Source organism: Panthera onca, chromosome B3 (assembly GCF_046562875.1).
Source record: "Panthera onca isolate mPanOnc1 chromosome B3, mPanOnc1 haplotype 2, whole genome shotgun sequence".
In the NCBI taxonomy this organism is placed as follows: domain Eukaryota; kingdom Metazoa; phylum Chordata; class Mammalia; order Carnivora; family Felidae; genus Panthera; species Panthera onca.
In genome coordinates this window covers 33,613,530-34,568,032 of record NC_138344.1, presented here as the reverse complement: position 1 = coordinate 34,568,032, position 954,503 = coordinate 33,613,530, and the positions used below count along the sequence as shown (strand labels likewise).

Below are 954,503 nucleotides of genomic sequence, written 5' to 3'. Positions count from 1 at the left end.
AAGGTAACATTCTCTTTTTGGTTGTCATAATGTAAACAAGTGTCCTTTTCATGGCATAGTTAGTGTCACCTTTGTTGCATTATTATTTTTTTTGTTGGTAACTTTGTTATTTAAAATGGCCCCATGGATCATGCTGAACTGCTTTCTCGTGTTTCTAAGCACAAAAAGGTTGTGATGTACCTTACAGGGGAAATACATGTGTCAGATAAGCTTTGTTCAGGCGTAAGTTATAATGCTGTTGGCCATGAGTTCAATGTTAATAAATCAACAATATACATTTTAAAAGATGTCTTCAAACAAGCAAAAAACCCCTAAATAAAATAAGGTTACATATTGATTGATTGACAAAAATTTGCTAAGAGGCTCGCAGGAATCTAACCCTCTATTTTCCTTAGGAGAAAATAACTAATTTGCTATTCCCAGCAACTTTGTAGAACATAACTACAGTGAACAATGAGAATATATTATATTGACCTCATATGTATGCTTTATTAATTCTGACAGTTTCTTTTGTGGATTCCTTAGGATTTTCCACATGAAAAAGCACTTAGTCTACAAATATGATGTTACAACTGCCTTTCCAGTCTTTATACCTTTTTTTCTTTTTCTTGCTTTATTGCACAGGCTAGTACTGTCAGTTCAGTGTTTAACAGAAATGGTAAGAGTGTTTATCATTGTTCCTAATCTTACAGTAAAAGTATTCAATATTTCACCATTATAAGGTTAGCTGTGGGTTTATATAGATTGCATTTGTTATACTGAGGAAATTTCCTTTTATTACTAGTTTCCTGAGAGTTTTTATCATTAATAAATATTGACTTCTGTATAATATTATTCTGCATCAACTGGTTCTTTTCCTTATCATATGGCTCTTTTCCTTCATTCTATTCGTGTTATTGATTACATTGATCAATTTCCTAATGTTAAACCTACCTTGCATTACTGGAATAATAGAATTATATCCTTTAACATACTAATAGATTTTATTTGCTAGTATTTGTTTAAAGGTATTTGTGTCTAGGTTTATTAAGGATATTGGTCTGTACTATTTTTTCTGTTGTATCTTTTTTCAGGTTTTGATATCGGGGCTAAGTTGGCCTAATAAAACAAGTGGGAAAGTATTCCCCTCTACTCTGTTTTCTGCAGGGGGGAGGGGGGGCACAGAGAAGAACCATATTCTTTGAAATATATTCTAAAATTCCTTGTGATTTATTCTTTGACCCCAGAGGTTATTTAGAAGTGTGTTGTTTGGTTTCCAAGTATGTGGCCCCATTATGTGAGTAATAAACCTTTTCATGTTTTGTTAGTATGTGTGATATCATCAGTATCAACATCTGAACCAGAGTTTGACTGATAGTTCCATCTTATTTCTGAAAGGTGACTAACTATGCCATCTATATATATCAGCTTAGGTCAAAATTGTTAAGCATATTGTTCAAATCATCTATCTTCTTTTTTTTTTTTTTCCCCTGAGCTTGGTCTATCAATTATTGAAAGGCTCAAAATCTCCCACTAAGATTGTAGATTTGTCCATTTATCTTTGTGTTCTATTATTTTTGCTATATATACTTAAGGGCATGTTATTAGATGCATACAAATTAAAAACTGACACATCTTACTTGAGGTGATGTTTTTGACATTATGAGGTAACTCTCATCTTTAGAAATATTTTTTGCCTTAAAGTCCATTTTGTTCAATGTTAATGTAACTACACTAGCTCTCTTTTTATTAAAATTTGAATGAGATTTTAAAAGGTTTGTTTGTTTGTCTTGCGGGGCGGCGAGGAGCAGAAAGAAAGAGAGACAGAATCCCAAGCAGGCTTCGTGCTGTCACCACAGAGCCCAATGCAGGGCTCAATCGCATGACCACGAGATCATGACCTAAGCTGAAATCAAGAGTCAGACGCTTAATTGACTGGGCCACCAGGGGGCCCTGAATGAGATCTTTTATGCTTTAAATTTCAACCTTCCTATATCCATAAGTGTTAGGCGGTGTGTTTCTTTTAAATAGCCGATAATTTATATTTCTTTCCAATCCAACAATCTAGCCTTTTATTTTTGTTTGTTTGTTTGTTTTTCTTTTTTTTCCAATATATGAAATTTATTGTCAAATTGGTGTCCATACAACACCCAGTGCTCAATCTAGCCTTTTAAAAGGTAAGTTTTGTTCATCTACATTTGCTGTAATTATAAAACTAGCTGAGTTTAAATTAACCACCTCAATTTGTGCTTTTACTTGTTTCACCTATTCCATATTTTGTAATTTTTTTTTCTCCTTTTTACTTGCTTCCTTTTGAATTACTGGGTGTTTTTTAGCCATACATTTTCCTTGTATGGATTTAGAAGTTATACGTTCTGTTTCTATTTTTTTTAGTGATTTCCGAAGAACGTTCAACATATATAATATAAATATATTTGTATTTCTATAATAGACAACGAACTGAGAGCTAGGAGTAAAAGCATCACCAGTTCACTAATTTTATTTAGACTAATGTACACACCTCACAGTCACACTTTTATTTTTTATCTATTCACGCCAAATTATTTTACATGATTCTATTTGCCCAGCATATTCATTTTCTTAGCCTGTATTTACACTGAAATCAGCTCCCTATTTAAGTTTATGTTATTTGCATTAATGTAACATGTTCATCATTATTCTTGACCTTCAGTAAGCCATTTTTGCAATTTGAGGCTGAACACACAGTAATAGAAATGATAAGTATGCAAATTAAGGAAACTCATTCATTCAACAAGTATTTACTTAGTACTTATGAGTAAATGCCAGGCACTGTGCTGTGTCCAGGGAAGTAAAAGTAAGCAATATTAGATGCGGCCTCATCAAATTTGTGGTCAAGTGGACAAAACAATGTGAATGATGAGAAGCTACATTAGCCCAAAAGAATTATACTTTCATTCTCACCAGAAAACAACTGATTGGAACGTGGATAATCTTTAGGAACATAAAAATGGCAACATGTCTATACTTCTGTGAAAATAATTAATTTTATGTTCCAAATTTGTGGAATATAATATAAAAACAATGTTTAAAGTAGTTTGACCTCTCTGAAACTACCAAACTATCCATAGGCCACTCCTTCATACTGCTGGGGTCCACCAGCGGTCTAGAGACAATGGTTGGATATATAAACATATAGTTGTTGTTCTTGTTGTTGTTGTTGTTAATATTCCCCTCTAGCAGTGTAGCAGAATTTTGGCTGGTAGGATTGATTTCACTTCTTTGCCCTGGGGATGGGCCTTGACTGACAAACTGGTTAACATACTTGCATGCTTCTTGCTACGATCGTTGAGTGCTGAATAGGCCCTAAGCCAATCAATGTAAGGAATTTCTCTAGCACCAGTAACGGGCTTAAGTAGGACCAATCAGAGAGAAGTGCAGTTTTGTTTTGTTTTGTTTTGTTTGTTTTGTTTTGAATCGTTGGGCATAAGAGAGCTCTCTCTCTTTAAAAAAAATTTTTTTAATGCTTATTTATTTTTGAGAGAGACAGAGCTTGAGCAGGGGAGGGGCAGAGAGAGAGGGAGACTCAGATTCTGAAGAGGCTCCAGGCTCCGAGCTGTCAGCACAGAGCCCGACGCGGGGCTCCAACTCACAAACCACAAGATCATGACCCAAGCCGAAGTTGAATGCTTAACCAACTGAGCCACCCAGGTGCCCCAAGAGCTCTCTCTCTTGCTCTGAATACAAGATATAAAATGTGAAGCCTGGTGCTTCTGCAGCAATTTAATACCATGAAATAATCCAGCCACACCCAGAAGAGGAAAGCTGAGAAATTAAAGAGAAGTAGAAAAGGAGTCCTGTTCAAACCATCCTTGAAGTCTTCTCTATTAATGAAGGTTTTCTCTGTTGAATGGCATCTGGGGCCTGAGCGAGAAGGATGCAAAGGCTGGAGTCTGGAATAATCTGAAGGCTTATTCATTCGTGTGTTTGGTGGTTGATGCCAGCTACTGACCAGGACATCTTCTGGGTGTTACCCAGACGCCCACGTATGTCCTCTGCAAGTGGCTGGCTGGGCTTCCTCATAGCATGGGGGCTGGGTTCCAAGGGCAAGCATCTCAAGCTCTCTCATCTTTTCTGACCTTGCCTTAGCAGCTGCATGGCATTACTTTCAGATCTGAGATCATATAGATTCAGCTCTGGACCAGTGGAATATCAAAGCCACATTGTCAGAGAAGCACGTAGAATGGGAAATAATGTTGCAGCCATTTTGAAAACTATCATTTGCCACACATATCATGCTATTTCTTGTCTCTAAGGCCTTGGGTGTTTTACAACATGTCTCTCTACCTTTTTCACTTGGCTAAACCATACTCAACCTCTGAGTGAGGTGTCCCTACAAACATGCGCACAGCACCCTGTATTTCTGCAATAGAGTTTACTTCTCACTAACCTGCCTATGGCGTCCATCAGTCTGTGAGTTTCCTGACCGTGTCTTCCTTCGTGTCATCCTGGCTGTATCTCCGGTATATTTAACAAAATAGTGAGATGAGTAATAAAGCTTTATCTTGGGCTTTGTGTAGTAAACCAGTTTCATTTAAACTGGATCCTCACTTTAGTGACAGCCCTCCACCTCTGACTTTTAATATCCTTACGCCTACAGTTTTGAGCCCTTGGCTCTGACACCTCTATGCACCTTCCAGATGTAAAGTTTAGACTTTTATAAGCCGAACGGCAAAGAACATTCTGAGCTACCTCATGGTGGCTGTGCTCGGCAGCCAACTGTTCAGTCTTATAAGCATCACCATGTGTGCACAGCAGAGCGAGTGAAAACAGAAAAAAATATGTTAATTCTAATACTAGTGATAAGAAATGAAACCCCACAGCTACTACAACAGAGTCAAAGATGGAAACCATTAAGCATGATGCAAGCGCCATAAAGAACAAGAAAAGGACAACATGTAAAGAACATATACAACATGCTGGGAAAGTATGTCATCAAAGATGGAATCTGAAAGGCAGGGTGTTACTATGGATTTTATAATTTTTTTAAGCACTCTGGCAATGAAGCCCCTCACGCTATATAAATGCCCCTGTTGAATGTTTGCTTTTCTAGCAGACTTATAGGGACATATTCTGTACTAAACGAGTGGAATGCCTATCTTAAGTAAGACGTGAAGCTCGTAATTAGATTATAGCAACTCTGCAGGTTAAGTGTAACAGGTTACCCAGGCTGAGATCTGATGTTGAATATGGCGACAGCAGGACATGTGGCCTGGGGGAAGACTTGAAGAGTTGATGCATCTGTGCCTAACAAGCAGGCAAGATACCTTCTAAAACATAAGCAAAGACCTACTGACATTACTCTGGGAAAAATTTCTCAGAGAATGGCATGGAGATGCCCATATCAGAATCCCATGTGGGAATCTTACAATTCAGATGCCTGCCCCCATCCCCTTTATTTGGACCAAATCCCTGCAGATGGATCCCAGCGTTATTAATAGGCTCCCAGATGACTCTTCCGCATACCAGAATTTTGGACTAATGCTTTGGTAGATGCTGACATTGGAGCCACGAGTCCCTTGGCCTATGCCTGCAGTCCGGAAAGGAATCCACTTTAGCCCCTCACCCTGACAAAGTCACGCTGATCAGACCCCAGGTGATATGAGCCCATATTAACAAGGAGAAATGGCTTACAACAAGAAAATAAGAAGAATCCAAGGGAAGTTTTTGTAATAGACTTTGCAAATGCTAACTTTATGCATTTTCAAGTGTCTGAGGTCTCTGCCTTTCTCCCTAAGCTGACATCGGAATAGCAGGACCGGGTAGCCATTCTTCCAACAACATTTTTACTTGCAGCCATGGTCACGTAGTCTGGCTGAATAGAAAACTGGACGAATGGAAGAGACAGGTGGCCAGGGGCAGAGCCTTTTGTAAGATTGTAATGCAGAGACTGAAGGCTTTGAGTATTCTTGAGAATAGTTAACACTTTGGCTTCTGCCCTGTCGAATGGACTGCTGGCCACAATGGAAATGGTGACAGGATGGGACTGACAGCCAGGGTGTGGGGCAAGTGAGACTGCTGACTTCCAGCTAATCCTAGCACTTAATGTATGATTGCAGAGATTTTCGACACCACGGATTGTGGGAAGTTAGATCCAGTAGCTGAACTTACAAAGCTTACCTACTACTCTAAGATGGGGGCGCCTGGGTGGCTCAGTTGGATAAGAACCTGACTTCAGCTCAGGTCATGAGTTCATGGTTCATGAGTTCGAGCCCTGCATCAGGCTCTGTGCTGAGAGCTCAGAGCCTGGAGCCTGCTACAGATTCTGTGTCTTCCTCTTTCTTTGCCCCTCCCCACTCACGCTCTCTCTCTCTCTCTCTCTGTCTTTCTCAAAAATAAACATTAAAAATAAGAAATAAAATTAAAAGATGGTCAAAAGGTAGACGTGAAGATGCTGTAGTAAACGTGATGACTGGAGGACCAGTGCCGAAAAGAATCCAGCAAAACTGAGAATGGAAATGCAAAATGGCACTCATCCCATGGAGCTTAGTTCTTAATTTTGGTTCAACTAAAACCATTCCAATTCTGCTGGGGCTTTTTTCTGTCAATGAATCTATGGCTTATATCTATGGTCTAAGTAAGCTTTTCTTTCTACCTTTCTGTCTCCTCCTGTCCATTTTCCCCCCTAACCGTCTCTATATCTCTCCCCACTTCTCACATCTTGCTGTAAATCCTTGCTCAAAATCGATTATTTTCTTCAGATCTGTCTTCTTTCCCTCCATTTTATTCCTGTTACTTTTTGTTCCAAATATTTCTGTGAACTCTCTGTTTTTCCCTGCCTCACCTCCTCAGTGTTCTCTCTCTTCCCACACTTCTCCTCACTAAAACACACCTCTTCTTCCCTCTCATTCCATTAATGTCTTTGTGTCTCTGTTTTGTTTGTTTCTGAATATCTCCAGCCACCTTCTTTCTATCTCAGCCTTTCTAGACCTCTGCGGCTATTTTTAAAAATCTCCGGGGGCACCTGGGTGGCTCAGTTGGTTGAGTGTCTGACTCTTGGTTTTGGCTCAGGTCATGATCTCATGGTTTGTAGGATCAAGCCCTGCATCAGACTCTATGCTGCTTGGGATTCTCTCTCCCCCCATCCCCCTGCCTCTGTTCCTCCCCAGCTTGTGGTCTCTCTCTCTCTCTTTGGCAAAATAAATAAATATAAACTTTAAAAATTAAAAAAACAAAATCTCTGTATTGATCTCAATCTCTGTGAAGTTACTCTCAGGAGTAATACGTGCCAAGGGAAAGGAAATATTCTGACAAGTAATGTCTAAAGCCCTATGGCAAAGAGAGCAGAGACAAGTTACATCCAGCTTATCACCTACTAGACTGTGAATTCCTCAAAGTAGGGACAGTGTTTGGACTGGATTAGGACTACATATATTTAATGAACTGGTTGTTGTTATTGAGGAGAAAGTCTTCGTATCAGGAGATACCATTTACTATCTTTAAATTTGAAAATCACTGGAAACCATGGTTTATTTTTTAAAGTCACATTTTCCAGGGCCAATGGCTCAACAGCAGTGGTGGAGCTTTTGTTCGCCTTCCATATGCATCCTCCCATGGCCACTATCCTAATCCTATTTTCAAGGAAAAGAAAACAGGGCTTCCCAGAGGACAAATAGCATCTTGTGTTGGGAAGGAGGAAAAAAATCAGAATGTGCTTGGAATATCCTGTTGTCATCAGAAAGCAAGAATCTTATATTAAAATATGTTTAGGGGCAACATCAAAAGGCCAAAGGACTCAAATTTAAGGGTTTCCATTGACCAAGTCGTAACAATTTAAGCACAAAATAATATTGTTATTATGGCCATTTGGAGCAAGCTGAGTCTATGAAAGACCATGAACTTCATCATTATTCGCAAAAGAGAAAAGTTAACATAATGAGTACAAAAATATTGTAACACAAAAAATGGATAACCAATTATGGATTTGTTTCTTGTTAATGGATTTTAACAGTCATTGTTTATATATGGATATTTTGTTTCTCCCACTAAATTACTGTTTTTTATAAAAATAAATATTTATTGGGAATGCAAGCTAGTGCAGCCACTCTGGAAAACAGTATGGAGGTTCCTCAAAAAACTAAAAATAGAACTACCCTATGACCCAGCAATTGCACTACTAGGCATTTATCCACGGGATACAGGTGTGCTGTTTTGAAGGGACGCATGCACCCCCATGTTTATAGCAGCACTATCAACAATAGCCAAAGTATGGAAAGAGCCCAAATGTCCCTCGATGGATGAATGGATAAAGAAGATGTGGTATATATATGCAATGGAGTATTACTCAGCAATCAAAAAGAATGAAATCTTGCCATTTGCAACTACGTGGATGGAACTGGAGGGTATTATGCTAAGTGAAATTAGTCAGAGAAAGACAAAAATCATATGACTTCATTCATATGAGGACTTTAAGAGACAAAGCAGATGAACATAAGGGAAGGGAAACAAAAATAATGTAAAAACAGGGAGGGGTACAAAACAGAAGAGACTCATAAATATGGAGAACAAACTGAGGGTTATTGGAGGGGTTGTGGGAAGGGGGATGGGCTAAATGAGTAAGGGGCATTAAGGAATCTACTTCTGAAATCATTGTTTCACTATATGCTAACTAATTTGGATGTGAATTTTAAAAAATAAAAAATTAAATTTAAATAAATAAATAAATATTTATGCACATAAGTACAAAAATAAGGAAAAAATAGAATTATGGAACTAAATAAACCAATAATCTAGGAAAAAACAGAAACTCTATCAAGAAGAGGGAGAACTGTTTGGTTGGCACGAGGATTAACTTATACTAATTTAGGTGGAAAGAAGTTCTACCACTTAATCAGGATCAGTGATCACACGAAATTGCCAAGTAGGAGAAAGTTTCAACAGGGTCTTCCAACAAGATGAATTAGTCAAATGTCCCCAAATGGAGGAATACACTACCCAGACCCAATGCCCAATGCCTTATCTCACAGGAAATGAAACCACTAGATGGCCCTACTCATTTTGACAAAACATAAGTAAGGAATACATGATTTTTTGTTTGTTTGTTTACAAACCAAGTCAATATATCATACCAGTAAGGCATTGGGTTTTGTAAATCTGGCAAAGTGAGATTTAAAAGTACATCATTTCCTGAAAGACCCCATATTGTAAAATAAATAAATAAATAAATGAATGAATGAATGAATGAATAAATAAATAAATGAATAAATAAATAAATAAATAAATAAATAAATAAATAAATAAAACCCAAGTGGAGGTGTGACTTTAAAAGTCATGTGGTGGTAACCCTGGAAGCTAATGCAGGCTGATGATGAATCCTGTACCCAGACCAAAACTGGACCAGCCAGTAACTCAGACCCTGTAGCCTTGGCTGGGCTGAGCAAGTGTACTTTTTCTTTCAGGTCTAGTAATATTACTCCACCCCTGGGAAGAAATAAAAATATATTACTGAAACCCTAGAAAGATATTAAAATAAGTATACTAATATCCCCTAGGAAGGTATAAAACAAGCACATAAATTATCAAAGAAATGAATAAGTCCATTGTTCTGAGGATTTAGAATACATTCAAGTGTAAGTATAATAATAAGCTTTGTAGTCACTGCATTTGTGAAAGTTTTATGATATTCGAAGTGTTCAAAAAGTCAGCTGTAGTAAATACGTAATTGCATTTTAAATGATTTAAGAGAATTTAATCAAATTTCCAGGATAATTTGTTTTTTTAATAGTTGTTTATTAGGTAGATGAGTTCAATAATTTGGACATTAAACAAAATACAAGTTCCAGCTCCTGACAGGAAAATTAAAAAACCTGGGCTGCGAGGTCCCTTCCCCCAAAATCATCCCGGAGGAAATTAGAGACAGTGATTAAAAACATTCGTTACACATTAGAATTACCCAGGGAGCTTTAAAAACTATTGACAATCAGGGGTCCTCCTTGGACCGATTGATTTCAGAAACAGAATCTGGACACTGGTGTTTTTAAAAGACTCTTTAGATCCAATTAATGTGCCCCTAGGGTTGAGAAATTGATAGAGGAGAAGTCAGAGTCTATGGCATTAGCATAAAGACATTGAGAAGGTCGTTAAAAAATAATAATAACTTGGAGAAGGTCTTGAGGAGACCAGAGACAGTTGTGAGCTGGCCGCAGAAGCTCGTGGCAGTATGGGATGCGGACATAGTAGGGCAGTAGTAGGGAAAATTCTGCAGGCTCTTTTGTGGCTCTATCCCCTCTGTAGAATGGGAATTAGCGAGAGCAGTCCAGATGTCAGGTGTGCATGTGGGGGAAGGGGAAGTGTTGAAGACGTCGGGGGGGGGGGGGGGGCGGGCGGGGGAGAATATCGGGGCAGCTTCCCGACCCTGCCAGGTTAAGAATCTGGTGAGAACACATGTATAATGACTAGCTGCATTAAGGCATTTGCTTCCTCATTCCCTTTCTCCCCATCCCCTCAATGACAGTGGATTGCAACCTAAGTTAATCTGCTTTTCCCCAAGAATTTAAGGGAGATTCTCTGAATGGAGGCAATGCCTGATGAAGGAACTGGGAATGGTGTTAGGTCTGCACGGTCTGTGATGTGTGGTGCTCTCATTCCTGGAGACCTTTCCAGGCCTCCTCTATGCTCAGGCTATGTTCTCTGATCACGGCACAATTATGTTAGAAACAAATTACAAAAGAATAATTGTTGGATGATGATTCTCCGTGGGTCTCTTATGTTTCTGTATGTCTTCTGAGTAGAGACATTGTCAGCTTTTGTTCTGGACTGTATTTTCAAGGATGTGCATATAAGCAAATAGCCTTGGAAAGTAAAGACTAGTATCTCCCTCTTTGGTACAGGGCAGGTTTGTCTGCTGTCTAGTAAAATGAAGATAATGTCTCATCCAGGGGCACAGATTGGGTGGGTTGGCTTACACCCCCTTATAAAAGATGAGAGTTTCCTAATCTCAAGGCCCCTCACTTGTGCAGGTGCAGCATCCTCCTGGACCCACAGATACATCACTCTCGTGGGGCTTAGGAGGGAAGGTGAGCCAATAAGACAATGAAGTAATTTAGTCCTTTGTTTCTGATCTAGGAGGCTCATGTCTGCCAGCATTTTTGAAACTGTGACTAGCTTACAAGTAGGGTAAAACCCAGAAGTCTTCATAGCTCTTGCTAATAACTTTTACAAATCCCTGAAGTCTGCATATGAAATAGTGTACCACTAAACAAGCTTTAGATTAAAAAGGAACTCATGAGGGGCACCTGGGTGCCTCAGTCAGTTAAGCGTCTGACTTGGCCCAGGTCATGATCTCGAGGTCTGTGGGTTCAAGTGCTGCATCGGGCTCTGTGCTGACAGCTCAGAGCCTGGAGCCTGCTTTGGATTGTGTCTCCCCCTCTCTCTGCCCCTCCCCTGCTTGCTCGCTTGATCTCTCTCTGACTCTCTCTCTCTCTCTCTCTCTCTCTCTCTCAAACAAGGGAGATCAGCAAAATTAAAAGCTGATTTTAAAAAAGAAAGAAAGAAAGAAAGAAAGAAAGAAAGAAAGAAAGAAGATCAGAATAGTCTTCTGCAAAGACTGGTAAAAAAAAAAAAAGAGAGGGGTGCCTGGGTGGCTCAGTCAGTTAAGCATCCGACTGCATCTCAGGTCATGATCTCACAGTTCATGGGTTCGAGCCCCACGTCGGGCTCTGTGCTGACAGCTCAGAGCCTGGAGCCTGCTTCGGATTCTGTGTCTCCCTCTCTGCTCCTCCCCTGCTCACACTCTGTCTCTTTCTCTCTCAAAAATAAATAAACATTAAAAAAAATTAAAAAGAGAGATCATATAAAGAAACAAAATGCAAAATGATAGAAAGGAAATAACTGCAAATGCATAAGAAATTTTATTTTTTAAAGTTGATTTATTTTGAGAGAGATATAGAGAGTAAGCAGGGAGAGGCAAAGAGAGAGGGAGACAGAATACCAAGTAGGCTCCATGCTGTCAGCGCTCTCTCTCTCAAAAATAAACAGTAAACATTAAAAAAAAACATTGCAATAGGGAAAAGTTCACAAATAACAGATGGAACAAAATAGAAACCAAACAGGGAAACGGAAGCATGTCACTAATGGCATAAGGTGAGAATGATGGAAATACCACATTTAAAGGCAGAAACTGTCAAATTGAATAATAAAACAACATCCCACTATTTGCTGCCTATAAGCAACCCACCTTAAATATAAAGACACAATAGATTAAAAACAAAAGATACAAAATGATCCACCGAAGTAACTGATCGAAATAAAGCAAGAGTAGCTATACTAACACCAGACCAAGTAGGTTTCAGAACAAATCTTAGCAAGGGGCAAGTGGATTATTTCATAATTATGAAAGAGTCATTTCACCCGAGGACATAACAATTCTCAATGTTTTTGCACCAAGTAACAGGGGATCAAAACACATCAACTAAAAAAACTGATAGGCCTGAAAGGAGAAATTGGCAGTTAGAATTACAGTCAGAGTTTTCCACGTCCTCTCTTAACAATCGATAGAACAAGTAGAACATCCATAAAGACACAGACTTGAAAAACGCAATAAACACTACAAACCAAAGCATTTGTATATTTATAGAACACTCCCCGCAATAACATAATTCTTGACAAGTGCACAGGGAATATTCACTAAGACAATATTCTGAGATGTAAAACAAGCCTCAATAAATTGAAAGCAATTCAGCTCATTCAAAGTATGTTCTCTGCCTACAATGGAATTAAATCAGAAAACAATAAGAGAAAAATATCTGAAAAAAATCCAAATATTTGGAAACTAACATACTTTTAAATAACCCATGGGTCAAGGAAGACATTAAATGTGAAATTAAAAAGTGTTTTGAATTAGGGGCCCCTGGGTGGCCCAGTTGGTTAAGTGTCCAACCTCAGCTCAGGTCATGATCTCATGGTTCGTGCATTCGGGCCCTGCGTTGAGTTCTATGCTGACAGCTCAGAGCCTGAAGCCTGCTTTGGATTCTGTATCTCCCTCTCTCTCTGCCTCTCCCTGCTCATGCTCTGTCTCTGTCTCTCTCAAAAATAAATAAACATTAAAAACAATTTTAAAAAAAGTATTTTGAACTAAATGAAAACACAACATATCAATACTGTAGGATTCTGGGAACGTAGTACTGAGAGGGAATTTATTAGAAAGCTTTCACATTAATGACCTCAGTTTCCACCTTTAAAAAGTAGAACAAATTAAACCTCAAATCAAAGAGAAAACCAATGGAAACAAACATTTGGTTTTTAGAAAGTTAATAAAATTGATGAATCTCGAGTCAGATTAAGAAAAAAAGAGAAGATACAATTCATTATTATCAAGAAGAAGGAAGTGACATAATCAGTTTCCACAAATATTAAAAGTACAATAAGGAAATACTACAGACAACTCTACACACATATCTGACAACATAAATGAAATGGACCAATTCCTTGAAAGGCACAAACTGCAAAAGCTCATTCAAGAAAAAAATTGATAAGCCATATAGCTCTATATCCATTAAAGAAACTGAATTTTTACTTAAAACCCTTTCCACCAAGAAAACCCTAGGCTCAGATGCCATCACTAGTGAATTCTATTAAATACTTAAGAAAAAAACCCACTAATTTTAAATAAATCCTTCCAGAAAATTGGAATGGGGAAAACACTTCCCAATTTATTCTTTAACATTACTCTGATACCAAAACCAAAGACATTACAAGAAAGAAAATTACAATCCCAAATCCCTCATGAACATAGATTTTAAAAATTCTTAACAATATTTTAACAAATCAAATCCAATACTACATAAAGAGATAATATATCATGACCAAGAAGATTTCGTCCCAGGAGAGTAAGGTTGCTTCAACACTTGAAAAATTAATCAATGTAACTCACCATATTATGGACTAGAAGGGAAAAATCAGATGATTATCTGAGTAGATGCAAGAAAGTTACTTCATGCCATCATCGCCTCCCCTGTGGTCCCCAGACAGGGGCAGGGGAACATCAGGGGAGAGGAACCCTAACAGGCTCCAGAGTGACCACAAGAGTCATCCCTCCTCACAGATATCCAGATTGCTCCTGGGGTCTTGCTTCTGGGCTGGCTCCAGGGAGTGAACAGAGAGGGCTTCTCTCTGCCTCATTATCAGCCCTTTCCAGACCTGCTCTGTGTGGTGACCCCACCTGCTTCCTAGTCCATCAGAGTTTTAGTCCCTAGTTTTGGCTAGTGGCTTCATCAACTGACATGACCAAATAAGGTTTCTGGTAGGGTAGGGTTTCTGGTAGCCAGGGTTTCTGGTAGCCAGGTGCTTCTCCCCCAGTCAGTGGAACGGACACCCCCCCTCCCCCCTCACCACCGACGTACTCCCCTACCCATTTGCTTGATAATGGCTAAGTGGTCATTCTAGGGCTTTGCTAAGACAGATGAATACTGTTTACCATTCAACCCACCCCACTCTTTGGTCATCCTGGATGGATTACAAAAGTGGGTTTGTGGTTTAGTTTCTATGTGCTCCAGGGCCAATACCTGCTTCCTTGCTTTTATGCTCAAACCCCCCGTAATTTTCACATGGGAATCTCCATACTTTACTATTTCCATGGCACGCACTCTCTAACCCAAGTTCATTGACAAGACTGTGGGAAGAGGGCCGCTGCTTTACGTTATAAACCTTGGAAGCACTATTTGACTTTTAAAGCTGTATACATGTAACTCTTTTGTAAAATAAAATTAAATCTAAAACGAAAACGAAAAGACACAGTATGCTTGCTCCTCCCCTCACCCCCCCCCCCATCCTGTGCCTAATGCAGGCATCACGAATCCATAATGGCGCTCCTTTCCGCTGACCCCCAGCCTCCCAACCCCTCAAGATACGGTACTCCAGGCCGGCACTACCAATCAACTAGAGTTGATCTGAAACCAGGTTTTCCATTCCTGATCTTTTCCACTGGCTGTGCAAACAGATTTCACTTTTACTTTCCTAGCTCTGATCTCTGTGCCTTTTCCAGAATGACTTCAAGCTCCAGCCCCCTGATGTCATCTGCCACAGCCTAAGGTGTATGCTGTTCCTAAACCAAGCCATGCCTCACTTCCATGGAACGTTCTCTGGCCACATTCTGTGGCCTCCCTGCTCAATAGGGAGGGAGATCGGACAGCTATAGAGTACAGGAGCAGGTTCATTTCGAGAAGTCCAGGTAGCCATTACCCCTGAGAGAATTCCCCCTTTGGAAATAGTGAGTGCCGCCCACTGACAGGACACCTTATTGCTTCAAAGTTCTTCAGTCCTTTCTCATAGGTCACAGGGAGTTACCTCTAACCTTTCAATACTTTCCTCCTGTGGGCATTCCAATGGTGGTTGGCTTACACCAGGTGGAGAGACCTTGCATTATATCCGGTGGATGTGGCCCAGGGAAGGTTACAGCTGGGAAAGCTGTTACCTTATTCTCCCTCACATCAGGAAGAGCTCTGACATCCCCCCCCCACCCCCATTTCCCCTTGCAAATCTTCAGTCTCAGAAGCAGAGCAATCAATCATGTTGTCAACACAAATAGGCCTCATAAAATTCAAAGTTAAAGTCAGCACTGACAGTTTCTTCACCCATAAAATGAGGGGGCTAGACCAGATAATCTCTAAGGATCTTTCCAGTTCGCACGTCTAGTGACTTTATGGCTTCAGTCAACAATATAAAACAAAGCAAAAAGACTTCCTCTCAAACTTCGCACAGGTTCTGGAGAAAAAGAGAGTTGATCTGAAAGGTAAGAAGGCCAAATGAATTCTGAAATGGAGTGGGACAATGATAAGGTGCTTGTAAAGTGTGTCACCGCCCATGTGCCTTCCAACTGGCTTTGGGTAATTTCCAGACAGTGGTATCTGACTGATAAGCATCTTTCTGCGCTAATGTAACCACAGTTTGTTGTGTTTGCCAAAGGCTGGAAGAAAATTGAGCCAACAGCTGGAGGCCAGAAGTTCCCCCACACCTGCCCTACACATCTAGACTCTGGACTTTTACATTTTCTACTACATTTCAAGGCAAGTAACTCTAATTTTCGCTTCTCTGTCCTCGGTGACTATGAAACGCCACATCTCCATGGCAACTTGGGATGCATTTACCTTTACCAAACCTGCTAAAAATCCTTCTGGAACACGCTGTAGCAGCAGTGGCCTTTCAACTGGGGAGGATCAGAATGCATCTTGGGCCAGGGTGCTTGTTCCTGGAATGCAAACACTCCTTGAGTCCAGAGATGCAAGAGATCTCTCGTGGAGGAAGGGGACGACGGCTGTAACAACTTAAATGAAAAAGCTATAGGCAGGAAAAACTTGCCTCAAGTCTGGCACAGAATTTAGGACCATCGCTTTGGGACCCAGTGGCACCGGGAAGAGAACGGCAGCCTCCGGGATGGGTGAGGCAGCTCAGCGAGAACAAGTGCGTGCACGGAGAAGGGGAGAGGACCTGGGGCAGGAGGCTGGCGGGGTGGTGCCATCCTGGGTCTGTTCCTAAGAAGCGTGTGACTCCAGCCTCTTCATGCCTCACACACCTCCAGTTGGGCCGGTAGTGTGTTGCATTTCTTCGGTTATTGTTGAGTCGGCTACCGTTTCACTTACTCACTTGCTGATTCATTCAGTAAGCGTTTATTCAGCACTTACCGCATGCCATGTGCTGTCTTAAGTACTGAGTTCACACAGATGAATAGGACACGGTTCCTGGCCAGCAGGACTCACAGCCCTGGTTGCGGAGGCAGATGACTCCACAGGCAGATGCCTGTCCACGTGGTCCATGCCATGATGAACAGATGATGTGGTGGGAGCGTAGGAGAAGGGCAGCGAAGCCGCCTTGACAGGGGGCATAACGGGCTTTTCAAAGGAGGGCTGCCTTAAGGGTCCTGAAGGTGTCTTGTTATAGGTGATGGGTGAGGAGGAGGAGGAAAAGAGGCATAAGGCATTCTAGACTGGGGAGAAGGCAGCTTTCGCAATGGCTCAGAGACCAGGAAGAGCCAGTGGGGCCTAGAGGTCAGTAAGTGGTCCAGAGGGCTCGGCTGATGAACTGACGCCACATTTCGTGGTGGGCTGGACCCCCATCCTCGCTCAAGTGTTTACTGAGAAGACTTTCGGAAGAAACTGGCTTGCTTAGGCTGGCCTCGTGGAATGATTTCACTTGGTTTGGTAGTATTTGAACTCTGTTCAGTTGGGTTTAATGAAATGGTGCCTCTTCAGAAGGAAAGTGTGGATTTTTGAACCAGAGCATAACCTGAGAAAAATAGTGTAGTCATAAACAAAGTGATTGCTCAGTGAAGAGACTGGAGGGAGGGACCCTCAAGAGAGTCCAGCAGCCCTTCGGGGCATTCAGAAGACACAAACACAGGAGAGAAGGGACACGGTGTTAACTGAGCACCTGTTTTGTATCAGGCGCCAGGAGAAGTGCTATTGGCCAATCACCTCACTGCCCTCCCAGCAACTTAACGGAAGTTGGTGTTTTTACACCCATTTCACAAAGAAGGAAGTAAAGGGTTGGAGTTTGTGAAAGCCATTTGTCTTGTATCACTCTGAGAGGTTTGTCATGGCTTTCTGACTTGAGCAGAGACTGAGTTAAGTCATCATAAATACGACCCCTGTTGGGCAAAGAGCACAACTGAGCGTCGGTTTAGAGGTGAGCAGGTCGGGACCATGGGACAAGTAGTGGTGTCAGTACTTTAAAGCAGGGAACTCAGGAGTGGTTGTGGATGTTTAGCATGGAACTTTAACTCATTCATTCATTCAATGTATCCAGTAAAAGATTCTGCTAGAGGTGCAGCAGCAAAAGCAAACAAAAAGAGAAGATCTGTGCTCGCATGGAAATTACTCGTAGTGGGGAGGTGCAGATAATAAATAAGATAAAGACTCCACTCTATGGAAAGGTAAAGGGTGATAAGCCCTGTGGAGGGAAGGGAAGAAGCATAGAGACATCAAGGTGGCTGCAGTTTTACGTGGAGTGACCAAGAAAGTGGCGTTCGAGTGGAGTCCTGAAGAAATGGAAGGAGAAAACCTGGGGACCTCTGGGGAAAAGCAATTCTGGCAGAAGGGAGAGCAAGGGCAAGGGCTGGAGACAGGAGTGCACCTGGTGAGTCAGAGAGCCAGCATGGAGCTCCTGCAGGTAGCTGGGAGGGAAAAGGCAACAGAGAAAGGGCTAGACCTCACAGGGCTTTGAAGGCCATCCCGAGTACAGCTTTCCCTCCATGTGAGATCGGAAGTCCTTGGAAGGTCCTGAGCGGAGAGTGACCTCATCTGACTTCCGTTTCAACAATGTCTGCCTGGTTTCTGTGTTGGGGTCCATGGTCCAAAGGGGCAAGGGCAAAGCGGGGTGAGGAATCGGGCAGCCGGGGCAGCTGACACCCGATGGTGGCCCGGAGCAGCGTGCAGCCGCGGAGGGGGTGAAAGCGGCCAGACCTCAGCATATTCGCAAAGTTGGGCCAACAGGATTTGCTGGCAGACTGGACATGGGGTGTGAGAGGAAGAGAAGGCGGATCCCGGGATTTGGGCCGGAGCCAGAAGTGACTCTCCCTGAGGGCTGAAAGCAAGGGCCTGGGGTAAGCTTGGGGCAGAGATGAGGAAGACATGAAGGTAGGACGGCTCCACAGAGGCCGGGGAGAGAAGGACAACGTCGGATCCCACAGAAAGGGCCTGGGAGTGAACTTGGAGAGGAGGTCATAGGATTTGCAAACGAATGGCCCTGAGATCACGGAAAAGGCGCACAGCGTGCGGTGTGCACTTCCGCCCAGTCCCACACGCCCCCTGCTTACGTGTGGGGTTCTTCGGGCCAGTTTCTTGTTTCTTTTTTTCCATTTTCCTTACCAGGTCTTTCCAGACCGGTGCTGGCTGGCCTGCGCCCGTCCACTTCTCCAATACTGGCTTTGAAGCCTATTTAATTTAATGCTCACTCCAGGGATCTCTTGGTAACGGGTGGGAGGGTACCCTGTCCCCCGTATGGTATTTTTATGTTCATTTTTATGGGGCACTTATTTTTCCTGCTAAAAATATCCTGTGCCTTTCTGGAGGTGGGGGGGAGGTGGGCAGTGGAGTGGAAAAATTATTTCAGCATCTCACTTACCAATCTGCTCAGTGGACCAGAGTCCTTACCTACCGTGGGTTTGAGCACTGGCTTTCCATGCCGGTTTCTGGATGTCCTCGCTAACATGTTCCAGCCCAGGCCCTTCCTGTCTTAATGAAAGGAAAGCAATGTAGCTCCACCCACTCATCTTAGAAACTCCCTCTGGATGGCCTGGTGAGTTTCCATTCCAGTAGATGGCATGAAACTAAGTTCATGGAGCACAGAGAGCCCGAACATCTGTTCCTGTGGGCCTACATGATGTCATTTGTCCTGAGCAACCCCTTCCCGCCAGCCTCACACATAGACAGCCCAGATTCTAAATTTGGAAGGAAACAAAAACCAGAAGGGGAATTCCTGCTGGGGTAATGTTCTGTGTAGAGAGAGGCACCCAAATCTGGCTTCCATAGTGGACTGATTGAGCCAGTAGACTTTAGAGGGTTAATCTCTTCTCACTGCTTCCCTAAATTCTGTCCTTTGACAAAGAAAAGAAAAATGAACTGGGCAAATGGGTCTAGGGATTAGGATTTCCTTGATCTAAGCGCAATTGAGTCATTACCACTGCATACATTCAAGGTTGACTTCAGGGTAGTTGAGTTCATAGATCACAGGATATTTGAGAAACTGTCTAAAGAAAATTGCTCTGTGACCCAGCCTGAGCCAAGGTCGTAGCTTGCTTCAGAAAGGTGAAAATAAGTAAATAATATCACTGTAGAAGGATGTGGGAGTACAGACCGTTGCATAGGGAAAGGAGAAGGATGCGTGAAGGTGCTTTAATGTGACTCAGAAGAAAGGGCTCCTCTCTGAGCTTCACTGTATGCTGTCCCCAGGTGAGTCCCTGAAACAGTTCTCCAGGATGAAGATTGTGACCCCCTGCACTTCTGGGAACCAGGACTTGGGACCACCGTGCTGGGAAATTTTGGTTTGGAGAAGGGTGAGAAATGGATGATTTGTGACAATATTTAGCACTCTAAATCAAACGGGCTGCTTTGAAGCTTAACTCAGTAAGGGTTCCCAGCACATGGTAGTGGTAGAAGGAAGGGGTACCTGTCGATGGGGTATGGGGTGTGTTCTGTTTTGCCAGCCTAGAGCACTAGAATCTTGATGGCACGTGGGGTCCTCCCGGTAGAAAAATAAGTCCACATCAATATCTGGAGGGGTGCTTTATCTTAGGACTTTATGAAGACAGCAAAGGATTCGTTGATGACGTTTGAACCCATACTCTTGAATGTGGACTTTATGTTGTTACTCTACGGAAGAGTTGAGTAACGTTGGACCTTGGCTGGTGTGTGGGAACGTGGCCACTAAACAGGTATCTGAACTGATATAAAGCCTTCCCTAAATGTACCTACCTATTTATACAGTGGTGGTTTATGCTGAACACCTGGTTTCCTTCTGGGAGTCTGGAATTTTGGTACAGTCAAGTACCTATATGACCAGTCTCTAATAAAAACCTTAGACACTGAATTTCTAACGAGCTTTCCTGATAGACAGTGCTTCTTATGCGATGCTAACTCATTGCTGAAGGAATTAAGCTCGTCCTATGTGACTCCACTGAGAGGACTTTTGAAAGCTTATACCTGGTTTCCTCCAGATTTCTCCCCATAACCTTTTCCCGTTGCTGATTTTGCTCTGTTAGCCCTTTACTGTAATAAATCCCACGAGTGTGCTGTGAATGAGACCATATGCTGAGTCCTGTGAGTCCTTCCAGCAAATCACTGACCCTGGAGGTAGTCTTGAGGACTCTGACCCAACACTAAACCATACATGCTCCAGCGTCGGGTTCTAAAATTAATGACAAAGATTCCTCTGCACTAAGTAATTTAAAAAGTCCTCTAACCAGGTGGAGTTAAAGAGGGGTGTTGGTTCCAGTCTGGATAGTTTTATTGAGCCTAGTTTGGGTGACCCCAACTGTTCCTGTCCCATGTCCCATCTCATAGAGTAATTGCTTCCCTGTACTAGGACCTTCCCTCCTGTGTGCACATCATTCTCAATCTTTTGTTTGTTTGTTTGTTTAATTTTACTTATTTTGAGAGAGAGAGAGCAGGAGAGGGGCAGGGAGAGAGGGAAAGAGAGAGAGAGAGAGAGAGAGAGAGAGAGAGAATCCCAAGCAGCTGACAACGTGGAGCCCGATGCGGGGCTCAAACCCACAAACCATGAGATCTCAGTCTTGATTTTCTTATTCCGGAGCAGAGGCAGATCAGAGATGAGGAAGGAGTATTTGGGTCTGTCAGTGGTTAATTCTGGGAGCTCCATAGCTGTTTTCAGGTCAGCCCCTTCATCAGTGGGAGGGTGACTGTGAGGAAATGGCCACAGGTGATGTTCAAGATGGACTCCCTCCTGGGAGCAAGGCCTGGATGTGCACTTCGAAGTGTACCTTTCTCACTGAGGTTTTTTCCAGATTGCAAGCTGACCTACTTCCACTTGATTTCACACATTCTTTCTTTAGATATGCTAATGTAATAGGTAACTTATTCAGAGTCTTGCTCTGGCCTGTGGGCTTCACCTTGTGAAAGATGTCAGTGTCTGTCACTCACCTGATGTGTTGAATTGACTCTTGAAGAGCAACTTGATCCAAGTTTGAGGGCACTTTTCACTCGTGTCCATCCCCCTGGCTCAGTATGTATGCAGAATTGCTTTGATGCCTGGCGCCCTTTTGGGACCATCCCATAGAGAAAAACAAGTTTGTATGTGCTGTTCAGGGTCATAGAAAGCAACTTGCCATGTCCCCAGTTCTGGGCGAATAGAGTCCCTCAGATGTGGAGGTTTTCCTGGGGCTACAGGACTTTTTTTCCAGCCTCACCCCCTTCTGCACTCATAACATATACCCATGGAGATATGAGAAGAGGGCTTGGGCAGTACATAGGAGGTCATTCTTGGAAGTCTGGGAGATTTGATTATCTTGTGGACCTTTAATTCTGAGGGCTGGTTTTCTAAATTTCCTCTCTCTCATTAGCTCGTCCTTGGGAGAAAATAGTCCATGGGTCTGATAGCCCTCATAGAAGGCCAAAAAGAAACGGAACTCCTGGGTGTGGAGGTAATGGGAATGAGGGAACAGAGTTTATAAGTGGCAACAGGACCCAAGGGAGTGGTGGGAAAAGGAAGGAGAGAGTGTCTATGGATGAGACAGTTCTCAAGGGACCAGGAAATCCCAGGGCCTTTCCCCCGCCACCCCCCCCCCCCAATTAAAGTCTTATCATCCCAATGGATCAAGGAACCATGCATGATTGTTGACCCAGTGTGGACCTTCATAGGTTGCTATCAGTGAGTTGTTGTTAAGTGGCTTCAGATACAAAGTGAATGATCTGCTTCAGCGTGATGGATAGGCTGAGAGTAAAACTTTGGATTAAAGCATTACTCATCCTCCCAACATAATGAGTTTAGTAGGGAAGTCTCACAATTGCCACTGTGGGAAGTATTACATGGCCAGGGAAATATACCAGAACTCCAGACTTTCCCATATGGAAGCTGTTTCTCATTGTTAACTTCAAAAGTCTATCAGAGTCATTTGGGGTCTAGGCTTGGGGTTTCAGTGATAAGCTTTCAAGGGAATGTGATATGAAGAGGGTCTCCTTTTGTATCCGGGGGATCTGCTCTAAATCTCTAATGACTGTGAGCAGCAGGCCCCATCATGTCCACTAACACACATTGGCTAAGCACCTGGGTAGTTAGGGAAGCCAAAGAGTATTGACTAAGACCTGGCCTCTTTCTTTTCAGGGAGCTTGCAATCTAACACGTTAGGATTGGTAAGTGGGACTAAAAAGATGCCATATTTTTTAATACAAATATCTTTATTATCATCAAATGTTCCAACCTGTGGTGATTTGATTACCAAAATGTTTTGCTCTGATATTTTAAAGTTTTTTATTTTAATTCCAATGTAGGTAACATGCAGTGTTTTTTAGTTTCAGGTGTATAATATAGTGATTCAACAATTCTACACATTACTCAGTGCTGATCATGATAAGTATACTTTTTAATCTCCAACGCTTATTTCACCCATCCCCCATCCACCTCCCCTCTGGTAACCATCAGTTTGTTCTCTACAGTGAAGAGTCTGTTTCTTGGTTTGTCCCTCTCTTCCCCCCCCCCACTTTGTTTGTTTATTTTGTTTCTTAAATTCCACATATAAATGAAGTCATATGGTACTTGTCTTTCTCTGATTTATTTCACTTAGCAGTATAGTCTCTAGACCTATCCATGTTGCTTCAAATGGCAAGATTTTATTCTTTTTTAGGGGTGTATAATATTCCATTGTATCTATATACCACATCTTCTTTACCCATTCATCTATGGTTGGACACTTAAGCTGCTTCCATATCTTGGCTATTGTACATACCACTGTCATAAACAGAGGGGTGCATGTATCCTTTCAAATTAATGTTTTTGTATTGTTTGGGTAAATATCCAGTAATGCAGTTGGATGGTATGGACTCTACCCTACTGGATGGTAGGGTAGTTCTATCTTTAACATTTAGAGGAGCTTCCATACTGTTTTCCACAGTGGCTGTACCAGTTTGCATTCCCACCAATACTGCACAAGGGTTTCTATTTCCCCACATCCTCACCAACACTTGATGTTTCTTGTGTTTTTGATTTTGGTCATTCTGACATGTATCAGGTGATCCCTCATTGTAGTTTTGATTTGATGGTGAGTGATATTGAGCATCTTTTCATGTGACTGGTGGTCATCTGTATGTCTTCTTTGGAGAAATGTCTGTTCATGTCTTCTGCCCATTTTTTAATTGGCTTGTCTGTTTTTTGGGTGTTGAGTTGTATAAGTTCTTTATATATTTTGGATACTAGCCAAAAAGATGCCATATATATATATATATATATATATATATATATATATATATATATATTTTTTTTTTTTTTTTTTTTTTTTTTTTTTTTTTTTTAACAGAGGCCAAGTCAGTGAACCAATCCCAGTTCTTCATGGTAGAGGGTTCTGTCCTTCCGCATTTTCCATCTGTGGACAGATTTGCTCAGAAGATTGTGGAAGCTATATTAATTCCTCAGAATAATGGCTTTCTGCACCATTTGTAAGTATCTTTTAAGTAGGTCTTCAACAAATGAATTTCAATTTCTCATAATTCAAGTCAATCCAGTATTTATTGAAGGCCTACAAGGATGGGAAAAAATGTGTTCTCTGACCTCATGTTCCCTGCTTTCACTGTCTTGGGATTGGCTGTGAACCCCAAATCGTTGCTTGGCAGGCAGCACAAAACCTCCAGCCCCTGCTGAGCCATTTAATAAGCTCTTAAGTTGAATTGGGGGGGATTTTCTAGAAAAAAGAAGCAGTTGCCCTAAGCATCCAGGAATATTTCATGCAGCTGTATTTCTAGCCTCTGCATTTCTTCCTGTTGCAAAGGATGACCTGTCCCTGCCTCTGTTCAGGACAACCTGCCACTTGTGCACAGGGTCTCCAAACATTTATCCAGCCTAGTCCTCCCCCCTAAGCCAACTACCTTTCTACCATGTCCGCTTGGACACCTACTGGACTGGTCAAAGTTTGCGTGTTCAAAATAGAATTCTGGATTTCCCACAAGAACCCTTCCCCCCTCCCCTTGTACCTGTCTTCTCTAGTTTGACCTTCTTTCAGTCAAGGGTACCATCATTTTCCAGATGCTCAGGCTCCAAGCCTCTATGTTTTAACCGAGTTTTCTCTTTGCACTCCACTCCACATCTCAACCATCAATAAGTGTGGTTGGTTCCATCTGCAAAATACATGCCAGACTCAACCACAGCTCAACATTTTGACATATTCAGATCTTTACTATTGTCACCCATCTGAACCACCCCCATCTTTCTCTGGACCTGCTCCAATAGCCTCATAGCTCATACCTCTGTGTCCTCTCCTGCTATCCCTCTCCCAGTCTCTTTTCTCCATGGCCAGCCAGGAGATATTTTATTTTTACTATTATTATTTTTTAATGTTTTTATTTATTTTTGAGAGACAGAGTGTGAGCAGGGGAGGGGCAGAGAGGGAGACACAGAATCCAAAACAGGCTCCAGGCTCTGAGCTGTCAGTACAGAGCCCGACGCAGGCTCGAACCCACGAACCGTGAGATCATGACCTGAGCCGACATCAGGAGCTTAGCCGACTGAGTCACCCAGGTGCCCCACCAGGAGATACTTTTTAAAAGTGCAAATCAAGTCATGTCAAACCCTGCTCAAAACTTAGAATGAAATCCAAATTCCTTATCACAGCTGCCTCTCCCTCTCACCTTCTCTAAGGCAGTAGAATACACATTTCATGGCAAGAGTTGAGTCTGTTTTGTTCACTGATACATCAGTGAAATAGGATCTGACACAGGGGAGAAACTTAATAAATACTTGTTGAATGAGTGAGAAATTATAATAGCTAGAATTTATTGAGTTTTTACTATGTGCCAGATACTGTGATAAGGGCTTTCCATGCTTTGTCTCATTTAACTCTCAAGCAACCCTATGAGAGGTTTACTATTATTTTACTCAGTTTCATAGGTGAGTAAACATCAGCGTAAAAAGATGAAGAAATTTGCCTAAGAAATTACACGAGCAGGGGATGAGAGCAGACCTTGCACCCAGCTCCATCTCACTGCAGGAGATTCTACTGCCCCTGATGAGGGCTGCTCTCCTATCAGTTAAAGTCCCAGTGAAACCATTTTGAGGTCCCCTGCTTATGAATTCTGCATGTGGCCACCATAATGCTCCTGCCAGTCTAACGGGACTGGAAAGAGCCATCGTTGCTTAGGGAAGAGTCGTGAGGATATTCTCAGCCTCCAGTTCTCCTGCCCAGCCCCTGGAAGTGGATTCATATTTCAGTTGTGGGCGGGGGAGGGGAAGAGGAGGAGCACAAGTGGAACGGGACAGAAGCAGTTCACCCTGGAAGCTGAAATGTCTGATCTTCCAAGTGTAGGCTTTGATGTGGGGCAAACACTGCCAGGTTTCCTACAGTCTTCATCCTCCCGCTTTACTTTTCTCTTGCTGCCCTCCCTTCGTCCTCTTCTGGATGGTGGTGGTGCAGAGGTTCTCTTTAGGAGACGATCTTGGTCCTCCAATCACATCCCCTTGGTCTGCCTTAGAGGTCCTTCCCCACCTAAGAATGTTCCTGGATCTCTCCACCTAAGGGCAGTTTCCAGCCCAGGAGTGCACTTCCTCCTGGTGGGCAACAGGCCAGAGGTTCCAGTGAGTTAGCGCTACAAGAATGACCCACTACCCCAGAGGGACGGGAGTTGGTGGATGGAAACCTCTCCCCCACTGCTCTTGGCAGGAGGACTCTGCAGAGTGCTCCAGTTTCCCACAGGGGCCCCAGCAGGGCTGAACGCCAGTGTCCACAGTGGTAATCTACTCATCAACACACCCTCCATCGGCTGTCCTTTTTTTCCTGTCCCTCCCCCCGACACCCTGTCCAGTGCTTCCCAAGATTATCTCTCAAGTTACATGTCCTGGAATCCTCATCTTGGGGTCTGCCTTTGGGGAAACCCCACCCAAGACAGTGTTTGACCCACCTAAGTTTGCTTTTCTCTTCTTCTATTATTCCAGTAAGTGGTCTTAAAATCATTTTGTCAATGGAGTTGGTCCATACTTCGTAAAAAAAAAAAAAAAAAAAAAATAGATGTACTTCAAACATTTCCTTCTCCTAGGTGAATAGATGCACATAGTTCAGAGGTTCTTCACAGTTCTCCCCTTTCTCCCCACAGATGAGGTTTACGGATGGACCAGCCCGAGCCTTGACTCTGGACAAGCCACCCATCTCCGGGGCTGGAGTGTCAGCCTCTGTTGACCACGGATTCTAACCTGTCTCCAAGGTTCTTCTGAAGCTCCCAAAGAGGGAAGGCACCCGGTTCTCTCAAGGGTAAGGCTGGAACAAAAGAGCCAGGAGTGGGATCCCGGGGCCAAGCAGAAATCTGGGCGGGCTCCTGATCCCAGAGTGGAGCACCTCTCCCCATCCAGCAGGTCTTTGCTGTGGGTCTGCAGCCGGGGAAGTCGATCTGTTTCATGCTCACTCTGAAACACATGTCAGCTACCTGATTGTGGCTTCCTCGGGGTGGAGGGTATGCTCTGTCCGTTCATGTTGAGTTTTCCCCATGACTCCTTTTGGTATTCCACAATAAGGCCGATCTGCCATAGCAACGCCTACAGAAAGTGGCACCATGCAGGGTGTTCCTTCTCAGCTGCACAATGTTTCCTTAAAGAAACACACACCTGGAAATGGAATTTCTGGAACGATTCCTGGATGCTTTCCAGAGGAACCCTGGCAACATGCGCAAATACCCTTTTATTTTCCAACATGGGAACACATATTTCCTATCTTTCTTTGGTGTGGAGGCTGCTCTCAGTAACCACTCAGGTGACACATTTCTGGGTGGCAGGGGTGGATGACGGCAGCGAGGCTAACGCAATACCTGTCAGTCTGTCTCATTTCCACCAGTACTAAGTGGGTTACTATTTTAATATCCCAGTGGAGATTATGAACTGGAACTCAAGAAAAAAAAGACGGGGATGAAAATTCTGGAGTTATCTTCAAAGAGACAGAATTTTAAATTACGAGAATGCATGCAATCTCTGTGGAAGAGAAGAGAGAGAAGGCGAGAGGAGACAGACAGGAGGAGACTGGGCCTTAGGCAGCTTGATCATATAATTGTTGCCCCAAATGGAACAAGTTTGAGAGAGAAAGGGGCCACTATTAATAATGACATGGGGGGGGGGGGAGGGGCGCCTGTGTGGCTCAGTCGGTTGGGCAGCCGACTTCAGCTCAGGTCATGATCTCGCGGTCCGTGAGTTCGAGCCCCGCGTCGGGCTCTGGGCTGATGGCTCAGAGCCTGGAGCCTGCTTCCGATTCTGTGTCTCCCTCTCTCTCTGCCCCTCCCCCGTTCAGGCTCTGTCTCTCTCTGTCTCAAAAATAAATAAACGTTAAAAAAAAAAATTAAAAAAAAAAAAATCCAAAGCAAGCTCTTTACTGATTCAGTACAGTATTTATAATGTTCATTGATCTATAGCTTACCCCCAGCCTTAAAATGATTTCTTACAGGGGCCCCTGGGTGGTTCATTCAGTTAAGCATCTGATTTCGGCTCAGGTCATGATCTCACGGTATCGTGGGTTTGAGCCCCATGTCCGGCTCTGTGCTGACAGCTCAGAGCCTGGAGCCTGCTTCGCATTCTGTGTCTCCCTCTCTCTCTGCCCCTCCCCTGCTCATACTCTGTTACTCTCTCTCAAAAGTAAATAAACATTTTTAAAAAGTGATTTCTTACACTGTTGAGTGTACCAGGTTTTAATCACGTTGGGGCAGTTTCTTTGCAAAAACAAAGCAGTTTTTTTTTTTTTTTCTGATAATATATAGATGAGAGTCCATCAGTGGGAGTGAACCTATTGCCCCCACCCTGGTTTCACTTTTCATTACTCCTGGTCACGTGTGATCCAGAAGCACATGACTTTCCTCTAATGTAGGTCATAAGGTCAGTAGTAGCCTAAGGCTATGTCACAACCCCTACGTCATTCACGTCACTTCATCTCATCGTGGAGGCATTTTATTATCTCACATCATGAGAAGAAGAAGAGTGAGTACAGTACGATAAGGTATTTAGAGAGAGAGAGAGACCACATTCACATAACTTTTATTATACTATATTTTATTACAGTGGTTCTATCTTATTATTAATTGTCATTAATCTCTTACTGTGCCTCATTTATGTTAAATTATATCATATGCATGTATAGGAAAAAACAATATATTAGGGGTCAGCACTGTCTACCATTTCAAGGCATCCCCCGGGGGGCTTGAAACGTATCCCCTATGGGTAGGGGGAGGCTACTGTACATGACCATGACTGACCTTCTCACAATGTTGTTCTGGGGAAACCTCTTTTTTTCATTGGGAGAACACTAAGATTTGAATTACTTTATCAAAAGCCAGAACCATAATAAGACACACTTTCAAAGAGAAAAGATGTCCCCAGTTCTTTGAGGGCTCTGTCCCAGGTGGTACTGCTTCTATGGAAAATATGTTGACTATATGAACTGCTGACCATCCTTCCAAATTCTGAATATAACTCTCTAATTAAACACCTTTACATATTTTTTCCTCAAAGAATTTCTGAATTGAGTCTTATTTGATATAGGGATATTAGACACTTTTGCTTAGCTCATTTCCTGACTGATGGACAGTGTGAACATGAATGAATTCAAAACTATGTTGACTGCCTAGAAGTCACCTGAATTGATACATAAATCATACTTCTTTATCCAAATGGCAAACCAGTACAGAAGCAGAAAGAAAAGATGTGGAGAATGAATGAGAATACAAGTTGGACTGCAATGAACAGTAAAACTGAAGTGGAAAGGTAATTTACGTGAACCACATTTATTTTATTTTTTTAATATAATTTATTGTCAAATTGGCTTACATACAACACCCAGTGCTCATCCCAACAAATGCCCTCCTCAATGCCCATCACCCACTTTCCCCTCTCCCCCACCGCCGCCCCCATCCACCCCCAGTTTGTTCTCTGTATTTAAGAGTCTCTTGTGGTTTGCCTCCCTCCCTCTCTGTTTGTAACTATTTTTTTCCCCTTCCCTTCCCCCATGGTCTTCTGTTAAGTTTCTCAAGATCCACACATGAGTGAAAACATATGATACCTGTCTTATTCGGACTGACTTCTTTCACTCAGCATAATACCTTCCAGTTCCATCCACGTTGTTGCAAACGGCACGATTTCATTCTTTCTCACTGCCAAGTAGTATTCCATGTATATATAAACCACAATTTCTTTATCCATTCATCAGTTGATGGACATTTAGGCTCTTTCCATAATTTGGCTATTGTTGAGAGTGCTGCTATAAACATTGGGGTCCAAGTGCCCCTATGCATCAGTACTCCTGTATCCCTTGGGTAAATTCCTAGCAGTGCTACTGCTGGGTCATAGGGTAGATCTATTTTTAATTTTTTGAGGAAACTCCACACTTTTTCCAGAGTGGCTATACCAGTTTGCCTTCCCACCAACAGTGCAAGAGGGTTCCCATTTCTCCACATCCTCGCCAGCATCTATAGTCTCCTGATTTATTCATTTTAGCCACTCTGACTGGTGTGAGGTGGTATCTCAGTGTGGCTTTTATTTGTATTTGCCTGATGATGGGCCAACGTTCTTATGTCTGTTGGCCATCGAGATGTGTTCTTTGGAAAAGTGTCTATTCATGTCTATGTGAACCACATTTAAAACACATACATTTCCAGGGTGCCTTGGTGGCTCAGTCGGTTGAGCGTCCAACTTCGGCTCGGGTTGTGATCTTGCAGTTCATGAGTCTGAGCCCCATATCAGGCTTGCTGCTGTCACCATGGAGCCCGCTTCAGATCCTCTGTCCCCCTCTGTCTCTGCACCTCCCCCACTTGCGTGCACTCTTTCTCTCTTTCTCAAAAAGAAATTAACATGTAAAAAAAACACCACATACATTTCCCAGACAAAATGTTGGAATTTGTGTTTCAAAACTGGACACCTACAGGCCTGCAAACTAGGTCTGGTCAGATCAAACTTGTTTAAGCAATTCTGTGCAAGTGAAATTTGTTCTCAGTTGTTTAAACTGCTAGATTAAACTGGATTAAAATCAGAATTGCCTTTTCACTTCAGAGTCTGCACTGACCATGGCCCCACGATGTCCCCTAGGTAGCCGGCTGGTAAAGTAAGAGAACGCCTCTCCTTCTGCGCCCTACCACCCACCCCACCTCTTCTCTATTTCTCTGGCTTCCTTTGGGAAGAATTGTTTGTGCATCAGGAGCTCCAACGTGTTCCGTGTGTACTTGGAAAGAATGTGTGTCCTGCTGTCGGGTGTTCTATAAATAGCAGTTGGTGCGTTGTTCAGTTCTACATTTTTGCTGATTTTCTCTCTATTTACACTATCAGTTACTGAGAGAGGAGTTTCGAAGTCTTCATTTCTAACTGTGGATTTGTCATTTCTCCGTTTCTATCAGTTATTGGCTTTGTATTCTGAAATCCTGTTGCTGGGTACATACACATTGAGGATTGCTGCCTCCTTGGTGAATTGACTCTTTTATCGTTATGCAACGTCTCCTCTTTGTCCCTGGTAATTTTTCACATTCCAATGCCTATTTTAATATAAAAATAGCCATTATAGGTTTCTTTTGATTAGTGCTTGCATGGTTTATCTTTTTTCCTTATTTTTATGTTGAACACACCTATATCAACATATCTAATGTGGGTTTCTTTTAGGCAATATATAGTTGTGTCTTGTTTTTATTATTATTATTTTAATCCATTCTTTAAATCCTGGTCTTTTCACTGAGAGGCCTGATGGACATACTCTAAAATGGCCCCAGTGATCCCTGTATCTTGAATTTATGTCCTTGCTTAATCCCCTCTGGTTAAGTGTGGAAAGGTCCTGTGAGTTGCTCCTAACCAATACGATGTGGCAAAGGCAATGGGATGTCACTTTTTTTATTACATCACCTGAGGTTATAACTTCCATCTTGATAGACTCGTTCCCTTGCTGCCTTTGATGAAGGAAGCTGCCATTTTGGGGAGACTCACATGGCAAAAGACATGACAGTTAACGTCCAGCTGAAAACTGAGGCCCTCAGTCCAGCAGCCCAAAAGAAACTGAATCATCCTAATGACCATGTAAGTGAGCTTGGAAGTAGATCCCTTCCCAGTCAAACCTTCATATGAGAGCACATTCCTGGCCAACATCTTGGTTGAAGCTTCACGAGAGCCACTAAGGCAGAGGACCCAGCTAAGCCATGCGTGCCTTGACCCCTGACCCACAGAAACTGTGAGATAATAAATATTTATTGCAGCTAAGTTTGTGGCAATTTGTTTCACAGCAACAAATAACTGGTATATGTGTTTGTACCATTTATATTTAATATAATATAGGTTGGTAATTAGATCACCATTTTATTTGTTTGTCTCTTCTGTTTTTCATTTTCCCTTTCCTACCTTTTCTTGTATTACTTGAATATTTTTGTACTCTGTTTTAATTTTCTATTGAGAATTTTACTATAGCTCTTTGAAAGGAAACCTTTTTCGTAGTTGCTCTAGGAATACATACTTAACTTTTCACACCCTATCTGGAATTCTATTCTACAATTTCAAGTGAGCTATAGAAACTTTATCACCGTGTAAGTGCCTTTGGCATCCCCTTTCGTATTGTACACATCATAGTATTACATCTACATACATTGACGACTCCATCAGACAGAGCTATAAGTTTTGCTTTAAACTGTCATATATATTTTAAAAACTTCAATCCTATTATATTTCCCAGATATCTTCCATTTTGGTTGTTCTGCCTTCATTACTGTTCTTACAAATTTTCCTCTGCTGTAATTTCCTTTTATGAAGAATTTCATTAGCACTTATTAGAGAATAGTTCTGGTGGCAATGAATTCTCTTCCTTTTCCTTTGTATGAGAATGTCTTCATCCATCTTTATTCCTAAAGGACATTTTCACTGGATACAGAATTCTGGGCTGACAGTTCTTTTCATTTACCACTCAAAAATTTTATTCTACTTCCTTCCTGTTTCCATGGTTTCTGATGAGAAACAAGCAGTCATGTGAACATTTGTTCCCCTGTATGAAATACATCATTTGTCTTTGATTGCTTTCAGGAATTTTTCTTTGTCTTTGTCTTTCATCAGTTTGATTATGACATCTGGATTTCTTTGAATTTATCCTCTCTGGAGTTCAGTGAGTTTCTTCAAGCTGTATGGTTATGTCTCTTGTGAAATGTGGAAGTTTTTCTACCATAATTTCTTCAGATATTTGTTCCCATTCAACACTCTTTTTTCTTTCCTTCTGGGAGTCTAATAGCACAAATATTAAATGTCTTGATATTGTTCCAGGGATCCCTCAGGCGCTGTTAGTTATTGGGTTTTTTCCCCCAATTTTTTCCTCTGTTATTTGGATTGGATACTTTTTATTGATTTATCTTAAGTTTATTTCCATTCACAGACTTTATATCAGTTACTGTACTATTCAGTTCTGGAATTTCCATTTGGTTTATCTTTTTATCTTCTCTTTTGCAGAGACTTTCTATTTTTCCATTTGTTTCAAGAGTGCTTGCTCTTACTTCTTGGAGCATGGTTATAATCACTGCCTTAAAAAATCTTCTCACAGTTGACATCTGTTGCTTGTTGCTTTCCTTGTCAGTTGTGAATTTCATGGGTCTTTATATGCTGAGTGATTTGGGTTTATATCCTGGACCTTTCAAACATTATGCTGTGAGACTCTGAGTCTGGTGTAAGTCATAAAAGGAACATTGACTTTTTTTTTTTTTAATCAGGCTATGGACCAGGTTATATTCTGACTGTAAGTTCGGACCTGCCTCCATGGGCTATGGTTTCAATGTCAGTTCTATTTTCAAAGTGCATTGCCATTCCGATGAGTCCAGTGTGTGTGCAACCCAGTGGTCAGTCTTGGGCCTGGATCAGGGTCTATCCTATAGTTCAGTCCTCAAAATCTGTATGGTATGCTGTTCAGTGTCAGATCCACACATGTGCAGCTTGGAGGGAAGCCCAGGAGTTCATACATCAATTCACGAGATTTCCTTCTTAATCCCTCCATTCTCCACATTCTCCCCCATGCTGTCTGGCTCCATGGAGCCTCCACTCCAAGCCCTCCAGCCAGCAAGCTTGGGCTTTGGTTTCCTTGCTCTGCCACATGCTTCCTGTAACTTTCTGTATCGAAAGCCAAGTGGTGGGAAGAAAGATTGGAAGCACAAAAAGAATACGGCACACTATGATCACCTTTCCTCTGGTCAAATAGAACTATTCCACCCATTAGGTGCTTGCCCGTTACCACTGCTGCCACAATATTGTCTGTGGGCACGGCTGGGAAAAAAAGAAATCAGACCCAGAGGATTTCCACCCCCCCTCCCCCCAACTCTTAGGAGTCTCCTTTCTTGTTTCTTGAAGCAGAAAGAGAGGACTTCTCTTGGAGCTCTTTCTCTCGGCCTCTGGTGCACACCTCTGAGTTTCTGACTGCCTTTGAGTCCAGGCGGGGCAACACTGGAGGGAAAGAAAAATGGCAAGCTCACTGCTGGTTTAGTTCAACTTTGCATTCTGGTCTCTTTCCCTCACCTGCCTGCTACAGTCTATGTGGCAGAGCCCTCAGATACCTACTCCATCTGTTCTGTCCAGGATTTATAGTTGTATTCAGTGTGCCTTCCCTTATTCTATGTTTTTCTGGAATTAGCATCTCCTTTTGCTTCTGAGATCACTGATCTTTTGCTGTGTGGAAAATGCTATCTTTATACGTGGCATTTATTGCAAAAAAAGAGTTGCATTTTAAAATTTTCGGTAATAGCTCTTTGTTATGGCCTAAAAGAGTTAGGCTGTCCACATTCTATTTTCTGAATCCACAATTAGAGGCATTTTTCCCGAAGACAAATTCTCAAAGGAACACATTCACATGAAGATTGAACCACAACCTCATTAGGCCTGCATAATACTTTCAGTGCTTTTCCTTGTTTGCATCCTCCCTTTTCACATTAATGGGGGAAAAAAATGCTCTGAGAAGGCCATAAAAACTCTGAGATTTTGAGCTTGAGTGGCCGGGAGAAGGTGCCCTTCACCCAGACATGGAGTGTAGAGTGGGAAACAGGTTCGGGGGGGTGGGAGGGACGGGGATATGTTCTGTGTTCTGTTCATCACACATTGACAGGAAGAGCCTGCCAAAATATCTAGGCAACGGGAGCCTGGAGTTGAGGGGCAGAGGTCAGATTTAGGTGGTAGCAAGAATCACTCCCCAAGAAGTTATCATGGAAGATACGAGGAAGAAAATGATGATGGGAGGGGAGACGATGCAACGTGGCAAGAGAGGAGAGGCAGGGGCCGTGTACAGAGATGTGCTTAAGCCTCCCACGGCCCAGGACTTGCCCCCATGGTGCTGGCCTCATTTCTGTATCACTGCCCTGCAAAGCTCTCCCACCGCTGTGCCTTCCTACCCTTCCTGGGTTTCACTCCACCCCCCAGATCTTGGCGAATTCCCCCTCAGCGTCCCCCCTTTCAGGGCAGAGACTGGCCCTCTTTCTGGAGCTTATTCAAAGGCAGAGGTGGTATTTTGGTCACCATGGCAGATCCACTGAGGGAGATTTTCAGGATCTCCCTGATTCTGGCTGCTAGTGGAGACAGTCTGGGGTGAACTTGCACCTTTCTGTGGCTTGCCTGACCCATACAAGAATTTCCCTGGGCCTCCTAATCGGCACAATTCCCTCTGTATGGTGAAGTAACAAGACTTTTCAAACACTTTACCCTTGCCAAATTGTGTTTGGACACACTGCCATATTTTATTGGAACAACCACTGTATGAATCCCAGTATGCCAGGTTTTGCCACAGTAATAAACCCAAATCTCAGTGGCTTAACACACCAAAAGATGCTACACGTGCTTACACAACAAGGGATGGTGGGTGCTGTGCTCTTCAGAGACCTCTGAGACCCAGGCTAACCAAGGCCACATCTTCGCCATTGTTTTCACAGTCACAGCGCCAGTGGGAAGGGGACATGATTTGTACACTGAGACTTAGAGCATCTGCTAGCTTTTCTCTTCTCTTTTCTTTTCTTTCTCTTCTCTTTCCTCTTCTCTTTTCTTTTCTCTTCTCTTCTCTTTTCTTCTCTTTTCTTTCTTCTTCTCTTTCTTCTCTCTCTCCCTTCCTCCCTCCCGTCCTCTTTCTTTCTTTCTTTCTTTCTTTCTTTCTTTCTTTCTCTTTCTTTCTTTTCTTAGAGAAGTCACATTCCATTGGCCACAGCAAGCCACATGGCCACATTTAACTTAAGGACAAGGAGACAGGGAAGTTAAATCCTCTCTTGCCCCTAAGGGCGAAATGGAGAATCTCGGTAATGACTACCCAAACCATACCCTCAAGAGTTGTTATCTCGACTTACAAATCGAAAAACTCGGACTCCATTAAGTCACCTTTCCAAAGTCACACAGGTAATAAGTCAGCAGAGCAAGGATCCAGGTGCATACTTGTTTAACTGTAAAACCCACGCACCTTCCACAAGTCAGATGTCTCCTCTTCAGGAAACGATTACACAGAAGATGGTTCTTATTAGCTTCAAGGGAATTTCAGATGCTGACAAGTAAAAAGTTTGACCCCCGATTAAAGTTAATCTTGTGAAAATGTGTTTCTTTTCTCTCTCTTCTTCAAACAACCTGTTTTTTAAAAAAAAGGAAAAAGAAAAAGGAAGAAGGGGGAAAAAAGAAGAAAAGAAAAAATAGGGGCGCCTGGGTGGCACAGTCAGTTAAGCGTCCGACTTCGGCTCAGGTCACGATCTCGCGGTCCGTGAGTTCGAGCCCCGCGTCGGGCTCTGGGCTGACGGCTCGGAGCCTGGAGCCTGCTTCCGATTCTGTGTCTCCCTCTCTCTCTGCCCCTCCCCCGTTCATGCTCTGTCTCTCTCTGTCTCAAAAATAAATAAACGTTAAAAAAAAAATTAAAAAAAAAAAGAAAAGAAAAAATAAAGACAAAAGAGGAATAAAAAAAAAAAAAATGAGCCCTTTGGGTGGACCTCTGACCCGTACCACAAAACCTAATTGCGTGTCAGGGCGATTTGTTTTTTTTCTCACTGTGTGGTATTTTCCACTCACAGAACTGGGTCAGAAGAAGTCTGTATCTTAATCTACACACTGGTTCTTGCTTCTGTTTGTTCTCTGCTTGATCCTGTCCCCTTCACTCCTCCTGTGGAATGTTCCCATGACAATGGAAGAATGGCCATACAGCTAGCCAGACAGAAGGGACAGACCAAGCACTCAGCCCAACTTCTCTCAGACTTACAATTCTAAGTGGGAAGGTACAGGGCATGAGGGTACTCGCAACCCATTTGCCCACTTGGGAGAAGTCAGCAGTGAGTGCGTAGTCCCACTCTGCAGATGAGGAAACTGAGGCGCAGAGAGGTTGAGTGATTAAACCAGATTAAAGCGACAAGCTGTGATTCTTTTCTTCTGAATCGTAGCTTAATTTCCTGTCCATTCCACACTGCAGCCTTGTATTTGCCCTTCAACTCCTGGGAAACGTGCCGTTAAGTATACCAGCTGACTAGGGGGAGCTCTGCCTTGTCGAAAGACTTCTGCCTTCACATGACTTGCTCTCTGGTGGTTACGAGAATAGGTGTGGCCCTTCGCCAGAGACATAAGAGGTGAGGCAGTGACCCCACTGCTCAGGCAGCTGGGCCCTGGAGGTAGGAGGTCCCCCAGTGCTCTAGAAGAAATGCTTCTCAGGTCTCAGAACACTTCCTGAACAAACCCGGAATCTACACAAGAGTTCTAGGAAGAGGCATAGGTAGTCGTAGAAACTTGGGCCTGTTCTGCTGGGCTGAGCCTCTGCACCAGCCCATCAAGGACACTTAGCCGTGTTCTTGTTTTAACTCCAGAGAAGGAAAAAAAACACCACTTGATTCAACGTGCTTTGAGTAGGGCCTGAAATCCTGAGCCTCGGTGTGTATGAGATTTGGAACTCAAGATGATGTTCGTGGTTTTGATGGCTGTTTCCGAAAGCACGAGACCCCCCAGTGTCCTCCATCCATGGACTTATGAGGGGTGGAAATGAAAGAAACCATTTCAAATGCAGCTTGAAATTAAAAAAAAAAAAAAAGTCACATACTTTTCTGTGTATGTCATCTTTTCCCAGATGGATCCGAAATGAGCCACATCATTTCCCTGGTGCAGAGCTTCTGAGAGAATCAGAGATCTGAGAGCTGGGAGGGGCTTCAAATCTCGGGGTGAGTCAGTTAGTCTCCGTTTCTTCCAACAGGTATAAATATGTTCTTCCCATTTTATAGACGAGGCCACTGCCATTCTGAGATTGGTGATTCCTATCATGACATGGCCAGTGGGTGATGCTGGTGTAGAGGTTGGGGGGGTTGGCTGATTGCTTTTACTGCATGGAACTGCTCCTTGTAGGCAGAAGATTCCTTTATCACACAGAGAGCAGTGAGACAGGAAACGTTAAAGGAAAAAAAAAAGGAAAAAAGAACGTAGGAGCCACGAACATCTTGGCAGCAAAGTCTGGCAAGATGTCACAACTGGCACCTAGCTGGGTCTCTGTATACTGAAGAGAGGCAAGATGAAAATAGGCAAGGTAAAGCAATGAACTTGGAGGCTGACCTTGTGGCCCGCGGTGCCCTGGGTTTATATACAAACCGTATCTGGCCAGCGTTCAGTGGCTATGCAGTATCTCCGAGACGTTATAAAAATGAATTAATTCAACAAGAAAGCCAGTTTGCTAAAGAGGGAAAACTGCCAGTGAGGTCAAGGTGATGGCAATTTCAGGCACCGTGTGAGGTGATTAGCCTCAAACAGAGAAGCCGTTTCCTTCACTGAGACCCCTAACCCCCAGGCCATCTTGGAGGCCTGCAGCACCTGGTCACAAGGTCAGCATGGGCAATGGGCAAAGGACAAGACCGTATTAGGAGAGTCTCCCAGGAACAGGGGAAGGGAAACACAGGGCATTCCTTTAGAATGATGGATTTGTTTTATTTTGCATTTATTTTTTCATTACAAAAGAATTGTGGAATGATGTTTTTGCATTACCTTTTTTTTTTTAATAACAAAGGGGATTTTTTTTTCCCTCTCTCTTTGGATAAACACAGATCTGATGGTGTCAGCTGCTGCTTAAACCCCCTCAGAGGCTCATTTGAAAATAAGCCAACTTACAAAAATGGTCATAAGCATCACCGACCTTTAACAGATTTGGACAGGACAGCTCTCCCAATCATTTACAAAATGATTTACTTCTATATTGGTATAGAAGTCACCTCCCTTCTTCTGATCTGGAATCCCTAGACCCTCCAATCCAGTATCTAGGACAGGAGGGGGCTCCAGGACCCCACTCCTTGTATGTGCTCTGATGGGACACCCCTGTTTTTGTGGTTGTCAAAGGATTGTTAACTATGCCTGCAGGGCTCGGCGCAGTCAGACCTCAGCCCATCCCCTCCACCTCCCTCTCTCTGTCTTAGGTTCTGAGTCCTGGCCACATCCCCCTTCCTTCTGCTCCATGTGTGTGTCGCTTCCCTCGGGGGCTTTGCAAAGTGTGTTTCCTTCTGTCTAGAACAGCCTCTCCCACCTTGTCCTCTTTTTACTCTGGCTAACTTTTCTCATCCTCCCTGTAATCCTTCACTGTGAGCTTCAATCAATATAGGTTGGCTGGATGAAGATGATCAACCAATCGTGTTTGAGAGGAAGCACTTGCAAGTGGACTTTTCCCATAGATGACGATTGTCTTCATCTAGGTAATCGGTGCCGGAAGGAGAAAGGGGTGTGAACCTGGAGGTCAAGATGCCCACTTTTCTTCTTGCTCGGCATTGCCACTCCCGGAGAGAAGCGGCTTCGATCTGGGTGATGCCTTTGAGCTGTGAGTATTATCACTTGCAAAGAGGGAAAAGAGAAATAATCTGAATATTTGGGATTCCAAAAGTTGTCTTGTACCAGGTAACACGAAGTTTCCTATCTCCTCTGACCAGACGTAGGATAAGAAGAAGAAAGAGCGAAGGGAGAGAGGGAACAAGAATTGGGCACTCTGAAACGGAGCCGGTCACCTCTGATGTTTGATAGGAGACTTTGATATGCCATTAGAAGCCATTTTGCCTCTGTCCTCCAAGCTTGTGGCCTCAGCCCTTCTCTTGCATAATTATAGATTATACATAGGTCAAGTAGGGGGCCAGCCCCAGGCGGGGGCATGGGAACTCGGGACTCAGTTTTCAGGCTGACATCCCAGATCCCCTGGAGGAGGAAGAGAATGAAGTGAGTTAATGAGGCAAGCAGGGGAGGAAAGGCTCCTTAACACTCACCCAAGGCACTCAGAAACAGCTTAAAACATTGGACAAAGTTTCCAGCTCACAACAGGTTGTGTTGTGTTGTGTTGTGTTTTCATTTTATTGCGCTTCCCTTACTTATTATTCGTTGGGCACAAGCTTGCCTTGACTTTACAGTCTACAAAGGTTTACAACCAAGAAAATAAAAGGAACGATTTTATAAGCATTGTAATGGATCCTGGTACCTCGCTGGAGCCTGAAATTAGGGGTTTGAAAATGTGTCTGTTTCCCTTCACCTCCAAATGTTAACAAAGTAGGGATAATACAGGGGTTTCCTTCCCTGCTGGGACACAACCCCCTGAAATGCCATTAGGGTGAAAACACTAGTGTTTGTCAAGAGCGTAAAGCAGTATTTTTTCAAAGCATAATTTTTGGAATTCTAGCCCCAAGAAATGTTCTGCTGGTAAAAGGATTCGTGGTCGGTGCTTATTAGCGAAGTACGGAAGCCGTGGTACTCATAAGTCTCCCCGACAAAGGTCTGGTTGTCCTGAGTTGCCTTCCTGCAATCTGTTCACACTCTGCTCTTACTCAAGTTCCACATGCTCTGGAATCCCAGGACGTTGCTCTCAGCAATTTGCCATTCTTCCTCAAGCATTTGGGGGTCTTTACCATGGACCAGGCTCCAGCCTGGGGCCCCTTGGGAGGAATGGCCCATGCGAGATGTGGTTCTAGCAGGGGACAGATTTAGTGAGGTGGGGCAGTGGCGGTCTTCTGTAGGGTGGCCGGATCATTTACCGTCACAACCGGGACTCACAGAGTGAAAGGGCACTGTTAATTGATAATTATGCCAGGATAACAGGTATAAATGAGGACTGTCCTACAATAGGATGTATGGGGAGTAGTTACAGGGGAAAGGTTTCAGTTCAAAATGAAAAGGGGCTTTCTAACAGGGAGCCTCCACTAACAGTCTGAGCTATTTTATGAAGTAGTAAGCACTTTGTCACTGAAGATACGCAAGAGCATAACTAACAACTCAGGCTCCAAGATGTTGTATATGGGAGACACTGACGCACCAGGAAGACACTCTGGATAGGATGACCCCAGCTAATCTGGGGCCCCTACTCTCCTTTGCCTTCTTTATTGGTGAGATTCAGTAGCTTATCTCATACACGAGGACCGAACCCTGCCAATCCGATTTACACATACATCCACACTTGGATAAAAGTGAAATTACAGCAGGACTGAAAGCTGAAAAACTTGTTTTAATGTAATTAATATTCACTGGTGCCTATGCATAATGTAAATACCTTTTTGTTTAAAATAAGATTGGAGAGGCGCCTAGGTGGCTCCGTCCGTTGAGCGTCCGACTTCGGCTCAGGTCATGATCTCACTGTTCGTGGGTTTAAGCCCCAAGTCGAGCTCTGTGCTGACAGCTCAGAGCCTGGAGCCTGTTTCAGATTCTGTGTCTCCCTTTCTGTCTCTGTCCCTCCCCTGCTCGTGCTCTGTCTCTGTTTCTCTTTCAAAAATAAATAAACATTAAAATAAAATGAAATGAAATAAATGAAATGAAATGAAATGAAATAAAATAAAATAAAATAAAATAAAATAAAATAAAACGAGACTGGATTTCACAGTATGGCATTGACATTCTTTCTTTCTTTCTTTTTTTAAGTTTATTTATTTATTCTGAGAGAGCACAAACGGGGGAGGAACAGAGAGAGATGGGGAGAGAGAGGATCCCAAGCAAGCTCTGACCTGAGCCGAAATCAAGAGTGGGACGCTTAACTGACTGAACCACCCTGGCCTTGACTTTAAATAATGAGAACATTCTGTGACAGGCCAGCAAAACACAGCCACCACGATCTGACCAAGTTTGAAGGGGATCGGAATCAGTTCTGAAGAACCAGCCTAGGTCAGCTGGGTCAAGCCTTCAGGCCTGTTCATACCTGCCTGAGAAACTCCCCTCAGCCTTGAAGACTCAGCTCAGGCAGAACGGACTACACTTGTGCTCCCCTCCCAGGAGTCTTTAGCTACTTCTGCATATCCCCCAGGTACACCACCTACTAGAATAATTTCCCGGCTGTGTGATGCCTCTCTCACCTCACTCTGAGCTTCTTTGGGACTGGAACTTTCTTCATTTCACTTCCTGCAGTCCGTACATGTCTTTTAAATGGATCCACCCAATGGGAACAACTTTTATTCGTTTTGCTTTCTTTTCAAAAGTTGTGGCAAAGGGGCTCTTGGGTGGCTCAGTCGGTTAAGCGTCTGACTCTTGGTTTCGGCTCAGGTATGATCTCTTGGCTTCGTGGGTTTGAGCCCCACAATGGGCTCTGAGCTGGCAGCTCAAAGCCTGCTTAGGATTCTCTCTCTCTCTTTCTCTCTCTCTTTCTCTCTCTGTCTCCCCTCTGCCCCTCCCCAACTTATACTGTCTCTCTCAAAATAAATAAATAAACTTTAAAAAATGTGGCAAAATATGCATTACATAAAAATAACCATTCTAACCATTTTTTGGCATACAATTCAATGGCATTAAGTACATTTCAACATGGTCTAACTTTTCTATCATTTTAAATGATTTAAACTGGTCAGAATTTACTAGAGCTGTTAGAGCTGCTTACCCTGGACCCATGGGACCTGTGACACCCAGAACTAATTTAATCCCACTCCCACCAGGTGCCTCCCATCAAAATCTGCATGATCAAGTGTGGAACTGTTTCCTCCCATTTGAACCCGTGCGGATCACTCAGGACTGGCTCTGCCCAGGCTCCTGGCACTCAGAGTTGGTTTCCTTTCTTTGGCCTGATCTCTTGGGTTGCCACTTTCTTTTGGTGATTTTTTTTCCCCTGGGGCTCCCTGCCCTGTTGCTCTCCTTTCTCCTCCCACACACCGCACCCATCCCAGGGTGCTTGGGGCAGGGAGCTCGCTTCTGCCGTCACCGTCACTGTCCCACTGTGCACCTGCACTTTCAAAACCGCTCTTGCAAACAGGCTTTGGAGGCGGGATAAACAGGCCGACTGGTATTGAGGGAGACTACCTATAGCTGGGCAGCCTCTTCAGATGTTTGAGGTCATGCCACCCCCACCGGGGAAGGGGAGAGGAGGCGACATTTTCTCAGTCGTTACCTCATTGGCCATAAACATCTCAGTTTGATGTAAAGAATGTCGCACGGCGTTAGGAACCAAGAAACCGGGCTCTGGTACTTTTCCTGCCGTTCAGTAGCTGTCCTCAGGCCCTTCTTGGGACAATATTGCCCAATTACTAAAAAGAAGGGCTTGGATACACAGACCAAAGCTTGATGACGATGACGATGATGATGGTTTTGCCGCCAGCTTTTTCCTTCCCACACTAGTACCTTGAATGAGACAAGTAACAAGGCTGAATCACCCTGGCTGTCCGGACTGTGTTTCATCTCTCCCCTCAATGAGCGCTGGAACTTTGGTTAGAGCCTGAAGGCTCTTGTCCTGTTCCTTTGCCTTCAGGAGCCCAGCGAGTCTTACCTGGCGAGTGAGCAGTGAGTGAGTGTGACTGTGTGCCCTTTGGAGGAGGGCTCCTCCTTCCCTATCCTTAGAGTCATGTCTTCTGCTCTGGTTTACAGAGAAATTTTCAGTGCTGGCTCCCTGCTCCAGCCTCAGCCCCCGGCTGCTGCAGCTGGAATGGTTGTTCCAAACACAAGGATGCCCCGTCCCTCCTGAACCCCAGTCCTTCAATGGTCCCACAAACCCCAGGAGAAGATGAAAGAGGGATTCCACCATTTGGCCCTGCTTTACCTCCTGGTTTCAGCCCTTTTCCTCTCCCTCAGCGGGTCCTGGCCGGCCCGGACCACACTCCACTCCACTCTCGCCACCCTCCCTGGACGACGTCTGTTCTCCCCGTGCCCAGGGACCCAGGGCTCAGTCCCGCTCCTGTTTGTAAGGGCCCCCTCCGGGGTCACGGCGGGAGGTTGGGGGGGAGGGCGTTCCTTCCCGAGGCGGCCGCCAGGGGGCGGCAGGAGCGGCTCCAGATGACAGCGGGAGGCCGCCGGTGGGGGAGGGAGGAGGGACCGAGGGAGCGCGGATCCCGGTTCTCCCGGTCGCAAACTTCGAGCCACAGCTTTCCGCGCGCGCCCGAGCCTCTGGCCGCCCGCGCAGCCCGACGCCGAACCGGGGCGCAGCGGGAGCCCGTGCAGGGCGGGCGCGGGGCGGAGGCGGCGGCCGTCCATGCGGCGGGCTCGGGGCTGCCCGGCGCCGGGAAGCACGCGGGGGCGAGGCGAGGCGGCCGCCGGCCGCTCCGGGACGCGGACCGCCAGGTGAGCAGAGCCGCCCGCGCCCCCTGCGCCCCGCCCGCGCGGCCCCGACCCGGCCCGGCCGCTGTCCTCCTCCCGGGCCCGCTCTGGACCTCGGGGCGACGGCGCGGGCGGCGGGCGCAGTGGGTGTGTCCGGGGAGCGGGGGGCTGCGCCCGCACCGGGCTTGGGGAGCCAGCGCGCCCTTGGTCCCAGCCGACGGCTGCGCCGCCTCTCCGTCCCTTCCCTTCTCTTCCCTTCCCGGGGGATCTGCTGTGTCCCGGCGCCAGCACGCACTCCTCCACTCTCCAACTCTGAAACTCTAGAGACAGCCAACCTGGGCCGTCCTGTAGTCGGGGCCCCGCGCTCCCCGGGTCGGGGCGGAGGGGGGCCGGCGAGGGCACACCCGGCCCGTGCGCCCCGACCCCTGCCTCGCCTTCCTTCTGCCCCGGGCCGGAGAGCTGATCCGGTCTCGGTCGGCGCGCATCGAGCCCCAGCCCGGGGCCTCGGCCACGCCGTTTTCTAGAAAGCCTCAAATCCTGGTGTGGGTCTGAGCTAAGCCGCTGCAGCCCCGCGCCAGCGAGAGCCGGAGTGGATGGGTTGTTTCCGCCAACTCCGGACACTTCCTCAAATGCAGCCCAAGTACCTGCAGCCCCTTGGCGCGTTTATAGGATTGGCTTTTGCAGAAGTAGCTCGTGGAGCTTTAGAGATCTGGAAGTTAGTATTTTTTTTTTTTCTTTCTTCTAAATAACATCAGCCCTAACTTGGGAAGGGGATTTCAGGGCGTTCTCAGGCCCACTTAGCATCTGGAAATTGCGGGTCTGGTGTTTGCTAAGCAGCCCACACCCAGCGCCCCCCCCCCCCCCCGCCCCCTCCCACCGGCCTTCCCTACTGCCTGTTAAATGTGCATGCTTGTGTCTCTTCTGCCTCCTTTGTGATCGACCCCCACCCCATTCCGCTCAGTAAGTGAATCTGAAGCCTCGGACCTGGGTAGCTGAAGCGATTGTGGGATGCCTGTTGGAATTTGGAATAAGAGACATGCAAGTCTAAGGAATCATCTTGTCCAACTGTCCTGCACAGCTGAAGGCACCCAGGCACAGAATTATAATGTACCGATTTTTCAAAGATCACACAGCTCTTAAAACCTGCACAACCTGCATATGTCTTTACTTCATTGATAAAGGGGTGATGAAGGACTTTATGGGATCTTACTGGGTCTCGATATACAAAGATGCAAACATTTTCAGAACGTGATTGAAATACAGTACTACTCAATTCCTATAGATTTTTGTTGGCACCATAGTTGAATTCCTTTAGAAAACAAAATCCTAGCCCTGGAATTAATTCGAGGAAGCAGATGGGAGTCCTGGGACTTTCCTATAAAGCTCTGCAGGGTTGGAGCAGGGATTTCTCAGAGGTCCCGGCCTGGGAAATGAGTTTGGGTGATCAGAATACTGGAGCCTCTACTGAACAAGCCACCTGGCTTGCCGTCTTGTGAAGAGGGCTGGTCAGATGAGCTCCCGTGATCACCTCCACGCCCAGACCGGAGCAGGCAGCAGGTCTTTCTTTCAGTAAGAAATCTAACTGGCTGCTAGGAAAAAATGAATAAAATAACATACAGTCCAGGGTTTGTGAGTAAGATCAGGGTTGGATATTTTGGCTTGGAGGCTTTTTGGGGTTTTTGTTTGTTTGTTTTGTTGTGTTGCCTGGAAATCTGATTGTGATTGCATCCAATTATCCTAAAGAGTGGCTGGGCACTGCCCCATCCTTCTCGGTCCCCCACATTTCCCTCCGTGGCACCACTTCCTCCCAGTTGGCAGGCAGCCTCAGGGTTTGAGAGCCCCATCCTGTCCCCCACGTTTAGAGCACATTCATTACCAAGTTCTGTCCACATTCTTTTGTGATATCACAGGGGTTCATTTTCCTGTCTCCGTTCCCTCTGCCCCCTCCATAAACCCTGTCCACATTACAGTAATCATCTCGCCTCTTGACTCCCAGCCACGAGTTACTTTTTTCATTTTAATCCATCTCCTTTCATGCTGACAGATTAATATTCCTAAAATTCTGATTTCGCCACATCATTCCTCTCAAGAAATCACAACGCGCCCCCCCCCCCCCCTTCCCTGCATTCACTTCTGTTTAATTCTTCTCCAGCTGATGTTTTTGGGCATCTGCTGTGTTCGAGGGACTATTACTATGTGCTGAGACTTAAACCGAGCACAGGACAATATCCTTGCCCTGGATTCGTTGACAGGCTAACAGATGATAAGTGGCCACCCGGGGAGACAAAAAGATGTTTAAAAAAAAAAAAAAAGTCACCGCGAAACTAATGCAAAACGTCGGTGATGTGCAACATGTCAAGGAGACACAGATGAGGAAGAAGTTTTTTTCTGCATGCGAGGAGCTATGAAAATTACAGCTGGGCTTTGAAGCCTGAGGAGGAGTTCAAGGAGATGGGAAAGCCGGGAGGAGAGGGGGCATGCCGGGCAGAGGGAAGAGCTCCAGCCAAGACCTAGCGATATGAACGTGCTGGAATGGACGTGATAGGCCAGGACAAGGCCAGGCTTCGTCTGGACAGTTAGGATTTGTCTTAATTCAAGTCCGCTGATCCAAGAGCAGCACACCTCCTACCTGCCTGATGTACCCAGTGTCTTCGTGGTGGTCTTGTATGCTCTCTAACTGCCGCTCGGAAATTCATACCTCCCGTCTGCTCCTCTAAATTCTGCTGGGTAAGTGTGCCTCAGCCCCTCCTGCACACACCCGTCTCTCTCCTCCCTGAACCCATCTGAAGTGCTCCCCTGCCTCCTTTTTTTTTTTTTTTTTTTAATATTTATTTATTTTTGGGAGAGTGCAAGCGGGGGAAGGGGCGGAGAGAGGGGGGGCAGAGGATCCGAAGCAGGCTCTGTGCTGCCAGGCTGACAGCAGCTAGCCGGATACGGGGCTTGAACTCAGGAGCCGAAGTTGGACGCTCAACCGGCTGAGCCACCCAGGTGCCCCGCTCCCCCGCCGCCTTTGCACAGACCGTGTGTTCAGCCTGGACACCATCTAGCGGGCCAGCCGCCTGTCCCAGGCGCCCTGAGGCTTCTCTTCCCTCCACCTTTCCGGGCTGCGTAGCACAGTGCCAGCCCGAGACCAGCACCGGGTGACTTGGAAATGCAACTGGGTTGGACCTTCCAGTCCCACTTTGCCTTCTTTGTCCTCTTGTCTCTACTTCTCCCACCTTTTATCTTTTTCTGTGCGTGCAGAACTGTGGTATTTATGTACGTAGGTGTGGATGCAAAGGTTTCTCGCGTCCGTATGGACTCTTGTCTGTGAAAATAACGGATTGGCAGCGTTAGGCCAGGAGCTACCGCCTACCACAGGCTGGCGCTGGGGAGGCGGAACGTCAGTGGGAAGCTCTGGGCGGCCTCTTGCCCTCTTTCGGTACCCCTCTCCCCTCCTCCTGCAGGACCCGTGGACTGACGCTGGGGGCGTCATTTCTGGGCCTCTTTGCCCTCTCTTCTCTCTCCGGGGCCCTTCAGAACTGACTTCTCCGGTTTCCGGAGCCTCGCTGGCCTGATGCTCTCATGCTCAGGTCGCGGTTCGTGAGCACTGGGGTGTGCTACGCCTGGTGCCTTAATCCTCCCACCAACCTGCGAGGGAGAGAGCATAATCCACATTTTACAAGGTAGAAAACTCCAGCTTACCTGCCTTAGGTCAACAACTCGGGTTTTGAACCTAAACCTTAGAACCCAGCACTCTAAGCCAGGTGCTCTTCCCACTATATCCCTGTTTCCTGAAAGGGCTGTGTTTGGAACATCTGAGTCAGGATTAGGATCTGCTGGGAGGACGCTCAGATTCCAGAGTGGAGGCAGGGCCTGGAAGTTGGCATTTGTCAGACTGCCTCAGTGATTGTTCTACAGACTGGCTTTGAGGACCCCTGCCCTCGGCTGCCTTAACAATGAGGATCCAGGGACAGGTGGTGAGTTAATAATATTAGCCGCTTTATCCCAGGTCGCATGGTCCTTTTTAACAGGAGCTCTGACCTTGACTCTAAGGAGGGAGTGCTGGTTTGTCATGGCCCAGGCCAGGCAGAGAGCCCTCTTTTGGTCAAAGGGGTCTTGAGTTCACTCCTGGAAGCGTGCTCCCCACCTCTCCCCGAAAAGGTGTGCAAGCCCAGCCCCCATGAGGCTCACTGTGAATTTATTTCTGGGCCTGAGCCAGTGCTGAGGGAGAAGGGTCAGGTGGGTTGGTTCCAGAGCCCCAAGTTTCCTAGGGTAGGAAGTGGGTTGGGACTCCCCAGATAGGGCTGACCGTGTCGTGCCAGCCACTGTCTCCCTCTCTTGAGTGGGGTCTGCTCACCGACAGATCCCTTTTCTTCTACAAGCCCTTATTTTGTACCCTTCTTCGGTCTCTGCCACGTGTGACAAAGGGATGGCCAAAGCCTGGGGGTGCTGGTGGGGGGACCGGCGCTGGGTGCTCAGTGCCAGGCCACATCCTATTTGTCTAGGTAAGACAAATGTACCCGGTCAGGGCTTGGCAGGCACTGTGTGCTAGAAAAAAAAATGTATATAAATAATATATATTATTTTATAATATATATAAATTATATATATATTCTGTATACATATATATAAATATACACGTAGTATATATGTGTATATATAAAACTTCAGGCCCCCTCAAGTCCAGGGGTTTGTGTCTGAAGGGCCAAATATTGCAACCTTTTATTCCAATCCAGCGAATGAACCCCTTCCGCTGTGCAGTAATAATAATAATAATAATAATAATAATAATAATAGTGAGTTATCCACTCAACATCCTCTCCCCTCTCCGCTCCCTCCTTGGGTTCCCATTAGAATCCTCAAGGAAGAACCTAAGATCCAGACAGGGAGCAAGTGTCCTCCTCGTGGTTAGTTGTCCCGGCAGAGCGGCCTCTGCCTGCTCAACTCTTTTCACCTCATCTTTCCACTGAACGTGCTGCGCACGTCCCTCCAACGAGCCTGGCAGAAGCCGCTCACTCATGCGGTGCCCCACAGTGCTGTCCCTGGGCCCCTCTCCTCCTGGGCGCGGTCCCGAGGACAGAGAGCCGGGCTGACGCTGTGGTGTCTTGTCTAGTGACACCGGGCAGCCTGCGACCTGGGCTGGGCAGCAGGCGGGCCCGCCCCACCCGCCCAGCCAGCTGGCTGGCTGCCTGAGGGCTGGCCAGCAGTGAGGACCCAAGTAATGAGTGATTAATGGGCGCCCCATCTAATCTCCTGCCAGGGGAAATGAAGGGCCAGCCGTGGGCTGGGGCTCGTCGTGACCTGCTCCAGGTGGGCTTGGAATGCACCCAGCTCAGGATGGGGATTAAGGCTTGAAAGACAGAGGAAATGAGATGTTAACCCTTTAGGCCATGGCCCTCTGAGCCCCAGCAGGGAAATCGCTAGGGAATTATCTGCAGGCACCTGATGAAAGGGGAGCACGGCCTTTGATTTATGGCAGGGATGCAGCCACAAGACACCCAGGGGGGTGGGGGGCGGGGTGACAAGCCACGCCTTTGACTTAACCATTTTTCTTGGAGGCTCAGTCAAGAGAGATTAATTTCTTGCGAACATGGATGCGTGGACAGCTGGGAGGCCGCTCTACCTGATTCCTTCTTGGAAACCTTCCGATTGTATCAGTGAGTTACAAATTGGTAGTTGCCAGACAGACCTTTCTTCCTGAAACGCAGTGCCTCGGGTCACATGTCATTTCAGGGCAGAGAGGAGGGGGTGTGGCCCCGCTGGACCACAGCTCTAGTGGTAGGATCCACCTTTTCCTGGGCACCGTGGTGCTGAGGGTGGGCGCCCCCTGGAGCCGGCTCCCTGGGTTCAGGCCTTGGCCCCACTAAGCTGTGGGTTCCTGGACAGCTAGCTTCCTTTTGTGCTGTGGTTCTCCCGTCTGCGAAATGAGGGTGAGAATAATACAGACCCTGGGTGAGAGTCACGAGAGTGTGAAGTGCTTACAGCAGCCTTAGACCTGTAGAAGTGCCATGGTTTTTTTCTCGCTTCTCTGGCTAAACCCTGGAGACCAGACCTTCTCCGGGAAGAGCACAAGCAGCTACTCTGCAGGGTCTCTGAGAATGGGTGAATTGCTTTGGCTGAATTGATGACGTACCCTCTGATTGATCTCGCTTGTTTGACCCTTGACCCTCACATGCCTTGAATTCTGATCCTCCTTTCCCCTCCCTTTGCTGTTGGCCCTCTGGCCTCCAGCTGCCCTTTGGATTACACTGCCCTGCCCCTTGCCCCCTGCCTCCATGCTCGGTGGCCGGATGTGGTGCATCAGGGCAGTGACGCCTGCCTGGTCCGGTCATGGCACGGCCACTTCTGCACCAGTTCTGCCCACGGCCAGCCTTGCCGTGACCTGACGGCTGAGGATGAAGAGGGCAGCTGCCTTGCGAGCAAAATTAGGAACAGCGGAGACAATCTGATCTGGATGCCAGTCACAGCGCTGTCCCCTTTTCTGGTTGGTCTCAGCTCCCATTGCCTCATCCTTGATTGAGGCTAATAATAGTAACACTTATCTAATGGTTGAGAGAAGGTCAAACCCGACCGTGGACATGAGGCGCTTTGGACTGTGATGGGGAGTTTACTGCTGGTTACAAGGCAGGCCTTAAGCCTGATAACGGGGTGTGCCCTGACATCTAGCCCCTCGAGCCCGTTTGTATCTCTGTGAGAACAGACAAGTGCCCAGGGCCTGCTTGACTTTACTGACGTTTTAGCGAAGGCCCAGGTTTCATTCTGCTTGAAGTTCCAGGAATCTTCCGGCCAGCTAAAGAGAAGGAGCTGCCATTTACAGAGCTCTGTATCAGGTCCTGGGATTTGCCTGCATTGATTTATTTCAGTCTCTCAACGATTCGTGTGAGCTAGACATGATTATTCCTATTCTACAGCCTGGAAAACCAAGGCACAGAGAGGTTAAGGAATTTGCACCTGCTCGCACAGCAAGTAGGTGTCAGAGTGATGTTTGAATTTCCAGTCATCTGACTCCAAAGCGTCATGGGAACTCATGGGCTGGTTAGTGCCTCAGTCTAATCGTAACCCACTGGAAAGTCTGATGGTAACCACTTAAAAGTCTAACTGTAACCCACTTAAAACCTTTTAAAAATTGAGATGTCATTCACATACCATAAAATTCACCATTTTAAAGTATACAATTCAGTGGTTTTAGTGTATTCACGGAGTTGTGCAATCATCACCCATTATATAATTCCAGAATATTTTCATCACCTGCAAAAACTCCATATCCTTTCGAAGTCACTCCCCGTCCTTTCTCCCCAGCAACCCCTGGAAACCTCTCATCTACTTTCTGTCTCCATGGATCCTGGACATTTCAGATAAATGGAATCCTACAACATGTGGTCTCCCGTGATTCGCTTCTTTCACTAAGATTAATGTTTTCATCCGTCTTGAAGCACAGATCGGTGCTTCGTTCCTTTTTATCACCACGTAACCCACTTTGAAAATAAAATAGAAGGCTCTTCTGCTTAGAAAAGGGGGGGAGCTGCCGTCCCAAAACAGATGCAGCGCAAAGAAAGGGGCCTTCAGTCTTTGTGGGCAGACGTGAGAGGATTCTAAAAGTAGGGGCAGGTGGAGCGAGCGCTCCTGCCGGGCGTAGAGGTGGAGGCAGAAGCAGGTGCGGGCCTGGCTGGGTTCCTGCGTCCGGGAGTAGCAGGGGTGCCCAGCTGCGCTCCTCCAGACCCCTTGGTGTTCGTGCCTGCGGCGAGGTCTGTCGGGATCCGTCCTGCAGAGGTGGTGTGGGTGCAGTGGGCCGACCCCCCGAGAGACGGGCAGGGGGGTTTGGGAGCGCTCTTTGCCATAGTCTGTCCAGTGTGGGTGCCGCATGGACATTTTAGTGGCTGCACAGTCTGCTGCGTCCCTTCTAACTTCAGGGGGACTGTGGTGGCAGGTGCATGCTGGTGACAGCACCGCGGATTTGCTTGTTTCTGGATACAAGGCTTTTTTTTTTTTTTTTTCTGATTACAAAGGGAAGATACGTTTATTGTAGAAAAGTTAGGAAATGTGGAAAAACACAGAAAAAAATAAAAATTATCCATAATTCCCCAGCCAGTGATGACCATTATTTTTAATGTGTGTCTTTGTAGTCTCTCTTTCTGCACACACACACACACAGTTTTATAGAATTGGTATCTTGCTGAACATCTTGTTTTGTTAGCGACTTTTATCACTTAACAATAAACCATAAACATTTCCCCTAGGTAGTGAATATTCAATATTCTTCCAAAACATGGTTATCTTAATGGTGGCAGAATATTTTTAAAAACATTAATGTTTGGGGGCGCTTGGGTGGTTCAGCTGGTTAAACGTCTGACTCTTGATTTCGGCTCGAGTCATGATTTCAAGGTTTGTGAGATCGAGCTCCGTGTCGTGCTCCGGGCTAACAGCAAGGAGCCTGCTTGGGATTCTCTCTCTCCCTCTCTCTCTCTGCTTCTCTCCCCGACGTGTACACTCATGCTGTCTCTTTTTCTCAAAATAAGTAAATAAATATTAAAAAATAATAGAAAAAATCCTTATTAAAAACATTAATGTTTGCTTATTTGGGGACATGTTGGTTTCAGTTTTTCAATATTATTTATAAATAAAACTGCTCTTGTGCATTTTTTTTTGTACTTTTGTTAATGCATAGTGCTGTTTTGGGGACAAAAGATATAAATACTCCAGAGGTATTTGATACATACGGTCTGATTGGCCTCCCAGAAAGACTGTATAATTTATAATTCCACAAATGTGTTATCTTTTAACTTGACTTTTACTGTACATGTAACTTTACCAAAACATCCCTTCCCCCCTCCCCTTCCTCCCTCTCCTCTTCCCCTCCCCACCTCACATCTGCATGGGATACTGTTTACAGCATTCTTTTTTCTGCTTGATATTTGCACATCTGTCTTTTTAACAGAGTATGATTTTGTGTAAACATTCCTCTTGACCTTGTCAGGCTTCCCATTTTTAGGCATAAATGACAGTTTCCATCATTTTAGTTAATGGTCTGGGTTTGTTCCTTGTTTTTCCCTAATCAAAAAATTAGGAGCGCCTGGGTGGCTCAGTCGGATTAAGCAGCAGAGTTTTGATTTTGGCTCAGGTCATGATCTCACAGTCCTGAGATCTAGCCCCATGTCGGGGCCCCATGGAGCCTGCTTGGGATTCTCTCTATCCCTCTGCCCCTCTACCCTACTCACATTCTCTCTCTCTCTCTCTCTCTCTCTCTCTCTCTCTCAAAACAAACAAACATTTAAAAAAGATCTAGTACTACCAACATCAATCACTGTTCAGTTTGCTGTTATTTCCGCCCCCGCCCCCCCCCCCCCCCCCCCCCGCCTCGCTTGTGAAATGGACCAGGAATCACTGTAGATGCCACCGGAGTCAGGGGAGATGGTGTTTGTTCAGCCCTACAATGAAAGAAGGGCCTCCCACGTGCCTTACTGAGTGCAGGAACATCTGTCCATCTTAAAGAAGATGGTGTTCCTGCCTTGGGGGGTACTTACAGCCTGCGGAGAGGGGTCTGGTGGAGAGAATGATGGGTGTGGTAAGCATTGTGCAGTAGGAAGGCTGGGGGCCCGGCCGAGGGGCATCAGACTCCGATTGGTGGGAATTCAGAGACTTGACGGTGCTCACACCTCAACGGGGAAACCGTGTAGACGGAAGGGAAGGAAATAGGAGGCTGTTGGGGTTAATGGCAAGGCTGCATTGTTGAAGACCTCACAGGATTCCCATCTCTCATAACGGACCATCTTTGCTCCCACAGAACAGAAGGTAAAGAGAGTGCCGGTGTGCTTGAGAAATTCTCAGAAAGTGTAGTTTTGCTTTAACGTCGCTTTTCGCGTGGTGGGTCGCGGTTATCTCTAACGTCGTGCTCAGTGGGTTTGCTCGTAAATTGCTCACTGAGTATCTCATGACGGTTTTTTGGCTCCCTCCATAGCCTTGCTGGTGGTGGTGGTGGTTAATCATCATCATCCTCGTGTGTTTTTAATCTGGCACCAACATTTGACACAGTGCCTAGATCAGGGGTCGGCAAACTCTTTTCCCTAAAGGGCCAGAGAGTTCATATTTCAGCCTTGCAGGCTAGATGGTGATTGGTCGCCGCAAATCACCTCTGCCTTTCGAGCATGAGGGCTGCAACAGACAATATATAAACAAGCGGGCAAGTCTGTGTTCTAGTAAAACCTTTTTTTATGGACACTGCAGTTTGAATTTCATATCATTTTTATGTCATAAAATAGAATCCTGCTAACTTTTTTCTTTTTTTCCTTTTTTTAAACGTTTTATTTATTTTTGAGACAGGGAGAGACAGAGCATGAACAGGGGAGGGGCAGAGAGAGAGGGAGACACAGAATCTGAAACAGGCTCCAGGCTCTGAGCTGTCAGCACAGAGCCCGACGCGGGGCTCGAACTCACAGACCGCGAGATCATGACCTGAGCCGAAGTCGGACGCTAAACCGACGGAGCCACCCAGGCGCCCCTAATTTTTTTCTTTTTTAAAAATTTATTTAAAAATATGACAAAGCAGGCAGTGAGCAGGTTTGGCCTACTGGTCAGTTTGTTGACCCCTGGCCTAGGTGACTATAGTATTTGAAAATTGTTTTAAATTATAAAAAGTGAATGTTAAAATATCCCAATAGTTAACAAAATCACTCCTAGAAGTTTGAGTGTTCATAAGAGTGTAGAGCTTAATTCACAAATTCTATCAAAAGACTGTGGGTGTTTACCATCTAGGGTGATACCAACGTAGCAATTACTTCAACACAATTTGTAATTCTTTTTTTTTTTTCTAATTTTTTAATGTTTATTTATTTTTGAGAGAGAGACAGAACGCGAGCAGGGGAGGAGCAGAGAAAGGGAGACACAGAATCCAAAGCAGCCTCCAGGCGCTGAGCTGTCAGCACAGAGCCCCATGTGGGGCTCGAACTCATGGACTGAGAGATCATGACCCGAGCCAAAGTCAGATGATTAACTGACTGAGCCACCCAGGTGCCCCTATAATTCTTGAAGTAGTTATTCTGAATTAAAAAATTTTAATCATACTCTTTCAAAATTTAGGCATCAAATGACTTTATTAATATTGTTATATCATTCTGTTTTATGATTCCAGTTGTGGACCATGAAATTGTTTATTATTGTATGGTGTTGTGGAGTCTAGCAATTTTGCCTGACTCTCAACAGCCTGATGACCTATGGTAGGGGCTTTGGAACTTGATTTTGGCTGCAATTTTTACTGTAGAAGCCAGGGGAAGGCATGGAAGGAGCACCAAGGCGTATGTCTGGCACATGGTGAATGTGGATTAAACTTTTGTTCCCTCGCTTCCTTTTCTTTTCCTCCCCACCCAAACTTTCTGTGTGTTTGGTCAGCTCCAAAACATGCTGAGCCTCTTTGAAATTGTTACTTTGGTTCTTTCCACATGCAGTAAAGTCACTAACTTTTTTCAATGGAAACAAAAACAAAGGCTGTTAGAAAGCAGTTTCCCCTCCCGGGTCACCGGCTTTCCCTTGCAGAAGAATAAGCAGTGCTCTGCTGAGATCCCCGGCCGGGGCCAGACCAGAGGCCCCAGGTCCAAGGAAGGTGCCTCCAGCTGGGTGCAGACCCAGCTCTCCAGCCAGGAGGGGGGGCGCCTGGCCTGCTGGCCGCTCCGAGCCGTGCAGCTCCTGGGTGTATCTTGCTTTCAAGGATTCCAACGGTAGGAAAGCCAGGGTCCTCTCCAGATGGAAGACCACCAGCCCCGAAGGTGACCGTGATGCTGTAGCTCTTGGCTCGCGAGTGTGCTCTTGCTGTGTGTGTTGGACGGAAGGCCTGTCTTGAGTAGACGTGTGTTTGTGTTGTTTAGAGGATAATGGCGCATAACCACGTGTGCTTTCTGGCCTGGGGTCTGGCAGGATGTAAGAGGAGGCAGCCGCTATCCCTTGGCCAGGAAGACTTTTCATTATTACATTGGCTGGGGGCTGGTGTTCCTCCTGTGCTTTAGGAGCTCTTTGGTTTATGCACAAGTGATCTTGGAGCCAAGGGCACGGGTGTTGAGTCCTGACTTTGCATGAACTTGCCATAGAACCTCCAGCAACACATTCTCCCACACTCTCTGGGGTTACGAATTCTTCATTCCTAAGTGAATGGTGACAACCTAGACCATTTCTGGGGGCTCTTTTCTCAGTTGAGATATGTGGGGAGCCTGGACTTTCACTCCCACCCAGCATCAATAAGGCATCCTTCCCCCTCCCCACTGGGGTGGTCAGAGGAGGCCTAGTGGAGAGTCCAGACTCTTACCACCGCCTGGCAGTAATGAGGCCATTCATCCCCTTTCCCTTCCTGCCAGTGGTGCAAATGGAGGCCAGATGAGGCACGGTAGTGAGGCATCCCTAACCTCCCCAGCCAGAGAAGTATCTATGGGACCTGCTGGAGAGCTCAGCAGTTATGATGCTCCCCCTTCCCTTCCAAAGTCAGTGGAGGCCAAGTGGCAAATTTGGGTTTCCCTCTCACCCCTGGCCATCATGAGGTGGGGTCCTCCTTCCCTTGCTGAAGCCATATCAAAGGCAGCCAGCAAAAATGGAAGGTTTAAGTAAGATCCAGAGCCTCATAACACGATGCCTAAAATATCCAGGATGTGATTGGACATTACTCATTGTATCAAGAACCAGGAAGATCCCCAGCTGAATGAAAAAGACAGTCAGCTGATGCCAACGCCGAGGTGACGGAGATGTGAGATTTATCTGACAAAGCTTTTAAAACAGCCATCATAAAATGCTTCAGCGAGCAGTGCTGAACGTGCTTGAGACAAATGAGAAGAAAATAGAAAGTTTCAGAAAAGAAATAGAAGACCTAAAGAAGAACCAAATGAAAGTTTTCTTAAAAAAAAAAAAAGTTTGTTTGTTTATTGAGAAGGGGGAAGGGGGCAGAGAGAAGGAGAGAGAGAATCTCAAGCAGGCTCCACACTGTCAGCGCAGAGCCTGACGTGGGGCTCGAACTCACACACCATGAGATCATGACCTGAGCCCAAACCAAGAGTTGGATGCTTAACTGACAGCCGTCCGGGGTCCTCCAAATGAAAAGTCTTCAAATTTAAAAATATAACAATTGAAATAAAATCTCACGAGGATGGGCTGAACCACAGAACAGAGATGACAGAGGACAGAATCCGTGAACTTGAAGATGTAGCAATAAAAACTACCTGATCTGAACAACAGAGAGAAAACAGACTGGGGGAGGGAAAAAAACAAGGTGAGATCATCAGGGATCTATAGGACTATAATAATGTCTTTGAAATCTTAAGACGGAAGAAAGAGGGTAGGACTGAAAAATGCTCAAGGAACTAGAACTTCCTGAGGTTAGGCTAAGGTACGAACCCACAGAATCAGGAAGCACTAGTGAATTCCCAACAGGATAAACCCAAAGAAGTCTGTACCACGGTACGTCATAGTCAAACCTCCGAAAATAATCGGCGAAAAGGAAAAATGAAGTAGGAGGAATTGGTCTGCCGGGTTTCGAGACCTCTATAGCTGTAGGAATCCAGTCCGTGTAGTGGGATAGGCACACAGGTCAGTGGCCCAGAATAGAGAACCCAGAAACACGCCCATCCGATTTTTGACAAAGGTACACAGGGACATGGGAGAAACGCCAACTGGAATGATTTCATTGATGAGCGAGGGGAGGCTGGTAGACGATGGAATGGAAAGGAAGTTTATCTGAGGGATAATACAAACGAAAATTTGAAGGTTGGCAAGAGGCCAGGCCTAGGCCATGCGGGAGGGGAAGTCACGGAAGCCCAGGTAAGCTTTGAGCTTTTATTCATGGGAAGGATGGTGGTATCACCACCCAAGTATGAGAAGGCTCGGTGGGAGGGGGACCTGGTGTGGAGCTGGCGGCTGGCTCCTTTTATTATTCATCTTGGGTGGGTCATCGGCAGGCAGAAACTGGAAATAGTCTGAATGAGAGGGGTAGGCCTTGATATGTGGAGCCTTGGAGACCCGAGCATGAGATAATAATGAGAGAGGTCAGAGGGTAAGAGTCCTTACCCTGCGTATGCAGCTCATTAGTGGGGCCTGGGTTACTGGTGATATTTTTCTAGTCCTGGTTTGGGTCACAGGGAGCGTCGACAAGGCGGACAGAAGTGACAGGGAGAGAACAGATTTGCCTGGCCATTGACGCTAGAGAAAAAGGGTATGGTTAACAGTTTTATTCTGCTAAACCCAACTGCCTTGATTGCCCCCTTGACCTCTGGGTGACCTTTGACTCCAACGACTTGCTTCTCTTGGTTGCCTTGAATACATTTCCTAGTTCATGAGATGGCTGTCTGTTTCACATTATCATAATCTTTCAATCACAGCACCTGATTTCAGCTTTACCTAATACCGGCCCATCACAGAATTGTGTAAAGGAAGTCAGGCTAATTGCTAGGCTTCTGCCGCTTTCTGTAAGGATATATGGAGCCTTTTGGCACACGCTGCCCGGCAGCGATTGCTACAGATCATTGACTAGATTTCTATCACGTAAAAAAATAATGACATAATTCAAATGTCAATGCAGAAGCCGTAAGAGCCAAGCAAAAAAGAGGCAAATCCTTTCCCCTGGTGTTCAGAAGCACCGAGGGCAGAGCGTGTGGCTGGCTGATTTATGGTGACCGAGGCATGCTGGGCCGGGACGTGTTCTGGACAGGCAAACGCATGCGGGGACTGAGGAAATAACCTGGACTCAAGGCCAAAGCCGCTGTGGAGTGAACGGGCAGAGCACAACCTCACGCACAGCAGCTTCCCCGGCTGGGGCCCATGCCGCAGCCTGCATGCTGTGCACCAGGTAAATGTGACTGCGAGCCTGTCTCCTGGAAATGTACGTTTGAGGTAGCGTGCCGGGGGACCTGAGAGATGGTTCAATGTAGTGCAAAGACAAGCCATGACTCCAGTGGTCAAGTGGCTCGGGTTCAGATCATGCTGCTTACTTACTAGCTCTGGGACTGCAGACATATTGTTTCAGTGCTTACAGCCTCAGTTTCCTTTTCTGTAAAATGGGGATATCAATAACACCTACCTCCTAGGATTGTCTTAAGAACATATATAAACATGTATAATTTTTTTCTTAATTTGAGAGAGAGAGAGGAGGGGTGCAAGCTGGGGACAGGGCAGGGGGAGGCAGAGAATCCCAAGCAGGCTACGTGCTCAGTGCGGAGTCTGATGCGGAGCTTGATCCCACGACCCTGAGATCATGACCTGAGCCGAAATCAAGAGTTGTACCCTTAACCAATTGAGCCACCCAGGCGCCCCACGTGTCTAGTTTTATAGATAACTTTTTTCCTGAAAGAATACCACATTAGCTGTGTTCTTCCCAGTCCTGAAGTCTTACCTAGACCCGTTTTGTAGATGAATGTGGTACTTACCCTCTGTGGATCTGTTCTTTTAGTGTTAGTGCATCTGGGACACTCTCCTTTGCCGATACACGTGTGTGTGTGTGCACGTGTGCACACAGATGTACGCAGGTGCTTGCTGGAGTGGCAAGAGGCCATCCGCAGGTGGCAGGACCTGAGTTTGTATCAGAAGGAAAGGAGGTGGACCAGGAGGTTGGCTCAGCCTGAGCCAAAGCTGCCATTAGTCCCAGGGCCACCTGTTTTGACCAAGGGGGCTGGAGAATGTATTGGTCTTTGAAATGGGCTGGATCATCATCTTGGAGAGGGCCTGGGCAGCAGATCTGTGGTTCCCACAGATTTGAGCTCCCTGCAGAGCCCCGCTGTGGGAGTTTGATCTTGTTTCCTTTGATTAATGGCAACCCAGGGATTACAAACTACTCTTGGCAGGGGGTGCTGGGGAGAGATGGAGTGCTCAGGGTGGGGAGGAAGGCTATATTGGTGTGGTGTCTCGGTGTTTTTGATCCCTTGGTAGGGTGGCCTGCTGCCCATCACAGCTGCTTATTCGCATGTTGGAGGCTTTGGGGTGGGGGTGGGGGCAGAGAATGTCATCAAGAGTGTTAATTTCAGAAAGTGTTAACATTTACTGCGGAAGCAAAGTGACTGTTTAAATGCTGGGCTGGGCAACAGTACCTTGGAAACATGGTATGATCATGCTTGGAGAGAGGCCCTCTGAGTGAGATTGAATGTAAATCCTTTCTGTCATCACAGAGCACCTACTGTGCCCCAGGCCCTGTTCTAGGCTTCAGGAACATAAAAAAAAAAAAAGCAAGTCTTTGAGAAGAGTCTTTACTCTTCTGTAGTCCCACCTAAGGGGGCTGAAAGACAAATGCAAATTACATTGATACACTGTGACAATTGCTAGATGGGAGCTCTGCTGGAGACTTAACACAGAAGTAAAGACATTTAACCAGGTTTATCAAGTGCTGTAAATCAAATGACTAAGTAACATTTGGGGAAAGAAAGGGTCTTACTCCAGATGCATTTCTGCCTTTGATCTGTAGTATGAGGCCATTTGAAGTTGAAAAACCGACTTCATACAGAAGCAGGAATAAATGGCCCATTTATTTCAAATATCTTGCCTTCCTGATATTTCTGACCTTGAACGTTTTCCTTAGTTACCTGGGAAACATTCTTTAGGATCGAAAACAAATATAAACCACATCAATGGTAATGACCATGAAAAATGATGCAATTTGTATCGAGAGCCTTAACTAATCTGTGCCGAGTACCAATTTCTCCAGGTAAGAAAGGAGAGGTAGGTGTTTTCCTAACTGAGTAACCAAACCTGCTGTAATGTGTTTGCTTGGAAGTATCCAGGGAGTTTCAATGGCTCTTCAAACATTTTTTTTTTTTCCTAGATCAGATTCTGTGGGTTTTCAGGTCACTCTGGGTAAGCCAGCCAGTTTACAGAATGGAGGTTCAATGGGAAGAAATGAATAACGTGGCCGAGTTTGACGATGACAGAGGAAAAAGGACACGTTCTGCAAGGGGCTAGGAGACAGGATGGAGCACAGAGGGCTGGGAGGGAGATGTTCCTCTGGCTGGCTTCACCCCATTGGAAGAGGCTGGAAATGTGACCTGGCCTGGGGCTCCTCAGGGCCCGGCCCTGAATACCCTGCTGCCTGGGGCAGGCAAGTGATGACGGCCCCCGGAGGGTTTAGGAGGGTGGGCCTCTCTGTGGAGGCAGCACAGGCCTGCGGTGGGTCAGCGCCTCCATTCTGGTTCAAGGCCAGCCTGTAGCCACTTACTGAACATCAGCAATAGCAGAGAGCAGACATGGGCTCTGTTTTCTGAGAAGTGGAACTCACGTGCCTCTCTTCTGAAGACAGTGTCAAATGACGATTCAGTGCATAAAATCTGGGCTCGGGCTGCCTGGTTTTGAGTCCTGACTCCCCCACCTACTCACCGGGTGGCTTGGAAAAGTGACTTAACCTCTCCGTACCTCCATTTCCCCATGGCAAGTTGTCGTAAGGCTAAAAATGAGTTCATGTGTGTTAAGCATATCAAATGCCATCTGGCACATGGTAGCCACTGAGTAGATGTTTGCTGGCATCCTTGGCCTCATGACTATTATGATCAGAAATGATAGAGTATGAAAACGGCTCATCCTGGCTGACTTTGCTCTAGGTGATGTTCATGGCACAATGAACAATCACGTCCTGACCTGTTTCACCTCCTAGCACATCCACGAGGCACCTTCAGTCCTTTAGGAAAGCATCCATCCATCCATCCATTCATCCATCCGTCCATTCACGTGTTTATTACTAAATGGCTAGCTAAGCATGATTCTCTGCTGGGTGAGAGGCAGTGAGTCTAACAGTGAAAAGAGGGCCAACTCTGGTGTTGGCGATCTGTGTTTGTCCCTGGCCTACCCTCTACCTGCCGTGTGGCCTCAGTTTTGCTGTGATGATTAAATATCATGTCCCGTATCAGGTGCTTAGTGAAAGTCGGTTCCTGACTCTCCTTCTGCTTTACTGTTAATGGAAGACAGATGGGGGTTGGACACCGATGTTGGGAGCCTACAGCCCGGTACTTTTGTCTACAGACAATTTGCATGTCAGGTAGGGGGCGCCGCAAAGGGTCGGCCACTGTTCTGGGAGAAGAAAGTTGGCGGAAATGGCGGTGGAACAGAAGTGTTGGTGATGTTGGGGAAGACGGGATTGGGCGGAGCATAGGCCCAGCATGGAGGCCCTTGTTCTGTCAGGACGTTCTGGGGGCGGCTTTCGCAAAGGAAGGGCAGCTTCTGTGACTTGCCCCCACCACACGTTCCTGGGTGCTGATTTGGGGTCTGGAACTGCCTCCTGAAATGTCTGGTCCTCATTCTTGTGGTGAGTCCCTTCCACCGCCCAGGGAGTAGGGCTTTTGTTTGTCTGGGTGATCGCTTTACATCATGGGGGTTCCAGAGGGGGAGAAGCCTAAGTGTGGGGGGAAGATGGGGAGGTGGAACTGGCTCCTGTCGTGGCGATGTGGCCTCAAGGTGGGCCTTTCTGAACCCACGCTTGGGAGGCTGAGCAGATCCTTTTCTTCCGGGGACCATGGAACTCAGGTGGGTTTTTCCAGGAGTTCTGGTCAGGCCATGAGGAGAAGGGGCAGGAAACATGCTCAGAGGTGGGCCTGTTGGTAAAGGGCAGCAAAATAGTGCCCCTGTCATCTTTGGGGTTGGGAGCCACCTTCCACCCTGAGTTAAATCTGTCATGGCTCCTCTTTCTGTCTCCGCCATACTGAGCTTGGAACTGTCTTTCTGTCTCCGCCATACTGGCACGGAACCCTGTGCCACTTCCTCCTGGTGCATGGGGACTGTGACTCTAGCCTGACCCAAATCAGGTGACCGTTCAGCCTTCCTGCAGGATCTTTGTGGAAAGGAGAGAGAGTCAGGCCCTGGGCTTCCCCCAGGGAGCCTATGTTCTAACAGCAACTACATCGTTGGAATTTTTGGTCACTGTCAAGAAAAGTTATAAATCCACAGACGCAAACCTCAAAAAGCGGAATCAGCCCCACAGATAGCATGCTTACTCAGCTCCCCAGGCTCGGCACAGTGCCGCCAAATGAATTTTTGGGAAACCTCACTTTCATCAGGTCTCTGCCTGCGCCCTACGATGGCTCTTTCCCAGCCATCTCATCGAAATTCGGTGCGGCTTCTCAGGGGCTTGGGCAATGTGGCTCTGCCTCGTCGTCATGATTTTACTCCCCCTGACCAGTTAGAACTCTGCCGTGCCTTCTGGTCTCCCAGTGCATTTCAAAAGGGCATTTAAACTGTTCTGTGAGCCACGGCGAGACATGGCTGCCCACACTGTGTGCAACAGACGCCAGAGTGTTTCCTTTCTCCTTCGTTCTTTTCTGTTTCACTTAAAAAAGTGCAGGTTTTGACCCACAGAATTGTTTCCTGACAGACAGGGGTTGCGGCCCGCGGTTTGAAAAGCAGAACTGACATAACACAGTAGTGATCATGGAAACACAGGTGAACACCAGGAAATGGCAGAGTCCCTCTGGAACAAGCTCCTCAACCGTATGATCAGATAAAAGTGATGAGTCAAATCTGATTAAGAAGTTGGTCAAAAAACATTCTGGACCAGTGGCCTCCGAAACTTTTTTTTGGATGGCACACACTCCATTGGTAAAAAATGTCTACACGTACAGCTCCCACATAGTGTTTGGTTATCATTTTTTAACTAATGTTAAAGATGTTAAAAACTTATGTGACCACATAAGATGTACACCCAAAATATAAATTCTAAGAAGATGAGGCAAAGAGGAAAAAAGCCCTATTTTAAAATGACAGGTAGGGTGCCTAGTGGCTCAGTCGGTTAAGCGACCGACTTCGGCTCAGGTCATGATCTCATGGTTCGTGAGTTCGAGCCCCGCGTCCTGCTCTCCACTCCCAGCGCAGAACCTGCTTCGGATCCTCTGTCTCCCTCTTTCTGCTTCTCCCCGGCTTGTGCTCTCCTTCTCTCTCTGTGTCAAAAAAAATTAAATAAACGTTAAAAAAAAAAAAAAAAGAGAGGCTAATCATGACGGCTTCATTCTATTATCAGCAAATACCTGAAGGCAAGATATGCCCAGAGGATGGGGTCCATGGTTCTCAGCAGGGGCTGTCAATCTGTTTTCAAATTGTTTGGATATTTAAGATGTTTTTCTGGTTGGCTTCTTGTCAGTTGTGGAAACCACTGCTTTGCAGCAGACCTTCTTTCCTCAACACCGACCTTCCTTTCCTGAAAAAACCAGAAAAGCTCCCTGGTACCTGGTTTTGCTCCTTCCATCCACCAGAAATCCGACGGGAGTCATGGGTGACTCTTCTCTTTCCCTCGTGCCACAGCCATTCATTTGCCGTATTCAGGGGATTTTTACCTCCCCACAGGGGGTCGGGTCTCCCCATGTTCTCCTCCCATTGCTGCATTGCTCCCACACTGCTTCCTTCTTCCTTCCGGTTCCTCCCACGCCTGTATACACGTGATTCCCATTTCCTGCGACGTCCACGCCTGGCTGTCGCCTGCTTCAAGCCCCAGCATAAAGGTCAGTTCCTCAGAGGGACCTTCTCCGACCACTGCCCGCTGTACTTCCTGAGGCACCTCAGACTTTCTTTCATGGTGCTTGTAAGAATTGTATTTTATTTTCATCAATTTTTTTAACGTTTGTTTATTTTTGAGAGTGGGGGGGGGGGGACCGAGCATGAGCAGGGGAGGGGCAGAGAGAGAGGGAGACACAGAATCCGAAACCGGCTCCAGGCTCTGAGCTGTCAGCATGGAGCCCCACGTGGGGCTTGAACTCGTGAACCACGAGATCATGACCCTCAACCGACTGAGCCACCCAGGCACCCCCTATAACAATTTTATTTTTATACTTATGTTTCAGTTTGTTTAAAGTGTATAGTCCTCTACACCTAGACTCTAAGTTCCTTGAGGAGCGTGCCTACCGTGCCGTGTGCGTGCACGAATGTGTGTGTCTATCACCCAGTTCACGCCATCTTGATAAATATTTAATACTCCCAGCAACCCTACAGGTAGTTCCAAGCGGTATCCCCCCCCACCCCCACCCCGGACAGCCGAGGAAATTGAAAGACAGAAGTGTTAATGCCGAAAGTCACCTGCTTAATAAATGAGGCCCCTGGTCTCAGACCTAGGTCATTGAGGCTACAGCGTGTGCACTTTTTACCGGCTACTCTAGATTGCTCATTTGTAACCTGCGTAGACTACGGGCAGACCGTAAGTCCCATCTTCCTTGCTGATGTCTGATCAGCCCTCTACAGCGATTTTTCTCTTGATCTAGCTTGGTTTGTGCCCAGCGTCTCTGTATAACACTATTCACCTGTTGTTCTAGACAACGCTGTCCTTTCCTCTGACAGTTCCAAGTCCCTGAATCTTATCCACCTAAGCTAGATTGTAAAGGGAGACCACTGACTCATCCTTTTCTTGAGTCTCATGATAAGTAAATAATTATTGATTAGTTGATCATTATTAGGAGCTTGGCAGAGATTTCGTCCTACTCTCTGTCTTCACACAGACCCACTGCCCGGCCAAGAAGACAATGCCTTGGATTCAGAGGAGTTTTAACTGTTCCAATTTACGCTTGTTGGCCTTCTTCCTGGTGGATCTCAGTGTAACTTCTGGCCGAGACCCAAGAATTTCAGGGTCTTCAATGCCATGAGTAATTTCATGAGTTGCTGATGGCTAATTAGGGGTGATTACAGTTAAGAGGCTTTACTTTCTTAATAGCCCCCAGAAAGGGCTGGTGGTAACTTTTAAAATCTTGATTATTTTCCCCTGCAAGTGGAAGGCTCTGATTCGCATCACTGCCTTTTCTTAAGTCCTTATAATTTATCTCGCCATCCCCACTTCCACCCCTTTTCCGGTTAAGAAAGAAATCGGAAGGAGAAACCGATGATTTTGGAAAACTGGCTTTATTAGAGCGGACCCCTGGGCATGGCTTGAAACCTCGCTTCATCTGTTGCCTTTCCCTGAGAAGGAGGTACAGGAAGAGGGGAGACTGGGCCGTGGTTTTTCTTCCCAAGTTCCATTATATCCCAACCAAACCTCCCATCCCAGGCTTTCTGATGCTGTTTATAGTTTACCTTTGAAACCGTTGGTTCATCTGACAGTGTTAAGACATTCTGTGTAGTAAGGGCTTCCGAGGAGAGGTGCTTTTGTAGGTGGGGGGTTCTACCCTCCTCTTTTTCCTGGGACGACACATTGCAGGTGTCGCTTGACCTCTTCCTGCACCAATGCCAGCAGAGCTACTTGGTGATGAGTGTCGCTCGGGTGCCAGGCACGGGCCAAGCCCGGTGCACATGTCCGCCACTTAATCCCCACCACCTGTGTCAATCCCTTAGGCAGTATTTTTTTAAACAGTTTCATTGAGATGTAATTCACATAGCATACACCTCACCGATTTAACATCTCCAATTAAATGGTTTTTAATACATTCACGGGTTGGGCAGGCAGCCATCAGCACAGTGTAATTTGAGACCACTTTTGTCACCCCAGGAGGAAATCTTGCACCTCCCCTTATCCCCTCCCAACCTTTCTGACCCTGGCAGCCGCTCATGTATTTTTTGTCTCTATAGATTTGCTTACCCCCAACATTTCCTGTAAATGGAATCGTGCAATATGCAGCCTCCTGTGGCTGGCTTCTTTAACTCAGGATAATGTTTTCAAGGTTCATGACGATGTAGCATGTATCAGTACATCATTTCTTTTTATTATTAAGCAGTATGTTTTTTCTTTTTTTTTTTAAAGTGCATTTATTTATTTTGAGAGAGAGAGAGAGAATGAGTAGGGGAGGGGCAGAGAAAGAGGGAAAGAGAGAATCCCCCATGCTGTCAGCACAGAGCCCGATGCGGGGCTCGATTCCACGAACTGTGAGATCACGACCTGAGCCGAAACTAAGAGTTGGACGCTTAAATGACTGAGCCACCCAGGCGCCCCAAGATTTTTTTTTAATGTTTTAATGTTTATTTATCTTTGAGTGAGAGAGACAGAGTGCGAGTGGGAGAGGGGCAGAGAGAGAGAGAGAGGGAGACACAGACTCCAAAGCAGGCTCCAGGCTCTGAGCTGTCAGCACAGAGCCTGACACGGGGCTGGAACTCACAGACCTCGCGATCATGACCTGAGCTCAAGTCGGACGCTTAACCGACTGAACCACCCAGGCGTCCCGTTAGGCGGTATTTTTACCCCTAAATGTACAGTTGGCGGAACCAAAACACACAGAGGCGAAGTGACTTTCCTGTGGTCATGTAGCCTTTAATAGATGGAGCTAGATTTCCAACGTAGGGTTGCCTAATGCCGACTCTGATATTAGCCAGTCTGAGATAATCATACTAATAGTAATTTATTGAACATCTTTTATGGATCAATGCCTGTGCTGAATGTCCCATAAATCTGTTACCTCATGTTCGTGTATACTCGAATTTCAATTGGGAAATGTAACCATAACTGGACAGTGGCGTTTTTATTTTAATGGCTTCCATTTGCTCGCTTCCGGTTTCATCGGCCCCCTTAGACTCCAGGATCTTCTTAAGCAAATGATGCTAAAGTTAGTATTGTCGTTCCTCCCGTAGGAGTTGAACATCACTCCCATCTGCGGAAAACTGGTAACATCTCAGAGGAGCCCTTGCTTCTTCCGGGACGCCCAGCATCATGGTTTCTTATTTCATGCGGTCTCTCAGGTAAGTGGAGAACCTTTTCAAAAGACAACAGGAAAACAGGAAATTCGATATTTGCATTTACTCTACAGTCTCTATAGTAACTAGCCTTGAGGGTCTGCACATCAGTGATATTGTTGATATACTACGTGCATGTGTATAATAAGTCCGCTATTCACAAGAGCCCTGGAGGCCTAGCGAGTAGTGTGCTGTGGGAGGAGGTGCTCGGACTGAGATCCAAGTGACTTGGGTTCAACCCCGTGTTCTGCTAGTTCCTGGGAGACCTCTGGGGTTCAGATTCTTATTTTTAAATAAAGACATTCCTGGAGGCGTGGATATTTAGCCTGGCTGCCCAATGGAATTACCTGAAGAACTTACGCCAATTTTATCCTCTGGCTTGGACTTAATTGATCCAGTGTACTTAAAAAGGGACATCTCTGGTTCCTTCCGCTCAAAACATCTGTGACCTTCACCTGCGTGTTTTATTTGATCCCGATAGACCCTTTGAAAACTTCTTCGGTCCAAATGCTCTGTAACAACACAATATGCAAAATGGTTAACGGTAGTGTTTGATTAAACTAAATTTGTTTCCTCGGTTTGGATTTGTAATATTTACATATTATGAGATCAGTGAGTCTGTGTTGATAAACACCAAAATTTGGAATCGGGATTTATGGATGATGGCTTGTACATCAGCCTTAGCATCTAGCTTATTTTGCACTTGCTTTAGCTGTGTAGCATTAAGAAAATCTTGGAGCGCCTTGGGGCACCTGGGTGGCTCAGTCGGTTAAGTGTCCGACTTTAGCTCAGGTCATGATCGCGAGGTCTGTGAGTTCCAGCCCCGTGTCAGGCTCTGTGCTGACAGCTCAGAGCCTGGAGCCTGCTTTGGAGTCTGTGTCTCCCTCTCTCTCTCTCTCTGCCCCTCTCCCACTCGCACTCTGTCTCTCTCACTCAAAGATAAATAAACATTAAAACATTAAAAAAAAATCTTGGGGCACCTGGGTGGCTCAGTCAGTTAAGCGTCCAACTTTGGCTCAGGTCATGATCTCGAGGTCCGTGAGTCTGAGCCCTGTGTCAGGCTCTGTGCTGACAGCTCAGACCTGGAACCTGCTTCAGATTCTGTGTCTCCCTCTCTCTCTGCCCCTCCCCTGCTCACGCTCTGTCTCTCTTTCTCTCTCTGAAAACTAAATAAACATTAAAAAAAAATTAAGAAAATCTTGATCCACAAGGTAAGTAATTGCAGTTCCTGAAGGAAGTTCATCTTGCAATCTCAAGATGCTCTTTAAATAAGTAGACTCAGAATCTAGAAAGCGGGGAAGGAAGAATTTTTTATTTAAAAGTTGAATCACTAAGGATATCTTGTACTTTTTTTTCTTTTGTAACTATACATTAGCCCTGAATGCTCAGAACTTACAATAAAAAGCAAAATGGCTTATAATATGTTATTATGGTGGTGCCACATGTGATTGCCCAACCAGGGCTAGAGCATTTGCTAGGCAGATGCTCTTAGGCCAATGCCTGGCATTTAATTGAGTGGAGTGGAGTGTGTGTGTGTGTGTGTGTGTGTGTGCGCGCGCGCGTGTGTGTGCGCGTGCGCACGCCCTAGTCTGTAGTTGCTTGTATAATTTTACATGAACAGACATGTGCAGGCCTGAAGTCCAAAGACCCGTGCAGAGCTACAGCCTTCTTCATTAGTGTCATTCACAAGCGTGTCACAGTCAGACCGAAGTCAGGAAAAGCTCCATTCTGAGGTCTCTGCAAAATCCAACTGTTAACAGGGCAGCCCACATCTGCTCAGGGATAGTATTTGATAACTAACCTAAATTAGCAGGTTTGCATTTTTAAACCATAGTTTAAAAAATAGATTTAAAAGATATTTCAAGACATGAGCTATGCATCGTGTTTGTGAAAACTCCAAAATAATGCTGTACAACCACAGGGGAGTGAGAAGTGCACTTGGGCCACTGGGTCACTTCAGAACCACAGCATATTTGAGCACCAGGACCCCAATGGGGGACAGAGAAGTGGAAGCCACAGTTGCGTATTGAACTGGATTGAAAAGGGCAGCAAAGGATGACCAAAGGTGGGTTCGCCATGTGGTACCCAAGTGGGAGCCTGGCCAGCAGCAGAAAGGCCTCTACAGGTCCTGAGGACCCTTAAAAATGTGGCCACCCAGGCTGCCCGAGGAAGGCCATTGCTTGGGAGAACTCCCCAAGTTTTTTCCTTGATGGGATTTTGGAATTTTCATTGATGCCTCTGTGAAAACAGTTGACCTCTCCTAATCTGATTGGTGGTTGGAAGCCATCTCCCTTCGAGGGGAGGCTCACCTCCAGGCTGGGCGTTATTTCAGAGAAATTGCCCATGGTTGGAAATGAGCAGGGTGGGAGTAGTTGAAAACTAGATGTGGCCTTGCTACCCTTGGGATTGAACTCTGGAAGTCTTGACAGGTCTCCAGGATTAGGGTCCTTCTGAAAGGGTTGTTTATTTTATTTTAATTTAATTTAGTTTAATTTTATTTATTTATAAGGTTTTTTTTAATGTTTATTTTATTCTCGAGAGAGAGAGAGAGAGAGAGAGAGAGAGAGACAGAGTGTGAGCAGGGTAGGGGCAGAAAGTGTGGGAGACAGAGTCTGAGGCAGGCTCCAGGCTCTGAGCTGTTAGTACAGAGCCCAATGTGGGGCTCCAACTCACGAACCGTGAGATCATGACCTGAGCTGAAGTCGAAAGCTTAACCCACTGAGGCAACCAGGCCCCTGAAGCGGCTGTTTAAACAAGCCTACTGAGCAGGACGTTTCTTCAAGAGTTCTGCTGAATGGAGTTGGGGAGAGAAAATGTGGGCTCTGAGGATGGGTGATTCTTTGCAAGAGCTCAGCTGCAGATTCCATGAAGTCTCCTTCTTCATGAGCCAGGTTTTGCATTAAAACTCATAAACCGTTTTGCATTCTGTTTCAAGGGCCTTATAAATCTATTTTAATCTGAAAAAAAACTAGAATGACTTTTGTTTTAATGCTTTAGAAAATGTTCTGGGGAAAGGGCTATGTTTACTTTAAGAGCCAGAAGTCTTTGATAACATTAGTAGATCACACACACACACACACACACACACACACAAATTTTAAGGTTTTTTTTAAAAAAATATTAATAAAGGCAACCAAATGCATAAAGATCAATTGGAAAAGCTGGAAGATTTCTCTACCTATAGGGCAACAGGTCCAGATTAGAAGTCAGCTGCCAAGAAAATCCCTGAGAGGAAAAAACATTGAAGGGATTCACAATTCTGATACGCAGAGATTTAGTTTAAAAATCCCTCCCCAGTTTTTGCCAAGCCACAGAGAAGCAGAAAGCCAGCTTCCCCCTCATTGAAAAAGACCCAAAAGCCTGGAGTATTAGCATAGCAAGAGTATCTCTGCCTTGCTCAATATCTGCAGTAATAAAAAGAATCGCTGTTAAACCCCACAGCAGAAAAAACACGAAAGTTTTAACTCTTGATGGAGCTGGTTAGCGAGTTGTCTTTGAACGTTGGGCAAGCCTGGAGGCCACCCAACGTTCAGGGCAAGGGAAAAATCCATTTGGACCAAAGGATTAGTCAAGGCTACATTAGGAAGTCTTTGTCCTGTTACAGGTTAACAGAGGAAAAGACACTAAGTGATACCAAAGTGTATATATTTCTTAAAGTCTTGCTCCAAATGGTACACTTTTTTTTTTTTTTAAATGACAGTTACAGCCTATGTGTTTGTTCAGTGATTGAGCGGAAGCAAACCCAGTTTCCTGCTAGAATTAGTATAACAGGTGGTGATGGCTACGTATCATGGCCAGCCAACAAAATCTATTTAGAGCCGGTCTGCATGGTCGGGGGCTCATTTTGTACCTCGTTGTATGCCTCAGTATAGTTGACAGTGTTTATGTTTGAAAGGAAAACACAGTGGTTGAAAATGCCAGACAAGTGGTTAAATTGGCAGAAAATAAAGCTGACTAGGTGATCCTTATTTTTGAAGAGTAGGGTTTGAAGAAATACAGACGTAATTAGATTACAGAGGTAGATGGTGATTTTTATAGGTCTTGTAAAGTGGAGTCTGGATCATTTTAAGGGGTTTACAGGTTGGTGGCCCTAGGTCAAGTGTCTGGTTTTAGTCTTCTGAAACGTAAGGCTTTTCTTTGCCTTCATACACACTTCAGTACAGTAATATTACTGTAATGCCTGTCAGCTGCTTCGCTCAGAAATACAGCCAGAAGGGACTGAGGAAATGAGAAAGAGAGAGGTGGCTGTTCTTGGGGCAACTGAAAAAGATCCCGAATACAGAAAGGAAAAAAGAAGCGTGTTGAGAAGATGTGTCTGTGTGTGTAAGAAAGAGGATGACCAAAATAGTGATATTTGCGATATGATCCATCAGTGAAAACGGAGACTCCCCTCAGGGGTGGAGGACTATGTGGTCATTGGGAAGGATCATGGGCTCAATCAGTGTCCCTGTGCCAGTGACTAAGAAATGCGGTGGAGGAGGAGAAAATAAGGGAAGGAGAAAGGGGGAAAGGAGGGGGAGGGGGTGGAGGAGGGTAGAGGAAGGAGGGAGGAAAGAGAGGAGGAGGGGTCAGGTTTGGATTATTAGTATTAAACTTAATTGTGTTTGGGGCACCTGGGTGGCTCAGTTGGTTAAGTGTCCGACTTCGGCTCGGGTCATGATCTCACAGCTCGTGAGTTCGAGCCCAGTGTTGGGCTCTGTGCTGCCAGCTCGGAGCCTGGAGCCTGCTTCCGATTCTGTGTCTCCCTCTCTCTCTGCCCCCTACCCAACTCATGCTTGCTCTCTCTCTCTCAAAAATAAATAAACATTAAAAAAATTTTAAAAAAACATCATGTTAATAGAGCAGGACAGACTTTGTGTAGCCCACATCTAAACCACTACCCAGTTAATACTTAATGAACATTTGTTGAATATTGAATGAATGAGTTGATAATGATCTTTTGCGTAAAAGAAAGAAAGTAGAAAGTTTTTCTTTCCTGATGAGGATTGTTAGTTAATTACAAAAGCAGGTTAAAGCAGCAAATCATACAAATGATACACACACACCTTTAACAGTTTATTTTTAACTTAAAACACATGTACATTCACTCACTATTTTTTGATACGGGGCCAAGGACTTTTCTTTGAGCATGAACCCCTGATTGTCCTTCTTGCACAAACCACACCCATAAACATTATCTAAGGTTTCCATTTGGGTTACTTTAACGTGGAGTGAGAATTTAAAGACATTTGCAAAGCAATCTGAGTTCAGATGATTCTAGATTTTATTATTTTTGCCCCTAATCATTTACAGTTGTCTCATCCACACCTAATTTGCCAACAGTTTTTTTTTTTTTTCTTGGCTACTTGCCTTTACTGAGTCTTTCCAAAGCATTCAGCTTCATTTTCGTAGAAACAACTAACAACGACTCCTTCTTTTTGCGCTCTATGTCATGGGTTTGTGTACTATTCGGATATTTTCATGTGATTCCAAAGCAACGGGCACACACAGGTTTGGGAACACAGTTGACCCTGTACGAAGACAACTCCTCTGGTGGGAGCAGAACAGTACGAGTATGCCGGGGAAGAGCCTGCTGGAATCTTTTAGGGGAAGCCTGGTAGGAGAGCCATCTGAATGGTAGGCAGCGAGGCTAAGAGGAAATAAAATCGTTTTTTGGAGGACTGCCCTGGCAAACCCCTACCTATAAAATGGTGGCAGGCATTCAGACAGTATTGATTTTTCTTTATGCCTGGCACGGCCCTGCACCTGGAGCATGTCCTCATCACTCAGTACTTGACTGTGGGATTTACTAGAACATTCTGTACCCAAAAGCATCCAGTGGAGTCAAGGTGTGATCACTGGGCTGCCAGCTACCCATTCCTTATGGACCCAAGTGGATTTATAGGCTTCAGGTTAACATTGACCCCCACCCCTGCCGGGGACCGGAACCCGTAACTGCCAACTTGTGGAAATCTTCCTAATTTAGGATTGTCTTCCTTTTTCCTGTTCTTTTATATTCCCAACAGAGATTCTGAGATGCACTTAGAAAACACTTCATTGCTGGAGTGTTATGACAGGAGCTCTTTGCACCTCTTTTGTGAGCCATCATTCTTCCCTCCCTCTGGTTCTTCTTTCTCTCTCACTTCATTCCATCCTCCCAATTCTTTCATTCACTCGCTATTCATTGGTCCTGAGATGGGACCAGAGCTCTGCTGATTGTCAACTAGCTGCAAAGATGGATCAGAAACCATTTCCTTGAGAAATCTGCCATTGAGGAGGGGAAGTTACCAACGGATGATGGGTCTTAAAGAGCTGTGCCGTGACAGACACCTCACTTTGCCAGAGGCCCTGGTCCAGAGAACACAAATGGCCGCAAGAGTTGAGAACCTGGAAATCAGCAATAAAAACCAATATACATACAATAGGTGTCTGTAAATCCATGCTCTAAATTGGAAACATTCACCCCACGAAAGGTAGGCAGGCCCTTGCGCCGAGCCTGTCGGTCTTACTTTGGGTTCAGCTTGGTTCTGAGGCCGAGACCTACCTAAAGGAAGCCGAGTTGAGAGGGCACAGGCTTGTCCGCGGCACAGCAAGCGATGCCTGATGGCCGGCAGGAGACAGCGAAGGGCAGGCCGGGGGTTCAGAGAATCCCAAGCGTCTGGGCCTTTCAACCTCCTCAGCTCCAAGGCCACCACCTTGTGCTCCACAGATGGCTTGATAATCATGCTGGCGATTCTGAGCCATCTAAAAAAGGTTACTTACGCTCAGTATACTCCGTATAAGAAATCAGGAAGATAAATAGAGTGCATTTTTGTAAGTTTGGGATTGAAATGGTCGGCTTCCATTATTTTAAACCTTAGAATGTTCTCTTGTGAGGCTGGATAAACCAGGTTTTATCACATGTACTTACTTTCTGATTATTTTTGCAAGCATGACAGAAAGTGAAACAGATGTGTGAAGCCACAGCCTCGTAAGAACGGGGAAGAAAATTGATGTGATGAAATGCAAATGCTTGGTTTAAAGGTGTGTTGTGTTAATGAGGCCCCAGAGCACGGTGGTTAAGGGTCCAGGCCAAGGGTCTGACTGCTGGCTTTGAAATCAGCCTTTGCCACTTAGGTGTGTGTGCCCTTCGATAAATGACTTCGCCTCTCTGTGCCTCAATTTCCTCACCTGGAGAGTGAATATAACGAAAGCGTCTGGCGGGATGGTTGTGGAGATTCAATGAAATAATACTCGTAAGCGTTGAGATCATGGATAGCCATCAAGTCTTCATGGTCGAATGTCATTTGTCACCTGTCTCCCTCTCTTGCTGCCTTTACTCTTAACTGCTGTCAGAGAAAGGCAGAGGGTTAAGCTGGTGAAATGCATGCTTAGCAAAACTTTTTCAGCTCCAGAGAGCAGTAGGTAGAGATTTCACTTCAGTGCTAAGATTTTGGCTCTCTTTTGCTAAGGTCAGTATAATTTTATTAGTTTCCCAACTGCTCCCCAAATATCTCTTGGGTTGTATTAACTGAAGAAGAAAAGAAGTAAGGTGGGTTTCCCCCCACCCCTGTTTTCCTTGTTTTGTTACTTGATATGCTCAAGTGGTGTTGAGTTCATTGAGGTAATCCTAGGAACACAGTGGTTGTGACATGATCCATCCTCCCTGGAGTTGAGGATGGTTGATGTGGAGGTTGGGGAGCGGTTGGCCAAGGAAAATCCAGAAGCCCAGAGCAGAGCCCTGGTTCCATGATGTAAATCTTGTACTGAATTTCAATGAGTATTATTTTCTACAGGAGGAAATGAAATGATGGAGTGTTTAAAATCTACAACGACACTGGGTAGATGGCATTTTTTTTCCCCCTGTGTGCTTTGGTGTGCAAGGTTGGGTTGTTTCTACTGCAAGGTGAATCAGAAAGTCTTGGTAGGAATGTGGCTTCCCCCGCCGCTTGGAGGGGAGTGTATGATTTGTTTGCCAAAGGCCCTGGTAGCCTTCAATCTGTCAAAACGTTGCAAGCGTGGAGCAGTCTGCCAAAGCAAACTATCAAAGTGAAATAACACACGAGTTGCACACACACAGACATACACATGCTGTCCCATTCCCCAGACGTTAATTTTGAATTGGGTCAGGAGGAACAAGGATTTGGGCTAGATCGTTGGTGTTTTGAAGCGGTGTGGGCACAGCTATGGACTACCAATTAGATAGGTATGTGTGAGCAGGGTGGGGTATCCTAAAACAGAGCCTACTGAGCATGGGTGGGAAACTTCCAGCCCTTGGCAGAGTTTCATCTGGCCTCTGGGGTAATATATTGCTCTGGCTGCTGTTATTACAGCCCAAAGAATAATTTCCCCTCTGGGGGAATTTATTCTATTCCATTCAGAGCAGAGCCCATTTAATAACTAAGATTTTATTCCAGAATGAATTTTATTGGGTACCCCTATGTATTTAACTTCACGAGGACCCAGCTCAATGAAGAAAAGAAGTATTTGAACATCTAAATATAATTTGAGTTGCATTTTTACACCAAGAGGCACTGGCAAACATTTTGCTGCCATACCTCGTGTCGATCCTAGGAGAGTAAATTTGGGGGGCATCACGTGGAAATTCAAAAGCACGGCTGATTTTTATAAAGCCTTCATAGGATACCTTCTAAAACCTTCCGAAGTGACTTTGGGCATTTTTGAATATGTTAATTCACACTATTTCCATCTATCTTGAGATTTCATAGGTTGTCAAGATGATGTGACATCATTCGTCAACTCGCTAAATTAAGCTTTTTCTGTATAGAAGACACTCTGCTAGATGCCGGGGAGTAAAGGAGTGACAAAATCAACTGCCTGATCTCACGGAGCCTCTGTTCTAGTGGGTGGAGAGGGAGATTTCAAGGAATGAAGATGCAGTCTGTGCGATAGTCAGTGCTGTGGAGAAAAATAAGGTTCTTCCGTACAGGCTGGGAGGGCGTTATGGAGAAGGGACAGCTTTGGGCAGACACCTGAAAGAGGGGAGGGAACGAGCTGTAGAAGTATCTGGGAGTAGAGTTGACCAGGCGTCTTGGAATGACCCAGAATCTTCCCTCCTCTAAGTCAGGGAAGGGCAGCCTGGGATGAGTCGTTATGCAGAAGGGCTCCCGACTGCATCGCAAATATGTGGCTTGGGCTGAGGTGTAACACATTTATGGAGCTGTTGTTTGTTTTTGTTTTTGTTTTTAACAAAACCACGCCCATCCGGTTTTCTTTTTTAAACGAGTAAACAGTGCCAGAACATGTTACTACGATTCAGGGTTGCAGGTGCGAGTTCATGACAGGCAGTGGCTCATTTGAGGTGGACGGGGCAGGTCATATTATTCCCATTTTCCCAATGAGAAAACAGGTATGGGGATGATTTGGCCAAGGTTGTGTAACTAAGGAGCGGGGACTCCCTCGTCGTGACTCGTGTGTTCCTTGGTTTGGAGGACAAACTGGATCCACTAAGGATGTAGCTAGAAAATACCTGTTCTCTTCCTTCCAGCGTGTTCACACCCATTTTTTAGATGCCCCTGCCTTGTGGCGGGAGGACCTCTTGGGCAGTTTTCTGGTTGGGTGCAGGTTAACGAGCAGTGTCGTTTTCAAGTATCAAAAAGCCCAGAGAAGTTGTGCGTATGTGTGGGAGGGGATGGCTTCATTGGTCGAACGGCCGTTCTTTTAGAAGCTTTAGCTCTGGTTTTCCTTCAGTAGTTTTTGGTATGAATCTACGACGTGAGTAACTTCACCACCTAGACCTGCACCACCAGCTCCCCGTGTGCCTGCGGAACAGCACAGATCCCTGTACCTGTGCGTTGGCTAGTGCAGAAAGAGAACACTTCCATCATTGTAGAAAATTCCGTTGGACAGCCCTGGCCTAGATCCTCAAGCATGTCGTAAACCAACTCTTTGATTCTCTTTGCGACTGATTTCATACCCTATTTTTCTGGATAGACACCCTGCTTGAAAAGATTTTGTGTATAGATATGCTACGTTATAAAGGAAGTCTAGTCAGCTTGAAGAATTTCAGTCTCTCATTGATTGGTAATATCTTTCCTCCCGCAGAGTCTCTCCTCTCCGTGGACTGGGAGGGGCCTCAGACACCTGTCGCAGGAAGAGGGGGCGTGGCTGGTTTCTTCACACCACATGCCCAGCTCTCTTCCCAGCCCCTCCCTCTGCCATTGTTAGAGGCTCCTGGGTGGAGCCAGGGAGACGTAGGGGGCCAAGGTTTTCCATGGGCGCGGTGCCCTTGGTGATCTGGTGTTGCTGCCCTCAGGTCGGCAGATGTCTCCTCTCTCAGGGCTGGTCCTTTGGAGGACTTCGTCCTCACTTGGGGGTCGCCTGCTGCACATCCCCTTATGACCCTCCTCCTAGCTCCTGTACTCCACAGGTACCCGCCACACATCATTGCCTAACCCGGCAAGCAGCCTTCGATGAGCTCCTTTCTAGGCAACCTGTATACACATTGTACACCTGTATACAGTTGATGGGAAAAAGCCCGCATCTTCTGGCCCTGCTTGCTGTAGAAATACGGGCTGTTCCCCTTCCAGCCCACTCTGTCCACTCTGCCCTCCTAGACACCCCAGCTAGGTTTTGGGGGAGAATCTGGCACCAGTCCTTATAACCTGAACTTGGGGTCTCAGATAAAGCTCTCTAAATGGTAGTCCTCCTTGTTTGGCTTGGGAGAGAGCCCCAGGTTTTCCTCTCCTACAGGAGGAGAGTAGGGGGCTGTGCTCAGCACTTCTGTGTAAATATTCAAAGAAATCCACGCAGGGCAAACTTGTCTCAGTCTTCAGTTGTTCCCTGTACAGGTGGAGGTGGTGAGGGGCTACAACGTGGAACAGGGGCGGGGCAGAGGGGACACTTCCTTTTCTGGTCCTGAATAGACGATGCAGCCCCTCTTTTTTGAAATGTGTGCGTACATATGTAATAAATGCTCTTGGCCCTCAGCTCTGGGGCCTTGGCTGCAACTCTGAGACAACAATGACAAGGATGTATCTGACACCTCGTTCCGTATCCCTTCGCCCGGCTTCCCGTCCCGTTGCTGTCTCTGGCCGGTCTGTCCACAGGCATTCTGGGTGGTCTGCTAGGGTCTGGCTGATTTCATACAAAGAGGGGCTTAGGGTAGAACTGAAGATACTTAGAGACGGTGGGGAGCTTTCTCTTCTCTAACTCCACCAGCCCTAACCTCCACGTCCCGAGAGGTTCTTGATGTCCGCATCAGTGACTCCACACGGTGAGTTTCACTCGGACTGGGGGCAGTGTTTCACATCTCACAGTTGTGTTGGAAGCCTCAAAAAGGTTGAGAACCACTGGGTCACTTAACTGTCCTCGGGGTTAAAGCTTAAAAAAGGATTCAGAAGACAGCTAAGTAGGACAAGGGGCCTTTTTACAGGGATGCTCAAAGCAAGGCCATGGCTGATTTCAAGTCAAGGGACTTTGGGGATTTAAATGAACTGACAGTGCTTGTGTCTCCTGTGATTAACTCGCTGTGTGGGTGCTTTCACCTCTGTCGTCTTCCATGATCCGTACAGAAGGTGAGAACGTGGGGAGTCAGAGACATCGGCTTGCCCGGAATCCCCCAGATGGGGATGGTGGGGCTGGGATTCCAGCCTCAATGCGTTTGAATCCAAAGCGTCATCTCTCCTAGCACACCATGCTGTCTCAGGGCCAGCTGGCTCCTGTTCGTACCTTCCCTTTATTTGATGACAAGTCCTAATCAGGGCTGGTGACAGTCAGGCTTAACGCAGCTAATCCTGCCCATGGAGAACATATGTGACACGAAAGGGCCAAGGACGAGCAGAGGAAAGGCTCCCAGGGAAGCAGGGCGTGTTGGAGAGAGGCTTCCCTGGCCAGGCTCAGAGCCCCAGCCTGACCTTACCAGCTCCAGTGGGACCATGCACGCACTAACACTTTCTCTGTGTCCGTCGCCCCATCTTCCATGGGAGGAGACTGAGGCTCAGGAGGTTACATATCCTGACCCAGAAACCCTGCTGGTAAGTGGTAGAGGGTTTGATCCCAGATCTGCCCCGTGCCTTGGCCGAGCCCACAGCCCCGTGCTGCCTCCCCTCCCACGAGGCTGCTGGCCCTGTGCACCTTCACTGGGTCACGTCCCCGGGGCCCGGCTTGGACTGTTCTCTCCCTTCCAGCGATGGGGCAGAGCTGCTGCCTTCAGCTGGATGCCGCTTCCTGGAACATACTCACAGCCCTGCCTGTTGCTGTTTTTCCTTCTCAGTGTCCTGAGTTCCCTCCTGCTGCTTGGATTCCAGCTCGTCTGCCCACAGCCCTCCACTGAACACAGAAAGGTAAGCCATGGCGGCTCAGAGGCTTTGCCTCTCTGCACAAGGGGCTGGGGTCACTCCAGTAACTGCCCTGAGTTTGGTTCTGTTTGGAGGTGAGTCACCACTAAGCTCGAGAGGAAGCACCATTTATAGAATGTTCACCAGTTCTCCTGTCCCTCCTAAGCCTTGGAGCTTACAAATGAAGCTGGTGCCCAGAGTCGGCGTCTGATCTGAGAGCATCGCTGCTGTTGCTGGCTGTGTCCTTGAGAATGGGGCCGCGAGGGAGAGGGCAGGGAGGAGACTACCATCTAGGCGTGGTGGAACACCAGCATGGACCTTTTACCCCTTCGAGGGGCACCTGCAGGGGCGGTGTGCAGAGATGATTAGAGAGAGCTCCAGCTAAAGCTGTCGCTGTAGGTATGCGAGGGGACCCTAATTGGGAGCCACGATCTTTGGGAGGGGGACACAGCCCCTGCCAGCCAGCAGCCAGGCAGGGAGGGAGCAGAGAAATAAGGATCTGGCCCTCTCTTTTCCTCCCCTTCTCCATTTCCAGCTGGGGACTCCCTTTAACTGAACCGCACAAAAAAGAAAAAAGCCCCTTGGTGCAGTCCTCAGAGGCCAGCCTCCTAGGCAACAGGGCTGGACGGAGAAGGGTGGACAGAGCATCTGGAGGGGGCAGAGAGTATCAAGCATGCTTCCCTTCAGGCTCTGTGTGTTTCACAGCAAATGGATTATTCACTGCTGCCTAAACAGGCCAAATGCTGCTCCTACAACAGAACAGGTGCATGATAAATGTTTCCTTGGAAACAGATGCAAGACCCTGCGAAGGTGCTTAAAATCCCTTCCTGCTGCCTAGGAACTCCTCATGTCTACACGTCATGAAATGCAGACACTTCTGAGAGGAATGGTGGGTCAGGCATCTGTATCGAAGTGTGACTGACTTGGTTCGAACCTTTCCTGAGAGAGGGGTTTCATAGGGGAAGTCCAGGAGGGTGGGGAGCGGACAAGAGGTATGTGCAAGGGTTTGCCTGGATGTGACCCTTCAGGCAGGATTCTTGATGTTCTCGTCTGAATAGCTTAACTTCCTTTAGGTCTGTGCATTATGTTCTGGCTTTGTTTTTCTGGGCCAGATATGATCCTGCATTGTACTGTATCCCCCACTAGGCTGTCGGCTCCGTGAGACTGCCATCTTCCCGGCTCCTGGAATATAGCCTGGTGTGTTGTAGGTGCTCAATAAAATACTTGTCGGATGACTGACTGGTTGAATGAATGGTTGAAGGAACGAATAGAAAATCTGGCTGAGCTCTAAGCATCATTTTTTTAGAGTCACTTGGAGATTTAAACCCCCCTCACTCCACTGCATCATCCCCATTCGTAATTGCAAGAAATCAGAAAGGACAACTACTATAGTTTAAATGTTCGCGTCCCCTTCAGATTCACATGTTGAAACCTAATATCCAACATGATGGTATTTGCAGGTGGGGCCTTTGGCAGGTGCTTAGGGTATGGGGAGGGAGAGCCCTGACGAATGGGGTTAGTGCCTTCATTAGAGTCAGGAGGGAGCTTGCTGCCTGCCACGTGAGGGTACAATAAGAAGTCTGCCACCCGGAACAAAACACCATGATCTTGGATTTCTAGCCTCCAGAAGTGTGACAAATACATTTCCGTTGTTTATCAGCCACCCAGTCTATGGTACCTTCTTGTAGCAGCCTCAAACCTACTAAGACAAAAATGGGCACCGAGTAGTGGGGGTGCTTCTATGACAAATGGCTAAATGGTGAGGTGGCTTCGGAACTGGGTTGTGGGCAGAGACTGGAAGATGGGGGTGCATTCTAGAAGAGGCCATGAGTGGACTTTTAAGGGTGTTTCTGGTACGAGCTCAGAAAGGGAAGAGGAGGGCTGTAGAGAAAGCCTCACTCTGCTCAGAGAACAGAGATCCTGAACAGAAAGATGGTGGAATGTGGTTAGTGAAGGATGGGGCCTCAGACCGAAGTGAGGAACATGTTACTGGAAACTGCAGGACAGGCCGTGCCGGTTACAAAGTGGCCAAACACTTGAAAGAAGTTGTGTTCGGGTTCTAGTGTTTTGTGGAAGGTAGAACTTGCAAGGGATGAAATTAGAGATTTAGCTGAAGCGCTTTTGAAGCCAAGGGTTGAAGGAGTGGCCTGGTTTGTCTCGACTGCTTCTAGTAAAATGTGAAAAAAGAGAAACGGCTCAAAGTTGGAATTGTTAATCGGAAAGAAGCAGAGCACAGAACTTAAAGATTTGGAAAATTCTGAGCGTATCCGTATGCGTATTGAAGAGAATGAGAAAGTCCTCGGGAGAGAACACGTAGGGTGTGGCCAAGAGACGACTCATAGGGGGATTAGTCAGCCATCTCAAAGAAGCCAGGAACCATTTTCCAAGACAATGGAAGAATGCAAAGAAGGCTTTGCTTGTGCCTGACTCTCCCTGGACCACCTCACTTGCCAGCACTCTTTCCTTGGCTGCCCCAGGTGCTGTTCCAGCGCCCGGTAAGGCGTGGGCTGTGCCTGGCAGAGCTTGGGGGCATGGCTGCCTCCATCTTGATTTCAAAGGACAAGGCCTCCCAGCAAAGCCATGGTCCCAGGTGTTAACCCTGGAGAGCCACTGTGGGGACAGGGCTGCCCAAAGCTGTAGGGGCCTCAACCTAGCCCAGCAAAGCTTGGGCAGGAGCACTGCCCCACTGAGTCTGGAGAGCAGAGTATCAAGGCAAAGAGGATTATTCTTGAGGCTTAAGGTCTAATGGAATTTGCCTCCTTGGGTTTTGGACTTGCTTAGGCTTTGTCCGTCTTTTCTCCTTTCTTCTTTCTCCCGTCTGGAATGAGAATGCCTGTCCTGTGCCTGTCTCACTGTTGTATTTCAGAAGCACATAACATGCCTGACTTCGCAGGTTCACAGTTGGAGAGCAGACTGCCTCAGGACAAATCATACCTGAGCCTCGCTCATATCTGATTTAGGTTGATATTTAGATAGGACTGGACCTAGACTTCAAAGTTGATGCTGGAACCGGTTACGAATTTGGGGGCTATTTGGACGATGCATACAAGATGTCTTGCATACAAGAAAGACATGAATTTTGGAGGACCAGGATGGAATACAATAGACTGAATGTGTCCCCCCCCTCCCCCCCGCCAAATTCATACGTTGAAACTGAATCCCCAGTGTGATGGTATTTGGAGGTGGGGCCTTTGGGAGGTGATTCAGTCCTAAGACGACTAGTCCCTTATAAAAGAGATCCCAGAGAGATCTCTTGCCCCTTCTGCTAGGTAAAGACACAGTGAGAAACTTGCTGTGACGAACCAGGAAATGAGCCCTCCTACCTGCTGTCATGAACCAGGAAATGAGCTCTCCTAGACACCAAATCCGCCGGCCCCTTAATCTCAGACATCCTAGCCTCCAGGACTGTGACAACTAAATGTGCATTGTTCATAAGCCACTGAGTCTATGGTATTTTTGTTATAGCAGCTGGAATGGACTAAGACAACTGTCTTTTCATTATTAAGTTATATTATTTATTACTGTTTGCAACTGTCAGGGCTATTAATTCTAATAGTTGAATCAATTTTCCGGTGTTTTGTTGTTGTTGTTGCTAAAACAGACCATCACAACTGAAAATATTTTATGAATGGTCAATTTACTTTGCTATTTCTCTCAATTTTTCAAGTTAGCCTGATGAGAGAGAGAGCAAGAGAGGGAGCGCATGTGCACATTTGCCTGTGCGTACCTGAACAAAAGGTTCACAAATCAGTATTGCCTTCATTTTTCTTAAAGTACTTGCTCTGGGAAATGAAAAAAAAAAAAAAAAGGTTTATGAGTTGCTTTGGAATGTTGCATTTTATTTATTTTTTTATTAAAAATTTTTTTTTAACGTTTTTATTTATTTTTGAGACAGAGAGAGACAGAGCATGAACAGGGGAGGGGCAGAGAGAGAGGGAGACACAGAATCGGAAGCAGGCTCCAGGCTCTGAGCCATCAGCCCAGAGCCCGATGCGGGGCTCGAACTCACGGACCGTGAGATCGTGACCTGAGCTGCAGTTGGACGCTTAACCGACTGAGCCACCCAGGCGCCCCTGGAATGTTGCGTTTTAAAATTGAGTGAAAAGTATCCCATCTTGGCATATGGTACCGCCTCAAAATATTCTTAAGAACTTTGTAGTAGAAAGATTAAAAAAAAAAACTTTTTTAGAATCATTTATAGATTACTTGGAGAACATACATTTTAGGACAGTTCTCAAATATAATTATATGCATTTTGGCTGCCAAGGTCATTGTCATCCACCCTAAAGAAAAGATTCAATGCTTTCTTGGGTGTTGAATTTCTTCTTGGTGTCTTATCAGAGCTTTGTGGGGCTGTGACTGTCATCCTGCCTATGTCCTAAAAATCCTGGCAGCAGTGCTGGCAATGGTAGCATCTGTTTATTTCTGCAGTGTGAGAAATAAGAAGGTACTTATTAAAACAGGGGTCAGAATTTTTTTTTTTTCCTATAAAGGACCAGTTGTGAATATGTTGGGCTTTCTGGAGTACAAAGTTACCGTCATAACTGCTCAACTCTGCTTTTGCAGCACAAAGGCGGCCATAGACCATAGGTAACTGAATGTGCATAACTCTGTTCCAATAAAGCTTTATTTATAAAAACAGGTGGTTAGCTGGATTTGGGCCATGGTTCCCACTTTGCAGACCACCACTCTAAAGTCTGATAGAGAGGAGATAACTACAAGTATACGTGTTTTGGAATTTGAAGTTGGAGGTTGTCTCCTCCTGGAACTCTTAAGGAACACGAAAGATTTGAGAAACAAGTGTATTTTTTCATTAAAACGTAGGAATTATGATTGCTATCAAATTGCTTTCGTTGCTGAGATAAATCATAATTGATGTCCTGCTGGCCCATTGTTTTGTGGCAAAATCCACTCCCAGTCTGTGGCAGAGAACGGCAGAAAGAATTAGAAAACCATTTATGGTAAACTCTTAAGGGACAGCATTACTAATTTGTGCATGATGCAGTTTAGCATGTATGTGAAAACTACCCGCTTAAAGACATCTCTCTTCTTCATTACAATAGCATGTCCAACTTTAGCATATGGAAGCATTTCTGCAGTGTAAGTTATTCTGAGGAAAAGACATGATTTGTAAATGCTGTCAAGTAAACTATGCTTTTCTAAATGCGGCTCGGGTGACTGGATACATCTCTGTAAAAATTGTCCCACAATAGTGCGGGAAAAGCAGACACTGGGGCAGAGTGTAAGTAACCCTTTTCAGGTACTTTTTTTTTTTTTTTTTTTAATATTTTAATGTTTATTTATTTTTGAAAGAGAGAAAGAGAGACAGAGCACGAGCAGGGGAGGGGCAGAGAGAAGAGGGAGATACAGAATCCGAAACAGGCTCCAGGCTCTGAGCTGTCAGCACAGAGCCCAATGCAGGGCTCGAACTCATGAACCATGAGATCGTGATCTGAGCCGAAGTCAGACGCTTAACTGACTGAGCCACCCAGGTGCCCCCAGGTATTTCTATCCAGCTGTCTTCCTCTTCCTCCTGCAACAAGGACACTATCACAAAGGATTGCTCAACCTCTACTCTTGGTAATTGTTAATGACCCTTGGCAAATGATTATATTTTTAAAACTTTCTGTGGCTTCATTTGCAGATAAGGTAAGACCAAGAGCAGGGAAAAAAAAAACTTGACCGAGATTTTAATCAAAATCATATGTTATTAATAAGGGAAACTGTGTAGATTGTAGAAAGCTTTTAAGCTAATGAAACTGTTTTACTGTCTTCCCAACAGACACTGACTGAGCAAGTTGCTTTTCTAAGTCGTAATATGTATAGTCAACGTCATCTGTTTAGGAAAGAGCTGCGAAACATGTTTTTTCCTACAAGTGAAAAAACATACGTATACCTAACTCACAACTGCTCAATGAGGTTTTTTTTTAAGTTTACTTTTTAAATTAAAAGTATGCACGTGTATTGTAAAGAATTTAGAAAACAATGAAAAACTAGAAGGAAATAAAAGCTCACCCCTGGGGCCCCCAGCTCTTCAACCTGTTATTTATAGAACCTTTCAAACAAAAAGAACAGAGACACTGTAGAATGAAGTAAGGGTGAAGTAAAATATTTGTTTTGCTAACTGATTAGCAAGTCACAAGGTGAACAGCAGGGGACCTTGTAATGGGTTTAGGACCTACTCTTAATGTAGTAAGATGTGCAGCCAATGCCTTCAAATTGCCTCTAGACAGTATCATACGATTGGATGTTGAACAGAAAGGCGATAGAAGGGCAAAAAGAAGTTGAGCTGTGTAACGTTTCTCATACCGTTGCAGCTGTATTCAAGGAGAAGAAAGGAAAAAATCATAATGTTTTTAGAAGGAAACATGAAAATATCTACATTAGGGGCACCTGGGTGGCTCAGTTGGTTGAGTGTCTGACTTCGGCTCAGGTCATGATCTCGCCGTTCGTGGATTCAAGCCCCGCGTCGGGCTCTGTGCTGATGGTGTGGAGTCTGCTTGGGATTCTGTCTCTCCTTATCTCTGACCCAACCCTGCTTGTGTTCTCTCTCTCTCTCTCTCAAAATAAATAAACTTAAAAAAATATATATCTGTATGAGTTGCACTGGCAGTTTCTCAAACAAGACACCAAAAGAATTGAGCTACCCTGGAATCGATGACTTTTGTTTATGAAAATACACCATAAAAAAAAAAAAAAAAGAGCGAAAAGATATGCCCTAAACAGGTGAGCATATTGACCGTAATATATTTGACAAAAGGGTCATGTTAAAAAAATCCTGTAGTGATCATTAAGAAAGTTAAGCAATCGGACTTTAAAATGGACCGAAGACTTGAATACATACTTCACGTAAGAGGATATTCGGCTGGTCAATAAGCGTACGAAAAGGCGATCAATCAAAATCATTAGTCCTTAGGGAAATACAAATTAAAATGGGATATCACCGGAATAGCTTACTATGAGAAACACTGAGAGTACCAAGTGCTGATGAGGAATGGGAGCTGCTGCAACTTCCATGTGATGCCGGTGGGAGTTTAAAACCATGGCCCCCTTTGGAAACTGTTTTGCACAATCTCTGAAAGCTAGCCATATACCCGTTCAAAAACCTGGCTGTTCTACTCCTAAGTATTTACCTAAGGGAAATGAGTGTCTGTATCTACCAAAACGTATGCATAAAACTGTTACAAGCAGTTAGTTTCATTTACAATAGCCCCAAATTTGAAATCATGCAAAAAACCTTATGCATCCACAGAATGGATAGCTACTTATAGTATCTCCATACAAGGTAACACTAAATAACAATTAAAAAATAAACTTCTGATTCCAGCCAAGATGGAACCATAGGTGTTGGATTTACCCTCCCATCGAGAACGAGAGCAAAATGGCCGAGATAGAGCAATAGGGAAAGGAAAGTTTTCCCCTTTACCTTCTCCCTGAAATAACCAAAACAAAACAGAACCAGACAACATATATGAAGCAGTGGTTTCAGAACTGTGGATATTGGTCAGCATAAGACAATGATTTCTTGGAGATGGGAAACAAATGAGTTGAACCCTAAAATTTCCCCAGCTAACTGCCTTGATAGCATTTCCTACCCTTGGAGTGGAGGAAGGAACGGGGACCCGGGCGGAACCTGTTGGACTCCTTGATTTGCGTACCTGGACTTGAGAGCCCAGTGGGGCCATGTGGCAAGAGTCTGCAGGACAGAGTACCAGAGAGTGAAGTGACGGTGAGGGAAGACACAGAGTCCCCAAGGGTTCTCCTCAGGGGTGCAACACAGGACCAATGAGCACACGCATGCGAGTCAATAGCCTGAGTCTGGAAAAGAACCGTCTGAAAGGATTGAAGGGAACAGTGTCCAGCCCTCATACAGCACCAGAAACAGTGACTCTTTCCAGCACCCAGATTTTAAAAACTCCCAGTCCAGGGGATGTTAGAGAGAACACTCAGGAAGCTCTTGCCTCGGTACTGGGGAAATAATTGACCCTAGACTCTGTGTTGCTCTGGACCTACCTGACAAATCGTAAAAGCACTCCTGGAAAGGATCAAACTGTTGCTGAGTAACTTAACTATTCTAGCACAAAGCTCACGAATATAAGAATATAAAAATATCTAGCACCCAAAAAGGTACAATTCAAGATGTCTGACATTTGGTCAAAGATTACCAGGCACACACAGGAACAGAAGAACAGCACCGTTCTTCACAAAGAGAACAGTTGAAGCCAACTCAGAACCGATGCAGAGTTTCGTATTTGTAAAGAAGGATATTAAAAGTTATTAAGGCAGTATTTCATAGATTCAAAAAGTTAAGTAGAATCATGGAAGACATAAAAGCCCTTGTCAAACTTCTCGGGTTGAAAATGACGAAGTCTGAAGTGAAAAATATGCTGGATGCAATTCACGGCAGATTTGGCAGTGCAGGAGAAAAGATAAATGAACTTGATGATGTAACACTAGAAACTTTCTGAAATAAAACATAGAATGAGAAAAGAATCTTAAAAATGAACAGAGCATCTGTGAGCTCTGGGACAGCTTCAGGTGGGCTTATCTATGTGCAATTAGAGTACCAAAAGGAGAAGAGGTGGGAGGGGAGTGACAGAAAAGATATGAAAACTATGAACTCAGGAATATCAGTGAGCTCCAAGAACTAGAAGACGGAGAAAATTGAACCAAGTCACACCGTAATCAAGTCGCTCAAAACTAGTAATGAAGAGAAAAAAAATCAGAAGCTCCTAAAACAAAAAGAGAGACAGTTTACACACACAGAAACAAAGATCGGGATACAGCAGATTCCTTGTCTCCTGTCACTCATGTAAGGGAAAGAACATCTTTATTTATCTTTTTAAATTAAAAACGTTTTTTTAAACATTACTTATTTTTCAGAGAGAGAGAGAGACAGTGCAAGCAGGGGAGGGGCAGAGAGAGAGGGAGACACAGAATCCGAAGCAGGCTCCAGGCTCTGAGCTGTCAGCACAGAACCTGACATGGGACTCGAACCCACAAGCCATGAGATCATGACCTGAGTGGAAGTCGGTCGCTTAACCGACTGAGCCACCCAGGCACCCAGGGAAACAACATCTTTAAAGCACTGAAAGAATAAAACTCAATTTAGAATTCTCCACCCAGGAAAAAAAAATCTTTCAAAAATAAAGGTTAAATAAAGACGTTTTGTCAGACATACCAATGCTGTACTAACAAATTCCACCACTAGAATTGTTACAGGAAGTTCTTTAGGCAGAACGAAAATGGTATCAGGTGGAAATATGGACCTCTACAAAGGAATGCAGTGCCCCAGAAGTGATCACTACGTGGGTAAATGTATAAGGCTTTAAGAAATTATGTAAATCTCCCTTAAATATAGACTCTTTAAATAAAAAATAACATCTTGGGGGATATGTATGAGCAAAATGTACAACAACACTAGTATAAATGCCAGAGGAGGCTAAATGGAAATATTATAAGGTTCTTATAACATATGTAAAATGGTATCATGTTACTTAAAGGTAGACTGATGTGTGAAGGCTGTATACTGTAAACCCTAAAACAACCATTAACGTGACACCAGTCAAAAAAAGGGAAATAATGTAATTTATTATTATTTTCAAATAATTCAAAAGAGTACAGAAAAAGAGGAAAAAGAATCAAATAACAGATGAGACAACTAGAAAAAACAAATAGCAAGATGGTAGGCTTAAATATGATTGTATTAATCACAAAAACACCTCAACTAAAAGGCAGAGATTGAAAGATTGGATTAAAAAACCAAGGCACACACCTGTGTGCTGTCTACAAGAAATGCACTTAAACATAAAGGCACAAATAGATTAAAAGGTGAAGAAGGGAGAGAGATCCTCTTAAAACCAGTCAAAAGAAAGCTGGAGGGACCCTGTCACCATCAGGTAGAGTAGATTTTGGAGCAAAGAATATTACTAGGGATAAAGAGGGTCATTTCATAACAAGAGGAGTCAATTTATCAAGAGGACATAATAGTCTTAAACATTTATGTACCTAAGACTAGTGCTTCAAATTAGTGAAGCAAAATCTGATGTAACTGCAAGGAGAAACAGACAAATCCACAAGTATAGTCAGAGATTTCAGTGCTTCCTTCCTAATATTTGATAGCACATATGGACAGAAAAATCCGAAAGGGTATAGGAGACTTGACCATGACTATCAACCAACTTGACCTAGTGGACATTTGTAGAACATTCCCTCAAACAAAATCATATATGCATTCTTTCCAGGGGCACGAAGAACACTTAGCAATTGTTCTTGGTCATTTTTTGGGCCATCAAACAAGTTTCAGTATAACAAGATTCAAGATGCAGACAGTTTGTTCTCTCATCACAATGGGATTTGATTAGAGATCAATAACAGGAAGGTATCTGGAAAGTCCCCCCCAAATTTGGAAATAAAATAACACACTTCAAAGTGATCTTTGGGTCAGAGAATAAATGAAAGGAAAATTAGACAGTACTTTGACCTGAATGAAACTGAAAACACAAAATAACAAATTATGGAATGCTGCTCACACAGCACTTAGAAGGAAACTTATGTAACTCAATACCTATAAAGATAAATAGACCTCAAATCAATGACCTCTGTTTCCACCATGACAACTAGGAAAAGAGCAATTAAACTCAAACCAAGAAGAAAGGAACTAATAAAGATCAAAGCAGTGAACTATAAAATAGAAACAGAGAAACTATAGAGAAAACCATTTAAACCAGAAGCTGGTTCATTGAGATGATCAATAAAATGGATAAATCTTGAACCAGGGTGATCAGGGGGGAAAAAAAAGAATGAAGACACAAATTACTGTTACCAGGAGACAGAGTGGTGTTATCACTATAGATTCTGTAGATACAGCAACAGGATGATAAGGAAATCTTATGAATACGTTTATTGCTATGAATTCAACAACTTAGATGAAAAAGACAAATTATTAGAAAGATGCAAACTACCATAGCTCACTCGAGACAAAATTTGTTAACAGGATAGTTCTATATTAATTGAATAAATGGAATTTGTAGTTAAAAGCCTTACTGCAAAAAACAAAAGCAAAAAGAAAACAAAAACTCCAGGTCCTGATGTCTTCATTGGTAAATTCTTACAAACGTTTAAGGAAGAAATAATACTAATCGTATACAAACTCTTCCAGAAAATTGAAGAGGAAGAAAACTTCCTAAGTCATTGTGAGAGCAGCATTACATACCAAAGCCAAATAAAGCTACTCCAAGAAAACTATAGGTGATTATCCATCGTGAACATCAATACAAAAATTCTAAATATAATTTTAGCAAATTGAAATCAGCATTATAGGAAATGGTACTACATCATGGATAAGGAACTGGGCTTTATTCCAGGAAAATAAGGTTGGTTTAACATTTAAAATGCATCAATGTATGATCAAAACTACTAACTTCTACTGTTCTAGGACACTCTTAAGAGAATGAAACGACAAACCACAGACTGAGAGAAAATATTTACAAATCATATAATTGATAAATGGCTTTTCTGCAGAATATATAAGGTACTCCCAAAACTCACTAGTAAGGAAAAAACAACGTTCACCAAGGAAGATGGTTGGCAAGTAAGGTCATGAAAAGATGCTAATCATCTTTAGTCATCGTTAGGGAAATATACAGAAACCGTAGTGAGATATGACCACACACCCAGTAGAGTGGCTAAAATTAAGAAGACTGACCATACCAAGTCCCGATGGGGATGTAGAGGACCGGGTTCCCTCCTACACTGCTAGTGGGATATAAAAATGGCCAACAACTTTGGAAAGCCATTTGGCAGTGTCTTAAATAGTTACATGCGTACCTATCGTATGGTCCAATATTTACCCAAGAGGAAAGGAAATTTGCATCCAGACAAAGACTTGTTCATGAATGTTCATAGCAGCTTTATTTGCCATTAATTGGAAACCATGCAAATGTCTATCAACAGGTGAGTGAATAAACAAATCTTAGTTCATCCATACTAAGAAATACTACTGCACAGTAGAAAGATACGCACTCTGGATACGTGCCGGAACATGCGTATATCTCAGTATAAGTATGCTGAGTGAAAGAACCTACCCAAAAAAGTGGACATACTGTGTTATTCCATTTATGTAAACTTCGAGAAAATGTCAGCTTATCTGTAATGACAGAAAGTATATCAGTGTTTGTGGGGGATAAAGGGAAGGGGAGGGATGGAAAATAACCCAGGGGTACAAAGAAACTTTTGGGGTGATGGATATGCGCATTATCTTGGCGATGGTGATGGTTTCTTGGGTGAATGTGTACGAGTAGTCTCATCAAGCTGTACCCTTCAAATATGTGCAATTAATCGTGTGTCAGTTATACCTCAATAAAGCTGTTAAAAACAAACTGATACAATCAACCGCTGAATGAACTTCACATGGGTTCATTCACTGAACTCACTGAGTAAATTTTTCTTGTTGATCTGAAGATGCCAGACACAAAAGTACCTACCGTATGATTGCATTTATATTTATTCAAGAACAAAGTGAATTTGTGGTGAAAATTAAATCGGAAGAATGGATACGAACAGAGGTAGGGTGAGACTGACCAGTGAGGGGCACGAGGAATCCTTCTGGGATGTTGGAAATATTCTACATCTTGACCTAGGTGGTGGTTATTTAGGACTTCAAAGTAAAAAAAAAAAAAGTCATATATTTACAATAAGCATACTTTATGCACTTTATGTATGTTATACCTCAATACAAAAATAAAAGGAGGGAGAAAGGGAAGGAGACAAGTCAGTGTAGCAAACTGCACTGGTGATGGAAGTCTTTGGAGCAGCGTGGGATTATCCTTTGAGAGCAACCAGGAAACAAAGATGCTCTTCAAAGAACAGCATAGGGCACGCTCTCATTAGCGAGTGTCTTGCACAGAACCCTTCCAGAATTGCAAGCTGACTAAAGCAGGCACTGTGTTGTTTCCAGCTGGTATTCGTCAGGCCTTCTGTTTCCAATGGTCTAAGTGTAACTGAGTGCTTCTGCAAAATTAAGAGTATTTCTACTTATGAGAAATGAAGAAATTAAAGTAAAAAGACCTTATTAAGGACTGGGAAGAATGTCAATGTTCACTAATTCATGCTGTGCCAAATCTTGTGGATTCAAGTCCAAGGGCAGAAAAATCAAATTTGCTTCTGTTACACATGGAGCTGCGAGCCTAAGACTTCGTGTTTGGAAAGCCCTTTGCAATGTAGCAGAAAGAGAAACAGCTTCAGGTTTTAGTGGGGGCACAGTGGGGGCCGTCCTGGCCTTTTAGCCTCTTCCTTGTGTAGGGCCAGGATTCCCCTTCAGATCTCTGGGGTTTTTTTTGTTTTTTTGTTTTTGAGTACGTTTATTACCTGCTGGTAGGTGGCATGGTGGAACATACAATAAACAATTCTGCCTGGAATCTGGCTTTCGTATTGGCTAATGCTTGCTGACTTCCTTGACCATGACAGAGCGGCCTGCCTGGCGTTTGGGAACCTCTTTGCCCTTCTCCGTCCTTGGCTGACTTAACGTGAATTGGTTTTTCATCCTTCCAATCTTGGTGCTGGCCATCGTGGTATCACCCATCCATGCCTGGTGCCAGGAAGACTGGAAGGAAGTCCTAGCCATCCTCCTCCCCAGCATGGTAGCTCTGCCTTCGACTATTTTTGTGAAACTTTGCGTGCTTCAGATGCCTCCATCTCTAGATTTGAAAGGAATTGTTAGCTTGAGGGAAAATTCCAAATCAAGAAATGAAACACAAAAGACCTAGAAGAACTTGGGTTGCATATTCTGTTTGTAGAAGTTTGTGAAGATGTTGAGGGACCATCAGAGGAAGCAGATGCTGGGGATAGATAATATAAGCTGGGGAAACTGAGGCAACCACCCCACATTTTTTTTTCCACCCAACATTTAATTTTAATTTTTATTTATTTTTCTTTTATTAAGAAAAAAAAATTTTTTAACGTTTATTTATTTTTGAGACAGAGAGAGACAGAGCATGAACGGGGGAGGGTCAGAGAGAGGGAGACACAGAATCTGAAACAGGCTCCAGGCTCTGAGCTGTCAGCACAGAGCCCGACGCGGGGCTCAAACTCACGGACCGCGAGATCATGACCTGAGCTGAAGTCGGCCGCTCAACCGACTGAGCCACCCAGGCGCCCCTCCACCCAACATTTTAAATGGCAAAAATGATATCCGCTGAGTTTTGAGTGTTCCTTCCCTATGACACCACCTTTTCTGATTTCTTTAAATAACCCTTTTGGTATTTAGTTACCCCTAAGTTCAGGGGCAAAAAACCCCTTGTTTTCTATATTGTGGATATTTCTTGTGTTCTAAGTATTTTTTTCTGCTTCATAGAAACACACACAGTCCAAGTTTATAAATTCTTTCCTTTGGAAATTTCTAGTTCCATTTGTACTAGTACTTAAAAACAAATACCTTATAAATTTGTGATTATTGTCTGAAAAACTAATACCCATATCTCAAATGTGATCTTACTCTAAACAGTTATACAGAATAGATGTGTGTGTGTGTGTGTGTGTGTGTGTGTGTGTGTGTGTGTGTGTGTGTCTGTTTTGACCCTAACAGTGACTTTGGGACTATAAATGGTTCTAAGAAAAATGACTATTTTATGTACTTTGATTTTTTTTTCCTGAAATTTCCATTCCCTCCTACACTTACACATACAAAATCCAAACCATAAAAAGGTGTTTTTAAAATAACTTCTAAATTCCCCACTATGTTATGTTTCCAGGCCAGATTACAGTTAAAACAAAGTTTTGACAGACAGAATAACTTATCACTTAGGCCACAAATCTTGGTCTTTGGAAAAGAAAACAAATCATAGTACAGATCTTCCTTGACTTACAATGGGGTTACGTTTTAATAAACCCATCCTAAGTCGAAAATGCATTTAATACACTTAACCTACCAAAAGTCGTAGCTTAGCCTAGCCCACCTTAAAGTGCTCAGAACACCGACTTTAGCCTACATTTGGGAGAAACCATCCAACACAAAGCCTGTTTTATAAGAGAGTGTTGAATATCTCATGTAATTTATTGAATACTGTTCTGAAAGTGAAAAACAGAATGGTTGTCTGGGTGCACAACGGTGGTAAAGCGTCTCAGCTGTTTATCCTCGTGATCTCGAGCAGACCAGGAGCTACCACTGCCCCTGTGCACCATCATGAGAGACAATTTGTGCCACGTATCCCTAGCCCAGGAAGAGATCCAAAATCAAAATTCAAAATACAGTTTCTACCGAGTGGGTGTCTCTTTCACACCATCATAAAGTTGCTGAATGCAGATCTCTTTCACACCATCATAAAGTTGAAAAACTGTAGGTCAGGGATTATCTGTAAAGTCTTTAGGCCACTGTCCTCGTGTGTATGTTTAGCCCACCTTCTTCTTGGAACGATGATGATAACTACCTGATTCTTAATGATGGAGGAATTTGGCAAGTGGAGCCTTCACATGCCCCCTGGCTTCCTTCCCCACCACAGGATGCTCACCCCTTGGTTCGTTTGGAGTAATTGAGAAGTCAGTATCCTTTTGTTCATAATTCTGTTCTCTTTGTATTGTTTATATATTCGGTCCATGTTTTTACTCATGGCCAAGTTCATTTTTCCTCCTATTAACTCATCAAACACTTACCAAGTGCCTGCTATGTGAACTTGGACTCTTGAAACCAGCCTGCCTAGTCGATATCCCTGCCTAGTTGATATCTGTTGCTTACTTAATCCTGGACCTTGGGCAGATCCAGTGCCTCGGTTTTGTCATCTGTAAAATGGGGATAATAGTACCTATCACATAGTTTGTTTCAGAGGATTTTATGACTCGTACATGAAGAGTTTAGGATGTCGTCTGCGCCATAATAAATACTACATGAGTGGTATTATCATTGTTTGCTGTTTTTATGACCAAGGGCTGCCTTGTGCTTCAGGCTGGGTACCTAAACATGCTTCTTCTCAAAGCATTTTCCTTCTAATGTCATGGCCACTATCTCTACCCAAGCCTGATTTATCTAGCGTAGAGTTTCTTAGCCTTGGCACTGTTGGTATTTGGGGTCCGACAATTCTTTGCTGTGGGACTGCCCTATGCACCGTTAGAAGCTGAGCGGCATCCCTGGTGTCTATTCACTAGACTCTGGAAAGATGCTCCTTCAGTTATGACGACCCACGATGTCTCCAGACATTGCCCAGTGTCACCTGGAGGACAAAATTGCCCACTGTTTAGACTGGAAAATTCTCCTGCAGAGGCAGCAATGTGGCTCTGCCCACTTTCTCAGGAGACCCCTGGTTAGCCTTCTCCCTAAGCTTGTTTTTGAAGATCCCTGCTCCCTCTTCCTTGTGCCTCTTAACCACATGTTGGGAACCTTCGGGACAATGTTACTGAGGCCTCCTCAGCAGGAGGGGCTCCTCTTTAAAATATCCTCCTTCGGGGCGCCTGGGTGGCTCAGTCGGTTAGGTGTCTGACTTCAGCTCAGGTCACGATCTTGCGGTCCGTGAGTTCGAGCCCCGCGTCGGGCTCTGGGCTGATGGCTCGGAGCCTGGAGCCTGCTTCCGATTCTGTGTTTCCCTCTCTCTCTGCCCCTCCCCCGTTCATGCTGTGTCTCTCTCTGTCTCAAAAATAAATAAAAACGTTAAAAAAAATTTTTTTAAATATCCTCCTTCTTTTCAGTCTCTTGGGCTTCTTTAGATAGAGAAGGGGCGACACAGTCTTCTCAGCACTTCTGTTCAGGGCTGCCCTTGAAAACAAGCTCCCTGGCTCTTTGCAGCCAAAGGAATGTACTGCTTATCACTGTGCAGAACAAGCCGGGGTCGCTAGATCATACCGTATGAGATGGGACGGCCGGGCCCTCGGACCGTGTTTTCCTATGTCCTTTGCAGAGTGAACACGGATGGTGCTGTGATAGGGTAATTACTGCACACAGGCTTTGCACTAAGCGCTTGGTAGTGATTGGCCTGTAATTGTTCACACTGGCTTTCGAAGGCAGATATTTTTATTCCCATTTCCTAGGTGAGGAAATGTCAACTTTGAGGCCACGTGCCAAGTAGCGGGGGCACAGATTCCACCCCCGGGCGGTGGATTCCAGAGTTCTCCAGCCCAGCAGCAATGCTTGTCCTCATATCAGCTCAGGCTGCACCTTCCCCTGGTCTCTGGAAAGCAGCAGCTCACTCCCAGAATGTCCCCTGTCTGAGCCCTAATTCCTGGATGCCATCCTGGTGACACACAGCTGTCCGTCAGTAGCCTCATGCTGACCTGAGCTGTGACTGGCGTAGTGGGGGTTGGTTTTCACGGTGACGATGTCATACCCGAGACCTGCCCCGCCCCCAGCCCTATTTCTTTGCTTTCCCTGCGCTGCAAACCACACTCTTTTCTTCCCTGTGTGTAGGCTGACTGTGGGTTTCTGCTGGGAGGTCTCTCTGGGCTGTAAACCAACCTTGTAAATTGGATTTGCACTTTTTAAAAAAAATGTTTATTTATATATTTTGAGAGAGAGAGAGAGAGCGAGTGAGCAGGGTTCGCACTTTTGAGTTGAGCCCTTAGGCCACAGAATTTACCTTGCTGGCACCAGGTGTCCCAACATCTAAATTTCCTTAATGCCAGTCTCTTGAAAGTCATTAATTCTATAGGCAAAAAGTGATCACTTTTAATATATTTTCAGTTCTGTCTCAGACACAGGACTCCATATAAGCCGAAAATAAAGAACTTAACCATTTAAATGGCCGTCACTAGAATCTTACTTTATTGAATATTGTTCACACTGTGTTGGCCATTGGGAGGTATGGTGTCTTCCCCCCCCCCCCCCCCCCCCCCGCCCATTACATTGATAGTTTATGCTAATAGGTTATGATTTGGGCCAGAAATCCATATATCACCTGATTTCTTTTTGGCCTTCCTTGCTTTCCACACCCCCCCCCCCCCCCCCACCGAGGCCACATGGATCTGCTTTAATTTTCCACTTTGTATTCAAACCCTTGGCTTTAAGACCATTGTCCTAACAGTTTTCGTAAAAAACATCAGCCTCTGTAGAAAGCACTCAGAGAAAGTGAAGCACTCAGAGAAGTGAAGACTTATGAAGTCATAAAATGTCAAAGTACAAATGAGTAATGTAGAATCTTTGCCGGAGAGTATTTCCGAGTAACATAGAGAACATCCCGTTCTCTTTCTTTATTCCCCTCCGGCACCCTTCTCAGGAAAGACACGGTACATAGATGCGCAGATCGACAGGAAGGGGTTACAGTTCACTCTGGAATCGTTCACGATTCAGGCAGGTGCAGCAGGCTTACTGAGCGCTTGCGGTGTGCCAGGCACTGTACGAGGCCCTGGGGACGAGGTGGCCACACCCAGGCCCCTCCCTTGAGGAGCTCAGAGCCTAACGGAGGCAACAAGAATAACCGGTTGCAGCCGGGGAGATGCCGTGATCAAATCTGCCGTTGAACTTGGGAGCACAGAGCAGCGTGACGTGCTGGTGGTGACAACGAACAGTTACTGAACACATTCTACATGCTCGGCACCATGCTTTCCACACCTTTATTTTTTAATCCTTGCAACTGTGGGAGATAGAGGTATTGACTAGTACCCCTGTTTTACAGATGAGGAAATTGAGGCTCTGAGAGAAGTTCCCTAAGCTTGAGTTTTACAAGCCAAGTAAGGGGCGCCTGGGTGGCTCAGTCGGTTAAGCGTCTGACTTCAGCTCAGGTCATGATCTCGCGGTTCGTGAGTTCGAGCCCCGCGTCGGGCTCTGTGCTGACAGCTCAGAGCCTGGAGCCTGTTTCAGATTCTGTGTCTCCCTCTCTCTGATCCTCCCCCATTCATGCTCTGTCTCTCTCTGTCTCAAAAATAAATAAACGTTAAAAAAAATAAAAAAAATACAAGCCATGTAAGAATTATGAGGAGGAAGAAGAAGAAGGCAGAGATTCTGGAATGGGGGAATAGGAAAGACAAAGACAGACAGATACGAGTGGTGAGATGATCTCTGTGTATCAAGGAGGCATTGGGAGCTGGGGTCACATCATCCGGTCCTGCCCGTGGCTACATGATTTTTAACTGTGTGACCGGTTTTCACTGAAAAGCAACCTGTGCCTCCCGACACCCCCGCTCTGGCTTTCTTCCACCCTCGAGTGAGGGGCCACTTCATATTGTAATGAACCTGTGTGGCTGGGATGAACCACTCAACCTTGAAGTGGCTGTTCATGTGACTTTGAGCTTGGGGAAAAGGACAGCTGGGCCTCTCTGGGAAAGTCACAGGGCTGGCATGATCCCCAAGGGTACTGAGTTCTCAGTCTTCCAGGCTGGATTCCAAGTGGCCTTGGGCAGCTCACTTAACCTCTGTGACATTTGCTCCATCCCTGGGATACTCAAGTCTGTATCCCTAGAACCTACTGCAGAGACTGGTGCGTTATAATCCTTAAAATGGGGATACCAGTTATTGTAAGGCATTTCAGGTGATTGATTATAGTTCAAATGGAAGCCTTTAAGCTGCTCAGTGAAAGGTAAGGAATAAATCATCTCACTTCTCAAGATTCCTTAATTAACTAGTCATCACTGATCTAAGTCCTTATATGTAGAGTTGGCAGAGGTTCGAGCTGTGCTAAGAAAGGCATCTTGGCCTCTGCGTCCTGCAATTTTAGCTCACAGCGGGTGGGTACAAATGAGAGCAAAGCAGAGGTGGAACTTTTTTCCATACCTGGGGCATGCCTAGTGGAAAAGCAGCCTTTTCAGCAGGGGAAGGCAGGTTGAGTGTGCAGCCGGACAGAAAAGCCCAGAGTCCCTGATTGTGCCTTGTCTGATGGCTTCTTTGCAGGAGCTGATCCCTGACACTGAGTTGGGGGGAGGGTGATGACCGCATTGAAGTATCTGCTAATAGGCAAGACCCTGCCTTCCTCCACACCCTCTCTCCTCCTCTAAAGACTTTCTGGAAAATAGAGCAAAAACAATGAGGCGACCCCAAGGGTTGATGAGAATTGCATTCCCCATGCAGCCCCGATTACCCCGTGCCTTTGTGCCTGTCGACTCCGTGAAGGGTATGGCTGTCAGGTGTCTCTCCTCCCTGTGCAGGGTAATCTGCACTGATTGACTTGTCCATTGTCCTTCCCCTGGAGCTAAAAACAAAACAGGAAAGGCTGCTTGGTGGGGATAGAGGGGAACTTGGTGGCCAAATGCTGTTGCTTTCCAGGCATTGGACACAGGCTCATTCTCTCTGAGAAACTTACATCCAAAGGCAGTGACTTTGAAAGGACCGTGGCTGGGAATTAGAGACAGATGCTTAGCTGGCCATGAGTAGATATTAAATTGTATTAAACTATGCAAACCGCATTTCTCATGCAAGGCCTGTTTCAACCTTACATCAGCCCTTGGGCTGCATTTGCATTTCTATAGAGAACGAAATAAAAGCAGCATGTCACTTACTCATTTCTATTCATAACTGTGAGCTGTTATTATTCTAGCTCTCGTCTCCCCTGCACAGCGCGGCCAGATTAATCTTCCTAAACCTCCATCAAGAGCTAGTTAGGTTCCCAGCATTTCACTGTATCAACTCATGTTTATAAGGCCCAGGCGCTGAGGAGAATATAAGGAGACATAAGATGGGGCTAATTTGAAGGTCACCAGACATCCTGCCTCGTCTGGGACAGTCCTTGTTTATGCCTCTTATCCTGATAAAATTATTACTAGTACCCCATTTCACTCGCAAATGTGATCCAGTTGTAACGATGAATTACACTCATGCCTGTCAAGTGCTCATAAGGTAAAAGGGATGGAAAGTATGAAGGGAAGTAATTCCAGAACAAGCTGGAGTCTGGAGGCAGAGGAGTGGAGCTGGTGAAGGAAGTAGGTTGCCACCCCAGGGCTGGGACTGACAGCAGAGGCGTATGCGGGCCTGGGCTCTCGAGGACGAGAATGCCCCAGACAAAGACCGAAGGAGGCCTGGATGAAGGCGCAGGGGTGGGGGTTGGGGGGTGGGGGGGGAGCCGCACGAGGAGAGGTGTGTGCAACGGGTTCTCAGGGGGCCACAGAGACACGGAAACGGAGGTTTCTTCCAAGGAGGGTGGGAGGGACAGATCTGGGGGGCTTGAAGGGCGGGCAGGGAATGCGAGCTTTGCCCTGGAGGCTGGAGGGAGACACGGGTACCGGCCTGAAGAGCCCCAGGTGAATAGGAGGATTAAGCTGTCCTGCCCCAGGACTGGTCACCCCACTACAAGTTGCAGGTGCGGGACTTGGGCCGCGGAGGCTGCGCCTCGACCACACTCTCCACCATCATGTCATTCTGCCTGCCTGTCTCCCATGTCCCGCACGATTAACTAGGGAAATTAACATTTCTGCACATGACAGGGTGAGGCAAATGGATGTTCTGGTGTCTTTGTTCCCTCTAAGCGGAAGCCTCCAGCCAAGAGCTGACATGAGCTTGCTGTTTTAACATTAGTTAAATTAGTGTAGCGTGATTTTTGACAGGCAAAAACCCCAAAGCATACATTTACAGGAGCAGGCTGTGCAGTTAGGACGGGTACGATCCTTCAGGGGCCATCAGAGAATGACTCACCGTGGGGCGTTTATCTGTGTTCCATGTGGGTAATCATTGTGCTAATAATTTTGCTTGACTCTGGTCCGAGCTAGGGCTCCATGTGTGCCACAAAGCTATTCATTTGGTCCCCCGTCTGCTTCTCTTTCCTTTCTTCATTCCTTTTTTCTTTCTTTCAACTAAAACCATTTACTGAGTGCCCCAAACATGGCCGGACTCTAAGCTTGCTGTTCTCATTTCTCTGTCACAACAACAACCCAATCCTAGGAGATCAGAGCGTGTCCGTTCTACAGATGAAGAAAAGAAGCTTTGGAGGGGGTAAAGAGAGCTGCTCAAGGTGACCAGCCGTGTGTGTTGTTGAACCCACTCCCGGGATGATTATCGCCAAGCAGGTGTCGGTGAATAGTCTGATTCTTTCCAGGGGTGCTGTCGAGGAAATTCAACATCAGACAGAAAGCAGTGCCCAGTTAGTGGTGCCCAAGCCCAAATGTGATTCAGCGCCATTCAAGGAGCTTAAAAAAATCCAGGTTCCTGGGCTCTACCCCCCAAAGCTTCTATTTTGGATCGCTGGTGAGCTTAGGGATCTCTCTCTATGTGAGTGTGTGTGTGTGTGTGTGTGTATGTGTGTGTGTGCGTGTGTGTGTATGTGAGTGTGTGTGTGTGTGTGTGTGTGTGTGTGTGTCTTTAAAGCTCCCTAGAGTACTGGCTCTCAGACTATAGGCATTTCAGCATCTCCTGGAGAACTTGTTATAACACAGATGCTGGGCCCCACCCTCAGAGTTTCTGATTCAGGAGATCTGCAGGGGTAGGGGGTTGGGGGGGGGGAGGGTGCTGAAAATTTGCATTTCAGACGGTGCTGGCCCCCTGGTCTGGTCTAGGGGTCGCCCATGCTCATCCAGGCCAGGGGCTGCTGGATTGGGGGGCTCATGGTCTCTGACTGATGCCCAAATTGTCTGAGTCTATTTTGTGGAGGTGGTCCTAGGATTAGAGATACTGGACCCAGGATGGCTGTGTAACCAGCCATTCCCTTTCCCCCAACCTGAGAAGGTCACTGTGCTCCGAGGGTTCATTATCCCTCTTGTCTCGGCGGCCTGCCAGTCCCAGCCAAACGGAGTTGCCTCACAAGCTGACCTGTTTTTTGTTTGCTAAAGCTAGACATCCCAAGTGGCATTCCCCAAATCAGTGCCTTAAAAAGTCTGTCTGTTTCTGGAACTTGTGCCCCGTGTATTCATTAGAAGCAACTTCTCGGGGAGAAGAAGCTAACTTCTTCTTAGCTTTGGTTGCACTCTAGAATCACCTAGGAAGTTAAAAAAAATAAACAAAACTATTGATGCTGGGCCCCCTCGCGGCCCAGTTGGGTCAGTGTGTCTGGAGGCTGGGCCTTGTGAGCATTGCAGGTGATTCTCAGGTGCGGTCAGGAGGCCTCAGCGCTGTGCAGGCACCTCGTTAACCAGATGTCACGTGAACCCCCCACGTCTGCCTGCAGATTCCCCTTGCAGAGCGCCCCATCTCTCCCTACCCCTTCCCGCACACCTCTTCATTTTCCTGCCAAACAAAACGGAAGGGAAAGCGGCCAAAGGCCCCCTGGCACCACTGTTGTTTTGGAGGCTCCCTGATAAGAGGCCAAAATGGGTGGCGGCCGCTGTCCCAGAGCAGTCAGGGGTGTGTGTTTCTGGAGCAGCATCACAGGAACTGAACCCCAACCCGAGAGCCATTGCTTCTCCTCTGTTACCTTATCTTTTGTGAATTTGGGGATGCGTGGGGTCCCCCAGAGAGGAAGCATTTCCACGTAAAGAGTCCCCAGCTCTTAGCCCTCTAGTTTTCTCTCTCCAGTAGTGCCAGGCTCCTATTGCCACATTCACCAAGACACCCTCCCCCTCAGGGCTGCCCTCATCCTGCCCTCTTCTGAAGTCACCAGTGCCCTCCCAAAGCTCATTCTGTTTGTTCTCCCTGAATCACCCGATTCTGTTGGCCACTCTCTCCTCTCCCGGCTTCCTAACTTTTCTTCCTCCTCTGTGTCCCTTCTCTGTTTCCTTTACTAACTTCTTTGCCTTCTCTTGCCCCTTAAATGGGAGTGTGTCCCCAGGGCCGCCATCTTGGTCCCTTAGCACCTCCCTGCCCGCCTTGGGATTCCTTCCCCAGGTTCAGGGCACTGGCCTGACATATGCTGAGGCCCATTCTCCCAACAGCATCTGTAAACAGAAATGTGTTCACCAAGCCAGCCCTGTCTCCCCTATTTTTATCCCAGGCAGCACCGTCTCTTCTGACTTCCCGGGCGCGGGATCTCAGCTGTGTTGAGCTCCGTTTTCCACTCCGTAACTGCATCTGGTCCACACTGCCTTCCCGGTGCCTCTCGCCATGGCCGTCCTTGCCTTTGCCTCTGCTCCCTTGTGCTGGCTTATCGTGATAGCTTCCAGCCCCTACTTTCCAGCCTCACTCTCCTCCCGTCTGCACACGGCTCTCAGAGGCCTACGTCCAGTACACTCTTACTCCTCTCTCCGGCTGCAAACATCCAGGGAGGGTTTGCTGTGTGCCAGGCCTAGTGCTGAGCACCGTACGTCTAGTATCCATTTCAACCTGACTGCAACCTTATGAATCAGTAAACGCCTACTATCTCTCTTTTACCTGGGAGGAGACAGATTCAGAGATGCTTAGGAACCAGGCCAAGGTTCCTAACCACTGATGAGCGTCAAACAGAATGCAGACTCACTCTGGGCCCCTGATCCCTCGCTCTTAACCTCTATACCCCGCTGCCTCTCCTTTTGCCGCCAGCCCTCAGCGGCTACCCAGTGAGTGTAGAATAAAGACCAAGCTCTTTGGATCGGCCCTTGCCCACCTTTGTAGTCTTACCTTCTTTTTACTCCTGGGTCCCCAGGTCACTCACTCTTTCTCTTCTCTATGGTTTTGTCCGGCTCCTCCGTGACATCCAGTCCCCAGGGCAGCGCCACTCCCCGAGCTTAGCCTCCTTGACCTCTCCAGACCCTCTGAATTTCAGAAGCCTTTTTTGTGTGTGTGTACTTTCGTGTTTTATTTAATGCGAAACTGTTGTGGACCCCTTCTCGGGAATGTCAGTGTTGTTCTCCCGATGGGTTCTAAACCCTCGAGGGCAGGAGCTATGTCTCAGACCCGGTTCAGTCTCTGGCGGCTCCCAGCACGCTTCCTTGTGCGCAGCGCTGGTTCACATCCGCGTTGGGTCCTTTTGACATCTCTTGTCCCTTACCGCGGCCTGTGCCGGGCCACGTGAGCAAAGCCGTGAGATGCCGCCCACCCTCCGGGAGCTGCTCCGCTAAGGTGCCCTGATCCCCTCACCAGCGCTCTGCACAGCCATAATCGCTTGTTAGATTAGTTTTCCATCCTTCGTGGGAATCATTTTTCTTCATACGTTTCTGTTTTTAAAGTTTGAAGAAAATGGAGACTTGGCTGTGCACCAAGGAGGTTTAGGAGAGAAATGAGCAGTGGGGCCTCCCCAGCCAAACCTGGCTGCAAACCGCAGGAATACAAATGGCTTGTAGCGGAACGGGTGGGACTCCTGGGGGACAGGCCGCCATTGCTGCTCTGGATCAGGGCCTGGGCTTGCATGGGGAGTCTGAGCATTAGCGCACCCCCTCCGATGGGCTCCCTGCCCCGTATCTGAGGGTGAACTGAGCGTCCACAGTCAGGAAGGGCCACCTTTGCTTCAGACGGCCTCTCGCCGACTGGCACAAGCTGGGGACCCGGTTGGCAGCTTGGGACGTGCCTCGAACAGAGCTCTGTGAATTATGGTAACAAGCACTTAAACGGAATGAGATTAACCGTATTAACGCGCAGAGCGTAGAGAGCTGACATCGTGAAGTAAACAAGTTGGCACAATTGGTACAATTCTAACCATCCCTAACTGCTAGTGTCTCTAGATCCTGCACCGCCGGGACTGTGGTTCTAGGCCGGTGCCACGGAGTCTCCGGGTACCCGAAGGAACAACTGCTGGGGTTGGTAAGAATGCTTAGGGACCGTGAAGGACATTTAAAGGACAGGGGCGCCTGAGTGGCGCAGTCGGTTAAGCGTCCGACTTCAGCCAGGTCACGATCTCGCGGTCCGTGAGTTCGAGCCCCGCGTCAGGCTCTGGGCTGATGGCTCGGAGCCTGGAGCCTGTTTCCGATTCTGTGTCTCCCTCTCTCTCTGCCCCTCCCCCGTTCATGCTCTGTCTCTCTGTCCCAAAAATAAATAAAAAACGTTGAAAAAAAAAAAATTTAAAGGACATACGCAGTCTGTGTCCTGTTTCTTTCTTCCCTTTAGTAGATGATGAAAAGTGATGCCCACATCCCTTTCTCACAAGCTCAGGTTGCTTCTCATGCCACTGGCTACAAGCTGCCTCCTTTGGCTCAGGCCCAGCCAGCTACTGGCAGTGGCAGCTGAGGGGCACAGCCCGCCCATGGCCTCTGCACTGAGAGCCATGTGGAAGGGAAGGGTCTGGAAATAGTCTGCAGTTTCCACGCTCTCGGCCTAGGGGACGAATCTTCCGCTGTTTCCACGCTCTGGGCTCTGGACACCGGCGGGAGTATGAGGGGACAGTTTCCCTGTGATCCCATCCTGCTTGGCCTGTTGCCCTGCTGGGCCTGGTTTCTGTTTCACTTACTTTCTCACCGAAATCAAGGCCCGACCCTGAATGTAGGCCCCGATTGGAGAGACCCCCACAAACCCATTGAGAACCTATCAGCCCAAGGTCGCACCTACTTTTTCGTATCCTTTAAGTGCCTCAAAAGACACGCATATCTCTGCCTTCTGGACACCAGCAGTTCCTGGTCTCCCGTGACCTCCATTTCAGGGGGTTCACACTTAACACCGTTGGGTTATAAGACCCGCTGCGGCCGCTTCCCTGCAGAGGCATGGAAACCACAGATAGCTGTCCCCTTGTGGTCTGGAACCCCAATGGGAGGAGCTGCTCTGGGGAGAGGTGTAGGCCGCCAGAGGGACAGGAACAGGAACAAAACACAGCCTGGCATGCAGGAGCCCAGGATGGGGCTGGGGCTGGGGCTGGGGCTGTCCCCCCGCCATACCCAAATTGTGGATGTACTTTCCCCGCGCTGACAGGCGCTATTTTCTCCAATTAGTAAATATTTATTGACTACTTGTACGTGCAAAGTGGTTGCATTCATCCGCTGTAGAAAGGCAATAAGAATGTTTGTGAACGTACCTAACGGTACTCTCAGTCCACCCGCGACGCTAAGAAATGTTAAACTCTGTAGGTATGTATATGAAGACGTAATTCTCTACTCCAGAAGATAAAAAGACACCTGAGTGTTTCTGAGTTCAGTGAAGGACAGCCTCCCTGCTGGGGTCCGGAGTGGTTTGTAGGGCAGAATCGGGAAGGTTCAGTAGATGGAGGCAGGTAGGGAGGACATTGATCTTGTTAACTGTGGTGTATGTGGGGTGAATGGGGATGGGGAGAGACTGGGGCAAGGAAGCCGGTGGTGGGTGCGGTGGTGGTGGTGATGATGATGATTTTTTACCAATTATTGAGCAGCCCTTAGGTGCTAGATATGGTACATATATGATTTCTGTCTTACTTGATCACCCTACCGAGTGAGTAACTTTAACCAGCGAAGAAGCTCAGGCTTATCTGTGTGGAATGGCCCATCCAGAGTCATAGGGCTTATAAATGGCAGAACCAACATTTGAACTCAGCATAGCCTTCTTTCAAAGCCCAGGTTTGGGCTTTCTGTAGAAACCCAGGGGGGTTTCTGTTATGAATTTGGGAATTGAATTAGAGGAGTTATAATCAAAGGCAGGGTCAGATGGGAGAGATGATTGGAAGAATCAATAAAGCTTGAGAACTGACCGGGTTTGCAGGGCAAAGGACACACAGAGGGAAAAGTAATGACTCCATTTTGAACTTGTGGAGGTTGGCAGAAAGGCATTACAAGCCGCCAGCCACCAGAAGGAGGTGATCTTGAGGGGCTGAGGTAGAAGGTATTGAGATGAGTTTCGGAAAGGTGGCAATCAGAGAGTGACCGACATGCCAGGTAGCCATTGTCAGTCATATCCTCTGACTCACATTCTAGGCGAGCCGTCGGTATGGATGAGCAAAAACAGGAAAAAGAAAGCATCTTCTGTTGAGGGAGATTCTGGAGGAGGTAGAATGCAGGATGGCTGTAGAGGTAGCTGTCAGAGAAGCAGGAAAAGGAAAAAAAATGGTGTCATGGTGCGCACGGCAGAAACCAGCAGGGGAGTTGGTTCCGGGTGAGTTGTTGCGACTTCTACGTGTCAGAGAAGTCAAAATGAATGCCCTTGCGTGAACTTGGGAGGGCTCACTTCAACCCGCTACACATTCACTGGGAACCTTTCATATGCCCGGCCTTACATTTGGTGCAGGGGATAGAGAAAGGCAAGTCCCTGCTCTTGAAAGTCTCAGAAGACCTTCTCGACATGGACTTGAGTTGAAATGTGTCTGTCTTTCCCACCTGGCCCAAGATTGTTATTCTCTGAGCTTCTGTCTCCTTATATGTAGAATGGGCATACTAATCCCTGTCCCCAGGCAGGTATTGTTGCTGGGGGTTGTTCCGGGAATCAGAACTGATGCATGCACAACACTTACACGGTACTTGGAGCCTAATGGTGCTTGCTCGGTTACGCTAAGAACCCATAATGACAAGAGAATGAAGGGCAGTTTCTGCGGGTCTTCCTGCCAGACTCGGGGAAGCCTGCCTTCCCTGGGAGTGGCATCCTTTCCTGTGTGGTCTGGGCTGTTTAGTCAATCATGCCTGATTTCTGCAGCCTCATGTGGCTTTTCAGTACTAAAAAGAATCTCCTATTTCTAGAACTTCCCGTCCTTTAATGTGTTTTTTGGCCCGGATGTTCTGACACAGCTCTCTTTCATTTTTCTTCTCCCAGTTCAGACAGAGACCAGAGCCCCCTTCTGTTGGTTGTCACTTGGCACACCATGGGGAAGACATGGCAGATGACAGGGTCCCTAGACGGTTCCGAATGTTAAGATAGCACAGATGAGCTGGAGGCACCGTGGGCTGTGAGGACCGGCTCCTTATCCTCTGGGGGACTGGGGGCCACAGGGCTCTGGGTGTATCTGCCTGAAGGCCTTGCTGCATACCTGCTGCCTGTCTGTCCCCTCGCTAGGGACTGGGGGTGGAGAGGTGGGTAGGGAATATGGCCCTTTGGGTGTCAGGCACTCTTGGAGAGTTGATGCCACATGTAGGGCTCCCAGAGAAATCCACGCGTGACTTAGAAGCTGGAGGAAATGGGGGTGGGGGGGAAGACATCAAAGCAGAGACAGGAAAAACCACCAAAGTGTGTCCCGTGAGGCTGTCACAGGCCGTGCTCCCCAGATGCTGCCTCCTTCTCTGGCCCCTCTTGGCGGGCAGCTCTGCCCCACGCACTGGAAACCAGTCTCCCCTGGGTCTCTGTCCAGGACGCTGAGATTCTTACGTCAGGCCAGGAGGGCTTTCTGGGGTCACCTGCCCCCCCTCTCCCTCTCCCTTCCTCCCGGTTGGACAGTTGCCTCAGTTTGCCCAGATGGTTGGAGGAATGTAAACCATAGCGTTGTCGTGTCACAGAGTAGCTTTGGGCGAGGAGGGCAGTATGGATCAGAGGGCGGTCCCATCCAGGGCAAGGGGCTTGCCAGCTGACCACGGTCCACCTCTTCTACCTGGCCGGGTATCCCTAGCCCCCGAGAAGGCCAACTGGGATGTGTAGGCTCTCGGCAGAGTTAACCCTTCGGCCATGCACGCGGGGGCACCTGGCCGTCCCCTGATATGGATGACCCAGTCATGGTAAGAGCCCTGCCTCAACCACCTAATGAGAGAGCGGCATTCCTTTGCATCCCAACTGACCAGCTCCAGTCTGGGTATCTCCCCAGTTTAACCTCAGGAGGGTTGAGTTTAGTCAACTGGCACAAGAAGTTCCCCTGTTAATAGATTCACTGGAAATCCTCTGATGTGTCATTGTATTCATGGCCTTGTTTGAAATTAGCCCGTATCAACATCCGCCAGTCTCGCACGAAGAACCACCTGGCCTACACAGGCTCCTTGCCCGGGTGTCATGACCCATTAGAGGCAGGGCCAGCGGTGCGACTTGGGGTCCCCACAAGTGCACCTCCATGGTCCCGTTTGCTTTGGACTGTTTCTTTTTGGACCTTTGCTCCCTCTTGCTATGTGCCTCATCCCCTTCCTCCTCTCAGTTATAATGCGGATGGCTCTGGGGACTGGATCCTTTGGTGCTGCACATGCCGGAAATGGGCCTCTGCAGAGAAAAAGGTTGGGATGGGAGGTGTCAAGGTGTCCCTGACTTCCTCCAAGTCAGGGTTTCTCAGCCTCAGGACCACTGGCGTTTTGGGACAGATGACTGACTGGGGGGGGGGGGGGGCAGGGCGGGGAAGGGAGGGGGTGACCATGTTGTACCCTGTGGCTTGTTAGCAACACCCCTGGCATGTACCCCCCCAGATACCATCCCCCACCCCTCAGTTGTGACACCCAGAAATGTCTCCAGGCATCTCACGTCCCCCGATGGGCAGAATTGCCTCCATTGAGAACTATTGTTCTAGAAGCAGCAGCAGCGGCAGCGCATACAGGAGACACAGAGGCCTCTGGAACCTTCCCCAGGTTTCTCCTTCAGTTGGGAGTTTCAGGCACAATGCCTGTTAGGGGTGATGGAGGGTACTTCCTAGAATTCTCACCGCATCCCTGGGCCCAGCCTGCTTCTCTTTCGTTTCCGTGACTGTCCTTTCAGCCAGAAACCCCATCACTTTTCACATCGTTCTGATGCTTGCTGAGTCCCTGTTGTCCCAGACAGGCTGGTCTGCAGCTCCCTGACCTTCCATGTCAGGCTGACTCAGGGGAGGGGAGGTGGAGAGAGCAGGAGAAATCCTGGGCTGGTGTCCTGGCTCTCACTGGCGGTGGGACCTAGAGCACCTGATGTATCATGTCAGGACTCTGTCGTGCTGAGCTTGTCACATCGCCCAATGATGTTGTAGCCAGAGACCCTGAAACGCCTGGATCCTGCCTGTGGCATTCCCAAGGGAGAGAGACCCCCGAGAACATAGCAGATGGGAGACAAAATACAATGTGTCTTGTTGTAATCTATCAGTTATGACCCAGCAAGTTCTTGTGCTAAACCTCAGTGATCAAAGCCATTGTTCCAAAGGAAGAAAAGGATTAAGTTTCGAGAGTTTTATGCTTACAATAACAAAGTAATTTCTCTCTGTAAGAATGTAATTAATACAGTGTTTTTAATGGCCACAAGGTCTATTTTGGTAATATTTTCAGGCCATTGTCATCATAATCCATCGCTGTAATCAAGAAAGTCCAAAACTGAAATAAGATGGCAGGGGTGGGGGAGCACAAAATCAACCCTCAGCGCAGCTCCATTCATAACCATCACCAACAGAAGAAGAGCGAGGCGCCATGTTGGTGGCAAAGCCCCGAGCAGAGTGGTGCCATATGATGGGAGCTGCGGTTTCTCCGATGCCCCAGGCTGCCTTCCCACAGGAATCTCACCTGGCCAATATCTGTGTGATGGTGGTTGTGCTCCCTTTGAATCGTTCCTGTTACACCCAGTTCACGGTATAAAGATTTACGTTGTGAGTAAATTGCCAGAAAACCCTTTATCTGGATCAATGCCTAATGACTCCCAACGCAGAGTTCTGATGAAGCTCAAGTGTATGATACAGCTTGGCCGTGAGGCCCACCTGGTGCCTCTGACCTCTTTGAGCCCAGAGCAGTGACTGACACTCTCAAGTGGGTGCGCAGAAGATGGGGGACCCCGTGGGGTGGAGGGAACAGCCAGAAGCGTGGAGGGTTGCAAAGCGGCACCTCTGCTCACCGATAAATGTGGTCCAGTCGGCAGCTGGGATTCTAACCAGTTAGATTAGCGGACTCTCCTATGGCTATAAAATGAGGACGATGCTGATACCACAGGCTCGGGGTGTGGATGAAACGGCCTCACGCGTGGACCAGGGTAGTGTTCTCACCGTTGCACACACTGGGTCTCAAGCCTCAAGCAGCCCTGAAATCCACACCCGTCTCTAGTTTCCCCAAACCAGTACTGCCCGCACGTGGCAGAATCTGCTTGCCCTCGCGGGGTTTCCAGCAGCGCCTTTGGTCTCCCATGTAATTGACTGTGAGCATTGGAAATAGTTGTGGTTTTTAATACAGTGATATTTCCTCTTCAGAGACTCCAGCCCCTAGTCCAGTTTCAACAACTGCTAGCTTGGTCCCAAGACGTGGTTCTTGTTTCTTCCTTGTCTAATGGAGAGAGTGTTTGCATTTGCACAGGGTTTTAATGGGCTGTAAGCTGTTGGCTCGGAGAGGGATTGTTGGTTCAGAGCCAGGGAGACTTCAAATGTTTGGGGAAGCCTATGAGTGCTGCAGAGAGGGGCTCCTTCTCTGCCGAACACATGACCGGCATCAGCCTGGGCAGGTGGTGTTCCCATTCACCTGACAGGCAGGAGGAGCTCATTTAGAGGGACGGGCGCTGCTGGAGTGCTGTGTTCCCTGCCTGGGCAAAGGGGTCCAGACCAGGAAACCTTGTCTGTGAGTATCTGGGGCAGCAGTTTCACATCAAGCCAGCTACTGTAAAGAGAAGCCCTTTTTTAAAAATCATTCCAGAAACAGTGGGGGGAGCTCTCCATTCGGCTGCCAACTGGTGGTCTAGACCGTAGAGTTCTCGAGATGGAAATCGTTTCCAGAGATTTGCTCTTTCAGGCAAGACCACACCCACGCCATCCCAGAAAGATGAATCTGTTCTATTTTGAACAGCTCTGGGGAGGAGACTTTACAACCGTCCTTGGAAACAGAGTCTATTTTTAATGATGTCTGTGCTTTGCCTTCTAGCTCAAACCTCTTTAGTGGAGATCTGTTGATCTTTCTCGTTGCAAAGATCATTGTTGAGGGTGTCTCTCCTTCGACGACTTTCCTCTCTGCTTAAATCGTTTCAGCCCCAGCGCTTTTGGGGAGCAGCCAGTATAGTTCAGGCTTTCCACATGTCTCCCCCACAAGTATTTCACCAGCAGAAGAGTGTGAACATGTGCATGCATGCACACACACATACACGCCCATGTGCACATGCAGCCTTTGGGGTAGCCCAAAGCGGCCTACCACAGTCTCACAATTTCCTTGAGGTCTGCTATTCCCGTAAACATTCATGGAAATACGGCATTCTGTCCCAAAATATAAGTGATTGTTTGATTTTTTATTTATTTATTTTTTTAACGTTTATTTTTGAGAGAGAGAGAGAGAGAGAGAGAGAGAGAGAGAGAATGAATGGGGGAGGGACAAAGAGAGAGGGAGACACAGAATCTGAAGCAGGCTCCAGGCTCTGAGCTGTCAGCACAGAGCCCAATGCGAGGCTCGAACCCACGAACCGTGAGATCATGACCTGAGCCGAAGTCGGATGCTTAAGTGACTGAGCCACCCAGGTGCTCCCTGATTGTTTTATTTTTAAAACAATGCTTTAAATTACTTAACATCAGGACAAAATCCACATATACATACCTCCCTTATAAAAAATATCCTTGAGGAAATTAATAGCTCGGGAAGATGCCACATATTTTTTCTGGGGTGTCCCAGTGTCCTTGGTGCACTGCTAATAACCCCAGTTAGAGAAGCCTGGGTAGTGGCCGTCTGGACTCCTGGAGCAGGTAGATCTGACTTTGAAATCTGTTTATATTACTTCCTAGCAGCTTAACTTTAGGCAGATTCTATCAGCTTCTCAGCTAACACAGCAGGAAAGTATTTCCTCCCTGGCAGAGGTGCATTTATTCAACGACCACTGAGCACGCAGCTGGGGGTAGATGTGAAAAAAAGATCCACGAGACCCTCCCAGAAAGTGAGGCATTTCTATTCCAGGTGAGAGGAACAGACAAGAAACAAGGAAGCAAATAAGAACAATTCAGACTGTACTAACGGCTACGAGGAAAATGCAATAAGGCAATGTGTTGGTGAGGTGTATGTAGGTGGGAGCCCATATGAGCCCAACGCTAGATGCAGTGGCCAGGGAGGCCTTGTTAGGGAGGTGACGTTTGGATTAAGATTCGGTTGATAGGAGGGAGCCAGCTTTGCAGATTAGACGAAGTCAGTTAGTAAAGTGCCTGGCACATGGTAGGGACTTCGTAGACAGTCATTGCCTCCCTTTCAGGAAGTCAAAGAAATACCGTTTAAACATGGGAGGTAGAGCTTATAAGTTGTTAGAAATGACTAACGCGCAGCCAGGGAATTTAAGTGGATTCTGGACAGGATACAGTCCAGGTTTGTTCGCACCCCATCCAGAGACACCTGCTCAGTGGCGCTCCTGCAGAAGCAGAGGGCTTTTCTTGTCGCCTTCATCCCTGGGGCCCTGATTATCAGCATCTTTTTCTTTGGTGGAGAAGCCTAAGTTTTCTTTTTCTTTTCCTTTTTTTTTTTTTTCTTAAATGGTCATTTATTTATTTCGAGTGAGAGAGATTGAGGGAGCACGCACGTGCCTGGGAATGGGAGAGGGGCAGAGAGAATCCCAAGCAGGCTGCTCACTGACAGAGGGCTTGAACTCACAAACCGTGAGATCGTGACCCGAGCCGAAATCCAGAGTCTGATGCTTAACCGGCTGAGCCATCCAGGTGCCCCAAGAAGCCTAAGTGCTCTGCTCGCCTGTTGCCGTCACCTGCTCCCATGGAGCATGTAAATAAGATCTTCACCATCTTAATAAAATAGTAGCAGGTTTGAGTTGTAACCTATTGAACATAGGTGAAGAACTGGTATAATGATTGTCTCCTTAAAGAGCCGTTATATTGGGCAAGACAGCTGTCTCCTAAAATGTACCAGCTTCTTTTCTGAAGTATTTTTCTTGTACATATATAAATTGTAACAACCAAACCCTAAACCAACAACTGTGTAGGAGTTTACGGTTTACAAAGCCCTTTGGTACCCAGGATTTGGGTCTTCAAATAGCATTCTTGAGAATTAAGCACCATGGGGCAGAGAGAAGAGTCTGAGGTTTGGAATCAGCCCAACGCTTACTGGGGTCAAATCCTGGCTCTGAGCCTCATCAGTTCATTTTTCTTTAAAATGAAAATGTTTTATAAGCTGAGGCCCCATGGCCTCCTGGAGTCTGGGATATGTTAGATTGTTATTATTATTATTATTATTATTATTTGTTTAGGATATTGATTTTGATGATAACCTAAAAATATTAACTTGTCTATTATAGATAATCTGAATGGCAATTCCTTAACCAAGTACCTCCATTTCGGTGAGAATCCATAAAAAAAAATGGGGAAAATGATGGGGGGCCTGGGTGGCTCAGGCGGTTAAATGTCCGACTTCGGCTCAGGTCATGATCTCACGGTTTGTGGGTTCGAGCCCCGCGTCGGGCTCTGTGCTGACAGCTCGGAGCCTGGAGCCCGCTTCGGATCCTGTGTCTCTTTCTCTCTCTCTCTGCTCCTCCCCTGCCCGTACTCCGTTTCTCTCCCTCTCAAAAATAAATAAACATTAAAAAAAATTTTTTTATAAATGGGGAAATTGAGATACCATATGGGGTCCCAGTCGTCAAAGACCCCTTCTCCCGTAGAGGTCAGAAACATGTCCACCTTCTGTTATCTTGCGTGGGTTCTGTCTCTTGTTACCCAACTCGTAGTAGCTTATTGGCAGCAAATGTGTTGGTACACCGTAGTGACCCGTTTTCGTTAAGCAGCGTTTAAAATTGTTTAGGCTTCTAGCTTGGCACATCAACATTGTGGATTGGTGGCTTAAAACAAGCTCACTTTTCAAAAGGAAAAATAACTCAAATTACGGTCCATTGTGCTCAAATTCTCATTAACCATCAATCACATTAAATTAATATTCTTTTTTTTTAATGTTTATTTAGTTTTGAGACACAGAGAGAGAGGGAGACAGCGTGAAGCGGGGAGGGGCAGAAAGAGAGGGGGACACAGAATCTGAAGCGGTCTCCAGGCTCTGAGCTGTCAGCACAGAGCCCTATGCAGGGCTCAAACTCACGGACCATGAGATCATGACCTGAGCCGAAGTCGGATGCGTAACTGACCAAGCCAACCAGGCGCCCCTTAGATTAATATTCTTGATTTGAATTTTTTTTTTGGTTGTAAGTTTTGTAGTTACTCCATTTGTAAATCAGCGTACAAAATTTATACCTGGTTTTGTTTCACAACTTGGGGTGTAGGGCACATAAAAACAGAAATTATAAGCGTGCCTCAAATGCCGTGGGTACTTACAGGACAGAGGCATTGTCCTTGCCTGGGGAGTTCAGGCAGTCTGCAGAGAGGGCGTAATCTTCAGTAGGCCTTGAAGAACGAGCAGGAATTTCTCAGGTAAAGTAGGGTTAGGGTGAGGGAGGGCTTTTGAGGCCAGTGACATGGGTTGTAGGAGGCACAGAGTGGTGTAAAGGCTTGGTGTGGTTGAGTGAGAAGTTAAGAATAGGAGTGCTGGCAGGGGAGGTTGTGGGGACCAAAAAGTAAAGGGCAGTGTCAGCCGGGCAGGCTGGCTGGATTGAGTCCTGGAAGCAGAAGGGAGTTCAGGGAGGTCAGTGAACATGGGACTTGGATGATGTGATTTTTTAAGAATGTAATTCTGGAAATAGTGTGAGAGGGGGTGTTGCATGGATAGAGACCAGCTAAGAGCAAATGGGAGTGAGGCTTTGGCCCAACTATGGGCTGTGAGGATAGACAAAAAGGGACAGAATCCGGAGATGGTTCTGTGGTAAAAGTGCCCGAATCGTGTGCCCGGTTGGAGGAAGGGAGTACTGGATGGGACCACATCTGGATGAACCGGAAGACGGAGTGGGTATTCAGGTCCCCGTTACATGACATATTGAGTACGGAAAGCCCATGCATCATCCTGGTAGATATGTCCGGTCGGTTACTGGGAATGTAAATCCGGAGCTTGGGAGTATCTTAATAAGGGGGATGTCAACGTGAAGATTATTGCCGATGCTGCAGTTTATTTCTCTGTAAGAAGCTTTGGATAAGATTGGAAGGCCTATGATGGAACCTTAACACCCGAGGAGCAGAGAGAAGAGGGGAAGCCAGCAGACAGAAGAAGAGCTATCCGGACAGAAGAGGATGAGACCGCTAAAAGTTTAGGAGGAAACCAGGACAGTATGGTGTCCTGGAGTCAAGGAGAGAGAAAGTACCAACAAGCAGGAGATAGGGGATCAAATACTGAGTGCATGACTTTGAAGAGATGGGAGAACTGTCCTGTGGATTGCCAGCCTCTTGTCATGAAGGCACATGGAACATTTAGGCATCAGAGACCAGCCAAGTGGCTGAACAGCCAGGACGTGGGCTGCGAGACAGAGGAAGTGTTTGACATTTAACAAAGCAAATGGGCAGGAAACCAAGCAGTTGGTACATTTGTCACTCATTCATCCACCCATCTGATCCACCCGTCAGATATTTCCTGAGGGCCTGCCAGGTGACAGACTCTGTATGAGGCACTGTTAGCGTAGATGGAACACAAAGAAGACATAATCCCTGCCTTGGGGAGCTCCAAGTGTTGTTGGGGAGATGGTTGTATACACAGATAATTCTAGTGCCAGGTGGTAAGTGCTACGGAGAGATGTGGTGATGGCCCTGGAGCATGAGACAGAGAGACCATTGGACCTGGATGCTGGTCTTCAAAACTTGGACCTGGTTGGAGTTGAGTAGGAATTCACAGGAAGAGGAGAAGGGGAGAAGGGAGAGAACATTTGAGTCACAGCACAGCAGGATGCAGGCTGGAGGGGAGAAAGGGCACATCCTACGTTATGCATGGTGTGAGTGTTGGGGGTCAGAGGGGGAGCAGTGGTAGAATTCAAGCCAGAAAGGACGGGTGAGCATAGGTGATGAAAGGCTTGGAGTGCCATGGTAAAGAATAAGTTTGCACCTCATCTTTGGGAGAGTGAGAATTCAAGAGACATTGGTAAGCAACAGAGTGACACAGTAGGGCTAGATTTCAAGAAAATAGCCTTGATGGCCAAGGGAAAAACTGAGGCGGGCAATCTGGGTAGCGCCCCATCTCAGTCCATCTGCAGCATCGTTCACCGGCAAAATATTCATAGAACACCTACTGTGTGCTCCGCTCTGTGCTGGGTGCTGACATATCCCAGGAAAATGCTTTTGAATCGCCTGCCTTTGAAGAGCCTGCTGGCTGTCGACCCAGATGCAGATGGCCAAATCACCAGGCGGAATCCTCCGCTGGAAAGTTGCTGATCCCCAAGTCAACCTCGGGGCCCAGAAGCCGCCACTCTTTATCGTGTGCATTACTCATTATTTTGACTGCCCTGGTTGGCTGGGGTTGTAGATAGGCAATCGCTGTTGAGAGCATGAGGCCAAACGGACCAGCCACCAAACAAAACACACACACACAGGCACTGTGCACAGACATCTGCTTCTGTTTCCCGGGTAACTGCGCAGCAACACGGGGCAGACTTCGGTACCCGGCACATGCTCTGTGTTATTTTCTAGTTACAACTGAGGACAATTTCCATGTGGCTGGTGATGAAAGAGTCAGGTCAATTTCATAAGGGGGGATTGTTTCCGATTATGCAGATCACATCCAAATATTTACCTCATTCCATCATTTTGGCTGGGCCCTGCCTTTGAATATCATGGAAATGCATCCAGGCCTCTTGTGCACTGCACTTAGGGAAGATATTCTGCGCTTACAGGCTGCCCTTGGCTGGCCGTGGGGAGCCCTGGGCACGACCTGTGAGATTGCCTCCCTGTGTCGGTGTCCTTGAAGCGAATCAGTACGTGGCAAGGAATGGAAGAGCTCCTCCAGGAAAAATCAGAGCCTGTTAGCACTGGAAGGGACCCCGGCCCTCATCAAGCCCAACGGGCTCATTTTACTGATATGGAAACTGAGGCCTAGAACCGCAGGTGGACTTGCCCCAAGTCACAGAGTGAATAACAGCAGACTTGGGACGAGAACACAGGGGCCAGTCCTGGGTTTCCCACGAGTCTTCCCTTCCTCTCCTTTCATCTTTCCGTACTTGCCGTTGCCGTCATACTTCTGATGTTAAAAGCACGTTTCAAATGGAGTCTGCTTTGTAACACGTGAATCCTGTATTAGGCGGTTATCGTCTGTGAATATTTTCCTGTCTCATATGATAAAACTCCAGGCTGGCCTCAACCTGAATGGCTGGAGTGAAAGACGTAGGCCAAAGAGCAGGCAGTTTAAGGGTAATAAAGTAATGTGGCCAGAACATTTTGGGATTAAGGAAGTAGCAGTGAATGGTGGAGGTCCAATTCCTCGAGGGTGAGCTCAGGTGAGTGCTTCCTTGTTTGAGTCTCACCTAGGGGTGTTCAGTGGCCAGTGATTCTCCAACCAGAGGACGCATTCAAATCACTGGGGAAGTTTGTTTAAAACTCATATTCCTGGGCCCCACCCTAGAGGTTCTTCTTCACTAGGTTTGGCATAAGAGCCAGGAATCTGCAAGTGTCACTAGATGCGAGTGAGGTTGGTTGTGTCGTAGATACCTTGTGGGTCACACATGGAGAAACTACACAGGCCAGGAGTCGGAGGGCAAGGGTATGTCCATGTTCTGCAGTGTTTGGGCCAGAATATGTACTCAACGTCACATATGTGGGCGAATATGGAAGAGTTTTGATGTGTCTGAGATTATTTACTTAAGGATTCACCAACTAGAAGGACACAGGATTGAGAGAGAGCCTTAGGGCCAGCAGACAGAGCTGGAATGGGCAGAGCAACCCAGCTCACGCCTGCTTAGCTTTTGGGTGACTGCATGTCAACGGGTCATGCTTTAGCATGGGCTTAGCATTTCTCTTTCCACATATCTCTGTCTCTCCCTTGGCCTCCGCTGACTTCTCCTTTGTTATGGCTTTGTGCAGGTGTAGCCTTTTAACTGTTCTGAAATGCATTTGTAGAACTCATTTAGATATAAATTACCCAGTGGGGGATTCTGATGCAATGGTCAAGGTGAGCCTGTTTTGCTCCGGTCTCCTCTATCTGTAAGGTTCTCACTTTGGTCTCATAGCTGCTGGCATGGACGTTATGCTCAGAGGTAAGATGAGAGGACCTTTACAGTGTATTGTGTCAGAGTCAAGATAGGTGTTTGAGATGGAAGGTTGAATTTATGTCTTGGAGAAAACCATGGTGGTGGTCCTTCATTTAGATCTGGTATGGGTTTGGAGTTTTGTGTGTGTGTGTGTGTGTGTGTGTGTGTGTGTGTGTGTGTGTGTTTTATCAAAGTGCACCTCCCTCCCCATGCTCCCACACAGGGTCTCAGGTAACAAATGTCCCAGCTGAGCTGCCAGCTGTATGTTCCTGCTCTCGTTTGCTCTCAGCTCTCCAAAACTTTGCTCTCTGGGCTCAATATCCAAGGTGTATTTTCGTAATGTTTGCTTTAGGGTGTCGACTTGGTTATGTGGCTAAAAGCAAACCTACTTTTTCCAGTCTCTTCTAGAACGAGACTTTAGAATTTCAGACTTTGCATGTGACTCGTTTTCTATGAAGAACAGATGCTGGGTTTAATTTTGTAGAAAGAAAATTAGAAACCAGTGAAATCTTACATGATTTTACATTCGTACCGAAACCAAATACATTGAAAACATTTAGAGCTGTGTTCCTAGTTACAGATCTGCTGATGGCGATGAGAAATTCTCGGGCTTTCTCTGACAAGGACTACCACCGACTCTTGGGTTACTCCTCTGTGTCTCCCACCCTGCACAATCTGCTCGGAATCTTTCTTCATTGAGTCAATTTTCATTTATTTGTTTGTTTATTTATTTATTTATTTAACATTTATTTATTATTGAGAGACAGAGAGAGACAGAGCATGAGCAGGGGAGGGGCCGAGAGACGGGAAGACACAACCTGAAGCAGGCTCCACGCTCTGAGCTGTCAGCATGGAGCCCAACGTGGGGCTTGACCTCACAAACCGCGAGATCTTGACCTGAGCTGAAGTCGGACGCTTAACCGCCAGAGCCACCCAGGCACCCCAATTTATTTGTATTTATTGAGCAAGCAATATTGTAACCATCACTGAACTTTTTTTAAATTACAAGAAAACTTACCCTGGGTCCAACTTCAGTAACACGTCGTATGTTTTCATTTTTCCACGTCCCCTTCCAGGCTTTGTTTATTATATGCCTACAGAATCTTTACATCATTATAATCATGGTATAGTTGCAAGTTTCTATTTGGTACTTTTCACTTAATATTATATTCCAAGGCTGTTTCCATATCGCTCTGTATTGTTCATGATTATGGTGTTTCACTGAGTCTATCAAGCCCTAGTTTGTTTGGCCATCCTAAGGGGCATGTGTTCATCCCCCTTAAAAAAACTATGATGAAATACGACAGCCATTGCTGCTTGGATTATCGCTTACCCTATTCTTCTCTGAGCTCCCACGCCGTCCCTGTGAACCTCCTATTCCAACAGTCCATCCTGTTTTAGGGAGACCTTGGTTCTCTGGTTATGCAGACTGTGGTCAGCTGTTGTCTCCATGAATCCTGTAGTCCTGGACTCCCCTAACCCCGAGGCTTCTAGTCATCCCAGTCGCTGCTTTCTGGCCTCCAAATCCCGTGCCAAAGGCAGACCCAGTTAACTTCACATTATTTTGGTTACCACACTTTATATGATAATGTTTGTAACCATTTAGATATTATTTAGAGTTCTTCACTGCAAGCAACGGAAGCAGGTGGGCATTGAGGCATGCCAGAGAGCAAAAGAAATGGTCTCAGAGAATAAACAGTGGGGTCAGGAAGAAGGACTCGAAGCCATTTGTGGTCTCTTGGCCCCTTTACTGGCTATTCAGATTTCAGGGAGGGAGCGTCCAATTGGCCCACATTGCTTACCTTGGCTTCAGCTGGCAGGGCCCCTGAATACATTCCCACCACACTTCATTCAGTGTGGAGGGGTGATTTCCTAAAGGACCCAGGGAAAGGGGAATGACTGCCAGGCTGCCCTACACACACGTCTTACTGTTGATACACATTTACACAAAAATCCCTGCCTAACATTAACTTCCGTACGACGGATCCCAAAATGTTGTTAGTTACAGCATCCAGCTCCAACCCCAGAGTCTTTGGGGGATTTCAATTCTCCCTCTGGTTCGGCAACCACCTCGTCTTTTGCATGGCTCAAGTTGAGTTCAATAGGAATGTAGCTTCCCTGACTCTCTCACTTCTCGGAATGGCTTCGCCTTTCTCTGCTCCCTGGCTCATGCCCCAGTCTGACTATTTAGAGAGGCACCATAATATCAAATAGTTGCTTCTAAGTGAGAAGGGGGATATTAAAAGGTTTGGGGGATTTTATCCAAAATACACATTTCTCCCTTGACCCCTGCCTCACTCCAGGCAGGACACATCATTGTCTCTGGGGGAAGGGGCATAGCATGGCATGTGTACTTCAAAAAGCTTCTCTTTTAATTCTGTTATCTTACCCCTACACCCACCCTGGAACCTCCAGTGGAATAGACCAAGCACCAGTTTGGTTTGGGGATTAGGTATGCTTCCAACACAGTATAAAACTTTGACTGCTAGGCCGCCTGGGTGGCTCAGTCGGTTGAGCGGCCAACTCTTGATTTCAGCTCACGTCATGATCTCATGGTGTGTGGGATCGAGCCCCGTGTTGGGCTCTATGCTGGCGGCACGGGGCCTGCTTGGGATTCTTTCCTCCTCTCTCGCTGCCTCTCCCTGGCTCTGTCTCTCAAAATAATTAAATAAACATTAAAAATTTTCAAAAATAAAATACAACTGTGATAGGTATTGCAAAGTTCCCTCCCAAAGAAGTTGCCCCTGTTTAGCGTCCCACCAGCAGTGAACGTTCTTACCCTATCATATCAATCTTGCCATCCTTTGTATTCTTTGCCAATCTAACAGGTACAAATTGGAATTCTCTTGTTTTATTCTGTTGCTGCATTTGTTTGATTGTATGTGATGTTAAACAGTTTTCAAATATTGTATTGACTTCCCTGTTGTATTGGTCAGCCTGAGTTGCTGTAACAAAATACCATTGAGTAGGGGGCTTAAACACTAGGCATTTATGTCTCACAGTTCTGGAGGCTGGGAAATCCAAGATCAAGATTTGGTTGCCCGTGAAGGCTCTCTGTCAGGCTTACAGACACTGGCTTGTCACTATGTCCTCACATGCTAGAGAGAGACAGAGAGAGAGAGAGAGATTCCTGGTCTTTCTTGCTCTTCTCATAAGAACATGAGCCCTATCATGGGGTCTCACCAACATGACATCATCTAAACCTCATTAACTCCCAAGGCCTCACCTCCAAATACCACCACGTTGAGGGTTAAGGCTTCAACATTTGAATTTTGAGGGGGACACATTCAGTCCCTGATGACTGTAAACCACATGCTTATGCCCTTTGTCCTTATTTCCGTTGGCTTGTTCATGTTTTCCTTACTGATTGGTTAGCCATCTTTGTAAGTGAGGAAAAGACAGCAGTTTAGGGTGTATTTTAGAAGCGCCTCAGGTTTTCTGCTTCAGTCTTAACATGTCATGTGTATCCTGGGGAAGGAGCAATGTGCCGGCAGATTACAAGCCTTTAAGTTTCGATTCCTTCTTTGTTCTGGCCTCTCATCATGATTTAGTCTTTGGTTTTGATGCTTGTCCCTGACTAACAGAGGTCCTGTTAGTTAGTCGTGATTTTAGGAATACTGTGTCTCAGGGTACTTGAAAGTTTTCCCGTCTTGTGTCACAGAAAACTCCTTGACTATGGGGAAACAAGGAGGGAGCAGGTCACCGGGAGGGTTGGGAAGAGTACGGGGAGGATAGGAGTTTGGTGCTCTCAGGGGTGCTGTCACCTCCAAAGCCCCCTTCCCTTTATTTTTTCTTTGTTCTTTCTTCCTTTCTTTCTCTTTCTTTGTTTCCCCCCTCCCTTCCTTCCTTTTGTTTTTCTGTCTCTTTTTTCTTTGTTTCTGGCTGCATAGTATAAAAATCCAATTTTGGAGTATGTGGTCGGATTCCCACCATGGGGACTGAGATGGAATTTAAAGTCACTCACCATAATTCAACTATAAATTAGAGAATTCTTGTGAATAGAATTGGCTGGAATGTGGTTTCGTGTTTTCTTCCCCCAGGGACCCTGCCCAGTTTGGCAATGGGAAGCTAAATTCAGGGTGGGATTAGTTCTAGGAAGTGGCTTTTTAGTATAGTTGCATGTCTAATCCCAATGTTAGTGACAGTGCCTTCCTTATCAACGTTAATAAGAACCCAGGAGGCCGTGGATAACTGAAGTCCCGCAATGTGTCAGACACATCCTTCTGCCTTTGCTTGTTTATCCCAATTATCCTGCTAGAACTATCAAAGTGGATTTATTTCTACGCATTTTCCCCTTCTATTTTCCACCAAAAGCAGGCAGAAAGGCAACATGCTGCAGGGGTGTGGGGGGGGGAAGAACCCTGGAACAGGAGTGAGCAGGCCTCAGTTTCAGTCCTGTCTGTGCCCCTTACCAGCCTGAGACTGGGCAAGCCATGTAGCCTCTAGAGGCCTCACTTGTTCCATGTAGAGGGGACAAAATAATACCAACCTGTCAGGGTGGCTGAGGGGCCCTGTAAAGTGTAATGTGAAGCTAAGTGGTGCCTAGGCCGTAGAGCCTATCCCTACCCAGGGGGTTTGCACAATGCCAGACCCAGAAAAGGTGCTCAGAAAATGCCTGTCCGCTCTTCTTCCTTGTCCTGAAAGTACTAAACACTGTATTCGTTTCCTTGGGCAGTTGTAACAAATCACCATAAACTTGATGGCTTGAAACAACAGAAATTTCTTCCTCACAATTCTGGAGGCCAGAAGCTCAAATTCAAGGTGTTTCCAGGGCCCCCACTTCTTCCAGTTACGGGGGGATAAATCCTTCCTGCTTCTTTCAGCTTGTGATGGCTCCCTGCATTCCTGCTCATGGCTCTATCTCTCCGGTCTGCCTCGGTGGTCACGTGGCCTCCTTCCCTCTGCGTTTTCTCCTCTGTGTCGGGTGAGAACATTTGTCATTGAATTTAGGGCCTGCCTAGAAAATCCAGGATGTTCTCATCTCAATCAGTATTATAGAATGAGCCTCTTGCCAAATAAGGTCATATTCACAAGTTTTGCCGGGTTAGGGCACGGACGTGCCACCATTCAACCCACTACAAGCACTTCAGGGATTATGTTAAGTATCAAGACTGTGGCCTGATTAAGCACATTTTTTCCCAGCCACCTGAGTGAATCCACGATCAGTTTGATATTAAGAAATCAGGGCAGGGGCGCCTGGGTGGCTCAGTCGGTTAGGCGTCTGACTTCGGCTCAGGTCATGATCTCGAGGTTCATGAGTTCAAGCCCCGCGTCAGGCTCTGTGCTGATGGCTCAGAGCCTGAAGCCTGTTTCAGATTCTGTGTCTCCCTCTCTCTCTCTCTCCCCCGTTCATGCTCTGTCTCTGTCTCAAAAATAAATAAACGTTAAAAAAAAATTAAAAAAAAAAAAAAAGAAATCAGGGCACGTAAGAGAGGAGAAAGAACAAAAGCTTGTGTTTTTTCCTTTTAGTTTGTATTTATAAACAGGCAAAAAGCCTTCTCTCCTGGGTCCCCAATTTAGTAACGATGAGTTGAGTGTATTCACTATTCATGTACCCATTCACCCGCTGCTGCTCACGCACTGGCCGTGTGGAACTGTAGCCCTCCTGTCACAGAACCTTCTGTCTTGCCCTTGCTCTGACTCCGTCTCCCACTGGCTCCACCCCATGTTACCTCCAACCTCCTGCCTTGGCTCTCTGAACATGGCTCCCAAAGGCTGGCTGGGTGACATCCACCTCTGGGCTTCACCCTCTGATTAGATGCTTATTTGCTCCCTGGGTTCCCTCCGCTCTGTGTCATCCTGCCATCGTTGCTCCCTGAACCTTCAGGAACCCAACTTGAGCTGCAGATGTCATCCACAGACCACTCTGCCCTGGAATGTAGTTGAAGGAAAACGGCCTCAATTAAACGAGCCCCAAGGCTTCCGGGTGACTGATTACCTGGGGACAAGGACTCTAACCAAGGGCTAAGCCCTCACTTTTAGTGACTACAGTGCCAGCCACAGCAGTGATTAAGGTTTCCTCCTCAAGTCCTCACAGGCCCCCTCTGAGGTCATCTTAGCTCCACCTGTCATTTCCATGTGGTGTGAAGGAGCTCAGTCTTCTTGGATTTGTGCCACACAAAGGGGAGGATGGTCCCTGGACCTTCTCACTGCTCAGGGGTACTGTGGGGACAGAGGAAGAACACAACCATGAAAAGTGTTTGAGCTTTGGGCCAAAAAATGCTTCCAAAACCAAGATCTAAAACAACAACAACAACAACAACAACAACAACAACAACAAGCTGAGTTAATCATGGCTTTTTGCACTTAGGATGGAAGCATGAGGTTCACTGAAAAACTCATGTTCTAAAGAAAGTCATGGTGTTGGTCAGTGTCCCACATTAGGACTGGGACTTGGAAATTGAATAGACTGAACTCCAAACCCTGCTGTGGCAACGTGACCCGGGCAGGTCACATCTCTGAGCCTTAGTTGGGAAACCACACCTCTGAGAGGGCCGGAGATTACATGTGTTAACCTGGTATTGAGTGGGCACCTGAGTATTACAGCTATTACTGTGATTCCTTCTCTGAGGCCGCCTTTTTATTTGTTTGTTTGATTTTATTTTTTTATGTTTATTTATTTTTGAGAGAGAGAGATTGAACATGAGCTGGGAGGGGCGGGGGGGGGGGGTTAGAGAGAGAGAGAGAGAGAGAGAGGGAGGCACAGAATCTGAAGCAGGCTCCAGGCTCTGAGCTGTCAGCACAGAGTCTGACGGGGCTGAAACCCACAAACCACAAGATCATGACCTGAGCCGAAGGTGGACACTTAGCTCACTGAGCCACCCAGGCACCGCTTCTTAATTTTTTTTTTAATTAATTTTTTTTTTTTTTTTTTTTTTTTTTGAGATAGAGAGGGCGCAAGCTGGGAAGAGGGGCAGCGGGAGACAAGAGACTCCTAAGCAGGCTGCACGACACGGGGCTGGATCCCGTGACCCTGGGATCATGACCTGAGCCGAACTCAAGAGTCAGATGCTCAGCCCAACTGAGCCAATCAGGCACCCCCTCTGAGGCCTTCTGAATCCCTCTCCCCTCCCCACCCCAACCAGCCAGAGAAGCCAGTCCCCCCAGGAGCCTCCCCCAGTCTTGTGCTAGCTGCACAGTGCTCTTCTGCTGGGTCTAGGCCATTTGCGTGGAGCTGGGGTGCTTTCCTCCTGGTTCTCGGGGCCTAGCTCAGCATGGGCATTTAGCTGGTGCTCAGAGCATGTCTGCACCATGAAGGAACACTGCGTACCCGCCCCGCCTGCCGCGCCCGGCATCGCTGTTCTCTGTGAAATGATGGGTTAAATGAACAGGAGTGTAGAATCACCCTCTAGGTTAGAACTTTGAAACTTTCCGACATTTCTGACTTCCGATTTACTATGGAAGCAGGAAAATCACCACTTTAGGCTTACCAACAAATATGTATTTAGTGCCAGGCTCCCTGCTACGCACATGGAAGACCTGACTTAAATCTCCTTACATGCCTGTGAGGTAGAACACAGGCCCCCTTCCTAGTCACACTGCTAGAAGTGGTGGCAGGGATGTGACCCTAGGCGCCTGGCTCTAGGGCAGGGCCTCTAACTTGCGGTGTCCCCAGTGCCGGGACTGCACGGAGACTGGGCCACGCGGCCTCTCCAGCAGCTTAAGGGAAGTCCGGTCCCTCTGGCCTGAATCCCGAGGACCTAAGTTGGAGGTTAAGGGGCACTCTTGAGGGATAAGCCTCAGTAAGAGAGAGGGTGCCACACTGAGCTCTCCAAGGTCATGGCACCGGAAGCGAGGACCGAGTTATGTATGTGAGCCTTAGGCAGGTCTACCTTTGTGTGTCCCTTCCAACATAAAAAAAAAAAAAAAAAAAAAAAAAAAAAGTTGGAGTTATATTTTATGAGTGCATTGGTATAAGGCGAATATAACCTAGGCTGGATTACAGTCCCCTCGTTCTTCTGATTTGAAAACCAGCCCTGTGCCTACTAGTGCCTAACGGATAACGCTTTCTGGTTACCCAGAGCCTCTGGGGGGGGGGGGGGGGGGTGAAGCAGGAGCTAGTGTTCGGGCCCCCTAACCGGCCTCTTGTCTCCGCAGGTCCCGCAGCGGATGGCGGCGGCCCAGGGCGCCCCCGAAGACGGCGGCGGCGGCGGCCAGGGCGTGTGGGGCGCCTGGGGGCCCTGGTCCGCCTGCTCGCGCAGCTGCAGCGGCGGCGTGATGGAGCAGACGCGGCCCTGCCTGCCCGGCTCGTCCCGCGCGCGCGGGGCCCTGCGGCCCGGGGCGCCCCCGCGCGCCTTCGCGGGCCACGTGGTGTCGGCCGTGCGCACGTCGGTGCCGCTGCACCGCAGCCGCGACCGCGGGGAGCCGCGCGCCCCCGCCGGCCCCGACGCCAGCCGCCAGGGCCCGGGGCCGAGGGGCAGCCGGCACCCGCAGGCGCGGGGCCGCGACCCCACGGCGGAAAGAAGGTACGCGCGCGCCCGCCCCTGCCCCCCGTTCCCGCCCCTCCCGCAGCCCCCACCCCTGCCCCTACCCCGACGTGCCGCGCGCTGCCCCGCGCCACCCATAGCATCGCGCGGTCAATGCGTCGCTTCTGCCGGCCGGGGAGGAATTCTTGGCTCCGCGTATTTCCTTTCATCTTTTGATTTATTTTGCAGCCTTCTAGAGCGTTGAGGCCACTCCCGCCCCACTCTGTGCTTCAGAATCCTCTTCAAAGGGAAGCTAATTCTGAGCAGGCCCTTAGGCATCAACCTTAGGGAGGCCCTGTGGAGGGGTGAGGCAAGGCGGGCAAGGGTGGGGGGAGACCTCCGGTCCGGTGCAGGGGGGGAAAGGGAGATCCCTGGCCGCAGGCTGTGAGGATGTGAGCAGAGGACGCAAGACGAGGGGACTTCCAACCGGGGAGTCGATGAGGAAATTTCAAGCCCTTGCACAAAGTGAATGTCGGGTGTCATACGTGCTCCCAAACTGTTGACTTCAGGATTGTGTGCACTTTTTCTGGAAAGTTTCTGCACAGAATTTTGGGTGAGCACCCTGCTTTGAGGATATCTCTGATGGAGGACCGAGACATTTTTTTTAGAGTCTTAATAAAATATGAATTCTAGAAGTTGCAGGGCAGCATCGAAATAGTTGTATAGCCCCAAAACGCCTCTCATGGTTCTTCATGCCCAGCATGAATATGCCAAATTAGGCGGTGCCCTTGGGCAAGGTAGGAACACAGCAGCTGAGAAGAGCTTGTCAGTGAATTAATCCACTGATACTTACAGATTACCCCGTGGTCATTCGAAAGTATTTGTTCAGTGCTTCTAGGTCCATGATAGATTCTTGGGAGTTTTTAAATACACAACAACAAACAAGCAAACATTTACAGGAGGAACAGGAAGTCATCAAGCCAAATTAGTGTCCATCTGGGGAAAGGCATGCGCTACCAGGGGGGGCTGCCCAGCCCCTCTTGTCACTGGGGGTTCAGACATCAGCACTGATGACCACCCTTGCCCACTGCGGCTAGATGCTTCCTGAGCATCCTTCTCAGCCACATGTAGTAGTCTGTCACTGTCACTGCCGTGCAACCTGGAGGTGTGGAGGAGACGCAGCCCATCCGCCCTTCCCAGCCGCATGCTCTTGACACGGTCGGTAGGAGTTCAGAGAGGACCATTTCACAGGGAAGGTGCTTCAGCCGAATTCTGAAGGATAAACCACATTTGGCTAGATGGAAGGAAGAAGGGACGATCTGTGAGTTCTGAGGGCTGGCACGGCCTGTCAGTGGGAGAGGAAAGAGAGGTCAGCTGGGAGGATGCTTCCTCCCTTTTATCGATCACAACCCCGTCATAAGCGTAGCTCTCTATTCCCTTAACCTGAAATGCTGGTGGCCAACGCCCTTTAGAATTCAGAACTTCTCAGATTTTCAAAAGGTAATTCAGGGCATATTTCGAAGATTAATGGCGTTCCTTCTGCGATAGGGGGAGGCATCCCATAATCAACTGCATTATTATTTCTGCACGAAACATTTCAAAGTTCATGTTAAGGAGGATAAAAAAGATCGTAATAGTCCTACGTCCATTAAGGTCAGGTGTGCCGCCCGGTGAACTTTGACACCAACCCAGTTCTAAAACGTAAAGAGAAAAGGAAAGACCAAAACTCCTGGTTTGAGAAGTGCAGACGTATAATAGCTAAAGTTCATTGAATGCCTGTTCTATACCAGGCACTGTTCTTGCCACTTTACACGGACAACTCTGTGAAATAGTGCCAATCCCATCCTCATGTCCGAGGTGAGGAAAAGGAGGCCCAGAGAAGCAGAGTAACTTGTCCAAAGCAACACAGCCAGTCTATAAAGACTTGGGATTCAAACCCAGGCAGTCGTGGCTCTAAGGACCTGATTAAAGAGCCTTTATACATGAAGAATCTGAGGCTCTAAGAGGTGAAAGGACTACCCAGGGCCCCAGAGCCGTGGAAAAGCTAAGATGTGAAGGTGCTGCTGGGTCCCGGATTCCTGGAGTACTCAGGGACTCCTCTTACAGCCTCTGTGGTTGGGAGCCCAGAAGAGCTGCCCAGGGAACAGGCTCTAGTTGGCCGCAGGCCCGCACTGCAGGCATTCTGGCCCATGCGTTTTGGCAGCAGGAAATTTTTTTTCTCCCGACTTATTGACAAGGGGCCAGTTACTGTTTACTATGAAGTTCCTACGAGTTTTTATCATGCTTTTGTAATTTGACAGTTTCAGATGAAACAATCCAAATATTAGCCTGGGAGGCCTGCGCCACCGACAAACCTCACGCTCTTCCCGGCTGACGGAAATCACATTTGCTTATGTTTATCAGTCATTAGGAGCTTGCATGGTACATGTGACCCCAGAAGAAATGTCCGCGTGTTCTCTGGATGGCTGTCTTGCCAGACTCTCTGTTTCAGGTTTGAGGTTTGAGGCAAAGGCTCTTAGGGCTTAGATGTTTCCGAAACTGTTAGGTTGTTATGCTAGGCACCTGAAAACTTAATTGGAGCCAGATAACACACGAAACAGAACTATTCAACCTTCCAACAAATATTTAAGTATTTACCATGTTGTGAGGCCCTGGGACAGACACAAAGGTGATTAAAAGCCAGGTTGGGGCTGAAGGCTCATACTGACAGGCTAGAGCAGCTGTTTGCAAACTTACTTTTTTTTTTTTTTTTTTTTTCTTTCAGCATAAGAATCCTGTCTACAAAATCAGTGTTAGGCTGAGGCTCAGTTTGTCACACAGGGCATCCCAATGGGCCAGTGACTTTCAACCTTGGCTGACCATGAGAATCTTGCAACCACCTTTCTGAAATCTCAACACCCTGATCACATCCCAAACCAACGTCTGAATCTCTAGGGGTTGTGAGCACACATCGATATAATTGCTGTCCGGCCGAGGGTGGGAACCATTGGTTTGGAAGTACCTCTGTGGGACCTTAGAGTTCTATGGAAGAGAATTTGGGAATTGAATATCGTCTAGCAGAATTTTGCAGGCGGGTGAGCACATATCAGAACCAAATGCAGTGGGTGGGGAAGCTTGTTCAAAGGGGGGCTGCCCAGTCCTCACGATCTCCCCTCCCTAATGGCAATTCTGTTTTGTAGGTTTGGGGTATGACCCTAAGTAGCTTCAGATTAGGAGATTCTGATGTACCCCAGACTTTGAGAACCACTAATCTAGAAGCTTAGAAAAGACATGGATGTAAATGTCTTCCATACAAGGTACTGTGATAAAATAATGATAGTAAAGCCATTTTGGGCCATGGCTTATGTGCAGGCACCATATCGAATGCATTATGACATTTAGAGTTTATACAACCCTATGAGGCAGATGGATATATTCACATTTTACAGATGAGGAAACTGAGGCTCGGAGGAGTGGAGTGATTTGCTCAAAATCACCTGCTTCAGAAGCAACAGAACCCGAATTCTAAGTGGGTCTGTTGGAGTCTGGCACTCAAGTTCTTTTCACAGAAATAGGTATTTGTGAAATAGGTGGGTTTTTTTCTCCATTCATATATGTTTTTATATCTTATTATTTTGTTAATGTTTCAAGGTTTCGTTTCAATTCTAGTTTGTTAGCATGTAGTGTAATATTGGTTTTGGGAGTAGAATGTAGTGATTCATCAATTACATGTAACACCCAGTTTATTCTCTATGGTTAAGAGTCTCTTATGGTTTGCCTCCCTCTTTTTTTTCTTTCTCCTATGTTCATCTGTTTTGTTTCTCTCTCTCTTTTTTTTTTTTTTGAGAGAGAGAGCACGAGAGTGTGTGAGTGATGACATGAGCTGGGGAGGGGCGGAGGGAGAGAGAGAGAAAACCTCTGCACCTTGTGCAGAGCCTGTCTTGGGGCTTGATATCACAACCATGAGATCATGACCTGAGCTGAAATCAAGAGTCAAATGCTTAACTGACTGAGCCACCCAGGCGCCTCATCTCTTTTGTTTGTTAAATTCCACATATGAATGAAATCATATGATATATGTCTTTCTCTGACTGACTTATTTTACTTCGCATAATATACTTTATTTCCATCCACATCATTGCAAATGGTCAGATTTCATTCTTTTTGATGGCTGAGTAGTATTCCACTGTGTATATATGCCACATGTTCTTTATCCATTCATCAGTCAGTGGACATTTGGACTCTTTCCGTAGTTTGGTTCTTGTTGATAGTGCTGCTATAAACATTGGGGTGCATGTGCCCCTTTGAATCAGTATTTTTGTACCATTTGGGTAAACACCGAGTGGTGTGATTCCTGGGTCTTAGGATAGTTCTATTTTTAACTTTTTGGGGAACCTCTATACTGTTGTCTAGAGTGGCTGCACCAGTTTAAATTCTCGCCCACAGTGTAAGAGGGTTCCCTTCCTCCACTTCCTTAACCAACATCTGTTGTTTCCTGTGTTGTTCATTTTAGCCCTGTGACAGGTGTGAGTTGATATCTCATTGTAGGTTTGATTTATATTTCCCTGATGATGAGTGATGTTGAGCATCTTTTTATGTGCCTGTTGGCCAGCTGGATGTCTTCTTTGGAAAAGTGTCCATGCATGTCTTCTGTTCATTTCTTAACTGGATTATTTATTTTTTGGGTGTCGAGTTTAATGAGTTCTTTATAGATGCTGGATACTAACCCTTTATCAGACGTGTCATTTGCAGGTATCTTTTCCCATTCCATAGGCTGACTTTTAGTTTTGTTGGTTGTTTCCTTTGCTGTGCAAAAGCTTTTAATCTTGATGAGGTCCCAATAGTTCATTTTTTGCTTTTGTTTCCATTGCCTCCAGAGATGTGCCTAGTAAGAAGTTGCAACAGCTGAGGTCAAAAAGGTTGCTGTCTATGTTTTCCTCTAGGATTTTGATGGTTTCAGGTCTCACTTGGAGGCCTTTCCTCCATTTTGAATTTATTTTTGCGTATGGTGTAAGAGAGTGGTCCATTCCCATTCTTCTGCATGTTGCTTATCCAGTTTTCCCAACACCATTTGTTGAAGAGACTGTCTTTTTTCCACTGGATATTCTTTCCTGCTTTGTCAGAGATTAGTTGACCATATAGTTATAGTTCAATTTCTGGGTTTTCTATTCTGTTTTATTGATTTTTGTCTGCTTTTGTGCCAGTACCATACTGTCTTGATGACTACAGCTTTGTAATATAACTTGAAGTGTGGAATTGTGATGCCTCCAGCTTTGCTTTTCTTTTTCAAGATTGCTTTGGCTATTCAGGGTCTTTTGTGGTTCCATACAAATTTTAGGACTGTTTGTTCTAGCTCTGTTAAAAATGCTGGTGGTATTCTGATAGGGATTGGATAGAATGTGTAGATTGTTTTGGGTAATGTAGACATTTTAACAATATTTGTTCTCCCTACCCAGGAGCGTGGAATCTTTTTCCATTTTTTGGTGTCTTCTTCAATTTCTGTCATAAGCTTTCTATAGTTTTCAGTGTATAGATTTTTCACCTCTTCGGGTAGGTTTATTCCTAGATATCTTACAGTTTTTGGTGCCTTTGTATATGAGACCAATTACTTGATTTCTCTTTCTGCTGCTTCATTATTGGTGTATAGAAATGTAACAGATTTCTGTACGTTGATTTTGTATCCTGTGACTTTGCTGAATTCATGTATCAGCTCTAGCAATTTTTTGCTGGAGTCTTTTGGGTTTTCTACATTGAGTACCATTTCATCTGCAAATACTGAAAGTTTGACTTCTTCCTCACCAATTCGGATGCCTTTTATTTCTTTTTGTTGTTTTATTCCTGAGGCTAGGGCTTCCAGTACTTTGTTAAATAACAGTGGTGAGAGTGGACGACATCCCTGTCTTGTATTTCACCACGGAGGAAAAGCTCTCCGTTTTTCCCCATTGAGGATGCTATTAGCTGTGGATTTTTCATATATGGCCTTTATTATGTTGGGATATGTTCTCTCTGACCCTACTTTGTTGAGGAGGGCTTTTGTCATGAATAGATGCTGTGCTTTGTTAAATGCTTTTTCTGCATCTATTGAGAGGATCATATGGTTCTTATCCTTTCTTTTATTAATGCGGCATACCATATTGATTGATCTGCGATTATGGAACCACCCTTGCAGCCCAGGAATAAATGTTACTTGACCTTGGTGAATAATTCTTTCAATGCACTGTTGGATTCAATTTGCTTGTATCTTGGTGAGAATTTTTGGATCCACGTTCCTCGGGGATATTGGCCTGTAATTCTCCGTTTTAGTGGAATATTTGTCTGGTTTTGGAATCGAGGTAGTGCTGGCCTTATAGAATGAATCTGGAGGTTTTCCTTCCATGAAATGGGTATTTTGAAATCGAAGCTGCTCCCTCTCACGGCAGGTGTGGTCAGAGAAGCTGCCTACAGGTTGGATGGTTTGAGTCATGTCTTGAAAAGTGGATGGGATATGGGAGTCACGGCTTAAAATGAAGTGTGTCTCAACCTTGCAGGGTTCAACTCTCCTCTTGCAATCAGGGGAATCTTCTCTGCGGCTAGTCCTAGGCGCCAAGGGGAGTTCAAAACATTAGAAACCACAGCCCTGTCCTTGGGTGCCCGACACCGTGTGGTGGTGGATGGGTGGCAAACCCACAAGACACTACACGTGCTGGAAGGCCGTAGAGATAGGACTAGAGTTCAGAAGATGGGACGCCCTTCCGGGATGGAGCAGTCAGGGCGGACCACACAGAACAGGTAGGGTTTGAACCCAAGCTTGAAAAACAAATAAAAGGTACTTAGCTGAAATACATTTGGGAACCTCTTGAGCCTACTTGCTTGCATATCGCACCTTTGTCTCATTACAGCATACACATACATACTGCAAATCACACTCTAAAAAGCCTTGGAAACCACGGCAGTATTTATTGGAGGCTTCCCGAGGATCTGAGCTTAGGACAGTTACTTAACTTTTCGGAAGCCCCAGGGCTTCATCTTTCAAACGAGAGGATAATAATCCATAGCACAGGGGATTGTTGAGTGGTTAAATGAAATAATAGGGTCATATTTCCTGGCCTATAGTAGGTGCTCAAGAAAACGTAGTGCTACCTCCCTTTAGGGCTTTAAAGGCTGAGTGTTCATGTGTGAGAGTTCCAGGTAGACGTTTGGTTCTGCAGGAAGGCTCTGATGGTGAACTGGGGTCACACAGGAAAACAGGGAGCCAGGCACTGAGGTCTAGTCCAGGAGGGCGGGCCTCCGGGCAGTGCAGCCTGGTTGCAGCCGGGATCCCGGGACCTGGGCACACCTCCTTCTGCCCTGTCTTGGTGCGACCTGTGGGAAAGCCCTCCACAAAGGGTGGCCTTCTCCTGGGATTCAGTCCGAGCACCGGCACCTTGTGGAGGAGGGGAATTGAGGCTGCAGGTCTTGGCCAACAGGTTCCATGATGGTACTCACCAAGTCTCCCCTCTCTCCATGCCCAAGTCTGTGTCCTGGTGATAGCTAAAGGGGGAGGGGTGGGGAGAGGAGGGTGCTAAGTGAGCCCGGCCATCAGTGCCACAGTGCCGCCGCTCGCCTGCGAAATTGAAGGCGCTCCTCAGTAGAAGCCGCCCCCCTTGATTTCTGGAAAGGGGCACCCACAGGCTGGAGGGAACTGGAAGGAGCCCTGTTACTGTAGGATTTTCCCTTTTATAACACATAAACCAACTGGCTTTCTTCTCATTCCCGACATGTCTGGTGATGATGAAACCCAGAGAGAGTCCCGCTGCCAGAGTTCAAGTGCATAACCTAGTAGAAACCTGTGGTGAATGTCTATTGGCCCATTTAACTCAGCTTCCACAAAGACAGGATATGAGAATAGACCCCACTCCTCTTTGACGTCGAGTAACTTTCACTGCTCTGGTGGCCAAAGAGCCTGCTAACAAGGAGGCCTTCCTTCCCGGTGGTCTTCCACATGCTTGCCTACATTAGCCAGTTTTCCTGATCATTGCGTGTGTGGACCAGCTGGAATCTGGGGAATGGGATGTTTGATGGCTTTAATCCAGAGATTTTTCAAGATAGGGAGTGCTCCTCCCCTCCCCCAGTACGTGTTGCCAAGTTGAGAACTTCCAGCTCCTGGAGACAGTTGTGAGAGCCTGGGACGTTGGAAGTCACAACCTTGAAAATCATGGCCGCTGTTTCCATTGGGCATGTGGCACTAGGTGTGTCATAGCCCTCAGGTGTCAGAAAGGTTGGGGAGGGTGGGCTTCCCAGAAGTTCTTCGGGGAAGTGGAGCTAGTTTCCCGTCAGCAGGTAGCCTGGCTGGACCGAGAGGCCTTTGCCCGGACTGCGCAGACCCACATCTCAGGAGCAGCTTGTGGCCAGTACTCAGTTGCTGCTTTTTGTTTTTGTCGCGTTGTTTCAGACGTTGGTCTTCAGTCTCAGTAGATATCTGACTGCAGTCTCCTCACCAGTCCTTCAGGTGCCAGGTGGGGGGTGGGGGGTGGGAGCTAGCACATCCGGAGAGGCTGCAGACTGCCTGATAGTGAAGAGGTCAGCTCTGGAGTTGTCAGGTCTGGTCTCTGTGCCCAACCCTGCCCCTTCCTAGATGTGTGTCCTGCCACATTGCTTAGCTTTGCCCCCAAGGGGATGATCCCACCCCTGCTCCACTGGGCTGCCGCGAATTGGACGATTCATACAAAGTGCTTGGCATAGTGTGGGGTCACCTGCCAGCAGGCAGGTGACGTGGCAGAGTCACTTCCACATGCCAGGCACGCTGGCAGACATTTTCCATCACACCTTCGTCACAGGCTCGTGTGGTAGACCGCTATCGTTCCCGGTTAGCGATGACAGACTCGAGGGTCAGAGAGAACATGCGTAGATCAAGGTCACACAGAAGGAAAAGCGAGAGAGTCAGGGTTTAAACCCATCTGTGCTGCGTCCTGCTCCTGTCACACTCGGACTGTTAGAAAGCCTGCTTCAAAATTAAAGGGAACACTCATTGTTTAAGCTAACTTTTACAAACGAATGTCTCTCTGAGATGAGGGACATTTGTCTCCGATATTCGCTTCAAAGATTTTAGCATAGTACGGGCGCCTGGGTGGCTCAGTCGGTTGAGCATCCGACGTCGGCTCAGGTTGTGATCTCACAGTTTGTGAGTTCGAGCCCCGCGTCAGGCTCTGTGCTGACAGCTCGGAGCCTGGAGCCTGCTTCAGATTCTGTGTCTCCCGCTCTCTCTGCCCCTCCCCTGCTCATGCTCTGTCTCTGTCTCTTTCAAAAATAAATAAACATTAAAAAAACAGTCTACAAAGTTTTTAGCGTAATAAATATATATATACACACACACATACACATGTATATACATACACACGCACACACACACACACACATACATGTATGCACACACACACTGTAAGTGTCTCCACCGTGAGCTCCAAAGTCTATGTGGGCAGCCCAGGGGAAACACCAACTGGGGACAGTCAGCAGCTGGCTAGGCAAAACCTTAACATAAAGTTATCTGCTTTTGTTTATTTATTTATTTATTTATTTATTATTTATGTAACGTTTTGTTTATTTTTGAGAGCACGAGCGGGAGCAGGGGAGGGACAGAGAGAGAGAGAGGGGGACAGAAGATCTGAAGCCGGCTCTGTGCTGATAGCAGCGAGCCTGACGCAGGGCTCGAACTCACGAATTGTGAGATCGTGACCTGAGCCGAAGTCAGACACTGAGGCACCCAGGGGGCCCCAAGGTATTTGCTTTTAAAGGCTGCCTCTGGAAATCGCAGGGCTTCATTAGTAGAGATGACCTAGCAATTACCTTTTCGTGTTTTGCTTTCATTTTAATTGCATCAACGTTCTTTGTGTATCGGCTGTGAAGCAGGCAGTGTGCTAGACACAAAAAGGACTGACAGGTGAAGGAGGCGTGGTCTTTGAGGACTCCGTGTTTCCTGAGGAAGTAGCCCCCGGCTGACCACCATGATGGAGCTGCACCTGTCGGGGAGCAGAGGGTATGGGAGCACAGGGGGGCAGCTCATTCTTGGGGAATCAAGGGAACTTCGTGGGGAAAGGTACTTCCTTAAAGGAGGGGTTTGCATTTCTCGGGTGGGAAAGAGCTAGAGAGTACTTTATGGATGGGCTGTGGCAGGGGTTTGGTGACACAAGAGGAATGAGAAAGTCTCCTTGTTCTCCAGGGGCTCATGCTGGTGGGGGAGGGGAGAAAGACAAGCAAACAGCCATTTACAAGCCCAGGGCTCTCTTAAGGGGGATGCCCAGGGCATGGAGAGAAAGGAAAGGGAAAGAGAGAGAAGGGAGGGAGGGAGGGAGCCAGGGAAGGCTTCACAGAGGAAGTGATGACTGAGCTGAAGTAGGAAGAAGGATTTTAGCAGAGCTCAAGAGCGAGAAGGGCGTTCCTCCAAAAAGCAAACTGTAGGGGCGGAGACCTGGAGGCTTGCGTGAGCTTGTCAGGTTCTGGAAGTCGTCAACAGTCTGATGGGGCTGGAGCACAGGCTGTGGATGAGGGAATGTCCACAGGCTCCTTTCCAGGGAGGGACTATCAATCAAGTAGTCCTAAAGGGATTGCACTAGAATTTCTTTGAGAAAGACAGTTCCTGTTCATACAGATGACCAACCCTTTTCCATTTAAAAGCGTGACGATACTTCCCGTGTATAGTCACTCTGAATCTCTCCTTAATGCCTTTGTCATTTTCAAATGGCTATGCCACCCCCTATCTCATGTACATAAATCCCTAGAAGCCAGGGTTACTGGTCAGGAGCTAAGGCTTGCTTCTCTAGTTTTGCGATAGTTGCATTCTCTTCCTATTGATGCGGTAACACTTAACCGTAAAATCAGTGGTTTAAAACAGCACAGATTTATTCTCCAACAGAATAAATCTTCGGAAGCCAAAAGTCTAACATCAAGGTATCAACAGGGCTGGGTTCCTTCTGAGGGCTTCAAGGGAGGATTTGTTTCCTTCCCTTTCTGGCTTCTAGAGTCTTCCTGCCTTCCTCGGCTGGTGGGCCTTTCTGGCCATCAGTGCACCCCTCGCCAGCTTCTGTAACTGGCATCCTCCTCTCCTGCTTGGAAAGACCCTTGTGATTACACCGCACACACTCAGGTAATCCAGGATTATCTCCTCATTGTGACATCCTTAATCACATCTGCAAAGTACCTTTGCCACACGAGGTAACATTCACAGGTTCTGGCAGCTAGGACGTGGGCATCTTGGGGGGTGGTGGGAGCATTATCCAGCCTACCGTAATGTACTTGCCTTTTGGGCATCTCAAAAATACCCTAGCGATGGGACGGTTTCCGTGCTAGCAGGACTGCTGGCCACTGCACCACATTGTGTCTGGTAATTTCCATGGGAGATTCAGCTATGCTGTTTCCCAGAAGAAAAAGAAGAGGAGAAACGAGGCTTTCCCCAACCCTCCCTTAAGTGTTCTTCTTTGGACATTCAGTATTAATCGAGGACAGTGACAGCAATAAAGTTGAAGGTAATAGTTGCCCGAGGCAGCTGGTGTTGAATAAAGAGCTCTGTTTTCCAAATCCAGAGTCTAGGGTCCAGTTCCCAGTTCTTATGAATGCTTTCATCTTCAGGCCAGTCACCTCCTCAGCCTTACTTTGCGTGTCTGTGCCGTAAAGGGGCCCTATTCCATCCGTTAAGGTCTCTCGTTCAATATTGGCACATTACGGAGGTTCATCTAGGGTGATGGAAAGAGAAGAAGGCGGCTGGAAGACACAGTCCTCAACCATGTTCCCAAACACGCTCAGGAATGTGATGGTTTTTCTTCTCTCTAGATACACCAACATCGTTACCCTCATAGCAGGGGTTTTTCGTAAAAGTGCCATCCACATGTCTGACCTCCTCTTGGTGGTCTCCCCCTGGGGGTCGGCCCTTTTCTATTGGAAGCATTCACATTTCTTACCTCGGAGGGAGAAAGCCCCAGGCTGGGAGTCATTATATCCCACTTCCTGTCTGCTCCATCATCTGCTAACTGGATGACCTTCCGGAATCACTTAATCTAATCTATTAAATGTGGATAATTGTATGTCCCTTGTCTACCACCTAGGCCCATTGAGAGGGCCAAAGAGGTAACAGCTGTACAAGTACTTTGAAAAACGTAAGCTATGTTCTAAAACAACATGGCTTGTTTTATTGTCATTGTCATTTTATTGTCGGGCATCTATTACTTAAAGTTTTATTATCGTCACTGTCCTTGATTAATACCGAATGTCCAAAGAAGAACACTTAAGGGAGGGGTGGGGAAAGCGTGGTTTTTCCTCTTGTGTTTTTCTGGGAAACAGTATAATCTTTGGGTTTTAGAGCCTTCTGTCTCTTTCTGTAATTTCTTGTATGTGTGTGCACATGTATGCATGTGTGTTTGTATGTATGTGTTTGCATGTGTGTGTGTGTGTGTGTGTGTGTGTGTGTGTGTGTGTGTGTTTGCTTGGAAGGTCCATTCATTTAGAAACAGGACAGACAGGATCAGGCCTAGATCACAGGCTTTACCTACCCTTTTCTGCCTTCCTGGGGAACTATCCCTGACTGTGGGTAGGAATCGTTTGTTTTTTCAGCTCCTCCTTTTGTACTCACTTTCTTGGAGGTGATTTGCATCTCATCATTAATAACTCTGGAGCAATATGTTATTTCTGTCCTGAGGGCCCCTGGAGCCGAGTGGACCCCTTCGTGATGCTGGATGGGCAAACTTGCTATTATTAATTAAACTTCAGGAAGCCACATGCCATTCTCCTGACCCTCCATCGCTACCTAGGGAGTCTTGTTACATACAGGGAGGCAGAAACCACAAGGCAGGGAGAAGGGAAATCTTTGGCCTTGTCTGCATTTCTCCTTGGAAAACCTCCCCCGTGATCTTGGGCAGTTAGCAGAGCAAAGCAGGTACATCTGTTTGAAATGCACACTCTGCATTTTTGGCATTTTTTTTTTTTCCTCCTGCAGGGAAATTTTGTTTCTTTACCTTCCGAAGCAGGATTTCCACTTAGTTCTTGAATTGTTTGACAAGAGGTTACCCGTTGATGCTAACCAGATAAATGGTGTTTTAATACGCTTTGGTTTCTAAATCAGAAACCTTGGCCCTTTTCAGTGAGAGAGCTTTGTAGCAGAGCTGGGCCCACTGGTATGTATGTTTCTGCCTGTAGGTTAGGAAAGATTGGAGCCAGATTTTAAGCTTGAGTTACTCTGATCTCAGACAAGGCTCCAAAGAGCCCTTGTTCATTTCTTGTGGCATTTCATTAAGTGTCAGAAGTATTTCATTAGTTATCAGAACAGAGATCACATTTGCCATAAGAATGCTGCATTGAACTTCCTCCAAGTCATTCATAACTCCAGGTTCCAGAAGAAAGATATGATGGGCTACGGAAAAAATCTGACTACAATATGTGTGTCCCAGAAAGGGGATCTCAACTTTGCATATGGGACCCCTAGGGCTTCTCCTTGGATGCATGCCTGGTGGCAACTTGAGATGCCTTCGTGTGAGGACCGGATGGGGGACACATTCTGGATGCATGGGTTACTGTCGTCTCCTTCTCGGATCCTCCTTGCACATTGCTGATTCAGCTGTTGTGACGATAACCGTCTTATGGCACCTACTATGTGCCACGTCATTTACATGTGTGATTCGAGCCTCAGCCAGCCCCATTTTACACTTAAGGGTCCCAGGCTGAGGTAGAGAAGTCTGTGGCATCATGCTCCTGAAAGGGGCAGAGTGGGATCTGAATGCAGGCTTGCCTGACCTCTGTGTCCCCAGTCTTTTCACTGCCACTCCAAGCCCATAATGTGTACCCGGGTGATTCACGTGTACGTGAGAGGGTCTAGGGCACAAGTACTGTCTGTGGCCTCTCTGTTGGTCCTCGTGGCGAAGCGCTAACAGCTCCTTGCGGGCTTTTGGTTCCCCTCTGTTAGCAGTAACAAGAACAGTCACAAGCAATGTTTACTGAAGGTTCCCAGTGTGTCATAGGCTGAATAATGGCCCTCCCAAAGATACCAGGTCCTAATTCCTGGAGCCTGCAAATGCCAACTTCTTTGGAAAAAGGGACTTTGCGGGTGTGATTAAGTTAAGGATCTTGCGATGAGGAGCTCAGGCTGGATTGTACAGGAGGGCCCCAAATGCGACCCAGAGTGTCCCTCTCAGACATTGGCAGGGGAAGATTTGATGCCAGGAGAAGGTGATGTGAAGACAGAGAGAGGTTTGAGGATTCTGTTCTGGAAGATTGGAGTGTTGGGGCCACTAGCCAAGGAATGCCCAGCCGCCAGAAGCTGGAAGAGGCGAAGAAACAGATTCCTTCTCCCCTAAAGCCTCCTGAGGGAGCACACAGCCCTGCCGACTTCCCATTGATGCTGATTTCGGACTTGTGGCCTTCAGAAGTAGGAGAGACTGAATTTCTGTTGTTTTAAGCCACCAGGTTTGTGGTAGTTTGTTATGGGAGCCCTGGGAAAACATGGTATATAAGGAAGGGCCTGATGCATAAAGTGGCCGTATGTTCCATTTTTTAAAAAGTTTTATTTATTTTTGAGAGAAAGAGAGACAGAGCACGAGCAGGAGAGAGGCAGACAGAGAGGGAGACACAGAATCTGAAACAGGCTCCAGGCTCCGAGCTGTCAGTACAGAGCCTGACATGGGGCTCGACCTCGTGAACTGCAAGATCATGACCTGAGCCGAAGTCGGAAGCTTAACTGACTGAGCCACCCAAGTGCCCCGACATAGTCCCTTTTTCATATGAGTAGAACTCTGTGCCTAGAGAGACGAAGGACGAGCCGTGGGTCCCAGAGCTAGTAGGCTGCAGAATAGTAGGGACTCCAAGGAGAGTCTGGCTCCTAGCCTGTTCTTCACCATTTTGTTATTCTCCCTTCCTGCCCTCACTCCTTTCTCACTCCAATGCCCCCTAGGTCAGGCCTGGGTCAAGATTAGGACCTTCCTTTTCCTCTTCACGGTTTGACTTTGGGACTTCGGGTGCACGATATTGTCTGTATTCCCTTGTCAATCTTTTCCATACAGAAACATTTAGTCCCCCGTGGGCCACGTGCACCCAGCAGCAGTGAGCTAAGATTTCCCTTTCCCTCAGTGATTGGAACGCAGGTCATTGGGGACTGGTGCTGAAAATGATTCCTTTCTGGATTTGGAGGGAAACAGTAATTTCTTCCCCCTGTTTTCCAGTAAATTCTCATTCCAAACAATCCATCCCTGTAATCCTTTGTGAATGGCGTTCGGTATTTATAAGCTGTGCTATATTGCAGCTGTTTGAGCTCCGTAAGAGCTTACCATTCATTCATTCAGTAACATTTGTTAATATTACAATAATATCCGTTCACGCAGACTCACAGCTCGGACAGGTTGTTTCATGTCTTGTAGACTCAGTTTCCTTGTGTGTACAATAACAGTAATGACCCACCGTGCCGTCTGCAGTGGTGGGTAAGTGGGATAACATACGTGAACCATTCGGCAGGTGTTCCGTAAATCATCGAGATCTGAATACTGAATTTATTTAAATACATGATGCTGAATGTCTTGGGGGTTGGAGTAAGACTCCAGAGAAAATCCCTCTTTCTTCCAGTTAACGGAGAGTGACAGGCCTACAGCCAAACACTCGCCCTCGTGCAAAGAAGAAAGTGATGCATCTTCACACGTGGTTATTGCGCTTGAAATAGCTCATATTTCTTTATCGTAAGAAAGGAAAAAAATGAAGTGGTGTAAGGTATGAGGGTACATAGAAAGTGGTTGTTAACAGCACTGGAAAGGCATCTAGACTAGGAGAGAAATGCCATTGCTTCCTTCATGGGCCTTTCACGTTAAAGAGGGTCAAGAAACGCAAGTGGCATTATGGTCACGATTGCTGTTACATTAATGAATTCAGCAGGACATAGAGCAAATCATTCTTCAGCCTGCTTCAACCTTCCAGGGGTCAGCCCCCGGGGCAGGGGGCACTGTTTGAGAGTCCCCAGGGGAGAGGGGTTAGGAGCTCACATTTGCTTAGCACCTGCCCGGGGCCAGGCACCGTGCCCCGCAGGTAATCTCATTTGGTTTCCCCTAAGCCCCTGTAGTCCTGGAGGACTGCTCCGGTTCGGATTACATCCCACGCCAGCAACTGGTTGGACTCCCAAGAGGACTCCTCTCAGTTAACGCTGGAAAAATGAATGCATTTACTGTTCTTTCACGCAAAGCCGGCTCCGTACCACTCAGCCCACACTTGGCTCTCCGCCTTTGCGGTGGCCCTCACATGGCAAGGTCGGAGGCTCTGTGTCCCTCACCTTCGGGAAGTGCGGCCACCGTGGTAACCACCGTTTTCGGGGTGCCGCTGTGGGCCGAGCCCTTTGCTAGTCACTTCAGCTTTCTTATTTCATTGAATCCACATGGCAGTCACGTAAGGTAGGCCCTCTTGTCCCCATTTTAGCGCTGGGGATGTGATGTGGAAGGACTTGCCCATGATTACACAGGGGGGCTGATCTGGCTTGTTGACGGAATACCTGGGCTTTCTACCATCCCATCTGAGCACTTTTGTCGTAGTCGGTTTCTTGCCCTCCTCACTCTTCACGGATGCCCTGCCTTACTGGGCAGGGCCGTCATCTTGGCTCCCAGCTCTCTAGTGTTAACTTAGCCTTAGCTGGACACGCCTTTCTGTTGGACCTCCGCTAGTGCATTTTTCGCTTTTATGTGAGTCCAAAAAGATTCCCGATCCTCTAGGCAGATTCTTCTCTCCACTGGGAGAACACACTGGATATCAAGCCCCAGATGTCCTTGTGCGGTGAATACTCTGCTCACCTGTAAGGGGTGTCCTGGGGCCACTGCACACCGTTGCTTTCCGTTGGTCTGATACTGGTTTGCTTGAACACCCACTCACTTGTCTTTATTCCACCCTCTCTGAGCCCACGCTGACTAAAAAGCACCTGCCGATTGGTCCTGGAAACCCAAGATCACTCAGATGCACAGCAGCACCAGTGAGCGCAATGATGACTTATTCTTAGGGACACTTGGCTGATTTTCAAACACGATACTCGAAACAAGACGGAGCAGCCTGGGGATGACATCTGAAGCAGAATCTAAGTCCTCTCCCGGGTTTGCTCCAGAAGGACTGGGTCTGTTCTGAAGGCTTCTCCTCGGTTTTATTTTTAGGGGTGTGTGTGGGGCAGCCCTATGGGCCTCACCTCCTAGGAGGCCAGCAGATGGGTCATTGGGGACGGGGTCTTCTTGAGACTTGGCTTCCTGGTACAAAAAAGACCTTTCAAACTCACAGCTGCTCTAAAACCACCTCTCTGCTTCCTTTACTGGGTTGCTTGCTTCTGGGGTCCTCGTAGTGTTCCTGAATCCATTTGTGAAAAGACCTCTTTCCTTTCTCTTGTTAGTACAAGTGTACCTCCTCCTTCTTCTTCCCTCTGCCATCCCTCCCCCATTTATAAGCCTTCCAGATCCTTCTTCCCGGAAGACTCAGAGCAAACCTGTCCGCAGATTCTCATGCTGGTCTTTAAAGGCAGGCCTTAAGGACTTCCCGAAGAACAGCAACAGATCCGGCCATACTGGCTAACGTACATGACGGTGTGTGCCACACAGTAGGCAACCAAGAAAGCTTTGGTTTTCATCATCTTAATTTTTATTTCGTTAAGCGGTCAGAGTTTCGCCTCTTACCTCCTGCAGATCCCAGATAATGCATTGCCTGGAACAGCTCTGGCAGGAGTTTCAGTCTTCTGAACTTCCAAAAAGACATTTGCACTCAACCTAAACCACTTGCTCCCAGCCTCTTTGAACTTAGCACATGCTATCCTTTCTCCCTTTGGCAGGCTGCATTGCTCACAATGAAGCAGGGTGAGTTTCAGGACCCCGGGGCTCTCTTTCCAGTTTTAGGCAGCAGACTCCTTTCTGTCCAGCTTGCCTTGGATCACGTGGCTCCTTGGTGAACACGCGGGTCTGCTCTCCAGCTGCTGTTCCCTTACATTTTCCCTCCCCTGGAATTTGGGCTCGCGGGGCTTTCTAGGTGGTGGCCAGTGGTAACTGACTTTCAATTTCACCAGCCTCCTTTGCTCCCCACCAGATGTGTGGGGCTGTCTTGCTTGCTTGCTTAGAGGAACTCAGAACCTTTTCATCTCTACTAATTGACCCACAGAGCTAGGCTTTATTGGCCCATTGGTTACAACGTGGAGCAGTTAAGCTGTGGTCTCTCACGTGTGTTATCTCGACAGATGTTCCCAGAGTGCCTGGGGTCGGGGCTGCTGCTGATCTCGGGGATTATGCACACAGGGTCAGAAGGTGACACGCCTTGCCCTGGAGACCCAGAAGACTCGTGAGGGAGCCAGGCCCCTTACCTAAGGATGTTACTAAGATTCAGTGTTCCTGCTACCCCGATGGGTGTGTGGGCTGCCCCCCCCCCCCCCCCGCCCCTGCAGAGGTCTAACTGTGTGGGGTAGCTCAGGGGAAGCACATGAGGCACTGATATTCATGTTGAGCTTGGAAAGCTATACCGGCGCAGAAGTAGGAAGTGTAGAATTCCAGGTGGGGCCTTGGAGACACAAGAGCTCTCGGTGTGTTTGGGAGGCATTAAGTGATCTGTTGTGCCTGGAAAATGGAGGGTTGGGGGCAGGAGGCGGACATGAAGATTGGAGTTGAATCTGGTACGACTGAGACCAGATGATGAAGAACACGACATAGGACCTACTGATTTTCCTTAAAACCTTCCAGATTTGAACTTTATTTTCTAGGCTGAGCTGAGCCACGAGGGTTGTTGTTGTTTTTTTTAAAGTTTACTACTTTATTTTGAGGGTGGGGGGAAAGAATGCGAGCAGGGGGAGGGGCAGAGAGAGACTCCCAAGCAGGCCCCGAGCTGTCGGCGCAGGCCCCAGTGCGGGGCTCGATGAGGGGCTCAATCCTGAAATCAAGACTTGGATGTCCGACTGACTGAGCCCCCAGGCACTCTGAGGATTTTTTTTTGTTTTTTTGTTTTTTTGTTTTTTTGAAATAGAGGGTAATGGCCAGGGCTGTGTTAAGAAACATAAATCCAGTGGAGAGAGAAGTCAAAGTGCGTGAGCTTGCTGATCCTGACTTGGGTACCTGATGGGTGGAAGTGGTGTTAGGCAGCCTGGGAATATGCACGGGGGTGTTTGTCATCACCGAAAGTACCACACTGGGCATCACTGTCATTGCTACTCCTTACATAGACTGTGTTGCCCAAGCACGTCCAGACTCTAAAGAAGCTCCCTGCATGGACATCAGGCTGGCGATGGCCTTCGAGGATCTCAGATCTTCCTGGGAGTGTATGACCTGTCAGTTATTGACAGTGACATTTCAGAAGAACATTTGGTTCCCTGATGATTTCTGCCCCCTCAGTCTTTGAGGCTTAAGGCCTATTTATAAGTGTGTATTTTATATCCCGTCAAAATGTCTACATGTTTAAGTTCCTCACTTCCTTTCTCTTTGTAATGTTGTGTATTTAGCAGACATAGCCTCAGGGAGGGTTGTGAGGGGAGGTTTCTGTATTTCCTCCTTACGATCCTCCCACATCCATACACAGCCACGCTTTTAAAAATGCAGCGGAAAAACAGTTTAGCGTCTTTCTTTTTTATATTGCTTTCATATATTGAAAGCCTGTGCAGAAGGCAGAAAAAAACATTTTTTTACCTTTTTATTTTAATGCCAATGTGGGTAGCACATAGTGTTAGTCTCAGGCGTACAACAGAGTGATTCAACACTTTCGCACATCACCCACTGCTCATCACAACAAGCGCACGCCTGAATCCCCATCACCCATTTCACCCATTCCCCCACCCACTCACCTCTGGTAACCATCAGTGCTATACAAAGTAAGAGTGTTTCTTGATTTGTACCTGTCTCTCTCTCTCCTTTTTTCCCTTTTCTTGTTTGTTTCTTAAATTCCCTATATGAATGAAGTCATATAGTATTTGTCTTTCTCTGACTCATTTTGCTTAGCATCGTACTCTGGCTTAATCCATGTCGTTGCAAATGGTAAGATTTTCGTTCTTTTTATGGCTGAGTCGTATTCTATTGTGTGTATATATCACGTCTTCTTTACCCATTCATCAGTTGATGGACACTTGGGCTGCTTCCGTATCTTGGCTATTGTCAATAATGCTACAATAAACAAAGGGGTGCATGCATCCCTTTGAATTAGTGTTTATTTATTCTGTGGGTAAATACCCAGCAGTGTGATTGCTGGATTGTAGGGTAGTTCTACTATGAACTTTTGGAGGAACCCCCATACAGTTTTCTGCAAGTGGCTGCACCAGTTTTCAGTCCCACCAACAGTACACATGGGTTCCCTTTTCTCCACACCCTTGTCAACACCTGTTATTTTCCTGTGTTGTTGGTTTTAGCCATTCTGACAGGTGTGAGGTGGTATCTCATTGTAGCTTTGATTTGCATTTTCCTGATGGTGAAGGATGATGAACATCTTTTCATGTGTCTGTTGGCCATCTGGATGTCTTCTTTGGAGAAGTGTCTGTTCATGCCTTCTGCCCATTTTGTGATTGGATTATTTGTTGTTTCGGGGTGTTGAGTTTTATAAGCTCTCTCTATATTTTGGATACTACAGAAAAAACATTGTTTATGGTAGTACAAAGGATAAGAAATGACAAATGAGTCCGCCTCAGCTCCTCCCCTTTGGGTCTGCCTCTCAGTGGAAATCATTCCCTAGGTTTCATTTGTACCCTTCAGGAATGTATCTTGCATATACGCATTTTCATATACTTGATACATTTTTTTCTCTCTTCTTTTTCTTCTTATCACACAGACAGGAGCATGGATACCCTCGGTTTAGTGTCTTCTGTGTCTTGTTGTTTTCCACCTAACTGTGTTTTGGAGACCATTCTGTATCAGTATATATGCATCTGCCTCCTTCTTTTAAACAGCCTCATAGTCCTCCAGTGTCTACGCACACCGTCATTTAGCTCCTCGTTCCCCCGCTTAAGGACGCCTGGGTTGAACTTCAAGCATGTAATTTATAAGTTACAACACAGATATGCAAAATGCCATTTATTTTTCTATAACCAGACGTGGTTCGTGAGCCCCTGTGTCTGCTGCTATAGGACAGCTGCCAGTTTTCGGAGATTCGGATGCTCAGACACCGCATGTTTAACGTGATCGGTTCAGGGCTTAGGCTTAGTTCAGTCAGGATTCTCCCCATTCTTTGCATTCTACCCTTCTCCCGGGGCGTGGGGGGGAGGATGTGGCTCCCAGATGAGGGGCTCCTGTGCAGTCTTGCTGAGGGGAGCAGGGCGTCTGCTGTGTCTCAGCGGCTGCCTTCCACCCTTTGCAGTAAGTGCTGCTAACGTCCCACAAAGGCTCCTCCGGGATGACCCCTGGGGTGAGCCCCTCTGCCATGACACCTCCCTCCCACGTCCTGCTCAGGTGCTCCACGAAGCTGGCAGGTCCCTTCCGTCTCAGGTTCCTACATGCATCTGGAGTTTCTATTGTACCCAACCCCAAAGCCGGAGCACTGTGGCCTAGTCTCTCGTTACTGCCTCTCATTTCCTTCCTCCTCTGCCTGCTAATCGAACTCTTAATTTCCTTTGGTTTGAGAAGATAACTCCAAGGTCATAGCACCTTCTTCACATTCTACAGTATAAACTGTAAGCCTGCTCTCCATGCCCCAGTCTTCGGCTCTTGACCAAGCTCAGCTTTTCAGATTCTCCCCTTATGGTGATCTTTGGGTTTTCTCTGGTGCTGTACTCAGCAAGGTCATTCCAGAAGCACTGTGTGGAAAAGAAGGGATTACTAAGAGGGTCTAATGCACTGGCTGGTTCCTGGAAGCATTGTCCTACCAGGGTTGTTTCTGGTGTCCTGCCGGCTCACCAGGGCTGACCGTGGACCCTTGAGCCCCTGGCTCTGTGTACTTCTATAAGCACATGAGGACATAATTCCTGGGCACCTGGGTGACTCAGTTGGTTGAGTGTCCGACTTTGGCTCAGGTCATGATCTCATGGTTTGTGAGTTCAAGCCCCACATCGGGCTCACTGCTCTCAGCACTGAGCCACTTCGGATCCTTTGTCCTGCTGTCTCTCTGCCTCTCCCCTATGCACACTCTCCAAAAATAAACAAAACATTAAAAAAAAAAAAGAAAAGATAATTCCTAGGTATGATTCCTACTGCCTAGCATCTTTTAAAATGTTTATAAAAACCTCTGAAAAGATGAATTTGGTCATACCGATGGATTTTGGAAAAACATTTCACTTGATAGTAATTGCAAATGACATTGCCCTCCCCTCTCCCCCAGCTTAAGGCACCAAGTGGAAATGCTTTGTTTCCTCAATGAAGGGAGAAAGGGAGGAAGAATGTGCGTATTTGGGGGTTTGGTTTGGAGGCAAACATCAGATGCAGCACCCGACCCACCCCCCCCACCCCCCCCCCCCAGTTTGTAACCAGGAGTCTGTGATACTTAGCTTTGTATTTCTTCAGGCCTGTCTTAGGTGTGGAGACAGGCCAGCTAAATGTGCCCCCAAAACATTGGCTTGGTAAGAGTTTGGTTTTGATATATGATAGCAGCATAAAGTGCAAAGGTGGCATAAAGGACTCCTTGAAATCATGTGGAGACTACTCATTAGATATAGCAGGAATCGGTAGGATCTCAGGCTTTCTCAGAAGCATCTGGTGCAGGGACTTCCAACCACCCCTGCTTCTGTCCACCATCTCCAGTAGTAAATAACCTCCCATCTCACCAGCCTCCCTCCCATCTTCCCTATGGAGAAATTGATTTCTGCTTACCTGGCCATTCAACTCAGGTACCTAGATGCAAAGGAATGCCACTTCTCTCAATGCTGTGAAACCCATAGCCTCCAGGATCAAGCAGGGCAAGGAGACCTTCCTCTGGAGCAGGGGTAGTTGGCCTCATTGCGTGCTCCCTTCACGGAGGTCCAGCTTCCCCAGAGCGCACAGGCTCAGACTCCTGGGGTTCCTCACAGGCCAGTGCCAGGGGCTGCTGGTCTGCTGGATACAGCGGCCCCTGTGTGGTTCATGTTAGCACAGCTGAGAGAGGCTGAGCCCCTCACAGGGACTTGTCTGAGCTCTAAGGCAAAACAAAAGGGGAATAAACATGGAGAGTATAAGAAATACAAACAGCCTGGCTTCTGGAGGGCAGACTCCTCTCTCTCTGCCCATCCTACTCTGTACTGAGCAAAAAAGTGGGAAGCCATCCTGTAGCCACAAGCAGCTGACCCACAGCCTTGCCTGGGTGGCTCTCCAGCTCTGACAGTCATGCATGGCACACCCTTGACCCCATAATTCTTCCCTCCTTCGGTGCATGAAGGCCGAGTCCCAGCCCCTGCTGAGTCCCCCTTGACATTCTGAGAACCTGTTCCTTCTCCAGGTATTTGATACCAGGAGTGACCTCTCCCGGTGGATGAGACTTTTATTCTTACGTAGAGGGAAGTGGTCGTAGCCTCAGTGCCACCATAGTTTAACAGTCTTTTAATAAAATGTAATATTTCATATAGAAAAAGTTAAACATGCGTTAATGGGAAGGGGGATTTTCCTTCCTTTGGCAATAGTGGTTTGAGTCACTCGTGCATTTGTTATTTCGGTGTTTCAACAGTTACTCAACACCTACCGTGTCATTGTGCCGGGTTCTAGAGATACAAGACACATAAGAGGTATCCCTGCCCTGTGGGAGCCTACAGCCTGGAAAATTAAGGCAGACTAGACAAGTCAGCCTTGTAAAAGATGATTGTGCTGTGACACTTCCATGGGGTCCAGTGGAAGGACAAAAGAGAAGGACCTCGATTTTATGCAGCGAAGGGATGGGGTGGAGTTTGAACCGGGGAAGGCATGACTCAGGAAGTGGTGCTTCAGCTGAGTCCTGAAGGGGGAAGAGGTAGTTAGTCCAGAACATGGTGGTGGGGACGGCAGCCTAGAGAGGAAGTGGCAGGAGCGGAGCATGGGGAATCAACTGGGCTGGTCCACTGGGAACCTCCCCGGAGCGTGGTGGGGGTGGTCCATGGGGTGCCAGGGCCATGACCTGGGAGATGTAGCAGAGGCCGTGTTGTGCAGGCTGGGTGGCAAAGCCAAGGAGTGTGGACTTCAAACAGAGATGTGGGGAGACTGGAAGCGCCAGCCGGCTTCGGGGGATGGTGTGGTACTTGGGCGTGAGACAGAGCAGTGGTTTTCACTTTGTGGTCCTCAGACCACTAGCATCGTTGTTGCCTGGGGACGTGCTAGAAACGCAGATTCTCAGATCCGGCCCCAGATCTCCCCTGCCAGACTCTGCAGATAGGTCTGCCTGTTTCAGCAAGACTTCCTGGTGATTCCGATGCTGCCCAGGTTTGAGAATTGCCGAGCTGGAGACTATAGGAAGAACTAAGAGAACAGTGTTATAGGGCGAAAGATGATGAATTTGGGCTCGAATGTGTTGAGTTTGCAATGTCTTGTGGGAATGCGTAGGTGGAGCGTGATCCCAAGACCCACAGCATCGGCATCACCTGGGAGCTTGTTATAAGTGCAGAATCAGAGGCCCACCTAGACCTCCTGAATCAGAAGCGGTATTTTGACAAGATCCCCAGGCGATTTGTGTGCATGTCCCAGGTGAGAAGCAGACTCTAGTCTGGAGGTCAGTGGGGTGTATGTGGCTGATACTCAGGAGAGGGGTCTGGCCAGGCAGTAGAAATATGGGGTGGTGTCTGTGCTCAAATCATCACACTGGCCAGGACTAACGTCACAAAGCTGTACAACATCACACATAATGAGGCCCTGGATGACAGCCAGCCTGTTGTAAGGAAAACATTATTTGCAGCCGTTATCTCAAGAAACAACAGTTTCCCCAGACACCCACAGTAGGGCATTGGAAGAACCAGGACTGGAACCTGGTGTCAGAGCCCTTACGGTCAAGTTCTTGTCATTAAGCCGCCCTGTGTGGGAGGGAGGCTCCGCATTCACTTATGCTGTCAGGGCTCGAAAAGCCAACTAGCAGAGAAAACATTACCCACGATGCTCAGTAGGTGCTCATAGAATCCAATCCACACAGGTTTGTCCACAGTTGTTGAAAGAGATGATAGAAAACAAAATGATAAAAACTGCTTTCAGGGGTGCCTGGGTGGCTCAGTTGGTTAAGTGTCTGACTTCAGCTCAGGTCATGATCTCGTCCATGAGTTCGAGCCCTGCATTGGGCTCTGTGCTGACAGCTCAGAGCCTGGAGCCTGCTTCGGATTCTGAGGCTCCCTCTCTCTCTGCCCCTCCCCTGCTCATGCTCTGTCTCTGTCTCTCTCTCTCTCAAAAAATGAATAAACGTTAAAAATAATTTTAAAAATCTTGCTTTCAGATTCAAAAAGTGCATTCCTATTGGTAACCTCAATTTGCTCTTTACGACATCACTGTAAGTAGATAAGACAGGAGTTATTCATGGTCTAAGTTTTTATAATTAACATACCATAAAATTCATCATTTAAAGTGCGTAATTCAGTGGTTTTTATTATATTCACAGGGTTGTGCAACCATCACCACTGTCTAATTACGGAACATTTCCGTCACCCCGCAAGGAAACCCCATACCCTTTAGCTGTCACTCTCTATTGTTCCCTCCCCCAAGCCTCTGGCAACTGCTAATCTACTTTTTCTGTGGACTTGTCTCTTCCGGGCATTGCATATCAATGGAATCATAGAATACGTGGTCTCTTATGTGTGGCCTCTTTCACTTACAGTGTTTTCGAGGCTCATCTATGTTGTAGTATATCTCAGTACTTCATCCCTTTTATGGCTGAATAATAGCCCATTCCTTGGATATACTATGTTTTGCTCATCCATTCATCACTTGATGGACATTTGGGTTGTTTCTGTCTCCTCACTGTTATGAATAAAGCTGTTATGTACATTCATGTGCAAGTTTTTGTGTGGACATATGTTTTCATTTCTCCTGGGCATATACCCAAGATTAGAATTGCTGGGTGATATGGTAACAATGCATTTAACTTTTTGGGAACTTCTAGATAGCTTTCCAAAGTGCACCATTTTACAGTCCCTTCGAGAATGTGTGAGGGTTTCAGTTTCTGTACATCCTCTCCGACATTTGTTGTTACTTGTCCTTTTTCTTATAGCCCTCCTAGTAGGTGTATTTTATAGGTAAGAAAGCGGAGGGTACATTGTTTGCCAAGGTTCTTAGAGCTAGTAAATGGTCAAGCTAGAACTTCTCTTAAAAAAGCAAATACATGCTGTATGTTCTGTGTAGGGAAGGTATTGTTATCATCTTTGTTTACAAATGCATACAGGGTGGGACTGGGCCTAAAGTGGGGCCCTTGGGCCCAACATTTAAGGAGATATCACTGTCATATTCCACCAGCACCTGGACGACCCTTAAAGGTTTCATCCTGTGCCTCCCTGGCCTCATTCTAGTTCCGGCCCTGTTTGAAGAGACTGAAGCATCAAAAGATTGAGTAGCTTCCCCAAAGTTGCATTAGTTATTAAATGGCAGAGCTGGGGTTCCAATTCAGGAAACCTGGCTTCAGAGTTCAAGTCATTAACCACCTAGGCCTTCGATGTCCAAGCTGGGCCTTTTCCATTTCTTTCTCAAACCGGAGTTTCCAAAATTAGCCAGAACTTTGACGAGTGAGGAATCCAAAGTAAAATCCCACAGATGGGTTATGGGAAGAGCAAACAGAACTAACTGACCTCAGCCTCCCAGGTACCTACCACATATTCTCCCAGAAGAGCTAACTGACCACACGGTTTCCCTTGGCCACATCTGTGCTTATTATCCCAACTCTGCATAAATCTGCCTAGTTTTTGCAGGCCACCCTGCCAGTGGCCAGATGGACTCTGTCCTGGTGGGGAAGAGGCCATCCCAAACCATCAGGATGATTAGCTCTGGCCGCTGGAAGGAAAACACATGCTCTCTTAGCCCAGTGGGGGTGAGTGTGCCCCTGATTCCAGGGTCCCGAGTCAAGTATTCAGAAATCACATCTCTCATAATCACACCCTGACTGGCTGTTCATTCTCTTTAGCCCGTGTATCAGAGTTTGCTGGTCATTTTTTTTTGAAACATCATCTTTCCAGTGGTGCTGCTGTTTGTGTGGGTTTGGGATGGCTCTGTGGTATAGGCCGAGGCTCCCGTAAGGTGATGTGAGTACAAAAATGTCCACCGGCACTTGTATGCCTAACCTCCTCGGGGTGATAGGCGGCCTTTGGAAAGACGCTCACTCAAGTCATCATGTTCTCCCTCTGCAGCCTCTGTTCCCCAAGGTCAGGATCAAGTCGGTCCCTAGCGGGGAACCTGGCCCAGGCCAGCAGACTTTGGCTATATCCCCAAAGCAGAGGTTTTTTAAGAAAATTTATAGCTGTCATCCTCCATCAAAAATGATCACTTTCGTGGTCACGTTCTCACCCTTCTGTTTGGAATTTCAATTCCTCAAAGCTATGGGTCTCTGGACCAGCAGCCCCTGGGAGCTCATTGGAAATGCAGAATCTCAGGCCTGGCCCCAGACCCGCTGAATCAGAATCTGCCTCCGACAAGATCCCTCGCTGATTCCAGTGCACCTCCGCGTTTGAGAAGCACTGCTCCACGTGTCCTCATTTCTCTATTACCCTCAGCTGGGGTCTCCACCCAACGCTGGCTTTGAGGCTGGAATTTTTGGTAGGCTTTCTGATCTTAAAAAGAAAAGATGCACACACGTACAGAAATTCTTTCCCTCACCTTTACATGATGTCATTCATTTTACCTGGCCTGCCGCAAAAAAGAAAATGGCAAATTGCATCCAAGCTATATATTTTTAAGACTAACTTCTTAATTGCATCTCTCAAAGCAGCACACTGGAATCCAGCCCCCCCCCCCCAATCATTAACAGAGTCCCAAGTGTTGCCAAGACTAATCGAGAAATGCCGAAAGGCAAAATAAACACTGTAGTACAGTTTAATTCAAAACCATATCAGCCAAGAATGAAGGTGCAATTAGTGATAAAGATGTTAATAATTAGTTGTGGTCTGTTAAATTTTATATTCAGTGGTTACATAGAGTGAAGAAAGAATTTCCTCATGAGGACAGAAATTAATGTTTCACTTTGATTGCTATTTTAATGTGCTTATTTTAATGGGGCCATCCTGTAGAAACCCTTGGGCACATTTCCAATTTTACAGAAATGTAGAATTAATTATTATGGAAGCATATAATTTGCGAGCTGGAATGACCTTCGTGGTTATTAGATCCAGCTCAGACATTTTAGAAGTAAGTAAGAGTTGGATGATTTCTTCAAGTCCTTCAGTAGCGTATTGGAACCTTGCTCCCGAGCTCAGACCAGTGACAGCGAACCCTTCTCACATCCCTGCAGACGGGAGCACTTCTCCTGGCCTCAGAATCCCCAAATCATCCTGTGTTGGTGCTCCTGGGGCCTTACCTCACCTTGCATTATGTCCTGGTTGTTTGCCGTTGGGAGGTTGGGGGCTTGGGAAGCATATCTGATTCACTTCTGTATTCTTGACTGTTCCTGGCTCTGTATTTTGTAAACCATAGGTGCACAATAAATGTACATGCAGTGTGATATGCAGGCGCTACTTTATCCCGTTCACTAGAGCTGACTGGGTCTTCGTAGTGGCAGCTTGAAATCGGCCACGGTGGAAGTACTTACACCCTGGATGTAGACAGATGGCACAAATAAGGGCTTTTCCTCCCCCGGGAAGCCAGTTATTAAACACTTAGCAGCACACAACTGTTTCCATGATTTTTCTCAGGTCTCACAAGGCAACAGGTCTTGACGATCTAAAGATTATACCAACGTGGAGATGACCGTTTACCCACCGTTCAGCGTGGGTTGCCTCCAGAGTGATGGGGTGGCCAGTTATTCAACCTCTTCTAATTTCTTCAGGGATTAAGTTTGACCCAGTGCAAGTCAGGCCTCAGGACTGCACTAGAGTGTGGTTGCTTAGCTAAGCTCCACTTACCTGGAAAAGCTATTTGGGCATGAATGGTAATGGAAACCGGCCTGAAACATCAGGCACAGTTGAGTGAGAAAAAAATCCACAGATTATTTTCAGAGAAAACAAACGAACAGGAAGTTGCTGTGGCCGAAATTATAATTATACCCTTATACTTCTCAAAAATCCCTCAGTGGCTCCCTACAGCCTACCAACACACCCAAAGTCCCCGCTGTAAGTCACACACTGACCACAGCTTACCCTTCCGACCTCATTTTCAGCCACTCACATTGCCCACCTTTGTTGTACTTTCCAGCCTCTGTAAGAGCCTGTCTGCAGAGAGAGCCAGCTTCTGTGACGCTCCCTTCTTCCCAAATGCCCTCCCTCTCCCACCATAGGCTCCATCCCTACCTGGTCCCCTCTATCATGGACCACAGCATCTGGGTTAACATGAAACTCCCTGTGACTCTGTTCCTCTCCTCTTGTGTGTCGTTCTTTAGGAGCAGGACCCGCGGTCCCATCGGCCCTGGCAAGTACGGATATGGCAAGGCCCCGTACATCTTACCACTGCAGACGGACTCTGAACACTCGCCGCAGAGGCTTCGGAGGCAGAGGCCCTCGGCCCGGCATTCTAGGTCCCAGGGGGCATCTGGTCCTAGCCACGGCTATAGCCCGTCAGCCCACCGGGCTCCCCAGCACGGGCCTCTGTACCAGAGTGACAGTGGCCCTCGCTCTGGACTGCAGACCTCCGACGCCTCCCTCTACCAGATGCCTTTGACCCACGACGGAGGCTTTCCAGCAGCTTCGAGTCTCTTCCATGGCCCGGAAATAAGCAGCAGCCACGGCATGGGGGCCCACGGGGCAGCTCAGAGCTTCTCACAGCCTGCCCGGTCCACAGCCATTTCCTGCATCGGGGCCTATCGGCAGTACAAGCTATGCAACACTAACGTGAGTACGCACTGCCTCACACCGGGCCAGGAGACAGCTGCTGGTCCCCCTTCTGCTTGGCCAGCGAAAACACGGAAGACAGCACAGGCAGGGTCTTTTAGGCCATGTTAATGACCCTCTTTATCTTCTCTCCCTTTTTCTCTCCGTGTATTCTCCGTGGATACTTCTTGTTTTCACCAGGTTGTCACTGTAGTAACTTAGGAGTAACTTCTTAAATTGCTCACTGACAATCACTGTTGCTACAGTGTCAAACATGTCAAACAACCTCCAGATTCTCAGTGACTTTATAAATGGGTGGCTAATTCAGGGCCAACGGTGGTGGTGCTGAAGAGTCGGGGGGAGCTTTGGCTCACATCAGTACCAATCCAGGAAGTCTCCTGCCGTCCCAGGTGTGAGCACTCTGGATATTGTATGCGGAGAAAGTCTGATCGTGAATAACTCGCTGAAGATTGCATAGCGGGGCGCCTGGGTGGCTCAGTCGGTTGAGCGCCGACTTCGGCTCAGGTCACGATCTCGCGGTCCGTGAGTTCGAGCCCCGCATCGGGCCCCTGGGCTGACAGCTCAGAGCCCGGAGCCTGTTTCAGATTCTGTGTCTCCCTCTCTCTGACCCTCCCCCATTCATGCTCTGTCTCTCTCTGTCTCAAAAATAAATAAACGTTAAAAAAAAAAAAAAAAAAGATTGCATAGCTGATCTGTGGCAAAGCGACTTCTAAATGGAAACTCCCCGACAAGACTAAATGTGGTTTTTAAAAAAATACCAGTTTAAAGGCTGTATACAAAAGAGAAAGGGATAAGAGAACGTTTAAAGGTTAGATTTCCAAGCTGCTATATTTTTCATTAATAATTTAATCTACCTTAATATTCTGTTACTGGGTAACAGGACAGCTGTTATATATTAGCTTCAATTCTCTCATTAAAAATATATTTCCTGCTATAGAGTCCATAGAAATGACTTAATTTGTGATTTTAATAATTCCTCTGAATGCCTGGATTGCTTTCTAGCTTTTCTTCCACTGACAGACTTCAGGAATTATTAATTTTTGTAAAGCAGTCGTTTTTCTAAAGCCATTACTAATCAGTCAACCATTAAGTCTTAATTAAGCATCGTTGCTTGTCTTATAACAGCCCGGGTGCCGTGGAAGATGAAAGGAAGGTCATATTATCTATCTCACAGAGTTAGGAGGATCAAATGAGGTGATATTGAGAAAGGGCTTTATAAATTGAACAGAAATATTTGTGTCCGTGATCGGACGTGGCCCCTGTTCTTGAATATCTCTGCTTTCCTTTTAAAGTGAAATGAATTCATTTCTAAAGTAGAACACGTTGTCCCATTGACTTGTATATTTCTTAAATTTGAAGACCACATAAACCAGAAAGAGACGGAAGCAGAGAGAGGGCATTTGGCATGTATTTCTGTCACTTCGCCTACACTTTTCAAGCACGCATGGTCTTGCTAGACCTTTCCTGCCGACGGCAGGGCTGCCTCTCTCCATGTAGATGTTGTGTCCTCTCTGGGTGCTGGGATGACCCCACTACTAAGGACATTGAACTGCGAGGAATCTTAGACAATTCTGGTGAATTTATGACGTGGGCCATCATTTTGGCAGTTGGCAAAGTAACATCTCAAACCCAGGACGGAGAGGTGAATGTCGACAGAGGATCATACAGCTTTAGTTCCCTTCTCTTGGCTGCAGCATGTCCCACAGTGTCCTCCCCAGTGAACCCCATTATCCTGAGACCCATCCCACTTACCCTTATTGAGTGATGTCACTCCCTAGAGGTCCCATTACTGCCTGTCTTCTTTTTTTTTAATTTTTAAATCTTTATTTTTGAGAGAGGGAGAGAGAGAGACAGAATGCGAGCAGGGGAGGGGCAGAGAGAGAGGGAGACACAGAATCCGAAGCGGGCTCCAGGCTCTGAGCTGTCAGCACAGAGCCCGACGAGGGGCTTGAACTCACAAACTGCGAGATCATGACCTAAACCAAAGTTGGATACTTAACCGACTGAGCCACTCAGGTGCCCTGTTTTTTTTTTTTTTTTTTCTTAATTTTTAAAAAATATTTATTTTTGAGAGAGAGAGAGCCTGTCTTCTTTTTATAAGCCCATGGCTTCTTGGTACTTGGATCATCCCCCAAACATCATGAACACCTTAAAACTCTCTGTGTTAGGAGCCCCTAAGACCTTTACTGGGTTTGATGATTTGCTGGGAGGACTCACGGTTATGATTTTTTACAACAAAAGGATACGGAGCAAAATCGGCAAAGAGAAAGGCACACGGGGCAAAGTTTAGAGGAAACCAGGCACAGGCTTCCATTAGTCCACTCCCAGTGGAGTCACACAGGATGTGCTTAATTCCCCCAGGAGTGAGTTGCGACAACACACGTGAACTATCGTCTACCAGGGAAGCTCATTAGAGACTCTGTGCCCAAGGTTTTTATTGGGGGCTGGTCACATAGGCACCCTTTGCCTGCCACATATCAAAATTCCAGACTCCCAGCAGGAAAGCTGGCGTTCAGCATAAACTGTAGCGCTTGTCCAAATAGCTTAGGCATAGTGAGTCTCTCTTATCACGTAGGGGGTGATGGAATCCCTTCTGAAATCCAAGCTCCCGCATGCCAGCCACGGACCAGTCTTGTAAGCAGGCCTGTCTGGAGAGAACTGTCTCAGTCCTGCTGTGTTGAGTCTTAACCTGCACACTTCCCATGTGGGACCCCAGTGCTCTGGCACCTTCGCATGGATAACCTCACATGGATATTTACATATCTGCCCCAATGGGCAACATGAAGAGATAGCATGAATCTACAAATTGTGCACATCTTCCTCCTCAAAGAGGAAAGAGGTAAAGGGCAGTATTGTGAAAAATCATACGAGTCTAATAGGGAATACAGGTTATTTTATGTCCTTCAAAGATGTAAAAAGGAATACGTGCGTTTAGAGATCTCTCCCAGTTCCTACCTGGGAGAAGAAAGAGAAGGGAAAGTAGGCCAGGGTGGGTTGGAAACATCCCCTGATTTCAGAACATCATCCCATAAACTAAGTGCCCAGTATACCCCACCCAGGTTCTCAATGGAATGTCCTACTTTCTAAGACTACCCTCACAGTGGAGGTCTCAGTTGTGAGGTATGTAGTAATGCATCTACGGGGAGGTGTGAATTAGGGGAAATGGTTTTGCAGGCTTCCAGATCCCAGAACGGTGTCTCATCACTGATCACCATCCCCTCCGCCCTCAATAGCCTTGTGGTCCAGTGGTGAAGAAGCCCAGTGCAGCAGTGTATAAATCATTGCACTTGGTGCTGGAGCACCTCATGAGGGGGAAGAACTTTGGGAGCACAAAGGAGGAGGCCACTGGGTTGGGGAAGACTCCACTGAGGAGGAAAAAACTGAGCTAGGCTTCTAAGGATGGCCAAAAAAAGAGAAAAGGGCAGTCTGGGGCAAAAGAAACAGCTTAAACAGAGATGGGGAAGCAGGATTATGCCAGAATCTCAGGTGCCATGATGCTTTGCCAGGTTGTAGAGACCCTCCTTCCTTTCCCTCTCACATCCTCCTATCCGCTTCAAATAATCAATCTTTTTTTTTTAATCTTTATTTGTTTTTGAGAGAGAGGGAGAGAAAGAGCACACATGCATGTGAGCTGGGGAGGGGCAGAGAGTGAGGGAGACACAGAATGTGAAGCAGGCTCCAGGCTCCACACTGTCAGCACAGAGCCTGACGCGGGGCTGGAACCCATGAGCAGTGAGATCATGACCTGAGCCAAAGTCGGACGCTCAACTGACTGAGCCACCCAGGCGCCCCTGAATAATCAATAAATAATGGGGAATTTGTTCTTTGACATCTCGAAATACAGAGATTTCACATGGGTGTTGCTTGACTTTCATACACGAGATAGATGCTTGAAAAACTTTTAAAACACAGTGCAGAGGGAGAAAGCAATTCTAATCCACTGGTTCAATTGGATGTTAGGCTGCAGGGCGGTCTAGGATAGCGGGCTCAGGAGCCAGCCGTGCTAGATGTAAGCCCCAGTTTCCTTGGGCAAGGGCGCTTAACTCCCTGGGACCATCTATGAAGTAGGGGTGATAATAACACCAACTCCATAGTGTTGATCATGTACATAGGGAGCTGACACGTTGTTAGGAAATAAAGTGTTCTGACCTGGATGAGTGAACGCACTTGTGTGCCTCTCTGGAGCTGGGAGTGGAGCACAGTCTCCCCATGTGAGTTTCCAAGTGCTTAGTCATGAAACTGGATGAAATGGTCAGACTTGCTCAGACTCCCCTTTTGTCCTCTGGATTAGCTGGGGTTCAGAGTTCTTTCCCTTCCCCAACAATAAAACACAATTGCTGAGGGCCCCAACAGGGCAACTGTGATGTAGATTCGGTATAATCACCCTAGGGTCAGGTGTAAAGGGATGAGAACGTAGAGCTATAGATTAAGTTCCTGCCAGTGAATGCTTTATACCCTCGAATGTGTGTGTTTAATGTGAAGCCTTACCTTGGGATGTCATCGGGGAATATTAAGCATTCTAGTGTGTCTTTAGGATTGTTTGACTCTTAGTAAGATTTCCTCTATGAAATAATGTAAAATCAATAGTAAATGCAGTACTAAGGATCTTGGAATGTAGGCTTTAAAGAAAAGGGAGAGTTTTTTTTTTTTCTTGTTTACATTGTATAGGAGGAAGTTGCAAACCCCAGTGTAGATATAGAATCTTATGGTCTTTTATTTTTAATTTTTTAATTGTATTATTTTTTAGAGAGAGAGAACACACGACAGGGAGAGAGAGAGAGAGAGAGAGAGAGAATATTTTTTTTTAATTTTTTTTTTAACGTTTATTTATTTTTGAGACAGAGAGAGACAGAGCATGAACGGGGGAGGGTCAGAGAGAGGGAGACACAGAATCTGAAACAGGCTCCGGGCTCTGAGCTGTCAGCACAGAGCCCGATGCGGGGCTTGAACTCACAGACCGCGAGATCATGACCTGAGCCGAAGTCGGCCGCTTAACCGACTGAGCCACCCAGTCGCCCCGAGAGAGAGAATCTTAAGCAGGCTCCATGCTCAGCTCAGAGCCCAACACGGGGCTCGATCCCACAACCCTGAGATCATGAGCTGAAATGAACAGTTGGATGCTCAACTGACTAAGCCACCCAGGCGCCCGGAGAATCTTAAGGTCTTTTAGAGCAGGCTAGAGATGTCAATTTTAGACATCTACTGGTACGACACGCCAGATCACTCACTATCGTAGGTTCTTGTTGGCATCCAGAAACACAGCATTGATATCGACAGTGGGATCAGGTGTTCGGCTGTGGGTCAGGGACACTGGGATTAAAGTAAGCTCTGGCTCTAGGTGGCTAAGAGTCCAGTGGGAGAAAGAGACTCCTAAATAGGTAATGACAAGTATAGAGCATAAACACCACTGCACATGCTGGGTCGACACTCTGAAATCCCTGGACAGTGGAAATGAGCCTGGCCTGGCCTTCTGGAGAAATGTAGGCCATCCAGGTGAGGGGAGGATTTTCTGGGAGGAGGGAGTGACAGGGGTTCCCATAGGGGCTCAGGAGCCAGAAGGGGGTCTCGGGAGACCTCTTGGTGGAGCCAGAAGCTTTTCCTGCGAGCGGTGGCTTCCCCTGAGAGTTTCTCCTGAGGAGTGAAGGGGCAACATGGGGAGGTCTGGTTTATCCACAGCCCTGCGCTTTCTCGGCTATGGCTAAAAATAATGAGTGCTCAAGGAATCGAGTAAATAGGTTTCTTCTTCGTGGAAGTTCTTTGAAGGCCAGGGCTTGGAAGCAAATGACCTGGAGTCTTGGTAAGAGTAAAACAGGGGAAGGAGGGAACCAAGGGGCAGTCCCTCTGGTGCCTGAGGGATGCAGTTAAAATCCTTCCTACTAGCTGTTTTGGGGGTTCATATTATTATTTGCTGATACATTAACAACCAAGGCACCTATGCCCTTTGTCTGGGAGGCTTGATGTCTCTCTCCCCACCTTCTCTTCAGGGCTCTGAATTCAGCGCTTTCTCTCCAGGGAACAATGACACTCCTGCTCCTTCTGGTGAAGGGAGGCTGTAGTGAGTCAGCTGGTGCAGGGGCAGTTTTGGGGTTATGATTTCAAAGTGCTTCGCTGCCAAAGGAGACGTGATCCTGACTTTAGACAGAGTGCACTTAACGTTATGGGGAAAAACCCCTGGGGCTAAAAGCAGCTTTTAGCAAACACGGATGTGATGAGTTCTGGTATCAGTGACTCCCCAGTAAATTTCCCTAGAGTGGGACTGACTTCAGACAATGGATTTCTCCATGTGGAGTTGTTTCTGTCTCGAAGTGAGTGAAAACAAAGGGAAGATGTTGGACAAATCTCAAATATAGCTAAGCTTTTAGAATGTCTTTAGGCCAATTCTAATTCTGCCTATTTCTAGTCTCCTATTGAAGGAAAGAGGAGCGGAAAAACAACCTCCTGACTGCACTTTTAAGGAGGAACTTAGCAAATGGGCCAGGTCAAGGATTTAGAACAATTCTGTGAGGTGTAAAACTTGCCAGGAACTGTGGGACCAGTTCCATCTAACTGGGGGCTCAACGTAAGTTTCTCTTATGAGTTTGTCACCAGCCTCCTTATCTGGGGGATATATGCTGGTGTCAGTGCTTTCTGCATCATTCTCCTTTCCACCTTCTCCGACCACTTGGAATTTCCCATAGAAAGACCTCTTACTGAGGCGCCTGGGTGTCTCAGTCGGTTGAGCGTCCAACTTCGGCTCAGGTCATGATCTTACCGTTCATGAGTTCGAGCCCCGCATCGGGCTCTGTGCTGACAGCTCAGAGCCTGGAGCCTGCTTCAGATTCTGTGTCTCCCTCTCTCTCTGCCCCTCCCCTGCTTGCACTCTCTCTCAAAAATAAATAAACATTAAAAAAAAAAAAAGTCCTCTTACTGACCTTTTCTTGATCCGTCAGTGGCCTTTCATACATATATATGAAATATGTGAATATTAAATATATTTGTTAAATATGTAAATATTTAATATAAATATTTAAGTATATGTTTCATGTAAATATATTTGAAAGATATGAGTCACACATATATATTGAGTTGTTCACAATTGTCACCTTAATAATAATAGAAAGTAGTGCAGATACTAAGAAATAGCACAGTGGCAGAGAGAGCTATAACCTAGTCCCTCTCCCTAGATGTAATTGTAATCAATTATATTCCTCCCGCACCCCCCCCCAGACCCTCCTCCCCCGCACTGCCCCCCACCACATACCATGCAGAGCCCAACACAAGGCTTGAACTCACAACCCTAAGATCAAGACCTGAGCTGAGATCAAGAGTCGGGTGCTTAACTGACCAAGCCACCCAGGCACCCCTCTGGTTTTTCTTTAAAACATGAAATGAGGTGTTTTGTTTTGTTCTGTTTTGCTTTTTTTTTTTTTTTTTTTTTAGGTATTTTATCTTTTTATTTTTAAGTAAAGTCTTTGCCCAATGTGGGCCTTGAACTCACAACCCTGAGATCAAGACCTGAGCTAAGATGGAATTAGATGCTTAGCCACCTGAGCCACCCAGGTACCCCGCAGTCAGTCATTTTGAATTTTTAGTTACTAGGGTCATTCTCTTCATAAGTCTAATAGTATACTGATACCTCTGCTTGTTGATACATCAACTTCAAATTTCCTTCATCAACTCCTCACTCCAAAAGAAGGAGAAATGACCCTCTTTCCCTCCCACTGTGCTGATACCTGCTATCCAGGTTTTAATTTTCAATTATATATATATATATATATATATATTTTAATTTTTTTCAAATTTATTTATTTTGAGAGACAGAGAGCAGAGGGACAGAGAGAGGCAGAGAAAGAATCTCAAGCAGGCTCCATGCTATCAGCACAGAGCCCAATGCAGGGCTCAAACTCACGAACTGCGAGATCATGACCTGAGCCGAAACCAAGAGTCAGATGCTTAACCAACCGACTGAGCCACCCAGGTGCCCCTCAGTTATATTTAAAAAAAAAAAAATTTTTTTAACATTTATTTATTTTTGAGAGAAAGAGACAGAACATGAACAGGAGAGGAGCAGAGAGAGAGGGAGACACAGAATCCAAAGCAGGCTCCAGGCTCCAAGCTGTCAGCACAGAGCCCGACGCGGGCTGGAACCCATGAGCAGTGAGATCATGACCTGAGCCGACGTCGGACGCTTAACCGACTGAGCCACCCAAGTGCCCCGTGTATTTTTAATTACATGTAGTATATTCACAGTTTTTGTTCTCTTGATTTATCAACATGAGGGAGGATCAGTTAACTCCTTGTTTTGCAAGATTAGAAATTTAATGTCCAGTTTGCTGAACTACATGTGTTAACTGATGTAGTTTTCTCTTCTTGGCCTGTGAAATCCCTAATTATGAGGGGTTCTTCTCTTTATCCTGCGAGGTTACAGCAGTAATGACACATAGTACTAGGGCCACATTGAATATTTGCCTTTGAAGGAATTTCACCTGCTCTTCTAGCAGATAGCAGAGGGGAAGAAAGCCACTCTTATAAATGTGTTCCTGAAAGTAACAACTAGGGGAAGTAGAAGTTTTAAATGTTTAAAAAAAAAGTTTACATTTTGCCATATACTTTCTGATTAGTTAGAAAAAAAAAGATGTTCTTGTTTTGATCTTTTTTAAAAGTTTATTAAAAAATAAAAATGAAATAAAAGCGTACTGAATTATTTTGAGAGAGAGAGAGAGCCAGTGCGTGAGCGAGCGAGCAGGGGAGGGTTAGAGAGAGAGGGGGAGAGAGAGAGAATCCCAAGCGAGCTCTGAGCCATCAGTACAGAGCCTGATTCGAGGCTCAGACTCATGAACCATAAGATCATGGCCTGAGCCGAAACCAAAAGTCGGATGCTTAACTGACTGAGCCACCCATGCACCCCTCCTTTAGATCTTCTTACACGCATAGAGATATATACATCTAAGGAGGGAGAAATAATAAGTACTACCGGGATAAGTCTAGATTTGTATGAACGTTTATCCAGAGTACTTAAAAATATGTGGTTTTCCTGGGTGAATAAATGGGCTTAGTCATATTAACATCCGTTGGCTCTTTGAAGGAGAGGGAAACACCTTTTTGTAGGAGAACATTATGAACTTGGATGGGGGAGAAAAGGTGTTTGCATACTAAGAAAACCTCAGGATTTTGGGGGTTTTTTTTGTTGTTGTTTTTGGTTTTAAATCCAAACCCTGACCCAACCCTTTTGGACAAACCAATTTACTGACTGTCTAGAGAGTGCTAGAAGTGGTAGCAGGTGGCAAAAGTTTTTGCGAGGTTGAATTTGTTCCAAGTGACTTGAGAAAGCAGATATGAAACATATTTGAAAAATGTGCTGGGTAATTTGTAAGAAATTTTGATCCATGGTTATATTATTCTATTATTCTACAGCTGGAAAACAAAGCCCCTTTTTACAGCTGTGGAAAAGAAAGGGGAGTGTTTGCTCAGAACACCTACCTGTCAGGCGCTTGAAGCTTCTGGAACTGTTGGAGTCTTTTTTTTTTTTTTTTTTTTTTTAGTGTTTGTTTATTTTTGAGAGAGAGACAGAGACGGCGACAGAGACAGAGACTGAGTGGGGGAGGGGCAGAGAGAGAGGGAGACAGAATCCAAAGCAGGCTTCAGGCTCCGAGCTGTCAGCACAGAGCCCGACATGAGGCTTGAATCCACAAAACGTGAGATCATGACCTGAACTGACTTCAGACACTTAATGGACTGAGCCACCCAGGCGCCTCATTGCTGGAGTCATCTTTGATGTCTACTTAGATTCCAGTTCAGCTAACATTTAGTGGGCATTATTATGAGCTAGAAATTTTCATGTATTACTAAATTAATCTTTGCAAAAATCCCTGCGGGGTGGGAGTGGTTCAGGGCTTGTTATTGAAATGCAGTAATTTAGGTTTAGAGAAGCAAAGTGCTTTGCCCAAGTCACATGCCCAAGGTCCCTTTCTCATGGCAGTATAGGGACACTTTCCAGATATCTTTCTTTCGATTTCTTCACTGGGGTGATGTTAAATCCATTGCATGTTGTATGTTTGTACTGGTCTTTTGATTGAATCCAGAGCAATGCAAAGGATAAAAAAAAAAATGCATGTCTCACCCAGGAAGACTTCAAGGTCATGTCCCTTGGTGCCACCTTCATTGGGGATGATGCCCTTCAGTCCTTCAGTTGACTGAGGAGCTGAAAGTAATTATCAGAAGGTGAGTATGTGGTCACCAAGAGGCCCCTTGAACGGTGAAGTTAGGTGCAGGCCGTAGTGACCTCAGATTAACCAGGGTCACTAACAACACAGCCCGAGTTTCCATAATCCTCTTTGTAACGCATAGCAACCCTAGGCAGTTGTCGAGATGGAACTTTGGACAGGGTCTGAAGTGCTTTATAAGGATTTATTATATTAAAGCACATCGTTTTCCTTTTCCCATAAGAGACCAGTGGAAACATCTCTCCCCCTTGGGGATGGAGGGAAGTCATTTGAAGGGAGGTTATCTCCCAGAGGCATTCCATGGCAATAGAGCTCTGGTCTTTGCTAGCCCCATCCTGTGATCCTGATCTCTATCTACCCGGCTTTTCCCTTGTCCCACTTTTCCGGCCTGAAGATGACAAGAATCTCTGCCCACGGAAAGGATTAGTGGCTGCGGGAAATCTGCCCAAAGCGAACTTGCTGTGTAAAATAGAGACAATTACTGATAAGGTGAGGGTGACTCAGTCTGTGGCATCAGGAAGCAACCCACTTAAAATGCAACAAATGTAAAACGATCTGTAACCGGGAAGTTTTAACTTCAGGGAGTCTGTTGAAATGAGAGGAGATCATATACCGATAAAAGTATGACAAGTACCAACAGATGTAACCCACAAGAGATGTGAAACAGAATTTCCCTGACCCTGCTTGGTTTTCATCCTCAATCTGCAACTGCCCGATCCTTACAGCTGAGGCCCCTTCCCCAGGCCTTAGAGGCTGGATCCGACCTTGGGATCCAGGACTTCTCGGTCAAGGAGTTAAGGCCCTCTTGTCTGAGGACCCATCACAAATTAACTTTGCTGCCCACCCAGTCTTGAGGGCCACCATAGCGTGGTGGTTAATGGCACGGGTTCTAGATCCAAAGTGTTATTCAGATACTGAATTCACCACTTATCAGCCCTATGGCTTTGGACAGCTCACTTAACTTTTTGCTGCCTTGACTTTCTCATCTATAAAATGGGTATAATAGTTGTGGGGACTAAATGAGCTAATATACATAAAACATGCGGTAGAGTGCTTGACATTTAATAAGTGCTCAGTAAAAGTTAGCTATTCTTTTTTTTTTTTAATGTTTTATTTATTTGTTTATTTATTTATTTATTCATTTTGAGAGAGAGGGAGAGAGAGTCCCAAGCAGGCTCCACACTGTCAGCACAGGGCCCGATGTGGGGCTCGAACCTATGACTGCGAGATCATGACCAGAGCTGAAATCGAAAGGGCCAGACATTCAACCGACTGAGCCACCCAGGTGCCCCAAAGTTAGCTATTCTTAACATCACTGTGACCCCAGACTTCTGTTTTGATCGTCTTTACTATAATTTCATCTCAGTAACCCACATCCACAGCTGGACCCTGTGAGCCTTGCATTTCTCTGACTTGGTCCCTCTCCTACCCTCTAATTGGCAGGTCCCCTAGCATCATGTGAGTCCCTGCTAGGGACACCCAGGGCCATGGCAGGGCACCTGGTCATCTCCTGCTGTATCTTCCCATGCTAGCCACATGCTGGATACCATAGGCAGTTTGCTGGGCTCAGCTGCCTTTGGGCAACTGGAAGTGGATTTGCTGCTGCAGCACCTGACCCCCCCTCCCCCGCCCCCCCCCCCCCCACTGTGGGTCGGATGCCACATGAAGCCCCTTTGCCTCAGGAAGTAACTGGGCCATGCTCAGATATAAGGAACTTGTTGGTGACCTGGGACAGGGCGTCCTGAATGATCTGTCACTGGTGACTATTGGCTTGGTAGATGCAAATGGACATAGTAAGAGCTTTAGTGGGACATTAAAATCTACCATAAGATTATTAACTATAAGCACGTGCAAAGCTGGCAAAGGGCCAAGTGTTTGGAAGGATTCAGTAATTATACATTTTTATTACATAAACGTTACATATATATTGCAGAAAAATTAGTGCAATAAGCCAAAAGTTTTCTTTGTGAAAAGAAAAAAATCTAAAACCCACCTTCCAGAGATAATGCTTTTAATCTTTCTCTGCACACACTGACACACACACACACACAATCACTTAGCACTTTTTTCACTTAATGGGTTGTGGACTGCTTTGCATGCTATGAAATACACATTTAGACCATCAAGTATTGAGCGGTTCAGAATGATTCCACAGATGCACTGGTTCCTGGTGTAGCCTATTAGCATATTTTGCTGATGGAAGAGAAAGAGGTTAAGCAGACTGGCTAAGAGTTTGTGGTCTGTAGCTTCCAATTCTGGCAACTGCCACCAGGTTGAGTGAGGGAGGCTTCTGGCTGAAGCCTCACTGCAGAAAAGCCTGGCTTTACATAGGTGTGGTTATTTGAGGAATGGGACATTGAGGCCACTTGTTCTGGTCTGTTTCCATAATGAAAAGATGCAACCCAGTAGCTAATCTCTAGTTTCTTTCTTTCTTTTTTAATGTTTATTTATTTTTGAGAGAGAGAGAGAGAGAGAGAGAGAGAGACAGAGAGCACAAGCGGGGAAGGGGCAGGGAGACACAGGATCTGAAGCAGGCTCCAGGCTCCGAGCTGTCAGCACAGAGCCTGACGTGGGGCTCGAACTCACGGACTGTGAGATCATGACCTGAGCCAAAGTCGGACACTTAACCGACTGAGCCACCCAGGCACCCTGAGAATCTCTAGTTTCTGATTATGGCCAGAGTGGGCGGTCAGCGCTCTGGGCTCTGTCCCTATGTCACTACGACCCCTGGGGAGCTACGCCACTTCTCCTGGCCTCAGTGTCCTCATCAGAATTAAAGGGTTGGATTTGATTGTCCCTGCTCTAATACTGTGATTGGGCATTAACTAACATGGAGTAAGATTGAGGCTTGGGTGTGGCTTTTCATTGCCACTGAGTTCCGGTGCCAGGGTGGCTGAGCCAGATCTCCAAGCATATATTCCTGGCCCTGTCCCTACCCTCCCAGTGGGGCGAGGCCTGAGAACCTGTATTTTTAACAACCTGCCTAGCGATTCTTTCTTGTTGCAAGGATGTCAGCTTCTCCCAAGTCACCCAACTGATCACATCCCCGTCGAGCTCTAGTTCTGGCCAAAGGGTTGTCAGAAGCATCTTAACCCCAAATCCTTCAGGGAGACAGCTGGTGTTGCTGGACACCTACCTGCTTCCTGGCTCGGGGGCCACCAGAGGCTTGCCTTCCAGAACCCATGGAGACAGCCTTCCCCAGCCTGTCGGCTTCTCACTGATTGTCAGAGCTCAGCCCACCCTGTCTGTCCACCGGGCCCTTTTTTTCTCCACCGGTTTCTATCACGTTCTGCTTCACATGGCTTCTCACTCCATGTGGTTTGGCTCAGGCTGCAGCAGGGTTATGACCACCCCGGGTGTTTGTACCAGCAGCCTCTCCCAACTGTCCTTTTTCAAGCAAGAGATGCTTTCCCTTCTGCCTGGTTTTATTCCTCCCTCTGTTCACTCCTCCTCCAAAAGATCTGGCATTTCTGATACATACAGTGGATTTCTTTAGAAATCCTTCAGGAGTTTGAGCTGCCTTATTGGCAGTTTATTCCAGAAACTTCTTATACACAGGGCTTTTAATATGTAAGGGTCCAGATTCCTTTCCCTCTGATTATTAAAACACACACACTGACCCCACACACATTTAAATTAAAAAAAATTTTTTTAATGTTTATTTATTTTTGAGACAATGTGAGAGACAGAGTGCCAGTGGCAGAGGGGCAGACAGAGGGAGACACAGAATCTGAAGCAGGCTCCAGGCTCTGAGCTGTCAGAGGGGCTCGACGCGGGGCTCGAACTCATGAACCGTGAGATCATGACCTGAGCCGAAGTTGGACGCTTAACTGACTGAGCCACCCAGGCGCCCCCCCCACCCCACCCCCACATTTAAATAAGAATGTACTTAGGTTTTAAAAAAAGCTAGACCACACTTTATCCATGATTTGAATTAGAGACTCTGATCTTATTATTATATTTCACATTTGTTTATTTCATGTCACACTTTGTTCATATTTATCATTTGTAAATAAGAAAGAAACTAGAGGGAACTGGATATTTTCTTTGATTAGTATATCAGGATCACCTGATAATTTGATAAAATATAGATCACTGGATAATTTGATAAAATATCTCACACCAGACTTACTTACTAGCCATCCTTGGGGGAGGGACCTAGGACTTTGTATTTCCCATAGACCTCTGGGTGATTCTTTTGTGTGCGAAAGGCTGGGAGCTCTGGCATTAAATCGTGGAGAGCATTTAGACCAGAATGTAGACAAGATGGGAAGGACACTGAGATGCATCCGGATGGGCACCAGACCATGTAGCCTGAAATCCAGCCTCTGCCCTCACTGGCTGAGTGGTTCCTCTGTGCCTCAGTTTGCTCATCTGTGAAAAATCTGCAGAACTCTCCTATTGGCCTCATTGGTCACTATGAGGATTAAATGAATTAGTATGTGTAATATGTTCAAAACAGTACCTGCGCACGATAAGGATTCTGTACATGCTTGTGTGAATATTATCCCACGAGCGGGAATGGCATGAACAAAGTCAAGCAGATGGAAATGAATGGCCTTTTTGGAGTAGGTGAGCAGACCAATTTGTCAGGAGCAGAAGGTTTCAGTTAGTGGTTTTCAAATTATGGTGCAAAAGCTTAACCTGGGGAGCTTGTTAAAATTTTAGTGTCCTTCCAAAGATTCTGATTTAGTAAACTTGGAATGAAGCCTTGAGATCTGCATTTAAAATTTTAATGCAGGTGATCAGCACATTTTCAGAAACCCTGGTTTTGGTAGAGGAGGGCTGGCATTTACAGTTGCAGAGGCCTCCGGGGGTGTGACTGGGGCCGTGAAGAGATACGGACACTAACCGCATGTTCAATATCTGCTTTATTAGGTGTGTCCAGAAAGCAGTAGAAGTATCCGGGAGGTTCAGTGTGCATCCTACAACAACAAGCCATTCATGGGCCGGTTTTATGAGTGGGAACCGTTTGCAGAAGGTAAGAATAGGCACAGCCCCGGCCATAGGAATTATGCCTGTCTGTTCTCCAACGCTGCTCCCTTCTGCTCAACGCTGGAAGAATTGGCGAGAGCCTCATCAGAGTGGCAGTAGGGGGCGAAGTGTGACCCTAGGACACGGGGGAGCCCACAGGTGGTTTAGCTCAGGTGACTCTTGGACCATTATCACATGGATGAGAGATTGATAGAAACGAGCAGCATCTGAGTGGGACCGAACAGGGTTTGAAGAACTGGAGGGAGCAAGAGGTTCAAACCAACGTCGGAGGATTGAGCGGGGACAGTTTCCCTTTCCCCCGGCCCTGCTCCAGGGTTCATGTGGTGGCTTCAGATGACGTGTAGGGTTGTATTAACCAGTCGTTTGGCTTTTATGTGCAAGGAGGGCCTCACGTGCGGTTTCCAAGGATGAAACGCCATAGGCAGGCGTTGGCCTTGGTTCCGAGGTTCTTGCCGTTTCAAAATGGCAGAAGATCTGATTCTGATAGAACTTGCCAATACTGCTCTAGATCCCAGGGTCACTTTTCTTAGTTGAAACCGAGGTGATGTGACATGCCCTTAGGACTGAGAAGTATTACATTCTGGGATATTTCTTCTATCGCAGAGAAAGTGGACTCCTAGGAGGTGATGGGTTAAGCAAAACTTGTGAGGTTTGATACTGGCGGTCAAGTTGGCCAGAAGGGAGAGTCCAGCTGTCTTCAGTGTCTATTGCCAGCCCAAGACAGTGGCCGGGGCCCCTGGCGTTGGTCAAAACCCAGAGTACAGAGCACTGCTGCTGTGTCCAGGAGCTATGGAGAAATTGTCTTGAGAGAGGGCTTGATAGCTGTGCTGATTTCGTTACAGAATCAGTGCCCGGGGAAGCCAGACTATGGAAAGTCATGCTACGGTGGGGACCCTTGGGGAAGTGGGAGGGGTTATTGGGTATCGATATCTGCTCTGAAATTGGACACAAAATTGTTTCTGTCTTTGTAGTTCTTCAGAGGGGAGTCTGTAGCTTCTCTTGGATTCTCAAGGAGGTTCCATGACCTCAAAACCGTCACGAACTAGCTTGACTAAAATATTGGGGTGGTCAGATCCAAACAGGAAGGAGGCACAGATGAAACGTACAGCCAGCTGGATGCAAATGTGAGGGTGGCCAAGAGACTGGAGGGTAAACTAGGGAAGGAAGCCTGAAGTGAGGTTTTGCTGCTGTGAATCAGAGCTTGGCTGTGACCCTTTGCATTCTGAAAAGCATTTTGTTAAATGCAATTTGGTATCCGGATTTGGATCCTGGGACAGAAAAAGGGCAAGGGCCTTGGCGGAATACCTGGTGAAATATGCATAAAGTGTATAGTTAAGGTAATAGTATCATGCTGGTGGTAATAGTGAAAAAATTTTTTTTAATGTTTACTTTATTAATTTTGAGAGGGAGAGCACGAGCAGGAGAGGGACAGAGATAGAGCGGGGGAGAGAGAGAGAATCCCAAGCAGGCTCTGCACTGTGGCTCCAACTCACAAACTGTGAGATCATGACCCGAGCTGAAACGAAGAGTTGGACACTTAACCAACTGAGCCACCCAGGAGCCACAGTTTCTTAGTTTTTATAAATGTACCATGGTTTTACAGGATGTTAACATTAGGGGAAGCTGGGTGCAGAGCATACAGGAACTCCCTATATGATCTTTGCAACTATTCTGTAAATCTAAAATGATTTCAAAATAAAAACTTATTTTAAAAGGCATTGTGGTCCCAGTTAGCTAGGTCTTACATGGATTCTGATGAAGATCAAGACTAAGACTTGCTTTATATGGGGGAGGAAGAGTGTGCTGGATTGAAAAGTATCAGAACGTGAGCTTATTTGGAGATAGGGTTACTGCAGAGGTAAAGGGTTGAGGTCCTACTGGAGTAGGGTGGGCTCTTAATCGAGTATGACTGATGATCTTGTAAGAGAAGAAGAAAGGACACAGACATACAGGGAGAGTGCTAAGTGACAACGAAGGCAGAGATTGGAGTCACATGCCCACAAACCCAAGTAACCCCACGGGTTGCCAGCGACCACCAGAAGTTAGACAGGACAATGAAGGATCCTGGGGTAGAGCCTTCAGAGACAGCATGGCCTGCCACCGCCTTGCTTTTGGACTTCAGCCTCCAGAACTGAATTTATGAGAGTTTATTTCTGTTGTTTTAAGCCATCATGTTTGTGGTATTTTGTCATGCAGCCCTAGGAAACTACTAGAAAGGAAAGAAGTAGGTTCTGGACTGGTTGAGATCTACCCACATGAGTAGATCAGAAAGTAAGGGTGGTCTGACCAGCAGCGGGACCACCCGCAGCGGGAGATGCCCAGAGAAGCAAGGCACAGATCTACGGTGAGTGAGCACCTTACAAAGCTAGGTCTACCTGAGACAGTGGTTCTCAGCCTTTGCTGCTCATTAGAATCACTGAGGAGCCTTCCAGAAAGACCAAGGCCTGGGCCCCACTCCCAGAGATTGTGATTTAATTGGTCTAGAGTGCAGCCCAGGCATGGGGATTTTCTAAAGATCCCCAGTTATTCTAGTGGGTGGCTGGGTTCGAGAACCTCTAAACCAACAGGCAGGCATGATCTCAGAAGTGGTGGTGGCTCTTGCCTAAATTGAGGCAGAATCATGACTGTTTTTATACACCGTGAGATATATTCTTGCGTCAGGACATCTGTAGTTGTCCGTGAACATTTAGAGAAGGAGTAACCTGGTCTTTTGTCTGAGCCACACCCTTGCTTTATTGCTGGCTGTGGATACTAGCTGCTTTATTGTGATTAGCTGGGAGGAAAGAGAATTCCTCCAGCAGGGCTCTCTGCACTCCATTGTTTTGCCTGGAGCTGAAGCACGGTGCTGGCCCTTCTCTGCATAGTTTGGGGTGGTCATCTGCCAGCACGGTTATCTAAGATCCCCTGACCCTCTCAGGCCGTCGATAGATTCAGGTCTAGTATCAATAGCCCTGTGTGCTGCAAAGAACTTGAGTGCTAAGGTTTTCACGTATTACAGGTGGTCCCTGTGCGTGTCTGCTATCGTCTGGTTTATGTTTGATTCTATCTTTTCTGTTCTTTGGTTTGTCCCGATTTGTGCTAGACTCAAAGTGTGAGGCCTGTGAGTTTTTTGTTGTTTTTTTTTTTAAACACTTGCTTTAACATCTGTAGTCACAGAGAGAATAGTTTGATGGCATAATAATGAGCTTCTTAAACTCATCACTTAATTTCAACAGTTATCAGCTCATGGCCAATCTTTCTTATGTGCACCCTACCCTCTCTTCCCCATCCAGAATATGGGGAACTCTTTGAATTCACATTACATAGCATTATTCCTCAGTAGATATATTGATTAGGGCTCTTAGTCGTAAGGGACAGAAACCCAGTGTTTAAACCAGAAAGATATTTTGTTGCTTGTGTTACTGGGAAGTCCGAGAGGTGGACTAGATTTCAGATAGAAATGCATTCCAACAATTCAGTAATACTAGGACCCTACCTTTTTCTGTCTTTCTCCATTTCTTGGTTCGTTTACTTCTCCCGTATATGAGCAGGCTTACAAGGCTTGGAGCTTGCAATCGCAGTGGTAGAGACTCTCTCTCATCTAGTGTTATGGGGTGAATTGTGTCCCCATCCCCACCCCCGCAAGATATGCTGAAGCCCTATTCCTGGTACCTGTTTTCCTTATTTGGAAATTGGGACTTTGTAGATATAATGAAGCTGCAAGGGAGAGGTCATGCCGGAGTAGGGTGAGTCCTTATTCCAATATGATTGGTGCCCTTATAAAAAGAAGAAACCATGTGAAGCCACAGGCACAGACACAGAGAGAAGACAGCCATGTGATGACTGAGGCAGAGATTAAAACAAGCCAAGGAACCAAGAAACATCAAGGATTGCCAGCAACTACCAGAAACCGGGGAGAGGCATGGAAAGATTCTTCCCCAGAGACTCTGGGGGGAGCACGGCCCTGTCCCCACCTTGATTCCTGGACTCCAGAACCGTGAGGGAATGATTACCTGATGTTTTAAGCCACCCAGTTCGCCGTGATATGTTAGGGAGGCCTAGGAAACAGACACACCTAGTGACTGTTTCAGTCTCATGAGTTTGGGGGCTGGGGGTCCTCGGGCTAGCTCAGGTCATGTGATCAGCTCTCGGTGAGAGGCCCACATCACAGGAGGCAGAGGCAGGGGAGTGGGGATCGGGACGCAGAAAAACAGACTCACTAAAAATCATTACGTACTTCTTGACTATAAGCTGTGAGATTTTAAATGAACCACTTCGAATCGTGGTGTTTCACAAAGTCAAGGAAAATGCCGAATGGCAGCAGATTAAAAAAAAATCAGCTGTCTTCTACAACGTGTTACCCTATCTAGAGGATTCAACGTTCTTTGAAAATATTTACTGACGTTACTATGTCTCCGGTGCCCAGAGGAGGAGGAGCCCATGGTCCCCGAAATTGCATTTACTTTGGCTTTGCTTAAATATTTCTTTTTGCTGCTAAGATTGTTTTCTTGGTTTTGTCCTTCTTCCTCTTAAATGACTCCCAGGCTGACCTGTGGGAGGAAGATGCCGTTAATGCTTCTGCAGGGCGTTCAGACTTTGTGGCTGGATTTTGCATTGGGCTCTTGGTTTTGTTTGGATGTCTACTGCTGTTCGCCTGTACCTGCTTAGGGAAACAGCTGTACTCACTCAGTCCAATGCCACATAGCATAGTAAAAGCAGAGTGCTCTCTGATAAACACATTAATTTCACCACATGGCTCCTCTTAGCCCTTTAATCACATTTCCTGGATATGGCGATCTGTCCTTAGATAATGCCTCTAGGAACTTTTCGCGTAGCCCTGGACCTAACATCGTAAAGACAATGGAGGCAGAGTTAGGGTGCCCATGTGTCCTTGTGTGCCCATGACAGGAAAGATTTGTACCCGTCGCCCTGTCCCCTTTCACCCTCAGAACCATTTTGGGCAATAAATGATGCTGTCAGCGCAGCTAGCGGGGGACACGTCAATAGGAAGACTCTTGCGTAGATGCTGACTTTGGGGAATATGGCACCTGTTTTCATGCCTACGGCGCTGGGACTGGGCAGCACGAGGCTCTAGAGTTTTGCTGGGTCACCGTGGGCTACCCAACAGTAGGTATCAGTCTTACTCCACGAATCAGGGGACAGCTTTGTGTTTGGGTAGCTTAAGTGCACTCTGGGGCCCCGAGGGGTGAACTAAAACAGAGTGGAAATCTAAAGGCTGGAGGCGAGGCTGAGTTAGAAGTTGGAGGTTGCCAGCTGGCCGCATGAACGGGGCCGCTATATCTGTCAGTAGCGACTGGGTTATGTTTCAGTAACAAAGAACTGCCTGGTACTAATGACTTCGCCAACCAAAGTTTGTCTCTTGCTCATGCTCCATGTGTAATGTAGTGTGCGCTCTGTTCATCTGGGGAGCCAGGCTGGTAGAAGCTGCCCGTCTTCTCAGGTTCCCACTGAGGCGGAGAAAGGGAACAAGTGAATCACACACGGATTCTCAAAGCTTCTGCCAGAAGTGATCAGTGTTGTTTCTGCTCACATCTCGTTGGCCAAGGCACGTTGCATGTCACACTTAACTTCAAGGGCAGCAGGGAGATGCCATGCCACTGTGTGCTCAAAAGAGGAGAAATGGAATATCTGTGACCCACCCTGAGGACCAGCACAGGCAGAAAGCTCCGACAAAATTCCCCAGATGCCTTCCTTAGACATTCAGGTGACTTTGATTAGGCTGCTTGCAAGAACAGTAGATTTTGCTCCAGGGAATATTAAAGGTGCCGCACAGCGTCTAATAGCCACAGGCCCCCCAGCCATTTAGATCAAGTTCTTTCCCTTGATTAAAGCTCTGAGGCGCAGAGCTGGAACACTGATGCCCAGGTGCCCAGGTGTGCGGCTGGTTCCTCCACCGGTCCAGCAGTCTGCCCTGGCATGGACACCATGTTCGGGCATGGGGCAAGGGCTGCCAGATTAAAGCACCCATGGTGTTATCAAGACCCGTGGGACGTGAGGTTGGAAGGCTTGGGACCAGGTGCTTGGGATTGGGACGGATGTTCATGTTTGAACCAACCAGCTTCACTCCTACGTTTCTGGAACGCTCGCCCCTGCCGCCCACCCCTCCTGCACAGACTGTCTGTAGTCATGATCCTTTCTGAGCAGACAGGACGGGCCATGGGGAAACGAGGGGAGCGTTCCAGTAATACCCACACAAGATCCGTTCTCGGGCTGTCTTATACCTCAGAATACCTGGCAAGACTAGGCCCTGTATACTTGGAGTGTGAGCATATCATTGAGGACAGAGAAATCCCGAGGGTAACCTCTTTGTGAAAACAAAACAATGATTTGGGTTTGATACACGTTGACTTTGAGTAAATGGTAGCAAGATGCTGAGCAATTGACATTTAAGGGAGATACTGTAGGGTTGCCAACCTATAGTTGAAGTCATTGGCCTTGATGTGAGAGTTAAAGCCACCACAATGGATAAGACTCTTCAGGAGAGTGTAGAATCATAAGGACAGAGACATCGAGAAGGCAGCTTTGCACTGCGTTCACATTAAAGAAACAGGGGAAAGAGGCTCAACTGGAAAGAGGCTCAACCATTGTGAAAAGAAGGCGTGGTGTCATCTCTTGTACTAATGAAGTCTCTTGTGTTTTATAAAGCTCTCTTATTACATACACCACAGTGAGGATCAAATGAGATAGCAGAAATTGGTTGTCTTTATTGAACGCCTACTGCATACCAGGCACAGTTATAAGTGCTAGCTCATTTAACACTCACAACAACCCTGAGGGGTGGCTTCTGTTATCAGCCTCATTCTACAGAAGAAACAGAGGCATCGAGTGGTTAAGTGACCTTCCTGGGGCCACCCAGCTAGTAGGTGATAGAGCCAGGTTCAAACCTCAGGGTGTGACTACGGAATCACTACTGTCAATGTGTATGGAAGCCGAGAGAAGGATTTGTACAGTCGTGCGCATTTAAGACCAGTCCTTGGGTACTTGTTCGCACTGTGAAAATTAACGCAGTAGTTGAAGTTTAGCTTTTCTTAAAAATCACGGGAGAGCGAGAGAGAGAGAGGGAGCGAGCAAGTGCCGGCCAACTAAGCTGAACACTGCAAGAGGTCAAAGAGAGAATGAGAACGGAGAAAATAACGCCCCACAATGGGCTGGTGGCAACAATACTGGGAATTTTTTTTAAAGTGCCGTGAAGAAGGCCTATTGAGAGCGTTTGCTAGATGAAGGGGAGAGAGAAAGGTTGTTTAGAACAGAGAAATGAGGATGTCTGCAGATGGAAAGGAGGAAGTGTATGGAGAGGGAGTCAGGGGTTAAGAGAATGGCATCCATGAGACTACTCTGTCCTAAAAGAAAAATAGATTTTTTCTTTTCATCCTGAAGAAAGTATATTATTGCTTCTCTGCAAGGTATTATAATAAGAAAGCTCCTTCACCATTTAATAGAAATTCATTTACTCAAGGGAAATGAAAGTAGTCACGTGTCCATAAAAAAGATTAAAGAATGTTCACAGCAGCTGTTTTCATAATAGCCCCAGGGCTGGAAACAGCCCAAATATCCATCAACAAGACACTGAATAAACAAACTATAGTACGTTCGTACAGTGGAGTATTACTCAGCGGTAAAAAAAGAACACCCTACTGATCTGTATGAAAACCTGGGTGAATCTCAGAAACATTATGTTGACCAAAATAAGCCAGATGCAAGAGTACATTCTGTCTGATTCCATTTACGTGATGTTCTAGAACAGGAAAAATTAGGCTCTGGTGATAGAAATCAGACCAGTGTTTGGCTGTGGGAGTGGGGAAAGGTCAGCTGGAAAGGGACATAATGGAACTTTCTAGAGTGATGGCAATGTTCTGTATGACATTTTACATGGTTGTTACACAGGTGTGTACAGTTGTCAAACCCCAGTGAACTGTACACTCATGGTTTGTGCATTTTATTATATAAAAATAATACTTAACAAAAGCCCATTATTCTCTTTCCCCTTTTCTGTTTCTGTCTGTCCAATTCCTGAAGGTGACACTTAGAGGCAGTATAAATTTCACCATTGTAGAATTATTCTAAGACTTGCTAGTTCCTCTCTTTCTCATTTTATTTTACTTACTCTTTCTTACTGACCGTGAAGGAACAAGAGAATTTTAGGGAGAATGAACTCCTATGCATAGTGTCACTTTTAGAATCATCTAGAGGGGCGCCTGGGTGGCGCAGTCGGTTAAGCGTCCGACTTCAGCCAGGTCACGATCTCGCGGTCCGTGAGTTCGAGCCCCGCGTCAGGCTCTGGGCTGATGGCTCGGAGCCTGGAGCCTGTTTCCGATTCTGTGTCTCCCTCTCTCTCTGCCCCTCCCCCGTTCATGCTCTGTCTCTCTCTGTCCCAAAAATAAATTAAAAAAAAAAAAAAAAAAAAAAAAGAATCATCTAGAATCATAGGGCTTTGTTGGGCCCAGAAATCCTCAGGTCCAGAAGCTGGACATCTGTATTAGTTGACATTCATTTTGCGCAAGCAATAGATACTGATTTTGGCTAAGTCACAACAAAAGGGTTTTATTGGAACGTATCCAGTAGGTCAGAGAGTCGACGGGAAGCGTGCAGAAACAGACTTGGTGAAGGACAGAAATTGAGGAAGCTCTGGAGGTCCAGGTGGACAGACCTGACGATCTTCCTTGCATTCTACTGCCGTAATGGGTAAGATCCAACAGGCTTCTCTACACAAGATTCAAAGCCCTGGAAACAAGTAAGAGCTCCATTAGCTCGGTGTAGGCCATAAGCCTACCCCTTGGCCTGAGGGGTGAGGGGTGGGTCCCCCAATTGACATTCCCACCAAGACTTTACACAGCACACAAGAATTAATTCCTAAAAAGGAAATTCAGATGCTGAACCAAAAGAATGGAGAGTGGACCTTGAATGGCCCCAACCAGTGTCCACAACAGAAACTCAAGACAAATCAGGCTGCCCACTTGGCTTGTCATTTCTCTCTCATTCTCATCTCTCATTTCATCCAGAGGCACACAGCATGTCTTAATACCTTTGAGGGGTTATTGGGATTAGAATATAACATATGGGTATCCCTCTTTCATTCTTGTTGTTTACATTTCTGAAGATTGCTACTGATAGGCTTCCTTATATGTGTATGACCTGTAACTGTGTGGATCCTCTTTGCTCCTAGACATTCTGGTAGCATAATTCAAGTTGACCAGGGAGCATTTACACAGGGGCATGGGAGAGAGGCTGGGGTTCTGTGGTGCTCTTTACCACCCCCACTGCATCCTGTGTCAGGGATGATCTCAGGGAGAAGTGAAGGGGAGTAATCGCTGTGGTTCCCCTACCCCCAATTTGCATAGTCCAGGTCACTGGGCTAGCTCTCCCGCTCCCCTCTGGGATTATGTATGCGATGTGCCTCTGGAACGTGGCTAGTTCTTGAATCCACGCTGTGTTTCTCTCTGTCTGAAGAGTAAGGAGAATGTAGGAATGGAGCAAATAATAATCACACATCTCTGTTCGTCTTTTCACTGGGAAATTTAAGATTTCGAAAAGGAAAGATTGTTTGAGGGAGAAAATTGTTCCTGCCTGTAGGATATTCCAGAAAGTGGAAAGGATTCCTGTAAAAGCAGTTTCTTTCCTGGCACTTGAACCAATGTCATTTTAAGTAATTAGTAAAGAAAAGCCTCAGGATAGATTGCAACATCTAGTAAGCAGATTCAAATTCACCTAAATATGAATAACTTTAAGGATTTGAAACGTAGTATACAGCTTAAACCCATTGCAAACTGTTAAATTATGAGACCCAATCCTGTTATTTCTGTCTTCCAAGAAGCTCAGCTTTCTGCAAAGACTGCCTCCCTCCTCAAGTATGGCTGGTCTGGGTGGGCAAGGTCTAGGGTCACCGTGGTGTTCCTATTCTACAGATGCAGGAACTGAGACTAAGGGATGGATGGTCTGCCCCAGGGCTCAGAATAAAATAGAAGTATCAGATTAAGCCAGGACTTACATAACCACAGCCTGCTGGGCTGAGAGCAGTCATTTGCCTCAGGGGCTACAGAAGAATTTCTCGCTCCACTCTATGTAACCAAGCTGGGACAGATTCGTTTCCTCTAAAAACAAACAAATGTGTTTTTGCATCAAGACTACCAAGACTTCTCCAGGAAACCCTGGGACTCTGTCTTCATCCCTTGTGCCCTCTGAGCAGAGAGGTCTCTTCTTGTAAATCAGCAGGGACGTGTCCTGAAGGAGCAGCTAGGGCATTTTGTTGCACCTTGCGCGGACGTCAAGAAATTAGTCCTGGGCAGACATCAAGAGGTTTTTGGAGTTAGAGGGTTTAGAGCTAGAAGGTAATCCGTGAATATGCAAGTTTATATTTAAATTGCGAATTCAGCCCGTCCTTTACATATTTATGGAAGAAATTCTCTGCCATCTGCATAGCCCATCCCCCACAGCCTCCAAACAGCAACCATACGTGTCAGTCTCTATTTCTTACAAATCTCATGGATCAGTGGGACTTGTTTACAAAGGATTAAAGGAAGAACTTGTATATTATCTGTGGTTGCGTGGGAAGAAGGTAGAGGGCCTACATCAGAACTTCCTCTTTTCTCTGCCTCCTCACACTTCTCACACTGCCCCAACCTGTTCTTCAAATGTCACTGTTGTTTACCCAGGAATGATATTTATGGCCTGGCTACCCTTTGGATCTCCATTGAATGAAACGTCCAGTCTCCTCCTTCAAGATATTTGAAAGCAGCCGTCTTGTGACTTGGGACCTTGTTTTACCAGCCTGCTGAATACCTCTGTTTCCTTCCACCGATCCCCTGTGTGTTGGGGCATGCTGTTTGCTTCTCAGGGTGGCTGTCCTCTTTAGAACATAGTCTGTGGGTCATACTAAGTGGTCTCCTAGCCTGCGCCAGCTCTGGCTGGGTGTAGCTGGAATGTGCTACTCAGGACCGAGGGGTGTCATCGGGATTGATGAGTAATGTCTCACATAGGTACGGGGAGGGAGAAAACAGCCCAGCCCCTGTGCTGCCTTTTTGCTGGCTGCATAGTGTTCAGTGTTTCAATCTTTCAAACTGTGGCTGCATAGGTGCCAATTCACCCTTTTAGTTGCTTGAAAGTTTGGGATGAGTCCCTATTCTTTTTTTTTTTTTTTTAATTTTTTTTTTAACGTTTTTATTTATTTTTGAGACAGAGACAGAGAGACACAGAGCATGAACGGGGGAGGGGCAGAGAGAGAGAAGGAGACACAGAATCGGAAGCAGGCTCCAGGCTCTGAGCCATCAGCCCAGAGCCCGACGCGGGGCTCAAACTCCCAGACCGTGAGATCGTGACCTGAGCTGAAGTCGGACTGAGCCACCCAGGCGCCCCGAGTCCCTATTCTTTACTGAACAGAGAGGAGATCCTTAAACGATTCAAAAAGTTTACCGAGCATTGCATAGGTGTTGCTGCAAATGCCTGGGTAAAGCTTCTGTAATCAAGGAAATTATGCAAATAAGTATGATGGACACACATCATTGTATGTTCTCCCCAAAATGTGTTTGCGTTTAACAAGTAAAAACCAAACAATAGGTAAGTGATTACGATTTTCCAAGGGAAGACTTGGGGATAGCTGAAATAGTGGGGGGCAAGACTGGTTTCCAGACTGATCCTTTAAATTAGGGATTCTTTCCGGGGTGCACTATATCGAGGTGGAGGAATTAAATCAAGAATAATTTCTGGGAACACCTGGGTGGCTCAGTCAGTTAAGCATCCGACTTCGGCTCAGGTCATGATCTCATGGTTTATAGGTTCGAGCCCCGTGTGGGGCTCTGTGCTGACAGCTCGGAGCCTGGAGCCTGCCTCGGATTCTGTGTCTCCGTCTCTCTCTGCTCCTCTCCCGCTGTGCTCTGTCTCTCACTCGCTCAAAAATAAAAATAAACATTAAAAAAAAAGAATAATTTCTAAAAATGGAATTGTCTGATATCGATATATTAAATAGGTTTCATTCTGCTTTTGGAACTGTATTTCCTGCCTGCATCTGAGGCTGTGTCTCCACCAGCAAAACAAAATTGAAACAGAGGCAATTATTTGTATCTGAACTATCCTGCTTCCAAACCCAGCTATCTCCAGCCTGAACCGTGGAAAGTACTTGTCATCACATCCTGAGTTCACGGGTGTCATTATCACACTTTTGTACTGCAAACCCAAGCTGTACTAACACCTAACTATTCGAGGTCCTTTCAACCCAAATGCTTAGCAACCGAGTGTATGTCAGGATGTATTTTTCTTTACGATTGCTAATGGTGATACGCATTACCCTGAATTATAAGGCTTTTGTTCATTCACAACCATTTCTGTTTACGTGGGAGAAATCCTGGATTTTTGCTTTTCCCTGCCTTTTCTGTTCTGTGATTGTCAGCTTCTCCACTCTTGCCCCTGGTAGTGTCCCGTGGTCTTTGGGTGGCCCACTGAAGAAGACGTGCCTTTCTGGCCATTTTGTGCTGGGACTAAGACGGTGTGGGTTCTGTAGCTCCTCCAGGGCAAAGCAGACGTGGTCATTACTACCTTATTTTATCAGATTCCGCCTGTTCAGCTCGCCCTGCCACGAGCAGTGCTTAGTTTTTCATCTGGATTTTTTCATTCTCATTTTGGGTTGTCAGATGGACCTTCCACCACCCACCAACAACCCCTGTGAAGAAGCTGTATATAACTTTGTTGATAAACTTGTATTTGGATATGTTCACTCTTTAAAAAAATTTTTTTTTAATGTTTACTTGTTTTTGAGAGAGACAGAGAGAGAGAGAGCGTGAGCAGGGGAGGACAGAGAGAGAAGGAGACACAGAATCCAAAGCAGGCTCCAGGCTCTGAGCTGTCAGCACAGAGCCCGACACGGGGCCCGAACCCATGAACTGTAAGATCATGATCTGAGCCAAAGTCAGACACTTAACTGACTGAGCCCAGCCAGTGTTTGGGTATGTTTAAATGGTTCAGAAGTAAAACAAGGAAAGGCTCCCCATGAATTCTAGTTTTGAACTAAAGATGGCTAAAAGCAAGTGGCAGTTTCGTAAATGTAAGTGAGTAATAACTGATTAGCATCTTTGGAGCTGGTCAATGGAATTTCTAACTCAAGATTGCCACTTAGTAATTAATAACAGGAAAAATTTAGGAAAACAAAGTTCTGCATTATACTGGGCTGATGTGTTTTTCTCTTAAACCTTGCTGCAGAGATATGTCACTTGGAGGCAAGGACAGCAGTGAGCAGTCCCTGGTTGGGGAGGAAAGGACAGAGCAGGGCAGGAGAGCTGGCTCTGGCAGGGGTCAGAGACGCCAGCCCTGCCTTGAGTTGAGCAAAGCCAGAAGTCAACAACAGATAAGACAAGAGGCTGGCAGAGCAATCATAGATTTCACATGGTTCCCGAATAAACTTTTGCTTTAAAATTTTATGGAGGGAGGCATGATTTATTTATTGGACCGAATCAAGTTTTGTCCAAGGGAGTGATTTGAAGTTTGGGTTAATCCCTGAAACAGGTTTCATCTAAAGTCATGCTCTAACCAAGGATGTTTTGTTTTGTTTTGTTTTAACTGAGCTGCCCATTAAAAATAGGTCAGATTTCAACAGGACATGGGGGCTTTTGGTTTGGGGTTAACTTGCAGTAACGGGGATGAGAGATGTCTGCTGTGATCATTAGGCCTGCCTGTCCTAGGAGAGGGGAGAAAACGGAGGGGAGGGCTCTAGCATTCCAGTCCATATATGTTACCTCTTGATGCCGAAAATTAGAAAGGGGAAGCATCTCAGATGCATACAGCCCAAATTCCATTTGTACTTAAGGTTACACAAGTACTCATCGTGTAATAGCTTTGGCCCTTGTCCGGTGAGCGAGTAGCTATGGGCGGCTTTGCATGCTTCATAGAGCCCCATCCATCAGTGATGATGCCTTGTCCCGCACACGGTTGCTGTGTTTGTTTAAGCCGGCTCTAGAGGTTGTATAAGGAGCTTTAGCAGCCCACTGTGAAACCCTTGGTGATAAATGTCACCTTTAAAAAGCCCTTCAGCATGTTTTAGGTTGCAGAGGAGTGAGACTCAATCCACTGACATCTATGATGGTTATCACTCTCCTTCCATGGCTGTCCTCCGCGGGGCGGGGGGAGTATGGAGGGGCGTCTGGCGTTTCAGCTCCCACCCTGGCGCCCTGCACCTCTGGGGCCTCTGCCTTTGGAATCAGCTAGTGTAGCGTCCTGCCTCATGGAGCCTGGTGAGGGCTGTGTAGGGGTGACCAAATGAAACTGTGCCTCAGGACTGGACAAGTGCATTCGAGTTCACGCAAAATGGTAAGGTGCACTTTTCCCCCTCAGAAAGAATTGCTGCAACATGTTGGCATTGGTTTGTGCTGCGTTACACTCAGTTTTTGTTCTGTGCGAAATTACTTCCTCCAATGGTGAGGATCCGGTGACATGATGTACACATAAAGCAGGTGTTTAAAGGTTGCAAGATCGGCTACTGATAATGGAGTGCCTGTTTCGCGCCTGGCATCCTCCAGGTGTAGTGTGGGAAGGTGAGTAGTATGAGGCATATGGAGATGTCTGGAAAGGCATTCCAGGCAGAGGGAATAGCATGAGCAAAGGTGCAAAGGCAGAGAATACAGACAGTGTCTGGGGAACATCAGGGAATATATTTTGGCTGGAGCCAAGAGTGTATAATGGGGAAAGAAGTGCAGAATAAGGTTGGGCTAGAAGTTTGGGGCCAGATTATGGAGGCCCTCAAATAGGAGGCTAAGGAAATTGGACTTCATTTTATAGGCAGTGAGGAGCTATTGGGTTTTTTAAGCAGGGGAGTAACTTGATCAGAGTTGAGCTTCAGGAAAATTAATCTGGCAGCAAAATGCTGGAACAAGAAAGGGTATAAATAAATAAATAATTTGAAAATTTGGCAGTAGTGTTTTCAAATATGTTCTGAAATATATAAGCTATATAGTTTGAAATGATAATGTCTTTTTTTTTTTTTTTGCACAGCAGCCAATTTTTTTTTCATTCTCTCGTTTTTGTTTCATTTTTGCATTTGTTCCTTCTTTCCCCCTCTCTCTGTCTCTCTCATTCACTCAGGCTTTCCCTTTCTCCCATCTATGTTTCATGGTTAGGGGTGTTTTGCCGGAGGTGGGGGTAGGGGCGGGGGGCGGGGGGCGGGGTTCAAAACCAGCCAGAGATTGAGAGTCCCAGGACGGTGCTTCAAGAAGGTCCAGCTGCTAAGGCTCTCCAGTGTGCCAGCTGTGACTGGGCCCCATTCTGAAGGCAGAGAAGTCATCCAGCATTGATTTTCGCCAACCCCAACCACACAAAGTATAGGTATTTTGAATGAGTAGGCAAATTCCTATAATTTATGTGGCCAAGGTTTCTATAATCACATTTTCTGGACTCATCACCAAAAGGCTCAGCAGAGTTCTGTTAACTCTTGGGTTAGCAAGAACAGTGGAATTCCTATGGATTCTGTAGACACGGCCCCTGCCCCTGCCCATGCAAGCTTCATAAATGTGTGTAGATTCCAGGTGTTCATGGATTTAACTTGCAGGTTTGTGGCTCTTTGTGAGTTCCCCTGAGGTTCCATGGCACAAAGTTTGACCGAGATGCAAATCCGAAAAGTCTTATCTTGCCAGAGACATGCAGAGAGAAGGGTCATTTTGCTTTGCTGTGCTCTACTTATGTGTGCATTTGTAAGAGTGTTCATTAATCAGTTAGACATTTTTTTTGTTTGTTTCTGTGAAAAATGGCAACAGTGAGAGATGCACCTCAAGTGAAACGTGAAAGTGTGATTAATTCGTAGTGTGTAGCATAAGGCCAGGAACAGGAAATTCATACGACTCTCCATGGAAATGTGATTCGCAAGAAAGCTAGGAACCTCTATAAACATTTTTGTATTTGTGAATCTGGCAATTCGAGAAGGTTCCGGATGTATGCCTCAGGAATGTCAAGAGTCTGCTGTAAATCCAAATTCACAAAACAGATAAATTATTGAATGACTATTCAGATTGCCAAACAATTTTTCATTTTATTAAATACTTATTGTGCATTTACCGTAGAAAAGCCCTTTGGTGAATGTAGTTAGTATTTGATTTACAGAAATTCTGTGCATACAACTGTTTCTGGATACACGTATTATGTTAAGTGGAATCCCGTTTTCCTAGTGTTAGGAAACTTGAAGATAATCGTTTCTCCGCTTGAAAGATTAATTGGTACATACGAAAGGTATTTGTTCAGTAATTACCAATTTGTTTTTTACCACAAGGAATCTGTATTGATGGTTCTAATTTTCAAAGCTGTTTAATGACAAAGGTTCTTCCTTGTTATGCTCAGTCATCACCATATTCACTGTCTTTCGGCTCAGGCCCCTGTAGAATAGCCTTTAAACCCTGACTTTGATGATGTTACCTGCTCTGGGACCAAAGGTCTGATTCTTCGTCAAGAAAATGGGGGTGAGAGGGGCACCTGGGTGGCTCAGTCGGCTGGGCGTCTGACTTCGGCCCAGGTCATGATCTCACGGTTCGTGGGTTTGAGCCCCACATCGGGCTCTGTGCTGACAGCTCAGAGCCTGGAGCCTGCTTTGAATTCTGTGTTTTCCTCTCTCTCTGCCCCTTCCCTACTCACACTCTGTCTCTCTCTCTCAAAAATAAATAAACATTGAAAAAAAAATGGGGATAAGAGTAGTATTCCCACAAAGCTCTTTGGAGAAGATTAAGTGAAATAATTCATGCAGATTGCACATAGTAGGTACCCACATGAATGTTAGCTGTCATATTATCACTATTATTTTCCCGGTCCCAAAGATGAGATCCGTTAACTCAGGCGGAGCAGTTTTTTATTTCCAAACGAGTGTTTTTTATTCAATTTCTGTTCCATAGCTAAACTGTTGTACATTTCCCCAAACGAGGACATTTTTGGCATCTCAAACGACTGATGTCGAGCAGTATCAGGAGACCCTGCCTTATCTGGTACTTGGATGTAAGTGTTTTAAAGGTTCACTGATTTATGATGTCCCTATGCAACTGTACCAAAGCCTAAGAAGGACGTAAAAGGGGGAAAAAGGAAAAGGAGAAGAAGAAGCGAGGAAGATGTGTTACCTTCATGTAAATGTTAGGTTGATCCTAGTGTTTGTCACTGTCGTATCTCCAGCAACAGCCCCTTGCGTGTGCACTGGTGTCTTGGCTCTGACATAGCAAATCTAGCTCTGCTCCCTGACTTTGAGGGTCCAGATCGTCTAACACCCACAACTAACCCACCCTTGCTTTCCTGCCATTCCTGCTCTAACCAGGCGATCACCACGAATTTGCTCATGTGTTGACTGTGTTTAGGCTCTCCTTCACTTCACTTCCACTGACCCAAATTCCATCCAGTCTTCAGGACCCACCCACATCCGTGTAGGCTTCCCTGACTGCCTTAGTCCTTACTCAGTTTTTCCAGAGTCAGCTTGTGTTTCTTTTTCAGCCTGGGCCCCATAACAGAGTACTCCATTATAATTACTGGAAATCACAGCAATAATTTCAAAACACCCACATCAAATTCGCTAGCCCGCATTTTTGCTCGCATTTTTTCTTTGGTCTTCCTAATCATGCTATGACCTAATGGCGCCATGAGATAGGCAGGTCAGGTGTTTTCAGCCCTACTGTACACGATCACTTGGCCAAGGCTTATACAGCCAGTGAGACATTTGAACTCACCATGTCTACCGGCCCTGTTTCCCAAGCATGGTTTTATGGCACTTTGTTGTTCCTTGTATGTTAATATCATCTCCTTAACTAGTCTGTAAAACTCTTGATGTCAGGGGAAATGTCTTTTACTGCTGAACCTCTCAGTAGCATTTGACCCTGTATCCAGCTTGCTAATGACCTGTTGCTTAACAACGGTAATGTTTGGCGAATGCTTACTGTGTGTCAGGCATCGTGTGAGCAGCATCTCACTTAGCTCTCAGAATGTCTCCATAATATAAGTGCCATTTTTAGGTTTAGGTTAATTTTGGTTCAGAGAGGTTTAGTATCTTGCTAAGATCACACAGGGCCAGTAAATCGCTTTAATTCATCACAAAGATTACTGTTACCCTGGGAGCGTTCTTTAGGTATGTTTTATTTTTTCAAATTCAGACTTCTCTATACCTTAAAATTCAGTATCAGCATTGACAACGGGCTAAATTGCTGTGTTGTTGGGGAAGGGGGCAGTGTTGTTGGGGAAGAGGGCAGATCTGCTCTGTTGAACATACAGTATCCAGGAATGGTAAATGGAGACTTTGGGTAAAAGAGACCTTGGTTCCTGTCCTGTTCTGGTGGCTCAGTTGGTTGAGCGTCTGACTCTTGATTTTGGCTTAGGTCATGATCCCAGGGTCATGGGATCGAGCCCTGCTTTAGGCTCTGTGCTCAGCATGGAGCTTGCTTAAAATGCTCTCTCTCTCTCTCTCTCTCCCCGCCCCCCCCATCTCCCTCTCTCCCTCTCTCTCCCCTGCTCACAGCATACTCTTCCTCTCTCTCGCTCTCAAAAAAAAAAAAAAAAAAAAAAAGGCATTTTATTGATACTCAGCAGAATTTCGCATTTTAGTGGGGTTGAATTATGTCAGTGCCATCGTGTTCTACTTAAACTAGAGGTACAGTGCTTTTGATGCCTTTTCTCTCAAGAGTAGTTAATTCCAGAATGGATGAATGAGAGCCCTGGGTGTGTGGCCCCAAATAACACAAAGAAAGGCCAGACATGTATATCCGTTCTTCTAAATGCACGTGGGTTTTTCCATTATACACAATATTACATGCATGCTTGTCTTCATAGAAAATACTTTTCTATTGCTTACCATTGCGGTAAAAGTAAGATACTCTTGATTGGATATTTTAAAATTTATGTTGATAAAAGAGTGCTAATGATGTTTAATAATAAGTTCTGGGTTCCGACAGCTTCTCTCTCTTTCTTAGTGTTCTAATATTTTGAGAACACAAACTCATACCAATAAGAGTTGGAATACAGTCTGTGGGGTGGAGGAGTTGCCCAGAATGTTGCCAAAGAAGTGGTTTCATGTGACATTTCCAGGCTGCAAGTGGTAGAAATTTCAGTACGCGTTTCTTCTTGCTGAGAGACCAGATTGCTTCTATAACATGGTGGACCGAAAGCAGTTTTTAGTTCAGTAATGGAAAAAACTGGTGTTCTTTGTTTTGACCATTAATGTAAATAAACTGTCCCAAAGACACATCGTCTCTGGGATCCGTGCTCTTCATATAAATCAAACTTTTTTTTTATTGGAGCACTCAGCTCTGCCTTGCAGTGGTGATTTGAGAGACTTCAGCCGTAAAAAAAGAATTTTCCTGAATAAGTCAGCTTGTGAATATCAAAATAATGCAGGGCATCCAGGTCTTTAGCCTTTACTTTGAGACCAGTTATTCCTCCATTAAAAAAGCAGTGATTCAGTATTAAGTTTAAGAACACGAGCCCATGATCTGTTCTCCCTTCCCCCAATAGCTGGGATTCAGCTGGGTAGCAGAGCAAGTTTTCGGGTGCACTTTTTATAGCAGTGTGTCTAGAACAGTCATCTAGTCAGCCACTGTCTGCATTCCATCCTTTCCTTGTAAGAGTGAGTTGTTCTTTGTGGAAACCACAGCAGTCTGGGGCACGTCCACCAGCCCCCATCCAGGTTGCCGTTCTCAACAGCTATCCTCTCAACATTTTCCGAGATGTGAGCACCATCCTTACTGTGAGTGGGATGGTACAGAATGGAATGGGATGAAATCATCTTATCTTATTAAAAACTACTTCATCAGAGGCGCCTGGGTGGCTCAGTCGGTCGAGCGTCTGACTCCTGATTTCAGCTGGGGTTGTGATCCCAGGGTCGTGATCCCAGGGTCGTGGGATCAAGCCCTGCATCAGGCTCTGTGCTGAATGTGGAGCCTGCTTAGGATTCTCTCCTCCCCCCACCCCCTGCCCTGCCTTTCTCCCCTGCTCGCACACTCTCTCTCTCTCTCTCAAATTAAAAAAATAAAAGTAATAAATTTAAAAAACCCTACTTCATCAGATATTTCACCGCTAAGCATTTTGCACATTAACAAGCCTTTACAACGTTATTAACAGAACAAGCGAAGAGGCACAAATCGTTAAATGCACAAATCGTTCATGCCAAACCTCTCAACTGGCTGGAGAGTCCCTTCACTGCTCCTTCACTTGTGTCTGTTGAACAGTTTGAAATGTGTTGTTTGGTAATATGATTGCTTTTTAATTTGGCTATCTCTTTTTGATCCAAACAAGAGAAGTTTATGTGTACATATCAGGGTTTCACCTATGGTCTCTTCACGGAGCTTCATTTCTCTTCTAAGCCGTTTCGAAACTGACCCTGAAGAAAGTGTCAAGCAACTTAGTGCTTCACCTGTTGTGTCTTCCAGTGGATTGTTCCAAATCCCAGCATCTCCATCAAATTGAAAAAAAATCCTAGTGATTTTTCTTCAAAAACTTGCACGGTTTTTTAAATAAATCATGGCAAGAAATTTTTTTCACGCAGCTGACACTCTAATTTTTTCCTTCCACAATAAAAAAAAAAAGTCAGGTTTAGGCCCATTTGTATCTCTGCCATGGTAATAAACTTGCATTTGACATAGACATTGGATGCGTTTTTAAAATGTGACATATACGTGCATCCTTTGCATTGTAGATGGATTGTTACCCGTTTGCCGGAAGTTGGGCTTGGGGTCATCGAAATTGTTAGTGTTGTTGTTGTTTTGCTATTGTTATTTCTTTTTGATTATATAGTGAGAAAATTTCAAAACTTGTATTGATTTCAGATCATTTTGATCCGAAAACTCCCAGTTTTTAACAAATGATTGCCGTTTCTAGGGCTCTGCGGACTCTCATTTGAGAAGCATGGCATTTGAGTTAAAGTCACAGTCACAAATAAATTAATACTAAAAATTGTGACTGCCTGGAAACTATACCGGAGAAAAGGAAATACTTAGGAAGCAACCATCCTTTTGGATGGTTGAATACAGCCGTGTCAGATATCGTATTCACAAAAGGAAATGGAAGAAAACTCCAAATCTCACAGCATACTGTGTTAATATTTAATATTTAGAAAATAATAATAGCATCCAAGAAAAACGGAAAATAATGTGCTTATTATACCATAGTGTTTTTATATAAGCCTGTAGGTCTAGAATTTTACTCATTGCACTATCTGTAATAAGCATTATGGGATAATATTAATGTTCTTACATTCTTCTTTGATATGCATGAAGATATTTTTAAATTTAGATGTTTTATATCCAAAGCGGTTCCAGACAGTACCCGAAAAAACAATCAAACTTCATGTGGTGAAGAGAAGTAGGAATATGTCCCTGGGAAACAGATAGCTATAGACTATAAAAACAGCTTTGAGAGAGGCAAACGTAACGTGTGGAAAATCGTCTTGCACGCTTTTGAAACGAGGACAAGCCTCCAGCCACATAGGAGGCCAGAACCACTGTGGGGTCAAATGCCAAGAGGATGAACTTGCATATTTCAGATGCTTCCTCTTTTGCCTTTGATGTTCTGAGATGCTGGAGTTGGGTGCAGCTCTTAGATTGATAAACTGTGTTAGGAGGTGTTGAGTTCAAGAAGGAATTTTTAACCCTTCTGTGTTTCAAGATGAATGACTTCCATGGCCAAGGGCTGATGCACGCCCTCCAATCAACTTGGGAAAACGTTCTGGGAAGAAATCGACTTGCTTTCACATTTGGGCAATTTCGTACAATATATGCAGCATGCCCTGTAAATACAGAGAGGTCGCCTACACAGTGCACGAGGTGATATTTCCTACCGCAGATGCCCTAGCTTTATGCCCAATGAGACACATAAAATGTTTAGGAAAAAAAGAATCCTCCATCTTGCATAACTGCTTGCTTGGTATTTACTAAATGCAGTGCTAGATTTCGATGATCCACAGGAATCAGTCCACGGTAAACACCTCATGTGAAAGGAGATAAAGACAAATCGGAAACTTTTTTTTTTATCTTGTTTTGATCCATTTTTGAAGAGGCATCCTGATAGCAAGGAGAGAATATCAGTTTGGAATCCATCCCTGTTTGATTTGGCAGATGTGAATAACTATTCTTTCTGAGGATCTACGAAGTAAAAACGGGAACTGAAAAGCACCTCAGAGATGATCTTATTAACCCCTCCATTGTACAGATGGGGAGACTCAAGTCCAGAGGTGTCTAATGACTAGCCAAGGTCAAAGGACAGGTGAGAGTGAAGAAGGCGCAAGTCAAAAGAAATAGTTTCACTTCTCTTACCGTCCCATCTCCTGTTGGTCAAGTCCAGCTAGAAGGGTTGTCTCCTGAGACACAAAGCAGGGCAAAGAAAGGCAGAGAATGGGTCTGGGAAGGCAAACAGAATGACCAGCCTACCTATTACATCCTTAATGGAAAGAGCGCTTATGAATGGTGAGTCAGCTCATTCAGTAAATTTCAGTATCTAATTAATCACAACAATGCCCGCATACTTTTGAAATAGTGCCTTTGCGCACGTGTGAAATGTGTTTTGGACGCCGTCTGCTGACAGTTCCTGAATTCAGGCTCCCCTTACAGTAATACCAGGATCTTCTAGGGGGCTGCAGACGTCTGCATGGGGGATTCCTGCATAAAGGAACGAACATTTCAGTGGGCAGATCCCCAGCTGGCGTAGGCCTCTATTTGTTAGAGCTGCTTTTTGAAAACAAAATCCACTGTCTTTTAGGGAAATAGCTAAATACTACCAGAGTTTTTGAATTAGAATTTTGAGGGTGAGCCAGACACCGTGTGAGGCATCACTTGCGTGTACCTTGGATCCTCTTGGCTACATCTAACTCTGAAGGTCTTCTGGGCTCAGTCACTGCCATAGCCGGCCTTCTGTGGACACAACCCAGCAGCTCCTAACCTCTCATCTGCCACCCTGCGGTTTCCCTGTCGACTCGGAGGAGGAGGAGACTCCAAGGAGCCCTTAGGCACTCATGCATGTGCCACGGGGGGGATGTGGGAAGGTAGTATACCTACCGTGAACCTCTCCTGATGGGAGATGGGAATCTTCTTGAGATAGCAGTTCATGCTGCCTCTGGGAATACGGTCCTGCGTGATCCCAGGGTGAGTTGCACTGGACAGCAAGCAGAGGTCAGCTTGGGAACACACCCCATCTCATTCTCTCACTCTCCTTCCCTGCCTCGCTCCCCGTACCCCTTCATTCTGAGTGAAGTAGTCGTTCTGTTTCAGGAAACCTAGGCTAGAATAGACACCAAGGCCATACCTCTGTGGGTTCCCTTTTGAGGTCCAGTCTTCAAAGGAACTAATCAGACAACTGTTACATGAGTGGGGAGGACACGAAGTGGACCCTTTAGTGACCTAATTACGGCAAGTAACTAGATGCCTACTTGACTCAGAAAACAGGGAAACAATGATCTATGTTAAGAACGAAGAACAGTGGAGTGCAGAGTTCTAAACCGCCTGACATTGCCTTAGCCCAACGGCTTCTCAGCCCTCGTTAGGGGCTCATCTTGATCACAAGACACGTCTCTTGCTTCCTCCTGATGGGACAGATGACTGGGATTCACTGTTTTTCTGGCTGGAGGATCCCTCCTTGCCAGATAATCCAGAATGAGAGAATGGTGCCAGAGCGCTGGGGGAGCATCCACACGCTGAGCACGTCCTCGCCCACCTTCACCCAGAGCAGCCTCAGATCCCCCAAAATATTTAATAGTTCTTTCTTTCCAGCCAGGGAGGGAGTAGGGACCAGGGCATTGGAAGAGCACTCTGGGTCAAACTGCCTCAGCCCCTTGTACCTGTCCCATTGGTGGTACTGGTGGTGCCCACTGCGCATGACGGTGTCCGGGCACGTGGTCTTCTGGCTTCCCGGGAGCAGGTGCTTGTACAGCATGTCCTCTGTTCCCATCTGAGCGGCTTCCCAGCCGGTTCTTCTGGAGGTTCTGTCAACCGCCCAGTACCCTTTAAATACATTTTCCGCTTAAACCAGCTAGGGCGGGCTCTGTGTTGGCAACAGCGCAATAGAATACTGTTAAAATCCAGGAAGGACGCTGCCACTGGAGGTTTTATTCTAAGACCCAGGCTTCCATTTGTATGTCCTTTAGATTTGCCCCCATTTGCCCCATAATGTCCCTTTGAGCCTGCCGTGCCTATCAATTTACTGGGCCGCTTTTAAAAATGATCCTGTTTATAGTGACACCCAACACTTGCAAAAGCTCTTTGCTTCCAAGAGCTGAATTCCAAGAAAGCCGAATGCGTGGTAATTAGATTTATTTCGGGCTCTGATTACGAAGACTAGCAGAGATACATCATTCATTAGTGCCTCCTTTCAGGAACATTTATATTCTATAAATATCTATTTTAGTCATAACATACAGATCACTTACCTTTGTATTTTGTTTGTAACCCATAAAACACTTGACTGCATAAAAAAAGCTGTTGGCTGTAAGTAAGTAACCTTGTCATCACGTGTTAGAGGTGGCAGGAAGGTTTTTCTCTACTGCCAACTCCAATCAAGTTATTTTTCACATGTATAATCACATCTTAATTGATCTGTCTTGAAAACATGGTTTCCTCCCCCCCCCCTTCTTTAACTTTTATTTATGAACACATGCATATAATTTAAAACTCAAATAGTCCTAAAAGGCTTCTAATGAAAACCAGCATCCCCCCCCAAATCCTAGCCACTCCTCAGAGGGCGTGCTCTTCAATTTCTTGACCTGTTTCTTTTGGCATTTAACTCCATATTTCTAGGCAATGTGAGTTATCCAGTTTGGATATTCCTTCTTGACTTGTTATAAGGTAACTGGATTGAACAATCTTGTACCAGCCACCCCCTAGCTTCCTTTCCTTTTCCTAACCTGCTCCATGTCATTATAAGTGAACTTTTAAGTAGTCATTATTTACATTACTATGACTATGGAAATACTGCTCACTATAGTTCTTTCATCTGTTACCATATTACTTCCTAAATATTATATCTGTACTGGTCAGGATTCTCCTGAGAAATAGAACCAGTAGGATGTGCGTGTGTGTGTGTGTGTGTGTGTGTGTGTGTGTGCGCGCGCGCGCGCGCACGCACATGTGTGTGTGTTTATTATGAGGAATTGGCTCACACAGATATGGAGGCTGGCAACTCCCAAGATCTGTGGTTGGCAAACTGAAGACCTAGGAAAGCTGATGGCTCAAGACCCAAGAAGAACTGATATTTCTGTTTGGCTCCAAAGGTAGAAAAAAATTGGTGCCTCATCTCAGGGCAGTCAGACTGGAGCGGTTCCATTTTACCACAGAAGTTAAAAAAAAAGGGGGGGGTGTCAGTCCTTTTGTTCTATTTAGGCCTTCAACTGATTAGATGTGGCCCACCCACAGTAGGGAAGGGAAGGCAGTCTGTTCTATTCAGTGTACCGATTCAAATGTTAATCTCATCCAGAAATACCTTCACAGATGCACCCAGGAATAATGTTTGACCAAATATTTGGGCACCCCGTGGCCCAAATGAGTTGACACGTAAAATTAACTATAGCAGTGTTTTTCTGACATCTATTTTTCCAAGTACTCATTTACATTTTGGTTCCTCTCAGAACTCTTACCCCACCTTGGTCCTCCACCCTCCTGCTCCAGTATGGACGGGTTATGTTCTAGGCTGGGGGCGTTGCTAACATCATCTGTTGTGATAGCCCCTGTCTACCATGTCCCCAAGTCTTCTGCTTTCTTGGTCTATTTTCTTGCCTGGCTGAAACACATCTTTAGCACCTTTCTAAGAAGGGTGGCAAGGGCGATGTTTTTGGGTTTTGCCTATCTAAAAAAATGTGTTCATTCCACCCCACAGTTGGCTTATGATTAAATTAGTCTTAGAAATCAGTGTTGGAAATCATTTGTCTTGAGAATTCTCAAGGTATTTCATCACGTCTTCCAGCGTTCTGCCTGAGGGAAGACCGGTGGCGTGGTGATTCTCCTTGTTTTGTGTATGATGTGAGGTTTGCCTCCGGAAGCTTTTAGGTGTCTTCTCTTAATCTCTGGTGTTTCCATGCTTCACAACAGAATGCCCTGGAGAGGGCTTTTGTATGACCGTTTTGTCTTACACACGCCTTGTGATGGATCTTTCAACCTAGAAACTCATTCCTGGGTAGTTTCTTTTAAAATGTCTTTGACGCGTTTCTTTTCTTTCCTCTGTTCTTTATTTCTGGAGCTCCTTTTGGATAGTGTGTCAAATTTTCTCTCCTCTCCTGTTTTCCATTGTTGTGATTTTTAGGTCTACTTTCTGACCATCTTTTAGATTCTCGGTTACACTTTTTAATTTGCATGATCATGTGATTTCTAAGAGCTCTTTCTTGTTTTCTGAGTATTTTTTTTTTTTTTAATTTATTTTTGGGACAGAGAGAGACAGAGCATGAACGGGGGAGGGGCAGAGAGAGAGGGAGTCACAGAATCGGAAACAGGCTCCAGGCTCCGAGCCATCAGCCCAGAGCCTGATGCGGGGCTCGAACTCACGGACCGCGAGATGGTGACCTGGCTGAAGTCGGACGCTTAACCGACTGCGCCACCCAGGCGCCCCTCTGAGTATTTCTTTAACATAGTATACTGTTCTTGTTTCATGGATGCAATAACTTAATGCATTCACTTTCTAAGAAAATAATAGGATTTTTTTTGTTGTTTATTTTTGAGAGAGAGAGAGAGAGAGAGGCAGAGAGAGAGGGAGACACAGAATCTGAAACAGGCTCCAGGCTCTGAGCTGTCAGCACAGAGCCTGAGCCTGACGTGGGGCTTGACTTCACGAACCACGAGAGTATGACCTGAGCCGAAGTCAGATGCTTAACCAACTGAGCCACCTAGGTACCCCAATAATAGGATTTTTAAAAGTTCTTTTTACCTCCCTTGCATTTCCTTCACCTCCAGGTTATTTTTCTGTTTATTTTGACTGTTCCTTTCATGTCTCTGGCTTTCCTTGAATGTCTGTCCATTGGTAGTGAGTATTTGTATTTGACAGTGAGGTGCTAAAATCCAGGTTGAAATTATGTGCATGGGTAGGGTGGTTGGCTGATGAGCCTTCCTTGGGGAGAACAGATTTTGAGCTGGCCTTTGTTTTTGAAACCTCACACACAGATGTCAGCGTATAGATATCTTTCCTCTGAGGCTGTTCATTTTCTCCAGAGAAGAATCCTTCAGTCTTCTGCCTGGAGAGAGGGACGTGTGACTGTGTTATGGGAGCCCTTTGACCCTCACCGCTGTTCTCCACCATACCTACTTGCTGTGTCTGTAGCCTCGCCTCAGTTTCTCCAGAGAAGAAGCATCTTGCCTATTTGGAGAGGAGGGTGGGGGCTGCAAAGTGGTCTGGCCACATACAGTATGCTCGATAAGTGTTCTCCTTCACGTGCCTGGGCCCCGTCTTTCGTGATACTGTGCCTCCAAGGAGTGAGCTGTTGGGTCATCAGTCAGTTGGTGCTGGCCCCAGCAGTATCCTCCATAGCAGATACTGAGTTTGCAACTTATCCTCTGTCACCCCTCTGTCACCCACCCCTCTCCAAGTTTGCTGAAACCTTTTCTTGCTGATGTCTCCTTCTGTGGCCTTTATCCTTGTGGTCTAAATTATTTGTAATTGCTTTACTAACATTCGAGTAGAGTTTGGGAAGGGAGAGGAAGTAAAGGCAGATGGGCACTCCTCTATGTTTATTTGGAAGTAAAAATCTAGGCTTTCAGGCCCCAGAAGTTCATGGGGAACACACTTCTCGTGTCTGCCGGTGGGGGCAGGGCTCCTCGGGGCATTCCGAGGCCACCACGAATCCTGGGCAGGGTCACTTGCAGCTCATTTGCTAAATATTTGCCATTCCTGTTTTTGATGTTTGTCCTCCTATCCTTTGCTTTCCTTCATATTTTTCCTGCCTTCTTTCCCCCTGTTCTCATTTATCCTCTGCTGCTGCTTAAAATCACATTTTCAGCAAGTCTCTAACACCTCTCTGAGCTAAATGCTCTCAAGTGAAGCTTGCTTTCTGCCAGCCTAAGCCTGCTCTGCCGTCACGGGCGTGCGCGTCTGTGTCCCTTTGTCTTCTGGCCTGTCCCAGATGACCTTTTGCAAAGAATGCCTGTGAGTCACTGTCTAGTTCAGACACCAGGCACTAACTCCTCAATGACACAAACAGGTTCCTCCCAGAAGTCAGTTTTCCCTCAGAACTAATACAGCAAACATAGTGTGGCCTAAGCAAGCAGAGTTGGATGGATCCCTTCATCCCCTCACCTTCTGCCACGTTGACATTCTCATCTGATCGTGCAGGCTGGGAGCTCAGGATCCACTTAGACAGGTCAGGAGATACCAGCATTTACATTTTTCCTTCCAACAAAGCATCCTGGCCTAAGTGTTCCCCGACCCTGACACAGGCCGCACGTCTCTCTGTGAGCGTCAAAGCTGATGGGCCCATCTTGGTAACTCGCTATTCTTGCTCTGTAAAGCCTGTATCCACATCAGGGCCCTATGATTAGCCTATAATGTAAACGCCTGGCCCAAAACTTATGGCCTGAGTTTATCCGAGGCCCAAACAATTACCAAACATTCCTCCTAGATAGAATACAGATTTCTTTCCCTTGGCCAACATTTTCTGCTGAGCTATATTACAGGATGTTTTACATTCTCTTGGTCTTGTAATAACACCACGCCCAATCTAGTATCTGATGCAACGGTGGCCACTCGGAAAGTTGTTATTTTTTAGACATATATTGTTCTCAGTCTGGGGCTGTCGTATCTGTAAAGAAATACAATCCTGTCTCCCCTCTCCAGAGTTTTATGGCACCTGGGATCTTGGATCAAGCCGAGGCTGGGACCAAGATCAGAGAGCGGTGCCTGCGTCAGGGAACCTTGAAAGGGCCTGCGAGTGCCCCAAAGGCTGAAAGGGATGTTCTCATTGTGGCGTTTAGATAAGCAGATTAGGCTGGACATCTGTGGTTTCAGTTAGGCAAGAAGGAAATCATCTGGAATCATCTCTTGCCTGGATTACTCAATATCTTCCTTACCAGTGTCACGGTGATCCTGGGAATGTGGTATTAGCAACTGTTTACAAATGGATGAACAAGATGAGACCCAGGGAGAGGGAATGCCTGCCTAGGGTCGCCATTAAGTTTGGGGGCCAGGATTGGAACTCAGGCCTCCTGACTCCCAAGCCGCTGGTCCTTCCACGGCCTTCCAGCTGCTTCCTGAGCCCCTTTCCTGGATCGTTCAAACAAAACAAGCCGGCTTCCTGCTATTCGGGGAGAAAAGGGTTTAGTGGGGACTGACTCACTGAGGTTGGCTGTCCACTTTGGTTCATTTTAGCAGGTCACCCCCCAGCCCTCCCATTTCCTTTCATAGAGACAGTGCTCAGAGGTCTTCTGGCTCTCTGTAAACTCATTTCGTGACCGTGGGTGAATCATTTCCCCTTCTGTGTTTTAGTTTCCTCATTGTAAGATAAGTGGATTGGAATTCAGTGGTTCCCAAATCTGCTGGTAATGAAACAGCGCTCTTGAGGCGTATTTTACATATAAAATGTACACGTTAAGATCATACAGGTCAATGAATTTTTTCATAAATTTACAACTCAAGCAGCTATCACCACGGATCAGTTTTAGAACATTTTTATCTCTCCAGTAACATCCCTCATGCCCACATTAATCCCATTCTTACCCCCCGTCCCAGCAACTAGTAATCTGTGTGCTTTCTGTCTTTAGAGACTTACCCGTTCTGGACATTTCATGTAAATAGAACCATAAATACACGGTCTCTTGCATCTGGCTTCTTTTACTTCATGTAAAGTCTTTGAGGCTCATTGGTGTTGCGGTAGATATCAACAGTTTGTCCCTTTTAATTGTTCATTTGTATTCCACTGTACGTTACATTTAACGTACCAGTTCCGTGAACTCGCGGATCCTTGACCCAGTTGAAGAACCTAGCCGACAGCAAACAGCGCTGCTGAGAACGTTCACGTACAAGTGTTTGTGGGAATGCATGTTTTCATCTCTCTTGAGTTTATACCTAGAAGTGGATTTGCTGGGTCATGTGGTAATACTGTGTTTAACTTTTTAGGAAACTGCCAACCTGTTTTCCAAAGGGACTGTTCCATTTTATGTTTCCACCACCAATGTAGAAGAGTTCCCTGGGGAGCTTTTAAAAGATTCTCATGTCTGGGCCTTACTCCCCAGAGGTTTGGAGTGGGGCCCAGGAATTTGTGTTTTATAAGCTTCCTAAGTGATTCAGGTGCATCTGGTCAGTGGATGGTGTTCAGACCCACTAAGACCAGGTAACCTCCGAAACCTCCCTGAGGCCAGTTGTCTCTTAGTTTGTGCCTCTAGGGCAAGATGCATATTCCCGCCAAGTCTCTCTCGGTGTTTGTCTTTGGAGCAGAGAAGCAGTTATGCAGAGCAGGGTTGAGGGAGTTGGCCAAACAACACGCATAAATCTGTACAGCACCTGTCCTGCATTATCCTCGACACGGGCCAAGGCTTTGTGTCCATGGCTTTATAGACGTAAAATTTTATCACAGGTTTTTATGTGTTATCGCACTGTAAAAGTGCCATAAAGTCAAGAGTCCAATTTTCAGTGTGTCTGAAAGCGTCCTATTCCGTTAAGTCATTGGTGCTGCCATTTTGGTAACTTATCGTAAAGCCTTGACCCAACCTTGCCATTTATTTGCTGTGACTACTTTCTTAACGGCTCGGAGCCTCTGTTTCCTTATCTGCAAAATGGGATTAATGATGTTGACATCGTGGGGTCTTTTGTGAGGTCACTGTGGGGTCTCCCTCTTTCTTCCCCTGTGCCCTTTTCCATCATTAGACATATTTTCATGTGCTTGTGGGCCATTTGTATATCTTCCATTATTTTTAAAATTTTTATTTTTTTTTGTAACAAAAGCACATAACATGAGATCGACCCTCTTAAATTTTTCAGTGTGTGATATAGTATTAATTACAGCGACAGTGTGCTTATTCATCTTGCATAATTGAAACTTGATGTTCATCGATTAGCAACCCAGCATTTCTCCTTCTTCCAGGCCCTTGGAAACTTCCGTTCTACTGTCTGATTCTGAGTTGGCTACCTCAGGTATCTCATATCAGCGCAAGCATGCAGTATTTGTCCTTCTGCGACTGGCTTCTTTCACTTAGCATAATGTCCTCAAGGTTGGCTCATCCATGTTACCACACATTACAGAATTGCCTTCTTTTTGTAAGACTGAGTAATATTCCATTGTATTTATATACCATGTTTTCTTTATCCACTCATCCATCAGTGGACATTTAGATTGTTTCTACATTTTGGCTATTGGTGAAGGGCACCGCGAGAACATGGAGGTGCTAGTATCTCTTCGAGATCCTGATTTCAGTTCTTTGGGATCCATACCCGGAAGCAGTATTGCTGGATCACATGGTAGTTCTATTTTTAATTTTTTAGCAGTCTCCATGTTGTTTTCTCTAGAAGCTATGCCAGTTTGCGCTTCCATCAGTAGGGTGCAAGGCGATTTCTCCACACCTTTGCCTATACTTGTTGTCTTTTTTTTTTTTTTTTTTGGAAAAACAGGTGTGAAGTGATATCTCATTGTGCTTTTGATTTGCATTTCCCTGATGGTTAGTGATGTGGGGCATCTTCTCATGTACATGCTATTTGTGTGTCTTCTTTGGAAAAAATGTTTATTTGAATCTTCAGCTCCAATTTTTAATTGGGTTATTAGTTTTTTTTGCTATTGAGTTGTGGGAGTTCCTTATATATTTTGGAAATTAACCCTATATCTGATATATGATTCACCAATATTTTCATCCATTCTGTATGTTGTCTTGTCACTCTGTTGTTTTCTTTGCTATGTAGAAGCTTTATTTCTGCTTTTGTGTTGCCTGTGCTTTTGGGGTCATATGCATGAAGTCATTGCCAAGACCAATGTCATGTAGCTTTTCCCCCTATGTTTTCTTCTAGGGGTTTTATAGTTCCACTTCTCACACTTAAGTCTTTAATTCATTTTGAGTTGATTTTTGTGTATGGTGTAAGATAAGGGTCCAATTTCATTCTTTTGCATATAAATATCCAGTTTTCCTAATACTGCGTATTGAAGAGGCTGTTCTTTCCCCATTCTGTATTCTTGGCACTCTTGTGGAGGACCAGATAACTTTATATATGTGGTTTAATTTTGGGGCTTTCTATTTTGTTCTATTAGTATATGTTATTGTCTTTATTCCAGTACATTACTGTTTTAATTATGGTAGTTTTGTATTATGTTTTGAAATTGGAAAAGGTGATGCCTCTAGCTTTGTTCTTTCTCAAAATTATTTTGGCTGTTTGGGGTCTCTTGTGGTTCCTTGTGTATTTTAATACTTTTTTTTTCTATTTCTATAAAAATGTAAAAATTTTGGATTTTGATAGTGATTTCATTGAATATGGAGATTTCTTAGAGTAGTGTGAACATCTAAACAATATTAAGTGCTCCGACCCAGAACACAGAATGTCTCTCCATTTGTTTGTGTCTTCCTTAATTTGTCTCATCAGTATTTTGTAGTTTTCAATGTATGCATCTTTCACCTTTTTAGTTAAGTTTATTTCTAAGTTTTGGGGATGTTTTTTGGAACTCTTGCAAATGGGATTGTTTTCCACTTTCCTTTTCAGATAGTTCATTGTTAGTTCATAGTTCATGGAAATGCAACTGATTTTTATATATTAATTTTTTATCCTACAGCTTTACTGAATTTATTTGGTAGTTATAATGGTATTTTGTGGAGTCTTTGTAAGATTGTGTTATTTGCAAACAGGGGCAGTTTTACTTCCTCCTTTCCAATTTGGATGCCTTTAATTTCTTTTTCTTGCCCACTTGCTCTGGCTAGGACTTCCAGTACTATTTTGAATAAAAGTAGCAAGTGAGCAGCCTTGCCTTATTCCTGATCTTAGAGAAATAGCTTTCAGTTTTTCAACATTGCATGTGATATTAGCTATTATGGGTTTTCCACATATAGCCTTTATTATGTTGGGGTAATTTCCTTCTATTCCTAGTTTGTTGAGATTTTTTTCCATGAAAGGGTGTTGAATTTTGTCAAACACCTTTTCTGCATTTATCAAGACATCGTATGATTTTTTACCCTTCATTCTGCTAATGTGGTGAATCGCATTAACTGACTGTTTTATACTGAACCAGCTTTGTGTTACAAGGATAAATCCCAGTTGGTCATGGTGTATTGTCCTTTAAATATTGCTAGCATTTTGTTAAGGATTTTTACATTTGTACTCATCAGAGATATTGGCCTGTAATTTTCTATTCTTGTAGTATCTTTGTTTGGCTTTGGATATCAGGGTAATGCTGGCCTCATAAAATGAGTTTGGAAGTGTTCTCTGCTCTTTAGTTTTTTGGCAAGGATTTGAGAAGAGTTGGCATTAATTTTTTCTTAAATGTTTGGTAGCATTCACTGGTGACACCAGCTATCTGGTCCTGGACTTTTCTTAGTTGGGAGGTTTTTTTTATTCTCCTTTAATCTCCTCCTAGTTATAGGTCTGTTCAGACATTTTCTTTCTTCATGATTCAATCTTGATTTTGGTGTTTCTAGGAATTTCTCCATTTCTTCTAGGTTATCCACTTTGTTAGCATATAATTGTTCACAAGAATCTCGTGATTCTTTTTATTTCTGTGGTATCAGTTGTCGTGTCTCCTCTTTTCATTTGATTTTATTTGAGTCTTCTCTTTTTTCCATTACTTTTAAAAATGAGGTGAAATTCACATAACTTGAAGTAAAGCAGTTTCCTCCACATTCTCACCACACTTGTTTCCCCTTTTGAAACAAATTATAGCCATCTTAGTGTGTGTGAAATGGTATATCATTGTGGTTTTGATTCACGTTTTCTGAATGACTAACGATATTGAGATTCTTTTCATGTGCTTTTTGGCCTTTTGTGTATCTTGTCTTGGAGAAATGTTTCCTCAAGTCCTTTGCCCATTAAAAAAAAAAAGTGTTTTTTTTTATTTTAGAGAGAGAGAGAGAGAGAGAGATAGAGCAGGGGAGAGGGGCAGAGGAAGAGAGAGAATTTCAAGCAGGCTCCACACTCAGTGCAGAGCCAGGGGCTTGATCCGATGACCCTGGGACCATGACCTGAGCCAAAACCAAGACTTGGATGCTCGCTCAACCAACTGAGCCACCCAGGTGCCCCCCTCCCCGCTTTGCCCATTTTTTAATTGGATTTTTTGTCTTTTTGTTGCTGAGTTGTAAGAGTTCTTTATATATTCTGAATATTAGACCTTTATTGAGTGAATCATTTGCAAATACCTTCTCTTCCCATTTTGAAGGTTGTCTTTCCACTATCCGGACAGTATCCTTTTGGTGCAGAGAAATTTATAATTTTGATGAAGTCCGGTTTATGTATTTTTTTTCTTTGTTGCTCATGATTTGGGGGTCATGTTGAAGAATCCATTGCTAAATCCAAGGACATAAAGATCGACCCTGTGTTTTCTTTTAAGAATTTCAGTTTTAGCTCTTAAATTTTAGGTTTTTGATCCATTTTGAATAAATTTTTGTATATAGTGTGAGTTAGGGGTTCAGCTTTATTCTTTTGCATGTGGCTCTGCAGTTGTCCCAGCACCATTTGTTGAGACTATTCTCTTGGAATGGTCTCAGGACCCTGTCCACAGTCAATTGACTGTGTATATACCAGTTCGTTTCTGGACTCTTAATTCTGTTCCGTTGATCTATATGTGCAGCCTTGTGATAATACCACATTGTCTTCCTTACTGTAGTTTCATAGCAAGTTTTAAAATTGGGAAGTTTGAGTCTTCCAGTTTTGTTCTTTTTCAAGATCCTCTTCCATTACGAACTGGCTATTCCAGTCTTCTGCAGTACCTCCTTAAAAACACACCCATTATTTTGCTGCCCAGCCAGGCTATCAGTTACGTGTACTGTCACAGCAGCTACCCATGTCTGATCTCACTATTTTCTTTGCACCTGACGAGGCTTCATTTCTTTTCCTCTAGGATCCCCTAGATATTCCCTCCTTCAAAATGACAGACTCCACCTCTCTCCTCAATCTGGAGTTTTACACCTAATTTCTCTTTAAGCCTCTGGTCCAGTGCTGACTTTTTCATTTTGATCCCCTCCATGGTTGGGGAAGCAGAATCTTTGTCGTCGGGTCTCGAGGATGACGTTGGCTTCAGGCCTCACTTGTCCCCTTGTGACCATCCAGCCTGGTTAGGGACCCTTATCTCAGGATCCCTCTCAGGGTGTCTGAGACCCTGTTCAGCATCTTCTACCTTCCTCACGTGCCCTGGTATTGGGGCTCCTCCCACAGTCTGGGTACCTCTGCGTCAGACCTCAGTGAGCCTCTTGGGTTTTATTATAATCAGAATTGTCATTTTTTTTTTCAACGTTTTTTATTTATTTTTGGGACAGAGAGAGACAGAGCATGAACGGGGGAGGGGCAGAGAGAGAGGGAGACACAGAATCGGAAACAGGCTCCAGGCTCCGAGCCATCAGCCCAGAGCCTGACACGGGGCTCGAACTCACGGACCGCGAGATCGTGACCTGGCTGAAGTCGGATGCTTAACCGACTGCGCCACCCAGGCGCCCCCAGAATTGTCATTTTTACTGTCATTGCTCTTGTACCTTCCCAGTTCACCCACGTACATACTGTCTCCCCAGAGAGATCAGGTGACCTTCCCAGTTAGGAAGAGTTGAAACCCAAGACAGAACACTCATGTCCTGATGTCAAGTCCAGTGACTCCGTCTTCTTTCTAGATGGCCGTGTTTTCTGTCTGTCTGTTGAGAAAAGCATGGACACTGAATTCAAACAAATGTAGGTTTGATGCTAGCTAAGGCTCTTGCTAACTGCACAAACTTGGGGATATTTCTTAAGCCCTGTGAGCCTCAGATTCTTCATCTATGAAGTGGGGAGAGCAGGGCTGACTTTGTGGGATTAACACTCAAATCAGATGAAATAAGGAATGAAAACTACCTAGCAGAATCCTCGACACAGCTGCTGGATATCTTTAAAAGCCTCCAACCACCTCTCCAGTGATGCCTCCCATCGTGTGGACTTTCCGAATTCCCCGAGTACTGCATTCCTTCCCAGATGGCCTTCACCCTGGACACCGCCCACTTTGGTGCCAGAAGTCTTCATTGTCCCTTCCTTCTGCACCAGCCTGGCACTCTCAGACTCTGCTCTGGCCTTCTGGGAGTCTCTGATCTGAGCTGTCCTTCATCCTGCTGAGCTGGACAATGGGGGATGAGAAACAAAGCAGAATGATAATGAAAAGAGTGGGAGTGGAGTTGGGTGACTTTTAATGGAACGGTTTTAAATGTTTTACCATAGTTTGAATTTATAAAACTTAGGTCATATTACAGTTTTTAATTTCAAATGTTCGGTTTCTTGATAGGGGCAGGCTAAGGACTGTAGATGTTTTCATATTCTTCAAATATTTGTTCCATGCTATTTAGAGGAAAAGCTGTCCTGGGTGATGGGGGAGATAAGGAATGTCACTGGGGACAGCAGCTCCTTCGGTGTTCTGTCCATTTCACTTCTGGCCCCAAACTTGCAGGCCACACTGAGCAAAAGAAAAACAATATGCTTAACAGGAACCACCTACCCAAGGAAGCATTTTGGTGACCAGCTCCTGTCACTTAAGTGTACCTCTTACTGTTGTCATGACTACCACACGCGCCCCTCATCTGAAAAGTTTCAACCATTTATAGATCCTCTTTGAAAGAAGTTCTGGCAAATACTATTCTCTTTCTCTCCCTCTCTCCAGTTAGGTTTTCCTTATATTTTGGCATCTTTTCAACTTCCTGGCTAGCCTGCCCCTTAATCTGGCACGGGAAGAGATTCTGACCTTTTTAAAAAGCAAGTTTTAAAGCGCGTTGTAGCTGAGGGCCCAGGGTGGGGGTATGGATTCTATAAGAGAAAATTGCTGAGTGTACGTGCTCTCTCTACCCAGAAAGCCCTAAGCTAATGGATGTTAACTCTCACGCTCTCAGGGCATAAGAAATGGAATCTTCATGTAGGGACCTTTTAAATGAAATTTTTCAATGTTTTTATTTATTTTTGAGAGACACAGAGTATGAGTGGGGGAGGGGCAGAGAGAGAGAGGGAGACACAGAATCCTAAACAGGTTCCAGGCTCTGAGCTGTCAGCAAAGAGCCCGACGTGGGGCTCGAACTCGTGAACTGCCAGATCATGACCTGAGCCAAAGTCGAACGCTTAACTGACTGAGCCACCCAGGTGCCCCTGTGTACCTTGTGATAGTTTTTTAAAAATCTCTTTGAAATATATTCTTACATTGGAGCAGTCTGGAACATACTGATAAATTCTCACCCCTAGTATAAATGAGGGCCAAGTTTTCCTATAAGGAAAATTTTTCTCTCTGTAGATGTGTTTCCCTTTAAATACCTAGCAAAATAGACCCTTTCTTAAATGTTATTTTTATCTACTCTGTCCTCAAGGATATACCACTCATATGTATTTTTTTTTTTTTACCTTCAAAAACTACCCAGGTTAACAGAAGAACAGAAACAGCAACTTAAAAAATATATTTGTTTGTTTTATTTATTTTGATAGTGAGAGAGAGAGAGAGAGAGAGAGAGAGAGCAGCGGGGGGCAGAGAGGGAGAGAGAGAATCCCAAGCAAGCTCCACGCCATCAGTACGGAGCCAGACGTGGGGCTCAATCCTGCAAACTGTTATGACCTGAGCTGAAATCAAGAATTGGATGCTTAAACAACTGAGCCACCCAGGCGCCCAGAAATAGCACCTTTAATAGGAATCCGAGGAGTATCTCTCCAGGACGAGGACCTTTTGTCTCAAAGAGGCTTTCAGAGCTGCCCAGGGATGGCAGGGAGCTTGGGAGGGTTTACTAATGCTGATTGTTAGAAATTGGCTGAGTTGTTACTTCTAGGCCAGATGCTATGTTCATACAAGTTTCTCATCACTTCTCCCAGTAAATCATTTAGTGCCTGCTCTCGGCAGCATTTGGCTTTTCATAGCCCTAACACTTGTCAGTCCTCCCAAATTTTCCAGGAAGATACTAGTATAAGACTAAGAAGTAACAGTAAAAATCTAGAGAGGATGATGTGTTCTTTTTTATTGTGTTTTCTGCTTTCAGTTTGTGTAATGTCTGGCAGTAGTGAGAATATATGAGAACTCCATTAAGTTCCAAATTAAGAAATCATAAGCCAGATAATAACATAAATGGATTGTGCTGGCAAGTTCTGAGAAAGCAACAAAGTGCCTTGATAAACATCTTCCCAGAGAACCATCTCCCACCTTCTGAATCACAGCCAGGGGAATCTCTTTCTCTGAAAGTTGACCATGGTCCAAAACAGTATCTGTCTAATTGGATAACCCCTTTTAGGACGTGAGTATTTCTAAAGGGAAAGGGAAAATCTGGACAGAGTTTGTTTTATTTAAAGTAAGCTGTGCCTTTGCTTCTCTGCTCCCGAGGTTGTTTTTCCCTAAGTACCTAAAACTTTTTTTTCGTTAAAGTTTGGGGAGTTTTGTTGGTGGTGTTAAGTTTTAAAACAGAAATAAGGACTGAAGGTGAAAGAGAAAATATCAGCTCTGATTCCATCACCCAGAAATAACTGCCATTATTATTTGATTGTATGGATTATTTAATTTTTTTAACAAAAACTGAGATCATATAATTTATAATGTTGCTTAGCCTGTATTGCTAGGCTAACAGAGAGAGACTAAGATCATGATTTTTAGTTGCTTCAAATACTCCATTTAATGATGGATCGTCATGTTTTATTAATCACCTACTGATGGCCATCTAGGTTATTTGTGGAATATTGCTATTTTTAAAACAATGCTTCAACAAACATCTTTGAGCATATACTTATATGCATTGAGGATAATAATTTTTTTTTATCTTCGCTGTTCTAAAAAAAATGATATGTCTTCGATTCATTTTGTGCACCTTGCCAGGTTTTCTGGCCATTTATATTCTACTTTTATGAATTGTTTGTTAATGTTTTTTGATAATTACAACTCTTCTTTAGATTTCTATAAAATTTTTATTTACCCTCATTTATTGGGGTGGGAGGTGAAGCCAGGCTCTTTTTTTGGACCCCTTTACCTGGCTCTGAACTCTGGAACAGAAGTTTCTAAACATGCCAGAACACTGAAAATCAATTTCCTGGGGACCTTTACAAATTGCTGTAGCCTGGCCCCCCCTCCCAGGCATTGATTGGTTGGTGGAAGACGGGCCACCACTTAGTAGTATCACTCATCATACGTGCTTCCATGGATACATGTTTTTTCCAGTTTGTTCCACTTATATTTTTTCTTGAGTTTACTCAGTGTCTGTCTGTCTTTTGTTCTGCCTTTCTAAAAATTTCATATCACATCCTAAGCCATTTTCCAAATTGCTTCATTATGTAATAACCATCGTTTGAGGCCTACACAATACCATTTGAGTTTATTGGCAATAACTTATTTAAAAAATATATATAAAGATACGTATTTATAAAATATTTTTTCACAGTTATATTTTATGAGATATCTTTTTAAGTTAGTGTATCCTACTAATATGACTCCATTATAATTCCTGTGTAATATGTGTTAATGTCTAGAACAACTGATTACCCTTTATTACTCTGCCTTTTTCCAAGATTCTCTTTACTTTCTGGGCTATCCTTTTTCCAGATTAACCTTAGAGTGAGTCTTGTTCTTTCCTTTGAGAAGTAATTTAATATCTGTTTTTTTTTAAGTTTATTTATTTATTTTGAGAGAGAGAGGGGGGGGGAGAGAATCCCAAGCAGGCTCCCCACCATCAACATAGAGCCCTATGCAGGGCTTGATCTCATGAACTGTGAGATCATGACCCGAGCTGAAATCAAAGAGTTGGATGCTTAACTAACTGAACCACCCAGGTGCCCCTAATATCCCCTTTATTAACACTTTTCTCGGGGCTACCTGGAGATCTCCTCCCGTAATTTGAGATTCAGTTTGCAACTCAGGGTTTCCAATTTGAATGTGTGCATCAGTGCTTTTGAACCGCGTTCTGCGTGGACACCTGCAAGCTAACTGTCCACTCCTGTAGCCAGTACACCTTGTCAAGAGGAGAGGAAACACCACTCAGTGTTTACGGTACATGACATTAGAAATATGGGGTGTCCGGGGCACCTGGGTGGCTCAGTCGGTTGAGCGTCCGCCTTTGACTCAGGTCATGATCTCGCGGTCTGTGAGTTCAAGCCCCCTGTTGGGCTCTGTGCTGACAGCTCCGAGCCTGGAGTCTGCTTCGGATTCTGTGTCTCCCTCTCTCTCTGGCCCTCCCCCGCTCATGCTCTGTCTCTTTCTCCCTGTCAAAAATAAATAAACATTAAAAAAATATTTAAAGAAATATGGGGTGCCTTTTGATCCCTCCTTCAGCGGGGGCTTGTTGGATGTGACCTCTGCTGCCTGATATCCATACTGATCTGCCACAGCAACTCCAGAATGCTTTGATTTTACGGTCAGGCAAGAACTAGAGGGTCTGTCTATTGGAGCAGCATTAGAACTAATTTATTTGGGGACATACTTCCGAAGACTGAGGTTCAAAGTGGTAGGTTCAAACCCAGAAAATCTTTTCTGCGTACAAGACATGAGCTTTCAAGTATCATTGTCCGAGTCTCCCTTCCCTAGTAAGGTTTTCAGTCCTTGTTTGAGGGAATCCCACGGGCCTGAGGATACACAGACACAGAGGATACATAGATACATTCTACACCCGGTTGGAGAGAACACCAGAAGTGGTGGAAGGTGGAGGTAGGCAAGAACAGAGCTGAGACCCAAAGAGAGAAGTCAAACTCCGATGACCCCAAGAGGGATGGGCAATGAGTCACAAGAACCAAAAGGTCCAGAAACAGGCACTGAAGCCAGAATGCAGCTGGAAAGGCCATAGTCAAGGAGGTGAGAAGAGCAGGGCCAGCAGTCCTATCCAAAGGGGAGGCTCTGGGCTGCTGCTTGGTGCACACCACCTGCCAAGGGCCTGCTAACATCCAAGATCCAATGGGAGGGCTTGGGGCTGCCCAGGGGAATGTGGTAAGGCAACAGGTAAGGAAGATTCAGGGCTGCTGTCTCCAGACACACTCCTACCTGTGCTGAGCCCAGTGGGCACATCCCTTCTTTGAGCCAGCCAATGTCTCCTTGGCTGAAGGAAAGTGACACTGAATGATGTCAGTCACTTACCTTCATCTGATCAAGATGGTACCCATTTCCCCCTTATTGGAACACCATGGCCCCCGATCTGCTATGCCTTCTGGCTCCTCATTCAGCCCCCCTTCCTCTACCACTCTGCATTGCACAGGGGGCTCAGGAGCCCACCCTTCCCTGTGAGGCCTCAGTTTGGCCCTAGAGATGGCAGTCTGCATTTGAAGAATATCACGTGCAGCTCTAGGTCTGCTGACCCCTGACGTAAGGTCTGCATTTATGAGTTGTGTACCTCTTACAACTCTTGCTGTTCTGGTTCCTGAACCCCCTCATCCAGGAGGAGACTCTGATCTGCCAGTTCTGGGAGAAACACCAGGATCTGTGTTTGGAAAGCCTCCCCAAGTGATTCTGGCAGTCAGCACATATGGGCGTCACTGGTTCCAGGCACCTGTACGTCCCCTGTCAGCCGGGACAGTGGCTGAGCTCCTGGCAAGGCCCATGTAGACTCAGATTAGAGAGCTTTAGGGCAGGAGGCAGGCAGTCAGCATGGGCTGTTTTTACAAATCTCTGGCAGACACTCTTGTCTGCTTTGGCTAAAGAGGGAATGGGGAGGCAGATGATAAATCGCCTCTAAAGTTGTCATGAATAATATGATATGTGCTAGCTCACAAATGTGGTACTCATACAAGCCAGTTCTGTGGGTAAAGCAGTACAGTTTAGATGAGTTTCTACTTTCTTGTTTCTGTTTTTGTAGGAAGAACCAAGGCTGTGGGCCTGATAGGAATTCGTATTGGGTCTTGACTGTGTCACCTCTTCCAGAACCCTCCCTTTCAGGTTTTTCCATGTCACTATTGATACTCCTTCCCTGGAGTCTTGCATTTAGTGCCATACACCTGGGTGACACTGCCTCATCACTGGGTGCTGTGCTGGTACCTGGGAACCTCAGGGAGGATATTTTACTGGTGTTCTAGGTTGGTCCTAGCCTAACATTGTGACTCTGGTGTGCTGACTGCAGCGACATTTACCTAGAGAACACCACCAGGCAGATGTGGAAGGTCCTCTGTCACTCACTGGCTGTTAATACCTCTAGATCCCTCTTAGTTGCTTCTCATACTAGAAACTTTGGGCCGCTCCGTTTTGGTTCACAAAGACCCCTTTGCTTGGATCCAGAGCAGCCTCCTTTGGATCCCTTTGCCTGGTTGGCTCTAGATGGGCTTTCAGGATCCGACAGTAAAGAGTGGAGAAGGGGATGTCTCTGGGGAAGAGTACTCCAGGGCTGCAGAGCAGAGCTGGCTCCAGCTGCCTGTTCCATATTTTCCATCCGTGGGTAGGATGCCTCCCACGGTGGCAGCTCATTCCAGAAACCACCCAGGAGAGGAACTTGCTCTAGAAGGCAGTCCAAAAGGACTGTCATGCAAAGGCCAGGACCTCTCATGCTCTGTGAAACATGAAAAATCCCACCCCATCTGGCTGTGACTGTCTAGGCCACCCCTCCCACGTGAGGCATGAAGGGAGAGAGCCTTGCGCTTCTACGGAGGTTGGGTGGTGCCTTGGCAATTGTTACTCCAGACCCTGCATCCTCCTGGAGTTCAAGGCGAACATCACTATTCTGAAGTTGGCCATAGTGAGAACGGTGTTTCTTTCCCAGTGTTCTATCTCCAGTGTGGTTATAATGTCTGCATATTTAAAAATGCGTTTGGCAGTAAATTTTTCAGCCTTATCACTGAAATTTCAGCTCAAATTCTCTTTCTTCCTTTTTTTGTGTCTTGCTCAATTTGAGGATTATATCCGTATTTCCCCTTGGGAACATGGAAGAACATTACCTAAGAACCTTGAACTTATTTTCCACGAACTCAGGTGCTATAATTTGGAAGTAACCAAAATGCATACTTGCCCCATCTCAGGTAATTAATCTCCCTAACAGACTTGTGGATTTATGCAAAAAGAGCGGTAGAATATAAAAGATCATTAATCATCCTGGCATCATGATCTCATGTTGTTATGAAATAAATATGCCTACTAAATGGATCCAGATGCTATCAGATACATGTGTCCAATGAAGACTATTTTCTCTCCTTGGCTCGGGCAATAAACACACCAGGCTTTTTTGTAACACCTTTCTTCCATCCATCACCAGTGGTCCCACACATATTTTTTGAATCCCCGACCACTCTGTTGCTGGTGAAAGGTGGGTAAGTGTTTTCTGATAAGGATTCTGGGGAAAACCCCAAGGAGGTAGGAGACAGGTCCCCATGACCCAGAGCTGATGGATGATAGGGGAATGAAAATTACACGGCAAATCATCTACCAGCCTGGAACCAAGAAGTTTTTCCTTATTAATCTTCTTTCCCCAAACATCAAAGAACAAATTCCAACCCAAGACATTACCAGTCCTCAGAGGACACACTTGTGTATTTGCGGACCCCCTGCAATCTGCCATGTAAGGACCGAATGATAGAAAGATGAAGACACATGCAATTACCATCCAACACTGCATTCTTTTTTTTTTTATTTTTTTTTTTATTTTTTTTATTTTTGGGACAGAGAGAGACAGAGCATGAACGGGGGAGGGGCAGAGAGAGAGGGAGATACAGAATTGGAAACAGGCTCCAGGCTCTGAGCCATCAGCCCAGAGCCTGACGCGGGGCTCGAACTCGCGGACCGCGAGATCGTGACCTGGCTGAAGTCGGACGCTTAACCGACTGCGCCACCCAGGCGCCCCCCAACACTGCATTCTTGATGTGGGTGAGCTGCCTTCCCAAGACCACCCCCAGGAGTTGGCTGCAGGACTGGATATCAGAGGGGCTCACTGTGAGAGAAGATGGAGCTCATTGTGAGCCAAGAGCAGTGGTTAACTGGGGTTACACCTATAGGTTCCAATCTTGTGACTTTCAAAGGTTTTCTATCTTTCTGACTCTGTTTTCTTTACTCGTGAACTTTGAGTTGCTGGGAGAATTAATGAGGTTGTTACTATAAACTGCCCAGCACCTAGGATGTAGCTACAATGTGGGAGCTTTAAAAGAGTCCCACCAATGCAGAATGAGGTTTTCCAGGAGAAGTATTGGAGGAAAAGCTGTTTAATGGCAGAGGGATGCTTACACGTGCCACTAGCCACAGGGCCTGCTCTGCTGAGAAAGGCCTCCCCTCATGGCCGGTTCCAAATCTATCTTGGAGTCCCTGGTCCTCTGGGTCCTGGAGTTGGACAGTTGGCCACCACTGCCACACTGGCAACGTGCACACCTTCCGGTTAACACTGGAGGACCTACGACATGGCCTACTTTGCCCCTCGAACAGAACTATGAGAGCTTGAGGGCTTAAAGATAAGGAGGGAGGTGGAGGGAATTATATACTTATTGTTGCCTTCTCTTATGGCCAGCCCCTTGCTAGATAATTCAAATACTTTGTCTCATTTTTATCCTCATAACAACCCTGAGGTGTGTGATGATCAGCACATCTGGGGAAACCGAGGTCGCACTCGAGTTTATCTTCCTTAAAAGCCTGTACCCATTCCAATATACCTTCCTGCTCCTCAGGTACTTTTACTAAGACAATAAGGGAAGCAAAGCATCACACATGCAGAAACGTTCACAGGACAAAGAGGTGTTTTTTTGTTTTTTTTTTTTGAAACAAACATGCTTGTGTTTTGCTGAGTATGGGTTTCCATTTCCCTGAATGAACAGTATTTCTCAATGGAGTGCTTGAAAGAGTGGATCTCTGAAATCCTGCCTGAAAGGGAACTCTGTGGTCAAATACAGTTGGGAGTGCTGTGTGTGATTTTCCTATCTTAACAATTCAGAGTGCAGATTAGCACATTAAAGCCTCTGAGAATGTCCCGCAGTTCAAAACAACAAAAAAGAGTTGTAATTGTTTAATCCAATGTCTTCCAACCATATTGTAGATCTCTGTATGGTCTGTGAAACACGTATTAATATCCTGTGGTGTCTCCTAATTGGAGATAAGAGTCTTCAAGTCAAGCATAAATTTCTTAGATTTCTAAGTTGGTGCTGTTTTCAAGTCTGGAAAGATATTTAGGCTCCCTGCCATAAATATGGCATGCCCCACGCTCTCTCCGGGCCTTGCTCTGTGGCCATCCCTCAGATCCTACTCTTGAGGAAACCATGTTTCTTCCAGGCTTTGGGATAACTTTGCCTCCTTTGTTTCTTGAGGATTCTCTGGAGTTGTGGTCTGGGAAAGTTGCTTTTCTTGACTGAAACCCCTTTTCCACTAGCCGGTCGTTAAGGCTGGCTGAGTAAATGCACTCAGGACCTCCAGCCATCCTAGTGGGGGTGAAGTGGTGTCTCATTGTGGTTTCATTTTGCTTTTCCTTACTCACTAATGAGGTTGAATACCTTTCATTTGTATGTCTTTTTTGGAGAAATATCTATTCAAATACTTGGCCCGTTTAAAAATTGTATTGTCTTTTTATTGTTAAGTTGTAAGAATTCTTTACATAGTCTAGATATCAGTTATATGCTTTGCAAACATTTCCTCCTATTTTGTGAGTCGTCTTTTAGCTTTCTTTATGGTGTCCTTTGAAGCACAGAAGTTTTTTTTTTTTTTTCATGAAGTCCAATTTATACATTTTTTTTTTCTTTTGCTACATGTGCATCTTGTGCCGTATTTTAAAGTCCACTGCCTCAGGGTGCCTGGGTGACTCAGTCGGTTAAGCATCCAACTTCAGCTTGGGTTATGATCTCACAGCTCATGAGTTCAAGCCCTGCATCAGGCTCTATGCTGACAGCTCAGAGCCTGGAGCCTGCTTTGGATTCTGTCTCCCTTTCTCTACCCCTCCCCCACTTGCATTCTCTCTCTCTCTCTCTCTCTCAAAAATAAACATTAAAAATAAAATAAAATAAAATAAAATAAAATAAAATAAAATAAAATAAAATCCACTGCCTAATCCATGGTCATGAAAATTTATACCTATATTTGCCTCTAAGATTTTCTACTTTTAATTTTTATATTTATTATATCTATGATACATTTTGAGTTAATATTTGTAAATGGTGTGAGGAAGGGGTCAAACATGATTCTTTTGCATGTGGATATCCAGTTGTCCCAGAACCATCTGTTGAAAAGACTATTATTCTCCCGTTGAATGATTTTGGCCCCTTTGTTGATAATCCGTTGATCAATGATATGTGGGTTTACTTCACCTTTTTATTTTTTCTCCTTTCTTCTTAACAAAAAGATATGCTTGATGGATTAATGGATGGTATGCAGGCCCTGCTACACTAACAACGCAGGCTACCCAGAACAGCCCCAATGCTGATCTCCTACTTTGCTCTCTGCCGCATGTACAGTCAAACAGACCTCCCAGCTATCGATGGCTCCCCACCTATGTAGCTTGTCTTCACCCTGAAAATATTAACTATTCATATAACTCCTAAAATACAACTGTTATCAGCTTTGAGGGAGAACTGTAGCTGATAGACCATAGAACGATTATCAGCCCAGTCACTAACTCTAGAATCACTGTCATTTAGGGCAGTGGTTTCCAAATAGTGGTCCTTGGAGCTCTGCGTCTTTTAATCCAAATAGTTCTGCTCTTAAATATTTACCTATCTATCTACCTAGCTTGATTTTATTTTAAGAACCGAACACAGACTTTATGACTATCTCATGCCGTGGGATTGGGAGAGATTCTTTAGAAACCAGGTATCACTAAGCTGAAAGGATGCTGGAACATTGTATGGCTGTCCTCCACCACAGCATGCCAACAACTGTCCCTCTCATGTTATGTCAGTTCAAGTTTAGTTCAGCGTTAAGAAGCAGAGACCCAAAACAAAGGGGTTTAAACAAGATAGAAGTGGATTTCTTTCTTACTTAAAAATCCAGAGGAAGATAATCTGATGCTGGCGTGACGGCTCTGCTTCATAAAGTCTCCCAAGATCCAGAACCTTCCACCTCATCACTCTTCCATCCCTAGAATTGGGTCCTAATTTTTAGATTCCAAGACGCAATTGGAGTTCCAGGCATCACATTTTAAGTTCAGGCAGTAGGATATTGACAAAGAAAGGAGAGTAATGAGCAAAGGGCATAGACCTGCCTTTTTTAACGTTGATCTCCAGGAAGTTGTCATATAACACTTCCACTTATACTCCATCCACCAGAAAGGCATCTTGTGGCCACACCTAGCTGCAAGGAAGGCCCAGAAACGTAGTCCTGCGAGGGGACAGCCATAAGCTCTTCTAAAAATTCTGTTATTATGGAAGATCATGGATTTTGGAAGACATCCAACATTCTCTGACACGCCCATAATTTGAATAACTCCTAGAATCCAGCCTCTTCCAAGAAATTGCTTGAACTGATGAGAAAAGTGCTGTGCTCTTACCCTTCTTAGTCGAATCCAAGGATTTCCTGATTTGCTTTCTAACTGGCCACTTGGCCTTGCCTTCCATCTCCACACATCCGCTTTCAAGACTTATAATGATGAACCTAGCATCATGTATTGAAGTCATGTTTCTCTTTTGTGCGTGTGTGTACTGTAATAAAATCTGTTTCCATCTCAGTAAATGGCATCACTGTCTACCCAGTTGCTCAAGCCAAACACTTAGAAGTCAACAGTTAGGAGTCAAGGCCAGCCTTCCTCTCATTGTTCATGTTCAGTCCGTCCACAAGTCCTATCTTCTCCACCTCCCACATACATCCTGCGTCTGGCCTCTCCCACCTCTGTGCTTCCACCCTGGTGCACACCATCACCAGGACTTGTCGGGGCTGCTGCAGACACCCTCCCAAGGGGCCTTCTTGCTTTCACCTTCACCAGCTCCTCCCCACAGTCTGTTCTCCACACAGCGTGGCTGGCAGTTATTGTTTGTGATGCCGCCCTGCCTCAGACCCTCCGTGGCCTTCTTGTGAGCTTAGGAGAAAACCCAGAATTTTCTTTGTTTCTATGACCTCTGTCCTGGGCAGAATTATACACCCCGCCCAGATCCATATATTGAAGCCCTCACCCCCAGTAGCTCAGAATGTGACTATATTTGGAGACAGGTAGGTAATTAAGAAGAGGCCTTTAGGGATGGGCCCTAATCCAGTCTGAGTGGTGTCCTGATAAGAGATTAGGACACACACAGAGAGACACAGGGATGAGTGTGCACAGAGAGGTAGCCATGTAAAGTGGCATCTACAGGGTGGCCATCTGCAAGCCAAGGAGAGAGGCCTCAGACGAAGTCAACCCTGCCGGTACCTTCAGCTTGGACTTCCGGGCTCCAGAACCGTGAAAAATAAATTCGTGTTGCTTAAGGCCCCCAGTCTGTGGCATTCGCTATGGCAGTCCCAGCACGCTAATACAACCTCCTGTGCCACACATGATCGATGCCTCTGGCCTCATACCACCTTCTCCCTCTTTCACTCCACTGCAGCCACACGGGTGTCTTTCTGCATTCTCCTGGCAGGACCTTTGCACTTGCTGGTCATGCTCGTTGGAATGATCCGACCTCCAGATCTTCTTATGGTTCCCTCCTTGTCATTCAGGCCTCACTTCAGAGTCACCTCCTTTAAGAGGCCTTAGCTATCATACCCCACCACTCTGTCGCGTCACCCTGTTTATTTTCTTCAGAGCACTTGCAACTGTCTGAAATTTATTGAGTAGGCTTACTTATTTGCAGGAACGAAAGCCCCATGAGAACAGGGTCTTCCTCTACCTTGCTCACTGCCATATCCCCACCAGCTAGAACACCACCTGACACATGAGGGGGCTCCATAAATATTCATTGGGATGAATGAGTAGGTGTATGATCAAATTAGTTTTAATATACAGATAATTTCAGAAGTTTTTAAGTATTGCTTTGAGGGGAGGAATAACTCCATCTTTTGCAATAGTTTCTTAGGAGAATCATGTCATTTTTGACTTTTCAACTTGTCATACTTGCCCTTGCCCCCAAGCAGCTCCTGGCTGTGGTATACACACTTCCCTCCATCTCAGCAGATTAGTATGATCCCAGCTCTCTGAGGCTTTGCTGCCATTACTAGTTTCATTTTTCTATATGACTCTCTTTTTAGCTGAATTCTCTCTACTAGAACAAAGACTCAGGTAGCGAGAAAAAATATAGCACAGGTTTCTAACAGAAGCAAATGAAAGCTATCATTTGAATTGGGGCCAATGGGCACACCTGGGTGGCTCAGTCAGTTAAGCGTCCATCTTTGGCTCAGGTCATGATCTCATGGCTCGTGAGTTCAAATCCTGCATAGGGCCCTGTGCTGACAGCTCAAAGCCTGGAGTCGGCTTCAGAGTCTTTGTCTCTGTCTGCCTCCCCCCCCCTGCACCCCGCCATTCATTCTCTTTCTGTCTTTCTGTCTCTCTCTCAAAAAATAAACATTTAGGGGCGCCTGGGTGGCTCAGTCGGTTAATCGGCCGACTTCGGCTCAGGTCACGATCTCGCAGTCCGTGAGTTCGAGCCCCGCGTCGGGCTCTGTGCTGACAGCTCAGAGCCTGGAGCCTGTTTCAGATTCTGTGTCTCCCTCTCTCTGCCCCGCCCCCGTTCATGCTCTGTCTCTGTCTGTCTCAAAAATAAACGTTAAAAAAAAAATTTTAAAAAAAGATTTTTAAAAAATAAACATTTAACATTTTTTTTTAATTTTTTAAAATGTTTATTCATTTTTTGATAGCTGGAAACAGAGCATGAGTGGGGGAGGGACAGAGAGAGAGAGGCAGACACAGAATCCAAAGCAGGCTCCAGGCTCTAGGCTGTCAGCATAGACCCCAACACAGGGCTTAAACCCACGAACTGTGATGTGAGATCGTGACCTGAGCTGAAGTCGGACCCTTAACTGACTAAGATACCCAGGTGCTCTAACATTAAAAAATTTTTAGTTAGCTCTAATGGAAATGTTGAATTACTATATTATACACCTGAAGTTAGTGTAACGCTGTATGTTAACAGGAATTAAAATTAAACATTAAAAAAAAATAAATTCACTCTAAGTGTCCTAATACAGATGACTAGGCATATAGAGGCTTTTACTAAGGGGTTCTTCTGTCTGCAGGGGTTTTGAATAAAAACTTGCTGAAAGTCCTATGCTTTTCCCATCTTCTTCAGAGAATATTGACCCTAAGAATGTTTTTGGATGAGTTAGAAAGGCTCGTCTTAGTCATATGATCATAGCTCTTTTTAAAGGTTTGGTAACAGTCACGGTTTATTGGGAAAGAGATTGAATGTCTCGCTTTAGGTTGGGAGCAGGGAGGCCTTGTTTATTGTTTGTTAGCGTGTGTGTTTGTTTTGAACAGGTGGATTTCGTTGTAGAGGTACTTGACTGGAAGTATAGTTGGGACATTAAAGAAGAACGATTGAGCAGAAATTGGAGATGTGAGAACCAAAAGTGGGATAGAGGCCAGGAATGGCAACAGGGATAAATTACTGTTAGCAGAATCAGGGGGTGTGTGGCTTCAGTCCTAGCCAAGAGCTTGTCTTGGAACCGGATTCCCATACAGGCTGAATGTCAGACCTGAGAATTTTAGAAATGTACTGGAAGTATTTACCAATAAATGCCTACCTTTGTTAGTTTTGCTTTGTACCACCAAGGATGATTTCTGCCTCGTATGGAAAACTGTTGGTTTGTCCCCAGAGAGTTTTATCCCCATTTCCAGACCAGTCTCTGCTTAAAAATGGCCTATGAGTCTACATAAAAGGAATAACATGAAATCAACACGAAGGTTATATTTTCCTTGTTTGAATTCTGTTAACACTGCTTTAATCACAAGATCTTGGAAGAGTCCTTCAGTTTTAAAACGTATTTGATGACATTTGTGAACATGGCTCTAGCTAAAGGAATCCAACCTCTGTACAAATGAGAGATACTGAAATATTGTGGGATTTGTTCAAAAGGACTTTCGTTTTGAAATTTCACATCTAAGTTTCATTTCAAAGTTGGATATCTGTGTACTTTACCAGCACCACATTTCTGTTCTTTGGGAAATTCAGGCCACTGCATCCTTGTGAAAAACGTTTAGAGCAGGAATCATGTGCTTTCCATCCATTATATTGTACACTTTCAAGATGGCGCCATATTCTAGGTGATCACCATATTGTAGCCCTTGTAATCCCTGAGTAAGTTTTCCAAGAAAGGATTGTATTGAATACAGTGATTAAATATTTACACGATTGGCTGATGTTTAGTTACATTAAAACTTACAGGGCATCTTGCAACAAATCTTCAGTTTGTTGTTTCAATGATAACTGTTTGAAGATTCTTTTCGGTAATAACCCCAGAATTTGTATTATGGCTTCTTAACAGGTTTTTAAGAGTAAAGGACCAGATGCATAGGAAGGAGAGATATTTCGAGACCCTGCTGAAAATTTCTGGGCCGAATTGTCTTTTTTTTTTTTTTTTTATGATAGCAGGGCAAAGAATAAATAGAATTAAGACCATGAGAAAGCCTTTGTTTAACACACTGGCCAACAGAAATTACCTTTTGACTTTAGCAATAATGGGATCCTATGCAGCTGCTGAAGGAGAAACAAGATGTACCCATTGACGCTTGTGCCAAGTAACTGGCGGCAGCGTCTCTTTGGTTTGCCTGGTCAGGCTTCTGCCAGGTGTGCAAACGTAACCTACAAGTGTCATATGCTTTGCTGGGCTAAGTGACGGGGCTGTGTGATGGCCACGCATACTCCCTCGTGAAACCAGCTTTCTCTGTGCGGACCATGTTCTTTTCTCCAGTTGCCTTAATTTCGTAGTAAGTGTGCTGAAATTGGACAAGACAGCAAGGTCAGAAAAAAGGAGCGCTGTCAGAACAGGAGGGAGGGAGGCTGGGTAGCCACGCTGGCGGCGCCCCTAGAAAGAGGTTGCTTGTCCCAACCCAGCACCGCAGAGTCTGGTTCTCCTCTACAGAGGCGGACGTCAGATGTTAGTGGCTTGGGTTACATGAACTCTAAATGACTGAGAGTAGTACGTGCAACTACTCGGTGACCCAAAGACTCATGGTAGCTCGTCCCCACATTCTTCTACCTAGAGGAATAACGTGTAGGGAAAGCCAGTTATTATTCTGCTTGAAGAGCAAGTTGTCCTTGCATATGATGTAATCAACATGTGCTGTTTTGCTGGACAAGGATAACTGAAGTGTGAGTTGGCAACCAAGCCCTACCACTTACAGTGTGCAACTTTGCGTAATCTTATTAAATTTGCAGAGTCTCGGTTCTTAAACAAAACAAACAAGCAAAAAAAAAAAAAAAACCCAAAACCAAAAACCAAAAAACAGGAGAGCTAGAAACCAAAAAACAAACTCTTAACTATAGACTACACACAGATGGTTACCAGAGGGGAGACACGTGGGGATGGGTGAAACAGATGAAGGGGATTAAACACACACTTATCTTGATGAGCAATGAGTTATGTGTAGAATTGTTCAATCACTATACTGTACCCCTGCAACAAATATAACACCGTGTGTCAACTGGAGTTAAAATAAAAACTTAGTAGAATAGAATAGAGTAGAATAGCATAGCATAGCATAGCATAGCATAGAATGCAATAGAATGCAATAGAATAGAATACAATAGAATAACTTATCCACAGATCTGGACCTTTCTACTCTTACATTCTTATTACTTAAAGTAGAACATTTTAAATGTAGAGCAAAGTACAGAAAATAATACAACATGATATACTCACCACTGATATGTAACGCATGCTGCCATTTTTTTTTTATTTAATACAAATGTTTAAAGATACAGAAGTAGCCAAAAGCTGCTTCATCATTTCTTCTTCTTCCTCAACCACCTCAACAGAAACTACTGCACCGAAGGCAAGGAATATTTTTCTCTGCATGTTTTTGTGGCTTATGACTTGTGTACACCCCCTAAACAATGTATGTGGTATTTGTTCGATGTATTTTAAAAATATCATGTTGTACGCAACTCGAAGTTGAAATTTGCCTTTGTCAATGCATTCAAACCTAATTCACTCCTACTATATCATATCTGAGTGTGTAAGCACGTCACGGTTTGTTTATCTGTTCCCATGCTGATGGGACATATGTGCTATTTTCATTTCTTAGCCTCAGCACACAATGCGTCCTTCTATGTGTGAGTGAATTGAGCACACGCTAACTTTTGGTCAATTATGTGTGTTGCATATAATTTCTTCTAAACCCCTTTTGCATAGGGCCAGATAGTAAATACTTTAGGCATGGCAGCCCACAGAGTCTCTGGTGCAACTCTCTAACTCTGTCGTTGTAGCATGAGAGCAGCCACAGGCAACACATAAGCAGATAAGCATGGCTGTATTCCCGTAAAACTTCATTCACACAAAACAGGCAGAGGGCCAGATTTGGGCCCATGGGCTATAGCTGGCTGTCCCTTGTTCTAGATTATTGTTTGTCTTTTTGTTTGTGAAGGCTTTTGCCATGCTGAACTTTTATTTGAATGTAATCAGTTTTCTTCCAATCTTTTCCTATTTGGTTGTGCTTTTGTGTCCAGTTCAAGATGTTTTTCCCTAGTGCTTGTATTAAATACTTTGTCCTGTTTATACCTCGAAAAGCTTTAAGGTTTTGCTTTTTACATTTCAGTTTTCAGTTGGCCTGGAATTATTTTTGTGTGATGTGAACCATGAATCCAGGTTGTTTTTTTTTTTTATGTTTATTCATTTTTGAGAGGCAGAGTGCGAGCAGGGGAGGGGCAGAGAGAGGGAGACACAGAATCCAGAATCTGAAGCAGGCTCCAGGCTCTGAGCTGTCAGCACAGAGCCCGACGCAGGGCTTGAACTCACAAACCATGAGATCATGACACGAGCAGAAGTCAGACGCTCAACTGACTGAGCGACCCAGGCGCCCCACTATGAATCCAGTTTTAATTTTCTTCTTGTTGGTCAGTTGTCCTAGCCACTTATTGAGTGGTCCATCTTCGTTCACTGATTGGTCACACTGATTCTGCCCATACCCGTTTGGTTAGCTGTAACCCTTGTTAAATCCTGCAGAAATGACCCTAAGCTGCTACCTATTGGCTGCTGTTTACGTGAAGAATGAAGCTAAGTTTGAGACCCCTCGGTTGGTCAAAAATGTAAATGCTCCTGCGAGAAATACTTCTTTAGGATCCTCGCCAGAGAAGCAAGGTATAATTAGTAACTTAATCTCATGACTGAATATTGGTCAGGGAAGGCTCACTGCTATAACAAACAACTCCCAGATCTCAGTGGCTTGCTCCAATCAGGATGTACTTCTCACTCACGTTACAGACCAGTGTGAGTAGGTGGTGGGTAGGTGGAATTGCTGAGTTCCACAAAGTCACTTCCACAAAGTGATCCAAGGACTTTAGCTCCTTCTGCCTTATGGATCCGCTATCACTTAACGCCTCACTTAACGCCCGTTTTGTGGGCCCTCTGCCACAGGGCTGTATACGATGGAAGAAAGAACGCGCGTGGGGTTTGGTGGGAGGTTCCATCTGTCATGTCTGGAGGTAGTGTACATGGCTTCTGCCTTGGCCATTCCATTGGCCAGCACTCAGTCAAGTCATACGTCTGTACCTGACTACAAGAGATCCTGGGAAATGTAGTCCAGCTGTGTGGTTGAGAAGAAATGGATTAGGTGAACAACAAGTAAATATAGGGTCCCCTTCATTCAGAGCCAGATATGATTCATCATAAGAGCAGGACCATATTTATTGTACTCCCCCATCTCCCTAGCAACTAAAACAGTGCCTGGCATATGGTAAGGGTTTAATGAAAATTAGGAAGGAAGGAAGGAAGGGAGGGAGGAAGGGAGGAAGGGAGGGAGGTAAGAAGGAAGGAAGAGAGGGAGGGAGGCTTGAAGGGGGAGGGAGGTGGGAAAGGAGGGAGGGAGGAAGGAAAGGAAGATTGACAAGAGTGAATGCATGAATAGGGAAGCCCGGTGGGTTACTGAGGTGATTGTTCCAGACTTTTGTGGAGTCTCTAGGTCAAACACAGGTCTACCTTTATGAGGGTGGGTGATACAGAAATGTGACTCCAGGGACCGGCATGTCATTTGGCTCTTTAAATGCTGTACACCCCAGTCTAAGCCCATTGCAGGTAGGAATGGGGACCCATCCTGCTTCTAGGCTTGGCTCCCAGTGGCCGGAGGACCGAATAGAACAGAACCTTCAGTTCCAGCCATCAGACAGAGTGGGGCTCCCTGGGCCTAGGCCATACTGGGCCCCCAGTGAGCAACAGGAGCTGGCTAGAAGCCTTATGTTCCCCGCCTCCCAGTGGAGTTCTAAGAAGACAGTGTAATGGATGATAAGGCCAAAATCTGAGGACTCTCAGATAAAACCTTTTTTCTGCCTGTTCTGGGAGAGCCCATGTTGGAAAAATACCCAAAGTGTTGTACGTTGTAGTTATCAGTGGGACCTAATAAACCATTGCCGATCCTGACATTTATATTTTCTTGCAACACAAAATGAGCCATGGGAACTGCCTTCCAAGGCCCGACCAAAAGTGTTGGCAGAACCCAAAGTTTTTAAAAGATTGGGTGGGATGTAAATGTTTGGACAGATTAGATTGCCTAAGTGTTTGCTTTGTATAAGAATAGTCCGAATAAACTGCCGAGGGGTAGTTTTCAGAGTTGGGTCTGGGTGTCCAAACTAGCTGCTCTGGGAAGTGACTAGCTCTCCATTCTCTCCCCCTCTGAAGTAGATTCGTAACCCAGAGAATTAGGAGGAAGGAAACAGGGTATTTGTTTTCTGCGAACTCATTTCTGCGTACATAGGATGGAATTTGGGGAGAAGATGGTAAAATGTGCCCATTGGGAAATTTACTTTTCCTTAAAAATTCCTTAAAGTTTCCTTAATTTTAAAAAAAAAAAATTGGAAATTTACTTTTCCAGAGGAGAGGTTGCCTGTGGAATAGTTGAAGACTGGGGATGGCCTGGCTTCAAGTCCTGGATCCACCGCTTAGCACTGACATTTGACAAATTGCTCATCTTGGAGCTTGATTTTCCTCATCTCTACACATGGGGGAAACCATAGTGCCTATCCTCATGGGGTTATTATGGTATTAAATGAGAGGCCGCCCAAAGTGCTTGATTACCAAAATGCCTGATATGTCCCAAGAATTTCCAGGGAATACTTCTACATTAATTCCAGAGTAAAACCACCCTTCCTTAAAGCATCTGAGGAAATAGAACATTGTTTCTTACTCAGTATTTTCCTTTGTCCTGGCCAGAGTGCTGGGTTGGTCTTGATGCTCCATTAGAAATCACTTAGGATGGGGGCACCTGGGTGGTTCAGTCAGTTAAGGGTCCGACTTCAGCTCAGGTCATGATCTTGTGGGTCATGGGTTCGAGTCCCTCTTCGGGCTCTGTGCTTAGAACTCGGAGCCTGGAGCCTGCTTCAGGTTCCATGTCTTCCCCTGTGTTTGCCCCTCCCCCACTCGTGCTCTGTCTCCTGTCTCTCTCTCTCTCTCTCTCAAAAATAAATAAACATTAAAAAAATTAAAAAATAGAAAAAAGAAATCAGTTAGGATGGCCCCGAATACGAGTTTTGCTAGGCTATTCACGAAAACTTGTTTGCCAACAAATTACAGACTTGACTGAACAAAGGTGAGTGCATTTTTTATTACAGGACTTCTCAGAGCTCTTACTGTACCAATGTGAACTGCAGATTTTTAAGAGAATGGTATAGTAAGTAGACTTTACCAAAAGGGTCACGGAGCCTTTTTTAAATTTAAATTTTTAAACGTTTTCACGGAGTTCTCTTGGCCCTGACATTCTTGAGAAAGTGCTTTGGGAAATGCTGACTCAGGGATTCATGTTTGCTGAGCTCAGATTTTACTGGGTCACCCCTAGATGAACTCCCAGTTTCCTGAAGTTGGCCTTTGAATGAATCGCCTTCCCGCACCAGGGTGAACTGTGTGAGGGTCATCCTGCTGTCACTCATAATTACCACATCACAGTCTAAGGGGATAATTCCATAATGCCTCACGTTTGGTGTAAGATTTGAGTTCATAAGACACTTTTGTATGTTTGGAATGTACTAGAGACCATCAGGTAACCCAGACGAAAACAACCTCTAAATTACTTGCCGAATGTCTCTGTATTGCAGCCATTCGCCTTCTCCCGAGCTCTTTCCTGGCCTCTTTCCGGGGGGGAACCACCTTCCAGCAGAGGGGACTCTCCTCTGCATCCTCGATTACCCCCCATCCCAAAGGTCCACCTGACATTACTAAGATTTAAAATAGGTCAGCTCACATTTCTGGCCTTTTAACAGAATGCATTCCACCTTGGATGGGTAAAGAGACAACACATAAAAGAGAAGAAGACCTGAAGAGCCAGGAAACCTGTTCCTGGAATATTAGTAAACGTTTTGTTCCACCACATACCTTACACCAGCTTTTCAGAAAGTATGAGACTCACTGCTGGTGGTAACTCATCCTTGACTTCAGGTCAGACCAGGAACCTTATTACCTGACCCTGAGTCACAGAGTCAGAAAGTTATGCTCTCCAGTTCTCTTTCAACCCCACACTACATCTTTGTTTTAACATCAAGAAAACTGCCTCGGTTGAGTACTTAAACAATTCTCAAACTGGGCCAGCCTTCAGAGTACCTAGCTAGAATTTAGTAACCCTGCTGGTTTTCTCTCGTATTTATTTTTACCATGACCTCTTATTGATGGAAAGGGACATAGGCTTTCCACTTACCATGGTAAGATAAGATTTCTCTAGAAAATAAATTTAAAAAATTTTGAACCTCTAGAAGCCCATGCGATGGGAAGAATGGTGAAGATTGCAGCTGCTGTCCGTAACGGTTGCCATGTCACCTTCCGAACTTGGCCCCAAATACAGGATGCCTCATTTCACAGATGAGTAAACAGATTGGAGCCGCGAAGTGACTTTGACTGAGTTAGTTGGCCAGGGTGGCCAGAGCTGGGACCAAGGTATTCTGAACCTCCATGAATCCTCATTAAAACTTCTGTATTGGCCCTTTGTACTGAAACATAAGGTTGAAGTAGTCTCTTCCTATGGTGTTTCCTCTCCCCACAGCATTTTGTAATCATATTCCAAGAACAGATTAGAACTCAATAAGGTATTAAAATATTAAAAGCAGATATGAATGCAAAAGCACTGAAGTAAATGTAATTGCATTCTTAAAATGCTTTAACATCCAGATGATAATTTCTAAGTGAAAATATTTAACCAAAAAACAGCTGAAACAACTTACGATCTGTTAAAACAACAAATGGGCTAATGTGAGCAAAGTTGAAAAGAATCTTAAAATATTATAGTCAATTTAATATGGGCAAAAAAATTACTTCCATAAAACCCTGAAAAGCAGCTAAAACAAATAAAAGCCAGAGTCAACAATTGCAAATGTTAATAACAATCAAAGCCATCAAAGCCCATTAGAACAAAAGAGCAAATTTAGAACTGAGTAAAATGATAACATAGATTTCATTTTTGGGTTTTAATATGGGTCAGATTAAGTTGAAATCAAGCGTGGACTTGATTAAAATGCACCTTCTAATGGTTTTTAAAAATGGACGCCAGGTCAAACAGTGCTGTGGAATTCTGCCTGGACGGCATGTGTGACTTCTTAGAAACTTTGAGGGTTTGTGCCCCTAGTCTGCCCGATTGGTACCCACTGACTCATTTGTTGACAGAGATGGTTTCCAGGAGGTCAAGAGACCAGGAGGCTGAGATTGTAAATGGGCTGACTGGACAAACTCAGTGCCTGCTGGAGAATACTTGGTCATCGGAACCATCCAGAAGAAAAGGGTCAGGAAAAAGTGAGGAATTTAGTCCAAGGAACAGACCAGAATAACTTACTAGTATTGATGAATCCTTGTGATTTCCTCTTAAATTTGCAACCCTGTCTGTTTCAGGTGGTATTGAGCAGTAGAGTTCTATAATCACAAAGGTATTAGCTGTCTATCGATGCATAACAAATTATCCCAAAATTTAGTGGCTTAAAAACAACCATAACTATTTATTATCTTACAAAATTTCTTTTTTTATTTAAATTTTAGTTAGTTAACATACAGTACAATATTGGTCTTATGAGTAGAATTGAGTGTGATTCGTCACTTATGATACCCAGTGCTCATCACAAGTGCCCTCCTTAGTACCCATCACCCATCTAGCCCATCCCCCACCCACCTCCCTCCATCAACCCTTAGTTTGTTCTCTATCATTAAGAGTCTTTTATGGTTTGTTTCCCTGTCTGTCTCTTCCCTATCCCTTCCATATGTTCATCTGTTTTGTTTCTTACATTCCACATATGAGTGAAATCCTATGGTTTTTGTCTTTCTCTGATTGACTTATTTTGCTTAGCATAATATGTTCTAGGTCCATACATGTCATTGCAAATGGCAAGATTTCATTCTTTTTGATGGCTGAGTAGTATTCCATTGCGTATGTTTATACACACACATATATATGTGTATATATATATATATATATATATATATATACACACACACACACACACACACACATACACACACACACACACACACACACACACACACACACCACATCTTCTTTATCCATTCATCAATTGACGGACATTTGGGCTCTTTCCACAGTTTGGCTATTGTTGATAATGCTTCTATAAATACTGGGGTGCATGTACTCTTCTGAGTCTGTGTTTTTGTATCCTTTGGGCAAATACCTAACAGTGCAATTGCTGGATCATAGGATAGTTCTGTTTTTAGTTTAGTTTTCTGTGTGTGTGTGTGTGTGTGTGTGTGTGTGTGTGTGTGTGTGTTTTAAGTTTATTTTAAGAGAGAGAATGAGCAGGTAAGGGGCAGAGAGAGGGAGAGAGAGAATCCCAAGCGGGCTTAGCACTGTCAGCACAGAGCCCAATGCAGGGCTTGGTCTCACAATCCATGAGATCATGACCTGAGCCAAAATCAAGAGGCAGATGCTTAATGTACAGAGCCACCCAGGCGCCCTTATTTTCAGTTTTTTGAGGAACTTCCATACTGTTCTCCAGAGCGGCTGCACCAATTACATTCCCACCAACAGTGCAAGAGGGTTCCCCTTTCTCTGCATCCTCACCAACACCTGTTGTGTCCTGTGTTGTAAATTTTAGCCATTCTGACAGGTGTGAGGTGGTATCTCATCATGGTTTTGATTTGTATATTTACAGAATTTCTTTGGGTCAGGAATTTGTCAGTGGCTAGACTGGCTGGTTCTGGTCAGTGTCACTCACACGACGGCAGTCAAAGTTGGCTGGAGCTGCGGTCATCTGAGGCTTGACTGGGGCTGGGGGGTAAATGTCTGAAGTAGCTCACTCACAGAGCTGGCAGTTAGGCGCTGGCTGTTGGCAGGAGGCCTCAGTTTGCCTTCATGGGGCTGCGGAGTATTTCCCTTATATGGGTGCTGGCTGTCCTTAAAGCAGGCGATCAAAGAGGCAACGTGGAAGGTGCAACCTCCGTAGGGACCTAGTTTGGGAAGTCGTAAACTGTTACCTTTGTCATTCTCTATTGGTCATGCAGATGAGTCCTGATTTGGTGTGTGAAGAGACCGTGCAAGGGTGGAAACAGGAGAAAGCCCTGGTTATTGGGAGCCATTTGGGAGGCTGACCACCACAACAAAGAATTAAAGGTCATGAAGAGAGCAGAGAAAGCCTGTGTCTGCTCTCTCTAGCCCTGCAGTGGAGAGGAGGCCTACAAGATAGACAAATGGTAGCAGCTTAGGAAAGGAGAAAGAATCCGCTAAATCCCAGGGAGGCCAGTTGGAAAGAAGGTGGATCATTCAGACAGCCAACAAGGAACTCAGGGCCGGGGGGGGTTTAGCATAGCAGGAGAGGGGTGGCAAGTGGGGCAGTTGGAAAACGCCCCTTCTGTTCTCTCAGATCCCCCTGAAAACTGGCTGCAGAGCCTCAGGCTTGTTGGGGTCCCAGGAAGGTCATTTCGTGCTGCAAGCTTTGGCCTTTGGAATGCCATAGGTGGTCCTTACAGTTAAGTTGAATGCGTGTCCCCAGGTGGCAAGAGAAAAGCTTGTTGGTAGGAAGAAAGATTAAGAATGAAGCAGCAAATATCAAGGGCCCATATGGCTCTGCCGTTCCCTCCGGTTTTGCACAAGATGAACAATAATCTGATTTCTGGAAAGCACACGGTGCCCCTTTTAGCCTAAGGAATATATTTTCGATGGGAACTTTAGAAAATACACGTAAGTAAGAAGGTCACAGTAATCTGTAAGCCCAGTACTCAGAGAATGCCACCGAAAATTATAATTTCTGTTTTTCCCAGTGATAGTATGTACCTCCCCATCTGTGTGTGTGTGGATGTTGGCTTTGTGTGTATGTGTTTTACCAAAGTAGTGTCTTCCCACTTAAAACCTACTTTTCTCATGTAGCACTCATATTCAGCGTGATCCCTTGTCACGGCATGATTCTGCTATAGAAGTGTTTCTCAACCTTCTTTTTGTTACCGCTCCCCTAAGGAGTCCTTTTAACACCAGCATGAAATTTTAATACCATAGACACACTGTATATTTGTTTATATATTGTGGCCCTTTGGAAGGAATAAATAATTAATTGTAACATCTGAGGTGTTTTGTTTTTTTTTACCTCCAAATAACAAATGTTTGCCTCCTTTGACACTGCATGTATTCTAGCAACATTGTATATAGCTTTATGGTGTTTCATTATCTGAGTGTATAATAATTTCTAGAATTCCCCCCCCCCCTACTGAAAATGTTTTACTTGTTATATACAAGATTGCACCAAACTCCTCACACATGTTTAGGTGTGGTTTGCTCTCATGCAGAGGAATCAGATTTTTATCAATAACCTCAGCGTGGTCGCCTCCTTTCCTTTTGATTTCAACATTGAGTTTTCTCTTCACGCTTCAGTTCAGCGGTACCTGAGTACCTACCTGGTGCTGGCCAGCCCTGAGTCTGGCACTGGTAATAGATGACGGAGAAGTCAATTTTATCTGTCCAGAGCCCATGCCCACCGGAAGGAAGGAGGTAAATGTGAGGGTGAAAAGGAGGCAGGGAACTTGGATACCCAGAGAGGTCCTCAGAAGGGTCTAAGGGGCTCAAACGTGGGATATATCATAGCGCCAGTCCTCCTTGGAACTCAGGTCAGAGCACAAGATCACATGATTCATGAGTGCTGCAAACCTCAATTTCCACATCTGTAAAATGGGCTAGGAATAGTGACTGCACAGGGATTTTTTTTTAACCCTTCTGCAGTTGGGGCTCAGCTGCTGAAACGCCAAGCCCAAATCAGAGGAAAGTCAGAGAAAATGCTAAATTAGAGCCCATTTGACTTCTGACGGTGACATTAATTAAGCAAAAAACTCTCCAGAAACTCTGGATGGTTTGTCCAGGGGGACACTGTGGATTTATGATGACATCAAAGCCAGAAATAAATAAAGATTTTCACTGGGAATTCTTTTCCCTCTCACCCCTGAGTAATTCTAATGATATGCATGTAAAATACATTATGGCAAATCCTCTAACAATTTCCGCCTCGGTAATAAATGTTGCATTCTGGGAGAGCAAGAACATCTGCTTAATAATTTCATGTAACTGCTCCGCAGAGCTGCCAGGGGTGGAATTTAGTCAGTTGGGTATAGCATGAAGCGGATGGCGTGGGAGGAGGAAGGACACAGTTTGAACCCATCTCCAGCCACCAGTGTGACCTCGGGCAAGGGAGTTAACGTTTCCAAGCCTCAGTTTCCTAATCCACAAAGTGGCGATAATGAGTGATATGCGTATACCATGCAAGGTTGTTGCGAGAATTCAGTGAGTGAATGCATGTCAAGGGTCTAATGGTAACACCTGCTCCAGAGCCAGTATCTTGTCCAGAGCAAACACGCAAAGAATCGTGGGTGACGATGATAGTGGTTAGCGATGCCGGTGGTGGTGGTGGTATTGATGGGGATGATGGAAAAGTAAAAGACGATATTGCTAATATGAATCAGGAGTGCCTCTTGCTATAGCTGAGACGCAGGGTCAGGGAAAGACGACAGCAGTTTCTTTTTGGACAGCACGAAACCCATTCAGCAACGGGAAAGCACAGAGACAGGAGAGGGGTGGGAGGCTGACGGACCGAGAGCAGCTTTCTGCCTCTGCCCTTCACCGGCTCTGTGATGTTCGGTCTCCGCGATCCTCAGTTGTCCCCCATGAAGTGGGAACTGGGCCTTCCCCTCAGATTTCAGTGATGGTCAAAGGAGATAGTATGTGTGAAAGCAGCTGGTGGTGGGCAGGCCCCGTAAACGTTAGTTGTGTTCATGAAAGGGATACGCAGTTAACAACTTGAACACTCCTCTAGGCCACTCTTTTTATTCCATGTCCTCCCTCTAATTGTTTATGGTGGCCTTTCAGTCCCCCTGCGAAATGCATGAGTTCCCATGCTTGAGGAGGGGCTCACGGTGTCCTGCCACCCACCATTGTTTCCAGCAGCTCCTGCCAGTCCAGATCTTGGCCTTCTTCCACCAGATTCTGGTCACCTCTCTCAGGAAGCCCTCCCTGACTGACCCTGACCCACTTAGAGCTCACTTTCTTAGAACTTTCTGAATCACATAATTTATAAATCAGTTCACTAATGCCTTACTATGCTAAATATGTATATTTATTTTATACATGAATGTGTTTGTTTTATCTCCCTAATAAGTTAGAACTCTGTGAAGTCAAGAATTCTGTTATATTTATTTTTTGAATCTCCTCTGCTTTCTCTTACCCCAAATCCCAGCATCCCCCTGCCCCCCACTATCCTTTATAGCGTAGTGCTGAACATATAATGGGTGTCAAATAAATAAGCCATATTTGGATTTCTTTTTTATAAAGCCTCCTTTTTGTCTTGCTGCTTTTTCTTCACCTCCCTCCCCGTATCATGTGCCTTAAAATATACACAAATACAACCTTTCATGTTTATATATTTAGTGACCTGCTTGTGAAAATAAATGTGTTACAGTGTGGGGCCTGGGACACCTGATACCATTTCAGCCTCAGAATATATTCATTAATTCAGTCATGTCTGTGAGAGAATGGCAGTGTCTCAATTTAAACGCATGTACTAAAGCCAATACAGTCTATAGTTACTCAAATGAAGAAAGGGACAACAGAGTAAAGCTGCTCTCTTAACTGCCTCGCTGACTGGCCACGCATCCTCCTTCCCCAACCCTGGTATGACCTGTCTCTAAAAACACGAAGAACTCCGGCTACGGGGAAAGGCTCTCCTCCAGGGTTGCATTCGGCTGTGGAATCCACCGCAACCCCAGTGTTACTGGCAGACTGTGCAGTGTATTCTTGTACTCTCCTTGGTTAATTTATCTCTGTCCTATTTCTTTTTTTTTTTTTTTTAATGTTTATTTTATCTATTGTGAGACAGAGAGAGAGCAGAGGAAGGGCAGAGGGAGGGAGAGAGAGGATCCCAAGCAGGCTCTGGGCTGTCCGCGCGGACCCCGACGTGGGGCTCGAACTCACGAACCGTGAGGTCGTGACCTGAGCTGAAATCAAGAGTCAGTCACTTAACCGACTGAGCCACCCAAGCGCCCCTCTTCTTTCCTTGCAGCGCAATCCTCAGTCGTACAGGCTAGCCATCTGTGTGAACGATTTGGGCATTTCAGGCTGCCTTTTATTTCAGCCCGTGCAAACCCCCTTGATCTGATTCTCCTACGAGACCTCACTGGCCGCATACCTTGGTGGGAAGAAGGGAAAAGGTTAATCTCGCTTTATTTTGCCTGTGGCTTTGTTCTCCCCGACCTGTCAATCATCAGTTCCGGCCTAAAGTTTATCTTTCTCATATTTACTCATTTGTTCGTTTATTCATTTAGCCTGCCATTTAATAAATATTTATCACTTGTCGACTGTATGCCAGGTGCTATTCTGGGCTCTGGAGCTGGAACAGTGAATAAAAGTGATAATGCCCTTCTCCCCAGGAGCCAAATTCTAGCAGGGGAGAGAGAACAACATACCATGCTGGCTTTTTTCAGTTGGAACTTTTTTTAAACTCTGAACCTTGGAAAAAGTCCACTTTCCATGGGCTTATTAAATATGCTGAACCAGACAGTTACCACTGCTTACTGGAGACCAGGGTTCAACAAACCCTGAGCTTTTGATGTTCCGATTTATAAAATAAAAAATCATGGCCCTCTGCAGACGTCGCATCTGATTTGTTCACTGTGTTCCCTAGAGGCAATGTGGCGTCGTGGTAAAAAAGCAAGCTTTGGGGTTCCAGTTGCTTCTGCTGTCTGGGCCTCAGCTTCTTCATCTGTAAAATGAGGGGGTTGGATAATATCTACGGCTCCCTCCAGCTCTGCGGTCTGATGACTGTAGCCCTGCAAGGTCAGGGTCCTTTTCCTCAAGAGCGGTGTGTCTTATTTTAGCTTAAGGCACAGCCAGGGCATCTGACAAATACCAAGGCTCCGTTATGATGTGTCACCATGAAAACGCTGGCTGCCCTTTGGACGTAATTGCTGCTGCTGCGGCCCAAAGTTAAATTTAGATAAAAATCAGTTAGGAGCTAAAAATAGTCCTAGTTTTCCTGACAGGTTGTATTCATCGTCATGGGAGGAAAAAGAAGGCTGCCTGGCGACAGGGAGTGGGCCAGACTGAGTGTGAGTTCAGGCCTCGGCTCGGCTGGAATCTCACTGACTTGAAAGGCCAGAGCCGCATCCCGGGAAATCTGAGGCTGACTGTGGGAGGCTTTGGCCTGAGAAAAGTTCAAGTTAGAGAGAAAGGTGGCCAGGCCTCTGGGTGACCCACACGGCCGTATCTTCTAGAAGGTTCTTTTAGGGACTCCTGTTCAGAATGAAACCCAGAAACTTCCTATGCTGTCTCCTTAACAACTTGCCTGAAAGGGATTCTTAAGCCAACAGGCATACTTTAATTAGAGGGGAAAGGTGAAAGAGCTGATGTCATCGCCTGTGACACGCCACGTTGGCAGGCAATATGGCGGACCTGAGGTAGAACTCCAGCCCTGCTCAGATTACAGGTGGCCTTGCCTTTCTGAGCCTCAGATCGTGACATTGAGGTAACTAACGCCACTCCGCTGACGAGGGCTGTGGCAGTGACTTCATGAGATGATCTGTACAAAGTGCTGAGTTTCGTACTGAGGACATTTTAAATGCCCAGTCGGTATTCAGCATAATTGCCAATAGTATTATGCCCTCTTGGGCCACATGGGGAGTGACTGCAGCCTCAGGTAGGGGCACCCGCGAGAAGGACTTTCGGTGTGTGGAGTCACTTCATCATGGTTTCAAGTGTGCCCCCCACTTACTAACTGTATGACCTTTACTAAAACCCCTTTTTTCTGAGTCTTAGTTCTCTCGTCTCAGAAATGGGTATGACAGCAGTTTTTGTAAGGTCATTGGGAGAAGTAAAGGAGCTCATGTAATTAAAACATGGAGCGCGCACAGTGGGCGTTCAGTAAACAGAGGGAACGGTTCGTTATTATGGTCAATAGAGTAAACGCTAAAGTTAGACTGACTTGTTAAAGCCTGGGCCTGACCAGTTGTTAGTTGGGAGGCCTTGAGAGGACTGTTTACCGTCGTGAACTTCAACCTGTTCTTCTGTAAAGTGGAAGTCATCATAGCATCGGCCATCTGGAGTCACTGTGAGGGTGAGAGGACATAATGCCTATAAATCGGTTAGCATGGGACCTGGTGCACAGCAAAGCCCTCTCACTGTTAGCTCTTCCCTTCCTTCCTCCTCTGTTCTTCTGGGACCCAGTTGAAGAGAGCGCTGCTTGCCCTGCGTTCCTTCAGATCTAAAATACCGTTTTATAAACCCACTCTCTTTCTCTCACTTTCTCTCTCTGCCTCTGCTGCAGCTGACACTGGGCCATGCTCTGTTGGCTGCCAAGAGTGAGAGAGAGGCTAGTTCAGTGAGTAACCTAAAATAAAACAGACATCAGTTGACGCATCAGAGGTTGGAATGGCCCAGTCCCTAACTAGCCTGCTTAGCAGGGGTCTGGCCCTGGCGAGTGGGGGAGGAAGGCCGTGCTAATTTGCTCTCCCGCCTGTGTGTGTCCTGGGGTGTCGTCGGAGACCTGAGCTTGACTCCCTGCACGCCTCTCAGTGGCCCTTGGCTGGCAAAGCTGTTTGTCTCCGTTGCCATCTCTCTGCTACAATCATTTAGACCGTGTTGATTGGTTTTCCTGAGGTGTTTGGGCGTCTCCCCCAGCCACCTAGGTGTTTGGCCTGTGACGGTGTTGGAGGGGCTGCTGCCCTTTGTCAGGCTGCTCCTGGCATTGGGGGAGCAGCCCTGAAATCTCCAGCCGGGGCAGGCCAAAAAAATTTGGATGCGGACACACGCACACTTGGTTTCATCTGAAGACAGTCAGGTCTCAGGCGGCCAGATCACTGGGAAGAAATGTGGCTTTGCATCTGAACTCTGCATTGGGGGAAACTTGGAGTTATCAGTCTCGGCTGGCTCCGACTCAGAGTGGATTAGCTTTTATGAAATGATTGTCTCCAAACACACTTACTAAATGCAAAAACCTGCTGTGGCTCTGCAGGCACCATGGGGCGGGCTGAACCGCAGAGGCTCGCGCTAGCTGGGATGGCTCCGATGCGGTCTGGCTCTGGAGCACGGCGGGGCAGGAGGAGGAATCCCAGACTTGCATGCTGAAAACTTAGGCTTTGGGCTTGGCCCGCTGCTCTCAGCTGTGGGACCTGGGGAGGGGTGTATAGCTTCACAGATAACACCTTGGAGCCCATCCCGGGGCTCTCTGTGAAGAGGCAGCTGGCATCTGTCACTCAAAGTCACGAAGAGCTGATCCTGAATCATTGCTCTTTTCCCAGCCCCTGTGTGACACTGGGCTAAAACTTGCCCCTTGAACTTCAGCCTCCCCATCTGTAATACAGGGATAATAAGATTTTGTTTGTCAGTCTTGCAAGAAGCAGACACCAAGACAAGATTAAATGTGTAAGGAATTTATTAGGGGAAACGGGAAGGCGAGGAGAATGGTCAGACAGCAGTGCAGGTCTGTTCTTGATTGAAAGAGGAAAGGAGGGAAGGCAGGGGGGCAGGGTCCTGGATTTCCAAGGAGTGTTCAGCAAGGCTGTATTGGGTGGGGAGCCCTGGAGTCAGAGTTGGCTGTCAGAGGCATCTGTGCCTCCCGGGAACAGACTTGTCTCAGTACCCCCGCTGAGCTCAGCCATTGCCCCTGGGAAGCTCAGCAAAGTGCCAGTGCTTGCTTCAGTGATGGATTTCAGAGCCCAGCAGCTGGGGCCTTTAGTCTGTTATGCCTCCTGGAGTTGGAGGTCTGCACAGGACATTTATTCTCACGGGCACCAAGAATGCCTACTCTGCAGGTGGCCGTGAGGGTCCGAGATCAAAGATGTAGAGGACGTTAGGTCTTGTTTTCAGGATGATGTATGCGTGTGCGTGGATATGGAATGGATGGGAACTCTTGGCTGTAGGATGTAGCAGGAGGAACCCCAGGCTTGGAATCTGGAGGCCCGGACCCTGCTTAGGGTCCTTCAAATTACTCCTTAATTTAATCCTCCCTACCAACCCAGGGAAGTTGGGCACCCAAGGTCACACAGTTAGCACGCACCATGCCTGGGATTTGGAACCCAGTTCAAGTCCCGTGACATTAACATTTTACGAGACCCAGTGGCCATCACAAGGTTAAGGTAGGGATCACTATCCCTGATGGCAGCTGGGCTTTTTGTCTGATTTTTGTCTGCCATCTCATCAATACCTAGAACTTGCCTGGTACACAGGAGACTCCCACTAAATGCGGCAGTGATGAATCCATTGACTAAAGCTGTTAGCCTGGGGTGTAGTCTAGCTCTCCCAGATTCCATTTGATTAACTCCTCCCCCCTCCCCATTAGACCTCCCTAACAGTGGTGGTCCTATGGGGGAGCCTGGGATGCTAGGGTGAGAAGGACATCGTCCCTCTTGGCTGGCTGCAAGGTCATGGTGGAGGGAGCCACTGCGGATCATGCATCCTGCCTGAAGAAGCAGGATGGGATGCAAGCTTTAGCACATCTGCTCAAGAGCTTGAGCCTCCTTCCTCGGGGATCTCCAGGCTTAAAGGGCATCAGGAAGAGTGCACCTAGGCTGAGCTTTCAGGTATGCTTTCTGTGGGATGGGTCCCAGCCAACCTAAAGTCCCCTTGGTACTGTCCTTGCAACCTTTAGTGTGTCGTGGGAGTGGGAGATGGCCCACCAAGAATCCAAACAGCTGCCTGTTTCTGCTTCCCATTACTGAAGTGCAGGCCTCTCAGGCTTGAGTTTCTCACCCTCCACTTGCTCTTATTAGGCTGAGCCTTTGCTTTGTCCTTGGCCACGAGCCTTGTCATTCTGGCATCTATAGTTCTGGACGGGAAAAGTGTGAGTTTGAGTGGCTGGCAACTGGTACCATGCAGAAGGGCAGTGGTATTAGGGGACATTCCCATGGCATCAGTGTGGGCATTTTTACTTTCCCAAGATTCAGCCAGACCCAGGGTACTAGGTATTGTGGCTATCCTAGAGGACACTTATGACGTCTTTGGTTCAGACATTTCTCAGTGCTGTTTCCCTCTCCATAGAGGTAACGTTTGCATCAAACACCCGATTTTTAAGGCTGTGCCAAACAGACACCACCCGTTCTCTCTCGCAAGGTTTAATCGATGCTTGTTGCAAAAGCGTGGACTTTAGTTGACAAGATACCGCTACAGAACGTTGTGGCTTCTGCCTTCCTTCCCCTCCCACCCTCTGATCCTTTATCCTCAACTAACATTCCTCTGTTCTTTTATGCCAAACGCATGGAACTCAGAGATGACTAAGACACAACCTCTGCCCTCAAGAAGCTCATAACCTCCCAGCCGCTGTTTTCCTTGTGAATTCAGTTGGCGAAGGCACTTACACAAAGACAGTTTTTTAAGATTTAGAATTCACATTATGGAAGACAGTAACATAAGCCATATCCAACAAACAGGAAGCCAGAGGACAATGTCCACAACCGGAATGGTCGTAAAGTAGGAACTCAACTCGCTCTTTTCTGCAAAATAGTCCAGAGCGTGTTCATGTGCTCTGATCATTTTTCTTCCTTCATGACATACATATATATACATATATATATATGTATATATATATATATATATATATATAACATGTGACAAACAAGGGGAAAATTCGCTCCTTGCAAATGGGGAAACACAGCTAAAGGATGTCGCCAGAACCCTGGTTTTAAAACCAACACATGGTCCCCCTAGAACCCTTTCTCCAAGAGATAATCAACAGCAGCCTTTCTGAATTAACAGTTCAGAGAAGAGTTTGGGAATTAAGCATGAGAGTGTATGTGAAGCATTTTGGCACATTTCCTGGGCACTTACTAAGCACCCAGTAAAATTGGTAACTCTCATTTTTATTATTTTCATCATTCTTGTTATTTTCTCACTCCCCAGCTCTGGGGGCAGCTGGTGCAAGGCTGTTACCCAGGATCCATGGAGAATCCCCGAGGGCTGGGACTGGCATTGGCCAAGTCTATGGCCAAATGCTGGCCCATCGGGGCAAATGATTCAGCAGGCCAGGGTCTGACCCAGGCCTGGGAGAAGAAACACAATAGCTTCCTTCTCTCTCCGGTTCTCTGAAATTAAGCCCCTGGCATCATCTGGATCTGTGGCTAGATAGATTTGTGGTCCTCGGAGCTCTCAGAAACGTCGGCAGATATGGTAGATGGAGGAGGGAAAATGTATACTCTTCTTGGAAGCTGCGCTGTCCATCTGGGGCAAAGACAGACTATGTGACAGAGTCTGCTGCCTTTTGAAGCTGCACATTCAGAAAGAGAATGTGGCTGAGTGACAGACTGGAGCAGATGGGCCAGGGCTTCACTGGATTTCAGAAAGACCCTCCTTCTCGAGCAGAATTAATGGAGCTCAGGTCCTGGGAGGGTGAGAGCACTCTTGGCATGCAGCTGTCCTGTGACTGTTGCTACATTCATTTGTGAAACATGTTGGATCTGAGAAATGAGCCTTGGATCCTGGGTCATGTTAACATCAGAGTCATCTTTTATTAATTAAATGAGACAATACATGCGAGGTGCTTAGAGCGGTGCCTGGCACAGAGCTGACGTCCGGTGAATGCAGTCATCGGCACCAGTATCTTCTTTTAATTGACGGTTTCTTGCTTAAATCAAGGTTGTTGGGTTCAGGTATGGTACTCCAATGAAACAGCATTTCCTACTCTGTTTAGGACTTGGATGAAGTGTCCCCTTCCTGGGACCCCAGGAGGGTTTTTGTATAATCCTCATCCTTCAGCACCTAGACTCCCGGGATGGCGAGTAGATTTAATCTGGTGCCGTGGAGCCTGGCTGGACTCCTTTTTGCTAAGAATGCTGGGACTTTGGGCTCCGAGGAAAAGGATAGGCTACAGTAACTGATTAGTGATGTCTGTCACGGATGTGGGAAAGGAGTGGAAGGTGTGTATGCCGTACTTTTACTATCTCTCACTACACAAAGGAACATGAAGGCCCAGCCTTGGTGAAAACGAACATGAGGCTCATTTCTGAAGATGTTGCCATTCTGGCGAGCAGCTGAGACCTGCACAGCTGTTTATCTTCCCGGTCATGTTTCTGGTTTCTGGCTGTTTGTCTTTTAACAAGAGGTCAGTGATCGAGGGCTTCTCCACATCTGCAGGGAGTTTCCTGCAGAATTAGGATGTGTAAAATAAACCCACGAAATCAAAGCCCTAAGCAGATGCTGGAGATTGTTTCCCACTTGAGGTCATCCTTCTTCCAGAAGGGCATGGGGGGTTGGGTTGTAGAGGAATGGTGTGCAAAGCCGAACAAAGTAGCTGGACCGTAACAAAGCGCAATCAATGAGAAGAAAAAAAATTCTCAAACCGGGGTGACATCACCTCAGTGGATGGCCTTTCAACTGTAAACCTTTAGGGCAGAGAAATAAAGCTGTGGCTGCCATATTTCTAACATGTGTGACACATGCATACTCTCCCCCACGAATGCATAAGCTTCTAGAACTTATGTAATCAGTTCAGTGATTTAGGGCAGTTGCCTTTCAACTTTGGATATAAAAATAAAATGTACAACCTTAGTAGTGAGAGCCTAATGATACCTGGACAGAAGTGGTATCTGATAAATGTATCAGTACTTTTGTTAAATCTGAAGTTCCGTTTCTATTTGAACATAAAAGACAATCCAAACTAAAGTCACTGAAAAGTTAAAATTTCCGATGAGCAACATTTATAGCAATGAATTTTATACTTTGTCCTTTTAACATTTAAGGGGAAAAGTAAAGCGGTCATTTGGGTGTGATTGTTTTTCTTCAAGTTGAAGACCAGGCTTAGGAACAATTGGTGTTACCAATGGCCATTAATTATATTCCACATTTAACCATGTCTCCACTTGTTTTGAGGTACTGCATAGACAAAGAAGCAATAGCTCTCATGGAATTAGACATTTTTAAAAGGCATATTACATTTCTGTAAGACATGCTTTCGAAACCGCAGCCTACAATTCATCTTTTCTGTTCCTGAAAACATCTTTCCAATTCATAACTTATTTCCTCTTGTTTGGTAATTCAGATACAGTTTCTGAAGCAACAAACACATCTGACCCCGATCTAATTTTTCTCTAGGAAGTTAGTGAAATTCCAGGAATGACACACAAGCCTGTCAAAATGGGCGAGACTTTCATAATTTCATCAGGGGAAAAAGCTGTCTATTGAAGTCAGCCGAAGGTGGCTTCAGTCAAGTCTAAGCATATGCGCTGGGGACACAGAGGGGACCCTGTTTGCTAGGGCGTTATTTGCATGGGCTTCATTTGCCTGGGGGGCCCAGCCCTTCCAGACCTAAGGACAGAGTGTGGGGGCCGCACATGTGTCTGTGAGGGCAGGGTGGCAGCCAAGGAGAAGACGAAGGGCTATAATCACCACCCTGGGCCTGGGCCAGTCAGAGGACGTCTGTGAATATGGATGTGGCTTGACTGCACACTACAATGCTTCTCCAGCTGCATCCCTAAGAACTGCTAAAAAAAAAAAAAAAAAAAAAAAAAAAAAAGGAAATGGCTGTCCCCAGCCCAAGAGAGAACTGTTGGAGGCCTTGGTGGCTGCAGCAGCTAGGCTAGAGGTAGAATTACCACTGGCCCCAGCAGGGAGGCCCGGAGAACCAGCAGCTACACCAGAGTCCAGTGAGACCTGAGGAGAACCAGGCCGCGTGGCCCTTGGTGGACTGGCAGGGAGGAGCGGGCAGAGCCAGGTGCCTGGGAGGAAGCCTGCCCTATTTGTTCAGTGTGTGTTGCCCCAGGAGAAACACCACAAATACTTACCTTGTGAGCTAAACCCTACAAGAATCAACTGGTTGACATGTAAAAAGTTGTCCTAACCGGGAGCTGGAGAAACTGGTCTGGCCTGATTAATAACTAAAAGGCTTCCCAGCCTGGGTTGGGGTGAGAGAGCCCTCTGACATTCTGCCCTGGCAGGGGCTCCACCCCCAAGTCTTTATTCAGCCCAGGGAGGGCCACGGAAGCCTGGGCCCTCTGTGGTCTAGGCGCCAGCCAGGCTGGGAGATAAGGTCCTGCTTGACACGTGGAGGCCTTTGGGTGCCACAGATGAGCCCGTGAGAGGGGCTGAGACACCCCAGAGGCATCCCTGGAAGACACGAGGGTTAGTAAAGGGATTCCTGAATGCGAGGTCATGTAGGCAGAATGACCCATTTGAGTCTGGGTCATGACTGAGTTCTGATCTGGCCTCTCGTTGCACCGGTTAACTGTGGTCAAGGCTCTGAGCCTTTCCCAACCTCCTTCCTCCCTGTGTAAATAAATTGGTGGTACTGATAACCTTCTTGAAGGACTCTGAAGATTAATACAACTATGTGTGTAAAACACCCCGTGGTACTGGCCAAGGCTGGTGCTCATATTGTCCTTGTGCTATCGTTAAACTCCCCCAACCCCCTCAAATCCTGGTATCTTATTTCGCTAAGAATGGGGCTCAAGGTATGGTTTTTAACCTTGAAGAATCAGAAGTGCGAGCTTTGACTTCTCGAGTTTCCCTCATGAGCTGAGAGTGACCCGGAGCCAATCCTACAATCCTGGCAGGCCCTGCCACAGGTGACTCCTTAGGTGATGGCTCAGCCTCCCTGCTCTGAGCCTCCCGGGCTCTCGACGGTAGCACAGGAGAATCTGAAAGCAGAGAGTCTCCTTACGTGTTGCCGTTTTGTTTGGAGCTGAGTCTGAACTGGCCTCAGAGATCAGGCTGCACGCTGTCCCAGTTTATACTCACGTGCCGAATCTAGAATCGGGCTGTGAGGTAATGCGGAGAGTATGTGAACTATTATAAATTAATATGCTGATGTGCTCCACAGCGAGGTTCCTTCGGCTCTGATTTCTCCTTTTATGGTGTCTTTGGAGAAAGGCAGGGAGGTCAGGAGGCAGCTCATGGAGGAGTTACAAAGGCATACGTGTTCAGCAGGGCAGATCCGGGGTTTAGTCTTTTGTTTGGGGGCAAGTTCTATTGTTTGAGTTTGGTTAATCTGTCACTGAAAACTGGGGTTATTAGAAGGCAAGGCTCCCATAAGCAGCCTCTCGAGGTACCAAACACTTGGTGGGAGGTAAGAGAAAGGGGGAAATGAGACAAAACAGAAAAAACCCTCCAGCTCAAGCCACCAGAGCGGGCCTGGCAAAGACCAAGGTCTCCAGTGCGATGAGGCCAGAGCTACAGCCAGAGTCTGGAATCCCAGGTTATCACACTTTACTGGGCTCTCAGTAAAAGGCCATCTGTCCTAGGGGCCCCTTTCCTTTGTTCCTCTAGGGAGAAGCCACAGGAGTGTGCATGGCCAGTGCATGCAGCGTGGGAGCTGAGCTCCTTGCAGGGCAGCCACACTAGGCCTTGCTCCAGCTGCTGTCCCTCTCTGTGTCTCACCTCTTCTCGGGCCATCCTGTCCAGCCCTCGTCCCACGTCTTCTGGTCAGCCTTGTTTCCGGCCCTCAGGTGTCGCGCACGGCCCCTGTGTACCGTGTGGTCCTCCACACAGCACGTTCACATTCTTAGTATTTGGTCTCCGTTAAACTTTTTCAATGTTCTATGCTGTCTCTTTTTCTTTCTTTCTTTCTTCTTTCTTTCTTTCTTTCTTTCTTTCTTTCTTTCTTTCTTTCTCTTTCTTCTTTCTTTCTTCTTTCTTTCTTTCTTTCTTTCTTTCTTTCTTTCTTTCTCTTTCTTCTTTCTTCTTTCTTTCTTTCTTTCTTTCTTTCTTTCTTTCTTTCTTTCTTTCTCTTCTTTCCTCTGCCTACCCAAACTATCGCTTCTGTCTTGGCCTCCCGTTGTTGTATTTTTTTTGTAACTTTTTTTTAACTTTAGCCCCCAGTTACCTCTGTACTTTGCACACATGTCTTCTTACACTGATGACAGTGCATTCTTTTATATATGTTTACATGCTTAGTCCCTATCTAGAAATGTAACCTCACCGAAAATGAAAGCCACTTATTATTTGTTAGAGTAAGCATAGGGCATAGTGTTTAGGGGATGGATTGACTCTATTAAAATGCTACCATTTGCCAGCTTTGTGATGCAGGGGAAGTTCTTAACCTCCTGTGCCTCAATTTCCTAATTTGTAAAAGGGGAATAATAAAAGTACCCACCTCTTGGGGCAGTTGTGAGGATTAAATGATAAAAAGGTGTAAAACACATCATTGCTCAATAGGTCTTAGTTTTTTTTCTTTTTTCAAAAAAAAAAATTTAATGTTTTTATTTATTTTTGAGAGAGACAGAGCACAAGTGGTGAAGGGGCAGAGAGAGAGGGAGACACAGAATCCGAAGCAGACTCTAGGCTCCCAGCTGTCAACACAGAGCCTATTGCGGGGCTCTAGCTCACGGATAGTGAGATCATGACCTGAGCCGAAGTCGGATGCTTAACCAACTGAGCCACCCAGACGCCCCGATAGGTCTTAATTATTATGATGCCGATCTGAATTTTCAGGCTCCATTACAGCTTTGGAGCGTAGCATGGGATCAGTAGATCTGTGCTGATTTGCTTTGCATTGTGGGTCTCTTCCTGGGCTACGTGCTTGCTGAGGAAGGGCTTGGGGCCTGCCTGTGGCCTGTACACTTGGGCTCAACACCTTACAGGAGTGGGTCTTGTGTCCCCATTTCCTAGATGAGGAACTTGAGGCTCAGAGAGGTATGGTGACTTGTTGAAGATCACTTTGAAGTCCAAGATGTGGTGGTCGTCCTGGAACTGAGTGGGGGCTTGAACTAGAGAGTCTACAATGTCATCCACTCTGTAGTCAAAAGGTCTGGCCTCTCAAACCAAATCCTCAAGAGAATGAGCTAGAGGAACCATGACATGGGCCCATTCCACAGCACTGGGAGCTTGCCAGGGTACCATCCTTTGGATGGCCCTTGGCCATGGCTGCCAGGCTTTCTTTTGTAGGGGAGGTGGTTGGTGTTTGGGCCTTAATGAGCCTCCATAGTCTCTTCCATAAGCTTTCTGTGGGGGCTCACTTGTGAGAATGGGATGGGAGGCCCTACCCAGGGCCCCAGAGTTCCTAAAGTGGGTGTGCAGATAATGCCTTCACCCAGCTTTCCATCTCCACTGCTTCCCTCCCTTCCAGTCCCCTCCCCTTCCACTTTCCCTCATCTCCTTTCTCTTCTCCTTCTCCTTTCTTTCTATTTGCACTTACAGCCTTTTTTATATTTCTTTTAGAATAATGACTGTAATGCCTTAATTTTTTTCCTGAAAGTAACACATGTCCAAAGTAAAGAATTCAAATAATCCAGATGAGAGCCAAGAAGAGAGTAAAAAATTACTCCAAATCCCACCACTGAGCTAATTCTTGTTAACAGCAGGTGAACATAATTCCAGACATTTCTAATGCATGTGTTTCACACGCACACGCGCACGCACACACACACACACACACACACACACACACACAGAAGGATGGATGAGTGGGTTGATGGTTTGATGTCCAGAGGTAGAAACTGATATGTCAAGTGATTGATTGACTGAAGTGATTTGTTTGTTTGTTTGTTTGTTTGTTTGTTTTATAAAAATGGGTCAGTAGATGTTCTTTAATAACATCTACTGAATTCCATTTTCTTTCTGGAGTTTCAACATAACATAGCTGATGAGATTTTAAAGTATGCTCTGGGAAGCTAGAAGGGAGAGGCTGTTGGTGTGGTAGAGGCCATCGTGGAGGTGCAAAATATCCATGGTGTACACAGAAAAGCAAATAAAAAAGCAGGGCACTGTCTCGTGTGCAAGGGTAAGGCCCTCACCCTATAGACCCTGCAGAGAGCCCCAAGTCTGAGGACACCAGGGAACAAGAAAGAGGAGACCATGGAAGTGTAGATTCCGCACACGGGTCTGTCCTTCCTTTGCCCTCCCATTGACCTGGTATCCGCATCTCTAGATTTCTCACCGACCTGCCCACGTCTGTCTCCCTGTGCCTGTGTGCTGGGTGTTCCCACAGGGATAGACCCTGCAGGGCTGCAAAATGGCCCCTGGGCACAGTATGGTCAAAGGGGCTTTGGCTGATTTCTATGTACCTGATTTTTGTTCTCAAAACAGGAGTGCTGTGCCAGGCAGCTGTGTGGTGGGCAGAAGAGCCAAGCCTTGGCCATAAGCAGAGCCCGAAGCAGCCCTGGCCACCCACCCAAGACACCAACAGATGTGCCTCTCCCCATGCTGAATTCCTTTCTGGTGCCTTTGGTGTCAGACCCTCACAGAATGTGTTTGAGGTCCCAGTTTGTTTGAGGGCTCTCTACCTCTTCTCTTATTTTCCAGTTGTGCCTATAAAAAGGTCTGAAGAGAAGTAGCCGGAGACTTTGTGCCTACTGGTCTGATGTTATGATAACTGGTAGGGAAAACGATTTCCTCTCCGGACAAAGTCCACCCCTAAATTACCTGCCTTACCCGCCATATTAGTTTCCTAGGGTTGCTTAACAGATGGCCACAAATTTCGTGGCTTAAACGTTAAAAGAACTACAGTGTATTCTCTTACCATTTCAGAGAGCAGAAGTCTGAAATCAAGATGTCAGCAGGGTTGGTTCTGGAGGCTCAGGGAAGAATCATCCCGTGCCTCCCTCCCAGTTTCTGGTGGCTTTCTTTGGCTTGGGGACACATAACTATAATCTCTGTCTCTGTCTTCATATGGTGTTCTCCTCTGTGTATCTCTGTGACTCCGATCTCCATCTGCCTCTCTCTTAAAAGGACACGTGTCATTCGATTTAGTGTCACTCCTTTTTCCAGAAAAGATCACATTCGTAGGTTCCAGGGTTAAGACTTGGACATATTTTTGGAGAAGGGGGCAGCATTCAACCCTCTATGCCCACCTTATGGGAAGGGTTGGCAGCCTCCCGGAAACGTGTGAGCTGCCTCACAGGGCACACAGGCAGGATGCTAGCTGGGTGTCTCCTGACATCCTTTATCCACTGTGTCCTTCGTGACACCTAGCTTTTCTTTGGTCGTTTCTTGGCAGACATGATAGTAAATTGAGCGAAAGGAAAAAATAGTAAATTGAGCGAAAGGTTCTCCGAGCTTAGGGTAGAGGCATTATTTCATAGTCAGAAAAAAGCTGTGGAAATGCCAGCTTGTGGCACGAGCGTTCAAGAGGATTTCCCATGCTTGCATCCATAGGGTCTGTTCCTACACGTGAGATCTCCCCAACAAATTGACCTCGGCTTACCAGAATCTTCAGTGCTGTGGGAAGGGTTTCGAAGTTAGTGTGGTATCAGCATTGATCTCTCAGGTCCAGCCTTCAAGAGTGGCTGAGGTGAGAGATGCCCTTTCGGCGTTAAGGCGGGAAGTGAGCGAGGATTCGGAGTACGTACACAGTTGTGAGGTAGAAATGTGGGAAGAGGGTGCAGGTTACACACTAGGCGAAATATTCCGAGGAGAGAGCACGAGACTTAAAGTCCAAAAGAAAACTGCTTTCTTCACCTTTATCCTTGACTTTTTTGTAGTCTACACAGGGTCTGTGACTGGCTATCATTATGTTGGTGATTTCTTGTTCCGGTAAGATACACTTTTGTTCTGTGTGTGTGTGTGTGTGTGTGTGTGTGTGTGTGTGTGTTTAGGGTGAAGGGAGGGACTGACGTCGAATAAGGAGGAGTTGTACCCTAAGAACCTGCCAGTCGGAAGGGCATTTTAAGTGTCAGTCAGCAACTCTAGTCTTGAGCCACTGGAGGTGGGGGATGGCAAGCTGAAATAAAGGAAGGAGCCATTGGCTGGGGGGACGGCAGCCTATAGTAGGAGAAAGCACTAAATTATTTGACCCCTTTTTAAAAAAATTTTTTTAATGTTTACTTATTATTGAGAGAGAGAGAGAGACAGAGACAGAGCGTGAGCAGGGGAGGGGCAGAGAGAGAGGGAGGCACAGAATCCAAAGCAGGCTCCAGGCTCTGAGCTATCAGCACAGAGCCCGACACGGGGCTCGAACTCACAAACCGCGAGATCACGACCTGAGCCGAAGTTGGTTGCTCCAACCAACCAAGTGAGCCACTCAGGCGCCCCTATTTGATCCCTTTCTGCAAACTGGAGAGCCGGTGCTGCCTAATGGCAGCATTTTCTTTTTAACTTCCAACAGTTTGGATTTGGTAGTAAATCACCCATAACAAGAAATCTGGAGGTAGACGGTTTGTGGGCTTGTTAATTTAGTAGCTCAACAATATCAGCCTGGCTTCTCTGAGTTTTTAGTGGCATTTCCCTGTGTGCAAGAGGGTTGCCACAGCTGTGGGCATCAGCCTTAGCATACACAGGTCCGTGTCAGGTGGAAGGGAAGAGATTCCCGCGTATGGTTCTCTTTTTGCCAGAGAAGAACGTCTTTCTGAGATGTCTCTCAAGATTTCCCCTTATGGTGCAATGGCCCAAAATCGGTACATCAGACATTCAGGTTCTACCAATTGTCCTAAGAATTTTTTTTTATAGTAGAAGTATCTAATTCAGAATCACTTGGTATGTTTAGTAGTGAATGTTTTTGGTCTTCTTTAATCCGGAACACTTTCCCAGACTTTTCTTGACTTTCATGACCTTGACATAATTTGAAGTGTGCAGGCCCTTTATTGTGTAGAATGGCCCTCAGTTTGGGTCCATCTGATGTTTCCTCATGATAGATTCAGGTTATGCTTTTTGGGTAGGAAAATCACAGAAGGATTGGTGTGTTCTTATTGTATCCTAACAGGTGGTGCCTGATGTCCATTTGTTCCCTCATTCAGTCATTTACTTATATCAGTATGGACACATGGATCTCCCTTCTATTCAAGTGGGTTATGTTACTATCATTCCTTATTTTGGGGCTCAAATTGTCCCAGTTTGCATAGTGGTAGCCTTGTAAGCCTGGCTCCTCTTCTTTTTTGACATGTCTCCATCATTCTAGAAGTACTTCCTCGACTTTCTGGCACAAAAGATACTGTACATTTTGCACAAGCTTATATGGTACTTTTTTTGAGTCTCAACCCTGAAATCAGTCATTTCCCCAAGGAAACCTGGTTCATTTTAGTGGAGAATGGTATTTAGAAGCCAAGGTCTGGAAAATGGGTGTGCTTGTTGCTATTGGGATGTTGCTGCTTCCAGGCCCTCACAGTAGACAGAACTAGGTAATATACACACATATTTCCATCTATATTCACTTTTGTATACATCTATCAATAGTGAAAATTGTGCGTTCACACTCAAACTCAAGTTGCAGTCCAACAAAACAAGGTTCATTTTAAGTTCTTTCCATGTTTGTAACTCTCTTCTTTGATGATAAGAAATCCAGCTCCAGTTATCCTTATATATTTACTTATAGGCTCAGTCACCCTGAATGTAATCAGTTTCCCATTGCCACCATTACCCTGCTCTGTGTAAATGTCCATTCAGGGCCAGATCACCCTCCCATGTGAATGCCACCTTCCTTCCACTAGGGCTCTGGCGCCTTACTCCAGGCCCCCACCAGATGGACATCTTGCTTGGCCCCCTGAACACACACTCTTAAAGGCAAAGAGCTTGACTTTATCATGACGTCCATTTTTTGTATGTCTAAATCTACTCATTCAAACCTTTCTTATAATGTGACCTGTTCCTTTAGGGTCCTATCAATGACCCTTTCCTAAGTGGGGATCCTGCTGGTTCTCCTTGGGCCTGAGGCAGGCACAAGGGCTGGTTTCTCATCCATGGTGTTTATATATACCTGTGCTATTCAGTATGGTAGCCAATAGTCACATGTAGCTCTTTCAGCTTGAATTAATGAAAATTAAATAAAATCTAAAATTCGGTTTCTCAGTTGTGCTAGCTACATTTTAAGGGTTCAACAGCCACATGCGACTGGTGGCTACCATATCAGGCTGTGTAGGTATGCAACATTTCCATTATCACAGTTCTGTTAGCCTGGTATATACCGTGTAAACCCACTCTTTCTCTCTCCTAACGTTGATCCTTCCCTGATTGCCCCTCATCCTGACTTCAGCCGAAGTCACTCATTCAGATGATCAGCTAGACCATCCAAACACTTGACAGTCCTTTATGCTAACTAGGCTGTCTTCATACCCACATGGCAGTAACTTCACTTCACTAATCTCGCCTGTTAGTACTGATTTACAACACCCATCGGTGCATCCTCACTGCCCCCGACCATCTAGGATACCTGGTCTGCAAATGCAACAGAATATCAACACTGAGAATGTCATCGACATTCTTGGACTCATCACTGTAGTAGTTATAAAATGAGAGTCCTCAAACTCCTGCTTGTCTGAGCTTTTGAAAAGCTTGTTTTTTCAGGCATTCCTGGGCATCTCGATTCCAGGTTGTCTTTCCAGTTCCTCAGTACCTAACCCTTGGCACAGGGCTTTCTTCTCCAAGCTTTGTCAAACCTTAACATCCAGCAGAACTACAGACGTTCTGACTCAGTGGGTCTGGGGTGGGCCTGAGAGTCTGCATTTGGTTGAGCTCCAGTAGGTGCTGCTGTGACTGGTCTGAGGACCACATCAACAGGTCCTGGATGTCTGAGCTGCTGAATCTGAGAATGTCGACGCTCTCCTCTCTTTTTCCTTTGCCTTCCCACAGGACACCTGCGCACCAAATCTTGATGCTTCTTTCAACAGAGATACTTTGAGAGTGTATGCTCCAATGACAGCCCTACTCCAGAAAGCAGCTCAGAGCTTAGCTCTTGCTTGTGTTCAGAGCTAGGCGGAACTATAGAAGATACAGTCTCTCTGTTGTGTAGTTACACCTAATCACAATGGCCTTTAAGTAAAATTTACACTTCCCACTATAACCTTTCGCTCCAGATTTGGTTCCAAAGGATGAACACCTGTTACCACCAAGCCATTTAAAGGAATGTGCCATGTGTTCCAAAACTCCATTTTAACAAAGAGTCATATAAACGTTTTGAGTGGCAACAGCATCTTTGCAATGAGTGAGTGACCAGTCTCCAGAGGTAAGGCCCTCCACAGGGGAGCAGAGCTCTAGTATGGATAGACAGGTCTTCGTGTTTTAGCTATGAAAGTTACTTTCCTTTCCAGTCATATCTTGTATTGCAGTTTCTGTATCTACCCGTTCTGGATTTCAGACATAAATACTGTTTTTCTAGATCATCCTTTTTACCCGTGAGCTCACATCTATCCCGTCCCCCAGAGCTTTCTAGAATGGAGCGGTAGGGAAACCGGGACATGAGAGTCAGGCTGACCTGGGTTCAAATCCCAGGCCAGTGCTTCTCAGCAATAAGATCATAGACAAAATATTCAACTTCTCTGAACTTAGGCGTTCTAATTTAAAATGAGTCTACTCTGACATATGGGGATTAAATGCTCAGGCCAGTAAAGCACCCGAAGATGTTTCCCTTTCTTAACTGGCTCTCTCTTTAGTATTAACTCCTCCCTTGCTCAGTTCTTTCCTTCTTCATTCAAATGTGCACATGTCCGCTATCTGGAAAACACTGGAGACTTGAACTTGCTCATTTCTCCAGATGCTGTTCCGTCTCCCTGCCTCCCTCTGTTGACAGACTCCTTGAAGACATGGCCACTAACTGCTCTCAACACTTCCCTGCCTGCCAAGCACCTGCAGCGACCCCAAACCCACACCGTGCCCCCCCCACACACCCCAGCCCAGGTCCTTGGCCTTGTCAGTCCTGTATTTTCTCTGAGCTGCTCATCCCCGGGAGGAGGCATCTTTTCTTCACACAACGGCACTCTCGCAGGTGAAAGTGGGCTACAGCCAGCCCTGGTCAAAAACTGCTGCAAAAGAGAAGGATTGCTGAGAGATGAAGCACAGGATCAGCCTTTCATTTTGTTGTGCTTTCACGTGCTTTCGGAGAAACGGGACGAGGCTGTGTCTGTTTGGAATAGGACAGGGGTCCTTACTCTTAGAGGCGGCAGGGGCTTTGTACTTGAGGGGAGATTCGGTGCCCACCAATCCAGGGAACCTGCTAGGAAGGCAGCTGGTCTCAGGCAGGCATTTAGGTGGGAGAGGAAGACAGGGAGGGTATGGTCCATTTTACCAGGAGCAGAGCTTACAGTCCATTAATTTTAACATAATGCAAATCAGTTTATGGAAGTGCTGACATGCTGTTATTTAAAAAGCATGAGCAGCATGATAATTAAATCTCTGTCAATATTTTATTCTAGCACATTTATGGTATACCTTGCCCAGCTGGTGTGATAGATTTCCAGTCTTATAATTATATAAACTGCAAAGTCCCAAAAAGGACGGGGGGGGGGGGGGGGGGGGAGTGAACCGCGATGCCAAAAACAAGGTGGGGCATATTAACTTAAGCTTCATTATTTTAAGCTGAACTTCATTTTGTCCCTGAGTTTGACCACATGCACTCACTAAAAATACCCTGGAGTTACGCTTTCCAGTATATAACAGAGGGGAGTTTGGTGCCTGTTTAATCTTTCCTTTTGGCACCTTTGCTTTGAAGCGTGCATTCTTGGTGGGGAGCTGAGCGTCCTAGAATTCAGACAGTCATTCGTGGCTGAGCAGAGCAGTGGAACAGAAATGCACCCTTTGTTGGGAATCTGGAGCCCTGAGTTTTGCTTTGGGGCTGGCTGACTTGTCAAGTGACCTTCCCTCTGGGTTTCTGTGACATAAGGAGCCAAGGTGCTATAACTTCTAGTATGAACGCTTTGTGACTTGAGTTTTTCTTTTCTTATCCCTTAAAATAAAAATTCCCCTACATAACCCTTTACACAACTCTAAAGTTGAATTTCTTCCGTTCCAAAAAAATTCCACCACTGAGAATGGCCAACAAGCTTGAGGTGTCCGTGGAAGAGGAGGCGGAGGGCAAGGAGGAGAGAAGGGCTGGTCCTGAGGCCTTGAGGGAAAGGCAAGTGTACAAAAGAACAGAGATGGGGACAAGGGTGGGCCACCCCCAGATTTGGGGGGTCTCCCCTTTATTCATTTATTTTTTTACATTTTTTTGTTTACTTATTTTTGAGAGAAAGAGCACAAGTGGAGGAGAGGCAGAGAAAGAGGGAGACACAGAATCTGAAGCCAGCTTTAGGTTCTGAGCTGTTAGCACAGAGCTCAACGCGGGGCTCAAACTCAGGAACGGTGAGATCATGACCTGAGCCGAAGTTGGACGCTTACCCGACTGAGTTGCCCAGGCGCCCCGAGTCTCTCCTTTATAAGTGCATAGTTGCAGGCAGAGCATGTGGCTACATTTCCATCCTTTCCTTTGTATTAAGCCTGTTGGTAATTCATCTAAGAAATAACCACTGGGAGGATTGGTGGTTTTATTACCTTTAAGCTGATCTGATACGTGAGCCACTCACGTCCCTGCGTTCAAGGAGCATAATCAGACAAGCCTGTCAACAGGCTGCAGTTGGAACAGCTTTGCGTTGAGTACCGGCTGGGGTACCAATTACCTCTGTTTGGGAAGTGCTTCCCAAGGCCATCTGTGGTCCTGGGGTATCAGGTGAGTGGTTGGGGAACTGCTGGGGAGCAGTAGAAGTCTGTGTATACTCCACAGGAAAAGGGCCCCGCGTCACAGTGAAATGTTGCGTGGTAAATCAATTGCAGGATGTGAGCCCTGCAAGAGGCTTTAGAGATCATCTAGCCCGAGTCTGTTTTTGTGGAGGAAAGGCCCAAACTCAGCCAGTGAGGGACAGAGCCAATCCGCTGCTTGGTGCTGAACTGAACTGTCTGCGTTTCCCACTGTAACACACTATATATATGTCACTGTTACCAAAAAAATATATAATAATAATTAAAATAACATAAAATAAAATAAAATAAAATAAAATAAAATAAAATAAAATCCCTTCTTTAGCGAAAGTAGACCTAAGTAAGGCAGACATGTACAATCGGCCCTTAAACTACATTGCTTCTCTTGATTGGTTTTACCCTCTAAATACTGTTTATTCCCTTAGTTTATGGATTTCGTGAGACTTCCAACCTTACTGCTTCTCTCAGCCATCTGCTCTGTAGTTCTACCTTGTGTAAAAACTAAACAACGCTTTTATAATCTCAAAATAATACTTAAATGTTTCTCACACACGCTCTTGCTCTCATGATCTGTGCTGAGGCCGCAAGTTCTCGGCCACAGCTATTTGCAGGGTCTTAGCGGGATTCTCACCAGGGAGCGGAGAGGGCGTTTTCCTCGTTCCTCTCCCCGGGCCGGTGATGGTTTTCTCCATGGCCAGACTATACTCAGCACAACATGGAAGCCAGTTTCCTTTCTAGTGTGTGTCCCCGATCCATCCAAGCCTTTGCTTCTGTCTCTCTACTCCCTTCCAGCGGCCCTACTGAGCCAGGAGTCCGCTGCTAAGTCATGGCAACTTGCCGACTCTGGTCTGCATTTGGGAAGCCTGCTACTTTCTGTCATTTGACTTTTCCACCCACGGTTTGCCGTCACTGATTCTTTTTGGAACTTCTTGATACATTTGTGCAGCTAACCAATAAAAGCCCCTTTTAAGAATCATGACAGCCCTGTACTTCTCATACCTTCCCTCTTTAGCTTCCTGAGGGGGCCTATTAATTAAACAAACAAAGAAAGATTACCATGTCCGTTTATTTTTGGTAGGTTGGTGATTTGAACAGAGTTGATACTTTACTGTCCTCTCTTTTTGTAGCATCCTTTCCCAACCAAGAACATGTTGAATGTTCATGTGGAAAGACTGACACTTCCAGGACCATCAGGCCTGGTGTTACTGTTTCTCTTACGTGCAGTTCTTAGCGGGGTTAAGCTTTGATGATGGGTCCACAAGGTAAACTTCTGGCAGAAGACACATGGTCTGAGTTTATCTGAAGCCCTCATGCTTGCCAGCCATTCTTCCTGAGGAGCAGAACTGTCTCTCCCTTGGCAATGACTTTGTATGGATATAAATTACAGGAGGGTCCCATAACCGAGTAACAGACATTACTCAGCTTTATGGTGCAGGAGCCGTGCAGTTGAGAACCAGTCGGGGCTGGATTCAAATCCTGCCTCTGCCATTTGCTTCTCATGCGACCTCGGCCTGTGCGAAATATGGGAGCAGACAATGAGATCCACACACGTGTAATAGAGAAAGCAGGCAAGATTGCCAAATGATTGAGGAGGGAAGATGCTAAGGTTGGAACCCTGGGGGAGTATCTGCATCCAAGGGGCCATTGAGGAGAGGGGACTGACAAAGGGGACTGAGGAAAGGCCAGGGACCCGGGAGGGAAACCAGAAGGGAGTCCAGGCAGGAGCTCAGAGTGGTTTACACTAACCCAGTTGGATAAGAGATAAGGACTCAGAAAGCACCTTTGACTTTTCATTTCGATCTCAGATCCGACTCCTCCAAATTGTGCTCAGGAAGTAGTTGATGAGCTAAAGCATTCAACATAATGGTGAATTCAACATAAACCTACTGAATGCCCTCTGTGAATTCAACATAAACCTACTGAATGCCACTTGTGTACCTGGCAAAGCCATCAGTGCTACAGAGCTTGGTCCATGAGATCTCACCTTTAGAAACTTGAGGCTCCAGTGTGATTTCCACCCCCGCATTTGCTAATGAGCATCGGGTGAACCTACCAGACGATGTGTAGGTCCACCGCGTGGCCTTGAGTGGGCCACATGATCTCTCCAGGCCTGAGGCTTGGGAACTAGATTATCTGTAAAGTTTTCCCCATCTAAAATGAATCCTACAGCACTGCCCAGTCAAGATGGCGGAGGGGGTACTGGTCAATAAATGCCTTTCACATATAAACCTCTGGTTGTGTTTCCAGCCCATCATCTTGTAGGATGTCCTTCTATAAACTTCACACTCCTCCAGTTCTTCCTTATGTTTTCTGTGCCTGTTGGGTGCCTGTCCCCGTGCTTGGTGGATGGATAAACGCATGGCATCTAAGAGTTGTTTTCCTCCCAGGGAATCCTGTTGTTTCAACACAAAAGTATTACAGATATTCTGTAAAGCAAAAATAACATTTGCTAAATGCCGGCCACGAGCTGGGCCCTGTGCTAGATTCTCTCATTATACATGACCTCGTTTGGGGTAAGAGTCCTCTTTATGGAGATTTCCATGCACTGCAGGCCAAATCATGTTTCAAATAAAGGTATTCCTGGAGCAAAACCACAAGCCATAAAAGACTGATATAACTTGCTTAATGCATAAGGTTGAATGTTAATCCTGGCTACCTCACACCCAACTCACCAAGGAGCTCTTCTTTATTTGAAACTGGCCTCCAAACCTGATGACTTTCCAGGCAAGACATGCTTTCCTCCAGCTAGTTTGAAATTTGCCTCTTTCCTGTGTGTGTGTGTGTGTGTGTGTGTGTGTGTGTGTGTGTGCATACTCAAAATAGAAGCTCTAAATGAATGTCTGTCGGTTTATCGCCCTCTCAGCCCAGAGATATGTTTCTTGTTTTTGTGGCGAGTGTGGACCTATAGCCCCAAGGATCACGGGATTATGTCATGTTCAGTGGTGCCTTGGAAGAGGGAAGGATCACGAGGTGCTGGCTCAGCCCCTGCTCAGCTGGGAATGTGCTCTTGGGCGGCCAGGCCTGGGCCTCGGATGCCAGGGCCCAAGAAGGATGCTCTTGCTTGACTGAGTTTCCATCAGCAGGACCCAGGGTCAAGGCATGAAGAAGTATTTTCTTCATGTGCCAAAAATGAAGTCTCAGCATAAGGCTTTCTGGGGAAAGTCTTCTAATTTAGTTTCTTCTGTCTAGTTCTACTTAGTGTCGTCTTCCAGTGAGGCTGATGACTCCCCCGCAGATAGTTGCTTCTGGGGCCCAAACACGTTCCAGGAGCACCCAGACCAAAGTGGCCGTGCAGTCACTCCCTGTTTGGTCCCCTGTTCCAGCTCTTTCCGCCACACCTACTACAGTCCAACGTGTGTGTGTGTGTGTGTGTGTGTGTGTGTGTGTGTGTGTGTGTGGAGGGACACCATAGGACATCACTTGATGAGCGTGGAGACTCATCAACCTCATTCCCTACTGTGTTCCCAGAACCTGGGAAAAATACTTGGTACATAGTAGGTGCTTAATGACCATGTGTTGAGGGGCCCCTGGGTGGCTCATTCAGTTAAGCATCTGACTCTTGATTTCAGCTCCGGTTATGATCTCACGGTTCAGGAGATTGAGCCTCGCTTCGGGCTCTGCGCTGACAGGTGGAGTCTGCTTAGGATTCCCTCTCTCCCCTCTCTTTCTACTCCACCCCAGTGTGCTCGCTCTCTCTCTCTCTCTCTCTCTCCCTCAGAATAAATAGATAAACATTAAAAAAAAGAAAATGTGTTGAATGGATGAACAGGAAAGTGGAGGGAAGGAAAGAAAGGGAAGGAGAGAGGGAAGGAGGGAGGGAGGAGGTTTCAGCAGGGACAGTAACTCTTCTTGTATTAAGCAATCTGAGGTAGAGGAGACCCTAGTGGTCCAAGCTCTGGGGTGCCCTGCTTGGGGCCTCTGGGGTGTCCTGGGGTGTCCCAGGACATTAACAGTGCTATACAGTCAAAGACACCAAGGAACCGCATGCAGGAGGGCAATCGGGCCAGCCTAGGGGAGCTCCGGAGGGGTGGGGCTGCCCAGCTCAGCCTGCGCTGTCTCCACCTCACAAGTATTATCCTCGTGCCTTTGGGGTGAGAAGAGCGTTGCCATGTCAGGACTCCCAGTGCTAAGTCGGGTGCACAGGACGCGGTAGTTGCTACGTTTGTGTCCTGCCGCCTCTGGGCCGAGGACCATTACTTCCCGGCATCCCCCTGCTCATCGTTGCGTAGCAGGTGGAGAGAAACAAAGGAACGTCCCCTCCTCCTGCCTGCCTGCCTCCCACCCCAGCTGGCTCACTGTTCACAGCCCCTCAGTTTTGGGGGCTGCTGCCTGTGGGACAGGCGGTGTGCCGCGGGACATCTGTGCCTCGGTGATGAAGGTGTTGCTGACCCTGCTACGGCTCAGCCCGGGAGGCGTGCGTTTCCTTGGCTACAGCTCCCGGCCGCGGGCGGGAACTGACACACGCCTCGGTGTGTGTTTCAGCAAGTCTGTCCGGGGGGGACGCCCTACAGCCCCACTTCTCCGAGAGGGCGTGGGCTGCACAGCCAAGAGCGGCGGGGGCCGCTGCCAGGTCTTGAGAAAGTATTTGAGGCATCGAGGCCACGCAGGGCCCCACGCCCTTGCTCCCTCTCTCCTCCTGGCTCTTGGGCCCGCAGTTTAATACGGGCGGGGGCCGGATTGACTGCCTTGCAGAATCTAGCAACCGGAGTCCTTTCTGGCAGAGGACGGGGAGTGCACATCAGGATCACATTCCAGATGCAGGGACAGAGATTTGGGAAGGATAAAGCAAAGAGAGTGAGAAAATTAAATGTGGCGAGAAATGGATTTTCCCTTTCTGCCGTCTGAAAACAATTGAGTTCTGTTATTCTGTAAAATAATCTGTCGTGAGGTTTTTCCTGTTCCCCATCACACTACCAATTGCCTTACTGATTTGAAGAGGTGGGGGGAGAAAGGCATTCATTTTGGCCCCGTGCTGTGATTCCTACCAAATACCTCAAACTTGGGCCAGGCTCTAAAGGTGGCTCTGCTGTCTGTCAAGACTGGGAAGGAGAACCTTGAGGCCTCCCCGGAGGAGGGGGTGGCTAACTCCTCCCACTCTTCCAGACAAGTGCCTCACAGCATGGCCTCCCCCCGGGCCTCCCTTCTCTGGGTTTTGAAGGGCTTAGTCACATTTGGCCACAGACCTCAGAGGTGTCGGTCTCGCCTCGCGATGTCTTGTCCATTTCCCTCCCTCTCCCACTCAGCTGTTTCTTGAATTCTGCTCCTGGCCTCTCTTGCTGGTGGTTTAATGGGGAGTTCCCATGACAGGGTTGCCCTTACAGTGAGATCCCTCGATTATCACTCCAGGGAATATCTAGTAACTGTTAAGAACTGTACTTTAATGGTGGAGTGCGGTAAGATGGGGCTTCGGGCAACTGTCCAACAGAAATCCCATCGGATAGGTGTCCGTGTGGAGGCAGCTTCATGGGGCGACAGACACGAACAAGCATAGGGCTTTCAGGAGCTTCAGCTCTGGAACCAGATGGCATAGATTTATACCCCGGCTTAGCCACCGATCAGGGGGGTGGCCTTGGCAAAGACGCCACTTCCTGTGCCTCACTTTCCCCATCCGCGAAACGGATGGGGAAACAGTATTTACCTCTCTGGCTGCTGTGCGGATTAAATGAAATGATAAACATAGCGTGCTTCGAACGCTGCCAGCTGCTGCTCCCCCTGGTATTACGTAACATCGTCGGCATGGCCATCGTCGTCTTTACTCACTCTCTGGGGGCTTTGTACTCCTTTGAGTCTCTGAACCTTACGTGTAAAATGAGTGTGATGCTAATAGGATTGTCGAGAGGATTCAGAGAGAATGGATGTGAGGACGCTTAGCCCAGGGCTTGACACCCAGTGGAAACCTGGTGAAAATGGGTTCCCTTGTCCTGTCCGACCCAGCCTGCCTCGGTACAGGCCGTCAGCTAGCGGGATGGAGGGACCCATTTTGCCCTGCGGTAGCAAGCACAGTCCTTGTTCTGTATTTTAATACGGTGCGAGTTAACATGATCTTCAGTCTGAACGGCCATCTCCTTTTCCCGCCTTTAGGTCTGCCCTTTGCTTCTTCTCTTCTGCCGCGAATCAGTCAGGCGGTTAGTCTTGAGGACCTCGTGTGTGTCCGAGATACCGCCAGGTGGCCCAGAGCTCATGGGAGATGTGTGAGACTTCCTCCTTGCATGTCAGGCTCAACATGCCTAAAACTCTTTCCTGACCACCTACCCCCCACCTCCGCATCATTCATGCCACCGTTCTCCCAGTCACCCTGAATGAAGGCCGTGGTCACCATGCTGGGTGACTTCACTTTGTCATCTCAGTGGTTTGCACCATAACCCCGGGAGATAGGAACTGTAAGCATCTCGTTTTACAGATGAACAAACTGAGGCTTCAGGAGGTTAGGAACCTTGTTGAGGGCCACTCAGTAGTAAGCTAAGCTGGGATTGAAAGCCACGTACGTGAGAGTCTGTCTTCTGCACTTCCGCTCTGCTGTTTTGTGTCTGCTGGTTTCTTTAGGTTCTGGCTGTTTGTGTATAACAAACCACTCCAAAATTGAGTGACTTAAAATGACGGTGTATTTATGATTATTATGCTACTACCACTGCTACTACTCACAGTTCCGTGGGTGTCTCCACTCAACTGAGCGATTCTTGCCTGGTCTCTTCTGTACTCACACTCAGATGGTGGCAGACATCGGAGTCATCCAAAGGTTTCTACACTCGCATATTTGGCATCTGATCTAGGAAGAAATGGTGGATCAGGTGTCTTTCTCCCTGCATGACCCCTGCATGTGGCGAGCTTGGGCTTCCTCAGATTTCTGAGAGGGCAGCTGACGTTCCCCGGAGCAAGCTCTAAAAGATCCATTGAAAGCTACAAGGCTTCTTACGGTCCAGCTTTAGGTATCCCAGACCCTTACTGCCAGCACATTTCGTTGGTCGAGCAAGTTACTAAGGTCATTCCAGATTCAGTGGAACCAGTTATTAGTCTTGATCTCTCAAGATGGGAAGCAGCATGTGAACACAGTGGAGGAAGTAATCGACGATTGCCATCTTTATTCAGTCGTCGGGACCTATCTATGCTTTGCTTAAAAAGAAAAAAAATCCCTCTTAGCCATTCTGTTCTACCGCCACCACCTTAGTAGGATCCAAGTTTCTCGTGCTTCATCTTTTTGGTTCAGTACAAGCATCTCCCAACTGAGTTCTGACTTTCTTCCCAGCTCCTAATCCCTTGTGTATTTTGCTAGCATACAAAACCTCATCAGATGCCTCTTCCATCCATTGGTTCACAGATTCATAGATCCAAGAGGGACTTTATAAGTCATCCAATCTTACCCTCTCCTTTTTCAGAGGAGGAAACCAAGACCCCAAGAGGGCATGTTCAAAATTATATGGTTAATTTTTTTATGGAGTTTCAAGTCAGTCAGTGTTTATAAACTGTCTCCCTTCAGCCAGAAGAACAAGGGGAGAGAAGACTCAATTCCTGTCCTTGAAGAGATTACTAGGAGTGATGGATACCTTAGAGATAATTTTAATACAAGTTCGCACATGGTCCCATAGGAGTACAGAAGAGAGGCATATAATATGATTTGCGGTTATCAATTCTTAGAGATTTGAAATCTTCCTTGATTTCTTAGAGAATGTGACCCTTGAACTGAATCTTCAATTCTACTGAAGTTATCTGGGCAAAGAAGTGGAGGGATGTTGGGACGGAGGGAATGGCCTGAGAAGCAAAGGTAAAGAGGCAGGAGCTGGGTAGGGGTGTAGGGTAGCACATGCTATTTGATGTTTCTAGAACATGAAGGACCCTGGATGTCATACTAAGGGCCATGACTTGATTCTTTAGGTAATAGGGAACCACTGAAGGGTAAGCCTAGTTTATTTATCTGGGAAGGAGTTTAAAAGCTTATTGACTAACTTCCTTCTCTGTCTTCAGACTGTATCATGGCCGTGCCACTTTGGATGGATTTTAAAGGGCCACCCTGCCCCCCCTCCATAAAAAAGACCAGTAACCCCAAAATAAATGGACCAAAAGTACTTGAATGTATAGTTCTTAGAGATGCACATGCAAATGACTTAGCTATATGAGAAGATGCTCAGTTTCATTTATACCAAGGAAAAAGCAATTTTTTTTAAAGATTTTTTAATGTTTTATTTATTTTTGAGAGAGAGGGAGAGAGAGACAGAGCATGAACGGGGTGGGTCAGAGAGAGAGGGAGACACAGAATCCGAAGCAGGCTCCAGGCTCTGAGCTGTCAGCCCAGAGCCCGACGTGGGGCTCGAGCTCGTGAACCACGAGATCGTGACCTGAGCTGAAGTCGGTCGCTCAACTGACTGAGCCACCCAGGCGCCCCGAAAAAGCAATTAAAAAAAAATCTTTTTAATGTTTATTTTTGAGAGAGAGAAAACACATGTGGGGGAGGGGCAGAGAGAGAGGGAGACAGAGGATCTGAAGCAGGCTCCACACTGACAGCACAGAGCCTGACGTGGGACTCGAACTCACTAACTGTGAGATCGTGACCTGAGCTGAAGTCGGACGCTTAACCGACTGAATCACCCAGGTGCCCTGGAAAAAGCGATATATTAAGATAACTATTTGTCACATCTTAGAGCAGCAAAGATCAGAAAGGCTAATATCACCTGAGATGGTGAAGGTATGAGCTTTCTGATACATTGCTAGTAGAAGTGTAATTTTGGTACCTTCTCCATGGAAAACAATGTGGCAGTACCCATCAAAATTATAAATGCACATCAAATTATAAATGACCTAGCAATTCTACTTCTCAGCCTACAGATGTTCTTATATCTAGAGGAAGCAACAAATGCACATGATCGTTTATTGTAGTCTTGTTTATAATCGCAAAGGATTGGAAGTAATCTAAATGCTCTGGAAAGAAAACTAGTCAAATAAATTATATTTCATCCGTACAAAGGAATGCTATGAAATCTTGGTAAAAGGGAATGAGACTTTCCATATACTGATCTGGATGGATTACCAAATAAAGTATTGGATGAGTAGGAAAAAAATGGAAAAAGAAACTGGAAAAATAAATATACATACATATTTGTTTAACTATATATAAAATGTCCCTGGAAGGAAGCATAAGAAATTTATAATATGGTTCATAATGAGTAGCTGGGGTACAGAAGTAGGAGGAAACTATTTCATTGCTTAATCCTTTGTAACTTTAGAATTTTGAACCATATGAATCTTATTTAAAAAAAAATAAAAATGAGGTGAAACAAAGGCAAGAAATTCAAACAAATAAACCATTATGCCACCAAGAGTTTCTTCAGATCGGGGGGTAGAATAAATATTCCATGGATCCCCTTCATTTTACAGTCAATTAATGAGAGACGAAACCCAGCCAAATCTTCCTAAATTACAAAAAGACAGGGAGAATAAAAGCTGAAATAAATGTGACAAAATATTAAACTGAGTTAAGCCCAGTACCTAAGTATTCCGTACTATCTTCTAACATGCTTATTTCATATTTTATAATAAAAAAGAAAAATTGTAGTAAGTAAATAATAATTTACATGGCATGACTTCGGTGTTTATATTAGAATTATTGAAGGCAGTTAATTCCATTTTCATCCATACTCAACACCTCATTCTGTTTTATCACCCCCACCCTCCACCCCTGGGAACCCACTTAACTTATTGCCATTTTTGTATTGTCACCTGTGTATACTCATCACTTCCTTTCATAAGATTGATTATAAAGTCTGTCAAGGAGAAAGATTGTATCTAACTCAGAAGTCAACAAACTTTTTCTGTAAAGGGTCAGACAGTAAATATTGTAGGTGTTGTGGGCCAATCTGTCTCTTGTGGTGACTACTCAGTTCTGCCACAGTAGCACAAAAGCCCTACGTAACGTGCATCAATGAATGCATGTGGCTGTGTTTCAATAAAACTTTATTTACAAAAAGGAGTGTAGAGCCAGATTTGGCCCAAAGACCATAGCTTGCTATCACCTAATTCATAGCTTTTTCTATCATTGAATTCATTGTTATATTCTCTCTTGCTCTCTTCCCTTTCCCTGTCTTCCTCTGGGAAAAGGCTGATGTTCCTGGTGTGTGTGCATTCATTTGTGTATGGGTATGTGTACCTGGGAAAGGGGGTCCCTGGGAAAGGGGGAACTGAAGAAAGAAGAGAGACACATTGTGTTGCTACATTAGTGAGGGATCCAGGCCTGACTAGAGAGTGAGTGGCTCAGGCAGAGGAAAAGGTTAGGGAAGAACTTTTTAAGAAAAGGTTAAGTCATGACTCTCTTTCAAATATGAAATGAACATGTGTCAAAGACTTTATGTGACTCATTAATTAGCGAAGGAGTCGGTATGTTGTTACAACTGTTTCAAAAGGAGCAAGCAGGCACACATGAAGGCCGTCAGGGGTGCTGAAAGGAATTTGCTATCCATGTAAAACTGGCCTCTTGGGGAGCAAGGAGGGCTTATTATTTGCATTTCCACTGACAAAACCTATTTCCATTACTATCAGTTTTCTGCAGTTTATTGAGTTGTAAAACGGCTCAGCTAAAAACAGTGAAAGGTGCAGACCTATCAAATTAGATGATCTGGAGAAGGTTATGAAACAATGGCTAATTATTTGCCGGAAAAGATACTGAGAAATCTTTTTTTTCCCCAGAGTTGTTCACAATGTTGTATGAAAGAACTAGAATTCAGAAAACTCCAGATTATAGAAGATCTTAAAATCTAGGCAGGAGGTTTTCAAACTCGCTTTGATGGGTGGTAGGCAGCCATGGCAGATTCTTGAGCCCGCTGTGGAGGAGGAAGGAGAAAGCGTGGGAGCAGAGAAGTTCCCCAGCACTACTTGAGGAGAGGACTGACCTCTGGCCAGCAGAGGTGGGCTTGCAGTGGACAGTTCTGGAGCCGCTTCAAAGGGGCAGTGTGGTGACGTGGAATCATACAGGACTGGAGTTCGAGACCTGCCTCTGAGTCCCAGCCACGCGACTCACCATTCCTGCGTCGTTGGACAAGACTGGAACAGTTTGCTCACCTGTGGTTAGGGGCTCTTATGAACTGCCTTAGAGGCCGCTGTGTTAAATGAGAAAGCACACATCTTAATACTTAGCATTTTGGCTCTCATAGCAGTTGTAATACATGTTAAGTTTCCCCCCTTCCGCGTGGGGCACTCACTGGACGCTGACAGTGTGCCCTTGGGCAAGTTACTTCAGCAAACGGAGCTTTGGTTTCTTTATCTGTTCAAATGCAGGGAGTGGCATCTACCTCATAGAGTTGCTAACAGAATTGGCAGGTGGCCGTTTCCAGGAAATACTAGTTTCCCTTTGGGGGTTCAGGAAGGCCTCACGGAGGAGATGACCACGAAGTCAAGTCTTGATGGATGAGTAAATGTTGAATACATCAGCATTTCCAGATTTCCCAGCACGATCATCAGCATTGATAGAATTCAGTTTCATTTAATTTATTTTGATCACATCATTTGGGACCATTTGTGTTTTCTTCTTAGCCACATATCGCATTGAGTTTTAAAGCATGTCCTGGTAAGGGGCATAGTAAGTGGGAAACTGTATGAAATTGTTTGAAGCTTATTTGGCAGTGGGTTTTATAAGTGGAACATACATTGCACAGATGAATTCATGGTTATTTCAAGCTCTTAAATTGTGGTTTGGGGCAGCCCTAGTCACAAATATTTTGACCCATTGCTTCCACCTAAACAATAAGGCATCCTAGGAATTCTATTATTTTGGCACTTAAATGACATCTCTCAGATTTTGTCTTTCCCCCAAAACAGTACAAAAATCATTTATCAGACCATTGGAAACGATGCTCACTTTACAAGTTCATGAAATTGTTTCTGTGTGTGTGTATGTGTGTGCACACACGAGAGAGAGAGAGAGAGAGAGAGAGAGAGAGAGAGTGAGAGAGAGAAGAGACAGCTCACCAACCATGGCCCACTTTGTGTAACAACTTCAGTAATTTGCATGAGGATTTCTAGGTGAATCAGAGAAAGCTCTAGCTCCTGGCTTTCTTAGCTTGCCTGCTGGTGGTCAGTCTTCTGTACCTCAAGTCACTGTCGCTGAAGTAACAGTAGTAAGGCTGCCAAAATGGTGGTCCAGGCAGGACTTCAAAGTAGGAGCCTTAACTCCAGGGCGCCCTCTCCACTCCGTCAAGCTCTCTTTCTGCCTGGGATCCCTACCCTGTTGTCCTTGAGTCATAGTTGCCCTACGTCTCCCCTTCTAGTAAAAAGCCATTTTCCGTTCTTGTAATGTCTTCCAGATCCTTCTTCTACCGTGTGTTTCCCTCTCTGCCAGCAATAGCCTTTAACAGCACAAGCTGCTAATACTCCATAGAAATACAGGGGAGTTGGGAGGGGGACAAGGAAGGGACTTTATAAAATGGAAGGTGGTCTCTTTTGTTTTTTGGATTCCTTTGGAACCCTTGATGTCCTAGCATCCCTAAGTGGATTCTAGTTGGAATAGAGATCTAGCTTGGAAGTGCATCCAGCAAGTTGGCCAGGAGACTCACAGGATATAATTACCAGCAACTTTTTTTCTGTCTCACTGTCCTTTTTCAAAGCAACTCAGTAGAAATTCTTTCACTGCCCTTGGTTGAAAACACAGGAGGCCCCAGGACTCTTCTGATCACTCTCAGTTAATAGAAATTCCTGGGGCCACTAGAAGTTGACTACATAGTCTCAATTCAGTTATTTAAAGTGTCCGGTCTACATAATCAAAATTTCCAGTTACAAAAGCTTGGCCTTACCACTATTATCACATTGGTTGAACAGTTATCCTATGCTAGACCCTCTTTGTTGTTATCTCGATCCTTGCAACAACCTCCTTTCAGAAAGAAGGAAATTGAGATATTATAGGACTTTTCTAAAAGTGTTCAGATAGAGTTAGGACAGGGACTGGAAACTAATTCTTCTAAATAGTTCATAATTTCAGTTTTGATGGCCTCTTTAATCAAAGAGTTATTTAAAGGAACACAACTTTCAAGTGGATAGATTACGAAATAAGTCTACAGTATTAATTTTCTAGTGTTATTCTTTGCCTTTTTGGTCAGAAACATAGCCCTGAAGGTGTTCCAACCTTTAGAACATAGTGAGGTTTGTATGGTGGCCTCATACATGGACAGTTTTAGTAACTGGTCCATGGATATTTGAAGAGAAATGTGTTCGCTTTTTTCGTTGTTGGGTAAAGAGTTCTGTGGCTTTCTCTTCACTTGGACTTTCCTGTCTCTTATGTCAGGGTCTTTTACACACAGAAGATCCCAGTGGCTAAAACAAAAACTTTCAGGAGATGCTTATGACCAAACAAGCAAACAATGGAAAACATTTGCATACCTGCCACTCAACTCATTTTTGTTATTTCTTTCCCAGCCAACCAGGGAGTCTTTTCTACATCCATAAGATCTGGTGGTGAGTGTGTGTGGGTTTTTTTTTTTTTTCCCCCACCTCTAATACAACTTTGGATGTGAGGCAGGACATGTGAGTTCTTGGCCCATCTCTGCCACTAACTTGCCTCTGGGCAGATTGCCTCCCCATGGAGTGCAAGGGTCAGGGCCGAGGTTCTCATGGTCATGGTCAGTTCTGCTTCTCAAAGTCTGAGACTTTGCACAGTGGGCCTCTGACTTTCCATCCTGTGAGTCATGGGCAGTTTATGAACGAGGATGTTCCCATTGAGAGTGTTTCTTGAAAAAAGCATTATATACCAGCAAATGCTACACACTGGTCCCTGAGAATTACAAACTCATTCTTTTTATTTTTATGTTTTTCAATGTTTATTTATTTATTTTTGAGAGAGAGAGATCAAACTTCTCGGAGAAGGGGCAGAGAGAGGGGAGAGAGAATCCCAAGCAGGCTCCATGCTGTCAGGCCCTGTAGAGCAGGGCTCAAACTCATGAACCACAAGATCACGACCTAAGCTGAAATCAAGAGTCAGACACTTAACTGAGTGAGCCACCCAAGCACCCCCACCTCCAAAATCATTGTTTTTAAAATGCTGGAGCTGGTGGTCTGCAATCAGTTATTAAAAACAAAAAACAAAAACAAAAAACAAAACAAACAAAAAACAAACGTAGCCCTTTCCTTGGTAAGTTCTGTGAACACTAGACTGAGTTCAAATACAGACTAGGTCAGAGGTTAGACCTGGAAGAACAGGCCCGTGTTTCCTTTGCCTGGAGCGGCCGCGCACACGGGCTGGGTGACCTGTGTGTACTCCCGGCAGGTGATGCAAACAATGTTTCCACACTCACTGCTGCACTTTCTCCCCTGATGCCCTTGACTGTGGGGTGAAGGAGGTTCTCAAATAGAGGAAGCAGAGGGAGCATAAGTAACCTCCTGTACAATACCCTGCGTTCATTTTCTTCCATTCGAATGTACCATTGACTCAGTGCCTTAATTATTGCATCATTTCCCATCCGTTGAGCATTCAGTGCGCGTCAGGTTGTGTTGTCTTCTGGGGAGACCAGGGCGGATGTGAGACAAGAAGGGCCGATGGATATTTGTCACTTCTTATCCCACCTAAAGTGAGACATGAGCTAACCACATTCTAAATATAAATAAAGGGGGTGCAGTAAGAAAGGAGACGTGGTTAGAAAATGGCCATCTAAATTTCCAAATCAAAAAATGGTGGTTCTCGGTGGAGAAGGAGTCGTGGTCTACCAATTTGGCGGTCAGAAGATGCTGCCTTGACCTCATCAGAGTGCTGGGCCTGCCTCCAGCTTCCTCAGAGGCTGCACTGGAGAATGCGTCTTAAGGCTGAGCAGTGGCCCTGACCCTCAAGCTTTGAATTCTAGGAAAGATGTTGCTTACAGGAACGAGCTCAGCCTAATCACTTGAAATGAAGGCAGCGGAGGAAAACGCCCAATCTCTGTTTATGAACGTACAAAACAATTTGCCAAACACGGCTATTACTCAAGCAGGAGACTGTTCACAGATGGTGGCGTGGGCTGGTGGGGGTTGCAGAGGGCCGTGGGCCATTAATCACCGGCCTCAGATATGTTGCTGGGTGCAAGCAAACATACTGGGCCGCAGGCAGGGTTTATGGTAGGGGCTGGATGTCGAATCCCCTCTCTCGCTGGTATGAGAGAAGTCCTCACAGCCACAGAGATCACCAAAAGCCCATGGCAGGGGGCAGACAGGTAGTTTCAGCCAAACCCACTGGTCCTCACATCCCTCTCTTCTCCTTTCCTAAATACAGAACACTTCCAGCCTGTTGCAAATATATGCATTCAATCAGTGAATAAAAATGTCCTTGAGGGCTAGAGCCCAAGCACCTGAGGAATGCCTGTGTAGATTAAAGATTATCTCTTTGTCTGGGGAGGTCACTGTCTAGACGGGGAGATACGGCAGTGTGTCTGTGCATGTGTGTGTTTGTGTGTGTGTGTGTGTGTGTGTGTGTGTGTGTGTGTGTGTGTATAAAAGGTCAACAACCTAAGGCAGCAAGTGAGTTTCCTCTCCCTCTTCCCAACCTTCTCCTTACCCTTCAGGCCCCAGCTCAGCCCGTGCCTTCCCTCCGAGCAGCCTCTTCTGACCTTCCAGGCCTGGGTGGGTGAGGTCCCCAGGCTATGTGCACCCACAGCTGCTTGTGCTTCCCCAATGCAGCACCCCCCACACTGAACTGTACTTACCTGTTAAATTGTCTATGGCCTTCCTTCCCACGCCGTGACTTTTCTGTGCTTGTGGACTTTTCCTGTCTATGTCACTCCCAGCGAAATACGTGGTGATCGACAGTTTATATAAACTGTGTCGATGATATTCTCTGAGATTGGAGTCAGAAGAGGGCATTTTAAGCCAAGGAGAAAAGATTCCAGCCGGCCCCAAGGGATGAGCCCACACCTACTAAGTCAGACACTCTGGAGGTGAGACCCGGCAGTGTGGGTTTCAGTAAACCCTCCAGGTGATCACGGTGCTCGTCCAACTCCAAGAACTACTCACCTAATACCTTGCTGCTGTGATAACGTATTATTTGCATCTGGGCCATGAGCTCTCACGTACAGATGGAATTTATTTATGTGCTAACTTTCAATGATGGGCAGTGGCTATTTGGAGATGTTTTGTGAGGCATTCTGAGGCTATGACTGTGCCTGGAGTGAAGACCTACCATGATTGATTAGTGATGTCTGCTCTGGGTACAGGGGTAGGGAGGGCTCACGTCCCTTATATCTGCCACCTCTGATCTGGAGCCATTCCTGAATTTATGTGGGAGATGATGACAGTGCTGCTTAGGGCTGACCGTTTGGTGACAGGTTCTGTTCTGACCTTCATGCTCTGGTTTTCCAGGACCCAGCCTCAGGGCCCAGTTTGGGCATCCTGACCCTTGACACTAGTGTCTCCATGATTGGGCCTTCAGTACTAGCCACTGGACGCCCGCCCCCCCCCCCCCCCCGCGATATTGACCAGCACCCCTCTTGGTCTTGATTGGCGGCCTGCCCTGTCACTGTTTGACCAGACCCGTACCCCTCATTCTGAGCTGGGATCCTTTTCTAGCTGTCCTCAAGTCTTCCTGTGGCTGGGTCAGACCAGTTCGGTTTTGCCCTTGGACATACGTAATTCTGATGTGCTCTGAAAAAAAAAAAAAAAAAAAAAACAAACCCAAATCGTTCCCCCTTGCCCTCATTTGCAAACTCTTCTCTCAGTCTAGGCCAGCTGATATTTACGAACTCTGAGTCCTAGCTGTCTCTGCATGCTGATCCACATATCCAAGGAAGGGATTCCAGGGCAAACAAAGGCACAGATGTCAGAATGTAAAAGCAGGATCATGCTCTGGGAGGCGACCAGCCTGGCTGGGTTAGAACCCATGCTGAGGCACACTGGATTGAAACACTGGCAGACAAGTGGTAAGACCACATCGTGGAAGGTCTTAACCGCCCAGCTCTGGAGCTTGGCTCTGGATTGGGGAGTCCCTTGAGGGGAATGGCCGACTTCGTGCAGGGCGGAAGGGAGAGAGGAGTCAAAGGTGACCCTGCTTTGAAGCTATGTGACTGGAATCACAGCGGCCCACACTTATGGGGGCAGTCCCCTGGGGAAGAGCAGAGGTGGGAGGAAGTTGAGAGTCTGAGTCTGAGGTGAAAACACAACACCCCGGTGGGGATGCTGAGGGTCAGGTGCTGAGCCACGACCGCGGGTAGGGTGCCAGGTGGGGGTTAATAGGAATGTGGGTCTTCCCCATCCCAGGAGCCTGGTGAAAAGGAGGGAATGGAAAAGGAGCTTCGGACTCTGAGGCACAACCCTCCGAGAATGTCTGCCTCCGGCCGGAGGAAGGAGAACTGGGGAAGGCACAGCGCAATAGCAGAGCAACCAGGGGACCGCAGTGGCAGGGACAGCAGTGGACAGGGGAGCCCTGAGGGAGAAGTGGTAGGCTGCGGAGAGCACAGGGAATGAGCAGACCTGATGAGCATGCCTGGGGGGGCAGGGGTGATGGACAGCACCCAGAGTGCAGGGGGGCCATTATATGTCAGCACAGCTATTTAGTACCTAAACTAACAGTTTATCTCCAGGGAAGTCCTTTCGCAGACAGGTTTGCAGGTCAGACTTGCTGGGCCTGAGAACTTTGTGAGGGAGAGAAGTCATCCTTTATAATCCTTGTGATCTAACTCGTGACCACCCCTTTGCCCCCTTTCCAACCCTCTAACCACACATACAAACACACTCCTACCTCTTTGTATAATGAACTCTTCTGAAAGCCAGTATGAAAGCAGCAGAACGTAAATTGTTCTACCACTTGCAACCAACTCGTAGGCTCGTTTTTTCAAGGCTAGATACACAGATGCCTGAAAGAAATGCTGCCTTCACAGTTGTTCAGGTTGTGCACTGCACAGGTTACTCTAAGGGAGCGGCATTTTACATTGTAAGTATCTTTATTATTTTTTTTTTCCGTATTTTTATTATGCCGTGTTGACTCGAAAGATGAGTGATTTGCATATTTACTATTGCAGGTTTCTGGCAGATGGCAGTAAAGGGACTTTACAATATCAATACATTATGACAGTTTTATCTCAAGGGGAAGTAAAGTGTGTTGAGGAAGGGACCCTTTTTCTACCACCGTGAGGGAGGCTGAGAGAGCTCCCACCAGATGAATGAGGGGCCCGCACTTTGACAAGTAGTCGGCCAGCCATCTTCTCTCCCCTCACGGACCTGTAGCGTGGGCCCTGGCCAGTCCATTTCAATTTGACGCGCACTTATCAAATACCTGTTGTGTGAGAGGACCTCTGTCGGGGCTACAACGATGCAAAACACAGGGTTCCATGACCCCCAGGGAACCGTGCATCTTAGTGGCACACAAGTAGGAGTTCAGGGCCACGCAGAAATCGTGTGCCCGTAGTGCTGGCGGCCTGGGCTCAGTCCTTCGAAACCTGCTGTTTTTAATGGAACAGGCTTACGTATTGGCCATAATCGATCCATTATTTTAATGGGTCTTTTATTAGTGGGAGCCCCTGCTTAATCAACCTCCCAGGCAGAAGAAGACAATTAGTTTTATACCACTTTGGGGGATCAAAAGCTTTGTAGGGCTTCTCTGAATTGGCAGCTATGGAGAGAGACACAGACAGAGAGCGACAGGGAGACAGAGGAAGGGGGCCGGTCTGAGGCTTTTCTCACTGTCCCATTCTCAGGGGACATTTTAGCGGAAGGCCTGCCTGTTCATCGCGGCATGTGTAAGTTCTCTTCGGGGAAGAGGGAGGGAGGTTAGGCTCAGGCTTCTCTGACCACTGCTTCTTAGAGTCAGGCGTTCTCGTACCCAGCTGGTCCTTCAGCAGCCTTCCATTCTGAAGAGGAGGACAGGACTAGCCTCGCTTTTATTTCCTTGCCAACCTCTGACTCTGTCAAGTCCGTAGCTTTCGAGAGACTACTAAAGCACATGGCTTCTTCCCTTGTCTGCACCTCTCTTTCCTCTGCCGTCATGAATAACATCGGCCTACAAGAGCCTCCCAGTGCCCTCACTGTACAGAGAAGGAGATGGGAGCCCATAGTCCTGCTCAGGCTCATACTGTGCCTTTAACACCAGCAAGCAGTAATCCACGAACAGACTCGTACCTCGGTTTACCTTAAAGAGAGCAATGGCCAAGTGGCGATGAAGCTCCCAAGGAAGAAGAGGAAGGTGCTGCTGAAGGAGCTAATGAAGAACAAGAAATGACAGACAAGAAGTCGCGTGTGTGTGTGTGTGTGTGTGTCCAATGTGCACAAGCCTTTCCTGGGGCTGTTCACTGAGTGGGTGCCTGGCCAAGGTGGGATGAAACTCCAGTGTCCTGAAAAGCAAGAACCTTGCAGATGCCAGAAACAAGAGAGTGGCAAACACAGCCCCGTCCTCAGGGCCGAAATGTTTGTGGGTTTATTTATTTTTAAAATCAAAGACAAAACAGGCGGTTCTTTAATAGTTTGCCCAGCCAAATAAAAGAGCTCATGCTGTGAACAGCTAAGATCCTAGTTCAAAGGAATGCCAGCCCAGCCCAAAGGTGACAGGGACCCCTGACCTCCAGGTCAGTGGTATCCACATTCGGAGAAGGGTTTCAGGGTTAACCGAAGGACGGATGTACGGCTGAAGAAAGATTCACGGACCTGCTCAGACCCTGGGGAGAGGACCAAGTAGGGGCAGGGGAGATACTGCAAATGCCATAGGGATCAAGTCTCCGGGGGTGTCGGAAGTAAAGAAAACAGGCAGATGTTTTAAATAAAATAAAGTAGCACTACAGACAAACAGGAAATGGAAATGGAAATCTGACCTAGATTTACAGGTAAATAAAACACTCATTATCTGCCTTTAATGCAGGCATCTAACTTTCCAGCAGATGGAGATGTTACCATGTGAAAGAGAAGTTGAGACAGGGGGACCCAGCCCCAGACTCCCTGGTTTCCTTTCTTAACAGTGAGACACAAGACAGAACCCCTAAAATACATAGACCCTGATCGATCTTTATGTACATAACACTTTTGAAGTGAAAATTTCAGCATTACCTAGGTTCCTAATTTGGGGGTGGGGGTGGGGAGTAAGCTTTTTAAGTAATGAAAGCCTTGGCCAGTTGTTTCCCTCTGGATCTGGGAGGATTTGGCAAAAATCATCTGTTTTCTAGGCTTTGTGTTTGGAAACCAGAGGCAGAAAAGGGTTCTGTTTGCCTTTTAATCAACATTCATTTGCATTACAATACTTGCTACTTTAGAAGTCAAGGTTTCAGGGTTTTGTGTTTTTGTTTATGTTGTCTTTTTTTTTTTTTTTTTTTCCCCTGGTCCCTAGAGATTCCCTGGCGGCCTTGGGCATAGGGTCAAGTTGTTTTCACAGCTTGCTTGCATTTTGTTTGAGGCTTCTGAGGACTTGGGCAGGATGCTTTTATCTGCATTTGAAGCATTGAATAGCTGTGCATTGCAAGCTAGCTGCTAGGCATAACTCATTAACATTTAAAAAAAAAAAAAACCTGTCTGAGTGGCTATAGAATGGGATCTTTTTGACAGACAATGTTGTCTGGGTGATCTCAGGTATTAGAGAAACATTTTCAGATCTGCGGAGGATGCTGTGGTTGGTGATTGTCTCCAAACCTAGAAAGTGGTACCCATGAATTAGGGCTTATGTAGGGGGTAGCCATAGATAGACTACATGGCTTTAGGGGTAAAGGACATAATGTTTTATTTCCCCAAAGTCTTTTTCCTAATGAGTTGTTGTTGTTGTTGTTGCTGCTTTATTTATTTTTTTATTTTTATTTTTTAATTTTTGTTGTTGTTTTAAAGAACTCAGAATTCATTCAAAGACATCTTCAGGAAAACCGTAATATGTTCTACTCTTCGTTTAGATGTTAGAATAATTTGTGGAGGACGATGAATGGGTCGGTGGGCATGCATTGTGTTGCCTGGTATCCAAATTCTTTTACTAAAAGCATCGGACCAGTCATACGAAGATGCCACTTTGACCCGAGTTTGCTTTATGTGTTATCCTTGAAAAAAAAAAAAAAAAAAAAGAAAAAGAAAAAAAGAAACATTTTTGTTGTTGTTGTTAATTAGAAGTGTACACAGCAAAGGCTTAGAAGTAAATATTGTGGTCTGGTCAGGGAGTTTCAGGCATGTGGCTCAGAATCCTGGTCAGCACTATTTAGAAGTGTTGTAGAGATTTTCTTCCCCGCCCGGAACCCGTTTCCCGCATTCCACTAAGTTCAAGCAAAGGTTACCCTCCCTTGGCCAGGGGGAACCTATTGCTGCCTGCTGGCCAGGGATGTCTGGATCTTTTTTTTTTGATCTTCCTTTTTTTTTTTTTTTTTTTTTTTTTCCCCCTCAACCCAGAGCTATTTAATCTCTCCTGGGAGAAGCAGAGGCATTTGTGATTTTGCCCATCAACAGTTAACTGCTTTTGTGGTTTACACGCATACACAGAAGACAAATCAAAACTGGACTCAGGATATCACACATTCTCAGGAAAACCTGAGACTTAAACAAGAACTTACTTTACCTTGTTTCACATAAATCATCTCTTGAATTTGTCCAGAAAGAGGCAATCAATTTGTGTTTTTAACACTCTTGAGGGCTTCTTACGTTTCTGCTGTATAGCTGCTCGCTTCACTCCCCTTAGCCTTTCCGTGATTCATTAATTTGCTCACCAAACCCATATGGAGTACCTGCTCTGTGCCAGGCCCTTTATAGTAGGGGGGATATGGGTGGAGTGATGAAAATTTATCCCCAGTAATGGGGAACACAGCAACCTTCAGGCACGCTTTAAAATGGTTTGGGGTCAGTAATGTCCTCTCTGTTTGCAAAGAACCACCGATTTTTTCCATGTACCAGGATGCACACCCTTCCAAAAGGTTCTCTGTTATTCAGCTATTGCTATATGCCCAGCCTCACACAAAGAGGGGAAGAATAGAAACCAGCAAGCGAATCTATGTAGGGCAGAGTGGTCTGCTAAGAGATCATCCCAGTTACTGGAATTTGGTCACAACTTTATAGTTTCATTAGAGCGTTAACTTTGATGTAGAAATGTTGGGGTTCGGAGCTGACGGCCAAGAACGAATTCTTGAGACGTCTTGGGTGCAAAGAGCTGGTTTTATGAAAGCACAGGGACAGGACCCCATGGGCAGAAAGTACTGGGATTGTGCAGAGCAATTGATTATATATTTGGGAGCTGGGGGAGGTAAAGACAAGGGGAAGTTTCCAAAAGGACTTTCATATGTTAAAGATTCACTGGATCCTGGTGGCCTAGCTGTTGTCAGGCTAAGGTCATTTTTTTCCCTCCAGAAAAGCATTAACATTAAAAGAGTTTGGAGTTCCTAAAGGAATGTTACACTCTGCGAGGCCCCCAAGTATGTGTCATGGGGCTTCAGGTTATAAGGAAATTCAGTTTTATCTATAATTCGTTTGCCTTTGTTCTCCACATCCATTTGATTTTTTGGAATACCCCATATGCGAAGGGGCAGACTTTGGAAGGTTCGAGTGAATTCTGGCATGTTGCCTCCATGTTTTTAAAACGGTGGTTGGGGAGCCTGGGTGGCTCTGTTGGTTAAGCGTCTGACTTCGGCTCAGGTCATGATCTCAGGGTTCGTGAATTCGAGCCCCACATCGGGCTCTGTGCTGACAGCTCAGAGCGTGGAGCCTGCTTCGGATTCTGTGTCTCCCTCTCTCTCTGCCCCCCTCTCTCTCACAAATAAATAAACATTAAAAAAACATTTGAATGGTGGCAAAATACACATAACAAAAATTTACCGTCTTAACCACTTTTACGTGTACAGCTCAGTAGTGTTAAGTACATTCGCGCTGTTGTGCAACCCCTCTCCTGACACTGTGTCTTGCAGAACTATTCAACGTTGAACAATAGCTCCCCATTTCCCCACTCCCCAACCCCTGGAAATACTATTCTATGTTGGGTTGCTGATACTTTTTTGCTTCTTTTGAGTAATGGCCGCTATGAACATAAGTTTACAAAGATCAGTTCAAGACCCTGCTTTCACTTTTTTTTGATATATACTCAGAAGTGGAGTTGCTGAATTATGGGGTAATTTTATTTTTAGTTTTTTGAGGAACCGCCTTACTGTTTACCATAGTGACTACACTGTTTTACATTCCCATCAGCGGTGCACAGGGTTCCAGTTTCTTCTGTTCTCACCAACACTTGCCCTTTTCTTTCTTTCCTTTTTTCTTTTCTTTTCTTATCTTTTCCTTTCTTTTCTCTTCCCTTTCTTTCTTTTCTTTTCTTTTTTCTTTCTCCCTTCCTTCCTTCCTCCCTCCCCCTCCTCCTTCCTTCCTCTTTCTTTTCTTTCTTTCTTTCTTTCTTTCTTTCTTTCTTTCTTTCTTTCCCTTCCTTCCTTCCTAACTTCCTAACTTCCTTCCCTCCCTCCCTCCCTCTTTCCTTCCTTCCTCCCTCCCTCCTCCTCCCCCTTCCTCTTTCTTTCTTTCTTTCTTTCTTTCTTTCTTTCTAATAGCCATCCCAATGGGTGTGAGATGTTGGGTCTATTTTTAATAATAAAACAGAGTGAACAATGTATTCTTAGCAATCCCTGCATTTTCAGATAAAATGATACAAATCAGGAAATGCTAACATTGCTGCTATACAGCCAGTATCAAAAACCACACAGGATGGGCACAGTGGAATCTAAGCCAAAGGTTTAGGAGAGCTTATGTCACATTTCCTCTCTGTTTATGTTATCTGTTTTGATTTTCATGAAACTATCTGTTTTTGGTGAACTCTTTGTATGGCTTTATCTAGACAAGGAAGGCAGGGTGGGGGGGAATAGGGGGGATGTAGAAATATGGGTAGAACCACTGGAAAATTTCCAGATTGCATAGACAAACTGTGGAAGATTTGACTTTCCTTTACTGTGTAACCTTTACCATGTTGTGTTTTCCTGTGTCTACTCCGTCATATAACCTCCCCCTGGCCTGCAACACTCTGATTGTCCTTGGTCTACACTTGTGCTTGCCCATTTGCCAGTGTTTTGCCCTGAGGAGTAGTTTACTCTTGGATTATCCAGGAATTTTTCTTGGAGCCTGATCAGAGTAAAGTGAGACAGAGATAGATAATAACTTGGATCACTCAGTCGAAAAGATCACATCCTTTCATTTAAAATATACTGGGCATTTAAGGAGAATTCTCTCTTCTTCTGGTCTCTCCCCCGATTTTGTAGGTAATTATGGATGGCTCAGTCTATCCAAAGGAAACCAGAGCGTCAGGATATAGCTACATGGTCAGAGTAAAGTAGGGCAGTGAGGAGAAGAGCCAATATCACAGAGGTTTACTGGCTATGGCTATAGTTGGGGCACATTCTTTCCAGGTTTCCAGGTCTGTCCCCACAAATTTTTCATTAAGGCAGAATGTGCTTGTTGGTGAGAACTTTTACTGAGGACAGAGTTCACCCACCAAGACCTGCGTGTGTCAGTGGCTGATGGTTGAACTGCAGGAGAGTACGGCCCTTCAGAGCCCAGCAGACGCTCCGAAGAAGGAAGATTAAAACCATTCTTCTGCGCACATCCAGGAACGAAATGCAACTTGCCGGTGGCTACTTGCAAGAACCATAAGGAAGAAAATGGGGTAACGAGATCCCGAATGGCAAACCCCAAGGGTTGGCCGCCCAGCAGCTCGAGTCTTGCACCGCCCCCAGAAAGCGCAGGACCTTCCTCCCGGCTCTTCCTCCAGGCATTTTGTAGCTTTGGGCCATCCTTCTACGACAGTTATCGAAGAACACTGACGGAAGAGGCAGCTCAGAAGGGCTTTGGTTTGGGGCCCGCCAAACATCAATGAATGACCTACAAGCAAAGGCATACTTTCAATAAAGTCTTGGGACTGCTGGGGACTACCGCCGAGCCCATGCTTCCCCTGCCAGGGGTCGCCACGTGAGATAAAGGTAGCTAGTTCTGTGTCTGCGATTCGGGTAAAGCTTCCAGAAGCAGACATTCCACCACTTCCCTGGGCATCTAGTTTCAGGGGAGAGGAAAAGACGTGAATATTCACCGAGTGCCTGCGCTTTTACAAGCGTTCTCTTACGTGATTATCACGCAAGTCGGCGAGGTAAGCATTGGCATACCTGCTTTAAAAGACAAGGAACGCAAGGTTCAGGGACATAATGTGTCCAATGCCCAAGCTTAGTGTGTGACAGGACTCAGATTCAGACCCAGTGAAGGATATGTAAAATCCCGGCTCTTTTCCTTTATCCCGAAGCCTGTCGGTAGATTCACGAATGCTAGGCGGTTTGTCCACAGGTCTAACCGGCATCTCTTCTGCTGCATTTCTCTGAACACAGCTGCATTTTGAAGGTCCTAATGGGCCCGAAAGGCCTTGGCTGTGGAGCCATGATGCTGGCAGCAGCGAGTTCTGCAAAACGGCTTTGGGTCTCAGTGAGTTTGAGAGGAAGAAGGCTACACCTCATTTAACTCAGTGGCCACCGTCCAAATTGTCCCACAGTCAAGAAGTGGGCTGCTTTGCATGCTGCCTCTGTACACATACTTTGTTCTCCCTCTTTGTCTTTGCCCATCCTTTCCCCCCAAATATCACAAAACACTGTTCCAGCCTGAGGTTTCAATTAGGTTCTGGCATGATGAGCTCATGCCACACTTTGTGTGGCCACAGCAAGAACATCCTTCCCGGTGCTTCCTTTGAGAGGGAGCCGGGGCTGCTGAATTCCCTTTTCATGCTTCCACAAGGGAACCTCCGCTTCTCATTTGTCCAAATCCTTGTTTGTCTTCGGAAAGTGAAATGCTTGCATTTGATTGTGATTGGGATGGATTGACGTCTTTTAAAGTCCCCGGAATGAAAGCCAAGCTTACTCAGGGGGATTATCCCCAGCATTCAGTGGAGTTGAATGTGGAGGGCTGCATTCGTTTGGTAAATAGTGGTGGAGGGACCCGCCCTGCCTTTTTCTCCAGGCGGTTGTGCATATTTGGACAGGACGTGTTCTGCCTGCAGAGAGAGCCTGAAAAAAAAAAAAAGTCTCTTAGCAAATAACAGGGGCCTGAAAGGGACAAATGAGGCTGGCTGGTGAGTCCCTTCAGGGTCACCGTTTTCATCTTAAAAATGATCACTTTTCACACTTGCCATGGAAATCCAATGGGCCACCACGCAGGAGAGAATTCACCAAGCCACCGCGGAAGAGAGACTTGGTTCTGGGCTCTTGTAGAATCTCCAGGAAAAGGCAGCAATGTAGCTGGTTGAAGCAGCCACTTGCTGGGGTCCTTTGTGTCTGTCCCCGTGTTTGTGCATGTGCAAATGGCCCCTTCTCTGTCTGGCTTGCTGTTTATTTTGTTTGGAAAGCTCCTGGCTGTCTGGGGTTGTGCCTATTCAGCCCCTTCTGTACAGAGGCATGTAAATGAGCTTGTTAATTCAACTGGGCAATTGATGAAGCTGTTTTTGTAATGTGCTCAGGGCTGTCCTAGGCACGGCAGGTAGGCATGAAGGAAGCCTTAGTGGGGTCTCTATCTATGACCTCGAGCAGCTCCGGGTACCTTCTAAGCCTCCTATTCTTGACTGGAGAGTTAGGAGGTCAGGTTGGCTGGTTTCCAGAAGGACCTTTCCTGCTCTAAGGTTCTCTGATTGAAGTCATCAGAGACAGAAAGACATTGAGCCCGCTAAAAAATAAAACCCATTGTGATGAAGAACACAAATGAGTTATATAGAAAATATGTCCTTTGGTTGTATCCAGAGTAAGGCTGCTAGCAAATAAAAATGAAGAAGGCTCAGTTAAATTTGAATTTCAGACTCATTAAAAAAATTATTTAGTACAAGTATATCCCATGCAATATATGTTATATATCTGAAAATTTTTCCTGGGCATTCTGCATTTTATCTAGCAGCCCAATCCAAAGAGGTTTTGAGGACTGTGGACTTAAAGGAGAGCCACCTTTGCTGGCTGTCTTACTCTCTGCTGTCCAACAACACTGACCTTCTTTCCATTCCACCTCCTGCCCCCGGGCCTTTGCATAGGTTGGTACCACTGCTTCAGGATGACTTGCTTCCCATCCCCTCCCTAATAAACTAACTCTTCCTTTAGATTCCAGTTCAGAACTCACTTCCCTATCCACATTCCCTCGTGGGCTCTGCCTCCACAGCACTTGCCACAATTTTTATGTGTGTGCATTTCACAAACATATGCTAAAGGTGAGGCTTCTGTAGGCGTATTGGAATGTCAAGGACATTCTGGATAGGTAAACAAAAGAAAGAGAGCCACAAAGGTGAGAGTGCCTGTGGTGTGTTTCCAGAACAGTGAAAATAACCATCAAGTAGTTAGCCATCCAATTGTAGAGAACAATGTCCTTGAAACCCATGTTAGGTGAATGTTCCGAGGACAGTGAAGAACTCAGGAAGGCTGTCATAAGAATGGCAACACGATGAAAGTCACTCTTTGGTTGGTGTTATTAAACCCTAACAGGGAGAGCTGAGCCCAAGAGCCCTCCAGAGAGCAGGGAAGGAGCATGCTATGAGAGAGCATCACTTCAAGAAATACCTGCGGAGCTCCCGCTGCCTCCCAGGCGCAAGGCATCTGCTAATGAGCAAGGGCAGTTCACAGGGGCAGTGCCCAGCTCACTGGCTTCTGTCAAACGTTGAGAGATAAGCTGGGGTCCCTTGCGGTCCCCCCCACCACCGAATTCTGAGAATTTGTCACACTAATTAATTCTTTCCCTGAAGCCATCAAAACTTTCTTTCTGCTGAAACCTCTTTCCAATGTTTTACCATGTCTGCTCTGAAGCGTTAAGAAGACAGAGCTTTTGTTAGAACCACTGCTTGGTTTTCAGGCATGGGGATTTTTCTGCATCTGCCCACACATTCATGCAGGAAGTTTTTCCACCTTATGGACCAGCCCATGTTGTGTCCTCATCACTCTTTTTTTTTTTTTAATGTTTACTTAACCATGAGAGAGAGAGAGAGAAGGAGGGGCAGAGAGAAAGGAGAAGAGCAGATCTGAAGCAGGCTCCCCACTGACAGCAGAGAGCCCAATGCAGGGCTCAAACTCATGGGGCTCGAACTCACGAACCATGAGATTATGACCTGAGCCAAAGACGGATGCTCAATCGGCTTAGCCACCGAGGCACCCCGTTTTTATCACTCTTGATTGCTTCGGCCTGGTGCCATGAGACTAGAAGATACATGTGCACACACACACACACACACACACACACACACACACACATTCACGAACTGGTACACACATACACAAACATACGCATAATACATATATCATGCACCCACATATGTACATTATATACACACATCGACGTAACACGTGGTACACATGCATATACACACATGTACACATATGCACACGTGCATATACGCCCATGCATATTTTGCTAAGATGATAATAGCAGGAGATGGGAAGTCAAGCCACCTTCCTTGGGGTATCACTTGCACAGGTGGAGTCGTTTCCTCTGCTTCTGGATTTCTCCTCTTCTGAGACTTCTACTCTCCATGGCATTTGTACCAGAGTTCCCTGCCCTGAGTTCCTTCTCAGAACTCTCAACGTCCTCGGTTCTTGACAAGGAAAAACCCCAGCCACATCATTTTTCTGGAGGGATATGTGTATATTCCGTATATTAATATGTCCGTATCCGCTCCGATAGATGTGTGTTTTCCCAAGCGGTAAGAAACCGGTTATGACCTCCTGCTTCTAGGCAGCTGTCAGGCTGCTTTCCTGACACTTGGCCGGACCAGCCTTCTACTGACAGAATGCCCTTGAAACGTTTATTTTTTATTAAATGTAACATGTTAAGATGTAACACTACGTGTCCCACAGCTTGAAGAGTTTTGAACAGCGTGGCGTTTTTTCCATAGTGGGATTTGTTTTCAGTCACTTTTTCCAGCTGTAGATTTACTGTGACAAGAGAGAAAAAAGGAAACCTTTCAGAAAGAAGTTGGGCAACTCGGACAACGCCGGCCTCTCCGATTCCCAGGAGACTACGTGTCTAGCAACTTTCTCCAAACAGGAAGCTACTGCTGTTCTGTGTTCAGCTCTCTGGAAGCGTGCAAGGAACACCAGCCGCGGTGCTTCGTAGACCTCTACACACGTGTGTTCCTTCTTTCTGTGAGAACGATGGTCTCGCGTGGCCTGGCTCTGCCTCCACAGACCCATCTCGTCACATCTGCCCTCGCTTTCTGCGTCAGCCGTGGAGACGTCTCTCACCCCTTGAGTGGGCCATGCTCCTGCCTCTCGGCTGTGGCCAGAGGGGTGTACCTCTGCCTGGAAGGTCCTTCTCTCCTCCCCGCCCCTTCACACACTAAACCGTCCTTCCGGTTACAGTCTCACGGTTGTGTGAATGGCTAGCGAGCGGCTGCCTTCCCTGTGAGACCAGGGAAGGACTTGGTCGTGCGCTTGTGCTAGATCAAGGACTCGGTGTCTTTTTCTTATCGTTTCCTTGGCACTTTCGATAGTACCAGAATAAGGTAGACTCTCAGTAAATGTTGGCTGAGCGAACGAACTCATAAAATGAATGTATGCGGACTGCCCATGAGGACACAGACTCTGCCTCGTTATCTTGCTCATACCTAGATCCTGGCACAGAGCCTGGTACACAGTAGGTGCCTACTAAGTATTTTTTGGGTGAATGCATGAGCATTGCACCATACCTGGTGCCTTGAGCTGTCCCTTACCTCAGAGAAGTGAGCTTCCATTTAGGGAGATAATTTTGTACTCAGATGAAAGAAGTGAGGGTTCGGTAGGCAATGAGTCAGAACTCAGCTTCTGGGTCAAACCTGGGTTGGAACCCTGCTGACTTCACCAGTTTCTAGTGGCGCAGGTTTTAGCAAGGTACTTAACCTCTCTGGGCCTTGGTGCCACACCTGTCAAATAACAATAATAATATAATAATAACATAATATAATAATATATTATAATATAATAATATATATATATATTATATATAATATAATAATATATTATTATAATATAATAATATATTATATAATATATATAATAATATAATAATAACAATAATATATCTCTTTTGCGGAGTTGTGAGGATACAGGGGAATAATGCCTGGGCGGTGTCTCACACAGCACTTGGTACGCTGCGGGTACTACCTAACTAGCCCTGTGAGGCATCGTTATTATGAATTGGGAAGTTCCTCTGCATTTTAAGTGTGCTGAAGTCATTGACGAACAGCATGACTCTGGGCAAATGTGTTCCCTTTCCTGAGCTTCCGTTCTCTGCTGTGTAAATTGAGAGAATTAAGTGATAGGTTCTTTCTAGGTGTGAAACTCTGTTTAGAGATTGCTAGATCAGTGGGGCGGGTATAGTCTGGGGAAGCTTCCGGGAGCAGGTGGACTGAGCCACATCTGGAAGGTCAGGTAGAATTTGTTTAAGCAGAGAATAGAATGTGAGAGACACCAAGATGAAGTGCAGAGCCATGGTGGGGGCAGGGGCATGGGGCATTCAGAGAAAGGGCGTTGGAGTGGGGAGGGTGGTCATTTAGGATTCGTGGGAGAAGAGTGTAGGGCTAGGACAGGTTCTTGAGAGGGTCATGCCTCTTTCCTGAAGAAGGAAGTTTTGGGGGGGTAATATAGCTTAAGATGGATAAATGGGGAGAAGGGAGGGAGGGAGATCGAATCTGGGAAACCAGTTAGGAGACTGTGAAGCCCTTCTGGCACAGGCTGATGAGGACCTGGGCTGGGGCTTGGCAGGAGAAGTGAAGGGGAAGAGAAGAATCCAGAATGAATGAATGACAGCCTGGTGGCAGAGCAGATAAAGGGAGTGAAAGAGGTTTCTCGAGTGCTTGCTGCCCTGGCAGAAATGTGTCCTGTCCCTAAGAAAGTGACTGCGTGCCCTAGAAAGGTGTATCAGTGGTTGGCAACCCAGCCGATGGCCTGGCTTCCACCAGCAGAAGGCTTAGACCCTCACTGGAAGCTGGAAGCCATGGGAAGAAGGCAGGTACAACACAAGATCTGCTTCTGCTCACAACACTTCTGAAACCAAATGTGTGAGTTTTCCACACCAAGCAATTCTCTAATTCTCTGTGGACACCAACCAGATGTCCAACAATTGAATTCAGTTCTGCCACTACTACCCAGAGTCAGTGTAGACCCCACAGGTTAGGGGCTGTCCCGCAAGCCTGCCCCCCACTTCAGACACCATTTACAAGTAGTGGGTCACCACGTTATACCCACTTCTGTCCAACTTGGATACAAGTAGGAGATTCCCATGACCCCCCCTTGTCAGGTTCGATAATTTGCTAGCATGGCTCACAGAACTCAGGAGAACAGCTTACTTACTGTCACCAGTTTATTAAAGGAGATAGAACCCAGGAACAGCCCGATGGAAGAAATGCACGGGGGGGGGGGGGTGGGTGTGAGGGAAGGAGCGCGAAGAGCTTCTGGGCCCTCGGTGGGCACGCCACCCTCCCGGCACCAGGGCGTGTTCCGCCAACCCAGAAACTTTTGAACCCTGTCGTTTTTACAGAGGATCCCTTATGTAGGCACAAGTGATTAAATCATTGGCTACTGACCATATGGTTTCACTCTTATGTGGATCCTGAGAAACTTAACAGAAACCCATGGGGGAGGGGAAGGAAAAAAAAAAAAAAGAGGTTAGAGTGGGAGAGAGCCAAAGCATAAGAGACTCTTAAAAACTGAGAACAAACTGAGGGTTGATGGGGGGTGGGAGGGAGGGGAGGGTGGGTGATGGGTATTGAGGAGGGCACCTTTTGGGAAGAGCACTGGGTTTGACAAATTTGACAATAAATTTCATATATTAAAAAAATAATAAAAAATAAATAAATCATTGGCTACTGGTGATTAACCCAGTTTCCGGCCCCTTCCCCTCCCCAGAGGTCAGGGTGGAGCTGAAGTTCCAACCCTCTAATCATATCATGCTTTGGTCTTGCTGGTGAGCTGCTCCCACCCTGAAGTTAGAGAGGGCCCACCGAGAGTCACTCATGGTGCTCAGCCTTAGAAACCCGCAACAGAAGCCGAGGCCACTTTGTGGAGGCACTGGAGTGAGGCAGGAAACCGGCTTCCTTTAGCTGGCCATCCTGAGAGAGACACAGGGTCCTCAGGTAGCCAAGAAATGCTAGCAGCCACCAGTAGGTGACTCTGGGGCGAGTGGTTCACAGCTGTAACCCATTGGCAGGGCAGCAGTTTGGAACAGGTTTGGGCTGCAGCACAGAGTGGGCGGGTAGTGGTGCAGTGTTAACACCGGCACCTTGGAGTCCCACAGACCTGGGCCTGACTCGGAGCTCTGCCGCCCACCACCTTTGCTTCGGGAGCAAGTCACTGAGCTTGCCTGACCCTCATCCCCCGTAGGTGAGGATTAGCTGAGTTAGGATCAGCGAAGGGTGTGGCACTCAGTAGGTGCTCAATAAACAGTAGGTATACAAAAATTATAGAAGATGGGAATAGGGTCGGCAGCCAGAGCCAAATGCAGATGCTAAGGAAAGAGAAGCTCCATTTCTCTCTCTGCCTTCTGCACAGCATGGTCTGTACAGCTCAGAAGGGAACTTCCTTCTTGCAAGGCCTCCTGAAGGTTGCAGTCTTGACGGGCCGGCTTGCCTGGGTAGAACTGTAACCTTTTATTTAGCCAGTCGCACATCATTTTTTTATGGCACCTTTGGCGGTGCATCCCCAGGGTGTCAAGCAGTGGTGTGGTTGCTGGCTGGGTTCTCCTTCCTGGTTCAATAGCCTCACTTAGAGCAGTGGTTGTCAAAGTGTGGTTCCAGCAGTGGTATCGCCTGGGAACTTGTTAGAAATGCAGATTCTGGGGCTCCACCCCAGACTTAATCAATCAGAAACTGTAGGCATGGAGTCAGTCCGTCAGTCTGTGCTTTGGCGAGACCTCCAGGTGATTCCGAATACGCTGGCATTTCCGAATATGCTGGCACTTGGCATTCGAGTGTCGCACACTCGAACTGTGTTTAAGTGTGAGCAACGATGCTAAGAGGAATTTACCATCTGTGGAACATTGAGCCAATACTTTTTCAGGATTTACAAAAAGACATTTCTGTTCACTGTGAGTCATTTAGATCTCCAAGGCTGTCAGTTAAGTAAGATGGAACGGGGCGCTGCATGTGAACTTCTGAAGTTTAAATGATATAGTTACAAGTGCGGGATAGAAGGTTAGGGGTATTAGCAATTGATAAGCTGCATGTTTTTGCATTTAAGTTTTAGTGACAGAGTGTGCCCCAAACAGTTTCCCTTTCAGAACAGGAAAGGCTAAGAATTAGACAGTCTCGTCGCTCTTCTCTTCCGAGTTTTTCAGACCAGTTTTCTAATTCCATAGAAGCGTCTGGGCTCTTAGAGACATGTTCCTCATCTTATTTTCCATAACTTTGTCCTGGAAAATGCAGTCTGGGGGAAAGCAGCTTCAATAGTAATCACCCGCGTCTAGTCCAGAATGCGGAGTTCAAGGGCAGGCAGATCCTTTGTCATAAACAAGAGGAATGCTGCATAGATAATGCAGTTGGCAGAGGTCAAGTCTGGCTTGGCTGTGGCCTGGATTATTCACCGCCAGCCAGTGCTGCAAAGCCTGCCCCCAGCTTTGAGCAAACCCCTTTTATTCTGTGTCAACCCTGCACGTACACGTAAGACATTGCATCCACGTGTTTCTAATTCGTTTACACTTCACTCATCAGCATGTGTTGGGTAAGTACCCTGACACATCCGAGTTTTATGAGCTGCGTTTACGAGGCTGCTTTTCTTGAACAGGGATATCCTATATTCCACCAAAAAACACGGAACTTGAGCCTGGGAACTGAAGGTTTCGGTGCTACACTTGGAGTGAACTTGTGAAGTTTGAATGGACCCGAAACTGAGCACAGATGTTACCCGTTCTCTAAGAATAGCCTCGTGTGTTTAGTCACAGAATCTCTCCTCTTTCCTCACCCGAAAATTTCTCCCTGCATGAGGACGGGAGAATGTGCAGTTCTGGCAAAGGTTTGAACCTTGTTTGCTGCCACTCTTGTTTACTGGCTAATGCAAACCTCCGAAGTTGCAAAGCTAGCTTAAATCCAGGATCTGCTAGCTAAAATCGAGGATCTCCACACTGCAGCAACGTTTTGCTTTCCTAGAGAGCAACATTTTGTTTTGCTGTTGCACTTAGGCAACGTTCCGGAAAAGACGGCGGGAAGTCTGACAGTTTTGTGTTAATTTTGAACAGAGATGGGAGGAAGCCTACCATCCACGGAAACTGTGCACAAGGACTCCGTTTCTGCGAACTTGAATTGTTGAACCTGAATTTTTTACGCGTTTTTAAAATTAGCTTTTATCATTTATTATTATTTGTAATGTTTATTTTATTTTTGAGACAGAGGGAGACAGAGCATGAGCGGGGGAGGGGCAGAGAGAGAGGGAGACACAGAATCTGAAACAGGCTCCGGACTCTGAGCTGTCAGCACAGAACCCGATGCGGGGCTCGAACCCACGAACCGTGAGATCATGACCTGAGCCGAAGTCAGACGCTTAACCGACTGATCCACCCAGGCGCCCCCTAGCTTTTATCATTTAATCCATGTGTATATTCACAGAAACAAATAGTTCTACAAACGTTGCCCCTCCCCCAGTATTTCTTCCTCCCCAGCTGTTTTAGCTGTTCTTTTGATTTACCTTCGTATCTATGAATACTGCTTACATTGTTACTTGTGAACTTCTCGGGTTTCAAATATGTTCTGTTGAAGACGAGGATGGAATCCGCTTTCATCATCCTCTCCTACCTCCCCACGTGTGCACACTCCCCATCCCACACCCCCTCGAGGTAATTATGTAATTAGGCTAGAATAGTTACCTTTGAATAGTTACCTTGGAATCGTTACGGTGTGACTATGTGCACGCTCCTCACAGCTGAGCCATATGGTGTACTAGCTTAGGTCAGATCTCCAGGATCCAGAGCCTGAGACGGAGATTCGTGCCCAGTGTTTACTGGGGAGTGATCCTGGAACAGCAGCACCTGTGGGGGTGCAAGATGCAGATTGGCGCATCTCTGTGCTGGGCTAGCTTGCGTAGTTACCCAAAATTGAGATAGGGTCAGCCTTTGTGCCAGCACACGGACCAGTCTTTGGCTATCCCTGGGGAAGAGGCTTAACCTTTCGTGAGGCAGGTCCCTTAGACTGAGGGCAAGTTCCAGAAAGACACAGCTGTGAGCTACCAGCAGGGGGCACTCCCAGCTGCTGGGGGAATTCTGACTTGGATTGGGTGGTGCTGGTGGGTAATCTGGGCATCACATTGTAGCATCCATTCCCTACGCTGTGATTACTGTTCTCCTCCTGAAATCCTTAGTTTCTTTGTTGTTAATAAACACCTTTTTCTCCTTGTCTTCTTTTCTAGGGACTTCACGCTAATTTAACCTCAGGCACTTTGAAATTATGTGAATCTTCTTTCAGTAATTTGATTTATCAATATCTTTAAGTTTTTATTAATTTTGAGAGCGAGCACACGTGCACACATACATGCACAAGTGGGAAAGGGGCGGAGAGAGAGAATCCCAAACATGCGTCTGTTGTCAGTGCAGAGGCCTACTGTGGGGCTCAGTCCCATGACCCTGGGGATCATGACCTGAGCTGAAATCAAGAGTCAGGCACTCAACCGACTGAGCTACCCAGATGCCCCTAAAATATCAGTATCTTAAAAATTGAGTATTGTCTCCATTTCACCTTCTCCGTGACCCTTCTGATCTGCTCTAGTCCTAGCCTCGTACACACTTGTCTTGTTAAGGTCCCCTTTCACCCTAGTCCTGAGCATTCCCTCTGGATTAGTTCTTCTATTTCCTGGATCCCACACCTTCTACTTTCTTGGTTTGTTCTTTCATTGTGGTAGAACACGTTCTCCAGGAAGTGTCCATGAGAGGAAAATTGTGCAAGAATTGAATTTCTGCAGATGCCTTTATTTTTTCTCAAAGGTGGATAATTTGACTGGATATGGAATTCTGGTGATTGATGTAAAATTCTAGAAATGACTTTCACAAATTACAAGCCACCGCCCAGTTATCTTGTAGCTTTCAAAGTGGTTGTTGAGAAATCCAATACAATACCATTTTAGTTGTTTCTTCTTCTTTGGTAGCCTGTGTTATCTTTTCTTTGTCCCAAGTGTCTTAAAATTCCACAACCATGTGCCTTGGTGTTGTTCATTATCATCCATTCATTGGGAGACACTGCTTAGGTTCCTATAGGTCTTGTGGAGTATGCCAAGAATGCCAGGCCTTGCCCACCCTAAAACCAGGTCATTTCTCAAGATTGTGTTTTCAGTGAGCAACCTTGAAGAATGAACATCATCTCCATCCAGGACAAAAGAGCAGGGCTCCTTATTGCTTCCTGTAGATGCATCGGGTCCTCAAGCACAGTGTTCCTTGCCTACGTGTGTAATGTCCCTGTGAGGCGTGGGGGCAAGGGGAACTGACACAAACATGCCAATGCTTGTGATGTTCACTCTTCCAAGAGCAATAAAGTCCTTTATCTCTGACTCAGGAGTCTTTTTTTTAATGTTTATTTATTTATTTTTGAGAGAGAGAGAGCACGTGAACAGGGGAGGGACAGAGAAAGAGCGAGACAGAGGATCCCAAGCAGGCTCTGTGCTGTCAGCATAGAGCCCGCCTCGGGGCTCAATCTCCAGCAAGCTCATGTGAGCGGAATTGTTAAGTCATGACCTGAGCAGAAATCAAGAGTTGGATTCCTAACCGACTAAGTCACCCAGGTGCCCCTCTGACTCAGGAGTCTTGTATCCTCTGTCTATACCCATGAAACATAACAGGCTAACTTATTTATTACAAGTAGGGTAAAATCAAGTCCTACACCTAACACCATTGTCCTGGGCACTTGATGGACTCCTTCATTCTGGAAACAGAAAATTTTTTGAGTTATTTATTTGTTGATTTCCTGGAGATCTACGAAACTGCTGCTGCTGCTGCTGCTGCTGCTGCCTTTTTTTTTTTAATAACAGCTTTATTGAGATAAAATTCATATACCGTAAAAGCCACCAATTTAAACACTACAATTTAGTGTTTTTAGTATAGTTAGAAAATTGTGCAGCCATTACCACTACATAATTTCAGTATGGACCCCAAGATGAAAGTCCATACCCATTAGCATTTGGTCTGCATTCTGTCCTCTGGCAACTACTAATCTACTTTCTGCCTCTGTAGATTTGCCTATTTCGAATATTTCATATAAATGTAATTAAGGGCACCTGGGTGGCTCAGTCAACTGAGTGTCTGACTCTCGATTTCAGTTTAGGTCACAGTCCCAGGGTTGTGGGATCAAGCCCCGTGTCAGTGCGAAGCGTGCTTAGGATTCTGTCTCTCTCTGTCTCTCCCTCTGCCCTTTCCCCCGCTTGTGCTCTCTCTCTCTCAAAAATTAAATGAATGAATGAATGAATGAATAAATAAATAAATAAATAAATAAATAAATAAATGTAATTAGACAATAGGTGACTTTTTGTGACTGACTTCTTTCATTTAGTACACTGTTTTCAAAGTTCATCCATGTTGTAGCATGTATCAGGACATATTTCCTTTCTGTTGTCCGATAATATTCCACATATGGATAAAACACATTTTATTTATTTATTCATCAGTTGAGGGACATTTATATTGCTTCCACTTTCTAGCTATTGTGAATAATGCTGTTATGCATATTCACGTACACATTTTTTGGACGTGTGTTTTCATTTCTCATAGCTGTATACCTAGAAGTGGAATTGCTGGGTCATAAGGTAACACCGTGTCAAACATTCTGAGAAACTGCCAAATTTATTCCAAAAAAGCCCTCCCATTTTACAGTCCTTCTAGCATTGTACAAAGGTTCTGATTTCTCTACATCCTTTTCGACTCTTCCTATTGTCTTTTTAATTGTAGCCATCCTAGTGTGTGTGAAATGTGATCTCATCATGGTTTTGATTTATATTTCTTTAATGATGAATGATATTAAGCATCTTTTCCTGTGCTTGTTAGCCATTTATGTATCTTTGTGGGAGAGGTGTCTATTCAAATTCTTTGTCCATTTTTTTTAATTGAATTGTCTTTTCATTGTTGAGTTATAAAAGTTGTTTACAGATTCTAGATACAAGTCCCTGATACATGATCTGCAAAAATTTTTTCCCATTACTTGTGTTGTCATTTCATTTTCCCAATGGAGTTCTATGATGAAGCCCGACTTAGCTATTTTTTTGTTAGTTGTGCTTTTGATATCATATTATCTAAGAAACCATTGATGAATTGACTATCGTGAAGACTTATGCCTAGGTTTCTTGTAAAAATTTTGTAGTTTTAGCTCTTACATTTAGGCTGATGTTCCATTTTAAGTTAATTTTTATATATGATGTGAAGTAGGGGTCCAGCTTCATTCTTTTGCATGTAGATATGCAAAGCTATCCCAACACTATTTATTGCAAAGACTATTTTTCTCTCATTGAATTGTCTTGGCACTTTTGTCAAAAGTCAATTGACCATATATATGAAGGTTTATTTTTGGTCTCTCCATTCTGTTCCATCAATTTATATATCAGACCGTCTCCATTGCTGTACTTTTGTAGTATTCAAAATCAAGAAGTATGAGTCTTCCACTTTTTCTTTCTCCAAGGTTATTTTAGCTATTGGTCCCTTGCATTTCCCTATCCATTTCAGGATCAGCCAGTCAATTTCTGCAAAAAAAAAGACAGCTGGTATGTTGACTGAAATTGTGTTGAACCTATAGATCACTTTGGGGAGTATTGCCATCTTAACAATCTTAAGTCTTTTGATTCATGAACATGGAATGTCTTTCCATTTATTTAGATCTTTATTAGTTTCTTTCAAAAATATTTTGTAGTTTTCAGTGTATAAGTCTTAAACTTCCTGTGTTAAATTTATTCCCAAACGTTTCATTCTTTTTGATGCTGTTGTAAATGAAACTGTTTTCTTAATTTCATGTTCAGATTGTTTATTGATAGTGTATAGAAATACAATTGAGTTTTGCATATTGATCTTATATCCTGTAACTTGGATGAACTTTTTATTCAAATACTTTTTTGGTGCATTTAAATTGTCTGTTTTATATACAGGATCAGGTCATCTGTGAATACAGATAGTTTTACTTATTCCTTTTCAATCTGGATGCTTTTTTTTTTTTTTTTTTTTTTTGTCTAACTGCCCTGGTTAGAAGTCCTTTTTGTTTCTATAAAATCAATAGTAATGTTCCCCCTTTGTTCCTGATTTTAGTGTTTTGAGTCTTTTCTCTTTTATTCTTAGTCGATCTAAAAGTTTGTCAATTTTGTTTATCTTTACAAAGACCAACTCTGGGTTTCATTAATTTTCTCTGTTGCCTCTCCCTGCTCTATATAATTTATTTCCATTCTAGATTTCTTTCTTCTGTTGACTTTAGGTTTAGTTTGTTCTTCTTTCTCTAGTACTTAATGTGGGAGATTAGGTTATTGATTTGAGATTTTTTTTTTAACATGGGTGTTTACAGCTATAAATTTTCCTCCAAGCACTGCTATATCTGCATCCCATAAGTTTTGGTGTGTTGTATTTTTATTTACCTCAAAGTGTTTTCTTATTTCCCTTGTGTGTGTTTTTTTCTTGATCAGTTATTTAGAAATATGTTGTTTAGTTTCCACATATTTTTGAAATCCCCAAACTCCTCTCTGGTTTTGATTCCTAATTTCATTCCATTGCGGCAAGTGAACATATTTTGTGTGACTTCAATCCTTTTCAATTTATTAAGTCTTGTTTTATTATTTAACATTTGTTCCCTCCTGGAGACTATTTCATGTACACTTGAGAAGAATGAGTGTTTTGCTGTTGTTGAGTAGAATGTTCTATAGATAGCTATTAGGTCTAGTTGGTTCAGAGTGCTGTTCAAGTCTTCTGTTTCCTTGCTGATTTTCTGTCTAGTCATTCTATTCATTATTGAAAGTGTGGTATCAACATTTCAAACTATTCTTATTGAATTGCCTAGTTCTCCTTTCAGTTCTGTCAGTTTTTGCTTCATGTGCTTTGGAGCTCTGTTGTTGTCTTCCTAATGCATTGACTCTTTTGTCATTATAAAATGCTACTATTTGTCTCTAGTAACAGTTTTTGTCTTAAAGTCTGTTTTGTCTTATAGTAGTATAGCCTGCTCCAGCTGTCTTTTGACAGTGTTCTCATTGCTTTTATGAAGGAGTTAATTTTCAGAGGCTTTTAGCTAACCATTCTGGAAAATGGAATCGCTAACTACTTCTTAATCACCCTTACAGATATTCCCCCCGTTTTTAGGCCTTCTTTCTGCCCTATTTCCAAAGTTACCTCTTGGAGGTGCAACAATACTAGGTAGCTTCGATGCTTCAATTCCTGCTTAGGATCAGTTTTCTTGGGTCTGCTACGTCATTTCCGTGAGTCCTTTGCTTCCCACCTTCCAAAATTTTGTAACTATTAATTCCTTTTCTATTTCCTTTGCCCTTTATCACTTGAAAAATGTCTTTACTCTTATATCAGGGGGCTTTCCAAGGGGACACAGTTCAGGGAGTGATTTAAATATTGAACCGTATTTGAGAGTAAATCCTTTAGCTGTTAGCTGTTTTATTCTAAGTAACCTGAATTTTCTTGTGTGATCTCCAGAGTTTAATAAGAAGAGAGATTTTTTTAGCTATCGTGGATCCAGATACCTGGCAATTCTAAGTTTAATTACAGATAGTGCTTATATTATCTTTGAAACTTGGGTGTGGAATTTGAACATCTTTGATTCAAAATAAGAATGGTCAGCTGCTTCCAGCTCTTCTCTCACTACTTGACTTTTCTTAGAGCAGTGGCTGTGAAATTTGTGCACCAGAATCACTCTGAGGGCTTATTTAAAATATAGCTTGCCTGAGTCTCTGATGCAGCACTAGGAGGCGTGGCCTCAGAATCTACATTTTCAACAAGTTCCCAGGTGAGGCTGTGCTTCTGGTCCTGGGACACAGAATCACCCTCTCAGTGTGTGGAATATAAAGGTGTTCCCTTTGGGGGTGGGGAGGACAGAAAAGGAGAGCAATAAGAGAATCAGGGGGAGAAGGAGATGCCCGCTTTGCTCTCAGCCCACTGCCCCCCGCTGGTGGCCACTCTTCTGTTTTCCTCCTCTCTCTCTGCTGGTAAAACCAAGCCAAGATCTGCTTAGAGAAGACGCTCTTGGCTCTTGGCTTCTCTTCTATAGAGAAGTATAATTATATTCACAGAAGAAAAAAAGGAATGAAGTGATTATCCATGAGAAAACTTAATCTGAGGCCCTGCAAATATAGTTTTAATGTAGTTTAAAAAGAATTTTTTTTAATGTTTATTTATTTTTGAGAGAAAGAGAAAGAGAGACAGAGCATGAGCAGGGGAGGGGCAGAGAGAGAGGGAGACAGAAACCGAAGCAGGCTCCAGGCTTCGAGCTGTCAGCACAGAGCCAGATGTGGGGCTCGAACCCTCAAACGGCGCGATCGTGACCTGAACCAAAGTCAGACACTTAACTGACTGAGCCAGCCAGGCGCCCCTATTTTTATGTGGAATTTTAAGGTGGCTGGGGAGTATACACAGGGCCTAAAGAAGTGAGTCCTTGTGTGCTTTTATGAGACACACTAGGTTGAGCATTGCCAAGGCAACAGGCGGTCTGATAGTTCTGATAGGCGGTCAGTTGTCTGCAGGGGTCTATTATCTGCTAGGAGCCCTCTCTTTCCTTCTTGCAAGTCTGAGGCAGCAGGGACACTGAACCACATAGGTAGAGGGTCAGACCTAGTGGCAGGAGAGGTGCAGACTTCAGGCCAGTCCTCCAGGTTACTTTCATGTAGCTTTATGGAGATTCTGCCATAATTGCCCCACATTCAGCCAGAATGTTCTCCTGTAGTATGTAGAATGTTCTCAGAATGTTGTTCTGTAGTATGGTTACGAATAGGGAGAAATAAAATTGTGGCTGCAAAAGCTAGGATCCCAAAGGCTAGAGGTAGTTGGGAGAGAGCCAGGAGAAGTGAGAACTCAAAACTCTGGCCCCTCCTGAGGCTGCCTCTCAGACACTGTTATTACTTGAAATGCAACGCACCTGGATAGTTCCTGCTGTCACTTCAGAAAATGAAGAGCTGGGAAGGAAGAAGCAGGGTCCAGGTAGATAGATGACCTGAGGAAGCAAGCTTTGGGGACTTTACCTCTAACTTGTCACCTCCTTTCTTAGGCCTTTGTGGTGGTATGTTTTTAATCTATGAAATGATGACTTGGTTTTAGATAATTCCCGAAGGCACTTCCATCTTTGGTATTCTTTGATTTTTCCAAGATCACCTCTTCTATCTTTTGGGCAGCCAGGGTACGAAACCCTGCCTCTTGACTTCTAAGATAGAGCTTAACATACATAGAAGATTCAGTGTTCCCTGAACCATGTGGTCCCAGAGGCTCCATGTTATTTCCTGTTCGTGGTTTTCAATGGCTTTGGAGTGAAGTTCATTGCCATGACAGTCAGGCAGCTACACTGGGGAAAATATGATGTATTGTGTTGTGTAGGAAAGAGTCAGTGGTATCCAATCCAGTAATCAGATTTTCAGACAAAGGCATGACCCTGGAACATGCTGTCTATGACTGAGCAAAGCGTTAGTCTTGTCTCCAAAAACAGTTAAAAAAAAAAAAAAAAAAAAGTCAGTATGTACTTGGCTCGTCTGTTTTGGATATGGAAATACATCTTGCCTGAAAATTTTTCTCATTCTTATTTTGGAGGCAACTAAATTGTTCTGAAGATATTAGTAGCAGCAGTAATTAATTAGCATGTATTGAGCACTGACTGTGTGCCAGGCTCGGTGTGAAATAACAGAAATATAGAGAAAGACTCTGTAAGGGAATATATCTCATTGGGGGAGACGAGAGAAAGGCAAAATATACAATTTTAAAAAGGCCAGTATTTACTTATTCATCCTTCCTCTTATTCCTCAGGGATTGGTAGAGCATTTGCTCTGTGCCCGCCTCTGTACTGGATGCTGGCGGTACAAAAGTGAATACGCCAGGCATGTCCCTGTGGCCCCTCAAGACTCTGCTTCAGTGAAGTTTGGTTAACCTTATTGTAGAGGGGGCCAGATCAGATGGCTGGATGTACAGGCAAGGTCGGGATCCATGGAGGGCTTCCTAGAGGAAGTGACCTGGGAACGAAAGCAAAGTAGAAACCGGTACTAGCCAAGTAAGGCAAAGGCAGAAGAACAGTTAGGCAATAGCTGGAGAGAGGACCTGCTTAGTTGGGTACACAGCAAGGATGTAAGGAGAAACAGTAGGAAATGAGACTATAAAGGTAGGCAAGGTTCAGTTCTTGACAGATGGTTTATCTCTTGCTGAGGACTTTGGATTTCAACCCAAGGTGATACGGAAACCACTTAAATGTCTCATAATGGAGGAATTATTACAGGAAACTCTAGCCATTTAAAAGAACATAAAGATGATATAATTGCATAGATATTCAGTAACAATTTTTTCAAAGCAGAACATAAAAATTGTGTGCTCACTGTGATTGCTGATAAGTAAGATATAATTGTGACTATGTTAAAACGTGGGAGGACTTCTAAAAGTGGAGTCTATTATTTGCATCGTGGGATTCTTGAAGAATCCCTTTATGATATCTGCTCAGCATCGAATGCCTACTATATGCCCATAGATCAAGACACAATCCCTTCCCTCGACCAGCAACTGTGGGGAGATCTAGTAACTTGGATGAAGTTTTTATTTATTTATTTTTTATTTTTGTAAGTTTATTTATTTATTTTGAGAGAGACAGAGATAGCGTGCGTGGGGGAGGGGCAGAGAGAGAGGGGGAGAGAGAGAATCCCAGGCAGGTTCTGTGCTGCCAGCATAGAGCCCGATGTGGGGCTTGAACTCATGAAACTGTGAGATCATGACCTGAGCCGAAACCAAGAGTCAGATGCTCAACCAACTGAGCTACCCAGGTGCCCCTGATGCAGTTTTTTTAAAGTGTGTGATTATGAGACGTCTGGAATAGGCAAATCCATAGATAGCAAGTAGATGGGTGGTTGCCAAGGTCTGGAGGGAATGACAGCGAACAGGTCCAGGGCTGTTTTCTGGGGGTGACAGAAATGTTCTGGAATTAGTGGTGATGGTTGTACAACATTGGGAATAGATTAAACACCACTGAATTGTACACTTTGGCTAAAATGTTTATTTTTATGTTATTATGTCATGTGAATTTTATCTCAATGCAGAATACCAGAAGAAAAAAAAAGATGCTTTTTTTTTCTTTTTTTTTTCTTTTTTTTTCTTTTTGGTAGTAAAGGGCAATCGGAAGTGTGAGTTGAACTGCCAGGCGATGGGCTACCGCTTCTATGTCCGGCAAGCCGAGAAGGTCATTGACGGTACCCCCTGTGACCAGAACGGCACGGCCATCTGCGTGTCTGGGCAGTGCAAGGTAAGTGCCCCGGGCTGGGTGTCTGTAGCACGTTCTCAGGGTGTTTGATCTGAGACTGCCAACTCCATTATGGGTGGCCAAGCTGTGACCCGCTGCTGCCCCACAACCCACAGGGGCACGGAACCACGAGCTCTGGGAGAAGCAGGGCAGATTGGTCCTCTCTGTGTTTTTGATCCTTGGGAGTCGCCACGGCTCGGTCTGGTATTTCAAGTATTGAGTGATTTATATGTACACCCTGTGCATACAGAGGGACTCAGTGATCCTTCCTCGCCTCTGAAGTGGAGGTGATGAAAGGTGCTGCCAGATCAGTCAAGAAACGGTGGGCATCATGAGGGTGGCATTTTAAGGGCATGGTGTGTATTCTGTCTCTTGCCTCCCACCAGATGGGCAGGCTTCCAAGTGAAAGGTGTTCCCTGCCTTTTGTAGCAGAGCAGTACCTCAAACGGGAATTTTCAGCCCCTTCGGACCCGTGAAGTGTGTTCCAGGAACTCCTTGCCCTGTGTTCTGCAAATACGCGGGGCTTGAGAGAATCCTCGTGGGGTGCTAACCAGTGACGGAAAGCACCATTTGGTCAGAAATAGGCACCTTAGATGAACTGGTCCAGATTCCATAGCCGCTTTAATTTGGGCCTGGAACTGCCACCCTTCTTGCGTCTATCAATGTATCGGCGGATCTAAGCCTCTAGCAGGTACATGACTCTTTGGGGCCCAGACTAAAACTTCATCTTAATGAACACTCAGTAGCTGGCAGGCTTGACTTTCATCAAAGGAGAGCTCTTTGGTTATCACCTCTGAAAGTTCCTGTTACGCTCTGTATGTAATTGCTCAGTATCAAAGTTACTAAAGGATGGTCGATAAGCACAGCCTTCCCTTTCCAGACTTGTTTTTGAGAGAGGGGGTGGGGGTCGGTGGGGGGGGGAGGGCTGAGCTGTCAGCAGAGAGCCTGATGCAGGGCTTGAACTCGTGAACCGTGAGATCGTGACCTGAGCCGAAGTCGGACGTTTAACCAACTGAGCCACCCAGGTGCCCCAAGACTTGTTTTTTAATGAGGAGGCTTTAAATAGGTTGCAAAATGACTTATTAAAGCAGTGCAGAGACACTCAGATGTTGAATGAAAGTTCAGAAGGGAACAGCTGTCACTTTTGTATCTGGTGGGTGTGAAGGGGCTTTGGAAGAGCAAAACCCCAAAAGAAGAAGGACGTGGCACAGAAGGGGTAAGTGAGCGTGGCGGGAAGAACCGTCGGGGCTGAGACCTGTCCGGCCTCCATTTTCCACCGCTTTGGGAGAACCACACATCCTCTCTGCACCTCACTGACTTCAGATAATACCCAAGAGGGTTCTGTTAGAGGTTTTGATCTCCAGCTCAGCTGGTCTCTGCTTCTAAACGTGACTGAGCCTGAAATGGTGGCCCTTACAGCAACATAGCTTTTTCTTTCAGGCCCCGAATCTGCTGTTCATTTCCTGAATACAGGTGCACACTGCCGGGGGGTGGTGTAGGGTAATGGTTAAACACATGCCCTCGGGAAGTCAGACTGCCTGAATTCAAATCCTGCCTCTTCCACTGTGTGATTTACTGTGTTGATCTCGTGCAGGTCATATAAGCTCTCTGTGCCTGTGCAACGTGAGGAGGGCGGTACCTACCTCCTGTGTTTCGGTGCACAGTTGTGAACCTATACATGCAGGGCCCTTGTAACAGGTCTGGCATTTCGTAAGCAGCTGACACTGATTAGTATTAATAAATTGTTTATGTCCACAGAGGTCCTACTGGATTTGAGTTTCCTATGCAAAAGCATTTGCTTTGTTTATTTTTTCGTTGGTAGATTATGGATTTATGAGACTCACATTCTGTCAGGGGAACGCTGGTGTGTGTTCCCACACTCTAGAGTGAGCTGCTAGGGGACAGCAGATTCTGATTCGGCAGGGCTGGGGAGGGGCCTGAATGTCTGTTCTTCCAACAGGATGCTAAGGCTTCTGGGCCACAAGTGGCAACCATTTTAAAGGATACTTTGATGAGAATACAGTTAACAGAGAATCAGAAACATAAATACAGAGTGGCGTCGCGACTTGGAAGGAAGCTTTCCACCAGAGGGGCAGGGGCGTAGTGTTTTCTCAGTGCTGCCTTAAGGGTCTCTGACCTGATGATACGAAAGAAAAACAAACACTCATAAGGACGCGGGTGTGGATCCTCGCTGATTGTTGAACACCATCCGGGCTGCAGGGCAGCACAGTTTGTAGACGATAATTGCTAAAAGATCGAGACAGACATTCCTTAGCATGCGGGCAGATTAATAGGAATTTGATGTTACAAGGACCGCTTTGATATCGCTACGTATTTGTTCTCTGTGCACTTGCCTGAAACTTCCCTCACTGAAGTTGCTGGAATCACGGACTGTCCCGTCCTCTTTAGAACTTAAATTTAAATAATCAGAAGTACATTTGCTTCCTAAGCTGAAGATCTGTTTACTTTGCAGCTTTCAAAGGGTACAGTGTCCTTTTCTGAATATTTGATTGGAAGCCCAGAATCCACATTGGTATCTCTGCCTCACTGACTTGTGGCTGAGAGAGCTGTCCCTCACGGACAGGAGCGTCCGCATCTGAAATAGCTCCAGAAGGCCTCTGCTGGCCACAGAAAGTTGAAATGCAAAGCCAGGCCTGCTACGGAAGTTAGTGAAAGGCAATGAGCATTCAATAAGAGTACGAGCTAAACCCACAGAAGAGTAGCTGAGGGGGAATGGTGTCGTTCCCCTGGACACCAAGCCAGAGAAAGGCCCCAGGCCCACCCCGTGCAAGCTGGAATGCTGTGTTCCTATGCCGGCAGAGCGCTCCCTGGCCAGCCTGTGTTTACACTGTTGCTGGACCTCCTCTGTGTTTTAGATCCAAGAGTTGGAAGAGGGGCAGGAAGAATGCAGACATCCCAGAACTGGCAGGTGAGGGGTGGGAGGGCTGCAGAAAATGGGGGTCCCTTACCAGTCCCTCGGTGCTGGGTGATGCTTTCTTTTCTTGACAGGGACTGAAGGATCCCAAAAGTTGTCTTCAGGTTAAGGACTGCATATGGATAGGCTTTGAGGGGAAAGAACGGTCTTTTCCTCAAGCAAGAGAACGTATCTGAAGCCCACAGAGACCCTATACCTTGCTCAACTTGACCCCTTCCCTGTAGACGTCAAATAGGAATATCCGGCCAATCTTCAAAGAAGTCTCTAAGGCACTTCTGGTCCTGCCCAGTCATTACTGTCATTTATGGGAACGAAATAGCATTTACGTATAATTAACAGAGCACAGTAATCATTTCTGTTAAGCATCACGTTAACTGTACTGTGATTTTTTTTTTTTTTTTTTGGCTTGGTCACAGCTTTGAACTGTCTAAATAATTCTGAATTTTAATAGTTTGCTGATACATGCATTCTTTTTGCTCACAACTTAATAAAACTAGATGGAAGTTTCTCTTCAGTGGTACAGCAGGCATTTGAAAGAACTAGAAGAGAAAAACACTCTGAGCTCCCTAGAGAGCAGTCTTACAGAAACCTCTGACTTCTGGACTTGAGTGGTTCTGAAAGTGAGAACCACCCCAAGACCCACTCTCCTCCCCCCAACAAAAAGTCTTTGGTGGGGAAGGAACAGGCCTTGAAGGATGCCTTGCAATAAATAGGCCGATGCAAAACCTTGGAGGAGGAAGATGTGGGAGAGGATATGGCTAGCTAGGAGCCTTTTCTGAGTGTGTATTGTGTTCTAGACGCTGCGCTGTGTGCTTTACATTCAAGATGATATCTGGGGCGCCGGGGTGGCTCAGTTAAGTGTCTGACTTGCGCTCAGGTCACGATCTCATGGTGCGTGAGTTCAAGCCCCGTGTCGGGCTCTGGGCTGACAGCTCAGAGCCTGGAGCCTGCTTCCAATTCTGTGTCTCCCTCTCTCTCTGCCCCTCTTCCGGTAGCCCTTTCTCTCTCCCTCTCCCCCCCCTCAAAAATGAATAAACATTAAAAAAAAGTTTTTTAAAGAATCTGTTTCCAAAAAATGATATCATTAATCCACCCGTGTTCACAATAACTCAGTCAGTGGGAATTATCAGTCCCTATTTTACAGAAGACTGTTACAACGCTGAGCTGAGTCAGCCAATAAGGGCTACCTGGCAGTTTGACTACCAATAATTCGTTTTTTAGGCTGAACTGTTCATCAGAATAAGAAGAGTCGTTTGTATGTGATGGGAAGAAACCCATGTGGTTTATTTAGCTATGTCTCCTCTTCTGAGTTTATTTTCCTCACTGCCTCTTTCCAAAACAGGCTCCTTTTTCGAAATGTGTATCAGGACATGTCTGTCTTTTGCTTAAATTCCATGCGTGGCTCCCCCTCGCCTACAGGAATCAAGTCTAGGTCCTGCATCATCTGTCTCCTGCCTGGCCTCCTGGGGCCTCCAGTGCTGGCTGGGCTGGGACATGTTACCCCCCAGACCGAGCAGGCCAACAGGGCTTCGTGTCCAAGAGAACGTACATGTTGTCCCCTCGGCCTCGTGTCCACTCTTGGTCCACTTGGTGGATTCTGCCTAGAAGCAGAGTCTGGGCAGAGTACTGGCTGACCCCCTTGAGCCCTGTTTCTATTCTTCTGTCCCCACTGCTTGTAACTGTTTGTTCCCATTGCCCCCACCTACCACCCAGCAAGCTGGGAGCCATTCTAGCCATTTTGCTTTAGCAAAATGCCTACCATTGAAAAGGTGCTTAAAATAAATGTGTAAATGAATTGAGGTCTTGGTGACTCAGTCTGTTGGATTGCAACAAATGAAATTAGTCTTGTAACCAGCACAGAGTTTTCTCTTTTTTTGGCTGGGATGGGCAATCGAGTGCAGCTAAAACAAGGACACGAAGCCCCCCTTGGCCAGATCCCCAGAACCCAAGGCCTCAAAGGTCGGGGAAAATTCTTGGCATCTGCCAAGCTCTCCATCCCTCGTCCTGTTTTATTTTGCTCATTCTGAATTTCTTGAGTCCCTTCAGAGCAAAGGCAGGAAGGAACGAAGCAAGTGTGAGTACACACATTCCGAAGGTGCCTTCTGTGGAGGGAAAAGAACCCCTTCTGCCCTCAGACTTCCACCTCTCGTCCCCGGTGGGTCATCACCTCCCGTGCAGGGCGCTGGTTGAGGCCCACCATCCGCCCGCACTCAGCGGGGGCCTTCACACCTCCTCTCCCAGCCGGGACACTGCTCGCCTTCAATCTGGACACATCCGCAGACGGTGTCAGATTTATTCAGTAAATTAAAGCAAGGTAACTGTTTCCAAATGTTCAGAGATAAGCTCTGGACCCGCGTGCTGCCCTGACCGGGAAGGATGACAGAATGGGGTTTGTGCACGCTCGTGTGTGTTCAGGCCATCATTCACAATATTGTGCTTTCCTGAGCCAAATGGGTAGGTACCCCCTGCTCACTTCTCTGCCCCTTTGCCCTAAGTTGCTTCTTTTTTTTTTTTTTTTTCTTTTGTGGACTTTGCTTATAGTTCTTTTGCTACCTGAGTAGAACCAAGAGAATAATTGTGTTGGGTAAAATGTTCTCCCCTTTGCCAGACGTCTGCATGATCAGCCTTGAAATAAGGTGGAGACCTTTTACTTTGCTTGAATTCTGAGCTTATGGGACACTTTGTGGGCTCCCTCCCACCTGCATTCCCACCCCCAGCAAACAGTGTTCTATTTGTGACTATTAAAGTGCGTATCATATTATGTTACAGTTATTTTGACACATGTCTGAATCCTATAGTAGAGGGAACAAGTGTCTTGTGTATTTGTATCTTCAGTGCTTAATTAACATGTTAAGATTATTCAGTAAATATTCTTAAATCATATGAAAGAACAAGTTAGAAACTGGCTGTGTAAACCTCTTTTCCTACAAATAATCAAGAATAAGATTAAAGAAGCATTGAAATGTTAGCTCCCAGGCCCTGTTCTCAGGACCTCTTGACATCTGAAACTGACACCTCAAGTAAAACTGACGAAGTGTACTTCTTTCCCATTATCAATGATTTTTCTCACTTTCAGTCATTGGGACCACCACTAGCATAAAAACTCTGGTTACATTTCTCAGTTGATGCATGCTTATTAATTAAGCATTAACAGCCCAAGCACTATGGTATGATTATTAATTAACTCAACAATTAATCTTTTTTTTTAATTTTTTTTTTTAACGTTTATTTCTTTTTGAGACAGAGAGAAACAGAGCATGAACGGGGGAGGGTCAGAGAGAGGGAGACACAGAATCCGAAACAGGCTCCGGGCTCTGAGCTGTCAGCACAGAGCCCGACGCGGGGCTCGAACTCACAGACCGCGAGATCATGACCTGAGCTGAAGTCGGCCGCTCAACCGACTGAGCCACCCAGGCGCCCCGAAAATAATCTTAACTGCTCCCTGATGTACACTGGGCTGGGCCTGGGGGATAAAACAGTAGAAAAGATTAACACGGTTCCTCCCCACATTGAGTTTAAAACCTAATGGAAAAAGTAATAGGAAAGGTTGGTTAACAGGCAAAAGAATTACAAATTTTGACGAGCATTATGAAATTAATGGGGGAACTGTGATGGAGAACTGGTGAGGAGGCCCACCTTAGATGGACTGTAGGGGAGGGCAAGGGTCGAGGTAACAAATGGAGGTGGTGCTAGTAGGTCCCCAGGGATGGGAGAAGTTGTACACCAAGTCTGCAGCTCAGGACCCAGGACCCACGTAGTACTCCAGAGTTGATAGATATGGAGATGAACCCTTTGTGCCTTCTTCCTGCTCTCTGCCCTTAGGTTAATCTGGCATCCCCTTTATGGTGCCAAACTTCGGTCTTCCAAAGAGCCCACATGTCTTCCCGAACACATTCTGGCTTTAGCAATAGAAAGGCTTCCATTAAGTCATTCCGTGCCGCCGGAAAGACTCTCCTGGAAACTGGATGATACTAAGAGCAGGTTTTGGGGTCAGCCAGGATCTCCAAGACGAAAGCAAGTAAAAGAGGGGCTGCCCAGGTAAAATTGGGTCAGGATATCCAGAGCATCAACCTGCCCTTCCTGGTGGTCTGTCTGTACCAGAGAGAGGAATTTAGGGCACTTCCCCCTAGCTTTCTGAAGGAATGGGCAGCATTCCCCCTAAGGGATCTTAAAGAAGTGTCCTATCTAAATAGGCTGGAATGGTGACTGGCATTTGTAACTGAGACTTCAGAGGAGGCTTCAGCAGAGTCCCCTGGGCCAAATAGCTCTCTCTGCCCCCATGCAACCCATCGCCACCCCTAAACCAGTCACAGACTAGAAGCACCACGTGCATATGATCTGTTACATATAGACACTCCTGAGCTATGCCACACCCATTCCAAAAAGCTCAACTCCACAGGTACTTTTCTACAAGGCCCTGGATAACATATAAAGTATGCAGAAAGCTGTGCTGCGTACGGAAACACCAGGCAGTCTCTGTTCAGACTCACAAGCCTGAGGGGAACAGCCGCCTACTTTCCCTTTGGTCCCTCTGCACGTCCTCACTGAGTCAGCTCATATTCTTAACTGGTGATATTGATGTGGGATCAGACTTCTTCTTTCATGTAGACTGCTTAGCCTGAGGATGACTCTAATGGAGCCTAGAAGTCTGAGTGAAGATATGTAGGGGAAGCCCACCATCCCAACCTCAAGTTTGGGCATCTCGTTTACATTTCTGCTAAAAGTCAGGTCAGACTGAGTAGTGAGGAGCTCTGCTAGCGTGTTAGAAAAGCCTTAGAGAAATATCCACAATTGTGTCATGCATCTAGGTAGAAATAGGTATTGGAGGACAAAAGTGCCAGATGAAAATACTTACATTTTGTATTTCATATTTTTAATAGATAATACATTTATATGACTCAGGCATCAAACATATGATCCCCTGTCCCTTATCTACCCAGCTCCCCATGCCCCAACAGAAATAACCATTGTTCGATAGGTTTTTTTGTTGTTATTAAAAAATTTTTTCTTTAATGTTTATTTATTTTTGAGAGAGAGAGAGAGAGCGCAAGCAAGGGAGGGGCAGAGAGAGAGGGAGACACAGAATCGGAAGCAGGCTCCAGGCTCCAAGCTGTCAGCACAGAGCCCAAGGTGGGGCTTGACTTCACGAACCACGAGATCATGACCCGAGCCGAAGTCAGATACTTAACTGACTGAGCCACCCAGGCTCCCCGGTAGTTTCGTTTTTAAGGCAGATATATTTATGCATCTGCAAGCCCACGATATATTATTTTCTCCTTCTTTTCGATGCGTATAGTAGCTTACCACACACATGGTCCTGGACCTTGCTTTTCTTACTTAGCATAACTTGGCAAGCTTTCCATTCCTCTATCTGAAGGACCTCCTCCTTCCATTTACTATGGAATGCATAGCAATGCATTGGATGAATTAACCATGGTTTATTTAACCAGGATGCACACTTAGGATAGATCCAGTCTTAACCATTACCAGGAAATCTGAAACAAATACACTGGTGTGGGGGTCGTTTTACATGTTTGCAAGTATCTGCAGGACAGACTCTTAGAAGTGAGTCGAGAGTCCGTGTGTCTTTGTGATTTTAATGCTCAGTGGGTGGCAAATTGCTCTCTAGAGCAGTTGGAACAACTAACATTCCCACCAGCGATATCTGTGGGTGGTGCATTGTCCTACGTTGGATTTTCGCCAATCTGATAAATGAGAAGTGGTATTTTGGGTAGTTTCCATTTGCATTTATCTTATTTTGAGTGAGGTTGAGCATCTTTTCATGGGTTGAGGAACTATATAGGGGCCTGCAGTAGGATGGGTGAGGGTGCCTTGGGTACAGAATTTAAAGAGGCATTTAATGAAATTAAATTCTCAGGGCCTCCTTCAATTTTGAGCCTTAGGCACCTCACCTGCCCTGCTCTATTCTCTGCCCCTGATAGTACTGCCCTCCTGACCCAGGAACAATTTATATTCGTTCTGAGTGATCTGTTTTCTTTTATTGGGTTGTTGGTCTTTTCCTTAATTTGTAGGAGCTTTTCATACATGAAAGAGTTGGTTTGGTTTTTTTTTTTGTTTTTTTTGTTTTTTTTATGATAGAGATTCCAAGGGTTTTTTTTTTTTTTTTTTTTTTTTCAAGTAGCCTTTTGACTTATGCCTTTGATCGTGAGGTTTTGGTCATTTTTTTGCCATGGAGACGTTTTAAATTTTTTAAATGGTGAATTTAGCAATTCTCTCTTTTATGACTCTAGATTTTGTGTCATGGAAAGACGTATTACACTCTGAAACTTTAAAACATTCTTCTGTGTCTTCCTTCACTAATTTATGGCTCTATGCTTTTATATTTTTATATTTATATAAACATTTTATTTTTAAATTTTTATTTAAATAAAATTTAAATTTTAATTTAAATATTTAAATTTAAAATTTAATATAAATTTTATTTTATATATTTATATTTTATTTTATATTTTATATTAATCCACTTAGAATTTGCCCTTGCGTATTGTGTGAGGTATGGGTTTAATTATACTTTTTTTTCAGATGGCTACCCAGTTATGCTTTACCATAATTGAATAAATCTTTCCCTCATTATTTTGAGGCTCCCTCTTTATTACTGTGTATATGTATGCATGTAAGCATATATTTGGGGCTTTATATTCTATTCCATTAGTCTATATGTCTATTCATACATGAATACCAGAACATACATTTTCAGAGAGAAAATATACCAGCATTTAAACTTATGTTGGGGAGGAAAATTTTTCTTCTATCCTTCAAGGTTCTTCTGCCTGATACAAGAATTAAATTGTCACAAATAACATTAACAGGAGAAAATCAAATTTAATTATGTACATATGGGAAATCCACATAAACACGAGAGATTCCAAAGACAGCCAAAATGAGATATATATGTCATTCTGGACCAGGGAGAAGTGGGTAAGGGTCTAAGGCTTCAAAGAGAAGGAAGGCAATTGACAGGAAGAATGGCAAGAGTAAGTATTTGCTGGGCCATCCAGAAACAGTGGGACAGAGAGGGCTTTGCTCAAACAAGCCTTGCAAATATACCTAGTGTATATTAAACTATAGTGATTTGTGGTGATGGAACAGGTCCTCCATCTAAATCCTTTTAGGCAGTTAGTGGGAAGGCAAAACAAACAAACAAACAAACAAACAAACAAACCCAAAAACCTTCGAGTCTTCCCTTTTTTTAAAAAAATAAAAGCTTATTTACTTATTTATTTTGAGAGAGAGGGAGAAAAGAGAGAACATGCACAAGCAGGGAAGGGCAGAGAAAGAGGGAGAGAGAGAATCCCAAACAAGCTCCGCACGGTCAGTGCAGAGCCCGATGTGGAGCTTGAACTCACGAACCGTGAGGTGATGACCTGAGCCAAAATCAAGAGTTGGACGCTTAACCGACTGTGCCACCCAGGCACCCCCTGAATCTTTTGTTTCTTAAAAATAGTCAGCCTAAAATAATTCACATGTCAAAGAGACACATTTTGCAGGGGCAGATTTTGTTGCCCTACATTTATGGATGGTAAGCTTGCATTTTTATTTATTTATTTGGAGAAAGAGAGAGTGTGAGTGGGGAAGGGGCAGAGAGAGTGGGGGAGGGAGAGAGAATTCCAGGCAGGTTCCCTACTGTCAGCACGGAGCCCAATGTGGGGTTTGAACCTATGAACTGTGAAATCATGACCTGAACAGAAATCAAAAGTCAGATGCTCAACAGACTGAACCATCCAGGCACCCCACAGACTTTGAATGAAAACCTTTCTCTATCACTTGGAAAAAACCATCTGTGTTTAGAGGCCTTAGCAAGACTTCATATTCACAGCACATTTTTACTTAATGGAAAAGTGAATGTTCCATGACTTTTAGGACTGGAATAGCCAAAGTTACAATCATAAAAAGTACTCCCAATGACAAAATCATGGCAGCCCAGGTCAAGATCTCATGGATGGTTGGGGGAAAGAAAAAGAGAATTAGAAGATTTATTGAAAAACACGGAATAAAATCTTTAGCAGCTGTTTACTTTTATAATTAACTGGATTTGACAGGAAAAAAAAAAATGACTGCTTCTAAGAGCAACCCAGCTCTTGAGGTACTATCTTCTGTCAGGCAGTAAATTGGCAATATCTTCTACAAGTTTTAATTTTTACAGATCCTATCAATTTCTTAAAGCTTATCAACCCATCTCCTGATGGTTTGAAATTTAGTTTATCCTAATTATTTTTCCTGTGTCTTATTTTCACAGTTATCAGCAACATGCTAATAATTGTAGCATTCAAGGATATTCTGGATCTGGTTTCCTAACCAAACCTTGAGAAGGTGCCGGCAGGAAAGATTCTTTTTTGCCCTTCCTCTAAACTGGCCCAAATGGACTCAGGAAGGAAGATCAGTAATGGCCAAGGTTGCCAAGGGACTGAATATAATCATGTGCGTAAAAAGATCTTGGACTCAGTCAGACATTTGGTGTTCAAATACTTGCCTTGTTTTCTCAAAACCATACTTGACAAAGCTGTAAAGTATGTTCTCGTGAGAAGGCTGATTAGCTTTTCCTGGGTGAAAGATCTTTGTATCCTTTGGGTTTTAAATTAGTTTCTAAAAGCCTCACCTAAATACTTCACATATGCAGTGCAAATACTTCACAATGCAGTATTTCAAATATATGGTATAAGTAAAGTACAACGCCTAGTGTTCCTGTGGTGCTTGATGTGTTCTCGATATTATTTTTCACTTGGGGAAAAACGAGCGTTTAAAAAATCTATGTATTGGAGTCCCACAGAGTGAGGCTAGAGATCATGAAATATTTTGTACATGGAAATCCGTGTCTTACTGCCGTGTTCCAGTTTTTATAGATTATGTAGCACAATATCAAGTAAATAAGACTCGAATACTTCTCGGTGAGGACTTTTTCCAATACCTTAAGAAGGATGGTTTTGCAGAACTGGTTGACAGTGACACCTAGTGTTCAGTGTTGAAATTACGTGTCCTTCTTAAAAGCTTCTCCTAAAATAAACTAGCATAAATTACGGTTTAATTCAGAGCTGACAATAGGCTAAACAAGCCAAAATTACAATAAGTGGAAGTGGAGAAATGGGGGGCAATAACTGGGACAAATGTAAATTAGAAGGGTGATTTCTTCTTGAAGACAACACCAAGAAGTCTATGTAATACCAGGGCCATTGTGTATGGACACACAAAGTAAACTGTTTATTTTCAGTCTTAGCTCTGAATCACTTGGTTTAGTCCAATCTCTTTGACTCTTGCAAAACCAGGCATGGGTGTGAATTCACTAAGCAAATTGCCTTGATCAAGTCATGTAATTTCTCTGAGAGTCAGTTCTCTTAAATATAAATTAGAGATGCCGAGATGACCTCATAAAATTCTGGGAGAATTAAATATTGTTTCATGCGTAAAGACCGATGGCAATGGTGATGGTGTGGTGATGTGTCTGGGGGCTTATTTGCACAGATCTTCACGTCTGGGGTGACAAAGACAGACGGGGACCAGGTACAGAAATTGTCTAGGAAATTGGAGCTGGATCTTGGGCGTAACGAGCAACGGGAGCCATGTCCTGACATGAACAGAAAATGTGGATTGAATGAGGCTCAGATGAAGGGAACAACGAGGACCGAAAAGTCACTGGGTTTGAGAGAGCTGCTGCCCAGCTGACCTGGGATATGGGGTGTAGGAGAGAAGGATGGAAGGAAATGCCAGGCGCCAGCAGAGCTTTAGGAAGATATACAGAAACAATTACCCACTCAGCCACTCACCAACTGGGTCTCCTGGGCTAAATTTCTTGGCTTTTCCAAGCCCCATTGGATACCTGGCAGGGCTGCAAGGATTTAATGAGAAGATGCTTGTAAGATCCCCAGCACAAGCCCTGGCATAGCTTATTATTAGCAAGCTCACAATAACTGTGAACTCTTGCTGCTATCTAAAGGCAGGACACAGAAGCAGAAGAATAGAAATGGGGCAAGCAAAATCTGGCTCAGCCCTTGGTCACAGGACTCTTTGATTCCTCCTTACCTTTCTACCCTGTTCCCTAGAGATCCTTTTCTACCTCTATGCCCCACATAGGTCACCTCTGGGAAGCATTCCCTGACCCTGGGAGGCACCGTTGATGAGGTTTTGGAGTGATGGTGGGGTTCAGAGCCGACGGCCAAGAAAGAATTCCTGAAGACATCTTTGGTGCAAAAAGGTGATTTTATTAAAGCACAGGGAGAGGACCCGTGGGCAGAAAGAGCTGCACTGAGGGTTGTAAAGAATGACTGGTTATATACTGTGGAGTTGGGGGGAGGTAAGTCAAGGAGTTTCTTACAGGAATTTCCATATGCTAAAGAAGACTCACAGGTTACTGGAGACCTAGCTATTGTCAGGGTAAGGTTGTTTTTCCCTCTAGCAAAGCATTAACCTTAAGACAGTAGGGAGTTCCTGGACTTTAGGCTATTGATAAGATTGCCCTTTTCTTGTAATATTACTAAGATATTTGTAAACTGATAGAGACTCTATCAGTTTAACCATTTGTTTTCTTTTTTTTTTTTTTTAATGTAACGTTTATTTATTTTTGAGAGAGACACAGAGCACGAGTGGTGGTGGGGGGGGGGGGGTGTGGAGAGAAAGGGTGACACAGAATCTGAAGCAGGCTCCAGGCTCTGAGCTGTTAGCATACAGCCCGACGCGGGGCTCGAACTCACAAACCGCAAGATCATGACCTGAGCCGAAGTCGGACACTTAACCGACTAAACCACCCAGGCACCCCCTAACCATTTGTTCTCTGTCCTTTCCTTTGTTCCTGGGCAGCCAGGAGTGCCTGAGGAATGTCACACATCTCCCTCCTGTTGGGGGGAAAGGTTGCTTGTGCTCTGCCCTCAGCTTGCCTTATGCTCCCTCATCACCATCATGGCTTGTATTGTGTCCCCAATCTTCATAGTGCCTTGTCCTGAACCCCTCTCTCTTCTCATTAGATGTAGTGTCATTATTTGCCTACATATGTGAGTAAACACTGGTAAACAGTGAGCCCCCAGAACAGACTGACTGAGCTTAAGTGCTTGAGAAATGTGGATAAAATCGATGAATACCAGGGGGAAGAAGACGAGAGGAGCAAGAGTAAAACAAATATGGCAAAATGTGCACCGAATCTTGGGGATGGGTGTGCAGATGTTTCTTGAACTATTTGTGCAACTATTCCTTTAGGTGTGTCATTCTTCAAAATATAAGCTTGGAGGGCAAAAAAGTGCAAGATTTCGCCTGCTTTCCTTTTTGCATTCAAAGCAGTTCTTTTGGAGAAGAGCGGACTGGTTCTGACATCTGCCATATGTTTCCGCCTTCCTTGCCTGGCCTCCCTGGGTTGCTTGGGCTGCTCATAACTACTATTTGTGTCCAGAGGGTGAAGCTATCTTCTCTGCCCGCATGCCTCTACCTGATTTGGCTCTGATCAACTGGCATTCCGTCTGGAATTCAGAGTAAAACTTCTGTAGTTGCTCGGAAGCCGCGATGTATTTTGGAATTCGGGGTGGGGGGGCAGGATGTTAAATTTTGCAAAAAGGAAGCATTGAAACAGCCTTTTGAAAGTGCATGTTTAGTTCTGAAGGAAAAAACAAAAACAAAAAAGCTAGATGTTGTCACTTGCAGGTCCCCCTGCTGGACACTTGGAGAACTGCAGCATCCCGGCTCACTTGTAAAAAATTCCTTACCCTGTGCTTTTGAAAAGCATGGAAGGTTGGGGCGCCTGGGTGGCTCAGTCGGTTAAGTGGCCGACTTCAGCTCAGGTCATGATCTCGCGGTCCGTGAGTTCGAGCCCCGCGTTGGGCTCTGTGCTGACAGCTCAGAGCCTGGGTGGAGCCTGTTTCAGATTCTGTGTCTCCCTCTCTCTGACCCTCTCCCGTTCATGCTCTGTCTCTCTCTGTCTCAAAAATAAATAAACGTTAAGGAAAAAAAAAAAAAGAAAAGAAAAGCATGGAAGGTGCATATGTGTTCAAATCTGTCCTATCCCATTCCCTTCTGCAGCAAGCATTGGTTAAACTGTTAAGCTCTGTACTGAATTAAAGCACAATGGGCAGATGTAATTTCAAAATGAAAACTGTATAACAAATGCTCTGCAAAATGCTCTCTTTTCTTTTTACTTTTGTTGACCTTTAAAATTTTTTTTTAACGTTTATTTATTTTTGAGACAGAGAGAGACAGAGCATGAATGGGGGGAGGGTCAGAGAGAGAGGGAGACACAGAATCGGAAGCCGGCTCCAGGCTCTGAGCTGTCAGCACAGAGCCCGACGCGGGGCTTGAACTCGTGAACCACGAGATCATGACCTGAGCCGAAGTCGGACACTCAACCGACTGACCCACCCAGGCGCCCCATACCCTTTTAAAGAAGAAAGTGCCTGAGGCAAATCCTCGAAGTAAAGACTGCCCCATGAAGTAGACTCCCCTTCTGTTACACGGATTGCTTAAAGAACAGATGCTTCTTCTCAGTTGAAAACCTGTTTCTCCTATGATTATCCAAGGCTGAGGTGGCATTTTCTGTTTTCTAATAGGACTTTTGTCAACATTTAAAAAAAAAAGCTCTTAAGAATCAGAACTTTCTGACGCTGGGATGGCCCATTTTGCGTGGTCATGCCTTTCCCTATTAAAAGCAGCGTGGATGCCTAGTGAATGTGTGGTGACCAGGGCATAGTGGGCATATAGGCACAGAGAGAGATATACAGGCAAAGTGTGGACAACCTGATAAGCTGCTTCTGGATGCTTCCGTTGGGTGCAGGTTGGGACAAGACCACTTCTGTATCCCTTTCTGTGTAAGATACTGCAAATGAAACGTTCCGGGGAAGTCAATGGACAGCCTGACGCGCCAAACCAACCTGAGGGGTCCTAGACTGACACCGTCTCTTCTGTGGCCACAGGTCCTAACTCCTCTGGTTGTTAATCGGTGTAATTCTTCATCAGAAGACAGAAATTTGCCAAGAGAGTCGATGTGTCTTCTGTAGCCAGACCTCTCTCCTAAGTTCCAGACTCGTACTAACTCACGACTATGCATCTCTCTCTGGAGATGCTCAACACGATCAGAGCTAAACTCATTATTATTTCCCCCGACTCACTTATCCTCTTGTGTGTTTCTGATTTTGGCAAGTGGCACCTCCATTCTACTCATCTCCCAAGCCAGACCGGCTGGATGCCTTCCTCGTTCTTGCCTCCCCACATCCAGTGGTGGTCAAGTTCTGTCTTCTGCATCCTTGAAGTCTCCTGTTTCCATTTCTTCCTTGCCTTCTTGAAGCCATTGCTTTATTTCAGATCTTCCCTGCCTACTTCTCTTAAAGCATAAACTCCAACCATACCAAACGAGGTACAACTCTCTGAATAGGCCGGGCCTCTGTTTTATGCCTCTGGGCTCTGCCCTCCTTCTTCTGCCTGGAACATCTTTTCTTCCCTATACAAATGGCAAACAGCTGTTCACCAGGCAAGACTCAGAGTTAGGTGTCATTTCCTCTTCACTTTTGATCCCAGGAGAGAGGGGATGCCTCTCCCTGTTGTACCTCCAAGAGACTTCTATCGAGACACCTGTAATTCTTTTATTGCCCTTTTTGATTTACTTGCGCGTCTCCCCATAGGCCCAGAAATACCTTGAACTAGTGACCAGCCTTGTCTTACTCAGCTTTGACTCTCCATTGACTAGCACAGTGAGTAGGCATATAGTACTTACTCAAAAGATATTTGTTCAAATGAACAAATCAATCTATTATTTAGCGAGCCGGGAGATTGTTCAACACTGTTTATCTGGAGCTACTGGCCTCCTATGATCTATTCCTTCTTTACCACGTCTTACCTGGATATCCCCTGAATGCACAACTACACAGTACAGGTAAGTCACAGCAGCACCTCCAGGGTCCGTGTTCTGAGCTGCGTTGACTTGATCAGCAGGAGGTTCACTGTTTTCTCAGATGATCCTCCAGTCATTTGCAATGGTGATGTCAAGTAGACAGCTAGATGTCCGAGTCTGAGGTTCAAGGACTGGTCAGAATCATTACTTTGGCTAACTGGGAAGAAGCAATGATTTAGCCTTATGGCTAAAGCCTCAGAAAGTTCTCTTCAAAAACTATAGGATTCAGATGTTACCCATGACAATGCACAAGCTCCTTATGATAATGTGTTTTCCTTGTGTATCAAAACATCAAGCAGGGGGAAATTTGGCCAAGCTCGTTCATGGAAACCAGCCCATATTTTACCCCCTTTAGCAACTGCATGCGGAGTAGCTCCACCTAGACGTCCAACAGGGGCCTCAAACTTCAGGATCATTAAAATGGAATCTTTTCTTATCATTCCCCCCAGCTCCTCCAAAAGAAAATAGCTTTACCATCACAGATACTTTCTCATGTATCTCCATGAACAGCACCCAACTGGTTACCCAGGTCAGAAATATGGATGCCATCTTCAATTCCTCTTTCCTTGCCTGCACCACAGCCGGTGGCGGGGAGGTCCCGAGGAAACCACCTCCTTGGTAGGTTTCTGTATTTTGCTCTTCATCCTCCTTCTTACCACCACTTGCTTTTGTCGAGTCTTTATCATTGCTGGTGTGGTAAGTAGAGAAACCACATGAATAAGGTCTTCCTGTCTTGGGCATTGCCCCTCCTTATACCAGATTGCCAGTGTCCTCTTCTAAAATATGAATCTGAAAGTGTCACTCCCCTGCTGGAAACCTCCCACTAGTTCCCCTCTCGGGGAGGAAGACCCCTTAGGTCTCTGCTTAATTTTGCAGGGTCGTCTCATCACACGACTCTTTCACCGTAGATGTAGACCTTTCATGCCTCCTGTTCTTAGAAGAGACCGTCTTCTGTTGCAGCTCTTATTCCCTAGGTATATGCTGCTGCTTCTGCCTAGGACGCCTTTGTAGCAGGCTGCTTTTGGCTGAGGCTAACAGAAAATCCAGTCCAAAAGACTAAAACCCTAAGAGGACTTACCAACTCACAGAACATAACCCCGAGCCCCTGGTGGTTCTGGGGTTGACTAACGCAGCAATTCAGTGCTGCCACTGAGGGCAGGGTTCCCTTCATCTTCCCATTCTGCTGAACTCTGCGTGGGCTCGCTTCCCTCCCTTCGTGGGTGTCTGCCATCAGCAGATCTCGGGCAAACGTGAGGTTCGGCAGAAGAAAGAAGAGACTGCTTGTTCTTCTGCGTCTTCTTTTTAAGAGGAAACAAAACTTTTCTAGATGTCCTTATAGTGGAATTTTTCCCCTGCCTTATTAGTCAGGACCATGTCTCACGCCCTCCTAAGTCAATCATCGGCAGAGGGATTTAGTGAAGTCACACGAGGGAAGAAGAGAAGGACACTTTCTGGAATGAGAACCAAGGCATTTTCAGCATGGAGGAAGGGAGAAGGATGGGGAAGCCCATCAGGTTGGTGAACAAGTGTCTGCCATAGCCCCCTTCCTACTTTTTTTTTTAAACCAGGTTCGTTCCTAGTAATTTGCCAGGCTGATTCTTGAATAGTCAACTAAGGAGTCACTGGGGGGGAGACTTCTCTGACCACCTTCCTTGCCTCTGATGCCTTCTGGTGAGTTAGACTGCAGTAGAACTTATCCCACCAGAGCACAAGTGCCTGAAGGCCAAACCATTTAGTATCTGGCACAGCGACTGGCACATAGTTGTGGGCCGTTTTTGTTGAGCAACAAAATGATGACAAAAACCTGAGCTGTTGTACCAGGCATGGCTTTCTGCATTTAAGAGAAACCCAACAGTAGTGGTCTCACCGGATGAAGGTGTGTTCTTCCTGTGGAACACCAACTCCAGAGGAAGAGGCCCTCAGCTAATGAAGATGCTCTTGCAGCTTGCCAAGGACCCACGCTCCTTCTGGTGTCTTCTTCTGTTCTCCTTAGCATGTGACTACATGTTCTCATGGGCACAGGTTGACTACTCTGTTCCTCTGAGCCCATGTTCCAAGCAGGAAGAATGGCCATGCATACTTGTCAGCCACGCCTGTGACTTTTCCTCCAGCAATAGCTCTCTCAACAGCTCCACTGAATTGACTTCTGGTTACATCTCATTAGTGAGACCTGGGTCTGGTCTTATGGGGACATTGCCAACACAAACGTTGTCAGGGTTCTGTTAGTTAGGAACATGGGGAAGTGGGAGAATGTGCATGCGCTTAGGCAGTGCCTGCCCAGTCACCTCCAGAGCATCTCTAGACAATTTATTCTTTATTGGTTGTTCCATCTGCCAGCTTGAAACAAAATAACAGCCATTAAAAGCTGTCAAGTGGAAGCATTGTTAGATCCTAGAGCTGGGCCTTGTAAGAGTGACGTATATCACACTGTCCAGCATCCTCATGGAGAATATTGAGAGGGCAGTGTTGAGAGAACCAAGGCCCCAGGAGATGTTGTTTGCCCAAATTTCAAAAATCTGGTGGCAGACATTGCTTAGGGAATAACCTATCCTTATCTCAGTTTTAACTCTCTGAACATACTGGGCATTTAGTGATTTCAGTGCCTACGATCTTGAGGTAACAGAAATTAGCTTTATTAACTTCTTCTTCCAGTTGTACATAACAAAGTCCGCGAAAGCAGAAACCACATTTGCATGACTTGCTAGATATAATGCCCAGTTTAGAGTCATGTAATGAGCATCTTAATGCGGTCCTTCCTACTTTCTCTGCAAGGGCTTCTAAAAAGATGTAGGAAAGAACAGCGCAGTTGACATGTTCCCGCTGTGGCCTGAAGTTGCCTCCATCCACACCTAGATGGCGCTCATACATTGATCAGAAAATGGTTGACTGGTAATACGAACCGCCTGGTAGAAACTGACAAATTCTTGAATCAAGGTGGTGAAAAGTTAAATATAGGTGGCTTTCAGGCGTGGCTGGAGGAATGGATTGGTTAAAGGAGAGGTGGTGAAAACCAGGGTCTGGCTGTAAACACATATGATGATTACGTAGAAAGCTGCTTGCCTTCTGTTCATTCTTCCAGTCCCGGTTCCCTGCTGGGCCTACCACAGCAGACGAACCCAGAGGCAGACTGGCCAGTCTTATCTGGGTGTGTCTGACCAGCGGGCAGCCTCGGAACAAACCCCAGAGGACCCCAGGGAGCCTCTTCCCGTTGGTCACAGATTCCGAGATGGCCATCACAGAAAAGACTCGGTTGCCAAGCCATGTCGTCACTTCACATGGAGAAGGCTTATGTGTGGGGTTGAATTAGTAAATAGGGCGATTGCTTTTAAACTACTCTTAAGGACATAAGCACATATGCTGTTATCTTCAACATCACTGGCATCAGACTCTTGTTCTATTGACCAAATTGTCTGGAAGTATATTGGACACTATTTCTATGTGTTATATGGCAGTTCAGTAGAGAGGTGAAGAACAAAGGCTTTGGAGTTAGAGGGACCTGGGTTCTAGTCTAAGTTCTATCACTACTCCGTGGCCTTGGGTAGATCAATGAATATCTCTGTGCCTCAGAGAAATGGTCCTACTTCCCAGAGTCAGTGTGAGGACTGAGTAAGATAATTCTCTCTCAGCCACATAGCACAGGACCTGCCTACACCATCAAGGCTCAAAAAACCAAAATAGCTATTACTATTGCCATTAATCCAAACTCATGAAAGTCACAAAGGGCTGTGAGGTTTATCGGTTGTTCCCAATTGATACAGACATTTCATGATCAGTTGAACCTGAGTTGGGAAAAGTATGGAGAGCAAAAGCAGTAAACTTTGATAGTGAAACCTATTACTAGGTCCAAGTTAAAATGGCATTTTAGAAATAAGTAGATCTAACGAGGGGGGAATTGACTTGCATCAAAAATTGTGACGCCCAACTACTAGAAAATGAAAAGTAGGTCCTTTTATCATCAACCGGCATCTGTGAGATTCGCTGGCCAAAGTCAGTGCCTCGTTCTCTGGGTAGCTCTCACCGTAGAGGCATACTAGAATTTGTAGACACTTAGGAAAACCCCATTTTGGTTCAAAAGTAGGACAAAAACTGCTCCCCGTACTAAAGCCACATGACAAGGCAAAGAGGTGGACATGATGGCCCTAAGGGAGGTGTGAGGTACAAATTTGGATGGAATCGAAAGAAGAGCCAAAGAGAGGAGCATTTTGGTGTTAGATCTATCAGCCCAGCAGTGTGTGTTTGCGAACTCGATGGGGCGGCAGGTCTGCTGCTTCTCTCTGAAACGGGGTCAGGTCATGTCACTGTAGTTAACGACTTTGGGAGTTGTGTGTCCACATGGCCTCTCATGTTCCACTAATGGTGGCGGGGGGGGGGGAGGGGGGGCTGGGGGAGGCGTTGCTGCCTGTAGGAAACTCAGGCCTGGGGGAAAAAGCATACACTCATCCAGTGATTGCGGGCCAGGGCGAAAGTGATGCAGGCAGCTGAGGACCTCTTTTCTTGCCCTGAATTTCCCTCAGGAGAGCTGGGCCCTCTCACAGGGTTGGAAGAGAGTGGAACAGGCCACAAACCCGGTGCACATTGAACTTGTGCTCCGAAGACCCAAGTTCACACCCAGCCTCCGTCTCTTCCAGGTTGTGTGCCCATAGTTGTTGCTTCCATTCTCTGGGCTTCTGTTTTCTCATCTGCAAGACGGAAATCGTAAATCCCGTAACACCCAACACAGTGTAATAGGTACAAATGAGACAGCCACAAATGGGAGTCTGTGGAGACTTGCCTTTGTTCGTAACGGAGCTCAAATTGTTCACAAGACCTCCCTTTCACTTAAGGGCAGAGACACCAGGGGCCGGGGGAAGGGGTGGCATTTAATCTTGTCAAAGTTAGTCGTTTCTGGTTTAGAAGTCTCTTCTGGACTCATCCAGTCTCTTTGGGAAAAATCCTCTCTCTCCAGGCTCCTCCTACCTTCTCAAGGACCCCCTTGTCTTCCCCCTTCTCTGTCTGTTCTGCTGGAGAGAGTAGAGGTAAAGGAGGGTTTGGCCCCTGTTGTCCTTCCCTGCTAGTGCCTGCTGACTGACTGTCACACTGCCTGCTGTCTGGGCGTCCCCTCCGTCCTCGCTGTATCTGCTCTGACGGCAACGGATGTAACTGCTGGGCTATTTTCACAGCCCAGGGCTGGTGGACTCCATTCCTCCCTTCTGCCCCTCCTCCCTAACTCAGCTTCATTTTGGCTGCACGTGCACCCAGGCCCCCGCATGCCCATGAGGCCCCCAGCTCTGGGCTGTCCACCTGAAGCTTCAGCATTTCATGCAGCCCTGTGCTGGCCTCAGGACCACTGTCTTTTCTTTGCTTGGACCTGCCACCCCACTGTCCATCCTCTCCTGCAGCCGTTCTGTGTTGCTGAGGACGCTCAGTGACGGGGTCTCCCAGCTCCCACTTTTCCACGTGGAGAGGACAGCACACATCTCCTCTGCCTTGGGTTCCCAGCTCTTTCCGGAGGTTTCTATGCCCTCCTCCAGTGTTCCCGCCCTGGGCTGGGTGGGGGCTGCATGTGGTGAAGGAATGGGTGCCACATTTGCAGCCTGAACCCCTCCCCTCCCGGTCTCCTCTTGTTCCTCTCCCGGCTCTCAAAGACACTAACGCCTGTTCTAGGCTGCATTTTGCCCCTTTCTCCCAAAATTAACATGAGGAAGACCTCACCCTAATGTGATGGTGTTTGGAGGTGGGGCCTTTGTGATGTATTTCGGTTTAGATGAGGTCACGAGGTTAGGAACCTCATGATGGGATTCGTGCCCTTATAAGAAAAGATACCAGAAAGCTGGCTTGTGCGCTGTCTCCACACAAACACATGGAGGAAAGGCCCTCTGAGGTCACGGCAAGAAGACGCTGTAAGCCAGGAAGAGAGTCCTCACCAGAAACTGACCCTGTGAGACGTTGGTCTTGGATTTCTAACCTCCAGAAACTGTGAGAAAGTGTCTGTTGTTTAAGTCACGCAATCTGTGGTATTTTGTCCCACAGCCCAGGCTGAGACACGCCCCGCCCCCTTGTGGCAAGACCCCCCCCCCCCCCCCGCCCCCATGCGAGAGCTTGCCTCTCGCTTCCAGATGAACCCTGTGCTCAGACCCCAACTTTGCTTGATCTTATGGGCCCAGCCCTTTTGGAATTCACAACTGAACTCCAATTCTGAAGCGCCTGGTTGCCGCACATCGGCATGTTCTGCGGTCAGACTCTTGTGTCTGAGATGAACTTCAGGAACTGGTCTGCTGTCACCTTTGTACTTCAGTGACTCAGTGGTTGGAGGGCCGTGGAGCAACATGGTGGCCCCTACCACGGAGGAACAATACATTGGATACTAATTTAGATTTTTCTTAATGTTTATTTTTGAGAGAGAGAGAGTGAGCGGGAGGGGCAGAGAGAGAGGGAGACACAGAATCCGAAGCAGGCTCCGAGCTGTCAGCACAGAGCCCGACGCAGGGCTAGAACTCACCAACTATTAGATTGTGATCTGAGCCAAAGTCGGACGCCCAACCGACTAAGCCAGCCAGGCGCCCCGATTGGATACTAATTTTAAATTGTACTCGGCGGCATGAGGAGATGTGAAATTGTTTAGTATTGCGCCTGGCAAACAGTTGGGACTCTGAATGTTTTCTGAATCTTGACAATTGAGTAACAGCTGTAAACTTGAACGTTCTAAAAACCAAAACTGGACTACACTAAAACAACGGTTGTCTGCTGGTTGGTGGCCCTGTCCCTGGGAGGCATGATATTTGGACCTGGAGGGGTGTGGTGGGTGCAGTTGTGAAGATTCTCTGATGGGAATCTAACGGACAGTACGGTAAAAAAAAAAAAAAAAAAAAAAAAAAAAAAAGCCGGTGTGGTGGCCATTGCCTTCTTACATAGTGACCATCATGGCCACAACCGGGTGGGGAGTGTGGGAGATTTGATTATTTGATGTAAATGAGCCTTGGCCTGCCCACAGTGGGTGAATACCCTTTACAATGAAAGAACCATATGGAATATGACTCAAGATAAATGTACATTTAAAACCACTCTTCCCTCTCCTCTGGAAAGAAATGAAAAAGAAAGAATGGAAGAAAGAAAAAAAGAAAGGAAGGAAGGAAAGAAAAAGAAAAAAAAGAAGGAAAGAGGAAGAAAGAAAGAAAGAGAAAAAGAAAGAAAGAAAGAAAGAAAGAAAGAAAGAAAGAAAGAAAGAAAAATAAAACCTGATGTTTAAGTCAAACAAGGCCGTGTCTGTAGATCACTGTAACCGGATAGCTTTGAAAAGGAGGGCGGGATCATCCCTGGCCTGGGTCTTGGAGCCCGACTGCCAAAGAAAGAGGCGGCCTGGCCCCTCTCCCAGCTGTGGGGCTCCAGGGCTGAGGAGCCCGAGGCCCCGTGTGTGACACCTCGCTCTTGAGATACTCTAATTTATAGTTAACGCCTTTTAAGCAAACAAGAGGGAGAAAAAAAAAATCTGGTTCATATTATGGCAACTTGCAGTGAAGGGAAGTCTGGGAGTTCAAAGAAAAAATGTCCCAGGAAAAGCACAGCCCGTTAAAATTCATTCTAAATGGTCAGGAAGGTAATTGAAAAGAAGGCTTTCTCAGTGCACCCTTGGCAGCCCAGTCCCCTCCCTCTGCCCCTCTCCCTCCAGTCATCTCTCTCTGATACGCAGGTCATTCCAAAGAGGAACCAAATTAACAAGAATGGATTACTGAGACATGTTATACTGACCGAATAAATAAAAACTCCAGAGCCCAGTTGAAGGGATCAAGGCGGGAAGAATAAGTACACTCTCTTTCCAAAGCCAGAACCTTCTCTGGTTTGATCCGAGGGTCAAGGAGGCTCCCTCTGCCTTCCCACACTCACCTTTGCCATCCCAAACTAGCTTCCTGCCCTGCCCATCATGCGGGGCTTGGTTTTCTACCATCAGTAAGTTCCTAACTGGTTTCTCTGGGTCAAGGCATCCTTCGTGGCTCTGTGTGCTCGTTGGAGGTCCGCAGAACATGGAGGGTAAGAACCAGAAGAAAGCAGAACTTGGCTCCCCCCTCCCCCCGCCGCCCCGCCTGCCCTGCACTGAAGCCTTGAGCCTGTCCAAGCTCGAAGCTTGCGTCCACGCTGCAGGACTGGCAACACAGTGAGTAATTCAGGTTGATGTGGCAGCCTGATTGGAAGGCGGCGTTACTGGGCTCATCTTCCAGCTCTATGTCCTGGGAAGCCTATGGGTTTTGCTTAGACTATCAGCTGAACTGGAGGTGTGGTGGGTGGGCAGGATTTGAAGTGATGGAGGTAACCTCGGTCATCCCCACCAGCTCTCCTGTTGGGCCTGCGAGTCTGTGGATGGGGGAGACCCATCTCCCGGTAAGCAGCCATCACTCAACCCTCGGGGGCAGCTGGGCCCTTCAGGCGGGCCCATATGCCAGCGGCATGCCCAGCATTAGGCATTCATTCCTTTGACCCAAAGAACTGGCCTGTAATAAAATGCTGTTCTCCCCCCGGCGGCATGACACCCGGGCCTCTTGTGAAAGTGAATTGGTGGACGTAATCCGTTCCAGATGAACCCCAATTTGGTTGGGAGGTAGTGGGGGAGGAATTAGGAGGACCGAGGAAGGGGGCAGAAATCTGTCACAGTAGACGCTGAAAGGGAGGTGGGAGGTGTCAGAGACAAAATTGCCCTCTTGAACCTCAGGGTGGCCCTGGATTGAAGCAAGAAGGAGCATGACTCTTGGTGCTTTTCCCGACAATTCGCGGAGGTCCTATTGTTTCCCTTGAGCAACAGAGGCTGTTGATGCCTGCCCCACTTTGTGGAGGTCAGTTCTCTCTCTTTCTGAGCCTGCCAGAGAGTCAAGGGTCAAGCTCAGCCCAGTTTGACCCTCTGACTTTTTAGACTGGGCCCCTTTTGTAAACAAGGTCAGGCTTTTCCCCTCCCTTAATTTGAATCCCTTCGTATGAATGGCAGTGTTATTTTGTGGTGTTTGGCTTGGGTATGAGGAAAGAACTTTTCTCTTCCTCTCTTTTCCTCTCGTGGTTTACTTTTGGATTACTTAAATAAATAGATGAAAATGTCCCCAGTTAAGCATCCAGGGAGTGCCAAGGCAGCATGCCATGTTTATTCATATATTTTCCAGCCTGTGTATTCCCTTTCAGCTCAGATTTTAAGGCAATCTTATGCATTTCTTTTTCCTACATAATTTCTTCCATTTCCAGAGAGAATTTTTGCCAGTAGCAAAAAGGAGCTCCCTTCCAGTGTCAGTGAGATAGGGAAAATGCTGGAATGATCGTACTCGCTAAAACAGAAAGGAAGAGCATTGTTTCGTGCACAGTGGAGATGAGTGAGGTGCTCTACTAAAGCGCATTCCTAGGCAGGCTCTGTCATGATCCCGAGTTTATGCACAGGGGACCTGATGCTCACAGCGGTTTGCCCGAGGGAGGACTGGTACCTGGTTGGTGGCTGAGTCAGGGATCGGACCTCATCTGGGGGTCTTCTGGGTCCAAGAGCCCCGTCCAGAGTCTGCACTGTTTCCCAGTATTTGCTTCTTTCCCAGCAAGCCTTTATTAGAAATCAGAAGGGAGTTGGGGTGTGACGTGGAAGATTCTACAGTAGTAGATGAGGAGAGAGCCTTGGACATCCTTTGGACGAGGATGAAGGCAGGAGGTATGTGGAACCCTCTCCCGGCCTCTACAGGAGCTGATGATGTGCTGGTGTTTCCCACCTGTCCATTCAATCTGGGGTTAGGAAGTGGCGATTCATCGCCTCCAAGAAAATGCAAACTTCCTACTGTGGACCCCAGGGTAATCTACAGTCTGCCGCCTTCCCCCTGCTTTACCCCCCTTTCCACCGCTCTCAGTCAACATCAGCCACCACCACGTTCTCGTTCTTGGGTCTTGCCAAGCTGTGCCCACCTCAGGGGCTGGACGTTTGCTGTGACACCTGCCCGGAGTACATGGCCCTACAATGTCTGCAGGGCTTAGTCCTTCACCTGTTCCACACCTGCTCTCAAAGTGTTCTCTAACCGGCCTACCTCCAGTCTACCTCCCCTGCCATACTGTGCTCCCTCTAACTGCCTTCTTTTCTCCATAGCACTTTTACCCAAGGTGATGTATGTATTTGATTCGATGTTTATGGCCTAGCACCCCTGCCAGAATGTCAGCCCCATGCACGGAGAGTCTTTGTCTTGCTCTCCATTGGATTCTCTGCACCATTACAGTGCCCAGCACATACGCATTGAATGACCGATGAGTTCAGGGAGTTTGTGGCATCTGCAATTAGCAGAATCCTTCACCCCAGAGGATTTCTAGTTCTGGGATGAATTATCAAAAGTGACACGATCCTGTGAAAATCTAATCTTGTTATAATAAATCTCTCTTGTATGTGCATTAGGTTAACTTTTTAGTGACCGTAGGTAAATGACTATCATTTTTATCATATTTCTTTTTCACAGATGATAAAACCGAAGCTCAGAGAAATGCAATGAGTTGCCAAAACTCATGTGAGAAGAAATACAAGTTTTCTGATTTTTTAAGCATGCCATTGGCCCCGGAAAGCCCCAGGAGTAGATTAAATGATATACTAAAAGGCATAGAAGTATCATGCCTTTTCTCCCCAAATTAATGGATCAGACGACATTTCCCATTGGGTTTAATTGTTCAAATCTAATTTGTGTATCTATTGTATATAGCGGAAAGAGCCTAGGGTTTTGAGTCAAAAGGTTAATTTTTTACATTTGGTCTTAGCTTATATTTTATTATATTTATAACAATAATATCACAGGCAACACACCTGCCTTTCTAAACTTTAGTGTTCTTGTGTGTAAAATGAGGATAGTAAAAAACAAGACTTCATCAGGACTACCTGTGATGGAATATTAAAGGATTTAGTGAAGTATTTCCCTGTTAGGCACTCAATAAATACTACCTGACTTATACACACCTATTTCTTCACCTGTGAAGGGTTGCTATTAAGCTCAAAGTAAGGTGCCAAAATACTTCACGAACCATAAAACATAATGCAGATGTTAACTGATTGTGTAACTGTCACGTTTCAAAAACCTAGATGTCCCTGAACTTTCTAAAATAAAAGTCATGGTGATGAAAATATTCCATTCATTGTTACTCGCTGTTGGAAAACCTGTTAAAGGCATTCACGTTACCGAGAGAGAGATTCTTCTCCTGGGAGGTTTCTGCAACTTCATGTTTTACCTATCCCCAGAATTTTTTTTTTTTTTTAAGATGCTTCAAAAAACTTGACTCTACTGTTTCTTTACAGTGGTACTAAGTGTAGATAAGACCAGTCCCAAGGTCTGTCATTTGCTGGATGCTCACATGAGACTCCCTCTGGTTGAATTCTTAACTATACTGCCATGAGTGTCTTGTATTTTGTTTGAATATTATATTTGAGGGGTCGACAGGGGACTTCTCATGGATTCCTGACTGTACCTGTGTCGGCTATCTCTGGGTCTCTGTCTCTGGTGGACAGCCTTTTTCGTTTTCTCTTGTTCTCTCTGCCTGGTCACCAGACCTCTGAGCTGGGCACTCAGAAAAGTGTCCCAGGACTGTTGCAGGTTGGGTTTTGGTTTGCTCACCTTGCTTGGCTCAAAGAGGACTGAAACATTTCTTCTTTAATTTTTCTTCAGAAAGGTGTATCTCTTGTATATAGTAGACTATTTGAGGTGAGACTTGTTTATTTAGGTTTCTTTCTAATTGAAAGAATTCAGAGAGGCATGCATGTACCCTAAAAGTAGAAATCACCCATAATATAAATGTATATAAGAAGTGAATATATATAACCTAGGGACTCATGTAATAAACTAATGCTATGTCAGAATAACATTTAAGTTTCGTGAAAGGATAGCTCACTGTGAATAATCGTGAACTAGAGAGTGACAAATGGATTGAAGAATTTGGGAGAGGTATTTAGGCCAGTAAGCTTTACATGTTTTTATTTTTGGGGTTATATTCTTAAAGACCATGTAGTCTGTCTCACACAGCCTGGATCTGTACCTTGTCCTCTGCAATACTTAGCCATACCTTTTGTGGCCCCAGAGTGACCAGCACTGACTACCTCTGGGCTATCTCCAGATTTCTACCTCTGGCCACACTGATGTCTCTCCTATAAGAAGTGCCCCTTTTTTGTGCTTCTCTGGAGCTGTCCTCTCTGTACCCCTTGATCTCTGTGGCCCACAATACTGATGGGAATTTTCTTTCTTGAGCACATTCCCAAAGGATTCCCTAAGGGAATGGCTAAGAGGTTGAAACTCCAGGCCAGTTGTTCTCAGCCGATTCATGCTAATAGAAGAAATAAATCACCCACCAGCATTAAAAAAATATCTATAGGTAGATAAGCAAGGAGGAGAAGAAATATAAGTTTCCTATTTTTTTAAGCATGCCGTTGGCCTCAGATAACCCCAAGAGTAGATTAAATGATATATTAAAAGGCACTTAAGTATCGTGCCTTTTCTCCCCAAATTAATGGATCAGAGTGCATTCCCCATTGGATTTATTACTCCTGCCAACAGGGCTGGATGGCATGTGGACGTATTTGCACATTGTAGAAACAGCTTGGTTTAGGTACCTCGGGTCCTGAGCTCACATCAGAATCTGATAGCAATGCCTGTGACTCTCTGGGAGCTGATTTATCCTGGACCATTTAAAGTCTGCAGACACTTTACCCTCTCTGGGTTCCGGCCTTTCTCTCACCGGACTGGTGGCTGTTTGTTTAGTGAAAATAGAAAAGGCCACCTTATGACAATGATGAATGTTCCCTGTTTGAGCACAGTGCAGCCACCTTTAGTGCTTAAGGCCACAGTCCCCTTTTCCTTGCTGGTGTGTAGTCATTGCCACCCAGCTAGATGGGTCTGGAAATGACCAGAGTACAGTTTGCTAGAGATGCTTAGCGAATCATTCGCTGTGTGGTGTAGTCAGTCCTGCAACGACCCAATGAAATCAGTGTCTTCTGTGTGGCTTCCTGTGTCCTCATTTTATCCATATTGGTCCCCTTAATGACATCCCTATTATTTAAGTGCTACAAAGAATAACTTGGGTTTTATTAATTGCAGTTCTGTGCTAACTTCCCTGTGTTAGTTATCTCTCGCTGTGTAAGAAATTACTTCAAAACTCAGTAACTGAAAAACAATAATAAAATTTATTATCCCACAAAGTTTCTGTGGTCCAGGAATTCAGGAGCAGCTTAAGCAGGTGCTTCGGACTCAGGGCCTCTCATTAGGTGGCAGTCAGGATGTTAGCTGGCTCTGCTGTCCTCTGAGGGCTTGACTGGGACTAGAAGATCTGCTTCCAAGATGGCTCACTCACATGACTAGTTAAGTTAGCAATGGCCGTTGGCAGGAGGCCTCAGTTCCTCACTGAATGGGCCTCTGTAGGCCCTCTATAGGTCTTTACAGCATGGCAGCTGGCTTTCCCGAATGATCCAAGAAAGCACAAAGTAGAAGCCCTAATGCATTTTACAACCCAGCCTCGGAAGCCACACCTCAACGTTTCCACCGTCTTATTGGTTACACAGGTTAGCCTTATTCCGTGTGTGAGGGAACTGTAGAAAGGCATGAATACCCGTAGGCCTGGATTATTGCGGGGGCATCTTAGAGGTGGGCTACCACATTCTCTACAGCCTTTCAGAACTTCCAATCCCCTTGAGAGGAAAATTTCTATAGTGCCATTTCAAATAAAGAACGAAAAGGCGCTCTTGGGATCTGTAGGTTCCATCAGTATTAAATACATCGAAGAGTATCAGTATCATATGTAGTCCTGTTAAAAGAGGTATTCACTTCCAAACATCTCATTTGATGTTTGTTAAGAAACAAAAATACGGTCCAGAAAAGTCAAGGTTAGAGTCCACTTTTGATCACAATTTCCAAGCAAGATTTTCTTCCACCATGATGAAGCCATATGGGCACGGTCAATTTCCTTTTCTTCTCTAGTGTTTGCGTTGAGGAAAGTTAAACAAACAAATCAAAACTGAACCTCCTTTCATAAAGTTACCATTTCATGGATTGCCATCTTCCAGTGCAGGCCAGGTTCTTTTGTCAGCTGCTGCTTTGAAATCCACAGCCAAGATTGCCTGGCACCAAGCTATGGGTGTTGGCAAGCCAACTCCAATGAGTTGGAAACTCATTTGGAGCTAACGAAACAAGACCAGCAGCATTGGAGGATCAGATCTCCTACATCCCTGTAGTCGGAAGAGATCTGAGAGACCTTCCAGGCCTAGCTTTCATCGTGTACAGGTATACATGCTGAAATACTAAGGATGTGATAGATGATTCAGCCTACTTCTGCTTTAATATCAGCAATGAGAGAAAGCTTACTAACACTACATTTGATTGTCCAAGAGGTCTCATTTTCTACTCGAGCCAAGTTTTATCTCTGTGTATCTTCTAACCATTGACCTTCCATTTTTCCCCCCTCTGGAGCAAAACCAAATGTGAAATTCTTTCAGATAGTTGAAAGCCGCTCTCATGTGGGTCTCCTTGGTCTCTTCCAGGTTAAACATTTCCCTGTTTGTTCAGCGTTCTCTTCTGAGAACAGTCTCCAGATCCCTTACCATCTTAGTTTCAAGGTCCATTTGAAAATGTGGTATCCATTCATTTGTGTGACAAGTATTTGTTGAATGCTGTCTAGGGGCAAGGCACTGTGCCAGTCCAGATGTCTGAATGGGACAGAGTTGAGTGGGACTGTTTCTTCCAATTAATTTGGATGTTCTGTTTCTATTGATGTAACCAAAGATTATATTAGCTGTTTTTATAGCCATGTCAAACTATTGGATTATTTTTGGCTGTGATCAACTAAGATTATCAGTTTTCATTGAGGGGAACTATTCTCAGTTCAGGCCTTCCCAACCCTGTCTTCATGTAATTGATTTTTTGAACTCAAATGAAAGACTTCACATTTATCTCTATCCAATTCCATCTCGTTGGTCCAGCTCATTGTTCCAGTCCATTGGAGTCATTTTGATATTTGCTAGCTCTTAAATCTTGATTTCATTGTATTAGTTCTTTTTCAAAGCTTTGTGTCATCTGCAGCGTTCCCTCTATCTTTGTATCCAAGTCACTCATAGTAATGAGGAGTAGGATAGGACCAGTGACAGAGCTCTTTGGCAGGTCACTAGCACCTCCCTGCCCCCTTCCATCAGCACTCTTTGAGAATAGGTTTTCAGCCAACTATGAGTCGCCCAAATTATACTGTCATCTGGTCTGCATTTCTCCATCTTGTCCACAAGAATTTCCTGAGAGACTTTGCCAAATGCCTTGATTAATCAATACATTCTGGGTCTCCGACATTCACAGTTGTCAGTTACAGTGACCTGCTTCTTGCTCCACAGGAAGAAATGGAATCGGGCAAGATGGGAACCGTTCTGTCCTCAGCTTGCTCTCCCCAATCACCGAACAACTGCATCCGTCTACAGGATTGCCAGGTTCCTGAAGATATATCTACTGACTGACCTCTCGTCCTGACCCTTTAAGACCTGGAGACCAAGTATTACAAACCTGTTCAGAATCCAGTCCTCTTAACTTCAACCGACTTCTCTTCTAGCTATCCTGGGTTCATCACACCCTCCCCTTTTAACCTCATTTGTCTGTTCTCGCTTCGATCCTTAGGTTCATGGATTTTCAAAATTCAGATCGCCAAATATTTGAGTACCTAGTGTAAGTTCCTGTACACAAATTTGCCACATCGGTACTTTTTAATGCACCTGCGCAACTACCCAAACTACCCAGACGTGGATCCATAACAAGCCATGCTGGTCAGTTGTGCTCTCTCTGCCTTAGGAATTCTTGCAAACTCATGCCAGTTCCCCCATCCGAGTCTTCCAGCCTTATGTACCAGGACCTGTGATCTCTTCATTCATTTTGGTTTCATGCCCTGACTTGCACATTTTCTTTTTCTAATTTGTGGTTATGAGTCCCAACCATCATTCTTGGTGATCCCTGTGAAAAGGTACTCACTATCAAAGGTCACAGTGCAAGGTAACTACATTACCCCAGTGTCTCTTGATTTGCCAGCCCTTTCAGTTATAAACAGCATACTCAATCAACTTGCCCTCATTTCTTTATGGAAAATACAGAGCTTTGGTAGTTTTTCCTGGGACACATTCATTGTCTTCTAGGACAGTCTCATAATCTCATCTGAATGTTTTCCGCTCTAAAGCTGAAGCTTAAAACTCTCTAGATCAGAAATTCCTCTGCCATATTTTCCCCACTTGGGGAGACATACACTATTTCTTTTTCTTTTTCTTTTTTTTCTTTTTTGAGTTTTGTTTTGTTTTTCCCAGCTCTATGGAGGTAGACATTGCATTAGTTTAAGGTACGTAACATAATGATTTGATATATGTGTATATTATTAAATGATTATCACCGTAAATTTAGCTAATATCCGTCATCTCATGTAGCTAAAACTTTATTCCTTGTGATAAGATCTGTTCTCTTAGCAACTTTGAGGTATGACATCCCCAGAACTTATTAATCTCGTAACTGGAAGTTTGTAGCTTTGACCACCTTTACCCATTTCTCCCATCCTCCACCCCCTGCCTCTGTTAACTACCAATCTGTTCTCTGTTTCTGTGACTTCAGTGTTTTTGTTTTTTGTCTGTTTGTTTGTTTGTTTGTTTGTTTGTTTTTAGGTTCCACATATAAGTGAGAGCATGTAGTATTTGTTTTTCTTTGTCTGGCTTATTTCACTTAGCATAATGCCCTCAAATACCACCCATGTTGTCACAGATGGCAAGATTTCCTTCTTTTTTATGACTGAGTAATATTCCTGGGTGTGTGTGTACACATACAAAGTTTTCTTTAGCCACTTATCCATCCATGCACACTTAGGTTGTTTCCTAAGCACACTTAGCTATTGTAAATCATGCTGCCCTGGACATGAAATTATAAATACCTCTTTGAGATACTGATTTTGTTTCCTTTGGATACACGCCTAGCAGTGGAATTGCTGGATCTTATGGTAGTTCTATTTTTAATTTTTTGAGGAACTTCCATGCTGTTTTCCATAGTGGCTTTGCCAATTTACTAATTCCCACCAACAGTGCATGAGGGTTCCCTTTTCTCCACGTTCTCACCAGCACTTGTTATCTCTTGTCTTTTTGATGACAGCCATTCTGACAGGTGTGCTGTGATACCTTATTGTGGTTTTGATTTGCATTTCACCTGATCATGAGCGATGTTGAGTATCGTTTCACATTCTTATTGGCCATTTGTATGTCTTCTTTGGAAAAGTGTCTCTGCTCATTTTTTTTTAATGTTTATCTATTTTTGAGAGGGGGTGGGCAGAGAGAGAGGGGGAGACACAGAATCCAAAGCAGGCTCCAGGCTCCAAGCTGTCAGCCCAGAGCCCGATGCAGGACTAGAACTTAGGAACTAAGAGATCATGACCTGAGCTGAAGTCGGACACTCAACCAACTGAGCCACCCAGGTGCCCTAATCTCTGTTCATTTTTTAATCTGATTGTTTATTTGCTATCGAGTTGTATGAGTTCTTTATATATTTTGGCTATTAACCACTTATCAGATGGATGCTTTGCACATGATTTTCTCCCATTCCGTAGGTTGCCTTTTCATTGTGTTGATGGTTCCTTTGCTGTGCAGAAGGTTTTTAGTTTGGTGTGGTCCCAGCTGTTTCATTTTTCTTTTCTTTTCTTTTCTTTTTTCTTTCCTTTTACTTCCTTCTTTTCTTTCTTTCTTTCTTTCTTTCTTTCTTTCTTTCTTTCTCTTTCCCTTTACTCTTGGTGTCAAATCCAAAAAATCATTACCAAGGCTGATGTCAAGGAGCTTACTCTCTGCGTTCTAGGAGTAAGATATATACTGTTTCTACCCAAGAATTCACAGAATCCTCGTTCATAAGCCCCACGTAGGTAGCCACCTACCAGTTTCCAATCAGTTCCTTGGCCTTCCAAACCTATAACCTTAAACTGAAGTAAGATATGAAAACTTGACCTCTTTCCTTAAATCCTTGATTCCCTGTTTAGGCAAGTGAACGTATGCATTTTTGATGTCAGTTCAAGTCCCCTAGTGAAAATGAACATTTAAAACTTTCTGGATCGAGTAAAATTTGTACTTGTGTGTGGCCTTACCCGAGTTAGGTTTTCCTGGTGGGTGAGTGACTCATCATAGAACTCAAGCCCCCGGCTCTGCCCACTAAACCCTCGGCAATCTGAGCTTTTAGCCACCGCTATCTGTTACTAAATGAGCCTGTTCAGACACAGTTTCAAACGTACTAATCTTTTCTTGCATTCATTTCACTTTGAAGAAAACAAGGCTTTTATTAATTGAAGTGGGATCTCTCACAGGATGTTCGGTGTGACTGCTCATCATTACCTAACAGTTATAAACAAATGAGCCCTCTTTGAACTCCGCGGTTCAGGCTCCTACTGCATTTTGGCTGTGGTTCCATAGTTTGACACTTGTGCTGCAGTTAATTAGGGTGGCTGTGAGGGGTAGACAGGGGCAGAAAAAAGGCAGGATTTAAAAGCAGTTCCTGCTACCTTTTGGGGAGTTTCAAGTCCTTTCTACATTATAAAGCTAAATGATAGATTTATGTTTTATTTTCTCCCTGGCCTCCCTCCTTGGCTTCGGACTTAATGAGCCCAAAGGAAAGGGGGCTCATTATTTCAAATCTGGGTGATGTGCATTTAAGTTGAAGATTTGTATTTGCACAGGCTTTTTATCCCGGCGACCCAAGTTACCTACCTATAAACCAGACTTCATCAGTTACATTGTCAGGCTGCGCCTCCCCTGTTGGGGGAAGCTGAACCTAATGGGTAGTTTCCCAAAATTTGTTTTGTTGCTCGCTTATTTGTGAAGCGTATGGTATCAGCCGGAATGGGAAGGGAGCTGGAAAGAATGCTGGTCACTTTACATGAGTTTTACAATAGTGGCAAATAAGAGAATGCCTGTTCACAGTGTCTGTTAGCAGTTCCTTTCAGGGGGTTGTGGGGGGGGAGGTGCTGAAGCTTCCTGCGACAATAGAGCGAATGGTCCGTCCAGAAAGCAGGGCCCAGGCTGAAATTGATGGCAGGGGAAAAGGATCTGGCCTACCCTGGCTTGAGAAGTCTAAGGATATTTCTTCTTCCTCTTCCTCTTCTTCTTCCCCTCTCCTACTTAGATGTGGGGAATAGAGGCCTGGAAAGGAGAAGCTGGACCAGGGGAAACCGGGTCAGACCCACATGTGCCGTAGACCCTCTCTGCCCACCAGCCCCCCCCCCCCCCCCGAGCCCTCCAGCTCGAGGCCCTCAGAGGTCAAAAAGGTCATGTCCCTTCCCTGTCAGACCTCCCTTCTCTGACCCCGAGGCAGAAACCTCCAGGTCCACTCTCCTTTGAGTTTCCTTGGGCTTCCTCACTCCGTGTTTGTCCCGCTCTCTGGGGCTCTCTCAAATGCTGCTCTTCTTGTCCCCTGGGAGAAGCCAGCACTACCTCTGGCTTAGATTGTCGCAGCGGCTTGGAAACGGACTCCCCTGCTTCATGCTGCCTCGTCCCTGAGCTGCTTTCTGTGCTGCAGCCTGGGCTGTCTTTCCAGAAGGCAGCGCCGATCTCAGACTCCTCAGGCTAAACCTGCGGGGACTCCATCCTCCTTGCCATTAAGATGAAGTATCCTCCTCTTAAGTCTCTGAGACCTGTTGTGACCTGGCCTCTGCTGATCCCTCAGCCCTGCCCCCCCTGCCCTGCCCAGCTCCCTGTCAGCTACGCCAGACCAGACAAAGAGCTCTAGCCTCTGGCCCTAGAGTCTCGAGGTCCTATGGGCTCAACTAAAACAGCTTTCCTCCTCCAGACCTTTAATCGGGTGTTCCCTCCCAGGTATTGCCCTCACATTCATAATCCAGAGCCCCAAATTACCCACCCCCAACCCAGAAATCTTTTGAAATTCAAATGGAAAGGCCTGGAAACACCAAAGCATTTCCCATGATCTCCAGAGACTTCCAGGGCCTTGTTTTTCATGCTTTGGCCTCTTCACTTCCACATCCTCATGTGCTGCCTTGGTTTCTGGGCTCTTTAGTCGAGCCCGCAAATCCAGTTTCCACAGAAATCCACATGGCTTGTGTTTAGGTTTCAGGAATTGACTAACTTTACTGGAGACGAGGATGATCGGGGGAGGTGATTGTAATGGGATTGACCATAGGTCCAGTAGCTGGGCTCAACCTTTATTCCACTCCCTTTTTCCTATTCCCCATTACATTAAATTCAACTCTCCTAGAAAAAAAAAAATAATTGTAGTCATCTGAAGGAGTCTGTTTCTGGGGTGCCTGGGTGGCTCGGTTGGTTAAGCATCCGTAGGTTCGAGCCCCACGTCGGGCTCTGTGCTGACAGCTCAGAGCCTGGAGCCTGCTTCGGATTCTGTGTCTCCCTCTCTCTGCGCCCCCCGCCCCCATTCACATTTTGTGTCTCTCTTAAAATTAAAAAAGATAATTTTTTTTTTAAATAAATACAAATAAAAATAAAGGAGTCTGTTTCTGGCTCACATTAAAGAAATCTGAGAGTGAAAGAGCAGTTTTATTGTCCTCGATATGAGACTTTGTTTCATCCTGTTCCTTCCTGCTTGGCTTCTATTCCCAAGGTCATCTTAATAGATCTCCGGAAGGCTGCCCTGTTTGGGGAGGAAGGTAGTAAATTCATAACCTGGTTATCTCCATCCTGGTGTCCCTCACTGCCCTGGTCTTGCTCACTGCTGTGTCCTTCCTCAGAGTTTCACGTGGTGCCTGACATACAGCAGGCTTTCCATGCATTCTTGTTAAGGAACAGATGGATGAACACCCTATGCTAAGTGATGGAGACACAAAGATAATTGGAACCCGGCCTTTGTCCTCACAGCTCAAAATCTCATGAGGGAAGCTAACCATAGGCCATTACATCATGGAGAAAAGTATATAGTGTAAATCTACACACACAGTGTGGGAGCAGCACGGAGGAGATGCCTGGGCTGCCTTTTGATGTATGATTAGGAGTTTATGAGGCCTGGGGAGGTAGAGATGGACGCCTTACGGGCAGAGAAACCAATTGGCACAAATGTGTAAAGGCACGAAACATCCTCCCATGTTCAGGCAATAAACGTAAGAGGTCCCCAGACTTAAAGACATTGTTGTCTGTAAAGTCGTTTTGGGGGCAAAACTAAACTTTTTTTCTTCTACAAGTGTGTCGTAATTACTGCTAATTTATCAAAACCCAGAGCTTTGATTTAGGATGATTTGCATTTAAAATTCGTGGAATGGGATCTGGTCTTTTCGTTAGCGTTCTATCCGCTCCCCAGCCAGAATCAGCAGTACAACTGGACATGTTGATTTCTTTCCTAGAAGTTGACTGCTTAGAGCCTTGTGAATGCTGCACTCCAGTAATCTCGATGTAAATATATTTTAAAACTTAGTCAATGATCACAGCTAGAAGGCAACAACAATTGCCAATATCCATGTGGCAGAGGGCCAGGTACTAGTCTAAGTGTGTTATATGTGCTGACTCACTTAATTTTCATAATAATCTTATTAGGGAGGGACTAGTATTATGCCCATTTCATAGATGAGGAAACCAAGTCACAGAGATTTAGTCACTTGGTCAAGGTCGCAAAGCTACTAAGTCAGGACTTTTAAACTGTTTATACAGTTCAGAAGTTTGATCGTGTTCTTAAAGTCATCAGGCTGTTTGTTTTGTTATTTATTTTGGAGCTTTTTTGGCTAACTGAAGAACACATTATGGGCAAAACCAGAAAGAACTTGCCAGTTTGGGAATAAGCCCTGGGACCTCAACATCCAGAGTAGTCCCTTGCCTTCCTGTGCTATGCGCCCCAGTCTTTGTTGCTCTCCTCCCCTCTCCACCTCTGCGTCCTTCTCTGGCCACTTCCCTATGGCTCATCCCAGCTCCCGCTCCCCGTGCCAGCTGCCCCTGAGCATGAGCTTACTGGGTCTCTGAGCGGGGAGGTTCAGAACTAAACACTAGGACAAGCAGGTGAAAGTATCCAAAAATCAGATCCATGGAGGAAGTGGTGGGGGACAGAGTCCCCAGGATGTCCTGACCCCTCTGAGATGGTAAACGTGCTTAATCCTTTCTGTTTCACCTCCTGAGAGCAGGGCATACGTCCCACTCTTACCTCACAAGTGGCCGCTCCTGCTCACCCGGCCAGCCCCGAAGTAACCTACCGGTCTCAAGTGACACATTGTGCTCCTCTGAGGCCTTCTAGCCCATCACTTTCCACTCCCCATTTCGACCTTGCCGTTGCCCTTGGTCCTTGCCCCACCTTTGTCCGACCTCAGTCAGATATTTGTCTTTTGCAACACGAAGGGAGAAGTTTGGTCTAAAGGTCGGGAGACGTGCCTTGGTTTAAACACTGGCTTAGCCACACACCTAAGGATGTCACCTTGGGCAAGTCCCCCAAACCACTTATCTCTCATTGACCTCGTCTACAAAATGAGGGCAATAAAACCTTCCTTGTAGTGTTGTCATGAAGATTCGAGTCAGATCATCCATAGTGCTCAATAGCTTTGGCTACAAGAAGCCAGCCATGTGGTAGTTTGGAGCCTGGGCTCTGGCATCAAACACAGTGGGTTTGAACCCCAGTTTAGCCACTGTCCAACCGTGTAACCGGTGACCATGTGGCTTCTCTGTAACATGGAGACAACGGTAGTATCCGTGTTACAGGACTGTTGTAAAGATCTCATGCTTTGGACTCAACACAGTAAAGTGTTCAGCATGCACTTCATTCAAAACTCCTCTCTTGTTTGCCACTGATTATCACCATCACCGCTGGTGGGAGGTGATCCATTCAAGAGTAATTATCGGGAGGGTCTGTGAACGATTCGTCTGACCCAGATCCTTTCCAGCACGGCTCGGACTGTTCTTGTAAGCCTTAACTTCTGCTCTCGCTCACAGTTCCCAGTTAGAACTTCCCCCACTTGAAGGTTTCTTCGCTTTTCTTAGCAGACAGAGGCTTGGCTACCCTAACAGGCAGAGTTCCACCGCCGACAAACTAGGATGGTCTCCCTGAGGAATTTTCCTTCATTCCAGGATGAATGTTCCAGAAGCAACCCTCTCTCACTGCATCGTTGGAAGTCCTTGGATGCAGGAATCTTGACTTTAAGAAAGGCTGATTTTGCAGGAGGTTGACTGTATGTTATTCTCATAAAACACATGTCACCCTAACTAAAGCTCTGTGAGTGGTCAACTTCACATTCTAAATTTAGAAAAACAGCACTGGGAGGAAGTGTAACCTCTGAAACAGTGGAGGAGGCAGTGGGAGTTGTTTTATGTAGCTCTGGTGGGGAGAATACCTGGGTTGTGCAGGCCAACTGGTTACAGACGCTGTTCCTGGTGAGGGATGTTTTAAACAGTCCATTTTTAGGGAGGTTTCGGTTTTCTAAAGTTTTTCACAATTTTTATTGAGCGTATTCAGCTTTGTGAATCTTAAATCTGTGAATCTCCGTTTTCACTCCATTCAGTATTGTTTTAAGAGTCACAACCTTTTCTCCAGGCCACACCCCAGCCGCGACTCTGGATTACTCAGAGGTGTTCATTGTTTCCGGGTCTTCAGATCCACAAGGTGATTTGCTGGTAAATTACTATTCTCTCTAAATATAATAACTATTCTCTCTAATTACAGTAACAACCTCAGTACTCGTGCCTCATCCCACCGTAGCGAAGGTGATCTCCCCACTGTGCCCCCAACCCTTACACAGAGAAGAGAGGTAGGCAGCATCCTCTTCCCATTGCCCCTACTCCTGGGGGGGCAGGAGATGGGGTGACAAGGACCCTGTCCTCTGTTTTGGGGGACTACTGAAAGTAAAGGATGGTGAATCCTGGAGTGGCTCGAATGGGGCCAGCAAAGCCTCTGTGGATGCCACCACAACACAGAGAGTCATGCTGGCTGCCACCAAGGGAAGGCTGTCAGCAGAAAGTGACCACTCAGCACAGGGCACAGTCACCTGGGACATTCCTACTTACCAGCCCAGCCCTACCGCAGGCCACGTCAATTGGAACGTCTACCGCAGGGCCTGTGCGGCGGTTTTCAAAGCCTCCCTGGTAGTTCGAATGTATATCCAGGCTGAGACCCACCCCAATGAGGTCCCTCAGTACGGTTCACATGAGGGTGTGCAGTGGTGGCCTGGGGTCCCCTCCCGGGTCCCATTGGTGCCGGACCTTGCTGGACAGCCTCTGGATGCTGACAGCTCCTCCCCACGTGGTTCTCTGGTCAGGCCCACCAACTGGCCCCTCTGACCTCCTCCGTTGCGTTGCCCACTCCCAGAATCCCAGGGCCCCAGAGGCCAAGGCACCCACTGTTCGTAGCCTCTTGTGCCCTGGCAGGGATATTCTGCATCATTCAGACATAAATGGCAGCATCAGAGTGTTCATCGTTCAGCCTTTGCTGCTTTGTTCTTGCTCATGACTGCAGAGCTCTGCGTGACTTCATGCAACCAGTCTGCTCTCATGCCAGATATTTTCCTGTTGCCCCTCCAGACCCCTCAGCCACCCTTTCCGTCCTCTGTCTGCATACAGGAGGCCCTATATGGAATGCATAATGCATCATCAGGCCTCCTTTCCTTCTGGTATCTTGTTGGGTTCAGCCTTGGGAAGCCCAACATGAGACAGAAAGGAGGGAGGAGAGTGAGGTTGGATATTTATCCCCTTGCCTTGCTCCATACAGGTCATCTCGGGTGCTTTCTCTACATGACCATCTCTTCCTGGGTTCCAGCAGTTTGTCTCTCGCCATGTCCCATTGGGTCTGGAGGCTTCTCCTTCATTCTTACTAGTCCTAGGTTACTTCCCTGTGAAAGTGATTCCTAGACTATGGCTGCTGGACCTGGAAACTTAGAAATGCAGGTTTCTAGGCCCCTCAGACCTACTGATTCAGATACTCTGTGGATGGGGTCCAGCATCTGGACAAGCCCTCCAGGTGCTTCTGATGCACGCTTAAGTTTGAGAACCATTGCACTATGCTTTCCTCTTCTGCTTTACACACAGCTTTGCTAATAATCCCTTTATTAAGCCCTTCTCAGATTGTCATAATCTGAGTATGCCATTTTTTTCCCTCTTGGGAGCCTCCCTGATGCACCTGTTGATACACATTTAGGTCTGCTGTTCTACACAATTGTGATCTTTGTTTATCTCTGCACGTATGTGTCAGTTTACAAGTAGAATCAATTCCTTGAAGTAGCATTTCTAGGTTAAAGGGAACGTACATTTTAAATTTCAGTAGATACTGCCTGGGGCTCCTGGGGGGGCTCAGTCGGTTAAGCATCACAGCTCAGGTCACGATCTCGCGGTTTGTGAGTTCGAGCCCCGCATCGGGCTCTGTGCTGACAGCTCAGGGCCTGGAGCCTGCTTCGGATTCTGTGTCTCCCTCTCTCTGCCCCTCCCCTGCTCACATTTTTTCTCTCTCTCAAAAATAAATAATCATTAAATATAAATAAATTTTCAATAGATACTGCCAAATTATTCCCCCAAAGACATTGTCCCAATTTGCTGTTTTCTAAACTGGTCTCTGATTATTCCACATTGTGCTACCATTCCCATGACACTGAACTAACCAGACATTGCAGCGCCTGCAGTGTTAGGGGTCACCCTTCTCAGACTTGGGCACACACAGATCACCTGAAACGTATATTCTGATTTGAGAGGTCTGGCGTGCATTTTTCACAAGCTCCCTGCTGACACTGCTCTGTGCTGGTCCTGAATAACAAGGGGTTAGAGAATAAGCATAAAGAAAGGGCTAAGCAGGGAGTTTGGGATTCAGATCCCCACTCAACCATTTAGTAATTGAGACCTTGGGCAAGTTTCTTCATCATCTGGATCCTCAGTTTCTTCATCTGTAAGATGGAGATTGGAGCATGGTATTTTACGATGACCAAATCAGGTAATACACGCATGTGCAATGCCTAGCACAGGGCTGGACACACCATGGCCATTCCACAGATGGTAGCTCACGCTGCTGTTTGCCCCACCTTCTGTCTGTTCCTCATACTCATCTGCCCTTGGCTCCTCTCAAACGGCTTCCAGTGTCCCTGCCGGGCAGTTGTTCCAGAAGGCCCTGCTTGTCTTCAGGGCAGCCCCCAGTTCAAGACGGTACCTAGGACCCAGCACTCCTCTCCTCTGGCACCTCTAGAAGGGAGCTTATAGTATGATATTGCCAAACCCGCGGAGCAGTCGTTCTTGAAAGCACCAACTGCCAGATCCGTCCCCCCAGGCATCGAATTCTTCTTTCCTTTAGGATGGTCTTAGTCCTAATGAAAACCATCAGCAAGTTCTCTGATCCTTCTTTTCTTCAGGATGAGCTTGAGTGAACTCCCAGTGGCATCCTCCCATTTGGGGCAGGGGTAGAGCCCTCACTTCCAGCAGTATCTAAACTAGGGTTTCTGGGGAACGTGGCCATGCCCACTCTTGTCTGCATAAACCACCCTCAGCCCGAGAATATGTATGCAAATTCATCCCTCCGCCCCCCCCCCCCCCCCCCCGCCCAAGGTGAACACACAACTCATGCGCAGTACAGATCCTGGTTGACAAAGGAACATGGCAAAACCCAGAACCATGACATCACGGCATGGAGAAGCAGCTTCGGACCCGCCGGGAGCCAGCCGGAGTCGGCTGCCTAAGAGGGGGACCCGCCTGGCCCCCGTCAAACGTGACCCATTCTTGTATGTCACGTGGAGTTGAAGAACGTGAGCAGGCAGATGGTAAGGCTGTGAGCATATGTGTGGAAAATGGCGTTTAGAAGTGGCCCAGAGGAGCCCAGAGGTGGAGGAAGCGGACGTGCTGCCCTGCAGGCCCCGGGTCTTGAATTCATTTTCCCCACACTGAAGGCAGCGCTTGTACCCAGAGGATAAAAGGACGGGCGGATAGCAAGAGACACTTGAAAGGTGCGGGGGCGCGACTAGGGGTGTGGAGGCCACATTGGGAGCCTCGCTCTGCGTGTTATGGAAAAAGGAAGAAAATCTGCTGCTTCCTTTTCTTCTTGAGCAGCTGTCTCATCTGCGGGTCCTCAGCCCCTTCTGTTGTCACTCCCTCAGCCGGGTTGGCTCTTCTCCCATTGTTTCAACCTGCCCTGCCTGCTGGTGGTTCTGGTCTTCATGACCAGCCCAGATCTCCGTCCCAGTCTCCTACCCTGCGTCTCCCGCTGCACATCCCCCTGGCAGCATCCTTAAAGCTGCCCTCATCGTCCGCTGTACCACACCTACTCTTCCTGTGTTTCCCACTCCCAGCTAAGTCTTCATTGGAAGACGGCCTTCTGCAGCCTTTAAAAAAGTTACAAACAGTCATTCTGCTTGCTCCCGGATCCATCCGTCCCTGGATCGGGTGCCGAGATGCAGCAGAACTGTGTGCCCCGATCAAATTGTTCTGGCCCCTAAGGAGCAGGGCTGATGCTCTCAGCCTGCTCTGAGGGCTGTTGTTAAGACTCAGCCCCAGGATACTTCCGGCTGCTTTTGTGCAACGTTTTCCTTGAAGATGTGCTCGTTGCATTCCACAGCAGCCCCTTAATGAAGACCCAGGGAGAAGTTTCCCTCGGGTTTAGCTGAGTAGAATTAGCCGTCTTTGTCCTAAGCAAGCGGCTTCCTCCGGTCCTCTGCTCCCCTGGTCCTGTGAACCCCGAGTCACATCACTGCTCACAGCAGAAAGCTCGGTACCTGTAGCAAGTACATGAGAAGGTGCCACAATAGGTGTCGTATGTTCACTCCACTCCTGGCTTTGTTGTGTCTTCATCTATGTATTTTAACTTCTATCGTTTTGTATTACTATGTATATTCATTTAAGCCTCCTTTAAGATGGGATACAAAATAGGGGTGCCTGGGTGACTTAGTCGGTTAGGCGTCCAACTCTTGGTTTCAGCTCAGGTCATGATCTCATGGTTCACGAGTTTGGGGCCCACATCGGGCTCTGCCCTGTGTGTGGAGCCCACGTGGGATTCGGTCTCCCTCTCTCGCTGCCCCTCCCCCCCCCAAACATAAACATTTTTTAAAAAGATGGGATATAAAGTATTAAAAGTTTTACCCACCATTCTCATATTTTTATAAATGAACCCACATACATAGTATCTGTAGAGATATATTTGTTAAGTAGAAAGATGCAACTTTTAGGAGAGAACATGATTTGATAGATTTTTCACAAAGGATAATATATAACAGTAACAACATCAAAGTAACAGCACTTTCAGAAACCTGTTATAAAATAATGAAGCACTGTGAAGAGAGATTTGGATCGTGAATTTCAGCTAGAGACCATTTGAGTTGTAGGTAGCAACCAAAACTTAAGTCACTTTTATGTGGCTTCAAACACACACACACACTCACCATAATTATGTAACATGTAACAGAAAGCTGTCGGGGACCGTTTTCTGATAATGGGAGGTCCCTGGCAACCACATCAGTGATCACCAGGTATAAGAACCATATGGGCCTTCTTCCAGGCACCAGGCTGTGTGGCACAGTGTTCTGAGGACCTGTTCCTCCCTGTGCTCTCCTAATAGGCCATTAGAGAAAGGGACTACTTGCTGGTTAACAGAGATGAAAGTTTCTGTCATTTTTCTGCAAGCAAACAGGTCTTTAATATTTCCTGAAACCACAGGTCTGCTTCGTGTCTTGTGACTAAAACAACCATAATCCTCAACACCAGAGAGCAGTGGGCCCCCGATAGTGCAATGGCAGTCTAGGGGAACAGAAACACCTGCAGGAAAATTAGGCAGAGCGTTTTTTGCAAGCCACGTCTGGGATCTGTAAATGCTAGCTGATCACTGGCAGAGTTGGGTGGGTTTTTTTTTTTTTTTTTTTTTTTTTTGGTCAAATGTTTTCAGTGACTCCCCCCTATACCTGAATGAGGTATTAGGCAGACATATTTCGCAGAGATTCCCAGTAGACTTAAAGACCATCCTCTGTGTCCCATTTGTCCATGTTATCGATCATGTTCATAGCTTCTGTTTCTAATACCAAACTTTAGTCCTTTTAATTGGATAAGCTTTCTCTTTCCCTGACACTAATGAAATTATTTTCATTAGAGTCTGCACTTTCTTAATCGTTGTGCCTGGATTGGGGATTTTATGAGAAAATCAAGGATATATCATCAAGCGTTAAAGGTGGGAGAGAAGGTTAACTTTACCTTTGGGAAACTGTATGAGGGCTAATTTACAAATATGCTACTCAAAGTCTGAAACAAAGACTTTTCATTAGTAGATGCAAGAAACAGACAAGTTTGGGGAACAAGCTAGTCTGTCTTTGGTATGTTGATGGGAATTTGCTTTAAGTTTTGAAGTATACTTCAGCCTTCAGTTGCCAGATTTTTAAAATATATATCCTTAACTCTTTAGGAGAAGAAAACTCTTTTCCTATCGAAGGCCAATGATACCTGGCAAACTATAACCAGAATTCTGTGTAAGTTTTCATTGCTTTTCTAAATGAAATCAGTTTATTGTTTTCATTTTGACTTAAAATTGCTGTAAGCTTTTTTTTTTTTTTTTTTAGTACAAAAAGAAACAGGGGCGCCTGTGTGGCTCAGTTGGTTAACATCCAACTTGGGCTCAGGTCATGATCTCGTGGTTCCTGAGTTCAATCCCCACATTGGGCTCTGTGCTGACAGCTCAGAACCTGGAGCCTGCTCCAGATTCTGTGTCTCCCTGTCTCTCTGCCCCTCCCCCGCTCACATTCTGTCTCTCTCTCTCTCTCTCTGTCTCTCTCTCTCAAAAATAAACAATAAAAAACTTTAATATAAAAAATACGGATGTTTATAAAGAAGAAAGTGAAAACATGTATATTCTTGCCACCTAGAGAGAAACACTGAGAAACTTGTATTTCTCTCCAGGCTCTTTCCTGTACATGTAAACACACATATGTATATATATATATTATAAGAAAGGACTCATACTATACATACATATTTATAACTTGCTTTTTTCTTAATCTATTTTAGATATTTTCCACGTTGATATGTGTATAGATCATTATCATTAATAATAGTGACTTTGATCAATTGCAATAGTGTTGCAATTGATCAAATTCCCTATTTTTCGACATTTATCTCGTGTATAGTCAACTACAGTCATAATAATGCTGTGTAACACACAAGCTCAAAATCTCAGTGCTGCACAGAAATAAGCACTTGCATCTTGCCGGTGAATTTGTAGAATGGAGGGTGTGGCACTGATACATGAAGAGGGGGTTGGGGAGACTCTGCTCCACCAGTCTCTCATCCCCTCCTGGCATGGTGATGACGGAAGTATAGGAGTGCAAGCCCAGCTCCACAAAAGCACCATCCAGGAACACAGAGGGACCCAAAAGGGGAAATACACAGATCGAGTTTGGCCGTCTGTGGTCTCGAGTCCCATAGACCAGCTCCATGGTCTCAGATAGCTCACTTTATGAGTACCTCCTTCTTCAGTTTCCCCCATACTTTATGTATGTGAATATATATAAACTTATGGTCTGCGTCTTATTTGATATGTTGGTATCATGATGGATAAAATGTTACTGATTACTAATATTAGGCATATTTGGCTTCTGCCTGGACATTTGATTTAGGCGAGAGTAATATTCTCAAACTTGGTCAGGTGGAGGGAGAGGCAGTGTTGTGTCATCAGAAGAGCCTTCCATCGGTTGGCAATTTACTTAGGAAAGTAGCTTCACTTGAACTTGCACAGCCTCAGTGTCTTCTTCTGGGGAAATGGAGTCAACATTCACTCTGCCTCCCTGCTAGGGTTGTGAGCAACAGATGAGAAAGTGCGCCATAAACAATAACGGCTCTTCCAATGTGTGTTAGCGGAGTGTTTGTTTCATATTGGGCCCATCAAACAGCTTTTCTCTGAACCTGGGATTGCCCAGCATTTGAAACTGAGATGGAAGCAAGACCATATTTCCAGAAGGAAGCTGCAAAATTCCTAAGCTCTGACCACTGGGGGAAATTCTGTCTAGTGATTTTACTGACGCCACTGGCATAGTTTAATCATGAAGAACATCCATGGACAGTGGTTCTACTTTTCTAAATTAGCTTTCAGAAAGCCCCACACATGCTATTGTTTCCATGAGTAACATCAGAAGAATACACTGGCCTTGGGTCTCTTCCCAAATTGTTTTTCCAGTGAGATAGGTACTATCATTATTCCAAATTTAAATTTGAAGGAACCAAGACTCCGAAAGATGATGTGGTTTGCCCTAGATTGTGCAGAACCCAGCTTTTAAACCAGATCCGCCTTGTCCAAAGGCTGAGCTCTTCGCCCCAGCTCCAATCAGGAGTCAAAGGGAACATCATCAACACCAAAGTCCTCCTCTTGCTCCTTCTACTCATCCCTTAAGCATACCCTTTATCAAATATGTAACCCTCTTCTCAACCCTGAGGTTCACTGAACTGTGAGTTTATTAGCCCCAATTTGCAACTGAGGCATAGAGAAGGGAGGTGTCATTTCCTTGGCTCTACAGGGAATTCACGACTGAGGAAGTAAGACGTTTCTCCCTCCATAACATTGAGGAAAATTTTAATTTAAAAGAGGTCATGGGTTACAGACAGAGGGTTGAGCTTCTACTGGTAAAAATAGGCATTCTTGTTGAAATCATTTAAGGCTTCCCCTCTTCACAGACACAGACCTTTGACCAGAGTCCTCTGCTCTCCTCCTGACTATTGCTGACTAGTCCAGAGAGCCCTCAACAAACATTTCAGCCAGTCTGTGTCTTCAGTATGCCATTTTTTCCTCTCTCTTTCTCTTCAGCTGCTCTAGAAGCTAGTGCTTCCAGATTTGGAAGAGAGGGCAGGGCTGAGGAAGGGTGTCTGATGAGTAACCACTACCGCCGCTCCTGCTATCCTCATTAACATTAATGGATTTTTCTAGGCCTCATTAGCTCAACAGCTGTATATGTACTTCTGCCATGATTCGGCTGACCTGACTCTCATCAGCATGGTATGGAGCCCTGGATGAGGACCTGGAAGATACAGATTCCAGGCCAGGGTCCGCCCTCAGTGGCAATCCTGCTCTCCATCTCTGGACCTCAGATCCTTATCCGTAAGCTTAGGAGGTTGAACGAGAAACCCTCTAAGGAATTTTTCAGTGATTCATTTTCCTCCCTGGGTAGAGTTACAGTTCACCATCATTGACCACTTTTGGCTCGAAATTATTGTGGTTCAGTAGTCGAAGAGGAACTTATTGCAAATTCATCTTTAAAATGTTTTGAGACCATTAAGAGAAAACTGAGCTCACCGTTGCCTCCAGAGCATTTGATGTTACCAGCCTTGCTGGGCAGAAGGAGGCCTGAGTAAAGTGGAATTTGGAGTCAGAAGGGCCTGGAGATCCTGGACTCCTCCCGCCTTCTGCGGAAGGGAGACTGCAGCCCAGACAACTTGCCCAAGGTCACCCCTCTTTAGGAACAAAATCGAGCATAAAACTGTTTCCAGCGTTATTTTACAATACCCCTCACAGAGTGGCAAACCTTCATTAATGTATATTTTACTGTTACTCCCATAAACTTAGTGACCGTGTGTTATCAGCAACACACACCATTTTTCTCTGTGGTCAAACCCAGTTACTACTATAGTTCAGTGACAAGCTCGTTTTTTTGGCCCGTGGAAATAATTACATCGTCAAATACCACTTCATGATTAAAAACTTTCTAACCAGGAATAGCTCCCACTTCACAGTAATTACTTGTGGCAAATACCCTTTTTTTAGAAAATGCATGTTGAACAAATTGAAGTCAGATCAGTTTTTCCCTCCCCTGCTGGAATAATTGCGTGCATAGGAGAAGATTCCAGTTCGGAGACGTTCTTAGTGTTACACATCGCATGATAACTTAGCCTTCAGTGCCCTTGAACGTCCTCGCTCATCTCGAAATACTTCTCCTTCTCACAGACAGAGTGAAAGGAGTATCCTCCTTCCTTTACAATCAATGTTCTTGAATCCTCTCCTGCCTCCCCGGTGATACTGAGCCCTCAATTTTACATTTTTTTTTCCCCTTCAACAGCTGTAGTGCCTCCGTTTAAAGAGGTAGGAGAACCCCTGAGTTGGGGTTCCAGTTCCTATTGAGTTGTGTGAGCTTGGGTAAGTTAAACACTCTGAGGCCCCGTTCAAAATATATATATATATAGGGATAATTATTTTGCCCCCTAGGGTAGTTGTCATGGCAGTTCTGTAAGAAAGTTACATTCTAGGATGGTGCCCGGTACATGAACAGCTCGTAAGATGTGTTCATTCTCCCACTTCCTTATTGTTTTTCCATTTTGGTTTACGGCATGCAGGTATCACTCACATCTTACCGAAACCTTCATTGGAACCAGTTGTCTGCCTCCCCGATGCCAAGTTTCCTTTCTGGTTTTTGTTTTTTACCACTCTTGCCTCTAACTCTATAAACATTTTAGAAATAGTTGTTGGAAGCCTCTCTCAGATCGGCCTCTCATCTGCAGTTCCTGGGTGTGAGCTCCTGTGTGTGCCGTGCGTGTTGACGCCCGTTCACGGTGGGGTGTTTCTCCCATGCTTTGCAATTTTGAGTGTGAGCTGGTCGAATGGGAGTCCTTTTCCTGGAGAGGCCCACTAGCCCTGGGTTCAAGATTTTGAAGTTACCTTTCGGGGGAGGCTATAGATTCTCCAGCATTTGGTGATGTTTTAATGTTTTGGGTTTTTTTTTTTCAAATTTTTTAATGTTTGTTTATTTTTGAGAGAGAGAGAGAGAGAGAGAGAGGGCATGAGTGGGGGAGGGGCAGAGAGAGAGAGACACAGATTCGAAGCAGGCTCCAGGCTCTGAGCTGTCAGCACAGAGCCCGATGCGGGGCTCGAACTCTTAGACCATGAAATCATGACCCGAGCCGAAGTTGGACGCTTAACCAACTGAGCCATCCAAGCACCCCGGTGAGGTTTTAATGTTAACATCTCAGTTTCAGAAGACACCACCAATTGAGTAGCTCCCCAAGGTTCGTAAAGCTTCCAACTTTATGCTGAGAAAACCCCTCAAGTCCAGCTCCCTTTCAGCTGGAGAGGGTGTTCACTCTAGTCTCTATAGTGGACTCTATTAAAATTGAGTTCAAATCTCATCCCTGCAGGGTTAATTGGGGTCTGGTAACACTGTAAGAATTCAGCGTTAGGCCAGCACAACATTCTGACTTTATATTTCCTCCTTACTTCTGATGCCTTCTGAATTTGGTTATGTGGGATTGTGTGTGTGTGTGTGTGTGTGTGTGTGTGTGTGTGTGTTGCTGTATTTTATTTTACTTTATTTAAATATGTGTTTGGAGCAGGAAGATGAAACCCCTGTAACCAGGTGAAAAGTTCCATTGCTTTCCTTTGGCATTGAAATAAGTGGCTTTTGCTAAGGGCTACAAGGCTAGTTTTCAGCCCCACTATTACTTTCCTGAAGGTCTGCAGTAACCTCTTTGTTACTAAGTCCAGTTGCCTTTTCTGAATCTCAGCATATATAGATTTGTTTTTAATATTTTGATAGTTGTAATTACAAGAAATTATCAATGTCCAGCATGATGCAAGAATATGAGGTCCCATGCAACATGTTATGGAACAATTCTTATTTGACGTACGTTTGCAGTCTTCCTGAAGCTCGGCATAGTATCTTGTATGTGGATCTTTGCCTAGTTCCAAGGGGGAAAAACTGCTGATACTTATAATAAGATCATGTTAAATACATACAGTCCCAGTCCAAGAACATGGTGTGACTCCCCATTTGCTCAGATAGTATTTTGGGTCTTTCAGTGATATTTTTAAGATTTTTATAATCATGTTTCTTAAATTAATTTCTGTGTATTTTGTTTTATTTTATTTTTTTTAGAGAGAGTGTGCCCAAGTGGGGGAAGGGCAGGAGAGAGAGACAGAGAGAGACAGAGAGACAGAGAATCTTAAGCAGGCTCCATGCCCAAAACAGAGCCCAACGCAGGGCTCAATCCCACAACCCTGGGATTATGATGTGAGCTGAAATCAAGAGTCGGACGTTCATCCGATTAAGCCACCCAGGCACCCCATTTTATCTTTTTTATTGCTGTTGTGAGGGATCTTTTTCCCCACTGTATCTTCTATCTGGTTATTGTTTGTAAATATGAAAATTATTGAATTCTTTATAATTTTTCTACTTTATTATCTTCCTAAATTCTTTTATTATTTCAGTAGCTTTCAATTATTTTTGTCTTTGGGTGTTCAAGGTATACAACCTTATTATCTGCAAATAGTGATAATTTTACCTCCTCCTAATCAATATTTTTAGCCCTAGTTTCTTTTTCTTGTCTAATTATATAGGCTAGTTCTTCCTGTACAGAGTTAAACGACAGTTAAGTCTTTGTATCTCTGTTTTGTTCCTGACTTAATTGAAGGTGCTGTTGGGATTTCTCTCTTCAGCATGGTGCAAGCTGTTAGGCAGGAATAGATTTATTATCGTGTGAAGGGGGCATTTTTATGCCATTGGACATTTTTATCAAGAATAGATGTTGCATTGTGCTTTTTCCACTTAAACTTGTTCATATGATGAATTATATTAATGTGTCTCCTAAAATTAAACTGTCTGTTTTCCTGGCAAAACTCCACCTGGTTAGGATGCTTTTGTTCTTTTAATGTCCCGGATTCTGTTTGTGTTATGACTTCATTAAATTAACATTTGTTAAGCGGAGCACAGGGTGTTGGATGGTGAGCCACAGTTCAATAACAGACCACAAGAGAAATCAAAACAGAGACGTTTATTACTCACAGGTCCTGGAGGAAGTGCATAGCTTGCCTTGAGGGGCCACCGGAGGAGGTCAAGGCAGAGTACAGACAGTGAGGGGCATGACTGGGGTGCATGCCTTCTTTAGGGTCCATAGATGGAGTGCTTAGGGGTTCCCAAGCTACGGCGGGTTTGGTAAGCCCCACAATGGTCTTATCTAAGAGGCGCGTAAGGCGTACGGGCCCTGGGAGGCAGGAGAGACTGTTGATGACAAGGGCTATTGGGGAAGTCTTAATGGGAACTTACATTCGTTTATGTAACTATGACTCTGAGGCTGCTATCTAGGTCACCTGCTTTCATGAGGGGCTAGTGTCCGTTTAAAATCCCTGCAGGCCGCTTGGCCCAACAAATGGATACCAAGGCAACAATACCATGAGGCAGTTCAGCTAAACTCTTGACGATCTGGTGTTCTATTGAGGGGTTTTGCCCGAGTAATCATAAGAGATGGTCTGTGACTTTATTTTTGAAATCTTTGTTACATTTTGTTGTTGCACACCTCAGAAAATATGGTGTTCTTCCATTTTTTATGTTCCAGAATAGTTTAAATTACATTGGGATTTCCTGTTCTTTGAAATATATGGTGGAAATTCTATAGGCAACCAGCTGGATCTGGTACTTTTTAGGAGATGAGGCTCTTTGTCAACTTTCCTCATTTTTTTTTTCCCATGAAAATTGGTCTGTTTACATTTTCTCTTTTTCTGGTATCAGTTTAGGTAAATTACATTTTCTTCAAAAATTGCCTATCCATCTAGGTTTACAAATGTATTTGTTTCGAATTTAGCAAAGTAGTCTTTTAGGGTCCCTTTAGTTTGCTTAGATTTTGTAGTTATTTTCCTATAATATTTCTTACTTTGTATATTTACTGTTTCTTCTGTTTTGTTTTTCTGATTGAGTTAGCTAGCAGATTAACTGTCTCTCCCACCTTCCAAAAAAAGCTTTTAGTTCTACTATGTTTTATTTTCCAACTAACTAATACTTCTTTTATTTTTATTAATTCCTTTCTTCTGCTTTTCTTTAGTTTCTTTTTCCTTTTCTAACTTACAATACTCAAATTTGTTACAGTTTTAGATGTTAGATAAGCTGTTCAGAGTGCCCCTGGGGTCATTTTGATGTGGTTTCCCCAGTCATCTTTTAGTTGGCTGTTGTTCCTCTTCTAGAGATTTCTTCAGAAAGCTCACAGGAACAAAATTATTGTCCTGTGATGAGGTGATCAAGGACTATGCAGCCACAAAATACAGGGAAAGAATTTTGAGATGGAGTGTCACAGAGGGGGTTATTATAGAGGCGGGTCAAGCAGATAGTTGTAGTTAATCATTAGAAACATTATTTTTCTGGATTTTGGGTGGTGTGTGTGTAGAATTTATCAGCTTAAATTTTACATTTAATACCCTTTCTTTGTGCATTCTAAATAAATACATTTGTACCTAATGAAAGGGACCCACAGATTGTATGCACTTCAGGCCCATGGCACTGGATCTACTCCTAGCTGCTGCCCAGCTCACCCCCATCAGTGAACGCTTCTTGCAGAAGATGGGGTTTGCCTTTGCCCCTCGGGAGTGCCCATCCCCCTTTAGAAGGGCATTGTTTGGGGTCTCTGAAATCTGCTGCCCTAGGCTCTCCCTCCCATTCTCTATACTTCCTCCTCTGTAGCTCCAGAGAAAATCTGTTTGCTTTTTGTGCCTCTTACAAATGTGTTGTGTTTGTCTGGTATTGCTAGAAATGGAAGATGGTAAGTTTTTTCCTTTCATTCTCTTTTTGGGATTATTTTCACGAGCAAGAGGGGGAGAATGCTGGCTTATGCAACTATATTCACACCAGAAACCCAGTTCTGTCATTTAAAATATTTTTTTTCTATTTTAAAAGTAAAGCACACATACATTATAGAAAATTCAGATCCTGAGAAGTACAAAAAAAAAAAAAAATTCAAACCATTACTGTTAAAATCCTTATGTATTTCTTCCTAATCCTTTTTCCATGCTTACATATTCTTTCCTTTAAAAAATTGGGATCACTCTAAACCTACAGTTTTGTATCCTGATATTTTTGCAATAAGCATTTTTGTAAGTCACTGAAGAGAAAAAAGTTGTAATAGCTGCATAAAATAAATTAGTTTATCATGTCTATATGTTAGATGAGTCTGGTTTTTTAAAATTATCATTATTATTATAAATGCTATTGTATGGGTTGGCAGACTATAGTCCATAGGCCAAATTCAGCCTCTAGCTACTTATTTTTGTAAATAAAGTCTTACTGGAACACAGCCATGCCCTGTTGATTATAGTCTATGGCTTGTTTTTCCCTACAGTGTCTGAGTTGAGTAGTTGCAACAGAGACTGATTGGCTTGCCAGGCCTATAATATTTATAGAAATAGTTTCCCACCCTGTTGTACTACAGTGAACATCTTTCCATGTTCATTTTTGTATGCATGTATGTTCATTTTCTCAACATTAACCCCTAGAAAGGGAACTACTTTGACCAAAGGAATATGAACATCTTTATGGCACTTACTAAGTCATCCACCAGAAAGGTTGATTCACTATTCCACTACTAACATATTGAAGTGTGCCTTTCCCCCACACCCTTGACATCACTGGGCATAATCATATTTCTTTAATCTACAAATTTTTGTAAGTTGAAGAATGGTATCTTATTTTTGTTTGCCTGTTTTTGATTTTTAGTGAGGTGGAACATTTCTTCATAATTGTGACTTCCATCTCATTTTTGAATTGCCTGTTCATGTCCTTTGCACGTTTTCTTGCTGGAGTGTTTGCTTTTTATTCATGATCTGTGAGACATATTTAAAGACTACAGATATCATACACTTAATGCTTTGGATACTGACAACTGTTTTTTTCTTTAAACAGTGTGCTTTCAGCAGCCGCAGCTACGATGGGTGATACACCACTATTCTAAGGGAGTGTGGCAATTCTTACAGTCTTAGGTTGTGTTCTAAAGGGAAGCATATTTGTATGGGAAAGCAAAGTTGCTAAAGACCTGGCTTCACCTCCCTGAGAGTGAGAGAAAGAAAGTTTCCGGAAAAGAAACAGCCATTTAGGAAGCAAACCCCTCTTTCTTTTATTTTCCCAGGCCCTGAGTTAACCCAGGGTCTTCTTCAAAGTGGAAAAATTCCCCATTGTTCCTAAATAAGCCCCTAAATCAATTCCATACTCATGGAGCCTGGTAGCAGGAATTGATTTGCGTGTGGCAAGCATTCTTCCTGAAGCATGCCATGTTTAAACCCTTTGCCCTCCATGAAATGTCTTTTTTATGTTTTTCAGAAACCGTTAATGAACTGTTGAAAAAGGGTTAATCACTATAATGCGTAAAGTAGCCCCTCTAAAAAACCACACCAGCCATCAGACTTTCCAAATAAAAGTTTGTGAATTCAGGTGGGCGTCCCAGCTGGGAAGAAGATATTTCTGAACCATATGGTTGTTCCGCAGTCTTAAGGTAAACAAACCCGCTTGGGTTACTCAGGGTAAAAATGGTCTGGGAAGACTCTGTAGGTTGGCATAAAAACACCGACACTAAGCCAGCTCTCACTTCCTTGTACTCTGTGTGCTCTGAGGTAATGAGATGATAGCAGGTTTCTTGAGATAGCTAGAGAGGTTGACGTTTAGCTAGGAGACCACCTCTGGTCTCTTCTGAAACTTGGCTGACAGATCAGTGCTCCCTCTACCTCTCATTCTTATATTCTTTTGATTTTTAAAAATAATTTTTAGATAATTTCCTCAGTAGTCCTAACTCAAACTTAATATTAAGTCAAGCTTAATATTAGCCCAAATTCGTATAGCACCCCCCAGGTACCATGCGCTTCCTTCATGTGGTCTTTATCATCTGCAAGGAAAATGGAGCTGACCCTTGTCCCCAGTTTATAGCTGAGTAAACTGAGGCTCCAAGAAGCTTAATGTATCGCACATGAGTCCTGTGGCTAGTCTGCCTTGAAATTAGTATATAAACCTGGGCTTTAGTTTTACTCCCAAGAACTCCATACACTTCCGTGTGAACAGAGAACACACTTGAATTGCCCTGAAACTGCTGGCATGAACTCTCCTTGTCTTAAGGACAGCTTCTTTCATCCAGAGGACAAATATTTGTTGAGCTCACACCATATACTGTTTGCTCTGCTAGCTGTGTTACATACGGTGTATCAAGTCAGCCACAACTGCCTTGGGAAGAAAGGGCTATTGCCACCATTATAGCTGGGGGGAGGGAGGCCCAGAGTGGTTGCCTTGCCCAGGAGTACAGCATGGCCCATCAGAAGTGGCACTGGGTGTGAACTCAGCCCTGTGTGGCCCCAGTGCTGGTGTTGTGCTGACAGCGTAAGGCTAATGCTGTAAGTGCTAGGAGCAAGGGCATGGCTGTACCTAGCACCCTTGACCCACACCTTTCTAGTTTACAGCATTGCTTTCAGGTGGCATCTCAGTGATGAAACACCCAGATGTAATCCAACTTTTAATTTGATTAAAGACTGAGGGTCAATTTTTTTAAGTTGATTTTTTATTATTTTGAGAGAGAGAGAGAGAACAGGAGAAGGGCAGAGAGAAAGGGAGAGAGAAAATCCTGAGCAGGCTCCATGCTATATCAGTGCAGAGTCCACCATGGGGCTCTATCCCACGAACTGTGAGAACGTGACCTGAGCGGAGGTCAAGAGTCTGACGCTGAACCATCTGAGCCACCCAGGAGCCCCTGTGAGGGCGTTTTTAAGGAAATTATGCCTAGCAGTATGGAGAGGCTTTTAAGATTACAACTGAACCTTTATAAATGAAAAAAATTGGGGAGAACGATTTTTCAATTTGCACCTACTGTTTTTATTTGCAAACTGAGCTTGTTAGGAGGACATTATTTTTTTTAATTATAATAAAATAGACGAAGGCCAACATAAGAAAAAGAAAGGACTGGACTCATCTCTGTCCCACATTTTCCTTTCTAACCTCACCTTCCAAGCTGGGAAACCTTGTGACCTAAATGCGTCAGAGGTCCCAAGTTTAAGGTCAGCCCCAGAGTCTCACTGCAAAGGCTCACACAAAGCACAAACAGCTCTCCAATCCAACAGGACACCAATTGTTAATTAACTATTTTAAAAACCTTTCAAGCAACCTCAGTATGTTTTACATAGTTTCCTCTTTATTCTTCCATATTCTGACCCCCTGCACCTCCCCTACCACACCATGGACCCCAAAAGAAATACCGTCTGGATTCTTGCCCATAGCGAATTCAATATTTTTCTTTTAAGTTCTGTTTCAGCTCAGGAAGAAGAGTGGCTTTATAAACCATTACCAAATCAAAGCCCCATCAGAGGAGGACAGAAGCCCCCATACATTGGGATGAATTATTTTCAGTTCTTGATTTTATGCCAGTGCTAGTGAAATTTCACAGCTGGTTATTAAAAAATCCTGGGGTCAGGGTTATGTGCTATTTATGTCAGAAGAAGCAGGAGAAATAAAATACCCTAAAGATATGAAAACATTTTGTAAATCGACATCTTTTTGGCATATGTTTCCCTTTCAGGGCCTAGGAAGCGATTTATGTGCTCTGATGAAGTGCTGGTAGAAAGACCTCCACTCAATCCCCACTTAATGGTCCACGCACCTTCCAAAGTATTGATACAGCTGACCTGGCTGAGGCCCATGACGGGTGAGAGGAGGGAGGCCTGGGACATGTAGACAATTTATTGCTTTTCAGAAAGAGGGAGAAGAAATGGTATGAGTGACCTAAGTCATAGTTCCCTCGAAAGGTAGAAACTGCTAACCATTCAAGTTGACAACTGCCAATGGTAACCCAACTTCGCTTTACTCGCCATATACTTGAATCATTGGGTTATTTTTGAGAATGTTAAAATGGAGCACCCCTCCTCCTACTGCTTGGAGCAGTTCCAGCCCTCCCCTCAAGTATGAAGATCCAATGACAAGGATGGCCCATTAGCCAGCCTCTCCCAGCGCAGATGTCTGCCCCAATAGAGGAATGGGTTCCGAACGTCCCATTGTGGTTAGCTGATGGTCCCCAATATCCAGTCCCTTCCAAGTTACAGCCTAAATCTAACTAAAATACTCAAAAGTACAGTGTCTCTTTGTTAGAAATATGATATAGAAGAAAATGAAGCATTTTTCTTTGCCCGGGGGATCTGATACCCAACAAATCAAGTAGGACATGCCCAAGCCGCTGGTGTGGGAAACCTGGAGACTGCAGAGGTTGCAAAGGATTAAAACGAGGGTTAACATGATTGTCATTGCAACTGAAGGGGACTTGGGTTTAGAAACCTCTCACGTGGGCTATAGAGGAGAAAGCCTGACGCCTTATTTTACAAATACATCTCACTGCCCCCAGCGACTCTCCCAAGGACCCAATCCATCTCATTTCTCAGTTTTTTCATGAGGCTTCACTTCAGAAAAAGAATGTGCATCTTGTTTAAGACTGTGGTAGAGTCACTAGAGGGGCTGATTAGAGCTTCGGGCTCTGGAAGGAGGCAGAACAGAGCCTCGTCCTTGTATCCTCAAGAGGGGTGACTGGGATTCACGCTCATCTCTTCCCTGTACTGTAAGCTAGGGGCCTGCCTGACTTGGAGCAGAGGCTTCTCCCTTGGAGGAGGGATGGCTTTGTAGCTAACTACCATTTTTTGGTTTCTTCAGTTACAGATCAGTATAGAACATCACTTGTCCTGGGTGAATCTGAGATTTTTGTTGGTTTCGCTGAACTGAGATGATTTAGAGATGTGTAAGGATTCCTGAACACAAGTTTTGCCTCTGGTATAAAAAAAAAAAAATCAGTCTTTCGTATTAAAAATCGACTTGGTGTATGATAGAAAGGTGTTGGGATGAAGTATTGTATTAATTAGGATTAGAATCAGCTGTCAGCTGCCTGAACAGAAGACCCAGGAGAACCATGGTGCAGTCTCAAAGATGGTTTTCTTTTTCCTTCACTGCAAGGCAGTCTGGATGTAGGCAGCGAGGAGCCTAAGTTGCTCTGTCTTTTTGTTCTATGACCTTCTGCATGTAGCTTTCTATCTGGGCTGCCTCAGGGTCCAAGGTGGCTGCTGGAGCTCCTGTTGACAGAAATACATGCCAGGCAGCAGGATGAAGGAAGGGGAGAAAGAAAAGAGTATACTAGTGCTTCTCTTAAGGAATACTCCCAGAAACTCACCCTACAAATTCCACTGACATCTCGTTGGACACCCCTAGCAACACCCCTACAGAGGGTAGAAACTGTAGTCATTTAGTCGATGCATAAAAGAAAACTGGGGTTCTGTCCTAAGGCAAAATGAGAGGATAAATATAGGTTCGTGATTCAGAGTGGCTGTCACAAGCAATACTGGAGAAAGGAAAAGACTGTGCTATGGCCCTCAGCCCTTTCCCCCTGGGATATGGCAGCTACAAATGAGAGAAACCACTCCTGGAGCATTTGCTGGAAGCTGTGTGCCCTGCTCAGGGTGATGAATTACTTACCAAACAGAGAGAAGGAAATACGTGAACACTGGGCCTACTTCAGCCTTTGCATTACCATTGCCCTCTAACCCCCAAAGAGTATTTTGCAAAAGGAAGCATGTTTGACAGGTTCTGAAGGTGTTGCATCTGAAATGGTATCTTTCTGAAAGGATGCAGTTATACAAGTTTAAGTGTTTTTCAGCATCCTCTTTGTTAATAAGAAGAGAAAGGGAGTATGGCCCTGTGTATGAAGGCTTATATGTGCATGAAATTATGTATATAAATATAGATAACATATTAAAATACGTATTTCAATTCATTTTACGAGGCATACTACATTGCTCCTTTGTTCAAGGAGTCCTGTCTCCAGAGATCAAGTTTAATCTCTTTGGACTGAGATTGCCCAGGGAAGAACATTACGGGTCTCACTGGGTTATAAGGTGTTCAGGCTACTGCAGTCTGTTGCAAGTATTTTCTTTCTGTTTATCAGCATATGTTTTTCAGTCTTTGAATATCACTGTGGGGCTGTAAAGATTTCTCATTTGTTAAATAGGCATAATGGATTTTTAATGCCATTATCCAAAAAAAAAAAAAAAAAAAAAAGTTTTGACGCGCTAAAGAAGTAGGCTATTGCTTCAGGATCGTCAACTCATTATACTTGGTGGATAGAATGTCTGTATCCATCAGTGGAAATTTCAGAGTGAGGAGTTAAACATATTTGGGTTTAAATTATATTTAAAAGAAACGGAGTTCTTTACAAGGGTAGAGTGGGTTTTAGGTTGATTTTATAATGACGTGGGTGCTTATCTTAACTGGGGATGGCATGAAACCAACGTGAGTTGGTGATAGAAATCTAATACTCCCTCAAATTTCATAATTAAGTAGCTTTTAATAGATAGAAATTCTGCTGGTGGATTATATTACTGAAAACAATATTAAGTTTTGTAACACTCTCTAAGCAGAAAGAATCCATGGGAATAATCCACATAGTACTGTAATTTATCATGCTTTAAGAGGAGAACCACACACTCTTCTTGAGAAAGCTGATTATTTCTCACCTAATTAAAAAGCCAGCATTTTAGGGCCCACTGCAAGTTGAGACGCACAGAATTCCTGATGTGAACAGTGCCTTAAATATATTTTAGACTATTTTAATTTTTTTTTCACCCCAGTTGTACTTGTAGGTTGATAATATCTTACTGATAGTAGTTGGGGGATCAGTATTTTCTGCTTGGGAACCAGGGAGTCTCTCTCTCTCTCTCTCTCTCTGTCTCTCTCAATCCCATGGCTGCCTCTCCGAATGCTCTTGTTCCTTAGGATCTCTCTAGAATCCTTTCTTCCTCTCACTCCCATGACCACAGACATCCCCCTCCGCCTTCCATGTGTCATCACTGCTTCCTAGACACGGCAGTGGCCACCATGAATGCTCCCTCTCCCCTGGCTCCTACTTTCTCCATTGATCTGTACACAGCAGCCAGGTTAATCTCATGACATGACTTTGGCCCTCTCATTACCAAGCTCAAAAACATTCATGAGTATTGAACCGATGGCAAAGTGCTGTAGGTTGGCGTTGATCAAACAGGTCCTACCTTTTCCACCTTGCTTCTCATTATTTGCAAACACAAACCCTTCACCCGGGTCTAATCAATACAGTTCCTGATGCCCAGAGTTGCTGTCTGCTCTTTGCAGTTTTGCCTCACACCATCCTCTGTGCTTGGAAGCCCGCCTGGGTCTCTACTAGGTTCAGTTCTTCCCTCAAGTCCCAGGAGGAAGCCTTCTTCCTTTGCTCTTTCCATGGAGCAGTGGTCTCTCTGACACTGAGTTTTTGAAGCACATACTGTCCCTGATGTTTTGTTTTGTTTTGTATTGTTGCTATGTCACATAGGATACCATGTATGATAGTTCCCATTTATTTATTTTCTAAGGAATTTGAGGACTAGGTTTATATGTCTTAGGTGACTAGCACAATTCTTCATATATAATAATAAGATTGTTGGCAGTGATGAAAGGGTATGAAAAAAATCACCAAGGCTGTGGGTTATTCCTTCTTTTCTTTTTCTTAACTTTCTTCCCCTTCCTTCCTTCCTTCCTTCCTTCCTTCCTTCCTTCCTTCCTTCCTCTCTCTCTCTCTCTTTCTCCGAGGAGATAGGAGAGAGAAAGCAAGCAAGGAACACATATATTTGGCACTTTCAGTGTACCAAAAACTTTCTATTTTGATTATTGCATACAACTAATTTTGGTTTCCTTATTTGGCAAAGAAAGAAACCGGGACTCACACTGATTAACTTCCGTTCCTAAAGGCCATGCTGCTAGTACCTGACGGAGTCTGGGTTTGCCCAAAGCGGACTTGCCTGGCTTCCAAGCCTGTGTTCTAGTATCATCATCCTTCCCCCTCTCTCCTCTTCTCTCTTCCACGCTGGTGTTTTCCAGCTCTGCCAACGTAAGCTGTTGGCTGCCTTCATACCAGGGCCAAGGGAATGCCAAGGTCATTGTTAGCCATCCAAAGATGAGGGTATTTCAACATGGCAGGGGTATTTCATGGCTGAGCTGATGCAACAATCCAGTATCCAGTGGCTTAATTCACTAAATCTTGTGAGTCTGCTTTGAATAGCTGATTGTTGAAGGCAGATTTGAATTTAAGAGGCAAATGACCCTTCCCATTGTGACACTTTGTGACCCTCCTGGAGCGTTTTTGTTTCGGTGTCATTGAGTCCTCTTTGTGGCTTGCCTTCCCATCTCTGCCGCAGCCTCTGTTTAGTTCTTGTTACATAATTTCTGCCACCAAAGAAGGAACAAATCATGCAGAGAACACACCCATTTAACTGTGTTTGAGATCTGCCCAGGAATGTGGAACATGTTTAAATATAAAACTGAGAATGAGGCCTTTGACATTGATTGATTTTAGGAATAAAGTAGAACTAATCCACGATACTGATCTCATAGAGAAATATTTTCATAAAATTCCAGAACGTTTGTGGGAACTGGACCTTAATTAGAGCCCCATTGTACAGGGTTAAATAGCGCGATCGTTAGAGTTGATGTAATTACTGAAAGGAACAGTACACAGGGCAAGTCTGTGCATTTAGTACTGTAGATGTTCAGAGGTGCTTGCATATAACACAGGTCAAGTCCAGAAGGCATTTAAAAATACATGTCAACACTTTCTACATGCTATCGAAATTAACTAGGAGTACGGAAGTTCATGAAAATTAGGGTGGGGAAATGAACGAAAATAATAGGATGTGCTTCTTTGTGAATTTCTATGGCGGAAAACAATTTGAGGTCATCACGGATCACGGATGGACAAGAACACACTATCTCATCCAAAAGCAAGTACGGAGGATGACTGAACAAAGTCTTTTGAAAAATCTTCTTGTTTGAAATTAGCTGTGTACAATAATAATGTATCAAGTTTTATGCTTCACAAGTTTTCTCTCTTCATAGAGAAATGAAGGGAACTTTGAGAGAGGGTAGGAGAGGACAAATATGATTAAAGCATTGGTGAGTAAAACATAAGAGCCGAAACAGTTGACTTGAAAAATAGTAGATTGGCTCAGAATATATGTTATATACATTTTAATTGTTTTTAATGTTTGTTTATTATGATTATTTTTTTTTTTTTTGAGAGAGAGAGAGACAGAACGTGAACAGGGGAGGGGCAGAGAGAGGGAGACACAGAATCCAAAGCAGACTTTAGGCTCCGAGCTGTCAGCACAGAGCCCGACACGGGGCTCGAGCTCACAGACCGCGAGATCATGACCTGAGCTGAAGCTGGATGCTCACCAGTCTGAGCCACCAGGCACCCCTGTTACATACATTTTATATTGAATAGTGGCAAGATGTTTTACAGAAGATAATTTCCAGTTACTGTCCATCTGTAGATAGAAAGAGGGTAGGGGGCACCTGGGTGGCTCAGTTGGTTAAGGTCATGATCTCATGGCTCGTGAGTTTGAGCCTCGAACTCAGAAAAGCACAGGGTACCAAAAACTACAAGAGATGTGAACAAAACCCCAGCATGCTGGGGGAGAGTCTTTCAATAAGGGTGCTATTCAAGTGCTGCTAAAAATCAAGCAAAACAAAGCCAAGAATCAGGTTTCTGGTAGGTTCTACTGTTTGGGCATCAGTGAGAGCATATCAGGTTTGTGGAGGGCCCTGGCTTCTGTCTTCACATGGAGCCCTTTCCTTGGGAAGATATCATAAAGTTGTGGCACAGGCTGAAGTTCTTTTTTTTTTTTTAAGTTTTTGTTTTTAAATTTATTTATTTTGAGAGAGAAAGAGAGAGCACAAGCAGGGAAGGGGCAGAGAAAAGAGACAGAATCCCAAGCAGGCCCCACATGGTCAGCGCAGAGCCCAAAGTGGGTCTCAGACTCACCAACCATGAGACCTTGACCTGAGCTGAGACCATGAGTTGGACGCTTAACAGACATCGCCACCCAGACGCCCCAGACTGAAGAAGGTTCTAACATTTCTCACCTGCGGTGGCATCTATGGGCATCAGGTGACATCGTTTCCCCGCTCCAAACAGGTGATTTCAGGTAGCTTGTGTGGTTACAGCTGAGCCAACCACAGCTAAGGACTGGCTTTCACTACAAAGGAAATAGGGTGCGTTCCTTGTGCCTTTCTTTTTTACCACTATGCAAGTTACTGTGAGCTTTGTCCTCATACTGGTGTCATGTGATCGCAAGGCAGCTGTCCCTCTATAGCCCTGCATCTGCGTCCCCACTGGGAAGAAGAGAAAGGGCAAAATGTAGCTGCCAGAAGTGTGTTCTTACGTAAAGATCTTTCCCAGAAGTCCCACTTAGCAATGTTCACTTATATGTCATTGGCTCAAGCTATAAATGGACGCTGCTAGCTGCAAGGGAGGCTGGGAAATGTAGATTTTTGGCTAGACATACTGATCTGCACCAGCAAGACCAGTGTAGTGCACTGTTGGGAAGGAAGAAGACAAGAGAGGTTATTGTGTAGGCAGATAGCAGCGTCTGCTCTAGACCCATGGCTTGACTTGACCACCATCACCATTTATGTAAAGGTCTGACTCACGTTTATCTTCCTGGTCCCATGTGCTAAATGTAGCATGCTGCCCTCTCTGCTTCCTCAGCCCTAGCTTATGGTGCAGTAATTAAATTCCACCTCAGGGCCATATATAGGCGCTCTCTGTGTCTCAGCATCTGAGCCCGGACTCCTGAGCCCGGCTACTTCCGGCATCTCCCCCTGGGGCTCCAAAGGCAACAGTCCGGGGAGTGACTAGCTCTGGTCCTAAGGAGTCGTGTGGCTTTATCAGCTGGAGACTTCTTCGGGCCCAGACTTGCCCTAAGTAAAACCTGCAGGCACGGGGGAAGGCCAGCCTTTAAAAGCCTTGTGGAAAACTCACACGCACTGGGGATATCTTCCTCTGCTCTGAGGTTTGCTGCTTTGGGGACCCCGCCCACGTTACATAGATGAAGGTGTAGGAGGTCTCTGATTAGGGAGATGTCACTGAGTTCCCTGGTTCATCTCAAACCCAAGTTCAAATGGAGTAAGACAGTACCAGCATTTTCTGTAAGAATTCAGCCTCTGATCCAAGTTAAACTTCATGCAGGCAGCCCACAAGTTATGCCCCGGTACCATCTTCTATGAGAATCCTGTCTCAGCCCTCAGAGTGATCCCTGCAGACACCAGGCAGATGGGGTCTGGAAATTGGTAAAGTAGGAAGCCCTGAGCTCATGCAGGCAGGAGAGGTCTACCCCCACCTGATTTCTTCTGCCTGGCTCTTTTAAGCACGCAGCTCAACCTCTGTAGCCACCAGGATGCCCGCCCCCAGAGAGCAAAGGAGAATCTGCAGAGCTAGCCCAGGTCTCATTGACTTTTAGGGATGCTGACCCCAGACCTCCCTTGTGTGCATGAAACCTACATACCCAGCGGTCCACTGACCAGCTTCGCCTGTATGTCCCACAGCCATTTCAAACTCACGCATTTGTTATGCTTCAGCAATACCTGTTTTCTATTCCTCAAACATGCTGGGATATTTCCTGCTGCCTTTGCATGTGCTGTTCCCACTGCCTGGAACAGTCTCCCCTAACTCTGTTCCTCCTGTGGGGTTCCCTGCGTGAATGGTACAGTCGTCCCCCTGAGACACCAGCCCGGAAGCCCCGTCTGGTCCTACCATTGTATCCTGTAATTCCATCCATGGGATTCATCCAGTGACTCCCAAAGCCCTGTGGCCTCTGACTTCTTAAGGCCTCCTTCTGCACTCTCTCTTTTCTACTTCACTGCCCTCTGCAGTTGAACGCTGCTTCTCTTCACTTTGGAGGCGTCCCAGTGGCCTCCTGACTGGTTTTCTTATCTCTCACTCACTCCAGTCTGCCATCCCCATCCTTGCTAGGGAGATCTCAGAACAACCTGCTCTCATGCTCTCCCTCTGCATGACACCCTTCAGTGGCTCATCATGCAGGGCCACATGCAGATTCGGAAGGTCAGCCCACCGGGAGTTTTATGATCTGGCTCCCCCACTCTCCCGCGGGCTGCACAGCCAGTGCCTCAGAATCTGCAAAGCGCCTCGAGGCGTCAGGCTCACGATGTCTCCACATCCCGCTGTCTGCACCCACCTCTCACCTGGTTCACTCTCTGTCCTGACTCAAGCTCAGGTCACATGTCCCTTTCACTGGGAAGCTTTCCCTGAGCTCCCACTCTGTTCTGTAGTCACCCAGACAATACTTATCAAGTGTCTGCTCCATATGTAGATGAACAAGACAGGCAAGATACCTGCTTTTGCTCACCTCCTAGTAGAGAAAAGCAGGTAGAAATCCAGTGAGCAAGTTAGATGGTTGTTCAGATAGAGAAAAATGCCATGAGGCAGAGAAAACAGGGCCATGCTTCCCAAACTGTGTGCTAAGGCACCCTGGGGTACTGCAGTAATCCCAAAGGGTACCATAGGAAACCTTACATCCTTTAGCAAAACACAGTATCTGTTCAGAGTCTGTGAAAACTGTTGTATTACGTTGTTTGGACCTAACTACTCCATAAACGAAACTATCAGATATTTCTTTGGGTCTAGGTCCGCCATGAAAAACTTACTGGCCTGTTAAGAATGCCAAAAAGCCAGGACAGTTTGGGAACCACTGAAATAGGTTCATGTGATAGTACCGGAGGGTAATTGTGACTGGTAGGGGAGAAGCCCTCTCCGAGGAGGACATGTGTGAGGTGAGCTTTAACACGAGACCTTGTGAAGGTCTGTTAGGTAGACTGTTCCAGGCAGTGGGAACAGCACATGCAAAGGCAGCAGGAAATATCCCAGCATGTTTGAGGAATCGAAAACAGGTGTTGCTGAAGCATAACAAATGCTGGGAGTGTGGTTGGAGATGAGGCCGGGGTGGGGAGTGTAGACGAGAGTCGGCTCAGGGCTCTCTAAACCACAGCAAGGACCTAAGGGGAGCATTTCCACCCTGACAACGGTATACACCACTCTTTCCTATTCTCCCCAGGACCCCTTGGCTAAGGCCTCACGACCTGGCCTCTCCGTGGAGCTGTCCTGCCATGGGATTGCGAGCCCACCCGTTAGGAGTTCGGTCCCTACATGTAAATGAGGCAGACCTCCCATTTAGGCTGGGAAGGCCTTGAGCCAGCAGAACTCCATCGGCCTGCCTGGGCCCCAGCTCAGAGCCACGCTGTCTTCCACACACATGAGGCACTGCTGAATCTCCCTGACTGTGGTGCCTTTTCAGGGGGAGGGGGGGGACTCTCTCTACTGCCCTCTAGCCTTCCCTCCCCCAGGATGCCACCCTCCAGGGTCATGGCCTATTAATTTGCTCTTAGGCCGTGCACTGAGAGTTTTGAGGGACAGATGGCACCATAAAGCTGAGAGAAGCACAGAGTCTGGAGCCAGCCCTCCTATCTTTTTCAATAGAGGAAAATCATGCACAAAACAGGAAAATGGAATCATTGTGCCGTGATTTCCTAACGCAAGTGACCGCGAAAAACCAGTTCATACTGGCACTCGTCATGCAGACAGCCTATGGGATCCAGTGACTCAGTAAGTTATGATTTTAGGGGGCATAAAGCATGGTCTTGGCTTAGGGAGGGAAGAGAGAGGCGGGAAAGAATGGTGGGAAATGGAGTGGAAAGCGAAGGCTTTCCGAACAGCGAACAGCGGAGCAAATCCTGCATTTCAGATTCAGCCAGGCCCTCGGGACATGCCCTTGTTTTACGATGACCAGGTCATGAAGAACTTCACCTTTTTTTATCTTGATGACTTGAGGGCTGGACTCGAAGTCACCAGCATATCCCGAGGGTCACTCGGGGCCCTACCTAACGTAAGGCTCTCAGTGTGTGTGAGCTAAATGAATGCACGAGGGACTGAATGAATGTAGGCATGCAGGGTTACGGAAGCTGAGACTGAAGGTGGGGGCTGTCACTGCCAGTGACTTATGCAGAGGATTTGATGAAAGATAAAAAGACTTCTTAATTAAGTCAGGTGACCTCAGAAGAACCTACCTTGGCAGCATAAACAGTAACGTCACAACCATCTCACAAAGCACGCAATTAATCATAGAAGATGGAGAAAAGAAAAAAAATGGAGCCAGTGGTTCAAACCCAAGTGCGAGGAGCTTGAGAAGAGCCTATTGTTTGGATTGCGTTTTCAAATAAAGTTCTTCTTTGGACAAATTGTAGACTTTACAGAAAAATTGTAGTAACAGTACAGAGAGCGCCTGTGTATGGCTGAGGCATTTTGACTTTTGCCTGATGTTAACACCTTGCATGACCCATTGCCAAGGTACATTTGTCAACACTAAGAAGCCAGCGTTGGTACGTCACTGTTACCTAAACTCTACACTTTATTTGGATCACCAGTTTTTCCATTACTGCCCTTTTTCTGTTCCAGGATCCACTCCAGCATCCCACATCGCACCAGACTCCCAGGCCCCTTAGCCTCCTCTGTCCCATGACATTTTCCCTGCCTTTTCTGGTTTTCATGCCCTTGACAGTTTTGAGGAATATGATTCAGTATGTTGAAGAATGTCCCTCAAAATGGGTTTGTCTGAGATTTTTTTCATGGTTAAAGTGGGCTTCCAGGTTTTGGGGAAGACTGCCACAAAGGTTAAGTGCCCCTCTCGTCACATTCTATTGGGGGAACACATGACACACAAATAATCTTTGTTTTTAATTTTTTAATATTTATTCATTTTTGAGAGAGAGATGGAGTGCGAGTAGGGTAGGGGCAAAGAGAGAGGGAGACACAGAATCTGAAGCAGGCGCCAGGCTCTGAGCTGTCAGCACAGAGCCTGATGCAGGGCTCAAACTCACAAACCGTATGATCACAACCTGAGCCAAAATCAAGAGTCAGATGCTTAACCCACTGAGCCACCCAGGTGCCCTGGAGATACTAATCTTGATTCGTCTTTTGTTTTTTGTTACTGTTTTTGGTTTTTTACCACAGTTCTTGCCTTTACCCCAACACATTCCCATCCTTATGGACAACCTCCCATCCTTCCAGGCTCACGTTAAGTGGTATGGAAGCTCCTTCCAGACATCCTCAAAACCCTCTTCTGCCATTGAACTGAGATGCCATTTTCGTGATTATTCTCTTTTGCTTTGCTAGCAACAATCTGTCCTTTTCTGGCGGTTTGTTGAGTATCTGTTTAAACATTGTGACAGGGAGCGAATGAAACAGACATACACTTAGAAAAGATATTCTTAGGGTTTGGGGAAGGAAACCGAAGAGCAGAAATGCAAGAGTAGATATAGAAAAAGAGAAAGATGAGAGAAAAATGTCAGCCAGGAGTCGACAGCCAAATCAAACAGGGGCAACGTTTGTGATTAAAATAGCAAATGCAAAAATGGAAAAGTAGTGCTCAAAAGCAAAAGCTTAAAAATCAAAACTTTCCAACTTTAAAATAAAATTTTGCAAAAGCAGAGGAAATTTAAGTGGTTCGAGTTTGTATGGGAACAGAAACATAGATGGAAAAAATATGTTTCAAATAGGTAAGGCAAATTTTAATGAACAGCCAAATAACACAGTTATCTGATCTTACAGAAGGAAAGTACTGCAATTTGGAAAGGGCAGGAAGCCTCTGGCAGCCCCAAAGTGATTAATAACGATCAGCTTGGGCTTAATGACGAGGTCCGAGGAGGACCGTCCAGAGGGCTCAAATTTGGGCCTGTTATTTTCTTTGTATAAACAGAACCGTTTTGTTCTGAGAGACAAACAACAAAGAAATCTGAAATTCATCTTCACAAAAAGTTAAGTTGGTCGAACGGTTTTTGTGTGTTTGTTTTTGAGGGGGGAAAAAGAAAGCATGACTCTGTCTTCTAAATGTGGCTCCTGCCCGCAACGTCCTATTGAATATTTTCTTTCACTCAAAAGAATGTATTGTGTATCTTCTCTGCTCAGTGTCAGGAATTGGTCCCTGCTCCAGGTTTATGGTCTAGTTAGTAGCCATCCATTTTATTCCTTACCTCCCATTTGCACTTTTGCTGGTTTAGATCTTGGGAGTCAAATCTCTTTTTCAAGCAGGATTTGGGCTTGTGTTTTGTTTTGTTTTGTTTTGTTTTGTTTTGTTTTGTTTTTCCTGCTGTAGGCCAGATCATTCACCGTGTCAGCTTAGGACGGAGTGTTACCCATCGGGATGAGCAACCTGTTCAGCACCTGCCCCCACCCCCTGCCCAGGTTAAGTACTGGTTGTCCCGATTCCCTCTCTCTCATTTCCCCATGTGTTTCCATGAACAAGTGTGTCTTGATGGGATGCCTGTATTCAGTAACTCCCATGCCAGACAAGCCTAGCTATGTCCAGACGGCGGTCCCATCCGGCACAAGGGCCACACGCTGGACCTTCTATCCCATGCGAGAGTGTCAAGATGAGGTCACAAAAAATCTGTGTGATCCACACAAAACAGTGGAATACAGTAAACCCTCAGCTTGCATGTAGGACATAAGTGTCCCACGGTATCATCCCCATCATTCTTAGTTTTCCCATTTCCATTACTTACGGTTGCTTGAAGAGCAGGTTGTCTTTCCTGACCGGAAATGGCCCAAGACCTCTGCCGTGGCCAGACCTCTCTGCCAGTTCCCTGGGGGGTTGTGCTCTACACTCAGCAGTCATGTTGTTGTGACCTTGGTCAGTTCACACACGACTCGTAACAGGAGGAATGATGTCAATACACCATGGAAGTTAAATCGATCCATCGATGACTTTTCCAAGGCGGGAGGATGTGGGATAATGGAAGCAGATTTATAAACTTCCACAGGACCAAAATATATTTAAAACAAAAAACAAAAACCAAAAAACTCAAATCCTTCCGTAGAGTGCTGCATTGGCAGGAGGTTTTTGAGGCCTATTTTTAGCAAATTAAAAATGGGTTTAGGACCCCTCCCCAAGAAGTGCACCTTCTGTGCCCTCGAATGGCCGCACTGTGGCTCAGAACTCTGCTTCCCCTTCTTGCCTCAACACCCACAAGCCAGCACTGCCCCTCTCCGGTCTTTGTAGGTTTTTAATATCCCCTGAGGCAGACTCCAGAACTCTGAGCTTCCCACTTGGGGGGTTAAATTACATCCCGGGAACGCTTATTGGTTTTGCTGACTTTTGGTCACAAAGTTTCATAGGTTTTAGTGGTTGGTCCTTAGTTTTTCCATAAGCTACAAGTTTTAGGGGACTCTATGGCAGAAAACAAGGTTCTTCAGGAGTGCATATCAGAAACCTATACTCAGCTGTGTGCTTTCCTCCAGCCACACTCAGATCTCCCTCTGAGGTCTTCTCAGCTGGGGACACTCACTGCTCCCTCCTTTGTCCTGAAGTTTGAAAGGTAGGGGATGAGGAGAAGTGGGGAAGAGTCATGCAGTTCCCAGCACTTACCTCAATGAATTGTCATTGCGGACTTCATCTACTTCCCTCTAGACCGCAAAGCCCATGAAGGCAGACATCACATCTTTGGTCTCCGTATCCCTCGTGCCTAGAGAAAAGCCCGGACTCAGTGTTGGAATGTTAACTCGAGTTGTCTGTAACAGGTGTCAGAAAGCACTCCCCAAATACACTCCCCATGGAAACAGGACCAGAATTACACTGTAAGACTTGAAGAGATAACCCCATTTTGCTCCAGCCAGCCCCCTCTAACTCAGCTGAGCTAGCTGACCAATAGCCCAGTTAGATCTTTTAACAACCTATGTTGGGCTGTTCTCCTAAATAGGAAATGGCAAACTCATTGCTACCACAAAATAAAATAGAAAGTACAAGGGTACAAAAATGTCATTTGAAAATAATAGTGGGGGGGAGAAAGAGATAAGTACGTGACTGAGAAAGATGTGTTATGTGAGCCGTGAACGTTGCTCAGGGAGAAGGAGGGCCACTTAAATTACCCAGGGAAATGGGAACTGTCTAGACAAGTAATTCAGATAGCTCAGGCTGAAGCCAACCCTTCAGGGGTTTGTGCCAGAGCTCAACCTCAGTCCTGCCTACTGGAGTCTCAGGGCTTTGTTTTGTCCTGGGTTAAGCCACATCTCACTTGGCTGCCAACTTTTTTTTTTTTTTAACTTTATTTTTGAGAGAGAGACAGAGTGTGAGCTGGGGAGGAACAGAGAAGAGAGGAAGACAGAATCCGAAGCAGGCTCCAGGCTCTGAGCTGTCAGCACAGAGCCCGACGCAGGGTTCGAACCCACGAACCACGAGTTCATGACCTGAGGCGAAGTTGGAGGCTCAACCAATTGAGCCACCCAGGCGCCCCACTGCCAACTATTAACAACGAGTGGCTTACCATCAGAAGCTCGCGCCTAAAGGGATTCCTCTTCTCCCTCATGTCCACCGTAGTAATGGGTGGATGAACTTGAGTCCAGCTGCCATCAGTCGTTCACTATGCCACAAACTGCTTTGCCCAGGTTTAGAGGGTCATGGTTACCCTGACCAGACCCTGCATACCCAGCCCCAGTGCCCCTTGCAAATCTTCTGAAGCACTGGAAATCAGAGGGTGTGCGCCCAGTATCAGCTCTGCAAGGGACCTGCCAAGGGTCTGGGGGAGGCCATTTAACCTGTCTGCTTCTCATTTCCTCATCTGTGAGCTGGAGGGGCTGAACTAAAACATTTTGCATTTTTTTTAAAGTAGGCTCCACACCCGGCGTGGAGCCCAACGTGGGGCTTGAGCTCACAACCCTGAGATCAAGACCTGAGCTGAGATCATGAGTGGGACGCTTAACCGACTGAGCCACCCAGGTGCCCCTGCATCTTTTTTTGTGAATAGAGGTGATATAACACCTTTTCATTGTAGAATTTGTAAAATACAGAAAAAATATCATGCATATGTAAAGTATTTTCGGATATTAAAAAATTTGGGATCCTGCTTTTTCTTCTAACATTATATGAAACACTTCTGTATTCATTAAAAAAAAATTGTGTGTGTGTGTGTGTGTGTGTGTGTGTGTGTGTGTGTAATTTGTAATAGCTTCCTAAAATTTCACAACCATTTGGTTTCCAAAATGCCTTCCAGCTCAAACATTTTGGAATTCTTTGAGTGGTGACAGATTTAAAAAAAAAAAAAAAAGAGGATGCCTTTCTGAGAGAAAGGGAGGAAAGAAAGAGGTAGCATGTTTGGGTACCATGTTGTAGGCACTGTGGTGCATAGTTTGATCATGTTAATATTAAGAGACAGTCCATGGTTCTCTTCTGCTCTTACACATCTGTGCCAAGAATATATGAGGCCATGACTGCTTTTTACCCGAGCCATTCTTCAGGGTTGTGTTTTTAGTGAGCAGCCCTGAGAAATGAAGTGAGAGCTGCCTCCAGAACAAAGGGCAGGCTTGCTTACTGCTTGCTTTAAAAGCAGTGTATTCCCGGGGTGCCTGGGTGGCTCAGTCAGTTAAGCATCCAGCTCTTGATTTCGCCTCAGGTTATGATCTCATGGTTTCATGAGTTGGGGGCTCTGTGCTGACAGTGCAGAGCCTGCTTGGGATTCTCTGTCTCCCTCTTTCTGTCCCTCCCTGACTTGCATCTCTGTGTCTCTCAAAATGAATTAAAAAACAAAACCAACAACACAGTGTGTTCCCCAAGTGCACTGTCCCTCAGTAGCAGTGGAAACCCACTGCAGGTGCACTATCTGTCTGCACCCCTCCACCTTGTCCCCGTGGACTTGGCCATGAGGCTAACTGATGGAAGTGCTCATGTCCAGGCTGCTTGCTGGTCTGCGAGTCATAAAGTCTTTGGCCTCTGACTTGGGAATCTATATCTTCCGCCAGCAGTAGTTTAACTTGTTAGCTTGTAAGTGGGATGAAGTCAACCCCAGACCAAACAATTATTACACGTTAGTTAAATGATGACAGTTGAGCAGCAAGGACACTTAGGCTCTAAGAAGTTAAGCATCTTGCTTAACTTTACAGGGTTGAGCTAGAAATCAAACCTGGATCTGTTGGATTCCAAACCCCATATATTTTATTGGCTGCTTTCACCATATCAGACACACACCATACCATTTCCTCTAGCCCATAGAAACCACTTGATATGAAATTAACTGAGAACTTTCAAATGGAAGAAAAGTAGTTGGTCCCACTTAGATGTTAGGTCTGAAGTTACTTTCCCCGGAAAGCTTACCATCTGTTACCTATTTGGGGGATTCATCTACCAAGCTGCACAACTGGTTTATTTAGATTAAATGAAAGCGTTTAAATCTGGTTGTTGGGGTGTTTTATTGGCTTTAAAAAGAATTTTTTCTCCAGCAGGCTACAGTGCACAAATATTATGGATATTCTTAAAAATGAAATGAACACAGTAGGAATCATTCTCATGCCTACATTGGCAGAAATTATCAGCTTTCCAGGCTGGTGAGAAGAGAAGGTAAGGTAATAACCCCAAGGACATGTGTCGTTGCCATACTGGGTCAAGAGACTCTTTTTAAAACTTTATTTTTTAAAGCAGATTTAGGTTCACAGCAATATTGAGAGGATGGTACAGAGATTTCTCATATATCCCACCCCATGACCCATGCGTGTCCTCCCCCACCATCCACACCCCCCACCCAAGTGGTGGTACATTTGTTACAACTAATAAACCTGCACTGACACATCATTATCACACAAAGGACACAGTTTACATCACAGCTCCTTGCAGGAGACTTTCTACTGATTAAAAATGGAATATTCCCGTTGACAGAAAATCATCGTGTTGATGGAATACCCATTGAGCTTGCGAAAAGTACTCTCCGCACTCAGTAACTGGTAGAAATTATGATTAGGTCCTTGGTAAATGCTTTCCCAATGAATGACACTTAATTGTTCATCCCACACATTTATTCCCTAAGTATCGATTGCATGGCTGCTGGAAGGACAGATACTGCTAGGCACCGGGGATAGGGCGGAGACCAAGGCAGGAGTTCCTGCCCTCATGTGGCTTATGTTCTAGAGGCAGACAGAGTAGCAATGATGATAACTGCTCTGAAGAAGAGTTGAACAGGAAGAAGCGGCTAGAGGGCGGGGGTGGGGGGTGGTCTGTGAAATTACATGGTCAGAGGAAGCCTTTGCGCAGCGATGGTATCTCGGGAAGGTGTGGGTAATCCTGCTTGGATTACAAACAGACATGAGAGCGGTGTGAAAAAGAACCAGGATTCCTTGCAGTCCAGCCTCATGTTCTGTTTTGGACAATGGTCTCTCTCTGGACCCAACTCACCTCTAGCCCCGGGGAGGATCCTCACGCATGGAGACAGAAGGCAGAGCCTTTGCGTTGTGGATGGACCGTTCGAGTCCTCGTCATTTACCACAGGTGGCCATCAAAGAGGCAGAAAGTTTTCTTTCCATTTGAACTGAATAAGCATCTGTCTTCCCCCATGCCAGGCTCTGACACCAGAGGAGGAGTGTGATTATGCTTGGTGGTGTGTGATTTGAGTCACGTTTTGTTGTAAGAAGTGGGGGGGGGGGGGGGGGGGAGGAGACATAAAACACGGCCTCTGTTCCCAGGGGAGGGAGTCAGATGAAGAGAGGGCCAAATCCTGGGAAGCAGGGGGCGGGGGACAAGGAGGAAGGGAAAGAAAGTTATGCCGGCTATATATTGTTTATGGAACCGGCCACCAGGCTGGCCACGGTGCGCATCGCCAGGGACGCCTGGTGTTGGGCTGAGGCGGGAGTTGGAAACACCAGCCTGTGTCTCTCAGCTGTTGGCTTAGAGGACTGACGGAAGAGGAGTAGATGTCTCCCCTTCTTAGCAGAAGATGGGAGGATTAGGAGACGTTTAAAAGGCCCGGGTCTTCTCACTGGGTTGAACAACACCAATTTTATTGTCATTTTCCCTTCCTCCCGGGGAGGGGGGTGTGCAGGGGAAGATTTACTTTCACTGCAAATATTCAAGCATCCATTGGGTTCACTTTCACAAAAGAATTAAAACGTGGGAAAACCAAATCCCCTCGCGCCCCCCCCCCCCCGCCCCCACTGCTTTCATTTTGGCTTTTGCTTAATTTTGTAACATTAATTCTTTGATCCTTCCAACCATAAATCATTTAAGTGACTTTGATTAAATAACCGCTAAACTTCCCAAATTCTTTGTATGATTGTATTTCTTGTCATATTCCATACAAATTATAATGAGGTTTTACAAAGCACGTTCAGATGCCAGCACACCTGGGCTCCTCCCGGCGCGCCGTGATTTAAGGCAAGTTATTTCACCTCTCAGGGCTTAGCCTGACCGTTGATAAGAAAAGCTTGGTATTTAATATACACCCCCCATGGAGATGGTGTCGGGAATTTCATTCACTTAGTGTTTATAAAGGATCTTTATTGGAGACTCCAGGGAGGGCGATACCCGTGAATATTTTATTATGCAATACGAAGTCTGCTGCTTGGACCATCCAGCCAATGTTATATAATGACCTGAGTTTGGGCTCCACATTCCCTACTGAGACCTTCTTCTGGCTTCTCTGGAGACTGAATTTTGCTCTTTCCCCAGCGGCTGAGAGACCAGGGGTGTGGCTGGGCAAGCTGAACAAATGGTAGCTTCTACGCCCAGCACGTTCTTCCTCTGCTGTGGAGATCTGGATTATGTCCGTGTAGGACTCACAACAATTGCTAATGCCTCTAGTTTTGAGGGTTAATGCAAATCTATGAAATGCAAGACCCCAGCTTCAGCTCACAGGTTTTGTCAAAAACTCTAGTCAATTGCTTTTCATTTTACCCACCCTACGGCTTTATGAGTAATGTCAGTTGACTCCCACTGACATTTATGTGTTGCTGTGGTACAAAGGTTGAACCGTTTCAATCAGGCAATGTTTTCCAGCAACCCCTACGTTGACAGTAACTATCCAAGATGACGGTAAAGCGTATGTCATGTCATTGTTCAAATATTCCCCACTGCTTCTGAAATGATTATTTCTCTACAAGAGCAAGAGACCGGTGAAATGTGGGCTTAAGGAGAGGCAGCAACAAAAAAAACGTGGGTTTTTTCGGTTTAAGCTAATATTTAATGTAGGATAAGGACTACTGGTAAATATTGATTTATCTTCTCTCCTGTTCCCCGAGGGGCTTAATCTCACAGCTCAGAACATTAAATAGTTGTTTATTATTCCACTGGTACTGTAAAAACAATATTGGAATTCTTTTCCTTCTTTCTTTGCTTGGTTCTGTGCTGTTTTTTTAAGAAATAAAAAGCATCCAGTACCCCAGCAGGACAGAGCAACGGCGTATGTGTTCACTGACACGCCCTTATGGGAGTAGGCCTGGCTGTGGCTCTGTTCTTTGCAGGGACCTGCTTTTTTGCCTGGCCTGGGCACAGATTCTTACCGGCAACAATACCTGAAAGAGTTCTTTTAACTCTAGGCTTTAGAGAGAGCCAAAAGGGGGCACCTGGGTGGCTCAGGTCATGATCTCACGGATCGTGGGTTCGAGCCCCGCGTCGGGCTCTGGGCCGACAGCTCAGCGCCTGGAGCCTGCTTCGGATTCCGTGTCTCCCTCTCTCTCTGCCCGCCCCCCCCCCCCCCCCCCACTCAGGCTCTGTCTCTGTCTCTCAAAAATAAATAATTAAAAAAAATTACAGAGAGCAAAAAGAATTGGTGGGAAATAATCCACACCCCCCGCCAAGCAGCCACATGAGCCATCGAGAGCAGTGTTGTCTGATAAGAATTAAATGATAGGAATGTTCCATATCTGCACAGTGTACCTACCAAGAACATGTCGCTGTCAAATGCTTGGAATGTGGCAAGCATTTAGCATATATATTGGTAGCATATATATTGTTATATATATATTGTTATATATATATCGTTATATATATGTTGTTATATATATATATATAACAATTTCATTGAGATATAAGTCACATCACATACAATTCACATACTGAAAGTGTACAATTCAATAGTTTGTACTATATTCACAAGGTTGTGCAACCATCACCGTTATCAATTTGCCACCATTTTCATTACGCCAAAGAGCCTGTACCCGGGGCGCCAGGGTGGTTCACTCAGTTAAGCATCCAATTTGGGCTCAGGTCATGATCTCACAGTGTGTGAGTTCGAGCCCCGCGTCGGGCTCTGTGCTGACAGCTCAGAGCCCGGAGCCCGTTTCGGATTCTGTGTCTCCCTCTCTCTCTCTGCCCCTCCCTTGCTTATGCTCTGTCTCTCTCTCAAAAATAAGCATTAAAACAAAAAGAAAGCCTGCACCCATTAGCAGTCACCCCCCACTTCTCCCCAAACCCTCACCCCCAACTCCTGGCAACCACTGATCGATTTTCTGTCTCTATAGATTTGCCCACTCTAGACATTTCATATAAGTGGGATTTTGAAAGATGTGGTCTTTTGTGACTGGCTCCTTTCACTGAAAATAATGTTTTCAGAGTTTATCCACGTCGTTGCGTGTGTCAGCACAGCCTTCATTCTTATTGCTAAATCCCGTGCCGTTATATGGATGTGCTGCTTTCTTTATCCGTCCACCAGTTGATGGTCATTGGGTTGGGTTCGCTTTTGGGCTATTATGAATACTGCTATGAACACTCATGTGTGAGTTTTCGTGTGAATGTGTGTTTTCGTTTCCCTGAGAGACGCACCTAGGAGGGGAATCGCTGAGTCACGTGCTCACTCTACCTTTAAGCTTTCACGGGACTCCAGACTGTTTTCCAGAGCAGGGGCACCGTGTAACATTCCCAACAGCAACTCGTGAGGGTTCTAATCTCTCAGAAGCCTCTGCATCCTTGCCAGCACTTGTTATTATCTGCCTGTTTGATCATAGCCATCCTAGCAGGTGTGAGGCAGTATCTTATGGGGCTTTGAGCTGCATTTCTTTCTTTCTTTCTCTTTCTTTCTCTTTTTCTTTCCCTTTCTTTCTTTCTTTCTTTCTTTTCTTTCTTTCTTTCCCTTTCTTTCTTTCTTTCTTCCTTCCTTCCTTTTTCTTCCTAACTTCCTTCCTTCCTTCCTTCCTTCCTTTCTTTCAAGTTTATTTTTTGAGAGAGAGAGAGAGAGACAGACAGAGCATGCGTGCACAAGCAGGGAGGGGCAGAGAGAGACAGAGACAGAATTCCAAGCAGGCTCCACACTGTCAGTGCAGAGCCCGATGGGGGGCTTGAACTCATGAGCCATGAGATCATGACCTGAGCCCAAACCAAAAGTAGATGGAGGCTTAACTGACGGAGCCACCCAGGCACCCTTGATCAGCATTTCCTAGAGTCAGTCGCTCTTTGCCCCTGTCCATGCGCATTCTGTGTGGGCTCCTTCCACAGGTAAGATGTGCCCTGGGGATGCAATTTGGCAAGAAAAGTCCAAGTAGCATTTTAGGTGTTTCTTCTAAAATAACAGAAGATGGGGCACCTGGGTGGCTCACTCGGTTAAGCGGCTGACTTCGGCTCAGGTCGTGATCTCGCGGTTCGTGAGTTCAAGCCCCGAGTCGGGCTCTGTGCTGACAGCTCAGAGCCCAGAGCCTGCTTCGGATTCTGTGTCTCCCTCTCTCTGACCCTCCCCCATTCATGCTCTGTCTCTCTCTGCCTCAAAAATAAATAAAAAAACATTAAAAAAATTAAAATAACAGAAGTTACTTCAGTGGCACAGCTACGAACTGACTCCAGAGGCGACAGCGTTTAACCATTTGGCGTCCGGTTAGATCTTAGATACATTTATCCTTTTTCTGGGTCCCAGTTCCTAGGCAGAGCGCCTTCCCCTACAAACAGTGTCTGTAAGTAACAAGGGTTTGAGCAGCTCCGCTGGTAAGGAAACACTTTTCAAAAATCTCCTGTTACAAAAGAATTTCCCCAAGGGTCCTTTCTCAAGCAGGCCCAGAATATCCTAAGATCACCTTCAAACTGAAACGCTTTAAGCGATGCGCGGAAGAGTCAAAATGTTAACACAGGCCGAAAACAAAGACGAGAGTCTGGGTGTAGGCGACCCGGCCACGCAGGGTGCGTGATTTGCCTGCTGGAGCAGCGCCACCCTCAGGCTGCCTGGTGTTCAGGCTTCCTGCCTCCATCCCGTTAGTAAATACTGAGCGCGGGGAGGAGGGGGACGCAGCCCTGGGGATATAGCAGTGAGCAAAATGGAGATGTTAGATCGGCCAGCGTTAAGAAGGAACAGTACCGGGCACGCTGCAGTTGAGACGATGTGTTCCTTGCTAGTGTTGTCTTTCCCCGTCTCACCTCAGATAGTACTGCAGGGGGAGATAGACCACCCCAGCATGACTGACCTAGGTATAATCTCTTTTTTTATCGCTAAATAGGCATTACTTATTTTCTTTATTCCTTCCTCTTTTTCTATTTTTTTAATAAAAAAAATAAATTTTTTACTTATTTTTGAGAGAGAGAGAGAGAGCAAGCAGGGGTGGGGCAGAGAGGGGGAGAGAATCCCAAGCAGGCTCTGTGCTGTCATCACAGAGCCCCATGTGGGGCTCGAACCTATGAACCGTGAGATCGTGACCTGAGCCAAAACCCAAAGTCGGAGGCTTAAATGGACTGAGCCACCCAGGTGCCCCTCTCTCTATTTTTAAACATTCTTCTTTGGCCAGCTATCATTTTTGTAACCAGGTTGTTTCTAGCATGGTGGAGATTAAGGGTCTGGTGAAATACATTTCTGTTGACGCTGTTCCCTATCTTCCTTGTCTGTCTGCGAAATTTCTAATTATCCTTTAATGCACTGCTCAAATATACTTTCTCTGTGAAACATCACCACCGTGGTCAATCCCCACGGCCTCTGGAATAAATATTCCATTTCTCCCCTCAACTCCTATAGCACATTGTACTTGCATTAGAACACTTCCCATTTTGTAGAAGGAAGATTCTTTCCCTGTTGGCTTTCCTCACCAGTCAGTGAACATCTCAGAGTAAGGCTTTGTGTCCGACTCTTACTTATATTTTCAGCTCCAATCACAGAAACTCACATCTAGCAAGTGATCAGTAAATACTTAGTGAATGAATGAATGGAGGAGTTAAAAAAAAAATCCCATGAGCCCAGATTCTTCTAGCTAGGAGTAACTTGTCATCAAAATAGCAATGAATTGTCAACTCTTGTGATCCTTGCTTATTATTTTATATTGGTCTTTTTAATTTAATGGGGAAAATAGAAATACATTTTCCTGTTGGAAAATTTATTTTAAAAACAATGAAAGCCAGACAGGGAAAGATGATAGGAACTCAGTTATTAAAGACTTTTATTGCCAACGCCAATGTTAATATTTTATCTTGGGAAACAGAATCTACCTCTTACCCCATAGACATTCGGGCAATATTATTTCTAGGGTAAGAAATGAGGAACCAAGTCCGGTAGATCATGGGCAAGCCCAGATACGCAGAGAACAAAGAGTGGGCTGGACCCAGGACAGAACAAGGGCCTGAAGCCACATAAACAGGCCACAAGAACCTTTTGACTTTTGGTATAAAAGCAAGACCGGGTGGACAGGAAGGAAGGTGAGCAAAGGACAGAATTCAGGATAAGCAATAAGTCACACAAGAAAATGACATAAACCGTGGTTGCAGGAAGCTCACAACCCAGTATTTCAGGAACACGGAAAGCAGTCAGAGATCCGAGCAAAAAAAAATGGATCCAAAATCTAAACACAGACAAGGGAATGATAATCATGACATGAGTTGATAGAGAAGCAGTGTTTGGGAGGCCACAGACTCAAGAGAACCGGCTGGTAGACCAGAGTGCCGGAGGTTTTCCAAGGTGGTGAGACAAAGCCAGGGGCTTCTTGTCATCTCTGTACGTGGAGGATGTGCCATCTTGCAATGTTTTTAGCCCTCCTTTTACTGTTCCTTACAAATAGAATTGTGATTTCTGTGTTAAGGAAGGCTATCCTTGGGCGTTCATAGGCCATCACAGCATTGTCTACTTTGCTACTGACGTTGAATGTTTGAGACACGTAGGAAAGTATCTTTAAAACCATTTTACATAACAATGGACTTATACCCAGAATATATAAAGAACTCATAATATTAATAATGATAAGACTAACAACCTGTTAAAATAAGCAACAGGTTTAAAATTTTTTTAAGTTGGGGCGCCTGGGTGGCTCAGTTGGTTGAGTGTCCGACTTCAGCTCAGGTCATGATCTCGCGGTCTGTGAGTTTGAGCCCCACATCGGGCTCTGTGCTGACAGCTCAGAGCCTGGAGCTTGGTTCGGATTCTGAGTCTCCCTCTCTCTCTGCCCCTCCCCTACTCATGTTCTGTCTCTCTCTGTCTCAGAAATAAACATTTAAAAAAAATTTTTTTAATTTTTTAAAGTTTATTTATTTGAGAGAGAGAGCAGGGGTGGGGCAGAGAGAGTGAAAAAGAGAGAGAGAGAGAGAGAGAGATAATCCCAAGCAGGCTCCGTGCTATCAGCACAGAGCCTGATGCACAGCCCGAACCCATGAACCGTGAGATCATGACCTGAGCTGAAACCAAGAGTCGGGCGCTTAACCAACTGAGCCACCCAGACGCCCCGAAGATGGGCAAAAGGTTTCAGTTGAAACTTAGCAAAAGAAGATACATAAATGGCTAATAATTACATGAAGATGCTCAACATCGTTAATCATCAGGAACGCACAAATTAAAACCTCCACTTGATGATACAGAGTGTTGGTGAGGAGCAGAGACAGAAACCTTCCTACATTGCCAGTTGGTGTGTAAAATGGCACAACCACTTTGGAGAATTGATCCAGCAATTCCATTCCTGGGTGTTCACTGAAGAGAAACCAAAACACGGACACACACCCACAAACACAAACAAGAATATTAACAGCTCTATCCTAATGGCCCAAAACACAAAACAAAGCAAATAGCCACCAATAGGTGAGTGGAAACACATCGGGGTGTATTCACACAGCAGATACGTTCAACAAAAAGGTACATACTACTCGTACAACAACGTGGCTGAAGCTCAGAAACATTATGTTGATCCAAAGAAGCCAGACACAAAAGAGTTCATCTACAGAATTCGGTTTATATGAAGTTCTAAAACAGGGGGAACTAAGCTGGGGTAACAGAAATCAGAAAGTGGAGGTCTCAGTTTACAGAAATTGACTTGAAAGGGGCAGGAGGGAGCTTTCTCAGGTAATGGAAATGTTCTATACTTTGATTTATGGGGTGGACGCATGAGTGTAAATATCGTTAATATTTGTAAATATTTGTCAAAACTCAGGGAACAGTACGCTTAAAGGTTGTGCATTTTGGTATGTGTAAATTGTATCTTTACAAGGAAGAAACTCAGGTTGGGAGAAATAAAGATGCTTGCTTAAAGTCAGGCAGCAAATAAATGACAAAGCCAGTACCTGAACTCTAGGCCAACGAGAGCTAGGGCCCAATTGTCAGAGCCTGGCCCCTTTGGCCACATCACCTTCTCTGAGCGAACATGGAAGGTGAAAAATAGCTGAGCACGTCTGCAGGGCAGCAGATAAAAGACTTCTTTGTACCTAGGGAAGGAAGGGCAGCAATCACGGAGGTCACATTTCTATCCTGGGCACGAGGCGGCTAGTAATGACCTGTGATGGAAAGAGCCAGTTCCATCTGGCCACCTGCAGGAGTTATTAGGAGGGCTTGACAGATGTTGGAGCGGAGATAAGCATCACCATCCGCCTTGTGGATCTTGCCCGTACAGAAGGTATTAAGGTTATTCTTTTGTGGGTATCCACCTTGGGTAGTAAATAATACACTCATTTCATTTAAAAAAATTTTTTTTTACATTTATTTATTCTTGAGAGACAGAGACAGAGCACAAGTGGAGAGGGACAGAGCGAGAAGGAGACACAGAATTGGAAGCAGGCTCCAGGCTCCAAGCTGTCAGCACAGAGCCCGACGCGGGGCTCGAACTCACAGACCGTGAGATCATGACCTGAGTCGAAGTTGGACACTCAACCAACTGAGCCACTCAGGCGCCCCTACACTCATTTCATTTTTAAGACCTTGCAAAAACAAAAAAACAAAAACAAAAAAAAAAACCCCAAAAACCTATGAATTAATCAATACATTTCCGTGACAAGAAAACAGAAACTACAAACAAAAGGAGAAGAATTCAAAGCTTCCTAGGTCCCCTTTATCCTGCGGTAATCTCAGATATGGTTTATTGTCTGCTAACAAATGAAAAGTTTAACAAAAGTGGGATCGTACTATAGGTGCCACATTTTGTGATGTGCTTTTTATCTTTATTTATTTTTTTAAACATTTTTTTTAACGTTTTATTTATTTTTGAGACAGGGAGAGACAGAGCATGAACGGGGGAGGGTCAGAGAGAGGGAGACACAGAATCTGAAACAGGCTCCAGGCTCTGAGCTGTCAGCACAGAGCCCGATGCGGGGCTCGAACTCACGGACCTTGAGATCATGACCTGAGCCGAAGTCGGCCGCTTAACCGACTGAGCCACCCAGGCGTCCCTGTAATGTGCTTTTTAAAGAACACATCATGCACATCTCTCTGTTAGAAGATATAAATAGATAACCTTTCGTTTGGGTGTATAACATGCCATGGATGGGTGTGTCCAAATGTATCTAACCAAGCCTTGCTATTACTTACATTGTTTCCAGGTGTTTACTGTCCTTCAGGAGAACCTGTCCTACATGTGTGTTCACTTACTTTTTTAGTTACTCCCTCAGGGAAAGTTCCTAACACTAGGAATTCTGGGTCAAAACTGAGGTTTGGATATCTTTGGGGCATTTAATGCATATTGCCATTTTTTGTTTTCGGAATGGTTTTACCAATTTCCATTCTCACCAGCAGTGATTTCATGTGTTATCCTGGGTCACCCTAATGCACACTGTAACTTTAGTCCCTGTGTTAGGGACTACCTCTTTTCATGGAACCATGGTCTGTCAGGGTTAAAAATTAACCTGTGATGCTGTCTGGCTCCCATCTCCTAAGCAATGCCTGAATCCCCTTTTGGATTCTGCTAGTTTGAAAATGAAAACTATTTGTCTTAAAATGTTAATTTGAGGACACGATCAATGTTCAAATGGAGTCGAAAACTTGGATGAGCTGGAGAGAGGAGAGATCATGGGCTCCAAATACCTCAGTTTCAGGGCTGGCTGTATCATCGCCTGTCGCGGTGTGTGATCCTAGGCAGGTGGCTTGCTTGCCCTGCCCAGGCTTCCGTGGCCCCATGTCTAAGATGAGGGACCCAAGAGCGCCCAGTCTCTGTGTTGTCTTCAGTTATGACATTCTCTACATCTTTGGCTATTTAAAGCATTCCTCAGGAAGGCTGGGCTTGTAAATTGTAAGTGTCAGGCCTTTGAAATGCAGCTTGTGTGGGAAAGGAAAAAACCCAGCAGCTAGTTTGCCGCTGGATCAGAAATCCTATGTTCTTTGTGAAGTAATAAATTGTGTCTTGGCTCCCGGATTATTCCAGGTTGCCTCGGGTTTTGCGGAAGTGGCTTTTTCAGGAATTGTTCCCGTTGCCGGAAAGTGGGTGTTAATTTGTGCCTTGGCTATTTTTCAGGGCACACTCTGGCAAAGCCCTGGCAGGGTTTTTTTTGTTTTTGTTTTTGTTTTTTTTCAGAGGGTCAGCAGATGCAGGGAGCTGGCTGTTGCTCCCCTTGCAAGATGACACATACCCTCAGTTAATAACCCAAATTGGACCCGTAGTCAGGGACCTGCATTTTAGAATGGACCACTGACCCTGGGCCTCTGCAGGGGTTTGGGACAAGTGGAAACACTCTGGTCAACGTATAGGATACAGGGGAGCCAAAAGCATAGAAACTGATTAGTATGCCTTAATAAATTATCTGGGACCCATTGAGATGGGGTCCAGGTAGGGTCCCGGAAGAGGAGAGGCAGCTAAGAAAAGTGAGCCGGGAATGAAATGGAGTAACATTGGTACGGGGTTCTCGATAGCCTGTGTTTATCTACCTTCTTTACTCTATGCGATATCTCTGGGGTATCATCACCGGCATTTTGTCCCCAGTCCACCCAGCAAGCGGGTGCAAGAGCAGGAGTGGCCCAATCACATTGACCTGAATTGAATCTCTGCTTTCTTGGCAGATTTTTGCAGTCTCTCACCTCCTTCCTCTTCTGTCTCATTCATCTATGGCAACAGTTGAAAAACATCTCTTCTTTCTTCTGCTCTGAGTCTGTGGTAACAAATTAGTCATTTGTCAATCTGCAGTATAATGTGCTTGGGAAACATGGCCCAGTCTAGCATTTCCCAGACTTCAGTCATTCAGCCTTCAGGATTTATGCCAAGTTCATGTACCGCATGTCCTATTATTTATTTCATGTTTGTCTTCCAATAAATGGACTAAATCATTTTTTTATTCTAAGCACTGCAGTATCTGTGAAATCACCCATTTGATGGGCCAGATAGTCTTCTAATATATCTTAAAATAATTAGCTATCATTTTTAAATGTTCATCTAATTTCATAACCATTAAATTTCTCAAATGTTGATTTGTATGCTAGTACTGTGTCTTGTTTATACCCCCTTTGATAACACTTGCCATACTCTGAGAAATTAATTAACATTAAATAAAAGTTAACACTCAGTTCCTTGGTTGAAGTAGCCACATTGTAAGTGCTCAGTAGCCACGGTGGCTGGCCGTTGCCATGTTGGGACAGTGCAGACCGAGAAAATTGTACTGGATGCCTCTGGCTATGATTTGCCTGGGGCATGTTGACTGCTTTCATTGGCTCAAGCTAAGCTAATATGCGGCAAGGTTACCCAAAGGACTGTGAGTAGTGATTAATTTAGGAATTGCTAGCAAAAATGTCAAATAATAGCTTATTCCACTGGCCATTATCCAAGTAGGCAGCAAGGCAGGTAGATGCATTTGAACTCCAGTAACAGATCCGCTTCCATATGCTGTTAACCACCTCTCTCCCGCAGCCCCCTCTGTCCCTAGCCCTGTCACCCTCATGTCCCCCACCCCGCCCTCCCAGTCTGCCTCCCTCCTTTCTGGGCACAGCTCTGTGTATTTTCTGCTTTCCTGCTCCTTCTGCCTCTCTCTCTCCATCTCCCTGTGTCCTAGTCTCGCGTTCACTCTTGGCTTCTGTCCTTTCTCTCCCTTTCACCTTCCCAGCCAGAAACCTCCCTCATTCAGAATCCGAGTGGATTTGGATTTCGTTTTGTAAATTATTCTTCAACTACAATAATTTCAGACCAAAGGGCATTCTCAGTTGTAACGTGAATAAGGGATACCTCCTAGCGGTATCCGTGGAGATGTGACCAGCCACACACTGGACGCCTCTGCTTGGAAGCCCACCGGCACGTCATTGTCAGGATGCCTAAAACTAAACCGTTTCCCACGCAAACTCCTGACTGCCCCTCACTGAGGTAACGACACCTGACTACTTGCTTTGGCCCTACTCCTCATCCAAAGCCACCTTTTTTTTTTTCTTTGTAAACTTTTGTGTAAATTCTAGTTGGTTCACACACAGTGCAATGCTGGTTTCAGGAGTAGAATTCAGTGATTCTCACTTACAGACAACACACAGTGCTCATCACAAGGTGCCCTCCTTAATGCCCATCACCCATCTAGACCATCCCCCACTCACCTCCCTCCAGCAACCCTCAGATTGTTCTCTGTCATTAAGAGTCTCTTATGGTTTGTTTCCTTCTCTCTCTCTTTTTTCCCTTCCCCTATGTTCATCTGTTTTGTTTCTTAAATTCCACTTATGAGTGAAATCATATGGTATCTTTCTCTGACTGACTTACTTTGCTTAGCTCCATCCATATTGTTGCAAATGGCAAGATTTCATTCTTTTTGATGGCTGGGTGATACTCTGTTCTGTGTGTGTGTGTGTGTGTGTGTGTGTGTGTGTGTGTGTGTGTGTATAGTTATAGTTATAGTTATATAGATAATATCTATCCATAGTTTGGCTATTGTTGATAATGCTGATATAAACATTGGGGTGCATGTGCCTCTTCAGATCTGTACCTTTGTATCCTTTGGGTAAATACCTAGTAGTGCAATTGTTGGATCATAGGGGGGGTGCTATTTTTTTTTTTTTTTGAAGTTTTTGAGGAAACTCCATACTGTTTTCCAGAGTACCAAAGCCACCTTTAAAAGAACAAGAGAACTTTTAAAACGTAAATAAAATAAAATAATAAAATTAATTTAAATTAGAAAAATTTTAAAAAGCAAGGGGCACCTGGGTGGCTCAGTGGGTTAAGCATCCACCTTTGGCTCAGGTCATGATCTCGCGGTCTGTGAGTTAGAGCCCCGTGACAGCTGAGAGCCTGGATGGAGCCTGCTTCAGATTCTGTGTCTCCTTCTCCCTCTGCTCCACCCTGCTCACATTCTGTCTCTCTCTCTCTCTCTCTCTCTCTCAGAAATAAATAAATGTTAAAAAAAAAACTTAAGAACAAGAGAATTTTTGGTCATGCTTCTCTTCAGCCCATCGAAGAGCAGCCCAAAGCCCCCTCTGTGGCATTGATTACCTCTGTTGAGCAGGCTACAAGCTGGGAATCACTTAAAAAGCTTGATGCAACTTCTTTTAAAATAAAAAATGACCCTGTTAGAGCTTGGAAAGCTTCAAAAGGATCCCCAAGAGAGGGAAGTGCTGCATAGACATGTGTATGCTTTGTCTGTTGGCCATGAATGTTGAGGAGAACAGACCAGACACTTTTATCCTTATTGTAATGATCCAGAGACCTCAGACAGGAGAGGAAAGGAGAAGTTGGACCCGAGAGCTCTCAGAAGTGCAGAATGCACTGGAGAACATATATGCATTGCTTGATTGCACAAAACAGACCCTTCCTTAGGTGGACAAAGTTGCGACTTTCTCTTATTCCTTGCGAGGAAATGTGTTTTCCTTTTTTTTTTTTTTTTTTTCCTGGTTCCTCATTCTAAATGCATTCAATTAGGCTGTGGAAAATTTAGTTCCTCTTGCTAATTTATACAAGAAGTTATGATACCTTGGGATCCTTCATCTGTCAGCTTTAAACCTTAAATATGGGATTGATTATTCCCAGGAAGGTGATGTGATGCTCTGTTCTCTTTCTCAGACAAAGGGAGGCATCTGTCCAAAATGCAGAGTCCCTGCCTGGGTGGGAGTCATGGAAGCCTCCTTCTGGCTAGGTTCCGTACTGCTCCACTCTCTGAAAAAGAGAAACGAATCCAAGTTTAACTAACCTTAATCTTATTAAAGTTTAAAGTCTGTGTTGTCTTCTGGCATATAATAACCCTAACAACTATTCGTTGAATGCGTGGAATTCAGCGATGTGTTAGCTGCTGTAGACCCCTCATCTCATTAATTCTTGTCACAGCCCTGATAGTGTGGACCCACTTCCCCCATATTTTAGTTTGACGAATTTTGAATCTAATAGAGGTAAACAACTTGCCAAAGATCACACAGCCAAAAAGTGCCAGAGCTCTGTGGTTTTGGACCCCGTTCTTTTGTATTTTGTCATCACACCGTGTTTTTTGAAGGTTTTACTGTGGGCTCGGCACTATTCTAGGCTCAGGGGCCTCTACAGTGAACAATAAAGAAGAGATTCCTGATCTTATGGAACTTCTATCCTAGAGAAGAAATGCAGAAAGAGTAAGTTAAAAAAGAATCTAGATCATTTCAGAACAATAGACGCAGTAAAGGGATAATGAATGTGGGGCTGTTTATGCCGGGAGCTCTTGGAAGGATTTTTCTGACAAGATGACCTTTGAACTCAGACCTGAATGACATGAAGGATCCAGAATGCAAGTGTCGAGGACAGCGGAAACAGCAAGTGCAAAGGCCCTGGGGTGAGACTGAGTGTCTGTGTTTCAAGACCCACGAAGGCCAATGTTGCCATGTAGCCAGTGGGAGTGAGGGATAGAATATAAGGTCAGACATGTAGACAGGCTTTGGGTTTTGTTCCAAGTATAGTAACACACCACAGAAGGATTCTAAGCGGCAGAAGAAAAGGATCTGAGTTAAGTTTTTAAAAGATTATTCTAGTTTCTGTGTGGGGAATAGTGGGTACAGGAGCAAGACAGGAAGTGGAGGAGATATTTAGAAGAATGTGAACTCCAGAGGGACTGGAGGTTTTCAAAGGAAAAGGACAGTGCCTTGCAAACAGCAGAGTGGTGGTTATAAGACAGTTTTTAACTCTGCCTCCATCCCAGCCCTCAGGTACCCATGCTGTGAAGAGGGAGGCACAGGGGCCAGCCAGGTCCAATCAGTGGGCTGAAGGGCAGGGAACGTTCAGAAAAGATGAAGCTGTAAAGATCTTTCTTCACACAGTGGTGGCAAATCATAGTAATCAGAGCCAGTTTTATTGAGCACGTACTATGTGTCTAGCAGTATTTTAAACGCTTTCCTTGGAATAGCTTCTTTAGTCCCTACAGTAATCCTAAAGTGTAGGTACTGTTATTAGCCCCACTTTACACAGGAAGCTGAGACACAGAGGAGTTAAGACACTTGTAGTTACTAGGGCTGCATAGGGCTGGCATGACAGATTCTGGATTTCGGAAGGGAGAGTGGCAAGGTTCAGGGATTGTCAGAGAAGGTTGGAGAGTGAGCTCTCTAAGAGAGGGGTGGACTGGTCTGGAGCCGGCACCCAAATGACAAAGGTGATCTGGGAGGTAGGGACGAGGGTAAGCAAGTTTGTTCCCTGATGCCATCTGCCCTGACTAACACTGGAAGAAGCTTCCTGATCCGTACAGACTGGAAGCTTGCAGCCCCTGAGCAACGCTCTCTCCTGTGGATGGAGTGGAGCCACAGGGCGAGCCAGGGCCTCCTCCTCCTCCCTGGGATTGCTTTCTTAGGCAGCTTTTAGGAAGAACAGTATCATCTAAACAAGACGGTGTCTTGACCTCTCTAATCCTACTGCTCTTGGGTGGGGACAATGCTCATACTTCCATATTTCTGGGATGTTTTACTGTGAGTCTTCTTTGGAGATAATAATTCCTGCACTATGATTAATTAAGCACTTCCTACCTATAAGGTTATATGATGAGCACGAGATATGTATTATTCCTTCAGTAAACACAACAGTCTTTTTTGTTTTAATCTGTATTCATTTTTGAGAGAGAGAGAGAGAGAGAGAGAGAGAGAGAGAGAGAGAGTCAGGGAGGGGCAGAAAGAGAAGAAGACACAGAAATCTGAAGCAGGCTCCGGGCTCTGAGCTCTCAGCACAGAGCCCAACACGGGGCTCGAACTCATGGAGTGCAAGATCATGATCTGAGCTGGAGCTGGACGCCCAACCGACTGAGCCACCCTGGAGCCCCAGACACAGCAGTCTTGATAGAGCTGCTATTCTTGCTCCCCCCCTTTTCAGATGGACTATCTGAGCTCTCTTGCCCATAACTTGCCCAAAGTTAACAGTGAATGGTGGGCCCAAGATCTGAACCCTTTCAATCTGGTACCAGAAGTCAATTCTTTTTTGTTGTTGTTGTTAAAGATTTTATTTTTAAGCAATCGCTACACCCAATGTGGGGTCTGAACCCACAACCCCAAGCTCAAGAGTCACATGCCCCCCGGACTGAGCCAGCCAGGCGCCCCAGAGGTCAATCCTTAATCATTCTGCCTCAGGTGAGGAACATACGTGTGCTGGATTGGGGCCAGTGTTTCCCAGGAAATCTTCGTAAACCCCCCAAAGAATGAGTGAGTGTAGCAACACCATGGTGGAGGAGAGATCTTAAGGGTGAACAGCTCAGGTCTCCCATGACCACACTGATTTTGAAATGTCCACAGACCAGCTGTCAGGATCAGAGAGCACCTGAAAGTGATAAACTTGGGGGAAACAGGGCTGGGAAGCGGGAGTTGATGTGACTAGAGAGAAAGAAATCATTACTCTACTTACCTGTCTTCTACTAAGTCTGAAAGTGTCAGAACTCAAAGAACACTTTTCCCCCTTTTTAATTCTACTCAATTAACACCTCAAAAGCTACATACCTCCCCACTCTCCCCGCCCAAATAAGGAGAGTGGTGGGATTATGGATAATTCTTGGTAAGTTATTTCAGTTTTCCATGATTTTAAAAAGAAAACAAATATGCAGGGTGTTTTTAGAAGGAAATTGTTTAAATAAATGAAATAAGATTCTTTAGGCATCATATTTAATGAATCCATTTTGTAATTTTTCAAAATATGTTTTCTTCGACATTCATCTATTCCTATCCAAAAAACGGGTGGATAATCTGATCTCAGTTTTCTTAGGCTCGGTGATCTTGGCACAGACACTTTTAAATCATATGTGTGCTTCTCCAACCTGAAAATACCTAGATTTGCTGGACCAGCGAGCTACTGTGGAAGAGCCATGAATGTCTCTCCATGAATGTCTCTGCCAAGTGGCCGTGAGGAAGGAGAAGGCTTCATGGGTCGCTCTGGGTCTTTCATTTGTACTCTAAAAGAATTCATTAGGGGCGCTGGGTGGTTCAGTTGGTTAAGCATCCAACTTCAGCTCAGGTCATGATCTCATGGTTGGTGGGTTCAAGTTGCGTATTGGGCTCTGCACTGGCAGTGTGGAGCCTGCTTGGGATTCTCTCTCTCTCCCTCTGCCTCTCCCGAAAGTGCGCTTTCTCTCTCTCTCTCAAAATAAATAAATAAACAAAAAAATTCATTAATCTGTAAATCAATTTGTTTTCTTTTGATTCCCCTGGTGGATCAGATTTTGCTCTCACCAGACATTCCTTTGAGCTCCTTGGAGAGAAAGATCATTAGTAGTAGACATTTATCGACTTGTTTTTGCAAAAGTGCACTGCTTGCCTATTGTGTTCCAGACTGCAAACATCCAAAAACATGAGATCCTTGTTCTTCGGGGAATCATTGTCCAAAGGAGTTATTCCAAAAATTGGTAAGGGGCAGATAAGAGCCACCGGTGTGGACAGCCAGTCTGTATCTCTTTGTATGACAAATTTCTTGAGAGTTGGGGCCTAACGTCTTGAACACGTTCACATAACTTTCAGACCCACGTTGCTGGCAGAATGTGAAAATAATGTAACCCTACAGTTGCCAAGGAGTTGGGCTTTGCCAGTCATTGAGGCCTACCTACTCTTTAGATGGAGTGATGGAATCCAGAGAGACCACCCAATTAGAAAATGGCGGAGCCATATTTTGAACCTTAAATGCCTACTTGACTGCACTTTTTCCCATCTAAAATAAAACCCTTTGTGTTAGGTGTACATTTTGTATATGTCTTTATACCTCCCCCAATTTATTAGTATTATTACTTATTTATTATTATTTATTATTGACAGCCAGTATTTATTTAGATTAGCCAACATGCTGTACTGTAAAGTCTTGGTAGAAGTGAACTCAAAGCTGTCCTCTGGGCTGCCTCCCCAGTCCAAGGCATACACAGGCCACCCGTACAAAATAGTTCTCTTCGAAGGTGTGGGGTTAGGAGTCGGGGTCAGGGAGGTCTAGGACATATGCTTTCATAAAAGGAACGTGAAGTTTCAGCCTGAGCATTTGGAAAAGCAGAAAATGTCGCTCAGTGACTGAAAGATGTATTCAGAATTTCATGCTTAAACATAACCAGTTCTGGGAATAGTGGGTGTCACTTAGCAAGTGCTCAGTAAACATTGGTTGAATGAATGTGGGGAAGAGAAATACAAGCAAAGACAACAAGAAAACCCAGAATCTTCGTTTACTTTCTGTGCACTCCCTGGAATATGTGATTTAACACCTTCTTGTCTTCAAGTGGGACTGAAAGTGTTTAATGGCAGAGTTTATGGGTGTTTACTTTCAAATGCTATTCAATGAGGGAACAGGCACGCTGGGGGCAAACCTGGGAGGCGAGAAGAAGGATCCAGTAAGTTCCAAAGTCAGAGGCTTTAAGAGCCAACAATGTAATCAGACTCCAGTCTGGAACCTGAAGCAAGGGCAGCCAGCCTTCTAGAAGCCTCCCTTGCACTGCAGCACCACACATGGATGTACCGCCATGATGGCCACACTTTGTTATTGGGCATATGACGGGAACATAGCCGTCCACACTTTAAGGTTAATCAGTACGGGCTCGTGTTGCTTCATTCTGGGAGAGGAGTGAAAAGACGTCATGACGATTTTATTTGTTTCCTATGGCTGTAACAAATTACCACAGACTCGGTGGCTTAAAACAACAGAAATCTGTTGTTTCCAGTTCTGGAGACCAACCAAACACCCAAAATCAAGGTGTCAGCAGAACTGCACCAAAGGCGTTAGAGGAGAATGAACCCTTGCCCCTTCCAGCTTCTGATGGTCCTGGACGTTCCTCAGGTTGTGGCTGCATCACGGTACAATCTCTGCCTCACTCTGCCCCTGGCCCTCCTCTTCCCTCTGTATTTCCTGCTATCTATCCCTTACGAGGACACTTGTAATTGTATTTAGGGCCCACGCAGATAACCGAGAATGATCTCCTCTTGAGATTCTTAATTGCACCTGTAAAGTCGCTTTATCCAAGTACAGTCACGTTGGGAAGGGGAAAATATCTTTTCCTTCTACCCTTCTAAATTCTCACCTGTGAGCTCTGACAGCTGAACGAGGCAGATTCATGAGAGGAAAGCATACGTATTTGTTTAGCACAAGTTTTACGTGACACGGAGGCCTTTAAGGAAATGAAGACCCAAAGAAAGGGTTCAACCTGAGTGTCTCTACACCAGGTTTGATGAAGAATGGAGAGCGGTGGGGAACTGACGTAGGACCGAGGGGTCCAAGAGTGGTACACTGGGGGCAACTTAGCAAGGCCTGTTTGTTCAGTTTGCTCTGGGTGTCCCTCCATCTTGGGGATGAAGGTGCCCCTTTCCTCCGGGTAGAGGGAGGGCACCTGTCACAGGAGGGTCCTATGACCTGTTTCAGGAGGAGATCAGAGTCCTTCCTGCATCTGCCATTTCTCAAGTTCCCTGTGTGAAGTTCCAGTCAATGTGCTCAAGTGCCATATTTTGAGGTAGTGTGTGTGTCCTCAACCCCATCATTCACATTCACAGCTTCTGGGGATAAGGATTTGGATGTATCACTGAGGAGACCACCAGTCAGCCCATTACAATGACGTGGGTGTATTAGCAAGACAGTTTGACAGGGGGAGTGTGATGGCAAGGGGAGGGAGGGGAGGGGAGGGGAGGGACATTGGGCTCACCGGCTGCTCAGACCTTAGTGCAGGACTGAGCAAGTGAACAACTACATCAGGGTGGAAACCATGGGAATAGAGGGGAGGAGGTGGAGTCAGGAGACATTTGATGAAAGAATTTGCCAGGACTTGGCCACTAATTGGTGTGATGAATAAGAGAAAGAGAAATTATAGATTTGACTGGAAAGCGTGCTTCCCCAAAACGTGTGCTGTAGGGCACTGGATCTTGGCATATCCGTCGGTATCACGTTGGGGAAACGGTGCCAGAGACAGACACGTTGGGGACACACTGATCAGACAAGGTCAAACAGGCTTCTCCTCTGCAGGATTTCTCCAAGCCTTCAGCACGTGCGTATATATTGTGCCTCTGTAAAGGCAGGTTTCTGGAGGACAGCCTTTCCCAAGCCTATCTGACTGTGGAGCTGCTTGACCTAGATTATCCTGGAGGACAAGAAATCCAGACACCTCTGGAAACGATTGCTCTTAGACTCTCTGCCCTCTGAGATCGGGATCAGAGAGAAAAGAAAATGTAAGTGAGGGCCAGAAGGATGGAGTGAAGAAGAACTGAGCCCGGAGATTGCTGAGGGCCAGGGTTGTCTTCCCAGACCCCTGCCCACACCAGGGGAGAGCCACGGGGACTGGTAACAGTTGGTAGAAGCCACTCAAAGGCTTATGTGGCCCTCTTCGACTTGAATAGTCTGTGGGGCTGTCCTGTGGGGTAGGTTCTTCTCTCAATGGTACCTTCTTCTAGACGGGAGAAGCTTTGGCTACAGAGGAAGTGTGGAGCACAAGTTTCAGCCATTGTGCCAATTCTGACCCAGGAGACGGCAACTCTCATGTTCCCAGGAGAAAGGATTCTGGGGAAGAGTGGCATAGATGATTAGCAATGTTGACTGTGACCACAGGAGGAGGGTGGGGATTAGCTCTGGGCCCTTCCTTCTTTATATCGGGAAGAACTGCCTTTCCCACTTGCCCCGCCCTCCCTCTCCTTGTATGAAAAGGGACCATCCAAGAGCACAGCTGAACCCCCACTGCTGCGGTAATCGTGGACTCTGCGGTCTTCGGCATTCCCTGCCTCGTGTAGAGAATGGCTGGTACCCATGACGGAAATATAGACATCAATTTTGCAATGCAGAGTAAAAAGAGCGAATGTCTACTAACCTCTTAGTATGCATCAGACACCACGTTAAGTGTTTTACGTGTAATATCTCATTTAATTCTCATGATAGCCCTAAGGGATAGGTAACATCAATCATCAGATTTTTCTAGACGGGGAATGCGAGGCACGTGGAGCTGGAGTTACTTGCCCAAGGACGCACAGCTAGTGTGTGGTACAACCAGAATTTGACTCCAGGCGGTCTAAAGTTAAAACTGACATTCATAACCACCAGATTATGAATTTAATTATAGATGTTTTGGATTTCTAATGTTGGCAAGACTTGGAAATGGAAACTCGCAGAAGGCAGTGAGGCAGTGAAGGATACACAACTGGACGAGGCCAGGCCTGGGCTCAGAGCCATCGGGGGAGATGGTGGTTGAAAAGTGCCCATGGATAAGTTTATTCAGACTATGAGATTGAGAGTCAATTATACAGATTTACAATGCAGAAAGAACGTCATGCAAACATTTTATGTATTCATGGGATGTTTTCCCAAGCCATGAGTTAGAAATAACTGACTACTATTATCACAGTCCATGGACAGAACATTCCAACTCTGAGGAAATGGAACCCAGACACAGAAATATATGTCCTAAATCATGCTGAAAAGTCAGAAGCAGTTGGGATTTTTGAGAAGCAGAAATCTCTCTGGTCCCTTAAGTGCGGGAGAAAACCATGGTCGTCGGTGAGCCCTGGTGAGGAGATCTGACATTCGGTAGCTCTGCCTTAGCACCCCTGACCTCACACTCAGTGCCCTCCCTGTTCCCTCGAGACCTCAAGACCCTGGAGCAGGGCTCTCACTCCTGAAGGAGCTTCTGACGGATGCCCACAGATGCCCAGGAAACAGCTGCATCGACTGAGCTGAGAAAATGAGAACCAATCCTGTTCAGCCCCATTCTGCTCCTGGATACGTTATCAAAGTGTAAAGTGTTTTCACTGACCCATCCCCATTTCATTGCAGATGTCTGAATTTTCCCTCATATACAGGGGACAAAGTCACGATAAATTGCTACCTACTTGCGCCGAGTTTCATTTTGTTCTGATTCATTGCTCACTTGGGGACCTTCTAAAATCACAGTTTATGGACTCTACATCCTGGTGGTTCCCAGAGATAAATGAGCCTGGATTCCAGGGAATGCAAATGTCTTCAAACTTACAGCCAGCTTCCAGGCTCCCTGCAAAGGTCTCTTAAGCCTCTGAGTATTTCCTCTCTTAAATCACACATCACTGGCACAGGCGGAATATTTTCGAGTGACTTCTTTCTCGTTAGGAGACAGTCCCTTGAAGGCCTACCGAGTAGACAGAAATGCTGTCGTTCTTGGCAGTTTTATTGCACTGTTCTTAGGTCTAGTTTAGAGATTCTCTTTTAAAGCTGGGTTTGTTTGTATTTTTCCTGAAAGAAACTGTTTCTTCAGCGCTGTACTTGAAACAGGACATTGAACCCTCTCTTGGCATGTTTATGGGCTGGGTGAAGGACTGTGTGTGCGAAAGGGGGCTTAGTATCTCACTTGTGCAAATGTCGTGACTTTTACCGGACACCTTTCCAATTAGCTGATGTGACTCCCCAGAGCCTGTGTTGGGCTGTCGCATAGCATTGGCACCCCAAGAACTCTGCCAAATGCTCATCTGGATGTGAAAGTCATTTTTGCTTCAAACTTGAATGGGTTCTCTTACAGAGTCCGTCAGATGTGTTTAAGTGAGCAGGTTAAGGGGATGTGACAGAGAATGAGGGGGCAGTTTTCTGTGCCATGAGGTAAGAGCCACAGCGTCACATCAAGTTAGCACGTATGGAAAATGGCCCTTTATTGAGATATGCAGACACTTCTTGGGAATGTAAAGAAGCCTGTTGCTCAGGGTGGTAAACAATTGTTCTCAAATGGCGGGGGGGGGGGGGGGGGGGGGCGGCGGAGACACAAATAAATCATGTGACAATGTGGGAAGCGTTTGGAACTTCTTGAAGCTTGGTTTTTCCTCATCAGTGTTTACCTTCAAAGCCCTTCAAATGTGCAGCCAAAAATTTGGGTATTTGAAAGTGTGCTACAGACACACACAAAAAGGTCACAAACCACTGATCTGTACCCAAGAATATCAGTTAGGCTCTAATACACACACACACACACACACACACACACACACACACACACACACCTACTTCCGTTCACATTTATGATTCTTCTTTTGGATTTTCTTAAATCGTGCCGCTCCTCTTCATTGAGATTTTTCAGATTTTGTTGATTTCCACCCATGTTTTTGTTTATACTATAATATTTTGCCTGACAGAGCCTACGCGTGAGCCTAGGAAAATTGCTTTCAGTAAGACTGAACAGTAGCCAACCTCTCTTGCTCTCAGGCATATACCCAACTTTCCAAAGCGATTATTCCTGGAAACCACAAAAATTGAAAGTGGAAGACAGCTAACCTGGAAACACCCCCTTGTCCTTCCCCCTCTGCCGTTATCAAGGTCAGTGATGAGGATTAGAGACAAGTGTCCTGGCCCATATGTTGTGGGTATTTTTGTGGTACGTGGGGCTCCTTAACACTGAGAGTTGTGGCCCCTAGGCGCGTGGGGAGCTGCCGTGGAGGGTATTGTCGGGAACTTCCCATTTCAGGAGCTCCACAGTGTCACCCACGAGCCCCTGGCTCTGCAGGAGCGGGATTGTGCTGGAAAGTACACACGCTATAAGGCAGCACCCACACTGCTGCACCGCCCCCTTCTTATTACTGCTGCAACCTTGGGAGAGTTGCCTATTCTGTGAGCCTCAGCCTCCTCCCTTTGTGGAAAATGGAAATAAAATTCCTTCCTCCGCAGTTATTAAAATCAAATAAGATAATGTCTGTCAAGCGCCAGCTACCGCAGCCACTTGGTAAATGTTCATTTCCTTGCGTCTCTTTACCCCATAATATGAGCAATAACTCTCTCATTGGGCTGCAGCTTCTGTTTCTGGAACTGGAATATCTGTACATCAACTGGTGGGGATGATGCTGCTTCTTTAGTGTGTCCATCAGGTTTCTTGGCTGGTCTTAGACGAAGCAGGGGCAGGGGGGCAAATCTGAACGTAAAGCAGGTATTAAGGGTGTAAATAGCAGGGTGTAAGTCTGGGCTATCTGGAGTCACCTTCCTATAAACATATATCACAGTTTATATAATACAGGAAACTGTGATGAACTCTCCCCTTCAGCCCATCCTGTCTACGATGGCAGACTGTTTTGTTGTTTACCAAGCCCATGACTCGTTTTTCCTGGGCCCTGGACAGCTAGGTCATATTTCCCTACCTTCTTGCAGTTGCATGTGGCCAGTGGAAGGTAGCCAGGTCCGGTGACCCTCTACTTTCTCTCCTCCCCACCTGCCACATGGATGTCAATGTCCAGGGTGACTCTGGAAACCACGTGCTGAAGCGGACAGAGCCCCCGACAGCCTGGGCTGTGTGGAACAGAGCACTGCCTGCCTCACCATCTGGACTTTACCCAAACAAGAGAGGAACTCTTTGTGTTTTTAAGCCATTAAAACCTCAAGGTTTATCTGTTACAGCCGCTAACATTACCTTAACTAATAATCTTGACGAAACAAGGGGTAAATGTTTAAAACTTTCCTTTCTGCTGGCATTTGACACCCTTCTGAACATGACAGCACCATTTTGTATTTTGCTACTGGGGGAAAACAAATTTCATAATTGCTTCAAAATGAACTACATGGTCTCTGTTCAAAACAGGCGGTGTATATTAATCATGAGAAATACAGAACAAAGTTCTCTGTCAACAAGAGGTCTCTTTGATTTTTTTTTTTTTTTTTTTTTGCCTAATAGTTTTAGCTGAAAGCCAGGGTTCGTGATTAACTACATTTATTCTGTTTTAAATTAGATTAAACACTCCTGATGCCAGGTGCTGGGCTAGGAAGGAGGAACTTAATAAAGACAGAAGAAATAAAATAATTCTGTTTTTCTAAATTATTAGAAATTCAGAAATTAGAAAATTATTTTTTTTCTAATGCATCCTATATACATCCGTGTTTTCTTAAGTAAAGTATACTGAAGATAGTTTTACTTTTTCCATTCTTCAGCTTCATCAATCATAAAATGAGGGACTATTAATCCACAGGATTTGAGGATTAAATGGGGATCATGTCTACCTCCCAGCCTAATGCCTGGCACAATAAATATTAAATAATACACACAATAACTATTGAAACCTTGACCTCTTTCGTAATGATTTGGTTTATTGGATTTTGCTTTGGAATTACACTTAGGAACATAAATTTTCGCCCTCGGAGACTTGTAAAGTATCTTTGGCCGCTTACCCCAACATCAGTTGGAGCTGGACGGCAGTGCTTTGAGCTGTGGTATCCACTCTTACAATTTTTACTGACTTCTTCTTGCTGGTTTTTACTGACTACACCTTCACCTCCTCTTCCAATCTTTTTCTACGGAGAGAAGAAAATCAAACACCCCTGGTAGAAACACTTGATAAAAGGTGGACAAGCTCTGTATGCAAGCTAGGGAATAGTTTGGCAGAACAGATCACTAGCCACCAGAATGGCTGCTTCAGCGGCTTGGGGGCCCATTACAGTCAATGCCAAGATCACGACTGGTTCCAGCAAACTGAGGTTAACAGAAGTCACAACTCCCAGACTAGGTGTGGCCTTGCTGCTCTTCCTGCCAGCTAACTCAGCACCTTCGCTGGTGGGAGGGAGAGAAGAAAGAGAGGGGGGAGGTAGAGCAAGGGGGGGTGGGGACTGAAGCAGGAGAGGAGGCCCAGGGTAAGAAGTCACTTTGGTGGGTCTTCGCTGAGTGAGGCGGCCAGGTGATTCGTGTGCACATCAGAGCTTTAGGAGCCCAGCTCTTAGGGCACCTGTTCTGCTTTTCATTCTCATCAGCCCTATGTCAGACTACCTGCTCCCCTTGCCAATGACAACTGTCGTTCATGAAGATTATTTCCTAGGGTGTTATGTGAACGTGGCATCCAGTTATCTGGTTCTGTAACACTTCGGCTACCACTGATGCTAAATTGTTTTTCCTATTCCTTTTTCATATTGCATCTGTATATCTTCATTTGTGAGCCCACTATTCACAGTCTTTCCCATTTTTACTGTTATAAGCATCATTTCTTCCAAGTGAGAATAATTTTGGATTTGTTACTCTGTTTTTCTGCTGCCCATCGTAGAAAAAGAATAACTAAATTTTCTTCAGCATGACTAAAATTTTAAGAACAAGAATGTCATACATCACCGCTCCTGTTTACCCCAAATAGAATTATATTAAAGGGGCCATATTATGGCCTGCTTTTGGAAAACAGCTTTATTAAGAAATAATTCACTTAGGGGCACCTGGGTGGCTCAGTCAGTTAAGTGTCCGACTTCAGCTCAGGTCATGATCTCACAGTTCATGGGTTTGAGCCCTGCATCGGGCTCTGTCCTGATGGCTCAGAGCCTGGACCCTGCTTCAGATTCTGTGTCTCCCTCTCTGCTCCTCTCTCACTCATGCTCTGTCTCTCAAAAATAAATAAACATTAACTTAAAAAAAATTTTAAGTGGGGTGCCTGGGTGGCTCAGTCGGCTAAGCATCCAACTTCAGCTCAGGTTGTGATCTCACGGTTTTGTGGGTTCAAGCCCCACGTCGGGCTCTGTGCTGACAGCTCAGAGCCTGGAGCCTGCTTCAGATTCTGTGTCTCCTTGTCTCCCTGACCCTCCCCTGCTTGTGCTCTCTTTCTCTCTCTCAAAAAGAAATAAACATTAAAATAAATAATTTTTTTAAGAAATAATTCACATATGGGGCACCTGGGTGGCTCAGTCGGTTAAGCCTCTGACTTCAGCTCAGGTCACGATCTCATGGTCCGTGAGTTCGAGCCCCGCGTCGGGCTCTGGGCCGATGGCTCAGAGCCTGGAGCCTCCTTCCGATTCTGTGTCTCCCTCTCTCTCTGCCCCTCCCCCGTTCATGCTCTGTCTCTCTCTGTCTCAAAAATAAATAAACGTTAAAAAAATTAAAAAAAAAAAAGAAATAATTCACATATACTATGCACCCATGAAAAGTGTACAATGCCATATTTTTAGTATATTCAGAGTTGTGCGACCATTGCCACAATATAATTTTTAGAGATGTTCATCCCCCTAAGAAGAAATCCTGTCCCCCTCTCCTCCCCACACTTCTCGGGCCTAGGAAACTACCCATCTACTTCCTATCTCTATAAATTTGCCTCTCCTGGACATGTCATCTAAATGGGTAATAGGTGGTCTTCACCAAGTGACCTTGGTGACTACCTTCTTTCACTTAGTGCGGTATTTTCGAGGCCCACCGTGTTGTAGTGCGTATCAGCACTTCATTTCTCTTTATGGCCAAATAATACGTCATATCGGGACACGCCACATTTTATTTATGCTTTTGTCGTGTGATGGGCACTTGAGTTGTTTCCACTTTTTGGCTATCATGAATATTGCTGCTATGAGCATCCATGTTCAAGTTTTTGTGTAGGCGTGTGTTTTCATTTCTCTTGGGTAGATGCAGAGGATTGCCGGATAACTCTACACTTAACTTTATGGTGCAGCTGCCCGACTGGTGTCTACCGTGGCTGCACCATTTTACGTTACCGCCAGTGGTGCGTGAGGGCTCCAATTTCTGCACATCCTCACCAACATTTTTTACTACCTATATTTTTGGCTAGGAGGTATGAAGTGGTTTTACTGTGGTTTTGATTTTCATTTCCCTAATGACTAATGATGTTGAGCATCTTTTCATGTGCTTATGGGCCATTTGTGTTTCTTCTTGGGAGAAATGTCTATTCAAGTCCTCTGCCTGTTTTTTAAATAATTAATTAATTGTTTAATTTGCATCCAAGTTAGCATATAGTACAACAATGATTTCAGGAGTAGATTCCTTAGTGCCCCTTACCCATTTAGCCTATCCCCCCTCCTACTACCTCTCCAGTAACCTTCTGTCTGTTCTCTGTATTTAAGAGTCTCTTATGTTTTGCCCCCCTCCCAGTTTTTACATTATTTTTGCTTCCCTTCCCTTATGTTCATCTATTAGTATCTTAAAGTCCTCGTATGAGTGAAGTCATATGATATTTGTCTTTCTCTGAATTTCACTTAGCATAATACCCTTCAGTTGCATCCACGTAGTTGCAAATGTCCTTTGTCTACTTTTTTTTTTATGTTTTCATTTTATTTTTGAGAGAGACAGACAGAGTGTGGGCAGGGGAGGGGCAGAGAGAGAGAGGGAGACACAGAATCTAAAGCAGGCTCCAGGCTCCGAGCTGTTAGCACAGAGCCCGACGCAGGGCTTGAACTCACGAACTGTGAGATCATGACCTGAGCTGAAGTCGGACGTTTAACCGACTGAACCACCCAGGCGCCCCTCCTTTGTCTGTTTTTAATTGGATTATCTTTTTATTATTTATTAAGTTGTAAGAATTTTTTATATATTCTGGACACAAATCCCTTATCAGACATATAATTTGTGACTATTTTCTCCCATTTGGTGGGTTGTCTTTTCATTTTCTTTTTTTTTTGTATTTTTTTAACGTTTATTTATTTTTGAGACAGAGAGAGACAGAGCACGAATGGGGGAGGGTCAGAGAGAGGGAGACACAGAATCTGAAACAGGCTCCAGGCTCTGAGCTGTCAGCACAGAGCCCAACGCGGGGCTCGAACTCACGGACCGCGAGATCGTGACCTGAGCCGAAGTCGTTCGCTCAACCGACTGAGCCACCCAGGCGCACCTCTTTTCATTTTCTTGATGTGATCACTTGCAGCACAAAAGTCTTCGATTTTGATGAAGTCCCATTTGTTTCCTTTGACACTTGTGCTTTTGATGTCATATCTAGGAAACCAATTATGACCCAAGGTCATGAAGTTACTCTGGTGTTTTCTCCTAAGGGTTTTATAGTTTTAGCTTCTACGTTTGGGTCAGTAACCTAACACAAATTGATTTTCTTACAGCTCTGGAAGTCAGAAGTCTAAAATAGGTCTCACTAGGCTAACATCAAGGTGTCGACAAGGTCGCATTCCATGTGGAAGCTCTAGGGAAGAATCAATCCCTGCCTTCTTGCCTCTTCTGTGTTCTAGAGTTGGCCCACCTCTTTTGGCTCATGGCTCCCTTTCATCTTCGAAGCCAGTGATGGCATGCTGCATTCTCACATCAAATCACTCTGACTTCCTCTTCTGCCTCTGTCTCCCACATTTAGGGACCTGGTTATTACATTGGGCCCACCTGGATATCCCAAGATAATATGCCTATTTTAAAATCATCTGAGGGGCGTCTGGATGGCTCAGTCAGTTAAGGGGCTGACTTCGGCTCAGGTCATGATCATATGGTTCGTGAATTCAAGCCCCAGGTCGGGCTCTGTGCTGACAGCTCAGAGCCTGGAGCCTGCTTTGAATTCTGTGTCTCCCTCTCTCTCTGCCCTTCCCTTGCTTATGCTCTCTCTCTCTCTTCCTCTTCCTCTCTCTCTCTCTCTCAAAAATAAACATTAAAAAAAAATCATCTGATTAGCCACCTTGATTCCTTCTGCTATCTTAACTCCCTTTGCCGTGCAATGTAACATATTCAATATTCTATCTGCCACAATCTGTGACCTATTTTGAGTTAATTTTTAAATTGTATTTGAGAGAGAGAGGAAGCGCACATGGATGCAGAGGGGAGGGGCAGAGGGAAAGACACAGAATCCTAAGCAGGTTCTATGTTCAGCTGGAGCTCAGACCCCCCATGCGGGGCTCAATCCCAAGACCCTGGGATCATGACCTGAGCTGAAATCAAGAGTCAGACGCTCAACCTACTGAGCCGCCCATTTGCCCCTTGAGGTAATTTTTGTGTGTGGTGTGAGGTAGGGGCCCAACTTCATTCTTCTGCACGTGGACATCCAGTTATCCAGCACCATTTGCTGAAAAGATTCTCCTTCCATTTATGTGGCCTATTTTTCTCTTAACATCAAAATGTACCCATATCCATCAATATATAACATGGTCATTTGATTTTTTTTAAGTTTATTTATTTATTGAGAGAGAGAGAGAGAGAGAGCAGTTGTGTGCAAGTAGAAGAGAGGCAGAGAGAAGAAAGAGAGAGAATCAGGGTCTGTGCTGTCAGCACAGAGCCTGACTCAGGGCCCGATCTCACGAACCGTGAGATCAATACCTGAGCCGAGATCAAGAGGCAGATTCTTAACTGACTAGGATTTCACTTTTTGAATACACCATGGAGAATTTACATTGTTTCTCCATTGCTCTCACTATTAAAATTGCCTTTATCTGATTTATGGGTCTTTTTATGGGCATAAACCCTTTTCCATTATCTATGTTGTACATTGCCATCGAAAATGTTCACTTCTTTCCACCATCCTGGTTTAAGCTCTTCTTTTTTCATCTGGGCCACAGCCTTACTCCACCTGGTCTCCCAGCTTCCGATCTTGCCTCTTTCCAGTTTGTTTCTCCATCACAGAGTGGACTTTGAAAATGCAAATCTAGTCACGTAACTGCCACCTCTGTCCTTAAAACAGATCCTCAGTAGGAAAAGGACAAAACTCCTTGTCACTGCCCCCTCTTGGCCTTCGCCTAATCTCATGGGGCGCCTCCACTTGCTTACTCTATCTGTCCACACCTGCTTCCTCTCAGATCCTCTTGAACACCACTTGCTGCCATTGCAAGGCAGTCTCCCTAATGGGGACAGGCCTCTAGCTCACCACACATCTTCCCTCCTCAGCCCATTCCACCTGCAGGCTTAGATTTACTTTGTGGATTTCATTAATTTGGCCTCCTGCACCAGCGAGTGAGGTCTATAAAGATAGGAACGGACTCCGCTTTTGCTGGTATCTACACTCTGGGTTCTAGCGCATGATAGGTACTGATATCTTAGCAAAGGAACAAGATCAATACATTTTCTACTGGGTATTTGACTTTTCATTTAGTTTATGGTATTTTTAATTCACAGAACCCTAAAAATTTGCATAAATCTTTTCCTTTATGGTTTCTGCCTTTGTTCGAGCCATGCTTAAAAGTCCTTCGTGGCTTCAAGAATGTAGAAATGTTGACCTATTTTCTTTTATTGATTTTATACTTCTCTTGTTGGCATTGAAATACTGAATCTGCCTGCCATTTGTTTTTAGCATATGCTATAAACTAGGAAGATGACTTTATTTTCTTGCCAAATGGTTAGCAGTATTCTCAACCCTTTCCATCCTTTCCTTTGCTGACTTGAGGTGACTCGTTGACTACACATTAAATTCTTTCCATGCTTAGTTGTATAAATAGTCTGTCTTTCCCACACTGGCAGTGTTTGCCACTTTTTAAAATTATTGTAACTCTAGGGGCGCCTGGGTGGCTCAGTCGGTTAAGCGGCCGACTTCAGCTCAGGTCATGATCTCACGGTCCATGGGTTCGAGCCCCACGTCGGGCTCTGTGCTGACAGCTCAGAGCCTGGAGCCTGTTTCAGATTCTGTGTCTCCCTCTCTCTGACCCTCCCCCGTTTATGCTCTGTCTCTCTCTGTCTCAAAAATAAATAAATGTTAAAAAAAAATTATTGTAACTCTAGACTATGTTTTAATATCTGATAGTCACACTTTCTAAGCAAATGCATTTTTATTAAGTAATATTTTTAAGTTCTACGATTTGAACTAAGGGTTACTAGACAGAGAACTGTTGCTCAGAGCGATTCTCAAACTTGGGCGGGTATCCACAGGGCGTGTGCCAACACAGATCGATGGGCCCCCATCTGTTACCGATTCAGTAAGTGTGTTTGCGTTTCTAACAAGTTGCCTGATGATGTGGATCCAAGGACCACGATTTGAGAACCTCTGCCATGGAGTAAAGACTACGGTCAACCTGGGAGTGGCCCAGATGCCTTCTCTGAATTAATTTCCCAGTGTGCCCTCAGACGTCAGATGAGCCTGCCCCGTGTGCTTTTTGTGAGCACCTCCGTGACAGGCTCTGGCCCTGCTCCTGGAACTACTTCAGAGCTGATCCAGGGGAACATAGCCCTCCTTCCAGCAACCCAGAGAGGTGCTCAGCCTAACGGCATCGCTGCCCCGCTGGTGACAGGTGCCTGTGCAGCCATGCTTCGGGCCCTTTAAGGCAGAAATGAGAGAAAGGGAAGAATGCAGTGACTCCCTTTGCTTTAGGCTCTCGCGACTTTCCTTCTGTTCTCCAGCGATGGGATCAGAGAACTCCTCTTTGCTTTCCTCATTTCCTGCTCCCTTGGCTATTTAATGGCTCCTTGGTCCACACAAAGGGAGAGTTAATTACTAACACCTGCTTCTCCTCCCAGACCCATAGGCAACTTCTTGACCGAGACTTTTCCCACCTCGTCCCCACGATGTAAGCATATTTAAGGAAATCGACATAGTTTTAACAATTTAGCCATACAGCATATACCTCCGTGGAGAGGGCTGCATCTCACTTCTTCCTTCATAAAGGCACAGACGTGTTTTGAGGGAAACAAAATAGCCTTAGAGGTGCTATCTGCTACAGGTTTGCTCTTTCGTTGTTGCTGTTATTAAGACAGAAGGACATGATTATATTGAACGTGAAATGTGTGGCATCAGGAAAATATTTGTTTCCCGACTTTCTGATTCTTGCATGTGTTTTCCCTATCACTTATATTTTCCCTCTTCTAGGTCACCCAAAAGTTAGGTTGGAAATTATTGGCATTTCCTTGAGGGATGTACCTTCTGAGAATTTCTCCTTTTCGTTTTCCCTCTTGTGGTTTCTAAAACGCACCATCAGAAGACCTGTCACAAGCTAACGAGAGTTTCCCACTGGACCTTCCCTTGTCTCCTTTCCCTATTCAGCACACACTGTATGAGGCTGTCCATGTGCAGAGTCTTGGGAACACAAAAGGACACGTCGCCAGTCATCAAGACCTTGCTCTCTATAGATGAAGGCAGATACGTTAGTTAACAATTACGATACAGTAGGACAAACACAGTGTTGTAGGTCATCAGGGGATGCCTGAGGACCAAGGCCAGGGGCACTGCCCTCAGCTTGGCAGGGAGCCCGGCAAGGCACAACTCCCAGAAAAGGTGACATTTAAGCAGATCATTGGGGGAGGGGATGTGTGCATTTATTTATATCATTAATTGTTATTATTCCTATTTTTTCATTTTTATTTACTTTTGGAACAGCAGTTCATTCACATGTTTGACAATTCAGTAAGTATGAAAAGGTTATAAAAGTGCCCTCCAATAGAAATGTGACGTGATTGAAATCTTCCTAGTAGCCACATTTAAAAAAATTAAAACAAAACAAGTAAAATTAGTTTTAATACTATATTTTATTTAATCCAGATATATATAGTTATCGTTTCAATATCTAATCAGCATAAAAACTATTAATGAGATCCTTTATTTTTTTTGTACCAGGCTTAGAATGGGTACAAAGTGTATTTCACATATAACAACACATCGCAATTTGGAACAGCCACATTGCAAGTGCTCGATAGCCACATGTGACTAAGTGACTATATAGTAAGCAGTTTCCCTCCCGTCTCTGCCCTGAAGCTGCTGACTTCCCTTCCCTGGAGGCAGCCATGTTTTGCTAGTCTCTAGCATGTTCTTCCACAGATGGTGGATAGGTATACCAGCAATTGTAAACATACATGTGCAAATAATAGAACAGTAGTCACATTGCTGTGCATCCTACCTTTTCTCGCTAAGGAATAGATCTTGGAAATGTTTCACATCACTCCAAAGGAAGCACGTTCATGTTTTTCCTGTTTTGTTTATTTCTTTTCCTGCTGTAGAATATCCCGTCTTATGGATGTCACAAATTACTCTTTTAGTCTTCATTGGTGAACATTTAGGTGGCTTCCAATATTTGGTGCTTATAAACAACTCGAGCTGAATTTTCAAAGAGGCAGAGAGTGATGGAGCTAACCCACAGAGGATGGGGGAATGACATTCTAGAGAAAAGAACTAACATGAATGCACAGAGCACAAGGACACATGGCATTTGAGGATAATGTCTTGTGTGTGGAGATGTCTGCAGGGTAGAGTGTGTGTGAACAGATGAGAGGGGAAGGAAGCTAGAAGGGCAAGAAGAGACTAGATTGCAAAGTGTCATAATAAGGAGTTTGGACTTCATACCTGAGCCATCAAAAGATTGTAAGAAGCAGGGAAGAATAAATAAATGATTGGATTAATGCATAAAGGCGAGAGGAGGAACAAATAATCTATACTGATGGATTCTGATTGATAGATATGTAGAAGGCATGAGGGAAACAGAAAATCAGCGTTTAGAGTCCTACAGTAATAATTCCTGCAGGAAAGAGCTGCTGCTGAATATTTAAAATAGTGGGCAAAACTCTGAGAAACGGGATATTTGCCTAGCTTCAAAGTATCTCCCCCAAAGTATGTGTTAATTATCATGATGGTTTTAACATCTGTCCAAACGTGCTTTGATACCCCCCCCCCCACTCCAGGAAGTGGAGCTTAATTCCTCTGGACTCACTGACTCACTTCTAACGAATAGGGTATAGAAAAGGAAAAATAATAACTTCACAATGAGCAAACCTGGACGACACCACCTTCACCAAGTAATGAAGGTTAATAACATCACCATAATGTCATGTTCATATAGTTTACCCCTGACGACGTGATGGGAAGGGTACTTTACCTCTGCAGCATTCTTCCCCCAAACCCGTCACTTCAGTCTCATCGTGAGAAAACATCAGGTAAAACCAGATTGAGGGACATTCCGCAAAATGCCTGACCGGGACTCTTTGAAAGTGTCTTTGAAAACGCTCTTTGAAAACAAAGGGTGAGCAAACTGTCACTGAACAGAGGAGACACGCTGACTAGATGCAGTGTGGGATCCTGGGCTGGGCCCTGGAACAGAAAAGGGACTTTCAGAGGATACTGAGAAAAAATTAACATTAAGTCCTTATTTTAGTTAGTACCAGACCAGTGTTAATGTTCTGGTTTGCATGAATGTACATAGCTGCTTAAGATGTTAACATCAGAAGGAGCTGGGTGAAGATATACCGTGACACTCCGTGCTGTCTTGCCCCTGCCCCATAAATACAAAATTATTTCAAAATAAAAAGGGGGAAAAAAAAGAGAATTAGAGGAGTGACATGATTAGATTCATTGGGAAGATGAACCCCAAAGGTTGCGGTGGAAAAGAAGGCTGGAAGGGGAAAGACCAGCGTGAGACCTTGCCAGGTTGTGCTACAAAAAGTCAGGAAGAGATGATGGAGGCCCAGATGGGAACAGCGACAGCAGGAGTCCGAGGCCATGGGCAAGCTGGAGAGATCTATCGGAGAAAACTCAGTCAGACCAGGTGATGGTTTAGATAAGCAAGTGAGGGAGTAGCGGGCTCAAGATGACACCCAGTTTTCTGGGAGTTAGATGGGTAATGATGTCATCCACTGACGTCATCAATGGAGAAAACAGGAAGAACAGGTGTCAGGAAACCAGTAGTTTGGTTTTAGTGCTGCTGAGTTTGGAGTGCATTTGAGAGATCCAAGTATCCACGGGGCAACGGGATCTACGGGCTGGCGGGTCAGGAGGAAGAGCTGGCCGTAGACTGATGTGGAGAGTCACTGGCACGTAAAGAGTGGTTGAGGCCAGTGAAAGAATGACATGACCCAAGGAGAGGGGATAGAGAAGAGAGGGCATGAGCACAACCATTGAGGGGGTAGGCCCAGGATGGGGCAAGGGGACTGGAGCGTGTCCAGAGAGGTGGTGACAGCATAGCGTAGGCACTCACGGCTAGGTCCTAGGAGCCCAGAAGACTGGCTCTGCCCACCCACCCATTCTGTGGCATGGAGCAAGCTATTTAATCTAATAAGGCTGTTGTCAGGAGCATGTGGCACACTATATGTAAAGTTCCCAGAATAGAGCTGGGACTCTTGGTGTTAGAGGAATGCTGGCTAATTGGAGGCAAAGGAAAACGAGAGTGGTGGTCTGGGAGCTAAGGGAAGAGGGTGGTTCAGAAAGGAGGGCATGTATTTCATACCCCTTAAGATAGCTATTATCAGAACAGTGGAAAATAATGAGCATTGGAAAGGATGCAGAGAAATTGGAACCGTCATGCATTGCTGCGGGGAATAGAACATGATGCAGCCACTGTGGGAAACAGTTTGGTCTTCCTGAAAAAGTCAGACGTGGAATTACCGTATGATACAGCACTTCTCCTCCTTGGTATGTGCCCCAAAGAACTGAGGGCAGGGACTCAAACAGATACTTGTACGCTCATGTTCAGAGCAGCATTCTTCACAGGAGCCAAAAGGTGGAAACAAGCCACGCACCTGCCAGCAAAGGAACGGATAAACAAAATGTGGCATATGCATATAATGGAATATTATTCAGCCTAAAATAAACGAAGTACTGATACACGCTACAGCATGATGAACCTTGAAAAGGTTACGCAAAGGGGAATGAGCCAGACACAAGAGCACAAATATTGTATGATTGCAGTTTGATGAGGAACCTAGGGTAGGCAAATTCAGAGAGATAAGAAGGTCGAATAGAGATTACCAGGGGTGGGGCACCTGGGTGGCTCAGTCGGGTGGGCATCCGACTCTTGGTTTTGGCTCAGGTCACGGTCTCACAGTTTTGTGGGTTCGAGCCCCACATCGGGCTCCACACTGTCAGCTTGGATTCTCTGTCTCCCTCTCTCTCTGCCTCTACCCCACTAGCGCTGTCTCTGTCTCAAAATAAATACATACACTTTAAAAGAGAGAGAGAGGCGGGGGGGGGATTACGAGGGGTGGGGGGAAGGAGAATTGGGGAGTTATTGCCTCTGCCTGAGATGATGAAACAGTCCTGGAAATGGGTGGTGGTGATGGTTGCACAACATTGTGAGCGTACTTTAAAAAGAACTTTTTTTAATGTTTATTTTTGAGAGAGAGAGAGAGAGAGAGAGACAGAGCGTCAGCAGGGGAGGAGCAGAGCGAGAGGGAGACACAGAATCCAAAGCAGGGTCCAGGCTGTGAGCTGTCAGCACAGAGCCCGATGCGGGGCTTGAACCCACAAACCGTGAGATCATGACCTGAGCCCAAGTTGGACACTTAACCGACTGAGCCACCCAGGAGCCCCATGGGAGCATACTTTAATGCCACTGAATTGTACTCTAAAAAATGGTTAAAATGGTAAAATTTTATGTTGTGTATATTTGACCATCATATTCAGAAATCGAGGAAATGGTTCATGCTGCACAGAAGTCAAATAAGATAAGCCCTATGAAATTAGCCTCTGCATTTTATGACACAGGGGCCATTGGAGACAATTCCAGAGCCCTTGTAGTGGAGCAGAGGTCAAAAGCCAGATTACAGTGGGTTGAAGGACGATTGGGAAGTTGTCTGTACCAGGGGCTGGCAAACTACAGCCAAATCTGGCCTCCTGCCTGTTTCAGTAAAGTGTTTCTGGAACACAGCCCCGCCCTTTAGTGTGTATTTTGTATATGGCTGCTTGTGTTCTGGGACCGCAGGGTTGAATAGCTGCCACAGAAATCACATGGTTTGCAAAGCCAAAAATATTTACTATCGAACGCTTTACAGAAAGTTTCCCAAACCCTGGACTGGACAAGACCCCCTGGTCTTTCAAGAGCTTTGGCTTCCTTGGACGACGCCTGCATTTCTGATGAGGTTGTTGAGCAGACGACAGCGCCCCTTCGGTCAGCAGCAAAAAAACACACCCGAGGCTGAACAATAATAATAATAATGAGTGAGAAGGAGGAAGAAGAGGAGGAGGGAGAAGAGAAGAAATTCCATCCTTCCTTTGTCTAACTGGAGATACTCTCTCCAACATACTCTCTGTTTCTTCTAGCCTTGGAAAAAGGGATTCTAAGTCCCTTCACCCAACCCCCCAAAAAACTCCCCACTAGTAATTTGTCACGTGACTAGTGATAGATAATAAACGTTCCGAGGTGATTACAAACTACAGTTGGTTTGAAGTTCCCTAATGAATGCAAGAAAATGTCCACAACCTGAGTTAATTTCCTTTCTGGGACTGAATGTCGATATTTATTTCAGATCAAAGAGAAAGCTGATGTCTTCAGCCCTTACTGTGCATCAGGAGCTGTGCCAAGTTTGGGGCCTAGTTGATCTCATGGGTTGTCATCAAAACCATCAGGTGGCCTTTCCCCATTTCACAGGTGGGGCGGCTGGGGCTCACTGGACTCAAATACCCTCCCACAGACCCCCCAGGGAGTTAGTGGTAGACCTGGGGTTTGAACTGACATCTCCCTGGTTCCAGGGCCCAGGCTGTTCCACTGCATCAGAATGCCAAGCAGAATCTAATTCTTGGTGGGTTCTCAACCTATTTTAAACAATGAACCGTTAGTTCATAATAACAGGCCACTTCGGGTGCGTCGCAAGGAGACCGTAGGCTTTTGCAAGACCCACTGCCCAGCCTGCTCCCATGCTCCCTCTGTCCCCAAGCCCCACGTTGACGGTCAAGCTGATGCTTGCTACCCAGAGGTATTTCTCGAAAACCATCACGATTTTCCGTGCTCTCTGCCAGTGCCGTCTAGCACCTGGGCTTCATTATTCCCACCTTACCATTTATTTTTACACAGTCTGTAAGAATTCCTCAAGCTCTTGGTTGGGCACAGTGCCCCAGGGAGATCGCAAGAGGGGGACAGAGTGGCTTCTTCAGTTCCCATCCGATCGTGCCCCTATGGTCAGTGCACGAACGCACAGCACCCTTATGACGTGTTTCCCCTTCGAGGCTGCCCTCGATAACACAGCCAGCCTTGGACTGCCTGGATTCCTGCAGCCTTCAAATCAGAACCAAAAGGGAATTCCGAGGTCATCTACCCAACCCTTGATCATACCGGGAGGAAAACCAACTGAGGCCCAGAATGGGTTGACAGTGTACCCAGGCAGACAGCTTGTCGGTCGGCAGCGGACCCCGGACCGGGAAGGCTTCAGGTCTCCCAGCTCACGGCTGTAGAGCTCCCTGCCGCCTGATGAAGCAGGGGTCTTCCCCCTGCGTGCGGAGTGCTTACCTTGGGGCCCTTTTCATGAATGAGACCAGATGCAGAGCTCCACATTGATCATTTCTGTCCCTCCCCTTTCTGCTTTCTGTTAAAGGCAGCCCCCCAGCTCCCAGCTGGCTCCTGTCCCCTCCCCCAGCCGGGAGAAGTTATTACATGAAGAGATCAGCTTACCAGTTTTCTTCAGAGCAGAGGCTGAGCTCGGAGCTCCGGGTAGTACAGTGAGGGAGAGCGGAGGGAACCAGCGCAGTGCCTAGCGGAACTCCAGGGCTGGAATCCCGAGACACAAGTGCATCTGCTAGCTGTTAGCACTTGGCAGACGGAGTTCTCCTCTAGGGTGGTTCTAACTTTGGGTAATAATGTTTGTCAGCTACCTGATATTAACACTGCTCCACGTTCAAACAGCAGTGTTAGCAAGACCTGGGGGAGAGGTAAGCCAAATAAAATATCTTGTCAGAAGTTGTATTTTTGTCAGCACGGTATTTCCTTTTCTATCTACCAAGAGGGAAGAGGGGCTGGGTTTTTACGGGGTGCAAAGAGGAATGCTTTATATTGCTTTTTTAGGCTTGCTCTGCCTTTTCTTCCAGAAAGACTTCTTTTCTTCTTGGAGAATCCCATCATTTCTAAAATCTCATTCTGAGGTTGTCTGTACAGTTGCCCCACTGGGGAGTTGGCATGGCCTTGGTGACAGATGCCTGCAGCGTGCACGTTTCTCCTCCTGCCGTTGTAGGAAAAAAAAAAAAAAATGTGCGTGTCAGATTCCGATAGGGACTGTTACCTTTTGAGAATTTTCCTCCAGTGTTGCAGAAAGGATACGCATGCTAGAGGAATTGCTTTTCTTGACTGCTTCTGCATCACATTTTCCTCCCTTTCTGCCTGGATGTGCTTGAAAAAAAATCTGTGTTTAACTTTATGTCATAGGTTTGAAGAGGAATAGTGATACATGACAGGGCTAGGACTATGCCCAGATCTACTACGGCAGGAAGGCGTGTTTAAGGCCCAGCAGGATGATTTATTCTTACGGGTTTAGCTCCTGTGTGTGCTGAATACATCTTTGAACATCATAGATGCTCTGGGAGCCAGGTCTTGATGCGGGCAAAGAGACTGGAGGGGGACCGTGTAGCCTGGAGAGGGAAGCACTTAGGTGTATCTACCCTCACCTGCAAACAAGCCTGCAACGAATGTGCTCGTCCGCTCCTTTTGCTCTTTCCTCTGACGAAAGGTCTCCAAGCCCGATCAGTGCCCGAGTAATGAATGAAAAGACAGCCTCTTTCCCGAACTCCTCTTCCTCTTTGAAAGGCCAAGTGAAAAGTCCATCTCCTAAAAAGGCCAGGGGCCACATCGCAGCTTTGCCTTTTGTTGGCATTGTCAGGACAGAGCGGGCTCTGAAAGCTTAATGTGATTACTTTCCCTTCTCTGCAGTGGAAGCAAGAATGCTCCCAAAGCCAGGCTTCGGGTAGAGCCGTGGCTCTATCAGCAGCAGGCTCGCCGGTCGGTTCAAAACAGACATGTGGCTCAGAGGTGTGCAGCAACGGGTCATTTGTTTCAGGCTTTTAGCCTGTTAGTTACCCGTGTCCTCTGCTCTGCAGATATTTTCTGGGCCTGTGCGGGGGTCGGGGTCTTGAATGGGAGCTGGAGGGACTGAATGGGTTTGTGATGCTGGAAAGCTGAGAGCAGACCATTGCCCTCTAGTTGTGGCTGGAGTTTGCGACTTCCCTGTTGGTTTTTTACTGTGTGGAGTAAATGACAAATGGGCCGGCCTAACTCAGCCTGGAGCACTTCAGCATGTGTGAGGAGAGCTCATATGGAAAATATTTCTATCACCACTGCATGCGCATATGGTATGGGGAGCCCCCCCATGCAGAGCGAATCGCAGCGCTCCAGCAGCCCCTCAGTGGCGTACCAATTACTCTTATTAACAGCAAGGCTAAGGGCAGGCTTCAGTTACCTGCACACAGCTGGCTCCTGGGGAAGGCCACTCTGGAATGTGCGTGCCTCAAGCCCGGTGTCACACGCGGAGAGGCGAGCGGCCCTGTTTCTCTTTGCAGTCAGCAAGGCAGATGAAAAATGAAAGGGGATTACACTGGCTCCCCCAAATCTTGATGCCGTTCAGACAACACTCAGCACTCGGGAGAGGAAGGCAGAAGTTCTGTCTTTCGAGTTAAGGTCTACGCGCTTAGTAGCCAGAAAACCCAATCAGAGGTGACGCGGTGCCACTCTCCGGCTCCTTTGTTCTGTTCCGCTTTGCTAAATAAAGGCCCTCATGTGCCTCTTCCTCTTCCCTTGTTGTCCCTCTTCTGAGTGTGTGTGCACCTACACCCGTGCGCACACCGGTGCAGAGCCTCGGCGACATCACTGCTGTGCTCCTAGGAAATGGTACAATTAGGATTCCTTTCCCCTCGTTGGAATTGAAATGACGAGGAAGGAACATGAATATGCCGGTAGCTCCCCCTCCCTCCCTAAAAAGAATGTAGTTTATACAGAGCTTTGAAGAATGTGGCATTTATTTATAAGAGCCTCCTTTTTTTATAGGCCTGTTGCTTACAAAACTCACCCATAAACATGTGGCGTCGTCCCCAAGTCACCAAGATTTTCTTTTTCGCTGCCAGCTGGTTTCCTTGCAGGTTTTAATTATCTTCCCTGTGGATGTTCATAAAAACGCATGAGGAAAAGGAAAAAAGGGGGAAGAAAGCATTGTGCTCCCGGTGTTGTTTAGCTGGTGTGGCTCAGCGTGGGGCTGGAGGCCGCGCAGCGGACTCTGGGTAGCAGCTCAGGGTCGGTTTCCCAGATAAGCAGGGACTGGCAGGTGGTGGGAGGAGGGGGCCTTATGCCAAGCAAGCCTTATCTGGGGTCCTGTCGCTGACACTGTCGGCACCGGTAACTGTGAGCCAAGGACAAACAACCTGGTCTGGGGTTGGTGCATGGGTTTGAGAACGAACACGGGGAAGGCCTGTTCCTTCCTTGATTTTCCGGTGGCAGGAGCATTTAGGTTCTTAGGACCTTGTAAAAACATTGAGGTCACTAGAACGCCGTTGGTCTTGTCAGAATTAGGAGAGTGGCCGCGTTCACTTGTAGAGATTGCACGCATTCCCTAAAGAATGTAAAGGGCCACGAAGTCAAGCTGGACTTTTGGGGCTTTTGTCCGTGTGCGAAACATGCCGGGATCCAGTTTCTTTGCAGGACGCAGCAGAATGGTGCGGGTGGGAGTGTGCCTTGTCTTTCCTGAATTTGGACTTAACCTCCTCAGATGAGACCAGTGAGATACTGTTGTATGTGAGGAGGGGGAAGGAAAGGCACCTTAGAAACTGACACAGTTCTAGAAGTGGGTCAAAAATGTTTTTTGTTTTTTTTTTTAAATTTTGATGAAGCAATTTGGCAAAACCTATCAAAATTAAAAATTAAAATTAAATACAGTGGGGACAGGGTTTCTCTTGGTAGCAATGAAAATATTTTGGAATTAGATAGTGGGGAGGGGTGCACAATCTTGTGGCTGTACTAAAAAAAACCACTGAATTATACCTTTCAAAAAAGCAAATGTTATGCTTTATGAATAATTTCTGTTGTGGTGTATGTAAGTGTTGAACCACCGTATTGCACACTTATGGTTACACTGCATGTTAACGAACCAGAATTTAAATTAAAACTCTAAAGTCGATTTTTTACATTAAAAATAAACGATAAATAGCCCTTTGACCCAGCTTTTCCATTTCTAATACTTCACCATGTAAATCCACTCTAAGTGTGCAGAATGCTCTCTGAACCACTTTTCATTATCCGTCTGTTGCAAAAACCTAAATGTCCCTCAATAAGAGACACAAGGCAGGTGATCAAAGAGAATGATGCAGTTCTTTTTTTTTTTTTAATTTTTTTTTAACGTTTATTTATTTTTGAGACAGAGAGAGACAAAGCATGAACGGGGGGAGGGCCAGAGAGAGGGAGACACAGAATCTGAAGCACGCTCCAGGCTCTGAGCCATCAGCACAGAGCCTGACGCGGGGCTTGAACTCACGAACCGCGAGATCATGACCTGAGCCGAAGTCGGACGCTTAACCGCGCCCCGAGAATGATGCAGTTCTATATGTACTGATAGAAAATGACCGCCAGGATGTCTTGTCAGGTAAGAGGAGCAAGTTGCAGAGCAACATGTATGAGATGCTACTTTTTGTGTAAAAGGCGTTAACATACTTGTTCATCCCCCCTCTGGAGGGATATACAGCAAAGGAGAGGAAAGGGGGTGGCTGGGGGTGGAGGCAGGTGAGAGACTTCCACTGCCCTGTACACCTGTGTACCTTTTGAACTGTGTACGATAGACCTGTCTTAGCCAGTAAACAATGATAACAAAATATACGCTATAATAAAAAAAATACTTCGTACTGCGTATAACACATGATGTAATAGATAACACCACCGGCGAAGCTCATAGCACACAGTGCATGTGAATTAATAGCCATAGCTCTAGAGTGCCATGTGGCAAAGTGATTCCTTAAGGGCTAGAATGATATATTCTTTGGGTGGTTCATTCATTCATTTAACCTTAGAACCTCTGTGGTTTTTTTATTTTTACAATGAGAATAATAATAGTAGCTCCTTTAAGGGGTGGTTGGAAGGGCTAAATGTGATAGGATGTGCAGAGCTCCTAGTTATAGTGTTGGGCACATAGTCAACAGCATTCATTGGCTGTCAGTACAGCTACTGTCCAGGTGCTGCCAGGATATGCCACCTGGATGCCGAGGAAAGAAGGAAAAGATAAGGTCTTTGATGAGCTTACACTTTTAAAAGGGCCCAGAGTTGATGATCATGCAATATGAAATTCTGTTTAATTGCAAGAGCAGAGGCAAAGGGGTAAGGAAGCAACGCAACCTGCCTAACAAAGGGAAGAGAAACTCTGCAATGTCGTGTTTGTACTGAGGCTTGGAGGGCTGTGTCTTGGGGGGCCTTCAAGACAATCCCCAAGTTGAGTGATTAATGGCGATTCAGCGACTCAGCGTGTGGTTGCACTTACAGCTATGATCCACTCTAGGGCAGGGATAAAGAGCAAACTCCATGGGTAAAGTCTGGAGGCAACATTCCAAGGGTCCTATCCCAGTGGAGTCGCACAGGACACACTTGATTCCCCTCGCAGTGAGTTGTGACAATACATGTGAAATATTGTCAATTAGGTATGCTTATTAGAGACCCAGCACTTATGGTTTTTGGGGGGACTGGCCACATAAGCACCCTTTGCCTGCTGTGTACCAACAGTCCAGATTGCTAGACAGGATGTTCAGCATAAACCCTTATTATTAGTACAGTATATGCACAGTTAGCCACTTTTACCAGTTCTGGGAGTGGTGGGAACCCTCCCCAAATCCATTTCCAAGCGTCAGTCCGTGACCAACCTCATAAGCAGATCTTTTTAAAGGAGAGCACTCAGGTCTGCTATGTTAACTCTTCTCTGCACAGATGAGTAGGCATTTTTTTTTTGAGAGATAGAGAGAGACAGAGCGTGAGCTGGGGACGGGCAGAGAGACTGGGAGACACAGAATCCGAAGCAGGATCCAGGCTCTGACCTGTCAGCACAGGGCCAGATGCAGGGCTTGAACCCACGGACACAAGATCATGACCTGAGCCAAAGTCAGATGCTCAACCGACTGAGCCACCCAGGCGCCCCATGAGTAGGCATTTTAAGTGGAAAAAGAGGGAGGGAGGACATTCCAGGAAGAAGGAAAGCATCTACAGAGCCCCAGAAATAAGAAAGAGCATGACATATTCTGGAAACAAAGCTTTGTTCAGATTACAGAAGGATATACTGTGAGGAAATGTGGTGGGAGAAGGTTTATCAGTTACCTGGATCCCTAGGGTTGGAGTTTCCTGTGTGCTTTTGAAAGTTCCAGAAATGACATATCTTCAGTCTTTGTTGTTTTTTTGTTTTTGTTTTTGTTTTGAGAGAGAGAGAGAGAGCAGGAGCGAGAAAGGGGCAGAGAGAAAAGGAGAGAAAGAATCGTAAGCAGGATCTGCACCCAGTGCAGAGCCCTACACAGGACTTGATTTCATGACCATGAGATCATGACCTGAGTGGAAATCAAGGGTCAGACACTTAACCAGCCACCCAGGCACCCCTACGTATCTACAGTCTTAATAAGAATCTTATCTTTAAAGACATGTCATTTAGATTACACTGTGGGACATTTTCATGTTCGTGGATTATTGAAATTACTTTTTAAGGATTAAAATAATTTAAATAATGAATGTAGAGTTGCTTTGTTTCAATTTTAGAGAGAGAGAGCATGTGAGTGGGAGAGAGGGTCAGAGGAAGAGAGAGGGAGACAATCCCAAGCAGGCTCCATGCTGTCAGCGCAGAGCCCAGCGCAGGGCTCAGTCTTACAAACTGTGAGATCGTGACCTGAGCTGAGACTCAGAATCAGACACTCAACCTACTGAGCCACCCAGGCAGCCCTGTAGAGTTGCTTTGTAAGCAGTGATAGCCTTTATAAAAAGCTAGCCATTATTATTAGTCCCTGGAGGGTTATTTGTGGCAAATAGAAATGAAGTATCAGTGTAATGCCCATAATTACTGATTCTTTGTGCACAGTTCTCAGTGCCTCAACCTTTCTCCAGCTTTCTGATATCTAAAGTGAAAAACCAACCGTGTGGAACTAACTTGGCAATGAAACACCTGAGTTTGAGCCTTGGGTCTACCGTGTCCAGCCGTATGACTTTCAACATTTTGAATTTTCTTTTAAATTAGGAAAGCTATTGTTATAAAAACAAATTCAAGAAATGCGAAGCATAAGTTAAAGGTTCCTCTTTACCCTCACTCCCTTCCTAATCGTTCCTTCCTCCCCAGATGAAACCATCGTTAACAGTTTGGCATTTGTTCTTCCGGACCCATTCCTACACACTTATAAGCATAAGGGTGTGTATTATGTGTCTCTGTGTGTGTTTGTATATGCCTACATATGTATGTGTGAATGTGCCTACAACTTGCAAATAATGGCAATTCTGCTGCTGCTTTTCTGATACCTGGTACCTCTTATCTCTACTTCTTGTCTTCATTCAATTGCTAGGCCTTCCAGTATACAGTGTTAAATCAGAGCAATGAAAGTGAACATTCTCATCTTTCACACTTAAATGGGAAAGCTAATATTTCATCACTAAGTGTGAGGCCTGCCAGATGTTGTAGGTGGATCAGTTTTATCCAGGGACAGCTTCCCTTCTAAGTTTTTATCAGGAATGTTGCTGAGTTTGGTTAAACGTTGTTTACCTTCATGAAGTGCTGATGTGGTATTCTCCTTTAATCTACTTAAAAAGTGAACTATATTAATACATTTCTTAATGTTGGAGTCTCTTTACATTCTTGGAACTATCTATCTTAATCGTGGTGATCTATTCATTAAATTCACTAGTGGATTTGATTTGTGAATATTTTATTTTGAATTTTGGGCTTTTTTTTTTTTTAATGAGTGCTCCTGTTCATGGCTCTCTTTTATTGTGCTAGACAAGGATTTTGCTAGTTTTGTGAAAGAAATTCAAAAGTTTCTTGTCTTTTAGCATGCTTTGAAACAGTTTGAAAAGCAGAAGAATTAGCGTCTTCTTGAAGGTTTGTTGAACTCCATCATAAGGCCAGCCCTTGTGGGGAGAGGTGGTCTTTGAGTACCTATTTTAGTTTCCTTTTTATTTCTAAAAAAAGTGTAATATTTAATATATATAGGAAAATACATGTAACATACAAGTGAGTTATGAAGCAAAATAATAAAACAAATACCTCTGAGCTTACCACCCAACTAAGGAAGTAAAACATTCTCAATGCTAGTGCCCCAGTCCATTCTCTTCTTTTCTCTCAGAGAAAATATGGTTGTCATTTTCTTGCCTTGAATATATATATTGTATATATATATATATATATTTAATTTTATAATATATATGCAATATTTATATACATGTAATTTTATCATACACATATGTATCTCTAATGAATATATTGTTTGATTTTGTTTGGTTTTGAGTTATATAAACATAGTATCTTGTTTTCCTTTATTCAACACAAGGATTATAGTTCATTCATTTTCACTGCTACATAGTATTCTCTATGATAAACTATCTTTTCTTCTGTTGATAGATATTTGGGTTCTTTCTTGGTTGGTTTGTTTTCTGTTATAAATGATGCTGCTAGGAGCAATTCAAAACATCTGTTCACAACAAACTGAGGGTTGATGGGGGGGTGGGGGGGAGGGTGGGTAATGGGTATGGAGGAGGGCACCTTTTGGGATGAGCACTGGGTGTTGTATGGAAACCAATTTGACAATAAATTTCATATATTGAAAAAGAAAAAACATCTGTTCACATATATGTGCAAGGATTCCTTTAGGGTGTATACTTTGGAGTTGAATTAGTAGGTCAGACAGTATGTGTTTAATTCCACAAGATAATATCAAATTGATATATAACGTGGTTGTATAAGGTTTCACTTCTGCTAGCCCTGTTTAAGTGTTCTCAGTTATCTACCTCCTTGTCAATATTCGGCATCATCAGACAGATTAATTTTTGTTGGTACATTAGGTATAACATGTTATTAGTGTATGTTGGTTGACATTTCTCTGATGAACAACTATTGCTGTAGTGTGATATTTATATGGATACAAACCATTCATGTTTCTTCTCCTATGAGTTGCCTGTTCATGTCTGTTTCCTGATTTTAATGTGGTTCTTCTCTTTTTCACTACTGATTTAGTTCTTTATATATTTTGATTATGCATCCTTTGCTTATTATTCCATGTAATGTTTTCTAGTTTGTGCCTTGAATTTAAAATTTCGTACTATCTATTGATAAACAGAAGTCCTCAGTTTTAGCGTGCTTGAATTTAACAGTCATCGTATATTAACACTTTCTGTGTCTTACATAAGAAATTATTGGTTCCAAGGTTATAAGGATATTATTCTATATTCTTTTATAAAATTATTAAAGTTTTGCCTTTATGTCTTTGATACACTTAGAACTGAATTTTTTCCATAGGAATAATGTGTGAATAATGTGAATATTGGGGGTAATTTTATTTCTTCCTCATACTGGTAATCAATTGTTGTAGAGCCCTTTATTGAAATCTCTCTACTTATTCTTTGGGAGTGTGTTAGCTATTTTTAGACGTTTGCTCTTCTTTGTGAAATTTGAACTTACCAATTTCCCTTGAAAAATCCTTTAGAAATTTTTATCAGAATTGTATTGAACCTATAAATCAATTTGAAATCACTAACATTCCAATGTTGAGCCATTCTATCCATGGGCATACTATAAGCTTTACATTAGTTTAGATTTTCTTTAAAGTTTTTCAATAAAATTTTACAATTTTCTACATAAAGGTCTTGTACATCTTTAATTTTAGATGTATTCCTAGCTATCTTGTTATCATTTGGTATTGTAAGTTTTGTTTATATTTTTAAATTAATTTTTTGTTTTGCTAATGCTTAGAATCACAATTGATATTATACCCAAGCAACTTGCTAAACTCATTTATTAATATAAATCAGTTGCCTATGGGAACTTTTATAATTTCTAAGTACATAATTATATATCATCTGTGAATAATGACCATTTTGAGTTTTTCTTTTTTCCAATTCTTATACCTTTTTTAATTTTTAAATTTTGTTTTAATATTTATTTATTTTGAGAGAGAGAGAGTACATGTGAGCAGGGGAAGGGCAGAGAGAGAAACAGAGAGAGAAAGAGAATCTCAAACAGGCTCCATGCTGTCAGCACAGAGCCTGATGCAGGGCTCAAACTCACAAACCATGAAATCATGACCTGAGCCAAGATCAAGAGTCAGAAGCTAAACCAACTGAACCACGCGGGCACCCAATGCCTTTTTTTTTTAATGCTTTTTTTTCAAAGAGAGACAGAGTGTGAGCAGGAGAGGGGCAGAGGGAGAGGGAGACACAGAATCTGAAGCAGGCTCCAGGCTCTGAGCTGTCAGCATAGAGCCTGACACAGGGCTCAAACCCAGGAATGGTGGGATCATGACCTGCCCCAAAGTCAGATACTTAACCAACTGAGCCACCCAGGCACCCCACCTATGGTCTTTTTTTTTTTAATTTCTTATTTCTCTGGTGGGGACCTCCAGTAAAATGTTTAATAGAGGCAATGCTATTTTGTTATTGATTTAAAGGGAATTCTTTTAATACTTTGCCATTAAAAATGAAGCTAGCTAAAAAAAATAAAGTTAGCTGCAAGTGTTTGGATGTGTACTTTATCATGTTGACAAATCCTCTTCTATTCATGGTCTGCCAAGAGATTTATTTCTTAATCATAATCAGGTATTGAGTTTTTTTTAACATTTATTTTTGAGAGACAGAGCATGAGAGGGGGAAGGGAAGAGAGAGGGAGACACAGAATCTAAAGCAGGCTCCAGGTTCTGAGCTGTCAGCACAGAGCCTGATGTGGGGCTCGAACCCACAAACCGTGAGATCATGACCTGAGCCAAAGTCGGACACTCAACCAACTGAGCCACCCAGGCACCCCCAGGTATTGAGTTTTATATAATGCATGGTCTCTCTCTGTTGAGAGGAACATATGGCTTTCCTTCTATACTCTGTCAGTATGATAAATTTCACAGATTATATAACGTTAAACCATCCTTGCATTCCAGAGATGGATCCAACTTGGTTATGATATATTTCTATTTTTTTAAATGTTTATTTATTTGTTTTTAAGAGAGAGAGAGTGCAAGCGGGGGAGGGGCAGAGAGAGAAGGAGAGACAGAGAATCCCAAATAGGCTCCATGCTGCCCATGCAGAGCTTGATGTGGGGCTTGAACTCATGAACCGTGAGATCATGACCTGAGCCAAAATAAAAAGTCAGACTCTTAACCAACTGAGCCACCCAGACATCCCAATATATTTCTATTTTTGTTAAATTAATTCTACATGTGACTGTTTTGTTTAGAGGACTTTTTAAAAATCAATATTCAAGAGTAGCCTGTCTTATTATTACTTGGCTTTAAGTAGTTTTAAACATTGTCCTTATGATATTTTCTCTGGCCCATGCTTTATTTAGTTATATTTTCAGATGTATGGCCCAAGTTCATTTCTAATCTGGTCACATCACAATTAGAGGATATGGTATCTGTGAGATTGACTTTTAGAAATTTGTCCCAACTTATGCTGTTGCCTAGTATATGGACAGTCTTTGTCAACATTCCAAGTGAGCAGAACAAAAAAATGTTCATTCCTGATAACTGGGTACAGGGACTTTTATCTGTTGAATCAAGGTTGTGGATGGAGTTGTTCAAGTCTGTTGTATCTTTACCTAACATTTGCCTGCTTCATCTGTCAGTAGTTGAGACAAACATGTTGAATCTCCCACCAGCTGCTCTCTTGGCCTCTGGGGGAGATGGGGTGGGACCCACCTTACTGTTCTGTAGGCAGTCCTGTCCTTGACATGAATGACCATTCTGACTTGATAGCACCTCCTCCTGCTCATTGTACCTGTGGTTTCTGAGTTTAGAATTCTTCTAACTCTGCGGTAGTGTGTTTTGGTGATTTCTTCTGCTGTGGTCTCTTGCCAGCATAAACTTTCTAATATCCAAAAATTCCTCAAAAAATTAACCTGCTGATTGTATGCTTGCTCGTTTTATAGTTGTTGTTACAACACATGAATCTTTTCTGCCATTTGAATGGCATTTTGGAAAGGAAAGAGAAAAACAAATGCCTCTGCTCAGCCTGTCATCTTTACCCTTTGTGAGATACATTTTTATCTTTTCTTCTTTTCTTCCTTTTTTCTCCCAACATATGTCTATTGGGAAAATAATCTTTCTAGACTTCTATATCCTCATCTGTAAAATGGGGATGGCAATAATACTTATCTCGATGGTATATAAGGAATATTAATAAGATCATGTCAATGCGAGTGCTTTGTAAAACTGTAAAGATTTGTACCAATGCAGAGGGTGACCTTAGCACCTTCCTTTAACTTTCCTTTCCTCTTGTGTAGCTAATGTTATTAAGCAGCTCAGCTACATTAGAGAAGAGTGATTAATTGTGGCTGGCATATGATGAGAGGCTCAAACAAAATTTTATTTGATGCTTTTTGAGAAAATTTGCTTGCTAGAAATTACTGCCTTAATAGAAAGTCACAAAATAAATGGAAGAATCTATTTAGACTCAAAACTAATGCTATAGTGGGTGTCTTTTTTTCTTCCCTCTTTTCTTGTACTGTGTTGTTGGCATGCATACTTAATTAGGCATTTCTCCTTTAAAAACATTTTTTTACTTAAAAAAAACCATATTTCCTGATTCAGCATATTCATAAATTTATTTACTTTAGCTTACAAAGTTCATATGAACTGACAGAAAGAATGCTAAAATTTCAACCCAGGCGTATTTAAGGGACAGAATGAGTAACTGATGTAAGAGACCAAGTGCTTTATATTAGAATGTACTCAAATCTGCCTATCTACAATTGTTATTTCTTTATTTCCACTTTGCACCAAGGCAAAGTAAATAACTCAGAATTAAATTCGGCAACTGTATACTGAGTGCTGTTTTGTGTATAAGGTTTGTGCTAAGTGCTGTGGTATTCATAAGGAGGCGAGACCCCCCCCCCAAATCTGTCCTCTAAAGGTGGGTACCAACAAGTATGTTAAAGCTGAGGTACAAATTCTTCTAATAAACGTATCATGGCCTATCGTGAGAATTAGGAACAGCCTTATTTAAGACGGGATTGAAAAATGTTTAGGAGTTCCCTAAAAAGATAGTGGATGAAGTCATCTCAAGTCTCAGAAACAGTATGAATAAAGAAAGGTGTTTCAGTTGGGAAAGATAAGGGCATATTTAGGTCATGGTAAATACTGGTGGTTTTGTTTTTTTGTTTTTTTGGCTAGAACATCAAGTGCGTGTAGCGGAAAATAATGCAGCTTGAGGATATATTGTGCACAGTACAGTTTCAGCCGTAGAAAAAGGCTTTCTTTGTAGCCGGTATATCAATTTTTATAAATGTGCCATGGAAGCTTGTAAAGATATACTTACATTTTTATTATAGATGTCTATAATCTGTGTGCATTCTTCCATGTAATTGTTTCATTCCTTCCTTCTGTGTGGGTATGTTCTTATATTTCTTAGGTTCTATTAGGAGTCACTAACACTAAATGATTTATTAAATATGTTTCAACTTTAAAATTCTCTGGATCTAGGAGTGACCATGAAAAGATAAGTGCGTATCGCAAACCCCTGCCTGAACAGGGTTCACGTCTTTGGCAGAGTGTGAGAAGACCCCCGGGCTTTGAGGCACACAAGCCTGAGCTTGAATCTCCAGTCCTGCCTATTCTCACGTGGGCAGGCTGAGGGACTTACTTCCCTAAGCATCATTGTGTCATCTTTAAAATGGTGAGGACTATGTGAACATCATACAGTTTTAGCAAAGATCGAGGAGGTAATCTCCAAAAAGCGTTCTGGGCACAGGGGATGCTCAGTGCCCGGCAGCTGTCCTTGTAAAAACATCCGATCTCTAAAGCCTAGTGGAGGAGGGTTCTTCGGTCAGGCCAGAGGAATTGCGGAAAGCCACGAGGAGGTAGTCCTCACAGGCAAGCAGAATATAAAGTGAAAGGGGGAATGAGAGGGAACGAATATGGAGCTGGGGAGAGTGGAGTGTGCGTGAAAACAGACAGAGTAGCAGGAGGTTTAGAGTCAGGGTTCCAAAATGTGGCCCCAATGCTTTAACCAAATCTTAAGGAGTCAGGGGCTCTGAGTGCAAGAGAAAGGAGAAGAAAAGATCTAGGATGCTTTAAAATGGGAAGATGGGGATGGGCGGTGGCAAAAGGAGAGAGAGCAAACGCAGAATACCTAAGGCCGGAACAGGTTGGCCACACCTCCCCAGCTGGTGAAGGAGGGCTAGGAGGTCCCTGTGGTTTTCTCAGCAGAAGGGTGGATCTGGAGCTCAAAAAAAAAAAAAACACGCTTTCTTCCCGAGAGCCAGAAAGTGGTGTTAAATACCAAATTCCAGTCTCTTGAATCATTATTTGGGAAGGAACCTTAGAGATAATGTAGTCCAACCCACTAATTTCACATAGGAGGAAAATGAATCTTTTAGAGGTTATGCGGCTGGCTCAAGACCACACAGTTGCTCAACCCAGAGCTGGAGGGCAAATGGTCTAGAAGCAACATAAGCATGATGGGCCTAGTTGTAGCATCTGAGAGCCTGGGCGAGTGAAAGCTTGGGGGTAACTTGAAAGAGCGGTTGTGGCTTTCAGCAGTTAAACCAGACATGTTAAATGTGTTCAAAGCTATTTGTAAGAGACCTCAGCTGTATACAGTTTGTTCCCCAAGTATGCTGACCCCATAGGGATGGATGGTTGGATTTGTACCTCAACCATCTGAGTCTGTTGGAAGGTTGGTGGGGAGTTAGGGGAAAGGGGAGGATCCCAGGCCTCTACTGCATTCATCAACACTCTATTTACAGAGAGCCTGCCGTATAAATATATTTTATATATATGTTATATATATATAAATATAAAATAAAAAATGAATATAAAATAAAAAACCACCGTTCTAAGTGGTTGGCATGGATCAGTGAGCGAGCCAACCGGACGAAGATCCTGACCTCACGTTCTAGCATTCTTGCCCCTGGAATTGTTGCAGTAAAGCAGTGACTGGATGTGGTGCTGTGACCATTTCATCACACCTCCCCCGACCCCATTTCAATCCCACCTCTTCCAGGATGCCCTTGCACACTATCTGGTCCCAGAGCCCCACCTGCTTTGGCACATTCTGTAACATTAAGCCTCGGATCTGGTTTGATCTCAGTTGCTGTCTTCCGAGTTTCCCCCATGAACATCTGGTCTCCCGGTAAGCCAAGGCTGGGAAACCATTCCTGCATCTTGCTTGGTCCTGTGGAGCACAGCACTGAACACCAGGTACACGTATGTGGCACACATTCATTGAGCCTTCATGTCAGACTGGAGTAGAAAAGCTGTGTCGTGACTGATGAGGGCACCCTTCAGAGACAGGAGGTGCAGCAGAGTCTTGCCGGGGGCCCCACTAGCAAAACCACTCCAGGAATCTTCCCCCGGAGCCTCAGGTAGTGAAGACCCAGCGAGTACCCCGGAGGCGGCTCCTTTGGAACCATATTTTCTAAAAGCTCTGGAAAACCCATTCAAAGGGAATTGAAATCCCAAATGCCACTGAAAACATCTAAGAACTATGAGTAAGCACTTGGGATTGTTGGATGAAGGGAGCCTTCTAATCATGAAGCATTTTGATGATTAACAGAATTCTAAGCCAAGGCTTAAAGCCGGATACACACCATAATGGTTAAGCCAAATAACGCTTAATTATTTTGGCTTTCATTCCTGAGAAAGAAAGCACACTGAAGTAGAAAGACAGTACATTTTTTTTTAAGTCCACGCATTTTTATTGGGTTAACATAGGTACTTACATGGCCTCTGATTTCCATGTTTTATAGTGTATCTGTCAGTAACCTAAACAGAGATGGCTTTGTCCAGCCTCAAAAAGAGTATCCTTGCTATCCAGCATTCCTTCTTCCTAGTTAATGCTCCCGTCTCCTTTAAATGTATCCTGTTGGTGCCTAAACCCTTCATCCTATGTGACAAATGTGTACTGAAGCCATGCGCCAGTCCCCGGAGGTGTAGTCTGACTTGCACGTCTAGTCGGCAGGTAAAAATGACAGATGTCCATTATATGTACATCACAGATGTGCCCACATCATATGACCCAGATCACACAGTCCTAAGAGCAGAACCAGGCCTCGGACCCCTTCTGTCTGATTCCAAAGCCCATACTGGACTAGTTTGCTCGCACACGCCAGTGAAAATAATCTACCCCCATGCATCCCACTGCTCAATTATAGGATGCAGACAATTAGAACCTAGCAAAGTATATAATAAGGCGCTAATTACACGGAGTACAGAAAGCCCATCAGTTGAAATGACTTAGAGAAGTAAGAGACATTAACAGGCCAGAACTTCACAAGAACAGAGAGCTGGAGCTGAGCCCTGAAGGATTCGTTGGAAGTGACGGGAGAGACCTTCTGTCTCTGGTGTCTGCTGCAGGGACTCCACTGTAACTTTAATTGCAAACCAACGTTGAATTTGAGGACAGAATAGGCAGATTTTCCTGGGCCTTAAAGGAACCTCTGAGACCACAGGACATAAATTATAGAGAATGGTAACAAGAAGAAAAACATTACCCTGTAATTTATTGACAAGGGAAGAAAAGCAAAGGAGTCATTAAGGTTTAGATGCTCTAAGCCGGCCTCTGAGGTGCTCAGGACACAAGCGTCATGATGACAGACGGAAGTAACTCTGTGGCCACACAAAGAACTCCGTTCTGTGCTTTCCCAGGGGGTCCTAGAATTAAAACAGACCGAAGACATGAATAGGCTACTCAAGTGCATCTGGCCCAGTGCCCCTCGAGGTTGGTTATGGGAAATCTGAGGTCCGGGGAGAGGAATAGCTCGATAAAGCCACAGCTAGCACTTAAAAGTCACAGGGAAACCGTTTCATTTAGTTTTCTGTTAGAATTTTCTTTGCTGAAATTCAACAGTGAGTTTAAGGACCCTTCAGGCATTGTCATTCTATAACAGTGCGTGGTTTGAATGTTGTGTGTGTTTTCTCTTTATGGGATTTAGTCAAACAAAAACGCACACTGGTTTTGAAATAGCTCTGAGTAATGATGCCCACTTTCTAAATGTTGAGAGGTTTGTCATCAGAGATGTGCGTGTATTTCTTTAATTCAGGATCGGTCAACAGATTGCCACAGCAGTACTTACTGAGCATGTACTTTGTGTTCGGGTGTTAGAGACTCTCAATTTAATCCCAGCAGAGTCCTCTGTGGTAGGAATTATTTTCCCATTTTTGGATGAGACAGCGGGGCTAGGCAGGTCAGCAACATGCTGAACATAACTTGTAAAGGCTGCAACGGGGATTTCTCTTTGTTCCCCAGCCACACTGGCTGAGACCAGCCTGCCCTGAGTTTCTGTAATAGAGACCTGATCTCTCAGACCGTTTTGCCACATAATTCCTTCCTACCCTGCAGCCAAAGCTTGTTGGTTATAATAGACTCACTATGCCTCCAGAAGGCCTCACTGTTTCCTCTTTTGGTTTATAAATTGTCCTCTTTCCTAGAAGGCCCCCCTTCGTCCTTGCTCCCTCTGTCCCCGTGCCCTTCCCACCTCTTTGGTCATGACATGGAGAGATGTGATGGCTACTGCAGACACTGACTCTTCTCTCCTCCAAGACCCCTCCGTCTTCCGAGCCTGGGGGCTTGAACAAAACAGGCTGGAACTCTCTGAAAAATTCCACTTCAGCAGGGAGCACTGTGATTTGTTTTCTCCCTAAAAACTTAAGCGTATGTAGGTGTGGCATATTTTATGTCAAGGAATCTGAGAACCAGAGGGGATCAGTGGACCACCCCTGTCTTGTGAGGGATTAGAAATCTGTGGGCAAATAGTTATTGCCTCAGCCTCACACAGCAATGCCAAAAGTGGGTTCTATCAAGTGGACCTCCCCCAGAGCAGTAAGTGGGTGGCCGTGGCATTGAGTGTGCAGGACTGCCCTTGGCTATATTAGAGGTCCATATAAGAGGCAGCACGTGACAATTGTCATTGAGTCTGCTTCATCTCACTAGATCCCATCACGTCCCCATCTTGGTTTGGTTCCCCTAGGTACAGACCCTGAGCCAAGCAAATGCACCCTGTGTGCAAATGATTTGTTTGGCAGATGGCCTCAGGAAACCCCAGTAGTGGGGAGAGGAGGCACCCAGGACAGTTGTGTTACGGAGCCAGTGACTACTGTGTGCACCTGGGATTCCATCCTGGGAGGGACCCCTGGGAGTCAGGGTAGCACATAACTCAGAATTATCCAACAGAGGATCAAGGAAGCTGGCTCATTGGCCCTCCTTTTCATCATTAGTTGAGGGCTGCTTCAGCAGCTCTTGCAGATCATTCCAGATCATTCCCAGTGAGAACAAAGCAACTGGGCAGCACAGCACAGCACTTTCAGAGCAGCAAACTGAGTGTGGAAAGAATGAAGAAGGGCACAGGCAGACTCAGCAACAGTCCCCAAGAAGATTCTCCGTCAGCAGTCAGAACCAGGAAAGCCGGGACACAGGGCACACGTGTGTGTGTGTGTGTGTGTGTGTGTGTGTGTGTGTGTGTGTGTTGGAATTACACACACTGATTTTGATGGCCCATCCTGCTTGCTTCTCAGTCTTGGCAATTTGGAAGCTCAGACCAATTTATAACCTCCCTCCAGCTATTGGACAAGACCTTACAGGAATGCAATCTTTGTATGAACCTTACCTTTTTATTTCCCTTCTCTTATCTATTTTCCTTCTGCCTCAGCTTTTTTTGGTATATTTATTCTTATCCTATTTGTGCATGCCTTTAAAAGCTCCCCCTCCTGGGGCGCCTGGGTGGCTCAGTCAGTTGAACGTCCGACTTCAGCTCAGGTCATGATCTCACGGCTGGTGGGTTCGAGCCCCGCGTCGGGCTCTGTGCTGACAGCTCAGAGCCCGGAGCCTGCCTCCGATTCCGGGTCTCCCTCTCTCTCTCTCTCTCTGCCCTCTCCTGCTCATGCTGTCTCTCTCTGTCTCTCAAAAATAAACATTAAAAAAAAAAGCTCCTCCTCCTTAAATCCCTGTACTGGTATAAGTTGGGTACAAATAAATACAAAAACAGGCTACCCAGTTAAAAAAAGACAAACCTGGGACTAGTCCTAAGCACCTGCCAGGCTGTTTTACCTCAATGAGATTTTTTATCAGAGCTTCATGGTCTCCACATGAAGGTCCCGACTGCATGGGAGACCACAGAATTCTTGCCCCTGTGTCAGGTTTGTCGTGAGGCACCAGAGAACTGCAAGCAAAGGAAACTACATGGGTCTTCAAAGTGGCCACAGAAAGAGGATGTTCATCCTGCCCACAATGCTAAAAAATTGGATTCCTGAATCACATGGGTGATGTGATGAGAGGTCCCCAAAGGCCACATTGGAGCCCATGGTTCAAAGTTTTGCTGAGTCAGGATATGGGACCTTATTCATACCATGGAAAATAGAAAAATAAATGAAGGCAAATACAGCAGAAGCAGCCTCCAGAACTTTTAATAGCTATTATTTGTACCTCTTTTTTAGGCTGATATTTAAAATATTTCCTCCTATGCATTTCTATTGATTAATATTTTTACTGCTTGTCCATACAGTACATAACAACTTTTCTTTGATGAGCATGTACTTTAAATAGGGAGAAAATAAAAAAACATTTCCTTTCATCTGAATATTCTTTAATCATGACATTTCCCCCAAATGTCTTGTTCGCTAAAAATAGACGTTTTGCTAGAAGCATCCAAGGTAAAATGTGGCCTGCCACTCAGAAATCTAAGATTTTGGTTGTTTTCTTTGCTGGTCAGAAGCCCTGAAGAAATGAAGATTCTGTCCTCTGATATTCATGGTTGTGAGTGAGACCCACACTAAGTATTTCTTTGCCATTTGGTTTCCTGTTTCAAGGAAAATGTTAAGCCAGATGTCACAGTGAAAACAAAGGAAGGAGGGAGGGAAGGAGGGAAGGAAGGAAGGAAGGAAGGAAGGAAGGAAGGAAGGAAGGGGGAAAGGAAGGAATTCTAGGCTCTCTTGTGTGTTACAATAATCAGCAGTGTTAACAAGCATCTCTCAAAGTTATTTATTTATGACTCCTTCATTCTAAAAGAGAATGTAAAATAACCTTTAAATGTTTAGTGGATGTAATATACAAACAAGGTAACAAGTAAGGGAAGAAAATGGAGCAAAGGGAAAACTTGGGATGGGAGAAATAAGAGGGATAAGGCTGGCATCTAAAATCCTTGCCATTAAGTCCTACTGAAGGGAGGTCAGAAATTTCACCCTAGTCTTCAAAGCAGCCAAAGCAAAGAAGGAAACACAATCAAATATGGGATTCATAGGTTTAAAAAAGAAAGGTGATTCATTTGGGATGGGATATTGAAGGATGTATTTGCAAAGAATGTATACAAAGAGGCTGACAGATATTAGCCCTTGAATTCAGAAAGTCCTTGAACGCCACTATTCACTCAGACAAACAATAATACTCAGGCCAAAAAGGTTAAGGGGATTAAGCACAAACTTTCAGTTGTAAAATAAATAAGTTGTGGGGATAAAGAGTACAGTATAGGAAATACAGTCAACACTGCAATAAGTTTTAAAAAAATTTTTTTAACTTTTAACTTTTAAGCTTATTTATTTTTGAGAGAGACAGAGACAGCATGAGTGGGGAAGGGGGAGAGAGAGAACCCCAAGAAGGCTCTGCACTTACAGCACAGAGCCCGACACAGGGCTCAAACTCACGAACCGTGAGATCCTGACCTGAGCCAAAGTCAGATGCTCAACCGACTGAGCCACCCAAGCACCCCAGGTTACTGTTATTTTTAGTGATAATAATAATAGCTAACCCCAGCTGAGTACCTATATGCCAAGAGCTCCCCTCCCCAATGCAACCATAGCACAAGAACTCTGTGCATTCGGTACAACTGCTTATATTTGTAGAAGTAGAATCGATGGCTTACAGGGGCGCCTGGGTGGCTCAGTCGGTTAAGTGTCCGACTTCAGCTGAGGTCACGATCTCACGGTCTGCAAGTTCGAGCCCCGCGTCGGGCTCTGGGCTGACGGCTCAGAGCCTGGAGCTTGCTTCCGATTCTGTGTCTCCCTCTCTCTCTGCCCCCCCCCCCCCCCCGTTCATGCTCTCTCTCTGTCTCAAAAATAAATAAACGTTAAAAAAAAAATTAAAAAAAAAAAAGAATCGATGGCTTACAAAAGACCTTCCGATTTGCCTTCTTACTCAACTACTCATAATAACTCGGTGAGATATTGGTCAGAAAGACATTATTTTTCCTCGAGGACAGCAAGGTCCTATAGCTAATAATCGATGGGCCTGGAACGTAAATTCAGATTTTTCAGATACACCTTTTCTGTTACTCCCTGATCTAGGGGGCAGAGCCATGGTGATGGAAATATGGATATGTGGCTCTAGGATCTCAGGCTGAATTCACGTGAGGTATATACTCCAAAGCCCACTGTTGACTAGCTGTGTGGTGTTGGGCACGTCTCCTTTTTCTTTTTCTCAGAGCTGCAGTGTCTTCAGCTGGAAAATAAGGAGGTTGATGACTTCTCTGGGAAGATTCATTCCAGCTGCGACAGCCTGTTCATCTCTGGGTTTCCGTGGCTCCAGGCGGTTTCCCAGACTACACTCCAGAGTGTTCCTAGTCATTTTCACATTAGCAGTTGCTCTGCGGTAGCCTGGCTGCACCTCTGTGGGCCATTGAACCTTCGCCATTGTCCCAGCCTGCTTGGGGCCTGGGCTTGCGGGTTGCGCCTTCAGGCTGAAGGAAGACGGAATTCTTTTTGAGCTCCCGGTGTCCTATAGGCTGTTTCCACAGTATTAGCAGTGTTTTCATTGCTTCTTCATCAGATTCATATGATTGATACTTCATCAGATTCAAAGCGGAAAGTGATCCTGACCTGGCCAAGAACTCAACTTTCCCCACCCCCCTTCCTTCTTAAGCCTCTTCTGAGCCCAAAGATCCCATGTACACGTCTTGGATTCTTCCAACTTAGCCATGTCTCTGTGGAGGGCTTCCCTGGGGGGTAGAATGTTGTGTGTTAGCTTCCTGTGCCCAAATAAATAAACCCTGTCCTAAGCTTTAGGCTCCAGGTTTGTTTCTGGCATCCCTTTGCCTAAACGTTTCTGTATTGAATAAAACAGAAATGTTTAGCAAATCCCAAGAAATTCCTTATTTAATGGAAAAAAGAGATCCCTGAGCTTATATTTCAAAATGTGATTTCCATGTTCCCATTGCATTAAGGCAAGTTTGCCTCACCAAATCCCCAGATGTCTGGTATGCTCTCTGAAAATGCCTATATTTAGCCCCTAGAATGCATTTGAGTACCTATTGTGGACAGGATTCTCCTCTGAGCCCTGTAGGAGACAGAGTCTCCGAATGAAACTCAAAGCCCACCCTATAATTTAGTTGTAAAGGTTGCATCAGAATCTGTAGGAAGTCTCAGCATATTAGCCTGCAGACAAGCTTTCAGCCCTGCATGAGGATATTTTATACTATGCAGTGCAGCACTTCTGTGTAGCTGTCTTTCCTTCCCTACGATGATGGAAGTTTCAGCTCTGGGATTGGCCACAAACAGCTTATCTCACTGGCTAACTCCACATCGAGGACCTGCCTTGGCAATTTCTCTAGGAATTGTGTTTGCTTTCTTCCAGCATCTTCAAAGATTGGTTTTTTTCACTTGCTTCTTGTTTCTGCCATCCCTAAAGTGCTCTCCCTCCTAAAATGTTTGTCTTTTATTATAAAAGTAATTTGTTGTCATTGTTGAGAGAGTAGCAGAGAGATAGCAACAGAAAGAAATTGCAGAGGGAAATTTAGCAAAAGAATAGAATCCCACCACAACCATTTACTGCTGTTAATATTTTGGATTTACAAAATTATGCTTGCCTGTAAGTTATTTATCCCGAATGCTTGCTAATTATAGGGATCTCCAGTTGGAGGATAGTGACTATGTTATATAGTGAGCAATATTTCTGAATCATCAAATACTCTTCAAAACCTTGATTGTTAACAGCTGTATAATATTCGGTTGTATGGATGAAGTGAAGAGTTATTTTAAACATTTTCCTTGTGGGGCGCCTGGGTGGCTCCGTTGGTCAAGTGACTGACTCTTGACTTCGGCTCAGGTCATGAGATCTCACAGTTCGTGGGTTCGAGCCCCATATCTGTCAGTGCAGAACCTGCTTGGGATTCTCTGTCTCCCCCACTCTCTCTGCCCCTCCCCTGTTCATGCTCGCTCGCTCTCTCTCTCTCTCTCTCTTTCTCTCAAAAATAAATAAATAAACATTCAAACACTTTCCTTGTGCTGGACCTGTAGATGGTTTCCACCTTTTTACTTCAAACCCACCTTTCAGGTGGTAGCTATACCATGGTGGCCACTTACAGAGTATCCAGATTATCATGCCTGGCACTGGCCTAGATCTGGGGATAAAGACAGAAAAGACGCCAGCTTGCCCCCACCCCCCGCCCCCCCAGGGAAGGGGGTAAGGAGCACTGACGCTGGGCATATGTCACATCTACTGATGTGATACATACTATGAGGAACCATCCCCTCAGTATAATCTTTATTGTCTTCTAAGTGTGAAAAGTGGTCTCAGGAGGGGGGCGGAGAGAAAGCTCCCCAAGAGAAGCTGACTCTTGAGTTATTTCTTGAAGAACAAAGTGACGCGGGTGAGGGATAGAAGGTTGGGAGAGGAAGGAAGAGGTCGTTCCAGGAGAGGCAAACAGTGCCAAGAAAGGGAGCTTGGCAGGACTGGGTATGTGCCGGGACTGAGCGTGGAATGCCCCTGAGGGTGTGACAGGGGCTGCAGCTGGAAATGCCCACAGGAGACACGTCCAAAGAGGCTCTTGATGTCCCACCAAAGAGGAAACTTCATCCCGAAGACATAGTGAGGCCACCAAGTTTACACAGAGAGGCCTGCACTCAGCAGACATGCACTTCAGGGAAGTTGCGGGATCCTGGGAGGGAATGCAGAGGCTGGCAGCAGTGATAATAGAAGGGAGAGGTCCTACGAGAAAGACATATGGGAAGGGGCATGGATGCGATTTACTGATTTGATTTGATTTTTTAAGTTTATTTATTTGTTTTGAGAGGGGGGGGAGCACATGTGAATTGCAAAGGGGCAGAGAGAGGGGGGGGAGAGGAAGAGAATCCCGAGCAGGTTCCACACCGTCAGTGCAGAGCCCAATGCGGGGCTCAAACTCACAAACCCCGAGATCATGACCTGAGCTGAAGTCGGATGCTTAACCGACTGAGCCACCCAGGCGCCCCCAATTTACTGATTTTAAAGCCAAGGACCCCAACAGACCTTCTTTTTTATCCCTGAGCAAAAACTAGAATGTGGTTTTTGAAAAAGTATTTGACTTAAGATCCAGTCAACCAATGAAATGTTTCTAGACCCTTCAGAACTCAGATCTCTGCTTTGTGAATTACATAGTTTTGGTTCTATTCAATGGGTCCCTTTTTCCCCGAAATACCACCTGTGAAATAAGTTAAACACCATACTGTTTTAATGTAAAAATATTTCCTCAAATCCACTGTATAAATTAATTACTCTTTCGGGAACAGGATAATCTAATTTCCCCTATACAATGTACTCCATTCACAGGCTTCACATTGCTGTAAGGGTAGGTGATGAATCAACTGTTTCTGAAGGATTATGAGCTATAATAAATGTCAATATGAGCTCTGATTGATTTCCTGCAACCTCACTCATCGTGACTTCATTGAGTAACTTAATACTAATTGTGTTGCTTCGATTGCCTTTGATTTTCACGGTATCTGTAGCACTAACTAGAGTACCTAGAGCAAGCAAGATGCCTAATAAATGTCTATTGAATAAAGGAGGATTTCCAGTCCTTCAAAAATGCTTCTTGGAGAAGTTTTAGAGAGGTCAGCGTGAACTGTGCAGTCCAGGGGGGCATGAACATATAAGAGGTGACATTACAACTCAGTCCTTGAGAAAGTAACACGGACTTGCTCTAACCCACCACTTCCTCCCGGAGCCCTGGCACCTAGTACGCACTCCATGGATGTCTGCTGCCCGACTAGCCTTGCCATCACCATGTCTGATGGTGAGCCAGGGCTCTTAGCTCCAGCCTGTGCCTTAGACAATAATGCAGCCTTTCACGTACGCAGCCTTTCTGGAGCGTCCACGGTGTACCGGCACAATAGCAAACATTCATAGTGTTTCTTAGATTCAAAAGAGCTTCCTCCTTTTGAACCTTGCAAACCACCCTGGTGGGCATTACTATCATCCTCTTTTGCAGATGGGCCAAATGAGGCTCGGAAACACGAAGCTGCTCATCCGAGGTATCAAAGGGGAGGCTGGCTCTCTTATCTGCATCCTCATGGTACCAAAACTGGCTTCTGGATCTCCTTTCGCTAATTAAGTAAGGCGTGGTGGCTATGAGGCGGGGTGTCGGGATGTCGAAGCCCCATGCTTTTCTGCCCTGTGACCCTCCGCAGTCCCCTCTTGTCTCTGAGCCTCGGAGCGCAGTGCCCAGGTGAGGGTGATGAGCTGAGAGACACCAGAGCAGAGGAAGAGGAGAAGCTCGACACAAGAATGTTAGGGAGAAAATAACCTGGCCAGGAGGATTGGTGCAAGGTGAGGCAGGAAAGAGGGGCTGTAAAAATGACAGCCATTCACTATTGTCCTCGAGTGTAAAGGTCAGCCGGGGGGGGGGGGGGTTCTGCCAACCTGGGTCGCGCATGCTGACCTTGGCTGGGCTCACTCGCGCATGTGTGGTCAGCCTGGAGGGGGCTGAGCTTAGAGAGCCTCACACTCACATCGTGCAATTGCCTGGCTATCCACCAACGTGACAAGGGTAAATGGACCGGGCCGTCATCCTCTACCAGGCTAGCCAGGCTTGTTCGTGTGACAGTGTTAGCATTCCAAGATTGTGAGTGGCAACCTGCAGGACTTTCAAGAGGTAAAGAGATAGACTCCTTCTCTTCATGGGAGGGGCTACAAAGTCACAATGCCAGGGGCGCGGACACAGGGAAGCAGAATAAGTGCAACCACAGTGATTGCCTAACGCTGATCTAGTCAGCCCATTTCTCTAGAGACCGTAGAAGATCTTCGGATCGAGCCAGACTGATTCCATACCTGAACCGTAGCGTTGTTGTATTATGTTGTGTTATACTTTTACTAGTGGGGCTTCAGTGACGCATCAGCCATATGCAAGGAAAATTACAAAAACCTGGACTACATAGCTTGTTTTATTTATATTTATTTAATATTTCTTCCCAGTTTCTAGTTGAAGACATTGTCCATGTTAGGACATGTGGGAGAGATTCCTGTCTTCTCTCCGTACTAGGCACACCTGGGCTTTTCTAGAGCTGGGCTGGTTTTAAATCTTACAGATTTGTGGCTCAGGCAACTAATGAACTTTGCTCTTCAAGTTGTCTGCTACAAAGCTCAAAACTGAATATGTGATCCACTATTAACAAATGCAAAGACCTTGTGACATATATTTTGGTGCTGATTTCACTTCCAAATTCGTATTACTGTTCCTTTCAACGTACCTCCTCCCTACTTACTTGTAGCATCTTGTTTTATTTGATTGCATCGTGTATTTTTTTGTAAGTTGAAAGTTTTGAATATAGTAGATGATAAATAAAATGAAAGAATGAGTGAGTCAGCAGAGCGCCTTCATACACCCAGAAAGGTACTAAAAATCAGGGTGGGTTTTTAAAACCTATTTTTAATAAGTTGTATTGGAAGTCCTACATTGAGTCAAAAAATTCATACCTGGAAATTACATCTTCTAGAAAGATTTTTTTTTTTTTTTTAGAATGCCTGCAGTTACCCTTCATACCACTAGATGACACTCCTTCATTGTCATCTCTAGGGTGGCCCTGCAGAGAACTGAGGGACATTTCTTAATGGACCACTAAGGCATAAAACTTGTCTCTTTTAGGTAGGATTGGATGTGCAGATATTTGGCAACTGAATGAAGAAGGTTGAGGGGATGGTGTCACTGTGTGTGGGCTAGCTGCTGCCTGCAAGATGCTTCCAGTCTAGGTCAGAGGTTCCTAAAGCCCTCCTAACTTCCATTTTCAGGGTGCCTGAACAATATGTGGAAACGAAGACCGTCATAGAAAGCTTTGCATGAAGCTAAATCTATCACTGTTAAAAGTTCTCTTTGACTAGGATACTCTGTCCTTTCTACTTCGTTGGTGTTAAAAAGTCTCTTGGCAGGGGGGTGGGGGCACGTGGGTGGCCCATTCAGTTGAGCATCCAACTTCAGCTCAGGTCATGATCTCATGGTTCGTGAGTTCAAGTCCTACGTTGGGCTCTGTGCTGACAGCTCGAAGCCTGAAGCCTGCTTCAGATTCTGTGTCTCCTTCTCACTCTGCCCCTCCCCTTCTCGTTCATTTTCTCTCTCTCTCTCTCTCTCTCTCTCTCTCAAAAATAAGCAAACATTAAAAAAAAAAAGGAATAACAATAAGAGTAGATGATGGGATGCCTGGGTGGCTCAGTTGGTTAAGCATCCAACTTTGGCTCAGGTCATGATCTCATGGTTTGTGAGTTTGAGCCCCACATTGGGACCTGCGCTGACACTATGGAGCCTGCTTGGGATTCTCTCTCTCCCTCTCTGTCTGCCCCTCCCGCCCTCAGTCTTGCACACACACACGTGCTCTGTCTCTCAAAAGAAATAAACTTTTAAAAAAGAAGTAGATGACAGATTCCCATTTTTTTGTAAAAAAAAACACAAAAATTGATCTTAATTGATATGAAAAAGTGAACAGATTATAGAGCTTTCCAAGTTCTTTTTAGGAATTTTTGAATTACATCCTACAAAATCCAAAATTCTGAAATCTGTGGTTGAGTAAGAAAGGAAACCAATACAGAATTATTTAATATCATCCTTTTCACTACATTTGTATGTGTTGGGTCCTTAACAGAAAATCTGATCTCCTATCATTTACAGTCCAGCCATGTTTTTAAAAGGTTGTATTTAGCAAAATAGTCTAAAAGATAATCTCCTTCCTTCCCTCTCACTGGGAATTCTGAATCCACCTGGTGAGAAAGATCAAAAGACGGAAGCAATCAGTTAAAAAGCCACTTCTGTCTTTGTTTTATTTTAAACCTGATGTTAAGGACACTTCCTCTTATTCTGCACAGTAGACCCCAAAGTTCCATGTAAGGACGTTTTAGGACCCTTCCCATTGCCTTGTGGATCTATCTTTTCTCCTTCTTTCAGATAACAAGGTAACATGTTATCTTTTTTGCCTTGGCTGCCAGTAGTCTCAAATTCAGATTTTATACTCAACCAAAGCCACTTAAGATTGATATTTTCAGGTTCCTGGTTTCTTCTTCAATTTTTATCAACCTTACAATGTCTTTTATTATAACCCCTGCCAAAGCCTATATTGAAGTGCTATACAAATACTTTTAAACCTAAATAGAATTTTTTATATAATAAATGGGTTGGTTGTTGTTTTTTTTTTTTTTTGGGGGGGGGGGAAGTACTGGATTAGTCAATATAAACTGCAAATAAATGCCCCAAGAGTATGTTCCAGGACTGTCCTAACAACAAAACAAACAAACAAACAACAGAAACAAACAAACAAAAAAAAAACCCTTTAGTATCCTTTTATTCAAAATTATCACGTTTTTTAAAAATTTTTTTCAATGTTTATTCATTTTTGAGAGAGAGAGAGAGAGAGAGAGCACGATCTGGGGAGGGGCAGAGAGAGAGGGAGACACAGAATCCAAAACAGGATCCAGGCTCTGAGCTGTCAGCACAGAGCCCGACGCAGGGCTCGAACCCACGAACCGCGAGATCATGACCTGAGCCGAAGTCGGACGCTTAACCGACTGAGCCACCCAGGTGCCCCAAAATTATCACATGCGTAAGCCTTGTTTCCTGGTCTAGAATGTACCCTGTTTGGGCAAGAAACTCTGTTTAATATGTTGTTTTAAATCCCTCAAGACCAGTGCTGGGACATAAGGAATGCTTGATGAATACATGCTGATTGACTAATTCACGGATTTGTGTGTTCTAGAGGAATCAGAAAAGCTTTTCTAGATGAGGTGCAAGGAAATGGACAGAAGGCAGGATGATCACCTAATCTGTGGCTTCTCAAATGTTAAACATGATGGCCAAGGTCTCTTAACGTTCTGGGACTTTACAGTCTTAGTTAAGGAGGAGTACAAGACGCTGTAGAAGGTGGTGAATGACAGTTGTCAGACACATAGAGGTAAAAACAAATGTGGTGATGTGGAGAAGCTTTCAAGATGGGAGCAGTGCTTTGCAAACTGTAAAGTGCCGTATCATTATGCCTCTTCAGTTTACAACCATTTGGCTTTACTAAGACTTCTACTTTGGGCCCCCGATTTAGCCCTGAGGGGACTGTCTTCGTATTTGTGAAAGCCAGTTTGGATTGGTGCACCTCGTGAGCAGCTATGACCTCCAAGGGGCCACCTGGGCAGTGGTGCAGATGGGACCAACATCTGGCTCAGCAAGCCCCTTTCCGGACGGCTCCCGATTTACTAGTTACAGCAAGGATGCCGTTCATTACGATGCCGGGTTTGCTCAATGAGCACCATGTCCTTTGCACTGTGTTCATTGATCTCTTTTGACTTACCGTTTCTTAAAGGTTGTATTATTTAAACTTGCAGTGCTTTGGGGCACCTGGGTGGCTCAGTCAGTTGAGCGTCCGACTTCGGCTCAGGTCATGATCTCGCAGTCCGTGAGTTCCAGCCCCGCACCGGGGGCTCTGTGCTGACAGCTCGGAGCCTGGAGCCTGTTTCAGATTCTGTGTCTCCCTCTCTCTCTGCCCCTCCCCCGCTCATGCTATGTCTCTCTCTCTCTCTCTCTCTCTCTCTCTGTCAAAAATAAATAAACATTAAAAAAAATTTTTTTAATAAAAAAAAAAACCTTGCAGTGCTTTGTACATGTTTTGTTGTTTTAGTCTAGTCTTAAGTATCAGGGGGTTATAGCCCAAGAACAGATAAACAGTTGTTTGTTTGACTAACTCATAACAAAAAAAGCACTTGGTTAAGTTCTATTATGACACCAATGCTTTCTAGTACAGTACTTAAGACCATTTTAGTGATAACGTGGTGTTGTCTTTACCTACATTGATTTAATTTCGGGCTCTGGATTGTGTTGACTTTTTTCTTATGAAATTAATGGTAATTATGTTTTCAGTTTAAGATCATTCGCCCTTACAAATTGGGGACAAACTGAACTTAGGTAAGAGAATATTGCTATGTTATTCCTTTTGGGTGTTCCATAAGATCTGGCTCTTCACACGCATCCAGTACCTACTGTTAACGTGCTTGAGGCCAGCTGGCGTTTGAGAGAGCCGTACCTGGAGCTAGCTGTCCTTCTGAAAGGGGCCCCAAGTTTTTCCCATGGTGATCTGTCTGTTGAAAGTCTGTGGAGGTCTTGATGACAAAAGGAATTAGAAATACCTTTAGGTAAACAAGTGCCCGGAAGAGAGAAAGCATATGTGTGAAAAATAATAATTCAACCATCTGGTTTCATTTTCCGACCCTGAACGCAGTTCAGAACGTTTGTTATTTTATCCAAGTAATTTCACTCCAAAGAGACTGCTACTATACTCCTGGGTGATGATTCTCCTCTCCTCTGTTGTACCTGCCAACACATGGTGTATACCCCTCAGATTTGTTCCTTTATCTCTCCCTACCCTCAACCTTGGTTTTTATTTTCCATTCATAACTTTTATGTATTTAAAAAAAATGCTTTTAATGTTTATTTATTTTTGAGAGAGAGACAGAGACAGAGCATGAGTTGGGGAGGGGCAGAGAGAGAGGGAGACACAGAATTGGAAGCAGGCTCCTGGCTCTGAGCTGTCAGCACAGAGCCCGATGCGGGGCTCGAACTCATAAACTGTGATATCATGACCTGAGATGAAGTCGGAAGCTCCACCAACTGAGCCACCCAGGCGTCCCTCCATTCATAACTTTTAAAGTATCTGAGCCACCATGATTTGGAAGGTAAAACAGCAAGTGAGAGACACCCATTTTACAGGCAGAGGAATGGAAAACCTGGCCAGCGGCTAAACCTGCCAGTTCTATGTATATTTCTATTAGATTTCTATTGCTTTGTAACAAATTAGCACAGACTTAGCAGCCTAAAACAACACAGATGTACTATTTCATAGTTTCCCTATTATATACAGATACATGCATATTACATGAATGGTATGTATTGTGTATTGATTGCATCATCATGTCTGTAGCTCAGAAGTCTGGACACGGCATGCCTAGGTTTTCTGCTCAGGGTGTCACTGGGCTGAAATCAAGGTGTCGCCCATGGCTGCCATCCTCATACGGAGCCTGGAGTGATCATCCAAGCTCCCTGGTTGTTGGCAGAATTCATTTCTGAGGTCCCCGTTTCCTTGTTGGCTGTCAACTGGGGGCCCTTGGGGCTCCCCCATTCCTTGCCACGAGACCTCTCCACCTTCCAGCCAGAAACAGCATGACAAATCCTTCTTATGCTTCAAATCTGCACCCAGCCAGAGAAAACTCTCTGCTTTTAAAAGTCTCTTGTGACTAGGTCAGGCCACTCAGATAATCTCTCTATCTTAAAGTCAGCCGTGCCATTTAACATGACCTAATCATGGTAGTAAAATCTATCACATGCTCAGGTAGAATTCTACCTACCACTCTGTTGTGTTTCCCTCATGGAGCTGTGTGCATCTCCTGAGGGAGGCTGCTTGTCACAACCGACAAGCATCATGTCCACTGCGGAGGTCTTGTGGAGCATGTGAAACGCACACCCTTCTCTGCCCCTTTACAGTTTGTAAAGCACTTCCACAGCTGACATATGATTTCCCCTTAAAAAAAAAAAAGTTCTACCATATTTTCATTTTATATGTTAGGAAACTAGAGCTCAAAGAGGTTAAAAGATCAAGGTAACAACCCAGTGAGTTGGAGCTGGGACTTCGAACTCCAGGGCGAGCTCCTCTGGCTCTCAGACCAGAAGCTTTGCAGTGATATAGCTCCGCCCTCAAGGATTTTGTCATCTTCAGGGCTCCTGGGTGGTACACTTGGTTAAGCGTCTGACTCTTGGTTTCGGCTCAGGTCATGATCTCACATTTCCAGCCCCGAAACTGGCTCTGTGCTGACAGGGCAGAGCCTGCTTGGGATTCTCTTTCTCCCTCTCCTTCTGCCCCTCCCCCCACTCATGCATGTTCTCTCTCTCTCTCTTTCAAAATAAATAAATAAACTTTAAAAAAAAGAATCTTGTCATTTGGAGACAAAGTGAGACACAGAAAGCAGTTGAAAATTAAAGAGTAAATATCATAATAGCGTTTTTAATACAGCTTAAGTTCAAGGGCAGTGTGGGGTAGGGGTAGCCTAGGATCTTTGCGGGGGAGATGGGCACCATTATGCAGGGGAGAGGGAGAAGGGGCAGGCAGGTGGAGCTGTGTAACAAAGGCAGGAACAAGCAAAGTATGTAGTGGGGCAAAAGGGAAACCTGTCAAAGAGACCCAGGAATTTGCTGTGGGGTGTTAGACATTAGAGAACTCTTGTGTTTTTTAAGCTGGAGAGTGATTTAAAATATGTTTTAATGGGGAGTTGAAAGTTCACATAGCCCTCCATCCACTTGGCAATTCCACGCTTAGGTAGGTACCCTAGGCCCATTAAAAGTGCATGAAATCAATTTAGTGGGTTTTGACCGGCATTTAAAATATCGAATGGAATGTTTTATATTAAAGGATGAGGACACAGAAAGGATATTATTTCTGGAAACAACTCCACTTGTGTGTGTGTGTGTGTGTGTGTGTGTGTGTGTGGATATTTTATGTTTTGTCTAGTATGCTGTGATATAAAAGATATTTCTTACTGGGGGCTGTGCTCAAAAGCATTTGAAAACTATTGCCCAGAGAAACTCTCACATATGTATACTCACAGTCAAGTACAAAAATATTTCTGGCGGCACCATTTATAATTGTGAATAATTGGAAACACTTTCCACGTCCATCCTCGGGAGAAAAGATCAGTAAGTTGAGGCTTACGCATGTAATGAAACACAGAGCAGCACTTCAAAATGTATCGTCATGAACAACAACAAAAAAAAATCAAAGATAAAGGACAAAGATGGCTTCTGAATTATGTATGTATAATATGATATAAACTTTAAAAATAAATTTTTAAAATATCATGATATAAACTGGGTGGCTCAGTCGGTCGGGCATCTGACTCTTGATTTCGGCTCAGGTCATGATCCCAGAGTCGTGGGATCGAGCCCTACGTCAGGCTCCGTGTTGAGTGTGGAGCCTGCTTAGGATTCTCTCCCTCTGCCTCTCCCTTGCTTGCATGTGTGCTCTCTCTCTCTAACATAAAATTTAAAAAAAACTTTAAAAACATAAAATACAAAAAAAACCCATTACCTATGGTTCTATAAATATTAATAGGTGTATAAGCATATGCATGACGATAATAACACGTAATCGAGGAGAGAGGTTGTGGCAGATGAAGGAGAGAAGAGGGTGGGATCAGGAGAAGGACATTGTGCTCTGTCTGGATGGTGGGAACACAAGAGTCTCTTGATTCGTCTGTAGGTTTGAGATAGTCCTCAGTGCATTTGTGTAGAACCGAATCAGAGGTTAATTTGTGAGCCAGCGCTGGGCGGAGACTGACTGGGAGACAGGCAGTGATGTAACCTGGAGACAGTGTGGCCCTGGACCTGGTGTGGGGGCTGAGGACTGGCGACCCTCGTACAGTAGTATGTACAGGAGGAGTAAGAATGAGGCCTTGTATTATGGAAGGGCTTTTCAACATCGAAAAGCCCTTTTATAGACATCTTCTCATCTTCTTGTCACAAAGTAGGCAGGACAGTCGTTTATTAACGTAAACCTCAGAAAACTGACATCGAGGCTGGCCTGAGGGGAGGCCGTACGGAGTGTGTGGCAAGGCAGGCACTTGAGTCGGGTCTGCCTGTGGCTTTGTCAGTCTTTCGAGACTGGTACGTTGGCCCACCTTTGACCGAAGCCCAGGTGTCATTCTGTAAGTCTCTGCTTCTCATGTGTGTGTGTCACAAACACATGACCAGGTGCGAAAAGGATTTTTAATGTGGAGACGTCTTCGGTTCTCGTGGAAGCAAGAATACTGCTGCAACCATCTCCTTGGATGAGAACCAACCTCAGTTGTCAAGGTGCAGGAGCGGGTCATCACCCGGCTTCCCCGCTGGGCATGTGGCACGTTTCATGTGTGACAGATGACGCCGAAACAGAGACTCTGAGGGCGAGCACCTGGGGGGGTACGTGATGGCAGGGCATCAGGGACTGTCAAAGGGCAGGGACTGTCACTGGGGGAGGGAGGCCTGGTGCAACCTTCGGCAGGAATGTTTGCAAGCAGCCCCTTTGTGGGGAGAGAGCTTGAGGCTCCAGCCAGATGTTTTCATTAGTAAAACACACACACACACACACACACACACACACACACGCCCCAAAGCCAGGCATCTTCCATATACCAAGAACTGGCAAAAAAGTAGTTGTAGTAAGAAGGCAAGTAAAGTAGTTGTAATAAGAAGGCAAGTAAATGTGAATGGTGTTGGTCAGAAGTGGTTTCACTATATAAATCATGAAAGAAAAGACAAAAACAGGTGTGTGTGGACCTCATGTGTGATAGGCCCCGTGACAGGTTTTCGTGAACCTTATCTCGGATAATTTTCCCAACAGTCCTATGAAACGAGTGTTAATATCCTTCAGTTTAAAGAGAAAGAAAGGAGAGCTAAGGCATGAGTTTATTTGCCCAAGATTACTGGCTAGCAAGTGATATAGCTGGGATTTGAACTAGGGTTTTGCTTCAGAGCTTACAGTGTTTCCTCTGGGTCGTGCAGCAGTAAAACCTGAAAGAGCGGAGAACGTGCATTTATAAGCCAGCATGTGGTTACCGTGGGAAGAAGTAGATTTGGGAGGACCAGGAATACCGGAAGAGGAAATTTAGATCTGTCGACAAGGAAGTCATTCAAGGCTCCTGAGCAGAGGATTGCCCAGGTGAACGCTCTGTTCTTGCCTGTTCCATCCAGCAGGGGAATGCCCGAGGGAAGCAGTGCAGAGAGCAGGAGGCTGTGGGGGTCCCGCAGAGCCCTCCCCCTGCCGCCGTAGGAACCATCTGAGCATGTGCACAACCACATGGCCCTGCTTATCCTGGGAGCCGAGCAGTTACATCTTTGTGGAGGAGCAGGGGGAGAAGCCATTTGCCTGGCATCACAAGGTGGAATTCAGAACACATTTTCCCGCAGAAACCATGTCCTCCTTGAGGTCTGGGCTTTGGTTTGCAGAACATTGACAGAATCTACTGTGGGCCGATTGGCTTTTCTGGGCACGTCTGAGGTCCCCACCACATTAGAATACACAGCTGGGGAGAGTTGAGGTCTGAAGCTCAAGTTCTTTCTGGCAGGAGTCAGATCAGATCTAGATCGAAGGTAACATAAGTGGAGGTTCTCTTCCTGGCCCCAGCCTTGTCCCTTAGCGTCATTGTGATAGAAAGAGCGCATAAGAAAGTTTCATGGGTAGCCTTTTAAAACCACACTAAGTGGCTCGAGACAAAATAGTAGCACCAGCAGGGTGGGAATACCCCTCACACCTGCTCCTGCCCCTTCCCTGACACGCTATCCGGTCACACGCTCCCTTTCTGTCCTCTGTGGTTAGTTGGAGATTCTTATACCAAACCGGTGACTGTTAAAGGTCACCGAGGGAGGGGGGCCAGTGGAAAAGAGGGAAGGGGAAGGTGCTGTAGGTGGGAGGGACATGAGAAGGCGGTGAGGTGGGCAGGTGGAAGTGGACTCTGTCGGGTGCTGAGCACAGCAGTGTGGGGCTTGCCTGTCCCTGCCTGGTACCTCCCTCTGCACCCTCGGCCCCGAAGCCCAGGGACCCACCCGATTGCTGTTACCATTTGCTCCCGTCCATTCCTAACATCCAGTCCATGGATCTCCTTCTACTTAGATTCTGCCCCTCTGTGAACCAGCCTCTGCCCTAGTCCAGGAGGAGCCAACCTGAGCCAGGTGCGACCAGGCGATCCAGTCTTCCCCAACCAAAGAGGTTCCCATGCTGCCTCAGGTGGAGAGATCGTAGGCCTCCTCCTTGGAGTCTCAGTGGCGTCCCCAGCCTGGGCAGCAGACGTGTGAAGCTGATATCGCAGGTCATTAGTACCCTTGTTTTAACCCACTGCTGCATTGTGTGATGTGCTGGAGTGTGAAGGAAAATAAGATCTAGGCATGGTCTGCAAGAACTCGTAGTGGAAAGAAAGAGAGACGTAAACGGGGATGCACAAAGAGCTTAGGAACAGGTGAGGCAGTGGCTAGGTCTCTTTGGGAGGGAGGGGATTGGGGAAGCCTTCTCTGAAGAGGTGACTTCTGAGCTGGGCATTGGAGGTGGAGGAAGCATTTACCAGCTGTATAGGGACATGGACAGTCCCAATGGTGGGAGTTAAGAGGGAAGGTGTGGTAGGAACGAGAAAAGTCTGTATTGCCAGAGCAAAGAGAACAGGAATCGGCTTGGTTCAGAAAGCTGGGTGATATGATTACCAAACTAAAGGTATGGGCTTCTCTCTTTAATCACATCAGGATTGGAAGCTTGTACCCTGGATTAGTAGTAACTCTGTGTAGATATTGGATGACGCTGGGAGGACACTAGAAGAACGGCCTGGAAGTCAGACAGTGTGAATCTTAAAAAGTTGCTTATATCCTAAGTGGTACAGTTAGAGCTTTGGAAGTTCAAAGTACCTAAAATTACATCTGCGTGTATGCAAGTCCAAGGGAAGCAGATAGCATCCTTTCCTGGTTATTGTAGTTCCGAAGAGTCCTGTTAATAATTAACTGCAACTGTACTGCAATGGAGAACATTCCCCCTGAATTATTAGAGCAGAAGAATCCCCTCCCCTCATTGCCCCAAGATCTGCTAGTTCAATACCCTCCTTTTAAAGATGGAAGGTACTCGGGTGCCCGGGCGGCTCAGTTGGTTGAGTGTGCGACTCTTGGTTTCAGCTCAGGTCATGATCTCACAGTGGTTCATGGGTTCGAGCCCCGCATTGAGTCCGGTGTCAAGCCCCACATCGGGCTTTGCATCAAGCCCTGCATCCGGCTCTGCGTAGGGCTCTGCGCTGACAGTGTGGAGCCTGCTTGGGATTCTCAATCTCTCCCTCTCTCTCTGCCCCTCCCCCACTTGTGCTTTCTCTCTCTCTCTCCAACTCTGTCTCTCTCAATATAAATAAATACACTTTAAAAAAAAAAAACATGGAAGGTAGTTATACCCATTCTGTAGATGAGGAAACCAAGACCCAAAGAGGCTAAGAAACTTGCCCAAGGTCAGTGTAAGTGGCAGAGAAAGGTTTGAGTCTGTGTTTGCATAACTGCACATGTTGTTTGCACTGAGAGAGACAGCACAGCTTTTTTGGGTGACTGTTTCAGCATCTTCTAACCCTTAAAGTAGGGACATGAGTCCTCTGTCCAACCTCATTGCTACTTTCCTTTCCCAACAAAGGTTCTGTTTAGAATTTTTTGTTTCTTAAATCACAACCAGAATGTCCTTGAGGTATTCCTTGTTTGTGTTTTCGTTTCTTGTAAGTATTCATTCCATCCTTTATTAAAAACATGTCTTTGACAAATCGCTGAGCGATGGGTAAAACGATGAGGTGACTTCTGTTTTGCTGACTGGTTTGAGGGGAGAGTGGCCTTTCACAAATGACACGGTGTGGGCCGCCCCTCTATGGGTAGATACCTAGTCAAAATCACAGCCTCATTGTGGTCTTCTCTCTTTCTAACTCTTTTCTCCAAGTACAAACACAAGATAATTATCCAAAGGTGCTTTTTCTTTAATGGAAAAAAGAACGCATTCTTCCACCACATTCCAGAAGTAGCCATTTGTTTCTCTCACCCAATAAATGCATCAAGTAGTCCACCTTCCAGAAGGTGCTGTGAAAGCTTGTTGCTAAGAATTGTGTATTTTATAAACTGTGAATTGCCATTCGGATGGTCCATAGTACCTACCTCAGACTGGCTCTGTGGGAGCCAGCTAAGAAAGCCAGTTCTATCTAGTTACTCCAGATTGAGACACTTGTGAGGACTCTGAATTCTAAAGGTTCCTGGGGCTGAAGAGGCCTAGGGGGATTCTTGTTTGGACAGTGCTATTCAGACTCAGTCTGGGCCACCTGTTAACGATGGGACCATTTTCTGCTCATTTCCTGTGGCGCATGGTGGCATTAGAACCCTGCCGGCTTCCCAGCTGGGGAACCGTGCTCTGTCCAGGGAGAGCTGAAGCGGAGGGGGTGGACGAATGGTGGGGGTTCGTTGGGCCCTGGGGTGACCCTGGCCCTCCTGGCTTGGAATGCTGTTGTTTAAGAGCTGCCGCCAGAGAGGGGGGGTGGGGATGAAGGAAAGCGGCCAAGAAACATTGAAGCCACAAGCTTTAGGGAACAGGGCTGGGCGAGGCAAACAGGAACTATTGCTAAACCAAAATATTTGACTACATTTCACTTTTTTCTTTCAGTCCAAATTCTTTGCTTGAAGGTTTAGCTTTGAAGTTGTTTCTTTTCTTAATGTTCCAACAATATTGTTCTTTTAATCTTGTTTTTGGGTGGAACATAGACTATTTAGATTATTTCTGAATTATAGCATCAAATTTCTCAGATTCCTGGCTATGCTTTCCATCATAGGCCTTCTTTGGTGCTACATAGAATCTCCGTTCTCAAATAGGCAAGAATGTGTAAAAACAACCTGGCTAAACACTGACAGTTTGGCTCTTTAACATCTGGTATGTATTTTGCAAATTTCCAGAGAGTCGCCGAATAGATTATATATATTTAACATAGATGCGACTCTTTCTGACTTCTTAATACAGAATATTTATGCTAGTTCTTCCAGTAGACAACACACACTGTAAGAAGTATAATAAGAGAAGTCACTATAGGGATAACAAGGTCTATAGAGAGAAGAGTTTTCACCAAAAAGCATGTTTACAGAGAATACGTCTTTCATATTTCACTTGGAACACCAAGATGAACATCTCACTGGTCAAACCACTGAGCTTTGAGGAATTATGCAAGTTTCTCTTGCATAGTTTCCCCCCTAAGTCATTGGATGATACTTGTGGGTTTTTCACAAGCTCAGTGCTCCATGTAAGAGCGGCCTCTTCCATCCATGGCCTCCTTGAGTGGGAGAGCGGATCTCACTACCCAAACCCCAGGCAAAGCTTCTGAGCCCCCGGGGCTCTGCAGGGCATCTCACCAGGGAACAGCTCCAATGGGAGTGAGTTCAGGCACCCCCTTGAATTGCTTTTCTTCCCTCAGACATTTAGCGAGTGCCTGCTGTGAGCCAGGTCCTGTCCTGTAACCCAGCATCCTCCAGATGAATAAATCATGATCTAGGCCTTCAAGGTGTTCCTGGCCTGGCTGGGGAGAGACAAGTGCTCGTTAGAACAATCGAAGCTGAGCAAAGAGAATGGCAAACGACACGTAGGAAGGGCTGTTCCAGAGGACGAAGTCATGGGGGTTAGCAAAGGTTCAAAGAGCTGGTCGCTGTGGGGATAGTCCTTGAAGGACAGGTAAGAGTTGACCAGGTAGGTCAGTGATGAGGGCCTTCTAGGCCCGGGGAGTAAGAGCAAGAAGCAAGGGCAGAAGATATCCAGCCCATGATATATTTAGAAGATACTGGTTTGGCTGGTGGGCTGCATCGGGAGACTTGAGAAGTCAGCCAGGACGCATCCCCAGGCTAAGAGTCTGACCTTTAATCTGTAGGCGTTGACGGGTGTTGAGAAGAGGAAGGCTGAAATGTGTGCATGACAAGTATAACAAACCAAGTGATTATTGTGAAGGCCAGGGTTTGACTGCAGGTTGAGGAGAGGGGTTGTTATTTTGTTGTGTCTGTTTCCCTCCTGCCCTGTGGCACTCACCCCTTCTCCTTTCCCCTGTGCTTTTTGCTGGAGTTTTCCACTCATACCCAGGGAGCCAGGGGTCTTAATGGTAACTCAGATAGTCTTTTGAAGCCAGAACGACCAGGCCCATGAGTTTTCGTTCGAGAGAACCCCACCACGTGCTCTGAGGAGCACCATGCGACTCCTCGAAGGCGTCTCTATAGTCCATGTCGCGGCTAAACGAGTTGCTTACGGTCTTCAAGATGGCAGACGCCTCAGGCCAATGCCAAGAACAATATTTCCATAATTAAGCTCCCGAGCAGGAGAACAAACCTCCTTCATAAATTCTCAATTTAGTGCCAACGCACGATAGATTAGTTCCATTGAATGCTGCTTTTTTTTTTTTTTGTGCTCCCTCCCTGCCAGCCAGGGAATTCAGGCAGGATCCAGAAAAGCCACAGTATTCTGAACAGGCTTCTGAAAGGACCATATTTTTAGCATACAGACTGAGGACAGGGCTTAGGCAAATTCCACCGTGCTTGTGCAGCTGTGTGAGGTGCAGGAACAGCCCTGGGTTCCAATGCCCTCTCACCTCTGACAAACCAAACAACCTGGGACAGCAACCATCTCACAGGATTGCTCGGTGCTTAGAGACAGTGTAATGAACAGAGTTCTTCCCGTTGCTCTCAGAAGTTATTTTTTAAAGGTTGGTGAAGGTGTGTGGCACCCCGTTAGGGGCAACCTAGCTGAAATTCCGCCTCCCCCTCGTGGCACCTTTTTCAACTCCTCAGACTCGCTCCGACCTTTTTACTTTCCCTGAATCCCACTTGTACTTAGAGTCAATATTTACAGCGGAGACCACTTGAAAACCTTCGCGAAACCCTTATTGATACGGGGTACGAGTGTTTATCTCATGTGGCTTAGTTTTGTCTCCCGAACTAAATTGTCAGTCTCTGATGTCAGGGACCACATTTCGTATTTCTTTGCAATCTGGGCCTCTGATTGGAGGCGAGCATGGTGCACTGCTGGTTGCATAGTATGTACAAGATAAATACTTGATTGATGCATTTGCTGAGGTTTTTTCCAACCGAGTGAAAATATGGATGCTTGTCCCTGGGGAGAGTCCAAGGCCTCCAGGCTGATGTCATATGCAGAGCCTGCTTTCTGTCAGTACATTCCTTCACATCGTCACATGCTCACCAGACATGCACGAAGCCCCTGCTATGCCAGGCCCTTCTCATACGCATCATTATGTGCTCTCGTAGATCCTCAACTTGAGGCTCAGATCTTTGCAAACTGTTTACTGTTCTGATCAGATCTTCTTCACCTGTGTGGTCACAGAAATGCTGTGGAGTCTCTCAAGGCTAAGAAGGACCTAAAACCAGGAACGCTGCCCGAATCCTAATGCAGGGTGATTACACTCCATCGGTCTGGTGGTATGCACCCCCCTCCCCCCGGGCACGGTCCCGCTCCATTGGCTTCGTACAACCTGATGAAGAGCATTTTTTAAAGTAAGAACTGTTACATTCTGCCACTCAGCTGCTCTGGTGGACGCTGGCCGCAGGCCCGGAGGAATGTGTGTGCATTCAAGGGCAAATGTCGTCTCCCTGCATTGTGTGGCGAGGCTCCCTTGGTGCCTGAAGACTGGGAGCCACATAAAGCCCCAATGTCTTCCCCACAATGCACCCCAGTATGAGAAGGTCCTTTTTAGCAACTGAGCCACAAATCTCACTGATACATACTTTGGTTCTCTGTTTTCCCCAAAGCTCTCCCGTCTCAATTTCTACAACATGCAGGCTTGGTTAGTGTCATCTTTCCGTTATGACTCCGTCTGGTGAAAACCTATTTAATTTCCCTTCTGAAGTGACTGATCTGAGCAGCAAAAGCTTATTTTTTTTTTTAAGACTAAAACAGCAATTAAGATTTTATAGCAATGTGGCCTTGGGAAAATACCGCTAATTAGCTACAGTCAGTTCTGTGGATTAGACAGTATTCTGTACGATATTGACACTCACACAGAAAGCTCTGTCTGGATTTCCAAGCCTTGCCCTCTTCCTGGAGTGCCTGTCGGCCAGCCTTCAAGTGGTCAAATCTTATTAATTTCCATAGTACCTAGTACAGTGCCTAACACGAGGTACCTTCTAAATATTTGGGACATTGAAGTAGAAAAGGAATGATTGGGAATTATTTCAATGACTCATACTCCACCATTTTGCTTGCTTTGGTTTGGTTTTCAGCTTTATTGAAATATTATTGAAATATAACATTGAGGGGCACCTGGGTGGCTCGGTCGGTTAAGCGTCCAACTTCGGCTCAGGTCATGATCTCACGGTCCGTGAGTTCGGGCCCTGCGTCAGGCTCTGTGCTGACAGCTCAGAGCCTGGAGCCTGTTTCACATTCTGTGTCTCCCTATCTCTCTGCCCCTCCCCTGTTCATGCTCTGTCTCTCTCTGTCTCAAAAATAAATAAACGTTAAAAAAAATTTTTTAAATAAAAAAAGAAATATAACGTTGAATTATTTTCAGGTGTACGACATAATGATTTGATATGTGTATATGTCAGAAAACGATTGCCACAATAAATTTAGTGAACATCCTTCACCTCACATAGTTACAACTGTGTGTGTGTACGATGAGAATGCCTAAGATCTACTCTCTTAGCAGCTTCCAGACATACAACACAGTATTGTTAACTATCGTCACCATTCCGGAACTTTCTTATAACTGGAAGCATGTACCCATACTCAACCATTTTTAATGACCTCCACACCTGGTTCATGAGTATGTTGTCTGATGAGGAGGAGGAGGAAGAGGATGACACCTAAAATAGTAACAATGGCCATCACTGACTGAATGCTTACTGTATTCTAGACACTGTGATAATCACTTTACATATTACGGCCACCTTAATGACAAGGAAACTTGGTTTTAAAGAGAATAAATACCTTGCCCACAGTCTGAAAGGAGTAAATGATAGAAGCGAGATTTGGACAGAGCCTCATCTGGCTACAGAGTGGGAGCCATTAACTATTGTGTTATGCTAAAGACAATCATTGAACAATTCCTACTGTGTGGGAGGGCAGGTTCTTTTATTCCCTCAAGGGTGGATGGGGGTGGTGGGTGGGAAGAATTGATGCATTTGTGAAGTCAGCCTAGAATGAAAGCATTTCACAGCTAGAAAGAGCATTGTGGGTCGTCCACTCTTACCCCAGCCCCGGTGATTACCCCCCTGGCCTCCATGGTGCTTCCAGGACAGGGAATGGAGAACCGGGTGAATATTCCCAGGCTGCTGGACTTCGCGAGGCATTGTCTTAGGGCTGCCAAGGCTCTTTTCATGTTGGCTACTTTATAAATGACTATAATTACACCAGGCTTTGGTGGAAGACTTTGAGCCTAATAAAAATGTCAAACTCATTAAGAAGGTTTCCAAGACCAAATAAACTCTGAAGAGGGTGTAATCTTTGATGGCTCTAAATTTACGAATCCTAAGAATGTGGAAAAATATAGCTGCCATGTACAGGCTACTAAAATGTCACTATTTATTGCTTCAACGTCATCGCGTAACAGAGGTTAGGGTGCAAGATCAGAAATTTCTCCCCAAAATACCGTAGCAATGTTTTTCTTTATTGTGACAAAGCAGCTGTGTGTATGAGCAGCCCTGTATGTGTCACAAAGCAAAATCTAGAGTAAATACAAGTTTGACTAGCTTGGAGCTGTGGCCAGAATCTCACTATATTGGAAACGTTTCAAGTCAGGCTGAAAAGCCTGAAAAGGTTTTTTCTCCTGTCTCCATGGTAGCTGAGGAAAACCAGGGGATGAAAACAGACGTTACACCAGGGAAGGTTTTGCATTTAGGAGGTAGGATTTCAGCTGGATCTTAAATGTTGGGTTTGCAGAGGCAGGAATCTGGGAGACTGAAAGGAGCCAAGAGGTAAGAACAGAGAGGGCAAGGTGAGGACAGTGATAAAGAAGATAAGTTGGCTGCAGCTAAGGGTTTCATACTGAGGAATCTGAAGGAGCGAGAGAAATAATTACCACACTATTAGTAACCGATTAAAGTCCTCTTAGATGCCAAATACTGAACTAGAAATTTTGCGAAAATTGCCTCCCCCACCACGGCCATCTTAAAAGGCAAGTGCTATGCTTAGTGTGGAGTTCGTTAAAACTGAGTCTCATGCAAATCCACAGAGACAGAAAGCAGATTGGTGGTTGACCACATCTGAGAGAGAGGGGAATGGGGAGTGGCCGATAATGGGTATGGAGTTTCTTTTTGGCGTGGGGAAACGTTGTGGAATTAAGTCACAGTGATGAATGTACAACTTTGTGAATACACTACTGAATTGTATACTTTAAAATGGTAAATGGTATGATTTGTAGGACATGATCATGCCTCAAAAAGAGGAGGCAGAAGCTGTGGCTTGAAGAGAGCAAGTGACATTCTCAAGGTCTGGAACCTGGAGGTCAGTCAGCAAACTGGGATCTGAAACCAGGCCTTCCTGGTTCCAAAGCTTGTGCCCTATCCCCCTAGATGGTGCTGCCTTCTGTCATTTCAGGACCCTATGAAGGCGTAGCCATGAGGTTGGCCACAAACTTTTGATTAATGAGTAAAATGTATTTTTACGACAAATTCGATAATACTGTCTGACAGATACAGTGTAGAAGCTGTGGGTCGTGAGACAGATAGTAAAGTTTTGAGAAGGAGGTAACACACAAGATATTGGCTCTGAGGATAGCAAGACGAATTCTGGACCCCGTCTGACATCAGGATGAGGATCCTGCTATGCTGGCTCCAAGGACCCGGGGACAGCCTCGGCCTTGTGATGGGGTATTGTTGGAGCCTGCAGCTGGTGGGCTGTGACAGGTAAGGTCTTTGGGAGGGGCCTTACCACAAAAGGTTTGAAATGCCCTCCCCTGTAATGGGGAAATTATAATTTGGTCAGTGAGTAGTGGTGTATTAGAGAGTCAATCGTTACCAAAAACTTCTTCAGGCAATTTATAAGAGTCGGTTAGTGTGTGGGTCACCTGGGTGGCTCAGTTGACTGAGCATCTGACTTCGGCTCAGGTCATGATTTCCCATTCATGAGTTCAAGCCCTACATCGGGCTTACTACTATAAGCACAGAGCCTACTTCGGATCCTCTGCCCCTCTCTCTCTCTCTCTCTCTGCCCCTCCCCTTGCACTCTCTCTTTCTCTCTCTCAAAAAAAAAAAAAAAAGTGGGTTCGTGTGAAGGTATCGTGTGTCAGGGAGGCCAGCTGTAGCAATCCGGACATGAGCTGGGAAGATTGTAGTTCAAGGTTTTGGTAGTAGAAATGGAGAAGGGGAGTGAAGCAGGATAATATTTAGAAAACAAATGATAGCCTTTGCCACAGATGAAGGAGAGGGAACAGCCATAGTGGTAGAGAGCTCTACTAAGTTTCTCTCCTTTTTAGCTCCTGGCTTTATAGCCTAGAAGACTAGAAACTTGAAGGTGCTCAGGATGGACATGAAATAGAAAGGAAGCGAAGATAAGAAAATAATTTTTGGGGACCTAATGAGTCTGAGGTAGTGACATAGGAACAAGTATCAAGAAGTCCTCAGCCTAGACACTTGCAGCCTTTCTTCTCTTCCTTCCACTTTACAAAGGCGAGATCTGAACGCTGTGCCAGTAGGAAATACAAAAGAGTAGTAGTAACGCTGGCAAACCGGGGCATTTGTGTAATACTTTATAATTACAGATGACATTGATATCTTTTACTTGATTTATTGTGACAGTTTTATCATAATCCCTCCCCAATGGTGAATTTGCCCTGCGTGAACCTGCATAGTTGGATTTACCATGGCATTCCAGTCAGCAGTTTGAGGATTTCAGATCCAATGTACTTAAATCCAAGAGATGACCTCAGTTGAGTGACATGGGGAGTCCAAGCAGAATCAGAAAGGCCCTGGATATTTGGATTCAAGATGAGACAGTCCCCCTGGTGCCTGGTGAAATGTATATTACCTGCATCAAATCAACAAATGCTTCAGTCACACATATGGGGGCTCCAGAAAAGTTCTAGCAAGCAAAGGCTGGGAAATGTGTATGTATTATTCAGCGTTGATCATTTATTAATTTTATTTTATTTTATTTTATTTTATTTTATTTTATTTTAATTTTACTTTATTGTATTTTATTTTATTTTAAATTCCAATACAGTTAACATACAATATAATATTAGTTTTAGGTGTACAATATAATGATTCAACAAGTCTATACATCACCCAGTGCTCATCACAACAAAGTGCACTCTTTTTTTTTTAATTTTTTTTTAATGTTTATTTATTTTTGACAGAGACAGAGACAGAATACGAGTGGGTTAGGGGCAGAGAGAGAGGGAGACACAGAATCCGAAGCAGGCTCCAGGCTCTGAGCTGTCAGCACAGAGCCCGACACAGGGCTCGACACAGGGCTCGAACTCAGGAGCTGTGAGATCACGACCTGAGCCGAAGTCGGACGCTCAACCAACTGAGCCACCCAGGGCCCCAACAAAGTGCACTCCTTAATCCCATCGCCTATTTAACCCATCCTCCCACTCCTCTCCCCTTGGAAACCATCAGTCTGTTCTCTGTGGTTAAAAGTCTGTTTCTTGGTTTCTCTCTCACTATCGCTCTCTCTCTCTCTCTCTTTTTTTTTTTTTTTGCCCTTTGCTCATTTTTTATTTGTTTGTTTCTTAAATTCCACATATGAATGAAATCACATGATATTTGTCTTTGACTTATTTCAGTCATTTAAGGTGTATAAAATGTCAGTCATAATATGCAAGGCAGAAGATAGTATAAGCATGTCTTTAAGTGCTGAAAAAAATTGTCAACCTTGATTCTACAAAAAATGAAAACTTTTTTTAGAAATGATGGCAGAATAAATATCATGAAGAAAAAAAAATAAAGCAAGAAAGACTGGTAAGAAATGTATGGGGAATGGGGCCTCCGTTTTAAGCGGAATAGTCAAGGAAGATATTCCTGGGAAGGTGACAATTGTTGAAAGGCGAGAAGGAGGTGAAGGGTGAGCCATGTGAACAAATGGGAAAAGAACATCCCCAGAAAGAGGTTATCACCAGTAGAGACCATGAGAAGGGTGCAAGTCTGACATGTATAAGAAACAGCAAAGAGACCAGTGTGGGGGGAGCCAAAGGATCAAAGAAGAGAAGCAATGGTCTCATGAAGTTGACAGGGGATCAGATCGTGTGAGCGATTGTAGGATGGATAAGTATATATCTTGTTTGCCTGGGACAAATCAAATGTATACGTATTGTCTTGATACTATTTTATTGAAACAGATGTCCTGGTGTGGAAGAGAAACTTAATGGTAACCCTAAGTATAGGTCATTAAAGACGTCGCTCTTACACGCTTTGGGGTAGGGGCCCCTGGAGGGTTTCAGCCAGAGTTCTAGCTCTAACAGGATCATCTGACTATCTTGTGGAGAATGGAAGGGACTCCAGTTAGTTAACCAAGTGAGAAGGGAGGGAATCTTGGGTCACAAGATGGCAGTGGAGGATGAGAAGTGGCTGGATTCTGGAAGTCTTTTGAAGGAAGAATGGCCTACTGGACGTGGGGTGTGGAAAGAAGAGGTGAGTAGATGGTGACATCAAGGTTTTTGGCCTGAACAAATGGAAGGATAGAGTAGCCCACAGCTGAGATGGAGAAGATTCTGGAAGGAACAGACCTGGGAGGGAAGATCAGGGACTAGGGTTTGGATTGTGAAGTTGGCAGTGCCTTTTGGACACTGCAGTGGAGATACCAGAGAGTGAGCATGTATGGAACTCAGAAGTTCAGGGAGCACTTCAGGCTGGAGATGTAAGTGTGGCATATAATGCCAAGAGACTGGATGCACCTACCATGTGTAGATGGAGGAGAGAAGATGGTTGAAGGACTGAGCCCTGGATGCTATGATGTGTGAGGGCAATGAAATGGCTAGGACAGCAAATAAGACTGAGAAGCCACCACCAGGGAGACAGAAATAAAACCAAGAGAGAGGACAGTGCCAGAGACCAACTGAAGAAGGTATTTCGAGGAGGTGGGGGAATCAGCTGTGTCACGTGTTTTTGTTTGGTCAGGGAAGACAAGGACTCAGAATTGGCCATTAGATCTAGTCACGTGGCAGTCACTGATGACCGTGACAGTGGACATGTCTGTACACAGTGAGGGCAGAAGCCTGATGGCAGCAAGTTCAAGAGAAAGCATTAGCCCTGTTTTTATGGGGCATTTTTTGGTTTTGTCTTTATTTTTGTTTTTCCTGAACCCTCTCTCACACTCTCCTAGGTCCTTGTGCAAAGCAAAAGACAAGGGAAATTTCTCCAAGAGACCTCTTCTATGTTTTGTACATGGTTTTATGCATATAAAACATATGGTTTTCTGTTGTTGGCACCTGGCTCCTTTTGGGGGTAGGGCATTTTGTGGGGGTGCGATAATTCATTTTATGTTCCTTGTCACTTAAGCTCTTGCGGCAAATGAATGCAATTCAGGGGACACAACCTCCAACGAGGAGACAGGGTAAACTGCACAAAGGAACAAGCCTTCCCAGAAGTAACACATTTCAAGTGGCGATTGTAAAATTGGGAGGCGAAATCTGAAAACATTCCGGAGGGGGGAGAAAAGGCAGGGCTAGATGAGAGCTTGGCTTTGGGGGATAAATTAGAGCAAAAATCACCCAAGCCTTTGGGGGAGCCAAAGACTGAGCAGGGGCCATGGCAGAAATGTATTGGGAAGAAGAGGGGCCAGCTGAGGGCAACATGGTAAGTTCACTCTGGGACTGTTGCCAGAGATACAAATGGAGATGGTCTGTCACTGAGTACACACTGAGACCGGAGAGCCAGTGTGGCTACATGTGGATCCAGGAGTCCTGACTGGCAAGTGGCAGAGGAAGTCCTGTTTCATAGAAAAGGCAGATTTAGGAGCCATTGCAAAGGTGAAAGAAAGGCAGCTGTCTTGGGAATAAGTAGTAATGGGGAAGGTCAAAGACGGACGGTCCAGGGGCACCTGGGTGGCTCAGTCAGTTAAGCATCTGACTTCGGGTCAGGTCATGATCCCACCATCCTTGGGTTTGAGCCCCGCATCGGGATCTGTGCTGACAGCTCTGAGCTTGGAGCCTGCTTAGGATTCTGTGTCTCCCTCTCTCTTGGTTCCTCTCCTGCTCTCTCTCTCTCTCTCTCTCTCTCTCTCTCTCTGTGTGTGTGTGTGTGTGTGTGTGTGTATCTCTCTGTCTCTGTCTCTGTCTCAGAAATCTTTATTTAAAAAAATTTTTAGGGGCGCCTGGGTGTCTCAGTCGGTTGAGCTTCCGACTTCGGCTCAGGTCATGATCTCACGGTTCATGAGTTCGAGCCCCGCGTCGGGCTCTGTGCTGACAGCTCAGAGCCTGGAGCCTACTTCAGCTTCTGTGCCTCCCTCTCTCTCTGCCCCTCCCCTGCTCATGCTCTGTCTCTCTCTGTCTCAAAAATAAATAAACATTAAAAAAATTTTTTAATAAAAAATAAACAAAATAAAAATTTTTTTAATTTAGATTTTTTTTTAAGATTAAAAAAATTTAAAACAAAACAAAGACAGATGATCCAACTTGCAAGACAGCTCAGAGGTGAGGACAGATGGCATTTCTAAATGATAAGGACCTTGAGAGGAGACCAAAGGGAGATAAGGTGTTGGAATAATAGTATTTCACTCCTGTACTCATTTGACTAACTGCTAAGACCCAAGTATCATGCCCAGCACCGAAGATTCAAAGGTGAGAAAGGTATGGGACCTATATTTGATGTACTCCCCTCATTGTCATTTTGCTGAAGCGGAAGGGTGTCGTCCTTACGGCACAGAGCATGATAAGTGGTGTAACTGGGTAATGAGGGGACAGACCTAACCAAACCCCGAGTCTCAGTGGAGCTTTACAGTTAAAGTCATGCTGAACAGGACTTAAGTCAGTGTGGGTAGGAGAGACCTGCAAGATTTTCCAACAGGTGCGAACTCCAGGGTGTGTGGAGGAGTGTGAAAGGTCAGAGGAGGTGCAGGGAGTTGAGGTATGGAAGCACCTAGAGTCCAGATCACAGCTGGCACTGAGCTTAGCAGCGGCTTAGTAAACATACTAAGGGGGAGGAGAATAGGACTGACATCTATGCGTCTACATCGGTAACATGCCCTCAGTTAAGGGTTTCATATTTTTAAGTTTAGTTGTGATTTTCCAACTTAAAAAAAAAAGTGCTGTTTGTAAAAAAAAAAAAATTGTAAAACACCAAAAGTGGAATGAACACAATCCTCCATTGTGAGCGTCTTAATGTGCCTCTTCCTGATATTCTATAATTTCTCTTCCATCCATTTATCACTGAACATTTTAAAGGGGATTTTATAAAGATTAAAAATTCTTTATAGACATCACATTAAGTACTATCTAAAACTCCATCACGTAAATATGCAATAACGTATTTAATCATTCCCCCCGGCACCGTGCATCTGAGTCATTTCCAGTTTTATGTCAATATAAATAAAGCTGTGATAAGCATCCTTGTATATAGGTCTTTGACCTTGTTTTAGATTATGCCTTTAGGATTGATTCCCATAATTGGAATGACCGGGTCAAAGGGCACAAGCATTTTAGGCCTCCTGATCCCTGTTGCCAAATGGCTTTCCAAAAAATCCTTCTTTTTTTAAAAATTTTTTTATTTTTATTTTTTAGAGAGAGAGGGCAAAACAGGGGAGAGTGGTGGAGGGAGAGAGAGAGAGAATCTTAAGCAGTCTCCATGCTCAGCCCAACACAGGTCTCAATCCCACGACCCTGGGACCATGACCTGAGCCGAAATCAAGAGTCAGATGCTCAATTGACTGAACCACCCAGGCGCCCCTCCAAAAAGTCCTTCCCATCTCTGTTTCAGCTGGCAGCATTTCACCACATACTCTCCAAAAGTAGATGTTGTCATCAAAAATTTGCTATCACTTAATCCTTGTCATATTCTCACGAAATGAGCATTCTCCCCAATTTACAGATAAGGGAAACTGAAGCCCACAGGTTATGCTGCCAGCTCCACATCACATAGCTAATCAGGCACAGAGATAGAACCAGCACTAGGTCTGGCTCACCTAGGTGAGACCCACCTCACTCTCCCCGGGCAGGTAAGGGGCCCCGCTGGAGATTTTAAACCCAGAGAGTAGCATGACGCCCCACGTCTTCCTGGCTGCTGTACCCAGTGCTGCCTTATATAGTGGTCATGAGGCTAAAGATTACCTACCAGTGACACGAGAGAACCCTTTCTTAACATGCTGCTTCTTGTGCTTCAGGCATTTAGGAGCTGAAGACTGATTACATGGAGAGAGGGAAAAAAAGGACAGAAAATGCAATGCGGGTTTTTAATGTTAATAAGTAACACATATGTGAGTTCCTACAAGTAAGTTGACAAACAGGAGCCGCGACAGTCATTCCTAAACAGTGTTGTATAGTTAATAATGGCAGAGGGGTCATTTCGCTAGGAACAAAGTTGAGCTGTTCTCAGCTCGGCCATATCTCTGATTCCTCCTGAATCGCTTGACCTTCTCAGGCCTTCAGGTCAGAGGTAACGCTCCTCCAGGTTCAGGGTCACCTCAGGATTTAACTCAGGCTGTGGCCAGCTTAGCCACGTGGATTTAATTGGGTGTCTCGAAAGACCCACCTTGGCCAGTAATCTCACTTCATCACACACGGGGAGTATAAGAAAAGTTATAATCAGAACTACCATTTATTGAGCGCTTACTGTATGCCAGGCACTTAGAGAAAATGAACTCCCTCCGGCACACTTGGAGCCCAATAAGCAAACCAAATGAAAGAAACACAGGCTCCCTTGCATGGAGTCCAAGAATGTCACTGGCAATAAAGAGGTGAAAACTGTTTGCAAAGGGGTTGAAATAATCTGTTTCAAGGCACATGGAGTCACGCACATTCCTTCCCTAACTTAAAGAAGAGCATACTGCTGTTAAATAGGGGAAAGCATCAGACTGACAAGTAATTGGTAATGGTGACCGCGGGCATGTCTCGGAGGTAATGCATGCTGCAGAGAGGCAGAGCCTGGTGGTGGCAGTTTGCCCAGAGGGATGGGACACCCCCACTGCAGCCCGTTCTCTTCCTCTTCTGCCCTCTCCCATCCTTCCCCCTTGGTTTTTCTTCATTAAAACACCACGCTTCCTAAGTGCGTGTGAGCTACAGAGCACTGAGAGACCAGCAGTCCTTCGGAAGGTGCTTAGGAAGGCACAAGGCAATGGTAATTTTTTTCACCATAGAACTCCTGTGGAAACGGGGCTCAAATTGGCAAATGGACTGCCCTTTGAGAAACAGTCTGTCCTGCGGCTGGAGGGCGATTACTGTGGGAGTGAGGCTCCACTTAGCAGGGTGAGGTGTGCAGGACGCTTCTGGTTCTGGAAATTTACTAACACGTTCTGTGCTCAAGAATATACTCAGGTGATTTACATGCATTTATATACATATTTCCTGGAATATACTTCTATGTTAATGGACTCTCCTTCTCAATGTTGTATAAAATGCTAGTCTTCTTAAAAATTTTAATTGATCTGTTAAATACGGTGTTATATTAGTTTCAGGTTACAGTCTAGTGATTCAACAATTCTGTACATTACTCAGTGCTCATCATGATACGTGTACTCTTCATCTCCATCACCCATTTTGCCCATCCCCCTGCTCACCTCCTCTCTGGTTGGTTTTCTACAGTTCCCCGTGGTTAAGAGTCTGTTTTCTGGTTTGTCTCTTTTTTCCTTTGATCATCTGTTTTGTTTCTTAAGTTCCACATATGAGTGAACTCATGTGGTATTTGTCTTTCCCTGACTGACTTATTTCGCTTAGCATAACACCCTCTAGATCCATCCATTGTGTTGTGAATGGCAAGATTTCATTCTTTTTTATGGCTGAGTAATATTCCAACATACATGTATGTGAAGGTGGGGGGGGATATATACCACATCTTCTTTATCCATTCATCTATCCATGGATACTTGGGCTGTTCCCATAGTTCTCATAATCCATGACACTTGGCCAGTCTTCCTGCATCTTTGCCTGTATAAGGCAAGGTAACACTTACCAGTCACTCCCCAAATATAAATTGGAAGGGGGCAGAGAGCATAGAGCAGACAGAACAGTTATGTCATGGGAGTAAGGCTAGAGAGGTGCCCTGGGTGGGTTGATGCGTATGTACGTATGCGTCCGCATGTTTGTGTATATATGTGCATATGCATTTATACGTGTGCATGTGTGTGTGTGTGTACGTGTAGAGAGAGTGAAAGAGAAAGGCTGGGGTGTGTGGAGGAGCACACGGATGAACAACACGCGGACCTCTGTGCTGAGCATACAACTACTTACGGAGGCCTTGGCAATTTGAAAAGTGCACTTAGACACCTTGAAAGGAAAAGCGTCAGACGTCCAGCCAGGACTGTTGGGTCCAAGCCTCAGCCGTACTACCTTACCAGTTGTGCAGTCAGTAAATAGGCTAAGTAGGTAGTTCGTTCGAGTGGCTCGATGCCATTGCCCTTCTGTATTCCTTAGCCTTTCCATCTCTTAGTATTGCTGTGCTGATCTCTTGTTTTCTGCACCAGGTGTTTAGATGGTCCTGGGTTTTTCACTGGAAAAGAAGGAATTGCCATTTTCCTTCTGGAACTAGACTCAGGGTGGTTCAGGCCAGCCTTTTTCCATTTTGCTGTCCCCTACTTCCCAACACTTCCTGTGGAAGCTAACTCTCCTTCAGTATCCCCTGTGCCCAGCCATAGTGGAAAGTTAGCAGTTCTGTTTCTTCAGTGAGCATCCTACAGACACCTGCTTTGTGCTAAGCACGGGGAACTCTCAGGAGCTCACAGCGTGGACGTAGGCGAGGCAGATCACTGACAGCTAACCATTGTATACTGTGACAGGGGCACCGTCGATGTCATGTGCAGAGGAGAGAGAAAGAGGAACCCTGCCTGAGAAGGTCAGGGGACCCTTCAGAGGAAATGACATTACATTTGAAACTTAAGGGGTGATTTTTGCTTGCCAGGCCAGTGAGGGCAATTGAGTCAGATCCTACAGCATGTTAGGGTGAAAGGACAGGGAATCGTCTGGAATGCCGGGATCCCTGGGGGTGCTGGAGGGGCATGTAAGTTGAGGAGTGGGCTAGGGCTATTAATAAAGTTGGAAAATTAGGCAGGGGTCAGGTCTTGAAGGCTTTGAGCTGAGCAGACGTTGAGTGAGCATTCTTGGCCGAGTGTAGCTGCTGTACAGAGGCATTGAGTCCGTGGGTATTGTGTCGCATTTGTGGCGAAGATACATGGGCCCCCAGGAGTGCTGGTCGTTTGAAAGGCAGCCCCTCTTAACTTGTTCTCTGGAAATGCACAGGCTTCAAGAAGGGAAACACTAGCTCTATGGCCAGGGAGGGGCCAGAAGGTCGGAAGACCTTTGGAAAAGGGTCAGGAATGACCAATATCTTTGTGTTTCTGTCAGTGTCATTACTAAAGGAGGCTTAAAGCCTTTTGTAAAAGAGGTAATGAGGCTTTCTTTCCACAAGCCCCCAACCTGGTAAGTGTGCTCTTTAATCCCCATCTCCTACTTGCTACTTCCCCCATCCCCCACCCCCCTCACTTCTGGTAGCCATGTTTGTTCTCTATAGCCAAGAGTCTGTTTCTCAGTTTGCCTCTCTCTCTCGCTCTCTGTTTTTCCTTTGCTCGTTTGTTTTGTTTCTTAGATTCCACATATGAGTGAGATCATATGGTATCTGTCTGTCTCTGACTTATTTTGCTCGGCATTATACTCTAGCTCCATCCATGTCGTTACAAAGTCATGAGGCTTTCTGAGGTTGGATGAGCTCACAGTTTCAACTAACCATCCCCCAGTGGGGTTGATGCCAGAACTTCTTCTGTAGACTTCTCTGTAAGATGGCACCTTGACATGAAGAATTTCTGAAAATGGGTATTCCACAGAGAACACAGTTGTATGGAGACGCAGGATCTGGAATTGAGAGGGCAGCCTGCAGGAAGCCAGAATGATGCCCCGGGCTCTGCAAGGTTGCTTGGATTATTAGTGTGTGAACCTGTGCAAGGTTTTGCATGGCCGTTTTCTGGGCCAACACCCGTGAAAAGGGGTGGTTCCGTGGCTGCAGCTGTTGACAGAGAAAAGAGGGATATGCAGCTGCTTCAACTTTTGACACAGTGCTATGGGACGGGGATAGGAGGCCATTCAACTTCCTCTCTCATCACATCTGCTGTGCCTTCTGAATTCTACAATTGAAAAGGTCACCCTTAGAGAGAGGCCCCAGCTGTGAAACTATTTCCCAACAGAGTCAGCAGAGCACTGATATGTTCCAAAGGCCCAATCCAGGCTTGTCCAGTGAGCTTAGAGCCAGGTAGACGATAGCTGTGGCTTTTCTGAAGTCTCCTTTCTGATTGTTGCTGAATGAATGCTATCGCCATCAGTAGGAAGGAGTTAGCAAACTCATAAATTATGCTTTTAGCAGTAATTCTATCTTGAGGGCTATTGTTTATTTCATGAAGGCCTCTGTTAGTTGGTCGCATGAATAACCAAGGTGAAGCATTTGTGGGGTCTGCTTTCGTAGTGAAAAAGCACGGTGAAATTCACCTTGACTTGTTAGAAAAGCAAATGCACTTTTACTTGCAATGGCCGTAGTCACAGGCATGGCATTTGCATAAGCAGAGCTGCTAAAGAGCAGCCTTTCTTTCCCAAAGCATGTTCCAGTACCTTCAGTCCTGTGAGAGTCCTGAACAAGAAGGGTTTTATATGTGAATGAATTCAAGAAATGCTGTGTATAATACACCCTTCTTAGACATTCATAAGGCCCTCTGGCATAGTAAAGACTCTAAGATAACTTACACTAAGGAAACCTGGTTGACTTTTTATAATTTAACATTTCCCAAACTTGTTGTCCATGGAGCCATTATTTTGGGGGTTTTTTTTCTTCCATTTTTAACATCTTTTAAAATCCTGCATATTCAGAACAACTTTAGGAAAGGTTGATTTGGAGAACTAAGACATAAGTAGGAATAGGATTTATTGATTTATTAGTTGTCTTTTCTTACTTTTGACAAGGTTGAACTAGTTCATCTTTAGCCAGAATATATATATGGAGACACATATATAAATGAGTCATAATCTCTCTCTCCAAACCTCTGCTCCTTATCTAGACCCTCTGGTTTTTATAATTGCCCACATCCACCCAAACAACACTGGCCTGACTGTATCAGTTTTTCCCTCTGCAACCTGTTTATGAACCTATGTCCACACTGACTGTTGTGCTCTGAAGGGTTCTTTTACCCACATGTGAGTTTAGGTGGTTTAGATCCCATCTAAACCACTAAATCTGTGCAGAATCTATGTACTCCAATAAACCAGTCCTGATTAGGTGAAATGTAGTATCACGTTTGGGCCAAATTCCCAGCTGACCAATATACCTCCTTTTATGTGGGGTGTAAGTATAGCTCATCTGGGCTTCGAGTATGTGTAACCGATACCCATCTATGGTCTGACTGGGGGTTTGCTGCATGTAGACCAGACCATAAACTCGCTGAATAAATAGACCCTTTTCCCCGTCTTCCCCATACTCCAGGGAATATTTATTAATGCAACTTAGGACCATAGAGGCCAGCTTCAGACATTGAAATTCTATGGTGAGGGCTGGACATCAGAATGGTAAAGTAGAAATGCTTGTTCCCAAAACCCAGCTACTCTGCTTTGGCTAGATATTTTTCTCTCTCTGCCCCAGATAAAGCACTTCTTCCCAAAAGTGCTTGGGAAGAGCTCTATCCATCTCTTGGCGTTTCTTCGCCACCATTTACTTCATTCTCTTACCCATCCCAGGCTGGGACCAGCCACCCTTACTCTCAAGGACACTGGTAACTGCCTGAGATTCGTATCTGATTGCCATTCTCACGGGGGTTTTTTCCCACCTGCTTGGAGAGTTCTTGAGAATTTTATTCTCCTGACTTACAGGACGCTGAGTTCTCCAGGTCCTCGCACATTGTCCTCAAGTCAGCCCGTCCAGTCTCCATCTTCCACATGGAATGTTCCCATTCATCTATCTCATGTATTCCAGCTACCTGCTGGTTGTGATGCCACCTCCGGTCCTTTGGGAATGCTGCAGGGGATAAACAAACAAGTAAACTGAGCCTGTTGCTTCCTCCAAATGTTGCTGTTTCTCTAAATGGAATCGTAAATTTCCCAAGACAATGGAACCTAAAACATCAGGATTAGCTTTGACTTCCCCGTCTCCCTGACCTCCTGTGACATTTGTGACTGTGTCATAAATTAGGAAGCACGAGGGCAGATCTGTAAAAGATCATTTATTTCTTTTGTACCCTGCTCAAATAAATGGAATTCATTTAACTCATTTTGGTTTTATGCTGTGAAGCTGCCTTGCTCTCTGATATTCTCATACATTGCTTCAAGATGCTTCCTGGATTTCCTGATACGTATCAGTGCAGTTCAGGCCAGACTTCCCCAGAATATGCCACTTTGGCATATTGATGATTTTGAATTAAAGTTACTTAAGAAAGAGCCAACACGAGAAGGACACTCTGACCTCCATGACCCCCTGAAAGCAGGAAATAAATCTCCCAGGTGGATGGCTCCCTCCCTGCACCAGGAGAAAGAGAGACATCCTTATCACCAGAGATAGAGAATTAAGGACCTAGAAGGCTGTATAAACAAATCTCGTTACTTCTCCCCTAATTTACTACTCCAAGCCCAGACTTCCCTGTCTTGTCAATTCTTTACAAACTTATTGTTTCTTTGTCTAAAAAGCAAAGGTATAATAGGGGCCTGCGTTGGCACCTATTTGAGTCTTATAGACTTATGAGACTTACAGTCTTATAGTCTTATGAGCTCCTATACATACGAAATTAAATTTGCTTTTCTCCTATTAATCTGCCTTATATCGATTTCATTATTAGATCGGCCAAAGAGCCTAGAATGGAAGAAGGGAAAAGCTTTCCTCCCCTACAGTATGCTTTATCATCTAAAAGACATACATGTTTTATCAGAGCCTTCCTTTTACGTACAATTCTGGTAGCCATCTTGTGGTGAGTGGTCACGTCTGTTAAAGATTTTGTAAGCCTAGAACAGAGGTTAACTCACTGCCCGGCTCCTCCTTGCACTGGGTTTTTTAGAAGAAGAGCAGAGTAAGATTTGGTTCTGACTTCACAAAGGATCATCTCACTGGAAAGAAGAGTCATAAATCTGAAATGTTTAAATAACGGTTTCTGAAAATATTTAATTACATCCAGAAATGCTTAGTTGGAAGACATACTTCAAGTATAGAAAGGAGGGAGAGAGGTCGGTGCTGGTTAGAGCATTGTGAAAGTTTCCTAAAAGAGATGGGATTTTGAGTGGAGAAGGAGAATATATGTTTGAAGAGAACAGTAACTGGAGACTAGGAAATTCAGGGATTAGTTCTTCCTCCTTTTAAAATGGAAGGGAGGGAGAGATGCCCTTCAGTGTGGATGACCATGTATTCCCTTAGCAACTTGTTCCTGGGCTGCTGGAACCTTCTATTCGCTCAGAGGACTCATTCTACTGCATAAAGTTTCCTGAGGGGTAAAGACTATGTCTCGTTCACTGCCATTCCCAGCTCTGGGCACAGCACCTGGCTCAGAATAGACACACAATACAAATGTGCCAATTGAATGTGCCAAGATTAGAGACGGACCAATGTCTACATTTTCAGAATGAAGAAGGGTAAAATTTGGAAACTACAAACATATGACCTTGATAGTAGTTACAAAAAAAAATAATAAATAAATATGTAAATAAATAAATAAAAATCTGGAACAGACTTAAATGGCTGATTTGAAAAAAATCTGCAGTTCATCTAGAAATGAATTTGAATGGACCTTCATTAAAAACCACTAGTGCAATGAAAAGATTTTAAAAATGAGTCTAATTGTATATTGCATTAATAGAAATACAGTATCGTGAGCAATCATGGTCCTTTTGTGTTTTGCTGGCCAGACCACAGTATGTTCTGTTCTGAGCAGTTCATTTTAAGAAGGGCTCTGATAAGGCCCTTTTCTGGGTCATAAGGCCCTGATAAGGTCCTAAGGACTCAGGACCAGTCATGACTGTCCCTGTCCAATGAGCAGTTGAGAGAGCTGGAATGGTTTCACCTGGGGAATCATCAGCAGAGGTAGGCAGGAGGAGGCAACAATGCCACCTTCAAAGTTCTGGAAAATGGATGTAGATCTCTCCTCTGCTCCTCACAACAGCACAATGGGTGAAAGTCATACAGAGCCCAACTTCAAACACCAGAATTTTGCTGCCTCCAGCTACAGAGAGCTCCCTTCCCTGCAAATGTTCCACAGCAGTGGCCGGCTGACCTGTTCAGGGAAGCTGCTGCCAATGAATTCTGCATTGGGCAAGAGATTTGAACTGGGTGGTCTTCAACTCCAAGGACCCGTGACGGTCCCACTTCATTCATCATGAATAGGATTGACTCTCTTCAAGAAACCTTGCCAAACGAGGGCCACTACGCAGCAAAGCCCCTTGGAGTCTCCATTCATTGTTTTTCAGGTCAACCGCTCAGAGTAACCCATGCCTATCATAGGGATTCCAAAGAGGTTAGCCATTAACTAAGTGACGTACTGCCTGTCACCAGGGGGTGACCAATCTCTAATTACTTCTAATCATTAGAAGATAATTTGTAAGTCAGAGAATTGATTTACATTGCATCGTATGATATCATGGCAAATGTCAGCAGAAGTTTATCGCAATAAATCAGCTAACTATAAACTCCAGTCTGAGATGTCCTGAATTCCTCAAATTCCTTATTTCGTATTCCTCTCCTCCGGTTGTTTTTTAGAACATTGACTTCTTCTACTTTGTAAAATAAAATCAGATACCAGCCAGAAATAAATCAGTGGCAGTACATGAAATTAGACTATAATAAAATTAGACTATAGTAATTTTTCTTAAATTATTTTCGTTTAAAATTTCTCCACCATCATTTAGACTTAATTTCTATTTCTGTCAGTAATTTCTCGTTCCAGCCCCTTTTCTTCTTCTCCCTGTGCTTCGTTTCCTTTCATCTCCTTTTCCTCTAAGAATTTAAATTTTTTAAACTTTCCCAGGACTCAATTAACATCACTTAAAAACACTTTTGTGGGACCAGAGAAGTTTCGGAGCTGCTGCATTTACTACTCAGCCGAACCCTGGAAACCAAATCTGTAGCCAAACATTTGGTCCTGGTTTAGAGGCAGCAGTCGAAAGGGGGAATTGATATGCAGGTGTGGCGCAAAGCGGGTCTTAAAAATACAGATGTTATTACCTCTGGGCCCTAGGGACCTGGAACAAAATGCGGCGAGCCACCCCCAGAGGTGAAACAATGGTCATAAAACGGTTTCTCCATCCATGAGTTTTGCTGAGCTGTCTCTTCACCGCACTTAGTGACTACTTAATAATACCGATAGCTCTTTCAGCTAAATTGTTAACATTTAGGGAGCAAGGTTATGTAAAACAACACTGAATTATGAGAACAATTTTCCAGTTAGCTCTGACATTTATTTCTGTTTATCTTTTTCCTCAAAGGAGCCATTTACCAGTTCCTACCCGGCTGGCATGAGCCGATGTCCACAGACCCCAAACAATCAGCACACAGCTCTGAACAACAAGGGTCCTTATTTTCCATCTCTGGTCCTAGCCCAAAGCTTGGAAACACATTCAGTCATGGAAAGATCTAAAACCAAGAAGTACCGAAAGTGGTCTTTTGAAGAAAATTATGATGCTCGTTTAACCCCACTTAAATTTTCATGGAACTTCTCTCTTAGCCTAGTGCTGTTGGAGGCAGTTTTATTTAAATGTAGAAACAGCGTGTATTGATAAGCGCAATTTAAAGACAGAGGCGCATTCTAGTAAAACCGAAAATGCACACACCATAAAAGCAAGCAATTCTACTTCTAGGTATATACTTTAGGGCAATTCTCCCACATGTGCACACTTAACAACAGTTAAAATGAATAAACTAGATGCATATGTGTCCACACGGATAGATCTTAAGAACACGGAATGGAGAAAACAAGCTGCTAAAGACACTGTCACCACCATGCAGATTTTTAAATAGAACACAAAACATACAGTGTATGAGCAGGGATACCCCTCAGCTTCAGAGAGGTAGGAGGTGGGAGAGGAGAGGAGATGGGGGTAGGGAGGGATGTCAAAGCCTCTTCAATATTATCGATAATGTTGTGCTTCCCTAAATATATATATACACGTATATACATATATACACGTATACATATATACATATATATATACATATACGTGTATATATGTATATACGTGTATATACGTGTATATATAGATATATACGTATATATACATATATGTATAATATGTAATATATATAATTACATAGCAAATTAAATTTATATATATATGTATATATATCAAATTTTTAAAAAATTTAGTGAGTGCTTGGGTATTATTTTCTATACTTTTCTACAGCTTTACATGTTCTACAAATTAAAAATAAAGCCCAAACTAGGATTTAAACAAGAAGGATGAACAAGTGCTATCAAGCACTCAAGAGGGTCTCTCTCCAAACCCAGCAGAGCAGGGATAGTTGGCATCTGGGAAAATAAGCCGAGACCCCAGTCTTTGGAGAGGACAGAGGTAGGAGGAGAGTTATGCTCAAACCAATTTATTCTTATCTGTTTCAGCAGTCTGCTCCCAAGACTCCATAAATGCTTCTTGTTTAATGACTTCACTTCCTGGTCACATTCCACTCACCTGGCACAGATGTTTTATTCCTACTTGGTGATAATATAGGTCGAAATTTCCATTGCTCCTATTTATTCTGTTACTCTGGGGCTCAAGTTACCTCTTCTGTCTGTACATTATTTTCAAATGTATAGAACCAAACAGGACATACAAGTGAATGGCACAACCGGCTGTCTATATCACATAGAAATTTACTAAGTGGAAAAAGATATCTACACATGGAAGGAGGTCCGTCTGACCCTAACAGTTCATTTTCCTAACTCAGTTGGAAATTCCAGCTGGTTTTTCCAAATTCAGATTGGAAATCCTGACCAAGGGATGAGGTTCTCTAAATGTTACTTAATATTACTTCTGTTTAGCTAGTATCTATTCAGCATCTTCTCTATCAAGAGTGACCAGCCTATAAGACTAGAACTACACAGAGCTCTCCAGAAATTCATGTGCAATTCCCAGGAGTCACCTTGAAGAAGAACATTGGATGCACTGCACGTTGTACTGGTGCTGAGGTTCAGGACCTTTGAGAGTCCTGAGAGGGAGGCACTGAGGAAACAAACCAGTGTTTGGGGTTGGACAAGTGGGGCTTGAGATCCCAGCTCTGCCACTTTACCACCTGTCAGGCCTTGGCGAAGTGGCCTAACATCTCTGATCTTCTGTTTCCTCATCCAGAAAGTGAGGTTAGCAATTCCTACCTTATGGAGTCATTAAGGGACATCGGTAATATAAATTGCTCACTGCAGTGCCTGACATACTGTTAGTGTTTGAAAGCGTAATTGCAGCCTCCCCTTCCTTGTCCCTGACACAAGACGCAGGTAGAGCTATGTGAATGCCACAGTTACCTGTAAAGACACGTGATTTGCATACAATGCTTTAATATAACAAACATGGTGGTCCAGCTTTGGTCAGATTGGCATATCAGGTTTTACCTGGGGGCTGTAACTATCCCTGTGCCTTTTACGAAACAAAGGTCATCTTCTTGCATGATGATTTGTCATCAGGAGGACATCAGGATTAGCTCAGTGTTCTAGCCAAATAACTCCGCGAAAGCAATCCTAGCGATGATTGTGGTATCAAACGAACACAGATCTGTGGATTCTGTGTGTAACCTTGTTGAAGGCTTGAGAAGCGAAACTTTGGGTGGACAAATTCAGACATTTGTATGTGCCATGCCATCCCTCCAGCTGGGGCTCTGTGCCCTAGTGACCCCGTTACTGGTGGGGGCACATGGTAGCCCTCAGGTGGAATGAGGGTTGAGAAGGTTAACAAGCAGGGTCCCTAGGTGGCTCAGTCGGTAAGCGTCCGACTTCGGCTCAGGTCATGATCTCGCAGTCTGTGAGTTCGAGCCCTGCGTCGGGCTCTGTACTGACAGCTCAGAGGCTGGAGCCTGCTTCAGATTCTGTGTCTCCCTCTCTCTCTGCCCCTCCCCCACTCACACTCTGTCTCTCTCTCTCACAAATAAATAAACATTAAAAGAAAAAAAAAAAAGAAAAGGTTAACAAGCAGTGAGGTCCATGGTCTGGAAGTCTAGCTTGCTTCCAGTCTCCCTATCAGCTACCCACCATGGTGTCAGCTTGGGCAAATAACCTCCTGGCTCTAAATCTCTTGGTCTTTAAGGATAGAGAATGCAGGATGTTAGACTAGATGATTTCTGGAACACTTTCCCTGCAGTGTCCTGCATGTTTGTGATTTCTTGTTCTTTCCAAGTATGATTAAACACTAAAACAACCGTGTGTTATATTCTAAAATGCACATTTTTTTCATATTTTAACATCTAGGATGTCAGGATATGTAATTTAAAATTGATGGTAATTTAGAAAGTGAAAGATTTATGTGATCTGAAGAGAAACCAGAGTATTCAACTGATGGCAGTTTAGATTGCTGTGAAATACGGTACTAAATGTGGGAGAAGTACTCATAATAAGTGCTATTTTGTCAAGAGTTTCCACAGGAAAAACTGAAAATTGTTGTCAAAATATTGACTGAAAATGAGAGTGTACAACCCGGGTAACTTCAGTAGAGATTGTCAACAGAAAACAACCCAGGAGCTGCTAGGACAGCTGTCCCACAGGAGGGATTTGTTCGGGTGTCCCTGAAGGTCCCTTTCAGCTCTGAGATTTTCTGGTTCACTAACTTTATTTCAGTTGTTTGGTTGGTTATTTTGAGCACTTGTTACGTAACTATAGAATATATTAGATATAAAATACCTATTAAGTAATTACATGTAAATTTCCATGGTGATGTTTAAGTTCCTGATATTCTGATCAGCTGAGTGTTATAATCATCACATATTGATTATTTTCAAATACGTTTGGACACCAAAATGATAGTGAAAATAATTCTGTATTTGTTGATGGCTTAAAAACATTTTTACATTCTTACAGAAACTCAAAGGTCATTTGCTATGAGCATCACGTCATATAACAAAAGATATTTATTCTTTCTACTCTAGATAACTGGAACTTCCATGTTAATTGTTACCCTAGTAATAGAGGAGATCTTACTTGATTATAACTGCTAGTGATTTTTGGTTGCTGTTGAGTTTGTCTGCATAAAAAGAAACCCCATTAGTTACTTATGGAAGACTTGTTGCTTCATTTACCAAGCCTTCATAATGATCACAACACGTGTTGTCTGTAGACAGTCTCCCACTGTGACTCAGCGTGGCTGAGAACTGAAGCGATTTTGAACTCGACTGTCCCAAGAATACGGCCCAGGGGTGTGGTGCAGCTGATCTTGGAGGAGCTGCTTAAAAAGTGACTCCCAATGCCAGAATCTGGGATCATTTATCCAAAAGGAGGTATTTGAGGGCTGGGTTTGATTTCTGGCTTTCCCTAATTGACAGTAGAAGTCTCAGTTTATCGCATGTGCCATGAATTTGTTAGTCTGAAGGAATTAATCAAAATGCTGTTTCTATAAACATTTTTATTGATTCATCATTTCTGAAATCATGCAGTTTATGAGTTGGTCCTATTTTGGGTCATAGCAATTACTTACAAAAGCTGCTAGATAGTTTCTGTCAAGCTTAATTAAACCTTCTCTGCTGGGAGACTTTTTAAAGAGTTTGTGAACTGTTGACTGTTGATACCGTGTTCCAGATATTACTCATAAAATGGAATCTCTACCAGTAAAAATAACTCAGAGGCATCAAACTTCCAAATCTGGAAGCCAGTCGACTCCTTGTAGACAAATTCCATATGTCTTATTACCTCATCGCAGCTCAGCATTTGGTCTTGTGTATTCTTTATAGGTGGGAGTCTTTTCTAAATCTTGTTTTGTTTTGTCTTGTTGAGATGTCCACTCTATTTTTTACTGTCATCCTTTTGTAAATTTTAATGATGTGAAATGTACCTAAGGACCAATGGAGACCCTCAGAAGAGCAGCCTTTGTAGGAGTTCCTGATAAAGAGTTTATCAAGACAGTTTTTGACCCAATTATGAAACCAGAGGAAAACCCCGAACTTTAAGGATGTCTTTAACTACTCAGTATTGGAAGTGTGGAAGAATGTTAGGGTACGTGACGGCTTAGGACAGGAGTAGCCAGGGACTTAAACTGAAAGGCAGTTTGATTGAGGGGGTCCACTCTGAACTACACAGGGTTTGGCTTGATTAAAAAATCATACATGAGAGGAATTGGAATGATGGTTGGATGACCATAGCAGTGCCAGTTGATGAAGGTCTTGGTAATCAGGAGCCTCTGAAGAATTTCAAATGGAGAATTGGTATAATGAAAGCAAATAATGAAGAAAATAATTCAGTAGCATTGGATAGAAGTGGAAGGAAGAAGGAAGGATAAGGAAAACTGAGGTGCAGGAAAACCAGTTTCTATTATAATAGCAAAAAGCAAGGTGGTGGTTGAACAATGTAACAATGAAGGTCATCGGACATAACCAGACGTAACACTAGTGTTGTGCCATTAATAACTACAGCTACCGTTCATTGAAGGCTTATTTTGTGCCAGGCATTGTTGCTAGGTGATTTACAAAGATTACTTCATTTAATCGTCACAACCACCTTACGAGATGAGAACTATCATGGATCCCATTTTGCAGATGAAGGAACTGAGACTTAGAAAAATTAAATGATTTCCCCTAAGTAGTTGGTAGAGTGAGAATCTCGACCTGAATTTCCTGATACCTGAACCCATGCTATAAGAGAAGGACATTAGAACCATTTGGAGGGTAGAAATGAGGACTAGCCAATATTTATTTTGCATTGGTCTTGCTATTACAACATCTTAAGTGGTTAAGACCCAGCATTTTAAGAGTTTAAAATCCAATCAGAGAATCCTACAACATGAATCAGAGAGACATCATAGGTTGGGTCCCCAGGAAATAGGCTTTGGGATTTGGGTGCAGGAGTCTTACTGGAGAGAGTACTTGGGAACAACATCTACCAGAGGTGAGGGATGCAGGAATGGGCAGATAGAACAGAGGCTTCAACTGATCTTATAGGGGGTTCTAGAGCTAGACTGACCCTTCAGATTGTCCCGATAAGACAAGGGGGCCAGGCCTCTATACTTCTTCATCAAGCAGTCAGTAGATGCTGGCTACCCCTGGAAGGGAGGATCACCTTTGAACAAAGCAACTTCCTTCTACGGATGACAGGTCTTGGGTAGGGACCCAGCTGTGAGTCCCCAGCCTCAGTCCTGAAGGGAATCTGGACAATATATCACAGCAGCCACTACAACAAAACATAAGAACATATTATATTTTTTTAATTATCTGCCCTTCAGTATGTAAACACCTTAAGTCACATTTTTAGGGAATACTCCCTTTTAAAGTACTTTTTGGTGGAAAGGAGACACCCAATAAATCTGTCAGTACATTTCTTTGCCATGGAGTGATGTGGCCTTAGTTCTAGCTGAAAATTATCAATATGGGAGGCATTTGGTGCGTGTGTGTTTTAATTGAAACACTGTGTTTTGGACCCATTTGGTGTTAATGTGTAAATCCAATATTGCTTTCACACCTGCCCTCTTTTTTATGATGCCTTGTTCATAAAAGAAGTCTAGTCTGGATTTCTTGCTTCAAACTAAGGAAAGGGCATGGTCAACATTGGCCAGGAATCCAACTCATACAGTGTCATGAAGTCATCCTTCAAGTCCATCAGAAAGACCTCTCCAGGCTTGCCTGCAGAGAGGAGGTGTGTGGACAATACCATGCACTAGAGTCACCTAGGAAACACTCCATTATACCGCTGCTGATCTTGATAAGTATTAGATACATGCACACAAAATACATGCATACATGGACTTCACCTCCCTAAAGAATCTGATTCCTGGTGGCTGGAGTGGGATCCAGGCGTACTTATTATTTTTTTTTTAATGTTTATTTATTTTTGAGACAGAGAGAGACAGAGCATGAACGGGGGAGGGTCAGACAGAGGGAGACACAGAATCTGAAACAGGCTCCAGGCTCTGAGCTGTCAGCACAGAGCCTGACGCGGGGCTCAAACTCACGGACCGCGAGATCGTGACCTGAGCCGAAGTCGGCCGCTTAACTGACTGAGCCACCCAGGCGCCCCCAGGCGTACTTATTTTTTAACAGCCTAGGAGATTCACCAGAGTTGGAGAACCCTTTATAGTGTGCCAGTGGAGACCTTTGATAAATCAGTATATTCTATGGGAGTCTTTGGGGATGAGACCACCTGTTGGGTGTGCTGGGGGTCTTCAATAGGCTAAATCTCAGAAAGAAAGATCTTAGAGGAACTGGGGACTATCATCTGGAAATAAGAAAGAAGGTAGGGGCGCCTGGGTGGCGCAGTCGGTTAAGCGTCCGACTTCACCCAGGTCACGATCTCGCGGTCCGTGAGTTCGAGCCCCGCGTCAGGCTCTGGGCTGATGGCTCGGAGCCTGGAGCCTGTTTCCGATTCTGTGTCTCCCTCTCTCTCTGCCCCTCCCCCGTTCATGCTCTGTCTCTCTCTGTCCCAAAAATAAAAAAATAAAAAAAAAAAAAAAAAAAAAAAAAAAGAAAGAAGGTAAAGAGTTGTTTGAAAACTCTGCACTCAAATAAAAGACAAGGATAAAAGGTCACAGAATTAGGAACTAAAGACCTGGATAGTTGTTATGAAAAACCATGAAGATTCGTAGATCTTCTGTAACTTCCTCTTATTTACATTCATTACCTTACCCATTACCCTTAAATGAAGATGATCCTTGTGTTTACCTTGATGGATAGCAAATAAATGGGAGCACACAAGCAGGGATCTTATTCATTCATGTAACGGCCTTAATTGAGCAGTTACTATAGTCCAAGTACTGTGCAAACGTTAGCAGGGCAGAAACAGGAAGGGAGCTCACAGCCGAAGGTGCTGGAAACTGACACAAGATAGAGCACTAAGGTAGAAAGAGGCACAGGGGCTCGGATAGTAGATAAACATCATTTGCAAACAATGGCAGTCTTGTCACATCTTTTCCAATCCTTATATTTCTTATTTCTTTTCTGTGGGTTATTGCAGTGGCCAGGACCCCCATATCTTATTGAAGAGAAGCGATAATTGTCGGCATCTTTGTCTTCTCCCAGACCCTAAACAGAATGTCTCGATTTTCTCTTTTGAGAGTGATATTTTCTCTGGGAAGATTTGGTAGATTACCATTTCCAGGTTCAGGAAGCACCTTTCTACGTTTTTCTAGAAATGTTTGATCTTAAATACGAATTGGATTTTCACAAATGCTTTATTTAAATTGCACTTTTGAGGGGCTCAGTCAATTAAGCATCCAACTCTTGGTCTCAGCTAAGGTCATGCCCTCATAGTTCATAAGACTGAGCCCCACATCATGCAGAGTCTACTTGGGATTCTGTCTCTCTCTCAAGATAAATTAATAAACTTAATAAATAAAATAAATTACATCTTTTGAAGTGCCTGTATGATTTTTTTTCTTTAGTGCCAATGATGGAATAAATACATTGATAGATTTACCAAATTTTGTGTCATCCTTACATTCTGGGATAAAATCATCTGATTACAATTATTGCCATTTTAATTCACTACTGGATTCCATTAGCTAGTATTTTATTCAAGATTGTGCATATTAAAGTAGGGAACATAGGCTTATTATTTTATCTTCTTTCATTGTTCTTATCCAGCTTTGGAATCAAGGATGTACTAAGGTCATCAAATGAAATGGGAAGCTTTCATTCTTTTTCTATACTCAGGAATGACTTATAAAGTGGAAATTACCTGTTCCTTGAACATTTGGTAGAATTTACGCATAAAATCATCTAAGCCTAGTGCTTTGGGGCGGGGCGGTGGGGGGGGGGGCAGAGGGAGATTCCTTTATTACTGTATCAGTTTAGTTAGTGGCCATTGGTCTAGATAAGTCTTGTTTCTTGTGTGTTGGTCTTGGGACCCATTTTATTTAGGTGCTCATGGGAGAAAAGGAAGGTGTCCACCTGGGTGTTACAGGAGGAGAAATTGTGCCCCAAGAGCTTATACAAGAACAAAGAGCCAGAGGACTGTTAGAATACACTGTCAGTGTAAAGGGGACTTAAATGCCCCTCCTCTGACCAGTGTGTCCTACTTGTCCTAAGGAGGGGGCCTCAAGAGGCAACATACTTAGCCCATGTGGGTTTGTGCAGACTGAGAACTCTCTGACATCTTTATCTGTCACTGGGGCTGATAGTCCTTCCTCCTGGCATTGACCTTTTCTGGATCATTGACTTGGGCCTCAGGCAGCAAAGGACCAGCTAAGACTCTCAGGGAGAGTCTGAGTTTGCATGTAAACCCTTCACTAGCTAAGAAATAGTAGCTTGTAGGACATGTGTATATCAAATAGCCAGAATCTGGCCTTCAGAGGAGCTTGGCCAGGGTTGTGAGGGTCCAGAAATCTCATGTGAGCACCGTCTGTTGGAGCTGGGCAGGAAAGGATGGTCAGGGGCATGACAGATGTCCTCTGATATTTGAAGAATCCCCACGGAGTGGGCCAGGTAATAGACTGTTTCCAGTGTACTATGTGGTACCAGAAGGTAGGGGGAAACAGATTTGAGTTCAGAGTAAGGAGGGATGTTTCCAGTTGTGCTGTGAGTCCTCCATTGCTGGAAAAGTTTATGTGGAGGTTTCAAGCAGAGCATCTCCTGGGGCAAGGCAGGAATTCAATTTTGAAAATGAAGTTGAAATTCAAGCGAGGGTTGCTAGCAGCCTGTGCCCTCAAAGAGGCGTTTTAGAAAGGGTCACCTGTGGAACATTCCCTGGACTCTTCCATATTCCAGATTCTGCACTGGATAGTTTTATACCCACAGCCTCCTTCATGCTTCCTAACAACCCTGCGCAGTACTTATCCCCATACTAAATATGAAGGCACCAGGGATCCAAAAAATTAAATAGTTTGCCTGAAGTTGCCCAGCACCTAAGGAATAGAACCGGGATTTGAACCAAGGTCCACCAAGGCTGAGCCCATTTGGACAGAGACCAGGGCTGCTCCCATTTTGGGTGCGCAGACAGGAGTCTCCTGGAAAGCTTGTCAAAATGCACATTCTGTTTCAGGGGTCTCATGTGGGGCGTGAGGTTCTGCATGTAACAAGCAGAACCGGGCAATGCTGATGCTGCTGGTCTATAGGAGGCTCTGAGTATTGCGGGTATAGATGATCTTGATAAAGTTGTTCAGGAGTCGGATGACACGTGGATTTGATGACTCTATTTCCCAGGTACGAAGAGCAAAAGAAAGAGGGAGATGTTCCCTGGTGTCAGTGCACGTCTGCCTACGGGGCTAGCAGTGACAGAAATAGGGTCGGTCATCCCATCGTTCAACTAATATTTATTGAGCGCCCACAGTGAGGCGCTTGAAATGCAAAGATAAACAAGGCACTTTTATAACCCAGTGGAGTGAGCCCAAACCAAAACGGTTATCATGGGGTTTGGTTACGTGTCTACCTCACAGTTTTCCTGGCCCAAACCCTTGAAATACCCTGACTTTTCTCACTCTGTCAGCCGCTATGTCCAATCTGTCACCAGGTTGGCTCACTATGAATAAACAATGTAGTAGAACGGCCAGAAAACTAATGGAGGCTCTGTCTGCATGAATAGACGTGTCCTGAACCAGCTCTCTCTGCCCGGTCAGCCCACAGCTGGATGACTGGCTTCAGATCTCTGGGACCTATCTCAGCGGGAACGGTGACAAACTGGGCCACATCCAGGGGACAGCAGCCAGACAGGGGAGGAGACCTGAACCATGTCATATCGAGCCCTGTTGAAAGAACTGCATTGATCTTGCCTCCAGACGGAGAGCCCGAGGGACGCTGAGGGCCTTCCCCAGCTGTCCCTCCTCCTCTGAGCCCCTTCCGTTGTCCTCCCAGAGTTGACGCCTGTCTTGTAGGCCACACTCAGACATCACACCCCCCTGACTAGCCAAGCTAAAGCGGCCTCCCCAAGTACTCTCACCACTTGTCCGGGTTTTCATTCCTCCTTAGCTCTTGTCACCTGTGTGGTTGTACCTCCTTTTTGTCTTTCTTTGTGACAGCAGTTTGAGAAGCTCAGCTCTAGATGATTTGATACGTAAGAAGATTCTCAGGACCTCCCAGTCATTCCTTCGTGACATTCTTCCTTGGGCTTGCCTTTTCCTCATCCAGCCCCCGCCCCACCTCACATTCCACACCCGAGACTGGGTTGTCAGCCTCTCTGTAAGCTTCTCTTTGTTTGTTTACCTCCCCGGGCCCCAAGCAAATCCATCCTGTCTGCAGCTGCTAGAGGGTTCTTCATGTGCACTTCCCTCACTCGGGGTACGTCGGGTCCATTGTCAGCTCCCGGGAGCCTGCTTCCTTGAGTTGCCCTGCCTGCGTGACAGGTGACGGCTAGGCTCTGGGACCCTTCTTGGCGCCTTGGCGCCCCCAAGCCGACACGGTCATGCTCCCCTGTGAGGTGCCCCGTGAGGGGACGCCATCTCCCCTGGGCAGCTCCCCTCCTGCCGCTTTACGTTGGAATCTCTCGATAAAAGCGGGAACACCTTCCGAGCACCCAACTTAGGTCTTTGTGCTCTGGCTCTCAGTCACTTTCTTACTTTTCTGAAAAACGTGTTGCTGTCTGACCACGTTTTAAAGTCCCGCGCCCCCCCCCCCAAAAAAGAGAACAAACAGACAAAACAAAACAAAACAAAACAAAACCGTTGAATCACTGCTCGCCGAACTGGCCCTTCAGACAAGCGCTTCTGAGGCACATGGATATTTCCAGGGAGGAGCAGGGGTGCAGAATTGGCACGGCGTTCCGCTCTGGCTGTCACGGCACAGCCTTTGATCTTTAATTAGAGCCATTCTAGGCAAGGCCCAGTACACTCTGAAAACACACTTTGTGATTAAAAAATGTGCAGAACATCAGCCAAAACATTTGTTTATGTTTTACCCCCAATTTCAGGGTTCTTGTTTCTTGTCATGCTTTCCTTGAGAACTTTCCTCACAGAATTAAAGAGGTGTGAGCACTCTAGCATGACTCTGTGCACTAGAAACACAAAGCGTGCTTCCCTCCCCTGAGGACAGAGTAAGGTTTCTTCCCACCTTTCAGACACAGAGTCCATAAGGAGATGGCAAAATATTTAAAAATTTTAAAATTAAAAAAAAAAAAAAAACACCAACCCCCCCCCCCCCCCAACTTTCCTGTAGTGTTTCCAGAACGGTAATAACAGCCAAGCTGTCCAGGAAAGAAGGAGCCTCACAAAGAATGAGACCTTCCAAAAGGGGCCTCCCGCGGCCCTGGGGATCCTCTCCGAGGCGCGAGGGCGTTTGAATGTGCTAGTGTGTGTCACCAGTTCTGGTAGAACGGGGTTTCTCAACAGTGGCACTGTTCACATTTTGGACCAATAATTTTGGCGGGGGGGGGGGGGGGCCTCTCCTGTGCAATGTAGGACGTTTGGCGGCCTCCCCGGCCTCCACATGCCAGATGTCAATAGTACTCTCCCCCTGCCTCCACCAGTTACAATCAAAAATGTCTCCACACGTTTCCAAATGTCCCCACGGGAGAGCGTTATCAGCCCTGCGAGGTGTTCAACGAGTTGCAGTGGCCAAGCCTGGGCCAGACCAAGCCAGTCAGAGAGTCTTGAGGATAAGGACAGGAATCGGTAGCTTCTAAAGGCCCCCCAAGTGACTCTAAAATACACCCAGGGTTAAGAGAGAAAGAGCTTTGTAAGGAGGGACTGTTTCATGACCTCCATTGAAGGGGTGAAAGGCACTGTGGCCCTGGGACATCTCAATCTCATCGATGTCATTGACGGGGGAGTCGGGCAGAAAAGGCCAAGAACGGACAAACAACCAGCCTGAGTCTGAGATGGCTTGTGTCTTCCTTAGTGGCTGCTGGAGCCTTTAGGCGTGCTGGGGAGGGCTGGCACAGCCGGTAAGGCCCCACAGCCGGCTGGGAGAGGAGGGATCATAAAGGATAGAAGGGGTCCTGGAGATTTTACAAAGGAAAAGTAGGCTGAGACTTTGAGGCCCATGGGAAGAGGGAAAGAGAGGCCAGGAGGAGAAGCAGCCCTGGGGCGGACAAGTCAGTCCTTCTTGGCCACTTGGCTCTAGTCCACCAAAGGTCGGGCAATAGCTTCAGCAGCGTTGGCTTAGGGGTCTCGTAATGTCCCTCCGCTTTCCCCTGTGGTACAGGAATCCTCTGCTAAAGGGGTAAGAAAAGCAATGGGCTGCTTTAATGTCAGACTTTTAGCATAGGCTTCAGTTCAGGATGCTATTATCCTACCTAACATCCCAAGCTAGAAAGTCTCCAGTCATTTTGCGTTCTGATTTCTAGTACAGCAGGGAGATTAAAGACGTGAACTTTTTTTTTTTTTTTTTTTTTTTTTTTTTTTTAATGAAAACAGAGAGGGAGGCAAACCAGAAGAGACTCTTAAATACAGAGAACAAACTGAGGGTTGCTGGAGGAGCGGTGGGTAGAAGGACAGGCTAAATGGATGATGGACATTAAGGAGGGCACTTGTGATGAGCACTGGGTGTTATATGTAAGTGATGAATCACTGGGTTCTACTCCTGAAACCAATACTATCCTATATGTTACCTGACTTGAATTTAAGTGAATAAAATTTTTTAAAAAGGCATGAGCTTTAGGAGCGACTAGAGTTGTATTCGATTCTTGACTCCGTGGCTTACTAGTTGAGAGACCTTAGAGAAATAACCTGTTTGACCACCCTTGGCCTCAGTTTTCCCATCTGTAAAATGGGGGTAATAATCATGCCTCTCTCATAGAGCTGGCAGAAGAATTAGATTGAAATAATCCATGAAAAGCATTGAGTGCAGAGCTCACTAAATATTAGCTGCTGTCATTATTATTCTGTGGCCCCAAAATCTAGTGGGTCAAGAAGTCCTGTTACCTAGTCCTTGGAAATATCGTTTGGAAATATGCCCTCCTCCAGTCCATCTCTGTTGGTATGGCCTGAGTCGTGTGCCTCTGGGCACCCCTTCTGGCGGGGCTACCTTCCTCTGCCACCCAGCTAACCTCTCTCAGGAGTCACGAGGCTCATGTGACTCCTGATTAAAATTTCCAGGGGTTCTTTGCCACCAACGGGGTGAGTTCCAAAAGCCATATGGCCAGAACCTACTTCTTTGGCCACCCTGTGGTTTCCCAGTGTTTCGGAATCGTTAGTTTTGGTTCCCACGACCAGAGAGTGTTGACTGACTTCCCTTGCTTGTGTTTTAAATGTCTGCGTGTTTTCAAGTCACTCTAAGTATTAGTTGAATGAACTCCCCTGTCCACAGTTTATATATCTTGGCCTGAAGTGTTGCACATTTTTTTCCTGTTATGTTTTAAATATAAAGTTTTGTTTTCCCAGCAAGTACTGTAAGTGATTTGGAAACATTGCCTGGTCCTGATTAATTTCTTTTTTGCATCTCATGTAGGGTCTTGTTTATTTGTATTAATAAGAAGACTATACAAACAGCTTACATGTGAAATTCTCTCCTGTGGGCACAGAGGCCGATGACAAAAGCTGGTTCACGAGTGGGAGGGAATTGAAATCTGGGTTCTTTCAGCTCTTGTCCAAGCCTCATGCTACACCAGGTCTCCCCATTACTGCAACAGACATTTCACGCCACATCTCCCCGGTTTGGCAGTTACCTGATAGCTTGCTCTTTTCTTTGGGGGTCAAGATAAGACAGGAAAGGAAAGAGGGCTTAAGGAAGAAAAGCAACTAAAAGACAAACTTCTTCAAACTCAAACTCTTTGGAACCCCTGGGTGTGTGTGGACTCTCATCAGGAAAAGACTTCCAGGAATATTTTGGTTCATTGCCCCAAAAGTTGGATTCTCGAGGTTCGTGTTCTGAGGCAGGTGTACAAATGACAAGCCCCACCTGTGAGAATGATTCCCCCTGAGGGTGAAGACAGGTGTGACTGGAGAAACATGGTGACTTGAAATCAAGACCAGTATTTCTCTTGGGGTGCCTGGGTGGCTCAGTCAGTTAAGCATGTGACTCTTGATTTCGGCTCAGGTCATGATCTCACGGTTGGTTCGTGAGTTCCAGCCCTGTGTTGGGCTCTGTGCTGACAGTGTGGAGCCTGCTTGGGATTCTCTCTCCTCCCTCTCTCTCTCTGCCCCTGCCCTGGTCTCCCTCTCCCTCTCTCATTCTCTGTCTCTCAAAATAAATAAACATTAAAAAAAAAGAACAGTATTTGTCTTGAAGGGACAAATTTTGATTTCTTGAACATAACAACTCACCCGGGTATTGGTATAGAGTTTTAATATATGTCTTCCTATTAGTTCGGTTTCCTGCTAGATTATAATGATCAACAATTGTGAACTTATTTGTCTATTTCCCTCCATGGACTGGGAGGCAAATGAAGAGAGAGGAAAGGCAGCACAGCACAATGCTTAAGGATGTGGTACTTAGCACCAGATAAGCCTGATTTCAGCCCTGCCTCTGTGCTCAGCAGCTCCCCGGTGGGGGGAAAGTTGTCTGATCGCGTTCTCACTCAAAATTCAGTTTTATCGTCTGTCAGATGAAACAATAATAGTAGCCACAGCGCTAGGTTGTTCCGGGGACTAAATGGGATCACATAAGGAAAGCACCTAGCAGAGTGCGTGGCCTGCCCAACCCAGCTCAGCCAGCAGGGATGGGGATGGCTTCTAGAAGTTCTTTGAGAGCATGGACTCTTCTGTCTGCATCGCCAGCATCTAGATCAGTATCTAGAAATGAAAGTGTCTGAAATGAATCAATGAACGTCATGACCACATGTTCAGGTCTTTGCTGTCTTCATCATAAGTATTGAGATAAGTATGAGCACGTCTGCGACCCATTGGCACATTGGTACTTTGGCCACAACTGGATAAGTGGCACTTTTTTTTTTCAAATTCTTAAATATTTATTTATTTTTGAGATATAGAGAGAAAGACAGAATGCAAGAGGCAAAGGGCAGAGAGAGAGGGAGACACAGAATCAGAAGAAGGCTCCAGGCTCCGAGCTGTCAGCACAGAGCCCGATGCGGGGCTCGAACTCACAAACCGTGAGATCGTGACCTGAGCCGAAGTCAGACGCTTAACCAACCGAGCCTCCCAGGCGCCCCACAAGTGACATTTTTAAATCCCCATAGGACTCGAAAGAAGGAGTCTCTTTGGGGGAATAATTCACACAGCAAATGTGAGCAGAGAACAGTCACTTGGAGGCTGACCAGTCACTTTGAGTCACTGAGACTGAAGGGTTGGGAAGAACAAGTTGGGGAAAGATGGGTCAGAACTGAGAGGAAAAGAAACTAGCCTCAGAGGCGAAGGGCAGAGTTTCTTGAGGGAGGTAATGCTCCCCTGTGGCCACGGTAGCAGCAAGTTCCAGGGGAAGACCACTCCATGCACATTGCACAAACACCTAGGTGGGCACTCTGTTGTATTACAGTTGTATCACGACATAGTTCATTTTCCTCTGTTTTGATTAGTAGCGATCTAAGAGCCTCTGCACACACCACAAATGAGAACTCCATTCTAATGGCAGGCAGCTGGGCTGTGGTTTGCTCACCATTGTTTGCACACAAAAGCCTGATCCCATTAAGATGGTCAGATATTTCCTGCCGTTGCATGGCCTCGTGCTCACAAACATGTGATGCTATTTAAAGCCTCTTGTCTGCAAATATGCTTTGGTCACATTTGTGCAGGGTCCGTTAATTAAGGCCAGATTTGAAGCTCTCACAGCTGTCACTTCTATTAACTGAGTGCAGGGAATGTAGGACTTTATTTTTCCAGGAGATAATTTGGACATCGGAGAAAAACCAAGAGATCCTCGAATCCCTGTGGCACTTACCTTGACTTCCAGGCTTCTAATGAAAAAGCTTCTTAGACAAAAAGGGATACAAAGACCCTTTCACAGAAACCATCAACACTCTCTGCCAAGCAGATTTATAGGGTGGGAACACACACACAAACACGCACGCACACACACACACACATGCTTTATTTGAGGCACCCTGGAAAATGAAAAGCTCTCTGGGAAAAGTAATCATGTGAGAAGATGGTCTGATGATAACAGCTCGGTTTTCTGTGAAAGCAAAAATGGACCCAATTTACAAACGTGACTTTGCTAGAAGGCTGAAAGACTTGTCTATTTTCTCTTATATCTACCTTTTTCTAAAGGAAACACATCATGGATTGATTGGAACACATGATCTTCTGGTTACCAAATGCTTTAGTCAACAGAGAATTGAAAGCATACTATACAGAGATTGCCAGTTATTAGAGAAATAAATTCTTTCCCAGCAGTGTGATTTGGAGCAGGAGCGTGATGGCAGAGGTGATACTGAAAATAATCACAATCGTAATATTAATGAAGTTAATGTTTTTAGGTGCTTTACTTGTGGCATTTTAAATGTATGAATTTTCACACAGGAACTCATTTGACTCTTAAAAGCCTATAAAATAGGTGCTATTATATGCCCATTTTGCAGATAAGTCACCCAAGGCGTTACCAGCTTAAGGAATTTGCCTAAGGTCACCCTGCTGGGGAAGAGCAGGGTCAGAACTCGGATCTCAGTGAGGTCTGTCTGCCCTGAAGGTCCCACCTTCTGTTATCCTGGTTCAGTGGAAGGGTATGGGCTTTGCACACAGACCAGGGTTCATCCGTGTCTGTTGGGTGACCTTCGACAAACTGCTTGACTTTTCTGAACCTCAGTTCTTCAACTGAAGCAAAATGGTGAAAAATAATGGCTGCCTCGGGGCAGTATAAAGATTCAGTGAAATTGCGGATAAATAAACCCCAGAGGTACTCAACAAATGTCAGTTCCTCCACCTCCTCCGTTTCATTTCATTCCAGTTACTTCTTTGTCCCATCACTGGACTGAAGCTCCCACCATCTTCTGCTACATTATCCCTGAATTCTTGGCTTGTTCTTGGCTCTTCATCACGGAGCCCAACACAAAGAAATTGCTCTTTGCTTAGCTCTTCCTAGCAGTCCTATAGCTGTGCCTTCCATCCCCTGACCCCAGCTTGTCCCTCAGGAATCAGGAGCTCCCATCTCTCTGAGAGTCCCATGACATGACTGAACGAAGGAGGGCCTGGGAGGGAGAAACTGCGGGCTTGATTGCTGGCCCAGCTCTCCCTTCTAATCAGGGATTTCTCACCTGTAAGCAGCTTCCTCAGAGGAGAGCTCTGAGCCACAGCGATTTTCTCCCTCAAAACTGCTTTCCAGATTTAGATTTTATTCCTTGAGAAACTTGGGCATTCCTGCCTTAGTATCTTTTCTGACTCTCCTGGAGGATGAGTGAAAAAGACAAGAGACAATAATTAACAGAATGCTTTTCAAATATAACCCCGGGACTTTAGCTGGAAAACACAAACACATAAAGGACTCCTTAAGACAGAGGTCTTTTGAATTAGGAGTTCAGGTGAGAAAAGCAGCCACTGAGTTTACTGATGAGAAAAGAATAAATAGAAAACTCTGAGGGCGAACCGCGCTCTTGTAAGAACACCTGCTATTGGATGTAGAAGGGGGTCCGTGGAGTCACTGCTATTTTCAAGTCTGATGAACTCTTTGTAACTGTCGTTTACAGATTTTTAATCTCTCATTTACTTCCAAAACACATTTGAAATTTTAGATGAAAACTGAAACCCCTTTATGAACAAATTCTTTAAAAAGTTTCACTTTCAGAAAACATCTTGAGCTGTATGCATTGGGAAAGTGCAGTCAAGAACCGAGACTTTGGAAGCCCACACTTAGGAGACAAGTTAAGGCAAGGAAGGAAGGAGAACATGGAAGGCCAAGGTGGCCACTGTCATGGAACGCAGAGGCAGAGAGTAATTCAAGAGGCGAGGCATGAGCAATGCCCTTGTGAACAATTAAGAACTGAGCCGACCCCGTTTGTTTCAGAGAAAGTAAAGTCATTAGTATTGAGGGAGAAAATCTCCATAACCTGGTAAGGTCACCATCCATGGAGGTCAACCTCCATGGCCAAAGGGTAAGGAGACATGATAGTCCGAAAATCGGTGCTTATTTGAGATACTTTGTGGTGACACAATCAAGCTTGGGGCTGTCGTGAAGGTCAAGATCCTCAGTAATCTTGACCCGCCGTTTGTAGGACATACTCTTATGTACCATCATGTTGCACGCATAGTAAGCAAGGTGGACAAAGGAATGCAGAATTCTCCAGGTTGTATTTTCAGAAGATTGAAGGCCATTTAGATACTTACGGGCCTGTGTTTCACTCTGGCTTTGCGTGATACATAAAAGTTGGGATAAAATAGGCTGTAGATACCCCACAGGGTCTTTTGTGGGACTTTCCAAACTATATCTCGTAACCCAGAAGCACCAAGTTAGAGGTCAGTTCTGAACCCTTGAAGACTAACATGATACATGAAAATAATGAAGTGTGCATGAGATTGGCAAGTAGCCTTCTGTATCTGTTAGCAGTTTGTCTTTTCTATACAATAAAGAAAAAAATCTTTTAAAACAATTCCAACTACTCAGTTTAAAACTTTATTATTCTCCTAGTCACAACACTTTTCCTTTAAGATATATTGATACAGCGATAGTACACTTTTATGTAGGGATTCAGAAGATAGTTTGACTACAGCAGATATTAGAAATTCATCTGATCTAGTCTTTGTCACCTAGCATGAAATTCTACATAATGTTTTGGCTGTAGGTTTAGGAATGTACCCGGAGGTTCTGTATCAGTCAGAATAGTCTGTGTTATACCTGAATGACAATGACAAAATAGCAGTGGCTTCAAACAGATTCCTTTTTCTTTCTGGTCCTTAAAGGGCCAGGAGGGATTCTATTCATCACAGCCCCTCAAATCCAGGTTGGCATTGGCTCCACCATCTTGGACAGCGGCCATCCCACCCAAAGTCCCCAACACTTGCTGTGGCAGAGGAAGAAAGGGTGAAGAGTTTGAGCACCAGCAATTAAATGCTTCAGCCTGGAAGTGACAGGTGCCACTCCCGTTCACATCCCATTGACCTTGCCTAGGCACATTGTCACACCTAACTCCAGAGGGGAAACGGCAATCCTCCATTTACTTAGAAGTACAAAGAACCAGATAGTGAGAAACATTAGTAGTGCTGAACAGAAGTTTGTCCTACCATTCCCTTTGTCTAAGAAGAGAAGATAAGCACTTTGATCAACTTTGTAAGCTGTACTTTTGAAGTAATTTCTGGTGGCTTGCCGTGAGGGCTTACCTCAGGAGTGACACTCACTTAAGCTAGGAGAGCATCTCATTGATTTAAACACCACATTTATAATATAGATCCAAAAGGCACTAAACCACAGAATTCCACCCCACCAGGCTCTACTCTCTTCATTCTTCAAATGTGACATTCTCTGAACTGGAATGGAAGCCCAGCCATAGCCACGGAATTCTCCCTAATTCAAGAATTGTTATCACTTCATATGTGCTAGTTTTAGAAGGAATGTAGAGTTGACTTTTATGTGTTCTTGATCCACACACTTAGACGTAACTTTGATACAAGGCAAATGATGTTAGAGTTTACGTATCGTAAACAATTTGCTATTGAATTGTTAATCAACAAAGAATTATGATCTTTATTTTGTGGCTCTGTGCCACCCTGACCCATTGCCCATATATCCCTGGGGAGTCTCATCTGCTAATTCTTGTAGGATGGTCTGAGCCAACTATGAGTAACCTATTTAGCAAAAAGACCAAGCCGGAAAAATTTGAAAACGTGTTCAGGTTCATTTTTTTCTTATTCAAAATAAAATTTACTTTGGCTTTATGAGGAATAATGCATCTTACAATGTATATATTACTGACTTGTTTCAGTGGGAACAGGTCAAGAAAGAAATGATACTATTTTTTAGCCACCAAATAGTAGTATTGTGGGCATGTTTGAAAACCGGTACCAAAGGCCCCTTTCCAATCCAGTGTAGTAAAGAGAGGGGCAGACAGTGGCAAAGCCTCGTGGATGAGTTATGACAGGAGGGCCGAGGGTTACCCAGGGGTTGCCCAGAATAAGGCTGATTTCCACGATGTAAAGTTGAGGTCACTCAACTAGGTCACTCCATTAGATATTTAGACATTTTTAAAATTTGATTTCTTCTCATTTCATTTGAATCTAAAAATCCATTCTTTATCTTACAAATAAAATTCTGCCGTGAAGCCATCTGTAAAGTCATTAGCCATTGCTGCTGCCCAGTTCGTTCACCAGATTCTCTTTCACCGACCATACGGCCAGTCTCGTTTGTTTTGCTCATGGATGTTGTCCCCCTGGCTAGTGCCGTTTCTGCTGTCTCTAAAGGAATGGGTCTGTGCTAGGCACATGCTAGGTGTTCAGTTAATCTTTCATTAATGTCGTAACTCATTTGATGATTTAAATCTTTCCGTATCCCTCCATCCTCAGTCAACTCTGTCTGTTAACACTGAACATAGCTGACATTTATTGAGTGCCTGTTATGTTCCAGGCACAGTGCTAAGCCCTTTACACTGATTATAACATTCAACCCTCACAGCATTCTGGTGAGACAAGCATTTGCCGGGATTCCATTTGGGGATCAGTAAATGCAGTAGTTCCTGTGTACAATCCCCCTGCTTGCCCCAGTCCATTCTCTTGGGACCACAGAAAGGAAGTGTCTCTTCAGTCTGACAGAGCCACCAATATTTGGGGCCATCGTCACGTCTGTCTTCTTTTCTGCCTGTTAAAAACCCAGACCCTTATGCTGTTGTTAACAACAGTCACAAACTTATTGATACTTTGTAAATGTTTTCCTTTTGTGGCTTACGTTACTGTAATTTTTCTTACTTGAGCACCTTTCCTAACGTCACACAGCCAGTGAGTGGCGAACAGAACTGCAGTCCCAGGCGAGCATGATTCCAAAGACAGAGTTTCTAATTATTACTCAGTATCAGTGCTACTTAATGGTGATTTTATCTTTTTTAACAGAATAGAATTCCTTATGTCACCTGTTTAATAAAAGATCAAAAAGGGCAAATACCTTATCATATAGAAAGCAGATTCATGAAAGGGGTATTTTTAAGCCACTGTTTTCTCAGGAAAACCAAATGCTAGAAATGTATTTTTCATATGTACACAACAGTTAGTTATTCCGGATCATTTAGCTTTAGAGCTGGACACCCATGGCTTTCCTTGCACCAGGGTCTCATCCTACAGTCCTGACAAAGAGGGATAATGTGGAGGAAAAAACCTGTTTTAGGCAAATACATCAAATCAAATGGAAAATATTAAAAAGGAAGTGACACAGACCAGTGTCCAGAGGTCTCCAGAGATCAGAACAGGGAACAGTAGTGGACAGTACACAGAGAGGTTTCCAGTGGCTGGAAGGGAGGATTCATTACAAGTTAGAGCCTTTCAGGGATAAATGAGCTTCCCCAGCAGGTGGGGAGCTCCCTGACACTGGGAGAAGCTCAAACAAAGCCAGATAGACAAGGCTCTTGCCAAGAAGGGAAATGTTTTACAAAGTCAGGGTTACCAGGCACCCGTGAAGTCATGGGAGATGCAGTGAGCATTAGTAGTCCAGGTTCTGGGCTGGGACTGCCCAGGTTCCATCCCTGCTTGACAGCCCGTTCATCATGGACCATTTCCTCAACCTCCCTGTGCCTTGATTTTCTCATCTCTAAAATGAGAATAATACTATCATCTACCTCTTGGGGTTCTGGGAAGACTATAGTCTATAGTCTTTGCTTTTTAGCAGAAATGCTCTTTTTTCCCAAAGAAAGTGGCATGAGTGGTTCCAATACATTAAACCCAAATTTTGCAAAAAACCCACTGTGTTTTATTAGCATAAATTAATTTTTAATTAAAACATTAACATCTAACTGGCAATTAGTGAGTATGTAGCTATTTTGCTGAATAGAAAATTTAGCACAGGGAATATGGAAAATGGCTTAGATACCCGAGCATCCAATTTATTTTTGAATTTTGTTTCCGTCTACAACTCTTGAGGAGTCCTTGGTTAAGGCAGACAACAAATTGCAAATTTCAGACAGGTAATCTCTTTTACAGTAAGAATGGAAGCAGTTTGTCCCAAGGGCTGCATAAAAATAAGTCCAGGGGCGCCTGGGTGGCGCAGTCGGTTAAGCGTCCGACTTCAGCCAGGTCACGATCTCGCGGTCCGTGAGTTCGAGCCCCGCGTCAGGCTCTGGGCTGATGGCTCAGAGCCTGGAGCCTGTTTCCGATTCTGTGTCTCCCTCTCTCTCTGCCCCTCCCCCGTTCATGCTCTGTCTCTCTCTGTCCCAAAAATAAATAAAAAAACGTTGAAAAAAAAAATTTAAAAATAAGTCCATACAGTGCATTCTGTGTTATTAGGTGTAAACCACAGTTGAGGATGGTGTTTCTCTAGCTCTTCCTATTTTAAAAATGTGTTTTAAAAATGATTAAAACCTTAAAATAGCTTGAAAACCACTGACCTATCTCATCCAGCAAACACATTTTATAAGTTCAGTTAGTCCTGTGACCTGTCCAGGGTCTACACAGGGAACACCAGTTCCTAGGCTGATGCTGGTGTGGAACGTGACCCCAACAGAACTTCCTGTGACCTTGCTTAGACCACATGACTTCTGTGGTTTCTTCTACTCGAAGATTCTGTGGTTCCAGCATTCTGTACGTGGCAGGAATACTTGCCAATATGCCTGATTGTACTATGATGAGCCTCTTCCCCATCTTACTAGTTGGGCCATTTTATTCTCTCTCTAGTACAGAAATCTGTTATGAGAAATTTCAAAGTTAGATTTTCTGAAAAGGATTGATGACCTTTGTTTCAAATCCAGTTTAGTGATGTTTGAGAAAAGTAGAGAACTGCGGTCTTCTACAGCAAAGAGAGTGAGTGTTTTTTGCTAACACTCATTGGTAACTGTAAGGTCCAAATCTATAAGGAAATTCAAATTTGATTTTCATGGCCAGCTAGATCAATGCCCTATGCACCCCTCCCCCCTTGTGTGTGTTCTGTTCCCTGACATTTTAGCTTCCATCAAAAAAACCTGGTTCAATTTACTGTTGACTTTGAGCCACAGCAGAGAGGAAGACAAACATCCTCACCTAAGCTAATGACGTGGTTTTCCAGCCATTCTAAGAAGCAAATAAATCATTTTGCTAGTTCCTATTTCAATAGCTTTGTGTTAACCATGTCACCATTACCAACTTACTTGAGGCAAGGATTTTCCAGTCTTCAAGTAGACGCTTGTTCAAGCAGTCCAATTCACTCCTTATCTCAGGGTTAATGCCTTGGCTAACTCACAGAACCCAAAGGAGGCATTAACAACTCAAAATCAGTGTTCTGCATGAACACCTATTGAGCTATAGGTTTATAGCCTTCCTCTGCTCAAGATCTCCAGAAGTTTCTTTATCTTAAAGGGCTGTTTCCTATCATTTAAAAACACAACTTGAAAAAATTGAAGTTATACAGTGATTTCTTCACAACCCTCAAACCCATATAGGAGGCAGTCTCAAAAAGGGTGACCTTAGATTTCAAAAGGGATTGAAAATCCCCAGGATCACCAGGATGAATCACATAAACCCAAAGGAAAGGTGGTCTTGGAGAAACCATGACCTATATGCTCATGGCTCCCTTTCTGCTCATCAAAGAACTTTCTGGAGACTGAGACTGAGACTGAGTGAACCTCATAGGAAACAGAAGCTGTCCAAAGGATTTAATGTCCCAGACCCTTGGGTCTGCGCTGGATTGAAAGCCTCCATTGTATCCTTTTGTTAGAACAGGAAAAAGTGGTTGGGAGAATTTTTAGCCCCAAGGCTTCTGGCAGCACACAGAGTCAATGGACAAGAGAGGACTCAATGCTTCTGGGGACCTGGAGCTTTCCGTGAGTGTGAAGGGAAGTCCAAGATGATATTCAGATACTCCTTTCCATGAAATGTCAGGGAAGAGCAAACTCTCAAAAGCCACCTTTCCCTCTAGCACCTGTCAACCCCAGGCTGCTTGTCCTCATTCAGTGGACATTCGCCTTTGTGGTCACCGTGTTCACCCACTTCCAGAGCTGTTCACACCCCCTCCTCCTACAGCCCCTGCTCCTCGCCTGTCAGCATGTACTGTTCACCACTGTAGTCCCTGTCTCATCACTGTGCTAACCTCACCTGTTTGGCCTCCACCTTATCACCCTGCTTCGGTGTTCTTGAGCTCCATAGATATGGTCTCTATCCTGATGCCTGGCTATGTGACCTTGGGTGAGTCACTTAACTTCCCTCTTTCCTCCTCTGTTAAAATGGTAGTAAATATTTTCACCCTAAGAGAGCCTTAACAAGCACCAGTTTCCTTTCTTTCTATTGCTTTTCTTGGTGCTCATAAGAACCTCTGTAGACCTCTCTGAGTCATGAGAGCACACCTTTCTCATAGCGCCCAGGGAGTCCCATCAACTGTCAAAAGTGAATTTTTTGACTTTTTGACTTTGGCTCCGGCTTTCTTCTAACTAGGGTTTATTTTACTGTGCCAGAGAAATGCTTTTCTTTTTACTTCCATATTTGCTGCCATTCCACATTCTTTGAAGTACATGCAGGCCGTTCTCTCACTAAATAACATTCCAAGGAGGCTATTGTTTAAGCTCGGAATGAGTATCATTTGTTTGTATTTCATTGAATGTGCCCTGTATGTTATCTTTAACTTGACTTTAAATAAAACATAACATATATTGGGTACCTTTCATGTGTCAGATGCTTTTTGCAAACTTTATCTCCCTTTAGCATCACAAAACCAACCCAATAAATTAGAATACATAATTAATAATTAGTGTTACTAATTAACATGTACTGTCACTTTAACAAAGTACTGTTGCTGTTGAAACAGAAGGAGGCTGGATCTTTTTCAAAAGCCCTACTTTCACTCAGTTTTCTGGCACCTGGGGTAGAGTTTTTCTTGGGCTGCTACAGCCCCAGGCTCTCCTTTCCACCTGGAATCAGGGACTCAAATAGAGGCATAATGCCTGGGAGGAAATAATCAGCTTGTTTAAGTGACAGCTGACATCAGGAAGCCTTTTGAGCCTGAAGAATGACATGATGACAGCAGTATCTCGAGAAGATAAATTTCACAGCCACATGCAGGATAGATTACCTGAAACCACAGCTTTAGCCTTTCTTATGCTGATGCATCTGGGGGGCGTGATTTAAAAGCTCATAAATACGATCCGTTTAAGGAAGGGGCTGGTGAAAATGAAGAATTTCAAGGTTCCACAAAAGAAGGTGAAGGATCAGTATTTATCTAACTGGTTTGCATGTCCTAAATATTTACATATACAAGAGCATGTTGTTCACGTGGTCACTTGGAAGCCATGTATCACATCTGCCCTTGCCTTACCTTTTGGTTTAAAGTTGCAAGAGGAGGGAAATTCTCTGCAAGCATGAGAATTATTCATCTGGCTGCCACCTGAATTATTGTTATGGAACACATTGAGTTTGACAGATAACCCTGTTCTTAGCCATCCTTCAAAAGAAGCATGAAGGAGCCTTCATGTTTAAATATTTCAGCCAAATTTCTTCCTTCAGAGCATGCATAGAATACAATGTCTTCATTTCCTAATGAAATGAATATTCATATTGGATGCATCGATGGTGAGAAGGGAGACTGAGAAGGTATCCTTATTTGATTTCTTGGCCCTTCTAGTACCAAGGAACAAACTCTTGGATTGAATAACGTTATATTCTGTGGAACATGATGCTTTTCCTTGAGTCATAAATATTTCCCAGCTTGGTAAACCAATAGTTTCCATTCCCAGGAAGACACGTGAGAAAAATAGTTAGTATCTCAATGAATAATTTTGCACTGAGGAATTTGCTGTAAAAGAAAGGGTAGTGTTATAGATGTTCCCGACTTTGGGTGAATGCACACTGAATGATTGGAAAGAGGCAACATGGGAGAGCAGGAGAAGAAAGAGAAGCTACCGGAGATGTGGAATCAATTGTTAGTCCTTGTGAAAGAGCAGGCAACAGACTACAGGTAGGGCCCCCTTGGAAGGGTCTTAGGGAAAGCCAGAGAGCAGCCCCCAGTGATAGAGGCAGTAAGAAGGAATTATCGCTATTTGATTTCTTCGTCATTCTAGCCATTGGTATATGTGACCCAGCGCCACAGGCCCTGTCCTTACAAGAAAGGTTTCCATTGGACTAGGAGACTATGCAACCAACAGAGGAAAGAGAGCCTGGGCGTTAGAGACAGAAAGCCTTTTCATTCGAACCCTCTATCACACCTCTGTGTGACCTTGTCTTCTCTGAGCTTCAATGAAATAGGGATAGTCAAGATCATTAAACAGGCTACCATGTAGAAGATGCCTCGCGAGTGGTGAGTGCTCTCTTCGTGATCGCTGTCATTTATAACATGGGGCTCCCTACTGCCTGCCTCCCTGCAAACTGCTTGCATCCCTACCTGCATCTGTTTTCTACCCACAATTCCCATAAGACTGGGCTCCAACATGCCCAAGCTGTAAGCTCCGTCCCTTGCTCTCTTTCTAAAATGAACATAACCCCTTTACGGTTCTTGAGGTTTTTCATAGCTGGTCTTTAACACAAGCCAGGAAAGACTAATAAAAGGAAACACATTTAAAAAAAAAAAATAGAGGGATAACCAAGTTATAAGAAAATCTCTGAAAATCTTGATCACCGTTGTCCCAGAACGCCATGGAAAGGCAAATGATCGTAGCCGTTGACCTATTACAGCTGTGGCTTCAAACCCCGCCTGAGACTCGTGTGTAAATAGAAGTGAGGTTTCAGTGGACAGTGCAAACAGGCCAGGCTTCTCTGTGAGTGTAGAAATGCGTGTGCCTTATGTGAGAGAAAGGATGCCTGCACGTGCCCAGGGGCATCACCGAAGTGGGGCACACACTCCCTCAAGAAGGAAAACGTACTGACGTTTTTCCAGCCCCTACGACAAGCCCGTTCTGAACTAGGTGCCTTCATCTGCATGTTCTCAGTGAAGCATCACAAAAGATGTGACGATTATACCTTCACGGCTTTGTTTAAGGCTCAGAAAAATGATGTCACTTGCGGGTGTAGAGCGCATTGGGGATGCTCTTAGGCAAACAAACCTGTATGTGTCTAGAAGAAAAGACTTTTGGAGATGGGGAACATAGAAATTTTCATCCCAGGTTATGGAAATGGAAAGAATGGCAGCTTCAAGGAATCTAAACCAGGAGCTCTAAAGGCCGGGAAAGAGGCACAAAGCAGGTGTAGAACTTCAATAAATATGTGGGAGGGCCAGGAACGGAGAGAGGCTTAAATGTCCGCAAGTGAGCTCCAGATGCAAGGTCAGTCGTCAGTGGTCCTCCTACCCACTCAGGGCTTCTCATCAGCCCTCCACCATCTCCTAGCTTCTCTCCTACTCCTCTTCCTTGTCCCTTTCTTCTCTCTCCAGCCCTGGAAGCAACACCAGACTCCTCCTATTTGGCTGTATCTCAGTGTGGCCATTGTCTCTTGTTGCCTTGGTTTCTGCTGACCCCAGGCCTCAGGGTCCCACCCCCCACCCCCAAGCAGTTTATCCAAGATTTACACACTGACAGTTTGTTAAAAGGAGTTGCTAGTCTGGCTGGTAGATAAAAGCATCCTCGTGTGGTTATGGGGACATAATAAGCCCAAAGAAAGGAAGATGGACTATTTGAGGTGAGGAGACAGTAAAACCCTGCCTCAGGAGGAGCAGGAGGGCATCTGGAGTGTCATGAAAAGGAGTCCCTATCAGGAAGTCCTCTCTCTCTGCCATCTTAGGACTTGGGTCTCCTTCGGTGAGGCAAGGAGCTGGCGCCCCCAGAGCCTCTCCCGCCATCCAGCACTGGGATTCTCAGGAGACCGTGTATGAATATGCACCTTACCTTCACCCTGGCCCCCATTACAAATCTCACAGAGAAAAGCTTTCTCAAGGTATTGTTTCTTTCCAGTTTGTAACCAAAAGGGTAATAGTGTTGCGCTGTCTTTGTTTTGCCTGGACGGGGCGTTGGCTGTCACTTGGGGGTTGGTGTGCACCTTGAGAAAAGTAGAAAGAGCACGAAGTAAACAAAAAGTGATCCAAAAGCCAAATAATCCCAGATTGCACAGGAATCGCCTAAGGATGCTACTCAAACACAGATTCCAATTCAGGTAAGCCTGGGATGGGGGCCATGATTTGTAACAAGTTCTCAGATGATCCTAGGCTGCCGGTACACGGACCACACTTTGAGTGACAAGTAACAACGGTCTAGAAAGGATCAACTAATGTTTATTATTCTTGATTTTATTTTTTTTTTAATTAAGACAGAGGAGGAAAAAAATAAACTTTGGAAGGATTTCCATCCAGACAGCTCCAATGAAAATGTTTACGGTGCTAGAAGAAAGTTCCAATGAAAGAGAGAATTAATATGACTGAATCCAATGAGGAAATCAATGACAACCAGGATATACACCTCGATCCTTGCTCTAAGATGATTCCTTCAAAGGCCTGCCTCCCCCTCTCCCCCCAAGTAAGGCCTCTGCCTGAAACAGGCAACACTGCTGTTCTCCCAGGACCTAGAAGTCTCCCCTACTCTACCTTTAATGGAGCATCCTTCTTCAGTCCATAGGGCATTACTTCAGTGTAGCTTGGTGTGACTTTGCCCTTCATTCTAATTCCCTCTCCCCATCCAGGCCCCCCTTACCTCTGCGCCCATCCAAATGTAGCTGTCTTTGTGCTTCTCAGCCTCTAGTCTCCCCATCTCTCCCGAATGCCTGTGTCTGCTAAGCATCTCCTGAAAACCGTGTTTCCGTGTGCTGTTCCCTGACTCCACAGCCCTGGGACTCAAGCCCCCTAATGTTCAGTATAGCCAGCCTTTTCCCTTTTCATCTCCCCACCCCAACCAACTAACCAGCCAGTCTTCTCAGCCATCCCTGGGCATCCAAAAAGTCCATTAACTCCCAAAGTTTAACACATTTACACAGATTTCTAAGCATTTTCCTTGAACAGTGCGAAAGTAAAAGGCCTGATTAGTTCACTCACATTTTTAAATGCTCCACAAAAATGTTTGGGAAAGTGAAAGTCGTACCTTAACAACAGTAAATATGCAATCCGCCTGAGTTGCTGAGCCCACCCTTCTGGTGTTCCTCAACTATCATTCTTCAAATGTTTAACCACGTTTTCCTGTCCCTAAACTAGCTGCTTAGGTGAGTACCCTTTTACGAAGGCCTGTAGGTGCCATCTTGTGGAGAAAAATGCAAACAGGCACGTTTGGAGAGAAGCTGTGTGTCAAGGAAAGGACAAGAATGTACGCATGAGTCTCCCTTATTGCCTTCTGGTGGGTCACTGGATTCACCCACAGTCCTCTGAGGGCCTTCTGGTTGGACCCACACCTGCAGACTCAGGCTGTGTGAGCCCAGGAGGGACCGTGTAAATGTGGCCAAAGTGCAAACAGCCTCCATCCTGGGGCACATTCGCCAACCCAACTCACGGTTGCCTTTTTGCTAATACTTGCTTCCAGAACTTCACCATATAGAATATAGACTGTGTCTTCTCCTTTCTGCAGGAAACTTCCTAGTCCTGACCCCTCGGCTGCTAAAACTACAGCACCTAACAGACCTCTCCCACATGGTATGAGCCCCTCCTGGGGCCCTATCGAGTTTCCAAACAATCCAACCAAGTATTTTAAACAGAATCCTCTTTAAATTTTTTTAACTGTATTTATTTTTGAGGGAGAATGTGAGTGAGCATGAGTGGGGTAGGGGCAGAGAAAGAGAGAGAGGGTGAGAGAACTCCAAGCAGTCTCTGCACTGTCAGCGTAGAGCCCAACACAGGGGCTTGATCTTGAGATCAAGAGTCGGATGCTTAACCAACTGAGCCACCCAGGTGCCCCAAAACAGAATTCTCTTTCAATAGAAAATTCACCAGAGAGCCTTACATTTTAAGAGTAAAATGGAGGTCCAGAGGTTTCTACGATTCTATACAAAATATATATATACCTTATTTTATAATAAAGCGGTTATCATTGTCATAATTCATTCATGCCCCCTCCCCCCATTTTAAGCCATTCGGGGAGGAAAACCATGAAAGTAAAGCATGGGAATTTGAGGGTTTGGAATATCCCCCCTCTCCAGGGAGAGACGACCCTGGTGGCAAGGAGGGTGGTAATTCTCTTACGGCGTGAGAAACGTTTCCCTCTCGGGGCTTCTTTCATCAGATTTGTAAGCATTGTTGCAGTTGACCTTCATCCAATTTTATCCTACAAGAGTGCCAGCATTTTATTCCAGTTAAGTCGCTTGGTAAGGTGCTATTCTCTAATGAAATAGGATGAGGTACTGAAAAGCGACAACCATAAGCTTGATTAAAACCAGATCGCTAGTTTCACAACTGTCTTCGTTAGGGAAGCCAAAATACCTTTCATCCCGTAGACCATTTCTTCTCTTCAAATGAATGACATTGTCAGTTTGTTTCCCATTGGTTCCTGTTTCCAATTTAATTTTGTCTACGTATAGAAAATTCCTCTGACTTGAGACATGGCAGGATTCCTCACATCAGGGCTGTAACTCCTTTTTTTTTCCGGAAACATTTTAGCACCAGAAGATACCTTAGAGATGATCCAGTTAAGAGAGAAAATTGGTCCTGTAGTTTTGATCTCCTGATGCCTCAGCCAGCTGCTCTTTCATTCAGCAAACACTTACTAAGTGCCTACTGTATACTAGGCACTGTGTTCTTTCTGGAACATAATCTTGTCCATACTGAAGTTAGACCAAATGGCAAGCTTAAAGAGCCCTAGCCTACTGGTTGGTTGATGGTGGTGAGGAAATGTTGTTGTTGTTGTTGTTGTTGTTGTTGTTTTAACTGGATAATTAAGTATTCTTTGCTCATTAGCTTCTCTGACATTGACGGAGTGCTGTTTTTGACTTCCTTGGAGCTGCCGTTGTTCTAATGCTTTCTGGGGGAACTGTCATGTTCGTCTCTGGTATCCCATGAGCTGAAGATTACGCTACAGCAGTGATTCTCAATTGGAGATCATTTGGGGACATTTGGCAACATCTAGATACATTTTCATTTGTCGTACTGAGGAGAGGGTGTCACATGTCACCAACCATCCTACAGTGCAGAAGATAGCCCCCACAACCAGGAACCATCTGGCCCAAAATGTCCCTAGAGCCATGGTTGAGAAACCATGGCCGGGAGCAAGAAGGTAAGGAAGTGACATGCTGAACTTCCAAACCCGGCCTCATTTTATATATTGGAGTTCAGCATTTCTGCATGAGGTTTTGTTTAAAAAGTATGTGTTTTTTTTTCCTTAAAAAACTCTTGTTGAAGACTGCTGAGGTAGAAGATGACAACTCTTTGCCTTATGTTTTAGGGTTAAAACATATTGGAACAAGTCAAGTGGGCAGCGTAGAGAAAGCAGGTGAGGGCAATCAGAGGTTTATCTGGAAGCCTCAGCCTGAGCCTCAGTCTTGCCCTCCCACCAGTATATATACTATGTTGAATGACGGGATCACATCTGCCTTCTAGTTTAGTCCAGAGGTTGGCATTTTTTCTGTAAAGCACCAGACCACAAATATCTTGGGTGCTGTGGACCATACTATCTCTGTCGCAACTATTCAACCCCACTGTCACAGCACAAAAGCAGCCTAGACAGTAGGCAAGCAAATGGGCATGTTTGTGTTCCAGTAAATCTTTGTTTACAAAAATGGGTCATGGGCCAGATTTGGCCTGCGAACTGTCATTTGCCAACCCTGATGTAGACCGTAAGAACTGTGTGTGTTTTACCTTCATGTCTCCCTGCCTAACACCCTATTGGCACATAGTAGGGGTTGCCTCAGAAATTATTTCCCGAACTGTGTTGAGGGCCAATCACGTAGGTGCAAGTACGAGCAGATTTTAATGAGCATAATGGCTGGAAAAAGATCCATCCAGTATTTCCTAGAGAATTTCTATATGTTGTTTCACTGTTTTCCTGTGTTGGACATTCAGGACTCTTCCAATTGTTTCTTATTAATAATAATGACTGTGATGAGTTCCTTCATACAGAAAGTGTTAGCCTCATTTATCATTTCCTTGGCATAAATTCCTAGAAGAAGAAATAGGATCAAACAGTATATATTGCTAAATTGCTTTCCAGGAAGGTGGTATCGATGTGCATTCCTAACGTAATCAGAGGGAGGGATTTATCATTATGCAAAGGATTTCTTTCAACAGAATGTCATGAATAGAAGTTTTGGCATCCATATGTATTTCCACGAATTAGCTTACTGCAAACAAAAGCAAATTGGTGTTAGCTACTAATCATTTTAATAATAACGTTCTCCCACACTGTTGTGACAGCGTGATGATTAAGGCGCGTTGTGCTATCTGTCCGTGTCATCTAGCCAACCAGTGGAGGTTACCCTATCGGGTGTGTTTATTGAGCACACATAGAAACATCTGCTTCCCATTAGGGCATCAGAAGCTCCCCTATCTGCACATCAGGCACCAGCCTGCCCTGCCGTGATGTACGGAGGCCTCCTCCCTGTGAACTCCACCACCAGATATGTCATCCAGATCGCTCATTTCCCTCAGGAAACTTCACTTAGGTTAATTTCGGCACACAACTGGGGGCAATTCTTGAGCAATTTCTTCTGTGACGGCTTGCAACGCGTAAAATTCTCCTACAACATGTTGCAAAACTCACTGGAAGAATACTAAGGGTATTTGTCCAGTTGTCCAGTTGTCTTTGTCACAGCAAGAAATGTCTCTTCTGAACTGCGGTACGTGGTGAGAAAAAAACATGAAATAAAGGTAGATCAAGGAGCAGATGTTCATCCTGTCCGTTTTCACGAGGTGCTGTTGGCGCAGTAAGGGTGAAGGGGCCCAGCAACGTGCCTTACCTTTACGGTGAACGCTGGCCTTTCCTCAGCTCTTTGGATGTCTCTGACTCTCTCCAAATGAAGAAGAGAGTATCTGTGACTGAGAAGTAATAGAGAGCATTGTAGAAATAGGAGTGGGTCTGTGGTTATACGATGGTGGAATTTACTTCGAAATGGATGGATTCCAGATGCAACCAGTATATGAGGACCGTAATTAACCAAACCCATGCTGCCAGGCACCTTCTTGTTTATCTGCTTAGGTCCTCCCGACATTGCCGTCGGGTAGACACCGTACCAACCCCAGCCACAGAAAAAGAACCAGAGGCTCACAATGGCTAACTGGTGCGTCCAAAGGTCAGCGCTCCTAAGAGGCAGAGCCAACACAAAACCCGGGTCCACAGACTCCAGTGCCCTTTTTTTTTTTTAAGCACCTAGTGATAGCACTTTGGTAGCGCCTCTGAGTTTGGAAACAGAGACCAGTGCATTAAGTTATCCCCACCAGAGACCAGCTGACCAGCTTCCTAAAGTGCGAGCCAGAATTCAGACCCAATTCACTTGTGGGCATCGTCCCCTGAAAGACCCGGACGGTGGTGGAGATGTTTTCAGCGCTGAGCCCAGAAGGAAGTGGCCATGAAGCCCTGAGGAAACAGGGTGTCACCTGTAGTTCTTGGCGTCTCTTGTGTGGCTACATGCTTCACCGAAGCCAACCTGTAGGCCATTTGGACATCTGGCAGGAGAAAAGGTTACAACCTTCCCTCCCATGTCTAGCTTCCTGCAGAGTGGCTGTGCTGCATAGGAAATCTGGCGTGTGGAGGTGGCATTCATGGGACTGTGGAGAACATCTCAATATAATCTGTTTCACAAGGTAAAATGGCATTTATTCTGTGTCTGTGGTTGTCTGAAGCCCACTGTGGCTGTGTAATTTGTAATTTTCTTGTTGGTCCTCCCGCTCTAATGGGGCTGGGGGCTAAGGATTCATGTGATGTCTGTCCTTGTCTTTGGAGGCTCTCATTCATCCTTGAAATGTCCCCTATACCCCATTTAGAAGAGAGAGACGGGCTAGGCTGCCTGTTCTCCTCACTCTGGGACCCTCTCCACAACACCAAAGTTATCGTCTGAGAAACAAATCTGAGCATGGCCCTCCCTTTCTCGACACCCAGGGGTTGCTTGTTGATGCCTTCAGATAAAATTCTAATTCTTCCTCCTGGCAAACAAGATTCTTAAACCATTCAGCTGAATTCTCCAGCCTGATTTCATGCCTCCCAGCAACCCTACACTTGAGCCGTGTTGTTCTGTGAACATGCTTTCCTACCTCTCTGCCTTTGTATGAAGTGCTCCCTTTCCTGGAATCCCCCGTGAGGAGGAGCTCAGTCTGGGACAAACCGGGCCCAGGGACGGCAGAAATGGAAAGGGAGGAGAGTGAGATTTTGCTGGACAGGGCAAGGACTGTGTGCTGACCAACATTTCTATCCATCGTCCCCATCAGTGACAATCAGAGGCATGTCCTTAATTTGGTTGGAATCTTGCTTTGGCAATGTGGCATTTTGCTTGTTTCTTTTTTTTTTTTTTTTTTTTTTTTTTTCTCAAAGCAAAGGAGAACCCAAGGGGTCAGAGATAGAAATCATGCATGGAAAACATTTTCCTTATTTTTCTGCTAAAATGTGCTTGGGGCAGGGGCAAGAAATATTTGAGGGAGGAGAAATACACAGCAAACATGGCATTTTGAGAGGTTAATTGGATGTGGATGAACATATTGAGATGATGTTCTGTTACTGTCAGAAATAATGTTTTACAGAGAAGCTATTTGTGAAGAGAGACCAGTTATTATTGATGGACTAATGTGCACTCAGGAATATGGAAGTAATAATGCAGAGGTACAGTGTCTACAGAAAGATGTCAATCAAACGTGAGGTTGGAGGGGACAGCCTGAAAACCTTCTGATTTGACTCTGCATATAGGATTTGACCTGTAGGGCCCATATGAACAGACCCAGCGTTATTTCACAAAATCACAAGTGGATTTTGGATGGTTTGCCGACCACTTTGCCCCCCTGGGATGGGGTCTGATGAGTGCTCTTTAGAATTCAAAGAACCAACACAAGCCTGTGATTCCGCAAACATGTGTCTCAAGTTTTAGAGTACCATTCTGATCTCAAGTACCGTTCCCTATCCCCATAACCCAGTGGATGAATCCTGTCATCACAGCGCTTCATTGCCCAGCTGTCATCTGCTCACTTCCATCTGCCCGTAGAAATGTGACAGAATTATTTACTCCAACCACATGCCCACATCTTAGATGCAGGAAGCATGATCATGAGCCCCAGAAGTAGGAAAAGACTGTATAAAGGTAATGATCTTGCACTTTGTTCCAAGTGCAAAATAAAATGGCCCCAACGGAAACATGAACAGGGAGGGGAAAGATAAAGCAAAAGAAATCTTTGAGTCATGGGAAGATCATCGTCCAGCTTGCTGGCGTCTCTGGCCTTTGCCTCCTTCCCCGCTTTCCCCCAGGAAAAATGCTCTGGGGGAGCCAAGCCAAATCCTGCTGCTCAGCTCTTCAGAGCCACAGTGACCAGCAGAGACCCAGATCTCGACCAATTTGACTTAATGCCCTAAGAGGCTAAGCCTGCGAGTACCACTTCTCAGGGTACTTTGCTAAGCATTTATACGGTCTGTCATTTAGAACACAAGACTTGGGGACAAACCCCAATTTTTGGTGCAATACTTATCATGGAGCCAAAGAACTTTGTATAGAAATCCCAGATGATCTCTCCCCTCTGAGTCCCATAGGGGGATGGATGTGCAGGACAACTTCACTGTCCAGCCAGTATAAATAAGTGACCGGCCCCCACACCCTCCCTGTTCCTTCTCTCTGCCTAATTTTCTCCTTATAATTTGCCACCACCAAGCGTACTGTTTGATTTGCTTGTCTTGTCTACTGTCTGGGCCCTGCACCCCGCCCCTAGAGTGTACAATTCATACACTTCTTGCCCAGAGTCGGTGCTTTGTGACTATCCATCGAGTGCAGGAAGAATGAACTTGCTCACCTGCAGGGGCTGAATGGAGGCAGGAGGGAGGTCAGTTCGAGACCCACTAATAGATCTTCCATCGCCCCCTCGCCCTGTCTCCCCTCGCACTCCTGTTACATGCTACAAGAGTCTTTTGTTTTCTACCTCTCCACAGAGCATTGGCTGTGACGACTACTTAGGCTCCGACAAAGTTGTGGACAAATGCGGGGTGTGTGGAGGCGATAACACAGGCTGTCAGGTTGTGTCAGGCGTGTTCAAGCATGCCCTCACCAGCCTGGGCTACCACCGAGTTGTCGAGATTCCCCAAGGAGCCACCAAAATCAACATCACCGAGATGTACAAGAGCAACAACTATTTGGGTAAGCTTGGTCTTTTTCCGGAGGAAACCCTCTGTCACTACCGGATGATTCGTTCCTTCCCAGGATCGTGACACAGCAGTGTCCAGAGGTCCGTAGACACGTAGAAGGTGCCACTGGGATGCGCCAAAGCACCGCTTGGCCTTCCCCTTGAAATGAGAAGCGTGGGTGGAGAAAATTTTAAAAGTCCTTGCAAATAAATATTTAATACCTACACATTTAAGCCAGCCTTTGTTCCTTCCAAGAGCAACGTGGTTATGAAACAGGTGATGGGCTAAATGGTTTCTCTGAGATGGGGGAGGCTCTATAAAAAGCCAGGGTATGTGCCAGTCTTTGTTCTGTTGGGAGTTCAAGGTGGCCAGGGGCCATTGATGACCCTGTCTGGAGCTTCGTTCCCTACAAGTCTAAAGTAAAACCGTTTTTTCTCTTCTTTCTGCTTCATCTGCCTGAGGCAGCAGGATGTGTAGAGCATGTATGTATCTTCTTAACAGCTGCAGTCACTTTGGTCAAGGTCGTCAATATCAAGAAGCCGTTTTAACCCATTTTCCTACTGAAAGTTAGATCTTTGTTGATACTTCCTCCTGGGTTTCTGGCTGATTGCATTTTACACAAAGCCAATCAGGCCATACAAATTAATTTTTACCAATTTTAGGTAAGCATGTGCAGATTAACCAACAAAATAACACAAGGAAAGCAATTCCTGAGTCATTTCATGAAGGCAATATTCATTTTCATTTTTAATTATGTCTTTCACTTAAATGGCGCAGACACTATGTGCCAGACACCATTCTTAGTGTTTTGCCTCTACTAAATTATTGAACCCTCTCAACAACCCTAGGGATAGGAGCAGTTCCTATCCCCATTTTATAGATAAGGAAATGAGCACAGAGAGATTATGTAACTTGCCAACATCGCCCAGCAAGGATGAGGTAGAGCTGAGATTCGAACCCAGGCAGTCTATCTCCAAGCATAGCAGTCTATCAAGATATAATACCCATGAGCAGTTCTCAGAGTTCTTCTGGCACACCATTGGCCATGCAGCAGTCAGTGGTTGCAGCAGTTGAGAGAGGTGGTTAAGTTTGCAAATTTCAAGTACCAGGAACACCCCCGAAGATAAATCCGGACCCGACAACTCCAAATCCCACAGCTCTTCTCTCTGCACCCAGGAAAATGCAACTGAAATTAGCTTCACCTGGATTTATTGGCAGGAGGAGGAAGGAATGGCAGGTGAGACCCTGAGACAAGTCCAGTTAAAGTGGAGAGCTGACCCATTGGCTCTGGCAAGCCCAGGAGCCACCAAAGTGACAATAAGCCCAGTTTTCCCAATGAGTGGTTTGTGTGTTATTTTTAGTTGTGAGAAGATAGTCCTTGTGTGTGTTTACTCCTTTTTTTTTTTTTTTTTTTTTTTTAATATTAGAACATCACATCTCCATAAACATCCCATCTTCTAGAGTGGAAAATGTTCTTCAGGGGATTAGTTGAAGCGTCATTGGGTGCAAGTGCACCAGAAAACAATGCCACTTTTCACGAGCGTTGTGTTGTTTTTAGTAAATTCTCATTGCTCAAATTAGTCCTGTTCGGCAAACAGTTTTTAAGTTGTGCCCTCTGAAGAGAAAACCCTGAATGAATATCCACTGGATGTCTGAATGGAAACTGCTCTCAGAGCCTCAGTGTTTGCATCTAGAGTATGGGAAGAAGAATCTTGACCTTGTAAGTTTTCAGGACAATTAATAGCATAACAGATATTCAGAACCCAATCACTTACTAGCAACTGACCAATGTTCATTCCCTTTCCTTTGTCTCCGAGACCTTTTTAGTACATCAGAGCTTCGTGGAATCAAAATTCCCTCTCCCCCTAAAAAAGGCTCAATGAAAGGGTGATGATTCAGAAAGTCAAATTCAACCTTGTATGCCCAGAGAGCAGTTGGGTACATGAGAAATCCAGAGTCCTTTGCCAATATTATAGGATGGCATGTGGGCAAAGGAGGGAGAATGGAAACAGAAGAACAGGCCACAGAGAAAGTAGGTTCCAGAGGTGATGAATGGGACCTTCTGTCTGCAGCACTGAAACTACGTGCAATGCTTTTTTTTCCTCCTTTTTTCTTATGTTTATTGACATGTAATTCATGTATTGTAAAATTCAACCTTTTTTTTTTTTTTTTTTTTTTTTTTTTTAATTTTTTTTCAACGTTTTTTATTTATTTTTGGGACAGAGAGACACAGAGCATGAACGGGGGAGGGGCAGAGAGAGAGGGAGACACAGAATCGGAAACAGGCTCCAGGCTCCGAGCCATCAGCCCAGAGCCTGACGCGGGGCTCGAACTCACGGACCGCGAGATCGTGACCTGGCTGAAGTCGGACGCTTAACCGACTGCGCCACCCAGGCGCCCCAAAATTCAACCTTTTAAAATGTACAGTGGTTCGGATGGTATTTTTCTGATCACAAGTATTCTCTTTAGCTATCCCACCTATCCTGCTAAATCTCCTATTCTGTCGGGTCTGTATAGTTTAAAAGTTAAATTGCATGGGATTGCCTGAGATTGTGTAGAAGTCATTAGAACACAGGTGTCTCTGGCTATTTTTGAACTGTTCAACAACTGTGTTTTACATTACACATTTTCAAACACTTAAACGTTTTTTGAAGAGATATGTGGTGGGTTTCTCTACAATTTTCCAGGTAATGGTGAAGGTTTTGGTTTTCTTACTGTGTGATTCCTGGCTAAGAAAACTATTTTGTGTAAAAATGTGACTTGATGCACAAAATTGATTTGGCTGTTCATGTACAGCTGTTCTGTAGAATTGGCAATAGAGAGGGAAGGAATAGTTCAAATTTGTGTCATTGCTTTCAAACCATGCACAGCTTTTCAAAGTTTTTCAGTTGCCCTGTTTCTCAGAATTACCTTTAGTTATTTGTGATGCAAATCAAACTTTTTCTTGTGAAACACTTGGTGTTTTTTAATGACTAACTCTCCAAACTCGATAGAAATGGAAAATCGCTTTCTATGAAAACAGAAGGACTTATATTATTACTGCTGGAAAAGATGGTCTTATCACCTCGTTTTAAAAGGTTTTTAATTTTAAAACCCTTAATACGTAAGTGCCTTTTCTAGGCCAGTCGCTTAGTTAATGATAACAGTCGTGCTATGTGTATGGTAAGTACCAGAGTCTCCAAGCATTTTGACGTACGTGGCCTTCTGATTTTTAAAATTGGGCATTCTTTACTTTGCTTGCTTCGAGAAAGATCTAGAATTACTAAAGATGCAATGATAGAGTGAGGATGTGAAAATTGAAATTTAAAAATCAAAACTACATATGCGGAAGAAGGAGGCATACATCCCCCAAATCTTGGCTAATATGTAAATAGTAATGGTGCATTCAACCAGACGCTGAGTTTATGGCTGAATTTGGTGCATTCAACCAGACGCTGAGTTTGGTTTTTTCCATCAAGAACTAGACCCGCTAGGGGCACCTGGGTGGCTCAGTCAGTTGAGCATCCAATTTCGGCTCAGGTCATGATCTCATAGTCCATGAGTTCGAGCCCCACGTCGGGCTCTGCTCTGACAGCCCAGAGCTTGGAACCTGCTTCAGGTTCTGTGTCTCCCTCTCTCTATGTCCTCCCCTGCTCATTCTCTGTCTCTCTGTCCCTCTGTCTCTCTCTCTCTCTCTCTCTCTCTCAAAAATAAATAAACATTAAAATAAATTAAAAAAAAAAAAAAAAAAAGAGCTGGTCCTGCTAGGATGCAGACTCCGAAGGCCAGAGCTCTAGCCCTGGTCCTGCCATAACCCACAGGGGACAGACCCACCTGGAGCTGGGGCAACAGGCCAGCTCAGCACTTTGTGACACCCACTATTTCTCTGGGCAAAGCTGGAGAAACCGTGACCTTTAATGATGCACAGATTTCAGGAGATAGACCCTTTGTCTCCTTTTAGATTGGAAACCAATGAATTTTTGCAGAACTGAGCTCCACTTTTATTTTTAAGTTTATTTATTTATTTTGAGATAGAGAGAGGAGGGAGGGAGGGGCAGAGAGAGGGGGAGAGAGAATCCCAAGCAAGCACAAAGCCTGATGTGGGGCTCAGATTCTCAAACTGTGAGATCATGACCTGAGCTGAAACCAAGAGTCAGACACTTAACCAACTGAGCTACCCAGGCGTCCCAAGCTCCATTTTTTAGTGTTTATTTGAATTTGTCCACATGCTCCAAAATATATACTATTTGGTGCATTATAGATTCCTAGATGATAGATAGAGATAGATAGATATAGATAGATAGATAGATAGATAGATAGATAGATAGATATCTTTTTTTTTAATGGAAAAGGCTTTGGAATCCATGGATATGCTAAAGGCTATCTATTGTGCTTTTGCATGAGAGTTATTCTGAACCCTGCTCTTTGGAAATAAAAAGTTAAACCTAATTTTATTAAAATGATTGACATTTTATATTACTTACCTCTTCCTTAGTAATAAGATGTTGTAAAACTATTCTACCTGAAATATCAAAGTTTGGCTAGTGCAGCTAGCTCAGCTTACTAATGTCATTATGTAACAGTTCAGAAATCAGACATAAAAGCATACCAAGCAAAATTGATTCTACAGGACATGTTCTACCTGCCAACATGCTACATGTCATAGAGCCTGAGACTTGGAAGAAATTTGTTAAAGGTCTGTAAGCTTTAAAAAATAAATTGGCAATACCTTTACTTTTAAGCATGTTTTCTTAAAGGTTTTAAACAATAATAATAATCACCAGCATTTAAAACATCAAGTATCATGGATCGTCTGTAGGTTGCAAACCTTTCATTTATTAGCTGAGCTGCTCTCTCTATGGGAAAGGTTGGAGTATTTAGATAACAGAATGTCTTACATCCGTATGATAGTTAATCCCAAAGATCTGTCACATGCATTGTAAAAATTTTGAACAATACAGATGATATAGAGCAAAAAGATGAGATTCCTTCTTTGTGCCAACCCCATACTGGGTCCGCTGCCTTCAGGTGTTAATTAAGACACATAAATGACCACCCTTACCAGCTCCGTGTGCATCAGTCCTTTGTGGAAGTACAAAAAAAATGGATCTTCTAAAAGTGGTGTCACTATGCATACTTTCTGCAATTTGCTTTTTTATTTTAGTATTATATCATGATACCTTTTCATATTACTACATAAAGCTAATTCATTATTTTCTGAGTGCAGAGTATTCCATACAACAGAAGTAACATAATCTAGTTCAGCAGTTCCTTATTGAGGGATGTTTAAATTGTCTCATTTTCTAATATTGCAAATAATACATTGGATTTGTGGTTCAAGATGGCAGACTGAGTACATGAGGGTTCTTTTGCCCCCTTCCTCCCAAGATTCCATCAAAATGATACGAAAGGAATAAGACAGGATATAACCTACAACCACCAAGAAAAGAAGGGGGGGGGGCATCTGTGAAATGATTTTAACAAATTTCTGGAACACATTTCTGAAAGCAGATGGAAGAATGTTCTCTAATAGAGCAGAGGAAATCATAGCCTTGGTAGCTGAGGGGATAATAATGAGGAGGGGCCAGCCCGTATGCAGAGCCCAGCAGCCTCCGGGTCTGGGGGCAGCAGATAAAATGGAGGGTGGGAGAAGAGAATGGAACTGAAAAATGGAGGAATATATGAACGGGCACCCCACCCCCACCCCCCGGCACGCACATTCAGAATGCTGGCCTCAACCTCCTCATCCAAAAGCTGATGGGAACTAGAACGTGGCTGTGAGGATTGGTGCCCCCAAGACCTCAGTAACCATTGTGGAATTGGAGGAAGAAGCAACTGAATGACCGGTGCCCCATTTTTCACCCTCTAAAATTTGGCCTGTTGACAAGCTCTGCCAATGTGTACAGAATTCTCAAGCAGCCTTCCCATTGCTTTCATCTTAAACATCAATAGACAATAACATAAGTGGACAACCAAGGATCAGTAGACATTTTTTTAAGCCCATACCATGAAAGAAAAGCCAAGATATATAACTTAAAAGTTGTTTCTAGAAGAAAAAGAGCAAATTCTTGGAGAAGAAAACTTAAATAAAGGTCTTCTTACAAGTAATGCTTCCATGAATATCCTAATAGGTATATCCTTTCATACTTATGTAAATATTTCTGTAGGATAGATTCCTAGAAATAGAATTCGTAGGTCAAATGGAATGAACACTGAGAGAGAAAGGAAGATTCCTCTACAAAGTGGTTGTACCAATTTGTACCCCCACCAAAAGTGCCTTTCTCCAAACCTGGACCAACACAAAATATTATGAATGTACTTATTAACTTTTACTATATCTTTTTTATTTGCATTTTCCTGACCACTCATTTTTATCGTGATTTGTACTCCTATGAATATTCTGTTTTTAAATTGTGTTTGTGGTTTTCTTACTGGTTTTAAGAACTCATATAAGTTATGGATAGTAACCATCTTCTGCTCATATACATATTAGTCTTTATCTTGTGTTTCAACTGTGCTTATCATATCTATTATTCTGTGGAGAAAAATTTTAATCTTTTTTTTGTCAAACATGTCAATCATTTTTTTTTTATAGCTTGTGGGGTTTGTTTTACTTAGGAAGACTTGCCCACCTCCCACATTATAAAATTAGTCTCTAGAATTTTCTTCTATTATTTTTATACTCATTTTGTATATTTAAATACTGATTTGTGTAAATTTTTGTGTGTGGTGTGAGGTAGGGTTGTCACAAAGCTATTTATTAAATTTTCCCCACTCATTTGAAATGCCACCTCTACCATATATTAAATTCAAATATATGTAGGTATTCTTGTGGATTCTTGATTCAAGTCCACTGATCTATTTGTCTCTTCCTGTTTTGGTACCATATCGTTTTCATTACTGTAGTTTTAGGTTTCATTCTTTTGTAGGTCAACTTTCTTCTCCCTCTCTAATTCCCTACCCAAACACTTTGCTCTTTTCCTAAATTTCCTTGAGTATTTTTGTACATTTTTTCTACATATACTTCAAAATTGTCAAAATCCATAAAACGTCTGCTTCTCAAGTGAGATTGCGATGAATTTATGGATTAATTTGAAGAATAAAAGAAATGGCTTCATAACATTGACTTTTTTTTTTAATGTTTGTTTATTTGTGAGAGAGAGAGAGAGAGAGAGCTTGAGTGGGGGAGGAGCAGAGAGAGAGGGAGACTCAGAATCCAAAGCAGGCTCCAGGCTCTGAGCTGTCAGCACAGAGCCCCACGTGGGGCTCAAACCCACGAACTGCGAGATCATACCCTGAGCCAAAGTCAGATGTTTAACCAACTAAGCCACCCAGGCGCCCCTAACGTTGACTCTTTTGAGTCAGGAGTATAGCATATCTTCCCATTTTGTGTTCTTTCATAAAATTTCTTTATCTAGAGTTTGCATAGGTTTTATTAGGTTTATTCCTAGGTAGTTTATAGTTTTTGCTAATATAGTATAAGATCTTTCCACTGTATTTCTAGTTAGTCATGCCAGCATGTATCAAATCATGTATTTATTTTCTACCTGGACATCTTGCTAGACTCCTTTAACAATTCTAATAGTTTTTCACTTATTTAACATGGATTTTTCTAGGTGGAAAATCTTGACATCTATAGATAATAATAATAATAATGTTATCTTCTAATGCATATTCTACCTCTTATTATTCTCTTGTCTTGTGGTACTTAACAGCTTAAACCTCTAAAAAATTTTGGACTAATCCAGAAGTTTGGAATAATAATGTCAGTGGTTTTTTTTTTGTTTTTTTTTTTTTTGTCTTGTTCCAACATTGGGAATGCTTCTAATAGACGTTTGCAGAGTTCTCTGATATGTAACTTTTATCAGAGTAAGGAGTTTTCTTTCTGTAACCAGCTTTTAACAATTTTTATTAGAACCTGCTCTTGTTTTTTCCTTTCCCCAGTGTCTGATTATTCTTATTTCTCAATTTATATTTATGAAGTTCGTGGATATTTTCTTATTAAGTGGATTTCCTCCAGTTACTGCAGTGGCTCCCCCAAATTCACTTATTGAAATCCTAACCCCCAAGGTGTGATGTGACCTTTGGGTGGTGAGTAGGTCATGAGAGCAAAGCCCTCATGAATGGGATTAGTATCCTTATAAAAGAGGCTCCAGAGAGATCCCTGACCCCTTCTGCCATGAGAGGTTATAGGGAAAAGACAGCCATCTAGGAAGCAGAATCCTTTGTGTTACACTTCCTAGCCTCCAGAGCTGTGAGAAGTAAATGTCTGTTCTTTACAGGCCACCTGGTCTGTGGTATTTTGTTATAGCAGCTCGAGTGGACTAAGTGACTTGAATCTGTCTCTACAACAGGCCGTTCCTTCAAATGGAGCAGAGGCACTCTGGTGTCAGCATGCTGTCTGACAAGCCTCCTCTGAGTGTGTATCGGCAGGGGGCAGACAAGGAGTAGACAGACAACCAATGTCTCTTGGAGATATGCAAGGATTCAATAGGATAATAAACATGAACCATCTACCTTTAACCTACCTTATACCAAGTCTCAAGTTTTCCTTATAATGGCTCAACAGGAAACAGCCTTCTCTTCCACCCCACTGCTAGAGGCTTCCAGGATTATCCAAGCTCGAGTATAACATTTTGTATCTTTCTTCTTAGACATCCAAAGCCTACCTGATCTCACTTGATTGCTCTAGCTGTGTCCCCATGGCTTCTGTGTCCCTGTCTCTCTGGTTCCTTTTCCCCACAGAGCAAAGAGGGAAACGAATGGATGTGTGTGTTCCGTCTCTCCCCTGTGCTGACCTCATTCTAACCAGAAAATGGCTTCTTTGAGGTCCACATCTGTAACCATGGGCTTACCCCTCCCGCCCCGGACTACATCCTGCGCTCTGAGTGCATTTTTCTGCTCTGCTCCTGTCCACTTTCCAGTTCTTGGCTTTGTCTTCCAGGTATAGCCCACCTCTGCCCACTGAAACTGCCTTTTGCAGAGCCACCATTCCAGCTGGGATGCTCCTGGACAAGTTCCTTAACTTTTCTGAGATTCCCTTTACTCACAGGTTAATTAGGAAAACAATTGTAGTTTCACGGAGCTGTTGACTTTAAGTGAGATGTAGGTAAAATACCTACCATCTTAAAGGTATTCAAAAACTGTTCCCTAATCTTTCTAGATCAGTGGTTCTCATCCTGGATGCACACTGGAATCCTAGGAGGTATGCTGTCTGAGGCCTATTTGAAATATGCCAATGGCTGGCTCTTACCTCCCAATTGAATCGGCCTGGGGCACAGCTTGGGTATCAGAATTTTTAAGTTCCCTAGGTGACTCCCATGTCCTTGCAGGCTAAAAGACCTGTTCTGTGCTACACTGGATCTCAACTAGGAGCTATTTTGTTCCCCCAATCCAAAGAGAGGCCAGGGGTGCCACTGAACATCCTACAATGCACAGGACAGCCCCTACACAAAGAACTGTCCGGCCCCGAATGTCAGTGGTGCTGAGAGGAGAACCCCTGGCCTGTGTGCTCACCCAGATCCCTTTGGGGCTAAAATTTCATGGGTCAGTTATTTAAGAATGATGTCTAAATAATAATAATAAATGTCAAAGGTGCTACTGGGATGACAATTCTATCTACCAGTAAGTTTGCATTGATCAACTCACTATGAATTCTTAGTTTCCAATCTAAGCCCCTTCCTTCCATCTCCCTTCAATATTTCACCCAGTCTGTTGGCCATGGGCCCCTGAGTTGCATGCAACCCCAGCAACAGAAATCCCGGCTTACAGCACCTTCCTGCGGGCTGTCTTTCCGGCATTCAGAACCCTTGCTTGCTTTCTTAATGCATGGCAAAAGAATAAAAGACTGAGAAAAGGAACAGCAAAGAGTTAGATTTTTCCTGAAGTCCCGTAAGACCTTGATTGTATCTCCAGTTTGGCACTTGCCATGTTTTACCATAATTTATGCATGTGTTCTCCCCAGTTAGGCTGTGTACTCTTTGAAGACATTCCAGCCTTAGACATTCCTTCTCTCAAGTACCCTTTGTGTGCTTACAACCGTGCTGAGTGGTGACATACAGAAATCAAGGTTCTCCTGAGACTACACATGTGCTGTGCAGCCTGTTTCAGGGGCCTGTGCTCAGACACCGTTAGCCTACCTTCATCACGAGACCTCCTTCATGGCACTTGAGTCCTATGTTTCGCTCCTAGACTGTTGGAATCCTGGGGCCACCTTCTTTGTGTCACACAGCACTTACACAACTGGAGAAGGGGGGGTGGGGTGTTGTATCAGCACCTGCATTTATAGCTGAGGACGCTGAGCCCAGCGTGGTTGAGAGACCTGCCGAGGTGAACAATTTATGAGTGGCTGAGTCAGGCATTGTCCCTGCTCATGGCCGTTGGCAAGAAAAATGTGGCCAGGGGATGAGACGTAGGGGGGAAACTGTGCCTTCTCCCTTCCCCCCAGCAGTAGAAGAAAGATATATTCAAACTCCATGCAGCCTTTTTGTCCCCTCCACACTGTTCCGTGCCTCCCCCCACTACTACCTCCTGCTTGATGAAAGTCATCAGGCCTGCCCTCACCAAGGGCCCACGGGCTAGGTTGCCATAGTTATGCCTTAGTCACTAGACTTTCACCATCTGCCTTAGCAGAGCTCTTCTGAAACCAGCATCTAAAAGAACAGCCACCTCTTAAAAAGAGTAGAATATTTTGGAGACATGAAACATCCTCGTTTTCTTTCTTCTTTTTAAATTGTAGTAAAGCATATATAACATACAACTTTTCGCTTTAATGATTTTTAAACATTTAATTGGGCGACGTTGAATACATTCATGCTACTGTGCAACTATCACCACTATCCATTTCCAGAACTGTTTCATCATCCCAAAAGCTGTACCTAAGAAACCATAATGCCCCATTCCCCCCTATCCTAAATCCCTGGTAACCTCTCCTCTCCTTTCTGTCTCATGAATTTGCCTATTCTAGGCACCTCATACAAGTGGCATCATACAATAATTGTCCTGTGTCTGGATTATTTCTCTTAGCATAAGGTTCTCAAGGTCCATCCATGTTGGATGGCGTCAGAAACTTGTACCTTTTATGTATAATATCACATTTTGTTTATCCACTTATCTGTTCATGGATGGCTGGGTTATTCCCACCTTTTGGCTATTGAGTACAGGTAACCGTGTGAGTCCCTGCTCTCAGTTCTTTGGGGTATATACCCCGGAGCGGAATTGCTGGGTCGTACGATAATTCTGTGTTTAACTTTTGAGGAACTTCCAGACTGCTTTCCACAGTGGCAGCACCATTTTCTGTCCCCACCAGCCATGCACACGGGTTCCAGCTTCTCCACATCCTTGCCAACACATCAAGCGTGTCTTTAAGAGTATTTAAGCAGATGGTAAGACATGCCTCTGTGGTCTGCATTCGGGCATAAGAACAAGATGCTGAGACGGGCTTGTGACCCTCCTCAGTTACCTTCTGCACGTAATGGCAGCCCCGGGAGACGGTCAGATGGCAAACACCACGTCATGGCTGGATGTTCCTCGTTAGTGACAGCATGAAAAGGCTGTCACCGAGTGTTTGATTTTTGTTATTTGGACTCAGCTCTGACCTTTTCTTCAACAGCAAGCATTTATGATTCCTGTCCAAAACCAAATCTTTGCAAACAAAGATCCTGTGCAATCTTGCTGTGATTTGGGAAGACGCTGTTGTTGGTTTTAGCCCTCCTGGACTTCATTTTGCATCACACCCTTCCACCTGGCGTCTGACAGCTCACATCCGTTTGATTTCGAAAGGCTCTGATGTCCTTGTGTCTGTTTACGTGGACTTTCTTTTCACTTCTGCAGTCACTCTGCCTTGAAAAGCTTTCAGATACGGTGGTATAAGATGAAATCAACTGCCCCTTATGCTCATTATTGTTTCTCATCTTCTGCTTTTTAGGTAGCACCTAGTTGCCTGGAAATGTAAGCATGAGTGTGCCTGTTTGTACTTAGATTTGCCTTTTGTTTTATGGGGAATAGTTAAGCTGTGATTGGGTTTTTTTTTTTTTTCCTTCTAATTGCATCATCTGTCGCAGACATATGCAGAGCACCCACACCTGCTTTTCTGTACCTAATGGGATGCTTTCCTCAAATGCAGGAAACAGCTGCTGAGTGGGGGCTGGGTCTTGGATTTTTATGGAAGTGATTTGACAGCCCTGTCCCTGTAGGGAGAATAGGATTCTCTCCCAGCCCACTCTGGGCAGCAACACCTCTGGAGAAGATCGTCTGCAGGGCTGTTAATCGCTCCCAGGTCTCTTACCTGGATCGGGGCAATAACTCAGAACCCATTGTCCGTGAGTCTGGCGTGGATAATGTCGTCCCAAATCTCCCCCTTCCCTAACCCACTTGGAAGTGCCGCTAAGCCTTCCCTCTCTGAATCAAAGTCTGGCTTTCTGCCGTGTGTTAGATCGCTGAGCCTCCACGTTAGGGAATTAATACAAGATAAGGAAGACATATCTAAGGTTTTAAACAACCTTTATTCAATATATGACTCAAAGTGAAGGGATAGCTGAGAAAAACAGTAACCTTGAGGCTTTCTTACCCAGGAGCTCCAGGCCACCCATCCTGGCCGCTCCAGGTTCATACCATCTTTTGGAATGTCCCTTATCTTCTCTTGAGGGTTAGAGCTTCAGAAATGGGAAATCTGCCTTCCGGGACCGTCCCCTCCTCTCTCCGGGTCTCGCCTTCCCACAGGAGAAGCTGAACATCTTTTTTCCCTTTTGTCACTAAGCAGATCTCCAGTGAGAGCTGCTCTTCCTTTTGCTAACAAATCCCTGAAGGGGTGTGCTTTGAAGGCAATCCTCTTTCCTCCTTCCCCTCTGGGTTGCCCCTACTACCTCTCCTCCAGCTGTTTCAACCAGGCATCAACAGCTCTTAGAAGAACTTTCCACCTCTCCTAATCCTGCTCTACCCTTTTCCCAAGCCAGACACTTGGATTCAAAATCATATAAAGGCCAGTATGAAAAAGATCTCCTGCTTCTGAGATCTCCTGCTTCTAAGTCAATATTCATGTCCTTCCTCGGAAAAGAAACTTTCACATAGGCCCCCCAGCCTCCCACCCCATCCTCTTTTGTGGCCTGGCAGTCACACTTATATTTATTGTGCTTTGGGAGCCTAATTTACTGATCTCCTCAATCAGTAAAACTAGTAGTTATATAATCTGATTAGGTCAAACACTGCTCTTTATCTGACTCAATACTCAAGCAAAATAGTTAAAACATTTCAGCAAATATCTGTAAGCACCTACTGTGTGCAGTGCATTGCAGAGACATAAAGTTGAACGGTGCACGGCCCCTGCCCCACAGGCATTTGTAAGCCATTTGAGAATCCTTTGATGATTTTGGTAAGAGACCCAGCAGTATGGGAGTACAAAGGATGGAGAAATCACTTCTAACAGTATACTCTGAGGAGCATGAGGAGGTGGTGTTTAAACTGGGCTTTTAGAGCAGGGGTTTGCAACCTGCTTTTAGAAAGAGCCACCTAGTAAATATTCTAGGCTTCACGGACCATTTGGTCATGACTGCCTCTACTCTGCTGTCCTAGTGAAGAAAGCACCATGGGCGTATGTGAATGGGTGTGAATGGGTGTGGCTGTGCTCCAGTGAAACTTGACTTACAAAAAAAGGCAGTCACCAAGTTCGACCCCCATGCCGTAGCTGGCCAACCCCTGTTTTATAGGATGGATAAGATTTTATCAGAAAAAAATAGGACAAAGAATATTCCAGTCCAAAGGAGCCACATGAGCCACAGAGAAAGAGGAAATGTGAGGCATGTCTGAACATGGCATCTTATAAGAAAGTGAGGGCAGCCTTGACTTTTGAGGCTACAGCTAGCTATAGGTTAAGGCTATGGAAGACCTTTCATTCCAAACTCCATCCTTCGGATGGATCTTTGGGCAGTAGTCAGCCACTGAAGATGCTGGACAGGAGGAATGTTGCAACAGGATCATACCTCTGCTCTAAAGACAGCAGTAGGGAAGGAGAGGAATTGCAGAGCGACTGTTCTAGAAAGGCCAGGTCTATACGAAGAGTCTGATGACAGGGAATGATGGATAAACAAAGATATCAGTATATCAGTGGGCTCGGTGATTCCAAACTGCGCCTTGCTTAAAAACCAGAATTTAAGCACGTTTCTTTAATCCCGGAGTGTAGGCTAAGCATCTTATGTATCTTATTAAACATACAACACATCAAAGTATTGCTGGATCACAGAATGATAAAGTACACTTGGCATTTTGAGCTGCTCTGAAGCAAATGAAAGTAGAGGAGACAGAGGAGTTACTTTCAGGAGTTGGAAATGTAAGTGACCAATCCGATTTTAAAAGACAAAGGTTGGGGGTGGGTAGATAATATGCAAATGAGTTGTATTTGAGAGAAGCTAAGTTTCTTCCCTCTTCTCTGATAGAGCATTCTGGAAACCTAGCTCAGTCTCATTGTCCTTGTTGGTGAGTTCTGGGGACACCAGAGCTCAGTGGTCATCTCGACCTTCACCTGTGGCAATGACCTAATCCCCACAGCAATTTCTCATCAGGCAGCAGAGAGCCTACCCTCATTCTTCATCAATGCTTTGTTTAAATTGAATTTTCAATGATCCCTAACACATCCTATGTCTAATGAGTTCCCAGAATTCCTGGGAAGACCAATATCAGCCCTTAAGGTAACTTTTTATTAATATGGTAGAAATTTGTACATCAAAGAAAAAGGATCTAATCCATAGACTTAAGTTTTCTTCTAAATAAATACTCCACGTTGCGGTTAGCCTCTTCATTACTTACAAAATGTAAGTGGCTAAAACTAACCTGGAATTTTAAGAAAAATCGGTAGTCACCAGTTTCACTGGCAAAAGTGCCCAGCATACATTCTCAAAATCTCAAACAATTCAACAGAAGAAGGATTGTGTCAGTTGTACAATGTAACTTTCTGGCTCTGTGGCCTCCAGTCAATTACTTGACCTCTCCATATATTATTTTCTTTATCTATAAAATGAACTGACAATAATACTTATAGGGTCATTGAGAGGGTTAAATAAGATACTACTGGTAAAGCACTTAGCATGGTGACTGGCACGAAAAACTTACTCAATGAGTATTATTATTATTATTATTATTATTATTATTATTATTATACTAATTAGTATACTTATTAGTAATAAGTATTATTATTACTATTTTTATGGTTGTTACCATTACATAGACTAGTCCAGGATTGCACGGTTATAGAGCCACATATTTGTGCTTTGAGGTTTTGTCTGGACAATAAATACCTTTACAAAAGCAAAAGACTTTTTTCTAACCATATCAAGCCAGTGGGAAAATCAAAGTTTTATAGCACATGCTTTTATAACTGATAGTGAACTAGAACTAGAGAAGAGGTGTTTGGGTTGTATCCAGTCACTGGGGTGTCCCCTAACTCGACTCACTGGCTTGAGGTGTTCCCAAGATGTTCGTAGATGCAGTCAGAAGCTGATCAATGCTCGTATATAAGGTCTGGGCAAAGAACAAGGAATGGGCTTTGAGACAGTCTACTTTTAATGTGAATACTAACTTTCTGTTCTGTAATGCATCGGATTCTTTAAAATGTTCAGCTGACAGCACACCTTGATGGCTCAGTCGGTTAAGTGTCTGAGTCTGGCTCAGGTCATGATTTCATGGTTTGTGGGTTCAAGCCCCACAGTGGGCTCTGTGCTGACAGTATGGAGCCTGCTTGGGAGTCTCTCTTTCTCTCAATCTCTCTCTCTCTCTCTCTCTCTCTCTCTCTCTCTCTCCCTCTCTGCCCCTCCTCCACTCTTTCTCTCTCAAAATAAATACATAAACTTTAAAAAATATATATGTTAAAGGGGCGCCTGGGTGGCTCAGTCGGTTAAGCATCTGACTCCGGCTCAGGTCATGATCTCACAGTTCGTGAGTTCCGGCCCCACGTCAGGCTCTGTATCGACAGCTCGGCGCCTGGAGCCTGCTTCGGATTCTGTGTCTCCTGCTCTCTCTGTCCCTCCCCTGCTCATGCTGTGTGTCTCTCTCTCAAAAATAAAAGTAAACATTAACAATAATTTTTAAGTGTATTAAAAAAATAAAATGTCCAGCTGCATCTCAGAGACCCACAGAACAATTTCTGCTGTGAATGTGTGAGAGCCAAAGACATAGACCCTCAGGGTTGCTCAGCATAGGGACAGACCATGATACAGATGGCTCCTGGACAGGATGGAGACCTTTCAACCCAAGGTCTTTATCGGTCTCCTTAATTGATTACAATGAAATAAGTTTAACTTATCATCATAGAACTTTATCTCCTCTTCTGAAAGCACGAGTGAAAAAGAAATGCTTGTTTAAGTGCAGAAAACCTAATCTCTGACCAGAGCAATCGACTGGCGTAACACTTACTCATTTCACTTACTTCGAAAAAATAAGCTTTTTGTTGACGAATGAAGTATAACACATAGAGAAAAGCCCTCGGTCCAAAATTGTACAGCTTTGCTGAATTTTCACGAAGTGAACGTCCTCCCATAACTAATACCCAGATCAAGAAATAGGACTTTGTTGACATTCCAGGGGCCCCTTAGAGTGTCCACCTCTCAGTCACTAATCTGCCCCACCCCCAAAAGGAACCACTACCCTGGTAACACCATAGATTAGTTTTGCCTGTTTCTAAAAAAAAAACCTTATATAAATGGTATATAACACTACGTACACTCTTTTGTATGTGGCTTTATTTAGGGTGGGGGGATTGCTGAACATTGTTACGAGTATAGCATAAAATGAGAATAAAGATTTGCCCCTGATATTGAGCCAATTTTCTAACCTCATTTGTTGAATAGTTTGTTTATTTAATACTGGAAAGTTAGAATATGCTAGGTCCTCATATTTATCCTAGATCAATTCTGTAACTGTTCTGTTCCATTTATCTGTCATGTAATTTCTACGCCACATTTTGACCATTGCAGTCTTAAGATGTGCTTTAATATTTGGCAGGGCAAGTTACCCTTTTTTGCTTCTTTTTAATAATGTTTTAGACAACCTAGCAGGTTTCTATTCCAGGTCAATTTTGGAACCATCTTGTCACATTCAAGGGGAAAAAAATCCTATTAGCGTTTTCAGGTGAGATTGTGTTAAATCTACTGGGTAAGCACGTATTGAGCACTTGCTGTCTGCCGGGCTCTGCAGGCACTGATAACACCACAGAGAACAAAGGCACACTCACCTTTGTTGACTTACATTCTAGTCGGGGAGACTGAAGTCAAGAGAACAAAAAGATAATTTCGGGTGGGGATTTGTGCTGTTAAGAAAATAAAACTGGGACAAAGGTGAACACGAGACCAGCTGGAGAAGCAGGGTGCTACTCGAGTTAGGTGGTCAGAGAAGGTCTCTCACACTTAAATTGGCACCTACAGAATGCCGGGAGATCTGTACATCTATAAATTTTAGATCTATAAATCAGTTTGGGAGGACTAGTTAAACAATAAAATAGTTAAAATCATTAAAACATCCAGGCCAGGAACATAGCATTTATTTCCACTTATTCAAATACTTTATATCTGCCAGTAAAATTTTGATGTTTTTCATGAAGAGTTTCTGTATTAGTTGTGAAGATTGGTCTTAAGTATTTACTTGTAATTTGTTGTGGGATGATGATGATAATGATGCTGATGATGGAGACTGAAATACGTTTCTAGTTTATTTTCAAAATTATTATCCGTCTCCAGAAAAGTTACAGATTTCTTACATTTATCACTATCTGGCCACTTCTTTGAACTTTTATTAATTCTGAGTATTAGCGATTGATTCTCATGATTTTCTAATGATATAATCATGTCATGTGGAAATAATGGTAATGTTGCCTCTTTTCTTCCTATAGTCATGCCTCTGATTTCTTTTTCGTGATACATTACCAAAAGTTTACCCACACTTTTAAAACTATTTTAAATGAGTGATAGCAGACATCTTTAATCTTCCTCTGATTTTATTGTGAATACCTCTCATTTTCACTATCAAGAAAGATAGATGTATGTTCAATAAATATTTTGAGTGTCTTTATGATTACATGCTTACTATTGGATTAAGAAAGTCTGTTTCTAATTTGGTAAATGTTTTTACCAGGGTGACTTTTCAATGTCATTTTGGCATCTATTTAAATTATTTTTTCCTAAAAATTTCCGATATTAAATCATCCTTACATTCCTGGAATACAGCCTTCCAAGACAACCTGCTTCGTCTTGCTCAGTGGTTCTTTTAATGTTTTGTTGAATTCAGTGTGCTGGTACCTTACTTAGGATTTTTTAAATCGTTATTCATCACTGAGATTGGCCTATTGCTTTCTTTTGTACTACATCTCTGAAGCTTAGGTTAGGTTAGCTTTCCAATTTTTACATGCTCTGGAAAAGTTTATATCATTACCTAGTCCTTTAGATTTTGATGGAAACTCACCAATAAAAAACATCTGGCCCTAGAATCTTTTTGGAAGAAATTATTTTTGGTAACTTTAAAAAATTCTTCTGTGGTTACTAGTCTGTCATGTTTTCTTGTTCATCTTAAGTCAGTTTGATAATTTTTTTAATGTATCTTTTTTCATGGAGAGTTTCAAATGTCATAGTATAGAATTACATGTAAAATTCACTTATAATTTAAATGTCCTGATGCTTTGTTTTATTTTAGTTGTAATGTCATCTGTTTCAGTTTTATTGCTTTTTTCAAAGTTGCTTATTAAAAAGGTACAGGGGCACCAGGGTGGCTCAGTCAGTTAAGCATACAGCTTCGGCTGAGGTCATGATCTCACGGTTCATGGGCTTGAGCCCCGCATCGGGCTCCATGCTGGCAGTATAGAGCCTGCTTGGGATTCTCTCTCCCTCTCTCTGTGCCCCTGCCCACCTCACACTTTCTTTCTCAAAATAAATAAAATTTAAAATAAATGAATAAATAAACAGGTACAGACTTCCAGTTATAAAATAAGCCATGAGGATGGAATGCACAGAGTGGCAACTATAGTTAACAATACTGTATTTCAGGGGCGCCTGGGTGGCTCAGTCGGTTAAGCATCCGACCTCAGCTCGGGTCACGATCTCGCGGTCTGTGAGTTCGAGCCCCGCGTCAGGCTCTGGGCTGATGGCTCAGAGCCTGGAGCCTGCTTCCGATTCTGTGTCTCCCTCTCTCTCTGCCCCTCCCCCGTTCATGCTCTGTCTCTCTCTGTCTCAAAAAAATAAATAAAACGTTAAAAAAAAATTTTTAAATACTGTATTTCATATAGAGAATAAATCTTAAAAGTTCTCATCACAAGAAAAAAAGTTTGTAACTGTGCATGGTGACAGATGTGAATTAGTCTTACTGTGGTGATCATTTTGCAATATATACAAATATTTAATCATTATGTTGTACCTCTGAAACTAACATAATAAAATATTATGTATACTTTGCTTTTAAACATGGGTCCAGTCGTAATCTTCAATTCAAAACAAAAACTGTTGTGAGGAACCAGTTCTCAGTTTCTAATGCAAGTATTTTTTTCATTCATAAACTAAGATGTGTACCTTGATTTCAATTTTTTAAGAAATACAAGGATTGATAGCTTTGACCACATCTCATAAATTCAGTATGTGCCCATTTTCTTTTTATTTTGTCAGTCAGTATTCTCAAATGTTTTGGTCTCAGGACCCCTTCAAACACTTAAAATTATCAAAGACCCCAAAGAACCTTTGTGTGTATGAGTTGTATGTATTGATACTTTTAGTATTCAAAACTTAAACTGAACTTCAAAAATTATGTCTTGATTCATTTTAAAAATGAATGTTTTTGAAAAGTATTTCCCAAGACTGAGATAAATTTGAGAAGAGAGGCATTATTTTATAATTTTGCAAATCTCCTTTACTATCTGGCTTAAAAGAAGACTGCTGGATTCTCATGACTGCTTCTGTGCTTAGTCCATTATGACGTGTTTTGGCTGAAGCACGTGAATGAAATCTGGCTTCATATAGATACATAGTTGGAAACTCTTTTCAGACAATTGTGGATCTTTTTTTTTTTGATACTATGCCAGACTAGAAAAGTGGTAGCTTCTTAAAGATTCATTGCAGTGTTGAATCCGAAACCATATCAATAACCTACTTATGCCCTTGACATTCATGAAACAGTGAGAGGGGAAAAAAGGGCAAATAACATGTTAGTGGTATTATGTAAGCAGACATGATATCACAGACCCCCTGGAAGGGTCTCAGCGACCACACTTTGAGAAACGCTATTCTAAACAAATGGAGTATATATAATTTTTAAAAGCTTTTTATTGTGAAATAATGTTACATTTACAGACGAATTGCAAAGGTAATACAGCTCCCATATACCCTTTACCTTGCCTCCCTAATGTTAGCTTTTTTTAATGTGGTAAAATATCTATAAAGTAAAATTGTCATTGTAACCATTTTAAGGTACAGTCCAGTGACATTAAGTGTGGTCACATTATTGTGCAACAGCCACCACCATCCAGGTCTAATACTTCTCTCATCTTCCAAAACTGAAACTCCCTATCCATTAGGTATAATTTTGATTTACTTCTTACTCCAAATTATTTAAGGCGTTTGTTTATATGCGTAAGGGTTACATTTGTGCTGTCCCTCTCTGATTTTATTGCTTTGGAGAAGATGATCTGCATAATTTCAGAAGATGGAGTGAGTAAAACAGTAGGAAAACTCTTCTCCTTCTCTGTACTGATTGAATCAGAGCTGTAGGGTTTGTACCAAACCAAGAAGGTGACAGCCGTCCCTCTACATAAGAGTGCCTTTGTCTTGAGATGGCCAGAGGGCTCTTCCTTCATCACTTCATCAGTACTTGTCTTTCTGTATAAACCATGAAACCAGCACACGATGGGGACAGAGAGAGTGACGATGGTGGTCTTTTACCCACGAACACCGTGCAACTAAGCTCAGTTGGAAGGACAGAGAAAGGAGAAATCCCTGGAGCCATGCTTGCTAGAAAGTGAAATTGTATTTTTGGCGGTGGTGGTGGTGGTGGTGGTGATGATGGTGATAGTGAGGTTGTTGGTGTGGGTGATAGCGACAGTGATATGAATTCCATTGTTTCACTCTGTGCAGAAAAAAAGTGGCATTAAGGTAAGGGGAAGATTCCTAGCACCGCTACACTACATTTTTGTCTGTGAAGGCCAGAGAGTAAATATTTTTAAGCTTTGCACACTGTATGGTCTCTGCCACAGGTACTCAACTCTGCTGTTGTAGTTTAGAAGCAGTGATAGGTTTCCCATAAAACATCATTTATGAAAACAGACAGCAAGCCAAATTTGGCCCAGTGGGCTATCATTTGCCAACCTGCTCTGCACTAATGCCTGGTACAGCTGAAAACTTAGCTACGAGTTAGGAGTATCTCATTCTTCACCTTCAGTTGATCATCTTAAAGGAAGATTCTGCCAGCACCCAGATGAACCGAGGCAACAGACAATCGCAGACACTGCTTATCAACAAGTACCAAAACTGGGCTCATTCCTCATTCCAGCATTCGGTTGAGAAAATTTCATAGTCAATTCTAAGCATACGGGTAGAAGGATAGCGACCACTAGGGAACAAAAATTAAGCTGCCAACATCTTAGATGTTCGTTTTCTTTAATTGTTTGTCCTTTAGGACTGTTTCTTTTTTAATTTTTTTAAGTTTATTTATTTATTATAATTTTTAAAATTTATATCCAAGTTAGTTAGCATATAGTGCAACAATGATTTCAGGGCTAGATTTCTTAATGCCCCTTACCTGTTTAGCCCACCCCCTCTCCCACAACCCAGCCAGTAACCCTCTGTTTGTTCTCCATATTTAAGAGTCTCTTATGTTTTGTCCCCTCCCTATTTTTATATTATTTTTGCTTCCCTTGTGTTCATCTATTCTGTGTCTTAAAGTCTTCATATGAGTGAAGTCATATGATATTTGTCTTTCTCTAATTTCGCTTGGCATAATACCCTCTAGTTCCATCCATGTAGTTGCAAATGGCAAGATTTCATTCTTTTTGATTGCCGAGTCATACTCCATTGTATATATGTACCACATCTTCTTTATCCATTCATCCATCAATGGACACTTGGGCTCTTCCCATACTTTGGCTATTGTTGATAGTGCTGCTATAAACATTGGGGTGCATGTGTCCCTTCGAAACAGCACACCCGTATCCCTTGGATAAATGCGTGGTAGTGCAATTGCTGGGTTGTAGGGTAGTTCTATTTTTAGTTTTTTGAGGAACCTCCATACTGTTTTCCAGAGTGGCTGCACCAGTTTGCATTCCCACCAACAATGCAAAAGAGATCCTCTTTCTCCGCATCCTCGCCAACATCTGTTGTTGCCTGAGTTGCTAATGTTAGCCATTCTGACAGGTGTGAGGTCATATCTCACTGTGGTTTTGATTTGTATTTCCTGGATGATGAGTGATGTTGAGCGTTTTTTCATGTGTCGGTTGGCCATCTGGATGTCTTCTTTGGAGAAGTGTCTATTCCATTCTTTTGCCCATTTCTTCACTGGATTATTTGTTTTTTGGGGAGTTGAGTTTGATAAATTCTTTATAGATTTTGGATTCTAACCCTTTATCTGATACGTTGTTATCAGATAAATATAAATATATATATATATATATATATATATATATATATATATATATATAAAGATATTTATCTTCTCCCATTCTGTCGGTTGCCTTTTAGTTTTGCTGATTGTTTCCTTCACTGTGCAGAAGCTTTTTATCTTGATGAGGTCCCAATAGTTCATTGTTGCTTTTGTTTCCCTTGCCTCTGGAGACGTATTGAGTAAGAAATTGCTGTGGCTCTTTAGGACTATTTAGTTTACCTCTTACTGTCGTTATGTTCTGCTGTTCTATTTTTTTTTTTATTTGAGAGAGAGAGAGAGAGCACATACGACTTGGGGAGAGGGACAGGGGTAGAAAGAGAAAGAGAGAAAGAGAATATCGAGCAAGTTCCACGGCCAGCAAGGAGCCCAACACAGGGTGCGATCCCATGACCCTGGGATCATGACCTGAGCCCAAATCAAGAGTCAGACCTCAACTGACTGAGCCACCCAGGCACCCCTATCCTGCTGTTTTAAATAAGAACTTTATTTTATATGAAAAAATTATGCTGATCTACCTTAATTTTTCAAAATTGTGGGGTCTTGCCTGTTTGGACCAGGGGGCCATAACCAGGGCAATATTGCTTCCTGCTTCCTCCTGACAGCACTTTCTATTTTTAGGAAAAGGCCATCAGAGAAAAATGAGTCACCACTTAAAGGACAGAGCTCACAAATTAACCTTAATGAACATCTTAGAAATTCATCGGTATCAACCATCAGTCAGTCAAAAATATTTGAGTGCCTGTATGCAGATTACACTTGCACATTCATTCATTCATTAGACATTTATTGAGTCTCTTAGGAGCTAAGTCTGCTTTAGGTGACAGTTACAACTTCAGTTATAGCTTCTTGTAAATGTCTGTTTTGTTCACATGTGTTCATACATATTCTATGTAATAATTTCTTCTACCTTCCCTTTTAATAATAGAAGCTCCTTGAGTGAAAGTCTGCATTTTCCCTTTTCTTCATGAATCTCCAGAGTCCCCAGCTGCTGGGAAGCCTTTAGAATCCAGCCTTCTATCTTACGCCCCATCCAGAATTCTTCCCCTGATTTCCCCATAGTACCCAAAGGTTGCAAAGACCATTTTCCTTTCTGCCTTTAAGGGTTTGTGTAGAATTACCAGGACCCAGACTTCACCCTAAAGATGCGTTTTATCTACTATATGCTCAAATGAAGTAATCCTGAGGTAATACCTGAATCGTGTCCTAACTTTTAGAGACTCCATATTGCATTTGATTCATAAAACTGAAAGTAAAATGCTAATGTGTAAAAAAGGTTATTCCAGGTAATAAAATCTGTTCCCAGCCTTTCATAATCAGTTCCAGCCCCATCGACAAGCTTATTAGCTGAAATAATGGAGGGAAAGGGGGAAATGAAAACCTTTATAATTAAAAAGAATAACGCTTTTCTATTAAGTTACCTGTTTAATACTCTTAGTTGTTTTTTTTTTTCTTTCTGTGAGCTGCCTGTAATTTTTAAAAACCTACCTTCGAGGGCAAAATGTTAACATCTTGGAATAATCACACCCTGTCCGTTATTTATTTATTTTTAGTCATTCACTCTGACGTTTCCATTTCCAGTGGTGACAGATGTTCCAGAACCACATGCATCTGGTGCTTCTGGAGAGCAGGGTCCTTTAACTGCCATCTCCCCATCCCGGCCAGCCCATGAGATAACGCACATGAAAGTCTTTTGTCTATCGGTGGGTGACTGGCCAGGGCCAGGGGCCATACACCCTGAAGCTCTGCCCATAAGGACATGCAGAGACCTTCATTTTAATTCCTCCTCACTGAGATTCTGATAAACAAGTGTCTGAAACGACCAAAAAAGTAATAGTAATCCTCCTCCTACAGGAAGTTTCTATAAAGTGCTTTTAACTCTCACAAAGTGTTTATCCCTTTGGGATCCTCAAGTGGATGTGTAGAGTCAGACCATGGATGGATTTTGGTGCTGGCACGGACTTCCTGCTCTGGAAGCCACCACCCGGTTCCTTGGGGTGCTGGGGAGAGCTGGGCTTCCAGAAGCAGCATCCATGAAGGGACAGCGGAGAGAGCCCCAGAAGTGGAGCCTCAGTCGGTCTTGGAATTCTGCATCCATCCCCGGGCGGCTCTGTGATCTCGGGCACGTTACTTGAACTCTGTGACTCTCCTTCTCCGCACATGGGAATGGGAGAAGAGGCGAGAGTTTTAAACGAGATGTTATATAACTCTAGGTGCTGTCATAAAATCAGTGAGCCAGGACAGAGAGCCAAGGGCATCCAGGCTTCACTCCCAGCCAGAAAGGCGTGTGGGGCCTGGGTGCCAGGAGACCGGGCTGCCCACCTAGTGCTGCGTGCCTGAGGACGAGCTAGGTACCTGGGGCAAGTCTCCCTGCCTCACCTCAGTGTGCTCCTCCATAAAGTGGAGCAGGTATTCTAGCACCCACACTGAGGTCATGGGGACTAAGAAGAGGGTGCAGGTAGGAGTGTTCACACCTCATCTGGAGAGGACTCTCCAGGTGCTGCTGCTCTCCATTGGGTTATGAGTCTAGAATCCTGTCTGGAGCTGTTTGGACCCCGCTCCCCCATGCCCACCTTTCGTGAGCACAAACAGAGGCAGAGAGCTGACTTCCTCCTGAGGCTGCCTCTTTAACCATGACCAGCTCTCAATGTGCAACCAAAACCTGCCTCTTTAACCCTCCCGCTGGTGATCCGTAAAATGGGATAAATGCCCAAGCCGCTCTCCAGTTAAGGTTTTTTTATGCCAGCTGAATCAGATTCAGTTAAGCACTGAAGTCAGTCTTTAAGGGAAAAATAAAGAGAAAAATAAATCAAAAGGTCAGCCATAGGGAAATTTGCAGAAGGGCTCTCTCCTTACCCTTTGTCTTGGCCCTCGTGATGTAAATGAAGCTTTGTGATGGGTGGATAATACATGCATGTCTCTTTTTCTGTCCCTTTATTTTTTTTAATTGAAGTACAGTTGATACACAGTGTTACATTAGTTTCAGGCGTACAAAATAGCGATTCACTAAGTCTCTCCATTATGCTATGTAACCACCTGTCACCATGCAATGCTATTACAATACCACCGACTTATATTCCCTATGCATAAATTTCATCCCTATGACTTTTTCACCATATAACTGGAGCCCCGTATCTCCCACTCCCCTTCACCCATTTTGCTCAACCCCACAACCATCAGTTTGTTCTCTGTATGTATGGATCTGTTTCCACTTTGGTTTTGTTTTTTAGAGTCCACACATTTGTGAAATCATATGGTACTTGTCTTTCTTTGTCTGACTTATTTCAGTACCCTGTAGGCCCGTCCATGTTGTTGCAAATGGCAAGATCTTGTTCTCTTTTTTTTTGGCTGAGTAATATTCCATAGTGTGTGTGGGTGTGTGTGGGTGTGTGTGTGCATGCCACATCTTCTTTATCCATTCATCTATCAGTGGATACTCAGGTTGCTTCCATATCTCGACTATTGTAAATAATGCTGCAGTGAACATAGAGGTATATATATCTTCAAATTAAGTGTTTTCATTTTCTCTGGATAAATACCCAGTAGTGGAATTACTGGATGATTTTGTATTTCTATGTTTAATATTTGAGGAACCTCCATACTGTTTTCCATAGTGGCCACACCAATTTGTATTCCCACCAACAGTGCATGAGGGCTCCTTTTTCCCCATATCCTCACCTTGTTCTTTCTTGTCTTTTTGATTCTAGCTATTCTGAGTGGTGTGAACTGGTAACTCATTCTGGTTTTGATTTACATTCCCCTCATGATGAGTGACGATGAGCATCTTTTCACATGTCTGTTGGCCATCTGTGTCTTCTTTGGAAAAATGTCTGTTCAGGTCCTGCCCATTTTATTGAATTATTTGGTTTTTTTGGTGCTTAATTGTATAAGTTGTTTAATATTTTGGATATGAACCCCTTAATGGATATATCATTTACGAATATCTTCTCCCATTCAGTAGGTTGCCTTTTCGTTTTGGTCCTCTTTTCCTTCACTGTGCAGAAGCTTTTTATTGTGGTGTAGGCCCTAAAGTTTATTTTTGCTTTTGTTTCTCTTGCCTCAGGAGACATATCTAGAAAAATGTTGGTAAGGCCAATGTCAAAGAGATTACCACCTATGTTTTATTCTAGGATTTTAATGGTTTCAGGTCTCACATATAGGTGTTTAATCCATTTTGATTTTATTTTTGTATATGGTATAAGAAAGTGGCCCAGTCTCATTCTTTTGTGTGTGGCTGTGTCCAGTTTTCCCAACATCATTTATCGAAGGGACTGTCTTGTCCCCATTGTATATTCTTGCCTCCTTTGTCATATATTAATTGACTGCATACGTGTGAGTTTATTTCTGGGCTCTCTATTTTGTTCTACTGATCTTTGTGTCTGTTTTTGTGCCAGTACCCTACTGTTTTGATCACTGTGGCTTTGTAACATATCGTGAAGTCTTGAATTGTGATACCTCCAGCTTTGTTCTTTCTCAGGATTGCTTTGGCTATTCAGGAGAATGTCCCATTCTTAAGACCACTTGGCAGAACTGTCCTCTTTGGCATTGCTGGCTCCCTCTCTGGGATGTGGTTCAGTAGTTCAGAATATCCTTGCTGAAGATCTGGGTCTTTATGGAGCTATAGTTCATGCTCTTCACCTGCTGGGATGATGCTAGAATCTATGTTTATAGACTTTCACAAATTTGCCTAGCAGGATGGAGCCAGGGGTCAGTGAACATGCCAGGGACAGACATGGGGACCTGAGGGCCACCATCACCCAACCTCAAGTAAGATTGTGAGAGTCATATTGATAATCCCCCCAAAGATGCCCCCACCTATTCCCTGGAACCCATGTGCCTGGTAGGTTACTTGGCAAATGGGCATTGAAGTTACAGATGGGATTAAAAATTTTAATAAGCTCTGCGACAAGATTATCCAGGTGGGTCGATGTAACCACAAGGTCCTTGTAAGAAGAGGGAGGCAGACAAGTTGGAGTCACAGATTTGAAGGTGCTTCGCTGCTGGCTTTGATGATGGAAGGGCCCCGAGCCAAGGAGTGCAAGAATGTGGCTCTAGAAACTGGAAAAGACAAGAAAATGGGTTATCCCCTAGACCTTCCATAAAGAAGCACCTGCCAACACCTTGATTTTAATCCAATGAGACCCATTTCAGACTTCTGACCCCCCTCCCCCACAGAAGGGCAAGGTAAAAAATGTGTGATGCTTTAAGCCACTGAGTTTATAGTGATTTGTTACAGCAGCAGTAGGAAACTAACACACTCCCCTTCCTTGATTATCATCCGAACCCACTTCCCACTGTGGGAGTGTCATTCTTTACAGTCGCCTGGCTAAAGACTGAGACTGCCAAGGTGTTAACTCGTCATTAAGAGGCAGCTTGTCTGGAAAGAAAGGAGCACAGACATTGAATCCGGGCAGAGCTGGATGAGTTCCAGTGTCATCACTCCCTGGCTGCCCAGCCTTATTCCAATTACTTCATCTCTCTGACCTTTATTATCCTCATCTATAAAATGGGTATCACGTAAGAATGAAACTGCATCAGGCACTCATAGTGAAGCACCTGGCACCTCGTGGGCTCTCAACACATGACCTCATCTACTCCTGAGGCCTTCAAGCATGCCTTCTTCTCCTTCCCTCCCTTGGGAAGAGTGTCTATTTTAGGGTGTGGGAAATTGACATTCTCTTCCCTGTCTAGCGCTGGGTAGCCTTGCTCTGGGGGTTCCTAGTGACAACACCGCAGGTTATTGGACCACCAGTTGGACTCAGGGCAGCTGGACAGTCCCTTCTCCAAGGGCAGTGAACACATGAAATCTTGGCAGTGCACGTACCCGGGAAGGTCAAAACCAAACAAGGATCGAGATTCCCAAAGAACATGCCGTCCAGGTGAAAGTCTAAGCAAGGGCAAGTGGAGGTGTGCTTGGGCTGGGACCTCTCCACGAGGGGTAACAAAATCCCAACAAAATTCCGGCTGGGACCTTTACCCAAAGTAACACGGTGCGTCCTCTTTTCAAGTGACCAGGGCCTCAATAAAGTCAGTTTCCCATATAATTAGTTTAAAAGTAACAAAATACCCAGACATAGATATATACAAATGAGTGTTCCAGAACATCCAGGCACAAACTGATAAATGACACGGGGATCTATGTGCACGTGTAAGGGAACATTTGAGTCTAATTTTTATTTTTCCATTATTCTAAATGGAATGGCTGCTCTGGGTTTTGAGAATTACAGAGATTATGAGGTCATCTTACTGGAAGTATACTCCCAGGCCATCCTTCAGAACACTTCAGAACTTTTTTTTTTCCTTTTTTACTTTGCTGGATGCCAAGGAGATTTAGGTAGACAAAAGCTGCACTTGATAACGGGACCCGTATTCTTCCACCGGATTTTTTTTCCACTCACTGCGTTGTGAGATTTAGCTCTTCAGTATGTGGGGAGCTACTAGCAAGCTGGAGGTCAGGAGCCGGCCATGGTGAGCTCAGCTCGGCAGTCAGAGCCAATCTCTCTAGCTGGCCCCCTCCGCCTCCTCTGTGCCTGGGGGATCGGACCCGGAGATCTGAGTTCATGTGCAGCTCTGACATCTGAGGGTATCTTAGAGAAGCAGCAGGAGAAAGTGGGGGGAGAGAAGTAATACTCAGTAGCTGCAGACCAGGTTCATTGGCTCAGCTCCCAGCAGTAAGAAACCCTGCTAAATCCTGGTATCTGGAGGGACTCACTTCCAGTGAAGAAGACACTTTGGAAATGCTAACCCGGGTGACATTTCATATTTAAATCTACCTTTTGGGGCGCCTGGGTGGCTCAGTCGGTTAAGCGTCCAACTTCGGCTCAGGTCGTGATCTCGCAGTCCGTGAGTTCAAGCCCCGCGTCGGGCTCTGTGCTGACAGCTCAGAGCCTGGAGCCTGTTTCAGATTCTGTGTCTCCCTCTCTCTCTGACCCTCCCCCGTTCATGCTCTGTCTCTCCCTATCTCAAAAATAAAAATAAACGTTAAAAAAAAATTAAAAAAAAAAAAACAGACAAATGGAAGAGTCTAACAATAGCTGCCAGTATTATCGTGTCCCGAGGAAACACGCATATGCCCTCGGTCTTACGTTTTCAGGACCTGCTGACCTATTGTCAGAACTATGGTTTGTCAGGAGAAGCCCAACTCAGAGCAGCCCCTAGTGTTGAAGACCACCCCAGTAGACCCCCACAGGACCACAACAAAACATGCAGAACACCCCATGGCATCCACATAGAGCGTGTGTGCACCTGGCGGCCAGGATAGCCCAAAAGTGGAGGGTTTGGCGGGGGGAGGCAGAGAGGTATATTAAGGAGCTGGTGTGTGTGTAATTACCACCCTCATCTCTTAATTTAAACTTTTCCTTCTTGGGGCCCCTGGGTGGCTCAGTCGTTTGAGCATCAGGCTCTTGATTTTGGCTCAGGTCATGATCCCAGGGTCATGAGATCGAGCCCTATGTGGGGTTCCGGGCTGAGTGGAGACTCTTAAGATTCTCTCTCTCTTTCTGCCCCTCTCCCCTGCTCTCTCTCTCTAAAATAAATTAAAATTTTTTTAACAGTTAAACTTTTCCTTCTGTACCTCTTGTCTTCATAACTTCCTTCCTGCCCCCCCCCCCAAATCCCACAGAACAAGTACAGAACCTAGTGAGTTATTGTAAGGTAAAGAACTAGAGGTAAAGTCTGCCAGTGACCAGAAGACCCTCCACATGCCCTGTCCCAATCTCTGCTCCCTCACTCCCTCTCCTAACTTGTATAGAAGTCACTTCCCTGTATTTATTCACAATTTTATTGCCCAAGTGTGCATCCCTGAACCTTATGGTTTAGTCTTGCCCATTTTTTAAATTTTTTAATGTTTGCTTATTTTTGAGAGAGAGAGAGAGAGAGAGGGAGAGAGAGAATGAGTGGGGGAGGGGCAGAGAGAGAAGGAGACACAGAATCCGAAACAGGGTCCACGCTCCAAGCTGTCAGCACAGAGCCTGACGCAGGGCTCAAACTCATGAACTGTGAGATCATGACCTAAACTGAAGTCAGATGCTTAACTGACTGAGCTACCCAGGTTCTCCTAGTCTTGCCCATTTTTATTTAGATCCTGTAAGCATCTCTTCGTGTACAGATTCTCTCTTCTGTATATGTACTGTTGGGGACCCAGGGTGTTTGATTGTCATGATTCCCATAGTGGTGAATTTTGCTGATTGCCCAGTCACGGTGCAGTTTAAAATGTTCCTCTATACTCTGCATTCTGCCACTTGGCAGCCGGATCGAAGGTTAGGTTAGATTCAGGTTCAGGGCCCTGAGTGAGATGCTGCTCCTATGTTGGTATCTCTTTAGCTGATCAAGCTCAGCAGAGAGGCTGGCAAACTGTAGCTTCTCCCCTTCATAACTCTCCTCGAGGCCCCCTCCTGTGTCTGTTGCCCATCCTTGCCATTCCAGGAGAGGGACCCACCTGGACATGCCCCAACAGAAGGCAGACCATAGCTCAGTGAAGGCAGAGGACCCTCTCCCAGTGGGAAGGAGGCCCCTCTTCTGCTATTCCTACCACTGTGCCTGGGCCCTCTCATGAAGGGAGAGGTGCTGGGGACCACAACAGACGCTGGTGACAGGTGTTCTGACTCCCACCCTGTCTGGAGAGTCACAGTCCCCACGTCTAAGAACTGCACCCACTGGGTCCAGTACATGTGCTGCTTTCTTCTTCCTTCACAAGGAGGGAGAATGGCTTTGGATCCAAGTTCAAATCCCAGCTTCACCCCTTAGTAGCTCTGTGACCTTGAGCAAGTTACTTTGTCTATCTGATATGGTGGTTGGATAATTACATGAGTTAATACACAGAAAGCATTTAGGACATGCCTGGCACATAGTAAGTCCTCAATAAATGGTAGGTAGCTTTACTGCTAGTATATAAGTAACTGGTCTATTGAAACAGTTCCTTTATGGTAGCTATTATATTTTTTTGTTTATTTCTTTTGACATAGAGAGTGAGGGAGGGGCAGAGAGAGAGAGAGAGAGAGAGAGAGAGAATCCCAAGCAGGTTCCACACTGACAGCACAGAGCCTGACTCAGGGCTCAGTCTCACAAACGGTGAGATCATGACCTGAGCCAAAATCAAGAGTTGGATGCTTAACCAACTGAGCCACCCAGGTGCCCTGGTAGCTATTATCATTTAAAAAAAAGAACATGGGGACTTCCAGGTAGCTGAATATAATGGAAGCACCTAGGTGCCCACCTCCCTATTGCTGAGCGTGAAGCCTGCTTGGGATTCTCTCTCTCTCCCTCTGCCCCTTTCCCCCACTCTCATGTGCTCTCTCAAAATAGAATAGAATAAGGTAGAATAGAATAGAAAAGAATAGAATAAAATAAAATAGTGATAGACTGAAAGATAGTATTTTCGATAGATAGCAAAGGGCTCATGACTAACTAATATCCTTAATATTGGTGAAAGCTCCTACAATTCACTACGAAAAGATAAAACGACCCAATGCAAACAGGTAAATGATATAAACAATTGATCTCCAGAGGGAAAAATGCCAATGATCAAAAACCGTACGAAAAGCTATCTATCCCCATTAGTAGTCAGGAGAATGCAAAGTGCCACAGTACAATTTTTGCAGATTGCAGACATTTTAAACACAGTGTAGTAGACGAGGCCAAACTAGTGGGTAACTCTCGAGTGTGTAACACCACAGCGTGCAAGCCTTTGACTTAGTGGTTCCACTGCTGGCTGCCCTATTAAAATATTCCTTTAAGATTACAAAGAAAGACCTGAGCAAGAATGTCTACTGCAATGAGTTTTATAAGCTGAAAAAATTAAATGCAGTCTAACCACCCAACAGAAGGAAAGTGATTAAATGTTATATTTCCATCCTCTGAGACACTCTGCATTCCATGACATGAAATGAAGATCCTTGAAAGGATGCTGGGCTTAAAAAAAAAAAAAAAAAAAAAAAGTTATAACGGGGTCCCATTTTTGTATTAAAAAATGTGCTGTATGAAATTATACATAATTTTATATAGGTCTGTGTCTGCACATGCACGGAAAGGTCTGGAAGGTTATGCACCAAGCTGTTACATTTGGTTATCCTCATGGAGTGAAGTGAGATTGGGGCTAATGGGAGGAGTGAGAACATTGGCTTCTTACTTTTAAGATGCTTAATTTTGTTTTAATGAATAATTACTTGTGGGATTTTTTTAAAAATCAAATTATTCTGATGAAAAACACATGGAAAATAAAACTGCCAGAGGTAACACTCATGTACAGCCGATAAATCAAATCTGAAAAGCATCTTCGGACCAGGTGCACCCCGCCAGACCTCCTCCCCGTCTGAGGTATTCTGAACTGACAGCCTTCTCGAACTCGGCTGGCTGTGACTTTCCTCCCAGGGTCAGGCTTTCCCATGGGACTGCTTCACCCGCTGTTCACGGTTCTTGACTGAGGGAGCTGCCTCACCTGTCACAGGCCCAAGGCAAAGGCAGAAGGAGCCCACCAGTAAGTCTCTGGAGGGCAACGTCATATTTAAATTCTTAGTTAATGGATCCATTTCATCCTTTCAAATTCATTATTTTAATTAAATTTAATCTTTGAAGGGAAATTTTCACTTAAAGGGGCATGGGAGATCTTTTAGTTCAATCCTAACACTTTATGGATGAGGAATCTGAGGTCCAGGGAAGGAGCGTTAGTAAATGGTATTAAGGGGCGGCAGGGTGGCTCCGCGGGTTAAACATCTGATTTCTGCCCAGGTTGTGATCTCATGGTTCGTGAGTTCAAGCCCTGCGTCGGGCTCTCTGCTGTCAACCCAGAGCCTGCTTTGGATCCTCTGTCTCCCTTTCTCTCTGCCCCTTCCCACTCGCTCTCTCAAAAATAAATGAACATTAAAAAAAAAATAAGTTGTGTTAAATTCAAGACCCTGAATTTGGCAACTCAGCCTTGTAAGTTTCCTGGTTCTTAGGCGAGCCGACTCCTGCCTGTCTGCTACCATCTGAGAACATTACTGCCACCCTCCTGCCTGTCTACCTCCAAAAGGGCAACCATAGTCACCTCTCTTCAGGAGAACAGAAGTCATCAGCCAGACCTCTTGTCATTTCTTCAAACCAAGTTCTTCGGACCAGGGGCCTTTGCACAGACTATTCCCTCTTTCTGAGATGCACTTCCCTGCTTTTCACAAGGCAGGCTCCTCCTGACAGAGGCCTTCCTTGACCACTGCATGTGGACTAGACCTGCCCTCTCAACAACCCTTAACCATCCATGAAAACAGACTCCGAGTCTCCCTTGTGCCGTCACGGCACAGGGCACATCGTAGGTGCTCAGAAAGAGCCTAAGTGAATGAATGAGCAAGGCTGATACCCATTTTGAAAGGTTTCTGGCTCCTGCTCTTATGGGATTGTCTCCTCATGTAGTCCAGGAAATGTGTATTATAATTTGATTTTTTTTTTGGAAGTGAAAAGTGATGATACAGCCTTATTATTTTAATTTGAAGGTCTACAAGGGAGATTGAACAAGCTTCGATGAGCTGTGTCCTTTGCTCAGCTGTCCGTTGACACCTGACTGTTTCACTCAATCATTCCTGGGTGGTGACCTGAGTCTGCAGGGAGTGCGAGTGTGTGTAACCCGAGGCACGTGGCAGAGGGAAGGGATGGGTTTCAAGGAGGTCTTAAGTAGCACATGGGACAGGGTCCCCAGGGCTTGTGCTCTGACAGATGCCTAAAGCCAGCCCTGCCTTTTGACCTCTTGCTGGTCTTTCCACGGAAGACAGCTCAATTGGGCCTGCAGTGTAGACAGATGGCACAAGAGAAGTGTGTCTAAAGTCAGGGCAGGTCCTCAGCCTCAGGTGAAGTGTCTACTGCCTGGGGCGTGAGGGGTTGGAGAAGCTGTAATTCTAGAGACATTCCTTCATTTCTTCCTTGTCAGTGCTGTCTTCGGCCCTCTCTGGTGAGGGGCAAGGATCTTGGCAAATTTTAGCCAATTTTTTTTTTTTTTTTTTAAAGTAAGCTCCATACCCAACCCGGGATTTGAACTCAGAACCCTGAGATCAAAACCGGAGCTGAGATCAAGTTTTGGATGCCAACGGAGCCACCCAGGCACCCCAAATTTTAGCCAAAATTATTTAATGAAAAATTTAAAAAGTTTTTAACATAATTTAAAGTGATTTCACCCTTAAAAACACGGTTCTCGGGGCGCCCTGGGTGGCTCAGTCGGTTAAGCGGCCGACTTCGGCTCAGGTCATGATCTCGCGGTCCGTGGGTTCGAGCCCCGCGTCAGGCTCTGTGCTGACAGCTCAGAGCCTGGAGCCTGTTTCAGATTCTATGTCTCCCTCTCTCTCTGACCCTCCCCTGTTCATGCTGTCTCTCCCTGTCTCAAAAATAAATAAACGTTAAAAAAAATAATAAAAAAAAAACAGTTCTCTTACTGTGAAATTGCCAAGTGACAAGATGAAGGTAGTGCGTAAGTTCAAATTAAAAGACATCATTGGGAGCTAAGTACTTAGTTATTCTGCATTTATCCAGCAACCACTATGAACCAGGTACTGGACTCTGGAGATCCAAAGGCTGCTCGATACAGCCCCTACCTGCCATGACTTACGTGATGGAACCGGGAGAAGCACGATGTAGTAGTAAATAAAAGTCACAAGAGCACTGGGCCCCAAACCTGGCTTTGAACCCAGACCCCAATGCCTGTTAGTTGTTAGCTTCTTACTCCGAGAGAAGCTCGGAGTGAGAAGTGGATAGTGATGCCATCTTCGTGGGCTCTAAGTTAAAGAGCCTGGCCTGGGTATAAGATGTCTACTTTGGGTCTTCAAAGAAGAAAGAAAGCAGAGATCGGTAGAGTAATCGGCAGTGGGGGGGGGGGGGAGGGCGGGGGCGGGCAGGGGGAGACACGGAAGAACATGGGTCAAGCCTTGAAGAAAGCGGAGAATTTGGAAGGGAAAAGCAGAAGCCGAAGAGTGCAGGTAGTCAGTCCTAAAGCCACAGTCAGGATGCTGGCAGGACAGGTGAGTGAAGGCTCCTGCTGGGAAGGAGCAGGGCCAGAAGGGTGGGTGCCCAGGACCAGCCAGAGGCCTCATACTGAGCCTTTACTCAATTCTCATTTTGAGGACAGGTAGAGCCCCACATGAGAAAAGGATGGCCAGTGGGGACAGTGCCTCAGTTTCCCTATTCTAAACTAAGCAAAACTAAAACCCCAAAGAGACCCAGACCCACTTTCCTTGGAAGACACTTGAGTGGCCTCCCTTGCTAATGAGGTGTTGCACCGTGGTGGAAGAGGGGTCTCCTCTAACCCAAACTGCCTATCTAGGGCGGTCTTCTTGCCACACACAGGAGCCCCTGAGAGGAGTTGACATAACTAAAATTTCCTTCCTCTTTACGTTTCTGGTAAGACATTGCTGCCCTAGAGATGTCTCCCAGCTCCTTGTCCATTAACATCCCGAGCAGCAGCCAGGCCGGCCCAGTCCTCATTCTAGCTCTCAGGGCAGGCCGGCTACTCCAGCCTTATTTCAGGACAGCAGCCAGAAAAAAAAATTAGAAGCTATTGTGGGTTTTCTTCAAGGGAGAGGATTTTGTACTCATTCATATCTTTACTTAACGACTATTTCATGGTCGCCTACTATACACAAGAAGGATTTAAAGTAGAAAACACTAGACATTCTCCTTTCCCTTCCAAGAGCATGTGGTCAGTTAATCTAATGAGGGAGATAAGAAGTAATCAGTGATAAATTCCCTAAAAGAAATATATAATAAAGTGTTACAGGAATCCAGAGAGGGAGATGTTACTTCTAGTTGAGACGGGGCAGGGAGGGAGTCAGAGAAGGCTTTGGAAGGGGACAGCAGCTGCCATGGATCTTGAAAGAGAAGCAGGTTGTGGACATGTAGACATGATGAGGAATTTCATCCAGAGAATCACAAAGCTTTAAGATTGTCTTTCTAACCCCTTATCTTGCATGTGGGGAATCTGAGCCCCAGGCTAGCTTAGTAGGCCCAGGCAGCTTCTGTCCACACAAGGGGCAGGCCTTCCAGACAGAGCAGAGTGTAGCAGGGGCCTAGAGGTGTGAAAGTTCTGGATGCATATGGTGGAGTAAGTTTCGCAGTTTGCTCAGAACATAGGATTTCATAATTGATTAGATGCCAGGGCTAAAGGAAAAGCTGGGGGGAAATGAAGGGGTCCAGCCCATGACTGGGAGGACACCTGGGCCAGGACAGGGAGGAAGCAGGGCTGGGAGAAAGAATGGTGTGTGTGATTTGAGACGTGTTGAACTGAAGCCTTCGTGAAATATACCAGAGAAAGTTCTAGCAGGCCATGGAAAACCAGGTGCTGGAGTTCAGGAAGGAGATCAGGACCAAAGATAGACATCGGGAGTCATCTCTTCAGAGTGGAGAGCTGGGGTTGCCCAAGGGATGGAATGGAGGGCAAGTAGAAGCTGACCAAAGACTATATAGCAACAGCACCCTTTGGAGAGCAGGAGGAAGAAGAGGACCTGAGGCGTGGTCAGAGGTAGGCAGGGGTCAGGGGACACGAAACCCCAGAGGTGAGGGATGGGAGAGGTTCCACAGGGAGCAGTCTCTGTCCTAGCACAAAGGGTTAACACGCTGCAAGCATGACACAGCTGGATCCAGCAACTAGAACATTACCCCTGGCCTTGGCAGGTGCAAGGCAGCCAGAGTCAATGTTATTTAGGAAATTTGACAGTGAAGAGGAGGAGAGAGATTAAGGGGTGCCAGGGCTGAGGCAAGATGTGGTTTTCTTTCCCTTTTTAAGGCTAGGGTAGACTTAAACATGTTTCCTGGAAGATGGAGAGAGCTAGCAGAGAGAGGGAGCGATAAGAGATGGAAGGGAGAAAGAAGGCCTGGTGGAGGGCGGAAGGAGGCAGGAGGGATTAAGGTCAAGAACATGACCTGTTGACATTTGGAATTAAAGTCTCTGAGCTGCGGTGGGAGGGAGAGGCTGGAGAGTCACACAGGGGTGAGCACCGAAGCCCCACCGATCAATTCGGTCGTGCAGAAAGAAAATCAGAGGACTGAGGCCGGAACCTTGGGAAAGGCTCAAAGTTCAAGGTCAAATAGGCACCAAGGAGGGGACAGCTGGAAAACATCGTCGTGGTGTCCAGAGGCACAAACAAGTCAGTCAGTGGTACCCAGCCCTGAAGACAGAGCTGAAGGAGGATGACCAATAAGAATGACATTTGCTTTTGAGTGAAGTTAGAATGGTATAAAGGTCAAGTCCATAGCAGTATATGAAACGCATGATTTCTCTGCTTACACTGGACTTCCACTTCCAAATACTATAATTAAACCAATATGTGACTAGTGAAGACATCAAAAGAACAAGGTCATTATTAATTCGAGAACCAAGGCAGCTAATCACTTTATTCCTTTACGTCATTTCTTCATTTATCTCCATCCTCGATAACAAACGTTCCCGTAGCTCGGAGATAATGTTCCTGGATTTAAAACTTCAGTTTTGTTTTTTCCTCCCTCAGGGTCTTACTTCTTATCTCTTGGGTCCTTTTGAAATGGGCAGTTATCAGATCAACCTTTAGCTCGCTAGCCTTGGGTTGAATAGGTAATTTCCCCCCCTGAATCATAAGCTTGTAAGAATTCAAGCCAAAATTCCAGGCTGGCTTTAAGCAATAAATACTGTAATTAACTTCTAACCAGGCAAGCTAACATTTTGCTTGGAGAAAGCATCATTTTCTCAAACAAATGCCTTTCAAATAAAAACAATTCCGTGCCCTCTTTTTCCAGCAGGATACTTCTCAGTGCTTGGAAATAACGAGTGTCATCTAAGACTATGTTCTCAGAGATGTTTAAAGCCCATTTTCTCTGGATTTCAACTTCTGCCATAGAAGCTGCCCTATCTTCTAGGGGCATATTATTTCTAACAGAATTAACAGAGTTCCCTTTCAACTAACTGTGCAGGAAGTTCTGGAGTAGCCCCCTAAGCCTGTTAGATGTGACTTCTGTCCTGCCCAACAGACAGGACAGAAACGGAGGCCAGGTTGGGAAGGACATCTAAGGCAGGTTGGGATAGACATCTGTGACTGAATGTTACCAGTGGCACACCAAGGCAGGAAAGGAGGGACAGTGGAAGTCCTCCCACCCGCAGAGGGTAGCATTTCATCGTGGTAATGATAAACAGCATCAACTTCTAGATGCTTTCATTAACATTTTTAAATCAAATCCCCTACAGACAATGCACATTCTTATTGCCTGCACCTGGGACAGACCTCGCCCACTGCCCAGCTAACGGGCACTGTCTTTAGTCCAATCAATGAAATAGGTAAAATTAAGACCCAGAGTTGGGTCAGTAGTGTGAGTTTGAAAGGAGAAAGTCCTGGGGCACCTGGGTGGCTCAATCGGTTAAGCATCCGACTTCGGCTCAGGTCATGATCTCGCGGTCCGTGAGTTCGAGCCCCGCGTCGGGCTCTGTGCTGACAGCTCAGAGCCTGGAGCCTGTTTCAGATTCTGTGTCTCCCTCTCTCTGACCCTCCCCCGTTCATGCTCTGTCTCTCCCGGTCTCAAAAATAAATAAACGTTAAAAAAAAAAAAAAAAAAAAGAAAGGAGAAAGTCCTGAGAATATTCAAATAGCGACAAGAAAACCAAAGTCCTGAGTAGGAGCTGAGCCCGAAACTAAAAGAGTATATAGTGAAAGCGTCAGTTGCTGGAAGAGATTTTAAGTCCCAGGGCAAAGGTGAGTCAGGAACCAAAAGAATGAAGCATCACACGTATATACAGGAAGTAATGCATCACGAGATGGATTATGAATTTTTGCCACACAGTTTGCCACCCTCTGGCCTGGTCTGGTTTTTGTTGGGGGGGGGGGGGGAGGCGGGGAGCGGATTTTTTTTATATCTGGTCCTGGTTTTGGTTCAGCTATGCATATGGCTGTCTTTCTCCAAGGAGGTTTTTAAGCCACCACATAATTTCTGTCAGCATTTGGAGCGAGGGGTATGTTAATGTTGCCTGAAACCTGGCCTTATTTTCTCAACGCTGTGGCAGGGACCCTTGTCCTGTGGTTATGCTGCTGCACACTCATGGTGCAGAAAGCGTGGGTGGCCCTGGAACACTGCCACGCCAAGCAGCAGCGATACCGGAGGCGAACATTCCATGAGGTCCTGTTCCTGGCCTGCCGTGGACTGTGAGGTTGCATGGGAGGTAGTGTGGCCTGGTGTACAGGTTGCTGACTGTGGAAGCAGGCGTTTTGCATGACACCCCCCACACCCACCCCGGCTCTGCTTACTAACTTACTAACTTACTAACCTCATGGTTTGGTAGTTTGGGGTCTGTCTCTTTGTGGGACAACCACCTCACTTACCTGAACAGTAGAACTGGAATAAGGGCAGCTGAGGGGGAGGGGTGATTGAAATGAGGTGTGTGACCTCACTTTGTGAACTGTAAAAGGCTGCGAGATGTATTTCCTCATTTATCTGCAGGCTCTGCTAATTTGGTTTTGGGGCTATCCTCAGGCCATGGTCAGTAACTAATAGTTCATGTGGATATGCGAGGTGAGAGAAAGGAGCTTAGCAGCAGCATCTTTGTAAAAAAGGCTCTTTATCAAATCACCCGGGTGCTGGGGCTACGTAGGCAACGCAGGAATCCAAGTCGAGTATGGAGGAGGGATACCTGGTTCTACTCCTGTGTGATGATGGAATCCATCCCAGCCTATCGCATTCCAGGGAGGCACCTCACTAAGAGATACGTGGAACAGCCAGATAACATGTCGCAGCAGGAGTCAGGAAGATGGCTCTGGTGACAGGTGTCTTCCAGGAGAGGGTGGGGACACACACAGGTACAGGTCTCAGCTCGTCTGAGGCAGTGTTTCCTGAACTTTGCTGCAAATTAGAATCACCTAGGAAACGTTTAAATCGCCCATTTCCAAGGCTGCACTCCAAACCAATTAAATCAGAGGCTCTGGGAGTGGGGCCCAGGCATCAGTATTTTTAAAAACTCTTCGGGGGATTGCAGTGGGCAGCCAAGTTCAGCAAGCGGTGATGAACAGAAGGGCTGAGAACATCCGAACCAAGCACAGAAGGGGTGAGCTATTAGAGATGTGGAGATTCCCTGCTCAGACCCAGGCTGGGCATCACACGGTGGTGATGAGCTCAAGCCTTCCATGGCTGGCTAAAGTAGACAAACCTCAAATTCCCTTCCATCCTGAGAGGCTGCTGGGTCCAGGGTCTGAGGTGAAGGTTTTCAAATTCCTTTTACAGTTCCAAGGAACTATTTGTCCAAATGAAATAAAATATTCAAAACAAACAAAAGAGGAAGGAAGTGGATTCCCCACGACCCCATCCACCTACCCAAGTCCATTTGACCCCTGAGGAGACTTCATGGAAATCTGGGAACTTAAAGAAAATCTCTAGGACTCCAGGGAACACGCAGTTTTTAAAAACCACAAATTTAAGGCTAGGGAAATAGGACTTCCACAGAAATGAAATTTGCATTCAGCCATCTGTAGCTGGAATCCTGATTATTGTGATGGCTAGAAAGCAGATTCCAAAGGGAGGAGAGCCAACGTAAATGACCACGGACCTAAATTAGTTGTTAGCTGGGAACATGAGGGGCATCAGCCAGTGTGTGGTTAATGCAGTGCCTTGGAAGCTAGACCCAGATCTTTCTGCTTATTATCTTGGTGCCACACATAAGATATAAGAGGCACTTCCTCCAGCCCACTGAGGTGTTTCTAAAAGGAAGAATGCTTAAACAGTATTTGTTGGAAGTTCTCAAGCTTTGCATTGTGCAGACTCTAGTTTCTGTACCAAAGCTAGAACTTACGTGTGAATGGCAAAACACAGCCTGGTAGAAGGGAAAGGGATAGGAGATGGGGGTAAAGGGGTGGAGTCCTGGTTCTGCTATCATTCAACTGTACGCATGCAGACAAGTCACCTAACTTATCCATTTCCTCCTCTCTAAAATGGAACTCATAATACCTGCTACCTATTGTGGATTGTGACATTAAAAAAAAAAAAGCCAAGGTCATATCCTTTTAAGTTATATAAAATATGCAGAATTGTTCAAAGCAAAAATTGTAACATTGGAAGGATCTCATTGTATGTAGATGGAATACAAGGCGCATATAACATAAATAGGAGAGCATAAAAGGACCTATACGCCTTCAAGAACTGTACAATTTATTTTACTTGAAGTGGTAAATATTTACTTTAAGTAAACTGTGACAGGTGAGGCTTGTATATTATAATCCCTAGACAACAACTAAAAAATAGCACAAGAGATGCGACCAGTCAATAGATAAATTATATGGAAATCTAAAAATTATTCAAATCCAAAAGAAGGAAGGAAAAGGGTGGCCAGAAGAACAAAAGGAAAAAAAAAACAAAAACAAAAACAAAATCCAGAGGAAACAAATAGAACACTAATAAAATGATAGAGCTAAATCCAACCAATAATTACGTTAAATGTAGATAGCCTAAAATACCAAATAATGATAAATATTGTCCAATTGGATTTTTAGCAAAACACCAAATGCTATCTACAGAAACTTACTCTAACTGTAATGATATAAGCAGACTAAAAGTAAAGGTATATATATATATATATATATATATATATATATATACACACACACATATATATGTATATATATATATATATATACACACACATATATATGTATATATATATATATATATACATATATATATGCATATATATATGCCATGGAAATACTAATCAAAAGAAAGTGAAAGCAGAGGTGGCAATACCAACATTACACAAAGTAGACTTAAGTGCGAGGAAAAATGACCAGAGATAAGGTGGGAAAGTACATAATAATGAAAGGGAAAATGGCCAGGAAAACATAACAGTATTAGATGCATATGCACCTAAACAAAAGCCCCCAAACACATAAAGCAAAAACTGATAGCACTGAAAGGAGAAACAGACAATTCCATAATTGTACTCAGAGACTTTAGCATTCCTCTCAAGATAATTAATAGAATAAGTAGATAACTTGGCCTCATTGCATCTCTATAATACTTCATCTAACATCAGCAGAAACACACTTTCTTTCCAAGTACACATGGAACAATCACCGAGATAAACCATATTCTGGGCCACAAAACAGACCTTAACAAATTTAGTGCAATTGTCATCATATAAAATGTGCTTTTTTTGACCAATTATAGAATTTAACTAGAAATTAGTTACAAAGAGATCTGTAAATTTCCCAAATACCTGAAGTAAACAACGCATAGAAATGAAACACCACAAGTCTCATGTGAACCTAGAAAATAATTTGAACTGAATGAAAGTGAAAACACAACGTGTCAAAATTGTCTATTGCACATACTTTACAATACAATCTGAAAGCAGAATTAATAAGATTAAATATAGAACAAGGATGCTTAAGTTTTGCCCAGGGAGTTCCATCTGTTTGCATCACATTGTTTATATCAAGCTTGTTCCCCATTTTTCACGTAGAAATAAATTTTTAGGCTACCTTAAATAAGAATATGCTTACGTGCAAGGTGTGCGTGTGTACACATGCGTGTACTCACACACTCACACAGGTGTTCAGAGAGTGTAGATTGAATGTCACATCCCTGATGCTTGCTGCTGTTCATGTCTCAAGTTAGCCCAGCCTCTAGAGCAGAGCTCTTCCAACTTGTGGTACCGGGCTTTGGAAACCACGCTCTAGACCTGTGCCACCCAAACTGGACTCTGTCATCGCTTGGTGCTCGATACCCCAAGCACAATGACACTCAACCAAATGGGGTTAATTCCATTCTGAGCTCTCTGCTGCATTCCTTAACCCAATTTGGAAGTGGAATTAAAGCAGAGAAGTAAAAAAATCGACTGTATTCTTGGAGTCTGAACCGAGTGACTACTTCCAGGAAGAAGGAACAAAACTATCACCCCCCCCCCCCCAGGAGAAGTGTTGAAAAGTAAGAAAGGTAAGGAAGCAATTAGAGAGACACAGATGAAGAATGGCTTAAGTTGATCATTCTTGGTGTTTGCTGATGGGTACATGAGATTTTATTGTACTGCTTTGTTTATTTTTAATCTGTTTGACATTTCCACTTTTTTAAACAAAGTGCTTTTTTTAAGAGAGTCTCCTGAGAATATAAAGTAGAGGGGCCCAGCAAAAGATGAACATGTGCGTGCTAGAGGAGAACGTAAACGCTATTTGCAAATTCTCAAGATGGCTGGAGAACAACCCACTTCACCAGGGCCTCTTAGACTTTCTCTTTAAGCCCCTACTAGCCTAGGAAATGCTTTCTAGAGTGTTAATACTTTCTAGAGACTAGGGAGTGAGCCCAGTGTTGTTCTACTGCAAGTCCAAATTTCTTTGAAATTTTGTGTTTTATCTGCCAAATGTGAACATACATCGGAATGTTAGTTTCACCGAGAGACCATGTTTTAAATTATTATCATCACGGGAAAATGTTTCCTTGGGCACCTACTCAACTCATGGATGGACAAGCTGCCATCATTAGATACGTAACCCTTAGAACCCCAGACGCACAAGTGGCTCAGTCTTAGAGTAAGTATCACATGAAAGAATCATGCTCAACAGTCAAAATAATTAAGCAGGAGTTTCTTTCCATACGTTTGCTCTCCAAGGACATTAAAACTGATATACAGTCACTGCTCTGAGTTCTTATACTCAAAAACCATACCAAGGTTTCTTTGTTTCTGTACAATAAAACCCTTAGACTAAATTAGTATCTAAGTACATCCTGTGTTCTTTAGACTAACTTCTTTTACCATTACCAGTCCTCTACTTAGGGATGAATTAGTGCCACCATCCTGGAACCCTCGGCAACAATGCCATCAGATCAGCTGTTGGGAATTTCTCTTGCATTGTTGAATCTTTTCATTGGATTCAAGTCATGCTTGAACCTTCCTATTTTTGGTCACCAACTCTTTTATTGAAGTAGAGTTAACATACAATGTTATTATATTAGTTTCAGGTGTACAATATAATGATGCAACATTTCTATACATTACTCAGTGCTCTCATAAGCGTAATCACCATCTGTCACCATGCAAAGCTATTGTACGCACTATATGTCACCATACAGTATTATTGACTGTATTCCCTATGCTGTACTTTTCATCTCTATGACTTATCTTTATAATTAGAAGTTTATACCTCTTAATCCCCATTATCTATTTCACCCATCCTCCCACCCACCTCTCCTCTGGCAACCACCAGTTTGTTCTCCGTATTTAAGAGTCTGGTTTTTTATTTGTTTCTTTGTTTCTTTGTTCGTTTGTTTAATAGGTTCTACATGTAATTGAAATCATATGGTATTTGTCTTTCTCTGTCTGACTTATTTCACTTAGTGTACTACTGTCTAGATCCATCTAGCAGTTGCAGATGGCAAGATCTCATTCTTTTTTATGGCTGAGTAATATTCCATTGTGTATATATATATATATATATATATATATATGTATATATATATTTCATTGTATATATATTATATATATTGTATATATATTATATATTATATTATACATTATATATTATATTATATTATATTATATTATATTATATATATGTGTGTGTGTATATATATATACACAATGGAATATTATATATATACAATATATAATATATATATAATATATATACAATATAATATAATATAATATATACAATATAATATAATATATAATGTATAATATAATACATATAATATAATATATAATATAATATATATACAATATATAATATAATATATTATAATATATTAATATTATATAATATATATAACATTAATATATATTATAATTATATATATTAATAATATATAATATAATTATAATATATATAATATATAATATAATAATATATAATATAATATATAATATATAATATATAATATATAATATATAATATATAATATATATATATTATATATAATATATTATATAATAATGTATATATAATATATATATAATATATATATTGTATATAATATATAATATATAATAATATATAATATAATAATTAATATATATTATAATTATATATTAATGTTATATATATTATATAATATTAATATATATTATATAATATTATATATTATATATATACACACACATATATATACACCACATATTTATCCACTCATCTATTATATTATATTATATATATGTGTGTGTGTGTGTATATATATACATATACACAATGGAATATTATATATATACAATATATAATATATATATAATATATATACAATATAATATAATATAATATATATACAATATAATATAATATATAATGTATAATATAATACATATAATATAATATATAATATATATACAATATATATAATATAATATATTATAATATATAATATATGTATAATATTAATATAATATATATATAATATATATAATATGATATATTATAATATGTAATATTTATATATAATATAAATTAATAAATAAAAAATAATATAAATATAATATAATTATATTATATATTAATGTTTAATATATATTATATATTAATGTTATATATATTATATAAATATTAATATATATTATATAATATTATATATTATATATATACACACACATATATATACACCACATATTTATCCATTCATCTATCCCTGGAAACTTGGGCTGCTACTATATCTGGGCTGTTGTAAATAATACTGCAATAAACATGGGGGGTACACATGTCTTTTAAATTAGTGTTTTTGTTTTCTTTTGCTTTCTACCCAGTAGTGGAGTGACTGGATCATACGGTATTTCTATTTTTAATTCTGTAAAGACCCTATTTCTAAATAAGATCACACTCACAGGTTCTGGGTGGACATGAGTTTTGGGGAGACGCTGTGCATTGTCTATGTGGCTGTGCAAATGTGAAGCATGTCCACCTGCCCAGTAGTATTCATTACATTCTTCTCTTTGTTCATAGGGCACTTTCTGTTTTATAGAGTGTGTGTGTGTGTGTGCGCGCGCGTGTGCACATGCGCTTGTGCTGTCATTGCATTTTTTTGTTATGGTTTTAGGGGGGAAGGTTATTTTGCAGTCGAGTGACCAGTGCTGTAAATCCTAGCGGCCTGCTGTTAGGCTGGTGCCAGGCCAGCGGGCGGACTAGCATCCTACATACACAGCACCATCCACCTGACTGCCGTGGCCTTCCTCCCTCAGACCAAGCTGGTTCCACCTCTCACTGCACATGCAGATGCTCTTTTGTTGTGTGTTATGATCACCCACGTGGAATCCTAACGTAGGATCCTAATGCAACTCCGTGAGGTCACCGCAGATGTTCCTTAGTGAGAACTTTTGGGGCAAAGCTGACCAGAGGACCAGGAGGCAGGAAAAGCTGGGTTCTAATCTCACCTCTGACGAATTATTTTTCAGACAGCTCCAGTGTTCCCCGTCTGTGCCAGGGGGAGGATGCATTCTTGCAAACACGTTGCTGCCTTTTACCAACATATGTGGGCCCTGATAAAATGCTTCTCTTCTTACTATTGATAGGGGTGCTGTCTTTAAAAATAGACCTTCTTGGCTTGGGCATTTTGTCAACAAATACTCAACTGAGTTTTCTCTAAGTGCCAGCTCTCGGCTGACACTATGGACCATAAAAAGAAATTTAATAACCAGTCCCCACAGGACTCGGAGATCAGCTACGTAAACTGACATAGGTGTATACCACGGAATATTATGCAGCAGTTAGAAAACAATGACAGTCATTACAGAAACAAAGGTAGATTTTAAAAGCAAAGGGTTATTGGAAACACGGTAATGTTTTTATGAATTATGCATACACATATATATCACGTTAGTGTAGATTCTTGCTGGGACTGGCAGGGTGACGGCAATGGGAATCCAGCATGAAGGGAAAAACAAAATAAGGCAAGAGAAGTAGGCCATGTGAAGCAAAAGCGTCATGAGCTGCAGAGTCGGATTAATTCAACCTTCTGCTCCTGAAGTTAAAAAAAATCTTGCAGAGTTTAGAATCAGCATTTAGAGTAGTAAAACGGGGGTGCCTGGGTGGCTCAGTTGGTTAAGCATCCAACTCTTGGTTTTGGCTCAGGTCATGATCTCACGGTTTGTGAGTTCGAGCCCCACGTCAGGCTCTGTGCTGACAGCTCGGAGCCTGGAGCCTGCTTCAGATTCTGTGTCTCCCTCTCTCTCTGCCCTTCCCCTGTTCATACTCTGTCTCTCTCTGTCTCAAAAATAAATAAACATTAAAAAAATAATAAATAAATAAATAAGACAGCAATGGATTAAGTCTCAGAAAACAGGGCATAGACACAAAGAGTAGGGTTAAGAGGTTGGAGAGAGGAAATAGCAACACTCGAATGGGAACTTCAGGATGAGCAGGGGGCTGCTAACCATACTCAGCAACATCAGAGGGTCTTTTTGTCAGGTATAAATAAGACAGGGCACAACTGAATTTGTTTTTTAAAGCAGACATACAAATTACTGGTATTTCCCACATTTGATTGAATGCAGACAAGGGGCTCTGTGAAGTGGTTAAAGATAGGGGCAAATCATACAAGATCTTGACTGTGAATCGGGGGGCTGGGCTTTATCCTTTAGGTTGGAAATTTAGAGACGGTGGGGAGACTGGAGGAAAGGGGCTCTACCAAGGCACCTCTAGAGTAGCATGCAGGGAGATCCTTGACTCTCTGCTGTGGTCCAGCTATGGGGCAAACAGAGAATGAGACAGGAGGCCACTGAGCAGGAGAGGGAAGGAGGGGCCCAAAGGGGCAGCAAAGGGGATGATACCCCTGATGAGCAATCAGCTAACAGGAAGACAGCTAGGAAAGAGCAGAAGATGGTTGCCAAAACTTGAATCTGAGTAATGGGAGAATAATGTTTTCAACGGAGGGGTTAGGAAGCAGGCTCATTTAGGATGACAAAGATACTGGGTTTATCCGTAGATAAACTGAGCTATGGTGAACATTCCTGGAGTTCAGTTCTAAAGGAAGGTCCTAAACATGGTGCTTCCCTGCTCCTGGGAGTAGACAGTGGAGCCGAGAAGGGGAATGTGGCCCTGAGACCCCTGGGCAGACCCCAGGGGCAGACCTGCTGCCCCCTGGGGGCGGGAAGAGGCATGATAGGTACTCAGGAAATGTGGTGTGAATGAACTTTGGGACTTCTTATTCAACAGCCAGTGTTATCTCTAGCACCAGATGGCAACTGTCACTACTGATCTAAATCCTTCCATGGCTCCCCAGTGCCCACAACCCAGCTCCACAGTCTGCCCAAAGTCGCCCCTCCCCACCTCATGTCCAAGGGCACTCCTTGCACACCCACTCCACTCCAGCCCCTAGCACCCCAGGATGCCCCTGCTGTAGCACCACCACACTGTCCCCCACCCCTCCAAGGTCAGGCCCGTTCCTGTCCCTGCCTTTGTCCATGCCTTTCTCTGTCCCCAGATGCCCTTCCCCTGTCCTCTGACTGGTGAACTCCTCACCATGCCAATTCCTGCTCATATGTCACCTCCTCTCCTAAATTCTCTACACTCCCAAGGAAATTTTGACAGCCTCTCAGTTCACGTGTATCAGCACGTGTCTGAGCTCCCGAAACTGTCGGCTGTCTTCGCTTTATAACCCCCACCCCCAGTGCTTTGCCCAGTTTATTTTCTTACTTAAACCATAGGCGGAATCTATTTCATACATTATTTGAGGCCTAAAAACACATAAAGTTTATTTATAGTTAGTAAGTATCAAAGGAAATCTGGAGTCAAAACAAATCAAATGTTAATATTTTAAAGAACGAGAATTCACCTTACTTACTATAATTTAGCAATGAAAGAAGAACAAAGACTTGGCATTTCCCTTTATTCAACCGGTGATCATAGAGTGCCAAAGAGAGCCAGCCTTCTTTCTCTCATACTCTGATTTTCAGTCCAACTGTGTTACATCATGTTCTAGAAAATCACACAGGCTCAATTCTTTCCAAAATGCCAAAGCAAATCTGAACTGAAAAATTACTGGGTGATATGTGCATATAGCTGTTTAACAGAAACTGTAATTTGGATACTATATTAAGCTGGACCTGGATCCTACCTAAAAAGAAATATTTGTGCTTCTTTTTTTTTTACAGCATTTTTATGCATCACTGCGTGTATTTACCATTTTGGTCAGGAGGCAGGGAGGGCATTTTTGAGATTGGGATTCTTAAACAGGAATATTCAGACACAAATAGGACTTTAAGGAGTCTCCAAGAATCTCTTATCTCAACTCCAAAGTTAAAATATGGTAGATCAGAAGAATACTGCTCATAATTTACTTCTATTCAACAAGCATTTATTAAGTGCCAACCAAGCACCAAGTAGTGGGCAAAAATGTATATGTCACAATATCTGTTTTTAAAGCACTCAACTTCTAGCAAGGGAGGTGGGTACGTAAATATATAACATAAGGCAGGGAAATAAACTTAATAATAGAAACCAGCCATGACATACTTGTTTGTCTAGATGCTACTTCCTTCTGTCCCCATCAGATCTGGACCCTCAGCTTCATTCGTATTCAAATCCTAAAACGTATTCGGAACCACTTTTAGCCTTTGGCAGTTTTGTGGGGCATCACAGCGACAGGGTGGCAGGATTTTGTGGGAGCCATGCACACAGCCTTCCTTTAGCATATTTATACCTGGCAGTAGAAATTCAAAGCGTATCAAAGAATGCTGGGGCTTTGACCCAATTTCTTGTTTGATTATACACGTTGTTTTCCCTTAATCAAATTTCTAGCTATTATCTCCTAAAAGTTAGCTTGAAGCTTTTGAAAAGTAGATGGGGTCATCAAGATTAAGTAATACCAGTAATGCTTGTTGCTAGAAGCATGTTTCTGCTGCTTCTTTTTTTTTTTAATTTTTTCATGTTTATTTATTTATTTTGCGAGAGCATGAGCAGGGAAGTGGCAAAGAGAGAGGGAGAGAGAGAATCCCAAGCAGGCTCCACGCAGTCAGCACGGAGCCCAACATGAGGCTCGATCCCATGAACTGTGAGATCATGACCTGAGCCAAAATCAAAAGATGGACACTTGGGGTGCCTGGGTGGCTCAGTCGGTTAAGCATCCGACTTCGGCTCAGGTCATGATCTCGCGGTCCGTGAGTTTGAGCCCCGTGTCGGGCTCTGTGCTGACTGCTCAGAGCCGGGAGCGTGTTTGATTCTGTGTCTGCCTCTCTCTCTGACCCTCCCCCGTTCATGCTCTGTCTCTCTCTGTCTCAAAAATAAATAAACATTAAAAAAAATTAAAAAAAAAAGATGCACATTTAACTGACTGAACCACCAGGTGCCCCATGTTTCTGCCTCTTAGCCTTCTTGACAGACAGAGCCAGGAGGTATATGCATGTATATGTCCAGATGCATACACACACATAAAAATGTGTGCACACACAAGTACATCTAAACACGCACGTACATAATTTCAAGATCATGAATTTACACTATCTCAAAGTCAAATCCATCCCACAGTGTTCCGTCTGGCCTTCTCCCATTCCATATCTATGTCTCCTTTTCCACAACGAGATCCCTGGCTTCCAACAGCAACTCCGGGGTACTCACTTTGGAAAAATGTTTGGCAGTACAAACTATAATTAAACATACATGTGCCCGTGATCCAGAAATTCTACTTCTGGGGACATCTCCCAACAGAAATGAGGACTTATATCCAGCAAAAGCATACACAAATGTCTATAGCAGCTTTCCCTATAAGAGCCAAAAACTAGAAACAACCCCCAGACCAGTCAATAATGGAAAAAGCAAATAAATGTGGCATATTCATATAATACTAAGTTGCCGTGGAAACGAATAAACTACTGATAAATGCAGCAGTTTGGATGAATCTCATGGACATGAAGTTAAGTAAAAGATGTCCAGCACAAAAGAATAGTATTCCATTTACTCAAAATACAAAAACGAGCAAAATTATTGGTGCTAGAGGGCAGAGTAGTGATAACCCTGGAGGCTTGTGGGGACAGAGTAATGACTTTGAGGGAGCAGGAAGGGAGCCTTATGGGGGTCTGGAATGGTCTATATCTTTATTTGGGTTGTAGTAACACAGTTGTAATACCAAGATAAGAAGTCATCAGGCTATAAACATAGAATTTAAATACTTTGCTGTATGAATTATATCCTAATTTTTTTAAAAAATTGATACAGCTACCAGTTGGGTTGCTGGAAATTCGCTCAACTGAAATGAATTAATCAAACAAATCTCACATGTGTTCAAGAAATGACGACTACATCAGAGCTTAATCATCTGCCTGGCAGCTACTGCTCTTCTGTTGTAAGACACATGCCATGTCCATAATGTAAGAATGGGGAGAATTGTGCATCCTAGGATTTAACAACACAGTATGTGGGCTTATCCGGTGTCTTGAGATAATTTTTGATTGTTGAGCTGAATTGGACTCTGTTTTACACCATACCCCACCCAGGGCCAGTCATCGCTCAAACCCGTCATGGCGTATGCCTTGTAAATAAAGTCACATGAATCTAGGTGCCCTCTAGGATCAATTAATGATAACGAAATCCCTGGAAAGGTTGGCGCTGGGAATCCTAAATGCCCACAGACGGGGAGGGTGTCGTGGTGACAGCTTCACTGGTAGGGTGGAATACAGCCACAACCTCCAGACTGGCCCTTTGTCCTCCCTGTTCTCAGCGTCTGCCCTGTTGTCCAGGCAAAGCCAGATATGAGACATGAAACCATTCCTGCCTTGATCGAGAAGCTTTCCCTGTTGATCAGGACTCGAAAGTAAGAGATGGTTATAATAAAAATTAAAATATAATAAAGTAAGGGTGGTTTTCCAACTTTCAATATACCACAACCACCTGGAGGGCTTGTGAAACCCATATGCTGGACCCCACCCCAGAGCCTGGGGTTCAGCCAGTCTGAAGCTACACCTCTAACCAGCTTCCAAGGGGGTGCTGGTGCTGCTGGTCCAAGGACCACACTTTGAGAACTACTGGTAGAATGGAAAGAATATGAAATCAGAGCATCAAAGCTCAAGTCCTGAACTCCACTAATAATCTATGACTTTGAGCAAGCAACTTAATCTCCCTGAGCCTCTTTCCTCTTCTGTGTAACAAAGGTACTATGTGTCCTGTTTGCCTTATGCAACTGGCTTTGGTATTACGTGAATTCCTTTCTGTTTTGAAAACCATAAATCATTAGACCAGAAGGTCTTCAATTCTTTGTGCCGTGGACTCCCTTCTCAGATCCCCTCTCAGACCACTGATTTTAAATCCATAAAATAAGATACAGAAGAGTACAGTGGAAACCAATTGCACTGAAATATAATTATCAAAATATTTTTAGAAAAAGATTTGCTTCTTAGTAATTTTTAGCAGCATGTGTGTCTTTAAGATAGGAGATCTCACGGGGAGTCTAATCATCACTGTTGCTGCAGGATAGTGATAGGTTTTTAAACAATATTTCAGACTACCTGTAACATCTGTAATGTCCTGTGAATACATAGGTGATTCCTATTGGTGACAAAGTCACCAGAGAAACTGCTAATTCCATTAGGATACAGCGCACAAAGTACTGCTGATACTGTTAGGATTGGTGGCTGAATTTATCGTAGAAGGAACCCTACACTCAGGATGTAACTGACCCCTCCAAGGAGGTAGTGCGAGGTGAGTAGGTGTGTTCCGTTTTCAGGATATCCAGATGAGCGAGCATATTCTGAGACTCACTTGGGTTTGTGCCCACACGTGAGCTTCCGTGGAAGCCCATAGACTGGGGCGACGATGGCAGGGCCGCAGACCTCCAGCTGGCATCACAAGGCGGCCGGTGATGTCTGACCCTTTCGTCCTTGCTCCTGGTCTGCCACTTCCCAGACAGCTTCTTAGAACTTCCGAAACATCGAGAAGCTTGGAATTTTGTTAGGAGGAACTCCGTTCTCATTTCCCAAAGGGAGAAACACGACAAGCTCGCAGTGATCTGTTGGCTGTCAGGAGGCCACCTTTCTTGTTTGGACGCGGGGCCTGGCATTTCGGCCCGGCGGCAGCAGGCGTTAAGATTGTGGGATAAGGTGCCTGAGAAGCAGGGCTTAGTTCTATAAGCGATTCCTATGTGAATCTTGGAGAAGGGCTTTGTTGGTGCAGATAGTTTAGGCCAGACGTAGATGCCCAGAGTTGGCAGCTAAAACGAACGAAAGGCATATGTCAAACGAGAGTGGAGGTTTCCTCTTATTGACACAGTTGTGACAAGCTTCGCCAAAGCTTGACCTTCCATGAACACACCCGCTAGCAAGAGCCATGAGTCACCTGCACCTTTTTGTGGGGTAGTTCTGGACACCATTACGCAGCCCTGGAACTGCTTACAGGCACGTAAATTGTGGGTGCAGCTGCTTTCAATATGCAAGCCCAGGTGGGACTAGTTCTGGAGCCGTTTCAGAAGCTAACCTGTGGGCATATGGAATCAGGCCCATGTCTGCGAAAAACCTCACATGGCTTTTTTTAATGCTTTGCTATTATATGGTGAAAGATTCACCTAAACCCGGAGAGCAGGGGCAGGGGTAACAGTAGTAGATGGTAAAAAGATTTGGGGTCCCCATGTTTTAGTTCCTGGGAAACCCTCACAGTTCCCTCCTACGCGGTATTTCAGATGGTTTTTTTAATGGACTTTTTGGTTTCCAGATAACAACCTCTTCTACGATATTGCCATTAAGAGCAATAAAACCTTAGCCAGAACCTACATCAGTTCTGAGCTTTGGATGCTCTGAATGAGATTTTAAGAAGAACCAGTAAAAAGGGGGAAAATGTGTATATCCCTCGGGAGTATTTCTGCTTGTACCATGTCCCTTAAATTAACTGAAAAATGTTGAAGCTTTAAAGAAGGTAATATACACATATGGTAAAACAAATTCTAAATGGCAATAAAAAGATATAAAATGGGAAATAAATGTTTCCCTTCTCATCTCCCATCCCAACCTAAACCCTTGTTCCTGTCCCCAAATGTTAACGGTTTTATGACTTTCTCTGAAAAGCTTTATGCATGGGCGTATGTGTTTTATGTATATGCCTTTATTTAAAAGTGTATACAAATGAGATCATACCAAACACACTATGTTGCATTTTGTTTCATTTGAACAAAACGGATGGCTCGGTCAGTTAAGCATTCAACTTCAGCTGAGGTCATGACCTCGTAGTTCATGAGTTCGAGCCCCACTTTGCTGACAGCTCAAAGCCTGGAGCCTGCTTCAGAGTCTGCGTCTCCCTCTCTCTCTGGCCCTCCCCCACTCGTGCTCTGTCTGTCTCTCAAAAATAAAACAAACATTTAAAAAGTTTAAATAAAAATTTATCACGGAGTTCTCATACCCACACACACAGACCTATCTCGTTTTTACGGTCACCTAGCATCCCACTGCGTGGACATTCAGTATGACAAATTATGTAAATAATCCTCTACTGAGGATTGAGGTATTTAGGTTGTTTGGGGGTTTTCTCTATTTAAAAAAATCTGCAGAGAATATCCTTGTTACAAACGCTTGTGTGTCCTTATAAAAGTATATCCCTCAAAGTAGTTTCCTGCAAGTACAATTCTTGGGTCAAGTGTGTAGGCATTTAAAGTTTTAGCAATGTAACCAAACTGCCCTCCACTATGGTTGAGTTGGCTTACATTCCCACCAACAATGTTATGGATGCCTGCTTACTCGCACACCTGCCAATTCCGGCAATAGTAAAGGTTTTCAAACATTTGCCATTCTGGTGGGTCAGGAATATCCCATCGTGGTTTTGATTTGCATTTCTTAAATTATAAGTAAGGCAGAGCAGCTTTTCATTTGCTTATGAAATATCGGGACTTGGTTTTCTTTAAATTGCCTGTTGATCATTCCTTGCCTATCTTTCTTTTGAGCTGGTGCCTTTCTCTGCTATCCAGCTTTGCCTTGAGCAAATATGAATTCCTACTAGGTGGTAAGCTCTCTGCTGATCGCTAGACCTGTAACAGTGAGGAAACACCTTTTGGAGCCGGCAGTGTTCCGGGAGACAAACGTTAGTCCAGTCAGACTCTGAATGGATGTATGTACAGAGTTAAGTGCCTTGGATGAGAGGCTTTGGCATCTCGTAGAACATGTGAAAGAAAAGACAGACCTGACTGGGGGTTGGGGAAGAGCTGACATCTAAAGAACAAATTGGATTTGGGGTTCAGAGAAACACCTTCTAGAAGAAGGAACAGATTGTGGAGGGAACATGAGGTATTAGATGAGCTAAAAGAAGGCCAGGGAGCAGAGCACAGAGAGAAGAATAAAAGCGGTGCACAGTGAGGCTAGACCACATCACCGTGGACCACGTCACCCATTAAGGATTAAGGGCTTCTTCCTTGACAGAAATAGAAAGCCGTTGAAGGATGTTGAGCCATAGTTGATGGTCAGATCTGCATTCTGAAGAGATTACTCTGGCTGAGAAGAAGGGAAATTAGGTAGACCAATTAGAAGGTTTTGAGTTAGTCTGGATGAGATCTGGTGGTAGTCTTGCCCTGGATAATGGCAGCGGACATGGAGAGAAGTAGATGGGTTCAAGAAATATGGAGGAGGTCAAGTATAATTTGATGACGGATTGGATACAGGAGCGGAGGAAGGGAGAGTTGTCCAGGATAATTCCTCCATTTCTAATGAAGCGGATGGTAGTACCACTTACTGACAGAGAAAATGCTGGAAGAGGTCAAGGGCGAGTTCAGACGTCTGAGGGCAGCTGTCAAGTAGGCAGTTAGAGAAAGAAGTCTGGATTGGAAACAGAAATTTGGAAGCCAGCGGAATACAGTAATTAAAGCCATGGCATCGGTGTACTTGCCCATGAAAGTATGGCACCCAAATCAGGTCTACTCTTAATCCTCAAGGAATGCTAATATTCAGTAGCTGAGTAGAGAAAGATGACACAGAAATGAAAGAACAGATGAGCAGCCTAAGAGCCGGAGGACAGCAAGCTGAGTGTGGTGTCCCAGACCAAGAATGTTTCCAATAGGATGGAGGGGCCAGTAGGACCGAATGCTGCTGAGACATCTAGCAAGGGGAGGCCTAGAGCATGCCCATTGGATTTAGCAACATGGAGGTCCTGGTGACATTAATTATAATTGTTTCAGTGGCATAGTGGGGGCAGGAGTCAGGTTGGAGATGTTGAGAAGTGAATGGCAAGTGAGGAAATGGAGAGGCAATATAGACCACTCTCAAGTGTGGTTTTTGAGAGAAAACAGCTCTAAACTTATTCTTCCTTAGTCTCTACTCTTGACCTCCTTTGCCACTCAGTAAGCTGAATTGATTTTATAATTTGGTATTCGGTGTTCCACAGGTGTGGTCTCCCTGTAGCCATGGCAACCAGCCAACCGGGGATGGAGTCTGCCGGGTGGGGAGAATGGGGGTATACCCACCTCTAAACAGAAGGTTCTGCCACCCCTTGGAGCAGCCTGACTCTGCTGGACCTCAGAGACCCACTGTAGAAACGCTGCTGAAAATGTGTTTAAGAAACAAAGAGTCCTTGGGGTGCCTGGGTGGCTCAGTCGGTTAAGCGGCCGACTTCGGCTCAGGTCATGATCTCGCGGTCCGTGAGTTCGAGCCCCGCGTCGGGCTCTGTGCTGACAGCTCAGAGCCTGGAGCCTGTTTCCGATTCTGTGTCTCCCTCTCTCTGATCCTCCCCCGTTCATGCTCTGTGTCTCTCTGTCTCAAAAATAAATAAACGTTAAAAAAAAAAAAATTAAAAAAAAAAAGAAGCAAAGAGTCCTTATATTTTCGAGACACCTCCTGAAAAATATAAGGGTAAAGGGGGTCTGGGATTTGCAGAGGGAAACAGGATAAGCCATGAGTTGATAATTATTGACACTGGGTGATGGGTATACGGTTTATTATACTGTTCTCACTGCTTTTGTTGCTATATAAATTTTTCCATAATACATTGTACAAAATTAAATTTAGTAAGTCTGTGAAAGTGAGGGTGCAGAGATCCAGTGACCATCACAGGCCCACTGTGTATATGACACTTACCACGGGGTCTCCTTTCAACCCAATCCACCATTGGCTTCTGAATTTCATGGTGTCAGATGCCCTAAGGGAGGAAAGTCAGCTCTCACATGCTGTCCTTTGTCCTCTCATAAACACAAGCACCTTGTTCCTTGCCGCTCTTCTCCTCTCTTACCTCCCCTCCTGAGCACAGACACAGTTTTGTCACTTCTCACCTTTGCCAACTTGAACAAGTTCCCTCCCATCTCTGATCAACGCTCTGACAGGGACATGCATCTGCTTAGCTGTGTCATGAGGATTAATTTTAACCGTGTATGTGGGAGGGTCAGCATGGCTCCCAGCCTCAAAAGCCCACAGAAGTCAGGAAGGTCATACAAATGAATGAAGGTGATCAGGTAGGAGAGAATCGTGTGACCCTCTTGACCTATCTTTAGTTTTGTCACTTTTAGTAGACACACAAGTAGAAAGAATTATAAGCAAGTTTCTATTTCCGTAAGACAAATAACAATGCAAGCATGATCATAAATGGAATAAATAACCCATAGCCATCAATAAATGGACAGTACACTGAGACTCAGCCTCAGTGTGGGGGAGTATTAGGGAGTGGGGGGTTAGGACAAAGCAGAGCACGCAAACCCCATCTAACGGGCGGTCCTCCTCGGCTCCAGCTGGTTCCTGCCATGACAGATCGTAGAGCCAATGGTAACATGTCTTCTTGTTTTACAAGAGAAGCTAGAAGCTACAGAACCCAAATTGAATTTGGGTTCAATTATTTCAAAACAAAACAAAACACTATGACGGCCAAACTAAGCCTATCTGTGGGCCAAAATCAGCTCACGGGCTGCCAATGTGCAACCTCTCACCTAGATAACGGGATATACTACGGTTTCCCTTCCCGTCCTTTTCTCTTCTTCCTCTAACTTTCCCCACCCCCCTCTCTATTTCCACATTCTTCTCTCCTGACTACTCTTGCCCCTCTTTTCTATCCTAAGTTCAAGGGGTGGAAGGCATTGAATGGGTTGAAGAAGTGAACCAAGAAGTTGAAGAAACCCGAAGGGATGTGATCTAGATGCCTCACTTCCCTCAGGGCCTAGATCAGTGCCTAGCACATAGTGGGTCCTAATGGAACACTTCACTTTCTTGTGCATACCCTGCCCTTACCCGAGGAATCATCTCGTTTTTCTTGACAGCTTTGCGAAGTCGTTCTGGCCGCTCCATCATCAACGGGAACTGGGCAATTGACCGGCCAGGAAAATACGAAGGTGGAGGGACCATGTTCACCTACAAGCGTCCAAATGAGATTTCGAGCACCGCTGGAGAATCCTTTTTGGCCGAAGGCCCCACTAATGAGATCTTGGATGTCTATGTGAGTTTGGATGTTTCTGGACTGTTTGAATTTTGCATCTTGCTTCTTCTAAGTCCCACCCTGAGCGCAAATAAGCAACAGATCATTGCCTGTGCTCAATAAAACCATTTGAGCTGAGCCTTTGAGGTGCCTAAATGCTTGGCGTTCACCTCCACCATTCACCTCCCAATGTACCTAGCTCATAGAAACCTTAAACTCTGCCAGATGCTTATTACCCTCAGAGTTTATTGACCCCCTAAAACCATTTTTACTTGTTGAACCAAATCAGAGGCAAAACATACCCTTTATTTCATGAGCATTGGCTCCGCTCCCGGCACTTTTTTCCTAATGCTAATTTGGCATGTTTTCTTTTTATGGCAAAAGAAAGCAAATGCCCAAGGCAAGACAAGACCGCTCAAGTTCCCAGCCCTCTTCAAATTCTATGAAAGCAAAGGAAGAAACGAGAACTGCAGAGTACTCCAGACGATGTGCAATAAAGCTTGAAGGAACAATACAGACGTTTACTACAAGTTCCTTGCCTTACAGAAGACACAATTCGGGATTTATTTTACAAGAAACTAAATTATTAGGTTGCCCAAGAATATAAAATGTCCTTATTTTTCAAAGAAACCACTAAAATCCAGTCTTCTTAAAACTCTCAGGAAATCAAAAAGGTGACAAGACATAAAACTCAAATCAGGTTTTGATAAAGACGAGCTCAGCCACAGACCTGTACTGTCTTCCCATCTCTAAAGCCATGCTAATCTACATGCTATTTGCTCTTAGGATTCTATAAATATTCGTTCTCCAGCTGTACAGTTACATGTTCATTCCTGTTGGGCCTAGTGGCTCATAGACTAGAAACTATAAAAGAAGCCTTGTTATAGTTAATTTTGAATATTTTTTTTTTAAGACTGTCCAGTTGGTTGTTGGACTCTGGGTAAGTTTCCAATGGCATCAGGGGTAAAAACCCAGATTGTTAAAGGCCCGGTGTGGGTGGTCTGGGATTCGGTGGCCAACAATAATTTCATAAATGGGACAGGGTTTGCACTGGCAGAATGCTCGTGTAGAAGAGGCATGGGGGAGGCAGGGAGGGTTTCCAGCCTCAGACCCACTGTTAAATTATGTGGAAAGAGAAACGAGAGAATTAGGGGTAGATGGTGGGAAACAGAGGTCACCCCACTTCCCCCCTTGGGGCTCTGTGCTCACCACCATGGTTCCTGGGTGTAGGGAGGTCAGTGGTTCTCACGTCTGCCTTCCCACGGGTGATTGTAGAATGGAGGCCCCTTTTCACATGTAGGAAGAAGGTAAGGGATGATGGCGGGCAGAATGGACACTCTCATGAACAAAACAGGTCCCACCATGCAGGAGTGACTCGGAGACGCTTGTGGCTTAAAGCTTCCAAGAGATAGTTGTGATTCTAACCTCTTGCTCCAGATGAAGAAATCAAAAACCGTGAGACCATGGGACTTGCTCTAGGGTATACAACTGGCCAACAGGAGAGCCCCTTTATAAAGCAGTAGGGACAGTGTCTCCTTGCCTGGCTTGTATTTACACTGAGGATTCCCATTCTGCTGCTCCATTTAGCCCAGCGCCCTGCCCCTCGCCAGGAAGGCCATAGGCACAAAGGACTCTGTGTTCCAAAGCCAATAGGGAGGGATTTTTTCTGCAAAGGCCTGCTGATTGATTTTGTGGTTTTTGTCCGAGACGGTGTTTAATTCCTGACTTCTGCTGCTTCCTGCTTGATATCCTGCTTTTGTCATTGGTTCCTGAGAGAACAGGAACCAGGGAGACTTACTTCCCTTACACCTGTTTTCCTGACCACCCCCCACCCCCACATCTCTCTGTGGCTCTGGAGCTTTCCTTGGATGAGAGGGGATGAGATCCAGAGATGAACGAGGGAGAAGGTGGGCCAGACCTTTCCTGAGCCAGCCTCATGGCCACATAGGGTTCTTTGAAGGGACCTCAGGGATGCCAGGCTGGCTCTGCCCAAGGCGGCTGGCTCTTCTTTGCATGATTTTCTCTCGCCACCTAGTGTTCAAATGTGTTCCCCTGTAGCATAGACATGGCTGTCTGGGCTATTTTGAGAGCACTGAGCACAATCTAAGCTATGGTATAAGATGGTTGAGAGCCAACAGAAAGGTTCTGCTACCATCGGTCCCGCTACCATCGGTCCCATCTTCCTATTTGGAATGTATAAAATCTTGACTTTCCCCCTAGTTTTCTTCCAAGTTCTTCATTCTTCAAAAGCAAAGAACAAAAAACAATCCAGGAAGAGCTTTCATTTAATCTGCCACAGGTTCACTAATAAGATCAGATCTGAATCAACCCACTCATTAATAGATAGTGCCATTTATACCACGGAAACTTGGCCCACAGGCAAGGTGTGTGTGACAGTGCGGTGACATTGACCTTTGTGTTGTCAGATGATACACCAGCAGCCTAATCCGGGAGTCCACTATGAGTACGTCATCATGGGGACCAACGCCATCAGCCCCCAGGTGCCTCCTCACAGGAGACCAGGTAAAATCTCTTGTGTTTCTGCCAAGCATACCTGCTATTTCCTTCTAAAGCCCCCCTGTCTCTTCCTGTGCATCTCCCTTGTGTCTCTCAGTCAACATGGAGAAACCCACGGGCACGCACTTGATATCAGAGAATGCTTTACTATTTGTCTGAGCCTTTGCTGATGAGCGTGTCTCATTCACTTGATTCAAAAATGAGGTGGACATCCTGAATCTATCTTTCCAGTTCGAGATTTGGAAGCACCTCGTATTAGGTTCCTACAGCTGCCCTAACAAATTTTCGCAAACTTAGTGACTCAGAACCACACAAATTTGCTATCATACGGTTCAGGAGGTCAGAATCTGTCCAAAACGGGTCTTGCTGGGCGGGAACCAAGGTGTCGGTGGGCCATGCTCCTATGGGAGGCCCTAGGGGGCTCTGTCGCCCTGCCCTTTCCACTTCAAGAGGCCTCCTGAACTCCTTGCTTCCGGGCCCCTTCCCGCATCTCCAAAGCCAGCTGAGTAGCACCTTCGGATCTTGGGCTCCGACCCCATTTTTCCGTCATCACATCTCTGTCTCTGACTCTCGTCCTCCTGCCTCTTGCTCGTGAGCATACAGATGATGACATCGGGCCCATCCAGACAATCCAAGACAAGTCTCCATCCCCAAATCTTTAACTTCCTCACATCTGCAAAGTCCCTTTTACCATATATGGTAACATATTCACAGGTTCCAGGGATTAAGATGCAAACATCTTCAGAGGGCCATTATTCTGTCTACTTCATGCCTTTTCTCTTGGTCCCCTTTGCTTCCGTCAACACTGCTTTGACTTCTAAGAAAAGAATAATGAGTTCACGCCTAGCTGTCTACCTCTTTCCCGTAGGCTTTGCTGATAGACACAGCAGGCAGCCCTCTGACTCCACAGATATTTCTTTACCAAATGATAATGGAGCCCACCACCCAAACGGAGACTTTCTTTTCCATCTTTTGAACAGGAAGGTCTGCATAAATATTAATGGTATCATCACCCACACACTGAGTCCTTGCTCTGTGCCAGATACTGCTGAGCCCTTCACACAGATTAACTCATCAAATTATCACAATAGTGCTCAGAGGAAGGCGCTATTATTAGCCTCATTTTAAAAGTAAGGAAATAGAAGCTTAGATTGACTTATTTGCCCAGGTCCCACAGGGACCTCAGGCCAGCCTGTGTGACTATGTAACTGTTATGCTTCTTTGAGTTACCTGGTCTGACAACGGTCCTGGGAAGTGAGGGCACAGGAGGCCCGGCCCACCATCCTTCTCCAGCCCACCACATGGATAACCGGGTTATCTGATTGTCACAAGTCAGGCAGAAACCATCTGGCTGCATGGAGACAACAGGGTGTGTGCCCAGCCTATGGGGTGCCCGTGTTGTCCAAACAGCAAATCAGCACAGCAGGAATGATACATAGTCTGAGAAACCAAGTGCAGATGGCAGAATATTGAGGTTACTGAGGTCTGATGCTGATCGATAAGGCAATTGGACAGACTACTTGAAATCATATAAGGTGATGATGACTGATAACAAGCCTGATGAGTCTCAGCTGATCGGTAGCATGGGATTGATGACCTGGGACAGGCAGGCCCAGAAGGAGTCAGTTGTAGAAAGTTGGTGAGGAGGAGCATTCTGGGATTCGGCTTTACCCTCCATGAACTCGAATTCAGCTCTGCTGGTTTCTGCTGGCTTGCTTCAGACAAGTCAGGAACTCTCTGAGCACATCCCTAGTCTACAAAATGGTGAGGGAAAAAACCCTACACTCCCAGGATTTTTTTGGAGGCGACAGGCAGTGGAAAAGGATTGAATATCAGGTATCCATCCCGGCACGGTGCCCAGTGTATGCGAGGTACGCAAATGATTTTAAAATGTTTTTGTCTGGTAACATTTTAGTCTCACTTATAGCGGGATGACTAGTCTTGATTCTGTTGATTTAAACTGCATATAATTTAAGCCACAAAATATTTTAAGTAGCCAACTAAATAAGAAATATGGGTGAAGGGTGGGAGAGCCCTAAGTTTTAACTGGATTCTACAGTAACTCTGGGATCTGCATCCTTAGTTTGTATCGAACTTGAACAATATTCGGTCAAAATAGAAATATATAAAGTAAGATACAAGTGTTCCATAACTGGCCAAACTTGGAAGCAACCAAGATATCCTTCGTTAGGTGAATGGATGAATAAGCTGTCTGGTACCTCCAGACAGTGGAATGTTATTCAGCACAAAAAGAAATGAGCTGTCAAGCCATGAAAAGACATGGAAGAAAGGTCAGTGCCCATTATTAAAGTGAAAGAAGTCGATCTGAAAAGCCTCCACGCTGCATGATTCCAACCATACGACATTCTGAAAAAGGCAAAACTATGAGGACGTTAAACAGGTTCCCAGGGGCAAAGGGGGAGGGAGGGACGAATAGGCAGACAGAAGATTTTGAGGGCAGTGACACTATTCTCAATGCTACCGTAATGGTGGGTACATAGCATTACACATTTGTCGAAACCCATAAATTGTACATCACCAGACTGAGCCCTGATGTAAACCATGGGCTTTGGGTGATAATGGTGTGTCGATGCAGGTTCGTGGATGGCAACAGCTGTCCTATTCTGGTGCAGGATGTTGATGGGGGAGGCTGTGCGTGTGTGGGGCCAGGGAGGATATGGAACCTTTCCACTTAATTTTGCTGTGACCCTAAAACTGCTCTAAAAAAAGAATAATGTCTATGAAAAAAAAGAAAAGGTAATATGCCCCGACCTCATCCCTCCCACCCCATCCCAAGAGGGAATATCTCTTTACAACTCGGTGGGATTCCACACAGCCCTTTCCTGTGCACATAGAAACACGCTTACAGCCACTTGGAACCTTTGCCTGCAATCCAAGTGTACAAGGGACATTGCATGCTGGGCTTTTCCAGAAGTCTAACTGAGATCTCACCTCAACTTCAAACCTATTTGAAACTTGTAGAAAATTCAATCTCAGTCAATATGGGGGCCCCCCACACACCCCTGATAGGAGTGAAGATCACCATGAGTAAGGTCTGCGGTGCTCAGGAAGCCCCAGCCCCCTGACTCCACCCTCTCCTCGCCTTGGAAATACTTCTCCCTCTGCCTGTGTCTCTCAAAAACTGCTCTCCACCTTTCCTTCCTTTCTTTTCCTCTTTTCCCTCAACGGGCTGGGTATCTGGGCCTCCTTATCCTTCCTGAGAACTCAGGCTTTCACTGTAGGAAGGAAGAGCTGTTGACTTTCAGCAGCTTGTACTCTCTCTCCTGCAAAACTCCGAGGCCAGAAAACCTAAGGGCTTGGCCACTTGGACTGGGAGAGGAGGAGGAACAGACACAAGGGGCAGAAAGCAGATTTAGTCTCCGGAGGTGTCCGGCCACACCTCGGCATGTATGTGTTTGCAGGCTAAACTCTGCCGTGCTTTTTCCTCTCGTCAAACAACAGATCGGTCATCTTTCCATATCACAACATATATTTTCTCCATTTTTTTTGTTCCATTCTTAAAAAAAAAAAAAAGTAACCTAGCATCCATTCATGGTTGTAGCATGATGGTTTTTAACCAGGACCCTGGTGGACATTTAAATCCACTCCGCTGTTTGGCTATTTCAAATAACGCTTTACTAGCCATGGTTGTACATGCAGCTTTATGCAAAAGAATGGGAATATTTGCACGATGAATGTCCTAGAAACTGAATCACTAGGTCAGGAGGCACGTGCGTGTAAAACGAGGGTGGATGTGACCAAATTGCCCTCCAAAAACTTGTGTCTATCTACCCTCCCCTTCTCCAGTGTATTTCCCTGTACTTTCCATGAGGGGTTTAGGAATTTAGGGTCTCCAAAGTTTCTGATACTTACTGTCAGGCTAATAAGGTTGTGGTGGTGGTTTTTGTTTTCGCATGTGGTTCTTTAACTATGAGTGAAGTTGAGCGTTGTTGTGTGACTTTTGGCTGTTTGCATTTCTTTTTACGTGACTTGCCTCTTCCTGGCCCTTGCCTGCTTCTCCTCCTGAGACATCCGTCTTTCTCTTATTCGCTTTTAATAATGGTTTGGATATTAGGGAAATGAGCATCTGCATGTTTTAAACACATGTGTTGTGAATTGGAAACGGTGGTATTCTGCATAATTTCTAATGTTGAAGGGATCTCCTCCGTGGGACTCAGTGTCCAGACCGATCTCTCTTCTGTGTGTGCACCTGCCTCTCCTAGGGGAGCCCTTCAACGGCCAGCTGGTAACGGATGGGAGGAGCCAGGAGGAGCGAGAAGAGAAAGAGAGGACCGAGGAGAAGGAAGGAGATGGTGGGGCGCCTGAAGTATTCACCTCAGGATCAGCGCAGGCCTTCCCAGTCAGGCATCCCAATGGATTTTCTCCCCATCGACCGGACGATTTGGTGCCGGCGGCACCGCAGTCCCCACGGCGAAGCCGGGACCACAACTGGAAGCAGCTCGGGACCACAGAATGCTCAACGAGTTGTGGGAAAGGTGAGCTCGGATGTGGGCTGGGAGGGTGTCCGCAGATCCCTGCCCCCCCACCCCCACCACCCGGTGAGGAACCCGTAGCTGGGCTCGAGGCACGTGGCAAACCCTCCCCTCCTTGAGCCTGACTGGGGGATTGGTCACTGGTGTGACGTTGTGTTGAGGCTCCCGAGGACCCCCCCCCAAGCCTGATGATCCCCGAGAAGGACATGCAAGACTCAGAGAAGCTGCCATGCTTGCAACTTTCACAGTGAGAAGATACAGACGGGCATCATCAGAGGGAAAACGCGCGTGTGGCCAGGTCCAGGAGAAACCAGGGGCCAGCTTCCAGGTGTCCCATCCCAAGACAGTTGCATATAGATGCACTGAATTCTCCCAGCAATGAGGGGTGACCGCAGGAGCCAAGTAATGCCAACCAGGGAAGCCCCTCGAGCTTTGGTGTACAGGGGGCTTATTGTGGCTCAGTCGCATAGGCACGTAGCCCCCACGTTACCGACATTGGCACCCAGAAGTCAAACTGAGAGACAGGACATGGCCCGAGACCTCAGGCACAGAAAAACAGGCACTCACCCGAATCGCATTGTTGGCATAAACTCTCTTGTCACACTGATACAGCGTGGTCCCAAGACATAGAGAAACACCCCTGTCAGCTGGATATTCCACGGGCTCAAGGGACCGGTCCTGAAGATGGGCCTTTCTTTGGAGTGTGCAGGGTCCGAGCACCCTGAGTTAACCCTCTCCTGCATGCCACACTCATTAATGGCCACAGAATGTGCTCACAAAGCGTAAGGTCACACAAATACCAGACAAAACTCATTCTCACATCTGAGATTCCAGAAAAAAGCATGCTGACTGGGCTTGAGGTGTTAGCTGGCTTTCAGGCTCACCAGCACTCACATCTCTCTCCTTTCTGTAAAATCCTCATCCTGTATCATCCCGTTATCCCGACCCCGTCTGCTGAGACCCCAGGGACAAGCCTGCAGCCCAATGTCGCCAGCTCTGTGGACTCCTTGCAGGAAGGGAGACCGCACACCAGAGGGCACCCGGGGCATCTCCCTAAACCAAAGAAAAGAGAAGAGTTACAGGACTGGGGAGAAGAGTGGATGGTGTGCAGGTGAAATTTACGTAAAGCTGGTCGTGATAGGCTCAAAACAAAGCGTGGCTGTGTGCGAGCGTGTCAGTATCAGTCTCGGTCTGAACTGTGAAGGCGATCCACGGCCCTGTTTCCTGGAAAGCCCCAAAGCTAAGGTAGATGTGGAATGTAGTGTCCAGAAACCCCTTCTCAAACCTGTGGCACCTGGTTGGAAATGGATGCTGTTTCCCAGTTTTAAGGTGGCCTAGATCCCCAGGGCAAGGATTTGCCTGTGACCATCCAGGAACTGTGATGCAGGGATACCAAATGCATAGTAATAGCCTTCTGTTTGTAATGAAGTCCTATTGGTGACCCTGGAAGAGCTGTGCTTTGAGGGGAGGTTACCACAGAAACCGGGAGGCTGTATCTCAGAAAGTTTCTGCGGACAGGAAACTGTGGCACACTGAGAATATTGGTTTGGGGACTTTTTTTTTTTTTCTTTTCTTCAAGAGGCTTGTACCTGAAGGCACAAAATCCGGAAAGCCTTTCGCCACCGCCTCAAAGCCTTTATCTTTTTCCCAAGCACATTGGCTTAGTGGCTTTTGAGAATGGGATTTGGGTGTTCTTCACGGGAGCCGGAGCCCCTCCCACCTGGAACCCCACCAGTCCCATGATGACCGACAACCAGAGAACTGATTTATGGGGCTGGTATTGTGCAGGTTTTATCGTGCTTTTACTTAGTTGATGTGCAAAGAACATGGACTGGAGATTCGCCGGGCTAACCTCTTTTTCAAGCTCTGCGAGGAAAAATGAAATGCCTATAGAATGTGTCTTAACAGAGGCAGAAAGCTAGAGATGATTACACATTAAGGCCAAAACCACTTTAGTGAGGACCCATCCATGAATCTGAAGAGGTGAGCGGTACAAAAATGCAGGTGACGTAGGAACTCAGGGTCCAAGTGTGTTCTTACCAAATACTCTGTAGTTAGTGGTGTGGTGCCCACTAGAGGAACTGCTTACATTTGTGCTAGGTAAAAACGAGGGAAAGTTATAAAAATAAAACTTGTTGTCATGTGGTTTTATTTCAAGGATGGCATGTATGGGAGATTCTCTTCCCTTTCACGTCCGTAAAGATCGCCTGGCCCAGCCTTTCCAGGAGGGTGCGATGTAGCCTTGTCCAGAGACCTTTCGGTTTTGCCTTGGGGACTTAATAGGATAAGGACATAGCTGTGCCATTTGCCAGCTGCCCCTTCATGCTGCTCACACAGTCCTGTGTTCACTGAATAGATGCCACTTACCCTGGTGGTCATTCAACAGGTCTCTTATCTGCTCTGTACCAGGCATGATGGAGGGACCCCATCTCCAAAGATTCTGGTTATCTTCCCCCCAGCCAACCCCAGTCTGTGTGATCCGCACTGAGATAAAAAATCTGCCTCCCTTATTATTCTCTGGTATGGAGCCAACAAACTGTTTACACTTGCTGATTTGGCACAGATACATCTCCTCTGGGAAGCCCTTCCCAATTCTGCAAGGTCCCACTTATTCCATGGGACCTCCCGGCAATTCGGGACACATTTTTGTCCCAGCTCCGTGTGGCCTAGCGGTCCCCCCCGCGTGTACACACACTTTGCGTTGCCTGCACCTGGGATCGTACCAAGCACGCACGGGGGCACCCCTCAGGTGATTCTTGAATTAACGAATATATTGTCACCACATCTCAAATGGGGTGTAGACAGCTTTTAGAAAGCGTGTAAGAGTGGCTTTTACATCTTCATTATATCTTAGATACGCAAGGCTAGTGTTGCCTTACTTGTGTTTTATCCGTAGCTGAAAGAGCGTGGATTTATGTATTCAAAACTGAAGAATCTTTTTCTCTAGATTTCCATATTATCTTGTTTAACGTCCTTAATAGAGTCTTTCTCTTTTGCATTGTGGACCCACACACACATATACACACGTCATCTGCCCCTCGGATGCCCGGGATGACCTGTGCATTCTCTTCTTTACCCTGATAAACAGCACGGCTTGTCCAGTCAAAGAGACACGGAAGACGTGCCTCGGAAATCAAACAAGAGCAGAGATGTACTGTCCCCCACCCCCGCAACTTGTACTCGCAGCCCCTTTGCTCTCCCTCGTGACAAATGGCAGCAGCCGGGGATGCCCCTCCTTGGCTCCCTGAAAGGTTTGCTCCCGGCAGCAGTGGCCACACCTGCAGGACAGACGAGGCAGCGTGGATGCGGCAGTGTTTTGCTCAGCAGTAGTGACAGATGTGCCGGGACCAGGACCTTCTGAGCCTACTGGTGCCGCCCAGCTCTTTTATGCACAACACAAATCCACGCCCCCTGCAACCTCACCACTTGTCCCTACACAGACCTCCTCCAGTCCTGGTGGAGCTCACCAGACCACACGTTTCCATACGTCTCGTGTGAAAACCTCCCTTTTGGGAAAATGCTTTCAGCATCACGATATCACCATCACAGAGAGGGACCCCGCCCCGAGCATCCCAGATGGCTTGGACTCCATCCAGCATTTTGCCCAGACCTCTGGTCAAAATTTTGGCTTGGCCCCGTTGATTCCTAGGGTACCACGACTAGGGTGATTTAATTTTTTTCTTGCTCCGTATTTTGTCCCTCTCTCCACAGTGCCTCACCAGCCTCTATATACTGTCCCCTGAATTCACTGACTTGCCTCAGTTACTCATTTTGGATTACCTGCGGCACTGTCCCCTCCTCCAGGATAACGGAGTCCTGTTTTGATCAACACACACAACACAAAACCCAACTAAAACGATCCCAGATTTTCCCTGCTGCCTGAAGCCCAGCCAGCACCTGACCTCACCACCCCATTCTTGCTTGCCAGCAATTAGAGGCATAATTGAATGGCACGCTGTACAGTGAAGAGATGGCCAGGTGCCATTTTGAGTGACAGTCCCCCTCTCTGCAGAGATCAACAAAGAAAGAAACCATTGTGGTCACTGGAGTCACTAGAGCTCTGGTGCCTTCTCACCATCAGAGAGAGAGCCTCTGAACCCATGTCCTCAACTGAACACGGGAGCTGCATGGTGGACAAGCGCTCTGTAAAGGCCGTAAGGGGTTGGGGGAGGCAGGCAGTGGCCATGTGCTAACAGCCCTAAGCAGAACCCATCTCTCCGAGGCACAGAGCATTCCTATGGTTACCTGCATCCTTCTAGCTGAAGATATTAAATTGCCCCCTCATTTGCGTGCCGTGTCGTTGGAATAGTTACTTTTGCTTTCCAGTTCACAAACTTGCTAGCAGAAAAGTTAGACCCACATGGTCCGAAGGGATAAATAATAAGATTTTTACTTAATCCCTTAATAGCTGGGTCCCAAATGGATACCCTGCAAGGCATGAATGGAATCTTATTCATCTTTGTGAAGTGAGCACGATGTGCTTCATGTTCGTTGAATTTAATTAAAAATCTCTTCTTAAAGGAAGCAGGTATGTCACTAGACAAAACTCAATTCCACAAAAATTGTTTGCTTCCTATTAATTAAATTAATTTAAGGGAAAAGTCAGTACTGCTTTTTTACTCAGCTAACAATTATACTCAATTGAGACATGACTTTAAATAATGGTCTCAAGGAATAGCCGCATTAGAAATTTTTACTAGCAGAGTGGTTTTGAAACACATGACCATTTCAGATTCAGAACTGTCTTACAAACTGTCGAGTTTCTTACGAGAACTTCCCTCTGGCTCCGTCATCACACAAGATCAGCTGAACCAAGCATTGACACACTTTTCACGGCTGATGAAATACTGTGACCTTTATGTTAAAAGTTATCCCTCCAGTTTCAATTAAATTGTAGCAAGTTGGAAGTTCAGAAACTCTGAACGCCTGTCCAGTTAGCAACAGAGCTAAGACAGAGCTGTAGAATAAGTGATAGTGTTCTGCCCAGCAGGAATTGTGTAGTGGCCTCGACTGGGGGTTGGCTGCGGGGACAGGCAATTATTTGTGAAGAAGCATCTTATTTTTCAGACCGTTGTTTGGCCTGATGACATTTCTCTTTGTACACCTTCACTAGTAATACTCCAGAGCTGCCACCAGGGAGCAGCAGAGAGAGGAAGGCAGAATTGAAAGGGCTTTTTTTGAAAGCGACAGATCTCACTTAACAAATTCTGACTTTCTCTCCAAGACAGATTTATCCACATGAAGCCAGTGAAACTCAACTGTGTATTTAACACAAAACAACAGGGGCGTCTGGGTGGCTCAGTCGGTTGAGCGTCTGGCTCTTAGTTGCAGCTCGGGTCATGATCTCACAGTTTGTGACTCTGAGCCCTGAGTCTGGCTCCTCAGTGACAGTGCAGATCCCACTTGGAATTCTCTCTCTCTGCCTCTCCCCTTCTCTCTCTCTCTCTCTCAAAATAAATAAAAACTTTTTTAAAAAAGTGTTTAAAACAAAACAAAACAACAACAACAAAAACCCCGAGGAAGTTAGTATGATTTTTTGTAGCAAAGTAATAAAAACAAATATTAGATCTCTGGTAAGTAGCCATTCAGCATTTTTATTGAGCAGCTGTTATTCTGCTAGGTACTGGGATTACAGGGATGGACAAGAATGAGTTCTGTCTCTGAGAAGCTCACTGTCTCATGGGAAGCAGACATCCACTCAAATACCTAAAAATACCATTGGATCAGTACTTTATTCGGGGAATGTGTGAGATGCTTTCCAAAGGGGAAGCCAGCTGCTCCTCTAGCCTGTCTTAAATCTTCCTACTTCTCTGCTTCAGCCTGCCTCTTCATCATACAGGCACATGTTCAGCTGCCTGGATGGCCCCCTCCCTCCAAGACACATGTGCACACAGCTGCCCAAACCCAACCGTTCTCTAGGATCCAGCTGGGGCTTCTGGGACCCTTTCTCTGTGATGTCTCCAGAAAACCTGCAAACGGTTATTGCTAGTGCTCACAATCTCTCTCCTGCCTAGTGCTATCTTGAACTGTTACGAAAACTATTTTTGCCCGCCTCTAGCAGCCGTGTCCGCAAAGAGATCGTAAGCTCTCCGAGGGCAGTGACTATTCCTACCCTTCTTTGCACTCACAGTGCCTGGCGGCCCGTGTGTGTGCGTATGGATTGTTCCGTTTCTGTGGCCTCTCTTCATCGGTACCTGGGTATCTCTGGGCATCTCCACCAGTCAAGTGTGCGGGACGGTCCCTCAGAAGTTCTTCTTGTGTTTGCAGGATCGCAGTTCCCAATTTTTCGCTGTGTACACAGAAACACCCACGAAGAGGTTCCCGAGAGCTACTGTGACTCCAGCATGAAGCCGACCCCTGAGGAGGAACCCTGCAACATCTTCCCTTGCCCAGCCTTGTAAGATGGCCTCTCAGTGCAGGTGGCCTTTTGTCGGGTCACTTCTGCTTGCTCGTGCATAGGACCTCAGTCGCAGATACAATCCGGTTTTTAAATCTGTGTACATCTGATGTAGGAACATGAGACTTGGTCTGTGCATAAGCTGCAGTCTGTTCAACACGCGCACCTGTCTTGGGATGCACGCAGTTAACTTGCAGCCCTGACCAGCCAGCCTTTGGTGATTAGGAGCAATTACGTTTTAGCCTGGCGAGGAAAGGAGACAGGGAAGCAGAGAATTACAGTCCAGCGTGGTCAGTGAGGTAGGTGAGCTGTGTACACAGAATAAGGCGAGTCACAAAGACACCAGCCAGGAGGAGTCGGGTAAAGAGTCTCAGGAGAGGTCGGGGCTGGCTATTGAATGATAAATAGGACACTTGCAGAAGGATGGGGGAAGGGCCCTAAGAAGGGTCCAAACGTAATCTTCAAAGTAACAGATACATTCTCATAGGTAATGAGCATGCACCCATGTCTTATTTATTTATTTATTTATTTATTTATTTATTTTAAATTTTTTTAACGTTTATTTACTTTTGAGACAGAGAGAGACAGAGCATGAATGGGGGAGGGTCAGAGAGAGAGAGGGAGACACAGAATCTGAAACAGGCTCCAGGCTCTGAGCTGTCAGCACAGAACCCGACTCAGGGCTGGAACTCAGGAACCATGAGATCATGACCTGAGCCAAAGTCGGCTGCTTAACGGACTGAGCCACCCAGGCACCCCGCTCCATGTCTTATTTAACTGAATGACAAAGCAGAGGATTGTGAAACTGACAAGTAACTAGAAAAAAAAAAAAAAAAAAAAAAAGGAATACTGGAATAAGATTTCTAAGTTCCAAAGTGGGTTACTTTCCTTTACGGAGTCCGATGGCCCTCAGGCCGACCATTAAGAATGCTCTAGGACGAGCCTCACCCGGAAGGATTCTGACGGTTCCATGCAGGCTGGCTCGGGCGGGGTCTGGCTGTCTTCCTGCGGACCGACGCTGACCCGTCCCTGTCGCTCTCTGTCATTCCGGAGCTAGCTGGGACATCGGAGAGTGGTCCGAGTGCAGCAAGACCTGCGGCCTGGGCATGCAGCATCGCCAGGTTCTGTGCCGCCAGGTGTATGCCAACCGCAGCCTGACGGTGCAGCCCTACCGCTGCCAGCACCTGGAGAAGCCCGAGACCACCAGCACCTGCCAGCTCAAGATATGCAGCGAGTGGCAGATCCGGACAGACTGGACCTCGGTACGCGGGGCGGGGCGGGGCGCCGCTCCAGAGCTCCCCCCCCCCCCCCCCCGCCCCGCAGCGCTCACTGCCTCCCCACCCCCACCTCACCACCCCGCCCCCACCCCGAGACCTATCAGGACAGCCCTGAGGTCTCCTGGAGGGAACCCCTCCGAGTGCTTCCGGAAGGACTTTTGTGCAACCCACAGAATAGACCGATGGCTTGGGAGAGTGTTCCAGCCACCCACGGCCAACCTGAAGGGTGAACCCACGCGAGTCACGTGCATACGCGTCTCATCGCTCTCGCGTGTCCTGAGAAGCCAGGTCCTTCCCGTCTTGCACCCCCGTTTTACAGATGATAGAACTGAGGCCCAGAGCAGCAGAGTAGGCAGGACATCCGAGAAGGTCTTAGAGAAAAAAACTTGTGAAGTGTTCAGGGCTGGGATCCCCCTCCCCTCGGACAGCACTGCGTGGCGGGGGAGGGGGAAAGAGGAACCCAGCCACACAGTGGGTCCCCTGCTCAGGTGGCAGGTGACCAGGATGGGGGCACCACAGCTAGAGAGGCCCATTCCACTGACGTGATCTTGCTGTGTTTTAGTGCTCAGTGCCCTGCGGGGTGGGACAGAGGACTCGAGACGTGAAGTGTGTGAGCAACATCGGGGACGTGGTTGATGATGAGGAGTGCAACATGAAGCTTCGGCCCAACGACATTGAGAATTGCGACATGGGGCCCTGCGCGAAGAGCTGGTTCCTCACCGAGTGGGGTGAAAGGGTGAGCATGGCGGCCGCACACTGGGTTCTGGAGCCGGGCCCAGGGTCCACGTGTTACCGGGCGCCCCAACACCACCAAGACAAATCGCCCGCGAGAAATTACCAGACTTACTAGAAACCACGAGACTTACTACAAGTTACTAGACTTACTAGAAATTACTAGGATTACTAAAAATTACGAGGGTAATTTCTGACTTTGGGGAAAAGGCCCAGAGACGACCTCTCGCGGGCTTTCCATCCTTATAGGAAGACCGAGGGGCTCCAAGAGGGAGCAGTGGGTGTGAAAGGATATTAGTTCTCCTTTGCACCCCAATGAATATTAGTGAGTTTAGTATTGGATTTCTAGCCATCCCAGAACTCATTTGTGTTCAGAGTAAACTGGGCAAACTTAGTGCACAAGCAGATGAATAAAAAGAATGACACTGGGCTTTCATTTTTCTGTAGGGAAGACTTTAAAATAACGTTGGATGGGGGCACCTGGGTGGCTCAGTCGGTTAAGCATCTGACTCAGTTTCAGCTCAGGTCATGATCTCAGTTTCATGAGTTCAAGTCCCACATCTGGCTGTGCACTGACAGCTAGGAGCCTGCTTGGGTTTCTGTCTCTCTCTCTCTCTCTCTTCCTCTCTCTCTGCCCCTCCCCTACTCACGTTGTCTCTGTCTCTCTCAAAATAAATAAACTTGAAAAAAAAATTTTTAATAACATTAGATGAAAATAATTTTTGTCAAATATACATAAAACCTTCAGCTAAAATATCGGTGTCCTATAATACAAAAGTTTATGATACAAACAGAATTTATGATACCAATTTAAGTTATGAAACAAAGGAACAAAATAGCTTGAAGTCTGGAGCACTTAAACCCTTTTAATCCTTAATCCATTGTATGTAACCTCATGAAGAATATGCAGTGCTCAAGGTAATAAGTTCTTCTATGAATATCCAATGACTTATATGTCCAAACAGACTAGAAACTTAGAAATTTTTCTGAAGGTTCACATTCCCTAGAGCAAACGAAAGTTTCAGAATGCTTGTGTAAAGGCTAAAATAGCTGAAATTATTTTCTCAGCAAATGCTTCGTCTTGATCAGTCATTATTCTAGAATGCAAAGAAAATTATTTACAGAAAACAATGTAGTTAATAATAGGCTATATGCAAAGATAGGCAATGCAAGACAACTGAGTTTCTAATGCATTTCAAATATTTAATCTAGAATATTTAATCATCATTCTTTTTTAGTGTTCACTTATTTGTTTTGAGAGAGAGAAAGAGAGAGCACCACCCAGGCGCCCCTTAATCAAAGTTCTTATATGACTACACACTTAATAACTTACCTCCACTTAATAAAATAGTAAAAATGCCATTTTCTGCTTTTTTAATGTGCATTTGCAAACATTTTCTCTCACAGAGTTTTTCACTTAAATTATACGGATTTCCAGGGCATCTGGGTGGCTCAGTCAGTGGAGCATCTGACTCTTGATTTCACCTCAAGCCATGATCTCAAGGTTTGTGGGATCGAGCCCCATGTTGGGCTCTTCACGGACAGTGTGGAGCCTGCTTGGGATTCTCTCTCTCCCTCTCTCTCTCTGCCCCTCCCCCGCTCACACATGGGGGCTCTCTCTCTCTCAAAAATAAATAAACTTTAAAAAAATAATATGTATTTCCAATTAAAGAGCTAATGTAGTTATGGACAAAAAATAATATTCACTTTTTCTGGTCATACAGTAACATATACTATTATAAAAAAATATGAAAAAAATCAGAAAAGTATACCAAAAATCTCTTCACTAGCAGATAATAATTTAAGATTTGTAAGCTTAAAAAAAAGCTACTGTCAAGCTTTTTCCTATTCATAACATACTTTACATACATAGCTTTTTTTTTTTTCAGAGAGAGAGAGAGAGAAAGAAGATGCAAGCAGGGGAGAGGGGAAAAGAGAGAGAATTTTCTTTTTTGAGAGAGAGAGAGAGAGAGAGAGAATCTTAAGCAGGTTCCACGCTCAGCATGGAGCCCGACACAGGGCTCAGTCTCACAGTCGTGAGATCGTGACCTGAACTGAAATCAAGAGTCAGAAGCTTAACCAACTGAGCCACCCAGGCGCCCTTTATACATATCTCTTTTGTACTCATTCATATTTGAAAGATACAAATCATAATACTACATATGTATAATTTGGTAGCCTTCTTTTTTCACATATGTATTAATTATAAACATGTTGATGGCATTAGAAACCTTTAAAGCATGACTTTTAATTAGACTCAGCTATTGTCTGTCTACTATAACTGAATCGACCCCTATTCTTTATTTCCCTTCCAAAAAAGACTTGTAAATTTCCCTCTAATGTAAATTTACTTTCCATTTTAACATAAGTACTTGATGGATCTAACTCGTGCCTTAAAATTCTAAATGGAGGAAGGGGTGACCACTTCATTCTTCTGTTAAGAGAACTTTTTTGTTCTTCTTTGGAAAGACGTTTTAAGCCATGTGAGTTTAGCGCTGTGTTGTAAGAAATTTGGTTTATCTACCCCTAGAATGTGTCATTATTCCTGAATGTTTGTGGATGAGTGGGAAGGGGTTGCGGTTGGCTTTGGGGAAAGTGCACTGGCTGTGGCATCACTTCCCCCAAGGGCTTATTTCTCATTATACCTTGAGCAAGCCGCTCTCTGACCCTCAGTTTCCTCATTGGTAACGTTGCTGAATGAGCATTAAGGGATAACATATTCGAAACCATGACCTAGATGAGACTGGGACCTTGAGTGGGCTTTTGAGTCACGACTTAGCCTCACAAAAAGGGTCAGACCCCAGGAATGACCAGCTGGTGGCAGTCTTTCACATGTGAGTAGTGGCTTGGTCTCACAATCAACCCTGTTAAGCTGTAGTCTCAACCAGGCAATTTTTTTTGCAACTGGAAGACACATATGTTGAGCACTTAATGCCAGGCATGAATGAGATCCAGCTTCCATTTAATTAGCTCAAGTGGGAGAGATTAGAGAAAGTGTGAGTGAAGTTTACAAACACTTAAAGGATCCAGAACACATCCTATTGCCCGATTGCAAATAAAGTTAATTAATCTCTACCTGATTGAATTGAGGTTGTAAACTCACATCTGAATCTTCTCTTAAACTTCCAGGGATATATAGTTTTTCTGACTCACTGACTCACCTTAAAAATATCCTTGCAGCTCCTTTTAATTGAGGGTGGACCTTATGAGACATCGGCATCATTGACTTTTTAATTCAAAAAGTAAACTTTAGTGACAAGTTTAAACACACGTGCAATATTTAGTCACAACAGAAAAAAAATTGGGGGGAGGCGCCTGGGTGGCTCAGTCGGTTGAGCCTCCGACTTCAGCTCAGGTCATGACCTCACGGTTCATGGGTTCAAGCCCCACATTGGGCTCTGTGCTGACAGCTCAGAGCCTGGAGCCTGCTTTGGATTCTGTGTCTCGCTCTCTCTCTCTGCCCCTCCCCTGCTCACGCTCTGTCTCTCTCTGTCTCTCAATAATAAATAAACGTTTAAAAAAATTTTTTTTAATTTTTTTAAGTCCACCACCCTCATATCTTAAGGACATTTTCCAAGAGAAGAAACAAAACATTGAGCTTTTTGTTACAGAAGATGATACAGGAACCTGAAGTTCAGGAATAGCCATTACGGCCTCTTAGTCCCTCAAGCCCCAGTTGGGCCAAGTTTAGCATTTCGGCTGTAGCTGGAGAGAGAGGACAGTCCTCACCACAGGGCTGCTTAGGCATTTCATGATGCCTCTCAGTGTTTTATCGGCCCAGAGGTTCAGTTAGGAGTCAGGTCCTTTTCTGACTACCAAGAGGATCTGGCCCTTTTAGGCACATCCTTCAGGGACAGTGAGTGGGTGTGTTTCGGTGCCTCAAGTTGAAGGGTAGTCTGTGCTTCCTGGTAGGGATCCATGATTCCCCCTGATTCCTGCTGAGAGACTTCCTGAGCCAGGTTTGGGGTGGGTACCTACTTTCAAGTCGAAATGTGTTGTGCTTTTCGCTGCAGTTGTATGCTAAAGTCAAGCTCCTCTATACGGCTCATCCCTGTAATGTTCTCTCATTGGGTACTTGGCTCGACCCGTAACATTCTTTTAAATTAAGCACATGGGAGTCTGAGGACATTTTCCCAGATGCGTGTATATGACTTGGTTTGGAAAGCAGAAATTAAGTTAGTAGGTCAAATGGAAACTACATGGAAAGAAATATTCTTAGGGTTTGAAACAGGAAGATAACTTAGATTCAATTCACCTTGTATTCTTCAGGAGGATTTAACTATCTTGAGTGTTTGAGGCTAAGAAAGAGACCAGATAATATACAGCTGAAACAAACAAACAAAAAAAACCCTTTAGCCTAGAATATTCCAATTACTCTAAGAAAAGATTTTCTTTTTTGTAAAAAGGACTGACTCATTAGCTCAAATTCCCAATAACAGTGCAGATAGAGTATAAGTCATGCAAAGCATTTGTGAGCCTGTAGGAAAGGCTCTTTTCCTCTACCCTCTTGAGTTCTGCAATGGAGGCCTACAAATTAAACTAACAAAAGCCAGATTAACAAGAGAAATGCCAACACATTTTCTTTAATGTTAATTTTTTTTTACATGGCACAGGGAGCCTAATAAGAAAGAACTGAAAATCCCAAAGAAGCAGCTAGAACTGAGGGCTTATATACCATTTTAACAAAGAGTGGTAAATTTTGAAGAAGTGACTAGACCAAGGAAAGGCGTTGGGGCTTCCAGGACAGTAAATTGTAGGAAAGTGGCTGAGAAATATATGGGGGAAACTAATGGAAGATAAGAGTTATTTTAGTTAAGTTTGTCTATAAATGGGGGAAACTAATGGAGGATTAGAGTTATTTTAGTAAAGTTTGTCTACATTCCTCTTGGCATTAGCTCCCCAATGGCAAGTATAAAAATGTTCTCTTTAGGTCACCTGGGTGGCTCAGTCGATTGGGTGTTGACTCTTGGTTTCGGCTCAGGATCATGAGATCAAACCCCTCATTGGGCCCCACATTAGGCATAGAGACTGGCTAAGACTTTTTCTCTCCCTCTGTCTCTGTACCCTCCCTCAAAAAAAAAATGTTTTCTTCCTGGTACTAGGCAGAAATTTCTCACAGGAAACTTCTGCACTGCTTTTAGGCAGGAAGGGGGAAGGCAGAGAGCCCTTCCTGGATCTGATGTTTCTCAATCACCTTCAATTAAAAATAGGTCAAAGCAGCATATTTTGGGGTGGCATATTCTAATCCCCTTCAAGCTACAAAGAGTTTCCTCCCTGAGGAGTCAGGCCCAGCCCAGCAGTGGTCATATAAATGTTTGATTATTCATCCTGGGCTGTGATTTTGCAAGACTAGACAGCAATGTACAAAAAAAGAAAATGAAAATTTTGATAAGGAAACAGGGTTGTATTTTTTCTTTCCTCAAATTTTTTCTAAATCACATTGCTTTTGCTTATTTTTTAAAATAGTAACATTAGTGAAACAAATTTCCCTTCTGTTTTTAAGGGAAGACCCAGCAGAAACCATTAGAACAGGCTTTGGTTGAGCTCTGAAGGGCCACTTTCCTAGTTGGAACGTGCTGGTTACAGAAGAGAAATGAGCAAGGAAGGACCCAAGTCTGTATTCATTTCTTCAACTGATATTCATGGATTTGCCCATAAGTTAGGTGCTGACCTGAGAAGGAACTAAAGATGATTCCATAGTCCTTTCCTTCACTGAGCCTACTTCTATAAAGGAAAGAATAAAGCAAAGTAGGACATAAGTAACGGTAGAGGAAGACGGTAGAATGCAGAGTGCCTTGAGAATCCTGAGGCTGGAAAGAGAGTATTGAATCAGGCAATCCAGGGAGTTTTCACTGGCATCTGAGCTGAGCCTTAACAGATTTTGGTGTGTCCTGGGGAAGGGGAAGAGCGCTCTAGGTAGATAGAAGGAACAGCATGGCCAAGGTCCAGTGAGCCCTTCATGCGATGGCGAATGGAGGACCCTGCCTCTGTCCAGCATGAGGTGTGTGGGATAGAATAATGGTGAGTTAGCCTAGAAGACTGAGGTTGGCTGAGGTTGACTGAGGTCATCTTCTAGGAAAGCTTTGATGTCAGGTGGGGAAATCCATGTTGGAATGGGGTGGCATCAGGGGGACTTTCAGCATGGCAGTCCCAACACCTGGAAGCCCAACAAATTAGAAAGGGTGATGAGGCTGAGTAACAGGCTGTGACCACAGTCCAGGGGAAGAACATTAGTAGTGCTGGGAGCCATGGGCAGAAAGGAACACAACAGGAAAAAATGTGGTCAAACCACATCTGTGAGACCTGAAGTTTGGCTAGATGTTGGAAGCAAGAACTCAGAAGAACAGTCAACTTTTGAATCCTGGTAGAAATTTGAGCACAACTTGGAAAACCAAGAGTAGCAATGGGGTTGGTGGTGAAGGCAGGGTTCCATTATTTTACATGCTGGACATGAGGTATCTGGGGAACACTCAAACAAAGAGGTCCAGAAAATGTCTGCATGTACAGGATGAGAAGCAAAATAAGGCAGCATTCCAAAGTATTTCAAGACAGATGGAGAACACTCTTTGAGCTTTAGGGTATGGCTCAGGAATGTGTTTACTAGGCACTAGATGAGAACAGTGTGATTATAGGAGACAAATCACTGGTGGTTCTGTGGCTGTAAGTGAAGACTTTGCCTCAGTTTCTCTATTTTAGAGTGGAGATATAGGACTTGACCCTTTAAAGCCCCTTATACCATTTTTTGGACATCTGCTGTACTCAGAGCACATCATTCCTTACCTGTCCTATGCCAGCTGTCCAGGTGAGTATGCCAAACACGTGAGGGGCTGGGGTCACTTGCCCCAGGCCACCCAGCTAGTAGACATATTAACACCGATGTGCCTGGTTCCCGGGCCAAGCTCTCCCTCTATACCAAGCTGTCTCCTAACACTGTCACAGCTGTGGCCTTCAGGGACTTAATAGCAGGCGGCAATGATGAGGTGACAGACTTCACTTCCCCAGTCTCCCCAGACTAGCCCAATGTCGGCTACCAGCAGGTAGACAGAGGCCCAAGTGTTCATGCTCTCTCATTCTTCTGCTACTGGATATGTTTTCAAAAGCAAAAGCCAAGACAGGCAGTCTGACAAGTGTGTAAGCGTATGAATCGCAATAGTGGGACAGGATATTTGGAAAGAAGACTGTCCCAGAAAATCTAAGATGGGGGGGCGGGGTTGCCATACTGGTACTCCATAATGGAGTAGGCTATGCGGGAAAAGTGATCAGAGACTCCGAAGGGAAAGAGTTGGTAGGGAAATGAGATGTTCAGTTCTCCTTCACATCATTTGAAAGTGGTTTCCGAGCCTGTAGGGGTGTCCCCTCTAATGGAACTATCTCCTGTCTCTCAGTGCTCAGCGGAGTGTGGGGCTGGAGTGCGGACACGCTCAGTGGTGTGCATGACCAACCACGTCAGCAGCCTGCCCCTGGAAGGCTGTGGGAACAACCGGCCAGCGGAGGCCACCCCGTGTGACAATGGGCCCTGCACGGGCAAGGTGGAGTGGTTTGCGGGGAGCTGGAGCCAGGTGAGTGGCCAGAACTGGCTGTGTTTGTCTGTCTCTGGTAAGAGCATCAATAGCAGAGGGGTCAGAAACCAGAAATGGGAGTAGCCCAGGCATCCTGGGCTTGAATCCCAGCAGTGCTGCCCGTGACCCTGGAGAGGCTACTTATGCTCTTGGAGCTGCATTCAGTCAACAGTGTTTCTTGAGCTCCTACTATGTGCTCTTCTAAGCACATGAATTACATCAATGAACAAAACAAATATCCCTGCCCTCAGGAGAGTATGGTCTAGCATGGTTTCTTTGTCTATAAAATGCTGCTAATGACCGCACTGTATGAGGTTCTTTTTAGAAGAAATGAAGAAGGAAATGTATATAAAGAATGCAGTGCATTTGCTTGCCATACAACAAATACACTCTACATCATAGCTGCCGCTGCCATTATTATCGACAGTAAAGTTAGTTTTGTCTGTATTTCTGTATTTGAGTGTCAGAAGCACAAATAGATAGGGTCCAGCAGTACTACCTGTGGGGATATATGCAAAGGAAGCAAAATCAGTGTCTCGAAGAGATACCTGCACCTTTGTGTTCGTAGAAGCATTATACACCATAGCCAACATCTGGAAATAACCTAAGTGTCTGTTGAGACGTGGGTGGATAAAGGAGATGTGATACATATAACTGATGTAGGATAGATATTATTCAACCATAAAAAAGAAGGAGATCCTGCCCTTTGTTGCAACACAGGTAGATAGACCCGAAGGCCATCAAATAGGCCAGACAGAGAAAGACACTGCATGGTGTCACTTACATGTGGGATCTGAAAAAAAAACCTGGAACTCAGAGAAACAGCAGAACGGTGGCTGCCGGGGCCTGGGGGTGGGGGTGGGGTGGGGAAAATAGAGAAAGGTGGGTAAAACAGACAGACTTTCGATTGTAAGATAAAAAAAGTTCTGAGGATCTAATGTATAACACGATGAGGATAACTGATAATACCGTATCATCAAAATTTGCTAAGAGGATGCAATGTAAGTGTTCTCACACACAAAAGAGAGAAATATGGGAGGCGATGGAGGTGTTGATTAGCTTGACTGTGGGAATCCTTTCACAATGCATATGTACATCAAACCATCATGAGTACATTTTAAATTTTTTTTTTATGTTTATTTATTTTTGAGACAGAGAGAGACAGAGCATGAACGGGGGAGGGGCAGAGAGAGAGGGAGACACAGAATCTGAAACAGGCTCCAGGCTCTGAGCTGTCAGCACAGAGCCCGACGCGGGGCTCGAACTCACGGACCGCGAGATCATGACCTGAGCCAAAGTCAGATGCTTAACCGACCGAGCCACCCAGGCGCCCCATGAGTACATTTTAAATATATTACAATTGTTGTCAATTATGTCTCAATAACAGGAGAAAATAGAAGCTCATGTAGAAAAAGTTGAGGCTGTTCCTTATAAAGAACAGATAATACCAAATGCTTTAAGAAAGCAACTGAATTGATCAATTGATTTTTTTTCCCCCTCAGTGTTCCAGAATTGAACACAGGCTCCCTAAGAAAATGTGGAAAAAAGATCATTCCTTCTTACTGCCCCGTTATGATTAACATTAGTACTTTGAGCTCTTGGGCCCCTAAGCATTTGGCTCTCAGGGCTGGCTGGTTCTCCCAGACGTTTTTGGCTGATGATCCTGATTTATACATTATCAGGACCTCTGGCTCCATATAGAATTTTATTTCTTTTAAGTATCCTTAAAAACAGACCCTGAAAAAATGGACTGCCCCGTCCTTGTAAGCTGATACAACCCCCTTGGAAAGCAGTTTGGCCATAAAAGTCAAGAACCATAAAAATGTTCATTTGCCTTAACCAGTCACTCTGCTTCTGGGGATTCTTTTTAAGAAAATAATTACCAGAAGGGGGGGCAAAAAAGGCATTTTTTAACAGAGGTGTTCATGACAGCAGGGCACGTAGGGATATTATGGTATATCATAACTCATTAGAATATCATGTAACAACAACAGTGATAATTAGGGAGACGTAGAAAGTACACATGATATAGTGGCAAGTGAAAACCAGAATATGAAAATACATGAATGTCATCTCAGCCGCTTCAAAGAATAGGGTTTTATATGAACAACATGGGGAAATGTTTTCTTCTCAAGTTTCCTTTAATGTTTTTATAATACAAACTGTAAAATATAGAAAATTCAGAAAGAAAGAGAATCCAAGTACTTCCAGTGCTACCCGAGTGGGTATCAGAGGCAGATAACACCTGATAACTGACCCCAGCCCTATTTCTCTGTAGTTCTTCTGACTCGGGGCAGTCAGCTTAACCTCTGTGGGCCTGTTTCCCCATCCAAACATGAGGATAAGAATACCAACTAATAAATAGTAGTTCCCTTTTCCCCATGGTTATGATTTTGTCTGCCGGCTATTTCTGTGTCATTATTGATAGCAAAACACTTAGGGCGTGGGACCTGAATCCCAAAGATAATTCAGAAGGAGCTGTGTTACACAACGTACCCACAGAAACCGAGGCAATGGGAAGAGCCCTATGGGAAATTGTAACAGCCCTCACATGGTGAGGATGAGCAGTACAATTCAACTCGAATGTCTACCAATCTCCCAAGACGAGAGGGGAGCAGGACTCAGGGTCCTTTTTCCTGGCAGGCCTCCTGTTGACTCCTGACCTACTCAGAGAACTGAGAGTGATGTGAATCTGGGTGAAGGCAGTGTTTGTTTCTGCCAAGATTAGAAACAGAATTTATTGCCCTGTTGTCCAAAAGGGTCAGGACATGACTGAATGTGACAAGGTTTTCGTTCTGGATTTATAAGGATGTTGGGGTCTGCTGGCACCTCCATACCCTGGGAATCTGATGTTGTCCCCAGAGAAAATGAAGTAGAGCATGCTTATTTATTGAAACTAAAATAAAAATAAATGTTGCTTCCATCGATGTGGTTTGAACGATAGTTGCATCTGGAACACCCCACTAGCCTGGTCACAGTGAATTGTCCAGGGGGGACGTGTAACCCAAGCCAAGCCAAGCAGAGTTTTTCTCTGGGACTTTTAGTGTGGGCTTAGGGGGAAGAGACTCCCTGGGAAGTCGTGAGCACGGGTGCTAGCAGCGGCCTTGTTGAGGCTTGTGGAGCAAGCCAATCCAAGAGAAGGAGACCTGTCAAGCTTAAGGAGTCTCTTTTCTACCTGCAGCCAAAGTAGCCCAACTCCTACTCAGGGTATTCCACCAGTATCTAGATCAGTGCCTAGACGCATCACAGATGTTTCCTATCTTCCCCGCCAGTTCTGGGTTTACTTCCCCTGTACATTGTCTTTGTTCTGGGGGGGTCTTTCACAGTCTCTAGCCATTGAGAGCAGCCCTCTTGTCTGCCTATCTGTCTGGATTTCACGGGCATCTTGAGCAGATATCTCCACTCTCATCTGGTCTTGGATCAGTGATCCGCCAATGTACAACTGCAGGAATTCTTCGGGTGTACAAACACACATAATCGCTCCCACTGCTCAGTGGAAGTAGTTATCCCTGTTAAATACCACTTGCTCTTCTAGGCTTTTTGCCATGAATTATATTTTACCTGATATTTGCATTACTCTCATTTCTCGTTGTCGAATTTCACCTGGTGCATCTTCGTCACCTTCTTATGTACTTTTCCGAGGTATGCGTTTTGTAGGCAAGACTATATTTTTACCCAGTCTGCAAGTCTCTGTAGTTTTGGTTTGGTGTGGTTTGGAGTTGTTTTTAATGTTTATTTATTTTAAGAAAGAACAAGAGGGAGTGGGGGAGGGGCAGGAAGAGAGAGAATCCCAAGCAGGCTCCATGCTGACAGTGGATCTCACAGTGAGATCACAACCTAAGCTGAAACCGAGTGTCAGACACTTAACCAGCTGAGCCACCTAAGCACCCCAAGCAAGTCTCTGTTTTTTTAAGAATTAAAATTTAACCATTCACATTTATTGCAATCAGTTATATGTTTGGACTTTCCCCTGCCATCTTAACTTGTGTTTCCTGTTTAGGTTATTGCCATGCTTTCTGGGTCTGTTTCTTCTTAACTTTCTGCACATTTGCATTGATTAGGTTTCTCTAATTCCATTTTTCCCTCTAACATTTTGGAAGTTATAAATTCTATGTTTATTCATTTGGTAATAACATTCAAATATTTAGCAGTTTTTAAAGTTTTATGTTTCTATCTGTGTTATCTATAACTACATCTTCCCCCAAAAGAAAACAGAAACCTTAAGTCCTCATTTATTTATCTCCACTTTCTCCATCCACAATAGCTCCCAAAAGATCTTGAGATCATCTGGATCCAGCTCCATATTAATTTAACTAATTTTATAGAAAATACTGAACATTGAGAAAATTTAGGTTTAAAAATAGCTTTCTCCCACCCAAAGGTTCTTTTTATTGAAATATAATTCACATACCATAAAATTCACCCTTTAAAAAATTTTCTTTAATGTGGATTTATTTTTGAGACAGAGACAGAGCATGACCGGGGGAGGGGCAGAGAGAGAGGGAGACACAGAATCCGAAGCAGGCTCCAGGCTGTGAGCCGTCAGCACAGACCTGACGTGGGGCTCGAAATCACCAACTGCAAGATCATGACCTGAGCCGAAGTCTGACGCCCAACTGACCGAGCCACCCAGGCGCCCCAGAATTCACCCTTTTAAAAGTATACAATTCAGTGGTTTTTAGTATATCCACAAAACTGTACAGCCACCACCACTCTCTGATTCCAGAACATCTTCATCATCCCTGGAAACCCCTGTATCCATTATCAACAACAGCTTTTGCCAACTTCTGCTTTATGTCCTTGCTGGTGTGTCTTCTTCCAGGTTCTTTTTTATCTGGTTAGAGACCGTTAGTCAGTAAGTCTTTCAAATAGGATCATGAGTGGTAAGTTTCTGAGCCATTGAAAATCTGAGAATGCCTTCACTTTGCCCTTTGACAGTAGGGGCAGATGTCTTTACTGTCAGGCACCCGGGCACAGTCAGGCCAGCCCAGCTGTTCCTGGTCAGTACCTTAGCGGCCACTCTCTCCCTGCCTTGAGTCCTCTCTCCCGCTCCTCATATTCCTTCTCACCCAAAGCACCTGAACTCTCCTCCTTGCCAGGCATCCTCCTGCGTGTGCATTTGGAACTATGATGTGCTTCTTCAATTTAGTCTCAGCTGCCTTTCACCGTTCTAGTATCCCCCATAACTTCCGTTCCACCAAGGATGAGTATCCTTTCCTGTTTTCAAATGCTATTTTGTGCATGCACACGTATATTACACCCCCTCCCGCCCCTGCCATACACACATACATTCACTTGTTCCTAAAGCAAATATTCTGCCATTTCTGGGCATTGAGGGTAGAAGGCTGAGCTATGTACTCATTCTCCCTTAATTACCTAATCTCTTCAAGGACTTTCTAAAAATAGCATCAAATAACTTCAGGTTTTGGTCAAGGTTTGTACTCTGCTATTCTGCCAAGCACTCAGTACAGACACAGACCCTCAGAGCAGTCATGGCGGGGAGGAGTCTTTCTGATTAGGTTTCCAAACCGCCACTTTGCAAGTGAGACAGTAGAGCCATGGGGAAGTGCAATATCTTGGCTAAAGTCACAGAGCTATTGAGTGACCATGTCTGGACTAGTTTCCACGTCTCCTATTCCGCCCTTGCTTTAACACACACACTCACGCCTCCTGCAGGGGAGGCCAGACCTTTGCCTGGCAGCCTGGTCAGGCTCCTCCCCTGCCTCCGGTGCTGTCATTGTCTGCAGCATTTGTAAGAAAGGGACAAAACCTGAATATACTCCAAATCAATCATAAACTAACGTGGAAAAAAATAGGAAAAACAAACTAAGAAGACGTATTCTCTGGATGTCTTATGAGGATGCCCCGCCCACCCAAAAAGATGCACAAAGGGGAAATTGCTGAGGGTGATGCTTATGATGTCCTGTGTGCTTAATTCATAGTCTGTTGGTTTGGGGTTTGTCTTTTTCTTCTGTAGATATGTGTGGGTTTTCCCCCGTTTTTTTAATTCGATTATGTTCCTGCATACAGACAGTAAAGGTAAAGTTAAGAGTTTCAACTGAAGAAATTATTAGAGGCTCTTATACAGGTAGTAGATTATTTAAAGTCTCTAGAAGAATATAGATCACAGTTTAAAATTTTTGTAATCAAGAAGTGTTAAGAGTCAACCAAACGTGAACAGAAAACATTTTACAAAGTAACAGATACTTAAATAGAATAATTGGTGAGCAGTTATATGCATCGTCTTCGTGGAAACTAACAAAATACGCCAATACATGTAATTGTCTGACCACCCTCTTTGTGTGACTACCCCCTGCACACTTCCCACCAAGCTGGGAAGTGAAAGGCTTGAACTCCAACGTCAAAGCTTCCTGCTGGCCACCTGTTGGGAGGGGAGGGTTGACCACAGGGGGCATTGTCCCCAGTCTTGGATCTTCTCACGTTTGTGCATCCCAAAGAATTTTAATTTAGCCCTTCATCCACAGGTGTGTGGGCTCTAAGAGACTACTTCATTCCCAGTACCCACGCGCTGCGACCTGGCAAAGCCATCAGAATGTTGGTTCATTGTTTTACAATGAGCAGTGTCAGAATCTACTGGACAGGGACAACCAAATTGACAGGCTGATGTGTTCCTGCCTGTGTGCCCGGGGAGGGGTTATATAAAAGAGGTGGTCTAAAAGAAACCGTTTCAATCTCACCACAGAGGGCACCACAATCCTGGCGCTGTGATAACCCAGGGCACCTACTCTCCATTCCAAACACAGAGCTGTTAGGAAAATTGGAATCCACCTGCAACTTTTCGTCCAGTCATATTTTCCAGGTGCCGTTGGGCTCATCCCCACTGAACTGATGATAAAAAGCACTCAAACAGACACCGCTGGATGTTCTCGTCCCCTTTCTGTCATGTGACACCCATCCTTCTCTGATATTTCTCCAGTGTTCCATCGAGTGTGGGAGCGGGACCCAACAGAGGGAGGTGATTTGTGTTAGGAAGAACGTAGACACCTTTGAAGTGTTGGACCCATATGAATGTTCCTTCCTGGAAAAACCCCCCCGCCAGCAGTCATGCCACCTCAAGCCTTGTGGGGCCAAATGGTTTAGCACAGAATGGAGCATGGTAAGTCATGGTGCTCTTTATAGACATCACATTAGCACATCGTGCTTTTGTTTTCCTCCCATAGACAGCCAGACCACCTACTGCGTGCAGGCACTGGGCTCAGCCCTGGAGTAGATTCCCTACAGTGACCTACTCTAGACAGTGGCTGTTGGGGCCTGCTTGGTGGGAGGAGCCAGAGGCTGGGACCCTCTTGATCTCTAAACTGAAGAGGCCATAAAGCAGTGACTCTCAATTTGATTTATTTATTTTTTAATAATTTTTTTATGTTTATTTTTTTTTTAATTTTTTTGTAATGTTTATTTATTTTTGAGAGAGACAGAGACAGACTGCAAGTGGGTTAGGGGCAGAGAGATAGAGAGACACAGAATCCGAAGCAGGCTCCAGGCTCTGAGCTGTCAGCACAGAGCCCGACGCGGGGCTCAAACTCACGAGCTGTGAGATCATGACCTGAGCCGAAGTCGGTCGCTTAACCGATTGAGCCACCCAGGCACCCCAATAATTTTTTTTAATGTTTATTTATTTTTGAAAGAGAAAGAGAATGCAAGTGGGGGAGGGGCAGAGAGAGAGGGAGACACGGAATCTGAAGCAGGCTCCAGGCTCTGAGCTGTCAGCACAGAGCCCAGTGCAGGGCTTGAACCCACAAACCAGGAGATCATGACCTGAGCTGAAGTCGGACACGTCACTGACTGAGCCACCCAGGCGCCCCATCAGTTTTAGTGTGTGCAAAAGAATCAACCAGCATTTTGTTTGGAAAGACCGGATTCTGGCTCCACCCTAGCCAAGTATTTTGTATTTTGAACAAGTTCCTTAGGTGAGTTGGATGCAGGTATCCTTGGACATTCTGAGAAATGCTGTTGTACAGGGGACGTGGTTGGGGTATAGCTGGGACATAATTGGCTGTGAGTTGATGGTTGTTGATGCTGCTGGACGCATGGGAGTTTGTTTTAGTATTTGGTCTCCTTTTGAAGATGTTTCAAATCTTCCAAAATCTGCGCCTCCAATGTGCTAGGCTAATGGGCTGTCAAAAATCTCTTAACGCTCTCCTTTTGTCGCCATGCAGTGCTCCAAGAGCTGCCAGGGTGGCTTCCGGGTCCGGGAAGTGCGCTGCCTGTCAGATGACATGACCCTAAGCAATCTCTGTGACCCTCAGTTGAAACCAGAAGAGAAAGAATCTTGTAACCCTCAGGACTGTGTCCCTGAAGTTGGTAAGTAGGGATTCCTTTCTAGGAGAAAGATACATCCTTCTTAAACTCCATCAAGTTCTCTGGTATGAAAATGCCAAGCCCATCTAGATCTCTCCATGACCTTGTGCATAGTCATGGAGTTCAGGGGGTCAAAATACTTTCAGTGTGATAAGTTTCACAGTTTAAGATGACTGTTCATAGCAGGGATGGTGATCCAAAACACCCTCCAAACTTAAATGCGAACTGATTAAAATGCTAATGGTTTCAGAGATTCGGTTCCATTATCTTTAAGGTCAAAGTAGTGAGAGTTCAACTTTTAACTGTGGGAACAAGTCAGTGTAAGGAAGAAAATTAATAAGAAAGGTCTAAATCTATTTTTTTAATGTTAAATAATAATTAAAAATAAGAAAACCTTGGTATAGAACATAAAAGGAAATGTGAATGGATAGAGAGACTAACTGTTCCTGGGTGGGAACACTCAATACTATAAAGAGGATAAAATAAGGTTCATGGGGTTCAGCATATAATATGTTCAAATAGATTGCCAGGGCTCCTGGGTGGCTCAGTTGGTTAAGCATCAGACTTCCGCTTAGGTCATGATCTCACAGTTTGTGAGTTTGAGCCCTGCGTCAGATTCTGTGCTGACAGCTCAGAGCCTGGAACCTGCTTCGGATTCTGTGTCTCCCTCTCTCTGCCTCTTCCCCATTTTACTTCCCTCTCTCTCTCTCTCTCTCTCTCTCTCCCTCCCTCCCTTTCTCTTTCAAAAATAAATAAACATTAAAAAAAATTTAATATATTGCCTTATCATATACTTGAACATATTATAAAACTACATAAATTAAAACTATATGCTACTGATTCAGGAAGAGACAGGCATATCAATGTTATAATACATAATTCTGAAACAGATTCCTTTATACCAAGGAAGCGAAGTATGATAGTCTAATATTAAGGAAGTACGGAAAGGAGAGATCTCCACTGTATTCAGATAGTTGAAGATCCATTTGAAAAAACAAAGAAAAGCATCTTAAATCTTGCCTTATGCCATATAGAAACACAAGTGCCTAATGGATTGAAGATCCTTACATAAAAAAAAAAACATACTGTAAAAATGCCAGAGAAAATGTATCTCAGAGTTGGTTAAGTCTTCATAAACTAGACCCAAAACTCAGAGGCCTCATTGCTGAATGTAAAAACATAATTAATTAAAAACACTTTTCTGTTAAGAACATTGTATTAGGGCTCTCTAGAGAACCAGAACCAATAGGAAAGATAGACGGATGGATAAGTGGGTAGGTAGACAAAAGATGACAGATAGATAGATGATAGATGAGAGAGAGAGAGAGAGAGAGAGAGAGATGGATAGATAGATGGATAGATAGATAGATAGGTAAAGAGAGAAAAGAAGGGAGAAATGAGTAATTGGTTTACATGACTGTAGAAGCTGAGAAGCCCCACAATCTACCTGTCACAAGCTGGAGACTCGGGAAAGCTGCTGGTGTAATTCAATCTGAGTCTGAAGGCATGAGAACCAGGGGGAGCTGATGGCGTGAATCCCAGTCCAAGAACTGAGATGACGACATGAAATGTCCAGCTCAAGCAGTGAGACAGAAAAGGGGCAAAGTCCTCCTTCCTCTGTTTTACGTCCTGTTCAGGCCTTCAGTGGATGAGGCCCATCTGCAATGGGGAGGGCCACCTGCTTTACAGGGCCCGTCAGTTCCAATGCAACCTCATCCAGAAACACACCCGGAAATCACTTTCAATCTGGGCTCCCCATCACTAGTAAAGTTGACACACAAAATGAACCATCACAGACATCATAACCCAAGTTGAAAGAAGCAAAGAAAGGAAAAGAGAGAATGAGGAACGATTGTGAGACAATGTGAAATATACCTTACTGCAATGTGACACAATCAATATGAGAGGAAACCGTCCAGCCAGGAGCCAGAGCCCAGAGTGACAGAAGTACCATTGCCGATTCATACACACAAACATGTTCACCTAGATGTCGCCTCCATCAACTTACTTACATTGGCAACACATAATTAAAGCATTCATTTAAATGTGGATCCTAAATTGTTAGGTAAATTGTTTTTTAAAAAAAGTAATGCAACACTGGAAAGAAAAGTTGTGTATATAAACTTGTCTACTTGTCTCGGGCCAGCCCAAGGTAATTAAAGACAGCCAAAATTACCAGACCCATAGAATTGATTATACAGTTTGCAGGCTGGGAGTGATTGGTATAAACAGTTCGTGTGTTCTGAAGGGCTAGCCCTCAGCTAGCAGACATCTCCTCCAGGTTTCTAACTAATTTGACGTGATAGAAATTTTTTACCAGTCTGCTTTGCTCTTTTCCACTTGTCTATGATGTCTTTGCAAGGACAAGAAAAAAAACCGTTTAGTTTCCAATTATAGAAAATTCAATTCAGGAAAAGGGAAACTATGAGATTTAACAAAAGAGAAAATGTAGGGGCGCCTGGGTGGCGCAGTCGGTTAAGCGTCCGACTTCAGCCAGGTCACGATCTCGCGGTCCGTGAGTTCGAGCCCCGCGTCAGGCTCTGGGCTGATGGCTCGGAGCCTGGAGCCTGTTTCCGATTCTGTGTCTCCCTCTCTCTCTGCCCCTCCCCCGTTCATGCTCTGTCTCTCTCTGCCCCAAAAATAAATAAAAAAAAAGTTGAAAAAAAAAAAATTTAAAAAAAAAAAAAAGAGAAAATGTAAGCAAAACCGTGGTATTCTTTCATATGCCTCAGATTGATCCCAATCGACACCATCAGAGCTAAAGGTACTAAAAATGTCCAGGCTGTGAGCCAGAGTTACGAAGCACAAAGTGTATCCCAGACAGTTGCACCCAGCAAGAATCTATATACACTGAGAGAGCAAAGATGGCTCGGGTGCACATTTGGTTATAATGCTCGAGAAGAAAATAGTGTGTGAGTACATGGGCAAATGTATGCTGTTATCAGGTTTTTGAAATCTACATACATTTTTATAATCTTTCACTTAATTCCAGAGAGCCGTTACTAAATCACCTCACAACTGACCGTATCTTAGAATCAAAGAATCAAATAAATGCCACTCAAGCAGAGTCAAATCCTTAATATACATAAAACTCACACAAATTAGTTTAAAGAGATAAGAGGGGCGCCTGGGTGGCTCAGTCAAGCATCCAACTTTAGCTCAGGTCATGATCTCACGGTTCATGAGGTCAAACCCCGCGTCAGGCTCTGTGCTGACAGCTCAGAGCCTGGAGCCTGCTAAGGATTCTGTGTCTCCCTCTCTCTTTCTGCCCCTCCCCCGCTTGTGCTCTGTCTCTCTCTGTCTCACAAAGAAAAGAATCCCTATACCTCTGTACCTTTCCTTCAGTTTTGCTGTGTACGTGACAAGACAAGTGATCCAATTTTATAAAGGATAAAAGATACGAACAAACATAGTGGAAGAGGCAGAGTTAGTAATCAGCTTCACTAGCACATCAAAAAGGCAAATTTTAAAAATAATGGTAGTCTGTGTTTTTCCCTAAGACTGGAAAACTTTTAAAAATTGGACAGTATTCACTGTTGGCAAAGTTGTGGGGGGAATGTAATCTTCTGGGAGAACTTTGGCACTATCATTCAATACATAAAGTATTCGGTGTCTTTGACTCAGTGACTCTGCTTCCAGAAATTTACACTCAAGCTTTGCTCTCAAAAATGTATGGATATGCACATACATGAGGAATAGGGCTCGGAAAATTGTGTAGAATTGGTAAGTGACTGAATTGTAGAATTTCTTGTGACTCATAGAAATCGGAAGCAATTACATTTCTACCGGGAGAAGGAAATGGCTGATTATGCTACTGCACATAGGACAGAATTGACGTCTTGAAAAGAATGTGGTAAAGCTGTATGTCATGATGCATAAATGGATTAAATATACTTGTGAGGCATATCAAAAAGCAAGCATCTGAAATTATGTCAGTTATTTTCCTGATTAATCTGTAAGTTCAAGCAACGTTAATCAAAACCTAGACAGGGCTTTTCATAGAAAAATCTAACAGTGTCTAAAGTTTACACAGAAGAGCAAAAGCAAAGAAATAATAATAGGCAAGGTGATTTTGATAATGACCAATGTTGGGGAACATATCCTACGATGTATCAGGAGATACTGGCACAAGGATAGGTAACTAAACCAAAGGAACGGAATAGAGTTCCCCCTATACACTCAAGCATAGCGTGGCTTGTGATACATGGGCAAAGTTAACATTACGAATCTGGGGAGGAAACACGAACGTTCAGTTAATGGTAATGAAACAGTTGTTTACCCACAGAGAAAAAAATCCAAATTGAATTCCTCCTTGTCACCGCACATGCCCACACATCAGTTCTGGGTGAATTAGGGAAATAAACGTGAAGAGAAATTTTTGTAACTTTTAAATGAGAATATGCGGAAATATGTCTATTAGCATAGGGAATCATTTCTTCGATGAGAAACACAAATCCCAAACCACAAAGTAAAATGTTATAATGCCTATTATATTAAAAATAAAATCTATTTGCCAATCAACACTAGGCAAACTGGTAAGAAAGGCCTCAGGCGTGGAGAAGATATTTGCAACACATACAATGAACAAAAAGGATCAGATCCATTATATGCAAAGAATGTCCTTGAATCATTTGTTTTAAGTTAACCAAATTAGCAATTGGTCAAAGGATGGGAAAAGCAATTCACAGAAAAGGAAACTCGAATGGCCAGTATGCGTATGATGACGACACGTTTGACCTCTTTTGGGGATAATATCACATCCGCCAGATCAGCAAAAAGATGTGGCACAAAGGGAATTCGTCTGTACCACTGACAAAAATGTCGGTTGTTGCACCCACTTGGGAGAGCCATCGGATGGGATCCAGTAAGTTTGCATCTACCTTGTGACCCGGCAGGACCCAGAGAAGGGGATGTGTAACAGTTGTTGAAAGGAGCAGTGTTTGCGGTCTTCAAAAATTGAAAACAACAAATGGATCCATAAGTTGCGGCACGTACGATGAAAATGAACTCCCGCAGAGCATTCATTAAACATGAGCGAATCACACAAAGTCGACGTAGAGCACGTCGCCAAGGAATATATACAATCTGCATCTTTTTTTTTTTTTTTTTTTTAAGTTTAAATGCCACATAGTGATTGGGGCACGATCATTCACAGCTCGCGTATGAAGAAAGGATTGGGGATAATAAATACCAAATGTGGGGTTTGATGACCTCAGGGGCAGGTGAGAAGAAAGGGGACATGGCTGGAGTGAACTCTGGGAACTGTGTCTCTGCTGGGGAGCAGGGAGGACACCGTCCATTCTGTTACCATGTTTAAAAAGAAAAGATAGGGGCGCCTGGGTGGCTCAGTCGGTTGGGCGTCTGACTTCGGCTCAGGCCATGATCTCGCGGTCCGTGAGTTCGAGCCCTGCGTCAGGCTCTGGGCTGACAGCTCGGAGCCTGGAGCCCGCTTTGGATTCTGTGTCTCCCTCTCTCTGACCCTCCCCTGTTCATGCTCTGTCTCTCTCTGTCTCAAAAATGAATAAACATTAAAAAAAAAATTTTTTTTTTAAAGAAAAGATAAACGTAAGCTCCTCGCCCACCCTGCACCTCCCATGGGTACTAAAGCAGGACCAGGATGGAAAGCCAAGTCCACTGTCCTTTCTCTTCCCATGGGTCCGGGCTGGCTCTGTGCTCAGAGAGTCTTTTCTGTTCTCTTCTGCTGCAGATGAAAACTGCAAGGACAGGTACTACAACTGCAACGTGGTGGTCCAGGCGCGACTGTGTGTCTACAACTACTACAAGACGGCCTGCTGTGCCTCCTGCACGCGTGTGGCCAACAGGCACCCGGGCTTCCTGGGGAGCAGATAACACGCCCGCTCCGCGGCAGTCGGGTGGTCGGGGAGTCTGTCGGCGGTGGGACTGGCTGGCCGCTGCTCCGCCAGAGGCTTCCAGGCCGCCAGCCAGGGTAGTCACCACCCCACCTTCGGCAAAGCGGACACGTCGTGCCCAGGAGCCAGGCCACGGTTGTCCTTTAGCGTCACCATAAACTGATGATCCCTCCTTGGGAAACCTGGTGCCTGGTAAGGTGCCATCTGAAAACCACGCAGTGGGGGGCGGGGTGCATGTAGCTCTCAGTCAACTCCCGTGCCAGCACTTTCTAAGTCACTGAAGGGGCGCTGCCTCGTCCATGGTGCGACTGCCCTTTTCAATATCGGGGCCCCTTGGGGAGTCAGAAGAGGCAGCTCCCACCCCGGAGCCCCACCAAGCCTTGCTGAGACGCCTGCTTCCCACTGTTACCTCAGCCTGGCTGTGCCTATTTTTATTCTCAAAGACATTAGGCTTTTTCCTGCCTTATGACACAAATATCTCATGTCAATATAGTGCTTTATTGTTTCACAGGTGTATTCACAGGTAGTAGATCATTAGCGGCCCTCGAAGCCCCAGAATGGAAGCCAGGGAACGAATCATTATCCCCATTTTACTGACAAGGAAACTGAGGCTCAATTTGTGTAACTGACCTGCCAGGTACATTCACCCGTTCGGTGGCAGAGTTGAGTCCGACCCCTGTCATCTGACCATAAAACTCACCCCAAGGCCTGCCCAGAAGCCTTAGGTCTACAGGACATGGCTTCATTTCAGACTAAGTGACTGAGAAATTTCCCCGCTCAGCAAACAAAACCCAGTTTTTGAATTCTTTCCTCTGGCTAAAGGTCAAGACTGTATCCACTGCACTCTGTTGTTTCCAAAGTCCGTTTCTGTTTGTCCCTTCCCTGACAAAGTCACAGATCCTCATTACAGGACCCTACGCAGGTTTTGTTAAACCCCGTCCTTAACGGAATTGTCCATGAGACAAGAAAGTCAATGGGGTAGCAAGGTGATGCCTGAAATTCTGAATGCATTCCCCAGTGATATGTGTCCTCCCCCCCCCCCACCCCAGGGAACTGCACACCAGGGTCCCTTTGGCCACGGAGCCCTTGTGTCATATCTCTGGGCTCTGGGCTTTCCCTCCTTTCGCAGTCACTTCTGGGATGTTCACCACACATCACCCAGTGGAGAGTCTAACCAACGTGTCTCAGCATAAAACCTGTGTTTATATTAGAAAGAATCTCCCTTTGGTTTTTCCAGTTTGATTTATGGGTTTCTGTTTTGACTTCCCATCCCTCCCTCCCACTGTGACTCACAACCTATACGCACCATCCCAGACTTGAGCACTAAGATCTGCATTCATATAGCAGCCAGAAGGGTCTCCTTCAGTGGGCTCCTTCAGTGACAGCCACAGTGGCAGGATCCTCCCCGATGCCCTTCTCCTGACTCTGCAGTTCTAGAGGGCTCAGGCTGCAAGGGGGATGCAGTGCATAGGGAAAGGTAAACCACCTAAAAAGCCAATTAAAAAGAATATATATATATATATATATATATGGTTGACCCTTGAACAGTTAGGGGGCTTAGGCTGCCAGCCACCCTCTGTGCAGTCAAAAATCCTTGTGTAGCCTTTGACTCCCCAAAAACTCAACTACTAACAGCCTGTCATTGACTGGAAGCCTTACCCATGACGCAATCAACTCATATTTTTACGTGTATTGTGTATTATATACTATATTCTTACAATAAGGTAAGCTAGAGAAAAGAAAATGTCATTTAGAAGAATCACAAGAGCAGCACCTGGGTGGCTCAGTGGGTTAAGATTCCAACTTCAGCTCAGGTTGTGATCTCACAGCTCATGGGTTCAAGCCCCACATCGGGCTCTGTGCTGACAGCTCAGAGCCTGCAGCCTGCTTCCGGGTTCTGTGTCTCCCTCTCTCTGCCCCTCCCCTACTCGTTCTCTCTCTCTCTCTCTCTCTTTCTCTCTCTGTCTCTCTCTCTCTCTCTCAAAATTAAACCCTAAAAAATGTTTAAAGAAAGAAAAGAAAAATCACAAGAAAGAAAAAATGCATTTACAATACTGTACGGTATTTATCGGAAAGAAAAATCTCTGTATAAGCGGACCCATGAGATTCAAACCCACGTTGTTCAAGGGTTTTATATTCTTTCACCAATTAAGAAAAACTTCAGGCTTAAACAAACCGTAAGCTTATAGAAAATCTGTCTTATTTAGTACCGTGGTCCTGGGCTTATTTCCCTTTCAAAGCAAACCTGGATTCTCAGTAACTGAGTTTCTCCCATGAGGCCTTTAACCCAAAAATCTGCTAATTTGACGGTCACTTAAAGCTTTTGGAAACAGTATCGCCAGCCCACTCTGACACACTGTGTTCAGTTGCCACTACCCCTGGGCTTTCAGAAATTCTGTGTGACCTTTCGTTGGGTCTTATTCTCTTCTTGGAGAGCCCAGCCGCCATTTTGCAAAAGCACACCCTTCTCTCCTCATCTGTACACAGTGTAACTCGTGCAATGAGCTGCCGGGCAGAGACCCCGGTTCCCATGCCCACCAAGCAGAGCAGGACCAGAGAAGCCAAGCATTCGGGTGGTTTCTGTCCAGAGCCCTCTCTCTCCCTGTCACCACCTACTTTTGCATTTTGTCACAAGAGAAGTGTTGCCTTCATGCAGCTGCTCTCAGACCTTGCGGAACAAGCCCCCGATTGGAAGGGTCCCTTGGAGGAAGCTTTCTTTACATGCTGGAGGGTGGAGGGCAAGATCAGTGGGTCAAAGAGCAGAAAGGCTGATTTCACTCAAATTGAGGGGAAACCTTGGAGCCATCCAGGCTGCCCCGCAGAGGTCTGGACCACCCTACATGGGCGACTTTCCATCCTAACGGGGGTTTCTTCATCAAGCAAGTCACCACCCCAGGGTGGTCCAACTCTAGATTCTCATGACTGGCTGCATCAATGCTGGCTTTGTCTCTTTGACATCTCTTTGGTGTCCTGGGGCCCCCAAACGTTACCTAACAGCTGTGCTAGAGACCGTGATCTTCCTGTGAGAATGGCCATCCTGCCTCTGGCGGAATTGAGTAGGAGCAAATGGGTCAGTCCTTTGTCTTCAGGGAGAAAACGTACCTAAACTAAGCGTCTTTTTTCTTTTCCAACAAATCGTTGAGCCGTTCTTGGAATTCATTTATTCCAATGGAATGGAAAGGTTATAAGTTACTAGAACAGGGGGTTTAGCGGCTTATTTGTCTTTGAAATCCAGTTTTCACTCATTTCCTGGTTTATTGTATCAACACCTGAATGCCTTTGTCCTTGGCACAACACTTATGATAAGGTCCCTCAGTGTTTCCAGCGATAAAGTTCCTGGAGGGGGTCAGAGGAAAGCTCATCTTTTGATGATTCTCCCCGCAGATAGGTCTCTTTCTCCCTTTCCTGGCACTCCCTTATTTCACCCTCCTTCTCCCATTATCTGCCGGCTCCTTCTCCGCCCACTCATGTTCCCTCAACCAGGGACGTGCAGAATTGAAAGTTCCATTTTAATTCTGCTTTTCTTCTTCCTGTGTACTGAATCGCCTCGTTCCCTGCCCTGAATTTTAAAATTAGACGAATTGAAGATGTTCTATGTTTTTCTCACAAAAGCCAACAATCTCCAAACAGAAGGAGTTTGCTACTTTACTTCACCCATTGCAAAAAGGAAAGTGTTTTCCTTGCAGTCCAGGCAAAGGACATTCAATGCACTCCAGTCTCCCACCTTCACGCTGACTCAGATTCCCCCGCCCCAGAATAGCATAGGAGAGACACTAAAGAAAGCTTGTCAACCTGGCCACTAGGTGGAGACGGGAGTCAGCTGAGCACTTTACAGGTGCGTCTGGGCCACTGCCCTCACGCTAGTAAGGAAACCAAGAGGAGTGAGGCTTGTCCCCACCCTCGAGGAGCGACACTGCTGGCAGGAGCTCTCAGAACTGTCCCCATCTGTCCCTTTTCCCCTTGCCTCTCTGCTCAGGGCTCTTGGAATGTTGTGACTGCTTCATTTCCTTGAGTACATGTCATCTGCTTATCCTCAAAGTCTTTAGCATTTGACACTTGCCTTTAAAAAGAATGGCCTTGGGGCACCTGGGTGGTTCAGTTGGTTAAGCGTCCAACTTCTGCTTAGGTCATGATCTAGCAGTTGGTGGGTTCGAGCCCCGCATCCAGCTCTGTGCTGACAGCTCAGAGCCTGGAGCCTGCTTCTGATTCTGTGTCTCCCTCTCTCTCTGCCTCTCCCCTGCTCACACTCTGTCCTCTCTTTCAATGTTTAAATAGACATTAAAAGGGGCACCTGGGTGGCTTGGTCAGTTAAGCGTCCGACTTCGGCTCAGGTCACGATCTCACGGTCCGTGAGTTGGAGCCCTGCGTCGGGCTTTGTGCTGACAGCTCAGAGCCTGGAGCCTGTTTCAGATTCTGTGTCTCCCTCTCTCTCTGCTCCCCCCCTGTTCATGCTCTGTCTCTCTCTGTCTCAAAAATAAATAAACTTAAAATAAATAAATAAATAAATAAACATTAAAAAAAACTTTTTTAAAGAATGGCCTTACCAAAGAGGTGAACAATGGGTGGGAGATACTAAGTTTATTCTCAAGTTGACAGAGAGAGAAATCTGGATAGGACTAGTACCTTTCTAAACCAGTGGCTCTCCTTTTTTTTTTTTCAATACAGTCATTTTAGAATTTGAATATTGGTTTTCTAGTGTCGAAGGTATAAATATAAGCGATAAAAAGATAGATGTCTTTCCTTAAAACAGATTGAATAATCAAACCTGAAGGAACCTGTATCAGTCTGGCAGGTGGAGGCCAACATCTGACCCTTCCCATATCTTTATATGGCTTTGATGGGAAGTTGGACACCTTACTGATGAAATTGGTAGATGACATGAAATTGGTGACAGTGACAGGCTCGGGATCCAAAGAGATCTGGGAGACTAGAACAAAACCCGGATCTTAGGAATTCACGAGGAAGCAGCATAAGTCTACCTTTGGATTTAAAAAACAAAACAAAGCAAAACTAGACTGGGGTGCCTGGGTGGCTCGGTCAGCTCTTGATTTCGGCTCAGGTTCCGGTCTCTTGGTTCCTGAGTTAGATCCCCATGTTAGGCTCGGATTTTCTCTCTCTCTCCCTCTCTTTCTACCTCTTTCTCTCCCTCTTTCTGAAAATAAATGAGTAAAAAACCCAAAACTATACAAATACAAGGTGGAGGAGACGTGAGAATTCCAGTTGACTAAGCTCAGTGAGTCAAGAAAGGGGTGGAGGCTCCCCTCCAGCACCCCACCCCCCACCCCCACACACGCACAAACCCGAAATGAGACCCTCAGGCTACATGAGGAGAAAACATTGGTGACAGTCTGCCACATTGCGTTGTGATTGCTGCAGCCACACTTGGAGAGTATTGGTAGTGTGTAACATTCAGATGAGCACGCCCAATCCTGAGGAGGGGCGCACACAGTTAGGAGCGGTGGAGAGGACGTCATGAGAACGTGTAGCCTGGAGAAGAGACATGGGGCAGTGTTGTAAGGACAGTGACCCTAAGACCAGGAAGTAAAAGCAGACTTGAGCTCCCGGAGAAGAACCAAGGTGAGAGCTCCCTGAAGGTAGAGGGCTCTTCCGTTACTGGGAGGTCTCAGTGGAGGTTGAATGGCCATTTGTCAGGGATGCTGGAGAGGGGATTCAGGCGCTCAGCTCGGGCAATATGATGTCTAAGGTCCCTTCGGAGTCTAGGCTTTGGTGATTCTGTCGGTAGAGCAGCTTTGAGTGATTCACCTGGTCTGGGATGGCAAGTACATGCACGTGGACTTCCCATTTCTGGGTCCCCCATTTTGAACCCAGTGGTGCATCCTCACCTGAGCTGAATGTGGCCTCATATCTCAGAACCACTAGCAACTTGGCCAAAGCTGCCCTGTCAAGTCCTGCTTTGTAGACGAGTAACCGAACATTCCGATGGCTAGTTCTCTGCCCAGGGAGGGTCACACACCTTGTTGGGGAAGTATCTTGACTAGACTAGGACCCTCCAAATACCTGCTCTCTTTCTCAACTCGCCTCGCTTTACTGCACCTTTACTGGAGCAAAGTAATTCTCTCCACCCCGAACCATCCCACACTCCTGGTTCTGTTCAGTGGGTAACAGTTGGAGAATCGATGTGGCCACGAGAGGGTGGGAACTCGCAGCCAACTTTCTCAGCATCTCCCAGAGGGTGAGCCCCTTGCCTCAGTGAGAGGAAAGCCATTCTGTTACATAAGCGAACTTCCACATCCTTGACCCCTGGTTCAGTTTGACAGAAGGATATACTTTGTTATAACTTATTATTTTGTTCTTTGTAAATACAAGATGTTTATAGGAAATGTGTATTCTGAACTGTATGGGCAGAATGAGTCACTACACCAAAATAGTTCTATTATTTAGAATATGTTAATTTTAAAGGGACCTAATAGGTATTTATTTACATATGCAATCCACATTTGTGTAAAATCATTTGATCCTACTAACCCAGCTTCCTGCAAAGTTGCTACATGATGCCTTATTCTAAGTTCATAGTTACGATGTAGTATCCTGACTAGCCAAATTCTTTGGGTTTTAAGATCGAATATAAATTACTCTGCTTTTTGACTCGTTCAGGGAGGGACTTTTACCCCTGGCATTGTACCTGACACAAGCCTGTCTGCATCGCCACCTTTCCATCTTAAATATTATGTTTGCTCATATAATCTGCCCTCTCCTCGTCCCAACTGGAGAAGGAATCAGGAGGGTTTTCTTCGTCCCTTCTCTTCGTCTTGCCTCCTTCGTAGGCTCGCCAACACTGACTTGCTCGGAAGGCTTGGTCAGAGCAGTGGGTGAGGCAGGGTCCACTGGCAGGGGCTGGGAGGGGCTTAAAGAGGTGTGGCTCCTTCACAGCTCTGACCACACCTCCAGGATCGCCGCTGGGACCGCTGGGGTAGGGGCACTGGGCTGTCCCGCCACCTGCTTAGCCAGGAGCAAGGAACCTACCTACTAAATATAAATACTCCACTGTCACCATGTCGGCCTTACAAGTGTTAAATTATTGTTTAAGGAGGTGAGGGGGAGACGGTGAATTATGTGAGCAAATGCAGTCTGTTTTCGGCAAAAATGACAACTATTTTTGTGTATGACTAATTTATTTTTATTATTGTAAAGATGCAATAAACTGGTTAAAAGATGAGCTTTGTGAACACATTTGTGCTTTCTCGGGCCTGATTCCATGTCAGCTCACGTTGCTTCAAGCAGCCCCTTTTAAAAAAGAACCAAGCCCTGGAGCGGCCCCGTTGGCTTGTCTTAATGGCTCTGAGCGCTCTGCACAGGGCGGGGCCGCTTCGCCACAGGGAACACCTTGGCTACAAAGCACCTTAGCTTCACCCTGGTCCTCAACCTCGGCTGTATGCTAGAATCGCCTGAGGAGCTTCAGATAAAATATTCAGGCACGTGCACCCCCCGGGATTGCACATTTGCGGGTATTTCTTTAAACCTCCCCCAGGAGACAGGAAAGACTGGAGCCCACTGTGCAGATTCCATCTGGTTCGTCTCTCAACCCAATAAGCCCTCCTCCAGCTCCCCTTGGGCTGACTTCACCTTGGTCTTGAGTTTAGCCAAGTGTTTGACAAAATCTGTCAGGTTCTCTTGGTGCATAGGAAAGTGAAGTATGACTTAGGTCAGAATGCCCGGTGAGAGCCGTCCCGGACTAGAGAGTCTCTGGAGGAGTCTGTCCTTGACTCTGTCCTGCACAGTATTGCATCAGTAACTCTCAGAAACTTATTATGTTGCCTGAAATGTGCTTCCCACACCTCCCACCCACCTTTTCAGCCTGGAACATCTCCACGTATATCCTCTCTTCTTTTTGATTATGGTAAAATTCACTTAACATAGAACCCACTATGTTAACCGTTCTGAAGTGTACAATTCACCGATTTTTAATACAGTCACAGTGTGGCACAGCCATCACTGGAACATTCTCCTTAACCCCTAAATTCCATTTTTTTCTTCAACACCAAAACCAGAAGTCTACCATGTGCCAGACACTGAGCTGAGGGTTTTTATTAAGTCTTCATAGCAGACCTAGGAAGTTGTAATGTTATCCCCTTCTGGAAACAAGAGCGTTGACACTCAGAGGGGTTCAGTCTCCAGCTACCCCTCGGTGGCTCTAGGGTTCTACAGTCAGCTCCCCGTCGAGGCGGGCTCTGCCTCTTCCAGCTCCATTTCAGCGGGGCCTGGCATGTTCTATGGTCCCAGCATATATTAGTTCCACTCTCTTTTCCCACGTCAACTCCAACCTATGGACCTAACTGCACAAGGACTAGATGGTGTGCTTAGCTGTTGATGAAAAACTGTAGGATCCCCAGGCTCAATATGACCGACGGGATAATAGGCTACATTTGAAGATGCACAAATGAAACCAAGAGAGAGGCAACAATTCCACCCTGTTCAAGGGGGTCAGACCCAAGGTGGAAACCTCGGTCTCTAATTTTAGGCACCACACGCCATGCAAGCTCATTGACCATCAGGCAAGAGCCCAGATGATGATGACCAGGATAGCAGTGGGAGGGATCTGGAAAGGAAAATGTCTTCCGCCCTCTCCAGACGTCTCAAGGGCAGTTAAGAGCAGAAAAGAAACTGGATACTTCCAGCGGGTCAGCAGAGAAGACACAGCGAGTCAGGCGTGATTCCATGATAGGGAGGCTTAACGATCGGGAAAGGTTTTTCAACAGACGGTGAGACCCTCAAAAAAGAGCAACCAGGAACATTTGAGCGTAGGGAAAATTCAAATATGGAGTGTATTTAAGATGATGCAGTTGAATCCATGTAAAACTTCTTGGGTGTGATGTTAGTGTTTGGTCAAGCAGGAGTAGGTGCCTGCGGCTGTATCTAGGGATCGAGGTCACGATGTCTGCAATTCACTGTCAGGTAGGTCAGAACACGTGTGTGTGCGTGCACATGGGTGGAGAGCGAGCGAGCACGTGCAAATCAAGCAAAATGCACTTTGGTGAGTAGCAGTGAAGGGTATGAGGTATTCGTCATATTATGCTTCTCTGAGGTTTGAAATTTTCTAAAAGAGACGGGTGCAGGTAAAGAACCTCATCAGCACCGAGGCTGGGAGACACACCCATTTACTGAGCACCTGCAGTGTGCCACATGTCCCCTAGGTCCTTCACATCCCATAACTTAATCTCCATGGCAACGCTGCTGAGCAAGCGCTTCATTTTGTGGCCACTTTATGGATAAATAAATTGGGATTCAAAGAGAGTAAGTAACCCGACCAAAGACAGGATTATTGGGTGGCCAGGGGCGGTCTCGGGTTTTCTGTAGACCTCATTGTGTAATGAGATCAACTGGAACTTTTGTTTGTTTCAGTGATGCTGGGACCCCCACTCCCAGATATTCCAGTTGATTGGGGTGAGAACCAGGCATCGGTGGGTTTAAGGCATTCGCAAGAAATTCTAGCTCGGGCCGAGAACCCCCAAGAATAGCGCATCTCCCTCTTTAACGTGTGTTTGCATCACCTGGGCTCTTGTTAAATTTAGGATTCTGAGCCGGCAAAGGCTGGGTGGGACCTGAGATTCTGTATTTCTAACAAGTTCCTGGGGAAAGCTCTTGATTAGAAAATGAGGCAATCAACACTTTAAGAAAGTTGCAGATTTTCTTGTTTTTATTGACAAGCTGAGCACATGACTCCTGACACTCTTTATAAAAGTCTTCTATAAAATTCAGTTTCTTGGACTTAATCTACCAGTTTACCCCTTCAATCAAGGACATTTAAGGCTCTGAAATTCTTTTAAGCCTTCGTGCTCATGTGTCATACATGACTCAGTTTTTTCAACCAGAAAACCTGTGTATCATTTGGGCTTTCTTTGGCCACATGTAAAAGAAAACCTGACTATACTGACTTGGGGAATTGTTTTCATTTTATAACAAGAAGTTATAAAAAGTTTCAGAGCTCCTTTGCAGTTCTCTTGGCCTCTTGCTCGTGGTTACAAGACAGCTTCTCCTGCTCCAGCAATCACATCCACCTTCAGCAGAGGAAGGAGGAAGGACAGGTGCAATTGCATTGGCCTCCATCTACCAAGAAAGCTAACACTTTCCCAGAAACCCTTCCCATAACCAATAGGCTTCCACTTTGGTCTCATTGGCCAAAACAGGCTCCATGGCCATTCCTAGCCACAAAGGAGGCTGGGAAGATGAAGGGTCATCATGACTAGTGTGGACCAGTCAGGATCCACCACTGGGGGCTGGACACACTGCTGCTCTGGGCACAATTGGGATTCTGTGAGCAGAGACGCAGGAGGGGCCAAACATGGATGAGGCCACCAATGATGTCCGCCCTTAGCGAGTGCCGACTTCCAGACCGTAGTGATGGAAGTTCAAACACACAGCCTCGGCTCATCTCTGGCCTATTAGAGGGCTACTCCTTCAAATGGGCTTAGGCTGTCCATCTCGTTTATTCAACAAGTACTTCCTGAGCACACACTGTGTGCCAAGCACTGCTTTGGGCACTGGGGATACATCAGTCCCGTGGACTTTACAAAATGCTGTGCAACCTGGAACATTTGCAGATAGGGAGACGCCCACAGGGTTCGGACGGAGTGGATGCGGCCAGGCTTCTGCAACGAGCTGCAAATAAACGGACATCAGATTTGGCTCTCAGCTTTCTAAGAGCCGTAACGGGTATTACTGTGCGGGCTCTACTTAATAACTGGCAGGGAACTCACGCTTAGCCTTGTAAGGGTTAAGTTGTAGCGTAAGGCTAACGTGCAGCTTGAAAAATAACAGCTTTGGGGCGCCTGGGTGGCTTGGTCGGTTAAGCGTCCGACTTCGGCTCAGGTCATGATCTCACGGTACGTGAGTTCGAGCCCCGCGTCGGGCTCTGTGCTGACAGCTCAGAGCCTGGAGCCTGCTTCCGATTCTGTGTCTCCCTCTCTCTCTGACCCTCCCCCGCTCATGCTCTGTCTCTCTCTGTCTCAAAAATAAATAAACGTTAAAAAAAAAAAAAAAGAAAAATAACAGCTTTGTTCTGACACTGAAGGTCAAGAGATAACAGCCTTGCTTTACTCTTGTAAATTATGCTTCATACTCTTGTAAATCAGGCTTCACCAATGAAGGAAACAAAAGCTCAAAGAAAAGAGCATCAGAGGCAAGGTCAAGGAGATCCACTGGTTGCAACTTAGCGGCAAAAAGTCTAAAATAATCACCCCATCCAGCAACTGTTTCTAACTCGTCTGGGAACTGTTTCTCTGTTCTGTTCCCAGGTGATGATAAAACGATGTGATCGGCCATGAAAACTCTGTACCCTGGCTGTTCGGGGCCGCACTCTCACCAAGAGTGTTTGTCCCGATCGGTCGGCCTTGCCTCTCGTAACAAACTTTGCTGTGACTGTCACTGGTGCCCGTAACATTCTGTTTCAGGAGTCGTGTGGATGCGACAGCCTCCTCCGCGTGGCAGTATTTAATACGTGGAGCCATCCTGACAGCTGGGTACTATTCTCTCCATTTTACAGCTGGGGAAGCCAGGTCTCACCAGTTTAGGAAATTTACTCACCATCACACAGCTCCTGGTGGCTGAGGAATTCGAACCCAGGTCCATCTAACCTTCATTGTTTGTGCTTGTTCCTCCACGTGGCACTGGCCCTCCGCAAGAATTGCATAAACGCATCTGCAAGACGAAAGTCCCTTTAAAACTAAACGTGGGCCAGAACTTACTCCCTGAGCGTGTGGTGTGCGTCACAGAGGTTGTTGCTGATCACCGTGGCTTCACAAAGATTCTCCGGCTCCAGGTGGAGAGCCCGGGGACATGCTTCTCTGACAGTTACACACAAAGACACACACACACACACACACATACACACACACACACACCATTGCCTCCAAGGAAGCACCTCTACTTCTCTGTCCTGCTTTCCCGAGTGGATTCCAAACATTTGTTTTTCTAAGCCCAGAGGCAGTCCTGTTTGGAGGCCAGCCAGGGTCGGAGGGGCACAGCAGTGAGACACAAAAGATCAAATTGACCTGAACTCGACACCCTCAATCAGCCTCTACTCTCACCCAGTCAAGACAGAATTCTTGGCTCCTCACCTGAGTCCCGGAGGGGCCTGACTTCTGTCATCTTTGCCCCGCGGCTCACATGAGCTCGGACTCTGACGCCCCTCACACCCAGTTTACACTCTCAGGTAATGACCCTGTTTGTCTTATCTGTTGCCGCGTAACAGACTATCCCCAAAACTCAGTGGCTTCAAACAGCAACTATTTTCTTATTTCTCACAATTCCATGGGTCAGGAATTCAGGGCCCACTGAGGACGGCTCCTTCTCCGGGTGAGGTCCACAGGGACTTGGGCTTCTTGAACGTGGCAGGTGGAGAAGGAAGAGCCTGCAAGAGAAAGAGAAAGCTGCCAGGTCTCTTAAGGCCTGGACTTGGAAGTCCTAGGCATCACTCCTGCCTCTTTCTGTTGGTTAAAGCCTGCCACAGGCCTACCCAGATTCAAGGGAAGGGACATAGGCAGATCCCTCAACCTGTTCCTGACCTCACAACTCAGGCATTCTCCCTTGGAATTCACTTTTTTTTTTTGAGAGAGAGAGAGAGAACACATGAGAGGGGGAGAGGAGCAGAGGGAGAAAGGGAGAAAGAATCTTAAGCAGGCTCCACACTCCGTGTGGAACCCAAAGCAAAGCTCAATTCCATGACCCTGGGATCATGAGCTGAGCTGAAATCAAGAGCCGGATGCTCAACCAAGTGAGCCACCCAGGCGCCCTGAAGTTCACTTTTTTTTTTTAATTTTAATTTTATTTTATTCTTTTAATTTACATCCAAGTTAGTTAGCATGTAGTGCAACAGTGATTTCAGGGGTAGATTCCTTAGTGCCCCTTACCCACTTAGCCCATCCCCCCTCCCACAACCCCTCCAGTAACCCTCAGTTCGTTCTCCATATTTATGAGTCTCATCTGTTTTGTCCCCCTCCCTGTTTTTTTATTATTTTTGTTTCCCTTCCCTTATGTTCATCTGTTTTGTCTCTTAAAGTCCTCATATGAGTGAAGTCCTATGATTTTTGTCTTTCTCTGACTAATTTCACCTAGCATAATACCCTCCAGTTCCATTCACTTAGTTGCACATGGCAAGATTTCATTCTTTTTGATTGCTGAGTAATACTCCATTGTGTATATATATATATATATATATATACACATATATATATACCACATCTTCTTTCTCCATTCATCCATCGATGGACATTTGGGCTCTTTCCATACTTTGGATATTGTTGATAGTGCTGCTATAAACATTGGGGTGCACATGCCCCTTAGAAACAGCACACCCGTATCCCTTGGATAAATGCCTAGTAGTGTGATTGCTGGGTTGTGGGGTAGTTCTATTTTTAATTTTTTGAGGAACCTCCATACTGTTTTCCAGAGTGGCTGCACCGGTTTGCGTTCCCACCAGCAGTGCAAAAGAGATCCTCTTTCTCCGCATCCTCGCCAACATCTGTTGTTGCCTGAGTTGTTGATGTTAGCCATTCTGACAGGTGTGAGGGGATATCTCATGGTGGTTTTGATTTGTATTTCCTGGATGATGAGTGATGTTGAGCATTTTTTTCATGTGTCGGTTGGCCATCTGGATGTCTTCTTTGGAAAAGAGTCTATTCCAGTCTTTTGCCCATTTCTTCACTGGATTATTTGTTTTTTTGGGTGTTGAGTTTGACAAGTTCTTTGTAGATTTTGGATACTAACCCTTCATCTGATATGTCATTTGCAAATATCTTCTCCCATTCCGTCAGTTGCCTTTTAGTTTTGCTGATTATTTCCTTCGCTGTGCAGAAGATTTTTATTTTGATGAGGTCCCAATAGTTCATTTTTGTGAAATTAACTTTCTATCACCTGCCTTTATGCCTCCCCAGTCATGACAGTCATTCATTCACTCATTCAACAAATGTTTATTGAGCACCTACTCTTTGCCTGATACTCTGCTAGGGGGTGAATATGTAGCAGTATACCAAGTGGAATAAGAGCTCAGAGAGGTTACGTGCTCATGGGGGAGGCAGAAAAAAGACGTAAACAGGTAACTGATGTGTGGCATGTCAGTAATATGTCAGCAAAGCTGGGAAGATGGATGGGGAGCGGGAGGGATGGGCGGGACGTACGATTTTAAACGGGATGGTTAGGGGGTGCAGGAGCCAGCCCACCGCGTGGCTACCTGGGTAAGAATGTTCCAGGCAGAGGAACGTGCCAGAGCTCTGCCTCCAGGAGAGCACAAAGCAGGCAGTGGGAGAACTTGGGGAGCAGGAGATGAGGTCAGGTGCCCTGGGGGCCTGGGGAAGACTTTGGTTTCACCCTGGGTGAGAGAAGAAGCCAATCAGGCATTTGTGGGGAGGAGTGACGGGGTTCGAGTGAGGTCCCCAGCCTGACACGAGCTGTGCATATGTGTTAACTGTGCCCCAAACGCTTATTTTCCTGGGTTAAACCATCAGCCTCTGAGGCAAGCTGAGAAATACCATTTCGCTGAAAATGTTGATTTAAGGAAGTCCACTGACACAATGTAACAAGAGCCACAAGGCTGACCACACCCTTTCACTTAATCCCATGACTGGGAATTCATCCTGGGGAGAGAACTTAATTAAATGGTGGTTGTTTTTTTTCAGGAGTGTTTCCAACAGTAATTTTTTTCATTTTGTGTTTTTATGTTAATAATAATCTTTTAAAAACAGACACGTACAGGGGCACCTGGGTGGCTCAGTCGGTTGAGCGTCGGACTTCAGCTCAGGTCATGATCTCACGGTTCGTGAGTTCGAGCCCAGCATCAGGCTCTGTGCTGACAGCTCAGAGACTGGAGCCTGCTTCACATTCTGTCTCCCTCTCTCTGCCCCTCCCCCATCCACACTCTCTCTGTCTCAAAAATAAACATTAAAAAAATTAATAATAAAAAAATAGGCACGTACAAATACTCCATCGTCTGATTGACTCCCTCCAGTCCAACACTGCCATTGGGTCCAGCACTGGGACCAGGTGCTATAGCTTTAATTGTCACGAGCGGAGCTAATAAGGGGTCATATTTGGTGTGAAAGAGTGGATGTCCACAAAGCAAAGGCCAGAGTGTGTCAAACACCTGCCATTTGAGGCAAAAGACCGGCAGCAGTGCAGCGAGTTCCTTGGACAAGCCACGCCAAACCCAAAAGAATCTCCATCATACACTTGGTTCCTTTTTCTACGTCCTGAGCGGCCGCTGGGTCCCAGCAAAGCATCATCCGTCCTATCCGTGTTGTTGCTTTTAATTCTGTGTGCTCGTAATAGTGTTTTCACTTAATTAGCAGTTTCATTTTGATTATACAGTTCTTTAAGAGTTCTATCCTTCCACTTAGTTCAATTTTTATAGCATTAAAGTAAAACATGAGGTTATTTGATTCAACACTGGAGGTTAGGAAAACAATAACGTTCCTTTGAAAAGTTGTCTAGGGGCCGCTGGGTGGCTTAGTCGGTGAGGCGTCCCACTCTTGATTTCAGCTCCGGTCGTGATCTCATGGTCTGTGGGATCGAGCCCTGTGTTGGGGCTCTCTCTCTTGGGAGTCTCTCTCCTGTCTCTCTCTCTCTCTGCCCCTCTCCTGCTCACACTCTCTCTCAAATAAATAAATAAACATTTAAAAAAAATTTTTTTTTAATGTTTATTTATTTTTGAGACAGAGAGAGACAGAGCATGAACGGGGGAGGGTCAGAGAGAGGGAGACACAGAATCCGAAACAGGCTCCAGGCTCTGAGCTGTCAGCACAGAGCCCGATGCGGGGCTCAAACTCACGGACCGCCGAGATCATGCCCTGAGCCGAAGTCGGACGCTTAACCGACTGAGCCACCCAGGCGCCCCTAAATAAATAAACATTTTTAAAATAAAATAAAAAGCTGTCTGCACGTTACTTGAGCGCAAGCAGCCTAGAGGTTGGGGTGACTCCAAGCAGCCTTCCCGATGCTCCTTCTCTGGCTGGGCCCTCGGGAAGGTGGGGGGGGTGGGGGTGGGGGGTGCTCCCCAGCTACAGGAGGCACGTGGGAGAGCCAGCAAGGTAGCAGACGCGCCCAGGTCTCTGCATGAAGGTCACCAAGCCTCCTCCATCCACAGGCAGGCCTGACAGGTGGGTCTGGCCTGGATTCGGGAATGTTCAGCTCATTTATTCTGATGACCACATTCTGGGGGAAACAACAGGCAGATCTACAGGCTCACTTCCACTCTTCATTCTCACGCAGACCCTCTCCCAGGGGATGTCAGTCATCGCCTTCTTCCGAACCTGTTCTGAGCACCCTTCCAGCTTCCCTGTCTCCACGGCAGCAAGCAGTCAACACTCTAGTCTCCTCCGCATCATCCCACCTCCACCCCAAAGGTCTGCTGAGTGAGACGTGTCCTCTTGGATCAACTGTATTTTTGCCTAATCTGGTGCTTTCACCCTTTCTTTTCCTACCAATACAGTATGACACGACAAAGATTCCTGCCACAACCTTAATGCAGAAAATGTCCTTCCTGCTCAGTGCCTCCCAGACTCTGGTAATCTGGCCCTTGAGGCGATTGCCTCTAAAACACAGAGGAACCAAATTTAGCTCATTCCTCCATCACAGAAGCTCCTCTTGGATGCTTTGGTAGAACAAAGCTTTGCGTTCCACACTGGGTAACTCTGCCAGGATTCATCGCTAAAAGATTTTAAATCCTCTGCCTGAAGTTGAGAGTGCTGATTGTTTTTCTTCTTTTCTGTAATTTCAAAGAAGAAATTCCCAAATCTCTCGCTCCTGCTAGAATTGGGGAAGTGAAACATTCCAGGGAGCAGGAAAAGCTTTTCTCATGGAGTAACACCTCCATCTTGTGGCCTTTCTGGTTATTGCAAGTAGATCAAGCTGCCTCTTAATATTTTGACTACTGCTACCATCGCGGATCTGGGAGAGGACTTGAAAAGTGTTCTAATTCAGTTTCCTGTCTGCAAACAGGTAAGGTTTATAAACACCGCTATTGCTTTATTATAACAGCCCAGAGAAGTTAAGAGGCTTGTCCAAGGCCACACAGCTAACAGAGTATCTTACCTGAGGTTACCTGCAATCCTCTGGTCACTTTTTAGGAAGAAACCTTTCTTCAAACTAATTTCTACCCATTATAAGACACAAATCTGGAGGTGTTCTGGTTGAAGTCACAGAAGGGCTTACCCTTGCCAGCCCCTTTACTCAGCACACCTTGAAAACCATTGTCCTATACCTGAAAGGAACAGCAAACTCTGCCAGAGAGATAGGGGAAGCTTTCACTGATGCATCCGGCCGGCCGTTCAGCAGATAATTATCAGACTCCTTCCATGTGTCAAACCCTTAAGCAAGATAGACGAGATTTCTGGTCTCATAAAGCTTACATTCTGGTTGAAGGAGACAGACACTAATTGAACAAATAGATGACTAGAATAGTTTCTTTTTCTTTCTCTCTCTCTCTCTCTCTTTTTTTAAAATACATTTACTTCAGAGGGAGGGTGGGGAGAATCTTAAGCAGGCCCCATGCTCAGCCCAACGTGGGGCTTGACCCCAAAACCCTAGGATCGTTGATCCCACGACCCTGGGATCATGACCTGAGCCGAAACCAAGAGTCAGACACTCAACCGACAAAGCCACCCAAGCTCTCCTTATTTCTGATTGTGACTGGGATGTGGGGAGAGATGTTAGAGAGTCTGGTCTGAGAAGAGGATTGGAGCTGTGTCTCAAAGCGTGAGGAAGGGTCAGCTAGAGGAAGAGGGAGAGGGCAGATGTTGGTCAACGGGGTACAAACCTCCAGTTATAAGGCCAGGAGAATAGATCTCAAATGTTCTCATCACAGAAAAGCAGTGGTCCTTATGTGAGGTGATGGAGGCATTAACACTACTGTGGTAACCATTTCACAAGACGTAAGTGTATCAAATCAACACGTGGTACACCTTCAACTTATATAATGTTATATGTCAGTTATACCTTAACGAAGCTGGAAAAAATTTAATAGTGAATACATAAATAATCAAACTTGCACCATAATATTTTTCTTTTTAATTTTTTTATGTGTTTTTTTTTTTTTTTTTTTTTTTTGAGAGACAGAGACAGAGACAGAGAGCGAGCAAGGAAGGTACACAGAGATAGAGACAGAATCTGGAGGAGGCTCCAGGCTCCAAGCTCTTAGCACAGAGCTCGATGCGGGGCTCGAACTCATGAGCAGTGAGATCATGACCTGAGCCGAAGTTGGACACCCAGCCGACTGAGCCACCCAGGTGCCCCAATATTTTTTTTCTTTTTAAAGCCAGGCACTCTGACACAGTGAGAAAGCTCAAGGGTACCGCTGCCTTTTTCTCCTTCCAGGAGGGGGTGCTGATGCGTGTAATAGCCAACCTCATCCAAAGCCAGCACCTGGAATTTTCCTCTATGGCATCACCCCCTTCAGCTTAGCTCCTCAAAACTACATAGCGAGATCGAAAGGGTCAGTGAAGACAGAGTTAGGGTGGGAGTGGTGGAAGCAAAGGGAGAAAGCAAAAAGATTTAGGCTGGAGGGTATGTCCAAAGCCATCAACCACATTTTTTTTGTTTCAGTTTTCGTGTTGAAAAATGTGTGTGTATGTTTTTAAATTAACTTTTTATTATATAAAACGTCCATCATAGACAAAATTACAGATAATAGTTCAACGAAATACCATGGACCCATCTCCCACATCATCAACCATCAACTTTAGTTGTTCTGCTTTGACACACTTCCTCCTTCCATTCACTCGTTTATGAAACAAAATTTTTGTGCTATATTTTTTAAAAAGCAAACCCAACACATTGAATCACTTCACCAGTAAATACTTTGGGATAGCTTCTAACAGACCAAGGTACTTTTTCATTAAGCATAAGCACGATACCCCTGTCATAACAAGCTACATTTAAAACAAGTCCTTAACATATGTGTTTTTTAACATTTTATTTTTGAAATAAGTTCAGACTTCCAGAAAAGTTATTTTAAATTTCAGTGTCTTACTCAGAAATCTCACCTTGAAATTGTGTCTGGGAACAAAATGATAGATCACAGCCTTAGTTAGAAATTACCTTTGAGGGTGCCTGGGTAGCTCAGTCACTTCAGTGTCCGACTTTGGCTCAGATCATGATCTCATGGTTCATGAGTTCGAGCCCTGCATCGGGCTCTGTGCTGACAGCTCAGGGCCTGGAACCTCCTTTGGATCCTGTGTCTCCCTCTCTCTCTGCCCCACCCCACTCACTCTCTCTGTCTCTCTCTCTCAAAAATAAACATTAAAAAAATGTTTTTAAAGAAATTACCTTTGGAAATAGACCATCAAATAAATAGATAAGCATGCTGAAGAAACAGTATGACAACATAAACGCTCAGTACAATAATGCTAATTTCTATTAAATGCTATGTTATATTAAAAATTTAAACATATTAAATTTAATAACCAGAATGCCTCTGACTTAGCAGAACTAGCTTAGTTTTGTTCACAAATGCCTTCGTGTTTGTGGCATATTGTCGCTTGCTATTTCATCATAACATTTTTCCATATAACCCCTTCCAGTGGCAAAGAGCCATTTTGGAAAAGTGCCATAATTTGTTACATTAAAATATATATATTGAGCTATTTCCAATGCATGATGACTGAAAGCAACATCTTGACATATCACGTTGTAGTGTCTGTGTAGGAAATTCTGCTAAAGGGCAGGTCTTTCAAACCCCTTCGGAGATAACTGGGGAGCCAGAACAGCGTATGCAAAGACCACAGGCTGTGAGGGAATGTGCTGTGTTCAGGGACCCAGGAGACCTTCGCGGCCCAGCTGACAAGTTGGGCAGTGGCCAGTTACTCCGGGACCCCTCCTGTACCACGACATCGTAGGGAGAATTGCGTGGAGCGGATGCATTTTCTATGAGGGCATTCTAAAGAATACCTCCTTCATCTCTGTGGAGAGACACTGGATATTTATTACCTCAATTTAGCATTTTCACCAATTAATAAATATAGCTAAGGTCAGAAAACACAGCTTCCGTCCATATCAAAAGTCAAGAAGGAAAATGTGCCAAGTTTACATTGGAACAGCTGCTCGTCTGAAGAGTTGTTTTGGGGGAAATTTCTAGAAGCTTGTGCGGCTGTCATGACGTTGTCTGGGACCTCAAGAATAAACCACAGCAGACACGGGGAGAGACAGCATCTTTGCGTCCATATAACAAATCTCATCCTGCCTTTGTCACAGAAGGGCCAGATTCTATACACACACACACACACACATACACACACCTTCACGCATGTGCACTACTAGTCATGTCGTCATACCTGGTGAAGCCCCCCCCGCCCCCCCCCAGTCATTGCATTAAAAGCAAACATAGAAAAAAAAGACATTTCCTGTAGAATAATTCTTTCACTTTCCTCTTTGATTTGTATTGTAGTTTGAATCTAAGACTCTGCATCCCATAGAAAAGCTGGGAACAGAAGTGCCAATTCAAAGTGACTTTCCATAGCCCAGCATATCTACTTTATTCTTTCAACTTACCTGGAGACAGATGTGTCTTGGAGGAGATTTTCTTTATTAAATGTATGAGGATGGTTTTTGTTTTGGGGTTTGTTTTTTTTGTTTTTATTTTTTTGGAAATACGATATTCCCGTTTTTTTCCCCCTTACCCTTGGACAGACACATTCTCCTAAAATAACCACTTTATCTGCCTGGGTTTGAATCCCAGCTCTATCACCTACTAGCTGTGTGACATTAGATGAGTCGCTAAACCTCTCTGTCATTCTTGTTTTGTAACGAGAGGACAAGAGCAATAACATCGGTCTGATAGTGCTATTGGGAGGATTTAAAAAGTTCACACATAAAAACACTTAGAACTCTGGCTGCTACACAACAATTTCTTAATAAAGAGTTCCCATTTTTGTTATTATTACAGGTCATATTTATTTCAAATTAGCTGGTCTCTTTTAAAAACACGAAAAGCCTTATCTTGATTACAGTTACAATACATGTTCATTATTAAACATTCAAACAACACAGACAAATATAAAGAAGAAAATAACATAGTAAAATTCTCCTCCAGAGAAACCTCTGTCAACACTTTGAACGTCCTTCCAGATAGTTCTTGAGTCTGCATACCGAAGATAATGTTACATGCCCGACGGCCTGGGGCTCCTCGTGGACATTTGTCTTGGGCTGTGCTTCCTGCATCTGTAAAAACAGACTTGGCGAACTGTCTCCAGGAAAGCAGGAAATAACATGGCTTAGACCCAGTGATTCTCAACCAAGAACAAGTTTGCCCCTCGGGGGACATTTTTGGCAATGTCTGGAGACATTTTTTTTTTTTTAGTCTGGAGACATTTTTGATTGTCTCAACTGGGGAGAAGGGGACGCCACTGGCATCTAGTGGGGAGAGGCCAGGGGTGCTGCTAAATGCCCTACAACGCACAGAACAGCCCCCACGACACAGAATTTTCTGGCTCAAATGTCAATAGGGCCCAAGTTGAAAACCCCTGTGTTAGGTTGTTTCATTTCTCGGAGATGATAAATATTAGAACCAGGAGTCAGTCAGCTAGAATACACTGGTATGGTTTTACCTCTTGTTAAACTTTTAAAATACTTTTGTACTGGTTTTCCAAGAGCTCTCCCCAGCCCAGTTGCCCCTGCCCGGGCAGGGAGCCTCCAGTGTCTCCCCAGCACAGCATGGATGGGGCTAAAGCAGGTGTAGACAGAGAAAGGGCGCCTCCAGGACCAGGCTGCACCCACCTGTAGCTGTCTGTTGAGGCAGGGCTCAGGCCTAACCTGCTGTTCAAGATTTTAACCTTCCCCTCCAGTAATGAGGGAGCGAAATCGAGGGCCTGAGAAGCATTTCATTCTTACACACAGAAATGCTGAACAATTTCTTCGTAAGTACTTCCTATTATTATTAATTATTGTTAGTGGTAGTATTAGTATTTATTTCAAATTAGCCATTCCTTTTTTTTTTTTTTTTTAATGAAAAGAGCTTTATCTTGCTTATAATTGTAATACATGTTCATTATTAAACATTCAAACAAAACAGCCAGACTTCTGTTTTGTGGCGAGAAGTTCTGCTTGTGGCATCTTTATAATAGCTCTGCTAGAGACGGGAGAAGCCCACCTCTCACAGCAGCCGGCGGGGGTGGGGGGGGAGAAGTTAAACAGGCATCCTTCACTACCGGTCATCAGGGACAGAGGAAGGGGTCAACCCTAGCTGGAGCTGCAGATCAGACGCGTCCTGGACAGACCGCCTTTTGTCTGCTCCCCTGGGACGGAAGAGGGAGCCTCTCCACTTCTGCTCGGACCTCTAAAATGATTCTGGGAGAACCACTTCACAAGCCAAAGGCTGGGAGAACTATCTGATCATTTCTAAATGTTATCTGGAAAAGAAAAGAAAGAGGCTTTGTTGAGAAACGTTCCTGCTGGTGTCTGCCTCTCCCAAGTCCTGAATCTTCCGCTCACTGCTCTAGAAAAAGAAACTATTGACGAATTTAGGTCCTAACAACGAGAAAGGAGTCTCATGATCTTTGGCCAGAAATTCCCCCGAAACACATGAAATCAAACTGTGCATGCTGTTTTGTAGCTGGCTTTCAAGTTGAAACACTGGGCATGTTTCCGTGTAAATGAATACAGAAATGTGACCATCTGCAAAGGCTGCTCAGCATTCCGCTGTCGGGATGGAGCAGACTGTATTCGGCCAGTTGTCTCCAGAGGGGTGTTTTACGACAGTTGCCGCAGGGAACAGCCCCACAATTAAATCTTTGTGAAATTTTCCAAGGGATAGTTTCCTGGAAGTGGAACTGGCGTCCTGAGTTCCTGAGCCTGTGAACACATCACTAGCTATCCCTTCTCTGAGGTCATGAAGACGCATGGGTGGGGGAATAAAGAGAATTTTTGAAAACTCCCGGGAAACATGGTCCCAGGACCAAATGCCATGAGCGCAGCTTGCCCCAAACCAGAAGCCCGTGGCTCCTGGAACCGTGGTGTTCAGCCCAGCCAACCAGACCTCATCCCAAAAGCCACTCGTCCTCCTGACTACATCTGGGTCATCTCTCAGTGACACAGGGTATGGCAGGCCCTAGACAGGCTGGGGCAGGGGGTTTTACCTGGAAAAAGTCAGTTCCGCAGCCTTTACCATTCACCCCCTCCCCACCTGCCCCAGACCTCCAGGGAGTCAGAAGGAAGTTGCTGACCTGTTCCCTGGGGGAATAATTGTATTAGTGATAAGGTGGCCTCTGGCAGCTTCGTCAGCAGATTCAAGGCTTTGGGCCGGGTAATCCTTTGGCGTCCGCCCCAGCAGCTGGTGGTCACAAATCGGGAGAGAGCCCCTGCCCCCAGCCCCGCTGGGCTGTCATCCTCCCCCCACCCTTCCCCCAGCACAGTCCTGGCTCCGGCTGGGGCCGACCCGCTAAAGAACCCGAAGAAAGGAGGGCCAGGGTGACGGAGGAGCCAGCCCGAAACCAAAATAACGTGAGGTGTCAACACAGTGTTAAGAACAGGCACGTCAAACATTGCTAGTATCTTTTATTCTGATGGATTTATTTTTTCCATTCTAAGTAATACATACCCGCTACGGAATACGAGGAAAGCAAAGACAAGTTAAAAATGAGCCAGTGTCCTTTAAGCACCTTGTCATTCACATGCCCGGCTGACCTGAGGCTCCAAACCCCATCCCTGGAATCTTCCATCGACCGACTGAGGAGAGAAAGATAACCTGCGGTTGGTCATTATTGCTCATCAGTGTTGGTGAGGACAAGATCCGGCCCTGGAGTTTCTCTCTCCCGCCCAGGGTGGTCCGCTCTCCCTCTCCTGGGAAGAGCGCTCATCGTGAGCGCCAGCTAAAGCCAAAGAGACGCCCGGTCTCCTTGGAGAGCACCATGGTGGAAAGCATGGTGGGGACCTGACATCGGTTTGAGAGCCCTGTCTCCTTCCCCAGGCTCCTCTGCCATTCTGCAGCTGTGTGGCCTGAAGCAGTTTGCTTAACCTCTCTGAGACTCAGTTTCCTCACCTCTGGGTTGAAGGTTGCTGTGAGTGTTGGATAGGATATTGCAAGCATTTGTGCAAGCACTCTTCTTGCTCGCTGTCTCCTTCTCACTAGCAACGGTGCAAAAACATCACAGGACACTTGGCCTGGTGGATGGTTGGCTCCACCCTCGAATCCTCCCCTTCCCTGGCCCCCACGCCCCACGCTGTCCTGATTTTCCCAGGGGCTCTTCCTTGGCCCCGACCTCCAGGGTCAAAGGTCCTCAGCTCAGCCTAGGGTGCTTTCCTCCCTGCGCATGCCTGATCAGGGCAGGCCCTCAATCCAGGGCCTTCAGTGACCGTCTCTGTGGACGAGCCGGGTATGAGCCCGTTGGGGCGTGTGGAGTCAGTCTCCACACCTGAACTCTGAGTGGGTCTGTGGGTGGAAGCTCCGGCCCAGATCCAGGCAGGTGTGACGGGGTCGTGGAAGCTGCACAGGCATGTGAGATCATCACCCAAGGACAGGGTGAAAAGGTCGGCTGGGGCGTGCTTTGGGGTGCCCTGAGTGATGACCATTCAGGGTGCGGAGGGCGATGGTAAAGACATGCTCCGGAGTGAGAGAGACAAGCTTTCCAAAGGAGAGACCGGTCAATCAAGTTCAAGGGAGATGCCCGTGGCTTTGGAGGTTAGGTGGAGCTGCGGACTGTGCAGTAGAGGGCCCTGAGGGCTGCCTGCCAGGAAGGGGTGCAGGTGAGCACAGAGGCAGAGGAGGTCAGGTGTGGGGCCTCGGCCTGGTGGCCTCGATCTTCTGAGGCCTGGGAAAGCGGATTACCCTGCAAAGCCCCTGGAGCTGACTTCCCAAATCCCCAGTAGTGCTTCTCTGTCACAGTGAGGGTTAACCCCACATACATAAGGGCCCCGCACCCCCCCCGCCCCCATCCCCTTCACTCCATGATCCTTCCAGAAACTTCTCACTGTCCCCCTTCCCCTTGGGCTCTAAGCCCCAGAGGCGAGCAGGTCTGCTGAGGATGGGTGGTCCCCTCCAGACCAATGCAGGGCTCTCTGCTCTATCCCAGGAAGGAGGCAAGAATGGACGTGGGGACAGGGGACAGGAAAGGCTATTTCCTGGGGATTGCTCTGTGATCTCCTCAGAGAAATCATCATAATAACAGCCCCCATCATTTATTATGCTCTTATTGAGTACCAGGCACTGAAACACATTGGGAATTCTCTTGGTTTCCCCACTACACTGCAAGACAGGTAGTTTTGTCACCTGTTTTCACAGACGAGGAATCTGAAGCTCAGAAAGCCTAGATCACTCGCTCAGGGACGTATGGCTGGCCTGTGCGGGAGCAGGGGTTACATATGGCTCTGTCTGGGCTCTCTCCACGCTCCTTCTGAACCCCAGGCTTGGTTCACAGAGGCGCAGACCCCTCCTTCCATCTCCTCACCTCAGAACCACACTGGGCTCGAGCTGGGAAGCCTGAATCTGGGGACAGCAGGGAGGCCAGCCCGCCTAGGACCGTGAGGCCAAGTCGGAAAGGAGGAGAGGCCACCCGAGACGCCATTGCCAGGCTCAGGAGCTGTGTCCTCACACCCCCCATCCTGCAGGCCCTGCTCCCCGGGAGGGTGAGGAAAATGTTTACGGCTCCTCTTCTGCTCCTCACAGACCTGAAGGAGACTCTCCACCTTGGGCCTCAGGCCTCCCTGCCTCTAGGCCAGCCTCAGACCCTACATTAGAGCCATTCCCATGCGTGACGGGAGCCACCTCTGTGCTGGACGTGTGGAGAGCCCCCTTCTAGGGGACCCGAGACCCTTATCGAGGGCTTGGGTGGGAACCATGAGGGTGGAAAGCTGGAGCCACAGTGAGCACCACACACATGGAGGCACACAGACACACAGACGCACACACACCTCCCAGACACACACTTGCTCCCAGACACATGCCAAACAGCTCCAAAAGGTTGAAAGTCCTAGGGGACCTGGAGTCCACACCTCCCTTCAAGATTTGGCATTGAACGGTGAGCAGGTTGAGGGCACAGAGGGGAAGGGACCAGGGGACCCTGGGCAGCCTGGGGGCTGGTGTGGGGGCAGCAAGATCGACCGGCTCAGCGGGCACCTTGGTGACGCTGCAGGTGTGGCTGGTTGATCCCCTGCGGAGACAGTAAAGATTAAGAGGATCATAAGCCACGTCCAGTGCTGCCCTGGGAGAAATCTCCTAGATCCAGAGCCGCTGCTGTGAGGGGAAGTTGGGGCAGCTCCTGAGTTCAGACCGACAGACAGAACAGAGAAGAAAGACTCGGGAGGGAGACAAAGACAGAGGGAGACCACCAGGGCCAGGGAGACAGAGAAGTCGAAATAGAAGAGGGACGGGGGCACCAAGAGAGGGACAGAGGTGGAAAGAGGGGGAGCACGGCTGCACCCCCTCAGGAGGCCTCCCTCAGGCAGGAAGCGGGGGCCCTGCTAGCACCAGGCCCACTGCCTGCGGATGAGCGCCAACATGGCTGCAGCTGTGCCAGCCACTGCAGCTGCTTCCCGGAAGGAGTCTCCAGGCACATGGGGCCTGGGAGAGGAGCCAGCAGGTATGGCTTTCCTGGAGGCAGCATCTGGGCCTTTGGGGGAGTGGAGTGTTGAGGACCTGAGATTTGCAGAGACCATGAAAAAGAGCCCCAAGGTCCGTGGGCAAGAGTGAGGGGACAGGCCAGCAAACCCAGAATCCTAGAAACGGGGGGGGGGGGGGGTTGGGGGGGGGGGGCGGTCAGCAGAGTCAGGATGGGACAGCTGAACTGATAGGAAAAGAGAGAGAAGCAGCCTTGGGGTGTGGCAGCCGAGCTCCCAGGGATGTGGTCAGGAACGTTTCTGTGGGATGCCAGAGCCTGAAGTCACCTGCAGAGAAGGGATGGGAGCCAGGGCAGTGGAGGCAGAGAGCGTGCTCTTGGAGCCAACTTGCCCCCCCGAGGAGGAGGTGGTGGGAGAGCAGAAGCTGGCTGGGGGGGTGGGGGGGTGTAGGTAAAGGAGGAGAGAGTGCCAGTGTGTTTAAATGTGGGTGGGGACCGGAACGGGAAGGAGGGGGGGAGGGCTCACAGAGAAGGTGGGAGGGAGGGGTGTGACCCAGCCCTGCCCCTGCCCCTCAGGCGTGGGCCCCTCGCTCCAGTGTCGCGTGTGTGGTGACAGCAGCAGCGGGAAGCACTATGGCATCTATGCCTGCAACGGCTGCAGTGGCTTCTTCAAGAGGAGCGTGAGGCGGAGGCTCATCTACCGGTGAGGGGGGCGGGGCAGGACCCCCACCGGGGTGAGCCCTGGGAGGGGGGACCCCGGGGAGGGGTGGAGGACGTCCAAGGAAGAAGGGACTGGGGCAAACGTGTCCCAAAGCCACAGTCCAGGGCCTGGGTGGGGCACTGACACCCTGGGGCTCGCCTCCTCCTGCAGGTGCCAGGTGGGGGCAGGAATGTGCCCGGTGGACAAGGCCCACCGGAACCAGTGCCAGGCCTGCCGGCTGAAGAAGTGCTTGCAGGAGGGCATGAACCAGGACGGTGAGTCGGGGAGCCGGCCCGGAGAGCTATATGACAGCAGAGACGGGGGCACAGGACTGATGGGGGGTCCTGACCCTTCCTGCCTCCCCAGCTGTGCAGAATGAACGCCAGCCGCGAAGCACAGCCCAGGTCCGGCTGGCCAGCATGGAGTTAGATCCGGAGCGCCGGCTGGAGCCCCTGGGGCCCCCCCTGGCCCCGGCAGGGCCCAGTCCACGGGGCCCCACGCCTGTTTCTGCAGCCAGAGCCCTGGGGCCCGGGGCCCTCACACCTCCAGGTCACCACCACTTCATGGCCAGCCTTATAACGGCCGAAACGTGTGCTAAGCTGGAGCCAGAGGACGGTAAGTGGGGGGACGCTGGGTGCTGGCTGCTGGGTGCTGCCGCAGCAGGCTTTAGCCTCACCCCTGTGGCCCTGAGCGCCCCCTGCCCCTGCCACAGAGCAGCCTCCTCCTCCAACAGCCGATGAGAATATTGATGTCACCAGCAATGATCCCGAGTTTCCCTCATCCCCATACTCCTCCTCATCCCCGTGTGGCCTGGACAGCATCCATGAGACATCGGCTCGCCTTCTCTTTATGGCTGTCAAGTGGGCCAAGAACCTGCCCGTGTTCTCCAACCTGCCCTTCCGGGATCAGGTACACGTGTCAGGGGATGCACTTGGGTCAGCCGGGTTGGGGGCACATACACCGTCGTGCAGGCGATGGTTGGGGGCGGGGGGCCTGAAACCTGGGGATGGTGGTGACGGTGTGGGGGCACATGTCTCTGAGTCCGTGTTGGTCAGGGATACGCGTCTCAGGGACGTGACCGTTGGGGGCGTTCACATCTCTGGGCAGAGATGGTGGTGGGACGTGCAACTAGGAGGTGACGCAGAGACCAGGGATTTGAAGGCAATGCCTATGGCCCCCTGGGTCCTCTCTCCCCCTAGACACACCCTCAGGTCCTACAGTCCCTCTGTGTGACAGGGCAGTCTGCCCTCCCATCAGCGGCGCGAGCGGGTGACTCTGGGCTCCCCGGGAGCACGAGTGCCTCTGACCTCAGAGCTCCAGTTTCTGCCTAACCTCTTCACCTGTAGGACTTCCCTCTGAGCGTCTCAAGGGCAAGCGGAGGCGTCACGATAAACCCAGGAAGAGAGACACTCTGAGGGTCTGAGTCCTTGGCCAGCGGTTTGCAAGGAGCGGCTCAGAAGTCAGGCAGAGCCTGCTGAACGCACTCAACTTGGGATGCTCGTGGGGTGTGCCCCCGAGGCGGCCCAACTTCCCTCGGCTCTCGGAACTTCCCAAATGTTCCAGCTGAGCCTCTGGGTGGAGGCTATAGTGTCTTGGAGCCTACGCAGCTGGGCCAGATCATACCAAATCCTAGAACTCTGGGCCCCTGGCCAGTGTCGGGCAGAGGTCAGGAGGAGGTCTGGGCATCCGGGACCAGCCCTTCCTTTCCTAGGGCCCCAGAGAAGGTGGCGGAGGTTGCAGTCTGAGCCGGACAGGTCGTTTCTCAGTCATCACACTCGCTCCTTCTTGAGCACAGGTGATCCTGCTGGAAGAGGCATGGAGTGAACTCTTCCTCCTCGGAGCCATACAGTGGTCCCTGCCTCTGGACAGCTGCCCGCTGCTGGCCGCACCTGAGGCCTCCGCTGCCGGCAGCTCCCAGGGCCGCTTGGCACTGGCCAGCGCGGAGAGCCGCGTGCTGCAAGAAACCATCTCGCGCTTCCGAGCGCTGGCGGTGGACCCCACGGAGTTCGCCTGCATGAAGGCCCTGGTCCTCTTCAAACCAGGTAGCCCAGTCTTTGCCCAGGCCTTAAAGAAAGGCGGTTGGGGTCAAAGAACGACAATGCCAGTGATTTCCTTCTGCCTCTCGCTCTGCTTCCACGGCCCCACATAGCCCCAGGTGGGCGGAGGCTTCTTCCCTGGGGGGCAGGAGGAGAGAGGCACGGGCCCGGCTCATCCCTCCTAAGGGCCCTGGTTGACTGTGGGGGCGGAGGGACCGGAGGGCAGGCTGAGAGAGGAGCTCACTGCCGATGTTTGTTTCTCTCCAGAAACTCGAGGCCTGAAGGATCCTGAGCACGTGGAGGCCTTGCAGGACCAGTCCCAGGTGATGTTGAGCCAGCACAGCAAGGCGCACCACCCCAGCCAGCCTGTGAGGTGACCTGAGCACGTGCCTCCCTGCCCACCTGTCCCTTCTCCTCTTCACCCTCCCCCCACCGCTTTGACATCATCTCTGGGCTGCACTGATCAGATGGCCCAAAGGTCTGAGTTCATCCGGCCCGAATCCAACATCCACTGTGTGCCAGGCCCCAGGAGTAGGGACCAAAATGAGCATAAGACAAAGTTGCTGCCTTCCAAGGATGCCCACCCCCCCGCCCAGTGAGAACACTGAAGACGAGAAGCACCCTAGTCAGATATTGAAGTTCAGATACCTGTATCTCTATGTATGTATCTATGTAGGTATCTAGGACAGGAGCCCAGTTCAGAAGGTGTACCAGGTTGCTGCCAAGTGAGGAGGTGGGAGATTAGGCCAGAACAGTGCTCTGGGGCCAGCCTGTGCAGGACTTGAATGCCAGCCAAAGGCCATATGTGATTTGGCGGGCAGACGGAGCCACCGTATGTGTTTGAGCAGAAGGGTGTTGTGCACAGAGCCGGAGTGAGTACAGAGAATATGATCGGGGAGGGCGGTGCACGCTGACCTCATCCAGGGGAGTCCCTGGTGTCCTGCTCTCCAGAAGTGGCCATAGGGAGTGGAAGGGAGAGGACAGTGGCAGGAGCCTCTAGGAATCAGAATGGGTCGGACTTGGAGCCAGAGAAGAGGTGCTATCGGGCAGAAGAGGGAGTCAAGAAATAAAAGGGGAAGTCGGGCAGAGATAGCTTTTAGGGAACATGACCAGGTCTGTTGGAGCTGCAGGGTAACATCTTGTCAGGATGCACTGGGCTAAGCCACGTGCACGGATGATGGCCCGGCCCTGGCTGGGTTTGGGGGCAGGAGCTCCAGGCTGAGAGTGTGGCTGGGGGAGCGTGGGGGCAGGGGCCAGGTTCATCCAACACCAGTAGATGCAGTGGAGCCTCGGCATAGATTGGGCCACTTGACCTCCAGGCATCTACTGGCTATTTTAGACCTTATTATCTGCATTCTTTTGGGGTGCCCAGCAGCTGTCTCTGAAGAAGTTAGGTGAACATGAACATCTTCAAATCACCTCTGATCTGAGAAATGATGTCAGGAGGTAATTTCCCTTTAAAGGAGTCAAAGTATACAAGGAATATATATGGTGTTGTCCAGAAAGATTTCTGCTGCCTGTGAGCATGGGGAGAAACAGCTGTTCCTAAGGTGCGACAGAGTGTCCTAAGCACAGTCATCCCAGACACTCAACACATCCAGTAGCCCTCCCAGACTTTCTACTGGGATCAGCTCCCAGAGATGTCCGGGCATATTGGGTTGGTGTCAGATTTCCAATTCTGATTAAGATTTCCTACGTCACCTCTTAGCAGTTCAATATCAACTACAGACAGAAGTGAAAGAGAGGTTTTCGGTTCTCTAAGTCCGTGTATTTCAGTTTTTAGAAACTGCAATAGGCAGGAAGAAATACAGTTCCCATCACAACCCAGTCCCCACACAGACACTGAAACAAAGTCCCACCGAAAAGTACCTGCACTTACTTTGCAGACAGTAATTTACTCCGTTTCTCTTCCGTTTCTCTCTCTTTTTTTTTTTAAGGCTTGTGGTGACCCACTGAATTTAATTTCAGATCCACTAGGGGATGAATTCCTGCAGTTTGAAAAACAGTTTCTCGACTTGACTTTCTAGTTACTTCTTCCTGAAACTCCCCAACTCAGATGAACAAGAAGGGAAGGAGCAAGGGAGAGGGGCAGGACTGCGGGGTGCCACCCACTTGGCGTCCGCAAGAGAAAGGAAGCCCTCGGGTTGGGTGGGCAGAACAAGTCCCACGGATACCTGGCCCATGAGGGAAGGCCTCCCACAGACCTCCATGGTGGGAGTTGAGGGTGGAGCTGCCCCACTTTGGAGCGGCCTCCTTGATGTTGGGCACTGAACCCTGCTGATCCCTCCTGTCTGTCTTGTGGAGCTTCGCCATCCACCTTCCTTCTTTGCACTGGGGACCCTCGCCCTGGCAAATGGTTCTTACTGAAAACTGCAGTTGTTTTGCTTCTGGAGGAGTATCTCACCACAAAAATGATGCTTCAACTTCAGAACACTTTCACTAATGGCTACTCTATCGTCCTAACGGGCTTACACAGGGGAATTTATATTCTTACTCAAATATCTATAGTATTGACCACAGCTATCATAATAATCATATATGTGATTAATGTAAATATTAATGTAAAAGTATTAATGTAAATAACTCCTCACTTTCCAATCTTTACACACAATAAACAATATTCACGCACCTTTTCTTATGCCACCGCCCCCATGACTCGTGCTCAGAAGCTGCCAATAAAACTGATGTTGTTCTCTCTCCCGTTCAGGTTTGGGAAATTGCTCCTGCTCCTCCCATCCTTGAGGTTTATCACTTCTGAACGGGTTGAGCTCCTCTTTTTCCGCAAGACCATAGGGAATACTCCAATGGAGAAGCTCCTCTGTGATATGTTCAAAAACTGAGAGACGTGGAACTACCATGGGCACTGCTACTTTGGAAAACAATCTACCAAAGCCAAACATTTGCCCTGTGACTCGGCAATTCCACCTGTAGGTACACACGTACCAGGCAGAAATGTCCACTAAAAGAGATTATAAGAATATTCATAGCAGCTTTATTCCTAATAGCCCCAAACTGTATTTTGGCAATAGGATGGATTAATAAATCGTGATCTATTCATTTAATGGAAAACAGCAATAAAGAAGAGTGAACTACCAACACATGTGACAACATGGATGAATTTCACAGACACAAAAGTGGAACCGAAGAACCCTTCCAGGCACAGGTTCTGCTTATACAAAGTTCAAGAACGGGCAAGACTAACGGATGGTGACAGAAGCTGGAATAGTACTTACCTCAGGGGGAGGGAGGTGGGTGGCTGGGAAAGGACCCAGGGGAGCCTTTTGGTATGCTAGAAATGGTTTTTATTTTGACCCAGGTGGTGGTTTCACAAATCTACTAATTCATAAAAATTAATTGAGCCATGCACTTAAGATTTGTGTACTTTACTGTATTATGTTAAATCTCAATAAAAAAGTGAACAACAACAAAAAGAAAACACATGTGGAAAAGGCTCTCCCTTTGAGGACATGGAAGGAATGAGCACAGACTCGTGTTCCATCTGGTTTCCATGCCAAGTCAGAGTCCAGGTGCAACAAATTCAAGCCTAGCTTCAGAAACTCGCACAGGAGTAAAAAGGCCAGCCTCTCTCCAGATGGGGGCCCGCCAGCCCACAGGCTCTCTCAGCCTTTCTCTTCCTGTTCTTCCTCACCCTTCTAGAAACAAAGGTGAGCCCATCTGACTCAAAACCAGGCAGCTACAGGCACTTTTTGGGAAGGGGAATCTCTAACACTTCTTAATTCCTTAGGGAGAAATGCTCAGCCAAGCCTCATCCTTTTCAAAGGCAGACGCAAAAGACCTACAAAATGGTAGTAAAGTTTGCTTTACACCAGGCAGTGAACCAAACGCTGAATGCCCATGTTATTTAATCCTCACATTAGCTCCGGGACAGGGACCTATCATCCCCATTGATAAATGAAAACCCTGAGGCTTGGAGGGAACACAAACCTTAGTGGGACTCAACTCCTCTGAACTCCGGCACTGCCACCCCACCACACCCCTCCACTCCTGGAATCGCTGAACAACGCTGTTGCATTTCCTGTCCCCACAGAAGAAATGCTTGAAGTCAAGAAGGAAAAGGTCATGTGAGAAATATGTGAAATCCTAGGGGTTCCCTGCCCTTTGGCCTGTGTTATGAATTCTAGCTCGCAGAGATATCCTGCCTTGATGGAAGGAGGTGGTTCAGGACACTCTGCTCTGGAAATGACAATAGCTAGGCCAGTGCCCAGAGAGGAATGAGTATGGCAAATATTGCCCAGGTTAAGCCCTTCCCACTTGAGCACTCAAACTACTCTGGGTCTTCTAAAAGCATCAGATATGCCTCAGTTATGCAGGCCATTTAATGTCTACAGTGTCATTTTACTATCTAATTGCTTATCAAAAGTTTTAACCATAGGGTTTAAAAGGCCTGCAAACAGAAAGTCCGAGCAAAGGCACTGTAACAAGACACAAGGGTGAAATAGGACCAGATACGCCCCGGACATGTACCCTGCAGCCATGCCCCTGAGAACATAAAGGAGTGCGGAGGTGGCCTGTTGAAGTTCACAGGCTGGTGTCTGGGATGTGTGAGCACAGCAATTCTATATTGGGAGAGAGTGAGATCTCCAGGAGGAAGTCATGGAGAATTAGAGGAGCTACATAAACTGAATTATCTGCTGGCAACCGGCATCAATACCACCCCCCTTCTAAGGTCTTGTCTTGGTTGCGGAGACACCAGGAACTACATTTCCCAGGATCCCTTTGCCTAAGGCTCGCTCATGAAAGGCAGGCACTCACAGGGGCCTAGGAAGGTAAAGGAGGAAGCCATTATTCTCTGGAGGCAGTTGCAGCCAGCTGTGTGGGAAGATGGAGATTTCAGGCAGTCTTCCTTAGAACTGCAGTAGCTTCGAGGCAAGCTCTTAACTTTGGATCTTGTGGCTGAGATCTGTGTTGGCTTTCTCTACCTTCTGCAGGAGCTTCTCTGATCTTTGTTTTCCCAGTCCTTCCAATGTTTATTGTTAAACTTAACCCTGATTCCTTTTTAAATCCTTCTCACCTGAAATACACTGAGTGGCTCTTGTTTTCCTAATACAATATAGAGCTTAGTGGATCTCAAGGATTTACTCAACATTTTGCTGTAAATTGGCCCCACTGAAATTTGGATGGAAAAGAGCTCTCCTTCATTGCATTTAGGGCTGTTGCTAGGGAAGAGGATACTGTGAAAGCTTTTTTGCCCTCAAATCTAGAAATGTCTTTGGTTATGAAGCACATGGAGGTAGTCTCTGTGGGCCTATCTGGGCCTTTCTTTTCAACTGCAGTTTGCAGATTGGAGGGACACTCATCCTCCTGCACCCTTAAGGGACTTTCATGGTAAGAAAGGCAGAGAAAGACCCAAAGATGCCAAGAAGCACCATTCAAATAAATAAATATAACCTGATTGTGGAATCCAGGTGTTGTGGATGACTAGTCTCCATCTTGTGGACATTGTTTTCCCCCAAAATTCAAGCTCCACAGGGTTAGGGAGCTTTGTTTTGTTTGTACCAATTTACCCCAAATACCTGGAACAGTGTTTATGGGTGCTCAGCAAATATTTGTTGGATGAATGGATAAATGGCCACCCAGAACTGGGAGGAGACATACTCAGATAGGAATCCGAGATGCCCACAGACTCAACAATCAGATATTACATGTGTCTGATTTGGTTTCATGGTTAAGTCCCTGGCTCTTAGACACTGTACTGCTACCCAATATAGAAGAACAATTAAAAAAACAAAAAAAAAAACCCCAAAAAACAAAAAACAAAAACACAAGGCTCTGGTCTCTTTAGAACTTGTCTCCTTACACCTTTCTGCTTTCTTCATAATTGGGAGGTTTGTTGTAGATTCAGCTATCACAGGGGATGTCTTAAAAATGGCATTTCTTGGGGCGCCTGGGTGGCTCAGTTGGTTCAGCGACCGACTTCAGCTCAGGTCATGATCTCACGGTGTGTGAGTTCGAGCCCCACGTTAGACTCTGTGCTGACAGCTCAGAGCCTGGAGCCTGCTTTGGATTCTGTGTCTCCCTCTCTCTCTGCCCCTGCCCCCACTCATGCTCTTTCTCTCTGTCTCAGAAATAAACAGTAAAAAAAAATTTTTAATGGCATTTCTAGGTTTTATTTGGCCAACTAAAGACATTTTAAGAAACAATTCACCATCCTTATCATTTTGATGTAAACTTATTGCAAAAATGTAAATATAAACAATGCAAAAAGAAATGGGAAGATGATCTCAGAATTCTAACTAAAAACTGAGTAATTTTCTATTTCACCTTCGACCTGGTTTGGCATTTGGGAACCCCCAATCTCCTTCACGTTGCTCATCCAATATCTAAGCAAGGGCACTTTTTGTTAGGTGCTGGGGATCTAAGAGTCAGCAAGATAGGCACACTTCTTGCCTTGAGAAGCTTAATCAAACAGATTTTTGATGGCACAAATACTGGGCTCTGTTGAGAATACAAGACATCTAACCCAGTTCAAGGGGGAGGCGTAAATTTCCAGTAAACTTCCCTTTACACGGACACCTGAGAGTCAGCAGGAGTTATACAGAGAAGTAAACCCGAGGAAGGGAGCTCATTTACAGATGAGAAAACTGACACCCAGAAAGGGCTCACAACTTTCTCCAAATCACAGCCAGAACAAAAAGCACAACCTAGGCTTGAATTCCTGGGCCCACAGCAGATATTGCTACTTCTTCACAGTCTTTTTGGTGAGGATCCTAAATGTAGACTTGCGGTCTTGGCTGTCCACCTAGCTCTGAGCTGATTAAATGGAAGTCTTAACAGCTGGCAGCTAGCATCCATTACAGAAAACTAACAGCTTGAATCTCACCCTTCACTTGAATTCAGCTGAGTTCCAGTAATTACTGTTTCTGTACTTTGCCAACTGCTCAGTCCTTTCCTTAAACAAAAACCATTGGAGTGGGACTGGAGTGAGTTAGGGTGGGAGCCAGGATGGTCAGAAAACAAACCACACGGATTGCTGCTTCTGGAAGCTTTGTTCTTTAATGAGCCACGGGGTGATTTGTTCATCAAGCTGCTTTTGTGTAGCTATACAGTGCATATTCTGAGTGACACAAACTGCACTTCATACAGATGATGTCTTGCTCCCCCACCTCCAAAAAAAAAAAAACAAAAAACAAAAAAAAAAAAACCAACCGAAAAGGAAATTACAAAGTGCCTGTTGATTGCATCAGGAATGTAATCAGTTCCGTGGGTGAGATAAATCATTCTTTTTATAGAATTATTCTGTTAAACAGTAAAATGATATATTTCACAGGATATGTCCTTTTACAATACATAGTCTTAAAAATTTACACTCAGCATACTTATAAATTACTTTAAATCCATTAAAATAATATAATACTAATCTGTAATCCACACCTTTCCCCTAGTAAATACAATTACTTGGTTCAAAAGGTGCAACTTTTATATGACCTAAGAGGGCTGATAAACAGGCATTAAGTATATAGATGGATAGCAAGGTGATAGGCCCCTTAAACAGTTTTAGCCAAGAGACCAACAAGACCAAATAGATCCATCTCCACATTCTTCATCTTGCTGTTTCCTTTAACACCAAATCAAATGTGGGAGTGGTTCCAGAGAAAAGTGGTTAGAAATATTTTAGGGGCACAGAAGAACAGAGGACTTCCTCAAACACCAGGGACTTTTACCACCAAGGCTAGCATGGTGTTGTTGGGGGACAGTGCTGGGGAACTGTCACAAAATATGGACAGACATAACACATTTGTCAACACAGAATGACGCATGCCCCATGCCTAGCTCCCACCACAGGGGAGAAGAGAGGAGGATTAGGAAAGCCATCTGGACTGTGTTTCATTTTAAAATAAAAACCCTCTTAGCTTTGAACACATCCTGAGAATACTTTCTTCTCTAGTTCACCAAAGTGCTTATAAAAGGTACACATTCGTTAGTTACAGTTAAAATATCATGGCCCACGGTCACTGAAGTGGGCCTGCAGAACCTTGCCGGAGCTCCTCTTTTCTTCTAGGCCCTCCGTCCTCGGTCTTTGACAGTGAAAACAACCCTACTGTCACGGAACACAGGAAGTCTCCACTAACCTCCCAGCAGGGTAAGAGCTGCACCAGGTTTCCAAAGCATGAGAAGGTAGAGGTCTGGTATCCCATCCCTTCTTCAGGTCCCTGTCTGTGCAAGGCCTATACTGGGAACTCTCTATCTCCCTTTGTGTTTCCAGAAGGCCAGAGTGGCAAAGTAAATAAAATGGCAGGAAGTACAGAGTGCGTTAAGCATGCCACCTGCCTGATCCTTGCTGTTGAACAGATTTGCTTCACTTAATGATACACAACCTAACCCTAAAATTATACTTCTCTGCTTTTATTACATTTTCCATGATAAAGGATATGTTGGCTTTAATGGGGAGAAGTGAAAATCTGGACTTTGTTTGGGGCTGGGAATGTGTGATATGAACAGAATTTCTCTGTATTCTGGAGTACAGGCTCCAGATGGGGGGCTGCCCCACTGATGCCACGCAGGGATTTTGTTTGTGGCATCTGAGAGCAGAGAAAAGCAAAGGAGAAGCAATAGGAAGCATGACTTTGACACATATTAAGGGTTAACATCTTCATTGAAAGTGACTGTAATACAGCATCGCTTTGTGGTGACAACTTGAACCATGGAGAGGACCAGTTAAGATCAGATGGAAGAAGATACAGCACTTGGTTCTGACAGCTTTTAAGAATTATGGCTTCAACTCTTTATCAGGCCAACAACACCTGTTATCCTATGAGAAGAAAAGCTTTCTTTCCTTCAAAGGGAGGGTCCCACACTTGCTCTCCATTCTTAACATTTGTGTGGATCTCTCCTCCCCACCATCCTCCATTCTGGCAGTTTGTTAAATAACTAGAAATCCACAAATCTAGCAACTGAAAAACAAGTATTTTTTATTTAATTTTATCCAAATTCAGGTTTCAGGTCCCTGAGAAAAATTATAAAGTCTCTTATCATCCACTGCCTAGTTCCTATAAAGTGACCTACCTACAATGAGTAGTTTCTTTTTTAACTGCCAAAAACTTATTTTGCAAACAAACAAAATCCGCAAAGATTTAGAAGGGAGAACATATGCTGAGATGTGTCCTCCAGGCTGTTCCTCAGGGCCAAAGGACTATCCGACAAGGGTAATATCTTTTTTGTATAGTATTTAACCAATGTTCTGGAGCAAGTGGAGAGTAGCTGTGAATGCCCAGGAGGACACTCCTCTCCCCGGAATCCTGAAGCAGACCTGTGTGGCCCGGCAAGGGGCCCTGAGGCTCCAGCAATCCCACTTGGACATGACCACGCTGAGGGGCTGGGTTTTCCTCTAGGAGATTCTCCAAAATTCAGATTTTTAAAGGCTTTAAATTTATTACTCCTCGGCACAAACAAGGTGGCAGATGTTTGCGGGATATAAAATCTAACATTTACTCACAGCCATCATCATTCTGGAGATTTAAAAAGATTCCTTTCCCTAGCTCATTTCTGAAACCAAACCAGGGAGAGGTAAGACTCCTGCTACCTTTAGCTGCCACTCAGAATGATGTTCCAAGTCCGACCTCTGGGGCTTGACAATAACCACTGAGGCAGTGACATGAGGTTCAGTGTTGTGTAACAGGAGAGACTCTGCCTTAACAAAAGTCTAAATATTTCCATAACTTCAAATTGAAGAAGTATGAAAAGAAAGAATAACCAAAATTCAGGTTACAGATGGTAAAGGCTCTTTTTCAGAACAGTGCATGTGGTAGTTAGACAAGATGCATTTAGTAACTTTAAAAATAAACATTTTCACATACTTATCTCAAGAAAGAGTATCATGTTTCATTTTCCATATATTATAAATAGCAAAAACAGATTTCTAATCCCACAATGCTAAGAAGCTTAAAATACTATTATTATAGCTCAGGTGTGTGGAGACACCCAGTGGTGAAAAAGATGGTTTGATTTTTCCCTCAACCCAGGGATAGTGGCTCTCACCCCTATCCAATGGCCCCTAATCTGTGGGAAGAAATTCCATGGGAAGGAGGGAAGCATAAAGTTAAAAAGAAATATGCGTACTATACATATATATTTACAGTAAACTTCAGTAACCAGAATATTAACAAAAATAGCTTCAAGTAGTCCTTGATTTTTCTTTCATCTATTTAATACTGATGGTCTGAGGAAAAGAAGATAATAGTTAGATGGTTATATTAAAAACTTTTTTATTTTTTGGCAGCTTTCTGTTAACACTTATTCATGCAGTGTTGTGTATAAATGTTTTGGGAGAAGTGATTAAATGGTCACATTATTTGTCTGAGTTTATGGTGGAAATCCACCAGCAAATGAACAGGTTCGTTTGTGATCTTCAATTTAATCTATACGAAGAGAAAGGCCTGGGTGGATTAGGATGAAACCCTCATGTTTAGGGATCACCATGTCTCTGATGAGACTTTAAAAAAAAATCAGAGGAACCTAATCCTAGGACCAGGAAATATGAGAAAAGTAGGCTACTGAAACTTTAGCCCATGCAATATGTTTGGCAAGAACTAACCAGGAGTGAAACCAGCATTGATTATTATGACACTGAACATCATCAAAAAACAAAACATGTACTCTCTTCTTCATTGTGTAACCAGATGTCTGAGGCATGCTCTGATGGCTTCATGGAAACAATTACTTTTTTACTTTCCCCAAAATATAACATGGAGTGTTTCTCAAAAATCTTAAAATAGAGGGCTTAGGCTTTTTGTTTATAAATCCTTGGAAAAAAATTATATTCTGCTCCAGCTCCTAACTATCCCAAAATAAACCCAAAGGCTTTTGCTTTCATGGTTAAGAAAGATTTATATGTTTTCTTTCAATGTCAGAAATCAGCGGGTCCCTCAGGCCCACCATGTCCCCTCCAGTTCAACACCCACATCTGGGAAGGAAAAGAAGACGGAGGAGAGGCAACTACAAAGACCTCACAACTGGCCCAAATCCCCAGGCCCTTGATGGCTCTGTTTGGTGGAATCTCCAGTCAAATACAGCAGCCAAGGCACAGCTGGCACCATCCCCAGCAGGCTTCAAAGGGGCTTTTCTGCTTCTGCAGGAGGCCCAGGAAATTAGCACACAAGTTCTCAGTTGTATGCTTGGGCAAGAGGCAGGACCACAATTAGGATGGACTATTGTGGACAAGGTGATGAGAAGAGGCCCCGAAGAGGAGGTGTGTTTACCACTATGTAGCCATGACGGGACATACAGCTGCCAGTTCAGACCATAAACTCGTTATTTCCAAAGAGTGCTAGCTGTTGGGTGGAGCTGCAGTCTGGGTCCACAGTTTTCCTGCGGCCAGACAAGACTGTCCCTTCTGGGGTCTCTTTGGTTTTCTGAGGTGAGTTTTTCACATTCTTTAATTTTTGTTTGCCCTTTTCAGGGTTGAAGGTTCCTCTGCTGATGAATTGAGGCCTGTCTTCCAGGGATCTGCTCTGGCCCAGTGGCCCTTCCATTCCCAGGACCTCCCCAGCTGAGGCAGCTCGGTAGAATGGAGATTTAGAATAAATCTGAAATCGTTTTCTGGTCCCATGAGAAGATGCAGTGCTAGACGAACATAAAGTAGAGACTGAAGAGTCCATCGAATCCAAAGAGTCTTCCTGCTTTTTTAGCTGCTTTCGGAACTTGCTTGAAGATTCAGACTTGCCAGCTGCCTTCAGGGAGCTAAGGGCTAAGCTTCTCTCTAATTCAAAGAAGAGATCAAAGCTATAAATGACAATTTTCTCTAAAGCAAATCATTCCATAATGAATCAGTTTCACCATTCCCATGTGAAATTGGGTGGGCTGAGGTCTGAAGGGTCCAAGCTGACCTACTTTGTGCACAGTCATAACTCGAGAAGCTATCCATTTCTATGTAGGTCATTTCAGAATCAACCCCAAGAAGTCTGGAGTTCGACTATGCCATTAGGAGAGGCCTACAACTGTCACTGTCATTTAAAAAACTGCCAGGGTATGTAGTAATTCTTCGTCTCCCTGAGACATGCCAGGTGGTTAAATACCTCCTTTGGTATAACCCCATCTCTCAGCAGGGCACAATGCCTGCTAACCACCTCTGGAACATGGATCATGGGTAAGACGACATGTGTTGTTACTATGGGTTTTTTTCTGTGGTAGATCGAGGAGAAAACATTAAATTGACAAAAAGCTGCATTGCATTAAAGGCTTGGTCTAATGAACAGTATATAATGGAAGTTTCACAAAGATCAGTACATATTTAACTCCTTAGGATTTTGTCACCTTCTCACATAAGGTTAGGCATTCTTGAAAGGAATTTTGTCTTATTAGCTTGGGAATCCTTACTCCTCCTTCACAAAAAAAATCTGGAGACTTTGGTCTAGTATGTTCATTTACCTGATTTCTCAGAGATGGCACCTTCAGACTCAATATTCAAATTTTCTGAGCTATCGGCAGTCCCAATGGAGGCCTCAGACTCCAGGGTTTCATCATCAGAGGCACGGGGTTCCAATACAAGCATCTCAAATGTTAGCTCCTCCCTGTAAGATATAATCAAGAAATCCACTAGCATTTGATAAGAAGTGGAAAGAAGACAACAGGAAAAAAGACCTATGATGCAAGAAATTTAAGTAACAAAAACAGTCACATTTCCTACTGTTCTCAACCAAAGTGGCGATGGAGACCCGGAAGCCACAGTAATGATGAAGGTTAAAAACAGCAAAGTCTGGGACCTATAATAGAGCAAAGAGTGAGGTAGGAAAAGATGCTGCAGCTATAAGATATTTTGGTAAAATGAACTTGGGACTGATAATCAGATCAGGGTTCTAAACTCACTCTGAACTCATACATAATGCAGCAGGAGTGTACTTTCCTCTCTCTGGACCTCAGCTTCCTCATCCACAAAACAAAGAGATTTAATGAGATAAACTCTTAAGATTCCTTCCAGCTCTTAAACTATTTCCCATGAAACAGGCACTAACTACACTATAGATGATATCCTCACCTTAAACACAGAGAGGCCTCTGATGAAGTCAAATGCTGACTGATCTTTTCTGTTCTTTGCAGCTTATGCTGCTCCCACTCACAGCATTCTCTGCTCCTCTTCATCAGTCACCCACCTGCCTCTCAGCCCCCTTGTTCTCTCACGTCTTTGGTACATGGCTCCTAATCTTGCTTTCTCAGTACTGCTTGATGTCACTCAGATCTGTGTCAATTAACGTCTTCGTAAAAGCTCACTTCAGTCCTCTAAGACAAAAGTTCCTCTATGTCTGCTACTTCTAACCACCTTTCCTCCACATTATGTGGGCAACTTTCCCCAATGGGCAGATCTTACACCTGGAAATACATCAGCCCACAACCTCCTTATCCTTCCAATTCTTATTCCCTTTTACATCAAGTGTCTTCTCCTTCAGGGCCTTCTTAGCTTTGCTTCCACTCTACCAAGCTTGAACTACTCATCCTTCAGTACCTCCAATACCAGCCCCTGGTCAATGTATACTACTTCTGCCTTATCATGTTCTGCATATCTGAGCCCCAGCTGCTTTTTTAGCTTGCCTAAATTCTAGAATCAGTCCTGATAGGCAAAAAGTACTTCAACAGACTCCCATATTCCCTAATGCATCAAACTCTCAGACCTGGGATCGTGAGACTGAGGAACAAAAATGCCCTTAAAGCTTAAGAGTCTTCGTTTTCAACCAGAACCAGTACACAGTACCTTCAAAAAGAGCCACAGCTTGTCCACATTATCCCCCCAAATATAGTATTATTGTTACCTACCCTTTCTCCAGGGATGGCGGAGGGCACAGAGTTGACTATTTGTCTCTCTCCTAAATTGCAACCAATTTCCCTACATAGTATCCCAGCGCCCACTAGAGCTGCTGCCTTATCCTGACCATCTAATTGTTGGCCCCATGGCTACACTGATCTTCAGAAAATAACCTTCCTTTAGGGAGTTCTGGGTAATACCCATTCTTGAAAGGGCCTCTGCCTTAACCCAGGAATCCTCATTCCTCCTTTTAAAGACCAATTTAGTCAGTGAGGCTGGTCTTAGACCTGTGAGGAATCTTGGCTAAGACTGACACACCGTGTTGCAGTGTGTCAGTTCAGCATCTCCAGGTCTCCCTGCTCATGGAGGTTCCGTCAATACAATGACAACTCTCACGCTGTTACCCGAGTCCAGGTAACATGTCTGCATGCCCTGTATCACCTGATACAGTGCTTCACACATAGGAGATATTTAGTAAGGAAGGAAAAATCAAGAAAGCACAGAATGAAGGAAAGGAAAACAGGTAATAACTGGTCACTCCCTTTCCTCCTGAAAACTCACTTCTCTTTCTGTAAGTTCTCAATCTGCTCAGTCAGTACCCTCTCCTCCTGCTGCATAGCTGCTTGCTGTTGTTCTGTGATGTCAGTCTCCACAGCTGTTTCACTAGTCAAGGTCTCTTCTGGCACATCAGACATAGAGGGCAACCGAACTACCACAGGAGAGGATGGACTTGGATAGTTTCCTCGGCGAAGTCGCCCCTTTCCCTGCAAAGAAAAACATGTGTTAGAAACTAAATTGAGTGACTGCATTGGTTTTATGTGGCCTGTTGAGGATAGCAAGTGTACTTCCATCACACCAGGTGAATGGTAGGAATACATGGAAACATTCTGCAAGCCCTAAGATATTTAGAGAGATACTACTGACCATTGAATATATTTAGGTTAAGTATTTCTTGCAAAAGCACTAGAAAATGGACACTTTGGTGGGTGAGACTGTAAGAACACATTTTGCACTGAGAGTAGATTCTTCATTTAATCTAAGCTTTATCCACTCCAAACTAAGTACCCACCCACACATGGCTATTTAAAATTAAATTAGTTAAAATTAAATAAAAGTAAAGTAAAATTGGAGTTTGGTATTTGCACTAGACACATTTCAAGTGCTCAATAGCCACAGGTGGCTAGTAGCTACCATATTGAACAGTGCAAGATATAGAACATTTCCATCATCACAGAAAAGTTCTGATGGACAACAGTGCTCTATAAATTTAACCTTGGAATACACAATCACTCTAGGAAGACTACAGAAACATGTCTTGAAAAGTCAGTTTCATTAAAGAAAAAGTCATTTATATATCAAAGGATGTCAGTGAGAGAGATTCTCTGAGAACACCTCAAGAAATTTCCTTCCTGAGATCAAAGAGGAAAAAAAAATCTCATTGCTGTTAAATTGGTTAACTTTGTATATGACTTTAGCTTCTGATAATACCACAGACTAGGTATTTCAGATTAAACCTCCTGCTGACAGCAACTGGGCAAAACATAAAAAACCCAAAATATTCTTGAAGGCATTAGAGAGCTATTTAACACAGCAGACCAAAGAGAGGCTAGATCAGCATTCAGGGCTAACCTAAATTTAAGAAGAGGTGGCTGAGAATCTGAGCAGAGTTTTGACAGACTATAGCAGGGGTTAACAAACTATGGCCCTGGGCCAAATCTGGCCTTGTGCCTGATTTTGTAAATAAAGCTTTATTGAAATACATTCACGCTCATTAATTCACACGTTGTGGCTTTTCTCAAAAACAATGGCAGCATTGATTGTTGCATCAAAAGACTGTATGGTCCACAAAGCCTAAATTATTTACTCTCTGGTCCTTTATAGAAAAAGTTTGCCAACCCCTGGGGTAGAGAATAAAAACTGGAGTTCAGACCCATGTAAGAGTATGGACTGCTGCCTGGTAAAACTTCCATGCCTGATGCTGGGATCCCCAATGTTTGCAACCTAAATGAGTTAACTGAAATAACAGTCTTTGTGGACATTGTAGCCTAGCTTCCAGTCATTTGAATGGTCCAGAAAATTGTAATTCCTAAAACTGGATTAAAGTAATCCCAGATTGCTAGTACCCTAGAACCTGAGAGAAAAAACAGAAACACCTTGGAAGAAAGTAATATCACCTCAGGCTTCAAAATATTTTTATAAATAGTTTTTCAAATACTATGTATGACACATAATCAAAGGTAACCAAGCACAAAAGGAGACAAGACAATGTAAGTGAAAACAACAGAACCCAGAAACCCTCAATGACTCCAGATACTGTCGCTATCAGACAGACTTAAAATAACCATGCTGAAGGAGACAGAAAGACATCGCTAAAATAGTAGACTGGAAGTTAATTATGTCAGAAGAAAATATAAAGAATCAAGCAGAGAACGCTAAACAAACGCTATATATATATATATATATATATATATAAAAAGAATACCAGAAGAGGAAAAGGATCCTGTAGAACACTAAAGAGATAATGGCAGAACATTTTCAAAACCAATCATTAAAGATATCAACCTATCAACCTGAAAGAAAGCTTTCAACCTCTAAGAAAGATAAATAAAAATAAGTCCATACATAAACAGAATAGCTAAGAACCATTGTGAATTCCATCCACAATTGCACCAAAAAGAAAAAAGTACCTAGGAATAAATTTAACCAAAGAGGTGAAAGACCTGTACTCCAAAAACTATGCAACACTGATGAAAGAAACTGAAGAGGACACAAACAAATGGGAAAATATACCCCATGCTCATGAATAGGAAAATTTAATATTTAAATGTCCATACTACCCAAAGCAATCTACAGATTCCATGTAATCTTTATTAAAATACCAACAGCATTTTTCACAGAACTAAAACAAATACTAACATTTATGTGGAATCATAAAGGATCCCAAAGAGCCAAAGCAATCTTGAGAAAGAAGAACAAAGCTGTAAGTATCACAATTCTAGATTTCAAGACATACTACAAAGCTGTAGTAATCAAGAATATGGTACTGGCACAAAAACAGACGCATAAATCAATGGAACAGAACAGAGAGCCCAGAAACAAATCCACATTTATAAGGTCAATTAATACAATAAAGGAGGCAAGAATACACAACAGGGAATCTCTTCAACAAATGGCGCTGGGAAAACTGGACAGTTACATGCAAGAGAAAAAACTGGAACACTTTCTAGCACACCAAAATAAACTCGAAATGGATTAAAGACCTAAATGTGAGAACTGAAACCATAAAACTGCTAGAAGAGAACATACACGGTAATTTCTTTGACACTGACCATAGCAACGTTTTTCTAGTTATGTCTCCTAGGCAAGGGAAACAAAAACAAAACTAAATACTAGGACTACATCAAAATAAAAAACCTTTCCACAGTGAAGAAAAGCAGCAACAAAACAAAAAGTCAACCTGAATGTGAGAAGATATTTTCAAATAATATATCCAATAAGGGGATAATATCCAAAATATATAAAGAACTTATACAACTCAAAACCAGAAAAACGAAATAATCCAATTTAAAAATGGGCAGAGGACCTGAATGGACATTTTTCCAAAGCAGGCAGACAGCCTACAGGCACGTGAAAAGATGCTCAACATTATTCATCATCAGGGAAATACAAATCAAAACCATAATGAAATATCATCTTGCATCTTAAAGACAAAAAATAACAAATGATGGTGAGGATATGGAGAAAAAAAGAACCTTTTTACACTGATGGTGAGTGAGAATGTAAATTGGTACAGCCACTTTGGAAAACAGTATGGAGGTTCCTCAAAAATTTTAAAGTAGAAATTCCATATGATCCAGTAATTCCACTACTGGGTATTCATTCACCCAAAGAAAATGAAAACACTAATCTGAAAAGATATATACATCCTTGTGTTTATTGCAGCATTAATTTACAATAGCCAAATTATGTAAGCAGTCCAAGTGTCCATCGACTGATAAACGGATAAAGAAGATGTGGTATGTTGTGTGTGTGTGTGTGTGTGTGTGTGTGTGTATGTGCGCGCGCGCGCATATGTGGACTACTGCTCAGCCATAAAAAAGGATGAGATCTTGCCGTTTGTGACAACATGGATGGCTCTAGTGGGTATCATGCTAAGTGAAAAAGTCAGAGAAAGGCAAAACCATGGTTTCACTTATATATGGAATCTAAAATACAAAACAAATGAATAAACAAAAAGCAGAATCAGAGCTATAAATACAGAGAACAAACTGGTGGTTGATAGAGGGGAAGGGAGTGGGAGGATGGGTACGATGGGTCAGAGGAAGCAGGAGATACAGGCTTCCAGCTTTGGAATTGTAAGTCACAGGGACGGAAAGTACAGCATAGGGAATCTGGTCAGTGATATTGTAACAGCACTGCATGATGAGACATGGTGGCTACACTCGTGGTGAGCATAGCATAACACAACATATAATTGTTGAATTACTATGTTGTATGCCTGAAACTAACGTAACATTATGTGTCAACTATACTCAAAAAACTTTTAAATTGAATTATGAAATGAAAAATATATACACATATGCAACAAAGAAGAAACTACTGGATTCAAAGGTTACTTTTCAACAGAAATAATGGGAGGCAAACACAATAGATGGTATTTTTAAGTGATGAAAGGAAAAAGACACTGCCAACCTAGAATTCTACAGATAGCAAAACCACCTTCAAGAACAAAGTTGAAATAACACATTTTCAGACTGACTTAAGACAGAGAATCTGTCCCCAGCACAACTGCACTAAAGGGCATATAAAAAATGAAGAGAAGTCGGGGGATAAATGAAGAGCAAGGAAAACAGTAAAAGAGTAAAGATATGAGCAAGTTAAAATGAATACTGACTGCATAAAACATAAAAATAACGTGTTGGATTTAAAGTATATAGAAAATTAAAAACAACATTAGCAACTATACCATAAAATAGCTGAAGCACATTAAAGTCCTTGCATTATCTGAGAAAAAAATAAAAGCACAAATTAACAGACTTAATTGATAGTCATATATTTATGTGGTCATCTTTATGTTAACTACTGAAAAAAAAGAGTATAAAACTTGAAACTAACAAAAGAAAAAAATGGGATAAAAAGTAATAAGAAGAAAAGGGCAAAAAAACACAAAAAAACAAAAAAGGCGATAAAGAAAAGGGACATATATCAGGCAGGAAAAATAAAAAGCACAAAATAAAATAAGATTTAAATCCCAATATATCAGTGATTACATTAAGTGTAAGCAGATTAAATGTACTAGTTAAGATCTGAAGACTGTCAGATTGTCTTAGTAAAGAAAAGCCAAGTATATGAAGTTTATAAGGCAAACGAATTTAGAAAGTCTGAAAGTAAAAATATGGGAATAAAAGACGTATCATGTCTAATCAAAAGAAAACTGGTGTAACTATATAAATTCTACACAAAGTAAACTTTAAGGTAAGAAGTGTTACCTGTGATGAAGAGGGGTATTTCACAATGACAAAATTTCAAATTATGAAGACAGAAGATTTCCAAATTTGGAAGTACCTAAGAAATGGCTTCCAAAAATTTAAAGTAAAATACTGACAGAAATTCTCAAAGAAACAGACCAAGCTATAATCAGCACAGAAAAAACAAATGTGTACACACAAACCAATAAAGCTAAAGAAAGGAACAACTTGATAAACGTTAAGTGATATAATAGACAAACAAGAATTCAGTATCTAACGACTTCAGAATACTCATTATTTTAAAGTACATATACAAAGACAATATATTTCCAAGTTCTTTAAAGTAACTTAAAATAATTTCCTGAAAGTGTCATCACAAAGAGAAAACTAAAAGTCCCTATATATTCAGAAATTAAGAAACTTTAAAGAGACTTTAAAATATCCATGAACAAAGAAGAAATCACAAAGGAAATTAGAAATTATTTTGAACTAAATAACAATATCAAAATACATGAGATACAGTTTAACACTGTCTACCTTAAAGTTATAGCCTTACATGCATACGTTAGAAAAGAAGAAAGGCTAAAAATTAATGAGGTAATAAGCATCAATTTCAGGAAGCTAGATAAAGAACAAAAAAACAAACCCAAGGAGAAAAAAAGGAAATAAAGATAAGAGTAAATGAACATCAGAATAGAGAAAAACAAAGCCCAAATGTAACTTTTTGAAAAATCAGAAACCTGGCAACACTGAGAAAGAAAAATTAAGAATTTACAATAACCAAAGGCAGGAATGAAACAGGGGGCACTACTATAAATATGTAGTAGTGAAAAGGATATGAAAAGGTTAATAGGCTACTATAAACAACTTTATGTCAGTAAATCTGAAATTTTATAAGGAGTGGAGAAATTTCTACTAAAACCCAAGTAATTAATACCATTAAAGAAAATATTTTAAAATGTGGATAATCTTTTTTTTCATTTTTAAAATATTTATTTATTATTTTTGAGAGAGAGAGAGAGAGAGACAGGGTGTGAGTGTGGAAGGGTCAGAAAGACAGTGAGACAAAGAATTTGAAGCAGGTTCCAGGCTCTGAGCTGTCAGCACAAAGCTGGATACAGGGCTCCAACTCACGAACTGTGAGATCATGACCTGAGCTGAAGTTGAATGCTTAACTGACTGAACCACCCAAGCACCCCAAAAATGTGGATAATCTTACAAATTTAATCCAAAAATTAAAACCTTTCCAGAGAGAAAACTCTGGGCCCAGATGATTTTACTAGCAAACATGATAGTTTTAACATTAGAAATCCACTGTATGTGTGTATACATGTCAGTAAAATAGAAAAGTCTCATGAACACCAAACTACATATAGTAATGGCAATTCATAAAATTCAGCATTAAATCATAGTAACAACTCTTAGAAAACCAAGAATAAAAGGGAACGTACTGAATCTCAAAAACAAATTACAAAAGTTGCTTTCCCAGTGAGTTGGGGAACATGCCAAGAAGGATCCTTACCACCACTGTACTGGAGGTTCTAGCTGATGTAAGAGAAAGAAATAAAAGGCATAATGACTATAAAAGAACAAATGAAACTATCATGACTCATGACAACCTGATTGTAGAGGTAGAAAATCTAAAGAAATGCACAGAAAAATTATTAGAATAAGTGAGTTCAGCAAGGCTGCTGGATACAAGGTGAAAAATACCAAAATCAACTGTATGTAATGAGCAAAAAACATAAATATTTTAAACATTTAAACTGTATTAAAAATATTAAAATTCTAGTATTAATTCAAACTAAAGATGTGTAAAATCTCTACAAACAAAACTTTATTTTTTCTCCAAATTTTTATTTAAATTCTAGTTAGTTAAATATAGCGTAGTATTGGTTTCAGGAATAGAATTCAGTGATTCATCACTTACATAACACCCAGTGCTCGTCATAACAAGTGCCCTCCTTAACACACATCACCCATCTAGCCTATCCTCCACCCACCTTCCTCCATCAACCCTCAGTTTGTTCTCTACATTAAGAGTCTCTTATGGTTTGCTTATCTTTTTCCCCCTCCCATATGTTCATCTGTTTTGTCTTCTAAATTCCACATATGAGTGAAATCATATGGTAATTGTCTTTCTCTGCCTGACTTATTTTGCTTAGCATAATACACTCTAGTTCCATCCAAGTCATTGCAAATGGCAAGATTTCATTCTTTTTGATGGCTGAGTAGTATTCCAGTGTGTGTGTGTGTGTGTGTGTGTGTGTGTGTGTGTGTGTGTGTGTGTGTACCACACCTTTATCCATTCATCAATTGATGGACACATGGGCTTTTTCCATAATTAGACTATTATTGATAATGCTGCTATAAACATTGGGGTGCATGTACCCCTTCGAATCTGTATTTTTTGGTATTCTTTGGGTAAATACCTTGTAGTGCAATTACTTGAATGTATGGTATTTTTATGTATTTGTATTTGTATTTGTAATGTATTATGTATTTTTAACTTTTTGAGGAAACTCCATACTGTTTTCCAGAGTGGCTGCAACAGTTTGCATTGTCCAAATGGCCAATTTCGGTATGAAAAGGTGCTTAAGCACATTAGAGTCACAGCACAAAAATACAAATTAGACCACTTTGACACACCCATTAAAATGGCTAAAATGAAGGAATCTGGCAATATACATACTGGGGTAGAACAACTGGGAACCCTCATATACTGTTAGTATAGTACAACCATGTTGGAAAAAAGTTTGCTATTATTTACTAACGTTGCAGATACATATATCTATGGCCCAGTAATTGTGCTCCCATATACTCCCAACAAAAATATGTGCATGTGTCCAGCAAAAATACATGTATCAGAATGTTCATAGCAGTATTCACAATTCCCCCAAATACAAGCCAAATGTCCTTCAACATTAGGACATTTGTGTGTATAAATTGTGGTATACACATGCATTGGAATACTATACAGTTAACAAGATACAACGAAACACAACAATATGGACAAGTCTTACACATATAACATTGAGTGAAATAAGTCAGATATAAAATAATATGTGCTATATGAATCCATGTTTATAAAGCTCTAAAACAGGCAAAACAAAACTATAGTGTTCAGAGATACATACAACAACAAAGAAAACAGAGTAAGTGATTAACATAAAACTCAGATTATCGCTTACCCTGGGACAGAGAGAAAGAATTATGTTTGGAAAGAGAAAGAGGAGAGCTTCTGGGAGTGCTAGAAATCAACTTCTTGAACTATGGGTGGTATTTGGATATTCACTGTATAATTCATTAATAGATGTATGTTTCTGTGCTTTTCCATATGTGTTGTATTTCACAATAAAAAAGATATTTTAAGAGGTCCTTTTCAAAGTTAGCACTTTATGCAAACATATCAATATCTTTTGAATAGCACAGGACAATAAATGATAGATCTCTGAGTTGATTTGGGGAAGAAAGAAGGAAGATATACTGTCTAAGAAAGAGAAACTACTGATTTAGTCCAGGTATTAAGGTAAAGTGGAGGGCAGCTCTACGGAAATTCATGCTAACTCTTCCAAACTCATGCATTCTAAAACACACAACAGGATGAAAATCAAGAGCATTACAAGATTGCTATTCCACTTTCAGTTCTGAGTTCAAAAAGTAAAGAATATATTAAGAAAAAGGCCCTTAAAACCAGAAGATCAGTCTGTAAATTTAACAAAGGATGACTCGGAAGAAGATGGCACTGTGGAATGGAGGCAGAGAACGGGGTTTAGAGTTAGTATCAACACAGTGCTAAAGTCCACTGACAGTCCATGACCAGTCAGAATCACATTATAAATTCCAGGACATCTTGACTTTGACTATTTTAATGAAGCCAAATGAATGACTAAAACATAATGTGATACAAAAGCCTCAGGAAGCTGAAAACTATGAATTTATTCCCGGTACACGCCAATATTCAAAAAAGAGTTGCCTTTGTTCAGCGTTCATACCATCACCTAGCTGACTGAGTAGCTCACTATGGTTTAGCTAGGAATTACTTAGAAGAGCTGAAGAAAATCAAACAAACCTTACAGGCCTCATCTCTAATCAGTATTAAATAAAGATGAAGTAGAAATTGAAGCCCCTACAGCTCAGAGTTGTCTTACAAGGTCAAAGCTTAATATTAAAATTACAAATGAGTGTAATCCCTAAAAAAAAAATTAAGTTTTCAAGTTGATTACATAGAGCTTTTAGAAACATGGAAAATGCTAATACTGTGTTAGAAACTGGACATAAATTTGTATACTGTCGGGGTTTTTTTTTTTTAATCTAAACATACCACATTATTAACAGTAGCTTGAGTGGAATAATATCCTTTATTCTCTACACTTTTCTGTACTTTCAAACAGTCAGCAGTTAATGCTTTGAGAAGTGGTTGGTAGAATCTTTTGCTCATTTTTCACTAGGTAGCCAGTCTTTCTCCTATTTATAGGAGTTTCTCCTTATTGATTAAGGAAAATTAGACCTTGTGATATGAGTTGTAACTATTTTCTTAGGATGTGTCATTTCCTTTGTGCCTTGCTTATGGTCATTTCTATCATTCAGTAATAATACTTTGTATTTATGCTGATGAACCTATCAACTTTTTTTTTCATGTTTTTTTGTAATAGGAAAACCTTCTCTACTCCAAGGTTACAGTGTATTTTTCTATCACGAAAGGAATTTTATTGGTTTGGATTGATCACATACTTTATGAACAATTTGGACCCATTTGCATTAATTATTATTTAATTAATACAAAGCCATATTGTAGTCCTTTTTGGAGAACTTATTTCAGTGATTTTCCAGCTTAAACTTTAGGGACAAATTATTCCTAAAATTAGGATACCAACTATAATTATCTTCAAATGTTGATTAAGTGTTAGCTCTGAAATCCAACTAATCCATGTTTTAATATGATATATAATATTCAAAATTTCAAATCCAAGTTCCTAGGAAAAGCTGGACTACCACTACCAAAGGTGTCACAGATAACACACAATTCTCATAGATCAGGGAACAGTTTAAGACATTATCATACTTATGGACAGGTAACTGTTTTTAATTTTTTTTTAAAGTATGCATTTTTTTCATTAAAATTTTTTCCAAGTTTTAATTTAAATTCCAATTAGCTAACATACAGTATAATATTAGTTTCAGGTGTAGAATTTGGTGATTCACCACTTCCATACAACACCTGGTGCTCATCACAACAAGTCCTTAACCCCCATCACCTATTTCACCTACTCCCCCCACCCCGCACCCCCACGCACCTCCTCTCCAGGAACCATCAATTTGTTCTCTACAATTAAGAGTCTGTCTCTTTATTTGCCTCTTTTTTTCCATATCCATTTGTTTTATTTCTTAATTCCACAAGAGTGAAATCATATGGTATTTGTCTTTCTCTGACCTATTTCGCTTAGTATAATACTCTCTAGTTCTATCCATGTCACTGCAAATGGCAAGATTTCATTCTTTTTTATGGCTGAGTATTATTTCATTGTATACATATACCACATCTTTTACATTCATCAATCAATGGACACTTGAGCTGCTTCCATATCTTGGCTATTGGTTGATAATGCTACTATAAACATCAGGGTGCGTGTCCCTTTGAATCAGTATTTTTGTATCCTTTGGGTACATACCTAGTAGGGCAATTGCTGGATCATAGGGTAGCTGTATATACTTTTTAATGTTCATTTATTTTTGAGAGAGAGAGCGTGAGTGGGGGAGGGGCAGAGAGGGAGACATAGAATCTGAAGCAGGCATCAGGCTCCAAGCTGTCATGTCAGAGCACAGAGCCTGATGTGGGGTTCAAATCCACGAACCATAAGATCATAACCTGAGTTAAAGTCAGACGCTTAACTGACTGAGCCACCCAGGCACCCCAGGGTAGACCTATTTTTTACTTTTTGAGGAACCTCCACAGTGTTTTCCAGAGTGCTGCACCAGTCTGCATTCCCATTAACAGTATAAAACACTGATTAAAGAAGCTGAAGATGACACAAAGAAATGAAAAAACATTCCATGTTCATGGACTACAAGAACAAATATTGTTAAAAGGTCTATATTACCCAAAGCAATCTACACATTTAACGCAATCCCTATCAAAGTACCACCAGGATTTTTCACAGAGCTAGAACAAACAATCCTAAAATTTGTATGGAACCACAAAAGACCCCAAATAGCCAAAGTCATCTTGGAAAAAAAAAGTGAAGCTGGAGGCGTCGCCATTACAGACTTCAAGTTATATTATAAAGCTGTAATGATCAAGACAGTATAGTACTGGCACAAAACAGACACATAGATCAATGGAACAGAAGAGAAAACCCAGAAAAGAACCCACAACTATATAATCAAATTAATCTTGAACAAAGCAGGAAAGAATATCTAAAGGAAAAGAGAGTCTCTTCAACATATAGTGTTGGGAAAACTGGACAACAACATGCAGAAGAATGAAACTGGACCACTTTCTTACACTATATGCAAAAATAAATTCCAAACGGATTAAAGACCTAGAGGGCAGTAACTTCTTTGACGTCAGCAGCTGCAACTTCTTACTAGGTATGTCTTCTGAGGCAAGGGAAACAAAGCAAAAATAAACTATTGGACTTTATCAAAATAAAAAGCTTCTGCATAGTGAAGGAAACAATTAACAAAACTAAAAAGCAACCTAAAGAACGGGAGAAGATATTTGCAAATGACCTTTCTGATAATGGGTTAGTATCCAAAATATATAAAGAACTTACAAAACTCAATATCCCCAAAACAAATAATCCAGTAAAAACATGGGTAGAAGACATGAAAAGCATTTTTCCAAAGGACAGATGGCTAATAGACACATGAAAAGATGCTCAACATCACTCATCATCAGGCAAGTGCAAATCAAAACTACAATGAGATATTGATAACCTCACACCACTTTAGCCAGAATGGCTAAAATTAGCAACACAGGAAACAACAGGTGTTGACAAGGATGTGGAGAAAATGGAACCCTCTTACACTATATAATTTTGGTTTATTTTTGCAGTATAACTGACATATAATATAAGCTTCAAGTGTACAACATATTGACTTGACAATTCTTTACATTACTTAATGCTCACCATGATTAGTTCATACAAAAAATAAACTAGCATTTGATTTCATGATTTCAAAATGGAAGGAAATGGGATTCTCTTCTTTTCATAAATCAGCTTTGTATATGCTCTTAGTGGTTTTATGTGGATGTATGTTACCACGCCTGTTCGGTAAATGCACTGGGGGCACAGCTGCTATACCATATGGTGACACTATGTTTAGCTTCAAAAGAATCTGGCAAGGTTTCTTAAGAGGCTGTACCATTTGTATTCCCATCAGCAATGAATGAGATTTCTTCTTGTCCCACATCCTCACCAGCAAGTGGTATTGTCGGTTTTGGTATTTAGCCATTCTGATAGATGGATAGAGAATCTCACCAGTGTTTTAATTTGCTTTTCCTTAATGGACAATCCATATCATTTTCTAATAATTCCCCAAGTTGAGCAACATACACATACTGATTTCCCACTTATGTACATTATTTGGTAAGGTGTCTACTCATATTGCCCTATTTATTTTAATTTGGAGAGTTTGTTTTCTTATTGTAGAGTTTCCCAGTTAATTTAATATTTTTCAAGCAAATCTTTCTTCACATACGTGTTTTGAAAATATATTGTCCTAGTCAGGGTCCCGTCTTCTGTGTTTTTAACTGAACTCATGGAAACAGAGTAGATTGACTGGTGGTTGCCAGGGGCTGGGGTGAGGGCGTAGGGGAAATGGACAATACTGGTCAAAGGGTACAAATTTCTAGTTATAAGATGCATAAATTATGGGGATGCAATGTACAACATGCCGACTACAGTTAACAATACTATATTGTATATTGAAAGCTGCTAAGAGAGTAGACCTTTAATGTTCTAACCACACACATACACATAAAAGGTAACTACGTGGGGTGATGAATGTCTAACTAAGTGTATTGTGGTAATCATTTCATGATATATACATAAATCATTGTGCTGTATACCTTAAATTTACACAATGTTATATGTCAATTATAGTTCAATAAAGCTGGGGGGGGGAACAAAACACATGTTTTTAGAGTTCTAAAAAACTCACATTTACAAAATGGTGATTAAAAAAATTCTTCTGGATTGGACAAGAAGTGTAATACAGGGATCACTTACCTGATAAATGCTATCAATTTCATTGTACTTAGCCTCAGTTTCTCTGTTTTCTGAAGATGTTTTCAGTTTCTTGGTTAGCCACTTCAGTCTGTTTTCTTTTTGCTCCCCCTTTCCCTTTTGTTTGCAATTCCCCCCCCCCCCACCCCCGCCAAAGATCGATCCTTTTCTGCCACTTTTAATGGCTTGGTTTCAACTTTTGTAGGAAGAGGTTTTATTTGACCACCTTGCTGATTTCCTCTTGGGCTCTTCTACAACTACCCTTTCAGCTGAATTGAATTTCCTCTTGGATATTTTGGCAGTGTGAAGGTAAAGAGTAGGATGCTTTAATAACTGCAGGATGCAGGGCAGTGAGCAGCCCTGAAAAACTAGAATGCCTCAACTATATACTTCTAGTACCTTTAGTTTGTACTTTTTAGTCTTTGATTCACTTGAATCAGTATTTTAATTCTTGTTTTTTCCCCATATGGTACCCATTTTTCCTTCACTATTTATTGAATAATATATCTTTAAAATGTCACTCACTTTAATGTTCTTTTTCTTTTTTAAGGATATTTCTTCTTTTATTTTCTTATGAATTTTAGTATCAACTTGTTAAAGTCTCCCCAAATATTATTTTGCTATTTTTACTCAGATCACATCTGTAGGTAAAGGGTTACAAAACTTTCCTTGACCTTGGAGGGAAGATGGTGGAGGAATAAAAGGACCCTAGGCTTGCCTCATCTCACAAATAGAACTAGACAGCTATCGAATCATCCAAAATCCCCAGAAATCGATGTAAAGACTGGCAGAACAAACTCCACAGGAAGAGAAGAGACGACACTGAAGGAGGCAGGAAGTGCAGAAACACAGCTTGGAAGAGAAATGGATTGTGGCTGCTGCAAATGGGGAGGAGCTGTGGCTGTGAAGGGTGAGAGAGAGACTAACACACAGGAGAGTGCACCAAGAAAATTATTCCCATAGCAATTGGCTCTCTTTCTAAAGAGAGAGGGTTTGAGTTTTTAAAGTTATTGCAACCAGTGAGGCTTAAAGCCTGGTTTTAAAGGTCAACATTCTTGCCTCTGGGAGAGCTCAGAGGATTTGGGGGCTGCACTTGCAGAAAAGGCAGGACAAACAGCCCATGAAAATATAGCAGGGAGACAGCACTCTGAAAAGCACCAGGACACAGTGGGAGGTTAGTTTCTCATCTCTGAGTATGTCCAAGAGGGCCAGTGATCATGGAGAGACCCCTCCAGGAACAAAGGAATTGGCAGGTGCCATTTCTCTCCCCCATCCCTCAGCATAAGCACAGGGCACCAAGAACCAGTGCAGCACCAACACTTGCTACCTAAGTTGCTTACATCAAGTCTGCCCATCCCACTCTACACTCCAGAAGAACCACCCTACCCAGTCACATTTGCCTCTGTCTCAGTGCAGATGGCCTCTTCCTCCAGAAGACTGGCCCAAATCCCTGGCAATACCTCATCTCCCAGTGAAGGAGTTTTGCAACCCCTTGGTTCCCATGGCAGTGGCTACAGATCTCATTTCACTAGCAGACTAGAGCATACCTAGTTAAACATGCTACACTCACGTCAGGGAACAAACATTGCCTATAACAGGCAAACAGAACCTCTGCATCTGCAGATGACTGGCCAACACACAACAACAGAGTGCATGCAGCACACATTGGAGAAATTCTTGGAGGCACCAGGCCCTGGGGAACAGGGGACACTATACTACAGGGACTAAAGGACTCTTCTTCATAAAGCTATTACCCTCAAGAACAGATACAGCTGACTTTACTGACACAGAGAAATGGGCACAGGAACTTAGACAAAATGTAAAGACAGAGGAATTTGTCTGAATGAAAGAATAGGACAAGGCCATGGCCAGGGATCTGGGCAAAGCAGATGTAAGTAACATGCTTGATGGAGAATTTAAAGCAATGATCATAAGGATACTCACTGGACTTGAGAAAGGAGTGGAGAACATCAGTGAGACCATTAAATGAGAGGTATACTTGATGGAATGACAGCAGACTGGAAGAAGCAGAGGAACACATTAAAGACCTAGAAAATCGAGTAATCAACCTGAACAAAAGGGGCAGAAAAAAGAATTATGCAAATTGATTAACAGACTTAGGAAAATCAGTGACTCCCTCAAATATAAGAACTTTTGGAGTCCCAGAAGAAGAAGAGAGAGAAACGGGGCAAGATTATTTGAAGAAATAACAGCTGAAAACTTTGGTAATAGATCCAGATTCAGGAGGCACAGAGACCCCCAACAAAATCAATAAAAGCATATCTGTACCAAGACAAATTGTAATTAAAGTGGCAAAATATAGTGATAAAGAAAAAACCTTTTTAAAAGCAGCAAGACAAAAGAAGACCATTACATACAAAGGAAATCCCATAAAACTATCAGCAAATTTTTCAGCAGAAAAACTCCAAGCAAGAAAGGAGTGGCATGACATATTCAAAGTGCTAAATGGGAAAACCCTACAGCCAAGAATATTTTATCCAGGAAAACTATCATTCAAAATAGAAGAAGAGATAAAGAGTTTCCCAGACAAACAAAAACTTAAGGAGTTCATGACCACTACTAAACCAGCCCTGCAAGAAATATTAAAGGGTACTCTTGAGTGGAAAGGAAAGACCAAAAAGACAGTATGAAGGCAGGAAACACAAAAACAGTAAAAATGAATATTTCTTTAAAAAAAAATCGGTCAAGGCATTCACAAAATAAAAGGATGTAAAATATCATACCATATACCAAAACATGGGGAGAAGAGGAGTAAATTTGAATGGATTCAAACCTAAATGACCACCATTTTATATGCAGAAGAGGTTATATACAACCTAACGATAATAACAAATCAAGAACTAATAAATACACAAAGAATAAAGAGCAAGAAATCCAAATATATCACTAAAGTAAATAAGCAAACCATGAAAGACAGATAAGAAAGGATCAATCAAAATCTTCAGCAACAACCACAAAACAAGTAATAAAATGGCAATAAGTACATATCTATCCATAATTACTTTGTAAATAGACTAAATGCTCCAATCAAAAGACACAGGGTGACTGAATGGATAAAAAAACAAGGTCCATCTATATGCTGCCTATAAGAAACTAATTTTAGACCTGAGGACACCTGCAGATTGAAAGTGAGGGGATGGAGAAAAATGTATCATGCAAATGGATATCAAAAGCAAGCCAGAGCAGCAATACTTATATTGGACAAACTAGACTTTAAAATGAAGACTGTGAAGGGAAGACAAAGAAGGACATTATATAATAATAAAGGGGACAATCCAACAAGAAGATAAAACTATTGTAAATATTTATGCACCCAATTTAGAAGAACCCAAATACATAAAGCAGCAAGTAAACATAAAGGAACTAATTGATACTAACACAATAATAGTAAGGGACCTTAACACCCTACTTACATCAATGGACAGATCACCTAAAGAAAAAATCAACAAGAGAACAATGGCTTTGAATGACACACTAGAATAAATGGATTTAACAGATATATTCAGAACATTCCATCCTAACACAGAAGAATACATATTCTTTTCAAGTGCACATGGAACATTCTCCAAAAGAGATATTAGCCCACAAAATAGGCCTCAACAAGTATACTTGTGATGAGCACCAGTTGTTGAGTGGAAGCGCTGAATCACTATATATCTAAAACAAATATCACACTGTATGTTAACTGGAATTTAATTAAAAACGTAAAAAAAAAATGCTTAAAAAATTCAAGAAGATTGAAGTCATACCAAGCATCCTTTCTGACCCTATGAAGTCAACCAAAAGAAAAAATTTGGAAAAACCAAATATGTGGAGGTTAAATAACATACTACTAAACGATGAATCAGTCAACCAGGAAATAAAAGAAGAAATTAAAAAGAACATGGAAACAAATGAAAGTGAAAACTCAACAATTCAAAACCTTTGAGATACAGCAAAAGAGAGTCTAAGAGGGAAGTTTATACCAATACAGGTCTACCTCAAAAAGCAAGAAAAATCTCAAATAAATAAACTAAACTTACACCTAAATGAGCTAGAAAAAGAATAAGCAAAACCTAAAACAAACAGAAATAAGAAAATAATAAAGATCAGAACAGAAATAAGTGATACAGAAACTAAAAAAACAGATGGATGAAACCAGGAACTGGTTCTTTGGAAAGATCAACAAAACTGATAAACCTCTAGCCAGAATTACCAAGAAAAAAAGAGAAAGGCAAAAAAAAGGAGAAAGGACTCAAATAAATAAAATCACAAATGAAAGAGAAGAAATAACAACCAACACCACAGATCTCCAAAGGATTATAAGAGAATACAGTAAAACCTAGGTTTCCAAGCATAACTCATTCCAGAAACATGCTTGTAACCCAAAGCACTTGTATATCAAAGTGAATTTCCCCGTAAGAAATAATGGAAACTCATATGATTTGCTCCACAACCCAAAAATATCCGTATAAAAATGATTACAATACTGTAATATAATACAAAATAAGAAAGAAAATACAAAATATAAAGAAAAGTAAACAAATTAACCTGCACTTACCTTTGAAAACCTTTGTGGCTAGTGTGAGGGCGACAAGAGAGAGGAGGGTTATTGTGTAGGACAACTTTCACTATCACTAGCAGAATCATTGCTATCTATTGGCTCAATGGAATCTTTTTCTTTTCCTGCAACTTTAACAAGGAACCTATCCAATGATACTTGCTTTGACCTCCTTTTGAGGATTTCACAGAAATGGGGCATTGCATTGTTATTAAACAGATTCATTGCTCACACTGCTACAGCCTTATTCGGGTGGTGCTTTTCCACAAAATCTTGCACTGTTTCCCACATTTTACAAATCTCCCTAATCTCATGTCACATGAGGGATTCCTCCTCCTTTTTCTCCTCTGCAGACGAGATGCAGATGTGGACTTCTTATAAAATCTTGCAATTTCGGCCACTCGCATACCTCATTCACACTTTTCCATGATTTCCTTAACCTCCACCTTAATCATCTCCTTCTTCTTAACTGCCTTTCATTTCAATCTTCTTCTGCATGGGGGGCCATTGTATATGCTCCCATAGATGCTGACTACAGTACAGTATTAATAAACTCTTGTCATAAACTGTATGTAATGTAACTGGCAATAAGGCAGCAGAGGAAACGGTCTATATCTGCAGGCAGCCTGACCTAGAATGAAGCAAAGCATTCATAAGCTAATCTTGTATGGAAAAGCAAAGGACTGTCTATAAGTGATCTGAAGTGACAAAAAAATACACAAGTGCCAGTTGTGGGCACCTTCCAATGTTCTGAAAAATCACAGATTTCTGCCAAACACCGCAGCTTGAGACCGAGCATCCAAGTATGGGAGACGATTACCCACAATCCCGCAGTGGGCGGGGGAGAGAGAGAGAAGAACCATTGGCTCAGTTGTGCTCATGAGATGTTTGGCATCACGTACTACTCATATTGCAAGACATAGCTCATTTATCAAGTGAAAATTTATTAGAAATGTTTGTTCGTTTTGCAGAACACTTACAGAACAAGTTACTCACAATCCAAGTTTCACTGTATTATAAAAAATTATATGCCAACAAACTGAGCAACCTGGAAGAAATGGGCAAATTCCTAGAAACAGATCACCTACCAAAACCAAAATAGGAAGAAATAGAAAATTTGAACAGACCAATTACCAGCAAAGAAATTGAATCAATAATCAAAAAACTCCCAAAAAACAAAAGTCCAGGACCAGATGGTTTTAAGATGAACTCTACCAAACATTTAAAGAAGAGTTCATACCTTTTCTTCTCAAATTATTTAAAAAAACAGAAAAGGAAAGAAAACTTCCAAATTCATTCTATGAGGCCAGCATTATCCTGATACCAAAATTGGATAAAGACACCACTAAAAAATGAGAACTACAGGCCAATTTCTCTAATGAACATAGGTGCAAAGATTGTCAACAAAATACTAGAAAACCAAATCCAGCAATATATTAAAAAAATCATCCACCACAATCAAGTAGGATTTATTCTTGGGTTGCAAGGGTGGTTCAATATTCACAAATCTATCAGTGTGATGTATCACATCAATAAGAGAAAGGGTAAGAACCCTATGTTCATTCCAATAGATGGAGAAAAAGCATTTGACAAAGTACAACATCCATTCATAAGAAGAACCCTCAACAAAGTAGATTTAGAGGGTACCTCAAACATAATAAAGGCCATGTATAAAAAACCCACAGCTAACATCATACTCAATGGGGAAAAACTGAAAGCCTTTCCCCTAAGATCAGGAACAAGACAAGGATGTCCATTCTAGCCACTTTTATTCAACACAGTACTGAAGTCCCAGCCATAGCAATCAGACAACAAAAAGATATAAATAGCATCCAAATCGGTAAGGAAGAAAGAAAACATTCAGTATTTGCAGATGGCATGATACTATATATAGAAAACCCTAAGACTCCACCAAAAAACTGCTAGAACTGATAAATAAATGCATTGAAGTTGTAGCATACAAAATCAACGTACAGAAATCTGTTGCATTTCTGTATACCAATAATGAAGCAGAAAGAGAAATTAAGAAAACATTCCTATTTACAGTTACACCAAAATAGTAAGATACCTAAGAATAAACCTAACCAATGACGTGAAAGACCTTGGACTCTGAAAATTGTAGAACACTGATGAAAATGGAAAACAACACAAAGAAATGTAAAGACATTCCATGTTCATGGATTACAAGAACAAATATTATTAAAATATCTATTATTAACCAAAGCAATCTACACATTTAATGCAATCCCTATCAAAATACCAACAGCATTATTCACAGAACTAGAAAAATCCTAAAACGTGTATGGAACCACAAACAACCTCAAACAGCCAAAGCAATCTTGAAAAAGAAAAGTAAAGCTGAAGGCATCACAATTCTGGACTTCAAGTTGTATCACAAAGCTGACTGGCACAAAAATAGATACATAAATCAGTAGAACACAACAGAAAATCCAGAAATAAACCACAATTATAAGGTCAATTAATCTTAAATAAAGCAGGAAATAATGGCTGGTGAGAAAAAGAAAGTCTCTTCAACAAATGGTATTGGGAAAACTAGATAGCAATTTGCAAAAGAATGAAATTGGACCACTTTCTTACACCATACACAAAAATAAATTCAAAATGGACTAAAGACCTAAATGTGAGACCTAAAATCATAAAAATCCTAGAGAAGAACACCGGCAGTAACCTCTTTGACATCACTGTAGCAACTTCTTTCTAGATATATCTCCTGAGGCAAGGGAAACAAAAGCAAAAATAAACTATTGGGACTTCATAAAAATAAGCTTCTGCACAATGAAACAATCAATGAAACTAAAAGGGGACCTATGGGATGAGAGAAGATATTCATAAATGACATATCTGATAAAGGGTTAGTATACAAAATATATAAAGAATTTGTACAACTCAACACCCAAAAACCAAATAATCCAATTAAAAAATAGGGAGAAGACATGAACAGACATTTCTCCAAAGAAGATGTAAAGATAGTCGATACATGAAAAGATGCTCATCATTACTTATCATCAGGGAAATGAAAATCAAAACTACAATAAGATATAACCTCACATCTGTCTGTATGGCTAAAATTAAAAACATAAGAAACAACAGGTGTTGGTGACGATGTGTAGAAAAAGGATCCCTCGTACAGTGTTGGTGAGACTGCAATCTGGTGCAGCCACTGTGGAAAACAGTATGAAAGTTCCTCAAAAAGTTAAAAATTAGAACTACCCTATAATCCACCAATCGCACTATGGAGTATTTACCCAAAGAATTAAAAAACACTAATTCAAAGGGATATATACACCTCTACGTTTGTAGCAGCAGTATTTACAATAACTAAGATACCAAAGCAGCCCAACTGTCCATTAATTGATGAATGGATAGAGAAGATGTATTATATAAATACAATGGATTATTACTTAGCCATAAAAAAGAATGAAATCTTGCCATTTGCAACAACTTGGAGCTAGAAGAGTATAATGCTAAGTGAAATAAGTCAGCGACAAATACTATACAGTATTTGGAATTTAAATATATGGAATTTAAGAAACAAAATAAACTAACAAAGGAAAAAAGAGAAACCAAGAAGCAGACTCTTTAACTATTGAGAACAAACTGATGGTTACAAGTGGGGATGTGGGTAGAGGATGGTGAAATAGGTGATGGGGATTAAAGAGTACATTTGTCATGATGACCACTGGGTGATTAAAATAAAAACCTAAAGCAACAACAACAACAACAACAACAACAACAACAACCTCTTCCCTTATTTGTGAAAATCTGATCTTTGGTCAATGTTCTAGCTGAGGGATCCCTGGAATCCTGGTAAAGACAGCATGAAAATGAGGTTATTAAGTGACATTGCCTCTGGAAAAAAATTACCCTGATTGGTAAGTTGCATTTAGAGAAGAAGAAATAATAAATTATAAATATCTGGTTGGAAGCCACACATTTGGACTTCCCTGAGTGTAGAGTCTATTGTAATCAGACATATTCCTTGCAGGGACCCTGGAAACTATGTCTATAGAATTTTACAAAAGATATTGATGCCTGTGGAGGAATGAAACTTCTAAGGCAGAATGGGTCTCAGTCACTAGATTCAGATCTTCTCTTTTCAGAGCTGTGACTTGGGAGGCTAAAGATAACTAAATCGTTGATAGTTGTACGGCAGCATGGACTGCTACAAGGACTCTGGCAGAAGAAGAAGACCTTAAATTGTCTGGTGGCATACTGTGCTTCCTGTCCCACATCCTTCTAAGTGATTCTAATGCCAAGTGTAGCCCATGGTAGCCCTACCAGTCTGAAAGCTGCATCTGATAAGATATCCCTTCTCTGTGCTGTTGGGTATTAGAACAACAATAGAATGGGAATAGACTAGGAAGAACTGACACCTTTATAAAATTTAGTCTTCTTTTCCAAATGCAACTGTTAAAGACTTCTTTTGTAATTCTTGGGGTTTTAAGGCTTTCTTTGTGCGACCTTCCCTATTTCTTCTTCCCACATTTCTTCATTAAGTGTACTCCTTGGTATTTTACGTTGCTGTTGTGTATGTTAATGTGTGTATGTGTGTGTGCGTGTGTGTACAAATATGCTAATACAAATGGGGATTTTTCTTTCGTTATATCATCTAACTGGCTGTATACATCAAAGTTATTAACTATTAATTGCACCCTACCACCTTATTAAATTCTCTTAAAACCTATAAATTTTTAGTTTTCTTGAGTTTTGCATATATACAGTCAGAAGACAAATGATAATTTTTTATTTAAAAAAATTTGTTTAATGTTTATTTATTTTTAAGACAGACACAGAGTGCGAGCAGGGGCGGGACAGAGAGAGAGGCAGACACAGAATCCGAAGCAGGCTCCAGGCTCTAAGCTGTCAGCACAGAACCAGATGCGGGGCTCGAACCCACAAACTGTGAGATCATGACCTGAGCCGAAGTTGGACACCCAATTGACTGAGCCACCCAGGTGCCCCGACAAATGATGATAATCTTAACTCTTCTTTTAAATTTTATACCTGTGATCCCTTTTATTATCTAATTGCATTAGCTAGTACCTCTCTAATCAGTGTCAAATAACAGTGGGGATAATGGACATCCTTGCCTTTTCCTGATTTTAATTAAAATGCTTTCAGTGTTTCTCCATTAAATAATATGCAGGCTTTGAGGTTGAGACAGATATATTTTACCATGCTAAGGAATTAGAGATATATCCTTATTTTAATAAGAATTTAAAAAATACCTACATACTTATATCAAATGCCTTTTTTTTTATCTATGTATTTTGAGAGAGAGAGTGCATACAAGTGGGGGAAGGGCAGAGAGGGAGAGAGAGAGAATCCCAGGCAGGCTCTGCACTGTCAACAGAGCCTGGTGGGGCTCAAACTCATGAACCATGGGGTCATGACCTGAGCTGAAGTCAGTTAACCGACTGCGCCACCCAGGTACCCCTCAAATGCTTTTTATTTATTTAAAAATTTTTTTTATTTATTCATTTTTGAGAGAGACAGAGACAGCATGAGTGGGGGAGAGGCAGAGAGAGGAAGAGTGAGAGAGAATCCCAAGCAGTCTCCACACTGTCAGCACTGAGCCCTACGCAGGGCTCGAACTCACAAAACCATGAGATCATGACCTGAGGCGAAACCAAGAGTTGGAAGTTTAACTGCTTAACCAACTGAGCCACCCAGGTGCCCCTCAAATGCCTTTTAAATATCTATGAGGATCAATTAACATGGTGAGTTATGTTAATAGCTATCCTAATATAGAATCATCCCTTTATTCCTAGGTTAAGTCTCACTTGGTCAAGGTTTATGTTTATGAGCTACTGAATTACTCTTGCTAGTATTTTAACTTGCAATTAACTTGTAACAGATGACACAGTTCTACATTTATATATCAAGTATTTTACTGATACATACATACATACATACATATAAACATACATACTATATATCAATGTATCAAGTGCTGTTCTTATGGCTTTCTGAATAGGAACTCATTTAACTCTGGGAGTTTGGTACTATTAACCCCAATTTATAAAGAAAACTGAGGCATGGGGATTAAATGACTTGCCCATCACATAACAGCTAGTACACTGGTGCTGGGATTTATACACAAAAGTAGTCCAGAGCCCATCCTGTACTCCGCTGCCTTTAATTCTTTTGTGTGCAATTTTTGTTTTTCTTTGGGGGGGAGGCAGTGGGAGTGAATACCAATGTTATACTCTTTTTGCAAAAAAAGGCCTTTTCCCTTTTTGCTCTGGAACAGCTTAAATTGTATTGTAACTATGTCTTTAAAAGGGTTAGTAAAATTCCTCTGTGAACTGTTTTTGTCTGGTGTTTTTATATGAGGAAACTCTCAGACAACTTTATCTTTTCTTTGGTAACTGGTCCATTGATAGTCTCTTTTAGAGGCACTTTGGCATAGGACAGCTTCTTAGAAAACCTTGTATTTCAAAGTATTTCAGAGTTGAATAAAATTGCATTAGCTATCCTCCAAGATGGTTCCTGATCATTCATATCTCTCAGTGTTCATTTCCTTATGTAGTCCCTTCCACACTGAATAGAGTTGATGTGTGTGATTATCGTAGAAATAGCACAGTGTAACTTTTGAGGCTAGAGTACAAAAGACATTGTAGGCTTCTGCCTAGGCTGTCTCTTAGATCATTTGCTCTGGAAAAAGTCAAATCATTCAAGTAGCCCTATGGAGTGATCCATATGGCAAAGAACTAAGTAAGAGTTTTTGCCAACAACAAACACCAATAAGCTAACAATATGAGTAAGACATACAGAAAGTAAATCCTACAGCCCCAGTCAAGCCTTCAGATAAATGAAGCCCTGGCATTCTGACACAAGCTCATGAGAGATCTTACCAGAACCACCTAGATAACCTGCTCCTGAATTCTTTTTTTAAATTTTTTCAAATGTTTCTTTATTTTTGAGAGAGAGACACAGTGTAAGTGGGGGAGGAGCAGAGAGAGAGGGAGACACAGAATAGGAAGCAGGCTCTTGGCTCTGAGCTGTCAGCACAGAGCCCGATGTGGGGCTTGAACTCACGGACCTTGAGATCATGACCTGAGCCAAAGTCGGGCGCTTACGGACTGAGCCACCCAGGTGCCCCCTGAATTCTTAACCCACAAAACTATATGTATGAGATCATAAATGTTTGTTATTGCTTTAAGCCATTAAGCTTTTTGGTAATTTGTTACATAGTAATAGATGACTAAAACAATAGTAGTCTTAATTATGTCTCTTAATTTTCAGTTATCCATGATAATCTTTATTTCTTACTTGTAAATTTGTGCCTACTCCCATTTTAATTATATTAGCTAATGATTTGTTTTTCAGAGAATCAAGTTTGTTTCACCATTTTTGTTGTTTCTAATTTATTTCCTGCTTTTACCTTCATTATTTTCTTCTTTCTGCTTTCCTTAAGTTAATTTTGTTATTTACTTTTTCTTTTTATAAGTTTTTTAAGGCAACACAATTTCATTTGAACATTACTTTAGGTACATGTCCCAGAGACTCAGATAGTGTTTTTATTGTTATTTTTAAATTACTCAATAATTTCTCTGTGCCTTTGAGATTTTTCTTGTGGCCTGGTTTTTTCTCACAGACTTATTATTTTAATTAATTTCTAACAAGAAATATTTTATACCATGTATGCTTTGTACCTTCCCTTACTATCTGGCTCACAGGCCTTCCCAGTATGCCCAGGCAGAATTAAATATTTCTTCCTCAGTACTCTCACCACATAATACACAGTACTATCTGATCCCTCCCTCTCTTCTTTTAGAATGTTTTTTTTTTTTTTTTTAATGTAGGCTTCACGCCCAGCACAGAACCAAATGCAAGGCTTGAACTCACGATCCTGAGATCATGACCTGAGCTGAGATCAAGAGTCAGATGCTTAACTGAGCCACCCAGGAGCCCCTTAAAACATTCTAATACCCGCGAATTCAGTCATCTAATCACATATATTTGCCATATTTTATCTGAGAAAGTCTATATGATTCTACTATCTACTTTTTCTAAGAATGATATTCTGAAATAAAAATCCTTAATTATTTCATTTGGATCAGAATTCTGTGAGTCCATAAAAGGTTTCTTTACTCTGTGAGACCAGTCTGTAAAAGGCTCCTTACCATAACAAAAATATTGAGAACCAAATGCCTTAATGTGGAGGATCTAAATAAAGATACTAACATTTCCATTTTCTCCCAAGGCTTGAAGAGATAACAATATGACTAGAAGGTATAGCAAAGTGTTAAAATGAATAAGGCCTATGAAAGAGTTTTGATATCTTCTGAAAATGCTTTAAGGTTCATGATGGCAGAAATATGCAGGAAGGAATGGCAAGGCACAATCGATGAGGCACAAAGAAATTCAATGCTGAGTCAAAGTAAGCCCAAATAGTTAAAGACAGATGAAGACAGAGATACTTGTGGTGGTTATAAAGGACTAGATTGCACTGCCCTTACAAAACCTGAAGACTATGTGAGGAAAGACATGTACTACCCTCACCATGGAGTCATTATACTTTATGAAGATCCAAGGAAAGTATATACCCAAGGGTTGAACATATAAGAAGAAAATATGCATCATCTAGACAGGACTGTATATAACTAGCTAAAACAAAAATTTCAGAATTCTTAGGAAGAAATTTTACCCCAAAATAGCACTTTGGGCCAAGACGAAATATCAATAGTGAGTGATTTTAACAAAAATAGGAAGCAAGGAAGTGAATTATCAGACCTCTTCCTGAGGAGTCTGCTTTCCTGATAAGGACAGGTCCTATATTCAAGGCTTTCTGGAATATTGGTTACTTTGAATGGTATTATAATTAGGTTACAGGCCTGATCAAAAATCCCAATGCTTGTAATTATGGCTCATCAGATCATAAGAATTAGTAAGTACTTTAAACACAGCCAGTATATGACTGTATTTGTATCTTGCACATGAAAAGGAATTACCCACGTCAAATATTTCTGTACAATGCAGTGTGTCAGCAGTATTGTATGTAGAGCAGTGGTTTCCCAAAGGCTAGGTAGTAGTCTGTGGATCCCTGGCAGGGGTTATGTGATATCTCTAAACCCATTTAAAAGGGTCTGCAGTATCAAAATCAAGATACTAAGTTGCTATTTGCCCTTCTCACTTGTTAACATTTGCACTAATTGCACAAAAGCAATTGTAGGTAAAACTGCTAACATTTTTGCATGAGTCCAAGGCAGCAGTACCAAACTATATTAGTAATCATGGTATTTTTTGCTACTATGGCAGCTTTTTTAAAAAGTCAATTTCATTTCATTAATCAAGTAGTATGAATTGATTTTATTAATTCCTAACCCTTAAGTTCACTATTTTTTTTTTTATTTTTTGTGTGATAAAATGGGAAGTACATATAAAGGACCTTGCTACATACTGACCAGTTATCTTCAGAAAAATATGAGTGCAATTGTTTCAAATGCAAGCTGAATTACAACTGCTTTATTCATAAAACAGTGCTTATAAAAATCAACAAAGTAGGATTATTCAGACTTAGATATGTGGCAGACATTTACTTTAAAAATGTATGAGGAGAGCTCATCATTTCAAGTGAAATACATGACCATATTTGTTGTCTATAATAAAATTTCAAGCTTTCAAACAAATATTGGAATTTTAGAAAACTTGTAACTGCTCTGTGAGTTTGATAGCTACCCAGTACTTAAAAGATTGTCTGAAGAGACTGGTGGTAATACTAACAAATGTGATTTTTGATACTGTATTGGGAAACATTTGAGCACTGAGTAATGTATATAATTGCTGAATTACAATGTTGTACTCCTGAAACTATACAACACTATAGGTCAACAATACTTCAACAAAAAAAATTTTTGGAAGATCTGCCTAACTTAGTGATCCAATATTTCCCAAATGACCCACCTATGACATTATAAAGCCATTGAAAGTACAAAAAACCAATGGATTTTAATGTCACAGAATATACTTTTTCTCCCAAATTTTTACTTAAATTTTAGTTAACATATACTGTAATATTGGTTTCAGGAGAATTTAGTGATTAATCGCTTATATAGAACACCTAGTGCTCATAACAACAAGTGCCTTCCTTAACACCCACCACCCATTTAGTCCATCCCCACCCCTCTCCCTCCATCAACCTCAGTTTGTTCTCTATCATTAAGAGTCTCTTACAGTTTGCTTCCCTCTTTTTCCCCCTTCCCATATAATCATCTGTTTTGTTTCCTAATTCCACATATGAGTGAAATCACATGGTATTTGTCTTTCTGATGGACTTATTTCACTTATTAAATAAGCATAATGCATGCTAGCTCCATCCATATCGTCACTGCAGATGGTAAGCTTTCATTCTTTTTCATCACCAAGTAATATTTCATTATATATATATGTACATATACATATGTACACATATATGTATATATATGTACACACACACACACACACACACATATATATATATATCACAACATCTTTATCCATTCCATCAGTTGATGGGACACTCGGGTTCATTCCATAGTTCAGCTATTGTTGATAATGCTGCTATAAACATAGGGGTGTATGTACCCCTTTGAATCCCTATTTTTGTATCCTTTGAGTAAATACCTAGCAGTGCAATTGCTGGAATGTAGCGTAGTTCCATTTTTAACTTTTTGAGGAACCTCCATACTGTTTTCCATAGTGGCTGCACCAGTTTGCATTCCCACCAATAGTTCAAGAGATTTTACCTTTCTCTACATCTTTGCCAACATGTGTTTTTTCCTCTGTTGCTAATTTTAGCCATTCGTGATGTTGAGCATCTTTTCATGTATTTATTAGCCATCTGGGTGTCTTCTTTGGAAGACTATGGAATGTCTATTCCTGTCTTCTGCCCATTTTTCAACTAGATTATTTGTTTTCTGGGTGTTAAGTTTGATAAGCTCTTTACAGATTTTGGATACTAACCCTTTATCAGATGTCATTTGCAAATATCTTATTCCAGAATATGAAATGTTAGTTGATGTAGCTTCATATTCTATATTGCAACTAACTTGTAAGAAACTAAAAACTCTTGCTTTTGGGTGAAGGACCACAGTATCCAAAATCATCTGAGGGATAAGATCAAAAGTATATTGACTATACCAGATGTGAAATCTTCCCTCATTCCAGATACCACAGCCAGTGGTAAGTCATTTTAATAAGAATTAAGATTGCATCTCTTAATGGCATTTTTAAAAGAGCTATAAGCTGATTCCCTTTAGTAAAAGCAGAACTAATGCTCCTTTTTCCATAAGGCCAACGTCTATGAAGGAGAAGGAAACTCAGCTTTGGATCATGAGCAGATGCTGAGCAGGCACATTAGGTGGAAAAAAGGACTAAGTTGTTTGAGGGGATGTATGAAGGAAAAACTCTGCTTTCTTTGTAAAGAAACATGTTCCTGAGCTTTCCTCCTGGCCTTGTCAGAAGTATCAAAGATCATGACAGACTAAATTACTGGCTCCAATTCTCCAACCTTCCGAATAGAATTATATCTGCACCCTCCTCATGGCCTCAGGATAGGTGAAGTATATTCTCCCCTTCTTGATTTGGGGTTTGGTCATATGATTTGCTTTGACCAGCTGGACATTTATTAGCAGACATTATGGGAGCAAAAACATGCACAGTTGAGCTTACCAATTCACGTGATGAAGACATCATGAAAAAAAAAAATATCCCAAAGAGTCCAATAGTACAAGAAGAATCAGAGATGTGTGGAGCAGAGCTGGACCTAACCTGCAGTCTACCCTAAATCAGCTAAACCTCAGCTGCCCCACAGATGTGTAAGTGATAAATACATGCTTGCATTAAGCCAATGAGTTGTGGGGTGCTTTTATATAGGATTATTTTGAAAACAGCCAATAACTTAGGCTACTCCATGTATACCTAATAGTCACATTCTGGAAGCTACCCTTGAGTACAGTCATTGCCTTTCCCTAAAAAGGTTTGAAAGTCTTTGGTAATGGGTAAAAGTTTGGTAGTATTATTCCCTGGCTTAAAAACCTTTGACAGACTCTCAAGACCTAAAAAGAATTGAATCCAAACTCCTGATTCTGTAATTTAAGAGCCCAAAATGTTACTAACTCATTATATCTTATTACTCTCCCCTTCCTTCATTCTTAACAAGAAATCTTCCATTCTGGCCACTGATGTTCATTCAACTTTCACAAGCAGTACTAGTCACCAGCTTTCTATGTTGCTACAGCTTTTTGCACAGACGAGATTTAGTAAACTGAACTGCAATTATGTATTTGTTTGCTAGATTGTTATTTTATCTAAGGCAGAGATACTGTCATTTCTATACCTCCAGCACAGTGCCTGAAACATGGCAGAACTGTTCTATTTTTGTTGAAAACATACGAATAAATGAAATAGAATGAATGAGTGGGATTAGGAGGATAGGTATCATCTGCAGAAGAAAATGGGAAGGGAAAAAGATGTGTCTAAGATGCAGCCTACAAAGAGAAGTATCCTTAAGGAAACGAATTGAAAGTAGTCTCATTTTTATTTAGTAAAATTGTAAAAGTTTACTAAATAGATTAAGAATACTGAATTGAGATTACGTTTTACCTCTACGAAAGTCTTCCTAATGAAAGAAATATAAAACTATGATACCTAGTATTATCATAACTTCATCAAATATACATAAGGAAAAATTTCGAAGGAAATACAAATATTCTAAAGGATTCTCTTTTTTTTTAATGTTTATTTATTTTTGAGACAGAGAGAGAGACAGACACACAAAGCATGAGCGGGGGAGGGGCAGAGAGAGAGGGAGAAACAGAATCAAAAGCAGGCTCCAGGCTCTGAGCTGTTCAGTGCAAATGGGTTTGCAAACCCACAAACCGTGAGATCAAGACTTGAGCCAAAGTTGGACACTTAACCAAGTGAGCCACCCAGGCACTCTGAAATACAAATATTCTAAAATATTAATAGATATCTATGATTTGCTTCCTGCTTTTACACGCTACCCTGTTTAAAATTTTCCACAATGAACATGAAAAAAGTATGTGAATCTCTTTTATATAAAAATATGTGATCTTAAATATATCAAATGGCTAATTTTAAAAGATATTACATACTATAAAAGAATTCCAGGGGTGCCTCTGTGGCTCACTTGCCATCCGACTCTTGATTTCTGCTAAGATCAGATCCCAGGGTTGTAGGATCAAGGTTGGGCTCTGTGGTGAGCTTGAAGCCTGCTTAAGATTCTCTCTATCCCCCTCTGCCCTGCTTCCCCCACTGGCATACATTCTCTTTCTCTTAAAAAAAAAAAAAAAACAACCTTTCAGTGATTTGAAAGTGGTAAACACAAAATAGTTTATCTTTCAGCTCCAAGTTCTGTGAGAAAAAAGAAAATAGTTTCTTTAAAACCACTAAGTACATTACTACGCACACACAAAACTAGAATGAAGCTTCAAATCTCATTTAAAAAAAAAGGAGCGGGCGCCTGAGTGGCTCAGTCGGTTAAGCGTCTGACTTCAGCTCAGGTCATGATCTCACGGTTCATGAGTTTGAGCCCCACATCGGGCTCTGGTCTGACAGCTCAGAGCCTGGAGTCCGCTTCAGATTCTGTGTCTCTCTCTGTCTGCCCCTCTGCTGCTTGCACTCTGTCTCTCGCATTGTCTCAAAAATAAATAAACATTTTTAAAAAATTAAAAAAAAAAAAAAGGAGATAAAAGAGTGAACTGAGACTATTTAACAGTCGAGTTTTAGAATATAAATGGTAGGTAATCCCCTTCTAGCAGTAAAAATTACACAGGGAGCCAAAAGCATTCATTTTTGTCTAGCATTCTGTACTTTTTATTCTTTAACCACAACCCCCCAGGATCACTCTGTTTTGTAAACTTTTCACCTCTCTTTTCTCACATATAACCCCATCATTCCAAACCACAATAATCCTTAATGTTTTCTCACTTCCTATCTTCTGCCTTTTATTCTTCAAACCTAATTGTTAGGCTTCCTGAATTAAGTTCCCTTCCCAGATATTACTGTAGTTCTTCCATTTCCATGCAATTCTATGTATAATAATTCCCTACATAATTTTCATTTGTCCCCATTTGAGAGAAGATTCCAAAGCTTTGAAAGAGGTGCTTTTCTCACAAATACACAAAGAACACAAATGCTGTTCTCCTTCTGCCTACTCTCCCAAGAAGGTCCTGTGTATCCTCCTTGTCACTGGCCTTGCATATTTACTGCATGCAGATCTAAGCCTACTCTTTCTATTTCCCACAACCCCTTTCCAGAGATCTAAGTAATACCTCATGCATACCATGACGATCTCTGGAAAGGGCTTAGGGAGAAATAGAAAGAATAGGGTCCTTCTGGGTGTGGTGTTATCAAAGACAACACTACAAGTTCTCACCACAAGAAAAAAATTTATAACTGTGTGGTGATGTAACCTAAATTTGTTGTGGTAAATTCTGTAATATATACATATAGCAAATCATCATATAAAAGTCTGCAATATATACTTTTAGCAAATTGTTATATTATATACCTAAAACTAACATGACATTACATGTCAATTATATCTTTAAAAAAAAAAGACAACAATATAAAAATACCTGCTGGTCAGTACCAGAAACAATAAGAATGCTTCTATATTCTGAGAAAATCTTCACTCTCTGAATCCGATTCTTATTATTTCAAGTCACCTGAATGTGAACAGCAGACTTAGATACTATACATTATTAACATAAGGAAATGACAAAACCCTTCGCTGGAAGGAAAGCAAGTCCACACTTGGAATATTTCTTTCCTTTGGAACCATTCAGAGCTGCCAATTTTCAATTGATTTCTGGCTTTCCAATTATTAATACTTAACTTTTGGAAGGACATTTCTAGCTTCTTTTGGTGTAGTCAACTGCAAAACTTAACGCTGCAGATCTACCTATACGGGTTAATACAGAATCAAAGGTATGTTAACTTCTAAAAGAGACATGCAGGTAAGTTCTTTAATAAGCCTACAACAGGCAAAATTCACAAGGTCTGCCACTATGAGTACAGCAGTAAAATCTCTGAAAAGACTTAGAGCAATTTATAAATTTCAAACTAAGTAAATAAAGTAGCAACTGATACTATTTTAAAAATTAGAATGTTCATTTTTTTAAAATGCCCTTCTTAGAATGCTTGTTCAGCTAGATACGTTATGAAGAAAAGAATTCCATGGTCAAAGTTTTGGAAGTGTTATCCATTATATCCCCAACTTTGTTTGGTTATGGAAACTTTTGTGTGTAACATCTTTCAAGATGATGATTTGTGAAAGTTTTACAGATTAGTAAAATTTATTTCAAATTGTATTCTTCATATTGTATTAACATAAATAGTGCTAAATCAATATTTATGTTTGGAATTATGCCATAAATAAATAAATAAACCACTTCTTATAGCAAAGGAATAGTTGGATGAGACTAGAAGCATATCATATTCTGAAATCCTAGTCTGGGAGTGTCCTAGCCAAAGATTATGCTCCATAAACCTAATGACCTTCTTTCTGCATGGTAGCAGAAAGATTTTCCACATCATTTCAAAATGAAATGATCAGCATTCAACCTATTTCAGTGATTTATGAGTCAAGAGCTTTCTGATACATGACTGCTAGTCTTGCCTATCTCTAATCTATTCTTCTTTAGAATGCTACCAGTTATCTTCTAAAAGACACACTGATGGTGACACTCCCTCATTTAAAAACCTTTCCATAGCTCCCAAATGCTTCAAAGCAGGAAATTCAAAATTCATTTTTTTTAACTTTATTTATTTATTTTGAGAGAGGGAGAGAGTGTGGGAGGGGCAGAGAGAGGGAGTGAGAATCCTGAGCAGGCTCTGCACTGTCAGCGCAGAGCCCTATGTAGGGTTTGAACTCATGAACCATGAGGTCATGACCTGAACCAAAATCAAGAGTCAGATGCTTAACCAACTGAGCTGCCCAGGAGCCCCAAGAAATTAAAAAAAAAATTGTTTTTTAATGTTTACTTATTTTTGAGAGAGAGAGACAGAGCACGAGCAGGGGAGTGACAAAGAGAGAGGCAGACAGAATCCAAAGCAGGCTCCAGGCTCTGAGCTGTTGGCACAGAGCCTGATGCGGGCCTCAAACCCACAAACCGTGAGATCATGACCTGAGCCGAGGTTGGACACTTAGCCAACTGAGCCACCCAGGCACCCCAGAAATTAAAAATTCTTAATGTTGCACATCTGGTTCCAATCTACTTTCCAAATTATTCTGCCACTTCTACACCACCTACCCCAGCTCTAGCTATACCAGGTAGTTATTATTCACAGATTGTTGTTTCATGCTTCTTTTCTTCTTGAATTCTCTTTTCCCCTCCTTCTTTTCTCCATTTGTTAAATTATTATTCATCTTTCAACACCCAACTCAAGACGACCGTTCACATTGGCAATAATACAACATACGTTTCATAAATATATTTCACTCTTCATTTCAGAAAAGTCACTACTATATTTAATTATGGAATAGTAATTTTTTTCATCTATGAATAATGAACACTATTGAGTTTGATTAGTCTATTTGTAATGGTTATCCTAAAAACTCACTGCTATCTCCCCTAGATTTAATTCTTAGATTCAATTCCATGGATACTTACTAAATACCAAATATTCCCTAGACACAGTCATACTCTTAAGAACTGGGCCTATATACAGCCTTTACTACAGCTAAATGCAAATGCAATAGTACATTGCATTTTTCTTCCTGTTCCAAAATTGTGGCTAAGGCCCAAAGCTGAGGATAATGAAGTACTCCATCTACTAGCTTAAGAAGCCAACCATAGTTGGTACCAGACTCTTCTCTAAGGGTTTAACTGAGAGATACCAATTTATTGAGACACCTCCTACCATCAATATCCTAACACCTTCCCTCAATGTGAATCTAAAAAGGCTGAAAAGAAAAGAGGATTACTAGACTTTAAGGGGAACACAGAGTTTATGAAAATAGGACATTCCTTTCCTCTTTGGAGAAAAAAGAAGTTGTCATATTTAAATCCAGAGGCAAAGAATCATGGTCATCTAAAAGAAAGTCAGACTGGTATTTCATTCCCTATTTGGTTATTTGTATAGGCAAAAGACTTACTGATTTACCCCTCTGTTATATACATAAGGGAAAAGAGAAATAAGGAGAGCGTATGGTGGGGGAAGTGAGAGATAGTAAGACAGGAAAGACAATGGCCTGGTTCCTGGAACCTGGTTCCAAGAGGTATGAAAAATGTAACCTTTCCCCTAATGTGCCTGTAGGCCCTAGAACTGGTACTAGGAGGTAGATTTGACTGTAAAGTCCTGAGGCAAAAAAAGACATACAGAGTCCCATGGTGTGAATGCCATTAGTAGGTTTAGTCCAAAGATGTAACCAAATCTTCCAAGGGATTGCCAATGCCTGTAAACATGGGATAGGACTGATCTGTTAGCAGGATAAATGGAAGTTCCCACTCACCTACATTTAGGCTATTGACAATGAGCTAGAACAGCAGTGCTGAACAACCAAGAAAGAGGACTGCCACCTCAACAGTGGGATATCATGTAGGATTTTGCCCCCGGTATCACTCCTCCCAGTTTCAACACTAGAGGAAGAAAAATCACAAGAAAAAGGGAAGGCGGACATGTGTAATAAAAGGAACCTACTTACCCACCCCAAAAGTTTTCAGCCCCAGATTAAAGTCTAGTTTTCCTGAGAGAAAATGAAAAGAGTAACTGAATCAAGTCTGTGACTCAAGTTATAATATGGAGAAAACTGATTCTTAAATACTGCCATGAAGACAAGAGTGTTTAAAAATTGCAGAATAGTGACAAGACACTGTGAAGGCAGTTGACATCCAATCAGAAAGGGGAGTCAGACATGGTAGAGTTGGCAGGCAGTTACTAGGTAAAAAGCAAAACTGATCGGTGTTTATATCCCAGCAAATTGAGATCCTCAATGAACTAGTTAACCACAGATGGATAGCCTCTGAAGTTAGTTTCCACATATACTGGTGTTCTTAGCTTTCCATCTCTCCTTTCTTTTTTTTTGTATAATAAATGAAATCCTGGTATGAGCTCTATTATACTATGATATTTATACTATGAAGTCTAGAACCAGTCTGTCAATTTTTTCACTACCATTTGCTTGCTGCTCTGTCTGAAAAATGCTAAGCAGATGAGAGCTATTATTCTATATCTGGGAAGTCACCATTAAAGTCACAGATATGAATGGACAAATAAGCGTCACTAATGATGGAGGATGCTAGTAGTAGTAATAGGTATTTCAAGTAATGAAGTGAAGGGGACCAATGAGAACAAAGTTCTTCAGAAATTAATTTGATACCTCAAAGCCGCTTTCAATGTTACCTTTTAATGATCCAACCAAAGAAGAAATCTACAAAGAGGCTTATCTGACAAAGAGCAAAACCAGTATATTATAAATGGACACTGTTCAGCTGCATGATACAAAGGAAGAAAAGGGAAGGTTCTAAAGAAAAAGAGTAAGAGAAAAACAAGTGAAGGCTGGTCAGGAAGTGGGACCTGAACTGGGGCGGTACATGGAAGGTGGACAGGCATGGATGATAGACAGAGCAGAACAACTCTGGATGGATGGTAGACAATAATGTAAAGTGGCTATGACACATTGCAATATTAATACATACCGAGACTGAATTGCGGGTAATGCTCATAAATCTAACTGCAATTAGTACAGGTTTCTGGATTAGGAAGGACATGAAAAGGAAAGCAGAAGGTTAGAATGTACATGTCATTGCCCCATTAAAAGAGAAGGTTTAATCTTTCAATGGACTGAATATATCTGTCTTCTGCAGCATCAGGGGGAAAAAAAGCACAGCTTGTCTAGCTGCTTTGAAAAGCAGTTTTAGAGTAAAAGGTCTCTCCCCATCCTTCTTAGATGGGCACTGCTAAATTGGGCATCCTAGAACTGAGCTCCTGAAAATTCAGACTACCAGAAAGGGTTTCACTTTTCAATAGTGTTTCTGTTTTCATTTTCTAGGGAAAAGATTTAGATAGTGTCCTACAATTAACTTTCTTTAGAAACTTGACTGCCTGGAAAAGGTCTATGTTTGTACTTATTTTTAGAGAAGACCCTTCACTAATTTAAATCAACAGACATATTTGTTAGGACTTATTCTGTGCCAGGCAGTTTAAGCACTAAAGAAAGAAACAGAGTTATTTTAATGTTAATCTAAGTATAAATCACGAAGATATAGATGAAGTATTGCTGGGCTCCTGGAAAAGCACGAGCATGATGACAGGGAAGCCTGCTTCCCTTTAGAGATTTACTGGGAATCTGACTGGGTCTTCATTGCTACAATTCTGTTTTGCAGCTGAGGGGAATGGTAGCAAATGATAGGACTTTAATGCAGCAGTAGCATCCCAGTTACCCAGATCCTACTGATTACTGGTCAGTGAGAACTGAAGTTGTCTATCTATAGGTCACTGGTTACAAAGGAAGACATTAAACAGAAAAGTAGGCAAATGGGGAAAACAAATTAAATTTTTGCCAGGCTTTTCTCAAAACCTAATAATAAATCCTTAAAGAAATCTTTGATAATAGTAGACTCACAGATGGAATTCCATTTCCTTATGAATCACATTCTTGCAAATGATTAAGTTCTCTACATCACACAAGTATTAACAGGAACATCAAAGGTGACATGGTTGAGGGTGGGAACAGATGGTGGAACGAAGTAGAGAAAAAAATTAGGATAGGTTAAATTTTCACAGAAAGGACAGGAAAAGAAAACAGGACAGATTATTAAACCACCAGCATTTTACCCAAATACTTGACTTAAAAACTTCTACACATTTAACTATATATATTCTGTACATATTACTAAAGAGGGCTAAAATATCAAACATGAGGCATCTATATTACCCTGAGTTAAAGTGGTTTCTTTTTACTCATTCCATGTGAAAAAGGTTTGGAGAATAATCTCTCTTTACACCATAAATGCACACTTAAAGCCCCAGGAAGGCTCCCATTTTCCCCTGTGATTCCACATCTTGTATCTTACCATTGATCTACGAATCAGAGACAGCCTGGTCTTTGCCTTATTCTCAGCAAATTCCAGGCTACTGATGTCTTTGAGACGAGCCTTGTATTTATTCATTTGTTCCACAACAATCAGCTCCACACAGCTGAAACAGGAGGAAAAAGAGAAAACTGTTAGGAGCTGAAGTAAGTCAAATAAAGTGTAGTATCCACAGACTGCTTTTCAGCTAAATGTGGCAGATGGTTGGAGAATGAAAGAAAAATCAACATTCCTTATTATATGAGCTCTATGACAAGGTTTCTATAATGGTGGTCCACAACTTTGGCTGTACTTCAGTACCCACCCGAGGAGTGACTATATGTCGCAAAGCCCAGGCCATACCCCAGACCAATTAAATGAGACTCTCTAGGATGGGACAAAAACACCAGGATTTTTTTTAAAGCTCTTTTTGCAGTCAAGGTTAAGAACCATCAATCTAGAAGGAAACCAGAGGCCCACCAAAAAAGGTTAAAGTAAAATGCAGAAATACTGAAGTACTAAGGCCAAAGGGATTCGGAGCCAGTTAGACTAATTATGGGAAGATACAAAGTATACATAATTTGGTAAAATGAAATTCTAAAATATTTTTCGAGATTACAAGCATTGCTAAAGAAAAGCTAAATTTAAAAAGTAAGATCCTTCAAAACAAATGGTGTTCAGTTGAATAGAATCTAAAAAAAAATTTTCATCTTCAGCGTAAGAAAACCCAATGGTGTCTAACAATCTTCTTAAAAACATCTGAACTTATGAAATCATTCACTATGTTCGATATCTGGATAAAGTGGCTACGCTGACTCAGAAGTTTCTGGGGTCTTGTGGAGGTGTTAACAACAGGCCTTACGTGGTAGTCTTACTGATGTCCTGCACACTTTGTAGTGGGTCAATGGTATCAGGGCAGCGGAGAATGCAGGGTGCGAACACAATGGCTAAAGCATTAGCAGACATTCTATTAGTTTCTTCCTGTAGAGCAATCCTAAGGAATAAAAAAACCAAGTGAAGTTCAGAGAAAAAGGGTAAATACTAAGGACACAGGCAGAGGATATGAGAAAAAGATGACGTATGACATCAAGCACGTAGTACTGGAAGGATATACATATCAGTTGAAAGAAGATACTTGTAGACTTTTCCCAAAGCTATTCCTTTGCCTCTGGAAAATATACTTTTTTTTTTTTTTTTAATGCACTTTCACTCTGTCCCTTACTTGAAGCAATATAGGCTAGCAGATAGCTTATCAAGGGAAATTTCTGACTCACTGCCATACACCTGATAAACGTGTCTGAACAATGCACAGCAGAGACTTTAAGGCATTTTCAGATAGTCATATTAGATATTCATCTAACATTTATCTAGTATTTACCAGATACTTATCTAATAAAAATAAACATAACTTTCTACCCAATTACTGCAGATATTTATACTCAGAGAAGAGAGACCACTCCTGAAGTCTCTGGTCAGTCAATTCTCAAGCACCATTTGAACCCACCTCCTTTGAATTAGGTTAGGTCTATTTCCTAGTTCAGGAATGAGATAACAGGCTAGGCTACATAGTGCCACCATAAGGCTGAAGTTGTTACATGGCTCAAACAGGGCAGAGAAGCACTTGTCATGCAGTCCAACTCAGCTGAGGCTTTCTGCTCCAAGGAACTGTAAGCCCCTGTTTGAGTCGCTGACTTTATAAATAGGAAAAAAAAGATCTGTCAGTTTTCCAAATGAAGGAGTTCTTCCCTCATTTAAAAGAATCAAAAAAAAAACCCCAAAACTATCATATCTTTCCTTGCTCCTTGAAATTACCTGACTAGATGAAAGATGAGGCGTTCCAGTGTATTGAGATGAGTTCGAGAGAGCTGGTCAATCACAGAGTATACACCACGGATTGTTTCTTTCCTCTCCTGAAGGCCTAGAAAGAGTAAGGACAGCAAATAAAATTGAATACGCCCTCTTATATGCTGTATCTTCCTCCTGAACAGATAGAAGCAGGGCAGCCTGGCTCTAAATTTTAAAGTTTTAGGAGAGATAGTTGTACCTGTATGACAGAAAACAAGCAACTCACAGTTACTACTAATCTTCCTTTGCTTGAATTCTATATTCACTAAGCAGTCTCCTGGTTTTAATCTATATCCCAGTAATCCTTATTACAGCAAGGGGAAAGAGACGGCCTAGTTTTTTAGGCATTTTGTGGCAGGTGGATTCCCCCATTAAAATTAATTAATTGCCATGTAATTTATAAATTGGTCTTACAGGAATTTGAGGAGTAATGCCTCAGGGCCTAAACACGTCTAGGCAGGCCTTCAGCAACACCCTACATACCTGTAGTGCTGAAAAACTAAACTCCATCATCTAGTAGGCCTGGCATAAAATAGATAGCAGAGATCTTGCCTAGATTCACAATTTAAATGAATATAAGCTGGCCCTTAAATCTATTTAGTTTTCTAATGTGTTTATAATTTGTAATCTTAGTCTTTCAATCTCTTTGTGAGAAGCAACTAACTGACTTACTCAGAAAACTTTTAGGATCCTGACATTTTAACGAAGCTCTCAAAAATCAACAAATGAATAGGTGAGAATACAGTGGCAGTTCTGTATTGACTGTCAAAAGCTTACTTTTGGACCTATATGGACTAAACCACTAGAGGATGACTAAATAAATCTATAATGAAGATAGCATTCCTTTCCCAAGTATAGCCCTTCCGTGGAATCCAGGAAGCCTGTGCTTACCCATAGCTCGAAGAAATTCCTCATAGAGCTCAAAGGTCATGAGTGGATTGGGCAAATCACGAAGCCATTGTTTGAATACACTTGCAATGACATGTATGTTATAGTCATCCAGGTTTACATTCTCAGCATCTGTTTATAGACAAGAGTTAGATAACAAAGCCAAAACATGCAAAGAAATTAAAATAATTCACTTTAGAAACTATCATCACCAAGGAAGCCTTCATGTTCTTAATTGAACTAATACCTTCTACAATCTAATTGTTTGCTCTAGAACAGCACTTCTAACAGTGGTAAAGGAACAGCTTTTTGTTTGTTTTCCAAATCTGTTGTAGACTGCTAAATAAGTAAAATAAAAGATCATATGCTTTCATGTCAAAGCTCTGTTAAATACTGTTATAAGTATTTCTAAATGCTTACACTCAGTTTTTGTACTTATCTTGTAGATTGGTCTGTGAGCCACACTTTCATTAGCAATGCTTTGGACGACACATGGGGAAAAGGCCCAGAAGACATTTTCTAAAAATAAGGCTAATGTTAAGTCATTTTTAAAGATGAAAGGACAGCAATAACTGAAGTTAGGAAATGTAAAGGACATATCTTTACTCTGTTTCACTTATAAACTCCCAAAGGTTATACAAAGGAAATGATTGGGAGGATATAGGATGAATGATTTTTCATTTGTGCTGACCCAAGGTGCAAGACACAAGTTGGAAACTGCCTTTAAACTGGAGTAGATGGAGTCTCTGGTAGGCAGAAGTTCCTGCTTGAGTTTTACCAAACATTTTCTGTTATTTCCATACTAATTTCTCCCTGATTTGCCCATTAAAACAACAACAGCAAAACAAAACAACTAGAAAGAAAAAGCACGTAGATAGGTTCCTGGAGACACAGAGACAAGCTTTGTATCTATGTTTGACTCAAAATGATCTATTCCTTCCCAATAGTGATAAAAAGTAGAAGTTGACAATGAAACCAAAGTCAAACTCCTGATATATTCCGGGTCTGAGGCTACAGTTCTACACAGGTACATGTTTAATCCACTAAATAATTATGTCATCAATATAGGAAGGTGAGAACATGCATCAGAAACAGCACACTTGGGAGTCAAAATAACAGACTAATAGGCGATAGTTTAGATTATGAATTCAGAACATCTGGGGTTAAATCCCAGCTTGATCACTTATTGGTGGTGAGTCTTTGGGCAAGATCCTCTGTAAGCCTCAGTTTCTTTAAGTAGGATAATAATCCCTAAATCATAGGACTGTTGTGAAGATTAGAATAAAAACATTGGCACACCGCTCTACATCATCATCAATAGATCATTATGTAATTTTCTTTAAATTATTTTCTTCTTTGTAAATTACAGATATCATGACCATACCAAATTGTTAAGATTAAATGAGATCTGTCTGAAGTACCTAATAATGCCTTGTATAAATGACACACTCAATATGTGTTTGCTGAACTGACCACATAAAAACAAAGATTCTTTAGAAAGCCACAAAATGAATAAGCACCACAGAAAAGATTGCACTCTTTTGGCTACGAGAAAAAAAGGCAACATGTAATGAAAACTTTAAGAGTGTAAAATGACCTATTTAAATAAAAGCATGTGGTCTTGATTTGGAGAGCACTATCTTACCTGTATCTAGACCCTGTCGGAGCTCCTTGATTTTATTAGTTGAACCAGACTTTCGGTAAATACCTTCTGTGTACAGTCCATGCATTTCAATGTAGTTTATGAGCTTTTCCACCACTAAAGGAACAGTTCGTTCTTCACTGGTCAAACGGGACAATTCAACCCCAAATTGTCGAGATGACAGCTCTGGATCATACTAAATGGAAGATAATTTTCTGTTTCCAAATACATTCAAACATCTTTAAACATATGTAACCAGTTACTAAAGAGGAACTACTTTTTATTTCCCTGAAGTTTCATGAACACAGTTATAGGAGTTGGAGGGAAAGGGAATTCTGGTTAACACTGACAATATATATCAAGTGAGACGTACTTTTCAATCCTCTACCACTACGAATCCCCTCAAAATATAAAGGGGTAGAGAATGACGACAGTGGCAACAGGCCAATGTTCCCCTTCCTATTAAAAAGTTCTTCACATAAAGTTGGGATTTGGACAAAGGAGAAAGGGAATAGACTTTGTGTGCTAAACATTTACCAAGCACCAATAGAAAGTCTGATTAGATATGAATTAGAGCTGCCAGTAATTTCTGATGCTTAACAATGCTTCAATGTTTATGTAAACTTCAGGGAAGGTTTTTTGTTTTTTTTTTAATTTTTTTTAACGTTTATTTATTTTTGAGAGAGAGAGAGAGAGAGAGAGCATGAACGGGGGAGGGTCAGAGAGAGAAGGAGACACAGAATCTGAAACAGGCTCCAGGCTCTGAGCGGTCAGCACAGAGCCTGACGCGGGGCTCGAATTCATGGACCGCGAGATCATGACCTGAGCCGAAGTCGGACGCTTAACCGACTGAGCCACCCAGGAGCCCCAACTTCAGGGATGTTTAACTGAACAATATCATAGGCAAAGGCAGAAGCACACACAGACTGACCCATGATTAGTGTTCAAGCTCTTTCTTACTTTAATTAGTGTATCTGCGGGCACCTGGGTGGCTCAGTCAGTTAAGCTTCCTACTTCAGCTCAGGTCATGATCTCACGGTCCAGGAGTTTGTGCCCTGTGTCAGCTCAGAACCTGGAGCCTGCTTCAGATTCCCTTTCTCTCTCTCTGCCCCTCCCTCACTCATGCTCTTTCTCCCTCTCTCAAATATAAATAAACATTTAAAAAAAATAGTGTATCTGACATCATAATCCTACTAACTACAGTTTACATGACTGTAAAAGAATAGCTTATCCTGAAGATTATTTGAAGTAATTCACAGAAGATAAAAATGCCAGGTATTATCTCTGAGACTCAGATCTTTTTTATAAATCTCTTCTCTTTTCCTTCTCTTGCATCATTCTCTTTTTCTAACTTGGTCGTGGGGTGGCTGGGTGGCTCAGTTGGTTAAGCATCCAACTCTTGATTTTGGCTCTCAGGTCATGATCTCATGGTTCATGAGTTCAAGCCCTGCATTGGGCTCTGTGCTGACAGTGTGGAGCCTGCTTAGGATTCTCTCACTCTCTTGCTCTGTCCCTCCCCCACTCTCTCTCTCTCTCAAAATAAATAAACTTTTAAAAAAGATTATTTGTCCTAGTTCTATGAAAATGCTGCTGGCATTTTAATAGGAATTGCATTAAATCCAGTAGATTGCTTTGGTTAGTACGGACATTTTAACGAAACTTGTTCTTGTAATCCGTGAACATGGAATATCTTTCCATTTGTTTGTGTCATCTTCAATTTCTTTCATCATTGTTTTACAGTTAATAGAGTACAGGACTTTCACTTCTCTGGTTAAGTTTATTCCAAGATATTTTATCATTTTTGGTAGAATTCTAAATGGGAATATTTTCTTAATTTCTCTTTCTGCTACTTAGTGTATAGAAATGCAGTGGATTTCCATAGATTGATTTTGTATTCTGCAATCCTACTGAATTTATTTAGCAGTACCTTTTTGGTGGACTCTTTAGTTTTTTTTATATATAGTATCATGTCATCTGCAAATAGTGAAAGTTTTATCTCTTCCTTAGCAATTTCCATACCTTTTATTTCCATATCTGTCTGACTGCTGTGGTTGAAACTTCCAATACTATGCTAAATAAAAGTGGTGAGAGTAGACATTTTTGTCTTCTTCCTGACCTTAGGGGGAAAGCTCTGTTTTTCCCCATTGACTATGAAGTTAGCTATAGATTTTTCATATATGGCCTTGATTATGTTGAGGTATGTTCCTTCTAAACCTACTTTGTTGTGGGTCTTTATCATGAATGGATGGTATAACTTCAGTAAACTCTTTTTCTGCATCTGTTGCAATGGTCACATAGTTTTTATACTTTTTCTTGATGTGATGTATCACATTAATTGATTTACAAAAATTGAACCACTCCTGCATCCCAGGAATAAATCCCACTTAATCATGGCAAATGATTTTTTTAATATACTGCTGAATTTGCTTTGTTAATATTTTGTTGAGATTTTTGCATCTATATTTATCAGAGATATTGACCTGTAGTTCTCTTTTCCTGTACTGTCTTTATCTGGTTTTGATTCAGAGTATTGCTGGCCTAATAGAATGAGTTTGAAAGCTTTCTTTTTTCTTGTTTAGAACAGTTTGAGAAGAATAGGTATTAATTATTTTTTAGATGTTTGTTAGATTTCACCCATGAAGCTGTCTGGTCTTGGACTTGTTTGTTGGGAGGATTTTGTTTGTTTTTTGTTGTTGTTTTTTTTTTTAATTACTGACTCAATTTCATTGTTGCTAACTGGTCTGTTCAAATTTTCCATTTCTTCCTGACTCAGTTTGGGGAGGTTATATATTTATCCATTTCTTCTAGATTGCCCAAATTGTTGGCATATAATTTTTCATAATATTTTCTTACAATCCTTTGTATTTCTATGGTGTCAGTGGTTATTCACTTCTGATTTTGTTTGAGTCCTTTCTTCTGGAGTCTTGCTAACAGTCTATCAATTTTTAGATCTTTTCAAAGAACCAGGTCCCAGTTTCATTCATCTGTTCTGCTGTCTTCTTAGTTTCTATTTCCTTTTATCTGCTCTAATCTTTACTTCTTTCCTTCTACTAGTTTTGGGTTTTGTTTGTTCTTTTCTAGCTCTCCTAGGTATAAGGTTACGTTGTTTATTTGAGATGTTTCTTGTTTCTTGAGGTAGGCCTGTACTGCTCAAAACCTCCCTCTTAGAAAGTTTTGCTGCATCCCAAGGATTTTGGACTGTTGTGTTTTCATTTTCATTTATATCCATGAGTTTTTCTGATTTCCTCTTTCATTTCTTGGTTGACCCATTCATCATTTAATGGCATGTTATTTGACCTCCATGTATTTGTATTCTTTCCAGATTTTTTGTTGTTGTTGATTCCTAGTTTCATAGCATTGTAGTCAGAAAAGATGCATGGTATGACTTCAATCTTTCTGAATCTGTTGAGACTTTTTTTATGGTCTAATATGTAACCTATTCTGCAGAATTCTCCATGTGCACTTGAAAAGAATATGTGTAAAAAAAAAAAAAAAGAGTATGTGTTCTTCTGTTTTAGGATAGAATGTTCTGAATGTATCTTTTAGATCCATCTGGTCTGGTGTGTCACTCAAAGTCACTGTTTCCTTGTTGATATTCTGTTTGTATGATCTATCCCTTAATATAATGGGTTGTTAAAGTCCCCTACTATTGTATTACTATCAATTACTTCATTTATGGTTGTTATCAGCTACTTTATGTAGAAAGGCGCAGAAATATATACAATTGTTATATCTTCGTTTTTTATTTTTTTAATGTTTATTTTTGACAGAGAAAGACAGAGCACAAGTGGGGGAGGGGCAGAGAGAGAGGAAGACATAGAATCTGAAACAGGCTGCATGTTCTGAGCTGTCAGCAAAGAGCCCAACGCAGAGCTTGAACTCACAAACCATGAGATCATGACCTGAGCCAAAGTCAGATGCTTAACCACTGAGCCACCCAGGCACCCCTATAATTATCATACCCTCTTGTTGGACTGTTCCCTTTATGATTATATAGTGTACTTCTTTGTCTCTTGTTAACAGTCTTTGTTTTAAAGTCTATTTTGTCCAATATAACTATTGCTACCCTCGCTCTTCATTTCCATTTGCATGATAAATGCTTTTCTACCTTTCACTTTCAATCTGCAGGTGTTTCCAGGTCTGAAATGAGTCTGTTGTAGCAAACATATAATGGGCCTTGTTTTTTTATCCATTCCATCTCTCTATGTCTTTTGATTGGAACATTTAGTCCATTTGCATTCTAAGTAAATATTGATAGGTAGGTACTTACTGTCATTTTGTTACTTGTTTATGGTTGTTTTGTAGTTCTCTGTTCCTTTTGTCCCTTGCTCTCTTCTCTCACAATTTGCTGGCCTTCTTTAGTGATATACTTGGATTCCTTTCTCTTTTATTTTTTGGATATCTACTACCAGTTTGTGATTTGTAGTTACCATTAGGTTTATATTTAATATCTTATGCATTTAGCAGTCTTTAAATTGGTGGTCACTTAAGTTTGACCACATACTTTATTCCTCACTCCTTCCCACCATGTTTTAGGTATATGGTGTCATATTTTATATCTTTAATTTTGTCAGTTCCTTGACTGATTTTTACAGATATACTTATTTTTATTGCTTTTCCTATTTTTCTTATTCCTACTACTTATGGTCTTTCTTTCCAGACAAAGGAAAGGAAACATTTCTGTCCTTTAACATTTCTTATAGGGCTAGTTTAGCGGTGATGAATTCCTTTAATTTCTGTTTGTCTGGAAAACTCTTTATCTCTCTTTCTATTCTGAATCACAGCCTTGCTGTATAGAGTATTCTATACAATTCTGCAACCAGGTTGCAGGTTTTTGTTTTTTCAGGATTTTCAATATATCATGCCACTCTCTTCTGGCCTGCAAAGTTTCTGCTGAAAAATCAGCTATTAGCCTTAAGTGATTTCCCTTGTATGTATTTATTTTCTTTTCTCTTGCTGCTTTTAAAATTATCTCTATTAACAATATTTTTGGCCATTTTAGTTATTATGTGTCTTCATGTGGACCTCCTTGAGTTGATTTTGTTGGGGGCTCTCTGTGGATCTGGATTTGTTTCCTTCTTCATATTAGGGAAGTTTTCATCTGTTATTTCTTCAAATAAATTTTCTGCCACCTTTTCTCTCTCTTTTCTTTCTAGGGTCCCTATTGTGGAAATGTTATTGCACTTGATGGTATTGCTTAGTTCCCATAGTCTATTTTCATTTTTTATTATAGTATTTTTCTCTCCCCTGTTCAGTTTGGTTGCTTTCCATTACTCTGACCTCTGCTGATCTGTTCTTCTGCTTCTTCTGGTCTATTTATTCCATCTATTTTTAATTTTAGTTATTGGGTCCTTAATCTCTGATTGGTTCTTTTTCATGTTCTCTATCTCTTTGTTGAGGGTCATATTGAGTTCCTCTACTCTTATCTCAAATCCAGTATCATTATGACCATTACTTTAAATTCCCTATCAGACATATTACTTATCTCTGTTTTGTTTAGCTCCCTTGCTGTGATTTTGTCCTGTCCTTTCATTTGGGACATATTCCTCTGTCTCCTCATTTTGTCTCTCTACATCTGTTCCTATGTGTTAAGAAAGTCTGCTACATCTCCCACTCTTGAAATTGATGACTTTATGAAGAAGAGGTCCTGTAATGGCCTACAGAGCAATGTCCCCTGTTCACCAGAACCTGATGTTTCAGGGGTGTCTCCTATGTATGTTGCACGCACCATGCTGTTGTAGCTAAGCCGTGTTTGCCTTCAGTCCATTCATCTGCAATGGCTCTCACTGCCTGTTGTGAGCAGGGTTTGGCCCATGTATTGCTAGTGGGCCAGTCTAGGGCCACCTTGGCCTTAAGTTGATTCAGACCAGGAGTTGGCCAAACATGCAGTAGCACCAAACTACAGGCTGCTTTCCTTGTATTGTCCCCTGAAAAGTTTTCGTTGGTTGGCAGGGACTACAGTCAGACCCGATGTCTGACCTCAGCCCACTGCTGGGCTGCAGCTGTACTGATGTATGTGGTTATCTTCTACTCTCCTTTAGGCAGGAGTCACTTTGGAGTGGTGCCGGTCCCTGTCAGTGTTGCTTGCACACTGCCAGGCTCAAGGCACCACTTTGGATGGGCTCTGACCTAGGATGTACTAGAGGGGGCATTTCTGCAGGAGAACATGGGGGCAGAATGTGCTGCCAGGAAGCTAAGTGGAGAGTGTTGCTGCAGTGCTGGTTCTCATAGCAGCCTGTATATCTAGGCTGGGGGGCAGAGAGGGAAATGGCACCCACCAGCTCTTCTGCTCTTGGAGAAGTCTGCCAAAGATCCCTTCCTCTCCAGCACATGTTCTGAGATTAGTAAATAAATATCCTTCCCATACACCCCATGCATTTTTCAAACTGCTGCTTCTATGCTGTATCTCAGTAGGACTGTTTGTTCTTCTGTCTCTTTAAGGGTGGGGGCTCTACTCTCCCACTTCTCCCAGAGCCAACCCACTGGTTTTTAAATTTACTGGTGTTAAGCCCCATTGATTGTTAGGTTCCTCTGGTTTTCAAAGCCACATGCCATGAAGATTTGTCTTCCCCATGTGAGTACCCTGTGCCTGGGGTGCCTGGCATAGGTCCTTCCCCTCTGTGTGCCCATGGAGTCCCTCTCTCTCACACAGTCTTATGGGTCCACTTAGATCCCACCACAGTTCCTCTCTTCCTACCCTCTTCGATGTGGCCTCTTCTCTACCTTTAGCTGTGGAGAGCACGTTCTGCCAGTCTTTGGGTCATTTTCTGAATTATTTACACTGATGTGGGTGTGATCTAGTTGTACCCATGGGATAAGGTGAGCTTAGGATCTTCCTACTCCACCATCTTCAGAGGAAGTTCACGTCACTTGATTTTTGAATGACAAACCAACTTTATATTCATAGAATAAAACCAACTTTATCACAAAGGTTTTTTTCATTTTTTTCCATTAACACAGATTTAAGTGCTAATAGTTTAAGATTTTTTTATATCTATGCTATGATATAGACTGACCTACAATTTTCCTTTATTGTAATATCCCTTCATGTTTGACTTTAAGGTTTCACTATCTTCGTAAGTCAGTTTGGGGGGAAAAGTTATGAAGTATTCACTCTTTCACCATTCACTGGCAGAATCTATAGAAATTTGGTATTGTTTCTTTTTTAAATTTTGGGAAGTAGTTAATTAAGCAAAGATCAGACCTAGAATTTCTTTGTGGGAAGATTTTCAATTACTAACTCGATTTTAATTGATATGATTCTTCAGATCTTCTATTTTTCTTAGTTTAAATAAATTGTCAAATTTGTTAGCATCAAGGTATCCATTAATAGCCTTTAACTAAAGGCCTTTTTAATGTATACAGTATCTGCAATGATACATGAATTATTTTATAGTGACAATTTGTTTTTTAGAAGTTCTTTTCATTAATCCCTCTTGTTAAGAGTTTATCCATGGTTTTAGTATTTCCAAAGCGCTAAAATTTGGCTTTGTAGATTTGATTTCATTTATTTCTCTTTATTATCTTCCTTCTACTGCCTTTGGATTAAATTTGCTGAGGTTACTTTTCCCCATCTTCTAGAGACAGAAGTTTAGATCATTTCTTTCTTTACATCCTTTCTAACTGTATGCATTTAAAATAGCTATAATTAGTCCTCTACTCACAACTTTTGCTGTACCCACACTTTTGTACCTAGTCATACTTTATCATTTAGTTCAAAATATTTTTTCATTTTTATTGTAATTTATAAGAGTATTGCTTAATTTCCAAGTACTTGAAGACTATCTAGTTATCTTTATGTTGATTTAGAGCTTAATATCACTTGGGTCAAAAAATGTACTCTCAACATTTTCAATCCTCTTGAAATTTGTAGGGACTTGCTTTATAATCCAACATATAATCAATTTTTCTCAAATGCCCCATGTGCTCTTGAAAAGACTGCAAGGTTCATTACACATCAACTAGGTCAAGTTTTTTCATCTTGTTTTCCTATCATTTGCACCCTTATTAAATTTTTGTCTCTAGGTATTAAAGCAATAATATCAAGTCTCTCCTAATGTTAGAATTTTTGGGGGTGCCTGAGTCAGTTAAGTGTCCGACTTCAGCTCACGTCATGACCTCACAGTTCATGGGTTCAAGCCCTGCATCAGGCTCTATGCTGACAGCTCAGAGCCTGGAACCTGCTTTAGATTCTCTGTCTCTATCTCTGTCTCTGTCTCTGTCTGCCCCTCCCCCACTTGTGCACACTCTTTCTCTCAAAAATAAACATTAAAAAAATAAAAAAGGTTAGAATTTTTATATCTCCCTGATGGGATGACCATTTTATCATTACAAAACATCTTCATCTGAAATGTTTTTTGCCCTAAACTACACTTTAGTACTAGTATACATACACCACCTTTCTATTTGTTAGTCTTTGCATACAAATCTATCCTTTTGCTTTCAGCCTTTCTGTATCTTTATATTTAAGAATGCTTGTAAACAGCATATCATTGAGATTTTTCAGTTGGTTTTAACCTAGTCTTCTAACTGGAAGTATCTTACCTATTAACATTTAATGTAATCTCCAATATATTTGGACTTATACCTACCAATCTGCTATGTATTTTCTTTTCTGATCTAATTTATGTTTGTTCCTCTCATTTCTGGTCTTCGTTTAGATCAAATATTTTTCGTTTTTCCATTCTCCCATCTTTATTAGCTTTTAAGACATATATTCATTTGCTTTTCTGTTAGTGGTTAAAGACTAAAACAAATATCCATAACATATTTAAGTCTAATGTATTTTGAACAATTTAACCACTTCCCAGGTAACCCAGGGACCTTAGTATAGTTTAATTCTATTTACCCAAGTAACTTTTGTGTTGTTATTGTTGTCAGGCAGTTTAATTCTATATAGTTGGCCTTCAAACAATGTAGGAATTAAGGGCACCAATTTCCTATGTAGCCAAAAACCTGCATGTAACTTTTGAGTCCTCTAAAATTTAATTACTAATAGCCTATTGCTGACTGGAAAACTTACTGATAACATAAACAGTCAATCAACACATTTTTATGTTATATATGTATTATTCATTGTGTTCTTACAATGAAGTACACTGCTAGAGAAAAGAAAATGTTATCAAGAAAATCATAAGGAAGGGGTGCCTTGGTGGCTCAGGTGGCCAAGCGTCTAACTCTTGATTTCAGCTCAGGTCATGATCTCGTGATCCATGAGATCAAGCCCAGCATTGGGCTCTGTGATGACAGCATGGAGTCTGCTTGGGATTCTCTGACTCCCTCTCTCTCTGCCCCTCCCCAGCTTGTGCACTCTATCCAAATTAAATAAACACTTAAAAAAATAAAATCATAAGGAAAATACACTTACATAACTGTATTTATCAAAAAATCCACAAATAAGTGGACCCATGATGTTCAAACCCCTGTTGTTCAAGGGTCAACTATATATTTGAAGTGTTATAAAAGACATTATTGTATTTTTGGTAATATTCATTTAGATTTGTAAATATTATTCACTCTATGCATTTTTCTTCATTCTTTCCTATGTTTCTGTTTCTATCCAATGTCATTTTCCTTCTGCCTGGAGTACCTCCTTTAGTATTTCTTTTAGTGCAAGGCTGCTGGTGACATATTCTGAGTCTTTGTCTAGAAATAATTTCACATCATTTTCACTTTTTTTTTCAATGTTTATTTCTTTATTTTGAGAGAGAGAGAGTGCTCGTGCACGAGTTGGGGAGCAGGGAGAGAGAGGATAAGAGAGAATCCCAAGCAGGCTCTGCACTGTCAGCAAAGAGCCCAACATGAGGCTCAATCCATGAACCATGAGATCATGACCTGAGCCAAAATCAAGACGCTTAACTGACTGAGCCAACAAGGTGCCCCCGTTTTCATTTTTGAAAGCTAGTGTCACAAGGTACAAAACTCTGAGTTAGCTTTATTTTATTATAACACTCAAAACATGTCAGGCCACTGTCTTTTGACTTCCATCATTTCTGTTGAGAAGCCAGTTGTCAGTTTTTTTCACTGCTGCTTTAGCAGTGCTTTTATTTTTTCCTTTCAGACTGCTTTTAAGGAATTTTTTTTTCCTTTCATTTGGAGAAGTGTCCATCTGGTGTGGCTTCCTTTGTATTTATCCCGCTTTAGGTTAAAAATGGTTCATGAACCTGTGACTTGATGTCTTGGCCATTATCTCTTAAAATGTTGCTTTTTCCTTATTCTCTTTCCTTTCTTCCTGGACTCCAATTACCCACATTTAAGAACGTTTCATCTTTTCCTAGATGTTTCTCGTGTTTATCTTTGTATTTCCCCCTTCTTTTTTGCTCTCTGCACTTATAGATTTCTACTGACCTATCTTTTAGTTCACCAATCTTCTCTTCTCCTATGACCAATATGCTGTTGAGCCCATCTTTTGAGTTTATAATTCCAATTGCATTTTTTACTTTTAGAATCTCCATTTGCCTCTTTTTTAAATGTATATTTCAGATTTTAATAAAAAATAAATTTTCTTTTTATCTATATTTCAACATATTTGATAAAAAAGGTTTTTAAGTCCAGGTCTGAAAATTCAGTAACTGGGTCATCTATGAGTCTACTGACATTGTCTATGTGTTTTTTTCTCTGTCTCATTTCTTAATATCTGTTATTATATATAGATAAAATATAAACGTTGGATGATGTTATGTCTCTTTGGAGAGGGTTCACCCTATTCTCTCTGATGGGTAGCCAAATTAAGGAACAGATCATCTTAATCTAATCAAAGAATGCCTTAAAGCTCGTCTTCAGCTTTTATAACGTCCAGCCTATTAATGACTCACTCCCTTTCTGAGAGTACAGCTCTTCAGAGGTCTCAGTGCAAGTGTAGGACATTCAGTAGGGCCCCTCTCTGAAGGTGGATCACAGAACTCCAATTTTTTTTCCTTAACAGTGTGAAATTGCAGAGAACTCTGATCTTTTTTCCAGTTTAGCTTTTTAGCCTTTTACCCCATATAGCTTAAGAATTCAGAGAATGTCTTGAGGGAAAAACCTCTGAGTTTAAGGGTTACACCTGGATCATGCATGATCCTGGTAATCCCAAATTCCTGGTCTTGGCAATCCCAAATTCCAACTTTTGCCTCCATTGCCCTATGAGATTCCTAAAAGTTGTGCTGACTTCTCTGACTCTTAAATGTGGTCCTCTGCTTGAAATTGTGGTTTCTTGTTCTACAGCAAAAATTGACAAATTCCTACTAGGAGAAAAACATCTCACAGACACAGATTCACTAACATGCAATTATCTTCTCTCTAGGATCGACATTCCAACAAAGTCCAACTTTCCTGGGCAGCTAGCTCTCTGATGTGCAGCAACACTTTTTTCAGTTATTCTCAGCATGGGTAATAGTCTGTCACAAGCTATTTAAGCTCAAAGCAAATATCTCACCTTCATTGGATTTTAAGCCTTGAATAAAATTTCTCCTTGTACACCTTGCCATGATTTGTCTACTAATTTGGAACAGATGCAAATACTGTACCTGGGTTGTAAACAATACACACACATTTATATTACAGTTCAGATTTGTATAGTATTGTTACAACTGTCCATATGTGACTAATAAGTAAAAAAAATGTGATTATATAGCAAAAAAAGCCTGAAATCTATCAAAAATCATTGCTTCCTTTAAAATAAAGTGTCAAAGTACATGTTTAATACCTTTTAGATCTCTGTGTATCCAAGCTGAATTATGTAAAAACACCAACTGGGCTGGTGAATCTTGCTGTTAATGTTAAAATCTTTAGCTATAGCCTACCACTTTCAAGACAATTTCTAGTAAGAGTTATGAGCATTTAATGAAGTGGAAAACCTTTAAAAGCAGTGTTTTAATAAACTGTCAGTTGTGAAACCAGTTTTATAGCTCTCCCAAATAGTAAAGGTAAATATAGTTCCAGGAAAATCAATCCAATTATATACCTATCCCTATATATATATGTATGCTGGATCATGACATAAAGTGTATTTCTGTGAGTTGTGATCAAAAAGTCTGAAAACCACTGCTCTATAAAACCATTGAAGAGGACTTGCTTTCTTTCATGAGGTAGAAAAGACCAATATATCTGTTATTTACTACTCATAGGTGATAATTTCTTACCTTTTTAGAGCACTTGGCTGTGGTTTTCAGACAGCATTTCTTATGGCAAGCATATTTACATACTGAAAAACAGATTAAGAATGCAGTATTTTTAAAAGCCTGTACATCAATGACAAGAACTGAAAAAGTTTACAACTTTAGGGGGGCCTGGTGGCTCAGTCGGTTGGGCAACCAACTTCGGCTCAGGTCATGATCTCGCAATTTGTGAGTTCGAGCCCCGCATTGGGCTCTGTGCTGACAGCTCAGAGCCTGGAGCCTACTTTGGATTCTGTGTCTCCTCCCTCTCTCTAACCTTCCCCTGCTCACACTCTGTGTCTGTCTCTCAATAATAAATAAACATAAAAAAAATTTTTAAAAAAAGTTTACAACTTTGTTTTAGACATAAATATTTTCTTTAAATTTGAGGCTGCTATAATATCATATATATGTTTCATATGGTATTAGAATGGGGGAGGGGAAGGGGAAAAAAAAAGTTAGAGAGGGAGGAAGCCAAACCGTAAGAGACTCTTAAAAACTGAGAATAAACTGAGGGTTGATAGGGGGTGGGAGGGAGGGGAAAGTGGGTGATGGGCATTGAGGAGGGCAGCTGTTGGAATGAGCACTGGGTGTTGTACGGAAACCAATTTGACAATAAATTTCATATAAAAAAAAACAATAAAAAAGCATTTTAACCCATTCTATTTAGAAAAGTGAAGCTGAAAAACATGCCTAAAATTTCTAACTACTGCCTATGAAAAAGCTTTTAATCTTTCATCACTGCCTACTCCTCCTCCCTGCACCTGCCATATTCCTACAGAATATTTTCTATCTTTCTGACCTGACTCACAAATTAGTCTTTATGCTCTCCTAATATATCTGGCTCTGCAATCTATTAAAGTGCCAAAAATACCTATTAAGAATCATTCCAAGGAGGAAGAAACGTATTACCACCAAAGACTCCTGCTGAAATGAAAGTACGTTGGGTAGCACATTAAGATCTAAGAAAGGCTTTATTTATTTACTATCTTAGAAAGTCCAGAATAGAGCTCTGAGGAACCAGAATATAAACAATATCAGTTGTGACTGAGAAAAAAGATAAAGAAAAGTTTCAGAGGAGAAATTATTCCCTGGAGCAGCAGAGAAAAGGGTTGTTAGGCAATTGGTAGTGGGAAGAAGCAGTGAGAGAATACTGAAAACATACCTGACCGGTGTCACTTTGCTACACCAGTTCTACCCCTTGATATCAACACCTAAGTATTCTTTTTGAGCTTCTAAAACATAACTTGTGAGGTTTTCAAGACCGAGATCAAATAGGGGAGGCTATCTCATTGTGCAGGTGAAACCACCAGTATAATCACAAAGTCAGTTAATTCTATTTAGAAATCAAACCAAGCCCACCCAAGTCATAAAAAGCAGATTTTTTTCCATTTTCAGTTTTAAAACACAGAGACATTTATACCAAACCTACTGGACTCAGACTAACATCAAACAGTCAAGTTAATGGCAAACTACTTCCTATTTTGTTCTTACTGTAATTTTTTTAGATTATCAATAATAAAACAAAAAGAAACCATTGTTGATGACAAAACAAATGAACATATCTAATAATGGTGATTCCACAATGGTGACCATGACTTTCATCCTTGTCCTACTGGACACAGCCCTTCCTAATACTTCAGTCATTCAATTCCAGGCCACTAGGAAACAAAACCTCCAAGAATTACTGAAAGCACCACAGTAGACGTATGGCATGACAGGAAAAGAATCTGAAGGTACTCTGTAAGCCAGAACCCAGAACCAAGGTGACCTATAAAAAGTCTCTATTCACATTCACAGACTTATATATTCTGATGAGATTACAGTAGAGGGGCTCCTGGGCAGCTCAGCCGGTAAAGCATCTGACTCTTTTTTTGTTTTTTTAAATTTTTTTTTTTTTAATGTTTATTTAGAGACAGAGAGAGACAGAGCATGAATGGGGGAGGGGCAGAGAGAGAGGGAGACACAGAATCGGAAGCAGGCTCCAGGCTCTGAGCCATCAGCCCAGAGCCTGACGCGGGGCTCGAACTCACGAACTGTGAGATCGTGACCTGAGCTGAAGTCGGACGCTCAACCGACTGAGCCACCCAGGCGCCCCCTGACTCTTGATTTCAGCTCAGATCATGATCTCACAGTTCATGAGATCAAGCTTCACACTGGGCTCTGCACTGACAGCATGGACCCTGCTTGGAATTCTCTCTCTCCCTCTGTCTCTGCTCCTCCCCTGCATGCTCACGCTCTCTCTCCCTCTCTCTCAAAATAAACTTTTTTTTTTTTTTTAAGAACATTACAGAGGTGCCTGGGTGGCTCAGTTGGTTAAGCATCTGACTCTTGATTTCAGCTCAGGTAGGATCTCACAGTTTGTGAGTTTGAGCCCCGTGCTGGGCTCTCTGCTGACAGTGCAGAGCCTGTTTGGGATTCTCTCTCTCTCTCTCTCTCTCTCTCTCTCTCTCTCTCTCCTTCTCTGCAACTTACCTATCAGCTCTCTCTCTCTCAAAATAAATAAACTTTCACACACAAAAAAAGTTTAACAAAGAAGATTACAAGTAGAAAAAAAGTACTTTTTTGGTTATAGCCTAATAATATTTGCATTAATTCATCCATCCATCTATAGGTGCATCTACCTAACAAATATTTATCAAAATTTGTAATACCAGAACTGATCTGGTATTAAGTTTCAAGTGATCTGGTATTAAGAAACAATTAAGTTTCCTGACCTTATATGTCTTTCTAGTGGGACAGCCTGACAAACAAGAAAATAAGTACTTAATATAACCTTGGGTGGTGATAAGTGCTATGAAGACTATTAAGCTGAGGAAGGAGACAGAGAATTAAGGGACACAAAATTAGGGGACAGAGTGGCATTCAGATAGGACAGTAAGGAAAGAGCTCTCTAAGAGGTAACATTTGAGTGAAGACATAGATTAACTGAAATAGTAAGTCATACTAACGTCTAGGAGAAGAGCATTTCAGATAAAGTAAGCTGCAAGTACAATGACCAAACAACACCAAAATATCTGGTTTGGCAACAGGGAGTAGGTGAAAGAGTACAGTGAAATGAGGTTAAAGAATCAGGAAGTGTGAATTACTCCTTTATGTTAAAAAAAAATGTAAGTAAACTTAGGAAATAGAAATATCAAGGGGTCAAAAAAAATTCTCAAAGATCACTCATATTGGCTAAATAAAAGTACTATAATTTCTGAGGGTAATTGTCTTCCCTCAGAAGAGCTCTTCCTCTTTGAAGAAACTCACAAATTGGTTCCTCAGGCTACTAAATGTAGATAAAAAGTTTCTGGAAGAGTGGCTTTCGATGTGAGTCCTGACAGCAGGGCCCAGACCCTTCTTAGCCACAAGTTTAAAGTGGGACCCCTGAGAACCTAGAGAAGTCAGTTCAGGTCTCTGTACTTTATTTTGCACTTCAAAGAACGGATAGATGGGTGTCTGACAAAGTACATGTGTTCTGCCACATGTGACAAGATTACATAGCAAAAATGAGGTTCATGGTGAAATGTTTGGAATTACTGTAGTAAAGCTAGATGGATTCCTTTAAAAAAAAAAAAGATCACTCATACTTACATTTGCAAACAGAGGCTCGGTCCATTATCCATATCAAGGAAGAACAGTACTCACAGTATGTAGGGATGCTATACTGGGTGGCCTTAAAGATGTGACCATTGTGCTCTTCTACCTGAATAAAAAAAAAAAATACATAGCATTTATGTTAAAGCCAACATAACAAATGCTGTCCTAACATAGTCAGCCAATGGGAAATCCTTCAATCCCTTGTTAAGTCTTCAATGGGCATTTACTCCAGGAGTAAATATGATCTTCTGAGAAACTAAATAAAGGCAATATATGTGGTCCCTACTTTCAAAAAGCTAACAATCTATTAGAGAAACAAGATCAACTTGTATGAAAACAGAAAGGAATGCTACAAACATACAAGAGCTGTTTTGCATGACTCTGAATCAGCATTTTAAATTATAAAAATCAGTGGTCCTAGACAAACAAAAATTAAAGGACTTCATGACCACTAAACCAGTCCTGCAAGAAATTTTACGGGGAACTCTCTGAGGGGAGAAAAGACAAGAGGGGAAAAAAAAAAAAAAGACCAAAAGCAACGAAGACTAGAAAGGACCAGAGATCACCACCAGAAACTCCAACTCTACAAGAAAACATATTGGCAACAAATTTGTATCTCTCAGTACTCTCTCTAAACGTCAGTGGACTAAATGCTCCAATCAAAAGACACAGTGTAACAGATGGATAAGAAAATAAGACCCATCTATATGCTGTTTACAAGAGACCCAGTTTAGACCTAAAGACACCTTCAAATTGAAAGTAAGTGGATGGAGAACCATCTATCATACTAATGGTCAACAAAAGAAAGCTGAAGTAGCCATACTTACATCAGACAATCTAGACCTTAAAATAAAGACTTTAACAAGAGATGAAGAAGGGCATTATATCATAATTAAGGAGTCTATCCACCAAGAAGATCTAACAGTTGTAAACATTTATGTTCCAAATGTGGAAGCACCTAAATAAAATCAATTAATCACCAACATAAAGAAACTCATTGATAGTAATACTAAAATAGTAGAGGACTTCAACACCCCACTTACAATAATGGACAGATCATCTAAACAGGAAATAATGGCTTTGAATGACACACTGGAGCAGATGGATTTAACAGATATACTCTAAACATTTCACCCTAAAGCAGCAGAATATACATTCTTCTCCAGTGCACATGGAACGTTCTCCAGAATAGATCACATACTGGGACACAAATCAGCCCTCAATAAGTACAAAAAGATCGAGACCATACCATGCATATTCTCATACCACAACACTGTGAAACTCAAAATCAATCACAAAAAAAAATTTGGAAAGATAACAAATACTTGGAGACTAAAAAACATCCTACTAAAGAATGAATGGGCGAACCAAGAAGTTAAAGAAGAAATTAAAAAGTACATGGAAGCCAATGAAAATGACCATACCACAGCCCAAAACCTCTGGGACGCAGCAAAGACAGTCATAAGAGGGAATATAGATAGCAATCCAGGCCTCCCTAAAGAAGGAAGAAAGGTCTCAGATACACAACCTAAACTTACACCTTAAAGAGACGGAAAAAGGAGAGCAAATAAAAACCCAAACCAGCATTAGACAGGAAATAATAAAGATTAGAGCAGAAATCAATGCTATAGAAACCAAAAAAAAAAAAAAAAAAAAAAAAAAAAAGTAGAACAGATTAATGAAACCAGAAGCTGGTTCTTTGAAAGAATTAACAAAATTGATAAACCACTAGCCAGTTTGAACAAAAAGAAAAAGGGAAGGACCCAAATAAAATCAAGAATGAAAGAGGAGAGATCAATAAAAACAATAATAAGAGAATATTATGAGCAATTATATGCCAATAAAATGGGCAATCTGGAAGAAATGAACAAGTCCCTAGAAACATATAAACTATCAAAACTGAAACAAGAAGTAACAGAAAATTTGAACAGACCCATAACCAGTAAAGAAATCAAATTAGTAATCAAAAATCTCCCAAAAAACAAGAGTCCAAGGCCAGATGGCTTTTCAGGGGAACTCTATCAAACATTTAAGAAAGAGTTAACACCTATTCTCTTGAAGATGTATCAAAAAATAGAAATGGAAGGAAAACTTCCAAACTCTTTCTATGAAGCCAGCATTACCTTGATGCAAAACCAGACAACGACCCCACTAAAAAGGAGAACTATAGACCAATTTCCCTGATGAACATGGATGCAAAAATCCTCAACATTAGCCAACCAACAATACATTAAAAAAATTCTTCACCACAACCAAGTGGGATTTACACCTGGGATGCAGGGCTGGTTCAATATCCGCAAAACAATCAATGTGATTCATCACATAGATAAAAGAAAGGACAAGAGGGGCACCTGGGTGGTTCAGTCGGATAAGCGTCCAACTTCAGCTCAGGTCTGATCTCATCGTTCATGAGTTGGAGGCCTGCATTGGGCTCTGTGTTGACAGCTCGGAGCCCGGAGCCCGCATCAGATTCTATGTCTCCCTCTCTCTCTCTGACGCTCTCCCACTCACACACACACACACACACACACACACACACACTCTCTCTCTCTCTCTCTCAAAAATAAACATAGAAAGAAAGAAAGAAAGAAAGAAAGAAAGAAAGAAAGAAAGAAAGAAAGAAAAGAACGAACGGACAAGAACCACATGATCCTCTCAATAGATGCAGAGAAAGCATTTGACAAAATACAGCATCCTTTCTTGATAAAAATCCTCAATAAAGTAGGGACAGAAGGATCATACCTGAAGATCAAAAAAGCCATATATGAAAGACTCAACACTAACATCATCCTCAATTGGGAAAAACTGAGAGCTTTCCCCCTAAGGTCAGGAACAAGACAGGGATGTCCACTCTCACCACTGTTATTCAACATAGTATTGGAAGTCCTAGCCTCAGCAATCAGACAACACAAAGAAATAAAAGGCATCCAAATTGGCCAGGAGTAAGTCAAACTTTCACTCTTCACAGATGACATGATACTCTATGTGGAAAACCCAAAAGATTCCACCAAAAAACTGTGAGAACTGATCCATGAGTTCAGCAAAGTTGCAGGATATAAAATCAATGCACAGAAATCAGTTGCCTTCCTATACGCCAATCGATCCCATTTACAATTGGACCAAAAACCATAAAATACCTAAGAATAAATCTATCTAAAGAGGTGAAAAATCTATACACTGAAAACTACAGAAAGCTTATGAAAAAAATTGAAGAAGACATAAAAAAAAAAAATGGAAAAAGATTCCATGCTCTTGGATAGGAAGAACAAATAGTGTTAAAATGTCAATACCACCCAAAGTAATCTACATATTCAATGCAATACCTATCAAAATAACACCAGCATTCTTCACAGAGCTAGAACAAACAAGCCTAACATTTGTATGGAACCACAAAAGACCCCGAATAGCCAAAGCAATCTTGAAAAAGAAAACGAAAGCAGGAGGTATCCCACCCAGACTTCAAGCTGTATTACAAAGCTGTAATCATCAAGACAGTATGGGACTGGCACAAAAACAAACACTCAGATCAATGGAACAGAATAGAGAACCCAGAAATGGACTCACAAATGTATGGCCAACTAATCTCTGACAAAGCAGGAAAGAATATCCAATGGAACCAAGACAGTCTCCCAGCAAGCGGTGCTGGGAAAACTGGACAGCAACATGCAGAAGAATGAACCTGGACCACTTTCTTACACCATACACAAAAATAAATTCAAATTGGATGAAAGACCTCAATATAAGACAGGAAGCCATCAAAATCCTCGAGGAGAAAGCAGGCAAAAACCTCTTTGACCTTGGCTGCAGCAACTTCTTACTCAACACATCTCCAGAGGCAAGGGAAACAAAAGCAAAAATGAACTACTGAGACCTCATCAAAATAAAGGAGCTTCTGCACAGCGAAGAAAACAATCAGCAAAACTAAAAGGCAACCAATGGAATGGTTGCAGATATTTGCAAACGGCATAGCAGATAAAGGATTTAGTATCCAAAATCTACAGAGAATTTATCAAACTCAGCACCTCAAAAACAAATAATCCAGTGAAGAAATGGGCAAAAGACAGGAATAGACACTTCTCCAAAGAAGACATTCAGATGGCCCACCAACACATGAAAAAATGCTCAACATCACTCATCAGGGAAATACAGATCAAAACCACAATGAGATACCACCTGACACTTGTCAGAATGGCTAACATTAACAACTCAGGCAACAAAAGATGTTGGTGAGGATGCGGAGAAAGAGGATCTCTTTTGCATTGCTGGTGGGAATGCAAACCGGTGCAGCCACTCTGGAAAACAGTATGGAGGTTCCTCAAAAAATTAAAAATAGAACTACCCTATGACCCAGCAATTGCACTACTAGGTACTTATCCAAGGGATACAGGTATGCTGTTTCGAAGAGGCACATGCACTGCAATGTTTATAGCAGCACTATCAACAATAGCCAAAGTATGGAAAGAGCCCAAATGTCCATTGATAGATGAATGGAAAGAGAAGATGTGGTGGCTCAGTCTTTTGAACGTCTGACTTCAGCTCAGGTTATGATATCACGGTTCATGGGTTCGAGCCCCACATCGGATTCTGTGCTGACAGCTCAGAGCCTGGAGCCTGCTTCAGATTCTGTCTCCATCTCCCTCTGCCCCTCCACTGCTCACTCTCTCTCTCAAAAATAAACAAATATTAAAAAAAATTTTTTTTACAATGTGGGGGGTGTGTGTAGATACACACACACACATATATATGTATATGTATATGTATACACACATATACATATATATAATGGAGTATTACTTGGCAATCAAAAAGAATGAAATCTTGCCATTTGCAACTACGTGGATGGAACTAGAGGGTATTATGCTAAGTGAAATTAGTCAGTCAGAGAAAGACAAACATCGTATGACTTCACTCACATGAGGACTTTAAGACACAGAATAGATGAACACAGGGATGGGAAGGAAAAATAATATAAAAACAGGTAGGGGGACAAAACATAAGAGACCCTTAAATATACAGAACAAACAGAGGGTTGGTGGAGGGATTGTGGGAGGGGGGGATGGGATAAATTGGTAAGGTTATTAAGGAATCTATTCCTGAAATCATTGTTGCACTATATGCTAACTAACTAGGATGTAAATTAAAAAATAAAAGCAAATAATAAAATAAATGGGTATCTGTAAATATTAAACAAAAAGAAGGAATGTTCTATAATCATTCAAAATCTAATTGCTAAAATTCAGGGAAGCACAACTGAATCGTAGTTTAATTCAGAAAGCTTGTATGTTAGTAACTATATTTATTCCATCTCAAGAAATAATATGTTAACCAAAGATGGTTACTCTGCATGAAGTCTATAACAGGGGCACCTGGGTGACTCAGTCGGTTAAGCATCAGACTTCAGCTCAGGTCATGATCTCACGTTTCACAAGTTTGAGCCCCATGTTGGGCTCTGTGCTGACAGCTCAGAGCCTGGAGCCTGCTTTGGATTCTGTGTGTGTCTCTCTCTCTGGCCCCCCGCCCCCCACCCCACACTCTGTCTCTCTCTCAAAAACAAATTTGAAAACTAAAAATAAATAAATAAAAATTTTAAAAAACAAACAAACAAACAAAAAGTTTGGGAAGATGGTGGAGTAGGCAGGCTCTGAGCTCATCCTGTCCCACATTTACATCTACGTTATCACCCACATTCAGGTCAATAAACAGAGAGTGAACTGAAGACAAGCAGAACAAACTCCACAACAAGATACACAGAAGAAACTGCATCTGAAAGGTTAGGAAAGTCAGAAAAGTGGAGGGAGGCTGCCTGCAGTAGGGAAAGAGCTACCCGTGCAGAGAGGGCAAAGAAATGGGCCCTCACACCAAGGCAGCTCACATGGTGAAGAATAATCCCCATAACATTTGGTTTTAAAACCCAGGAGGAGTTGAATTCAGTGAGTTTGGAAAACCAGTGGGACTTGCAGCCTGGAGTGGTTTGTTTTTTTTTTTTTTTTTTTTTTTTTTTTTAATGCTTATTTATTATTTTGAGAGAGAGAAAGATAGAGATAGACAGACAGAATGTGAGTGGGGGAGGAGCAGAGAGACAGGGAGACACAGAATCCAAAGCAGGCTTCAGGCTCTGAGCTGTCAGCACAGAGACTGATGTGGGGCTCGAACCCACGAATCATGAGACCATGACCTGAGGTGAAGTCAGGCACTCAAACGACTGAACCACCCAGGCACCCCATCAGCCTGGATCTTTAAAAGTCACCTGACTCAAATGATGGTGGGAATCCAAAGTGATTGCAGCTACTCTGGAAAACAGTATGGAGGTTCCTCAAAAAATTAAAAATAGGGGCGCCTGGGTGGTTCAGTTGGTTAAGCGTCCGGCTTTGGCTCAGGTCATGATCTCACGGTTTATGTATTCGACCCCCATGTCACGCTCTGTGCTGGCAGCTCAGAGCCTGGAGCTTGCTTCGGATTCTGTGTCTCCCCCTCTCTCTGCGCCCCACCCCCCCCCCGCGCCGTGCTCATGCGCTGTCTGTCTCTCAATAATAAATAAACATTGAACAAAAATGTTTTAATTAAAATTAGAACTGGGGCACCTGGGTGGCTCAGTCAGTTGAGCGTCCAACTTCGGCTAAGGTCATGATCTCGCAGTTTATGAGTTTGAGCCCTGCGTCCGGCTCTGTGCTGACAGCTCGGAGCCTGCAGCCTGCTTCGAATTCTGTGTCTCCCTCTCTCTCTGCCCTACTCTCTCCCACTCATACTCTGTTTCTCAAAAATAAATAAATGTTAAAGAAAAAAAATAGAGGGCGCCTGGGTGGCTCAGTCGGTTGAGCGGCTGACTTCGGCTCGGGTCATGATCTCACGGTCCGTGAGTTCGAGCCCGCGTCAGGCTCTGTGCTGACAGCTCAGAGCCTGGAGCCTGTTTCAGATTCTGTGTCTCCCTCTCTCTGACCCTCCCCCATTCATGCTCTGTTTCTCTCTGTCTCAAAAATAAATAAACGTTAAAAAAAAAAAAAAAAGAACTAACCTATGACCCAGCAATTGCACTACTAGGCATTTATCCAAGGGATACAGATGTGCTGTTTCAAAGGGACACATGCACCCCCATGTTTATAGCAGCACTATCAACAATAGCCAACGTATGGAAAGAGCCCAAATGTCCATGGATAGATGAATGGACAAAGAAGATGTTGTGTGTGTGTGTGTGTGTGTGTACACACACACACAATGGAGTCGGCAATCAAAAGGAATGAAATCTTGCAACTATGTGGATGGAACTAGAGGGTATTACGCTAAGCGAAATTAGAGAAAGACAAATACCATATGACTTTACTCATATGAGGACTTTAAGGTACAAAACAGATGAACATAAGGGAAGGGAAGGAAAACTAATATAAAAACAGGGAGAGGGACAAAACAGAAGAGACTCTTAAATATGGAGAACAAACAGAGGGTTAGTGGAGGGGTTGTGGGAGGGGGAATGGGTTAAATGGGGAAGGGGCATTAAGGAATCTACTCCTGAAATCATTGTTGTACTATATGCTAATTAACTTGGATGTAAATTTAAAAAAAAAAAAAGTCAGCTGACTCAGCAAGGGGTGAGCTGGGAGGGCAACTGATAGCTGAGATACTATCCCTTAAAGAGATAGTAACCTGCACAGAGAGGACATAAAAATAGCAGTTTACACAATACTGGGGGGCAAATGGGAGCTAGATAAATTAAAGCTGATTTTGGAGTGAGCTGGGGGACTTCTATGAAAACAAGGGAGCTGGCAGTCACCATTTTTCTCCCCTGGCCCCCAGCACAAACACAGAGCCACCTACAGGATAAGGAGCTGTACACCCAGACACTTGCAGCCTTGGCCCAGGGCTCAGGGCACATTTCGTTAAAGCTGCATGCTCCCCACCCACCCACCAGGTGTGCTGCTGCTACCATACACTGCACCCAACAGCAGCATTCAGCCATGCACCCCCAGCCACCATCCAGCATCAGGCCCAACCACACCAGCCACAGTGCACTGCCACACCAGGCCTCATGTCCCCAGCCATTGCAGCCATTTCATGGCTCCATCATAAAACTAGTGGCCCAATGCCAATTTTGCTAACAATGCATCCTGCATCAATGGACAAATCATCTACACAAAATCAAGAAGGAAGCAATGGCTTGGAACGATACACTGGAACAGATGGATTTCACAGATATAGTCAGAATATTTCATCTTAAATCAGCTGAAAAACACACTCTTTTCAAGCACACATGGAAAATTCTCTGGAATAGATCACATATTAGCCCACAAAATCAGCCTGAACAAATCCAAAATATCAAAGTCATACCATGCATCTTTTCTGACCACAACGCTATGAAACTAGAAGTCAACCACAAGAAAAACTCTGGAAAGACCAAATATGTGGAGGTTAAATAACATGCTACTAAACAACAAATCAGTCACCCAGAAAATAAAAGAAGAAATTAATAGAACAGATGAATGAAACCAGGAGCTGGTTCTCCAAAAAAAAATCAAGAAAACTGATAAGCCTCTAGCCAGACTTATTAAGAAAAAAAGAGAGAGAGAGAGAAAGGACTCAAATAAAATCACAAATGAGACAGGAGAAAAAACAACTGACACCACAGATATACACAGAGAATATTATGAAAAATTATATGCCAACAAATTGGACAACCTAGAAAAAAATGGATAAATTCCTAGAAACATATCACCTAACAAAAATGAAATAGGAAGAAATAGAAAATTTGAACAGACTGATTACTAGCAAAGAAATTGAATCAGTAATGAAAAAATTCCCAACAAACAAAGTCTAGGACCAGATGGCTTCACAGGTGAACTCTACCAAACATTTAAATAAGAGTTCATACCTATTCTTCCCAAACTATTCCAAAAAATAGAAAAGGGAAGAAAACCTCCCAATTCATTCTATGAGGCCAGCATTCTCTAATAAACATAAATGCAAAAATCCTCAACAAAGTACAGGCAAACCAAATCCAACAATACATTAAAAAAAATCACCCATCACAATCAAGTGGGATTTGTTCCTGGGTTGAAAAGATGGTTCAATATTCACAAATCCATCAACGTGATACATCCCATCAATGAGAGAAAGGAAAAAAACCACATGATCATGTCTATAGATGCAGAAAAAGCATTTGACAAGTACAACATCCACTCATGAGATAGACCCTTAACAAAGTAGATTTAGAGGGTACATACCTCAACATAATAAATAAAGGCCACATATGAAAAACCCATAGCTAGCATCATATTTAGTTTTTCCCCCTAAGATCAGGAACAAGACAAGGATGTCCATTCTAACCACTTTTATTCAACATAGTACTACAAGTCCTAGCCATAGCATTCAGACAACAAAAAGATATAAATGGTATCTAAATTGGTAAGGAAGAAGGAAAACATTCACTGTTCACAGACACATGATATTATGTATGGAAAAACCTTAAAGACTCCACCAAAAAACTGCTAGAACTGACAAATAAATTCAATGAAGTTGCAGGACACAAAATCAATGTACAGAAATCTGTTGCATTTCTATACACCAGTAATGAAGCAGCAAAAAGAGAAATTAAGAAAGCAATCCCATTTACAATTGCACCAAAAATAGTAAGACACCTAACTAACAACATGAAAGACCCCATACTCCAAAAACTATAAAACACCAATGAAAGAAATGGAATAGAAGATGACACAAAGAAATAGATTACAAGCACAAATATTGTTAAAATGTGTGTACTACCCAAAGCAATCTACTACACATTTAATGCAATCCTTATCAAAATACCAACAGCATTTTTCAGAGGTAGAATATACAATCCTAAATTTGTATGGAACCACAAAAGACCCCAAATAGCCAAAGTAATCTTGAAAAAGAAAAGCAAATTTGGAGGCACCACTCTTTCAGACTTCAAGTTATATTACCAAGCTGTAATAATCAAAACAGTAAGGTACCGGCACAAAAAGAGACACACAGATCAATGGAACAGAACAGAAAATCCAGAAATAGACCCACAAATATATGGTAAATTAATTTCTGACAAAGTAGGAAAGAATATCCAATGAGAAAAGGGAAGTCTCTTCAACAAATAATGTTGGGAAAACTGGACAGCTATATGCAAAAGAATGAAACTCGACCACTTTCTTACACCACACATCACTAAAAACAAACTCAAAATGGATCAAACTCTAAATGTGAAATCTAAAATCATAAAAGTCCTAGAAGAGAACAAGGGCAGTAAGGTCTCTGACATCAGCCATAGCAACATTTTTCTGGATGTCTCCTGAAGTGAAACAAAAGCAAAAATAAACTACTGGGATTACATTGAAATACAAAGCTTCTGCACAGTAAACAATCAACAAAACTAAAAGGTAACCTAAGGAATGAGAAGAGATATTTGCAAATAACATATCTGATAAAAGGTTAGTATCCAAAATATATAAAGAACTTACAAAGCTAAACACCCAAAAAACAAATAATTGAGTTAAAAAATTAGAAGAAATAAACACATTTTTCCAGAGGACATACAGATGGCTAACAGACAGACACATGGAAAGATGACCATCACTCATCGTCAGTGAAGTATAAATCAAAACTACAGTGAGGTATCACCTCACACCTGTCAAAATGGCTAAAATTAACAACACCACAGGAAACAACAGGAGTTGGTGAAGGATGTAAAGAAAGGGAATCCTTTTTTACACTGTTGGTGGGAATGAAAAACTGGTGCAGCTACTCTAGAAAACAGTATGGAGCTTCCTCAGAAAGTTAAAAATATAACTGCCCAGGGTGCCTGGGTGGCTTAGTCAGTTGGGAAGCTGGCTCTTGATTTCGGCTTAGGTCATGATCTCACACCGTGTGAGATCTGCGATTGCAGCATGGGGCCTGCTTTGGATCCATCCTCTGTCTCCCTCTCTCTTTCCCTCCCTCTCCCCTTTCTCTCTCTCTCTCTCTCTCTCTCTCAAAAATAAATAAATGTTTAAAAATTAAAAAAAAAATAGAGCTGCTCTATGATCCAGCAATTACACTACTAGGTATTTACCCAAAGAATACAAAAATACTAATCGAAAGGGATACGTGCACCCCAATGTCTATAGCAGCATTATCAACCAATAGCCAAATTAGGGAAAGAGCCCAAATATCCATCAATTTATGAATGGATAAACAAGCTGTGGCATGTATATATTCAATAGGTATTATTTAGCCACAAAAATGAATGAAATATTGCCACTTGCAATGATATGGATGGAGCTAGAGAGTATTATGCCAAGTAAAATAAGTCAGTCAGAGAAAGACGACTACCATATGATTTCATTCATATGTGGAATTTAAAAACAAATGAACACAGAAGAAAAAAATAGAGAGGCAAACCAAGAAATAGACTCTTAACTATAGAGAACAAAACTGATGGTTACTGGATGGGGAAAGGGTGGTAACTGGATTAAATTGGGGATGGGGTTAAGTATACTTGTGATGAGCACTGGCTATTGTATGTTAAGTGTTGAATCGCTACATTGTACACCTGAAACTAATGTAACACTGTGTGTTAATGTACTGGAATTAAAATAAAAACTTAGTCAAAGTAAGAGAAAAGCCTTCAAGACTTTAGAGTCTTGTATATCATGTGTATAGGGGGGTATACATGTACATATATTTGATAACATAAAAAGTAATTTAAAAAATTTGATATGTGTATAAACAGATCAATGAATAAAAAGAGAAAGTTCAAAATTAAACCCAAACACATTTGGAATGAAGTATATTACAAAAGTGATATTTCAAATCATTGCAAAAGAAATGCATCATTGAATACAGTTCAGAGAATTGACATGCTTTTAAAAATAAATCAGACTTTGATCCCTACCTTATTCAAGACTAAAATAAATCCCAGATGATTAAAAATTTTTATAGGAAACAAATGAAACAATAAATGTATGAGCAAAAGGCAAGGGAAAAGTGAAAAATTATTTGTAATAATTATATAATTATTTGTCTAAGAAAGATAAAAACCTCAAACATAAAATAACTGGTGAGGGGTGCCTGGGTGGCTCGGGCTGTTAAGCTTCTGACTTTGGCTCAGGTCATGAGCTCATGATTCATGAGTTTGAGCTCCACATGGGGCTCTGTGCTGACAGCTCAGAGCCTGGAGCCTGCTTCAGATTCTGTGTTGCCTTCTCTATCTGCCCCTCCCCTGCTCATGCTCTGTCTCTCTCTCTCTCTCAAAAGTAAATAAAAACATTTAAACCATTTTTTAAAATCTGGTGAATTTGTATTTCCATAATAAACAAATCAACTATAAATAAAGTAAAAAGATAATTCCAGTCAGAATATCCTAAAAAAGGAAGGGGAATAATATATACATTTAATTTTTTATGTCTATTAATTGATTGACTGACTGATTTTGAGAGAGACTTCCAGCGGAGGACAGGCAGAGCACAAGGGAGACAGAGAATCCCAGGCAGGCTCTACTCAGCATGGGGCTCAATCCAACAACTGAGAGATCATGACCTGAGCTGCTATCAAGAGTCAGAGGATTAACTGAGCCACCCAGGTGCCCCTAAGGAAAAAGGACCGGGAAAGAAGTTTCCTTTATAATGAATATCATTTTAAATTACGTTATGAATTTCTCAAATATAAAAACTAGTTAAAAATTTTAGAGATTATGCTGGCAAACAGAACTAGACCAAGAGTATCATTGATGATGACTGGCAACACTGCCTGTTACTAAAATATATGGCAGGGAAGGCTGTACAAACTTTCAGTTATAAAATAATTTATTATTTATTTAAACTTAAAGTTACAAAATAATTAAATCAGGAGGATGTAATGTACAGTATGATAGCTACAGTTAATAAGAGATACATTATACAAATTAAGAACATGAGCAATGGCAAAATATGCTGAAATGACTTTGAGAATGTCTTTTGAATTAGAAGTAGTTATATTTGTAAAACCCTTAAGAGTCCTCAGTTGTTTGTTTTTGTTTTTGTTTTTTTAGAAATGAGGGGAAGTTAAACAGCTCCTATGTCTGAGAAGAGGTATTTGTACCTTTCATGAGTAAACATTTTCACTTTTCTGCCATTTTAGGAAACCACCACCAATAGCAAGTCACAGAATTCAAGACACATTTGCCATTGTAAATTTTTGTAAAGACATAAATGATAACCCCTTAGGCAACTGATAAACATTCCTTACATATATCCACAGAAATACTGTAAAATATACTTCAGACTACTAAAAATTATTTCTTGCTAACATAAGAAACAGATTATAACTTACTAAATCAGTTTCTTTTTTCCTTCTTTTCTTTCTTTCTGTTTTTGGCACCTGATGGGAGAGAAATACAGAAACTGTAATATCAACAAAGACAAACATACTTTCTTGCTTCTGTGCAAATGCTGAGATTTTTGCTCACAGGTAATAGAGCAAGCAGCTCTTTGTTCTTCAAGGCAAAGTGTGCAGTGCTAGTAAGCAAATGTGAGAAAACTTTTAAATTTAGTAAAACACAGGGGCGCCTGGGTGGCTTAGTCGGTTAAGCGTCCGACTTCGGCTCAGGTCACGATCTCGCGGTCCTTGAGTTCGAGCCCCCATCAGGCTCTGGGCTGATGGCTCAGAGCCTGGAGCCTGTTTCCGATTCTGTGTCTCCCTCTCTCTCTCTGCCCCTCCCCCGTTCATGCTCTGTCTCTCTCTGTCTCAAAAATAAATAAACGTTAAAAAAAAAAAAAATTAAAAAAATAAATAAATAAATTTAGTAAAACACAGTGCTCATAAAAACAACAGAATAAAAGGACACTTTAGGGATTCTTGTCTTATTAAACATTAGTTCTGTCCAGAAGCCACTCCATATTAATTTAAATAATTTTATTTTAATCATTAACTGAATGATTATTAACTTTTAAGATTGTACTTTCCATATTTTGTCTCTAAAAAACTCTCCATCTCAGAGTTAAATATAAAAAGGTATCACAAGGGATATGGAAAGCTCTTTTATATATGACATTTCCTGATAATTACAGTATAGAGCAATCTAAACCTAACCTTTAAAATTATAAACAAAGGCAGTATAAGCCTACTAAAAATCTTCTTCTGCATAATATAAAGTTAACCTTGACTTGGAACAGAGGAACTTTCAAGGTATTACTTATACCTGACTACTTCAAAAATGAGTTAAAATGGCTTATAAATCTACACACATATAAACTAGAATAACTGAAAATAAGGCCCCATCAATAAAAAGGATTAATAATATTCCTGATATCTAATAATTAGAGACCTATTTATTTCAGCTGGGGTACTAAAATGAAACACTGATAACTTTGTCTAAGCTTGCTATCTTTTCTGCAATAGGGATTTCATAATAGTTATTTAATAGGACTGAAACAAGAATTAAATATCAAACTCCTAGTACAATTCCTGGAATTCAATAAATAAATGTTACTATTAACTGTTCTATAGATTTCTAGCAACACACACCCTCTCAAAACCTAATTTAAGAAGAAATATAATCTGTGGTTCCTTACATAAAGGCCATCAAATGATACAATGAATCACATCTTTAACCACGACTTTTCAAAAGGAAATTCATGCAGTGAACTCTATCAAAGTAGAAGGTATAATTTTGAGGACACACATTATATTGTAACTAAGCAAAGAATATATTAATTGCAGAAGATTTAGATAAAATGGCTTGATAAACTTACAAGACAGAATTAAGTTTGCTGAATCTAAAGCAGTGCTAAGTTGACATGTTTCCTGTAATGTTCTTCTCAAACACTGTGTCAAACAGACTGTTAAAAATTCTTAACTGAATCCTTTTTAGAAATCAAAACATATTATATTTACCTTTGTGGGTATACAATCCAGAGTCTTGAATTCATTCATATATTCATCTAAAAACACTTTAAAAGTGTTAACCCAAACTCTGACTGGAGATTCCCTCCAATCACGCTGCTCAAGTCTCATGGTCTTTTCCAGAATCTGTTCAAATAGTGCGTAGAGGTCTTTATACCGTATGCTTTTCCCATCATCTACCTAATAAGCAATAAGAGAAGAAATGTTAAGGTTTTATAAAGAAATTCTATAAATATAGAAGTTGATTGAACTTGTATTAGGTAGTGCTTAGAATAAAGATTAGGATCCTTTCTAATGGGCATGCCCATGAACTCATGTGGTATTTGTAAACTCTTCTACTTGGAATGTCTGCCAAATAAAACCTATTAAATTTGAGTCAAATACCTAACAATTTAAACAATATAACAATCTGAAAAAGTCCTGGAAACTTTCCAATAAACTATAATTAGTTATAAAGATTATTTGCATCCCTTTTAATTACCCATTGCTTCAAAGATGAACCTTGTTTGGATAGTTCCACTCTAAAATTGAAAGAATGAATACTTGAATCCTTGTCTAATGATACATTAGGTAACTTTTATTTTTCCAAAGAGTGATATGCCCTGACTAACACTGTATTACATGCACAGAAATCTACATGGAATTAACTTTTTTATTTAAATAAGGTCTGGAATCTTTATGAGAAGAAAGGGGCTTTAAATGACCAAAAAGTGTTAAACACATTTAGAATTTGTTTCTCCTTCACTTCCTCAAAGTAAGTTGAACATTTTTGATCTAGGGTTAGAAAACCACTATTAAGCTCTGCTTTATAATTTTGGTTCTTCCTATGTAATTTAAGTGTACTGGAGCACCCAACAACCCTGAGTCCCTAATCTAGGAAATACAGGTATGAAGCAGAGAAAGACATGAGCATAATAAGCAGCTGAGCAGGATTAGAAAAATACGGCCAACGTTGTCTCCACCCAAACCTAGTCATTTGCCATAGCCTGATTACTACTCTTACTATGGTCTTGAAATTCCTATTCTCTCAGACTGCATGGTTGAGGTTTCTAAAAAATCAAAAAGTCTTATATTGAGAAAGAAAAAGTAGAGGGTACACAAGAAAGTTCTGGTTTCTCTTTTCACAATAAATTACAGATTGAACAAAGAAAAATGATTAAACACAATTATTTATACAATGTGAGAATTCATAGATTGTAGAGATCAAAGAATTATATTATATACTTTAGCATGAAAATAAATTTTCTAAAACATAACCAATATCACATAAAATTATAAGGTAAGTCTGAAAGTGAAATAAACTGATATATATAAATCAGCAAACATAAATGCTCTAATTCCACTGGGGAAAAATATATAATTCCACACATGTGAGAATTAAAAGCTAAAGCTAGAGCTAAAAGGATTATGAGAAGTCAAAATAGTAGAGAGCCACAGAATCACATCTAGAATATTTGAATTCATCATCTTAAGAAGATTCAATATCTTAAGAGGGGGAAAAAAAACCTACTTAAGGAAATTGAAGGAAGGTATTAATCTAAGACCCATAGGTATGCTTTTCCCTACCTATTCCTAAAACAAAAACAAAGAATTTGAGAAATCTCTCATTGAACACAGCTTCTGTATGATCTTCTACAGCAATGCCAAATTTTCATATGTTGAACTACTGAGTATCTCCTAACACAGTCCAACTTACCGCCAAGGCAGATGAATAAAAGCTGAAGATATTCTGCCGAAATTCTTTTAGGGCTTTTTTAAATACAACATCCACTAATGTGTCTTTCTTGCTGTCTTCATTATCTAGGTCATTCATCTGGAGGCCACAGAAAGAGTTTTTGCATATAATCAACTAATTAAAAACAGGTGAACACAATAGTGATATTGATTGGTTCTTCAACAATGATGGTCCTGATGGTTCTGAAAGTGCAAGCTCCTGATATTATGGGTCCCAGGTAAAATCATGACTAGAAAGCAAATGTTTTATTACTACTAGATGATTTCTAAGATCCTTCTAACACTGTGTTATTCTATTGTTCTGTCACCTGAGAAAAAACTCCAAGTATGCAATGACATGTCTCACCTTTACAATGGAATATAATGGGACAGTTATAGTAAAATGGAAGTCAATATTAAAGCATAAAACCTTAAATCCTGTCCACCCAGTCTGAGTAATGTATATCCTATTATTTGTACCTTTTGATAAAGAAAAGACCATCTAACTTACTGAAGCATATATAACTTTGATCTATGAGGGCCATATTCTGATATACACACGTATTCCATAGTCAAAACCAATCAGGGGCTTAACTCAGCGTGCAGAGTGTACCTTTTTCAGAAGAAATTCATCCATACTTTTTAAATCACTGACACTTGCTATGATCTGGACAGAGTCATTTTGCCAGTGCACAGATTCCAAAGCCACATTGCTGATCTTCACACTTCGCTTCCGCTTTGCCTTTGGAGAAGGTTCTTTGTTCTCTTTGAACTCCTTCCGGCAACTACCAGGCAAGTCTGGGCTCAAAGGAGGTGTCGAGTGATACTGAACTAATTCTACAATTCAAGATAAGTATCCAAAAAAAAATTTTTAGTGAAAATATTGAAATCTCCATATTCTTCTAAGTTTAACTTCCTTTAGTAAGTCACTGAAGGAAACATATGTAAGTATCTGAAAAGCCAAGTAACATTAATGTCTGAGGTTAGGCAATTAAGCAATAAATCCAGACTGCATATTTGTACAGAAAATGTATTTTAAAATTATCACTTTTCGAAAGGAAATGCCACCATGTCTCCCAAGGGGCTAAGGTCTGATACCAAAAACCTGGATAGAGGGGTCTGGTAGAACTGAAGCCTGGAATCAGATACCACAGTCCCAAAGAAAAAAAAAAGAAGATGTAATCACCCTGGCACATTACATGCTGTTAACCCAGTCACAGTTTTACTATATTAGTTTGAATGAACATTCAGCTATATATGAGCCCAGCAAACCAGTGAAATTCGTTAATTATTATTATTTCATTACTAGGGTCTAAAGCCATAAATGTTCCAGTTATATTATCTGGTGTTAGCCTGGCAACCTGTCTAGGGAGCCAGGTTAAGTCAAACTGGCTCATTTCTCCCCGGTCTCTTTAGTATTTACGACTGTCTTACATATCTCCCAAATAACTAAATTTCTCAGGAATCCTAGGATTCCTAGAATTCTCTGAGAAATCTCCTGGAGTGCATTAGATTTGTATATAATATTGGAAGGCCCAACAAATCTTCTTAATAACTATTTACAACAGCGAAATTAGATTCCATGTAAGTCCATCACAATCCAGAACTATACTGGGTTTGCCAAAGCCCTACCTGGGGCTTGATAAGAATGTTGGCCCCTTCTCACTTCACATTTCAGTTTGTTTCCCTGACACATATTCACCTATCCAATAGTATGTCCTCATTCCTTCTAAAAGCTAATTCTGATAATGAAGGAAAAAAGTAGCCTCCTACATGCTAAATGCCACTTCAAGCAGAAAGGCAAACCCAATCTAAGATATGGCACCACAATAAAAATTATAAAGATATAGGATATATGTATGTGCAAATTAGTATCAACTGACTTTAATTCCATTATATAACCTAAACATATAAGTATCTAATTATTTCATTTAGCAAAGTCAATATCTTTCTTAAATAAAATAATGATTACTGTAGAAATTATAATACTATTTCGGTATTAAAAACAAGGGCTACCTTAATAAACTGCTACCCAAAGATGAGTAAAAAGCTACAATTTTAATTTTTATATACATATCCTTAAGGAGCAACACACAGTGAAGCCTGCTAATAATATATGCATCAACTAAAGAGCCTTATGCTTCCTTCCTGAGAATTAGCCATTGAGAATAGAGCTGTGAAAAATGAAAAATTTAGAATGATTACTATAAACCAGATAAGATATAGGAAAGAGATCCTCTTAGTAATGTAATGGTAAGAATTTCCCAAATTTCCAAACTGAACTTGTAGTATTCATTTAATTTATTATTGGTTTTATCCATATCAGGTTGCTAACTGATAGGAGCAAAGCCACAACATGCAAAAATAGGGCTCTAACTACAGCTCTACCATTTTTTCCCCTGATGCACAACTGCCTCTGCTTGGGCTCATCCATTCCTATGTGAAACCTGATGATCTTTTCTCCTTGTCCCTTTATCTTACCCTAGATATGAGAAGTTTTGTCTACTCTTTTTTTTTTTTTTTTTTTAATTTTTTTTTTTTTAACGTTTACTTATTTTTGAGACAGAGAGAGACAGAGCATGAATTGTCTACTCTTTTAACTGGGTCTGCTCTATCTTTCCTTTAGAGATAATAACTTTCTTCCTAGATCCACTTTCTATTTTATTCAATCCTGATATTTCACTTACCCACTGGTATTTCATCCGCTCATTACCACACACTCATCTCTGGTATATAGCCCATCATTGCTGAAGATAGCTGGCATTTTTACGTAATGATTAAAAACTCTCACACGTGCTTGAGCAAAGGCTTGGGGGGAAATGGCATAATCATCTAATGCTGGAATTACTGGAATCCTTGGAAAGTTAGTAATTCTAGCATTTAGAAAGGCCAGTTTTCTCAACAGATGAACTCACTGTTGGGTACTTCCAAGTGTGTTGTGACTGATGTCCAAAATGTTAAAATAACAGCTACATTTATAAGGTCCGAGACACTGACAGTATAGTACATACTTAATATATAGCAAAGGGGTTTAGCCCCTGGAGCTAGGCTACCTAAATTCAAATCTCAGCTCTGCCAACTACAATATGTGTATCAGCAAATAACTTCTCTGTGCCTCAGCTTTCTCATCAATAAATTGGGAATAATAATTATACCAACCTCAAAAAATTGTGAGGATCAACTGAGTTAATACATACAACATCCTTAGTACAGTGCCTTGCATATGGTAAGCACTCAAATATTAGCTGCTATTATCTTAATTTTTACTAAAACACAAATTTGTTAAGTGAATGAATATCAGTTAAATTTTTACACTGTAGAAAACTGAGGCTAACCGAAGAATCACCATCATTCTTGAAGTTGTTACTTCACCGTTTTGTACACTTCCTTGGAACTTCTATTATAGGTACAATGTAATTTTATAAAGTTAAGGAAGGATTTAACAATCCTGGTCCTATCTCATAGAATATCTGACCAACAGGAACAGTGAAGTCTCAGAAAGAGTAGAAAATTAGAAAGACAATCTCCACCCTCTATCTGTTTTTACCATCTGGAAACTGATGAGCTGGAATCATATCTGAGCCAGCAAAGAATGCTGACACCTCTGGTTGGGTGGCAGGTTTCACTCGGGTAGTCTTCTTCTCCCCTTGTCTCCCTTTGGCCCAGAATCTCATCTTAGCTCTCTGAGGTCTATTTTTAAAAATAAAGGTAAAAATGGAAAGAAATTAGTATGTTGCAGTGATAATATCTACATCACTTTAACCCATATAAACCTTTCATGTGTATGACTTCATATAACCTTCACACTTAAGTTTAATCATATTTAACCTTCAATTTCACATTTAAACTTCTGGAAGGGAGATAGTTTCCTCATCTTGAATACAGGAAATAATAAGACCCAGAGATGTTAAATAATTCCTGAAAATGAAATGGCTACAAAGCAGTAAAACTAGAATTCTAACTAAAGTTTTCTGATTCCTAAACTGGTATCTTTTCACTCTTGTCCTCCTTCCAGCTTGGATTTAGCACACAAACAACAACAAAGAAAATACCTGTTAAAAACTCACTGGTATCCCATCACTCTAAAATGTATCAGTTTACCTTTTTTGTTTTTTTTTTTTTGTTAATTCCCTTCAAGTCTTTATCCATAAGTATGCCCATTTATTTTTACACCACTGTAATCATGATGAAGACACAATTTTTTTTTTTTTTTTTTTTTGAGACAGAGAAAGACAGAGCATGGGCAGGGGAGGGGCAAGAGAGAGAGGAAGACAGAATCCAAAGCATGGTCCATCCAGGCTCTGAGCTGTCAGCACAGACGCGGGGCTTGAATCCATGAGCAGTGAGATCATGACCTGAGCTGAAGTCAGATGCTTAACTGACTGAGTCACCCAGGTGCCCCGATGAAGATACAATTTTAAACCTTTCCACTTACCATTATATAAAAAATATTTTAATGTGATTTATATATAGAAGTTATCAATACTATTATTTAACAAATGCTACCATTTATTTGAGTTGTTATTTTTCTCTAGGCACAAGTGCTTACACTGGCTTACCTTATTTAATTATAAAAACAAGTTTACTTTCAAACTACAAAAACCATTTTATAAGTGAAAAACTGGAGGCTTAAACATTAGGTAACTTTCCCAAGACTACACAGCCAGTGAGTAATGAAGTTGAAAATCATAACTATATTGATTGTTATACTACCTTATTCTTATTGCTTATATATAAGCCTCATTATTATTGCTTATATACTTTCTCCTATCATATAAATTAAAAAAAAAAAAAACCGTAGGATAATAACAGTGCACATTTACTGACCATACATCATGTATCCTAACCCCATACCCCAAGAGCTTATTTGCGCATTCATTTTTTGTTTTTTCTTTTTTTACCTTTTATGTTCATTCAATCAAAATAAATATAAGCATCTACCAGGAGTCAAGCATGATATGCCTTTATGATATACCTAATTTTCACAACTACTATGATAAATAGCTATTATTATCCTTACTTTTTACCCATGAGCAAACTGAGGCTCAGAGTACTGATGAAGCTGGAAGTTAAAAACAGGTCTATCTGGTTTTGAAACCCACATTCTTTTTTCTTTTGTTCCTTTCTTTAAAGCCTATGACTAAACTTACACATCCATATACTGTAAAGAGAAGTTGTTCTACAAGGCTTATTACAAAGGACAGCATCCTTCTGCCATCTCATTCCTTTTCTGATCCCTGGAGGCAACCCTTTTGAATTGATTTAACTTTTTAACATTTACCATACTTATATTGCTGCCATCCTTGTGACCACAAGTAATGATTAAGCATGTTCCAACACTCCTGTTCTACACTCTCCACAGACAGGTATGCCCCCAACAGAATCAAATGGCAATTTGAGTTAGCTCAATATATAATATTTTCTTGTAACAGCCACTTTTTATTACACAAATAATATTCACAACTAAGGCATGTAATTCCCTGCATAACCTATTTTTTTCTCTAGAGTTAAGGTTTTGCTTTACATTTGCTCACTTATCCACATACAATTCACTTCGAAATGCTTTCCTAGTTGTGTACATCTCTTTTCAACATGTTCAAACACAGTAAGTACTCCATTTCTTTAAGAAATCTCTCCCAGAGCCTTCTAATCTGCTCTAATTTGGCATGGTTTCCCTCAGTACTTGTACAAACATCATTTGAAAAGCTACTTTCATCATCATCATCATTATGTAAATTCCTTTTGTCCCTATTGTTTTACAATGACATGTCTTTTAGTACGGGTCTGTTTTCATCCATTATGTTGGCCAATCATTGGGCGCTATCAATCTAGAAACCCATGTCCTTCAGTTCTGTGAAACTTATTTAAATTACTTTATTAATGATTGGTCCTCTTTATTTTCTTTGTTCAGTCTTTCTGAACTTCCTATTAATGTGGGTCACTGGATCTTCTGAACTGCTCTATGTTCTTATCTTTTCTTTTTTTAATTTAAAGTCCAGTTAACGTACAATGCAATATTCATTTCAGGTGTACAATACAGTGATTCAACACTTCCATATAACACCCAGTGTTTATCACAACAAGTGCACTCCTTAATCCCATCACCTATTTCGCCCATTCCTCACCCACCTTCCCTTTGGTAACCACTGGTTTGTTCTCTATAATTAAGAGTCTGTTTCTTAGTCTGTCTCCCTTTTTTTTTTTCTCCCTGTTGTTCATTTGTTTTGTTTCTTAAATTTCACATATGAATGAAATCATACAGTATTTGTCTTTCTCTGACTTATTTTACTTAGCACAGTACTCTCTAGCTCCATCCATATTGCTGCAAATGGCATGATTTCATTCTTTTTGATGGCTGCGTAGTATTCCATTGTGTATATATACCACATCTTCTTTATCTAATCATCAATGGACTCTTAAGCTATTTATCATAATTTGGCTATTGTAGATAATGTTGCTTTAAACATCAGGGTGCATGTATCCTTTTGAATCAGTATTTTTGTATCCTTTAGGTAAATACCTAGTACTGCAATTGCTGGATCATAGGGTAGTTCTATTTTTAAGTTTTAGATGAACCTCATACTGTTTTCCAGAGTGCTGCACCAGTTTGCACTCCCACCAACAGTGTAAAAGGGTTCCCCCTTCTCTACATCCTCACCAACACCTGCTATTTCTTATCTTGTTGATTTTAGCCATTCTGGCAGGTGTGAGATGATACCTCCTTATAGCTTTAGTTTGTATTTCCTGATGATCTGTGATGCTGAGCATGTTTTCATGTGTCTGTTGGCCATCTGGATGTCTTCTTTGGAAAAATGTCTATTCATGTCTCCTGTCCATTTTTTAACTGGATTATTCATTTTTTGAGTGTTGAGTTTTATATACGTTCTTTATATATTTTGGATACTAACCCTTTATCAGATATGTCATTTGCAACTACTTTCTTTCATTCCATAGGTTGCCTTTTAGTTTTGTTGATTATTTCCTTCACTATGCACAAGCTTTTTATGTTAAGGAGGTCCCAATAGTTCATTTTTGTTTTGTTTCCCTTGCTTCTGGAAACATGTCAAGTAAGAAGTTGCTGCAGCCGAGGTCAAAGAAGTTGTTGCCTGTTTTCTCCTCTAGGGTTTTGATGGCTTCCTGTCTTACGTTTAGGTCTTTCACTAATTTTGAGTTTTCTTGTGTGTATGATATGAAAGTGGTCCAGGTTCATTCTTCTCCATGTTGCTGTCCAGCTTTTTCAACACCATTTGCTCAAGAGACTGTCTTTTTTTCCAATGGATATTCTTTCTTGCTTTGTCAAAGATTAGTTGGCCACACATTTGTGGGTCCATTTCTGGGTTCTCTATCTGTTCCACTGAGCTATGTGTCTGTTCCTGAGCCAGTACCATATTGTTTTGATGATTACAGCCCAAAGCGATTTTCTTACCTTTTCTTGTGTCTTCCATCTCTTTGTCTTTTTCTTCAACCTTCTGAGATATGTCCTTAACTTTCTTTCCAACTTTTCTAGTTCTTTCTTTATGTTATCATATTTTTAGTTTTCAAAGGCTCTTTTAATAATGAATGTTTGTCTTTCATGCACTTTGGTTCCATGTATGCAGTTATATTTATTTATACAGGTTTGCTGATTAGTTTCACTTGTCTGTCTTGAAGTTCCCTTTCCCCTGCATAGTTTATTTTTTCCAAGTTGTATTATATCCATTAGTTTTAGTTTCTTTAATATAAGATGTTTCTTCAGGGGTGCATGGGAGGCTCAGTCGGTTAAATGTCCTACTTCGGCTCAGGTCATGATTTGGCAGTTTGTGACTTTGAGCCCTGCATCGGGCTCTGTGCTGACAGCTCAGAGCCTGGAGCCTGTTTCGGATTCTGTGTCTTCTTCTCTCTCTGCCCCTCCCCCACTTGTGCTCTGTTTCTGTCTCTCAAAAATAAATAAATGTAAAAAAAAAATTAAGATGTTTCTTCAAATGCAGTGATAAAATACAGGGCTGAGAAAAAGCACTATTTGGAAGTTCTAGTGTGCATTGGTGGAGCTTCCGAACTGGTCTTCCTTGTATGGTTATCTGGCTAGTCTATTTTGTAGGGCGAGCCTCTGATACCAATACCTCTGGTCTTTCCTAGGAGTTGTACAAAAGTCCCAAAGACTTTTTGAACGATTTGTCAAGGGGATATGTGAAATGCGGAAACTGAGTGGAATCTTAATATTCAGTATGTAAACATTCATTAAATCTCCTTATTCCAAATATGTACCCCAGTCCTCAAATGTATCTGAGAACTCCAAGTAAAGAGATCTTCTATTTTATCCTTTCCAGAGAATAAATTTCCAGCTTTCTGCTATGATTGGGGAAGATCAGTCAGCCAGAGGCTTCTTTCTCAGGTCTACCCAGTTGGTTTATGATTCAGCTTTCTTCTATTAAGACATTTAAAATTTGTCTATTTCCTTTTTGGATTCCACAATTTTACTATTGTTGTCTCTCGTTGTTTTATTGTTTGTTGTTGTTTGACCTGCACAGGTTTTATCATTTTAACAATTTTGGAGGAGGAAGTAGAAATTAAATTTATATATTTAATCTGCTATCTCCAGCCGTAGGTTCTTTCTATTATGGTATATCTTTTTCCCAAAATTTGATCTCTAACATAATCTGGTCAGGATTTGCATTATCTTGGATTATGCCTCTATAGACATTTAGGAAGTGGTCTTTAGTAGGACTAAGAACCAGAAAGATTTCAATGTAATCTTCAGGTGTTCAGTGAAGGCCCAATTGCCTTCTGTAACACAATAAGAGACAAAGATATTTACTTGTCAAATAAGAACTCCATATATTCTCTTAAAGGGAATAGAATTATTTCCTGACAGTCTTTTCCAGTTCTGTTTGTAAAACACTTTAACTCAGAGAACAGAATCCAAATCCAAAGCTGGAAAATATTGTCACTCTCATCTGGTCTAATCTCCCTTTCTGACAACAAAAAGATCACAAGTTGTATAATGATTTAAAGACTTTGTCCAAATCACACTGCTAAACATACAGAAACATAAAGCTCATCATGTAAATCTGAACTATCAGATGCCTGTCACATAGTAAGTACTTAATATTTGTTGAAAAATAAATTTCAAAACTAGCTGCTCTATCAACTATGCTTTTTAAAAGAGGCTAAGTATAAACTATAGTTGATTAGTAAATAAAATGATATCACCCCTATTAACTTGGTGTATATACCTTATATCCGAATCTGAAGCCTTCTGCCTCACTGCCAATTTTGTAATCTCTCCTTGAGACATAGTCTTATGAAGCTTTGTTTCTTCATCAACTGAAGAAAATCGCTGTGATGTCTGTAATAATTACATATATGGAAGACTTTAAAACCAAGTAACTATAACAGCACTGTAATTAAAACTCAAGTTATAGAATTTGAGAATTATATCTATGAAAAATATATAAAAATACATTCATATTATTTAGCAATTCATTGAACTAAAATAACCTAGTAAAAACTCTATCAACTTCCTAATCTGAAGTAAAAAGAACTTGGGTCAATGAAATGCTGAATAGGACCTACCAGCTCATGTTTTCTGACAACTTAACAATGAATATCAAATGGAAAGGTATGAAAGAAGTCAAAGCCAACTAAAGATACAGACAAAAGATCCAGGATCTGATAAATCTAGAATACTAAGTACAGTCTTTCATGCCTTTTATTTGGCCCTGTAAGTTAATAATTATTATGGCCTAACTTGCTATTATAGATTCTTATTATACTCAGTCAAGGATTTTAAAAATCTAGAAGGAAAAAAAAAAAACAAAAGCAAAAACAAAGACCAAACAATTAAAGATCATTATCACCACTAATGCTCTATACAAACAACTTACATGGCTTTATCAAACTGGGGCCTGAATTTCAATCAGCAATTTTTGTTCCGTTTGTTTACAATGTGCCCCTTTAAAATTTGGAGGAGAAAATTTCTTGTTACCTATTCAAATCATTTCCTAGTATTTCATTTTTCTATAATTATAGTACTTTTCTTTAGCCTTTTAGTCTGCTTGACTATGGCCTTATCAACATAAATAGAAAATAACATGGATTGCTAAAATTTAAAGAACAGACTTCTGCTTCTGGCCAAGAAGAATTAACAGGGACCTGTTTTATCCTCTTGTCTGAAACAACCAAAAACAAAAACAAAACACAAACTCACACAAAATAGTAAGAACCAGCAGTTATCAAGATGATGGACAGTTATCCCTGAGAGATGGGAAACAAAGGAAGTAAAGTCTTTCATTTTCCCCAGCCTAATGCCTTGAGACAGTTTCCAGGCTGTTACACAGGGAGGGGGAATCCAGGTGAACCCTGTCAGACTCTCTGAGTTGGACACATGAAGCTGAAGTCCAGAGAGACCAAGGTTGACTAGGGACCAAAAGGCAGAGTACTGAAGAGGAAAGTGATGCACAAATAAAGAACTCTAGAGATCTTCAGAAACTATTTAGCTGAGTACTAATCAATACTTCTATGTCAGACAACTACCCAAGACCAGGCAAAGGATCACCTGAAAGGTTTAAAGGAAATAGAATCCCACACCTATGAAATCCCAGTAATAGTGCCTGTACCCAAGAGTCAGAATACATAACTTTATGATTCCCAGGGCACTGGGTGAAGTACACAGAGGATCTTGCCTCAATAGTCAATAATGAGCCCTAAGTGAACTATTGCTCTGTTTAAGCCTAACAAATCTTTGTTTCATTTAATAAAAATTGTATATTAAGTATAGAACATAGTTCAATTTACATATAAATATTAAAATTACTACAGTCAGACTAATTAACATATCACCTCCTCACATTGTTTGTTTTTTGGCAGTGAGAGCACCTGAAAGCTACTCTTTTAGAAAATTTCCAATATTCAATACAATGTAACTAACAAATCTTAAAAGGAAGACCTAATTGCTTAGGAACAAATTGCTTCCAGAACCAAGCTCTAGAACATTACTGGAAATAACAGTCTCCAGAATATTAATTAAATACAAAAGTACCCAGTAAGCACCCAGTAAGACAAAACTCACAATGTCAGGCATCCAATAATGCCTATTTCTAGGCATGCAAAGAATATATATGACTGACAAGGAGGAAAAAAAAATCAATCCATCTATAGTGACTCAAAACTGACGCAAATATTGAGCACTAGGAGATCAGAGAACCGACTAAAAAGAAAGGACTTAAAACTGCATGGGATTCAAGGTGACTTTTTTTTTTTTTTAATGTTTATTTTTGCAAGAGAGACAGAGCATGAGTGAGGGAGGGGCAGAGAGAAAGAAAAAAGAGAGAGAGAGAGAGAAAATCCGAAGCAGGTTCCAGGCTCTGAGCTGTCAGCACAGAGCCTGACACAGGGCTCAAACCCACAAACCGCGAGATCATGACCTGAGCCAAAGTCGGACGCTTAACCAACTGAGCCACCAGGTGCCACCAAGGTGACATATTTTTAAAATCACTGCGTCTGAGGAAAATGAAGGTAAAAAAGAAGGAAGGGGTGCCTTTTGGAGATTGAGTAGTGAAAAGGAAAAGAAGCAGAAGGGTAAAATTTAGAATCTAGCAAGGCAAAAAAAAAGTAACAAATGAAAGACACAACTATGCCTTCACCACACACACACACACACACACACGCACTCACACACCTACCAGACCCAAAAGAGGCTGCCTGTAAAATAAATTTTTCTTTGTTACACTGACAGAAGAGGAAGCCCTTGAAATCAAGTTACTTATAAACTATCCCAAATGAATATGCAGAAATTAAGACATACAAAATCTACACAAGCTACAATAAGAAAACAAAGAAAATTAAAACCAAAACAATGCAGTTGATTAACCCATCTCCCACTGACCAAAACCAAGCATGAAGTAGAAAACTGGAAATCAAAAATGAATTTAATAACTTCATATATGAAATACCATATTAATCAGAAATTCAAAAATTAAAAACAGAAATGAGCTCCCCCCTTCCTAGAAAAACCAGGAAGAAGTGAAAAGAGTCAAATGAACTCAGGAAAGAAATAAAAAGATAGTAAAGAATAGCTTAGAAGATGCCCAAGGGAGAAAATACACAAATGCAAATTTAAAAGGGACTGAACAAAGGCAGAAAGATAATAAAGAATGTAAAGTGATATAAAGAAATGAGTGAAAAGAGTCAGAAGAGAAGGTAGAGTTGGAAGACAAGAAAAGAAGAAAAAATCATTTATAATTGGGGTCCCTACAAGAAAAACAAAACAATGGATGGAACACAATATCTAAAACTGTAATCCAAGAGTTTCAAGAATAAGGCAAAACCTGAATTTGTGCACACACACACACACACACACACACACATACAAGTCCTGCAGGTATATGGGATAACTCACCTGTGATGATGAAGTTGAAGACATATCCTAACTTTTAGATATAAAGAAAAAAAATTCTGGAAGTCTCCAAGTAAAAAGAGCCAATAACTCTTTGAAACAGCAAGAGAATTAGTCTGGTAACAGACTTCCAAAAATAACAAAGTGAGACAATAAAATAGCATTTTCAAAACCTCAGGTATAAATCAAGTAAAGTATGAATCAAGGATTTTATATGTAGCCAAGATGTCCCTTCAAATATCAAGGGAATTCCAGAGCTATGAGCCTTCCTGAGTAAAGTATTAGGAGCAGAGCTACAACCAATCAAGAGATAAATATGGAAACTTCAGCAAAATATTTGATGTGATCATTTCAGATATTTAATAGATCTCAGACAAAAAACAAAGATGGACACTAGAGTGAAAGAATATGTAAAATTAAATGTTCTGACAAAGTAGAAGTAAAAGCCTAAAAAACAGAGGAAAGGTAGAGACCAGAATAATTTGATAGTTGTGCCAAAACAGGTGAGAATTAAAAAATATTTTTTTATAAATGACTAACTGGAGAATAATAGATTAAAATATGGTAAATTAGGGGTGCCTGGGTGGCTCAGTCAGTTGAGCGTCCGACTTCGGCTCAGGTCATGATCTCATGGTTTGTGAGTTCGGGCCCCATGTCAGGCTCTGTGCTAACAGCTCAGAGCCTGGAGCCTGCTTCTGATTCTGTCTCCTCCTCTCTCCGCCCCTCCTGTGCTCATGTACTGTCTCTCTCTGTCTCTCAGTAATAAATAAATGTTTAAAAAGTAAATAAAAAAATAAAAATAAAATAAAATATGGTAAATTAAGGGCATTTTTTAAAGTTATATACAAACCCAAAGAAAAGAACACACCACCTCATATCAAAAGAAATTTTAAAAAGTGAAATAAAAAAGTAACAAACAGCAAATTTAACATAATGCAGAATAACAACATAAAATTATAAGAGTTGAGACCAAAGCTATCAGTTATATCAATAAATATAAATAGATTTAACTCATCGATATGGTAAAAAAAATTTTAATTTGGCTCACAAAGTAGGAACCAACTATAATGCATACAAAACACATCTAAAGCAAAAGGGTTCAGAAAGGCTAAATATAAAGGGATGAGTAAAAGTACTCTAGGCAAACGGAAATAATTAAGAAAACAGAGGCTATAATACTATTATTTAAGTAGAATTCAAGCAAAAAGCACTGAATGTGACAAAGGACACTTTTTGATACCAAAAGCCACAATTCACAATGAATAATAGGAAACTTTAACACAACAGTCTCTGTATAAGATAGCTGTATAAACAATAGTAAGTATATAGAAGGTAAACAACCTAATCAGTAAGGAAGAAATTATGGTTATATTTTGAAATTTTACATTCTGAATACATAATATATACCTTCTTAAAAAATGCACAAGGTGCATTCACAAAAACTAACCACATATTAAGTAATAAAGAATATAACCAATAAATTTGATCAACTAGAAGCATTACAAATACTCTTTAATCACAATACAATAAAACTAGAAATTAAAAAAAGTTAAAAAAGAAAAAGGTTCTTCCTCTGAAAACTAAAAGATTTTTATTGAGCAGGTTTTGGGTAAAAAATAACATAAACTGAAATTACAGATTTTCAAAAAGTAATTGAAGACTTAAACACGTTAGAATAAACAAGATATATCTAAAGTAGTGATCAGAAGAAAATTCACAGCCTTAAAAACCTGTATCAATAAAAATAACTTCAATAAGTGAATTAAATTCCCCACAAAAAATGTAGAAAAATAAGACAGTAAACCAAAAGAAAATATAAGGAAATAAATAATAAAGGTAAAAGCAGAAATCAGTGGAGAACGGGGAAGCGGTGGGGAACTAGGTATCATAAATAAAAATCCTGTTGTTTTGGGAAAAAGTAACAAAGACAAATGATTAGCTAACTTAAAGAAAAAAATGAAAAAACACAACTCTATAAAATATGAAATGACAAAAGGGAAATAACCATTGAAACAAAATTTTTAAAAATCATGAGATTATTTCCAGACCTCTATGCAAATAAATCTGAATGATTAGATGAAATGAATAATTTCATAAGAGAAATTATTTACCAAAATTGACCCCTTTAGATAGAAAGTTTGTAAGACTAATTTCTGTAGAAGAAATATAGAAGTAACGAATTACACCATAAAAATGTACCAATCCAAGATGGTTTCATAGGGAAATTCTACCAAATCTTTAAAGAGCAGAGAGTTGCGATGCTATGAACCATCCCTAACTTCTGGGGGGCGGGGGGGGGAATACATATATAAATCCTAAGTATATTCAACAGTATGGCTGCTGTGCTGGGACTGCCAATCCAAACCTTTCATGTCATGAACTGTTCAATATCAACCAGATTTCTAATTTGCAAGACCCATCTCAAAATCACCAGCCTAGGTTCTAAAATTCTATAAACATCCTCTCCTGGCTTCCCCTTTCTGAGGCCTAGCCAAGGTAGATTTTCCTTTACTGTAAAATAAGCTAAAAACCTTAGCATTGCTCTATCTACAGGTTTTTCTGGCAATTTTTTGTGGAGAGAGTGGTGGTGAGAAGGAAAATTCAACAAAGACAAGGACTAGTGAATATCTCAGAGAATAACAAACAGAAACAGGAAGTGACAGCAGGTTTGGGGTAAAATGAGAAATTTATCATACTGGAGATAAAGAAGACAAATTTTGGAGAGCTATTTAGGAATCATGCCCACAGAGATGATTATTTTCCATCTAGGGAATGAGAGAGGAAACTATAACGTTACCTATACCAATCCTACCAATAAGGAATAGAAATGATGTGACTAACTCACTTACCATCTAGAATATTGAGAAACTAAAAACTATATAAAAATTGGTTTTAAAAATACTACATGACAGGGGCACCGGGGTGGCTCAGTCAGTTAAGTGTCCGACTTCAGCTCAGGGCATGATCTCACGGTTCACAAGTTTGAGCTCCACATCAGGCTCTGTGCTGACAGCTCAGAGCCTGGCGCCTGCTTCTGATTCTGTGTCTCCCTCGCTCTCTACCCCTACCCCACTTGTGCGCTCTCTCTCTCTCAAAAATAAATAAAAACATTAAATAAACTTTTTTTTAAATATTACGTGACAGAACATATTCTTCTTGGGTAAAAGCCAACACAACGGATAGAAGAACTGAGCGAGAGCAGCATACAGAGAGTAAATAGTTATTCAAATGGCAGAATTAAAGGCAGAAAGTTAAAAAAAAAAAAAAAAGGAAACTGCTACTCTTTCCACTCCTCTTAGCAGGTAACAATTAATTAATGTTAATTTAATTAACCACTGATGAATTCAGGAGGTAGTGCTTATCAAATCCTCTTCAGGTAATTCATTTATAACTGTCTTTATCCTATTGGATCAGTTATTTTGCAAGTGGAAAGGTAAGACGGCTTCTTCCAAGATTGAATGACACTGTTTTTAGAGAATGTCGCAAGTGACAGGGTCACTTTGTCCAGGAAAAAAAAAAAAAATCCAGTTTTTAAAAATCCATGTGTCTAGAAAATCAAGCCTATTTAAAATCCTGGAGATACCTGAATTTTTGAGAATTCCCATTTACAAACAATTAGTCTTCATCTTCATAGTATCAGATAACATTAGAACACGGCATATTTTCAAGATAAACAAACAGAAATACATTTTAAACTGTCTCCACCCTTTCCACCCCCAACCCCAATACTATCTATCAGCATATTCTAGAAAGCAAAGCTGCTTCATGCAAGTGTCCACCAGAAACAAACACCACCACCTGTTCCTAAAATAGCTAGTGATGAAACAGAAGGACAGTGAGAAAGCTGGAAAGGGGGCTATATACACTGTGCAGGGATACAGAGTGCTCTACAACTACTGGCATGCAGTGACCGTCAAAAGCAGGTGAACAGAATCATAGGCAGAGGCTACCAGCTAGAACCCTTAATGGGGCCAAATGCTCCAAGCAGAAAGCCCAACCTCCAGCTCATCTCAGTAAGAGTTTTCAGTGAGGAAGAATTCTACCACCAAAAGGACTAAGGTTTGTAACAAAGCAAACTCTCAGGAACAAAACAGCAATTACAATGCTAAGTTCTTCCACAAATTAAAATTCTATGTACGCTTTAGAGAATAATTTAAGTATGCTCCCTATTTACACTAAAAAAAAAAAAAAAAAAGAATACTTTTTAGTAAAATTAGTTGCTCTGTAACATAATTTCATCTTTAACCACTAATCATATGGTAGAGTAAGTTTCATTATTTATAACTCAAAAACAGGGCACCTCCAAAATGGAGTTACTTTACCTTACACTGAAGAGAGGGCTTTGGCTCTAGTTATATATATTAATAGATACACAGATTGTTTCTAACTTTTATAGCCCTATGGTTTAGCTCAGGGTAAAGACTCATTTGTCTAATTAGAGACCTAGTCATACAGTTTTCTATTTTTATTTTTTCTTCTTAGATTATCAGTATTATCATTTAAAAATGGGGTCTATCTAACGGAAGATAAAGACAAGGAGGGTATTCTAGAAATTAGCAGAAGATTTAATTCTTTGGCACAAACAGCTTACAACAGTTCAAAAATGAAATATTTAATATGTCAAAAGACCAACCTAAAATTTTTCTCCCATAATGAATATATACTAAAGAATAACATTAGAAACCCAACTTAATTAAGGATATGCATGGAAATAAACCACATATATCACTCCACTTGATAAGTGATAATGTTTTAGTACATATTAGACATAACAGACTCTTTATATAGTATATTTTCCAGGACAATTCCAAAATCAAATACTTTATATCCATAAATACATTCATACTTGTCAAACTATATATACCTAATTTTGGATGAAATATGATGATAAAGTTATACTCTTGGTCAAATATTTTGACTAAGTGTAGCTTTATTCAAACATAACTCCAATGTTATAATTTGTGATTAATTCAAATTCACATTACATATAGACTTCTGCCTGGTTAGGTTGGTCCAAGAAAACATTTTTGGCACTGTTCATTACATTTTTTAAAAATTAATGTTTAGGGATGCCTGGGTGGCACAGTCAGTTAAGTGTCCAACTCAATTTCGGCTCAGGTTGTGATCTCACGGTTCGTGGGTTCAAGCCCTGCATTGGGCTCTGTGCTGATGGTGAGAAGCCTGCATGGGATTCTGTCTCTCCTTCTCTCTGACCTTCTCCTGCTTGTGTGTGCTCTCTCTCTCTGTCTCAAAATAAACAAACTTAAAAAAAATCATGTTTATTTTCTATTACTAAATAATGGTGGAGGGGAAGCAAGCTTAAAGGCCAAAAACAAAAAAAAGGAGAGTACCATTTCAGTTAAAAGCAATTGGATTATTTAACAACATACCCTATTCACTAGACCAAGGATCAATCAGCAAACTACGGCCAGCAAGTCAAATACAGCCCACTGTTTTTGTAAACAGTTTTACTAGAACACAGTCCTATTTGTTTACTTATTATTTATGGCTATTTTCACTTTACAACAGCAGAGCTGACCAACAACATCTAAATATTTACTATCTGGCCCTTTACAGAAAACAATTTGGGGGCCCCTGATCTAGACCTTTTAAGATATAATAGAAAAACTCTACATTAGTGCTAAATTAAATAACCCTAATTTCCCCTAATTTATGATTTGATATATGCTGTTAAAGTGCCCTTTATCTGGTCCTATTAAATTAAGGTTTAGTTTTATTGCTGTGTTCACTGAGGTTTCCCGTGTACAAACCACTATACAAGGAAGAAGCCGCAAAGGTTAGCTTTAGATTAGCAAAGACTACTCACTATTCCCATCAGATTTGCTTGTTCCCTATATTTCTTATATTGCTGTAAAATTACCATTTCGGAGTCACTGTGAGAGGCCTGACCCAGGCTGGGTGCAGGCCCTAGCTCAGAGTGAGAAGCTTGATCAAGGGAGAGAAGGGGCTCAATAATGTCATCGTAATCATCTTCCTCTGTATCCCCCTCCCCATCGGCAAAAGTACCTCTAGTCAAGAAATCGGAGCGCGTCCGCGCCATTCGAGCTTTCTTTTTATGGGCCGGTCTGGCAACCTGCTTGACCAAATGATAAAACAAATAACACAACAATGTTTTGTTTTGGTTTTTTTTGGAGACGATGCCAATGAAAGACATCTGAGAGCTCATGAGTTTCTTGAAACATCCCTCCACCCCACTGTATCCTCTCTTCTAGAAGTGACAGAGATAACCAAAAGCAATCCATATACATTACTCTGGACAAAACACAAATGGAAGCTAAATCTACACTGTTCTCCATCGCCAAGGAAGTCATCTTTCACCGCCATAATATGTCACCAAAGCCACTTGCATAAATTGCCTTCTTTCTTTAAGCAACATCTTTTTTGTAAACATAATCTGGGATTTGAGTCACCATTCCCTCCCTAAAGTACACTTCCCTAAGTATAAGAGACTTAACTCATTGCTTCTTTCCCATAAACACTTGGGAGTAAATGCATAAATGAGGTGCTCTACTTATAAGAATAATAATTTCCAAAATAGGTGCATCTATTTTGCATAAGAGAGATAAAATTCAATACTTACCTCTCCTTGGCCCGGCCCAGTTAATTTCACAGGTTTCCAATTTGGTTCATCTTGTTTATGGAGTAGAGGATTTCCACTGTTTAAGGCTTCCTTGTTGACACTTAAGATAAAACAACAGGATTACATTTCAATTCCGAGCAGACATCCCATGGCAACAGTCTTAAAGTACAACATGAAATATAGCCTAACAAGCCAAGTCAAAGAATTCTAGAAAATCACATAAATATTTCCAGATCTTACCCAATTCCTAAAACAACGTATCAATGTTTTTCTGCCTATCCTAATTAATAGCATTATCAAGAATTAACATATGTGACTGAATTAGAAGCCTGTCCCTGATAATCACTGGGTATATTCTACTATGATATATGTTTAAGAATAGTAGCAGCAGAATTAGCTCAAGAAAACAGATGGATTTGATAAGGGAAAATACTACATCCCCAAATCTTTAAAATCAGTCTTAGAAGGGACCTTTTATTCTAATCATTATAAAATACCTGATAAGTAGCTACTAAGTGATAAAGATCCCATTACTTTGTTTTATACTGAGATGGTTCCTCCTGGTTAGCAAATTTCCTTTCTGAAATCCCTCTGTAGCTTTCATCTACTATCTTAGTTTTAAAACTGTTATACAGAACAGTGAGGTGCCTGGGTGGCTCAGTCAGTTAAGCATCCAACTTCGGCTCAGGTCATGACCTCATGGTTCATAAGTTCAAGCCCTGCATGAGACTCTGTGCTGTCAGCTCAGAGCCTGGAGCCTACTTTGGATTCTGTGTCTCCCTCGCTCTCTCTCCCCCTCTCCCACTCACACTCTGTCTCTAAAAAATAAATAAACGTTAAAAAAAATTTTTAACTATTATACAGAACAAAGTCAACACTAGAAGGATAAGAAATTATTAAGTTAAAAGAGGTATGCCATACAAATAGCACAGTGTTAGTTTATGAAAATTTAATTTTGCTTGAATAACCACATGATGTGACTACTTTATCATTAAATTCTGTTACCTACCTTAACTCAGAACCATGAATCTTAAAATTTATCAACATACCATTATCCTCTCCTTAGAACTATAAGCTCACTGAGAATCATACCTTACCTTCTAACATAGTGGTGGGTTTAAAGTACACACTAACTTATAATACAAGTTGGCAGACTAACTGCTCTCATGCAAAATCTTCCATTTAATTTTTATAAGTGAAGACCAAGGGGCCATAAAAGTTATACTGTCCTTTACCCTATGCATAAATCCCTAAACAAACCAAAATAGATGGCAACCTTTCCTAGCTAAAGGCGTCTCAGGTATCTCCCTTTTTGACCAACCCACGATCAAACCTAGCAATCCTAGGCTATCCTAAAAGACTCCCTTTCATCAAAATCTGTCTTGCCACAGTTAAGCCTATTGGCCTTTGATTTATTCTCAAAACAAGAAAACAATGTTTGATAGCATCTGAACACCCTAGCCAACTTTTAAACTCACAGCATTTTCTTTATATTTCTCCATGATTTCTTTTTTGTTCTCTTTCATTAACCAGATGAAGGCCACAATGCACTTTATCTATAGAAAGTGCATTTCTTTTCTACAGAAAGAACACTAATCTAAAATTACTTCCTAATCATGAAATCCAATGGTGATTCCTAATCATGAAACTCAAGTTCCATTCCCAGCTATTTGTCTCAGTATGTGATTTTGAACAAGTCATTTCATCTCTATAGGCCTAGTGAGCTCATCTATAATAGTGTGGCAACTGGACAAAATAGTTTAGAATTACCAACATTTGCAATTCTATAAAGTGCTAAGGTTTATAGTATTACTTATACAATAAAAGAAGACTTAAAGTATGAATTTTATTTAAGCTTTCACAGAAACAACCTAACACATAATCATTTTGAAGATAAATAGATCTTAATGAGGCAAAGCAAACTAGATCAAGTACCCTTAAGATTGTTTATCTTGGAAAATGACAAAAGTAATTTACAAGGATTCACAAGAATGATTAATGTTTTTGAAATCTATAAGTAAGCCTTTCACAGAACTGATTCATGGATCCAACAACTACACAAACATACAACACACACACCTCCCATCACTAAACTTAATCAGAATGACAGGAAATAATGTTTTTAACACTCTGATGGGCTTATATATGCTTATACAAAGTCTTTGAACTTTTGGGCAATCTCTAGGTTAATGGGTAGGTATAGGACCTCAAGCTGTCATTTAGTCCAACTGCGTTTCATAATACCATACAGAAACCCCTAATGGAAAAAAAAATACCAATGATTTTTTGCTCGTATTTACAAAGAGTTTCTATAAAATCTGTATGTAATTTTACAGACAAAAATATTTAAAAGCTCAAGCTATGATAAGAGAGAAAAGGTTATTTGCATAGTTAATGTGAAATTTAATTTTTTTAGCTCTAAGATATATACCCTCCTTTCATTTAAACACTGACATTCTTGTGGCACCGTGGTGGCTCAGTTGGTTGAGCATCTGACTCTTGATTTTGGCTCAGGTCACGATCTCATGGTTGTGATATCGAGCCCCATGTTGGGCTCCACATTTACAGAGAGTGTGGAACTTACTTGAGATTCTCTCTCTCCCTCTCTGCCCCTCCCCCCTCTTGTGCACTCGCTCTCTCTCTCTCTCTCTCTCTCTCTCAAAATAAAAATATTTAAAAACAAAACACTGACATTGTCCCAGGAGAACTGAAAGAATCCACTATACAACAAAGACTTAATAAAATTTCTTAAATTTTATCATCTTTGTTTTTATGTTCCACTTAAAAAGTGCTTTTCTCATGATGACCACAAGTTAAGAAAACTTAAAAGTATAAAGAACTTCCACTCATATGAGGCATCCACTTAAGTAGTCAAACTCTTAGAAACAAAGTAGAATGGTGGTCACAAGGAGGGACGCCTGGGTGACTTAGCCAGTTGAGTGTCCAACTCTTGGTTTCAGCCCAAGTCATGATCCAAGAGTTGTGGGACTGAGCCACATTGGGCTCAGTGCTGAACAAGGAGACTGCTTGAGATTCTCTCTCTCTCTCTCTCTCTCTCTCTCTCTCTCTCTCTCTCTCTCCTCCTGCCCCTCTCCCCAGCTTTCAAGTACACATACACACTCTCTCAAAATAAAAAAGAAAAGAAAAGAAAAAGAAAAGAAAAGAAAAAAGAAAAATGGTGGTTACCAGGGGCTTGGAGTAAGGGGAAAGGGCTGGTTGCTGTTTGATAGGTAACAGAGTTTCTTTTGCAATATGAAAAAGTTCTAGAGATCCACTGTACAACAATGTGCATATAGTTAACACTACTGTCGTATGTAATTAAGAATGGTTAAGATGGTAAATTTTATTCTTTTTGTGTTTTTTACTACACACCAAAAATGTATAAAGTACTCAGTGAAGACCCAATAGGCCAAGAGCTGGGACAAAGTACATTAACTTTAAAGTGTGACAATAAAAACCTGGACTTGCCTCACATGAAAAATCTAAGACAACCAGCATTTGCCGAATGCCTAGCCTACTATGTTTATAGGCACTGTATTGACCTTCACAAATGCTTTCTCACTTAATGAGAAGAAACCAAAAAACTCCATCTATGCTTAGTCAAAGATTCCTATGGTATAATTATATCCAATTTCAGGAACCCTGCTAGAGTCAACATTAAGGGAATTTTTTTACACAGAGAAAATGGCTCATTTCGGCAGCACCCATACAAATAGTTGAGGTAGATTAAAGCAACTTAGCAAAATTCTCCAAAAAGTTTCCCATTTACACAGAAAATAAATATCATTTCACTTACAGGGAAATACTCATATTGTCCTTTGGTGTGAAGAAAATGACCCTAGTAGTTCCATCTCTGGAAGGGCCATCAGATTTGTGGATGTAAGACTGAGCTGGCCTATGATGCTCTCTTTTGGAAACACGATTATTAGAAAGTTTACAGGCTACATTCATTTGGGTACACATTCTGTCTGTCCTGGATAATTCCTTGGTAGTAGCAGATTGGTATGGGCCTCCTTTCCTTTCAAAGAATAAGGTGACAGGTCGGTCCTTCTGGGACAGGTGAGCAGAAGTGCTGTCTTTTGGAAGAACTGCATCTTTTACAGTTACTAATGGAGGCCCTAGTACATTGGGTTCTTCCTTATTTGGGGTATTCAGAATGAGGAGAGAGGACGGCCTCTCTACTCTTTGTTTTGATGGATGGAAAGATGGTGCCAGGAACAACTCCCCAGTTCGTGGCTTTTCAATGGTCCTGAAGGCTTTACGCTCCTTCTCTAAAATATCTGTTTGCTGACGAATCTGTTCCATCATCTCTTTTTCATTCTGCTGCTGCAAATGCTTTTGCCTTTCTTCCTTCTCAGTGTTTAGCTTTTCTAACTTCTTCAGCACAGTATTAGAAGAATCTGTATTCAAAGACATGACAACTTGATTTTCTCCGGAGGAGTGGTACTTGCTGGCTTCCCTGTTGATATCCAAAGTAAGAGCTGAAAGTGTTTCTTCACTTTCTAATAGCTTGTTTCTCTGGATACCTGTGTCTAGTTGGGAACTTGTTTTCAGTGGATCTTGTTGAGGAATATAAAAAAATGTAGGCAGACTATTTGAAATAAAGGGGTCTCTCAGCTGTGGCTTACAGGTAATAGATTCAGAACTGCAAACCAATTTTTCCTTCACAGTCCCATTCTTCAAATGCACTGAGTCAGAGGGTGTTCCCTTTTCAATCATGGTATAGTTAGTCTCACTTGAGGAACTGAGGGCATTGTCCTGTGAATCAAATTTTGGACTGCTAGATATTTTAGGCGACAGACTCTGCAAGTCTCCTTCATCTAATATTATGGACTCAAGTTTGCTCTTCTGGCTTTCCTCACAGCTCAGATGTTCCAAACTTCCTTGAGAGCTTTCACTGTCAGGTGTACCCTGTAGAGACTGAAGACCTTCAGGCATCAGTTCTGTAGACCATCTACGTTCCTCTGAAGGAGACATGCCACCAAGAGAACGAACTTTTAGCAATTCTAAACTGAATATAGCTTGCTCTAGTTCTCTCATTCTCCGACTTTCTCTTTTGGCCCGACCTACTTTTTTCTGGTGGAGATCCTCTAAGGACTTAGGTCTCTCTCTTACAATCACTTCTCCCTGCAAGTCCACACCACTTTGGCTTCTGGCTCTCTCCTGTTGCTTGTTTGGGGACTCTTTCAAGCAGTCCATTGAACTCTCCTGGCTAATTCGATTACTCTCTATCACAGATTTACATTCCTCTATAGCTTTCACTCTGTTGTCAAAGGAACAATCCTCCCATTCTGAAGGGTCTGAGCCCTGAATTTCCAGAGCTCCATATGGCTCAGGATCTGCCAATCCAAATTCTAGTTTTGTTTCTTTCAGTCTTTGTTCTTTTAAAACTTTAAATCTATATAACAACAGGAAAAAAAAATGGGTTAGAAAGATTTTTTAGTTACTACTGGAGAGAATACACTTTACTGAGAATTTAAGAAATAATTTGAAAGTTTCAAAATTTTCTTCTTAAACTAACTTGGATGCACATTTCATTATTCTATTTCTATGAGTGAGATACTTTATTAAGTACATTAATCCTAATAGGGCATCCTAGTCAAAACATAAATTAACTCAGAAGTAAAGCTCTCATTTTAGAAATAACTTTATTTTAAGGTAAACCTTAATAATGAAATTAAAGTTTCTGAAGATAAAAACAACTGAATATTGCCAAATTTTAAAGACTCAACCTAATGTAAAATCAATTCTTAGTGGTTGTAACTGTAGACCATGTAGGTTTTCAATCCAATTTAATTCAATAAGTATCTGTTTAGCTTCTTTTAGAGACCACACAATATGGGTTAAAACTGCTAGGAACATCACAGCCTAGTGGAGAAGACGAAATTGTACATAACCAATTCTAATACAAGTTAGGCAAATGTTAAGAGCAAAGATATAAACAAAATAGCTGAAGAGGAAAGGAGTAAGTATCATAACAATACAAATTACCTTTGTCTTGCTCTGAATCCTCTACATATTGATTGCAAAAGGATAATTTTGCTCCTTTGTTCTTGATACCTCTTACTTTCTCTGTAGCCTTTCCATCTTGCCTGAATACAGACAGCAGCCATGTGCCTCTGCCTATAGCATTCCTTCCATCTCTGCTGGATGATGATGGCTGCAGTCCGGAGCTCCAAATACCGCTGCCTCTCCACATGAGCACGCCAGGAAGACTGGAGAAGCGTGGCTGCACTAGCCAAAACTAAAGCATCCTTCTGCACAGCTACATTTCTGGCTTGCTTCTGATTTAGATAATTCCTCCAGAATCGCTGTGAGGAAGACAAAACAATAGAAATGGCTGTCATATCTTATACCACATTTTCACAGAAAAAAGAAAAATAATAAATTTATTGTGTTGTAATTAGAGATTAAGTGGCTAAATAGCTAAATTGTGCCTGATTAAAGTGAAAAAAAAAAGCTTTATTTTCCAGATATGCTTGGCTAAAACAATTCTTAGAGAATATAACCTCGATGAAGTTAATTATAGAACTTAAAATAATTTAAAAGTTTTTGATGCTTTAACAAATTACATTATCTTCTTGGGCTATAGTTTTGCCAATATTAATGGGTTTAAGGTCAACATGCACATGTTTCAAAGATAAATATTCTAAAAATTTTCTTGTATTAAAAGAAAAGGGCCTATGGAGGAGAACAGAACGGTCATCATATAAATCAGTGAAGGAAAAAATAAAACAGATAAAATATGAAATAAGATACCTATCATCCAAGAGGAGTACAGAGCAAGAGCAATGTATATATAACTCTCAAATATCACTCAGGAAACAATCAAATAAAAATAACTAAGGCAACAAAAATTAAGGCACATAATTCCTTTGCCCCTAACCATAGTGTACAAGACATTACAGCTATAAATTCAATTTAATTTAACTTCAACTCCATCGATGTTTATCAATGGTCTATTAGTATATGCCAGGTAATCTTTTAGATGCTATGAACATTTCAAAAATGAATAGGACACATTCTCATCAATGAAGAAGTTTATATTCTTATTCAAATGTTTCACAGTAAAATTCTAGTTACTAAAATAAAAGCCAAATAAACTAGCAAATCTCATGCAAGAAATCCTTTACTTCCCACCTGGATAATGATGCATGCCTGTCTCAGGTGGAGGAAATGCTGCCTACACAGCAGGACCCTGAACCATCGCTGCAACAATATGATTCTGCGCAGCACCTCTTGGTGAAGCAGATCTTGTAGGTGCTGTCGTTCCTGCTCCTTTAGGAACACCTACCAAAAAGAAGAAAGATGAGGAATACAGCTTATGAAGAAATGAGAAATTTATTTCATGAATCATCTTTTCTGTGGTAAGCTGCCTTTTTTTTTTAATTTTTTTTTTTTTAACGTTTATTTACTTTTGAGACAGAGAGAGACAGAGCATGAACGGGGGAGGGTCAGAGAGAGAGTGGGAGACACAGAATCTGAAACAGGCTCCAGGCTCTGAGCTGTCAGCACAGAGCCCGACGTGGGGCTCGAACTCACGAGCCGTGAGATCATGACCTGAGCCGAAGTCGGACGCTTAACCGACTGAGTCACCCAGGCGCCCCTCTGTGGTAAGCTTCTTTAGAGAAGAATACAGTGGAAGAAATGAAAAGCAGTACTGATAAATATTTCTATCAATATATCCAAAGAAGTCATTCTCAAATTAAAAAAAAAAAAATTGCCATTAGAATATAGAAAGAGACATTAGAACATAGAAGGGGAAATGAAACCGTGAACACGAATACAAAATTCCCAGTTTTAGAGATTCACTGCCATCATGAACCACTTGTACCACTGGTAAAAGGTCATATTGTTCAAGGATGTTAGGGTGGGGGGAGGATCATAATATGAATAAACCAATAATAACAGTCTTTTTGAAACCCAGTATGCATCAAAGGCTTCTTGCTACCCAAAGCTATTAATCAATTTATTTACTATTTTATTCCATTAATAAATCTTTAGGGGTTTAGGAGGAAACAAATATAACTTAAACATAGTCCCTCTGAAAACAGAATTTGCACTTCACCCTTAAAAGCAGGTAGATATTAAAACCTATATATATCTTTAAGGTGTACAATGTGACATTTTGATGTATGTATACATTATGAAGTAATTACCACCAACTAATTGATATCCATCACCTCCCCCTTCTGTCAAAAAATTTAACACTATTTTAAAAAGGAAGAGATATTAGATACACAAATAGGAAAACAGTAAACTGTAAGGCAAAAGACAGAGGGCTCTACCTAAGCAAAACAAGGAGCAGGAAATAATAACAAATGTACACGTACATGGCAGCATGTACAGGAGACAACCGAATAATCTTCATAAAGAAAATATTAAATGATGTGAAGTCACAATATGGAGGTTCTTGAAGAAGAGAAAGATGTTTGAATTTAACGGGAGGTTATCAGGTGATTATTATTGAGCAGAAAGTCAACATAAAAGAAAGAAGTATATTAAGATGATGGTTTTGATACTATGGGTAGAGTGACTTAAATGGAATGACAAATAGACTGAAATCGGATGAGGAAATACTGTAAGAGAACTATAACTGAGAGCAAAGGAACAGGCTAAAATGCCAGCAGTAGGAATGAAGAAAAGGGGCATGACGTGAGAATCATTTGTGAGAAGACACAGAACTTTGTAAAAGGATTAAGGTGAAGGGTCAGGCCAAATAGCATTACAGTTTTTAGCCTAAGAACCTAGAAGAAGGATGAGAGAGAAAAGAATAGATGAAAATTAAGGACAGTAGGGTAATTTGGATAAGGTCACTTTGGGCAAGTTGAGTTGAAGATTACAGTAGAATACCTAGGGAGTCATTGTTTTTAGGCAGTTAAAAACCTTAAGCAGACCTAGAGCACTGGCCAGAAGCTCTTTGGTTAATACTGACTATATTAAGTAAAAATCTTAATATTTTTAATCTTAATATCTCAATTTCCTTATGATAACTGGTACAGTATCTTTTTCAGAAATGTTCTCTGGGGCAAAGATCGCCATTATTATCTAAATATAAAAATTCACTCAAATTTGACAAGGAGTGTATATATTATATTTACCATGGATTTTCCAACTTGATAGTTATCTGAATTAAGATTTATTTTCCTGAAGAAATCCTGAATGTTAAATTTGGATGGAATAATATTTCGGGGAAGAAGTACATGGAAGTGGCTCACAAAATCCTGAAAAATGAAAAGAAAAATGTTGTAAAATCACAAGAAAATTATAAACATGTCTAAACTATGTGTAAAATGTAAACATGGGTCTAAATTAGCTAGCTGTCCTTTTACTGATCGTTTTCTCATCTTCTAAACAGACTGAAACCAAGAAAGTATTTAATTAAAAAAACTACAAAGCAGTTAATTTGTAAAATGGGGGTGGGGCGGAGAGAAGATAGTGAGTTCTACATATTTTGTTATCAAAAGGGAATGTTAGAAGAAAAAAGCAGAAACTATCCCTTTTGAGAAAGTTGTGTTAAAGACCAAAGAAAAAGTTATTTAATAAGAACTGAAATTTTTAGCAAAAAAACATGCAAAGGTGTCAGCTATTACAGGGTATAACTGAGAACAAAGCGTTCCCGCCCAGAAACAGCAAAGAATCTGTTCAGCTGCTGAAAAGCTTCAACATAATTTCTATACCCATAGCAGCAGTAGCTAATGAGAATACCTGTGAACCTTGCTGGCAGCTTACTATAAAAGAAAATCTTTTGAGAAAACTTTACATAAACCTAAATAGAATCTTCTCTTGAACCAGGTAGCTCTGATTGAACTATTTCCATTACTGGAGTAATCAGCAGGAGGAACTACTATGTTACAAGTAAACTTAGTATTAGTAAACATTCAGATCAAATGAGAATAGCCAGGAACTGGATTCGATTACAACACATAAGATTGCTGCCATTCAATGGAAGTGAGTACTTTCTATCCCTCTTCAATTCTGTACACAAAAGATGGAATGGAAAGGAAGAAATAAGAGAAATAAACAAGTGAGCCCCAAATGAAAAACAAGACACAGGAATCACTTAATTATGTGTATATAAATTTAAATATCACTATAAAAGCATAACCTGGAAAGAATATTTGCAGCTGTATCCAGACTGGCGAATTCGAACTGTCTCTAGCATCCCAGTGTACCGAAGCTGTCGAAGTACCAAAGCATCGTTGAACCTTAATGGCAGCTAAATCAAAGCAAATGGAAAAAAAAACAGATTAACGCGGAAGAAGAGATCTCCAAATTAATGTTTTCCTCATAAGTATAGTCAACTTTTGAGTATCTAAAAATTGGAGATTGTCAGGTTAAGACACAACAGAGGTGACAGGAAAATCTACCTCCCCAGCTGGTAGCTTCCGAAAAGTTCTAAATGCCTGACCCTAGGGAAAAAGGAGAAACCAAGCTTCCAGCCTCTCTCTAGTTGTAGAGGGAGAGGACCTTCAAAGCTAAAAAGGAATGCAGCTACCACAGGAGGAGCAGACATAGTCTAGTCCCTATAAAAATCTGTAACAAGATTAATCTACATATATGTAGTCAAGAGTGTCTGTATTTTTGTTTTTAATTAAGATTTCTCTCTATAATTTCAATCAGAAACCACCTACTCCACTCTACCAGTTGCCTTGGTTAATGGAGAGCTGACAGATTCTTCATTTAATGACTAGTACAAGGTTAAGAGCAGTTTTTTCTCTAAACACTTTTTGCTAGTAATACCAGTAGGATACAATGAAAAACAAAAAATTCCTACAGTCCCTGAGAACTGACCTCCTCAATGCACAAGCATTGATAAGGAAGAAGCTAATGGGAGGCAGTCACTCATCACCATTCACAACACCCTGTCACTTGTAGGTATCTCAGTAGGCATGTTTTCCGATATTCAAAAGATATTATTTGGATATTCTGGTATTTCTCCCTATTCTCTAAATACTATTTTCAATGATCCGCAAAGGCAATCCCAAACATTTTCCTGCAGGGAAATGGGGCATACCAGCTATCAAAGAAAAAAAATCAAATATGCAACTTATGTTAATAATAGTCAATGTTTATTTAGTACTTATTCTGTGCCCTGAAATACTTCATTAATTGAACTCTCTGTATAACAAGGTCTTCATTAATAATAAGGACTCAAAGGTTCTATTTAACTGTAAATAAAAAGGTGTACTTTTTTGTTACTATAAAAGAACAGCTAACATTTACTGAACAATTAGTATGGGCCAGTAACATTTTAAGTACTTTGCAGGTAGTGACTCAGGTATACTAGTTCCAAAACACTGTGAGTCTGGTCCTATAATTATAGTATATTCTTACAAAGATGAAAACTTTTAAAAGTCACAGAAATGGTGAAGTTCACAAAGCTTGTAAACAGCAGTTGAAGACTGCTTCCTAAAAATTAAGAAAGCTGGACACAATTCATACTATACATTTATAGTACTATAGAACTACACATTTTTAGCTGTTCAGCCTAGGAACTATATTTTCCTATGATGAACATAAAGGAATATGACAAATGTTTATATTTATTAGGTATATTCTGCAAAGCTGTAATTAGGAGACCTATTATCGAAAGCAGAAGGAATCAAGAATGTCCACAGTACGTTCCTTATTTTACAGAGGCAAAAAGCTCTAAACAAATTCTTTAAGAATGACAGGTTATATACAAACAAGAAAGATTAATCTCAGGGTAACAAAAGTTGCATAAAACTCTTTTTTATGATGGAATTTCAAAACATATTTGCTTCTCAGATTCTAGGAAACACTGAATCAAGTGCATGTAAACACGGAATAGGCAAGTAAATACAGAAAATAAAAGGACATCCACAGAAAATACAGAACCTGGTTTTCCTTAAAAAGATTATAGATAGCTCTTCCCTACCACTTGCTCTCCTTAAAAAAAAAAAAAAAAAAAAAAAAAGTAAAGCCTGATTTGAAGTAAGCTGAGCTAGAAGCTCTCATTTACAGGACATTTTTACCTTTTCAGCATTAGAGCGAATGCATTTCACAAAATATGGTTCTGCTTGACCAAGTGTCTCCATCAGTTTGCTTAATGAGGCCTGCAATACAAAGCAATGTAATTAGCATTTTCTCCCATTCCAAACTGGCAGGAAATAATTTATAGGTACAAAAAATAATGTTGGCAAACTATGCAGAAATGATTGGTATACAAAGGAATAGCTTTCTTTCTGAAAAGCAAATTTATTTCCATACTGATTAAGGGTAATTTAGTAATTTAAGGATGGTAGTTTAATCTTAAAGCTGATAACTTGGCAATAGTAAATACTGCATATATATTACAGAATGACCTCCTAATTCTAGACTTTTCTTCACATTTCATGAAACAATTTATTCAAACTCATGCATTCCTAGAACAACTTGGAAAATCATCCGGTAGGGTATCCACTAGCTAATATTCTCCCACTTTCAGTGTTCACGTCAGTGATATCCCCTCTTTCATTCTTAATATGATAATTTGTAGTTTACCTCTTTTTTTTTCCTGACTAGTCTAGCTAGAAGTTTATAATTTTTTTATGTTTTCAAAGAACCAGCTTTTTGGTTTCGTTGGTTTTTTTCTATTATTTTTCTGTTTTCAATTTCATTGACTTCTTTTATCTTTATCATTTCATTCCATCTGCTTGCTTTGGGTTTAATATATTTTTCTTTGGCTAGGTTCCTAAAGTAGTAGTTTACATTATTGACTTGAGACCTTTCTCATTTCATTAAAAGCATTTAATGTTATCAATGAACCCTGGAGCACTGCTTTAGCTGCACTGCACAAACTTTGATATTTTCATTTCATTTAAAATATTTTTAAAATCTTCCTCCTTCTTTGACTCATGTATTATTTAGATGTCTGCTTTTTATTTTCCAAATACCTGGGGGTTGTTATCTTTCCTTTATTGATTTCTAGTTTCATTCCATCTTATGCTCAGATAACATATTTTTTTTTTTAGTATTCCATCTATTGGCTTCTCTGTTATATTTCTTTGTAGTATTTTTCAGTGGCTACTCTAAGGATTACAATATGCAAACCTAACTTGTCATAGTCTACTTAGGGTTAATATTTTATGACTTCAAGTAAAACTTAAAAGCCTTACAACCATATAGACTCCTATTATTACCATCATATATAAGCAACATACAACTTTTTTACTTTTAAGTGTTCTTTTTTCTTGTATATGCTATTTTAGTACAAGATACATAAAATAAAATGCTTAAATCATAAGTATACAGTCTGATGAATTTTCACAAAGGGAATACATTCTTACAACCAAAGCCCAAATCATTAAACAAAATATTACCAGAAATTCAGAAGCCCTTCTATCCCATCCCATTGAATTTAGCAAGGTCACTGTACATAAATTACCTACCTCCACACCTGAACCAAGGGTAACCATTACCCTAATCTCTAAGATGGCAACTTAGTTTTGTCTGCTATATGAGTTCATATAAAAAAAAAAAGATATACTAGGTACGAGCTTGTATTTGTTGCATACATTATGTACATTTTCAGTGCTATATAGTAATGATTCATTATATGACTATACCACAATTAAATAATCCATTTAAGGTAGATATTTGTTTCAGTTTGGGCTGTTATAAATAAAATTGCTGTGGCCATTCTTCAACATATCTTTTAGCTATTTCCAAATACCTGCATCAGTTTATATCTCAATAGAAGTGTATAAAAGTTCTTCTGGTTGCTCCACATCCCCACTAACACTTTGTATAATCAGTCTTTTTTATTTCAGCCATGCTGGCAAGTGTGTAGTTAATTTGCATTTCTCTGATGAATAATAATGTTGGGCCAGTATTTAATAGGCTCACTGGCCTTCTGAATTACATCTTTTGATTTCAGACAGTTTTGACTGCACAAGGCTTTGTACCATTTGTATTAGGGTGTCAGTCTTTTTAAAAATTGATTTGTGGTTCTTTGTTTATTCTATATATATAAGGTGCTTTTCAGATATATTGCTAGTATATTTTCACACCCTGTACCTTGCACTTTCATTCTCTTAAGAGTGATGTTTTGTTTTTAACCTTATTGAAATACAAATTAAATACTATAAAAATGTACCCATTATAAGTGTACAGATCAATGATTTTCAGTAAGTTTACATGATTGTGCAAACATCACATTAGATGAGATATAGAAATCTTCCATTACCCTAGAAAGTTCCCTCCTGCCCATATGCAATTAATAACTCTTCCTGCTGACAGTCCCAGAAAACCACCGATCTGATTCCTGCTGCTATAAACAAACCATCTTTGAAAAAAATAGCCCATTTTAGACTTATTTTCCTTTGATTATAAAACCAATGTGAAGGTACTGTAAAAAACTTAAGACACAGATATACGTTCAAAGAATAAAAGTCAGCTTGACAATTATATATAACTGTTATTTAATTTATTGTGATATTTATTCCCAAATGCCCAGTCACAACAAAAAGAAATGGATCTATGTACACAAAGTTAAAATAAAACCAGAAAAAAACTACAATCTCATTTAGTTAAATATCGATAGCAGAAGCATGAAGTTTAAAAATACATATAGGAAAAAAAACATACACCTTATGTTAACAGTGACTATATCTGGGCCATAGGGTAAAAGGAAGATTTTGTTTATAATAGCAATTTCCTGCTGCCTGTCTCCTCACATTGAAGGCAATGAATTACTCTTTGGGATATCCACTATCCACAGATACAACAATGAAAAAGAAAGGCAGCTGACTTTTTCCACCACTGTAACTTTTCTCCAAAATGACCACCATAAAATGGCTTTTAAGTCATATGAATCATATTCCATTCAGGTACCTTGCAGATCATTTTGACCTTTCAATGCTGATCTGAATGAAACAGATTCCTGATTTAAAAAAATTTTTTTATAAAAAGATAACAAAAGAAATAACCTGAAACTGGGCACTGATGCTGGGAGGCTTTTTCTTCTTGTGCAAATGAAGAAGAGACTTGGTAATGCGATCCTGTAGTGTCAGTCTTGTCAGGTGCTTTAAAGAATTTACCTCTAGCAAGTGCTGAAAACAAGCAAGAAAAATCAAATTCTTCACATAAATTAATTAAAGAACAGGGAAACCAAAATTTTAAGCCAGTTTTCATTATCACCCATGTATAATGACTGTGGTGAATATTAGAAATTGATATTCAATATCCATCTCACCCTCCTGCTTTCTCGCAGAAGCTTTCCAGCTAAAAAGAAAACTGCATTTCTCAAACTCTCTTGCATCTGGGTTCCAGATAGGATTTAAGTTTATCATTTAAATTCTAACGCATGAAATTGGGAAGGTATAACTGAGGCAGACTTTGGCTACTAGCTTCTGTTTCTTCTGACAACCATGTATACCCAAGTACTTTAGCTTTCTGTGATCCTAATGTCCAGGCACCACCTTTGTGAGTTGAGAGGCAGAGCACAGGGAATTTGTGTTGTTACTGCAACTCTAGTAAATTCACCTTAACCCTGGTGCCAATAGTTGTGGCAGCTTCCTCCTGATTCCTGGATTACACCACAGGTAGTATGCACCTGGAAGCAGCAGCTGGAATGGCAGCTTCCTGCTTTCTTAGCTGATTACAGCTGGGGTCAGTTCTGCACTGCTATTTTAATACTCTGAAACTCTAAAACTTCTAATGATTTTGTAAGTGCCTATTTGAATTAAGTCTTTTTCTACTTAAAAATATCTACACTTATTATTGCTAACTGTAATTGAATCCTGACTCACAGAGACAATAAATTTAATCCCAGGGCTACAGAGGGTGTGCCAGAAACATACACAGAAACAAAATAAAACATAAACCCTATTAACCATGATCCTGGCAAATTAATTATTAATCTTAATAGTAAGATAGGAGTTACACATAAAGCAAATACAAATAATACAAAATGGGGTGTTAATAAAGTATTTGAGAGCTTTTGCAGCCAATTACAATTAAAAGTAATTTTTTCTAATATTTATTATTTATTTTTGAGAGAGAGAGGCAGAGTGCGAGCAAGGGAGGGGCAGAGAGAGCGGGAGACACAGAATCTGAAGCAGGCTCCAAATCAGCACAGAGCCCAACGCAGGGCCCAAAGCCATGAACCATGAGATCATGACCTGAGCTGAAGTCGGATGCTCAACTGACTGAGCCACCCAGGCGCCTCAACTTTTTAAACCATACCATATTTATGGAAGTGAGCTTGCCCATGGAAAGAATATATAATGATACATATGTACAACTATATAATGTTATTCAAAAAGCTCTAAAAATTTTATTGTATGAGAAGCACAGAACTGAGTTAAAAACAACAGATTTAAAAGTCTTAAAAATATTAATTTTGACAATATAAACACTTAAAAATATAAACCTTCAAGTGGCAACAAGTACAATACATATTTTAACAGATACAACTAAATAAAATTTTTCTAGCAATGACAGACTTATTATCTGTACATAAGAAATGTAAAAATTCCTTTAAAAATTCATCCTGAAATTAAAATGAACAGAAGACATGAAACAGGCAATTCTCAAATAAAGTATAAATGACATATAACATGATGACAATCAATCAACCTGATGTATAATAAAAAAAAGCACATTTCTTTTAAAGAGGTTTTCTGCATATCAGATTGGCAAACATAATAAACACTGACAAAACCCAATATTCATGAGGTTGTGAAGAAAGACATATTTATGCACTGTTCTTAAGAATGCAAATCAGTATAGCCTTCCTGATAAACAATTTCACATCTAGATATTTATTTAAGGAGACTATCAAATAAGATCTGAAAGTTATTTTTGACAATGCTTCAGAAAACAGTGAAAAACAACAGAGATATGCAATTATAAGGAATTATTTTCATAAAGTATGCTTTAGTCACACTACTAAATTCTATACAGTTCATAAATATACTGTAACCTGTATTTACTGACACAGAAAAATATTTGCAACCCTGTCTACTCCTATCACTTTTATTCAACATAGTACTGGAAGTCCTAGCCCCAGCAATCAGACAAGAAAAAAAATAAGAAGCATCCATATTGGTAAAGCAGAAGTTAAACTGACACTATTTGCAGATGATATAATACTACATATAGAAAACCCTAAAGACTCCAAACAGAAAACTATTAGAAATAATAAATGAATTCAGTAGTTATAGAATACAAAATTAATATGCAGAAATCAGTTCTTTCTATACACTAATAATGAGTAGCAGAGAGAGAAAATAAATAAACAATTCCATTTGCAATTGCACCAAATAGAATAAAATAACTAGGAATAAACTTAACCAAGAAGGTGAAAGACCTATACTCTGAAACCTAAAAAACACTGATGAAAGCAACTAAAGGTGGCACAAATGGAAAGATATTCCATGCTCATGGATTGGAAGAACTAATATTGTTAAAATGCCCATTCTATCCAAAGCAATCTACAGATTCAATGCAATCCCTATCAAAATACCAACTGCATTTTTCAAAGAACTAGAACAAATAACCTTAACATTTGTATGGAGCCACAAAAGATCCTGAGTAGCCAAAGAAATCTTGAAAAATGAAGAACAAAAATGGAGATATCACAATCTCAGATTTCAAGATATACTACCAAGCTGTACTACCAAAACAATATGGCACAAAAATAGACACATAAGTCCATGGAACAGAATAGAAAGCCCAGAAATAAACCCACGACTACATGGTCAATCTGTGACAAAGGAAACAAGAATATACAATGGGGAAAAGACCATCTCTTCAATAAATGGTATTGGGAAAACTGGACAGCTACATGCAGAAGAATGAAACTGGACCACGTTCTCACACCATACTCAAAAATAAACTCAAATTGGATTAAAGACCTAAATGTAAGACCTGAATCCATAAAAATCCTTGAAGACAGCACAAGCAGTAATTTCTCTGATATCAGCCATAATAACATTTTTCTAGATAGGTTTCTTCAAGAAAGGGAAACAAAAGCAAAAATAAACTACTGGGAGATCAAAATAAAAAGCTTTTGCACAGCAAAGGAAGCCACAAACAGAATGAAAAGGCAACAAACTGAATGGGAGAAGATATCTGCAAATGATATATCCAATAAGGGGTTAGTAAAAAGAATTTCTACAACTCAATGCCAAAAAATAAGTGATCCAATTAAAACATGGGCAGAAAACCAAAGAGACATTTTTCCAAAGAAGACATACAGACGGTCAACAGACACATTAAAAGATGGCTCAACATCACTCATTATCAGGGAAACACAAATCAAAACCACAATGAGGTTTTGATTTACACCTATAAGAATGGCTAGCATTAGAAAGACAAGAAATAACAAGTGAATATTTAGCAAAGTGGTGGAGAAAAAGGAACCTTTACACACTGTTGGTGGGAATCTAAATTGGTACAGCCACTAAGAAAAATAGTATGGAGGTTCCTCAAAAAATTAAAAACAGATATACCATATGATCCAATAATTCCACCACTGGGTATTTTTACAAAGAAAATGAAAACACTAATTTGAAAAGATGTTTGCATCCCTGTGTTTACTGCAACATTATTTACAACAGCCAAGATAATGCAAGCAATCCAAGTGTCTATCAACAGATGAATGAATACAGATGTGGGGTGTGTGTATACAAACACACACATATACACACAATGGGACTACTACTTAGCCATAGAAAAGAATGAGATCTTGACATTTGTGACAACACAGATAGACCTAGAGGGTATTATGTCAAGTGAAGTAAGATAGAGAAACACAAATACCACATGATTTCATGTATAGATGGAATCCAGAAAACAAAACAGATGAATGAAAAACAGACTCAAATACAGAAAGAAAAAAAAAAAAAAAAAGAAAGTGATAGTTGCTGGAGGGGAGAGGTAAAATAGATAAAGGGGATTAAGAAATATAAACTTCCAGTTATAAAATAAAAGTCACACAGATGAAAAGTACAGCATAAAGAATATAGTAATTCTGTAATAACATTGTTGGTGACAGGTTGTGAGCACTGAGTAATGTGTAGAATCAATTAATCAATATGTTGTACACCTGAAACTAATATAACACTGTATATACGCCAATAAAAATAAATAAATAAAAATAGAGAAATAGATGGGATTCCCGTCACTGATAGTTGAATAGAATTATTTCAGGTGTAGCCAACATGAATATTTTTAAACCATATGAAGTTTAAAGAGAGGTTATCCATTTGAGGAGAGTAAAAAGAATGGTACAAATAGCTAGACTCAGTGCTGGCATTCAAAATACTAAAGTACATACATATACACATACACACACACACAATGTATATATATACATTTATATATAACATATATACACTTACATATTTATACACACACTGTACATATATATGTATGTACATATATAAATCTTGTATATATGTGTATGTGTACACAGACACTGGAATATTACTCAGCCATCAAAAAGAATGAGATCTTGCCATTTGCAATGACATGGATGGAGCTAGAGTAGAGTGTATTATGCCAAGTGAAGTCATTCAGTCAGAGAAAGACAAATACCATATGATTGCACTCATACATGTAATTTAAGAAACAAAACAGATGAACATTGGGGAAGGAAGGGAAAAAAAGAGAGGGAGGCAAACCATAAGATTAACTATAGAAAACAAACAGGGTTGCTGGAGTGGAGGGAAGCAGGGGATGGGCTAAATGGGTGATGGGTATTAAGGAGGGCACTTGTTATGATGAGCACTGGGTGTTCTATGTAAGTGATGGATCACTAAATTCTTTTCCTAAAACAACTATTACACTATATGTGAATTAACTAGAATTTAAATAAAAACTTGAAACAAAAACAAAATACTAAATGGCTAAAGAGACAATGAAGGAAAAAGAAAACACAAATGAACGGATAAAGATGTTTGATAATGAAAGTGGTAGCCTTTTTCTCTACATAAAATCTTTTCATGATAAGAACAAAGTACAAACCACTTAACATAAATTTTCTTTGTGCTTTAAAACTATTTACCACTACCAGAAACCACAGAAGCATTGCATTACCTTTTCTCTAGAAGCCACAGAGGCTTAAGTAGAAGGAAATAATAACTTCATTTTTTTGTTTTTTGTTTTTTGAACTAGAAAATCTGAGGATAAATAGCTCTTTCTCAGTTCTTTTAAAATTTTGAAATTCACCAAAAAGGTTACAAGTGACAGAACTTCTTTAGGCGGGTACAAGAGGAAGAAAGAGTAAGATTTTTCTTTCTTTAGTAAATTAAGTAAATACTTTTGGAATGCCATCTCAGCATAAACTTTGTAGATCAGGGTGGGCAAATTACAGCCATGGGCCAAATCCTGTTCACTGATTTTATATGGTTAAAAGAACATTAAAATAATACTTAAGGGCATGTGTAAAATTATATGAAATTCAAATTTCAGTGTCTAAAAATAAAGTTTTATTGAAATATAGTAACACTTATTCAGTTCCATATTGTCTATAGCTGCATTTGTGCTACCATAGCATAGCTAAGTAGTTACAACATAGACCTGCAGCCTATCTGGGCCTTTATAGAAAAACTTGGCTAACTAATGCTAATGATGATAAGCTAGACAAACACTAATTAAAACTATTTTTTTTAATTTTTTTTTTTAACGTTTATTTATTTTTGAGACAGAGAGAGACAGAGCATGAACGGGGGAGGGTCAGAGAGAGAGGGAGACACAGAATCCGAAACAGGCTCCAGGCTCCGAGCTGTCAGCACAGAGCCCGATGCGGGGCTTAAACTCACGGACCGCAAGATCATGACCTGAGCTGAAGTCGGACACTCAACCAACTGAGCCACCCAGGTGCCCCTAATTGGAAACTATTTAAAATCAGGTAAAATTCAAAATTTGACCTTAGCCTGGCTTAAGGATAAATGAAAAGATCTAATGTAAAGATGCAATTACTCAACAAAAAACATTTGTAATTCAAAAGCCTTTCAAACATGATATGAGATATATGAGATATATCACAAATATTTACCTGAACCATTAAGCCTGGCCATTTCCTAACATCCAGTGTTATTTCTAAAACAGATTTAACTGAATATACAAAATTAATCCCTACTTTGGGTACAAATAAGGTACTGCTTATCTGGGATTATTAAAGATTGTTTGCATGAATAAAAAAAAATATTACAGAATAGGGCACAAACAGAAAAATTCTTTTTCATAATACTCACCTTTGGAAGTCCAGGCTTGGGTTTGAAGTTTTTGCTTCTCCTATAAAACAGATCATATATCAGAAATAATGACAGTACAGATGAATCCTTTCCAGGTCTCTGGTAAAACAATAGATTATATACCCATTTCCAAGATACTGGTCCTCTATATGAAAACACTGTCTAGTTCAACTAAGCAGGCACCTTTAGGAATGAAATATAAGCAGGGAAAAGGAACAAGAGATACCTGCTCTACAATATAGGTATAAACAGATTCAAGCCTGATAATCGTAACATAATGTTGTACATTCAAAACTAAAATTGTTTCCTTTTGGACGTTAATAGAATTCTGCTTTCCTATACCTACAGAAACTTTGTTTCTGTCATTTTAAGACTTTAAAGAGATGTCTAATTTCATAGATTTTTAAAATGTACGTATCAAAAAATTCTTATCTTTCCCTTTTGAATTAAAAATTCTCTTCTGCTCTTTTTCTTCTTTATAACCCAATATTATATTCACATCAAGACTTTTTTTTAACGGCTAAAGAAATAAAAGGAATAATGCCCAGAGCTCATGAGCATAAGCTGAGGAGTCAGAAAGACCAAAGCTTGAATCTAAAACTCTAGCACTTACTAGTGTAGGAGTTTTAACTTCTCTAAGTCTTGGTTTCACTAATGTGATAATGTAAGATAATGTAGAATGTAATAATGTAAAATGAAGATCATAATACCACCAACCTCTTGGTTGTTGTGAGGATTAAATGAGTTAATTTATAATTCTGAAGCATCGCGGAACTTAAATAAATTGAGCCTATTAGCAGTGTTAAGTGATGACTTAGGGATTAAGGAATCCAATTCAGTCACACCAGCTAGTGGTCAAAAAATATGTTTTGAAATAATGCCTGAAATACATGGATACAGGTAGCTAAGAACTTTTTACTGGTCCACCTTGCATAGTTAAACCTATACCCTCAAAGCAGTCCTATAATTAGGTAATGAAGAATGGCAGGCTGGATAAAGGTTATATATCACTATATATAGTCTCAGTCCCCATTTCATAGGGGATTTTACTGCCCAATTTGTTAGGACTGTCAAAATTAAAGGACAAGTGCAATTCAAGACTGAGAATCATAAAAAGTGTGAACAGTTTTACTCTATTTGTATGTAGGGTCTGTCAAAGACTAATGAAGAATTATCTCCGTAAGTACATCCAACCATGATTCTCCTGGGGAGATGAAAACAAACAAACCGCCAAGCTTCTTAATGCAGGAGATTCACAGCTCTCAATACTATTTTTGATTCACTTGTTTCACTCAAAATTCTCCTCATGAAAATAATGATTCACCATCACCCCTCTTCTTTTTTTAGCCAGAAATTTTAAACCAGTCATAAAAACCAATCCACATTTCTGATCAATACTAACGTGAGAATTCCATGCGCTCTTTCCAAGAGTTTGCTGCTAGCTGAATTAGCAAATATCCCATCTTTATCAAGCAAGGAGGTGCTACTTGACAGTCTGCTCTGGCGAATCCCAGTTCTGCCATTCCAGGCAATATCAAATGTATCACTGTAAAAAGTTAAATACGGTATAATTTGCTTTAGTTAACTGAGACATCTACAATACTCCCCACATTGCTTAAATAAGTAAATTTTAAAACTTTCAACACTGAAGTTAAAATTTACAAAAAGAGCTAACCCAGCAAAAAATGGTTTTAGCACAGAGATTACCAATCAATCTAATCTTTTCCTCATTCAGAACAAAGAATTTCTATGGATTCTGGCACATTCACATACAAATGTGCATGTAGATGAGCACATCATACAGCTAATATCTTTAAATCTAATCCATTAACTATTTACAATCAGTAAATAATAAAAGGTTATTATAGTAACATAATGGTTTTTGTCTTTGTTAGATTTTAGAACTTCCAAATATTATTGAAGGAACTTACAATCCTAATAGGCTGTCCCATTCTATGGAATATTTAATTTCTTCCTGGGAGGTCTTATTCACACATTCACTCACTACACACACATCCACCAAAGTTACTAAGTATCTTCTATAGGCTGAGCAATATTCTAGCCACTGGAGATAGAGGAGTGAACAAAACAGATAAAATTATCAGTGATTACAATATGAGGAGTTAATAGAGGGCTTTCCAGGTAAAGCAGCAAATTGACCACATTTTTTGATTCCTCCAGAAACCCATAAAAACATTAATAAAATAACTTTTAAAGGAATAAACACTTAGGAATAAAGAAAATATACTAAGAGACAAGAGTAATACAGTTTTGAAATATGGAAAACAGAGGAATACAGAAAGCAATCTTAAACTGGCTACGAGGAAGAATGAGAAGCATCTGTATTTACAGAACTCTCAAAGGCTCCAGAGTTTCTGGAGTTCCATCAAGTACCTGTGGAAGTGGTGGGGAAGGTGGGTTAAAAACAACAGCACTAGTTGAAAGTCAGTTTAAGAAGCAGTTAGATGAATGGATAAAGAAGATGTGGTTTATACATACAATGGAATACTACTTGGCAATGAGAAAGAATGAAATCTGGCCATTTGTAGCAATGTGGATGGAACTGGAGGGTATTATGCTAAGTGAAATAAGTCAGGAAGAGAAAGACAGATACCATATGTTTTCACTCATATGTGGATCCTGAGAAACTTAACAGAAGACCATGGGGGAAGGGAAGGAGAAAAAAATTACAGAGAGGGAGGGAGGCAAACCATAAGAGACTCTTAAATACTGAGAACAAACTGAGGGTTGATGAGGGTGGGGGAGAGGGGAAATTGGGTGATGGGCATTGAGGAGGGCACCTGCTGGGATGAGCACGGGGTGTTATATGGAAACCAATTTGACAATAAATTATATATATATGTATACATATACGTGTGTGTGTGTGTGTGTGTGCGTGTGTATGTGTGTATGTAAAGAAGCATTTAGAACTCCATGAAGCCTGATAGCCATCCCTTACCTAAGCAAGAGGATGAAAGAGGAGTCCATGAACCATGGACTAGGCAGCACCAGGCACAACAGAGGATGAGTATACTATATAGAAGTCAAAGGTAATACTGAAAATAGATTCTCAACCCTCTTACCCCACTGGCTCCAGAATGCTAGCAGCTAAGACTATATCCTTCAGGGAGAAAATCAGAATAAACTTTTGTGTGCAATGTGGCCATCCCAGGAAGAAAGACCCAAAGATACCAATATGTTCTATACATTGCCAACACACCCAATTAATCAGATTGCAATTAGTCTTTCAGTGTTTCAGTAATGAATATTAACAGTCAACCAAGGTTCATCAGACATCTGAGTAAAGCCATGAGCATAAAACAGAGACCAAAACAAACTATCATGACATAAACAACTTAAAGGAAAAAAAGATCAGGCAGGCGGAAAAAAAAAAAGTTTTAAGCCCTCAGTAATATTCTTAGAGAAGAGAGAAAATATTGCATCTATAAAATAAGATGCTGTGAAAAATTAAAAAATTGAGAAAACAAAGTAACAAAAATGTCCTAAAAATTAAAGATGTAACACCAATAAAAATGCAGAATATACTTATTCATTCAAAAGTATTTATTGAGCACCAAATAGTGTCAATTTTTTCTAGCATCTTCATATTACTTAAATTCAAATGGAAGAAAACAAACACATAAAAAAACACATTGTATGTCAGATAATAGGTGCCAAGGAAAAATTTTAAACATAGAAGAAGAATGCCAGGACACTAGGCTTTTTAATAGGGAAGTCAAGGAGATGCATGATGGAGAAGATTTCATTTAAACAGAGATCTAAGGGAGATAAAAAGCAATTCAAGCAATTATCTGAAAGAAGAGCACTCTACTCAGAGAGAAGAGCAAACACACAGTTTGGGAGGCAGGAATTTTGTTGATGAGTCTGAGATATATTAAATAAATCAGCAAGGCTGGAGTGGAGTAAACAGGGGAAAAATGGTAGATCAAGTCAGAGTTAGGAAGGAGGAAACCATGTCACATATACCCTCTAGGAAATGTAAGAATTTTGGGGTTTTAATGAGAATGAGAAAGAAAGACAAAGAAGGATTTTCAGCAAAACATGAATCAGCTTTTTTATATTAAAATGTATTTTAGGGGTGCCTAGGTGGCTCGGTCGGTTAAGCATCCGACTTCGGCTCAGGTCATGATCTCACGGTCCGTGGGTTCGAGCCCCGCGCCGGGCTCTGTGCTGACAGCTCAGAGCCTGGAGCCTGTTTCAGATTCTGTGTCTCCCTCTCTCTGTGACCCTCCCCCGTTCATGCTCTGTCTCTCTCTGTCTCAAAAATAAATAAACGTTAAAAAAAAAAAATTTTTTTTAATGTATTTTATATTACATATATTTACATATTATATTAAAATGATCTGGTTTCTATATTGAATACTGCTTGAGGGGCCAAGGACAAAAGCAGGGACATTACTTTAGGAAGCTATTATAATAATCTATGCCAGGGCAATAGCAGTGGAAGTAGTAAGAAATGATGAGATTCAGGATATCATTTTAAGATACAGCCAATATAACTTGCTGATGGATTGAATGGGGAGTGTCTGAGACAGAGGGAATTAAGGATGACTTCAAGATTTTAAACCAGTAAGAGAAGACTTAGAGATAAGGAAGTGGAAGAAATCACTTATAAAGCAAAACAACATGAAAAATCATTAACAAAATAGATCAATCAAGTAGACTCAAAACTTAACAAAAGAGTTTCTAGACAGATCATACAAAATTCTGGTACTTAAGTATAGAGGAGAGATGTCACTTGTATTACAAAGGCTCAAGAATCAGGTGCACCTGGATGGCTCAGTTGGTTAAGCGTCCAACTCTTGATTTTGGCTCAGGTCATGATCTCACAGTTCGTGGGTTTGAGCCCCACTTCAGGCTCTGTGCTGGTGGGGCAAAGCCTGCTTGGGATTCTCTCTCTCTCTTCCTTTCTCTCTTCCCCTCCTCCACTCGTGTACTTTGTCTCGCTCTCAAAATAAATAAACAAACTTGGGGCGCCTAGGTGGCTCAGTCAGTTGGGCATCTGGCTTCGGCTCAGGTCATGATCTTGCAGTCTATGAGTTCGAGCCCCACATGGGGCTCTGTGCTGACAGCCCGGAACCTGGAGCCCGCTTCAAATTCTGTGTCTCCCTCACTCTCTGCCCTGCCCCTGCTCACAATCTTCCTCTCTCTCTCTCAAAAATAAATTAACATCAAAAGACTTTTAAAAATTAAATAAATTAAATAAATAAGTAAGCTTTAAAAAAAAAGAATCAGAGAAAGGGCATCTATAAAAAAAAAACCCTACAGTCAACATCATGCTTCATGATTAAAAAAAAAAAAACACTGGAAGATTTCTCACTAATATCAGGAATAAGACAAGGATGTGAGCTCTTGCCACACTGATTCAACACTGTACTGAAGTTTCTAGCCAGGGCAGTAAGTAAGAGAAAGAAATAAAAGACATCCAAGTTGAAAAGGAAGAAGTAAAATTATATTTATTCACATATGACATGATCTTACATATAGAGAATTCTAAGGAATCCACTAAAAAACTATGAGAACTTATGAGTTAAGCAAGGTTAAAATATTCAATTAAATTTTTATATAACAGCAATGAACAATTGACAATGAAAGCAAAAAATTTTTCATTTATAAAAGCATGAAAAATAATACTTAGGAGTAAATTTGAGAAAAGAAGTGTAAGGCTTGTACACTAAAAACTAAAAAATATTGTTGAAAGAATTAAAGATCTAAAGAAGTGAAAAGATATTCCATGACAATATTCCTCAAATTAATCTATAGATTCAATATAACCTCTAGCGAAATCCTAGCTGATTTTTTTTTTTTTTTTTTGCAGAAATGACAAGATAATCCTAAAATTCATACGGAAATGCAAAGAATCTAGAATAGCCAAAACAATGTTGAAAAAAACAAAGCTGGAAGAATTACAGTTCCTGATTTGTAAACTGATTATAAAGCTATAGTAATTAAGACAACATGGAACTGGCATAAGGAAATACATACATATCAATAGAATAAAATTGAGAATCCAGAAATAAACAATTCTATTTATGGTCAAATGAGTTTTGACAAAGGTATCAAGACAATTCAACAGGGAAATAACAGTATTTTCAACCAATGGTACTGAGGTGACTGAATATCCACATGGGAAAGAAGGAAACTGGATCTTTATCTCTTAGCATATACAAAACAACTCAAAATCAATTACAGATGTAAATTTAAAAGCTAAAACTATAAAATTCTTAAAAGAAAACAGAGTAAACCTTTGTGACTTAGGCTTAATGATTTCTTAAATACAACAAAAGTATAGCAAAAAATAAAAATAGATAAATTAGACTTCTTCAAAATTAAAACCTTCACACTTCCAAAAACACATTTGAAATCATGTATCTGATAAGGGACCTAGATCTAGAATATATAAATAACTCTTACAACCTGATAATAAGACAACCCAACTAAAAAACAGATTACTCAAGAAATAAAAAGAAATGAACTACTGATACATTTAATAACCTAATGAATTAAGCACCACGTTTAACGTTAAAGAGCTAATCTCAAAGTTATGAAGGGGATTAGGACATGTCACCCCAAATTACACTACATAAGGGAAATAAGAATCAACAGACACAGGAAGAGTCAGTTCTCTCCCGTCCCCTGAACTTCCTAAAAGTAGGGCATAAATTTCCCTTTGTGAAAAGTGTCCCCCTCTCCCCTATAAGGAAGAGAAGAGCAGCTTTTATCACCCGAAATAAGAGACTAGGAACTGAAAGGAGTTTGCTTAAATAAACCTTACTAAAATAACCCTCATCTTCCATTAGTTCCCCCATCTATTCCCTAGTCACTACCCCACATTTTATAATCCCTTTTAAAGCCGAAAACATCTTTCCTTTAAAAAAAGAGTATATGAGCCCCCAAGTATGACACCACTTCTTTAAGTTTCACTTCTTTTCTGTGAATACTCATGCATGTAAAACATTAATAAAAATTATATACTTTTTCTCCTGTTAATCTGTCTTTCATAATTTAATTCACAGGCCCTAGAGGCCCACAGGTTGCTAGAGGACAGGACAGGGAAGGAGAGGGGTAAATACAAATAGGCAGCATTAGTGAATTCTTTTGTGATTATGAAAAAGGTATGTATCTTGACTGTGGCATTGATTACATAATTGTATATATGGGATACAATTGCAAAAGTCTATATATGGACATGCGTAGATTGCTAAAAATGGTGAAAGTAAAAAGATAAGTTACAAATTGGGGGAATACATTTGAAACATAAGTGAAATGGCACCAGTACATAAAATTTATAACGAATACTTTTTAAAAAAGATATGGACAAAGAAATGATATTTCAAAATACATGAATAGCCATGAAATATATAAAAATTGTTCAACAACATTAATAAGCAGGGAAAAGCAAATCCTAAAATAGCATTTTATAACCACCAGATTATCAAAAGTTAAGAAGACAGTCAGCTGAGTTGTGCTGGCAAGGAACGAAGCAAAGGGAACTTTTAGCTGCCACTTTTAGTGTACATTAGTACAACTCCTTTGGGGGAAAAACTGGGGATTATCTTACAAAACTATCATGCACATATCCCACTGAATTAACAGTTCCATTAATAAGTAAATATCCTAGCAATGTAATAATAGGTGAACCAGAAGACTGGTATGAGCATGTTTAAAATAACACCATTAGTCAGGGTGCCTACATGGCTCAGTTGGTTAAGCATCTGATTCTTGATTTCGGCTTAGGTCATGATTTCACGGTTCATGAGACCAAGCCCACATTGGGCTTCGTGCTGACAGCACGGAGCCTGCTTGGCTTCTCTCTCTCTCCCCTTTCTCTTCCCATCATCCCCCCAACACACATGTGTACACACCTGCTCTCTCTCTCAAAATAAACATTAAAAAATTAAAAATTATATGGGGTGCCTGAGTGGCTCAGTCAGTTAAGCATCTGACTTAGGCTCAGGTCATGATCTCACGGTTTGTGAATTTGAGCCCCGCGTCAGGCTCTGTGCTGACAGCTCAGAGCCTGGAGCCTGCTTTGGATTCTGTGTCTCCCCCTCTCTCTGCCCCTGCCCTGCTCGCACTCTGTCTCAGTCTCTCAAAAAGTGAATAAACATTTAAAAAAATTTTTTTTTAATTAAAAAATTTTTAATAATAAAGTAGCACCATTTCTTTAATTTTTTTTTTTAACATTTATTATTGACACAGAGAGCAATACAGCATGAGCATGGGAAGGGCAAAGAGAGAAGGAAACACAGAATCCAAAGCAGGCTCCAGGTTCTGAGTGGTCAGCACAGAGCCAGATGCGGGGCTCAAACCCACAAACCATGAGATCATGACCTGAGCCAAGGTCGGACGCCCAACCAATTGAGCCACCCGGGCACCCCTAAAGTAGCACCATTTCTAATAGTAAAAGAATCACTCATATATCCACTGAGAGACAAATCAATTATGGTATATTAGTGTCACAATAATTTTTTTAATGTGATAAAATATTTCCTTTTACTGATAAAAAATACATAACACAAAACTTACCATTTTAACTATTACTTTTTTATTGAGAAATAATTGACACATCACATTATATTACAACATACTGACTGAGTACTTATATATACTGCCAAATGATCACCACAATAACTATGGTTAATATCTGTCACCATACGCAGTTACAAATTTTTTTCTGTGATGAGAACTTTTGAGATCTACTCTCTTAGTAACTTCTAAATACACAATACAGTATTATTAACTATGGCAACTATACATACTATCTGTTACTTCCCAGAACTTATTTATTTTGTAATTGGGAGTTTGTACCTTTTGACCACCTTCACCCATTTCACCCACCCCCTACTCAGGCCATGGGCAACCACCAATCTGTTCTCTCTCCATTTTAATATTTTCAGTGTACATTGTATATGAGTATATTGGCATGAGTACATTCACATTGCTCTACAACCATCACCACTATCCATCTTCAGAATTTTTAGCCAAACTGAAACGTTGCATCCATTAAACAGTAACTCCCTATCCCCCCCCCAATAGCATACAATATTATACAGCAACTAAAAAGAATAAACTGTATGCAACAAGATGGATGAATCTTAGATGAATATTGCTGAAGGGAAAAAATCATACAAGACAGCATACTATATACTAATATTTCTGTATAACTTAAAAACAAGCAAAGACAATTTATGGCTTAGAAAAAACATACATTTATGATAAAACTTTTTTGAGAGAGAGTGCAAACGTGTATGAGAGGGGGAGGAGTAGTGGGGAGAGAATTTTAAGCAGGCTCCATGCCCAGCATGGAGCCGAATGCAGGGCTCCATCTCACAACTGTGAGACCATGACCTGCGCTGAAATCAAGAGTCAGACACTCAACCAACTGAGCCACCAAGATGCCCCTGTAAAACTTTTTTTAAGAGTACAGTAATGGTAAACATAAAATTCTACATAGCAGTTATCTGAGGGGTGGGAGGAAGGGAATGATCAGATAATATAAAAGTAGCTGTAGCAATATTAATAATCTTCTAGTTCTGAACTTGGGTGGTAGGTTCATTTTGTTTGTGTGCTTCCTAATTATATGAGTGTTTGCATATTCTCTTATAGCAAAGTCTACATTAATGTATAAAGACGGAATAGGAGCTTCCCATTAAACATGTATATCATACTTACTATACACCATTTCAAATCCTCTCAGTCTTAACCTCTTATAGCTACTGCTGTTGCAAAGAGTACTATGACTAGTTACACATATTTAGTCCAGTTTCAAACCTTATTATACCATTTATAAAAGCTTCAAGAAAGAAAAACAAACTACACCTTGCTTCATATTTTTAAAGCCACATAAGTATTAATAAGAATTCTAACTATTTCTTCTATACCTCTTTGAAAACACAAACCAAACATACTTACTGTTGATTTTTTTCATTTAGAGTATTCATGCCCTGGAGATCAGAAAGAGGTGTTCTGGGATTTTTCCGGGTTATACCTAACATATAAAAAGCAGATATTTTCAAATCAATGCTAAAAGAAACTACACATAAAACAATTTTTCTAAGGGCAAATGAAATTAATGTACTTCGATAGTAAATATTTGCTAAACATGTCAGAAATATCAAAATAAGAATGTGAACCAAGGCACATGACTGTTACTTACAAATCTGACTTAATCAACAATGAACCCAATTAGGGAATTAAATAATAAATCTTTTTAATTGTTCTCTCATTTAAACATTATCAGAAAATCAAGGGTAACTGGGCTGAAGGTCTAGAAATGTATATGCTCATTTATTTTAATATTCAAAAAATTGCTAATTATTCCTTTGCATCATTTTTCAGCAATAATTATATTGCTGACATGGACCATAGATTTTAGAGATCAATTAATCTTATGTATAGACATTGAGAAACAAAAACAATAAATTACTTCCTTTACCGATATTTTTTAAGTTATAATTTACTTTAAATCATATGATAAACACTGAAGCTCTATACACATAAGGCCACGAATTTTCAACACACATTTAATATAGGTAAAATACAATGGAAAGGAAATAAAAGTATCTATTCAAGATAACAATCTTAAACGTAGAAAATCCTAAGTAACTCACAAAAAATTATTAGGACTAATAAAAGAGTTCAGAACAATTATAAAATATAAGATCAATACTTAAAAGTCAATTTTATTTCTATACAATGGTAATAAACAATCAGAAAATAAAATTAAGAATACAATTCCATTAATAAGACCAAAATAATATTAAACAATAAATTTTAAAAAGTATAAAGTGTCTACACTGAAAACTACAAAACATTAAAAGAAAACCTAAATAAATGGAATGCCTTTCAAACTTATTGGTTGGAAAATTTAATACTGTTAAGAAGGCAATGTTTACCTGCAGACTGATGCAATCTCTATTAAAATTCCAGAGGCATTTTTTTTTGCAGAAATGAATAAACTGACCCTAAAATTAATACGGAAATGCAAAAGACCCAGACCACCTGAACAATGCTGAAAAAGAAGAACATGATTGGAGGACTCACACTTCCTGAATTCAAAACTTACTACAAAGACAGAGTAACTGAGACATTATGGTACTGACATAAACAAAGACAAATAAATCAATGGAAAGGAACTGAGAATACAAATCAGACCTTTACATTTAAGATCTATTGAATTTTGACAACGGTGTCAAGATATTCAATGGGAAAAGAATAATCTTTTCAATAATGGTGCTGGGAAAACTAGATATCCTTATGCAAAAGAATGAAGTTGGGACCAAAAATCAAAATATAAGTCCTGAAATTATAAAACTCTTGAAAGAAAATACAGAAGTAAATTTTTCTGACACTGAAGTAGACAATAAAATTACTTAGATATGTCACCAAAAGCATAAGCAACAAAAGAAAAAAAATGGATAAAAAGACATCATCAAAATGTAAAACTATTATGCTTCAAAAGACACCATATCAAGAAAGTAGGAAGACAACCCACAGAATGGTAGAAAATGTCTGTAAATCAAATATCTGATAAGGAACTTGAATCCAGAAAATAAAAAGAACTCTTACAACTGAACAATAAAAAGACAACCCAATTTAAAAATGAACAAAGTATATGAATAAATATTTTTCCAAAGAAGACATGCAAATGGCTAATAAGTACACAAAATGATGCTCAACATCATTAGTAATCAGAGAAATGAAAATCAAAACTACAATGAGATACCACGTCACAACCACCAGGATGGCTATAATCAAAAAGACAGATAATAAGTGCTCCCAAGGACACGAAAAAATTGGAACCTTTATACACTGTTGAAATGTGAAATGATACAGACACCTTGGAAAACACTCAAGCAGTTCATCAAAAAAATAAACATAAGATTACCATATGACCCAGCAATTCTACTCCTAAGTAAATCCCCAGGAGAATTTCCAATAAACTATTACTGGAAATATATCCTGAGATCAACAAATTCTTAGAACTTTGAATGACTTTATTTTCTTATATATTTGAATTCATTGTTTTTGTTTTATTTAATCAGTTGTTTAGTTATAGGCACCAATTATCCCTATGACAAATTCTCCCTTTCTATCCTCCATATTTATTATTTTCTTTTGTGTATTGAAACATAATAATCCCAGAACTTTCTTCAATATCAGTAATTCAATTTTCAGCTATTTCCCCTATTTTTTGAACTCATACAGATTTAGCTTTATGCCTCTGTGTGCTTTAGTAGTTCAATACCTATTTTCAGTATCATTCTGGTATTTTATACTCTCAAATTTGTACTGCTGCTTTACTGGATTCATGTTATTAAATGCTTCTAAACTATAAAGTACTCACAGGAAATCTCTTTCTCTTTCTTGGAGTATCTTCCCTGTAAACACAATAGGGCATATCTTTGAGGGTCGTTCTTTTATGCATATTAACTCACTTTCTTATTTCCCTCTGTATGATGATTTTTCAACATCAATTATTAAATAGTTTAACATTAAAAGGGATAATACACTGAACACTGGCAACTGATCACTCAGAAAATGAAGGCCTGTGCACCTCTCTCCTGATCCCATCACAACAGCTTCAGGTCCCACCATTGCCTACTTGTCAGGATTAGCACAAAAAAAAAAAAAAAAAAACACAAAACACTATAATAGCTATCATAATATTCAATAACTTCACATTGAAGATTGTCTTATGAGTTAACAGACAGCAAATCTCAAGGAACAATAGGGAACCGTAAAAAGGAACTAAATGGATATTCTGGAACTAAAAACTAAAATTAAAAATTCATTTTATGGGTTTAAGAGAAGACTTTAAACAGCACAATGAACTTGAAATTGATAAATAAAAATTACCCAACCTGAAGAATGAAAGAAGATAAAAGAAAAATGAACAGAGTATGAGGAATCTGAGAGAATATCAAATATGCTAAAAACATGTAACTGACATCCAGAAAGAAAATAAATTGCAGCAGAAAAAAAAAATTTTAAATATTAGCCAAAAATTTCCTAAATTTGATAAAAAACAATTGAAGCACAGGTCCAAAAGCTACAGCAAATCCCCAACAGGATAAATATAAAAATAAATCATATCTAGGAAATCACAATTACTGAAAACCAGAAAACAAAGAGAAAATGTCAAGCAGCCAGAGGAAAAAAGGTCCATTAGGCATGAAAGAATGACAACAGGATGACATCTGAATTGATCATCACAAATAATACATAACAAGGAGAAAATGAAGTATATACTTTTAATGTTTATTTTTTGAAAGAGAGAGAGAGACAGTATGTGTGTGTGTGAACAGGGGAGGGGCAAAGAGAGACACAGACAGAATCCAAAGCAGGCTCCAGGCTCTGAGCTGTTAGCAGAGTCCAACATGGGGCTCAAACCCACGAACTGTGAGATCATGACCTGAGCCAAAGTCAGACACTTAACCGACTAGGCCACCTAGGCACCCTCAGAATGAAGTATCTTTAAAGTGCTGAAAGATTGATAGTTCCTAATGACATTAAACATGTCTACTTTATGACACAGTAACAACCCGTAAGTTTTACCTGAGGAATGAACATATGCAGTACACAAAATGACTTGAATGTTTATAGCAGGGCTTCTCACAACAGCTCAAAACAGTATTATAACCCTAATATCCATCAAGAAACGAATGATATACAATTGTTTATACCTATATAACTCTGCAACAAATTACTTAAATATGAAACAACATAGATGAATGTTTACCATTATATTGCATAAGAGAATCAGAACGCAAAAGAATACAAACTGAATTATTCCATTTCTGTAAATTTTTAGGAAAGGCAAAACTATAGTAACAAATCTTAACATGAGTTGCCTAAAGGTGGTGGGAAAATATACAAGAAAGCAAGAACAAATTTCCTGATACAACTTTATTCTAGTATTTCATTTTGAATCTTTTCGTGTTCATGTTTTAGGTTTTTCTTGTATAAACATCTTATAATTACTTTTTTTTTCTTTTTAAATGTTTATTTTTGAGAGAGAGACAGAGAGAGAAAGAGACAGGATCTGAAGCAGGCTCTATGCTGACAGCAGATATAATGCTTGAACTCATGAACTGTGAGATCACAACCTGAGCCAAAGTCGAACCCAGACGCCCCGAGTTTTCTTTTTCTTAACTGCATAATCTGTTTTTTAACTATTTAGTTTGGCCCAACATAATATTACTGTTATTTCTATTTTTATTAACTTATTTTATGCCTTCTACGCCCTAATTATTATATGTTTTTATCCAGACTTCTACTGAATTATTTTCTTTATATTCTGATTTCTTTTGTTTTGGAAGTTATACTCTCTTCTTTGATTATCCTTGAATTTTTAACATATCCATGAATTCTAAACTAAATTCTCTCTTCCCTTTTTCTAAAAAGTACAGAAACTTTTTTTAATATACTTATTTTTGAGAAAATGCAAGTGGGGGAGGGGCAGAAAGAAGGGGACAGAGACTTCAAAGTAGGCTGTGCACTGACAGGCTGCTAGCAGGAAGCCACATGTGGGGTCCAGCTCACAAACATTGAGGTCATAACCTGAGCTGAAGTCTGACACTCAACCAAACTGAGCCACCAGGTTCCCCTAAAAAGAGTATAAGAATTTCTGAAAGGTCCGATTCTAGCTATCCCCTTCCCATCTCAGATGTTGTTACCCTGTACTTATTTTCACCTTGTTTTCTTCCCATGAATCAAGAAATTAAGCTTTACTACTAAGTTTTGTAAAGTAAATATTTATTTAGATTTATACACTTATTTAATATTTCTTTATCAGATCTCAAAACTTGCCAGTGAGGTCAGGTTTTGTCTTTCTCAACTAAACCATTTTGTAAGTTCTATCAGTGTAGAGCTTCAGATTACTATCTAACTTTATTACAATTGTTCATCTTTGCATGGTCTATCTTTGTCCACCCTTCTATGTTCATCATTTTAAGAATCTTTAATTGAACTTCTTGAAAAATTCATTTTGGGAATTTAAGTGATGAGGTTAATCTGTTTTTAGTAATTATAAGTAGCAGTACTTGTTTCTTGTATTTTATTTCATATTTTTCATTTATCTCACTCAAACTCATTTTTTTCTCTTTTTTGGTTTCATTTGTTAAAGGTTTCTTAAGCTACTGTAAAAGATAAACTTGTTTCTATTTTTTTACTATTGTAGTTGCCTATAAAGCACACATTCATGTTTATTTACCCATACTGATTTACCAACTTTGATAAATATCTATATTCTACCAATTCAAGAAAAAGATAGCTTCCTGACTTCCCTGCAAGCTTCAACAAAGTAACACTCTAGCACTTCCTGCATGTTTCTATTCATTTTCAAACAGGAATTCTGATCATACACTTTTTTATTTTTTATATTCTTAATTCCATGCAAAATAGTCTTTTCTATACATTTGTGACTTTTGTCAGGCTTCATGATATGTGATTTTTATTGTGGTAAAATTTACATATAGAATCCATGCATTTTTAAGTATATGGTTGTGTAAGATTAGATAAAACCACCACCAAAAGAAGACAGAGAATATCTGCATCATTGCCCAAAAGTTCCCTCATACCCTTTCTTAGACAACCCCTACAACCCCTTTCCTGGATCAAGGAAACCACTTATCTGCTATGCATATAGACTGGTTTGCATATTCTAGAATTTGACATAAATGGAATGTAACACAGTATGTTCTCTTTTGTGTAAGGTTTAACTCAGCATACTATTTTAATAATTGATCTATAAAAATATTTCCATGAACACATATTTTCATTTCTCTCAGGTAAATACCAGGGATCGGTATTAATGGAACATATGGGAAGTACATGCGCACCTTTATTCAAAACTGTTTCCCAAAACAATTATACTATTTTACACTGCAGTAAATAAGTACCCCCAGTTGCTCCACATCTTCAGCATCAGTTAGTACTGTCAACTTCTTAAAGTTTAGCCATGTCACAGGGTGTTAATATGACCTCATTGTGATTATAACTTGCATTTCCCTAATGATGAATGAAACTGATAATTTTAATTAGCCTAAGGATCATTCATAGATCTTCTTTTTTTAAAGCACATGTTCAAATCTTTAGGCTATTTTTAACTGAACTGTTGATCCTATTAACTACAGGGGTTTTGAAAATATTGTTTTCAAATCCATTATCAGTTATTAGTATCATAAATTATTACACAAATATTGTTTCCCAGGGTGTGGTATGCTTTTAGCTTTCTTAAGATCTATTTCAAAGTAGAAATTTTCAATTTGGTGAACTCCATCTTTTTTTTTTTTTTTTTTTTTAACAGTTTATGCTCTTATGTCCGATCTAAGAAACTTTTGCCTGGCAAAAGATTTTGCCTGACTGCAAAGACTTTCCTCAGGTTTTCTTCTACAAATTTAATAGTTCTCCTCTTTATGAAAAGCTGTATGACCCACTTTGAGTTCAATCTTATGTATAATATAAGGTAAAAGTCTTCTTGTTACATACAGATACCCAGTTGTTCCAATGTGATTTATTCAAAAGACTATAGTCAACCCCACTGGATTATCTCAACATCTTTGCAGAAAATCAATTGACTTCTATGTGTACATCTTTTCCTGGATTTTTATTTGGTTCTAGTGATATCTTGATCTTAAGAATAAGAGAACAATGTCATCATTATTTTAGTCTTGAAATCGTATTGTATAAGTTCTCCAGCTTAACTGCTCTTTTTCAAAATTGTTTTGTCATCCTAGGTATTCTATATTTCTGTATAAATCTTAGTTATAAGCTCATGAATTTCTACAAAAAATCTGCTGTGATATTCATCAGAATTGCATTCAAACTATTGATCCAACTGGGGAAGAACTGACATCTCAACAATAGAAACACATGTATCTCAAAAAAAAAAAAAAAAAAGAAAGAAAGAAAGAAAAAGAAAATGAAGAAGAAAAAGAAAAACATGTATCTCCATTTATTTATTTTTCAATTCCCCTTGGTTGTATACAGGTCTAACATGTATTTCATTAAAGTTATCCCTATATATTTCATGATTTGGTGTATTATTACCCATTGCATATTAAAGCACTTCAAAACCTAGCACTTTAACAGTTATCATAATCACAGACTTTCTAGACAGACAGGTTTCAAAAGCTGCTTAGCTTGGAGGTTCCGATAGGGTTTCTCATAAGGTTGTATTCAACCTGTTGGCCAAGGCTATGGTCATCTCAAGACTGGAATGGAACTGGGGAGGAGTTAAGATGGCAGAGAAGTAGGGGAACCCCTGGTATTGCTCATCCCTCAAACACAGCTATGTTGAGGTCAGATTACTTGGAACACCCAGGAAATCGATCTGTAGAGACATAGAAGGATCTCCAAAGTTGAAGGGAGACAGCTTGGCAGATGTGAAGTGGTTGGATCTTTTGGGGCTAAAACCCTGAGGTTTTGGAAGTATATGACTTTCTGCAAAGCAGAGCCATGGTGCACGCTCCTGGGGAAGAGGGACCTGGCCCCGAGAGTCCTTAGTGTGGTGTAGCAATCTCCAGGGCGCACTGGGAGAGAAAGTTCCCTTCCTGGAGTACTTCTGAAGAAGGTTTATTGCCTCCCTAAGTACAAAAGACCCTGCAAGTGCCAGCCAAAGGCCTTTCATGATCAGGGTGAAGGGGCTCTACTCCGGAGGAAAGGAGAGGCTCTGTGCCAGGCCAGGCCTTTAAGACTTTGGGTTTTGAATCCCAGCTGCGTGCCAAGTGCCAGGTCCTTTAAAACTTTGGGTTTTGAATCCCAGCCGTGCACCAAAGAAAAAAATGCAAGAGAGTTTTGGCGCAGGGTGAGCTTCCCTCACTAATCCTTGAGGGCTGCCTGAACAACAGGGGTTGAGATCCCCAGTTGGAGGACGAGGGGTTGGGGTGGCACCATTTTTCCCTAACACCAACAGGAGGGACTTCAGAGACCAACACAGAGCGCCCAGTGGGCAAGACCTGCTGACACCAAACCCTGCCCCTCTGTGCCTGCAAATGCTTATTTACTGGGGCAAGACTCACACTGAGACAACACAGATGGCCTCTCCTCCAAACAAGCACAGCTACCTCCACCCCCAGGCACTAAGACATAAATAATGCTTTTTTCTTTCTTTCCTTTTTACCAGTCTTCTTTACTTCTGGAATCAGGCTCATAGTTTCTGATTTACTTTTTGTCATTTCCTTTCATCATCTTTTTTTTAATCAGGCTTTTTTATTCCTTTCTTTTTTCTTCTTTTCCCTTTGCTTCTGCCTTTTTTCCTCTCTCTCTTTTTTTCCCCACTTTGTTTTTCCTTGGAATCAGCAAGATAGTTTTTTGATTGTTTGGTTTTTTTTCTGTTCCTGTTCTTTTTTCTCTTTTTCTAGAATCAGGCCTACCACTGATTCTAGATTTATTCCAGGATTACTTCAACAAACAAAGTGTATGTAGTTAAAGGTCCAAACACTCCACCACTGCAAGCAAGGAGGAGCTCTGCAAATGACTGACCAGTGGGAAAAAGCAGACAAAACACAACAGCAGAGTGGACACAGCATACACCAGAAACACTTCCTGGAGTGTGAGGCCCTGAACAATGTTAATTTTTTTTTTAATGTTTATTTATTTTTTGAGAGAGACGGAGTGTAAGCAGGAGAGGGGCAGAAAGAGAGGGAGACACGGAATCCGAAGCAGGCTCCAGGCTCTGAGCTGTCAGCACAGAGCCCAATACAGGGCTCGAACCCACAAACCATGAGATCGTAACCTGAGTTGAAGTCAGATGCTTAACCAACTGAGCCACCCAGGTGTCCCTCAGGCCCTGAACAACGTATGACCCCTTTTTAATATAGTAGTACTCTCAAGTGCAGGAAACATAACAAGCTTTTAAAACATGCAACAGACAGAAACTTAGCCAAAATGACAAGATGGAGGAATTCTTCCCAAAAGAAAGTTCAGGAAGAAATCACAGCCAAGGACATGCTCAAAACAGATAAAAACAATATATTTAAAATGGAATTTAGAACAACAGTTATAAGACTACTAGCTGGCCTTGAAAAACACAGAGAAGACACCAGAGATCAAAGCAGAGATCTCTGCAGAGATCCAAGATCTAGGAACTAGTCAGGATGAATTTAAAAATGCTATACCTGAGATGCAAAACAAACTAGATACAGTGATAGTGAGGACTGAAAAAGCAGAGAATAGAATAGGTGAAATAGAAGATAAAATTATGGGAAATAAAGAAACTGAAAAAAAGAAGAAAAGGATGTTACTAGATCATGAGGAGAGATTTAGAGTACTGATTCTATAAAACAAAACAATATCTGTATCATAGGGGTCCCAGAAGAAGAGGAGTGATAAAAAAGGGCAGTAGATGGATTTGAACAAATTATAGCTGAAAACTCTTATCTAGAGAAGGTAACATGCATCCAAGTCCAAGAGGCACAGAGAACTCCCTTCAAAATCAATAAAAACAAGTCAACACCATGACATATCATGGTGAAACTTGCAAAATACAAGGATAAACACAGAATTCTGAAAGTAGCTAAGAATAAATAGTCCTTAATCTACAAGGGTAGACACATAAGGTTAGTAGCAGACCTGTCCATTGAAACTACACAGGCTAGAAGGGAAATATTCAATGTACTGAATAGGAAAAACAAGCAGCCAAGAATCCTTTATCCAGCAAGGCTGACATTCAGAATAGGAGAGAAAAAGGTTTTTCCAGACAAATAAAAATTAAAGGAGTTTGTGACCACAAAAAAAAAAGCCCTGCAAGAAATTCTAAGGGGGGCTCTCTGAGTGGAGAAAAAAAAGGAAACAGCAAAGACTATAATGGACCAAAGAACAATAACACCAATTCTATAGGTTAACACAATGGCACTAAATTTGTATCTTTCAATAATCACTCTGAATGTAAATGGACTAAATGCTCCAATCAAAACACACAGGGTAGCAGAACAGATTTAAAAAACAAGATCCATCCATATACTTACTATAAGAGACTCATATTACACCTAAGGACACATGCAGATTGAAAGTGAGGGGATGGAAAACCATCTACCATAATAATGGACCTCAAAAGAAAGCTGGAGAAGCCATATTTATATCAAATAAACTAGATTTTAAAACAAAGACTATAATAAGAGACTAAGAAGGGCATTATATCATAATTAAGGGGTCTATCCATCAAGGAGATCTAACAATTGGGGTGCCTGGATGGCTCAGTCGGTTAAGTATCCGACTTTGGCTCAGGTCATAATCTCATGATTCATGAGTGTGAGCACTGCATCAGGCTCTCTGTTATCAACACAGAGCCTGCTTCAGATCCCCTGCCCCCATCTCTCTCTGGCTTCCTCTACTTGTGGTCTGTTTCTCTCAAAATAAATAAATAAACTTAAAAAAAAAACTAACAATTATAAATATTTATGCCAATGTGGAAGCACCCAAATATAAAAATCAACTAATCACAAGCACAAACTTATTGATAATAATACCATAATAGTAGGAGACATTAATACCTCAATTATAGCAATGGACAGATCATCTAAGCAGAAAATAAACAAGGAAACAATGGCTTTGAATGACACACTGTACCAAAATGGACTTAACAGATATATTCAGAACATTTCATCCTAAAGCAGCAAAATCCACATTCTTCTTGAGTACACATGGAACATTCCCCAGAATAGATCACATATTGGGTGACAAATCAGCCTTCAACAGGTACAAAAAGATCAAGATCATACTATGCATATTTTCAGAATACAACACTATGAAACTTGAAATTAACCACAAGAAAAAATTTCGAAAGCCTTCAAATACATGGAGGTTAAATAACATCCTACTAAAGAATGCATGGGTTAACCAGGATATTAAAGAAGAAATAAAAAAAAAAAATACATAGAAGCCAATGTAAATGAAAACACGACAGTCCAAACCCTTTGGGATATGGCAATGGCAGTCCAAAGAGGAAAGTATATTGCAATTCAGGCCTATCTCAAGAAGTAAGACACCTAAAGGAGGTAGAAAAGGAGCAGCAAGTAAAGCCCAAAGCCAGCAGAACAAGGGAATAATAAAGATTAGAGCAGAAATAAATGATATAGAAACAAAAAATACGATATAGAACATACCAATGAAACTAAAAGCAGGGTTTTTTTTAAGGAATAAAGAAAACCAATAAACCCTTAGCCAGACTTCTCAAAAAGAGAGAGCTCTAACCCAAATAGATAAAATCACAAATGAAAGAGGAGAGATCACAACCAACGCCACAGAAATACAAACCATTATTAGAGAATACTATGAATATTGTATGCCAACAAATTGGACAATCTGGACAAAATGGACAAATTTCTAGACAGGCACACATTACTAAAACTCAAACAGGAAGAAACAGAAAATGCTGGACCATAACCAGCAAAAAAAGTGAATCAGTAATCAAGAATTTCCCAATAGACACATCTGGGTGGCTAGGTCGGTTAAGCATCTGACTTCAGCTCAAGTCATGATGTCATGGTTCATGGGTTCAACCCCACATCAGGCTCTGTGCTGATAGCTCAGGGCCTGAAGACTGCTTCAGATTCTGTGTCTCCCTCTCTCTCTGCCCTCCCCCACTCATACTCTGTCTCTGTCTCTCAAAAATAAATAAATGTTAAAAAGAATTTTTTTTTCTTTAAGTTTCCCAACAAATAAGTGTCCGGGGGAGGGGGTGGGGTGTAGATGGCTTCCCAGGGGAATTCTAACAGACATTTAAAGAAGAGTTTAATACCTATTCTTCTCAAACTGTTCCAAAAATAGAAATGGAAGGGAAGCTTCTAAACTCATTCTATGAAGCCAGCTTGGCTCGAAAACCACACACACACACACAAAAGTCTCACTAAAAAGGAGAATTACAGACCAATATCCATGATGAATCTGGATGTAAAATTTCTCAACAAGATACTAGCAAATCTAATTCAATAGTACATTAAAAGAATTATTCACTGGGGCTCCTGGGTGGCTCAGTCAGTTAAGCATCCAACTTCGGCTTAAGTCATGATCTCGTGGTTCATGGGTTCGAGCCCCGTGTTGGGCTCTGTGCTGACGGCTCAGAGCCTGGACCCTGCTCTGTGTCTCCCACCCTCTCTTCCCCTCCCACCCCCTCGTGCTATGTCACTATGTCTCTCTCTCTCTCTCTCTCTCTCTCTCTCTCACAAAAATGAATAAACTTAAAAAAATTTTTAAAAATAAGAATTATTCACCATGATCAAGTGGGATTTATTCCTGGGCCAAGGGCTGGTTCAATATTTGCAAATTAATCAGTGTGATACACCACATTAATAAAAGATAAGAAACATGATTCTTTCAGTAGATGCAGAAAAAGGATTTGACAAAAGCATCCTTTCGTGATAAAAATCCTCAAGAAAATAGGGATAGAAGGAACATACCTCAATATCATAAAAGACATATATGAAGGGCCTACAGATAATATCATTCTCAACAGGGAAAAAATGAGAGCTTTTCCTCTAAGGTCAGGAACACGACAGGGATGTCCACTCTCACCAATGTTGTTCAACATAGTACTGGAAGTCCTAGCCTCAGCAATCAGATAACAAAAAGAAATAAAAGGCATACAAGCTGGCAAAGAAGTCAAACTTTTACTCTTCACAGATGACAGGATAGTACGTGGAAAATCCACAAGACTCCACCAAAAAACTGCTAGAATGATACAAAAAATCTGCGAAGTTGCAGGATATAAAGTCAACACACAGCAATTGGTTGCATTTATATATATCAATAATGGAAACGCAGAAAGAGAATCAAGGAATTTGACACAGACACTCAGATCAATGGAACAGAATAGAGAACCCAGAAATGGACCCACAAACATATGGCCAACTAATCCTTGACAAAGCAGGAAAGAATATCCAATGGAATCAAGACAGTCTCTTCAGCAAGTGGTGCTGGGAAAACTGGACAGTGACATGCAGAAGAATGAACTTGGACCACTTTCTTTCACCATACACAAAAATAAATTCAAAATGGATCAAAGACCTAAACACAAGACAGGAAGCCATCAAAATCCTCAAGGAGAAAGCAGGCAAAAACTTCTTTGACCTTGGCCGCAGCAACTTCTTACTCAACACGTCTCCAGCGGTAAGGGAAACAAAAGCAAAAATGTACTGGGACTTCAAGATAAAAAGCTGCTGCACAGCGAAGGAAACAACCAACAAAACTAAAAGCAACTGACAGAATGGGAGAAGATATTTGCAAATGACATATCTGATAAAGGGTTAGTTTCCAAAATCTATAAAGAACTTATCAAACTCAACATCCAAAAAACAAATAAGCCAGTTACAAAATGGGCCGAAGACATGAATAAACACTTTTCCAAGACATCCAGATGGCAAACAGACACATGAAAAAATGCTCAACATCACTCACTGTAGGGAAATACAAATCAAAAGCACGATGAGATACCATCTCACACCTGTCAGAATAGCTAAAATTAACAACTCAGGCAACAATAGATGTTGGCAAGGATGCAGAGAAAGGGGAACACTTTTGCATTGTTGGTGGGAATGCAAACTGGTGCAGCCACTCTGGAAAACAGTATGGATGTTCCTCAAAAAATTAAAAATAGAACTACCCCACAACCCAACAATTATACTACTAGGTATTTATCCAAAAGATATAAAAATGCTGATTCAAAGGGGCACATGCGCCCCAATGTTTATCAATAATGCTATTATTTTATAATAATAGCCAAATTATGGAAAGAGCCCAAATGTCCATCAACTAATGAATGTATAAAGAAGATGTGGTATAAATATACAATGGAATACTACTCAGGGGCAAGAAGAATCAAATTTTATCATCTGCAACAACATGGATAGAACTAGAGTGTTTATACTAAGCGAAATAAGTCAGAGAAAGACAAATATCATATGATTTCATTCGTTTGTGGAATTTAAGAAACAAGAGATGAATATAGAGGGAAGGGAAGGAAAAGTAAGAATAAAGGCAGAGAGGAAGGCAAACCATAAGAGCTTCTTACATACACAGAACAAACTGGGGGTTGCTAGAGGAGAGGCAGGTGGGGCAATGGGGTAAATGGTGATGGGCATTAAGGAGGACATCTGCTGGGATGAGCACTTGGTGTTATATGTTAGTGATGAATCACTGGGTTTTACTCCTGAAATCAATACTATACTGTATGTTAACTACCTTGAATTTAAAAAAAAAAAAAAGACTGGAATGGAACTGAAGGATTTGCTTCCAAGTTCATTCATGTAGTTAGTGGCAAAGATCATTTTCTCACTACCTGTTGACCAGTGGCTTCAGTGGGATTCTCAACAGGGCGACTCACAGATGACAGTTTGCTTCTTTCTCCTAGAGACAGTGATCTGAGATAGAGCTACCAAGTAAGAAATTACCTAAGATGAAAACTGCAGTCTTTCATAACTTAATTTAGGAATTGACATACTATCACTCCTGCCATGTCCTATAAGTCACACAGACCAAGACAGGAAAAATGCAGAAGACTATACAAGGTTGTGAATACCATAATATGGGGATACCAAGAATATCTAGGAGACTGGCTGCCAAAGATGTATACATAAAATTCATAAATTTAATTTTCTATGTCTTCATGGCTAAAATAGTATAATTTTGTAAATTTACCTGGTATCATGAGAGGCTGTTGAATCTACTTCCTAGATCAAAGAGCATATATCAAACTCCTTAACACTTCGTATATAGAGGACCATATGTTGTTTACATCTTCCTTTTCAAGCTATGCACCTTTTACTTCTTTTTCTTGCCTTATAGCACTGTGTATGACTTTCAGTACAATGTTAAATATCAGTGTCAAAAGCAGGTATCTTTGCCTTGTCTCAATGTCAGAGAAGTGTTCAATCTTTCATCATTACATATGAAGTCTGCCGTAGGATTTTCATGCATGTTCTTTATAAAATTGAGGAAGGCTGCCTTTTATTCCAAGGCTCCTAAAGGTGTTTAAATGAGTGAAAAATTATGAAAAAATCTTTTTCTCCAACTACTGAGGTATCATATGCTTTTTCTTTTTTAGAAGGATAATATAGTGAATTATAATGATTGATTTTCTATTATCAAACCAAACTTTCATTCCTTTCATTCATTCATTCAACCTTAAATTCCACTGGGCTTCATGTATTATCCTTTATTATACTGCTGAATTCAGTTAGCCCTTATGTTGTTAAGCCTTTTTACACCCATCATTGTGAGGTCCATAGTTTTCTTGTAATGTTTTTGTATGCTTTTGGTATTAGAGTAATAATACTGGCCTCATAAGATTTGTACAAGGTTACCTGCTCCTATATTTTCTGAAATAGTTGAAGAGAACTGGTATTATTCTTTTCTTAAACATCTCTTAAATCAAATTTACTATTGAAGCTATGTAGGCCTACACTTTTTTGTGGGGGGAAGATTTTACTTATGAAGCCAATATCATTTATAGGAGTGATCAAACTTTCTATTTTTCCTTGGGTCAATTTTGATTGACATTCAAGGAATTTGTCCATTTCATCTAAGTTGCTTAATTTATTGACATAATCTCTCCTCAGTCTTTTGAGGTCTCTATCATATATAACTGTGTCCCTTTCTCATTCCAGATAACAGTATTTGCGTCTTCTTCTCTCTTATTCCTTGATCAGAATGGCTAGAACTGCACTAATACCGCAGTCATTAGCCACATGTGGCTTTCAAGTTTGATTTGACTGAATCAAATTAAAACTTCAGTTTCTCAATTTTAAATAAATTTCAGGTGCTTAACAGCCATATGTGGCTTTTAGATAGCATGGTTGGAGAACATTTTCATCTTTATAGAAAGTTCTAATGGACTGACCCAGAGCTTTATAAATTTCATTGCTCTTTTTGAAAAAATAGCTTTTGGGGGCACCTGGATGGCTCAGTTGATTAAGCATTCCATTTCTTGATTTTGGCTCAGGTCATGATCCAGGGAATTGGGATAAAGCCTCACATCGGGCTCTGCACTAAGTGTAGAGCCTGCTTATGATTCTCTCTCTCCCTATGCATCTCTCCCCTACTCATGCACATGTGTGGTCTCTCTCTCTCCCTCTAAAACTGGAAAAAAAGAAAAATCAGCTTTTGGTTTCCACTGATACTCTCTACTGTTGGTCTGCTTTGTATTCATGGATTGTAGTTCGTCACTTCTACTTATTTTGGGTCTAATGCGCTCTTCTTGTTGTAGCTTCATAAGGTAAAAGCTTAAATCCTTGACTTTTGACCTTTTTTCCTAACATAAGGACTTAAAGCTATCAATTTTCTTCTAGGTACTTCTTTAGTTGCATTATGCAAGTTATGTTATTTCTATTCTCATTCAGATCGAAGTAGTTTCAAGTTGCCCTTATAAATTTTTCTTTAACTCATGAGTCATTTATACATGTTGTTTATTTTCAAAATATTTGAGGATTTCTTGAGGGGTGCCTGGCTGGCTCAGTCAGAAGAGCATGTGACTTTTAATCTCAGGGCTGTGAGTTCAAGCTCCACACTGGGTGTAGAGATTAGTTAAGAAATATACTTGTATTTCTCAGATATCTATTACTTATTTCTATTTTAACTCCATTTTTGTAAGACTTAAATTTCATTTGAAATTCCACAATGGAATTCCATTAATTGTATTTGGCCAGATTAAATTTTCAATCATTTGTGGGACCCCACACATTTGTGGGCCTGAGGTCAGGGACTTTAAGGTAAGCACTGTCAGCAAGGTGAGGTGTATCAGAGGGAGGGAGAGAGAGAATCCCAAGCAGGCTCCAGGCTCTAAGCTGTCAGCACAGAGCCCAATGCAGTGCCCAAACCCACGAACCATGAGATCATGATCTGAGCCAAAGTCGGATACTTAACCAACAGAGGCACTCAGGTGCCCCCTACATTTTTAAATGGTTAAGGAAAAAAATAGCAATAGAAAAATAATTTTGTGAAATGTGAAAATTATATGAAATTTAAATTTCAGTGCCCATAGTAAAGTTTTATTGGAACATAGCCATGTTCATTTATTTATGTATTATCTATGGTTCCTTTCACAGTAGAACTGAGTTGTTTCAACAGAGACCATAAGACCCACAGAGGCTAAAATATTTACTTTCCAGCCCTTTGCAGAAAGTTTACCAACACTTACTACACATCCACATTACCATCTGGTGCCATTTCTCTTTATTTTACTTTTTTAAGTTGGTTGATTTGTTTTTGAGAGAGAGAGAACAAGCACATGCACACTCAAGTGGAACAGGGGCAGAGCGGGAGGCAGAGAGAGAATCCCAAGCAGGCTCTGCACTGTCAGTGCATAGCCCGACGCAGGTCTCAGACTCATGAACCATGAGATCATGACCTGAGTGCAAATCAACAGACGCTTAACCAACTGAGCCACCCAAGCACCCTGGTGCCATTTCCCTTTAGCTTATAGAACTTCCATTATTATTTCTCATAGAATACACATTATGGTGGCAAATTCTCTCAGATACTTTTTATCTGAAAACATATTTATTTAAGGTTCATTTATTAAGAATATTTTTGCTGATAGCTTAACATTATGGATAATACATTGTGCCAACACTAAATTCTGTTATGTTCCTCTGAAGACTGTTGATTTTTCTTTCAGCAGATAGTTAACTTGTCTGGACCCAAACTAAAAATACAGAAATTTTGCCTGAAAGTTGGGATTTGTTTGGGAGGTAGGAAACAGCTGTGTTCTGGTTTATTTTGGGCCAGGGCGAGATTTTAATTATGATTTTTCAACATCTTTCCATCTCCATTGCTTTAATAAGTCAGGTGTTAATCATATCATTATTCCCCTGTATTTGATAGGCCATACTTTCTCTTCACTGTTCTCAAGATTTTCTCTTTGTCTTTGACATTTAGCAGTTTGTCTACAATGTGCCTAATTATGGTTTTCTTTTGTATTTATTCTACTTGGAGATCATTAATCTTCTTGGATCTCTAAGCCAGGTTTCTAACAAATATAAAAAGTTTTCAGCCATTATTTCTTCAAATATTCCTCTGCTTCTTTCTTTCCCCCCCTCTACTTATGGGATTCCAACTAAGGCAGGAAGAATTCAGCTTTTCTCCCACAGGAGCTACACACAGATACAAAAAGTGTGTGTCAAAAAAGCAGCAAACTTGCAAATCTCACCTACTACAGTTGTGTGTTTCGAAGTTTGTCTCCTATTTGGTTTGCACTGCTTTGCTGACAGGCTTCCCTGTGTACTCATAGTTGTCAGCCAGGTACGGCTGGCAGAATTCATACTCTAACTTTGGGTTTTAGTCCTCTGGCAGCTTTCTCAGTTTCAGATTTTCCTCCTAAATTCCAAGTTGTTTTGCCGGTCCTCAACTTTGTTCTCTGATACCTCAAGTCAGTATGGTTGTGGTTTTCCGTCTCTGGGGCTATGAGAGTGGGGAAGGACCTTGTACAAAAATCCACAGATTCACAATTCTTATCCACTAATTTTCTTACTTCAAAGAATAAACTCTCCTCTGGTTTCTGCTTCTTTATGGTATTTTAGTGGGTTTTTTTTGGTCTTTTTCCAATGCTTTCAAATCATTTTGTTATTTTAAAAATTTTTCCAGGTAATGCAAATTGGTGCAGCCACTCTGGAAAACAGTGTGGAGGTTCCTCAAAAAATTAAAAATAGACCTACCCTAAGACCCAGCAATAGCACTGCTAGGAATTTACCCAAGGGATACAGGAGTACTGATGCATAGGGGCACTTGTACCCCAATGTTTATAGCAGCACTCTCAACAATAGCCAAATAATGGAAAGAGCCTAAATGTCCATCAACTGATGAATGGATAAAGAGATTGTGGTTTACATACACAATGGAGTACTACGTGGCAATGAGAAAGAATGAAATATGGCCCTTTGTAGCAATGTGGATGGAACTGGAGAGTGTTATGCTAAGTGAAATAAGCCATACAGAGAAAGACAGATACCATATGTTTTCCCTCTTAGGTGGATCCTGAGAAACTTAACAGGAACCCATGGGGGAGGGGGAGGAAAAAAAAAAAAAAAAGATGTTAGAGTGGGAGAGAGCCAAAGCATAAGAGACTCTTAAAAACTGAGAACAAACTGAGGGTTGATGGGGGGTGGGAGGGAGAGGCGGGTGGGTAATGGGTATTGAGGAGGGCACCTTTTGGGATGAGCACTGGGTGTTGTATGGAAACCAATTTGACAATAAATTTCATATACTGAAAACAAAATAAATAATATAAAATTTAAAAAAACAACTGAGAACAAACTGAGGGTTGATGGGGGTGGGAGGGAGGGGAGGGTGGGTGATGAGTATTGAGGGCACCTTTTGGTATGAGCACTGGGTGTTGTATGGAAACCAATTTGACAATAAATTTCATATACTGAAAAAAAAAAAGTTTTACATAGGAAAAAAAAATAATAAATAAAATAAAATTTTTTCCAGGTTTTATCATTGTTACCTGTGGAAGGGTTCATTCACCTTGCCAATTATCCATTACCTAAAGCTGGTAGTCCCCTGTTTTTTTAACAACAATCTCCCAAAATTGAATTTGTAATTTTATAGAGTATAAAATTCTAATTATTGGTGGTACTATAATATAAAATGGAATAAACTTCTTAAAATAATGGAAAAGCTCCAACTTCCATAAATGTAAAAATCAATTTGCATGTAAACACAGAACAAATGTACAATTTCCTCACGCAGCCTATACTGTACATGGTGCCTTCCTATTCCGAACCCATATATACTAAACTGGAATACAATCAGGCCTAGGGTTGTCAGAACATGATGAAAATCAACAAAGCAAATAAACCACTTGCAACTATTTAAAAGTTAAAAAGAATTAAACTCCCAAAAAGATTTGTAAACTGGTTTAAATAATGTCCCATGGATTAAAAGATTTAAAAAGGAAGATGGGTAATTGAAATAAAACTTATTGTAAACCTTTTAGAAACAATAGCAATTAATTCATTGTAACTCTTAAGGATGGTCTTTTTAAAATGAAATACTTACCTTTGTTCTTTCTAAAATGAGAAAGCATTTTTAATAGTATTTTTCAAAATGCATTACACATTTCCTTATACCAAGACAGCAAAAGTAAGAACTGAAAAAAGAATCCACAACATTTTGCTTTTACAAATTCTTACTAAAATTTCATGGAATTTCAATCACAAAACTGTAAAATCAACAAAGTAAATCTGTGGTAATTTGTAAAAAGCTCAGAATCTGTAAGTAATTTAGGTCCATTATATGGAAACTGCTAAGTTGGGGTTTGAGTATTTGAGTATTCTGAAGGATCTCTTTATTCTCACTATAGCAGTAGCAAAAGAACTATAATTCCACAATAAGCAAAACAATCTATTTTCATTCAGAATGAGTATAACAAATAGAAAGGAGGAAATGGAGACCACGGGCATCTTTTCACACCAATTTTATAAAAAAGAAAAAGAAAGAAATAGAAGAGAAAGAAAAAAAAGAAATATCCACTATGATTCTATCATTCTTCCTTAATCCAAAACACTAATATGGTGGTTTTTCTCTAAACCAGACACAGAAAAGTCTGATAGGAGAACTGCAATCAAACTAAGTGGATTAAGCAATGATATACAAAAGCAACACTGCTGATGTTGAAATTCAAGCATAAGCAAGCATAACAATCAGCCAAAAATTGGAAAGAGGCAGAGGAAACTTTTGGTAGTGTTGGATATAGTAATTATCTATATCATGTTAATGATTTCACAAGTGCATATATGTCAAAATTTACCAAACTCTATGCTTTTGCATGCAATTTTATCTCGACTAGATTTCAATAAAGCATTTTTTAAAAATTAGCAGGGAAAAAATCATTATTCATTTTTACCCATCACTCAGCTACTTTAAAGACAAAAGTGGAAACAAATTCAGAGTCTATAACCAAGTATAATTAACAACTCATGGATCACAGGCAAAGAGTCGTCCAAGTTCAAAGAAGAGGTATATCAACTTTTTCAAAAGAAAGAACTTAAGTCTCAATGGAAGTATCCTGAGACTGGTCAAACGATTATGGAGGTCATATTGCCTATGCAATTTATGTCCCACCCTGGTGCAAAATGCTCCTGGTTTCCATTTCCAAACAGATATGTGATGACACACAGTTTATCAGGATTTGCAGCCTTACTGTACTTCTCTTCCTTGCACCTCTGCAGAATCTCTAAGCTCCTCTGGTGGACTGGGTGTTGGAGAAAGCTAAAACTATCCATACTTTTCAAAATTGCACATGGCGCTGTATCATCATGTCCTTAGGAAGCAAAAGAAAAACAAAAAATGGAGAAAAGAAAAAGATTACATAAGCCCAAACCAATAGAGATTCAAGGACAATGCTGCCAACTATCTTAAGAATATATATAAGTGTATCAAGTAATAGGAGTTAAATGTGAGTAATTTTTCTAAATTGATTTGTGGAAATTACACAAAAATAAAAGGAAAACATAAAGGTATTTTTTAGATATTCAAAGTATCCTTATCAGTATTCAAAGTGTTGTGAGATAACATCACACTGAAAATTTCTAATTTAAAATATTAGGGAAATTTCAAAACAATTTGTATGATTTAGCTATTTTTTTAACTGACCCATTTTTATCAGGTCTGAAATATAATTAGCATATAGTTGGCAACAATGCAAGGAACAATGATGGAACACCAAAGAGAAACATACCCAAAACAATTTACCAAAAGTTAAACAATTCTTTCACAAATCTTGCAATAAACCACACTTGTAGGAATTCCAACAAGTGTGTCAATGTTTAAAGAGCAGGAAGAAAAGCAAAACAGAGCAGGAAAACCCAGCAGCACTTTGGTATTTATAAATCTGAAAAGAAAGTTGGAAAATGTACCTCACCACCACTTCTTAGTCAAGTGAGACAGGATCAACTACTGGTGGGAAACGGAAGAGAGCATGTTCACATAAGGACCAAAGCCCCAGATTAGTGCTACTGAAACCATGAGTCACTCTAGCAATGATGAGGATTTGGGGGATGTCAGTACCATTAATATTAGCAACAGACGGATTTAAAAGAGAATAGGCACCGCCAGTTTTGGGAGGTGGTGTTGAGTATTTACTCAAAGAACATCTCTAGAGATAAGACGTTATATTCAAATTTGTGTAGGTTTGCCTTTAAAAAACAAAAGGGGGGAGAAAAAGGAATGGTTTAACAACAGAGGCAAAGTAAGCAACACAATGAACTAAAGTTTCATTAGTGCATATTTACTCTATAATTTGGAATGAGATACTATGTAGGAACAGTTCTCAACACAGGATCACTTAAAAAGTTAAACAGAGGCAGAGTAGTTCAAACAAGTTGGCAAAGCATGGTTCAGTCTAACCATAATTCCTTAAACTGGATACATCTACATTTTAGCTAAAGACATGGAATCTTATAATACATTATATAAGAATAAACACATAAATAGCAGGCTTTTAAAAATGAAATAGACGTGAAAATTATTTTCACATCCAATATTAAAAGAGTAAACGAATAAAACACTCTCTCATCCACTGTGGAGAGCCCACAGCTGCAAATGTTCAATGTTTCAAAAAGAGACAAATATTATCAAGTTATCTATCATTTCTAGGTCAAAGAATACCTCAGTAAAAATATTCTACACTCATTACCAATAATTCTCCCCTCTGTGTTTGATGGGCTACTTGAAGAAAGAATGCTTAGGTTCAGACTAGCCTGTACTTTACCAATAATCCTCCCCACCACGTTTGATGGGCTACATGAAGAAAGAATGCTTAGGCAAAGAGACTAGCCTGTACTTGGTTAGTTGCTGGTGATAGAAGGTAAGTATCAGTTGAAGGGGACCATTTGGGGGGGGGGGGGGGGGAGAAACAAACACGTGGTGAGTTCTATTTATACTCCCTCCAAACTGTAATTTTAAAAAGTTATCACTAGACTTTTAGGCCTTTCAATAGCAATCTTAATAATCTGCCAGTCAAAAATAGTTTTAAGGAGATTACGGTATTAAAGCATTTTATGTAAAAGTTCAGGTATTAAATATACTAAATTAGTAAGCAGTTTGAAGAAATCACTTGACATTACTACAGCCAGCGCACTCTTTTATCTAATTCAATTGTAGCAATGTCGTTAATTTTATAATTGTGACAGGTTTATGTCTCACCATCATACCTAATTTTTTTTTTAAACTTCTTTCATTCTGCTTTCTATGCTTTAACTCTTGTTTTAGACTATAATACTATTTCGAAACCTTAAGCTGACCTTCCTCTTGTTTGCTGTGTGTAACAACTCCCTGTTAAGGTGGTTAGCCTTCCTAGGATAAGTATAGAAATACATTTTCAGTGAGTCTTCTTGTCTAAGGAGTCCCATAAACTCTTAAAAGATGTTTATTAATGTTGGTGTACGCTAGTTCCTGGTCTAATTTTGATAATTTCTTAGCTTGAGATCATGCATCAAAAACACAGCATAAATTCAGATCCCATACCTATGCATGGTAAAGACATGGGCACTGATTTTTTTACAGGTAATTTAAGAAAAATCTTATCTAGGGGTGCCTAGGTGGCTAAGTCGGTTAAGCATCCAACTTCAGCTTCAGCTCAGGTCATGATCTCACAGTCTGTGAGTTCGAGCCCCGCATTGGGCTCTGTGCTGACAGCTCAGAGCCTGGAGCCTGCTTCGGATTCTGTGTCTCCCTCTCTCTCTGCTCCTCCCCTGCTCATGCTCTGTCTCTGTCTCAAAAATAATAAAATAAAAACATTGAAAAAAAAAAGAAAAAGAAAAAGAAAAATCTTATCTAAAGCCTAACACAGATTGCTAAGGTCCTTCTTGTTTCTATGCTCAAGGCCAATGGACAGAATTTTTCAATTATCTTTTCAGCGACAGAAAAGTCCAAGCTCTTCTAAGATACTACCACATAATGGGAACTCAATCCTAGCTAATCGTTCAAATCTGAAGCCATATCTCTGATCCTAAAGTAGTTTCTGTAATACCAGCTCCTGGGCCTTATGGCCATAATAAAGGTATATCTCATACACAGTAAAATCCACCAATCTCAAGTTTAAATTTGATAAGCTTAAACAAATATTTACTTCCATGTAATCCTCAATCAAGAGGATTTCCAGAGGCGCTTGGGTGGCTCGGTCAGTTAAGTGTCCGACTTTGGCTTAGGTCATGATCTCACAGTTCATGAGTTCAAGCCCCACATCAGGCTCTGTGCTGACAACTCAGAGCCTGGAGCCTCTAGATTCTAAGTCTCCCTCTTTCTCTCTCTGCCCCTCCCCTGCTTGTACTCTGTCTCTGTCTCTGTCTCTCTCAAAAATAAACATTAAAAAAATTTTTTTAAGGATTTCTATTATCCATATTTCCATTATTTCATCCCCTTCCAATCAATACCACTCTTGTCCTCCCAGAAACAATCAAGTTATTGTTTCTATCACTATGTACTATTTTGCCTGTTCTTAAACTAAACAAAATCATATGCGTTATATCCTGGCTTTTTTTGCTCAGTTTTTGTGACTCATTATGAGTATGAGTAGTTTGTTCTTTTTTACTGAGGAATAATGTTACATGGTAGGAATGTATCACAATATGGGTTATCCTTTCTTCCACTGATGGATATTTGAGTGTTTCCAACTGGGAGCTGTTAAATTAAGAGGCACCCCTCTTCTTTTTTAAGAGATATTTGAAGCTATAAATTTACCTCTAAGCATTGTTTCAGCAGCATCCCAGTAAGTTTTGGTGTATATTTTCTTCCATTCATCTCAAAATATTTTAAGTTTTTACTTATTTTGAGAGACAGAGAGAGTGCAAGCAGGGGCAGAGCAGAGAAAGAGGAAGAATCCCAAGCAGGATCCGTGCTACCAGCACAGAGTCTGACACAGGACTCAAACCCACAGACTGCAAGATCATGACCCGAGCCAATATCAAGAGTGGGACGCTCAAACAACTGAGTCACCCAGGCACCCCATCAAACTGTTTTCTTTCTTTCTTTTTTCTTAATTTTTTTAAATTTACATCCAAATTTTTTTTTTATTACGTTTCTTTATTTTTGAGAGGCAGAGAGAGACAGAGCATGAGCAGAGGAGGGGCAGAGAGAGAAGGAGACACAGAATCCGAAGCAGGCTCCAGGATCTGAGCTGTCAGCACGGAGCCCAACACGGGGCTCGAACCCACAGACCGAGAGATCATGACCTGAGCTGAAGTCGGACGCTCGACTGAGCCACCCAGGCACCCTTAATTAACATCCAAATTAGTTAGCATATAACCATCAAACTGTTTTCTAATTACCTTTGTGATTTCTTCCTTGACCCACTGGTAATTAAGAAGTGAGATCACAGTTCGTGAGATCGAGCCCCATGTCTGTGCCAACAACACAGAGCCTGCTTGGGATTCCTTCTCTCCCTTCCTCCCCAATCTCCTGCTAACACACTCTCTCAAAATAAATATAAAAACAACAACAACCCTGGGGCACCTGAGTGGTTCAGTCAGTTAAGCGTCAGACTCTCGATTTCAGCTCATGATCATAAGTTCATAGGTTCAAGTGGCACACTGACACTGCAGAGCCTGGTTGGGATTCTCTCCTTCCTTCTCTTTCTGCGCCCCCCCCCCCCACCCGTCTCAAAATAAAACTTTAGGGGCGCCTGGGTGGCGCAGTCGGTTGAGCGTCCGACTTCAGCCAGGTCACGATCTCGCGGTCCGTGAGTTCGAGCCCCGCGTCAGGCTCTGGGCTGATGGCTCGGAGCCTGGAGCCTGTTTCCGATTCTGTGTCTCCCTCTCTCTCTGCCCCTCCCCCGTTCATGCTCTGTCTCTCTCTGTCCCAAAAATAAATAAAAAACGTTGAAAAAAAAAAAATTAAAAAAAAATAAAACTTTAAAAAGAAAAAGAAAAAAAGAACTCTTCCTTTGGGGCTCCTGGGTGGCTCAGTCAGTTAAGCGTCTGACTCTTGATTTCAACTCAGATCATGATTTCACAGTTCGTAAGTTTGAGCCCTGTATCCAGCTCTGTAGAACTTGCTTGGGATTCTTTTCTCTCTGTCCCTCTCCCCAACTCATGTGCTCTCTCTCAAAACAAAAATAAACTTTTAGAAGTGTGCTGTTGAGTTTCCATATGTCTTTTTTTTAATGTTTATTTATTTTTGAGAGAGAGGAAGGCAGAGTGTGAGTTGAGGAGGGCCAGAGAGAGAGGGAGACACAGAATCTGAAGCAGGCTCCAGGCTCGGAGTTGTCAGCACAGAGCCTGATACAGGGCTCAAACTCATGAACCATAAGATCATGACCTGAGCCAAAGTCAAACACTTAACTTACTGAGCCACACAGGTGCCCCTCCAGATATGTCTTACGACATATTATTTGCACTCCTCTTCTCTCATTACTATCTTCTTTTGTATTAAACAGATGTTTTCTAGTATATTCTTACTTTTTTGTCATTTATTTTACCATCATTTTTTAGTTATTTTCTTAACAAATGCCAAGGGAATATAGAATTAGCATCTTATAACAATCAAGTCTGGATTAAAAACCACTTAATTTCAGTAGTATATAAAAATGTTTCCCAGGGTGCACCAGGGTGGCTCAGTTGGTTAAGCTTCTGACTCTTTAGTTTCCACTCAAGTCATGATCTCATGGCTGTGGAATTGAGCGCTGTGCTGGGCTCTATGCTGAGTCAGCCTGCTGGGGATTCTGTCTTTCTCTCTCTGAGCCTCCCCTGCTCATGCTCTATCTCTCAAAAATAATTAATTGATTGATTTTTTTAAATGTTTCCCCTATATAGTTCCATTCCCTTCCTCCTCCTTTATGCTATTATCATACAAATTTACACCTTTAAATGTCATGCCCATCAACAGAGATTTATAATTATTGCTTTGTACCAGTCTTTTAAATCAGACTGGGGGGGGGGGGGTTACAAAATGTAAAAAATATACTTTTACTATATTTTTTATTTAACTCTATAGTTGTCTTTAATGTGCTCTTTAGTATTTCATGTTACTGTCTAGTTTCCTTTCATTTCCACCAGAAGAACCCACTGTAGTATCTCCTGTGAGGCAGATCTGATAGTAACAGTAGCTCAGGATTTGTTTATCCAGGAATGTCCTAATTTCACCATCACTTTGAAGGGCAATTTTGCTGAATACAGAATTCTTGACTGACTCTCTTTTATCTTTCAGCACTTTGAATATATCAAGCCACCGCCCTCTAGCTTCAATGGTTCCTGATGATGAATCAACTGTCACTCTCACTGAGAATACTTTGTACATGATGAATTACTTCTCTCTTGCTGCTCTCAATATTTTCTCTCAGGACAATTCAATTATGATGTATCTAAGTTTGGATCTCTTTGAATTCACCATTGTAGTTTGAACCTCTTGGATATATAGATTAGTTTTCTCATCAAATTTGAGGAGTTTTTGGCATTATTTCTTGAAATGTTTACTGCCCCTCTTATCTTTCTGGACTACCAGAAATCAATGTACTTTCTGGTGTCCCATAGCTCTTCTCATTCTTATTCATTCTTTTTTCTTTCTGTTCCTTAGAACAGATCATCTCAACTGATCTGTCTTCAAGTTCACAGATTCTGGCCTCTGCCTGTTCAAATCTGTTGCTGAATCTAGTGAATTTCTCATACATATATAAATTAATATTTTATATTTGGTCATTGTTCTCAAAATTTGCATTAGTCTTCAGACATGGTTGCCTTTGAACATATTTAAAATAGTCATATTTTTTCTTTGCACATCCCATAATTGTGTATAGAACACCAGATATTTTTTTTGAGAGTGGAACAACATCTTTATTTTTTTAAACAATATTTTTAATTATTTACTTAATAATTCAAGGTCTTCTTTTCACATTTACATGTCACTCAAGGAACAGGAATTATTTTTGTGAGTTTTATTAAAACATTTAATTTGCAACAAATTTATAACAAATTTCATATTTTTATATCTTCACACTTTTAAGAGTAGGAACACAAATATTTTTAAAAATACAACACGGCAATTCTGGAAATCAGATTCTCCCTTCTTCCCAGGATTTAATGTTTCATGTAACTGTTGCTATCGTCTGGGACTTTCCTGAACCAATTCTGTAAAGTTTGTATTCTTTGTCATATATGACCACAGAGAAATCTCTCATCAGTCTGCTTGGTGCTCAGCTAATTACTGAAGGCAGATATTTCTACATGCCTGGAAGCAATAAACCTCCCCGTCTTTGTCAAAGTTCACTGTGCATGTGTTTTGGGGCACACCTTCAACACCCTGCTAATCTGCTAGGCAGTTTACAACTGTCTTATATGATCTCACCTTTACTTCCTGCTTGCACAGAGCCTGAAGGTCATAGAAGTGAGAGAGAAGGATCTTCTTGGGTCTTTCCTGAGCATATGCATAGGACTGGGCATGTACACAGCCCTATGTATGTACACGACTATCTAGATTTCCATGAAGATACAGGAAATTTTCAAAGCCATTACTATGGAGACCTCATTTCCCAGCTTTTCCTTTTAAGTTTTTTAGTTTTTGCCCCAACTGCTATCTACTACTAGCAGGGAGTTGCACTGTTCAACAAGTACTTCTGATTATTTTTGGACATCACCCCTACATAAAAGGCTATTCACACTGGGCAAGCTCTGAGTCAGGTTAAAGAAGCAAGTGGGTGTCAGGTTTTCCAGGGAACCACCTAATATGCTGAATATAATTCTCTGGAAATGGGGCTTTTGAAGGACCTCCAGCCTCCATCTACTACCTGTAATGGCTGTCAAACTGATGATATTCAATGTGTTTCTGACCTATTGGTTTTCAAGGCTATCATGGGGAGCTGGGGAGGGAAGAATGCAAACAGTGTAAATTAAAAGGCTACAAAGTGCATTGTCTTTACCAATATTCAGCCTTTTTTCTTGCATAAACACTTTCTAGATTACTACAGGCCTTTGATAAATTTCCTGAGTTCTGACAAAGTTATTCTGACATTTTCTGCAAGTATTTTTGTTGCTTTTATGGAAGAGGTTCCTATTCTACCATTTCACTGACATTCCATCTAAGACACTACTCTTAAACCACCATACTACAGTGCCTGATACAGAAGTGATTTATAAAAAATATTCAGAGTTTATTTTGTTCATAAAAATCCATTTAATTGTCTTAAATTAAGGGTACATTTAAATTTGGGAAAGAACTGTGGACAGAGTACTGCACAGAGATCCTAGACCCTTGGTGATATCAAAATCAGTTTTAGTACCTGGTCATTTCTGGAAATAGATGGTCCATGGAACCCTTACCCTTCTCCCACTTAGAAAGAAATGATAGCACATTAGAGTCATGCAATCCACTGAGTGGGTGGGGAAAAGGAACAGGTTATGTGGGGCAGGTTATGTGGAAACCATTATAGCTCTCTGTGGAAACTATATGAATGACTTCAGCTTCTCTCCTGTAGATGAAGAAAAAACTTACACTTTGAACTCTCTTGTTCTTGCCTCTTTTCCCTATACCACAACTGAACTCCCCATTTCTGTCTAGCTGTTTTAGATTGATTAAAATTCTCCAAAAGAGCTACATAAAACATCACTGCACTCGCTTCTACATACTGCATAATTCATGGTCAAGTTATGATCTCTCCTATTCTCTTCCAGAATCTTTCTTATTCAGGAAGAGGCAAGGTGAATGACACTACTGGAATGTCTGTTCTCTCATACCTCACTGCTGACCAGACAAATCATTACTATTTCTCAGGGCCAACATGTACCTTTACTCAGATGGCCTACTTATAGACTCCATTAAGGACATTTTATGGTTTCCTGATTAGCATAATATACATTACACAATTTTAACAAATTTATCCTTGAAAAGAATAGTTAAATTGAATTAGTTATTATTTAAAAGTATTAAACAAATAGCACTGTGTCCTTTCATTTGGAAGTCTGTATACAATAGTCAAAAAGTAGATTTTAATTTGATATTCTCATTTGTGTTTGGTTTGCTTGATGATGAAAAAGGATGTCAGGGATTTCCATAAGAAAATCCAAAATTTTTTAGTTTACCATCAACTATTGTTGGCAATCAAGTTAAACTGTTGCCAGTTTAGCTAAGAGTCACTAAAATTTTGTTATACAGATACTCTCAAAGGAAGTGAAAAATATATTGTACTTCTGCAGTCTACATCTTCTTTCTTCATTAAAGTATTATTATCTTTGACCTCTTATTCAAAATCTGAACTTGATTACCTTCTGCCATCCATATATTCCACTTCTACTTAAATAATCTCTAATTCCTATTTCATTTTCACATGTCTGTACACTATTTATGGTCATTATAAAAGTTCTGAATCTACTACTAATCCATTTTCAGTTATTCCAATAGTTTTCATTTTGCAATGCTACAATGTTCTAATTTAATGGCATCCTTTTATCCTAAACCCATCAGAGAACAGTAAGTGGTGAGAGATGTAGAAGGAGCAAAAAAGCTAAATACTTGCACTGACACTAATATACTGTAATACAATTATTTCCTGTAACAAGTCTGTTCCATCATTGCCTCAAAATACAAATGAACTATGGAATTTCTTTTTCTTGAGAAAAAATGAAATTTAAGAAGTTAATCGAATGCGATTTCTGGGTTGTTGGTAATATTCTACTTCTTAATCTAGGTGGTAGTTCCAGGGGTGTTTTCACTTTGTGATAATTCATTGAGCTATACATTTTGGGGGGCACACTTTTCGGTATGCATGCATGTTATATCCCAAAATAAAAGAGCTTTCAAAAAGTTTATTATATGGAAGCTCTGTGCTGGCCAGAAAGGAAAAATAGATTAAAAAATAAGAAGAATTTAGAAATGATCAAAGTAGAAATAACACAGTATCATTTTGCTGATCATTAATAACATTACATATCTTTGTACAAATTGATAATAATAAACCTACAATCAGCTTTCACAAATAATATTTTAAATGCCAAAGGAACATACAAACAATGTGAATAATGTTTACAGAAAGCAATATTTTCAATAGTAAATACAAGAAAAGTCTCTTCGCTTAGTTATACCTTAGCAGGATACTTACCAATTTTTAAAATTTTCAAAATTAATAAATCAATTGTAATAAATAAGAACATATCTTAAAGGAAAAAAAATCTTTCCTTAAAGCTTTTTTCAAAGAGAGCCTCTTAAAAATAATTTTGTAAAAAGACAAAGCAGGTTTAAGATATTCCTTTTATTTTCCAAAAAACTGTATTTCTCTCTACCTACAAAGGCCAGTTTGCACATATTATAATTTGAAAAACAGAAGCTAAGCTCAATTAGCATTTTTCTCTCATTTTAGAAATACAATCTCCCAAATATATGTATTCACCTGAAATATATAAAAGCTGAACCTAAAAGTTTTACTGCTAGTACACATACCAAAAAGCCATATATGTAAGTCTGGGGGTCCTGAAAGCACAGATGTGTCCTAGAGAACTTCTACTGAAGCTTCTCTGGGCAGAAAAACTTATTTTAAATCACTACATATATATTAGAAAATCCTCACTATGCAGCAATGGTCTATCTAAGGCTAGAGCTACAGCAAACAACAGTGTGGTTTCCATTAAGTGGCAAGTGCTTATGAAGATGTCCTCCCGAAGAATGTGAAATATGGCATTTTATGATTTAAGGGGAAAAGACACAGAAAAAGTATCCTGCTTCATTCATTTCTAAATTTCAAAGTAAAATTCAATGAACTAAAGGGTGGGAAGAAAAGAAATGTAACATTTGTAAACAGATATTTTATATGTATCATTATTATCTGACTTTACCCCACAATTTTGAAGGCAATATTTTGAAGAAAAACTTCTTCAAATAGTCACAAAACCTTCTTCAAGAGAAGAAATGACACTTGACTGATTACTGAAGCCAGGTTATCTCTAACTAGACTACCCTACCTCTATCCCAATTTTTCTATCTCCTGATTTATTCTTCCACATTAAATTATGTTTCATTTGGAGTAAAAACTATGGCCTAAGAAGAAAATAGAAAAAGGTATCAATATTTAATTCTATATAAATAATGGTAAGTATCATTTTGTTTTTTTGTTGAAAAATTTTACCAATGTTTTACTAAATGCCTATTAAATACCAGGTGTCTTACATACATTACTCCTCTCAGGATTTATTAATAAAAATGTACCAACACATATATACACACAAACACCATATATCCACTTAATCACATAAAGTTCACTAGAACTAATAAGATCTGAAAATGATGTTAGGATATGGTAAGAAAACAGAAGAGAACAAAATTATGATATCTCTATTTTAAAAAGGTAAAAAATTAAAAGATGAAATATGGTAGAATACTAATATCTACTGCTTACCAGTTTTTCTCTGAACGTGTCTTTTCCCAGCTTCCCTGAAAGCAACCATGGCTCTGAAAAAAGCTCTGAGAACTGCCCATCGGAAAACCGCTACAGGATCAATTCCAATCATCCCAGAGATAAATGCATTCTTGCTACTTCTCAGAAGAGCTACAATGTCAGGGCGCATATGATCTGTATTTTTTTCCCGGAAATCCTACATGAAAAAAGTACCAATGTTATTTCTGAAAAAAATATGAAACCAAGAAGACAATGGGTGACATGTCTGAAAAGTGGCTAAATAAGGACTATAGAAGTGATTTCTGTTCTAGGTAACTAACTGGATCAGATACCTTCTATAAAGTCCCATCCAACCCTAAAACTACTGAATTCTATAATACATTTCATTTAGAGTGAATATTCAATTATTTTATTGCAGCTTGTTAAACATTGAGCCTCTCTGAAGGGGTATTATATAAAATGACCAGAGAGTTGAACAATAAAAAGGAGGCAGACATAAGACAAGGAACAGTGTTCTAAGCAAAGGAAACACCTACTACCCATAGGTGGTGATGAACTGGACCAGTTAGGAGATAACCAGTAAAACCAGGGGCTGGAGCATTCTGGGCAGGGGTAAGAGTGGTGGAAGATTTGGCAAATAAATAGGTTACGTAAGCCTGAGTTGGGAGTTTGGGTTTTATTCAAGTGCAAAGGAAAGCCAATGGAAGGCTAATAACATAAGCTAAATGTTGTTTTATAAACAACACTGGATGTTGCAGAGGGAATGAATTTGTGCAAAGAATTAAAAAAAGGAGAACAGCTACTACAATATTCCAGGTAAGAGCTAATTGTGACTTTAGACTACATTGGTGGTAATACTGTAAAGAGAAAATAGTTATTGCATTTGGGATATGTTTTGGAAGTAAGGCTGGTAATTTGCTGGTGGATTAGGCCCCAGTGAGAAAATGAGGGAATAAGCGTAACACCTATATTTTGGGTTTAAGTAACTAGGTGGATAGAGGTGCCATATTGATATGGATAAGCACAGAGAAAAGAGAAGGTTTAGGGAAAGGAAATGAGACCAAGAGATTAGTTTTGTACAAGTGAAGTCTGAGATGGTGAGGATAAAGATAGCAGTAAGTAACATTTATTGAATGGTTATTATGTACATGGCATTCCTCTGAGCATTTTACATGTGCTATCTCATTTAAGCTCATTTCATCCACCTAACAACTCCTTAAGATAGAGAATATTACTATTATTCCTATTTTATAGATGAAGAATCTTAGTCACAAAGAGGTTAACTATCTTGGTCCCTATCACACAGTAAGTAGAACAGGGATTCAAAGACAACCACTCATAACCACTGTACTATGTCTGCATACAGACATCAAGTAGGCAGATGAATATATGCATCTACGAATCCTATACAGACTTCAGAAAATACATATGGATATCATTATCCACAAGAGTTTTTACCTGAAGAGCATAAACAGGCAGTAAAAACCACCTGCCAATGGAGGTCGGAGGGAATATCAGAAGAAAATGGGTTAAAATACTCCACACAAAGATAAAGAGGACAAAAAGCTTATACTCATGGAAGAAGGTTCTAGACTGATATGTATAGTCCAACACACCCAGATTAAAGGATTAAAGCTTGGTGAGTAAATCACCTGGAGTTGGTGCAACTTCACAGAACAGCTCTAACTCAGACTTCTACGAGGAGCACGCCTAGTATGATGTTTTCTAGAAGGCAGTGTGGACTCATCCTATTAACTTTTAGGGGTTTCTTTTCCTGTTCTTTGTTCTCTTGAGAATAGAACAGGGAAAACAAGCCAGAAATCTTGGTCCTTGGCTTTCCCCTAACCATCTTTTGAGCAGAAGTATATATTATAAAAGTTAGTAAAACTGAGTTAGAATTTACAAATTCAAATCACCACCACCACCAGCAGCAGCTAATACCTACAATGGGAGACAAGATGCCAGGCACTAAGTTAAGGACTATACATAACTTATTCAATTCTAACAAGTACTTAATAACACAGAATAATTATAAACCATACTTTACTGATAAGTAAATAGAAAGATAAAGAAGGTCAAACTACAGGAACTGAAACACTAGTCTGTTCTATACCAAAGACCATCCCATCCTATTAACAACTATATGGTACAACATAAAATTCTAGAAATCTTTTCCACGATGACTGTTAAATATTGATGGGAGACCGTCATTTTCCAAATGCAATGGTCTCCTATGTCTTCAGAGTTCCAGATTTCTAAATACATTTCATAAACTGATCATATCATTCTTGACATTTTCTTCTTGGTTTCTATAACAACACATCTTGTGATTTACTACTTACCTTTTGTGCTGTGCATTCTCAGTCCCTACTGCTGGTTCCATTTTTGAAATTCTTATCTGATGTAAGGTGATTGATCTCAACCATAATAATGACCTTAAACATTATCTATATGATGAGGCCCAAATCTGTATTTCTACCTCAGATCTTTCTTGTTTGAGATCCACTTATACATCTTAAAGGGATCTCAAACTTGAAAGAGAATGAGCAAGACTAGTATTACTTAAATGTTTGTAAGCATTCACCAGTAAAATCATGTGGGCCTGGAATTTCCTTTGTGGGAAAGATTTAAACTACTGATTTAAATTGTTTAACAGAAGTGGGAATCCCGGGTTTGCCTGTATTTTTAGTGTCAGTTTTGATGATGTGTGTTTCCCACGGAATTTTCCATTTTCATATTAACAAGTTTATTGGCAAAATATGTTCAGATCTTTTTAATATCTGTTGAGTATGTAGTTAAGTCCTCTTTTTCTTTTCTGATATTTGTAATTTTTAAATATTTTTCTGTTATCAGTTATTTTCTATTACCTTTTACTTAGATTATTTTCTGTTATCTTTTTAAGAAACTAATTTTTGGCTTTGGTAATTTCTCTCTTGTATGTTTGTTCTCTACTGCATTGATTTCTGATCTTCCCTTTATTATTTCCTTCTAATTTGGAGCAGTAGGGTTAATTTCCTGTTCTTTTTTTAGTTTCTTGAAACGGAACGTTAATTACTTTCAATCATTCTTCCTAATATATGCATTTAAAGTTATAAATCACTGCTTTAAATGCATCCTACCAATTACTATCAAATCTGCAAATTTTGATATGTTGTATTTTCATTCATGCTCAGTTTGAACTTAGTATTATATTGTAATTTCTTTTTTGACTCATGGGTTACATAGAAGGACTGTGCTTAATTTCTGAACACCCAAAGACTGCCTACTTATCCTTATAATATACCAAGCAGGTCAGTTTTTAACAATGTTTTTCAATTTTTCTGTTTTTACTGATTTTGTGTCTGCTTATTCTGTTACTAAGAGATATGTATAAAAATCTACAACCAGATGGATTTTTCTAGTTCTACTTTTTTTCTCACTTTGGTTTTTATGTACCGAATCAAATCATTAGGTACATGCAGCTTTTGATGATTGTGTCTTCCTGTCAAACTGGCCCCTTTTATTGTTATGAAATGTGCCTCTTTATCTTTAGTAATACTTCTTGCTTTAAAGTCTACTTTGATAATAACATAATTATACATCAGCTTTCTTTTAGTTAGGGTTTGTGTGGTATATATTTTTCCATACTTTTAATTTCAACCTATCTGATAATATGGATGAACAATCCATACAAGTGTATATATAATTCCATTTATATGAAATTTAATAACAAGTAAAACAAAGGATAAAAAATGAGGATAGTGGTTACCTCTAAGTGGGGGAGAATGAGCTGGGGAGGGGCCTGATAGAAATCTGTATACTTTAGATTTATGTATTTTATGCACCTCACTATATATAGCTCAAGATTTCTGGTTTTTGTTTTAAACTGTATTTTTAAAATCTTTTTTTTACATAAGATAAAACTGACATGTAATGTTTAAGGTATATAATATGTTAATTTGATACATTTATACACTGCAGTTTGATTACCACTATAGCATTACTTAACACTTCCATCAGGTCATGTAATTTATCATTTCTTTTCTATGGTGAGACCATCTAAAATCTGGTCTCTTAACAACTTTGAAGACAATGCTATTATTACAATGTTAATTATAATTGCAATGCTGTGCATCAGGGCTCCAGAACTTATTCATCTTCTAACTACAAGTCTGTATCCTTTGTCCAACATCTCAATTCCTCCATCCCCCAGCCCTGGTAGCCACCACTCAATTCTGTTACTCTTTTTTTTTTTTTTTTTTTTTCAATATTTATTTATTTTTAGAGACACAGTGTGAGCAGGGGAGGGACAGAGAGAGAGGGAGACACAGAATCCCAAGTAGGTTCCAGGCTCTGAGCTGTCAGCACAGAGCCCCACGCAGCGCTTGAACTCACGAACTGTGAGATCATAACCTAAGCCGAAGTCAGGTGCTTAACCAACTGAGCCACCCAGGCACCCCTATTCTGTTATTCTTTATGTTTGTTCTAAAATCTGTTCCTTCCTGTCTTTTCCATCTCAGGAAACAGCACCTCAAATTCACCCATCAGTTACAGTCAGAAGTCACTTACTTTCAACCTATCTGATAGGTTAGAATAAATCAATCAGGTTTTACTGATTACACCTCCAAAATTTTTTCTTAATCATCTAGATCTCCTACATCTCTACTGTCACCCTGGTGGTTCAGTTTACCTTAACATTTCACCTCAACTATTTAAAAAAGCTCCTAACTGATCTCCCAGCTTCCTCTCTCATCCTCTGCTATTCCTTCTCCTCAAAGGAATCAAAGCAATCTTTAAAAAACACGAATCACATCCTGTTTAAAATCTTTTCATTGCTCCCCATAATAAGTTCAACAAAAAACAAACACCTTTAACTTGTCCTAAAAGCTATGAATTAACTTGCTGTCCATTCTCTAAATTCATTTCATGCCACTATCTCCCTTGCTTACCATAATCTAGTAACACTAGCCTGTTTTCAATTATTTTAACATACTAATTCTTTCCCACCTCATGTCCTAGAATATTCATCATCTCAACTCCTCACCAAGGTAATGCTTGTTTCAGGTTAACTCTCAATATTTAAGTTTTCAGAGAGGTATTCATGGATCTCCAAATTCAAAATCCACTATTTGACTACTAGTTCTCATAGAACTCATTCATTTATTTATAGCAATACCCATTTATCTATATTACACACACACACACACACACACACACACATACACACATGCATGAGCCAAGAACAGGTCTGTCTAGTTTATCACTAAGCCATTCCAAACACCAGGGACAGTGTCTGACACATAGCCTGTATTTAACAGACACTTCCTAAATAAGTGAATCATTGATGAATGAATGAGTGATCTCAGTTGTGACTCTAATCTCAAGACCCAAGAGAAAGCTTATTGCTCCACTTTTCTCCAAAACATCATTGCCTTGCCTGGGAAATTATCTTAAATGGTAGGCTTAAACATCAAGTGGTTGAAGGGTAATGGGCTCACTAATTACAAACAGGAAATGGACACAATTATGAAGGTTCCCCTCTGCAGGAGTTAAGAGTTTCAATATATGCATTAGGAATGCAAACTCACAAATACTTAATGGTGCATGAAGACAAAATCTTCTGTCAAGCTTCATGGATGTAGGGAAGAGAAAAATTCATCAAACCACTTAATGAAATAGTGGGTTTAAGAGATATTTATGCTACCTATTCTTTTATATTCAGAAAACTATTTGAAGGGACTGATATCAAGTTTATCTATAGGAAGAAGCCAAGAAAAATATCACATAAGACAGTAATATATTGCAAGGTAGGATACGAGGGTTAGTAGTATTCTTACAAAATGTCTCTAATTGTTACTGATCAAGAGCTTCCATAAACTACAAAGAAAGCAGTGTGACAGGAGTGATAATACAGTAAACACACTTTTACCCTGAAGGCATTTTAATGAAAAATTTACTGACCTTTACCCCATATTTTACTTTCCCGGCATAATGCTTTATAATGAAAGCAGGCTCCATCACAGCTGGAAATTCAATGTAAGAATTCTCTTCATGTTGATGCTTAAATTTATCTAGCAATGTTTGATTTGTAGCCTGTGGAAAGCTGAATTAAAAACAAAAGCAAAAATACTAAAGAAAGATGCAACAGTTAATAATCTTAAAAAAAAAAAAAACCCTTATAATTACATTGCCATCTAACACATTTAGCGAATTACAAAGAGCAAATTATATTCTCTAATCTGATTCTTATAACAAGCTAAAAAGTGAATGTAACAAGGATTGATGTTTTATAGATGAGGGATCAAAATTTATGATTTGCCCAAACTCATACTTGGCAAGTAGCAGAACTGAGAAATAAACTCAAGTCTTTAAACTTTTAGCTTAGGTTGCATTGTGTGACACTACCATTAAACTCACCAAATAAAACTCAAATGATCCACTGTTTGGGGCCAAGAACTTCCAAAAACAAAATGATCTCCCAGTTTTGATAGATCCTTTAAATCCATAAGTCATTTTCTGTTTTCCTATTTCTTGATATATAAATTAAGTAGCAATTTTCATACCTATATCAGTTACTATATAATTTTATACTATATCTATTATTATTTCAAATATACATCAATGGGTTTATACTCACTGATGAGCATTTCATATCTAGGGATCATTCAAATGATACCTATTAAAAATAATTACATGATAGGGGCACCTGGGTGGCTCAGTCAGTTAAGCGTCTGACTTCAGCTCAGGTCATGATCTTGCGGTTCGTGAGTTCAAGCCCTGCGTCAGGCTCTGTGCTGACAGTTCAGAGCCTGGAGCCTGTTTCAAATTCTGTGTCTCCCTCTCTCTCTGCCTCTCCCTCACTCGTACTCTCTCTCTCTTCTTTCAAAAATAAATAAACATTAAATTAAAAAAAAGAAAAAGAAAAGGAAATAAATACATGATAGCAAATACAAGAATATAAAAGCTCAGAAGAGGAAAAAATCACTAGTGGTTGGAAATAATGGAAAGGTTTAACGAAGATACACGAGGCAATTATGAGCTAAATGTTAAAGGTGGAGTTTATTAATAAAGGAAATATCACTGACAAAACAGAAAAAGCAAGTATCTTTCAGAGAATAGTTTCATTTAATAGTAGCTGAAGTAATGAGAAATAATGTGACATGAGGTTGTAAAGATGATGAATACAAAATCTAATGTGTAAAAAGGATTCCAAAATTATAAGGAAAATAATTATGTAAATGTATTAAAATGAAGAAGGAGAATGGCCTTTGGTGTTAGTCATTGTTTAGATTACCAGTTCTGTCAGTGACCTGAATTCAGTAAGCTTCAAGAACCAGCTAGCTTCCACAAATGAGTACAATGAGGTATCACAGTGTTAGCAGAATCAAATAAAACTAGTAAAAATATCCAACACTAGCTGGCATCCTATAGGAAGGACACAAATGTCACCTCATTTCTTAAGTTGCCAACACTGCCATTTTTCTATCCACCTAGGCCTGCTTTTGCATTCAATACCAACCCTTCCTCAAAACATCTCCACCGTCCACCTCTTCCTGTCCATTCTAGAACTCTAAAGCCATTCTAGAATGGACTGTAACTTTTACAATTTCAAACAGAGAGTACAGCAACAGCCTCTACAAGTGTCAGTGACTTTAAACTTTGTTTCAAGTCACCAAACCAAAATAACAAATTTTCCTAGAATACTGCTTTAATCATGTGCCTCCCCTACTCAGGAAAATTTATGGATCACCAAGGCAAAGAGACAGAATCCAAGCTCCTAACCCTAGACAAACTCAAACTCTGCAAACTTAATGCTTCACTATCCACAGCACAGGATGCTTTTCTTCAGAAAGGATACTCACACCTCATGGTCTCTGGATAATCCCCTGGGTAATCAAAAAGCTTATGATTTTTTTCCTACTTTTAAACGGAGAAAAAAAAATTTCAAAGGAAAACATACATGAAAACAGTTTTTATTCCAAACAAGGAAAGATAGAAAGGGAAGCTCTCCATATTTTCTGCATTCAATACACACCTATAGATACACACTACAATATCAAGCAAAAGAGCTTGGAACAGAGACAAATATCATACATTATTGTGCATGTCAAAGCTCTTCCATCTAGTGTTCCCCAAAGGCTATCTGACAGGATAGCCTTAGTGCCTCTCTGTGTCTTTAGCTTGCAAAAATACCAAGGCCTAGACCCCATTCCTGTGATTCTACTGAACTGACGCTAGGGTGGTGATGATCAGTACTACTTCCAAGTTCTCCAGGTAATTCTTATGAGCAGGCAAGACTCATGAAATGCTGTCCTAAATGAATGCTCTGATCTTAACTTCATTTTGTTAAAAGAGTCTGGGGTCGAAGTCTCAGATTCTGCATTTCTAACAAGCTTCAAGGTGCTGCGAGTCCTGCCATCAACAGATCACACTTTGAATACTGTAGGAAAGACTGGTAACACTCCTAACATCCTGCTCATACCTAACTTTGCTTATTCTACTCCTTCTTTCTAAACTTCGCACTGCATCCTTTACAATCAAGCTTAAATAACTTGCCCAGGTCAAACAGCCCAGAGATAGCAAGACAAAATTAAACAAGACTTCTGACTTCAAACCCATTCACCTAAAGCAGTAAAATAACACTGAATGAAGGAGAAACACCACTAAGGATAGATTTCAAGTTATACACTCCCTATAGAACAAAACAGTTCTTAGAAGAAAACTACTTTATAAAGTGGTCCCCAAATAGCTCTTCTTAAATGTGACTGTTTTCAACCCATTTTGGCAGAGAGAAAACATTTCATGCCTTTGCATCTTCTGGGATGTTAACACATAGAGACAAAGTGGTCCATTTACAAAAGGAGGTAAGAACAACAGGACTGATAGAGAAATGAAGAAAATTATACTAGGGTTTATAAAAAAATTTTGTGGAGGACTGAATATAGAAGTATAGCTGAAGGGACAATTAAGAGGTTATTCAGTCCAGTCTCCCAACTACAGATGATGCAAAATAATTATGATTTTGGGAAATTTTATTACTTTATAAAGCAGCTGCTAATCAGCTCTACTGACTAGTAAGTTCTTCCTTACATTGAGCCAAAATCTGTCTCTCTGTAATTTCTGGCCACATGGCTTACACCCAGGAACTTTTGAGTAATGGCAAAGAGTTGACAGTCTCTTATTGGGTAATATTTATATCTATGGGAGGTAGCAACTGACCAGGAAAATACAGTCTTTGTAAAGATATGAACTCAAAATATTTTGAGTAAAGAATGATAGGCCAGACAACAACCCTTTTCTCCATTCATGTTTTAATTATACACTATCTCAACTGCTACTTACAACCACCTTAAGATATATAGCACATAGCATTATCATTTCTCATCATCATCTGCTTTTTACATGAAAAAAAACAAGGACCAAGAACATTCAGAGATTTGCCAAAAGCAGTTAATAGAGATGGAATGCAACCTCGAAATTCTGACTCTACAGCCTGAGCATTATGAAGAAGCTTTATAGGACAATACTTAAAAGCACAAGCTAATTAGTTAGAAATACCTGGAGTATCTGAATCTCAAATCCATCATTTGATACCTGTATAATCTTTTTCTAGAATTGCTTACACTTTGTTCTTTTTGTTATCATAAAATACCTCAAAAAAAGAACTGCATTTTAACATCAACCACAGTAGTTCTCAACACCGAATATCAAAATCACCTATGAAGCTTTCCAAAATAAAATACACCAGAGGTAAGGTATGTGAGCACAACTAAGAACCACTGACCTTACAATTTTATAAAAGATAGTATATGTTTCAGGACATATAGAGCAACACAAAAAACTTTTACACAACTTTGGATATAAAATATTTTTGTGTTAATTGTATTTTAATTCATTTAAATTAATAGAAACAGACTAGTGATAAAGTAGGAAGGTGTAACTGGTAACATTCTCCTTTTCAATTTATTTTGCAATCTGCTGTATTACTTTATATTTTTGGGTATCAATTCTTTTTTTTTTTTTTTTTAATGTTTATCTTGAGAGAGAGAGCACGTAGTTGCAGGAGAGAGGCGGAGAGAGGCAGAGAGAGGAGGATAGAGAATCCCTAACAAGTTACACACTCAGCCTGGAGGCTGACACAGGCTCAATCTAAAGACCATGAGATTGGTAGAAAGCAATTCTGAATGTTTATGGCATATTAGTAGCGTGACCTACAACCTACCATACAAACCAGGATATCTGTAAGTAAAAGTAGGCACCTTTAATAACTAAACTGGACAACAGGCATAAACTTCAGATTGTCCTATTCAAGCCTGATGATGTATAGTCATCCCACCTATGATAGTGAATGCCCAATATTTTATATCTTAGTTCAATGGGTATAATGTTAAGCTAGACATCAGGTGACCTAATTACTAAACATTTTACTGAAAAGTGACAGAAAACTTAAATACTCCCCATCACTTCAGTTTCTCCAGTTCTAGATTCGCCATTCTCATAAGAAAATTTTACTTTAGATAATATCTTATAGAGCACTGAAAACACTGTGGAGGATGCTATATGAAGTTTTATTTCTGAAGCTTATATATAAGTTTGGTATACTACACAGTGGTAAAAAGGATGTCAAATACTTGGCCTATATTGCTATTTACAGTTGCACAGCTGTGACAGACATCACTAATCTATCATGATATTCTTTGCTGATAAACATGAAAACTACAAACATATCTTATATAAAACCCAATTCAGGAAGAGAAGAACATGGAAAACAACAAAAAATATGCTAACAAATTTAACGTCAAAGAAACTCAGTAGAAGAAATCTGGAAAAACTCAAGGAAAGAATACATTCAATGCTGAAGTGCATCCAATTTTCCTAGAAACACACACACATAATAAAATGCATACAAGGGAAACTTTGGCTCATTATTTCATTATGTAAGAAGAAAACTTCACAGTTAATAAAAAGACATGAAAATCCCAAATGGCCAACAGCAAAATTGAAAGAATCATACTCACTTGCTTTCTTCATCCAAAAGATGGAGCAGTCCTGTTGGTTTCTTGCTAATAAGATTGATGCAACAGGTATTATCAATATAATCTATATTGTGCCAGCTGATACCTTCAGTTCTATACTCCTCCTAGGAAATAAATTCATAATTTATTCATCTCGCAGAAAATAATTGGTATATAATAAAGACTGGAAAGCTTTTGCCAGGCTTAAAAGAACTTTCTAAACTTTTCTTTTTTAAATTGCTAATCTACACAATAGAAGAATGTTTAATTTCGGTGGTATAAAACCTTCATACAGTCTATGTCTGTTTTCATTAAAACATACATGTAACCAAATTTTTTTGTTAGAATGCTATTTGTAATACCACTCAGGTGAAAATTTAGGGCTGAATTTGTTTTAGCCACCTTATCTGGACTGCACTAAGGAAAAGTGCAAAATGAAGAAGCCTAATTTCTCCCACATTACCCTAAATCATCAAAAAGAACTGAGTATTTGTTGGATTATCAACAGTGAATTTAATGAAGCAATGTCTGGGAAAAGAAAAAAACCATCACCTACAGTATTCACTGATATCATATGGAATTCATACACACTGTACTTTGGTAAAATAAAACCCTTGGTGGAGTTGGGGGGGGGGGGGAGGGAACTCCTACAATACGTTAAAAAAAAAAGTTTCAAATTTCAAGACTTAAAAAAGTCAAAGCGCAGGCCTTGAGCAACTAAAACGATGTCATTAAGCCCCTATTGTTTTTAACTTTTTCTCTATACTGGGAAATATTTGCTTTTAAACTGTTTTTCAAAATGAGGCCCCCGAATAAGTTTCTACACAGCAGTATTTAGGCACCAAGGAAATACACTGATAACATTCACACACTTCTCTGCAAATATGGTGGTTTTGCAAATTGGTGATTTTGTGATTTTTATCATTCTTTGGGTATTATTATTATTATTATTATTATCATTAACCTGTAAAGAAGAATGGTAGTGTATAAGTGATAGTTATGCTAATTGGGAAAGGCATATGCTTATGCTCACTTCAGCAGCACATATACTAAAATTCGAATGATACAGAGAAGATTAGCATGGCACATGTGCAAGGATGACATGCAAATCTGAAAAGATAATTTATTATTTCCTTTTAATTAATAATTTCACAAGGAAGTAATTGCTAAATGAAGGTCACCCCCAAGGAGTTGTATGATTCTGTTTCTTCTCTTTTGTAGCATGGTTAACAAGCACGCTACCTAACAGGAACATATGGATTCTTACACACATTAATAGCAGTCCAAAATCCTTCCCATCTCCTCTTCCCAATTACAATTCAGACGTCCTTGCCAAATTTAACCATTTTCCTAACTTTTCATACCACTTAAGATTCATATGTTTACAAATATAAATAGAACCATACAGGGGTGCCTAGATGGCTCAGTCAGTTAAGCATCCGACTTCGGCTCAGGTCATGACCTCATGGTTTGTGGGTTTAAGCCCTGCATCAGGCTCTGTGCTGACAGCTCAGAGCCTGGAGCCTACTTTGGATTCTGTGTCTCCCTCTGTCTCTGCCACTCCCCTGCTTGTGCTCTCTCTCTCACTCTCTCAAAAATAAACATTAAAAAAAATTATTTAATTTCCTGGTTAATCCATTCATTTTTAGTAGGATGCTATCTAACCTCCATATATTGAGGGCTTTCCAAATCTTTTCTTGGGGTTGACTTCAAGTTTCATAGTGTTGTGATCTGAAAATATGCATGGTATAATCTCGATCTTTTTGTACCTGCGGAGGGCTGATTTGTGACCGAGTATGTGATCTTTTCTGGAGAATGTTCCATGTGCACTTGATAAGAATTTGTATTTTGCTGCTTTAGGATGAAATGTTCTCAGTATATCTGTTAAGTCCAACTGGTCCAGTGTGTCATCAAAGCCATTGTTTCCTTGTTTATTTTTGCTTAGATGATATGTCCATTGTTGTAAGTGGGGTTTTAAAGTCTCCTACTTTAATGGTATTATCAGTAAGTTTGTTTCTTTTTGTTACTAATTGATGTAAATACCTGGATGATCCCTAGTTGGGGACATAAATATTTACAACTGTTAGATCTTCCTGATGGAGGCACCCCATAATTATGATATAATGCCCTTCTCCATCTGTTACGGTCTTTGTTTTAAAAGCTAGTTTGATATAAATATGGCTACTCCAGCTTTCTTTTAACATCCATTAACATGTAGCATGATATATGGCTCTCCATCCCTTCACTTTGAATCTGTAGGTGTCTTTAGGTCTAAAGTGAGTCTCTTGTAAGTAGGATATAGATGAACCTTGATTTTTTACCCATTCTGATACCTTGTCTTTTGATTGGCTGTAAAGTATTTACATACAATTTATTCACCCACTGCACTACTGATAGACATTACAGTTATTTCTAGTTTTTAACCATTGTTAACATTTACGCACAAAACTTTTGGTATGTGTATATGCATTTTGAGAGTGAAAACGCAGGCTTATAAACTACACATGTATAACCTCAGCAGATACTGCCAAACAGCTTGCTAAAGCAGATGTACTAATTTATGTAACCACCACCTGTAAATGGGACTTTCCCCCATGCACAGTATCTCTAATACTTGTATTATCAGTCTGCTTCATTATAGTCATTCTGATGAATGCATAGGGGTATCTGACTGTGGTTTTAATTTTAATTCCCTGATAATAAGTGAAAAATCTTTTCTTATGTTTACAGTCAGTCCATTTGGATGTCCTCACATGCCTACATTCATAATAAAAAACTCTGAGGAAAACTCCCTTAGGAGATGCCTTAGGGGAAAGCATTCAGCCTATTTCCATTAAGTATAATATTAACTACAGGTTTCTGTAAATGCCCTCTACAATTAATTTGCTAAGGACTTTTTTTTAACATGAATGGTTATGTAATTTTATCAACTGATTTTTATACTTTTAGTGAGATCACCATAAGTTTTTTTTTCTTGTTTTGTTTATAGATGAATCAAATCAATTGATGGTTAGATGTAACACACACCAGGAAAAAACTCCACTTGGTTCTATATTATCCTTTTGTGTATCCTGCTGGATTTCATTTCATAATATTTGTTTAAAATTTTTGAATCTATGTTTATGAGTGAAATTCACTTTAATTTCCACTTCTAATAATATCGTTGACAGATCTGGATCTGGACAGATCTTGGGCCCCTCAAACGGATTGTGAATTGTCTCTTTTTCTACTCCACAGAAGAATTTATGTCAAACTGATACTAATTTTTTCAGTATTGGCAGAATTTACCACTGCAGCCAATGTGGCTTACAATGTTCTTTATGGAAAGGCTTTCAATTACATATTGAAATTTTTTCATAGTTATAAGAATCAGATTTTGCATTTCTTCTGTGTCAGTTTTGAAATTTTTTTTTTTCATATCATTTGATAAGTCTACTTACGGACATAAAGCTGTTTAGTGTACCCTATTATCTTTTTAATGTGTGTAGGATCCATGGTGATGTCCTCTTTATAAACTGGAATTCTGATTATTTATATCCCTCTCTTTTTCTGTCACTCCCTTGGATGAATTTCTGAGGGTTTTTTTTTTAAACATTTTTAATGTTTTTATTTATTTTTGAGAGAGACAGAGTGCAAGCGGGGGAGGAGCAGAGAGAGGGAGACACGGAATCTGAAGCAGGCTTCAGGCTCTGAACTGTCAGCACAGAGCCCGATGCAGGGCTCAAACCCATGAACCATGAGATCATCACCTGAGCTGAAGTAGGACGCTTAACTGACTGAGCCACCCAGGCACCCCTCTGAGGGGTCTTAATTCATCATTTCAATATATTACTTTTGACTTTGTTGATCTTCCTCCATGGCATATTTGTTTTCACTCTTATTTAATTTCCTCTTTTATCTTTATTATTTCTTTATACTTTCCTTTGGTTTATACTTCCTTTATATCTTTTTCCAATTTGTTGGGAGGGATACTTTTATCATCGCTCTTCAATCTTAAAATCTTCTAACAGCTATAAAATTTTCCCTAAATACACCTTTGGTTACATCCCACAAGTTTTAGTATGCAACATGCTCACTCAGTTCAATATATTTTCTATTTTCTTCAACTTCTAGTCTATGCAGAAGGACGTTTCTTAATTTTTACCCATAAAAGGATTTTCCAGTTATCTTTTGGTTGTTGGTTTCGGGCATAATTTCTGTATGGAACTAAAATGTGTGTGATTTCAATCCCAAAACTTGACCTTTGTTATTATGGTCCAGTACAATGACAAATTTTATACATTTTGTAAATTTGCAGTTAGTTAACTATCCATGTCAAATAAGTATTTGCTTTAAAAATCTTCCATATCCAAAAGTAAAACAAAAATAAAAACAAAAAACCTTATATATCCTTATTTGATACAGGCCCAAGTAAACTGGCATTCAAACCTAAAGGCAAGAAGGGCTGAGCACCCACAAAAGCATCTGCCACATCCTCTGGGTGCTTTAAATAGTCTATACCCTGACTGGTTTTTTCTTTTGTGTGCTTATTCTGTTAGCTATTCAGGAAGGTCTGTTACATGTTTCTTTTTTACTTTTAATTTTTGTTTTATATACTTTGAATTTATGTTATCAGTAACCTATAAATTTGGAATTGTATACTTCCTGATGAACTCGTCCTTTTGCATTATCAAATATTCTTTTTGATCTCCGGCAATGCTTAAAGCATGATATTAATATACTTACCTACTAGCTTTTTTGTTCAGGTTTATTAAAGCTTTTTTCCATCCTTTTATTTTTAACTTTTTAATATGTTTATATTTAAAGAATCTCTCTTATAGGCAGCAATTTACCTTTGTTTTCTATCTAGTATGACACTATTTCACTTCTACTTGGAGTAATAAATCCATGTATATTTAACACAATCACTGATAATTGTGGGATTAAATCAGCCATTTTACCATATGCGATTATCTGTCCTGCTTCAGTATTGCTTTTATTCTTCTTTCTTGCTTTCTTTTGGATTACTGGAGTTTTTACTTGTTCCCTATATTAACTTGACAATTTTATATTCATTTACTATTTGGTGGTTATCCTAAAATCATAATACATATCTTTACTTAACAATGTTTAACAGAGGGAGAAAAAAAAAAAATCTTCTATCGCTTGGCATTTAATGCCTGGCCCTCAACCCCTGACTGCCTCTCAGATGTTTTCATTGTCTTTGGTTTACTATATGACTGTCTTTATACTTGCCATACTTTGAATTCTTAGAGTTTTTCAAATGTGCACTTACTGGATTTTTTTTGTTTTTTGTTTTGAGTTTTGGAAAAATTCTCAACCATTATCTTTTCAAATATAGCACCTACCATATTCCCTCTTTCCTCATGTACATCTTTCCAGAATTCCTCTTACACTTATGTTAAACCTTTTCACTGTACCCCATATGTCCCTTTTATTACTTGTATTTTATTTTTTCATCAGACTAGGTATCTTCTTCTGGCCTACCTTCCAAATCACTAACCTTTTCTTAAGCTATATCTAACTGTTAAAAACTATCATTATGTTCTTAATTTCACTCTCCCTTTTAGTTCTAGATTTTCCTAAACTTGGGATCTCTTTGTAGTTCTTCAATAAAAATATTGCTTTTAAAAAAAAATTTCTTGAAACCATTATTACTTTAAAGATCATGTCAGATAACATCATTTCCTGGATCTCCTGTGGAATAATCTATTCATTCTCTTGTTTTTTATTCATGTTGGTTTCTCTCCTTGTATGTTTTTAAAAAACGAATTCTCAGTTAAAAAAAACTGAATTCTTGTTCCTGTATATGAAAAATCATACAGATAATTTTAGCACTAGGATGATCTCTTCCTCCACTGGAGAGTGAATTTGCTCTTTGCACGTGGCTGAGAACATTAGGAATTCTATACTCTTTCAACCAAACTGGAACTAAGAATATCTTAAACTGGGCTTCAGTCCCTATGATGCATGATCTATTTCTGGTTTATTTTTACTTCTAAGACATAATCCTTAAGGTCTCAAGCATAAAGCCTGTAGGAATTACCAGGAGTATCTTCCTTGTTCTTAAATCTGAAGAAACTCTGTTCAGCTTCTCAGATTCTTAAGGCTGGGCAGCCCTCTACCAGAATAGAAAAATATCTTTAGAGGCAAAGCTGTCCAAAAATGCTGGTCTCATCTCTCTGGGTTTCCCTCTTGCAGATATAATAAGCCCTGTAGAACTTCACTTATTTAAATGTAACTCAATGCCTTTAAATATATTTTGTTCATTTTTTTTTCAGGTGTTCTACAAAGGCAAATTTCCTAGTTTGATATCCCCAGAAGCGACAGAGATGAGAAAAACTCTCTAGATTATAAATTCCTCAGATAAGATCCCTGTGCTCTAAATTTGCTGTCTTCAGGGGCTAGCACAATGCGTGACACACAACTGTTACTCAATTTAGTGATGAGCCAATGACTTCAAGGATAATTCTGAGCAAGTAACGGAAATAAGAGAACAGTATTATAAATGACAACTGTAAGTATATTTTCAAATCACAGAAACTTTTTCTGGTCTCCTACTCCATATTATCTTTACATATAACTTGATTCAGAACTCAATCACACTCACACTACTTTAACTCAAGGATTACGTCCTTCCCTCCATTTCACTTCCACCAGTCTATCTTACACAGTTCAAATCCTCTGCTAAATATACTTCAAATACCTCCTAATTTTCCAAAAGAAAAATTCCAATCTTCTCTGCATGACATATAAAGCTCACAACTATATGACCCTTTATTTCATAAACTAATCTTCCTCCCTGTCTCTATCCTTATATCCTGTATTTTAGCTTACACTGAACTATTTTCAGTTCCTCTAAAGTGCCATGCTGTTTTATGCCTCACAGTTTTAAAGATATTGTTACCTTTGTTTAAAATATCTTTTCCCCATTGACAATCTGGTAAACTCAATCTTCTATTCAAAACTATATTCCCAAATCACCCCTGGGAAATGTTTGTAGACTTTCATGAAGTTCTAATCAACTTCATCCTTTATATCACTACTTTAACCTTCTATCTGATTTTCACACTTCCCATCCTACAGGGCAGTTATTATACCTGTCTCCCATTCTATGTGTCCATACACAATTTTTAGACAAAATTTACTTCAGTACAGATGTTTACTCCCTAAGCATATTTGATAGCTTTTTACTTCTATCCTCATTTTCAACAAATTTTATCTACTTAACTGATGTTGTATTCAATTGAATTTAACAAACAGTCACTGTGTACCCATCTCATTCTAGGTACCAATGATACACAAATGAATAAAACACTCAATATTTAAACTGCCTTAAATCTCTTATGGCCCAGCAGATCCATTTTAAGTGGAAAAACCTCAGAAGGGAGAGAAAGGAAGAATAAAATAGATGAGATGGCAAAGAGGTGTAAGGTCTCCAAACTTTCTATAAATTATAGCAAAAGTATACCCATTACACTAAATCACAAAAGGGAATATTAAAAATTGAAAGGAAAAAGCTGTATCTTTGAATCTAAATCTTCTGATCCATAATTCCACCACATTGCCCAAAACTATGATATTCAGAGTAGCAAATACATAAAGATCACCCCCAGCCAAGTAGTCCCAAAAACATTTTCCATGAACTGCGAGGCATGTTTTTATACATGTTTCTAGTCAAAGTATTTCTTGTGGCTCCTCCATGTCTAACCTACACTTCTAGAAAAGGTAAGAATAATTTCAATAATTGTAAGAGAATACCTTTTTTCTTCAAAAGCAATTTACTTACTCTTCTGTTCAATGATCCAGAGAGCAACTGATGCTTTGCTTTGTAAAATACAGCACATAGTCAACAAAACACATTTCTCTACCCCTCCAATACATATATCCAATTAAAAACTAATTTAGCATGATCTAGTTAAAAGAACACTAGACTGAGTCTAGTAGATCAATCCCAGCTCAGCTTTTTAAAAGCAAGAATTAATAGAGCCAGAGTGTTAAGGTTTGAATACTAGGCTTAGGTATCACCTACACAACTAGAATAAAAATAGTATCTGCCTGATAAATAGTAAGTACTACATAAATGTTAGCTAACATTGTAACAAATAATACTGTACTATCTTTTAACAGCTCCATCAGAGAGTCTAGCTAAAAGATTGAATATGCTAAACATTTTAAGCACCATCAAGATGGCCAGGACTAGTGCTGCTTGTGCAACTGTCCTAACCCTTTAAGAAGGTAAATGTGCTTAAAGCTAGGACCCAGTGTAAAAAGCCTCAATGACAGAAAGATTCTTTTTTTCTGTTTTGTAGACGTGTTGTCATCCTCTTGTCCATTTCATTTCTTCAGCATTTCAAAGTGAACCCTGCTTCTGCTTGTATCTTCCTATACAAACTGAAATTGTTGGCCACAACTCAACTCGTTACTAACTTGAAATCTGGCTTGGAGAAAGAGCCCACGTTTTCTCTGACCCTGTATTTATTCTAAGTATTCCCAGGGAAACTGATGGATCGCACTTTAACTCTAAATCAATTTGAGTGTTTCACAAGAAATATCTAGTTACCTATTTTGGTCTCTGTAACTATCCCATTTCTCTGTATCCATACTCTAAATTGATTCAAGATTCTATTAATAAGCTCCTCCACCCCACAGATAAAGAAATAAGAGACCAAAGCAAGCAACTGCGTTGAAACTAAGAGACCAAAGCAATCAAACAAGCATATTTAGCATTACACAAATTGGCCAAGCACATGGCAACAATTAAAAATCAAGAGAAACCCAAACCAAACCAAACCCAAGCATCTTTATATTGAAAGGTATACTTAAGCAAGCACATATTATTGAATCTACTTGAGGTTTATAAAAAAAAATAGGAAACCCTGTATCACATGGCTCAAAAACTATGTTCTGAGTATTAATTTGCTGACACTTATGTGAAGACTGTAATATCTGCATGAAAGTACAAGACTTAAAATGCCTGTAACTATGACTCAAAAATGTTATGTGTATACACGTGAGTGAAGGTTAAGTGGTTAAGACAAGCATACATGCATTTAGGTACTCACTTGCTCCAACTTAAAGATATGCTGATTGAAGTAGTGTTGTAAACGTTCATTAGCAAAATTAATACAGAACTGTTCAAAGCTATTATTTTCATAATCTTCAAACCCAAAAATATCAAGAACACCAATGGACAAAGTCTATAAAACAGGAAAAAAAATATGCTCAAATTTATTTCATGAATAATATCCACAAAATAAGTAACAAAATGTTCAAAGTTCTTCTAGAGCAGTGGAGAGGAAATTCTGGGGGGCCAATGTTCAACCAAAATAGTCCAAAAATAAAGGGCATCTTAGTTCTCTTTATCTTCATTTTTTTTTTATCCCAATTATAAAAATACATACAAAATTTTAACACATGTAATACATTGATTACTTTACAGAAATGCTTGAAGCAGGGTTAGTGACCTGTTACCTCAATCTCAGAAATTCATAAACTCCAAGAGACAAGGAAATAGAAAGAACCACCAATGGGGAAATAAAAAATAACCTAAAGCTAGGTTGCTCATGATTATTCATGTTTATGCAAAGAACACCATGCAAGTTCTATTTTGACTTCTAAAGCCTAACAGAATTCTGCTTCACAAACCAAACTAAGAAGTATGTTTAATCAGCCTTGTGCAAACTAAAAATGAAACTGGGTATCAGAATATGGTTTTTTCAAATTTTAGTTTTCATCAAAAAAATTATACAAGGTTCATGATATTAAAAAGTTCTAAAAGGTTGTAACAAAAAATAGCAATCCCTTCTTCAATGTCAACTTCTGCTCCCTAAAATCCACACACTCAAATCTTTTAGCTATTTGGTATAAAATAGTACAGTACAGTATACAAGTGCTCATTCATCTATGTCTTGATATTTTATTTCTACAAATTATATTCTAACTTCTTACTGTGGATAATAGGGATTCAGCTCTAATGCCCCCAAACCAACATTTTTCTCACCACCTCACCTCATTCTTAAAATAGAGTTGCAAGACAATTTTGGTTAAATAAAAACAACTTTTCTCCACCGCTGCTAAGACAGACACTGGGCAAACTAATGTCATGAGTGATAAATAGTGAGAGATTTATTTAAGTCTCCATTAAGAATATTTCCTTTGGGGTAACTGAGTGGCTCAGTCAGCTGAGCGTCCAACTCTTGATTTTGGCTCAGGTCATGATCCTAGGGTCATGGGATCGAGCCCTTTACCAGGCTCAGCGCTGAGCATGGAGCCTGCTTAAGATTCTCTGTCTTCCCCTCTGCCCCTCTCCCTTACTCATGCTCTCTCTCTCTCTTAAAAAAAAGTATTTTCTTTGATTCTAATTCTAAGCCCTTATGAAAAACAGTGAAAGTAATGAACTTTAAAAATATGTCAATTTGGTAAATTAGATTACTATTACAATTAATTTTATGGCTGTGGGCTTACTCAAATCATAAAAAGTTAATATAAAAGCAATTACACATTTAAGACAGGAGAATTAAGTAATAAAGATGATATTTTTAATTACCCTGAATATGCAGACTATTCCATAAAGTTGCTGAGAAATAAAAATGGATTTAAAATAATTTGAATATCTAAAATCTGCCATATTAAAAAATAAATTCCAAGGGCACCTGGCTGGCTCAGTTGGTGGAGCAGGTGATTCTTAATCTCAGGGTTGAGGTTGAGCCCACATTGGGTGTAGAGATTACTTAAAAATGAAATCTTAAAAAATACATAAATAAATAAATTTCAACCAGATAAATAACCTGAATATAAAAAATTAAATTCTAAAAGTATGAGAATAAATATTTTTATAATCTTGGGGTGAAAGATGCATTCTTATGTAAGAAAAATAAATACAACTCTGGAAAATAAGGGAAAAGAATGACAGAATTAACTGCACAAAAACTTAAAACATATGGGCCAGGGGCACGTAAGTGGTTCAGTCAGTTGTGCATCCGACTCTTGATTTTGGTTCATGTCATGATCTCAGGGTTGTGAGACTGAGTCCAGCGTTGAACTCCTACCCTGGGTGTGGAGCCTGCTTAAGATTCTCTCCCTCCCCTTCTCTCCTTCTCCCTCTCCCTACCTCCTGGCCACTCGCTCTCTAAAAAGAAAAAAAAAAAAAAAAAAAATACAGGCCCAGATATATAACATAAACATAACATAAAAGTTAAGAGAAAATATTTGTAATATATATCAAACTATAAGTCTCTGCAATATCCACAATGACTCCAAAAAAGGAGTAACAAAAAGGCTAAATATATAATGAAATAATGAAAAAACATGAGAAGATGCTCAATTTTAATCTATCATTGAAAAAACAGACAATAAAATGGGATACTCCTCCTAATCAGATGCATAGATGAAATGACTGATAATATCCAATATGAGTAAAGGTGTAGGGAAACAGGCAGTTTCATACACTACCAGTGGAGTGTAGTCTTTTTTGAAAAGCAATTTAGCAGTAGCTACCAAAAATTGAAAATGTATATTCTTTAATCCAGCAATTTACTTTAAGGATTTTATCCTAGAGAAATGTGCACAAAGAATATTTGTTACACCATCATTTCTAACAATAAAAAAAAGCAACATTTTTATGGGGAAATTTATGGTATACAGGTATACATACTATATAATATTACAAAGTTATTAAAAATAATAAGGTCCAGATATATTTCAAGACATACCAGGTAAAAAAAAATACAAGTTAGATACAATACAGATAGCATAATTCTATTTTTATGTTGAAAAGCAACTCTGTATAGTCTATATCCGTAGAAATGTACATAAGAAAAAGGTCTGGAAAGACAACAGAACAGTAGTTTCCTTGAACAGGGTTTATATGTCTATAAAAACAGACATAAAGAGGAAAGAGCAGGGAATACATATAAACACAGATTCTTACTTATTACTCTACATAATTCTGTGTTTTTAAATTTCATCTTTTAATTATTTTATTAAAATAGGTTTCCAAGAAAAATATATAATAATGTAGTGTATGTCTACCTTCGTATTTTGCTCCAAATCTTTACTATTCAGAAGTGCATGATTAATCCGAAAAACTATCCAGTCAAATAGGGCACTATATAAAGACTTAGCCATGGAGTTCCTCACTGTCACAGCCTGAAAAAAAAGAAAAAGGGTTGGAGAACAAATGAAAATGGCAATAATCTAAGATACTATAACAAAGTGTGTTTTTCTCTCGATCAATCAAGAAATATCCAAGAATTCTTATCCTGAATAAGAAATTTAATTTTCTGTCAACATAAATAGCCTATAATTGAAGTTTTCCATATACATATACTCATTTACCTAGTCCAACTCAGGTAAAGTAGACTAAAAGGTACAAGAAACAAAATATAGGTCAGTTCTAAACAGTTTTACTGAAAATTGGGGTATACATTTTATCTAGTAAAGAAGGTATTATAGGAAGTTTACAAACAAATGAACTTTGCCAGCTGAAGTGGGGAAGACTATTCCAAGCAGAGGAATAAATCTGTTGGAAAACAGGCATCAGTTATAATTATCTGTGGAATCCTAGTCGGAGTCAGACTCTTAAAACATAATCAAAACAATGATATTCCTAGTCGTCTTCAACTTGTCATCCATTTTAACCTTTAGGGTTTCTCCATCACCAGAGTAATGGTTTCATTATGGAGTAATACAATTTATATTTCCCCTCACTTCAAACTTTCCCCAGTTTATGGAAACTCTCTGTACTATCTGCTCAATTTTTCTGTAAGTCCAAAATTGCTGTAAAAAAATAACATCTATTAGTTAAAAAAAAAATTCAACATTTAGAAAGCACTACAGGCTAAAAAGGAAGGACACATATTATAGAGAATTGAGTCCTAGTAGTTAGAAGAATATAAGTCCTAATAACATATATTTGCTATCTAGGGACTTATTTTGAAGCTGAATCAGGTACATATTTATATATCTGTCCTAACCTTTAGAGGAAATAGAGAATAATGATTAAAAGCTAGGCTATCATCCAATCCCAGTTTCTCTACTTATTCTAGCTGTGTAACCTTGACCAAGATACTTGAAACTCTTAAGCTACAGCTTATGCATTTGTAAAATGTAGATAATACTACAATCTACCACATGAAATGATGAATTAATTTCTCAGTTTTGGTGAATAAAAAAACAAGTTTCAAGTTTCTAGACCAAAAAATAACTACCTAAACCATTACCTGCAAAGAAAAGATGGCTATCAAATTCTCTACCTTTAACACCAGAAACTTGAAAATACTTGGAAAACATTTATAAGTTCTGAAAGAAAAAGGACTGTGACCCTAGAATTCTATACTTAGGCAAGTTATCTTTAAAATTCAAAAAAATCAAATAGAATATACAGAGAGAATAATCATTCAATTTTTCCCAGGGTGCAAAATGAAGACAATCTGATCTAGCTTAGCAAAAGTAAAAAGTTTTATTTTTTTTTAATGTTTATTTATTTTTGAGAGAGAGCACAAGTGAAGGAAGGGCGGGGGGGGGGGGGGGGGAGGGTGCACAGAAGATCCAAAGTGGGCTCTGTAGCTGACAGCAGAGAGCCCAATGTGGGACTGAAACTTACAAACTGCGAGATAACCGACTGAGCCACCCAGGCACCCCAAAAGATTTAAAACTACATACACAAGCATAAATCACAAAAACACAGAATAAGAAAACATATTAGCATAAAATATACAAATGGGTTGAATTTTTTAGTGAGAAGACAGACCTTCATATTAAATTAAAAACTACAACTCACTTATGGTTTACATTAAACAGCCACTATTTTTATAAAGTAACAGTCAGACAGAATCCAGATATACCAAATTATACCAACATAATACTTATTTACCCCATAACTCCCAATATTATACTTTTAGCCCTTTTTCTCTGAAATGTGGTCCTTTCACAGCTTAATCTCAATAAACCCATATGCCAATTAACATTTTCCAACCCAAACAAGATCTCATTGAGTGTTTCCTATCTCAGTGAATGGTACCAATACTCTTACAGTTGTGTGAACGAGAAAATTAGGATTTATCCTTAACATCTCCTTCTTTCTCCTTGCTTCCCATTAAGCAAATCACTACCAGATGCTGTTGATTTTACCATCTAAATTTCTTTCTTTTTAAATATCCATTTCTCCCTATCAATATATCACCATTTTAGACAAAGCAATAAACCTCTTTCTCCTCAACTCATCTTTCCACATTCACTCTTGTCCTCTGTGTTAGAATTCTAAAATGGTCCTCAAGATTCCCATCCCCTTGTGTACACGTTCTGAATAACCCTCTCCTGTTAGGCATGGGCAGGACTGTAAATATGATGAATTTCACTCCAGTAACTATCTCGTTACATGACAAAAGGATTTAAAAGACATAATTATGGCCCAAAATCAGCTGATTTTTTTTATTAATCAAAGAAAGTATCCAGCGAAATCTCCTAAAAGAGACTGAGCCTTTCCATCTGAGATTCCCTTGCTGGCCTCTGAAGTAGCAAACTGCTATACTGTATACAGGACCACAAGTAGACTCTGATGAGCATGGCTCCTGACAGTCAACAAGAAATTAGGGCTCTCAATCCTATAACTGCAAGGAACTGAATCCTGTCAACAACCTGTGAACTAGGATGCTGAGTCACAGATGAGATCACAGCCTTTTCAGACATCCTGACTTCAGCCTGGTGAAACCATGAGCAGAGGACAAAACAAACCTGTGCCCAGACTGCCAATCCATGGAAACTGTCAGAAAATAAATCTGTGTTGCATTAAGTTGCTAAGATTGTTACAAAATTATAGAAAACCAATACACTCTCCTCTAATTCTTTAAACTGTTGTGAGGCTGATCCTTTAAAAAAATAATCAAAGACACCTTTTTTGCTGATAACATTTTAAGAACTTTCCATTGCTCTTAAAATACAAAAATTCTTTTTTTTTTTTTTTAATGTTTATTTATTTTTGAGAGAGAGAGAAAGCAGAGTGTAAGCAGGGGCGGGGAGGGGCAGAGAGAGAGGGAGACACAGAACTCGAAGCAGGCTCCAGGCTCTGAGCTGTCAGCACAGAGCCCCACGTGGGGCTCAAACTCACAAACCGTGAGATCATGACTTGAGCCGAAGTCGGATGCTCAACTGACTGAGCCACCCAGCTGCCCCTTAAAATACACAAATTCTTAAGAACTGCTCCTTAATTTTACCTTTAATGCCTAATACATTTCTGGACACAAATACAGTTTTCAAATATTTACTAAATAAATAAATACACTAAACAAATGCAAACAAAAATAAGTCAGGAGCTATAAAAATTATCTGAGAAAGTTCAATTTTAAGTTAAAAATGTAAATAAACATAAGGAAATATTTTATATTGAAAAAAGTTGTAAAACAAAATATAAAAGTACTAAACCTTTATGCAAAAAAAAAGGGCAAAACCCTGTAAAAGGTCTGGCTTTTGGGGGCACCTGGGTGGCTCAGTCGGTTAAGCATCCAACTTCACCTCAGGTCCGCATCTCACAGTCCGCAAATTCAAGCCCCGTGTCAGGCTCTGTGTTGACAGCTCGGAGCCTGGGGCCTGTTTCAGATTCTGTGTCTCCCTCTCTCTCTGCCCTTCCCCTGCTTTCTCTCTCTCTCTCTCAAAAGTAAATAAACATTAAAAAAAATTAAAAAAAAGAAAAAGAAAAGAGCTCTAAAAGTTGGGAGACTATGACATAAGATACATGACATAATGAAGAAATACAGACTTGAAGGTACATTTAGAAGGACCCAAAAAGATGGTATAAATAGATCAATGTCAGCCTAAAAAGCATTCTCTAGATAGAAATAGTTCTATCACTATTTCCCCACCTCTGTGTCTTCTAATCTCACATTCCTGTCCTATTTTTATAATAACTGTCATAGTTTCATTTCTCATCATTTTCATTAAATTGTACTATAAAATAGTAGGCTTTTCAATAATTTTCCCACTCATACACACCTGAATAGTATATTATTATAATTATAATGGCAAAGACAGCAATACTCAGTATACAGATGATACTTAAAGCCATGGGACTAGGTGAGAGAACCTAGATAAGGAATATAGAGAATAAAAGACAAGGACTGTGTAGGGAGCACTACATCTTTTAGAAGTCAGGTGGAAAAGAAACAGCAAACAAAAAGAATTACAAATGAGTGGCCAACAATGAAAAAGTGAACCAGAAAAGTATGATGTACTAGAAGGTAAGAAACTACTTGAAGAAGAAATAATCAACTGGATCAAATACTGCTCATTTGTAACTCTATCTAGTTCACCCTATATTAATAATATAAAACTTAAGAATGGTGAACAAATTAAGATCTCTGGAGAAAAATATAAGCCTACTGCTTAAAATCACATTCAAGTAAGTTTTCAAGTTAAGGGAAAATTCACAACCAAATTTCAAGGGCTCAGAAGATACTTCAATCAATACTCTTTTTTGTTATTTTCATTCTGTTAAAACAAAGTACAAACTCAAACTTCTAAAACTGTTCAGAGTACTCTGATCTCAAGAAAATCTATTCAAGGGCACCTGGATGGCTCAGTTGGTTGAGCTTCTAACTCTTGATTTTGGCTCAGATCATAATCCCAGGATCATAAGGACAGCTCTGCACTGAACATGGAGCCCATTTAAGATTCCCAGTCTGTCTGTCTGTCTGTCTCTCTCTCTCTCTCTTTCCCTCTCCCCCACTCACACTCTCTCTCAAATTAAAAAAAAAAAAGAAAAGAAAAAATAGAAAAAAAAGGAGAAGAAAATCTTTTCATACCTCTGCCAGCTTGTATGGCAAAATAAGTTTTTCTCCCACTGTCACAGTCTTCCTTGTAACTAATGCTTCAAATAGCATCTCTTCTTTAACCTATACAACAGAAAAGTAAATTCAATGTATAAGATTTATGACAATGTATTTATTGAAAAGCCAAATAAAGAAAAAAAATGCTTAATGAGATTAGCAAATACACAATCGAAAAAACAAAGACAATACATTGGGCAATTTAAATATTGGCCATGGTAAAAGTTAAATTTTCCACTCACCCCACTTCCCAGTGCCCACCTCCAAAAAGAGAAGGGGCGTAAGACAGATGTGTCTTTTTAAAGTTTTCTTTCTGACCATAATGGAAAAACATGTTTCTTTGTGCAGAATATGGAAAATACAGAATAGTGCAAAAGAACATTTTAAGATGGTCAACAATAATGCCACAACTTGCAAGCAAGGACTAAAAAGTGAGAACACCTCTTGAATTCGAAAAGCATTACAGTGAGTACTTATTTATGTTTCAGAGGTTTGATATTTATTTGCACATTTAAACTTTAAAAGAAAGTTAATGCTTCCTTTGTTCTCATTCTTTCTAGAAGCAAATATGATCATGAATTTGACATGTCATCATTTAAGTTCAGTATCATTCAGTTCAGTTGACGTTACATATATTAGATGTATTCGTAAATACATTATACTGCCAAGTTTATTTAACTCTTAAATCTATGGCATCATACTGCCCATAAGTTTTTGAATCTATGTTAATAATTTACATCAAGCTTATTCATTTTAACTGCTGTACAGATTCCCAGTATATAAATTACTACAGTGTTTAACCCATTATCCTACGTGTAGGAGTTTACAATATCCACCATTTTGCACTATTAGGAAGTAAACTGAAGTGAATACTCTTGCATATGAGTTCAAGAGTTTCTCTGAAGTACAAGCCTAAAAGGGGAATTACTAGGTTGTAGCATACACATTTTCATCTTTAAAGGATATTGCCAAACTATTGCATGTGGTTTTCACCAATTTGTTCTCTCATCAGCAGTGAGCATTCCTATTTCTTCAAACCTTGACTATACTTGGTATTATCAGACTGCTGATTTTTGCCACACTGAGATCATGAAATGGCAAAACAAGGGCGTTTTATAAAAGCATCCATACATAAAAAAGATAAAACACTCACAAAATTTTATGTAGACAGTATGATATAAAGTATATCAAGCAAAAAAGATTTGATTATAAAGAGAAACTGAGTTACAAAACAATAGAGTGAAGCATTACCCTACCACCAGCAAGTCATGATAGATCAATCGTTTTTTTTTTTTTAATGCGATGATACCATAAAGGAAATATACCTTCTTTTGGAGCATCCACTGCTCAATCTTCAAATTCAAAACAAATTGGAAAAAATTTGAGGACCATTATCTTTACAAAATGCAGAAAAACTACAAATAAATTACCAAAGTTTAAATAAAAGACCTCAAGCTTTTAGCTATATTTACAATATTTTGAAAAACAAAAATTAAACGATGCCAGATTACGCAAATATGACAAAACTAATAAAACTAAGAAAAAAAACGTATGTGATAAAAACCACTGTTGTTTGGTAAGGTTAAGCAGTTATTACTAAAAGTGAGTATTATTAAATAAATGATCTAGGCAGTAGACTCAAGAAATTTTTTTAAAAGAACAAACAAACATAAGCTGGCAACAATGTGGAGCAAAAGTCAGTTCCATACACTTGTATAAACTGGTACAACCACTATAGAAATAATCTGTCAGTATCAGTAAACTATATATGTGAGTATACCATAACCCAAAAATTATACTCCTTGGACTATACTCTAGAATAATTCCCACACATGTTAACAAGGAGACATGTACAAAAATATCTATCATAATACAATCTATAAATGAAAAATTACAAATCTCAATCTCCACTAAAAAAGATGTTTTACTCATATAATGAAATTTTATAAAGCAACTAAAAAGAATCATTTAGAATATTTAAATCAGTATTGAAAACTCTCAAAAACAGGATATAGAATGAGAAAGTCAAGTTTTAGAATGATACATTAAAACATTTATATATATATAAAGGACAAAAATATGTAGAACAAAACTATTCTTTTTTTAATTTTTATTATGTTTATTTATTTTTGAAAGAGCGTTAGTGGGGGAGGGGCAGAGAGAGAGAGGGAGACACAGATTCCGAAGCAGCACCGGGCTCTGAGCTAACAGCAGACAGCCTGACGCAGGGTTCAAACCCACGAACCGTGAGATTATGACCTGAGCCCAAGTCAGACGCTTAACTGACTGAGCCACCCAGGTGCCCTAAAAACTATATATTCTTTATGTAAACATCCATCTATTCTGAAAATATAAAAACAAAACTGAGAATTATAAACACCAAATTCATAATAGTGTTTACTTATGGTGTGGCAGAGTACAAAGTGAGCTACAATTATATGCAGTATTTTATTACATGGGTACGGTTGTGAGTACACAGGTATTTATTATATTGTGTATAGAAAACCATTCATAATTTAACAGAGAAAAATGAAGAAGATATATTAAAACAGAAATTAATACATAATAAGTAAAATGGCAGAAGTAATAAATCTAAAGGCCAATTATTTCAAAATAAGAAATGAAAGACAACTTTTACCAAATCAAAAAAACATTAAGAAATACAGAGGGGCGCCTGGGTGGCTCAGTCAGTTAAGCATTTCACTATTGGTTTCAGCTCAGGTCATGATCTTGCAGTTTCATGAGTTCAAGCCCCACATCAGGCTCTGCACTGGCAGCATGGAGCCTGTTTGGAATTATTTTTCTCCCTCTTTCTCTGCCCCTCCCCCACTCATGCTATCTCTGTCTCTCAGTGTTAATAAACTTAAAAAAAAATTATAAAAAGAAATACAAACAGAAACCTAACACAATAGAGAAAATGTTTTTAAACATTAACAGAATACTTACAAAGAATGCAAAATAAAATTTTAAACATTTAATCAACATATGATTTCCTAGAAAAACACATCCTAAAAAATTAATGAAAAACAAACAGGAAGGACACAAATATTGTTGATCACAAATACAGGGTTGATATCTCTCAAATTTTTAAGGAACATATTATTCTTGGCTAATTATTCTTCTTTTAAGTGCAGAAAACATTTTGAAAGGATAAAAAACTACACAATTCATTTTAAGGAGCTGGCTTAATACTGGCACTAAAACCTAGTAATAATAATGATCGTACACAGATCTACACACATATGCACAATCACACAAAACACACAAATCTTGCTTATGTTTGATAAACATCCTGAAGAAAATGACTGAATTCACGGTATTTTAATCAGCCATCTCTGTAATTTCCCAAATATCCTTAATTGTACATATGACTTTTAATTTAAAAAATTAGTTTTATTAACACAAAATAACTACGGATAGCTCAATATCTAGTCTACAATGTTTCTCATATTCACATAATTGAGAAACTGATATGTGTGTTAAAAACCCATTCTTTATATTGTTTTAACAGATGTTAAAACATATTCAAAACACACAAACCTGCTAAAAACTGAACAGTTTTTGATAATGATGATTGTTCTAATGTGCTCCAAAATATGCAACAAAAATATGCTCTACAATTAATCTACTGGAGCTTGTTCACCTTTCAATAATTTCACAAGTATATATCCCAAATAGAATTTAGTAAACAGACGACTGAAAATATTCATTGCTGCCTGAGGTAACTACAAAAAAATAATTAAAAAAATAAAACTAAATCATTATTTCAGAAACATTTCCTCCAAAGAAATAAATATAGGGGTGCCTGGGTGGCGCAGACAGTTAAGCGTACAACTCTTGATTTCAGCACAAGTCATGATCTCATGGTTCATGGGATCAAGCCCCGCCTCAGGTTCCAGCTTGAGTATGGAACCTGCTTAAAAGGCTCTCTCCCTCTTTCTCTGTACCCTCTCCATCTCTCTCTCTCTCTCAAAATAAATAAACATTAATAGTTAAAAAAAATAAATAAATCTAAAGTTATCATTGAACTGAACCACTGTGAGGAGAAGAATTAAATTAAAATCTTAACTAAAGAGTTTATATTTTAATTAAACCAGTTACTGTTCCTATCTTTGAATTCTATCTCAACAAAAGCCTTAAGGTTGCAATTATTATTACCAATTTTAACCAATTACAGGAAATCATCTTAAAAATAATTTCTAAGAACTAAATACAGGCATGATACTATGGTAGGTCCTGTCAGTACTTCTATAGCTCCTCAAACTTTGAAGATAACTTCTTCCTACTTACTACCAAACCTCCATTCTTAGAACCTGTTCAAACTATATGTAACAAGAGGATGGTTAAGAAGCTTGGGTTCAAATGGGAGATTTCCTATCAAATCACATTTGGAGTTAGTCTAACTTTGACACTGGTAAGCCTCATTCTCAGAATGGGATTTCTCCTTTTCACCAATACCTGGGCTCCTTTTTGAATTACCTGAATTGCTCTTGCCAGTCTCTAACCAAAGAAGGAATACCGCACTAGGACAATAAGCCTTGGTACTTGCTGAATGCCTGAACTTACAAGTAAACCCACTAGCTGCCATGCACTATATTAGCACCATACTAAGTGTTTTTATTGACTACATGTTGACTAAAATATCACCTAAAATGCCTGACTGAAATTGTTTATTCATTCACCTATTGTCAACCTCATGACCTTCAAAATTACCACCTTCAGATACCACACTCCACATTCTAGTAAAACTTCTTTCAATGAATGAGTCTAGTTTCAACTCCGTGTATCCTCTTCTGCCCCTTCTGCCAGACTAACTAATTTCACTTAAGTTAATAAGCAACACCCAGGCACGTGCAAAATAAGCACTCTAAGGTTAGATAAATAAGAAAGAGGCATCCATTGCCCTCAAAAAGCACTGCCGCCTTATAATGAACACAAACCACTAAATAACTTTCTGCTACAAAACCAAAATTAAATTAGGCTAAGCAGACACAAATGTTCTATCCTGATGGAGTCAGCTTACAGCATTTAATAAGGTTAATCTCTATGAAGAGGCAAATGAACCAAAATTTGAAAGATAAGTAATATTTTAACATAAAAAAGCAGGCTATTTATACCTGCAAAAAAATGTAAACAACCAAGATGTCCTTCAATAGGTGAATGAATAAACAAATTATGGTACATGCATACAATGGCATATTACCCAGCAATAAAGAGAAATGAGCTAGCAAGTCACAAAAAAGATATGAATGAATCTTAAATGCATACTGGTAAGTGAAGCAAATCAGTCTGAAAAGGCTGCATTCTATATAATTTCAATTATGTTACATTCTGAAAAAGGCAAATCTACAGGCATAGTAAAAAGATCAGTGGTTGCTAGGAGTTTGGGGAGAGAGGTTGAACAGGTGAAATACAAGAGGCTTTTAGGAATGAAACTATTCTATACCAATAGTAACATAATGGAAGAACACAACATTATGCATTTGCCATAACCCATAAAGTACAAAGAACAAATTTTTTAGAAAATTATTTCAGACACTGAGGGATCCTAGGAAAGAATGCAGACCATGACAAGAAAATCTAACTGTATGACAAATATATGAAACAACCTAAATGAAGGGAGTGGGAGAAAAAGGTGCTAACCTAAATTAATTCTGGATGAATGGAGTCAGAAAAACTAAAAGCAGAAGGAACACCATACTCTAGTTGATAGTCATTTCCCGTATCAGTGTATGTGTACATACATATATGTACATTCCCATACATGGACAGTTGACACTTAATGTGGATTTGAACTACATGGGTCTACTTAACATGCGGGTGTTTTTCAATAAATACAATACTGTAAATGTATTTTCTCTTCCTTATGGTTTTAACATTTTCTTTTCCCTTGCTTACTTTACTGTAAGAATACAGTATATGATAGATCTAACATACAAAATATGTATTAACCAACTGTTTACTAAGGCTTCTGGTCAACAACAGGCTATTACATTTTGGGGGAGTTAAAAGTTATACACAGATGGGAATGCAAGCTGGTGCAGCCACTCTGGAAAACAGTATGGAGGTTCCTCAAAAAACTAAAAATAGAACTAAAATAGAATTGCTACAACCCAGCAATTGCACTACTAGGTATTTATCCAAGGGATACAGGTATGCTGTTTCAAAGGGACACGTGCACCCCCATGTTTATAGCAGCACTATCGACAACAGCCAAAGTATGGAAAGAGCCCAAATGTCCATCGATGGATGAATGGATAAAGAAGATGTGGTGTGTGTGTGTATGTATATGTGTGTGTGTGTGTGTGTGTGTGTGTGTGTGTGTGTATACATGTATATGTATATATGTGTATATACGTGTGTGTGTGTGTGTGTATATATATATACATATGCACAATGGAGTATTACTCAGCAATCAAAAATAATGAAATCTTGCCATTTGCAACTACATGGATAGAACTGGAGGGTATTATGCTAAGTGAAATTAGTCAATCAGAGAAAGACAAAAATCATATGACTTCACTCATATGAGGACTTTAAGAGACAAAACAGATGAACATATGGGAAGGGAAACAAAAATAATATAAAAACAGGGAGGGGGACAAAACAGAAGAGACTCATAAATATGGAGAACAAACTGAGGGTTACTGGAGGGGTTGTGGGAGGGGGGATGGGCTAAATGGGTAAGGGGCATTAAGGAATCTACTCCTGAAATCATTGTTGCACTATATGCTAATTTGGATGTAAATTTTTAAAAATAAAAAATTTTTTAAAAAAAGTTATACACAGATTTTTTTACTGCCCAGGAGAGCTGGCATCCCTAACCACTGCATTGTTCAAGGGTCAACTGTATACTGAAATTGAATAATTAAATAAATGAATGGCAGATGGTAGGAGATAGCTTCCTTATTGTTAAAGTGGGAGTTTCTATATAAGGGGAGAAGGCTAGGATGATACATGTGATAATGTATTAGTTAGAAACATCAGTGTGACCTCAGGTTTACCTTTATATAGATATACATGGATATATAAAAACATTTGTAGTATGTGACTATACATGGATTAGTAAACACACATGTATTTCCTTGCTCTGTCAAACGAGAAGGCCTGTAAAATGATTTTGAGATGAATCTGGCAAGATGAGAAGTGAGCTGGGAAAACATGGGAAATCATCACTCCCGGAAGAATGAGGCAATAAAGACCTTGATTATAGGAAGAAGCATGGTAGGAAATTAAGACCTTTGGCTCCTATTTAGACATGAATAGAAAAAAGGTAAGTATCCTTTTCTCTTCACTCATCCAGATATTCCATCTTCAAATAAATAATCTAACCAAAATCTTAGTATAAGAAACAAATCTCAAATATAGAGGGAGAAACACTATTAATGGCTTAGAACATGATACAGTCTAGAGCGAAATACTGATCCTATCCAGCAAATTGAGGGATTATGGATATCTGGCCAAAGGGAGACAGGCAAGAAAACCCAAGCCTTTTAGAGATTCTGGTAATAGCAAAAATTCCATCTTTCCAAGAAACACCATAATAAAAAGCATTAACCCATTTACACCTAACCAAATAGTTACACAAAATTAAAAGTGAGCAGTTACCCCAGTATTTGAGAAATGACAACTGAAAATATAATCACTCACTTCTAATAATTCTGAGACAATAGGCAGAACTTCAGGATTACAGATATCTATGGAGTCATCCCGATATGTCTTCTTTTTATAACAGATATTACCCAAATGTAGTATTGCTGAGAGAAGAGAGAAAATCCTGTGAAAATAAAACCATAAATTACAGCTTGCTTATGTGCATTCTCTACACTTACTTCACTGCAAAATTCTAATCAAGCACATTAACCACTACAAATATGAAGTATCTAATCATTATAAAAGCAAAAAATATAGGAATACTAATTATAATAATAAAAATTATGTATATTATGTCAGGTACTTCACAAAGTGCTTTACATAACCTTACTTTCAGTACTATACCACTTTTCAAACATAGTTGTTAGAAGAGGACTTGCTATTGCCTGAATCTGCTATAGTGTTTCAAAATCCATACCTTTCTAAATGTTTTTCATCCTGCCTGGAATTGTATCCTTTCCCTACATTGTATATTTCAGATCTACTGCATCAGAAACTTTAAAGGCAAGTCCTTGGAATCTGTATTTTTTTAACTAAGTAGCTTAGGTGATCTTTCATTATTAGTTACATCTTTGAAATGTTTTCCTACATCATACTAAGGTGCCCTTGATAAATGCTTTTAAAACATACACTATGAGGGCATTAGGGTAAATTACCTGATATCAGGCCCCTCCTATAAAAACAGCATCTACATCTGGACACTCCTTTCCATTCTTCCCTCACATCTAAGAGGAACACACGACCCTTCTCCAGTCAACAACTAAACCTCTACTTGTGCTCTGCATCCTGGGAACTCCAGTTGACTCATTAATTTTATTATACCTATTTCCTATATCTTACCTGAACCTACAAGAACTTTCTACCAAAATAATATCATGTTCACTTTTCTCTTTAAATAACCCATCCTAGATCCTACATCTTCTCCTTCCCTTCACAAACAGGCTTTTTAAACTGTTAACTTACACACTTGTCTTCACTTTGTCATTCCCTGTTTACTATCACATTCTGGCATCTGACTCCATTAAAATATCTCATTGAAGCTACCAATGACCTCCATTAAACCACGAAAAGTATATTGTGTCCTAACTTACCTGATCCCTCAAAGGCATTTAACATAGCTGAACCTTCCATCTAAAAGCCCTTCCTAGAAATCCATACATATATACACATCTTTCTGGCTTGTCCCATTGTTTCCTTATAATAAACCTGTCCTACCTGTAAAATTTTAACTAGTGTGTTTTCCAAAAATTACTAAGTGTTCTAAATAAAATAAAGATACTGCTTTAGGAATCTAACCTATACATTCAAAATCCCTGAATCAACAACTAATTGATCTAATTTTTCAAACAATTTAAAATTTTAAATGTTTGAGGGGCACCTGAGTGGCTCAGATGGTTAAGCATCCGACTCTTGGTTTTGGCTCAGATCATGATCTCGTGGTTTGTGAGTTCGAGCCCTACATCGGGCTCTGTGCTGACAGCATGGAGCCTGCTTGACATTTTCTCTCTCCCTCTCTCTCTGCCCCTCCCCTGCTCACTCTCTCAGTCTCTCACTCAAAAATAAATAAAGTTTAAAAATTTAAATGTCTGAATCATTAATACGACTCAAATAAAACACAGGCCAATTATAAAGGAATAATTTATAAAAGTACTCTGGGTTAGAGAGGAAATTCAGTATCAACTGAATCATTATACAGACTAATGGAAGCCAAAATATATAAAAACACAAATTCATGGGCCATTTATTAAAAACTATTTTTAGTAGGAGTTTATGTAGTTGCTAATTACATTGTTTCAGAATATGGGGTTCAATAATCTGCACATTAATGTTTTCTCACACACAAATACATAATGCATAGTCTCCAATAATAAATGTTACATAACAATCTCATGTACAATGATTAAACACAAAAAAGATTTACAAATATGAATAAGAATCCCTGTTCTCAGAAAGCTTATAATCTTGCAATAGGAGAAAACACAGACTCAAAAACTGTAAGGCAGGGTATACTAAAATACTGAAGGCAGAAACAATACACAATTAAGAAAAATTTCACTAAAGAGACAGGACATGGGGTGACTGGCTGGCTCAGTAGGAAGAGTGTGTGACTCTTGATCTCAAGACCATGAGTTTGAGCCTCACACTGGGTATAGAAATTACTTAAACTTTAAAAAAAAATAAAAAGGGAAGACATGTACAGTACTCTAAAGCAAACAGGTTTCAATTAATATACCAAATTTTGGGCTGCCTACAGGGCTGTGTTAAGAATAATTCTGGGGGCGCCTGGGTGTATCAGTTGGTTGAGCAACCAACTTCGGCTCAGGTCATGATCTCACAGCTCATGAGTTCAAGCCCCATGTCAGGCTCTGTGCTGACAGCTCAGAGCCTGGAGCCTGCTTCGGATTCTGTGTCTCCCTCTCTCTCTGCCCCTAACCCACTCGCATTCTGTCTCTCTCTCAAAAATAAATAAACGTTAAAAAAAAAAAAAAAAAAAAAAAGCTGCTGATAAAAAAAAAAAAAGAATAATTCTGGATTAGATCTGAGTGCAGTGGAAAAGAATTTTGTGAATTATCAGCAGATAATTAATCATGGTCACAGGAGAGGGGAATAGCAGTACATATGATATGTTATCAAAAAAAGAACTGAAAGTATGTGAATGACTGAAAAAGAGATAAAGATGTGTCCTTCAGGGCACTTGGATGGCTCAGTTGGTTGAGCATCCAACTCTTGATTTTGGCTCAGGTCACGATCCTGGGGTCATAGGATAAGAGCCCCACATTGGGCTCTGTGCTCAGCACAGAGTCTGCTTGGAATTCTCTTTCCCTCCGTCCCTCTCCCCCAGCTTGTTTTCTCCCTCCCTCTCTCTCTCTCTCTCTTTCTCTCTCTAAATTAAATAAATGAAGGGGCACCTGGGTGGCTCAGTCAATCAAGCATCTGACTCTCAATTTCACTCGGGTCATGATCTCACAGTTTGTGGGATCGAGCCCCCCATCAGGCTGCACGATGACAGCTTAGAGCCTGCTTGGGATTCTCTCTCCCTCTCTCTCTGCCCCACCTACTCTCTCTCTCTCTCCCAAAATAAATAAACATAACTATTATTATTATTATTATTAAAATAAAATGAAGAAAAAAAATTTTTAAGTGGGTCCTTCAAGGAATTGGGAAAATACTGAACATTCAGAATACAACATACTGTTTTAGGACACACCATCAGCCTAGTTAAAATGCAAAACTTGTGTTAGGGAGTATCTGAAGATAATACTAAAAGATAAAGAAAGGTCAAATTAAGGCCAGGCTACTAAGAACATACTTTTTCCAGTGTTTTCCAATATGAAACACAGTGATATCAGAAAGTGTAAAAGACACACAATCCCTTGGTGTATGAGAAATATTTTATTTCCAATGTATGTTACCTTTAAAAAAATGAAATTCAGTTTCACTATTATTTAATATATAGACTGACACTTTGGTCCATATATGTCAATCAGGTATCACATGAGGTATGTTGAGGGACGAATATAATATAGCATGGAGGAACTATAGTGGTACTCTCATTTACTTAGTAACTTTCAGTGAAATGCAGTTTATGTGACTAATTAAATTGGCTTGCATATTTACATATTGTACTATTTGGCAAAAAATCATTTTGGCAAATAATCTAACTGAAGATCATACTAATGATGTAATCACAAGTAAACAAGAAAACAGCAGAGCTGTTATTCTACTTTTAGTATAAGATTAAAAGTTGACAATATAATCACATCTGACATAACTAATTCAATTCCTGTCTCAAAAAAATAGTTCTGTTACTTTTTTTTTTCTGGTGAGAGGTTATTTGTCTTTAATTTTAAAAAGTTTGTTTTATTTTAAATATAATTTGCTTCATCTTTATTTCAACCTTTTTACATTGCTATTTTGTTTATAATGAACAAAATATGTTTAGTACAATAGTACAGAAATAAATTTACAGAGGAAAAACAGGGAAATTATATTTTATTGAGAGGTACACATGCCTTAGGATTAGAGCTCAATGACGCAGAAAATAAGAAACTATAAAAATAGCATTATAAAGCAAGTTTTTAAATAAGGTCCATGGACAGGCTTTAGGAGCACCATGAATTCCCACAATTGCATGCAAATATTTATGGATGCACATTTTACAGGAAGAAGAGCTCCAACTTTTAAGAGATTTTCAAAGAATTTATAATTAAAAAAGCAATTCATAACAGGTCTTTTAAGTAATGCTTAACAAGGGAGAAGGAAGCACTAGCTCAGCAATATCCATTAGAAAATTCTTTCAAAGGACCAAGGAAGAGGAACTTCTTAACCATACATTGTGATTTGTTCTCTACCAATGGTATAGAGTACAATAAATAAACTCACTGTCTTCGTGTCTTGGGAAGAAATCCTACCATTTCCATGGCCAGTTGTAAGCGTTCAAAGTCATGCCTCAAATCTTCCCCCTCTACGGAGAAGCAATCCTGCTTATTAAAGAAAAAAGGGGAAGAAATCAAGATTACCTATTGAAATATAAGGTAGGCCACTCAGAAATAATAGTAACTTAGGTAAGTATACCTGTGTATAAAAATTAGAGCTGGTGAAATATTTAGACACAGCCAAATTCATTAGAACTCTTATGACAGGTTTGCAAACTCAACACATACCTACCAAAATAACAATTAAGTCACCTTTTTTTCTTCCTTTCACAAATCACCAAGGCAAGGATCTCAAAGCAACTTAAGATAAAGAGCTAGCAATATAAAATGTTCTGATACCAAGTTTGATTTTGAATGGTGAAGAGTCCTGAAGATCCGAAGCATTTAAGAGAGCTCAATTCCACAAACAAATGTTATTTAATCAACAAATATTTAATAAATACCTATCCCTATGCAAGATGCTAAACAAGATCCTGAGACACAAAAATAAATTTTAGAAAAGGCAGTAATTTAGTTGAGAAATGAAGCCTAGTTTTATATAAAGATGTTTATATCAGTATTAGATATAAAAATAGTTCCTAATGAAATAATATAAATGTGATTATCAATCAGCAAAAAAAGTATACGTGAAAATTAAAAATCTGCAAAGAATACATATTAGTGCATAAAAATAGCTGTGAACTACCAAATAAAAAAATACTACTTTTGTCGGGTAATCCTTGCATTTCAGTTACCAAAAAAGTCAAACATATACATAATCTGTATCTTTAAAATAACAAATAGGTTTTTAGAGCCCTTTACTGTTTTTGCTCACATTCCCTTACACCTACATTTTCAAACACCTCCTCACACATATTTACTTTTTGAAGATACTGTAGAAGGTTGCATCAAGTTCTCAATACATGCATTAACTGTTAATCTGTTTTATTCACTGAAAATCTCTAGCATCAAGTCAGTGCCAAGAAAAAAGTGGATAATCATTAAGGTAAATATATAGTCAGTGAATTACTGAACAAGTACTGAATTAGATGAAATATTCCTTTTTGAGAAAGTACTCATTTATTATTTTTAGACTATCAAGTATCTAGCATGTACACCCTTTCAACCCTGTAAGAATGAGTTAAACTAGATATAGTTTAAAATATAAACACAAGGAGGCAATTAGGGGTATATACATTCAATTGGGAAGAAAACAGGCTCAGAGATTAAATAATTCACCTAAATGACAGGAGTGGCCAAATGAAAATCTATCCAGTTCTAAATCCTCTGCACTCCCTCATGCAACACCAGTTGCTTGAGCTTATTTAATAGGATACCTCTTAATAGGAATTAAACCAACATAAAATGGGCAACAACTGGTCCCTTGTTAAAAGCAATTTTCTCATCACAGTTCTCCTCAGGATCATTTGTACTACTCCATTACATGTATGATAATACAGAACACATTACAAAACAATCCTTAACAATCCTCTCTTCTCGGGACACCTGGGTGGCTCAGTCAGTTGAGTGTCCAACTTCAGCTCAGGTCATGATTTCATGATTCTGCCAGTTGGAGCCCCACATCGGCCTCACTGCTGTCAGCACAGAGCCCCGCCTTGGGTCCTCCGTCTCCCTCCCTCTCTGCCCCTGCCCCACTCGCGCTCTCTCAAAAATAAATAAGACATTTAAAAAAAAAAAAAAACATCTCTCTTCTTATAATGCTAAGTCACATAAGTTCTCATAACTCAGAGGGACACAAAGTTTAGTTTGGCCCCAAATATACTCTGAGGAGGGCTAGGAAGATAAACCAAAAGATTCTCAGATTGACTGCTTGCTTTCATCAATTAACTTGTAAGAAAAAGCAACAGAAATTATTCAAACTATAATAGACTGAAAACATCAGCAACAGGCTAGTGAGGAAAGGTATAAAAGGATAGGGGCGCCTGGGTGGCTCAGTTAAACATCCGACTCCGGCTCAGGTCATGATCTCACGGTCCGTGAGTTCGGGCCCTGCGTCGGGCTCTGTGCTGACAGCTCAGAGCCTGGAGCCTGTTTCAGATTCTGTGTCTCCCTCTCTCTCTGACCCTCCCCTGTTCATGCTCTGTCTCTCTCTGTCTCAAAAATAAATAAACATTAAAAAAAAATTAAAAAAAAAAAGAAAGGTATAAAAGGAGTAGAAGAATTTGGGTATAAAATTCTAAAAAGAAAAGATGAGGATAATGATGATCTCAAAGGTGGCAGCAACATTGGGAACATGTACTGTACATTTATGAAGTACTAATAAGCACTCTATCAAGCTGTTTATTAGATGCACTAATTTATTTATTTATTTTTTAATTTTTTTTAATGTTTATTTTTCAGAGGGAGAGAGAGACAGAGTGTGAGCAGGGAAGGGGCAGAGAGAGAGGGACAGAATCGGAAGCAGGCTCCAGGTTTTGAGCTGTCAGCACAGAGCCTGACGCAGGGCTCGAACTCACAGATCACAAGATCACGACCTGAGCCAAAGTTGGACGCTCAACCAACTGAAACACCCAGGCACTCCTGCACTAATTTAATACTCACAAAAGTTAAAGAACATTGTTATCCCTTTAGACAGACGATGGAAACAAAAGAGTTACGTGACCTGCTCAGGTTCTCAAATCTAGTAAATGGGTAAGCCAGTCATCAAGGCAGGTCTGTCTGCTTCAGAGCCCAAATCCCGAAGCATGACTCAGACTAAATAACAGCAGATCAGTTCATAACGTCACAATAAGCTCTTTACAGGCAATCAAGTCTTACATTTACTATATGAGTCTACCAGTCTCCTACCTACTTCCCAACAGATCAGTCACTTGATGTAATAGGTGAAAGGTGGAAACTTCTCAAGAGTAGCAAAACAGCATAATTTTTCCTACTAAAATTTATCAGAATCTATAAATTTAAATGTCTAAATTTAATTTTCCATAATGTTAAATCTGAAACCATAAATTAATTGATATATAATGAAAAGGTAATGCAATTAAACTTTGTATGAAGGAAAAAATTAATGTCCATAATTCCTGATCCTTCCCAACTCTCTGAAACAGTTGTATAATTACTGGAGGTTGTAAACACATGCAGTGAAAATTAAAGTCATGGTTATTTAAAGCAAGGACAAAGATATGTTTCCAGAAGGAATAGTTAATAAATTAGTTCATTAGTTAATAGATATAGACGAGTGCAGATTCTCAGCCTTTTATATCTGACCTCATTACAAAGGGAATGGCAGGAAAAAGATTTTTTATGTTCTCTTTATAATTACAAACTTGCCTTTATAAAATGTAACAAATAAAATTAAATTTACCTACTCATTTTATGCCCTTAAATCATACATCATATATGCCCTACATCATATATGCCCTTAAATCACTTAATTTAAACATATTATTTATCTTATTTATAAGAATTTCAATTCTTAATATTTTGAAAATGATAGCCTCTCTTGCTATTAAAAAAAATTCAAAGAAAAATGCATCCATCATGTGAAAAGACTGTTAACTGACACATAAAACAGGAAGACTATAACTTTTTAAAATAAACAATACGTACTACTCACAACATGTGAGTAATGAAATCACTAAAAAAAATACTGAAAAAATGTATCTCAAGGAAAAACACCCTGTAGTTCATAAGAATCCACATCAATGTTGAAATCAGGAATGCAAATCAATTTATTATCAAAATAAATATAGACTAAACATGAGCAGCAAAAGAATAAAGTTTTAAAAAGTAAATTGACTGGTTTTTAATCCACACACTATACACATACAAATAAATCAATTCAAAGAAATTAAACATTAATTTCTCTTCTTTCCTAGAGTCTTTGTATTTCAGCTGATTTTCTTTCTAAGTCATGAGATAGATGCAAATGAGCAAGGTGAGTGAGGGTCCTTTAACAGGAACACAGAATATTTAGGTACTTGTACTGACCGGCTCAGAGTCATAGCAATAATCATCCCAGCTCTGTCTGAGGGGTTTCTTTGTTATCTGAAAGTAAGGCAGATTAGTTAGGTAGAAGTAATGGTTATTACTCTTCTCTAATTATCTCTTAGAAATAATATTCAGTTACCACTGTTGCTACCCAAAGAAAGTTATTTTGTGTAGCAGCATAAAACAAGAAACAACTAGGTGAACATTCAGATTCTGGGAGATCATATATCATTACAACAAATCCATACATGCTGTTGTCCAGCAACTCTGAGATTTGTATTAATTGATCAATCTTACATTCTATGAATACTGACCCCTTTAGGACAAGAATATGTGTGGTATGGACACCGATAAAAAAAAAAATCTGGAAGAAGAATTAATAAGCTCTGGGTTTCTATAATACTATCAGCTCACTTATGGGTAATTATTAGTTTTTAAAAAGAAAATATTTAATCACCCAAATATATGCAAATTGTTTAAACAGGGAAAAGAAAAAGGTCAGAAGCTAAATCAGTAACTTTTTAAATCTACTTAATTTTTATACAGTGGAAATGTTTAGTATTTATATCAAGAAGTGAAATTTTAAATCATCTTGAAATTGATATATTTGATAACAAAGCTATATTAGCTTATATAAAATAGGTAGTTTCAAAACTAAGAAGTATCATTACACAGCATGCTGTGTATCTTGGGAAAAGTCTAGGATACTAATTTCATAACCTTACTACAAACTATCATCAAATGTCAATTTCTTTACAAAAGCTCCATAAACATTTTTTAAATTACCATAAAGACATTTATTTCCAAGGATATTACATCTTGTCTTGATCCAAAAAAACAAGGAATGTCTTTCTGTTAAGTGATCTGTCATACCAATTTCATTGATTTTGGTTCTAGAATTTTTGTTAATATGAGAAGTAATAAAATTGGAGAAACTACTGTAATGAAAAACTGGGAGAAATTACTCCCTAATTAGGGGTGAATTTTTGAGTTTCAGAGAAAGATACAAATTCTGTAAGTCATTCTTTTTGATGAATTTCATACTAAATAGGATCATTCACTAAATTAAAAAAAAATCATACTTTAAGTTAGTAGCTTAATATCATGCAAAGAGGCATATGTATTAGACTTCAAAACATACAAAAAAGTTTCAAGTAATCCCATGCAAAGGACAAACATTAATTATTAGTGACATTTAGCATGCTCTTGTCAATAAAAGGTAAATCAAGTGATTTACCAACTTGGAAAAGACCAACCCATTTTATTAAGGTGTAGGTATGTATATAAACAGTTTATTATTCTCTGAAAGAGTCTCACAAAAAGCAAAGGGCACACATATAACTAACTTCTTACAGCTGAAAATAATAATAATTTTTAAATTTGAGAAGCACATCACATAAACTTTTAGACGGCATGTATGAAAATGCTAGTTAATGTCTATTACCAGGTTCAGAGAACAAAGTATTAAGAAGAAAACTTTTCTCAAGAGCTAAAATTTAATAATGCCCAACATTCAAAATACTTTTCATGAATCCTCACCTGATTTAGATAATGATACTCTTCCGGTCGTTTAAGATGGAATGCTAATCTTTCTTCTTCATTTGCTCCTGCCAGGAGGTAATAAAATACATGATAATTCCTGTTGGAAACAGAGTATGGCTTTAGAATGGACATGATCTATAGTCGTCATTTATCAGAAAAAAAGAGCAAATGTTAATAAAATGTTTCAACTTTGCCTCATTTTTAAAAAAATTTTTTTAGTGTTTATTTATTTTTTAGAGAGAGAGAGACAGAATGAAAGCGGGGAAGGAGCAGAGAGAAAGGAGACAATCTGAAGCAGGTTCTAGGTTCCGAGCTGTCAGCACAGAGCCTGATGCAGGGCTCAAACTCACTAACTGTCAGATCATGACCTGAGCCGAAGTCGGCCGCTTAACTGACTGAGCCATCCAGGCGCCCTGGACTTTGCCTCATTTTTTAATGCAAAAGTGGTAAGTTCAATATTTTAAGTATTACAAAATAAATGATGTTTTGGATGCTAAATTCAAAAGAGGGGTGAAGGCAGCTATAAGGCAAAGGTTAAGACCTGAAAATTCTCTCCTTCATAAAACCAATTAGAAAACTGGCAAATTTGTCAGAATCAACTTTTTCAGAACTCTAGAAAATACCTCAAAGCTTAAAGCAATCCAAGGAGTGTTTACATAAGAAAAACAGCCCAATCTCAGTAAAAAATCCAACCTTTGTAGCCTTTTAACTTGCCCTATTCCATCTCCTGTTCACCAGATCCATGGTAGCCTTCAAAACCACTAGCTTATAATGGTGATGGACACCAATAGCCTGGCAGCTTTCAAAAGAGAGCAGAACAGAGTTAGAGCTCATTGAAAAGCCTCATTCTCTGAGAAATATCATTATTTAAACTATCTGGTGGTTCCCTGGAAGAAGCCAGACAGTTCAAAACTGCCTTTATTGACATTACTCACACTTAGCCCAGTGTGAAAACCTTTTCCCCAGGGGCATTGGTAGAAAATTATAGGCAATTTTTTGAAACATATCAGCTACATTAAACAATGAATAAATGCTGGGACAAACAACAGGTTAACAAAAATTTAAAGGGAAATATGATCTCCACACCAGCTTTTAATTCCAATTAAAATTGGAATTAATTCTATATTCTAATATTCTAATTCTATATTCTAATTCTAATTCTACATTCCTAGGAATCGAGAAGGCCATGCACATACGTAAGGCTGTGCACATGCCCAGGGCTTCATGTCTTCTTGGCAAAGACCAAAGAGGGTACTGAACTCTCACCTCTGGCTAACCTTGAAGGGATACACATGCAGGAAGTAACGGCAAAGGCAGAATTATAAAATGCCTGAGTGTACATCATCAGGAAAATACAAATCAAAACCACAATGAGATACCACCTCACACCTGTCAGAATGGCTAACATTAACAACTCAGGTAATAACAGATGTTGGCGAGGATGTGGAGAAAGAGGATCTCTTTTGCACTGCTGGTGGGAATGCAAATTGGTGCAGCCACTCTGGAAAACAGTATGGAGGTTCCTCAAAAAACTAAAAATAGAACTACCCTATGACCCAGCAATTGCACTACCAGGCATTTATCCAAGGGATACAGGTGTGCTGTTTCAAAGGGACACATGCCACCCCCATGTTTATAGCAGCACTATCGACAATAGCCAAAGTATGGAAAGAGCCCAAATGTCCATCGATGGATGAATGGATAAAGAAGATGTGGTATATATATACACAATGAAGTATTAGTCAGCAATCAAAAAGAATGAAATCTTGCCATTTGCAACTATGTGGATGGAACTAGAGGGTATTATGCTAAGTGAAATTAGTGAGTCAGAGAAAGACAAAAATCATATGGCTTCACTCATATGAGGACTTTAAGAGACAAAACAGATGAACACAAGGGAAAGGAAACAAAAATAATATAAAAACAGGGAGCGGGACAAAACAGATGAGACTCATAAATATGGAGAACAAACTGAGGGTTACTGGAGGGGTTGTGGGAGGGGGGATGGGCTAAATGGGTAAGGGGCATTAAGGAATCTACTCCTGAAATCATTGTTGCACTATATGCTAATTTGGATGTAATTTTAAAAAATTAAAAAATTAATTTTAAAAAATTAAAATAAAAAAATAAAATCTATTTTGATATCAAAAAAAAATAAAAATGCCTGAGTATTAAAGGAACGAATCAATACAAACAGAATGCCCTGAGGCAAAGACTAAGAGATTTACAGTTTCTAAGCATTTAATCAAATCACTAGCTGACAACTAAGCTAACCAAGCAGATACTTGAATGGCCACACTTAGAGACTTCATGAAATTAGTTCAAAAAGTCACAATACAAACATAAAAACAACCACAAACAGTAGGAACAGGAGAATCTCATTTCGAGAGCTGCCACACAATTATTTTAAATGTCCAATTATTATTTGAAATGTCCAATTTTCAAATAAATGTATGAGGCATGTAAAGAAACAAAGTATAGCACATACAAAAGAAAAAACACAATCAATAATAACAGTCCTTGAGGAAGCCTTGGTACACAAGATTTTTAATCAACTATTTTAAATACGTTCCAAGAACTGAAGGAAACCATGTGAAAGAACTAAAGGAAAGTAGAATAGGGTCTCATCAAATAGAGCCTATCAATAAATATATAGAACTTAAAAAAATAATCAAAAAGGAATTGGAATTGAAAAATATAATAACTAAAATGAAAAACTACTTAAAAGCACTCAACAGCAGACCTGAGTGGGCAGAAGGCATCAGTGAACCTGAAGACAGGTCATTTGAAACTAGTCTAAAGAGAAAGAAAAATTAATGAAGAAAATTGAACAGAGCTTCAGATATCTGTGGGACACCATTAAGCAGACACCAACACACGCATAATAGGAGTCCCCAAAAAGAGAGGAAAGGAGCAAAAAGAATATCTGATAAACTAATGATCAAAAACTCTCCAAATGTGATGAAAAAACAACTGCACATCCAAGAAACTCAACAAACTCCAGGGAAAAAAACTTGAAGAGATTAACATTTAGACAAATTAAAACTATTTAAACACAAAGACAAATTTTCAAAGCACCATGAAAAGATATGCTAATCAAGGAATCCTAATAAAAGATTTCTCATCAGGAACCATGGCACCAGAAGAATAACACACTTTTAAGTACTGAGACTAAAAACACTACCAATCAAAAATTATATGTCCAACAAAACTATCCTACAAAAATAAAGGAGATGTTAGGATAGTCCCAGATAAACAAAAATTAAGAGACTTTATAGCTAGCAGATGGGTCCCATAAGAAATGCTACAGGGCCTTTTTCTAGCTGAAATGAAAGGAGACCAGACAATTTTCAATTAAACGTGAAGAAATAAACAGCACTAGTAAAGGCAACTATGTAAGTAAATATAAAAGATAGCATGTATTTAAGTTTTTTGTAACTCTTTTCCCACCTATTAGATCTCAAAGACACCAGCCAAAAAACAATGACCAATCTGTATTGATGGATCTACCATTATAAAGATGTAATTTATATGATAATAATAGTACAAAGGAGAGGGAAAGGAACAGAGCTACACAGGAGCAAAGTTATTTGTGCATTATCAAAATTAAGTTATTACTCCAAAGAAGATTGATAAAATGTTAACTGTAATTGCCAGGGGAAGCATTAAGAAAATAACTTAAGGGGCGCCTGGGTGGCTCAGTCGGTTGGGCATCCAACTTCGGCTCAGGTCATGATCTCACGGTTCATGAGTTCAGACCCCAAGTCAGGCTCTGTGCTGACAGCTCAGAGCCTAGAGCCTACTTTGGATTCTGTGTCTCCTTCTCTCTCTGCCACTCCCCAACTTGTGCTCTCTCTCTCTCTCTGTCTCTCAAAAATAAATGTAAAAAAAAATTTTTTTAAATAAAATAACTTAAGAAATATGTAATAAGAGACGCCAACAGTACACAGAAAACATCTATTTATCCAAAACACAGCAGTAACTGGAGAATAGAAGAACTAAAACATCATAAAAATATATAAAACAAATAGCAAAATAACATTCATAAATCCTATCTTAGCAATTATATTAAGTATAAATTAATTAAACACTCGAGTCCAAAGATGAGTAAAATCAACTATATGCTATCTACAACCGACACACTATAGATTAAAAGATACAAAAAGGCTTAAAGTAAAAAGGATGGAAAAAATACCATGCAAAAAAAATAAGTGAAAGAAAGCTGAAATGTCTATATTAACATCTGATACAATAGACCTTAAGACAAAAATTATTACTAGCTGCAAAGGACATTTTATAATGACAAAAGGGTCAATTGGTCAAAAAGATGTAACAATTCTAAATATAAATACATATAAAAACAAGCTTCAAAATACATAAAGCAAAAACTGAAAGAACTGAAAAAAGAGGAAAAAAAAAAAACAATTCAACATAGTACTGAGATATTCCAACATCTCACTTTCAATAATAAACAGAACAAGACAAAAGATCAACAAGGAAAAAGAAAACTTGAAAAATACTAACAACCAACCAGACCTAACAGCCATCTATAGAATACTCCATCTAACAACAGCAGGATAATTACCCATGAAACATTCTCCAGGTTAGAAAATGTTAGACTATCTGGGGTGCCTGGGTGGCTCAGTCAGTTAAAGTGTCCAACTTCGGCTCAGATCATGATCTCACAGTTTGTGAGTTCAAGCTCCAGGTCAGGCTCTGTACTGCCAGATTGGAGCCTGAAGCCTGCTTCAGATTCTGTGTCTCCCGCTTTCTCTGCTCTTCCCTGTTTCTGTGCCCAAGCGTGCTTGTGCACTCACTCTCTCTAAGATAAATAAACTTAAAAAAAAATGTTACACTATAAAACAAGTCTCAATAAATGTAAGGGGACTGTAGCATCTGGGTGGCTCATTAAGTGTCTGACTCTTGATTCTGGCTCAGGTCATGATCTCACAGTTCATGAGTTTGAGCCCCCCACATCAGGCTCTGCGCTGACAATGCAAAGCCTGTTTAGGATTCTGTCTCTCTCCCTCCCTCCCTTTCTCTCTCTCAAAATAAATAAATAAAGTTTAAATAGGGGTGCCTGGGTGGCTCAGTCAGTTAAGCGTCCGACTTCAGCTCAGGTCATGATCTTGCACCTTGTGAGTTTGAGCCCCACATCATGCTCTGTGCCTGAAGCCTACTTAGGATTCTGTGTCTCCTCGCTCTGTCCCTCCCCCACTCGTGCTGTTTCTGTCTCTTAAAAATAAAAAACCTTAAAAAAATTTTTAATAAAGTTTAAACGTAAGGAAACTGAAATCATACAAACTATGTTCTCTAACGACCTTACAATGAAATCAAAAACCAATAACAAATTTCCAAAATTCAAAAATACAGAAGGAAATTCACAAACACACTCCTACATAACAATGGGTTCAAAGAAGAAATCACATAGGAAATTAGAAAATACACCGAGATGCATGAAAACAAAAATACAACATGCCAAAACATGGGAACCACTGAAGCAATGTTCAGTGGGTCTTTATAGCTAGCTGTAAATCCATATTAAAACAGAAGAAAGAACTCAAATCTAACCATTCACCTTAAGAAGCTTAAAAAAAATTTTTTTTTAATTTAAAGAGGAGCAAATGAATCCAAAGCAAGCAGAACAAAGTGATAAGCATGAGAAGGGAAATAAAATAGGCAACAGGAAACTGAGAAAAATCAACCAAAACTTGGTCCTTTCAAAAAATCAACAAGATTGACAAACTCTTATCTAAACTGACCCAAAAGGTGGGGGAGATTGCTATGGTCTGAATGTGTGCGCCTCAAAGTCCTATCTTGAAATCTTAACCCCAAAAGGTAATGGTATTAGGAAGTGGGGCCTTTGGGGTTGATTAGGTCATGACAGGTAGAGCCCTAATGAATGGGATTAGTAATGTTATAAAAGAGGTCCTACAGAGTTCCCTATCCCATTCCACCACATGAGGACCAAGCAAGAAGGTATGAGTAATGAACCAGGAAGAACTCTAACCAGAATGCAACCATGCTGTCACCTTGATCATTGACTTCTCAGCTTCCAGAACTCTAAGAAATAAATTCCTATTGTTTATAGCCTTCCCACGTTGAGGTATTTTATTATAGCAGCCCAAACAAAGATAGGAGTAAACCTCAAATTCAAGAAGAAAAGGGGAAACATTATTACTAGTCTTTTAGAAATAAAAAATATTATGAGGGAATACTATAATTTTTTTTTGTCAACAAATTAGATGAACTAAATGAAACAGACAAATTCCTTGACAGATAAAAACCTTAAAACCTGGCTAAAACGGAAACAAAAAATCTACAGAGACTTATAATAACTAAAGTGTTTGAATTAATAATCAAAACTTCCCCCAAAACCCCAGAACCAGATGGCTTCGCCAGTAAATTCTACCAATCATTTAAAACAGTATTAACCCAATCCTTCCCAAACTTTTCCCATCTCATTTTATGAGACAGTATTATCTTGATACCAAAACCAAAGACATCAGGAGAAAAACAAAAAAACTTACAGCAATATCCCTTATGAATACAGACATAAAAAAATCCTCAACAAAATACTAGCAACCCAAACGCAGCAACACATAATAAAGATTATACATCTATCCACAAATAGAATCCAGAAAAATAATAGTGAATTAGTTTATAAACTCTGGATCTTATTTATCTCCCTCCCATTGTTGAAACCATGCTATATCCCTACCATTCCATTAAAATGTGTTAGAAAAAGTTACTAATAATCTTCTCATGGCAGTATCTTTTAGCTCTACAAATCTTTATGAAGCTATTCCCTTCCTAAAACTCCCTTCCCCTCATTTCAAAAAACTTCTAATTTAAATTTCCTCATCTGCTAGCCACAGAAAAATTAACAGTCTTGAGTTCTAGTCCTAACCTGGAAGGTATTCATTACAATAATTTTAGCTATTAATTACTGAACTTTAATTATATATAAGGACCACACTAAGCACTTTACTTTTTAAATTTTTTTTTAATTATTTTATTTTTTTTATGTTTCATTTATTTATTTTTGAGAGAGTGGCAGAGGGGCAGAGAGAGGTATACAGAGGATCTGAAGCAGGCTCTGCATTGACAGCAGTGAGCCAGATGTGGGGCTTGAACTCAGGAACCATGAGATCATGACCTGAGGTGAAGTCGGACGTTCAACTGACTGAGCCACCCACACGCCCCTATTTTTACTTTTAGAGAGACAGCAAGCTCAAGTGAGGGATAGAGAGAGAGAAAGAACCCAAGCAGGCGCCATGCTCAGCACGGAGCCTGATGCAGGGCTCAATACCACAACCCTGGGATCATGACCTGAGCCAAAATCAAGAGTCAGACGCTCAACTGACTTAGCCACCAAGCTGCTCCTAAACACTTTATAAATGTTATTTCATTTACTCCTCCAAATAACTCTTGTCTTCTATCTGTATAATGGGAATAAATATCAAAGAAACAGATGCCAAAGGCATAGTCAATATTCGTATGTAGGCCTCTTTTTTTTTTTTATGTTTATTTATTTTTGAAAGAGAAGGGGGACAGAGCATGAGTAGAGGAGGAGCAGAGAGAGAGAGAGAGGGAGAAACAGAATCTGAAGCAGGCTCCAGGCTCTGAACTGTCAGCACAGAGCCCAACGCGGGGCTCTAACTCACGAACTGTGAGATCATGACCTGGGCTGAAGTCAGATGCTTAACCGACTGAGCCACCCAGGTGCCCCTGAATGTAGGTCTCTTTAACTTCAAACTCTGATTCTTAACTTTATTTTGGCTCATTGTAGCATGAAGCAAATTATTTACTGCTCTTACATTTGGGGTCTTTCTTTCCCCTGACATTTGGTTTCTTCATCCGTACAAAGTTACAGATATCATCTCTGAAGTCCCGTATACTTCATATATTATAACAAAATTAAGTGCCTTATTAAAAATTTTCTCAAATTAGAAATAGAACACTAAGACATGGGGAAAAGCCCAAAGGCACAATGCTCACAAAAAGCAATAATCTGAGATACCACTGTTTTCCTGTTTGGACAGTTTGCCTAGAATTTAGAAGGGCAACAGTTCCACGTGCAGGCACATCTTGAAGATAATTGTTTGTGGGTTTCAGTTCCAGACCACTACATACAATAAAGCAAATATCAAAATAACATGAGGCAAATAATTTTTTTTTGTTTCCCAGTACATATAACAGTTATGTTTACACTACACTATAGTCTTTTCAGTATGCAATAGCATTATGTCTAAAAAACAATGTACATACCTTAATTTAAAAGCACTGCATTGCTTAAAAAAAAAAAAAAATGCTAACCATCATCCAAGCTTTCAGCTAGTTGTAATCATGGATCACAGATCATGGTAACAAATATAATAACAATGTAAGAGTTTGAAATATTCCAAGAATTACCAAAATTTGAGACAGAGATACAAAGTGATCAAATGCTATTGGGAAAATGGTGCCAAAAGACTTGCTCAACACAGGGTTGCCACATATTTGTAAAAATCACAGTATCTATGAAGTGCAATAAAACAAGGTATGCTTGTACCCGTTAAAAACAACTCCTAGCAGCCTCTGAAAAAGTGCAATGTTCTGCCAGTGATAGTAACAGCAATTATACATAAAGGGATTACACAGTATAAACTGAATTAAAAGTCATAATATACAAACATCCTAAAAGTTGATCCGCATAATACAAATGTTAACTTAATTAAATTATACTAATAAAAATCTGTACCGTTCATTATGCTCTTGATAAACGAGTCTGGACTTCTCCAGTAGATATTTTTCAACATAGGCACTAGAAGAAAAATAAAATTGGTTGATATAAACAATAAAGCTTAAGGTAGATAAATACTGTTTCATAGAAGATGCAAAAGTACAAAGAATACTATCCATATCATTTTAGTACATTTACCATTACAACTGTTTTATAAATGCTGGCAATGTTATCTGCGTTAAATTCATAAACTCGTTAAGTCTTCGGCAGAGGGGAGTCAATAAATCAAAATAAAGTCACAAGTTCAAAACATGGCACAGAAGACCCACCCATGGCATAGACTTTACTTTCTTTCCAGGTTCATATACCACTACACATTCTTTTCAAAATATTTTAAAGTTTATTTATTTTGAGAGAGAGAGAGAGAGCATGAGCAAGGGAAGGGCAGAGAAAGAGAATCTGAAGCAGGCTCCACATTCTCAGCATGGAGTCTGATATGGGGCTCGAACTCACCAATGTGAGATCATGACGGGAGCCCAAACCAGGAGTCGGGATGCTTAACTGACTGAGCCACCCAGGCAACCCTTTGTGTTTTTTTTAATGTTTATTTTTTGAGAGACAGAGACAGAGACAGAGACAGAGAGATAGAACACGCACTTGAGTGTGAGCAGGGAAGGGGGTAGGCAGAAAGAGAGGAGACCAAGGATCCAAAGCGGGCTCTGTGCTGACGGCAGAGAGCCCAATGCAGAGCTCGAACTCACGAACCGTGAAATCATGACCTGAGCTGACATCAGACACTTAACTGACTCAGCCACCCAGATACCACGCCACTGCACATTCTTTCAGATATTATACTTTCGTCAGATGCCTAAATAAGGCTCAGACACATTTGTTAACATACTCATGCTACTACCACATTCTGGAATCTATTCATTTATTATTTACTCAGTAAGTATTCATTAATTGGGCACTGTACTAAGCACTGTTCAAATATGAAAATACTGATGTACTATCTATTCTCAAGAGGCTTACAAACTAGTGGAGGAAATATGTAAACAAGGAGCTATCATACTGAGTTGGTATAGGGTTTATTATAGAGCAATGACCACGATATTATGGATATACCAAGAGAGATAGGTAAGACTCAATCCAAGAAGGAAAAAATTACATAAGGAACAATTCATATAGAGGTGAGTTGCCAGCACATAGTAAACATTCACAAAAACTATTTGATGACTGACTAAATGACTCTAAAATCTGAAAGACTGACCAGAAGAAGGGAAGGAGAACTGCACTGTATAAACGCATAAAAGGAGGGTACTTAACATCAAGGAAGATAATTAGTTAACATGGCTAAAGAATGAGACAGACAAGTGGAGTGGATCAAGAAGAACCAATATACCATATGCCAGAAGAATGGATTTTATCCTAAAAGTAATGAGAAACTGAAACATAAACATCTGATACGTTATTCTCTTTATCCAGCCTGTACCCCACCACTTCAAGTCTTCAATACCTATTACCAAACTGAAGCAATTAGTTAAGCTTCCACTGCAAAAGAGGCTCCTATGGTCTGAAATTTAAAAGCTTTAGCCTACTAAATCCAAATTACTTAGCACAAACCTCTGTGGGGTCAAAATCTGACTTTGGAGCTTTTATTGCCATCAGTTCCCTCCCACTGCATGCTCAGTATTTCAGTCACTCCCACATACAGGTTATTTCCACAAGCACACCATTCACTCCTGACTGCATTGTTCATGCTCTTCTTTCCACTTTTAATTCTACAGTCTATACCCACTCTCTATCCAATAGGTTCCATCCATTGGATGGAAATGAAAATGAAAATGAAGCTCAAATGTGCCTTCTTTGTAAGCCCATTATCACTACCACTACCAGCAATTAAAATGCATCATTTCCTCTGAATAAACATCATCACCTCTAAACTACTAAAACAGGGTCTTATCTGTATAAGATGGGACAAAGGGAACTAACATAAACTAGTATGTTAAATTCTTTTATTTTATTTGACTATGTCAACATTTAGTTGACAATGTTACATTAGTTTCAGGTGTTCAGGTGTACAACATAGTGATTCAACAAGTTTATACATTATACTATGCTCACCACAAGTGTAGCTACGGTTCCTCACTACTACAGTATCATTGACTATATTCCCTATGCAATGCCTTTTATTCCCATGACTTACTTATTCAATCATAACTGGCAGCCTTCACTCATTTTGCCCATTCCACCATCCTCCTCCCCTCTGGCAACCATCAATTTGTTCTGTGTGTTTATAGCTATAAATCTGCTTTCTGTTTACTCATTTGTGTTTTAGATTCTACATAGTATATGAAATCCTTACACCCACTCTGCATGGCAAATATTACTGCCTATTTCATAAGTGGAGAAACTGATGCTCAAAGATATTAAGATCATGCAGCTAGTAAACAGCAGAACTGTGACTGGATACCAGATCTATTTTAACTAAAAGCCTCTCTCTTTCAGCTATACCAACATACTCCTAGACATCTCTCCTTCCTCCCCTCCAATCCATAAGTTATACTGCTCTGAGAGTTATTTACCTATAAAATAAGATCTACTCATTTTATTCCTCATTCACTGTTGCTCATACTAAAGTATGTATGGGTAAACTGATGTTATATCTACCTGGGACTGTTTTTTAAAATACATCAGCAAAGAAAAAGAAAAAAATAGATGGAAGTATATATGGCAAAATGGGATAACTGTTTAATCAAATGGGCATTCCTTTTACTATTCTCTTTACTTCTATGTTTGACATTTTATATAATAAAATTTTTAAAATCTCCTTCCCAATGTCAAAAGGATAAATTATAAACATTGGAGCTTTATTCAGAATCTGAAACCAATTGACCATTATAGCCTCTGAACTTGCTCCTCAAGTACACCAAGCTCTTGTTATGATTCCATTCATTTCCTCAATCAATAATGTGATTTACCACTTTTTCTTCTTAGCAATTTTTCAAGACCCAAGATAAAATCCTTTTTTGTGAACTCTCCCAGACGCGTGCTTTAATCACTGTACTTACCTCACTTACTGTAATCCTCTTATGTAAACACGTCTTCCCAAAAAGACTATGAGAATTTTAATGGCAGAGGACAAGTGTATATATTTTTTTTTGTCCTCAACACTTGGCACATATAGAAATGAATTCCATAAATGTTTGCCCAATGAATGATAAAATGAAAGAAAAATGCTTAACATATATTTGCTAAGAGTTAGAAATTTTTGAAATGAAAAAAAATTTTTTCAATATGTATCTGTTAACTTACTACTCAAGATAAAGATTTTTGTTCATCACTGTTGTAAGAGAAAAGATTAACCATTTTAGGTAATCACTTAACATGTAAGAGCCAGGATTTCATTCATAAAATGGGAAAATAAACATCTGCCATTCCTACTTCATGAAATTGTCTTAAGAATCAATGAATATATATAATGATATTTTGTAAGTTACAAAGCAATACATACTACTGTACCTATTATCAACCTCTCCTGCATCACAATCATAAATACTAGAAAAGTACAACTTGACAACTTGACTGCATCCCATTTTTATTAGAAGTACCAACTGTACCTTTGGAAACATAGTTTTAATAAGAAAGGAAATAAGTTATGAAACTTATCACTGAAGAAGGATTTATCCTTCTTGTTTTGTTTTTGTTGGCAGGGGGAGAATGCACATAGTTTTGGTCAAAATTTTAAAATCAAAATAAGTAAAATAGTAAGCATAATTAAAATAGCCTAAAAAAGAAAAAGACCAATCTCACTTATTAATATGGACGCAAAACTCATAAATAAAAACTAGAAAACAGAATAGAACCAATTTATATGTGTCTACAAAAATATGTTTGTGTACGTATGTATGTGAGTGTGTGTGTACGTATCTTTTTGTACTGACCAAGTGGGACTGTTTTCCCAGGAACACAAAATGATTCAATATTAGGAAAATAATGATAACACTGATATATCTCAGAATGAAGATTATGCTAATCTCCACAAATGTGAAAAATGCATTTGATAAAATGCAATATCATTTTGTTACTCAGAAAACCACTCACAGAAAATTTAAATTGATACTAATCCATTAATGTGATAAAATGTCCTAAAACCAGTATTTTACTTAGTGGAAAAAAGTAAAGTCATTCATATAAAGGTCTGAAACAAAATTACTTGGAATCAGACAAGAGAGAAAATTACTAAAGATGTAAGAGCAGAAAAAAAGGTAAAAATATCTATTTTTGCATATATACCAAGAAAAGGTAAGAGATACGACAGTAAAATGCAAAAAATAAAATAACTAAGATAATAAGATACGAATATAAAAATCAGTAACTTTCATATATATCTTCAAACAACTAGAAGATATAATGCAAGAGAAAAATCACACTTTTAATAACAACAAAACATTAAAATACTTAGGAATAAATAAGAAATACAAAAACTTAAAAGCATTTCTAAATAGCCCAAGATGTCAATTATCTCCAAATTAATACATACATTTAACATTAGCCCAATAAAATCAAGCCATGAAAGGTGTGGAAAAAACTTTAATACAAAGTGCTAAGGCAAAGGGGGTGCCTGGGTGGCTCAGTCAGTTGAGCATCCGACTTAGGCTCAAGTCATGATCTCAAGGTTCATGAGTTTGAGCCCTGCGTCAGGCTCTGTGCTGACAGCTCAGAGCCTACACCCTGCTTTGGAATCTGTGTCTTCCTCTCTCTGCTCCTCCCCCTCTCACACTCTGCCCACCCCCCCCCCCCCCCCGGCTCCACCCTCTCTCTCTGTCTCTCTCTCAAAAATAAACATTTAAAAAAAATTTTTTTTAAGTACTAAGGCAGAGAATCCAAACTGTAAAGACCATACACTATATGATTCCAACTATATGACATTCTGAAAAAGGCAAAACATAGGGGTACTATAAAAATATAAGTGGTTGCCAAAGGTTAGTGAGTAAAAAGGGATGAACAGGCAAAACACACAGGATTTTTAGGGCAGTAAAGCTACTCCATATGATACTGTAATGGTGAATACATGTCTTTATACAATTGTCAAAATCCACAGAATATACAACACAAATGGAACACACCAATGCAAGATGTTCTTAACATGGGAAACTGGGGGATAGAGTAAAGAGGTATACGGGAACTCTGTACTTTTTACTTATTTCTGCTGTGACCCTAAAACTGCTCTAAAAATAAAGCTTATTAGTTATTTTTTTTTTTCAACGTTTTTTATTTATTTTTGGGACAGAGAGAGACAGAGCATGAACGGGGGAGGGGCAGAGAGAGAGGGAGACACAGAATCGGAAACAGGCTCCAGGCTCCGAGCCATCAGCCCAGAGCCTGACGCGGGGCTCGAACTCACGGACCGCGAGATTGTGACCTGGCTGAAGTCGGACGCTTAACCGACTGCGCCACCCAGGCGCCCCAACTTATTAGTTATTTTAAAGTTAGGAAGTATATTGCTGACACAACCAGAGGTACTCTGATTACACACTATATAAGAAATGTTACTGGAGGGGCACCTGGGTGGCTCAGTCAGTTAAGCGTCCAACTTCGGCTCAGGTGATGATCTCACATTTCCTGAGTTCAAGCCCCACATCAGACTCTGTGCTGACAGCTCAGAGACTGGAGCCTACTTCGGATTCTGTGTCTCCCTCTCTCTCTGTCCCTCCTCAGCTTGCACTCTGGCTCTCTCTCTCTCTCTCTCTCAAAAATAAACAAACATTACAAAAAAATTTTTTTAATGTTATTGTAACATATTTAATTTCTTAAAAAGTATTATATAGGAAAATGTGGCTGTGATTCCTGTGTGGGGTCAAATTATATGCCCAACTTACTCAAAAACAATTTTAAAAAATGAATGTATGCATAACACACTGAGATAAAACAAATGCAGCAAATTGTTGATAATTAATAAATCTACATTAAGGATATGTAAGTGCTAATGACAAAGAATGAAATCATGCCATTTGCAGCAACGTAGATGGAACTGGAAGGTATTATGCTGAGTGAAAGAAGTAAGTCAGAGAATGACAGGTATCATATGTTTTCACTCATATATGGATCTTGAGAAACTTAACAGAAGACCATGGGGGAAGGGAAGGGGAAAAAAATATTACAAACACAGAGGGAGGGAGGCACACCACAAGAGACTCTAAAATACAGAGAACAAACTGAGGGTGGGTGGGGAGGTGGGGGAGAGGGGAAAATGGGTAATGGGCATTGAGGAGGGCACTTGGGATGAGCACTGGGTGCTGTATGTAAGCCAATTTGACAATAAGTTATATTTTTTTTAAAAAAAGGTATATAATTCCTTGAACTTTTCTCAGGCTTGAACTTTTCCAAAACAAAAAAAAGTTTAGAAGAAAAAACTTAGTAGACACCAGTTTCACTATGCTCATTAAGAGTAAATGAATAATCTACAGATTATGAAGAGACAATGGTAAAAATACAAACATACTCCAAAGCCTATTACTGCTACTTACCCAAGTACAGTGCCAGTTTCTTGGTAATTTACTTGAATAAACTTGCCAAAACGACTTGAATTGTTATTATGAGCTGTCTTTGCATTTCCAAAGGCCTGTCAAAATAAATAGTTCTTGTTAATTTCATTTTAAAAATGGAAAATCTTACTTAGGTCAGCTCAAAGATACAAAATGCAATAGACAGTAGAAAAGCAATTTTCTTTAACTTCAGACTCCTATGGTTTAGGTAAAGTAAAAGAGAAAAACTAATAGTTGAAATAAAACCAAGTAGGAAGAGTGGCACCTGGGTGGCTCAGTTGGTTAAGTGTCCAACTGCAGCTCAGGTCATGTCTCACGGTTTACAAGTTTGAGTCCCATGTCAGGCTCTGTGCTGACAGCCTGGAGCCTGCTTCACATTCTGTGTCTCCCTCTCTTTCTGCCCCTCCCCTATTCATGCTCTGTCTCTCAAAAATAAATACATGTTGAAAAAAATTTTTGAAAAAACAAGTATTTTATGCTTTTCAGTAAAATAAATCTTAATTAGGTGTGCCTGGGTGGCTCAGTCGGCTAATTGTCAGACTTTGGCTCAGGTCAAGATCTCACAGTCCAAGAGTTTGAGCCCCATGTCAGCCTCTGTGCTGATAACCTGGAGCCTGCTTCGAATTCCGTCTCCCTCTCTCTCTACCCCTCCCCAGCTCATGCTCTCTCAAAAATAAATTATATATATAATATATATATTATAATATATAATAAATATATATATTATATATAAATTATATAAATTATTTTTTTTAAGTTTAATAAATAAATTTTAATTATAAAGATTTAACACTCCTTAAAATTAACTTTTACATCCCAGAGCCAGCAAACTTTCTTACTATATTTCAATATATAATTTTTTAGATATTACTAAATTAAATAACAAGGAGATAGAAGCAGAATAATTACATCAAAATAATTACAACTTCAGGGGTGCCTAGATTGCTCAATCGGTTAAGTGGCCACTCTTGATTTCAGTTCAGATCATCATCTCATGGTTCATGAGATAGAGCCCTACGCTGGGCTCTGAGCTCAGAGGCAGCACAGAGCCTGCTTGGGATTCTCTCTCTGCCTCTCTCTCTCTTTGCCCCTCCCCTGCTCACGTGTGTTCTCTCTCTCAAAATAAATAAACATTTAAAAAAAATAATCGCAATTTTGGAATAGTATAAATGAAATAAGGTTTCACTACATAATGTATTGCACGTTATTACATCAACTTAAAATAAAGTTATAGTACTATTTATAAAAGAATATATTGTTACCAAAGTATACACAATGCAGTGAATATTACCCAGCAATAAAGATGATACTTCAACACTGATGAATATCAAAACATTACGCCACGTAGAAGAAATCAGACTCAAGAGTACATATTGTAATATGAAATTTTAGAAAAGGCAAAACAGTAATGGGAAGAAGATCAGAGTTGTCTGGGAATGAGGGTGTGGTTAGGCAATGTATACAAAAGGGCACAAGGAGTAATGAAAATATTCTACAGCTTCATTGTGTAATAATGATGGTTACGTTAAGTGTATACACATTTATCAAAAATCACTGAGGTATAAATTTTAAATGGCTACATTTTATTCTAAGTTACATCCCAATAAAATTTATTAAAATTTAAATTTAAAAGAAATAATCCCTGGTTGAATTCACATATTCAACAACTTGAATGAATCTTTAAGACATAATGCTGAATGAGAGAAGCTAGTCCCAAAACTGTACTTAGCGTGTGATTCCATTTCTGTGACATTTTCAAAACAACAACAGGGGACACGTAGTCTTCACGGATTATGGGAGTATTGGAGGGAAGTCAGAGGGTTTGAAGATAAAGAATAGTGTGAGGGAGTTTCAAGAGGTAATGGGTACTCAGATTGTATACAGATGGTTACAAAAATTAACAGGTTTTAAAATTCATACAATTTTACTATAAGGTTATTCTTTTAATTTTAAAGGCCAAAGAAAGACCATTTCTGATATCTAAATCTGAAAATACTCATCGTAGGCCAAACCACATTAAAAGGAACATTACAGGAAGTCCTTAATGCAAAAGGAAAATATCATATTCAAATATGGATCAACATATGGAAGGAATGGAGAACAGCAGAAATGGTAACCAGAAAGGTAAATATAGAAAGAATTTTTTATTACTTAAATCTCCTGAAAAGATAATTGAAAGTAAGGTCAGAGAAATGATAACTCTGAAAATCCTCTTTTTCATATGAGAAATAAAACCAAAAAAATTATCCACATCAACTTTTTGACAACTCTAGAAATTAACCAAAGGCTTGCAATAATCCTTTGAGGGGAAAACAGATGAATCTCAGTAAGAAAAAAGGCATTGTGGCATTTTAACTTAGCCAATTACCATCTCCATCTCCCTAGCTCCATGCTGAAGAGAAAAGCAATGCCCTATAATTACAGTCTGTTTCAAAGGCAGCCTAAAAGCCATTGAAGGATCAAAACAGAATTATAGCCAAAGCCCCATCCCACAAGTAACTGTCAGAATTTGAGCTACATGGTATTTCACTGGAAAACCTCACTCAAAGGGTTATCTTTACTTGAAATGACTTGGAAAGCACTCACAGGGAACAGCCTTTTCACCCATGTATATTTGTTAAAATCAATCAGAGGCAATTGATTAGAACACTGCAACTGCCTAAGGTACAAATAGGAGAATGGGGCAAAAAATGAGGTAACCAAACAACTTAAGAACTTCACACACACACAAAAACTGGAAACCTTATTGCTTCAGGATATTTTTTTAAAATCTTTGTCCAATTATTACCTGACCACTAAGCTAAATGAAGAGAGAATGTAAAGCCCTTACAGAAAAAAAGAACAGACCTCACAGACTAATTTCAAAGAAGTCATGGACAACCAAACAGCAATAACAAAACAACCACCACAAATCCTGGGAGGAGGTAAATACCCCATTTCCAAAACTGCCACATTGTATTAATAAAAATGCCCACTTTTCACCAAAACATTATAAGACATGCAAAAAAGAAAGAAAGTAGGGACACAAAAAAATTTTATAAACACAATAACCAGAAATTGTCTCTGAAAAAGCCGAGATGTTGGACCTCCAAAGCCAAAACTTTATATCACTGTTTTAAATACTTTCAAACAATTATAGGAAAATATGACAAAGATGCCTTAACAATAGAGAATATTAGTGAAGGCAGAGAAATTATAAAAATTCCAGTACTGAAAAGTAATTAACTAAGATAAAAAAATGCACTGAAGAGGCTCAAGTAGAGATATGAACAAGTAGAAGAAATCACGAAACTTGAACACTGATCAATTGAGATGATACCTAAGGAATAGCAGGGGGGAGATAAACAAGAAATGAACAGAGCAAGCTTCAGACACGGGTGGATCACCATCAAACATGCCAATATATGTATATAATGGGAACACCAGAAGGAGAGGATAGAGAGGAAAACACAGAATCAATATTTTAACAATGAATAGCCCAAAACTTCCAAAATTTCATGAAAAACACTAATCTATATATCTAACAACCTTCACAAATTCAAAGTATGAAGAATAAGTACTTAGACAAATAATGATCAAACTGTTGAATGACAAAAAGTGTTTCTTAAAAGCAGTGAGAGAGATGCAACACATACCATATATAGGTTCCTCAATAAGCATAACATCGAATTTCTCCAAATAAAACATCAAGAATAGAAGAGAGTGGAGCTATATATTCAAAGCACTGAGACAAGCCGGTCAACCAAGAATTCTGTGTCCCATAAAACCGTCTTTAAAAATTAAAGGAGAGGGGCGCCTGGGTGGCTCAGTCGGTTAAGCATCCGACTTCAACTTAGGTCACAATCTCACGGTCCGTGAGTTCGAGCCCCACATCGGGCTCTGGGCTGATGGCCCAGAGCCTGGAGCCTGCTTCCGATTCTGTGTCTCCCTCTCTCTCTGCTCCTCCCCCGTTCATGCTCTGTCTCTCTCTGTCTCAAAAATAAATAAACGTTAAAAAAAAAAAAAAAAAAATTAAAGGAGAAATTGAGATATTTAAATGAACAAAAACCAAAAGAATTCATTAGGCAGCAAATGGTCCTTACAAAGCAATACTAAATGAAGTAATATAAGCTGAAATGAAAGGACACTTAATAAAGCAAATCTATATGAAGAAAAAAAGAACACATGTTGGTAGTAATCCAAACTGAATTGTTATGTTAATTGGAATGCTCATGAATACTGCTAAAACAAACAAACAAGAGATAACAAAATTAAAATGGTATGCTAGAAAACATCTCCTTAACATAACAGAAGATAATAATGGAAGAATACAAGAACATTAAAAAAATTATTAAAAATCAAATGGCAGACACAAATCCTTAAAAATCAAATGGCAGACACAAATCCTACATTAGTAATTACATTAACTGTAAATGGCTTAAACATTCCAGTCAAAAAGCAAGTAACTGGCAGAAAAGATGTTTTTTTTTTTTAAATGATCCAACTCCATGCTTTCCCCAAGAGACATACTTCAGGTGCAAAGACACAAACAGGTTCAAAGTAGATCTGTATCTACTTTAAAAATTCAAACTTTGTTTAAAACTTTACTGCAGGGTACCTGAATGGTTCAGTAAGTTGAATTTCCAATATATCCGAGGATTGTGAGATCAAGACCCGCATGGAGCCCTATGCTGAGTGTGGAGCCTGCTTATGATTCTTTCTCTTGCTCCCTTTGTCCCCCTTCCCTGCTCTCTCTCTCTAAATAGATAATTACATACATACATAAATACATAAAACTTTCTTACAAAGAAAACACCAGGCCTGGATTCCATCATATCAATCCTAACACTGATAGTAGAAGGAAAAAAGAAGTTCTACACAAACTCTTCCAAAAATATAAAACACCCCAACTCATTCCCATATGGCCAGAATCATCCTGATTAAAAAAAAAAAAAAAAAGCATTAAAGAAAACAATATTTCTCATGACCACATATCAGTAATTCTAAACAAAATTTTAGCAAACCAAATCCAGCAATACATTAAAGGATAATGTATCATGACAATTGGTGTTTATCCCCAGAATGCCAAAATGGTTTACCAATCAAAAATCCATCAATATACAGGAAGAACAAATACTGCTAAAATGTCAACACTACCCAAAGCAATCTACATATTCAATGCAATACCTATCAAAATAACATCAGCATTCTTCACAGAGCTAGAACAAACAATCCTAAAACTTGTATGGAACCACAAAAGACCCCAAATAGCCAAAGCAATCTTGAAAAAGAAAACCAAAGCAGGAGGCATCACAACCCCAGACTTGAAGCTGTATTACAAAGCTGTAAGCATCAAGACAGTGTGTTACTGGCACAAAAACAGACACTCGGATCAGTGGAAGAGAACAGAGAACCCAGAAATGGACCCACAAACATATGGCCAACTAATCTTTGACGAAGCAGGAAAAAATATCCAATGGAATAAAGACAGTCTCTTCAGCAAGTGGTGCTGGGAAAACTGGACAGTGACATGCAGAAGAATGAACCTGGACCACTTTCTTACACCATACACAAAAACAAACTCAAAATGGATCAAAGACCTAAACATTAGACAGGAAGCCATCAAAATCCTTGAGGAGAAAGCAGGCAAAAACCTCTTTGTGGCCGCAACAACTTCTTACTCAACACATCTCCAGAGGCGAGGGAAACAAAAGCAAAAATGAACTACTGGGACCTTATCAACATAAAAAGCTTCTGCACAGTGAAGGAAACAATCAGCAAAACTAAAAGGCAACCGACAGAATGGGAGAAGATATTTGCAAATGACCTATCAGATAAAGGGTTAGTAACCAACATCTATAAAGAACTTATCAAACTCAACACCCAAAAAACAAATAATCCAGTGAAGAAATGGGCAAAAGACAGGCATAGACACTTCTCCAAAGAAGACATCCAGATGGCCAACCGACACATGAAAAAATGCTCAACATCACTCATCATCAGGGAAATACAAATCAAAACCACAATGAGATACCACCTCACACCTGTCAGAATGGCTAACATTAACAACTCGGGCAACAACAGATGTTGGCAAGGATGCAGAGAAAGAGGATCTCTTTTGCACTGCTGGTGGGAACGCAAACCGGTGCAGCCACTCTGGAAAACAGTATGGAGGTTCCTCAAAAAATTAAAAATAGAACTACCCTATGACCCAGCAATTGCACTACTAGGTATTTATCCAAGGGATACAGGTGTGCTGTTTCAAAGGGACACAGGCACCCCCATGTTTATAGCAGCACTATCGACAATAGCCAAGGTATGGAAAGAGCCCAAGTGCACATTGACTGATGAATGGATAAAGATGTGGTATATATATACAATGGAGTATTACTCAGCAATCAAAAAGAATGAAATCTTGCCATTTGCAACTACGTGGATAGAACTAGAGAGTATTATGCTAAGCAAAATCAGAGAAAGACAAACATCATATGACTTCACTCATATGAGGACTTTAAGATACAAAACGGATGAACATAAGGGAAGGGAAGCAAAACTAATATAAAAACAGGGAGGGGGCAAAACATAAGAGACTCATAAATATGGAGAACAAACTGAGGGTTGCTGGAGGGGTTGTGGGAGGGGGGATGGGCTAAATGGGTAAGGGACATTAAGGAATCTACCCCTGAAATCACTGTTGCACTATATGCTAACTAACTTGGATATAAATTTTAAAAAATAAATTAAATTTAAAAAATCCATCAATATAATTTACCATATTAACAAACTATTCTTTTTTAAACCATATGACCATCTCAAATAGACACAGAAAAAGCATTTGACAAAATCCAACCTTTCCTGATAAAAACTCTAAACAAAGTAAGAATGAAAGAGAATGGACCTCAATCTAATAAAGAACATCTACACAAAACCAACAGCTATCATCACAGTTAATGTTTAAGGCTAAATGCTTTCCCCCAAGACAAGAATGTTACTTTCACTGCATCTCTTCATACTGGAGTAACTAGTGAAATCTGCAGGAAAAAAAATTCCAACTGGAAGAAAGTAAATAAAACTGCCTTTTTGTTCACAAATATGACTTCTTATGTGGATAATCCAATAAAAATTTAAAAAAAATGAAATTAATATTTGTACCTAGCCAGCTTGTACAATACAAGATCAAAGTACCAATTTCAACTGTATCCCTATATACTAGGAAACAATTGAAAAATGTTAAATACTGTTTATAAAAGCATCAATAAATACTGACAAATATATCTTACTATACATGTTCAAGCCCTATACATTAAAAACAACAGAATATTGCTCAATTAAAGATGATCTTCATAAGTAGAGAAATAAACTTGTTCATGGGTCAGATGACTTAATATTGTTACCATATCACTTCTCTAAAAATTAAACTATAGATTTAACACTATCCCAAAGTCCCAAAAAACTTTTATAGAAAAACTGACAATTTAGTTCTAAAATTCATATGGAAATACAAAGACCTCGAATATCCAAAATAAGCAAAAGAAGGATTAATACTACCTAATTTCAAAATTATTATAAAGCTGCATAATGAAAGTAGCATGGCATTGTCATGAAGAAAAACGAATCAACAGGAGACAGAATGCTGAAATAAACCCACATATATATGTACCATTTTTTTGACAAAGACACAAAGGCAAACGAGGTAAAGGAAAAATAGTCTTTCAACAAAAAATAGTTTTGAAACAATTAGATACTCATAGGAAAACACTGGATCTATACACCATATACAAAATAAACTCAAAATTAATCATAGACCTGAATGCAAAACTGAAACTACAAAACTAATGAAAAAACAAAACAAAACATAGAACACTTTTGCAACCATGGTTTAGTCAAAGTTTTCTTAAATATGACACCAAAAACACAATCCATAAGAGAAAAAAAATGGTAAATTGGATTTCATCAAAATTTAAAATTCTGCTCTTCAAAAGGTACTACTGAGAGATGGTTATATTTGAGAGAAATTTCACCAAGGAGGTTAAAGATCTGTACAATGAAAACCAAAAGGTATTAATGACAAAAACTGACGACACAAATAAATTGAAATACATTATGTGCTCACGGAAGAATTCACATTGTTAAAATGTCCTCACTACCCCAAAGCAATCTACAAATATTTATAAGTGCCTGATGAATACCATTTTTTAAAATTAGGGATACCTAGGTGGCTCAGTTGGTTGAGCGTCAGACTTTTGACTTCAGTTTGGGTCATGATACTGGGATCATTGGATAGAGCCCCACATCAGGCTCTGCATTGAGGAACTTGCTTGAAATTCTCTCTCTCCCTATGCCCTTCTCCCCCACTCACTCTCTCTCTCTCTCTCTCAAGAATAAACATTAAAAAAAAATCTTTTTAAATCAATAAAACCAAGAGCTGGTTCTTGAGACAGAGAAAGAGAGAAAGGGAGAGAATTATATAGCAACACAGGCCTAACTCAAGAAAAAGGAAAAAGCTCAAACAATCTACATTAACAACTAAAGGAACCAGAAAAAAAAAAAACAACAAATAAAGCCCAAGGTAAATAGAATGAAGGAAATAATGAAGACCAGAGCAGAAATGAATGACATTAAGACTAAAAACAGCAATAGAAAAAAAATCAGTAGGGGCGCCTGAGGGACTCAGTCGGTTAAGCATCACGTCATGATCTCATGGTTTGTGAGTTCGAGCCCCACGTCAGGCTCTGTGCTGACAGCTCAGAGCTTGGAGACTGCTTCAAACTCTGTGTCTCTGTCTCTCTCTGTCCCTCCCCTGCTTGTGCTGTCTGTCTCCCTCTCTCTCAAAAATAAATAAACATTAAAAAAAATTTTTTAATCAATAAAACCAAGAGCTGGCTCTTTGAAAAGGTAAACAAAATTGAAAAACACTTAGCCAGACTCATCAAGAAAAAAAGAGGAAGGACCCAAATAAGTAATAGCAGAAATGAAAGAGAAGTAACAACTATCACAGAAATGTAAAGAATTATGAGAATACTACAAAAAATTATATACTAACAAGCTAGACAGCCTAGAAGTCTATAAATTACTAGAAACATATAATCTTCCAAAACTGAACAAAAGAGAAATAGAAAATCTGAGGCCAATTACAAGCAAAACTACCAAAAAATAAAAGTCCAGGACAGATTCACAGACGAATTTTACCAAACATTTAGAAAAGAGTTAATACCTATTCTCATCAAACTATACCAAAAAATACAAGAGGAAGGAAAGCTTCCAAATAAATTCACAAGGCATTACTCTGATGATAAAAATCAAAAAACAACACACACACACACACACACACACACACCCCTACAGGCCAATATCCTTGATAAACATAGATGCAAAATTCCTCAACAAAATATTAGCAAACCACATACAACAATACATCAGAAAGATCATTCACAATCAAGTAAGACTTACTCCATGGATGTAAGAATGGCTCAAGATTTGCAAATCAATGTGATACACAGCATCAACAAAACAAAGGATAAAAATCATATCATCATCTCAATAGGTGCAGAAAACAAAACCCATTTGACAAAATTTAAATTCCATTCATGGTAAAAACTCTCAACAAAGTGGGGTTAGAGAGCACATACATCTATATAAGAAAGACTATATACATGAAAAACCCACAGCTAACATCACACTCAATGGTGAAACAAAGAGCTTTTCCTCTAAGATCAGGAACAAGACAAATATGTCCACTCTTGCCACTTTTATTCAACACAGTACTCAAAGTCCTGTCCACAACAATCAGACAAGAAAAAGAAGAGGCACCACACTGGTAAAGAAGTTACACTATCGCTATTTGCAGATGACATGATACTACACATAGAAAATCCTAAAGACTCCACCAAAAAGCAATTCGAAATAATAAATGAATTTGGTAAAGATGCATGATACAAAGTTAATATTCAGAAATTGGTAGCATTTCTATACACTAATAACAGAGCAGCACATAGAGAAATTAAGAAAACAAGACCATTTACTAGTGCACCAAAAAGAATAATAAAGTACCTAAGAATAAACTTAACCAAAGAAGTGCAAGACCTATACTCAAAAACTACAAAATAACTGATTGAAGAAACTGAAGATGACACAAACAAATGGAAAGATATTCCAGGCTCATGGACTGGAAGAATTCATATTGTTGAAATGTCTATACTACCCAAAGCAATCTATACATACAATGCAATCTCTATCAAAATACCAACAGGATTTTTTTTAAAACCTAGAACAAATAATAGTAAAATCTCTTCAGAATCAAAAAAGACCTGGAATAACCAGAGCAATCTTGACAAAGAAAAACAAAGCTAGAGGTATCACAATTCCACATTCCAAGATATACTACTAAGGTGTAATAATCAAAACAGTACAGTACTGGCACAAAAACAGACACACAGATCAATGGCACAGAATAGAGCACCGAGAAATAAACCAACATTTATATGGTCAATTAATCTATGACAAAGGAAGCAAGAATATATAATGAGAGACATTCTCTTCAATAAATAGTGCTGGAAAAACTGGACAGCTACATGCAGAAGAATGAAATTGAACCACCTTGTGACACCATACACAAAAATAGACTCAAACTGAATTAAACCTAAATGTGACACCTGAAACCATAAAAATCCTAAAATAGAACACAAGTAGTAATTTCTCTGGCATCAGCCAAAGTGACATTTTTCTAGATATGTCTCATAAGGCAAGGAAAACAAAAGCAAAAATAAGCAATTGGGACCACACCAATAAAAAAAAATTTTTTTTTCAAAGCTTTTGTACAGTGAAGGAAACCAACAACAAACAAAAAGACAACCTACTGAGGGGGAGAAAATATCTGCAAATAATATATCAATAAGGTAATATCTAAAATATATTTAAAAACATATATAAATCAACACACAAAAAAAAAGCCAAAAATAAAATTAAAATGGGCAGAGGACCCATTTTATTTGTCCAAAGAAGACATACAAATGGCCATGAAAAGATGCTCAACATCAGTCATCATCAGGGAAATACAAATCAAATCCAGCTCAACATCAGTCATCATCAGGGAAATACAAATCAAAACCACCATGAGGTATTACCTTACACCTATCAGAATGGCTAAAATCAAAAACACAAGAGGGGTGCCTGGGTGGCTCAGTCAGTTAAGCATCTGACTTTGGCTCAGGTCATGATCTCATGCACTGAGCTCTGTGCTGACAGCTCAGAGCTGGAAGCCTGCTTCGGATTATGGGTTTCCCTCTCTCTCTGTCCCTCCCCAACTGGCATCTGTCTCTCTCAAAAATTATAAACATTAAAAAAAATTTAAGAAAATCCAATAAAAAATTAGGCAATAAATTTTGACAGATACTCCACCAAAGAAGATATATAGAGGGCAAATAAACACATGAAAATGTGCTCACAGCATTAGTCATTATAGAATGCAAATTAAAACCTCAGTAAGATACCACTGTATATATATTTGAATGGCTAAAATTTAAAAGAATGACTATATCAAGGGTTAGCAGGAATATGGAGTAACTGGAACTGTCACACACTGCCTGGTAGGAATATAAAATGTAAGTATAAACACTGTAGAAAAAGTTGGCAGTTTCTTAAAAAGTTAAGCATATACCTGTCATATAACCCAGTCATTCCACTCCTAGGTATTCACCCAAAGTAAAGTGTATGTCCACACAAAGACTTGTATAAAGCTTTATGTGTAACAGTGAATAACTAGCAATAATCTAAAAGTCCATTACCAGGTAAATGGATAAATGCAAAGCATCATGCACCCATGCAGTGGAATTCTACCTTAGCAAAAGGAATGAATTACTGACACATACAACCTGGATGAATCTTGAAATAATTATACCAAGAGAAGTCAAACATAAAAGAGTACATGGTATATGATTCCATTTACACAAAATTACAGAAATCACAAACTAATCTATAGTGTAAGTGTGTAAGTGGTTTCTTACACTATACTTATACTTTGTGAATCACAAAGAAACTTTGGCAATAATGGATGTATTCGGTATCTTGACTGTGACAGTGGCTTAATTAGTATATATACATGTCAAATTTTATCGAATTGTACATTTCCAATATGTGCAGTTTGCTGTATCCCAGTTATACCTCACAAAATCTCTTTTAAAAAATAGGTAATATTGGGGCGCCTGGGTGGCTCAGTTGGTTGGGCAACCAACTTCAGCTCAGGTCATGAACTCACGGTTCATGGGTTCAAGCCTGGCGTCGGGCTCTGTGCTGACAGCCCAGCCTGGAGCCTGCGTCAGATTCTGGGTCTCCTTCTCTCTCTGCCCCTCCCCCACTCGTGCTCTGTTTCTCTCTGTCTCAAAAATAAACATAAAAAAATTTTTTTAATAAAAAAATAGGTAATACTACCTTTTCCTTTCAACTCTAAAACAAAAAGTGTATTCTTTTTCCTTTCTACCTTTGGTACTATTACTTCTAAAACATTATAGAACTAAAACTTTTTTTCCCATATTCTCTACATTTTCAAAACTGAACCCTTAGAATTCAATACTAGGCACACATGTTAAAGTTGCAAAGATACAAATAGATTGATGAGAATATTTTCCCCAACACCTAATTCCACAACCCAATTACAGACAGGAGTCCTGTGCTGGCTATTTCCCTTTACAGGGGGATACATACGACTCCAATCATCTCTTACTTCATCACTATGACCCAAAAACACCTTTGAAAAATATACTGCCACTGTCATACCCTTTAATCTTCCACGCTGCCTTTTTTGCTTTCCCGTCTTCCAGTTTTCCTTGGTAACTAAAAATGATATCTATACTTGTGGTTTCATTACATTTTCTCACATTTACAAAAAATTTTTTCAAAGACATGTTTAAAAGTAAGAAAAGTATTTCTACACACTTACCTCAAGTACTGGTCCAGCTCCAAGAATAATTTGTTCCACTCCACTGGCAAATCCTTTCTGACTGAGTGCAGTAAGGTGGTGTATAAGAAAGTTTGTGCTTTGAGTCTTCCCAGAACCACTCTCTCCTGAAATCACAATGCACTGATTCTTTTTGCGCTGAAGCATGGCATGATAAGCTACATCAGCCACAGCATAAATGTGGGGCTCCAGTTTTCCCAATTGGTGGTTATCATACATTTTGACATATTTGGGATTATAAATAGGAAGAAACTTGAATGGGTTAATAACTATTAGAATACTGCCAACATAGGTATAAATTTTTTCATGCTTAAAGCGATTTCGTAGGTTTTCTAAGAGAGTTTTCTCATTCAAATCAGGTAAGCTACATAAATCATCAAAGTCTTTTTGTTGAGGCTGTGGAAGAAAACCCCGCTCCATCATCCTACGACGTTCTTCTGTTACCCGTAGCCATGACTGCAGACTACCATAATGGATTGATCCGTCAAGGTTTTTTTCTCTCAGAAGAAAGCGATAGTCCTCTCCACTCAGGCGATTTTCCAGAGCCATTCGGGGCCACAACATCATTCGCTGAACTGGACAGTCTGTTGGATTGAGTATCCATTCTTCTCCACCAAATTCCTTTACTTCTGCAAGAACATAACATTTTGTTTTGTCAAGATGAAGTCTGTTTATAAGAGAGTCAATCACCTCAGCAGCTGTGGAGTTTTTTCTGGCAGGAATTGGACAGTAGATAGTCCCTTCTGAAATTGTCCCAGGATATATATGTAACGTATGTTCATTATCCTCAAAGCGTCGTCTTCCTCCATCATTTATATTCATATTGGATCCTGTCCCATCAGCATGGATAGTATGTGTCCAAGACCCTGCAAACCATTTTCATGGCAAAAGAACTGTAACATAAAAGATGTGAAACATTTAGAAATCATATAAACAATCTTTACCTTCTGATGCTCAAGAAAGGCTTAAATCATGTTGATTACATCTTTTAGAACATAAGATCCTAATTCTTAGTCTAGAAAGTCTTGAAAACAGTCTCATTGAGACCACGTAATATTACATTTTATTGCCCAAATCTGGACACTTTCTCCAAAAGCAACTTACCAAAGATTTTTCCATGTTTTAGCATACTAATAATGCAAAATCCAGAGTGCAAATAAAAATTATTTTGTACTCTATCTCAAATGTTTCCAAAGTACCTGAGATTAGAGTCAAGTTCTTTCTTTATATTTAAAGAGACTTGCCAAAGACTAGATTAAAAAGGGCAGAATAATCATACAGATCACCCTGCACCCAAAAGCTCTTATGGATAAAGCAAAAACACAAAACAATGCCATCAATGAAGCCAAATTTTTGTGAAATTAAAAACAGTAAGAAGATGATATTAACAACACAGGAAATAATAGGTGTTGGAGAGGATCTGGAGAAAGGGGAACGCTCTAACACTGTTGGTGGGAATACAAACTGGTGCAGTCACTCTGGAAAACAGTATGGAAGTTCCTCAAAAAGTTAAAAATAGAACTTTGCTATGATCCAGCACTACTATTTACCCAAAGGATAAAAAAATACTAATTCAAAGGGATACATGCACCTCAATGTTTGCAGCAGCATTATCAGCAATAGCCAAATTATGGTAAGAGCCCAAATATCTATCAACTGATGAATGGATAAAGATGTGAGATACACACACACGCACGCACGCGCACACACACAATGGAATATTACTCGGCCATAAAAAAAGAATGAAATCTTGCCATTTCCAACAATGTGGATGGAACTAGTGTATTATGCTAAGTGAAATAAGTCAGAGAAAGACAAATACCATATGATTTCACTCATAAGTGGAATTTAAGAAACAAAACAAAGGAACATGTAGGGGAGAGAGGAAAACCAAGAAACAGACTCTAAACTATAGAGAATAGACTGATTGTTACCAGAAAACAGATGGGTGGGGAGGATGGATTAAATAGGTGATAGGAATCAAGGAGGACACTTGTGATAAGCACTAGGTATTGAACTGAATCACAAAAAGCTACACCTGAAATTAATACTATACTGTATGTTAACTAACTGGAATTTAAATAAAAGCTTGAAAAAAAACAGTAAGAAGATGAGATTAAATAAAAAAATCAAACTAGATGAAATTATAACTAAGAAAATATGAGAGAAACCTGCTATAGAATAGATATATTTTCAAGGACTTTTGGGCTCTCTCTCTACCTCTCCTAACAACAAAAAGATCCTGCCCCCGGCTCGCTGATAAAATTATATAGATGATACTATTATAACTGTTATTCAACCTTCCCTTTTCCTTCAAGGTTACCTTTTTATCTAACCTTATTTCATTTCTTACACGTATTCTGCATATCCTTCCAATATTCTCAAACCCCATATACATAACACCTCCAGAATGATTTCAACTTTGGCATCCCACTGAGAAAATAGCATTCTCCAACTCAAAATGTATCCCTATTTTCATCTCATCTTAGTTTTTCCATTCTAGTCTACAAAGAAAATATATCCCATGTCCTTTCCAGGGTTAACAAAACCTATTTCTTATCATCTCCATCAAACTTGCCCCATCAGAGAATCATCCTCACGTTACCACTTTCCTTTTTTATTTCATCCTTTAACATACAAAGATGCTGTTATTTTTTTAAAATACCTTCAGTTACTTCTCTCTCATAATATTATATATTTGTAAAAGTTCTCAAATGAAGAAACTCTGTTTTGTTTTTTCCTAGATGACCTTTCAAACACAGAGAATATTATGGAACATATAAAAAGCAGTCATATAGCTACCATCGAATTCAACAAGTTTGAAAACTGCTGTAATTACTCCAGATCAGTTTACAAACAACATATTAGAGATAAAGCTCCTTCTTTTGCTCTGCAGAGAGAACCACTGTCCTGTTTCTATATTTTTATTACACATGTGGGTCTCCATGAATTATAGATAGTACTGTTTCACTCTTTTAGGCTTTAAAAAAATGGTGTCATACCATACTTAATTGTCTGCATCTCACGTTAACATTGTCTTTTCTATTTATAAGTGCTGATACATGTAAAAGTTCATTAACTGCCAAATAATATGCCAATTAATGTTTATTAATTGTTACAAATGTACTGGGGTGGGGGGGGATGTAGATATTGGGGGAGAGTATGTATGTATGGGGGGATGTTGGGGGGGGTCTGGATCTTCTGTTCAAATTTGCTGTGAACCTAACCTAAAACTGCTCTTAAAAGCAAGGTCTTTGTTTTTAAATCCCATTGGATGATTTATACCACAATTTATCAATCCACTGTCCTTCTAGTGAACACTTGGAATGTTTCCAATATTACACTATTAAAACAATGCTGCAGATCTCATACATGTCTCTTCGTATGTCTTTCCTAGAATTTCTCTGGGCTTTACACCTAGAATTGTTGGGTTTTAAGCACATTCAACTTTACTAGATATTAACAAAACACTCTCCAAAGTAGTTGTACCAACTATTTCACAGCAGGTGTAGGAAGGGCTCAAGTTTCTCTGCCTCCTTACCAATAAAAGTATTGTCAGACTTGAGTTTCTGCCAGTATAAGTGTAAAAACGTATCTCATTACTTTAATTTGCATTTCCCTGTTTACTAGAATGAGGATGAGCAACACTTACCATTTGCCATTTGGACTATGTTGCTTATTCATTTCTGTTTTTTGAGTTGTCTTTTCTTTATTGGTTTAAATGAGTTTTTCATATAGCCTGGATACTAATCAATTTTCAGTTAAATGTGTGATAATTATCTCCTACCTATTAGTGCCTTAGCTTTCTATTTTATTCACAATGCCTTTTGTCATAGAGTTTTTAATAGTCAAATTTATCAATCCTTTACAGGTTATGATTTGTTTCTTTTTTAGTAAATTACAGTAACAACAATTGTAGTTAACTCTTATTGTGTGTTTATTTATACCAGTCATTTTTCTAAGCATTTCACATTTTATTTCTCACAATTCCTGAGGGCTGTTTTTACCATTATCATCCTCATTTTACAAATGAGAAAACAAGAAAGATTACATAACTTGCCCAAAGTCATAACTAGCATGTGATAAAGTTGATATTTGAAGCTGTTAGTCTGGCTCTAAAACCTACATGGCATTATCTCCTGGCATAGTTTTTAAAAATCCCTCCTCATCCTGAAGACATAAAGTTATCCATCCTGCATTTTCTTCGAAAAGGCCTAAGGTTTTTCTTTTCTCATTTATGTACTTAATCCATACAGAATTTATTTCCATAGCGCTCTTATTTTCATGCCAAATCAGATTAGCAATTTAATCAGCACCTCAATGAAGAGTCCAATCTCTCCCTTGATTTATAATGCCACCTCTGTCATGTAGCTAATTCCATATAAATATCAAGGTGTTCTGGGCTCTGTATTCTCTTCCAGTAGTCTATCTGTCCATCCCTGAATCTATCTTAATTACTATAGCTCTATAATAAGTTTTGATGGAAGGCATATCATTTCAATTTGTTCTTCTTTAATGTTACTTTGACTCTTTAACATAAGAATTTTAAGATCAGCATGTCCACTACCACGAAAAAAAAAAAACCTTCTGACATTTTTTGATGTTTATTTTTTTGAGAGAGAGAGCACGCACATGCACAAGCTGGGGAGAGGCAGAGAGAGGGAGACACAGAATCTGAAGCAGGGGCTCCAGGCTCCGTGCTGACAGCAGAGAGCTCGACATGGGACTGGAACTCATGAACTGTGAGATCACGACCTAAGCTAAAATCAGACACTTAACCGACTGAGACACCCAGGCACCCCCAAAACCTTCTGATATTTTGACTGACATTACACTGATTTCATAGAGTAATACTGGGAAAACAGACATCCTATTGACTTCCCTTTCATGAAAATCACGCTGTTATTTTTTTTACGCTAGCTTTCACTTCTAAAGTTTGTCATTTTCATATCCACCTGATCTTTTTTCTACCTTAAGTGTCATAACTGGGTTTTTTTGCTTTGTTTGGCTTATTTTAGAAAGAGAAAGAGCGTAAGTGGGGGAGAGGGGTAAAGGAGGAGAGACAGAATTCCAAGCAGACTTCACACTCAGCACAGAGCCTGAATCAGGGCTCAATCCCACAACCCTGGAATCATAACCTGAGCCAAAATCAAGTCAGATGCTCAACCGAGCACCCCCCCCCCATTGCCCCCATAATTGTTTTTTGTTTTTTTTTTTTAACATTTATTTATTTTTGAGACAGAGAGAGACAGAGCATGAACGGGGGAGGGTCAGAGAGAGGGAGACACAGAATCCGAAACAGGCCCCAGGCTCCAAGCTGTCAGCACAGAGCCCGATGCGGGGCTCGAACTCATGGACCGCAAGATCGTGACCCGAGCCGAAGTCGGCCGCTTAACCGACTGAGCCACCCAGGCGCCCCATAATTGTTTTAATTTAAGGGATATTACTCACTCATCTTCTTGAAAATACTAAATATAAGATTTTATTTTTTTCAGTGAAGCATTTTAATGTCATCCAGAGTAAACTGCTCTTCAGATTTATTTCATATCATTCTCGGCACTAGATGGCTAATTTGTTTGAAAATTTAGATGTACGGGTGTACTTTCTGATGGAAATTTTTTTTTGTTTTTCATATAAACATTTACTGAGAACCTACTATTTACTACTTTGTTTTAATATAACCACAATACCATTAATCACACCTTTAAAAATTAACAATTTTTAATATTACTGGTCAATGTTCAATTTCCCATTATCTCATAAATGTTTCTTACCAGCGGTCTGTTCAAATCAGAAGATATGTCCTACACTCAAAGAAACTCAAACCTCAGCTTCTGTACCTGCAAGGTCCCAGCCACAGCCCTACTCACTGCTTTGTGTTCTACTGCCTTTCTGAAACATAGGAATGTTTACCTTTTCTGCACCCCATTTATATCAACTTGATTTTTCTTTTTGCTTCATCAGTCATAGCTTTGTGTTTGGAAAAGAGGGTTAGCCTCAAAATATCACTAACAAATACATCTTGACAGCAAGCCATTAGCGTTTATCAAAATCATCTGGGCAATGTTTTAAAAATATACATTTCTAAGCCCAATAATGGTTCTGAGATTGGGAAATCTAGGCACTTCTGTTGCTGCTGGTCCAAAAAATAGTATTTGACAATCAATGGTTTATGTTTCCACTCTCCACTCCTTTACCACTCTTCCCACATAGCAAGCTCTGCCAATATTCTTTGAAAATGTCACCAATTACCATAAAGTTGCCAAATCCAACGGCCTCTTCTGAATCCTCATCTTAACACGGCACTCTATAGCATTTGACTAAGAAAGCCATCTTCTCATTCTTGAAACTGCCCTCACATGATAATTATTTTTCTTGTAATCTTCCTGATAGGCTCACTCTTTTTCTGATTCACTCTCAGAGCTTCTTGTCCATGACCTCAATTTCAAAAAAAAAATAACAACAACAACAAAAAAATCTCCCAGTTTCTGGTCTCAACCCAGTGCTCTTCTATCTAAATGACTTTATCTAATCCACTGTCTGTAATTTATACCACTACCTGTTATCAATGGATGCTTCTGCACTACAATGACAGTGACCATATGGTCCACAAAGCCAAAAATGTTTACTATATGGCCCTTAAATGAAACAGGTTGGGGTGCCTGGATGGCTCAGTCGGTTGAGCAACCAACTGTTGGTTTCAGCTCAGGTTGTGATCTCACAGTTTATGAGATTGAGCCCCGCATCAGGCTCCATACTGACAGCATGGAGACTGCTTGGGATTCTCTCTCTCTGCCCCTCCCCCAAGCTCGCTCTCAAAAATATATAAATAAACTTAAAAAAAAAAAAAAGTTTGCCAACTTCTATTCTAGGCTAACCCCTAAAAAAATTAGAAAAAAGGTATAACTTCCCAACTAACACTGTGAAAAAAATGGAATGATTAAAAAATAATCAATTCAAAGGAAGGCAAAAAGGAAGGGGGTCCTGGGTGGAGTCAGAACAGATGGAACAAATGGAAAGCAAACTAAATGTATCAATAACTACATTAAATGGAAATGCTCCACTTAAAAGAAAAAGATTACCAAGAGATTTTTAAAATCCAACTATATTGTTTTTAATAAACACACATTTATGATCTGATCAAGATCTGAAAGTTTAAAAAAATTCCATATACCATCTAAATTCTAGACAAAAAAAAAAAGTCAGTACAATCAAAATAACATCAAGCAAAATAAAAAAAGAAAGTTGAGTTAAATATCTCTTAGGTCCCTTTTAGCCCTTACATACTGTAATTCTAGGTTTAGGCCTGAAATGAAGGTCTCTGGATATTACTGGGGACTCTGAAAAGTAGGAAGTAAGAAGTTAAGGAAGAAGTGGGAGAAGACAGATTGGCAAGTAAATTAGCAGACATTGGTCAAATCTGCTATAAAGAAAAAAGGGAGAAGTATGAGTGAATCATTTGTTAGGGGGCTTGGGAGCACATCTTTATGGTTATAAATAGAATCAAGTAGAGAAGCAGAAACTGAAAACTTAAGAAAATGAAGGTCTATCTGATGAGCCAAGGTTCTTCAATAAGACAAACTAAATGAGAATGAGATTTAGGTCAAAGATGGACAGGTGCATCTCTCAGAAAGTAAAAACATACTCTTTTCTTTTCCTTAAAGAATTTAAAGAAAAAAAAAGATTGAGAAAAAGCTTTTTAGGTAAGATGTGACAAATGTGCATGTTAGCTCATCTTCACAACTAGATAGCACATAGGAGCCCAGTTTTACTTATAGTAGGTCAATGCCAAGTAAAAGCCAAATTGAGTGCTGAAAGAAAATACATTTTGTAATATTTCAACTAAAGAAAAGGTGATGGAATAAATTAGTTATCAGATGACACACTATAGATAGGTACATGGACAGCTAACCGGTTTCATCTGTGCAGTAGGTCATCCGGCCCTTCTAATGAAAGTACAGTACTGCATTTGCCTTTGAAGAACTACTACCCCTCCCTTGCCATTTGACACAGCACACTTTGAATAGACCAACCTCATCCCCTAGCTAGGGGAGGAAGGGTGGTATTAGTCATGACCCAGACCCAGCTAATCAGTTATTCCATTCCCCCTGGCAACAGAGGCTGCTCATAGAGATTCCATATTGGAACTTTGCTGCATTTTCTTTTCTGCTGGGCTGGTTATCCAGAAATATGTAAATCTAAAACTGTTTGCAGCCATCTTTCCTGAATGCACAGAAGTCCTTACCCAGTAAAAGAAAATGAACAAATACATACAGCAAAACCTAATCAACATTGTTTGGGCTACTGGAGCTAGCTGTGCCTCAAATAAACACCACCACTGAACTTCCTTAAGTGTGACAATCAATTCCCTTTTACCCTGAGCTACTTTGAGCTGGGTTTCTGTTCTCTGCAATCAAAGGAACTCACTTTAATAGGTAACACTTCAGTGCAATACCCTTTCACAATTTAGGTATCTCTTGTTATCCAAATTACTGATATCTAAAAATGTCACAGTCTAGGGGCATTTGAATGGCTCAGTTGGTCAAGCATCCAATTTCGGCTCAAGTCAGGATCTCACAGTTTGTGAGTTTGAGCCCGCATCAGGCTCTGTGTGGATAGTGCAGAGCCTGAAGCACATGTGGAGTTCTGTGTCTCCCTCTCTCTCTGCCCCTCCCCTGCTCACACTGTGTCTCTCTCAAAAGTAAACATTAAAAAAAAAATTTAAATAGGGGCGCCTGGGTGGCTCAGTCCGTTAATTATCTGACTTCAGCTCAGGTCATGACCTCGCAGTTCGTGAGTTCGAGTCCCATGTCAGGCTCTGTGCTGACAGCTCGGAGCCTGGAGCTTGCTTCAGATTCTGTGTCCCTCTCTCTCTCTCTCTGCCCCTTCCCCGTGTGTGCTCTGTCTCTGTCTCTCTCTCAAAAATAAATAAACATTGAAAAAAATTTTTTTAATTTAAATTTCACAGTCTAAGCTCCGGAACCAAATATATTTGAATAAACTTTTAGGTGCTTACTTCACAATCATGCTATTTGCTATCCAAACTTGGGGAACCAAATAGATTCAAATAGGGCAGCACCCCCTGACATCCAAATTCCCTATCCAAACTAAAGATTGGGTAAAACAGATTTAGATGGTGAATGATACCTATAATGCCAGTCATGCAAAAGAAACATGGCAAGGGATGTATAATATGATGTCAACTGAAAAAACTTAAAATATAAAACTATATATAAAGGCATATATATATTAAATAAGGACAAATATATATTAGACTTTTGAGTAATCTTCAAAATTCCTTTTTATAGTTTTCATCAAAAATAAGTTTGATGTGCATTACCTCATTTGAGTTGAACAGGAAATCTCTGAGACAGGTAACAAGTTAATACCTGTCAAATTAGAAAATTAAGGCTTACAGAGCAAAAAAGTCTATGTAAATTTACCTTATGATAAAGATAGCATTTCAAACCAGCAGATAAAAAGAGTATGGATAAATGACTGATTGAGAGAATAAAATAACTTATATTATGCATATAAAGAATTAAGAACTTTACTGGCACTTATGGAACAATTACACATAGCTGTACCAGTTATAAATAAAATTATTTAATATGTTTTTTCCCTATCCCAAAGTAATATTTCAAAAGTATATGCTAACAGAGGGAAACAATGCGGTCAGACAGTTGCTGTGGTCAGTAGGGTGTGGTTCAGAATAGGCCAGCTTATGCTGTTATTCAGTGGTCTGAGAAGAAACTAATTATAGAGGAAAACTGCGGTGAAGAATGAAAATAGGGAATACAGAGCTTCCTTTAAATTAGAAGTTCATTTAAAAAAAAGAAGTAACTAAAGATTTTTAATGTCATATTTTGCATCTGTGTACTAATAAAATTTAATTTTCAAAAAATTTTTATAGCTGCTTTTACTTCTTTACCAAGTTCTCAAGGACATTTTCCAAGAAGAAAAAAAAGAAGTATCCTTTCTCTTTATATTTACTTTATCACAGGGATCTACAAATGAATGTTAGTAAGATCATACACTAACATTCAGTAACATGAGAAGAATGAAATCAGGCAAATTCATATCTAAAAAATAAAAATCTAGCTTCACTACAGAGAAAATAACTCAAAGCAAAAATCTCACCAGTAGATATTAAAAGGAGAACATTCTACTATCAAGGCAGGGTCCATTCGAGAAAACAATACTGATTTGTATACAGTTGTAAATGTCATGGGGAGAAAGCTATTAAATATTTTGAGTTTATTTTAGAAAAATAATTTGGAGGAAGTGTTCAAGAGCTAATATTCATGTTAAAATTAAGTATTTTAGTACTTAAAACTGAATTTACAAGTAAATACGTAACTTAATTAAAAAAACTGAATTTACAAGTAAATACATAACTTACTTAAATATGTAAATATTTATATTTTTAAACTTTGCCAACTATGTGTTTTATAATACTCTTTTTTTTCAAAAGTCTCTACTCTTTTTACAAACCCATTTCCTCCTCTTCCTGGGCACACAGCTAGACTGCATTTCCCAACCTTCCTTGCAGTTAATTATATGGGACCATGCAACTGAATCCTTGGCCAATGGTAAGTGGGCAGGGGTGATGTCCTTTCAGGCTGAGCCAATAAGAGCCCCTAAATAAAGGGGGTGGGAGGGCCTGCCTTTCCTTGTCTACTAGAAAATGGAAAGGATCCAGGGGAAAGCTCTAAAGTCCTATGGGATACAGAGCCACTAGATGGAAGAACCCTGATCCCAAATGACCACACAAAGAACACCCACCATCACCCCATCCTCACCCATCTACATTGGACTATGATGGAAAAAGAAATAAAATTTTATTGTGTAGAATCACTGATATTTGGAGGCTGTTTAGTAATAGCAGTTAGTCTACCCTGACTAACGCATTACTAAAGAAATGTTCTAACTTCCCCCATAAGGAAATTCTTCAATATCCAATCCAACAATAAGTACTATTGGTCTGCCAGTAAAATATATCCCGAATCTAACCATTTTTGCCATTCCCATCTATACCACCTAGTTCAAGCCCCTTATCATTCTCTCATCTGAATTAGTGAAAGAGTGTGATATGCCTGTATCCATTGCTCCACTACAGTCTAGTTTACACCTAACAGGGGAGTCAACCCTTCTTAAAGGTAAATCAGATCACGTCACTCTCTTACCAAAACTTTCAATGTCTCTCCATAACACAATTGAATAAAACTGTAACCTCTTACTGTAGCCTAACTTCATCTTTCCCTCACTCTACTCCACCTCTACCCTCACTGGTCTTTTTTTGAATTTAAGCTTATTCCTGCTTTAGGACCTTTACACTTCTTTCCTGCCCCCTCTACCTGGACCTTCTTTCATTCACTGAGGTGTCTGCTCAAATGCCAACTCCTCAGAGAGGATTTTCTTTCCTAACCTATGTAAAATAACCCCTTTTCCCTGCTATATTCTCCTTGTCCTGATCTATTTTTAATCATAGAACTTGATACACTACCTAGAATTATATTACTATTTATTTGTTTTTTTGTCTATTGGAAGACTTCCCCACTAAAACGTTTTTGTCTTTTTCTTCATAGGTATCCACAGCTCAAAAATATATTTGTTAAAGAAATAAATCCACATACGCATTAATTCATGTGTTTTAGAAATCATTTTTACTGCTTAAGGCAGTCATTTTATTAATAGTTTGTTTTCCCTTTTTCCTACCTTCTCATCTATTTTCATCTATATACACCACTTTATTTAACTTCCTGTAAGAGCTGTTCTCAACAATATCTGGCCTTAAAAATGAGCAAGCAGGAGCACCTAGCTGGCTCAGTTGGTAGAACAGGAGACTCTTGATCTCGGGGCTGTAAGTTCAAGCCCCACGTTGGGTATAGAGATTACTTAAAAAATAAAATATTTAATAAATAAATAAAATTTAAAAATTTAAATGAGTATCAAATTTCTTTCCTAAGGAGTTAATCAATGTTGCTGATAGAGTAAGTGTGCCTAGTAATATATGTAGAAGGTGGCTCTTGGGGCACCTGGGTGGCTCAGTCAGTTGACCATCCTACTTTGGCTCAAGTCATGATCTCACAGTTTTTGAGTTCGAGCCCCACATTGGCCTCATTGCTGTCAGAGCAGAACCCACTACGGATCCTCTGTCCCCCTCTCTCTGCCCCTCCCCCGCTTGTGCTCTTTCAAAAATAAACAAACATTAAAAAAAAAAAGAAGATGGCTCTTAAGAGAATACCTAAATGGCCAATAAAGATATGAAAAAGAATTCAACATCTGCAGTGAATTAGATTATTGTTCAAAAAATTCACTACCTGGGGTGCCTGGGTGACTCAGTCGATTAAGTGTCCAACTCTTGATCTCAGCTCAGGTCTTGCTCTCAGGGTTGTGAGTTCAAGCCCCACGCTGGGTTCTGTGCTGGGTGTGGAGGCTTCTTTAAAAAAAAAAAAAAAAATTATTCACTACCTATCCTCAAGTCCAGTCAAGTATACCTCCTCATCCCTTGAACTGAACTAAGCCACATGACTTAATTTCAAGAGTGAGAGGTCAGGAGACGTGATGATCTTAAAATATGCTTGCCCAGTTAGGTATGCCTTCTTGCATTTGTGCCACCACTATGAGAATATGCATTATCTAGCCTACTACTCCCAGTAGGAAGATGAGATACACAAGAAGAGCTATGCCAGGAGACCCACAAAATCATGACCAACAAATAAATATTATTGTACACCACTGGCAATTTTCAAATTGTCTGTTTAGGATTATCAGTTGACTAATATAACATCATTAGTCATCTGAGAAATGAGAATAAAAACCACAATGGAATATTACCAAACCTCTAGCAAAATTGGCTATGTCCACTAAAAGCTACATACAAGAATGTTCACTGCTACTTCATTCAAAAATAACCAAAGAAATAAAAACAGTCAAAATCTTATCAACAATAAAATTAATTAATGGAATACAATACAGCAATAAAAAAGAACAAACTGCTGATACAAACAACAATTAATCTCACAGACAAAATATTGAGTGAAAAAAGCCAGATACAGAAAGATATAAACAAAATTATCCCACTTATATTAAGTTCACCGATAAAACTATGGTTATAAACTTCAGAAGCATGGTTTCCTTCAGGAGTGGGAGGCAGAGCACAAAAGGAATCCTCATAGAGTTTTATAAACACTCTTTATCTTGATCTGAGTGTTGGATAAGCAGGTATTTAATATTTAAACTGTGAACACTGAAGACTTTTGCACTTCACTGTATATCTCAATAATAAAAAGGAAAAACTTTAGTATAACTAATGAGATTGGTTATTTGAAGCTAAAGTGGTATTCCATGTAATAAATATTATCAGTCCAGTATTATAATTTACTATATAACTTAAGAATATTTCAAAATTAAACTTTACTATAATCATTAAATACCTGGGGAAAGTATAAAAACTAGCATCTAGTTTAAATATTAATCCAAAGATTTATTCTTTTAATTACATTATTTTAACAGCTTCAAAAAACACTAATCATTTGCCATTCAATTAAGACTCCATGCAGAGACCAGACTATGACCAAAACATAAATAACTTAAAATCACTCCCTCTATAAGATAGCTCTCCAGTGTTTGTAAATAGTATTTTTTTCTTGGGGCACCTGAGTGGATCAGTTGGTTAAGCATCTGACTTTGGATCAGGTAACGATGTCCCGGTTCATGAGTTCAAGCCCCACTCAGGTGATAATCTCACACTTTTTTTTTTTTTAAGTTTATTTATTTTTGAGAGAGAGAGAGCATAAGCAAGGGAGGGGCAGAGAGAGAGGGAGACACAGAATCCAAAGCAGGCTCCAGGCTCTGAGCTGTCAGCGCAGAGCCTGAAACAGGGCTTAAACCCATAAACCATGAGATCACGACCTGAGCCAAAGTCAGTCACTTAACCAACTGACCTACCCAGGTACCCCCTGATCTCATGGTTCTTGAGTTCAAGCTCTGCATTGAGTTCAAGCCCTGCTACTGTCAGCAGAGTCTGCTTCAGATCCTCTGTCTCCCTTTCTAAACTCTGCCCCTTCCCCACTCTCTCTCAAAAATAAATAAATGTAAAAAAGTAATAAATTTATTTAAATTTTAGTTAACATACCATGCAATATTAGTTTCAGGAGATTAGAATTCAGTGATTCATTACTTACATACAACACCCAGTGCCCATCAGAACAAGTGCCCTCCTTAGTACCCAACACCCATCTAGCCCATCTCCCCCCAATCTCCCTCCATCAACCCATAGTTTGTTCTCTATCATTAAGAGTCTCTTATGATTTGTTTCCCTCTCTTCTCTTCCCCTACCTTCCCATATGCTCATCTGTTTTGTTTCTTAAATTCCACATAAGTGAAATCATATGGTATTTGTCTTTCTCTGATTGACTTATTTTGCTTAGCATAATATACTCTAGCTAATCCACATCACTGCAAATGGCAAGGTTTCATTCTTTTTCATTGCTGAGTAATATTCCATTGTATATACATATATACCACATCTTCTTTTGTTTTTGATGTTTGTTTATTTTTGACAGAGAAAGAGAGGCAGAGTACAAGCAGGGAAGGGGCAGAGAAAGGAAGACACAGAATCTGAAGCAGACTCCAGGTTCTGAGCTGTCAGCACAGAGCCCAACATGGGGCTCAAACCCACAAGCCATGAGATCATGACCTGAGGCAAAGTCGAATGCTTGACTAAGCCACCCAGGCGCCCCTATACCACATTTTCTTTATCCATTCATCAGTCAGAGGACACTTGGGCTCTCTCCATAGTGTACCCCTTTGAATCTGTATTTTTGTAGCCTTTGGGTAAATACCTAATAGTGCAATTGCTGGATTATAGGGTAGTTCTATTTTTAGTTTCAGATTTTTTTCTTAATACACCAATATGGATGACATAATTATGATGTTTCTGTGCTTTTATCCACTTAACAAAATTCCAAAAGCTTCAAAATGTTTATTCATTCTAATAAAAATCTTTTAAGGCTACAAAAAAAATTTTATATAGTTTTACACAGCAAAGTTTCTGCTCTGAGAAAACCCAACTAGTTGACTCAAAATTACAATATGATGCACAGTTTTACAGAAAAAGAACCTTACGATTCTTTAGAATTCTTAATGAAAATACAAAAAATTATATTTGTGGGTGCCTGGGTGGCTCAGTTAGTTAAGCATCCAACTTGATTTCGGCTCAAATCATGATCTCACAGTCGGGAGATTGAGTCCCGCACGGGGCTCCATGCTGGGTGTGGAGCCTGCTTAAGATTCTCCCCCTGTCTCTGTCTGTCTCTCTCTCTCTCTCTCTCTCTCTCTCTCTCTCTTTCTCTCAGCCCCTCCCCTACTTGCACTCTTTCTCTCTTTCTGGAAAAAAAAAATTCTATTTGTAATTAGAAAAAAAAACTATACATGCTTTTTATTTTTTTATTTTATTTTTTTTAACGTTTATTTATTTTTGAGACAGAGAGAGACAGAGCATGAACGGGGGAGGGTCAGAGAGAGAGGGAGACACAGAATCTGAAACAGGCTCCAGGCTCTGAGCAGTCAGCACAGAGCCCAACGCGGGGCTCAAACTCACAAACCGCGAGATCGTGACCTGAGCCGAAGTCGGACGCTTAACAGACTGAGCCACCCAGGCGTCCCTATACCTGCTTTTTATCCAGATCATTTATTCACAGATTTTATTTTACTAGCTCAATGATATTTGCCTATAAGATTATCAAATTACCCTTCCACAGTCCTCACAGAAAGAAAACTGTACATCAAACAGCTTTCTCTCTAGGCTCCCAATCTCTAAATAATTAATGTTTTAAGTGAACACACACTTAATGACTCTTACGAGCTCAGGAATGTGCTACATCTCAGCAGCACTTCATTTCTTTAAAAGTCGACAACATTTTCATTCACAGCTTTAGGAAGACTAACGCCTTTTTATTGATAATAATATAGTTAGACACTATGCTATATGCTTGATATGCATTACCCCATTTAATAAGAAACGTGTGCTATTAACCTCATTTAAAGATGAAGAAACCAGCTCAGAAAGGTTATGTGATGTTCCCAAGATGATACAGATGATCTGGGGTTAGAAACCAGGTCCCGACTATAGATGCTGGAGAGGATGTGGAGAAACGGGAACTCTCTTTCACTGTTGGTGGGAATGCAAATTGGTGCAGCCACTCTGGAAAACAGTGTGGAGGTTCCTCAAAAAATTAAAAATAGACCTACCCTATAACCCAGCAGTAGCACTGCTAGGAATTTACCCAAGGGATACAGGTGTACTAATGCATAGGGACACTTGTACCCCAATGTTTATAGCAGCACTCTCAACAATAGCCAAATTATGGAAAGAGCCTAAATGTCCATCAACTGATGAATGGATAAAGAAATTGTGGCTTATATACACAATGGAGTACTACGCGGCAATGAGAAAGAATGAAATATGGCCCTTTGTAGCAACGTGGATGGAACTGGAGAGTATTATGCTAAGCGAAATAAGCCATACAGAGAAAAACAGACACCGTATGTTTTCACTCTTACGTGGATCCTGAGAAACTTAACAGAAACCCATGGGGGAGGGGAAGGAAAAAAAAAAAAAAAAAGAGGTTAGAGTGGGAGAGAGCCAAAGCATAAGAGACTCTTAAAAACTGAGAACAAACTGAGGGTTGATGGGGGGTGAGAGGGAGGGGAGGGTGCGTGATGGGTTTTGAGGAGGGCACCTTTTGGGATGAGCACTGGCTGTTGTATGGAAACCAATCTGACAATAAATTTCATATATTGAAGAAAAAAAAAAAGAAACCAGGTCCCAATTTCTTAACCAATATGCTACACTTAGCACAAATAAGAAACATGATGATGACAACAATGGCAACACACTCAGCATTTACTCTGTGCTTAAGTCATTTAATCTTCATAACAATCGTAATCAAATGTATATTACTATCCTCATTTTACGAATCAAGAAACTGAAGCACATGAAGATTGACACTCGTCTCAGGTTACAGGCTAGTTACACAGCAAAGCCAAGATTTGGACCTCAGTGGTCTAGCCCTAGACTTGGTGCTCTTAAACACTATGCTACTTTGCCTTTCATAAACTGCTTCATGTTATAGTTGAAAAGCTACACATCATATTTCCTCTATGAAATCATAAGCTTTTTATGGAGCAGAGATCAATTCTGACCCCACTGCAGCTCAACATTAGCTTTTATTTAGCACAGGAACTGGTAATAATAAAGGGAGACTAGGAGGCACACTGGGGTCCGAAGGAAGGCTTCTTTGCAATAGTGATGTTTGAGTTTAGCCTTACCACTGAATTCCCAAATTGTGTTGTCAACTGCTTAGTCCATATTTGGTGGTCTCCCCTACCAGTCTACAGGCTTGCTGAAGAAGAGTATTTGTCTTTATATCTGCTACACAATGTTTGGTACTCAAAAAATGTTTGTTGAATAGATATGTGAAACTATTATAAAGTGTTTTACCTCACAATAGCCACTATCAATAGAATCAATAATATAAAACAGATTCGGAAGCAATTTTACAATTTGTGATAAACCACTTACCAGGCTGTTGAAGTAGAAAAAAAAGCAGGGAAAGGTAGTGATAGACAATAGAAACATATAAGACAATAGCAACATATGTTATTTATACCCAGTAGTAAATATGAGAACAAAGCAGAGAGACTTTTTTTTCTTAATTTACACATTCATAAATTTTTATCCCTTCAGTTAAGATAACCTTCTTCTGAGCACTTCTTCCTTTAATTTTCAATAAGAATTAGAGACTTGGGGAGTTGATCCACTTACAAACTCCATAAATGTCCAAATATTTTGAAGGTCTTGTTGACAAGATAGATAAGCTCAATGACTATAAAATACAAAATGCTGCGATTCAGCCTCACTTTCCACATTCTTAAGCTTGAGGAATAAGAATTCAGCATTTATTTATAAGGGTGGGCCTAGGGGTATCTTTCAACCCTACTACTCTGTTTATGAAACACACTTCTATAATATGACATCTTTCAGGTAGTGAATGACTTTTCAGATAACCATACTCTTAATCACTTGAGTAGTTTTACAGGCATACTTTAAACTCAGATTTGAATCCTCTGTATGAATGATTCTGAGAGGCTTTCAGAGTCGTGTGAGCAGGAGACCCTTCTTACAGATCATCTCTTCTTGTCCACTTTGGGAGATGTCCCACAGTCTCTTTAGTCTTTGTCCCTACTACATTTTTTATTTGCCCTGTTTTTCTACTCTTCAATAATACTAATGTTCCTTGTATTAACTATTGCTCAATTCCTCCATTCCAGATAATTTAACCAATGTTCTAAAACTCTTCAACAATTAAGCATCCTGAGGACAAAACAATAAATAAATAAATAAATAAATAAATAACAAAAACAAAGAAACAAATGAACAAACTAATTTTGGATAACCGTATGGTCTTTTTCTATAGAGAGCCAGAGTATAAATATTTTAGGCTTTGTGGATCACATATTTGGAGTTTTTGTTTTGTCTTACTCTTTTAAATGTTTAAAAATGTAAAAACCATATTTAGCTCTCAGACAGAACAAAAACAGGCCACCTGCCGGATCTGGCCTGTGGACAGCAGTTTGTCTATCATTATACTAGAAGACTTACGTATGCTATTTTAGTTATCAGTAGCATGCAGTGAAGCCTCAGGGAGGTGGTAACAAACCTGTATGAAATGAAGAAGCCAACTATGATAACATATGTGAGAAATACTCCAGGCTAAGAGGAATACGTAATGCAAAATGTTTAAATCAGAAACAAACTTGGTATGGTTGCAGAACAGAAAGGAGGTTAGGGTAGTATGGCTGAAACAAAGTATTCCACAAGGAAAATGGTGAGAAAGTTGAGGTCAGAGATAGAAAGGAGTTTGATCGTACCTCACAGTCTGGGATTTCATTCTAATGTACTAGCCTCTGGGTATTGTTTTATTTTATTGTTTATATACAAGGAATAATATAACCTGATTTATGTTTTTAAAAGGTTACTCCAGTTACTTGAAAGAGAATGGATTAGAGGAGGGAGGGAAGAAGGAGTAGAAGAAGGGAGACCAGTTAAGAGACTATTATAGCAGTCTAGGCAAAAGGTAATGGTTGTTGAATAAAATAGTAGCAGCTGGGGATAGAAAGAAGTGGACAGATTGGGTATGTATTCTGTACTCAATGATGAATTGATTAGGTGTGGGAACAAAGACAACACTTAGGTTCATCTGACTGAAAGGGACCAGGTAAATAGTGGTTCTATTTACTAAAATAGAAATAGAAACCTGGGGAAAAAACAGGTTTGTTCATGTTCATTTGTTGTTGGTGTGTTTGTTGCTGTTAGGGGCTGGGGGCTGCGGTATGTCTTTGGCCATGTTAAGTCTAGGACTCTAACAGGATATGCAAGTGAAAATATTATGAAAGCAACTAGATAGACAAGTCTGGAAAACAAATGAGGAAAGGGCTAAAGATAAGGCACATCTGCTAACCATCAGCATATAGATGGTACTGTAGGCAATCAGAGTAGATGAACTCACGTACAAACACACAGCAGATAGAGAAGAACTATGACTAAGCCCTGTGGGTCATCAGCGGTTAGGGGTCCTGCAGAGAAGAATGAGAGTCAAAAATAGAGCAGCTAATGACTTAAAAACACACAGTAATAACAGCAGTAGTAGTAATAATAATAATAATGGTTAACCCTTAGAATATTTAATATGTGGGGCACCTGGGTGGCTCAGTTGATTAAGTGTCTGACTTCGGCTCAGTTCATGATCTAACGGCATGTGACTTCTAGCCCCACGTCGGGCTCTGTGCTGACAATGCACGCAGAGCCTGGAGCCTGCTTCAGGTTCTGTGTCTCCCTCTCTCTCTGCCCCTCCCCTACTTGGGCTCTCTCTCAGTCTCTCAGAAATGAACGTTAAAAGAAATTTTTTTTAATTAAAAAAAAAACAACAACAATACTTGATATGTGCCAAACTATTCATTTGAGTCATTCAATCTTAGAACAATTTTGTGGAGCTAAACAGCACTATTATCACAATTTTCAAATGAAGAAACTGAAGAACAGCAGATAAACAACATGCTTTAGATGGTATATCGAAGCAGAGGAAAACCACCAGAAAAATGAAGGCTCATGAAGGAAAAGTATTTCAAGCAGCAGCAAATGAAGTTGAATAGAGAAATGACCTATGGATTTGAAACCATGGAAATCATCTGTGACCATTCTAGATCTGATTGATGTTTGTGACTAGTTGCATCTGGGCATGTACCCCAATCTCCTCATGGGGTGAGGTGTGAAAGATAAATAAGTTATTGTTGAGTATTCCATTACCTACCTATAAACAGACAACTCATCTTTCCTATTATAAATCATTCATGGTTAGTAATCTATTTTTATAGGATCATTCTCCAATAATATAAATATTTAAGACGTTATGGAGATAGAGCAAACCATTTGTTCCCAGAAGTTAAAGCTAAGCCACTACTAACCACCCAACAAGAGTGACCTTACATAAATTTGTATTTACCTCTAAAGAGGTACCTATATCAAGATCAACAACTTGCAACATTTACCACAGATAATTAAAAATCAATGATGAATCAATTAGAAAGTATACCTACCTCAACCAACTACCACTGCAATAAGGATCCATGGAACATCAAAAAAGCACAGCCAAGTCATGCATTTGGCTACAGTCATTAGATCTAAGCATACCCCTGCTCTTCTAAATTTATTCCACAGAGCCAACGTATCACTTTTATTCATATCTCAAGGGAATCTAAATTAAAATATCAATGACAGTCTCATAAAAACTGAAAAAAGAAATTTAGATGAGGAAAAGACAAAGAAATCACTTGATTGAAACAAATAAATACATAAACTATAGCTGGGATTAGCTGTTTAGCAAGAGTCTAGCACGGCATTGATTTTATAGAAAAAGCTCCCTACGGAGCCTGAAAAACAAACACAACCCAGCACTGATATAATCTTCCTCTATTTTGGTGACCTTTTACAGATGGAATTGAGGTGCTTTCTAACAGAAAGCAACAAACTGGAAATGCCAACAATGACAAATAATATGTAAATTTGGTACCACAGTCTGCTGAAATTAAAAGGCTCTCCAAAAAGTTAAGAAAAAGGATAGCCAAAAATAAAGTAGCTGTGTGACCTGTACAAATTATTTAACTCACAATATTATTCATTGGCATTTAATCATGGTCTGTGCAGAGGTCCACAATTTTTTTCTGTAAAAGGCCAGACAGTAAGTATGTTAAACTTTGAAGGTCCTATGGTTTCTTTCCCAACTACCCAACTCTGCCCTTGTAGCCCAAAAACAACTGTAAATAAAAACTTACCCTCATATCACCTGCCCTTTACTCATAAAAGCTGAAATACAAAATTAACTAATGAAAATTTAGATTTGACTAGACATTCCTGTACAATAATAAAAAATTAATCATGTTCCATATAGTTTATGTCCTCTTCACTAGAAATGAGAATGAAAGCAAAGGCACATAGCCACACCAATAAACTTGTTAATACTATTAATTAATAGAGGGGTGCCTGGGTTGCTCAGTAGGTTAAGAGGAGCAGCCAACTCCCGACTTCGGCTCAGTTCACAGTCTCACGGTTGGTAGGATAGAGCACCTCATGCTTGGGATTCTCGCTCTCCCTCTCTCTGCCCCTTACCCACGTGTGCATGCACTTTCACTAGCTTTCTAAAAATAAATAAACTTTTTTTTAATAGGATACCACCTTTTCAATCTGTACAAATGAAGAAAACAAACATAATTTCAAAATGTTTTCTAAACCTTTAGCAATACACAGCCATGGCATAAATTAACATTAGACATACATCTTTATCTGCAAATATTTTCATACCTATAAGAAATTTTAAGTTGCTCAACTGTGATTGGGCAAAGAAAACCACTATTTGCTGATTTCTGTTTATCAATAATTTTATCCTTACAATGTTTATGGTATTTCCATTGCACCCTCCTCTTTCACTACTTAGCTGATTCCTAGATACCCCCTCAAAAAAAAAAAAAAAAAAAAAACCCACAAAGAAACCTAGTATAGAGTCTGACACCCTGAGAGACAATAGTGAATCTATTCAACAGCATCCATTATTTCTGAATATGCAAAAAATTGATATTATGACATGAATAAACTAATATACCAATCCATCAAAACTATCCTATACTTGTCTTCTCTTTCTTATACTCTTTTCCACTATGGCTTTCTCTAGACAAGATTTAGCTTCTATTCTGTTCTGATATTTGGATTTACACTACTATTATGGGCTGACTTGTATCCCCCTAAAATGTATATGCTGAAGCCCTAACCCCCAATGTGGCTATATTTGGAGATAGGATGTTTAAAGAGGTAACTAGGGTTAAATGAGATCATCCAATAGGACTGGCATCCTTATTAAAAAAAGAAGAGACACCAAAAAAAAAAAAAAAAAAAAAAAAAAGGTCCAGAACTGTGAGAAAATAAATTTCTGTTATTTAAGCCACCCAGTCTGTGGGATTTTGTTATGGCAGCCCTAGCAAACTAGTACAACTATACAGCAGTTTTTGATATACAATTACCAATACACCTTAAAACTTCACACTGTATTATAATGAACTCTATAGGATACTTACTCTAGTTTTCTGCCATTGCCTAAGAAATACAATGCCATCCCTCTGTGCCTAGTATATGCATGGCTTTCTTTTTCCATCAGAGCTTGAAATATACACAACCTCCTTTCTCTTCCATCCCTTCAACTGTGATAATTTCTGATTTCTACTCTTATTTACCACAGTCAGGCATCTCCTTTCCAACACACTCAAAAATGTAACCTGACATATTTGTCACTTGCCACTCTGACACCTTTTCCCCTCTCTCACCCAGCCCTTTACAATCTGCATCACATACACTTCTCAGCCTTGGCACTACTGACATAAGGCATTCAGAAGCATCACTGACCAATGAGAGCACTTCTGGTCCATGAACAAAACAATAACATGGTGCTTTCTATTATTTATCTTTTTGCCCACACCAGTAGGCTATTATCTCTGAGTGTTGCAACTGCTCCTTGAGTTGGGAAAATTCAAATGTTTAACTCTATGTAAGCTTATTAAAGTGAAAAACTCTGCTCTTCAAATATTATCTACAAAGAGACTAGCTGTATTGGTTTCCATCAACAAAACATGTGCTACAAGTTGATTTTTCTACTTACATTGATAGCTCTGTGCTCATTTATCCATAACTATCCAGTCTCCCTTCTCTGACCAATGTGGTGCCTTTCTACAAAGAAATAGCATTCCAAAAATACAAGTACGTTCAGATAAGAGCATCCCTTACCAACTTGCTCAAGAATAAAGCCTAAAATTTTGTTCTCATTAGAACAGTAGTACAGCAAACAACTAAGTTAATACTTCAAAATACGCACTCATCAAATATTGCCTTATTGCCTCAAAAGTCAAACATTATGGAAAAATGTATCATTTTTATTCCTTCAAGATCTTGACTTTTATCAACACAGTATTGCCAGATCATTTATAGAAAAGTTTAATCTTGCAGAACTGGGTGGTTCAGTCGGTTAAGCTTCCGTCTTCAGCTCAGGTCATAATCTCATGGTCCATGAGTTCAAGCCCTGTGTCGGGCTCTGTGCTGACAGCTCAGAGCCTGGAGCCTGCTTCAGATTCTGTGTCACCCTCTCTCTCTGCCCTTCCCCTGCTCCTGCTCCATCTCTCTCTCTCTCTCTCTCTCAAAAATAATAAACATTAAAAAAAAAGTTTAATCTTAAAAGTTTTCTTAGGTTTTGATCCTATTAAAAGGGTGCCTTCATTCACTATGTGTCAAAAACCATATTGTGCCAATGACCCAAGTGGGATTCTTTTTTTTTTTATGCTGTGAGATAACAATTCTAAATTAATAACTTATAAGGAATAAGTATTCATGGTAAGTTAACAGTTTTATGTAAAAATAAAAGTTCAAGTTAATCATTATTTTACTGCATGGCAATTAGATACATAGCGAGTCACAAATTATTTACCAGTACATCAATAAAATCTCAGCTATTCTGAATTTTTAGAGAAGTCATTCTAGAAATCCAACTTTTCCAACACTGGAATTTCAGCTCTTTAATTAAGCACTAGAAGTTGTTTTCAAATACTCTGGATGAAATTATTTCCACAACATATTTTTTTTAATGTTTATTTTTGAGAGAAAGACAAAGCACGAGCACAGGAGGGACAGAGGGAGAGGGAGAGAGAGACACAGAATCTGAAGCAGGCTCCAGGCTCTAAGTTGTCAGCACAGACCCTGATGCAGTACTCAAACCCACAAACCGTGAGATCACGACCTAAGACAAAGTTGGATGCTCAACCGACCGAGCCACACAGACACCCCTCCACAACGTATTTCTAACTTTATATCTTTTAAAGCAGAGTATACTGAATATAATTCACACATTTCTTAAGAATCTGGAATCTTGTAGTAAATGTCAATTTTTATATGATAGTGATATTCATAAAAACTACTGACACACGTAAGCAAAGTTCTCTGTCCCTATCTCAGTATCAACAGATTGGCTTACTTTTAGTTTATAGAAAAGCTTTTCATGCTTTCAGCCTAACAACCTACAAATGCCCCTCTGTTCTCACTGCTGCTTCTAATCCATGCGGCCTTAGAAACCAAATACTTATTTGAATTGTCTAAAATAAGACTAACCTCTAAATGAAAGCCTAAGGGATTGTCACACAAGTACAGAAATGTTAACCATAGATTTCATGAAATCTCCATTAACCATTTAGAGACTTTTTCCAAAATAATTTTATGGGGGAAATATGGGCTTTATACTCACACAGGGGTTCAGATCCTACTTTTAGCACTTACTAGTTGTAGAGTCCTAGGTAAATAATAAGCCATCTTCCCTAAAAGTTTGCATGCAGTTAAAAGAAATCACCACGATCACCTAATTCACAGTTGCTATGAAGTTAAATGTGATACTAGACATAAAAAAAACAATGACTCGGGGCACCTGGGTGGCTCAGTCAGTTAAGCGTCCGACTTCGGCTCAGGTCATGATCTCACGGCTCGTGAGTTCGAGCCCCGTGTCAGGCTCTGTGCTGACAGCTCAGAGCCTGGAGCCTGTTTCAGATTCCATGTCTCCCTCTCTCTCTCTGACCCTGCCCCGTTCATCCTCTGTCTCTGTCTCAAAAATAAATAAACATTAAAAAAAAAAAAATTTCACAAAAAAAACACAATGACTCTTACAAAGTAGGTGCACAATTAAAAGGTGTACTTTCATCTTTGATTTACAGAAGTTAATGTGGCATATTTGCTGAATTTTATCACCTTTTGTACAGCCAACAAAATTTTCCATTTCTTTTTCAATATTTTTAAGTTCTGTATATCTACATATGGTGTTAGTTTCTCCCACCAAACAGCTTTTGAGTATTTTATGCCTTTCTTGTCCTCTATAACTGAGACTTCTCCTGCATGGCCCAAGCAGCTGAAATCCCTAAGACCGTACTGGGAACATGGAAAAGAATGTACAAACCTAAGTGTTCACACTCTAGATCACAAATAAGCTTTCTAAAGTCAAAGTCTCTGTCCGCTACTTACTAGTAATATAATTTTGAAGCAAGCTAGTCTAGCTCTCTGAGCCTTAATTTCCTCATATTCAAAAAATAATATTGAAGCATCTAGATGGTTCATTCAGTTAAGCATCTGATTCCTGATTTCGGCTCTGATCATGATCTCACAATTCATGAGTTCAAGCCCTCCATTGGGCTTTGTGCTGACAGTGCAGAGCCTGCTTGAGATTCGGTCACCCTCTCTCTGCCCCTCTCCCATTTGCTATCTCTCTCTCAAAATAAGCCAAAAAATAAACAAAAAATAACATCAATCTCCAATAATGTGGCCAGTTATTTGGAACAAAGCAATGAGATTTTCAAAACTAAATAAAACAGAAAACACATATTCGTAAAAGTATCAAAAAGTGACAAGATAGTAGGGAACCATAAGGTCAAAACGTAAGAAAGGGCAGGAATTCAGAGAAGAAAGCAGAGTGCTGAAGCCAGGTTAGCCGCTAATCAAAACCAAACTTGGACTTTGATTATCACAGTCTCATAAAGATAGTAGCCCAGGGCCCACCCAAGGCAGTAAGTCTGACAGGACACCCTATACCATACAACTGGAACCCATTAAATCAACCAAAGAAAACCTGTTCCATTCTAACCCATCCCCTTAAAACTGCAAAGAAAGTTGCTCTGGCACTGAACTGTAACAGAAAAGGGGAAAGCAGAGTTCCTGTCAAGTTATAACTTCTTCAGTAAAGGACCAGATGTAAGTACTTTAGGCTTTGGAGGCTACAACCACTCAAACTCCTTTGTTGTAGCTTGAAAACAGCCACAAACGATACAGAAACAAATGAGCATGTTACATTCCAATAACACTTTATTTATGGGCACTGAAATTTTGAGTTTCATATAATTTTCACGTCACAAAATATTATTCTTTTTTTGCCAATCATTTAAAATGTAAAAACCATTCTTAGCTTTCAACCTTACAAAAACCAGGTGGCACAGAGCACAGTCTGCCTTGGGTTGTAACCATAAGACACACCACCATCTAAGGCACCACTAGACTACACACACAGATTTGTGGCCCTAATTCACACCACCTGTATGACCAAAAAAAAAAAAAAAAAAAAAAACAAACAAAAAAACAGGTTATAGGCATCTAGAACATGCCTGTGCAAATGTCACAAATAATGTCCCAAGAAAGGGCATTACTTAGACCAAGCACAAAGAAAGCAAAACACCATGAACAATAAGCAAACAAAGGTTAGAAACAGATCTACAGGGTGGGGGAGAGAAGAATGTGGGTAATGGGCAATGAGGAGAGCACTTGTTGGGATGAGCACTGGGTGTTGTATGGAAACCAATTTGTCAACAAATTATATTAAAAAAAAAACCAACAAAGTTAATATTCTCATCAAAAAAACCCAGATGTACAAAAATATCAGATATTGTAAATGTCATACACAAAACATAAAATAACCGCTTACTAATGCTGAAAGCAATAAACATGCCTGAAAATATTTGAAAGGAACAAGGACTATACAAAATGACTTGGAAGATACAGAAAACAGCTTATAAAATTGTAAAACACAGTTGAAACTAACTGGAACAGTGAAGAAGAAATTACCCATAATAAAAGAAAAAAAATATTTTTAAAAAGATCACGTAAGAAAAAAAGTTAATAGACAAGTAAATTGGAGATCCAGAAAAGAAAAGAGTATTGAAATTGTAATATCATGTTCTTTTCAAATAGAAGCCAGTAATAAAAAGATGACTAGCAGTAACAAATGGTATCCTTCACACCAATATATATCCCATCCCACATATCCTTCTACAATGTAATATTCACACTCTTCCCTATGTTCTTTCCCCATTGAACTTGGATGGACCTTTGTAACTGTCTCCATCAACAAAATGCAACAAAGTAAGGCTGTGTGACTTCTGAGATTAATTCAAAAACAGTAACATGGCTGCTACCTAGCATTTTCTTCCTCAGGAATTCCAGTGGTCATACTATAACAACATTTTAAAAGCTCCATGGAAAAATCCACATGGAAAGGAACTGAGGCAGAACTGCCAAACTGAACTGCTCCTGAATTCCTGACACACAAAAACTGTAAACGGGTAACTACGCTCTGGGCTTAACTTGTTATGCCACAACAGATAATTAACATACAAAGGAAATCCTCAGAAGAGTTGTAAATTTTAAAACACAGTCCTGGGGCACCTGGGTGGCTCAGTGGATTGAGCATCTGACTTCGGCTCAGGTCATGACCTCTCAGTTTGAGTTCGAGCCCCGCATCCGGCTCTGTGCTGACAACTCAGAGCCTGGAGCCTGCTGCGGATTCTGTGTCTCCCTCTCTCTCTGCCTCTCTCCCACTCACACTCTGTGTCTCCTTCTCTCTCAAAAATAAATAAACATTAAAAAAAATTTTAATAATAAAAAATAAAACAGTCCTAAATAAACCATGTGACAAATAACTAAATAGAAAATATTTTGGACTAGACTGTAACAAGATACTTATGAGATGCAGCTAAAGCAATATTTGACAGGGATATTTATAACCCTAAATAGGTATAACAAAAAAAATAATTAGGAATTGTCTATTCAAGAAAATAGGAAAAGAATAGCAAAATAAACCTACAACAAGTATGGGAAAATAATAGAAATGAGAAATAAAATAAAATATATATTGGAAAGGTCCAACAAAGCCAGAAGTTGGGTCTCTGTAAAAACTATAAGTTGCCAATCCTCTGGCAAGAATGCTGAGTAAAAGAAAGGGAAAGGGATCAGAAATGACAACAGGGACAAAAACTACCAATGCTGCAAACATTACAACAGTAAGAGGATTTTTTTTTTAATACAGATGAAATTGAAAAAATATCCTAGAAATATATTTAACTCAGCAAAACTTACTCAAGAAGACAGAAAATTTAAATGGTCCCATTAAAAAACAAAACACAATGACTCTAAAAAAAAAAAAAAAATCTTCCCACAAAGAAAACTCCAGAGCTTTACCAGCAAGTTCTCCCAAATACTCAAGGAATCTTAAATAAATTCTTCCCAATTCTTTTTATGAAGCTGGCATAACTCTGAAACCAAAAATCCTGGTAAGGACCAGACTAGAAAGAGAAATCTTAAGCCAATCTTACCCCTGAACTGGTATGCAAAAATTAAAAACAAATACTGGCAAACAAAAACCAGCATCATAATATGCTGTCATCAAGTTAGGCATATCCCAGGAAAGCAAAGACAAATCCAATATTAATATCAGATAGCCAGTTAATATAATCAACCATGCTTCAAGAAATCCATAAAAATTCAATATTTATTCATGTCTCAAAAGGAGTCTTTGTAAACTAGAAATTGAAGAAAACTTCCTTAATTTGATACAAGGTACCTACAAAAACCTTCAGCATACTTAACAGGGAAAGCCTAAACATTTCTCCTCTGGTATCAGGAACAAAATAAGGATGGCCGTTATCTACTTCTATCAACATTATACTGGTGATCCTAAGCAAAATAGGAAACCAAGAAGAAAATAATAAAAGGCATTACCAACAAGGAATAGAACCAAGAAACAGAGTTTAGAAATACAAAACAAAACTGTGGTACAAAAACAGACACGCAGACCAATGGAACAGAATAGAGAACCCAGAAATGGACCCACAAACATATGGCCAACTAATCTGACAAAGCAGGAAAGAATATCCAATGGAATAAAGACAGTCTCTTCAGCAAGTGGTGCTGGGAAAACTGGACAGTGACATGCAGAAGAATGAACCTGGACCACTTTCTTATACCATACACAAAAACAAACTCAAAATGGATCAAAGACCTAAATGTAAGACAGGAAGCCATCAAAATCCTCAAGATGAAAGCAGGCAAAAACCTCTTTGACTGTGGCCGCAACAACTTCTTACTCAACACGTCTCCAGAGGCAAGGGAAACAAAAGCAAAAATGAACTACTGGGACCTTATCAACATAAAAAGCTTCTGCACAGTGAAGGAAACAATCAGCAAAACTAAAAGGCAACCGACAGAATGGGAGAAGATATTTGCAAATGACCTATCAGATAAAGGGTTAGTAACCAACATCTATAAAGAACTTATCAAACTCAACACCCAAAAAACAAATAATCCAGTGAAGAAATGGGCAAAAGACAGGCATAGACACTTCTCCAAAGAAGACATCCAGATGGCCAACCGACACATGAAAAAATGCTCAACATCACTCATCATCAGGGAAATACAAATCAAAACCACAATGAGATACCACCTCACACCTGTCAGAATGGCTAACATTAACAACTCGGGCAACAACAGATGTTGGCAAGGATGCAGAGAAAGAGGATCTCTTTTGCACTGCTGGTGGGAACGCAAACCGGTGCAGCCACTCTGGAAAACAGTATGGAGGTTCCTCAAAAAATTAAAAATAGAACTACCCTATGACCCAGCAATTGCACTACTAGGTATTTATCCAAGGGATACAGGTGTGCTGTTTCAAAGGGACACAGGCACCCCCATGTTTATAGCAGCACTATCGACAATAGCCAAGGTATGGAAAGAGCCCAAGTGCACATTGACTGATGAATGGATAAAGATGTGGTATATATATACAATGGAGTATTACTCAGCAATCAAAAAGAATGAAATCTTGCCATTTGCAACTACGTGGATAGAACTAGAGAGTATTATGCTAAGCAAAATCAGAGAAAGACAAACATCATATGACTTCACTCATATGAGGACTTTAAGAGACAAAACAGATGAACACAAGGGAAGGGAAACAAAAATAATATAAAAACAGGGAGGGGGACAAAACAAAAGAGACTCATAAATATGGAGAACAAACTGAGGGTTGCTGGAGGGGCTGTGGGAGGGGGGTTGGGCTAAATGGGTAAGGGGCATTAAGGAATCTACTCCTGAAAGCATTGCTTCACTATATACTAATTTGGATGTAAATTTTTAAAAATAAAAAATAAAGTTAAATTACAAAAAAAAAAAAAAAAAGAGTATGCTACATGATTGGGAGCCATTTAGTTTTTTGCATAGAAAATTTTGGGTGTGCTAGGAACTTTAAGTTTAATGTAGGAAGTTAAGAAACATTTTAGAGGCTATACTGTAGACTACTTGATAGATTCTTGTTCCAAATAAGTCTTTGTGGACTGTGCCATCTATGAGGAATCCCAGGGAAAATGTTTACATTTTGCATACACTGAAGAAATTTTCTGTAATTTGCCTAATCTGTAATAGCATTTCTGAGTATTTTCCTTTTTCCGTGTGTATGGTTTTCTTCTATCTTCAATTATTAGTATTCTAATAAAAGCATTTCAATTTGAATAAAAAAAAAAAAGAGTATGTTACAAGTACAGGAACAGACCAATAGAACAGAGGAACAAGGCCAGAAACAGACCTACACAAATATGGATACCTGATATAGGTCAGATGTGGCATTGAGATCAGTATAGAAAAGATGAAATGTTCAAAAATCAGTGCTAGGACAATCAAGTATCCATTTGGGATGGGAAAGAATGGGAAGTATCCATTTGGGATGGGACCTCCCATTATACATGAAGTCTATCCCAAATAAAGAGCAAATCTGTGAAAGGTTAAAACTTGAAAGCTCTTAGTAGATCATATTCGAGAACATCTTTAACATAGCCTAGAAAAGGGTTTCTTTAAAAAGATTCAATAAGTACTAGCCAAAGTTGATAAATTCAACTATGTTAACACTGAGAAATTCTGTTGATCAACAAGCACCAACAAGTCAAAAACATAACTTGTAACAGGTATAACTGAAGGACCAGTCTCCAAAACACATACAGAATTCCTAAAAATCAGTAAGAAAAGCAGAAAAAAACTGGGCAAACAACTTGAACAGGCACATCATATGAAGAAAACTCAAATGGGGGTGTCTGGGTGGCCCAGTCAGTTAAGCATCTGGCTCGTGATTTTGGCTCAGGGCATGATCTCACGGTTCGTGGATTCGAGCCCCATGTGGGGCTCCATGCTGACAGCACAGATTCTGCTTGGGAGTCTCTCTCCCTCTCTCTCTGTCCCTCCCCACCCTCAAAATAAACTTTAAAAAGAAAAAGAGAAGAGAGAGAAAGAAAACTCAAATCTATGAAAAGATGTTCAACTTAATGAGCCATCATGGAAATGCAAATTAAAATTATGGCATACCATCACACCCTTCACACTGGCAAAAATTAAGAGTCTGACAATACCAAGTGTTAAAAATGTAGAGCAATGGAGGGGCAACTTGCTGGCTTAGTCAGTGGAGCATGCAACTCTTGATCTTGGGGCTATGGGTCAAGCCCTACACTGGGTGTAGAGATTACTTAAAAATAAAATCTTTAAAAAAAAACAACAACAACAGAGCAATGGGAACTTATATACTGTGTTGGAGAAAGTATAAATTAAAATAATTCTGAAAAACACGTTGCCATTATCAAAGTTGAACACGTGCATACCTCACAACTTAGCAGTTCCATTCCTATAAATTCTAGAGAAACATTTATACACTTGAAAATATGAAACAGGTAGAAGAGCACTTACCACCAAATTATTTGTATAACAGCAAGAAAATGAAATCAACTCAAATGTCCATCAAAAATAGAATGAATAGGGGCACTTGGGTGGCTCAGTCAGTTAAACGTCCAACTCCTGATCTCAGCTCAGGTCATGATCTCACAGTCCGTGAGTTCGAGCCCTGCATCAGGCTCTGTGCTGACAGCTCAGAGTCTGGAGCCTGCTTTGGATTCTGTGTCTCGCTCTCTCTCTGCCCCTCCCCTGCTCACACACTGTCTCTCTCTGTCTCAAAAATAAATAAAACATTAAAAAAAAATTTTTTTTTTAAAAGGGAAGGGAGAGGCAATCCTGATTTGTTGGCCTGGGTGATGACAACACAAATATTTACTTCAAAATTTTCTTTAAATTGCAAGTTTTATTCACTCTCCTATATATATGAATAAAAGGAAAAGTAAACTGCATACCATTGCTATAGTAATTTAATACAATAAAGCAACCTATGGGGCACAGGGTTACCTGGGTGGCTCAGTCGGTTAAGCATCTGACTTCAGCTCAGGTCATGATCTCACCGCTCCTGAGCTTCAGCCCCACATGGAGCTCTGTGCTGACAGTTCAGAGCCTTGAGCCTGCTTCCAAATCTGTGCCTCCCTCTCTCTCTGCCCCTCCCCCTGCTCACTTTCTGTCTCTCTCTCTCTCAAAAATAAATAACACATTTAAAGAATTAAAAAAAACAATAAAGCAACCTATGTAAGTCTGGTACCTAGTGCGCATTCAAAAAAAAAAAAAAAAAGGCTACTATAATTATATAATTTTTAGTATTTCCCCAAAGTTGCTTATGGTAGATACTGAAAAATTTTGTTCAGTAAATGAAACAAATTCAGATGATAAACACACTTAGCATGGTGAACACTGCCTAATGGGTAACTGCATAGAATTGTGTATCACCTACGCTGTACAGCTGTAACTAATACAACATTGCATATTAACTATACTTCCATTTTAAAAAAAAAAAACAATAAACGAAACATTACTTTCAAGCACTGGAGTAAAAGACAATTTAGATCTGAATGGCTAGGTTCCCTAACTTCCAATTTCTATTTCACAAGCCCCATAGCTTGAATTCCTTCTATCCTAACAGGTGCCCTTCCCTTTCCCTTTGGTATTCTTGATCTCTTACTTTTTATTTATCCTCATAATATACATCTTATTATACATCAGACTATAAGCAACTGTCACAAAATGCTTGGAATCCCAAAATCTGAGAGATTTAAGGCAGAAAAGAAGAAGAAAGGCTAAAGTGAGGGAGGGGGAAGTTGTAGAAAAAAAGTGAAGACAAACTTGAGTTATCCTTACATGAAAACACCCAGGACATCAGGTTTTTAGTTCCAATGCTTTAAAGAAGCCAAGAAGCAGAGGAAGAAAAAGCAAGTGAATCATCTATTGTCTGACCCTCGTATCATACAACAATAAAAGCAGATTAACATTAACACCAATGACCTAATATACAAGGGGAAGAAAGTATACTATGTCCCAAAACATACCATGAAATTCTCTTCACAACAACAACAACAAAACACAACAAAGCCCACTCAAACTATAGCTCTCTGGAACAAATCAACTCCTTCTCAATTACTTGGGGAAGACACTTTTTTTTTAATTAATTTATTCCATATGTATTACTTACAGTCCAAAAAATTAAACACAAATATCCATCAGATCCAGATTCATTAAGATTATGGCACAGCAGAATATTATGCCTCCATGAGAAAGATCCGAATGTACCAATATGGAGTGCTCTCCAGAATATATTAAGTGGAGAAAAATAAAGCTACAGAACAGTATATATAGATATTGCTCATGCACGCATGCATGTGCACACACACACACACACACACACACACACACACACACACCTTTGGCATATGAAGGGAGAATACACACATACATCTTATTTTTCAAAGAGAAAAAATACCGGAATGACTGATCAAAAACTCACAAAAATGTTACCTTTACAGGAGCAAGGAGGAAACAGAATAGAAGAGACAGGGATAAAAATGAGATTTCTATATATGCCTTTTCATTTGATTTCTCCTTTGAACTATGTAAGTGTTTCATATATTCAAAGAGTAATATTAAACAAACAAAACAAAACAAAAAAAGGGGGGGGGAGCAAACCCTAAAATGAAAAACAAATGGATCTAACTACATACCTATCAAATTGGTAACAATCACACTGAGAAAATAATGATTTCAAGTGACTTTTAAATATAGTACTAACAATAAGTATATCCTTATTGGGATACATTCTAAGGACAAAATGAAATGCAAAAAAATCTTAAGCTTCACTGAGTAGGTTTATTTATCTTGAAACTATTTAAGGTGTACTTTAAATATATACATATACATAAAGGTTAAGAAAAACTAAGGTTTTCAATGTAAAAGAGATTAAACTTAAAAAAAAAAAAAAAAAAGGAAAGAAATACCCACAGAGTTAAATTTGAATTAGAATTATCAATATGACCTCATGCTTTTTTTCCCCTCCAGACAAGGCAAGGCCTAGAAGTAGTGACATCCCCATAAAAAGGAGCATATATAGCATCCAGATATTGGTTTCTAAATATCATCCTCCATTATAAGGAGACAGAGCTCCTGAAGAGAAACTGCTAATTGAAATCTAAAGCAGGAAAAGTCCATGGTGAGCCAAGGTATCTAATACTCAAAAGTAAGGACTCATTCAATGACTAATAATGCATTTATGCAAAAAGAACTGAGGGCTATGCTTGGAGGGGCTCCCAATGCCCTTATTTGAGACCATTTGAGCACCAAAAAGAATAATGTCTGTAACTTATTGTAATTCAACAAAGAAAAATCCAAGAGATCATAACAACATTCATTTGTTACCATTGTAATAACTCATAGACCAACTCCTCATTCTGAAAATTAGATGAGAAAGAATTAAGCATTTATTTACTCTGCCCTTTAGGAAGAACTATAGTTCATTCCCAGTTGCTGGAAGGTTATAAAGCTCTTGTTAACTGAAGAATGATAGCTAGTAAGTGTAAAAAAAAATAATAGAATTAGAAAAATCACTAATTTTCAAGTTTCAATTAAATAACTGAATTGCCTAAGGTTCAACAAAGGATGCTAAAATTATGAGGTAAGGCACACTGAATAATGGAATTTTTTATGGTACCAAAGTATCACCCCCACAAATTATTGTATTTGATCACAGTAGGAAAAATACACTTCTACAATGGAGAGTCAGCAAACACCAACTTTAAACTTCATAAAACTTAGATTACTAATAGTGACATTATGTACCTCCCATAATATGCAACATGAAATATAACATCACCTATGAAGTATTCTTGCCAAAACTTTTTTAATATGCATCTAACTCAAGCCTTTAAAATATAACTTCCAATTTACAAAATACACAGTGAACAAAGGAATAAGTTAAACAAAAGCACAAAGAAACAATCAGGTAACTCTAGAAAACAGGCCATTCTACAAGAATGATCTCGTCTTCTCAAAGAAATGTCAATCATGAGAGAAACAGGAGTGGAGGAAGGAAATTTTCTAGATTAAAAGAGACTAAAAAGATAATCAAATGTGGGGCGCCTGGGTGGCGCAGTCGGTTAAGCGTCCGACTTCAGCCAGGTCACGATCTCACGGTCCGTGAGTTCGAGCCCCGCGTCGGGCTCTGGGCTGATGGCTCAGAGCCTGGAGCCTGTTTCCGATTCTGTGTCTCCCTCTCTCTGCCCCTCCCCCGTTCGTGCTCTGTCTGTCTCTCTCTGTCCCAAAAATAAATAAAAAAAAAAAAAAAAAAAAACGTTGAAAAAAAAAAAAAAAGATAATCAAATGCAATACAAAAATCTTGACTGAATTCTGGTTTGAAAAAATCATTTTATGGGACAAATGGGAAAATTTTAAATATAGACTGAATATTAAATGCTATTAGGAAATGACTTATTTTTCTAGGTGTTGGTAATGGCACTGTGGTGATGTACAGAATATCTTTTTTTTTTTTTTTTTAAGTTTTATCTAAATAATCTCTACACCCAACATGGGGCTCTCAAACCAAAGATCAAGAGTCAGTCACATGCTCTTCCAACTGAGCCAGCCAGGCACCCCAAGAATATTTATTTTCTTAGGAGATATATGCTGAAGTATTTTGAGATAAACATCATAATAGTCACAGCTTTCAAAAGGCTCAGTGAAAGTATACACATGTCCATACGTATAAAGAACAATAAAGCAAATACGGATGGGCCATTGATAACCTGAATCTAGGTGGCAGACATATCAATGTTCTTTGTCCTAATCATTCAATTTTTTCATTATTTTCTAAGTTTTTTTATTATTAAAAAAAAAGTAGGGGAGAGGCTAGAAGAGAACCAAAAGAAGGTAGAGTTTCAAAAGAAAGTAAGGAAAAAATACGATCTAAAAATCATTTATAAACACATATCCACACAGTCATCTGAAGAACTTTCTTCTTTATATTTAAAAAGAAAAAGGGGCACCTGGTGGCTCAGTCTTGTTAAGCATCCAACTTCGGCTCAGATCGTGATATGACCTCAAGCCTCCCAAAGGCTCTGTGCTGACAGCTCAGAGCCTGGAGCCTGCTTCAGATTCTGTGTCTCCGTCTCTCTCTGCCCCTTCCCAAGTAGCGTGCATGCGCGCTCTCTCTCTCTCTCTCCCTCTCTCTCGCTCTCTCTCAAAAATAAACATTAAAAAAATTTTTTTTAAAGAAAAAAAATCCAGAGATTACTCAACCCACTATCATCTGATCAATATAAGTAAACAGATTTCAAACAAATACTTACACATTACAAATAGCAGTAGTACTACAATCTGTCAATGATTTAAGGAATGTTTGTCATTGGCAAACAGAACATTGTCTTATGATACCTCAATTGAAGTATCATAACACATTGAATCAAAATACATTCTAACATCCATTAAACTTATATAGTAAGAAATCAAGAAAAGCATTTCTTTGAAACTTCTTGAATTCAAAAATATTATCACAGTTGAAAGACAGCTAGCCGACTTTCTACAATTTACTTCTATTAGCAACAAATTTTGATTAGCCATTTATTCTAAACGCCACACAATGAATTCTTTAAATTCCTGACCTCATATTTAAATATAACAAGAAATAGACATATTTTCAGGAGAAAAGGAAAATTTGTTGAATATCAACTATGTGCCTAGTGCTTTACACAAAGTTTTTTTAACTCTAAATGATAATCTTGTGTCAGGTAAGTATTTCCAATTTGAGAGATGCACATTCTTAAAGCTCAGAAATGTTAAGTGACTTGCCTATAAATGACAGCTTATAAATGATGAGGCTGGAAACTGAATTGAGGTTGTTGGAAATCCAGGTTTGAAAGTCCATATTCTTTCTACTTGATCGGCCTTAATGGACTTAAATTAATATTTGCAGACAGAAAAGCCCATCTAAGGAAAAAGTATGTTTAAAAGAATACCTTCATATTCAAAGAGCTACATAATGTCAAAGAAAAATCAAAACTGAGAAAAAGAAAAAATACACTCTAAAATGATTGCTGGTTGTAAAAAAAAAAAAAAAAAAATTCTTAGCAAGCCAGCTGTCTATGACATAGGACAGCTAGTACTTTCCTCACTGTACATGTAAAATTACACTCCGGTTGCCCGCTGGATGACCCCACTGCCAAAATATGCTAGCAACATAATTCACATTAAAACTCAGAGGCCAAACGCCATTTGGAAAGTGTTTTACATGTTTACTATACACATCTTCATCAAGTTCACCATTCAAAATTAATAGGCTATTTTCAACAAATATTCTTTGATCTATCATATTATTTTCTACCACTCTGAAATATTAAACTTATAAACAAGAAAATCTACTTAAATATAAACATCCCACAACTGAATATTAGAATATTAGTAGAATGTGATTTCAAATTTGTCTGTTGCATGTAAGTATGCGAAAATTACATTTCTGTAATATAACAAATTATATTCGTTCTACAGGATCACAATCCCGACACCTGTCTCTCGTATGTCTAAAGATACACACAAAATATGTAGAAAAAAACATTAAAAGAGTTTTCCCATTTAAAATTAAATCCTCTTTGAACTGGATTAGTAACTAGAAAAGGGCATGAGGTAGCTTACGGAGATGTAGAAATATTCTGCATTTTACCATGGGTGTTGGTTACACTGGTGTGTTTACTTGGTGAAAATTCACTTAGGATCTGTGTACTTTTTTGTATACTTTAAAATTTATAAAAAAACATTATACACACACAGACATACATATTTTTTTTAATCCCCAATCTAAGTCTTCCTTCCTATATAGTAGGGATAAAAAAAGAAGTTAAATACACAAGTAATTAGGAATTTCATTTGAGAGCTATGATAGACATAAGCACTAAGGAGGAGCACACAGGAGTGGCATCTAACTCAATCTAGAAGAAGTAAAAGAAATCTTCCTGAAGATATACCTGAAAGAAATCCTGAAGGTCAGATAGGAATTAGCCAAGCAAAGAATGGGTGAAGGGAAAGACAGGAAAGGAAGAGAGATGCAAAGACAAGAGAAAAAAGCACCTTATCTGGGCGGAAGCCTAAGTTCAATAAGGGTGGATCAAAGAATTTAAGGAAGAGAGCATGGGAGGAAAGCCTAGAAAAGTAACAGGTCATAAAGAATCTCACATATATGCCATGCTACAATTAAGCTTTATCCTGAAAGCAATGAGAAGACACTGAAGATCTTTCAATAGGAAAGGACATGATCAGATTTGTATTTGTACTACAAATGTCAACTATAGTGTCTGCCATGCTTGCAATCCCATTTTGTGAGAAATTAGCCCACACACTGCCCTGTGCTTTTCACCATTATGATCCTGCCCCACACCCACATGCACAAATAAACACATTGGCCAACACTAAATGGCCAGGACTGATCACATGTCCCAAGTACACAGGCTTACTAGTAGCCCATGAGAAAAAGAGCTGAGCCCAAGAGATGGTTTCTTAGAAATTCAAACCAGAAAATCCTAGGGAAAAGGAAGAAGTTAACAAACAGCTCAAGTTAAAATGCCAGCATCCAGGAGGCAAAATGTTGGCACAGGAGTAACACAGTAGTTATAAGGAGGCATAAATTGTGAATAAAGGGAAGCTGTGAGAGGAAAAACTGGAGTAGGGAGAAAAAAAGAGAAATCGTAAAAGTATCTAAGACACATTAACCACAGAGCACTAGGAGTGAAATATGTATTTTTCTGCTTTTAGTTTTATTTATTAAACTCCTGTTCTTCTTGAGACCAAGGTGTTCAACTTTTCCTAGGTTCCCTTCTGCATGTTTCCTTTTAAAAAGCACTCCACTACTTACTGTAACTTGAGTCTCTTTGCAAATGAAAGACTCTAACTAAAAGAGCATTTTAGAACACCTAATCTGGCAGCAGTGCAGAGAATGAATTGGAGGGTAAGACAAAACAAGAGGCAGAAAAGAGAAAGCAACAAGACTGCTTAGAACACATTACAGGAGCACCAGAGACATTCCTGGTTAAAATAAAATAGAAACAACAAAAACAACAATAAATATGAAATTATCATGAGGGAGAATGTGGAGCACTTAGTGACGTTGGTAGTAAGGTACAGAGTGGACAATGATTCACAGGTTCCTGAAGACTTCTCCAGGAGAGAGTGGCGCCATTCACCAAGATAGGAAATCAAAAACAAAAATTTTTGTTGCAGTTTGTCTCCCTCTCCCCTCTCCTTTTTGGAAGAAAGAGAAGCAGAGAAGAGTTTTTATTTTGCACACATTTGAAGTGCTTGTGAAATGTGAATCCAAGAGGAGATATCCATTAGCAGTGATTCATAAGGAAAAGTTAGAGATCTATACAGCAGCTCTAAACTTAGAAATACATAGAATGGGGGGGGGGGGGGCACCTGGGTGGCTCAGTCGGTTGAATGTCTGACTTCAGCTCAGGTCATGATCTCACAGTTCATGTGACATCCCACAGTTCATGGGTTTAGTCCTACGTCGGGCTCTGTGCTGACAGTTCAGAGCCTGGAGCCTGCTTGGCATTCTGTGTCTCCCTTTCTCTCTGCCCCTCTCCCACTCACACTGTCACTGTCTCTCTCAAAAATAAACAAACATTAAAAAAAAAAAGTCAATGTTAGATTTTTAAAACATGAACCACCAGGGGTGCCTGGGTGGCTCAGTCGGTTAAGCATCCGACTTCGGCTCAGGTCATGATCTCACAGTCCATGAGTTCGAGCCCCGCATCAGGCTCTGTGCTGACAGCTTGGAGCCTGGAGCCTTCTTCAGATTCTTTGTCTCCCTTTCTCTAACCCTCCCCCATTCACGCTCTGTCTCTCTGTCTCAAAAATAAATAAACATTAAAAAAAAATTTTTTAAACATGAACCAAAATTTTTTAACTAATATTTATTTTAAATTAAGTTAATACAACTAAAAAATCATGCAAACTAGGAAACACTATTCTTGGTAAATCATATTTTCAAATATCCTACACTTCTCTACAAACAAAGAAGACTGAACAAACATCTACAATAGTAAAATTCAAATGATTAGAAAAGATGGGTTTATAGTACTAATTTCTACTGAGGTTTTACTTTTTAAAAAAATCTAATTTTACTCCCATTTCCCTCATAAACTAAGGCATTATTGTTAACTAAGGGAAAAAACTATTAAATCACATTAGACTGTGAACCTCACTATTGATACGTAAACCCTAATAAGATTTTTTAAAGAACTTAATCACTTGGGGCACCTGAGTGGCTCAAGTCAGTTGAGCATCTGACTTTGGCTCAGGTCACGATCTCACACAGTTCGCGAGTTCAAGCCGGGTCCAGCATCTGGCTCTATGCTAACAGCTCAGAGCCTGGAGCCTGCTTCAGATTCTATGTCACCCTCTATCTCTCTCTCTGCCACTCCCTTGCTTGTGGGCTCTCTCTCTCAAAATAAACAAACTTAAAAAAAATTAATCACTTACTTTACTAGCTTTAGACATTCAACTTCTATCTGTAATGTAAATGTTGGATTTCTGTCCTATAATCTTTTCTCCTCTCATTTATACCTTTTGCCCCCAAATCTATTACTATCAATCCAGAATTTGATAATGAGCTTAAGACACAAATCCAGCTGCCTCCTGGCCGTCAGTATCTGACAGAAATATAATCACCCAAATCCAACCTGTCACAAATTCTTTTTTGACAAAAATAAAAATCCCATTCCTCCCTTCTATCAATTCCCACTTCAGTGAAAGGCACAAACTAGAAACCTAAATCTTCTATGAACCTTCTCCCTAATTCCAAACCCAATGAAATCACCAAGTCCTCTCTACTCCCAATACCCAAATCCAGACTCCCTATCATCATTTGCCTAATATTCCTGCCCTTAGCCTTAGACTACCCTTTAATCCACCCTCCTCACTGCAGCCAGTGACCTTTTAAAAATGCAAATCTGATCATTTCAGTCCCCGACTTTATATCCTTCAATAACTTATTTGATAAATATTATAATCACCATCAAAGCTAATGAATCACTCCGTGAAAGCTCGGAGATTCAATGAGAACTTTAGTTATATCCTTTTTTGTAGGTTCAATACAAAAGAATCACCAGGAAATTTTTTTAAATCCTGATAATTATTTACAACATACATGTAACAGCTGATACACTAAAAGAAAAGCAAATGAGACCGTTTGTAAAAGCAAAGACTAAAAATAATGTCAAGATCATAAAAAGAGAATACTATACAGCCCATGAATGTGGCATGTCCATATGTACTCTAATTGAATGAGCTCTAGGCTCTACTATCAAGTGAGGGGCAGTGAGGGGAGGTATAGAGTGTATAGTATTGCAAGCATTTGTGGTGCATTTTAAGAATATATTTGAGAATATAAATTTAAAAATCACAGGAAGGACCCACATAAAGATGGAAATAGTAGTTGCCTCTAAAAAGTAAAAACAGGTGGTTGGAGGATAAAGGGGGAAGAGAAACTTTTTGCTGCATACTCTTTAGAACCTTTTGACTTGTATACTATGTCTAGTTATTACCTGTAATTTTAATATGATTTTCTCCCGCTTCAGTTTCACACACACAAAAGAAAAAATTTTAAAGTACTAACTACAAAAACCTCACTATATACTTCATCCCTAGGTACTGATCACTTAGTGCATCATTACGTTTCCTTCTTGAAAACTCAGGAGTTCAACTTCCACAAACAAGATTTTATTCACTATTTCACTACTGCTGAGAAGGCTGTTGGTAATGACATCAGTCAACACTGCATGATAACTGTACTTGCTCCTTGGAAAAGGAGCAGCACCAGGTAGCAGAAATTTATTACTAAATTGACATTAAAATCTTCAGAGATTAAGGAAAGCTACAAGTCTTATTTTTCCGGAAAATTCAAAAAACACGTTAAAAAAAAAAAAAAACAATCCCCTTGTGTCACTCAAAAACAAAACAAAAAATGTGTAAAAATCTTCCAGAAAGGGAAGCAAATGATACTACATGGAGACACAGTCACATCCCTTAATGTAATGTGATTTAATTCTTATAGAGGTCCCTAAATGTCAGACTGGACTACCTCACACGTTCTGCAGAAGAGACAAGATGAGAAGCAGGCTGTATGACCTTATATTAGCACACACACCCCTGCCCTGGGCCCGCACTCTTCCCTGTCCCTCCCTCCTTTGGGTATCAGTTAGTCCCCTTAGGTCCCACGGGGGGGAGGGCGGGGTGGGGGGAGTAGGGAGTACACTAGGTTAAGCAAACACCCCTCCAGGATTTAAAGGCAAAACTCTTCCAACCAAAGAAAAGGGAAAGATAACAAGGTCTGCCTGAGAGGACTGGGGGAGAGGCTGCTGTCTGATGGTGTCTACAGAGGGGCTGACACCAGATCCACTGGGAGGAGAGAGCATCAAGAACAGACTACCCGCAAGGCGAGGAGGGTAGGGTTGACGGGAAGCGAGCTGGGAGGGGTCCGCAGGCAGGGGGTGGGCTGCAAGGTCGCTCTGGGTTAGGGGGCGGCCGCGCCTGGGTGTCAGAGGAACTGTGACCGGGTCAGCTTACGGGAGGCCGTAACGGAGTCTGGAGGCTCCACGAGGAGTCCTAAGAGAGTCCGAAGGGGGTTCTAACGGGCTGTGCTGGGGATGGGGGGCCGTGACAGAACCGTCCGGGAGCTGGCGGGCCGGAGTGGTGTCTGACCAATGGAAGATACGATGGGTGGGGTCTACCGGGGACCCAGCGCAGCGATCCGGTGTCTGGGAGGCTCCTAGGCAGACCCGCTCACGGGGCGTCTCCGCTGGGGCGGGGCTGCCCCAAAGGAGCCAAAGAGCGAGACCGAGACGTGGGCCGGGCCGGGCGGCAGGGCCTCTGGGCGGCTTGGGCGGGTCTTACCTCGGGCTCCGCCGCGGTGGCCACTGCAGCCCCCTCCTCTTCGGGAAACGCCACCTCCTACCCGCGGCCCCAGGGTCAGGGCGCCGGAGACCGCAGAGGCTGAGGCCACCAAGAGTCAAACGGTTCCAGGAGGGTGGGCCCAGCTGCCTCAGGGTCCGGGAGAGCGGCCGCCGCGCATCCCCCGCCCTGTCAGAGAGACTCCGCCCGGCCCGCGAGGGCACATCCCCCGCCGCACCCCGCCCAGAGAGCACGCGTCGGACCGTCGCCTCAGCCGCTGTCGCCGCCTCTGCCGGTGCCGCGGATGCCTCCTCCGCCGCCTCTCACAGTCCTTGCGGTACCCTCAGCAGCCACCGCCAACCGCCGCCGCGTCCCTCGTCCGCTCAGGCCCGCGCGCCCCCGACCCCGCGCACGCGGCCCCGCCCCGAGCGACTCCTCGGCTGCAGACGAGCAGGCGCGCGCGCACTTACCTCCCACGCCCCCTACCGCCTGCCGGAGCCGGCCAGCCTGCCGGCCCTGCCCCCGCACGTGACGCCGCCGGAGAGAACGGCTGGCGCTTGCGCGGGCACGCCCCATTCGTCCGCCCCAGGCGGCCCCGCCCAAACTTTTCTTCCTCACCTTACGGCAGAGCTCGGAACGCTGCCTCGGATTCTCACTCTACTAGAGAGGAATGTCGCAAGGTTGGGGTAGAAAACTCTGAGTTTACGACTGTAGCTCTCGCTTTCCGGCCAATACTGAGGTGCCTGAAGGTTGGTTGGGGTGGTGAGGCCCGAGGCAGGTAAGAAGCCGCCTCCCTACTTTGGTTGGTAAGGCGGTGTGTCCCGTCAGGGAGCTGCTTTGCGGCCCTAGCCGACTTAACGTGTCCTTGCCCCCTCCCCCGTTCTGGCGCAGGATTCTCAGCGCCGCCCCTCTTAGCCCCCGCCCCTTCCCACACACACGCCCTCTCCCCTCGCATTTCCCCGCCCCCGACCTCCGTTTCCTAGTCTCGCTTTCCATTCATTCCTCAGACTTTTTCACTGAATGCTTTCTGGTGCTTTAGACTCCAGGAAGTCAGAAGCAAATGAAACCATTTCAGCTTTCTGAAGTGCTGTGTTACATGGGAGACTTTGAGAGAATCCGCAGTGGTAATAAAGTAAAATTATAATAGAAAAAAAAAAAAAAAAAGGCACAGGGTCCTCTTTGAGCATAGAAGAGGGGCCCCTGCTTGTGTGGAACGACTTGGGGAAATCTTTTCCAAGGTGACCTTTTGGCCACTCTTGTGTTAAAAGGCCAGTGAGCAGTAGCTGGTCAGAGAAACATGAGACAAGCAGAGAGAATGACGGGCACAAAAGCCAATCATAGTATTGGCTGTTAAGAGTAAAAAGAGGAATAGAATATAGCTGGTGGAAGCTATGTAGATTACCCTTTAAAAAGAAGCATCATAGTAAGATTGTGAGAAAGTTAAGGGGCGAGAATGTGGGCCGCAAGAATGCTTTCTTTAAAGATGGGAGACTTAGGCATAGAAGTGGTCCACCGTGGAACCCGAAGTGGACAATTCATGGATAAGGGTGGCTGATTGATAGCTTCAGGAACACTAGTGGAACTCAACCTTGTATGCATGTTAGAATAACCTGAGAAGTTTAAAAAAAAAAAAAAAATACTGTTGCTCCACCCAAGACCAATTGAATAAACCGGGACTAGGGCCCAGGCCATCAGTATTTAAAAAAAAAAGTTTCTGAGGTGACTAACGCTGACGGTTGAGAACCAATAAAGGATGGGAAAGTAAGGAGGGGCAGGAAGTTGATGGTGTTGGCTCTGTAACATTAAGGTGGGAGTTATTTGATGAAAGAATTGGGGCTGGAATGAGAAGCTTGGATGGAAGTTTTGGGTAACCACTCTGGGAAATGGGAAAAAAGATGTCATTTTTGCCTTTCCCTTCAACACAGTTACATCCCTCAATCTGAGGATGTAAAATGAAGTCCACCTCAGTTAGGGCTCTCTTTACTCTCCCTTTCCCTACCATCCGGCATTTATCAGCTGGGGATCCAACGTTAGGGCTGAATCAAGGGTATCTTTATTTATGTCCTCAAAAAAGATCAGCGCTAAGTCAATTTGAGATTCAAAGACTAACTTTACTCCCCTGGAAATTACTGCATACAGTGCCTTGCCAATTTAGAATCTTTTATTATTCATTTCATCAATCATTTAAGGAATAAGATATAAAGATAGTTAAGATATAGCCCTATTCAGGGGCACCTGGGTGGCTCAGTCGGTTGGGTGTCTGACTTCGGCTCAGGTCATGATCTCACGGTTTGTGAGTTTGACCCCCGCATCGGGCTCTGTGCTGACAGCTCAGAGCCTGGAGCCTGCTTTGGATTCTGTGCCTCCCTCTCTCTCTGCCCCTTCCCCTGCTCATGTCCTGTCCCTCCCTCTCTCTCAAAAATAAATAAACATTAAAAATTTTTAAAGATATAGCCCTATTAAGACCTCATAGTATTAGGGAAAACAAACCTTTAAAATGAATAATTCACTTGGCAAGCAGAGAGGTCTGTATAAGGCAATGCCAAAGCCAGTGAGTGCAAGGCTACTGACTATTAACTAGGGCTAATTCAAAAACCAGTCTATCTGCCTCCAGATAAAAGACAGTTACTGTTGTCTGGTATGACTAGGGCTTAATATGGAGAGTAGGGGTGGGGCAGAGATAAAGGCGATAAAGTGGGTGTGAATAGATTATGAAGAGCCTTGAATTCCATGCTAAAGTGTTTAGATAATCTATAAGCAATTAATAGGTATAAAAACAAAGATAAAATAACCTTTTTTACACCACAGACTTCTTTGGCAGCCTGGCCTATGAACCCTATCTCAGAATAATATTTTTAAATATATAAAATAAAATGCATAGAAATAAAATCAATTTTATTGGAAGTTTTAAAATATTCAAACAACTGTATGATGTAGTTACATATGTGCTTCTTTATGCATTAAATAATATCTGGCAGCAGGCCTAATTATGTAATTTCAAAATAGTGATGCATATAAATTATATTTTGAGATACTCATAGTAACTTCAATGTGATATTAAAATATCATATTTCTATTGGTGACAAAGACATAGGGACTGCTAATACTGCTGTGGATTATTGCCTATACTTATTGAAGAAAATGCTAAATTTCAGCTAGAGATTAGTAAAAATCCAGAATGCAATTTTTTTCCCAGTCCAAGTTCATGGAACCCTAATTCTAGCTGCATCCTGGCCCATGGACCCTAGATTTATAAAAAGCTGACTGTAATAGTTTTTTTAAACAAGAGCATGATAGATCACTTCTCTGTTTCAGAAAAATACTAGAGTAGTTTTCACTTCCCAGCCTCTCTGTGGAAGTAGGGAACTGGCTATTTTCTTCTCCTCTTATACGGTAGGGGCAGCAACCAGTACTAATTAATCCACTGTTGCCTAATAATTTGGGCCTGCAAGAGTACTGTACTTGTGCCTATGTATGTAGGAGCAGTACTAGGAAATAAATTGGGAAAGATAGGCTGGGGCTCTTTTTGTGGAAATCATTGAATGTCAAGGTGTAATTTGTACTTAATTTGGTAGATAATGGAGAGATGTTAAAATCTTTGGAGTAGAATAATGTAATTATTAGAGTTCTGTTTGAAAAATTAATCTAGAAGTAATGTGTAGGTTGGATTGTCAGAAGATAGGAATGAAGAGACTAGACCAATAAATAATCTTTAACTAAATTTTAGTATAAAGTGATCTCTAAAGGGTCTGTTAAGTTACTTTGTTTCCCCAGTGTGACTGACCAGTCTAAAGAAACATAGATTGAACTAAATTACATACCTTTCTACAGAGATGTGCTTACCAGTGTGGAGGTCCATTAGCATTTTACATGTCAAGAGGCCAGCCCATTCTTTTGTATTATAAGTGATAATGTTAGTACTTTTGATAGGCAGTGGCTTTACCACATATATAGGTTCCCAGGTGTTGCTAAGGCCTTTCTTAGTTAAATTCCATCTACACGTGTTAAATCCTACATTTCTGACTTTTTAAGGTCAAGATTTCTGTCTCCTTGTCAATCCCTTAAACCTCTTGGATGAGTAAAATGCATTAGCAAACAAGAAGGAAGTCCTTGAAGCCCAGATAACCTGTCTCATTAGAAATTGATCAATACCAAACTATGTGAAATTTACTGCCCAAATTCCACCTAGTTCCCAACTTGTGTGCTTTTTTAAATATATTCAAAAAATTAATTATGGGGTCCAAATATTACTAATCCAAATAAGTAATGTGAAGTTAACTTTCTGAACCAGATTCTCTGAGAGACTACTTTCTTCAACATGACTAGCTATATTGATCTTGTCCGTCTAACTTTTGGAGAACATTTGGACAGCAATATGGTTTAACAGACTGAAAATCAAGTTTATGTAGAGGCTAAGGTTCATCTATCTGTCTCCTTTTTAGGGGAACCAGGAAACAGGTCTATCTGAAAGCAGAAAGAATACTGGAAATTTTTGAAGCTTTTTAAGAATTTTTATTACAAAAGATCTCAGAAATTTCCTTTCTCTGGCTTCTGATTAAGCAGTTACTACCCCTTCCACACCTTTATCTGTTATGAAAGCACCAAACACAGTCCTGATACTGAAAAAAATTGTCCCATTTACAATTATTATTTTCGAGCGTCTAGATTACAGGTTAAAAAACTTGAGGACTTCCTTCCCTTATGGCCAGTGAATAAATAAATACTCTCTCATAGTAGAGTGGTAGGTTCAAGTCCTCCATCAAAGCAATAGCTTGGAGATTTCTGACCTTAGTTGGCTCTAATTTTCTCACTACTATTTGTTGTAGCAACTTGATACTTTACATTAGCAGCTAAAATAAATAGTTGCTGGAAATGTTTAGCCCTACTTAATAGCATATAATTAAAATTTGGTTAGGTAGTTCACAAATATTTTGTATTAATTAACATTTAAAGACAAATTGCTAAGACAGAAAATTCTCTATGTGTTATTGGATCCCTTCAGATCCTGCTTTCCTATCAGCACAATACAGTAAAACATAAATTCATTATTTTTTTCATTCATTCATTATTTGTTGAACCCCTGAGTGGCTCAGTCAGTTAACCAAGCTGACTCTTGGTTTCAGCTCAGGTCATGATCTCTCAGCCTCATGGGTTCCAGCCCCAAGTCAGGCTCTGCACTAGCAGTTGTGGAGCCTGCTTGGGATTCTTTCTCTCGCTCTCTGCCCCTCCCCCACTTGCTCTGTCTCTGAGCAATATATAAAAAAACTTTTAAAAACTTTCATTGAGCCCCTACTATGTGCCAAGCACATTTTTGAAACTCATTAATTAGGAGTTTGTAATAACAATTTACCTCTTAACTATCTATGAAAAAAATACTTTACCAGGCTTTGAAATCTACAGGACAAATAAGATTAAAACCTGATGAGTTTTTCATACTCTTTCAAACTGTGTTTGCATATAGCTATTGTGTGCTGAACACAGTGGTTATTTATGAAATCAGGCAGATCATAACTTCAGCTTGATCACACCTTATTAGCTTTAATTTGTTTATACATATGATAAAATTCTGTCCACTCCTTCATAAAATGTTATCTTGCTCAAACCCCTCATTGAACCTATTGGCCTCCTTACACACTGTCTTTACAACCCCAGGTATTTCAAATTTTGCATTTGTACAAAGTCATTTCTCGGAAGATTTTAAGCAAAACACAGCTTAAGGAAAGGCTGGTGTTTACATCAAGTTTATAGTAAGGAAAAAAAATTGTAGTACAATTAGAAATGGAACTTTGAGTTAGAAACAGTAGACTGAAAATAAAATTATTTTCATGGTCAATGACATCTTAGCCATTGATAGCCATGCCTAGTAACAGAACAGTAAATAGAGAACCTTGGTGCTAGAAGAAATTCTAGAAAGTCTTCTAGTTTATCTTCCTGGCCCAAGGCAGGACCAAATGGAATTTATACTTAAAATACTTTAAAGTTAAGTATTCTGGTAGGAGAGTTAACAGGCATCATCATCATACCAAGTAGTTTTTCTACTTTGAGAGCTGAATTCCTCTATTTGTAAAATATTGATGTCAAGAGGAATATTGTTCAATTTATAAATAATTTATACAATTGAGAAATCTTCCTGTTTATAACAATTTTGTGTTTTTAGGAGTTTTTCAAAATGTATTTTACTTCTATATTTTATTCAGGAGAAACATTTATTAAATTTTCTCCAGTTTGTCAAGCACTAAAGAAACGGGGATGCATAAAATCTAATAATTTCTGCCCTCAAGAGGGATATATAAATCTTGATGGTAATTTTTACATTCTACTTTATACATATATTTAGGTTTAGGCTAGCATTAAAAGGAAACGTTTAACAGGGGGAAATTGAAACCAAGAAAAAAAGTTTGAACTTCCTTCCTGAAAATATTTCTGCTTATGCTGCCATGAAAAGCACATTTGGTCTTTGGATTTGATTCTTTTTGTGAAATTGCAAATGGAATCATACATTAGAAGTTGGACATAATCTAATTTTACATCTTTGTGTTTGAATATTTATAGAAGAGATATTAGACTTTCTCTGTTTTGTTTTTTCTTTTCTTTCCAGAGGACAGAAGAGACCAGTGAGTTGAAAGAACAGACATATTTTAGGTCAGTGTAAGAGTGGGAGATGGTATATCCTTTTTTTTCCTGAATGGAAATAGCTGTATTTATTGGTTATATGCTTATTATAAAAAGAAAGGGGAAAAATATAAAGCAAACAGTATTAAAAGGTAGAAGGAAAAAAGTGCTAAGAAGCATTAATAATTCTCTTTTTAAAACTATATTTAAACTTTGGCTATCATTCTTGATTTTTTTCGTGTATATTTTTCTTGTATAAATTTTTATATAAACTTCCTTTTCGTAGCATATCATAAACATATTTCCATGTCAATACATTGGTATCTACAACTTTATTTTTTAATGACTGAAAATATTTCATTGTATGAAAATCTATTATTTAATCAGTCCTCTTTTGAACTTTCAGATTGTTTCAGTAGTTCTTTTATAAATATTGCTGTGATGAACATCCTTCATAAATTTTTGCACACATCCTTAATATTTCCCTTAAGATAAATTTCTGAAAGTGTCATACCTTCACATAGACATTTCTTAAGAATTAAAATATAATGGCAAATTACCCTTCAAAAAGCTTGCATATGTTTATATACTCCTGTCAACAATGAGAATGCTTGTTTTTCCCATGGTCTCTCAGCAATGCTAGTTATTACCTGTTTTCCTCATCTTTGCTAATTTGATAGGTAAAAAATTAAATCTTGCTTTAACTTGATTTCCTTTGATTACTAGTAAAGTGTTGAGTATCTTTTCATGCATTTATTGGCCACATAAATGTATTAAGCTCCATTTTCTTCTAATATTTTTGTTTCTTTTCTTAACATTTAAATGTTATTCCACTTAAAATATGAGTTCATATAAGGTATGAGGCGGAGATCTAACTTCTTTTTTTTTTTTTTTTTATCAAATGATTAACATGTTGCCTCACTGCCATTTATTAAGTAACTCAGCAAGCACGTCCCAAACTTCACTGCACAGCCAATAAGGTGTTAATAGATATTCTGTTTAAAAGGAAAAAAAAAGTGTCTCATGGTCAAATGAGTTTGGGGGAAAAAATAAGACCAAGAAAAGTTACATTTCCTTATTACAAAACTTCTAGCCTCTAATTTGATTGTGTGCATTATGAACCTCCAATGAGGACTTTTAGGATGAAGCATTTCCCTAACTTATTTAACCATATAATCTTATTTTTTTTCTTTCAAGAAATACCTTTGAAATCTGTGGAAGTGTACTGTCCAAAATAGTAGCCAATAGCCACATGTAGATATTTAGATTTAAGTTTAATTAAAAATTAAATATTCAGTTCCACAGCCTTATGAGCCACATTTCAAGTGCTCAGTAGCCACATGTAGCAAGTGACTACTGTATTGGACATTGCCAATAAGGAACATTTCCATTATCATCAAAAGTACTATTGGACAGCACTCTTTTAGAACACAGTTCATTGAAACTGACTCCCAACCTATTGGTTTTCTACTGAACCAGCAGCTTCTTCCCTTACTTGTATCAGATTGGCTTCCATTGAATTGTAAATTTTCCCTTTAAGGTAGTTTTTATTACCTTTTATGTAATTACCTTGTTGTTTTTTACAACAAATATTCCAGTAATATACATTTTAAGGATTTCAAGATTAAGATGAAAAAGTAGTCTCTTCCTTTTGCTAAAATTAAGCCTTCGTTTAGGAATTGTTCTATACTATGAATTCAATATTAGCTTCATTTAGCTACAGAAGTCGGAAGATGTTATAAACTGTTACTGCAGGGTTTGTGTATACTGACAATACACAATTAACATCATTGCTCCACTCAGGTCGAGAGAACAATTTTCTCTGGAGTTAGCATTCACCCTTCTTCTGCCAAAGGTAAAGCACAGAGCAGAGTCATGCCCTAGCTAAATCTATCTTTGATGACTTTGTGGCCTTATAAAAAAGACAGATGTGCTTTATTTTCAAGAAATCTCTAAGGCCCATTATTACCACCCTAAATATAGGGAGCAGGGAAGACAACTCTTTTTGAGTCCGCTATATATGTCAGATGACATGCTGAGTGTTTTCACTTATGTTTTTATTTTGTGTAACAGTCTATGAGGCAGGTGTTATTATTACCTCATTTTACAGATGAGGAAAATGAGGCCCAGAAAGAGAATAAATAACTTGCCCAGATTCACACAGATAGGCAAGTGGCAAAGTAGAGCCTGGACCCAAAGCCTCCTAGCCCCAAAATGTAGAACTAAAATATATTTTGTAGAACTTTACAAATACAACTATGAGGAGGTTATTGTCTCCCCAGTTCACTCTTCAGTCTTCCTTACCATCCACCAAGGCCAAGTACATAGGTCTTCTTATTTCTGAAGGAGTTTACTATTAAGTGAAGAGGAGAAAAGACAAAACACAAAACCAAAGCAGAAAGGGGGATGTTACAAACAATGCAAACGTCTTAAGAGGACTTATTTCTCTTTTTACCCCTAATCTATATTTTCTGATTCCTTTTTTGAAATGTTTCATTCATCTGGCAAATATTTATTGTACCTCAGATGTGCCAAGCACAGTACTCCCTGTATAGAAAGGAAATATCCCTAGGAGAGTTCTAGATGGTTCTTGGTTCTTTTGCTGGATCCCCTTCTGTCTCCTTTTCCCCCACCCCATTAGTAATGGGATCGTCATCCTTTATGGTCACCCTAACTAAAACCCACAGACAATTTCCTAATGATTCTCTTTTACCCAACTGTTCTCTAATCACTTATTGAGTCTCTGTCTACAATACCTTTCCTCCTTGCCTCCCCATTTCTACCATTTCCCCTGATTTAGGCCATTTCCTCCTACTTTCACTTTCAATAAAAATCTACTTGATCTCTTCCTCCAGTTGCTCTCCCTACCAATTAATCCTATGTACTATGGCTGAATTATTAAACTTCCTAAAGCACCAGCCTTGCCATTAATGGATTCCCATTTCCTCAGTATAAATTCCAAATTCTTTCACCTGGACTTCAGTCTGTTACCATTTAGCTTCTAATAATTGCCTCTGACCTTCATCTGTACCCCTATTCCTACTTCATTCCAGCCAGACTGGAATGAGCCTCTAGGGGCACTTCCCTTGCCTCTCTTACCTTCTTAATGCCCTTCTCCATGCATCTAATTCTATATGCCTTTCAAGAGCCAGCTTTTATGCCACTTTTTCCTGGAAGTCTTTCCTGATCTCAAGTCTCCTTCCCTTTCTTAGCCAGAGGTGATTGTTCACTCTTCTGAATTCCCATACATTTTATTTCTGCCCCTTGTGGGTTTCTGATCTTATTGACTATAAGCCATCTTATACATCTTGGTATCTCCCACAACAGCTATTAGGTACTCAGTAGGTGCTTATTGAGTAAAAAGAATTGTATATTCACTATGTATTCATTATAACATAATAGGCTTATGCTCAGTCAGGGTAGGAACTATGACTATTTCATTCCCATTCTGTATTTTCAACCCCTAGCACAAAGGAAACACTCAGTAAACATTTGTTAAATGAAATACATCACAGTTATCAGTTATTGGGATATAAATTTCCTTGAGACACAATGATGTCTGGAAATACTACTTTATGTTATATTTTTTAAAATATTAGTTACCAATGTTTCTTCATTTTATATTGACAAATACTCCAGGATAAAGGTCATGTATTAATATTCTCACTTTACAGAAGAGGATACTGAGGCTTAAAGAAATTGAGTAGTTTATTTATGATCATACGGCCAATGAGTAACAGAATTGAGTCTAAAATTCAAGTCTTCAGATGCTAAGTTTAGAGTTTTTCTTCGCTAACAATGCTTTGGCCAAAGGCTCCTTTGGTTCCATTTGCTTTAGAATTGTTGGGGTTAAACTATTGCTACCATGCTGGGTGGAATAGACCTAGATCCTTGACTGACCCATTGTCTGGATGTTGGATATTTTCAAAATCAAACAGAACACTAAAACCATTTTCTGAGGGTGCCTGGGTGGCTCAGTCGGCTAAGCGTCCGACTTCAGCTCAGGTCATGATCTTACAGTTTGTGGGTTCAAGCCCCGTGTTGGGCTCTGTGCTGACACCTCAGAGCCTGGAGCCTGCTTCAGATGCCGTGTCTCCCTCTCTCTCTGCCCCTCCTCCACTTGTGCTGTTTCTGTCTCTCTCAAAAATAAATAATAAACCTTAAAAAAAAAAATTTAAGCCCTTAAAAAAAAAAGAACTATATATTCTGAAGGAAATCTTGGCCACTTATGTCACTCCTTCCAAGGTGAGATGCCTGTCTTTTCAGGAACTCTTCTCCTTGTAGGCTTCTATCCCTTGTTGGGTTGGCTATTAATATGTGGGTCTGATTTCAGTGTAGAGAGTAGGTCTCCAGGTATTTGCCAGGCAGTAAAATCTGGTACTCACCACTACATAGTATTCATTGAGAGCAGGGGGAAGAGATTGGGGGAGCTTTGCTTGATGCACAAGCAGTCATTCCATTTTCATATTAATTTACTCTTAAGTCACATCAGCAGCAAGCTGAGAACCTAGCCTCCATAGACTTGTTTTTACTAGACTGCTGTTAATTCATTTGCCATCAGACTGGATATGAAGGATCGTTATAAGAAACAACTTCATCTATCATAAGAATATTGAGGGACATTATTCATTATGATACACCTTGTCTTTTATGAAAATTGCTTGAAAAAAAACCTGCCTAACCTTAATACAAAGAATGCTTTTACCTCTCCTGAGCAATTGCTTTATTTTTACCTTACGGACATTGTGAATGTTTAACTTTATAGTCTCTGGTTAGCTGCCAAAAATCTTAGAGCCAAATTTGTGGCCCACCCATAGCAAATGTGCTCTATGCCTCGTTAAACTTTGTTCCAGTCTCTAGTTTAGGTCTCTCCTGAAGTTATTCTCTTTTCTCAAGAAAATCTTAAGATTTGGGGCACCTGGGTGGCTCAGTCGGTTAAACATCCAACTTCAGCTCAGGGCATGATCTTATGGTTCATGGGTTTGAGCCCTGCATCTGGCTGTGTGTTGACAGCTCAGAGCCTGGACCCTGCTTTGGATTCTGTGTCTCCTCTCTCTGCCCCTCCCCCACTTGCACTCTGTCTCTCAAAAATAAACATTTTAAAAAAACCTTTTTTTAAAGAAAAGAAAATCTTAAGATATTTTCATTCAGGGGCGCCTGGGTGGCTCAGTCGGTTGTGCGGCCGACTTCAGCTCAGGTCATGATCTCACGGTCCGTGAGTTCAAGCCCCGCGTCGGGCTCTGTGCTGACAGCTCGGAGCCTGGAGCCTGTTTCGGATTCTGTGTCTCCCTCTCTCTGACCCTCCCCCGTTCATGCTCTGTCTCTCTCTCTGTCTCAAAAATAAATAAACGTTAAAAAAAAAAAAAAGATATTTTCATTCGATCTTATGTTGTATATTTATATTAATATGTATGTGTATATACATATATTTCTCATAAACAGCCCTATATTGTTTCTGAAATAGTTCAGATTATTATATACTATATGCACATAAAACCATCTTTGGTGCTTCTTAATTACCTCACTTACTTTAGGGTCTTTTTTCTTGAGGGGTATATTTATTTTTTCTTACAGGTTTTTCAGACTTTTGATTACAGAAAAATGTCTGTGCCACAAAATTTTATTATTTTAGTAGTGTAATCAAATGGTAAAATACCTGGTCTGATGGCCAGAATTGATTATTAATGGCTAGAATTAATTGATTATTCTAGCCCAGTCTTTCACAGAAATGATATTATTATAATATGCTTTGTTTTATACTCTCAGTCTGCATGTGACCTTTTATTGCTTTGGATTTTTAGTGATGTTGTAATGCTGTCAGGTCAATGCACAGCAGTTAACTCTCTCTGGCTTAAATATTATGTTATCTTGCACATTTATCAGACTTCTTGTCTTTGTTAGCACCTTACCTTCGGTGATCATGAGCATATTAATCTTATCATATACTTTGTGTTGCTGTACTCTAAGTCATGCTTTTGTTTGCAAAAGATAATATGAAGAGATATTTGCTTCCAAACTTCATTTGCTTTCACTGGTGTGGAGCGCTATGTAGATGTTCTGATCATCTTACTAATACCATTTAATTAATAATATAAATGCTATTGGAACAACATTTTATGTTCTTTTAATAACTTCAAGTAAAATTATTTGGCCTTTCTGCAACTCACTGAGGCATGTAAGCAGATATATGCCCTTTTTACAGACAACAAAGCAAAGACAAAATCATTTAAATTTTGTGATAAAACTAGGGCTAGATCCAGGTCTTCTGATTCCTGTGCCTAACTACCTTTCAGTGATAAAAATTTCTAACTTATAAACATTACATAATCTTTATCTTACCCCTTGAAGTTAAAGATGAGAAATGGATGAGGAAAACTAGATCACTCATACTCAAAACCGAGCAGAATCAGGAATGATTTTCATTTGTAAAACTCATGATTTTCTGTTCTTGAAATGTTCTTTCATTTATCTTTTTTTCAAGTTTATTTATTTATTTTTGAAAGAGACAGAAGGCATAAGCAGGGAAAGGGCAGACAGAGAGAGGGAGACACAGAACCTGAAGCAGGCTCCAGGCTCTGAGCTCTTAGTGCAGGGTCCGACGCAGGGCTCAAACCCATGAACTATGAGATCATGACCTGAGCCAAAGTTAGACGCTTAACCGACTGAGCCATCCAGGCACCCCTGTAGTTCCTTTTAACTACAGCTCTAATCACTGTCACTTTCCATTATGGAATGAGGAAGCAATATTTTTATCTTATCTCAAAAATAAATGTTGAAATGGAAACTATTTCCCTTGTTAATAAGCAACATTTTTCTTCAGACTCTTTGAAAATTCACTTTAATGTAAAAATAACTTGCCATTGTTATCATGCATATTCATTAAAGGACCAAATATAGGGTTAATGCTAGGAAGTTTGATAAATGTCTGTTATAATTTTAACCAATCTCTGCATTTAAAGAGGAAGATAAAAATTCATGCTTACTGTTTCAGCATGAAAATTTTCCAAAGTTTTCATTTTAACTAATTGTTAACACACAATCCAGAAGCTAGAGTCTGTTGAATGTTTACTCTCAGGCAGGCATTATTGCTAAAAACTTTACAATTGTATTTAATCTTTAAAAACACCTGTAAGAGTAGCTACTATTTATGATCCCAATTTTACAGCAAGGTATCATATTCAGCAGTAAATATTATCTTCTGCCTCTCCTTCAGCTACTGGAATTTCTGATCAGCCCTGGTCAGGACAAGATGGACCCTGTAGTTTTGAGTTACATGGACAGTCTACTGCGGCAATCAGATGTCTCGCTGTTGGATCCTCCAAGCTGGCTCAATGACCATATTATTGGATTTGCCTTTGAGTACTTTGCCAACAGTCAGTTTCATGACTGCTCTGACCATGTCTGCTTCATCAGTCCCGAAGTTACCCAGTTCATCAAGTGCACTAGCAACCAAGCAGAGATTGCCATGTTCCTTGAACCCCTAGACCTCCCCAACAAGAGAGTTGTATTTTTAGCCATCAATGATAATTCCAATGAGGCAGCTGGGGGAACCCATTGGAGTTTGTTGGTTTATGTCCAAGATAAAAATAGCTTTCTTCATTATGATTCCCATAGCAGAAGCAACTCAGTCCATGCAAAGCAGGTAGCAGAGAAACTGGAGGCTTTCTTGGGCAGAAAAGGAGACAAACTAGCCTTTGTGGAAGAGAGAGCCCCTGCTCAACAAAACAGCTATGACTGTGGGATGTATGTGATATGTAACACTGAGGCCTTGTGTCAGAACTTCTTTAGGCAACAGCCAGAATCACTACTGCAGCTACTCACTCCTACATACATCACAAAGAAAAGGGGGGAATGGAAAGATCTCATTGCCAGACTTGCCAAAAATTAGCTATCAAAGAATATTTGCGGCTGTTGAAGTCTCCTCTTTCTGCCCATCCCCATCTATTGGATGGCTGTAATCTCAGTGCCTGAAGGAAGATGCCTGGTATCTTATTTTTCCCTGGAAGAATGTCATCTTCTGCATTATCCACATGGATCACTTTAACCCTAACTTGAGAGCAATATGCTCTGTGAAAATGTCTTGAAGTTATGCATCAAAACCTTAAAATCACGCTGTCTGAACATTTATTATTTCCCTTTTTGTCTCCCTTATTCCTATTGGCTTATTCAAAGGAAAAGCAGTGATCTTTAAAGAAACCAAGTGTATGTCATATCCAGAAGAATGCAAGAAGAACATTATAGAAGAATCAAAAACTTACTGCACAGCCCTGCATATTTAAAGAGATCAACTGGCTAGAAGCAGGTCAAGATCTAACCTAATTCAAGATCTAAATATTCTAAGGATCAGTTATTCAGTTCTGTGATACCTCTTCCATTCTCCATGCAGAGGCTTTCCCAGCTATCTTTGTAACCTTTGCAGATATTTGATAAAGATGATGTTAGCCCATCTTCCCCCACTCTATTCCTGGAATGTTTTAAGAAAGGGGGAATCTTTAACTTCATTAAAATAAATGGCTGTTGGACCTTTTAGTTTGCTCAGTGAATGGGTTGACTTGCTACTCTGCATTGATAACAGCTTTTCTTCACCTTGTCTGTTAGCCATGCAACACTCCTTCCTTTTATATCCAAAGTTCTGTGGTTTTAAAACTCATAGCCAATAACTTCCCAAGGTTGCCTGTTATTTCTAATAAATATTGCTGCTTTCTAATAGTCATAGTTTTTCCTTTCCTCTTTATCCATAATCTGGCAGAATTGTTTTCAACCATGGTGATTTCAGGACTATTATCATATCTGAAACTTGCAAACTGAAAGTTGGCTTGTTGTTTTTTTTTTTACAGTTATAAGGCAGATAAAGTGAGCTTTCTCAACCCTTTCACTTAATTCAAAATGCAGACAATGTAATTTTTAAAATATGGAACCAAGAATAAAAAGAAATGCTATCCCTCCTAAATCATTGATGTGTTTTTTTCTGAGTTGTTTCAAATAATTAACAACCCGATATGTTGGGTACACACATTAATTCTATTCCTAATGAAAACTAGATTGCAGTGCTTACGAGACTTAAAAACCAAAGATTAGTTTCAGCTGTGAAATTTATTTCACCTCCCTCCCCAACCTAACCTTGCCCCCAGCCCTCATAGCCCAAAATAATCTCACCACTCAGTAACCACAAAGGCAGTAACTCCATTCTTTTTAGTCAGGGGAGTGGGGGGAAACCACAGTGTAAGTAATACAGGTTACATAGCAGGCCCAAGTGAACATGAGTTGAAACTGAAAGTCTGAGAAAGCTACAGAAAAAGTTTCCATTTCAAGTCAGTATGTTTTGGATAAAAAGGAGACCTAATGAAGATGGGAACAGGCAAAAAAAAAAGATTAGGAACTGGCAATCAGCCATCGAGGTGAAATAGGGAGGGAAGGGGAGTAAGAGAAGTGACATGGAATGCTGTAGCCATGATTGTAGATAAAGATAAGAAGACAATATTATTTTAGTAACTGTTGACTTAGGTATCTAGTCTAGACTATGAAAAAGGCAAATGCTCTCTGGGAAAAGTTGTTTCTATAATGCAAAGTATGTCTGTTTAAATGTCAGATTGTCTCCCTCTTATAAGTTAATACATATGAGAGCAATCTTTCCTGACTCCCGAAAAATCATACCAGAAATAAATTACATTTTGAACTAAACTAGTAAAGTCTTAAAAAAAAAATCTAAGGTCTCCTTTTCCAAATCAATAACGTGATTGGACTGTGCTACAAGTTAGTCTTCTATAAAACTTTTGAGTATGGCATTTTTAAGTATTAGCATTATAAGTGACAGGAGACTTTAAGAGTTGACTTGTAACATTTCACTAGATACTTTAATAGCCATAGGTCATGTACTTGCTTGACCATACACCATTGATGCTATGTGATACAAAATAGGGAAAAGATCTTTTGTGGTATTGTTTCCTTTTCTCAGAGTCAAAAGAATCCAGTCTGCAAAACGCAGCTTCAAAATATTCAAAAGGAAAGCAAGATTTTTAGAACTGGATTGAGCAATTGTTACACTGAACTTCCCTGCTTTCAAATACCCTGATGTATTGCTCCAAAAGTATATTCATACTTGTCCAACCCATGTCTCCTGGAATTTAGAAAAGTTACCACTTATAAACCCAGCTATAGATGGTGGTCAAAAATAAAAAATTATCAATGGGCTTTTTTCTTTATTTGAGTATAGCTGACACATAATGTTACATTAGTTTTAGGTATACAGTGATAATAATATTAATACAGATTAATATTAATACAGATATTTAATACCGTTCAAATCATAAATATTTCTCCTCTATTGTTAGATGGCTGTTAAAGTTCCTAAACACTAGTCCTAACTGGATCAGAATAATGAAAAAACCACAAGTGGATTATATTTCTGATATAATCAGAATACCTTATTATTTTTACTATAAATTTTACTATCTCCATATTAACCATATGTTTTAATAATATATATTTCATTAAAATGACAAAGTAGAATTTCTTAGTCTTGGTTATCTACTGATACTGAAGTTTTTTTCTTCCATCACTTAAAATAGAAAAGGAGAAAATACAAAAATTTACATGCTGTGCTTATGGGAAAGAACATGTGTGTTTTAATCAAATTCAAGCCCCATCTGTTATAAATGTACAGCCTCAGGCAGGTTTAAGATTGAATAGCCTTGGGGTGCTTGGGTGGCTCAGTCTGGTAAGCAGCCAACTCTTGATTTCAACTCTTGAAATCAAGTCTTAGTGTGGAACCTGCTTGGGATACTCTCTTTCTCCCTCTGCCCCTCTCCCCCACTTGCACTCTTTCTCTCTCTCACTCTCTCTCACAAATAAACTTAAAAAAAAAAAGGTTAAGTAGCCTCATTTGCAAAATGAAAGTAGTAGTGTGTTTAAGCAAGTGCTATAAGGATTAAATATTATAGGTAAAGCATACAGTAGACACTAAAATAAACCTATTGCCATCTATCTCACTACCGAGTTCCATTTTAAGTCTAGCAACAAGTTCAAAAAATTAGTTGTTTTTTTAAGATTTTATTTAAGTAATCTCTACACCCAATGTGGGGCTCAAACTCACAACCCTGAGATTAAAGAGTCACACACTCCCACCAAATGAGCCAACCAGGTGCACCTGAAAACTTAGTTATATTGTAACTAAACAGCTGTATAAAAAATGGCCTGATAGTTAAAAACTTAGTCAAGGATTGTAAATGGCAACAACTAATCTTCCTATCACTTTATAATGTACAAGTTACTTTATGTTACTAGATATTATAATTATATAATCTCACTTAATTGTCATGTTTTGCCAGGTATCATTATTCTAGTCATAGATAAGAAACAAACTCAGAGAAGTTCAGTCACATGATTGAGAGTGACCAGAACTCCTTACTTGAACATTTTAAGTAATCTCTCACTTTATACATTTCATAAATTCAGCTGGTATATTACAGACAGCAATATTGAGAAATTGTCATCTCAATTAACTGCTGGGTAGCAGAACCTATATAACTGGCTTTGCTTTATATGTTAGGTCATGTTTGGATCAGCTCCTGACATTGATCTACCGATCTAATGCATTTTAAAAGCCCTACATTGTACTTCCTTTCACATTCCATGCATATGAAAGATGGGAGGTAGAAAGAGAACAGCAGCCTTGGGTATCTCATAAAAAAGAGCTTAAAGGAATTTCATTTTATACAAGTAAAACTGAGCAAAGAGGCACCTGGGTGGCTCAGTCGGTTAAGCGTCCGACTTTGGCTCAGGTCATGATTTTGTGGTTTGTGAGTTTGAGCCCCGCATGGGGCTCTGTGCTGACAGCTCAGAGCCTGGAGCCTGCTTCTGATTCTGTCTCCCTCTCTCTCTCCTCTCCCCCGCTTGTTCTCTGTCTCTCAAAAATGAATAAATGTAAACAAAATTTTTTTAAAAAACCAACAAATAAAACTAATCAAAGATGGAGCACTCTGTACGCAAGTGGGGAAAATGAGACAAAAGAAATTCCACTAAGGAAAAATCTGGTGCTAAATTCACGTAAATGAAGTTTTCTTATGTAGGGAAAAGCTAACATGTCAGAGTGTCAAAGGAAATGGAAGCCAACTTCAGTGTCAGCAGTAGGAAGAGTTATCAGGAAACTAGAAAAAAATAATTAGATCCTGTGGTTTGTGCTAAAAGACAAGAGAGAAGGATTACTTTGTGCCTCTTTTCCTTCTAGATACCCAAACGAAGAAACCTGTTTGGAACCCTCTCCCCATGACACAAGCTGGGTCAAAGTTTTCTGCACTGGGCTGTGCTTCCCCAGCCAGCTCACACTCTGGCTCTCCGCTGCTGCCACCTCAGTCTACATTCCACAAGGCTGCAAAGCCCTTACCTCCTCCTTCACTCTGCAACTTCAGAAAGAAAACAGGAACTACCATGTACCCCTTCAACGTTCCTGACTCCAAATCTATGAACCTACCTGTATCTATACCACTTTTGAGCATTCTTCACTCCTATTGCAGTGACTCTCATAAGGAAAAGGCTAATCCCTTAACCTGTACACAGGACCTTGTGCAAACGGCACACACACACACGTACACACACACACACCATCATCATCATCTCCACTCTTCTCTGCTGGCTACTTTCCAATAGCACCTGGATGTATAGATGTATTAAATCTCTCCATCTTTAAAAATAAATAAAAGCATAACCTCATGTCTCCCTCTAGATATTGACCTTTTGCTTTCCTCCTCTTTAACAGCCAAATCTAAAGTGTCACAATTTCTCACCTCCCTCCCACTTCTCAAACCACTTTAATCTAGATTCTGTTCCCACCACTGTACAAAAACTTCTCAATAAGATCACTTACGGTTCTTATTTGACTAGTCTTCCTAGCAACATTAAACCCTCCTTTTCAAACCACTCTTCCTTTAATTGATGTGACACCTAGTTTTCCTAATACTTCACTGACCACTCTTTCTTATTTGCCAGTTTCTTCTCAACTTGTTAGAGATTCTCAGGGTTTAGGCTCTCCCAGCCATTCACCAGGCTAATGATAGAGTTGGACACTTCTCTCCTGAACTTTTCCAAAATTCTACCTGTATATCCTTTTACTGGACATCTCCCTTGGATATTTCATAAGCAACTTGAACCCAGCCAATCCTAAAGCTCAACTCCTCTTCCCCCATCACCAAACCTACTTTATCAGTATTCTCTACCTCAGAAAATGACACCACTACTCACCCAGTTCTACCCAGAAATCTAGGAGTCATCCCTGATGTGTGTGTCTCTCTCAGATTCCACATCTATCAATCTCCAAGTGATGTTCATTCCATATCTTAAATATCTTTTAAATATGTGTATTTCTCTCTATTGCCAATGCCACCACTCCAGTCCAAACAACCGCCAGCTTTCATCTGGACTGCCACAATGGCTTCTAGGGTAGTCTCCAGTATTCATGCATACTTTCCATCCCTCAGTCCATTTTATATTCTGCCCATATATTAAAGCTCAGCATAATCTGGCCCCTTCCTGCTTTTCTTGCTCTTTATGAGCTAGACCACCCTTGCCCTACTTGACTATACTCCAACTCTGCAGACCTTCTTATAGTTCCTCCAACACAACCCATTCTTTTCTCCCCTTAAAGCCTTCCTACCTGCTGTTCTCTCCCCCTTTAACTCCCCCACGCTCTTCCTCAGGGAAATTCCCATGTAATCTCTTCCTCAGGGAAATCTTCCCTAATGCACCAGACTAATTTGCTTTCAATGTGCCCAAATCACATATAATTTTTGGTGTTATATCTCTCTTCGCACTAAACTGTCGATGTCCTAGAGGCTAGGGACCATATCTGATTTTTTCATCATTGAATCCCTGCTGCTTAATATAGTGCCTGGCACATAGACACTGGGTGTTATTTGTAGAATGAAAGGATGCAAATATAGAAGCAATTTATCAGAAACAGCCCATCATTCTTCCATGGCATTGCAGCCGGAATCAAAATACCATGCTATCAGCATAATATCTCATGCTTGTATAAGAGCAAACTATTGTGGGGGTAGGGAGGTTGATGAACTTAAGCAACCTGACAGAAAATAAGAGAAACTCACTAAACATGTAACTCTAATATGCACATCTCTTCAACTTCTCTGCTGATTTGAAGTTTTCACATTTTACATAGTTGTAATCCCTGCATAAGCACTTTTTCCTTTTTTTTTTTTTTAAGTAAGCTCTACATCCAACGTTGGGCTTGAACTCACAACCCCTAAAGAAGAGTTGCATGTTCTACCAGCTGAGCCAGCCAGACACCTCATGCGTAAGCACTTTTAATTCTGCTTTTTTACAAATGTCCACCCTGAATCATTGTCAACTTGTTATGTTTAAAGGTAACTCGGGATTACATCAAGTTAATAGGTCATGATTTTCTTAGCTTTCTCCACTGCTAGGCTTTTTGGTTAGTTCTGATATTGTTATGAATAGTAGTGCTACAAACTCTTCATAAGTAACTTTTTCACGTCAGATTATCTCCTTGAGGAATGCTAAAGTGGAATTGGACCAGCAAAGCATATGAGCAATTTTTATCCCTTCATATAGATAGCCAGAGAGTTCTCATAAGAATCAATGTTTAGTACCATTAAAAATATATAACATAAAAACTAATCCCATGTAGCCCTTCCAACATTGAGTTTTATCTTTGTTTAAATTTATTTCTTGAAGTTTAAAAGATAATAACTTTTATTGAGCTCTTTCTATACACTGGGGATTTCTAAGGATTTGGCATGAATTTTCCCATTCAATAATCACATAAACCTGTAATGTAGATACCATTACCATCTCCCTTTTAGAAAAGAGAAAACTAAGGCTTAGCACTGCCCAAGTTAAGTAAATTGATGAAGTTTAAATGTAGATGTACTGATTCCAGAACCTGAACTCTTAACCACCATAATGCTTGTTAGTGATAGTGGGTTTTTTTTTTCTGTTTTATTTTATCAAAAGGAATAACTTTTCTGATTTCAGGAGTATGGCATAATGTATTGCTAGAGAGCTTGTTGTTTGTTGAGCTAAATATCTAGATGGACCTTTTGGGGTTGAGAAAAGTCAACTCCCTGGGGTTAGCTTGAGTGGGCCAGGGGGACACAAAGAAAGATCAGTTACTCCAAATAATAAAATGAAAGAAATATGAATTTTCATAGGATGCCCTAGAAAAAGAGAATGAGGCCTTGGTAAGAAAGAAGCGGGTGGGGGGGGGGGGGGTGGATGAAAAGAACTGAGATGGGATGTTTGCCAGAAACATAGCAGGAGGCAGGGGCCTATTGGAGATGGCCAGTGAGAAGTTTCCAAAATAGTGGAGAATGGATTTCCATTTCTATGAGCTTTCCATTTCTATGTGTGCATTGAATTTGGAGTTGTTTTCTGCTCTGTGCTGTAGCCTTCCATTAACTCTAAAACTTGTGTGCAATTTGGATACACCCAACCATCTTGGTGGTGGGCCATTTGGAGGAATGAAGGGAGAGGACTGGCACATTACGGGCAAGAGGGCGATAGCCAAAGGAACAGGAGACAAGAAGACTGCATCACAGTCTGACCCAGGAGATAGAGAATCAACTCGGAGAAACTGAAGTCTCAGGACTTCCCAAAGTGGTCGGATATGAGACAGGGGCCATTTTTGTATTGAAAGATTGACCTTTAAACATTAAATCGTTTGGAGTTTCCAGATTGTAAACTTTTGGGCCACATTCAAGGGAAAAAGTACTTTTGTTGAGCCACAGTAAAAGAAAAATGATTTATTAGCATTTATCAGCCACCTCCTTGATATATGGTCATTAGCTTCCTTATCTCTTACAATGATGTGCTATAGGGCGCGGTCCTCCATCCTCTCCTCTGTGCACAGATACAAAGTCCCTGATGATATTTCACCCGGTTCCATGCTTCTAGATATCATCCCTTTGTCAACAGTTCCCAAATTTATCTCCCAGACCTCTCTCCAGAGCTCCAAACCCATATATCCCACTTGACATTCCCCACGTGGATATCCAAAGCTCATCTCAAACTCAGCACACCCAGTATTACATTTCTGATATTCCTTCCTCAAACTGCAACACTCATAGCTTTCTCCATCTCAGTGGATGGCAACTCCATCCGTCCTTTCAAGCTAAAACACAGAGTCATCCTTTATAACTCTTTTTCTGTTATATTCCATCTCTAGTATAACAGGGAAGTCTGTTGTTTTTGCCCTCAGGATATATCCAGAATCTGCCCATTTCTACCACTTGTTTTTCTACCACTCTCATCAGAGCCACCATCATCTCTCACCTGGACTGCCATAATAGTCTCTAACAGACCTCCCTGCTTCCACCTTTACCCTGCTAGCAGCTAAGGGCGATCCTTTTAAAACCTGTATAGTAAAAACTTGTTATTCACTCCTCTACTTCCCATTTCATTCATAGTAAAAGCCAAAGTTCTTACAGCAGTCTTCTGTGATCTCCCTGTCCCCCGCCACCCTGCACTGCCCCACCGTTACCTCTTTGACCTCACTTCCTAGTCCTGTCCTCTTGTTGTCTCTCTTCAGCTACACCTGCATCCTTGCTGTTACTGAACAGTCAGGCACCTGAGAACTTTTTCATTGGCTATTGACTCTTCCTGGAATGTCCCACAAAGCATATTCTCTCACTTCTTTTACATCTTTTCTTAAACATCAGACCTTCCCCAACCATCATCCTCTTTTTTTTAATTTTAATTCCAGTATAGTTAACATACACTGTTATATTTGTTTCATGTGTACAATATAGTGATTCAACAAGTCTATACATTACTCCGTGTTCATTGTGGTAAGTATGCTCTTAATCCTCTAAATCTATTTAACCCATACCCACCTCCCCTTTGGTAACCATCAGTTTATTCTCCATTATTAAGAGTCTGTTTTTTGCTTTGTCTCTATTTTTCTTTGTTCGTTTACTTCTTAAATTCCACAGATGAGTGAAATCATTTGGTATCTGTCTTTCTCTGACTTATTTCACTTAGCACTATTCCCTCCAGATTCATCCACGTTGTTGCAAATGGTAAGATTTCATTCTTTTTTATGGCTAATATTCTGTTACACACACACACACACACATGCACGCACGCACACACACACACACCATTTCTTCTTTATCCATTCATCTATCATTGGACACTTGGGCTGCTTCCACATTTTGACTATTGTAAATAATGCTTCTATAAACATAGGGATGCATATATCTTTATGAATTAGTGTTTTCATATTCTTTGGGTGAATACCCCATAGTGGAATTACTGGATCATATGGTAATTTTATTTTTAATTTTTTGAGGAAACCCCATACTGTTTTCCACAGTGGTTGAACCAGTCTGCATTCCCACCAACAGTGCATAACCATCATCCTCTTTGAATTGCAATATCTCATCAGTATTTCCAATCCCAGTTTTCTTGCCTTACACTTTTTCTTTTTCCCTTAGCACTTAATCACCTTCTTGCATACTATGTAATTTATTGTTATTGTCTTATCTCCCTCACTCACCACTATAATATATAAGCTCAATGAAGGTAAAGATCTTTATGAACCTTGTTCACTAATATACCCCAAGCACTTAGCATTGTGCCTAAGTCACTCAATGCCTAACTCACTTAATGATAATTATTGGAATAAAAAAAAAGGAAATCTGTCATCCCCAGCAACAGAATGAGAATCTAAGTCCACAATTTTGTACAACATAGGCATTTTCTTTTAGACCAGGGATCAGCAAACTTTTTCTTAAATATGACTAAATATTATAGGCTTATAGGTCATATGGTCTCTGTGGTAACTACTCAACCTATGCCTTTGGAGCTCCAGGGTAGCCAGAGACTGTGTATAAATAAATGGGCATGACTGTGTTCCAATAAAACTATTTACAAAAATAAGCAGCCAACCAGTGGGCTGTACTTCACTGATTCTCCTTTAGACAAAGATATATCTTGGTAAATCATAGCTCTTCATTGGCAGGCTAAACTGCATTCATCTACTTTATCAATTGCCAAAAACAAAATTTTGGAAAGGTGAATGCAAACCTAGCAGAATTACAGATCAGTAGCTTCTCTGTCTGCAGCAGATTGGGCATTCCTTACTCAAAGTGGCCGTTGAGCAATACGTGACTTGGAGGTGGGGGGTAGGGAGAAAAATCCTGACATCAGCCACTTTCTCACTAATGAGTGTAGAACACATTATCTGTAGCTTGGGAGTGTCCTCTAGAGATTTCTAATATGCAGAATGATCTACTTCTGAGACCTCTTTTCTCTAGGCCATTAAGTTCTTTGGCAAGCATTGATGATGAATTTCCTGTGGCAAAGAAACCATTTTTATTTTTGTCAGCTATTCTAAAAGTCAATAGGTCGACGCAGTTGGTTATAAAACTATCTGCCAATATTCTGAGGCCCAAACCCTAATCTCCTGCCATGTAGACAATCAGAATGCACAGAATAACCCCTGTAACAAAGAACTATGCAGCCCAAAATATCAGTAGTACTGAGGTTGGGAAGCCATGATCTAGACTATGCTGCTATACTTTTTGTCTGCTTTATACTCCATTGCCAAACCAGGATTCCTAAACCAACAAATGTATCCTTCACTCCTAAGATCCAGTAGCTCCCCATTGCCTGAAAGACCAAGTCTTTCCTTCTCATCCTGGCATTTAAATCCTGAGGGATTTTGCCCACTTATGTACTCATTCCCCAACAGGAACTCAGCTTTTCCCAAGCTTTCATCTGCACCATCTTCCACACACATGCTTTTACCGATGTTACCCCCAAACATGTACCTTGTGAGGATCCTCCCCACATCTCTCCTCTGATCCAAATCTTACTCATTCTTTGAAGCCCACACATGCTGCACACCCCTCTGCCAATGAGTTGGTCTCCTTTTGTACCACTACCTTTAGTACTTATTGTGGGCTCACTGTTATATGGCTCTTCCCTCTATCTTGTTTCCTCAATAACCTCCCTAAAGGGTTCCATATTATATTTCTGGTCTTTCCGTCTCAGTTTAAGGTGTGAAAACTGTATTGTTGTATTGAGAGTTTCTTGTATCAAGAGTCAAATGAGATAAATATAAAAAGTACCTTGTACAGGGCCTTGCACCCAGTTAAGTGCTTGCTCAGAAAACTATAGCATCTATAGAAGCATACAATCGGGAACCCATAGAACATGCTTAATAAATCTTTTAATAGTATTTATGTACTAGAGAGAGCATGCATACAGACTAGCCTGGTATTTGGAACCAACAGCAAAGAAAAACTTGCATCAGAAATTCTACACCAATTAACACGCCTTCATGCTAGAGTGAATCCAAGAGCAGTGGGTGTCACATTTTCTCAAAGTGGTGCCTAAGCCAACCTTTTGCATTTAACAAGTTAATGAATAGCTTATGAGTAACACTTTGCCCACTCTGGCCCTATTTAGAAGGCTGCCAATAGGATAGGATATCAGTATGCCACATTCTGCTTTGCTGGGGTCCCAGCTGTATCCTCCCTAAGTGATTCTGCTCTTAGCAGCTGGGGGGTCTGATATCCCTAGAGAAGTCGGCACCAGTGGGATGAGGCTGCAGAGAGGTCCTGGCCTTTCCCCAAATGGAAGAGAGCCTTGTCTCAGATCCTATGAGAGGAGAGAGTGGGTCATGGTATTCTGAGCAGCCCAGGTTTGGCTTTGGGCCAAGCACTGAGTGGCAAACAAGAAGGAACACATTCCGGGAAGGCAAGGAGCCCTGCCAACACAAAGGCTGCCCAGCAAGCTGGGCCTGCTGGGCGCCAGGTGCTCCTTGGCTCTGTGGAGGTCAGGCACGCAGGCAGATGCACTCGGGTTTCTCTGGATTATCATTTCAGAGGCTTAAACCCCTCCTTCCCTCTCACTTTAGATGGACAAAGCAGTGTTAAACCTCTGTTTCCCCTGGGGTCTAGCCCCTTCTCTCCAAATGAAGGTAGGAGGAGAAAGAGTGTTATGGCCTCCTGAAATCGTACATTGCTGGAGCCAGATTTCTGTAATTCTGTGCCCTAAGAGGCTACCTACAACAAGGGCAGGTCAGGGGGAAAGCCTGGGATTTCTATGTCCTTGTTGGAAGAGAAGCAGGGCTGCCCTCTCTCCCTTTCCTGCACCCTCACTCCCCCCATCCCCCAAACAAGACATGCTTATTCTTCACACCTGCCAGTTCTGCCTCTATACTGGCCTTACTGAAGGTCTGGAGAGCCCTTGGGAATGCGGTCCACTCCACCCCACCCCCATCCTGCTATGAAAGGAGAAGCGAAAGGACCAAAGGGGACCATAGAGAAATGGCCACAGGAGCTTCCCTTCTGCCACTGAATAGACAATGTGCACTGGACTTGGACAGTCCTGGCCCATTTTCACCCGCAAGGGAACAAAGGAAACTGAAGTTTATTCCTCTCCTCCTTGGCTCCAGTTCCTGCTGGACTTTGCTGCCACCTAGTGGTCCAGAAGGCATCTCTTCCCCTTCAAAGAGCCCAGCCTGGGGATCTGGCTTCTGTCCCCGCCTGAGGCAAACAGAAGAGCCCTGAGAAGATTCTCTACCCTAGGACGCCCTGCTTCTGACGCCCAGCAGCCAGGAGAGAGGAGCTGCATAGGTTCATGACCTCACCCAGCTCGACAGGTGTCCTAATGCCAGGTAGGAAGGCCGAGGCTAGCTGGCTGGGTGCTGGGAGCAGGAGGGTGGGCAGTCTTACAGGAGGCCCTGGTGGGGTGCAGTTCTGCCAGAAGTCCCCTCATTCCTGAATGCCCTTTTCACCAGAGCCCCTGCTCCTTTCATGACCTTCTCTCGTTTGGCTACACGCATGTTGCAAAACCCTGCATTATATATTTCCCTCAATTTCTCCAAATTTAAGGCAGCTGTTTCTTATAGTTAGCTCATTTCAACTTTAAAAAATATGAAGATTATTTGCCCTCTCTGTGATGCTGCTATGAGCCAGCCTGAGAATAATGAATAGGGGGTATATTACCATGTAGATTATCAGCCATATTTTTCTGCATATTATATCCATGGGTTTATTTCCTCTAGCAAAAGAAAGCACTTGGTTTCAAGGACCACCGAGCCTATGAGCTCCAAACTTTCAGATCTCAGTTGGCAGTACTGAGGAATTGTATAAAATCCAAACTCCCTTCTCCTGCCTACCTCTCCAACCTCTGTGTGTGTGTGTGTGTGTGTGTGCACATGCCCACACACATGTGGTAAAATACACATAAAATTTACCATCTTGATACTTTTTAAGTGTATATTCCCATAGGGTCAAGTATATTCCCATTATTGTGCAACCATCATCACTGTCTCCAGAACTCCGTCCGTCTTGTAAAACTGAAACTCTATGCCTATTAAACAATAGCTTTCACTTCCCTTCCCCCCAGCCCCTGGCAACCACCATTCTACTTTCTGTCTCTATGACTGTGACTATTCTAGGAACCTCTCAGAAGTGGAATCATACAGTGTTTGTCTTTTTGTGACTGGGTTATTTCATTTAGCAGAATGTCCTCAAAGTCCATCCACGTTGCAGCGTGTGTCAGAATTTTCTTCCTTTTTGAGGCTGAATAACATTCCATGGTATGTATATACCACATTTTGTTTATCCATTCATTGGCTAATAGACACCTGCGTTGCTTCCACCTTTCGGCTGTTATCAATAATGCTGCTCTGAACATGGGTGTAGA

General features: G+C 42.2%; 4 protein-coding genes, 2 long non-coding RNA genes and 1 other non-coding gene across 24 annotated transcripts; 4 read left to right on the top strand and 3 right to left on the bottom strand.

Annotated features, from left to right (window-relative positions):
• The first annotated feature begins 43,843 nt into the window (after positions 1-43,843).
• THSD4 (thrombospondin type 1 domain containing 4) lies at positions 43,844-615,760 on the top strand. Of its 5 annotated transcripts, XR_009606663.3 has the most exons (19): positions 43,844-44,100; positions 67,525-67,632; positions 79,820-79,889; positions 127,468-127,835; positions 157,077-157,524; positions 172,605-172,707; positions 301,579-301,715; positions 512,414-512,618; positions 571,265-571,440; positions 573,846-573,942; positions 578,160-578,432; positions 584,697-584,826; positions 585,884-586,088; positions 586,666-586,839; positions 594,221-594,394; positions 601,332-601,511; positions 602,572-602,716; positions 608,421-612,731; positions 612,765-615,760. XR_009606663.3 is itself a non-coding variant. In XM_060620985.3 (18 exons), exons 2-18 carry the CDS (start codon positions 67,604-67,606, stop codon positions 608,561-608,563), a joined length of 3,057 nt encoding a protein of 1,018 aa, XP_060476968.1. In that variant the 5' UTR covers positions 43,844-44,100; positions 67,525-67,603; the 3' UTR covers positions 608,564-615,760. The 5 variants fall into 5 exon arrangements, 4 of the variants coding, with proteins under 4 accessions (XP_060476968.1, XP_060476969.1, XP_060476970.1 ...); XM_060620985.3 differs by having other exon boundaries at positions 608,421-615,760; XM_060620986.3 differs by lacking the exons at positions 43,844-44,100; positions 67,525-67,632 and adding an exon at positions 79,392-79,580 and having other exon boundaries at positions 608,421-615,760.
• On the bottom strand, positions 410,325-416,259 carry LOC132670434 (uncharacterized). Its single transcript, XR_009606669.3, has 3 exons — positions 416,154-416,259; positions 413,156-413,289; positions 410,325-411,865 (listed from the first exon to the last, which is right to left on the bottom strand). It is a non-coding gene; the product is annotated as an uncharacterized LOC132670434 (long non-coding RNA).
• On the bottom strand, positions 416,417-419,331 carry LOC132670433 (uncharacterized). The gene is made up of 3 exons (XR_009606668.3): positions 418,534-419,331; positions 417,928-418,345; positions 416,417-416,697 (listed from the first exon to the last, which is right to left on the bottom strand). It is a non-coding gene; the product is annotated as an uncharacterized LOC132670433 (long non-coding RNA).
• Positions 615,761-634,753: 18,993 nt separating the features above from the next.
• On the top strand, positions 634,754-641,244 carry NR2E3 (nuclear receptor subfamily 2 group E member 3). 3 transcript variants are annotated; one of them, XM_060621000.3, is made up of 8 exons: positions 634,754-635,096; positions 635,649-635,775; positions 635,944-636,047; positions 636,139-636,387; positions 636,506-636,681; positions 637,568-637,814; positions 638,076-638,181; positions 640,516-641,244. In XM_060621000.3, exons 1-8 carry the CDS (start codon positions 635,003-635,005, stop codon positions 640,646-640,648), a joined length of 1,236 nt encoding a protein of 411 aa, XP_060476983.2. In that variant the 5' UTR covers positions 634,754-635,002; the 3' UTR covers positions 640,649-641,244. The 3 variants fall into 3 exon arrangements, with proteins under 3 accessions (XP_060476983.2, XP_060476982.2, XP_060476980.2); XM_060620999.3 differs by having other exon boundaries at positions 634,906-635,096; positions 636,485-636,681; XM_060620997.3 differs by having other exon boundaries at positions 634,906-635,096; positions 636,464-636,681.
• A 3,556-nt stretch (positions 641,245-644,800) lies between these two features.
• MYO9A (myosin IXA) lies at positions 644,801-926,929 on the bottom strand. 11 transcript variants are annotated; one of them, XM_078448830.2, is made up of 45 exons: positions 926,820-926,925; positions 894,952-895,070; positions 882,611-883,521; positions 869,680-869,774; positions 863,168-863,230; positions 854,422-854,521; positions 852,883-852,939; positions 848,903-849,000; positions 844,517-844,643; positions 836,843-836,932; positions 832,077-832,193; positions 829,109-829,243; positions 820,047-820,168; positions 814,990-815,131; positions 809,050-809,245; positions 797,878-797,997; positions 776,652-776,727; positions 768,118-768,261; positions 766,716-766,755; positions 760,440-760,562; positions 757,506-757,586; positions 755,615-755,725; positions 754,608-754,730; positions 752,647-752,796; positions 751,498-751,817; positions 749,303-750,904; positions 745,507-745,606; positions 744,787-745,002; positions 735,745-735,857; positions 730,080-730,222; positions 727,146-727,369; positions 726,516-726,632; positions 724,811-724,999; positions 723,248-723,295; positions 709,955-710,066; positions 706,364-706,425; positions 694,245-694,437; positions 692,603-692,731; positions 691,679-691,784; positions 690,729-690,860; positions 689,870-689,993; positions 688,493-688,546; positions 652,123-652,325; positions 650,193-650,335; positions 644,801-649,524 (listed from the first exon to the last, which is right to left on the bottom strand). In XM_078448830.2, the coding sequence occupies exons 3-45, from the start codon at positions 883,448-883,450 to the stop codon at positions 649,061-649,063; spliced, it is 7,944 nt and encodes a 2,647-aa protein (XP_078304956.2). In that variant the 5' UTR covers positions 883,451-883,521; positions 894,952-895,070; positions 926,820-926,925; the 3' UTR covers positions 644,801-649,060. The 11 variants fall into 11 exon arrangements, with proteins under 11 accessions (XP_078304956.2, XP_078304955.2, XP_078304960.2 ...); XM_078448829.2 differs by lacking the exon at positions 926,820-926,925 and adding an exon at positions 926,205-926,603; XM_078448834.2 differs by lacking the exon at positions 926,820-926,925 and adding an exon at positions 926,205-926,603 and having other exon boundaries at positions 744,787-744,999.
• Positions 821,069-821,175, top strand: LOC132670497 (U6 spliceosomal RNA). The gene has a single exon (XR_009606734.1). It is a non-coding gene; the product is annotated as a U6 spliceosomal RNA (small nuclear RNA).
• SENP8 (SUMO peptidase family member, NEDD8 specific) lies at positions 926,869-943,602 on the top strand. 2 transcript variants are annotated; one of them, XM_060621022.3, is made up of 3 exons: positions 926,869-926,979; positions 932,800-932,843; positions 940,027-943,602. In XM_060621022.3, the coding sequence occupies exon 3, from the start codon at positions 940,063-940,065 to the stop codon at positions 940,699-940,701; it is 639 nt and encodes a 212-aa protein (XP_060477005.1). In that variant the 5' UTR covers positions 926,869-926,979; positions 932,800-932,843; positions 940,027-940,062; the 3' UTR covers positions 940,702-943,602. The 2 variants fall into 2 exon arrangements, with proteins under 2 accessions (XP_060477005.1, XP_060477004.1); XM_060621021.3 differs by lacking the exon at positions 932,800-932,843.
• The last annotated feature ends 10,901 nt before the right edge of the window (positions 943,603-954,503 follow it).

Excerpts from the sequence above, each read along its gene's own strand:
- MYO9A (XM_078448833.2), bottom strand. The coding sequence starts at position 883,450 with ATGAATATAAATGATGGAGGAAGACGACGCTTTGAGGATAATGAACAT. Across the intron at positions 844,644-848,902 it reads CTTCCCAAGACACGAAGACA|GATTTTCTCTCTTCTCTCAG; the intron begins GTGAGTTTATTT and ends TTATTTTCACAG. Across the intron at positions 820,169-829,108 it reads ATATCTTTAAGTTGGAGCAA|GAGGAGTATAGAACTGAAGG; the intron begins GTGAGTACCTAA and ends TTTATTTCCTAG.
- THSD4 (XM_060620985.3), top strand. The coding sequence starts at position 67,604 with ATGGTTTCTTATTTCATGCGGTCTCTCAG. Across the intron at positions 79,890-127,467 it reads CCTCCACTGAACACAGAAAG|GTCCCGCAGCGGATGGCGGC; the intron begins GTAAGCCATGGC and ends TTGTCTCCGCAG. Across the intron at positions 512,619-571,264 it reads CAAGAGCAACAACTATTTGG|CTTTGCGAAGTCGTTCTGGC; the intron begins GTAAGCTTGGTC and ends TTTTCTTGACAG.
- NR2E3 (XM_060620997.3), top strand. The coding sequence starts at position 635,003 with ATGAGCGCCAACATGGCTGCAGCTGTGCCAGCCACTGCAGCTGCTTCC. Across the intron at positions 635,776-635,943 it reads AGGCGGAGGCTCATCTACCG|GTGCCAGGTGGGGGCAGGAA; the intron begins GTGAGGGGGGCG and ends CTCCTCCTGCAG. Across the intron at positions 638,182-640,515 it reads CACCCCAGCCAGCCTGTGAG|GTTTGGGAAATTGCTCCTGC; the intron begins GTGACCTGAGCA and ends TCTCCCGTTCAG.
- SENP8 (XM_060621021.3), top strand. The coding sequence starts at position 940,063 with ATGGACCCTGTAGTTTTGAGTTACATGGACAGTCTACTGCGGCAATCA.